A 1,083,692-nucleotide genomic window follows, 5' to 3' on the forward strand; every position below is an offset into this window, starting at 1 on the left:
ATAGTTTACATTTATTTTGGATTTACCTAATATATTTTTTATATAAAACGATTATTATACAAATCATTTATTTACAAAGTTCTACTATTATAATTTATGCAGGGATAACAAAATAATATTTTATTATAATATATATATGTTTATTCACATACATAAAACTATCATAAAAAAATATTTAAAGCAAATACTAACAATAAAAAAGCATACTTTAATCAATATTTTTAGTTTTAATTTATACAAAAAAAATTATACTGATATTTTTTTTTATTTTTGGATAACTTATATATTTTAATAAACAAAAATATGCACGTATTTTTACAAAAAAAAACATGGAACGATTTGTTTTATTTTATATCTTACTTTAAAAAATCATAAAATAATATTTGAAATTAAAAATATATGAAAAAAGTAGTTCTTTATAAATTAAATGATTTACATAAACATTGATATCCTTAGCAGTTTTTAAAGTAGTAGATTTCCAAAAAACTAAAAATTAAATTACAATTTAAAAAACACTTTCAAAAAAATTACTTAAAATATTTTGGCACTCTTTACAAAGTAATACGAATTTACTATTCACACAAAATTTATATTGATCCACTGATTGCATAAATTTACTATAACATGTATACATAATTTTTTTCTACGTTGATTAAAAACATATTTTAGATAAATTTCTTAATACTATTTTAAATACAAAAAGTCAGTGTTTCCACTCAGTCCGTTATAGGGACGGCCTCTGCGATTGAATTTTTCCAGGGGTAGCTAACCCGCCTGGCACTTTGTTTTGATTCACATTATCGGTCATATCTAATGGATGACAAACACCAGCCGTTGGATCCTTAGTTGGACTAATTACAGGACTAAGCTCGCTGGGACTCGGCGAATCGTTCTCAGATTTGTTTCGTTTATCCCTTAATCGTCTGAACTCGTCAAACTTTCTATTGATGTCTATCTCGGACTTGGTCGATTTTTTGGTCGCTTTGGTCACTTCCGGAATATCGTCTAAATTTTCCTCATCCACTTCCTGAAACACAAAAAAAAATACGTCAATATTGTTACACAACCTTTCACTGGAAAATTACATTGGAAAAACAGGTCGATAGGGTGACTCGCTATGGAGCTATAAGCGTGTATTATATTCTACAATAACTATTTATATTTACTGTATTTTAGTTACATCTGCATATCATAAATATTATTTTTAGAACTAATCAAACTATCAGTACCTAATTCATATATCAATGGCATTTAATGTAATATATGTACATTAAAAGCTTACTTAAAACTGCCAAATTTGCTAGAACAATAAACAACCATTGAGTGGTTCACTGAAATTTATTGTAAATCTCTCACTGCAACATGACAAATCAAATATTAATTTATTTACAGGCAAAAAACTTTAATGGGCATTATTTTTGCTTTGCTAATCTAAATACTAATTTAATAATCAGATAATAAGAAACCGTTGAGAATCGGTAGATTATAAAAATGTTTGGGGGCTTTTCACAAAGTTATGCCATAAAATTTACTTGACAGCGAACTTGAATATCGTTTTTTTTTTTCTAAAATATAAAAAGTATTTTTATTATTATCTTGTTAAATATATGCAGAAACAAAAAAAAAAGAGGAGCTCGAATTTTCTTCGAATTTCGTTCCTCTGTAATGAATTAAAGTAAGTCCTTCGATTATTCAGGTCCATTATAACAAATCTTCATCCTATTGAAGTTTGTTTTCTTTAACGATTATCCAATTCTACTCCAAGCACAAAATATCCACAATAATATTTTGTATTATTATAATTACATAAAATACTATATACTACACATATTTTTTTATTTATCAATTCTCATTTCTTAAGATATAAAAAAACATCGAGAAACCAGAATACTCAAGTACATGTTATTTTAAAGAGCTTGGAAACAATCACATACGTAGTCTGGAAATGTTATCATAAAAGGAATAGAACAACAGGAAAATTTTCAAAATAATATCAAGTGATTTTCATTAACACATTGAATACTGGGCATTATTCCTAAAAATGGAGCCGTGCGGCGGGGATTATTTGCGAAAATTAGGATACAAACTTATTTTTTTTAAAACATCGTAACTCTTTAATTAGTCAACGTTTTAACGTCAAATTTTAAAAACAGATTTATGATGATCGTTTTTTTGTATTCGCAATGATAAAATCAGTAAACGTCAAACTGTGGATCGCGTACCAATAAAATAAAATATAATTTTTAGTTTAGAATAACCAAATATATATTTTTTTGAATAAAAACAATAAAGATAATAATAAAATGATGATAAAATACTGTTGTATATAATAAAAACCGAAAATATCTAATTTTGTGACCTATACAAGCAATTCAAAATTTTTAACACTTGACGGTCAAGTTACGCTGCGATATTTGCACGACACCCAACTGTCCAATTTCGAACAAACGTAACGTTTGCTTATGGCTAAATGTAATCTTTTATTGTTTATGTATTATTATTTTATATTTCTGTTATAATTTATGTATTATTTTTTTATATAGTATATTTAATATAATTAAAAATTATCAGTGATTCTAAACATTTTATTGCTTTAATATTATATATTTACCACTTTTTGTATTTTTACCACACGGTACGCAATGTGTTAAAATAATGAAAAACGCGCACTTACTGTATACTTCGCATCCAATAAAGACTCGAACCACTAATGTGCTTGGATAGTTACACAAATTAAAGTCCTAATTTTTGCAAATAATCCCCGCCGCACGCTCCATTTTTAGGAATAATGCCCGGTATTCAATGTGTTGGTAATTGAAAACATGTTGAGAACAGTTTATTTAATTTGAACAGATCGGGATCATTTCAGGTCTAAATATTATAAAATATCACATTTGGGATTGATAAATCTGCATTTAAATGCCCACGATACCTCTACATACATATATATAACAGAAAATAATAATAAATAAAAAACATTATATTTTATATTATAAAAATATGAATTTGATTTACTGTAATTTATTTCTTAGAAAATAGTATCAATAAATAAAGGAGTACGAAATAAATAAGCATTACAAAAATATATTGTAAACCTAACAAAATATAATAATGCAAAAAGTTGTAAAATAAATTAACGCAATTAAAAGTTGAGAATCACTGATTATTTTGTTATAATGCTTCGGGTTGATAATATGTACTTAGATATTAGGTCTAGCTCAACATTTCTTTTTTTTATGCGGTTACCTTTGAATATTTTGGGTTTTTTGTAATTTTGTAGATAAGAATTTCAAGAAACATATCTCTAAAAAAATTACCATCTTTACCTGAATCAAACCGATAAGGTGGGGTTTTTCGTAAACATTTTTTTTTAACAGCGTGCGCTTAGCCTAACGGAAACGTTACATTTGTTCGAAATTGGACGGTTGGGTGTCTTGCGAATATCGCCGCGTAAATCGACCGTTAAGTGTTAAAAATGAATTAAATATATTTATATATTATTGATATGTGATTCGCAATTTGGTATTGAGTGATTTCACTATTTCCAATAAATAATATGTGAGATAATTCCATAGAAAAAAAATGTATATATATATGTAAACATACATCTTGAAACGAATTTATTTTACCCGAGTTTTGAGCCTCTGGAATTTAGAATTTCTACTTTTTTGAACTATTTTTAGTTAATATGATATTAGTAACATCTGTAGGTAAATCCCTAAATAAATACGTTACAGTAAATACGCAGTTTACGTGGGTTTTTTTCGTATGAAGTTAAAATGACGAAACGCACAAATTTGTGCACACCGACGCAACGGAAGGTTTCTGAAACGCACAAATTTGTGCACACCGTACGCAATGAGTTAACCAGTGTATATCATTGATCTCATAGCTACGTGTAAATTTTTGTGAAGATATTTAAATAAATAAGTATTTGTCAATAAGCCTAGATCTCTTTTTGAGCAAAAAATAATATTAATGAGATTTTTGAGTGATTGAGCCAAGTATTTTGCATACAGTTAAAGAGCGTGTCATATTTACAATATATTTTTTATAGTTAGGTAAAATAATTTCATATCATGTAAAAAATATTTTTGAAAGATAAATAAAATAATATTAAAAATACAATAAGGTGTATCATAATTAAATGATAAAGTAACTTTTAGTCCATCTAGTATATACATATGTGTTAGATTTTTAATAATAATAAATAAATATAATAACTATCTATAATTATTTTATTAACGTATATATTTACAATCTAAAATTTACTATTACTTTTATAAGTATATTGTATACATTTTATTATACCTGTATTTCAGCAAATGTAACTGGTTGGGTGCGATATCTGGTCGCATTTCCGCGCAACTTCTTTCTCACCGGTCGCCGGTAGAACAAAGACGTTGGCTCAGGGTAAACGGTATCCATCTGAAGAAGAAAAATAAAAATCAAGCTCAACAATATATTAAACTCTCAGACAAAACTACAAAATGAACATGCAAAACTTGCGCGATCGATAAATCTCAATGAACCCTTGTCGTCTACCATTACAATTTAGTAATTCGCTCACGTCGTAGCGTAGACAATGAAAGTGATAATGATAGAAGCACGTTACTTTTAACCTAATAATATCAAATATCGTACAATTTAATATACTCTAAAATCGATAGTCGGAAACCCCGAAGGCAAATGGATACTCGGGTAGACGAACATGTTTACAAACTTTTTCATGTAACAAAAATCAAATGGAAACATCGATTTAATATTGCCTTTACTTACACATATACATATGAACAAAGTTAAAGATAAGTTTCTGTGATTCAGAATACAAAATATTTGATTAGCAATTTTAATAACATAAATTCATTAAATATATCATCTTAAGGTGCATATAATATCTTTATTTCCATGTGTATTGATGGAAGTTTTGTTATTTAATCATAATGTATTTATCATTAAAAATAAAATATCACATACATATAAATTATCATAGGACATAAAAAATGATATTTGACTACAGGTTAAATCTATAAAAAATGTTGTACAGCAGTGCAAATATCAATCGAAATGAAGCATCGTTGACACAATTGTTTTTAAGGCCACAGTGTTAAATTGGCTGAAATTAGTAGTGCGTTTTTCAATTAGTTCCGTTTAGTGACACGTTTTACGGTAAATATGCTATGAATATACTTTCGTCGAAATATCTAAGAGTTCTATGCAATACTATACAAGAATGGAGACGACCCTTGTCATTCGATGAAGAACATGTGACGTCATGTAGAGATTTGACCGCATTTATTACATAATACACAAACACCTAACCCCTGTTGCAATCTATTTTTATCACAGCAATGAAAAAAATGTATAGGTAGAGTAAATGTTTGAACCTTATAAACGGGTACCGTCATTACAAGTGTACATTCGTAATTTTAAATAATATTGTATTATTTATCATATAAGTTTGCATGAAAATTACCATTTAAAATGTATTAATTATTAAAACCGTTATTCATAAGTAGTGAAATTTTCCAGCAGGACAACGGGTTATGTTTAAAATATGATATATAATACTCCGATATTTCTAAAGTATATTTTGTATAATATTGTGCTTCGTTTACCAAGTATTTTAAGTACACAAAGCCTAAATTGCAACAGCTCAAGGCAATATCATCGAACACTGACTCACTCAAGCAAGGAACACAGCCGACCAACGACAGATGGAGAAGATCGGAGAAGCAACCGCTTCCCTCTTCACGTCAACCCTGGTCCAGCACGACGTCGGAATCCAAAACTTAACCCGCTTCGGAGACGACTAAATGACTTGACTTCGTACGTTATACTTTAATACAATTATATAAACTGTACGTAAAAGTGATTCACATTGTTAACAAAAAAATGGTCTTATATAGAAATAAACACGCCTTACACAAAAGCTAGGATAATTATGTAAAAAAATAAAACTTTGGCAATAAAATGAGACATTAAAAGAAACTAACGATAAAAATAGATCAGGATATTTTATCTTTGTGGAAAAAATCTGGTGTTACAAAAGTTGTTTAAACTATCACACATGTACGCAAATCTAAAAGCACACATACTAAACACATACGTACGTGGAAATAAACAAAAACACGATGCGAATAAAAGCATATGACGCAACTAACTCAAACCATTAATTGTTACGTAAATAAATGTTGTTTATGCAATTTTTGTTATATAATCTACACATTATAGATAAAATATATATTTATAAGGATATTTATAAAATAATGCAATATAAAAAAAGTTAGATATTCGAAAGTAAAACTTAAGTTACAGATGTATTGTTGGTTTTATTGTTATTAAATTGTGGCGTATTGAGAAAAATCGATTTGGGAACAATAACCTTTGATTCTAGCAAGCTAAGTTAAATCGTAGTCACGGCGCAAAACTTAATTGTGTAAAATGTCTAAATCGATTTTTTACGTCTTTCAAACCATGAAAGTTGGCAAACAGCCATGACACTTTCACGCCCGACTCTTTATTGGTTTTGTTCGCGTTTTCAGCTTTGCGCGCAGGTGATTTTTAGTGATATTATACTTAAAGTACATTATATGATATTAAATATTGTCTTCGATCTGTTGTTTCGCTTAATTTATTTGGCCTATTTATGCGAGATAATAAAGGGAAAGGGCTGCACGATCATTGGTTGATACCATGATAGTTTGTCTGGTCGGAAATGCTCATCATCAGTTATTTTTAGGGCGATCCCCCTTGAAGAGTGAAATGCTGATGGTAGGCAATTTATAATTCAATAAATTTCAGCCATGAACGCCTGCGGAAGAGATGTACATAAAAATATAGTGTAGCATAGAATGCCTAATGATTTAGTATTTAGTTCAGAGAGCGTGACGGAGTTTTAAGGTGAATCGTCTCGGCGATATAAAACCATTATATAAGACACTTCTACACAAAAAAACTCATTCTAGACAATCTGCGTAATGTAAATATACAAATCCAGAAACTATTTCTTGAGCATTTTATTTTACAAGTGACAGAAAACCCCTTTATTTATGAGTCTGAAGACAAGTTTATTGATTTTAATATTGACGTTAGAGTCAAAGAACGCCAACTCCCTTTTTTCCGATATCTTAATCTTTTTATATCTGTGACGATTAATATTCTTCTGACAAATGTCAGCTATTTCTAATAAAAATGTCATTCATATGTGACCTTAAATCACATGTTATCTCACTGAACGTGGTCTGATAATTAAGTCCTACGCTGTCGACTCGTATTGCCAGCGACATTTGTATTTTTGATGCTTAAGCAATGCTTAAGCAATTGCAGCTTATGGCTTTCGCTTTCTTCTTCAATAGTATTAATTTTTAAGTCCAGGTTGAATATGTCTGTCCTATAATACCATAGCGCATTCACCACAAATTCGCAATTTCGCATCGATATTTTTCAGAACAACAGCAAGAAAACGATTTGCGAAACATGTTTTTTTAAGACTAACCATATTATATTGAGAGTTGAACAAATTTATGTTTTGTATGAAACGAAGAAATTTGGAACCAATTAATCGCATAGTCGAAAATGTATCTTTTATGTATAAGTTATAATTATATATAAAGTACAATTATATTATACAAACCAATCACGTAAACATAAATTAGTCCAAATGATAGTTTACTATTAAAAATATTTTGTGCTTTCCACTTTCATTGAAGAAGAGAATCTGCAACTTCAAAATATATTTTTTAACTCTTGATTAACAGCCAGTACACATTTCTTTACAAGTAATGAAATAAATTATTTTTTATTAATAAATGTGAACTTGGAAGTGAAGCGAGATTCATTTCTAATCAAAGTCATGGTTTATGTATAGCAAGATTATTATTGTCTTATCCGTGATTTTTAAATATTTTATAGTATTGCAGTGTCAAACCACATATGTTTTAAATGTGCATTTCACTACACTTATTATTTAAGTATATCTAATCAATATTAGCGTTCTAAAACTACAATGTGTATAATATAATATAATAATATGTATTTTTAAGAATTTTAAGTAAGCCTAATTAGATATACTCTGCTATATTACTATGTAGTGCAAATGCGTATTTCATCTTTCTTGTATATGCTTATGTAGAAATCGCCTAATTAGAGACGAGGCAAAGTTTTTTTTGCTCGCGTTAATCTTCTAAAGAAAAGATAAGAGAAATGTTGAAAGAAAATAACATCTCTCTTATTTTTCTTACCTTTATAGAATCAAGTATAATTTTATTGGAATTGGAAGTCTTATTTTATAAGCTCTAATTTACACACAAACAAGGTATACAGATTTGAATTGAAATTTTATATTTAATGTTACAAAATTAATATAAATTATTAAAATTAAAAAATAGATCTTTAAATTATTAAACATAAACTTTGATACTTCAATATGTGTATCGCAATATATAAAACAAACGTAATGATTGATCGATCCACTTACGTAATGAGTAATCCATCTAAATGTTTGTGCATTAATTTATTACAAAATGTATTCAGTATTTTTTTACAAAATCGAAATAAAGAAGCCCTTCTATACGCCTCATATGCTGCCATGAACAATGAACATTTGATATCAAAACTTATGTTTTAAGTTAGTTACGCATTGACCTAATTTATTCAGATTTCGTTGAAACTTAAACAATCGAACAATTTTATGTTTCCCAGAATGTCATGCAGGAATTCATCATAATAAGATTAAATGTCACGATAACTTGTAATGTGATTTATAACCTTTAAATAATGATTGAATTGTGTCGGAGCATTGCTCTTAAAACACATTATTAAACGCGAGCAGATTACTGATTAATTAAATTCGATATTAATTATTTTTGCAACCTGCTCATGTTACATATTTTCCGGATCATGAATTTATTATGTTTATAAATCACTTGATTTTATAAAAGGCATTTCAGTTTGAAAAGAATGTGGAATAATGAGTAGTGTTGAATTTTTAATTCTGCATTTTTGCCATAAAATATAGCATAAAAATGCTTTGTTATGGTTTGGTTGTTTGAGCCGAGATATTAATAGTAACGTTTCGAGTGTTTCGCCTTGGAGAAATGCGTCTCACTCCAAATATTAAGAAATATATCCGGAACACAGTGTGAGGTTTGGGAAATTATCTGATAAATATTCAAATATAGAAAAATACTGGGAATTAAAATCAATAGTAAAGTTTACGAATTTAACCATCATTTCACTTGGTATTTAATGGAATATATTTACCAACATGTTGGTCATTCCTGAAAATATCAAAAGAAAAAATATATTTCAGGAAGACATAAAACAAAGTTGTTTGACATGAATTTAAGAAATATTGCTTCGAGACAGAAAGTTCAACGATCTACAAATTCAACTAAGATCGATGTTATAATATATAATATTTGTATGTGTCTTGCATCAAAATATTATATAAGATTTAAAGTGCTATATCAAAGACAAGAGCCCGAATATATTGCGGTGATTTTATTATAGATACTCGAATAAAGGAATAAAATTACTTTTTTCTCGGGTGTTTATTAAAATGTAATTTTCATGAGATAGCATATTTCAAATTATTCCTAAATATCATTTAAAATGTAAATTATATTACATTGCAATATATTTAAAAGTAATATCATATTTTATCACTATTGTATATTTTAATATAATAAACAAGCCAAATGTTATATAACAATCAATATTTATTGTTTTTGTCCCGCACGTTCCACTGTTATGTGTTTTACCAAAACGACGACCAAATCTCTCGATGGGGGAATTCAAGAAGACGTCGTAATTACGGATTTTGAGAAGACCTTTGACAAGGCCTGTCATAGATTATTATTAAAAAAAACGTCAGACCTCGATTGCTCGGATGATTTAACTCGGTTATTCTCAAGTTATTTGAGCGATCGTAGACAGTTTTTAACCTATCGCGGCCGATTGCCGAAAATTATATCACCCTTTCTGGAGCTCTTCAAGGGTCCAATATCCTCACGGTATTTATTAGCGCTCGCTGTGCCTATTTCTGTGCAATTAAAAAAACAGTGAAATATGTTATAATCACGGCGTTTTTCTTACAAAGTGTCAATTGAAGTTGATTCAAAGTAATGTAGCATTGCAATTATAGACAATATAATCAAAACTATAAATTATGAGTGTGCCAGTAAGTGTTTGGTTATATAAATAATATATCACGAGTATTCTAACAAAATAACCATTGACTTTCCATGATCTAATATTAAAAGACTAACAGCGGCGATTGGGCAATTGAAGGTGAACATAGCAAAGTTAATTAAAAAATTTACAATGCTAGTAATAATAAAAAATCTTCTATTAGTGTAAACAAGAGTTAAATTTTACCCACTATATAGTATCGTTTACAGTTAATTTTCAGAAGCAACGATAGATCTAATAACATTTACGTATGGCAAACAATTAATATATGACATATTGCGACTATTTTGAAGAAGATGAAGAGATGCCAATCTACGTGATTAATCCTCTACAGTGATTTCCGTCAATTTTGTTCTTAGATTGTCGTTTAAATATAATTTATGGATTATATTAGTATTAATAATGTGTTCAATGCTTACTTTTGATAAGGTCTTATTGTTTTTAATTATTTTTCAGAAGCAATGATAAAACAATTTGATGACCTATATGGCAAAAAGTAAGTCTTTTCATGTTAAAGTCACTGTCAGCAAGTATTATCTTTTTATAAAGAACATATTACATAAGTTTGATGTAACTGAATATCTTGAATTTGGCTATTCCGAAAGAGGAATTATGGCACAGAACAAACATTGAATAAAAACCATGATGTATACATATTTTTCCACATCGGAATTTAAAATAACCCACTTTTAGATATTTTGGCTATCGATTATTTCAGGTATGATCATTGTAAAATGTCGTTTATTAGACAACATCCAAGAAACTACACATTTATAAGCTGACCGTTTGCTGATATATATAGCGTTCCCACTGCGACAGCCGATTTGATCGACATTAACTTTCAATCCTCATACATACTAAGGATATATTACACGTTCACATTTAAAACATACCCGGTGTATTTTCAATTTTTAAAATCTAACGTATATGTGCATTAAATCGGAAGCAATGATAATGTTTATGTAATATAAAAGAAAAAACTCACTTTTCGGCGTCGGAGCCCGGTGACGGAAATTCAAAATTTGAAGATTTGATTAGGAAGATTGTTTTATGATTGTTTATCTAATATAATCAATGTATTCTTCTTATCCTAAACACGTTATGCATATATTTAATTTTCATAGCTATAACACACCTAGTTAATTTGCAATCCAATTATTTATAAAAGAAAAAACTCACTTTTCGACCTCAGAGCCTGTCGCCGGGAATTCAAAATTTGAAGATTTCATTACGAAGATTGTTTTATGATTGTTTATCTAGTTTAATCAATGTATTATTCTAATCCTCAATACATTATGTATATATTTAATTTTCATAGTTATAACACACCTAGTTAATTTGCAATCCTATTATTTATATTCAGTCAAATGACGAATTAATGAAAATTATTGTCGCGTAGAAAAAATTTATTATTAAAAAAGAATTATTTAAAACTGTTGTCATGGTACTATCGGCCATCTTGTTTTATATTTGAATGCTCATTTTTTATTGGTCGAAACAACAGAACGCATTACCGGCGCCTCGGATAGCAAGTAAGTAAATTCAAATTTTATTATTATAATTAAATATATTTCCTTTGTTTACGTGTATACACCGTTCATACAAAGCGATACGATTTAAAGACTAGATATTTAAGCGGAGAATGTTTCATTTAATGTTATGTGCGTTCGGAAGCGTCTTAGAACAATTATATTATAGATTATTATTATTATTAATATTATTGTATAACAAATATTTTTTGTATCAAATTTTAAAAGAATATTTTCAGAAAACAATAAAAAAGTATTTGACCCACTAGTACCTTTTATGTGTAATGGAAAGTGGTAAATATTGTATATATATACTAATAAATTGAATATATGCGAAATTGCTCAAAGAAAATCGAAAGTCAGTATTACTATAAACATGACATCATAAATTAGTAAATGTATAATCGTAACGTGTGGATTAGTCTAAATGTTCTATAACGATTTGATCAAATTCCATAGTTTATAGTTTATTTTATTTTTAAAATAAATAAAATATTCTTAGTTTTGTTTGTGCTATAGCAAAATCTGATATCGAAGCTCGCATAGCAGAGAGTGAGTTACAAAATTCTCATGTCCTAATATCATGCCGGAGACATAAAGCATCAGGCCAAAAGAGCAGATGCATGAGCAGAACTTGTAGTTAGGGAGTGCATTCCGATTAATCAACGACCTGGCACTATGCCTATTGGCGTTTATAGAATAAATAAAATGAAAATTGCACGCGAAAGCGTTTCACTAATAACAGTAATGAGACATCACTTATACAGCGCATAGTTGGACATAGTTTGCAAGAGTAATTTATATTATTTCTACATTATTTTGTATGTAAAAGTTTTTAAAATGAATTGGTTACTATTTAGATAATAGATGACTTAGTATGTTACATTATTGGTTACACAGTAAGCTATATCAGTTACAAAAATTAATTACATAATTGCCTTCTATGGTATACCATACTATATTGACTTCTTTCTCATACCTTATATAGTGCAATCAATCAATTTAATGTTACGCCTAAAAATATTTAGTATGACAGCACTAAATTAACCTCTTTGCAAATTACCATCATCACTATTGGCCTAACAACCCAAGAGGCGTTTTCGCCCCCTCTAAGAATGTTCTCTGTTCCTTCGGTTGCTAGCTCCGGCAGCACTTGCATCTTTTGTCACATCGTCCAACCACAGAAGCTTTGGTCTGCTGACCGATCTTGGCCATCAGGCTTGTTATCCAGCAATTACATAGGCAGATGAGTAGAGTCCATTTGTGGCTAATTCCTTCATGAATGCATATGTGCCTCTATTTATTGAATCATATGCAGCTTTAAAATTAATAAATAGGTAATGCGTTTTGAAATTAAATTTCTTATTTTTTTTAAATATCTTTTCGTTGCTAATAGTAAATAAATATCTTTGGTTCAGAAATAAATGTGTAAAGAATCCATTTCTAAAATATTAAAAAACTGAGTAAATGAAAGTGTAACAGAAGGCAAAAACACTTGGCTTTTTGCCGAAAATTTCACGTGCTAAACTTCTATAATTCTTTTTTCGCATCATGAAAAACATAAGCAAAAAATATTTTGAACCGCAAACTCTCCGAATAAAATGGCAAAATATTTATTTTCGAAACGAATCCACCGCAGAAATAGCGCACTACGGTTAAGATTATTTTTAAAATATTATTTAAAAAAACAACATGGGTAAATTAAGAAAGTAATAGTTCATACTTAACCACCGCCTTATTTCCTGTCGATTGAGGGGGAAATGTATATATAATGAAATAAGTCGATATAGTTTTATTGCTCCTGGAAAGAAATGGGCTGTCTCAAAAGCAAAGCTAAGGTTATCGCAACGAACGCTTATGAAATCTGTCATCTCCTTTTACCCCCTTTGATAAAGTTCACGTAATGGAAAATATCATGATTTTTATATCGTTGTAAAAACGTCGAATTCGATAATGGTGGTATATATTTACGCTGTGTATTACATGATGGCTGAAAAAGAACACATATATTTTATTAAAATTATTTTAGATGCTTATTTTATTTTAGTTGTTTAAAATGTACGTATATTCTTCAAAACCTGACTGTATACATTATAACTATAGAATATTTTTGTTGTAAATCTACTTACGTAACAGACGTTTGCCGGAAACATTCCAGCGTATACCAATAATAGTCAAGCAATTGGGTACATTTTTATCAATTGTACCTGACTTATATAATATATAAATATGTACATATGAGTCAATACATATTTAATCAATAAATAACTATAATTTTAAATATGGATAAATTGTGAAATACTTTCACTATAAAAAATATGTCCATTACCAGAGGCTTCATTACAACTTGAAAAAATTAGCACTCAAAATATACTCTTATCCAAATAAGATTATGGAAAGCTAAAGCGTAATCAATACACAAATTAATTTCACAAGAAACAGGGGCCTGTATTATAATAAGGTAATAAAATATAACGATAAAAAAAACTAATTATTTATTTTTCAATATATATATTATTATGCCAGCGATTTGTTTTAATGTGTAAAAATTTGCGGAGTACACTAAGAACTCATAATAACAAAACGTTTTCCTTTTAATACCCTTTTTATTCTACGGAAACCGAAAAAACAATGCAAAAAACCATATCTGATCAATACAGTAGTTGTTGCAAAAATGTTATTTTTTACCCAAAAAATTACGAATTAAAATCAAATATTTGTTTGCACTACAAAAATTCTAGTCGTTTTTTATGGATTGCATGTCAACTTCTGCCTATGACTTTTTAACTGGATCGATAAAATTTGCAGTTTTAATATGAAGTTGTGTATTCGTTTAAGCAAATTAAACTAAGATAAACACTTTCTTTTAACTTTTTATAGAACTCAATCTAATACACAACTTTGCATTAAAACATTTGCCATTTTATACAAATTGCAAATTTTATCGACCTAGTTTAAAATTGCTAGGCAGAAGTTAACGTCTCAAATAACTTCCGAAATAATTAATTGAGATAAACACTTTCTCCTAACTTTTTATAGAACTCAATCTAATACACAACTTTGAATTAAAACATTTGCCATTTTATACACATTGCAAATTTTATCGACCCAGTTAAAAACTCCTAGGCAGAAGTTAACGTCTCAAATAACTTCCGAAATAATAAATTGAGATAAACCCTTTCCTAAAACTTTTTATAAAACTTAATCTAAGACACAACTTTGCATTAAAACATTTGCCATTTTATACAAATTGCAAATTTTATCGACCCAGTTAAAAACACCTAGGCAGAAGTTATCGTCTCAAATAACTTCCGAAATAATAAATTGAGATAAACACTTTCTTTAAACTTTTTATAGAACTCAATCTAATACACAACTTTGCAATAAAACATTTGCCATTTTATACAAATTGCAAATTATATCGACCCAGTTAAAAACTCCTAGACAGAAGTTAACGTCTCAAATAACTTCCGAAATAATGAATTGAGCTAAACACTCTTTTTAAACTTTTTATTGAACGCAATCTAATACACAACTTTGCATTAAAACATTCGCAATATTGTACAAATTGCAATATTTATCGACCCAGTTAAAAACTTCTAGGCAGAAGGTAACGTCTCAAATAACTTCCGAAATAATGAATTAAGCTAAACACTTCTTTTAAACTTTTTATGGAACTCAATCTAATACACAACTTTGCATTAAAACATTTGCCATTTTATACAAATTGCAAATTTTATCGACCCAGTTAAAAACTCCTAGGCAGAAGTTAACGTCTAAAATAACTTCCGAAATAATGAATTGAGCTAAACACTCTTTTTAAACTTTTTATTGAACTCAATCTAATACACAACTTTGCATTAAAACATTCGCAATATTGTAAAAATTGCAAATTTTATCGACCCAGTTCAAAACTTCTAGGCAGAAGTTAACGTCTCAAATAACTTCCAAGATAATGAAATGAGATAAACTCTTTCTTTAAACTTTTTATAGAACTCAATCTAATAGACAACTTTGCATTAAAACATTTTTTATTTTATACAAATTGCAAATTTTATCGATCCAGTTAAAATCTCCTAAGCAGAAGTTAACGTCTCAAATAACTTCCGAAATAATGAATTGAGATAAACACTTTCTTTTAACTTTTTATAGAACTCAATCTAATACACAACTTTGCATTAAAACATTTGCCATTTTATACAAATTGCAAATTTTATCGACCTAATAAAAAACTCCTAGGCAGAAGTTAACGTCTCAAATAACTTCCGAAATAATTAATTGAGATAAACACTTTCTCCTAACTTTTTATAGAACTCAATCTAATACACAACTTTGCATTAAAACATTTGCCATTTTATACACATTGCAAATTTTATCGACCCAGTTAAAAACTCCTAGGCAGAAGTTAACGTCTCAAATAACTTCCAAAATAATGAATTAAGCTAAACGCTTCTTTTAAACTTTTTATTGAACTCTATCTAATACACAACTTTGCATTAAAACATTTGCCATTTTATACAAATTGCAAATTTTATCGACCCAGTTAAAAACTCCTAGGCAGAAGTTAACGTCTAAAATAACTTCCGAAATAATGAATTGAGCTAAACACTCTTTTTAAACTTTTTATTGAACTCAATCTAATACACAACTTTGCATTAAAACATTCGCAATATTGTACAAATTGCAAATTTTATCGACCCAGTTAAAAACTTCTAGGCAGAAGTTAACGTCTCAAATAACTTCCGAAATAATGAAATGAGATAAACTCTTTCTTTAAACTTTTTATAGAACTCAATCTAATAGACAACTTTGCATTAAAACATTTTTTATTTTATACAAATTGCAAATTTTATCGATCCAGTTAAAATCTCCTAGGCAGAAGTTAACGTCTCAAATAACTTCCGAAATAATGAATTGAGATAAACACTTTCTTTTAACTTTTTATAGAACTCAATCTAATACACAACTTTGCATTAAAACATTTGCCATTTTATACAAATTGCAAATTTTATCGACCTAATAAAAAACTCCTAGGCAGAAGTTAACGTCTCAAATAACTTCCGAAATAATTAATTAAGATAAACACTTTTTCCTAACTTTTTATAGAACTCAATCTAATACACAACTTTGCATTAAAACATTCGCAATATTGTACAAATTGCAAATTTTATCGACCCAGTTAAAAACTTCTAGGCAGAAGTTAACGTCTCAAATAACTTCCGAAATAATGAATTAAGCTAAACACTTCTTTTAAACTTTTTATTGAACTCTATCTAATACACAACTTTGCATTAAAACATTTGCCATTTTATACAAATTGCAAATTTTATCGACCCAGTTAAAAACTCCTAGGCAGAAGTTAACGTCTCAAATAACTTCCGAAATAATGAATTGAGATAAACACTTTTTGTAAACTTTTTATAGAACTCAATCTAATACACAACTTTGCATTAAAACATTTGCCATTTTATACAAATTACAAATTGTATCGATCGAGTTAAAACCTCCTAGGCCAAAGGTAACGTCTTAAAGAGCCGCCGCACTAATATTTTATTGTTGTTTAAATTGTTGACATGGTTACGGGAGCGGGGCGAGGGATGCCAGGCGAAATAAAAAGTCACACAAGTGTTACCCAAGTACTACTAAATTTTTGGCCATTACAATTCTGAGCTCCTATAAAGTTTTAAATAAATAAATTTGAATATATAAAGTACATAAAATTTTAAATGAATTGTTATCAAATGAAATTTACATACATAAATTAAATTAAACAATAATAAATTGAAATTGAATTTTAAATTTTTATTAAATAAATTTTGAATGAATAAATTTTAAATAATAAAATTTCAATGAAATGGATTTTTAATAAATAAATTTGAATTTTTTTTTAAATAATTTTTTTTATATAAATTCTTTTTAAAATGAATTTTTTTCAAATGAATTTAAAATACATAAATTAAATTAAATAATAATAAATTAAATTATAATTTCTAATTTTTAATAAATAAATTTTTAATACATAAATTTTAAATATTAAAATTTTAAACAAATGAATTTTTAATGAAAAAATTTTAATTTTTTTTTAAATAATTTTTTTTTAAATAAATTATTTTTAAAATGAATATTTTTTAAATGAATTTCAAATACATAAATAAATAAAATAATAATAATTTAAAATCTAATTTCTAACTTTTAATAAATAAATTTTGAATGCATAAATTTTAAATAATAAAATTTCAAACAAATGAATTTTTAATAAATAAATTTGAATTTTTTTTCAAACAATTTTTTTTAAAATAAATTAATTTCATATAAGTAAATTTTAAATAATAAATATTGGCGAGTGAGAGGTGACGGGTAAAAATAACAAACAGATTGAGACGCTGCAGTAATATTTAGTTAAATTAAAAAGGGATATACATGGTTACGGGAACCCGCGACGCGCGCGAACGCGGCGAAGGATGCCAGGCGATCTAGTTAAAACCTCCAAGGCAAAAGTTAACGTCTCAAATAACTTCCGAAATTATGAATTAAGATAAACACTTTATTGAAACTTTTTATAGAACTCAATCTAATACACAACTTTGCAATAAAACATTTGCCATTATATACAAATTGCAAATTTTATCGACCCAGTTAAAAACTCCTAGGCAGATGTTAGGTGTCTCAAATAACTTCCGAAATAATGAATTCAGATAAAAACTTTGTTCAAACTTTTAATAGAATTCAATTTAATACACAACTTTGCATTAAAACATTTTTTATTTTATACAAATTGCAAATTTTATCGACCCAGTTAAAAACTCCTAGACAGAAGTTAAGGTCTCAAATAACTTCCGAAATAATGAAATAAGATAAACACTTGCCTTGAACTTTTTATAGAACTCACTCTAATAGACAACTTTGCATTAAAACATTTGCCATTTTATACAAATTGCAAATTTTATCGACCTAGTTAAAAACTCCTAGGCAGATGTTAACGTCTCAAATAACTTCCGAAATAATAAATTGAGATAAACCCTTTCCTAAAACTTTTTATAAAACTTAATCTAAGACACAACTTTGCATTAAAACATTTGCCATTTTATACAAATTGCAAATTTTATCGACCCAGTTAAAAACACCTAGGCAGAAGTTATCGTCTCAAATAACTTCCGAAATAATGAATTGAGATAAACACTTTCTTTAAACTTTTTATAGAACTCAATCTAATACACAACTTTGCAATAAAACATTTGCCATTTTATACAAATTTCAAATTTTATCGACCCAGTTAAAAACTCCTAGGCAGAAGTTAACGTCTCAAATAACTTCCGAAATAATGAATTGAGCTAAACACTCTTTTTAAACTTTTTATTGAACTCAATCTAATACACATTTTTGCATTAAAACATTCGCAATATTGTACAAATTGCAAATTTTATCGACCCAGTTAAAAACTTCTAGGCAGAAGTTAACGTCTCAAATAACTTCCGAAATAATGAAATGAGATAAACTCTTTCTTTAAACTTTTTATAGAACTCAATCTAATACACAACTTTGCAATAAAACATTTGCCATTATATACAAATTGCAAATTTTATCGACCCAGTTAAAAACTCCTAGGCAGATGTTAACGTCTCAAATAACTTCCGAAATAATGAATTGAGCTAAACACTTTTTTCAAACTTTTTATAGAACTCAATCTAATAGACAACTTTGCATTAAAACATTTTTTATTTTATACAAATTGCAAATTTTATCGATCCAGTTAAAATCTCCTAGGCAGAAGTTAACGTCTCAAATAACTTCCGAAATAATGAATTGAGATAAACACTTTCTTATAACTTTTTATAGAACTCAGTCTAATACACAACTTTCCATTAAAACATTTGCCATTTTATACAAATTGAAAATTTTATCGACCTAGTTAAAAACTCCTAGGCAGAAGTTAACGTCTCAAATAACTTCCGAAATAATTAATTGAGATAAACACTTTCTTCTAACTTTTTATAGAACTCAATCTAATACACAACTTTGCATTAAAACATTTGCCATTTTATACACATTGCAAATTTTATCGACCCAGTTAAAAACTCCTAGGCAGAAGTTAACGTCCCAAATAACTTCCGAAATAATGAATTGAGCTTAACACTCTTTTAAAACTTTTTATAGAACTCAATCTAATACACAACTTTGCAATAAAACATTTGCCATTATATACAAATTGCAAATTTTATCAACCCAGTTAAAAACTCCTAGGCAGATGTTAACGTCTCAAATAACTTCCGAAATAATGAATTCAGATAAAAACTTTATTTAAACTTTTAATAGAACTCAATTTAATACACAACTTTGCATTAAAACATTTTTTATTTTATACAAATTGCAAATTTTATCGACCCAGTTAAAAACTCCTAGACAGAAGTTAACGTCTCAAATAACTTCCGAAATAATGAAATAAGATAAACACTTGCTTTGAACTTTTTATAGAACTCACTCTAATAGACAACTTTGCATTAAAACATTTGCCATTTTATACAAATTGCAAATTTTATCGACCTAGTTAAAAACCCCTAGGCAGATGTTAACGTCTCAAATAACTTCCGAAATAATAAATTGAGATAAACCCTTTTCTAAAACTTTTTATAAAACTTAATCTAAGACACAACTTTGCATTAAAACATATGCCATTTTATACAAATTGCAAATTTTATCGACCCAGTTAAAAACACCTAGGCAGAAGTTATCGTCTCAAATAACTTCCGAAATAATTAATTGAGATAAACACTTTCTTCTAACTTTTTATAGAACTCAATCTAATACACAACTTTGCATTAAAACATTTGCCATTTTATACACATTGCAAATTTTATCGACCCAGTTAAAAACTCCTAGGCAGAAGTTAACGTCTCAAATAACTTCCGAAATAATGAATTGAGCTTAACACTCTTTTAAAACTTTTTATAGAACTCAATCTAATACACAACTTTGCAATAAAACATTTGCCATTATATACAAATTGCAAATTTTATCGACCCAGTTAAAAACTCCTAGGCAGATGTTAACGTCTCAAATAACTTCCGAAATAATGAATTCAGATAAAAACTTTATTTAAACTTTTAATAGAACTCAATTGAATACACAACTTTGCATTAAAACATTTTTTATTTTATACAAATTGCAAATTTTATCGACCCAGTTAAAAACTCCTAGACAGAAGTTAACGTCTCAAATAACTTCCGAAATAATGAAATAAGATAAACACTTGCCTTGAACTTTTTATAGAACTCACTCTAATAGACAACTTTGCATTAAAACATTTGCCATTTTATACAAATTGCAAATTTTATCGACCTAGTTAAAAACTCCTAGGCAGATGTTAACGTCTCAAATAACTTCCGAAATAATAAATTGAGATAAACCCTTTCCTAAAACTTTTTATAAAACTTAATCTAAGACACAACTTTGCATTAAAACATTTGCCATTTTATACAAATTGCAAATTTTATCGACCCAGTTAAAAACACCTAGGCAGAAGTTATCGTCTCAAATAACTTCCGAAATAATGAATTGAGATAAACACTTTCGTTAAACTTTTTATAGAACTCAATCTAATACACAACTTTGCAATAAAACATTTGCCATTTTATACAAATTTCAAATTTTATCGACCCAGTTAAAAACTCCTAGGCAGAAGTTAACGTCTCAAATAACTTCCGAAATAATGAATTGAGCTAAACACTCTTTTAAAACTTTTTATTGAACTCAATCTATTACACATTTTTGCATTAAAACATTCGCAATATTGTACAAATTGCAAATTTTATCGACCCAGTTAAAAACTTCTAGGCAGAAGTTAACGTCTCAAATAACTTCCGAAATAATGAAATGAGATAAACTCTTTCTTTAAACTTTTTATAGAACTCAATCTAATACACAACTTTGCAATAAAACATTTGCCATTATATACAAATTGCAAATTTTATCGACCCAGTTAAAAACTCCTAGTCAGATGTTAACGTCATAAATAACTTCCGAAATAATGAATTGAGCTAAACACTTTTTTTAAACTTTTTATAGAACTCAATCTAATAGACAACTTTGCATTAAAACATTTGCCATTTCATACAAATTGCAAATTTTATCGATCTAGTTAAAAACTCCTAGGCAGAAGTTAACGTCTCAAATAACTTCCGAAATAATGAATTGAGCTCAACACTTTTTTTAAACTTTTTATAGAAGTCAATCTAATACACAACTTTGCAAAAAAACATTCGCAATATTGTACAAATTGCAAATTTTATCGACCCAGTTAAAAACTTCTAGGCAGAAGTTAACGTCTCAAATAACTTCCGAAATAATGAATTAAGCCAAACACTTCATTTAAACTTTTTATGGAACTAAATCTAATACACAACTTTGCATTAAAACATTTGCCATTTTATACAAATTGCAAATTTTATCGACCCAGTTAAAAACTCCTAGGCAGAAGTTAACGTTTTAAATAACTTCCGAAATAATGAATTGAGATAAACACTTTTTATCAACTTTTTATAGAACTCAATCTAATACACAACTTTGCATTCAAACATTTGCCATTTTATACAAATTGCAAATTTTATCGACCCAGTTAAAAACTCCTAGGCAGAAGTTAACGTCTCAAATAACTTCCGAAATAATGAATTGAGCTAAACACTCTTGTTAAAATTTTTATTGAACCCAATCTAATACACATTTTTGCATTAAAACATTCGCAATATTGTACAAATTGCAAATTTTATCGACCCAGTTAAAAACTTCTAGGCAGAAGTTAACGTCTCAAATAACTTCCGAAATAATGAATTGAGCTAAACACTATTTTTAAACTTTTTATAGAACTCAATCTAATACACAACTTTGCATTCAAACATTTGCCATTTTATACAAATTGCAAATTTTATCGACCTAGTTAAAAACTCCTAGGCAGAAGTTAACGTCTCAAATAACTTCCGAAATAATGAATTGAGATAAACACTTTCTTTAAACTTTTTATAGAACTCAATCTAATACACAACTTTGCATTAAAACATTTTTTATTTTATACAAATTGCAAATTTTATCGACCCAGTTAAAAACTCCTAGGCAGAAGTTAACGTCTCAAATAACTTCCGAAATAATGAATTGAGATAAACACTTTATTGAAACATTTTATAGAACTCAATCTAATACACAACTTTGCAATAAAACATTTGACATTTTATACAAATTGCAAATTTTATCGACCCAGTTAAAAACTCCTAGGCAGAAGTTAACGTTTTAAATAACTTCCGAAATAATGAATTGAGATAAACACTTTTTATCAACTTTTTATAGAACTCAATCTAATACACAACTTTGCATTCAAACATTTGCCATTTTATACAAATTGCAAATTTTATCGACCCAGTTAAAAACTCCTAGGCAGAAGTTAACGTCTCAAATAACTTCCGAAATAATGAATTGAGCTAAACACTCTTGTTAAACTTTTTATTGAACCCAATCTAATACACATTTTTGCATTAAAACATTCGCAATATTGTACAAATTGCAAATTTTATCGACCCAGTTAAAAACTTCTAGGCAGAAGTTAACGTCTCAAATAACTTCCGAAATAATGAAATGAGATAAACTCTTTATTAAAACTTTTTATAGAACTCAATCTATTACACAACTTTGCAATAAAACATTTGCCATTATATACAAATTGCAAATTTTATCGACCCAGTTAAAAACTCCTAGGCAGATGTTAACGTCTCAAATAACTTCCGAAATAATGAATTGAGCTAAACACTATTTTTAAACTTTTTATAGAACTCAATCTAATACACAACTTTGCATTCAAACATTTGCCATTTTATACAAATTGCAAATTTTATCGACCTAGTTAAAAACTCCTAGGCAGAAGTTAACGTCTCAAATAACTTCCGAAATAATGAATTGAGATAAACACTTTCTTTAAACTTTTTATAGAACTCAATCTAATACACAACTTTGCATTAAAACATTTTTTATTTTATACAAATTGCAAATTTTATCGACCCAGTTAAAAACTCCTAGGCAGAAGTTAACGTCTCAAATAACTTCCGAAATAATGAATTGAGATAAACACTTTATTGAAACATTTTATAGAACTCAATCTAATACACAACTTTGCATTAAAACATTTGCCATTTTATACAAATTGCAAATTTTATCGACCCAGTTAAAAACTCCTAGGCAGAAGTTAACGTCTCAAATAACTTCCGAAGTAATGAATTGAGATAAACACTTTTTATCAACTTTTTATAGAACTCAATCTAATACACAACTTTGCATTTAAACATTTGCCATTTTATACAAATTGCAAATTTTATCGATCCAGTTAAAACCTCCTAGGCAGAAGTGAACGTCTCAAATAACTTCCGAAATAATGAATTGAGATAAACACTTTTTTTAAACTTTTTATAGAATTTAATCTAATACACAACTTTGCAACTCTGATTATGTTCTTCAATAATATTGTTTGATAATTTTAAGTAAATATGTATATTAATTTTGTGATACATTTTATCTGACCGGATTAGTGAAATTATACTTATACCAGTGAAAATTTAACTTTACTGTAGTATATACATTATATGTATGTACATTCACTGCATAATAATTTTTAATTGAATTATTTAATATTTATTTCGTGTCCATAGAAAAATGTAATACTCGATTTTAATCGTGTTCCATTTAAATAATAATAATAAAAAAATATAATATTCAGTACTATTCCAAATTCAAAGAGATATCGCGGATGAGGGTAAAATGACACATCAAAAAATTGTACCCATAGGAGTAAGATCGAGCAAGTTATTAACTGTAACCCTATCTAGATATTGAATTTCACACGTATACGATAACTACATCAGCGTTTTTTATATGATATGTAATACATTAGTAGTATGAGTAGCAAAAACACGATCTTCATTATTCGAGTGTAGATTTCCGATTCGTGATCCGTCCTGCACAATAAACCTTCTGGGAAATCTTTTTAAGAAAAGGAGATTATCGTAGCTCACGGCGAAAGCAGAATAACAAACCTTTCGAATGTCTACTCCAGTTTCGCATCGTCTATTTAGTGCAAATGATAAAAATAATTACAGGTGGATACGATTCAATAAAACAAGACGTGTTTATCTAGTGCGTCTGTTGCTATGATACAAATTATTAACTATTATTTAAAAAACAAATGAATCAATTAAATTATAAATAATAAAATTTATTGGAGTAAAGTGACATTGAGCGATGGTTAAAATACTCGTTGGATTTTTTAACCTAATAAAGCTGGTCTCTTCTGGAATTCAGCCGTATTCCATCTTCTATATAGAGATATATACAGTTCTCAACACCGCTTTGTCGGTTCATTCTATTCCTGAAGACATGAAGACAGACTCGAACAAAGTGGCGTTTAGAAATAACATTTTTAAATATAAATATTTTGAGAGTGTTTTAGATATGTTTGTGGCCACGTGGTAGATATTTTACGTTTGCTAAATTCAGGTCGTGTTTAACAATAATCATTTAAAAATATACCACTGAAGTAACCAACGCCGTGAAAGTCATTTATAATAAAAATATTTTTTCTCCGTTAGATAACTCACGTTTATTACAAGATCTCAATCGCAAAATACTGTAGTGATATATTTAAATATGATAATATTGATTAAAAGATTGAAAGTATTCTAAATATTAGTAATATAAAATTCATTTTTTGTAATCTAACGAATATTATCAATGACCCTTTGGGCCATATTTTTCGACCCTTGATAGTAACACATATGGTTATTGATGCGATACTAGTAAATATTTTTAAATACATATTATTTTTCCCTTGATAACAAAATGTGCACACCAAAAAAAAAAAAAAAATTACAAATAAAAATAGATTTACTAGTTTTAAAAGTATAAGTGATAGATTGGAATGGTTAATTGTTCAAAAAATATTGAATATGAATGTTTCAGTATTTATATATAATATAATATGTTACTAGTATATTTTTATATGTATTTAATAGTAAATAAATATGTACATACATTTAATACTAAAATTAGACACAATTTAAGGATAGTTAGGTAAAAGAAAATGAGTACGGCCAGGGGATTAATGTACGGAGGTGTAAAATTATATATTATTCCTAGGACAATCCACAAAAATAAAAATGTAGCGGGTTTTCTAAACGGAATAAAGAAACACATCGTGCATTAAGAAATAAATTTAAATATTAAGATTTTTTTCATTTGCTATTTATGTTTATATTACGTATTATTATATAGATGTTTAGTTACAATTTGTTTAGTGCAAAAAATAGCTATATCAGTTTAATAAATTATTAAAATAATTAAAAACATATTTTTAAACACCTAACTAGCTATAAGTAATTAAAATGATAGAGTCATAAACTCTTATTTTAATGCAGGCATTAATTGAATACGATTACCCTTACAGATTAGCCAATCTACTCGGCATACATTTAAAATAACTTCATTATATTATATAAAAGTGATTACATTAGCAAGATTCGTACCTAAGTAGTAGATTGCCTATTGTGCCTTATATAGATGACATAATTACACAACCGTTCCGTAAATACAAAATAAACATAGCACTGATAATTCCTAAATAGGCACGCGATTACGCTCGAAATAATATAATAGTTTGACCTTGAATAAAAGCATTTATGTACACGTTGTAGGGTGTGTACACACAGTATTTGTTTTAGTTGAAAATAAATTATATATGGGTAATGATTTATTTAAATGATATATTTTTATGACAAGATAACACAATGAATCTGAATGGTATAATAACATAATTTATATATAATATAAATAATATCTATATTATATGTACTACATACACTTATTCCATAAACACGATTTACGCGATACTCCTTTCACGCAATTAAAAAAACATTTTTTTTAAATACATAAAACATATTTAGTTCCACATGTGGAGCGTGGCGATGTACAAACGCATGGGTTAATGGTATACTTCCACTTATTGCACATGACCTACATCTGGAACATCTCCCACTGTCCATGCAGTGTCATATGTCATACTTTTTAGAGTCTACATGTGTCGCTAAAGATTAAGCTCGGTTATTTTATAATTTAAAAAAACGTTAAAAAGAACACGCAAATACTATTCGATCGTTTTATTACAAAATTCGTTATATGCCTCGATTTACGCGATATTTTCCGGAACGTACATACCGCAAAATCAAGGGATGAGAATACATATGTGAATATGAGAATACAATTTTTAGAGTGGAACACAGCATTTAATTGAGACATACCTATTAGAAATTGAATGAATATATAAATATACATAAAAAAAAGTTTTACAAATAACGTGCCAAATATAAGAAGTATTAGTATCAAATTTTCCATAAAGTATAACAGTAACTAAAAAAAACATTATATATAACTATGCGGTATCCGATTAAAAACCAACATGCAATTGTGTATTTAATTATATTGTAGATCCTAAGTTAAGCGAAGTAAATATAAATAAAGAAAGAACTGTAGATAGGAATTTCATTATTTGGCTCAATTTAATATATCGCCTGTAAATTGTGTGTGTGTGTGTGCTATGTATTATTACATTTCCACGACAAGTACTAGCAGTCGTTAAAGCTTCTGCTTTGGTTAACGAAGAATATTCGTGCGTGACTATAGTCGTAGACGTACTTTAATCAACGCTCGTCGGCGAGCTTCAACAGGTGTTTATGCATAATTCAAGAGTATAATGCTCCAGAATTTGAATAATCACTAGATTTGATCAGTTGTGAATATCCAATATTATTGAGAACATCGAAGACGAAACGATTTTATACAAAAAAAGTAAACCGTCCATTCATACCGTTCATCCAACTAATATATATATATATGTATATATATATATATATATATATATATATATATATATATATATATATATATATATATATATTCATACATACATACATATATACATACATACATACATATATACATATATATGTATGTATGTACGTGTAAAAGGAAATATATTATGTGTGACGTTTAGAATCAATATCAGACCCACTCACATTTGCTTACTTTTGTGTTTAATGAAAATATATCTAGAGTAATAGTCTAATAACACCCAGACCAGTATATAATGCATTAAAGAGTCAAGGATGATATTATAAATATTATTCTTATAAATGTAGACAAAAAAATAAATAAAATATTTATATTGATATCGAAATTAGATCTATATTATAGCAAATTAAATATTGTATGATTTTATAAAATAGAGCATTATTCGAGCAATTAGCATTATATTCTAACCTTAAAATAAAATTTTAAGGTTAGAATATAATGCTAATTGTTAATTGCAACGTTAACTCTAACCTAAAATCTCCTAGCCCGATCGATAAAATTCGCAATTTACGAACTATTGCAAACTTTGTTTAGCAAAGTTGTTTATTACTCTGAGTTCTACCAGAATTGCTTTTTAACATTCCTTTTAGTCCGTTTTTATGGCAGTTATTAGCAATGTTAACTATAGCCTAGGAGCTCTTAACTCGATCGAGAGCGACGATTATTTCAGCCCAGATAATGCTACTCTCTGTAAGCTTTTATATTCTAATTTATTTTAATTTTATCTACTAATAATTGTGTTTTACTAATATTTGTGAAAATCTTACTAATATTTGTGTTTTACACCAATACACATAAATATTAACTCAATTTCCATTAGTTTTACATGTAGTAAAATAAATGTCAGTTTGAATTTTCTTTACTTGTTTAGAAATCTGGCAGATATGCAGATTTTTCAGTAAATAAAATACAGAAAAAATAAGTATTTTCAGTTCAATAACTTTTCTTGTTGTATTCAACTTTTAAACTGCTCTTAATTATTAGTTAAGCTTAACATATGCGTGTCTAAAAGCAATTATTGTTGCGATTGTATTTTAGATTCTGAACGAATAAATTATATATTTCTGTATTTTATTTTCCCCTAATCGAATTAATTTTCTGATATAAAAATAACAAATATAAAAAATTGTCCTATTGCCTTTACATCGATATGTATCTGGCATAAGCGCCAATTTCAGCTTTGAGAAACAGTGGCGTAGTCTGGCTCATATTGATTATCACGTCTTATACATACACTCGGAAATAAATTAAACAATTACTATACCGTGGAAATACTGTAACAGTTGAGTGTCCATTACTTTGGGCTAACTCGATTAATTAATTTTATTAACATAAATATCTAATACAGGTTTTACCTTATTACGGATACTTTAAATGGAAGACACGCGAACGATTTTAAGAAAAGCGAAGAAAGAAAAGGAAGATCACGTTAACACATTAAGGTCTGACGTCAACCGTGACGAAACGTTCAGTCATTTGATAAATTGAACATCTGAAACATGGCCGAGGCGAATTCATGGATTTACTTCTATTTTTATGTACATTTATAAACTTCTAGAGAAAATCGTGAATCATGGAAATATTCCGTAATGGAGAGCGGGTGATTTATTTCGGCCGCTTTCTTCGAATTTTGCATTGTGTGGATTGTCGTAAATAATAGGGTTTGTGTCGTTTTTAATACAAAAATGTTGTAGACAAAAATCGCCAGCTGAAAAAATAGTTACGTATATATAATATAATACATTATGTAATATTTTGTGTGAATCTAAATATGCCCTTATTTAAATTGAGCTTGCGTGACAAATTATTATGGCATTTGTGTAATACGTCAATATTGAGTCGCTCTACTTTTCGCTCTTCAAACTTTTTTATCCCTCCACCTCCCTCTTTTTCGCGTTGACCTCAAAATATGTTTTTAATATAGTTAATGCAACTCACGTTGTATGTGCGCAAAAGTTCTCACAGCGGCATAAATAACTGGAAAGACAGTGTTGCAGTCCAGCTGCTTGTTAGTATCCCTCCTGTCCGTTTTTATTTTCCCATCATCGCGGTCACGAAGAATGAAACGAAAATATGCGTCGGTCTTCGGGACGTGTTTATCCGAAGCCAATGTACGGCTATTTCGGGTTGGGCGAGTGGGAAAAAAAGCAGCGAAAAACAAAGTTATTCGTTCACAATCCGACGAAAGACGCACTCACTGTACTGTGTGTGAGATAGGCTTTTTTATTTTTTCGGTAAAATGGCAACTCGTGCACTGAACTGTATTATCCACATGAATAGTGATAGCACAGAAAATGTAATAATATCACTGCAAAAAGCGCAGACGGAACGACACACACCGCAATGGACTCTAGCAGACTGAACTTGAGCATTTGCGTGTAAATGTTAGTGCGTGAATATAATGTCAATCCCTCTGGCGACGCCTATTCGAAACAGAATAGAAAATGGTTCTATACTTCAATAAGTTATAGATTCAACTAAAAGCTTACATATTATGACCATATCTATAATATTTAAAAATAAAATATATTATATTAACACATACTGACCACGAGGGGTACACCATACTTTCACCAACATGAATTTACATCGGTGGTAGCCAAACATAAAGTAATCAGATGTGTCGGACTGTAATGCAGGACTCTGGTAAGAGCAAAAGAGGTGGAGCTCAGACTTTTTTGTTTGTTTACACCCCCATTAATTTATTAAATATATAAAAATTATCAAAAAATACTAGCCCAAAAACTTATTAAAATTAATAAAAATACTTCTGTTTAATACAAAAAACGCAGAAATATAAAAAAGCACATACATATACTATCAATTATACGGAATCGGTGAGATCGTTTATTGCGTAAAATGGACATTTTTTTCTAAATTCATGTAAAGTGTAAGTCTGTTGCTTCATTCAGAAATTAGGCAAATTACCTACAGAATGCACGCATTAAGCGAAAAAAATAGTAGCGTTCCCGTAGTGTTTATTTTAACTAAACTAAATGAAAATTTAGACAGTAGCGAAATGACACGTTTATTAGAGGGTCCAAACCAACGCTCTCTCGCTAGCGCTCGTTTGTATCTATTCTGTCCAATGACTAGCCCGTTAGTCACGTGTTGATTACTATTTTAGAAATATGTAAGCAATTATTTACAAATTTTTATGTTTTAATTCGTAAAGATTATTGTATTTGTACTATTTATCAGTAAACTAAGTATTTTATATTTATTTTTAGAAAGAGAAATAACAGGTGACTCAGTAATTATTAAAGGGTTAATACAATTTTTTTGTCGTCATATTTATGGTTCTAGTCGTTTTTGGCATTCTAAATGTAGATAAACATTACTGTTTGATTGATTTATTTTTATATAATCAAATGACATTTGGTCTAGTTACGAAAAACACCACCGGAGCGCTACTATCGCATCTAACCTATTACACAATAAAAGATTAAAAATTGACCATATACCCACTATATACATCGTGAAAAAACCTGCTAATAAAATTTGTATGTCGTCATATTTATAGTTCTAGATTTTTATGGCATTCTAAATGAAGAGGTACTGGCCTTTTTGATGCTGTGCGGTGCGGGAGCTAGGGTAATAGCTAGAGATGTGCCGGCGGAAAAAAACGGATTTTTTGATGAGAATAAATGAAAAAATTGGTAAAATCTGGAGATTAAAAAAAAAATAAAAAACCTATTGAGACTTTTTTAAATACAAACAACACTTTCCAATATTAGCTGTTTCGAATACTATTAACATCGTTGTGTTGCGCTTTGGATTAATTTATCACAAAGTGGACGGAATACGCTGTTAGCAGCCATAACGGCCTGGGATGTAAAGAATATTATTGCACTGTTGTTACATTTAATTTTCAATATTAAAATTTTGATTTATATTTTTAATTTGAGCGTGGCGCTGTGATAGTACTTAAATTTGGTTCAAATATAGTAATTAATATCTTAATTTTTCTATACGCGTTTGTTATCGGGGCTCAATTTATTTAATAAATATATTTATTTATAATTATAAATAACATTTTTCAATAGGTTCGTTGCAGTTATTTATAGATTATACTGATTAACGCTTACTCGCATTGTTTTAATTTTATAAGGTATTTATGTAGCAAAACAACGTTTGCTGTAATTATTTTTGTGAGGTTATATGAACTGTCTGTCACTATCCTTTCCTTTATTATAATATACACGGCGTACACACAGGGTTACCATATTTATAAAGCTCTAAACCGGGACAGCTAAAAAAGTCAGCTCGGAAATTTTGTGAAATCGTGACGTATGGTAGGCCTATGTACTGAGTAAATTGAGCTCCAAGTTGGTTACAATATACTCGACCAACTTCAGGGGCGCCCCTGTGTAAATTATTCGTTTGGCCCCAAAATGCCTTTGAACTAAAATAAATTCATTTTTATATAGAACTCATACTGTAATACACAACATTTAAGAAACACTTAGTATAAGAGTACAGCACAAATAAAAAACATATTCAAAGATATAATTTATTTTATCAGATTAGATAATACTCGATCATAATCAAGATGTATAATTAAATTACATAAATAAATGTTTGTTTAGACTGACACTGGTTTATGTACTGCTTTACAAATAACAATGACTATTACAATTTATTTAAAATATGAAAAATTACCTAAAATCTATATTGAAATTTAATTTTTACTATTTTTTTTAATAAAATCATCATATGAACTAAAACGCTCAATACATTACTGTTGGAAATATTTCATATAATTTAAATACCAGATTAGAGAAACTTCCAAGAACATTTTTTTAATCAAATCCGTTAAATAATTAGCCCGTCAATATCTATATTTAGTAGAATAATCCTTCGGCGAAACCACCAGACCTCTGCCTTTTCTAGCGCCTCTGTATACAGTCTCTATTATGTCAATCATTTCTTGTTTATCTTCCAGTGTCCAGTTTATTTTGTTGTTATTACCAGTGCCCAAATCAATCATTATATGTTTATTGCGGAAAAAGAACATGACTGTGCATGGATCGTAAAGTTCGTACCTGAAATATATACGTTGATTATTAATAATTACAAATAATAAAAAATAAAATTTTGTTACATACATTTTATTGAAATCCGGTACTTCAGTGATATCAACTAAATAAATTACAGCAAAGTTTTTAACTTTTTCGGCAATGCTATATAGAACTTCGTCCATTTTCATACACGTTGGATCCCAATCGTGCCCAAATCTAATAACCTGAAAAAGAGAAAAGTGAAAGATCGCTGTCAAAATGATGCATATATTTTTAGGTTATAATAATAAAAACAATACCACAACTCTATCTTCTTCTGATAATATGGCTTGATCCACCTGCCATCCATTGTGTAAATGTCCTAACATGTACGACATCTTAAAACGAGAATAAAACGCCTAGAATGTGAAAAACCAAACAACAATCACAAACGTAGAGCCGTTCTGTCAACTGTGCTGCCAGTACACAAAATCATATATTGTCTATAGTTTTTTATAGAGATAAATAATAACAATAATTATATAATAGTAATAATAGATACAGATTTATAAAATAGTATTTAATTATTTATTTATTTTTAATTATAAATATTTTTTTATTTATAAATAAAATTCATTAATATTTAATACCATTTTAAATTTTACAGATTTATTTTAAATGAAGACCTCTTAAATTAAATATTATACCAAATTTTTAAAAATCCAGATTTTTTTTATTAAAATATTTTGCTGGTTTGCCGATACACTATAAATGTTTAAAATGGCAATACACCCATCCCTTGATTTACGCGGTCTCCGGCATCACTAATCAATTGGAGACGGACATTGGATAAGATAATTTGGGAGAATGCAACTCAGGACACACTGCATGGGCAGGGGGAGAGGTTCCAGATATAAGTCAAGAGCAAGAAGTGGGCATAAGCTAACTAATTAGCCCATGCGTTTGTACATTGCTGCACTACACGTGTAGATACAAATCTGATTTTGAGTATTTAAAAAAACGATTTTCTTAACCGAGTAAATAAAAGATATGTGTATATGGAATGAATGTCTGTAGTCAGCGGCGTAGCTAGGGTATGTGCCGCCCGGGGCAATCCTTAAAATTGCCGCCCCCCCCATACATTTTTTGCAGGGTCATAAAATCAGCATTTCTTAAAATAATAAATCGATTATTGTTAAGCTCTTGCTATTCGTAGATTTACGTAAATTTTGGTTTATTCATGGTTAAGAACCACACTAGACGATTCCATCGCGAATATGTCGCCCCCAAGCAAGTGCCGCCCGGGGCGGCCCGCCCCCTCCGCCCCCCCATAGCTACGCCACTGTCTGTAGTACATATATATAGATATTTATATATTTTTTTTCCATTCAGATTCATTATGGTATTTGAATATACAATAAATTTATATATTACTTTGGAATGGAGCTAAACTTTAATTATTTATCACAATCATGTGGACCAGCACTGACGTAATTAAAAAAGCAGTTCTTGTCACCTTAAAGGTTAATTTGTTTCTCTAAAACAAATAAAGTAGAAAATAATACGTTACTATTAATAATAAAAGAATATATTCAAAACCCTAAGAAATACTTAATGTAAAAAGCTGATTTTTTTCGCGAGCCGCTAATCGAACAGCGCTGATATAAACAACTAAAAAGCATATAGTTCACAAGTAGGCAATTTTTTTTATAAACAATAATTTTGTGTATCTGTCAAATACAAATGCATTACAATATACCTAATATTTACAAAATATTTTGTGAATTTCGTCCTAAAACATTCTGTGCTTTATTCAAAAACCGACACTTTAATTTTTGAATAAATTTTAAAATATCATGTAACTCGTTCTTTAGTATCCAAAATTTGTATTTAGTTTGGGTTAAAATAATACATCTTTTCTATTTACTATTAAAACGGGTGACGAAAATATTCTCTTTTATAGCTTTTTGCACAAAATTTATTGCCCATCTCCCAGCTATTATTTATAATCTTCACACCAAAAAATATATTACGAACGCTGGATTAAATGATTTTACTAATTGTATTTACAAAAAACTGATCCCTACCAACTTACGTGGTGTGGATACAACAAGCGGGCACGACCATATATGTATTTAACATGGTACCAAAAACAGACCCGACACACTCGACTTCACTACGCCTCGAAGCTTAGACCACTACTTCGCTTTAATGATTTCTTTGACCATTGACATAAGGTTCACCTCCAGAACACACACTCGAGACAAAGTACTGACAATTTATAGAATGGTCTACCCACGCAGCCGAAGACCGTCTATAGCTTCACTTTTATTCGTATTTCTTTGCTAGCTATACTATTCAAAGAAGTAATTGAGCTATAGAAATAAGTATGCTTCATAAAATTACAAAATAATTTTGTGAATCATGACATTGAAGGATGAATGTAATGCAAGATAAACCAAGTAATTTTTATTAATGAACATATTTATTAAAATAAATTTGATCACAATATAATATACAATGCATAAATAAAATACTTCACATAATATTTTTCACTTAAAAATTAAACACGCAAAACATATATAGATCAAAATAATAAATATCAATAAAATATTTTTTATAGAATGGAAAACATATTAGATTTTTCTAATATTTATATTTTCACACATATTTTTAGAGAAATTGTCATTTTCGCTAATACACATATTTAATTACTCTCCTAACTTCTTATAAGGAAAATCTATTAGTTGTAAATGACCAATAGCAATTTGAATAAATTGATATGAACATAAACATGCTATAATTTTTGGTATATGGAATATGCAACGTGAATGTATAATTATACTGTTTTTATATAATTTTATTTTAAATGGAAATCCTTAGATAGTAATATAAATGCAATGCAATACATTTTATAATTATATATAAATAAATGAGAGTTGGCTTAGTAACAATAAGCTTAAAATAATTAATTTAATGAAAATTATGAAACAATATATCATAAAAATTACACAATGATGCAAAATGATGTACATCTTCACATTTGAAAATTCATTATAATTGTACATATAATTTATTAATGGTCATGCGTTGGAATGTAGCGTCAAAGTGACACGGTGTATTAACTTCATGAAGTAGAGAGATGATTGATAAATTCTACTCATACATATAAATAGGAATCAATGATTGATGAATTGGCATTTGGTGATAAAAAGGGAAAAAATCGAATATATTTTACTAAGGTAAGTATCATAAAATTGTGACGATAAAACATATCTAAACATTAAATCTAGATCTATTCGGTAAACAATGTATTACAATCAGCGATATCAAAAAAAGGCTATAAGACAAAATTACGCATCTAATTATCAAAAAACATTCAAATGGAAACAATGCAAAAGTCTATTAAACAACATCAATCACGATTTTATTAATGTTTGTAACGGTGTTCATCTAGTAAAATTTTCATCACTCTTTAACACATTTAAACTGCGATTAAAATTTGGCTGTTTTGAAATCAGACGCCTGCAAATAATATTCGCCATAATGAGTCCTCAAATGTGAAGTTGCAAAAACCGTTAGTTAACAGTATTGCTCCTCCCTATGGCGTATTTTCACTTCTTCTTGCTTTTACCGAGTGTCAGCGTGTGGTGGCTCTGGGTTATTTGTTGTTTCCTGCGATTGAACTCGATGAGATCGTCTTCCAATTTCTTGCGAGCCTCTTCCAGTTTCTTCTTCTCTTCTGTATGATCTTTCTTTAGTTTATCAAACTTCGCATGAAGCTGAAAAGTAAAAATTAAAATGTTAAATAGAAAACAATAAAAAAAATATATTAAACAAATACCTCTTTTTCGGCCTCCTTCAATTCAGCTTCCTTTTCTTTGACACGAAGCACAAACATTTGCCTCATTTCGTCTTCTTTTTGTTGCAATTCTTGAAGGTGAGTCGTTCGCTTTTGCTCAAACGTTTGCTGGAAACTTACCTGTAACAATTCATAAAAAAATTATATAATCGTTATATTCTATTACATAAATAGTAACACAAATACTAACCGGTTTATTTTCAGAATCGACGTCAGTGAATCCCATTTGTTGGAGACGCTTCTTTCGATAGAGTTCGTAGTGTTTAGCGTGAGTTTTTTCACGCATATCTTCCATATTTGTGCGGATCAACATCTCGCGCAGTTTAACGAAATCGCAATGAGATTCGTTCTCCACTTGCACAGTCCCCCAAGGGTATTGCCTGGAACGAACCATCTTATTTCCGAGTCGTACAAAATCGGTACTTCCGACAACGGCAAAAGGAACATGCGCATTCATCGAAGTATTGGTTTCGGCAACAGTTTCGTCGTCGGTCGGAAATTGGTAAATTTCCACTCCATTGCTTTGCAACTCCGATATAATTTTGGACTATAAAAAATAATGCATGATTTTAAACAATTCATAATTATAATAAATTTAAATAATACCTTGAACTTTTGCAGTTCCGTCTTGGAAATGGTATCAGCTTTGGCAATTATGGGGATAATATTAACTTTGGTGTCGAGCTTTTTCATGCAAACAAGATCGATAGACTTTAAGCCGTGTCCTAAATAAAAAAAATAAAGCAATTAATATGTATATATAGAAAGGTGATGTATATATTTTTATTAATCTAAGAATGTATCGCTCGGGTTAAAAACATTTTGTTTACATCACAGTAAATTGACTAGAGGTCACAAGTCATTATAATGGGCAAGTAACACATTCTTAGAACAATCTGAGCATAGATAAATCATACCAGTAGGGCAAATAAAATAAAGGCAAACGTGAGTTCGACTGTCATGATATGTGCTAAGCGATCGTTTAATCTTCAACTCTTCTTGCAAGTAAGCCTCAAATTGAGCGTCAATGTAATCGACGACAGCTTTGAAGCTATCTTCTTTATTGATCTGGTCGCCGTATCCGACTGTATCGCAAATAGTCAACTGAAAAAATATTATCATTAGTTTTATATGTACTGTGAGGACTAATTAAAGTTGACTGAAATAATTGGTTTGCCAGCGTAGTGGGAGATTGATGGCCGTCATTGCCTTACACCCTCCGCCCAGTAACAAACTATTTTATATCGTGTAAAACTATTATTATAACATAAATAAATCTTCTGCAGCTGCTAATCAGTGTATCATTGCCAAACAGCGACAAAAATTCACCAAAGTGTATTTGTAATTAATGTATAATTATTTACCTTCAGGCGAACGTTGCTCTCTTGAAGCTCATAAGTGTTTGCCTTTAGTTTCACGGTTGGCAAAGAATGAGGGCTTGCAGTGGATTCAAAACTGGTATTGAACAACGAATCCATAAGAGTCGATTTACCCAATCCAGTTTCACCTAAAAATATACGTCAATTATAAACATTTTCAGATTTCTAGACTTTAACATACAACTGTAACAGCATAACTACTAATTATGGATATATTACAATATTGACAATATATTACCGATGCAAAGAATATTGAACACGAATCCATTTTGTACACTCTTGTTTACCAGCTGATCGGGAAGACTGTCGAAACCGACATGTCCCGAGAGTTTCATAGAGCGGAGATGGTTTTCGATCTGAAATTTTTTTTAAACGGTTAAACAATTTACATATAAGTGGGTCATTAGTACGGTAAAACAAACATTGTGTAACCATACTGTTTATGAATTCCAATCATGCCACCATACAAAATGTAAACAGTTAGGTGACATGAATTGATGTGTACAATATAAGGTGTACACATATTATAATAAAGTATGATTCACTTTTTTTTACCTAAATTGAACTGTATGACTGAATTAATACATTACCTTTGTAAATCAAAATATATTTTTTATTATAGCCTAATTGATTATTTATTTAAAAAATCTTGAATAGTGCAAAGTGCAAATTATACTACGATTATGTATAAAAATACTCGATATACAATACAAACATAATAACAAAAAATATAAATGTGTTTGACGTTTCCTGCTTTTATGACAAACATAGACTATTACATAGAGAATGGTCAATATTTAGTCAAATTTTAACAGACCAAAGGAAAAAAACATTAAAATAAAGCAACCAAATGTTTCATTTCCTTAACCTCAACAAGTTTAAGAATTCGTAAATTCATGATTAATATAATATTATGCCTTTTTCTATTTTATTTTTTCTAAAGAAAAATTGCAAGATTATCTTTATTTGTGAGACAGCAAATCATATTTTATCATCAACTAGGTGAAAATTACGAGAAAATATCATACAATTTTGTATTATCAAAAGATTTTCAACACTACACATATAACCAACAAAATATCTAAATACTGTTTGGATTTGAATTAGAAAATAAACCTGTAATTTCTTAGGTCAGAATAAAAACAGAATGCAGGGGTTTAAAATCTATTTCATATTAGTGCATACTTATATATAGGATATAATGGCTTTCAACAATTTTTCTGAAAAATTGACCATGTAATATCTTGGCTAAGGGCATTAGCCAGCTCATTTCACTATACTGTGTTAAATGGCCATTAATAATTTTTTTTAGAAAATGTTCTTTACCATATTTAATAACAACTTTTGGACATTTATTTGAACATATTCTTAGTCTGGTCTACAATAGCTTTATATCAGATCCTATATTAAAATACTTTGATCTTATTTCCGTTATATTACTTTTAATGCAATACTAACGGTGGTATAATGAAATGTGGTCGTTATAAATAAGCTTCCAGAAATAAAGACAAGGGTGAAGACAACATGGATACAAAAATTCTGCATATAGAAGTATGTGTCACCTTACATTAGTCATAGTTGAAAATAAAAAATAAAACAGTTTATAATTATTTTGATAAAATCTGATCGATGACGTCACAAAAAATGGCCGACCTGTCAAATTTATAAATAATAATATGTAAATATTGAATTTAATCAATAGTGAATAGGTACGATTCATTTTTCAACTGAAAAAGGATAAGGCGAGCGAACTAATGTTAAAAGGTACAGGAGCACGTACGTTACACATTCCATTGTAGCTAGTCAGAGCAAAACTCAAGATAGCGGAAAGGCGGACGGTACACGCCCTTTGCGGAGAAAGTGTCGGTGGCCGTAAATAGGCGGAGAGGAAACGTTTTTATGTATTGTTTGAGAAAGCCGGATTCGGAGATGTGCTGAGGAATCGACGAGGAGTGGTATGTCGAAAGAATAAACGCTCACCCGGTTAGCGTCGACTTCGATGGCCGCCATGGCTGCGGAACAACGACTGCGCCGCCGCACGTCGAACGGACTAGAAAGCTAAACGGTTTATGGTCGTGTTGTGAGCGCTTATGATCAAATCTATATGTATTGTTATTTCATCAATTTAATTATTGGATTATTATAAATATAAAAAATCTTCCGTTGCTCAATAATAAAAGGATAAAAAAGGATGGAGCAATTACTTGTTTGTTTATAATTGCATATAAATATTTAAATTATATATATAATTCAATATACATTTGCTATATAATTCAATATACATTTCTTAAAACTCAAAGTGTATATATTCTCTAAAAAAAATAATTCACTTGTTAAAATTAGCAAAGCAATAAATAAAATTTTATTTGAAATTAATTTGTACTTTGCACGGAAAATTAAACTATTTAATTTTTACTATCTAAATTTGCAATTAATGAGCCACAGAATGATAAAAAAAAATTAACTCAATGTAAATAGTATGTATTTTTAAAATAAATATTAATTAAAGAAATATATCTTAGAAATCACTTACCCATTGATATTTTCTCTAAAAATATAACAAAATTTAAAAGTAAAATAAAGTAATTAAGAAGATATGGCATACAATAAGCGTTCGGCATTTTATTAGCAAATATTTTTCTCAAGTACATATTAGTTTAATAAAATTAACGTTATAAAAATAAATATTTCGATATTTCATTACATAAAAACTATAAAACTTTAATATTCAAGGCAAATTTTTTTTGGTCGCTTTTTAAAATTAATGAATAAGTACAAAATATATTTTGTTGTTTTTAATACTGTTTTATAATATAAAGGTCACATATTATAATCAGATGTATTTTAATCGATTATGATTTAAGTAGTAAAGTTGAATTTTAAAAAGGTAATATTTACGACCAAAAATAGGTGTAGTAGCTGATTGAAATCACAAGATCGCAGTAGAAAAAAATTTGTTCTTGTCTTTAACAAAAATTCTCGCCTTTGCATATATAGTGTCGATTCTTGCTTGGTGGCGCGGCTAATTATTTTTACCCAAATGATTAAAAACGATTGCCGTATTCTCTTAAAAGTAAATGTAAGGTGGACATTATCAACATTTATTTTAAATTATTTTAATCACATAAAATATGCGTTTATCAAGCAAATTCAATTTGCTTTAATTAATTAGCTAATTATATCATAAGATTTTTTTGTGTTTTCGTGGCTGGATTTATTATGCTATGTAATTTTTGTAAAACTATTTGTAAACATTTGACTACTTATATTAGTTGTGCAGTGCCATATAAAAATAAATCTATTTTTTTATTTAGACTTCAGTGCATGATTAAGAGAAATACTGTCAATAAATATTTTATCTTCTTACATTACAAATAGTGCAATATTTTCATGTATTGTATTTTTATATGAAATACCATAATCTTATACGATTTATAAACTACAAAATCAAATTAGTTATTATATTCCCTTTTCGTTGTTTGTTTAAATTTGTAAAAAAATCTATACTTTTTTCTTTATGTTAGTTTGGATCAAGCATTTTGATGATTAAATTAAAAAGCTAATATTTAATTTTAAAAGTAAAAAAATATTTATGAGAAATTTTCGCCTCAGCCGAGTATAAACACATTTGACGTTTGGCATGGACGCTATAATCGCATCGCGGGCCAACTGGTTAGTGTTCGCGAGACGCGCGTGCGGCAGTGTCAGCGGCGGTGCCGGCGACGGAATGCGGGCAGTGCTCCCGTGCGCGACGTCTGGTCGGTTTTTGTTTAGTTCGTGAGCGGCGTGATCCCCGCGAGTCGCATGGCGGCGGCGGGGCGCGCGGGGCCCCCGGCGCCGCCCCTCGCCGAGGTGCAGCGCCCGGACGAAGTGGTCCGCATGCCCATGAACGACGAGCTCAAGTTCGCCGTGCTCATCGGCCTGGTGCAGGTCGGACAAGTGGCCAACAGAGAGGTCGTCAATACCGTGCTGCATCTGGTGAGTCGTCGCGACCCCTCCCCCTCTTTTTCAACCCCTCTCCCCCGAACTGTCAAACGTCAACCGGTTCCGTCGCTTCGACTACAATCTGACAGGATATTGTCGCGTTACATAACCTGTGCACTTTTTCCGCATTTTTGCGTACCCGCGGCTATCGATTGTTTCGCCGATCGACGCGAAGGTCGTATTCGCATCGAACTGCACGACTGAACGACTGCATGTTCGCTCTATCTGCGAAAATGGACGGAAAAAGTGCAGTGTTTGACGTTTGTTTATATTTTAAAACGAAAGTGAAAAACACCTTTTTTCGACATATAACGAAAATTATTATCGGGTTTTGCTTCACTAAATATAATAAATCACCATTTTTCCAACTCGAATCTATTAAGATTATATTATTCGGCTATTGGAATCAATACTGTTCAAAATAACATGAGTTGTTTTTAGTTTCAAATTTCGGTAATATCAAACATTAGTCATAGTTTTTTCAATGTGACCTAATATTTATATGTTTAATGTGGTATTGTTTTTATAGTATTAGGTTGATGCGAAAGCATTTAGAGTCTGTTTAAAAAGTATGTAAAAAAAACTTATTTTGAAATTTGAATCACGAGAGTGATTTTTAGTGGTGAGTACTGTAGATGTTCTGGGTTTATCGTGGTGAAAACCTGTAAACGTGGCCGTTTTTTATTCAGATTTTTTAATACATACAATACACCTTAAATTTTTATCACGCGCAGGATGGTTTAACATTTGATTGATCAATATTAAATCAGCTGAGGTCTGCATTTACTATGGACTAGACATTTTCAGAACAAAAGGCACTTTTTTGTTATCGGGGGCTATTTCTTAATACTTCTTTTGGTTTAGGTTTGTTAGAAAAGTGATTTCCAAACTATTCTAATCTCGCACCCCTAAGAGAGAAAAATATATTTTATCTAAAATATGTGCTGTCAACTCTTTTACGAGTATCTGAAAGCATCTCGGCTATAAGTTGAGGATAGTGTAATTATCACTCAGCATACCCCCCCCCCCCCAAGTGTCGACTCGCGTACCCAACTTTGGGGAACACTGGTTTAGATAACATATTCCTAAATTCATTTACCTTTTCGAGCTATATGACACCGACAATGATCGTCGATAGCATTTATTTGCTGTTATCGCGAACAACAATACGAGGTTACCAAACCTCGTATATCGTTGTTTAGTCGCCAAAGAGTTACAGAAAATGGCACCCGATAACAGGAAAGAACTCAAAATCCAAAACTACATACTTCACAGATATATTTTTAGTCGCGGTAGTTGTACTACTTCCTTTTTTAAATTCGTATAAAATGTAATCTCAGATATGCTGCACGATCAAAGACGAATAAATATTTTTTAAATATATCAGGTTGTTCCATAAGTCTTTGCGTTTTGAAAGTGCGGGTTAAATTAATTAAATATTAAAACGTATACTACTAAACTATATATTCTCAATCTTTTTCTACAATTATTCTTCACATGTTAATCAATTTTTTTATATCTGATTCGAAAAATATTGTATTTTTGAAAGCAATAAATTCTTTAATGTCGTTTTTTATATCTGTTTTTATAACATATTTTTTTCCTCCTAAAAGTTGTTGCAGGGATCTAAATATATGATAATTGTTTGGAGCAATGGATAGGAGTTTCCAAGAAAATCCATCGATATTTTCTATCGTCTTCTTGGATACGCGAGGCAAGCGCTGTCTTGTTGTAAAATTACCGTTGTTTTAAATTATAAGGAAGGTATTTTTATGCTCTTAGTCGCTTTTAAACGAATTAGCCGAGCACACTTTGTGTCTGACGTAATTGTCTGCCTATAATCCAATAACTCATAATGAATTATGTCTTTTATATCTCACCAAATGCATAACATTATCTTATTGTGGTGTAATCTTGTTCTAGGGATTGGAATTGGGGATTGATTGCCATCCAACCACTGCCTTTTATATCGTATGTTAGAGTAAAGGACCCACTTTTTATCTTCAGTAACAAGTCGACTCAAAAACAAATCTTTCTGTTTTAGAATCATTGATTATTGCCATATTGAGAATCGCTGCGCGAGGTTTTCCTCAGACAATTAATGAGATACCCATATTCTGAAAATTAACCCCTTTCTTAACTGATGTAGGCGACACGTTGAGCTTTGTGCTAGCTTATATGTTGTTAATCTCGGACATGCTTTAAAGGGCAGCCCTAATATCCTCACTAACAACCCGACTTTACGAAAATATTCATTGTAAAAATACACGGAATACGAAATTTTTATAGCATTTCATATGTTTTTAACTGTTATTGTCGCATTATGACCAAGTTGAAACTCATAAAGCATAATATAGCTTAACTGAGATTATTTTATATCCAGTCTCATAATTGATTTTGGGTTAAAAATATAGAAAGTAAAAATATCCCATTATTAAATAGCATCATTAATACGACTACTGTTAAGAAACACAGAAATAATAGTGAAATTATTGTTAATTTATAAAAAGTTATACATTTTTGCAAATGTAAGAAAAAAAACGCAAAAACCAAGGTGAAAACCCGATACTTTACTTGCGCAGAAAAGTAATAATAGTTTTAAATTTTATTTAAAGAAAACTTTTGGTAGTACTTTAATTAATATCATTACTTATTTCAGAGAAAAAATATCCATTTTAGAGATTACTGTGCTAGAGTAGATACAATTATTAGATTTTATGTACCTATTTTACTTATTTTTTTGTTATGTGCCTCTGTGATCTCTCTGTATATAAGTGACGCGTTGCTTTTCAACGCGTCACTTATTGATCAATCAATCTTTATTATAACAGATGAAAAATTACAAACATTTGCTGCTCGGGCTAACCCCAATCATTATTATTATTATTCATTTAGGCTTCTGAGCCAGACGTATTGCAAAGCGTTTGAGTGATGAGATAATTATTTGCGGGATTCAAATGATTTAACCGAGTTATCTTATCATTTGCCCTGGGCAATACTTCGAGACTAACGTCGACTATATTCTCGTTACTATGTATATTCTATATTCGTCCAACTCAGGTGTCACACGATGTGTGTTTTCCGAGCAATTATTGGATCAATTTATTGATTTACTATGTACCGACTCGTGTGGTGTAAGCGATTAATCGACATTGAGTACGAGAATGCGAAAATTGATATTGTAAGGCTGATATTGATTCGTAAATTCGGTTCTATCGTTCAAATATTTCAATAATTCAGTTTGACAGAGTATGGGGTGAGCTTATGAGAGTTTGATTTTCTGAGGGTCGTGTCTCTGTAACGATTTTTTAAATCAACAATGTTTTGATGAGAATAATATTGCTTTTTTGTTTTATATATTTCCATGCCTAATATGCACACTCGCCAATTTATTTTAAACGCCTGTGTTTAATATTTAATTATTTTTTTATGTTGTTGTTATTGCCCGTTTAAGTTTTTCCATTTGTTTTAATCCTTTTAATTTCAATTTTAACATATTTTTATTTGTATGGTTTTTCTTGTATTGTTATTATTATTACAATAAGCAATATCGATCTTAATATTTCATATTTTGAATAATTTGCAGTAATGAAAGCGCAGATGATGGTTGATCGTTTCTTGTTCGATGATTACATTTTGACGATTAAGATAAGCGCAAGGTTTACAATAGAAGGTCAGAAGAAAATTGACGTGACTAAATTAAAATGGCGTCTAGGCGTTTTGTATGTTTTACGAGATTTTATGCAAATATAAAATGGTGGTTTATCTTGAAAAGTGAGATTTCGAGAGAGATGAAAGATAGTAGTTCAAAAGATCCACAATTTCATAAATTTCATCATTGCTTTTCTTGCTCTCCTGGTGATTCCAAATAGAGTAATGTTTTAAATTTTTTTCCTATATTTATGTCAATACCAAGGTTGCTCTATTGTATGTCAAAACATTGTTTATGCAAATTCTTGACGTACTCGTTTGACTCACATTCACGTTAATTTTTCTCCGTTTCTCGGATTGAAAAAAACGTATTTTTAAATTACTTCTTTAAAGCATTATGTTAACAAGAAGAACTTCGCTTTGTGGTCTTTTATATGATAAATTAGATTATGATGTTCATTCCATTTTTAATCACCTCACATCTTCTGAAATAATATATAAATACTAAATTTGTTTTATCTGATTTATTATCTATTTAACGGCTTAAAAACTGCTAATAGATAACTGTATACAAATACAATATAAAGATAACGAGTTGTGTTACATAGTATTGTATCGATAGAAGTTGCAATATATTTCAATAAATTTATAAATAACGACACCTTTTGTCTAGCTAGTTATATTGCAATAGAGGCAAAATGGTTGGTAAATAAATATAATTTCAAGTTCATTTCGTAATATTCCCATGTCATAAAAGTAAGTAGTTGCAGTGTTAGAATATTTACAATTTTTATATATTGTTCAATTGATTGCGCGTAAATTATGATTGTACCATAAAAAGTGAAATATAAAAAAATAGTGTGCTATCAGTGTGTTTGAAGCGGTAGTAAAACTGGTTAGATTAATGGCGTTCACGAATGACGTGTCGTATGTGCCAACTCGTGAAAACTTGCGATAAAAATGTTTATCGCGGCAGGTACACAGCTTATCAGGTGCATGCGTCGGTGCGATAATTTTTTCCTTTTTGGTGATACTATGGTGCATGAGTCGTAAAATAGACGTTCAATTAATTCGAAACTCATGTCTTAACCAATTTTCAGCAGAGAGAAAGGGCGTTGTTAATAAACGACGTGCAATTAGGGTTACTATTTAGATCCTCGTCATGCCGGAGATTTCGGTTAGTATTGGACAGGGGTGCGTCGATACTGTGGTTTTGGTGCTTGCGTGTGGAGTTGAACGTTTGTCATTTTCCTAGTAAAAGAAAATCAATGAAGAATTGCTCGAAAACGAACATATATCTGCTTACAACGTTGCAATAAAATTTGTCCATGATTTTCTTGATATAAATATTAGTAATGGATTTGAAAAAAATTGATGCAGTTTGGAATCAAAACAGACTACTTTTGACGGCTAATCTCTGTTATAAACAGAACTTTTATTATATGAATGAATGTTAATCAAAATCTCTTGGTTTATCAAAGTGACAACTACATAATTGCGTCTTTTTGACGGAAATATAATTGTTGCGAAACAAAGCTTGTCGTCTTATCTTGACTACCTTTAAGAAAATTAATATTAAATAGACTAGCTTATCTCTAGTCAATTACAGAATGACGAGTAGCATAATAAGTATGTATATATAAGCGCGTTTATTTAATTTATTATTTTAAAATAACTTGCATATAATAAAACATAACGGTGGAATTGAAAATCTGTGTGGAATGTTGTTCGCTTTTTCTTTACACCCCCAAGTTCGTCGATTGTTATGTAAATGCGAAAATTTTATATACTGTTCTGTAAAATTGAAAATGTCAAATAGATAACCGTTTGACATTGAAGTGTATTTTCAACGCTTCCTTTAAAAATCTTTCTCGATTTGATTTCACGAGTGTGTTGGAATGCGCGAAATGAAAACGTAACTTCAATCAATATCGGTGGGTGAACAAGTCGAGAAAGTCAGGGAATAAAAAAAACAGGACCGGGAATGTCGACAAGGAAAAGCGAGGCCGTTCAAGACGGAAATCAACTTCGAGCCGGGAAGTAAACAAAGACCATGGTTATTGGTATACGTGAGACGCTTGTAGCTTTCGTTAGCATCCCGTTTTAAGATAGTTTCGAGGGTCACGTTTTTTCGAATAGAAAATGAAAATGTTCCAAATTTATACTGATTAGACACGTAGCTACATAAGTACTTATTTATTTATATAATCAATATAGATTTTTTCGCGAGAAAAAAGTGTACTACTTAATATATTATGATACGTTTGAAGCTAATTACGCTAATTAGAGATTAGTAATGTACTAAAATATTTTTTAAAGTAAAATATGTACAATAAAAAAATGCCGTAATAAAATTTCTTGACCTCTTCAAATAACTAAAACTATCTATATATGTAAATAAAGTATCGGTTAAGTTAAATATTATCCTATGAATATATTTATTTTCTTTATTCTTGTGCTTAACTCCTAATATCTAAATAATATTAGTAGTTTTCGCCAATGTGTATACATATATAAATGTATAATAATATTATTAAACAATAAAAATAATATTACACATTATACATAAGAAATAAAAAAATTATACAATAACATTAAAAATTAATTAAAATTTTAAATTTCCCAATCCCAGGTGATAATTTCACATGCAATTAGCTGATATAGTTCAGGCAATCAAATAAACCCTAATTACGTGATGTAACTTTGTCAAATGCTTTGATCCTTTGTACGTTCCATGTTTGAAACCATATACAAAATACATTCACGAATAAGTCAGACAGAGCAAGATGTGACACAGAATACGTCAGACCTGAGTTCTGGCATACGAATTGTATAACTGAATACGAACAAAGAGTTTTTATAATCTATTAGCTCTTTATTAAAGAATTTTTAATACCATATATGCAGTACCTAGCTGATTTTAATTAATCATCAAAAACAGAATTGTTCAGAATCTGACGGTGCACGTGTTTATTTATATATGTAAGTGCAAAGTTTTTTGTCTCGATGTCTCGAAGATCCGATTAAACTTTTGGGATTCAGGTTACAGTTGGAGTAAACGGTTGTTTTCTTTGGCTTTTAAATTTCGATTTAGCATTGCTCTGATTGGTGCGAGTTAAGCTAAACTCTTGGTTATTCTAAGATAATAGCAGAGTGGTAGTTCTGGATTAAGTTCGAGACCGAAGTATCTAAAATAAGTAAATTCCTGACTGGGGTGTTTAAAGAAAGTGATTCAGTACTGCCAAATTCTGATGAAAATTGGTGAAATCCAACGCCTCTTTAGTTTCTGATGATTCGGGGGCAAATCCAGAATCTTTGTTATTGTCAAAAAATATATTGTTAGACTATATCTCTAAAGTTGATTTAAAAACGTCGTCGTTCTATGGAATGTTCGGCGGAGATGTTTGCGCTCCAACCTCACCTTTCTTTTCACGGTTTTTATGTAAGTGATTTTGAAATTGTTAATGGATGTTTGCTCAGATATGGAATTGCTTATTTTACGCTCACGAAATAAAACGCTCGTAGAAAGCCCAAGAGACATAAATACATTTTAAGGCTTAGTAACCCTAAGGGGTGTGATTTCGCAGCCAGTAAAACGCAAGTGGAAACTAGTGAGAATTTTATTAGATTATAATTATATACATACGTTATTCTCGGAGCGGTGTTGGAAAGCTGGCGGAGGGATGATGTCAGTGGAAGATTCTTAGAGTTCTAATTGCGGTGGCAGTGACAGTATGGCGCAGGTTGATCCCTCTCTGCTGCGGTGCTCGTATAGTGGAGTCCCTCCCAGGATATGAGCGTCCATGACCATATGTTGTCCGCGAGCGGGCAGTGTCTCTGCGTATCTCCTGTCGGGCCATCTCTGCGTGTTTGTTAGGCAGGCCTAACTTGCGAGTATCTTCGAGTGTCTGCCTAGTCCTCATTGGATACCAGCCTTATATATTCAGGACTGCAAAGCTTTCTGACCAAACATAATCATACAGTGATCATCCAGCCAATCGTTGCACTCGTTTCTTAGAACAACGAAATATGTATACGCCTTTAGAAAGTGACATTTGTTTGATGGATCTCTGAGGTCAAATTGTGCAACGTTATTATTGTGGCATTACGGTGTTTGTTTGCCTTCTTGTGATATATTGTTTACCGTGACTATTTCGCAACAAAGAAATATTCTGTCAATGCACTGGAGAATCATTGCGTGTTATTTATGGGAAACGCTAAACGTTTTTTATAGTCATAACGAGGTATTTGTGTGGTCCTATCCTTTACTCTATTGTCTGGTTTATCCTTATTGATGAATGATAATTTTTGTTCAGTCATTAACGCGAGTTTTAATAATGAGATCCCCACAAAAGCATAATCCTTTTAGCAAGTTCTTCACGATTAATTTCCTCGTAACCATTACGGGTGGTCCTGACAGTATCTAATATGTTTCGCAGTTTTTTGGCTATGGGTTCTACAGTACAATTCCTGTATGTAAATTGATTTTTATTTATTTATTATAAAAGTTATGTTATTAATGCAAATCTACCTAACTGCATGGTGACATACCTATATCAATTGAATAATACAATAATTTATAATCAATAAAAATATATATCACCCAATTTTAGACTCTAGTTTCAATCTCGTGTCAAAATGTGTACTCCGTATATTATAATTGTTATATCGTTGTAACGCATTGGGCCTGTGCCTGGCATTTACAACATTAAATTTACAATAAATATTTGTGTATATAACTATAAATAAATAAAAATATTCATAACACAATGTTCCCACCAGCTGTGTCTGAATGAGAACAGATCTACACTATTTTATAGTAATAAAATGGATAACTACGGTTGAATAAGAATTATCTAACACGCCCATTCTTGAAAACGACACATTTAGAATCGCAAGCGTTTGTAATTAGGTGTCACTTAAATGGGAGTTCTTCTAGAATTTCTGAAATGTGTAAAATTCCTACCTGTGGTTTAAATTAATGTCTTCCAAGGGATAGAAACCAACGCGACGATATAAACTTGTACCCCAGCACCTTGCTGTAATGAAAATAATTATAATTCATGTTCGTTTACACATGGTACTTCATTTAGCTAGTACAATTACATAAACGAGCTTTATATTACGGAACCGTGTTTTGCCACGGATTATTTCTAATATGCATATACTTCTATAAATGTCGCAATTTTCTCGAGATAAAGGATACAATGTAGGGAGTTTCTCATTGAACGTCTAAGCCAGTTGCAAGCTGAACATGCAAATCTCTTGGTCAAATATTGGAATTTATACGTGGCAAGAATGAGCTTATAGAAGATGTTGCGGGATAGGTATGTTGCTTACATGGATTTTACATGTAGCAGCAATTCAGTCGAGTGTATATTTGTCGACTAGTGAGTCGCTAAATACTAGTGACCTCTACGCTTTAGCGTATATATTTGCTTGAACAAACATTTACTCTAAAATTAATGTTAAGACAGCATCTTCATTTATAATAAGTTGTATAAGGTTCCAACTTGTCGATATAAAATTGACGCAAAATAATAATAAATCAAGAAGGTCGACAGATAAATTATTCTCGTATGCACAACTATGTACTTTTATGTATAAAATAAATTGGCGTAGAAATACAAAATGGCGCTAATTAAAAGTGCAAATTGCAGCTAAAGTTTTATCAAAAATAAATTTAGTAAATATTAGTGTATGAACGTCTTTAAGTATTATGCGTTTGCTTTTCATTGTAAAATTTATGGTGGATACGAAGCTATATTCAGATAAAGTTGTTTATGATTAAAATTACAATGCCACTATGTATCATTCCAAAAACTAAAAATGAAATTCCCTAAAGTGAAAAACGCCCAAAAAGTGAGTTAATCCCATATAGTAAAATTTTAATATCGCGTGCATATTAGTAGGCATGTTTAATCTTATATGCTTATACAGTTTAGCCTATTTTCCTCATTTGTACATGTTATATGGAATGTATCATGTTTTATTATATTAGATCGCTGATACGTATATGTTTGAAATACACATGTCTATGAGATAATATCATAAGAAAATAAATTACTGTTAGTAGAATGTAAATACATACATATATTATATATGGGTCAAATATTGATTTTTTAACCTTCGTGAATAATGATAATCATCATTGTTATAAAGCACGAATTACTCTTTTATTTATCATATTTATTATGTTGTCATATTACGTATGCGAAAATTATAAATACTTATGTTGCATATTAACGATACATGTTTATGTTCAAGCATAACCTGATTATTTATAATGCATGATATACAAATTTTATAATTTTGATCGCTAGTGAATTTAAAAAATTATTATTACCACAGTGGGCTTTTTTCGCCTCCGTAAGTACAAGGTGGATTTTGTGGACCAAAGAGAACGCTAACGAGTACCAAAGAAAAAAGTAAGGGATTGTTGGTAGAAAAAAAAACAAGGGAAAATTTCAATCACCGACACCTTGTGAGGGTGGAGGGCTCAAAGCAGGCTGCTTGTTCGGAAATTCACGGAACATAATGTGCTTATCATTTTTCGTAATGATCGTTTTGTTCGACCGACAAATATTTATGATCAAGGTGTACGAATCGGACGTTGTATTGTTTATTTCTTTCCATTATTGGAGACCTGTAATTGAAATTATGATGCTATAATACAACATTTTTTATACATATTTTATTTTTTTAAAGTGTTTCATACGTTTCGAGTGAATTTACTTAGCTCAATTTGAAATAATTATTGAAATATTCATACGTGAGATTAAGAAAATCTAGGAAAAGCAAATCTGTAATGATCGATCAGAATTATTATAATTATATAATTATTACTAGATTTGATCTAGCCACGATAAAAATTGAAAAACACAAAGGTTCATATGGGATTCGAACTCAGGTTTTTCGGGTATTAGTCACTGACTTTACCACTAGTCTATCATGCTGGTTAGTTCTACCTTAGTTAATAGTCTGGAATATCAGCGAAGCGAAATGTTTAAAATTTACTCCTGAAACGATTCAGAGAAAAATCATAAGATATCTCTATAATCTGTAAGGGTAGCTGGTGACAACAATCCGTCGATGGGGCTAAAATTTGCCTGTCGTGTTTTCAATAATTTAAAGAGGTTTTTATCTTTATCTCTTTCGAAATATGAAAAATGTAGCTGTTATTGACAATATTCACTACGGTTCTGGTATAAATACGGGAGCCCCAAATTCCTTCGTAACTCGATTATTGGCGTTTATGATAAAAAAATCCTCATCCAATTTATATTTGTTCTCTTCAACGATTATTCAGTTTTCTGTTAATCAATATTATACATATATGTACAACAATATACTGTTTTATTATAATAACATACTGTTTATTTAATATATTTTTTTGCTTATCAATAGATCTCCAAAAAAAAAAAATCGGGTAATCAAGTAATCAAAACAACTGCATTTTCTATAAAAGATTTTTTAAAAATAGATGGCGTTTAAGATTGCGAAACCGCTTGTTCATTTTAATATTAAAACATTAACACATTGAGCTATGCAATTATTTTGGTTCGTTTCTTAACACTTCTAATGGCTTTTATCTCGCATTTATTCAATATTTATGTCGAACTTTCGCGTATTATCAATAAACACTTGATTATGTATGATATATTTTTATTGAAATATTTTCACATGACAGCACATACGAGGGTTTTGGATTTGGAAATATATAGCTTGTGACATTAAGAAATATAATTTATCACAAAAAAGCATTAATCACTTAAGTCAATTAGTGTCACAAAGAGCAACTTATTAATTGTCATGAATTCTAGAAATAAACATACAACGAAACAGTAGATTTAGGGAATTTAACAACTCTTATTTATTAGCCTATTTTATGCATAATATCTTATTGTTTGAATTTTCTGCAATTTGCACAATCTCTTGAATCGAAAAATTGCTTTAAGTGACTTTTATATTGATTGGCGAATATCATTCGTTGTATTTTGATATATGTTTAAATTACGTTACAAATTAATAAAATATATGTGTTTATATGTATCAAACAACATAATATTATTTAATAAAAAAGTTGCGATTTCTAGGTCCTAGAAATTGTCAAGAGACTGGAGCATATTTTTTAGTGGGACAGGCAAACAGGATTATAATATAGAATATGAGATTTTTATATTTATATTATTTTCAATTTTTATTAATCTTTTATTATTAATTGTATAAAATATATAATTAATAAGAATACTAAACTAAATATTTATGTAAGTATAATAATAATTATAAGCAAAGTAATTTAAAATACATATTAAATTAACATTTCTATAGAGATTAAAAAAAATATATTCAATATTAATAAGTAAATTGTTATTAAAGTAAAAAATCCTGTTTCCAATTAACGATGAACTTTCTAAAGAAATTAGAAAAGTAACTTTATTTTTTTATAATCTTCACAACTTTTAATCTTAATAGCTAATAATATTTCCGGTCAATACTACTATGGTTATATAGATAAAAGCAAATTATATAAATTTACTACGAGCTTATATCAATTGTCAAGGGATCAACTGTCGGGGAATCAATCGTCACTGTACCAATTTTTGCATCAATACAACAATATAAATAATATACATTCCTTTTTATAAGACTTAATTTGATTTATAAAATATTATTAACCGGTTTTTTAATACCATTGCCTATAACCTGTCGCTTTTCTTTGTCTCTTGAAAAACACGACCGAGCAATTTATAACGCTTTATCGCTCGGTAGAATACACCCAACACATAGTGTCACCTGTTTTAAAGGATTCTCTTTTGGCATTAACGGCCTAATTCAATTACGATCCACCCTCGCATTTACCCATTTATAAGCGACACCTTGCCAAGATGAGCAACTCAGGCGCGATCTGCGGTAAAATTAACTCAATAGATCGCGCACCAGTCTCGGGCGCCCCCGGCGCTCTTGCTAATTGTATTATTTTACACGTCGGAAGTCGAATGCAGCCGGACAAACCATATTCACTTTGAATATTTATGGATTCGAATTCCCGATTACAAATGGCGCTGCAGTACGGTTTTAATCTATGCAAATATCCCACGGTGGATGGAAAGAGAGGGTGGTCGGTCGGGAAGCAACGTTTCGAACGAGGACCCTCGACGCTTATCTGTTCAACTTTCCCCGTTCTGTCCGGCCACTAAAACAGGATGGCGAGCCAGCAGAATTGGATATAAATCTGCACAGTCCGTTTGGGAATCCTTGCTCGATTGCGTACGAGTCTTACGGCGGCCATATTCGAACCGTACTTAAAACCGAACCGGAAAACTTCGTCTTCACCCTCGTTTGCAACGGTCGTTCGTGTTAATGTGATTTTTATCCATGCATTATATATTTATAACCATGTCAATTTATGTATTATTTAACCTATATTTAACGAATACAGCAAGTTTAAAGATAACATCTACCATTGACCATTAATAAATCTCTATGATCTTAGAGAAGTTCTTCTCAAAAGGGAAAACTCTACAAATGATCTTGGTATTTTATTTAATGATAACCCGAGTTCTTACTCTCACGAATCTAATATTTCTAATAAGACATAAAAATTGCTGGAGTTTGTGATGCGAATCTGATTAGATCAGCTGTAAGCATATTATAATATGGATTGTTATTATGGAATTCCACCACAATAAAATATTACATATTATTAAAACAATTTTCTTAATATACATATGTTTTTAATACAATAAAACATGAATATATTTTTTTGCAATATATAAACAAAAACATCTAAATGCCCTCGAATATTATTCCAATAATATTCGAGGTATCACGAATTGTTATTCTTTACTTGATGAACTCAAGTTTTTTGCCTGGAACATGCTCTGCATTGCAATCTATTTTTGCGAAATCAAACACACTTTTAAATTCGTTAGCAAGTGCAATTCGATTACTGAATAAATAATCTGCAAATATAATTTATTTTAAAAATTAAGAATAAATTAAAGCAGAAATCAATTTTATATTTGCGACTTTATTTCATTATTTTATTTTAGTTTATGTAATAAAGTGTAAAAATATTTAATATATTTCAATCGTCTTTACTTAATATAGGTGTACGATATTATTTTATGAGCATTGGTGTTAGGCCCTGTGCATGTGTTCGAATGAACAACGCATGCTCAAATAATCTCTTTTATCTCAAAGACACGTTATTAATGAACGTAACGTAATAATTAAAATGATGATTCTGCTATTTTCACACTAAGAAGGCTCTGTAAATCTTTGGAGAAATTCTGAATTTCGCTTCGGAACTGTCCGCTTCGTTGAAGTCGTAGACAGCGTTTGCCGGAAATGAGATTCGATTTCTGCCTATTTCGTCGGAGGAAAAGATTTTCTCTTTTTCGATATTTCTATAAAAGATGAAAGTATTTTTAGATAAAAACATGTGTTAATAAAAATCAATGGTATATTTTACTTTAGTATTATTTATAGTTGACAAAATTTAATTTATTTCCAATTCAGTCCAGAGATTTACTCTCGGTGGATAATCTGCATTGACTTGTTTAACCCGAATTGGTGTTTATTTAATGTATGGTTGTACATTTTGATCGATCTATTTGGACTGCCTTTTGGTCAAATTTTAACAAAATAAGTTATTTTGACTATCTAGGTGCTTGAAACCCTGGACCAATATTTATTTAACCAATTATCAGTCACAAAGAACCGCCCATAGTTCAAAGTCCATAAAAGCTGCATTTCTTAAAGGCGACACTAAGTTTTTTTTCTTATGACAATAAGCATCTTCTTGTAGGCAAATGAACTTTCACGACTGCGTAATTGGTTACTTTTCTGAGTGTAAGACGTCTGAAGTTTTTTTATCCAATTACTTTTTCTCTATCCTCGGAAGTTCTAATGGCCGTTATAATGGCTATTAAAGCTATATGCGTAATTGCTTTCTCTTTCAAGTATGATATTATACAATACATTAATACAATAGTTTGGAATGGTTGGATATTTAAGGAGTATTGAAGATGAATGTATTAGTATTTATAAATGTTGGAAAATAATGTTACCAGAGTATTTTATTAAATATTTAATAATAAATAAATATGTATATAGAAATAATTTATGGATAGATAAGTATAAGAAAACGAGTACGGCCAGGGGAATATTGTACGGAGTTGATTTATATAATATTATTCCCAGGACAATCCACAAAAATAAAAATGTAGCGGTTCTCCTCAATGGAATAAAGAAACACCTTCTTACATAAATAAATAAATTATAATATTAATATTTTCGTATTATATTTATGTTTGTATTGTATCTTATATGTATGTTTTGATTACACTTGTATAAACAATTAATTACATTAGTTAAAAAAATGTATTTTTTTAAATGAAATTACCATATTTTTATTAAAAGAATGTATTCCATAACCTTTAGTGTTATTAATGTTACATTCTTTTAACGTTTCATGAATCAGAGCGACATTTTTTCTCCTTCTGAAATCATTTTCGAAAAAATAAATACTTACAGAACCAAATATCAAGAACATTATTCTCGTAAATGTAATTAATATGTTCCTCACTTGCTGATTCAACATATTATTGCCGTTTTTGAGCAATGTATCATATGCATATTATTATTTTAGACAAAAATATCAGTCATCATGCTGTAGATTTATCTTTCATTATTGTTATAATGATAGACCAACTATATGGATGTTATTTTTTATTCCATGGCTGTAAAATGTTGAATGCTTTAATGAAAAAATAAATAAATTGATGTTTTGATGGGTCTGGAGAATTTAATATCATTTCAATCAATTTTTCTTTTTTTTAGACTACATTTGCACATATAAGTGAGCTATCGTAGTAAAAGATAATTCCTTATCTGTTTACTTAATCTTATTTTAAAAATTATTCACATTAACTTTCAGCTGTACTTGTTTAATATGCAATATCTTATAATTCACGATACATATGTATGTAGTGCTTAGTAGTTTGTCTTTCAAAGGTGGTAAAATCAATGTCAAGAGTGACGTTTGAAAATTTATTCGGCAATCGGAAAAAGATAACGCTGATTCTGACCGCGCGCTTTTTGGCCGTTAATCCTATTTCTTGGCCTTAATAATAATACTTAATATACTTAGTGCAACTAACTTAGTGACTAATATTTTAATACTATATACTACATGTACAATATGCCACGGAATCAATTTTTTATTAGGTTTAAGCGTATAGTGGGACTTGTATGCTAGCATAATTATTTTTTTGTTGTTGTTTCGTCACCATTCAATGCAAAATGTGATTTTATATTTTGTGTATGTGATGAGTAAGAGTAACAAAAAAGCTTAAAACCTTCATTCGCTAACTTAAAATATAGATGTTTACATGTCACCATCAGCTTTCAAAGGCATCCTGAATTTTTCAGCCAATAATAAATTTATTAAAATTTACTTGCATCTCTACCGTACACATTATGGGTTTAGCTTAGGATTTTTTAAATTTAAAAATAACAGTGTTGCACATATTTTATGTAACATTAAAAAAATTGCTGTCTATGTTAAAACTAAATAGTTAAATTATGCATTTTTGTGTGAGTATGTTAATATTATTCTTGCACGCTTGATGGAAATCATTGCGCCGTTAGCTATCGAACACAGTATACAGGTACTATATAATATTTATATAATACATATAATCATAATTTATTTTCTACTAGACATAATTTTTGATGACATATAATATAACAATATAGTTTCAGGTAACTATTAATTTATAATTTGGCTCTCAGTTGATTTTTGTATGTATTATATATTTAATACTAGTGCTTAACTGCCGGAGTTTTCGATAACAAAGGTTTGTTTTATTAATTCAAAATAATTCTATTAAACCGTATTATTTACATAACCAAGTATTTTAATTCATTCCATTGTGGAAATTTAACAAATTTAAAGCTATTATAATCGTTAAAATTCATTAAAGTTGTTCAAATATCAAGTAAGATTGAAATATTCAATGGCTTCGGGTGCGGAAAATTACGCCATTAATATAATAGTTTATCACCGCTTTTTATATGCCCCTAATTTAGTTTTAATTACATTCAAACATAATTTAGAATCGTAGCTACATACCCACAACATGATCGTACATTAATATAACGGTTTAAATTCTGAATCAAACTGGGCCTTTGTGCCGTCACAAATTTTCCTCCTTTCTTCAACCACGTCCTTTAGAGAGGTTTTCCCGGAGGCTACCTGCTCTATCCATCACAAGTATAAGCGGACCCGACCCGAAACCGGCTTCATAACCCTTCGCCGGATATGAACTTACACCTAAAACGTTTCCTATATTGATAAGCACATTATACTCATTATACATTACAAATTTCGTACACTTGTCTGACCGCGCTGGATATTCAACGGTTCCCTTCGCCCCTGTTTATGACACAAATTGGCCCTTTTGTATTCGCATAATTCTCTGTATTTATATTTCTAGAAAGAAAGACAACCAAGTTTTTTGTTCTCGCATTGACGCAAAACCGAGCCGACGACAGAGACGTTTTTCGTGTTTGTATATTATTAGCATTTCGTGAAGGGTTGATTTTTTTTATTCGCCCCCAGACGATGGGTACTCCAGCTACTTGCTTTCTTTGTACCGCCGCCGGCATGAATATAAAAACCTCTTTTGCTAATTAAATGATTTTATAATCCATTTGCTCGTTTTGTTTACAAAACAAAACTTTTTTCAATATCGACGTAATTCGCCCCGCTTTGTAGATAGTGTTCTAATTGAATAAGTTATCGCAAAGTCTTTGTGCGAGCCCTTACATGTATAACTAAATACCTCGGTTGTGGTTGAAAACATAAGTAGTCTGAAGTATGCAAAAGCCTTCCAATGCTAGTGGATTTGTATAAAGTCGGTGTATGTAAAACACCCGTAACAAAGGGCTCTTTTAATGTCGATGAATTTAAATAGCGAAACCAATTATATTGTATAACTACATAATGATAATAATAGATCTTATATGAATATAATTTACCTTATAATAATAATATATAGTATAAGATTTTGATCTTTTGATTCCATGCACATTACTATATGACATACATATATTATCCATTGTGTGAAGGTCCCAATTAAGGACAGTATATATAATTTTGCCTCTGGTTTAAATAGATTGTGAATGATATATTTTCGGTTGAAATTGCTTCAATAACGAAGCTTTTAGATGTATAAGCGTATTTTTTTTGTACAGACACTCGTTGACTTAGTACTCATTGTTAACATTTGCTTAAGCTTAGACTTTCTCATTATGTATTTAAATATAGATTATATGTTTTACTTAATTTCTTAGTGGTCAATATGGCGAGACGAGAATTTTTTTCTGCGTTTATTTTCCGTATTTATTTGTAAAGTGTTTTCATTATAACTTTTTTTATAAAACTTTTTATTTTGAAAGAGATAACGCTTTTTTTTTCTTCCAACACCTGAAGTAGGCGAGAGTCTTTCAGCATTGTTTTCTTTCACCCTTGCGATTAGTTAGGTACCATTTATTTTTCTTGGCGCATTGTGTATTTTTCCAGATTGATAAACGTTATTCTTTCTACGCGTTTTTTGTCGTCGTTTAAAACGCTTCCGAGGAGGGTTTTGTTCATCGCACAGCAAATCCTCTAAAAATAGCCGATTTGCGTAGGCGCTTTTATGTAATAGTGTTTGCGTATTACTTATTTACTCGTCATATTTTTTCTGTACAAAATTTTACCAATAAATTTACCCGTCGCGTTTATGCGAAACGTTTTCATGCCATCATGTCACTACCATTGTAATGACGTCGCTCTTGTCATCGACGGCGAGTTGATGGATTGTCATCCGAACGTTTCCATATTTCATTTGAATTGTTTTACTAATACAATTTGTGGGGCTTGAACGCAATTTAAAGTTTGCGAGAGCAAATTTGCTATTTATTCTGCTTATCCTAATCCAAACAAGTGTAATTGAATTCCAGGAACATTATTAAATTACTTTTAAACTTAAGTACAATTGTAACAGTGAATTCTTATTATTCCAATATCCATGTTTAATCTATAAATCTTCATTGTATTTACATTAATTTTAATGCTCATTATTTTATTAAAAACATATATAAACACTTAAAATTTAGATCATACAAACTGTATGTATTTAATCATTTAACGTTTTTATATTATACCATTAATAAAACGATGATCAAATTATTATTAATTAATAATCGATATTGAAGCTTAATAAATTATTCACTGTTGTGTGAGAATATTGTTCAAATTAGGTGCATTATACATACAACCTTCATCAAAATAGTGGGTCACTCTAATAAACATGTTATAGTAAATTTTAATTTTCGATTTCAACGATGAGTTTTATACAGCACTATCCAAGCGACCCTTGAACATGACATGATTCCTACCCCTGCTGCTGCCTCTCATATATTATATATTGCTATAAATTGGTATAAAACCCCCCTTCCTCCTACTTAAATTACTCAAATTAGGGTTGATATGCTAAGTCGATATTAATTATTTATAAATATATTGCAATTTATAGTCGAAATTATTTGTTTGCGAGGAGGGTGTCGTCCCGATAGTAGAATAACATGAATCATTATTCGTTTAATGGACTAATTAAAATGTGAATGGAAATTTGTGATATATTCCATAAATGAAAATTCGTTTACAAAAGTAGAGTCGGTTACGTAAAAAATTTTTGCTACACCGAGTAAATAAATTTCCCGAAAAATTATAGAATGCTGCTGCGCTTAAAAGATCCGTTATATAATGTGCATTACGTCGGGCGGCAAAAAGCATTTGTAAATTAGTCTAAATAATCTTATTGTTTGTTGCGTGCTTTGCACAATTACTGTCTTTTATTTACTTTATTATTGATGCACGTCCAGCATAAAACATGCACTTTGCATTATCTTTGTAATCTGCCGACATATGATAGCAATGTTCAGAAAATATAATAAATATAAATAAAATAAAAACAAAACCTGAACCCCGGACTGGTATTTTTTAATCAAATAGTTTGCTTTGTATCAAATCATTTTAATCTTTATAATATAAATATTTGGTTCAGATTATGTTCTTGTGAAGAATTATATACAGCATTTTAAACTTACTTTTATGAGCAAGCTTTCTACGTATATTAGGTTAATTATTTTTTTTGTAATGGAAATGCTTTACACTTTTTTTAAATTACTAACATTTTTTACGTTGAAGTATGCTCTTTGCAGATTTTCTAGTTTATAAAGAGACCATTGATATATTTATATATGTATGTAATTCAATTGCCTCACAAAAAATAGAGCGTATTTATATCCATTAAGAATTCTACTTTTTCGATGTTTTTCATTTTTCGAGAAATAAAAAATGTGATTATAATAATACAGTTTATTATTGTAGATAGTTTTATATTATTGATAAACAAGGAACTAGATGATCGTTCTAGATAAAAAGCTACAATAGGACGATGGTTTATTATAATGAACGCAAATAATCGAAGCACTAGAACGGATATGCTTACTTTGATTGAGTGTCAAGTTACAAATACATTTCCGAATACCGTTTTAATTCACATATCGTAAAGAAAAATGTCTATAATAGCTATTGATACTTTGATTTTTTATATTTCAAGCAAAATAAATATGAAAAACCCTTTTAGATTATTGAAAAAGCGAGGAACGGAATATCAACGGGAAATTTTTTTGATGAAAGCCCTCATATATTTTTGCAATCTGCTGATTTCTAGGCGGAACGGTTGCTTTTTATCTAAATACTAATGTAGTTCTTAGAGTACCAAATTAATGGTAAGGCCGATTAGAGTAGTTGAAAAAATCGTAAACAATTTTTTTTGATTCGAATACTTTCAAGCTCTAATGAATATATTTAAACATCTGGCACAAACTCACTTTTTTATTCAGCAGATTCATACATATTTTTTTTAATAAAATAGGCTTTATTAAAATTCCCGATAATTCTTGAGAAGAAAAATGATGTATATCCACACATATACTCTTAATTAATCATAATGTAATGAAAGTATCTGAAACACATTATTCAATAATAATTGATGTATGAGGCATAACTTTTCTTCATTATCTGAACAATAAAATATTAAATCATTATACGTCTCTTAAGCTTCGTGAATTTTTTACTTACCGAACGATTCGCTAAAATATCAGTAACAAAAAATGTACACAAACAAATTTCTTTACGCGGTACGAAGGATGACAAAAAATATTCAATTGCCCCTTGTATCTTTACAAAAATGTAGATATACGGATTTACATTCGAGCATCGCATTTCATCGTCCTCGAGACGCTCTTACTTTGCGAACTTTATTGCGAAGGGAAGCCATTACTCGTCTCCGATTTTATTTCCAGTGACCATTTTCTTTATGTGTGCTTTCAAAACTTATTCGTAGATATACAAATACGCTCGCTGGGCGTGTGCATGTGTGGTTCAGATTTTATTGTATATGCGACACAATGATTCCACATAAATTTCGTGTCTCGTAATAGCAGAAACGACAGCTTTGATGGAAAATTTGTGCAAATGGAATTCTAAATATTTTAAACGAAAAAAGTGATTCCCACAAAGAGCGTTTAATATGATTCGATTTGACGTTATTCGTTGATTATTTTTCTCAGAATTTTCATCGTAATTCTTAAAAGGAGAAGTCTTTACTTGGCGAGCTTGTTTGGCTTATATTATTCGGCATCCGCAGCTAAACGTTCTTACTACAGCTTCGGAATTCGTGTCAATCGGTATGTTCAGGTTAAAACGATGTATGATACGCATGCATTTGCGACATATTCGCCTATTCGAAAACGTTATATCGAAATGTGTCTATATTACGGATATCTAGGAACCAGTAAAGTTATTGGCGCATTCAGGAAATTATGCATGTACGTATTTGTACAGTGCCAGTACAATTTGCATATACGTGAATATTTAGATAATTCTTGCTAGTATAAGCATGCGATGAGATTCTGTTTTAGCAATAATTATTTTATCAACTCTCGAAGTGCTTCTGTTTAGTATCGGTAATTGTAAAGGTTTAAGGGATGCTTCGAGCACCCCACCGGCTGTAGTCTCAATAACGAAGCATTACGTGTTTTTAATGTCCGCGTAACTCACAGTAATGTCTGACTTTCTCCACAAAGTTTTCTTCTTGCCATGACCTCTTTTATTTTTCGTACTTCGCCTCCCCGTGTTTTAACGGGCGTCTCGCTGTCTACGTTATGTGTTTTCTCTTGCAAGAAAAAGAAGACAATTCACGATCCATCCACACATATCTGTACTCACGTGTGTTTCTTGAACGGGTATCTCTATCTTAATATTTAACTTATATATGAGCTCCGAAACGTACTTTAGTATATCTCCAATATTTTAGGGCAGCTCTTACATTATATAAAAAGGTATGAAAGTTATATAACTTGAAAAATATCGCAAAAGAGAGAAAGGAAATTAGCTAGCCAATGCTGACATCAAAACGTGATTTTTGGTCATAATGCAATAAATTAAGAAATCAGATCTTGCGCAGGAAAACGAGGGCGTTGTTTTAGATATTAAGTACTGTGTTACAAATATAACTTTCGATCGATTATACCACGATAGTGAATATATACAGTGCTATTATATAATACTTATATCGCTGTAGTACGACAGACTAAAATGTATATTTGACAAAAATAAAATTTGTCAAAATGGTTTAGCTAAGACACGACCAATTTATTTATATCCCTTTGAAGAAAAATAAATTAAACTTACTACAATTAATTTAAAGTCTTAGCCTTTAATTAATTGTACTCATTTTAACCGCCTTGCCTCGCAAATCTCTCTTTTGGTGAATTTCAACAAACAATAGATTTTCACTCGAATTTCGTTTATGTGCATACAAAAAACATAAAATGTGAGCCGTTTTTCCTTAAAAGTTAATAGAATTTTTTAAAAGGCTCGCGCCGGCATTTACTTGCGCCGTAGCCGTAATTAGTTACAAGGGTACTCTTGGCATTTTCCCTCTCTCGTTTCGCTACGTTTGCTACCACCTATCGATGTTGGCTATGTATACACACCACATACGTATCATACCTTCGTACGTACGTACATATGTGAAATCTAATTGTTCGGCGAACGCTTGTACCCCGTCAGTTTCTGTTTTTTCCCCTCTATCCTACTACACGTTTTATTAGCAGAACGCTAAATGGCCCTAATCGCACAGACCGCGCCTTGATTTACAGACCTCACCCACTTTGCTCCTGCTGGGGCGAATTTTTTCAGCTGAAATTTAAGCACTCGTTCGATTTCAGGACATTTCCGAGCTTTCCATTGTTGTAGCGTTTTGTACGCGTACTGGTATATATCACCGAAAGGGGCTGTTCTCGCATTCCTAACCGCTACCATTGAGCTTCAGGACGTGTTAACTACTTCGGATGTTTGCATATCTTATTTTGTATATATTATTCGTGTTCAAGTCTTTTTGGAAGGCAAATAATAATATTAATAAAATATTTGTGTTCTTTTCATTGTGATTTCCATTGTCTTGGTATCTCAAAACAAAATACGCCATCCGGTTCTGTCATTAGTTGTAAGGTTACATTATAGATGATGTTTTTGTTTAATTATTTTCATTTGCAATCATTTACATATTGCGACATTGCGACATTGCCGTGTCATAAAAACTAGTGAACTTTTATGACGCTTTTAACGCGTAAATTATTGTTATGAGGAACCGTCAAAGTCTGCGGGACGCAAACCAAAGAATCTTCCCCCTCCCCTAAAATTGTAGCGAGCATTAAAATTAAGCTTAACATTATTCGAAAATAATATTATTAAATGTTTTGAATAAATTTACAAAATAAAAAAAACAGCAGTATTTAAAATCAAAGTATTATATAAAAAATAAATATTTTTTAATGGATTTTTTATAGCAATATCATGTGTAATTTTTTCAGATAATTATGTTTTCAGTACTGATTCTAAATGCACATTTCTTAATCTCGACTTGAGTGAAGTCTTATTAGTATTTAAAAGAAAAAACAATTGCTTAGATTGGTACGTGCTATTAAACATTGCCTATATTTTTTTGCAAACCTACGCATTTTAAAAAAATCTTCTGGTACTTAAAAATAAAAACTGGAATACCAAATTTATTTTACCTTTATTTTAGCACCATGTTGCACTGGATTTTGATCAATTCCATTTGAATGCCACTTTTTGTATGTGGTACTAAATAATTAAAAATAATTTTACATTCTTTAATTTCTTCAAATTGTACTTAACATTAAAATAAACATTAAATATTTGCTAAATCACTACTGTAAAGTAATTCTTGCTTGTAGGAAAAGAAATTAATTTACAAGTCTTAATTTAAATGATTTATTGTAGTACAACAGATATATTTTGACTTTTAATGACTGACTGACCTTACCTGAAGTTTAAGATCTTTCTCAAAAGTGTATTGGGGGCTTCTAATGAGTTTCTTCTTCCAGTTTTTTTTATCCAAAAACTACGTTTTAAATAGTTTTTCAACTGAGTGATCAATACAGTTGGCATAATAACAGCAGCAATTGGCTGCACCGAGGCAGAGCGGCAATCTCTTCCTCTTTTTTGCGCATATACGGAAAGGATGTTCCGTCGATCGGCGTCTCTCTCAGTACATGTATATATAAACATAACTATCATATATCTAGTTAAATCACATTTGCCAAACAATATGTTTTTAAGTTCGTCACTTAAAATATCAGAAATCACAGCTGTTCATATATTGTTATTATTTTTGTCTTTCAACACAGTTGATCAAAAATCAATTTTAAAATTGAAATGTTAACGCACACATAAAAGCTATTATTTTTTATCGTGATTATATGGAACTAAATAAATATCCATAAAAATACGATTAAGAAAATTATTTTAGGAAGTTGTAATATGGCTTATCGAGACTGTGATCTGAATGAAAACGTGTGTGGGGTTTCCAATTTTAATATAGTTATAAATTCAAGTCGGGTTACCACCACGGACATTTTCTGTTATTGAGAATTATCGGCAACTTGTACGACGATAATATTTATGTAACTTGTTAATTATGAATATTTATAAAATAAATATATTATAATTCTAATGTTAATACTTATTAACGCCACTACACTATTTAGTTCGTGTGTTTATATAAAGCTTGATAATAGCGTGTGTAAACATACACTAACACCGAAATATCACAAATTTTCAGCTTGTGTGAATGTCTGTGGGAGGTCGACGAACATGGCGATGAACGAATCGCGTGGGTTAAGTTCGACCGGCGATGTGTGTTAACTTTGACCTGAGTCTATGGAATACTTGCGCGAATTCGCGTAGTTAAGATGCATTCTAATTAATCTTACGATTCATAATTTTCATATATTTGTTTTACTTTTTCTCACTCATTTTCTTTGAAAATGAAATACTGCAATATTTTCCATATTTATGGATTTTTTCAGAGCCCACTGTGCTGTTTTTTATGATTCATTATAAATTATGAGATAATCTTAGAAGTCATATACGCACCTAAAATTAATTTAAATTTTTATAGTAGAGTGCAGTTTCACGATAGTGAATCTAGTCTAGTGTATTCGTTCAAACAAATTGAACAAATATGCACTTCGTTTGACTAGACGGCGTTCCAAGGACGTATTGTGTACGTAAAACACTCCTCTTTTTAGATATTTCATAAAACCTTCTCAAGAAATATCATTCATCGCAAAGCTTTTATGTATGGAAAGCTTTCGAGTGTTGAAAGTATTATTTTTTGTTTTTATGTATCGATATACCATCTCCGGTATATCAAACAACAAACTCAGAGATTCCCAAATGTAAAACATAGGCTTGAATAAAACATTTTCAATATTAAAAACATTTAAAGGTCATCTTTGTTTATAATTGATTTGAATCTCGATGAATTAAATATGCTATAAAATCACTAAATAATATATGCACGTTCTCTTTGTTTTGCGCGTGATTCGAGCAGACATATTATTATATGTACAATGTATCCAGTGCAGGCACAATGTTCGCGAAGTCTGTCCTCGCAGCTCTAGAAAATATGAAAATACAGTAAAACTTTGTGGTTCAACATCTTACAGTTTGAAACTGGTAGTAGTTGCGCTTCCGACGGGCTCGAGGGTCCGTTGAATGAGTTAGTTGTTTTACTTCCTTACACTAGCTCATATCAAATGCATTTACAAGTATGAATAATCGCCTTTTAAAGAGTAAAGCTTTCGTTTATGTAATTTATTTATACTTAAATAACGTGCGCCATGATGAGTTGAGAATATTAGGGACCAACACAACAAACGCATATTAATTGATTAAAATTATCACTACGTACAAAAACTAGTAATGTAAAAATAGTTTAAAATACTAGGTATGCATCTGGAAACATATACAAATAACCCAAATCATGGGTCTCACTGCCTTGCCACCTGAAGTTATGTTTTTGGAAGACGAAATGTCTTCTCAGAACGTAACAAAACGCTTATGTACAATACTATCTAATAATACAAAGTATTCAAAATTATCTACAGCACTATTTGAAACGATATCCTCCATCAAACGATACTTCAATTCACAAACACAAAACTACCACAACGCAAAACATATCTTATAAAAAGATAATGATAAAACATAATTAAAATCCAAAACACATATCGATTTAATGGATTATCAAAAATATAAAAGTATCTGGTCTTATTCGTAGTTCTTATGAAAGGGCTTTATATTTTCCCTTTGCTTATTTCAAGTAATAGTTAACTTTTTTATTTATGTAACGATTTTTGTAAGCCCTTACCTGTCGATTCATTAGCGACCCCTTACTTGAGCACAATTGCTTTCCATCAGTGACGATGGTCCACTGCCAAATCTCAATCTGAGCCGTCCACGGTAGACTGATGGCTATTTCAGCGATCGGTAACCAGGGATTTGAACAATAGTAATAGCAGAGTCGAACGTATTGTCTAGCACGCGTCTACTCATACAAATGGTTGTTTTTATTTGCGGCGGTGATGGGTGGTAATCAGGGAGTTCGAAAAGCAATGAAAAAAAAATATACGTAGGTTGCACGTATTGTCTATGACGCGCGTCTTATCATACAAAAAGTTGTGCTATCCGGTGTTCATACAATATTTCCTTTGTTAATGCTTATATTTAAGTGGTAACGAGATCTCCTTTCTGTTATGTGATGTATAGTCTACAGTTTCGTAACGGATTGATGATGATCTAGTGTGAGAAATTTCTCTTTTCGTTGTTCAAGTGGATGTTATTGTGACCTCTAAATTGCGACTAATGGCGTAGGCGGTCTAAAACCCACAAACATGTTTTTATTCCTGTTTTGACGCGTTAAAAGAGCAATTTAGGGTCGTCAAGGGTTTAATTTATCAATTGCTGAAGATTTAGACGATGCTGTTTTTGTTAAAAAAATTAACAGTTTGGGAGATATTAACTTCTTTAGAAATCTCATTAACAGTGATTTTGCGATTACGTCTTTATTTTTCCACCATTGAATTGGTGTTTGGTCTTCACGACCGTCTTTAAAACGACTGCTCCATTTAAAAGCAATTTATTAGGACATATTTTACACTTCACAAAATATATATCTACTGCAGGTGTTTTATTATGCTGTGTGATAGATCAAAAGAGCAGCAAAAAAGCTCTCTGTGGGAGGTCCAATCAGCTGCACCGTTAACTTATAAACAATGCGTCTATCCTGCGTAAAAATCGCAATTGTCATCTGCCTCTTGCATTAACGATTTTAAAAGATCTACGTTGGTTGAATAATCAAGGGATGCAATTTTCCCACTAACATTCGCATCTGTGATTTGTCAGAGCTGTCTCAAATTCAAGATATGATCTTAAAGATCACATCGGCAGACGATTACATGATTCGAGACGGGACGATCAACCGATTCGAAGTGAGAGATGATCAGGGACGAGCTCAGATAACAACCGCATCCACACGAACGACGATCAGTGGATTGTCCAGAGGACATTTCTTCTCCACCAGCATTTAATTTATGAACTACAACTAGAAACTATTTCTCTATGGTAATTTGTACGTAATAACAAATAAACCGTTACCACCTTTTCCGGCATCTATTTTGGCTGCAAAGTCACACTCATTCGGCCTCAAAACCCGAAATCTCTATTTTCTATGAAATTCTGTATTATTATTATTACTTTTTAATTTATTTTTGAAATTAATCCGGTATAGTTGAAGTATTTATTATTATATATGCCTTTCTAAATAATTTTCGTATTTTTTGTGTCTACTATGACACTCTTCGAGGTATGAGAAATATTAACATGATATGAATCAACAACACCTTGTTGATTCTACCCCTAGCATTCTAAATGCAATATTAATGGTTTCATTCTAAGTATGGCTCTTTATTCGTCAAATATGCAAAAAACATATTTAACTAATCAATATTTCGGCTACCTTTATTCATATTATTTATAAAAAACAGGTTTCTACCCTAAATTAATTAAATGAATTTAGCGGTAGAGGCAAAACATGCTTTACCGTCGCTTTATATAAAATTTTATCCAAATTTATTTGTACCCAAGCTACATAATACATTATATTGCGATGTAATTAACGTACCTTGCACCCTAGCAAACATTATTTAGATAAACTCGGCCCATCTTTAACTACCGTTTGGTTTTAGCGGTCGGCGGCGAGTTCGAAAAAAGGCCCAGCGGTTACAGTGAAAATCTATACTGCCTTTATTACGTGGTTTACCCATAAAGAAGGTTTATTGGCTATCGGGTAGGCGGGAAAATTGCCGCAGTAATCACACATTAAGAGGACGGGGCGGAAAAACCAACAGACGAAACTTTATCAATTTGCTCCGGCGTTTGTTATTAGATATCGTTTTCTCGAATGCGCCTAATAACCAATTATGTGTTATTCTTTTTCCTTCCACTCTACTCAAATTGAGTAATGGACTCTATATTCAGGTATTGAACTTATTGAAAGGAATCGCGTAAATGCCTACGGGGTCGTAATTTTCCATGTTACGGACGGGAATGTCGTTTTTTTCTTGCTTTACAAGCATCTATTGTGAGGCAAATAATATTATTAGCTTTTCAATATTCGCATGGAAAATAATATTATTAGCCTTTCAATATGAGTGATTTTGATGTTGTATGTACGATGATTGCTTATGTATATTTCAAACACGTAATAAATTTGTCATGTGTTTGAAATTTACGTATCTCTATAAATAACTTATAAGCACAAAGTAGCGGTATAAATAAATAAGTATTTTATATCTGGAATCTGATTGAACCCCTTTGATAGAGAAGGAAAGTAAGGAGTTGTTGAAATATATATTTATATATGTATGTTTTAAACTTATAATGGAACGGCGTAAGCTTAATTTTGCTGCAAACTTTTCAGAAATCGACTTGTTAAAAGAACTCAGTTTAAACAATATTTTAAGAAAACTTTCAATCTTTATCATTGGTACATAAATATTGAATAAATATATTTTTCATACTTTAGGGCTTAAATAAAAGGGAATAGCGTTGTGTTTAAGGGATGTTTTAAAATAAAATTGAACTAATTAACGCTATCAATTATTTTCTTAACATTGGAGGGCGTGTAGAACATAGAAATTTGATAATAAATTAAAAAGTTTTTTAAGACCAGGGAAAAAACATTTATTGGTTCAAATTAATGATTTATAATACAAAATTGTTTAAATAATAAGGTAGGTTAATTGTATTATAAACTTATGTCTCTGATTAGTTCGGGGAGCGATTAAAAGAGCAACAAATGGGTTTGTTCTCAGTCGTTGGAATTTGGAACCAACTGTAGATATTTTGCCAAAGATGCAACGGATTTTACAATACAACGATAAATCGCCATCGATAACTAAAAAAATATTATAATTTAAGCTTATCTGTAAAACAATTTGCTATAATTTATTACAAATTAACAAATACGTTTATTTAAGCAATAGACTTGTATATACTCTTGTACTAACACGGTTAACACGGCGCCACGCTCAAATTATTTACCATATGAAGTAGTTATTTATTTATATTTTAATAAATTAAGGTCATGCAAAATATTGCTCTAAAAATATTGTTAAAATTGCTAAGGATCTATACTTAATTTGCCTAATATAATATATCTAAATTTATATTTAATAAAGAATTATATAAATACGATACTAGATCTGCGGAAGATTTACGTATAGTTATAAATTATCTATAAAATTTGTGACAAATTAATTCAATTACATAATAGCCTTTAAAGCTCCTAATAAATGACCACGATCAGTCAAAAACAATATTAGGGTTTAAATATATTTTTTTTTTACCAAATTTCTCATATAATATCAAAGTAATACATGTTTTCGATTACACTATAAAATTACACATGATAAAATTACAAATAGAAAAAAGTTACATGTGATAAAATTACAAAACAAAAATTGCAAATGGAAAAAAATACACAAGCAATATATTTAACAGTAATTTTACATTCTCCATTAACATGTTTAATCCTTTAAGTATCCATATAAAATATCAATAGAACATTTGGTAGTTTTTCATTATTTAATGTTTTTATTTCACTTTAATTAATTTTATTAAGCCATTGACTGAATTTGACTTTTTTTTGAACTACCTTGTATTTATTTCTATTTTTTGTTATTATAAAGAAGTTTATCATACATAAATAAATAATATAATTTTAAAATATTTTCAAACATATTTTTTTAATTTAAAATTACATTCCATCACAGAAAGAATATTTTTATAAAAAATATATTGATAATGTAACATTACTGCAGTGTATAATTTCATCACCTGTATTTTTTTTCCTTGTATAATTCTGTCTAATTTATTCTTTGTGTAATTTCATCCTAAAACCCATTTTTTCTACTACCTCATTTTTATTACCTTTGTTGTATATTTACTTATTCGTATATTCACAGATTTTATAAAGAGGAAATATAGAAGGTTTTCTTTATATGAGCTATTTTTAGATATTGTATAAAAACGACAAATTATAGTATACAAAATTTAAATCAAACAATTATATATGTTTGCTTGTAACTCTTGTGATGGTTGTACACTAACTTATATTCATTTACTATTTATATATTTTATTATATTTATAGATGTCAACATACATACATATCTGTTTTCAAAAGTAGATATTGTTGATTCTATTCATAGTTAGTAGTATGTATTTAACAAGTAGGTTTCGAAAATCAGCGAAATCAAAGTAAAGAGCGCCGTTTAAATATTGTGGGCAATAAAAATAGTGCCGATTCAGACCATGCGCTTTTCTTGGCCTTAATCATATTTAGAACTAACTTATTGGCCAATCTTTTAATATTACATATATGCCTTTTTTATATAAAGAGAAAAAATTTGGGCACTATTTAAGATAATAGTAATACTTTCATATGATTAATATTGCTTTTTACATGATCAAAAATTGTTTCCTTTCTTTCGAAAGTTAATCGCACTTGACGAATACGATACTGGATCTACTAAAATGAAACATTATTTATTATTTATGGCATTTTTTATTCTCAGAAATATTTTTGCGTTGTAAATATACATACATTGTACGTATGAGCCCTTGAGTACAAAATCGTATTAGCGTCAATTCAATTTTTACTTTTTCACATTTCGCAACTTTCCCATTTGCGGTCAAAATTAAAGCAAGTCTTTTTTTGTTCTGCGAGTGCCTCCATAAACATACATACATATATACGTAGATACATTCACCAGACAGACAGTCTATAAAAAAGGCTTTCAGTGATTTTTTGCGTTGCCGTTACAACCGAGCGTTACAAACATTTGACGGGTTAAAGAGGTCACATATTGATTTTTCAACCCTTTCACGTGCTGGCCCTTTTCATGGGCCAGCTTCCATATCCTTGCATCCAGCCACTGAGCGTTTTCATCGAAATCCGATCCGAAACTTTTATTTTTCGTTAGGACCCCGGGACTTAATATTTGATCAGCTCCCGTTCCGTGATCGGATGAAGTGGTCGAGTAACTTTAAGAGGATTACGTTAATAAATCAACAGTCGAAAGGATTTTGTGGTTATGTAGTATGTGTGCGTCGTTGCGTTTTGCTGATTGTTTGCCGAAACTTAATTATTCTTTTTAGATCGTATTTTTATTAATATAAATCCACTTATGAATAATTTATTTTTCGAAAATCTACGCATAAGTTATCGAAATTGGGTTTAAGAACAATTCGCAAATTAAATTCCTGGCATTTCACAGTTCGATCAAATCATCTGATAAGGAATAGATACCTCACGGTAGTGTACAGTTGCCAAAGTATTTTTTTCATTACTCAGCCCGGGAGTTCGTTCTCTCTCTTTTTCCCTCCCGGTTTACGTCTTCCCTTCCTCTATTTTATTGCTCGTAAAAGATTGAGTCCCCAAATATTTTACGCAGAATCAGAACATTCCCGGTTGCTGGGACGACTGGCTTCCCAAATCCTTCAACGATCAACGTTTGATTTCTCGCTGACAGTAGCGATAATAAGCATCTTATTATGATCGACAATGCAAGTCGTATTTAGTTTAACTTTGTAGATTTCAAAATATTATGTTATATGAGTACGCTGTATAACACAATGGATATGATGTAGGAAGCGAGCGGGATAAACCCTCTAAGATTGACTTTTCAACCCTTTGACCCCTATATCTATCTATATGGGTTTGCGATCTCTTGTCCGATTAGCCGTGAGGGACGAACTGTAAAGATTTTCCGGTTTATCTATAAGATATTCATATTCATGTATATGTATAGTATATGCAAGAAATGTGTGCCATTGTGAAGTTCTATTGTGATTATTGCGAGTAACATATTATATTATATAATAGTAAAATATATTCAGATTTAGTGGAACGTTAAACACAATGAGTCAGTTATGAAAAATATATTACAAATTTTTCCAATAAGGTACAATCTGATTCTTCTCATATTTTGACAATTTCCATTTTCATACAATTGTCAAAATATAAAAACCTAATTTAATAACGCGTGTCTATTGTTCTATATTATTGTTTTCATATTTTAGAAAACTCGAGTCTGCTGTTTTAAAAATGTATGTTGACAAATAATTTTGCAATATATTTCATATACTAAATTAATTTGCATCTATTGTTATCATAAATAAAATTACGCTATTTTTGTATATTTATTATATTTAAAAGTAATCTTATTGCTAAGTTGTTTGATATAATTTTTCATTAACACTGTCGGTTTTAGTGGACCTAACGCGTTTTTCGTCCGCGTCGTTCTTTAGTCACCAATTTCTTTTGCTTCTCTTGGACTCGTCTACACTTACTTTGTAAAGCGTCACTGATTGACACGACCTTCTTCTTTAAAACCTGAGTAATTTAGGTTTTGCATACCGTCACTTGGTTCTCGAGTTATTTGCTATGGTACGAGTATTTCGCTCATTCAGGAGTACCGCAAGAGCCTGATTTGTGTCTTCTGTTCCTCCTGCTCATTAATGTTACATGCAACAATTAAGAACTTGTGCTTATTATTTTAATATTTTTTCAGCTATTAGCGTTTTTTACGACCGCTAGTTTATAGCATCATTAAATCCATTATATGGAATGTAGTATTCCTTGATGGTTTCTCAGATGTTTCTTTTTGTTAGATGCGTTAGGCTACAATTAATTATATTCTCGACGTAGTTTTGTGCTTTATTACGTATGAGCATACTTAATAAAGCTTTTCTAAAGTTGCTAAGCAGTGATCAATAATCTGTCGATTCTTGGCGATTTAGAGCTTTGGAGAGTCTTAGTTGCGTCTTTTTTTCCTGGGCGTTGCCGCCATAACGTTATCATATAAGACAATAATTACAAAAAAAATCCATTTGATGTTATTTACTTCTTATCATTACATCTGGATTCAGTATCTTAAATGTATTCCAGGAGGGTTCAAAGAAAATTTCCCAGATGAATTTTGTTTTGTATCGTATCACTTTTTGTTAAAACCGTTCGGTTCTTGAGGATTTAGAGATACGGATTTTCAGAACCTTTAAGTAAAGTCATCGCTTCATCGCAACACTACTCTAACACGACTTATTCATATTCTTAAGAAACTCGCCAGACATAAAGGTTCATTTTCAGTTATAGTCACAAAAACTGGTCTAATTTATGTAATATAGTTTAACATTGACTTCTGGTTAGAGGGTTTATTTTGTCACAATTTTTATTTTATCTACATTTTTGCATTATCTACATTTGTAAGTACTTATATATATAGGCTGTGCGATGAGAAATTTTTATTAGAAATAAATAAATGAACAATTTAATCAAAGGAAATAATATTGATATTAAAGCATATCATACCATTCATTTATGTCTGAAGGTTACGTTAGTTATGTTTCGGATATGTATATATTCGGACATATCTTTAATATCTATGAAAATAACGTAACCTACATTTTATTCATATGTGTGCATTTATATTGAATTTTCCAAGATTAATGTTAGCATTAGAGGTGAAGTACCAAAAAGCTCACAAATTTGATTCGTCTGGGGTCACCCGTAAATCAGTCGGTGGGCGGATAAGTGGATGGAGACACTCTCTAGAGATATTACTTTTATGAAAATATATTTTAAAATTGAAAAAACGACGTCTTCACATTCATAACTTCAACTTTTATTTATGCAAATGCAAAAGTAAATCATTGAGATACATATACATTTTAACGTATATAAAATTGTCTAGCAGTATGGTACGTATGCGTATGTTAAATCTCTAGACGAGAGGAAAGTTTCACACTTTTAACTTATGAGTTTTCGCGTCGGCTGAAGTTCCTTTTACGATATTTCCAAGACTAGTTTTAAAATATATTATACTCCGTATCCCTTAGCGCTGATATTTAATCGTTATTTATCGCATTAGTCATCCAAAATCAGATAATGTAAGTGTTGTTTATTTATACTTAAATGATTATGATAGAACACTTATAATCCAATTCCTTCACAGAAAAACTTTATTCTTCTTCGCGTAAGCCACATAATCAGTTATTCCGAGTCCGTATCTACTTTGCGTCAGTTTAGTATTGTGTCAGTGCCAGTTGTACTTAAACTTTTTGGGGTTTCTGTCAAGGGAACGCACGTGCGAACCTTCCGTTACAAAAAGCCGAATCATCCCCCTTATAACCAATTTATTTATCGAGTTTATAAATATTGTGATTGATAATACATATCTATTATGTAAAAATAATACAAATATTTTAATAACGTTTTTTGCATTTATTTTCACAAATATATAGTGTATGTATCGCGCTATTTATTATTCAGAAGCTTCAAATTCTAAAGGTTATAATAATTCGGGTTTGTCCGCCCTTAATGCGTTTATTTTCCGCCCACCATAGCCGACGAATATTATCGATGTGCGTCCCAGTCCTCTCCCTTTCGTAATAATGAATTTTCCGTATTTTGTGTCTCGCTCTAGTATCTCTTTGACTGCCAGAAATGTTTTTACGGAACTAAACATTATTTATCCGGCGCCGACTAACTTCCTTTTTTTTCTGTTTGAGACTGGTGAGCTTGCGAAACGATTTCATTGCCAAAGTGTTAATCGATAAAATCAACACATGGTGGTATAATTATTATTTACATAATAAATAACAGCTATGTAATATATATCATGCGATATTACTACTTTTTATCAGCTCACCCAAAGATAAAACCTAATGCATGTATATGTACATTTTAAAATAAAATAAAATATGGTCTTGCATATTATGACTTTTAGTGTCACGTCACCATATAAAGAGAAAAATTAATAAATATTAAATGTATATGCACAATATATGTACATATATCGTAGGAATGTCACAGAGAAGCAAATATGTATGTATGTAAGGCATTATGAGCGTGAATGAAGTAGCTCAAATATTTCAAGAGAGGCACTTTGACTAGTTAGATACATCTAATGGATTAGAGGTGAGCTTATATACATATCCTGTCTATCTGCTACATGTAATGTATTATGATATAAATTCGCGTGTAATTGCATTAAGACGTCTTAGCTGGATTGATTTATGGTGTTAGTATTATTATTTTTATTTTATGGAAATAGAAGGTTTAGTTGTGGAGTTGTTTGGATGTCCCGAGAAGTTCAAAATGCGCAAAAGGGTGAACTCAAAGTGAACTTTAAATTGTTCGAGGGCGGAAAAGGTTATGGCGCATTCTATGCGGCGGTTGTGTTGTTGAAGGATATGGATAGGATATGACCAGGGGAAGTGCGTAGAGAAATGTGTCGCTGCACAAGGGGTTTGACCCATTAAGTGCAACGTGCTAGGAGGGAAAAACGGATCATTTACAACGGCGACAGTGGTTGCCTGAGGCATTGTTCTGAAATGTCGGAAAAACTTGTCATATATGTATGTACCTACGTATCCAGCAATCTCCCCCTTCATAAGTGACACACATAGAGAAACAAAAGGGCAAATGTCGGTTTATGTTTCACTCGAATGTTTACGTTTGTGAAATGCTTTTAAAAATAATTACAATTTTATACCGAGTTTTATACTTCGCCCGCGTTTCGCTTATTAGTTTTAATGTAACAATGCTAAATAATATTAATCATAAGAGAAGCAATTGTCTCTTTAATTAACTCCAGGTACATTAAGCGATCAGACAATAATTTACTTATTTATTATCATAGCGAAGTAAATGATAATTGGGAATTAAAGCAGCTAATGCTTGGAAGCTATGAAATTTTTAGTATAATCACATGCTACTTAGTTACATATATTATATATGTAATTAATGCCTTTAAAATCAACAGCGTTCTATTGAATAGTTTCAGTGTATTAACTAATCCAATTCTACAGCAGCAATTTACAATTAAAAAAAATGTTATGTAATAATTAGGTAAAATTAACCATTGAAATCAGCTGTAGACATTCTATAATATATAAAAACGCTGAAGTAGAATGAGATTAACTTTGTCTGCTCTACATTCGCGAAGTTGTCCGAAGTTATGCGAGGACGAGAGTGTAATTGGTAACTTTGTACTACTTCGTTTCGCCTCGGGTAACTTCGAGCGACTTCCGAACCGTGTCGGTATTTGTAGCCCGAGTCAAAGGGCCGAAGTCCGACAACGAAGTGACTCACTACACTACTCGTTCTACTTTAGTTTGCATGTAGATGTCTTGTGATTCGCACGTCACAGGAGCAAACGCTTTATTTTAGAAATTGCTTCAGTCGGAGCCGTGTATTTGGGACCACAAGGTCCAGAACGCCTGTGTGCAAATTCAACAAATTAACAAAATTCCGATAGTGTAATTAAGGAAAAATCCCTATTTGCCACATATATACAATAGAAAAATAACGTCGCTTAAATCTGGCAGTGGAGTGGACTAGCTAGCATCCTTTCCAAACAAAGAGTTTTTGCCGTACTTATGAGTGCTTAATGTCTCGGAAAGGTCGTTGTATTAAGCGGTCCTTGAATTTTTAGCAATTATTAACGAAATTGTATGTTCACGAAATCTCTTTTCCATTGTTGTGAAAATAATATGTGCAGCCTAACTTTAGAGACGTGTTTTCGTTTGTGAGAAATTTTCGTTATAATGATTTTCAAAGTATTACATATTCTGCAGTTGGTTTAAACCCCACAAAAGTAATTTGAAGCTAAATTTTTATGCATAAAAGTAAGTAAAATATATTAAAAAATGTGTACATGCAGTAATTATTAACGTTCTAACAGCGTATTTTTAGTTTACTATTTCGAGTTTCCTACGCGAATAAGTATTGCGATTGAGTTATGAATAAAATAAAAATCGACGCTAAATTAAAAGTAAACATCAACGAATAGAAATCGACGAAATGGGACATTTTTTCAATATTATTTAATCAACTAAAAAAATAAAAATACGTGCGTTTGTGGCAGTCACTTTTGCGAGTGGTCTTGGAAAATTGAAATGTCAAAAAATCCTGTAAATTATACCGTGCTCGAAATAACGCGTTCTATTATGTAATGGGTTCACATAATTCACCCGCACCCAGGAATCCTGAGAGATTTTTATCAGATACTGCCCCATATCCCTGTTTCATGTCCTGTGCTATACGGTATTAAAACACGTGTAACGTCAGATAATGGAATGTTTTTGGATAGCGACTTTTCGACTTAAAATAAATTTCAATATCGAAATTCCTGTCGTTCTCTTTATCAATATTTAACACGACTAATTTAATTAAAGCGTGTTTTTATATATTTTTTAATATGATTAAATAATTTATTTAAGGAAATATTTTATGTAGAGCTATATAATTAATTGAATACTTAAAAAAATATTCGTTAAGAAATTGTTTTAATTAAACTTTGTATTATATGTATACAAATTTTGGAAAATAAGGTACATGTGTAGTACGTACAGTTATTAATTAATTTATATTTCGTTGTTATTTTAAACATGAAGCCAAATTAATAATTTAACTATACTCGTTTATAAATTTATTGTATTAGAGATTAATTAAAACATAACATAATATTAAATTATATGTAATAATAATAAATTATAATAGTGTAAATGAACTCATTTTTTATCAAAGTTTTATTGTCGGTATTTTTACAAGATTATTTGCTTACTCGTTTATATATTTTGTTAATGAGTCAGATATTTTTTTGGGACGTTGAGATTTTTTAATGTTTTCAATCCGTTATTCGTTAGCAGTGAACACTCTCACATGAGCAGTTTTGAAAATTATCTCGTCGCCAGCAAAGTGTACAAGCTGATAATAATTAAAACCATTTTGTTCCCTCCGCTCGCATCATACGAGTTTTATGATATTTTTGCACGGAAAATGTTTTCTCATGTATTTATGTATATACCTGTTATATAGTCAATGCTGCTGATTGCACAGTTATTATTTGATCAATTATAATCAACAAATTAACTTCAATGTTCAAATTACATTTATCTCAACAAATATTTTTTTTCAAAAAAAAAAAAAAAAAAGGTTTTTGTGCCTTCTACGTCCTGTGTCAATCCAATATACAAATAAAACAAAATACTGGATACAATTTGTAGAAAATACATATGTGTGTATCTAATATGCAAAATCTGTTATATTAAAAAAAATATAGGTGATTTTAATTATTCCACAAACAGTACAATCTAAAACTTTCGGTGAAAACACATGTAATTTTATGTGTATTGAATTTCTATTTAAGTTAATATATTTATTAATAAAGCAATTACATTAATTATTTCTATTATATATTTGTTTTGCATGTTAAATTTGTGCCTTCCGTTTGCTCGTGTAAAGTCAAATTTGTTAATTTGACTGTTAGTTATACTGTGATGTTGGGGTTTATCTTTAACGGGCAAATCCTTATCAAACTTGGTTCACAATATTAATTTCAAAATGTCAATAGACGATTAAAGCAATTTGTTGTTGATGCTAAACTATCAATATATTATAATTAGGGTAGCAGGATTTGAGAATGGAAATACGGAAAATTTTCGATGAAAACACATTTAAAATATAACAGCTCATTAATGAAAATTACATTTTTCCTATTTTATAAATTCTTTACTATATGGCGCGCACTTGAGACTTACACATAAATTATAGATAAACATCTTTCTATATTTGCATTATGCGTTAGCAATGCATTTTTTCATTGAAATCTGAAACGAAGAAAACATTGTTTCTTCATGTATGTTGCTTAAGCTAATATTTTGTCATATTTTCAATGTTAAAAAATACTTTTAATTTAAGCAAAATCTGGATTAAAATTGTTGCAGTAAAACGCTGATGCAAAATAAATTTAAATAATACACACATGTGAGACTCAATAACTGTGCGGTTAGAACAATAACATTTATAGTTGTATAGCTTGCGGCCAATCTTAATTGTGGTTTGCATATTAGGTGTATATGTCAATAACTTACTTTGCAAGGTCGAAAAAATATGATTAAATGTGCTTTGAATATATATTTTGCCGATTATTTTACCTATGTACGATATTTAAGTATCCCGATAACCTTTATCGGGATAGTGAAACGGAACGTGTTCCGTAAATAAACCTGACGTAGAACGTCTGAATACCCTAATTAGAATGCATCACTCAAATAATTAAGCCGTCGGTTTAATAGTTTAGTATATTACGAAGTTTCGTAATTATATTACGGGGTTGGCTCAATGAAAAAAAACAATTTATATAACATCTGAAAATATTTTATATTTATCGAAAAAGATTTGCGATTATTATTTACTAATTAAAAATAGTATTGTAATTACACAGTTGTTGGATGTGGTAAAGTTGATGCGTCGTTATTACGGAATTAAAAAAATAAAATAATACTTTCGGAGACATCTATAAAAAATTTAAAAGTGGTTATAGAGAGTTGAAGGACAACCAAAAAACAAGAAGACATATGAAATTAGACAAGGATGTTTTAAATTTTCTGGTGGACAGATTCTAATAAAACTATTAAGGAATTCTCGTAGAACTTGGCTGTATATTTACTATATAACAACAATGTTTAATTAAAACGCTAATATCTAGATATAAAATGGTTTTTGACAAGGATTTCTACCGGTCTTTAACAACAACCTTTTTTAACCCTTCGACCAACAATGATCCTTAAAAAGGTTATTCTTTGTGTTTGCTTGGCAGACCATTACAAAAGCAAGATTAAAAGGATATGGTAAAAAGCCAATCACTTTTATTGACAATTAGTGTTTCCAAATATTCGCTATTTTCAACTATTCGAAAATCAAACAGTAAACGAAATAATATTCAAATATATTCGTGAAATTATAAAAAATTAAAATATACAGTTTGAATATTAAATACATGTTAATGCATACATATTTGTAAGTTATTAATAGTAAGGTTCAATATTGTTAATTTAAATTAAAAAAATAATAGAGCGAAAATATGTTTTGAGTACGGAGTTTTATTTTAATTATTCCCGTTGCCGAAAATACTCATTTAGTTCTGTTCATATGTATTTTATTGTCAACAATGATTGTAGCAGCTACAATTCAATTATCATATTAGAAAGACTTAAATTAAACATTATTGATTTGAGAGATTTCGTACAATCAAAAAAAAAAAATTCATACCAGCTGTTGAGACATTTGGAAATATGAGTAATTTTTAGAATTTCGACAATTACAGAGTGATTAAAATAATATAATTTTCTTTCGTGTATGAGTTTGAATTTTTACCAAACAATGGGTAGTGTTTTAGCGGTGTTTATAAGTCATTAGCGTCTTGCAATGGATGTGCTATTAGGTGGTCAGTGAAATATTTCCAATTATCAATGCAATTCTTGAGTCACGAGATCTCTTATTAATTGTAATGAAAAATACTGTGGATGCCTTACTTTCGAAACTTTTGATCTCTCGTGCCGTTTGTTCGCAACGGTCGTTAGAATGACCCTCAAACTATAAAAAATATGGTGGTGCTTGAAATACTAACAAATGTTAAGCAAAGATCATCCAAAGCTCACAACATATTCCTTTCGATATAATTTTTTACGTTAACTGAACATATCCAAAATCAATTGGACATTCTTTAATGATAAACCACAACAGAGAGGAATTTAAAAACTATTTTATCTGAAAGAAATAATATTAAACAATCTTTTCAATAATATTTTTTTTTTATAAAAATAATCATTTCTTTTCGTTTTTTTTTTGATTTGATGATTTCATTTTTAAATTTAGCAAAGAAAAGGCTACTGTTTTTTAGTCTGGTAAATAAAGCCTCACACGAGACTACAAGCGAACATTAATCACATTCAAAGTCAGAGCAAAATATATGTACATTATTTTCTTGTAATATTTTTTTGTCAAGCCGTTTCTATGGTATACTAATATTTTGTAGCTGACTATAACTTTGAGTCATTAAGCGATTTTTTGCCATATTTTCATGCACTTTTTAGATCGAATCTATAATTTAAAAAAAACAATGGGCATACTATTCTAGCTTACTTGGTCATATTATATTGATAAAACCGTTATTTATTATTAATAATAAAAAAAATCATATGGCAGTTTTTTTTATTAAATGTTATGATTATTTCATTACTGATTTTAAGGCTTTTTGTTAAAGAAAAACACGTTTAATTTTTATTATTTTCAGTATCATTGTATTCTGTTTAATATAATGTGTTATTCAATCAATTTCAAAACTACACACTACACAAATAAAATGCCTCGCAAAGGCCATCTGGTATTTTCGCATACGTACGGGATTGGTCCATACTGTAATCGAAAATATCGCCAATACTATTTAGGTACGAGACGCCAGTTTCTCACAACACTACCCCAAGTGGCTGGTTGCTATTCCAAACTCAATCTCATGATATTTCGCAGGTCGCCACCGGAATCGGATATATAAGTGGGAGCCGTAAAAAATATGACGAGAAATAATTTCGCACCGCCACCCTTTGGGAGGGCTTTGTTCCCACTCGCGAGAATTGATGTGTTCCACTCGTATTTGAATCGTTTCGTCAATGGCGTGCCAAGAGGGAGAAAACGAAAGGCGTCCAAGATAAATCTTTTTTGCACTTTTCCCTCAGGCAGTTCGCTGACCATGAAATGTTGCGTAACGTCACTCTTGTTTTCCAGTGTTCAAAAATTCCAAATTCACTCACGTATTAATTAATTTTTGCCTTTCGTTTCACCAAGTTAAAAACTCTCGAAAAGCGAAGAAAAAACGAAGGACCTCGCGAAACTGCCGCTGTGAATCCAAATGATGAATTTTAAACATAATCCCGGCAGATAAAGATAATGAAAGCTGTGCTGCGAAACTTGCTGAATATATTTTCGGTGTGAAAGTCTTAATTTGAGAATTTTTAATGTGATTACGCTGCTAAATGCCGGCTGTTCGCGATACGCGTAGCAAAGTTAGGTACGTTCAGAGTTTGAAAACCTTTGTGTAGGATTATTCTAATCAGCGGCCTCATTGATCTATCAAAGACGATTACATCTGTATAAAAAATATTTTAAATCAGTTTGCTTCTGTCACTTTTAATATATTTTATATCGATAAGGAGTATTACTTTTGTTTGTATCGCAGTTGAAAATCTGCATAAAATATTGAAGCTTTCATTTAGTATCTTTTTGCATGCGTGCATGATGTACATATATATAAATGATGATGCATACGGTATTACAGTTACGTCTCTGTCCACCCGTTGAATTCTTCATAGGCTCATAGTGACTCTTCTTATCGTCTAGGGGCAAAATATATACAATTGCTAGATTTAAATGTACATGTGTGCATATATTATACATATACCGGTAGGTTCAAAGGTATCCGGCCCTTGTATGATGGAGATACGATACAATAAAAAGCCTTTGTTATGTTTAAACTAGCTTTCGTATTCAGCTTCGCCTGTGTTTTGTTCTCAATTGTATAATATACTTTTTAATATTGTATTTTTATCTCTAAGATTATGACATAATTAGCAATTGAATAAGCATTTATCTTAAGTAAATTCTTATTACACTGAATGACTGTCTATATGAATTATTTATTGTCAAGGCGGAGGTAAGTACAATTTAGACTTAAAGTTGTTTGAAGCGTAATGATAAATTCTTAAATAAACACATTCTCGGCTTTTAATGATTGTTGCCTCAATTATATAAGTTTTTTTAAATTAAAATCAAATGTATTAAAATACTGTTATGGTAGATTTTTTTACTCAGTGCATAACAAATCTACTTGAGTAAGTGAATCAGATATAATGAATACATACAAGTAAATATTAACCACCAAACTGAAAGTCTGGGAATTGGTGACATCTATATTGATAATTATAAATTATTATGTGTGGTATAATTTATAACCAATAGATGTCACTGCAGCCGGCGCCGGTTTTTTTTATAGTAGCGCATTTTTTTATAAAATAAAAATTCTTGATTCTTATTAGCTTTTGAGGATCTGTCAATGATTTTAAAATTTTAGTACGAATTTTTCTGAGAGCTCATAAGTTTATTTAGTACAGTCAAGTTTCAACATAAGTCAGTGCCGTTTTGTAACTAATGTTGTAAGTATCTTCTTCACTTATATTCTCATTGTCAGTAAGTGATAATAGAAACGATATCTGCAACATTTAAACATTGAAAACCTGGATCATTTGAATTGCAATCAAAACACTCCTCGATGTTTTTCCGATCGACATTTTCAGAGCATTTTCCATTAATCTGCATATTTCGTATATCAGTTTCCTCAGTATCTTCAGAATCCAATTACCACGTTACGAAACATATTTTTTCTCGATCGAACAAGTGCTATTGAATTTTCATTTTACCATGATTGTGCTATTCCATGTGTAGCATTTAATGTCGTAATTTTTTCCAGAAATATGTATGTCAAACTATTATCTTCCTCAGCAAAAGGTTTGAGAATACCAGCAGAGTAAAGCCATTTCATTAATGATATAACATCGTAATCCATTGGTTGAATTAAACTTAACATTAGGCATTAAAATGTTTGCAACGTTGTTCGTTCTTAATACATTTTAATTGGGATGAGATGAAGCATTACTATGTGGGAACCCTTTACTTTTTTAAAAAAAAATCTCTCACTTCAGGAACCATTGGTTTTGAACCAATCGTAGAAAATCGCCTTATATAACCGTGCTTCATTTTGGTTATATTAATCATTAGGAAGATGTTTTATTATATTTTTTTTATTGTACAAAATTTTATTTAATTTAATTTTAATTTCTTTAAAAAAAATAATTTATTTATGTCAAACACGAGTAATCCGCATCCAGATAATAGAGAAAACAATTTATTATATTTTTGAGACAATAATGTGTGATTGACTTTAAACTACTGCTCTAAATTACTTGCAATAATGCTTATATTTAAAAATTCAACACTATTATTTATTACTCATTGAATTAATAATTCGCAACGGCCTGTTAGTTTTATCGGCGTTCACGTTCAGCATTCAGAACTTATTACGATACGGCGAATTCTTACATCGCTATAAAAAATATGTCGATATAGCAATAGGTCAGAATTTACGACACTTTTCTTTGAGATAAGAAAAAACATACACATGCCCGAGAGAAGTAAACTTGTTTTATTCGCTGCTTTTGCGTGTCCGTCTCTTTGAGGTGGGTCCCTTTTTCTTTTTTTCCAAAATTTATATTCCCGATTAAATATTTACCAGTATCCTTTGTACCAATAGTGTCCTCCTGCATCATAATAAAGATCCCGGTCGTAGTGTAGAATATCTAAAGGCGTCGGTGCCCATCTTTCGGGACAGATATATCCGTCTGAGTGGCATGTCCCGGCAACCGAGTGCCTGGGAGGCTTTATAAATCTTGGCGTATTTTATCATTTTCTCGCTTGCTCCGGCTTATTTCGAGCTATTTTCTTATATATTAGCTTTCTCCTCTGGGCCCTTTTTACGGACCGGCGCGAAACGCGACTCCGTTTCGTCCCCTTTTCCTATTATTTTTTCTCCCCCATTGATTTTTCTTTCTTTCTTTTCTTGGCCCCGATGGAAAATACCACAGTTTTCTATCTATGCTACGTAATCTGCCGCGATGTTTTTTTCCCTTTTCTTTCTATTTGTTCGCAATGTTTCGGCAAACGTTTGCGTAAATATGGAAATTGACAAATCGGCAATTTCCACTTTTGTTTTTAAATATATGACTAAACCAATATTTAAAAATATGTCTTATTTATTTGTCATACTACGTATATATTTATATATGGAGGTGAAAATCACACCAGTGTGTCTGACGTTACCATACCGCACGATAAACTAAGCACAGGTGTGTTTCTGATTTAATATCAAAATATACCGCTGTGTAAATGTTTTTAGGATGTTTTCAGTACAAGTAAAACCAAACATAAGCATTATACTTGTATAAATATGTATAAAATAATGAAAAGAAATATGATTTCTCAAGAAAATATGATTTTTCCATTATGGATAAGTATTCTTCTTGAAAAGATGATTGATGCTCTTTTTATATACCATTATTCCGTATTATAATACAATAGGTTTTTAAAATTTGAATTGTAAAATATACTACAATTATAATAAGATTTAATCTGACAGAATTTATATAACATTGAGTACTTAGGTATATCTATTATTTTAAGAAGTAATTATATAAATATTATTTATATATATAATTCAGAGAGATTTGTAATTTTATTTTCATTATATTCACATTTAAAATATACTAATCTATTATATATTTCATTATCGTTATGAGGATTCCGGGAATGTCGGGAAACAACGTTATTTACGTCCTAAATTTTCAAATAAGGAAATAATATACGGATGTACATAGTATATATAATATATAGAGGAAAGACTTTTTAAATGTTCATATCTGATGTACTAGTAATGTTATAAAATCTTTCTTCCATTCAAATTCTCTGCTTATATTCGAATTAAATTTGCATACGATATTTTTATACAACTGCTATTTTTAGATAACATAACACCTTACCTTTTCGTATTACGATTATAAATTTAGATCGTTTTAACGACCTTGCGCCCATCCCTTGCGAAAAATGCCGGATTCGCGTGCCGACCGTTGGTCAGCTCTGAATTTCCGTAAAATTACTTTTTCATAGATGTACTAAATATGTTTGTACATGTCTATGTATATTATGGAGCGGGAATGCGTGAAAACGGGTCGGCGATAGGGCGACCATTAAACCCTATATCGCATAACGTGTAAATTTTCATAGCAATTTATTTATACAGTGTATGTTACGTATTATATAAAATATTAAATAAAATAAACACTTTTCATAAATTATTTTTATTTATTTAATTCCGAACTATAATCGATATAGGATAAATATGTTTTTAGTAAATTCATTATTTATTTTTAAATTGTTGCTTATAATATTATATAAAGTTTACTTATAAATTAAGTTAGGCTTATCAATAAAAATATCTGAGACATCTCTATCCCTAAGAATTTATTCGTGCCGTCTATGGACATAACTTTTTTATAATAATAAAAAATCATTTCATAAATATGTTAATTGATTTAAATAAGCTGATTTTAGCCTAAACGATGGTCCTGGGTCTGGAAATCAGAAGTTTTGTGTATTGCTACTTTATAAGTTCAGCTAATACAACAGGAATCAGTGGGTTTTGCTTTCTCAACAACGCCTCGAGTTCGCTCAGCATCAATCATTTCTTTCTTTATTTGTCACAAGCGATAAAAGTAGTTCTTATATCGCGTCAAAAATATTTTCATCATTGAAAAAATATAGTTTGGTTGAGTATGAAAGGAGTAATATACTACAGACTTTTGAAAAAAATCGCACAATTAGAGTTGAGTAACTTAGACCGGTAGCAGAAGCAGTTCGTCAAAGATGACCAATCGCTGATATGCAATGGTTCTACAGCACGACGACGCGCAACCGCACATCGCTTTCTTATAGAAATGGTTAAAATGTGTTTCATATAAATTCATATAAAGGTGCATATCTATCATATTTTTATGATGTCGCTTTCGAATGATATTTGTGAGAAATATTTAATGCAGAACTGGCTAGAAAACAAAATAATGTCGAATAAAGACTAATCTGAATATCCGAGTCCCGTTTTTTAATTATTCTTTATTCATTTTTTTATTCAACTCAGTTCAGAAATTCAGTTTAACAGCTTTACAGAAAGACCTGGCGTCGCTGTGGAATTGGTATAGATTCGACTACCTTTTAGCATCGCCAAGTTTCACGTTGTCACATTTTCTAGATCTCCTTGCCCGGTGAAATTCTCTTACAGTTTAGGCGAAGAATTTTCAGGTAGAAATATTTCCGAGTATGGTTCGAGTATAGATTAAAATTTTCTATGCACATCGACACAGTTTGGGTAAAGTCGAGGATGCTCAGCTTTATTATGCGGTGCGCGTGTCACTTTAATAATTTATTGGTGATTCGCATTCTGTATGATATGCTATTTCGTAGCGTCCTCGAATGTCTCCATTGTCTGGAATTCGGGTGAAACGATGTGCTACTTATTGTTGGAGAGAATTCAAAGAAAATCTCAGCATCTTTACAAAACGGAAATTTTCTCAGATATTTCTACAGCAAAGCTCGTATTCTATGTCCTTTTATATTAATGAAGCACATTTTAAAAATATTAATGGATAGTGTTGACAACTTAACACATTGAATACTGGCTCGGCGACTTTCGACTGAGTTTTTGTGAGTGCCTTATAGAGTTGCGATCGCTTCCCTTATTTTTCACCGTTGGGGACAGGACATTAGCGCTTGAGAACGCTTCTCTTGTACGAACTATCCAGTTTCTCAACTCTTGCCAAATACGATGGTGTTTTCGGCCATCGTAATGAGAAGTTGAAAAAAATTGGGATAGTGCTTATATATTTTTTTTCGGTGCTTAATTTAATTTTTTTTATAATGCCCATCATGACGCATTGGGAAAACCTATCAAGTCATAATGTTCAGATTTGTAATAAAAATATATAAATTAAATCAGTAAGCACGAAAGCTTACTATTGCAAATACGCGTTAAAAGCGTAATAAACTAAAATGCATTTTAGTATTTACGACTTCTCGACAAGTTCAGTAGATTTTCTGACGAATTTAGCGATTAGAGACATCAATCTGAATATTCGAATATTTAAATACCGATTATATTAGTGTTTTTTTTACTATTCGCTATTTGAATATTTGTAAGGATATTATATACGTTTATATATTTTTTTAAATTTTTCTATAATTATTGTACAGTATCAAACATAATTCTACAACGCAGGTAATCAACCCTTTTCCTGATGTATGAATTTATCTTCTCATCTTAAAGTTATTTATAACAGAAATGGCCAACAAATAAGCAGTAGCATTCAAAATAAAAATATAAACACTTGATAACTGCCGAAATTTTCAAAATTAATCTTATTTCCGAGTAAATATTATAATTGGCAGCTGTGAACTTTCACAATGGCTAATATTGACTTTTCTATCTTGTATAAATAATACAAATAATGTTTAATTTTTAACCTGTCTGAAGTAATTTAATCCTGACAATTGCTGACAATAAATCGCACATCAACAGCAACTAAATGAATATTTTCTGTAGCAGAAATAAATAAAATATTTATATTTATTTAAAATTTAAAACATTTAATGTTGTGTCTATTTTTAAATAAAATAAACATTCTTGATACTTTTTATTTTTAACATATAAATATGTATGTAACTTGTGACTTGTATACATTATTTAAACTGTATTTTTCGATTCTTCATAACTCAAATGTCAAAAGAGCAACAGTTTTCTCGGCGAAAAATTGAAAAGCTACAGTAACGTTGGCAGAAAATTATTGAATCAATAAATTTTCCAATACAAAAAACGCACGAACTTATTTGACAACCTGATGTATTAACAGAAACACCTTACATATAATATTTCTCAGCGAACACTTTCTAAGTAAAAGATAGGCTACTGACATCTGACTTATATATGTCATAGTCATTCACAAGTGCTTTATATATATAGTTTGCTTGATCGAAAAATAATCAATATTAATAATAATATTTTACGTACATATATACATTCAACAGAAATCATTTTGTGATCTGAGCAGTACGCCCAGACAGCATTGTTATCATTTCAAAACAACGTAATTATTCACGTTCTCGTTCTAGAGTCGTAATATTCCAAGCATCAAATGCGGAATGCCGTTTGCGAATCTTATCCGTTTTTGCTCTTTGCTCAAAAGGTAGAAGCAAATTGAATTAATATATACATTTCTTGTATGTAGGTATGGTGTCGCTTCGGAAGCCTCCTTACGGATAAGGCAATTAGTCACGTATGAAAAGATTGTCACTTATATTGGGTACGTGAACTTTACGTACACACGTAAACGTATAGTATAGTTAACGCGTTCAATATTGCATTACGTCTCTGCGTAATCAAGTTGTCCCCAGGACCATTAAGGTCTCGGCCTCTTTCGCCATTTTCCTAGTCAATCAAAGGGAAATTAGCCGCTTTTTGCTATCTTGTAATTAGATTTGGCCTCCTAGTCTAAGGAGAATAGAAGGCCAATCCTGTCGCCAAAGCAAAGAAGCGATAAGCCCCGTCGGCAAAACCGTCGTAGTGTTATTAATCTGTGGGATATTAACGGTCTTTGCTAGGTGTTCCGACAACTTAAGACTGTGTTAATTGACTCGAGGGTACTTCCGCATAAGGGTGAGTGTGTAAGAGTTATTTCAGCGTGAAACTGCACTTTTATTGATTCATTTTTTTAATCGCTATTGCAATATTAATAAATTATATTGTTATTCAAATTGAGATTTTTTAATTTTGGTATACTCTTTATCGATCTCTCTACAGTACATCAATTTAAATACGTTCTACACGTTTATATTTACAATTGTGATCTTTTTAATAAAAATAAAAAAAAAACAATTTAAAATAAAAAAACTAAAAAGTTTTGCCTTTTTACTTTCAGAAATGTAGACTTAAAACTCGTTTGTACTCGGTTGTTATTTTAATTTTAATCCAGTGCATTATCAACCGAGACCGGATTAAGTATTAACTATTATATACCGATGTTTTACACGTGGCTCTATGTTAACTAACGTTATAAACGTTTTCAACCAGAAAATGAGTATAATTTTGAAGCACATATTTACCTAATTAAACTTAAGAAATAAAATCACTTTAGAAAATATTTATAAACATACTTGAAAGTGTAATTAACAAGGTTAAAAATAACTCTCTTCAGAAAACGAGTTTAATATCTGATTTAACTGATATTCAGATTGTTAAAGTCGCTCTTATTAACGCTCCTCCACGAACATCACTCAAGTTATTATGTTTGATTCGTAGCATCTCGAGTTTCGTATTTAGCGTTTGAGTTTCTCGAGTAGCTTTCACCCTTTAAGTTTCGTTAACATTTAAGTCTCCCTGCAGAGTGCAACATTTTAGGCAGGTGTTGATATCCCGACTGCCTGAAAATTTCTTCCTCTTTTCCCGAAGGAATTCAAAGTACGACAAAGTTAAATAAGGCAGTAACGGTGCAAGTTGAGTCGAAAAACTTTAACTTAGCTCTATGCCGCGTTTAGGCGCTCATTAGGCGTTTTATCGTTTAATTACCGTCGTGTGTTTTATTACTTTAACTAATTGTATACTGTTGTATTTTGCGTAGTAAATGTGATGTTTCATGGTTTCAGCGCGTTATAAAGGTCATCCTTCGACCTTAACCGTTAAAATTGCGTCATCGCTGCTATGAACATACATTTACTATTAATACTTTTATGGTATAGTATATGGTATAATATAATCTTGTCAAAGTTAACAGCCGATTTATGCCGTATATATGCCTATACTTTACTGAAGTAGTAAAAAAACAATATTATATTGGACAACCAATTTATTTAATAATAGTAAAATACCTACATACAAAATAATAATCCTCTTAAATTGTACCAATTCATTCTTTCCATTTAATGACTCAATTCTTGGATGGGTTCTATATTATTATCATATGTTTTAGTGGTATTCTTGGTTGTACTAAATAATGTTTGCTCCAGACTAGCTTATACTTATATATTATATTATGAAACCCTTTTAACAGTAGGTATATATTATTTCAAAGTTAAAGTTAAGTTTATTTGATATTCATCTTATAATGTAGTTTAGTTAAATTAATTAAATATTGTTATATCTAATAATATTATTAATAAATCATTATAATTATTCAATAGACGATTAATTAAACATCAAATTTATTATTATATTTTAACATAGAGAGACATGCTTAAGTATATAATATATTAGCCCATGTTTATTGTCATTTTTTCCTTAGTTATATCATATAGATAAAAATATAAAATATGTATTTAAATAACCTTGAATGATAAGTACATCATATGTATGACTTAACACGATAAAAATATAAAATCATTGGCATTTAAGATTATAAATAGTGTGATAAAAAAGATAATACAATATTGTATAGTAGTTTAAAAATATGTTCATCCTTTGTGTATTGACATTTATTTACATTGATGTTTATACTTGATTAGCTGTACGTTCTGAATTTTATCCCTTTACGTATCTATATTATACAATGTTAACTAACATCTATCCTAATTAAGGGTCCATTCTATTGGAAGGTTACTACCTGAATCTCCGCCATCCAGGCGTTGCCAATTTGAAGTCATTATTTATTTACGAGCAATATAATAAAATATATAAAACATTATGTCAATATATAACGTCGCTCCGCGCCATCTGCAATATCGATAATGTATTGAAATATTTTCTGCGCTTCAAATTACCATTCAGATTCGGTCATGCGCGAAATTGTTTATGACACTTCAATTTACACCTCTTGAACGTTAAATTGCGCTCGTAGGGCTGACTCCCTAAGTCAACGCGTGAATCTCTTCTGAAAGGATTACAACGGAGAGTCGAATTTCTTCAGACGAAAGGGAATTTCTTGTAGATCTTTTTTCCAATAACGCCCATGTAATGTACGTGTATGTAGTGATCAAACAAAAAAAACTTTTCCACTTTGAAATCTGTTCTATAGCACGTGAAGAAAAGAATGCGCGTGTGCTGCTGTAAATTTTGAAATTTATGTACAGAAGTTTTTTATACGCGTCAAAAACATTCATCCTATACGAAATTTATTCGCTTTCGCTGCCAAACGCTGTATTTACATAATATAATTTTCATTCGTGTGTACACGCGTATGTGTTATTTTATAACTAAAATGCGCAAAGGCGTTCTGTGTCAATTAAGAGCCTCGTATGATTTTTGATCAGGTATGTTAATTAATTTTACCTAGTATACGGTTTTACCTTCTGGCGTTCGCTTTTGATATTTTGTGAAATTGCTTTTCCGGCCTAACTTGGTTATTTTTCAATTTAAACAAGGGCTATTTATCAATTTATCCAAACAAATTGATTTTTAAAGCCACTAAAAGTTAAACCGATGAATTTCAAAGTGACATTAAATTCAATGAAACGCATAAAAGCATAACAATGTGATGCGCTTACAAATACGATACAAACAGCTTTATTTAATTTATGTAAAACCTATTTTAGTTATTTTGTATACTTTTTATTTGCCTAATTATAGCTGAAACCTTTTTACATTTTTTCTACAACGCAACTAGCAATATACAGTTTTATTAGATATTTTTTACAATATTAGTATAGGGCAGATTGTTCCAATCCTTCCAAAATTCGTGGATTTTTTTTATATACTCAGCAAGTACCTGAAGGGTGGTTTATCTTTATAATAAATAATTATATTTAACGGCGTGTCAGTTATATTAGGTCTTATGTTTGTTTATTATCAGGGGATTAAGCAATATAATTTATGTTCGGAATAACGTAGTCCGTACAGTCTGTCTGGTAACCCGGAGGCCGCAGGTACGAGCCACGGCAGCATCTTAATTTTTATTTTATAAAAAATCCTTATTATTAAAAATCAGCCCAGCTACGAAGTGACATCTATTGATTAAAAATTTTAATACAGATAATAATTTATAATTAATTATATATATATGTAGAAGTCACCGATTCTCAGACTTTTAATCTGGTGGTTTTAATATCTACTTACTTGTAGGTATTCATTATGATGATTGCTTCCCTGTTGGTACAGATTTATCCCTTTGTTGCGCATTGGGCTTACGCCTGTTAGGTTATAACAAATTCCATATAATTGTGTGTTATTAAATGTTATTTAATAACACAAAATTATATAAAAAGCTAATGAGCTGATTTTAAAATTACAAATTACACTTTAATTTAGTTTGCAAATTATAAATATTCTTATATTATAATTAATATTAGTATAATATAAATTTAGTTTAATTTACAAAGTATAAAATTCTTCTTAAAGATTTAACCGTTCATTTTTTAAATTCGAAAGTCTATTGATATTTCAATGGTTCAATTAGAATATTTTTTAAGGCATTAGCGTTAAATAATACTTATCTTAAAAATCCATGGTTTTGAATTAAAGTGTGGATACCAGTTTAAGTGTCTTAGACATAGAGGGAAACTGAGGAGAGGAAGTCCTCAGACGAGGGGAAGTGATTCCTGATTGTCAGCGTTTCAGTATTTATATCTGTCGTCTCCTCCATGACAAATTTTGTTCTAACAAATTGCTGTTGGCCGATTGAGCGAGTCAAAAACGGTCGTTTTTATGATAACCCTGAATTCTCTTCGCAAGATGGCAGTTATTTAATCCTTTATATTTTTGGCGCCTACCCTGTAACTTAATCCGTTAAGAGGTTTTCATTTTAACGAAGAAACACATTTTTCCTTAACGGGTAATACGCTTTATCGTTTAAGTCTAACCGACATGTTTTATAAAAAAAATATACGTTAATTCCTCCAATTGTAAATAAAGGAGTGATTCAGCTGATGAACCATAAAAAATAATGAACAATTGTCTATCGCGCATAATTTTCACACAAAGAGTATTTTTCTTTGATACTTAGTGATTAAAGTGTTAGACCAGATGTGCTAATAGGTAGCCAGTAAAATATTTACAATAAATTATTAACACAATTGTTTAGTCCCGAGATCTCTCTCCCATTGTTATGTCTTACTTTTGAGTCATTTTGGTTTCTCTTTCCGTTTCTTCGAAATGATAGGTAGAATGATCTCTGAATTCTAACATGTTGTTTATGTGGTTAAAATTTCCATAGTAACAACATTGAGTTATAGGCAATATTATTAACGTGACCCTCTTATGTGAACATGATTCCTACTCTTGCTGCTGCATTAAATTTTACGTTTATACTCGCATGTTTGACTATATGTACAATTCAATTACAAAATATTCTTTTTCGACGTTTCGACGCACATACACAGCATTAGAGACCCCAAAAATTTATAAACTAATCATTTAAAACAGCTCTAAGATTTTTAATATCATAATTAATCCCCAGACAAAAAAGCTCTCCCTCCATCCTAAAATGTTCAATGTCGGTGTCGCCGAACTCATTCTAGCCTTTTATTTTTATATCTAAAAGTCATGCTATAATAATTAATAATTCTGTAATCTTGCAACCTGCATTATTTATTCCGGTCACATAATATTATGAGCTCTTTGAATTTTTTCTAGCCACTTCCTCAACTAATTCTTATAATATTGTCGCTACTTCCTTTAGCGGTTTCTTAGATAAAACAGGCCGATCTTTTTGAGCAAGTAAAATTTGTTCAATTTTGTTACCTAACTTTTATATCCTACTAAATTCATGAAACCGTTTTGAAAAGTGAAGGCAATTTATTTTTTATTGACATTGATCTGATTCAATTTATACAAATATAAAAAATAAATTCGCTGTTTAACCGATCCTAAATCGCAGGTTTTTGACATACATAGATATTTATATAATATTAAAAATATATTAATAATACAAGAATTAAATAGGAGTAAATAAAACTCAGAACTCGTCGTGACGGTACATGTTCCTCGTGGCAAACTTGCTGTCGTGACGTATAAATAAATAAATCAATAGTATACACATACGCAATATTTTTTAATATTCGTAAGTATTACATGGAATACGGTTAATGATATATCAAAAATTTTCCCTGACGTTATATTGTGTTTACAATCCTTATTTCCTTTACCATATTTAACGTTATATTATAACTAAATAATGTATAGCATATCTTCAATAACTGTGCGCGAAATTTATATGAGATAATATGAGAAAAATTTAATCTGTGTATGTAAATTTCCAACGTAATATCCTTAGCCACGAGAGAGGGAAGTTCCAATATGAAAATATTTTTACATCACTCTCGCGTGCTTGTTTGCGACGATACCGCGACGAGAAAAAATAACATAAAACATGCATGTTATGTGTTTTATGTATGTATGTATGTACATAACCAGTAGAAAAATTATGCAAAAGGCGTATCTGAGGTCTGAAGAAGTCAGACGTGCACAAACAAAATTAGGTTACTAAGAAAACACATCTATTAGTTTGTATGTCTACGTGATGAAGTATGAGGTACGATTTAAGGAAATTGGCCACGATCCCATGTTATGAGCGTTTGAATGAGGGTGCGTTAATGTGAAGGTGTTATTGGAAAACAGTAGAAGTCATAGGTGTATATAGCACTCGTAATACCTATATGTTACATTTATTAAACGCATGACACCGGCTTGTACTCAAACAAATTTTACGCCATGTTTATGCGTTTTTGTAAAAGGTTAATTATATCACATTTTAAAACTTTTTAATTATATGTCCATTCGAATATTAATAGTTTAAGAAAACCTTGCTATTTTGTTATCATATTTGTAATATTTTATTGCATATGTGAATATCTCATAATGAAATTTTCTCAATCGATAAGCCAATAATTTGAAATTTTGTGAACCTTTTAATACTTATGTATAAAAGTTAAACGTGGAAAAGTTCTAGACTGTTAATATTTTTTTTTAATAAAGTTGAAATTTAACTTTGCCCTAATGTAACTTTTAACATTCTTGGATTATGTTCAGTGTAATTTTTTTCATTGTTATAACCTTATTATTACACATAAGGGAATACGTGGAGAATCTTGTCGTTCTATTATACGCATACTTCTGCCAATGACTTAATGGGTAATGGCACTGTTCTGGCTTTATCTACGTGAGATTCCCCAGGTAATAGATATCTTGCTAAAATTTAAATTACTTAACTAAGGTATGTGGTTACGTATATATTTTTAAAGTAAATATAAAATATAATTATTATTAATGGTACTGTTATTCAGCGTGAATAATTGAGAAACGACTCATCAAGATATCATTTTTCATAATTATATTTTCCAAACGTACTAAAATAAATTCAAAAGGTTTATAAAAAATATACGTGGATACTGTATAACATTTATATATCAAAGATTTCTTAAAATAAATAAAACCAATCTCATTTCCCTTTTAGTACTTTTTTAATCATGTGATTTGAATATTTAGTAAATGAAACGTGTTTTTATATATGTATATACCTTTTTAGTATATTATAAATACATTTGATATTATATAATACATAATAATTTTAAACCTGTAAAAAATTGTTAGGAAATCCTCGGTTCATTAATTTTGAAGGCTAGCATATTATACAATTTTCAGCGTTTTCGCCGAACAAAGTGCTAACAATCCTTACGTAATTGCAGAGAATCTCAGTAATTATATTCAGGAAATCACCGTCGTGAAAATGTATTATATATAGTGGATTTATTGCTTTATGTAATACTTTTTTCAAACCAGTGCTGCGAGATAAAATAAATAATGACTGTCTTAAAAAATATATTTTTTTATGATATTTGTGTAAACTTAAAAATATAACGCATAGCTAATATATATGATATGTTTTGGAAGCTTTGAAACCAAAATTTTAGCGATAATACACCTTTGGTAATGTTATATCCGGCAAATATTAATGGACTCTCTTTAACTTTGGCCCAAAACTACTTTCCGTGAAAAAGTATATCTTTACATATGTATAGAGTATAACGGGGTTTGTTGACATTAGTATTTCCGTAGCTCTTATCAGATTTCAATCAAGCTGTTGTTGATGTTTTTAAATTTATAACTTCTGTAATTTATTATTATTTGATAAATATGCTTTAATAAATCTCAACCTCTTTTTAATTAGAATAATTTTCTTCCAAAAATTAGGGTCTGATTTACGAGCTTTTGAATCTATAAATTATTTTAAAGAAGAAAATTTATTTTTCTACCATAGATGAAAAAAATATATTGTTTATCTTTTCCGACATATAATTCACACCATTAATGAATGAAATAATTGGTTCAAGTTATTGTTTAGTTGGAAACATATTCTGAGTAGTCATGTTTTTTCTTAAACTTTTCATCTTTACATATAATTTGGTATAAATATTCTTTAATTATTTAGCTCATTCTTTATCAAATAGGAAAGCATTAACTTTAATTGGTTAAAGTAGGTAATCCCAAAATGAATGTTTTCTGATAAGATCATTTTTTTATAAATGAAATTAAAAAATAATCGAGAAGTTAGAGACATTTATATCTTTATATGAAAATCAAATTTTGTATCAATTAAATTTTAATTTATTGATACAACATATAATTTACTTTTCAATATATAAACTTTTCTAACCTTTCGGATTTTTTAAATTCCATTTGCATAAAATGTCTTCAAATCAAATTATTCCGATAGTCCCTTTTTTACATTATTTTCATATTGGAAATGCTGCATCGATTGAAATAAACGGCTGTTGGAAGGAGCAAGGTCTGGAGAATAAAGTGGATGAGATAAAATTTTCTAGTCAAGTTCCGTCGTACATTGTCGTGTTGTAGAACTATTTCATTTTTGTCGACAGGCAGGCCCCTTTTTTTTTTACTTTATCGTGCAAATAAGCTAGCTAATCACAAAATAGGGTTTTTGTTATTGTTCTGTTATGCACTGTTAAATAGGAAGCAGTTTTTTTTCCATTTCTGCAGCCGGGACATTATCGTCTATCTTTGTTGGTCTCCCACATCTTGGACTATTATTGTTATCGTAATTTACCGTTTGAGAATTTATAAACCATCTTTTAAGTGGCCGATTTTTTTTCAAATTCATGTTGCATACAATTTTTACTTATAATTTTTTTTAGATATCAGAATGTGGAGTCCACCTTTGCACCAACACAGATATAACAAAAAACGTACTCGGGTATCAACGGCAAAAGTACGACTGACAGTTAAAAGTTAAAATTAAAATAAGACATTTATTTCAGGATTACCCATTATTAACAATTTCAATAATTTCAGTTTTCATTTTAGCAATTCACTAAGACAGTTATTCATGTCTACAACGAAAGTTTAATCAATCACCAAGTTTTACTTAGACTTTACGTCTTGACTTAAGAGATTATTTAACCTTTCTCTAAATCTTTGTCATATTGTACTAGACACTGACACCGACCGACGAAAATCTTTATATTTAGTTTAATTTTTTTCTAGCTGTACTGAACATTTTAAATAAATATTTTTTCTCGAATAGTTTACAATTTCCATGTTACTCGAGTGTAGGTATTTATAACAAAAAATCTGCTGATAAATAATGCAATGATACGAAATTTTATTCATTGACTGTCATTGTTACAACTTTATAGATTTTTCTATTTCATTTTTCTCTCTTCTATATTTTATAAGTACTGTTACAATACATATTTATAAACTATTATTATAAAAATACAAAGCTTACAAATAACAATTATTATTAATCAAACAAAAACAGTATTTACGTCATATTTTGAGACAACAAAGCGTTCCAGTTATGAAACCCGAAAGATTTTCACCCTGACACAACCCTTGAGTCGTCACAATGGCACTTCAACTCGGCTGCCATTCTAGCTGTAGTAGGTATGTTGATTTTTGCCATTTGTGCGTCGGCACTAGGCTCCGGACACGTATGTTCACTCGAGTACGTATACTAAAAAAACGAGATTCCTCTCATCAAACGTCGAACTCCGTCTCCAACCACCCCGCACATTACGGGGCGGGCGCATGACTTGCAGATGGGGTTGAATCTGAATTATGCATGTGGACCAGACCGCCCACAGCATAAACAGTATAAGCGCCCGGTTAATGTATTCACGCGTCAAAGCTCTCTCGCTTGACCTTATTACAATCATGCGCTTTTTCAGATTTACTTTTCTGAAGCGAATAGGCTCTTGAGCTCAAGACGTCAACGCCAACATCAATTGAGAACCATACAAATATAAACACAATGGTTTCATCCTAACCAAGCTTTTGCGTTGAATGACATGGACGTTTTAGCTTTCTTTTAATTATGTACTTTTATTACGAAGCAGCATTGAAATCATTCATTTGTAGAAACATTCATTGGACATTAGCATTCACTCTATCAATATAGCTATATACAAATATGCTCGTGAAATTCCAATTAACTTTATAGTATCTATTACAAGTATAGCTTTTGATACAGAAGCATATTTTATTAATATTTCATTATTTAAAAAATAAATAATGGTAATTATATTAGTATTGGAGTTCTAAAAAAATATCTCCAAGATATTCCCAATGAAAAACTCATCTCATTTAGAAACACGTTTTATTGATTATAAAGATATCATAAATTTGTACAATCGAAATATATAAAATATTAAATATACGAAAAATATATTTATTGTAGCTTTGTCTTTCGAAAAAAGAATCACTTCATCCTGCAAAATCAGAGTTTAGAGGTTTGATATCTGATCTGGTAATAGTTATTTTGTAATGTTAAGTTTGTTCGAATGGTACCTATAATATTTTACGCTTCTGTGAATGATTTATAATTTAGGAAACCACAAGAGTTTACCTTCTTAGATTTATCATAGTGCAAAGCTTTATCTGGGTTTAGATGTGAGATGACTTTGCTGACTAAGTGTGGTTTGGATCTTATAAATAATATCTGTTATTCCACAGTATGCATTACTATTATTTTTTTAATTTTGTGGCATTCACAAAAATATTAAAATGTGTTTTTTAATCTAACCAACATTTTTCTGGATAAAGTGGCTAATGTATTTTTGCCTTTAAATTGTAATATTAATTTTGATTATGATTATCCAGGCTTGATTTTCTCAGTGTCATTATTCAAATAATAGCTTTTGTATAATTCAATAAAGTAATACAAAAGAAACATCATCCATTGAAGATCCTGCAAAAATAGCATATTGTTATTTATACAGGATCTTTTTATAAAATAAAAATATTTTTTTACTCGAGTCATAACTGTATAAAATAATAGATTAGTTAAAAATTTACACGTGTTAGCAGCTAGTTTAAAAATATAGTGAATATTAAATAAACACATAATTATTATTATTTATATTCAACTATTATCTAAATGTACTATAATTTAGGTTAAAGTATAAATGAGGCCAAAGGGGCGTGACTTTGCAGCTAAAATCTGATAACAGTAAATTTTATAACATATATGAATTACAACATATATAGAGAAATGTAGATGCCGCTATCAGGCGGTGGAGTATTTTAACTCCACGGTAACAGTTTATTTTATAAACATAAATATATGAATTACCAATATTTTTTATATATAAAGTGTCATAAATGTACTTGAAATAGCAGGTGTTTTTAGTCGAGAGTCTTCGTGGCAGAAGAGTTGTATTATTGTCGGCTGTGATTTTGACGATTTTGATGACTATGGGACGATTTGATGATGTTTCTTACATCGACGCGGATTCTTGCCTCGTTTTTCACTGCGACTCTGTGACCAAGTGTCACTTTTATAATGCTGATTTGAGACAGGTTTTGCCGTACATATGGGTGAATATGCTATTAAACGGTCCGTGCAAAGTATCATGTTTGGTTACAAAATCTCTCTTTCAAGGTTGTGAATATATTTTGATCTCTATTTTTATTTGTTTAAACGAGTAATCTTAAAAAAATAACAAATTATGCAGGTGTTTAAAATCCCTTTAATTTGAATTCTAAATAAATAATACCTTACTTACTTATTGATATAAAATTGATCTTAAAATTGTTATAAAATATACAAATCAACTTGAAAAAATAGTAATATTCAAATGTTCAAATCACAGACATATCTGTTTTCAGATACGCTATTTTTTTTAAGCAAATTTTGTAAAACTTTTGGTAGTCATACATTGTAGTCATATTTCACATTGAGATTTTCACTTTTTTGTCATTGTATGGATTTTTTTGTTCATAATTATGTTTAAAATAGAGGTGCATAAAATTTTGTCTTTACTTTATAAGTCTTAAAATGATAATATATGGCATATGGGTAGGCAGCAGGCGCGTACGGTGAGATACATTCTCTTTCGCTCGCTCGCGTATTAAGCGACGAGAGTGAGTGAGAGATAAGGGCGTGCGTTACATGCGTTCCGCACGCCCACTTCTTCTCACTTACTCTCGTCACTTAACACGCGAGCGAGCGAAAGAGAATGTATCTCACCGCACGCGCCTGGTAAACCGTGTTTCGAACAAGATCACCATTCGACACGCTATTTGCGGTTACCCGAATTCTAACACGATATACATCGTATATCGTGCTAACACGTTTAAAAATGGTTTAAATAAAAAAAAACAATGAAAAAAAATTGCGTAAACTAGAATAGCATCCATTTATCTTATTTGTAACAAGCAACATTAGATATACCTGTAAATTTCGCTACTTGTAGACCGCCTTCAATAATTTGAGTAGTCCGCAGGTAATAAAAGTTTGACCACCAATATGCTATGCATTTTTTTCGAACAATATAAATTACTCGTTTTATCGTAACACATTTATTATTATTTTTTTAAGTCGCTATCATTTATCATTAAATCATTACATTTCAATATACAAAATATATTTGAGCAGATATTTCAAAGGCACTTGAAGAGGAATTAACGTATGGTTCACAAATTGTTAGTATATAGTATTAGCGCGTCGATCTTTAGAATTTATCAGAGCTTCAGATTATATTATTATTTGTGAAAATATCGCATTAGTTATTTCATTCACACAGCACAAAGTATTTGTTGTTTGTTCAAATCTTAGGCCCAAAAGAGTTTTGCACAGTTATTTGCTTATTTTACGTTTAGTGTATCGTTTTTATATACGATGGCAATCCTTTTAAAATATATTAAAATATGATAATAATTTAAATAATATTTAAAAAAAAAATGAAAATTTTAATATATAATATTACATTATAATCCCAGTTAAAATGTGTTTACAATTGTATGGTAGACTTCTCCACACGTTCTCCATTTGCGCACTTCACAAATGCTTTGATAACATTTAGTATACCCTCACCTTATAATCACAAGTACCGTAGAGCGACGTTTATAGCTTAAACCACCTACGTATAAATTATTCGTGATGCTAAAACGATGAAAACAGGTAGGACTCAATGAGACGACTGGATCTGTTGCGTTGGCGTTATTGAATAGAAATTCGACTGGAGAAATAAACGCCCATTACTTATTAAAGCTAGCGTTGCGTCGTTAAAATTAGAGTATAGACTCTCGACTTTAATTATCAATAAAATTTGCAATGAATTTATGACTTTTAATTGGTATTGAATATTGTAACATTTCATTTATAGTTATTTTGACTTAACCGCACATAGCTGGAGATAGTTTTGTTTTTATGACGTACTGTATTGAAATTTTAATTATACGAGATGCTTTCCATAGAATTATGAAATATTTTATGTCAAAATATTGAATTTCCAACAATGTAAAACGATATTCGATGTCTCATTTATTATTCCACACTGTCTAGATTAATTGATTGCCAAGCAATAAAATGGGACTTTATAATGCAGTAGCATATACATAGTCATGATTTAAAAAATGATAATTTAATATTTTGCATTGTTTATTAAATAATACTATTCGAGTAGTAAATCTTAATTTATTCTGGACCATTGATCGGTGTCTCAAAAGGACAAATATTGATTTTTCTTCTGGTTTTGTATTTTTCGCAACACTTTCTAAATCGTATTCACATCACGTTCATAAGCGAGTTCTTCTTTCATCAACAAACTCGCACCTGGGTACAAAACCAGATCCATCTATATTACTGTTTTTGTATGTAAAACATCTTCATTTAATACTGCGGCATTTTATGTATGCAGAATAGCAATTGTTTTCAATATTGAGAGACTCTATTTTATGCATTTTCCTGACCGTAGTTGTGCGTCTCAATTTATTCTTTAAAGAATTTATCCGCATTTCCTATCAAAGTGTTTTGTATTGTAGCAAATCTTTATTTCTACGCGAGCCGGAGACTATTCGTTTGCTTTTTCTTTCACGTCTAGCATTTCGCAGAAGCACGAACAAGAATGGTTATATTTTTCCATTAACGCATTAATATATAAAGATGTTATAAGCATACACCCGTGCACGCTAACCTTCTCATTATGGACATATCCACAATGGTGCTGAGATGATTTGTATTGTTAAATTGTAAATAATAAATTTATCTAAGCGTAAATTACACACATAGTTTATTTCACATTAATAATATGTAATACGTATACAATACACGTATGTAGCAAAACACGAAAACGAATAATTAACGAATTTGTTAACGCGAATATATTATTCATTCAGCAAAACCGGGGAAATAATCATGCGAGCCTTCCGTCGAACGAAGCTTTGCAGAATATTATATTAGAAATTTTCACAAAAAACGTTTTCGGTTAAGCCTCGATGAGATTTTCTTTGTACCAATATACCCAGATTAATATAAAAAATAACAGTTTATTTTATCAACATATGTATATAAATTACCACATATGTAGAGAAATATAAATGCCGATATCAGGTGGTGTAGTTGAAATGATAGGTCTTGAATTAGAGTCTCCAATTACTCGAACCATCAACTACTCGAGTATCGAATATTAAAATTTTAAAATACTCGAGTACTCGAGTACTTTCGAGTATTTACCAAATGTACCAAAATAGCTATTATTCAAATTCGTGCACATATAAATAAATAAATAAAATACTTAGTATGTTAATTTTTACAATTATTTTAACTTCACGAACATACTTTTTAAAAACAATAATGCAAAAAGTGTCTCGAATTTAATATTACTGCTAACCTTTGGTTTTATTATTCCCGTTATGGAAAAAACCCTTTTCGTTGCTGTAGATGTTGGTCTTATTGTCATTAACGCGTTGGATAAGGCTTCTAATTTATATCTGTTCGCTTTTTATAGATAAAAAATTTTTTGAACTCTCTTTTTATGTTCTCTTCTTTCATTCCCTTCTCTGCTTTTCTCTTATTTTCTTCGACTATTGACAAAATAGCATTTTGTAATTCTTCTTGATTAGATTTTTTTTCTTAACAATATACAATATTCTACTCCTTCTGATTATTGCGAAGAATTTAAATCTATATCCTTCGAATATGTATTTGGATGAATCCCTTTCACTCTAGAGTTAACGGTTCGCAAAGAACTGACTTTACTTTAAATGCCTTTAAAACACACAATTGTTTTGATTTATATTTTAAGCTGAGGGATCAGTATATACAATTTACAACACTTTACGCTACAACTGCATAGTCATAAAACCTAAAAAAATTTTTTGTTTATATTTCATATTGTTCATTGCCATAAATTAGATAAGTCGGGACTGTCGTACAGAAAACACAAAAGAAATTTCTCCGTCGTACCCAATAACATAGCCGACGACCGGAACTATGCAACTATGGAACTATGAAAAAATTATACCTGATAGTAACCGCTCTAACTCGGGACTTCGGGCATAAACGCCAAATAAAAGCAAGACGTTAACCTTTACCGGACCGAGTTAAAGTTATTTTTGTTTCTGAAATATTTAAAAAAAAATTAATTTCGAGTATTAATCGAGTAATTTTCAAAATACTCGATTATCAAGTACTTGAAAAATAGACAAAAATACTCGAGTATCGAGTACTCGATTACTCGAATTGGAGACTCTATCTTGAATGTCGGAAAGTTTACGCTGGCGTTTCGAGTTAAATTATTGTCTGCTGTGATTTTAGTAGAGCGGTGGGATTGTGATAATACCTGTATTACCTGGAGAAAAAATGTTTATTTTTATTTTACTCAGAATAAAAATGGTTTAAACAATCTTTCTTACGTTTATGTACTTCGAAAAATACTTTATACGCTGATTCTTTACTGTGTTGTCTACAAGTATCAATACAAGTCAATAAAATATTTTATTTGTACTCGTAGACGTTATCTATCGCGCATCCTATCCACACAAAGAGTAGTTTTGAGGCGTACTTATAAGTAATTAACGTCTCAGAATAGATGTACTATTAGGTGGTCTATGAAATATTTTATTGTTTTAGCACTATGGGTGGCCTTACTTTTGAGACATATTTTCGTTTCTTCGAAATGCTCCTTAGAATGACCTCTAAATAAATACAAATTGCGCTGGTAGTTAAATCTCCTACAGATTCTTGTAGAAGTGTTAATGTTTATTTTTGAAACTATAGTAGATAATATATGGTTATTTAAATTATTGTAAATAAAAAAGCTTTAGTATTTACTTAAATATTTGTATATTAATTTGTAAAATATAATAGATTAAATGTCGTTTTCACGGATTATATTGATTATATATATAGATAGATATATATTTTAAAGACAAACAACGATCATTTTTACCCTCACCATCAATATTTGTTTTCAAATTTTTCAATTGATCCCTGAACTTTTTGATTCGAATGAACCTTTTTACTGCTTTATTTTTTTTCCTAACTATATTGTACGCATTTGGCTGGTTCATATTTCATGTCCACCATTTAAGTTTTAAATACTTCGTTCGTTGTGTATGCAGCATGTGAGGGAAAGCGTTTTGTATTATTTATGCTATCTCGCGGTGTACACGCGGCTCTACCACTTCAACCAGGTAAATGATCCTGGCGAGTGCTCTGACCCTCGTTATACCCCAACCTCAACCCCCACCACCACCGACCCTCAAGCAAAAAAAATTAACCATGTGCATTACTGTCTGCGATGTACGCCTAATGGGCTTAGTGTTGTCTCAAAACGTGTGTATTTTTAATGTTACGTACATTTCATGTAGTGCTACATACATATACGTTCAGTTAAATGTATACTTATGCATACACAGATTATATTAAATCTTTAGAAAATATTCTCCAAAATTATTTTAATAATATATTTAAATACATATTAAATGTGACTTCGAAGTAATAATTATGTATCAATTATCATTAAGTTAATAGTGAAATAAAAACAATAATAGAAAACACTTGTACTTGACACATTTTACAAAAAATATTGTGTTGATAATATACATACAACATACATGTATTATTTTAGTTATATTATCTTAATCTATTATTTTTTAATTTTGATACTTTTTTAAAAATAGTTTTAATAAAATAAAAATTGTTTTTTAAACACGAATAAATGTAAATTATTTCATTCTTACCTAACATTATCCAGATTCATCTTAACCAATATTTTTTCTTTTCATGAAGTTATTTGAAGCCTACAGTCAAATGTAACCACATATATATGGCAAGAATGTCACTTTGTAGTCAATCTGATATTATTACACATTTTCAGAAAAATATGATAGTTATATATTTTTTTACATACATTTATACAAAATATATACATTTAAAATAAATAATATTAAAAAGATCTACTACGTATAATATTTTTATCATACATAATTACCTTCGTTTTATATAATTCGTAGCACTTTTTCTCTCTTTTGTTCCGTACATATTCGTCTCACATGTTACGAGAGGTTTTCTGCTACATAACGACGCTCAAGGTACTCGTTTTAGACTCTTCCCAGCAGTTTTCCGCAATGATAAATACCGACTCTAATAATATAAATACATGTCGTAAAACCGTATCGCCCATGAAAAAAGCCTCTGCATCCCGAATAAATTGCTCGGCGCTTTCGTAAAACGTTTTCCGTCACACATTAAATTTACCACTATATATTTCGGCCTTTATCCGGATCTGTTAGGAGCCGAGATTGATTCCAAAAACACACCGCAAAGTTATTCCATTCTTGTTGTTATTAAACAAGTTTTCGTCAAGAAATTCTACGTGAGCGATAATATTGCACGATATTAATTTTAAGTTAGCAATATACTGAGCGAGGATGTTTTTTTGTTAAAAAATAATAAGGAAACACAGCATATTTTTTCGTTGTTTGTTTTATTTTTTAATGAAATAATAATAATTTTACATTGTTTAAAAATATATCCGTATTATTAATTTTAGAGAGACGATTAATAAAACATTTAATGAAATAGTAGATCTGTTAATATAAACCGAGATATTTGTATACATTATTGTAAATAAATAAATTAATAAAAAAAAAAATATAAATGATGAAATGACGTCTAACTTAACCATTATTTTAATTAATTTATTTTTTATAGCTTGTATTTTCAGTCTGAATTTTAATACGAATTTATATCACATTGGTTAAAATTTATATTAAAAATTCAGAATACATAGATCAAAATATAAGCGTCCAAATTAAATATTAGAAGCTCAGAATTTATAATAATTCCTCGGAACTAATTTTAAATAATCACAATTTAAATTAGACTGGTCAGAATTTATTTAAAAATAGTAAAATTCTTACAGATGGTCAGAATTTTATTTTTCATTGGCAATAATGTTATCATATTGTGTCGTTATTGCTGTAACGCTAAAGATTGATACAAATGATCGATATGTCATTCACATGTCAGTAGTTCATTATCATTTTAGGACCAACTTGTTTGGTTGGGTTCGCAACATTGTTAGATGTCAACACAAGCCGCTGCTCTGTCGTTATTCCCGCTTCGTTAATCGTTCTGAATACCTTCGCATCCTACATACAATTAAATATATTCGTTATGTTATGAGCTATTCATAAGGGATTCAGGGTTCTGACTAACGCTCGCTCACTGTCGTAATTTATTGCCCATTTATGTTCATAAATGTTATAATATTTTTTAAATTCACATGATCGTCCTATATTTTTATTCTGACTGTAACTATTTACTGTTTATTCTGACCCTGAATAATATAATCATGGCCATTCAATATTTTATTTCTGATCGTCATATATTTTTATTCTGAAGTATGCTATTTTTATTCTAACCACATGATATTTATTCTGGCTAGGCTGTTAATAAAATTCTGACCAAGATTTTATTTTTATTTTTACCCAAAGTTGATTTAAATTCTGACTTTAATTTGATAACTGTAAATAATACGATTAATTATATATATACGTCATGGATAAAACATACTAACTAATATTTTCTTGTCTTAAACTCACTGGCTTCTCGATAATCATTAGAGAAAAACATATTAATTTTAAACTACATAGGGTTTTTCCAAGTTATATTTTAATTTTTAACGTTTGAGTGAAGTCAAATCCTATAAAATCAAGCGATTGAATTTGTGACTAGTATTCTCATGGCGAAACTAGGACGAATTAGAAATTATACCGTTTGGAGTTAAAAAGGCAAAGCATTAGGAATCAATGGCTGTAATTCTAGAAATAAACCCTTTCTCGCCTTTAAATGACCCAATTAGGATCGTTGCTTTAATCACATACATTGACGGCCAACTAAATAGGTTCCTTACAAAATTTAGACGATATGCCATGATAAGTTAGTCGTCATTATTACATGTAAGCGAAAATCATTTAAATAATAAAAAATAAATTAAAAACTATGACAAAAAAAAAAGACCTTTCGCCCTTAGAAACGTCTTTCAAAGGTTAGGCTCTGACTAGACTAAACGTTTACATTTTTCTGTTAGAATCAGCTTTTACTCGAATTATACAATTTTGTAAAGTTCTTTGAAATCTTATTTTTTAATACACATTAGTTTTAAATGGAATTTAAATCCGGTCTGCACTATGGCCGTTCTAAACTACGTTTTTACTATTATATATACAAGTATACTTCGGGTCATTGCGCTATTGAAAATCTCATGTAACTGACTTTCTTTAGCGTTTCATAATATAATATTTATATATACATATAGGTTCTTAATACCTTTAATTAAATTTATATGATCTACACCACGTGCATATATGTAGCCCTTGAGATTTTCTTCAGATACTATTGTATTAAATTTACATTCATCACTAAATAATATTTTTTAAATTTCAGTGTTTTTTATTAAGATTAACACATCTTATATGTTGTCTTTTTTACTTATGATTTGCGTCTAGCAATTCAATGTAATCATTCTACGAACACTAATATCACTTTCATGTGAATTACTTATTTCTGTTGCTATGTATAAAGCAGTTTTAAGTGGTTTTTCTGTAGAATTTCTTTTTATGTTTCGATCTACACGCACGTAAGTTTTTTTTGACATGGTTTACGGTTAACGTTTTCACACGTTTTCTATTTTTAAAACACACTAGATTGAAGTGGTCTTATATATTTTTAACCGTTGACGACTATTGTGTATTTTTTTATTTACAACTCGAGAATATTTTGTCATTGGTAAATTGTACAAATTAACTGAGTAAACTGTTGCCAGTTTTCCAGCGTCGATTATGGCTGCAAAATCACACCCCTTCGACCTAAAAACCTGAAATATTAACATTTAAAAAAATGATAATCTGTATTGAAAATATATTATACATATTTTAAAATTATATAAAAATTAATGTCATGAGTCGACAAAGGTTCATAACCTTTCTTGAATTTCCAGTGAAAATGGCAATATATTTTCAATATTATGGAATCTTATGACGACTGTCAAACTTGTTTTTTACGAATCGGAAATTTTAATAATTATTTCTGAAAAATTTACATATAAAAAAGTCGCTTTTTTATAGTTTTTCCATTATATAAGACAATTCCTTTGGATTTTGAGAATTGAATAACTTGATTATATTACTTATAAATTGAGTGAAATGAACATGCTATAAATGGCATCTGTTATATCGAGCAATTTATTTTTTATATTTTTTCGCCTTTTACATTGATTGTAAATTATGCATTAGTATCTTATATGAAATTTATAAACATTAATACGAGTTTTTATAATAGTGAGATGAAAAGTTTGAGAATTAAGGAACAGATATGTTATTATCATTTTATGTAAAATACCCACTGAGATTCTCATTTCAGCAAAGTTACGGCAGCGTTCTTAATACCCGAAATCATTAACGGTTTCCGCTGGTTGTTTTATAATATTTATTGTCATTGTAGCGTCGTCCACAAAGTATTTTTTTGTTGTTTTTAACTTTTCGTTTGCGAAGCGCTGAGTTAATGTTTCTGTGCCAAGTTGTTATTTTTCGCCTTTATTAACGTCTCTCCTAAAATTACTCCTGGCAATTTCGCGAATCGCATACTTTCTTTGGAACTCTTTCAGAGTTCGTCTCCTCTCGTTTCTGGAAATACGGTGTCTATGCGCAATGAAAGCCTCAGAATTCAAAAGGTTCGCGGAAAACTTACAAGGACGGGTACTGTCAACGTCAAAAACATATTACATGTCTATTTACGCTTGAAATGTTTTTACAAATGCTTAAATATTATTTACTGAATATTTTAAAATAATGAAAATCGGAAATTCTCTTGCGAGCAATAATAGCGGAACCGAAACCGAAATATATATTATAACAATCAAGGAGAGGTTAAGTGCAAAAGTTAGGGTGATATCTATGAGGGTTTTCCGCCCTGCGGTGAATTATAAATTTGCCTCGTTAAAATTTTGTTAAGTACTTACACATTACGATACATAAACACACAAGGGACGCGTGTTTATTTGCCTTTTTTTTTTTTTTTAATAATTTAACTTTTTTTGTTGTGATTGCGTATTAAATATTCACGCTACAATAAATGACAATTGTTCCTTTGTGTTTTTTGTTCTAATTATTACACCAAACTGTATATTTAGAGCCAAACCGTACCGGAAAATGTATTGTATTAATCATGAAGGGTAGGTACAGCTTGACCATTGAAAGGAAGGAAGACAAGGTCCCTAGGTATTCAATGGAGTTCGCTAGAGAGGTGCTGTTGATTACAATGGGACTCTACTAATAATTCAGCGTATCAGGATGGAGACCAGGCACGATTCATTACGTTCTACATTTAGATTGCTTTATATGATATGTTTTCAGATTTATCACTTAATTTTGTTACTTTGTCAACTTTTTTTATTATCTTATATCAAACTCGTGCCGTTATGAAATAGCAATTTAAAATTATGTCGCGTAAAAGAATAAAGTGCATAATATAAAAGCGAATTGTCTGTTTTGTGTATGCGAAGATAATAGAAAAAGGAAACAAAGCTGAATCGTTGCTGTTTCGTTTTACAGAGGGAACTGCCAACCCATTGAACTCAAGTCTGCCATGCAAATAATTAAAGTAAATCTAAACTCTGACCCGAGAATAAACGCCATTGTTACGCACCAAATTTCTGAACGAATTAAGTTATAAAATATACATTGAAAGTCGGGTATTATGTTGCAAATTTATTATTACCAATTACAAAATCAAATCGATTGCTTTAGCGACTTGGTCCAATATTTGAAGATATTTATAATGTGTAACTCAAGAGTGGGACATAGTAGGAATTCGGCACCCCCTAGCTCGTAATATGCGTGCGGTCTTGAAACATTGTGCAAATATTTGTTTTAGTTAGTCACTTGAACAATTTCAGCCCGATTAATTTGATAAAACATTTGTTCGCTTCTGTTGCGCAAACATTTGTTTTGTGATGCATTAACAGGGAGTCCCTTTTCATGGGTAGTGGTGCATTAAAAACTGTTGACGGTCCCTGGCCGCGTGTACAGAATGCAAAGCTGGATGCAATGAATATTATAGTAGACTTTATTCGTGATGTGCTTTGAAACCGCGCGGGAATTTTAAAACAGAGTTCACTATTTCATAATTTGTTTGCATTTGGAAGTGAGCAAGAATGTATGTTTTATATAAGTTCATACCAACCTTGTAAAAAAACGAGAGAAAAACTTTTAAATATAATGTACCCTTAAGATTATGGATGAGCTTCGAAGAACCATTTGATTATAAATATCCCGGAATATACGTCTAAATATTTGAGTAAAGTATCTGTAAAGCGTTTTAAAAGTTTTCAAACATCGCCTCCTTTGAATATGTATCTTAAAATCTCTAGGAAATTGAAAGTGAGTATAGATTATATTATATAATAACGCACACGCCCAAGTTAAATCGCTTTGTCGTAAATCTCTCAATGTTAGAACCACGTGGCAACATATTAAGTTATCTTGATTTAGAGCTTTGGAATTGTTTTTAACAATCCGCTTCTTATATGTAGCTCCTACAATATAACAAAAAATAAGTAGTAAATATTTTTTAATGTAGTATCTGCTCTGCAGGCTAACGAGTAAAAATAATAAAAACAAGATATGCTACTGTGCGGAACATGGCTCGGCACACACATGTTTATTTGAGGTTAAAATTATGTTTTCAATATTGTAATAATAACAGTTAAGATATGGTCGTACATTTTGTGCAATAAATTAATATGATGATATAGATACGTGCCTTATCGTAGTAGTTTTCAAGTCGTCCGAAGGTGACTGCTTAACTGGACCATGCTGGGTAAGCTCAGCCGGATTCCAGTTTAGCGCTGAACTTTTAAGTATTCTAAAGTATTCCAGACTATTGCAGCTTTACGAATTATATTCGATCGGGGAAATGATTTTTCTTTCCTCTACTACTCAAACAATCTAGATAACTTCAGATAGAACTGAAATATATATTTATTGTCTGTGTTTATTGTACTGTGTGTATTTGTCCTAAGTTGCATACATCTGGCAACAATGGCACACATAATTTGTTTTAGTTTAAATAACGGTCGATACAATTTAAAAGCACATATTTATTTATGAATTGTGCTATTAAAAAGAAACACAATTACAGAGTCGTCATCATTAGCTTTAAATGTATATCGCTTAGGCGCACCGTTAGCAGGGTCTACCTCTTATCCAATTAGCCAGAAGTGCAATATAAACTTAATTAGTTAAGGGTTATTATGAACCACTCTCTGGTATTCAAAATATATTCATTCGACATTTAATTCAATAATAACATTTGATCAGAGATCCTTAAGTCCATTCAGTCAATTTGAGACAATGAATTCACTTTTACTTTCAAACCAATTTAGTCGAGAGATGACTACAGAAGATCTGCAAAACTTAACCTTAATAAATCCAGTATTTTTTTTAATATTGGGTGTGAGTTTTGACCGGTAAATAATAAATAATAAAAATATGAATTATATTAAAGTCACGGCAAGAGTAGACGATTCGGCCAATAAATCGAGCTCAATAATTAATATATGCATATAATTTATCTACAAATGTAATACCTGCAATCTCACTACTAAGTAAGTGTTATAAAATGTAAAATATGACACAATTAAGCAATTTATAAGGTAGTTACACGTATAAAATTATTTAAAATCCATTTACGTTAAAACCAAATACCAGTTTATAATTGAAATATATAATACTATTATAACTTTTGTGTTAAGGTACTGATTCTTATAAAATTCTCTTATCTCTAATGAGCAATCGATAATACAAATTACGTCATACCTAAAGAGCAACATTGGCTGTGACTTATTAAGTGTCGTTTCACTGCTTTTGAAAATTCATTCGGACACCGTCAATTTGTTTGAAGTCTGAAACAAAGGTTGTCTGTTTACTGACACTGACAAGCGTGTACCGTCATTTATCATTTTTTGATCCTGCCATCACTGGGATGTTGAGGGTGTAAAAAATATATATATCGACACTGCTATGAAAATAAATGATGAACGATTCTCGTTCATGATTTATATTCATTTTTGATTTGCCGCATTGATTTCCAATACGGAACAATGTATATAATATGTGCGATGTAATGGAAATAAATAATTTATATCTAAAGGAGTATTAGTAATATAAACATACCTGAAAAAATATCTGTCAAAGGAAGATTTATTTGTGTTCTATTAATATTTATAGCAGATATAGTGTGCATATATTCTCTTCCTTGTAACAGTTTCCCAATTTTTCTGTTACAGTTTATATATTTGGCGACATCGATTCTTAAATTTAATATTTTCAATCCACATACATATATTGGCATGTATTTTTAATGCAATTTTATAGTTGATTTAAAGTATTTTTATTTTCTGAGATTAGGTCATATATGTTAAAATAGGCTCGTAATCTGCTAAATAAAAATATATAGATAAATAATATGTACATACATATTATTTATCTATATATTTGTTTATATTTTATATAATAAATACAAATATATGATTTAATAAAAATATCAAAGATTAATATCGTTATATATTTGGTAAACACGTGTTTATGCCCTTTCGCTACGTGTTTATGGCTTTGTTATTTTTATTTATAGATCCATTGTAAATTTATTATTATATATAATATAGATAAATAAATGTTGGATAAATATTTTTATAATAAATTAGATCATACTTCGCATTGCATCTTAGATGCATAAACCTTTTTTTATTTTTTAAGCCGAATTTGGAACTTATGATATCGTTATTGTTTCTATATTTCATTCGAACTACAGTTCACACGGGCCATTGTCTTGTGTTCTTGTGAAATACTTGATTGGCATTTTTGATATTTTGCCAAGCAACCAAAGATATGTCTCATATAATAAAATTATGAATACAATTAATTGAACTAAGTTGAACATGCTTGTGTTAATTTATTCTTCATAATTATTTTAGTATTTTAAGGTTTGGCGATTGTGCTAAGCTATTGCAACAGCAAAGGTTTAAATATGTATAATATATTAGGTAATCCTTAAATGAATGTCGTTTTATTGATAAAATAAAGATAATTTAAAATGTTTATTTAAATTTAAATGATTCAAAATATGATTTTCTTCTAAAAATATAATATTTTTTTTTCTAATTCTTATTAAAACATGTTAGAAGCTCTGATTCAAAATATTCCATTAGATTAACAAGGTCTGAATTTTTTATTTTCTTATTATCTAAAATGTGTTGTAGTGATCAAAATAAATGGTAGTCGCAAGGAGCAAGGTCTGGAGAAAATAGTGGATGAGATAAAACCTCCCAGTCAAGTTCCTAGATTTTATCGAGTCAGTTTCATGTGTACATTGTCGTGTTGATTCGACTATGATGACAACTGTAGCCATTTTTTATTTGTGCAAATGATCCAGCTGATCTCAATATAAGCTTGCGATTTTTTTTGAAGAAATTTATATTACATACAATTTTATATAAATTGTTCACTTTGTAAAAAAATTCTGCCATCATAAATTCATTTAAATGTCGGAATGTTATGTACCAGCACATATGAATTACATATAATATAACAAGATGTACTTATATTATATATCAACGACCAAAACACTCTTAAAACTTTGCTTTTGAAAGTCTCTCAATAATTTTCGAATATGCCGTCTTCCTCAGCAAGAGTTTTAAGAAGATCAGCTCGGTAAAACCGTTTCATTGATAATAAAACTGTCTGTGGGTTGAATTAAACTTGTTACATTAGGCGGTAAAAAATAAGCAACTATAAGACCGTCGTTCGTTTTCAATGTGCTACAATTAGGATGAGGAGCATTATCTATTAACCCGGATAATCGAGAGTACACTGTATACATAGATACTTATTATACTTACATACCTTTCACAGAAAGCTTTAAGTACATGTCTGTTAATACCTCTCGTGCTAAAATTAAATTTATTATTATATTCTACTTTATGTGCGGTGCACCTTTAGTGCAATGAAATTTCTGTAATTCTCAACCACCAGATAGCATGGGGATTCATGCGGATGGATCTAGTAATGGATGCGCCGCTGTGTCCCACTCGCCGGTTAATGTAGCAGAGTTTTAATGATCCGGAAAATGCATTTGCATATATGCAAGTGAACATTGCACTTTTATGGCCTACGTGATATGGAAAAATATACTTTTTCGCAGAAGGGTGATGACGCTTTAAGCTTGTTATACTCTGTCAGCTTTAAGTTGTACGTTGCTCTCAGGTAAAGTAATTATTTTTTAATTCGAAATTAAATGTGAACACAGTTTTGTAAAGAAAGTCTAATTTAATTCCCTGACACAGCTTTTCTTAACGCTCCTTTTGCGTGGGGGTAAAGAAAAGCAGAAAAAAGTAATTTTCTTCGTAGACAAGATTGCATGAATAAATTACCGCCTGTTTAGTTCGAGTTGTTTTCAAAGGAAAACTTTTCAAGGCACAACACAGAGAATAATGCAGATCTGGATCTTTATATAACTATACTTTCTGATATCATGGATTCGTTAATAAAAATAAATTAATAGATCATGATTATTATAAAAATATAAAATTACACTTTATCAACTATCGCCGAATAACACTCATGCCCGTGAATTGAAAGATAATAAAACGGACCTTCTTGCCTGCGAAGAAAAAAAATACGAAAAGGTCTAGTCATAAATCTATTGAGCGATAAGGGCGTCTGGAGGAAAGTTTGATAGCCTTTAAATTATGCCGTTTAGGCAAAGTCGGTTTTTGTGATGTCACTGTTTATTGGATTTTTTTTAGTATCCAATTAGCGCGATTCGAGATTATTCATTTTTTATAGGATCATTATCCTTATTTTAATACTCCGTATTCTTTGAGCTGCTGCGAACATTTTTCGCATTTATTGCGAAATAAAGCTTTCGGGAATTGTGCGGCGAAACGCCGCGGTGTCGGTAGCCGGTTTCAAAGTTACCCAAGACAATGAAAGCTCTTTCTATTCTAGTCTCATTCGTAGCGGCATAAAGACGTCGAGATGTTAAAAATAATATGAATTATACATTTTTCCTGGCTGTAATATAATAAATTGAAATACTGAGAGCTTTTAATAATCCATATGCTGATATATTATAGTTTAAAAATACGTGATATTATGTAAAATAAGAGATGCTGCGAAACCGTTATAAGATTAATGTAAAAATAATTATGGGCTTTGATCCCACCGAAGTAATAAAGTATGCTGATACTTTATTAGATTAAGTGAGTCAGCTAAATTTTAGAACATTACACTTAAAAACTGGATTATAAATATACTTAAAATAGCATCATATTGTTCAAAACTAAAAATAATATTTATGAAGGTAGCAAAGTTTATTGATCCAAGATTAAATTCATGTAATAAGTACTAGCTTTATCCCTCCGCTTTTACACTAAGCTCAACTAACAGCATTTACTCGCCGGCTAACTTTACGATTCACAAAGAATGTTAGATTCTTAAAGGATGATGTAGCAACATTGATGTATTTCACGTAGAGTAATTTCGTATTTTATTGTGCATCACTTACCACTAATACCATTCATTACTGTGATTTTGAATTCGGCTGCGAGTAACCGTGTTTAACGTCCTTTTGGTTGTGTTTATTTTATAAATGGTTATTTTTGGGCTTATAAAAAGTCAGCGTTTTTATATAGGCGCTTATATATGTAAAACCTCGACATTATCCACCCTTATTCGTTTTTTATGGACAGCTAAGATAATCTGCAAAATTGAAGCGTGAACAAAGCATGCGTCGAAGTTTGGCGCTGGAAAATTTCTTTTAATTATTCGGTTGATGCGAAAGTTATTACCGTTAAACGATACTTTTTTTGCAGAAATAATAAATTTTGTTTTAGATCAGGCTTACCATTCCAAGAAGACAAGCTTTGCTTCGTTTTCGCCTGTTGAAAAAAACAAAAAATGTTTTATGGATTTAAAATAGAAAGTAGTGCGACTATAGCAACGAAAACTACATGTTTAATATATTGATGACAGTCAAAATAAACTTTTCAATTGGTTTCACGCTTCTTAATATTTCAAAATATATTTTTAAATTAGAGTCTCGATAGTTTTGCATAACCTTTATTATGTAAATACATTTTTTGCATCGAATTATCCTCAGATTATGACTTATTTCCCAACTACAAATTACTACTACTTCCACCGTTTTTAATTGTTATAAACAATTCTCTTTTAAGCAAACTTCTGCCCCACTCTGAATTAACTATCATTAAATGTTTGGCATAAATCAGATGCTTTTGCTCATTGTTCTTTGTTATAAGTTTTTTAGACACCATACACCCCTTTAACCCCATTTTAATTTAGTGCCTTTGTATAGTTAAAAGATTAACTTTATTACCTATATCATAATCAATGTTTTTTATTTTTTTCACTTCTTGATTAATTATTTTACTGCGTGTTTTTGTTAATGAAACTGCTGAAGAAACTGAACAGTGACAGTACCTAGTGATAACTATTTTATTGCTAAAAATAAATATTTTAGCCATGAATCCTCAAGATTTTTATGTAATGGGATTAATAAATTAACAAATTAATATGAGTAGGTTTAATACAATACTGATAAATATATAATTAAATATTTTATAAATTTACAACGAGGATTTAAAGCTAAGATTTAACGTTCGAGATTTTACTGATATATCCTTTAATAATTAATAAATATTGGCATTCGCTGCACATATTAATTTGCAAACAAATATTTAACGAGGATTTTATTATTAAAGCATTGCTCGAGGCTCACGAGTATACGCTTAATAATTAATTCCAATTTCAATACTCTCCATTGTTATCGACGTATGAAAAAATAAAGCGCCCCATACATTTTTAATTGAGCGATTGCTGATGCCAAATTCTCCATGGGTGTGTTGCGTTATTTCCGATGCACTTTTCCCCTCAGAATTATTGGATACGGTACAGCGGTTTCATAACGGATTTATCGCTACTCTTCACCATATATGCGACAGGGTGGCGTCAGAGGAGACCAACTGTTGGTCCGCGAACCGCTAGAGCGAAAGGGATGGAACGGCGGCTTCTACACATACATATATTTTTATTTTCATTTTGGATTGGACCATTATTTATGGAAACAGCTTTAAACTGACCGTCGTATTGGAGACTTGAAAAAATACGCCGAGTGAACGTTCGCCCGTTAGGGACCAATTTTTTCTACCCCGCTGTGTATTGAAAATATTATTTTTTATTGCACCCCTCGAGCCGCGGCGCCGTTATATTTAATCTATTTTTTGTACTTTCACCCGATACAATATTTCAGTCTCTTCTAGCGAACATTTTATGTATGCATTGAGTCAACTCTCGCGATAATTTTACGGAACTTTGTAATAAAGTTCAATAAAGATTTAACCCAAAGGAATTGATGCATTATATCTGGTTACAAGGTTCACACCACAGACATTTACACTGAATGAGTTTGATTGATATTTAATGACCCACATCACACAACCTAAACCCCTAGCTTCAAAATCAAATACAAAAGGGTGAAAATATTTTTTATTAAAAAAATACGCCAACGTATATATCACGTTCTTTCAATATTTTAGAGGAGCTCATTACACCGTTTCATACTTTTTCTTCTCTCAACGACACGAACAGTAAAGTGCAAAAGATCTAACACTCATCTGTCTAATCTCCCTCTCTTCTTTTCGCTCCATTCATATACATATCTACTCGTAGTATGTACTGTGCACTAAGCTGAAGATTTTTTAAGTTGAACGCTAGAACGTGACGGCACATCAAAATATATATGAAAGCACTGCTGTGTAATTTGGTCTTGATCGAATTAGTACCAATGTCAGTGCCCTTCATTGACCTTAACCTAACTATTATGTAAGTGGCTTTGAACAGATACTATCTTATACGTCGGACGGTTCATTGGGTCAAGTGGTTCGACTTGGTCTTCCCCCTACTATTATAACACTCTAAACCACTCGAATTTCATTCTAGTCGAGTGCAATCGAGCCTGTTGTAATCATGTTGTCATTAGGCTGTTGCAAATGTAAATTAAAACTGAATTGCATTTTTAAATTGTATTAAATATATAAAAACAATATGTCACAGTAATAATTTACACAAAGACAATATTTTATTGCGTCGAACGAATACACTTTAATTATCCGCCCCTCGGACTATTAATGACCGGCATCGGTTATAAAATTTCATCCCCAATTTAAATTTACCGATTTAATCTCCAGCCGTCTGAAGGAAATGAACTGTTAAGAGTGAAGGAAGCCTCCTCGGATCGATCGGTGCGATAGAGGGAACCGGAAAATTCGGAGGCTGTGTCTAGAATACGAAAACGGTAGCGCACCTGATGAAAATCGAATCGGAATCGAGAAAATCTCCATCCGACGGTGACATGGGGTTTTCTTGCGCCGTCGATTCCCAATTAAGACCGATTTCTTTTATTACTTACATTCGTCAAAATATACCTCAAGTTAAGCAATGACTTGAATGTTTTAAATTTAATATAATCATTATTATTTCAATATAATTCCTATAATACTCAAAAAGTTCCAGTGCTCATTATATTACATACAGGATTTGATCATATTAAAATAAATATATGTGGGAAGGTAATTCAATTTTTTAATAACATTAATTATCATTTATAAATCACATTTTACTGGTAATAAAATATAAAAACCTTTTGTAAATAATTGTATTTTGATATTGTAGTATATATATTATATATATATATATATATATATATATTTTTATTGTGCCTTTGAAAAATAGTAAGCTATTTAATTTATTTTACGTGAAATGATGAATTTTGCTGAATTGTAATGATATTTTATTATAAAGTACAATTCAGAAAATTAACAGCGCAAATATTATTTTAATTAAAAAAATATAACTATTTCACTAAACCAAATTTCAGTATGAAAAAATATATAAATTACATTATAAATGTATATGCAACGAAACAATATTAGTTGAATACACTTCTGGAGACACGGCTATCTGGGGCGCAGATCTTTAGCGACGCGCCATCTAAGGGCTATTGTCTTCATCATCAAAATGACGAGGTGGTGCCGACTCCTGGCAGGGACTCTTTAAAAGTTGCGTATCTGTTCGCGAATGCAATATAAAAGTGACTAGTTGAAAGAAGAGCATAGAGAAATGTTGACAAGCCGAGGGTTTTTTGTTGTTGAATACATATGTAAAAGATATTCTCTATGCGTCGAAGTATCTGATTATTAGTACATTTTTGATACTTAATAAGTACTTGGTATCGAAAATTTATTTTAATTAATCGTCACGATAGTTGCAATTTTTTTTTATTTAGTTTTGTATCTTCTTTCTATATAATTGATCTAAACCGTCGCTTTAAAATGAAACACAATTTATTTGTTAATCGTATCGTTCTGTTTAAACGGTGTATAATAATACACATTAACAAATGAAATATATTTAATTATAATTAATAAAAATAAAAATAATGTTTGATCGATTAATTTTCAAGCCCCCAGTAATGAATTCTTTTGTTTTTGATCGAAAGCTCTGACTGTCGACCAGTGAAAAATAAGCATTTAAATATAAAACAAGATAGTCGACAGTAACGTGACAATAATTTTCATTTGTTATTCTTGTGCGTTGGTCGATTTGACTGAATATAAATATTAGGACTGCAAATTAACAAGGTACGTTTTAACTATAAAAATGAAATATATACATTGATTCAACTATATAAACAATCATAAAACTATCTTCGTAATGAAATCTTTAAATTTTGAGTTCCGTTAACGGACTCCGAGAACGAAAAGTGAGTTTTTCCATTTGCAATTCATCAAAATTATCATCGCTTCTGAAAAATAGTAAGAGCTTTATACAATATTTAACATTACGAAACATTATATTTTTATATATAATTGTCGCAAGACGTTTTACGTGAGGTTATGACTTTTTCATACTAATGTCATATAGTGATAAAGCGTCGTAAGCAAATAATATACAAACCGGTTACATTCATAAAAAAATAGTATACAAATGCAAATATAATTTAAATTTATAAAGCGTAATATCGTGTCAAATAAAACAAAATATGTGTCAATATATATGTCTTACGTTGAGTAGTTTTATCAACTTTTGTTCTTTGCGATCATTTTAAAGGTATTCACTTAGAGAAAATATTAGTATCTTCTTTGTGAAACAAAATATTTGCAGGTAATATGAGAAATGAAGTGTGTAGTAGATATTGATTAGCTATTAGGAACATTTAAAGTAGCAACCAACGAATTGCCCAGAAGCATCCTTTCATTAGAGATTAAAGTGTTAATGTATATATACATAACATCTGTTATTATGTTCATTATATAGATCCTTGAGGTAATAGAACATGTTGCATTATAAACTTGCATATACCGATGTTTTTTCTCTAATATTTTTGGACCTAAATTAATAATAATAGTTGTGATGGTCAAGTTTCTATTGTATATTTTCATTTAACGATATCCTAACATGTAGTTTTGTTTCTTTATTTCAAAATAAATGCAATTCTGAGGTTTGTGATCATATTACAGTTTAAGTTATATGGTAATATATACACAAAACACTAATGGTAAAAAAATAAATAATCTTAAGTTCTCGGAGTTTATTTAAACTTATCACAATTTTTTTTTATTAAAGTAATGATTGTGTGTTTACGCTGACAGATCGAACCTGTCAATCTGCGCCGACAGATAGGTTAGACTTTTAGCATCTGATTTAGCGACCATTAGATTCAACATTTACGAATAAATAACTCAATTGCAATATTATTTTCATATTTACTAATAGGAAATATTTATTTTTAGCTATTTAAAAATAGTAATTAAAATAAAATTACATTTTTTCGCACATTAAAAAAAATACTACATTTACGCTGATTATCTCTAATTAAAATGTAACCTATAATGCGAGTTTACACAAGCGTCCCCATAGCAATTTTATAATTAATAAAATTTAATATACACTGATGGTTAACTCGAGCGACAAACCATGAAGGTAAAAGTAAAATAACGGCTGACCTAAACTAACCTAAAATAAAGTTTCGATAACATAATTTGTTTTAAGTTTTATGTTCTGGATTATATCACATATAATATTCAAAATCGAAAACATATTGACAAACGGTTATGCAATAGGTTTACAGCGTTAAATGTGAAAACTCTGCGCTTATGGCCGAGCGTGTGCGGCTAATATCCTTGTACATACATGTTTTATTTTTTTATATATAATACAAATTGTGCCGTCGTTATTTTTAGTCATAATTCGTATATTAATAAAAATTGAATATAAATATGACCAGTATTTAAAATGTAACTCTTTATATTTTATATTGAAATAAAATTAATTTATTATTAATTATCTAAAGCTCCCACAATATATGTACGATATATACATAGATTATTTGAAAATGCGATTTCTTCTCAATAGATTTCTTATACAAAAATTATTACGATATGATTACATACTAAGTACTGGGAAGAAAATAAATTTAATGATTCTTTATATATTATTATTGTAGTTATTTTAAAAATTACCTTTTTTTTTTTATTATTTACAAGTTAATTTTGTATTTTCTGTATTTCTGCAGAGTATTGATTGAATTTTTTTATATTTTTTTTTTGTAAATATTGCAACACAACCAACGTTAGCCCAATATGTTACAACGGTGTACACGATCAACAGCTACTATTATATTATATTAATTATGAACCATTATCGTTGTATATTGGAAAATTACTCTTGTTTGACTCCCTAAATATGACAAAATATTTACTGGCACACTACAAATTTAAAGTTTTGTTTATATGGTCTATAATGTAAGACTTCACTGTTTATAAATTCTGACTTTAACCATATAAAAATTATGAGCCGAAAAATACGAGCCATAAATTATTAACTGAACTAACCTAACCGTCGAATATAAATAAAATATACAGAAAGAAAATATGTAAAAATGCCTTTATTCTCATTTATTATTGACCCTGTTGAGAATAGCTATAAAATAGTCTAAATATTTAATAACAACAATAAAATACTAAAAATATATTTTAAAAAAGCAGAACGAATCAAAAATAAATTTAAAAACCCAAAAAGTCCGTTATTTATTTACACTCACTTTTAAATTAATTATGAAAAATTAAGTACATTATAATATATAATTTTTGTTACAAATATGTAATTCGTTGCTAATGCTTTCTCCCGTTTGAATATGTATTTCCTTTCTGATTAAAAATTAACAGATTTTAGGAAACATTCTCGATGACACAAATCTCTGAGAAAATATAAATATTATTCGTTTGAAGTGAAAATCAATTCATTACCCTCGGTAATAATTTTAATTTATATCTTTGATGTCGGTTTACAAATTTTGAGCGGACAACGCTTCGTTTCATTTGCATTGTAAATTAAACTGGATATTAATATATCAGTTAAAATTAATTTTCTAACCCATGTTACCATCCTGCTACGTCCACCATATTGATATATTATATTAAGTATTCGTCATATTAACCATTGTTTTTTTTTCATGTTTCAGGTAAGGACCACATCGACTATTTATTTATGTTTTGTTCATGAAGCCTTTTTTGGTAAATATGTATTTTTAACGACGCGTGAAACGTGTTCGTAACATTATTAAGCCCTTCGAGTTATATCGAACGGTATTATACTGAATTTCCATTAGTTTTAAGCCCGGTTAATCCTAAGCGAATCTGTATTAAAGTTGAATTTTATAAGCCAACTTTTTCGACGGATTTACCGTCATAAATTCATGAAGTTCTTGCTTATATTTCGAATAATTAATTATGAAACCTTGTTATACTAAGATCGCGTTAAAACTATAAATTAAAATTTTTATGATATCTGGAATTATTATTTCTTTAATGAAAAAATGTCCGATTCCCAATGAGATACTAAAGTATTGATTTTTTAATTTGTAACTTAATACATTTATGGAGGCATAAAGGTAATGTACTCCATTAACACTGTAATCAGGTCACGGTGACCTTAGGGGGTACACCCTAATGATGTTATTAGACTTTTAATAAAACTCGTCAATTTTTAATAACGAAATATTTTATCTTTTACCATATTTTTAAAATGTAGATGAGCTTTGCATGTTACATATTAAAATCTAGATTAAACTATGGTTGACTCGTCCTTGTAGTGTTAATTTCACAGTTAGATTATTTTAATATTTTGTAGAAAAACGCATGCTTTCTTATTGATATTTATATTATATGCTATATGTGAGCGTAATTTACTCACATGCATGTTTTCACATGTCACAATTGATCTGTTTAATGTTATTGTATGATATAATATGCACAGTAATTGAATCGTGCCCACATCGTTTGAAATTATTCGTCGTCAAACTGGCCAAGTACAGACATATTGCGTTGTTGTTTTGTGCACGTGTTTGTATGTGTGGATGAATTTCATTAGCCAGGAACACGTCACAGTGGATATCCACAACCTTGTTTTGGGACATAAAAACGACACAATGGCCTTTCGGGGAACAAAGGAAAAGGTAACCAACCACACGTAGTGCCCAACTTCATTCAGACTGCTTGCGCAACGTAGTGCTTTAATATTATTGAGAAAGCTTTAAGCCGAGACGGTTAGTTTTCCGGAAAATCGGACGGTTTATTAACATAATAATACGAATGGGCACTCATTGAGTTGTGATTTCGAATTTTCATTAAAATTTCATGGCTAAATGAGTACGTGTCGAAATTTACTCTTAGCCCGCTTCGTTTGTGAGAGTTATCTTCGAGTTGATTGTTATTGTTGGAAATAATAAGTGGACTTTTAGCCAACTCAGAGAAATGACGGCAATACAAACGTTACTCAGAAACATTGGCTGAAAAAAACAATAACATATAAAGTTTTTACATACGATCCTTTAGTTATCAAATTGATAAATTTATTGATATGATGATTTTAAAGGTAATGTTTTTTGTATACTATCCGTATTTTTTTGCTTATAAATCATATAATGATTTCTGCGATTTCAGCTTTCAAACTAAATTTTTCTACACTTGAATGATTCTGCTTAAAATAATATCAACGTTGATGCAAGCATTTGATTAATTGTTTTTTCTTTATTTGAAAAAGTAAAAATAATTTGATTAATTATATATTTTTTATCAGTAATGAGGGTTCCACCTTTGTGCAAGCTTACTTCTTTCATCTTTTTAGAATTTCCGACGCAACTTTGTAAAAAATGAGTCGAGTAATATTTTACTCACAAATGAGATAATTTTGTAATTAATTAAGTAAACGGTAGCAAGTTTTATAGAATACGGTACATGTTTGACAATCCAATGAAATTATTTAATTTTTTTCTGTGACATTAAGACTTGATTAAAAATTATAGTAAAATAAAACTCATTTTTTGTGCACTAATTTATGTGTATTTACTAATTAGCATTAAAATTTATCTCTAACTGTTTCATTGTAATTTAGAAGCTCATAATCAAACCTAACCATAAACAATTCTATTTGATGAATTATTTCTTAGTCCTCAATTAACATAAAAAGTGCTCGTATTTTGGTCTTGTCCAAATAAATAAGCTAAATTTGCAGCTGGCAGTTGATCAGAAACCCCATAGTACATTAAAAACCATCCCCCATGTGATGCAGATTTCTCACCACGGGTGACTGGTTGACTTCCATTATTCAACCTGAAATCTACGTTGCTTTATGAGGGTTAGCATTAATTATGACTTTTGATTCAACCGCTTCATCATTGCCATATCAGCTAATGAAAAATCTCTACTTTGAAATGTTCAAAGCTACTGCTGAGACCTTTTGCATTTCTACTATTACATATATTTTTGTTTGTTTGTTTTAAAAAATTCTTGTACATAAACTCACTTTCTTGACAATCATTTAAGGATTTGTACTATTCTTATACTAATGTTATACAATATAGTAGTTTAGAACATTATAGATTTTTTGAAGATTTTCTTATTAGGGTCCTCAAATATAGTTATATATTATTTAACAACGACAAAATCTTCCGTTATTATATTTTTAACAATCCTAAATATTTTGTTTATCTTTGTCTACGCTTATTGTAACATAAAATATGCATTACATTTTATACGCTTGACGTTAACGCGGAAAATTTCCGCGGAATTTAAGACTTTTCATTAAAAACACAACGTGCACGCGTATGAGTATCGCGCTTATATAAATATATGTTTATATAAAAAAATATTATTCCATAACCCATGGTTGTATATAAATTGAAATTTGTCAACTCATACTGTACAGTATGAATATATGTATGCGTGAATGTATGTGTATGACAGCGTTTTTTCATTGCACGATACTAAGCCCCCGTGATTCATTCGGGTCGTTTCGGCTCTTGAAACCACTAGCTGTCAACCCCTGACTTCGAATATGAGCACGGCTCTGTGTGGCGGCGTTCTAAAAATAGAAGATACACTTGACTATAGTGCCTATGAATTTTGTTGGGCCACAGGTGTGTTTTACAGGTAAACTTCTCACTTCCTCGTTTGCCTTTCGTCTTAACGCGCGTATTCGTAACTCTGAATGCGGCCCTGCCATCGCGACAACGAGCGCCCTCCTTCACTGCTGTGGTTTATTAAAGATGTTGTATGTGAATAAATTAATCGTAAGCTTTAATATACATTTTGTTTCACTGTGATACATATTCTTGAAGTGATGTCGGAGGATTTTAAGGGGCTATTTGAGCACCTAATCACAACTTCATAGAGTGACAAACTTTTGAGAGCCATCGTGTTTAATTCTTTATTCAAATTATGTTAGGCTGTGTAACAATTTGTTTTATATTAAATACCGGCTTTACGGTATTTGATCACAACATATTTAGTACATTTGTTACATAATTTATATATTTATATATATGAGCGTTCTTATTTCTTTAACATTATTCTTCTGTCTATTGTTTCGAAAGCTCTCTTGAAATCTAAGAAAACTGTTCTTCGCTAATAACTAATAATTTATACCCACTTGGAATGTAATTTCATTGGAATTTTATCTGAATCCCGATGTTGAAAAAATACCTTGATTCGCTGATGGAAGCGAATTCCGAAAGGAAGTGAAGTATATGCGCTATTTGTGTACCTATTTACGCTTGGTATAATTAGAAGAGGTTTCGTTGCACGCACATTCTTGACGTGACGACTAATTACGACGATTTTGAGAGTGTAATTATATTTAGTTTGCTTTCTTATAATATTTGTGTTGCGTGACCGTTTGAGTTTAAACAACCGAAGATTTAATTTAATCAAAAATAAATTACTTTCTTTACGATCTGTTGTATCTCATTTCATCTCAGATTAGTTTACTGAAATTTTCATGCGTTGGGTGCAAAAAAAGATAACTACGCTTGAATCAAGAAACTCGTTCCCATGCTCAAAAAATGCTTTCAACTTAATGTTGCTTTGTATAATAACTTTTAAAATATTTGTCGTACGTATAATGGAACGCGACGTTGATTTATTTTGTGGAACACTAGCTATATTATCTGACTTTATTCGTCCTGGATAGATACAAACTCATTCTCAATTATAATTAGCTTTATTCATCCTGTTATTACAAATTGATATTGATACTTGACTATCTACAATATTTTTACTCTATTGTATTCACTTATTGCAGTAGCACATTATCGGCCGTCAACACGTAGCTGTTCAGCTCAACTTAAAGGTTGAAAGTTAATACATAAATGCTGTCAGAATGACATGCGCAAATCCAATTCGCTAATGTTCACCGTTTTGGGAGAGTTTTTGCGACAGACAGATACATTTTTTTTTGTTTCATAGTAAATATATTGTATTAATAATGTTTTAATGTAGCACTAAATAACGGTTTCATTAAAAAAATATGAGTTATTTATAATTCATTATCTTTGCTGTTTTTAATTTATCTCTTTATTCATAATATCTAATAAAAGAAAAAACAAATTATATCTTTTAATATTGTATGATACACACGTATAAATGAGCTTAGGTTTTATGTACGTATTATCTGATTATTTTGCCATGATCTACATATATGGCCACAATAGCGTATTGGTAGAGTACTTGGCTTATACTTATACTCAAGGACTTAATTCTCGCAGTAGTATTAAAATATACGATTTAATTTTTTTACATTGGATCGAGATACGGGATTTATTTGTTAATTAAAATGATTTACAATCAATAAAAAACAGTTTGTCTGATGTGCTATGTATATAATATAGTAGATTCAAGATAATGAATATTTACAGTTAGGTTACTTTTTGGATAATTGTTTTCTTTATGTATTATTTACAAACTATAGTTTTTTGTTTGTATAAAATGTATGAAACTGATATGCTTATTTTATTATCAGGAATAAAAACACTATTTTTTATAAGCCGCTGTTTATCGAAACCTAGACGTAATCCGAGCGGTTTATATGGATCGTCATCGTATTATTCAGGCGTAAGTAAATCTCTAGAGTATTGAGATACATAATATATTATAATATACACAGCAAAGTATCCCTAATTTATTAAGGAGTATGAGCGTAAAAACAGGCTAGATCTATTATGTAGCGTCATTAATACTAATTTAATAAGAAAGGCTTATTATAATAATATAATAATAATTTTTATTTATTTATTGTAAATATTCTGTTGCATCATGATACTCGTTAGCCTAATGCATTACAACGGAGTTATCACAAACAATAACTACTAAGGAAGTAGTGAGCACCAGACTGGAAACAAAGTCTGTGAATCAGTGATATGTAATTTATTAATTATGAATTATTATTACTGATTTTAATCAATTGATTTTAATTATTCACCACTGTACGTATCAGTGAGATTAGGAACATCAAAGAAAATTTAATCTGTGATGGTCGATCGGAATTATAACTCTCAGGTTTTATGGCTGAAGGGGTGTAACTTTGCAGCCAAAATAGACGCCAAAAATCTGATAATAGTTTATTTAGTTATGTGTATAAGCTGGCGGAGAAATGATGACAGTTAAATGATTTGTTATCGGTCTCGGTCTGGTTGTCTACCGTCCCGATCGGTTGATCGCCTCGTTTTGAATCATGGTCGTCTGCACTCGATGCGTGTGATTGTCTCTGACCCTCCTCTTTCGAATCATTCGATTTGACAAAGTGGCAGATCTTTTATACTCTTGAATCTAGGCGTTCCTATCGATATCGAAGGTCGTTAATCCAAGAGGTAAATTATAGTGCAGTTTTTACGCACTGTCTGTTATAATGGTCATTATGAGCAGTTAAGGAGTTAAGGTGTCTGTTTAGTTACACAATTGTGGTTGATGGTATTTTCTTATTTATATTAGGCCTTTCGTCAAAATGCGTTGCTATTTTATTTTCAGAGATAGCTATATCAAAATTATTTATTCTGATTTCCCAAACGCAATAGAGATTTAAAAGAAAACCGTACAAAAATTCAAATATTAATCGATGCCAGGCCTTTCAGGTGTTTTAATAATGGTCATATATGTACGTGTATCGCTCTATGCACGCAATAGACAAAGTAAAATAAGCACATGCAAGTAAAAAATGTAAAATAACAACGAAAATCAAAATAGTCTCTTTAGCGGGACATCTAAAAGAGGGTTGAAACGGAGAGCGAAATTACAACGCACGAGCGTGTCCTGAGAGTAAGAATTAGAAATTGACATAATAATATAAGACAAGCTTACTTGACTGTTCAGTCACAAAATTTTAATATTTCATTAGATGAAAATATTTATGTATGTTTTCTAATAATAATGAATATTTTATTAAGCTAGGATTCTATACTATCGATCCATATTTTAATATGCCAAGTGCCAATATGCCACACAACGTATTAAGTGACATTGTATTATTTGCTTTATATTATCTACTACAAACTTTTTATTAATAAGTAAGCGTCAAATCGATAAAATGTTGAAGTTCGTTCCATTTTAGCAATCCCTCGTGAAATATGTCACATTTTGTATATTATGTGTACTTAAGCGTCATTTTTACTTTGGCGTCGACTACATGTACTTTAGCGTACTTTTTTATATATTTAATCTCAGTTATAATGTAGATTTAGCCGGAAGGCGTTATTCTTTTTGTTTGTTAGGAAAACATATTTTTTGTTACTTTATTTTTGTTGCGGTAATAACGATTCAATATTGTTTTTAGCCTCGAGATTATTTATTAGAATGAGTTAAAAAGTTTGTTTTTAACTAGAGTTTTTTTCATTTCCATAATTTTATGTTGTAATAAACTCATTGCCTATCAATTTTCGCATTGTAAATTCAGCAACAAAAGCTGTTGTCGGCCGTAGCAGGTGTTGTTCTCTCGTGTATCCATAAAGGACCATTGGCAAATTTCGACAAAGCACATTCTGTATAGAATGAGCACTCTGGGTGTATGTAGTAGGTATATAAAATAACATTGTGGAAAGCGTGAGAAGTTTGACCAGGCCAAAATTCAGTCGTTAATCTCTTGGGATTGTATTGAATACTAGAACCGTAGTACACAATTGAAATTTAAATAGATTATTGTTTAATGTTGATAATAAACGAGATCTCTTACACGCATTTTAATCATCGGTCCATTTTTTCCATTGTCACAAAGACTCGGCGTGTTATTATTCTCAGCTATTATACTATTAATTGTACATTATTGAGATAATGAAGGTTTAATGCGTGCATGTTGTGCGAATAAATTATAAAGGGTCAAAGGCTGTAATGTCGTAGACCTTTCGGCGGTCGGCATTTCTCACCCTTCGTAGCGTCCGTACATCTAAATTCCGGACCGGCGATGAAATATATTTGGAATGGGAGAGGTCGTAGTTGCATACAGCTTTCTACTGTTAAAAATTCAACCATAATTAATGACTCTGGCGTCTAAAAGTTTACATAACGTTAAGGGGTATGCTTTTATTATTATTATTATTATTATTAAGGTGATTTGGTTGTCATTTATTAATGAATAATAATAGTGGATCACATCTACAAAAATGTCCTGAAAATATTAAAAAAATGTTTAAATCTATATAGTGTAGTGAAATAGTTGGAACATATTTATAAGATAATACAATATTATTATAATAACCATTACTAAATATTTAGGTTACAGTGAATGTGTATTTTTCAGTAAAATTATTTCTATTCATTTATATAATCTGTTTCAGGAAATCATTTCCGAATACATTTTACGGTAGAAATATATTTTTACTAGCGAAAATATAATTTAACTAATAGGCGCTGGTGAAATTATATGTAGCTTTAAAATATCTTTGAAACTCGGTTGAGAAATATTTTATTGTTGCTGCCTAGGCAAACAAACCTAGATGAATATTTTACTCTTAAATTTATATTTTACATTTAATATATTTATTAAATTGATTTTCTATTAAGGCAAAATTTGATGTAAAGCTCTGTTTTTGATAGTATTTTTGTAAAATATACTTGAAATGATAATCGGGAACAGCCCCTATGAATTGTCTCAATTATTATTTTGCTCAATTCGTCGGCGTGAGGAATAAACATATAATTACAATTTCAATTTAAGCATTTCCCAAACGGGAATCCACAGAATTCTGAGGTTTCCGTGAGGTAAAATAAAGTATTTCGCGAAAATATATTATTATGTTTTGACCACTTTACGCGCACGATGATGTATCTAGTCTTATTAAACCTGTTTTCATCCCGACATATGCGCTCTGATTTTCTCAAGCATCACTAGGCAATATTATAACTCATTAGTGAATTTTTCCAACTCATTTTTTTTTTCATTTCGATTTGTTTCGATTTTTAGAAAATTTAACTTTAATTTTATGAATATTAGTTATATGACACTTCATCGAGTGTCTTTCAAAGAGGGTCAAGAAGACATACCTTGTTCCAAAGAGCAAACCTCGTCAATAAACGATCAAAAGGTGGAGGTTGTTCGAGCTGTGATGGCAAAAGATCAGTGATTGAGATAAAAAGTATTTTAACAGACATTTTGTACATACGAAAATTCATGAAAAACTAATAAATATAACCAATAATTTGTATATGTAGCAAAAAACAAACGCATTTGTAAGCCAACTTTTTTGATAAAGTAGTCCGTAGGGCTTAGATTGATAATCATGAGGCCATGGGTTCGGGTTCTCGTAAAAACCGGCTAGCTGCAAAGTGACATTTATTGACTGTAAATTTTAATATACATATAATTAATTATATATATGTCACCGATCCCCAGACTTTAAGTTTAGTGGTTAATACTTATTTGTAAGTATTCTTTATCTGATTGACTATTTATTTACCCCGTTGAAGTACCTGTCAGATTACAACAGAAGATTAAAAAAATATATGAATGTGAGGGTTTAAGTACGATGGACAGGTTTAGCATGAAATCCAATATGATAATCTTGGAATTATGCACTAATATTTTATAGCTTTGGGTCCATCAGACTTTCTACAAAGATGTCTTAAATTAACTCGAAAACGAGTCTAGCGAGTATAGAGGGTTATTAGAATGCGATAACAGCTTTCAATCTGATGTAGTTTGGATGTAGAAGAACAATACAACGTTTCCGAAAAATCTCTCAATTTCTATATTTATCTCAGGTTGAAATGACACACTTAAGACTGTTGAAAACATCCATATTTTTTTAACGATTATCTTAGCTAACGTTAATATCATCAAACGGGTCACTTGGTGACCCGCGGGTAATAGGTTGTTGAGGTTGTAGATACTAGTTTATTACGCTTTTAACGCGTTTCGTAACAAATGCTTTCTACCTAGGTCGGTGGTCCAAATACAGGTCTATCCTAAAAGTATGTATACTAATACTTTTATTCTAATGTACGTAAGACTACTTTTTACTACTTTTTAGCACGTCAAAAAGGTATATAATTCAAGCACATTGTAGTTATAAATAGTAACTTTTACTATTCATTTTTTTTAGCATTTTTTTCATAAAAATATAAATTTTGGTGTGTTATTTATAGGCCACCATATCTGACCATTTGTATGTACATATTTACGAAATGGAATTTTAGTATTCTTGACTAAAAATAATTTGTTTATTGCACTTAAATAAATTAAAAGTAACATGTATGCTTTCAGTATGTTTTATATTAATCATTTTCATTTTTTCCATAATAATAATTGTGTACATATGTGACATAAACAAAAAAACAAACATGAATTCTTTGAACAGTTTCGTTCTAATTATATTGTATGCGCTGCAATTGCTTTGTGCAAAGAACAACGTGATTTTATTATTATAATGTTTTTAATTAAAAAAGTAAATATGTTGTCACATTTAAAAGAAAAACTGTTCGGAACATTTCAACTTAACTTGTTTAATTCCTCCTTACATATTATACTTTCTCGTTAGCTTTCGAGTCTCGCAAATATTTCATTGCCAGTGAACGCTGGGAGAGAAAAAAACAAGGAGAGTGATTTATCATAACGACAACCTTTAAGGGAGATTTATGACGATTTGGAGAAAAATGCCTTTTTTCGCTGTTCCCGACGTTGCGTTTGATATGGCTCAACGGGGTCGGAAAATATTTTAACTTCTTCATTCGTCAGCAATAATTCTTATTAAAAAAATACTGTCTGCGTATTGAAACAAATATATCTAGTGTGTGTCTATATAAGGTTTAAAGTTTGATCTACTCATTACGTTACGTTGACCTTATCGATTTTGCCACTCTGTCGCACTGCGAACAGTCAATTACGAGCGTTCAATGATACTGAAAATCATTCAAGTTTCACTATGCGAACCTTTCCAGTCCAAAAAGGATTGATTTATGTTAACTTCAATGAGGGGTGGTTGTGATTTATTCGACTACCCGTCCATCACCCTTGAACGGGAAAGGCAGCGAAGAATGACCGTCATTTGGACGATTAGCCATTAAGAATGAGCACTCCATCCATGCGTTCGAAACAAACAATTTCAGACCGTAAATTTGTATGCAAAACATACAACTTGTGCTAAATCGTGGCATTGCATTTTTTAAGCTCGAATTTTTATACATAGAAGGTTATAGAGCTTATTGTATACATTACAATTGAATTGACAAATCTTGTTTGCGATATTACTTGTCAATTTATTTTATTTTACATCTATATGCTTTCAAGTTAAGAGAGTTTCGTGCTTCGTTCAAATTTTGTCACTTATGATGTATTATCACGAAGCATTTTATTTAACGAAAAAATGGTTCAAAATCGAGAGAACTTACGTGTCTTTAAGGTGACAAGGGTTGTGACGTTAATACACGAAAATACGTTTAAAAAAGTGCAAGTCAATATTTAATCTGTATGTGTAATATATGTTTTATTCAACGTAACTTTTTATAACAAAACTATTTTTTTATAACAGCGTCCAAAGCTTTTAACTAATATATTATAAATTTATAATGTATAGTCATACATAATTGCTTTTCTTCGTAATTATTAAAAATATATATAAATCATAAAGTGAATATAAATTGTGTATATTATTATTAAAATTTAATATTAATTTCTTGTTTTATGTGATATGTTTTTTGTCGCAATAAGGCTCTTAGCAAATATTTATTTATATATGTATAAATATAATTTACCAGTTGTAGACCTTATAGACTACATTATTCTAAAATTTTTATTTAGATTTATCTTATCGAAAGAGATGTATTTTATTTAAACAGTCAACTTTATCACATACGTAATTATTATTTATTTACCAACAATGATGTGTTATACAACGTACCAGTTTAAATAAAATTCAAAATTACATTCAGTTTATATAAAAAGACCCTCGACTTTTGAGGTTTTCGCATTCCGCGATGTTCTGCGTCAGTCGAGTGTCGCCGTATTCAACAACCACATCATTCCCCACTTAACGAATAACAGAGGAGGAATGTTGCTCATTTGTGTGAAGAGACGTAATCAAATTTATGGAATCACCTAACTCGAAGGGGTGGTTCCGTGTTACGTAATAAGATAGAGCGTGGGGTAATGGAAGAAACTGTTCTATTCGGTGTTGTATCTACATGCTACACGCCAGTAGTAAAAGGATGCGCTACATTGTCTTTCTCTGCTAAAGATCGATGGGCAAAGTATCCTGCGAGAAGCTTTTTACGAACGGTTTACTGTGTTCCAAAGAATTTGTTTGTACTCTGATTTTAAAAAATCTTCTATGGGTGCTTTAAGAGTGCAAAGCATCTTTTTAAACTATACAGCATATTTTTATTCTGAAAAGTGACGTTGTTGTTATGCGACTGACAAACATTTTGTATAAAAAATATTGCCTAGTCATATAAACGTTCAAAAGATAAAATTAAGTGTGCTTGTTTGATAAAATTAAGATTTATATCGCATTAATCTAATTATTAAAAACCGCAGATATTCAACCAATAACATCAGCCACAATTTTCTTAAACGAATTATGTCAATTAGCTTAACTCTAATTATATAATACATATTTAATTATATGAAAAACGTTTATTACTTAAAAATTATAGTTTTTTATACTTGATTTAGTACAATTTATACTAATTTTATTATTCCTAATAGGCAGACTTTTTTTTATTTATTAATAAACTATGTACTCAATAAAAATATAAGATTTGTATTTCAGATTTATATCGGCCATAGAGAACCCCTTTTCCGCGTGAGAATAACAGAACAAACTTTATTCTTAATTTTAGGATTCCACCTAATGGTTTAAAATCTCATATGTAGTAGTAATTTTTTGCCTGATTTATATGCCCATAGAATATTTTTATTGAATTAAAAGCGTTTGGCAAAAAATTACATAAATGTATTATTAGACTTTCTCATTGTCAGCTATGATATTAAGACTGACTTTTATTACCAGTTGCTTATTCAACTTGTAAAACCGCTCTGACGAAACGCAAATGAGGATGTTTGTGAGCCAATTTCATCGATTCTTGGATACACCCACAAAATGTGTACATGCTTTTAAAAAAAACACCAGTCAGTAAAACCAGTCAAACGGCGGTCAGTATCCAAAGATTAGAAAACGATAATATTATGCACATGGTAGAATTTATTGTTTAGCGCGCGTCCTTTCCAAACAAAGAGTAGTTTTTTGTCGGTACTTATAGGTGAATAACGTCTCGGGATGGATGTTCTATTTAAGTGGTTAGTGCTTTATCTCCAATTATTAAGGCAATTGTTTGGTCAAGAGATCTTTCTTCCATTGTTACCATATATTGTGTGTACTTCGATATTTATCTTTCGATTTATTGAAATAGTAGTTAAAGTGCCCTGTAAATTATAACAAATTGTGCGTATGATTAAAACCTCCCATACTATTTTAAAATAAATTAACAAGGACAAATATTTTTAACTAAAAATATTTTTATTAAAATTACAAAATACTGATTCGAAATCAACTCATTCTTTTCCATATAATACGAGTTATATAGTATTTAATATAAAATTGCTATGAAGTAAAAAAGTACGTAGCCATAGGGTTTGCTCATCAGTTGCGATAATTTTGAACCCATGAAAGACTCAGTTAACTTAGAGTGAGCAAAGATATTATTTTAATAGAATAGTGGTATATAAATTCATAAAATATTCAGCGTTTTCAGATTGTTTTTGGTGAGAATGCAAACCCAAAATTTCTGTATATTGTAGTTACTAATAAAAATTGCTACTGTGGAAAACGAGTAACAGAACATATGCGTGTGAAAATAAGTAGATAACTGGATTAGGTGTGTATTAGTTTCAGAAAAGTTCATGAGTAAATTATGCTTTGTTCTTGAGATCTGTGACTGTTGGGACCAGATTAGAAAATTCAGTGGATAACTTTTAATTTAGTTCGATTACCGAGTGATTTTTTGATAGATATGCGATAGGAATTATAACCACTCTAGTTATTGTGTTATTTAGTATGCAGTTATTACTATCTATTTATAATAATTAAAAAAAACACCGCAGAGTAAATATTTTTAGTTTTTTGAGGATAATCTAAAAAGCTTGCTTTTAAGATTATCCTCAAAAGAAGAAATTTGCAATCTAATAAAATATGTTTAAATTGAAGTGGGAACGCAAGCTGTTTAATTTAAGTGAATGACTTAAATCAAGATTTAGTTCATATGGATAGCGTACAAGTGTAACTCATTAGTCTTTGCTAAATAAATTAGAAAGCGAAATGTACAACCGTCCTTTACAATAACTAACTTGCACAAGTTATGGTTCTTAACTCTCAATAGAATAAATGTAACACAAAAAAAAATGAAAAATATTGGAACAGTCTAAAGCCATACAAAATTAGCTGATATTTCAAGATTTATTTACAGAAAATTCAGGATAAAAAATCCATAGTAATAATTTATTTTTTATTATAAAAGTATAATTTGATTTTTAATGATTATCTAAATATAAAACAAATTACCTTATATTTGCATATACAATATTTATTAAGCAGCTATATACAGTTTATATTAAATTTAAGTAACTACATATAATATATAACAATTATTGTAAATAGTATTTAAAAATATTTAATAAAAATAAATAAAAACCCATTATTATAATCTTATCTTACGCATTTTATACTCTCCACCATTTTTACCTCGTCTCAGAAAATACGCGATAGCAAAATCATCGTCGATTTTTTTTATTCCATCTAAAATCGTGTTTCTGACAATCTTTCAGGGCCGTGTTTTTTCAACGCAGTATATAAATCTATTTCCTCTGGTTTTTCCTCCTATTCAAATTTCGCATTCAATCTCTTCGCGCTCCTTGCCTGACTGAATTTGCCGTGCGTACGGCGTTCCATTATGACGGGCAATTTATACGAATTCACCTGAATTTAAGACGATGGCTCCTCCTAATTATCAAACCAACATGGGGCACGGTGTCTTACCTGTGCAATTAGTTTACCCCTTTGGATCTGCGGACGAACGGCTTCATTTGTCTGCAAATAGGCATTGCGCCATTATCGTGATTGTGTGTCGTTCACTCAATGTAAGGCGAAATCCCGGGACTGCGTGTCTTAAGAGTAATTGAGAATGGGAGTGAAGGATTCGCACAACACATCAATATTCATGAATGGCTTTATTGTTTTTGCTGGTATTGTGTATTACTGAGCAATAAGCTAAACATTTATTTCGAGGACGAATGAGAGAAGCAATTTGAAGGCAGATTTATTTAGACTTATAGATGACTGAAATGTAGAATTAAATATAAACAATGCTCTCTCTATATATATATATAGCCACTTAACAAAAACACCGCAAAGAGACATTAAAAAACTAATACTGAAATCGCATATAATGATAGAGTCCAAATCAAAGAAATTTGTATTAAAATATCGTGAAGGTTTTTTATGTTTTTCTAGTAATTACCAAATATATATACATTTTTAAATCGTAACTATATGTTTATATTCTGCTACAATGTTTGTATAATATATTATATCACACATCACAATTGATACAGCGGATTTTTAACAATACTTTTGAAATTTTAATATATGTAATAATTTGTCATGGTTAAATATAAACATTTTTGGTTAATTTATTCTTTGAAGCAATGGCACGTATGAAAAAAAAATTGGCACGTGAACGATTTACAAATTTTTGTGCTCATAAATTATTGATGGTACAATATTTTTATTGTGTAAAAATCATATCAAAAATAAGCTACCAGATTAACGTTATAGGCAATATCAACAAAAGGATTCTATATTTGAAATGCAGTTGTAGAGAAATTTATTTATAGTACATGTTAGACATGAATCGATATAATGATATAAGCCGTATAAAACATAGTTAATTTTATATCTGCACCTGCTTTAAATAAATAAAATTTCATTTCAGATTTACTCATGTTAGAATTAGAATTTTTACATAATAATCAATAAATTATTCTATTATTAGACGCCGAATTAATTTTTAAATTAATGTTCATTAATGAATTGTGCTTGTATTAATTAGTTTCATATAAAGTGGTTATAATTATTTTTAACTGCAATTTTATTAACCAAGCTATGCTACATTTATAAAAATGTCTTTTGATAACTATTTAACATTGAATGAATTTTGTTGTTTATAAAAATTAAGTTTTAAATGTCATCAAAGAAGAAGTTTTAATGTCATCAAAGGTTTTTTTATTATCACTCTAAATATTGAATTATGTATAAAAATTTTATATATGAATAGGGGAAAGGTCAGAGTTATAAGGAGCGAGACAAATTCTTCGATTTTGCAAATGTAATTATTTAAGTATTCATTCTCGCATTATAATTAGTATTTTTACCAAGAATGGATGTTTTATTCATAGTTTTCTATACATACCATAAATTTCTCTACAATATAATAGTCTTGTCCATTTAAATAAACAATCGATAAATTCCCCAAAATTACCATAATATTTTCACTTTGAAAATGAGACTAAGATATTATTACTCAAATCTTTAGTTGGTTGATGACTGTTTTCTCTTTCATATTGAAGTCGTTGTTTTCTAAAATTAATTTTGCGAATAAAGTATAGACAATAAAATGTCTGGCAAAGATGTTTATATTATGTATGCAGTTAATCTTAATTAAATATAATCGATTTAAAAAAAATATGGTTTAAAATTGATCTGTGTGGAATAATGTTATTTTCTCAAATTTATAATTATATTTTTAGTATTTAATTAACCGACACGTCAGATACTTTATAAACAACTTTTAATTGTCGTGTCACAGGCACATTAAAAAATTCGTCAATTCTTGTTCAGAATCACTTTTTAATGGATACAACTCAAAACGACAAGCAATTTTCATTGTTTTCAGCATCTAAAATATTTTTAAAAAACAATGTAAAACTGGAGAATGCATTAAAGTAATGGCTTACTCGGAAACCTATTTAAAATTCCGACTATTTCGAAGAGGCTAATATATCTACAAATCATATGTATAAATTAGAGATCATGATCTGAAATGCAATCTGAATTTTATGTATTAAATATACAATATAACATATGCTTGTAATACGATTTTTTATTATGTATGTAAATCATTACATCGCCCAAAACACAAAATTAATACGATTAAGTAGGTATTTTGGATTTGTAAAATATCAGAATATCGAAAAATAAATAAACTATCAATAATAATAAATAAATGCACCTTTCAAGTAATTTTCTTTTACTTTATATTTATATTGTTGCCGTAGATATAATTCGTAACTAGTTTCCACCGTATTCCACCTTTGTTCCCACGGGGCCCTAACTTTATCCGGCAGTGATAATTAATAATGACATAACACGACGTACGTAGAGCGAAGTGTTCTTTACCGTATTCTATGAATAAACATGCATATTGGTGAAATTGTATAATAATACTCTTAAAATCTGATTATGAACGATCTGAATTGGATTGGCGCGATGAAACAAAAATACTTTAAGAGCTTCAGCATAGAATACGAATGATAGGAATTTAATCTGAATTTAGAAGTGGAGAACTGAAATTGGAATTGTTAATTGAACTATATGTTATGCATAACAATGATTGCGATATATTTATCGAAATATTAATACTGATATTGCATGTACGGCTAGTCATTTGCATCAAAACTAGATTTTGGAATATTCGCAATTTTAATATTAATTGTGTGTACAGTATTAAGCAAACTTTGACAATATTGTAACCGAAACTCTGGGACCATATATCATCTGAAAACTTTGTTGGATGCGGGCAATCGTCAAATAAGCCAGATGATATATTATAGATTCTCGGTAATAATTCAGATTTATATTTTGTAAATATCCAACAAGCTGCGTTGACCATAGTATTAAAATAGTTTCAAAACATATATAATTTTAATACGTGCTTTTAGCGTTAGCTTTGAAGCCATAAACATATTTTGAAACACCCTAAAATGGAAAAAATTTAAACCATCCGTCGATCGCTTTGCGATTTTAAATACATGCAAATTGACGCTTGCCATTTTTTCCGCAAATATCCAACGCAAGCTTTTGTGTACGAAAGTAATTATTGGTTATTCCGTTTTCAGCGCACGATTTGGAAGTCAAAAATTTACACGACATTGTCGATATTTATTTCGACGACGCTTTCCTCTTTCTGCGGATGCTGTTTTTTTTTATATTATCACAAATACGTTACCTTATTATGGTATACACATACAGTGTTAAAGCTTGAGTTACGATTATGGATAGCGAACTTTTAGCTTTTGCAAGAAATTACGATCCCGCACGCCGTTTAACGGATTAATTATTTAATATGCTTTTATAAGTTTAACGACCGTAAACACAAACAAGCCGGCATATATTCAAAGCTCCTTAAAATTGCGACCGTTACCTGGATTAGATTATTATTATTATATGAAAATCCTGTACTAAAAACCAATTTTAAAGTTGATTGATTGAAACGCGGAAAATGTAATTTAATCCAGTTATACATATGTATTTCTGTTGAACTGTTATTTTTTTATATTCTTGTATTAACAAGCAGTATTCTCACTAAATCTAAATATTGACAGAGGTCGACCTAAGGGAGGTAGATAAGTTCGTGGAACTGAGGTGGAGGAAATAACTCATGTCGAAACTAAAGCAATTTTTCAAAAAAGCAACTCATTCAAGTACGATAAGGTTAGTTTTATAACAATAATTGGTTCAGTCGTTCCGGAATCGAGAGTTCAACATGGAGAAAATTGAATTGAGAGCCGTCATAGAGTTTCTTGCGTAACAAGAAAAGTTCTCAAACCATCATAAACATGTCAGCCGTATTTAAAAAACGTTATCATTATAAAATTATGTTCATCTAGTAGTGGCATAGAATCTTTGAACTCTTTGAAAGATTATTACCCCCATAGATTACTTGTTAACGCAATACAAAACATCAAAAAAGTATTGAAGTTAATATAATAAAATGGCAACATGATATCATTTTATTATCATCAAGGTTTTGATGATTATATTAAGTTGTTGCTTCTAAGAAAGTTATCAAGTTGAGTCGAGTAGATTTGGATCACATTTTGATAAAAAATTCTATTAGTGATGAAACATAGGTTCATCATTATAAATCATCAACATCATCTAGTGATCTAGTCCAAACAATGTAGTTTATATTTAGGTAACGTAGTTCCAATGACCGAAAATATTATGTCAAACGATCTTTAGAGATATTGATAGAATCCTACTTATCAAAGTCGACTAAAACGTAATTTTACAACAAAATTTAAAGGTAATATACAATATATTTTTATTTGAATATAGTAATTTAGAATTTGATTTTTTTATTATAAGTCGAACTTATTATAATGATACTAAAACAAAAGACATTAAATTCTTTGTTCAAAAGAGTCCTATATATATTTTTAAAACTACGAGTTATTAAGTTAATATTTTTTGACGGGTGCCAGTTAGACACAAATTAGGCCGCTGCAGTAGTTTTTTTTATTATAGTTTTTAATAGTTCATGTTAAATTATATGCTGTGAGTGGTCGGTGGTGTACATAAAACTCCCATAAAGTTTCACTAAAGAATGTGCTGCACTCCACTGCCGTCACATCAGTATTACCAAAGTACCGTCTAGTTCTGCTCATAATAAATTTTAAAAAATAGGCCTCTAAAAATTACTATTAAATATGCAATACTTTTGCATCGTGTATAATTTATGTAATTACTATAAAAATATGATATTCTATGCGTTGTGTGTGTCTCGTGTATATACTAGAGTTGACGTAAAGAGGGAAGCGGCCGCTTTCTCGGTCGATGTGCTTGGTGCGTTAGAATGAACTCGTGTGTTAAAAGTCGGTAGTTACTCGTGGGAGTTCTTGATTAAGGTTTCCGTGAAATTAATGGGTACTATCTATGTGCTTATTTACGCTAGTTGGAATCAAGAAAGTTCTCTTGCTCGACCCACTCTCGTTAGGTGCAGCAAAAGGAGATCTCTTCAAATAATTATGGATTATTTCTTGGAAATATTTTGACTTAAAATATTATTTAAATTAAAAAAGGTCTTTTCATTTACTATTTAGCGAATACGTATTTTTGTTACAAATTTTATTGGGCAGATTTAGATTTAATGTGATGACTACCATGAAATATTTTTATGAAATCACCGATTAAATTCGAGAATTTAACATATTTTTTAAAGTAAGTAAAGGTAAACTTTTTGAAACAGAATTTTTAAAAGCTATCTCGTGGATTGTGCTATAATTCGCAGCGTAATATATACGAATATGGTCGCGCAAATCCTCAAGCCGCAAGCGGCTTGCGAGCCGCGATTTTTATATTTTGCACTACACGGCCTTGAATTTTTTTGACTTTACTGCATAATAACAGAAAATAAATAAAATATAAATTGATGCAAAAATATGTTTTTTAAATTAAAATGGTAGTTTGATAGCGAAATAATTAAAAAAATTGTAATGCGCGGCTAAATAATCAATAATTCGGCTCTGCTCCCAAAATATGTATGTATATCATATATAAAAAATATTCTAGGAGCAAAATCCGAAGAAAGTTCGGTACATGTTTTTATGTTTTGCGCCGAATATATTTAAGGGACCCCGTTATATTTTACAAAGTATTCCGTTATTTAATTTAATTGTGAAACGCTGGTTTAGACAGTTATTTTTTATGAATATTAAAAATACATTAGAATGATTGTATGGTTGATATAGAAAATATTTCGAAATTAAAATTATAAATTTTATAAATTATTCATTAATTCTTCCATTTCGCGATCTTATCTACCGCCCCTCGTACATGTATGTCGACCTAGGTGTATGTACACATGCTTCGACTTCAACTATCCGATTCTCAGAAAGCGTAGAAGTTTGCGCTGTATGTTTGATGTTCAATAATGTGCACTTAAAAAAATTCTATTGGGCACAACATCGCTTTTATATTTCATTATTATTTTTCAATGGATTTTATCATATGATAAATTATGGTGTATTGACCAGTATTGAATTTGTGCAAGAGAAGTAAATGTATATGCGAATAAATTCGATCATATATGGCAGAAAATCCCTCCCGCTAAATCCGATAGCTAATAACAATGTTTTGTGTGCGTATGCTTTCTGTACATAACGTTTGTGCGTATGGTAATGCGGAACGATCAAAGGGTTGTGTTTTTGCTCTCGCAGGTTAAACCAATCAATCAAGTTTCAACCCCGGGATTGAACAGTTAGCTTACCGCCAACTTTAGACTTTGAGCTATTATTGCCAGCGATATTTGGGTGTGTGTGAGGCGTGTTTCGGCTGCTTTGTCGCAGATCGTGCACTGTAACAATGTTCAAAGGGGCACGAAATCCGTTTTCATAGGGTAAAATTAATGCGTCTCCGGTCCACCCATCCCTGGTGAATGGCTGCGGTTGCGAGGGGCATCTAATTGAAGACGGGGATTTCGACGAAGCTCCGTCGCTGTAGTACACTACGCCTACGCCGTAGTCGGAGCAAGCAAAGGGATGTTGCGGCGTAGGCTTCGAGATGCAAATCGATCGCGGTGAAATCACTTAAAACGCTCACGATGTGCCAATAATTCATTCTTTGAGTGGGAACTTGGCTCATAATCCGCAGTCGGAAATCCGGTGGATAAAAGTGATTATTTACGGTGTGTCAATAAGATGTAAATGTGAATCCAAAGCGGCGGCTGGAGCTGCTTGGGCTTTCTGTTATATTTATTGCAGAAAAAAATCTTGCGGTGTTTTGTCATGTTCTTAATCACAGCCTATATTTCGATTGAATAAATTTAATTTTTTTTACATATACAATATTAATACTAGAATTATGTACAAAAATATAAAACATAATATTAATTTGAAAAACACATTTTAAATTATCACATCTGTATTTACATGCAAAGTTAAAAAAAAATTTATAAATAAAAGTACAAAAAGTAATAGCAACATTACTGAAAATTATGGATTTTTTGTACATAAATTTTATACCTGCACAATTTTATATAGCTTAGAAGTTATTTTATCGACTGTTTCGAGCAACGAAAAGAGAGATCAAAAGATCGGAATAGAGATCTCGTGACTGAACTTCTTGTGAAAATACTTCTTTGTTTGGAAAAACAAAGAAATATTTTCGTTTTTATTTGTAAAGTTATTTATAGAACGCTCGAGAGCTTAACAAAAAGTGATGCAATTAGCTCGCAAATAATCTCATCTGCGATTCGCCAAAACCGTCTTTAATCGGCATTAAAAAAGCTGTGACACTTGATCACAGAAAGAGAAATGCGATGATAAATTTTTATAAAAAGTCACAACCTCAAAACCATGTTTAGGGTTTAATTTTGGGTTAAAAATTAAGTCCAAATCTGATTATATACAATCTTATGTTTAAAGGTTGACTAATTTTTTTATTATAGTATATTTTCTGAATATTCTAATTATATTATTTACCTGCCTTTCTGCAAAATGGCATTGAAATAAATATGTATAATACCAATATCTACTAACGCTTTTATACAAGTTTATAAATTTCTGTTTAATGTGAATACAAAAAAACTTAAGAAATTAAATATAATATAACCAATACATTTTATATTAGAAAAATATTTTCTAAAGGCAAAAAAACTGAAATAAAATATAGTGATTTAAAAATATAATAAAGACTATCTTTAAATACGCCATCTACTTCACATTATGTTTTTCAAAGTTAAGCATATTCACCAACTTTTCAAAAGTAAATATATCGTGATTTTTAATAGAATGCAAAAAATAATTATAATAATTAATAAATATTCACTGACTTCAGAATATGTAAAGTAGCACTCCGTAATCTCACGGCACTTATAATTAAAGCACTTTCATATAAATTTTAGTTTGGTTTATACAAGCACTTTAAATTATGAAAATTAAGCTTTATAATCAGTTGAATAACAATCCTGTGTGCATAAGCTTTAAAAGTAACTTTAAAATGAATAATTAACACAAGAAAAGTATATATATATGATAAAGTGATGAAAACTAATTTGCTGAAACTGCAATTTTCGTTCGTTTTTAAATTATGTATTGTATATGGATGTAATATATATACACAAGATATAAACTGTTTTTAACCATAATTTTCGTAATGTAAAATACTTATGATATTAAGTAATATGTGTTAAGTGTAAAAATAAATAAAATTAATGGTCAAGTGAAGATAATGATAAATGTTATTATTGAAGTGACAAGTGATTAGTGTATACTAACATTGTACATTTCCAACATCGATTAGTCGATTATCAACACTAACTATATTGTACTATATTAATTACTTATTCTACTTTTTTTAATAGGGTTTGTAAAGAACTTCATTGAAATAAATAAATATTTTTTTATCTGGATGTTAGGATTTGTTTATATTCAGATATATGTAAATATCTCTTATATATGAGGATATAGCGTATTTATATTGTATTGACAAAATATTTTGTTTACCCTAATAGATAATCCAGCATATCATATTTTTATATTACATTTTATGTTAGCTTTGGTATTAATCTTTCATTTACTGTGATGTACACGTAGTGTACATGTCATATTATTATGTGAATAATTCTTTAAATATGTCAAAACAAAATGTTTGTATTTTAAGTATTATCCTGTTATATACTTAAATTTTATTTTATATTATTAAAGTGATAAAACATTTTTATTTTATAAATTAAATTGGGTATCAATTCATTAATACCGTTTAACTCAGTCTCATTTTTTACTTCGCACATCGTAAATAAATATTTGTTACGTTAATTTTTTGCAAATTATACAACATATTTGGATGTTCCTTGCATTTACTTGTTTTTACAATAGTTTTTATAACTATTATTATAATGATTATTTTTACATTTACACTGAGACAACGGAGCGCGCAAAATTTTTTTGCACAAAAAATGAAATAATGATTTTTCTATGTATTTTTGACTTTAAAAATATACAAGATTAGAATAATAATGTAGTAAAAATTTTTAATAAAATGCATTTTAAGATTTTTTTAATATAGTTCACTACAGACTGTGAACATGTATTTCCAAGTTTTTTTGTCATGTTCTTAGTTGATCTTTGTTTAATGACAAAATAATATACTTTTAACTAATCAAGGATAAATGGGAGAATTTGTCCTTCCAAATATTTTTTTCGGAGCTGCATATTGTATGAATTTCATATAAAAAGAAATGCAACAGCTACTTTAAAATTCTTTTGCGTAGTTTATGGCGCTGAATTGGATGTTTTAATAATGAAATATGGTGTTTCTGTTATTATGGATGAGCCTTAAAGTGGACCTTGGGGAATGAAATAGTCATACGAGCTGAAATTGGAGCATATCCAACGGTAACTATCACAAACAATCATAGTTATCTAGTAGTCAATTACCCGAAGATGTTAAAAAATATTTTCTCCAAAATTAGATGGAAAATAGGTTATTTATTTAAACTTGACCAAGAAAAGTAGTGACTCTCACGCAGAAAGGGCGATTCAAAACCTTAAATCCGGATTGCACTAAATAATGCCTTTGTTTGGGTATAGTAGTATTCCAAAGAAACCATTCATTTTAAATTGTTAAAACAAGATAAAACAGGTTAAGTGAAGAGAGACCATCTTAAATGAATATGCAAACAAATATTCTCCAACATAGCAACACAGTGCTAAATTAACACGGGATTTTTTTTGCATATTCACCGAACTTGGTCTCTTCCATAATACTTATTTTTTTCAAAGAATAATTTTTTTAAGGGAAAAATATTTAATTTCCTAGTAACGGTGAAATTATTTAATCGGCTCTTGCTTGTTTTAATTTTAATTGAAAAAATATTACAAAAAGGACAGTAGTAATTCATTAGAAAGACGAAAAAATGTTATATAAAACAATTTAAATTATATTAAATAGAAAAAAACATATTGAAAATACTTAAAATACTATCTGTGTTTTATTAATAATTTTTTTTTTGTATACCCCTAAAATTTATTTTCTGTCAAATTTAAGTTTATTATATGTTATATCATGTAAACTATAGTGAATGAATTAATATTGGTGTTATACATCACATTAATATAATCTGGGTTTAATGTTTACTTATTAATTATGTTATCTCAAAAACATATTTTTGACAGTTATTAAAATATTAATTTTGTGATTAAATTAAAAATTGCAAAAAATAATACTGTATCTATAATAATTAAATATACGTTTCTTCGTGAAAAATATATTTATGTTTAAAGATACCTGTTTTTACCTGATAATTAAATATATTATTTACTTATATATATTTGTAACTTATTTTTGTAACATAAATATCTAATGCTATAAAAGCTTAAAATCGTTTTGTTTTATTTTCATGCATTTATTAAATTTTATTTTATTTTTTTTATATTCAAAAGGTATATTAGTAAATCTTAATTTTTTATTTTTTATTATTTAAATTATAGTGAATTTTTTACTTTATTGTATAAAATGATGAAGTAAATTATAATTTAAAATAAGATAGTTGTATAATAATAATTTAATCCTTTGTAAACGCTTGGACTCGTTTGCGAATTTCATAATTGAAATCATCTATCGGACAAAACACACAAAAGCCTTTCTCAAAATGTTATCAGCGTGTTTTTATCCAATTTTCCGTCTGTTTGCTCATCATGATTTATTATCCGTATCATTTTTATCTAACGAGCTGATGTTTAATATTGTATGTTTTATACGATGCATTTAACATCAAAAGATAATATTATTTTAGCCATTCATGTGCTTTGTTTATTATACAATATATTATGTACATATCTTCTACGCGTTCGTATTGGATTCTGTTATTCCGGTTCATACGTTTGCGTGTATTTATTGCTGCCTTCCGCTATTAGAGATCACGTTACAGATTTCTCTTAATAACGTCATTCCACCCCTCGGCAATTTTCTTCTCCATAGCCGCTGCAAATGACTGGATGATTTATCTTTATAACATATAAAATATGTCTTACTATTCTTCTCCTCTTAGCCCGTTCGTATTGTATTTATAATACGCGAACGGATATTCGTTTCGAAGTTTACGATTCTCTAGGGAAATAAATTCAGGGTATCTTGCGAGTGCTCTGTTGTTTTGGGAAACATCAACTCGCATATTAATCACTGTATGTTATTTATGAGAAGTTTTAATTTAATTAAAAGCGTTACAGAACCTAATGTTGTCATAATTTGCTAGTGACGAATATTACGGAATTATATAGTTTTACGTTACGTTTATTCTCTCTTCTCTTAAAATTGTTTTTTAAAACGGAAATCTACTTTATCAACTAAGTGAAAATTGCTTGGAAAAGCGCTGAAATTCGTAATGGAAATGGTTCGGGTATTAGCTAAAATAGGGTGAAATTCACACATTTATTTTTCGCTCGCTCTCTTCAGATGTCTCTACTGCGAGACTGAATTTCTATGTTTCAGCTGAAAATTATTAACATTTCTAAGTGTAGATGTCTCTGTTGTTTATTAAATAATATTTATTTTATATGTATAATATAAAATAAATATTATTTATTAATAATTTTCTATTAAAGAGTCTCTTTAATAATCTACTTTAATAATTTAAAAAATAGGAGTATTTTTATTTAATTTATTTAAATCAATTTTTAATTTAATTAATTTAATTTTTAAACTAATAATATATTATTTTTAGTTAATAAATATTAGTTTAATTTTATAATTTAAATATGTAAATTTTGATATTTACGATTCACTGCTGCTATTTCAAATGATTATACCTTATACATAGATATACATCGATAGATAGAAAGTGACTGAATTAAGTTTTTATTTTTATTTGTAGCATTAAAAATTTGCAAGATAATATAATAATTTTAATATTATTTATGATTTAAAATATATTATAAATTTTAAACCAGCTTTAATTTTCATTCTATCTTTAGGCTGTAAATTGAGAGGTGAACAGATATCTCGGATTACACAGGAGAGTCCCGGATTCAATAGCGCTTTCCCGCGTTAATAATTGTTCGAGAAAAATTCCGAAATACCAATATGTCCTGGAATCCAAGAGAAGGCATTGTTTTGTCCTAATTACTTATGCGAGTCTACGTTATCCACTTTATAGTTGGCAAAAAACAAATATATTAACATATTAACATATGACTAACTACATTGTAACGAGAAACACAAGGTACTGACTAAAATAATTTTAGAAAAAAATCTAAAATGTTTTGCTACACGGCCAATGAAAATGTTTTAAATGATAAACTTATTAAAATAAAAATAATAAGGCTTACGATATCTCATTATATTCAAAAAAATTAAATTAATAATCTTATTTTTAATTGAAAAATTTAAAATATTTTATTGGGCCGAAAAATAACTGTTTAAGAAATGCAGCTAAATAAGCTCTTTAAAAATATTCAAAGTGTGATAAAATAATAAATACAGCTGTCATTTCCATCAAAAAGTATTTATTTATTTTTTAATATACATATTTTTCTCTTTAAAGTAAACTAAAATACACTTTACAAGCCTTTCTTTTAATTCGAAAAATAATTTCAGAATGCACTTTTTATTATAGTCTTTGGCCCTCTTAGTTATTTTATTCGTAAAATGCTGTCATTTGAATGCTTTGATTATCTTTAGGAACAGGAAAAAGTAACATGGAGCCATTCCTGATAAATACAGCTGCCATATTGTGTCATTTTTTGGCAAAAATCACTAATTAGTTCTGAAGGGTGAGCAGGTGCGTCATCGTGGTAAAAAATATACGAGTTTTGAATTTGCAAAAAATATAATTCGTAGTCGAAGTTGACTAAACCGTTATAATCCAATATTTTTTTAGAAAAACCTTGACGTTCGAACGAACTTGACATACTTTCTAGTTTTGGCTCTTTAGGATTTTTTATTCCCTTTCGTTCGCTTGTGTGTTAAGTAACGAGAGTGAGTGAGAAGACTTGGGCGTGCGTAATGCATGTAACGCACGCCCTTATCTCTCACTCACTCTCGTCGCTTAACACTCGAGCAAGCGAAAGAGACTGTATCTCACCGTACGCGCCTAGTTTGTACTATCATAAACCCTTTATTTAGTCATCGAAATTAAATTAAAATATTACTATTTTTCTTTTTTTAAATAAAGATATTGTCGAGTATGACAAAATGCGTCGTCAATACTTGGATGTCAAACACAAAATGACTTCTTTCAAAAATAAATCACAAAACATCTCATATATAAAAATATCGATTTTTCATAAAAAAAATAATACAATTTTTCAAGCTGAATTTAAACGCTTCATCTTTTATATATTGAAATATAAATTCACTATATTATTTAAATGATTGTTAATGTAATTCTTAAACTTATTTTGTATGCTAACAGCTGATTTAAATTAATATACAAAATATTTGTAAAACTATGAATAAAATATTTTACGTCATGATAAAATAATAAATATGGTTACCTCATTATTTACTTTTGTTCTAAAACTTAACCGACTTTTCAAAAGTATTTGACAAAGTTTGCCATAAAATAAAAGTTAAGCAACTACAGTTTTTTGAATGGTTTAGTTAGCTTGCTTATTTGAGTGATCGCTGTCAGTGTGTAAACTGTAAAATCGTCGCTCCGACAATATTTTTCTCATTCTAGAGTACCGCAGGGATCCAGTTTGAGTCCTTTGCTTTATTATACATTTAATTAAGAACATCTTGATGGTCTGAAAGTTGTTTTTTTGTCTTTAGAAAATGACACGGAGTCTCTGTATCAACAACCTACAACCATTCGCAATGGCCAAGTGTCTTATTCTTACATTTTATGGATCTCATTCCATTTTAGATGAGCCATGGTCTGCGATAGTGTGTATTTAATAAAGCACTTATTGGAGTTGTTAAGGGGCGGTGTCGACAATCCGATGTTGCTAAAAGATTTTCAGCTGCAGAGAGCTATAGAGAGTTACAACCGCGTCCTTTATTCTGGAACGTTGCGACCAGAATGTCAGTGCTTGAAAACGCTTTCTTTATACGGGACATTCCGCTTTATTTTTTGGCAATAGCTATGAGTTGTTGGAACAATTTATGTTTGATGGTGAATTTTTATTATTAATAGGTGTGTTAATGTATTGTAATATATGTATACATTTGTATTGATTGTTAAATAAAACTATTTTGTTTCGAAATAAGTAAATAAAACATATGACGTATATTAAATTAGGGTAGGTACAAATAATATACACTTTACCTGAAAAGCTATTAAATTTATAATATATCAAGACTCTTTTTTATCTAATAATATATTTTATGTGTACGAATCCGAGATAAATTAATAACGACAATGTGTAATCTCTGGAGAGAGTCCTAGAGTAGTAAAGCCCAGATTGTCTCTTCGTGTGTCCACTTACATAAATCAGGGGCGCGAAACGTTGACCCGTAGCACAATACACTCGTAAAAAGAGTGAAAAATAAATTTCACTCTCTTCAGATACTGTATACTTCGGACTACGTTTTTATTGCATTCGGTGGCGATTAAGGGCTGAAAATGTGCGACGGAGTACGCTTTACGTCCGACCGTAAATTGTATTCGCGAAATCGTCCTTTCACGTTTTTCTTTTTTATATACGTTTTAAAAATTGCACACCGGGCGACTGTAAAACGTGTAATTTCCTACCTTTGAGCGGCATCGCCCAAGTTAAATATTTGATCATTGTGTAGCGGTTTTTATTTTTATCCCCTCGTATCCTATGGCGTTTTACGATTTAATTCACACCGAAAAGGCACGCACAAAATAAATCCGTAAATTATTTGAAACTTAATTTTCTTAAATATTACAAATACATATATGTATATATTATAAAACGCAGATTGTTATATATGTAAAAAACACAATAGATTAAAATTTTAATATGTTATCTTATTTAATATATATTTTCTCTGTTGATTAATCGTCTTTTGTACTTTCGAAGAAACTGGTACATTATTGTACATGGCTCTCGACTGTCCTTTCTTACAAATCCCGTTTGAGGTCCCCACTCGGTAATCTTTTAATTCTATCTTAGGACTCGACGTCTAATTAGCTGGTTTTCCCTATTTGAGTTTGTATACTACGATATATGTATTTTAATGAATAAAATTTGTTGAACTTTAGTGATATTTATTTAATTTATACTCTTATAAATATATATCACATAAATAAAAATAACCCTTTCCACCATCTCTTTAACGTACATAAGGTAGTGCAAATCCTAATTATTCTCTTCTCATTCAAATTTTAAATGATTTATAGTTGTTTTTACTCTTAAACTGTAACCACCGATGTTTTATTTTTGCTTTCATTATTAAGTATTAAAAATATCACAATACTAAATGTAAAATGTTTAAAAACCTTTTTATGTTTGTTAATTAATTTAGTATAGTGAAATTAACGTTTTAAAACAGATAGTATACATAAATAGTTGGTTAAAGCAGTAATTATTTGGTAAGGTTGCAATAGTTCATAATAGACAATGATTTTTATATCAAACTTTATATAAAATTCAGCTTTGGAGTGGTTAATGTGACTTCTACATATTTGGTTCGATGTCGTTTCATTGTAACATTGTTTATATACGAACAATTTTTCATTCTCAGTCACTAGATTGTGCAATAAAGTTCGGTTTTTGACTCGGTACAGAAGGTATGATTGACAAGTTGTAGAGCAGTGAACGTCACATCTTCCAATTTTTACACATATTATACATTTGCACGTGCTAGAGCCGAGTCACAAGAATAAAATCGTATACGTTGCACGAAAATACGATTGTGTGTTGTTTTTGCTTCTATCTGCGCTGCAATAACGGTTATTATCGGGAATTATTAATATGTTGTCTTTAGCATCTAAACTAAAGGAATATGTGCTCGTATTGAAATTTAATGTTGTTTTTATCGTAGTCACCGATGCATAAGAATAGTGGATTAGTGTGATTTCAGGAGATATTTTTATAATATTTTCTGGTATGAAAATGAGTTATTTAATTGTTGGTATTTAAAGGCTTATATGCCTTTAAATAAGATTAGTATAAACAAGTGTGGTGTGGTGTATTATTTTTGTAGCTTTGTTTTAAATGACTTGTAATTTAGAAAAAAAATAGTACCTATTACTAGTGTTACTTCACATCGGACTGACATATGTTAAAATAAGTCTTATTAATTGTTTATAGATTAAAAAAATATTTTTTTTTTTAGTTAACGCGCTCTTTCTATTAAATATTGGTGTAAGAGCCGCAATAGCGGTAAGCCTTTTAGAGCGAAGTTCCAAAATATGTTTATTAAATTTTAATTTGGAGTCCAGGTGTAAGCTAAGGTATTTGACGCTTGTTTTCCATTTGAAATTATTACCCTCTTTATTTAGGAGAGGTAGTGGCAAAGTTTATCTACGTTTTATGAAAATAATTTATTGTTTTAATTCGGTTGATTTTATTTTAAACCTCTCAAAATATTTTTTTAAGATTTCAAAGGCTTTTTGTATTTTATTCGCGATTGGTATTAAGACCGTAAGCATTAGTTAAAATAGCTGTCAGCGTATTTTTGTATTTGAGATATCGTTCATATACAATATAAAAAGGAACGGCCCTAGCAAACTTCCATGAGTAACTCCAACTGGAATTTTACGCGATTTTGAGTGATCATTATTTAGTGAAACAACATAGTTTATTCTTTCCAGGTATGAAAAAAGTGTTATTTTTTTGTATTATGCGACAGATTTAACAAATATATTTTTTAGTATTAAAAGTTTATCAAAATTATGACATATACATTCATAGGTTTATTTTTCTGCACGTTATTTGCCTTAGAGATATTATGACTTTTTTCATTAACTTAATCGTTTTTTTTCGGTTGTAAATTTGTGGATTTGTTACTGTTTGGTCGTTAACTCCGATTTTTCCGCCATACAAAGTTTGAAAACTCGCTCACGCCTCAGAGGACATTTTGCGCGAATGAAATATTACCGCTTGGCGTTATCAATCTTAATTTCAGAGAAAAATTTTCGTTTTTGAGTGTGAACGTATTCAATTTGGAGAGTCCTTCTCTGGTGGAACGTAGAATATAATAAAATGAATATGTACTCTTATTAAGTAATGAAGATCTTTTTATAATCGAATACTGCTTGCCAATGAACTGAACTGTTTATGCGCTTTATTTTGTAATAATATTTTTATAATTTTTAAATATAAAATATTTATCGTCAAAAGCAAATGAAAACTTTTACACAGGACCGGGCAAAATTAGTTTTTATATCGAAATTCCTACGAAAAATAAGCGTAAAAAAGTCGTTCGGCTCCGATTCCGAGCCGAAGTTGCAATGAGTTTCGCCTGAAACTACGGTCCGTCGAGAAACGTGAGTTTTTCAACTACAGCGGGATTTTCGCAATTTTCAATATTTCACTCATAACAAAGCTGTCAGTTGAAACGTAGACTTGATGCCATCGCCGCGTTCGCATTGTGATTTTCTCAATTTTTCTCGAGGAGCGTTTCAATTTTTTTCTTGAGCTCAACCTGTTTTTATTTTCTCCTTGCTATCTAATTTGTGCGATGAAAAATTTGCAGAAGTGAAAAATGACAAATAAATAAACGGAACGCCACGGTTAAAATGTATTGTGAACTCAATTTGCGAGTTAAGCAGCCACGGTTAGTTTTTTCATTAAGTCTATCTAAGACTTTTCTCCATCTCTCTTACTCTCCAAAGGCAAATATATTTCGTCTGCAGGCTGAGCTTAATTTCCAATTTCTTCGTTCGTATTTCTTGTTTAAGTTTTACGTAATTCCAGGTTTTAGCGTCTCGTAAAATAACTTTTCCATACACATTTTTACATATTAATTATTGTATTGGCAGAACTGCGACTGCAAGTCTTTTAAATTTCATCGTATACAAGATCCCTGTGGAATAAAAAATAAGCAAACGCAAATTTTTTTAAGAGATGTATTTCTTACATTCATTGGAAATTCCAATTTTAATGACAAGCCTCCGTCATATATATATTTTTAGAATTGAATACACGAAAACATCAAGGCAGAAAAATAACAATTAATATTTTTTATTAAAAATCAGTTGTACTATTTTCATAAAATTTAATTGTTTTTTTACAGAAAAAACTGTATTTATTTAAAAAAATCGTTTGAATTAGAGAAATTTATTAGATTTCAACATATAATAAAATAATAAATAGTCACAATACATTATTGTACGTGTAAAAATGTATGTCCATGTAAATCTCAGTCAAGTTGGTCACATAGCCAAGTAATGTCCTCACGCGTTGTAGCTATAGCGAACCACCAACAGCTCCTGTAATATAACTACGTAACGTATAATCCGTTTCACGCGGCGGGATAATAAAAAAGCTTTCGTGGTATCTTCTCGACGATAAGATGATGCTTCAATGATATATGAATTCCTCGCACCCTCTGAGAAAGGATCTATCAGATAATATGACGTGCGGGAATGACAGACTCGAATGACGTGACATGTAACACAATGTGCAGGGTATTATCCCGTCAAAAGGGACGCCATCGCTTAATTCGAAAGAATATCGAAAATTTACCAAAAAAGAAAATAACATTGAGCACGTTACATACATAATGTGGTGTGTGTAATATTTTTGTTTTATAAACTACTCCGTGTGTATGTTGGGTACAATGCATGATTCTAAACATGAAATTTACTGTCTGACTATTTCCACGTTTATGAGCTTTAGTAATTTATTTTGAGAGATAACTATTTAATGTATTTGAATTTTCGTTTAATATAAATATGTATTTAAACTATTTTGCTTTAATTTATATACACATTTATGATCCTATAGTGTAGAATATGTATTAATGCAGTGAATGCACAATGAGAATACATAGCAAGTTGTAATACAATGTATCATATTTATATATTTTTTTACCTATGGTTAATTGTGTTCAATGTTGAAACAAATACATCTCGTGATATCTATTTATATTTTAGGTATAAACAGAATATTAACATACAATATATACGTAATTTGTTACGGTCTTTGTCATGTTAATAGCTATTTAACAAGCAAATATCTCTTTGAACCAACATATTTAAATAACAATTTGAAATTAAAAATAAAGAACTATTTTTTTACTAACATCACGGAATATAATGCCATAAAATGAGCTATTTTCTGAGTCGTAGTTTTTATAAACTAAAGTTATATATCAATTAGGATAACTGATTAAAATTGTTGTAAAACGGGATCTAACACTATTTCACTATATTTTTTATATTAAGATATAATTACAAGTCTCTCTTTTATATTTTTTCGCATAATTAATAAATTCACGGTTCTTTTTAATTCACTTCCTACATTACTCGGAATCTCACTATCGATTAGAGTCTCCAATTACTCGAACCATCAACTACTCGAGTATCGAATATTAAAATTTTAAAATACTTGAGTACTCGAGTACTTTCGAGTATTTACAAAATGTACCAAAATAGCTATTATTCAAATTCGTGCACATATAAATAAATTAATAAAATACTTAGTATGTTAATTTTTACAATTATTTTAACTTCACGAACATACTTTTTAAAAACAATAATGCAAAAAGTGTATCGAATTTAATTTTACTGCTAACCTTTGGTTTTATTATGGAAAAAACCCTTTCCCTTGCTGTTGATGTTGGTCTTATTGTCATTAACGCGTTGGATAAGGCTTCTAATTTATATCTGTTCGCTTTTTATAGATATAACATTTTTTGAACTCTCTTTTTATGTTCTCTTCTTTCATTCCCTTCTCTACTTTTCTCTTATTTCCTTCAACTATTGACAAAATAGCATTTTGTAATTCTTCTTGAATAGATTTTTTTTCTTAACAATATACAATATTCTACTTCTTCTGATTAATGCGAAGAATTTAAATCTATAACCTTCGAAGATGTATTTGGGTAAATCCCTTTCACTCTAGAGCTAAACGGTTCGCAAAGAACTGACTTTACTTTAAATGCCTTTAAAACACACAATTGTTTTGATTTATATTTTAAGCTGAGGGATCAGTATAAACAATTTACAACACTTTACGCTACAACTGCATAGTCATAAAACCTAAATTTTTTTTTGTTGATATTTCATATTGTTCATTGCCATAAATTAGATAAGTCGGGACTGTCGAACAGAAAACACAAAATAAATTTCTCCGTCGTACCCACTAACATAGCCGACGACCGGAACTATGCAACTATGAAAAAATTATACCTGATAGTAACCGCTCTAACTCGGGACTTCGGGCATTAACGCCAAATAAAAGCAAGACGTTAACCTTTACCGGACCGAGTTAAAATTATTTTTGTTTCTGAAATATTTGAAAATTGTTTAATTTCGAGTATTAATCGAGTAATTTTCAAAATACTCGATTATCAAGTACTTGAAAAATAGACAAGTATACTCGAGTATCGAGTACTCGATTACTCGAATTGGAGACTCTACTATCGATGTTTAGAACTGTATCTTTTAAAGTCTTCTAGCTTATTGAAAATTCTTCTTAGGTTCTCAGTTTCTGTTGGCAGATATCTTAATTTTCAACAAACAGCGTTTTTAAGGACTATTTCTACTTGACTTGTACAACCTTAAAGTATTTGTGAAAAAATGATTTTACACGAAACAATTAAATTGGGTAAAATGATCCGTCCTTTGCTTATTCTTTAGGAATTGATGCCGAGTAGTTTGCCTTTGGCAGTCAATTAGATACCAAAAAACAGTTTATTGTGAAAATATACGATTTTTGCATAAAAAATTTGATGTAATTATCGGGCGGCGGAGTCATAGAGTAGTCGCTGTTTCGAGAGTCGTCGTTGTGGTCGTCGATGATTGCCGATAACTAATCTATGTGAGTTGGTACTGTGGCAGGTGCTTACCGTTCGTCGTGCGTTTGACGAGTGTTGTAAAAATATGTGTATAGTATATAACAAACAGTTTTCTTATTTATATTTGTATTTCAGTGTCGTTAATTTTTAAAATTCGACACAATATCTGAAACACGATAAAACAAGTATTTTTAAAAAAACACATCGTCTAATATTGTTTCAAATTGTTTTGTTATATTCTAGCTTAAAAGGGTTGAAAGCCAAATGTAAAAAAATCATTATGACAATTTTTAGGTCGTAAATATTTGACCCTCATAAAGAGAAAAAATCCCTTTCGGCTTCTGCCAAACACCTAATGTATAAAATGCTACAATTTCACACATCCAAAAGAATGTGCTTGAATATAATAAAATTTTATCGCAGACGATTCTAAAAATAAATATACACATGTTACGCTGTGATTTTAATGTAAACCAATTTATCATAAAACATCATCTAAGCCCACGCAAAAAATTGTATATTAAACTAATTATTAATTTATCATTTTTTTTAAATGTCCCTTAGTTAAACCTATTTAGTAGATAATATTGCATTAGCACCGCCTATGATTGAGTAAAAATACATAACAGTAATTCATTTTAATTATTTCATTTTATAAGAATAGAAGATTGACTCAAATTATAGCATTAATTTAATCCAGTTTGGTGACGAAATAAATATAAGGTGGCTGAAACATGAGAATAGGAATTTATAAATTTAGTCATTCCGACTTAGACGAATGACCTCTGAATATGTACATTCCAAAGTCCTAGTTAATATATATGTGTTTTTCATTTGCATACTGTATATAATTTTCTTTTCACGTACATATAGAACGTAGTAAGAGTAAAAGACACAAGCAACCACGTGAAAATCCATCTAAAAAGACGTGAAGAGCATAAAAGGGAGAGCGGTCTCGCGAATAATGCATAGCGAACGAACACCCAGTGCCGTAATACTTATCCCTTTTCTCAGAGGAGACTCTGTAAAATGCCAAAGGAGCACCTAAAAGGTTCTGCGAGATGATAGACCTCGATACCCACAGGGCTATTTGATTGTAAATCACCATATTGCCAAGGAAAATGCAAAGGGAGATTGGAAACAATAAATCTCGATCGGCGGATGACGCAGCCGCGAAAGAATCAACGTGTGTCTCTTTAAAGTCCCTGCGGTGAAAATTTATGTCTTTGGATTTGTTTTAAATTTATGGTCTGCGGAATATAGGATTTCAAAGGAGGTAGATTTTGAGACTAGCTTGCAACGTTAAAGGATGTATCATAATACCGTAAATCTACGTCAAATAGACGCCATTGTGTATTTCCGAGATTCACAATTTCCTTTCTACGGATACATCTAATAAATTATGTGAGTTTAGTTCTAAGCTTACGTAACTCATTTTATCATCAAAATATATTTGCTTAAAGAACGAATTATATGTATTCAAATATGGCTTTTCTTTCATATAGTAAATTTCGATCGCTTGAAAGACGTTACAGGCATTCATAAACGTCTTTATATATCAAAATGGCGTTGCTGTCAGTTAACACGTACATATGTATATGTGATAGGGTTTTCAGTTAGTATTCATCTTCGATCACGTAGTATGGGCTTCGAACGCTCCGAGCATCTTTTAGATTATATTATTTATATCATAGATATCCGCGTAATAAGGCAAAATCGAATTTCTAAAAGGCTATATTACCACTGGCGTAAATAGGGGTCACCCCTCGCAAAAAGGTCTAAACAAATAAAGCTCGAGTGTCAGCAGAATGGGATTCGGCCGCAAGGTGGGTTAACCGGGAAAACCCAGCGAATCGCATATAAATGTCAAAATGTTGGCTTTTTGGGACCTCCCATAATTTTTTCATGCATTTTTGTCGTTTTATTTTTAGCGCTCCGTGCGCAAAAAGAGAATATTCAGAGCAAATGCTCTCTCGCGTGACTTAACCAATTAGCGGTTAAAGATAATGCAATAAATATATATGTGCTGATCATATATGCTACCTAATATGAAATAAATATACATATACAATACAAATTAGTGCAACGATCCAGCAACTTTTCAATATGTAAAATTTAGTAGTTCTGTATTATCAATTGTAAGTTCGTCAGAAATAATTTGTATAGGTTCCTGTAATACAATTTGTAATATATTATACATAGTTCTAATTGATTATAAATATTTTTTTGCTGATGGAAATTTAAAATATTTTATTAACCTTCAGCCTTATATCTAGATGCTTTAAATAATACATTAAAAACGCTCATATATAAACTCAGTTGTGTATTATTTATTTGTGCATCTTAACAACGCAGGTAGTAAATTTTTGCCGATGTACTGTTGTAGTACCTACAATCTAATATAACACTTTTTGTTGTTTGCAAAATGTATTTTTTATATTTATGTTATTTATAATAGCCATGTATAAATAAAAGTTAAAGAATAATTTTAAAGAACATTTCGTATATGCCGAAATTCAGAAATCACTTATCTTTTAAAGATTGTGCAGTTATGGACTGATATTAATTTTTGAATCTCATTTAAATAAATAAAAATAAAATTTACATTTAAGTCTGTCTGAGGTAGTTTATTATGATAATATGTTTTTTTATTTGACAGCAAAAATAATCATAAGGTAACTTTCTACTGTAAAATAATAGAGCAAACTTTAATTTGCTCTATTATTTTTAAAATAAGAAAAAATAGTCCTTACCTTTTTTTATTATAACATAATGTATGTTGTATGTATGTGCCTATTTTTATTACTAAAACTGTATTACATAATCAATATTGTAACTACGAATATATCTTTCGTTTATTATTCGATATTCGAATAATTGGAAATAAGCGTTGAGAATGCTCCGCTTGTGATATCGTGACATATATTTGTAATTAATTCTGAGCCAGACATGTTTTTGCTTAAATTATATTGTTGTAATTCCAGTATCCAAGTTTTTTTTCTGTGGTTCATCTAAAAATGTTTTGCTTAATACGAAAATATTTTCTATTGATTATGTAATCGCAGTAAATAGCCTACTCACAGGCTATTAGTCGGTCACTCCATGTCATCAGGGCTAACTGTACGTCTTTTTAAGCTCCGTATTGACAAATAAACAGCATTTTAGAAAATACAAGAACTATAGGTTAATAGGTCCATACTTCGTCTCGTGTATGGTCTCGAGCTGTCGTAAAGGGGGGAAGCAGGAGCTTTCTTGGTCGATGCTTCGACGTAGCTCCGCTACGTGCGAGCTTAAATGAATTTCTACCAATTGAGACGGCTTGGGGATAGAAATAGATCTGTTGTTTTTTTGTTTAACCGTTGGAGTTTAAACAGGTAGAGATCTGACAACACTGTAAAAGTGCAATATTTGTTGGAAAAGTTAAAAATATTTTTCTACAAATATTAATTTATACTTCCCAAAAAAAGATGACAAATATTTAATTATGGAATAGTTAAAAAAACAAATTAAGTATCTAGTGGTGATTGACAGTAGACTGATTTTATGATAAACGTCTCTTTGGGCTTAATGTACATAGATAATCTTATTCATTTAAATGAGATTATCTATGCACATCGCCAAAGTTTGCGCTAAGACGCCAAGGATGCTGGGCTTTTTTATGCGGAGCGTGTCACTTCAATACTTTATTGTCGAATCGCGTTCTGTACGATACGTTAGTTTGTAGCATCCCAGAAAATGGCTGCATTGTCCGGAATTTATATGAAGCAAAGTATTCTTTGTTGCTGGAGAGAATCCAAAAAATTGAAAATTAGAGATATCTCTACAAGAATTCGAATTCGTGTTTATACGAAAGAAGTCGAATTCGTGTTTATATCTTAGTGCCTTTTTACTAGGAGCGCTGGGATACAAATCATTGTATTCTCAGCGTAGCGTCTACTCAAGAAAGCAATTTTTAAAGTTGTTAATGTGCAGTGTCGACAACTTGTCAATGATCAGTGACTAGGCTGTGAGTGCCATATGGAGTCGCGATCGCGTTCCTTATTCTTGCCTATTGCGGCCAGGACGTCGACGCTTGAGAACACTCTTATTGTACAAGCCATCCAGCTTCTCAACGAGCTTCCCAAACATTATGATGTTCTCGGCGATGGCTAGGAAGAGCTGGACAAATTTATGAGGGATGGTGCTCATCTATTTTAGGCGTGCACCATAACTATTTTTTAATTTGTTTAAAAACTTTTATTATTATTTGTATAGTGGCCATTATGACGCATTAGGTAGACATGTCAAGTCTTGATAGTCAAATTTTTAATAAAAAATAAAATGACCGTTTTTCTATTTCATCGTCAATATAATTCTTGGTGTTTCTCTTCGGTATTTATTCGTCCTTCAGAGAATATTTGCACACAAATATTATTGGACGCTTGGCAGTTGATGCTCACTAAACACAAGCAGAATTTATTGGTGATCCTTAGATATATAAATATAAAAAGTCTAACGGTTCTAAGGATCACCACAACGCAAAAATCGCACAACGCAATGCTGAAATATATATTACACTCATTGAGAGGCGCTGTCTTCTTTTAGCAGCTGCTTCTCATTTGTTTTTATTTTGCATCGATTACCATTCGCCATAAGACACCAAGTTAGTCTTCTAGCTGTAATATGTACATACTCTCGCCGGTATATACTGTAAAAACGCTTTAACTATGCGTCCAGATGACAACAAGATTATATTTACACAATAATATTTTAATAAATATTTATTATATTTTGCGCAAATTTAAATAGTATAATTCATGCACGATACAAATTATATATGTATTTTTCTTTTGAATAATTCAAATATATATTTTTTATTTCTATTTAAGTCTGTCACACGTACAAAGGGTTTATTGTAACCATTCTAGTTAATGTCATAATTAAGTTGGTTTATTTGCAGATATTTTGCTAATTAAATTTTTAAAAATATGTAGATCCTTACAGATGGAATATATTTATAATTTAGAGTTCTAACTTAATTTAATATTATAAGGGGTATTTTCAACTGACTCTCTCGAGGGCTTTGTCAACATTTAACTGTTTTTCGAAACCGCTTCAAGTGTTCACTCGTTAATAAAGTTATCACACCGTTTTAAGCCACTCCAGTTGCAAATTTCATTTCAACAAAAACGTTCGCAGCCTCTCGTTCCAGCTTGAACGCGCATGTCCGAAACTTAAATGAGAAACTTTTCCTAGCACTTTCCGGAGCTTTTCCTGTTCTATTTCCCCTTTTTTCACTCCAGCAGAACCGCGACAAGAGTATGCGGCTAGTGTCAAAGAGAAAGAAAATTACATTTCCTGCCGTAATTGTATTGTAATTCTGCCCGGCGCGCGTGTGTGTTGTATGGCTCTTGTTTCACTACCTGCGGTTGCTTAACTTTCGCGAACAATACAAAACGTGAGTTTAAAACACACTCGGAAAATTCTCCTTGCTTAGGATAATTTTCTGAGAATTTTGGTTCACGTATAAATTTTCGGACACACGCAGCTCTATTACTTTTTTCTGTTATTTCTGTTTTTGTGCGTACATACTTTTGTTGCGGCGACGGCTCGCTGCCTAATGGACGGAAAAGCGAAAATAAATCAGGACGAAAATGGGCAAAGTTTTGCAAGTCGATATGAAATCCTCGTTTGTGGCGTCCATTTTAATGACGAATGGCCGCCGTTTTTACTTGACCCGTTAGTCATAATATAGAGGGACAACCGTATAATGTTAAATACACACGAGTAATATATAAATAATTTATCCACATGCTATAGATAAATTATGTACATATATAAATATATTTTATATATTATTAAATCGAAATGGATTTTTGAAGGGCGGAATTATATGAGAAATCATATTTGGATTAGCCTTTCAATCAAGAAGACTCAAAAATATGTATTCAATATGTAATGTATCGCATTAGATTGATTAAGATATGAAATTGAACCTACTTATCGATGAATGCGATGAGTAAATTAATATTTTTTATATGCAATTTGACTCCGTGCTTAATATACGCATATAAATATATAACGGAATTTAATAATTTCCACTTAAGTTATTAATAAGTAATATTTCATAGGTTATTAATAAGTAATAATTATATTATAGACTTGTTTTTATATGTAGTAAAATATTGATCAAAACAATGTTTTTATGTTTTTAAAGGGCTTTTGAGAAAATAAATAAAAATATCTATTGTTGCTGTATGATTTCAGTACTATGAAGAAATAATGAGACAGCTTCATTTGTATTTGGTTTAATGAACCATTATGCTAAACAGTATCATTTTTCTTCTAGATTATTAGATATTTTGGTAGCAATTTTGTTTAGCTGTTCAATCTCTCTATAGCCAAATTGGTGATTGGGGATGATGTTTTCTTATTTCAGTATTGGTTTCAATCTCCGAAGAAATAGTTTTTCGATTACTTTTGATAAGATCAATATCAGACTTTAAGTAGAAAAAGCGTTTAATCTCAAAGGTCAGAAGTATTTAAATAGCAATGAATTGTTTACGATTTTTTAACTCTTAATCGGTTTTTTATATGATTTTAAAATGAAATAGGCAGTTTTAAAAAAATATGGAGGTTTTGGACAGGTTTTTTCTGTGGACAGAGTTTAGTCATACAATTTGTCTGTCGGTGAACCTTAATCTCGGTTTTTCAATAATCCAAAGAGTTTTTATTTATTATTATCTTGTTCCAAATATGATAAATGTCCCTTGATTATTTCCATCCATTATAACAAATTATCATCCTATTGAAATTTGCTCTCTTTAAGGATCATCTAGTTGTTTGTTCATAAATAATAATAATATATCTACAGTAATATACTGTATATAATCACATTCTAAATATTACATATATTTTTTACTATTCCCGAGAAAATCGAAAAATTAAAATGAGAATTCTCATTTTTCGAGAAATAAAAAAACATTACAGAATCAGAATGCCTAGTTAGATATAAATAATAAATGTTATTATTCTTCCACATTTTTTTAATTTATGATACTTTACTACACTGTGTTATAATTATAAATATGATCATAAATTTAAATGTAAACTCAAACAACATGGAAAAGTAGTTAAATTAGTGATATAAAGTGAAAAAGAGAATCGAAATGATAATACACTAAAAAAGTATTTGTGTATTATAAATATGACATACAACATTCCTTATTTATACTTTTATGAAACCACCTAGTCGGGGTCTATTTTATTAAAGGAAACGCAATATATGCTATATTAAATAAGTTACGCTGCATTATATTAAAAAATATATTTAGTATTAAAACGTATATGTATGCCCTCTAGGGCATAGATCTTTCTGAAGGCGTAGAAGTGCCGTAAGCTCCTCCTCTGGTGGTTTAGTCTTCGCGGCGTAGCTCTAGACTAAACCACCAGGTTTGGCTCGACTAGTCAAGGGCGAAGCCCCGGCTGCTAACCATTTGGTCTTTTGCGGTGTGCTAAACTGAGACCGTACTGAAAACATCACTTATTTACCAATATGAGAAAATCATATTTTGGAGATTCGGACGACTTCTTGGCATTAATAGCCAAATAATGTGACTTTTTAATGTTTTTTTTTTTAAATTAATGTTGTATTATTTATTTATTTAATTTATTTTTAATATAATTTATGTGGCACTAGTTATATGCTTATGTAATCATGTTTTATAACAGTAGTTAGATTGCTATAAGGCTGGTTCAATTTAAATCCAGATTATCTCATTTTGAGGTATTTCAGATTGACCATTCTTAAAGTTTTTATTTTAGGCTTTGTTGTTGATTTTAGTGTTATTGTTATCACTGCACTTGAACGTGACATGCATGAAGTGTGAATATATTCTCTTCCTGCGTGTTAATGAAAATCCTTTTCTGATTTTAAGCTCTTGGAGGATGGAAGCACTCGAGCGTCTAGCAGTCGACGAGAACTGAAGCAATCACCATCAACACAACAACAAGTATCTATCATTTTTCTCTTTACTTCACATAGAACAGATTTTCGTTTGATATAAAGAAAATGCTAAAAATGTTCAAATTGTTTCCCTTAAATCAAATTGAATTTCATCGGAAAATTATTAAATATGTATAACGTATAATTCTGATTGAATAGTTCGCAAATTTCGAGTACGTAATTGGGTAGAAATTGCTGATACGGCAATCTTGAAATATCAGTTTATTAATGCGAAAGCATGCTATCAAAGTAGCGTAACCTAATCACTCGGGATTCATTAGGAAACAAGCGCCGTAGATTGAAGTGGCCCTGAGCATCGAGGTTGCTTAGAAAGTTCAAATACATATGTATGTTTAACTTTAAGCGGAAATCATTATCGATTTTTGTGAAAAAATGCTGATGAGCCGTGAGCAGCTTTAGCGAAAAGTTTCCGATCAAAGTGGGGAATGCTATAAAACGGAAAATCCGGTAAACATTGTTGGTGCCGTTGCTACGGCCATGGCGAAAACTTGAAATTCAGAAGGGCGTAAGCTTGATTCCGGCGTAATCCGATTTAAGCCTCCGGTCCGTGATCTAAATTTTCAATAACATACATATAGTCGCACGAAGGGACTATCCGCTCCGGGTTCTCCTTCTATTTTGGAAAACCCTCGCTACCCTTAAAAGATTTGCCTCATGGAATTATCGCATAACTGGACCCGCCTGCAATCATTTGGGTATATCGGAAAAAAGATCAAATCTTATGTAATACATTCGTATAAACCGCGTACGAACATTGAATGTGAAATTCGAGGCCATGTTTGATGGAGCAATCGACAAAATCGCTGTAGAAAAAAATAAGCCATTCCGTATAATCAAGATAAAAATATAATTTTTAACAAAGTTGTAGATACTTTGATATTGCTAGTTATTATTAAAAATATAAATACCCTTGAATCCATAACGAAATGTAATATAAAATTTATTTTATAACATCATTAAGAAAGCATTAAGACAAGAGCTTTAAAAAAGTACCTCTTTTAAATCCCATACTTAAACTAACACAGTATTTTAAATGAGTGTGCTATAAATTTAAACTTGAATTAATTGCTAATTTATTATAAACTAGGTATCTCATTTATCTTTGTTCGGTTCAAAATTACTTCGTTACTTATACATATATCCTATATTTTAATACACGTGTACATGTCGTAAGAATCGTTATAAATATGACAGACTAAAGTGTGACTTTGTTTCATCACTAGAACAAATTTACCTGTCACGTATAATGAATGCAATAAACACACATGTTAAATAATACATATTTTTTCCCATCGATGTAAAAATGATTAAATAATTTTGTAAAATACAACATGGCGGACTCTAAATAGTATTATAAAATATAATAATAATTAAAGCGCGCATAAATATATACGATTAGATTAATAACAATATACACCTACAATGATTTTGTAATTTAAATATTTGTTTCTGTATTTATTACTTGTTTTATATGTTTTATTTTATTAACATTCGAATGTAGTAGATAAGCAAATACAAATCGTATTTTAATATATTTTTTATTTATAAAAAAGGTATCGCAACGGTTGGAAGAAAAGAGATGTATTTGTTCAGTTAAAAAAAATCTGTAAAAAGGCTCGGTCGTAAAGTTACCGTCTTTCGCTCACGCCCTCGCCTTTTGATATACTGTACGCCGTTGACCCGAAATCGGGATCTAAAATAAAAATCCCCTTATAAGCCCTTCTGTGATGTATTCCTTGCGAAAGGATGTTACCTTTACGTCGGTTAATTCGTGCGTTAAGGACCCTTCCGATTATTTCATGCGATCGCTTGGGTTTACGCCGGATTTCGATGGCGTCAGATATAAATATTTACCGGGTAGTAATTAGTAGTTAGAATAATCTAATTGGCAGTTGAGTGAGATTGAATTTTGCTTATAGTGAGGTTCGTCTTGGTTGACAAAGTACGATACTATATTCCAAAAATCCTAGCAAAAAGGCACTATTTTAAAATAAGGATACTATACGTACTCCCACTTGTAAGATATCTAAGAAATTTTATCTAAAATAAAATCGTAATTTCACGAAAAAAATATAATCAGAATTAGCAAGATCTGGAGCAGTACACATCAGAGCTTCCACTTTTTATCCAAAACATACGCACGCTGGATTAAGATAATCACACATTGGGAGTTGACAACCAGTTACTGTGATTTTTTTATTAATTTGTGCGAAAAATGGAAGCCTTGCCGTTCACTGGTCTAGAGAGTATGATGATTGCTTGATAATATCACACTTTATTTATTTTAGTTTCTGTTGGATCAATTACCATTGTGAAAAACTATCCTATTTCTGTTTACTAATTGTGGTTTAATTTGATTAATTTATCTCAACAATGTTTGGCTGCAATTGTTTGATTGCGTTCCAAAAGTACATAATATATAATTCTCCTGTAGTATAAAAAAGCAATGGATTTTGGCTTCGGTGTGGTTAATGGGGCTTTCCCAGCTATAAGCTAATGCCTTTTTGTAAAAACATCATTTTTTATCTCCGGTTACTTATTGATGCAAACAGGCTCGCAAAATAAAATTCCCACGCGATGCAAATACTTCACCACAGTTGACTAGTTGACTACCGTATGCAGTGCAATCTCCATGTTATTTTAATGTAGTATATCGATGTCAATTATAACTTTCAACTTGTCATCAGCCGCCTGGTATGTACGTGATTTATCAACCAATGAAAATCTCCGGATCGGAGTTTTATATACCACCTCCATGTTTTTGTTACCACAGTTGCAGTATTATTACTATTATCTTTACCAAATAAATGCACTTTATCGGCAGACATTTAAATAAAATATAACGGTTCGCTGGATAAGATAAATATAATCAGAGTGTAGAAAGTAAATGTCACTTATACAATGAAATATATTTAAAACAAATTGTTTTTATGTTTAACATAAATGAAACAGGGTGTAATGCAAAACTTTATTGCCATTATTTTAATAATAATCTAATAGAATTCTTGCAAACACAATTATTTTAAATATTCAATTTTATATTCGAATGACCCGCATGTTGAACCACTCTGTATAAAACGATACAAATTATAACGGTCAGGGCTGAAAGTTTACGCTGAGGTCGCATAATTCCCTAATGCATTCGCCGACTATTGTTCGCGCGGAAAACCTCAAATTTCGCATAACAGCCGGACTGACGATTCGGATAGTTAACCGTCTCACCGCATTTCCGACGATAGGAAGGAAAGGGTCAAACGTCGACGGTGCCTACGTAGGCAATTGCAAAATTTGAGCTACGGGTCCAAACCCTCTGTACCGTGTTAATTTGTGTGTAATTATATTATATGTATGTATGTAATTTAAGACATAAAATAGTTAATTAGACATAATATTAATTTATATTTATAATTAGAAGAGATAAAACTATGTCACTTATGTTTCAATGTTTGGTTATATCAATATGGTTTGTGTATACTAGGCAATGTCGTTTATGTATTGATTTTAACAATAAATATGTATTGTGGATTCTGAGAAGGTTCGGGTGGAATTAAGGATGGTAAATATGTAGCAATGTTTTGTTAACAAATTGTGGATAAAACATTTATTAATATTATTTTATTTTCTATAAAAATAATATAAAAACTTTTTCGTCTTCGAATTTAATGCGCTTGAAATGAAAGCGTTTCTAGGTGGAAAATTGGATAATGTTTTTGCCTCGGGCTTTGTTCAAATTTCATACTTTTTATTAAGTCAGATTCGAAACTTCATAAGATACGTCTGGACAAACAAAAAATGCGCATTTTTCTTTAGAAATCGCTGAAGGAAAAAATACTTTTCTTTCATTCGGTCAATCTCTTTATGAATAGGTTTGTAATAAATTTTTACTCTTGTGAAATATTTTTCAAGAATTATTTATTATTATTTATTAAAATAAATAATTATTTTCTTGAAGTATTTTAGTTCGAATTTAGAAACTTTTAAGATTTTTATGGTTTTCATTTACAGCAAACAATATTAGTAATTTATTTTTTTTTCTGATATAAATTGCAATTTAAAAATACACATAAAATATTTGTTTAACATTATGTTTGCTATACATAAATAACCATATATTAGTTAAATATATGATATCGTGATGATGATTTAAATTAGGTTACCTTATATTTTGTGTTAAATTTAAGTCTTGCATAGCTTAACCCAATTATATTTAATTGAATTGCACAGTTTAAGCCAAGCATTCTAGATATACCATGTCTACAATTTTCTAGATTTTCTCGAGAATTGAAAATAAGACAGCTAAATAATAAAAATATATATTATGTATGGTATTTTAATATAATATAACAGTACATTATTGTATATTATTGTAGATATCTTTATATGATCGATAAACGGAGAAAAGGATGATCATTGAAAAGAACAAACTTTAATAAAATGAAGAACAGAGCCTATATTCTTATTTCGAGCATGAAATAGATAAAAAACCTCTTTAGATTATTAAAAAAGAAATAAAGTTTGTGGCGTGAGTCTGTGGAAAGTCCCTATATATTTTTGCAGTCTGCCGATACTCACGCAAGGCGGTTTCTTCCTTTCTGAATATAAATGTAGTTCTTCGATTACCACAGTAAAGATAAGGCCGATTAGAGTGCTTGAGAAATCGTTAATAATTTTTAATATTAATTACTTTTATTAAAAGCTTTTAAAAAAGCATATATATTTTTGAACATCTGCTACAGAACCACCCTTTCTTATGCAGGGTATAAAAATGCAGCAGTTGTGAAACTTTAAAAATATTCGTACAAATTTTGAAGAAAATGAGAATTTTTAATTAAATGTTATATCTGATTTTCGTTAAAAATTGGTTCGGCTATATTACTATTGTTCTTGAACGATTCGTTTGCTTGTAAAGTTAGAAAAAAATCTTTTTTTGGGTCAGATTAAATTTAAGTATGATATTTCTCTATCTTGAATTTGCATCGATAAAATATTAAATTAGTTTGAGGACGGCTAATTGGATTACTCAAGGATTAAACTTGTAACATTTTGTGAATAATTTTCCGAGTTTCCCGGAAGCTTGTTCATATGACAAGAATTAAAATGTTAAGTTTCCTTGTCACCTTTGACCATGCGCCCGGAATAGATAATTTCCCTTCGCGGACAAACACAGCGAAGCGGAGATAAACTGGCGACGGAAATGCGTTGGGGCATATCAATGAATTGAAATGTTTAAACGGTCGCAAAGTTTAAATGGGGCCATTAGTTATTCCCTCTGTATCCACGACGCACATTTTTCACGTGGGTCGCTGAAAAATTTCCATGACTTTCTCGGCAAAGAGGAAGCGCGCTATAAATATGCGAGATTTTCCAATGAGCGACGACCTTTCCCGGCACCCCGAAACACTCGGCCTGATTAAGTGTGTGGTCTCCGGGGGTCCCCCGAATTAAAACGGAAGGTTTTGCGGCGAGAAAATTCGCGTAATTGAATTTCTAGCCACCCACTCAAACTGAATCCCAGGGCGAAGAAGCCCCTTTCTTTGCATTTCTCCTTAAACCCTTTGCGTGAATTGTTAATGGGAAGTATAAGTGCAATTTGCACATTTTCTATATTAGCTTGATTATTTTTTTTAAATTATTGTATAATAATAACTATAGGTACATAAACATGTATTTAGATGAAGTATTATTACAATTTATATATTTACATTTTATAATGTTAATTTTTATAATATATTTAAATACATTTTGTACTCTTACAACTTCCACACATTGATCGTTTATTTAAATAACTAGTTTTGCTAACTACATAATTTATTTTATGAAATTCACACTTTATTAGTCATAATTCTAATTGTCTACGTTGCGTGGATTTTTGATTTTCCTGATTTTGATTTATTATTATTAATCTGAGCACTAAAATGACGTCTTTCGGTCATTATTAATGGCAAAGCGATCTTAATCTCAACCAGCGTAAAATATTTAGGGATTCACCTTGACAAAAGTTTGACTTGGAGAACTCACATTTGGAACAAGAGAAAGCAACTGGGACTTAAGCTTCGTAAGCTGTATTGATTAACAGGTCATAAATTAAAATTATCATTAAAAATAAAATACTTATATACAAAACAATAATGATGCCAGTATGGACCTACGGAGCTCAGGTATGGGGTGCTTTCTCCAGGGCAAATATAAATATTATACAAGGGTCCATAAACAGAGTGTACGCCCTAATAAACTTGTTAAGAATAAGTGTAAATAAACACAAAAAAACGTAGACTTAGGCTTGTAAATATATTGTAACAAACTCAGTTCAACTTATAAAATAAAATATATTCAATATATATCATGTAAGCTAACATTACTAACGAAACTAAACCACAAATATTATAAATAGGATAAGTAAAGAAGGATTCTACTGGGTATCGACGTGTTATCTTCTTTTCCTTGTTCTTATTAACAAAGGCAAGGAAAAAAATAGTCATAAAAGTCACTTATTGTGAAATAAAGGATAAATAATAATATATAAAATACGTCTAATAATTACGATACGCAGCATTATTCCTTATTTTAACCTATAATTAAAGCTACAATACAATATTTGTTTAATATTTTAATTTTCTTATACTTTTGAATTATACTTTTAATTTCCACAACTACATTTTCTTTAAAAGCAACACTACAAAATGTATAAAAAACTTCCATTCATAATGTATTTGATGTTTATTATAAAATGTATTAAAAAAAATGTTTTCAAAGCGCATTTAAAATATATATATATATATATATATATATATATATATATATATATATATATATATATATATATATATATATATATATATATATATATATATATATATATATATATATATATATATATATATATATATATATATATATATATATATATATATATATATATATATATATATATATATATATATATATATATATATATATATATATATATATATATATATATATATATATATATATATATATATATATATATATATATATATATATATATATATATATATATATATATATATATATATATATATATATATATATATATATATATATATATATATATATATATATATATATATATATATATATATATATATATATATATATATATATATATATATATATATATATATATATATATATATATATATATATATATATATATATATATATATATATATATATATATATATATATATATATATATATATATATATATATATATATATATATATATATATATATATATATATATATATATATATATATATATATATATATATATATATATATATATATATATATATATATATATATATATATATATATATATATATATATATATATATATATATATATATATATATATATATATATATATATATATATATATATATATATATATATATATATATATACGTTTTATAGTATTATTCAGAAGCATTTTTAAAGCATAAAAAACATGCTGAGCGTAAGCTCTAAATTGCGGTTTTGACTCGATGCTCGTTTCAATTCGCAATATGTGCTCAATGTTATCATATATGTATATATATACATTTACTTTTTAATATACTTAGTTTACTCATTTTTTATGTACAAATGTATAACCAACCAACCATTATTAAAACTTAGTGTCATGGTATACGGGTGTAAGACGTGGACATTCAGCATTTATTCATTCAGTCTTCCAGCAAATGTAGGCTTTCGAGCGAAATAGCCTTATTAAGATTTTTGGCCCTGCTTGCAATGATGGTACTTGGCGTCGTCTGTACAAAAACAAATTATACGAGCTAAATCAGCCACGGAGTCGTCAAAGTATATTAAAATACAACGTCTCAGGTTAGGCGGATATCTCTCCCGCATGCACAACTTGAAACTTGCGAAGTGTTTCACTTTTTATGTCTAAGGAAAAGAAGGCCGCAGATAGATCGCGACTGCATGAATTAATAAATATTTTCAATTCGTTTGGCGTCAGCGATTATTACTGCATATCTCAGGATATAGAAAATAATATTAAATGAAGCTAAGGCTCACCCCAAATTTAATTATATCCTATTTATTAATTTATTATGATTTTTTTCATCCATTAATTTTTTTTTATATTATATAAAATTAATACTTTTCATCAAAATTTTTCAAAACGTAAAAAATACTTGGACCGGCTCTGAAATAATTCCTAATTAAATTTTTATAATATATTTAGTCTGTAATTAAAAAAAAACTATTACAAACTTCTACGAGCAGAAAAAAACTTATAGAAGTGATCGAAATAGTTTGCCACTACAAAGTTATTTATTTACCTAATATAGTTAATTGTATATATAATAAACTAAATATAAATAAAATTTATTAATGTATGTATGTGTTTCTTTATTCTATTAAGGAAATCCGCTACATTTTTACTTCTGCGGATCGTCATAATTTTTTTTTTGCATAATTTTTATTATTTTTTTATTTATATGGGTTCTTATTTTATATTTTATGTGTAATACTTTATTAAAACTTATATTTCTTCTATAAAATACAGACTATAAATAAATTGACATAAATTAGTAGTATATACTGATATTATATTTATATATGTATTATGATTATGCATTGATTATTTCTAAGAAAAAATGTTTATATTATTTCCAGCTAAATATTGATTTATAATTAACATTTATTATTATAAAATAAATAGAATCTGGTTATATTAGCAATATTTAATTTTTCATTCTATTTTTATTTAATCTCAAGATTTTTTAATAATCACTTGCCTTTTAAATCGTTTTATGTTTCCATTTACGACTTCAAAGGTGAAAGGTAAACCAATTTATACGTTCACGGACTGCTTTGGAGAGTACTACACTCCCCTTTGGCCTACTCTCGGCTCTACAGTCTGATTGATCAAACGTGCCACGGGTTGATTATCGATAATTTATCAAAAGAACGTCTGTGATATGAGATGGATAGAATCTTGCCAGGAATAACATTTCCGTTTTTATTCATGCAGACGATTCGCGGATATTTTTTTTAGAAGCGACCTTGCTCGGAAAAGCGGTGAAAAGGTCCGCAGCCTTTATGGCTATCATTCACGAGGGTCACAGAAAAAACCTTCCCTATTTCGTATTTCGTGTAAAAAAGCAGGTGTGTTCTTTTGCATGTTTTTTTTAACAGAAGCGAATGAATCGCCTTTGTATGGCGTCATACGTACTCCGAAACGTTTGACTGATTTGCTTCATAAAGCATACATCAAAGGATTCAAGCTTCGGCGCTTCTTTTCTAGCAATTAAAAATTGAGTGCATATTTTTTCGTGGACGAAGTGTGAAATATGTCAAAAAATGTCACTTATTTAACATGACTATATTTTTTTTATATATTATAAAAACAAATCGATTTATAGACAGAATGCGATGAAAGACAAATTAATACATTTCCAGATTCATATTTTATGCGTTAAAAAACTGTTCTACTTTAAATCGAGGTTCAAATAAAAATCTGAAAAAGCGAAATTTAGAGAATGGGGCGGATGCATCAATAACTACCGTCCAAAGTATAATATGAAGTTTTTTGACGGAACCTGGGTTCACGCGTTACCGTGGTATATAGTTACATCTTCAATCTCTCCGTGTAATACCATATGTCTATATGATTGATTTGCTATTTGGTAGCAATTTAGAATGAATAATCTCTTCAGAATCCTACCACACAAACATATTTTTTTATTGGCAGCCGGTCAAAAGAGCGTGCGTCAAATGAGCGCCGTCATATGAGCGCTGCATTATAAGCGCTGCGTCATAAGAGCGTTCACCAAAGTAGCGCTGTAACAAAATAGCGTGCGTCAAATGCGCAGTCATATGAGCGTTTGACAAAAGAGAGCACGTCATAAAAGCGCAAAAATACTTGGAGAAAATCAAGTAATGAATATTTTAGGAATTGGGTATACAAAAATATAAGTGAATTTTGAGAAATTTACAAAGAATAAAAATTCACGAGATATAGGCGGTAAAATTAGTATTTTATGTGCTAGAGCGTAATGACGATTAAAATGATTAGCCAATGAAAACATCATTATTTATTAATTATTACGTACTTATGAAAGTATGGGTCCCCATCCCCATACGTACGATATAGATATATTTTGTACTAAAATGAAACGCTGATTTTGAATTTAATATTAGATTTGTTCTGTAATGTTTCATTAAATTGACAAATAATTATCGACTCGACTTGCAATGAATGCGTACAGTTGTAGGGCAGGTATATGGCCCGCCAGACCTTTTTTCATTTATTTTAAACAAGTACACTTTATCGCGAATGTCGGTTGAGTACGAATATTGCCTCAATCTGCCTTGGGCGTGTATTTCTAATAGATTTCCTTAGTCAACCTTAAAATTTTGGGTTTATTAGTGCCATAAATTTATTTTTCGCTCTTTAGCAATGCGCCCTAAAAAATGTTTTTTGTCTTGGTAAATAATAAACACATTGGGGTTAGTTGATGTAGTACCCATCGGTTCAATTTGTTCACTGACTTTATTTAAGAAAAATCACTATTTGACTACATATGAAATATGATCTTTATTCACTTTTGCCATAAACGATATTTTTGCCCGAAATTTGAGCATGATTGCGACATTACAGGTATTAATAAAATGAACAGTGGATATTTTAAAACTTTAAGCAAATATTTGTAATTGAATATGTTTCGTTGATTATTACGTGATTTGATATTTTAAAATATTTATAGAATAATACGTAACTTAATATGCTACGTTAATTAAAACGTTTTTAATATTCTAAAATACGTTCAGAATAAAAATATAAAAAAGTTATTCGCTTGATGCTTCCGTTACGTAATTTCACTGTACACTATACGAAATTAGTTAAATGAAGTAATTTAACGTCAATTTATAATCCTATTTTTGGGCTCCCCAGACAGTGAACCGAGTGAATTTCCGATGTTACTCTGTTAAAAATAAAATAGAGCCTTTCGTGCCCGATTAAAAAAGAGTTATTTGCGCGTACATACATACATACATATATACACTCATGTGCGCACACAAAATCCGCAATAACTAATGGAGGCAGTTTGTTATCGACCTCCCAAATGCAGACATCAGGTGCGTTATAATCGTTCGTATCCCCGCCGGGGCTATGTCGAACGTTCTCAAACATTTTTTTCTATTCAAATAAGGTACAAAAGTGTATGTTTATACGTACATATTATATTGTTTGTCGGTAAATTAAATTTTGCGGTTCGTTACGCAAACACGTTCGCTTTACGAGTGTTTCGTAATCGATCGCGTTTCTTATCGGTGCCGAGCGAGAGTCGCTTCTGAATAAATGAATACTTTATGGATGTATGTATTTTGTGGGTTTGCAAAGCTCGTTTTCACTCTCGGGATATTAGGTTTTTTGGATGGATTTTTATAAGGTATTTTTCATCCATACAATAATTCTCAAAGCTTGTCTGTTTCACTAAAAACTCGCGGATGGAAAACTCGAGCGATATGATTTATTTATAGAAAGCTTATTTTTAATAATAATATAGGTGGGTGTAAATGGATACTAAAAAAATATAAATCATTCTATTTTTTATTATAATTTTCTTGAAATTCAACATCTTGGTAGAACGATTCCTCAAGTCATAAAAAATATCTCTTTCCAGCTGTTTATTAATCATATTTTAAAGAAAACTGATGATTATTTTTTCATATTGCAAAATCACATTATATGGACATCTTCCTAATGATTTTTTTTCTTTGATTACCCATTGAATTAATTTTGGGCTCAGTTACTCAAAAATATTACCATAGTACTCTCCATTAATTTATTAGCATGGAAATTTTTTTTTCGTGTTGTGTGTATGTTGGTTTAATCAACAACAGAGCATCAAACAAGCACTGTAAAATATTAGTCCTCTTACTATTAATTATTTCTGTATTAATCCGTAAAATGTGGATTTTTGTACTCTCTTTAAAACTAAAGAAATGCATTTTTATATTTATCAAACAATGAATATTATAGAAAAAAACTCTAAACACTGACAGGATAAAGGACGATTCAGATGAGTTTTTAAATATCCAGAATGTAGGCTGTAACAGCACTAACCAAAATTCTAGATTTTATTATGTTTCTGATTCTGGATCCATCAAAACCCTAAAATATAATATTGAATATATTATATGTTTATTAAAAAAACACGTGTATTACTAACGATTTGTCTTTTAGTTTTAAACCACTTTAAATCCCTTTATTCATTGCCTTTGTTATGATTAATAACAATGATAAATTTATTTATTTATCATTGTTATTAATCATAACAAAGGCAATCATAACAATGTCTTCCAATAAGTATGATAATCGGTGATGAAGTACAGTTGATTTATTTAATTTTACTGACAATGCTATTCCGGCTTTTAAATATCATTAAGTCAACATAATGTGCTGTCTGATGAAAAATAATATAACAAAGAACACCGCATTTTATAAGGTGTTATATCAAGAATATCAAGTATACGATTTAACTATTATAGAAACAATCCACGAACGAATTCGGTTACAAAAGCCAGTAATATACATTTATTTATATTTAAGTACGAGTTTTGTATTGTATGTTGAATTTTTTTTTTTTGATTATTGATAAATGTGTAGTATAAAATAGATTTTCAACTTAATTTTTTGAGTAATATGAATAAATAGCGGTACACATGTTCCCCAGTTCTACTTTAACACGGGTTGAAAATTTCATTTATTTACCTATACATAGGAATTTCATTGTTCAGTTCTTTCCATGTACATAGAAGTGCTTTCCATGCAGCACCGAGTTCGATTCGAGTGGAAACATAATTAACTTGGTAATGATTCTGGGGTTTCAGTTTTATTTGCTGTTAAAATATGCGCCTTTTGATTAAACTATTTAAAAAACTGCAGAATATTGCTAACTATATTATTTGTTTTTCAATGATTTAAAAGGAGTTTAGTTGTGCGTTTGTGTACGATCTTGATAACATAAGTCAGCTTTTAATGTGTTTAAAGCAAATATTGAAATATATTTTAAAGTATAATACCGATATGTTGAGTTCGAGAGGATATGTAATTAAGAAAATTAAAGTTGGCGTGTATGATGAAATACAGTTAGGCGTAGGATGGAGAAGGAAAAAGGGGGTGTGAGTTTTTGGTATATATATTGAAGCGAGACACAAAGAATTACAGGTCCTTTACGGGCTTCAAAACATCTCGAAAAATTTAGTTTGATAACGGATTGAGCCTGGAGTGTTTTTTCGTGAAAATCGACCTACTAGGGATTTAAAAATTTTGTTTAATTGTAATGAAAATATCTCTAAATAAATATATTTTACAAAAAACTGAAAATTCTGAGATATAATAAAACCCGTAGTGGTTTAGCTTTTGACAGCCTAATAATAAAGGTAAAATTTACATTTATTTTTTTAGAAATGTTGAAGTTGTAAAATATACATTTAAAGAAACAGCTTTATAGAATAATACATAATTTTGTGTAAAGCATATTTAAAAGTTTTAACTACCGAATATAATTCGGTCCTTGACGGTCTCACGCCTGGTTCTTTCGATCTTTTGTATATTGTTAGTATTAGTTGATTAAAGACTTCATAAATATAACTTTCAACAAAACGTTGGTATTTTACATGCTTAAAAAACAGTATAAAACAAGATTAAAACCAGCTCGTAGTTAAGTAGCTTAAAACCAGCGTTATTATATTTAGAATAACTCAATATTCTTTTGGTTAAAGTCTGTGTTTTCGCTTTATGCTTAGCCATCGAGACAGGCGTAAACTTTTCTGCTCGGCAACGTCACGTTTTAGCATAATGATCGGAGAATTTGACTAAAACCTTCGCCTGTGCATTCGAATTTCCCTTAGGCTCATTTAAATGCTGTGTATATACTGCACACAATAAACAACTTTCATTTCTCATAATGTCGGTCTTGACGCAAAATATCATCACCATAATGCTCCCGAGTTTAATTTCAACCATGACTTTAACTAAGAGCCGTCGTCTTTTGTGATCGAGCGAAGATGTTTGCCGTTTTATTTCTAAATGTCCTTTTAGATGCTGAAAGGACGGCGCCCGTATTGCATTCATCTTCCAAGTTGCTTTCATCCTCCAAATCTTGAGTCAGAATGAATATTCGAAACGTAACTATTTCAGAATAACGTCCGTATGAAATGTTATTTTAATTGCATAGCATATTTTAACAAATGGACACAAACATAAAATAATGTATTAAATTTAATTTAAATGTATATTTCATCACCATTAAATAAATTTCAAACTGTGTGCGGTTTTAATTGTTAAATTCTCAGTCACAACTTCATTTATAATAGTTATACCTCCAAAACACAATATAAATACTCCAACGATTCTCAACTTTCAGTGCGCATTTTCACAGTGAAACTCGTTGCCATCGTCACATTGCTTTCATATTACAAAATACATTAATGTACTTCAACGAATGTTTGCTCTTCGCGTGAAATATGATTAAGGGTCTGGGGGTGCTTCCCGTGGGCGTCGTTTTGTTCCCTTTTACGGTGTAGGTTCACGCTCAGTGGGGTAGTAGTGCGACAAACGCTCGAACTTCTGAACGAGTGTCCGTTTGACTCACTTTGTGGCGTGATACAATTCGAAGATTTTCCCCAAATAAGTATAGCGTCATCTCTTTTGCCCCCATTGCGGTGAATAAAGCTCCTAGATGCGAGTTGTTTCGCTCGAGGGGATACTGGGATGAATCTTCTTAAATCCATTTATGAGAACGTGGTAATGATTTCGTTTAATTAAATTTTAGAAGTACATTTTTTTTTAAATCAAGGAATAAATAAAATTCAGGGAATTAAAACTCTTGCTTCATGTGTTTGCCATTTAAAAAGATACTATATAACTAAAATCTACCAACTGTAGAGAGAACATTATCGCCTGTTAAATAATGCTATTTTAATATTTAATATTAACTGTTTTCTCTACCTTTTATTATAATAGATTACTAGAGTCTTATAAACCATTTTGCAGATATAAAAAATATATATAATTTTATATATTACTACCATCATTAAGATTATCGATATTATCGACAATCTGGCAATGCTCAACGAATTTCACCTGCGAGCTTTAATTAGAGTCGCGATCATGTCCCTTATTCTTGCCCATCGCGGCCAAGCCGTCAGTGCTTGAACGCTCGTCTTGAACACAGATTTCTATAAGACAAAGAGAATAGCTATAAGGAACTAAAAACGTTTATGTGGGATGGTCCTTGATCTATTTTATATGTGCACCATAATTGTTTTTTAATATTTTTAAATGTTTAATTGTATATTCCTTTAACGATATAAATTACATTTTAAATAATATTTATAATAATATAGTAAATCCTAAAAAAGGAAACAAAATATAATAAAAGGAAAAAGTATGGTATAATATTATGAAATATTTAAGTTCAAAAACTAGTTTGTAGTAAAATAATAGAAGAGTAATAGAAAAAAATATATAAAAAAAACGATTTAAATTTAAAAACAAACTTTAAATATATAGAAAAGGTTAATATTAAGATAATGATATTTTATAAAAAAATATTATCTTATTAATAGTGTAAACATGACGTGAAAATCATTATCTTATTCATATAAATTAAGAAAATTTAAGAAGACATTTATTATTATGCTAAAAATATTTTACTCACAAATATTAGAAAAAAATAGTTAACAACATTTCAGAATATATCAGAAAATGAGCTTTATAAAAGCATGTAAGTGCTGATTAAATCGCTACAAATATTCTAATCAAAATATGAAAAAAAAGTAAGCTAATTAATCGATCACTAGCCTTTTTACCCTCTTAGTAGACATTTTGGTATTGCCATAACAACAATACAAAATAATTTAAATGAAATATATTTATATATTTTTTTTAATTTTCCGTTATAACCTGACAGGCCTAAGCCCAATGCGTTACAATGAGGTAAATCTCTACCAACTGGGTAAGACACAGTAAGAATCGGTGACATATATATTATTATTTATAAATTATGATGCGTAATACAATCTACGGACTTTTCTTTAGTTGAGCGCAATACTTGGATGCTCACAAAAATTAGATGAGTATGTACAGAACAGGGCCGTGTACAAAGCAGAATAAAACCTATTTATAAAATCAGTCGTTTGATAAATACAATTTATCATTGGAACACGTGTTCTGGATTAGCAATTTCGAAGAAAGAGTGCTGTATTGTAAGCTGATTTAGAAAGATCCAAGAAGTCCATTATTGAGATGTTGTCGAATTGCTTAAGCCCGTTGTTGAACAATACCGCAAAATAGGGTCCCCTCTTACTTAGACCATTAATCCGCTTCATTAACAGATAGTCACGAATCTAATCGAACCAATTAGCCCTACCTCCGATATTTTTTTTTATCTTCGGCTGTAAATTCAAGATATAAAAATCATAATTATTTTCAAAATTCACAATCGTGATGGGGATCGACTAAATTTTTTGGTTTCACACCTCTGTTCTTATATATCTATATATATATCTATATAATGGTTAATATTGTAACAAATATCAAAATTAAAATGGTGCAAAAATTGTATAGATATGAAAGCTACTCAGTTTAATCTGATTCAAGTTTAGAATAGCGTAGCCCGTAAGGTCTAGACTGGTTACTTAGAAGCCACGGGTTCGAGCCACGTCACCAGCTGTAAAGTATTATCCTTTGATTATCAATTATAATATACATATTAATTTATAAATAATTATATAGATGTAATCGATTCATAGATTTTAAGTATTATGGTTAATGTACATTTGAGGGTATTTATTATGTTTGATTGACTTGCCCAGTTGGTACAAATTTACTACGTTGTAACGCATTGGGCTTACGTCTGTCAGGTTACAATGGAAGATTAAAAAAGTATATAAATATGAGTGTTAGAGTATGATAGACAGGATCAGCGAGAAAATAAAGATAATCGTATTGGAATTATGCACCAAGATTTTTTCCGTTCCAGGTCAATTAGACTTTTTACAAAGATTACTTGAAACGAATTCGATAACGGGTATAGCAAGTATGCAGGTTTAGGTTGTTACGTATTGGGCATATATATATTAGGATATTTTTATCAATAAAATATTAAATAAAAAATAACCATATTCCATAACTAAAAAAATGTACTTTTAGTGTATTAAACGTATTTTTAAATAAAACTAAAAATACAAATATTTAAGATGAACATATAAATAACTTACCTATATTAAAATTGTACAAGAAATCATTTTAATAACCAAATATAAAAATAATAATAAAGGTTACAATATCATATATCATTTAATAAATTAATTAGGTCAACACTAAATAATAATTTGAATTATATATTATATAATATCTATAGATTAGGATTTTTATATTTTATTATTAATTTATAAGAATAACTTATAATTAGAAATTATTATTTTATATAATAAATTATTTAAGAATTGTTTTGTAGTATTTTCTACCTTTAAAAAATAATAATTATCATTTAGAAATATTACCTTTATGTATTTAAAATAACGTCATCCCTTTAAAAGATGAAATGTTAATTAATATATGTATATGAAATAGCAGCGCTAAATTAAAACGCTTTGTTGCGTGATTTTCACTTTATTCTCAGTATTTATTTTAATATGATTTTCCTGAGTTGATTAATAGCAGTTGATTAACTTCAGGGATTGTAATATATGTTTTTTAAATTAAATTTTCATTAACACGTATCGTTTTCCTGGAATCAGAAAAGCTCCAGTCACGTTCATTTTTTTTATTCCGTTTATGCTTCCTCATTATGTTTTTTCGTTAAACAAAACATTCCAGAGTCCATTAGCGCGGGCCAGTCTCGAGCGCGGATTTCGAATCCGCGTTTTCCCAAAGACACGAAAAGGGGGATGCTGCGCGCCCCCGCACAACGCACCCTCACCCGGGCCCGAGATGCTTCAGTACGCCCGTGAGCCCCGTCGCCCGCGAACGTGTCCGTTTCAGGGCCCGATAAAACATCCAGAGACATGTTTCGGGTTACGTCGTTCTAGTCGTCGTGACCGTCCAGGGCTTCGGCTACGCCCTGTGCCAAAATGCCCAGGAAGAGACCGTCGGCAAACTATTGGCTACCGATCGCCAATCCATATTCTCTTCTTTCGCGCGTGGATCGTGTGTGAATATCGTGTGTGATCGATCAGTGGGGGAGGATTACAGTCCCGCTTTTGTCCGAATTTAATTGCGAAATGTTCGGCTGTTACGTCACGTAGATCTACGGACTTTTAACGTGGTGCATACGCTTATCAAACGAGCCGGCCGTGCTTGTGCATAATTCGCGGTTCAAAACCATCGATAGGTGGCACTCGAGAAGTAATTTATACCACTTGTCGTGTAACCATCGTAATAATAACCGATACGAGAGGTACCCTAGAGTAATTAAATATTTGCCACAGCGTGAACATATACATCCGTCAAAATTTAAAAAAGTTTAATACAACCTAGACCGTAACAGTGTTAATAAATTATACTAGGATAACTTGTAATTAGCTAATTTTTATTATCATGATGAGATAAATGCAAAAATTGAGCACCATTTTTGTAAATTAGTTAATTAAACTTGTGGATAAAATTAGCGGTTGCTTCCACCATTCTTTCATTTAAAGCAATCCTCACATTTTTTTTGCAGATCTATATTTAAAAAAAAATATATGTATATAAACTAATGAAAATTTTGGCTGTTAAAAAAACATAAATATACTTTAAATACATTTAATTAAAATAGTTAATTTACATTTAATGGCCTCAATGTCTTTATTTAAAATGCAAATATAATTTAAATGCTTGATCTATTGCTATTAATATAAAATAATAAAATTAGCGAAGATTTAATCTATTATTGATTGAATATAGATTTTATTTTAATATCATCTGTGGGTCCTCTCGATCTTTTATGCTACGATACACCATATATTTTTAAAATCAATTTACTATCTGCGTTTATATCACAATAGGTCATTTTGGCACGATTCGTCGCACATTGTCGTTCCGATCGGATGGAAATTTTCATCTCTACATATTGGCCAGTTAAAAAAATCGAACATATACCCAAAATAAGTAACAGTCGAACATCGATGTGATACTAAATTGTAAAAAATAACTGTGATAAAAAATTGAACCTTACAAACATGGAGATATATGTCATGCTCGGAATAAGTGTTCTACTCTATCAATTGTTGGAGTTTTTACGCAATCAAAGCTGGTGCTGGAAGACACAAGACGACGATTTAGAATGTTTGTGCTCTGACCCGGCCGTATTCAGTGTCTCTGTGCAGATTGATGATTCCGAAAAATCTATCAAGAATTAAGTGTATTTATAAGGTGTGATTCTATTAACGTCGGCGATCTGTGTCCACGCTCGAAAGCGATCAATTTGCGTTTATATTTTCGCTGAATCTATTCTATAATTCATGGGGTGACTTCCCGCCCCTTTTGCACCCGTACACAAACAAACGCAATCACGGTGTGATGAATAATAAAATAAAATCGTCTGTTTCAAAAAAAAAAAAAAAAAATGAACGCCCTTCCTAGTCATGTTTATTGTTCCGCTATTTCCTCCTCCCGAGAGGGCCGCGAGAAAAGGCCATTAAAAAAAGTTACGCAGCGCGGAATAATGAATATTTCATATCGACTTGACGAATTATCGACGTTTTTAAAGCTTTGACGCGTAAAGAAAGAGATTATTATGTATAGTACTACCCCCGGTTTGCCTCCCTGATGCGGCCGAGTAAACCGACTTCATTATGTATACATTTAAAATTTTAATATATTTTCAAATTTAATCCTAAAAGGGATAACTGTCAATATTGATAAACATACTAATGGGTTGTAACATATATTCGTTCCGTGAATTTAGTATTTTTAAAATCATATATTTGTAAAATCATAAATATTAATTTAATTTTCCACCTTTCTTTGTAGCAGAAGAATTACTCTCTTAGTATTAGAATAATTCCTGGTACCTACTAGCGATGGCTGAGCTTAGTAATTTTAATAGGAGTTTAAATCTGGTAAATTTATACTATTAAGATATTTCTACAATTGATAATCTGAAGGTACAAGACCCGGATTTCATGGTGGATGCACTAAAACAAGCTTTGTCGTATCTTTGATATGGTAAAACGCAATATCCTTTTTATTGTATTACTATGGATTATTCCTGTTGATTGTTTCTTTCAATTTTTTCAATTGTGTGTAGCACTTATTAAAATCAATAGTTTTGTGGCAGTAGCTCGTAGGTCACGATATCATTCTAATCTAACCAAAAACACAACATGACATTTTTAAATGAAAGTCAGTCTTTACGAGGATCTGTACAGCTCACGTGATATTTTTGTAATAATGTTTTTATACGGATACGCCTCATATTTTTTATTTAAAAAAATCCTGTATAAATTTGTATTACTTATTTTTTTAAATTAGATTCAAAATATATTAATAATTTCAGTTGCTAGTTAACAGCAATTTTTTAGTTAATAAGAAGGAATTAAACAGGTATTAAAAATACATAAATAAATTATTAAGACTATCAGGCATAACTTTTTACAATAAGAATACTAGAAAATAATAATTTATGCATCTAATGCAAGATTTACTTGGCCATTTTATGTACATGCTTAAATTTTAATTTCGTCTTTTCGTAGTCGCCGGTTACATTATATTTTAATAATATTCAATTGTTATTAAAAATCTAATTTTGAAAGGTTTGTATGAAAATATATGTTATAAATTATTTTTATTCAATTGTTTTATTGATTTAACGTAAAAAACAAAATAGTGTTATTCTAAACCGGGCAAACGTATGTTATCACGCGTCTAATTTTCTGTTTATATCATGACATTTTGGGGTTTAATTGATACGGCCATCTCAGGCTTTCGTAAATGTATTGATATACAAGTAATAAAGTGTATTGGCCATCCACTCCAGGTGTAGTCTGTGATCGATGAATAGTCCGGTACAAGATGCATCTTTGATATCGAAATTTCCTTTTCTTATTTACCAGTGCTACTTTTATCTCATTGAATCATCTTTCGAATTGGTTATACATGTCAAAAACATCTTTGCAAAAGCATAACACACTTTTTATTTTTTCCATGATTAAATTTCACAAAAAACGATTGCGCTCATTCTATAAAATGACGGTTTAAAAGTTCATTTTAATTATCCTTCGCCATATTACATAGAAAACGGGTTAACGGGATAAATATATGTTACAACCTATGTCATTAAAAATATAAAACAATGATGCATTTCATATCAATTCATTATAAAGCGATGCGAGTTTAAGAAGCATATTTTTTATCTGCTTTTCGTGTCTAGTATTGACAATTAATATCATCTCCTTTTTTAATAAAATTTCAAAGACAGTGTTTTTTTAATCTTTAACTTAGTATTTCAAATTAAAATATTGTATATAATACAGTGTATGTGTATTACTGGTGAAGTAATATTTTCACTAGCGTTTCAGATTTGATAAAAGCGATAGAGATTATTACTAAGCGTTAGTAAAATTATATGGTGCTCTAAAATGTCTATGAAACTTAATAATAAAACCAGCACGATAGACGAGTAATATAAGTCGCTGACTATTGACCCGAAATCCCATAAGGATATTAGTGTTTTTTTTTTTTAATTTCTAACATGTCTGGGAGATCGGAATATATAGATAAATATTACATAATTATAATTCTGATCAATCTTTACAGATTAGGTTTATTTAAATTTTAATATTATTACGGATGAATATTGTGATTAAAAGTTTAAATCGAGCTCAGTCTTCATATTAGTTGTTAAAAAAATTTAACAATGAACTACTTCATCTCATCGATAATATCTTGTTTTAAAAAAATTGACAGTTCCGAAACGTTTATTTTCTGTTCAAACCCCAACCGCCTAACGTAACCTTATAAATGTTATAAAAATAACTATAGTTTTCGACCCTACGCTAATTTTATTTGTTCTGGTTAGGTTTTATTTATTTTAAATTGTAGTATTTTGTTGAACGATGTGACGTCACAATTCTTCTGTGAATCTTCGATCATGTAAAAACACAATTTGTGAACAAATACAGTTTATTTGATAATGCGACAATTTATTCACCTGTCCATCCATAAATGAAGTAAAGATCCATCTTGGATTTTAGAGCCAATTAAAAAATATGATACTGAGAATAAATTTATACTAGTTAAAATATATCTTCATTGGTAATACACATTCATTGTAGTAACATATACATAACTAAATTGCGTTAACTTATAGAATTGCATTATACGAATTATATTTTAGATAAATACAAATACATGAGGAAACTGAATTAATAATAAATATAATGCATGTATTAACATATTTTATTTGTACAGCAGATAATTCGTCTCAATGCACCGCATTTACCAGGGAGTTAAATCCTCGAGTATCATCATCGGCAATTATCTCGCCGACGTTTCCTGCATTTTCCCGTAAACTAATTTGAATCTCTTCATCGCTACCCCACACAGACGGGCGCTTCGTTCATTTTTATACCGTCTCTCATTCACTCCATATTTAATACCTTGCAAATTGACCGGCTTTCGATCATAGCTTTCGAACTTGTACAATAGTGATCGGTTATTTTGTTCGATTTCAGAATAATAATTGTAAAAAAAGTTGTCCTTAACGAGGGTCTCGGGGATGAATATTAATAGGCGCGTGTGTGTATATTTCGCGTAAGTGAATAAAGGGTGGCCTTCGACCCCTCCGGAGGCGTCCTAGGGATGCCCGGGGGATGAACGCGGCCGGCATGGAGTCGCTGGCGCGGCTGGTGGGGGGCGCCGCCCTCCCGGCGGCGCTGGGCCCCACGCGCGACGCCAGGCCCCGCGGCGCCTTGGTGCACGCCTCGCTGGCGCCCCCGGCCAAGGGGAGGCACCTCACGGGCACCTTCTGTCTGGCCGGCGACACCATGGAGGGCATCATACAGTGTCTGGTCTTCCTCAAAGCTTTCTCGGTGAGTATCTTTTGAGATTCGTACATAATAGAACGGGTCTTACGTAAATCAGTTACACTGGCATTAGTGTACCTGACATACTTCATCAGCATCACAAGCTCATTAAAAACCCAATTAAATTTCATCTGGCTGTACAGCTCGAGAAACTAAAATAATATATTGTAATTAACCATGCAGATATACTTTTAAATGTCAATCTATGTTACTTTATAAATACACTTTTATACCACAATTTCATATTAAAATTGTGGTATAAAAATATTTTTTATTTTTTATCAATTTCGCAAATATATAAATTGATTAAATTTTTTAATCTGGTTTAAAAACAATACTTTGTAGTTATTACTTTGCTTTTTTTTACTATACATTACCTATAATCTATTTTTATTATATAATGACAGTTTAGATGCGGGTCTTGGAGTTTCGTCTGCATTCGACTATTGTCCAAATCTTTTTATGTCGTCATACAGAATTTAATATTTATTTTCGATTTGAATAATCATTCTCCGTATTCCTGCGGTACATGCGATACCAACCTATCCAACTTCTTCATTTACCTATCGCAGCAAGGTTGTGACATTAATTTCGAGACCTCACTGCTGTATGTGGGTTAGCTTCTACATTGACCCAATTGTTCTTCATTTACAAGGGTTTGGGTCTTCCTGGAGGTTCATTGTCGAGAATCATATTGCCAGCGCTCTAACCCGTGGATATTTCTATAACAGCTATCATTGCCTAATTTATCGCAAGTTTCTCTGTAAAAGATATTTCTTAGCAAATTTATTATATACATATATATTATAGTAGTAAGGTATATTTTTTTGAAATATAGTGACTTTATTCTTTAGTATATCAACATTGGTATTTCGGTATTTTAAAAAATATTTACTAGAATATCAATTATTTTTTTTTAATGATGATATTATTAAAAAGAATAATAATGAGTCTTAACTATATATCATTTTTTAGTGGCTCTAGATAACTCTCTAGATTATTTGTATTTATATGTAAAAATAGAGATTGCTTATTTATAATATTTTTTTTATGGTTTTCCTAATTTAATTAATAATAAAAACTGTATAAATAGTAATATCGACTCAAAAAAAAGTATGTACTTTTTTTATTTATTTGATTTTTTACTTAATACATTATACAATTAGGTGTAGGCTAAAACAATTATAAATAATTAATTATAAAAATGCATTCAAGACTAATTTAAACGTTGGGTATTTTTTTAAAGCAAAAGTTTAGAAAAACAATATATTTTGTAGAAGATCCAATAAAACAATATCTTATTAAAAAAAAACACTTGAAAAACCCAACTCATTACAATATATTATATATATTCAGAAATTTTTAGTAGTATTGTGATTATTATTATAAATTTATGATACAATTTGATATTGCTTTTAAAAACATAATATTACGTTAAACAAGTCCTAAAAAATCTCTTTGATTTGAAAAGGAATATTTTTCTCAGATAGAATAAGAGATGAATGAAAAATAAGAACAGTGTGTACAATACGTTTTTGTAGATGTGCAATTAATTATTAATCGTTTAGTCTTTCGACTTGTTGACATACTGTTTCGTAGTATGAAAGCAGCTTTAATTATTGAGAGGATTTCTAAGCTATATTACTCTGTTTATATAATGTAACACTGTAAATGTATACAATACATAGTTTTGTGTGCATAACATATATTTTTATTTACTCTTAACAAAATTTAAAGGGATTACCATAACCGACATTGTTAACAAAGCTCTCATAAATATTACTTGGCTATAAATGTGATATGAGTAAGATTACGATCAAATTTATATGAAGCTGTGCTATATTTAATCTTAGTCTTAAACCATTGAATGGTAGTGTTTATCAAATATTCAATAATCTTGTGTCTTACATCAGCACACAGTGCACCTCTTAAAGTCTTAGTTCGTAAACACGAAACATGAAAAATTGATATCTCAATATATTTGCAGCTTTTACATATTTATATAAAAAATTTTCTCTCTTAATGTATGTATATCGTGCTTGGATATATTAAAACATCTGCAGCGAATACTTAAATATTAATAATAAAATATTATTTAATTCGATATTTTAAAATTTTAATAATATACTTGTATATAGCATTAATTAAAAAAGCAGCTATATTTTGTAAGCTTCCAAGGAAAATCACAACATTGAAAAACATTTAATATGAAAACCTGGCACATGGGTATATTTATAGAACGATGTTGTTATTGTTAATGTTGCGTTTTACATTATATTAATTTCGTGTCAGAAAACTCCACCGTCCTATTATATCAAAACAACGCGGTTATCTTTTATTTTACGTAGGTGGTAAAAAATCTTAAAAATATATATTTTTCTTACGGGGTAGATTCTCTGTATGTATAGGGAAAACCTCTAGGGAGTCCTTTCGGAAAAAGAACCGCTATCCGTTGACGCACGTCGCGGAAAAATCAATCTCCATATTTATGAGTTTTATTCATTATTTTTGCGTGTGCACACATGTATTCCTGCAAATTTGTTTAAAAGTGTGACACGGATGTGATGTATTCAGTATTGTGACGCACAATTGCCGTCCGACGGTAAAGTTTTGTTTTAATGACTGTGGACGAACTTTTTCTTGATTAAATTTGTTTGAAAGTCCGAGGATATTATACTGTTCAAGTTTAACTGTTAAAAAATAATTATAAAACATTAAAACGAAATAAAATCTTTGTGATAAAATTTATAGTTGTATATATTACATTAAATACATACTACATACTTAATCAAAAAAATTTGGAAATATTTACATTATTTTTTTAAAATTAATTTAAGAGTTGTATTTACTTTTAACTTTAAAAATACTTTTTTATACAAATATATAATATTATATCATTAACAAACCAATCCATATATGTTTATGTATATAACTAAACCTTTATTAGGTTTTTATGGTTTATATATTATATAATATATTACAACTCTTTGTTACAATATCTTCATCAATAAATAAAAGGCAAATCTAGCTTTCGATTTAAAACTATATCTTAAATTGTTAAATTGAATCTATAAGACTTGAACATATAAGACACTGAACTGATATTAAACTCTGTTATTCAATAATATTTATTATAATAATTATTACTATTATTAAAGCTTACAATCAATACATGTCACTATGAACGACCTATCTCGATTTTATTTTAATTACTCATAATGATATTCATCCTTGAGATTATACAAATATAGAAAAACCTAGTCCGTGATATTTGTAATTATATAATAATTAATCATTTTGATTTCCCAAGCACTATAGAAATTGAAAATCAATAGTGTCCAATATGTTTGTTGAGTAGGAAAATAATATTTCATGTATAATATTATTTTCCTACTCAGTAATTATTTATCGTGCTGGATTAATGATGTTTTGACTATTAGCATTAAAATTTGTACATACAGTGTTATTTATATTTATTTAAGCTATTAAGTATACTAACAATATTTTTATATATTAAATTATTAATGTATGTATATATTCATAGGTGCCTATATGAAAAGCTTTATTATAAAAGAGATGAAAGTCAGAGTGCATATGGGTTCTTGAAAATTGAAGTGGCGGTGAAAGTGTGCAGTATGCTTTTCTTTGATATAGGAAAGAATGCGTATTTTATATAATAAAATTTGCTTGCTGCATAATAATTTTCTTGTTATAAAATAAAATCTATTTTTAATATAATTTCACATCTTTGTAAACTATATTTATTATATATGTATTTATAACATTGTAACTTAATCCACGTGAAGTGGCAGAGAATTTCAGACCGCATTGCCAGTAAAATTGTGCTTGGATTGTGTATTTGAAATGGCCGTGTTGAAAATATGCTACTGAAATTTAATGTAACTTGTTTCTATTTATATTAGTAATGACAGTACTAAAAAATAATGGGCCTTTACAGCAAAGATAATAGTTAACGATCATCCGTAACCATTATTTAACTTCTCTGAATCCTTTGTAGGTGCTTTTGACGATCGATAATATAAACTATATTAACGATGGTAACAACTGTTCTTTATAATACAGTTTTTATTGTGTTAGAATCGAGTAGTTTTTTCAGCTTACTAAAGGTATTGTAGTGCATAGTGACTATGTTAAAAAACAAAATAAATGTTTGTTTTCTTTTGATATTCGTGCTAGGGGTATTTATTTTTGTTTGTTTATATTTGATTTTTTGCAATAATTAAAATCGTCACATATAATTTAAGTTCAAGTTTTCCTTAGGTGATGCAAAGAGAGAAGCGGCCGTCTGAAGTTAGGTCGACCTTTTGGTTTTAGTTTGCTCTAACTTAATAAGTCCAAGTTGAAAAACTTTTAAAATTCTGATGCTTTGTACTCCTCAAGCGATATTTAACTATGAATGTCAGTAGAAGTATCCGAGAGAGTGTCTAAGGAAGGGATCTTTGCCTGCGTTCCCGTATAATAGAAAGTTTTGTTTTCTGCTCCTTTCAGTTCACAATGTATGTGTTATCTTTTTTCTAGGCGTTTGCGAATAATTACTTTCATTTTTTTTATTTGTGACTTAATCTATTAAAAGTGTTCCATTTTAATATGGAAACATTTTTTGTTCTAGATTGTTAAAACACATTCTTGTATATCTCATGGCGAATTAGCCCTATTAGGCTTAAAGTTCTTCGATTATTTTTAGACCAGGCGATTTAATCTCATCATTGGGGGTCTAATTGTAAATTGAAAGGTGAAATTGATGAAAACTACATACATTTGAATACATTTAAGAGTGATAATTAATATTTTTAATACTTTATTATTTTAAAGAATTGCTGTGCGTTATTTAATTAAAGTATGTATTTATTTTAAATACATCATACTGATTAGTATTCTCACTATATTTTATATTATAACGAGAAGTAGTTACCCAAGGTTTCTCAATTTTAGGAGCATTAATTTTTATTCAGCTCGATCTGTGAGATAGAAATGGCAATAAAAATCATACTCATCCGATTCAAAGTGAATTCATCAACAGCAAAAAAATTTTGATAGGATTATAAAAACTAGGTGTATAGACAGCGATGATAACATATATTATTCCGTGTAATAATTCAATTAAGATCTTTACGATGTGCTTTTAAATTAATTTTATGTAAGATGCTTTTTAATTAAAATATAAATTACAGATTCTTTAAGTTTGAAAAATATCTAATAAATGTAAATGTTGTAAAAAAAGATCGAAGTCTAATTGAAGATACAAATCTAGTTTTAACATAAAGAACCTAATTTGTATATAAAGTTTTATAAAAATTCAGTTTATTGTATCAGCATAATTTAGTTTCCAAAGCAAATTAATAAAAAGTTTATTTTAAAATAAATATATAAATAAACTTATAAATCGGGTTTATAAATTTAATTTTATACTAAGCAAAAATAGATATCATATAATCAATAATGAATTACTGAACTGAATATAGGTGTAGCAAACATGCTTCGATTTTTTTTAACAATGACTAAAGGAGTAAGATTATTTAATGTTTTGGAAAATGTTAATATGTTTTATGAACGACTAAATAAACAATAAAGAAAAGCTTGTAATAATGTTTTTCTGGAATAATAAGTGTATGTATTTGCTATTGATTGAATATAAATTAAAATAATTCTGAATAAACATTATCATTTCATATTTTTTTTCTCTCTTTAATGCGCTGCTCATAGCTATGCTTTATTTATTTAAAGAGCTTATCACTAATTTTGAATTGGAAATGAGAATAAATCAAATAACAGGGAATGAAGTTTCTTCGTTCACATTCATTAAATTCGAACTACAGAGAGCTTCGTTTTCTTTCATTTCAGTTGTAACCCGATTGCGCTACTGTAACCAGCCATTCCTTTTTATCTATTCTCGAGCTGCGCTCTTTTCCCGCGATTCTCGTATATTTAATCGTAAAAAACACATACGCGTATATAGTATTTTTTCTCGCTATAAATTCACACGCGAACGCCTACCGTAACCCTTTCGCGTGACGCGATATTATAATACTTCAACCTTTGCGACGTTATACGTCCTTTTCCTGCATAGCAAATCATCCAGCGCAGATCTGGATATTCAAAGTTATCTTCCATATATATTATATTTTTCTCTCCACGCAGTCTATCCACACGAAAACCTTGCTTTTAACATTGTTTGATCGGTGCCAACCGAAGCCCGAAGATACGCTCTATAAAATCACCATTTATTTGCTATCAAATCTGCGCGTGCAGAAAGCTTTCTGAGGGAGCTTTAAAGCGCCGCCCACCTGTCAACGGTAAAACTTCGGCGCTCCTAATTTGCCATTGTGAATTATGCATGCGTGTAAGTAGTATACGTACGTGCATATATTACTATGAAACTCGTTAATCGGATTTGGGCTCGTATAGCATATTATGCGTTGTGTAGATGTAGTTATGTTGGTATGCGTCAACTATACCGCAATTTAATCTTCCTTGCTATCCTTAACTAATGAATTATCAACTATTGAACATCGTTAAATTAATATATTTTATTTTTAATATTTAAATATGTTTTTATTTAATATAATATTTTTATTAATAATCATTAGATATTTAATTTAAAACTAAATAGCAAATTCTACATTTTTCCGTTAATTACGCAACTGACACTCAAAACTCATCCTAGGCATGTTTGATGAGTAATTTAAACTATTTGCAACATAAATCTCTTCACGTACCCTCGCAACTTTCCTTTTGCTTATATTATAAAAATCAAAATTAAACAAGACATATTTTATGTATATGTATATTAAAACAATGTATTAATATTATTATTTTTTCTATTTTTTCAGGTAAGTGGCTTTTCACGAAAATTCACAAATACCGTGTCGATGTTCGGTGAGTAGCGTTTCGGTTATAATTATTGCCATCGCTGTGTCAAATAAATAACGGCAGTTAAACTAACTTCGTACAGTTTTATCTCCGAACGCTTCCTTAGCTTTAGATTTTCCTGGATAACAGGAAACGGCCAAGATTCGGACTATTTTGATATCTGGCCGAGCACGTTCGAGTAAGCAAAGTTAATCTTTCTCAACCGGGAGGGATGAAGTTTGAACCCCCTCTTTGCTCGAACCCCTCTGTAAACTTTTTAGTGGGAAAATCTTCTTTAAAACCTCGCTTAAGTTCGTATCTCTCCTATACGAGCTTTAACCTCTTTCGATACTTGTGGGGATTGGTGCGATTCCAACTATCAGATACCTATATTGTTTAGAAATACGTGCCTGGTTAAGATAAACGTATAGAAAGAATTCGGCCATTGTGCCCTTAGAGACTTAGCTGGATATAATATATATGTATTGTTTTGAATACGTTTCTGAATATTGTAGGTTCATCGTTAAAAATTCGGTATTATTCACAATATCCTTTTTCTTTTCGTTTCAAGTTAGTTATTAGACTCAAAGGGAAAATAAGTTTGCCAACCCTCGACCGCGAATCTATTAAGAAAAGTTTTATGGAAAAAATATTTTCATATGGTATGTAAAAATGTTTTTATTAGAACCTCCTTCGTTTTTTTCTATTTAAATAAAACTTCAGTTTAATATACAAACTCATATAAGTTTAGATATTAGTTTTGGTAGAAACTTATATTTTTATGAAATTAATTAATGTATTTTTTACTTACATCCAGTTAAATTTCACAATTGTTATTTTATTATTTGTAATACAAAAGAGTTAATTTATAAAGTCTGCGTATTAAAAAGATAAAACGCAAATTTACAATAATATTAAAACGTCTAATTAAGGGCCATTTGTACAATTTGCCTTCTTAAATTCGCCTTTATACTTTATAATACCGACATTGTCTCGTTATATTGTTTTTCCTTTGTGTTTACGCCGTTACCCCACGTCATAATTAAACCGTGTAAACATTGTAACGTTTTCCTGTAAGTGGTTTTTTCCTGCGCCAAAAGGAAAACACTTAAAGTACCCACGTGTAACCACAGAAGACTTCGTGACCTCTTCCGCCTCTTGCTTGTAAAAACGATGCTCCAGGGACTAGACCCTTTTCGATCAGCTCCTAATTTTTATACCTTCGATACTTATGTACACACATTTGTACCGTCTAAACTTTTTCTTTGATTAATTATTCATTCTTCGAGAAAATTGTATTAGGAATTCTTTTACGAGCACATGTATTCTATTTATGCAAATTATAACACTTAATAATTACCCAAGGGTCTCAATTGTGGCGCCGTTTTGCCAGAGGCGTAATTATTTATATCGTTTCTCGCATTATCTTTTATTTGCCCTCTTAGTTTGTTTCGTGTAAATAATGTGTGCGGTGTGACCTCTAGTAGGTTTCCGTATGCTGGGAGCCCAGATCGTAAAAAAGACATAGGGTCCCTCAGGTAACAATTACACCGACATCACATTCGCACTAGGGTCGTAAAACTTTTCACTTTGAACATATCAACCGGGTTGAAGTGCGGTCATAACGGCTTTCGAGATAAACGATACGGATATCGTTGCAATTTCGCTCTGAATGAAATACGTAATGTCCAATCCTATTCATCGATATCCATCACCCAAAAAGGGTTGGGCGTATGAAAAAGAGTTAAACTCGCCAGATGCGCTCCTAGTAACTGAGGTGTACAGTCAAATCCTCATATTTATTCACGTCAGTATGAAAAATCGCGACTGTCGCTCACCGACTTTACGTCTGCTTGAAAAATCTCGTCCTGGCCGCAAAAAAATATTATTATTACAAGCGGGTCCGCTTTTCATTTTGGATAAAGTACAAACATAATTAAAAGTAGCTGTGTAAAAAAATATCTCGCGAGTGCTATTCAAGGTGGGGCGAGAGAAGATGCGACAAGTAAATTACTATAGATCTATCTTGGTGTCTGTTTGGATAATGAAAATTAATGGAGTTGTTTTAAGTCACGTACTTTTGCTGCTACGTGTAGAGGTTATCTCTTTACGTCGCTGGATAAATAAAAGAGACCCGGGAATTAATAATTTTAATTAAAATACGCTTAGTTTTCATATATAATTTTGTGTATTTAATTATCTCTATTACGATCGGCATTAGGCTCGTGCATAAGTCCTGTCCGAAATTAATTATGATAACATATACTACATAGCAGTTGTGTATATTATATAGCATTATACTCCCGGGGATTAATTCACGTTTCATATTTTACGTCACTTAAAATAATAATTATATTTTGGGTACTTTTGCTGAAATAATAAACATATATAAAACGTAGATAAAAAATAAATACTACTAAATGCTGTTTCGTCAGATAATATTTAACAAATAAACGTGTTTTTTAAATTTATATACAGACACTGACTTTTAGTATATTTTTCACATATCAATTCCAAGATAATATTAATAAATCCACTAATTTGTTAAATGCTTAGTCACTTTACCCGAAAATGTATAAAACACGTATTTACAACAATAATGTGTTAAACTACATAGTTAAAATGATCCTGCAATAAATTATGGATAGCGATATACCATTTTTTAGATTCATACTATTATTTAGTTCAGACAAACGTTTCAGCATAACATCATATCATACTAAAACGCGGGCGATGACAAACATTTTCGCGAACGACTGGACAATCGCGATTGACACACTGCCATAAATTTAAAAATACTCGAAAAGAAAAAAATATTAGTTAACACATTATTGTATTTCACCGAAAAATATATAATGAACATTCACGCCCTTCATAAATATATCGTTTATTATTTATAATGAAATATAATAATTTTTCTAGCAATAAAGTGTTACTATTGAGAATTACATAATGATTCAGATGTAGTTTTTCTTAATTAAAAACAGTCTATAATAAATAAGAAAGTACCTACATGATATGGCACATTCGTTTAATTTTTTTTAACATTTTAATTATTTTTTTAATGTAAAATATAAAAATACAGGGCAATTTGCAAATGTCTATTTATCTCGAAACTTAAGCTTCTTGTCTTAAGCAATTTGTTATTCTATACGTACGGCGTCTCAACATGTATCTTTCGCTAGAATCTGTTGTTTTGTTTTTTTTAGGCTGCTATAAATCTAATGATAATTTTATATTGTATTTTTCATGTGTTAGGCGCAGGCCTTTACTTTGAATTACATGTACAAAGTTTTATAATTTATTTTAAAGTGCGGCTATATTACAAAATTTGAAATATAGCCGCACAATTTGTGTAATAAGTGGATATTATGATTTATGTATATATAGTGCCGTTTTTATCGTAATGATAATGCGTAAGAGTTTTCAAGTCGCCTTGAAGATCAAGTATTATGGTTCGACCAAATTGGATGGTAGAAATAAAGGCGGCTGCCTTTCTCTGAATTCAAATGGTCATCTCTATCAATTTGGCGAAAGCTCTGCTTGATAATAAATTCGGGCTGAACTCGCATATATTCCAAGTCGGAAGCGAAGTATTAGCATAAATGATACTGATCGGAAGTTAAGTGATTTTCTACATCAGTTTATATTTGGCTCATGATTTAGTGTAGAACTAATATTTGTATTTTAATCTTGTAAATATGATATATTACTATTCTAGTTGTTGTATTTTTCCGAAAACAGTGGTTTCACTAGCTGCTCACTAAGAGACAAAATTGTAGTGTATGCATTTTTATGTTTAAGGTATTTACTTCGGCACGATTCATACCATTTAAGCGTTATGTGCTAACTATATGCAAAGCTTATATTTTATTGTACTTTATTTTTTATTTGGGAAGCCCACTCCTGTTCCTTGCAAAACATTACTTTTTATATATAATGAATCTTTTTCCACAACGTGACAGTTATGCGTTAAAACAAAGCCCAATCAAAATCCTAATCAATAGTTACTAAATTAATAATGAGACATTAGTCTGAAATAAAGTATGTGCATCAGTGATATTTATTTTAATAATTATAAATTATACAAGGCCTAGCTTGATATTTATTCATGTGATTAGGAAGAATCACTAATTATGATAATTAAAAACACTAGAATTCATGTAGGATTCGAATCCAAGGCTTTTATTTATTATTATACTGATTTATCGTGGGATTTTATAACAACAATTATGAATTGTCTTAAAAATGTTGTAAATAGTATTGTTTTTAAGATTAATTTAGTTTGGATATCGATTATTTTTTTAATTAATTAATATTATTACTATTAATTACACTGCTTGTTATTACTATGGTTGCTTCTTATAAGAACAAATATTATTAAAATAAAAGATTTAATTTTTAAATACATTTTTGGTACAGTAGGACGACTTAAATATATAACGGTTCGCCTAGATTTAACATCGTATAGTACAATTCTATCCCAGACGCGTTGCTTTTTATACGTGGTTCGTAGAAATAATCCATAAATAATATGATGGGGGAACATACATAAATATAATAAATAACAGCATATGAAAAATCATGGTTATGTTTATGTTTTTCCCGTCGTCGCGCTTCACTGTGTTTTTCCACGTCTTATCTTTCCCCCAAGACTTCATTGTTCCGAGATGACATCTTTATAATGTGGAATCTGTTCGTTTTTCGCAAGTAGACGTGGACCCATCTATTGACTATTTTCTCTATGGCAAGACTTCTTGTGCTCGTTCTGGCGTGCTACAATATCACCCCTGAATACATAAGGCACAATAAGCCACCTATTTTTTTCTTTGCCTCTTATCTAGTTTTTAATTTGTGTTGTAGCATTTTAATTAAAAGCGTTAAATTTTTTTTTATATATTTATTTATTATAAAATAATTTAGAATTTAATGAAAAATGTATATATTAGTGAATTAGCCCTTGAATAATTCTCAATAACACATTTAATCCTTAAATCCAGAACTCAACGAGTAAATAAAATTATATAGAAGTAATGACATGCTCCAGTTAGAGTTGTTACAAATTATTCAATGGATCACAGTCAATATTCTAAATAAATAAGACAATACTTTGCCAGCAGTTGTTTCACCTTGATTTTTTAGAGTTTGCAAACCCCTATTTTTTTATTGCTTCAATTGCAGATTTGATTAAATTCTGGTTGTGGTGAATGCATCTTATAATTAGTGATAAATCTGTATATAAACATATCAGGAGCAGCTTAATGTCGGAGAAACAAGTCAAAGGACTTCAGGAAACATCAACACGTTTCTGAACAACTGTTAACCATCTTCTGAACTCATTTATTAATATGTTTTTAATTTGCGAATTAAATTTAGTTGCCCACTTTCTGGCCATTGTAAATAAATATATGATTTCAATGCGTCCTCATGAATATGTTGCGCAAATATTTTATCACTTCGCGGTGATATATTTTTCAATTTTAGAAATCGTTTGTGGGGTTTATATTTCCTCTGCACAATTTGTTGTAATTTATAGGTCATTTTAACGACTATTTGAAACAAAAAATAATGTAAGGCCATATACAAAATTTTTTACAACAATAGAATACCTAATGCACGTTCGTCATTTTTACCCATAAATACCGCTAAAATCTAATTTTTCTTTGAAAAAGGTGTGTTATACTCTGCGCATATTGCTATTGTTATTATACCATTTGGTTAACAATCTGTAGCGTTTCTATTTTAAAACGTAACCCATTTAGTGATTGTGGCCAAGAAGTGATGCAATTGGCCCGCAAACATCCTCATCGAAAATTCGACAGAGCTATCTCAGATTAGCATTACAAAAGTGACACTTGTTCACATATAAAAAGGGAAAAACCCGGTGCGAGACGCAGGAAAACGACACGGAGCTACAGAAGCAGAGACGAACCAGGATAGCGACGAGTCGAACCCAGCTATTTGACAAAAATACAGCCGACAATAATACAACTCGACACCTTACAAAGATTCTCTGACTTCAATAACTATTAGCGGCATCTACATTTCTCTCTCTATATATTTATATTTGGTAATCTATATATGGTTATAAACTAATACTGGATTTTCTGACATCTATTTGACTGCAAAGTCATACTCCTTAGGCCTTAAAATCAGAAAAGCTTATGAATACTTTACTTAAAACACCCTCAAAAATCACAAGATAACCTATTAAATTGTATATTATAAAATCTACCGACTTATGAGTGCATGTGTGTTGTAATAAGTATACAATATGTATTTATATACATATACATTGTATTGTAGATGATTTTATTGCACATTTAAAAAATAAATATTATATGTAATAAAGTAAAAAATGTTGCTTGAGTCGAATCTATGACATACATACATGTGTTGCCATTAATCTTACAGTAGAATCCACTGTATATCTTACTTCATCCATTCTAGTTCTATCAACCAGACTAATGAGCATATATATATATTATCCCTTGACGTTCTGCCTTTCTTCCACTTTTGTCTATTTTTGTCAACGTGACCTTTCAGCCTGCACGCCCATCACGCGCCTAATTGAAACGGACCGTTGCCTATTTTCGGCCCGGTCTACACCCCACACAATTTTCATACTCTTAACCCCTCGTCGTCCAATCGACCTCCTCATAAACAGATGCCATCTCGTCGCATCGAGTGTTCTGCGACACTCGTCGCGTTCATGTATGTGTATATATGCGATTTACCCACTTTAAATACACAATTGTCATATTCGGTCGGTAGAGTCGTCAAGTGTTAAAATTTTACGAGTCAACCGCGACAACAAAGCCCGGGCACCGTAATTAGACATAACATACGTCATGCCTGCTGTCACAAACCGATCCGGCGCCATTCACTTTGTTGACAGTGATATTAATTTTCCACTCAAATCAAACAAACCTTCGTGAAAGTCAGAGAGGGATGCGGATATCATCCCGTTTCGGTTGCGCGTAATAAAGCTTACGCGCTTCGCATTGTTCCTGTGTAATATTCTTCATTAACTATTAATACAGGTTATAAGTGTGGATTTATTTATTATGTTTGTTCGCTTTGCATGGTTATTTAATATGATGATAAAATATTACGTGTAGTCTTTAGACACAATGTTCTAAATATACTTGTTTTACGTGCAGAGGAAGTCGATTGTTAAACTTATTTTAGGTATCTAGCTGTATATGATATTACCATCTCCCACAAGTTTTATTCTCCCACAATGAAATATGAACCACTAAATCTAATTCGTTTTCCTAGAAAACAAGGTATTCATATGACAAGAAAAATATACGTAGCACTACTCTCTCTTTACGTGATATTTTAATTTATCTCTTTTATTATTTATCACATAGTCCAATATTTTTTTTTTGCTATTTTATTATGACTCTTAAGAGACTTAAAGCATTTATTGAATTTTAATTTTCGGGACATAAATAATCTACTGCTTTTGTATTTTATGAATATCAATTCTATTTTGTATACCATATCTTTTAACATACAATTGTGAGAAAACATCACAGTGTTTTTATCCTATATTTTAATAAAATGTTGACAAATATATTTATTAAAAAAAAAACACCTTGAAGGCAGTTATTTAAACGATATGAATTCTCTATTATTTTTATTAAAAAATGTGCTTTTGCACTACAATAAAAATAAAGTGTATATGTTTGTTAAAACGCGCCAACTATGTAATCGAACGACGATTCCCTTATTGTTCGATCTTATTGTTCGACGGTTCTTTGTAACGTCTCTATATATAATTTAATATATAAGTTGCTACGTGTTGTAGAAACGTATTATTTCTTTTCATCCGATTTTACGAACACCTTCGAAGCCTTCGAGGCGGAATGTCAAAATTACACGGGGGAGGGAGGCTCAAAAACTCATCCCGCAGACAATTGTCAAAGTGGTGTGCGTTATCGCCGAAAAACACGCCTCGACACAAAACCCAAGTTTTAACCTAATTGTTTATGTTAGTTTTCACAAATTTCCGAAGCTGAAATAACACTAGATTGCTGTAGATGTATTAATTGAATGTGAAATTTGATTTATGGATCCGAACCACTCACACTTTCTCAGCATTTCGTTATTCGCGAGACTCAAATATTATTCTGTTCAGAAGCACTCTTCAGAACTATTCGAGTGTAATCATCGATCCGATACCAATATTAATATTTTCTTCGAGCTCATCTGATATGCGCTCTGACATTTATACTTATAATCCATTCTTTTTTTTATTATTTTAGACTTATTTTGACCTTATTAGATACGTTCGTTACAAACAGAGTTAAAGATATACTATATAATGTAATAATGATATAATTTAAATATAATATTATTATAAATACAATAATCTCATATAAAGCTTTTTTAGCATTTTAACATACATATTTAAGTTGAGCTTTTAATAAGAACAAAAATGTTTATTTACAGAATATAGTCGCTAGATGATATATTAGTTTAATTAAAATGATCCAATAATTCCGGTTTACTGATATAAAAAATAGTATGCTAAAAAATATTAAAAATATACTTTTTGCCATGGGATTTATCTGTACATTTAAAGAATATTATGATCCTGTCTTTGTGTAAAAAAAAAGGAAAGTAAAGAAAGAATTATCAAAAATTCTGCAGCTGGATTAATTGTCACTAAACTAAAAACCAGACTGAATAATAGAAATAACGATCTCCTTTGTTGTAATAGTTATATAAAGTATGTTAGTATGTTAATTTACAATGAAAGAATAATACTAATTATATAGATATTAATTTTATATACAATCTATATGTATATCTATTTTTTTAACAATAATAATTTTCACTTTGTGTTCATCAATGCAATATAACATTTTCTTAATATATATTTGTGGTCTTAATACAATTTTATTTATAGTAATCATCTTTTAGCAATAAAATTTTCCAATCAAAATTTCAGATTTTATCCAAGTCAATCTAGTGTTGTTATATTAAAGAATATTTTTTATTCCTAATAACTTGAGATTGTCTCTTTTTTGTCTCAATCGAGCTAAAAGTTTACTATACACTTGTGCCATCAATGTTTTTACCTGTTTTAACACTTAATAGTCTCCAATAAATTCCGTAAATTTTACCAATCTATATCTATTTATTTATTGTAGTTTGAGAAAATTATCACAAAATCTAGTAATAAGAAAAATTATTTATTTTTTAACCATAGTAACAACAATTTAAATTTGATCGATTTAATTTTATATTATTTTCAGTAAATTAGGTGATAAATAAAATTTTGTTCTAATAATATGTTTATATAAAAAACATATAAAATTAAAAAATAAAAACCAAGAAAGGAATAAGGTCGATCTAAACTTACAGGCAAATACTAGAACGCGTATTGAGTAATACATAAAAGCATCTAGAAAAACGAGTCCCTCAAATCTGTTTTTTCGCAAAACTCACACGGAGGAAAATTCAATTAAACCAATCGGTTTTATTTTTCAGTTTTCTTGTGCCATATGCCTGCTTGTTTTTACAACGAAATGAGATTCCGGGAATAACACACACGTTGAAGCATAAAAAAATCATATGTGTATATGAAATGAATTGGTTCAGAGTTCGAGGAGAAGAGAGCACACAAAAGAACGTGTTCCTGTGTACACAACAATATGAAGGAAAAAATGGAATAAAGATTGTTTTCCCAACTCTGTGTTTACAATGGCAGCGCGGAATCCGGAATATTTCATTACGGGGGTCGATTCAGACATTTACGAATCTTGGATGTATATGTATGTAAGTACATTATAAATCGAAGAATATTTTTTTAGACTAGAAAGGGAGGGGGGTTAAACAACGTCTCGTTTCCCCTTAGTCCTGCGGTTATTTTGCGGTAACAAGCAAAAAGCAGCAAACCAATGTTTTCGCTATCTCGACAATTTTTTTTTCGTTGAGCTGAACATGACTTACAAATGTTAATGAAATTAATTAATTACATTATATTCCCAAGAATATAATAACAAAAGTAATTATTAATATAAAAATGCAATTTGAAGTAAATATATCTTGAGAGTTACTTCGTATTTTCTTCTAACTTTGCGAATGTTATTGCAGTATATTGTAATAATTTATAGTGTATTTTTTGCTGAGGTCAATTATAATATGCTTTACCAATAATGGAAATGTTATGTAGTGTGATTACTACCAAAATATTAAATAACATAAATAAATATGATTAAGGTGCAATTGATTGGATTTTTAAACCAAGTAATTTGTACATGTGAATTTTGCTTAGTATAATTTTCTAATATATAATATATATTTATATATAGCAGCATTCAAAAAACGCACCCCTAAATTATCATATCTTATTTCTTATATAGCTAAAATATTTTATATTGTTAATAAATGTACCTTTTTACTACGAAATCTGACGATCAAATAATTATGTAACCATTAAAAACAATACATACATACCCCTTAATAAAAATTCAAAGGAAATACAAATAAGGATTTCGTATATATTATATATATATTAATGTTAAAGAGATGCGTTTTTGCACGTAATCTACATCATTCTGAGCCAAAATAATAAGTTAACATTCATTTAATATGTACATTATTTTTTATTTATTTTTAATTTGGCAATTTATATCTAACTTTTAAGCGACGTCCCTTTTTTTCTTATTTTCTAGGTAGTCTCCATAGACTTCAAATTATAAAATTTATGATTTGAGATGTCAAGTAAAAAGTTATTATAATAAATTTTGGTGTTTTGTCATTTAATATATATCATATCTAGATATGTACTTATGTACATATTAGCTAATATGATAACCAAACAAACTCTACTGTATAAAAATATATGTATTTTTGGAGATCACAACAAACACCACGCGTGATTTCCCCTTTATATAGATTGAATTTCTGTTCGTTACTGCTGAATCAGCGATTTTTTTACATATATAAGGCTTATCTATACGAACAGAGATCCATCCAAACAAACAAACACGTTTCCGTAAACGTTTTTTTTCACATCTAATTTATTGTTCCCGAATTTCAGAGGTATTAAAAGTATTATTATCATAAAGGTATTATATTTTACTTCATGGAAGCGCGCGTGCTAACAGAGTGTAATATATGCAATTCATCATCCCTTTATTTGATAAAAGCTCAACTCCGAATTAACAATATAAAACGATGATTTATTTAAGCCATTATGACTAACACGTAATTGTATGTATGTTCACTATGTGTGCGCGTGAATCGATTTGCCTTTTATATCCGCGTTTATTACGTGTGTTTTTCATTTTGTAATGTTTGCCAAATTATCTGGAACGATCCTACATTTTGTTTTACGCGCGATTAGGCAGCTTTTCTGATTTGAAGATCATTATTTTGATTTAGACCTTCGATAAATCAGATTTATTTAAAAAAAAATATTTCGCTCCGTTTGGTCTGCCGCTTCGATGGTAATGTATGTGTCGTGATATTTGCATTTTTTGTCAAAAAATTTATGTCGAATATTCTCAGACATTATATTTTTCTTGAAAGGATTATGTAAAACATTTCAAAATATATGCTAAATTTAACAATCATTTACATAAGCTTTTATGTAAATACATACTAGTTTCAATTTATTTTTTACTTTAAAATCCATTAACGCTGCACTTTAACCTCTTATTTAGTTTTAAAGTTTCTAGACTGCTTAGTAGAAGCGAGTTTTTTTTGCTCAATTGCTTTTTAAGTTACTTCATTTTAACAATATTTAAATGAGTTTTAAAGCGACCACAAAAAATATTCAGATGCGATTTTAAAAGTGTTTTACGTAGATTTATAATAAATTATATAATGTAAATCATTAATATACATATATGTAAGTTGTTATACTTATTGAGTTTTCAAAATAGCTATTATGCTTGAGCTTTTTTGTGTCAGTATAATAAACGTCTAATTGAAATGGACCACGTTCACATTGACATTTTTATTTTTTCCCTATTTACGAATAAATTCCGCTAAAATCGCTCTCAATTTAATACCTGAGTATTTTCTTTGTCAAAAAGATCTTTTATTAAAATGTGTAGCCAGAGTATCCAGCGCAGGATCGGCCATTATGTTTCGAGTTTGCGAAGGTGGAACGCTCAAAGGTGTGGCGTGTTGTTGGGTCAGATAAAATCTCCTTATACCCACAGGTCCCTATAATATAATTTTTACTGATGTCCTTTCAAAAACCTTTTCAAAATCCCTTACCAATACCGCGTAATGTGGAATATGTTATACACATACATAAATATGTAGTAAAACGATTTTGAAACCGTGCGAAAACTAACGAACCAAATATATGTAACAACATTTGAAGCATAAAAATGATTTTTTTTAAACATTAAATATGTTTTTATTTTAGATTCAGATATTATCTATTTCATGCAATTTAATTTAAAATATAGTACCGCAAGTAAGAACCAATTTTATTTCCTCATCTTTGCCATTGTGTTTTAAGCCAGACATGGCAACCAACTTCGTTACTTTGTAGTTTGTATGTGGTTAAAATGAAAATATTACATTTAAATATACAATAGTAATAATGCAATTCCTCTTTATATGAGAAAACATGGCAATTACGCTGTTGAAAGCTTTATCCTTTTCTTCTACATGCGGAAAAGCTGTTTTTCTTTAAAAGGATTATAATATTTTTCCTGCAGCTGAATCTATTCATCTCCAATTGCATTTACAAAAACAATAAACTGCCTTTTATGAAAAGAAACAATATATAGTTCATTAGCTTCGCATTTTTTTAAAAAATTTAATAGATGTTTCTATAAGTGACAAATTATTGAGAAAATAATAAGAGGCTGACGGTTGTTTTAAATTTTAAATATATAAAAAACATATATGTAGTATTTTGTAGCAATTTATTGAAAATATTTTGTATCAATTCGTTTACGTTTAAAAATACTTTTGGCCTTCATTTAAATGTGTATTATTTTCAATTTGTCTTGTACATACTTATTTTTAGAATATATTTATATTATTATGGAAGTAATAAAATTATTTAAAAAAAAAGGTAATTTTAAAATTAAATACTTGAAAAATATGATTTTATGTATTTTATTTTAAATTATTTAAACATAACTTTATGATATCTTGAAACGTTCGCCTTGTTGTTTATTAATTTATAAATTTCTGAAAATTATATATTTATATATATTTGCATATTGCAAATAGAATAATATGCTCATATGAAATACAGGGATTGCTCTGAAACACTTTTCAGAGTAGTTGCGAATTAGGAGCTAAAAAACATATTTTATATATAATAATTAAATACATTGCATTAATTTTTTTTTTTTTAAATAATCAGCTATTATATAATTACGTTTATCAATCACTGTCCATTGGTATATTTTGCTTAATCCTTTAATCCTTTGAGGAGTATCGCCGTACATGTACGTCGGTTGGGCTTTCACATATTTTGAGGTATCCCATATAGTTATATATTTACATATATAACTGAATGAATAAAAAACATTATTTTATACATATTTTTAAATTCAAATTTTTGTAGATGATTTCTATACAAAATAATACCAAAAATATTATATATTAATTTTATAAACAATATTAAAAGCCTCTGTAATAATACAAAAAATCCACAAAAGCCGAATAATATATACTAAATATGTAAAATAAATTAACAAAATTTAATAATAGAAGCCTTAAATAAATTTTATTTTTCAAATAAATATAAAATACTTAGTTCACTGAATAATGAAGCTAGTACAATAATATTTAATAATGAATAGAAAATATTTTTCAAATAATTCATAAACTTGTTTTAATTTTTTTTAAATCATCAAATGACGCACCGGTGAGTCGCTAGCGTTTAGTGGTTAACAAATCAGCAACTTTCATAACGTCTTCATAATTAAAATTATCCATATGTTCTCAATTGTTAAATCAAAAATACCTAACTACCCCATTATTATTTAACCCGGAGATTTTTCTTGTAAAACCGGATAAAAAATAATATTTATTATTGTCTTATTTCAATCAATTGATTTTTTTTCATTTTGTATCCTGTTAATATGGAAATTATATAACTTTTCTTAAAAAACTTTCCGTGTGAGTGATGTTCCGTGTGAGCAAAATTCGTTTGAGTAATCGCCTTACGAGCGGTAGATTTGTGACCAATTTTTGTATGAGCAAGTTTCATTGTGACCATTGTTCGTATGAGCAATATTCCAGTGACCAGTTGCCATCTGAGTAATGATCACTGAACCCATTCATCCATAGAATGGCTGGTAAAATATATTGTCTCAAACGCTATCTAGCTATACATACTATATTTATCATTTCTGTTTCATAGAATCATATTTAATGTGCCTTTGTTTAGTTTTGAAGGACTTTTGAGATCAGACATGTACATTGTCGCCTAACAAATCGACGTTTACTAATGGCTATATAACGTTCTATCGCTTCAAGATTGATCCATATGTTTATTTTTATAGAAGACGCTGTCTTACTGTGAATCTATCAACATGACGACACTTACGTTAAAATGTGAGTTTTGGTAATATAATTACTATTCCGTGGAATCTAAATAAACCGTCAAATGAGTCGCACATGTTTTTATTCCCTTGCCTGAATGAAAATATCAGGGTCCTATATTAAATTCGATATATTTATTTATGTAGCGTTTAATATATCATAGTTTACGCTCAACGAATATAAATTTACATAAGTTTACAGTTGAGCTAACCGATCGTTAAATATGCACGTGCTAAATATGAACTTCCTCATGGGAGTAACAACAGAACCAGTGTTAACGGGAACTTAATGCAAACTGATGAGGTATCAGAGTGTGAGGTGTACCGAGTATTTCCAATACCTTGCACAATGTCCCGTTTGTGTGCGCAGTTCCCCGACAAGGATCAGATGTGTTTTGATCGAATTAGTTTGAGCACAGTTCGAACCGGCGAAGCGTAAAATTAATACCAACATTAGAACTAGGCTTTCGTATCGAATCAACTCCAGTCGCGCGGGGTTTCTTAGAAAATTCGCTGAGATTGTATTAGACTGAAATATAACATGGATACACTATGAGTATACGCATATTAATTTCAACCCCTACGCGAAGAATGTTCTCTTGGACAATATTAGACGTGTATAAATCAAGTAACGAAATATCGTATTTGAATTGGTTTTATTATGTTTTTTGCATGTCTCGGTCAGGAGACTGTTTCTCGTTCAATTTCCTTAGGAATTGCACCCGTTTTGCAAACTCATCATCAATTCAGTTCACGTTCCTCCTACACCGCACCAGTCTACTTCGGCGAATATATATTAGACATTGTTGGAAATCCGCCGCATGCATGCGGCCCACGGGCTTATTGAATGTGAATCAGTTTTATTTTTATTCATATCTTACGACAAGAGATAAAATATTATATGCTGAATGAAATATAATTCTTAAGCATATGCAAAAATTACTTGCTTAACTAAAATATTATTCGCGGGTATTTTTGATTCGGTATTCTATTTTAGAGTAAGGCCAAAGAGATAATAATAATTTATTTAAATTAAATTTAGAGCATTTGACTCAATGCATCACGTTTGCAAAAAACAATTCATAGTAATATTAAAATACGAAGTGGACCAGATTGACATCAACGCTTTGATATTTGATTAAATAGGAAACTTATAACTACATGATCTAAAAAATATTATGAAATACTTAAAATAAATGAAGTTGATAAAATTTTGATAAATTTGTTGATAAGGTGTATATCACCAATCATTGTCATACTTCCATTTTTTTATGACGATATGGTGGCGAACTTAATATATAGTAACGCTAACGACCTATACGGCTCGTTATTGCAAGATAATCTTTTTTTTTTGAAGTACGATTGCCAAATTTTCTATATTTAAAAATTATATAAATGGATCAAATACCTATAAATATCCTATGAATAAATTATTTAGGAACAGTCAAATATTTGTTAGAATCATTTGAAATCCTTTTCTCATATTCAATTTATGAAAATCATACTTAATGTTAACCTTAACATATATATTGCATTGCTAACTCAACCAAATTATCATCCATATTTTTTTTTAAAGCATATAAAAAATTATAAATAAATCTGAAAGTTATCAATTTAGATTTAGGCATTCAATACAAAATACAAGACAACATTTACCTACTTACTGCAGTATACATACAAATTTCACCATATTTAATTATCATCTTGTAACTTTTTTTATAATTTTTCTATTACTTAACCCCTTACACAAGACTCGTTTTTATGCAATCTCTAAAACATTCAAACTTCTTGATTGAGTAATTTTTAAATTAAAATTGTTTACACTAGATTTACGGCACTCGTCAAATTGACGGGTTTCTGATTTGATTTGTATCAGACAGTATTTTTTTCTGAGTTTTTTATAACTTTTTATAATTAAATAATAACTCTTATTTTTAACTTCATTTTAACTTTATTTTTATTTTTACAAACTTCTTATTTTTAAAAATCTAGTAATATTTACATTGAATGTGATACTTTCTAAGTTGCTATTTGAATTGCCTTTGTTAAGTGTTTGACTGCTTGTTCTATTTCGTCATTGTTTTTCAAGGAAATGTTTAATTCGATAATTTGGTCAAAGTTATTTTTGAACAAATCCTAATCAGTTTTATGATTATATAAGGTTGGAGTTTGATGTTTGTGGATTAAATTCTTTAGTGATTTTACTAGTATCGGAAAATGTTCCAATGATAGTTCGAAACATGATTTAGCTTAAATTCGTTTTACATCTATGGCTTTGAGAATTCAAAAGTCAATTAAGTCAGGTAGTCTTTCCTGATCTGTTGGCCAGTATTTTAGTTGTTCTGTGGAGATCCACTTAAAGTTATTTTCCACTGCCACTTCGTACAATTATTTTCCTTTATTGTTTTTTAGCCCTGATCCACATAGAGGATTTTTGGCTTTATAATCCCTTCCAGCAAAAAATGTATTTTACAGTTTGCTGAAAAAGGATTTAAAATTTTTTTTTTTAATATTGTACTTTGGGGACAATTACGGCGGAAAGTGTTAGTGATGATTAACGATTTTGAATTTTATCATTAGTTGCCTGAAGGTTTTCTTCTTGATTTTTTTCTTCTTGTTGATGAATATTGTTTTTGAAATCCTAATATAATAAATTGATTCAATGAAAATTGATACAATTTAGAGTTGAGTTGTCTTCTACGTATTTTGAAAAAAAAAATATTTGTATGAATATATACATGCACATAAGAATATTTCTATAATAATCACATTTCTAGTTGAAATTGTAATATTATGTTAAAATTCTTGTTTACTCATATTTTTTAAATGATACACTATTATGTTTTGACTGTGAGCCTATTTTTTATTATATAAACATAATAATACAATCGAAGAGAAAAAGCAATTATTATAGGGTTATGACTAATGTTAATTTTTTATCTGTATTGTATTTACGGTTAAATAATAATATATTCCAGAATACTAAAATCTTTGATCCCATTATTTTAATTTTAAATATTTTAAGGGAAAATTCCTTTCTGAAGAATTATGTTATACATTTTTACCGCAAAAGCTTAACTTTAACTATAAGTATACTCGAATATAGCGTGTCCATTTTATATCAGTGTTTCTCTGCTAAATTTCAGCGGAATCCTTGGTTTTGAGTTATTTTAACCACGGAGAGTTTTCGGACCGTTATTACTTCATACGTCTGCGCTCTGCTCGAAATATTGAAATTCCCCGTTAGCCACGCATCACTAGAACCCGCAGCACTAGCTGATATAACTTTTCTCTTGTAAAGTGTCTTAGAGCGGTCCGACAATGTAGGACCTACCAGGCATTGTCGAAATGATTGGCGGAATACATGCAGACTTTGTAAAGGGAAACTTTTAGCGCGCTCAAAGGGTACCCACTTTACAATAAATACGATGAAGGTTTAAAGTTTAAAGGTAACTGTGCACAAAGAAGAACCGTTTGCTAAAGCTAATTTCCACAAACTAGCTAGTTTTGCTTTTGTAATTATTTTTGAATATTTTATATAAACATATAGCTATATATGTGTCTATTGCTATATACACCGCAACAATGACGCCATTAACCCTTTTCCGATTGACGTAGTTCTCTCTCTCAGAACGTATCAAAGGAGTTTAACTATTTGTGTTTACAGTCGGCACTGACTGTTGTTTTCTGTGCCGGATCGGGTCCAAAGGAAAAGTTCACTTTGTGGCGTTTAACGTCCGTTTTTCATTCTCCCAATTTCGTCTTTTCCTCTCTAACAAAACTTCGTCTCTTTTAACAAAAGGATGCGCATTCAAATGGAAAATAAAAATACGAATTAACAAATTGTGCGCTTTAAATGTTTGCTGTGTTAATGCGCTTTTTGGTGTTGTTAATATTTAACTATGAAATCTCAATCAGGGGTAGTAGTCTTAAAGGAACACAACCATCTCTACAAAGCTCACCACTCATAAGTCCTCAGCTTAAGCGCATAACCGCTCGATGGCACCGCGGATGTTGGGGGTATAACACTACAACAAAGTTAAACGGGCATGGAAATCCCGCAGGCATTAGTTGTGTTGGCAACAACACACTAATTATGGAATGGGACTTTGCTTTTGGCGAATAGAGGAATGGACTCCATTATGGCGATCAAGCTGTACACTGCTTCGTGTTACGCTTTAAGCCCACACACATTTCCTATTAGAACGTATTTTAAACACTACAATTTTATTATATATAAATACTCAAATAATATTTATGGGACTAGATTAAATTCATATTATTTTAAAGGATAACAATCTATATAATTATTTATTTGCTCTTAAAAGCAAACCCTTTAAACTCACACTTTTGCATAAAAGCTTCGACTCCATTATTTACCAAACTCTTCGATTTCTTATGAATATAAAATAACAGACGTCGCTCGTACGATATATTGTTTTATTTTCCTTCCTCGGATATAATAGATATACAATATCCACGCTTCGTTCGATTTTTCAACCAAAACAAACACGACAGCTCAACGTGTCTTCGTTCAATTGTCGAAGCTGCCATTCTGAATAATGGAATTCTATATAAATACTACATACTCGCATATAGATAAACCGATGCTTAGACGTAAATTTAAAGGGTAGAATAAATATAACATTTAACTAAATATCATCTGTTTTGGAATAAGCGAATTGATAAATATCAGATTTCCAGTTTAAAGATTTTCGAATAATAGTTGCGCAATATAATGGCTTCAGGATTTTTTTATATATTTTTTCTTACATTCTAAACGACGCAGACGAGATAACCCCTTGATGGAATGTATGGTTCATTGTGAATAACCGGAGGGGTTCGCCGACCTATGAAAACAAAAAATGCAGATGCGAGATGACATAAAAAGGTTTTTGTAAAAAAAAATGCAGCCCTGTAAAACCCCGAGAGTAGTCCAAGTAGATCTTGATACGACAGCGAATCATTTACACGGCTGAATGACACCTGAATCCATCCCCTTTTGGGTACACCTTTAGCCTGCTGATTATTCCGTTCGCTTGGTTTTACTCATTCCCTCGTCTTGTGACATTTGTGGTCGTTCGATGGTCCGACTTAAAATTTAATTTACACGAAATGACTTTTTAAATGCGTTTGATTATTTACGGTTAGTAAACGGTTTAATTGTAGGGCCTTTATTGATATATAATCTTATTCGATATAAAATCAACGAAGAGTACATAATAGTAATATAAATTAACCTATTAGTAATATAATATTATATTTTAATGAGAATTAATATAACTCAATATATACACAAGCAACATAAAATACAATTATTTTACTGTTATCTACATAGATACATATATATATTTAGACATAAAGTGAAACCTCAGTTTACGAGTATAATTCGATCCGAAAACGTGCTCGTATTTCGAAGCAACTTTTCCAATAAAATATAATGGAAACTTAAGTTGATTTGTTAAGAAACTGTGCTTTTTAACTTTTGCACTGTTTCCCACTTTTCACAGATATTTTTAATCTCTCTTTAAAATAAGTAAAAGTATTTTTAGCCTCTCCCTCTCTTCTTCTCTTCAGACGAGATATCTTATGTGTCCTCGTACTGTTACTCGCAATGCAGATACATTAGTTCTTTGTTGGTCAGCTCCTGTAAATGTTCCTACAATAGCTTTTAAATATCGTCCTCATTTACCTCCACTCTCAAAGACGCAATTTCATGAGCAACATCAACGCAATTAGACTAAAGTTTTCTTCAATAAGAATTGTGATTTTTCTTGGTTACCTTACCCCATTCTTTATCGATGATCTTGAGGCAGCTCAAGTTGTAGAAATGATTTTTCAAAAGTCTCTGAAGATAAGATTTGCTTCCTTCAAATAACTATATCACCTCGAAGCATCGCTGAAATAGTGATTTGGTGTAAAACTTTTTGAAGTATTAAATAACTTGCTGATCCATGGGCTGGAGTAATAGAGTGGTGTTGAGAGGAATAAACTTGTTCTTAATTAACTCCGGAGGATAAGCAGAAGCATTATCTATAACTAACAAGACTTTAAGTGGCAAATTTATTTTTACAAGGTATATCCTTACTGAAAAAAGAATCATCAACTGTCAAAAACAATCATTCGCTCAGCTGGGGATAAAATGACGCAATACGTACTGCTCATATTTTAAGACATCTTACGTTTCTCTAGTAAAAATTGATTGTATTGTTTAATCAATTGTTTAACAATTTAATTACTTGCAATCCGAGCTTCTACTGAATGCATATAAACAAAACTTGATTGTTTTTTTACCTTTTTTATAATAATTCAATGTGCAATTCTTACTTACAGATTAGATAGTAAATGACAAGTGGTTTCCAGATTTAAATTTAACAAATCGATTTATATGACTAAAAATATAGCAAATATTATATTTATTAAGTTAAATAAGTAACAATCAAAAGGGGAATTTAGCATAGAGGTGATAATATGTACCAATGGAACTTAATCTCTGATTTTTTTGCAAGGATAGAATTACAGCTTGTATGAACAGCGATAAGTCACCGTTAAGAAATGGTACAATTTTTACATTCAGACATTAAATGCCTGAAGCAAGATGTTTGTATAATAATTTATGTATGTACGTACATATAAATTTGCGGTAAATAAATGTCAAAAAACCTTCACACTCGTACGAAAATCTTTAAAAATTCAACACCTGTCACACTCTCGCATATGACGTCAAATTTTCACACACGTATTTTTATTGCGTCTAATAAATAGGCTGTATTTTTTACACTTGGAAAAGGTGAATAAATAATGCGAATTCTCTCCATGATGCCCGAAGAATACATTTGAAGAGCCTGTCCTTTTTTGCGTTAAAAAAAGATGAGAAAGTTGTCTGACAGGAAGTTTCCTTTCATTAAAACTTTTCCATCTGTCACGCAAACTTTTGAGGCAGGTAGAGGCCTATTTACCTGCTTTTCGTTTTCCCCTTGTTTTATGAGTCACATCGAAAGGTTGGCCGCGCTGCGGTTTTCCGACTTTTGCAACCTTTTTTTATTAAACTTTAAATAACTCCTTTCACAGGCCCTCGTTAATCATGTCGCATTACATTTTTTTAGCGATATTTGTGCGCGTAAACAAAATCCTTTTTACATTAGGGTTCGCGTACATTTTTTACAATGCGTTGTTTGTCTTGTCTTGTTTTTCTCTCCAAATTGAATCTCCCTTAATGGTCAATTAATAATTCCAGAAAGGGAAGAGAATTCTCTCCACCCTCACTCTTTTTTTTTTGATAAGGGTTAACGAGGTGATAAAATAAAAGCACAAAACTTTGTGTGTGTGCACTTCTCGTTTGTTAAATTATACATTTCATTTTAACGGAAATAAAACGTAAAATACGGGATTTTAATTACGGTTCTTTCGCTAGTGATGAGTGTAATTTATATAAAAAAGAAAAAAACGTTTTCAACAGCCTCATGCCTCATTTAATTTTACTGTTTAATGAAAATATACATTAATATTTAATTTGACTTTTTGATACATCTTCTACCTGAATAATAACAAAAGTTAGCTGTAATTTTGTGTTATACAGTATATTTTTTAATATATTGATTTATTGTTTTATCCTTTTATTTAAAAAAAGTATTATTATAAGAAACACGCAAATCTGTATATAAAGCTTTATACAGATCTTAATAAACGGTCAAATAGAGACTTGATTTTATTTACTATTTTATATATTTCTATATATGAAGTATTCATATACTAATAAATTACCCTTTATGATATGATTTTTATATTAAATATAGTTTATTTTCGATTCTAAAACTACAGCTACATAAGTCAGTATGTAATAGTTTTATGTTGAAAGATATGAAATAATATTTGCAGAAAATATTAAATTAAAAATATTGTAATAAAATATTCTCATGATATTTTATTAAGCATAAGCCAATATTTTTTGTAAAATAAAATTAGTTTCAATTAATGTTATTTTACAGTTGAATAGATGTAGGGATAACTGGTAACCGAGTATTTAATTAATATTTTGTTGAACATTTCGGACAAACAAAGATAGATATTAACTCGTCTTTAAAGCGGAGCCACACAGCAGTATATTATTAACAATGCGGGAGAGATTAATAACCAAATTATTAGAAATATTGTACGGACTACTTAGTAGCACATCTGTCCGAGACGTTAATCACACATAACTACCGTAGAAAAAATACTCTTTGTTTGGAAAGGACGCGCGCCAGACATTATATTGTTCTTGAACTCTGGTTATCGATCATCCGAGTGATATGAACTGTTTATTTTTATGCGTGAATACATTTTGTGGATGTGTCCAAAAACCAATGCAATTGGCTCGCAAATATCCTCATCTGCGATTCACCAGAGCTGTCTCGAATTAGCATCATAAAATAAGGGAGACGCAAAAGAGACGAGCCAGGAGATTGAAATCCCAATTGCTTCTCATACATCACAGCCGACAATATTACTACAACCCAATACATCAGCGTAGACTCTCTGGCTTTCAAGACATACCATTTCAACTTTATCTTCTAATAAAAGAATTTAGAATTCCCTATATATGTTTATAAAATAAACTGTAGACAGCTTTTTCGGTCTCTATTTGACTGCAATATTTCAAATTTTAACAAAGGGATATCGATATAAGTTTCAGGCGATAAAAATAATATAATAGTCTTGATGGCCTGAGAGTTTCTTTGAGTCTAGTAATGGGAATGATTTTTTGAATCATTACTATTTGTCAGTGCTAGTGATGCTCAGTGATTGGTTTTGTGACCAAATGTCACATTTTTTAAACATTCGCTGAATAACATCATTTAATCGAACCAATCGCTGAATAACATCACTTAATCGAATTATTTAGATTCGATTAAATGATGTTATTTGACATGTATAATTAAGTTTTTATGTTGCGGTAATTGTTAATTTTTGCAGATTATAAAAGTTTGAGTGTCTATTGTGTAATCGACAAAATACACAGTAGCATATTCTGTCGATTTATAATGTATTATATATTGTTGACGCTAAACCACTGTCGTTTGCGAGATATACTATCTACAATTTTTAATGTAACTATTGCGTGATTTAATGATTTGTTAAAACTTCAACAAAGTAAATAAATCAGCGTATTGTTTAAATATTTAAAAAATCATTAAACAGAAAAAACAATATTTTATCTGCTGGAATAATTTTCAATTTAAATATTAAATATGAACATTATGTTAACTATGTAGTTACACAAAGCTCATACACAGTGTTCAATTAAATTATTTTTTACTCGATTTTTGCGACTTAGTAAATTAGCCCGGTGCAAAAGTAAGGGAAAATAAAGATTCTTCAATATATAATTATTACATTTATTATAGGCTTAATAATGTTTGCTTTTCTATGATAATGTGTATTCCTATTCACGACTGTAATTTTTTTTCTTAAAAGTATATTACACTGATATATCTTTAAGCATTTTATTTAAGGATTGGTATTAATAATATTCCCTTATAAGAATTGTGCCATGAATTACAAAATAAATAAATGACGTCATATATACTCTTTATTATCAATATAGGACGGGCTTCTTGCTTGCTTGTGAATATAGCCAAGTTTTCCGTTGGAGGTGACCGTCATACTTCCGCCTGGCCGGCGCCGGAAGTTCCCACACCCCGCACCCGGGAGAATAAATTTCATATCTTCTCCATCTTGTACGCCCCGAGCTTCTGGGGTTCTTACGATGTTTACACCCGTGGGTTATCCTCTGGACGAGATTAACCTCCTTCGCCCAGACCGGAGAGAGCTTTTGCATGCGTATTTTTTTTTGTAAAATAGGTCACAGCCAGATGTGGAAATCACCCCTCTTACACGTATATTCCGTATTTGCATTTGTACTAAAATTTCCGTTAAAAATATCCAATTATCTCTTAATGGCGCGAGTCAGTTACATGGAAATTGGGTTGAGCTTTGTTTAGCAATGAAAACGATATAGAATTTTATATGATGATTAAAAAAATGCTTTTATACTAAATTTGTTTATTTAAAGGCGAAGCAATCACAATCTCAAATATTTTCCGCATTACAAATTGTATTAAATATTGTTAACGTTACCCCACAAAATCGTATGATTTATATAATGAAATAATAAAGTCGTTTGACCTTCGCTTTGCTATAAATTCAATTTTACTCTCGTTTCGCGAATTCAATTTATACGCAGAAAATTACCATGGCAAATATAAGATCTGTACCGAAGCGCACAAGCATTCCGTGAATGAGATAAAAATGTCGTAGCTCTCCACGAGGAGAATTTCTTTTTAAACGGGAAGACAAGGATGAGCCGCAGCGGGTCGTTTTCCCTTAACTCGATTGAGAAGTATTTTCGTGTAAGTTCCTCTCGGTCGCCTTCAGCCTACGCCCAGTTTCATTATTCTTGTCCCTACATTAGCAAATGTTCGCATAAGGAGCACAAGATTACTCGAGCGAAATAAGATCGCTACGATTTCTCTCCTTTCATCGCGGCGTTTGACGTCACTTCATCTGGAATTAATTTCGCTTTATTTTTTTACGCGTATGGAAAATTCCGCTCCTTTTTTATCTTCTCTCTGAGAGTTTCGCTACAACTTTAAACGAATGAGGTTTTTGATGTATAAAACTTGTCATGATCGCTTAAGCTAACCTTTTGTTCCGTCATTAAGGGAACAATTTTACTTTCGTAGTAATAAGCTACGTGAAACAACTGCATTGTAATCCAATACCTTCATCAAAAGTGTCAAAATTAGATATAATGGTACCAATTTGCTGCAGAGTCTTCACCATTGACCACAAATCACAAAGCAAAAATAATATGAGGGTTATACGGTGAATTGTCAGCGGCAGCTTGTGCAAAGTGTTACTCCTGGGGGCATTGTTAAATATCAGACTTAAAGAGGGTCTCGTTGACGTAAATTGTCTATTTATCATTTTGAGAGTAATCGAAAAGGACGCATACACCGTGAAAGAGGCAGGATTTGGTAGGATTTCGCACAGCCCGCTCTAAGCAGATGCCTAATACCAAAAACAATAAGACGGATGGCGGCCATTTGGGAATGTTTACTTTAGTCCAGTCAAATAAGGCGAAATAAAGGCTAAACCTCGGAATGAAAGATACCAAGCTGAAATTTTGCACAGACCTTCGTTTTGATGTTCTAAGGACAGGGTGAAAAGTCTCATAAAATATCGTGTCTGCTAATCAAGATATCAAAGGTCAAAGGTCACAAAATTTGTTTTTTTGCAAATATCTCGCGTTTTATGCGTTGCACGTCATTAGATGCTTCACAAAACTTGTAAAGCATAAAATTATCTACAAGTTTAGTTATGATATTTGTTTTGTATCATTAACCGTTTTTGAGATATAGCGCGAAGAGTGGGAGGCGTACATCCGTTTATAGAATCCAGCGAGTATTTCTACCTGCTTAACTTGGTATAAGCTTTGAAAAAGTAAAAAATCGTGAAAAAAGTGGTTTTGGCAAGTCGTTTGAACCATAATTTTATTACTTTCTTCATTGTATTATTAGGAATTAAAAATAAAATATTGCTCGACAAGAAATTTGTGCGAAAAAATTGAAAGAGTTGAGAGATGTCCTTACGGAGTATGTACCAGATGATAAGAAGATCATTTCCAAATTAAGAGAAAAATATTTAACTGATATTATAGTTATAACGAAGATTGGATCATTCCCTATTTTTTCTTTTCGCGATGCTCAAGCTTAAGTTTTATCCATAGCTTGGTATGAAAATAAAAAAGGCACTTCGGAAGAAGGACACTTGCGCGTAGTGGAAGCTGCTGCGGCGATTATTAGAGAAGATATTCGATCTTCTGTTGTTGAAACCAAGTCCTATCCGCCCCCGAGTAAAATATATAGTAATGAAGAAATTCCGAAAACTTTATTACATTTTCTGCAAGAAGTTATTATAAAGAACAGAAAAGGAAAGACGGGGCATTTTAAAACAAAATACACAGCTATAAGTCATGCTATAATGACTTCCATACGAAAACGGTCCTTTTCTTCGCAATTATTAATAGGCCTATCTGTATTTATTCATAGAAGAAATACAGATAGGCCAAAATCAATATGCAGCGGATAATGCAGAAAAATGTTTATACTCTTGATGGTTATAGTACTGTTCATATAATGGGAATGATAAAAATAATAACTCCAAAATCTGAAGTTATATCCGATGACCGCATAAAGAAATTTACAACAAAACCATGTGCAAAGGAGTTAGCAGCACTATCAAATATACCCCTTCTAGTGTATGAAAATCATCTCGTACCCAGATTGAGCAAGAGATTCAAGTTCAAAATTTTAATGATGTAGAAGAACTAACCGAACAAATATTTAATGTAGTTGATTTGTTGTGGATGTACGGAAAGTGGAATGGATTTATTGAACAACTTACAAAAAACAATGAGAACTTTGTAACTTCTCAGATTCTGTTTCTTACTTTTATTCATCATCCTGCGAGTAATATGGACACAATTTACACCACATTACAGTGTGCTATAAACACTGCCAAGAAACATGAACAAAGAACATGCTTAATAACTTTTGATCAGCCGTTGTACATAAAAGCACGTGAAATCGTAGCAGCTTCAGATGCTAGCTCAGACTTGTCCAGAGTAGTTGTGAAACTAGGAGGCTTTAATATGCTTATGTCTTTTATTGGATGCATAGGGTATATAATGAATGGAAGCGGAATCAAGGAAGCTCTCAGTACAATTTATGCATCGAATTCTGTCGACAAAATGTTGGATGGTCCCGCTTTTGCAAGAAGTATCAGAGGCCATACGTATTACTTTTTGCATTATCGATGATGATTTTTGAAGATACGGAGATTGAAAGTTATAATGCTTTAGATGGGTTCATTCAGCAGATAACAATTTGCGATGTTTTCTACGAAACTGTGGAAGAATGTACAGGTAACTCTGGCTTCGTAGTTTACATAGCGTTATCCTACAAACGGATGCGCGCTTCCCACTCCCCGCGCTATATCTCGAAAACCATTAACCATACGAAGAAATAATTTATAACAAACTTGTAGAAAATTTTATTTTCTATAAGTTTTGTTAAACATTTAATGACATGCGACGCAAAAAAGGCAAGATATTTGCAAAAAAACGATTTTTATGACCTTTGACCTCTAATATCTTGATTAGCAGACACGATATCTTTTGAGACTTTTCACCATATATTTAGAACGCCAAAACAAAGGTCTGTGCAAAATTTCAGCTTGTCATCTTTCATTCCGAGGTTAAACCCTTATTTTACTGGACTACTTATGTTGTCTGAATTTTATGGCACCGCACTAGGGGCGGCTTCTCGAAAGCATCAGCGAAATATAATATAATAACGTATACAGCTACAAAAGTACGTATTTCTTTAAATAAATAATAACGTAATCGATGCTTTATTTATTTTTTGCTTATAAATAATTGAAAGAAATACTCGATTTTTAATGTATAACGTCCAATTATTTTTATTTCTTTGGACTCTAATCTATATCATAATTCTCAAAGGTTTTATCTATTTCTGTTTTATTAATAAAAAATCGTAAAATATATATTTTTTAATAATGTTTAGGTAGGTATTTATTTAGATTTTTTAATTATACTAATATATGTAGTTAGAATTCAGTAATATGCTATCATAATGAACTATTTATTATATTTTTTCGGAACGTGATTTAATAATGTAAATTTGTAGCTACAACCTTAAAATAAGCATAAAAGGCTATTTTTTGTTGTCACAGTTGAAAAAACATTTTGTGAATGTTATCAAATTCAATCTAGTATTCAAATAGTGTTTAAATATATTTATAATAATTTAAAAAAACGTGTATTCCTCATTATTTATCGAAATTTTTTCTCGATTTTTTAGGTAATTAGTTTTTTTTCTTTAAACTATCATTGTCGTTGTTAATTGTTTATGTGGTACCTGTGTAGTATGACTGCGTATTTTTAACAGGCACAGAGTTTGAATCCATTTAAATTGAGAAAACTGATCCTTTTTATTAAATATTTCTTATTTCTTAATCAAATATATTATTTTTTTAATATGTTCCCGAGTATTTTATTGTATGTTTAGCGTCTTTAAAACAAAATCAGGTTGTTCCATAAGTGTTTGTTTGTTAAGGTGTGGGTTAAAAATTAAAACGTATAATACTTTCATTATATTATTTAAATGTACTGTATCTTCTTCTACAATTATTCTTTACATGTTAATCAATTTCTGTATATCAGATTAAAAAAATAATGTATTTTTGGAAGCAATAAATTCTTTAATGTCATTTTTTGTATCTGTTTTTGTGAAATATTTTATTTTCACTTAAAAACTGTTGCAGGGATCTAAATATATGATTTGGAGCAATGTCAGAAAAAAGGAATTACCAAGAAAATCCCTTCTTGTCTCATCAGTAATAATTCGACTCTATAAATCTTTCTGTTCTAGAATTATTAATTATTAGTATATTGAGATTCGTTGAGCGCGATTTTCCTCAAACACATTTCCTAACTTTTTATACGTCTCTCATCTGATGTAGGCGACACGTTGAGCTTTTGTAGCTTTCGTATCGTTAATCTTGGACCTGATTTGATGGCAGGTTTCATATCCTCACTAACAACCCCTAGGGACTACCCGCCCTTCCGGAGATATTCTTATAAAAATTGTCGAAACGAAATGTTTAGAAACATATTTGACACTTTCTAAATTTATTGATACCCTGCCCCATTACATGTGTTTTTAACTGCTATCGTCGCATTATGATCAAGTTGAAACTCATAAAACATAATATAACTTAACTGAAAATATTTAATCTCCACTGCCATTGTTGATTAAGGGTTGAACATATTGAAATAAAAATATTCCGTTACGAAATAGCATCACTGATGCGACTTCTGTTAACAAACAACGATAGTGAAATTATCGTTAACATATAAAGATTTATACTTTTTTGCAAATACTAATGGGACAACCTGATATATGTATGATTATATTTTTTGAAAACATATAAGATATTCTCAATAAGCTGAAGTAGCTCATTATTAAAGAATTTACAATAACTTATATGTACGATCTAGCTCGATTTCATTTTTATTTTTTATTTATTTACGTAATTCCGTATGAATAAGAAATAACTCGTTCTGCTGTTACAATTTGATTCATTAAATTTAAAAAAAATATATAAGTACGCTTAAAATATTTATTAATAAATTTTACAAGAACAAATAAGAAAAATAAAAAGCATGGTAAAGCAAAACAAAAATAACAATTATATAGTGATATGATATATGTATTATTTACTAACTAAATTTTATTTTATTAAAGTTGTATGAATTCATTAATAATATAAATTTTAATTTCATTGCAAATATTCCTAGTTGAATTTGGTAAATTATTAATGGTTTTAAATACAATATATTTTAAGAATCTGTGTTAAACTACACAGAAAATAGATAAATCATCGGCAGATCTTATTTCATAATTTTGTAGCTGTTTTCTAAATTTAAATTTAGTATTTATAATCAATTTATCCTCCAGTATTTTTTTGGTTACCATTATTAGTTCGTATTTTGGTGGAATAGTTACAGGCAAAATTTTAGTTTTCAGATACATAAACATATATCTTTCGTGTGAGCATCGTACGGCAAAGTAAACATTTTGTTATAGCTCAATTTTAAATAACTTGAAGTGATTTTAATTTTAATTTACTTGTAAATCTCCAAACGCAAGACATATATGTAAGATGACTATGAATATGTACATAATAAATGTTTAATCTAGTTTTATACGAAAATATATTTTGAAACCCGTATAAAATTTATGGCAGTAGTAATATTTTTTTTATTATACAATCAATATGGTTATAAAAATATAAATTTCTGTCTAAAAGTAGATCTATGAATTTTATATTATCACTTTTTGTAATTAGATAATTATTTACAGCGATCGTAATAGCAAAATTATTATATATCATATAGTTGTTTAGTTTATTTGTTTAATTTCATCCATTAACTAATGTTGATCAAATTATTCTGCATATTTCTTTGCATGTCTGTATGTTTTAGAGATATTTATTAGCACTGTATCATCAGCATACAGATGAATCCTTCCTGCTTTGTTTTTACATAGGTTTAAATCATTTATGTATATATTGAATAATAAGAATCCCAAAATAGAACCACCTTACATTCGCTTTGTTACCATTAAATCTGTCGTGAGATTAGGAAATTCCGATCTTCCAGACAAGATAGAAATTATAAAACGTCGAAGTCCATATGGGGTTTGAATCCGAGTCTTTCATGTTATTCGTCAGCAACTGATACCGCTCGTCTACCGTGCTAGTTTTACCCCTTTCACCTCAGGCTTTTACCGATGTAATAGCTGTCATAACGAAAGACTTATACTTTCAAGAATTGCTATGAACATATTGATATAATAAAACCTGCATTTTACACATTATCTGGTTGTATGTCTATCTTATGACTTCGCCGCATAAGCGAACGAACAACGCTACTAAAATTTTTGGTAAAAGTATTTTAGTGTTATTATCACTACTTGTTAATAAACATGATATTTTTATGGTTGCTGATTCTTAAAAAAATTGGGTGAATTCTGTAAAAGAATGTTATAGTATGTTTTACATAATATAAAAATTCAATAAAACCTATAAAAACGCAGTAGACATTTTGAAAAATGTAAACAATTATGTAAAAAAATGACAGTCTTAATGTACAGAATTCCGCCATTTATTAGAATAGCTCCAACGCATTTTCAACAAAAAATGCACCTACAGGATCTCTTTTGCTTCTGCGAATTTAAAAACAAAATACTAACTACACAAAAAATCGATCTATAAACTTAATTAAAATCTTTACTAGCGACAAAAACAGAATAGCCCGACTAATAGCCTATAATGTATTCGTAAGATAATATAATTCTGTGTTACAATTAACTTGTGTCTCTGTTTAATTAACATTGTAATAAAATCATCTGCATACAACGTAGTATTGGATCCACCAAAGCTATGTATCAGACGGATACTTGTTTACTTTTATAATATAGTATTTTATTGTAATATGCCTTTTCGCTTAAAATGGCTTCAATTTTCTATTTTTCATTCTCTTCGCCATGATTAATGTAATAGAAATTGGCTTGAGGGATGAATGCTTGTCGCATGGTCATTTCTATTTCGTAGTGTAACAAGTGAAGCGTCTAAAATACCTGTAAATATTAACAAAAAAAAATCGTCCAAAGTTAAGTGCTTTATGATGTAAATACTTAATTTCAATACATCTTGATATAAAAATGTAATATAAAGTGGAACTTATATAATAATATATGTATGTATATATATATAAAAAGTCATACTTAACAACTTTAAAATTTGAATAAAAAATTAAAAAATAAACTTTTCTGAATGCCTTTTGATGTATTCCTCTGGCACAATTAACTTTGTTTAAGGATCCACCCCGCGCACTTCGTTAAGGCGGAACGATATAAATTATCCGGGCAATAAATACTTTGTAATATTACGCGTACAGCCGAGAAATGCTACGCTGTCGTAGCCGAGTGAACTTTTGGGCATCGTCGATTATCATCGATTACGCTTTGTCTCCCAGTTTGGTTCAATAAATTTCTCTCTTTTTTAAAGTAAATCCATCAAAAAGACCCTCGACAGTATATCTCTCGAGAGAGATTAGAATTTTCTAAAGAATCTCGCAAATACGCCCGCCGTCCACTTATGTGATTATCGGTACGGCGCGGTATAATCGCGAATGACAGGTGAGAGCTTTGCGCCTTGAATAAATAAATAAATAAACGAAAAATATAAAAATTCAAGAATGACTTGTTCAAATGAAAAGGGACAGGTTTAATTATTGAAACACCCGGTACAACTTTTGCGAAAAATCGACTCTGAATCGAGATGAATATTCACGAATGTACAAATCTTTGTAAAAATTATGATGCTTATCATTTTTCTGCTTTTTATACCGTAGTCGACTTCTTATGAATTTCGCTTTGAATAATTCGAAAGCTTTTATTTCTTTGAAATACAGTACTTTGAATACGCAAGGTGATAAACACTTCGTCACCTTGGCGCTGTATTTTTTTCACCAGTAATCCTTTTTATTAAGAAAGGAAAATGTTTATTTTTAAATAAAATATTTCAACGAGATATATAATATTATTGTCGTTGCTACACTGATAAGGATCGTGATCTAAACAACAGTATGACAAGATTTCAGGACAATATTACTTCAACCTCTCGACGCTCCATAGCTTTGTCCACTGAGTGGTAGGTCTGTAACATTTTGTATTTGCTTCGCCCATCATAGGGGAAGTTTATCCCTTTCTTTGTTACTTTGACATTCCCAGTGACCACAACCCTTTCCAGTTTTTCGCTTGCACCCCGCCTTATATAAGGGGAGTAGATAATTTCGCAAAATGTATGAGTTGAGAGGAAAGTAATTTAAAATGATTAATTATATTTTCTACTATTATATATATACATACATATATAACTAAAACTATTACACTAATTAAATCAATACTGTTTGAAACTCTACTCTTAAGAGCTTGCTAGACCAATATTATATAAACATATTTTTTTTTATACACAAACAAAAAGTTAGACCTATTTGACGTGTGCTTGCTTGGTGTGGGTAACACCAAGACATCTACATCTTTTTATATAAAATATTTTAAATACTTTTTTATACTTCTTATTACCTTTGAAAAATCGTACTAGTCAACAGATACATACAATCAAAGAACATTGCCATCTTTCTAATAGAATATACCACAAAAATTTTGTTGCGTAATTCCACTAACTTATTATTTGCATAAAACAACAATAAATTATAATATGAGCACAAAATGTCAAAGCACATGTTGCATTTGATGATAAAGAACAATTTTCAAATGTTTTAGATCTTTATTGACTTGACCTATGCAAATCTAGGATAACTTTATGTGCGATAATCGTTAAATCTTGCCATATCTTTCTCAATTATGAATAATGATGAAATGGATAGCTCTCGAACTGACTGTGTTAACGCAAATAGGGTATAGTACCTATCAGTTGAATTTTATTTTCATTGATGGAAATTATCTTTTCAATAATTCACCAAAATATATCAAACAATTGATTTAGAGTTTTACTGTTTAATATAAGTGAAACTATATTTATTCACTGCGCGGATAATCCAGTACACGTACATTCATAACAATTTAGCCTTAGCAGGCGATGTGTCGCCCTTCAACTATTTTTTAAAACGAAATTTACTGGTGGCGTACAGGATTTAATAAATGGCGTTCACAACTGTCAGTTAAAGACCACCACTTACATCGGTTTTTTACACGTTTCAGGCCTGTCGAATGACAGTTTATATACATTCCGTGCACCTGTCAGATCTACCATATAAAATATATTTTTACTGATAAAACAAATGTACTGTATGTGTACATTATTAAGCTGACTTTTATAATAAATAATAGTATACTTGTATACTCTAATGCTTGTTGCAAGTAATTTCTTATTCAGTCTGGAATCTCTACATTTTTTATTGTGTTTTATTAATGACATTCTTTTAAGACAACAACTGCCTTTCATAGACAACCGTCTGTTTGAATGTGACACCTAATACATTTTTTCGGTGTTTTGAAGTGTGATTTCATTTTTCTTCCCGTGTTTATTTACACATTACTGTCAATTACAAAACACTCTAGACATGTCATTTACTTCACTTACTTTTTAACCTTCTTCTTCAATATAATATTATGATACACTAACAGCTTTGCTTTAATCTGGTCTACCTAAAAGTATTATACTACATCATTCAATCAGATATTATAATATAAAGTTGTTATCGTAGCACAAACGGCACCAATTAAATTATATTTCGCCTATAAATTTAACGATTTATCTAAACGTAGGTAGGTATATAACCGACGCCATAATCGAATAGCTCTCGGAAAACAACGTTTCACCCCACGATTCCATCGACTCCGAAAACCAATAATGTTACTCATATTTTCATGGGTACATTCGGATCGACCCGCGCAATCAACCGTGCGCGTTTTTATTTTCAACCTCGACCTTTTTATTGTATTCCTTTGATTTCGTTTATTTTCCCCGTGTGGTTTCATCGTGCACTTCCGTTTGTCCTAGAGCTGTGTAATACGGCTGCCGTCTTCCGGTTCTGCTTTTTGACAGATGATTCCGCCCCGTATAAAGAACGCCCAGTCAAGAATGGCTTTTCGCTAAATTGAATGGGGCAAATTCCCACCGGCTCCGTGGATGATAAATTACTCGTGTTTATATGTATATAAAATTTATACATTTATTTTTTGCTCTCTTTTTAAATCGAGGAAAGCGTTGAGATTTTTGTTTGGGGTCAAAGGTGTAGTAATAGCCAGAGAGGTCGCATGTGCGCCGCACTTTATAAATCGAAATAGTGGATATATCCTTGTATTATATTTTTTGTAAAGCGATTTATATAGAGAACAGTTTTTCCAAAGCAATTTGGAAAATGTTTTTTTTTCTGGTTCTGGATCTATACTCGCAGCGTGTGCCTTCGTGTAACTCATTTTTTTCGGAACATGGTCCCATCATATGGATAAATTCTTCACATATATAAAGTGTCGCGCATATTTCTTCCGAATACTATCGACATAAATCGCACCCCCGTGAAATGTGAGGAGAAAGAGATTTTGCGAATACCGTCGTTTGTAAATATACATATATACAATATATACCTTTAATATATAGAAGCTGCTTTATAATGTTTAGTTTGAGCTTCTCTAAAAACTACAAAAAATATTTTTATGAAACTGTTTAAATTTAAATAATTTTATACATATATGCAATATATAAAAGCTGCTTTACAATGTTTAGTTTGAGCTTCTCTAAAAAGTATACAAAAATAATTTTTTTAAGCAATTATTTAATTTTAAATTATATTAATGTCATAATAGTGACACACCTCATCGTCAACAGGTATCTATTGTCATTAGGTTTACTTAGATTAACACTTTGTATGTGCTTTTGATATCAATGCCATTTCAAAATATATATTCCCTGTTTTTGTGTACATTTCAAATTAAATATCCGCGTATACAAATATTTTATCTTGTAATCTAAACTCCCAATGAAACGGTATCGTTCTCGACTAAATCCTCCAGGATCAAATACTCTCGAACGTCTCTGTATTTGATCTGTTCCTAAAGGATTGTCTGCTCGCTAAGGTGTGTTTTCCAGTTTCCCAGCCGAAATGAGTCGAATCCTATTTGATGGGAAAAGAGCGCCCTGAGATACATTCAATACTACCCCTTATGAGTATTCAACCCCCTTTCACAACCCTGCGAAATTGATTCGGAACATCTTTTGTAAAAAGGTATCTATTCTTATGATAAGTACGTGTCAGCTACACTTTATACCCATCGTATGCACATGAGCACAATAGGTTTCAATATCTATTACGTAGACCGGTATCTATCAATAAATAGGGTCGTGTCTATTTTTTTTTTCAATAAACGTAAAAAATGTCTCGAAGAAAATTACAAAATGTAAACGGTACGGTTTACATTTCACGGCAATAAAAGGCGTCGTCCGTAAAAAGGACTGACGAAGCCTTGTAATATCTTATGAGAAATCGTGTCACGTACGAAGGCTGTTCGGAAATTTTGCTCAATTGCGGCCCCAATGTCCGGAATGTAAATTGAAGTGAAGCCTTTTATATAAGGTCCGTCTTGTATGCGATGATCTATTTAAATTTTGCTCTGATTAAAATCGCACCCTTTTTAACACAAAAATTTCAACTTCTAGAAAATAATCAATCTTTTTATAAATGCAAGCTAAATTTAGATACACACAATTCTTCGGCAGTTGGGGAATTGAATGTGTACTATTTCTGCGTTGGTTTGAGAGTATCTTTTCGAAAATCTTATTGAAATAACTCATAACAAAATTCAGATTACAAGAATTTATGTAACGAAAAAGTAATTCAAGAGAGTATGAAATTTGATAGTGAGCGAGTTTTATATGATAGGATATAAGAGGATAAAAAATATTATTTAATAACTATAATCTATGAATAATATGTTTATAAAAATGAGCTTTAGTGAATTTAATGTACAATAGCGCAATTTTATAAATTATTCTTATTGAATCAATTTTCATAAGTAAGAAAATCATATGAATTCAATACGTTTTTATTCGAAATTAGTGATTTTTACAATTCATATTTAGATCGATTATCTTGTAAAAGGCAATTGGAGAACCACTTTTTACTTGCTTTTTCGTTTAAGTTATATTTTCACTGTTTCAGTAAAATTATATTTGGATACATTTTCACATGTAGTTATACATATACATTCTTACTAGCAAAAATATAATTTAACTAGTAGATGCAAGTGTAAAATGTCTATTAAACGTTTTAAATGAATTAACCTAATGAAAGTTCAAAAACCATAGTCAGTTTCAGAACTTTCATTAGATCAAGTTTGATTTGATTAAATCGCTTAAGTTATATTTAAGTTCGAATATAAAATTAACATTTCGCTACTGTTACAGTAAATGTGTTTGAGGTTATATGTTTACGTTAATACTTTTACTATTTAAAATCAGTGAAGCTGTATTTATTTTGGCCTTAGTAAGGGAATTGTCCACTTATGACTATTTTTAAAACGTTTGGAACTCAAACTGAAATTAAATAAATTAACCACGCCTAACTTGACCAAATAATAGTTCTAAAAGTAACTGTAGATGAAAATGTTTACCAGCGATAATATAATTTAACGCTAATTAAACCATATGCTGCTCTAAAATGTCTATGAAACTCAATTTGACAGTTGCGAAACGTCACCTGAAAAAAGTTCTAAAACAAACTATAATTTTTCAGCTTTCGTTTCATTATTGCATTATTACATAGTTAACTTCTGAATAATATAAGAAACAGTATTTTATATGGATATTATTCATTCTTTATTTATGTTAACAACATAGGGGTTATGTTAGTTCGCCCTTACTATCCTCACAAGCTTTTAAAATTATTGAGTTCGTTGTTATTATTCTTAATAATATGTAAATATAATAAATATAATGATCTCACTAGATATGTAAGTTTTTCTTATAGTAAAAAATATCAAAATTGAAATCTAGAAAATCTTTGATTGCTTTTAAAACATATCCAAGCAAAGACTTTCTATTCTTATATATCTTACTTTTAAAGCTTTGGTTTTTTGCGTACTTTGACACAATAGAGATACTCCTAACTTTATTTTACAACGCCAATTTCGCGGTCTGAATTATTTTTTAATTTTTACTGAACCACACTAGGCTTTACTGTAGCATTGTGAGTAATAAGTATTGGTAAAATAAGCTTAATGTCTATTAGCAGCAACATTTCCGTTGAAGAATATTAGTGTTAAATGTAAACTTACATAAAAAAATTCACCTATAGTTGGCCAACCATGATGAGCCGATTTACTCTAAAATTCCACAATTGTGCTCAAATTTTGTTTTATATTTAGATCATTTATCTTCTGTTCGAATTTGAATAATCTATAACTATTAAATAGTTTATGAACGCCGCCATGACTATAATCGGCCACTCGACTATTCAAAACCCTGTACTTATTATGTGTGATTACTTCTGGGACACCAAATACATTCATTAATAATAGGAATTAACATCAAAGGACTGACCATGGTCAAAACCCATAAACACGTTGCGTCGTACGAAGCCGCAGGACCTAAATCGCACCGAATTAAGCTCGTCTTAATTACGTACCGTATAGAGGCAACGTAAGCATTCCCCTCGGTCGTATACCAATTTTACATTCCGCCCCACTTCATCTGAAAGCTTTCCAGTTTCACATAATTAAACGCCTTCGACGTTTTCGTTCAGATTTTAAGGCAAAAGCTCAGACGTTTCGGATAACGACGGCGTTAAACGTCACCGTTGAAAATTAACGATTTTATTATTTAATAACCGATCCGTAACACACCCGCCGAGAGTTAACAGCCTTAATGGAAGGTGGCTTGATTTGATAATTGTTAGTAGGCAAGTTTACCGTTTGAAGGTAACACACGGTGTTAATACGATTTATGTTACTATCAACATTGGCATTAACCACTTATTAGATTATTTATAAACGCATTTAAGTCACTTGATAGTATCAAGTAAACGATTTTATCCATATATAATAATAACATAATTTTAATTCCATACCAGATTGATTACATATGCGCACTGTGCGGTAAATTCAAACGAAGTTAATGATATCTTAAGGGGTTAACTGAATATTCTAATTTGCCCCTGGCAAATTGTCGCTTCAAATGCGCCCAGCCCCGGTTAAAATGCAAATTTCACCAAATTCCGTTTAGGAGTTGCCCCCTTCTTTATTGGCCCGGTTTCACTTGCTTCGCCTGTATTGTTGTTATAATTTTACCTTAACCGCATACAGGATAACGTGGGCAGTCGCGTGTGCTTGTATCGCCTGTATTGTTCGTTGCAACAAGAGAGATAATTGGGTATGTAGATTTGTGTGATAACGGCTGTTGTCGATATCTGCATTCCTGAATATATATAAAATAATTATATATTTTTAAATAATAATAACGGTTATATTAATAGAAATAATTCAATTAATTTTCGTTCAATAAATTTCGAACAATTTATATTAATTAACTAGCTTTCGTATCCGGCTTCGCCCGCGTTTTGTTTCCAATTACTCCATATTATTCAATACCTAACTGTAGACGATGTTTTTGTTGAATTAATTTCACCTGCCAACACAAAAGAAAATTCATATCACATCAAGAGTATTTGTTACTTATTTATTGTCATGACGAAAACAAGTCGAATGGAGAATTACAGATCTCTAAATGTAGCAGTCGGATCACATTTACAAATGTGAAGCTAGTGTTTTTTATATTCAAATAAGAAACACTAGTACCTTTTCTTAATTTTTCGAGATAAATGACAAATCAAGGATTCTCATTTCTCTATAATTTTTTTGTTAAAAATTAAATATGTACGAATATTTTTAAATATTTAACATCCAATATTTTTAAACCACTACACAAAAATAGTCCGTGCTAGATGTTTGAAAATATGCATACTTTCATGAAAACTTGTAATAGAGGTCGAAAGTATTTGAATGGCAAAAATTGCTTACGATTTCTTAAATAATTTAATCGCTCCTATCATGCTCTAATACTCTAAGAACTACGTATAAATTAGATAATAAAGACCTACAGAATTCAAAAATGTTTGGGGTCTTCGACAGCGTTAAGCAATAAAATTTGCCTGGCGGTATATTAACTTGAATATCGACTTTTAATTGATTTGAAGAGGTTTTTATTGAAATTTGAAAAATGTGAAGTAGAAACAGTTGTCATTGACATTGGGAGCCTGAAATTCTTTCCTAACTAGACGCTCTCTACTCATCCAAATAGATTGATCCGTTCTAGTCCTTCGATTATTTGTGTCCATTATGACAAATTATCATTCTATTCTTAATTATCTGCTCATTAATAATATAAAACTATACAAAAATATACTGTACTATATTAATCATACTATATATTACATATATTTTTTATGTATCAAAATTTCTCGAGAATTAAAAGTCAAAATGAGAATTTTCATTTCTTGAAAATGAAAAACATTAATAGCCAGAATAGCTAGGTAGAATGTATAGATATTGAACATTTGAAGGAGTATAAAAAAATAAACGAAGACTTAAAAAAAATATTATATAAATATTTCTAAAAATATTATAAAACACAGTTTATAATAATTTAACAAAAATAATTTTAGACATATGGCAACCGTTGTTAGCAATACATTGCAGAATATCTTTCTAGAGTTTGTCCGGATCATATCAAGTTGTATGGCATCAATATCATATTTATTTATTTTCGTCAAATCATTAAGAGATCGAGGACGATGTCGTAAAACATTTATTTTATGGACAACTCAAAAAATAATTAACTAACGGGTAAGTCACTGTCAACTAGGGATTCCATTCCCGGGCCAAAATTTTGATCCCGGGATTTCGGTATTGCAATTAGTCGATCCCGGGATCCCGGGACCAGTCCCGGGATAATTTTCATGCTATTTTATCGATAAAAATAATTTAAAATGAATAATACAATATATTTTTACATCTGTTTTTTATAACGTACAATGTATGAAGTACGTATAATTTTAGTCTTGGACTTAAAATAGAAAATAATATAATAAAAATAAAAATGGGAAGGTCTTATATATTTATTTGAGAAGAAAAAAATGAACTTTTGACAATATATGCACATAGGTATGTACATTCATACACAATTAATTGAAAACACTATTTTGAATAAAACTCACGAAGTAACATCAAAGCATCAAGTGTTTTATCATTTAGCCTTGATCTGATTTTGGTTCCTAAGCAGCCTGCTGCTGAAAAAGCACGTTCAGACTCACAGCCTCAATGATTCACAGATGACACGTGCAACTCGCGCAAGTTTGTACACGAAATATAACGATGTTGTCAATAATAATTCGATTGTGTTTGATAAATCAACCAATCCGAAAAATTCGGGATTATGTTTTATAATCCCGGGACTCATCGGGTATTGAAAATCGTTCGGGATCCCGGAATCCTGGGATTCGGGATCCCGGGATTGGAATCCCTACTGTCAACATATCGGCCGGCGGATAATTATTCCGTACGCCGATCGATTGAATTCTGATTCGAATTTGTGACTCTTGACTTATGATTACAGTCTGTTTCGCTGCTGAAGTGTTTTTGCCACTTAAATTTAAAAATAACATCTAGTGTTCTTCGTTAGAAAACATATATTAGATTTATTTTACTAAACATGTACGATTTGACGTTTCATATTTTAATTTTAATGGTGTTACTATGATTCATAAATTAAAGTGTTATTTTTGCTTTCTTTACATTTAATCAATGACATATTTATTTAAGGTTAATTAAAATTTTATTTTATATGTACATATGCACTGATGTATAATATAATATTATATACTTTTAGTAAAAGTTAGTCTTCATTTTTACAACTCAAAATATTTGATTTTTTTAACTTAATTGTCAGTTTGAAAATGTATTGTTTTACTTATATTACTTTTAAAATTTGAAATATTATGTTATTCAGTTATATTTCAAATAAAAACGGTCTCGTAGATTTATTATTAAAAGTTGCTTAAAAAATTAATATCACTTTTGGACCCCACGGACCACTAAACTCAAAAATGTGTATCCCGCAATCTACTTCTATAAAATTCTATATATGAAATAGTATGTACTTGTTTTTGCACTCCCATTATATAATATTAAAAAAAATGGATAAATATTTATTGATATAATTACCATATTTTAATAAAAAAAATCATCAAAAATAATCGTAGATATTCTCATTATTAAAAATGCAAAAAAAACATTTTAAATTGTATATTATATGAGGGATGTTATTTTTGTTGATAATTGTTATTTTAATATATATGTTAGTGGTATTTTTTTTACTGATAAAATAAGTTGTTGGTTTAAAATTTATATTTGTACAAAAAAATAATATTTTTTTCAATTAAAGTTATATACTTATGTTAACGTATACGCAAAGTCCTTTTATCCGTGTCTGCATCCGAAGGATCCAGTTGTCTGCAAATTGGGTTGAACTCTGGATTCTGGAAAACGAACTAGACCAGTGTTGACGTAAAGAGAGAAGCGGCTGCCTTTTATATCTCGTATTTTGACGATCAACGGCTTTTTTTGATTCGAGTTTGTTCGAACCCTCGCACGTCAAAATGGGGGAGCTGAGGTAAAGTTTTTTATGTGTTGTCGGAAGCAAGTTTTAAATGATTATTATTATATTATTGATTTGGGCATTGTATATCCGATTTTATACACATGCCCAACCAGAGGGAGGTGTAGTGACCACGACACGCTGAAAAAATAACTTGACGTAATATTTACATCGCTAACGTCACTAGGTCGTACATATAAGGTATTGAAAATTCTCTAATAATGAGCTATTTCAGCTCATAGAGAATATCTTACATGTATTAAAATTAAAATAAATTAACAAGTTGTAAAAATATTTAATGTTGAGTAAATAAACGCGTACTCGTGCTGTGAAAATTTGATATTTTTTATATGGCGTTATATTTTAAATTAAAATATTTTCATTTTTTAATAAACCCTGCGCAACAATTTAAGCGTATAATGTTGTTATTGCTGTGTCTCTTTTTGTTGTTTTTTCCAACTCAATGCTAGCCCTTTGTAGCTTTAAAGTCAATAGGGATTGTTTAATTAAGTCTGAAAATTAATTACTCGAATATTTCGATTTCGTCCGGCATCCTGAACGTTCCGTCCCATCACGCTAATTTGATCTGTCCTTAATTGGATTCGTGGAGATACTTTCATTAAAGGGACCTCACAAATGAAATATTATATAGCATTTTTGAAGCGCATCGCTAACTTTATTCATCCGTATGTCGTATAGGAAATCTCTAAAATGACCCTTCCACAATTGTCGCCTTTATCTTCGAATACGACGCTATTTGCATTACATTAAGAACCTTTTCTCACATTTCGTCCTTCGCTTTCCTCCGTTATGGCACTCTGCGAAATTCAGTGCATACCGAGATCGTTTGACCTCGAGATTATTTGTTTTCTTTACGGTTACTGCTCTAACATTCTCGAAGAACCGGGGTGAGCTTTTCGCAGATATGGTCCAACTCTCGTTAAATTTTCAAATGCCGGCGCTTTGTTTTGGCACGTGAATTAAAGGGACGGAATTATATATCCGTTTGTAGAATACGCGTGCTTTATCTATTTTATCCCTGGATGAAGAACTTACAACTTATACAATGATATTATTATATATATAATACGTGTGTTTCGGTTGATTCCATCGACGACAAAGGCTAACGTCGAGAAGAACGTCAATCTGTCTTATCTCAAATGTCGAGATAGTCGTGACCCATTCACATCAGTCTTGTCATGGAACATGTTGATTAGTAAGTCATGTCAAAATCACTTCATCCGTTGGATTATATCTAATATCTATTCTTAGAGCTTTGTTTGAAAATATCGATTACGAAGTCAAATACAGCTACTTTTATATATTTTGTGTATGCGTCGCTCTGTCGCACTGTATTGTGTGTATGCAACGCTTGTGTTTATAATTAAGGCGCACAACCATAATCATAACAATATCCTACCATCGTTTATTGGCAATTTGCGTTATAATCTCAAAATTACATTGCGCGTTAGTATGTGACGATGAAAATTTGCTTTGGTTCCATTTGTGCGGCTCTTACCTTTGCGGCCCTCAGCCACCCTCCGGGGCCGTTTCTTTTTATGATCGTCTGCAAGTGCCTTCATGAATCCAAAAATGGCGTGGACCGCCATTTACAATTTACATAATTTTCACCGTCCTATCTGCACGGATTTCGTTCTCGAGCGGAATGGATACAATTTCCTTCGCCTTCTCGTCCGGACGCGAATTTTCTATTATTTTAATTCCATCACCGTTTGCCATCTCGCGTCATATCGTTTTATTGCGTTATATCCATTCGGCGCCATTGCCTTCGTAAAGTTTTATTCGGTTTGTTACGTTAAAATTTTATGTACATAATCAAAACATCCAAATTAAGAGCTAAGAGCGATATAAAGATATCATAAATAAAATTTAAGTATTACTGCTTTATCTGTATTTATTACTCATGGAAAATAGAATTCTTTTATAATACATAATTAAATTTACAAGCAATTAATTATATTATAAAAATTTACAAACTGCTCGAAAATATTGTTGTGTTTAATAAAAAAGACAGTGTGTTATTAAATTAAGTGTATGCCTTAAATATCAATTGGCTCACTTGGCCGCACATATGATTGACTTCAACTTTACATTATTATAAGAACAAAATACTGCACGAATAACTGAAATCAAATAATCTTCCGGATTTATCTGATTTTATTATTTTCGCAGACCCAGAAAATAAAACGGTAAAGCTAAACATATTTTAGTGTAGTTTTCAGTGATAAAAAAGTTGTAAATTTCAAAATGTTGCGATTCTTTTTTATGATAAATTGCTATTTTTAGGATTAATATGTTTATTAACATAACTTTGCAAAAGTTTTGGGTCATCTGCTCCAGTAACATTATTTAAATAATAACATCACAGTATCTCTAGTTTTTATTAACAAATGCGTTTTTCTTGTTGTCGAACACACAAGAGTAGTAATTCTATTGTATTTTTAAGAGTTAGAAGACTTCAAAATCATACGAAAAATGCATTTTATGACTGGCCTACCCCTAACTTTAAATTCTTTATTTATAATATTTAATATGTTATGAGGAAAAAAATAAATAATGATGATATTGAGCCGCGCAAAACTTGGCTTGGGTGTAAATTTTCTAAAACCAATGGAAGGTAGATGGCGAAGATTTGTTTTATTTCGTTTGACCCTGAACTTATGGGTTAATTTGGAGAACATGATAAAAAGCATTTTTTTTAAATTGGCACTTAGATAAGACTTCCCTGGTTTCATGTTTACAATATGGGAGCAACAACACGATTTAATGATATATTAAAAGAGAAGCAATATAAGCCTTTAAATTCAAATGTAATTAATTGTTATGCTACGATTTTTTGTTAAATTTTTCTAAGAAATTTTTACATAAATTAAAACAAAAAATAGTTATTTATGCAGGAATCGCTTAAAAAGATTCGTCCCTCTGGTAAGCGGAGAGCTAGTCTCCGTGGCGTAGCTGTAGGGACTGCAGTGTCTGCAAGCGCTGTTGGGGGCCCATGTATAGAGTTGTAGCTTTCTGTGGCAGACCAAGGGAAAAGCCAAAGAAAGCTACAACCCTGTTTTTTTAATTAACATAGTTTCGTAAATTTAAATGACTTATGACATTTAAATGAGTAGTTGCGTATTTTGTAAAGATTTGTGCGTAATTGCTTTCTCTTTTATAGGACATTTATACATGGCTTAATAATTTTTATAAAACCGTTTATTAGAAGTCTGGTATCGTTAATAATATTAATCTACCTAGATTGTTGTGTTTTATGTATTAATTAGATTTAGTAATAATTATGGTACATTTCAATTCGGCTTATTCTATGACTTTAAAGATATTTTATAGTAACATATAAATCAGAATTTAACCAAACGGTTCAAGTTTTAGTAATACTTGTATCATCTGATTTTATAATTAGCGTTATAAAAATTATTTTTATTTGAATACAATTTGATATTGTATTTTTTCAGAATAATTTCTTCTTTTTTCATACAGCCTGACGCACAATAAATATTTATTCAAGGTAATGCGTTTTTTTTCCTCATCTCGCCCCAAGCGATAGATTCGCAAATCCAGAATCGTCGGGAGGCGCTGAGCAATAAAAATATGCTTTGAAATTCAGCCGCGACACAAAAATTGATTAGATTTAGCGGGTCGCGGATTTCCCATTTCCTTATGGGAAACGAATTTTCCGCCGGGGCGCTATTAGGTGCTATGAGCACGCAATGATAGCCAGTTTTGCAATGGCCCGTGAAATGTTACGGGACCTTGATTGAATTCACGCTCAGGTGAAAAAGGACGCGGGATAATGGGTAGGGGCGGGGGATGGGATATATAAAATTTTAGCACGGAGGCAGATGTCCTTTAGGAGCTACGTTAACGTTTGCATCCGCTAATTGAGTTGCTAGAGGGACAATTGAAAATTTTCACCAATTATATTCTCGTTATCAAAACTTGGACGGCTTTGAAGTTCGCTAATGTCATTTCACGGTGGAATCCGCGATAACTGAGACGGAGAATGCCATGTAATAAATTAAAGTATATTCTAATTGTAATTAAATTAAGTATATAATTCTGGTTATGCGCTGTACTTACTTTGTAATTAGTTGGCAAAGTAACGACGGAAAAATTATTATATCTACCTATATGTACTTACATATATTTTAAACCCTATAAAAAATGGGAATGTTAGTATATCGTACGATTAAATTTATTCTAAAATGGATAATTTGAAACATACAATTTTTCCTACAAGTTTACGCAATGAAAGTGATTTCTGAAAACTAAAATTGTTTACTTGCAATGAAATATGATATAAAAACGATACAGTTTTATAGTGTAAGTTTTTATTAAATATAATATAAATTATATCTTGCATAAGACATTAAAATCTTGCTTGGATGATCGGCAATCTTTCTTTCGATAATTCGACTTTTATAGATTTGATTTAATATACATAAATCATAATCCAAAATCTCCCAAATCAATCATCCATTTTATTTGTATTGAAGTCTACTTACATTTTTCATGCTTTTAAAAAAATACATGGCATTCTAGATTGAAGCTTTTGGCCCGCAACAAATCGCATTTGCTGCAGAAGAAGAATATATTTAAATATTTCATGAAAAAGAAACGCTGCCGAATAAAAAAAATATATATATTTCCGCTATGCTTATATAGTTATTATATAAAAATATTAACAAGTCATGAGTTAAACTGTATATCCTATTATATTAAAACAGGTCTTAACTAGAAGCAGGAAATGGAATAATCCGAATCACTCCGTTTGAATCATGCACATCAAACGAAATTTCCATTCTTTACCCAGTTGCTTATTAACGCTGAGTGTTTGCGTTCAATTTTCTCCTGCTTAGCAATCTTCTCGTATTTGTCTATCCATCTATAGATCTCCGCCTGCATAGTATAAACGCTAATAGTTGACAAACGGTAGATAGAAGGCATCTTACGGGTAAGCGGCGAGATTTAGCGAATCTTCCCCGTCCCCTACAGCTCGAATCACGTTCCGAAATCCGTCCCGGGAGGCTGCGATAATTTGTTTTCCCATCGGCTGATTGAAATGTATATTCGAGAGTTCGTCTCGAAATTGATTTTGCTCCCGCGAATTTATATTTGTCAATGCGAATCACTCTCTCTTTCTCGAGTTGTCGCGTGTCTTAACAGACAAAAAAATAATTAATAAATCCATGGCTTCATTGGTATACAGATTAATCTTATACAATCTGAATTGTATTTATAAAAATATTTTATGTATTATATTTAATATTATAATATGTAAAAAATAAAACAGTAAAATATTACAATACTTATATATTTCAGTATGTAAAAAGCAAAAACGTGCTCAAAATATAAATATGTAAAAATAACGCGTAGCGTTATAATAAAAAGCTTGACGCATGTGACAAGTTTTACCATTAAAATAAAGCTTATAAGGTAAAAAAAATAAAGGCACACGTCACTCTATGTTGCTGGATTACTTAATTAACTGAAATATTTAAATTAGGTTTTTTTAATTAAATTGTATACAAACCTTTTATGTAATTATATTACCTACATCCTTTTTATAAACATTAATCGATCAAAAAAATAAGCAATATTCAAAATTGTGATTTAAACGCCCAAGGCTCAATTTTGTTAATATGTGAATTTTAATAAGCCGTTAAAAAAGTTGGATTTTGCCGCCTTTGGAACACCATTAAATTTCCATTCTATAATATTATTATTTATTATTATTGCTTTAAATCTAATGTTATTACATGACATACGATAGAGTAAAGCGTTAAAGTGCAATAATATATTTTTATTAAATAACCTGTTTTTATTTAAATAGAATTTTTTTTTTTTTAATTTTGTTATTTTGCCCCTTATATGAATAATATACGAAGGATATTAAATAAAATAAAGACGAGTTCTCTTTCGTAGCAAATTTGAGCTTGCAATTTTTGTTTGCTGAAATGCTGTAATTCTACATTTGAGCAATATTTTGTTTGCTGAAATGCTGTAATTCTACATTCTTCTATAGAATAAAGTAAATCACTTGAGAAATCTAAGGCCGTATGTTAAACTTTAACTCAGATATAAAAAAAATTAAAGCACATTCCGATAGTAAAAAAAACTGGGCCCCCAAATTTACAGTGACGGAAATTTTATCAAGTGAACAATTTATATTATACAAAATTACATGCTATTTGATTCCATTAAAATAATTATTAACTACGGCCAATAAATGCATTCGTGAAGTGGTTAGTGTTTCATTAGATATCCGCAAATGTCAAAGATGGTTAAGAAAATTCAGCCCCCAACATTTTAAGCTATTTTATTATATTTACGAATAATTTATTAATTTTCTTTAATTTATATCTTAAACAATTAAAATAGTTATAATTTATTATTGTGCATTTAATATGTCTGTATTTCTTATATATGTATATTTTTTAAACAAGCTTTTATAAAAAAAATATAAAACACTCGCAAACTTTTTAGCGTTAGGGGCATGCCAAATAAAATCAATTTTTGTTTAGTTTAAATGAATCGAAATAAATTCATACATATCTTTATTCGGCTTACATGAAAGCAGAAATAAGTGACGTTTATGATGAATTAATAAATAAAAGAGCATCCGTAATAAACCAGTCTATTAATTAAATATTAAAATCTTTGATTGGCGTTAAGCGATATAACTTTAAGATCAAAGCCAAAAGATGTTTAATGGTGACCAGAAATTTTAAAATCATTTTTGATTTTAAAATCATCTCTTGTATGATTTTATGCGATTATATGTATTAATTGCTGATACTGTAATGGGCGTTTTAATTTAACTTTTCTATATAGTACATACCTCAGTTGCAACTCCAATACATTTCGACCTTAAGTGCGCTTGGGAATACAGATTCAATATTTCCACCATCGAGTCACTTGAAATATATTAAATTTTAATAAAATGTCTGAAGCGTACACTTGCATACCTACTTTTAAATTGCGGTATATCGTAATTTAACGTATTTTATCGATTAAATCGAAAAGCGCTAATTGTGTCAGTTTAGTTCGATGGCAATTGTGATATGGAAGCTTTAGCGCCTTCCAAGGTAATAATGGGTAATTAAATCCGAGCCTACTCCCTTGTGTGGCCACACGTGCGTAACCATGCGGTAACTGAATATTCAATGATGCTGGAATAGTGTCTACGACGAACAGCACTAATGCAAGATCCAAATTGTGTTAAGTAATTAAACGCGGTCTGCTTCTGCGCCTCTGCATCATCGTCGAGATGATCGTGTGCTTAATACGAAATTGGATTCGCGAGATCGAACGTGATTTGCAACTTAACCGAGCTCAAAGTGATCGATTTCAATTATTGACGAGGTTTCAGATTAGCTCGCTTATTTTTATCTCGACTGAAACGAAACTCCGATGACTAAATTAGATTAAATACTACAATAGGTCGTTGCGTCTTACGCATTACTTATAAAGTTACTTATAGTGTTATGTATGCGGTTTCATTTTATATTTCGAAATGGAAGGTATTCATTTCATCGACGGAATATAAAACAGTGCTATTTTTTTTTCATATTTTGATGAAAAACATTAGACTGCATTTTCATGGATGCTGGGGTGAAAATTATCAGTATATTTTTTTTTATTGTATTAATTAAATTAATACAGTTATGATAAGATTAAAAAATTAAATAAAAATTATGTTGCAAAAAATTATTATGTGCAAAATATAATGCACAACTTAATCAGCAAACAAAATGTTCTAGAAACTATCGAAAGACTTTTGAGTTTGCTATGCATATAGTGAGATGTTAAATAATCGTTTATTTTATGCTTTGAGATCAAACATAACCATTTGAAAAATAAACTTCTCTTAAAAATACTAGTATTAGTAAATCTTAAAAGGAGTTAAATGATTACTTAAATTCCGAACCCAATTTTTAATCTATGTTTTAGATCTATGTTTAACAATATATCTTAGCGCAATCTATTTTTCACACAATAAAGGCGTTACTTAATGCTTATTGCATAATTCGACGTCAACAAAATCTCGGAGTAAAATTTTATACGTTCGTTTTATAGCAACCATCAAACGTCGATGCAACATATTTCAATTTAATATAACGACCTTACGGCGTCGACGCTCGGCAATAATAAAATGTATCGATTTCGCGGTTTCACGAAAATTTCAGAACGACAGCCCTGAAGCATATAATATAATATTTGATCTCGGTGCAGCCATGTAAACGGACCAACGACATACAGCACCGCAATGGAAAATCCCAAGAGAAAATTCTGCATAGCCGGAAAACTCCGAACGGTCCCCAAGCGAGGGGGAAGTGTGCCAGTGACCCGGAGCACTAGTAGCAAAATTTCTATTCCGGTTGCTTTCTGAATATTTATATGCAACTTATGCGCCGCATCTGAAGTGCTTAGCTAAAATATGCATAATCTTTTGCTGCAGTGGAAGTGGCGCACAAAGAGCTTGTGAGACTTAAAAATTGATCTGACACGTATGGGTGTTGTACAAATGCTCTACATTTCACAAAAATGCAATGAAATATGCATTTATATTTATTTAAAATATAAAAGTTATACAGTTTTATTCATACATATAACAAAGTAAACAAGTTATTATGTATTTCAAAAGATTCTGCGAAATTTCTATTGGTATTACCAAAAAACAAGCACCAAAGTGTTACAATAATGCATAAATTATTGCTTACTATAGCTTTAATACAATAAGTAAAAAATATGAATTCTCATAAAAAAAACCCCACAATAAAAATGTCGACATAAACATTGTACAATTTGAATTGTATCATGATAGTTTTTCTCAGAAACTTTAAAAATAATTTCGTAATAGCGAATTTATTTATTCATTGAAATAAAACAGCTTACCCCAATGTGTTACGTTAGTCAAAAACAATAATTGCATTATTTCAATACACAAAAAAATACATAAAAATAAAATAATACATTAATTATTGTTACGAATTATTACAATAAAAAAATAATTTTGCTTATTACAATTTCATCTACTATAAATAAAAAATAAATCGAAAGCTATATTGCTCTGAAACTACACAAAAATATTTGAATCAAGATTTTTTGTATAAAAAATTCTAATTCCGTGAATTGGTATTTATCAAAGTGAGCTTTTAAAAAGCTCCGAGAATCAGAATTTATATACAATATTGTGTAACATTATGCTGTATCATGAACCATAATATGATATGTAGATATTTTTTTTCAATCCTTTTGACAAACAAAAATGTATATTGAATATGGCATAATTTTCGTTTATTCTATATCGCCTATTTGTTGAATTTAAATATTGAGTTGCGAAATCAATAGTTATATAAACTTGTCAAGTTTTATTTTAACACTGGGTTTGAAAAAATAGATTTTATTAAAATATTTTATTTACAATATATTAAAACATTTTTGTCACTCTTATAATGACATATTTTTTCAATTGCTTTTATAAATAAATAAGTACATATATTATATTAAATCAAAAATAAAACACTTCACTACTATTTTTCTAGTACTATTCTCTAGTATATGTATGTATTTACAATATATTAAAAACAAGTTTGAAAACATTATCAAAATTAAAGTAATTTCAAACTCTGTTTCAAAATTCAAACATTTTTTTTAAATGCTGAGCTTGCTAGGCAATTTTTTTATATTTGTCTATTATTGTTTTCCACAATTTTACACATAAGATTTTTTAAATCACTGTTTAAAAGTGTAATATGTGTTGGCTAAAATATTTGGATGCTTTTTTGATTGTTATTTTATTCTTAATCGTTACTAAATTATTTTTCCAAACATGTTCATGAAGTAATTTTTAAGAAGTAAATGCATGTTGTTAAAATGTTTGATTTTTTATCGCAAGTCTCATTTTTAGTGAATTATACTAAAACCCTGTAGTTATCAGCATACCTATTTCTTAGTCGTTAATGAATTATTTTTGCAAACATGTTCATAAGGTAAATTCATTATATTCTAATGTCTACTTTTCTAGTTAATTATACTAAAACCGCTGTAGTTATCAGCTTATTTAAAAAAATATTCTTTGAAATGATAAAAAATAATTGTAAGTAGAGTTTTTAAGTATTCGCTATTTTCCACTATTAGAATATCGATTACCTATTTAAAAATATTTGTGAATTCAACAGTACATCAAGTTATTTTATAGTTTTATTTTAATTATTTCTGCAGGCTATTAGTCAAACGATGCCTAATAAATCACGTAAAATGAACAAAAAAATATGTTACCAGTCAGTAAGGAAGTCCACAGCTGCATAATATTAACTCTAAAATATGAGTAACTTGTATACTTTTATAATTGTGGTTGATAGTGTGTTCTAAATTTTTATATTTTGTTTATGTCCTTATAAAATGTATTAAAAATATATGCAGAACATTATGTTGTTATTCGTGCCTTATTACGTGCACATCAATTAAATATTTATTTGCCATATGTATTCTCCGGGTATTTCTCTGATTCTCTTTTTTCATAGTTTACCTTTCTATTTTCATTGATTTAATAGCTTTTGAAAAAGTAAGTGCATATAGTTATTTTAAATATTTCCACCTATAAATTTATTGATATGTTTAAAGCTACATTTTTCATGTTGTATCGTTTAAAAAAAATAATCCCGTTATTAATAAATAATTTAGGATTGCAACATTTATTATAGCAATAAAGCAATACTGTAAAATAATAGCGTAGTATACTGCTTTATAAGTATTCCCAGAACCTCTCAGTGGAATCTAGTAATACAGCCCAAAGATGATTTTTCCCATTCTTTAAATATAATTTCTGCACGGTCGGAATGTATTAAAATATTTAATTTCAAGTTTTAACCAATTTAAATATCAAGGAACGCACCCGCGCCTCGTAAATTCGACTTACACACAGAAACGGCGCAAGTGGGAAAGCGGAAGACTGCGTGGAGTTGGTCCAGAGGGCGGTGGGGGGCTGAGCACCTCGGAATTTCTAAATTAGCCGATTTCGGATTGTGGAAGGGAAGTCGTTAACGATAAATTATTCTACGTACAAGATGAAACTCAAACTCGGATTAAATTACACTTGTTTTTCTCCGTTGAACCTTAACGAACGGCTTATTGAAAGCGCGCTAACGTGTGTGTATGTGTGGGCACGTTGAAAAAAGTTAGCGCTAACCGAACGACCAGGAAAGCGCGCAAAAAGAGCATTTTCGACCGTAAAAGAATCAGGTTTCGAGAGGGGGCCGAACGAGATTGTAACAGCGTAATTACCGTTCTAAATATCGAAACGAAAAAAATATCGGTTCATTTTATTTTTTAATCAGTCGATAATGTTCTCTTATTATTATAATCATAGTATTTTTTCACAGCATTACAATTTCCACAATCTCAATAATCCAATATCTTATTATGAAGTTTTTATTTGTTTTTACCATATTTGTTATATGTAATGAAATCACTAGGAATATTGATAATCGATTATTATGGTTATCTCGGTATATATTAACGACAGCTTCAACCTAGTGTAAATATCAAAATACGCCAAAACACATGTAATTCAAGCCATTTTAAATTTTATCAAAACAATTTATATAATGACAAAATTACGTTATATCATTATATATAAGAAACACTAATATAACTGTTCAAAGTGCTTACGGAGCACATTATTCGGGGGCGCGGATCTTGTTCTAATATCGTTGTCCTCAAGAAGACAAAATAGCGCAGACTAAGGAAAGTCGTTGAAAGGCGTGGTTGGAGGATCTTTTTCCATCCTCAATAGAGGACCTTTTTTGAAAGATGCCTCAAATGATAAAAACTAGGCGTCGGGCCATCGGTGTTTGAGTCTTCGATGGAACGGCCGATTAAGGACAGTGACTTTCCAAATGCTGCTTGGAAAAATAAATTGGGTTTCTGCTCTTTTTGACAATCATTATACATAAACTGTTGATATCGCTGTTGCCTGCCGAAGGAAAAGGGTCCTCAAAAGCACTTAGAAATAAACAACTTTCGGACTTTAGAGCCATAGACGTGTGATTTTTCAGTCAAAATAGACAGAAAAAGCTTGTTTTAGTATATTTTTATCAACAAATATAATTTGAGTAAAAATGGCAGATGTGTCCAGTTTAATTATTATCGGTTGTGATCTGTCGTGATGTGTTCTTATAATGATGCTGGACGACTCGCTGATATGTATCGTGCTGTAACTCCTTGGCGTCTCTCATCGCGTCTTCCTTTATCTGCTCGTCTGCCTTCCTTTTGACCAGGTGTCACATATTTTATCTCTGACGAATCACAGATAAGGATGCTAGTGGGCCAATTGCATCGCTTTTGGACTTACCCACGAAATGTATTCATGCCTTAAAGGTGAAACTGCCAGATGATCGTTCCGGTGATTGGTAACAAAGGGGTAGAAACATAATAGTCAAATTTGAGTAGTATGCAGTATAGAATGCATTGTCTATCGCGCATCCTATCTAAACAAAGAGTCATTTTTCTGGTACTTATGGGTGCATACAAATTACTAACGTCTCAGGGCGGGTGTGTTAATGGGTGGTATGTGAAATAATAACAATTATTTTGTCCTGTTAGGCCTTAAGAGAAGTGTGTTTCTCTTTTTATTTGTTTAAAATTATAGTTAGAGTGATCTCTAAATTATACGTACAGGTGGTTGAGCCTCCCTCGTAATTAATCGAAATTTTAATCTATTACTCATTTTTTATTCAATTTTTCTGTAAAAACGGGTTTAAAGTGGTTCCAAGAAACGTTGTTATTTTGTTTGGAACGGTCGCTACGTTAGAAAGTTAACAATAACTAATTAGGGCCATGAATTAAAGCAACCCTTCTGAATATCCTAAATATATGTTTAATTAGATTTTTAGTGGGGTAATTAAAAAAAATATACGTGGATTTAAGACGAACTCCATAACATGCTTTGTGATAATCGATTTAAAGTTATTAACTAGGTATTAGGCATATAATTAGCTAGGTATTTAAAAAAACGGTCACATATTGAGCGTTACATATTGAGTTGGTGGTTTTTTTATAAATAAAAATGTCAGTTTCACAAATATATGTCAAAATAAAGCTGGATTTTAAGTGTTAATCTTGTGTGGTAAATTAATATGAAGTACTCAAAAGTAATTAAAATATAAGTTTGGTTTGTAATTAAAACCATAAAATCACCCATGACAGTAATGCATCTAGGAGGAACCCCCTTGAGAGGCTTTGAAAGTTGAACGTGCGATATTTAATTGCCGCCATCAAAAGCGAGTCTGGGCTAGAAAAAAGTCCGCACGAAATGCCATGGGGCAAAAGTTTCCGGCGTGAAGTTGAAGAATCTCACGGGAAAAAGATGAAGAGCTGAGCCTTTCATTAATGGCCATAATGAAAGGAAGTCGATGAGCCGCCTACGAGAGGGACGAACAAAACAGCATTCGGATAGATATAGAGCATTTAACTTAGGAACGGGTATGACGCAGACGTTATTAATGCATACTTAGGCGATTAATGAATCCAGAGAACGTGCATAAATATTCAGCACAGTTAAAGCCTCGCCATTATATCCCTGAAGCAAACAAGTCGAAAGTAATTGATGGAATACCCCTCTAACGTATTATTTATTAAATGACAGGAGTCATAATGAATGTTCATTAATATGTACATAGCTTTAAATAGCAGACATGTAGTATACATATGTATATGTAGATCTCAACGCAGAGAGCGAATTTCAGAAGAAAAATTCATAAGAACATTCTCATGCAAAGCCTCACGTGGGCAACGTATCTTTGAATAGAGTAGCAAACCGGCAGTCTCTTTCGTGCAAAGATTGCTGTAGGCACGTCTCGCTTGGCCCTTTGATGCTGAGAGCGGTATGTGGAGTATCTAAGGACGTTAACCTCTTTGAAAGCTGAAAAAATAACACGAAAACAAAACAGGAAAGCGCTCGCCTAGCTCTATGTGAGATAATGTAAATTTTGAGCGTATGAAAATCTCGAGATTTGCGCCCACCCCAGGCACAAAGTTCAGCAAAGCAAATGTATTGTTTGCGCAACACGCGTACATGTGTAAAATATAATAATACGTTTGCGGCTTAAACCTTATTCGAGTTTTGATTCAAAAATTTTGGATCAACATGTGGGACTTGAGAGTGTTTTTAAAATTAATTTAGAACGAAGGAATAGGAGATTACGCGATGAAATTATAATTAAAAGGGAACTTTTGCTCTGCTGTTATACAATTGCCGCTTTGTGTCATTGTTAACTTTAAACGCGCCTTACGAACTTTAATTTCGTTATTGTGTTTAAGTCTATTGTATTTTCTTTCTCGTCGTTTCCTCAATGATGAATATCCTGACACATAATCAACGCTTAGCTTGTTTCCTCACAATATTCATCTTCAACTCCGGTGGTATTCTTTACTCGATTCTTCGGCGTTCTCATGAACCAGAACCTTTTTCTTTACGAAATATACATATGTCCAAAAATACTCCTCGTAAAAGACGATATTTTTTAACACCATACAATACCTAAAAAATATGGTTACTTGTATTTTAGTAGTAGCGTTAAATATCGATTTTGGTTTATCGTTTTAGTAACACATTTAATAACATTTTTATTATTGAATATGATCAACAATATTTTACAAATATATATATATTAAAAGCATAGTTTTAAAATTAAAATTGAATTTAAGATTTTTCATACAAAATTATATTTTATAAATTGTAAAACTAGAGAGTATGATAATCTGAATAATAGCTGGAATTAAACTCTTTATTGTCATTCGATACTTGTTTAGCTCTGGCATAACTTATAAAATATATATCGTTGGACTTCACTCGATAATATTAAAAGTTCTTGATTGATTTTCTGAAACACACAATACTTTTATTTTAATAAAATCAACTTATAGAAAATGTTTATAAATTTAAAAAAAAAAATATTTCCAATCAAAACTTTTGCATCAACTTATTAGTTTTTAATGTCAAAATTAAATATATTAATATTTATTGGCAAATCTACGTTTATGTTTGTGTTATAAGTAGTAGTATTAAATAAAATATATTACTACACCTGCCGTAAAAAATGGGAAATATTACCAAAAAATCCAAAATAAAATTTTCTTAGTAATATACAAGTAATATTATTGAACAATTGTTATAATCTATCGTTAACTCAATATAGTAACTATGTAGTAGTTAATACAATAGTACAATATGCTGTTGTATATTTGGGTTATTAAATTAACGAATTAATTCCCTAGCGTATTTCTAAAAGTTGTATTTAGTTGTACTTCAATTTATACATTAACTAACTTTATTACCCGGCTTCGCCCAGGATACATGTAATTAATTTTATTTATCCTGTCATTACAAATTTATTTCAATACTTAGCTGTATACAATATTTTCAGTCTCTTTTCTTTATATATTGCAGTTACACGCTGTTCAGTTTCTTCAGCGATTTCATTGCCATGTATTGCAGTATAGCACGTAATCGGTCATCATCTTTTTGCTGTTCGATTCAACTTTTAGCCTTTAACTTAAAAATTTAGTGTTGAAAATAGCACAGTTGACCTCGAAATGACGCGTGGAAATATCACGTCGCTACTGTTCACCGTTTGGGAGAAGTTCTTTTGACAAGCAGACAAGACACGTGTATTTTATTTTTTATAGTATTGATTATATGCAACCAAGCGCAGGTTTCTGCGACTTATCGATGTCATTACTTTTTTCAAAACTAAGAATTTACGGTGAAATTGAAAATTATTTAAACTTTGTAACATACGTGCATTTGAAATTCGAATGAAACGGTCGTTTTATAAGTTGTATATAGGTTTAGACAAATATATATTTAAATATTAATGATCATAAATTATTATATATGCAGTATTATTTATTTAATATATTATAAATAAATAAATTCAACATTATGTAACGAACTTATTTATACATAAGATAAATTATTAGCTTTTAAACAAATCAATTCATTCTAATCCATTAATTAAAAACTTTATGAAAGCTATACACAAATAAACATTAAATAACATAAAATATCTTTAAAAAAATTGCTAGTTAATGATTGAAATGCCAATTTTTTTTGCGGGCCCTCAAAAAATTAAAAGAATAATTAAATAAATTAAACAGCTACACAGGTTAATGGCTTATGCCAAAGAGCTGAGAAATAAAATATTACATGCTGTATAGCTTTTAAACATACACAAACACCATGTAAATTAAAAGCACAAGTTTTTTCTTAATTTAATTTCAATTATTTTTCTGCATCTTTTTATATCAACATTTGATTTCTTATTTATAGATGTTTAATCTCTTTCTTAAGCCGATTTGATGTATGTTTCCCAATAGTATTGTGACTTAAAGTCTTTAAAATTCATTCGACCTTCAGAAAACAGATTTGCAAAAATATCGCCTGACCCTTTGATGCTGAGAGCTTTGTTATTTACGTTCCGTAAACAACACACAACAATTTTCTATAAGCTTATCTTTCTTGTCAGTAGGCGAAGAGCAGATGAGGATCACTAATCCTCAAAGGGTTTCTCGTAGCTGATTTACTATATTTTATGTTAGACGTGCCGGCAAATGATATTTTGTGATTAGGAAATCCAAAATTGAAGTTGAAAAACAAATAAACTTTGAAACGTGTCTTTATTCTAGGTAGCCACATAGGTCAAATATATCATAACTCATTATTCACGAATGTCGAGGAATGAGTTTGCCATACTAAACGGTTTAGTAACCGTAATACACAGAAAATAAGTTAAATTATTTTTATCAAATATTTATCATGTAAAAATGCTTCACGAGATATATCAAAAGTATACAAATAAATATGGTAATTAATTAATAAATAAATTAGGGTAAGGGAATGGGTTGAAATTAACCAATATAATTTCAGATACAATTTCTCTATAGAACGATATTTATGTTTGTGACTTTTTTCGAATTTAAAGCCTTTGAATGATTTTTCATGATGCGAAAGTTTATACGGTTGGTTGAAATTCGCGTAACACGTTTTCGCCACGCTCAGGCGAACTTTCAACCGCTTACGCGAAAGGGGCGTCGTAAAATATCAACGTATCATAAAACGTAAAGCATTGGCGTCGATTGGCCGCATATGTATGCACCATATATGCTACGTGTATTGTTCGACGTGCTTTATGGTCCGTGGATGTTCGCCTCCTTCGAAGCCTTCTGCAGGCGATGCTGGAGTGTTTTACGACTCACGTGTAAGAACTCGAGGCAATTGTTCGACAGTAAATAAAATCGGTGTAAATGGCGATGGGAGGTGCGCACACTCGAGAAATATATCAGAAATGTGCTGTGCTTTAGGATCTTAGACTTTAGAGCATGTCCCTAAAATACTGCAGTTTTAGATAATTGCCAATCACCTATTGTTCAAACGTCGAATATTCTAGGACGTAGTCTTTACGTTTAAATTAAATTATTACAATATTCATTAAAAAATAATTAAGAGGTTATGTCTAAAAAATGTATAGATAGCTCATGTTTAATTTATAAATATTTCATTATTTTTATGGCAATCAAATTACCACGTTTTCCAAAGTTATGCAAAGGCTTTGCTCGAAATACTAATTAAATTTAAATCAATCACTCATTAATCTCATATCGACATACAAATAGCTAATGCTGTTTACTATTAATCAAACCATATGTAATGTGTTCCAATTACTGATTATCAAATGGATATTCTACGCTCTTTTAAAATTAAAATCAATTTGTGCTATTATTGTATTAAGTTGTTCGATCTGCATATATTGATTTACTAATACAGCATTTCATTTTGCAGCAGAAGTATTTTTTTATTAATATTACCGTAAAATATGTAAAACGATATTTCCTCCTATATAGACCCCAAATTATATACCTAAAAATATTTTTATATAATATTTACTCATAGGCTGAAAATATAGCTAACTATAATTCAATTACCCGCAAAGGGGGAAATTTTTTGTTTTTTTACTATGATTTACATTGTTAAAATATCGAGTTTTTTTTTGTATATTTCATTTATATTCTATTTTACTTTTGACTTATATTCTATATAAAAAATGTAGAGAAATTTTTAACCACGCAGCTAAAATGTTGTGTTATTACTTAAATAAACTGTCATTAGTAAGATATCAGACTATTTTTCAAAGTAGAACAAAAATTTGCAACCTTTTTATAATGCTAAAAATAAAGCACTTAATAGACAAATTCCTTTTTTACAGCATTTTTGTCGCTTTTATCTGCAACTAAAACAGATCTGCTTTGTTATGGAATACAATATTTACTTTATTACTTAGGAGAAGTTTAAGTCTATGCGGAAGTCTTAGAAAAAATATAAATGTCTTTAAATTGTATATATTTTTATTGAATTGCGTTTGTTGACCGTTAATCATTTTTTCTTGGCCCTAACAACTTATTGAACTGTTTATACTATATAATCAATCCTACGTTTATAATATATACATAATTTTAATAATTAGTGTTGGCAGTTATCTTATTTTCATGGCACTAACAATTATATTTACAACTTAGTGGCTAATATTTTAATACTACATATATAATTTGTACATAATTTTAATATTATTTTATTAACTAGTATCTCACTTGTTGAAAAATCAAATGATCATATACAAAATATATTTTTCCTAATACTTAAGTTAAATATTATATAAAATTGTTGTTCTCAGAAGGACGAAGTGGCGTAGTTATTGGATGACTCTCAAATAGGAGCCTCGCTCATTGGATACAATTCAAAATGAGAATGCCGTTGGAAGAAATAAGTTCGAATTATCAATGGAGTAGGCCGGCTAAGGGCCAAAGTTTGACAACCAACGACTAAATAAATGTAGGAGCCATGCCAAAAAAATGTCTTCTACTATTGGTATCCCTGCTTGGCGAATGTAGGGTTTTTCGGACGTATTCAGCCCACAATTTATATGTTTATTATAAGTACCATCATACTCTCTTCTATCTCCTAAAAATTAGTTTTAAAGTGGTTCCAAAAAACGTTGGAAAACCGTTTTAAATATAGATGAAGAAAACGTTGTCTTGTTTGATGAGCTGTCGCCACAAAACTTTATAAGCGTTTTACGCGAATCTGAATGATTTCTTTACTGATTAGCCAATTTTTCCGATTTATTTATAAATTATAAAATAAAGTATATATGCTTTTTATAAAAGTTTGCTTCTTGAAATTAAAATAAATAAATAATTGTAAGTAGTAATAAATCACAGCGAATTAAAATATTAACTTATATAGAAATAGTCTAACCTTACGTAATATTATGCTCGTTATATGTTATATTAATTGTCTTTGTAACAAGAGCACGGATATACATTGCCAGGATTACCACAAAGCCAGAGATCGATAGTCCCGTCGCACGAATGCACTAATCCCGACTGCGTCATTAAGACTAATTAATCGGTTTGCCAGAAATTATCCAGACTCTAGAGTCCATCTTGGCCAATTTGCTAAAATTTGCCGTTCGCTAATAACTTATTTGTTTCTCTTTCGTTTTTTTACTACTCTCGCTAAAATAGTAATCTGGCCTAGTTGCTCTGCTGGTCAATACATCTGCCAACTCTAACGAACCATTATCAAAATGGCACGAGGCTATAGTGCTGTCTCCATTGAATGTGACGGATTCACCCTCCACGGTTCCATTAACTAGTACTGCATTATGCACATGTCGCTCTTTTGTCACCGTCGACGTCATTTTCTGTGGTTGTACTGTCATAAATAATAACGATTTGTATTACGATAGCGTCTTTGTTGTCAACGAACTCTGTCGTAATTACTAAAATAATGATAACTATATTTTTCTTTAGTCAAATTCTCTGAAATATTACTACGATAAACGACTACGAAGTTACGAATACTCTTGAATCAACATTTTAAGATCTCAAAGGGTGCAATATACTAAAAGTACACATTATTTAACTGTGTTTATTTATGGGATGCGTAATACTTTAATCGTTGAATGGTTTCACATAGCTTGACTTCCATTCGGTTGCACATTTTCATTCATTATCGAATTATTTTATGTGATCATCCATTTATATTTCACTGCATATTAATAATTATTTTCGAACAATACGATATAAATAGAAAATTAAAATAGCGCGTGCACTATGCATTCTGGCTTTTATTATACATAGCAAAACACCTGACATAATTCACACGAAATCTCACGAGCAAAAGCTCACTTTCCTATGTTTGAAATACGACCAAAGTTTGTATCCACTTTAGATGATTTAGCGTCGTTTGTCTGCGATTGTTAGTTAAGATATGTTCCACCCCTTAGGATATGATATACGCCTTCAATTTAGCAATTTCACTGTTTCACACACGTATTCCAGTTATATGTATTTACTGCGAATTAAACGTATACGTAACCTTAATAAACTTATTATCAGATGAAGCGTATATTTTTTTTTACTGAAATTTTACGCTTGTGCTCAAGATATTTGTATCATATATATTCTGACTAGACTAATTTTATTATATTACAAACGGAACGTTATCTCGATTAATGTCTCGAACCCTTTGTGAACCATTATCGAATTGTATACACGCTGCAGGGTAGAACTGTGCGAAATTCAAATTATCCGCGATAAGTAAACTGGGTCTAGATTAATGCGTTTGATAATTTCAACGGGTTATTATGGTGTATCGAGATTTGGAGTCAGTTTTTTTGGCGCTGTTCACCACAGTGTCTTGATTTATAACCTTAATTGTATTGCAAGCGAACTCCACGGTGTGACGTTGATTAATGGTTATTTTTCCCCGAGATGAATCTATTTAGTCGAGCTTGAACAAATTGGCTTTGCCGCTGATAACACTATTTAAAAATTGTTTTTTTCTGTAATATAATAATACGTTTAGCATTTATACATTGATTCGATCAATAATTAATTTAGTTAATGTAAATAAATAACGCTTACAAAATATATTTAAGGAAAGCAAAACGCCCACTATATTTTTCCGCTTATTCTGAATTTTATCTGCTTTAAATGAGAGAGTTTTAACATAAATTATAGAAGCTATTTTATTAAAATATACATATTTTTATTTTGTGTAATCATGTTTATATAAGCTTCATAATCGCATCAAATAGAGAGTCGCCGGACTTCTAAGAACGTCGCGCATTATACCAGACGATCTCTGTTCACTGTAATAGAATAGAATATAAACTTAAATCTCTCGCTTTCTAGTATCTAGTCGATAAAATCGCCACTGCTTGGCGACACGTATACACTCGCGAATATTCCAATTACATTTATCTTGAATAAGTAAAGCGTTTTGAGAAGAGATAGGGACAATTTATAAGACATAATCTGCAATCCCAGCTTTGTCGGGCAGTCGCGACAATTTCGCGGCTCTGGTTTTAGGGGTAGCAGCCGCGCGACACTAACAAGAGGTCATTTATTTCGTAAAGTGTCGGTGCTTAGCTTTAATCCTCGGTAAAAGGGTGTTTTTTCGCTTGCAAGTCCGCGAAAAACAGAAGACATAATGGAAATTCGACGACGACGTTTCGTAAGATTGTCGCGTTCAATTTTCAGCGCCTATCCTATTTATCATGCATTAAAATGTGTCGTAAAATATATATATTAAACGCATATATAATATAATAAAACTGCTCCTAAACTGGTTTAGTTTATGATGTATTAAATTTTGTCTGAAAACCGCGGCTTAAACGCATAAGATCGTTGGGACAAAAACGTGAGATTAAATGAGATTATGTCCCCTATTAACGTAAAGGATTAATTATAAACAAAGGTTGAATTAATATATATAATTATAATAAAAGGAAAACCTAAATTTACAATTATCGAAATCATTATATTTTACACGTATTTTTGATCGTAATATTTTTAAAAAATAATTGCCTTAATTATATTTTTAATTTATAACGCAGGTTCTTTGTGTTTTTATCGTTGTTCATCTTACCCAAGAAAATCAATGCATTCATTATATATTTGTAATTAAACCACTGTAATCGCCATTCGCAAAAATAAAGCTCTTCTGACTGAATTACTTTCTGTAATCAGAAAAAAATATATGTATTATATTATATATATATATATAGAGCAAAGTGCGATTACGTGGCTCGACGCTAACCTATGTTCATAATTAAGGGCGACGTATACTGACGTCACGGTTTTTCCACAGCAGTAAACCTAATTTACATAGACAGCTAGATATTTCGGCGAACTTTATTTTAAAGCACTACAACGACGTTGTTGGTAAAAATAAAATAAAGAGGAATTGAAAAAAATGATTTTTTTTCCCTCTCTGCTTGAATATAAACGCCTAAGTATTATATACATATATTATTTTTAATATGTATAATACTGAGGTACCTTACAGAAAAATGCGCGACTGATTTTTAATAATTTTAAATATTAAATTAATCATTTTACTTACCAGCACAACAGACTACTTTTACTGATCTATATTGTTGGGTATCAATTCCGAAAACTTTGTATCACATACGATATTTAAATCTTGTCCTTATATTTTAATTAAAATTCTTACATATGTATAAAATACTTTTTTTATCTTTTACTATGACGGTTAAAGACTACACCATGATCGTTATTTTAGTGTTACTTGAACCCTATTTTTTAAAAATTCTTTTCTACTTAAATTATTTAAATTAATATACATTGTTTAAATGTTATAAATACCTAATAAACATTAATGATTATTCAAAATATAATTTACGACTTACTTCAATAACTTTTCCCTTATCTATTAAAATCACATTAACAATATCAAAGAGCAAATTATTATTTTACTCAAATTCTAACTTTTGGTTTGTTAATAATAAAAAAAGTATATATTCATTAAATGTTTCACTATACGTGTTCGTTAATATACATATTAAATTTTTAACTATGTCGGAGTTTTATAAATGTATGGAATTTCTTTTAACTGAATAAAAGTATGTTATTTTACACACAGCTTTCCCAAAATCTAGCAAACTTTTGGTGAATGATAAAACATGTGTACTTTGCTAACTGTTAATAGCCGATGTTACCACGTGTGTATGATGCTTCTTTGTTTTTGTTTGTGCATGTTTGCTTCATCTCTTATTTAATTCCATGTTGTCATAGTATTTTAAATTTTACATCTTATAAAGTCACGAATCGTACACTGCAACTGATATAATACGGATAAGGAAAACGACGGAAAGGCCACGGATAATCCGATCTATCAATTTTAATTTGCTTTTAAATTATATTTAATTTAATATTAATAATACAAGCTTTTTACTTAATTCTTTATGTTTTACGTCCAAAACGGATATCACATAATCGATTAATTTACAAAGACGTTGAACAGTACTGCTTTCTGTGGCAACCCTTAATTTTATTAAAAAAAAACTCCCACTTCAGGAACCCATTTGGTTTTAAACCAATCTTCGAATATCTCTCTATCCATCCTTGCTTCTTTTGGGTTACAATAATTATTAGTAGTAACCTTACCTTACCACATAGTTTGTTCCATGTGTTACAAGAGACGCGCAATTTCATTGAATTTTTTTTTAAATTAAAATTGAATTTATTTCAAGCATGAATAACCCATACCAAGATAATCGAAAGTATTCTATTTTACATATATATGTGTATACATATACATTTTTTAATATATAGTTACACCAGCAAAATTGAGAAAATACTATCACCTTTCGATGTTTTTATATTTCATAAACTTTTGTGTCCTGGATTGCGCAAAAACTTCTTAACCGATTTTAATGTATACAATACACACATTATCATACAAACTATAAAGGCTATTAATTATGCAAGTTGAAATTAGATAACTTGTATAATTTTAGCACAGATACCCTCGCGAGGAAACATTGGACCTTGAAAAACTAATTTAACTGCCGCCCTTGCCTCATGAAGTTTTTACATTATCGCCCGAATTAATTATATATAACCCGCGAGTGTTTCAAATGTAAACGCATTTATGTCTACGCCTCTGTTATATACATCTTTATATATACCAGTAATTGAATCAAGCTCTAACAAACGAGCAAACACACACACATGTCCGAAAAAAAACTTTTTCCGCTACACGACAATGCACTCAAAAATCCAGGAAATACCCCGCTCTGTTTTAATTAATTGCAGAGATTCGAGATTTCGCCAGGGGTCCGGCATTAGCCTTTATTTAATTTTACAATTTCGCATCAGAAAATGGTACGGATTATCCAGCGGCGCTTAATGTGTATATATTAAATATACACTCATATAAATATTATATAATAATAAAGGGTCTGTGTTTAATCTTATATTGTTATATTTTTATTTGATCTTCGTTAACGTTGTCTTTTATTAATTTTTTAAAATGTTATTCGTCGAGATAAGTCCATTATCCTTTGGAATAAAGAGAATCTTTTCTCTTTCGCGTATAATTCTCCTCATATTTGGATGAAAGCTTTTTGCCTTATTGCGAAATAAAATTCTACGAATCGACCGAGGAGCTTTCCTAAAAATATACACTCATAGGATCATATATATGTAATAGGACGCAATGCACGTTTGTGTTATTCTCGTACATATTGCCTCATATTCTCGTAGCTAACACTGTATATATGAAATGTGTTTTCTGAATGAAATAATATATAACATGTTTTTTTCGTTTGTTTCAGGTAATTTGGGAGACTGTTGGAGTTCTAATACCTAATGACGTGTTTGTGTGTAATGAGTACATTCTGGTAAAAGTAGGGTATTTTATTTTGATAAATGTGCATCATGAAATACTACGAGGAATGTATAATTATTAAATTATGCATTAATCCATCTTCGTTGTATCACAGTTGAAAATCAAATCACGAGCGTAGAATTAATTAAAATTAAATTTCATAAATTAACAATTTTCTTTATCTTACTCAAATTCGTGTACTTGTGAAAGTTTTCGCCCCGGTGGAATTTATTAATCTTAATATCAATGAATATTTCAGACAGGTATTAATTTCGAGGTAATTCGTAATTTACCAAAGGCTAAAACACTTGATTATAATATAAACCTCCAAACTAATAACAATATTTTAAATTGTTGTATCTCTTTTATATACATTGTTTATCTCAGGTTAATTAGCGAACTTGCTTTTTAATGATGTATAAAAAATGGGTACAAAATATATATATACATATATGTATGTATTTACTTAAAATATCATAAACATTTATTGCTTACGAAAATCGTCTTTAAAACTAGTGTTAGTAGAATTAGTATGTATATCTGAATAGTAATTAGTGATACTAACTATATATCGATGCTTAATATATTTTTTTCGTATATTATCATTGAAATTTATTCTGTATTACTAAACACTTTATTAAAATTGCCTTCATTGGAAACAATAAGATTAGATGACAGTTTCGTAAACGACAGCTAATTTCACTTTTAACGGCTCCTTGTTTCTAAATTCCCTTAATAAGCTGATCAATAATAATGGTTACCAGTATTCACTCTAAAAATGTAATAATTAAATGCTTATTGAGAAATCGTTTTTAAATGCTCATACGCTTCTGTTTGTAGCTTATGTAAAGGTTTTGCATTCAATCGATATATTCGTTTTTCATACTTTTATTTTTAAATAGAAAAAAAGTTTATTTTATTTTTAAAACGGTTTTTTTAACCAAATTTCTAGTGCCTTGTTTGTTATAGATGCTTTCGATGTACACATTTATATTTTTAGCAGAACTTTCAGTTTTAGCATGTCACCAACTATAATACGTATAAAAGAACGGTTTAACTTTATTAATTAATATTTTGAGTATTTGATGGACTGTTAAAATATAGTACAAATATTATAAAGCGAACAATTAAACATGTTATACCTTGAGAAGAAAATTTACTTCTTAGGATTTTTATAGTTATATTTTTTGCTTTCTATATACATTTTTTTCCATACTGGAATTAAAATTCCCACTGATCAGTAGTTACTTATCTCATTGATTGTATACACTAAATCCTATATTTATTTTATGCAGCTTCTTGTATTTAAATATGAAATATGCTCTTACAAAGAATATAATAATATAGAATATGTTCTACTCGTATCCATATATAGCATAAAATTAATACGAAACTTTTAATGCGATTTTCTGAAAAAATCATAATATTCACCTTTATAAAATATTTACAACGATATTCATAGAGCTTTTACATTTTCGGAAATTATTTATTGCCCTCGTATCCACGTCGACTAAATTTTTAGCATCGCATATATTGAGCTGGTATTGCGGTTACGGTGCTAGCTTACTTTTTATGTAAATATTTCTGGATGTTTTTATTTTATCCGTCTTCATGTATGTATGTATGAAGGATACCCTTGCGAATTCCGGAGATTGCTTCCATGGCAAAATCCGATCACCTTTTCCATGCTGAAAATTTATTCGAAGCTATCGATTATGCCTCGGATATATTTTCGATAAAAAACGATAATGTATGGAATATCTTTATGCTATTTTTATATACAAACTTGTATAGATTTTCAAATCTGAATATTTTTATGAATAGTTTTTTTATTATGAAATTTAGTTATTAACATACAAAACAATTTCAAATTTTGTATTATACTATTTTTTTTTTAATTATTGCTGGTAAAGTTTTAGTAAAATTTATAGTTTTTTGCTTCGGCAAAATACTTTTAAATTTAATATTAAATACTTTATATTATTTATTTTAAGCTAAGCATTGTGCTTTATGTTTTTTTAATTTGTTAGTAAAAATAAAATATTTTTTAACAAAATATGTTTTTAAAAGTGACGATATGTTTAAAACTAATATGATATATTTTTATTAGTTTTTTATAGTCTGTAAAATCTGATTTTATATGCAGGTATTTTAATATTAAATATTTATTATTTTACTTTAAAAATAAATAGTTTTAATTTAGCTCGAAAATCAGCTTACGCATTATTAAAATACGTTCAAAATAAACTGTTTTTTTGATTATATATTTTTAAACAAATTAAATTATAAAATGAGGTTTTATTGCTAAATCAACTATTGATGAAGCTTTCAAGTGTACAATTTTATATATAAATCGTATCTTTTTGGAAAAAATAATTACGGAATGGGGTACAATTTTAATTTCTAACCAGATGAAATCTAATTTTTTACGCACAATAAATGATTTAACATATTTTTCGTCGTAATGTATTTATAAGTTGATTATAAAATTTATCTTAAATTGTATTACTCTAGTACATCATATTTTGTATATTAATATAATATGAATTATTATATCATAAAAATATCCGTTTCTTTTAACAGAGTCACTTTGAGGTTTATCCATTTCGTCATTATTGATAAGTGAAAAAGAGAAGACACATTTGGGTATACAGTATAGTTCGTTCGATATACTTATCATTACTCCTTTCTTTTTTTTAAACAAATTTGGAGAAATTAGAAATTTTATTAAATTTTTTTTATGCTGAAATAGTGAAAGTTATAAGCTCTCAAATTCAGTAATTTATAATTAATTAAATAAATAAAATGTTTTATAAATATGTTAATTACTCCAATATAAACATAGCAATTTATTTTTAAACCATAGTTCATGCTGTGTCAAATGCAACGTTACACTTTCTTAAGAATTATTGTTTATGAGTAACGTACTAAATTTCTTCGTGTTGCTCGCCTTTTTTAAAATAAAATAGCTATTTGCGTAAATTATCTTTGATTTTTTTAGAATAAGCCTCGCTTTATGCATGCCTAAAATTTTTCTGCTTCGGAAAATAGTAAAGGTTTTTGAAAAGAAAATCCCTAATTTAATAATAGACAGCAAAAATTTGTGTACAATGTTTCCGTAGCCTTGTGTGCTTCTGTAAAATCCAGTAATTTCTGAAGACTGGATTCAACTCTGATTTAGAAAACCGTAGCTGGACCAAAATTGATAAGGCTGCTTTCTCGGTCGGTGCTTGTCATAGCACGGCTTTGCGCAAGTTCTGATGAAGTCTCGTGTGTTTTTACTCAGGAGTAACAAGTGGAAATTCTTGTCAGAAGTGAATTTAGAATGAAATTATATAAATAAAATGCGCTATGTATGCCTAATAGAGATGGTCTCTTTGCTCTTGCTTCTCTTAACACATTTACGACAATTCCACAATTTTGCGGAAGGAAATATTTTTCTTTTCTTTTTATAATAATAATTATGTAACCGTTAAAGTTTGAACAATTGAAGATTTTAACAATATAATATGACATATTCCACCACTGGCTCTGTTGATTCCATACATTTTTTGCCTATAGAGGCACCAAACGGGTGTTGTTGATGCATTTGCCAATACTAATACCTTGATATTGTAGTTGTCGGCGAGTCGTAGAGACTAAACGTATTAAGGTTTATTGCGCTTTTAACGCGTATGTGCGACAAGTTTATTCTCACGGTTACTGTATATTTACAATAAGTGATATCTAACTGGCTAGGTGGTCCTCACAAATAAAATAAATGTGCTCAAATGCCTTTTGATTTTTATTTGTTTGAAATTGTACTATATTAGACACCAAGTATGCTGCTATAATTCACGTGAATTATGATTCAGAATGTGATTAGTTGTATACTATGACTCTTGAATTATCAAAATAAAGCGCCACCTTTTAATTATAATCAACTGGTGAATTACCGCAATAATGAGTCTCTTAACGACCCTAAGCAGCTAGAGCACTCTTCTAACCTGACACAATGAGTTGTTTGACGTATGCGATTGTACGTTTTTCTACATAGCCCTTTGCCCCAACCACAAGGACACTTTTGCCGTTCAAGCACTCCCTCGATACGCCCCCCACGAGTTTTCTTTTCACCGCTTTTTACTCTGCCGCCGCCGACTACCTCCACTAATGGATTTTTAAGAGTTAGTTACGTCTTCGAGTGCGGAAATACAAACTTTTTGTCTTTTCACCGAACGAGCGATCTTCCCTTGAATAGTATCGATTGAACGTTCGGCTCGGGCGAATCCTTATTTACACTCGACTTAAATACGTAATGAAATGTAAAAAGGGCCCGCTTACCCGCCGAAGCCACCGCCGCCACCGCCCTTCTCACACCCTTTGTTCAACACAATTTTAGTGTATCAAAGGAATAACTTTGCGCTCTTTTTCGTTCGGCTCGTGCCAACGAAAGGCGCGAATTAATCTTTGGTAAAGGCAAAACTCTACACCACTTTTCGCACGTGTGGCGCAAAGGCAAAAGGGGGCCTAGATCTGACGATGTACTGAGTAGCTTTGCGACCAGGCAAAACTTCCCTAAGTGTGTTTTGATGCTCCACTTTCCCCTGTCTAGTGTGATTTGATGTCAGCCTACCTACATCATCAGATCTTAATATCATACACATATATTCTGACACCGTACTTTGAGCTGGGTCTACATCTACAACATTCCAAATAATTATAATCGATCATTCATACAACCCCATCGCATTTTTCGGTTTAAAATCTTTACATCGTAAACAGAGATATTCTTCATTAACGTGGTATTTTTCAAATTAGATTTTTTTTCTAAAAAAAATTGCCTAATTCATATTTTTTATTATGACTCGTTTCTCTTTCTACGGATCATAAAAAGCCTTCCGTCTTCGAAATTAACTCACAAGGGTATTATACTGTTTGTTGAAAACGTTAATTGATAATTCCCCGAAAGTACCAGCTAATAGGGGATGAAAGGCTCAAACTTTCCCCATAGAGGATAGCAATTTTCTCCTTGGGCATCGATACCGTTGCGTCAAAAACCGAGATCGGCAAAACACAATTTGTTGCTGTCCATAAATAATTGTGCGGTATTTCTTTGTAGAATTAATTTCGTAGTTGTAATGTAAGTGGTGTATAAATCCTTGTCGCAAGGCCTACGAACTAGCCCTAATTTCAGACGTTGAAACTTTCCGCACGACCCTTGGCATTAACTCTCCGACGCCATATAATCTACTGCCTAAATACTATTTCAGGTCCTTATTCCATCTTATTTTGCCTTTCGTAAACTTCTGTCATGGCTTGGATCTTGTATTTGATGTATATAGTTATATTTTTTTATCATAGTTATATAATAATAATAATAAATTTAAGCAGTAATATATAATGTAATATGTAATTAATAATTCTTATTAAAACAAAGTAAATAAAGAAGAATTCTTGAAAAGTATTTTTTCGTGATCTGAAGATGAAAGTTAAATGAAAGAAATGTTTCAAAGGAAAGCGAAGTACGTATTTTTATATTAAAATATTTATACTGGCGCTTATGTTTATTACGTTATTATATTCCATATGAATGGCTGAGAATACAAAGACACCAAGTGATAAAACTTCCGAAATATTTGAATACTAATGTTTTGTATAACAATAAAAATTATGTTTCATGCTTTCACGGAGCGTTTCATGCTTTTAAATATATTTTAAAACGTAGGAAAAGTTTTTACTTGGCCCGTTTGTTTTATGAAAATACATGCATGTGTATGTATGACTTATATATAATGAATATATTTAAAACCTAAATAATTACAATATATTTATATTATAGTTTGTGATAATATTATTTATTTTTATTTTGTTGTCTTGAGATATTAAACCTAAATAAATTTGTGATTAGATCAAGCGAGCTATTTATATTATATTATATGTATAATACGTAGATCGAAATGAAAAAGTACTGGTGTACTGTTTCTAAAGAGCCATCTTATGATCTAGGTATAAATGTATGTATGTAAATATAACAATTATACCTCTCTTAAACTGTAATACTGTAATACAATCTTACTAAAAGTCAAAGCATCAACGAAAAATAAAAGGCCTTAATATTTTTTGTTAATATTAAAAAATACGTGTTTAGTTTAGCATGAGCCTTAAATAGTAATAATGCATACTAAATTTAGTCAAGGAAATTATGATTGACTATATTTTCCTCAGTATCTTAATAGTAAAGCATTTTAAATTTATATTGGAGAGAAAATATATAAGGAGGAGTAACTTTATATTCCTCAGCATATTATAGAGCAACTGATAAAAAATATCATATAGCATTCAATATAATATTATACACATGCCAAAATACTAAAATGTTATTTTTTAATCAGTGTGGTAATAACTATCCAAAATTTTATTTATATCTTTAAATTATTATAGAGTATACATAGGCACATTTCAATTTTACATTTAAAAGTTTAAATAAAATGGTAACCTTAAACGTATATATGTGTGAAAGAAGAAACTGCTTATGAATTTTTATATCAATGACATAATAAAAATGTAAAATTTTGTTGAAAGTAGTTACGTTGACGATAAAGAGATTAAATTCCACTTTAACGATTAATAAATGTTTCATATAAAGTATCTGATATTTTAGTGATGAAGTTAAATTATGTTTTTAATAAAAATATGCTCTTTTTATAGAAATGGTATTTAGCAGACGATTTAACAATGAATAAATTCATTGCGTATAAACGTGAAAATGTTCGATGCTTTATTAATATCACTCTGCTTATTTAATTTCTTATTTCGAAGAAATATGTATAAGAAAGGTGATAATCTCTATGAGAAAGGTCATGGTAATATACAGGGCCGTCGAGAGCGAACCTGGGCCCTGGAAAAATAATGATTCCGAGCCTCATGAAAAATGTCATTATATATATTTTTTAACATCATAATATAATTTTTTAAATAAATAGTCATAGGAACGAGTTAACCCATTCTATGCTACAAATAAATATAAAAATTAGCCACTGTTGCGACATATTTTCTAAAATCATATATTATGCGAAATATTTTAATTAGGCATTAAAAATTATTAAATTTACCCGATAATGAGCTGTGTCTTTTTCTTGCTCAGTGTTGCCATATATTGAACTTCCAGTCCAGGTCAAGAGCAATAAAATCGTGTCATCGCAGTGAAAACGCTCGTTTATATTAAGACTTTTTGTAACAATGTTACTAGTGAGAATCGAATAAAGCACATATAAACCAAATTTTGCCCAATAGGAGAGCGCAAAATAACAATTATCCCTTCTGAGAAGTCAAAACTCCACGTCAAAAGCAATAAAATCGTGCCGTCGTCGTCGCAGTGAGATCGCTCGTTACCGAGCGTTCCCACTGCGACGACGCCGACACGATTTTATTGCTTTTGACGTGATTTTTTGCTCTCTGAGAAATGATTTTGCACTCTCCTATTGACCCAAATTCGGTTTAAAAATGCTTTGATCGGTTCTCTTATATTATAAATCCATAGTAATATTATCTGGCAGGTAATATTAAAAAAGTGCAAGATTATGGTTGCCTAATTAAATAAGTTTAAGTATATGTTGACAGATTATTAAATATGTTATATAGTACATAAGTAAATTTTAAAATTAAAAAATAATGTTTCTTCATTATTATATAATTATAACCCCAAAGCGATTTTTCATTATTACGTTTATACACATACAATTTAGCGATCTAATTGTTTTTCCAGAAAATGATCGAAATACTGTTCTTTCATTATTGGTAAAATTGATTACAAATTTCATTACAGTATATATACATATATTTTCTATAATCATCCTACGCGTATCCTTAATGAGCCAATTCGCTCCCTATCGAGCTTTGAAATTTCAACACAAAACACCTCCACCGCCTTAAATTCAATTTATCATCGAAATTCAAACTCGTTACGCTTTAGCTTATATGCCTTCAAAGTGAAATTGGGAAAAAATTGTATATATTTTGTAATAAAGCAATATTGCGTCACCCGAGTGGTCGCTAAGTACCGGGCGCATATCCATCTGAATCGACCATCTTTAATCAAATAATCCCTGCCTCCGACGGTTTGATAAATCTAGCTCTCCCATCCCTTTATCTTTGCCTAGTACTAAAAGGGAAAATCCTGCGATAAACTCCCTGCCGTTGAATAACGGTTATTATTTTGGGTTCGTCTTTATACATAGCTACGTGATTTTAGGTTACGCATATATGGATGTGTTGAAGTGTAATTTAATTGAGAGTTTTCGATGCAAACGCGACAAAGTAACTTTAGATGATACCGATTTTCTTGATCCAGATAGTGGAGTCTGTTAATGTTTCTCAGAATATGAATATTAGCTCTTTTAAGCTCACCCTCTAATGCTCGGGTATAAGGGGAATGTCACACGAACCGTAGAAATTGCAAGCGCTCGAGCGTAAAACACTATCCAACATCTCTCAACTATATATGTACAATATATGTATGTACATACGTACATATATAAATTTATATATTATTCCTAGATATCACATACGCGTTAACGTCGTAGATTCGATGCTTGAGTAGATTTAGCGTGTTTGATTTTAAAATCGAAAATTTACAAAGTTTTTCTTTTCTATCGTGACGGAAGTTTTCGTCCGTTTTTCTTTTAATATTTGTTCTGCTAAGTACATTTGAAGTGTTTTAACGAAGCTCTAAATTCCTGCAAATAAACCTGTTCAATATCAATGATATAAACTATCTAAATAATACAGTTAAAATATATTAGGAACATTATTAAGGATGATATTATACGGTGTTCTTGATATACACTTATTAGTTATTCACGCTTTGTGTAAAATGTACGTTTATATTTAGGTAAAGCAATGGAAATAGTTAGTAAGTCTATTCATGCAGAGCTGAAGCGTGTAAGAGCAAACACAATATGGCGCCGTTCAAAGCATTAAATGAAAATTGTTAAACGTAAATCTGGCTAGGAAGCAACACGTAGATTTGTAAATGAGATATACACAGCGCCTTATGAACGACATGAAATTTGAGCGAAGGGTGTACGCTGTAAACGTGGCGGTTCTTAACATGTGTATCAATAAATGTAGTACTATTAATTGTGGCTTAATTTAACGTGTGGGTCAAAATATACTAGACCCAGTCTAAAATTATATTTTATAATATTTATAGCAGGCGGTGCTGAGTGATAATCTAATTTTAAATTAATAAATTTGTCGCTTTTTGCTTACTGATAATTTGTTTTAAATATTTTATCACACAAACATTTAATACTTGTAAATGCCGAAAACCAGCAAGTTAAGTGTGGGTTATAGAGTGGATATAATTTTGTTAAATTCGCAAGCACTCAATCAGACCAACAACATCAGTAAACGAATTAATTGTTTACGCTACGCCCCAAAAACGTTAAAACGGCTCAGTGAATATGGTACAGGAGCTGACTGGTTTAATAATTGCAAGCGGTGTATCCATTTATTACAAGCGGTGAGCAGAAGCTCAGCAACAGCTGAGATTGCAATTAATGATTGAGTGATTTGGTTAAAAGAATCGCAACTTTAAGATATGCTTAAACTAATCTTTGCTTAATATTAGGAATATAATGTCTTGACATCGTTTTTTGCGATCAAAGACGTTATATATTGTATTAAATTGCATTGGTATGAAGCAGGTTCATGTTTTAAACCTCAATCTAATCTAATGTATTAATTTTGAAAAATCGGTTTAAAATATGTAACTTGAAAAATCTGAACTTTATTAGTTTATATTTTTTTGTGAATTTTTTATACGGATTTATGTATTTTATTTTTAACGTTATACTTATACGCCTAGACTATTATTTTTCGGTAATATATCTGCAAGACTGCTGGTATATTTTTATTTAAATCATTCAGTTAAACTCTGCTATTCTGTGGTCATTGTCTCTTATATTGAAACATAAATGATCCTAGAATGTCTATATTTAAATGAATTCTCTATAGCGGATAATTGGTTTTTATTACCGAAATCTTCATCGTCTGAAGAATAAAAAGCTCTACTGATTATTAGAGCTTTTTAAACCAAATAGAGCTATTTTATGATTAGAATCTACCTAAATTGTTATTGTTTACAGATGCTTTGAACGGTGTTGTTTTACTACTTGAAATGTTTATCAGCCCAATTATTATATTTAATACCTGACAAAGTTTCTTCATTGTATTTGCTTCTCTTTCTTTCTTTTTTGCAGGTATTTTTTTTACTATGCAATTTTCCAGTAACTATTTTAAATACATTTGTTCATAGAAAGTGTTTTCTGGTCGCATATGATGTGCTGAAAAATACGTAAATATGCACCATTGCTTCTTAACAAAAATGTAAAATAACCCTTTTCGCTTACGTACTTTATTTTTAAGTCGAAATATTATAGGCGCCAACTATTCGAACACACCAAAAAATTAAAAAATTCTCCTGCAACTGTTTCGCGATATCTGAATTCCATAAGAATATTACAAAAATAAATATATGGGTACCGCACAAAGTGACAAAAAAACATTATCGTTTTTATGTATGTCCTTTATTATTTGCATTATTATTATTATTGGTTTGGTTTTTTAAATTTGGCAAGACTTATTATAGCAGAATTATTTTGTTGTGATATTAAAACCATGCATATAAAATTAACCATAAAACATCCGATATTGGTAAACAGACTGTTCCATGATAATACAATACCTCATACCTAAATAAACGAATTAGGATAAGAATTTTTTCCTCGACCCTTATACTCTCTTGAATTTATCATTTTGAAATTCAATAAACAGAGTGACATGAGCCTTTGGCGTCTTCGTAATCTCTAAAAACAATATCTCTGAAAAAAGTCAATTTATTTAAATGGAACATATCTTTAATTATAAAACTGTAATTAGCGATAAATTATATCTTACCAAAAAATGGCTAACTTGTATGAAATAAATCAATCGTGCTCTGTCTGGTATAATAGTAAGCCTTTATTCATCATGAGTCATTTTTTAATTGCCAAAGAATAACTAATCCCAGCGTAGTCATTTGATGAAAAACATCTCTAGTTAATGAAATGTGTTTAGTCATTTAAATTGTGCGGCCTAACATATGAGTTTATTAGTATTTTATATACATAAGTTCCTTTTTAAGTTCCTACACTTGGTCCATTGATGCTGTAATTCTTCGTCCTATTCTACAAAATACTCTTTGGCGGACAAAATTCGTTGTCTATAATGTGTATTTTGTTAAAAAATAGATAACAATTTGATAAATTTGAGGGATAAAGTACCAATTTAAAGCCCATCTGTATGTATTGTATCTATCGTAATTGAAGATGTGTGTGCTAAAGCGCTATATTGGTATTGAAATAACATCATTGCTAGAACCCCAAGTTACTTCCTTTTTTTGGAAAAATATTTTTAATGAATATTTGTATGTACACACATATGTATGTGCGTAAAAACAGACATATGATATTGTTGTATTTTATTATTTTTTATAGCAACTACAAAAAGCGCATTTTCATTTATATATACATATATACAAAAAAGGAATTGTAACTTAATATAATAATAATAAGAATATCAAATATATTTTTACTGGGCAAAAAATAATTTAGGGAAGAAGCAGATACCGTTAATACTCGCTCGCTTTCCGTTGATGTTGGCTTAATTTTGAGCAAAAAGTTAGATTCTAAGTACTTTCTCCAGTTGGTTGCAAAATCTTGCTCATTTTATCGACTAAATTTATTATTAAATTTATTATTTATTTACTGTTTGCTTAATTTTTCTTCGATTGTCAATTACATATTAATAGAATCATCTTTAGTATTTTTTTTCATAGATGACTCCCAATTATCTTAATCATAAAAATCGTCGTTCTAATACATCTTTCCCATTTTAAACAAATATTTTTAGGAGCAACTCCGAAAATAGTTTTCATTGGCAAGTCAGGCTTTTGTAAAAAATGTATTAAGCCTGCTTATTTATTCTTTTTGCAATTTTTGATATCAGCGTTGCGAACATTTCTAGTGATAAAGCTATGCTAATTTTAGACAATTTTAAACTTTTAAAAGCCGGTAATTCCCGGGTTGTCCCGACACAGAATCCCTACTCTTAAGCTCCTTATGCAGATATTTGATAACTGCAAAGTCTTTTCTTTTTCTATTTTTCAATGCGCATTTGTTAATGCACACTTCGTAAATTCCACATAATTGATAAACTAATAGATTATCGTAAATCGTTTTAGAGACATTAATAACAGTTCACATGACCGCACAAAATATCATTTATTTTACCCTTACACGTGTACTACATATTATATGTATTTATGTATATATATATATATATATATATATATGTATTTCCACACTTCAACTGCAATATAAAGCTGTAATTGTCTCTTGTGTTTTTTTTAATTATTTTCGTTATCATTTCATAGAAAGCTCCTAATTTAATTAAAGTTTAATTGCTTTCTGACTGCTGCATTTTCTTTGAAATGGTATTATTTTTCCACTGCGCGAACACAGTACACAATGCTTGTCCCCGTCTCCACAACCTTTTACGTATGCCTCGATTTTCTCATATAAAGTGAATTAAGCTCATGACCGCGCGACCCACTGAGTTCGTTTGTTTGCCGAATAATTCAAGACTTTAATTAATTTTCTTTGAACTTGAGCCTTTATGATTTATCGTCGTTCCGTGGCACACAATGCTCGTCGGTATATGTACTGTACACATTATGGAGCGCATAGCTGCCCGCTCGCCCTCTCTGTCTAAAATGTAGCATCGTCAGCCATTGTGTCTCTACAATTGTAGCTGTGGGGAAAACCTTTTGTGGTGCGTCAGTATCTAAAATAATGACCCACCTAATGCCTTCGAGAGAGGTCAGCCTTGACAAAACCGTCTTGTCAGCCGCAGAGCGGTCATATTGTTCCCAGTTCATTGTTGTCAAAACTTGTCGCCCAGGGCGTGATTAATTTCGCGTTCGCTTTTTGATTTTCATCTCGCTATCCGCGTTTATTATTTTATATTTCGCGAACGCAAGCTATTCACAAGAAAATTGCACCAGTTTGCAAGTTGCGAAGCCCTTTGATATCGCCATGGAAGTCCTACAAAGCGAGGGGAGGTTTACGACAACACAGCGTGGTTCAAACAGTGTTTTGATACAATTGTGCTAAAATATTTACATAGTTGCAGTATTGTAAACACGTCAATATGAGTCTTGCTTAATGAAATAAATATAGTTATCTCATAAAAGTTTGCTATACGATAATATAAACGCCATAAATTTTAGTAATACGTCTTGTATTGGATATTCGGAAAATAAAGATACAAAGTCCCATGAACGAGTTTATTGATTTCCACGTCATAAAAATCTAGCACCTGCTCTCTTTTATATTGATAGTCTAATCTTTCCTCTTGACATTTTTCTTAACACTTAAACGTTTATTAGTGACATAGAATCATTCTCACAATGCCAGTGGTACTAAACTTTGTTTCTACGCCCCATATTTTAATAAAAATATGTTGGTGCCTCCTCTGATTTCATAAAATAATTCAGGTACATTTTTAAATAGTTTAAAATTGTTTTCTTTCAAAAAATAAAAAAATATTACACAATATTGAATTATTATTAAATTGGTTTAAATTACTATAGATTAACTGTATATTAGTAGTGTTTATTAAATTTTCGTCTTATTACGAAAGAACTACTCGGAGTCATTTTTCGCCACAAAACATGATTGTTAATTTGATTTAATAGCAGTTAATGCAGAAATCCCTTGTCACATAAATATAATGTTACAAATAGCTGCATCATTTGTATAGCTTTACTTTACAAGTCTTTAAAAAAACATTGTTCTAATTTAACAAATGTTTAACTAAAGTTTTAGTTAAACATCGCAGTTTGAACGCTCGTTAACGAGCGTTCCACTGCGACATGATTTTATTGCTTTTGATGTGAATTTTTGACTTCTAAGAAGTGATATTTGTATTTGCGCCCTCCTATTAACCAAAATTCGGTTTGAATAAACTGATTAATACTCTCATATAAATAAATAAATCTCATATAAATTTTGTTTAATTTTTTATGCGCTTCATGGCATAGGAAAATCTGCTTTAAACTTAATATAAATGATATTTGAATATCATTTTTTTAGTGAAACGCATAACAATAATTAATTAATAAGTAAGTTCCGGCACATTTTTTGTATAAAAAAAGCCCTGCTTGTAGGTATTGTTTATCTGATTGACTTACCCAGTTAGTACTGATATTTTTTATTATATAAATATTTACCTTTTCTAATTTATAAAAAAAAAAAAAAATTTTTATTACACCATGAACCTGATGCAAATGTATTTGTGTATTTTTTTATTTGTCAAGATAATAAAATAATGCTATTTCATATTTATTGGAGATATAAAATATAAATATATATGAAATAATTCACATTTTCTGTAACATATACATATGTATCATATATACAACTTTTGATACATTTATGTTCAATATTAGTATTATATATTATATATTCTTACCATGCCAAAAACAATATGAATATATATTTATTTACAAATCGACTGAAATAATACATCGTTATTTGTTTTTTGCAAATTTCCATCGCTTACCCCAGCTTCCATTTATCGCCGTAAAGAATAAATATTACCTTTGGAGGTGTTCGTTTTTTTATCGTTGCTTGTCCCACTTTCGCAGTTCTAAATTGTCATTACATAATGTCGGTTTGTGTGCGAAAGCCAAACTCCCACCCCTCGTCGAGGGAAAAGTCGTGAAAATATCTGAAAATCGCTTCACCCTGCGAACTGCGATATTTACGCTTGGTAGCTTTTCTGCGTGAGGCGAGAAAAAACGGCCTCTCATCCTTTTCCCGTGGAATTTCTGCGTGGAAAAGTGCTCCTCGGCTCTTCGCTCGTTGCTACCTTTGCTTAGTGGTGTACTTCCATGCTCGCATTCAGGGTTAACAAAGCACTGTATAAAATGCGGTCGGCGTGTATAATATATACTTACACCTTTTTTCTCTCCCATAGTCCGTTATTATGTATTTTTGTGTACGCAAAATTCGTTACGCGTGAATAATGCTCCTGGTTTACCTATGTATTTATATATTCTCTGTTTTTTTTTTATTTTTATTTTGTTCATATAACAACAAAAAATGCGACGGACTGTTCACGTTTTGTAACTTTTTTATCGGAGCGGTTCGTATTCAGCTCTCAATTCATTGTTAGATTTTTATTTTATTTTAAAGAATAGAGCGCTTTATATTATACATTTTGCTATACAATTGAAATAATATAGTTACTTATTCATTATTGCTTCAATACTGAGTATTATGGGGCAAACCACAGCTTGTCTAGATCAATTTTCGACACAATAGTAGGACTCAAGCATCCTTTATTTGATCCGTCCATCTTAGGAAAGATCTTCACCTTCCAATTGTTCCATTGATGTTCTCTATGACCTGCCTTTCCATATATAATACATTATGTTACAAATTTTCCGCGCGTATCCGTTGTCTGATTTTATCACCAAGTGACATATTTATAAGGAAGGACTGAAAAAAAATCCTTTTTTTAAGTACCGGATAAAAGTGTCTAAATCAAAATATAATTTGCTCCAATTAATTTAACTTCAATATGTTTTACTTATGAATGCGATATTTTTATACATTTGAAAGCATAGCATAAAATTTACTGAAAAAAATTCATTTCAGTTTAAAAAGTTTATAAATATGTTTGGCTACGCAGAGCTAAAGTTTTAAATATATTCCGTAAAACTGTTATTATGTTGAAATACAAAGTTTATATAATACAACAAATACTACGTAGTGTAATACTTTTGAGCTTATTTAATTTAAATAAAAGAGCCAAGTAAATTAGGATATACACCCGTGATATATGTCTCTTGTTATACTCAAAACATATTATATATAGGTAGATATTTATTTAGAAATGTTTGTGAATTTATATGTAAATCACTTTAAAAAAGATATGTTGTTTGGTATATTAATAAAGATCTGTCGTTAGATAAAATTCTTCACAAATATATCCAATCATTGTCGGCAAACGCTAGTGGATTATCAACACAGGATTTCTCCGCATCGTTCCACTGCTACTAATCTCTTGTCCTTTTCAAAAGTAGTGACAAAATTCCTCGATTCTAAAATCCAGTTCAATGTAATCTAAACAGACTTTTAAAAAGCAACTTTTTCGAGCGGTCTTGTTAACTTTTATCGAATTACTTAATTCGCCACCGTCAATATGTGAGCTATGACAATTGTCGCTTCAACGTTCATTTCGCTCATTCTGGAGTACCACAGAGATCCAATCTGGGTCCTCTGTTCTATTTTCTCTTTATTAACGACTTACATGCGGCAATTAATAGCTCGGAATATTTATTATATACTGATGGCCTGAAAATGTTTCATATTATTCGCACAAATTCGAATTCACTTTCTTTACAGAAAGACCTGGGGTAGCTTTGGAGGTAATCGATCGACAGTTTCGGCTTTGTTATGCAGAGCGCGTGTCATTTCAATAATTTATTGGCGTTTTGCTACTGTACAATACGCTAGTTCGTAGCGTTTTCAAGTATGGCTCTATTGTATGGAATCCTAGTAAAGCGAGAAATTCTAAAGTATCTTTACAAGAGAGAGTACGGATCATATACATTTTTTCTAAGAGCGTTGGAATACAATTCAATATATTAAATGAAACGCTTTTTAAAGTTCGTAAGATGCGGTGTTGACAACCCTTCAATGCTCGGTGACTTTCGTATACGAGCTTTAGAGTGCTTAAGACAGTCGCGATCGCGTCCCTTATTCTTACCCGTTGCGTCCAGGACGTCAGTGTTTGAAAATGCTCCTCTTGGCACTAAACAAACACTGTGAGTTAATGGTTTTCTTGCATGTAAATTAAAATGTTTCGAGTCATTTCTATATTTATCAGTAAGATATTGGTTTTTTTACATTACTCTCTTTGAGACTAAAAGGTTTTTCCTCCTCTAACTGCTACATTAATGGTAAATGTTTGATTTCTTCAATAGATGCATAGAATCCATATTCATTAAATAGCCTAAATTTTTTTTACCCATCTTACACATTTCTGCCTCTAAAGAAAAACTTAAAAAGTATTTTTTTTTTATTGGAAAAAGATTCTTTATTCTGTAAATATTTTTAAATGACGTTATTGTCTTATCTCTTTGCTTGATTATTTATTTTTTAATTTTCATTTGAAATTTTGAGTTTAGCTCTGAGTCGATGTTTTTATATCTATAGTCGATTTTATTGCTGCTTCATATTTTTTATATTTCAAACAAGATACAGATAAAAAACACTTTGTATTATTAAAATAACGAGATTTAAGTTTGCCGATAGACAAATTTTATGGAATATCTCATTAGAAAGCCCTTATTCATTTTTGCAATTCGCTTATTTTTACCCAAATTCTTATCTGATTATAAATACAGTTTGCAATAATATAAGGTTTGCAATAATATAAATATAAGGCCGACTTGAGCAGTTAAGAATTTTTCGTCATTTAAATACTTCATACCTCCGTTAATAGCTTTAATGAAAACATGCTCATTATCAAGCATCTGGCACGTACCCTCCAGTTCTTATACAGCGGCTGTAAAACATTTTAAAATATTTGTACAAATTTAATTTTAAACAAAAAAAGGCTCTGAAAATTCATAAAAAATCAGCTAAATTTTCATTGTTTAATTTGATCTTTTTCTCAAGAATATTTAAGAAGAAACACTATAACTATTTAATAAAACGCTGACATGTAATTTATTGTGTCAATGATCCTTACTGTCACATTTAAAATCGATTGGTTTTTTATTTCCAGAATCACATTAATTCCTAGCTGATTGATTTTTCGCTTCAAGCGACTTTAATTCCCAATTTTCTTTACCTTTGCATTGTCAATAAACATGTTTGATGTGACGTGAATTGAATTAAAATAATATTGCTTATATAATTGTCAATTTCTGGTCGCAATATCACGAGCAAAGCGTCTGGCAGATAAATATAATTAAATAAATAATTTTAAGTTAACATACATATGTACAAATAGCCGAGGATCTAAAAAAATGTACTTATTTTTGTAAATAAAAAATGTGTAAAATATAATACGCAAAATATATCTAACTTATTTCAACGAATATTTAGTGCAAAATGTTGGCCTCGAACGAATCTGGGTAATACAACTAATATTACATAAATCTACTAAATAATCTCAACACGCTTCTCGTAAAGCGTCACCCGATTCGTTTTTAATCGAAAAAATTCACCAGCAATGAATTTTAAACACCCCGCAGCACGTTCTGTCGAGCGCAAATAATAAAACGTCGATTTTATAAATCATATTCGAGCTGAACGCGTAGCAAAAATAAGGCGCAAGCGTTTCATATTTTCATGCTGTAGCATAACAAAAAAATCAGCATAAACACACAAAGAAGGCATGCATCGTCTAACCGACAAATTGAAACGTTAAACTCGTCGTCGTGAAGTTTCGTCGATAATTTCACGGTCCGCGTTTCGCGAATTCAAATTCAAATTCTAAACTTTGGTCGTACCGTCTTTCGCGGCGGCGGAGAAAACCGTTCTTCCCGGAATCGCAGACTCTTTAGGGTTTCGTGAAAAGGGATCGCGCCGGAACTGACATGGCCGTCAAGTCGTTTCCCGTTATTATATATTTTCCACCCGTTTCTTAACGGCTGAAAATAGCGAAACCCCTGTGAAGCGATACCCGTGTATGTATCACTTATCAGATATATGTATACGTAAATGTAGCATCTTCAATAAAATAATGATTTGACATAATCTCAAAATATTTAAGTGACTGCAACAATTTATAATAAATAACTTTATCAATAATAGCTATTTGTATTTTATGTGTAGTTTTATTGTTCACGTAGACATTGTACTTACATAAGAATTGCACAAAAGATCATTAAATTCAATAGGCACCTTAATACCAAACTCATTTTCAATATATTATACACTTTTTTATTGTATTCGGACACAATCGCACTCTACATAATGCTTTCGTATTATAATGGATATATCATTATATTAAAATGAAGTGTGCTTCTGAGAGTTGTATAACGACTATATTTCTAGCATATTTTCTCTTAAAACGCACAATAACTATTCTGTGAATGTATATTATTCACTTCTAGAAAATTAGGAGTATAAGCGAATATTACAAAGCAAAAACATTTTTACTGTCATTCTTGTCGAAAATGAATAATATTGGGTTACTATGGAGAACTAGAAAGTTAAAAATATGTTAACTGAATTTTTATAATCTACGACAAGAATGTTAAACATGTTTCGCTGAAACTTTTACCGTAGGAGAAAAAATATAAACAAAAATATTGTACACTATTTTTAAACATTTTTATTATATATTGTATATACAATATATCAATCCTACCATTTAATGGTATATACTAGAATAGTCGGACGACTTTAGTCTTAGGCTTGATTACAGTTTATTTTTAAAAGTACTGAAACAATAAGATTATATTTTAACAGAATTTAAGAGCAGCAAAATATTTCTGATTCTATACAGAACAAATTATATCTCTTGTAAAAAAAAATATTTTTTTATTGCAGATAAACTAAATTTATATGTAAAAGAAATTTACAAAAATCAGACAATATGCCGATGACAATATCAGGCGTTTAAACCTTTGTTTCAAAAACATTATATTCGAAGACATACTGAGTATTCTAAGCTCAATTATGTTCAACTAAGTAGTGCCTTAGTTTAACCTACATCTACCTAAAACGAACCATATTTATTTGAATTGTGAGGCTTCTCGACAATTGGCAGGTATATAGCTTTTAATTAAATAAACCGTGGGAATAAAACCTGTCGTATATTACGCGTTAAAAGTGCCATAAACGAAATGCTATTACTTTTTACGACACGCCGATAAGGGCAGAAAAAAAAGCATCGCCCTAAAGGTCGTTTAGTGTAAAATGCACTTTTCGTCATTTCTATTTGAGCTCTCACTTCATGTACTTAAATATTTTTATTGTGTGCCTCTTTCCGCTGGTTCATTTTTAATGGTTCCATTTGATGTACGTAGGAAGCGGCATTTTTGTTGCAAACAATAATCTAGTTTTATCTCAGACCATCCTTGTCGGTCGCTGGCATATCTGTATCATCTTTAAATACAATAGTATTTATTGTTTTACCATTCACCAGTATCCCTAGATTACTCATCTAGAACCTTTAAAAATATTGTTACATGCTAAATAGCATAGATGATAAGATGCATTTTTGTCGTACACCGCATCTAATTTAGACATATCTACTGAATTTATTCCCATCTTTAATTACTGATTAATTCTAGTACAGCTTTTTAATAATATAGTTTTATTTAAATATAAATTATTGTTTGTAGAGTTTGTGAAATTATATTTAAATTAGTGAAAATATAGCTTCACTAAAAATATATATTTACTATCTGGCCCAACTGATTTTACGTTTTTTAGCAACTTTATAGATTTATAGAATACAGAACTTCTTCTTTTGTTATTAATGCTCATTCATATTTTTTATGTATTATTTAGAGCTCTTTAATGTTTTACTTTAAACGTAATTTTTATTTCTATATCTGAAATAATTTTACTTAATTTTTCTCTTTTAATATAGGTGAAGTTTTATTATTGGTAATAAAGTTTTTTGTATTCACCTAATACATTGTGTTGCTTTTATACATTTTCTATCTCTTTGTATTTGTCGGATATCTACTTTTTCTCTGCTTTCCTAATTTACGTTTTAATTTAAAAATTGTTTGTTTAATGTCTGGCGTCGTTTTTATTGTTTCGAATTATCAGCGAAAAACACACATAAAAGCGTGTTTGTTTCTGACCTTCTATCAGTTCATGCGGTACCCACTTTCACATTTTTTTCAACTACAGAAAAGTATCGAAACCCTTTGAAGTAACATGCAAGTACTTAAAATGTGTGTATTAGTTTGGAAACTAATACACACATTTTGTCTGCAATGGTTAAGGTCAGGGATAGTGAACCTCTTTAATTGCACGTATCAAAAATTTGCAATTATTATTTATTAATTGTCTGACGTATCGAGCACTTTTTAATAGAAAAAAATGAAAAAAAAGTTTTTAGGAGTTTAATTAGTTTAAAAGCTACACTAAAGTTACATAAAAATGAACTTATAACCAATAAAAACCCATATCAGTTATTTATGAATTAGATTTTTATATCGTCACATTTAGTGATTTAAACTCCAAAATGGATTCGTCGATTAATCTATTTCTTAAATTACATTTTTTTAAATGCATTTCAGAAAATAATGACACAAAAGCTTATGTAGAAGAAAAAATTTTTAATGTTGCCGTCGCTAGTATTTTTAAACAGCTAAATATTTCTGGAATTGTGTTTAAGTTCTTATTATCTTTCTGCATTTTTTTAAATTATATTTGCTAATCGATCTTTTCCAATTATTTATAATTCATTACTAAGATCGACATCCTTTTGTTTCTAGTTTTAATTTGATTGAAGTTTAACTAATTGTTTTTTTATATCTTCAAGATTCAGCCACTTGAAAATCCCCAAATTGAGTGTATCTGCGAACACAACTTCTGAATAAAAAATAATTTTTGCCGTCTCTTTAAATCTTTTGTATTGTTGAAATTTTGGAGAAAATTCGTTAACTATATAAAATTCTTGAGTTAATTCAATTTTATATGCTTCTTTATCTTAAATTTTTTTCACGTCTTATTTTACTCCAAATGCTTTAATTAAATCAAACATGAAAAACACCTTGCAATTTAATATTTATTTAATTTACATGTAAATACAAATCAGTGAACAATAATTTTGAAAGCTATTCGACAACCACTAAATTTTAGGTCTTTCACTGGTTCATTGTCATTGTTTATATTGTCGTCGCGAATTTATTCAAATTATAATCGAACAGTTATTTGACTAACGGACACTTTGAAACTTTTTTATGCTACCACTGCACTATACTATTAATTAAATAACCACCATAATAAAGATAATTAAATAACTTAGTATCTTATTAATTAAATATTTCACAAAATCTTACTCGATACCTGCTTTCTGGTTTTGAAGCCAAAATAGACGCTGGAAAAGCTGAGAACAATGTATTATATAAATCACCACATGTATAGAGAAAGGTTGGTGTAAATTCCGCTTCCAGGCGGTGAAGTTGAAATGGCAGGTCTTGGAAGTCGGAGGCTATATGTTCTTGTTCTTGTGGTGAAGCTGGATATTCACTGATATGTCTTGCGTCCACGCAGAGTCATAACTCGTCTCTCGAGATCTCTCTTCCATTGTTGTAAAAAATACTGTGTGAGGTCTTATCTTCGAAACGTGTTTTCGTTCGTTCAAATTGGTCGTTAGAATGAACCTTCAAATTATGAAAAAATATGCAGGGGGTTAAATTCTCTTCAATAGTATTATACAATTTAAAAACTGTGACTAAAAAACACAAAACAATAAAAAAATGTTTATTTACTTATGTAATATTTGTTGCTGACTTCTAAATTCATTTAGTTCTTATCAGATTAAGATTAAATTATTTTAAAAACATTTCTTGATTATTTTAAAAATAGAAATAATTTAAAAAATATTATAAAATAGATAATAGCTATATGAAAAATCTAAGACATATTAACTTTGTGCTTGGGTTGAATGTTCCGCTTAAACTTTTTTATTTGCGTCTGACTCGTAATAATTGAAAGCGCGTTAACAAAATATACTTTTTAAACGTCAACGAGAAGAAGGGATCGACCCTTTGCCTTTTTCGGGGGATTATCGGAGTGAAAACACACAAATTTGTCTCGTCTCCGTTGAATTAATTCAAATTCAGACAGACGTCTGTTAGATAACGCGGTTACGGAGTGGAAAAAAATACTACGGCAGATCTCGAGAACAAAAAGAGCGTAGTCGTGGACAAGGTGAGTGATGGTATTATTATGCGTCCCGGGTGCTCGGTCCGCCACTGTGGCTCGGTAAATAGGCGCCACGGTACGTGACATGACTGCGACGCCGTATTACTGACACATCGCTGGGGCGCACTGACTACACAATACCTGACTACCCTGCGACTCCCACCCCGAACCGCCCCTCTGTCTCGGCTTTGACACGGTTTCTTGCCAGATATTGTTGCCGCGGGCGGTCAGATGGCAGACAGGTCGTTGAACGAATTTTACGCTGCATTCAATCGAGGCGCATGTGCAGTGTACCTGGCAACACGCCATTCTGTATTATATTTTTAATGCACAGCCTCAATTAGCCAGCCGAACAAATATATATACGAACAAAGTATGTTAGCGCTTACTAAGGGTATTGTAATTAACGTTAACATGTATCTTGTAAGCCGGATTAAACATCCCTAATCGGTGACTGGAATGAACTTCGTAGAGAAGATGTGGTGAACATTTGCTGCTGTGCCGTTTCGAGTCGGTTTAAACTATACATAAATCAATCTCTAAGTTTTATCGAGTCTTTAAGCGGGTCTTACCAAATGGTAGACTCCGTAGAGGGTTGTTGTGAGGAGTAAGCGGTGTTAGTGAAGTGACCTATTTATTGTTTTAAATATTTGGTTTGTTCAGAGAAAACTTAGACCAATTCTATTCACAGTATATTTTTAATAATAAGATCAGAAAGGAAATGTCTACAATAAAGTCATAAAGAGTTATAGAAAAAGTGGAGTAAATAAAGTAACTGTTGACGATATAGCTTTCAGAGCGCTTTACTTATAAATATTTAAAAACAGTGCTCAATGTAAGGTATTTGTTCTTTGATGGCTTTACATGAGACTTTTCAAGCGATTTGCTTTGTTAGAATCAATGATTTATATTTTAAACTTTGTAGATCGAACTATCCGAACAAATAAAAACTATAGCAAAAATGTGACTCATATCTTCTAACCAAAATTTTTTGGACGCCATTTAGCAATTACTGTACGTTTACATTTTTTATTGTAAAGATAAAATAATTTCATGTATAAATTAATTTATTTATTTATGCTTTGATAAAATAAGATATTTTTTATTATTGTATTTTTCGGGTTTTGATGCTGAAATGGTGTTTAATTTGCAGTCAAAATAGACAGTTTACTATTTATTATGTACAATTTACTACATAGAGATAGTGTCGAGTTGTATTTCTTAGACTGAGTGCTGGTGGAGAAGCTGGTAGAGAAATGATCTGCTCTTGTATCTCATGTGGATGCGGGTCTCTCTCGATTAATCTCGAATGCCGACTGCTGTCTGATCTCATCTGGTTGTCTGCCGTCTCGAACCGGTTAATCAGCCGGTGTAGTAATTTGAGACATCTCTGGCGAATCACAGATGTGGATTTTGATGGGCCAATTGCATCGCTAGATTATTTAACTATCAAAATATGTTTACGCTTTGAAGAAGTGAAACTGTAAGGTGAACTTTCAAAGATGGATACAGCAAGGGTTAGATGAAAATAACAGTTTTTACGTTTTGTTACGGATAGTTTTCTGGTTTATTGTGCTAGCATGTATTCATTGTAGTAGTGAGTAGGCTCTTATTGTTATTAGGCCTTTTGTCAAAAGAGTTGTTTATTTCCTTTTTATAATATTTAAAATGGTCGTTTAAATGACCTCAGAGTTAATGCTACAGCTGGTTGGCCCCATATATACTGTATTTGCTTATATGCGTTTGACTCCAAATATTATAGTTAAATATGTACCTATAGGTTTTAAATATTAAATACGATATTCACATATTATGATTAGGGATTGCAATAATACAAAAAAAAATACCGATATTGACATTAGTCATATTATTTTAATTAATTGACCGAAAAAATAACACGTCCTTATCTCTCACTTACTCTCGTCACTTAACACACGGGCGAGCGAAAGGATATGTATCTCACCGTACGCGCGCTGGTAATAGACATTAACTGTAACATATACCATATATGTATACATGAAAAATATAATTGTTTTTAAGCGATACTTAATAAATATATAATGATTTGATTTTTATATTTTTGTATTATATTTGTTCAGATCTGATATTTCTTATTATCAGATATTTCTAGGAGTCGGAGTAATCCGACTCCTAGAAATATTAACCAAATATTTCTCCGCGAAAACGCATTCAACCACATATATATATATATATATATATATATATATATATATATATATATATATATATATATATATATATATATATATATATATATATATATATAATTTTTTGTGCGTAAATAAAAATAATAATTAATCCTTATCGTAAATATACATATATAAAAAATCGTATAGAGAAGGAAATGGGATTAGTTAGATGGATAGTTTTCGTGCTTACCTCAGGAACGAATACGTCTACTAGTTACGCCACTGATGAAGATGTTTATTGAGTATCCTAGACTATTAATGACAAATAAAATTTAATTAAATGGGTATAAATACATGTATTATCAAACATTCAAGTATGATTACAAAATAATAACTTGAACCTTAAAACAATATTTAATATAAAAAAATAGCAAAGATTCGAACTTCCATTTATTTCACATTTTATTTATTGAATATAATATAAATACACCACTAAAAACAAATCATATAAGCGTTGCTTAAAGATACAAATAAGTTTTTTCTTAAACAAACATCTGCCTTAGATGTCCAATTATCTTCTTTTACAATCTTAGATGTTCTCGAAATGACCATTGTTCTCGAAAGGAGCACTTAATTGATTGCCTAATCGACGCTGTCACTTGCAATGATACGTGAATCTTGCTTAATTATTGATTATATCATTTACGCCTTGAAATTATAAATTTAATATATGGCTATTATGCTATACGTATATTAATGTTTATCCCTCTCGCCTATTTTAAATACTCGCATCTCGAGCGAAAATAATATTTCCAATGAATGTTGATTCCGCGTACTGACGTAAGACAAAGGGCATCTAATTTTCTGAATCTACTTGATTACCCCCTGTTAAGGGTAGCCCCTGACTAATTCATTGCCATGTTATGCATCGTTTCGTTGCGAACCACCGAAACGAGGTCAGTCGCTTCATAGTTCGTAGGTACCTGTCAAAAAGCAAATCCCTGGCGGACTCTGGAATATATGCTATTCTTTGAAATACGGATTACCCTAATGGGGTCAAGTTGACCCCGGATTTTTCATTTTAACCAACGTATTAAATCCTCCACTGATGCCACCGCAACTCAGTGATTACTTTTTGTGGAGGTACAAGATGGTTCAAATTGAATCGTTGTAATATTTTTGTGCTGAAAAATATGTAGTACTAATTCTAAAATAAATCTAGTATATATTTACGTAAATGTCTTTATATTATTTATGGAATTTACAGTTTATTTTTGATTTCCATTTAAAGTTACAGTGATTCATTCTGATTTGTAGTTTAGTCACAAAAAGTCCTGCAGCAGATTTTTTTTTATTTATAGAAGTGGATAGAATCATTTTAAATGCATTAGAAATAAAAACATATATCTAAATAATTATCTTTATATATTACTAGAATAAATAGAGGAGATTTAAAAACGTTTTTTGAGTATCTTCGTCTGTCTTACTATATGTAGGAACAACAAAAATTGATTTGCAGAAGACTTAGTTGGGAACGCTACTTAATAATGCTGGCACTGTGTAAGAAGCTTATGTATGTAATTATTTGATTTGATTAAAATAGTTTAAAAGCCAGATGAAACCTTAGTACATATTTACATATGTATCATATATTTTATCCTTAACATAAGCGATAAAAAATGTCAATACTGCTTTGCTGTGTCTTGTTCATATTTTGCATATTTTTTTAATATCGAATGTTCTGTATGACATGTTATATAACGCATGCACATATGTATGTATGTATTACATACGAGCATAGGGCATGTTCGATATTCTCCATTGTGTTCAGCGTGTTACTGGGAAAGTTTCCCTCGTGGAATTTCTCTATTGTCGCCCGCATACCGGTTATGTCTGATTTTTCTTCGTTCGCTGTAAGTAATAATATTGCTGGCGGGACTCCATTATATTACTTAGCTACTATCTGAGAGGCAAAAAGAAGAAATTATGATACCCTGTCTCGTATCACTGCGGGTGGGTTTTTGTAAGAAAACTCATCGCTCCAAATGAAATTCTCCTTGTATTACGAACCGACCCCAGAAATATGAACAAGAAACAATCTCCCCTGAGTCCAGCTTACAATTCAATGACTAAATTAAAGTTACCCAACTAAAGAACTTTTCCTGCTTCACCTTGTTTGCGCATTTCTATTATTGCGGAGTTATTTATTTGTAACTAAAACAAAGAACGCCTGTATATGATAGATCAAATTCACTTAAAATAAAACTTGCTCAATCAAGTTAATATATAAAGGCCTCTCTTCCGTCTCATAAATAAAGAAATCGCTTATGGGATATTTTTTATATATCTTAATATTGATTCCGCAGCACAATCGCGTTAGAGTTACACATTGATACGCTCTGATTCTATCGGAGAGGCAGACAGACGTACGGTTAAACTGAATTAAGGTTTACTCCCTCATATGTGTGTTCCTAAAAAGAAATTGCCTTCTAGATAAATTGCATTAGATTTTCGATCGTGCAGAGGTCGGAATGGGATGGGGTCCCTTTTGTTGACTCTGCAAACTTTGATCCCGATATGTTTAGCTTTATCTGGTGACTTCCGCACTTCTAGCATTAATAGAGCAACATTGTGTGTTCCATTACAGTATGTATACATACCTAAGTGTAAATGCACGTTATGATTGCATCGATGTACTCGATGATTATACGTAAATCTATGTATTAAGGGGCTTGTGGATATTAAAGCAGATTGCTTGCAAACACGCATTCGGATTATATATGTTCTAGATAAAGCATATAACCAATTATTGATAAAGATTGGTTATAGTTAATTATACAGTCGAAGTAATCTGATGAATAATCATTAAATCTTAATAATTTTTTGCTACTTCTTTAAAACATAACAAAATTATTCTACTCTAGTATCAAATACAGGCGGTCCTTGACATTTGCACATTTTAAAATATTTTTATCGATAGTGCAAAAATTGTTCGTTTTCATGCATAAACATATGTATTTACAGGTTTGATTCAATAGGGATTTTAAGAGATATGTGGAATTAAATATATACTTTGTTGCATAAAATATATTGTTTGTGCATTTTTGTAAGGTAAATCTTTGGATTTTTTCTTCAGAAAAAGATTCGTTGCAGAGAGTTATTCATGGGGTGTTCACTGTTCTGATTAATACTCCAACGGTAATGTACAAACAATTTGTTTTATGAAATAATTATTTTATATATAGCTCAAATTATCCTCTATATTTAATGAGTAAATTCTAGTTTAATATAAGCAGGTCATTTCAGCTTTTTCCAGATGGGGGGTTGGTTAATCACTGGTCGTTCTAATAATATTTCAGTTACCAAAGTCGAGGGCCGCCTTTAATTGCATATTTAAAACAGAATAAGACTAAATACTTGTTAAAATTGTTATTTATAAACTTTGAGCCATTTTTTAGCCAATGCATTGAAATAATAATAGTTTAATGAATTAAGATTGATTTCTCAGATATTATTAATTAAAAATATGGTTTTATATAACTACTTACCTAATGTAATTTACCTATTCTACCATACATATCCTATATTTTATGATATGATGTAAAAGTTAAGTCCTTATACCTTCAGAGTTCAATTTCAATATGAATCGTTAATTGTTCCGCTCTGATTACGCGAATATCAATTTGTCGAACAAATACAATACACATATCCGTTTTATAGTTATGTATTGTAATATACATGTACATACTACATATAGCTACTATTACGTACATCTGCTTCGGTCGAATGTTACGTATTGTATAGAGCCGAGTTAATTACTATGGCTTATCTATGACGGTGGCTGTATATAAACAGCTGCAATTGTACGCGTAGCGACCGCAAAAGTTTTATGTTTAAAATTTAACATTTTGCGCCAAGTCATGTAAATGAACAACTGTGTTTCGAGATACAAGAGCGTTTTGGGATTTAAACAGGCAGTGTTGTGCCATGCATTTACGATGCAAACCGTGCGAAAGCCTCACATCCCCAGGCAATTAACTCCTGTCGTAAATTAGATAGTATTCATCGTGATAATTCATTATTCATTTCGGGGAATATTGTGAGGAAGTCTCATGTTAAATTTACTTATTTTCTTAATTTATATATTCTTAACTTTTTCTTGATTCATGGTATAAAACATGATTTCATATAGTATAATATTTTTTTTCCAAAAAATCCCAGTTTCCAGTAGTGCATCTGAGCTTTTTATTTTTTTTAAAGATGTAGATAAATAAGTTTTTAAATTTCTTGACATATTTAAGAGCACTTGCTGCCTTCTTGTACCTTTTGTCTGCACCATCTCCTGCTTGTCTTAAACTAAGGGTACTTAGAAGCCTTGACGATTTTTTTTTTTTGCGGAAAGGGTGTGACTTTGCAGCCAAATAAGCACCAGAAAAAACAATAACAGTTACTTTTTTAATAAAAATAATTTACCACACCGTCAAAAATGGTAACGTTTTACGAATATTGCATTGAGAAGTCAGAGAGTCTTCGTGTCAAGTTGCATTTTATTTGGCTATGATGTGGATACCCTCTATACGATACGCTGATCTCTCTAGTTCTGCTCGTCTCTGCTGCTGTAACTCCATGGCATTTTCTCGATGTGACCAAGTGTCACATCTTTTAAAATGCTGGTTCGAGATATCTCTGTGTAATCGCAGACTAAGATGATTACGAGGCAATTGCATCGTTTCTTGAACACGACCCTGAAATTTGTTAACACCTTGAAAGAAAACGGTCCATATGGCTACTCCAGCGATCGGTAACCAAAGAGTTGTAAGAACAATAGTAATGTTCGTAGGGCACTATGTATTATTTAGCACAATTTTTTCGTCATTACTAATAGCTGATTAACGTTTCGGGACAGTGGTCTGAGTAATATTTATAATTAATAAGATCTTATCGCCATGTACATTGTCATACTTTTTATTTTATTTTTATTTTCGGTTGTTTGAATGATTATGGTGACCTCTAAATTGTAATAAAATGTGCAGGTAATTAAAGCCCCATACCAATATATATATGTATTTGACTTTAAAACAGATTCTTTGAGAATCGTTTCGCTAAAAGTATCTCCTTTTATTAGCTTTCGTTGTATCCCTGAATTTTGTAACTTGATTTTGTAATTTCTTAGACTGTGATTTGTTGACTCCATATTTAATTGTTCAATCGAGTACTCTAACTTTTTAATTATATTTGACAAATATGTATTTCTTGGTTTGAATAGTATTTTCTTGACGACAGTATTTATAGTACAATAATAATTCATTTTAAACGAGCTTCGTGACACAAAAAAGTCACAAAAGTAAACATTTTTTTTACTACTCCTATTGCGTACTAAAAGGCAATTCTTATATATAGCTTCTTAATAAAAAAATACTTTTATATTTATATACATCTATATAAATAAAAGGCAATATTCGTATGTGTATGTACTCCAAACTCAAAAACTACTGGACAGATTTTGCTGAAAATTTCACAATTTGTTCTCATTAGTACCAGCAGTGTTTATGAACAGGTAACGCTGTTGTTTTTATAGTGTTGTCGGGCTCAAAACGCTCCTGATAATTTTGACGTCATCTCATGTCATATCGTCGACGTCGTATATTTCTTATAACCCTTAAATTAAGCTTTAAATGGTCGCCGCCGTTTTATGACACATCTCCGCAGCGTATTTTTTTTTCGTAACCCATAAGTTATGTTTTAGATGTTTGCCGCCGAACTATTGTAATTTTGACATCTTATCATGACGTCATATTACCGCTGTTGATTTTTGTTTGTTTAAATATATTATATCTTAATTTAGTATTAAATATTCTCATCCTGTGCTTTAGAGCTAATAGTAGGGGTCTAAATTATGAATAATGACGAAATGGATAACTCCCGAACTGACTGTATTAACGCAAATATAGTATAAAACATGTGAAAAAGGATAGTTACATGAAAGCTCCTAATTTAATACAACAAAGACCTTGCTCTGTGATCAGGATTGGGGTACTTGCGGATGAAACAACGCTTATGTCACAATTTACTACAATATATAAAGGATACACATTCTAAGCAGCTTTAAGAGACTCATTAACTGTTGTCTTATTTTTAATGTAATGTTTTCAACGAGATGTTGAAATTATAATTTTAATAAATATCAATTGCTTTCGGTTGTTTAATATTTAAAACATTTTTAATTATATTGTTTTATCCAATAGCTTATTTTAATTTACTTTAAAATAATTTTATTAATATTTAATCCTTTATTCGCGACTTATCACGCTGACCTTAAAAAACAAGTATTTTTATAATTACATTAATTAATTTTTAAAATAAATTTAAAAGCACATATAAGTATTTTTTTCAAAAAATGAATTTCATACATTATGAGTATATAATTAAATATTAAAACATATTGCCCATTAGCCTATATATTTGTTTTAAAATTTTAAAGTCAGAGTTAAAGTTTAGCTGAGATGCTTCTTTTTGACAGTTCGTTTTTAGAAGGATTTGTGAATTTATGATTAAAATAATGCTGTGAGATTTATAAGGTTCTAGCCTACTCAAATTTAAATTTAATGCAGCAAAACGAATAATTTTGGCTAGAAGTAATATGAATTAAAATATTCCTCTTAAAGGAGAATCTCATTACAAATCCGATATAGGGGAATTCGAATTGGTTTCAAAATTGGATTTATTAATCATATTGTGATATCCATAGGCAACGAAATAAAAGATGAGAAGCTTTTGAGATTTACATTTTGGAAATGAGTGGCGTAGCAATGAAGATCTTTAATAGTTTTCTCTGAAATATTTGAAAAAACTTGTTTAATTGTTGAATTAGCTTTTTAATATAAATTAACGTTTTTCTTATAGCTAAAAAATAATTTTGCTTATAAACGATTTTAATTTAATAACATTTGTTATAATAATACGAAGAAGTATACTCCATTTAATTATATGTTTTATAAGCATCATTTATAAATTTTATTGTCGTACCTAAAAATATTAAAATACATTTAATATGAAAATATATATCCTAAAAAAACAAACTGTATAAAGTATATATACAAAAGAGGAATGATGATAACGTATACAAAAGTATAGTCAGACATACGATGTACAAGGTAATAAAGAGGTACTAACTAATTGTCCTTGATACAAAGCATTTTTATTATTAATCCTTGATGTATGCATTCAGTTGACTACTGTAATAATAAACTTCTTTGGGCTCGTCGGATAGTGTTTTATTTAATAGGGTAACGGAAGCGAAAGCTAGAGTGTTTGAACGGAGAGGATCGGTAATGAGGTTAGAATCAGTCGTGTGTATCCGTTATACACGTGCTCGAGGGAGGCTACCAGTGTTAATAGAATTGTGGTGTAATCTGACCCCATGTTAACCCTTCAAAGTCAGTCGATACAAAAACGTAAACCCCGTCGTTTTTCTAATTACGTCCACCAACACAGAAATCTGATACTGCCGGCTTTTAAAATAATCTCACTGAGAGAGAAAAAGCTATGTTTATATTTGTATTAATTAATCTCTTCCATTTTCGTGTTGTTGTTTTTTTCGTATTTTTCATCAGTCAATTTATTAATTGAACGGCGTCGAGGAAGCTTATTAAAAATGGGTTTGAGGATGTATAATAATTAACTCAAGTCGCCGTCTTTGCTCTCTCTTGTAATTTGTTACGCCAATTTGCGTTTATGTCAGGGATTAGACATTAGATAAAGCATGTGCCGCTCTCGAATATTTACGAGTCGTTAAATAATTTGTTAAACAGTGGCAATAAAAGCAATGGTCTGCTTATTTGTATTAACGTAATGGCTTTGTGCACGAGTACTTTTTATTTTAAATGTAAACAATAACCAAACTAGTGTAAAAATTAGTAAGAGCATTTTAATTAATTAATAATTTATGCTTTATAATAACCAATTAAATAGTTAATTTATCAACATGTTTTCTTGTAAAATTATTTTTATTCAGTTACATCTTTACTTTAGACAAAGGCATGGTATTTTTATATATTATACTTAGACATCTGCAAAATGTCCTTTTTAATTCATAATAAAAACAGAAAGTTTTATGTTTTGAATTAAATATTTAAAAATATATGGATTTGTTATTTTATTTATTATTTTAAATATATATTATGATAAATTTTTGCCAAAAAAAGCAATAGCTAATTTATAGATAATTATGTATTGTATTTGGTTAAATTGTAAATACTGCATTTGAAAATACCATCTTTGATTGGAAATATGTAAAGTTACACATATATTCTTATAAAGGACATTCATGATATATTCCCTAATATGTCCTTAGTCTGTATTTATACTTTCAAAGATTTATGAGACATAATGTTTGTAAAACGATAAAAACATGCATATGGCAAGTACATGTAAACTAATATTCGCCCCCATAGAAGCAATTCTGTTAACATGTTTTGTACTTGCTGGTTTTACATATTATATTCGTTTTAAATTACTGCTTATATGTTAATTTGAATGAGCACATGAAATTCATTCTTGTAGATATTATTACCATGTCGGAAAAAATGTTAACATGTTTCTATTTCGCGCGAAACACTAATAGTATCCTGTATCTCGCTTGTAATTTCATGTACGTCTAAGTAGTAGTAAATACCGGAGTGTATAACTTGCTACTATCTATCTAACACGCATTCTCTTATGCTACCTGAGAATCTGGCATCTGTGAGCTGTCCAGTCGATAATACCGTCGTTCAGAAAATATTAATATTCTATTAATGAACAAATATAATAATTTTTGGTTTTCCTAGACTCGTATACACATGATAAATATATCATTCATAAATTTAGAAAGAAATTTAATCAGTTTGTATGTGACATTTTGATCGATGATACGCTTTCATCTTTATGGTAGCTGAATGATTTCTCCCTTGAAAAATTTCTAGTACTTTTAGCGAAAAACTGAGTGAAGTGGTTTTTTCTAGTGAAAGAAATTTTCGTAAAGCTCAACAAATAAAGAGGATGAAATTACAAGGTTTGGATTACATCCCGAATATCCATAGAAATGTGTTGTCTGGCATTATCATAGTATAACACAACCTTTTTATTAGCTAACTCTCGTCTCTTACTGTTTTTAGTTTCGTCAACTGTGAGCAGTACTTAGTGGAATAATTTATTTGGTCTAGTGGCGGCAGCTTATAATACACTATATACTTATCATGACTTTTGTGTGCAATCCAGCCTTTTGAAGGTTTGAGAACTCTAGGGGTGTGACTTCGTAGCCAGTAAAACTCAAGGTGGAATCTAGTTAAAGTGGTATTACATTATATTTACATATGTTGCGAAAGACGATAAATGGCGAGATGTTTTTCGAGCGATAGTGGAAAAGCTGGCGGAAGGATGATGTCAGCGGACGATCCTCAGAGTTCTGATTGGTGTGGCAGCGACAGCGTATTCTCCGAGCGGTGGTTGTATGAGTCCATGATTGCGGGCGGCAGGCGTCTGCTGGTCTCTTCGAGTGTCTGCCTGAGTAATTGAGTGTCTGCTGATGACTACCTCCTCCTCATCAGAGTCCATGCTTAAGTGTCCAAGGCTGCAAAGCTTGCTGATCAATCGAAATTATGCAGTGACGCCGACTCAAAATAATACCATAGAAGATCGCAGAAGCCACGCTTCTCTCTTCGCATCCCCTGGTCCTGCTTGCCGTCTGGAATATATAAATAAGCCCGATTTGATGAGTAGATCCTTTAAACGCACCTTAAAGTGTAATTAACATATACAAATTGTACGTGACGATCTCAATTGCTGTATAAAAATTAAAACTTTATCTTAAAGTAAAAATGAACACATTAGAAGATAACATAACCTTTAATACATTGAATGTTTTAACCGTGATGCACTAGCGCTTTGTTTCTTCCTCAGCTTTTGTTACATGCTTTTGTAGCTACACTACACACATTTACACTAATGACTACATCAAATAGACGACATACGTCTTTATGGAATTAACTTAATCATCTATCTGATACGGTACATTTAATGCTACAGGGCGTAAGTTTCATTGCAGCTATATCAATATACTTTAATATTGTAACGCTGAATAATATAACTCGTATCTCATCAACCGTTGCCCAGAGCAGCGAGATTAATAGAGTTACATCGTAATTGGATCTCGGCTAACCCCCGTCGACTACATGACGTCCGTTAATCCACTTCCGCGGCGTATGCGACGCGTTTTCTATTTTTTCCACTCTATATGTATCTATCGTCATTCGAGTCTCCATTGTGTTCGACGACTATAACCATATTAATCGCAAAAAAGCCCTCGTCTATCATACCATACGAATACCACTCACTACTCTATGATAGAACTTAAAAGTTCTCCTAGAACGTAATCGAATTGTGTAGCACGAGCTATGTTATATATGTATTAACTTGTTCCTTGATATATCTTTTTACTGAACACTTTTTATTGTATTATTTTTATCTGATAACAGACATAAGAGTTTTGGAACCTTATGAGAATTTAATTTACCACGAGAGAATTATTTATTTCACAAGTAATTCCTATAACATTGAACGAATGTCGTTGTTTGTGACTTTTTTATTGAACAAACACATTTTGAGAATAATAATACAGTATAGCAGTGTAGGTAAAGTTAAGTGATAGTTTCTTTATACACCTTAATAATTTAATATTAATAATAAATAACAAGCCAGAGGCTATTATATCTATTATATTCCTAAGCTGTTACCCCAACTTTAAAAGGCCAGGCGTATATCGTGACCCTATCCCTTAATAATTTCTTAATGAGGCCAAAGTAGCAAAGCATGTTTATCATTCGCATTAGAATGTGATCAGGTGACTCCTATTTTGAGACCTTACCTTTATTGAATTGCTAATCACGCATATGAATACTCAATGAATTGGCTAATTCCCCTTCTATTAATGTATATAATTTATTATATTGGATCTATTTATAGTTTATTACATTTTAATAACTATGATTTTGCGTTTAATGTTTGCTCTGAAGCACTAGTTTAATATTCAATCGATATAATCGCCTGTCAAATGAATTAGCAGACGAGTGCTAGTATAAATTGTTTTTGTTGAAATTAATGCAATTGTATCGTTTCAAATTGTAATAGATGACATTTCCAGTGCTCGAACCCCTGCGTAATGTCATTTCGATTTGTAAATTCGGCATACAGTTAAATGCATCGTCCATCAGCAGCAGGCGTGTGCATTTGGTATGCATATATGCCAACTAAAATTTGTCCAAAAATAAATTATTATATAAATAAACTCGATAATATTGATGTATTTTATAAATGGATATATTTTTTAATGGGCCTGATTTTAATACGACGTAAGAATAATAGTTAATAAAAGATTTTTAATACCAGGGCCGACACGATTTTATTGCTTTTGACGTGAATTTTTGCCTTCTGAGAAGTAATAATTGTTTTTGCGCTCTCCTATTGACTCTAAAACTATAATTAGTTTTAGAACTTTCATTTGCTTAGGTTTAGGTTTGGACAGCAAATGGACGTTTCGCTACTGTCAAATTGGGCTTCGTAGACATTTTAGAGCAGCATATTAGCGCTTATCAGTTAAATTATATTTTCGCTAGTATACATATATAATATATTTACTGGTGAAATTGTATTTGAAGTTAAACGCCTACCGATTAAATGTATATATTAGACGTGATTTATTTTAACTTTTTTATTAACATTTATTAAATAAATTACAAACACTACTTCACTTATATTTATACTCTCTAGTTCTCAACATTAAAAATCTATCTACGTTTTAATACTTCCCCTATTTTTATTATTATTTGCATTATTTTTCATTAATCCAATAGTTCATTACTACCTATATCCTTAGATTTTTTATATTGTTGATGAATGCTCCTTTCAATATTTTAAAAACACACAGAGCAACACCTTTGTCGGTCGGAAACTTCCTAAACTTCATTAGTATTTTTTAATGTAGATATACTACATAAGTATTTTGAATTTTATTATATAATCATTTTATAGTAATTTTTTATACAATATAATGTTAGTTGTCCTAGTATTGTCTATGATTCGTTTTAATATTGAATAAATGTATTAAAATTCCAATACATATCATATAATGATTATTAATACATATAGTATATATTTTAATAATATTTACGTATTTTTAGGTAGCATTGTTAAATAATTTTTCTTATCGGCCTCTTTAGCTATTTTTATTACATTGACTTTCATAATTTTAATATTGTAGATGCCGTTTTTTCTTGAAATTAAAAATTATTTCTCGAGAATTTCTTGATAAAAATGTTAAATCGAAAATTCTCATTTCTCGAGAAATTTTCTTTTTTTTAAGAATTTTCATAGTCTTCTAATTAAAAATGAAATTTTTATAAATATTTTTAAACGTTTTATAACTGCTGCATTTTTCATTGACCCATAAAATGGGTGTATCCGTGATATATTTAAAAATAGGCATGCTTTCTTTGAAGCATTTAATAGAAGTCGGTAGTACATATTCGACTGGAAGAAAATTGTTTACGATTTTTTCAACTACTCTATTTCGCTTTATCTTTGCTTTGCTTATCTAAGAACTACATTATTAATTAAATAAGAAAAAATCACTCCGCCTGAGAATCGACAGATTGCAAAAACTTATAGGGGTTTTCCACAGAGTTACGCCATAAAATTTGCCTATCGGCGAATAATATAAATATATCTACAATTTACACTGTATTATTTTAATCACATTCAATATATTACATTTTTTTTGTTTACCAAAATTTCTTGAGAATTTTCGAGAAAATCGAAAAGTAAAAATTCTTATTCCCAAAAAGAAATAAAAAAAAACACTGAAAACCTAGAATGCCTAGTTATAGATATGTATTGTTTTTTTGTTTTTATTTTAGTGTTTTCATAATAACAAATACAAAAACTTAAATGTGATATATACAGTCAATTATTAAAAAAATTCTGTTTTCCTTCCTCTTTTTTTTCTGAACATATTATTTCGAAATCACGTCTCTCATAGGGTTGTTTTGCTTCATATTACGGTGTATTCGGTAGTATACGTCGTTCGCAGCGGGGCGGTATCGCATAATTTTTGGCATTTATGAAAGCGATAAATAAACGCAACACATGGGGATTCGCGCCGTTGACGCCTTTACAGAAAACGCACAAACCTATGGGGTGGCAAACGTATGGATTACGTACTATAGCTCAGTTTTTTCCACCTTTTCCGTTTGCGAAAAATCCCGGGTTATTGGGGGAGGGAGAGGGGTTAAGCGCGGTCAATACGGGAACAATACGCGGGGTTTTCTTTTTTCCCCTTTGTCACCTTGGGCGTCGGAAAATCGGAAGGGCGCCAATAATGGCGTCATGGGAACATACGTCAAAGCTGGGCGGAAAAATGTCAGCCGAAGGACGATGGTCACATACTTAACCTGCATTACTTCAAATCTAATAAATGACACGTTTTCACAGTGACCCACAATCTTGGGTGCTAGGAGGCGCTTACATATTTCATAGTTTTGGGAAATCGTCATGATTTGAATATGCATGATATATAAATATTATAAAATACACTTCAAAGTAAAAAGTATGCAAAATTTTCTTAGCTTGCGCGTTTCGCACGTTGTGAAATTTTTGTTTGAAATTACAAAGAAGTTCGCGTTGAGGTTTTATCATACATAAGATAAAGTTATTCGAAACTTTCACGTGAGACACGACATTTGACATGCTACATTTATATATAAAATTTAACTTTCATTTTAACATCGCAAATAACATGATTAAGCATTTTTGCTAAGTTAACTTGGCTTGAATCTACAATATAAATTTATTCACTAACTTAATTTTATACTTCTATATCTATAATATAGATTATTGAAACACTGCCTTTTTCATTGAAACTTTTCTGAGAACGTTGCAATAACATAATAATCCTAATATAATATTAGCTTAATGCTTAAAATTATACTGACTTTTAAGCATACAATTTAAAGCATATTTATATTCATAATATTTTAATTAAAAAATCTATCATGATATATACATAAACTTAAATTAGCGGCAGTTGATGTTGATGCAGGATAATAAAATTGCTGCTGCAGCTGTTTTATGAACAAAGTTGTATATTTCATTTTTACATGATTCAATCTGATACAAAACCGTAAATCGCTATGTAGCTATTCATAAAAGCTTGTATATTTTTTATTTCACTACGAAATGTACATTACTAAATTTCACTCTAGATTATTTGACGGTCAAATCTTTACTTTTTCGACGTTATAGAGATTTATAGTGTACTTTTGTTTACACAAATCTAACATAAGGAACGTGCTATTCCATCGAGTTTCTATATCTTTAACTTTGAATTAAAAAATCTTGGTAAAGCGCACAATACTTGCTCTTTGATAAATATATATATACATAGATTCAAGTTTTTTCACTGCATTCAAAATAACATTCAACTCTATTTACTTGAACAAAAACAGCATCGTCTATCGTAGCTGAAAGTTGTGTGTAAAAAACTCATACCAATGAATTCAGTAATACGTGTAAAACTACCTATAATAATAATGTCAGCAAAACAAGCTTATCTGCCAAATAAGCTTTCTATTAGTTTTATTAAAGAGTTAATTTTAATAAAGTGTATAACGAAAGTTTTAAACTATGTTTTCTAGTGGTTTTCCAAGCTACTTATAAAGTTTTAAACATCGTCAAAACAAAATAAGTTTAAGTTTCTGTCGTATGTTTGAGACGAAATAGATATATAATATTTGATGTATTAAAATCCTAACAACATACGTTTGTTTATATCTTATCAAGATATTTATAAAATTATTAATTTAATTATGTATAGCCTTTGAAAATTAATATATTAAAAAAATAGTCAGTACTAAAACGAAAGAAATTAATTAATTTTATATGAAATTTACTAAAAAGTTATTCAATAGTGGTAGACGTGTTTTCATTTGGTTTCATACCGCTTCTTTCACAACTTCGCTGTATTTTATTGAACGAAATTGCAAACACAATTTCTTATGAATTCAGCGAGTTATTTTATTTGTATTGCTGTAATTACAGATAAATACCCACAAGTGCGTTGAAATTCATGCTTTAATAACTTTTATTACTTTGGGTAAATTCAAACTTGCTCTGACTTAAAATAGCTTGACATTAAATATTCTTTATGTGGTATACTGGTTTCTTGGTGTTTTTCATTTCTCGAGAAATGAGAATTCTTGTTTTCACGATAATTCTAGAAATTTAAAAAAATGTATATAATAAATATACTGTATGTGATTATAATAGTTCATTTTATTGTTGGTTAACAGAGATGATCGTTTAATAAAATAAATTTCAATATGATGATGATTTGTTAAATGGACGCGAATAATCAAAGGACTTGAACCGTTCGATCTACTTTGATTATAATATTTTCATATTTATACCCGAATCGTAGGGAAAATTGTTAATAACAGCTATTGCTACTTTATATGTTTCATATTTTGAACAAAATAAAGATCAAAAAATGTCTTGGATTTTTTAAATGATGAGATTTAAATTCGCTGAATTTTATGGCGTAGTTCTGTGGAAAGCCACTGCCACTTCTTAACCCTTTGAGGTACCCCAGATACCGAAGAAATAATAAATAAAATACATTTTAATTATATTTATAATATTTTTTTTAATTTGAATAAATTTAAATGATTTTTATAAAAAATACCAATAAATTGAAGAATACAAAATAAATTAATATAACAAAATATGTTTTAAATTAATTTTATAAAAATATTGAAAATTTTTGTATTGATTAAAAAAATCTACAGAAGCCGAATAATATATAATAAATACAAAAAAGTAGTAAAAGAAATTAAAGCAATCAATCGCTGAATTTTTCCTATAATTTTTTATACATGTAATATAAACATAAACAATTTTTTGGCATTCGAATACTTCCGAAATCTATAAAAAGCTTGCCAAAAGGCATACATGTTTTAAAACATCATTTTTTATGCTGCGCTATAAAACATTAAAAAATATTCGTACAAATTTTATTTAAAACAAAAATGGTTCTATGAAAATTTTTGATTTGCTATTTTTCTCGAAAATTTTAAAAAAAAACGACTACCCGTGTGTATATGAATTTTTTAAGTATCTCAATAATTAAAAATTTTAGTTCAATTTTTATTTTGTATAAATAAATTATACAAGTTATTGGTTAGTTGCTGCGTGAAATATATGTATGTGATGTCATCTGGATTTAATTAAATAAATAAATAACTTATCAGGTACTAAGAAGATAAGTAGAAACGTATTTTTTTGAATAAGGCGAATGAATCTATTACTTTTCAATAGCAATCCATATGTTATTTGACACACGGAAATTAATATTGCTACAAAGGGAATAAGCAACTCTATAAAGATCTTGACTGTACCATTATTAAACCGTTGTGCGATTTGTTGATCAAATAGTGTGACAGCAAAGAAGATCTATACGGAAATAAGCATTGCTTGTCAACCATTGAGTACAAAAGTTCTCTGTATGACGATCTAGTATCAAACAAACACCAGATCGGTAGGCTTAATGTTTTCTGAGATTGCCTAAGCTCTCATGTTCACTGGATTCTAGCCTTTTTTAAACAAACAAAAAATGCTCAATGCATTTAACAGAAGCGACCAAGACTCCTTATATTGCCATTAAGACTATAAATATCCTTAAGCTTTCCCATATAGTGCTAATCTTGCTCTAAACGACTTATTTCTGGGAAAGACTTTTCCAAAGATGAGCAACTCACTCCTTGGTTCTGTGACAGTCAAAATAATTATACACTGATTTCAAACTTTCTTTCGTATTTATACACATATTTTTGAGTAAAAATATATTGAATAATAAGTTATATATTAACTTTATATAAAAAACGTATGTGTGTCACAACCGTATATATGTTCTTGAATCTTGGGTCGGCTTATTTTTTTGCAAATCGTTCACTAATATTTTCGCGCCGACTTTGTGCCTCAGTTATTGACAAGTCCTAACACCCTCATTTGCCCTTCGCTTACCATACCATGCATTGAGAGAAAGAGAGAGCTTTTATCAAGAGCTTCGGTCGGTTGAGTGGTGTTCATCCCAAACCTGTCACGCGAGCATAGGACAAGGGTCGATCGCTAGGGTTTTCCGATTCCGGCAGGTCCACCTTTGAAAAAATTCTTCAAATCCATGCCGAAACAAATATATTTATACAACACACACATATAGTATTTCTCCATCTCTCTCTCCCTCTTTCATTCCCTTCATACATACATAACGTGGAATTGATCCTTTTGACCCGGATCGTAATCTCTCGTTAGCTCAAGATTTCCTTTGTTTTCCGCCCAGAAGTTTATTGTTCTTTCGGGTCCCTTTATATGGCAAACATGATTTAAATGTTTACTTTCCTTTGCTTAAAAAAATCGCCGGCGGTATTTTGATTTCATTTTTTTTACATTCGAGACATTGAAATTTCCTATTATCATAATATAAAATTCGGATTTTAGATACATGCGTATATATCATATATGCGTTGGGTTCGATATACTGTAACGAAAGTCTTGGATATCTCATTATTTGATGGATGATGGAAAGTTGAGCAAAGTTTCCTTTTTAATATGAGCTGACCCTATTTTTTGCGTAATAATAATTTTAATATCATAATAAAGTATTCTATTGTTATATTTTGGTATTTATGATTTTTTCTCTTATAAAATCAGATAATGTACTGTGTTTTTTTCATAATATAATACGATATTCGATGATTAATAACTTAGGATCTAATAAATAACGTAATTTTACAAAATTTTATTACAGCACTTTTACCAGAAATGTTATCAATATTTTATTTAAATTCATAGTTATTATCACACTATATATTCATATGTTTTATTATATTTTTCAGCTTGTCGGCGGAGAATTCGACATGGAGTTAAACTTCGTTATACAGGATGCCCAAAATATACAACACATGCTGGAGCTGCTAGACCACTGCCCGCCAAACTTACAGGTATGTTTACCTAAAAGTTTTCCTCGTATTTCCTGGTTTAAAACGGTCCTTTGCCGAATTATATTTGGTTTCACCGAGCTTAGTTTTCACTTTTGACAATGTTTAATTTAAGCATTATTCATTAGCAACAACAATACCTACTTAACCAACTCGAATAAGGAACTTTATTAAGACCCTTTGCTTAGACGATTACACATACTATTTACACAGTTAATAAGTAAATGGAATAAGTTAATTTTATTAATATTACAATTTGTGAACTCAATCTCCCAAGCGCTTATAAAAAGTATCATCCTTCATCAATAGAGAAATACCTTTAAAAAAATTATTCAGAATGTTAATATTATGGAAAGTAATTCATTTTATTGAAAAATACTCAGTTTGATTTAATATATACTTATATATTCGTTTTTTATTGAGTGTGGGAGTGGGAGCATATTATCGAGCGACGTCTCTTCTATATATGATACTTACCCCTAGTTTGTCTACCCACGTCTATTTGTTGAAAAGAATCCTGGCGCCAGACTGGTTCCTTTCTTTAAACGTATTGCATATAAATATATATTTATATGTATAAGTTTAAATATTTTAATTTAATTTCAGTGACGTCTTCTCCGTATACATCATAAATGTTTTTCTTTGTCACAGTCATACAAAACCATTATAAAATTCATAAAGAGAAAGTGTCCCGTGTACACTGTAACATTTTTTTCTCAAATGAATATTCGATAAAGTTTATTTGCTTATACTATTTAGAATAAAATGTAAAAAAAATCTTAAAATAAAACAGTTTGTATACTTAAGAAACACAGATTTTACTAAATATAATGTCAATCGGTTGTATTTACTATGACCGAAATTCGCAGAATTCTTTCGTTGAACGAAACAAACTGTTGAAAAGGCCCACACTCTATTATCGTTTAACGCTTATCTCAAAAACATGTGTGTGTCGCAAAATTTTGTGAAGTTCGTGCTACAATTTTGTTTTTGTTGTTTCAAGCGTAGAGATTTTTTTATAAATCAGTTCAATAATTCGATCGCGGTTTATTTACCTTTAGTTACATAATTTATACGCAAATCTACACAAAACAAACGCCGATACGAATCCGATGTGTATTAAATTCGTTCCAAACATTATTAGCGATTGTATTTACAATAAACTTTATAAAATTACGTATATAAAATATTTCACTTACATTGGCTGATTAATTCGTTTCTAGCTGATCTTAATTCTGGTAATTTTAAAAAGCTGAAATGACGCCCCTGATCAAAAACTGTGTTAAATAGTAATTTAGGCATTTTATATTTGACGTCCTGACTGATCAATGAATTGCTTAATTAATATACAATTATGTCATGATTACGTTTCATTTTCTTGTCTGTGATTAGTTTTTCTCTGTTGTAAAGTGATGCTGTCCTAGATTTTAATTGAATTTTACATAAGGTGGTAATGAAACTCAGAATGCATATATCATTTGATATTTTTTATGTTAAAATATGCCCCATAAAACCAACTGGTTTTCGGGTCAGTTAGTCAGTAAAATGACCAATTTATATCTTTAATCACTTTCGGCAAGTCTTTTAAAAACCAACAGTTATGTCTCGCCCGACTCCTATATTTCACTAAAACCATAACAATATCTCTTCATGCAGAAATACAAGTCGTCGTATATACTGATTTTGAAAATGCTTTCGACAAGGTTTGTCATGCGTTATTAGTAAAAAAATGTCAGACTCGGTTGCTTAAATGATTTAACTCGATTATTGTTAGGTTATTTAAGCGATTGTAACATATGACGACCAATTGTAAAAAGAGTATTTTATCTCTTCGAGCGTTCCTCAAGGTTCAAACTTAGGCCCTCTACTCTTTGTGCTATTTATAAATGCCATAAATAATGTTACAAATTATAATATTCTGTAATTTATAAAAGCTACTTTTTCTTTAGAAGGGTTGCGCGACAGACAAAACATTCTTTCCTGCGCACAAAACTATTGTTTTTCTACCCTTTGGTTACCGATCGTCGGAGTGGCCATCTGAATCGTTTCTATTTTAAGGCGTGAATTAATTTCGTGACTGTCTAAGAATCTATGCAATTGTCTCGCATAGATTCTCATATACGATTCGACAGAGCTATCTCTAACGAACATTATAAAATATGTGACACTTGGTCACATAGGAGAGGTTCGGTAAAAGATTTAGTAAAAGACGCCACGGAGCCACAGTAATAGAGACGAGCCAAGAGACCGCTTCGATATGAGAGACATCAGCCATAAAGTTTTGTGAGAAAATTTTTTTGCGTCTATTTGGCTGTAAAACCAAACCCTTTCGACCTTAAAACCAGAAAGTGTCATTTTTCCAGTCTTATTTGCTAACAGATAATTCTTAGGATTCTCTCTGGCTAGAGAATATTATTATATTCTCTCTAAACGTAAACGTCTGCAACAAATTTTACAATATTCTTAGTTTTGTTATGGGGAACGAGTTTAATTTTGATGATCTGTCAGTTAGTTGTGTCCTCTATGACAACATTCTTGAATCTTGATCTATAATTTGAAATCCCTGAATAAACCAAAAATCTCTCTTAATCGAAACTTTTTAAAAATGTTCTTGAAATACCTTTGTATAACGTTATTTAAGGACGTTACTAGGACTGTTTCAATTTTTTCTTTTCATGTTCCCATACCACAAATATCTAATTTACGTATCGTAACCAAACTTCCGGTCTTAAACTTGTTTTCTGTGCTATACGTACATATACATATACTGTATATAAAATAATCTAAAAAAATACATTTTTTTTATTATCATCATTACAACCCGTAGAACCTTCTTTCTCCGGCATTACACGCGCAAAAAATCAGTTGAGCCGCAAAATAATGTATGAGAATTTTCCGCCCTGACCTGCCCGGTGGTATAAATTACTTTAATGTGCCTAGGTATTAATTAGGGTTCACCGGCATTATCCTTCCTCGCATAAGGCCCGCGTTACCCGAAACTTTGCCTGTAGGTACATCACTCGCTCCAGGCGTACATTTTACCTTGTAAAGCATTTAAATGAGAACGCACGTCTCATGAAAAAACTTCTGAGGTCGCATGCGTTACATATACATTTTAAGTTTTAAGCCTCGAGGCGAAGAAAATGAATAATAAAATATTTACAAGTTTTTCACAATGGATAAATAATAACCATACAGAGTCCCATAATTATAAAATATTTAATACAATGCACTATTAAATATACCTTAACCAACTTTTGCTTGCATTATTCTCTTAGTTATATAGTATCATTGAATAATTTACTATAAACAATATATTGAAGAGGCATTCATCTCACAAGTCAATTCATGTTGCAATAAGCTGCTGTGCGTGTGGTTCATTTAATATCATATTGATCGCGAGACGAATTGGAAATTTGCTGCTTACAATGTTACAATTGCACAATTATTTAAAAGTTCTTTATACCGCAGATAAATAAAATATAATATATTATTATATTATCATAGAAGCAATTTCCCGAATAACTCTCACGGAGCCTATATTATTACACGTATGTATTTAATCAAATCAATTAAAGCCAACACATCTGCGTAGAACGCGCGTGCGATATGGTATAATTTAGAATCTTCCATGCTGTGGTATAGACATTTGGGTGATCGATTCATTAATTATCAACCTCGAGGCCACGATCCGACGAGTATCCGAATCGACCCCATCAATACCCAAACCCTTTTCGACCCCATCCTTTGCAAAATACGGAGCGTTCACCTTCCAGCCAAACCAAATGTCGAGAATTAATTTCTTCCGAGTCACCCCCAGTGTCCTTAGGACGAAATCGATATCTTTTCTGCAAATTTTATTCTCGGTAGCCTCGGTGAATTAAAGTCTAATTAGACCTTTCACTTCTAATTGTGTGCCATTATTAGATTTAACGACGTCATACTGATATAAATATGTAGATAAAGTTATTCGATACGTTTTATATAAAAAAAAACAAGCAGATTCACTGAATCGCGTCATGTGTGAAAATATATATCATGTTATATATTATCTTCGATTATAGCATACAATACTATCGTATTACATCTCCTGTATCATGGCTTGTTAAACCTTCCCGTGTTTCGTTCTGAAATCCTTGCGTATTCTCTACATCCTGAAATCCCAAATACCCTGCTGCTTCGATGTGCCGAATTCTCCCCAATACAACAGCATCGCCCCTGTTTTCCTACTTAACTCTTTCCAGTTTCCTTCTCGCTTGCGCTTAATGGATTGTTGCCCAATAAGCCGAAATTGCGGAATGCCTCTACGGAACTGTATCGGTAGACGAACCAATTTGTCTCTGGTATTCCAATTTTTCCTGTTTTATTTAAGCCTACGGCCACTGTGTGTATGTAACCCTCCGAATCTGCCCTATTCTCGGCATTATGCCGAGAGAAAGATTTGTGGTCGACCAATACCTGTCTCAGTGTTCTCCGTTTGTGTTGGGTCCGTTATTTATTTAGCGGAGGGATTTATTGAATGGAAAGCTTGTCGGGGAGTCTTTTAAAGCGCAAGAGACCCCCAAGGGCTGTGTTGGTGACTCGAAAAGTAATTCGCAGCTTTGGTCAAATTGTTATATAATTCGACGGGCGATGGGGCGCATTTAAATGGACGAATTTAATTTTGAGCATGACCTGCCAGTGTCGCATGTCACCCCTAACGTGTATCTGTAGTAAATGTATTTATAATGAGGCATCATATGGAAATAATATATCAAGCTGAATCTATGTTTCAATATCACTTATATATTACACCATATGTACGACAATTTAAAACCTTATTGCAACTTAAAAAATATTTAGATATGATTAAACATATAATATTATTGAAAAAATATCTTCGACGAAATACACAAAAGTAATTTAATTGCAATTTTAATACTGGTAATAGTTACAAAAATGTACTTTTTTACATCACGAGTAATGTACTCAATCTATTTTTTTCTAATGATTATATCAGTTTTAGAAATGTAAATGTTATTATATAATATACCTTGTTCAAGTTAAAAAATCATAAAATGCCATATTCAGAATTTATTTGGTATCTAATTGTTTTATTTATGATGTGCTAAATTAGTTGTCTTAGTTAATATTATATTAAAAGCCCTATAATTATTTTTTCATACGAAATAGAAAGATGTTAGTCCAAAATATGCAAAAGAGTCTTTCGTACTTGTATGAAGTATTCGCTATTTTAAACTATTAGAATATTTAATAATAAACTATAAAATATTCATATATATTCGGTAATTTATATATAACGAAAATAATGTTTATTATAAATTAAGGTTTACACATACCTCATTTTATGCTATAAAAAAAATCAATTAAAATTGTTTCCAATTTTAAATCAATATAATGTTTTAAAACCACTACTCGGTATGGTCAAAAATATTTTCCTAATAAATAACTTTAGACATACTTAAAATCAAATAATATTCGTATTGATTTAAAAGTGATTAAAAATACATATACCTACCAATCGTTGAGATAGTCCACGGTTGTAAAGGAATAACTTTTAAATATGGGTCATTTCTGGAGTTTCGGCAATTATAAAGTTATGCCATAAATATAGGAATTTTAATAATGCACAAATAGGCTGTCGATAATGCAACGGTACATCGAATAAAAATAACTACTAATAACGTTGCTGTAATACACAACAATAGTGAAATATATTTGGATTAGAATTTGTAATTGCCATATAAATAAAATGACTTTTTAATTAGTTTTTGGTGTTTTTTTTTATAAATATATCAAGATATAGTTAAATTGTAACATTCATATAACACGCTGTGTGTATCTTTTATATTTAATTTCGTACAATAAATATACAATTTCCGCTTAGATAACAATATTCTATGACAGTAAAAAAATAATATAGATGTATAAAGGTTTTGTTTATATTCTTGCTTGTCACCTTCTTAACAATGAGTTCATCATCAGCCTTATTTACTGTTCATTTATTTTTTATTTTATCTTTCTCCTTTATTTTGTTGTTCATTGATCTCTTTTAGATTAATCAAGTATTTGTTCGACAAATGTTCTAAGTGAGATTATATTGACACAATAGTATCTTTGTTGTTGATATTCGAGTTTAATTCATTCCTTAAAACAACTAATTTATTTGTGATAATTCATGGACTTTTTTTCAGTAACTATGCCTTTTATTACCGCATGTTTATTGCACTAAATTTATATTTTTTATCAATTATAGTAGCTCCTTCTTTCTTAATTTATTATTTTCCTAAAATACCGTTTTAAAGTAGCATCTTAACAACATATACAAAATAATCTGTGAACTAATCATAAAAAACGTTGTGCTTAGGCTTAGTATTTGACTTTCATATGACTGGAAACATCTCTTTATCTTTCCTTTTAAGGTTTTAAAATTTAATATTTGATAAAAAAAAAACATTTAAAATCACAAAGAAGTAATGCTTATCCGATTTTTCTTTTGCCAAGTACTTACGTGCAGGCATTTTGCTCTAAATAATCCAAGAAGAAAGACGCAATCTTTAATGGTTTCCTAAAAAGTAAAAATAAATATGAAGGCAGCTTCCTTATCTCCACTAATGGCTTCTCTAGTAAATTGAATATTAAGTAGAGAAGTCATTTTTTATTTTGTATATACTAGAATAATTAAAGTCAAAATAGCGTAGTTCGTCAACTATCCTGGCAACTCAGAATCCATGGGTTCCGGTCTCGACAACATACTTTTATTTTTAAAAATACAAGATGACATATATTAATTATAAATTATAATACATATACTAATTTATAATAAGTATATAATTATCACCGATTCATAGACTTAGTTTGCTTACATGAAATCAAAAAAATTATTTTATGGACAATTATTGAACAGCTCTATTTGTAGGGAATTTTTTTTATAATAATATCACATTAATAAAGCTTATTATCAGAATAAATTATAGAAGCATGATTAAATTGACTTCAACAAATATGTTGTACGACTTTTATGCCAATAAATTACTATTTTTACTTTAAAAGTTTTAAACTAAAACTTGGGTTCAAATCATTTTATATACATTTAAACCAAATACGATTAATTGTATGATATTTTTCATGGAATAAAAAAATATTGAAAATTTTCATCCACGATATCTACTACCTAATAATCAACCGAAAAAATCTTTTTTAAATATGTTAATATTCAGCTTGATTATAATTCCACGTATTAATTTAGCTTTTACTAGCAAAAATTGTGTTTTACATTGTTATTAATTTGATACCACCCTACAAAAACAATAATCAAGGTTATAACTTAAAGTATCGTAAATTATTTCCATCAAGCCGTGAATAACGTCGTAATATCGCGATTTCATCCTATCGTTCATTAATTTACGTACTCAAATAACATTATAATTGAAACATATTTAATCCGGTAAATAAAAACGGAAAGATTTACCAATAAAAAACCATTTCGTTATATTTTTTCCATGTTTATGTATACAATTTCTGTGAAATTTATTTTTAATTTATGCTATTAATCTTCGCTTCAGATTTGCATTTCTTTACATTTTTGTATGCAAGAGCGACTGCTTCTCATGCAAAATAGATTGTTAAGCTAAACTGACACAATAAGACCTACCGCCAATTTGTACCTAGGTATAATACAGTGTCCGCATTGCAGTCGAATTTGGCTTCAAGATTAATTTATTAGCACCGTGCACGAAAATGGCGGACGATATTGTACGCCCAAAATGTTTATTTAATAAATAATTTACCGTCCGTTGATGAAATGTGTTCATCTTGAATATAACGAAGCAATCTATGCGAGAACATTCAAAATTCATATACATTTTAAACGTAAGTCAAATAACAAAGGTCTGAAGCTAAAGGTCAATATAGAATTACAACGTTCACCCTCAAGTTTTGCGTTCGTTACACAAAAACAACGCGGAAGATGGAACGTGTATAATGAGAGACAATTTAATTTTGTTTATTGATTAAACAGTATACGTACATAATATATGGACAACTCTTAGAATATATATTTTAAATAAATATCGATACTATCATATTTTACATTATATTTTTTTAAATGAAGATCGAATATAGGCAAGTCGTGCAAACAAAATAATATAGGGGTGAAGTCTTAAGTGAATTTAATTAATGAAAGTTGAAAATTTACAGCCATTTCGGCTTAATTAATAATATAACTTGGGCTACAAGTTGATGCCGGGAACTTCCTAGGACAAGAAATTTCTAACTGGGAATATCGCAATTTTGAAGTTATCTTCTGAAATATAGTATTTTTAACCGGCGACGTTTGTCACTGCTTAACATTGTAAAACTTTGTTCGTTATCCAACTGCTACTCGCAGGTTTCGTTCCGATTCCGAAATGCGACAATCTGATTTATACCCTCTTTGTTCAGAAGAAAAAGTACACGCATAAAATTAATTTAAATATCAAATTAAAGTATTTTATGTTTATAAGAAAACATGTACTATAAGTTATTATATAAATAATGTATATTTTTTAATGAAAGAATGAATTCATATTTTTTAATATATTATATATTTCATTAATGATTTGTGCTACACATGCAAAGTTATTTACACCAGCAGTTCTATATTAAATGTGTAAAGCTCTTTAGTAACTTCAGTTTTTTATTTACACTGCTAACGCAAATTAGTTACTGAACTGTGTGGCATGCATTAAAAAGTACTGAACGCCAGAACTGGCTTTAGTTTTGCGACCTATGTTTTAAATGAATGGTAATCTTTTTTATTTATATAAACTTATAGCATATATTTGGTTCTTGTTCTACAAATATTACTGATTTATGTAAATCGTTTGATTAAAATGCTTTTGAGCGATAATTTATAAAGTTATCGGCGCTTAATGAATATTAATTAAAACTTTGCTGTTCAAAATTATGATACAAATTACAAGGCAAATTGCCAATATCAAAATTATGCTTCTTGAAACGCCTGCACTAATTAAGATAGATGCGAATATAATATCAATATTTATGTTTGAATTCATTGTTATTTTATAATTTAACTAATTAAAATAGATGAGATATAATACAATAATATGGATGTATAATATATATATATATATAAAGTTCTGATATGTCAATATTATAATGAAATATAAGCATACCTCTTTCTCGAAATTTATTATTTGCAATTCGTATCATGAGAACTGTGAAAAGTACACTGCAGTAATGGAAAGAGAAAATGAACGTGCATGAGAAGAAAAATCAACAACAATGAAAAGTGCAACGAAAGGTTTTTCCGATCTGAGTCCGCATAAAACCATATGCGCTTTGCTATTTTCCAGCTTTTCTCACGCTTCATCACTCCCTTTTTTCCCTGCCTACTTTATAGCGCAGTATCGTACTATAATAAATAATATATAATACATCGTATCATATATATGTATGTATTTAATTTTTAATGACAACATACAGACTTATATGTAGTATAATTATCAATGATTTTATATAGTCAAGTTTTGAATATATCCATATATTCGTATTGTATCATCCTATTCAGATTTTGATCTTTAACAAAGCATCTATCACAATAAGTTTAATATCTCTCGCAGGTACTGTTCAGTGTTTTACACCACATACTACACTTTGTAAACAAGCTCCAAATCGTAACCTAGTATTAGGTATATAATGTGTTTTGTTGTGTATTGAAAATTTAGGTTTCTAGAGATGCGAATCTAATTTCAATTTAATATTGATGATGTACTTTGACACTTCGTGTATCTGCCACTTCTATATTTCTGATTTAAATGTATACTTCAATATAAATAGATTGAATCATTATTTTGCTTTGATATATTTTATTCAACATATTTTGTAAAAATTAGTAACCTTGAACACAGTTTTAAATAAATAAAATATGTATCATATATATTTTTTTCATAATCATATTTAATGATTTTCATGATAATAAATCGAAACTACAATATGGGTCATTATAATGTATTCAAAATGTGTATCTTTTATAGTATTTTATTATTAGATATAAATCTGACCCAAATAATTTTATTAATTGGGTTAATAAATTACATTGATTATAATACTACAGTATATTATTGTAGTTATCTTTATGTAAGTAAAATATTTTTATTGTTTATATTTTTCAATATCTTTTTTCTAATATTTGTGGGTATTATATTATTTATAGTAATTATAATATAAAAGAACTTGAAGAATGGTAAAACATTTATCATTTATTATAACATATTGTTAGGCAAATTATCACATATGATTCTTAGAAAGTATATACAATACATCTAATATGGATTCGGCCATGCTTGTTCTTTTTTTTTGTTAGGAAATTTTCGGTCATGGATTTTTTCATTTTGTGCTGATGTTGCTTTAATCGACAACAGGCATTGTCGATTTAAATATTTTTAATTCTTTCGCCATTCATTTGAAATAAGTTAGTTTGCTTACATAAATCTTTATGAGACTAAAATAAATTTATTTTTCTAATTATTGTTTTAATGATCATCAATAAATTGTTTAAGATAAAAAATCTTTTTTGATTCCTGAAAAAACAAGATTTAAGTTCGCCGACAGGCAAATTTTATAGCGAAATCTGTAGAAAGCCTCCCATATATTTTTGCAATCTGCTGATTCTTACGCAAAGCGGTTTCTTTTTATCTAAGTATTAAAATAGTCTTCAGATTACCAAAGCAAAGATAAGGCCGATTAGATAAGTTGAAAAAATTGTAAACAATTTGGTTGCTGTTCAAATACTTTGGACCTCTAAAAAAAGCTTAAAAAAAGCATGCTCATGTTTAAACATCTGGCATAAAGAATGTAATGGTTATAAAAATATACAGAAAAATTCGTAAAAATTTTATTTTTACCAAAAAAGGCTATAATAAATTTGGCATTTTTCTCAAGAAATCCTCCAAAAATTAATTTTAGAATAAGCACTGATATTAAATGAAATATGAAACACCGAAAAAATTTTACTTTCAATTTTGAGAAGCAAATATGCTTTATTTACAGAAATGCCAACGATTTGACAATTAATAAATCTTTCAATTATATAAAAGTAATTTATTATCACTTTTTTTATTCTGAACAAAAATGTCTAAATAATTAAAAATTTGCAACTGTAATTAGCGAAGTATGTTTTGTAGTTAATTTTCCATGCATAGTTTAATATCCATATAATATGACTCCACTATAATAATCTCGCCTGACTATAACGATGAATAATTTCTCTAAAAAACTTGGGTTTTTGAGCTTTTTTGCTGTTTAACCATCGGCCTGATTTCTTATGGTTATTATTAAGAAGCCATTACTGATCCTTAGTAATGATTTTATTAAAGATCGGACTTCTATTGTTTTTGATAACTTATAAAAAATAGACTTTAAACGATGGTATTTTTGCCTTTTAATTAGTTCGTGCGGTACCCATTTGTCTATTTTTTTACCTTTCTTATGGCATTAAGATGTCATAAAACGGTCGCAGCAATAACTTCTAAGTCTGCTGCGAATATTCGAAACTTTTATTATTTAAAGCATGAGCTTTTTCGAATCACTGTCTTACAGTTCTCTGCCTATCAGTACCCCCGCCAAATTCCAAATTTATATTTCTCGTGACTCGTGCCGCATTGTGTTTCAGTTTGAGCTCGTACAAAAAATACGTAAATCTCATGTCAACACTACAATGCAGATGAGCCCAAAAAAATAAACAAACAACACCCTCCGTGAAAAAATATGGTTATTTATTACAAACATCTTGTTCCAATCACTGTCCGTTTTCAACAAAATAAAAAATTAGCCATTGCTGAGAAATAAGCTAATACAATTAATAAAGCAATATGAACATGGTGCTAAACAACTTATATAAATTTCTGTAAAATAACTTATTGTTTATCTCCAATATACTAATATTTACTCATTATTATTTATTTATAAAAAATAAAATTCGTAAAACAATTTACAAAATACATCACTGTCGTACACCCTTCCAAACTTTCAGAGGTAACCTCATTCAATTTAACAATGGCAAAACTCTGTTCATCGCATCTCCATCTAATATAGCCAACCCCATGTATACTCTTCACACCCCAACAACTTTGAATAATCGATCGAGAGGACAATAATGGCGTAACGAAATTTGTAAGTTCGCAATGCGACCTCAACAGCAAATGAACGGCCACTTCAGCAGCTCGATTTAACTGCGTAGCGTTCAATTTTTACAAGCCATAATCGACCGTGTATATTTATCGACGTTAACGACGTACTTTAGCGTTCGCGTTTAACGGGCTGAGCGTAATGTCGCACAAATTGCGCGTTTTATGAAGCGCGCCTAAGCGCCGATGCTAATTTTCCGACACTCGTCCGGCTATTTAACGACGATCGCCTAGTGCAAAGTGTTAATTATGCTTCGATCGCGCGGCGGCGCATATCCACTGGAAAACGTTTTAAGCCTCGATTTCGATTTAATTAACATTTTGCGCTGTTTCGGCGATATGCCTTTTACTGGAATGTGAGCTCAAAGTGCTTTTATACGAGAACAATATAATATTCAATAAAATAAAAAATATTATAAGTATGATTGTACTATATTGCAGTAACACTGCCATTGCCTTTATTATACTAAAAGTTAGTAATAGATTTAATCTTATGTATAGATTTAATCTTATGTATATAGCCATTTATAGTACGATAATCTGATTACAGCTCAGCGCATAGTAGACAAATTAGCACGTAGTGATACTATTATTTGTTATATTTTTCATCAATGGATGAATCTTTTTTAACGTCTATTAATTTTTAAGACATTAATCTTACGTGCTACATTGCCTTCTGTTGTTTAGACAATTTAATAATCATATTATAAAAAATAAATCCAAGGTTTTATAAAGTGAATATTTTAATTAAATATATTCCTTTCGACAAAGCTTCTTAAAATGTTTGTATTGACTGCTGTATTTTTTGCATTATATTGTTAAAAGTAAAAGTTTTCTCGCAATTCTAAATAAATTGTGAAGGTTTTTTAAATTTATACAGATCTATCCTCTGTGAGTTTACCCTCTATTTTGACAAAATCCCTCACCCCATTAGCTGTACGTCCCTAAACGAAAACAGATCCCCCCGTGCTTAATAGTCGCTTTCATACTATTTACTTGTTTCTTACCTCCTGAAAACATACCGTCTCTTTGTATTCACAAATATTTAGAATTTGAATCATCCATCCATAAAACGTGTTTCAAAGCTTCCATTTCTCAATTTTTATGTTTTTTAGCATATTGTAGTCGTTTCTGTTTGTTTATCTTTCTCGAAAAAGCTTTTTATAGCAACGCACCCTTTCAAAACAATTTTAATCAAAATTCAACTCAGATATTCTAACTCTGGTGGTCTACCATTTGTATGTCTTTCACATTACCTCTTTTTAAAAAACATATTTTTTTACTGTATAATAAAAAAATAAATGCAACATAACAGGCGTAAGCCCAATGCGTTATATGGGGCTAACACAATCAACAATTACTAACAGTGAGATATCGGACTAAAATAAAAATGTGTAAATTAGTGACATATATTTTTTATTTATTCATTACGATATTCATTCGAGATATTTGTAAAATCAAGAATAAACTAATATGTAATGCTTGATCAAAAAATAATCTCTAATTAATAATCTCTAAGCTCTAATTATACAATAATCTTTAATTTCGATCTCACCGACACGAAAAAGATAAAGTATTTCGGATATTACTCACTGGTTTATCGCACTTGTAATATATACAAAAATACCTGTAAAATTTTTTTTTTTCGCCTAAATCAAGCTTAAGGCTGAATACATTTGACTGAAATCATATTTTTTTTAAATGCTTCAAGTCTTATATTTGACTAAAACTTAATTTTAGGATAAATCCTAATCACAGAGAAGGGGTAAATATATTTTATTTTTGTTTCCGCTCGGACGTTCTTTTCTCCTATTACTATTGCTTCTATTTTATATTTATAATTTTCTCTTGTAAAATAAAAAATGGTTATAAACCAGCAACTTTATTGTACGTATTTCTCTATATTTTGAATGTATAAAAAAATTGGTAACAGTTGATTTAAAAAGAAATCGAATGCAGATTTTTAAAAACTGTTTAAAGTATTATAATATTGCTACCTCTATTTTTTTTTCTTTGATTTGCAACTACTAATAAAACGTGGATCCACTACTAAATCCAGTAAACAACGGAAACAATCTGATTATTCCGCACTTTATTCATTTTATCTACGGGAAGAATATTGAGATACAAAGTTTCATATTTATTTATATTGAATATCGTGGAAAAAGAATACTTAAAATTAAGTAAGGATAATTATTAAATGCAGTATAAAATGTGGTCTCGCTTTTAATTATCCGGATTTGTGTGACTCATCTTGTTTAAAATTTTAACTAATATCCAGGTGGCAATTCTGATAATTTTTAAGCGCTTGAAGTATATATAATTGTAATGTAATTTAGTTTTATTAATTTAAAAATATATATTCTCACTAATCACTGAATCATTGCTTTTTGTTTATTTTTATAATCAAAAAGTATTTTCTAAATAAATATTAACTAATAACTATGTGTAATGAAAAATCCAACATATATACTTTATTGCCCGCGTAAAAATAAAGTAGTTACTAATATAAATAAAAATTTAGAATGGCCTTTTTGGATTTTTTTTTTATATTGTCAATGTAGATTGCATGTTTTAGATTTATATAAACCTTAAAACGTGTCAACTGAAATAGTCCCAACTCCAATTATTTTTTTATAATTTTTATATTTTTTTGATTAATTTTAATTTTTGTTCATAAATTAAATTTACACTACTTTGGTACTAATTGCTTTAATTTTCACAATATTTTGTGATTGAATCTGCATCTCAAGAAATCGATGGACGTCTAGGTAAACTACACAAACAAATTTATACAGTTGAATATAGGTGAAATAGCAAATAATTCACAGTAGAATTTAATATTCACTTATGGCGTCTGACGCGCGCTTGATTATTGCATAGAAACTGACCGCTCTTTGATACCCACTTATTACCTACTGCATATTGATTTACCTTTAGTGTAATTTCACGTGCCTCTAGTGCTGCAGCGTCAATTCATAAATTACATTTTTATACTATAAAGATTTAAAGTGCATGAAACGAAGTGTGTATATTAAAATTCTACATTTAAAAATATAATAATAATTTACTTTTAAATATTACCACATATTACAAGTCGATAATGTCAGCAAACTATTATGATTTTTAAAATGTATTCAGATACTATGTCACTGATACGCTAATAAAAATTTATTTTCACTGGTAATACACAGTCATTGTTATATTTGATTAAAACGATACTTAATGCTTAATGGTCAATAAATTAATTCTGTAAAATAAGTAAAAATATCTTTAGATGAACTATAACATTAATTATATTATAAAAATATGGGTTTAAAAAACAGATCGACGTTTTGCAACTGTCAAATTGAGCTATAAAGACAGTTTAAAGCAGCATATGATTAGTTAAATTATAATTTCGCTTATAAAAATATACATTTATCAGTGAAAATGTATTCAGATATGATTTCACTAATTCACAAGTAAAAATATAACTTCACTGTAACACATATAACAAGTAGAGTACTTTATGTTTTTCTAATGGGTGTAAAATTGCATTCTTTATTGACCCTTAAGTAGAAGTTTTTTATATTATTTAGCTTATGTATTTTTTTTATTAAATGCTATATTAATAACACTTGTGATGCAATGCACTTTTTATTTTTAGAAGCTAAACTAGAAATATTAAATTAGTACAACTTGTCTTATATTGTATTGGCTTAAAGCGATTGAGAATATTTTTTTCGAATAGTTTTAAAATAGCTGGAAGATACGCTATCTGTGAATTATTTGGTGATTGTATCTTAATCACTTCAGCTTTATTTTATTTTTATGGGAAAAAAAGTAAAATTATATTTAAACAGGTGGATGAATTGCCTTATAGTTTTAAACGAACGTTTTTTTAATGATTAAATAATCTCTTGTATTGATACACTTTTTTTATTTCGTTTTGTTGTAACGTAAATCAAAACCATTATATGTTACCATATATTTTTATAATTGTATATACTATTAGTTATATAAATGAATAATGCATAAAGTAGTGTGAATGTTTTTATTCATTCAATAACATATGTGACGAAGGGAGGCTTTTACCCCTCGTTTATGCTCTGATAGTGATTTAATTATTTACATTAAGTTGTTTTTTTTTTCATATTTTTCCCAGCTACTCACACAGAGACAGGGCTTAAATTACGTTATAAAACGTAGGAAAAATGGTTAAATATGCAGACGTTACATTTGCATACGGCCGGCGGGGCATAACGCGTAAGACAAAAAACAAACATTGCCTCCTACACGAGGCTCGGGGCGTATATATTCCACCACAATATATTTTTTTTATGAAAACCAAAAAAAGCCCCCCGAGGAAAACCGCAGACATAATGGCCGCCGAGTATGCGGCATTAACACGTCCCGCGGGATGATAACAATATCGCGGAGTCCTGAAAAAAAGAGAGAAAGATCACAGCAAAAAAAAATCGCGGGGCAGCTGTCGATCTATATGCTAATAATCCCAAGAGCGAAATCAAAGAGCGATCCCGAGATAAACACGTTTTGTGGCGCTCTCAAAATTCGCGATACATTACGGGAAATCCATGTTTAAATTATAATTTCTCATTATGCACGGCGGCGGTTATTTTGAATAATAATTGCGAATCGGGGATTTATTGCGTGTGCGGTTATTGTCGATTTTCGATATTGAAATTATGCCAGTGTTGTATCCATGCGATATTATTAGATATCGGAATAAATTATATTATATGGCGTATATATAGCAGCTAGAGTTAATGATTACCTGTGAGCGTTACACGATTGCTGTTTGTGATAGCAAATCCATAATGAACGTTAATTAGTATTTTATATATAGATTGAGATAGATCCCTACATGAACTTCTTGGATGCTATATGTAATATATATTAGAGAATGTCAAACTTTTGACTTAAAAGTTTAAAAACCGTGAAGGATTTAAATTACAGAATTTTAAAAATTATTTAAAACAAAAATTAAGTTAAATTTACTATTTATCACAAAGGTCTGTCAATATATTTTTAAAACATGTATATACATACGCTTAAATTTCTTAAAAGAAACTACATTTTATGTATTCTATTTAAAGTGGCATTTTTTGTAAATAAAATGTTGAGAAACAATTACCCACGCAGCTCAATGCATCATAGTCTATCCTAACCATGTATATAAAATAAATAATCCTTGCCAAACTTTATTTATTTATTTATTAGGGTACAAAAATAACAGTTCACAATTAAAATTTCCAGAATCGTTTTTGTTATTATGCGTTTTTAAGAGTTTGTCTTGTACAATTTGTGGTTAGTTGATTAATTTGGCCACAAGCTAGGCCGCACTGGCAACACTGGCGTACGGCGGCGAGAGCAACACTATTTATTAGTTGCTTGCGTTGACTTTTAGATTGACCGTCGAACATTTTGTATTGAACCCCCTACAAGTTTATATAGTCTATATTTCAGTTTCTTAATTTTGTCAATTTTTTTCTTTTCTCTTTTTGAACTGTTGCATAATATCCGTACTTATGACTGCCCCTGTTTGTACCTAAATTATTAAAATAACTACATGTTATATATTATACCTGCTATAATTTACGATTTTTGAAAATCGATTTCTAAAAATTAATATTTGGCCCTAAAAATTAATACTTTGCACTGAATAATCTCACTGATGTTTTATTTCTGCTATACGTTTCGTAATTAAATAAAATATTAAGAACCTCTGATTGTTTTTAAAAAAACTAAAACATTAGATAACATAAATATGTATAGTCTATTTATTTTCAAGAGTCAGTGCGCAAGAACATTGTTTAACGCGTAATCATAATATGCTTTTAAATTTCTGCCCTGTGATTGGTCGTTCGCCGTAAGATCAATCGTTTCATTGAGAACGACCAAGCACAAGGCAGAAATTTAAGAGCACATTTTGATTACGCGTTAAACAATGTTCTTGCGCACTGACTCTTGAAAATAAATAGACTGTAGATACTGTATATATCAAAAAGATCCGTTTCAAAATATTAAATTCAAGTTCGAGTGTACAAAATGTATAATGAAAAAAATTTTATAGTGCAGAGTAATAAAATTTATATTCGTGTGCGCAAAGTGCAATTATATATAACCCCAAAAAAATACAGAAAAAAGTTAAAAGTCCAAAAATTGTTAGTATTTTCTCATTATTATTTTACTAATCCTAATAAAAAAATATTTATTAACGTAGTAAATTAACTTCATAACTTTGTGATTGTTGAAATCTGATATAAATTAAATTATAATATTAAAAATAATAAAGCAACAGTTTTATATCTGTTTTGTATTGAAATTAATGGCGAATAATATTTATTTAACATAGATAGTGACATAGATTTAGCGTTGAAAAAATATTATGCATCTCTGAACAAAACTAAGTTTTAAAATAAAACGTCTTAAATTAATTATATTTGGAAATTTATACACTTTTAAAAAAAAAATAATAAATATAATAATTTATTTCAAACGTCAGAACAAGTTTTTTTAGAAAATACATTTTTGGCTTTTTTAATTTTTGCGCACAATTGTAAGTGCGTTTTTTTTTGCGGCGTGGTTTTTTACTGCGCGCTTTTATCGATTCGTCTTTAATTTATATAAATTCATTTCATGTATCAGTTAAAATCTTGTTGGATTACATTACTGTTTTGACTTGATATAGTTACATGTATCTTAAGTGTCAACGAATTATCTATTGTGACATCAAACAACGACTCTTCGTTTTGCTTACAAGATGAGTTTCATTGTCTGTCAAATAATAAATTAGTTATAAACGAGTACATATTATATTACTGAGAATACAATGTCTGAGAAATTTGTGTTTTGTAAAATGCTTTAACCACTTTTAACGTCGTATTATACATATTAACATTTAAGGCAGTTTTTCCTTCACACGTATGGTATTTGGATTTGGAGTCGTAACTAAACTTAAATTTGCCTTACCGAATTTATTGATTTTTTAAATCACTATTTTATTCAAATATAAATAACAATCCAAATGTATTAATTACGAAGTTTAAGGCTAGAACTCCGAGTAGAAACGTTTTACATTTCATGTTTTATTATGTATAAATCATGGTAATCATTGCTATGTAATTTATAATAATAAATTGCTTTTTGTATTATAAGGACCTTATACAGCCAGCTCTCTTTCAGTAGTTGCAATAAGGCATTTTTACCTATGTATTATCAACTATGATTTTTACTTGATCGGGCCTCTTGACCTCCTACCTAAGCTGTCGCGAGTGATAACCGCAGTCGGGTAAACTGGCGTGTAACTATTGATAGTCTCAAGCGTCACTTATTTGAAAAGTTTAAAGAAGAGGTAGCAGTAACTATTCAATTCTAACTTCTTATTTTTCATAGAATTTCATTTAATTCTCAACGTAAAAAAAGTGGGGAAACATAAATACCGTGAAGAAGAAACATATACATATATATATATATATATATATATATATATATATATATATATATATATATATATATATATATATATATATATATATATATATATATATATATATATATATATATATATATATATATATATATATGTATATATATATATATATATATATATATATATATATATATATATATATATATATATATATATATACAATAATATTATATTATATGTATATATTCTATACATTTCGTGGTAATAACAAATTTTATTCATAAGTAAGGTACGACAGAGATTCAGTAATATGTTTTTTAATTTAACATAAAATCATAAAAAAATGCACATAGGAATTAATTTCAATTTAATTGCAATTTTATACTACAGCGAGAGTTCGAGCGTTATTAAAATATGCGAGAGTAAAAATATTAATTTATACTATCAAAATGCGTATGTAGTATATAAGGGTTTATACAAAATATGCACGATACATACAAAAAAACTCTTTTTTAATTATGTCTCTCACTGTTTAAATTAAATTATAAATCCATTACGTAACTAAATCAAAATCATATTTATATTTCATTATAACGGCATATATGATATACTGTTTAATTTTCAATGTTAATACAATGAAAATAGTTATTTATAAAATATCAATGTAATCTTATCTACATATTTTATATTATTTTATGAGATTACCGAACTTTTTTTCGTATGCAATAAAATTATGTCAAGACCCAAAATGTCAACATTTTACTGCTCCATTTAGGCAACGGTACATACCGTGCAAAGGCGTTGTTAACCTTTCCCTTACTCCCAAAGCTTTTACGTTTATGTTCAATAAAGATCTCAACGTTTATGTCGTCGTGAAGATGAACTTGATTTTTTTTATGAAAATTAAATATAATACACAATACTAGGTTATATGCGCTATATTAACACCGCGATATGACCACCAAACAAAATTCGGCAACTTTTGTCCATCGAACAATGTTGTGTTCGTATCCATTGTGCGCGTGTGATTTATGCGGATTAGAGCTGAATTTACGCGTAAATAGACGCTTCATTCAGTCAATACTATTTGTAAACGATCAAGAGGCATTCGCTTATTCTGAATCGGACAAAACCCCAATATCCATTGTACCATACCTGTCTGTTCTCAGCAAGCGTATTGTTCGTATTCTCCTGTGTTTGACAGGAGCATGTCTGTCGTGGTGCATTTACTGCACTAAAATCGCGTAATAAATATTTAAATCTATTTATGTATAATATATCAGTTTTTTAAAACAAGATATGATTTTAATGAATTATAACATAATTCTTAAATATATTTTCATATAGAATAGCAGCAATAGTACCATTTAAAATATCTAGATTATAAATAACACACTTATTTAATTTATTATGCCATCAAGTTGGCTGGTCTATTTATAAGCGTATAAATAATTTGTTTTGTCGCGTGCCGTTGACAAGGCTCTTTTTATTTTCTATGTTTTTCCTCGTTTTCTACCTCTCCTGACTTCGCATATAAATGGAGCCATCGTTTGTTCTGGCATGGCTATCTTTCTGCGCGTGAATTCGCATATTTATCTTCCATTACGCGGATCTATTGTATAGTAATCCGGCCATTTGCGTCTCTGCGTTATTTATGTATGGAGACTAGGATTCGACTGGAGTGTCGTAAATATCACCTATGCTTATTGCATAGCTACGTATCTTTATAGATAAAATATATTTATGGGAGCAAAAGTAAAATGACAATTGTCTCGCTTCATTGTTGGCGTTGAATAGAGTCGAAAGCCATTACAATAAAAAAAATCTATGAAATTTTATTTTTTCTTCACATTTTATATTTGCCTTTGTTTGAATTTAAAAAAAAACATAAAAATATTGTAATTCAATTGCTAAAAATAAAATAAAATAAAAAATAAAGAGCATATTTATACATAATATCTTATAAAAGCCTACAATATACTTCCTTGGATAAAATAATGAATTATTCTAAAATGTGAAAAAATATTTCGGTGTTAAATAACGTCGGTTTCCGCTACTTTTGCGGCTTTCAGTCAAAAGAGTTTGACTTTTCATCTAAAATAGACACCGAAAAAGCTAGTCATTATTATATATAGAGTGCTATCAGGTGGTAGAGTTGAAATGGCAGGTCTTAAAAGTCGGAGACTTCTTGTTGGCGTGTCGAGTTGTATTATTGTCGGCTGTGATTTATGTGTCTGATGAGTTCTCTCAAGTCGATGCGGTCCCATGGCCCATCTCTGTTCTGGTGCGGCTCTCTTCTCGTCAGTCTGTGATGTCTCATACCGCATCTCTCTCTCTCTCTGTAACCAAGTATGATTCTAATTTGAGACATCTCTGTCGAATCGATGTTTGTGAGCCAATTGTATCGCTTACACACACCCACGAAATGTGTTCACGTCTTAAAATAGAAACGGTCTAAGTGGCCACTTTAACGATCGATAACCAAAGGATAGAAAAATAATATACACAGGATAAAATATAGTTTCCAAACAAAGACTAGTTTTTTCCGGTCTTTATGTGTGAACTTTTTGGAACGAATAAAGTGATCCGTGCAATGTTTCTTATTAGTATCGCCAATGTTTGGTTGTGTATGGCACGACTTTCGAAACTTTTGAGTTATCTCTAAAATATAAAAAAAATCGCATGTGGTTTCAATATAAACAAAAAAACGATTAAGGTGCTTTTACATAATTTATTAAACGCATATTCAATGACTACTATGAACTTATACATTATTTAAAAGAACAGTGAACATTGCTCTTTTAAATACCCCAATGTTTTTATAAAATCGGCAAAATGCCATCATTTATGTTGTTCAAAATTTGGTAAGGAGCGTTATTTTAAGAATCGCAAAAAAGCTTAATATAAGTATTGATGTGAAACTCGCACATGAACATATTTCCTACCATAATTTATATCATGCAATAGACTTTTTTAGACTTCAACACAATTTTATTTCATAAAAAAATTATACAAAGAAGTTAGTTTTAACTAAAGTCTCATTCACCAGACCAAAAAATCGCATAATCTGCCAGTATTCAGTTTTGATTATTTCGATATTTTTTTTCTGAAATGCACTACTTTTAGATGTGTACCTTATATACAATGAATGGATTTTGACAGGTCCTGAACGTCCAAAAACTAGACATACGTCAAATTGATGCATTAGCATGAATACCTAAATATTACGTTATTAAGCCGTAATTATCGGCAGGTCAGTTTTTTATCTGCCATACCGGTTGATAGAGCTTAGAGCAGAGGTTCCCAAACTGTTTTGTGTCGTATACCCCTTGCCATGTTTTTCGGTTTTTGGTAGACCCCCTGCTTGCTTGATATTGTTTTTTTGCAAATTCATCAACTTGAAATGTGTTTTTGACAGCTGGTATCTTGCTACTCAGTTTGAAAGATTTCTACTATCTGTGTATGTGGATTATTCCATTCATTGAAAGCCAAAAATAAAGTCACCCAAATTTACATCTGATGTGGGATCCCCAATTTTATTTTTCACTGACATGGACCCCTTGCAGGTCATCGTCAACTCCTAGGGGTCGATAAAGACCACTTTGAGAATCACGGTGGTATATCTTTATGTGCAGGTTTTTACAAGTTCAAAATGTATTGCGACCACAAAGCGAATGCCTACATCCTACAACTTACACAATTTTATAAACATATATAATAAATATTTTACTTCATAGGTACTTTTATAAATTATGTATATGTCTTTATTTTATAAGATTATAATGTAAGTAGATAGATACTATCAGTGGTTGTTGAGATCCACTTCAGTGGACCCCCATTTTTATTTCATGGACCCCCAAATTTTTTTTTGGCTGACGTAGACCCCTTGCAGGTTATCATAGACCCCTGGGGGTCGATTTAGACCACTTTGGGAATCACTGGCTTAGAGTACCTGCTATAAAAGAGAGGCTTAACGTGCATGACAAAATACAAATATATGTTTTAAAAACAATACGCCGATATTTCGGTATCTTTGTCAAGCGAATCGCTGAGCTGTTTAAACTTAAATTTTAATAAAACTATACCAACTTAAGGCTCATCACCTTGTCTTGAATCTAGGGCTTAGCCAGCTTCAGAGGGACTACATGTATATTTTAACACAAACATATAAGCTATACATAAACGTAACTTAAATTGATGCGTATAATATTCAACAAATTATTTTGTCTTAAACCAAATCAACACCCCTGCTACAAATCAGAGTAATTTTCTTTCAGTCCCTGGTCTATACGTTTATACGCCATATTCACTAGCTCAATTTTATTTTAACTGTATTTTGGATAGCTCTCACAAACAACTTTTTTACCCTTGAAAATTTAGTAAAATTATATTTTTTCATTTAACTCAACTTAAACATGCTTTTTAGCATAAATTAAATATTCATAGAATTGTAAATGATTATTAAATAACAGCAAATTTAAACACAGCCTACACAACAGAACTTTAAAAGGTCTATATTTAGAGGTAGCAATAAAACTTTGCCTTATTATTATGACTATATCTGTATTTTCTTTGTTGATTTATATAATGCTCACCATTCGGAAAAAAGTAAACACAGACAATAAGGTCATCGCCTGTAGCTCACTCTACTTAACTTCGCATAATATAGCTTTACATCTTCTACATATATTAAAAAAAAACTTTGATGCATAGTGAAAGAGAAATGAATTAAAATTGTAATATCTAAAAACTTTACCCACTCAAGTTGTTACAACGGAAAATTTGCGCTTTAAAAGATAACATATTATATATTATGAAAGCTTTAAGCTCTCAGCATGGAACGCGGAGCTTTAAATTGAAAGCAAATTATATTTTAAAAATATATAAAAGTGCACTGTAACATATCATAAGCATTTACATATTGTATAACAACGTCAATCTTCATTTCACAATTTCGTATTAAAATTCAGCTATTTATCAATACCGCAACGTCTCGTCACTTTTTCACACTTCTCACGCCAAAATAAGATATATCCTTTTTTGTAGTCTTGCTAAAATTGGTATCGTTTTGTAAACTCAACAAGACATTTCCTGCATACCATAATAATAATAATGCACGATAATGAAATTCTTATCCAATTTGAGTGCTGACACTACCCATTCTTCGGTACTCAATGCTCTAATGGAAAATGTTCTCATAGTCAGCGTCAGGCGACCGTGATGGATTGTTTCATCATTTTTTCCCTCTACCAACGAACAAGACCCTCGTTCGAAAAAACCCAACCCTCTCATTTTTAAGATGCATCCATCTATCGTTTCGTTGACGCTGGTGATACTTCATATTGTGCATTACTTCTGAAATTTATTCGCACTTAAATAATGTATATTTACGAGCTATATTATATTGCTGTAAATATAATACGTAATACAAGGGATTTATCTTTAAAAGCTTGTATTTAATAGAAAATCGCAATGAATTTAATCTCATTTTTTATTACTATAAAGGCAACGTGAAATTTCTCTCGGCGCTTAATTTTTCATTAGCACAAGCATTTTATACCTTAGCAGGTGGTAGTGAACCTATGTTAATGGAGATGAAACATAGGTACACTACCACCTACCTACGGAAACAAAGAGAACTAACTAGGAACGACGGTATACTTACCTAAGAAATCGCACAATCATTTGTGATAATGTTTTCTGTTTTGGGATTGTGGGGTTTTCAATCACCTGCACCATTAGTCACAATTTATAAGTCGTCATAATGACTACTTAAACAACGAAATGGAAAATCTCCCGCACTATATCATCATCAACCCGTTATGAAAGTTTCGACTCTAAAAAATAAACCAAGATCATTATTCAACGGTTGCAACGATCCAATAGCTGTATTTAAAACGTTTTGAACATTCGCGTACATATACAATCTCTTACTCTTTGATTACAACGTATTTAGATTCACAAAGAATTTATAATATGATAGAGATTTAGGCCCGCCATAGAAGTGCAATAGACGGTCCACGAGTTGCTGCATACTTACTGAAAATATATTTTTCATAAGGTATTTATGCACTTTCACAGTGCTAGAAAACATACTCATTTGCCACAGCATTGTACTTTTTTGTTCAATAAATTACAAGATTTATGTATATTATAATTCAAAAGTGATATTTTGTAATGAGGTATTTCTGAAAAGATATCATATTTATATATTAAGTAAGCACAGTATTTTAAATTATATTTAAATGTATTATAACAACTTATAAACATTTGTTGAATCATATTTGAGCAAACACAAATAAAATTCAGATATAAAATGTAAATTCTTAGAATTGTATATGCTTTACAAAAAAAATATTTTATAAAATAAATAAATAGATAAAAACAATATATGATTACCGATATAGTTGATATTTAATTAAATATGTTACGCCTATCTTTTAGCACGAGAAAAATAATATAGAAAAAACATTTTTAATCAGTCTCTGGATATTTTTATAGCTCTAATAAAATGAGATTATAAGATAAAAATATCGTGTAAATTATTTTAATATTTTATTATAGCTTATATTTTTTATAATGCATACTTTAGTGGATAATTAAAATTAAATTTGTATTTGTAAAAATTTATAATTAAAAAAATAATTAAATAGGGTAATTGTATGAAGTGATTTTATCGTAACAAATATATTTTGACTCGGTATAATCTTATATAGCTAGTAAAAGTAAATATATAAAAAAAAAAATATTTTTATATAATATTTAAATATAAAATACATTTCACGTAAAGGATAGTTATGTAGGGTTAAAAATAAGTTAAGGGTAGATATATAGATATAAGTATACTTAAAAAAATATTTAAAATCAGACGATATTTAAAATAGCTCGGATTTCGAAGGCGTTTTAAATCCGCTACATTAGCGCGTACAATGGACTTGCAAGATTTGAAATATTGCAAATATTTTCAGATTTTTGCTTACAGGTACGGGATAAACACGTAGACTTTATGAAGCCATTAGATACGGAAATGGAAGAAACGACACAATTTTCTCAACGATCCTCATGGGCACGGCCCCCAAACGATACTTGGGTAATGAAAGAAAATAAAGTTATTTTTGTTATTTGCACGGAAAAGATAAAGGGACGACGGAGGGTAAAGCGAAAGGGTCGTAAAACTCGCCAAGAATTTTAATCGGATTTTTTCTGGGTTCTTCCATACACATACTCATATTGTTATATACTACTGTCGAATACGTAATAAGATTTAATAGCGTTGGAAGAATTAGGTACGTCGCCAAGTTTCGGCCATCAAAGCTCAATTTGCGTCTTAATTAGAGCTGCGGTTTCGTTTGATTCGTCTGGTAATCCTTAAACCGTATAACCGAGATTTTAATTGCTCGATAACCGCTCCGTACCGTTAAATTCACTAACGTAATTAACACAATACGCCATTAGTGTTTAGTTCGTGTTAATGTTCGATTATAAATATTCACCTAAATTTAAATTTATTGACTACATTAAAAATATTATCTATAAACGCATCAGTTACAGTTAAACTTGTTAATTATGCTAAATATTCATGGGTCAAATATCGCATAATTGCGTTGATAGCATTTTGGTGACCGATATGTAATTAATTGCGATCCAATTTGGGTTCTCTGCTCTTCGTGTTATTTTTATTGACTTAAATACGGCAGTTAGAAAGTTAAGTGTTTTTGTATGAATATGCTTTAAAATTATTAAAATGCATGCGATATGTTACGGACTTTTTCTCTAAGCTTAACTCTTCATCGGAGTCCAGACTTAAGTATCCAGGACTGCAAATCTTGCTGACCAATCACAAATATACAGCGATTATCCAGCCAATCGCTGCAGTCGGCGAAATAGGTATACGCCTTTAGAAAGCGACATTCTCTTGATGGGCATTGTCCAAGGTCGTATTGCATTGCAACGGTAGTCTTGTGGATCCGGTGATTTATTATATCCTGACCGTTTCGCAACAAAGCGATATTCTCTCAATGACAGAGATTATTTACAGTAAAGACAAAACACGTGCTATTTATGTATTTTTCGGCATGATATTGTCTGTGTTTTCTTTAATATTTGATTGAATTTTTGTCAATAACTGTTCGGTCTGTGTATCATTTTATATGTCATCTAAATAATATATGTTTGTGACCATATTAACTCAAATTACTATTTATTTCACTTTTTTTTTAAACATAAATTTGATTGCTAATTGTTTGCATTATTTTTAAAAGGTTTTCATTTTCCTTTAATTTTTAATTTAATAGAGTAAAATGCACTTTCATAATATAATGCTAAATTTTTTATATCTTTAAGCACTTTTTTAATGGTATCAAATAATTTTTAAAATCTTGAAATTAGTCTAGTAAATAATTCCAATGAGTATTTACTTTTAACAGTAATTTCAGCTTATTTGTTTATTTTATCCTGTAAAATATTATTTCGTACAGTGATTTTTTTAAATTCTAATAATCCTACGAACATTTTAATATTATCTATTAAAGTATAATATATGAATTTGTAAATTTAAAATTTAATACAGAAAAAAAAGTCTTCTAAAGCATCAATATCATCTTCATTTTCATTATCGCCATCATCGTTATTTTGAGTTTGTATACTAGAACTTATTTTTTTGTAAAGTACATTGCAAATGGATAGTGTGATTTAAGCATATGCAAGCTAAAAAATATGGGATATATTTTTCCGAACTTGACTATTACAATCCTCTATCATTGGTTGATCTAAGAATATGTTGTTTTGAATCTATATTAAATAAACTTAAATGGTTTTTTATCAAGTAACTGAGTAGATGAACAAGAGTTAAAATTCTGACTAAACCAAAATTAATCATTTTATCATCGTTACCATATACATTGATTTTTAAATATTTTAGCAAGTGTAATACTAAATCGTTAGCTTACGTTTAATTTTCTTTTTAATAACTCATTTTAATCGTTTTTCTTTCATAAAAATTATAAATTAAATTCGTAATGTCCCTTTTAAATGTATGCAGTTAAGTTTGTGAAACTTTTTCGAATAAAGCTAGATTTGTAATTTCTTTAATCGATATATTATCAAACGCGGCCATTTCGGAAACAATTTTTTACAATATTGTTTTAAATCGTTTAGGAGCGGATTTTTGTCAGCTTTGTCTTCTTAAGTTTGTTAAGTTATTCCATGGTTACTTTTTTAATGTTTAATCATTAATGATGTATTTCCATACTTCACCGTTAGTATTGATGAGCATAATTTACATTTACAGCAGTTTTATAAAACCATGCGTCATGTGAAATAATATCCATTTTATTTAAATATAAATTTTTATCCTAAAATATTTATTGTTTTATTACACCTTCAAGTAGCGCGCGTGTAGGGTTAAAAATTAGGACTAGAAATAAATATAGTGGACACTTTTCTACACGAAACCATTTTTATGTGAAAATATCTTTAAAATCTGCGAGATTTGCATGTGTACACAAAAAAAAATTAGCGATACTCTGAGGTTACTTCACAAAACTTCCAAACAAACGTCTAAACACATCCGCCTGTAACATTCGTGTTAGAAAATTATTGTATGAAAAACCGGGTTTAAGACCGAGTATCGGGTCCGAGTATTACTACCTGAACCCGGGTTCAAGTCGTAATACTCGGATACCCGGACTCGAAAAAACCTAGTCACAATGGTCGCAATTTATTTTAAATAATTTAAAAAAATATATTGTTTTCTGACTATAGTCATAAAGGCACTTCAATAACTAAGGGAAAAAAAAGTTATTTAGTTATAATTTTTTATTAATTTTACTACCTTTTTCTAGTCACGTATACTTGTGTATTTACTTACACTGATATTGACTCGATTAAAATTTAATAATAAAAAAAGATTTTTTAATAAATTATGTATCTGGAGTTAATTAAATTTTGTGAAATACAGTGTTATTTATCTTATTGAAATTTTTCCTAGTAGTAGTGCGTTGTTTTTGCTGATGAATATTATTTAGCTTTATACACATTTTACTAATTGAAATTTTAATAACGCATAATGTGCGTACATAGCGTATAAAACACGTGTCGTAAGTTACGGAATTTGATTAAAACTTTAGCCGAGAGAGAGGCATTAAGCTCGCGCTACGTAGAAGTTGCCGGATCTGTCCTAGGCCAGTGATAATTAGTCACATGGTGGCACTACAGTGTCCTATTGTTACATCAATAATACATTACGGTGAATGCGAAATGTGGCCACTTTCATGCGCGGTTTTCCCCTTTTGACAAAATTTATGCGACCCCCTTGGATGAACCGCAAAAATACAATTAGCAGAAGCGCGTCTGCGAATGTACCGAGACGCTTAATGTTACTTGTACCATTATTTAAATATATAATAAAATACAAGATTAACACAGTCACAAAAAGATTTTAGTCACGTCTATTAGACTTTACTATATTTGCTAATACGTATTTATATTAATTATAAATATTTCCATTTTGTATCTATTATACATTAATTGCGAATTAACTTTTAATTTATAGAATTTATATTGAAAACTCTCTTTTTATTTTTTCAGGTACGAACCCATAGCGATTGATCTCAATTTGACCCAATTAACTTTGGCGAGTGGTACGTATCAGACTTTTATTCGATAGGATCAACTGTCAAACTTCTAGACGTCTTCACTTCGCGCTAGACTAATTTGTCTTATAAGTACGACGTATAATTTGTCCAATTAATTAATCAATTGCGTTATATTTAAACTGATTGCTAAATCTAGTGCTTTGTTAAAAGCAATGTACTCATACACTAGTTATATATTAATTCTGATAGTTCAATTCTAATAACGCAATAAATAATGTATATTGTTATACAAAACTGGTTAGCGATAACAGCAATAATCTCATTTATGAGATTATTTCATGCATAACTGATCGTATTAGCATACCCAAAATATGTGTGTTAAATATTATAAAATAAATCATATTTAAAATAATTGTATATTATCATAAAAATATATATAAGAATGCCGAATTTTGACAAGCTATTGAGTTAAACCCATTTAGAAGTTTTAGGGTCGAGTTTAAAATACCTAACTTCATTAAACACTCTTTCGAGAGTTGAAATTTATATGAAACGATGTTCGAAATATTCGAACAAAAGTCCATTGATGCTTTATATAATACTTGCTTTACTACCCGATTTCTCCTGGAATAGGTTCAAACTCATTCGTTATTTGTATAGGTAATTTTATTCATTCTGTTATTACAAATTTATTTCATGACTATAAACAATATATTAAGACTTGCTTCGCGTATCACAGTAGCACGTAATCGGTCGTCAGGACATCCCCGTTCAGTTCAAATTTCAACATAAAAGTTGAAAACAGCACAGTTAACCTAAAAATCGAAGCCAGAATGACATGCAACAATATCATGTCGCTACTGTTCAACGTTTGAGAGTTCTTGTGTAACAGACACATTTTTTCTGTTTTATTGTTATTATATAATCAACCTTAAACTTTGCTATATATGTACATATATATGCCTCACCTGGATTCTAAAAAAGGTATGCATCACGATTTTTCGTTCTTAAAATCTCTGTTTTTTCATACACTTTAAAATTTATGATCACAAAACTGAATCAAAAAAAGGTTTTCGCATTCAAAAAAATTCAATTATTCGTAAAGGAAAAGCGTGCTTTATTATGATTATTATTATAATCCATTTCATTTCTCATTCACACTCACATACATAATCCTTACTAATCCCCAAAAGCGCCATATAACGACCTGCGTGATATCGTCGCGTTTCTGTTTTGCTCAAAGTTGAAATGTGTTAACTTTCACTGGGGGATAATTTTTTTGTCCCTTGGGGATCCCTTGTCATTGTATTGTGTAATATGTGTGTGCTGCATCTAGAGATAAAAAACACGGCAAATTATCCTTTGAGGATGTTTATTAAATAGCTACATAAAAATTTCATCACGCTCTTGTTTCTCCCGAGAATATGGATAAAACAATGAAATTTTATATGTTGCATATACTATGTACATCTATCATATAAAATTAAAAAAAGTAATGTATATTTTTACAAAAGGATACCGAAATGTTTTTATAATTAACGATACGCCATTGGGGGTTTTTTCATCAGTTTATGATCAGTATATTAATATGTTTGTCAACCAGCTTTGTATATACTCGTTTAATTTGGTTATATAATAATCTAACAATGTTTTAAAACATTTATTAATAATATGTTCGTTTTCTTTTAAATTTACTCGTGGACAGACATCAACTTTGATATACATAAAATCTAAAAAAAAATATTGTAAGACGATGAAAACTATTGTTTACTCTAATCTCCCAAACAAGATTTTTTATTGATCTTCACTTTATCTCGGATATTTATATTGTAACATATATTATTTTAAAATAATAAGTTGCACTAAGAAATTCATATATTATTAAACATTTGGAGTGAATGTAGTTTTAGGGTATTTTAGTAGTAATCAAAGTAAAAAATATTAAAGTTCTAGTTATTTTTTTAGTATATATTTAAAAATCTACAAGTGTTGATAACGTAAAATTTAAGATATATATTCGACATTACACTAAGGAATAAAAACTAAGGTTTATTTTCAACTTCTGAACTGAAAACATTTTCCTGTGTTGATTTATGTAATAATGGAATTTTCACTTAATTTTTTTGGGCGCTTTTTGTGATTAAATGATGAATAATTAAAAATTATTTACATATCCAATCGCCGTTTCTGATATAAATAATATTTTCTCTCTGACAAAACTGTTTATGTATATATTTTGCAATTTTAAAAATAAAAATATTTTTAGAAGTCAAATAAATTTATATTTATGTACATATGTATATGCGTTCTGCAGATATAGTCAAAATGTTGTAAGGAACATTGCTGAAAGCTTCACTTCACTTTTTAGAATTTAGGAATTGCTTCGAGCTTTAATACACGCACTATATTTTTTGTCATACGACAGTGAATATTATATTATACATAGTAGATATAAGATTTTCATGGCATATGTAACAGTGAGATTAGGTGATTTTTGACTTAAAAAGGTCATTATTTATATATCAACATAAAAATATTTATTTAATTTTTACCTTCGATGTATAACGGCATGTCTTTTTATTATTAAGCTAAAGTATATTCGTTTATTTATGAAATTACATATAACAGTAATCTATAATGCATATCTTGCGAAATTAAATTTTCCAAACCCGTGCGCACTCGTGTTTAATTAATTCTCTCTGTCGCTGCGTCTTTTTATGTCATTTTTGCGCAAAATGGATAAAATTTCTCTGGAAATGTGTATGAATATTTGCTTGCTTCTGTTTGCACCGTATCAAATTTAATTTTAATCTAGCTTTGATTAAATGAATTATTTTCACAAGTTTAAACATGCGACGCGAAAACCGCTGTATGCATATTAAGTTTTGTTCATCATAATATAATACATTTTCAGACGCTTTACCACTGTAAAGTTTATATAATTTAATTTATTTGAACAGTAGTCGTTTAGTTGTCGTATTTTAATCAAATTACTCAGAATTTGTAATGTATTTAAAATACGATAGCATACCTTTGAATACGATTCGTCTATGCTTCTGATATATAATAATATTCGTATAGGTTTAATATTTTTTGTGACATCTGAAATTTCATTTAATTGCCAGACGCGTGACTAACCGTAGGCGGCTTTCAAGTAGTTGACAATCGATTTTCTTCTTTTTATATACCTTCGCCTCTTTCGTGTTCCGCATTTTCAAAAATAGGATAGGAAGTTAAGCTCATTAGTGACCCGAAGGACCCTTTTATGTTATGGCTTCGAATAATTGTCGACGGTTACGTGACGCCCGCTCAATACGTTATTTCGCAAAAAAATCTATTAATAATATAACAAATATATTCATGTAAGATTTTTCTTTGTCATTGAAAGCCTATTATCAAGAAACGCTTCGCATTTTTTTGTCAATAGAAATGTTTCATTTAACTGATTTATTATTATTTTATTCGAAAATTAAATTGCGTATTTTATATCGCATTTTTTGCCATAATGTTTGCTTTATTTATTTTAAATGAATGATAATTAACAAGAATAATAAATATTATCTTTTCATAAAAAAAATGTAAAGAAAACGACGTCTCTAGCGACGTTTTCTTTTGTGCGGTCTGCTGCAACTTTTTTATTTATTGTTTTAGGCGATATTATTTTGTATATAAAATTTCTTTATTCAATATTTTAATTATATGTTGTATACATGTATATATAGAAACGTTATAATTTATTATAAAATATACCATTCAATATAGATAAAGTTATCAAATGTGCCTTAAGTTCAAATTGGACTGATATTGACTTAAATTATTCACGGCTCAATTGAAAGCGTTCCTATTGTTATTTTACATCACAATAAATATTGCAACTTATTTAAAATCCCTATAAAGTGCGTTTCATCGTCTAAGACATTCCACTCGGTTCTTTCATTCTCTCGTACAACAACATAACAAAAACGTCGTCGCTTAAATGCGATATCAGAATCTCAGAAATTATTAGTCCTTTGTTATTCGTCGAAATGAATAATTAATTCGCGCCATTATTAAACTGGGCGATTCCAAAGAGTTTTGATTCAATTACACAGCGGCAAAGGCATATCGGTATACCAAAGTAAACAATAAAGAACTAGAATCTGAACGTTATCGAAGTCCCTCGAACACAATAGGCATTATGCCTCGAATTTATAGAACCATTGTTTCTGTCAGATCATCGTTTATAATTTAATTTTAGCAAGATCCAACCGATGCGCGTGTTATATATATTATATGCTATATATATTAATTGATGGCTTTTTGTGCAATCCGACACAACGCCGAAATTGATTAATTCATACCGTTCAATTGTACGTCAATCTGAAAATTATTCTAACATTAGTATTATGTATGGTTTATATTATTCATTGTGTTGGCGAAGTGATACGCGCGGTGTGTTTAATATTTATGGATAGGGATACAATTTCGGGAGAACGTACATATGTAAAAATGTTGTCAAAAGTACGATGTGGGTTGAATTCGGGCTTGTTATTTTTTGCATTAGAGTGCTACGGTATCAGCTTTCGCATGTGAAAAACTTTTATGGATAATTGTGAGTGACGTCTTTAGCCATTACATGAAGTCATTAAACGAAGGGCCGAATAAGGGCTTGAGATATAAAATATTGTCCTGTATATTTATTATTTTGTATTGAACATAAAAAAATCTAAACATAAATAAAATATTAAAATTAATATTTGGTTTGGCGTTTATATTACAGTAATTCACATAGGTTTCATAATCACATAAAAAGCAACACACTCGGTATTCAGATATAAGCTCTTTAACGAGAGTCTTTGTTCACTGACACTAAGGTAGACTATGCGATATTACCTTAACACACACAAAAACACGCACACACGCTAGCTTCAGTAGCTCACTGTCGTGAGGTACCGAAGCTAGCGAGTGTGCGTATACCGGACTCTCAACTTTTTAGGGTTTAAATATTATTTTTCCTTCAGAGATGTTTTCACGATGTGATAATTATTATTAAACATACAATATTTTTTAGCTATAATAATAATATCTCATAAAGGAATTTGGAATAAATTAATAATGTAATAATTATGTACTAATATGTATTTAATACATATTTTACTAACTTTGCGTTCGTTAATGTTTTAATTATTGACTATAATATTATCTTTATTCAAATTTATTGACCCAAATTACACCATATTAAAAGTCTCTTCGCGATTTAAAAAATCCAAGTCTCATTTTTATTGTGCTTACAGTATATATTGGAACCAATTTAATTTTTTTTAAATATTATATTTCATTATACACATATAATTTGCTAATTTACAAAGCAATTTCTTGCTATGATTGGTATACCAGTTAACATTCCCTACCTGCAGTGGATATTTGATTGAAATTCCAATGTAATTAAATGTCTGCATTCCCACAAGTATTGTCATTTCAAACATTTCTCTTTCGAAATGTGACTCGAAGTTGTTAATAAACATATACTATATAGGTTTGATATAAATTATGAACAAATCATTTGGAGGAATTGTATATATTTTCGCCGCAAGCGTTTCGAGTTTCCCGAAACGACGCCGTTTTCTGAATACGTAACTACCGGCTTTCATAATTGCGAGAAGAAATATCAATTTAAATTCTATACACCGCTTCGTAAATTAACTTTGCTCAAATAAAGACATTTGATATTTTTGTACTTGGGCGGCTTTTGATAATTTACGCAATCGCGAACGTGTATGGTAAATTATTACGAATCTGTACAAAAAAAATATTTCTTAAATTATTCAAGACACAATCTTAAAAATCTCAGAAACAGACTGGATTTACCGTGCTTTTAAAGTCTTATAATAATACAAAATGTAATAAATTTACTTATTCATAGGGATATGTATTTAAGAATAAAGAAATCCCATTTTTTAAAACGTTTAGTTTTTTATGTATGTATAATAATTAAAATTCTTAATTCTTTTAAAATAAAATCTATGTAACACTAATACGTTTTCACGTAATAATAATACTATTGTTAAAACAATTTATATTTTACCGTAATATGATATATTCTTGAGCACGAAAGAAATATGACTATAAATATATTTTATTTTAAATGAATAAATAACCTTTAATTTAAAAACATATATATATATATATATATATATATATATATATATATATATATATATATATATATATATATATATATATATATATATATATATATATATATATATATATATATATATATATATATATATATATATATATATATATATATATATATATATATATATATATATATATATATATATATATATATATATATATATATATATATATATATATATATATATATATATATATATATATATATATATATATATATATATATATATTTATAATTAAATACTCAGATTCTTCTAATAATATATCACCAGCTGCTCAATAACACCTCTTATACTCCCACCATAAATATTACATTACATTTAGCTGAAATGTTTAATCATTCCTCTTTTATTTTTTCTCACTGTCATAGATTATTTTTATTCATGTTACTCATGTAGCAATAATGCTTAAAAATAGACGAGCAGCCCAATCCGATGACATGTATCGACTTACTCGTGACTTGTGAGTAGTCAATTCAAGTCTAAAGCGACACATTCTTAAATGATTTATTTTTTTTATCACGATAAACAATATATTTTACGGTCCTGAAACTATTTATCTCAAATTATATGAACAGTTTTACAGAGATAATAACGAATTAGATAAAATATCAGTTACGAAAATACTTTCCCGTTATATATATACCATGTTTACTCGCATATAAGGCATTCTTCGTATTTATGGTACTCTCAATCTCCCTATATACGGTATATTCGATCCGCGAGAGGTAATTCGATAAAGTCACGTTGTTGTTGGATACGGAGGAAAGAAGCTTTATTATGGTGACGTAAGTTTTCAACGCGACGGAAGAAAATTCCCGTTACATCCCATACATTTTAATATCCTTATGAAATCCCTCAGTTATATAATATGACATAGGAAATTACTTAAATATATTTTTATTACCATTATTACACAATCGCTTTTGTGTAGCATACCATTACGAAAATTAGATAATATTCATAATATGAAAAATAATCACATATAAATGTATAAATATAAACTTTAATGTTTAAAAATAAACATAAAAAAATAATCGTAAATATATTTAATGTAGAAAAGTTATTTCTAGTTGTATGATTGATTTAAACGACGATTAGGAAACTTGGAAGATCTTGGGAGAAGTGCTATAAGTTACAACTTTGCACTTCATGTTAAGTGGAAAGCGATTATCTGGCGTGAATATACGTAAATGTGACTTTATAGGACCATCATATTACCATAGTATGAATATTAATATCTTAAAATCAATATTATAGCGTCAACTCGATTTATCATTAAAAGGTCGTTTTTTCATATTTTTTCAATATACGTAATGCGTTTTTTTTTCAAAATCTAATAATGGGAAAAAATATAGTGACTTAGATCTAATTTATTATAGATATATTTTATAGGTGAAAGGGTGAAGTAATTTCATGTATAAAGTCACATACGTGATATTATATAGGTATTGTCAGTTTAACTTTAATTAAAAATCAAAGTTAAATCCACACATTCAGTGCAACTGTTTATGGTTTAATGGCTTAGTAGTTAGATTAATATTTATGCTTGTTAATAGAATCATTAAATAATGCAAAAGTAACGTAAAATAATACTTGTAAAAGTATTTTTGTATTATTTTAAATTTAATACCGCACATAAGATCAGAAAAACTAGCTTATCTTTTTGTTTAAAATATAATACTGTTAAAATCTCCAAAATATAGTTTTACCCAAGGCTTTTTTTGTCATGTAACGGCGTTCCGGCACATTTTTACGGTATTTTTTTTTTGTTTCAAAAACAATTGTTACTGAATAAACGTGCGTTGCGATTGACAATCAGCGGAACATTTTATTTCTTTATTTTTACGTAAATATGAAGTCCCTACTTTCATTTTTCTTATTTTTAAATGTAAATGTTTGATCCAATTTATTATAAGTAATAAGTACATTCCATTTTTAAATGCACTTAATTCTAAAAATAGCACATTATTTTCAATTTAAAATGACATGTATTGTCGGGCAATAAACATGCTAGTGATTATTTGTGTGCTATAAAATGCTTATACAATCAATTGACGCGGCCGTGAATTGCTAGCGGTGAATTGCAGGCGAACTTCATTCAATCATTTTTCATTATGAGCCAGAAGTTAAAAATGCAGGCAAACAACGGGCTTTTTTATAATATTTAAGATATTTTCCTATTTAGTTGCGATTTGAAAACTCAGCTCCAATTTTTTAAATTATATTTCAATACGTATTTTATCGATTCTCTTGAGGTTTAAAACATAAAATATAATAAACACATAATACAGTCCGACTAATAACAACACCATCAAGCTTGATTGTGACGTCATGATCATCAGGGCACACGAGAGTAATATTATAAATAAGGAACTTTAGCTGATTTTTTAAACTATAATAAAATATGCTTTATACCACTTACGTTCTACTTATGTATTATACATGGATCTATTTGTTACCTTTAATAATACAAATATATTTATATTTTAATAATTATTTTCTATATGAAAAAAAATTGCTAATATAAAATAACTTTATTGATTCTATGCGATTGACATTTCTCTCTCTGATAACGTCACACGTGAGCTGACAGGTTTTATATAATAAAAAGTGTTATTTTTTGGCTTCCCGTTATAGGAATTCAAAGGTTTAAATAGCACTTTCAGTATTTATATTTCATCATTAACATATAAGCCACATATGTACACAGAATTACCGCTTTAATCAAATTCATTTCAAGTTCATACGGTGTACGTTTTCACATCCACTCATGAAAAAAGCACACTTGAAGTTTAAAAAATACAAAGACAAAAGCCCCCTTTCCCCCAAAAGCGGAAAAGCGTTCCTCTTCGAATAAAGCGTCCTTTTTCAAAGACTACATATACTTGGAGGCACAATTTATCCGCATAATATATAGACGTGCCGTTTTTTGGCGTTTACTTCATTCGGCTCGGGAATAATGTATGCGCTCGTTTCTTTCCGCTATTACGTCGGTTCATTTCGACATTTACATTTACGTTTCTGGCGTCTTTTCCGCTCTCCGGCCATTTCTGGTGCTATTCGGTTCGGCTCATTTGTGTCGATTCACAAATTTGCATGAATGAGGTCTAATTGAAATCGCAGTTTATACATATGTATCTGTAGGTAGCAGGCAGCATGCGTCATTAGTAATGTATAGGGGCCAAAAGTAATCCTTGATGTCGAAGGCTTAATTCGGATTCATACAGGCGGATGCGTAGTACCGTTGAAAACTTCAAAAGCACCCCAAAATGTATGACACGTTCGCTTTGATCACGTTAACGGCGCTGGATACGTGTGCGTTAAAGTACTTCAGTGAGATCCGCGAGAATGGCGCGTTACGGACGGGGCTTGGTGTATAATTGACTTTGCCCTTCACATAGACGTCAAAAAAAGGCGTTGGATTGACAGTTGTAACTAGCGCATGAAAATTAGTATATCTATATGTTTTGTGCCTAATATATATTATCAATTATTTTTTACTTTCAATGGACTAAGACAAAGCGATGCTAAAGTTTGCAGCTCAAAAATCTGCAAACATCTGACAAAGAACTATTTTTTCTTATGCAATGGTTGTAAAATATTAAAAAATATTCATACAAATATTTTAACAAAAAATGATTTGTTAAGAAATAAGAATTGTCTATTCGGCATTTTTCTATAGAAGTTATTGAGAAGAAACACTAAATGTAGTTTTCTTTACTGTTTAATACACATTTGTCATAAATTGGGAGCTTTATTATTATTTTAACAAGTCTAAATTTTCGTATTTTTTGATTGGTACTTATGAACAAAGTAGTTGTAATATTTTTATTTCTGCTTTGCAATGTAATTCTAGCATTAAATTTATGCTAAGAACATAACTCTGAGCTCAATATTTGAATATAATAAATTTCCGAGCCGATCGTTAAACAAATATAATATATCTACGTATTCGACAAAGCGCAAACCAATCAATCACGTATAAATATTATAACATTAGACCGAGGAACGCTTATCGAATGATAGATGGGCGCCATCTACGAAAGATTAATCAATCAAATATGAAAGCGGCGCTGACCTCAGTTCAAAGAGAAAAACATCGAGAGACAAAGGCGACAAGTTGATAAATTAAACAGACAGACGACGACGTTTTTATTCTTCTCGCAAATCCCGCAATTTGGCCCATAATGTCTCCGTAATTAAATCTGACTTTGCCGCGACGTCTTTTGTCTCCGCGATTGTTCGCTGTTTTGAGTGCAAAGGGTTAAAAGCGCGTCCATCGACAATGTATTAAAACCACCCCCTGTACCACCCCTGCATTAATAAATTCTGTGTTCGGAATATGTGTGGCGAACGAAACGCAACACGTTCCCGTGGTGAGCGTAATAAATTACGACCGCTTTCCGCGAACGACAATGGGGAATTGTTAATATTTGTGGATGGTGCATAATTTATGTATTGGAATTGGACTTATACGCCAATTAATATTTAAATGTGTTTTCCAAATAATTACTGATATTACTATATAAGTGTATGAATATGACATTTCAATTAACAATAACACATATATTTATAAATATATTGTCATAAATAAATTACAACATAAATATATTTCCAATATTTTGAAAACAACTTTTACTGTAAACTAGAATGTTTACGGGTTAAAAAATATCAATGACATACTTGCAAATTAAATTCGCTGACGTACAACACTAATCGAAATGGTACCCAAATAGTGCATTTATAAATCTATCTATATAACATAATATAAAAAAATCAGGGTAATAAAACAAACCCTTAAAAAACATTGTTGGAAAATGTAATACGAAATTTACTAAAAGTTATCGTCATATTCGACAAAAAATGATAAATGAATAAAACGAATGCGCTGACCTAAAAATTACGTCATTAAATATTCCATTCGCAAACAAAAAACGGACTGCTTTTAATTTATGAAATTTCGTTTTAAATTCGCCACATCAGCTCAAATTTGCTTTATGATATAACAGAACATATGAGCACAAAAACTCGTTCTTCTCCCAATGGAAAAAAGTATGTGAATTAAAACCAATAATACGCTTCAGAGAATACATTCAAGTATTAACTTGAAAATTACACTCAGTTGAGTTTTGGCAACCGAGCAGCACCTTAGTTTTAATCATTAGTTGTCAACAGATAGCAGCCAGGAGCTTTAGACTCAACAACGATTGGAATAGTTGCTTACGACACAAAAATATCATTGTCTAAGAATATTAAAAATCTAAAACTCAATATTGTGATTTCCTTTTATAAGATGAGTAAAAATAATCGATTTTTAATATATGTTCCACTTACAAGGATACAGTAACAGAATAATACTAATATTTTTTAGAAAATCGATGGCGAGTTCAAGTAGTTAAAACTATCAAAGATAATTACGTATAATATTAATTACCCAATTAAAATCTAATCTGAAATATGTATATTGTTGTATATTATAAAATCAATATGTATTATATATGAGTATATACGTAGTATTTACAAAATTGGCTTCTAGGGCTCAAAAATGTCGATAAAACATTTATTTGTCGGTCAAGAAAAAAAAGTGCCGATTCCGACCTTGGGCTCTTTGGCCGTTATACTCTTTTCTTGGCCTTAACAATCGTATGTATAACTTACTGGGTAATCTTTTAATACTACATAATTATTTTATATCTCACATAATTATTAACAAATTTGGCAATTAAAAATCATTAATAAATATTTTATAATATTTGTGAGTAAATCGCTTATTAGCAATTTTTTTATATACAGCATAGCTAGAGCTTGATCTTAATATTATGCCCATTTTCTTTGGCAGGCTTTTGTATTTTTTTCCAAACCTTTGCTTATTATCTTTCATCTTCCTCTTTTTTAAGCCTTGATGTATTACTAACTTCAAGATAAGCATAGTGCGATTTAGATATCAATGCTACTTGCCAAACTATAGTTGTATTTTATACATCCATATTAACTTAATAATACGAGTATTTGGTCGTATATTATTAATTAGAAGTTTCTATGTTTCTCAGACTATATCCAAATTAATTGCGTTTGTTTATGTATGCTTTCTCTATGTCAATTTTTTGTCTTCATATATGTATATATCTGTAGAACTGTTTTTTTGTTATTTGAGTAGAAGATTAATTATTTTTATGATATCATGATTTTTTCAGATTAGCAGCCATTTTTAATATATCAGTAATAAAATATATACTGAGGTTAATAACAAGTTCACTCGCGACTTACTTTTTTAGTATTAATGTTTCAATCAACTTGAAGCAAAAAGCATCGCAAGCCTCAAAAAATATCAATTCGACTCTTATAAAAGAATTTTCTTTTTGGTAAAGAGACGATACAATTTTAAAGAATAAATTTCTATCCGATTATAGCAAAATTAGACGAACTATGATTTTAAACTTTAATTTATTTCCTATATCTTCCTAATTTTTTTAACATGTCTTCTGACAAACAGTAAATGGATTTGCATAATATATTGGTTTTCATTACGTTAATTATTAAAAAGAACGTTTTTCAACATTTATCCTTTTGAATGAGTCAAGTAACTATATAACTTGTCAATCCTTTTCTAAAATATTATCGATAATATTTTTCAATAACACAATGCAGCTGATACCTAATAGCGCGTTCCAACAAGTATCAATTTTCTGCTTTAGACAGATTTTCAAATTACATTTTACTCTCTAACCGGATGCTGCGAAACATATTATCTCGGCAAGTAGAAAAAATCACACACACACATAAGACATATAGAGAGGATTAGCTTAGAACCGTCTCACTCCGTCACAAAACGTCCTCGCGTTGTCTGCAAAGCCAACCTGGCAACCCCCTAATCCGTCTTTTGCGCGCGTCGCCGCGAAAGGCACAATTTCCATCGAGGGAAATGGAAGAAAAGCACAAACCCCCCGATAATTTTTCTCGTGGGGTGTTCGGTGGGAGCGCTACGTGCGTGCATTGAGATTCCCTCTGTCCTGTTTCATTTTCTCTCCCTATGCGTCGGCATTTCTCAAAACTCAAAGCTGGGAACGAGAGGTAATGCCCAATTTTTCAATTGTGAAATTGAAACTGTTCTACATCGTAAACCGTCGCAATAATAGCGCTCGCTTTGCAGCTTTAACGCCAAAATTTTATTACGCTCCGAATAAGGCCTTAAAAGTATTTGCTCACTCTACTAAAACATACTTATACATGCGTATGTGCATTACACATCATATTTGTAATGTTAAAACAACGTTGCATTAACCTTTTGAGTACTGGTAAATTTACAGACCGTTATAACTGCCTCCTAAAAGCTTTGCTTTAATTAAAAATTTCATCCTATGATTCCGATTCATCATAGCTTATCAAATGTATGCTACATTATATTTATTAATTCTCTTCGAATCAAGTAATTTAAGCTATTTTAAAATAAAACTAATCGATTGTTTTAAGTGTTAAAGAATACATACATATGTATGTGAATTATTTAAAGTTATAAACTAATTTTACAACGGGTCGATCATTTAAATATAAAATATACCATCATTATGCATCACTGTTATTTCCTTCAAATTTTGAATGTACATATTTAACAGCGCAGTGCGATTTTATTTAAATTTACTAATAAACTAGCATCTTACTTCAACTCGCGAATTTTTAAAGCAATACAGTTTCATATAAAGAAGATGTTAAGCCCTATTTGGCTTTAATAAACATATTCTCAAAAATCACTGAAAATGAATAAATCAAATTCTATATTAAACTTACAACATTGACATTCAAGCATACAAATGATATTTTTATCACGTTTGTGTAATGAATTCTCATTTAAATGTTTTTGATTCGCAAAATAGGTATCCATCTGACGGGTCGAGCTTTGGAAATGTGTACCGAGAAAACTTTTTTCCATCCAACCGTGAAACTTTTCCTATCGCCGAATTTAAAAAGAATCAATTCGACATACCGTTTGTCCGAGTGACGTTTCCCTAATGAAAATTTTATCAATTAACGGTTTCGATTAGAAACTTTCCTGATTTCTATCGGAAATAAGTTATTTGGATCAATCAATCTCGCAATTAAATAATCAATGTACAATCATGCAATTAATAATCAATGTATTTTAAAATAATTTTGATATAGAAATTTTAATATCAAAGCTTTTCTACTATCGTATATATGTTACAAGGTAAATTAGTTAATATTTTAATATTTTAATAATAACATTTAGAGATTCCGCTTACCAGTATCAACTTTGCAATATTAAATATACGTCATTTTTAAGTAAATTCTTGACGTAAATATTTTACTTAGACTCGAATTATCTCCAACTTTGTTCGTTATATGCGAGCAACTACGAAGCCTGCGGTTTTTATCGTGCTGTATTAATATAGTTTTCCGCCAGTTTTCTCTTATAGTTTTATTATACCTACATACTTTTGCTTGCATATCACATGTTACAGGCTGTATTCCACTTAAGGGAAGTTATATAGCATATCCAAGGATAACCTTTTTACTTAATTATTTTTTCCTTAATTATCATTCTTGTTTCGATTTTTATTCTAAGTAGCAGTTTTTGTCATATCTCATAGTACAACATTTCTGTCTAATATTGCTTTAATATATTATATATTTAGAGAAGCTGTTTCCTGTCACGCAATTTCCGTTCACTATGACACTCAGGAACGTGAGACCTCTTTAAAAGACCAATTTGCCAGGAATTGTCGGTTCATGAGCCGAATTTGCGATGATTTAATTAAGGTTTTTTTCTTTACGAACTTTGTTCGCTCTGGATGACTTTTTATATTCTTTTTTTCTACATTCCGTGTGATAAAATCTGGAAAGGACTGTGACAAATCGACGTTGAAATTGGATACGACAGGTTTGAAACGAAAAACTTTTCCACGCAAATTTTTCACAAAATTATTTATTCGAACTGATAAATTTATTTAGTGAGAAATCGAACACGCTCAGTACAACTGTTTTTTTTTTCGTTTTAGTTTTTAGGGAATCGCATGAATTTTAAAAAATATATATTTTTAATAAATACAAATAATATGAATATAATAGCTTAACAAATACTTATGTTTACTATTAATAAAATATGTACAATACACTGGTATTAATAAAATAACAATTTGTATAGATAAATATATTTTTTCATTAACTAATATAATGCCACATTTTCTCTTGGCGTGTGACGAGATTTCTCGGAAAATTAATTAGGTGATGTGGTTTTTAGCTGCCTTTAACACATTTCTCGTAGAAAGAGTATTTATTGAGGAAACCACCTACTTTTATATCACAAGATATTATATTGTAAAAATCTATCAATACAAGAATAAATTAATAATGAATAGTGTCTCTCACAAAGCCAAACTATTTGCACAAAAAACTAAATTATATGTCCTATACTTGAAAGATAAATCAATTAGGCAGTTCTAAAGAACCGTTTGTATTGTAATGGAAAATAGCTCCTATATCAATTTAGATAATTTCTTGTGATTCAATTACCTAATGAGAAAAATAGTACTACCTGGATTTGTATATATAAGTTTCGTCAATATTTGAAAGCAGACAATATCTATGATTTATAACTATGACGAGGTACATCTGAGCTAATTATTTTCTTTTTTATGTCGCACTAATACATCCATCAGATAAAATAACCAGCAGTTTAACAATTTATTATTCCAAGTTTTTCGTCGGCACATAATATATAAAATAATACGGCTTCTCTTTTTAGATCAACCAAATCACACATACCATTTGTACAATATATTAAAATGATATTATGCCACAACTAGTTTTTAAATTTTTTTATGAAATTCCAATATTATGTATGCAATTTTATATAAATTGTTTACTTTGTAAAAATGTGAAAAATGAAATTTGAAGTCCAGATATGCACCAACACAAATACAGCAAAATACTAAATTGAATGACTGACTGTTAAAACTAAAATATATTATGAACTTAAAACGAAATTTATTTTGGGATTACCTATTTGTGTGCTACAAAAAAGGTATTACTTTATTTATAACCTAAATATCCGAGAATAAAATATTTGTATGATTACTTGCTATTTTAAAAACGTAAGATTTTTATCTGTACATAAACCAGTGGTACAGTCGGTGACTAATACCTGAAAGACCTGCGTTCAAATCTTATATGAAACCTAGTGTTTTATAGTTTGTATCATGTCTGGTGGTAGATCGAAATTAGTAATTATTAAATAAATATAATTCCGATGGATCATTACAGATTATTTTTATCTAGATTTTGCTAATCTCACGAATAAATATTTTAGTAAATAATTAAAATAAAATGAATATAGATTGTGCAAATTGACATATATTTTGAATTAATAAAGTTACTAATTATAGAAGATTTACACATATATTCACTATTTTCTATGGATAATCCTTTTCAAATCCGATCTCGTTGATATTTGTTCTTTATTTATCGTCATTCGCTTAACTAGTCAGTCAGACACATTGTCGCCGTTAAACTGGATTCGTTTCATAGTAATCGCCGAGACAAAAATCCCGGGATTATCCTGAGAGCGACAAAGCTCTCCCACTGCGGGACAGTTTTATATATGAAATATTTCTCATTTTTTTTTTATTAAATCTACTACGGTTAAGTTAATGTGACAAAAAAAGCTCCGAACTAACCGAGTCGAGTTGGGTTTCACGCTCTCGTTTTCTGCGTCCGATTTTCGTTTTTGCCGGATAATTGTTTGTGTAACGATGGACCCACAAAAGGGATGGCCTTAATTCCGTTGGATTAGTGAGAAGTTTTTCAATTACGAACCGCTATATTATGGTCACTATTGTGTTCCCAGACGCGCACTTAAATAATATTCGCTTCCATCGCGCTATAAATATTACTCCCTGTTTTTATTTACTTTATATTTAAACAACCATCGCAAACGAGTATATTTACTGTCTTTGTATATTTAACGTTTTATTTTCTGGTGAATAGCAAGAATATGTACCATCTTTCTTAACGCAAATATATAATAACTTGCCCTTTACTAACGAACCTCTTACCACATAAATAACGTTCTTTCAAAAGATCGTTCAGTATATATATATACATATAGAACATATATATAGTTTACTCAATTAATTAATAAGAGATGGGTGAAAAATGCTCCTAAGCTTTTTCTAAGAACTTGCTTATATGTTTTTATATTAATCAGAACCTCGTATATTGTAATAATATTAATATTACATTTTTTCGTATACAATTTTACTATGAACGTAATATTATTAATAGTTTTCTGCAACATAACTTATGCTCTAATACAGCATTTCGTGCTTGTCAGCAATATTGTTAGTATGAAATGTTGTCCAGATGCATTTTCCGTGTTCTCTCACCGTCTCTTCCATTACGTCTAAGTCTTATTTTTTCGATCCTCACCTCACCTGGTACGCCGGACAAATGCTTTCAATTTATCAGTATTACTAGCCGTGTCTGTTCCGGAATTTTCAGCTGAAAACACTGACAAATTTCTCCGCATTCCGCTCGACAGAGGTTAATCCCCAAAAGGAAATGAGCGGAGCGGAGCTTGCTTCTAGTACAGCTCGTTGCTTGTTGTCAGTTTTTATTTTATTTTAATATTTGTTTAAAAAATAGACAATCGAGGGAGGAAAACTTTCAAGCGCCCATTGATCACAGGATGCTGAAATTGGCGTGACTTTGGACCCATCTTTCACGCAAAGTTTTCTTTATAGATAGCGAAGATGCACTCAAGCAAATTAATTTTACGTTATCTTCCACCGAGAAGGACGGGTGCTTGGCAAATGTTTGAATTCGATCTTATTTTTATTATTAATACGACCTTTATGTATTATGTAAGGTTTGACGTAATTATCTCGATTGATTATCAATTGATCTGACCTTTGGAGCGAGATGAATTAAAGGTTGATTACACTGCAAATAGATTACACCCTGAATTTGTAGTTGATATCTCACTGAATGTGATTAGACGAAGATTGGTGCCACTCCTAAATAGTTTACATCCATTTTGTGATATATATGTATGTATATATAATTTCGATCGTACAAATATAAAACGTATACATTAAGATATATATATATTTATTAATTTATTTAGCTTAATAGCTAATCATATATAAAAATATTCTTAGTTCAGCTCATTTTCACGTTTATTTTACTTATTATATTTAACAATATTTATTAAATTTGCAGACATTAATATAAAAAAATAACGTAATATATAGTCCAGAAAATATATATATATTTCATTTTTTATTGATTTGTAACAAATCCTATTATACGATGGGAGATTGAAAGCTTCACGTCCTTATTCAGAGAGCCACATTTAGTTTTATAAGATTATGGTAACTGTCATTAGTATATTTGCAGAATTTTTTAACGTATTATGTGCATATAAAATTTCTGCTTAATAATTTATGAAATATTTTCTTTTATACACATAACTGAGGTATTTGAATCTTAACTTTAAAAATAAAATATTGAAGGTAGTACCGGAAAAAATATTTTTTAATCCGTATATATTATTTGTTGAAAACGATATTTCGTCTTATTGTCTTTTATTAGTACTCTTAGACAACGCACTAAAGGATCAGCGTATAAAGTATTTTTTGAAGTACCTGAATGTAAGGAAGATTGCTTAAACGCTTCTTATTTTTTTATAAAATTCGAAAGCTTTCATTAATATTTAACAATATATTACAGCATAAACTGCAATAAAGCATTTATTTTGACAGTTCAATGAATGGACATATATTAGATCAGCCAACTAAACAACATTTAAGAATACAAAACATGACAATTAAAATCAAACAAAAAATCTACAAGTCACAAATATTTATTTATAAAAATGCGCATTTTTTGTAAATCTACTTCAACTACAAAGTATTATTATAAATTATAATGCACCTAATAATTTTTAATTAATTATATAGATGTTACCTATTTACAGACAGAAAAGTCTGGAGGTTTTAATATTCACTTGTAAGTATTCGTTATGTTCAGGTAAATTCTGCTGTTGTACGAAATGATTTCTATATAAACCAAATTATAGATAACAACTGATCGGGCAAACAAAACAGTCGAAGTTGTTTTTGATTCGGATCTCATAAAAGTTATAAATATTGACCTTACTTTAAGCTTATTATTGTATTGATTATACTACATTTAGTAAATATTTTTACATTTAATAATTTAATAAATTTAATGTGAAAACATTTAATAATAACAAATAGCCGATCGTCTACTCAATTTAACTCGGTAGTAGACAAATATGCCAAATTTACATACTCTTACAAATATTCGCCTCATTAATTCAGCACTCAAAACTAGAGTGTTTACATAGATTATCTTTAAATATTCATAGGCAAAATCAATATTATTTCTCAATATTCTCATGAATGCTCAGCTCCTTTATTATAATTTAGTCGTAGAATATTAAACAATGGATTAATCTCGTGTTCCATTACATTACATTGTGGAGTACGTCTTCAAAGCTTAATTATTAACAGTGTGTAATAAAATGAGTGTATAGTTATAGATATAATGTAAGTAGGTAATTTTATCGCATATCAAGTAATCGACGCGATTGCAAAGCGATAGCGTTTTACAACTGCGCGCTTTTCAAGACCGTTCGACAAGTTGAATTGGGTCGTAACTCCTTTCGGATTTATCTAATTACATTTTCGAGATGTAAAATTTAACCATTCAAATTACTGCGCGACCGGCGTGGCGTGGGAGGGCAAAGAACATTATCCCAAATTCGAAGTTGGGTGACTGAGATAAAGTTTTACGCAAAGCTTGTTTGGCCAATTTGATCGTCGACTTTGAACTTCGAACGATTGTGTTTTGCTGGGGTGTGTATATATTAAATTAGAAACTTTAAAAATATAGGTCTTATTTTATCCACTAAAAAACAGCATGAATAATTTTGATTCTCTCCCAATCTTATTTTAAGATATATGAATATTTTTTTAATATACAGAAAGTATATTTTATTTTTATAAAGTATATAAAATTTCGTTTAACAAGCTAACGCAAATAGAGTAAAAATAGCCTGAGTGAAAATATTAAAGCATTTTAATAAAGGACGACCAAAATATTTTGCGGTCTTTTATGTTACTTTATATATGAATTCATAAATAGATATTTCTTTGAATATCCACCCTAATTTTATTATATATTGTTAGATGTTTTTATTATTTAATGCTGTAATATATTCACTAAATTAAAATTTTATGTAAGATTCTTATTTATGTATTAATTTTTGTAATACACATATTAATATTATTTACAAAGGCTCTTAATGAGAGTCGAATTCTCAAATAATTGCTATTTAATTACAGTTTATTCTATATTGGTAACAAATATATGAAGTATTATAATATAAATAGCTTTTATAATTTATTAATTTATTATAAAATACAAAAAAAAAATGTTGACCTAAACTTTCTAAGCAATCTGTCAATATATTAAACGATGTACTACACATTTCTCATCTTCATTTGCTGTCAAAAAAAGTTAACAGAATTGCGTTGAACGATGAAACACTAACGACATCCATAGATTAACATAAAAACTGATTCGATAAAACGGTTACACCTTATTGGATTAATGTAACACAAAAACGTGAGACATAATCGATTTTTTAGATATTTAATATCGAAATTCAAAATATATTTTTGCATCAGATTTAATATAATATATTTAATACACTAATGAAAAACTGTAACTATATGTTTTATTGTTTTATTTAGACTTATATAATACGAAATATTATAAATTATACATTTTCCTGTACTAAATAATAGTTGAACGTGAAAGTTTATGGGCGGAAAGAGCTGCAAATATTTTCGGTTGAACTCCGTTAAACGCTATTATGATAAATTCTGTTTGAAATAAATTCATAATATATTTAATTCAGTAGCAGACTTCTTGTACAATTTTTACGCAAAGCACGTAAATAGATTTGCCCTTATGTATTATATAGATCGAGAGGGTCGAGCCCTGTGTTTAATGCGTCCATAAAGACGAGAAGCGTAATTCATTGTGGATTTCCCTTACGACTTTCGAGCTATTAATACACGTATCGACCTCCCTAATTGCGACCCTTTGATAAATTCCTCACCCTCAAATTAGTGAAAGCTCACACCGGCAGCTGTATATACGTGCTATATATTGAGAGAGGGAGCATTATTATGCAGGCGGGATGGCCATCAGCGAAAATTAAATTTCGCCAAAGCTCCGTCGCTGAAAAAAGTCGCAATTAATCATGCGAAAGCATTAATTTGATACTCGACACCGGCGAACCGGATTCGACAGCAATTAAGCCGGCTAACACGTATCCGACACGCTTTTACTCTTCGAACCACGTATTATGTACGATAAGATTGATGATATGTATCGGAGCCGGTCAACCGTTCTTGTGTGGGGGAGGTTAAAGGTCGCTGGATAATTTTTAACCTGTTGTCGATGGTGATCGATTGATTCTGGCGAATTCTGAAAACAATAATAAAAGTGAATTCATTCTTTTTATTTGTAATGTTTTCAATAATATTTTATCCAATATCGTAAATGTATTACAATCAGGTTAACATAATTAACACGTACTAAATTAATAGACCAGAATCAAATCAAAGTCTGTAAATCAGTGACACGTATTTTATTAATTATTTACACTTTGATGTCTATAATTACAGCTTACAATTAAATGATGCATGAACTTGCTCTATTTAATTTTAATTATTGATCCGTGAGATTAGGAAAATCTAAATAAAATAATCTGTGATGATTGTTCGGAATTTTAATTATAGAAATATAAATACACCTGGGTCCATTTGTACTTTAATTCCAGGTATTTTAGATGTTAGTTATTATACCAATGTATACCACTGTTAAGTCGTATATTATTTAAAACCGTTTTTTGCCATCCCAAAGGGGGCATTTGCTACTTAATTAAATATCAGTATAGTATCCCAAATGAATAATTAATAATGACTGTCAATAAAGTTTATTTGAGACATTGCATGTTATTAAAATTTTTAAACGTAGATAAAATAAATGAACTTGTCGTTTTTTGTTCCACAAGTTTTGTTAAGTGAATGTATCTTCAGAAGATAAGCCGCTGGATCTCTCTTCGAAATTGTTGACGAACATTTCAAAGCCATTGTTGATGCAGACCCTCGATTGACCTTATGTGTACGTGAGGTCAGTTGAAGGTTATCATCCACCTCAAAAGATTGGATATTGCTCAATCAAACGTTATATACCTGTGATGGTGTTAAAGCTCAATGTTCGGGTGCCGCATAAATCGTCACAGAATAATTTGGTGGAGTTGTATTGTGCTTGCGAAAGAATGTAAAATATATATGTAATGTAATATGAACTTTTAAAATCTAATGAAACGTTAAATGCTAATTATTACTGTCAATAATTGGATATTTTGAACCAGACATTTAGCAAAAAAAGGCTACGTTCAATGAAGCTTGAATTTAAACGACATTTTTAATACATTCATGACTAAAAATTATAAAATTGTCTCAATAGACTGTGACTAATACCCGGAATACCTGTGTTCGAATCCTGTATATACTTTTGTGTATAATATTTCAATTTCTATTATTAGTAATACTTGTATAATTTTAAATCCGGTCAATCATAACAAATTAGGTTTTCCTAGATATACTTAATCTCACAGATAAATATCGTGATGATCAATTAAAATAAAGCTATGTAGTACATATAAATTACATAAAAAGTTTAATAATGAGCTACTTCAGCTCAGATAATATCATATAGGAATAAAAAAATGTAAAATGGCAAAATATCACTAAATGCGATATATTAATTATAATAAAAATAGAGACCCAAATGTTTTTTAATTTATATTATAATAAAATCACTAATTATAATAATAACTATAATTATAATATATTAATATAAATTATAATGTTACATTTTAGATTTTCCTAATTTCACATTATTATAATTATTAAAATATATTATCTACAACTTATTTTATGCAATTAATAAATAATATCGTTAGCTTTAAAATACTCTTTTGATATAAAAAATATGCATCCTTTTAAGCATGAACTTATATAAATATGTGTATTTGTTGTAGTAATATCTTGTTTTTTCCCCGACATTTACTATATTTCTAGTACATAAAATTGAGCAATACCTTTTTACATCTTATTAGCATGCTTTATTACAATTTACACAAAATGGACAATGCATTGACTGCAAAATGCAATCACGTTAATGCGTATTACAAATAAGGCAATTTTATTGTGGCCACTCAACGGTTATTTTACCGCCAGATCAACATTAATCGTAATAACCGAATTAAATATGTTCATACTATTAAGCAATAAAATTTATTTTCACTTAAAATAAATTCATCTAAAAAAAATATATCATAGCAAATGTTATAGATTAGTCTTACGTTTTCAGCACAATATAAAACCATGCTTTTATTTGAATTAAAGTAACGATAGTTTCAGTAATATGGGTCGACTTTTCCTACTGCCGTAATATTAATGAATGCTTTATAACAATTTAAAAAGATGTCTTCTTCAGGAGAAAATGTTTTATTCTGTTTCATAAATCTGTAAAATTTTGCAAGACAAAATTATACACAAAATAGTAATTTTAAATAAAATACGGTCCTTTTAATTAAAGTAATTGTTCAATCTAAATATAATACATTATATCTGTGGTTTTGAAATATACTACAACTCCTACAACCAACTTGTTAATAACACAAAAAAAATATTTGCGATATAAATATCTAATAAAACATTTTTTTTTTTTTTTTATTTGCCTTAATGTAGCGTATCATAGCATGTAACCTAGTTGTAGTAACACCAGACCACAATCCGCTTCTATAAATTTTCATAATGATACATTGCATCTGTCGACTAGCCATGAAAGAGATACATTAACGCATTTGTTTATAAATACACCAATTAGTTGTTTTTTGATAAAAACGGGAGGTTACGAGTATCTCGTTAGCAAATTCTGGAAACCGTCCATTGTCCGGTTTTTCGTATGTACATACATGGAATCATATTATACATTTCTAGCATACGTAGTATATGAACTCAACAGTGAATGAAATATATTCGTAATTAGTTAATTATATAGATTAACGGTTGATTTATAATAATAATGATATAGATTTTAGTCCAGTTATAAGTTTGCCACTTTACAATGTTAAATTATTTCTGACGGAACTATTATTGATAATAATTTATTATAAATGTCATACCCTTCGAAATCAAATTCATGTCTTAATTAACCGAAATCCTCTACGGTACTAAATAAATCACAAGTAAACGTATTTCAAATACATAATCTATTTTGACAGCACATTGCTTAGTCACCTACACGTAAGCATGAGAGCGTCTGTCCTGTATTACGCGTCGGATTCAATCCCGTAAACCATGTTTCACGTGAATCCTAAAATGGATTCACCTGGGGACTGCCGCATCTACTTGAGTATATATTTGATAAATACACGTCTCTAAACGTCATCAATCAACACGGACTAGAGTTGATCATGGACGCAGATTTAATTAATGGATTTCTGCTGTGACCCGAGTAAATAAATAAATACTATTAGATAGATTTTAGAAATAAATCTCATAGGATTTTAATCAGTCTATTTGAAAGCGTATTTCTATTTTAGGTCAAAATTGAACTGAATATTGTGTTTCAGCTTTAGAAACAACAAAATAATCTTAAATAAGATAATATATATAATTATATAATTTAAACGTTCTTTTTTCATAATAGTCTATATTTTTTATGTCTTCATTTGCGTCTTTTGTGCCATATTTTTTGTCACATTGTCTCAAAAATATGATTTAAAAATACATGCGTCGTAGTCAGATTGTATTATTATACTTACAGTACTTCATGAAACCTCACTAGATTATTCGACAATTTTATCTTAACACTTTTGTCGCTGTATTATTTGTAAAGCACCATTTTAATTAAATAAACATTCTTGTAATTAATATGTACTAGTCCAACTAAATTAGGAAATGGCTGATTTTAAATAATTAAACAAAAATGATCGCTGCGTTTAATAAAAGTAACATAATGTATGTGTTACATAACATGTAACAATGCGTGTATCTTTTCTGCCAAATAAAAAGTTGATAGTGACTGGTTAAAAGATACCATTATTCCAAATTTTATCTTGCATATTTTTTCATATTCACCTATTATCCTTTTTCAACCCTCCTTTTTTCGTACAAACCGAAAAGTAAGTCGATGTTAAAAAGTGAATGATCGCCAATTTTATACCTAGAAAACTGTATTTTATGACCTAATTTTTACTTTTTAGTGAGTAATATATTATGGGATTTGCATCAATATACACAGCCAATTACAAATATAACTTATTTTTAATGAATTTAAAAGATCAAAGCAATGCCATTTTGTTTTTTCGCGTTTTAGCTTTCTTATAATATTATATAGAAATTAAGTATATAGATGAGAGACAAATAGTAATGGATTATAATAATAGTGTAACGCTTCATCCATTTCCTCGATTCAGACTATTTTGATTAAACTGGGAGAGGTTGGTTCAGATATTATCATAAGACAAGGAATCATATTAACTAAATATGTATATGATTAAACGATGTTTTTTACTAAGTCAAGGTTTATTGATGATTCCGAGTAAAACAATATTTATTAACTGAAACTAAAACAGGTGGCTCGGTTTCTCTTTATATTAAATTGCATTTTAGATGATGTTTTTGGCATAGCAGTATTTCTTAGAAAATATCAAGCTTTAAATCTTAGTTATTATAAACTATGGCAATAGTTATATAGTCAAATTTTGTTTAGTTCACCATGATATTACTTTTTTCATGTGACAGGATTTAAAACGCGTATCGTTTTTTTACGCCCATCCCGTATGTTTATCTTGTTTTATAAGTTACACGTAGCGATTTGTCGTCGTCGCTCTCACTTACGTGTTACACAAGGGTAAGCTGTGAATAACTCACTTTTTTCGTGCTACAAACGTATGAAAAATTATCCTTTTCAGAAAAAAGCGACCGGAAAAAAGCGACTGTAAAGAAAAAGTTTGGGGTTAAAGTGCGGGGAAACGCTGGGATCGAATCGCTGTTTTTTTCCGGACGCGGACTTGGAGTGGAAAACAAGGAAACTTTTATAATGGTGACCCAAATGCAGACCGTTGTTCGTATGTTGGAGAGGTGCGGTTTTTGAAATCGATACTAATCTGTGGTGAGATGGCGTAGCTCGCTCTCGTCCCTATCCGGTTTTCGATCATCCTATTTTGAATAGGACGCTAGAAATGTAATTTCGGCCATTCAAAGTAGATGCAGTTCCAATAATATACATATAATTGGAGTTTGTGTCAAAATCTGATATTCTGGCGAATCATATTTACATTTCGCTATATTTAGATGGTGTAACTTCCACTTGTGTACGTGTTCGGATATCTCTTCGCTCGATTAGCAAGATCTTACATTACCATCTTGCGATAAGGAAGTTCTTTGTTCGCTGAAATTCTCAGACGTTGAAACCGGATCACGTGAAAACTCCTATGAACTTCTAAAACTTTATGCTTCAGAAATTTGTCCTTGTACACCAGATATCGTGCTCTTTGTCGTTTTCCCAAAGTTTATAGCGCGAAACAAATGCTTCTTCAAATAGTTCCTAATGAAGTATTTTTAATACATATTGTAATTTTTAACGTATTTATGCTAACATATACATATGTATGCATAACGATCAATCAGACAGATAATCAATGTATGGTAATCAAAAATATTTTTTTTAGTTATTCTAAATTCATTATATTAAAATAATTATAAAATAATCCATACGTTTTTATAATAGCTTATGATGCTGCGAAAATCGACCGTTTTCTTTAAAGTTCTATGAAAGCTGGGATCTGCTGAAACATAATAAATATATATTCAATTAGTTTTATTTGAAAAAGTACATCAACATACAACATTTTTTTTACTTTTACTACAGAGCCGCTTGTCAATAAACTTAACTAACAATAAATCGCAATTGTAAAAGCTATTATGAGTTATCAATATGAATTAAAATTACACACAAATTGAAATACAAGTGTTGTTTCTGATGCATTTTTTAAATTATGTTGTACAATGTTACGTATAATACATAACCGCCGTTGTTTTAAATTTAATAATCCAACATTTCATCTTAATTGATTATTAAAGTACGATCAAAATAGTGGCGCATATGGTGAGATACTTTTCCTTTTGCTCGTTCGCGTTTTAAGTAACGAGAGTAAGTGAGAGATAAGGGCAAGGATATGTTTTGTCATTAAACAAAGATCATCTAAAGCCATAACACAGAAACTTAAATTTACAAGCTTCCTACCTTACAGCCCGAAATTAACAATTGTAATACTTCTAGATCATTGGATATTTACATATGTTTGATTAATTATGTCATATTTATAATGTGTTTAAGAAAAATTATCAATTCAGTTGTTAAGACCAACTCGTAATTATAATGGTTAAGGCCAAGAAAAAACGTTACCGGCCAAGGGTTCAAATTGTTACTATTTTTCGAACAATTTTAAAATCCATCGCCTTTCGTAATTGCTAACTTCCATTCCGGAATAAAGAAAGCACCTCCATATATTTCTGGAAAATGTGTCTTTTACTATTTTGATAAGGAAAGTAGTGCACATCATTTATCCTTATAAATTTGTTTTACTCTCATTAGAGAGCTTCACTCTTCCTAAATCCAAAACAGTCCAGCTTTGGTGTCAAATAACCTGTTTCATACGTATTAGACACATTTCTTTAGTCAATAACAGGTATATGACTATGTACACTACAAGATATGCACTTTATTTATTTATCTAATAATTTTCAAACACTCATTAGTAAAAGCAACGACATTTCTACGACTATCATGTTCAAGAATTGTAATTTTAAGCCTCAACCCGATTTTTTGCATATATTTAGACATTTTTTTATGAACTAATTATTGGTTATAACCGACAGGCTACGTATTTTTGTTAGAACATAACCCTATAGAATTTTTATGCAAACTAAATTTGGCTTAAAATTTTCACCACGAAATCTGACTTAATTAGATTGGTAATCACTTAAAAAAATATAGACATACTTTTAAATAAGTGGTCAAAAATGACCAATAATACAAATAAGAATTACAGCTTTAACTTAGATTTTTATGATTTACAGAAGTGATGCATTTTTATCTTGCACTCTAATTGATCTATATAAACATAGATATAAGCATCTATAGTTCATAGATTATTATTTTGCTATCTTTTAATATAATGTATAATATTTTGTGTGGCATTACTTTATTAAATACTAATTAGTTTAGATGTTCTTAATATTTTTTTCTGATTTAATGAATGGATATCATTACTTAAGTAAAGTCGCTCTGGGTGATCTGAAAATTTTAAAATGATCAAATAATGTAACGCTAAAATTAAACCCACTCTCTGAAAATCCAATATTCGTTCTTCTCTACGTAAAAAGGGATCCACTAAGCTGTAATCCATTTTCTATGAGGCTTAATGTATTACGCCTTACTGTAACAACGTGATTCATCTATAATTTGATAAAAGACATTTTAATATAGATAATTGGGATTGAAATCAAATGGGATTTTAATATGTTTGTTACTATTTTACTGCGTCAGATATTTTTTGATATCAGTTTTATCAGTCATAATCTACAGCTTCACAACATAATAATATAAAATAGTTTCAACCACTCTAGCTGTAATTAAAAAAGTTTGCGTTTTACGACGTGAATCTTCAGAACATACAAGCAATATAATACAATACATATAACATATTTTTATAGCTTTTCCTACCATAGCACTTTCGAGCGCTTCCAACCGCACTAGATTTATTATTTGTTGCCTTTAGTATCAGTTAACCTGGCGTGAACGGGTTTCGGCCGCAATAAAAACGCGAACATTTATTTTCGCGCAACGCCTCGCGACACTAACACCTCGGTTTTTCCGGCAACATAATTTATTTTGCGACGTTTCGCATTATTCTCTTACAATGAGGAGGGAGGCGTTTAGCTCCTCGCAAGGACCTCTTATTTTTTTATATTTCGAGAACGTTCCACGCCCGAGAGACCTCTCAAGGCTTATGCAAAATGCCATCTTTGGTCCCGGCTACCACAAGCACTCGAAGCCTGCAGTGTGTATTAAAAACTCTGCCCTCACAATGGCCCTTGACATCGGCTCTTAATGCGCCGCATTAAGAGCGGTGCGGTTGTGTACACAATATATACAGAAATACGGTAAACCTTCCACTTAACGGACGCGAGTCTAATGTTATACTTAAAATGTATTGATTTTATTTGTATTTAAGGTTATTGTTATATGTATTAATACACTCAAAAAAATGTATCAAAAATATGCTATAAGAAAAACAATCGTCCACATTAGTTAAGGAGCTTTAATTTTAATATTTCTTCCATTGAGAAAAAGGAAAGCAAAATACTAATTTAGATTGAATGTCAAGAAGTATTCACTTATTTTGTCATCTTTCCGAATGGATAGAACAAACACAATAATTACTTTGTTCACAAAATACTTTATTTATATAAAAAAAAATATATTTGTTATCAGAATAGCGTAATCAATATAGAAGTTTCGTGATATTTCAACATCTTCATATAAATCTATATATATTATTTTAATTTATAAAAAAAAATAATTAAATATATCCTAGTATTTACAACTTGATTTTGAGGCCTAAATGGCGTGACTTAGCAGCCAAAATAGATGCTGGAAAATCTGGTTACAGTTTATTTTATAATCATTTAAGAATTACCATATATTGTATATATTGAAATGTAGATGCTGCTATCTTCGCTGAAGTATCAAGTTGAATTATTGTCGGCTGTGGTCAGGCCTGCTGAGGGGGGATAGAGAGGGACAAATTCTCGGGGTCCGTTCTCCTTGAGGGGCTCAATTCTGGAAAAAATAGCAAGAATATATTTTTAAAAAAAGTAAAATCCTACCTCAAATAATGAATTTGAACTAAACTGCAGTTGTTTCAAATGTACCTATATACTGATGTATTTCAAGTATAACTTCCTTTAACCCTTTCTATACATATTATACAAGAAATAAAAGGAGCGGAAAATAATTTAACTAATATGCTGCTCTAAAATGTCCTTGAAGCTCAATTTGACAGTTGGGAAACGTCCATTTGCTTTTCAAACCCAAACCTAACCTAATGAAACTAATTATAGTTTTATAACCTTCAATAAAATCCAAAATTCAAACTAAGCCAACTCATATCTTAAGGGAAAATAAGCGGAAGAATAAGTACAGACAGACATCGCATCTCACACATTGCTCCACAGTTTCTCTGCATTTCGATATGTTTTAAAAATATGGTAGCTATCCTTACCGATATTACTATGGACTTCTAATATAAGCGGTCTGATTAAAGTATTTTTAATCCGAATTTTGATCGAGCGCAAAAACAATTATTACTTCTCAGAAGTCAAAAATTCACGTCATAAGCAATAAAATCGTGTCGGCGCCGTTGCAATGAGAACGCTCGGCAAGATATTGGCGGGCCAATTGCGTCGCCTCAAAACTGAATCGTCCAAATGGCCGCTCCAAGAATCATTTCCAAAATAGGGCGGAAATAACATCCCGCAACCTTTCCAAATAATGGGTAGTTTTTCGGTTACTTATTGGTTCAAATTACCAGTACTTATAGTAAATATTAGCTTCTTACACACTTATGTATTATTCTGAAAATAATATTAGACTTTTTATTAAAAAAATAAATGAATCATAAAAATATTACCAAATGATATATAGATTATAAATTGAAAAATAACTAGAAATAATTCAAAAATATAAATTAACATTATATGTATGTTTATTGTTTTCATTCATTTGTTATTAAGCTCGTGAAAATATCTCGTCTAAATTTAGATTATTAAAACGCGATTTGTGACCCAAGATGACAAAGTGGAGGCGTATAATTATGTAACTCATTTATTATACATATTCTTATGACAAGGCCAAGTCAACAAGTATTTACAATCCAAATCAATCGTGAGTAAAATGCAGATTTTTCAAATGGAAACATTAATTTTGAGAGGTAAAAAATTATTATTAATTAGAATAAAATAGAGTCAAATATATTTACGAAACGTTAACAAGCTTAATACTTAGATTGACACATTGACTTCAATTTTTATAATCCTTTATTGTTGCATCGAGATAATAGATAATACCTTTCATTTCGGAATGTAAGAAGCATCCCCAGGTTATTTGGTTCTCTGGGACTCGCTTAGTTGCTTGGAGACATTTTCCGTTGTATCTTGACGACGAACTATTAAATTTATTTTCTCTCATCATATAGCTTCTTTCTTCCTCAATCTTAAACAGTTCATCTTTTTTATTTATTTGGTCCATTTCGTGCAAACGTCAATAGCGTATTTTGTCAGGTTTACGACTGCATACACTTAAGCTACATATAACGGTTGTCAAATGTTTCGAAAATATTCACTGGTATTATCTATAGTTAGCACATTTGTATATTTATGGATATTTACCAAGAGTAGTTACGTTTATCCATAACTCGATTTATCGTTTGTCTTTGAACTGATGATTTTTTATAATTTGCATACCATATAATTTGTTTTGACGATAATTTTAATGACGAATACACGCATTTTTTATTCAAATTATACTGTGAATTATTTCTCATTAATTTTTTTGTACATATTTCACCACGAAAGCTAACAGACAATTGGCTAAGTAAATAGCCTGAAACAGTTTATATATAAACTTTACTTCTAAATAAGCAATGAGCTCCGAGAAATAAATCAAGAATTGCAGGTATAATATATTTCAAATCAGTTTATTTTTTTACCTACAATGCATTCAAAGTATACCAATTTTAAAAAACTCATAATAAACAGTACATACCAAAAATTAAAGAACGCTTATATTAAAAATAGAGTGGAATATTTCGCGTAACCACATTATTCCACAAATCTCAATTGACGTAGACTACTATAAAAAATTTAACTAAAATATGAGCGCAAAATGCTAATGCATATATTGTTTGAAAAAATAAGTACACATTTAAATGATTTTAAAACTTTACCTAGAAATCTTTAATCTGTTGGTTCATCTTTCTCTATTTTAATAATAAAATATTTTTAGTTTTTAGTCATAAACTGTAACTAATGATTTTTTATATACATATATATTTTGTATGCTCAATATTAAATATAGGTTTCTGTATACATACATTATTTTTAAAGCCTTTTTACTTTTAATATTTAAAATAATAAATAAATTACCCACTTGACTTTTATAAAAGAGAAATTTTCAACTTTAATATTATTTTTCTTAGATAAAAATATGCTTATTATTTTATTTATTGTAATATTATGTACATTGAATATTACATCGTAATATAAAATACGGTCGAGAACCTCTCTCAAATGAATATTTAATCAATTGAGAAGATTTTTCAGGTGAGTTCTCGGCGCGTTTGAATTAAACGGAAATTTGACGGCAGGAGCTAAACGAACTCGAGTATAAATTTCATACGAAGCACATTATTACTAAGCCGGGCATACATTAATATTAAACATGGCGTGATTTTGGCATGTTTGAAGATCGTCGCAAGGAACAGATCTGTTTTCAATTAGTACTCAACTTGGTCCCCTGTCATGCTCCCCAGTTAAATCTGAAATATCTCTGAAAATTGGTTGAAAAAAATTAACCATTGCGTTTTATTACATCGCTGAAATGTTATGTTTATTATCGAATCTTAATGGTGTTTTTTTATCATTTCAGGCTGAAATATGGTCCGTGTTTATCGCCATACTGCGCAAGAGCGTCCGCAACCTTCAGGCCTGTACAGATGTCGGCCTCATAGAACACGTGCTGAAAAGATTAGCGAGGGCTGACACGGTTGTAGCCGGTAAGCAGATTATTCCCTATCTATGTACATATATACCTACTAAAGCCACTTGTTATCAACTACCCTAAAATTCATAGCCGCATATTATATAACATAAGTAGTAATTCGTAATACCTGCGAAGTAAATTATTTACCGTGTTGGTTCTGTACATAATCCGCACTACCTCTGCTACAAACGTTAAATATATTATTATAATACTACAGTAAATATAATACTGCTTATTATTAGTATAAAAATTAATCTCATTTTTCTTCTCATATAAAAGACTGACTGACAAATACGTCGCTTAACTTGATAAAGGCGTCCAACCCCATGCGTTGGGAAACTTTGCACAAAATGCCTATAGCGCAGAGTTGTAAAACTTTACGATGTTTATGATCGTAAAAACTTTGTTATATTATTTTTGAGAGAATATAACAATTTTATATACGCGCCCAAGTTTATATACTTGAAATTTTGACTATTTACAGTGAGAAAGTTTATTTTTATATTATATATGTATATTGAAAAGTATCGAATTGAATGGCGTACAGCCAATGATTAGATGTTTAGGGCGGTTTAGAGTCGGTTTCCTTCTTTCACTCACTGCGAAATGGAATCTTGTTTTGTGCAAGGACGGAAATTGTTGGAAATAAAACGCATACACGAAATGCAAATAAGCTCGGAGCAGAAGGACTGCATGTGGCACGGTCTCTCGAGGCGCTATGCAGCCGGGAAAACACGTTTTCCCAGACGAGGGAAATACGGATTCATGAGATAAGGAGATTTTCTCATGTAATCCTCGCGAAGATGTTACGGGTAACGTCGATCACATGATAAATCTCTCGAAATAAATTACCCGTAATACTATATTGCATTTAGCCATTATTATTCAAAATTAACTTTTCTTCGGAGATTCGATACAAGAGTGCGAATCTTAAGCACTTAAAATCATATTAGATTTTTCCCTTGCTAGTTCATGCGGTACCCACCTTTTAGTTTTTACACCTATTTATTTACCGCAGTGTTAAAACTTTTTAATTAATAGATACATGCACTCAAACGGTTTTATATAGATTTGCTTTCATTGTGGTTTTCAATTTTACTTTATTAACAATGGCTATAGATCTTCCTTAAAGTTCATGATCGAGATCTATATTGTCGTCACTATTTTAAACTAGTTATTTGATTATCAGACTCTTTGAAATTTCTACTCATGACAATTAAAAGGCTTAGTATCTTATCAATTATAAATAATCAAACCGATAAAATATTGTACAAAATGTTTGGCTGGTCTTGAAAGTCGAAGTATTCGCTGGAGGTTCGAGTTTAATTATTGTCGGCTGTGATTTCGTAAGGCAGCTAGGATCTGTCATGATATGATGATTCTTTACTGGCTGTAATTCCGGTATTTGGTCAAAAATCGACCTTTGCTACTACCAGTATTACAAAATTAATTACCGTTAGTACCAAAAAAATCAGATATAGGTATAATAATATATGAGTTTTACCTAAAAACTTTCAATTATATGATGTACCCATCGTTTCCGTTTTAAGTTAATAAATAATAAACGTAATGGATATTCAAGATTTAGATCTTATTCAACAGTTAATTTATAAAAAAAAAACTGTTGAAAACGATGCACGTGGATTATTATGTGACACAATTCAAAGTTATTTAAATTCATATTTATTTCAACTTATTTATTTTTGCATATAAATTGCAAAAAATAAAATATAATTAGTCTACTACATAAGCCGCAGATTATATGTTATGGCAACCGGAGTCTGTGATCATTAAAACATAGTCTCCATGTAGCAACCCTGAGTCGCTGAAGATTATTTTCTAGGAGGCGTAAACACTATCTGGAGGCAGGCCATTTTAAGAACATAGATTTAGAAGCTGCAGTATTTGAGGGTGCCTCTCCTCAAGACAAGCTTTTCATTGGTACTTTGAGGCGTTGTGTCTCTGATGGAGTTTTTAGGGGCTCGCCACCATCGTCCATTTTCGACGACAGAACGTCTTAATCGCTACTAAGCGGACTCATACTGCCCATTTTGTCCTGGTCCTTTAGTGGAGGGTATGTAAATGGAATTCAGCTGTTCAAAATCTTACCTCCGGTGCCATTGAAATTACATTACTTTCCCCCTCCCCCTCATTATGTGATACATGTCGGCCGCCACAAATTTATTTTTTCGTTTCTATTTTGTGATGAACACATCATGAACATCATTTCATTCTGCTTTATGACCAATAACAGAAACATTGCGATTTGAGCAGCAATTGTAAATTGTTTTTTTTTCAATGTTTTCTATTTTTTGATTAGACATATTAAAATATATGCAATATACAGTTTATATTTCTATTATTACAGTTTATATAATATTTTTGTACATGAAAAATCTTTTTACTGATTTCATTTACAACAATTTGAGTCAATTTTTATGCAGGTAAATAATGTTATTGTTAATAATTAAAACAGTTAATGTGTTAAAACATAGAAGTACATGTGTATTACATTAATTATTTATGTTAAATTATTATACAAAATATATAATTATAATAATAACAAAAATATTTAATGCATGTTTAATTAGCGGTCATTTGCCATCATATGATATATTCCCTAGTATTTAAAAAAAATGACAACATCATAATTTATAGCACTTATACAAAAACACTGAGTCTTGTTTAATTTATCCGGCGAACGATTCTTTTCCAAAGACTTATAATATAATCATTCTTGCTTTTTATTTTTCTGTTGACCGACACATTCCCAAGGAAGCCGAAACAAAATGTTTACTAATCGTTATTCTTAGAGTCGGTCATAAAACCTTTATCGTCATTAATAATCTGAAATATTTTCCATTTTTGTACTGCCTGTTCTAAATGCAGCTGTGAATTTAGCGGGTTAAAACCACTATTTGTCTTAAAAATTGCATTGGCTATAAACTTTTTTTAAATATCGTTTAAATGTAATTTTTACCAAAAAAACATTGTATAATAAATAAATCATAATTATACATTTTTCTAAGAAACACTAAACAAAACTTTCTGCGATTGAGACTTGCTAAACTTTGTCACGTCACAGATATCTCAATAAAAACAATGTTGGCAAACAAATCTCTTCCATTATTACTTTTCGTACATCCTCCATAGTCAAAAAAATTTTTAATATTTTTTGCGTATCGTTTTCAAAGCTCATTTTGCCATAATTGAGCTCTATAAACCACAGGCGACAACTCTGAATATTGTCAGCAGTATCGCCAAATGCCGCACATGTGTTACCAATTCCTGTTTTCTTATTGAATTAATATAAAGCAACATTGTGTGTATACAAGTCTTAGCTAAAGATCAAAAAGTCATTCTATATAATTTTAATAAAACTGGTACGGCGCTAATGGATATCCTGTTTTAGTGGCCTCGACGTTTCATGATAAACTCTAGTAACGTATGAATTTCAACGTACTACATGTTATGGTGTTATTACTCCGGCACCGTTTAATAATAAAACTTCAGTGGTATTATGAAGTTGATGACTTTCGCAGTTAATAAAAGCACCGGCAAACTTACGAGTGCTGTCATGTAGTCGGTGAGCTTATATCGCCGCGATGCGAGTTTATTACCAGGATGAAAGATAATTAATCTGCTTGATTAATAATGCGAATATATTTTTCGATTAATACTTATTAAGTATTCATTCAATCTATTCGACTATATAATTTTTAATAGCAATACTTATATTTTATATCATATAATAACATAATATTATATTGTGATGTAGAAGGTATGGCATAAAGCTCTTAAATCCAACATTGTCTGAACGAACTAAAAGTAGTGCTCAAGAGTAAAACTGTTTTATAATTTATGGAGAATTAATACCGTATCGAACTTTTATTAATATGATAAAATACATAAATTTAATTCTAAAGATAAAATATTAATTACTTAATTGACAGTTGGATACACACAATCAAGCCCAATAACACAATCTGTGATGTTTTAATTCACATTCAATTTAAACTAGTGAACATTTAAAATATAGAGGATCTTTTTATTACTTTGCTGGGTTTTATAGTCGAACCAACGATTGCTTATATTTTTTTATATATGACTTACAGAACAGTAGATTTTTAATATTTATATAATTGACATGGTTCACTTTCAACATGGTATTTAATTTGAAATTGTAAAAAGCTGCCTTTTCTTACAAAAAAGTAAGTATCGTCTCTCAGAACGCCGCATATCGCTCTCCGGCGGAAGCGCTCCTCTTATTCAGAACCTTTTGCCGGCAAACGAGGATGTCTGAAAAAAAGTATGAAAAAAGCAGACAGTGTCGGAGTGCATTAAATCCTCCGTCGGTAGAAAACTTTGCATGCATACGAGTAACATTGCACGGGTCGTTTAGGCGCATAAAATGCCGACGGGGATGCGGGTCGTTAAGAACCCTGACCCATTGTTGATGGCAGTTGTGATTTGTGGCACTTTTAGAAGTTACACATATAACAGAGCTCAGCATAAAGTATGGCGTACGATAAATTCATAATTTGCAAAGTAACATAAGCTTAATATTACATTAAAAAACAGCACGATAAACTAATATCTGAAAGAACTGTGTTCGAATTCTATATGGACTATTGTATTGTTAAATTTCTATCGCGCCTGAGAGATCGGAATTAGAGATTAATGTATAATTATACTTACAACCGATCATTGCAGATTTTGTTTTCCTTGATTTTCTTAATCTCACGGATGATTATCGTGATTATTAATTTAAATAAATCTGATATAGGTAGTGATAATAATTTAAAATAATAAAATATGTGTCGCTGATTTCAGTCGTGTATCTCAGTTAAAATAGAATATTTGAATAAATAAATAAATAAAATAGTAATATTTGATCTGATCCAAAAATAAATGATTATCAAATTTTAAAACACAGTTTCATTAGTATAATATAATGCTTAAAAATTATAAAGCCTTGTTTTTAAATCTGAATTTTATCAAATACTAAAAATGTGTATATGTAACAAATATCAATTTTTAAAGTAAAATTAATTATTATTTTATATAAAATCGCTGCAAATATTTTCGTCAATATTTTTTTTACTTACTGTTTACTAAATGTACTTATGTATATATGTACATGCTTATGTGCGTTTTGTACTACTTGGCTCTAACTTCAAACGCACATACTTAATTTATGTGATAAGTATGATAAGTATTGTGCAGATAAATCTCAGAACGTCAGCTGTTTAGGCTGGCGGAAGATTACTCCGTACGCTAATAGATCCAAATTTGACTCCATTGTCTGATTTTTGCCTGATTTCGTCTTGATGTTATTCTATCTCGTATTTTAATTTAAGTAATAATTATGTGAAAAATTCATATGTGAAAAAATAAAAGAACATTGTGCTTAGTAATTGTCGAATATAATTAGAAAAAAAATTGAAGAGTTGCTATCTCGTACAATTTTTAAATTTTGAAAATGAAACGCGTAACAGAATTATTTACAAAGCGGTTGAATTAAAATAAAACAGTACCATAAAACACAGAATTGCATCAACGCATCACAATAGGTAACGAATTGCAGTTGTATGATTATGACATCAATACAATAGTTCAATAGTCTTATTAAAAGACAAAAAAAGCACGTCAATCTCGGTAAAATATCATGGTTTGCCTTTTTTATTTTTTTAATATTTGATATTCTTCATGAGCTTATTAGTAATATACGAGATATGTAAAAACTAGTTATATTTGAATTAATCATCACGATATTCTTCCGTGAGATTAAAAAACCTTAGAAAAATCTTTTCTGTGATGAACCATCGAAATTTTAATTATATAATATTAACTGCTTCCGGTCTCCTAGACAGGATATAAATTTAATAACATTAAGGTTCATTTGGAATACAAACCTGTCTTTCAGTTTAGCGACTTATATCACTAATCTATTGTGTCGATATTAATTAGTTTTGAATTATGAAAATCGATTGTGATTTTAATTGAATAATAATCACTAATTTTGAACTTCCAGACGTACAGTCAATAAGAAGTATCATTATACGCTATTTTTGTGCGGTAATTAAAAAAATTGTAGACTAACAAGTTTTGGATTTTGGCTCACACTTAACTACTAATTCATGTTTGTTGAGCTAAAAACAACACCGTCGTAATTAGAGTCTCCAATTACTCGAACCATCAACTACTCGAGTATCGAATATTAAAATTTTAAAATACTCGAGTACTCGAGTACTTTCGAGTATTTACCAAATGTACCAAAATAGCTATTATTCAAATTCGTGCATATATAAATAAATAAATAAAATACTTAGTATGTTTATTTTTACAATTATTTTAACTTCACGAACATACTTTTTAAAAACAATAATGCAAAAAGTGTCTCGAATTTAATATTACTGCTAACCTTTGGTTTTATTATTCCCGTTATGGAAAAAACCCTTTCCGTTGCTGTTGATGTTGGTCTTATTGTCATTAACGCGTTGGATAAGGCTTCTAATTTATATCTGTTCGCTTTTTATAGATATTAAATTTTTTGAACTCTCTTTTTATGTTCTCTTCTTTCATTCCTTTCTCTGCTTTTCTCTTATTTCCTTCGACTATTGACAAAATAGTATTTTGTAATTCTTCTTGAATAGATTTTTTTTCTTAACAATATACAATATTCTACTCCTGATTGATGCGAAGAATTTGAATCTATATCCTTCGAAGATGTATTTGGGTGAATCCCTTTCACTCTAGAGCTAAACGGTTCGCAAAGAACTGACTTTACTTTAAATGCCTTTAAAACACACAATTGTTTTGATTTATATTTTAAGCTGAGGGAACAGTATAAACAATTGACAACACTTTACGCTACAACTGCATAGTCATAAAACCTAAAATTTTTTTTTGTTGATATTTCATATTGTTCATTGCCATAAATTAGATAAGTCGGGACTGTCGAACAGAAAACACAAAAGAAATTTCTCCGTCGTACCCACTAACATAGCCGACGACCGGAACTATGCAACTATGGAACTATGAAAAAATTATACCTGATAGTAACCGCTCTAACTCGGGACTTCGGGCATAAACGCCAAATAAAAGCAAGACGTTAACCTTTACCGGACCGAGTTAAAGTTATTTTTGTTTCTGAAATATTTAAAAAATATTTAATTTCGAGTATTAATCGAGTAATTTTCAAAATACTCGATTATCAAGTACTTGAAAAATAGACAAAAATACTCGAGTATCGAGTACTCGATTACTCGAATTGGAGACTCTAGTCGTAATACTGCAACAATCGTGCACAAAAAATAGGAATAGTAAAAAAAAGAGTGAGCTAATACTACACAAAATAGTGCATTGTATATCTTTTGCGGATTGAAATATTATATTTGATTACACGTATATTATATTTCTTAACAATATCTATATTGATTTTTTTTTAATATCATGAAAATTTTCATATAATTATACATAAATATATTTAATTATAAAAAAATATATTTTTTCGTTAAAAATATACTTTTAATAAAAATTTTACATTTTTACCTTAAACATTTTGTCAAAGCAATGATTTATTTTAAGAATAAAATCAAGGGTATTTAAAAAATAAGCAATGTGATATTTAAACTCTATGTACAAATTTGATATGTAAATCCATTTGTGGCAAAAAATGCGATCCTGGGAAATTTAATACATTTTAAATATGCAAGCTTTATACATATTTATATATGTATATATACGTTTTTTTATTACATAAAATTTATAAATTGTTTATATACCCTATGCCTATAGTAATAATATGTTCTATGTTTCAGATCTCCTGATAGAAATGCTGGGAGTGCTGGCTAGTTATAGCATCACAGTCAAAGAGCTGAAATTACTGTTTGGAGCCATGAAAGCCGTCAACGGAAAATGGGTAATTTTCTCCTCCCACTTTTCACATTTTATATTCATAAAATTATACAAAAGTCAGATTTACCCAGTACCTACATTTGCCTCGTCCCATCATAAAACCCAACCCTTTTCCCTTTACCGTGCTCGCGTAGATTGGCAAAGCTCCTCCCCATAAATTTTCCCCTTGTGTAAGTTCCATCCCGTGCAGATCTTAGAATCTGGACAACATAATCGAACTTGAAAGTTTCGTCGCCATTCCCGATAACTTATTGCCTGAATACTCCGCCATTTACAGCCAGACAATCCCAGAAGACCCAAATCCCCGAAAGTCTAGGATAAATTGCAAATATTCTAAATACCTGTTCAAGTCTACGATGTGAAAACATGCGAATTAATCTTATTAATAAAATAATTTTGCACACACAGATTTTACCAACTCGGAATATTTGATTTTATAATAAATAAGCACCATAACAGTTATGTTAATTTTGTATTATATAAGCACTTGCTATATGCATGCATATGAATAAATCTATGTTTATTTTCACAGCCCCGTCATTCCGCAAAACTGCTGAACGTGCTCAGGCAGATGCCACACAGAAACGGTCCAGACGTATTTTTCAGCTTCCCCGGTCGGAAAGGATCGGTATGTATAATACATATTATATAATTTAATATAAAATATTTTTATTTTAATAGCATGAATATCAAAAAATATTCTTGTTTTTCTCAAACCTATTTATTGTACAATACAACGATCAATATAATACTCACTCGTCACATTTTATTTAAATTTTTAACTTAATCCATTTTATCACATTGTGAGATTAACATTAAAACGTTTTTGCTAAATCCACAATGCCCTTACTATTTGGCATTTTCTTCAAGAGCTTGTACTTTCAAATATTATAACTGATTTGAAGACCATGCCAAGAGCAGCCGTCGTTCAGAGTCTCAACCCCGCCGTTAAGTTTTAAGTAATTAGTTTTGAACCATTAGCTACCTGCAACTTTAGGTGGAAGCCTATTTTATACGTATAGTTGTATTGTGTTTTATGTATATAAGTACAATAGTTGCGATGCGAACGACTAAAGACCCGAGACTATATTAATTATTTTTAATTATTATAGTTTAACTATAGCACGTTAGTTTAGGTCGTCGTATTTTATGCTTCAATACCAATTTATTATTACAAGGCAGCGCAACTGTATTAAAACTACTCCATTAAATTCAAAGCAGAGAATAACATTTCTCGCCCTCGTTTCTTTGTTTTAAGTTATAAAACTAAGATAGTTAAAGTTCATGCATTGTTCTTTAAATATTAAATTTGCTAGCGATTTCATAAACATTGTCTGTGTTGAAACAATTAATTACTTCTTGGACAGTTGCCATTTTTAGACCGTTGAATATAACTGTACATATATCGTATCGGCTTAGTAAATATTGCAGAAATAGAAAACATTTATTGTATTTTAAGAAAATATTAAAATATCATGGTCTACCACAATGATCTAATTTGGGAAAAATATTATTTATAAAATATATAGAAAAGTGTAAAAAAGTATAAATATATTTTCACCAGTAGATATATATTTCTACTAGCGAAAATATAATTTAACTGAGAGGCGCTAATATGCTGCTCTAAAATGTCTATGAAACTCAATTTGATAGAGGCGAAACGTCCATTTGCTGTTCAAACCCAAACCTAACCTAATGAAAGTTCTAAAACTAATTATAGTTTAGAACTCTTATTAGGCCAATTCCAAAATACAAACTCATCTCGCAGGGGAAAATAATCGAACAAATAGGTACAGATAAACATCGCATTTCACATATTGCTCCATAGTTTGTCTGCATTTCGATATTACACTTTGTTTTAAAAATATGATAGCTATCCTTACCGATATTACTATGGACTTCTAATATAAAAAGGCTGATCAAAGTATGTTCAATCCAAATTTTGGTCAATAGGAGAGCATAAAACCGATGATCACTTCTTAGAAGGCAAAAATTCACATCAAAAGTAATAAAATCATGCCGGCACCGTCGCAGTAGAAACGCTTGGTAACGAGCGTTCCCATTACGACGGCGACGGCACGATTTTATTGCTTTTGACGTGGATTTTAGACTTCTGATATGGGATAATTGATATGGTCAAAATTTGGCTTAGTGTGTTATTCGTTTCTCACGTCTTAAAAAGTCTTAATATAAACGCTTGATAATCGAGCGTTTTCACTGCGATTGCACAATTTTATTGCTTTTGCCCTGTACTATAAATTCAATATATGGCAGCACTGAGCAGCAAAGAAAACATGACTAATTATTATGAGTAGATATTTTTAATGCCTAATTAAAATATTTCGCATATAATATGTTTTTAGAAAATATGTCGCAATGGTGGCTTATTTTTAAATTTATTTGTAGCATAGAACGGCTTAAGTCGTACCTATAATTATTTATTCAAGAAATATTACGATGATAAAAAATATAGAAAGTGTCATTTTTGTCATGAGGCCCGGAATCATTGTTTTTCCAGGGCCCGGATTCGCTCTCGGCGGCTCTGCTGAATTTTGTTTATTACGCTTTTAACGCGTATTGCGACAAGTTTTTATATAGCATATATAGCATCAATTTGTCAACTTCCATAAATGCTTTATATATCACCGATGATCACTACAATTTATATAAAACAACAAGACATTTTAACAAAATATTATATAATATAGTAATATAAAGCAATTTGTTTAGAGAAAACTCCTATTTTATATATATTATCTGTTTACAATTGTCTAAAAATACGTTCATAATAAAAGCGTAAATGTAACGTTTTATAAATAACAATCTTTTTCAAAAAGTCTTTCAAACTTTTTCTACCATTGCTAATCTTAACTCAACAAAGTATATACATATCTTCAAATGTTTTATATACAGCTACGAAACATAAAAATCTTTCCTAATTAAACTAAATCTAGCACATTGCCTTATTAAAAAAATTCAAAAGAAATAATTGACACTTTTTTCAACCTTATAATATGTTCACTTTATATACGACACTTTAACGTCTTTGTCGCTTTGGTTGCAAAAGTTTCTCTCAAGTTGGTTAATCTAAGCGAGCTTTTTATTAGCTTTCTTTTACAACGCACTCTCGTCGGTCATTTTTCTACTTGCAAACCTTCAATCAAAATAATATACGTAAAAGCAAAAACTTTTCACGACAAATAAACGCGGCTATGCGGCCGGATTACTACATTAGCGTGTAGCCAAAGTGGCGTCTTGTTTTAATGGAGGATGCGACTCCGAGTTAAATCGACTTAGCTCTCTACCATCGTCTTCTTAGACGCGTTACCGACTCCTTTTTTCATTAACGTCGTTACGCTGCTAATTCGTTTAACGGCAGCTCGCTGGGAACTTTCAACGGAATTATAAGAGGCGTTTTTGCGCGAGCACACGTTGGCAAAATCCCGTTTTGCTGATGAGCACTCGAAAGCCCTGCAAAATCAATTTCCAGCAAACGACGTCTAAATTCAATCGTTGAGAATAATTTAATACGTTGTGAACATGTGATTAAAAAGTATTCTCAGTAGACAACGTTGAAAAATATCCTTTACTTAACCACTCTCAAGTATTCATCTGTGAGATTTAAAAAATCCAAGAAGACCTTATCTGTGGTGATCGATCAGAATTTAAATTAAATAATAATTACTAATTTTGCTCTTTTAGACAGGATAGAAATTTTAAAAAGTACATATGGGATCTGAACTCAGGACCTTCTGGTATTAGTTACGCTGGCTTATGCTGCTGGTGGGTTTGGGTTGTTTCAAATATCTTAACTTATATATTATGACAATATATTATATGTAACCAAAATATATTTTTTCATTAGTTTAATATATAAAACATTATATTTTAATTTATTTTATTAAAATAAAGTTGTAATAATATCTCTTATATTTGTCTAGTTCTTTTCACAGGCAATATTTTCATCAATTAATCAATATACACTTTTCCTGTCAGGCTTACGAACAAAGGTATTGCTTTCAGTGTCAATGAAGTTTTGTCTTAAAATATAACAAAACATATTGTTTAATTAAAAAATTTCGTGGAACTATCTCAACACCTGTTTTTTAAATTAAATCTAAATTCATTAAATATCAAAAGCTTTTAAATCCTTTACAGGATTTAAAAGCTTTTGATATTTTTCACTCTCTATATAGTGCGTTTAAACCCGAATTCAACGAAACGCGCTCTATATATAGATATACCCGCTGTCAAATGCTAACGAATGGCATTATTGAAACTACATGCATATAGTATACATAATGAAAAAACAACACAGAATATTCAAAATTAGTTTTAATTAAACGCTTTGTATATTTATCATCCATGGAAAATATAATATATGTGTTACATTAAATATGTATTACTCAGTCACTGTAGCACAAATCATAATCGAATACATTTTCACCGATAAATTAATTTCTACTGGCGAAAATATAATCCAACTAATAGGCGCCAATTTGCTTTTTATTTTTATTTTAAATATTTATAGCTTGAACTATTTGTGTATTTTATAAAAACAGACCCTATTAAAAGCTGCCTAGTTGATGCGTTTTACTTATTATATATTTATGGATCCACTGTCAATTCAAAATATAATTATTTAATATGTCAACCATAAATAAATAATTTCTCGTTTCTGACTTCCTTCAAAGGTCTCATATTATACGTAATGTCATTAGAATGTTTGTCTTTTTTTTTTTATTATTTTTCATAACAGTAATGGTCTTGAAAAGTTCAGAAATTATTAATACTGCATTATCGAGCTGCAATAAGGGGGAATCGTAATCTTTTCTTTGTTGCCTCTTGATCAAAATTAGCAAATAGTATATGCCACTATCGGGCTCATTAATTGACCCACTTTTCTATTCACAACTAAAGGATTAGCTAATGCTATTTAAACTTTAAAAGGATAATTTGATACGTGATAATGCGTTTCAACTGTCAAAAAAGGGATTATTTGATAAAATGAGAAACCACCATGGGTAACCTTTTAACAGCTCATGTTGCAAAGTACGTGCCATTAAAAATAATTAAAATATTTTATTCATTTTTGTGAGGTACACGCAAAAAATGTGTTTTAACAACACTTTTCATATTTAATAACAAACTTCGATTTAAAAAAAGAAATCCTTGACCCAAGGTCAAGGTACAGGACGTTTTTTTTAATGCTCGTTTGCGGAAGCTTGGACGAATAGGCGACAAGGCCGATTAAAAACCGAATGCATTCAGGGTCTAATTTTACTTTCAAGATCATCCCCTTTGTTAATGTATATAGTTTTAAAGTATGCATTATGCGACACATTGGAGGGTCTCATAATTACATAAGATGGTTCTCACAATGCTTATTAATGTGCTTTTTTTAGAAGAATTGTGAAGCTTTAAAGAGTTTTTGTGGTGACTGATGAGCATTGATTGCTAGTCGTTTTGATGATTTATAAAGGCCATTGTTAAAACCATTACAGTTAAATTATTAGTAAATAACCGTTTTTAATAAGTTTCGAAAAATGTTTCCATAACAAAATTACCAACAGTGGCGGTACACAACGAGCAAAAAACTTCATTTAGTATTTAAAGACAGTTTCCAATCTTATCATTTTTTTCCGAATCGTAAAACTTATATTATCAATCACTAGTTTTTCCTCAGCAGCGATATTTATTGCGTTATATTAATACTCTTCTTAAATAAGAAAAAAAAATTTGCGCTCTTTGCGTATTAATTATCTTTTATGAAAGAAGTTTATCAAACAAACGACTAAAGTTAATCAAATAACCGATATCCCTAATCAACTGTAAGAATGTCAACATGTTTTTAAAATAGCTCAATTTTATATTGATAGTTGATCTTCGTCTGATTTTATAAAATACAAAATTATTATTTTTACGTGTCATATTCGACTGCATTTAGACCAAATTTAGATTTAGATTAATATTTTTAATTAGTAATCTATTGGTTAATCTTAACCTATTTTATGTGCTCCCTATTGATATTTTAACTGGTTTATAGGTACATTTTTTTTATAAAAACCCAGGTATTTTCACCACAATTCTTGCCAAACTCGACCACGCCCCGAACAAATACCAACGCTTACGAATCGCAAAAGACGAATAGCAATAAATTCCCGTCTTCAAACTGACGGTTGTCAGGCAAAAGTTTCAATCCAATAAGCCAGTCGGGCTCTTACACGTGTGCGCGTTCATGTTCGTGTCTTCGTAGGCTAGCTAGCATACGTGTATCTACGAGACTCACGTGAAATATTTGCTTTCTTGGACCCGTCTGGTGTATATACATATGTACATAGTACATACGCAGTGGTCCAGAGCTGTAGTTTGAAAATTTAATCAAAGCAAAGCCGACAGCTCTAACGCGACCAAAGTGCTTGTTAATTTTGAATACTAAATGTTGCGTGAGCTTACGGATGGCGACGTTTTGGTCCTTTGACACAGCGTTGCAGCTAAAGAACGTCAAAAATCTAAAATGAACACCGGCAAAACATTCAATTGTACACGCTTTTGCCTTATATATGAATATTCAGAACTAATATTCTATATAATATACATGAAGTAAAGTCGGTAAATAAGTAACAATCGTGATCTGAATTAAACGAATAAAATTACTAATATTTATCCAAACTTTTCATAAATGCACAAATTTCACAATTTGTCACATGTCATGTTTCAAAATTTGCTAGGTTTGGTTTTTTTTTTAAATTATTTTAGACTTTTTATAAAGTATCTTATGTAATGATATGACCAAACAATATGTAATATTTATTTATATTTAAAAGCTTAGAAAAAAATATGAAAAATCTTGAATTCTAAATTCATCTATGTGTTAGTATTATTTGGACTAATACATTATAATTATTCTAGTTGAACCAAACAAGCAATATATATTTAAAATTGTAGTTGAACAAGTCTGTTTGATTGCGTCATTTATAAATCAACATTTTTCAATCCTTGATTCGATTTTTTTCTCCAATTCATTTCGTATAATTAGATTTTTCTTCGAACATTCGGAGATTTCGCATTTGACTATAAACATTATACATTCTTTGGAAGGTCGCGTTTTGTCTTGTGAATAAATATTTTTTCAGATTCTCCAATGAAGCGAGTCGTATGCTCGTAATTGGGGTTCGTACTCTGTGTTTTGCTTAGATTGTGGCATTAAATATGAATAATTCTGTGTCGTACTCTGCAAACGTGGAAGCGAAGCAGTACAAACAGACGAGCACGATCGAAAGTTAAACATTCTTGCCATTAGGGCGTGGAACAACAAGATATGTTATCTTTAGCGTGGTAAATTTTCTGAGGATGGTTCACATAAGGCGCAAACGAAATTTAAGTTAAAGCATCAACACTTAAAAGTGTTAAATGCAATATTTTTGATTTGTTAAGAAAACGCCATTGTTTCTTTGTAAGACTTGTTAGCTCGATAAATATATTATATTTTAAGAATCTTATGGTAAAATAAAGTAAGACAAATACAAATTATAAATTAAGTTGATAAATAATTTATAAGTGAAATATACAAAAAATAATAGCAATTTATACAAATACGATGTTTTCTTGATTACCTGGGTGCGGATTTTCCGTGCTTGGAATAAATTCAACTTTTTTTAATGAGAATATGCGTCTATTGTGACACATGTAAGGGGACTGAAATAAAAAATATTCCCGTTGATTTTTATAATTAAAAAGAAGAATAAATGTATAGAGAGAACTCGAAGATTGCTTCAAAACCAAATGAGTTCTTGAAGTGAGAGATTTTTTAAAAAGAAAGAGTTGTCACAGAAAGCAGTATTTTTAATAAATGCTTCTTTTTATCCGAATGAAAGCATATTGAAAACAACCGATGGTCTTATGGTGGCTATTTTTTTACCGCCTAATGTTCAAAATTTAATTAAACCTATAGAACAAGGTGCTATATCATTAATGAAACGGCTTTCCTGCAACGGTTTTCTTAAAACTCTTGCTGAGGAAGATCATGGCTTAATATTTTTTTGGAAAAAAATAACGACATTAGTTACATGAAGCAACACATTGAAAAGGTCATAAGTAAAGCTTCGATCGTGGAGACAGATTATTCTTAACGTGGAAATAATTCATATTCATATTTGTAAACCAAACAAAATTTTACAGTTTAGATTGTTCGTGGCCTTCCCCCTCAGCATAAATCTAGATAATCAAGAGTAACTAAAGAATATTATTTTAAGACGACATGTATAAAATGACACGCTCCATATGTAATTGTATGTAAAAACAATATTTACGGAGAATGGAAGTTAGAGACCAATTAACCCTTGCCATTAGCAGAATATGCTTTTAATTAGTTACCGACATTTGTTTGTATTCATAGCCCAATTATATTTATTTTTATGTGCAACTTCTCTGCTTTATCTATTCTGCAACTTTAAAAATCATATGCACTTTTGAATAAAATAAATTAGTTGCTCAATAAGATAATTAAGGAATCATTGTTGGGTTTTAATAATATATGTGTTATACTAACATATTTTTCATCTTTCTTAATATTGATTTTTCACAATAGTTTGTGTTTGAATCACGTCAGAGTTCACCACTCTCTGGTTTTGTAGCCAAAGTAGTGTAACTTTGCAGCCAAAAACCGCCGGATAATCAGTTTATTTTATAGACATATATACATTACCACATAGATGTGATATCTGTGGAACAGATGAGATTCGCCGTGATGTGTTTTTGTGATGCTTTTTAAATTATCCACTGATATCTGTCTCTTGGCTCGTCTCTGTTGCTTTGACTCCGTGGCCTTTCCCGCCTATGATCAAATGCTGGTTCTATGATAATGCTGGTTCGAAACAGCTCTGGCGAATCGCAGATGGGGATTTATGCGAGCTAATAGCATCGCTTCTTGGAGACAACCACGAAATGTGTTCATTAATTAAAATAGAAACGGTACAGATGGCCATTCCAGCAAGATATAACCTAATGGTAAAAAACAATTTTAATATGCTCAGGGTAAAATATATTGTTTAGCTAGTGCGCATCATATCCAAAAAAAAGAGTAGTTTTTTGGCAGTACTTACGGGTAATTAACGTGCTATTCGATGTTCCGTGCAGTGTCACGAGATCTCTCTTCCATTGTTGAGTGGCCTTACTTTTAAAACGTGTTGATTTTTTTTCGTGTGTTAGAAATAGTTGTTATATTGAACTCTAAATTATAATAAATTGTACAGGTGATAAAAACCCCAATAAGTATAATTAAAATAGGAATTTAAACCTAATATATCCCTGTATCTTTTTAGACGCGTTTTTTACACGATCTATGCAAAACGAGAATTTTATGTATTATATATAAATACATATATAAAGAAAAGATAAATTAGACTTAGTATTATTGCTATAGACGTAATTGTCCACCATTTATCAATCTATGACAAATTAACTGTCCATTTTTAATTTTGCTTGACCTTATATTAATAAAATTACTGACCGATAAGAAATACTCTGTTGTTTTACTTAAAAGTTCATCTTAAAAAAACTTGTTTTTTATATATAATAGTTGCTATTTTTAAAGTATATTTATATTTCATATTATTGTTTTAATTAAGTATTTACATAAAATAACATAAGGAAAATTAATTTATGATCGTGAGTGATCTAGATCTTTTATATAATATGTCAAAGGCATGAAATTAATAGTGGTATAGATTATGGTATAATATCATGATACGCAAATATAATTTTGGAAAATATCAAAAAAAAATTCTACCCTTTGTTTATACCTTAAATTTATTCGGTATCCGTTCTTCCTTGAGGGATTTGTAATATTATTATGGTGGTACTTTTAATATTGTTTGCGAGAAATTTTTTTTCAAATATTGAGTAACCGCAGTTCTGAATTTTTTGTCCATTGTTTATTTTCATTTATTTACGCGACCATTCGTCACGTACAGTCGTTTCATATTTAAAATATCCACGTTCAGCAGTGAGATTCGTTTGCCGTCGTTTTAACCACAGCACTAACTTTAGTTTATGCATATTTATGGATACCGCGCTAAACTCTAAAACGGCAGAGGTTCATCAAAGTTTACCGAGCGATGTAATTAGCGCGGCGGCAGCGGCGTCTTCTCCGAAAGTTAAAAATCCATTTGGGCGAATTCCACCGCCGCGGTGCGGTATGTCTATCTGTGTGCCTCTGTCTGCCTCGGCTCAATTTCATTTGTCGCTGGTTAACCGAGACGTCGGTTAACCGAGCGAAAATTGCACCGCCAGACTCTTTTGCTCGCTGAATAATTAAACCTAGACCAGCGGGACCGTGGTGTAATAGGGCGGACGGGTATATTTTACAGCAGATATAAAAAAGTTCCCTCGGCGCCTTTGACGTTGTACTTTGTTTTATTTTTGGCTCTCTTGAGAAGTGTGATGTTCAACGAATACGTGTGTACGTTTTAACGACAATGGTTAGTAATTTCGTGGCTTACCGCGAAAGAATATAAAATATATTTGCATATCATGAAAAAGTCAGCTTAATAACAATTGGAATTGCAATGTCTCTTCATGAGCCAATAGCGTTACTTACAGCACCTGCAAAATTATTTGAAATTGTATTTCAGACACTAATCTTATGGTTTTTTCTAACTCTGTTTAAATATCATTGGACTCTCAAACATATTATTTAGTGCTGAAGTTTTACTGTGCGACTTTTGCTGTACTAGCATTGTATCCGCTGTTAATCCAAACCATCAATTTATGGAAAAACTGATTCTAACTAAACTGAAAATACACTATGTATGTAAAATAACATTAGTATAAATAGCTTAACAGCTGAACTAACTGTTTTGATATATGTGAAGTTTATTTGATACAAAGGTATTTAGATTATAATTGATATTTTCACGTACAGTTTGTATAATTATGTTTATATACATATATCAGAGGCAAAGTTTGAATTTCGAAAATGCATACATTAATTAGTTAGTGTATGCACTTTCAAATCACTTCAGTTATAGACACACAAAATCATTTATGAACAATGTTCGGTGCTCATCAAAGTATTCAAATTTAAATATTTAATAGGTATTTTAAATCTTGTTACCAATTCATATAATTTTCTTTTTATAGATTCGTTGCAGAGTTTTTGTGTTCACTGTTCTGCCCGACTATTTTTATTGGCTCTACGAAAAGTCGCTCTTAGATTGTTAAATCTTGCTCGTTGACGATGTAACAAACTCACGTCGGAAAGTTCACACACTCACTTGTTAAAGCATACACTATCTAGTCAAAGTATATACCAAATGTAGCATTGTTATGTATGCATTAACTCTTAGTTAATGCATACTTTGTCTAGTCATTGTATATTGAACACTTTAACTGTAACATATACATATATTAAGTCTGTGTCAAAAGGATTCTCCGAAGCGGGTTGAACTCTGAATTCTTTACGCCGTTTTTAAAACCAGGATTGATGTAAAAAGGGAAGCGGCTGCTTTTCAGTCTTTTCCATTTATGTAAACGTTCGGCGTTACTCCCCTTAATTTCGACTTCACACGAACTCTCGTGTGTCTAAGTTGTAGGTCTCTGATAAAACTTCTTGATTCTGTAGACAGAAGCGTTCAAGCGCTGTTTATGTGCTTTTATACCCATAGCAAGTTTGGAGGAGATTTCGTGTTCATCCATTTTTTGCGCAACGGCCGATTGCGAATACTCGTCTCTATTTTTATTGAAACATTTTCCTTGTGCGATCGTTTAAATTTTAACAATTTGCGATGCAGTAGTCATTGCTGTACTTTTTTAATAGCACTTGGATTTATAAAGGCATCTCAAATGCATTAAAATATTCAAAACAGTATAATTTTATTGATTGTGTAATCAATACTTTGTGTTTTTACAATCGCATTATATTTATTTATGTATTAAAATTAAGACCTTCTTAAGGTTAAATTTAATACAACAATTTAAAAATATATGTATATATATAATAATTAAAAACATTAAAAGAGAACAAACACGGATTACCTCAATAGATGTACATTGAAAATAGATCCCATATGAACTGAACTAATTTTCCGTATGTATAAAAGCTAAACACGATGATAAGCTTATAATATGTTTTAATTGATATGTTGTACCAAATTTACCAACTTTTTTTTAAATTCATCAAATATTTTAATTGTACAAAATAAAAATTATTTTAAAAATATTTTTTATTGTCAAAGTATAGTTTGTAAAATTATTAATTATAAACTGGTGAGAATACTTCTATAATATTAATAGCTCAAAAAAAAAATTCACTAAATTTATTTAAAAAACTGTTTTTGCGGAAAATAAAAGATAAATGGGTATTTGTTTCATAATATTTTTTTACAGAAAAAGTACCTAGAAGTATATTATTTTATATATTAGTATATTAATTCACCCTAATGCAACTTCAGTATTCGCTATATTAGAAAATAAGTAATTAACCTTATTTATGATTGCTCATATTACTCAAATTTAACATATAAATAAAGTAATTATATTTATATAAGTGTTTATTTAAAATAACTTATCATTATATATTAATATTCTGTTTTGACTCCATAATGCGAGTTTAACTGAAATCTTTAATCAAATCCACCACTTCTTGTTAATAATTTTTAAACATTAATTGCTATAAACATATGATAAGCTTTTATAGTTTATTGCAGTATTTTTTAATTGAATCAATTATGAATTGTACTCTTATTGTATTGTTCCTCTAAAGATTTATCATTTTATTTTTGTTAAAATCAGAATTAAATCAAAACTTTGTGTAAAGCAGTATCTTATAGAAAACCTATTACAGCGCTTGACGATTTTCGCTTTGAAGTGTAAATTTTTCAACTCTTTGCAAACAGAACACGACTTACTTTTTGATATTTTTTGCAATATATATGTATGTATAATATATACCACATTAATCACCAGCTTACATTTTTATTCAAACGTATCTACATTTTTAACTATATTTCTACATAAAACCTTTTTTATTTAAGATGTAAATATATTTTATTTTTTATAGCCGGTGTTTCGTACATATCCTCATGTGTGTTTTATTTTATTTTTTCAGGCAATCGTGTTACCTCCTTTGGCTCGGTGGCCCCATGAAAGCGGTTTCACATTCACAACCTGGTTTCGGTTGGATCCCATCAATTCCGTCAACATAGAGCGAGAAAAGCCCTACCTTTATTGGTAAATATATTTTTTATAAAAACATATTTTTAGATATTCCGTATTGCTACCAATATTTTTTCACAAAACACTAAAGCGTTTCACTAAAATTGATTTACATGCAAAAAATATTGGATTTTATTTTTCCGAAATACGTTGCGTAAATTTATGAGATTTTTTATGTAATGAAAATAAATTGTGTCTCTGTGAGTTATCTTTGGATTAGTCGTTAGCGCGAAACTTAATCCTATAATTCCGTAAGAAAAATCTTCACGGCATCTACACGCTGCAGCGGAAATAAGCACAAAGGCCAACATTGAGTCTAAAGTATATAAATTATTTATACTTAATAGATCTGAAAATTGTTTATTTTTAAGCATTTATTTTCATTTACACGTATGTACAATATATGTATATGAACATACTTACGTTCTATATGAAAGCATTGCAAGTCGAATTTTATTACGGCACTTTCAAAAGAGGCGACGGAAAAAATAGAGATGAAAGAGCGCCAACGCACGATTCGCAGAAAATAAAAATGTACACACCGGATTGAAAATTCTCACAAATAACGAAACGGATCAAACGGCAGTAACGAGGACTCGTCAGGTACTGCCGTTCGATTTTGTCCAATTTGCAGAAAACGACTTTGAAACGTGACGTGAACGTGAAAAAATATTTGTTGAAGTCTAAAAAGGCAAAAGAGCGACAATTAAGACGCAAAATTTAAGCATCGGATCTCTTCAATTCTTGAAACCCATTGCATATGATTTCTAAGAGTCGTTCGTGGCCTCGTGTGCTGAAAATTGTGATTTGACGGAGAATATAGTGGGTTACTTCGGTCGAGTTTGGTTCTGCCCGCTCTAAAATTTCTCGGAAGTTGTCCGAGGTTACCGAGAACGGGAAGTAAAGTGGGAGTAATTCAGTTGACTTGGCCAGCTTCGAGTGCTTCCGAACATTGTCGGCAAAAAGACCGGAGTCAAAGGAACCGAAGTCGGAGCTGCTCTTTCGAGCGCTAGTGGTGAGCTCTTTCGCTCTCTCGAATATTAAGTGACAACAGTGACAGAGATAATGATATGGTTTTTCGCAAACTGAAATAGAACGAGTAACTCGGTTCAATTTCAGTATGCGTCAACACGCATGTCGAGCGCTGCATCGTGGTCACGTGGTCAAGTTATAATACCACATGCTTATCGGGGACTTCAACAGACTCTTACTGACATTTTTGAATATTTTAGGGCACTAAAAAAGATAAATTATATTTTTGATAGTATATTCTTTCTTCTAACAGATATCGTTATTATATTTTTTTTCATATAAAATTAAATAATTAGTGGTACTTGATTTTGTTAAAAAAAATCGTTTCGAATATCCTTATGTATTTTCCTAGATCGGTTTATATAAATGTCACAACATAACGAATTCTTATTTATAATCGATGGAGACAAATTCTAGGATAGTCACAGATGTGGTGTTCGTATTCTGAAGTATCATTTTTATGCCTTATGGCATTTTGCAAAAGCCGACAAAGATTTTGCGTAGATTGAATATTTACGACCGAAAAGTTTTCATTGATATTGTATTGATGAGTGCCCACACAAACTTTTATAATTATCAGTGCCGTAATTTTAATAATATGCCAATTTAAAAATTGCAATTATTTGGCACATTTTTCGATCGCGCGCAAATATCCCGGCTGTACGTAACAGAAGCCGCCGTCCTGACAGCATATGAAATTTGCGACAGTGTGGTCGCTTACTCGAAGTCGTAGATCTCGGCTGACTTCAGTTGTAACTTCGGTTCGGACAACTTCCAGAGAGTGTAGTCAGGCATAAGAATTAAATTTTGCTGTGACCTATGAGTCCTAGATTTATTTTAATAAATTTTAAATATGTCGGAAAATAATTTGGATCTTCTGATAAATTAAAAACACATCTTAAACTTTTTCAGTGGTAGATGCTTTAACGTACAGAAAATAGCTCTGAAGTTTAGAAATAAAATGTTTTTTGCTAAGGAAGCGTCTAATAAAAGACGATCTGATAACTAACTGTAAATAAAATCAAAGCCATGATTGCTAGTTTCGAGATACTTATGAAAGCTTAGGGTGATCAAAAAGCTCAATATTCGAGTTCCGCATCAAAGGTGTACCAAATTGTTATTTAAACGCAATAAAAAAATATTTAAACCACCCACTACTGGCGTTGAAAAGTGGATTCTGTTCAACAACGTTAGTCTAAAAATATCGCGGTCACATTAAAGTAAAAAATTAAGAACCTTCACAAAGGCTAGATTGCATTCCAAAACGGTAATGTTGTGTATATGGTGCGATTGAAAGAGTGTCGTGTACTACAAGCTATTAATTCCACTAAGTACTGCACACAATCGACGAAACTATTGTCGGAAAGAGGCCAGAGTTGTCCAATATAAAGGGCATTGTATTATAAATGCCACCATGACAACCGTTCTAACTTTTATTTTAGAATGTTTGATTCAATCCATAATATAGTAAGAAATTTATACTTTGAAGCTTTTAAAAATTATCTATTAAGTGTAACCTTATTTAAATGCATCAATATTTGCACTCCTACCAAAATCACCTTAATCAGTCTTAATAATTATTAAAAAGCAGAATCCTTTTACAAAAATTATCGATTAAAATAGCATATACAACATTAATAAAACTTATATTTGAATATACATATAAAAGATTTTTAAAACAAAATAAAATCGGAACAAATATATATTTTAGCTATATAAGTACATATATTAGGATATCCCGAAATAAATGTCATTTTTATTTTTTAAAGTAAAAGCTCACGATTAAATATTTATTTTTATTTTAATGATTCAAAATATAAACCTTTTTACCACTTTTCGGTTAAATTTTTAAATTCATTAGCAGTATAGGTTGGAAGCTTTGATGCAAAATATTCCGATAGAATAATATGGATGATATAAAACCTTCCAGACAACCTAATATAATTATCGATCCTACGAGCTCTCATATAAATATCAAATTATATTTATAAAAAAATATTATTCGTTTTGTGAATTATCATAACTATGCAAATCTACAAAATAAATTAGTATTTATACGTAGTGATAGAATAATATATCAGTTGAAAGCTTTGATTACGTAAAATTGAATCAAAGCAAATATGCATTGTAAACTCATTACCTTTGACATACGAACATAATACTGTTTGAACAAATTGAACGTTTATATAGTATTCGCGAAAAGCAAACAATGCTTCTAGCTACTGTTACACATATTTAATTATATTATACATTCTATACATAAAATGATAAATTACACGCAAATGAATACTCATACATCCATAATATGCATTAAACTATCTTATCTCTAAATCAAATGAAAAGTCGTTGAATCCTGATTCTTGATGCTACGTAGAAAGCTAACTCGATTTTATTAATACGATTAAGTAGACATTGATTCATCCCTTAGAAATTTCATTAAGTTCATTTCGCATCAAAGAAAATTTCAATTTAAGTTTTATATGTGTCTACTACTTAATATTGAGAATAGTACTTTGTTTTAATATATCGAAGTATATGTTATAATAATATTAAATATCATTTTTTTAAATATCAATTTTTATGAGTAAGCAGAGAACTATTACAAATAATTAACTACCCAAAAAACAATTTTAAGCCGTGGAATTTGTAAGCTTAATTTAAAATTTCAGAAGCTTTAAGTCGTGTTTAAAATAATAAATTATATAAATACATTAATTATTGTGATTTTCGGCTGTACGCTATCATATATTATGCTTTTGCGTATTTTCTTCTCATAATTTATGCAAATATTTAATAAGTCCAAATTAAATTTGCCAATTTGTACACACACGCTCCGGGATTTCTCGCTTATTTATTTATTTATTATTCTGACGCTTCGCCGATTTAATATTCCGACGCGATAAACATTCGGAAAACAACAACGAACGAACCCTTTTCTGTCCTCACCTTTTTTATTATTAATCAACACGCAAAAACGCACATACACATGCCGTCCCCAGTGGCGAAATGTATGAAATCGCAATAAATACACATTAAAACACTGGTACGTTGGCGAAAACAACGTTATTATATTACCGAACCAGGGTTGTAGTCTAAATTTATGGATGTGAATAATATTGATGGTGAATATTTTCATTATTATAATACAGATATATTATTGTTTTTTAATTAAAATCAATTAAAACTTGAACAACCCGCATCGCTATTAAGAAGTTTTAAACGAAAAGGGTTTTAATATGAGACAAAAATAGATATTTGAGTACTATAACTAAAAAGTAATGTTCCATACAAATATGTTAGTCATTTCAAAAGTTCGCGAGCTGATAATGAAATATATATTATTTTAGGGTTTTGAGGCTAATGGGGTGTGACTTTTCAGTCCAAATAAACGCCGGTAAAGCTGGTAATTACTTATTTTATAACCATGTATTAAAAACCACATATAAATGGAAATGTAGCGGCCGCTTAGATGGTGAAGGCAAAATAGCAGAAGTCGGAGAATCTTCGTTGGAGCGTCGAGTTGAATTAGTGTCGGCGATGTTGTTATTGTGACGATGCTGGGCTCGTGCCGTCTCTTCTGGTTGCATCTTTTTCCATCTCTTTGCCTAGTTGTGACCAAGTGTCACATATTTTTTATTGCTGGTTTGAAACATATCTGGCGAATCGTATATGCGGATGTTGGCCGGTCAATTGCGTCGCTACTTGCACACACCCACAAACTGTACTCACGCCTTAAAATAGAAACGGTCCAGATGGAAACTTTAACCATCGGTAACCAAAATATATAAAAACAATATGCGCAGGGTCAAATATATTTTCTAGCTATTGCACGTCCTTTCCAAACAAAGAGCAGTTTTTGGCGGTAAATAATGTAAATGTAAACGGTAAAAAATGTAATAATAAAGAACGGAAATTAGCTCTTTTAGATTATTTTAATATTAAACCTGAAAATTATCACAAAAAGAGCAATAGTAATTTATTAGAAAGGTGGAAAATGGTTATATAAATTTATCAAAATCTGTATATTTGTTTATTCGTTTCATTGATAAAACGACATTAGTAATATTAAATATTTTAGAATAATATTCAATTCCAAGAATATATTTATTTTATAAAACAAAACCTTATATTGTTTATTCGTATGATACAATTCTCTCCGGTGACTCAATTTCAATATAAATGTAATAATATGTAAATATGTTATGGGTCTATTCCACTAGGGACTTGAGGGTAGTCTTTGATCCCAAACTGATGTTCTTGTATGTAACTCCTAACATATGACATCATTTACGGCTGACAGTGTTATTATTGTATATTATAAACTTTAGGGTCTACCACTTAAATGTTCGTTTTATTAAATTATAACATTATCGAAGAGTAGGATGGGGATCTGAGAAAATTTCAGATACGCCCCTGTTGGGATCTCATTACACGGCCAGTGTTTGATAAAAATTTATGGCCGCGTTACGCCATATTATTTTCATTTAGACCAAAGTTTAAAAAGAAGGTTAATTTGATGTGATTAATGTTTTTAATCATCGCCCCTGCTGCGGAGGCAGCATCAACTTGAATCATCACGTGATGCATTAACTTTTATATGTGTTATATTTTTCAGCTTCAAAACCAGCAAAGGGGTGGGATACTCGGCACACTTCGTAGGCAACTGCCTGGTCTTAACTTCGATGAAAGTTAAAGGCAAAGGTTTCCAGCACTGCGTTAAATACGAATTTCAACCGAGGAAATGGTACATGATTGCGGTTGTTTACATCTACAATCGATGGACGAAAAGTGAAATCAAGTGCCTCGTTAACGGCCAGCTGGCCTCAAGTACTGAGATGGCTTGGTTCGTCTCGACAAATGATGTAAGTTTTGTTGTACGCTATAGAATTCATAATCTTATAATTTATTAATTTTTCGAAATTATCCACAGCCCTTCGACAAATGCTACATTGGTGCTACTCCTGAATTGGACGAAGAAAGGGTCTTTTGCGGACAGATGAGCGCTATATACCTATTCTCAGAGGCCCTCACTACGCATCAAATATGCGCCATGCATAGATTAGGGCCAGGGTACAAGGTATTATCACTATCATGCATAATATTTAATAAATTTAAATTATAAAATAATATTAGTTGAGTACTAGATTATTGGATTCCCGTCGCTCTTAACATTAATATTTAACCATTAATCTTCAATTGCCAAACCATGATATAAAACTTTGGGCTAACGCCTGTTATGTTACAGCGGTTTATTTAAAATATTAATAAAAAGCGACGATCTTACAGTAACCGAAACAAATTGTTTTGTGAAGTTTATTTACTAATTAATTATATGTTTTTAAGATAGGTATATCATTTTAATAATTTAATTAATTTATGTTTATAAATAGTAATATATTTATTTTAAGTGTATAATACTAACATTCCTATATATTTTCTAAACATCAAATGATATTTTAAATAGGAATATTGATAATTTTAAGTAGCTCTTTAATAAAATGTATTATATATTTATAAAATAACAGTATTTAAAATATCGTTTCTGTTTGTATTATATTGTATGTATCTTAATTTATGACATTTTTTAAACATTTATCCCATAACGTAAGCTATATAAATATTTTATATAACATATGGTGAAAATCGTCAAATTTTTAATTAAAAGGTGTTGCCTTAATTTTTATGTAAAAATATTTTTTGTAGTATATTAATTTAATTAGTCAAACTGAAGCAATATCAGATTATGTGTTTGATTATTTTTATGATTGGTACTTTTTATCTCTCATCCGTGATACATTAATTCAGCCAGTTAAAGTATGTTAATGCAATCAGTCAAACTTGTATTTGTTTAAAATACATTTTTTTTAACTTTAAACATTTACTTAAATTGTAAACACTTTTAATACCTATTATTTTATTTTAACGATTATAATCAATAGTGATTTGTTGATCTATTTTTACTCAATCAATTTTATTTATATTTTCAACGGGGTTATAAAACTAAGCTGGGTGCTGTGAAACAATAAAGTACGAATAAATTTTAAATTACTATATAAACATTAAGCAGCAGAAAAAATGCATTCTAACATACATATATTTGTCCCGTTCTAGTGTTTCTAAAATCATTGATTTAATAATTCATAAATCAATTAGATATGTTATATTTTTTAGTGGCTCAAAAATTCTTCTCCATTTAAATTCCAGCGACTCACCAGGGAGTCAACTCTTGATTCACTCTATAGTACAACGATCCCTCCCCTTTTTAATTTGTTTTCAAAAAAAAGATTTTCTATTGGCCATCTCTGCCCTCTTTCTGACGAATACAACTTTAAGTCAATTGTAAGCAGTAGTTAGTGGAATTTATATCCGTTCAACCCCCACCCAAATGTATGATCCACCTCTACTGTATTTTTCGAAAAGTATTGTTTTACTGAATCCTCTTTTGAGATATAGCTTGTTTTCATTGCGTTAAAATCATAATTGGCAACTTATAATTCGGTCTACTAAATTTTTATCACTCAATTGATAGTGGCATCCATGTATCGAGTTCCTTGACTATCTAGAGCTTTCGAAAATGTCTCGAAACAGTTATATTTAATGTCCAAGCAATCTCAACTGTCAATTACAACTTTCAGTTTGCTGAATTGTGTGCAGTACTTAGTGGAATCCATTTCGTAATATTCGACACTTTTCCAATCCCACTAAATAAACAACGTGCCTTTCTTTGTTTGCAATCCAGGCTTTGCGATAATCTAGCTTATTGATCATCATTAGTATGTCTTAGAACAGTAGTTCCAGTAATGTTTAGTACCAAACTAATCTTTTACTAGTTTTAATCTTTTACTAGAATCAGTTTAGCAACCCCACAAAATCCAGCATTTGTGACCATGATATTTTTGTACTAATGTTGTACTGCGTCTACTTTTCATCGTTAATGATGACGTTTTTAGCACCCCACTCTGAATACCACCGATTTACAGCATCAGCTCCCAAACAAGTTTGAAATAAGTTTTAGTCTTCTATTTTGCCAGCAAGCTAAAAAAACGAGATGAATATATGTAACAACTTATTAATCCAACCACAGAATATAAAGTTAATAAAATAATATATTTTAAACCTTAAAGAGCCTAATAGCTTATTTTTTGAACTCTAAAATTATTTGTTACCAAGTCACTGGACCGTTTTAATTCCCCCTTCTCTGACTCATACTTTTAGTGTTATCTTTTCGTATCTCTCATCCGACAGCTTCGCGAAAGTCATATAAACTAATATTATCTCATTTATGTATACCGTATAATTCAAATAAACGTATTAAGATTAAGTCGGGGGTTTAAGGTTGTCATAAATATAATCTTAAGAACGTGCACATAGCTGCGCGAGATAATTGCGACGATTTTCACCGTACTTTGTGTTTTGTGCCGCTCCCGTTCCGGAACCTTACTTACACGCAATACAGAGCCAGTTCCGGTTTGACAACGAGTGCAACCTGAACCTGCCGGAGAATCACAAACGGGTGAGCGATGTGGTCCCCGTGGAGAGGGAGGCGGACACTTGGTCGGCGGAGGTGACCGCCGCAGCCGCCTCCGAGCCGTGGGCGGAACGGCCGCCCTCCCCGGCCACCGCCGACCCTGTAGACATTGCCGCATGCAAGCGTGTAAGCATGCGCACGATAAACGCCTATATCAATCTAGTATATTTGTTTTCGTCCTTCTCACATTGCGAACGATGGATCTTAAGACGACAATGAAGCCATAACGAAAATATAAACTTATCATTTGCTTACATAAAACAATTTTCAGACATGTTGGTTTGATATTACTTTTAAACATTCATTTTTTTACTAGATTATGCCGAAATTTTAACCCCAGATATAATATGTTTCTGTTTTTGAGCCTCTTATTACACTAGTTTACAGCGATTTTGACCCATGACATTTGACAGTCATTTCTTATGTAAAATTGCATCAAACATTCAGAAATTAAAACATTTTTCGAGACATTGTTAAATTTACGTTTTTTTCATTTTAAAAAAAAGTGTTTTTACGTAATTTAAAATATGAAATAAACTGGAAAATAATATGTGGGATTGTGCTCATCCATTCTAGGTGTGCACCATATTTTTTTTTAAATATGTTATCCCTTAATTATTGTTTATAATACCCATCATGACGTATTAGGGAAGCTTTTCATGATGTTCAGATTTGTAATAAATAAATAAATAAAATATCACACGAACCTGAAAAGTCCTTTCACTCTAAATAAAATCGCATGAACTCCGCGAATATCAATTTGACAATCTTTTCGCTAGCTTATTTTCAATGCCTCTTTTCTTTTGAGTCCTGTGCCAATGTTTATATTATTAATTTGTATCTGTCTTTATCAAAGTTTAGGGATCACAGTGCTGATCCTATACCATTATATACCAAATATTCCTATTTTAAAATAGAATTTTCGAAAATCGACTTTGCCCATTTAATTTTTTACATACATACATATTAAGCTCATTACTTTAACTTTGTTGTTTTTTGATAAACCATATTTTAATAGTAATATATACTTTTTTTAATTAAGTACATATTTACAAAATCACTGAGCTGCTTTTTTCTTTTACTTTTTTCATAAGCTTCTTTTCAAATATAATGAATAGTCTATATTATAATATTCACAATATACAATAAATTGTGTTAAAATCTCAATTTTGGTAGACATGTAAGAAATCCTTTCTTTCTTAAAAACGTTCATATGTATAAAGATAATGTATACAGCCCTTTTTTCATCGGAGGCCCGAAGATCCCAAATATTCTTTCAAATATATTTCCAATGTATTATACAACAAACATGTAAAACACATCAATAAGATTGCGACCCACTCATATATTTTTTTCATTAATAATATATATATAAAAATTATTTTTATTTACATGCTTAAAAAGTGTATGATATTATTCTGTAAAACAAGTTTTTATGATAGGCTATCTATAAATATATTTTAATTTAACTTAAAAATAATTTCAAATTCAAGTATTTATGAAACATATTATATCATCTGCGTATTATCATAAATATACACATAATAATTAAGGTCGACTTTAATTCATAGAATCTCGAAGCAAAATTTGTTATTTGATATTGTTTGCCAGTCGCCTAAAAGTTTTCTTAAGCCGAACATCTGTTTGATGAAAATTTAGCGATTAATCACTTACTTTGTAATAATTTCCTATTTTGTCGACAGCTACTATTAACAAGATTTTCTTTTGTATTTCTATCTACATATTTATTTTAGTTATTATACGTTTAATTCATACTAATATCATCAAATTTAATTCCATCCACATGTATGTATAAATAGTTTAAACGCAGTATTTACATTATATAACGTAATTAAGTAATAAATAATGAATATTTAGCAGTTGATTTAAATAAGTATTATATTATAATACAAGAGTTGTTAATATTTTATATTTCAATTGATACCGAAACTAAAATACAAATGTTATAAAAAATAATTGCAAATGTTATCTCATTATTTTTTTTCTTTAAATCCAATTTAAACTTACGTAAATCAAATATTCAAAAGGTTCGTAATGAGACGAGTTTCTCTAAAAATCCCTAAATTTGATTTTACATGATTCCGTATAGGAACATTTAATTTAATTTAGTGAATTTCCAATTACAACGTGAGCCGCTCTGATTTTTTCTCTTATACCTACTAGGATCAGAGTTTTCTTCAATTACTTATACGTTATTTATATATTAAATGCGCTCTTACAACTTTCAATTTTCATACGCTAATCATTTTGCGAGTTTTTAGCTGCGAGGCTTACTCAAAGTTCGCTTTCTCGATAAGTTTGAGAACTCCATATCTTCTGATTGGTACGAGAGTGGCTCTCAAAAAATACACGCGTTCACCCCTACCCGCTGCCTCTAACTACCCGCCCTCAGAATTAATTTTCACAAACTTGCTACTTCAAAAGTTGGCCACCATGCGCGTACTCGAAAGCCTCCTTCTACCCCCCGAATAAATATGTAACGAGTTCGACGAATGCCTTGTTCAAATAAAATATCGCAGGTTTCAAGGGCCGCCGATGCCTAATGATTCGTTGTTTCGAGGTTAAATCAACACAAAGTCTAACCCGACCCGTATGTTTGCCTTAGCAAAGGGCTCGTGTGACGCGCTCGCACATTTGAGCAATTCTACATACATATTATAATAGGGCGTTATAAGCACATGTGTGTTTTTGCGTAATTAAACTCTATGGCTTTTATGAACAAAGAATGAGCTTTTTATGTCTTCAATAAATATATAAGTACCGGTTGATGTTTTGAGTACAAAAGCAAGATATGTCAATGCGAAAGTTGATCTTCAAATATAATAGTAAATTGAAATATAATAAAATTCATCATATGAGACCTAAAACCGGATGTTTCAAGCATTAGTCAACGACTTATATTGCATTGTATTTGTAAACCATTATTATTTTAAAACTTTAACTTGCTCTTCTGGAGTGATGTCTATTTTAACGAATCATATTCAGTGGTTTACATAAACTTTTTTTTGCTTTCATCTTTTTAAAATTTTTTTGACATGTTTTTATAGTTAATAAAATATTTTTATTTTTTTAATGAAATAAAAGAGACAACTTATATTAATCACAATGCATCAGACAATAACTATATCACATAACCAATTATTTTATATCGATTGTATATTCACAAAGTTAATGATTTAATTGTAGAACCTTAAATTTAATACTTTCGCTTAATATCAATTGAAAACCCCTCTCTTTCGTGTATATCCTTATCACGTTTCATTTCCGATATTTTCAGATATAATGTAATAATAATACTGACATGTTCAATACCGTATTGTTTTGTCGTCTCATATGATCCATTGTTCGAAATGAGGAATTATATTTTTATGTTCCGCCGTGTGTGTGCTTTTGACATAATTCACTAGTGAATTTTCCAATAATTATTTATCAATATTTACTTATTGTACTCATATGTTACGTTGTGTAGTGTTTTTTAAAACATCACTTTTAGGTATCCAGACAGAGAGGAGCGTTCCTGTATTTATTCTGTGTTTTATTCAGGTTTCATCCATTGTTAACATTTGCTTTTGTAATAGTGTCATATATGTTTGTTTTTTTATATGATTTTCATTTCACACGTCGTGACAACGAACAGAGTCAATTTCGTTTCGACACAGAGTCTCATCCTATTCTGCCGGATAATTATAGAAGGCTCGATTTCTATGGAGACTACATATCAGAAGTTGATCAGCCGTCGGCGTCTGTAAGAATTTTACATTGAGAGTGTATATATATATGTATATATATATACATACATAAATCATTATGGTCATGATTGCTGTAAATAAAACTCAGCCATCGCTGTATATCTTAACCTTTAATCTTTAGAGCTATGGTTAACTTGGTACTTTGGGCTTAAGGTAATAAAATAATAAGCATTGGTGCATTTTAAAATACTCACTAATACAACGGAATGATATGCATATTAATTAATAATATTATACTAATTTAGTATTGTAATGTAGAAGGGATATTCGGATACAAGGTTTTTTGTGATTTGTAAACATATAGCAGGGAAAAGAAACAAATGTTTGATGGGCGATTTACGATCGTTGAATTTCATAAGCAATGTCAAATTATGTCCAGTTTTTTAATCAGTGCTTATGTGAGATTTATGTCTTTGAAAACAATAACATAATAAATATTTTTCGTTTCCGAATATCCCAACTATCTTACTTGATCGATATATTGTAATCTTTTGCAATATTAATAATATTTCTTTTCTGATATTGTCTCTTTCAAGTACTAAAGTTTATGGTATTCCAAGTAAACTTTATCGCTTATATAACCTAATATAAATAATTAGATATCGTGATTGAAGATTTAGTTCTAAATTATCATTTTAATTAAATTATATTTAAAGAAATCTATTATCTAGTATTGCTTTAAATGTTTACCTTAATAAAATAATGTGATATAAACGTACAGTTTATATGATCGTATCAAAATAAATAATTCGAATCCGTCTTAAGTAGGCAAAGGGAAGGTGTGGGGTCGATTTGCATATTAATTGGAAAAGCGAAAAGATCGAAGAGCACTTTTCAGGAACACGTCGAAAGACATCTGCTGCCGTTTTTAATAATAAATTTTCGCATGAAGTCGAGGGTGAAGATCCAAAAAATGAACCGGGTCCAGTCTTTCGAAATAGTCGTAATTTTATTAGTGATTTATGGGCATTTTATAAAATGTTAAAGCGGGAGGGACCCTCGGCGGCGCCGGAAAATTCTCATTACGGCGATTCATCGTCGAATTTTGCATAAGAAATTTTCGCAAAACAATCTGCGCCAAGGGATGATTTATCGGCGTTTCATTATGGAAATAACCGTTTTACAATCTACGGGCGGTAGCGCATAATATTAAATGTTATATTGCTCTTTCAATTTCGCGTTGTAAATTTTGAATTTTAACGATGCTGCGTTCGATCCTGTTAATATCTTTATAATGGTCAATTGTATATACAAAAAACAATACAACTTTGAAATAGTATTTGAGAATTGAAAAAAGGATTAGCTGAAAACGAATTTTGCTTAAAAAATCACATTTACAACGATCAGTAGTTTTGATATATAGTATGTTGTTAAATGGTTAGTTAGTGTTTTTATTTTGAAATTAAATTGCTAGCTATATTTTAACTGAACGCAGATATTTTAATAGATGCGTGAAAAGAAATGGCTGTAAATTGCCTTTATCTTCTCTATGACCGCAACACGTTGTCCTTTCAATGTCATTTTTATCTGCAAGAACAGGAAAAATCGCTTGGGGCATATATTTTAAATACTTTTGCTGCGGCATCAACACAGTGTCATTTTTGACCAAAAAATTACGAATTAGTAGTGAAATGTGAGCCTGTGCGTTACCGAAGCTTTTTTTAATGTTTGTCGCATTCTTCGGATTGACTCATGCAAATCGCTCACTGCAAAATAATACTCCTTATTGACCTACGACCTAGTGATAAAAAATGTAGTGGACTATACCACTATAATCGAGGAAAACCTTGACATTTGATCAAACTTGACGTGCTTTTTTGCTCTTTGCTCTTCAGAGCGATTCGCTTTGGAGCAATTATGTGTTGTCAGCGATTCCATTAATAAATTATTTTATTATCTATGTTGTTTCTGTTGAAAAATCAACAGTTTTAAATAATTTTGTCAGGTAGAATACGCTCGGGATAAGGATGCCGGTTTGTTATTGTGTGCATGTACATGTATATGAGAGGGAAAAGCGATGTAGCGTGTACTTCGTCGTCTCGCTTTCTCTTTTAAGGACAGTCGCTGATTCGTCAACGCTGGTATTCGTCATTAAAGTGCAGTGTGGCACAGAAGTTCGATCTTCTCTAGTGATTTATTTTAAATAATTTTGTGTTGATATTGGTTTAACCCAGATATGCCCACTGTCCCATTGGTAGGTCACTAAACTCGTGCCACTGTTTTTTTTATTTATAAATGCAATTTTAAGAGAACAAAATTTCTTGGACATATCTGGGTTAATTGATATCAAGGCTTCAAATATACACTGTAAGTTATTCGTTCTCTTACCCGTGGATTAAAATATTTTAATTATTTTTCTATTAATCCGTACTTTGTTGGTTTTTTTACACTATTCTCTATAAGGCTTAAAAAAGTTATTATTCTTATCGTTGCGCCAATGATAATTTTTTAATTTATTCAATGGATTCTAATGATTTAATAGAGTCGTCGAGCCAATTTGCCACAATCTGCGAATAATTTCTTTCCCCATTTTATATCTTTTTGCTTTTGAAGAATAGCTAAAGACTTCATTATTTTTTTGACTAGTGAAAGATTTTGAATTTTGCAAATATTTAATTAATCACATCAATGTCTAGTTTCTTCGATTATATAATATATTTTTAATTGTCCGTTGAAATTTCTAACTTAGCTCAGATGTATGTATGTTAAATAAACATATATTTTCTTTTAAAATAAAAAAATTAAATATTCTGAGCGAAATTGTTTTGAGCCACACAGTTCACGCACACAATAACAAACCGGAATCCTTATCCCGAGCGTACTCTAAAAAGTTAGTCAAAATTACTTTGCATGAGCCATACAAGATAACAACTTATTTTGCAATAGGGATAATATTGATCATGAGATTACTAAAAGCAATGTCAACGTTTGATTCGCTTATAACCCCTTCGTTTGTACATAGTATAATCGTATATAGCTTTCTCGAACATTTGCACCGCTCTACTGCACTTTATTCCATTTTTAATAATAATTTTTTAGTAATTTTCAAAATAAAAAAAATCGCTGAGCGTGAGAAAACGCGTTATTATACACAAACTACGCGTCTAACAGACAATTTACATACTGTCAGCTGACAATTTACATACGCAGTACAACGTGATAATATAAGTTATTTTATATTACACTTCGTATTAACTCAAGTTTTTAATAAAAGTATAAATCTGCACCAATATTAGTATTTAAACTATTACTTAAACGATTAAATTATATTTTCAATAAAATCATCAGCGATAGTAAAATGTCATCCATTTATAAAACCAAGCAACTTTGCAAGCACCTGTATCGTAATAGAGTGACGTAATTAGTTGATTCGTCAATTATTGAAATTGGCCGGTGTGAAATCATATTCGACAGTTGTGGGAGTTGTGTATGAGTTTAGTGGGTGTCTACTTGAACTATTGTTAAGTTCGCCAAGTCCAATTTGGAATCAAACTACAGACCAACTGCGATGAACAAGAGAGGATGTCGCTTGTAATGTGCCGTATTATAAACTAGAAACTCATTCGGAATAAATTATTGTTTTATGCATGTTGTTTGTTGTTGTTGTACTTGTTCTTACATTACTTGCACGTTCTTTACATATCTTTCTATATGTCTATTTTATTTAACTGATAAACACAAAGTACATCTTTCTACAGATATAACTTATATATTTTTAATAAAATAGAAAGATGTGCTTCTGTTTATTTTTGTACATTATGTCTATATTTTATATAAAATTGCATGTTTTCTATCCTTCCTTCTGTTGTATTGTATTGCATATATGTTCTATATTCATCAATCCATGTAGTTAGATTACATTTTTAAATAATATATTATCATAGTTATGCTTTATTAAATTAAAATCAGTATCTGAACATCGATTATATCATCAATTGCTATTTTCAGGTTTTATACGATGGTAAATTATCAGCCGCCATAGTATTCATGTACAATCCGGTGGCAACGGACAGTCAACTTTGCTTACAAAGTGCACCTAAAGGAAACGTTTCATATTTTGTGCATACACCTCATGCTTTAATGCTTCAGGTAAATCAATCATAAAATTGTGTTTTTATTCATTTATAAATGGTATTATTAATTATTTCAGGATGTTAAAGCTGTAATAACACATTCAATACATAGTACACTGAACTCAATAGGCGGTATACAAGTTTTATTCCCGCTATTCTCACAGTTAGATATGCCTTATGATTGTGCGTCTCCTTGTGAAGCTAAGAGGGATCCCATGCTTTGGTAAGTATCATATGATTCATTAATAAAAACCTAAATCCTTGAATGAAGATCTTTATAAGTTGAAATTTTGTTACAGCTCAAAGCTATTGGGTTTCATATGCTCATTGGTCGAGTCGTCTCAAACAGTGCAGCAGCATATGATACAGTGCCGAGGGTTTTTAGTTATTTCGTTCATGCTCCAGAGGTGCTCCAGAGATCACCTAACTGCAGAATTGCTGAACGGATTTTTGCAACTGACTAAACATTTGGTAACGTGTTTGAGTGCAAACTCAGAGCTACTTTTGAAACAAGTAAGTTTGTAAACCTTTATTCATAAGCATCAATTTGTATCGATAATAGTCTTAAATTTAACTGCATGCTTGTTTGCAAAATGATAATAATTAAGTACTTGTTTGTTTAAGCTCATAAGCTTCTTAAAAAGTTGAAATCTGATATTAATTTATCATTTCGTGCAGTTGGTGGTTATTTATTATGTTTAATATTTAAATGGAAATATATTAAATACATTTTAAACAATTTTATGTTTTAACCATAACATTGTTCATTTTTTATGTAATGTTTTATTGCAAAATTTATTTATCGCGGGTTTATGCGCATGATGGTTTGATTCAGTATTACATTACATACCTAAATATATCATATTTTATAATTTATAACATAAATATATTCATGCATGCCTCCTGCTTGATTTAAACCTTAATTTTTACCTTTAAAGCTATCGTTCTGATTAATTACATAATTAATTTTAAATTCTCGTATTATATAGTTATTTAAACCTTTGTGTCTATTTTTAATTTATTTTCTAAACGCATGACTCATATAATCTATATATTTATCTTCTCTTAAAATATCGTTAAACATGACTACACTTATAATCTTGTAATATGCAATTTCAGCTATTCACTACTTACTACAGTAAGACTTTAAATATTTGTAATACTGAAACAATATCTTCTGTGCAATAAACCTGCGGGCAGTAAGTCTTATTCTGACTTGAAGGTGTTTTCTTTTTCTTTCCTGACATGGCAGCTGCTGGACCATATCTTATTCAATCCGGCTCTGTGGATACATACACCGGCTGCCGTTCAAGCGAGACTATACTGCTACTTGGCGACTGACTTCTTAGCTGACACACAAATCTACAGCAACGTCAGGAGAGTCAGCACCGTTCTTCAGACAGTGCACACACTGAAATACTACTATTGGGTTGTAAATCCCAGACCGAAGAGCGGCATTATTCCGAAAGGACTCGGTTAGTAAAAATTACTACAAATACATACATATAACAATAGCAAAATATAACTGTTTTATTAATATTTCAGAAGGTCCAAGACCAGCACATAAAGATATATTGACAATACGAGCATATATTCTGCTGTTCTTGAAGCAACTCATCATGATTGGGAACGGTGTCAAAGATGATGAGCTTCAAAGCATATTGAATTATCTAACAACCATCCACGAGGTAAGTAAATGTGTAAAGATGTAGTTCTAGTTCCCAGTTACATTTTATCTAACAAAAAATTATTATCCCATTAAGAATTGACCATGAAAAATCATTCATATCTCGTGTCAAAGTAATTATTTTGTCCCTTACTATCTTAATCTTCTAGAAAGGTTAATGATGCCAGAAACCATCAGTAGCTTAGCCACATGTAATCCAATCATAGTTATCGTTTGCGACAACCTAGGTAGGAAGTCGAGCCTAGCATAAAAAGCTCGAATGGTTGCCTTAACAATGGCTAACAGCTTCGATGATATGTGTTTGAAAATATATAACCGAATCTAAACTAAGATGTAGTTGAAATAATTATCCAAGTACCTACCTATAAAATATTATTCTTAAAATCGCAGCAGAATGTTCTATAAAAAAATTTGGAACGAAGAAACTGAGAATTATAGTATAGCTAATTTATATTCAATTGAATGTAAAATAACATGTCTTCATTTTTATTACAGGATGAAAATCTTCACGATGTCCTCCAAATGCTCATATCTTTAATGTCGGAACATCCAAGTTCAATGGTTCCGGCTTTTGATGTAAAAGTAATTTGATAAAATAGAATCAAACGTTTAGCATAACTCTTATCTAAATAATAATGTTTAATTTCGATCTTTATAGTATGGTGTGCGAACAATTTTCAAGCTCCTTGCTGCAGACAGTCAATTAATCAGATTACAAGCTCTGAAACTGCTAGGTTTCTTTTTAAGTAGAAGTACTCATAAGTAAGTATTGTATCTACCGATAATAATATCTATCGATACACTGTTTTATTTATAAAATTATTTTTTCAGACGAAAGTACGATGTCATGTCACCACACAACCTTTATACATTGTTAGCTGTAAGACTCGGAGCAGCTCCGGAAGGACTTACATTACCGTGCTACAACGCATTATATGAACTATTGACTGAACATGTCGGCCAGCAAATCTTATACACAAGTCACGCCGAACCACAGAATCATTATCGTTTGGAAAATCCAAGTACGTTTGTCTTTTAATTACAATATAAAAATGTAAGATCAATTTGTATTATTTTCTTAATTTAACAGTGATACTTAAAGTAGTTGCCACTTTAATAAGGCAATCGAAGCAAAGCGAACAACTTTTAGAAGTTAAGAAACTCTTTTTATCGGATATGACTTTACTTTGCAACAACAATAGAGAAAACAGGAGAACTGTATTGCAAATGTCTGTATGGCAAGAATGGTTAATAGCTATGGCTTACATTCATCCTAAAAATACTGAAGAACAAAAAATATCTGATATGGTTTATTCGTTATTCCGAATGCTACTTCATCACGCTATCAAACATGAATATGGAGGTTGGAGGGTCTGGGTCGACACCCTTGCAATAGTTCACTCAAAGGTAAGGTATTTTATATTATATGCTGTTTGTGAAGTATAAGATTTTAATTATCGCTTTAATAATAGGTGTCGTATGAAGAATTCAAACTTCAATTTGCCCAAATGTACGAACATTACGAACAAAGGAGATCCGATAACATCACAGATCCGGCTGAAAGGCAACAACGTCCCATTAGCACAATATCAGGATGGGATCAACCCTCCAGTACCTCAGGAGTTAGCTCTTCCGTGGACACTCGTTATCCTCAATTGTCCGACGGGCAAGAAACGTCAGAAGACTCACCCACCGAATTCCAGAATCCCACCCCGAGATGGATCAATCATGGCTCGCAAACCGAAATCGGTAAAGGATTATCTTTGAGGGACGTTCAAGGCGATAAGTCTCACGATTGCAGCTGTTCCAGAAGCGGTAATCATAACGTCAATGATATTGACAACGTTCAAAGTGCCAGTGAAGTAGACATAAGTGAAGTAGAAGAAATACGGACTAACGTTGAAGAAGTTGAATATAGTGTAGTTTGTAAAGTACATTCTCCTGAAAAACTTTCCAAACAAATTGACAATGATAGTGGTTGTGATAGTGATAAACATTCCGTAATAAATTGTGACAATATCCCTAATATAGACTTAAAACATTGTAATGGAAATTTGGACGATTCACCTCAAAAAATTAGTGAAGAAAAATCGAGCGATATTAAAAATAAAATAGATTTTCAGTTGCTTAATGACACGAAAGAGGCGGCTGAAAGCATCATCAAAGAAATGTTAAGCAATTCTGAAAAGATTCTTAAAGAATGCAAAATTCTCGATTCCAGCAATTCAATTTCGAGTGACGTCATAATAAGTGAAGAATCTGAAATTTCAAAGGGCGACATAAGCACGATTCAAACACCTGAGAAGACTATATCTCAAGATGGCAGCTTAGACTACATTCCTGTTAGAGATATAGATCACATATTAGAGAATATCAAAAATGATGAAAAGAACGAAAATTCAGATAATGCGGCTTGTTCTAGTCTCTCGGCGAGCGAAACGACTAGTCCTAAACGGGAAATGGATTTCTTAGGTGTCTCTGCTCCGACGAACGATAGAGAGACTGATGTGTCTGAACAATCCGAAGCTTATCTGACTCCGACTGAAACCACTAGTCCTAACAAAATGGTTGATATTGAGACTGATAATAATCTTGAAGCACCTGAAATTAGTAATGACGATGATTCTCCAACCGACATAGCTCTTAGCGTTGTTGAAGATATTATTAATAGCGCTATCGAGGCTGTAGTTCAAAAGACAAAGAGCAATAATAATGAGAATTCAGATGAAATTTCAAACGAACAAAATGAAGTTATAATAGAAAGTGAGGAATCAACTCCAATACAAAATAACGAAGAAGAGACTCATAAAATTGAGTTAAACGAAGAAACTACTACTGAAGATCCTTTAGGTAATACTACTTCTAAAGATAATATTGAACATGTAACTCCATTGCAACCTGACGAAGGAGATGTAATTCCTATTGACGGAGACTTGATTGTCGATAGCAAAATTGCTATTATAATGACGGACGATATTGAAATAAAAACAAATCAGAATGAAGCTGTTATGGAAAAGAACGAAGCTGATCCTGTTCAATCTGAGAATGCCAAAAATGAGAAAAATCAAACGGAATCTGAGAGTAATGATGCTGCTATGCAAGAAAATTCAACGGCTGAACCTTCATCGCCTGAAATACCTCCTATATCTACAATTAGTGAAAATATATCTTTAAGTAATACCGAAGGTCAGACGTTACATCATGAAGAAGAAGACTATCCACCTGAACATATTAGAGAAAGTACAGATCGAGAGAAGAATAGAAGAGTGAGCCTACCTGAAGATAATATAGGGAGTCAAGATCATTCTTTATCGACAGACAGCTCTAAGCAGTCCATCAGTGGAAGCTCACCACAAAAAAGGCCGAGAAGTGCTTCGACTAGTACTCAAGTTGACACTAATCACTTCGGTTAGTATAATTATTTAGATTGGACTAATAAAATCAACGAAGCAAGTATTAATGAATTTAATGTATCATCTTACAGATAATAATAAGAGACCAAAATGCTCCCGTCCAATGTTTTCACCTGGTCCAACTAGACCACCTTTTAGAATACCTGAATTTAGATGGTCTTATATTCATCAAAGATTACTCTCAGATGTACTGTTTTCTTTGGAAACTGATATACAAGTACGTTTTTATAATAGTGATAATACTTATCTATACAGAAGTTTTTTATATTTATTTCTATTTCCAGGTATGGCGCAGTCACTCCACAAAATCAGTGTTAGATTTTGTAAACAGCAGCGAAAACGCTATTTTTGTCGTCAACACCGTGCATTTAATTTCACAACTTGCTGACAACCTGATTATAGCTTGCGGTGGTCTTCTTCCGCTTTTAGCTTCAGCGACATCGCCAAATGTCTGTGTTGTTGTATAGAATCTTCTATAATGTAAATCAACAATTATTAAATTGAAATACTTCTCATTTCAGAATGAACTGGATGTGATAGAGCCAACTCAAGGAATGCCAATTGATGTTGCAGTTTCCTTCCTTCAACGATTAGTCAGCATGGCTGACGTTTTGATATTTGCCAGTTCTTTGAACTTCGGCGAATTAGAAGCCGAGAAGAACATGTCGAGTGGTGGTATTTTGAGACAGTGTTTAAGATTGGTAAGTGAGCAATAAAACAAATATTGAATACAATAAAAATATATAACAATATGTTTGGAAAGTCTATCTACTACATTATTTTCTTTCAAAAAAACTTTCAATAACTCAGCAAAATCTTCTGTAAATATTTTATATCAAAAAAGAGTTCCTATTACAACAAACTTTGAGAAATATAATATATGATTGTTTATTATATAAATTTATTTTTAAAGGTATGTACATGTGCTGTGCGTAACTGCCTTGAGTGTAAAGAAAGGATTAGATTATCTATTACTCACAATGGTTCCCTACGAGGTGGATCTCCAAAGGTATATTTTATTTTAAATTGATTGTCTTAAATATCAACTTTATACATGTTATTATAATTCTGATCGCTATTTAGAATCCTGGTGAAGGATTAGGAACCGGTTCGAGTCCCGTTAAAGATCCTGAAAGACTTCTGCAAGACATGGACGTCAACAGACTCCGTGCCGTCATTTACAGAGATGTGGTAATGTTTCATGATATAAATATATTAACTAAACTATATATTGTCGTATTACCAACATTTTAATGTTATAGGAAGAGACAAAACAAGCTCAATTTCTGTCACTAGCGATAGTTTATTTTATTTCTGTTCTAATGGTATCTAAATATCGCGACATATTAGAACCGCCACCACCGGCTGCTCCGCCGTCTCCGGCCGTATCTCGTCGCGATCATCAATTGCAACAGCAATCGCATGGAAAACACGAATCACACGGTTAGTGCACATTATCAGCGTATTCATATTTTTTCAATCGATATGCATGTCTTTTAATGGTATAGAGACAAAAATCTGGCATGGGAATAATATCACACAACACAAAATCAATTTTTATCCGTGTGCAAACATTCTTGGACAATGTTAGTCATAGAGCCCATTGATTCCATGTTTGAAACGAAAACAGAACAGTTATATAAGAATACTTGTTTGTACACTCGTTTAGAAAATTGTTTCTGTTCGATCAATTCTTAGATGAAGCATGATCCTTTGGGCTGATGACTCCTTAGGAAATAAAGTTTTATATATGTGACGCACATAGTTGCACTTCTCCTTCTCCTCTTATACACGTGTTTATTTATTTATTTTAATAAAAAAAAAATATAGACAATCACAATGCTTAATTGCTTGAACACAAGATTCATAAATGATTTGTATAGTTTATAATATAAAAATTATAGTATGAAGAAGTAATAAGTTTACATTAAAAAATATGAATGTATATTGTAAAGCAATATTTCGGTGATTGTTGAATTATTAAATGTGATATGATTGAATCAATATCGAGCCCGAATTATTTGCACCGTTCTTTCTTCTGCCTATCTGTTAGAAAATGTTGTACTTTGTTGTATCTCTCTCACGTCCTAGCTGTTTGATATTGTACGTCGGTTCTTCTGATTCTAATGACTTTTTATTTCCCTTTTTTTACACGCGGCTTGACGAAAATATACTGCGATCTGGTAAAATTCACTCATTGCGCATACGCCATTTATCGCTATTGACTATTATATAAACTCAGCAAGCTCTAGGCCACTCTTCCCCCAGTGGTCCCATCATGTTTATCCTCAATTTCTGCCTGGATCACATCCAAACGCCAGCCAGAACACTCAATATCCGTCCAATCACAACTCGCCTAACCTCGCCGACTCTCACGGCCCTACACATAAGCATACACACCACCATCATAGAAATTACGCTAACGTACCACAGCCGCAACACCACCACTATAAAATGGTCAACCACCACGTCAACCACACTAACTATAATAACAATATGAACAACAACATGCAATACTCGAGGCTCGGAAATTATCATCGTGGTCATTCGATGAATACAGGTAATTTATTTTATTCGGTGTAATTTCCTTATTGTTTTACATTGATTTTATACTGTGAGGTTTTAGTTTATGATTTATTTTTACTTTTATTATAAATATGCTATCTGTATACATACATATGTACATAAATTACCAAAAATATATATAGCCCAAGATTCAACGATTCAAAATCAGAATACGATTCAATAAACCGGTTTATATGAGTAGACAACAATTTATCAATAGTATATTTTTTTATTAGAGTATAATACTTTGGTGTTGTAGTATCTTGAATCCAGATTTGTGTCATAATTTAGAAATAATAATAGTTCCTACTTAGACATAACTAAGTAATTTCATTACTAAATCATAATGTGTATTTACGCTCTTTTAACACAATGGTAAAAAACTTATTTATACATAATAAATAAAAAACTGAATTTAAATGTGCATTTACTTTTAATTTTAAGGTCTTAATTGGTTTAACCAAATATTAAGAATTTATTACAATTGCATTTTTATTATTGATTATATTGTAAAACACTTATGTAATAATAATTTTGCCACTAAGATTCAATAGTCTGATTTATATTTCAAATTACGTGATAATTTCAAATGTGTTTATTTTTCTTATATAACATGCATATGTTTTATAAAAAAAATTAGCATTATCGTGTCTGGGAGATTCATAAATTAGGTTTTCCTAGATTTTCCTAATCTCACATATGAATATCGTGACGATTTTAATTCCGATTTTATGATGAATATTAATTCCAATTTTAAATCCAATAGATTATCACAGATTCGGTTTTCCTAGATTTTCCAAATCTCACATATGAATATCGTGATGATTAAATTAAATCAAGCTAGTTCGTACATATTAGGTATAAAAATTCTCTAATAATAAGCTAATTTAGCTTGTTGAGAATGTTATCTATGTATGGAATAAATGGTCAATCGAAGTTTAAAGCTGAAGAGAGACAGACATTAGTTGTTTTACTGAAGCAAACGGGATTAAATCACTCTTTGCGTAACCTGCGATCATAATATTTAAGTTAAAGCATTTAATAAGGGTTTAGATAAAGACATTTATTTATCTTGCACTCTTTTTATTCTTACTTAGTTACCCCTTTTGGATGATCACTGAGATTTCAGTTTATGTGAACCTGGAAACGATTACCCTATTTTTCCTCTACACTACTGCGTTTGAACCATATTATAAAGTATGGTTGTTATTGTTAAAACTGTTGTCAGAAAACGCCACAATTTTAATTTACAACTCATAAGTAATAAAAATTGAAATAAAAAAGTAAAAATCCTGACAAATCAAAAAATCAGATATGTATGTAAATGACCCCTATATATGATATTGGTAAAATCGATATAATCAAAACTATTATTGCTTTAAAAATTACTAATGGCATATGTGAAATTGTTTATTGAATCTTTGCGGCGAAAACAATAAATATATTGTATATTAACTATACAACAATGATAATAATATGCTACAAATATTATTTTTGCAGGGTTTTTTATATAAAAAAATATTATTTTAATCTGAAGTTGAAAACTCAGCTTTAAATTAATTTAGTATTTAATATGTAGAATATTGTGGATTAATAAAATACAATGCAAGATAATATTTTATGAAATCCATAATTTTATTGCAAAATTAAACTACAACTATTACAACAAAGAAAATAACTCCTTTTTAAGTATAATTTTTGAACAGATTTAAATTAACATATGAATAAAATTATCTTATTTTTATAACAAAAACTGTAAATATTATATTTTCAAGTGCAAATATTTACTCTTATCAATTTTTACATATGTATTATATTATTACTCTCCTATTATATTTTAAACGTTTGGTGTTGTATCATCAGTGTATATAAAATTATATAAGTAAATATGTTTTCTTAGTCAATAAGCATGAATGGAGGTTTATGAATTTTCGTTTGCACAATTTTCAATCATCACCTGTTATTCCTGGCACGTATTTTATTTTTGGGATTTTTAAATTGGCACTATTACCTTTTCTAAAAAATATACCTGTGAATTTTAATACTGTAAAAACAACGCAAAAGCTTTTATAAAACAAAGTTGTGATGATTATCGATTCCCATTTATGAAAAATCTTATTTCTTTATTTTTTCCATATGTGTATACTATGCATAAGTGTCCCAAATAAATGTTTTAATGCATGTACAAAAGTGCATACATTTAAATGTGTATATTTTTGATTCTAAAATAATTATTTATGTGTGTTGTATATTTTATTTTTATCTCGTATATAATCAATATTTACATTTTAGGTCCGAATCATGACGATGTTGAATATGCCGTAATTGTCGTGGATGAGAATAATTCATCAGTGATCCACGACCAAGATTCGCCTTCAATTAAGGTATAGTTTTCATTGACACAAGCGTTTAAAACATAATAATATGCTTGTATAATAATTTATAAAAAATCTTAACTTTTTATTATGAAATAATCATATTTTTATAACAGTTTCATACTGAATACATAATTTTGCACATTATATTATTCATTCACTTTTTTATAATTTATTATTATATAAATTGGTAAAATATCTATTTCTGTGATTACTTATCTGAATAGCTTTTAATGCTTTGAAAATCTCAAGAAAACTTCTGTAGTTACACAAATTCGTGTTTTTTATTCAAGAGTTGCTTATTAAATAATTTATTATATTTTTATTTCATTATTATTTATAGTGCTTTTATATCATAACTCTTATTTTCTGATCACTTCAGCTTTTTTATTATGCTTGCATGTCTATCTATGTAAATTGTACTTACATACTTGTCTTTATCTAAGCATTGCATTGTTGTCTAAATCTTGTCTTTTATATAAACTATATTAGATCTAATTTTGTATTTTGTTCAAATTGTGATATTTTTTCTATCGCAAAAGTCTACGAAACCTTTTTACGTACATAGTTTTATTTTCACTTCAAACTTATTATTTTATCTATCAAAACTCCATATTTACTTTTATTTTAACCATCAACATTTTACACGTATTTTTTAATAAATCGTTAAAAAATATGTTTATGAGTAACCCGAATCGTCTCAAATATCAAATGATCCCGATTTTAATTTACTGTTTTATCATTTGTCCCATATTTTTGTTCACGTTCATTTATTAGGTGCAATTGGCGGATGATAAGGTGCCTTCACCACATCCTTCACCTTCCCCAAGAGAGGAACCGTTATATCAGTCGACGCTGAACGCAAAAGTTAACACTAACAAGGTTAGTTATATTAGATACAAGACACAAGCATTTAAAAAACGTTTGAAGCTCACCAATAATCAAAGAATAACACAGTGTGGTTTTGACTTTATCGTGATATTTGTGTGCACATTATAACGTAAGAAAATTATTTTCTGTTTTGTATTTTGTTCAAAGTGTGATATTTTTTCAATTGCAAAAGTCTACGAAACCCTTTTACATATACAAACTATTTTTATTGGAGGCTCTTGGGGATATCTGGAGATGTAATTAAATAATCAATAATTAACCACAATTCTGTCTGTAATTTTGTTTAGTCAAAGTGCTTATCTAAGGTTGTCTGATCTATGTTAAAAAATAAAAGCTCAAGTTTATGCCTTAATTTATTTCATTATATATTTATTGTTGTTTCACATAAATTACTGGTTAAATAGCAGCAGATCTTTATTTAAAAAATTAATTTTATTTATCAATTTGATATTTCAGTGCTTCAAGTTGAGCTGATAAATATTTTACAAAGGTGATAATATTTTCCAAATTTTCCGCATAGTCTCCATGACGCTCAATAAAGGTTTTACAGCTGAACTTGTAACGTGTAAACGTACAAAAGATTAAGAGTACAGATCGTTGCAACCATTGAACATGCGTTATAATGTTGAATATTATCATTGTAATCAGAGATTAAGATTGCAGGTCGAATATGATTCATGGAAAAATCTGCATATGTTGTTTTTCCTGGAAATGTAGTGCTTTAAAATTGCCTCTCGTTCATCCCGAAAGAGGATCAACATATTTTTTTTTAGTTTTGGTGAGAAGGTTTGACACCATTCGTTGCCATTTATTTTGGTTTTCGTTTTATGATACTGAATCTAGATTTCATTTCCAATGACACCAAAAATATTTGGCGGGCATAAATATACCGTTAAGCTTATGTGGTATTCATCTAGAGACGCTTTATGGAACTAGAGGACAGTTACAAATGTTAAAATGTGGCGTTCATTTTAAACTACTACTGTTTCTTCTTGTTGCATGCTTGATTCGTATTGTCATTTTTTGATCATTCTTCATACTGCTTTAAATTTATAAGGTAAAAGAGCAGTGTTTTGAATATTTATAAAGCAACCAGGTTATTTAGTAAGGTCGATTTTTTACATACCGAATAAAAATCAGTATCTTTATATGAAACAACTTTATATAAAAAAGTGAAAGCTTCTTATTTTGTACACAAAATAAGAAAAAAATGATATTTGCAATAAATAATTATACATATATAATATAAAATAATTTAATTTAATAATATGTATAGGTAAGTGAGCATGTTTTTTATTTAAATACTCACAATATACACACAATTTTTAACTTTATTGCCAAAAAGTAACAAAATGAATACTGAGATGTTATCATTGGATGAAATGATGTAAATAAGAATATTATAATATCTTTGCTTCAGTTTGTTATCTTTCACTCTTATTCCTGTTTTGGTGACACGGCTTTTTCACACATTTTTTTATGTCTTTAGCGGATTCCAAAAGAGCATACTAAAGGAGCACCTATATACAATTTCAATTTGGTTTGTACTTTGGATACATCTGTCTGTCCATTGCAATAATATTTCATATGTTTTTATTATTTATATAGTTTATACAAAATTAGAACGCTTTGAGTAGAAATAAAACACCTGAAAAGTGTGTTTTGAAAAGCAATACGATAATATCATGCGATGCATGCACAGGTCTGTGTTTTGAAATTTTTTGCTATTATTTTGTTACAATTAATATTGCGTATAATGATTTATTTTTTATAAAGACAGATAAATCTAGGCTTTGAAGTCAGATTTAATTTGCAACTACATCGGTAATGATTTACGATTCATTGTCATTATGTTTTTATCAAAAATTGAATTACATTTATCATTTTACATTTTTTAATCAATCTCAAGATACACACTTCACAAACCAAACACCTACACATTAGCTATATACAGAACACTATAATCAATCATTTTTATTTAACTCATAATGTATATACAATCAGTGATGTCTCCCAAAGAAATAAACTGGTTAACATTTAATTTGTCCTTATATTTATTTGTAACTAATCATCGTCTTGAAATGCCTATAGGGAGACACCACTACATAAAACCCTTTATAATCCAGTGATTTACGCTTTTTAAGCCTATTTAAATGATTTAAAGATTTTCTAAAAACTTTATTAAGTTATGAATGTGGTTTATTGAACTTTTAGAGCGTTGATTCAATTGAAGACATTGCTTCGGTTAATCTAAATTCCACTGAAACAACAAACAACGACATTGAAACGTCCAGCGAAATAATGATGGACGACAACAAGCAGATTGCAAGCAATGATGAATCTTGGACGGACGTCAATTTGAACGAAGACGCCGACATGGGAGGTGATCAGATGAGAAGTAACCAGCATGCTATGAGAGATCAAGAAGGAAACATTCACTCTGGTATTTTTTGTGATTTTTAATGATTTTAAAACTCGATGTGATATTAATTTAATTATTCTACAGTAGATCATTTGGATAAACCTCATCATCTATCGTCGCACGGTCCTGATGTTGCTATGACTCGCAACGATCAACCGCCTCTACCGCATGCACCGACAGGTCGGGGAAGACCACAGCATACCTCAAGCCATCAACATCATCTGCCATCATTAACAGCACCTTCAGATGCATCTCACAGAGAATCAAGTTTGACTCAGAAGTTGGAAACGGCCCTTGGTCCAGTTTGCCCATTGCTGCGAGAGATAATGGTGGATTTTGCGCCATTTTTGTCTAAAACATTAGTCGGAAGTCACGGACAAGAACTTCTTATGGAGGGTAAAGGTTCGCCTTTTATGAATGTGGCTTTTCACATTTAAAACCTATATTAACAATTGCTTACTTACATCACGGACTTTATTTTTATAGGATTGACTACATTTAAAAATAGCACTTCCGTCGTAGAACTTGTGATGTTGCTATGTTCACAAGAATGGCAGAACTCTCTGCAGAAACACGCCGGCTTAGCTTTTATTGAGCTTATTAATGAAGGTCGACTTTTATCTCACGCAATGAAAGATCATATTGTGAGAGTAGCAAACGAAGCCGAATTCATATTGAATAGAATGAGAGCTGATGATGTTTTGAAACATGCTGATTTTGAGGTGATCATCTTAATACTTAAAATTCATATCTGTATTCTAGAATAAGTTTAAACATGTCTCTACTTTTAGTCACAATGTGGTTCTACGGTGTTAGAAAGAGCTGAAGAAGAAAGGATGTGCGATCATCTCATTACGGCAGCTAGAAGACGAGATGGTGTAATCGCCTGCAGACTATTAGAGAAAGTTAGACATATAATGTCGAACAAACATGGTGCATGGGGAACATCAGAACCTTCTGAACTAAAGTTTGTCTCAGTTTTTTTATATGAAATCATTAAACAATACTCTGTCTTAATTTTTTATTAATATTTTAGACCTTGCTTTTGGAAGCTCGATCTATGGGAAGACGATGCTCGTAGAAGAAGAAGATTGGTTCACAATCCCAGAGGAACGTCTCATCCTGAAGCTACTCTACATCAAATCAACGACCAGAGTGCACCTCAAGATGCAATTCTTCAGGTTTGTTATCAAAACATGAAATAACAATTCAATACTTACAATAACATCTTTGAACATTCAGGCTAGAGAAGAGTTCCACTTCCAACTTGCTAATTCAAGACTTGGCCAAAATAGTTCCAATGGTGAATTAATGGACGACGCTGAGCTTCTTACAGATGACAGAGAACTAGATGTCGATTTGACAGGTAAATAATATACTTGTTAGAAATGTGTCATTAAATTTAAAATAATATATAATAAAATATGTAATTTTCTTTATAAATCAAATTCAGGACCTGTCAATATCAGCAGTAAAGCAAAACTCATTGCCCCAGGACTTGTAGCGCCTGGAACCGTGTCAATTACTTCTACTGAACTGTATTTCGAAGTGGACGAAGAAGATCCGGACTTTAGAAAAGTCGATCAAGAGGTAAGTCTTTTTCTATATTAATTTACACGGAAATTATTTCATGAACGTTACTCAAATTATCTAGGCCTTTGGCTACATAAATAGATAATCTGTTTCTATCTACCAGTTCCACGGTACCTTCCTTCGCTTATGCGACCCAGTTGTCGATAAACGGCAGTACATTACTTTTATCGTTGTTGTCACTTAGCAACGGGAAATATTATTAAATATATAACTAATTGAAATGTAAATGCAGTAATTCCTGCGGAGATATTCTCAGTGAACCGTGCATTAAATATAATGTTATATTGTTTAGGATAGAAATTAAGCTGTAAACATATTGCCATTCTAAATTTTTAAATATTTATAAATCATTTACTAAATTTGGTTCGAATAATTTTTGTATTGCATAACTTGCGAATCGATTGCATAATAATTTAAATTGTTAATCGTCATACATAAATAAATTGTAATCTTTTCAGAAAAGATGCAACATATTATAAAAAAGCGATCATTTCGTTTATGAAATAATCGTGGACATACAGTCAGAATAGAGATTAAACTTGAAAAATAAATGGTAAATGGGTTTTTAAACAATGCTATTTTATGTTATTTTTTATAATTAAGCTGTCCTAATTTCATTATGCTTAACTCACCGTCAGTGGCGTAGCTAGGGTATGTGCCGCCTGGGGGCGATCCTTAAAATTGCCGCCCCTCCCCCACATACATTTTTTTGTAGGGTAATAAAATCTGAATTTCTTAAAATAATTAATTGGTTATTGTTAAGTTCTTGTTATTTGTGGATATATATACATATATATTAGTGCATTCAGGGTTAAGAACCACACTAGACGATCCCATCGCGAATATGCCGCCCCCAAGCAAGCTCCGCCCGGGGCGGCCCGCCCCCCTCGCCTCCTATAGCTATGCCACTGCTCACCATACTAGAGCTTTTTTCTGCTTCAAAGTTTACGTAATAGTATTTATAACTACTGATTAATTTTCTTATTAAATGACTTATTTTAATATTTTTAATTAAATATCTTTATTTATGACTAATAGATAAATATATTCTAGATTTGTATAAATGAATACCTTTTTACCACGTGTCTGTAAATAACTAAAGAAGTTCATGTCATTAAATAATAATTCATCATACTTTTTTTCCAACAAATTAATTTGTTAAAGATCTTCAAAGCACAAAAAAAATATTTTGCCCATTATTTTATACAAATTATGAAGTTTACAAAACACGGTCATATAAATTATTGGCATTCCTGGCATACTTATCAAAAAATGTATCAAGCGCCTCTCTCGAGGGTTCTTGACTCTTGCGCTTCGATGTTGAGAGGTCCCCCCATTCAAGCAAAAGGTCTTACGACAAAAGGCGAATCCCATGCTCTATTGGTGGCCCTTGTAAGCGCTGCGGGGCCCCATTGTTGGCATGTCAGAACTCTTTTCTCCGAAACTGCGGGGGTCACGAGAGCGGCGGGAGTCTCGTTTTTTTCTACCATACACCAAAAGCAAACACACATGAACCTCTTTTTATTTATTTGTGTGTGCATTTTATATTTGTTTAGGACCGTTTTGTGGTGCTCCTGTAATCAATCTGCAATTTGGACATGTTATTCGGTTCAAAGATGAACGATGTGATGTGTTCATTTGGGACGTTCGTCTCCTTTATGCGAATCTGACATTTCACAAACACTTTTTCAAACCCCTCAAAATTAATATCGTTAGATGCTTTCAACCAGTTTTTTATGTAATATTTATATTCGATATTTATTATAACAAATAATAATAATTCATTAGTCAGTTGTGAATATCAATATTTGAATCTGATCGTCGATAAATTTATGGCACTGTGAATCGTTTAGTGACTCAGAAAGCCTCCCACATATTTTCCATACTGTTCCGACAGGTGTACTAAATCTATTAAAATATATTTTGTATTTTCTTAATCAATGTATTTTTACAATTTATACCAGTTCGATAAATCAATGGTGTAAATCATGTTTATAAATCTAGGAATCATATGTGCAAATATTGTCTGAGTGATTAACTAAAGAAGTGCTAGGCTAACATATACATATGCTTTTAAGTGTTCTAACAATGAGTAATACTTTTTTTTAAGTATTTAAATAAGACCTGGAATCAAATTGAAAGGTGTTAGTGATCATTATAAATTGAATTTTAATCATTACAGATTGGACTTTCTCAGCTTTTCCTAATCTCGCGAATGAATATTTTGAATAATAATAGACAGCGACGGCACAATTTTATTGCTTTTGGCGTAGATTCTAAACAAGGGCCCTCTTGAATTTGGCCAGAAAAATACATGTCATTTAATGAAATGGTAATAATAAAAAAACGACTGCTGACTGGCAATCCTTTACCCTTCCCCTTGGAAAAATCTTAAATTACGCCCCTCCTGTAAAGACTAATATTCTTTGGATTAAAATATTTGTAAAAACGAACGTAGAGAAATTCAGACACAAACTCAAAGAAGTTCTTAAAACAATTTTTTAAGAAAAAGCTTGCGTTTCACATATAATTATCACAAAGGTTAGTCTACTATTAATTTTCTTTTAAAGCGATGAAAACTAAAGCAGATAAATATCGAAACATATCCTTAAAAAGGGTATGGAAACAGTTTGCGTTTCACACAAAAGTCTACTATTTATTTGGCTTTGAAAGCTATGAAAACGAACGCATAAAAAAATAGAAACAAACCTAAAAAGGTCTTAGAATACTGAACTAATTGCAATTTTTGCTTATAAAAGCTTTGAAAATGAACAATGATGAATTTAAAAACAAAGCGCAAAATGATATGGGAATATTTAACAAATTATTAAGAATTAGCATTTCACACAAAATTACCACAAAGCACAAATGTAACTCTAGTATTATTTCGCGTTGAAAGAAACTAACAAAGAAACGTTTAGAAATAAACCTCAAAAGGTCTGGGAACTGCTCTGGTCAGCTCTGGCATGGCTCTGGTGTGACTTAAAACTTTCGATATCACTGGGGTCTTGCGAAAGAATGGGGTTTCTCGGATCTTATACGAAATGTGTGACTAATCAAAATTTTAATTGATAAGCCAATGCTTTACATATATATTTCTTATAAAAACTTGATCACGTTTTCTTGCATTCCTCGAAAAGCTTTAAAGTAGTTCCGGGAACCGTAGGAAAGCGTTTCAAAATTCTTAGAAACGTCGTTATCTTCTCGGTCGTTATCTTAGTGGTCGCTACAAATATTTCTTAATTGGGTGCCGCGACTGTTGAAACATTTGGGACTGTTAAAAGTTACAACTGATTTGATTTATTATAAAATTATAAACAATGTCCTATGACTTTGTTAACATCCCTCATGATTATGTACAATGTACTAGCATCATTACAAAAGTATGTTTAGTGATCTTCACTTAATTGGAATATTCCCTTCTCTCTTATTATATAAAGACACATTCTACAAAATGAAAAAAACTGTATATCTACCACACAATTACAAAAATTCTTAGCGTTCTTAACTTGCAGTTTTTATGATCAGGCCGCGATCCGCGGTTGGCAGCTCCGTCCCTCGAGATAGCGTTATTTTATAGCTTCACGGGTCGCGATATAAAGTTTCCCAGGTGGAGCGAGACGCGTCACCTGCGGTTCGGAGCCGCTCGGTGGCGCCACGGGCCGGGGCCCCCACGGGTCCCCCGCGGGTCCGATCCCAGGGGTCCCGACCTTACATTGACATACATATCTGCTCTTATCCGAACCTGCGTCTGCGACCCCACCAATTTCACCATTGATTGAATTTCAATCGTCCGCCGTAAATACTTTATAATAAAAAAAAACACTATACAAAATATGTTTATTATCTGAGCAACAAGTCGAAAAATGACGATTTCAATCTTTCGAGAATTTTGATTAATGGAAATTATTTCAGTATGAAATGTTCTTAATTTACATAAACATATTATTTTAATAACTTTTTGCTCAATAATATGCAAAAATAAGGAGTAAATCACTTTTCTACTACCGCATCATATAATGTCCTTTCACCTTCCTCTATTCAAATGTATTTATAGTCTACTATACTTTGATGATTTTTACCGTAATAAATATATTCTAGCAATCTGATATATTATATACTGTACTTATAACTTATTGACAAAACATTATGCGCAGGGGTTTTACTAAAAAAATATTGTACTAATTTGTTTTAGTGCTTATTTCCAACTAGAGAATTTTCCCATCCGCTCATTTATTGTATATATAGATAGTTCCAAATCAGAATCCATTATTTACATCTTTATATTGTTTCAATTCTTCTTCAGTATTATTATCATTGATATTTTGGCGGACGGATATTATAATATGACCTTTTCATCATCTGTTTTTTTATAGTACCATATATTCATTGAAACCGATTAATTAAATACTATTATTTATTTTAAGAATGATATTACGGTCACCTTATATTATGTCTACTTATAAAGTGTTTTTTGTACGTATAAATTTTTGTCAACTTTTATTATCCAACTTTTTTTAAAACTTCGGTTCGTATGCTTTTAATTGGCGACCCTCTCTTACCTGTCCTAGATGGGACCCTTCGATACAGGGCCACCATCATCAATATCAATCTTGTCACCGGACTTCACGCCAGTTATGCTCGTAATTAAAATTTATTATTACGACCTTAGTCAGGTCGCGTTAACTTCTCTCCAGAATTGGGCATTTTATTTATTTGTACAATTTATAAGGAACGCGCGTAGCGCAGTGGATTATTTTAAAGACATTCTGTAAGGTTCGAATTCCGACCGCGCATGGTCGTTAATTTTTTTCTTCCGAGGAAACAATTTAAGCGTAATTGTATTTTTACATTTCAAGTACCACCTGTATATGAACTATGTAATTGTATTTAATTAAATGATTTTGATATTATAAATATTTTCTTTTATAAAAAATATTAGTCAAAAACAATTCAAAATGTCTTATAAAAATCAACCACTTTTTTAACATCCGCTTTGACCCAAAAAATCTATTGTGTATGAATCACTATGTAGATCTAACGTCGATCTTATTATTTTTTTCGCAATGTGGAATGAGGGATCAACAACCAGTTATATTATTTTTAATTAACTAAAAATATTTTTATCTCTAGCAAATTGTAAAAGAACTCATCTTTTTTCAAAAAATATATTAAACTGCCCATATTGCGCAATTATACATTTATATTTTATTGATTTTACTATGAAGAAATACTTTATTTGCATATATATTTTTTTATTCATTATTAAAGTAATTTTTCAAATGATTAGAATGGTACGAAAATATCTAAAAATATATACAAATCGAAAAACAGAAATTTTACAAATATTATAATAAATAAATTGGTGGATCTCGACGAAGCTCATCAACGCCAGCAATCTTGGTTGTTACCTTGTGTGTCGTTTATAAATCCTGTGGTTGTGAAGGCTTCAAGGAGGGTTTGAGGTCTTGTAATAAAACTCTTGGTAACTATAACTTCCATGTTTTTGAAAAACTTTATTAACACACCATAAAAGAATTGTTATCGCCACCAGCTGGCTACGACTCAAGTGAAAATTGATATTTTCAGTGTCCTGGCGGACCATTTGGTACAGAAAGCTTGTTATATTTAAGACACGTATTTTTCTCAATTTGCAATAGATGCTAAAATTGTAAATTTAAGAGAAAATTAACTTTTTATTGCGATTTGCTCCTAAAAATACAATGATTCGGAAAAAATATATTTATTTTTAAACCCTTTATGAAATTTTTCTTAATTTTTTCAAAAATAAATACCGTTTTTTATATATATAATAAAATGTAGGATAGATTTTTGCGAAAAATAGAAATAAAAAAAACGTATTTTTAATAATGCCCCTAAATCAAATAAGATTCTCCTGTTTGTAACGCTGTGTTAACAATATATTTTTTCATAAAAATATAAGTTCTTGTACTTTTCTGCAGTGGGATTTTAATTTTTTGGAGTACCTAATTTCGCCACTGACCAATACATGAAATAATAAAAACACTTCAATCTGTATATTGTGAGACTATGATAGTATTGGCTGGTCGATATGCATATATAGTCTTATAGATCACTCGCTCGTTTGGGCAGTGAGCGCTGCATAGTTTATATATTTGAAACGAAATGACCGCTTCCCGTACCATTCGGTCCGTCAGGACACTGATAATATCGATATTCACCCGAGTCGCGGCTAGCTCGTAGCGATCGATAAGCTTATCAATAAACCGAGAGTTTAATTAGCAGATTTGAAACTATTCTCGAAACCTTCAAAACTATAGGATTAATCAACGACACGCAAAATAACAACATCAATTTTATTAAGAACCGACAATTTATAACAATACAAACCATTTAATTTATTTGCCATAAATCAAATCTTTTTTTGCGTGACAAAATATTTCAAGATTTTATTTTCTAAATTGCATATTTTGATATTAGGTCATCTTAATTTAATGTATTGTCAAAATCGGTTACATTTTCCCGATAAACTGTTATTGATCGAAACGTCTTTTTCTCGCATACCCTATCAAAAAATAGCGGTAGATAGCAACCGGAAAGTATTTAACTTTTCTGCTTCCAAAGAATAGTGAATAAGAAAATAAATTAAGAAGTTTGACAATATAAAAAAATAGATTTTTAAAACAATAAATTATAATAACAACGAAAACCCTAAAAAATATGTAAGAAAAATTAGCATTAATTCGGATGATTGGTCTAATGGCTATAGATATGTTTTACTTTTATTTTCTTTATCGAATTAACAAAGATGTCCAATATGTGACGGTACAAATGAACATTTGACTGTTTAATTGAACTATTGTTTGGTATGTTCTACTCGAACTACCTTATTATTTAATGAAAACTTTTACGTCTAAATGGTCGCAACTTGGATAGTGATTTACGTATTTATATTAATTGTCCCGAATTCGCACGCAAACCGATAGTTCTCCACCGCTTCCGCCCAAATATTAGGTCTTCAATCAACCGGGAGGCCGTGTTGTCGGTCATGTCACCAGATTTCGTGCCCAGATAGCGCGACGTATAGTTTACGACTTCTAACTTGACGTGTTTCGAACCCTCGCCAGCCAAGACCCATCCGGGCAGGTTTGGCTATCTTTTTTCAATCATCGCTTCAAACAATAGGACAGGCGAAAACGGTCGCATGGATCTAACTAACAGCACACACGCTCAGGTACATTCTATAACAGCGAATTCGGAAGATTCGCACATATCTCAAATGCTGCTAGTGTCAGTATGTGGATGTGTATGTAAATAATGATTTACGATCGACGTTTTAGATATGTACGTCCAGTTAACGGCCTTACAACAAGTTATTTTCCCACAGTGTCACTTTCAATATTGTCAAATCGAAGAGCACATATGCGCGTATATATTTAATTATTTTTCGTTTCGTGATTTATAGACGTCAGTAATAGAAATCCTTTCATAATAGTCTGTCGCGTTTTTCGCGCGCGAAACCTGTGGGAAATCTCGACGATAAATGTTATTTATGTGAGTTTTAGCGTATTTGCTGGAAATTTATGCCTTGATATGACAGTATGTTTTATCTATGTATACATAATATTATTTATTCAGTGTGTTAACGATGCTGTTATTGACCGGTTTAGTTAAAAATTTGATTAAAAGTATATCAAACATATTTATTACTCTACTATAATAGCATATAAAAATGATATATGTTTAAAATAAGACTTGATGTAACCATATATGTATATACCGTTGCTATAAATATAATACATATCATGAAAACTAAATATTATACAATAAGAAAGTAGCGCTAATATTACAATAAATAATAATTTATACAAAAAAAACCCTCCCCTTCAAGCGTCCCTAAAAATCAATAATAAATACCTCAAAATGTTATGATTAACATAAAGAAACGACTTGGGATTCACTGACACTTCTGTTTTTCGTGTCCATTACAAATGACAAAAAATCTTTTTATTTTTCGATCTTTGTCTCCTAGCAGGACGCCACTAAAGTTATGTGACGTTTTTAGTACGTTAAAACACACAGTCGTATAGTCCACGATTATTATTTTATTTATTCCTGTAAGGCCAGTGTGTTTTGTTTTTATTGTCTTTCGCTCTTTTATGAGTGATAAATTATAAGTCATCCATTATACACCATCAACCTTTCATATTATGATATTCGATTTCAATATTGATGCTGCATGCATTACGAATAATATAAAAAGGTTTTGTAACTGCTTATATTATAATAAGTATAAATATTATTTGGACTTACATATAATGAACAATACATATATATTAAGTACTTAATTCGCTATAAAAGTTTACGTTGTACATTCTCGTTGACTTGTTTTATGACATAATAAAAGATGTCTCATATAAATTTACTTTGAACTATGACATTCGTGAAAAGGAATGTGAATCTTTAATAATAAAATGTTGTTTATTAGCATTTGTACTACTAATGGTAATAATAATAATACGCGACATTGCAGCAAAAACCTGCAACATCTAGGAGCTTAAATTTAATTTTTAATATTTTTAAATTAAAAATGTTTATCTTACCACAGCTTTTAGAAAATGCATATATTATCAAGGCTAAGTAACGAATTATTTATATTACTTGAAAGATCTGTGTTCGTATTCCACATGGAACGTAGTGCTATTTAATTTCTATCGTATCTGTGAGATCGGAATTAGTGACTATAATATAATTATAATTCCATTAGATCATCACATTTTATGTTTTTCTTGATTTTCCTAATCTCACAGATAAATAATTAAAATATAATCAAACTATGTCGTTTTACTTATTTTACTAATTTAAATTAATAAAATAATTGTCACTTATTTATAGCCTGGTATCTCGTGTAATGAGAATTTTTATTTTAACTTTTCTCTTGGTATTGGAATTTTCTTATAGAAAAATTATATTTCATTAAACTACTTTTCAACGTGCCCTTTTCATTGTTATATACGCTATACTACCTTATTAAAAATGCGCTTATAACGTAATGCCGCCTACGAAAAAGAGCAATCTCTTTTTGAAAGTCACCACGACTGGAACTACCTACTCAACAAAAGTCCATTGAAAGATTCCATTTTGGCAAAAACTCCACAGCTCACCAGCTCTCGCCACACAGCAATTAGTACTTTATTATCTGCCGACCGGTATGCGAATTCGTACCGAATGAAAAAAATTGCACCAAGAATGGTTCAATCGAAGCGAAAATTCTCCACGATGCCACGAAGGGGAAGAGTCCGGTTGACGTTTGGCATCTTAATAATTAACACGATGCACGGTTATGAATTTGCGATATTTTTTCGGGAACACCCGGTGTAGTGATCAATTTGTCTCGTTGTGTGACGTTTTAATTTCTCGTTGCTGATTGCGAATTTTCATATTTAATTACCTGCGCAAACAATTGCTTCCAGCCGCAAAAAAAGAAAAGCATAAATCTCTTATGAATAATGCAGAAGGTGTCGTCTGCGAAATTTGCGCAAAGCTTTTTTCCTGCGGTGCTTTTTGCAGAGCTCCGTAGATCTGAGATGGACCACCCACTTGGCAAACGCAATGTTGACAAAATACAAATTCATCGTAGACACTATCACATTACATTTTATACAATTTACATACTAGATACGTCAACATTTTGATTTATTTAATTGTTTCTAAATAAATATTTTAGATTAATCTGTTTAGCCAATTTATTTTACCGTATTTTTCAAACATATTTTCGGGACATAATATGAATAGTTACATAAAAACATGCAACGAATAAAGTAAGAAAAGCCCAACAAAATAATCCATCCAAAACATTGCTGAAAAAATAGGTTTTTGTGCAAGTTCTGTCGTATTTTAATATAAGTATTATTTACATAAGATAACCAGAAATATTTTGAATGCGTTTGACATCCATCATTCGACTATAACGGACCATATTAAATATCTAAGAATTGTCCGGTAGCAAAAATCTTTGGTCTCATGCGAACTAACTGAAAATTGTATTATCTATCTGAGTGAGGATCTGTTCCTCAATTTTTATCGGACATAATATATAATATTCTTTAAATAAGTTTATGCATGAGGAATGGAGGAATTGTTTTTCACTAAAATAATGTTAGACCACTACCACAATCTTGCTGTAAAAAGTTCTCAATCAGTATGGAAGTTTTAATTCACAGTTACGGGTTTGAGTAGGGTTTAATAAAACTTGGCAACTCTTCTCAGCTATGAGAGTTTGATTTTTTTTAAATTAGAATCATGTTTTATAATAACTTTATAGACACGTTATAAAATAGTTTGTTTTTTGAGCTAGCTGCAATTGTAGTAAATATCGATATTATCAATGATTTGACCACTTGGCACGAAAGTTGTTTTTTAAATGCTTTCAAGATAAAGCATTTTCCCCTATATATATATATATATATATATATATAACATCAAGATGTTCTGAAATAAAAAAGACGGCATTTCATCTTTTCATCTTATTATAACTGACAAGCGCTTGTTGCTGACCAAACGCTCGTTGCTATGCGAGTAACATGGTCTTTCCTTGTTGACCGGAAATGTTGTTTTTATAATTGGCTCAAAATATTTTTCTGAAATATATGCAAAAGTTTCTTTACAATATAATATATGAAATTATCAATCAGCTATCGACGATTTTAATTCCTTTTTTTTAATGTTCTGCTACCACCGTCTTAGTCTTCCAATTATTTACTACCGTACATAGCTAATCCACTTGAGTCTAAACTTATAAAAAATCTTCTAAAGTAGTTGTATAAGACTTTTTAATCAGCTTCGTCTCGGTTCATTTTTAACTACGACCCTTACCTAGTTGTATTTTGCCTTCGCTATTTAGTCATTGTTCTCAATTTTGCCATCGAATCTAAAATAATTATGTTAATTAATAATAGTTTGTTTACTACTTATGCAAACTAGCAAATAATATAAGAGTATAAATTGTACATTTGACGCATATCACCGCTGACGTGCCCAATTAGCAATCTCGTAGCGATATATTTTTTCAACATCCACAACACCGTATCAACCAATTCCTCTTTTTGTATGCACTGTTAACAGTCATGACTAATCAACGGTCATGGCTTATTATTATAATAACTCGTTGGCTTTGAAAAAAACATCCAAAAGACGTTTGATATAATGAATCGTAACATCTCATCGTCGATCGTCCCGAGATGCGAGATACGCCGCGACCACTATGTACTTTATAGTGAAAAAATGGTGGATAAAAAAGCTAACATACATAGTTTTAACGTCGTTCGTAAATTAGAACTCGCCATTAGTTTGACAACCATTCATAAAGTCGTGTTTGGTCTCTTGTGGGCATGGCATTGTGTGGTATTTTAGCGCCGTCGCTCATGGTGAGGCCTTCGCCTCATCCAACCTCTCATTACCATTCCAATATATCATCCGCTCGTTATCTGCCTCCTAATACTTGCCAGCCTCTTCCCGAGGGTGTTTTAACTGAAGCAAAGATGCCCAAACGTTCGTCGAGATTTTATCAAATATTTGATAGTCTGGTACAATAAAATGAACCTACCTTAATAACTTGAAATATTATACAATTAAAAAGTAAAAGTAAGGTTCATTTTCGACTGAGTAAAAATTTCCAACATACATATAATAATTACAGTTAATCTTTTGAAATTAATTTTCATATTTTTATTAAAAGTTAATTTCAAAAATATACATACGTATAATAGCATACAGACATATTATCTGCACATTACTGGTCCATAACTATCTCCATTATTTACAATTTTATTGTTGAAGTTATATAATAAAAATAATGTAATAAAATCTCCGTAACTATAGTTAAATTTAAGGGGGGTAATATAAAACATTTTACAAATTTAATTATTTGCTTTAAACGTCAAAAAATAACACTTTTTTTGGTTCTCATTTTTCAATAAATCATATAACCTCTCGATTTTTTTAAATTTAATAAAATATCATTTATATAGTATTAAAAAATATACTCTGATATAATACTTTAAGTATATAATAATATAAATATTATTAATCAACAGCAAGATTTTAATTTTTAAAACCGATTACAAAAAATAAAAATACCAATGAAATGGTAAAGCTTTAAAAAGTATGTCAATGACGAATAATGTACCTAACAAATTCATTTCCTTTCTTCCTTTTTACGATTAAACTTGCATTAAGTCATAACGACATTTAATGCATTTTCTTTTAAAAACATTAGTTTGAAGTAAAAAAATAAAAAAGTTAGATTAAATTTTGTAGGTATGTAGTTTAAAGTTTTATTTCAAAATTATAATGCGTAAGATCTTAGATCATTAATAATAACGAATTATATATGTAAATTAACAGCCGTATATATTTTTTAATTATCATTTTTTACTGTTTTGACAAATTATATAAAATTGGAAATATAGTATAAAATCTATTTTGTCGAGACATGAAAAATGAAAATAATTTCATATCATTGTAAATTTCAGCATATAACCTAAAATATACAAATACATATGTATGTATATTATTGCTACTTACGAGATTTATTCTTGAATTACATATAATAAAAATCTCTTTAGAATCACTTATAAAATTATATTACAATAAAAGTAATATGAAATGTTGAATTACACAGGCATTATATTCCATACCGTCGTGAGTGGGCGTGCTTTTATTTTGTCATCCATAATATCTCGGCTGATATATCTGGAGCCCGAATGCTAATAGATTCGGAACATCCATAAATCAGGGCAATCAAATAACTATAAAATATTGAAATAAAACAACAGACATGGTAATTGTTTATGTAAACAAATAGGAGACCGGCAATTAGCTCTGAACTATCTGTTGCCCTCGAGCGAGTTATACTCTGCCGGCTCGGAACAAGGCGCGAACTGGTCAGATATTTATTTAATGGTTTATATATAAAGAACTATGCTTATACGTTATGACGTCCTTAATGTCTCATTAAAATCTTCATGCTGTATTTTATGCTCTTGTGTTGTTTTTTTTTTAATTAACACTTAGATCTATCAAGTCAGATTAGAACGAATACAATCCATTCTTTTCAGAATTGTGCCATAAAATGCGTTGAAAAAGTAATATGCTTTTTTAATTTAATAGACACAGTTCGTCCCTGATTAAACGAGACAAAATAATCGTTTTCAAAGAATTGCTCCTGCCGGAGGCTGTTTGCTCGGCTCATATTCAATTACGCTCACGACTTGTGGCGGATACGTCCGCCATACCAATCGAAGAAGTTTGATGTTTGACCAACGAAGAGAAAGATTATGTATTTGAGCAGATACATGAGTAATCTAAACTATGTCAATTATCCTTGAGCGTCCACTGTGACGCCTGTATTAACGTCGAAGCGATCTTAATTGAATTTTAAAAGGATTTTTACTCTCGACGATCCGTCGATTATTCATACGCAATGGCGCAAAGGTATACGAGGAAAAAAACTGATGGATGAGTATTATGATGTGCTCGAACGTCCGCCATATGTATCCATAATTAAAAACGCGGCACCCGTTAAACGGAAAATATATACATATAATAAAAATAAATAGGCGGTTATTAATAACGCCGAAGAATTCGACACCCATAAAAGTTACACCTGTGACCGCCGACTGTCACAATTGGACCGGACACTGATACAATATTAATAATCGATTACGCCCAGTGTCGCTATCGATCATCGTTATCATGATACGTCATCGCATTGCTCTATGATTAATTTAGATGGTTTTATTGTGCATATAAAACAGAGATTAATCCTAACAAAGTTTTAGCAATTTGCTATGATATGTCAGCCTATATATCATATAGCACAGATATACATTTCTTAATTTTAAAGAGTTATAGCATTTTATACTGTGTGATTTTTAATATAAATGATTATTTTTGTTACCTGATATTATTTTTTTTCAATTTGCGTGTCATTTATATTATAACTCTTTTTTTTTGTCATGTTATAGTTATATTATAAAAACATATTATCCCGCTAAGGTAAAGATATTATTAACGCCACAAATATAAATTAGTTATTAAGCACGTTAATGGATGAACATCCTTTCGTGCGTCCAGTAGCTCTCGGATCATTAAGTCTAGCGTCAATCCTGACGATGCCCGTCTCGCGTGTTTGGACACGAGATGAGATTTTTAATCTGTGGCGCGCGTAACGGTAGCCGAATGGTGTATTTTGAAGAAGGTCAGACGATGATCGTTTCTGACTCGACTCAGATAGTTCAGCGGGCCCTGGAACCCAGAACTCATGCATAATATTCAATTTTCGAGGCTATATTTCAGTGTGCCGTGACCAGGCCGTTATTATCCTGTCAACAGGTTGATATAAGCAAGCGCCAACTGTATCGATTCGGAAATTATGGAAAAAAAAAATGTGTGTATATGTACAATGTATAACCAACTCGCGCGCTCATGCCCATGTTTGTATTTTACGGGACGCAAAGTGTAAGAATAATAAATAAAATAACGATTAAGTGAAGGAAAAAATGAAAATCGGGTTGCGATTTCGTGCGTCGATGTCGCCGCGAGCGAAGGGTTTCGAAAACGCACGCTCGTTGAGGTTCTTTCACACAGAAATTATGAAAAATTAAAGTTTTACATAGTAATGAGTACAGTTTTTAATTTATGTAAGTTAAAATAATATATAGAATGGTTAAATCAAGGAAAATATTGGTAACAATAGTAGTGTTATGTAGGAGATAGGTATTTTTAGATACCGTTTCATTTACTATTAAATATATTATATTTTATTCTATATTATAAATTATCTTTTCCAAGCTCAGCAAACGCAGTAACTACTTGGTTCTTTGAACAATTATTTTAGGTGTTTTTTTACACTATTTTTGATAATGTTTGTTCAAATATAGGTTGTTTGGAATGGCAGTAATATTTTAATAGCTCTTTCATTCAATTCCGTATATTCCTCATTATCACCAATTTTGATCCAAAAAACATCAGATGATTCATTATCAAATATTTAAAATTTAACTTACACGATAATTCAAAAAATGCATTTTCCTGAGATACTTCGTTGTTTCGCTAATTGGTGAAGCTAAATTCTCATTTCAACGTTTTTCGTCTGAATCACATTTAATTAAAAATGTTTATATTTTGACCTATTTTGCAGAAAATACATAAAAAAATAATATACAATATTACAGTAGCTGGTTGTCAAACTCTGTGTTTTTAGTGAAAGCTGTGGCGTATGCTGACGTAGTGTGTAAAAGTAAAATTTCTTATCTTCAGTAAAAATTGTACTTACATATTTATCTTTTTATTCTAGAATCATTAGCTATTGGCATAGCTCATAAATCATAATATAGCTTAACTGAGCTTATTTTAATTCCACTACCATCGGTTGAAAATATCGAAAAAAAAATATCCCGTTACTAAATAGCATAGTTGATACGACTACTGTTAATAAACACTGAAAGAATAATGATATGATCGTTAATTTACCGTTACACGTTACCGAGCGTTCTCACTGCGATGGCGTCGTCACTATTTTATTGCTTTTGCCGTGGATTTTTGACTTCTGAGAAGGGACAATTGTTTTTTGGGCTCTCCTATTGGGCAAAATTCCATTTAGTTGTGCATTATTCGATTCTCACTCGTAACATTGTTATGAAAGTCCTACTATAAACGCTTGATAATAGAGCCTTTTCAACGCGATGGCACGATTTTATTGCTTTTTATCTTGACTGGAAATTCACTATATGACAACATTGAGCAGTAAATAAAACATGACTAATTATTAGTTAAATATTATGAGTAGATATTTTTAATAATTTTTAATGCCTAATCAAAATATTTTGCATAAAATATAATTTTAGAAAATATGTTGCAAATGTAACTATTTTTTTATTTATTTATAGCATAGAAAGGGTTAACTCGTACTTAATATTATTTATTCAAGAAATTATATTACGATGTAAAAAAAATAATATAAAGTGGCATTTTTGTCATGAGGCCCGGAATCATTGTTTTCCCAGGGTTGACTCTCGACGGCCCCGCGTATAATGACGATGGATTATTGTAGTACAGGCGGTCCTCGACTTTCGCACATAATTGGTTCCTGAAAATGTGTGCGAATGTTGAATGTTCGAAAGTAGAGGGAAGTACAAAAAAATTGAAATTGTGTGTATTTTAAAATATTTATTTATCAAGTAAATATAAGATGCTTAAGAGGCGTTTAAAAGACACGTTTAAGTGGGGTTTGCGGGTGTTTCCTTTGAAAAGTTATCAAGAGTTAACTGTTTTCCACTATTCTTTTTCTTTTTTTCATATAGTATTTTATAACATGCTATGTCTTTATTGATCGCCCCACGCACTTGAGATATGCGTTCTCTGTTGGAATCAAAATCTTCCATAATATTTAAAAAATTGTCAAGATGCGTGAAGGCTTCGTTCATATTTTTCATTGTTAAAGAGTTTTCCAAAATAAACCTGTCTCATCTACGTTAAATATTTGGCTAGAGGAATATTCTCCATCTTCAATAATTTTGGATAATTAGGAAATAAATTCTTTTGCAGCATCTTTATCCGCATTAGCCGATTCTCCAGTAAATTTAATAATGTGAAAAGAATGCCTCGTTTTAAAATTGTAAGACCAACCGTTATACTTGTTTGAAATACCGTGTTAAAATATTTTTTTGAATCTATCCTGTAAATCTTTGTGCAAACTAAGACATCTTTTCGATGTTGGTCATCGATCCATGATTACAAAGATTTTTCCATTTCCTCCATGTTTTTTTGGAAACATATCTTTAAAGATTGTGGAAATATATCTTTAATTTCCACAATTTTGAACATATTTCTTAATTATATTTTTATTTTGAAAAATTGAATATATCGTAGACCTGTTTGTATCATACGAACGTTCGATTGAAGCAAAAGATTCACCGCTATCAAAATGTCTAATAATTTCCATCTTTGTCTCGAATCGTGTGAAGTTTATGAGTTCTTGATTTCTTTTTGTTCGTATCAGCCCTGAAGTTTTTCCGTTTCTCACTCATGTTTATAATTTTTTTTGAAAAAAAAAGTTTAAATTTAAAAAATATGTTTTTTTTAAATGTACGAAATAGCGAATTGTGCGAAAGTCGAAGTCGAGGGCCGCCGGTATAAAGTTAAAGTAAAAGTACGTATCACGTTTGGGGAAGCTGGACGCGCCACCAGCCGCGGTTATAAATCGCAAACCGACGAGTTAACAAACAGGGGGGCGTACTCCGGTTATTGAATAAGAGAGCCGGGGCACTTAACGGGTTAACGCGTGTACGGCCGGCGACGACGAGGGTTGCCATAACGCCGGGCGTTAAAACGGGGAACGCTCGTAAAACACGCGGCCCGCCGAAGGCGTACGTATCGTTGTTTAAAATCGCAAAACGCGCACGCCTCCTTGCCAATGTAATCGCACGAGTACCGACACTTTGAGCGTCGTAAATAAGACGACGACGCACGCAGCAGTGCCGAAGAGAAAGATGCGTGCTGAAAGATAAAACCGGAGAAAATGTACACGTATGAAATTACAATACTGTTTGGAATCGTTGTTAATTTATACGATGCTAGCTATAGATATTGTTGGAGATACGGGCGTAAATCAAAAATCGGTTTGGAGAGAGATCTTAGATTTGAACCCACAATTTCTCTTGACCGAGTCATTGATTTTGTTCAATATCGCTTGTCTTAGAGATTGATTCCATTTCATTCTAGTGCAGCTGCTATCAACAGCTTTTAAACAATATGCACTACTTTTCTACAAAATATATATTTTTAGTTAATATATTATAATACGAAGATCACTAATCCACAAGGGGTACAGTGTTTTTGATAATTATAATTTCTTATCCCATTAATCATATTTTTCTAATCAAGTGAAAATTATTATCTATATAAAACTCCAGGTTTGTCATTAATGTTATAAAGTTACTTTGTTAACATTTTTAATATGCAAATAATGCAAGTATAATAAAGGAAAAGTATAATCAAGATCACGTATTTTTGCATGTGCATGTTCAAATTCTTCACCTTCTCTCTCATTCATCCGTTCCTCTTGCAAACACCGCAATTTTTGTAGAGCTGGCAAACAAGCTAATTAATAAGTGACTTTAATTAGTGAACGGTTTGAATACTAGATCTAATCGTATAAAGATAAACCATCGTGATCATTAAAAGTTCTCTCTAATTAAAATAACATTAGAATATATTAAACCACTATTTGAAAACATATTACTAATTCTATTTATATATAAATCAACAAATTATGCAAAAGTCGTAAAATATATAAGTAACTTAAATTTAAAAATACTTAATTAATGTTCGGAATAGACTGGGACGAATTGGCGACATGGCCGAAAATTTATTTTTACATCATATTTTATATAAGATTCTCACTTTTGCTATTATGTGGTAGATATTCAAGTCACGTGGATTTATTTATCACGCCAATCCAATCCTAGCACTGTATTATTATTACCAGCACTCAAATTTTGGGCCCGCCAAAAAAATAATTATCAGTCCCCCAACCCTCTAAAAAAATCTGAATTACTTAAAAAATTAATTACATATAAACATAATTAAAATAAATATATCGTCCAGCCCGTATTGTAGGAATTAACTGTTATAAGTAATTTTGATTCGTCAGTAAAATTGTATAGGAAATCCCATATACTATTTCCACAAAATGTATAAACATCTTCAAGAATAGCGAAAAAATATTGAATTTCTGGAAAACATTTAACAACATCATTTATAACTAAATTCAGAGTTGGAATTATTTTTATTTTTTTAAATTTATAGATACCCCATTGTATGCTGCACTCATAACATTGGCACCGTCATATCCTTACCCTTTATATTAACTTAATTAAATATTATTTTATTACAGTAAGTTTAATGTGCTTAAATATAAATCATTAACTAATTGGTCGTATATTTCTATAAATCCCATGAAAATTTATTGAATGTTTATGAATGTTAATGGAGTACCGAAACACGCTCGATATCGAGCGCCGACACGATTTTATTGCTTTTGACGTGAACTTTTGCCTTCTGAGAAGTGATAATTGTTTTTGCGGTCTCCTATTGAACTAAATTCGGTTTGAATATACTTTAATAAGACCTCTTATATTAGAAGTCTGTACTAATATCAGTAAGGACAGCTATCATAATTTTAAAACATAGTGTAATATCGAAATGCAGACAAACTATGGAACAATATGTGAGATGCGATGTCTGTGTATACTTATTCTTCTTCTTTTTATCCCCTGAGAGATGAGTTGGCTAAGTTTGTATTTTGGACTTGACCTAATAAAAGTTCTAAAACCATAATTAGTTTTACAACTTTCATTAGGTTAGGCTTGGGTTTGAACAGCAAACGGACGTTTCGCAACTGGTACTTTTTTTACTTTTTTTATTACAGTAATAAATTAACTTATCATTTTCTTAAGAGCATGATTTTGAGATTCGAGTTGAAATCTTTTTGTAAATGACCAGAAATGGTGAAGTGAATTTCATGAGCGAATGATGTTCTGGCGTGACAAGTTTTCCAACACGTACCATGGCGCTTGATACGAACTATATCATTACTCAATTAAATACAATGCTTTTCCCGGCGCTTATTTACTAGTTCTGTACAAACATCAAACATTTCAAATTTGTACAAAAACTAACTCAATTATTTTTTCGGGAAATTTTTGTAGTTATTCTTATTTATTCAGGGATTCATAGATCTCGTAAATTGTCTAAGATCCTGAGATAAAATTGCTTAACTATGACCATATCGTATATAATAGTAATGCTTTTAACTTAGAGGATAATATTCATGAATTTACTGAAGGCTTTTTGTATGGATTTTATCACTGTGCAGTATTTTTTAATTTTTGACAAAAATTTGCTGATCACAATTTTAAAATGTCTTTAGGAGATTTCTTTGGTATTCGGCCTTTTTTATGCGGATATTTGCTCACCTTACTTTTTTTACAAAAATTAACAAATTTACGTAATTTTTTTAGAGACTCTAATAGCAGTTCACATAACCTCACAGCATAATTCACTCTCTGTGTCAAACTAATGTTTTCAATCTCCCCTCATATTTTTAGGCGGTTAATGTTCCAAACAAGGAATGACATATATACATTCTCCGGTGCCAACCTGTTTTGCTAGCTTAGTTGATTTACAACAAATAAAATTGCTTTAAAAATATCGTTTATTAATATTTTTTACCTATAACGTTAAAACATTGATGTAATAAATAACCTTTTGTTAATGCATCAAAAATAAAAATCAAGTACGTGTATTATCAAAAGTTAAGTATACCCATCATCATCATCATCATCGCCACCATCATAGCAATAATTTGTTAAAAACCAAAAGCAAATAAAAACAAAATAAACAAACACGAAAAGAAAAAACGGGCGCTTAGCGCCGTTTTAACGGCGGCGCGAGGTCATCAATCTCAATCTTATTATCCGAGGTGGTGTTTCGCATTTAAAACAATTTTCTCGAAAAAATTCTATTAATCGACGGCGGGGCGCGCCGTCGCGGGTCCCGCCGGGTCCCCTGGGCATTATTGTGTATCAGGGGTGATCAATCACGGCCGTGGGCCCGCGGGCCGGTCCCGCCCAGCGACCGCTGTAATCACAGCAATTAGCGCTTGCCGGCCCGGTGGTCCGCTCGTCCGCTGGGGACCACCTGCTCCCGACGCTTGACCACCCCTGCATTGCCTCTGAATAGACGCGGATAGTATCACTTGTCGGGCGCTAGACACCCCTGTGTATCGCTTCCAAAAACCAACAGTGGGCGTTTTGTTGGTCTGTACACGCGAGGTTTGTATGAATCAATCCAGAAAATACAAAATTTTTGGCACATATAAATATTTTTTTATCAAACCTGCCATTCAAATAGTAACGGTATCACTCATCGGCTTAAACACCCCTGCTTCGCTACCAAAAGCTAACACGGGGCGGTTTATTTGTATTGGTTTTTTAATATGTATTTCTTTTAACCGCCCATCTTTCGACGCGGAAGTGGCGGCTCGAACACGCGATATGTGAAAAAAATGTGTTCATCAGCAGCGGTCGCGTGATCTCAATTTAGGTTTTAAATAGAAAAAGGAGCGTAATGATTTCGACAATGTATTAGATAATTAGCAACGATGACTGAGAAGGCACGACTGAGTTACCATAAAATTAATAAACACTTGTCTGTTATATTCGATATGGATATTTATTACTTACACATAATACATAGCGAAACAATTTAAAATGTTACGTAATTCTTCTCAAGTTTATAATCTATCTTATTAGTTTTACTTAGTATCGATTAATTTAAAAAGGGAAAGCACGAAATAGAATTGTTTTGGATTTACAAAAAGTAATAGTAAATAAAATAAATGTATGACTTGTTCATATCATGAATAAGATACATATCAATCCAGATTCAAAACTAAAAGTAAGCTAAATTAACTAATAGTAAATTCAGCAACTTATATATTATATATATATTTCGACTCTTCTGCCCTTTTTTTAAGTTTTTCCTTCTATGCAAGGACCTTAAATGTGCAGGTTTTTGTAAAAACGAATTTAAAAAAAAAATATTGCAAATAGCTAATGTCATAATATTGCAGTGTATCTTCACTTTTGCTTACGAGATAGCGGTAGCTTGCCGATTCGTCCGTAGGCATAGGATGGTTGATGAAAATAACAGTTTACTTCGGTACTCCCTTAAGAAAATAACAAAATCTATACTATAAATTAATTCTCTGTATTGTATGTAAAATACAATAGTTGATGCTAGGCAAACTATTTAAAATTTTCAAGCAACGCAACTAATTTTCTTTATGAAAAATAGCAGCAGAATTGCCAATAAAAAAAACTGCTTGACAAAAGCCATCTGATGTGCTGTCATTTTGAACTAATTTTTCATTGTGGGGAGTATGTTAACGCCAGATTTTCATCCCACGTGTGTTCGCGAAAACCGCTTTGCTTCAGAGTGGAACACATTTAAAATTACCTCTACCACTGAAGTATTTTTTAGTATATCTCGCTCGGTAGAGAAAATCTAACACAGAACTTACGCCAATTGGCTACTTTATACTTGACTCGTAAACTGTTTTGAGTGATAAGGTTTATCATTCAACATTACAGTAGCAATTAATAATTAATAATTTATTGCTTTCATATTTAAATGCTTATATATTTTACAATACACGTTACTGGTTTATAACTATTAGCTACAATATATTAAACATATAAATATAAAATAAAATGCCAGTGGTAACAAAATAGAGAGAGAAAAATAAAAACCGTTTACAATTTGATAGGAAGAAAAAATAACTGATTATTGAAATGTACTATTCAAGCTCTAAGGCAACATGAGCTTTCGCATTTTATGCTTATATTTAAATTTAAGATTGTTTCAATCGTATTCTTTGATATGTGAGATTAATGGGCTAGAATTGTTTTGCGATTTTTATAGTATATGTTCTTTGATTGTTGCTATGTTTATGCTATTTGAAGATTAGTATAAAAAATGTGTAGTATACTATTTTTATAACTTTACTTTTGATGACCAGCAATTTATTATTCTTTGATAATTTTGAAATTAGTGAGTATAAAAATGACAATGTTCTTTGATTGTTGCTATTTTAGGATTAGTATAAAAAATGTGTAATATATTACTTTTATAGCTTTATTTTAGATGACTTGCAATTTATAAAAAAATATAGTATTACTTGTGTGACCTATACCGAGCCAGCGTATGTTTAAAAAGTCTGATCAATTGTTTGTAAATTTAGATATTATTTTATTTTTTCTATAAAATACTGATCTATGAGCCGCAATGACAGCAATCCTTTTAGAGCGAAGATTCAAAATATGCTTATTAAATTTAAGTTGAAGTCCGAGTTTCAACGTTTCTGCACCTTTCACTTTTGCGATACTATATTTGTGTTCATTTCGTAAATATAATTGACTCTGTTTTATTTATATTTCAATTTTAATCGTTCCTTTCTAGAAATAATATTTTAATATTACTGTATAATTATTATTTATCTAGTTTTGTTCATTTAATGAAGCGGTCTACTTCAATAATAATGACACATTTAAATATGGTATTTATATTATTTTAATTATCGCTTTCGACGGCTGTTTTTATCTTAAGTATACTTATGCAAATGGATCAATATGCCAATCTCATCCTAAGTCATGATCGATATTGAAACCATTATCCAAACACGTCTTTTACACACGTACAAAACGGACACTCTTGCCCCCGGGGCTTTTAAAAAATCGCATGTATGCAATATACGTTTTTTTTAACGAACGCATTAACGCATTTTTTTCATCATTCTTTCACCGAAAACCTCATTACGAATACTGTGCAATTATCGCCAATAATTATACTGACAAATTGAAAAATACTCTGGGGGCGTATCTTACTCCGTTTGTATTAAGTATGTGTACATTGTTCTTAAACTTTTTACTAAACGACTCGCGTTATAATGCAAAAAATGAGCGAGCTTAGTGATGTTTGGGAAACAACTTTTCGATTAGTCGATACGAGGCAATTTCGCGAGGTACTAACGTTGCGTGCCTTCGGAGCCCTTAGAACGATTCCCAAAGCCTTCAACGTCGCCTCCCGTGACAGCCTACAAAAGTAATTACACACAAATTTCCATAGCAATAATAACAAATCAGAGTGAGAGGGGCCGGTTGTTTGTTTTTCTTGTTAGTGCTTTACCATGCGTTTTACTCACCAACGCTAAACCATCTCATGACTGGGCGATTTTTTTATAATAATATTTATCTGAGTTTAATATGCTTACACTTTGTTTCTATGCAATGGCTTATTAATTTTATTTTTAATAATAATTACCTTAGATCTTTGTTACATTGAAATGAGTTGACTTCTCTATTCATTTGTTTGAAATAGCCATTAGAATGATCTCTAAATTAATTATACAGATGATTGAAACCCTCAGTTTTAATGCTTTAATGAACAATATTTTTGCTAGTAATGGTGAATAAGGCATTGCATCATTCGCGCTTTGTCGTGTAGTTGTAACTTAAATACGTCACATTTTCTGATTAATTTTGTAAATTTTTTAATACAAAAAAAATCAGTAGATTATTAATGTGCTTCATTTCTGACCAACCATTATGCAAACTTCTTTCTTTTGTCGTACATTACAATATGATCGATATATGTATCATCTATGTTGTGTAGTAGAAGCCCAAAATAATCTGTAAATGTGATTTTTTGCTTTCATTTAGTTTGTGCTATACCCATTTGTTCCTAGTAGTTTTATAAAGTCAAGAACTGGCAGATAACTAACTTTTATGCATGTTCTTAAATCGTTGTGCGCAGTTTTGATTCAACTATCGCCTTCAATTGGTCATTTATAACTGAAAAAACACTACCAATAATACCTTCTTTGTCTTCAATGTCAATACGAAATTTAAGAATCCGCTTTTCACTGTATGTCCCTTTTAATTAGCAATATGAAAAGTATTGTTTATTTTACAAGCAAGCTCAGAAATGCTTCCTTTCTCTTTTTAATAAAATTTTAAAGTAACCTAAATCGTTTTTTTATAAACTTAAAACAAAAATATCTATTTTAATTTAATATGAAAATGAATTAGGCCATTGTAGGGTTATCTCGTGATTGGCATAACCAGAGGTCGTGCAAGTTTAAAATCGTATATTTTATAACAACCCTCTCTTTTGCGACCGCGGGCGTGTATGTGCATTATTAAAGCAGTTTACGTTGTAAATTAAAGGTTAATTTCAAACGGTAATTTTCAACGAATGCAACATTTAAAAACTAACAATAATTTATATATGTATTATGCTGCAAATGTCGAGAGGCAACGAGACAATTAAACGGTCTCGTGTCTGATTCACCTTAACCCTGGGATTATTCCTATCCGTTTAACCTCTTCGTCGCGGCAATAAGAAGTGCGATCCTTTAACGGCCGTCGTAAATATCCGCCTTCGTTGTACCCTTCAACGTCGCCTTTATTCCTGCCATCCGCGATTAATTCGAAAAGACGCATAAAATTGTAATCTCGATATCTTATCTGATATCTCTCACATACCTCGCGTTTACAACTGGTCTTTCGGGTTTCGGTATTGGCGATTCTCTTTTTCCGCGCGCACGCAGCTAACGAAAATCTCAGATGACACCGCCGAGTCTGCCAGAATAAATCTTCAATGGATTGCTATTGCAATTTCTATAAATGTATGCAAAAATATTTTATAAAACGTGTAAAGAGAAACCGATACGATTAAAAGTTTCATATTGATATCAAGTGTGAGTCTAAAAACGAAACGGTGACAATGCTCAGACCACCCAGGCGTATTTTTTTAATGTATATAACTATACTCTTGATTCATTGTTTAAAATTATTGTGTAAACGCGAATATAAGATATTATTTGTTTATAAATGTTATTTTTCATATATTTTTTTCAACGAAATTTTGTGGTAACCTAGTATGTTAAACTAGTACGTCAGTACATATTTATTGGCGTAAGAAATACTCATTTTTGAGTCGATTTTTCAAAATATATTAGGACAAATTTTATTTAGAATTTGCTTTTTCAATTACCAAGTATGTAGGATCTCTATTCAGAACATGTAATGGTTCATTATTTTATTTAATTCACGTCTGTTAATTGTATTAACTTACAGTAAAAATTAAAAATTTAACATATTATAGTGATAATTAACTTGTTTGTGGTAGAAATTAACTTAATCACATAAAAAATAGTTTCGATCCACCTATTACAAAAATGATATACTTTATGAAAAAATACATAAGTCGAGATGAACCAAAAACGTTCGTATAAATGCCTATTTTTTTCATTTAAAACACCCCTGAAAGGACGGACAAAATTAAAAAGAAAAAACATCTCAATTCGCAGCGCGCAGCGCTTTGTTTTACCCTCGGAAATTTTCGACTCTTTATTTTAAATGAGTCGCAAGACGAAAATCCTTTGTTGGAGCGCAGTATTAAAACGTGGAATTCTGGGATATCAGGTTTCCGAGGCTGTTCACTCTTTAAAATTTACCTGGGGCCAGCATTAATTCTCCACAATCGTGTCTTTTTTATTTTTGTCCTCTCTCACTGTTTTCCCTTGCGCTTCATTAGAGAGACGCGGGTTCGATCCGAGATCAGATTTCGTCGTGACAAAGTGTTATTTTCTAAGAAATTTCTTATTCGCGTCCAACCATGTTTATTAGTCTTAGCACCATGGGAACTTTTGGATCTAAGGGGTTTCGGCAATTGCTGGGACCAATAAAAATCTAAGATGTGTACATTCAGTATAATAGTATACCATTTATAAGCAATTTATTGATGTATTGAATATCATAATAATAATAACATTAAATTATTTTATTATTGTTTAACGCAATGCATTGTTTCTATTTATTCGGATATAATATTTCCTTAACGATACGATCATATCCATCAGTCAATTTGGATTGTATATAGAACATTTTATTTACCGGTTCACGTTCCAATCGCGTTCCATAGATGTGCGATTAGTTTGTGTTTGTCTATTCGATATATATTTTTTTAAATCGTGTACACACTATCTCAGACTGAGAGAATCGATACCAAGAGACGTCTCTCATTGACTCTGAGAGACATTTTCAATTAGGAATCATCACGACGGGAACCCTGATCGTCAGATGTAAGACATTACTCAACGTCCCGCTGAGTATCGCTAATATCTGATTTTGGACATAAATTAATATGTATATGCCGATTTGTTGATAAAAACTACAAAAAATATTATAATCTCATTATGGCCGATTCGTAATCGCAAAATTTGTAGAATGTTATGTAATCGGGTGTAGAATATTCATAAATTATACATTAAAAAATATATAAATATTAATTGAACATTTTGTCGCGTGGGTCTTGATATTTTTTTATTTGTGTATGTTTTCATTGTGCGTTATGTTTGCATAAAGTCGGTTTCTTCGGAGACCTCTGCCTTGGAGCGAATCAATTAAAGGAAAGCCCGTATCAGACGTGTCTGTGTTATAAAATAATAATATGATAATGAAACTAAAAAAATTTAAGACGATTAGAGTGATACAAAATTACACAAAAAATATAGTAGTATATATGTAATGGATTACAATCTTATCGATATTTTTATATACATAATGTTTATTTTAATGATATAATTAATTTTACAAACATACCTTTATATCCAATACAAGGTTTGTTTTTATCATTTTTCATGTTTACAAATTTGTTTATATAATAAAATGTTTTTTATATAATATTATATAATTAAATTTAAGACTGGGCTTAAAAATCTTCTACAATTTATGTAAGGTAAAAATAAAAATGATAAGAATTAAATATTTAGTTAAAGACCTGAAACAATTGATATGTGGTCCTAAGCTTCTTCAAAAATATGTGCTTTGTCATTTTGTGCTATTTGATTGCCGGTATTTGATACCTATTATGAAGTTTTTTAAGAATAGTATAAAAATGTGTATTATATATTATATATTTATTTTGGATGACTTGCAATTTAGAAAAATTATACTCTACACCGAATAGGCATATGATAAAATGCGTTTGATTATTTTTATGTAGTCTGCGGGTCAGAATGGCGGCAAGCCTTTTAGAGCAAACTTCTTAAACGCTCATTACCGAGTGTTCCCACTGCGACAGTGCCGACACGATTTTATTGCTTTTGACGTGAATTTTTGACTTCTGAGAAGTGATAATTATTTTTGAGCTCTCCTATAGACCAAAATTCGGTTTTGATCAGCCCTCTTATTATATTAGAAGTCCATAGTAATATCGGTAAGGACAGCTATCATTATCTTGAAACACTATGTAATATCGAAATACAGACAAACTATGGAGCAACATGTGAGATGCGATGTCTGTTTGTACTTTTTCTTCTGCTTATTTTCCCCTGAGTTTGTACTTTGGACTTGACCTAATAAAAGTTCTAAAACTATAAATAGTTTTAGAACTTTCATTAGGTTATTTTTTGAACAACAAATGAACGTTTCGCAACTGTCAAATTAAGCTTCGTAGACATTTTAGCACAGCATATTAACGATATTAGTTAAATTAAATTTTCGCTAATAGAAATATATATCCACTGGTGAAAATATAACTTTATCAAAAATACACATTTATACATCAAATGTAAATAAATAATGATAGGTTAGTAAATATATATATTACTAGATATAGAAAAGTTGAAATCATATAATTGAACTAGAACCTGCCAGATAATTTATATTTTCACCGGTAAAAATATTTATCTACTGGTGAAAATGTATTTCGATATGATTTTACTGAAATGACAAATTTTTAAAATATATTTAGGGAATAGATTCGACACTGTTTTTTTAGATTTTCTTTAAGGAATAAGCACATGAAACTGAATGTATTATTTATTTATTTTGCTGCATTAAATCCAGTTGTCAAATTGCTTTTTCTTTAGGTGAATTTACTGCTACTAATTTACATTCATTAAATATTTTCTCTCATGTCTAATATTTTTTAAACTTTCAAAAAGCAATGAAGTCAACAATAATTTGCAAATAAATTTTAACACAAACGGAGCCGCGTCAAAAAAAAAACAATCTGTCCCTTTGAATAAAAATGTTAATTGTGAAAGTACTACTCAGAAAGTGGATGCTTTTGAAGGCAATGTTCCGCTTCTTTTATTTCTTGTATGCACAAAAAGGGCTTAAGGAACTAAGGGCCCATACGCACTGTCGGCTAGCCGCCGGCGACTAGCGGCCGCCGGCTCAAAAACGTAGGCAACTAGGCTAGGCGGCTAAGCCGAACGACTCGAGGTCGGGTAGTACATTCGCGAAGAAATTGCAATATTAATTTTAAAGAGAAAAAAATATTATTTTAATTTCAATATAATATTCAATTTCCCCGTATGAAACGCTTTTTGTTTCCCAAATGCAGTTATAAATGTATCTGTATTATGTTAATAAAATTAATTTAAATCGAGAAGCAAGAAATAATATAAAATAATTATACATACTATTTCACAATATTTTTTTTCGTTATCAATATTCATATAAAATTATTGTAAACAATTCGGGACTCAATTTCTACGATGATCTTTTCTGTGTCGAAGCCATTTTGTGTGAATGATGTATAAGTCGCCTCGAAAGTCGCTCCTCGTGCGAATGCACTCATCTAAACCCATGCTTTTATAGGTTGCCGCGACAGGCAAGTCGCCTGTGCATCACCTCTGCGCAGGATCGCGCCTGACGCTCCGGCGACTCGGCGCCTGCGTGCGTATGCACCCATTTAAAACCATATAAAGTAGTCGCCGGCGGCTAGCCGACAGTGCGTAAATACATACATTTCATACTACTGTGGTATTTAGTTCAGATTCATTATTTGAGTTCGTCTTTTACTTTTTTTATACATATATTCCTGAGTCGGACCTCAGGAATTTGTCCCCTCTCCCCCCCCCCCTTTCTTCCTACTCACGGCAGACTTGTATATATCAAACTTTAGCAAAAAAATATATTCGCATTTTTTCTTGAACTAATAATTTCTTATGCATTATTTTAAATTAATTGAAATATTATGGAAGTCCATAGCAAAATACTATAAATTGATAATTATATGAGATATAATAGTTTTGTATTTCGAATAATTATTTCGTTTTGATCGTCTGATACAGACTTTGGTCTAAAAGCCAGAATTGATTTCCAGCTGTGCGGCGACAGCCACTAAAAGCTCGCGAATTGCATATGCATATATACCGTTTTGTTTGTGCAGTGAAGTACATCTGAAAATGCAGTGGCGAACAAATATCACTTACTATTTAACCAGCAATGCTCGATGTCATTTACGACTGTACCGGTTTGGTAAAATTATTGCAAATTTATAAAACTAGCGTATCGCTATTTTCAGCATTTATTATCAATTTAAAAAATAATTAATATATATGTAATTTCGCTTATAACATATGTAATTGAATTTGAATGCATTAAACTTACTAGTTAATCTACTATTTTATAATATTATTTAATCATGTTTATAGAAGAAAAAATCTATGTAACATGTAATATACATAACAGTAATTTTGCTTTTAAATTTGAAAAATATATAAATTACTTCTTCATAAAAAAAACCCTATATTTATTGTCTCTAGTTGTGTTTATTTATTTATCTAATAAATACTGTATTTCTAGGATGTAATTATTCAATTTGGCCCACGTAAGCCATATGTTGCGAAAACGGGATACTCTGGTCGGTGGCTAACCAGCAGGGTGGCTCCGTGGCTCTGTTAGGTATATACCTGAATCGACCTCTTGATACCGGACGTGCATACTTAGGCCGTGATATATGTCCCGTTTTTTCGTTTTGTACCAACCGAATCAGCCCGAGGATCACTCGTCGAATCGGCCCACTCGGAAACATCGAAAAGTGTCAGTGCAGAAGAATGATCTTTCTTCTTTTGGCGAAAAGGAACGAGTGAAGGTTCCTTGCGTCGACAATTAGGAACATGTCTGTCGTTGATTTTTTTATATAAATTTCATTTCTGCCATTGCAATCGCATCAATCGATCAAGATGACAGTTGACAAGAAGCGATTAATCTTTGAGAAGCTATTATTTTTATTTTTCGCGTTATGCATGATTTTTATATATAGAGTTTACATATCTTTAATTAACTTATTTAACAAATTATTGCAGGATATTTATATGTTATATCAATTATGACATAGATTGTATAGCTAATGTAGAACTCTTAATAGTTATTCGTCCTAGATAAAATAATAAAACTGTGAATAATAATAAAAATAATGAATAAAAGTCCACATTTATTTAGCTTTCTGAATTAAGTATTAAAGTACAAGTTTGGTTACCACACCCATTTATGAATTAGTCATTCTGTTTATAGATATTATTAAATACATGCATGCAGCTTACGATGTGGAAATGATTTTTACAAAAGTATTTGTTCCTTTCATAACTTTGAAGCAACGCTGAAATAGTACTTTTGTGTAGAGCTTCTGGAAGTTGAAATGAGTTTCTGATTCACGGACTGAAGTAATGGAGTGGTGTTGGGAGGAAGACACTTGATCTCAATGAACTCAAATTATTTCAGTAAGTGGTTCTAAAGTCTGGAAGATGATCAGAAGCATTTTCAATAACCAGAAAGATTTATGTGGCAAATTATATTTTTACATCACTCGTTTACAAAGGTAAAATTAATTTTAAAAATTTACTCATATTGCGAAAACTTTGCATTATTATTTATAATAATAACGCTTTTTTATATTTATTTAAATATCTATCAAATAACAATATTATTAACGAAACTCCTACACTAAAAAGTTCATAATTTGTTTCTATCACATCGATAAGCAAAACACGTAATTTTTAGTCATTCTCTTTGTATATTATAGCATACAAGGATTACAATAATAGATTACATTAACAATACTAAAAAATACAATGGTTTTATATACGTAATTTAATATATTCGTGTCACGAGCTTTAACCCGTTATCCTCCGGCGTAGAGGCGTAAAGCTCCACACTACGGAGGAGTTCCTTGGCGCCTCACGCAGTAGATCCGTCTTGATATATGTCCGTTTTTATTTTCAATAACCTTCGTCTCTTTGTGTGTTTTTAATATTCGGCCCGATGCTTCGAGCCCCGTGGACATTAAACAAACATATGGCCCGTGTAACGATCGTATGTCACATACGAACGCGCATCAAAAGCTCAAAGCTTTGGTACAATACAATAATTTTAACCCTAATCAACTCGATTTTTTTCCAGTTTTATATAATGCGATGTAATATCCGACTAATTGTTTTTTGTTTGCTTTGTTCGCAGGTGCGTATTAAATAGTTTCGTTAGTCAAATACTCATACGGACATTTGTGCTTTCATGTTGATTGGTAAGGTTTTCATTGATTTTTTTAAATAAATTAAGCATAAATACATATTTTGATAAGAGTATTAAAATTATATGATGGTACATTTAAATGTAGCAGATTATTTTAATTGAATCTATATATGTAGATTATATATAAATGCTCCGAATTCAATGCTTTTGTAGTGCATTTAATTTTGTTGTTCATAAGTTTTTTTATAACTGATTTATTTATTTATATATATATATACATATATATAATAACATTTTTCTAAAGTTAATTAATCGAAATATTTGATTGATGAAAATATATATTATTTATTATACATACATTTAAATGTATGTTTTCATATTTAGGCTCCTCGATTATTATGTATAACTTATTGTTTGTCTATCAAGCTATTTTTTCACTATTTATAGAATATTTTAAGGCAACTTAAATAAAAAATCTTAACTTTAAAAAAGTATATTTAAAGAGATCTATATATAATATATTTTTAGGCAAATATGTTGCAAAAGTTCTATCAAACATTGCTAAATAAATATTTCAAACTTGTGCAACGCATTTAAAAGTATCAGCTTATATTAATACTAGATTTCAAGTATTAAAAATTGCTATTAAATTTCTATATATACATTACTAATATAACAATAAAAAATACAAGGTTATTAAAAGTCCTCAATAACTTGTTTTCTGCAATTTCCTCATTTTTTATCCAATTATCATATAAATATATGTCTCCTTTATATTTAACTTAAAAATTATGCGTCACCATTTTTAATTGTAATTTATAAATGATTTTATCGTCAAATATTTAATGATCAATCGACCGATCGGCCGGAAAAGTGTCATTTCGCATCGAGCGACTTATCATAGCTGCTCGTTAATTTCACTCGCAAAGTCTCTTTCGCTTTATCGTTCACCTGTTGACACACACGATGTCGGTTTCAAACTCTCTCGAAAAAATAAAAATAACAAAACGTCCTTATGTTCCGCGAGCAGGTTTCCCGTCAGTCAATCAACCCAAAAACCAGATGCTCCTCTTGTTAACATACGCAACTTTCCACGTAACGATACTCCTTCTTTATGCATGCATTTTTTCTCTCTTCTTCGTATAAGATAAGAAATCTTGTTTTCCAAATTGAGATACATATTTATTAGAAGTTGAGCGTGTACTAATAAGCGTTTACATCGGTTTCTGTTACATGTATTCTTGTATCGTACTTTTTACAAAAATCTTGTCCTATCGTAAAGCACTTGATGGTGTCGTCGCCGCAAGCTCGAAAGCTCCACTTGAATTTACCACTCGGTTCGCCACAGCTGACCCATCAAATCAAACTCAAGCTCACGATCCAAATAAATTACTGTGTTCAAGAGTTAAGGCGTTAATCATACCCTGTTATTCGTATGTACATACCTGCAATGTGGCCTCGAGTAAACATTCGCAAAATTCACTCACACTTTAGCTTTTAAAAATATTGATTAAATATTATAAATTATAATTATAAACAAGATTTTCTCAATATATCCTATTTATAAAATGCAATTAATTATATGTTATTACACCTTAAAATAATCTATTTGCTGCTGTATTTTATCCAAATACTTTTTGGCGACATTAATATCAAAACTCATCGCGCACGATAGATGGCACGTCAAATTCTGCAACAAGTGTTCAAAACGCCCCTCGCTTTGGTGGCAGCTACAATACATGCTATTTAACAATTCCGCAATCATCACGCCCCTGCCTTTCTACGTTAATTATAGGTTTTCAATACCTATAATAAGTGATGCTTTACAACCTCCATCACAATTTTGTTTATTTATAGCTGCTGCAAAAAATGTATAATTTTCATACGCTTAGACTTTCTTCGAGGAAAATATAGATAGATACATAAATTATTTTATAATTGTAAAGCTCAAAATTATGCATTTGATATGTGTGTGACTGATGTAAAATTGTGGTGATATATACGATTTTAAAAAACTGATAAATTAAATTAAATAGCCTAACAATTTTTGGTGCGTTATTAAATAAAAAAAATATTAGTATTTTATAATTTTAAATAGACCTAATAATAAAAAAATTGACAAATATATTATTCAGATTCTAAAAAAATGCTATTTCGTATTTGCACATACTATATATTTTATTTATTTCTATATTTTATATATTTCCTTCCGGTGGTTCATCAAGGATCCAATATGAACGCGTTGCTCTTAACGTTATTTGTTATTGACAAATTCCACTAAAGATTTCAGAATCAATTTTAAAATCAAGTGGAGGTACTCTTTACTCGTAAATGTCATATACGATATATCTTTTAAGATTCTCGATTTTGTTATGAGCTACGCATTTTACTTTGTAGATCTGACGGTTATTCGTAACACTTTAATTCGCCTAGTTTCCAGGGTACCAGTATTTATATTCATAGCCCCTCCATTGTGGATTTTGTGGTCCGCCTCTTTTCGGTAGGATGACTAATTATACAAGGGTGGCGAATTTCTTTGAAATAAATTGCCGTTGCCTGATAAGGTATATTAGAAACGGTTGCGCGCGTATCTGTATGATTTTTGGGGCGTACCTAAATTCATTAAGTGGTCTCCCACGGTGTTTTATTTTTCACAAAAACCTTATATATATTTTTTATCGCAAGTCAAACTAATTCTTTTTATGATTATAACATGCGTAATCCTTTCAAATATAAATTAAGGAGCGGTTCAGTTGATGAATCCTATTGTTTTTGGTAGCACGGTGGTCTCAATTTAATTTAAATAAATAAATATATATTGATATTCACAAAATGTGGCAATGTTTAATTATCCAGATATGAAATAATCTTAAATGCTCTATGATTCAGTTGCATATTCTGAAATGCTATATAAAGCAGTAAAGCGATCTAAAATGATGTATTTACAATGAAAGTTGTACCACTGAAACTCAAAATTTTATACAAAAACCCTAATGATTAAATAAACTAACGAAAAAATATCATATAAATTAACCAATATAATACATTAGCATATAAATTATTACTACATAAAAAATTGCCAAGCTTTCAACACCCAATGGCTGAAAAATCCTATATTTTGCCTATATCATATATCTATATAAAAACATTATTATCTTAGATTAATTTTCCTAAAACCCATTTTTTTTCTTTGTAAATTTATATTTTCTTAAGATAGGCAATATATCAATTTATTTATATAAAAAAATAGATAAAAATGTATGTGCATACATTAAAAATATTTTTTTTTAATTTTACTTATTAATAAAAATATAATAGTATTAAAAGTTTACAAACATCTTCTTTTCTTAATTTTCATGTAATAGAAATACAAATATTCATGCATTATTTTAACTCAATATCTAGGTGTTTGTTTACATTATTACCCTACTTATTTTACTGGTGTTAATCCAACACTAACATATCTAAATTATCTGGTAAAAAATTTACAAAATATTGTACATAAACACCCTTTCCATTACTTCAACATTTATTAAAATATACGTATTATTATATAAGTATGTTTCTAGACTAATTTATCCATAAGATTAATATCATTTTTATATATACCTTGCTGTTAAATAAATAATAAAAAAAGCTTTAAAATGTGAATTTAAAACAATTCATATTGCCCTGAACTCAAAATGAATTGCGTGCGGTTTTTTCGTTAAATGTTTTATCATATTTAAAAATCAAAACCTGAAAATAGCGGTAAAATATATCGTTCAGCTTAAAGTGTTGATTTAATGTATTTAGTATTATAATTAATTTGCTGCTAAACTTTCATAAATTTGCATTATAAATCAGTGACAAAGGAAGTGAAGTAGTTGAAAACAGTTAGTATTCCATATGGACTTCAACATTTTTTATCATGTCCAAGAAACCGGACCAATGATTAGTAAATAATTATATTTCGACCAATAATCACAGATTAGATTTTCCTAAATTTTTCTAATCTTACGGATGAATATCGATTGTGCTTATTGATATATATATATTGAATATAAGCTGTAATAATTGTCACTGATTTACATACTTTGATTTTAGTCTTGGTAGTTTTTTATTGTGCTTACTCTGTTGTAGCGCATTGGGTTAACGTTAATATTGCAATAAATTAAGAAAAAGAATAAATAAATTAATTAAAGTTTATATAAAAATATACTTTTACAAGCTATGCTAAATAGTATTACAAATTTATTTAAATAAAAAATAAATAAATTGGTATTTTCAAATATAAATAGATAGTATACTTTTTATCGCCATTTAAAATATTAAACGTTTCTGAAATTTTGATGCTTATCTGTATGTATTAAATTAATACTTGCTTCTTATAAAGCTTTGCTAAGCTTACAGTCAGTCAAATCAATTATTACTTTTTCTTATGTTATATATATTAGGACATTAGTTACATCTAAAATAATTAGCCAGATGTTAAATAGTTTGTAATGAATATTTATGTCCCAGACTACAGTTTAAATCTGACATGGTGCAAAAAAATACATGATATGCTGATATTTATCTTGTATATGTTTATTATGTTTTGATTGTAGAACCCATCATGTTACAACAAAATATAATAAATAAATAAAAATTGAATAGTTATCATTATTGCACAAGTATCAAGCATTGTGTAAGTTATAAATTAGTGACTTTTATATTTTCAATAACTCGACGATGATTCTTGTAATGAATAATAAAAATAAATTAAAGCTAGGTTGAGCATAGATGCACCTTTTTACTGTAAACTGTAATAATAATTTATTAATAATAAAATAAATGTTACTTAATTACAGACTGATTTCTGTCTGACATCTGAATACTTACTTGTTTGTGCTTTACTTAGTTCTAACGCATTGTTTTATATTTATAATATTAATAATGTTACACTTTTTCGTTAGATTAACTACAAAATATTATCTAGAAAGTGAAAAATACACGTATCAACATAATTAGGAAATATATTCTTCTTTTATAATTTAAAATATATGGAGCTGATATGTTATTTATTCTGGTGCTGCCACTACTATCATATGTATTATATTATCTATAATATAATTTATTTTATATATTGATATTTTAACGATGCGTTATATTTTTCACTTTATTTTTCAAAGTCCTGTGCAGTTTCACATCGTCCACCTTAACCAAACGTATTCGCATCCTTCGTCCACAGCTGCTATAACGATAAAAATTTCCACACAAAAGGCACTATTTCTTCTCGTCCGTCCATGCTTCTTGGCTTGTCTTTTCACCTGCCGTTTGATTTTCGTCTTTTTTTTATCGCCCGCCCCAAATATCAACTATTCGCATATCTCCATTGTTCTCCAAATAGAATTCCAAACTCACCACAACGACCACTACTCCCCTTTGCTGTTCGTTTCTTTTGATAATTCAATCCGATCGTTAATTACGACGCCGCGTCGCTTTCGCCGATTAGGATCTTGTCGTTGGCAATTTTTCAATCGCATAATTGACAATTACCTGGTTAGTGACCTCCTCTTCGAGTCTTGGAAACAAAACCAGTTCCAGTTGACACATTATACGTGCTAATTTATTCGCGAATATACCTCATCAATAATGTTGTATGCCGCGACAAACAATCTGGTATACGGTAGGTGCATTTTATATGGAAATATTGATAATGTGTAGTAGCTGCGCTCTTTATTGGCTTATTAAATTATGTTTGAAACATGCGTAATATAAGTGCGGGCATCAAAGAAAAAAGTCGATTTAGTCATAAAAGGCTTCGAGCACAAATGGCGAGTATAATGTCGACATAAATATGTATATCTATATTACATATATATGATTACATTTTATTATTGTATTAAATCAAACATTTGCCATATGTACATTAAAATATGGAAATTTATATTACACTTGCAATTACTTCTGCAATTCACGAACAACGAAAAATAATCAAGATTAATCTAAAAGGATTTTAGCAAGTAGTCGAAGTGTTAATTAGTCCTTTATCGCTCTATTTGGTCCCTCCTGAAATACTTGAGTCTCTCTGGTCTCTGGTCTTGTTCTTGACTTGTGTCGATCGCTTTCTTGAGTGAACAAGTGTCAAGTATTTTATACTTTTTACTTATTTATTTACTGTAAATTTTTTATTGCAACATAATAGGCGTTTACTTAATGCTTTACAACGGGTTAAACACAGTCAACAACTACTGTAAATTATTGACATCTATGTTAATATAATAATTATAAATTAATTTTACAGCTTAAAATCAATAGATGTACTATGCAGAAAAACGTCATAGCTTCGACTTTTTGAATTTAACTCTCGTGCCCGTGTTGTATGAAAAGCTTTTTAAATATCAAACAGCAATAATCCTGTGTTTTTTTTTATTATTAAAATAATCGGAGATATTCTCAGTTAGCATGGTTAGTAAATGAGCGAAATCTGAATTATGCGTTTATAATTTTACTGTAAGATTCCTTTAAACGCAATTAGATTATTGTGGAGAACGGCTCTTAATGACTTACAAGCCACCAACACCTGGATATTATTTTATTACTGCAAAGTAATTAAAATGATTGCTGAATAAGCAATAGAAATTGAAAAAGACTAGGGTATATGTATATGGGATTCGAACCTAAGTATCACTTCTTCATCGTACAAGTATACGTTTTTCCTCAATAACTTTGATGAATGGGATAAAAAGCTTATTTAATTAGCTCCGGCTTTAATGTATTCTATACTATATTTCTCCTCTAATTCATAAAGGGTGTTCTGGGTGGCTCTTTATAATCTTAACCATTATGGTCACTCTCTGACGTCGATATTAGATTCGAGTTACAATACTATTTGGTTTGCGAAACATTTTTTATGCAATTTTCGTATATCAAAAGTACTTAACAAATGGTTAAGTAGTTTTTGTTGCGGTAATTAACTCTTATGATTTACGAAAGTCTACGTAGCCATTCTTTTATAGCCCTTAAATTTATTGGGTATTCCGAACAAGACGATTTTTCTTGTGTATTTATTTTCTGAAGCTTCTTTTTTTGACTCGCTTTTAATTAGGCGTACTGAACAACAAAATTTGATATGAATAGTATACGTATTTATATAAAATAAAGAGATGATGTGGTTAAGAGTAGTTGTAAAGATACCTATGTTTGAGCAGTCTCCTAAAATGTAACTATGCAAAATTAAATGAGTAATTGTATTGAGAGTACACATTGGCAGACAACTGTACAATAGATGTGCATATTTATTTCTGAAAATTATTTCAATCCTTTTTATATATTTATTTTTGATTTTGTATTATGTTTTTCCTCTCAGAGAATTTTCTAAATTATGAGTAATATACAAAGGAGTAACAAAATTCTAATAGTTTTACAATTATTGCAATAACTGCTTAATCTATATGTATAAGTTACCATATTGTGTGCAGCTCTTATAGAATGTATAAATGCCTAATATAATGTTTATAAACTTATTTTTATTTAACAACCTCTTAATTTTTTCGAGGAACTCTAAAGAGGGTAATCTGTAATTACAAATTATAGATATACAATATGGTTAGTTCATTAACTATTTGCAATTATACAGGAAAGATAAAAAACTGAATGTAAAGTAATAATATTTTACAATCCTTATTGTATCTTTTTAAACCTATAATTGCAAATAATAGAATATCACTGCAAAATACATGTTTTTTTAAATGGTAATTTTGTTACAGGACTTTGGGTATAGATTTCATAATTTAATAAAACACTTTTTATCAAAATTTTAGTATATCTGCTACACCGTTCTTGTAGACATCAACATTTTTCTGCGAAATCAGAAATAGAATGTATACAGTTGAAATCAGATATACCTTAAAAAATATTTAAATAAATATATATTAATTGTACCTGCCTAAATAAAATATCCTATACTTGAAGAACATATCCTGTTTGTGTTTTTTTTTTTTTTGAAGACATATTTATGAGCAACTTTTTTTTCTGTATGAAGCATACAAAAAATGTAATTAGATCAAATTATCTTGAAAAATAATCTGCGCCTAGATCGTAGATGCATTTGTATATGGCATAGTATTATTTAAAGCATATAAATGATATAATTTATTTATATTATAAGTTCATTAGTTAGAAGGTAGTTTGGGGAATTTATAAATATACACTTAGTAGATCTTTTAAAGCTATCTGGTTACTATCTAAATATATGTTATTATCTTCATAAGCAGAATTTTTATTAGCTCTTTTACTTCTACATTTTGCAATGAGTTTTAGTGACAATTAAGTTGTCATAAACGTTATTTTTACATTCATTTGAATATGGTGTTTTTACATAGCGTATTATGTTTTAAGACATAGGAGCAAATATTATATAAAATAAAGATTAATATTGGCATTATTAAATTTTCACCCAAAAATCTTCAAAATATGTAGATAAGTTTCCAACAATATATGGCAACTCTAATACAATTTTCTGGTAAACCAAATTATGCTTAGAAGCTTATCGTTATTTTTGACGCTGATTGTTCGAATAATATTATTCATAGGGAATCAAAGCAAAGTTTACTAAATCTTCCAAAAAAAATCCAAAAATCTTTAATGCTGCCAGAGTTATTTTGTAACCTTCCGAGTGAATCCCAATATAGGACACAGCGCATCTTCGCTACTCCCTTCTTGATCTTTTTGCTTACTTACAAAATACAAGTCGCGGAATAAATCGCATAAATCATGTCCATCACCAGCGCCGCGGTGACGCTTGTAAAGCGCGTCACAGCGTCGCAGCCTTCTTTCGGTAAGGCCTTTTCCAACCTTTGATTTATACTGCCTTCGGTTGTTCTTTGTTCTTTCGCGTCCCACGTTCTCTGGCCAGTTTCTCGTTTCGAGCATCGCCCGCGGACACACGATCAATTCATTACGCGTAATGTGATCTAATGATCTTTGCCTATGTGTGCGTGTTCCGTTTGATCAATATTTAATATCGCGTGTAAAATTATAAGACTATTATTGTAAGCTTTGTGCTTTGATCTTACACCGCTGCTGTTTATTGGCTGGTGGCGATTGTGGGCGTTTTGAACAAAATATTTTAAAGCACACCTTATTTCTCTAATAAGCTGTAAAAAGTATTGAATTTTTATTGTAATGTTTTTTATGGTACTTATTAATTAATATCATCTAAGTACAATAATGTATACATTACAATTACTTAATAAAACATTTATTCCAATGACGAATCTTACTATTAACGCTGCACAACACTGGTATGGTAGAATAAAGAAATAAAAATAGTCGGCGAGCTACTCGCCAAAAGCATACCGAGCTTTTTGCACCGCTGAAATATCGTAAGGCCAGTCCTTGTACCTTCGCTACCTTTGGTGATGGCGAAGAATTTCCTCATGTATATTTATCCATATTATATATTTTATTTATTTTTCGTTGCCGGCACAGTATTTCTAAAAGTATTTTTATGTCTCCAACTATATATTTATATTTTAATTCAAACAATAATAAACAATAAAAAAGCTTTTGAATGTCGTTAAAAAGATATACTAAATTTACGATGCCATCAATATGTTTGTATTATATGATAATGTTATCTTAATGTGACTCTTCGTCTGAATGGTCAATATGACCTTAATATGCAACGGCATGACCCATCCAGTATTAATAAATCCCCTTCCATTCTGTTGCCGATATTTTTTATCGTATGGTATTTTTACGTCTTTATTTTATTTTAGGGTTACTAAAAATTACGTTGGAACTTATTTTTTAACCTTATATAAAAACTCCATATCAAATAAAAGCTACACAATAAAATAATTAAATTTTAATTGTGGCACAATTTTATTGATTGTATAATTTTATATTTTAAACTATGATAGTCAATTTCACCAAATTTATCTGCGAAAACTTTTATTTTAAAACGTACCTAACACAATTATAATGCTGTATAATTTGTAAATATAAAAAAGATTATTACTGATTATTACATTATTTTTACAGCATTGTTCAAGGGGTTTTTCATAAATTTTTTTACAATATACTTTATTACGAAACTATTTATCAGAGATCTATCTGATTTTGAGCTCTTTTTTGACACTGTTTCAGCTTTAATATGAAATAATTTAATTAAAAAGTATCCGATTGTTCTATTAATTATGACGTCGGATACGAATTTTGGCAACCAAAGGGTTAAATGATCAACAGATTTGTCTTATTTGCTATATATTTTATTTTGAGGACCTTCGCTTATTTTTGATGGTACGTGTCAATATTTGTATATATTTTTATGTTTTTTAATTCCACCGGTATCGTGCATAATCGTTCTTAAACAGAAGATATTTAAATAAAATGATGTTTATCTCAAGCTCCCGCATTTGTGCAATCACTGTTCACCTCCAGTCCTAAAAACGTCAATCGCGTCATCGACATTCCCTTTCGCATCGTCCTTCGCCGATGACCGTTTCGATTTTTTTCCGACGTAGTCCCTAATTGGAAATCAGTCCCCGTTTGATAGGACCATCCGTGCCAAAAATGGCACTCTGACCACAGCATCCAATTAGGCCAGCGGCCACTGAAGCCTGCTGGACCGCGTTAATTGAGAATCTCGACAATCCGGATTGATCGCTTCATCTCTCGAAGCCACGAAGCGCTAATTAATTATTTGACCTACTCGCTTTCGGCGATTTCCGACCGATTTTTTTTGTTACCTTTTTTGGCCCAATGCGCAAGGCCATTGTTTATGCTTCGGCCGACGCTAAAAGCGACATTAAATATGGTTGTTTATTCAAAATATCGTCCATTAGTGCCGTGGCGGACACGCAACGCAAAACGGGCCCGTTTATAAATTTCGGCCAATGATAATATGTTATTTTTTTTATTTGCCACGTGTCGGCGTAAAAACATTGAAATTAAAGCACGGCGTTTTGCTTAGCAATAATGAAAATGAATATTGCATTTGTGTCGCGTGGACGCATATTTAATGCCGTTTGTGTCCACTGTCTAAAGTTATTCGGTGCTTCCAGATGAAATCCAGATTTAAATCCATTTTCACAACAAAAACACGTTAAAAAAAGTGATAACTAAATGTATTCAAATAGATTCTTTGGCTTTGTAAAACAAATTTCCACAGAGTAGTGTAAATTTAATAAAATATATCTCATGTAAATTTAGCCTATATTAAATACAATACTTCAGACAAAAGTTATTTATCAAAATGCCACATTACAGTAATTATTTACCTCTTACGAAATTAGAACGTAATATAAATTTATATAACCCTGTAGAAAATATAATATTTATAATTAGTTTAAGGGAGCCATTCTTGCTATATTTACATACAATATACTCTACATAACATATTCTACTCTACATAACGTTTGTGTATATTCTAATAATTAATTTTTGACAGACAATCGAATGAATTGACCGACATTCAACAAAAATATCTTCTAAAGTATTTATTTAGCTCTCAAATATTATGAAAATAGCTAGTCTTTTGCTCTTTATGAAATAACTCGAAACTAGAAATTATACAAGTAATAATTTAACGAAATATTATTATGTTGTGTTTTTTAATCCCTGCATATTCCTGATATATTTTTAGATAGTAAATCCAGGTAAAATTCTTCTGGAATTATCTGAATTTTTTTAATGAATTCATTCATATATTTTTTTCCCACAAAAGTGTATTATTTTGCTGGTAGAATTGGCGCTTTTATTATTGAACTCGTGCTTTTACAAATTAAATCACTAATTAAACATAGAAAAACACTGGTAAAACACTATTTGGGACAGGCTTACGATGCATATTTTCTGGGGGCGCAGACCCTCAGCAACGCGCCAACTACAGCTTGTGGTCGGTGAGGCACACTATGATGTACCTCACTCTGTAGAGACAGCTCTAAATACTGGAGTCTTAAAATACCAGGGATGGCCGACTAAGGATAAAATCCTGCCTAATGAAAGCTCGCGGCTGTGAATACCTTACTATAAATCCAGGCGTCAGACTCTTGTCTTAAAAAATATGTTCTATTCATTCTGATCGACGATTCAGGAGTGTAAAATGACGTCCCTGATTTTAAACCAGAAATTCTCGGGTTATCCTTCAAAGAAAATAGTCTATCCTGAAAATATTTTTTATAAATATGTAATTTCAGTAAAATCATACATTTTAACCGGTGAATGTATATGTTTACATTCACTGGTTAAAATGTATGATTTATGATAAATATGTAATATTTATATATGATTTCTATGTAATATTTATATTTACGTATTAATGTATGATTTATATGTAATATTTATATTTACATACTTATTGTATGTCTATTTTTCAGTAAAGTTATTTTTTCACTAGTTAAGTCTTATACATTTTTCCTGGTTCCTATGTATTTCTACCATTGAAAATATAATTTAACTGATAAGCCCTAGTGAAAATTAAGCTGCTCTAAAATGTCTATAAACTCAATTTGTCAGTTGCGAAACGTCCATTTGCTGTTCAAACCCAAGCCTGACCTAATGAAAGTTCTAAAACAGTTTTAGAACTTTCGTTAGGATAGGATAATTGCTTTATGAGCTCTCCTTTTGGTCAAAATTTGGTTTAGATATGCTTCATTCGATACTCACTTATTGTAAGTCGTAATAAAAAGTTTTAATAGGAACGCTAGATAACCGAGCGTTTCCACTGCGACTGTAAAATTTTATTGCTTTTGACGTGGATTCTAAACAGGATCGTCACTTGGCCAGAAAAATCCATGAAGTCACCCTCTAGACACGTCACACGTCCTTTTTATCCTGTGCTGATTGTCCGACAGTCGCTAAGAGACTGAGAGAGTACGCGATCTGAGTAGCGTCGTTTTGCACTATCTTGTTCACTTCTGCTGCCGTCACATAAAGGAATATAATTGTTTTAAATATTATTTTCTTTTGCTAATGTACTTACACTTGATTATTGTTAAATAAGAGCTGTATATTTTTTGTCAAATACATTTATTTAGAATTTGCAACCCCAAAAGAGTTTCTCTTTACCCTCTCAGGGATCGGAATCCATAGCTTACGCACCACTTAGATAAATGACTGGAAGAACTGATATTGGATGGTATAAACTTACATTTACCTCAGCTATATTTTTCTACTTTAGGCACATATTTCAGTCTAAAGGTACCATTGAATAGGTTAGTTTCATGCTAGTTTTAAACATCCGTTCCACCCTCTAACCACTTCAAAGATAGCTGATGAATACATAATATAATATATATCTAACAGAGATATAATAATAGTGCACTGACTTATTTTAAGTCTAGTGTTCATTAATGGATAATTATTAGAATTAACATTGCCTCCTGCCATCCACAGGAGTTCTCATCATGCTATGAAGAATGTGTGAGTACTATCCGTATATGTTTTTTGTTTATATTTGTATTGAACGACTTTATAATCTAAAAAATAGAAATGTCCTTAAAAGCATTGTTGCTTTTTAATTATTAGAGACTGATGTTTCGTCTACTGTCCACTCCATATAAGAGTTAATTTAATATTGGTTACTAGCTAACATCTGCAAATCTTACGTTGAATAGTTTTTTTTAATCCTGTGCTTTCCTTGTTATATATTTTCCATACATATTGAAAAGAACTGAATGTTATATGCAACTACGACTAAAATCCTTTCAAACCTTTTATATTTGCAGGATTTTAAATATAGTTGTTTCGAATTACATTTACATTGCATGCGATTTTTTTTGCCCAGTTTGCTTACATGGTTAGTAAACTGGGCAAAAAAACTACATGCTATTTTTATACATATTTTTTTATAAATACAATATGTACAAAGTATACCTAACTGTAAATTTGAATTGAATACGGTTTGAGAATCGCCGCAGAACGGCGTCCATTTATTCCCTTATACGATCCGCTGCCTTGAATAAGTTCATTTGGAAGAATGCCGCCGTTTCGGTGTCCATACTGAGAGATTTATATGTACAAAGTCACGTAATGGGTTGAATTACATGCAACTCTCTTCGCCGAAACACGGGCCCAATTTTAATGATCTTATTTTTAAGTTATAGACGTTCGGAAAAATGCGCACGTCGTGTGATTCTCAAAATCGGAATGGCGACCGCCCGCGGGGTACCAAAACCAAAACCAACCATTCGGACTTTTTATTTTCAATTCGACCACATTCAGCGGCGCGTAAAATGCTCATGTTTATTTTTTTAATATGTAAAAATTGATTATACCCCCACTAACGAAATCAGTTGCGCTTATGCCTAACCATGTCCAGTTACAATTACAATTTTGAACTATTGAATATACCATCAACTCTCAATGACTCCCTGTCAAATTGATATTTATTTACTTAATTTTTTATTGTCGCAGGAGTATATGATGTACAATATGATCTCATTAAATTCAACTAGCTTACATTATCGTAATCCATAGAACACGAAATCGACGTAATCCTATAACAAAGAATCTATTAAAAATTGTGATGCTGAAGAATTTTAATATATTACATCTAGCTTGGAATTATAATTTAATATTTTTCTCCCCATAAAGAGCTCTAAAAAATCTGCTCCTGAAAATGTAATGTAGTACTATATCTAAATGTGTAAAATTTACTCTAATAAAACATAATAAATCTATTTAAAGACATATGTTTTTGGGTTTGCAAGTATAATAATATAGCTACCAATCCAATTTGTCTATTTCCTTACATTCTTTTTTTGATAGAATTTAATATTTTGTAACTGGTTTTACTTTTCAAACTTGTCAGTTTATTTGATAGAATTGCGAATATACCTACATTTACTCTTTTTAAAAATTTGCAATCGTGATCTTAAAGCATCGATCGCTATACGTACTGATCCCAACGCTTTACAAAGTACCATGATATTTGGATAGTGGTGTTCCTTCCACTTGTAATCCATTCTTTTGATGTTATTAACCTTTCGATCATGATTTATAAGCTATTCCATCGCGTTTGGCAGTCGACATACAAGATCTTGGATCGTCGCGATCATTGAACGAATAGTTGTTCCAAGTATAGTTGTTACAACAAAACAGATTTACGCAGAATCTCACATGATTTTGTGTTCCCTCTGAGCATGTAGCGCTGCAAAATTTCCTTTCGTTTATCCCAAAAAATATTCAGCAAATATAGTGACATCATTAGCTTTTTTCGTGGTTTCTAGCTGGTGGTAGTGAACTCAAATTTCGTCTCCTATAACAATTTTTCTTCTAAAAATTTTCTGCCCTAAGTGCTACAAAAGTGCCTGTTGTGGTACTGACTTTTCGATATGTTCTGCTGATCTAAAAATGAAGCTATTTTGCTCAATTTTTCTCGGTGATTTTTCTTCACGATATCTATAACTGATTTTAATAGGTGTCACTCCTTTATTACTCAAAAAACAATTAACAAAACGCTGCTCCATTTGGTAGATGCTGCAAGTGTAGAAGTCATTTAAAGCTACTGATTTTTACTATCACCTCTATCCCACTCTGAAAACCATATATCTGAGATCCATGTATATAAAAAAATAAACAAAAATTGAATTTTGCAATGACATTACATTTTATAATCTCGAATTCCGAGATTAAGCAAATTTTAATTACTAGTGTTCCAAAAGGTTCTAAGAATCACAATCTATGCTCGTGTCTTTATATACTGTACGAAAAAATATGTAGATAAAATCATATATAATTTTATACATACATAAAAGTTTGAGAAAGCTCGCAACATCCACTCTACGCATGTATTTAATCATGTTAACAACTCGCGTTGAGTCAGCTATTACGACTTAATGTACATTCAGGAGGGTGACAATCAAATTATCCTGGGATTAATGGAAGAGGGTCGCGTTTACATTACTTTCTATGAAAATAATGAAATAGGTTATATTTAATTCTGCTCTGGAATGTCATAATAATATAATCTAATTTTATCTAATTTCCAATTCTAACTTTATTTATTTTTTTGTTGTATTTTTAGATGACGAAATATAATCGATCAGTTTTGAAAGCTTTCACATGTCCCCCTTCGTGTTTATAACGATTCTATATATTCAATCAGTTCCGCTGGTGGTCGCTAGAAGCGTTTCAAAACAAGACGCCCTTTTGTGCACGCGTCGCATTTTATGGCGTCGCGATGCTTCCAACCATGAAATGATTTTTCCGGACGTTAAATCGCATTTGAGGATTTGCTCAAATCTTTTATGTTTTTATTATATAATAGCATTAAATGAATACATAATCTCTTATTTATTACTATATACAGATTATTTAAATTCATATTTTTATAGCTAAATGATATTTAGGAATGCATTCGTTATATTGCTTTAAAATTACTGCGCTTTTAATGAGTATTAAGATTATAATTAATTACTTTACCTCGATCGCCATTTTTATTTGTGCGCATGTGTATAAGAAAGAACGTGTTTTTGTGTGTGTGTGGGTTTCTGAGCTTGCGCGTTAAATAATGGGAGGGGCTCGCGCTATAGGTGACTCCTCCAATTATCGCCGCACTCTTCTTTCACACTCTTCCTATCTACCTTCATTTCTGGCTGGATAGCGCGCTATACAATTTTGCTTGTAGATGTAAATCGATGAAAGATTATTATTTTGCTATGGGGTGAAAAATAATTATAAAGATGAGAGTTAGCGTTTCGCTCAAAAAATCAATTTTTTTTTATTCTCTCGTATACTTAATTCAAAAATAGATTTTTTATTATCTGAAAGAAACAGTTTTTCTTGATTGTTGTGAAAACTGAATTCGGAAAACAGATTTTTTTTATATAGCCATTTTATATATATTAAAAAAGTTTGCGTCTCTCACTACATTTTTTTTTTTTTCAATTTTTATAAAATATGATTAGTTTTGAAACCACAAAATTCTTTAAATTTTGATAGTGCGTCGATTATTATTTAGTCAATATCTCTAATCAATATTAAACCTAATATGTATTTAGCTGATACTGATTTAAATCTCAGATTTAGTAGTAAAAATTGCTTAAATCTATAGTAAAGTATATTATTTAATATATTTTCGGTTGTATGAAAATTAATAATATATTTCCCGCTTTTCACTGCAATATTTTTAATTTCTATAAAAACTTATATTTGGAAAATAATAAGTGGTGTATTTCAAAATAGCTCGGTTTAATAACGTTTTGATCGATTTTGTAGTTAATTCATTCGTTTCCATATGTTTAAGTGATCATTTGTATTAAAAGTAAACAACGAATCTTATAATTTAGTTTGTAAAAAATAGCCTTAGGCTATATACAATGTAAAATATTTAACATATGTTTAACTAAAATAATTGTTTTAATATGGCAAATAATTCGGGCTTCTTACAATGAATTTAATTGTAGCAAATTCTTTAGTTTACATATATATTAGAGTTACACATATTAACGTTTTTCTCTAATTTTTGGTTTATTCATTCCTTCATTCATATAGATCAAAATCAACCAAATACATTTCGTGTAGAATTTTAAAGATGTATTGAATAAATATTTATCGACACAATCAACAATGTGTCATCAGAAAAAATATTATAAAATTAATTAAATTTAAGCAGTCAAACGAACATTGCCAAAAAATAGTGGGCAAGTTCTCCAGTCTTAGCTTTAACAGGTAAGAACAGAGGACGCGACTGTGATATTTAATTATATACTTACTTTTGCGTATTCCAGCGCTCCCAAAAGTAAAGCACTGGGAAACAGGAATGTATAGTTACCCTTCAATTCCTTCAAGTATAAATACCGAAAGAATTTACTCTGTAATTTTTCGAACCGCAATTCATTCAGAAATCCACAAATTGACGTCAGCTTCTAGTACGCTGCGAATTAAGCATCATAAAAAGCGATTTCTCATGTTAAAATCGAGCAATGTACATGCTGAATTTTCATTGCTTTTCAAACGACACACTAAGATCCTTATCAAAAAAAGGCTTATCTAGAATATACATACATATATAGATTATATGACATTTTATGATATTAAAAGGCAATCAGTTATCGAAATTTCACTACCATAATTGAGAATTATATCGCTCATAAAATGTATTTTCATACTTGGCGAACTGATATCTATCGATAAAGTAATTTAAGAATGACTTTGTAAGACCTGCATAAATCCAATTTTTTTTTTTTTTTGACAAGTAAAACGACTTAATCAAATGCCTTTTCAAAATCTGTGTATAGAACACCTGCTTGTTCAGACTTCAATGATTTCAAAACAAAGATAAAAAAACATGAGATTAGTGATCAAGTTTGCGGAAGTTATGTTGCTTTTCAAGAAGCATACACCTTTGATTATAAATATACGTATAAAATACTAAAACAAGATTGAGTATTATAGATTACATTGCTTACAATTAAATTATTTTTTTCTTAAATACTGATTTCAGATGTAATGTGTAGCGCGTTTGTTTGGGATAATTTGACATCTAAAACCCATATGTTTAAAAATCGAGTACTTATTATATAAAAAAATGACTACAGTATTAAAGTGTTAATTTTTCAAATTATTTTTTTCAAAAATATATTTTTAATGAGTAGTCATAGAATTTGATTTAAAATCACTCTTATTTACTTATATTATGATATTTTTGTAATAAATAGTAAAAAATGATTTAAAAAGATATTATAGTTTGTATTTAAATTGTATTTTAATTTATATTATATTTATATTTATATCTGAAAAAAATAATTTCTCATAACAAAAGTAACTCGTAACATATCTCTAATATATACACATATTTGCATTGAGTTGTCATTTATAATTGAACTGAACACCTTATCAATCTAACTTTCGTTCTCATTGTAATTTTTGTCAACGCGTTCGGCGCCAACAACAAAAGTCTTAGTTATCCTTTGCATCCGACCGCAAGAACCTGTTCTGCCGCAAATCCATCAGACCTTACATAATTCGCTCGGCGCCCGAACAGATCATCCCCGATTTGGACCGCAACAAATTTTATTTGCCATCTCGTTAGCAATGCCGACGATCGACTCGTGCGTCTAATTTTCATTAGCATCATACTAAGGCGTTCTAATTAAGCTGAGCGGCCGTTTAAGTCAAATTAATCGATCCATTTAGATACACTTATATAGAAACGCACCTGTTCCGATTAATTTAACTAACGACGTGACATGTACGTATTACAAACTAACTACGTCCAGAGTGATATAGAAGATATTTATTTTATAGTAACAAATCGTTTCAATTGATATGCGTTATAATTCGAAATAAAACATATTTAACCGGCTCTGTTTGGAAACGGTTAAAATAACTCGACCTGTCCGATCGAAGCATACGCTCGGATTACTCCTGACATCACGACATCCAACGTTCCTGTCTCTTGTGCGTTTATGCGCTTTTCAAACCGCATTAACATAAAAAAATATTATATTATATCAATCAAAAATCGTACGAACGTTGCGTGTGTCGCGCATAGCTCCGTAGACGTACATTGTTCAACAAAAAAAATGTATTTCAATAGCCCTTTTCGAGACGGTCACAGTCATAAAGGGTTCAGACAGGGATAAAATCGCAAATTACGGGAGCATACAAGGAAAGAGAAATGTACTTCATTTTATAATACCTTTTGTGATGCGAATAATGAACTGTTTGTTTGTGTATAGGCGCCGAAGGAACTGTTCAAATTTTTGAGTTTACGTCAGCGGCGTTACTCAATCATCACCACATTTTGCCTAATTTTTTTTAATTGCGCATTGAGATGCCAATATGCATGAATATTTATAATATTTTTCATCATTAATATATTTAATCAACAGGTATTGCCCTTGAATTCTCATTTTTTTTTACTCTGGGATTATCCAAGTTGTTTCATCTCAATCCAGCCGATTGGCGCATCGTTGAAATTTCTCCAGACAATCTTTCACAATTGAAAACTTTTAATGCGCTCAACAGCTGTCGTGCGCCCACATACGTTCGGTAGTCTAATCCCATTGTCCCCTATGTTTGCCGCAGCCATTGTCCCTGTGTCTTATCTGGCGGCCTACCTTTTCTGAGATGCGATCGCCGATCCCTCCGATAGATAAGCGAATTCCGTGTCCTGTCAACGGCTCCTCGCTCCGACCGGTTGTGGCCTTTATATGTGTGCACCTTACCGAAAAAAATGTCTCTATACACACATCCTCACGCAGCATTTTCATTATGTATATTTTATTTCACAGGTAAGTCAACAACATCTACGTTAACGATCATTATCGGAGTGCCGGTAAGTACGCGCAGAGATTTCCATCCTCCGGGGAATTCGGTATGTGAACATGTTTTGAGAACCGTTTCCTTTACAGCGTGACATTCTTAAAATTTCCCGTTTCCTCTCGAATCCCACGAGAGACAAAATTTTATGTAATTAACCATCGCGTTCAATATTTATATATAGGTACTCACCCTCACAGATAAAAGTAATCACATTTGGATTAATCGAACACACAGAGGGGGTGGAATCACTCGCGATCATGTTACAATAACACAACACTATCCAAACCCCTCTTGTTATTTAGTACTTACTCCCTCGTTTTGTGCTCCATGTATAGAATAGTACGCTGCTCCTTTCGCTACATGTAATGTTCATCTTTTACCCTAAACGACATAGAGCAGTATCAATCTCGCGTTTGTGTACAACCCCGCGCGACACGAACAATAAATTACTCAATAATTGAGTTAAGTTTGAATGCACTTCATTTTAAAGGGTTAAAATTCCAGAGCTGCTACTCACACTTTTTATTTTATTTAAAAATATTGATTGAAACACAAGCTTTCAAGATTATTAAAAAAAAAACTCAAAGAGCGATTTTTTCAAATTTGTTCCTCCCTATTTTTTTTCAACCCCGACAGTTTTCTATCATTTATTTTCATTCTGCATCCCGCGAGATTGCTATAAATTGGGAAAATCACTTTATATGTATGAAAATAATTATAGAATATATTTTTAAATACAATAGTATTAATTAAAACGATATTGATTATCTTGATGATCAAGGACGTGTTCGAGTTTTTCTGTATTTGTTTCGTGTCTCCACTTTGAGATAGTAGAAGCAGGTGTTGCTAGCTCTTCCTTTATAGCTTTTATGTGAAAACACACCGATGTAGTACTTAACAGGGAGAAGAGCACTAAACTTAAGTGTTCAAAAGGACCGCTCGTAACTTGCGCGTGAAAACGCATTTTAGAATATACATATTTATGTATACGTGTATGAGCATCTGTTTTATTCAATATTATGAGTTTACAATGTAAACTTACATAAACGATACAATAAAGGATTTTTATACAATAATTTCTTTAAACATATCGTAAAGTTTTTCATGGTATTATTTATTTATACATAAAGATCACAATAAAAATCAACCGAGATTACACAGTGCTATTCATAATAGATAGAAAAAATTATAAAATGAACTTCTATAAATTATTGTTGTATTTTATAAAAATAGACTATTAATAGAATATTTTTTATACAGCATTATCGATTTAATGGGTTTTTTTTGTATATAACGCCATTAAATATGCTATATGTACTTTATGTTTTAATATTTTATTATGGATTAAAAAAATACAGTTTATTATACATAGTTAGATTATAAGATATTCTTTCACAGCTAATTAAACAAATAATTTTAAAATTTATTTTAACCATCAAATAAAGTATGTATGTATTTTTAAATTGAACGTATATTTTACATAGAAGGCTTTTAAAATAATTTAATAGTAAACTCTTAAAATTTATTTCTACATTTATATAATTTTCCTAATTTTTTAATAACCTCAAAGTCAGCTATTTTGCAAAATATCCTTAAAATAAGTGTAAATGCTACCATTTAGTATTCAACTATAGATACGATGCAATTTTATAGGAATATTTTTTCATAAATTTTATATCGCTCCCGTTTCATGATATATGCGTTTGTACACTTTAGGGATTACTCCCAGTCCCGTCGCTGCACTTAGCTTCTATCCCCCGTGGGACCCGGAGGTTAGCTTCTCTCCGGTGTTCTGTTTACTGTCCTCGCTCCCAGCATCCCGGCAATTATCAAAAGATGCTGCCGCTAAGGGCTAAGTACTGGGGGATGCTGCGACACACTCAAAAGTGGCCCATTAAGCTTAAGTGGTGTTGTATATTAGATATATCGTTTTGGCCCTTTTACCGAATTTCAACCCCCCACTACCACCTCGGCTGTGGATTAATTAAAATTTTACCCCGATATAAATTATACAGCGGTGGAAGAGTTTACCTCAATTAAAAAGTTTCCAACTGTTTTAAATGCTCCTTCGTTTACCTACGCGTTTCGTACGATATAAATTTATATGTGTATTTTGCTTTTTTTAATGTTTATGTTTATTTATGGTTACGACGCAATCCTTTGCGTTATTGGTTATTACTGTGTGTGTTTGCTTTTTATTCGTTTTATTTATGATGATTTATTTGTAACGCGAGTACTTATTCATGTGCGTGAATATACAATACATAAATCGTCGAAGACGAATCAATTTCATTGTAGTATAAATGATTCGTTATCACAATAAGTATATTCGTATATGCCAAAAATAGTGGATATTGATTTTAATGTTGATTCTGTTAAGAGAATCATAATATAAAAACATTTACCTAATTCTATTCACTGAATATTTAGCTTGATTAAAAACATGCTTAACCATTGATCATTGATAATTAAACTTTGCATTTTTTAACGCCCTAAATTTTATTGTTTTAATACTAACTAAATTTATAGAAATTGTTAAAATTTGTATGTAAAATTGCATTTTATCACTAGGTTTTTTTATAATAAGTTCCCAAAAATATTTAGATTAGTCCTTTATGCAGTTCAATGGGATACTACATTTCAAAAGTAACAACTCTTCTCAGCTCATTACTATTTCTGACCTTCTAAATAATATTTTTTTTTTAATTGGGTTTATTTAAAATCGTATTAATAATAATACGTTTATTTTATATTTTACCAGCACGTTAGACGATATAAGTCGCTTTCTAATACCTGAAAGAGCTCGATTCGAATCCTATACTACTGTTTTTAATTTATATCAGATTAGTGATTTTTAAATAATTCTGATCGATCATCACTGATTTGGTTTTCCTAGATTTTCCTGATCTGATAAATGAATATCGTGATTAACTAATTAAATAATTAAAATAAAAAATCGAACTAGGCTGTGTATAGTAACATATATTGAAAAATGTATTACTTTATATTCAGTCTAATGCCTCACTACCTAATAATTAGTTATTAATTGATTTTACCCCGCTGTAACACATTCGGTTAATGCCTGTCATGTTGCAACGGAATATTTACAATAAATATATAATTTATTAGTAGCCTTAGCGTATATTTTGATCGAAATTTACATGGATTAATTGTATGTAGTATATTAAGTCAAGAAAATAATTTCTCGAAAATTTTCATATCCTTTTTTTTGTTAAAAAATAAATTTGTACAAACTTTTTTAAATGTTTCATAGCGGCTGCATTTTTTTAATTGTGCATCAAAAAGGGTGGGTCCATTCCATATGTGTAAAAATAAATAGATGGATTTTCTCAACTACCCTAATCAGCCTTATCTTTGCTTTGATTATCTAAGAACTACTTAAACAAATAAGATGAAACTGTTGCGCGTAGGATTCGATAGATTAAAAAATGTATGGGGCTTTCCACGCAATAATATTTGCCTGTCGGCGAACCTTAATCTTGTTTTTTCAATAAGTGTTTCTTTTATCTTTGTCTTGTTCGAAGTATGAAAAGTGTAAAATAGCAACAGCTGTTGTTACTCACAATTTTCTCAACGATTTGGGTATAATTAAGGGAGCCCGTAATTTCTCCGTTTTGGTCCTTTGATTAATCGCGTCCATTATAACAAATCATCACCCTTTTATTTTCTTCAAAGATCATCCAGTTCATCAATAATATAAATATAAATATATATATACAATAATATACTGCAATATTACAATTATTTTATAATATATATTTCATATATTTTTTTATCTATCAAAATTTCTCGAGACTTGAAAAACCTCGAGGAACCAAAATGCCTAATTAATATGTTCTCACGTAATCTTTCTAGTATTATATAGCAATGGAATTAAATTGTTGTTATAAGAAATTTACTTCAAGGTCATGCCAAAGTACTTCTCGGTTGATCGTTACTGGTAGATTATATACTAAGATTTAGTCTAATTCACTTGATCCACTTATCGACTTTCTTAAAAGCACTTGAGATAAGCAATTCTGAAGTGTATATTGTAATATAAGATAATTTATACTTGGCCCGAGATAGATTTAAACTCATTCTTTATTCATTATAATTAATTTTATTCTTATTTTATTGTATGTATTGCAGTAGCACATAATCGGTCTTCAGCATGTCGCTGTTTAGCTTCTTCAGCGGTTTCATGTGCACATATTGCAGAAGCATGTAATCGTTCTTAACCCTTTGCTCGCGGCCGGTATGTGAGGGAGCACCTATTTATGCCATAAGTTATTTAAATATTATTTCAACACCTTTAAATATACAAAAAATATATATTACAGGGCTCTAAAGTTGATGACATATTTACGTGCCCAATTCATACTGACGATTTTCTTTATGACATATATAAGTATTATCTGTGATCAATGGGTTAACAAATAAAAGTAAAAATGGCAGCCAAAATGACATGTGCAAATGTCACGTCACTTCTGTTCACCGTTTGGGAAGAGTTTTTGTGACAAACAGACAAACATATATTTTTTCTGTTTAATTGTATTTATACATGTATATATACGTACGCACATGTCACAGTCCACTATCTTTTTATATATTTCTTTTGAATATAAAAATGGATATAAATTAATTATCAGTGGTTGTGGTGATTTAAGCTTTTAATAATTATTCCACTGACATTGTGTAAATAAGCTTTGCAGCTCACATCTTTCTTAGATATGTAAATATATCTTTCTGCTTGAATATATTATCTGTGATTTTTTGTGATATACAAGACTTAAACAACAAACTATGTCACAGTTTACTGACGGATTGAGAGACGTGCAGGAATATTGTTGAGCATAAATATTTTGTAAAAGTTTTATCAATAATAGTGTTTTTGAAGCCAATTTAATGAGGCATTATAAACTGTTTATCTTGGAGTGATAATTTGAAGCTTAAAAATATTTTTGAGATGTCTGTAACGTGAAGTCACGTTTTTTCTCATATTTCTAGGCTTTTGTATCCTAATCTCTTCAGCTATTTTCCGTTGGTTAATTTCATGATAGTTAAATATAAATGTTCTTAGTGATAAAATCATATTCAGACGCTTTTCTTGTTGTTTTTGAAGTATTGGAAGCTGGTTTATACAATAATCTAATTGCGTTTAAAGAATATAAAGAGATAATTTGGATTTCGCTCATTCACCAAACAGGTTAACTTGCTTATTTTAAATTAAAAAAGAAGCACATGATTATTGAAGTTTGATATTGATAAAGTCTTTGCTACACCATGGACACGACGATTTAACATATTAGTTATTATCCAGGATTTACGCTCATGGTTAAAAGGTCGAAACTATGTTCTTACTAAATAATGAAAGCTGGATATAGTAGTAGTAATGTCTGTGACTAGTGTCTGAAAAATATTCGAATCCCATATAAACCCTAATGTTTTTCACTATCTATCATGTTTTTAAGATCAAAATTAGTGATTATTATTTATATATAATACCAATCGATCAACACAGGTTAGATTTTCTTACATTTTTATTATCTCACGGATGACTATGCTGATTAATAATTCAAATAAAATCAGATTTGGTCATGCATGGTGACATATATTATAATAGATGATAATTAATAAAATATATATCGATAATTTACAGATGTCTCACTACTTACATATAGGTGTTGATTGTATTTACCCCGTTGTAACGCATTGAACAAACGCGTGTCACGCTACAACATAAGATTTACAATAAATACATATTAGTGCTACTATAAATTTTATTTGATCATTGTAAATTTTATTAACCTTTCTAGACTACAAATCGCTAATATACTATTAACTTGTATTTAAATTTAAAATATGAACAATTTTTACCTATTCAAAGTGAAGGCGCTTAAGTCTTACAAAAAGAGTATTCTGTAATTTTATGCGCAGTCACTACAAAAAATAATTTATTTTAGATTATTGTGTATGAGTCTTAACATAATTTAAAATATTTTTAAATTTCAAAAATAAATAAAATATTTAGACTTTATTAAAAAATCAACTGACGATACAGTTTACAAATAAATCAGCTACTATATAATTTTCTGAAGTGGAAAAAAGCGAGGCTCTACTTTTTCATAATGAAATGTACCATCATAAAAAATGTTTACGACTCCTGCCCACGCGGGTCGTTTCAATATTCAAATGGCAAACGCGGCATCGCGTGCTGCGCGCTTGGCGGCGCCTGCCTCCCGCGGGTTCTGTCTTCGCTACCCCAAACCAATTAACATAATATTCCTCTAATACTTTCTGTACACCCTGTACACTGTGTTTTTATTTTAATCTCAAACCTCCTGCATATTTTGCGTCATTTAGCTTTTTCGAATGCGACTGGAATGTCTAATTTAATATTTTGTATTATTATTTACATTTTAGTGTCAAGAGCATATTTTATTTCGATGTGTCTCTGTCTCATACTCTCATTCTTTTATAGCTTTCTTCGTATCCGATAAGGCATGATTGATACCACACGTTATTTGATACCTCCTATTAAATCATCTCAAACATAATGTTGAATTATTATATTAACATACGCTCGTCTACATCGAATTATCATTTAATATTAAAATACAATTATAATTAAAACCTACGAAAACATTCCAAGTATGCACGGGCGCATAGATACCGTTTTCATTCGGATCGCAATGGCCGCGATCATTGAATTATTTACGTCTGCCCTAAGCGTTTGATATATTACAGTGTTTGTTGTTTATTGGAATAATGATATATCGATCGATGAATAATGGATTTAGCGTCTGGCCCGGGCTGAAAGCCATATCACGGCTCAACCCTTTTGTTTTAAGCGCTATCGTGACGCGTATTTATTGCCCAGTTAGAAATTTCGTGGTGCTTATTGATGATGGTTTGGTTGCGTATTAAATTTGAGTGACGAATGCATTATTTTATAGTGAATGTATTTTTTCATGGATGAAAACACCGGAAAGAGGAAGGAAAATCAGAGTTAGCTCTAGTGCGTCTGCGCTTGTTTACCCTTGTGCGTTTTTCGCCACAGGACGCAGAAGCAATTTGGTGCGCCGACGCCGTTAATCTGAATTAAGTCGCTCCCCTATCCCGACTTAATGTAATTTGCCAGGGAGACAACGGCGCCGAGAGGAATAACTCGATACTAATCAGGTTATAAACAGATGATAGTATTTTCTTTGGCCCTCTGGACGCTCGATACTGATTCAATTTTGCAGATGGACTTTGTCTATCTGGTGAAGCATCAAATAAATTAAATTTTCCCTCTTTAATAATAGATTTTTAAACCTTATTTCTATCTGATATATAAGCGTTCATCTTCGAGAGTCTTTATTTTAAAGACAATTTTTAAAACTGTAATAAAGTTACGATTATTTTTTACACGTTATGATGAAGTTTTCTTATTTTGAATTCTGTGTGCCACACCTTTTAAAAGACTTTAATATAATAGAGTATATATTTATGACTTAAAATCTTTTATCAATAACGCTTATGATGCGATGAACTTGCTCTATGGTTGAGTGAACTTTCTGAAAGCCGTGTATTGGTGTAAGATGCCTAAGAAATAATTTCTTAAATTGCTTGGAATTAATCGATACGAAGTGACATTTTCTGTCGGTTTTTTAGATTTTTATATCATAAAATCATACACATAGATTTTAAAAAACCGTTTAATAAAGTCTCGCGAAGTTATTCTCAAATTACTTAAGCGGTGTATATAATTTCATTGTGTATGAAAACTCATTTTAGAACGAAATAATACATTTACTGGAGTAGATGTATTATTTATATGTCTATTTGTTCATTAATGACATAGAAACGGCAATGACTCACTTACTTTTTTAATTATATGTGGATAAAATTTTTCTTGAGAGGGTTTCGGATTCTCTCAACCTACAGGAGGATCTCAATTATTTATCGAAGTGAGCTATCAATAACCGATTGTCTTTCAGTTTCATAAAATGTCACACAATTTCATTTTCAAGGCCCGGTGGAATACTCCTACCATCTCGCGTGGATATATTCTAGACAGGCCTTCCTTCTTAGTGTGTTGCTTAAGAAGCGCTGGAAATTTAGCCATAAACTCACAGCAAATCGAATTAGATACTCGGTTTTATCTTAAGAAATGCACGCTACTATAAGAATGCTTCAATATTGCGCACTCTTTATGATGCTCTAATCCGAAGCATACTAGAAGCCGGCTCCACTGTATTGATTCTTAGCATAATGAGTCATTTAAATTAATTACGGCTCAAAAAAATACAGAAAATTTATTAAAGCTCGAAAAAGTAATATGGGGACTATCTATTCCTGTTTTTCATCAGCGTTTTATTTTTTACTACTTTCAAGATATATACATGGTTTGAAATCGCTTGGCAAATATCTGTTAATATAATTTCACATTATTATTACACCACAAATAATAATGCATAATATAATAGTCGTTTTTAATTTTAGCTAGTGGTAAATATAAATATTAAATTTTATATTTAAATAAAATCCTAACTTATAAATTTGGATATATAAATTTATTTTTTATTTTAACAAAATTATCTGCATTTTAAACTTTTTTTCTTAATACACATGAAAGTTTACTTTTGTTGAAAAAAAATTTAAAACACCTAAAGAAAACATTTATTTATTTATCGAAGCTAAATATATAAATTATAACAAGATTAATTTAAACCATGGTTAACATATTCTTTCCATTAACATTTTTCTCTGTTGGTTTTTCTGCTTTTTTAAGAAGAAAAAAACATAATGTATTTTAATATTATATTGAAAAATTAAATAAGAAAAAATATATTCATAGAAATATATATATTTCTAATGTAATAATATATTATATGGTCATTTAAATTTAAGATATTGCAGAATTTTCGAACTGCTTTAGAATAAGATGTAGTTTTCTTTTCAAAAGTCTACATAAAATATTTTACCATTACATCTCAACTTATTAATTTGGTAAAACCTATAAAATACAGACTAATTTGCAATTGCCGAATATCTCTAAACGACATTTTTTAATTTTATAAGCTATATAATAAATATATAAATATATCATACTATCAAATTTGTGCAAGGTATATATTATACAAATAATAAATAAATAGCATTTTACCCTTTTAAAAATCAACAGATATTATTTTCAATATATTAATAGTACTAATAATAAATCCCCAAAAATATTGAATGTTATTAAAACGTTACAAGCAAATGGTCATTTAAAGGATTTGAACTCTCGCATCTTTTACTGACAAATAAATTAGTATGTCTCTTACCTATCTCACTGTTTTTATTTAATATATAAATAAAAAACAAATAAAAAACCCTAATGAATAGGAAAATTAACTTTTGCTTTTCAAACTTGGGTTTTCCGTTATAAATGTTTAAATGAAAGGCTTTTAAACGTATGCATATTTTACGCATTTTATGAGAGTACAGAACCGCAAATGTGTACGTTTATCGTTAAATATATATACACATGTTTGCATTAATAAAATCCACTAATTTAATTTTATAACATGCTTATATTTTAATTTATTTTTTAATTTGATATATTTTATCAAAAAACTTTAAAAATATGACCCCCGTTTTTTATTTGGCACTATTAATAATTTAGTGTTGATATGCAGAAACGTCCTTTTTAACGGCGAACACCTATAAATATTTTATTACAAGGTGCATTATGTATACACAAGAGTATAATACACAAACATATTGCATATATAACCGAGAACTATCCTGTATCACTTGAAACACGAGAGTTGTCCGTTCTCGTGACGTTACCCGTATATCAACTCCCCTCTGTCGTATTTCCTCGGCTTTATCCACCCATAACTTCATTTTATTTTTTTTATTTTATTTATCACTCTCCTTTGTACCTATTTCAGTTAAAACAATGGCCGAATTCAGAATATTCCTAAAAGTACAACTTGCGTAAAAATACATAGGCAATAATATTTTCTCACACTTTTTTAAAGCTCTTCATTATGGCTAAAAAACTTTTTTCTTAATTGCCCTCGCATTTATGTATACTAACGAACCGAGTCATTGTAAATTAACCTACGCTTCTTACTTACTCAATTCACGTGTGCTTAATTGGTTCGTATATTTCATTAACGTGAGCATTATTCGAATGCGATTCTTGTAGCAAATTATATGAAATGCGATTTTTTTGTGATAAATTAACGATTGCATAACGTATGTTTATTTATGACGTGCGATAATTTCCACACGATTAAATTTGCACTTTTTCAGTGACAAAAAGTTCAGTTATGATTATATGTTAAAGTCGAAGTGAGTAAATTCATTCATTATTTACGACCAGGTGCTATTTATGCGTATTTCGCTTTGATATTGATGAAAAAAATATGTACATTATTATGATAACATATTCATAAAATAATTAATACATCTCAGGATGAAGTTATTATGATTAATGCAATTAATTATGAAATAGAGAACACGCATAAAATATACACAATATTTTTTATTCGTGTATTGCGTTACTTGCGGCAACTTATTTATTTAAAGAGTATAAGTTTATTTGATATTAAACGTAATTTTTAAGTTATTTATAAAAATTATATTTGAGGCAAAATTGTCTTTTGTACTAGTACAAATTATTCGTATGATATTAAAATCCAAACCGAAATTTAAATCATATGGCTCTCGTACTCTAATATATAATATATCTATGATTATAATATTATAATATATACTTGCTTCAACGTATAATGCAATGAGGAAACTCCTACGATGTAAGCAAATTCTTAAGACCTGTGAAAAAATCACAATGTTTTCATTAGTTCAGCCGCTTCATTTTACGTCTATCGTTAAACATTCGTCGAAATTAGCGACAAATCTCGTTTCTTACGAGCTCTCCACTTACAGCCGAGTATTACTAAACCTACTCGTGTTTTGACAACCACGTCCAAAAAATCTCAAAACACATCTTCGCACGCACCTCATGCGCGATTCGGCGCTCATATTAATGTTCCGTTTAGTTCTGGCACGCTTTATGCCGCCTTTTGTGTCTATTCCGAACGCTCGTGTGACTCCCGAGGAGTACGAATAGGAATGCCACCCCGTGCCGGAGATGCAACCTCTCAATCGGAATATCTTTCGATGAAATAACGATTCAGAACGCGTTTGAGCTTGTACTCTATTCGAATGCTGGAAGCGTAGTATACTGTTGCAGTCTTTGAAAACCAAAATGAAGTTCAACACACTCTAAATTATAAAAGCTGCAATGAGATCATTTGCATCGGCGTCACGATCGTATTGAAGTTGAGTGAATGCTGAAAGGATTTTGTATGAGTAATCTGCTGCTTTAAGCTCTTGAGCACAATTTGTTTCTTCCCTGATATATTGGTGGTTTAAGATGATACTTTTAAAGTCCCTTTATTTATTCCATTTATTTATTTTTAAATTTAGTAAAGCTTTTACGTTATATATAAAAAGCAATCAAGCATTTTTTTATATTTACGTGATTTAAATTCGCGTTCATGTCCTTTGGAATTTTCTCTATATTTCGCCAAAAATGTATTTTAGCATCATCAGGAGATTTATGGGACATTTTTTTTATTATTCGCACAGATAAGAGTTTTAGAGTGGTATTTTTAATAATTTAGGATTTTATATCAAAAACACGGTAATCAAAATTGTGATTGATTTAATTTGTGTAAAGCTGGCACTTGATATCTGTTGTTTATATAATAGTGCACTTATTCTATAAAATGTCAAAAAGAGCAAAATTCGTCAGAGTTTGTCAAATTTTTTTTAATGAATTCTTTATCTACTTTTTACATTTAGCGTTGTTGTACGCTTTATATAGATTTTTTTTCTAAAATTCCATTAATTTATTGTGATATTCAATTCCCAATACACCAAAACAGTTGCTCATTTTAACAAAACTTAACTTGACAATTTTATAACGCAATGTCACAAGTAGCGAATTTATAACAATATATATATATTCTGTCAAATGATAATAATTAAACGAAAGTTATTTAATATTATTACGGAAAAAATATTATTTGTCGTTGCACGACGATACACATCACGCATGGTCGTCTATTTAAGAAGCTTGGTACTTATAAATGCTGAAAAGAATAGAATAACTCTAATTTGCTTTTTAAGAATCCCTTCGATATTTTATATTCGATTAAATCAATCCCTCGATTTAAACTAAAATAGATAACACGTTAAATATACAATTTTCTTGCATTGTGTGACATTGAATGAATAATAGTAAACAAACGCTTATGCATCATGTTGATAAGAAAACGTCTCATTTTCACTTCACGATTTTCTTGAGAATTCCTGATAAATTTTGATAAATAAAAAATATATTTAATACTGATTTTAATAAAACAGTATATTATTTTAAATACCTTTATGTATGTGAAATATCTTTGCTTGTTGTTGAATTAATTTGATGCCAATTTTTAGGCATTTAATTTATAGTATCCATAGTAAATAAAATTTAAAATAACGCATTAAAGTTACAAAGGCTTTTGTATTAATTACCGAAGTTTAGAGAAAATTACCAATGACGGCTGCTGCTACTCTACATTTTTCATAATTTGAACAAAATAGATAAAAACTTATTTGTTGATTATTGAAAAAATGAGACTTGCCAACAGGCAAATATTACGGTGTGGAAATATTACGGCGTTTCAGTGGAAAGCCTTCATACATTTTTGCAATCTGCCGATACTTACGAGCATTTTTATCTGATTAATATCGTAGTTTTTATATTACTAAACTAAAGTCTGATTAGAGTAGTTGCGAAATTTTTTTGCCATTCAAATACTTCCAGCCTCTAATAAAAGCTTTTAAAAAAGCATGCAAATTTTCGAGCGTCTGGCACGAATCAACCCTTTCTTATGCGGTGGTATAAAAAATGCAGCGAATTAAAATTTTCATATAAATATAATTTTCAACAAAAAAATTTATGAAAATGCTCGAAAAATTACTAATAAGAAACAAATACAGCTATATTTATTTATTTATTAGAAAAGTGACATATTTTACTTATGATTTTCACAAATTACAATCAATATATGTCAGTTTGTACGATGTAGCTCAATTTTGTTTTAGTTCTTTATAGCGATATTCCTCCGTAAGATTAGGAATATCTAGGTAAACATAATCTGATATAATGTGACCATCATTCGAAAATTGTATTATATCATAATCATTAAATCCGATTTTCTAGTAACGATAATAATTTAAAAAACTTAAATACATATGCGATTCAAACCCATGTCTTTCAGGTATTAGTCATTGACTTATATCACTGATATATATACATTAAAAAAATATCTATATCTCACTACCAAACCGAGTGGTTATGAACTGAAGGATCAAATTTTTTTCTGATTTTATTTTTTAGCAATATTTTTGCTGTGTATACAAACACTATCTATAGTCGTCTATATGTACGTATATCTCGTGTGGCACACGCGTTGTCGGCTTTTACCCACAATCGAACCCATACCTTCTATCCGGACAGAACATCTATCACGGAGCGAGCGATGGCGGCTATGTTTGTACTTGCGTCCTTTGATCGGAGCGGCTGCTCTGGGCACTGGACCCACTCGATTAATGAACTCTTTCGATACTCTTTATCAATCACTGGCAGCGGCTCTCAACGCTGGGGCCGCGCGCCTTCAACTCTATCGCCATTTTTTTGCCACACTAAAAAACGCCGACGGGTAATGCCTTAAACAAACGCCATACATCATCGATAGGAAATTCAATTAAGGGAATTACTGCGATCAATCTTGTAATGAGATTTTTTTTTATTGTGTTTGAGAAACCCTGCGCGCGCGATGGCGTTGTTTATGTTGTCTTTAAGCTGTCATGGCGTCAGACTCGAGAATTTATTCAAATTCTGGACTTGGTCTAATAAATATTTCGAATCGGTCCCCTTTGTTTGATTATAACGCCATTTGCTTTATTCGATGCCGCTGTAGCATAAAAAACGATAATTAATTATAACAAACGATAGATGAATGATCTATTTCTCTCTCTAAAGATATTAAACGTTTAACCCCTTGTAATTTACAGTTGCTGTTGCGATTTACTAAGAATTATATTTTGACTCTAATGTTTTATTTTAAAAGATCATTCTAAATCCGTGGAAAAAACTATTTACCCATATAAACATTTATTGATATTTTTTATTTAGCACTTTCAAAATTAATATGCAATTTTAAAACTATGTGTCAATCCAATAATTAATAGAAAAAATAATTTATATTATAAAGTAGCTAGTATCGTACTTGTTGTAAAATCAAATAAGTCAATTACAGTAATATAATATAAATTCTTACTAAATACACATGTATTTTAAAAACAAGTAGTAAAATTTTACATATAGATTATTCAACTTTAAAACCATTAATAAAATATTTATTATTTTACTTTCGACTAACATCAGAGTGCTTTCCCCGAATTTTAGTGTTTATTATATAATTAATAAATCTAACTAAGTAGCTTAAGATGTTCAAAATGATGATCAAAATAAAATATTTCAGATATAGAATAACGAATAGTAAAACCACAAATATTCGTACATTTATATAATTTTCAAAAAATAATTTTAAATAATTAAAATAAATTACATCAAAATTTCTAAATACATAAACAAGCTAGTTTATCATAAACTGCACCACTTTTATTGTTATTTTAATAATACATATAATTAAATATCAATACACATATCGTTGTGTGTGTTTAATTGCTCCTTAACATTGTCTTGAGTGTCTCTACAATAGTTTTTAGAAATTAATAAAATATCTAAAATCTTTTTACACTTTATATAGACAAGAGGCATTTTTGGTATTTGCAATAAGTTTATGAATTACTTAATAAAAGTAATCTATTTCACGTCACAATCAGAATCCAGAAGTTTCCTCAAAAAAATACTTTATGTATTTAATTTTATGTTATATTTCATTAATAATCACAACAAATACTATTTTAATATCTATACAAATATTCGAATCAAGAGAAAAAAACGAATAGTTCACTTTATAGTATATTTTTCTGATAATATTTGCATCTGAAATCGGATGCCGAGTAATTTGAAATAATGTGAAATCAATTTGCATGCATGAATAAATACAGAAATGACTCGAATAATACAGTCACGCGTGCATTTCATGGCGAACGAACGTGTCTTAAATTTTAATATTCTTTTTTCTATTTTTATTACTAAATAATTTGTTAAAGAATATTAATGTATATATTTTTATGTATAGTTTTAACATCAATATAAAATGAAATATTTAATAAATACCTAACATATATGTGCATATTTAATAAAATATGTATTATTTCACTCGCGACTAACTTTTTAATGTTCCACTTGAATTTGTGTGTTTATTATATTATTGCTCATTTGAAAAATATTATTACTTTAATTGCAGTTATTACAGTTACATCCAAATTAATCAACATGCGTGTTGAGCAACATGAATCAAATATTTATTATTAGCTTTTTTTTTACCCCATTGATTTGCGTTTTATTATAAATTATTATCGTACCACTAATCAACCAAAATTTGGAAATAAACAAGTATTTGCATAAACAAGTACCATTAATGCAAATTTGTATCAAAATAGTATTAACCTAATTATGAATATTTACGATCTACTTAAAAACATATATAGATCTAACTATATATTGGATACATATCTATGTACAGATAATAATAAAATACATATTTTATATTTAACCCGCCACTAACTTCCAAATGTTTCACTTGGATCTGGATGTTTATTATATTATTACTTAACTGAAACAAATCTAGTATTCAGATTTATTATAGATTTTAAAGTAATCTTTATATGCTTTGTGCAGCACAGATTTATTAGTACATATTTGCGATTTTTTTAAAATGCATTGGCATATTTTTATTAATAATTAGTAATATACAGATTGAATAATTAACGGAAAGTACGTAAAATAGAAGTTCGGCGATTATTGCGCACAGCAAAAATTCTGATCATAGATGCTCAATATATATTATAATAAAAATAATGTATGTATATATAACAGATATTAATATGATTAAAATTTAAAAATATTTTACAATTATATTAGCAATTTACATTGATATGATACACTTACATTTTCTATAATTATACAAATTTTTACCAAGAAAATAAAGAAAAATATAAATCACCATGTTCAGAATTTTCGCTACGTGGAATTTTATTATGCGCAATAATCTGGTTACCAAAATAAAATATCCATTTAGTCATTATTACAATATATAATTTTAATTCTAGTCGATCATCACAAACTAGGTTTTAATAGATTTTATGAATCTCACGAATGAATAAATAAAATAAATCGAGTTATGTCGTGGCACTTATTTAATAATGATGAATATAAATGTCACTGATAAGTAGTTGCTGTATTTACCCCATTGTAACGCATTGGGCTAATGCCTGCTATGTTGCAAAGGAAGATTTACACTAATAAAAGTATTTTTAATATACATTACATTTAAAATATAATTGTTTTTCCTATATGAAAAATTTAAATTAAATTTAACATATATATTTACATATTTAAGAACGAATATATTATATATAAAAAAATATGAGATATTGTCAAATTTAAAGTAGTTTATTACATACTTATTATTTCACTGACGATTTTGATGTTTATTTAATTAATACTCGATTAAAACAAATCTTCAATTCAGATACATTACTAATTATATAGTTACAATTAGTATGCAATAGTTTATTGTATTATGCAGCATGATTAAATTATTTTTAGTTAAATAAATTGATAGCTACCTTTAAATTCCATTCTTGTCTCATTATATATGTATTTAAAATTTAGTTTTTTCTCTCTGTATTATAGTGATTATTTTGTGAACAGACTGTCCAATTTGTATTAAAAATTAGTATTATACAGTACATAATAGTGGGATAAATCAATTAATTAAATTTATATTATTATCATTACGTATAAGAATAGAAAACTTTAACCCTTTAGCGCGCAAAGGGCGAAAACGGTCGATATATCGACCGACGACATAACGGTCTATAATTCAATACCTATTCATAATAAAATCTTCCTTAGCATCACAATATGTCATCGAGGAAGCTCTTTCGTTGATATATCGACCATATGAAATTAAGTTGTTGCTATAGGCCAAAACACGATAAAATCAAAAATCAAAATAAAACATTACAAAACTCTAAAAGAATTATTTTTTAACAATATTTCTTTATATGTGTATATGTAATATATTTCAAACAATAAATTATATTTGTGTGCCAATATTTGATCGTTCATTATATAATAAACATATTTTTAAAATATCACCCTAAGTGGTCAAAGGTCGATATATCAACCGACAAAATTTTCGAAATTTCCAAAAAAAAAATTCTTTTTTTAAATTTTTTTTATTAAAATTACTTTTTATCTATAATAAAAGTTCTAAAAAGTAATTTTTTAACCCTTAATTCCAAAATAATTAATTTGCGCGCTAAAGGGTTAAAGCGATTAATAAAAATGTGTTATACTATTTCAAGATGTTCTTTATGTTAAATAGTTTGATGAATATCAACTGCATATTATATATGTATATGGATAGAGTAATTATATATATTAAATCAATTGCATTAAGATCATATTTTCTTAAATTTTCACTAATCATATATACGCTACTAGTTATTATATAACTGTGAAATAACCTGATTCGTTATTTTCATATTTAATTTGATTAAAACAGCGGGAAACTATTCATCCTTCTGAGCAGAAAAGGCATTCACGTTTCTAGCTAATCACATTACATCCAATACACGCATTGCTTTCTGGTGCTATTTAATTAATACGTTAAAATACTGTTAATATGCACGCATATTTACGTTACAACAGAGACCGGTTTTCTCGTCGAATGCGTATTTTATATCAATTCCAAAGACAAATTCTATTCATTATCGGATCATTAGCGCGAAATGCTCATGAGTTATACAGTATACTTAGCCACTCCCGAGAGGCACGTATATTATAATCGGTCGACATTATGAATTTATGAACACAGCATGCATTAGCAATATATTACGGCGGCTACCCGCTGAATATAGATTCGGTTCCCGACGAAACGCTCAAAGAAATGACCGGCGCCGCTCTGCTAAGTGACCATTCGTGTGTACCTGTAATATACGATCGGTGTACCGAATAATCGAAATTAGACCCGAAAGAATGCGATTGGCGCATGAAGGGTTAATAATTTAATCCGACGGAAGAAATAATTATTTAATTTATCATCTCTGTGAATATTTTAATTATATATTTTATATCGTGAAGTCCTGCATATTTATGGTTAAGTTCAATTTAATTTTTAGGTATATATTATCTTAATAGAACCACCTCAACGAATCTCATAATAATATTTAATTATCAAAATCTGAATATAATTTGTTTAAAATAATATTTATAATTCGGAAAAACTACAATGAAAAGCGTATTAATAATTTAATGAATTTTTATTTTCGTCATAATAAATAAAAAATAGTGTATTTACAATTCGGATACAATTAAAAAATATATATTAATAGGAATCACTTTCAAATTGTTGTATTTGTGTTTATATTATAATAATATCGCTTACCGTCGCTTGCAATATATTTAGTAATACTTATTAAACTATATGGTGTATTTTTGTAATATTCGCGGTTAGGTATTGAACAGTTTAGAAAAAGATCATTTTCGTATTAACATATATGCGTATAATATATTGCCACATGTTTTTTCTTCAAATTAGTATACATTAAAAATATTTACATACATACATACATTCGAACAATCGTCCGGACAGTAGACATTTAGTATGCACACATATTTTACACTTGTGCGGAACAATAATTTATTCTAACGTTTAAATAATTTAACTTGATTGTCCGTCTTTCGAATTTATCACACGAACTTTATCACAGCTTTTCGAACGAGCGCGAATTTGTTAACATTTCCCTCGTCAAGCGCCACACTTGCTTGGCCGCGTTTTCCAGGGCGCTCGGAGATTTTCCTTTGAAGAGATCCAAATTAGGCAGGAAGTAGTGAGGACACCGCCTGCATTGAAGACAGGATATGAGCTGCAGGAAGATTCCGTTGATCCTGTCGCCGATGGCGCCTTCGTCCCATTCGGGCTCCCTCGGATGCTTCTCGCACTCGTATAGTAATAGGGTTTTCATGTGGTAGCACGTGACTGGATTTCCCGGTAAATCTAGGTGTCTGTCTCTTATGGTCTTGAGTATGCTTAGGCACTTCCGCCTACATCCGCCTTGCAATAAACGATTTTCCGCTTCGAAAAAGTTGAGCGCCCACGCGTCTCCTTCCATTGCAGAATTTTTGCCTTGGAGCGCTATGCATTCTTTGGACAATAGATCGAATCCTTCCGTTTTGACTTCTGCTACGATCGTAGGATGCGGCCAAGGAGCAGCAGGCGCCGGCCAGTGGGCTGCAGACCTCGGCCATAATCCGGCACATTTAAAAGCCGGCGTGATTTGAACCACATATCTCTCTCTAATCCTCAACTTGACTTCTGTAGTTTCGGCTATCATTTTAACGCAGTCTCTATAAGAGCATTTATCGCAAGCTTGCGCCACTAACGTCTGAAACCTCGATCGAATTTTTCTCGCCGATAGATAACCGGACGCCGTGATGAACTCGACCCATAAAGACATGGATCTCTTTCTTCCGTCGCTCAGTTTTAAAACGGCACACCCCGGTAGAGAACCGTCGTCCACAAAGTTTAACACGCCCATTTGATTCAAATAAATGATGATCTCGAACTCGTTCGGCGATATGACTTCTAAACCGTCGAACCTTCCGTTGTAATCCGTCAGCGAAGATATGAATCTAGGCTCTTGCAGTTCGACTTCTTTGAGGACGTCTTGCACGACGCGGCAGACCTCATGAATGGTCTTCGAGATTTGCACTTTTCTGCTGTGCACTCGCTCCGAGCAGTATTTGTTCATCTGGTAGACCAGCTTGGATTGGGCTGCCATCATGTCCGGCGGCACCAACATCTTGCTATCCGACTGCCACTCTGCCGTTGCGATATTCATCAAGTCTCTTTTGAGGTCGGGGGTCTTCGGGTGTATTTCTGTCAAAGACTCGTCATAACTACGACCGGCACTGTACGGTGAGCTGACGGGACCCACGTCCCGACTCCGCGACTCACGAGGACAAACTGGCTCAGGTCTCGGTTCGCCGGTCGACCCTCCTCCCCCCGCCCCGCCGCTCTGCCCTGAGATCGGCGGCCCCGCCTATCGAGCCTACCGTATGTGTTGACATATGCCGTGACATTTGTTGTGATGTCTACTGATAATACGCCTAGGACTATTGATTAATTGTGCAAAAAAAGTGTCGGAAAATTATGATATAAAACATTTTTTCTAAAAAAATTACGCAATATATACCTACATATTAATTAATCTAAAACTAATTATAGAATAAAATCTAAATTAGGTAATTATATTATGTAGCGTATAAAACGAAAGCGTTTCTACATTCTATTATTCTAATCATAAACCCTTCTAAATTTTTACTTCTGCGGATTATTTTAAAAACACTGTTATATAAACCCACACCTATATACTTTTTACACGTGCTTTATTAAAATTACTAAAATTAAAATATTTATTTATTCTAGTATACATATATTGTTTTAGTTAAATATATTAAAGTAATAATTAAGAATAAAACTAAATATCTATTATTGTTTAACCCAATAAAATAATCAAAAGATTATTATAATATAGTGGAAAAAATCAAAAAGTATGCAGAATAATTTGCGTATTATTGCACAAATGTGTTTTTTCCTCCACTAGTTAAAACAATACCTGTGGATTATCCTATGACTATATAAATTTACACTTTTTTACCGTATTCTATTATTAATCATTTTAAATCGATTTACATCTTTATTTTTTAATAAAGCACATAGATTATTATTTCTTTAATACCCAAACAATATTATTTTTTAAGCTTATTCTTAAAATAAGTAGATCCATTTTTATTTATTTTACTTTAATCGTAATTTTTTACTTAAATAAATAAGTTAGATAATATTAAAAAATAAAACTAAATATTTACTATTCTTAGCCATTACTCAATAAAATAAGCAAAAGCTATTGCATTAAACTAATAAATTCAGCTAATAATAATAAAATTTAGTGAAATAGATTATAACTAGATTTTTTTATTATAAAATCAATTTAAATTTTACTTACATATTATTCTAGTTTTTTTCATAAATTTACACATTTGTTCAATATTCTTTAGTTAGTAATATTATATCTATATACGTATTCTACTTTTTATTTAATTTTTATGAAAATATATCCGTTATATTGTATTTACCTAATAGCTTCAGCTTATAATTATCAAATTTGAAAAAACGTATAATTGGAATTAATTTATGATTGCACAAATGTACTTTTTATTCATCTCATAAAACCTGTTATTTTTTTTACCTGCGTACTTTAATTTTGAATTTTACCTATGTAATTAAATATTTTCAAACTTATATTTTTAATATTTGTCTAATACCGAAGCAATAAAATTATTCAATCTTACTTTTAAAATAAATATATCTATCTACTTTTATTTCTTTAAATACTCTAATCTTATTGTCTTAGATACATATTAGCTTAATAATATTAAAAAACAAAACTAAATATCTAGTATAATTAGCTAAAATTTAATATTTAAAAAATCTGATAGTTATTGTATAATATTTAGCTAATAATAATCATATATAATGAAGAAATTGCATAATTTTCTTTTTACGTATTGTATAAAACTATTTAAAAAAAAATTGCATATAATAATCATGTATGCTTTTTTACAATATATATTTCATAACTACTAGGTGGTAGCTACTAAATATACATATTTATTTCTTAGTTAATAATTATTAAAAACCCCGCTTGTATAAAAGTATTATAATAGTTTACCATACATTTACATTTTTAAATATATTTTAATAAAAAATAAATCTAAATATTAATTTTTCTGTAAACTCAATAAAAAAATACTGAGCTTTAAATATATTATGGGTTTTAAAATTAGATTTTTTTTAGAATAAACTTTTGCAAGAATTCAGTAAGTCGAAAATCGCGTAAGTAGAGGAATACTCATCCGATAAGTATTAAATATTAATACATTCCCCCAATCATCCGAACGATACTTAAAAGAACTAAATGCCGTCTTCTTGTATGTATACATTAGGTTAAAATGAAAATAAAAGCATTATAAAAATGTATTCTATGTGTAAAATGTCTACATACATTATAATCTTAACTTTTTTAAAAAAATGAAATGAGAAACATAAAAATAATATTTATACATACATATTAATTAAAATATCATGTCATAATGTCTATACTATTCCATTTCAATATCTTTAGGTGTTGGATTTTTTTTATCTAATAAGAAACCGTACTTATCCAGTGAAGGTACACTAGATCTTTTTTCTCATAATAGATATTTTTATAACAGGAAATAGCGTCCTGAACTGCTTTATTGGCTTTCTCAAACCGATCAATGTCGGGATCTTGTGCTTTTAAACCAGCCATTCCTTGGTCTATCAAATTGAGGCATTCTTTCATTTTTTGTACTCAAATTCTTTTGTTTCTTTGACTTCCTCCTCCGAATCACCGCCGTTGTTTCTATATTCTTCAAGTTCTATTAAATCTTCATTGTTTAATTCCACTCTATGACTTTCGAACAATTCAATGAAATCATTTTCATTTAGATTTAAATTTAATTGGTCTGTCATTTCAACAAGATCATTAATTATGTTATCTTCCTGCATGGGATCTTCAACAACTTCAAAAAATTGAGGAGTAAGCTTCTTCCAAACGTTTTTCATGGTAGACTTTGCAATTTCATTCCAGGCAACACCAATATTTTTAACAGCTTCATAAATATTGTGTTCTTTCAAAAACTGTGTGAGTGATGTACTGTTTTGCCCTTCAGTTACCTTTATGGCATTTCTAAAAGTCGTCTTTAAGTAATATTTTTTAAAGCTTTGTATTAGACCTTGATCCATAGGTTGTATTATAGAGGTCATATTTGGGGGCAAAAATGCTATTTTGATATGTTCGTGATCACACGGTGGATGTCCCGGTGCATTATTAACCAGAAACAAAAATTTACGCGCAAATCTATATCAACATCGATATTATAACAAATTTTAAATTTTCGAAATTTTTAACCGCGTAACTACGAATCCGCGTAAGTAGATACCGCGTAACTCGAGAACCTACTGTATGTCAATATATGTATATAAAAAAATCACGTCTGTATATTTAACAAATGTTAAATGATTTTAATTTTAAAATATTATTATTTACCTATAATTACACATTTTTTGACATAAAAATAGAGAAAAATATAAAGCACTTGGAAAGAATAGTAAAATATATTTAACAATAAATCAATCACCTATGTTCAAATTTTTCGCAATTTTTCGTTTGCGTAATAATTACCGTTTCTGTAGCATTTATAACAGATTTTTTCTATAATTTTTTTTATCAAATACAACTTTTTAGAAAAAATATGAACTATATTTATTGGATCAGTATTTTTAATGTTTAGATGTTATAAACACGTCTCTTTTTATAATAAATGTTTTTAGATTAAATAGATCAAATTCGGTATTTTTATAGTGAATGTATATATTTTAAGCTCCGTAAAAATCTTATAATAAATTATTTATACAAAAATCACATGTAATCTGTTGAATAGTATAATGAATTTAATATTTATGTCGCTTTGACGGGTTAATAGCCGCAATCGAAGCTTTACCGACCGTTAATTAAATATTGATCATATATTAATAACATTTAATTTGCTGCAAGGTTTAGTATCAAATATATAGTAGTAGTTAAAAATATAGAGGAAAGTATTAATCATAAATAATTATTTAACACAAATACTTACTGTTTTAAATATCGTTAATATGAATATAAATATAATATATAATTAGATCAATTTAATTTATATACTAGAAAATTATATATAATATTTTTACATGAATTTTCTTAAATGTACATAATTATAACAATAATATAAATCATTTTACTAACTGTCTTGCTTCACGCTGATTATCTTGTGTGTGGGATGGTTTTATTATCGTACATAGTCATGTTCTTATTTTTTGTCACGGCGATTTATTCATACAATAATTTTTGGTTTAATGATATATATTTTTAATAGTATAAAATAAGTGTTTACATATTTATTATTAAAACCAATTAAATTATTAATTTATTATATTTTATATTATGTACTTACACTCTGATTTCTAGTATCTTAAAATCGATTCTCTTTATGTGATATCTGATTAAATGCTGAAAAAATACTTACATTATTTATAGTATTTGCTCAACGCAATTATTTATGTAAATTATATTTCACCAGCCACTTGAGCGTATAAGCGTTGTAAGAATTTTGATTAATTGACCGTCGAAGAACAGCAGCGGCCTTTACTTATGAAGTTTATGTTAATTTTACAAGAATATTACGAGCCCCGCGTTTTCTTTATTTACGTAGTACAAAAGCGCCGCTACCGATTTGTCCGAATGTTAATAATTCAATTGATCTCCATTAAATGTAAAATAAACACAAATATCCAATTTAAACATTTCTTTATTAATAATGTAATAGTGTATATAATATTGAGTAAAATCAATCACATGAATACATAATATCACGTACATAATATAAAGTATAATATAAATTATATGACCAGAATATCATCACTTCATTACTGTTTACTCATTTACAATTGAGATTATTTAACGTTATAATAAAAAAGCTCTTTATTTACATTTTTAATAAACGATCGTATACGCATTTGGAATGACTGACACGTTTCGCATCTTATACATATGCAATAAATTTGTATAAAATCTACACATTTAATGTATATTATTCGGTTAAAATCGTATACTTTCATAACATATATAGGAACAACGCATATTTAATACAATAATCACAGCAAATCAATTCAAAATAACGTTCAATAAAATATGTATAGTATTCTAATAGAAGCACAATTTTATCATTTGTACATGATAATATTTAATAATCATTGAATATTTATAGTTTTTCTAAGGATCGTGTATTTGTAAGCATTTCCCGGGTGAGCCGCCAGACTTGCTTTGCGGCATTTTCCAGAGCACTCGGAGACTTTCCTTTGAATAGATCCAAATTAGGCAGAAAGTAATGGGGACAACGCCTGCATTGAAGACAGGATATCAACTGCAAAAATATTCCGTTGATCCTATCGCCGAGACTCGCCTCGTCCCATTCCAATTCTCTAGGATGCTTCTCGCATTCGTATAAAAGTAACGTCTTCATGTGATAACTCGTGACTGGACTGCCTGGTAGATCCAAATGTCTGTCGCGTAATGTTTTCAATATCGAAAGACATCTTCTTCTGCAGCTGCCTTGTAAGAGGCGATCTTCGGCTTCTAAGAACGATAGCACCCATGCGTCTCCTTCCATCGCCGATTGTTTACCTTGAAGTGCCACGCATTCCTTGGATAGAAGATCGAATCCTTCCGTTTTGACTTCGGCGACTAAGTTAGGATGCGGCCAAGGAATGTGAGGGATTGGCCAATGAGCTGCCGATCTTGGCCACACTCCCGAACATTTAAAAGCCGGCGTGATTTGGACGATATATCGCTCCCTGATCCTCAATTTGACTTCGGTCGTATCGGCGATCATCTTCACCGAATCTCGATAAGAACATTTGTCGCAAGCTTGAGCCACTAGCGTTTGAAATCTCGATCGAATCTTCCTGGCCGATAGATAACCCGAAGCTGTGATAAACTCGACCCACAAAGACATAGATCTCTTTCTTCCGTCGCTTAATTTGAGCACTGCACAACCCGGTAGAGACCCGTCGTCGACGAAATTAAACACACCCATTTGATTCAAGTATAAAACCACTTCAAATTCTCCAGGCGATATAACTTCCAGGCCTTCGTATTTGCCGTTGCATTCCGTTAAAGAAGAGATGAATCTAGGCTCTTGGACTTCTACTTCTTTCAGCACGTCCTGAACAACTTTGCACACCTCCCTGATGGTTTTGGATATCTGACCCATCCTGGTCTGCACTCGTTCCGCGTAGTATTTATTTATTTGATACAGCATCTTGGACTGGGCGGCCATCATGTCCGGCGGCACCAACATGATGGAAAATTGTATTTTTTCTTCTTCTCTTATCTCTTATCTAACCGTAGCCGGGGCGATCCATCACCGTCGATGGGTTTGTGCATAACAGCGTGGTTAATTTTTAACCGCTCGGCCGGCAGCGCCGTAACCCGGTCGTGACTAACAACCGGTTTTTCGGTTGACTGGATAAAATGGCAAGTCTCGTTTCTCGTTCGCGGCGCGCGACGTTACAAATGCGCATGCGCGGGCAAAGATTGGGCGCAGAGGCGGAGTCGGCGTAAACGGCTCCGCCTTGACTCCGCCTTCATTCGCACTACCACCTCTTTATGCGGTGATATAAATTGTATACGCGGTTCTATTATATAGACTTAGGATAATTAAAATGCTAATATTTTAAGTTATCTATTAAAATAGGCGCTACTGAAACGCTTATGAGAACAATTTCTTTAGATAAAAAACATTTATATCCATTTTTATTTTACATATCTAAATCTAGCAAATGTGTATAAATATACATTTAAATCACCATACACGCTTTGATGCCTTTAAGATCTAAATAAACACACTTAAAAATATTATATAAATAAAAGCTTTTTCTCTATTAATATATTTATTGTATAAAAAGTATCATAAACAACATTTTCGTATTTTATTGTGTGAGATAAAAATTAATAATACATTAAAAGTGATTATGGCTAAATAATGTGATTCAAAATTTACCCCAGAGATTGTCCCTAAGATATATTAATGTCATTACAAAAACAATTCCTTCTTGATATTGCAATATTTTAAAGTTAAAAGGCATGTCATTATGTAATAACGAAAGACGAAAAACGAAAACATTTCCGCCTTTACGCTACAGCCAGTTAAAATTATTGCCTTAATTTTATTGGATAGCAATTTTTCATTAGAGATAAAACAAATAAAATCAAATTGTATAGCGGCGTTTCAGACGATTCCAAATAATTTAGCAACTAGTAGAGTAACTATACTGTTTGTTTGCACTGAGAGAGAATGTATATTTACTATGTAACACTAATTGTTATTTGTATTTTTTATACGTGAACGTATAAAATTAAAGATCAGAAATGATAAATCATTCATCGTTTCCAAGACTTAAAATGCTCATATTCAGGCATCCAGCTCTTGTTTAGTAATTGCATTAGGCTCAGAAAATTTCAAGAAATTCGATTTACTTTTTAACACTAATTTTTATTTGTATGTGGTTACTAAACTAAATTACAGTTTACCTCACTTCTCAGAGCGCAAAAATTCACGTCAAAAGCAATAAAATCGTGTCGGTGCCTTCGCAGTGGGAACGCTGTTTACCGTTTACTATGTATTGATTATAAACTTACATTAAATTTAATGTATTTTTACACCATCTATGCTTTAGCAATATTAGTATATATATAAGGCGTTGTTCTCTTAAATCCTAAAATGTTACGTTCAATCGAGACAAAGAAGCTTTTTTAAATGAGAATTTTATTTGAGAAATTAATATAAAGCATAAAAACAAATCGTCAACGATTGCTTTATAAGTTAAATATTCCTTATTTAATAAGTGAAGACTTTTTCATAACATGCTTGCATTAGAAAGAAATTCTCAAACTAATATTTTCAATAAAAAATATTCAAAATATTATCAGGTTTATATTTTTATGAATTACGACAGATTTCAGAAATATAAACGACATAAAACCATCATGTGCTCTAAATCATATCTGAAGCGTTTTGAAAGAAATTTTAACGACACCGCGAGCTCGCATTCGATATGAAATATGCCACTAGATTCGTTTGAATATTTCACAAAATTAAAATGTTTCTGTCGCTGCTCGTTTTTAGCAAGTATGTTCACGAAATTGATATTGCAAGAATTTCAATAAAAATATTTATTTATTAAAAACGAAAATCGCGCGATTACTTTACTACAGATTTCGTGTAAATTTGTTAAAAGATTTACAGTACACAATAAAGTATTTTTAATCTAAAAATATCACGGAAAACATTAAATCGATTAATGAAACGATTATTAGTATAATTTGTAACATGTTTTATTCATGATATTACAAGAAAGAAGCCATTCAGCAATTCGATTATATTTTTTATTAACATTTCATTTACATTTTATCGAAACACGTTTTTCGCTAGGGCTATACTTGTATTTATTATGATTATGGTAACAATTTAATTTTGGTATACTTGTATGAACAGTGCACGTGTGAATTGCTTTTTTAGACTTAATTCCTAATTGTCTAAATTACATTTTTAACTCGCAGTGTGCGCGAAACCTTCACGCTTTGTTCACTCATTATCATTATATGGAAATTTGTTAATTAGGAATGATTTATATTTTTACTTTTGTTATGTAAGGAAGTACGCACCAATATGTATGAACTTATAAAATATTTAAAGTAAACCACTTTATCTCATACATTAAGTGCATTTCAGCGATCAAATGGTACCGCTAATGGCGCACAAGAACAGCGATACTCAATCAATGTCTGGACTATAAATCTATGAGAGTTTTGTCGAATCTTCTTCTGATCTTTGATAATTTAACAGACCAATTTTATGAAAGTATTTTAATTAAGTTAAATTTTTATATGAAACTTCTTTGTAACTTTCGGAATTTCGAGACATAAAGTAAAATATTCGATACGGTTGCGTTCTTCTTTAATAGCTCTTTAATCAGTTTTAAATGCTTTTACTTTGAGTCACGTTGTAAATTATGTTTTATTTAGTCTATATGGAAACCCTTAACGTAAATAACGAACTGTTATTAATAAATTATGTTTAATTAGGATACATTTACAGTCGTAAATATTATACTTAATCGTTTTTTAAATATAACGTTAAAATTTATAAAATACAAATATATCTTTAAACATGAAATATCCAAAAATATGTAGTTTAAAATATAGTACAAATCTTAAGCCTGTATTCAGTACAAATTAAAATAAATTAAACTTCTATAGCTAATAAACTCCACTTTCATTAAAACACTCGCTAACGTACATACAGAAGAAAAACTTAACCTATTTTTAAATATAGAGAAAAAATGCGAAAAATTTGGAAGCATTAGATTAAATGATGTAAACAAATTGAATACATTAGTATGCATTGTAATTGCAAAATATGTAGGAAATCAAAATCACCTGTAATCAAAATTATACTTTATCAGAAACAGTAATCGATTCGATAAACTAGAAACTGTTTTAGCATTCAGATTCGGCCGCTCATACTTTCACCCCAACGCCTTTTGTTTATTCACAAAGGGACAGATTTATCGGCGTCACCTGGTAATGTTTCAAAGACGTTCCAACGACTCTTTGTGATTCCGCGGAATACGTTCTTCTCGTTTTATTTTTGTTTTATTTTTTACTTTTTTAATTCTTTTTCTCTACGCCACTCGCCCGGTCGACCTAATGGGATTTCGCAGTATATTATCGCTGTCCTTGCGAGACGAGCTTCTTTTTGCTCGCGCCGTCATCTGCTCGCAGTTTATGTCTCGCGTTCGCCAATTTAATAAGTAAATTGAGCGTCGATAGGTCTTTTTTTCCTCATTATTGTCTGCTATTATTATTATCGTTGTTGTTTCGCATTTCTTCTCTCCCGGTGGATTGGTGTGACCACTTAGTGGATTGTAAATTATGAAAACGCGGCTCTTCGGCCCGTGCCTCGTTAATATAACACCGCTCGAAATAAGAGAGCGTCTTGTCGGTGCTTTATGATTATGGCCGACACTATGTGTGCATTTATACTCCGTCTTTGCGGTCCAACTTATTAAATTTGTGTATCAAAAGAGGCTGAGTGTCATATTTTTTGTATAGAAATTATTTTGATTTAAAAAGTCACCCACAATTTTCATTGAGTGCAGAAATAGATGCACGTGACGTGATGGCGTAATACCATTGCGAATATCACCAATTAGTATTTGCATAATAATTTATGAATAAATAAATTTGGACAACCTTTATATACAAAGCAGTTCAGGGAAGGGTTGTGCAAAAAATGTGTGAAACACGCATGAAATGCGCCAATAGACACAAAAGCTCAAATGTTTTGTATTGACAAAGAGACGTTCTCTGATGAGAGTATAATTAATTTAGATATGGGGTGCAGGTGGTAAAACTTGTGCGAAAATTGTCTATAGACAACTTAGCTAGATTAATAATCTGGCATGCTTCTTTTATTCCGGCATGGAAGGTATCCACTTTATTAATAATATAATTGTAAGCACAGTGAAGGTTAATTCATCCCTTCGATAAAAAATCGAGCGAAAATAATCAGTAATATTTTTTTTTTAAATATAATACTCTATAAAAATATTTCAGAATATAAAGAGAAAAGTATAAAAAATAAACTGACACTAAAATAGTCGTTAATTAAACCGATAAAATACATTTAAGACAAAAATCGTTTAGACGACTCAACAAGATAAAAAAACTTACAGATCTGATCGAAGTAGTACGCATTTATGAATTAGACCAAACTCGTTAAAACGTTGACTAAATCTCAACCTTTCCTGAGCAGTATTAAAGGCTAAATAATATGCAATAAAATGTTTATATTTTACTAGTCACAATATACAATTTTCAAATAATTTTTCATCACACGATCTTTTAGAATATATCTGGTTTTGAGACTGGATATATGTTACTTTGAAGCCAAATAGACATAAAAAATCTGATTATTTTATAAGCATATATAAATTATCACATATATAGAAAAAAATATATTCTACCATCAGGCGATGTAGTTAAAATGGCAGGTTTTTTTTAGCGTATCGAGTTGTATTATTGTCGGCTGTGATTTCATGAAGCAGCTGGGATTTGTCGTAATGTACCTCGTGTCCATGCAGTCGTGTCCTGACTGTTTGCTGATCAATTTACAATTACATCAAAATATAAATGCTTAGATAGCCACTTCAGTGATCCGTAAGCAACTGGTAGAAGACAATAGTATTATACGCAGAGTAGAACGTGTTGTCTTGCGCGCATCCTTTCCAAACAAAGATTAGTATTTTAGCGAAACTTATGAGTAATTTCCGTCTCGAAATGGATGTGCTATAAGGTGGTCCGTGAAATACTCCTAATTAAAAACGCAATTATTTGGTCACGAGGTATTTTTCCATTGTTGTGAAATACACAACTGTTTATTTGTTTTAAATGGCCATTAAGTTGACATTTAAATTCAAACAAATTATGCAGGTGGTTGAAACTCACACAAATTAAAGTTTTGTTATTTATTGTGCAAATTTTATTTTAATTTTCTTGTTTTTTATATGTTTTATTTCTTTTTTATATGTAACACTTAAAAAGTTTAAAAAATATAATTTTCTAAAAATAACTTGAGTTATATATAAAATGTTATAATTTCTAAGGTGATTCATATTTTTTGCACTTTACTGTATATGTTTTTTATAATCTTACGTTGTAACCTGACAAATGTAAGCCAAATGAATTACAGTGGGCTAAATCTGTATAAATAATACCTACAAGTAAATATTGACCGCCAGATTTTTCAGTCTGAGAATCAGTGACAGCCCAATATAAACAATTATAAATTATTATGTATATTAATTTTTAATCAATATACGTCGCTTTGCAGCTAACGCCGGACTAAATTAATAGTACATTTTTTATAAATAAAAATTCAAGTAGATCGAACCCGCTACCTCTGAACTACCACTCTATATCTTACCAACTATGCTAATATTAATTCAAAATCAAGGTAGACATACTATAATGAAGTATGGTATCGGTTTTATTTTAGATTTATGTAATTTTTAATTAACTGATATATATTTTTTTAATAGAATATATTTTCACATTCAATTTTACATGCTTAATATAAAAAATAGATCTACGTTTGTTTATATAATTATGTCAATTTATAGACACACAATCTTAAGTGTGTTATATCATAAATTCGTCACTAAATAACATCACACGACACTGACAAGAATTTGCTTTCAAAGCACTGCTTGAACGTTGCGGTAATGTGTTTTTAATTTCATTATAGCTGCTTTATAGCCATGTTCTAAATGCGTACCAAACACACGAGTGCATGTTTAACATTATTTTAATCTATACTCTGTCAATGTACGAACATTTTCAAGTTCAAATTTGAGCACGTATGACCAGCGTGTCACTTTCGTTTATTTTCGAACTTTCCATATCGTAAACATGTAGTACGTGTGTCGTCGCATTTTCCGCTGAACGATTACATCGCATACCCAATAAACATTCGCTTCGGTCCTCTTTTTCTGCTGAACAACCGCGCTGCTTTTGGAGCTTTATATAAAGACGTTCTCTCCTTTTTATATTATTATATTATTTCAACGGTCTTGGCTGTTGGATGTGAAAAAAACTGATAATCCCCTCATAGATTGAAGTTTATGAATCCGTCTTAATCCACCCGTCACATATCCGCATCCTCCGCATATCTGTATAATCCAGGCCGCACATAATTCATTCTCGCACAAGTTTTTTTGTCGTCTCCATTAAAGCGCACATCATTTTTTATGTACGGGTCTTTAAAAAAACTTCAAACCTATATCTAATTCGCTCCCAAAGTACGCAATAAAAATAAATTCAAAAGAAAGATATATTCAGTTGAATGAACATAGTGTTGTTATACGTATGGGATAAATAATACACGTGAGTTATTTTTAATCAAACAATAATACAAACTAGCGAGTAAGAACTAGATGGATAAATTCTAAATATATTAGTAGGTTTTATTCTTAATTAATTATCTCATTGTATGGCTATCTGCTGCTAAACGTGGCTGTTAATCAAGAGCTAAAAAATATTTTCGTTTAACTGTTTTTGGACCGAAATATAAACATAATTTCCAGAACAGAATAATTACTTTTGTGCTGCGCATCTAATTTTCTTGGGGATTTAAATAAAATTAAAAAGAGTTTATTGTAAAAATATATAAATAATTGCGTTAAGCATCTAAAAGAGTAATTTATGCGATGATATTTTTAAAAAATCGCAATATGCGAGCAAACGTTATTTGTATGTATAATACAAGTAGACTCCAATTGGAATATTCGAATACCGAATATATTCGTCCGTTTCTTATCTACTCGTTATTCAAATTATTCGTTTATATAATATTTTGAAATTTTATATTTTCTGATGAATATTATACTAAACTTTAAAAACAAAGTTAAACAACGCAGGTAGTCAATTTTTTTCCTCATATATATATAGCTCATTTTTTATTTCGCAAAATTCATCTACTTATTTTATAATATTTATAACAGCCATAGCCAAGCTACAAACTTACAAACAAACAGACGCATACTAAAAATCAGAAATCATTTAACTATAAATGATTTCTGATTTTTAGTATGCGTCTGTTTGTTTGTAAGTTTGTAGCTTGGCTATGGCTGTTATAAATATTATAAAATAAGTAGATGAATTTTGCGAAATAAAAAATGAGCTATATATATATGAGGAAAAAAATTGACTCGGAACTATCCGAGTTGTTATTATGCAGCTGTAGACTTTGTTGATGACTAGTGTTGAATTTTATAGTTTTATAGTATGTTTGAAGCAATTTATCATAGTAATATTTTTTTAACATGTCGAGTTTTGACTGCTACATTACATTGCTGACAATAAAGCGGGTCTTTGTGGCAGTAAGAGTAATAAAAATTGACTTTGTACTTATTAAAAGTTAAAAACATTTAATTTTATATTATTTTTTAAATAAAAATAATGGAAAGCGATTATTTCTTCGATCTTTTCAAAGTCATCTCGACGTTTGGTACGAGTTTAGTTGAACTCATTTTTATTCCAAGTCGGAAGCGAAGTGCTGAAAGTGTCTGAAAGTTCTAATTGAAGCATATTTCTGTTAGAAGTGAATTCATTATGCCGTATTTGAGTCCATTTCTATTTCCATTTTTTGATCATACTAGGCGAAAAATTACTATTTTTTATTGTCCGATAAAAAATCTTGTTAAGACGTAAGATTTAAGTTTTAGTATAGTAATTTTTTATTATGGTCTAACCCTTAAAAATACAATCCACTATTAATATTCCACCTATTACTACGATATTTCAAATGCCTAGACGTTTTAGTCACCACACTCAATACAGTACAAAGGGATTATATAAAATAGTATAAACAAAATGGAATATATAATTCTTGACTTCAAGGATGCTTCACATTAAAAATCATTTTAATGTGTCTTACAGTTATATGCTTGGAGTCTATATTTACATTTTTTATATTATTTATTTCTCAGAGGCAAACCAAGATAAATTCCTGTGGAAATTGTTATAAATGAGACATGACTTAAAATCTCAAACATACGGAACTAATTACTATTCTTGTTTTAGTCTACCGAGCTCCCGAACGCGCCGCTCCGCACCTTCCCAATCTTTTATTTTAATGTATTTTTAGTGGTGAGCGCGTTTTATTTTTTATTGAAATTTTATTTGAGAAGCTCGTCGGCATATTCGCCGAAGAAATTTACGTCTAACATACAAAGTGATTTATATCGGTTAGGCGCCTAGCCACTTCCTTCCCTAACCAGTTAGTTCGCAGGGTACACAATCCGCTCTTTGGCCCCGTGTCTCATTTTCCCGTAAATAATCTCGTCTCGGAATAATCTCCGCGCTCAATTTCCGAAGGAAGTCAAAATGTGAGAAATGTGGTATTATTTAACTTCTATTTATTTTTTGCCCCCGCCAGAAACGAGAAATAATCCAAGCGACATTTTCACCCTGTTAATTTGTTCGCGGACTTTTTTTTTACTCTTGCGGTACTAAAGTTGAGTCGTCAACACGTGTAAGATATAATTTGTTTTGCTTTAAATGTATTTTTCAGTTAATTCTAAACCGATATTTAAACTGACTCGATCTCGAGTTGATCACTGTAATATAGTGGGAATAGTTTATACGGCGTCCAGCTTTGGCCGAGCGGCAATTTGTTAAGTGAAATTATCGGTTGTTTAAAAGCGTGGGAAACGAGAAAAGAGAAATACGTAGGAAACGAAATAAACAAACGTTTGTTAACGTCAAAGTGTTAAAAACAACAATTCGGAAACCGCTCGCGACACACGACACCTAAATCTTTTACGACGACTATCTTTTTCGCCGGAATAATAAACGCTCGTGCTGTAAATAATTTCGTGAAAGGCGGAAAAATCATATCGAATAGTTTTGACTGACGTCAGTTCATTATAGTTTTAAAACTTGAATAACGGAACGTCTTATATATATGTCTTGATTATTATATAGTAACTAATCTAACGATAAAATAATATAATATCTTGATTTTATTTTACAATTTTACCCATAAGCCAATATAGTGTTCTCGTTTATGAAAGTTTTTAATTTATCAGTTATATTTTTATTGGTGAAGTTGATATGCACCAATATTAATTCGTATATCTTTATTATCCATTTTTTGCTCCAATTGGTTTTTCAGTAGTATTCGATATGTCTTTTCCCACTGCCAGGATTGATGTATCATCCGCGAATGCTGCAATTGTGACATTCTCTATTTGTGGAAAATTATGCGTGTACAACAAATATAGTATCGGTCCTAAGACACCTCCTTGTGGGTCCTAAGACACTTCCTTTTTTTTAATTCTGAATAATCTGTTGGAAATGCAGATCGAATGGCGAGAATGTGTTTATTTATATATTCTTATTGAATTACATTTTCGTTTTAAGTGACGTCTATTTTAATTAACCGTACATATACAATGTGATAAATATTGATTTTTTAATATATCAATCTCAGTGTGGTAAGCGTAGCTTTTATAAAACTTTTGTTTTGATTAGCACTTCTAATCGAGAATTTCTCAAAGAAAATACATAATGATGATTTCTCATTTCTCGAGAATTCTCATAAACTTTTGTTATAATTTTAATCCACTGAATTTAGAGCAGGTAGTAAAAAAAGGGATTTTCGATTGGCACTCCGAAAACATTGTTTGATAATATAAGTTTTATGACAGACTCTATGAATCACGATTAGCATACATTTCGTTTTCTCGAACATATGCTGGCCAACAAAAAAAATAAGAATGCAAGAAGCAATTACTTAAGAATGTGAAGTGACCATTAATTAAACATGCATTAACCTTTATCGTCAAAAACTTTTTTCTTATTGAATTTATTTAATCACAAAAATGATGCTTCTTACATATTATTTATATATAATTTTTTTAGGGTAAACTCTATACCTGTTCCAGATGTTGGGACCACTACCTTAAAAAAACACACAAGAATACAATGTCAATAGAAAGAATGTTTCGCTCTATCCTTTTAAATATTATTTAGGTAATTGTTCACTATTGTAATTTACACAACACCAATGATTCTCAACATATTTTTAAACGCACGGAATTTATTGTAGTTTTTTTTACTATCTGATACAGTAAACACTAAATATATTTATATATGTACATTACAATTACTTACATATTTATATACTTAATGTTTGGTTATATTTATCCATCGTATGATATTTCTCGAAGCAATCTTTCATATGAAGATATGATTTTAAATTACGTTTTTAAACATCTTCTTTGTTTTCCTTTCTACAGTTTATTTTACATAATATCTTCTTTGAACTTCTAAAATTATATACTTATACGTTTATTAAATGTTTTACCATTTTTTGCTTTCTAATTTTCACCCAAATTTCTGTTAATTAAATCAGTAAAAATATTTAATGTAAAAATTTAAATGTATACTGCAAATTACATATATTTTTCATATGACCAAATTTATCAAGAATTCTCGAAAAATGATAAAACTTCAGACCTACTCGTATCTAATTTTCCTAAATCACTGTGCTACTCTTATTGATTATTCGCTCTCAAATGTTTAGATGTATGATTTTAATCAGCACTTTATCTGAACTACTACAGTATCGAAATACTCTATAATTTATTAATGTATTTATATTAAAAATAAAATAGTAAAACTCATTTATACACATAATATCTCCCATGAATTAATGTTGCAAAAGTTTTATATGTAAAACGTGTATTGAATTACATTCATAGTAATTTATTTTTTGATATTTTGCCAATCATTTGTAAAGTCTCACGCTTTTATCATATTCTTCTTATGGTGCTTTATAAATCATTCTTGTTGTATTTTACTTATTGAAAAAAATGTAATGATAGTGGTTTTATCCGAACATTGAAATTTATTCAAAAATCTTTCTATAAACCATTACTCAAATATTTACCTTTTTATAAAATCTATGCTTTTCAAATCAAATGGGCTACAAACAAAATAATTTGTTAACCGTTCGATTTACGACACCAGATAAAACAACTCCTACTAGACACCATCGAAAATAATCGTTTGTTTTCATACTTAAATCGGGCGGGTATAGAGCGAAAAACGAAACAAATGTCCCATCAACATATTATAAACATAGCCGGGTTTGATCGAAACGGTAACAGTGGAAAACGGACGCTGATTTACCGAGATATTCGTCGGTTTTAAATATAAACTGAGCGACTAGTCTCCGGCGCGTTAATCACTGCCCAATTGGCAAACGGACCAAACGCAGATTGGCGACTATCGATCAGGTGCAATTAAAATCAAAGTATACACCGTTGGTCTCTAATAGAGCTATTCGATCGAATGTATCTTCGCGCATAGTTTCTTAATGGACGTAATGAGTAGGGACCTATAGTAGTATGGACTGGGTACAAAAAAGGACGTTTAGTGAATATAAATAGCTTCCTAAAGACTTCCCGGCTAATTTGCTTCGGCGCCGCCTGTCAACGCCGCTCTACACACATGTGGTGTTACTTATATATATGGTGTGTATTAATAACGTCTCTTACACGGGAATATATTATGATATATACGAGATCCTCCGGTGTAAAATAAACATTAAAGTATTTATATAAAAATACACATGTAAACGCATTAGAGTTTATTTCATAAAATGCTATTTGTATCTAGTATTTTAGATACAATAAATGCATCGCTTTAGAAGAACTATTACTCAAAAAGTGATAATTTTTGAGATTTTGTTTATATACGAATCACCTACAAATAGTCCATATTTGTATGTTGAAGAGAGTTGCAAGTGATTTTGAGCAGGAGCGTAACATGTTAGATATACGAAGTGTGATTTTTTACAGTAACAACTGCTTCCGCTTTATTCATTTGAAGTAATAAGTCCGATAGCCTGATCCATTGAGATAGTCAGTGTCAAGTTTGAAAAAATTGTGACTTGCTAGCCGGCTTTCAGAGCCGGAAGAGTAAGGTCATGTTTACCGTGTCTATCGCGCATCATGGATTTCGAACAACGCGTTTATATTAAGTTGCAAAAGAGTATCAAAGAAGCACATGAAATGTTTAAATCAATATATGACGATAATGTGGTGACTCTGAAGACTGTGTACAAGTGGTGTGAGCGATTTAAAAGTGGATATGAGTCGGTTGAAGACGAGTAACGTTCGGGACGTCTTTTGACCTCAAAAACAGACAAAAACGTGCAAAAAATGGTTCGTTCAAGCAGACGATTGACTATCCTAGAACTTACCGAATAACTGAACATCTCGTACGGGTCCATGCAAAGCATTTTAACCGATGATTTGCAAATGAGACGAGTGAGTGCGAAATTTATTCCCAAAGTTTTGACTTACAAACAGAAGGAAAATCATATGTCAGTTTGCACGGAATTAAAGGATCATTTTGATGCAGATCCGAACTTTATGGTCACGACAAAGCAACTGAAGGCCCTTCCAACTATGGAATCAACGTTGAGATAAGTGCATCGCTAGTCAAGGAGATTAATTCAAATTTGATCTAAACGTATTCCTTTGTTTGTAATAAAATTATTCTATAGAAAAACTATTGTATCATATAACAATCTTCTTCCATATTTAAAACTTGTACCTTTAATTTTTAATTATTAATATTATTAGTCTTAATTCACAAATTGTTAATAATTAATTATAAATAAATATTAAATGAGTAAAAGATTCATAAATATTTAATTTCAATCGCTAACATTCCACGCGACACAATTCGATATCGACTCACACACCTGAAAAAGGTATCGATGACTCCTTTTCTTTTAAGTATAAAGTCGTGTTTGGTTGACAGCAGCGTCCGATAATTTATCGCACGACTCGGTTCGTATCCAAAACTGTGGGTATCCGAGATGTATCATTTATACGAAAAAAATAAAATTAAAGGACTAAAAGGACGCTATCGAAAGAACGCTGTTTTTTAACGTTGAAACCCGTTTAAAACAATTTTTAAACAACACAAATTAAGAGTAACGGTTTGCGTATCGCTTTCTATACCTCAACATTCAATGCATCTCGTATTTATTTTTTTATTCAAACCTACCTTCAAGGTATCGCTTTACAAATTTCATAATATTTCGGTTGAACGATCACAAATAGTGGTGTACAATTACATTGTAATCTTATACTTAAGAGGGAACACAATGATCTTTTATTGTATGAATGCATGTTTTTTTGTATTATAAATATAAAATATATTGAGATTATATTTTCGGAAACATCATAGTTAAAATATGATAAAAGATATCTTCTGCCCACGTTTATTTCCCGTCAGATCTTATTGTGGCAAATAAAAGGGCGATGATGTTGGCAGTAGAAGAATTAATAAATTTTCTAACTCATGTGTTCTAGTATTTTTTCATGTTCCTAATAAATTTACTTGTTAATATTTTTATCCATTCGACAATAGCTATAATTTATTTTGAGTTTAATGACTTATTAAATTATTAAATATTATTTAACATATTGTATATAATATATGCTATCATAATTATATAATACATTATCATATATCATGTTTTTAGTTTAACTGTAAGTTTTAAACGCTAGAGATATTTATTATTGTATTGACTAAATAAATAATCAGTACACAAATTAATATTTGGTAAGTCAGATATATTAAATAATATTTAATTTAAAGTCGAAATGTAATTCAAAATAATCAGCTGTTCTTATTTTTGTTAGTGTACCAAATACCACAGATTTATTTCCCAAATCAGTAATTAGAAGACAATTATTGTAAATAGTCCAGCAAAAATCGTTAATTAATATCGTAAGTTTTAAAAATACTTTTTTGATTCCAATATCGTAGATCTTGCACTTGCTTTTTTAACACCCAACGCGCGCAGGTTTTCAATAGACTTTTTATGTAACTGTTTCTTAAATATCAGTATAATTATTCATCAGCCCTTTTATATTAGAAGTCTTTAGTAATATCGGTAAGGATAGCTATCTTACTTTTAAAACATAGTGTAATATCGAAATGCAGACAAACTATGGAGCAATATGTGAGATGCGATCTCTGTCTATTTATTCTTCCGCTTATTTTCCCCTGAGAGATAAGTTGGCTAAGTTTATATTTTAGACTTAACCTAATGAAAGTATTAAAACTAATAGTTTTAGAACTTTCATTAACTTTCTATGAAGCTCAATTTGACGTTTCGCAATAAACATTTTAGTTAAATTATATTTTCGCTAGTAGAAATATATATCTAACGTTGAAAATGTATTTGGATTTGCCTAGTGAAAATATAACTTTACCAAAAAATAATTCACTGTAACATCGGATGTAAATAACTAATTATAATTATATAAATATATAAATTACGACATATATAAAAGTTGAAATCATATAATTTTACCAGCGCCTGCCAGATAATTTATATTTTCACTGGTAAAAATATATATATTTACTGGTGAAAATGTATTTTGATATGATTTTACTGAAATGACATATTTTAAAATATATTTTCGGGATAGATTTGAGACTGTTTTTTTTTTAATTTTCTGTCAAGAATAACCACATGAAACTTAATGTATTATTTATTTATTTTGCTGTATTAAATCCAGTTGTCAAATTACTGATCCTTTTGAATAATAATTTTTATTGTGAAAGTACTACTTAAAAAGTGGGTACTTTTGAAGGCAATGTTCCTCTCCTTTTATTTTTTTATGTATAAAAAGGGCTGAAGGAACTTATACCTGAAATCAGTACATATGTCTTAAACAACTGTAGTTTAATTTAGATTTATTATTTGAAGTCGGTTTTTAGTAATGGATGGTGCTAATTACTGTTGTTTAAGGTTTTTTAATAACTGTTGTTTTTCAATAATTTTTAATTTTTTAATTATATAAATATGTTTTATATAATGGCAATCATGACGCAATGGTAAAACCTCAAGTCATGATAGTCCGATTTGTAATAAAAAAATATAAAATTGGCCTTGACACGGCCATTTCAAAAAGGCACTTTAAAAGCCCAACGCTGATCCGAAGGAAACCTAACAAGTTCTATTACATCACGCTGATCTTTACAAAAATGCCAGTGGTCAACTGAGTAAATAAATCATGACTATACCTCGTATTGCACTTATTTTATTTCTCAACAAAACTCCTATGCATTAAAAATGTTGTATAATTAATATACACAAAAATATCCTGAAATATAAAACATATATATTTAAAACTTTATATACAGCATAATTTGCAGCAATTTACTTTTATAGTAATATTATTAAAAATACACAAATATATAAATTAATGTTGGTTTGCTTATAGTCATTATTAATGTTTACTATGTAAAAGTATTATATAAAGCTTTCTTTTTTCAATATGATTTTATACAAACTTAAACTTTGTATTGCACTCAAGGAATATTCACACAAATCAAGCGTTATCACGCCGTCATGAGAGGACGCCGTCAGCATTCGTGAGCGTCGTTCCTCTTATCAATTTTGAGAAATCGGACCCGTCCTTGGGCGTGGGTTCCCATAAAAATGGCGGTCCCGTACATAAAAATGACGCTGACCTGTTGACAATATAATATATTATCGATCCCTCCGCACATTAGTATGTGTATGTGTGTTTATTTTATTTTTTTACTTCCACTCGATCAAGATCCGATCTACGTGATTTATCGATCGCCCAAAAGAATGCCTAGATCGCTGGAATACGAACGTGACCTTATCGGACGTAGATTAATGCGGTTCGCCGAAGACTATCATTGTTTTTAGGACACCTCATTTGGAAATTACGAAAAAAGTAATACATTTCACAATAGTCTATAACTCTATAGCAATGAAAATATTTCTTAATATATAAAATATGCTTGAATACGTAAAAATACACATCATACGAATTCGAATGCGCATTTTGCACACTTACAGCATCCCACTGCACATCTCTCCCCCCATCGAGCTTTCACTCGCGTGTCTATAGTCATTACCCGGGATTATAGGATTAAGTAGGGCCATGCTGTGGCACTGTTGCGTTTCGGCTTGCACCAGAGTACCTCTCTCTTGACTAATGGATATGCAACCCCTCCAAAGTTTAGGGATGAACTTTGAATACACCCATACAATTCTATACCGTACGTGTTAACTAATTTATATACACTTCGCAGAGAATAACTACCCTATTCCGATTCGACCAATGCAACTTGAACTTTAACCTCTTTTACATATATATGTACCTAAACTAAATACTTACAACTTCATATAGGTGTACATATGTTACTAAATCTAGTATGAAACTAGTGTATGATTGTTTTTTTTTATTTAAAGAGTGGCAGAACATACATAAAATATTTATAGGGAAACAGAGCAACGCATATAAATAATACCTGGAAAAAATAATATAAATTTTAATCAACGTGAGTGAACCCAGGCCCTAGGAAATCAATGATTCCGGACCTTATAACAAAAATGGCATTTTATATATTTTTAACATCGTAATATAATTTCTTGAATAAATGAATAATATGTACGAGTTAACCCTTTCTATACTACAAATAAATATTAAAATTACCCACCGTTGCGACATATTTTCTAAAAGCAGATTTTATGCGAAATATTTTAATTAGGCATTAAATATTAATAAAAATATATTTAATTGATAATTAGTCATGTTTTCTTTGCTGCTTAGTGATGCCCTATAGTGAATTTCCAGTTCAAGTCAAAAGCAATATAATTCTTTCTCTCAATTATGAAGCGCTTATATTAATACTTTTTATAACAATAATAATAGTGAGAATCGAATAAAGCACATCTAAACCGAATTTTGATCAATAGGAGAGCGCAAAAACAATTATCTCTTCTCAGAAGTCAAAAATCCACGTCAAAAGCAATAAAATCGTACCGTCACCGTCGCAGTGGGAACGCTCGTTACCGAGCGTTCCCACTGCGACGGCACCGACACGTTTTTATTGCTTTTGACGTGAATTTTTGCCTTCTGAGAAGTGATAATTGTCTTTACGCACTCCTATTGACCAAAATTCGGTTTGAATATACTTTAATCGGCCCTATTATATTATCTAAATGCAGACACACTGTGGAGCAATATGTGCCTGTACATATTCATTCTCTTATTTTTCCCTGAGAGATGAGTTGGCTTAGTTTGTATTTTGAAATTGACCTAATAAAATTTTTAAAACTATAATTAGTTTTAGAACTTTCATTAGGTTAGGTATGGGTTTGAACAGAAAATGGACGTTTCGTAACTGTCAAATTGTGTTTCATACACATTTTAGAGCAGCATATTAGCGGTAAAATTATATTTTCGCTAGTGGAAATATATATTTACTGTTGAAAAATTATCTGGACTTAACTATTGAAAATATATATATCTACTTATGAAAATGTAGTCCAATATAATTTTACTGAAATGACGTATTTTAAATAATGTTTTCGGGTTAGATTCGATACTGTTTTTATAGATTTTCTGTCAGGAAACTGAATGTATTTATTTATTTAGCTGCTTTAAATATAGTTGTCAAATTACCGATTATAAAATCTAATAAAAAATATAATTTGAATAATTCAGCTGGTGCTGTTGTTGATTTTTCTTTATTTCTTTACTTCTTCTTTATGTATTCGATCTGATTCTTAGATCAAATACCCAAATTTACTGCTACTAATTTATATACCTTGAATATTTCCTCTCATGTCTAATATTTTTTTAACGTTCAAAAAATAATATGCAAACAAATTTTAACACAAACGGAGCTGCGTCAAAAAACTACAATCTGTCCCTTTAAATGTTTATTGTGAAAATACTACCTGACAGTGTGTGTTTTTGAAGGCAATTATCCGGTCATTTTATTTTTTGTATAATATGGCGGTCCCTAGTCGCCGGCGGCTAGCCGACAGTGCGTATGGGCCCTGGCCCTTAGGGCCCATACGCACTGTCGGCTAGCCGCCGGCGACTAGGGACCGCCGCACATAAGGCCGAATCATCAATTTACGACAAAAATATAAAACATGATTTTATTTGATATTCTGATCAGAAGTGCTTATGAGGAGACTACTTAATAATTATCTTTCAAAAAAATAGTTAAAAAAAAAAAAGTTTCATATTAAATTATATCTGTATTTTGATATAATGAGATAGGTACATAATTTACAATTTTGATTAAAATATTATTTTACATCCACATAATCATCTTTATCATCATCATCAGACTCCTGATCACTATTACTCTCAACTTCATCACCACCACAGAAAGTAGGCAGTCTTAGCATGCTTAATACAACTTCATTGAATTGTGTTTTTTGTTTTTTAGGTTTTTTTCGTTTATTTGTCACAATAGGGTCCGATGCTACTAGCATCCAGTTAAATATGTCACTATTGGTGTTGATTCTTGAAGTTTTTCTGGAGTGATATTGTCTTAATTTTTTATAGTCTTTATGGGCTGACTCAATTGCATCTTCTGACAGTTGGCCTATTGGCAAGGGTAAAGATTTTATAATATCAGCTCCATGTATTAAGAGTTTGTGAACACTAGCACTCATTTTGTACCAACCATAAAGTGAAATGGCTATTTGTGCTGTTTCAAAGCAATACTTTTTAAATAGTTCTTCTTTGACGTAGTGCCCACAAGAAATGATGGAAAGTATGTTTGAGAATCTTTCTATTAATTCTTTGTCGATTCCAGTTATTTTTGAAACAAGCAAAGGATTCTTGAAAAAGATTCGTGCTGTGTTACCGTCATTGCTATTGCCTCCACCTTGTTTTGGTTGATCAACAACGAGGCCCATTTCTTGATAAAATTCAGTCACTATTATACTTTTTCTATCCCTTACTTTTTCTTTTGCAAATTCCCCTCTTGCTTGCCACTGCTGTAATTCTAATTTATATGCAATATGCAGTAAATATTCATAACATCTAAGATGTGCATGTAGTACAGAAATGCCATATTTAAAGGTGTCTTCATCACAGACTCTGTTCTTTTGTATATCTAGATCATTTAGATCTTTAGGAGTAGCCTTACAAATATTGCACGCTTGCGAACTTGAAGTATCAGTTAATATGTTTACAGTTTTTCCATCAAGCATCGTACATATTGGAATATGTATGAATTTTATTGCCTTAGTCCCTAGAACAATTACTGTGGGTTCTAATTGCAATATTTGTGTTTGTACTTGGTTGTATTCATATTTCACATTTTGGACATTTTCTCTTTTTATTTTGAAGCTAATTGGACGGCAATACCTTGTCGATGATGGTGTCGGGTTTTTCCAATATATTTTTTTATTGCTTTTGTTAGGTTCACACATTTGTAGTGGCACAATCGTACATAAAATTATGTTGGAATCCGCATATTTTGAATTGTTTGCGAAATTTTGTTTATATATACTGTGTCCACCACTGCCATCTAGACCCCATTTATAATACATTTCGATTGTATCACAGTCCTCCGAAATATTCTGCAGAATCACATCAGCTTGTACTTGTGCCAGACGTTGTGTAGTATGCGTCAGAAGATCCAGCAGTGGTACTACAGCCTCATTTTCTGTAACCTTAATATTTGAAGGATAACATTTTTTCTTTGCCTCTACTATTGCATGATATGAGGGATAAATATCAGCCCCTCTTTCTTTTGCTCCAAATCGCATTGTCATATATCCTTCTTTTGTCAACCCAAGATCCACTATAAGACCTAAAGCTTCTTCAGGACTGTACGGTCTTATAGTAGTAGCAGATGATGATGTATCATGCACCACTTTCATTTTTTTTAGTCTTCTGGGCGTAGATTGGATAGCTAATTTTACAAGTTGGGCTGCAGTTCTCTTGCCTGATTTCACCAAGCTAGAACCTGCAGCCAAGCACAGTTTTTCTGAACTGTGATTTGATATAATTAATTCAACGTGTCGTTGCTTACTGCGCTGAGAACTCTCTTCGAACAATTTTTTTGGTCTGCCGCGCCTCTTTTGCTCTGAACGATTTGATGCTGATGACGGAAGCTGTGATGGTTGTACAAGTATCTCCGGGAGTTTTAAGTCTTCATCAAGCCATTTCATGTGCTTGTTGTTAAAACGCTCGTACATGTAATTACAACCACGCCATTTCGTCAAAAGCTTTGTGATAAACATTTTGACTATAAGTTTTATTTGTTTTGTACAATTTTCAGAAAGTTCACTAGCACCAAACTTATCCAAAATATACCGTAATAATTGTTCATTACACTTTAATGACGATAATTTGTAAAACTGTTCATTTTTTAACACTAAAAATAGTTCTTTTCTCTTAATCTTCACTTCCTTAAGAGCAGGATCGCCACGACTACCTGAAAATAATAAGCTCGATTTAACAAAGGGGGAAGGAGGGGGACTTGAATTTTACTTTTTTATATTAACTATGAGATATTTCTTCGAACTAGTAAAAAAAAATTAGTGTACTTTTTGGAACTTTTTTTATAACTCTAGCTTAAGTTAACACTTCAATATTTTATTTAAACAAAAATTGTATTTCATAAAACATATATTATATCTATACTACGTATAACTGTTACGTTAACAATAATTTAATATTAAAGTATATACCTGAAGCTTCAATATCCATGTTTAAAACCTTGTGATTTCAAATTTAGGAAAATAGGACGAGCGTAGTTACTCCGTCGACAATTCAGGCGCAACTGACCGATATTGGCCGTGCGGAAGATAACCTAACTTTGCAGGCACGTGCCAGCACGTGGGTGTTGCACTAACAAAAAAAAAATACGGAGCATTGCGGACTGGTTAATAAAGAACGTTTTAAAAATATTTGTGATTAATTTGAAGAGAATACTTTTTCGTATTTTTGGCGCCGTAATTTAGTTAATTGGCCTTATGTGCGCCGGCTCAAAAACGCAGGTAGCTAGGCTAGGCGGCTAAGCCGAGCGACTCGAGGTCGGGTAGTACATTCGCGAAGAAATTGCAATATTAATTTTAAAGAGAAAAAATATTATTTTATTTTCAATATAATATTGAATTTCCCTGTATGAAACGCTTTTTGTTTCCCAAATGCAATTATAAATGTATCTGTATTATGTTAATAAAATTAATTTAAATTGAGAAGCAAGAAATAATATAAAATAATTATACATATTATTTCGGTTTTCGGTATGGTTTTAAATGGGTGCGTATGCACCCATTTAAAACCATATAAAGTACAGTCGCCGGGCGGCTAGTCGCCGGCGGCTAGCCGACAGTGCGTATGGGCCCTAAGTACATCTCAAACAACTGTAGCTTATTTCAGAATTATTATTTGAGGTCGGTTTTTACTTTTTTTATAAATATATTCTTGCTATGATTTTTTCCAGAATTAAACTTTTCTCTCGGCAGGCCTGTATCTAATAGCAAAACTTTCATTCACAAGTTGAATGAAAGTATTTTAATGGATCATAAATACGCGAAGTATTACGTGACAATGAGTTCGGAAAACATCTCACTATTGTTTATTTAGCAAATAAAATAAAATTGATTTAAAATTATATTTGGTCAACCCTAAACAAACACTCGAGGTTATAATATACGAAGCACGCCCTTGAGCACAAAAAGGCTCACCGTCCCTACATCCATTGAACACCTTGTTTACCCATTGTATCCATTGTGTCTACCTCTCATTGTATCATACTTGTATAAATATCCAGTTCTATACGCTATGATATTGATACGTCTTTTGATTTTTTATTTTTTTTATACATACATATTTTTAAGAACGCATCAATTAGTAAGCGTTTTATTAGAAAATTTTAATGGTTGTTCTAATTTACGGCGCGTTAGAAATGTATGCTGACTATTTCATATATGTGTTTTTTTTCAGTTACCATTTCTCCCCCTACCGCAAACGGAAACTGCGTTTATAAAACATTCATAACTCACCTCGCCGTTGGGCATAAATCTTATCCCCCTCGCAGTACCGAATTGCACTAAATTACGCTCCCTTTGGGGCGCACTCAATACATTTTTTTTATTTAAGTTCTACTAAAATATTTTATATACAAACGTCTCCTAGGAAACTGATTGTATGGGTACATACACAGATCGCCACCGGCTCTAATTATATCTGAAATTCTACACACATCTGAGTATTAGATATTAATGTTATATTTGCGTGACTTATCTTAGTTTCGCTTTCACAGCATATACACTGAACAAACTCCATTATCATATAGCTCATAGCAAACCCAACAATGGACGAACGTGCCAAATCATTTTTCTTCATTAATGTGTTTACAATGGGTACAAGTGCGATATGCAAATGTTTTACTTAAATAAATTTGCGAATAAATTATATTTTTTGTAAGATAAATTAAGACATCTGAGAATGGATTCACAATAATATTTAAATATTTAAATATGATTTTAGTATATTATATTGTAATTAGTACATTGTTTTTATAATGCTATAAAATATTACATTTTTTTTATTTTTACAACTATGGTATAATTATATTTTCTTGCATTCAAACGCCATAATCTTAAAGTGGAGATAAAAACGATTTGAACATGAGTGTTTTTATTTCATAAAGCTTCTTATGTATCCACCTTTAGTAGCTTAATTAGATCAAAGCATACCTCCTTCTGTTGTTCAGTCATAAAGTATCCACTTTACGACACGAGTCCGTCTTGTCGATTCGTGTCCGAGAATCGCCGTCTGTCGGTGATAAGCTTATCTGGTGTCGCAACAGCTTCCGAGCTCATCGACAACATCGTTTTCATATTCGTAACCCACGTAACGAGATCGCAGTTAAGATTGAACCGGCGGCGGGTCGGCAGGTTAGAGAGTAAAATAGTACAGTTTAATTGAGATCGCGTTCGGACGCCGAAGCGCGATCGTTAAACGCGTTAATATACGGTCAATTAAATAATGAACAACAACACGGAATCGGGTTCGTGTCTTTGGGTCATTAAACGGTGCGTGTAACGATTGCCTATACTAAATTATGACAATGGTACAAAGTGGTGGAAGATACGCGGGGACATCTGAGGAGTTCACACATAAATTATGATCTTAGCAGGACGAGCTTTCGATTAATAATAAAAAAAATAATTACCATTTCGCTATTCAATTATGATAATAAGCTTCCACTATTATTATTTAATGATTTTTATTGCACACTATTTTATGTGATTGATATATTGATATAAGTATGTATAGCTTTAGTGCCGGAAAGTGCTGTACTGTGTCATTTTCTTGATCCCACTCGCCATCAGATTATTCCTACGAACTCGGTTGGAACATTTTGGCTAGAGAAACTTTCACTAAAGATCTCGGAATCACTTTTGAGAGCAAATGGAGCTTCTCTCTACACGTGAACGACGTCTGCGATACGTCTTCCAAGGAACGCATTTCACTTTGCCATTCCGTCAGTTATTCACGTCCCCTGTGAACATTTTAAAAAATGCAATCTGATTTACTTGTTTTTTTTTCAGTATATGGATAGTGTTAGATTAATTTATAAGATTATGAATATTACGCAATTTTATAATTTTGTATCATCTCTATCGATTGATAAACTTATCAGCTATCGTTAGATAATAAATATAGCTCTCTTATTTTACTTCGCATGTAACCTTAAACTATTTTATGCTTCTTTTGCAATATAAAATTGTTCATAAAAGAACCATTGCTCTATTAAGTCAACTTATGTCACTACAAGCGTCATTTCCTAAACATGATGAATGGTATTTGAATTGGGAACTAAAGGCAAGATAATGAGAATAAATCTGCTTCAAACACATACATATATAATATGTCCAATGTCTTTATAACCATCTACGTCCCATTTCTTGAAAGTTTAGTTGGCATTATATGAATACAAAAGGAATGCATTTGCTTTATAAAAGTATAATCTAACGGTATCTAGCAGTTCCCAGAATGTAACAGAGAAATGACCGTGCTGCCACGGTCTGCCGGCCTTTTTTTATAATAGGGACGGCTGGCGAAGTAAAAACAAAAGCAGGTCTTGCATACACGAAATTCTTTCTACTATTTATACTTATTTATCTCTTGCATTATTTTTTGGTCAATTAATTAAAATAATAATAATAATGACAATACCGATATTAATGCAATCCCTAATTAGTAACGCCATAAATCCAATTATCAGATTTTTGTGCATACCATACGTGATAAAACAATAGTTCGCGAGGTTCATGTCTTACACTTATTCAAAATATTTAACGGCCGTTCCAAATTAACGGTCAAAAAAGCTTAGTAAAAAAAACTTAATTAAATTGCGCTCCCAGATTGTCGCGACAGCAAAACTGAGCGAGCACTAATCCACCCTCAGGCTAGTCATCTGTATAAAAACGGATACACAGCGCCCAATTCAACAATTTATGTTCGATTCTCGCTTTTTGAAACATCATCAAGAACTTTAGCCTAGCGCACTAATACAAACAAAATAAGCAAAATAAGTCGCTTACCAAATTTTGAACAAATGAAGAAGATCGAGAAAGCTTCCGCTTCCCTCTTCACGTCAACATTGATACAGCTTTACGTCTAAAATGCAGATTTCCATTCATATGTAATTTTAGTCTCAAACAATTCCTACGATATCCATTTTAAAATGTTTACGTTGATATCTAAATGTAAAATGTTTACAACAGAGATAATTAGGTCTGTTGCAAGCTTCAACGAGTGCGATTTTTCCCCATGCGAAATAACATTTTTATTCGCTTCTGTTGTGTTCTTTTTAAATTTAACTCTAAAAAAATACCTGTAAATGTCAAACCAGTTATTTATTAAAGCTGACCACTTCATGAGAAGCAACACAACACACTAAATGAATACGTTACGCACAATACATCTATAATAATCCAAAATAATATTTTATTTAATGTATGTTTTAACAAGGGTGTATAAATGTATAAATGCGATCCACCAGACGAGGGCGATGTGCACAAACAACCGGACAAATTACACCATAATAGGACATGACATCCCCCGATATCCTTTGTGAGAGCAACATATTCATGAAACGCGATAATGTAACTCTAGATAAATATCAGTGTTTGATGACAATATAAAACTCGAAACACCTTTTTATTTTATTTCTAATACTTAAAAGGCTTGCATCACTAATCAAAATTATGAATAATCACCAACGTGTATATTATGGTATGTTTCGCTGTGTCGTGATTCTCTCATCGCCATCAAAGTAATATTTCACATGATTGACAGGTGAATGAACATCCCCTGGGGTATGATCCGAAGGGGTGCGGTTTTTTGGCTATGCGTAATCACGCTGCTTATAATCCGACGACATAATGCGGTCGAAAATATGACATGTGTCGTTGATGATCTTTCGATATTTTGGCGTCATTATTTTTTTTTAGAATTATAGAACCAAATTGCTCCACCCCCACCCTTTCTGATAAATCTCGTGGAAATTACTGCGAAATCACTTCGGGTGAGATTCCATTTCACACTTGACGTGACCCGAAATAGATGAGCTGTCGCTGGTCTGCCAGGAGTCCTTTTAAATCCCCTCAGCATCCCTCGTTCTCTCTCGCCGTCCCCTAGCTCTGAGGCGGCCCTCCGGGAAATCACCATTGTGCTTTTTAAGCTGTTACTCCTTGTTAAATCATTGCAATACAAATGAAATTAGTATATTTTGCCGGTGTGCAGAGGCGAGCTTTTAACCCTTTATCTGAAGGAAATGCGTAATAAGTATTCTCTCCTGGGATTTCTCGATCGAAATTTCTTTTGAAATATTTAAAAAAATCCATATATTATTGCGATTTAAAATCAAATATCTTCCAGTCAATATATTATTACAAGATACGTTTCTTAGTTGTTCCAAAAGATAATTGATACTATTATACAACGTTTGCCATTATAATGAAGGAAACATAATATTTTTATAGAATGCAGAATGCTTTGCTAAATGTTAAAATAGTAAATTAAAGAAAAGATTTAGGGATTAAATAATGAATATATTTATTACAGGGTTTTTGTCACAAAAATTTAAAAATTAGAGACTTAAATTATGCTTAAAATTTATTGAATATATTTTTTAAAAATGCATTTATTATATGTTTATTCAATATAAAGAAAAAAATATATTTTCTGAAGCGGCAAAAACTCTTGTACGGTGAACCCTGGCGTCATGAAAATTGCACAATTTACTTCTAGATAAACATCTAAAATTTCTAGTACAACTCAACTATTATTTTAAAATAAACACTAAATCCATTCGCACTGAAATCACTTATGACAATTCTCTTAATCTGAGATTTATATACAAAAATATCGATTCCTGGATTTAAAAAAAGCTGAGAATCAAAATCTCTAGTGGAATTTATATAAATAAAAATATAAAAAGTATGTTGATTATCTTTGCAATGTTTTTTCTTATACTTTATTTAATAATTTTAATTTTGGTACTGCTTCGTACTTAACCTATCAAATAGTGACGATTCATTTATACGATTAGAAAACTCTAGAATAACGTAATCTGAGCTTTTTAATTTTACCTATACTATTTTTGCTACGGGAGGAGACTGGTGGCAATTAGATACATATTGAGCCGCTGCAGTAGTATTTTTATTGACGATTTGAAGAAGTTTACATGGTTATCTACAATTGAACTGGGCACGGGCCTGCAACCGTGCGAGCGCGTCAGTGTTACCAGAGTGCCGCCAAGTTTTGGCCATAATTTATTATCATTGTTGAATTTAATATTTTTGCAAAAATAGATTTTATATAGAATTTTCAAGTAATAGTAATACTTACATTGCAGATATTTGGGATAAATCTATTATAATATTGTTTAATAAATTTACATATAATATTGAAGGGTAATTTCTAATATTACTAGTAAATAGTATAGTATTTGTTAAAAAAAACTTATTATTTAACTTTATTATTCTATGGATTCGTCAACGACATTTTTTCTCCTGAAATCATTTTAGATTTTTATGGTAAGAACATAATTTTGCTGTTAATTTTAAATTTATCTCTGATAGAAAATTGTAATTAACGTGTTCTTCTCTTACTGTTTTAGAACAATGCGAATGCTTTAATTAAATTCATATTCTATCTAGTGTATATTCTAACTTATTTCGGGCAAAAATATTAGATATGTTATGTGTAAGTGACATCTATGAACAATAGGCTGGTAATCCAAGAATAAAATTTGTTTCACTTACTGAGTGTTTATTATATTATTAATACTTTACTATATTTATTCAATTCAATGACACTTTTCGTACTGGATTCAAATCCCTAGCTCTATCGCTCAGATGACTACGAATAATTTTCTTTAACATTATAAAATCGAGGCTTATTGACAAACATTCGCTCTTTTAAATAACTCTACAACAAAAAATCTGGAGTTGTGAGTTCGGAAAATTTCTGGCCAATAAAATTATTCTTTCTTTAAAAATGTACATGGAAAGTTGCTTTTCTCCGTACTTATACCTGGAACCACACAATGTATATGTTCTTGGTTTTTTCATCATCTTGAAAGATCCTTGACAGATCGAGGTTAATATCGCTGGTTGTGAAATAGAACTACTTTAATTAATAGATTGCCGTTTGTATGGTTTCTAAGTAAGAACACTTAAGCGCTGATAATCAAATTCACATTCGAACAATCATATATTTAGAACATAAAAAAAAATTAAATAATACTTGACTCAACAATTTATTTATTTAAATTAGAACGATTTTTATTTAGAAAAATATTTATTTATTACCATAACTGTGTTTTTAAAAGTCGTTCAATGATGTTATCTATATTAAATACAAATAAAATTAGTTAGATTATAGAAAAATACACTTATTGAGCTTTTCCAGAATATACCTATATAAATATTGTATATATAATACATAGGGTTCACCTCGCAGAACTTACACAAAGCTTTTCCCAACTGCGCATGCCCCAACAGTGATAAACGACTTTTCCTTCACGGAAACATTGATCGAACTACCGCCCCTACAATTTTCCATCTCTTTCTTTCCCGCCGCCACACACTTTGGTCTCGCTCTAAGCCATTTCCACAATTTTCCACCCCCATCGGCCATCTTGTTTTCCAAATTTTCCACCGTACTTTACGAGCACGCACGAAAATTTACGCAATCAATTCGACGAAGCATTTCTTAATCGTAAATCACACATATAAGGTTCGATCTCGACGTTTTTCGGATACGTTTCGAGCGCAATGAATCTCGCCGAGATTTACGAACGCACTAAAGCAATAACATCTTTATAGGTCGTAAATGAGTTACACTATGGCTTGAATACATCGCATACATCGTAAATAATTAGGACCTATTATTCGAGTCGAACTCGGACTACAAAATATATTCGTATGAAATTTTCATTAAAATTATAAGTCGATAGTGTACCGTATTTTTACTGCGGAATAAAAATAAATTATTTCTCACGCGCATTTTATGGCGAGATTTATAGGTGCAGTTTTGGCGCTCTGACATTTATCACCTTTTATTGACGCTTATAATTCTTTATTCAATAGTACATACACATCCAACGGTACGTCATTGATTATAATAATTTTTCTTGTGTCACCTGTTAAATTTTATTGCCGCTTTATAATAAATAACCCTCCGGTCGTAGTTTTAACTCGTCGCAATTAGATATATACAAATTAATTGCTCGTCGCGTTTTATGTTTATTATTATATTATATAAGGTGCCGTTTGAGGTTTTTTTTTATTGCTTTCCAAGTGTTTTATAGTGTGTTTAATGTTTTTTTCTTGTATTTTGCAGGTGCTCAAGTATTGCGATCACCTACACGGAAAGTGGTACTTTAGCGAAGTTCGCGCAATCTTCTCGCGTCGATATCTACTTCAAAATGTCGCCATTGAGATATTCCTTGCTAGCAGAAGTAAGTATACAAAATATTTATATAGTCAGTACTCGATATTAATTTTTAATTGGTTCCTGAATTATGTACATTAAAAACACTTACCCACTTAGTGGTTAGTATGAAGATATATTTCTGATTTTATTTTGTGGGCGAAACATCATATTACAAGATCAAAGTAAAAAGCATAAAAATCGTTGCGTATGCGGATTATATTAATATAAAAGTAGGCAATAAAAAAATATGACATGGAAAGATTTAAACGTATCTAAACAATGCATCTTTCACTAGATAAGAAATTGCTCATATAAAAGATATTCTCAAGGCAAAACACATAAATTAGTAATCATAATCAACTTTATGTAGTACTATGAACATTAAAAATTAAAAAATATATATATTTTGTAGAGCAATATTTCGTTTTTCACATCGACTCAATAAGACTTTGAGATTTTGCTGCAATAATTAAGTATTCTACATTTCCATAATAAATAAAAAAAAATTCACATTTAGATGTATTAAATATTTTTTCTTTATAAATTTATCAGGACTTATTAAATTCATATTTTTATATTTTACTACTATAAAATTCAGTGACTTTTTCTATTGCCATTCGTTCTTAAAATATAATTACATTCTTTTGTGATGGATAAAAATTTGTCACGATGCTCAAAATCTTTGCAATATGTTTATTTATAGCTTCTTTCTGATATTGTCAATTGATGCGTGCCGGTATAAGAACGCCGTGTAGCTGAGAGAATAATCACCATTTAGGTCTTCGCGTTTATATATTATTTTTTACAATAAATTTACTTTTGTTTATAAATTATTTTTTTAGACTACAGAAACATACAATATTTTTAAATTAATTTCTATACTCTAAAATATATTTAGCAACTGTTACGACTTATTTTATATTTAATAAACAATTATTATTTTTTATCAAATATCATAAATATGATTTGTAAAATAACATTAAAAATAAACAATGGCCGAGTAACGCATTTTTTGTATATTTTTCAAATGTCCGCAATTCGTACCGCTTCAGACTAGTAACCCTGAGGTTTCATTTTCAAAGCCCTGCAGCAGACTCAAATTTTTATTTATAAAAATACGCAATTATTAAAAAAGTGATGTCTATTGATAATAATTTATATTACACATAGTAATTTATAATTATTAACATAGATGTCACCGATTCCCAGACTGGATCTAGATGCTAATACTAACTTGCTGATATTAATTATGTCTGATTGACTTACCCAGTTGTATCGCATTGGGCGTATGCCTGTTAGGTTACAACGGATGATTAAAAAATATATAAAAAGTAATTTTATGTTTTTCTTTAAAAATACATTCAAAAATAGTCTTGCGATCTACGGATTGACGATTCCTGTATTAATTATTTTATAAAGTCAAACGCTTATTCAACTGTAAAATCTCAATTTTTCTAATAAAATTAATTAATATTATTAAAAAAACGTTCTTGTTTAATTAAATGATCAATTCTAGAAGCGGCAAAAAAATATATGTATATGTATAATAAAATGAATAATCGGTCATTGCATAAATATTAATATTAATAATAAAGTCAGGTGAGAAAATCAAGATAAATTGCCATAACTGAATAAACGTATGTGCATATCTATTATGTTTAAATTTAAACGTAAATTTTATTCAATTCTGAACAACCTGTATTGTGCAATGTAAATATCGAATAATAATAAATATTTAGAGACACCTATTGTTGATGTTGCAAAATAATTTAGTCATGTTTTGAATCTTGTTTTTTTTAATATTTACTCATTTGTCTTTTCATGTATAACGACATCTATAACTGAATTTTATTATTAATAAAAATAATATAATACTTTTTTCAGCGTCAATTATGTTTGCCTTCCCCGATCAAAACACCGTCAAGAAGGTCATCAAAGCGCTGCCTAGGGTCGGGGTTGGAATCAAATATGGAATTCCACAGACTAGGTGAGTTATTTTTTATTGTTATCCTACACTGTAAGATATTAAATGACCCATTAATATTTCACGTCCGAAAAACATGATTTCATACTGGGCGAGCACGTACAGCGCTTCCTCAATTTAATTATATTGCCTCTATTGCCTCGGTTCGTATCCAGGGCATAATCCTGTCAAATTCTAAGACATTATCAAAGGATGAGTCATCAAATTGATTCATTGCTGTCAATCAACGCCTGTCGCGAGGGAAGTGTCGCGATAGCGAAAAAACACTTTAATCATATTTAATGCACTGAAGGATTAGGATGTGACAATGTGGTATAAGTGATAATCTAAAATGATTGTAATATTTTTTTAATACTTTTCCTTTAAAACTTCCATGATACAAAATATTCAATTAACAATAAAACATTCAATATTTTTGGTTTCGCCTTAGTCGTCTTTATATCATAATAATACTGTTTATTTTTAATATTATATATAATTAACACTCCTGAAAAACTATACTATAAATATCACAGCTGTTCTTTATATAAGTCAACGTTTGTACACTTGATTAATGTTTATTTGCTTAGTTTTTATTATCAAACACTAACTTTGCGTTTAATAGTTTTCGCTTCAGTTATGTTTATAACCATTGGTGGAGCGCTGTTCTTTCTTGATACGTTTGTTATTTGTTTATCATCAATCGTATTGTCTTTATCGTCTTTTTTATCTTCGAATCCTAGAGTGATCTCCGATAGTGATTTTCCTTTTGTCTCCGGCAAGAATACGACACAAAAAATAGCGCCTAATATAGCGCATCCTCCAAACAAAAACAGACTTCCATTGATGCTAATCAGATCCACTAAATATGGATACGTTTTGATGTTGATGAATATTAAAATATAAGCACAGCATGTCGTAGCTCCAGACATAATACCCCTGATCTTCTGCGCGTATAATTCTCCAGTCATAATCCAAGGTAGTTGTAAGAATCCAATCATGCTAGCACATACATGCCCTAAAATACAAACGAGTCTCAAAGTGGGACTTCCGCCAAAATAGTTCGAAGCACCAGCTAAAAACATAGTGACACTTAACAATATTCCACTACTAGTAGCCAATATTTTCCTTCTGACGTGATTGATCAAACACGCTCCTATGACACCCATAACTACCCTCAATCCTCCCACAATCATAGATGCTGTAAAAGCATCTATACTCGTCCCCACGCCTTCAAAAAAATCGACAGCATAATACAGAATTATGTAAATCCCCGAAAGTTCTTGAAACATGAAGAACGTTAGTAGTATCAAGAACGGCTTAAAAACAGACCATCTGCACACAGCTCTCATCTTATTCTTTATAGTGTCGTTTACGTGCGTATTTTCAATCTTGAATAAATCGTTGATTTCATCCTGCGCCACCTTTACGTCCTGCCTCAGCCAATTCATCGCTTCGTATGCATCTTGGACTCTTCCTTTGGACGCCAACCAAAGTGGCGATTCTGGTGCAAATTGCATAAGTATGGGTGTAATTATTGACATTGCCGCGCAGATCGTAGCTACAGTCTTCCAGTGTAAATACGATCCTAATACGTAAACTAAGAATATTCCAAGCGAGACCAGAGCCGGCCCAACTCCAGCTAGGATTCCTCTTATATCTGGCGTTGATATTTCGGCTACATAGATATACGTAGCTGTGCTCATTCCTATAAATAAACAAAAAAATTATTGCTACACTTATTCATTGCTTTATATAATATATTGTATTGTTGGTAATGCACTGCGTTATACAATGTAATACGTAACGTATGATCATAATTGAGCATAAATATAATATAAATGCGAAAGATCAGAACAAAGATAAAGATCGCAATTATTAAGATAATTTATGTAACATAATCTAAGTAAATTATAAATAGTATAAATCAAGTATTGTTATTTGTTTATATAAGTTTTATAACAGTTTTCTCCATTTACAATCTAGATCATTTTTTATGAGATGCGGTTGTGGTCGAATAATTTTAATTAGATGTTTGAGTATATTTTTAGTGAAATGAAATATACTATATTGCTAAATTGTTTAATATATGTAATAACCATTTACTTGGTTTATATGTAAAAATACCATTCAGTCAAGATATTAACATTTCTATTTATAAGTTAATGATTTATTATGGAATAATATTATACACAGCTAGTTTTTGAGCTTTAGATTGTGAAGAAAAATTCAGTTACTCTAATTATAATAGTAATCATTTTCTCTGCAACTTATGATACTTGTGACTTTAATTTCGCTGTAATACATATGTTTTAATTCTTTCTTTTTACATAAAAAGCAAATAAAAAGTCATTTGGTTTTCTTCATGGTTTTCTTAAGCTGAGCTAAATATAAAGATGATTAGTACAAATAGAGCTAAGTCGTTATGTCAATAATGATATGCAAACATAAAAATTGATATTGCTAAATAAAAATACAAATATTTTCAGAATAAAGCAAGGACGTCAATTGGCGATTTACTAGTAAAAATAATATTTATACTTTTTATCTGTCAGGTGCTAGTAAAATTATATGCTTTAAACTATTCCATATGTAATATATAAATTTATATACCTTTTATTATTTATTTACATTCGATCTATAATTTTTACAATGAACGTGTATTTTTTAGTTAAGTTATATTTTCACTAGTGAAGTCTAAATACATTTAAACCAGATTTCTACTAGCGAATATATAATTTAACTGATGGTTGCTAGTGAATTATATGCTGCTATAAAATATTTATAAATCTCAATTTGACAGTTGCGAAACGTACATTTTCTGTTCAAACCCAAACCTAACCTAATGAAAGTTATAAAACTAATTATAGTTTCAGGACTTTCATTAAGTCAAATCCAAAATAAGTCCAGAGTTCGCATTTCGCATATTGCTCCATAGTTTGTCTGCACTTCGATATTACACTATGTTTCAAAAATATGATAGCTATTATTATCGATATTGTTACGGACTTCTGATATGAGAGTATTGATTAAAGTATATTCAAACCCGAAATTTGGTCAATAGGAGGGCGCAAAAACAATTATCACTTCTCAGAAGTCAAAAATTCACGTCAAAAGCAATAAACAGTGCAGTGGGAACGCTCGGTAACGAGCGTTCCCACTACACTGTGTTGTTACATAGTTTTACAAAATACTAAAATATTTTAAATAAATTAAACCTAGCCTAAAACGAATTAATCTAATGAAAATTCTAAAACTAACTACATTTTTAGAATTTTCATTAGGTCAAGTTGAGTTCGTTTAATTCGTTTCGCAACTAACAAATTTAGTTTTAAAAACAGTTCAGAGCAGCTTATAATTTCACTAGCGCTTTTATTAAAATTATATTTTCACTAGTAAAAATATTTATCTGATTTCAACGAAACGCCAGTGAAAATATAACTTTACTGGTAAATTACCAGTGAAGGTTTATTTTAATTTTTACTGATGCAGACCTTTCTCTACAAATTATTATGGGCTGCTTCTGCATAATTCAAATCTATGCTTATTTTTAGCTTAATATTAATTTTTCATACTGAAATATAATATTTCACTACCCATAACGTCTGAAATGATATGTTTACTTATTTGCAAAACCTATTGAAGAAGGCTTTTTAAGAACTGGAAATGCATTCTAATTTCTAATATCTGGTAATTGGCTCCTATTCAACCTAAGACTTGAGGTACACCCTGATCATCTGTTTCACTTAAATTTAATATGTAACATGACCCATTTTTTAATACAAAAAGTCTTTCTCTCAAAGATATGAAACATTTTTTTTAAATAGTTATAATTTACCTATAGTAAATCCTGTGATGAATCTTCCGATGCACAGCATTGTGTATGTGTCCGACATGGATATCGTGATCCATCCTAACAAACCTGGAATGGCTATTGACTGCAAGGTGGCTCTTCTACCAACAGTGTCTACCAAAACACCACCCAGAAGAGCTCCGAATGGGTTAGATATGACGCCCAAGCTAGCTACAAAATCAAATAAAAATTAATTCTGAACGATAAGTGAGAATTTTATTAATGTAGTTTGAACTCACCTATCCACGAAGATTGCTCTGGTGTAATATCGAGACTATCGAGAGCCAGGCATGGTAACATAACAGCCGAATATCCTTGGCATAGCCCCACAGAAATGTTGATGGACTGGGCTGCCAAAGCCGCCAGAACCTTTTAAATAAAAACATGATATTAAAATATGAATCACATTGGAAAGGAAATGCTCGGTTACTGTTCTAAGAAAAATAATATGCAGATCATTCCAAATGGCACATATTCCATCGTTTGACTTCGCTTATTTTAACAGGACGGAAGTGCGATGGCACGCGTGCCGCACGGCAAATCGACATGGAAACGTTCGCTCATGTGTCATTGCCAAGGTGATACATAATTGCAACGTGCACTGCTGAATGCGTTCCACTAAGCACCCTTCTTCTACGTAAAATCGATTTACAACATTTAACCATTTCACGGCATATGAAGCATAATTAACGACGTTTTGTTCAGACGTTTTCAAGGAACTTATATGCTATGGAAAATATATTTTATCATACACTTCTTTATTCTAATAAATCTATGGATTGGAACTTGAAACCAATTACTTAAAATCAGCAGAAATCTATTCGTTTCAGTGAATGAGTCACTCTGGAACAAATGTGTATTCATAATCAGCCATTGCAAATTAAAAAAAATTTTGCTTGCGTATACAGCCACTTCAAGGGTGTGTCTAATCCAAGAGTCTGCTACAAGTCGTTTAAAACTTGCTGGACTACTGATAGATAACAACAAACGATCTACCATGAACTAAAACACATCTAGTGATCGATAAACATCTGTACTTCGACTAAGAATGTTTCTTAGAAATTGGGTTAAATATTATTGTATATACCTATGTTGTGCTGGACTTTAATTTCCGTATTGACACTGACCGATTGGTATAATTTCACGTGACTTCAGTCACGTGAAATTAGACCCAAAAAAAAACAGCATTTAATAGAACACTAGATTGAGCAGCTGACAGTTTCTACGCACTACATTAAATTTAAAAAAAAACATAAACGGAAACTGTGTAATACAAATATAAAGTGATTTTTTTTCTTTATTAAAATGAAAACTGATCTCAATGTGTAACGATTTTATGACGTCAAATTATTAAGAATATTTTATCTGCTGAATTAAAAGCAGTTTAATCAGACGCTTTTGAAAACGTTCAATAGTTGTATATTGAAGTTTTGCTATTCATTCAATATTGCTGATTTGTTGCAATATGTTAAGAACTATTTTGTATATGTATAACTTGCGTAATATAGGAAGAACATATATTTCATCATTCGATTATACACACGAAGCTGTCAAGTAATCAGCAGCAATAAATCGCTCCTCTGTTTCTTTCGCACAAATCTAAACAACGACTATAGAATTCAAGTAAATGTATTAAATTTTAAAAAATCATGGTATATACATTGTGGTTCTTATCATTCGACAATTCCGGATATATAAATGACACATACATGGTTTATTTTATATGATACAGCTATATAAATACATAGGGTTCAAATAAATTGCTTTAATAAATATGAAAAACCACGTTATATACATAAATTGTGGTTCTTATCATTTAAAACATATATTTTAGAATAAAACACATTCATGTTCATTTGTAGCAATGAGTTAGACCAATATTACAAACACTACTGTGAATAACTTTCGTTGAAAGGAAAAGCTTATGGCATTCATTTTCTATTGATTCTTTAGAAGCGACCACTTCCATTAACGCCTAATATTGTTTACTTTGAAATTTCACGTAAAAGTTACATATTAGTATTTTTTTAATGATTACGTGTTTTTTTAAGCATATACACGTAGATATATTTTCACTGTACATTCGCAATATAGTTTTGATAAATAATGCAGTATCTAAACACCGGATACTTATTATTTAATTTCATTTCAATACAAATGTTGCATTGTACGTAAATATGTAATTTTATTTTGAAAATCTTTGGACTAGTGCAAATTTTATTATTGTTAAATAAATAATTATTACAATTCCATTCAAACTGCTTAATGTTTATAAAGCTCGGATTTAATATCGTTATTCGCATAATGACTTATGTATATAATGAGGAGGCTTCACAGAGACACATTGTTATACGTTTGCACTAATGTTACGATTATAGAATCGCCAATCACGATTTTCAGCAAGCTAACGTATTCTCGAAGCGAGAAATGTGACTTATTACTTATTACACGATGTACGTATGTCAATCGTGATTTTTACTATTGCATCACCATCGTTTTGTTATAAAGCTGTTGAGATTCACAATGGATGTATCATTACATTACGTTGCTTTGATTTCTCGCTAAATTCCTAATGACATATCTAGAAAAATTTGTACAGTTACATATTCAATTTACATAAAACATCAAATCAGATTTAAAATAGCCTATGATTATTTGCATTATTAAATTTGACCAGCACGATAAATGCTGAATAAATATGTATATGTATATGAATACTGAAAGATCTGGATTTGAATATTATATGGACCTTAGTGTTTTTTAATTTTTATCGTGTCTGGGAGATCAATTAGAATTAGTGATTATTATATAATTATAATCTCGATCGATCATTACAGATTAGGTTTTCTTAGACTTTCCTAATCTCACGGATGAATATCGTGATGATTAAAATCGAGCTAGATCGTACTAAAAAAGATATGCTAAAACCGCCTTTTGAATTCAGGTAATTGAAATATTGTCTTTAAAATTTCAGATAATTTTCCATATTTATCATGTTATATTATTTCTTATCTTTAAACTTTGGAATATAATTTTCACTGAAATAAAACAATTTATTTTTAAATGTATACCTTTCTGAATTCACTCTTAATAATCTCTACACTTCTAGAATGGCATATAATTAAAGTACTACGTTTAGGAATAAAAGTATAGGACAACTCCGCAATTTTATTGATTTTTTCTCATCCAGGTACTCGCAGTTAATGGACGCATTGCGGTCTAGTCAATAATGTTAATATTGAAAATATTTTATAATATCCTACATATATATAAAACTAGCTTTATTGAATTCGTAATACTAAAAAAACATATAAAATAATCGATTTAACAACTAGCGGTGTCATTAAAGCAGAAAAAGTAACGAACAATCACGTGATTAAACGCTACTCTTGGATTTTTTGTTTTTATATAACATTTTTTGAAATAAATATTAATACAATTCTGCATTATAGTAAAGAAACAGTAATAAATGTAAATTAAAAATGACTTAAAAATATTTTGCACGGACCTACCCTTTCTATGCAGTAGTATAAAAATATGCAACCGTTGTAAAACATTATGTACAAATTTAATTTTAGCATGAAAAGTCTGATTTTTTTATGTTAAATTTATTATTAATATTCTATTAATTTGACATAATAAATCTGTTAACACTTACCACGTAAACTTTTCCGGAACACCATTGTTTCCATATGTCCTTCAGCGATATGAACATCTTTCGTTTTTATCTGAAATTATGAAGCACATTTAAATTGTCATGCTAATATAATAATTCTAAAATATGCTATTTTTGCGTTAAATGAAAACAGATCATATCATTATATAAAATTAGCACAAAATATCCCAGTGAAAAATTGGTAGACCCACATTGAGATGCTTATACTGCGTAGATGTTACTGTGCACATTATTTAAAGTATTAATATCATTTGCAACGCATTTTAATTGACAATAATATTATGTGTTTATGCATAAAACGTCCTTTAATGGTATACTGGTTATGGATCAACTTACAAACTGTATGTGAAATTATCAAGTTTCGCAATTTAAAAATAAAGTTATGTTCTTATTACTTTATACTGGTATATTTAATGTTTCTTAGTGTCAAAATATTTAATAATATATAGTTTAAATTATGCTATTAATAAGAACAGATTGTCGCTGTTTATTCCAATAGTTATTACGATTAGAATGAAATAATATTATTTCAGCCAAAAATAATTAAATTTAATATAATTCTTTATATAAAATAAAACTCTGATGATCGCTTAATCGTTTTTCATTAATTACCATTTCTAAGTAGGTACTAAACATTGAAACACAAAAGTGTAAGGCGATAGTAACTTGATATGCAAAACCATAAAATAACTCATTTAACAAACTTACCTCTTGTAACTGCCCGGTGAAAGTTAACCGCACTTTTTTACCGCGTTTTGTTTTAAACTAAATTTGCACAAATCGATTTGCTCACTTGTTGCGATTTGATCGAAATATTTCGATTCCACTGCGTTCACTCACATGTTGTCTCTCACTGACGTTTGTTTAGATACAAATTTCACATGTTATTATTACAGTAACAATGCATAATAATTGTAAACAGTATTCGATTGCCAAAATTGACAGGTCACCGGCGCATTTCGACATGTCATTCGGCCAGCGGCCGGGCTCTATGGTGACCGTGTGCTGCGTCCGACAGTTCAGTTGTCGTATTGAGAGCTGCGATCGCATCAACGACGCTATTTATCTCATTGCTGACAGACGATTTTTTTACACAATCCATTGTGGAAGGTTACCCGGCCATTGGCGGACACGTTTCTTAGCCGTTGATAACGCTTATCCTGACCGGCCGATGACTGGAGCGTGTCGTTGACACAAAAGCGGTTGTCACAGGACTATCGACATGTTTGGCGGATGCGAGAGAGATTCGCGATCATATGATGTATAAAAATTGATAAGCAGCACGTTTTGGAAACTTTGGAAACAAACAAACAATATCACACATCGCTACGACACCCTTCAACCCTTTTAACAGCATTTCATTCCATACATATACAACCTAGCACGCCTTTTAACTACTCATCTCGTTATAGATTAACAAGAGTAGGAAATTTTAAAAAATAATATTCAAGCCAATCGGTTGGAATTATAATTATAATATAAGATAGATTACCTATAGACATAGACCTTCAATTCATAAGGACAGAATAGCATAGTAACGTTTTAGACTAGTAACTCTGAGGTTGCGGGTGCCGTGCCCCGGCAGCGGCACTCGAATTTTTATTTATAAAAATACCTTATTATTAAAATAAATCGGCCCCATCTGCAGTAACATCTATTGCTTATAAATTGTATAGTACATAATAATTTATAATTAATAATATTATAGATGTCATCAATTCTGGTGGTTACTTGTAGGGATTCATTAGGTCCGATTGATTTACTCAGTTGGTACGGAGCTTTATTCGTTTCAAAATTTTGTCAATTTTGAAACGTATTAAAATCTTTATTAAAAAAATACCTTTTTTTGTCGGTATTTACTTGAATTGTGCATGCAAAGTGTGCATATATATTTTTTTCCAGGTAGCAAAATCATTTAAATATTTATCAGGCGGTTGAAAAAGGATAGTGCTGATTCTGACCGCGCATTTGTTTACCGTTAAACTTCTTTAACCGTCATAATTGGTCTTAACTTAAATTTTATGGCTAATATTTTAATACTACATAACTAATCCTGCATGTATAATACAAATGTAATAAACACTAATAAAAAACCTAAGAGATTATATGATATTCATGCCTATATATTCAAAAATTTTGAATATTTAATAAAAAAAATGATTTACTTATGATTGTGTGGCATATCTCGTATAATTCCAATTTAAAAAATATATAATTTTGCTCCAAGAGCCGAGTCCGGCATGCGGGCCGTATATGTTTCACCCTGGATTATTAGCTTATGCAATTTTCAAAATAGATATATGAAAATATTGTCGTTAATGATATGATAAAGTATTATATAATATGCAACAGTATAGATTTTTTAAATTTAAAACAAATAAAATAACTTTCAATATAAAAGGTTTCTTTGGATCTTAGCTAAATTTTTTACAATTATGTCAGGAATATTATTTAAAAATAACAATTTATTATTAATATATCAACAACTTTTTGACAAACGATCAGTATGCTCGGCTTATGTATAAAAATATTTCATAATAAATTTTCACGCAATTAATTTTATATCCAGTAGCTCATATTATCGTTTACTGTTGAGTAGCAATATTCGGTTAAAAATAAAAGTTACCATTTAATATATAAAACAGACTAAAATGTAACAAAATTACTGACGCGCAATAAATACAGACTGTTTATTTATTTACTAAATTAACATATAAAATATTTCTAAAAAGTAAAAAATTTAAATTATTACCAATTTTATATTTACATGCAAAGTTTATACATATTAATATGAAAGTAGCATTTTAAAATAAACTAAAAACAAAATTATATTACATAGCTATAAGAAGATGACTAATTATATCCTAAAGGAAAGCATAAATTAAAATATAAACCTTACAGAAATGAAACAATATATATCTAACGCTTATCTGATCGAAAATAAAATGAGAGTTCCTATGTGTGCGAACAGGGGGATGGCTTGACCCCAGATTTGTTTATTTTTAAATACTTGTTTTCGTATAAGGTCTTTTATTATTTCCTTATCTTTTATTTCTGATTTTTTGGATCCAAAAATAATGACATTTAAAATAGCAATATTTTTACCTTAATAAACATCCAAAAATGGCCATCTTTGTGTTAACCTCACGCAAAAATCTGTATATTTTTTTCGTATGTACGCAATTTTAAAATGTATATTTTTTTCAACATACAACATCAAAATGATCAAAATTTCAACTTATGTGTAACATAAATGATGATATAAGTAATTAAAAAAATATGGTATAAACATTGGGGTACTGTTGTCCCCCGCTTCGCACATGCTGTATAAAAGATATTTATTAATTATTTTTTTAATATATGTTTACATACAAATGCATGATAGAAAATCATATATTTTATCGAATGGCTCCTGTGCCCATTATAATGCTGCTTTAATTTGATCTATAAAATACTCCAAAGCACATTTATTATTTAAATTTAAATTCTACAAAATGTTACAATCTTAAATCGCTGTTAAATGATCTAAAGTTAAGTCATCGTACAGCAGCGCTTCTACTATATTTCAGTAGTGCAAATAATGTTAATATGTATAAAACTCATTTATACACCAAATATATTAGTCCTTTAAAATAAACCTCACACATACCTATTTATGAAAAACATGCCGCGCGTGTCTTGCCGCGATCATTGTTCATCAAACTGTATGCATGTATTTTTTACTCTCAAATTTGACAAGTTAACTATTAAAACATGTTATTTAACATTAATTTCTACCTTATAAAAGTTTGCCGACCACTATTTAATTAACAATTACATTAGTGTATTATTTATATAGATAAAAAAAACAATACAATACATAAATTAAATATAGTGTCAATGCATCTATTATAAATCAATTTAATATTCAAGTGTCATCATAAAAAAAATATAAATCAATTAAGCAATTGAAGAAATGTTTCTGAATAAAAAAAGTAGTATTTTTGACCTTCAATTCATTCTATGTATTACTTAGATAAATATTAAATATTCTGTTGAGCACTATACGTTATCAATAAACAAATATCATTTTGATAGTTGAATGCAGGAAGAGAACACCAAAACACCTCCGGATTTTATCCATAGCATCCTAATCCCTTTACTGTTTGCACATTTATTATATTTAACTATTCTTTATATAATATTTTATATTTTACAACTAATTTTGGATCACATTGTTTCAATTTTCCATGTCATATCTAGATATTTTACATCATGTATTTATTGGCAAACCTGTATAATGAATTACATTATTATTTGCATAATGCATATTGCATATCAATAATAATATAGATACTACCATTATGGTTTAATCCATCAATCAACACAGAGTTATTTTTGTTGTTATATAAAAATTAAACTAAATCATGATAATCGTGATGCAGATATTATAAAATATATCTACTATACGTGATACGTTTTTAAATCAATATTATCCTTGAACATCATACAATTAAAACGTTCCTTATACTTATAGATTTGCTTTTAATTTGTACCACTCGTTTTAATAACAAGTATTATGTGCTTTATGTAATACCAAACTATTTAACTAATTCAAATCATAAACAATAATATTTATAATAAATATTCAAGGCTATTTAGAACAAATGTACCAAAATATTATTATTGTGTTACATTTGTATAATTGTTGTTATTAGTTTTTCCTATTTTTTATCCTTACATTATTGATAATATAAAATGACTCACAGTATAAATTGTATCTTCGATTTGTTGTCTAGATGTTACTAAATTACTTTTATGAACTATTTTATAAAGTATAGGATTATAACTTATAATGAAACGGAGAGCATTTTTTTCTATATAAAGATAAATAAAATTAATAGTTGTTACAAAAGTTTCATATTTTGGGATTTATTTTTAAGATTTAAAACATGTCAAACTGTGAACAGTAGGCGCGGCGAGACACGCGCAACAAGTTTGTACTGCGTTAGTTAAGATTTACACATTATTTTTAATATGGAAACTAAGTTTAATATATATGCTGCCAAAGCGTGCAAATTGATTTCTTCAGTTCTTGGTAACCCTGCAGGTGTGTTAATTTACAACATCGAGTGAATTGATTAATGCAGCTTTCCGCCCTTTTTGGAACAACCTCGAGTTGTTCCGGCAAGATTAAGCCGAAATGCGAACTTCTGCTGAAATCGCTCTTGGGGAGGTCCTTGACGCGGTCATCTTACAATCCTGACCTGCCCCGAGGCACTCTCGTTTCTCTCAATGCACATAGTGTATCTGTACCTCGAGGCTAACGAACGCGGGATTTCCTATGCGGCCTCACGATCAATCGATTACCGCGAATTTTCATAGAATATGACGGAATGAAACGAAAGACAATTTTGACCCAGAACCGAAGAACCTTCGACGAGCAGATTCTGCTAATTTTGTTTCATGGTGCCGTATATAGATACATTGCTCTTTATATACACTTTAATTTATAAATAGTTCATTCATATCTGAGACGTTTAAAAGCAAAGTTGTCATCATAATATTTAACAAAATTGAGCTAGGTGCATATATTATGTAATAATATGTTCCTCAGAACAAAACTTGGTACTGGTCTTTAAAAGACAAAGTTAAAATTAAGCTAAGTTGCAAAACATTTATTGTTGTTGTTTATATAAAATACTACAATGTGCTTATAATAGGTGCTAATTAATCAATCAACTATATTTCATTGGTAGCTAGATTCACATTATCTGTGCTATTTTCTGGTTCATATCTCTTAGGCCATATATTAATTTGCTTCCAGATTTTTTTGCTACATAATTTGATAAATTTACTACTGTACATTTGTTATCTGTTAAACATATGTCTTATTTGTTCCGGCGGGGCGACAGGCAGCGAGAGCTGACGCTAGGCGGGTTTTTGCCAGTCGGTCGCTTTGAATCGACGAGGCGGTCGGAACACACCCAAGTAATATAATTTAATAAAGACCATTAAAAACAATAATACACGTTTTTGGATTCAGAGCTTAGTACTTGCAGCCTTACTACAACATAATACTATACTTTTGCGATTTTGTTCAATATAAAATATAAACAAAAATTACATTATTATGTAAATTATGTGCAAGGAAAATAACTACTCAAAGGTGCAGAAAAATAATAAACTATTTATGTAACTAATTAAAATATTTATAAACAAAGCAAAATACAATTTTTGTGTATTTGATAAATTTGTTTCCTAAATTACCTAGACAATATCATGATACCTGAAACTTTTGCTCTTGGACGAGTTATATGAAAAATACGACACAAAGCTATTTGACGTATAATTAAGATAATAAATTACTATTTCTAATAATTTCTTAGCTAAATTGTAGAGTAAATGTACATAAATGAAAGTCATAATTGAATCGGGACCTCTTATTTAAAATTCGCAAATAACTTAATGAAAAAAGTTCATTAACAGTTCTTGAAATACCTTTATTAGAGAATATTTGGTTATTATATTATATATTATTGTATTCAATGGCCTTTCCTTTACCAGCGTTGAGAAACGATTCGCGAGTTCTCGCAGAAAGTTGTATGTCGCTAAGAATTTCTTCAAACCACTGAAGGGTAGTACCAAAAATCAAACTATTCTCGAGGAATTCCAGAGTGTCTTCGAGAATCACAATCGAGTCCTCTTCTAATATCCGTTAAAGCCAGGACCCTCGCACTAGCCGACTCGCCATCCGGCTCCTTAATACGTCGACAATGCACATTTAATGTCAGTTACTATGAGCTGGTTCAATTCATATCATTTAATTTCAATATCAGATTTTCTAATTTTCTTCTCTCTTTTTTACTTTGTATTATTATATTTTTAAAATATATTTTTATTTTATTTAATTTTTTGTGCATTGTAATAATACGTTGTATTGTTATATTGTTTTTTGTAATTACATATAACATATAAACCCAGCTAGTGCGAAGCGGGGGACGTTAGTACCCCATTTTATATTTGATTTACCATATCGTTTCAATTACTTAATAAATTAAAATTATATTTTATTAAATCCTGCAATCAATTTTTTTCACAAAATAATATTTGTTATGCTTAAAAATAAAACAAACGATTTTTTAATAAATAAAATGCATAAAAATCATTTCAGAAACCACTTTTATGATTTTTTTATTAAACTAAATAGTAATAATGTGTTATTTCTTTAAATTATATATGTATGTATATCTTTTAAAGAAGTAGAGTATAAATTAGTATAATTTATCAGTTGGTTAATTAATTAGTTTATCAAATTTAATACATAGATTTTAGACGTCATATGTTATGATTTATAAATTTTAATCAAATTTGAAAGTATACATACAAAATTGCGCATCCCAATTCTTCAAGAACACTTTAATGCACTATCGTGCTTCAATATCACGAATAGGTGCATGACTTCTACTTTGAAATATGTATCAGTATTTACGATGAAAACATGTGCTTTAATAATACTTACTTATAATTACGATTGGCATATACAGGATGGTCCTAAAAACGAACAACATTTTAAAACCTCGAAAAATATATATTAGTCTTTAAAAAAGTTTTACTTTTTAGATTTTAAAATTATGATTAAGATCATTGCCGCTAATGATAAAAAATGTAAGACAGCTCTATGCATTCCCTAACATAATAATTGTAATGAGTTGATAAAATAAACTAATATACATATGATAGGATGCAAGGCGTATTTAATAGGAAGGATAGATAAAAAGCTTAAATAATAATTTAAATACATTAATATTATTACTTTTTTGTAGCATTACTTCACAATGCTTTGCTATTCTTTGTGGTATATTTATTTAATATTTTCAACCACAGATAATTTAATTTTTATTTTTTATCATCTAAGATTCACAAAATTCCACATTTTATCATATAAGAAATCAAAGTGAATCTTTTTTTAGTTCTTATATTTTTACAGCATTTAAAGGAAAAAAATATTTTTATTTACTTAGACAAATTCTAAAAGCTCATACAGAATTGAACTGAATCTGAAATCATTTTTGATAATTATAAAATATGAGCCAAAAATCAAAACATGCTTTTTTTCGAGAACTTGCTATGTAATTTAATCGTCTTTAAGCAATTCGTATATTTTTATCTGAAAAACCACAAATATCTTATAACTTATTTTAGAAAAAATATTGCTTAACATATTTTTCTTTTTATGATCTCCGTGTATCTAGTGTATTGTTTAGTAATTAAACACTATAGGTTTTATTGGTAGAAACAAACACATGGATAAGTAAATACACTAACAATATAACATTTGTTTTGAAAAGGTCGATGTAAGTGTATTATTAAATTTTTATTATTAATCGATGCATGCAATAATACAATTAACATCTGGTGCAACTTCATAACTTTGTCTAGATTTTCTAAAGCAATAGAGTTTTAATAATGAATCATAATCGAGTTGTAATACTAAATTAATAAATAAAACAATAATATATAATAGATTAGTTTGGTAATTTTCGCTCACATAGATTAATTTTAATAAAAAAAATTAATAATAAATTTATTGATTGAAAAACTTTCGTTAAAACTGTATTAACTAAAAATATAAACAGAATATTAAAAACTACTATGTATATTATACTACGTTTTAAATGTTTTTTAATCATTAAAAATTTGTACTTGAAAATTTCCTTTCCGCATATCTTATATATGATACAATAGAAGGCAAACGAGAATCACTAATTCTTTACGCAAGTATACTATTTATACCCCCATCCCTCACTACACGAATTACAATGATTGTATACATACATTTTTTATTTAAATAAAAGTATTGGGTTATTTTTTATAAGTAACGCCATTGAGAACTAAACAAAAACCTACAAAAAACAAATTGCATTTTACCTCACCATTAGCCATTAATGGAAAGTGAACTATATACTAAACAATTGCAAATCGAGGCTATTCTTTCTCTCTATTGAATGAATAATAATTACTACTTTATATCACATACATATAATGGGTATTAACCATTAATCGATCTTATTCGCGGGCAAGGCTATCAGCTTTTTATTTAATAAGCCATAGGTGTTTATTAGTCACATATTTTTTATGGTTCAGATAGGAAGTAAAGATGTATGTCAACACTTCTAAGATATTTTACGGTTACAGCATAACTTCCGCATCATGGAATTTTTGATCTCGTTGTTTATAATTATTTTATGTGTATATATTTTTTATAATATTTTGCTTCCGCTGGTATGCTGCTCTTCTATTGAATTTCGAAGGACGTCGGTCAACAATCATATCGGCGATATAGTTATGAATGAATGCGATGTGTTACTGAGATACACGTTTATTGTGATCGTTTCCGCCTTTTACCAAGCATACTTAATGACAATTCTGAACTAGTGGTTACATTTTCGCAGAAAAGAAGCAAGAAACTGCGAACGCTACTTAAAAATGTGTTACAAGGTTGAGAGATATAATTTTCTTAATGAAAACTTTTGTTGGGGCAATTTTATGCTCTATATGAGTAACTGCTTTAAGTTGCGGTAAGATGGTCGTTTTCATTAGTAGAACGACCTGAATATAAAAATAAGGAAGTTGATTTTCTATAAGTAATCTATGATTTTTTAAATTAAATCTAAATATCAGTATTACTAAACAAAAAAAATCTGAATTTGTTAGTGTAATACTAACAGTCTGTAATTTCAATATTATTGCATAACTCATGCTCTTTAAAATTACTATTTTTTTTAGTAATTACATATTAAGACGTTGACCGTGAAGTCATTTAGTTACCTGCATAAATAAGCCTTATAAGCCGAAAAAATGCATTTTTTTACTAAACATTTAATTGTCATTAATTATGACTGCATAAAACATAAAAAATATGATGTGCTACAATTTTTTTTTAACTAATCGTTTATTCAATGAATCTGAAAAGTCGTAATTATGTTTTTTTTGTTGTATTATACAGATAAAATAAAATATTAATTTATTGTTACTAACAAATCTTTCCTGGTTTTAAGAGTTTTGTTGATTATTTTTGCTGGAGAAAAGGAATTTGAATTTTTTGCTATCTAATACTTTGCAGTTTTGTTTTTCTTGACATCCCATAAGAGATACACTACTTAGCTATCAGTCTGTTTTATTTGGTCTTCGGTCGTGTAACGACTTCAAAAAAAAAATGATAAGAAATATGCATTTTACATCAATTCAAAAATAAAGTAGTGCAATTACAATGACTAAGCATATATATTTATTATATGGCGAAATTTTGTAAAAACTCAAAAGTGTCGTTTTTGGTTCAACAAAATTTGGTTACCAATCCTTGGAAGTTGTTAGCGAACATATTAGTGATATGACTAGATTCAAACCTTCGTCTTAACTTAAATAAAGTATGAATATTAAACAATCAAACGTTAATTAGACTGGAAATTGCGTCAAAGCGCAGTATTTGGGTGTTGTTTTATTAGTACATTTATTCAATTGTTTCTCTTTGAGAATTTCTCGAAAAAATTGCTGAATCGAAAATTTTCATAGAACCTTTTAATGCTAAAAATTAAATTTGTACGAATATTTTTAAATGTTGTACAGCCACTGCATAAACAAGGTTTGTTCCGTACTAGATGTTTGAAAATATTCATGCTTTCTTGGAAGCTTTTAATAGAGGTCGAAAGTATTTGAATTGTATTTTTTTACGACTTTTTCAACTACTTAAATCGGGCTCGTCTCAGCATTGATAATCTAAAAATTACATAAATGCTCAGTTAATAAATAACCGCTTTATTTGAAAATCGGCAGATTGCAAAAATATGTGGGAGCTTTCCTCAGAGTTCTTTTTACATACATTTAAACATCTATGTATTACATTTTTTTTAAGTTCTCGAAAAATATCGAGATAGTCGAGAAGCAAAAATAATATTTCTCATTTATCGATAAATGAAAAACATTAAGAAACCAGAATGCCTAATTTACATATGCGAAATTAAAACAAACTTAATATAACTAACTATTATTATTTTATCGTCCCAAGGATTAACAATGTATGCTTCATTTTTCAGGGTCCTAAAGTGCAACTAAGCAAAATTTACTAGTTTTTTAAAAACATATAATATAGTATGTAGATGTGACTTTTCCATCACCTAATATATTATTGTGATAAAAATTAATTTTCTCACATTAATTGATACTCAGAGAACTACTATTTTTATGTACATTTTATGTATTAAATAGTAAGTTAAAAATAGAATTTATATATTATATATATATTACACATACATATAAAAATATAAAGGGAAAATCATAACAAGATTTCCGACATCGACATGTTACCAATTTATAAAGATTATCGTTAACGAAATTATGAAATTACCGACCGACTAGAACGAATGGAGACATAATCATTAAAATGTCTTTGTTATAAAATTACGATGTAAATATTTTCATAATAATTTATAATAATAGTAAATCACTACTTTACTAATAAATAATATCATATTGTAATATATTAAGTAAGCCATCAATCAAATAAATCTGTCACAAGTACACATATGGACATTAATAAATAACTAATTTTATATATGATTACAATTTTGTTTGTATCTTAGTTATAAATGGTTTAAAGCTTATTTAATAATACACATATAATATAATACAATTTAATATAAGTTTAGATATGCAGTATTAAATTATTTAAATGTATACGTACATCTAGTCTAACGATATTATATTTTTATCCTCAGGAGGGCCTCCATGATGTCGCCTCGTCAGCTTATGAGAAATTCCAACATGACTCAGAAATGGCAACGCAGAGAGATATCCAACTTCGAATACCTCATGTTCCTCAACACCATAGCCGGTAAGTAAATCTATCTTCTTCACCTTCCGAACCAACACTAAAAAACAACGTAGAAAGTGACCGACAAAAGAGCCTAATCACGATCGCGTACCCATCTCGTGTGAAATTGCAATTGCAACTTACTGCAATTATTATTTCGAGTAAATATAATTTCGAAGTTCTGCAATTACCGTCTGAGCATACAAGAACAATGGATGAAGTAAACGTAAGAAGAGCATTGTGACGTTCTACGTTTACGAGCGAATGGAATGCAATACGATAAACAATCTTTATGACGTCGGTTAGATAATGTCAGTCGATACATTTGATTAAAAATCTATTTTCTTACATAATAATAACTAATCAACGTTGAATGAGCCTAAAATCGGTAACTAGCCATGACTCAATAGATTAAAAATATATCTATTCGTCCATAGAGTTTATTGTGCTCGAATGGTTCCGACCTTCTCGGTCTGGTCTGCTTTCGAAAATCTTTCGAAAGCTTTCGAAAATCGCAGAAATTAAAACAAGAACTACCGCCGTCGTAATTAACTTGCTTAACCAAATATTGGTAAATTTGCATACCATACAACTCACATTTAATTGAAACAATAATAAATTGTAATTTAAATCATTTCCTAAAACTGCATAAGTCGTTTTAGGAAGTGTTTTTTTTATCATTTTCTGTTTTATAGTATTTTCAATGAGATATGCGGTTTTATCAACCGCAAATTGTATAAAAGGAATAGGTGCATCCCATAAAGCGTTTCGAGAAATTAATTATTATTATGTAAATAGCACGGTTTTCATGACTTCACGAAAGTCAATAGAAAATATTGTATTCAGTGTATTTTTGTGTTTATAACAATAGATACATCTATGTTACATCAGATCCTTAAAATATGTATAACTAATTAAATCAGCTTGAATTTTTTCTACGTATGACAATATTTCATAATTCATTCAAATACACTTATTTTAATGAATTATAAAATATTTTCATACGTAGCATATACACTTATCCCTCGTTTTACGAGTTTTGACTTTTCCGCGGTTAAGAAAATACATTTTTTTAAATATTCAAAGTCAAACATATTTAGTTTCACACATTAGCATGGATTTGTGGCTTACTCTCACATTTTGCACTTGACCTACATCTGCAACCTCTCCCACTGCCCATGCGTGAGTCCTGAGTACACGTGTGTCGTTAAAAATTTCGCTCGTTTATTTCATAAGTTAAAGATACGTTTAAAAGTACACGTTTCGATTTACGCAATATTACTTGGAACGCATTTACCGCGTAAATCGAAGGATAAGTGTATTTAAATATTCTTAAAAAAATATTTTTTAATAATTAATAAAAATGCTTTTAAAAAAACTATATCAAACGTATATTTATTGAGTCAGTAGTTTATTTTAACGATCTGTAGTTTCAATAAATGGTCAGTAACCAAAGTGCTTTTTATATATGAAATAGTATATTTTTAAATAAAATAGTATACAATTTTTATAAGTACAAAATACTTTTAAAATCTGCTATAAATATTTTTAAAATACGCGGTAACGAGGTGGAACGGCGTTCCGATACCTTTTTACGATATTTTTGATGTTTAAAAATCGATTGATAGTTTGCGTAACATTTTATTTATTTATTTTTAGCCGTCATAAAATAAGAAGCTACAATTTAATTTACGACGTATTTATCAATATTATTATTTTCAATGAGTGAAAATAAAATGAAAAAATCCACGTCAAAAGCAATAAAATTGTGCCGTCGCGACGTTAATAATTAGTAGTATTAAAACGAAAATAATCTAGCCCTTATACTACAATTTGTTATATTAATATTACATGAATGAGAAACATCTAAACCAAAATTTTGACCAATAGGAGAGCACAAAAAACAATTATCACTTCTCAGAAGTGGAAGGTCCATGGGCCCACGCCCTCCTTCCACGGTCGCATCAGGCTCAGGAGTTTCGGCCCATGAGCGACCGGATGTACCTAGCCTGGCTTTCGCGCCTGCATACTGCGCATACAGGCGCTAGACCAGGCCTCCTTCCTAGGTCGTCACGTGAACGACCTGGACGGGTAGACCGTCGCGATTTATCTACTGATGGTCTCCGGCATCACTATCTTTTTTGGAGACGGAGGTTGGATAGGGGATGTGGGGGGAGGGAAGGTATGCGGGCAGTCGCGCTCCGCGTACCTGGGGTCTCTACGGGAGAGAAATGATTTTACGCATCCTGGAAAGAAAAATATTTATTTCATCAACTCATCCTTTGTGCTTGTTTTGTTTATTTCCTCTTTCTTATTTTTTTTTTCCTGCTGCCTAGCTCACTCCGATGAGAGAAGAGAGCTCGCGGGTGGCCCTTAAGGGGCTAATAGGTGGTCCTATTGAGGACGGACGTCTGTGCGGGCGCCATATGCGGCGCAGTATCTCTCGAACGCCAGAAGATTTCCCTTCGTGGCCACGAGATGTCTGTGTTGTGGAGGGCCATCGCCCTCGATTTCGAGGTTGGAGTGTAGGACTGCTCTCTCCTCGTCCATCATTGGGCAGTCCCATAGTATGTGTTCGGACGTCTGTAGTTCGTGGCCACAGGGGCAGTCGGAGCGATCTCTTAAACAAAAACGTTCATGATAGGCCCGGAAAGCTCCGTGGCCGGTCATGAACTGTGAGGTGTGGAATCCACAACGGAACCACCTGAGCTCGAGTCTCCCTGAGATCAGGGGGAGGAACTTTTTGGTCAGTAGTCCCGTTGCGGACTCGTTCCAGCGTTTTTGCCACTCTTCTAGCACCGCAGCGCGAGTGACGCGCCGGATAGTCATCAGAGCGGCACTTGGGCTAGGCTCTCCCCTTGGAGGGAAGAGCCTCTTGCCCGCTATTGAGGCCGAGCGGCCTCTTCCGAGGTGGTGGACCGCGGCTCTCATCTGGGCAGTTAAATCGATGGGTTCGACGCCGGCCATCACGCACATTGCCGAAATCGGAGCTGTATTGTAGGACGACGTGAGGAGCCTCAGCGGCGACGTCTGAGTTCTCAGCAGGATGGTGTTCGGTAGTCCGCGGGAAGATCTTTCGGCCCACGCACTTGCCGCGTACGTGATTATCGAGACGAAAATGGCTTTGTACATTATCACCTTCGCCCTGAAGTTAAGGCCCCAGTGTTTTCCGCCTAGGCGATGCAGCCTGCACATTGCATTTCTACTTTTCATTCCTGCCATTCTCAGGTGAACGCATGGGTCAAAGTTCCTGGATATTATCATCCCCAGATAGCGGGCTTTTAGTTCGAATTTAATTTTGTGTCCGTTCATGCATATTTGGGGGGGTCTCTTTGGGTCCAAGGATCCTCTCAGCAGCACAGCTTGTGTCTTGTGGGGGGCAAAAGAGAGTTTATTCTCCTTGCCCCAGGCGAGCAGGGTAGACAGTGCTGTCTCGGTCTTAATTTCTAGGCCGGTTCGGCTATCGGCGCTCACTAAGAGCAACAGATCGTCGGCGTACGCAATGAGGTCGCAGTGGTGGGGCAGAGGGGTCTCCAGGACGTCGTCGAACTGGACATTCCACAGCATCGGTCCGAGGACCGAGCCCTGCGGGCATCCTCTCTCTAGGGTCTTCCAGACTAGGCTTCCGCCTGCGTCGATCACCACTCGTCTATCCTTAAAGTAAGACGAGATAGTTTTGGTGAGGTCGGAAGGGACTCCTCGCTTCCTCAGCTTGTCGATTATTCCGGGCCACCAGGCGTGATCAAAAGCTCCCGATATATCCAGAAGTACTCCTACCACATGCTTGCCGGGAAGGGTGTCGACTGTCGTTTTGGCGTATTGTAACGCGTCGTCTGTGCTTTTTCCTGGGCGAAAGCCGAACTGTCTGCTTGACAGTGGTTTATTCATTCTGAAGTGGCTCTCAAGTCTCTCCACCAGCAGTTTTTCGAACAGCTTGCCTATCGCCGGGAGAAGGGTGATCGGTCTGTACGCCTTAGGCTCGTTCTTGTTTTTACTCCCCGGCTTCGCCAGTATTATCATCTTACCGGGCTTCCAGCAGCCCGGAAAGATGCCTTTTGAAATAAGATCGTTGAAGACGATCTCGAAAATCGGGGCCGCGGTCGGCCACGCCTTTCGGATGAGGTCGCTCGTTATGCAATCCAGCCCGGGGCTAGACCTGGCGCGTAGTCTGCCGAGGGCCTGCTCAATTTCTGTACGCGAGAAAGGTTGTGAGGTCGAACGTGCGGGCTCCGGCGCCGCTGAGTTTGCTCTTATTTCCGCTTGTCGAGGAGTGTCCTCGGAAGGCGGATCCATCGGTAGTAGAGCTTCGAGTATGTTCTCGGCCGCTACTTTTGAATCTATAGCGCAGATGCCGTTCTTGTCGACGATTCCTGACATGGAAGTGGCGGATCTGTCTGACATTTTGACTATGCGGTAGTGGCGACCCCATACATTGTTTGAGCTTTCGTTTGTGACGAATTGCCTCCAGTGGTTCCTCTTTGAGTTTCTGATAAGGTACTTATAATTATTTGTCGCTTTTCTTAGCGCCTTCTTGGTCGCTCTGAATGGGTCGTCCTTTGGGGTGTCTGAGTCAATGCGTCCAGATCCACGCGCCTTCGCTTCGGCAGCGTAGATGCGGTAAGCTTTCTTAGCCGCCGATTTGGCGACTGCGATCTCTGGGGACCACCAGTCGGGCTGCTTTTTGTTCTGAGGTCTAGGTCTGCTTCTGGGTATGTTCGCTTCGGCAGCCGCCAGTATCGCAATCTGTAGTGCTTCGGCTTTAGCTTCCACATCTGGACCCAGATTTCTAGCTGCTTTGTCAAGTTCCTTCTGAAGGTCCACTTCAAAGCTCTTCCAGTCGGCTTTTCCAAATTTGAAGCGTCGAGGTAGCAGCGACGCCGGAGTAGCGCGATCCACTAGGGCCCGATCCCGATAGGCTGGCTGTAAATTAAAACTAATTAATCTGTGGTCGGAGAGACACATTTCGGAATGAACTCTCCAATTTTTAATTGTTAGCGGATCTACGAGAGAGTGCAGGGTCGCATCCGGCGACGATTCTCCATTCGGGGAGGCAAAGGTTGGGACTGAGGGTCCCGTTTCATCGAACGCAACATCTAGGCTCGAGCCCAAGATGAAGTCGACGACCTGATGGTTCCTAGCCGGATTGCGGTTAAGCCTGGTCTCAGATTTTTCTCCCCATAGAGGGGATAGGGCGTTTAAGTCCGCACCCACGACCAGGTTCCGCCCGCGGAGGCTTTCCACTGCCGACGAAAGCCCACTCAAGTGCTGTTCAACGGGGTCCGCATACTTAAAGTACGCTGAAATGAGGTGCACGTCTAGGCCCGGGGCCGAGATATGCACCGTTGTGCGCCACTGGTCCGAGAGGTGTCTCAGGAGAGTGACTCTGAGATTCGGGTTAAAGACAGCGATCGAGGCGCCCGCGGGTTGGATCTCAAAGATCCTCGCCCCGGAGCCGATGCCCGCCGTTCTGCCAAACGCTACATAGGGCTCCTGAAGAAGTCCTACGTCTACGCCCATTGTGGCGGCTTTATAACCGAATTCCGCTGTTGCATCACGCGATCTGCGGAGATTTTGCTGCGCAAAGAGCAGCTTAGGTATCGTCTGCTGAGGATTAGCCATTAGTGTTGGCCATTTCCCTCGCCAATGCAGCCTTGTAAGCCGGGCAGCTTTGATCGCCCGCTCTATGGGGAGAGGACTCGTGCTGCCGTTTAAGACGACAGCAGGTGGCGCAGTTTGCGGGTTTGTCCCTGTTAGGACATGACGCACTTTCATGCGTTCCGCTGCCACACCAGTTGCATGAAGCCTTGGGGGCCCTGCAGTATTTGGCCGAGTGGCCGTAGAGGTGGCATTTGTAGCATCTCAGAACTCGGAAGTGGTCTCGGATGCGGTGGGCTTGAAGCCCTATATATACAAGTCCGCTGTCTACCAGCGGGGAGCGGCATGAGGCGGGTAAGGATACCACCACATGGGTGAGATCCCTTCTCTTCGCCCGTAGTTTGACTATCACTTTGGCTGATTTGAGAAAATCAGCTTTGGTGATAGCTGGGACGACCCCCTCGATGTTCTGAACGAACATCGATGTTAAAAATTCCACTCCGTTATTGTCCCCAGGGTCGTTGGGCACGTCGTGAACAATTACGCGCGGGTCTTTGAGACCCTGAATCGAAGCTCGTAATCCGGCTTTTTCGAGAGCCGAATTGTACCCGATAATTTTTTCCGCTTCGGCGCGGCTGGATACTAAGATTCCGGTTGCGTTACCCGCAGCCGGAAGAATGCGCTTAACCTGCAGCTTAGCGGCTGAAGGATCGACTGCCTTGGTAAAGGCTGCTAGGGTCTCTTTGGAGGTCTTTATTTTATCCCCGATTGGGGTGATGCGGACGACCGATGTTGACGTCATCGGTGAGGGCTGCGGAGCTTGAGGGGGGGAGCCCCTGAGCTCTCTCACTATGCTAGCCATAGTGGGCTGTGGAGGCGAGATTCTGCGCTCGAGGCGCCGAATTGCCTCACTGTTGAGGGCGAGCTCTACTTGTATCGCCGCAAGTGATGCTTCAGCTCCTTTTAGGGTGGGAGTGGCGTTTCGGGGAGTGAACTCCTCCGCGACTAGAGACTGAGTCATCTCTGTAGCGGCTGTGAGAGCCCGTCTAGCCGAGACCGTCAGGTGGTCTGCGGAGCTGATGAGCTCCAAAATGTTGTTGAATCTGTCTTTTAGACGGGAAATTGGGTCAGACGCCGTAGCGTCGCTTTTTGTGCTGCTAGTGGGAGGTGGGTCTCGCTTGGCTGGAAGAGCCGGAAATTCTTCTCTGACTCTTTTTTTTGGTGCCGGGGGAGAAGGTGAGGCTTGAGACCTTTTTCGGGAGACCACATCGGAGGTGGTGTCCATATGCTCCTGAGTGGAGTCTAAGGATAAGCTGCTGCTATGGCTGGGGCGGCGTTTTGTGATCTCAACTGTTTTAGTTGGGATCTTTGTCGGTTTTTTGGCCGACTGTTTTGCGGCTCCCTTTTTAGGGGGAGCCGTAGGTTTGTTCATGTTCACGACGATTTTCGTGAGAGCAAAGAATAAAAAATAAAAAAAATTAAGTTAAATTAATTATTTAAAGCAATCTTTAGTTGGAGAGCCGCAGATTGAGAGCACGTGGGCTCCCGAGTTTGTCTGGGCCCGAGGGGCGGAAGTGCCGGAGACGGCGCGGTGGTTCGCGATCGGTCGCCCGGCTGGTGGGGGTTAACGATGGTGACGCTGCGCGTCGCGTAAGCGGGTTTGGCGTCACTAATCGCGGTCCGGTCGGATCGAAACCGATGTTAATTGTTAGCTTGGGCTTCAAACTGTGCGTGTTTGAGCCCGGTGATCGGGAATCTTGCGCGCGCGATCTCCGGCCGCGACGCGGGGCCGGAGAAAGATACTTCCGCGTTCTGGCCGACTTATCCTTTTCCAATCGGCTTCAGTTTGTTCTCGTCGGTTCGGGTCTGGCTCAGCTGTCTCTCTGGCGAGTTTGGGCTGGGTAAGCCCTGGTTGTCGGCTGCTATAGGCGATTCGGGCGGAGCACGCGCAAACGTGGCGCTCGGCTCGGCTGTTGGAGCGCGACGACTTCTCAGAAGTCAAAAAATCCACGTCAAAAGCAATAAAATCGTGCCGTCGCCGTCGCAGTGGGAACGCTCGTTACCGAGCGTTCCCACTGCGACGGCGCCGACACGATTTTATTGCTTTTGACGTGAATTTTTAACTTCTGAGAAATAATAATTGTTTTTGCGCTCTTCTATTGATCAAAATTTGGTTTGAATATACTTTGATTAGCCCTCTTATATCAGAAGTCCGTAGAAATATCGGTAAGGATTGCGATTATATTTTTAAAATATAGTGTAACATCCAAATGCAGACAAACTATGGGGCAATATGCGAGACGCGGCGACTTTATTTCTTCTTCTGCTTATTTTCTCCTGAGAGATGAGTTGGCTTAAATTGTTTTTTGAATTGAACTAATAGTAGTTCTAAAACTATAATTAATCTTAGAACTTTAATTAGATTAGGTTTGGGTGTGAACAGCAAATAGACGTTTCACACCTGTCAAATTGAGTTTTATATACATTATAGAGCAGCACATAATTTCACCAGCGCCTATCAGTTATCACTAGTAGAAATATATATCTATTAGTAAAAATGTATTTGGACTTCGCTAGTGAAAACATAACTTGCCAGATGAAATATATCTACACTAATAAAACTACTACTATATAAATATTTGCAAAATCCAGAATCTTGAACCATTTCATTTTTATGCGCTTTGTGGCATAGGAAAAGCTACTTTAAATTTAATTTAAATGATATTTTAATATATTTTTTTTTAATAAAATACTTGACAAGAAGTGAGCCCTGCATATACATACCTGTCCTCATCGCATTTTTATTGTTCTCAAATCGTCTCCATGATCGGATTGAACTCTTGCGATTCAAGTAATTTGTTCGTAGTTCCGCTTGGTGCGAGTTTGGCTGAACCCTCGTTTATTCCAAGGCGAAAGCGAAGTGTTAATTCTAAATGTATTACTTACCTGTTAAAGTTATCTAGAAGAGATGATTCAGTACGGCATATTTTGGACTACACCTATATACCCTTAATTAGATCAGCGAAGTGCAACGCTTCTTTCAGTGTTCGATCCTCTGACCAGTAACGATGACTTGAGCCGGAACAAAATTATTTTTATTTATCTTGTTAAAAAGTTAGTCAAAACGACAACGTTGTCATTTTACGAAATGTGAATCCGATGATGCTTGGTACCTGTTCTTCGGTGATGTACACCGCATTCCTTCGCATTTTGCGCCTACCCTTTAATCGCGGTTTTGAAACTGTCAATGGATACGGATGTTCACTCAAATGCACAATTGGTTTTTTACGTCGACGAGAATAATAGGCTTAGAAAATCCAAACGACACAAATGAATTACTTAATATTATATATTTTTATCTTTGCGACTAATTTCGTTGCAACGATTATAGGTGAATTATGCTATGTTACCTGCATTAGTTCAAATATTTTCTCTAATGCAGGTAATCTTTACAATAGAGCTTTTCAAACCATTTTATTCAAAAGTTAATTTGTTGATTATATAAATCACTAAGATCATTATTTTCTAATGAACACTAAAAGATATATATTTTTTAGTTTCATTAATTATATTGGTAAATATAAATTAAATATATTGTATGCAAAAAGGGCACATGTCCAAAACTTTGGACTAGATAGTGTTATATTTATACGTGTTTATTATATGTATTTATTAATAAACATTACACTTAGCATGTAATACAAATTTAACAATCTGCTACAAATATTTCGTTGGTTACATTTATTGTTATTATATCTATTAAATTTATAATGCAACTTGGTAGATATTTATACTAACTGGACTAAAAATATTTAAAATTTTAAGAACCATAGAAAATAAATTTTAACACTTGTTTATCGTTTACATTTATATAAGCACTTGCAATTGTGCACGTTTTTAAAATCTGCACAAAGCAAATGATGAAAATGAACGTTGTCATACAATACACCGGAACTAATGTGTGTTTTTAAATTGCATATCATTAAGCAGCTTCTCCATCATTTCGAGTTCTATTCCTATAAACTTGGCATTATTCTCGCGAAAACGTCTGCATCTCCAGGTCTTTGCACCCTGTTATTTTTCTCTCGTCTCGTGTACCATTTCCACAATCCGCCCTCCCTTTGAGAGAGTAATTGAAGTACAAATTGACGATGACATAGAGCGACGTGTCGTCTAATTGCTCGGAACTATGACTAAAGACCCATCCAGTCAAAGTTGACTGTTCCGTTTTTGTACTGACGTGTAAAAAACGATTTTTAACGATTCTAAAATTGTCCACAACAGGGCGCACCTACAACGACTTGAACCAGTATCCGATCTTCCCGTGGGTCTTGACTAACTACGAAACGGAAGAGTTGGACCTCAGTCAACCGTCAAACTACCGAGATTTGTCCAAGGTATGTAAAATAAAAGTAACGATTTGCTTGTTTTAATGTATCATGTTTATAAAAATACTTTTATTTTTAGCCTATTGGTGCCTTGAACCCTAGTAGAAGGGCATACTTTGAAGAGAGATACAACAGCTGGGAACATGATTCAATTCCACCCTTCCATTATGGCACCCATTACTCAACAGCTGCTTTTGTACTAAACTGGATGATAAGAATCGTAAGAAAATGTGCAAAAAAATATTTTTTCAACTTAAATACGGTATATCATGCAATTGTTATGATTAAAGGAACCTATGACGACTATGTTCTTGGCTCTGCAAGGTGGAAAGTTTGATAATCCCAATAGGATGTTCTCAAACATTGCATTGTCTTGGAAAAACTGTCAGCGCGATACATCAGATGTAAAGGTAATATATTGTCACATCACTACATAATAAAAGATATAAAATGTACTTCGCAAAAAATTAGAGCTTTAATAAAATTAGAGGCAAAAGAAAACCTTGGAAAATTAAAAAAATATATAAAATAGGAATTTTTATACAAAAACTACAATTTAAAAAAATATATCAGTGTGAAAAATTACGATTCCTAAAAAGCGACATTTTCTCGAATTATTTTGGCTCGTATTTTACGGGTCATAATTTTAATACTGTTATAGTTATAATTTATATTAAATGGCTAGAATTTAAATTGAACTAGTCAGAATTAATATTAAATGGTAAGAAATATTTTGACAGATGGTCAAATTTTTTTTTTCAGACATTTATTACAGTTCATTGCTAAGTATTTATAAAGATTAGCTAATATTTATAATATGTGATCTGTATTTTAACCTCAAGGTCAATTTTATGTTGACAGATAATCGAGATAATAATACATTATCATTATCAGGATGTTTTAGAGGCAATTTGTTGCTCTGTCGTTATTCCCGCTTCGTTCGTCGCCCTGAATACCTTCGAAATTGCTACTTATTTATGGGATAAATATATTGAATATTCATAAAAACTTATTCATGGGATGCTCAATTTCTGGCCAACGCTCGCTCGCACATAACCTGTCCGACAGTTTTGGTGCGAGCGAGATGTTTTATAAGATATTATTAAAATAAATAATTTATTGCCTATTTATATTTATAAATGCTACAATATATATTGTCCTATATTTTTATTCTGACCGTATGCTAGTTTTATTTAAACTATTTGATATTTATTCTTGCTAATAAAATTCTGCCAGAGATTTAAGTTTTATTCTGATCTGACCATTTAATTTGTTGCCAATTATTTTTTATTTTTTTATTGTTAATCACTATTTCATTTAATTCTTGAAGCCTTTTAATAACTTATGTACATTCTTTGATTTTTTAGTTTGAACAGAACTTTTTTGTATATATTTTAATATATGTACATAGATTTACAATTTGTTGATATTTTTAAAGTATACAAGTTCCTTAAATTTCTATTAGAGTACATCCAACTCTTACAACTATAAGCTCATATATAAAAAAAAACGGTTCGGTGATTATTGCAGAAACGAAAATTGCACACACCGAAAATTTCAAGCAACAAAAATTTTTATCATAGATAATCAATATACACATAGTATATGTACATATATTTAATACATAAATATACATATACAAAAAATAATGTCTGTGAATATAGCATATATTCATATGTTTTTATTTTAAAAACATCATGTTTTATATTAGTAATTTACATCGGTATGATACACTTACTTTTCCTATAAATGTACAAATTTTTACTTAAAAATATATAGAAAAATATTAAGCAGTTGGAATTAAAAGTAAAATATATTTGTCAATCAAACAATCATCTCTATTAAGAATTTTCGTGTGCGCAATTTTCGTTTGCGCATAATCTGGACGCCTAAAAAAACTCCAGAATCCGAATATAATACTATTGTATATATTTTATAAATAATATTTTAATATAATATTTTAATATTGGTTTCAAACTTTGCTATTCTTATGTTGTTTTTAAATATAATGGTAAAATATGTTATTTATATATTATATAATTATAATAAATCTATGAGTATTTATTAAAATACTAATATAATTAAAACATAAAAGTTAGTAGTGAGACACCACACTGAAATGAGTAAGTAAATTAGTGACATCTGCTTTATTATTTCAGCTTACAATCAATAGATGTCACTATCACGACCTAGCTTAATTTTATTTTGATCGTTCATCAAAATATTCATCCATGAGATTAGGAATATTTAGGAAAACCTAATTTTTGAAGATAGATTAAAGTTATAATTATATAAAAATAAATCGGTTTGTAGATAAATTCCTGTCTTACCTATGAAACGTAATATTTTGTCACCTCCTGAAATCATTTCAAATATCAAATCACATTTTTGCAACTCGTATAATAACAGTATTAATTTAAAAGTGCAAATGAAACATAGTGTTTTTATATTATGTTTTTGCCTTAGGGTTTTTATATAACATTATTTGTCTCAATTGTCTGTTTTAATAAAATAAAATAATATTGGTGCAATTCACAACTATTTACTGTTAGATTAATACTTTTAAAATTGATTTTTGTATCACGAATAAATTATATCTTACATAGATAATAAACACTTGTTTTCTTTAACTTACAGGAATTAATTCCCGAGCTATTCTTCCTCCCGGAGATGTTAGTCAACGGGTCTAATCTCAGATTGAGTGGTAACAATTCTGGTGACGTTCAACTACCACCATGGGCTTCATCCCCGGAAGAATTCATACGCTTACACCGAATGGCTCTAGAATCAGAGTTTGTCAGTTGTCAACTCCACCAATGGATCGATTTGATCTTTGGATACAAACAAAGAGGTTTGTTTTTTAAATATTTAAAATACTGACATTATTATTAATTTTTATAAACAATTTATCAGGACCTGAAGCAGTAAGAGCCACAAACGTATTCTATTATTTGACATATGAAGGCAGCGTAGAATTAGACAATATCACTGATCTTGTCACGAAAGAAGCTGTCGAAAATCAAATCAGAAGCTTCGGTCAAACTCCGTCTCAATTACTTATGGAGCCGCATCCGCCGAGAAGCTCAGCGATGCATTTGGTAATTAATTATTTTATTATAATGCTTATGTAATTTTAAAACTAATAATAATTCTAATTTGACAGAGCCCGATGATGTTCGCTGCTGCGCCTGACGACGTCTGTATGACTATGAAGCTACCATCCAACAGTCCCATTTGTCACGTCAGCGCCAATACCTATCCACAATTGGCAACTCCCGGAGTGGTTACTGTGAGCGCCGGTCATCAATATTGCGTGCATAGATGGAGGGGTAGCTGTACATCTCCGACACCACCAGCCCCATACGATCCTCAACCGAATCATCATCATGCTGCTCAACCGCCCATTGCTATGGATCCAGTTATAGGTACGATATCTATTTAAATGGATTTAAATTTTATAAAATTAACATATTATGTGTTTTTAGCACAAGGCGGAGCTAATGCGCTACAGCGTCGTCATCTCGGAGATAATTTCAGTCAAAGATTGAAAACACGAGGAAATTGCTTTGTCACAACTGTGGATTCGCGCTTCTTGATTGCTTGCGGCTTCTGGGATAACAGCTTTAGAGTCTTCTCAACTGAAACGGCCAAGATTGTTCAGATTGTATTTGGACATTATGGAGTTGTTACTTGTGTGTCTCGCTCTGAATGCAACATTACTTCAGATTGTTACATCGCTTCTGGCTCTGCTGACTGCACAGTTTTATTGTGGCACTGGTAAATTATAGAATACTTTATTTACATATGTATATAGTTTAGAAGGCGCTTCTTTAAAATGTGTAGAAAGACAGTGCAATGTCTAAATATAATTTTGAGGCTCCATACATTCATTCAATTTTACATATGTATTAATATATAGCAGTGAATAATGTCATAGTAAAGTATAGCTATAATGAACACGTACAATACAATATGTTACTATTTTTAATAGTTTTTATTACACATACATTTTAGATTTGATTTACAACTTTTTATTTTACAGGTCTGCAAGACATCAAGGTATTGTGGGCGAAGGAGATACCCCGATTCCAAGAGTCACTCTCACTGGACACGATAATACTATAACGGCAGTACTCGTTTCAGCTGAACTAGGCCTAGTTTTGAGTGCTAGTACAAGTTAGTATTCTCAATATTCAATTATTTCTAGAAAAAAAAATATTAAAATAATCAAATAAAATTATTTCAGATGGTCCCGTATTGATTCATACAACGTTCGGCGAATTGCTGCGTTCCTTGGAAGCTCCGGCCGGAGCTGGATGGCCGCAACAATTAGCATTGTCTCGCGAAGGTTTAGTCGTAGCAGCTTACCAAAAAGCACACTTAGCTGCATTCACGTTGAACGGTAGAAGACTCCGTCACGATACACACAACGATACATTCCATGTAAACTTAATTTAAAATTTTATAATATTTAAACAGAACTTTAAAATAATAATTTTAAATATTTCAGTGTTTATTACTATCGCGCGATGGCGAATATCTGGTCAGCGGAGGCGAAGCTGGCATTGTCGAAGTTTGGAGAGCTTTCACTCTAGCATTGCTTTACGCTTACCCAGCGTGCGATGCGCCTGTTAGATCGCTAGCGCTTTCACATGATCAAAAGTAAGTCTCTCAATTCAAATAAAGCAATATATCACTTAGATTAAAAACCCTGTTCTTTAGGACAATTTAACTTAATTATTCTTAAAAATATGTTGCCAAATGGTACAAAAGTTAAAAAGTAACCATTCCCTGAGATATAAATGTCATAGACAAGACAATATTGGAAATAAGTTATTGTATTAAATACTGGAAATGTCATCTACGGAAAAAAATCATTTATCTTGCAATTAAATGCAAAGGTAATTTAATTGCATGGTAACATTTTTAATGCTATAGCATAAAAAAATTGTTGTAATATAGTAACCTTGAAAAATATAACAATACATATCAATAGCGGCTCATTTAAATATATAAGATGTTACAGCACCTCTAAAAATTTTATTTTATTTTTAATTTTCAAGAAACTCAATGATCTTTTATTTAACTAATGCATATTTAAAAGATTTTTAAACCATTTTTAAAATTTAAAAATCTTACAAATTTTCTTCTTTGTATATGTATATATTATTAATTAATAAATTAAATTAAATTAAATGATGTTTCTGCCAAGTCAAGGGCAAAGCCCTGGCGTCGAGCTCGAGGGTTCTTTCTGCAGAGTTTAGCTCGAAGCATCCGGCAAAAGAAAAGAGTTTCCCCATACCAAAACTTTGTAAATTTAGATGACTCACTGAAATTTCCATCGACAAGTCGCAATTTTTTCTGAAAGCTGATACTGAGAAGTAGGTTGTCATAGCACAGCCGCCACAAATATATTCGGTCTAGAGGTAGAAAATTAAAAAAAATAGTTTTTTATTTATCTAAAAACTTCTGTAGAAAAAAATCAAATCAAAATACGTTTTTTACTGGATTTCCTATATCTACCGATTATTTCTAGCGTTTTTTTTGCCATATTGGACGTGAAATGTACTAATGTACACATTAATAGAAGTTTAGATTTATCTCCTATCAAATCTCGTAGAGCGACATTATCCAAAGTTACAAACCTTTCTCGATTCATCCACCAACAAATAATTGCTGGGTTGAAATTTAACAATACACAAAAAAAATGACAAATTTAAGTTTAATTCAGTTTCATTTGGATTTGACTTACCTTTTTCACTGAATTTGTGCATAAATATGTCAAAAGATACCTAAATGGATGTTTCAGAATTTATCCATTTTTTAATCAATAAGTATTTATGACACTAATATAATAAACATGTTGTGGTATGGCTTAATTTAATTTTAATACTTATTCTTTACTAATTTGTATTTCTTTTTCAGGTTTTTGCTCGCCGGTTTAGGCAACGGATCGCTAGTCGTGTTCCATATAGACTTCAACAGATGGCACCACGAATTCCAGCAGAGATACTAGAAAGAGTGTCTTATATGAAATGAATTACCACGAATTGCTCATAACCAAGCTTGTATGTCACATTATATAGTCGTTTAGGAGATCCGATAATATATTTAAAACAAAATAACATAACATGAATGTGAATGCTTAATTTAGGCATTACCATAGCTTTGATTTTTTTATACTTAAAAAAATCACATGTCAGATTATGTGGTTAAGCTATATATATATAACATTATAAAATACAACATATATATTATTAAATTAAATATATATAATGACAAGGATCGCTTTTAGTGATGGCTATTGCAACGTATTTTATAATGTATAGCGACACGAAATTGGCTTAGTTTTATAAATATATAATATTCATAATTAATGTATTTGTAATACACATTCCAATTTTAAAGTTGATTTCTTCTATTTTGTAACATTATTATATAACCTCACTTTTGATTTTTCCGATTTAATTGTTACCGATGTGATGGATATTTAATATTACATATACATATATAAAAAACTGACGTATTATATAAACAAAAAATAATTATAATACTATATATTTAATGATAAATTATTTTTGCCAAACCGCTCTAAATTATAAATAAGCGCTAGCCCCCACATCCACATGATATATATATATTTGTTATATAGTTTTTTACGCTGAAATAAAATATAAATATGACGCACTTATATTTTGGTATCTAATGTGTTAAATTTTTCAAAGCCATTATGATTATATAATCACTCAGATTCTATTTACAATGCATCGTTAATTTTTTATTCATATAATAAACACAAGCATATATTTACACTTTTAAAGCGGACAATTTTTCTTGAAAAATGAAAGCACTATTTTTATAGTAATTGTGGAGAATGATTCTCAACTCCAAATATCTTGTTTTCATCATTATTCTGCGCCAATGTCGAAAGTTTCATTCTTATGGTTAGAATAAGCTTGTCCATGAATTGTGTATATAATATACTGAATTTAATTAAACTTATTCGATGAGGTAAATTGAAAAAGTCGACACTATTATTTCTTTAAACTAAAATTTTAACCCATTCACGTCTAGTCATGTTATGTTGTAATTAGTCATTTTAAAAGTAATATAAAAATGATGCCAAAACGTAAAAACATTTTTTTCACAGTTGTGTGTGTGTTGCACTAGCTTTCTCATTATTATTATATGGAAACAATTATGATTTTGTAGTATTCCTATTCAGAATATAAATGTAAACCAGAACAAAAAGTGTCTCTAATATATTAGATTTTTTATAGATTAGATTAGAATTTCTCTTAGAAACAGTGCCACGAATTTATTGTTTAATAATAAAGTATGTCCTAGATATTCTTAGGGTGAAAGCTTTTGCTGAAGATTGAAAAATATTTATCCTCGATCGATAATGAGAATGTTGCTTGCGTCACGTGTGCGATAAAAAATAACTTAGACTAAGCTATTTGTGATTAGCGATTGTCGTCACAGAGGTCACAAACTTTCATTGTGTATATTGTAAATGATTTTAACACAATTATCTTACGTCGACACGATTACGGCTGTGCACTCTATTTTCCCTTTCATCTATCTGTCCATAAAAACATTCTAAAAACGATACAAAAAATGAAGAATATTTTTTCGCTTCTTCCTTTATAAGAGTCTTAACCGAACTGAACCGGTGATCACTTACGAAAATATAAAAATAAAATATTAATTGTTAAAAAAATAAATGTTTATGTTAGCGCTTAAAATCCATCCAAAATAAAGAAAAATATAACTTACTTTTTATGAGTAATCTTATGAGATAAATGAAGAAAAAATATAACTCAGATGTAAGTTGGAATAGCTTAAAATTCACTATGTAAGATAGCATGCAATTATTCTGTCCATTGAAATTTTATAAGCTAAGATGTTTAATGTTCACTTTGTATGTATGTCGTTCAAAAAATGTAATTTGTATATATACATATTGTATGTATAAATATATTAATTGTATGTCCAATGAAAAGGTGAATAATAATTTTTGTAAAATTTTTGACAAGTACTTAACTCGCCAATATTAATAATCTTTAACGATTGTATATGTCTTTCTTTTCGTATTCAAATCTGATGTGTGTACTTTAAGGTTATATTATCATCGATCAGTGATCAAAAAAGTACTTAATAATTTAAATATGCACATGGAAGGGTTGAATGTTGTTCTTATTTATATTTAATTATTATTTTCATTATATAAATTAAAATTATTATTGTTGAATTCTGTTTCTTTTATATCAAATTATATACGGTGATGGGTATATCTTTTTTATATTGTTTGTTTGGGACTTATTTTTTTTGTTGTTGACAAATTTCACATTCTCTAATAGAATAATACATTGTGATATTCTCTTACATGCGCGCGGTATTTAAATGCTTATCATCGGCATGCATTTTATCAGAAAAGTATGAAAGCACATTTTGTAACGCCCCGTAGGAAAATTCGCCAAATCGTGTAAGAGCAAATTTATATTCAAAAACATTCCTCGTTTCTGTATAAACTACTAGTGAAATTCGTTAAGTATCTTATTAGGTTTACGCGTTCATTAAATAATATTATATAAACACACATAATATAATATAAATAACACATTTTTAAAATATAGAAGTTTCTTTCGCCAATCGTGATTCAATTATTGGACGAATTTCTTGAATTAGAAGTGTTCATTTTTTCCTGTTTGTTCCTTTTTACAGCACCGGTTTAACTATTTTATTTTATTTTCGATAATAATGAAAATGTTTATTATTATATTTAAAAAATAAATAATATTAATAACCATATTATATTATTAGTATGTGCAATTTGAATGATAAACACTTATTATTAATAGCTGCAATTTTGTTGAATAGTTGGAATAAATATTAATATATTAAGTGAATAATAATACATATTAATATTTTTTGCATATATTTCATTGTATTATGTGTATGGAAGATGTTATTTGTAATGAAAATTGAAGGTAATAAAATGCAGCATAAAAAAACACTGATTTCAATCATCCCTAATCCTAGAATCCTTTCTTTTAATTAATGCGTCCACTCTGTTTTTTTTTTTTTGTAACATGAATGACATAATTTTTATGGCCAACGGCCGAAGCGAACCAACGGCGTCTTGATTACAGTCGTAACATCTGGTGGTGGAGCTGCATTTCCGCTCGATGGTATATTTTGTTGCAATGCAATAAAACTTAATTTTTTAAGGTATTATATTTAATTTCTTTCAAAATTAAATACACTGCAAGGAATGTCATACAAAAAAATTTAAATCTGAATAAAACCTTACATTTCAGACCTTCAAAAAATGATTTTCATTAATTAAGAAAGGCAAGTTATGTGGTAGAAAATTTAATTTCTAAACAAAACAAATCTGTCTACTTACAATGATTTTATTAAAGTATGCTTTAAAATAATCTGTCCTAAAAACATAGATACTTCCATAGCTTTGGATAAAAGCACTAATATGTTACAAATATGCAGTGACGTCATTTAAGCCTTTTCCAGGGGGGGACAAAAATTAGACAATCAGTGGTTGTTGTTTTAATATTTCAATTTCATTAAGATTCATTAAATTTCATTAAATAACATCCATTTTTTTGCCAAATTCAAGGGGGGGGGGAAATCTCCCACCTGCCCCTTCCCCCAAAAGACGTCTCTATTTAAAACCACGTCAAAAGCAATAAAACAGTGCCGTCGCTGTCGCAGTAGAAACACTCGGTAGTCTAGCGTTCATATTAATACTTTTATAACATTATTACGACTTGAATGAATTATATCTAAACATAAAATCGTGATGTCGCCAACGTTACGATTTTATTGTTTTTGATGTGGATTTTCGCCGTTGAAATAGGAACGCTCGGTAACGAGTGATCCCACTGCAACAGCGCCGACACGATTTTATTGCATTTGATGTGAATTTTTGACTTCTGAGAAGTGATAATTGTTTTTGCGCCCTCCTATTGACCTAAATTCAGTTTGAATACATTTTGGCCAATACTCTCATATCAGAATTCCGTAGTAATATGGATAAAGATAGCTATCATATTTTTAAAACATAGTGCACAGACTAATTATGAAGCAATATGCGAGATGCGACATCTGTCTGTACTTCTTCTTCCGCTTATTTTCCCTGAGAGGTGATTTGGCTTAGGCCCTCCGCTCACGGAGCAACTGTTTTGCAAAACTCGAGTTGCAAAACAGTTACGCATGCAACTATTTGGTGACCATGCCTGTGTGTCCGCACACGAGTCGACTAAAACCAACTGGTTGCATGCGATCTTTTTTCCTAGTTACAAAACAGTTGCGTTGCATGGTTGAACGTGTCTTCAAAAAAAGTTCAAGAAATGAGTGTCGAGTCCAAGTCGCTTACGCTTCAAAATAACGTTTTCGGCAGTGCCTCAATTTCACCAATATATATTATAGAATCTATTATGAGATACATACTATATAGCTAAAAATTTAATGTTTACTTCTTTATTGGAGTTTTGTAATTTTGTATTTGGATCAAAATAATAAAAATCTTACCTCACAGTCAATAATATTCTTTCTTCTGCAGCCACGCATTCCCTCATATTTGTGTCCATCTTCTTTATGGAAGGAGTAAGCATCCTCAACAATTCCAGGTAAGAATCTTTGGACATTCTATAGAATGCTATAAACTTTTTGTCTGTTTGATTCAGTTGTTCTGCTGCTACAAACAGATTTGACTTAATATTTGTCTGTATATAGGAATGACACCAATATTCCTTCTTAATGCTCTAATAGCCAATTATGTCTTCTTCATCTGAACTACTATTTGACATTTTGCGAAAAACAGCTTTGTGACTACAAACTTATAGAGAACTTGAATCCGAACTCCGAATGATCCAGAATCAGTTGCGCTCGTGTGCGGTATGAGGTTTTAATTTGATTGCAAACTGGTTGTGTGCGTGACTAGTATGCAACGAATTTGCAACTCGAGATGCAAAACAGTTGCTCCATGTGCGGAGGGACTTAGTTTGTATTTGACTTAATAAAATCTCTAAAACTATAATTTGTTTTTTTTTTAATTTTTTGTTTTAATTTTTTTGAGCTAGGTTTGGGTTTTAACAGCATATGTACGTTTCGCAACTATCAAATTGAGTTTCATAGAAATTTTAGAGCAGCATATAATTTCAATATTTATATAATTTCGCTGGTAAAAATATAAATCTAATGGTTAAAATGTATTTGGACTTCACTAGTGAACATACAACTTCACTGAAAAATACACATTAACTGTAACATTTATAAATCGCAATAAATAACGATAAATATATTAAACTACTTACAACAAAGTTAAAATCTTATAATCTTACTAGCACCTGCCAGATAAATTATATATCTACCAGTGAAAATGTTTTCAGATATGATTTTACTGAAATACCACATTTAAAAAAAACTTTCGGGATAGATTCGAGACTCTTTTCTTTGAGGGATAACCTGAAAGTTTCCGGTTAAACTAATAAGAACAGTAACTTAATTGGCTTTGAAACATTGTCTGATAAACGCTACGTAAACAGCAAAAAATATGCAGCTTTAATTGTTATTTTATCATGACTTTGATAGATTTTAAAATTTCAGGAAACAGTAACTGCATTTCAGTATATTTAATACTCTATTCTTAGTTGATGTTGACATTATAACAACAAACTTACGGATATAATGTATAGATTAGAAACCAGATATATAATTTTAAGAATTTGAAGCAGTCAGGTCGTGGACTGTCGCTTCAATATGTAGTTTTCGGCAGCGCCGGTTGACGATTTGTAATAGGACGTTTGTTCAGCGAACTGTATACAAACTGGCCCTTATGAAACCTTCCAGTAGTATTCTTGACGCGTTTGACAGTGAACCTTGTTGTCGTAGCTAAACCCTTCGAGTAGTCGTCGATATTTATCCTCGAGCATGTGTCTTGGAGATGGTGGCTCAGACAGGAGCGAGGTGTAAATCGGAGTTCAAGGAGACTGTTTAGCGAAGATGTGAACCGAGCGAGGTGTAGTCAAGTTGAGTGTCGAGTGTGCTTTTGGCACCGCCTTATATTCTGTCAGGTACATCAAAAGTATTCCCAATCTGCGCATTGATGGCGGTAGCAGGGATGCAGTGTCATTGTACAACGCCGCTTAGTTCGCATGCAAGGCTCAGCTGGACTTCATTTTCGTGTCTGCTGCGTCTCTGGATGGACGTTGTATCTCAGTCGCTATAAATTATTTATGAATTTAAATGTTTTTATTGGATTTCCATAAGTTTTTAACTGCATAATGAAAAATACCCTGCACTACAAAAATATTCTCTGTTTATAAGTTTTTTTTCCATATGAAGCATACAAAAATGTATTTATAAAAAGCATTTATATAATAGTATTAATTTAGATATCGATCCACTCATATCGAAAAAAAAACAAGCTGTGTTCACATTAAGAATAATATGTTATTTTTTTGTGTAAAAAGTATAGTTGTAATCGACCCATCGGTAATATGGGTTACGCTGTAGCCAAAAATAAATATTAAATGAAGTTCCAAAATGTTGGAAACCCCTGAATTAGGACTTTCAATACTAATACACATTATTTCAGAATTAATAACTTAACCTAATTAAAATTTTGCTACCTATTTATAAAATAGATATATATTGTAGATGTGCTGTTGAAAATTTAGCCAAGTTTCAAACTATAATTCATTATTCTAGAACCTCCTTAAAGAATGAATATATAATGCTAGCCAATTATTTAATAATCATTGCTTCCATTATCTGTCATTATTCCGATAGTTTATAACATGACTATCTCCTTTAATTCTTGTTCTATTACTTTGGATCTCTTGTATGACCATTGTGACACATAGTGAAATCCAGTAAAGTCACGATTGTCAGACTTACTACAAAAAATTATATATACGCATACATGAAGCAAAGAAAATATTGCAATTAAATTATTTATTTATTTATTACACATATAAAAAATAAATATCAGACTCCTATTTAACGGGTTTCATCTGCCAAAGTCCGTCGTTCAAATAATGACAGTTCTCCACTCCGACGTCTTTGTTAATCTTAGCTCTATAAAGAAAATAAACAGTTTAATCAGCGAACCAGTTTATACTATTACAAAATTTAAAACTCACATGTCGTCTGTAGATAATTTAGTTAATCCTATAGCGAGAGCCTGCTGTTTGCCTTCTGCCATGATAGCGACTACAGTTCCTTTGTCGACTGTGGTCATCTTGGCGCCGGGAGATGTCAAACCGGGACACATTATGTTGGCACCGCTCAAAACGAAACGAATCGCACCCTTATCGACTTGCTCCATTGGCAGGAAAAAGGGATCTGAAATTTTTTACACACAATATATAGATTTAGAATAATTAACGTTTTTTAACTCACATTTGTGCAAGAGCCTCAAAGTGGGCATCCACGGTCCATCTCTCTGTCTGAAGAATAATAACTCTCCGGTGCTATTCACCATAAGCTCTATGTGATCATGGCTGAATGAAAAATTTGTTATATTTATAATGAACAATAAATCACAAAATGTATCAATTTAAAATTACCATTTAACGATTTTGCATGCTTCCTTCTTAGGCAGAATAGTATCTATGTGTGATTCTAAATACGGATACGACTCTATGAGTTTGCTACGAATGCCCTTCTGCACTGATGACTTCAACTGCTGCACTCCTGACACACTTTCCTTTTCATCAAATCTGAAATTAATAAATAGTACAAAAATGTAGATTTTCATCACTATTACATGATATGATAAATTGTAATATTTTGATAAGGATTGATATTTTTATAAGCTACTAAAAAAAAGGATTTTAATTACTGATAATATTCACAAGAGATCAGATCAAGATCGATCGGAATTATATTTATAATAAATAATCACTAATTCTAACATTAGGGCTCATGTGGGATTTGAACCCATGTCTTTCATATATGTTAATTAGCGACTTATTTTTCTATTTGCTTGTAATTTCTTTAAAGAAAATGTCGAAGATTAATTCGTTATAAATTACAGTTTGAAAAGTACTTGGCTGCGCAGCACATATTTTTTAAAAATTTTATTTAATTAAAATTGTCATTGTCTCAATTTTTTAATTTCTCATATTTCCTAGTTAATATTATGCAGCTGTGGACTTTATCATATACTGCTATTCAATTTTCAATCTCTTATAAATCAATACAAATAATATTTTTTGTAGTTGCTACGTTAAAGTCCACATCAACAGCAACTAAACGAGTATTTTGCGCAGTAGGAATAATTAAAATATGTTATAAATATATGTTCTATTATTTTTTAAATTAAAATAAATATTATTGATACATTTTATTATGAACATAAAAATGTATATGCATATGAAACTGTGTACATTATTCAAACTGTATTTATCAATTCTTCATAACTTCACGAATATACTTAAATATTTGTAAACTCTACTAACAAATAATGATTGAAAACGATGACCGATATTATGTATATTCAACATTTACAAATTTCAACAAGGAAAAAACGAAGCCATATCTTGAAAAGTACTAAAACTCATTGCAAGCCTATTTATTATGATTTCATAAAATTTTACACTCGATATTATTAAAATAAAATTATTTTACTAAATTAAAATTACGTTTACGAGACTTTGACCAAGTCTACAGAAATTTACAATAAAAAATGATAATGCTATAAAATTATGATTTGCTTATTGTTTTTATATACAATGCAATTGAAATACATAAATTTACACAAACTTTGAACCTATGTTTTATTATATGTCTGATAAACAATTTCTATGTATTTAAAATATACAGTCGTGTCAATTTAAAAAATAGTGTTGATAAGCAACTCGAACAACAGGTCTTGTTCAATTACAATATAATCTTTAACACAAAGAAGCAGATTAAGTATTTAATTCTTCAACATATGCATATAGAGCAAACGAGTATTTGCGTTAGATAACAACTTATCTCGGATACAATTTTTATTATATAAATTAACTATAAGAACTACATAACATGGACAATGCATAACATTTATGAACATACATACGTAAATATATGTACATAACGTTACAATTATTATTTCACAACGGTTATTTCGTGAAAGTAACTGTACAAATTTCTATTCGCGTCTCGACTTGCATAAGAAATGTAATTACGTTAAAATCAGTGGTTTCCAAACTTTCAAATAAGTCATTTATATACACACATCGATCGCATTTTGTATATAACGATTAATATACATATATTGATTTTTATTAAATAACAAATAATATCAAAATATATGTTGAGAAATACAAATATAATCAAAGCACAGTTCGCGGAATTTGATATTATTACGTATTAAACTTCATGGCACATGCTTACAAACAGCAAATTCACATAAAAAAAATCATAGCAGTCTAATCGATTAATTTTATTACGTCATAATAGTTTTAATCAATACGGCTGATAAGATTATACTTATAAGAAGGTAATTAATGAGATGAAAAAGAATTTTTAGTAATGCATATTGATTCATGGTCTGGTATCAATGTATCATTTATATACTCTTACATGGTTCGAGAAGCAGTGGCAAACGCGTTGACATTTTGACAAGACCACGTTAACTGACATTTGAAGAATATGTGGAAGAATTTGGTAAGACATGAATATATTTACATAAAATTCTATATTACATGCTAAGTTAAAAAAAATATGATATAAAAAGGGTTCTCAATCGAATATTCGATTATTTTAATTATTCGCCTAATTTTCAACTACAGTAGACCCCCCAATAACACGGTAAATTAGGAACGTGCTATTTGGGGTGCGTGTAGTTGGGGGTCTACAAGAAAATACTCATACTTTTTTTGCAATCAAGCGCGTGTGGTGAGATATCCTCCCCTTAGGTCGCTCACACATAAAGTAACGGGCACCCAAATAGCACGTCACCAATTTACCGTGTTATTGGGGGGTCAACTTCTAATAATTGTTTATACTATCTCGAATGAAATTTGAAAATTGTATACTTGAGCAACACAGATAGTCGTTTTTTCTCTCAATATACTACATTCACGAGTGACTAGTGCCGCTCCAAAATCTATGGTACTTTATGCGCCTTTATTTTGTTTCGAAATGCAATACAATAAGACGCTTCTTCTTAACAAAAAAAGTTTTTACGCCTTCGAAAAACATTTGTAAATATAATGTTTATCGGTGTCTACTATGACCGAAATTCGCAGAATTGATTCGTTGAACGAAACAAAATATTGGAAAGGCGCACCCTTTATTATCGTTTAGCACTAATCTCAAAAACAGGTGTGCGTCGCTAATTTTTGTGAAGTTCGTGTTACGTTTTTGTATTTGTTGTTACAAGGCGCCAAGATTTTATTTCAATCAGTTCAATAATTCGATCGCGGTTAATTTATTTCTAATTATTTAATTTATATGCGAATTCGCACAAAACAAACGCCGAAAAAATTCAAAAAGTTTAATGATTATAAAAGTAATTAATGATTAATTAAAATAATTTTTATTATTTTCTAAATAAATAATATTTTACAGGCAATTAATTGATTTATTGCAATTGTTTAAATTAATAAATATTGGTAAAAACCAAGGAAAAAATTACGAATATATTCGAATATTCGAACACTTCATCCAATTTTTATTCAATATTCGATTAGTTGAGAGCTACGAATAATTGAGAACCATAGTTATATACCAGCCCGATAGATGAGTGGTATAAGTATTGACCCGAAAGACCTGGGTTTGAATAACATAAAGACCTTTGTGTTTTTTTTAATTTCTATCGTTTCTGGGGATCGAAATTATGGATTATTATATAATTATAATTCCGATTGATCATCACAGATTAGGCTTACCTAGATTTTCCTAATCTCACATATGATATCGTGATGAATAATTAAAATCGAGCTAAGTTGTTCATAAAAATAGCCTCAGCCTTGTAATAAAATAATAAGTGGACTCCACAGCAACCACCTGTAATACCATCAGCAGTTTTCATTGAAATGAGCGTGAGAAACAAAAATATAAATTAATTTTCCATACCGACTGATGAAGACCGTTCGTGATAATAGACGGATCACTATATCCATTCAATACTTTCTACGAGAGATATTATCATATAAGAAAGGACTGCACTTTGAGTTGCAAAACAATAAGACGCCACTTGTTCATTTGACAGATTGTTCCAAGCTTGTTCAAATGACGAATTGTAATTTGTTTAAGCTTTTAGTCCAACAATTAAACCCCTTTTTTTTTAAATTGGTCGTGGCAGTAAAAAGTGGGCGAGCACTATGCTTCCCTCTAGCTGTACATGTGCATAAGATTTATTTATTCAATGATATCCCTTGGGGTAACCATACTTAGCGTTATAATGCGTTGAATGACTTCTTCTAAGTTTGGTATCATTGGGTTGAAAAGCTTGAGAGGCGAAGTACAAATACTTTCACTTTATATAATCCGTAATAAAAGTTTATACCTTTGTTTATTATTTAATTTTTAAATGTACTGTATTATACTTCGCATTTAGTGACCGAAGTCGAAGAGAGAACAAAGCAGCAGCAGTTGTCGCGATGAGTAATCGATTATTGAATTTGCACGGATGTCCCGCTTTGGCGACCGAGTTTTCCCTGCGGTTTCCTGAAACTCAGTCATAATGCGTCGAAGGTGGTAGAGCCTCGACTGCCACGTGCTGCGACAACAATATCGATTTGCACCAGTGCTGTAATAAAACATTGATGACATTTACATGCGCGACGTGGCGTTGAACCTTGCCCACTTGGGAATTCAGAGGAGACGACACAGAGGTCTAAAATCTATATAGATGCAACCGTGTCTCGATTGGAGGTCGATTTGCTTGATTGAATCTTGAAAATGTAATTCATTACAAGCTCTGTTAACGACGAGAAGTTTAGATAGTGCCACTTATATTTAGTTGTGGCATTCGTTGTTCACAGTTGACGAATCGACATTGCTATGTAGTACAACTTATGTAGTGTTATTCTAGTTCTGTTCAAATAAGTCTAGGTCAATATTAAATAGAACGAGATGTGAAGCTTCCTGCAGCGCAAATAAGTGGATAGTTAGGTAATGTAATAGTGAAATAAATATCCGTTTATACATAAACATATGATTATAAAATGCTGAAGTTTTATATACAAAGAAGAACGACAATTTTATATTATTTTCATGGTCATGTAGATTATGTTATATGTAGTTCAAATTATGGTCAAAGACATTAGGATACCATATATTCGTCGATACACACAGCAATTGTTACGATACAGCAAACAGAAAAAATAGAACAATATAAAACTTTTCTTCTGGCAACGGTCCATTGTTCTATTTTTTGGCGAAAGGGTCGATGTTGGTGCATGCACGCAGGGCCGCTCTTACGTGGGGCGAACAGACAGCCGCGCGCACTTACACACACTCAGCAAATAAAAGATTCGCACAATTAAGTATGTACTGTAAAAATTGTGAAACATAATATGACAAGTTTGTGATAGATTGCCGATTTAAACATTAACTGGGAAATGTATGAAATTTAAAAAATATAAAATATTCATAGTTTAAAAATATATTTTTATATTATAAAACAAACCTATTTTTTAAATAAAATAACAATATAGAGTATTAATGCACTTTTCTGTTCCATCTTAAAGCAATAGCAATTTATATATAAACATATTCAATATTTATTTATTTTTTATTAAATCTTCCGTTGTAACCTGACAGGCGTAAGCTCAATGCGTTATAACGGGGTAAATCTATACCAACTGAGTAGGTCAATCAGACATAATAAGTACCTACAAGTAAGTATTAACCACCAGACTGAAAGACTGGGAATCGGTAACATCTCTATTAATAATTATAATTTATTATGTGTAATATAATTTTTAACCATAGCCGTATTTTTTAATAAATAAAAATTGGAATGCCACTGCCGGGGCTCGAACCCGCAACCTCAGAGTTACTAGTCTGATACGTACCGGACTACGCTATTCCGTCCTTATATATATGTAGCCAATTAAGCCTCAGAATTTTATTTAAATAAAGTTGCAAAATCTACCAAATGTTTTCTCTGCACGAGAAATTTATTTCAAAGATATAACATGAGGAAAAAACGCATAATTTTAACGCAGCAGTTTATTTTCTTTTTCTTTATATTAAAATAAAAAAATATTTTACGCTGCTTTTTTATTAATAAAAAAATACTACAATAATATGCATTCAATGAATCTCAATAGTTACCAGTCCATTGTGGTATAATAATTATATTTGTGTATACTACTACTGTAAATCTTATAATATTTAGATTGTAGAACAAAAACATTTTACCAAATAAAAATAGCGTATTGCACGGAAAAAACTGTTTATCCCAGAAGAGAAAAAGTATCAAAATTCTATTGATGAAGATTCTACTTTATATTGATTGATTTTTTCCACTAAATGTCACAAATTTACGTACAATTTTTTTCATACAAAGAAATAAGAATTCATTACATGAGTCATTTGAAAGACTGTTAGTAAGTTTCAGTAGTCTCACATATACTGTTAACTCGATAAATGATGGTGTTAAGAAAAACATCACGGAAGCAATGAAACCAATTCCATATGCACTGAATGCGATGAAACAGATGTGAGCGAGTGGTTAAATTGCGATGCGAACGATTCTGAATTGCAAATTTTGAATGATGAGGAAATAATTGAGGCCATGTCTGACTTAATCGAATAAACAAAATCAATAATATAAAGAGCCAAGATTGAGGAATATCGGTCCTACAGTTTCTGAAGTCTCAATGCTCAAAATTATACGTTTTTATTTTCAAATGAGTTTTGATCCATTTGGTAGAGACCGGATTAGCTGACTTTTGAGGTCGGTCGACGAGAGAAAAATCTGTTTAATGATACATGTATATATGAATTGTAGATCTTCGTACAAGTCCGAATCCAATAATATATGTATAGATCGCGATTCGCGAGTTTAAGATTGAGACGAATCTTGCAGTTCATGAGCCGCGAATTGATTTTGGCTCCCCTGCAAGGTGTAATTTTATATTATAACAATCCGTGATTTAATTTTCCATTCTCGTTATTTTCGGTTCATGTTAATTTATTTAATTATACCCAAAATTACATTGATTTTTCTAGTTAAAAGTCAATGTAATACGAGAAAATGTATTCTACGCTCGTTTCAAGATTATTGTATTATTTATTTATTTAGATTAAATTAATACTATTGTAACCTAACAGGTTACCCCAATGCGTCACGATGGTCGAAAACAGTAATTGTAATATTTCAATAAATAATTAAAATAATATAACACAAAAAATCATAAAATATCAAAATTGCATGATACGAACTGGACCAACTCTTCGTAGCTAACATTAAACATGTCAATGTGTAATTCCAGCCACAGCCACATAGGCGAGTCGGAAAGTGCGGACGTCCTAGCCCCAACGACCATTAAAAGAGGACGCGATCGTGATAATTAAAAACAGTACTTGTCAATCGTTGGTCTCCATTCTACCAATAACTTTTTTATATATAATTTTATATAATATAATATATACATATTTATATATTATATAGCATTAATAGTAATTCACTATTTTATGTCAAGAATGTTTAGCTAATTCACAACCAATATACCGACCAACATACCAATGCTCATATCTAAACCAAAGGGTTTCGTGTACAATGCCTTTATAATAGCACCAAATAACGTTCATTCAAGTCTCGAAGTTCCTTTCAAAGTCTAATTGTACTTAAACAAACAGATAATGAGAATTTACTAAAACTGCTTGTCGATCGATCAAAATCTGGCTTTTATCATCGATCAAAGTATTATCATTTAAATTATTATTGTGAGTTGATGCAAAATAATATACGACCAATTTGGTGTATAATCTAGAAACATAGATCGAATATTTTGATTTCAAATTATTATTATGAGTAGATGCAACATAATATACTACCAATTTAGTATATGACTATTTTAACAACTATTTTTATATAAAACTGAAAAAGATATTCAATTTTTCTCATATAGTTATTTTTCTTCTTTCTGCAAATGTATAGTAAAAAGTCTGTATAGTGACTTTTTGTCTAAAAAAAGACATTAGCTTTAAATGTAAATTGACTAACCCCACTTTTGGGTAAAAAATACTTGATAAAGTCACTTTGCTTCTACTCTAAAGTTATTTAAACGGCTATTTCAAACATATAAAAAGGAAATAACAACTCATTTTGACAAAAGGCCTAACAGTATAAGAGCAATTGCATTATAATTAAAAGATTTTGCGGATTATACTGGCTAGCACATCCGCCGCGTTAACCACTCGTAAGCACCGGAAATACTACTGATAGACAATGCGTCTAACCTGCATAAAAACCAATAATTTCATCTGCCCCTTGTATTAACGATCTTCGCAGTTTCCCTTTAAGTGAACATATATTTTTGAATGAATTATCTAGTGGTGCAATTGACCCACCAACATCCATATCTGTGATTCGCCAGAGACGTACAACGGCGGACGATCAAACAATTCGAGACGAGAGGGTCAAAGACGATTCGAAACAAGCTCAGACAGATAAACGTCATTCGAGGCAGATCCGCATTGATACAAGAGACATCAGCGGATCGTTTAAAAGACATTGCGACGACAATCCTAGCTTTTCCACCTACACTTAGCTTACGGAATACAACTCGACACTATTTCTCTACAGTGATAAATTGTAGTACATAAGTCTTCGGCCTCAAAACCCGAAAGTTTCATATCTCCAAAATTGTCAAAAAAAAAATGACGCATTTACACCACAAAATGTCAATTGTTTCGCGGACTTTCTCTATTTTCTGACAAATCCGCGAAAAAATGATCTTATTACTTTATTTCAATTAAATAAACTATGCAGTATTTAGTCCTTAATCAATGAGTTGATTCACAATAATGTGAACACGCAACAGTATAATATTAAGTTGCTAGTTGTCATTGAACATTATCGCACAAAATAGCGATTTCTACACAAGATTCGTTTATAAATGTTTCATAATTGACTACTAAATATATTGCCCAATTATTATCAAACTTATAAGTCTCTCAGTGAGAATCAAAAATTGTACCGCTAGAAAAATACTTTCTAAAAATTCGACTCTCTCGTTGAATCTGCTGATATAATTCGTGCAATCACTATAATTTGAACCACACGTTCCAACCAAAGAAATATATTTTTATAAAAATGGCGCAGACTTTCAACAATGTGCATTATTGCATGACACGTTCATATATCGTCTATTAAACGCTATAACTAGGATGGCGTGTCAAAGCCACTGGATATTAAAAAAGGTTATGCTTATTGAAGAACGAGGTCATATTAATCAATTTATTATTGCAATTAAAATATTACAATTTTTAAAAAAAAAATATATATATATAAGTCGAATGCTTCGAAAGCAATCTCAATCAAGAGAGGTTTATCTGATTGATAAGTTGATCTTAATTTTCCGGGTCCACGGTCCGAGTGGGTATCTATCGTAATTTTCGAAGACTTACGTAAATATTTTACTGCATACGTCACGCGGGCGAATCGCAAGTGGGCGATGTTTGGAAGACCAGAATTCAAATTGAAAAATCAATATGCTGCAGAAGATCAAACTGTGGCACGGTCCGTGGTACAACTCGGCACTGTACGATGCAACGGTAAACATAATGAAAAAAACACTGACCGTGTACGACACTAATATACTAAGTGGACGAAGAATGTGTTCTTCTGTTTTTTTCTAGATTTAAAAAATAAATTCGACGCTTCGGTCAAATCGAATATTATGCCATAAAAATCAACATCGATAAATTGTATCAAGTCTAAACATTATAAGACCACATCAGCTGATCGGAATTCGTCAGGTTGTGTTGAACTCGACAAAAAAATGACAGCTGTCAACGGTCAGTGTTTTTCCTATCGATTCTTCGGTCTAAGGCTTAATTTATATACATTATACATATATACATATTATACGATCTGTATTAAATATATATTATACGATCTGTATTTTACCCTCAAGGTTAATTTTATATTGACAGATTGTCAGCATAATAATACATGGTCTTTATCAAGGTATGTTAGGGCCAATTTGTTTTATTGGACTCGCAACACTGTCAGCTGTCAATACAACAAGCCAAGCGTGCTTTCTGCCGCCCCTCTGTCGTTATTCCCGGTTCGTTCGTCGCCCTGAATACTTTCGTCTCATACATACATTTAAAAAAAATCGTTGAGTTATTCATGGGGTCTTCAATGTTCTGACCAAGGTTCACTCGCACCTAACCTGTCGAACGGTTTTGGTACGAGCGAGATATTTTATAAGATATGTATTTCTAAATTAAATAATTTATTTCCTATTTATTTTTATTTTGGACGTGTGCTATTTTCATTTTAACCATTTGATATTTATTCTGACCCCAAAGTTTATTTAAATTCTGTCCATTTCATTTGTTGCAAATAAAAAATACATTATTGTTAAATTAAATAAAATCAGCAATAACACAAAACATCATTATTTCAAATACAATAATGACACTTGAATTATAACATGTGTTTATGTAAACAAAAACCAAAGTTGGTTAATAGGCCACAAATTTTGTTTCACAACATTTTGTTGTTTTTTATTTATCTGTTTTTACCATATCAGAACATAAAATATATTTTATTTATTGAAAATAACCATAATGCCTAACAATTTTCCCCAATGCGTCACTATGGCCTTATACAAAATAGTTTGATTAAGCATTTCATACACATACATCAGGTCACACATCCATTAATATATTTACATAAATGTTGAATTATACTAATAAATATTTTAAAATGATTGTACGCACACATGTGCATCATGTCATATAAATAATTCCAGCTCCTCGTAACTGGGACCAAAAACAACCTTGTGTCTGGCAAACTCATGTAAGGGAAGCGTTCATGAGCGCTGACATCCTAGCCGCAACATAAAGAACAATGGACGCAATTGCGACTCTCTAACACTAGTCGAGTTAGCAATCTGAGGTAGAATAATAATGGATGTGGTTCTTGAAGAGCTGCTTTTTCGGTAATTCCAAAAATACGTCCAAAAAAACGGTTTTCGGTTTTTTACAAATCCAAAAACCGGTCAACTAGTTTTAACCGTCCCCGAAACATTAATTTGTTGTAAAATTTTTATTAAAAAAAAGATATGTAAGCATTTATTCAAAATAATGCAAAACAAAATCCTTGTTTATAAATATAGTATTCATGGTAAAATAGCCATAAGTATACAACAAAGAAATGCAAGAAAAAATTATGTGATATATTTGAGAATATACATACATTTAATAATGATGATTTTGAGAGGGGTGGTTAGACCCTAATGCGATTGGCTCTCAATTGACCTCGTTTTCTATTCATCAAAGCTTCCTCGTAGGACCATTATAAAACATGCAATACTCGGTCACACCATCAAAGATTGACAACCAACGACGACTACGGTACCTACTCTCAGAAACGAAACTGTATTATTCAGTACTATTCAAATCATTAAGACTAGCTACATTTATGTATAACATTTTTTTGTAATTTTTATATTCTGTGCAAATAAACTATTATTAGCTTTTGCGGTATCTAACTAGCTGCAAAAATCACACCACTCAGCACCTCTATTAATCCCTTCATCTATCAAAAAAACTGTAAAAGGATTCTTATTTATTTACTCAAAGTATAAGAAGCATTTGACTCAAACGTGAGTAAATATTTAATTATGTCTGATATCAGTTTTCAACGTCACAATAATTGTTTCCATCCACATATGTTTATCCTCAAATCCAAACATAAAATATATATGAAGATGTGAATGTTTCGAACCATTCTCAATAATATACGGTGCAGCGTTTGTTTGAAATAATGTAAGACGCATTTGAAGCATTGTAATAAAATATTGTATCAAAAGATCATATAAGATGCCGGAATGTATCCAAATTGACAACGTGCCAAATAATAAATTATTATTAGCGACAATTTTAGGGCAATACTTTTGCAACATTATTGACTATTTTGTTATCAAAGAAAGTACATTTTTTAAATTATAGTAATTGTTTTTCGTTTCTGTAATATCTATCATAGTTACACCACAAAGCGTAAATCATAACCAGTATTCCGCAGTAGCTATCGTGATATACGTACACACTTCTGTGACGGTTCTCCTTTATAAATCCGATTTAGTAATATATCAGTGTATGGTACTATATATATTCAGTTAAGTCTATCTTATTTTTATTGTGTTTTTCAACGTCTATGGTACTAGCTAATTTATTATGTAATTTTTAATCGATTTTTGTTGCTATTTAAAACTAATTACTATGGAGAGATGACTTATAGAAAACTTCAATAAAAGAAAATTGTTACGAAACCGGAAAATTTATGCTCGAACGTCAATCAGCGTTATCAATTGCTACAAAAGCCAATGCAATCTCTGACATGTCTGCCGTGACAATGAACCAACTACAAAGGTCAATTGCGCATTAGCACTCAGAAACGAGAAAACATATGTATGCACGTATTTATTTTCTCTAGTGATGGGGTTACGCGCCTTGAACTTACGTTACTATTTCAAAACATGCCCAAGAATAACGAGCCTGTTCAAATCAGGGTTAATAGTGACTGAAAGGGTATTACTTGCCCTTTATAGATCACTTCAACGCATATATTTTACTTAATTTGTGAGACATAAGTCTAAAAATAATGTTTTAATAATTTCAGAAATTGACTGCCAATTGAAAAAGCATAAAAAATATAACATATATATATATATATTTAACTAGACGTGTATGTATGTGGGTATTTATCTGAACACGGCATATAAGTGCGCATCAATAATTTAACAACGTCAATGAAAGTTTGTAATATGTAATGTATGGTCCTGTAATATATTTGCTAAATATATAATAAAAAAAGTAGTCAAGACCGCATAAGAAATATAACTATACCAAAATATTTTAGGACAATTTAAATGAGCAATATATAAAATCACTGTTCCATAAAACGAATTGTTTGTGCATTACTGTTGGACAAATTAGGTGCGAGCGAGCATTGGTAAGAACAGTGAAATATTATGAATAGCTCCGAAGAATTACCTAAAGATTTTATTACAAAACATCAGCGTGTGCGGCGCAATGATGTCACTCTTAACACGACATATTCGACTATGTGTATATATAATGTACATATCCAAATTGATTACGTCGGAGTGTGTGCGTGAAGTAGCAGTTATGTTAATTAGCTTCAATGCTAGTTTAAATATGAGTTCCTTAAACTGATAGCATAGCTGTCCAGCTTAAGGAACACAGCCCTTCCATTAACAAATAAAAAACATAAATGTATAAATTTTCTTCTTCCAGTTTTGCCAACCAAAAAAAACAATCGCAGTCTGGAGGGATTAAATTCGTTATGTTCAAGTTTCCACTTCCGCCTCAAAACAGCTCGCGTACTATTTCCAGTGGAGTCTATTTTTAAATTATTCTTATGCCGCGACATTTAAAATGGGACGTCGTCCACGCGGAACGGAACAAAATGTGGAGCGAATACGAAAATAAAAATTGAAGAGGTCGATATAGCCAAATTAATCGAGCCGATTTTAATAAAGTTCATAATCTGATGAACGATCAGTAAATCCATTAGAGGTGGACTTTTACATGATTTGTGTCCGATAAGATAAACGTGTTTGATAAAATAATATACGAAATAGTTTTCTTTCCAATGACCTTTGTACATTATAAGCAATTAGCATCAGACTAACATATGTATCGTGCGTAATCAAATCAAAACTGTTTTATAATTATAATAGTTTAAAATAAATATAAAAAATATTTTATTCGGTGCTTTCGCGACATCAACCGACCGTTCCCACTATGACAGGTATGGGGCGATTTCATCCCTAAAAAAATGCCGCATATGGGACGAGGAAGATTGTAAAGAAGTGATTCACGAGAGACCTTCACATTCCCAAAAAGTGACTGTTTGGTGCGCATTGATGTCAGGCGGCGTCATTGTGCCTTACTTTTTTGAAAACGATGAAGGCCGGACTGTTATATCCAATGGTGAGTGCTATAGGCGCATGATAACCGATTATTTTTGGCACGAAATCTCATATATATATATTGATGTGGAAGACAAGTGGTTCCAACAAGACGGCGCAATGCCACATATCGGATGCAACGTTGGATGTTTTGCGTGAAAAGTTCACAGGTCGCATTATTACACGGTTTGGTGACGTTAACTTCCCGCCAAGATCATGCGACTTTACGCCATTGGATTTTTTTGTGGGGTTACGCTAATGTCGTGTCTACACCGAAAAGCCCTAAACGAGCACCTAAAAACCAACATCCGCCAATTTACAGCCGAGATACCGCCCGAAATGTACGAAAAGTTCATCGAAAATTACATCGAAATGATCGGCTGCTGCAAAAGGTCCGGAGGCAGCCATTTAATTGATATTATTTTTCATAATTATTAAAATGTGTACATTATTTGAGATTTCTTTAAAAAAAAGTTTCAATCAAAAATCAGCTTTAGCAATAATTTACCTTTTGAAGAACATTTTTTAAATTACAATACAAATATTGAATTGTCTCAATCTTTGGCATTTTATTTTTCTGTCTGATCTGATTACATTTATTGCTTCAACGGTCGCAGGCGTTCTCCCGCTTCTCTAAAAGATTTATCAGCGAGCGACAACCATTGGTTATTTTTTTTGTTATATTTGAAACAATACTACGTCTTCCAGCGTTATGAATAACTATATTTTAATTTCATTAAAAATGTGTTTTTATCTCATTGATTAATAAAATATTGTAAAGGTTGCAACTTTATCTATGATTTTTGTAAACGTTAACAACTCATTGCACAATAAATTTACAAGAGATCACACTAATTTGGCATAAAAAATAAAAAAATATAAATCGATAGAAAAATCAATATGAACATTTTTTTAAAAAAGTATATTGATTATAAAAAGTATTGTCGGGACTACCCATAATCGTTGCGTCGAAATCAATTTTTTTTCGAAAGACGAGTTTTTAGTCGACATGGCAAACAATTATGCGTATATTTTTAAATATTCCGTTGTAATATTCCAAGCGTAAGCCCAATGCGTTACAACGGGGTAAATCTGCACCAACTGAGTAAATCAATCAGACATGATGAATATACAAGCATGTATTAACCACCAGACTGAAGCCCTGGTGTATTTCTAAAATAACCGTTAGACCTTACTTTAACAAAAATATACAAGGATCAGTTACAAATATGTCAAAAGAACGTGTATGCGCCATCCCCCGAATTGTGAATTTCAGAGAATGGCGACATCGCGAAATGTACCAATTTCGAATCTATCGTTATGCCGTTATACACGTAATAATCTGATAAGAGATCTGTATTAAACGAATTCGAGGAGTCTGCTGAATCATCAGAGGATGGAGGACTGGAATAAGAACGAATTGAATGAGTTATTACTCAAGGGTATATTAGCCAGAACACTACCGTAATCAATCATAGAATTACCACTTCGCTTGCGACTTGGAATAACGAGCGTTCAGTCAAACTCGCACCAGCTAAACAGTCATGAGCTCAACACGATATTCGATACGACTTGAAGTACTAGGCGAAAATATATCATTATTGTCCAAATTGTACCGCCACATTATGATTTAAAAATATTTTATATAAAAAACTAATTATAAAAGTTCCGCAATCTTATGTCGAATTAAACAAAAAATATGTTTAAACCTGTATTTCGAGATAAATACAGTTTTTTTAATACCAGTTTATATCACTGGACCAGTGCAACAAACTTACTTTCCGATTTTATTTCCGACTTTATTGTGAACGCTTTCAAGGCTAAATAAAATATGATAAGAATTAGTGAAAATTATTATATAATTCTTTCTAGAGTTTTCTCACAGTTATTATACATATAACTAGAAAAATATTAAAAGTATAATATTGACTTAAAACCCATTTAATTGTCATTTATGATAGGAACAACTTGAACTTTCTACATCTGGAATTATAAGCAAGTTAGTGGGAATTTGGACCAACTGATTATAATTATCAAAATTATGTGTTATTTTAGATGCTTCGTTGAAACATATAAGTGATTAATTTTCGATAAAAATGTAACAAATGGCCCGATAGCATCGAGATTAACTCAAAAGTAATAAATCGCGATTGGTCAATTTTACGTAACAACTACGGCATTTGACCGGATGAAATCGTGAAGATTTCTTTGCGTTACAACATGATTCATTGCGTCGGTACTTCGTCCGTCTTTTTCGATAGAATCAATAACACACGTACATATATCATGCATGGAAAGAAATGTTTATTCTAATCGCGTCGACCTTGAGGATAACCATGCGTAAACAGATAGGCGTCAATAATAAATAATTTAAAAGTGAGACAATAACAATCGATTTTAATACTGAGCTCTTATAATACACCACCGCTGACGAGTGTTCTTTTCAAAAGTTGCATAAAAAAATACAATATCGGATCGCGTGCCATGCATGCGGCGCAACTGATCTACGTCGGGTGAATGCGTTCGACGTTCCTGCAAAAGCGTTGTTCTGTCATCTATTCACGCAGGAGCGTTATTTCAGCTTTTTACAGGAGGGGGGGGGAGCAAAAGTTGGCTAGTCAGTGGTCGTTTCTTTTAATATTTCGATCTCATTAAGATCATTAAATTATATGCACTTTTCTGGCTAAATTCAAGGGGGGTAAATGCCTTCACCTGTTTTCATCAGATGACGTACTTGCGGCCAAAGAATTCGAAACAATAATTCATAAGCATGCTTCAGATCATATCGGAGGATACTTAAATGAACAACAGCTTGGTTTTATCCCGATATATGTAAATATCATCTGTGCTGATTTCGAAAAGGCTTTTAATGGTCATGCCTTTTTTCCAAATAAATGATGGTCTTGTTTTTTGTAAATTATTTTGCTCTTCAAATCCTCTTAAATATTTTCGACATGGACTACACAAGTCGTAAATCTGGAATTCCTCAAGGTTCTAACAATGTTTCTTATGTTTATTGATGATATTAATCAAGTTATTCGTAATTCCAAATTCTTACTTTTCGACAATGACTGAAGTATTCGTTAAAATAGATTCCATTGAGGATTGCAGAAAACTTCAATTTGATGTTGAAAATCTATCACCTGCTAATAGATTATATTTAGCATTAAAATGTCATTCTATAGCCTACTCCAGAGCAAGAACACCACATAATTTTGCCGTTTTAATTATTTTTTTAGGGATAACCCAATAATTTATGGATCAGAATCAGACGTCATTTCAGCTTTTTTCAGGGGGAGTGGGCAAAAGTGGTCCAGTATTGGTCGTTCTTTTTAATATTTAGATTTCATTAAAATTCATAGCATTCCATTTAACGACATGCATTTTTCTGGCCAAATTCAAGAGGGGGGAACAAAAGACACTCGCCAAGATAAGTTAACTAGATGTCCTCTTTGAACAAAAATGTCAAAGGTAACACCAGCAGCATCCCTAAATTAAAAAAAATTGTGAAATGACCTTTTTATTTTTAGTGTCCTTTGATATTTTCAAAATCTGGTCATCCTAACTAAGATGTGAAATAAATGCGTTTCGCGAAGTTGCTTAGGAACCATGTCCGCAATGCGACCAAGCTTCGTATTTCACTATTGCGCCCATCGTTCTCGCAGATTCTCCTATGGCTCGTACCATTCAGCTCCTTAACGACAGTTATAAGTACAGCTGGTACAGATCATATGGGAAGATGCACATATCTATAATATTTGTTTAATTATTATTTTTACAAAGAAGATGCAATCGAAATGGAAAATGACTCGACAGACGTACTTTGGATGTAATAAGTGTTTTGACAAGAAGTAAACAATAATAATAAAAGTCGATTTCGTTCATATCATTTTTATTATTATCATTCTTATTAATATATATTATGCAATATCACATTATTTGAATATTTTATTGTTTTTTTTTAATAACATTTTCATATGTAATTTTTATTAAAACATCAATAAATCTATATTTTATTATAAAACAGTGTCTAAAACCTTTCATTACAGTAGTTAGAATATTTCATAATGGGTATCGACAGCCCGCTTCTTCGCCTTTCTCCCGAATGCGAACCATAAAATTATAAATGATAAATAAAGAGGTATCTAATCGCAAAAGAGAAAACGGTCCAAGCGAAACGCTCTAAGAACAATCGAATAACAAAGAACAACAACGATGAACCGAAAAGGAACAAATGAATAAATATCAACAAAAACAAAGTAAGTACATAAATAATTGGCTACTTAGGACTACAGACGGGATTCGTAAGAGCGAGTAAAAAAAATATAGTTAACGTCCGCTCGATGCGATTGTGCACACTGAACCCGGCAACGAACGAATAAAATCAGTCTCGAGACGATTTTTATTACTTTTTATTGGTGAAATTGCACACAAGTCGACGGATATATTAGAAAAATATAAGCGATGGAAATCCGACGTGACACGTATTATATATAATACATATACGGATATATAAAAATACACAATTTGTCAAGTTCAACGTCCGAATGTCAACGTCCGAATCGCAAACCCTGGTAGATCGCACTCCCTAGAAGACGACGACGGGCGCGGAGTGCGCGCACTCTCCGACCGTCACCCTGTACGACGCCATCTCGCTGATGCCGTGGTAGTGTACGAACGCGGCCGCCAACACCAGCACGTGGAATATTTGGTGAGACTGGAACCAGATGTCGCACTTTCCGGGAAAATATCGCTCGGGGACGCGCAGCGCGTACACGATGGCGCCGAGAATGTAGAGCAGTCCCATGAGGACGAGCCAGCCGAGCGACGCTTTGCTGACTTGATTGAACCAGCCCTCGGTGACGCCGTAGTGGACGGCGGGCACGACGCCCGACAGGCCGAAGAACATGAAGACGCCGGCGCGGAGCGGTCGCAGCCGGGGCTCCGAGAATCGATCCCAAAGGGAGACGACGATGGACATGAAGCCCAGCACGACCACAACGGAGAGGTAAATGAGCTTGGGTTGGTAGTGGCAGTAGAACGAGTAGTAGAGCCACGGCACGAACGAGCCCATGATCAGCATGGCTATACCGCAGTAGTCCAGTTTAGAGAAGAGCTTGCCGACCATCTCCGAGTGACAGCAGAGAGTGTGGTACGCGAACGAGAAGCCGAGGCAGACGATCGCGCCGACGAAGAACGCGCCGAAGATCATCTTCTCCTGGATGCGGATCTCGACTGAGGGGCGCGAGACGAAGTAAACGGCCACGCCGATGAAAGCGACGCAGCCCAGAAGGTGGGTCCAGATATTACCGGTCTCCGTGTGGATCCTGAATATGCTCTTGAAGCAGGCGCCGAACGAGGGCAGCGGAGGCCTGTGTCCTTTGTGCAGGAAGTCGTTGTCCTGCAGCCAGCGCGGCAGGTTGCGGAAGTGGCACACCTTCCAGGAGGCTTCCCACACCTTGCGGACGAACTCCTCGGCCTGCTCGGCGGCGTTGTGAGCCAGCGCCCCCAGGTCGATCTCGTCGGAGAGCACGCCGGCCTTGAGCACTTCGCGCATCTCCTCCGCCAGGAGCTGGCGGTCCTCTGGCGTCGAGGGAAGCGGGCACCCCGCCCCCTCCTCCTCGGCCAGCTCCTCGTCCAGGAGCTCATCCAGCTGCTCGTCCAGCCGCTCGTCGAGCCGCGACGCGAGGCTCGCCGAGAGCGCCCTGCGGCGCAATCCCTCCAGGCCGTCCAGTCCCGCGATGTCCCGATCCTCGTCCATGGCGCGGGCGAGCGCGTTCATCGCACCGCTTCACCGTTGCACCGCCGCACCGCCGCACCGCTGCACCGTCGCAAACGCGAACGAACGACAGACTGCGAACGACGGCCGATCGAGACGATAACACCGCGAATGTCGGCCATAACAATCCGAGAAACGTGTCGCGCGTTTACGACCAAAATATTTTAAAAACAACATGCAATAACTTACAATGAATTTCATATTTTCCAAATATGAACGATATTTCCCAACAGTTTTCAAATTAACCTTAGGAGATGACACAAAATTTTGTATTTTAAAAATCAATATTACTAAAATATCTGAGGAACCAGACTAAGAAAATACTATTGCGCACTAGGGAGAAACCCTCAATTGTCAGTTGACAGTATACAGTATACTCGTATATAAAGCCGTCATAAAACCGATGGGGCTCTAATCCAAAGATACCAAAATAAAATGCTAAGGATGATATTAGATGCCCATGGTTTGTTCTAAACTCGTACATACACCGAGACCTGAATATGGCAATGGTGAAAGAATATATCTACAAGACAAACATAAAATATAATACTGACGAATCATTCTATCAGCTTGCTGAGGATTTAACAAAAGTCCAATACAGAAAACGCCCCAAGAGGAAAGAAATTATAAAGTAAAGATTAAAATGATATCTTCAGTTGCGAAACGAATCGCTGATGGGCAACTCACCCACCTGCCACAAAACGGACAAACAATTTGTTTAATATTCCATAAAAACAGATTACAATTTTTTCATACACTAAAAAAATCAAAAAAATACTACAGCTTATAAAAGTACAAAAAAATTATTTATTCATTATTTTTTAGTTTAATCAAATCAACATGCGAGTATTATTTGTTTAAAATAAATTAGCATTTTTTAAATCTAGGCACCATCGTTAAAGTTAGATAAAATGACTCATTTTAAAATATTATAGCGCAAAACACATTTATTACAAAACAATAACCAGTAATAAAGAATAAATTATTCCTAAAGTGGGCGAGAATAATTTTATTTTTAAAAACGATTCGAAAACACAACGGTGGTGTCCAAGGCGGCTTCCATAAATTGTCACAGGTTTTTCTTGAAACTTTAACCCCCCCCCCCCTGTACGTCGTCACAGAACCAAAATAATACAATGGCAACTATATCATAGGTAGTATAAGATACGTATTTGTGTGTAAATGATGTTGCTAAATATTTTTTTACACAACTTCTGTATAATAATAATAATAATAGAAGATGTGCTCGATATGCATAAGCATATATTATAAATAAGTCACACAGTGACACATTAGAGCTTGGTGAATTAAACATTATATTTATGTTTTAGAAAAACTGTTTTATTAAAAAAATTCAATTAATAAAAATGCATTAGGCATATGCATTAAAAATATTTTTCCCTATGAATAAATTTAAATTAGTTATATATTACTTCCCTACCCTCCTCCTGGCACACTGTCACAATTCTGCTGACCCCTCCTTAATATTTTAATGAGAAATTTGTTTTTCAATTTTAACTAAAATTTTGAATATTCAGAGATATATTCGACATTGTACACAGTAATCGATTTTTAAATTGTCATCTGTCATTACAAATCTTAGATTTAATTATCTTAATTTTAAGAAAAAATATTCACACATATAAGTTGTTCCAATTGCAGCTGTAATGCTCATCGCCAGTTTTACTAAGTTAGAGAATTTATCATTGCAGACATATTTCTCATAAAACTGAACTTTGTTATTGGCCTTAATCATATATTTTAATTCAGAGGATGACTGGAGGTCTAATAACTCCATCTGCATATTTGTTAGAGATGATTCCACAATAATGTCAAATGAACAACAAAAAGTATTGAACATATTTTCGTAATTCTTTTAATATAAAAATCTCATATTTAGAAAAACGTTTTTTGTCATCGTTATATTTATGTAATAATGGAAAACGGACTGTATTTTTTAATTTTAACAGGCTTTCATAAAGTATAAGTTTTGCTATGAATGCTTTTATATTTTGATAACAATCTGTGATCAACTTGTCTTCATCTTGAAGCTGCTTCTTGAGTTTGTTTAATTTCATTGTAATGTTTATAAGGAAACATAAATCCAAAATCCCATAAGCACCGTAAGAAACATAAAACCAATTCACCCAATAATTCAGGATCTGATCGTTTTCTCTCAAATTTCAAAATCTTTCTAAGCATTTTCCGCAACTTAACCATCGAATTTTTAAGTAAGAAATAAATCGTTGTACTCAGATTCCAATTCTTGGAGATAATCTTGAAACTGACGATGCTTTGAAGAATTGTTTTTTACTGTGTTAACTGTTTTAACAACAATTGACATCGCACGGTTCATATTATAGTTGCGTACATAAATTTTCAAGGTGCAAAAAAGAATGGCAAATGAAAAGCTCTAAAGATTTCGAGTTTTCTGTTAATGCATCTCTATGTCCAAGAATTAATTTAATAGCTCCAATATTCTTGCCGGTCATTATAGCTGTGCCATCTGTGGTGATCCAAGTTAGTTTTGTTAATTTCAGTCCATGGACACGCATGCATTTTAAGACAGTTTCTTTCATATTTTTTTCTGCTAGTTGTATTTTTACAACTAGCAGAAACATTGAGAAATTCTTTACATTCATTTTACTATCCACGTTTCGAATAAGAACGGCAAGTCGAGCCGTATTCATAATATCTTTTGTTTCATCCAAAACCAGTGAGAAATATACAAACTTCATAGAAACAATGTTCAGTGTTGCACAAATTTCATTTGAAATCATATCAATTCTTCACGCTAAAGCTTAATGCTATTTTTTCTACAGCAATTTCTTTTATGCAGCGATAATGCATTCTTTGACGTATTCACTATCTGAAAATGGCTTCATTTTGCTTCAATAGTATGCGATGCTGGCTGCACTGATTGCACTGACAAAATTTATTTATATTTTGCTCTGCAATCAGACTTGCCTTAAGTATTTGTAATTTTACTTTCCATTCGTCGCCAGTATATTTTTTTAAATCATCATGTTTTTGTTCATGTTTTCTCAAATTGTACGATTTTGATATTGAAGTAGAGCCACGACAAATTAAACATGTAGCTTTGTCTTTCATCTGAATGAAAAAATACAAATTGTCTGTTTTCGTTATCAAATATTTTGGCTTATGACGAATTGTAAAAAAGTAATAAACTAATAGGTAAAAGAACTGGGATCGGTTACTCGGATCCTGCCATAAAACAGTTTATACCTGCAAATTTGTAAGTGCAGATTGAAGAAGAAGGCGACAAATTTTACGAATTTTTATTCTTCTTTGAATATTTATTTTGCGCTGTTTATGTATAATGACTCGGTTATAAGGCGGGTCACACAAAAACATTGACTGGGCCGCATGCGGCCCACAGACCGCGGGTTGGACATCGTTGGTCTAGAATAAATTTCAGACACGGCACTTTTACTTACTTTTGAGTAAAATGCAAGAATCAATTGTCATAAAATATTTACCTCTTTTTGTTTTATAAACATACGTTGTAGGTAAATATCAAATTTAATAAAAGTCTATGATATAGTGACATGTCTTCGTTTGATGTTAACATAAGTACGTGAGAATAACCATTTATTAGACAGACTTATCCGCAAACAACAATGGTTTAGCTTAACAATAACCATCAAAAATTGGTAGAATACCCACAATTGCACAATAGCCACGAAGACTTTCTAGTCATCTATTACCGCAATTATTTTTTTCATAAGATTTGAAACTCGTCTAGAAAAACATTAATGGCCTCTCATTAAATAAGCATTTTTTTTCAAGTATCCTTCATAATTATCAGACTGCCACATTGAAACTTGACTTTCACGAAGGGTTGAATATAGAGGTGGAGCTGGTAGCTAGCACAATGTGGATTTAAATATAACTACGTCTCATCACTTATCACTCGCCGAGCGCTAGGCGGTTGACAATCATTCATCATCGTCGATCACCACTTGCTTGACAAAAGCCCTCGGATCGACGACCACTCAACTGACTCTCCGTTTAGACTCCGCCTATATTTTTCTGTACGAGTTTTGGTAAGTTATAAATTGTGTACAATAAGCTGTTATTAGCTCCTCTGACATCAAACTAGTTACAAAGTCACTACACTTGGTCACAATCAGACAAAAAATAATTATCTAGATAAAACCAGCGATAGCATGGGAACACCCAAACTCCATTGTTAAATAATGCTTTGATCAGTTGTATATATTTGTCTAATTTACAGTATTTCCTCAAAAAAAAAACTAAGTATTAGCCATGTAGGCATTTCCCAAAATTAAGCCAGTATGTTTACACGTGAATAATCCAATTTAAAACTGCATCGGAGTACAGTAGATAATATTTTTCATAGAATAAAATAGAATTTTACTTCATAAGAGTGGAATTCTTGATTGAAAGCAAGGAGGAAGAGAAAGAGGATAGCGATTAACTAAATGGTATCCCTTTATATTGCACTCCGTAATGTAATCGTGATAATTTATGATGTGTATCTCCCAGTAATGAAATATTGAAACTATTTTTCGTACTTTTTCTCATAATTTATCCACTCGCACTTAACCGTTCTCATTCTGAACTTTCATTAACATTCTATAATTTGAAAATAGAAGCTAGCCTCGAATAGTGACCGGAATAAAATTAAAAATTAGACACGAGCCTATATTTAAAGAAGTATCATATATTAAATGCCTACATGCCAAACACTCTTTAGGAATATCTTTAAATTAAATTAAAATCACCGGCACTAAACTTATTTTTTTCTTTGGTAAAGTCGAGTTAGATATCATAAATAAATTACTAATATATAAATCTATAATGAAACCTGAAATATCGTTTGCTTTCCGGTTTAGGGATATAAAATAAATCGTAGTAGCAAATAAAATTACATACACAGCAAAATATTTCACAAAGAATGGTATAAAATGCTTCATACTTTGTCCGAAACTTAATGCTACAGTGACTTTAAAAATAGATACAGAGATCAACTGAGACGATTATACAACACATATCAAACTCGAAACATATTTTTTATTACATAAAAACAATAAAAAACGATAAATTTGTAAAGTAATTAAGAGTTTATCTTTGTACAGAAATTTCAATTTAAATTTATTATTATTTCTAATCATCGACATTAATCAGAGAATCGGGGACTGGGTGGGATGTTGGACTTCCCCGCAATTCTCAAAGGTATTTATAAGGCAGAACACCACGGTATTGAATAAATTTTAGCACTTCATAAATATACTGCAGAAATACTGCTTTGCTTCCAGTTTGGAATAACCGAGAGTTCAGCCAAACTCACACTAAACAGAGCTATGTCAAATCAACCATGACGGCCCTCAGAAGACAGAGGAAAGCAGCCGTTTACTTTGATCGTACAAACAGGTCTAACTAAAGCAGTCTTCATTGTTTTTGCTTGTTTTGATACATCATAAAAAAACAATCGGCATATAAATTTGAATTAATTGTCAACGAAATGTTATTTATAATTCGAAATAGTTAACATTTTAAATACAGTTCATTACCTTATTAAATTGATTAAAGTTTAATAATTTAGAATTCCAACTTTATATATCGAATAAAATATCAAGTTTTAAAAACACAATCATTTTAACTAACAAAAAAAACAATGAATTGCTTTTAAAATCAGTATATCTTTGTTGCCAAATTTAGCTGTATAAAGACTATATTTAAAACTTTTGGCAGTGTTAACAAAGTAATGAGTATTTCGTGAATCATCCGCTTATTAGCTCTATATGTACATTTTATCTGAGAGATATATAAATTTAGATAAATACAATATTTATTATCGGAAGTTGATTGATATAAAGCTATAGTTTTATATTTAATATACATATCACATAACATAAAAGATCTATTATGTACAATCATTACATTGGCGTTAAGATGTTTTTAAATAATATTTGGCAAAATACTACATTGTGATAAAATTAACATGAAGCATTCAAATGCTGGCATATGTAATGTCGAATGGATTGCTTACATTAAAACTGTAAGGCCATTTAATTCTTATTATAACTTACATTAAAAAACTTATATAAATTTGTGTTTTTGTATATAAAATACATCAACATTACTTATAACATGTATAAAATATGGACATGAAAGTAATTTATAATTTATGTCAAGTTTGCGTGTAATGTATTAGCGTTTAATACAATACAATACAATACAAGACACACACTAGTTAGAATATGGACATACAAACGGAATATAAACGAGATTGTTAGTAAAACATAACCTCTTTATTGAGGTTTGAAACTATGCAAAGTTTTGGTTTATAATCGAGTTGGTTGGGCTTAAAATTATTGTTGAAAAGAAAAATTCACTTACTTCTTGAACATGATGAACGGTAGTCGGTAAATACAGGAGAATTAATAAAGTAAACCGGAACGGGCAGGTCTCTTCAAATGACAGCTCCGTCACGCTCCTGTTGCCAACTTAACGAACAAATTGTTTATTTTTTATTTTAATGTTAATGAAGAAAATATTTTTAAATCGAAAATAAAAGCATACATTATTTATACATAAATAAAAAATATTAGAATTTTTAATATATTATTTTTCCTAATATGTGGGTAATACCGAACATAAGAAAATAGGTTGATGAGAGGTGAAAATATATTTTAAATAAAATATTTACCAATTCACTATTTTCTCCCAAATTAATATTGATAAAAAGATAGTATAATTTTGCCACGAAGCCAGTTTAACAATTTCCGAAACAAACTAAACTTTATTCATATGAAAAATTGCGTCTTCCAGTTAAATTTTGTTCAATTTTCGCTAATAACGTTTAGCAGACGAATGATGATGAGTGGCAATGACGCATAGATTGAGTTGCTGCGGTAGTATTTTTGTTAAATGTTTATAATGTTTACATGTTTGTTATTGAAATATACGCGAGTAAACGGTGGACGAGGTACCACCGACCGTTGTCTTGCCATTGAGGTCCACCAAAATAATGCATTGACCCTCGCCGCCGTCTAATTTCAATTTTACAAGCGGTGTGTTGAATAAATACTTATTATTTACAAAATAAATATAGCAGTTTATTATTATAAGGTCCAAAACATTTAAGCCGCAAATCTCTTTAATCTTTCCTTATCTGTGATGTGTAAGTAGTACATATTGGTGCTAATAATTAAAATATATATAATAATATAATAAATACTGAGTTAAGATTTTAAGTATTAATAAAATAATAATAAGTACATAATGATAATAACCATTCATCGACGCAGCAGAAACACTTTGTTGAAAATCGGGTATAAATTCACTAATACAAGTAAACTTATACACGTGTGCATGTATAAACGTATTATAAGATGCATTTTTGCAAAAGGATACAATATAAAAAATGGTTACTTCAGAAATTTAATTTTTTTAAAGCACATGTTTTAATATTTGAGAATTTTCCATACAGGAACATTCAATGCTCGAATTTGCGTACGGAATTCTCCACACATGAAGTTTTCATACAACTTATATTCCGTACACTGTAATTTGCAATCGTTGAATTTTCTGGACATAAGAATTTCCGTATAAGAAAATATTTTTGCTATTACTTTTTTATTAGAAGTAAATGTTTGAAGTATCAACCAAAATACAGTGTACAAAAAATAAATTTCAAGTTTAACATACCTAATGGTAAAAATCACAAAAAATATTGAACCATGAAGTATATATGTATATATTTCAATAAGCTATAATATTATGAAAAGTTAATTTAAAAATAAATTAAGCCAAGCTATAATATAACTATAAATAAATTAAGTATTATTTAATATATTGAAATAAGAAAACATGGATAAATTTCTTTAGGACTTTTAAAATATTCATTTAAATTAATCGAAAATTTAATTTAAAATTTCTAATTTATATTTGTTGATTATTAAACATTTTCAATATTTGGCTGGGTTTAATTTCTTTTTATATTTGATTTCTGTTATAAATTAACATTTATCGTAATTATAAAATTTTGTATGTAGTGTCTGTATTTAATTAATTATGAAATTGATTTATTTTTTTATAATTATTGAACATTTGTAATAATTGATGCCAGTGCTTAATTCCTTTTTATATTTGATTTCTATTATTATAGTATCTAATGTGTTTTGCAGTTCCTCCACCATACTCATCAGGCAAGATATATTATTATTAGCATGTTCTGGAACTAAATTCCTAATTATTTTTTCGTAGATTTTGTTCTAGACGGGCAGTAAAGTTATAGGTTGAAAACTCGGAGAAAGTGTAATGTCCATTTTAATGCACATGTTCTTTGAAAAATAACTATTAATTTGTACTTATTACTTAGTCAAAAATTATGTTATAATGCCTTTTTCGTCACAGGGTCCAGAATCATTATTTTTCGAAGGCGTGGGTACTTATCGACCGATAATGAACGCATCGAATTTGTAGTATGGCCATTTTCAAAGTAAATACATCTTTATCAATTCATTCTTGAGTCGTCATTTTCAACAATCAGTACTTTGGTTCTTTTGCAGTTCAATAACATTGGACATTGATAGTTTTAGATTTTAGGGAATAATAATAATAAAAACAACTGCTTTAGAAATTATTTATTTTTGACATTGTAAGAAAGATACATATTTATATTCATAAATGAAATTTCAACCCTGATTGCTTTTAATTTCTTTAAAAATATTTTCAACAGCAAAAGTATAAAGGCTATGATTGGCTTGTTTTAATAATTTTATTTCGTTTATTTTATCATCAGTAAGATTGGATACGTTGTCTGAAGGAGCAAAATTGAAAAAATCATTACTACTATTATCCAACGGCTCCCAAAAGTTGTTCGATTCTGATGTTAAAACCTCAATATCGTCAATTTCTTCATCGTTCCTTTGAAAACTATGCAAAACCAAAGAAGGACTAAACGTAGCAGTGAACATATTTTTAGGAACGATAGTGAAAAAAGCATTAGTTATGGCTCCTTTGTGTGGAATACTATGAGTTTTTTGACGACTCGGTACATGCCAAACGTTTAAAGTTTCGTCAATCGATCCTGAAATTAATATATCTCCATCGGTAGAACACGATAAGCACGTGACTGCTTCTTTATGTCCTATAAAAGTCATAGCCTTATCTTTATCGTTTATATGATATTCTCTAGTTCTGGGAGGATTTGTAATACAAAACTGATAAATATCGCCTTCGACAGATCCTACAAAAATATTCATCTCGATAAGATCCATAGTAACGGCTGATAGACTCTTATCGAAAACTATATTAAGTAATAGTTCACCGCAAGATAGATCGTACACTTTACACGTTCTATCGAGAGAAACTGTCACTAGACGAGTTCTGATTCCACCTTTGCCGACATGAATATCTTTAACGGGTAAAGAGTGATCGGAGAAAATGTACAAAGGATCTAAATTAGCTCTGGACGTTATGTCTATTCCGGAATGAGCGATCAAGTTCATTAAATTCCAAACTAAAACTAAACCATCGTCGCCGGCGGACACAAAATGCGATCCGTCATCGCAGAATTTTATATTGTTGATAGATTGATAATGTCTATTCGCAGTTACCAATAATACTCCTGAGGAAATTTGCCATATACAAATTTTCTCCGAAATTCCTGCTACACAATAGCAACCATCGGGCGAGAACGCCAAAGCTGTCGCCCTTCCCGGAGTCACCAATCGAAGGCCTTGGACACGCTCTTGTGAATTCAGCGGCCAAATGTGTAGCATTGGTTTGGTTCTCTCCACGAAAGCGATGTAATCCTGGCCCAAAATGCTCAACGTTCCAGGTGCCGCAACTCCTCCGCCTCTATAGCAAGTCAAAGACGTTCCAGAGTGAACGTCCCATACTGAAGCGCTCCACAGTAAACCTTTAGAGTCACTAGTGACAACGACTTCGACGGGCTCCATATTTTTATCTGGAAATATTCATATAAACATCAATATTAAATCGTTTTCCTCTATAAATACAAGCACAGCATTTTAAATTAAACAGATACAATAAGTAAATTGCTATTATTTACGATTGTTTGTAATTTTTAACATTTACATTGCAGAACCAACCTCATTTAAAAATCTGTATGCACGTGTCAGTGACAGAAGTATTTTTAAGCTTTAACAACTGATTTTCGGTGCATTGTCATAATAAAAATGTATGTGGAAATTAAAAAATAATTAATTCTAATAAAAAATAATTAACATAATCTTTACTCAATACACATCTCAAAAAAATTGCATATGATGACATGCTATTGAATATATACATAAATGATAGTCATTCATTCTCAACCTTCCTATCACCTTCCTGTCCAAAACATAAGAATAACTAATATTTAGTTTCATTTTATATATTTAATTAGGGTGACCATTCGTCCCGGATCCTGCGGGACAGTGTCGGATTCTAACTCTATGTCCTGCATGAATATATGTTCCGGAAAATGTCGCAAAATTAGAGATTCGTATATTATCAAAATAAAGTTAGTTTATGTTATATTTTCACATACAGATGAAATTATTTTCAGATCTTTATATTGACAACATTGTAAACCAACATTATTTTGCATTAGATGTCGTTTTCGTCTTCGGGTATCGACAAACATTTCAAATATGGAATTTGCACTCTGTTTGCCAGGCACGAACGCGGTCACAGAAAGAGTCTTTTCAAATATTAATAATATTTGGACAGCAGATAAATCGCAATAGATTATTGATACTTTGAAGGCAAAGGTTATAACAAAGTGTAATTTGAAATGCAATACTTGTTAGGACTTCAAGCAGCATATAGAAAACTGTAATGAAATCCTTAAAAAAAATCATTCTTTTACAAAATACTTATAAAACCAATTAAATTACTTATATGTTATTATTAAATATTTTTTTATTTTATTAGTATTTGTTTAATTAATAATAATTTTTAAAACTATTTTTATAAAATTACCCTCTTCCCCTTTCCCGACAGATTTCCCGAATTGTACTTCAGAAAAAATGGTCATCCTTTATTTAATATACATTACCCATATGATGTATGGGCTTAAAGGAATTTGCGGCTTGAGAAATTTTTGATGTTTTAATTATAAACTGCTATATTTATTATGTAAATGGTAAAAATTTATTTGAATTACACTGCAGCGAAGGTCGGCACATTCTTTTAGTGGACCTCGGCGGAAAGACAACGGCCGGTGGTGCTTCGTCCACCGTTCACTTGTATATATTTCAATAACAAACATGTAAACTATTATAATTTTTTAATAACAATACTGCTGCAGCGGCCCAATCTAATAAAAATTAGCACCGGGCCCGATTTTTCTTTCGACGGCCCTGGTAGAGGTATGTTTTTTTATTCACTAGACGGCACTCTAGTACCACACGTGACAGCGACGGAGGGCAGCACATTCTTTGGAGTAGCGCGACGGAAGTTTGACGACCGACGGTGCCTCGTCCACCGATCACTCAAATCATTCTATAAATACTACTACAGCTAATTGTCGGTGCTTAAAAAATAAACCAATGCTACTAATTTATTTATTAAAATTAAAATCATCGTGACCTGAAAGGTTAACCTAACAGCATAAAATATATTAAAAATTAAAAAATCCATACAAACATAACTAAAAACATGAACACATGATAAAAAGATCTTAACAGGTATGCATTGTCCCATACGAACTGAACCAAACCCCCATATTCAAAGATTAAATCACACTCACAAATTGAGATGTTTAGTTTGAACGGAAATAACAAAATATTGTACAATATATTATAATTAAATGAAATTATTTAAATAAGTTGATATATTATTAATTTTGCTTACATAGGTCACTTGTAGGCTATTTATAGATAAAAGATATTATTTGTGGTGATGTAGGTAGATAAAGACAATGGCGGTTATATGCGAGGTCATGGCCATTGCCCTCAAAACGGTTGGAGCTTTTTATTTACGTTGTTAAAATAAGTCACCATAAAAACGACTCTATGCACATTGACATAAGATTTAAATTCGTTTGTCGTATTATGCAAAATTTCTGTACGAAAATGTAACGTGAAGTTGGCTCTTTCTCCGCTCGTTTGACAGTACACGTATGAAAGCAGCGAAACGAAAATATACGTCTTGTCTTTTGGACCGAAAATAAATCATGTCAGAACGCAACGAAAACTAACCTAATTATTTATTATAAGCTGCAGGAGCGACGAATGGTATTTAGTTTTACTGCAATATAAATATATCCGATTATAATGGTTGTTTTATTTTGTATTGGTTTGATTGCGTTTTAAATTGACTTGACGGAGCGTGTATTTTGTCGTTTGCAGTATTTTGATAAGCGTAATATTTACCTTCTGACGTTATGTCGACAAACTGCGACGTCGTAGATCCAAACGTCGAGCAGGCGCAGCCGAAGATGGGTATGTTGTCGCGCTTGCTCCGACTGAGCCCGCTCGGTTCAAAGTCTGAAGCTCAGAGTAGCAAAAACGAACCGGTGCAGACGTTTTATGGCGTTTATATTCCTTACGATTCTGAAAATGGACACGATGGTGCGTATACCGATAAATATTATTTAACACCCGACTCTTTAATCCTCTCAGTTAAATCTTTCAGAATTTCTTCACGTTTATCAGGAAAAAACGGAAGCTCTACAGATAGTCAAGAAATTTAAAAAAGCTCGTTTTAAAGCTTTTAAAAATCACCAAGAAGCAGTCGCTTTTGCACTGCAAGGAACCGAACCGATTCAGGAACGCGAATCTTCAAACAACGGAAATGGACTTTTGCCAGTAGATTCAGAATCTAATAGTAAACGCTTTTCATCTACATATTTCAATAATCGATGCAAATTAAGTCCGTTACAAATTAAATATTATTTCAGCAAATCCAGCCGTAGGCGAAAAGTCGGCTCAGTTCAAAGGACCGAAGCCTCAAGAAATGGTTCAATTTAGGAAACACATTGAAACCGGTAATATGGAACTGGTACGGAAGACTGCGTGGGAAAATCCTAGATATCTTGTCAGTAGCGGTGATACTCCGTCCATTCTTCAGGTATATTATAGCACAATAACATTGTTTTTTGTAACGATTATGTTAGTTATTACGAATCGTATACTCATTACGTACTGTCTAAAATCAATATAGCATGACTACTTTTATTGCTTAATTTTATAACTGTGTAAAATGTTAAATAACATATACACACATATCAGTGGAGTGGGGCGAAAGTACGTTTCCATAATATATGACTTTACAATTTAAACATTTAGCCAATACTTTAGATTTGACATTTTATCACTCAAACCTCTTTACAATCGATGGACAGGGCCGGCCCAAGGGGCAGGCAGTACAGGCGGTCTCTTATTTTATTTATTATTGAAATTATTATTATATTACTGCAATGACTAGAAAGCATCACAAAATGTGCAATATGTGTTTCACATTTAAATTTATGTTTCACACGTGACAAAATAATTTTAGCCACAAAATAAATTCACGTATAAATGTTTTTATTTGTCTATACATTATCAACATAAAAAACTTACAATAAAACATTGACAACTACTAAATTACTATATCAAAAAAGCAATATTTACTCTAATATATAAGTAAATAAAATAATCATAATTTGATAAAAGTGAGATGTAAATAAAAATGCTTAAGATAAAATGTAGAGAACCACTGAATTTGCTTCATCAATAAATGATATATGTGAAACGTAATTAAAATAATTGATAAAAGTGCTGCAACATGGTCACAGGAGCAAACGCTTTCCTTTTTAGAATTGATTCAGGCAGAGCCGTGTATTTGGGACCCTAATGATAAATGGCACAAGGTCCACGAAATCTGGGTGAAAAATCCAGCAAATTAACAAAATTTCAATAGAAGAATTAAGGGGGGGAAAAAGATTTCCTATTTGCCACATACAGGGGCTATAATAGAAAAATAACATTGTTGCTTAAATCTGGCACTGGAGTAGACGGTGCATTGCAATCATCTACCATCTCTTTTTTCTCAATTTGTCTTAACAAATTCTCAATAGGTATAAAGCAAATGCATTATTTAAAAAATATATTGATTAAAAAGTAGGCGCCCCATGACGCGCCTTTTGCCATGGCGTTCTATGCCGAGGTCTACTTTGCTCCAGGCTATAACTGGCCCTGCATATAGACAACTATAAACAATATTTGTATACATACATTACAACCGTAGAAAAAATATTGCTGTATAACACAATATTTGAAAAATACCTTGATTTTTCACTTTTAACCCCTCAAATAGAACCGAACGATTTCTGTTTAGATATATCAACACAATAGACTTGGTATAAGTCAGTGGCCATTACCTGAAAGGCCTCGATTCGGATTCCATATTTTCCTGGTATTTTTTCAATTTATATCATTTCTGGAAGATCAGAATTACTTCTTAATATATAATTATAATTCTCATTGATCATCACAGATTATGTTTTCCTAGATTTTAGTAATCTCTGCTGAATATTGTTATAAATAAATAAAATAAAATCTAGCTATTGATTGTCAGCTATAATAATAATTAATAAAAATGATTTCAGTCTGATGTTCTGTTTAAAATTAAATTATTTCATCTGACATCATTCTGCTATTCACGCTATGTACTTTTACCTCACTCTATTATACAAAATATGTTTGTAACTGCATTGTAAATATTATATGTGAGCTTATTACTAAAATTCATTCACAGGAGGGATCACGATATAACGCTTTGCATGTAGCAGTTAAAGCGCAAAATGTAGAAATGTGTGATTTTGTCTTGTCTACGATTAGCGATCCGAACTTCGTTCAACTTTTATACGGAGATGATAACATTGAAAGTAGCAAGGTAACGAATAATATTATTTTCAATTCAACGATTACTGTATAAATTAAATATTTTTTATTATTATTTTAAGGAAAGAGCCGTTATTCTCTTAGACTTGTATCTTAACACTCCTGACAAAGCAATCAATGAGACGCCGCTTCATTTCGCCGTCAAATTTGGTGTTAAAGACATTGTTGATCTTCTAGTGTCTTATCCGCAATGTAGTAAAACTCAAACTAATAAATTTGGAGAGCAACCTAAAGACGTAATGCATGTTTAAATTACACTTATTATTAATGTGTATGTATAATAATGATTATATTTTATTTAAATAGATTATTTGTCAGAGAAGTAAGGGTAGCGAAGGACTAGTTAAGGAAATTAGTACAATGCTGCAGGACAGATTTTACGTTCCGGTGCTACACAGCGAAGACGATTCAAAACAACCGATAATTGGTGATCTATTTTCACCGAGCAGTCCTCCTGTAAGTATTATATATTATATAGGGTGAAACTTGCATAATAAAATCTTTTCTGAATATGTGTAATTTTTAATAGGCTTTAAATAATGATCCTATAAGTCCTCGGTTGGAAATACGTGCTTTCGCTGGACCTATGAATAAAAGTGAAGCTCAGACGTTTAGGAAAAAGTGGAAAACGCCACCTCGAACGTTGAATACTGGTAAAACTCCATTAGCCGCAGCTAGATTTAGGCTTCAAGATATTGAAAAAGGATTAGAGAAAGTTGGAAGGTCTGCTTCAAGTCTATAAATCGATATGATATTTTTTCATGTGATAATTATGATTATTTTTATAGGGATCTGGCACAACAGTTTAAAATAGGATGGAAAGAGTATTGGCCTTTTTTAGACACGTTCACAGATCTCACTTCGATCGAGGGTCTTGGCCTTTTGAACGACTATTTAAAAAATAAATTCGCAGCACAATGGAGCTCATCTTCCGACTCCATTTCTGAAAATTTACACATGTCACCACAGACGCCCGTTGAAAGTTTCTGCAAGAGTTTCATTGAGAAGAATCAAAAGAACACTGATCAAGGATTGAGTCCAATAAGTGAACTTTGTGTAGCGTTCAAATCACTAAACTTACAAAAGAATCTCAACGATTCTAGAAGTAAACTCGCTCAAGGTGTCAATATTAAAAAAAAAGATTCTACTTATAATAAATTTGATATTGAAGGCGGAGAAATCATAATGAATTCTATCATTAATCCCGGTCTTAATCCGTACATGTGTATTGAAAAATCGTGCCAAGTTTTCGCTAAAAGGCTCAATTCGTATTTCACAGAACCGGATTTTAACTGTGAACATATAAGAACGGAAATCAAACGTTTACAACAGACTATCGCGAGTTATATGGACGATGTTCGATTTCATACTGTCGACTTTCATTTGATACATTCTAGAGTCGCACAGTTAGCTTCGCAAAAACTGCTATTAGATAATAGATACAATGAAGATCTCGATTATTTAAAAACGTTGTTGAAGAAAATACTCGATTCTAAAGTGCGATATAATTCCACGTCAGAATCGTCGTCGGAAGACGAAGATTTAAATCCTTACCGTCCTCGTCCTAAAAAGGATCAAAAGAAAGCCGCTGATATAAGCGCTCAGATTAAATGCTTAGCCAAAAATATGCTGCATTGGCTATCGGAGAAAGATAGTAATGAAGTCAATATAATGAATACCGAAGAAGAATGCATGAATATATGGTCCAAAATGTCCAAATGCAACTGTCCTTGGCAGACTGAAAATCTCAAAAACCATCGTAAAATGGTGTCAGTGAAACGGAATCAGCTCAAATCGAGGGAAGGTTGTGATATATTATCGTCTAGTCCTAAGTATGGAATGGACATAGTGGCAAAAAGATTACAATTTGAACAAGATAACATGTGTGAAAATAACGAGAGGAATGCCAACTATTCATCTAGTCCGGAAAACAATCGTATATATAAAAAAGACAATATAGCATGTAAACTGTCGTCCAACTTTAAGACTTTGAATACGAACGAGGAAGATGATTTCAAAAATATAGATAATGATTTAGTGTATGACTCGGACGGAGAAGTATTCGGCACTCCTAGATCTAACTTATCGACGGATGAAGATTTTTCAGATTATGAAGATATAGATAACACGGAGAGTAACGAAATGCAAGCAGTTGACATTTTCATTAATGGGTAATATTTTAATTTTATTTTTATTTGCATATTTTAAAATATACATTTATAACGCTTTTTTTAGTACTAAACCAACCAAAACTGATAAGTCGGTGTTTGATGCTCTATGTGACTGCGAGATTGACGTAACCAAATACCCGTTTGCATACCGTTGGAGGCATATGATAGCATTGCATAGTAAAGAAGAAAGAGACAGGTATTATATTAAAAGATCAATGCAACTAACATTTAAAAAATTACGAGAGCTATTTGCAAATTTTTGAATATGCTTAAAATTAGAAAAATCTTTGTGAATTACATTTTTTTCTACATAATTGTGTTTTCTATGCTTGTCACAGAGATACATTTTTATATTTATTTATTTTTATAAATATACGTGCAGGCAAATGCGCCTATTTAAATGCAAATGAAAATCAATTACTTTAATATAATAATATACAGAGAAAATAAAGGTAAATAATTATAAAAGGATTAATTAAATATACATTAATTTACATATATATTGTAATGGTTAAACCAAATCTGTCCACCAACTGTGAATACCCAGCTGAGAACAGAACATTATCTGACTTGTTTAAAAAGTCAAATACAGAATGCAAGAACTGGTAATTAAGTGGCATCTAAAAATGGAGTTATTTTACAAATATGTGTATTTTTGATTCAGTAATTATTCCGGACAGGAAATTTCAGGACAAAAAATATTTTTGAAAGTATATAAAAAAAAATTTCATCGCCGGCTGATTAATTATTTTTATCGTCGCCTTAATTTTTTTAACATCGTTTTTTTTATTCCTTATTCTGTAAACTTCTCTTGTTCTAGTTTTTTATCGTTTGGGCAAATATTATATATAGTTCAATAAGGATAATTCCTATATTTAATATTTATAACGAAAATATATTTATATTTTATGTAAATTATTCATCCATTATAAGGATTATAATATCACATTTCAAAGTTGTATTTATGGATATTTTTAAATAATAAAATATAATTTTGAATGCGCATTTAAATATAAAGTATTGCCAGACAATATTATTATTAGCTATTAAAATTAAAAATTGTGAAGATTATAAAAAAATAATTTTACTTTTGTAGTATTTTTATGTTTACACTACACTCTCTGGAAGTTGGCCAAGGTTGGCCAAGGACGGATAATATAGTGGGTTACTTCGGTCGAGTTCGGTTCTGCTCGCTTTAAAATCTCTCGGAAGTTGTCCGAGGTTACCGAGAACGGGAGGTAAAGTGGGAGTAATTCAGTTGACTTGGCCAGCTTCGAGTGCTTCCGAACATTGTCGGCAAAAAGACCGGAGTCAAAGGGACCGAAGTTGGAGCTGCTCTTTCGAGCGCTAGTGGTGAACTCTTTCGCTCTCTCACATGTTAAGTGACAACAGTGACAGAGATAATGATATGGTTTTTCGTAAACTGAGATATAACGAGTAACTCAGTTCAATTTCAGTATGCGCGTAGGTGTCTTATGGTCAACACGCATGTCGAGCGCTGCATCATGGTCACGTGGTCAAGTTATAATATCACATGCTTATCGGGGACTTCAACAGACTCTTACTGACATCTTTGAATATTTTAGGGCACCAAAAGGGATTAATTATATTTTTAATAGTATATTCTTCTAACAGATATCGTTATTATATTTTTTTTCATATAAAATTAAATAATTAAAAAATAATTATTGGTACTCGATTTTATTAAAAATAATCGTTTCGAATATCCTTATGTATTTTCCGAGATCGGTTTATATAAATGTCACACCATAACGAATTCTTATTTAGAATCGATGGCGACAAATTCTAGGATAGTCACAGATGTGGTGTTCGTATTCTGAAGTATAATTTTTATGCCTTATGGCATTTTGCAAAAGCCGACAAAGATTTTGCGTAAATTGAATATTTACGACTGAAAAGTTTTCACTGATATTGTATTGGTGAGTGCCAACACAAACTTTTATAATTATCAGCTGTATAATTTTAATAATATGACAATTTAAAAATTGCGATTATTTGGCACATTTTTCGATCGCGCGGAAATATGCCAGCTGTACGTGACAGAAGCCGCCGTCCGGACGTCATTCATGGACGCCGTCCGGACGGCATATGAAATTTACGGCAGTGTGGTCGCTTACTCGAAGTCGTAGTCAGTTGTAACTTCGGCTCTGACAACTTCCAGAGAGTGTAGTGCAGGCATTAGGAAGTTCACGGTTACTTAGAAAATATGATTTTTGTACTTTAATAACAATTAAGTTATTAATATTAATTATCTTTTTAAATCTCAATATATAGGATTAAATTAGATGTTTACATAGTAATATTTAATTATCAGTTATTTTTGGATTTTATGTCTTTAAATACGTTTTTTCCATTTATTAATTTAATATGAATTTTAATATTAAACCTAACAAAGATTTTATAAGAAAATGAGAAAAATCATCAATTTGCATTTTTCTCGAGAAATTCTCATGAAGAAACAATAGCCATAATATATTGTTTCTCTTTTGAATTATGTGAGCTATTATTAGGCAATTGTTTTGAAAAATATATTTTTAAAACATTGCTTTTTTTATTTTTGAGCTTTCAGAAATACAGTGAAATCTCTTTATAACGAATACCGAAATAACGAAATACCCAGTATAGCGAAAAACTCTCATACAAAATGTTTTCATTGTAACGAAGACTGGTCTCAGTATAACGAAATATTTTGATCCGAATTTAAGAATGACATTACAATTTAAAACTATATTTCTCCGAATTCAGTTCGTCCTTGGCTTGACGTGTGCCGGATGTGTTCACAAACGACATTCAAGGTGTTTCGCCGACCCTTAAACTTTTTTTTATCAAATTTTATTGTGATCATTACAGCATCAATAAAAACGAACAAAAAACGATCTTGTCAATCTTGTAAGAGGTTATTTTGATGCTGTAGTAATATGGTAATTAATAATAAATCATCTTCCATTCATTCAATATAATGAATTTGCAGTATAACGAAATCTTTTCTTCGGTCCCGTGAGCTTTGCTATCCTGAGATTTCACTGTAATATTATAATGCTTCGCTATCCTGAGATTTCACTGTAATATTATAATTCTTACAAGTTCTAAACCAATAACCAAAATACATCTTTATTCGGTATCATTTTTCTTAAGTTCCTCCTGTACATCTTGGCATTTTAAAAAGCTTTCAAATAAACAATGAATAAACCCTAACTGAATTCGTAACTTTATCACTGTAGCTTTACAAGAAGTAACATGGAATAAAAATCTCTCAAAACAAATGCCAATTTTCTTATATTAACTCTGTGAAATTCTACGTTTGATTGAATTAAATCATATGTTGAATATTATTAGTTGATTGACAAAATTCTGTGGCTTTTTCTAGTCTTAGAGATTATGGAATCATAAAATAGTATGCTATCAAGTGCTGTGAGTAAAGATGTTTTGTAACTGAAAAATGCGATTCTTTAAGAATATTCTCGATTCTCATCATTAGTATCAATAAACTTTCGGCTGTAAATAGATGCAAAATATTCTATTTAAGAGATTTAAACAGAGTTAGAACCGCTTTGAAAACGACAATATCATAAGCAATGTTCCCTGTAAGGTGTGCGCGTGTGCGCGCGCACACCTACTGAAATGTCTCCGCACACATGTTTTACCCTCCGCACAGTCAATATTATAAAAGAAAGTTTCCTTTGCCAGATTTTAGTTTTGTTCGAATGCATGAAACAATACAGGCACAATTCTTTCGCACGCTTTCGGAGAAATGAGTCGAATCATTTCTCAGAAGGATTGCGAGGGTCAAGCAAAATTTTAAGTCGAGCGGGATCACTATTCCATCCCGTTCTATCGCATGCCAAAGTATAGGAAAAGAAGATCGTATTTTAGTGTTTAGGTCCTTTACATTTCATAGTCTTTGACATGCTTCAACTTGCAAGAAACATTACACTCGGTAATGAGTTCAGTCTCATAGCAGTCCTTATTGTGAAAACAACGCAATTCTTTTAATATTTTTTTAATTAAACGGTAAAAGTGTCCGTGCTAAAAAGTAGTGATTTTTTTACTTAAATTATAAATAATACAAAACTAATAATCAACTTTTGTAATAAACAACAACAGGTGTGTTCAGTTTACGTAACAAACAATTCAAGTGAAAAATTACTTACAGAGTTACAGTACAATTTTACCTATTAATTATATAAAACTTATCCCCTTAAAATGTCGAAAAGGAGTGGATGTGATATTTCTAATACGACCATTAAGAAGAAATCCTGCGATAAATTTAAACTGGAATGGCTCTCTGAAATCGTCGAAACAAAAATGCCATCTTCAATGCATTTACAAAAAGTAAGAATTGGTGAAATATTTGTTTATTCCGAGACGTATGATTGTGTCAAATGCATCATATGTTCCGAAGCCAATATGCCAGTAGAATTCACGTCTGGAAAGAAGTGGACTGAATGGAGGCTGTTTCTTTTAAAAAGACATCTAAGTCATAAAGCACACCGGGATGCTATTACAAAATTGAACAATTTGAAAACAGGTGGACTTTTGAAAATAATGACTGAAACACCTGAAGAACGGAAGAATAGGATTGAGATCACTAAGCGCAAAAAATCTAGTTGCGATCTAGTCAAAGTTTTAATCGATAATGTTCTTTTGGCAATAAAAATAAACGCTTCTATGTGCTCTGTACAAGACATTCATAATCATGTATCTAAATACACAGATATTCCCGAAAGCTGGCGAAGTAAAAATTATGGGTTTGAATTTGTCGAATGCATTAATGCAGTCATTAAAAAGGAATATTTTGACGAATTTCGAAAGTCTCGGTTTCATACATTAATTGTTGATGAAAGTACGGATATATCTGTACAAAAAATACTAATTTTGTACGTCAAATATCGATATGGGATGAATTACAAGACTATTTTTGCGGGAATAATAAAATTGTGTTCTTGTGATAGCAATAGCATTTTTTCAGCCCTAGAGAAATTTTATAGTTGCAATGAAATAAATATACAAAATATGGTTATGTTTACATCAGACGGAGCTGCAGTAATGCTTGGAAAAAAGAATGGAGTAGCAGCTATGTTGAAGCGGAAAATAAACCATTTAACAGAACAACATTGCGTAGCTCACAGAGAGGATTTAGGAATCGATGATGCCTGGAAACAAGTTTCAATAATGCAGGATATTGAAACTTTATTAAAAACAACCTATACAATGTTCAGCAGGTCATCTGTTAGAAAAGGCCAATTTGAAGAATTATCTAAATTTATGGAAAGTGATGTTGTTTCATTTCGACCAATTAATGAAGTTAGGTGGCTATCGAGGCATTTCGCAGTTAGCGCTTTTGTGCGTAATTATAATGTCTTAATAGATTATTGCACAGAACAAGTGGACAAGTATAATGACCCAATCAACAAATATTGCTTGAAAATGCTGAAAGATCCTCAAATTCACGTCTCGATAATGATTTTGAACGATGTTTTGGGTGAACTATCATCAATGTACAAATATTTTCAAAGGAGCAATATAACAAGTATAGAGGCCACTCAATTTGCAAAAGCTAAAATTAATCAACTAAGGGCTCAATATTTAAGTGAAGTAGTTCATTGGAGCAAAGATGTGAAAAATATATTATCATTAAATAGCAGCGATATAAATTTAACCGCGATTTTGAGATTCATCCAATTGCTCTGTGATCATCTAGAAATGCGATTTCCAGAAGAAGAATTATTGGAGTAGCGTGCTTTCGATCAGGCCGCAATAGGAAGAGCTAAAGAGTTTGAATACGGAAAGGATCAATTAGACAGACTTATATTTAAATATACTCAATTATTACAAATTACTGACAAAGATACAATCGAAAATATGCATAAACAATATTGTAATCTTAAATTTATAGTTGCCGAGAAAGTGAAGACTGGTTCGATTCAAACATTTGCCGATTTATTAACCTTTGCACATAGTGATTCAGATCAATTTGATTGTATATCAGTTTTACTAGATATTTGTGGAACCTTTCAGGCATCAAGCGCTGAATGTGAACGAGGATTTAGTTTAATAAATGCAATTAAATCAAGATCAAGAAATAGAATGGAAGTAGAACATTTAGAATGTTTACTACGAATAAAGTCATACATTTCATCCGGGGAAAATGTTGATTTAAATGTGGTTTATAAATATTGGGTCGATAGAACGGACAGAAGAGAGAAAAAATAATTATTGAAAAAAAATAATAAATAATTTATATGTTCATTGTATAATAATATAATATTTTCAATACACTAATAATAATATTAATAATAAACACTTGTAATAATAATATAATCTTTTCAATACGCTAATTCATAAAATATATATTGTGTTCTAAATTGTGCAACAAATTGGTTGACTGGCTGAACCCCAATGTGATATAGTGCCAAGCGATTGGGTAAGAATATTATGCAATTTTCATAAAATTAATTACCTACTTTCTAGTGTTTTTGCTTTGGAGCATTGAATCTCCTAGGGTCGGTCCATTAGTATATTTATTCCGTTTAAAAAAGTAGGTACAATAGAAATCGACAAAATTCGGAGAAAGATTTTTTTACGTAGTTGAAAATTTAATAAGAATAATTTTGAATAAAAGTGAAAAAACTACATTTTTATAAATGTTTATTTTGAAAAAAAAAAACACAACATACAAATATATAGATTCAATAAAAAATAAAAAGAAAATTCTAAAAGTTTAGTATTTATTATATTATATCAACGAATATTTTTTTTTCTTTTTTATTTATTTCAAAAATTATCTTTGTTAGTGTTGTTATTATATAAAATCACTGTGACTAATAAATATACATTTTAATGAAAAATTGTATGTATTTATGGGGGGGGGGGGGGGGTGTAAATTTATCGCACCGCCACTGCACAGATGCATCGAAGATCCGCACACACAATAGAAAAATTAGAGGGAACGTTGATCATAAGTGTAATAAGTTTTGAGAAAATCATATAAACTCATATAGCGGAAAAATTTCCTTCATGACAAAATTTTCTAAATAATTTTCTTTTAATGTAATAGTAGTCTTAAAAAATCTTATAATTTCTCATCAACAGTCAAAAAGGCCGTTTCATTGAAAATTTCCTTTTATTGAAAAAGTTTTTGAGAAAATTTTCGCTGTAATACCTTTAAATCTGCATCGTTTTCTTTAAAAACAAAATTTAGTTTTGAGAAAAATACCTTCTGTGTGAAATAGGTGGGCTGACCATAATACACTGAAATAAAAACAGGACAGGGCCTACGGGGAAGCAACATATAAATTCACTAGACTAATGAATTTATATAATATATACCTATAAAAAAAAACTATTATACATATTTAAAACCATCATTAAATTGTTCACAGCGAGAAATTTTTAGATTTTTCTCAATAATTATTTTCACATAATAACATAATTAGATTTATTTGCAGTAAGAATTTTTTTATTTTCTTTTTAAAATTACTTTGAGCAGGCAAAATCTAAGAAAAATGAAATTTTTTACTCAAAAACCTAAATTACATTCAAAACGGAATGGGTCATTCTGATAATTTTATTTCCTGATAGTTATGTTTTTTAATATAATATATAAATCGTTATGTGGGAGAAAATTAAAATTTTGATGAGACTAGTCCTATTCTGTTTCGTTTTTGTCTTAGGGAATTATGGTCAACCTACTTCAAGTCACAGCTTGAACAAAGAACTTTGATATGCCAAATTTGTTCCTTAATAATTGGTACATATGTTAACATGTTAAAGATAACTTAATTACGAATCATTTGTAAATACAATATCGTTAAGAGCCGATGACGCAAATATGCGTCATTAGTAAAACTATCGTTTAGGGTCATTGATATGCTTATACTTCATACAATATTAGGAAAGATTACTTATAAAACTAGTCTCGAACAATCATAACCTTAGTGATAACTATTTTATATCTGGGTTTAGGTGTAAATTCACGCACTCCTCGTAAAAACTGTTAAATGCATAAAAAACAATTTATACATTGTTTGTAAATGTATAATTGATAGCAAAATAATAATGATGATACTAAAATTATATTTAAAAAAAAAAAAAAAGTTTCCTGAATGTTCAAGATTGAAAACATCAATCTAAAGAAATTCACTTATGTACATATAAAATATACATATAAAACTTATTACGAATTAAAAATATACATAATATTTATTCTCTAAATTATAAAATAGTTGTAACAAGACTGAAGCGATATATCACTCCTACAATATGTGCTAAAAAATCAAAGTAGCGATTGTATCAAGCACTAACATTATTTTACTAACAATTGCAGCTGGCCTTCTGATGAACAGTCAAACGAGCTAGATTCGCCAATCACATGCTCGTTCAATATTGGTCATATTTCCAACTTCGGCACGCCAACCCATAAATACATCAAAAATGTTTATTCAGTCAGCATCGATGAAAAATTAAACTCTCCAAAGTGCATAGGAAGTGCAATAAATCCCATTCAGCTGATGACGCCAATAAAGACTAACCTTAAAGATCAATCGATAACTGGCAACACTCCTCCAATGCAGATGTCGAAGTGGATGAGGATCACTGGACCGAATTCGCCAAGATCAGTATTATTGAATAGGAGCTATACTGCGAGTTTCGACATTGGTTTTTAATTGTTTACTGTTTTATTTGTTAGATGATATAACGCGTTTATGATTCTCATTTTTATATTTAGGGTCAGTGACCTTTTTTGCATTTCTAATGTTTTTTTCTGGCAATATGTCGGTAATTTTAGATAATATTCTTGAATGATTTGGATATAATATTTTAATTTTTAAAGTAACAAAATAAATTATATTGTTTAAAACTGTGTTCATAATTTTATTTCTAGTTTGCATTGTGACTCATTTAAGATTTGTAAATTTGGATAAGTAGTTAATATTATATGTATATTTGCGTCCTTGATATTCTTTAAATGATTCCAAAATGTACCAATGTTGATAAATTAGTATTTAAAAAGAAACCTATATCATATTTTTGGCATTATTATTTTACATATAAAAAATTGCTTACAAATTTATATGCAATTTAAAAATATAATTTATATTTACTGTAAATAGTCGAATGTTTTACATTTTTATAACTGAAATAAATAATGAATATGATCTGTTATTTTATTTACTGTGTTATATTCTTTATTTTATTATTTATACCTATTTATAACAATGTTTATTGAAATCTTCAAAAAATCTGTGATTAATTTTGATACAGTGCATTACCTCTTGACTGTGTCGATTTGAGTCTGATTTGATATAGGTATATTTTTTCTTTTTACTATTTTTTCTTTGCAGCTGTTTAAATTCTAACTGAATAATATATTTACACTAATACACTTGAGTACATACTACATACTCAAGCGTAACTAAATATTTATTATGTATTGAATTGCCCACTAATTAATATTAAGATAATATTCTACTATTAACGATTTTTTAATTATTTGCTTAAAAAATAGATCCTTACATAGAATAAGAATTTTTACATCCAACTTAATATTTTTATAAACAACTGTAAATTTTCACTCAAATGTGTTTCATGAAGACGTCATATTACGATCTGAACATGAAACCTGATGCGTTCACCGATATTTTATGTCAAAATTTCTACTAATACATAACATCACATTCCGTAAGATAAAGAGGTAAGAGAATCCTTGAAAATTAAAATAATCGAATAAAATCGATGTTACGTTCTTTTCAATGGCAGACGCTACAATATGGTATAATAACCTCAAAAATAATTCTATAAAAACTAATTTTTGCAACAACAAAAAATTTTAAATTTGCAATACCAAAAAGTAAACCTAACCTTGAAATTTAAGGCTTGAAAACGTCGATAAAATGCTCTATACCTAACATGGAATATATCGGGTCGAGTGCCAACTGTCCCTGTGGCGCAGAGGATAGCGCGTTGGACTTCTAATCCAAAGGTCGTGGGTTCGATCCCCACCAGGGATGACTTATTTTTGTTCAATTTTTAGATAATTAACAATAATCAAAGAATAATTAACTAAATTTAGTGTTATTTTCTCGCAATTAATATATATTTACGGAAGTTTATATACCATGCTCGAGTTTATAAATGCCATTTTTTTTATTCGTTATAAATTCACTTACTGGTAATTAAATAATCATTATTATCATATAATATATTGATTTAAATTATATTTTCATAAGTGAAGTTCAGTTGCTATTACTCTTTAAAAATGCTTCGTAGTTGTACTAACATGAAAACTAAAGAACCCTTACATTTACAAATGTGTGTAGAAAAGTAATCAATAAATTTTCTATACATGTACAATGTACATACACACGTATTTTCATGCACACTATGTTCTAGACTTCTAGCGTTTCTCGTATATGTACACATGTCACATACATATGCTTCCTTATTCCGAGATGTAATAAATCGCGATAATAATAATACTATTAAATAAAAAATCTAGATAATGAAAGGGGTGAAAAAAATACAATTCCCAATTTGGTATTTCAAATTAGATAGTATTGTTGACAGATATATATTTAGCGCGAATTTCTAACGCGAGTCTAAAAAATTAATACGCGTTCCAATAAATTATCAAATATTAAATACCTATTAGAAAATATGTGTTTTATGAAACATAATTATGTTCTCAGATAGCATAATTTACAAATGTTTTGATAAAACAAAGTAGCTCTCAAAAAATGCATATAGATGGAAATACCATCAAGCCGACAGCATTACAAATTGATTATATAAAATCTATGTTTATAGTTAAAATGTTTATGATATCATCTATATTATATATAGTAACATCAACATTTAGCTATAAAGACTGTCTAATAGTTGAAAGTTTACATTTCAGCAGTACAAATTTGTGTACTAAATTGTTATTTATTTTCTAAACCTCGAGTTAATTCTTGACGTGTCGGCCAAGCTGGACCATATTTGACGATCAAAGTAGAAAGCTGGTTTTCTCCGAACTTCGATTGTTTCGGCCTGAAGTTTGAAGCTTGTATCGACTTTGCGTGACCTCCACTGGTAGCGAGCTCAAGGCTGAATTTTCGTTTATTGTCAAATCTAAAATTAAGTGATGAGTGGGAAGTGATTTCCCGTTTGGGCATTCCAATTTGTATGTTATCGGGGAAATGAGAATAGATCACAATTTTGTCGTCCGGTTTCTATTTGATTAATCATGGCTGATCCCGTCACTATTTCATAATACTGTTCAAGTGCAGAAGGTGCTCTGCATTTTAATATTTGCGTAAAACATGTTTTGCTACATGTTAGGGAAAACAGAAAAAAGTCAACTAAAATCCGCTAGCTTTTTTCTGTTTCGGCGAAACGATTGGTTTGCGCCGGATAGTAACTACATGTCTTCCACAACAATATCTTCAATTTCGTGCCAAAATAATTAATATCTTGCGTCTATAGCGCTCACCCAAGACCGTTACAGTCCGAGCTTCATCGTTTTCAAAAAAGTAAGAACCAATGACGCCGCTTGACTACAATGCGCACCAAACAGTTACTTTTTGGACATGTAATGGTTTCTCATGAATCACATGAGGATTTTCCTCGCCCCATATGTGGACATTTTGCAATTGTATTAACATATCAAGAGAGATGGAAATGTGTCTCATCAGAGAATATTTTCTTTGAAAAATCAGTATCAACTTTCTGCTGCTCTAACACAGTTTTTGAGTTATCTGAATATATTCAGTTCTTGTGTTATCTGAATTTTATACAGGCGTAGGTGCAAGTCCAGATGCAAAATGCGCCAGAGGGAGCCATAAGACAATTCCAGGTCTTCGGCTACACTTTCACGTACAGTGGCAATATTCTTGGCTGAACGGGCGCCAACATGATGAACAAACCTTATCATATCTTAAACGTTTCCACTTTCTTAAATTTGTTTCACTACGTTACGAATTGTGCAGGACAATGAAATTTACCATTATTTTCCCATTAATTTTTATACACAGTTCGTACAGAATTGTAATTTCTGTAGAACAATTTTAACGCGTTGGTCAGTGGATAAGCGATCTATTTCGTAAATGTGTTGTTGCAAACTAACACTTTTAACACGTTGAACACGCGTGATTATTGACAGCTGTCTGATTTACAGTGCTGCCAACATATGAAACTCGAATTGAATCACTCTGTACAATACAACTGTCATTTTATGACGATTACAACGCGACGATTCAGGATATACAATAATGTGAATTTCTCATAATGCTAGTTTTTGCAAAGACATTTTATATATTAAAAATTAGGTAAAAGAATTTCCATAAATCCCGAATAAAATAAATTAGAATAAGAATATAAGAGTATACTACCTTGGCATCCATTGCGGGCACCACTGCCGTTACCAGTACTTAGGCCCTACGAGTCCAACCTTTCCGGGTGGCCACCCAGCTTTTGACGGCTGGATGAGCGGGATCCGCCCCCCGTAGTGCTATATATTTATTAATGGAGTTTCAATAGTATTTCTCCCGAGTGTGGGGTTGGACTTTAGTGCTCTCGATTGCGACCTGCATTGGTTTGCAATTGCCTGCATTTTCGGAACATCCTAGTATCAGCACCACCACCCTCTTTGGATGGCTGTATATGCTGCCTCTTGCCCTGCTTGCGTTACTCTGCTATAATCTGTTCGTCATTGGTAGTGCATCGCGCTGCTACTTCGGTTGATCACTCGAGAGATAACTCCCTCATGTGTTTGGGTTTTAACATCATGAGGGTCTACCGCTCTACCACACTATGCTCGGCGTACTCCAGCGTGTGGTCGACTGGCGCCAAATAAATTTGCCCCTCCCCCTGAATTTGGCCATAAAAATGTATGTCGTTTAATGGAATACTATGAATCTTAATGAAATCGAATATTCGTATATTTATAATTTAATTAGAATATACTAAAACATTATATTAAAGCTTGATATCGTTTTGAGCGCTATGATAAGAATAAGCGTGTTTAAAAAAAACTTTAAAAAAAAATATATGGCTTATTTAATATACAGTAATTTGCTTTGTTAAATAGTCTGGGTTGCTAAAAGCGAGATTCATAGAACTCGTCGGTATCACTAAAAGAATTGTCGGAAAGGTTCACTTTTTGTCATTATCTTAGAAACAGATATGCATTGCTTTTTTGTGAAGTTCGAATTCATTGTTTTGAAACGTAAAAGTTGTCGATCAATATTTTAGTAAATCAGTTCAATCACACTAATCACAACTGATTTTATTTGCGAAGATGCAATTTTGTACAAAACAAAGAATGAGATGAAATCGAGCTTTATTTGGATCAAATTCGTTCAAAATATTGTTAGTTATCGAATTAAATTATGTTTTTGTTTTTTGAGCTATTTTTGTTTTCAATAGAAAAAAAATATTTTAATTGGAAATTAAAATGTTTTTTTATTCACACCATCGTGAGAAAGTAGTTATGGTTAGCCGAAACAGTTGTTTTGCAGTGGTAGCTTTGTAGTATTAGCAAAAGTGCACTTTCAGCAAAAATTAACGATGGTCAATGGGATCAATATATTTAACTTGGTAAGTTCATAATGCGTTTCTGTATCTATAATATTCATATTGAGACGTACAATACAGACATGAAGAGAAGAAGTTCGAGCAATTCAGCAGTTCTACTCTGTTCATCGCAGAACTTCAGCATTCACAGCCAATTTTGTTTTCGGTAAGTTAACTTTATTTTTATAAAAAAATAATTATCATCGCTTTTATAGAAAAAAAACATTGAATTCATTATATCATTTTTGGAGAAAAACGCGATCAATTTTAAATATTATTGTTTGTACACGAGATGTGACGTTGACAAGATGCTCTAACGCAGTGTTTCCCAACCTTCCTTATGCCATGCCCCAACGTAGTCTTTTCAAAAGTCATATGCCCCACCGGCCTCTTTTTTAATTAAGCAGTAGTGTGGAACAGTTGATAATTGCCGACGTGTCCCATCTCTGAAGCGTGATGCCCCACCTCTGAGACGTGATGCCCCACCGTGAGAAACACTATTCTAACGTATGCGTTATGTGAAAGTGTGTACTGTTTAGCAGTAATTAAACACATTTAAATTATTGTTTTATATTTCTTTCATATGATTTATTATATTGAAATAACGTGTTTTTCTTCGTCAATACATATTTGTCAAGTTCGGTCAAAATTACTGTTTTTATAAAATGCTTTAGTTAATGACTTTTTTCACAATAACGTCGGTATCGTTTCTTTTTATATCATATATGGTAATATACAAGGGGTATATAAATAAAAATTGCTCAAAAATCAAAATCTCATTTTCAAATTTCTTTGCCATAACCAAGTTCGTTTGTATACACTTGATTTACATATTATTAAATATATGTTATAATCGTGATATCAATATAATTGTGATTGGAATACATTTTATTATCATGTACTATTGACCATAATTTCACATACTTTTTGTCACATAAAAAATATAACATATTTTACCATCAAAAAACATAAGTATTTCAGCAGTCATAAAATTGGAATCTTTATAGTGGTGATCTTTTGCATTCACGATAGGGTAGTTAATTATTTTCATAATATACTAAATATTGATGAAACTGTTTTTTCTTATTTAATGTAATGAATTGCTTATGAAATACTGATAATGATATTTCAAATTTACTCTGACACATATTGGTCATTACCTTACAGACCGCTGACAAGTTAGTCAAAGCACAATTTTATTTAGAAAATTGCCAATAATTTCAATGTTACAATTTTACTTTGTAACAACGGTTGAGGGGATCGTATGCTGAAGCACTTATTAGAAAATTAAGCTATGAAACCATGATTATTAAAGGTGTAAATTTGAATAGATTGCCAGGATGGCAAATAAATTTTGGATTTGATTTTTTTACCGAATGGTTCTTTGGTGTACGGATGGTGACGGATGGCACTTACACACAGATTGAGCTACTTTTTTTTTATTTATTTGAAGTTTGTATACAATAGCTAAAAAGTATGTTATATGATAATAAATAAATGTGAGTGAATGGTGGAAAAGGCACCACCGGCCGTTGTCTTCTCATTGAGGTCCACCAAAAGAATGTGCTACTGTGCCGTGTTACCATAGTGTCGCCAAATTAAGCTATAATGAATGAAAACATAAATAGATAAATAGTTCCCCACAGTTCCAAAGAAGCAAATATCAGGTGCTTTATAATACGACGGATTATGATTGTGTTAGTAAGGGCCGGAGGTCTAGACATCTCTTTTAGGTGTGTACCATAATCATTTTCATTTATTAGTGCAATTCAGTGTTTGTGATAAAAGTGTGCATGTAATTACATACATATTAAGTGTTAAATACAATTATTTGTATAAAGGTAAAAAATAACTCAATAAACCTGTCAAGGCAGAATGGTCAAATTTGTAATAATAAATATTGCATATGAACATTTTTTATCTCTCGTTGAATTCTATATGCTCTTCCAATATTTGAACCAATACTTTTCATTATAATCTGCTTACTTTTTGGCAGTAAATCCAATATCATATCTTAAAAACCACCTTCAAATAAATTCGATATGCTTATAATATAAGCATCTTCTTTTTACGTCACCTATAGGAAATATTCCTGGCTCTGATTTTTAAATTCGTCCTAAGCTATTACAGATGATTTATAAGCGAGTTGATTTTTATTTTTAAAGTATTCGTGACGTGCAATAAAATTGTGGAAAAATCATTGGTGTAAGAATAAAAAAACCGTTTTTTTTTTTTATTAAATTTCTTATATTTAAAAGTGAAATATACACCGCAATATGATGGTCATTGCATGTCACATAAAATCATAACCAATATGATTCCATATAACGAGTATATTCCCGAATTTAACGGTAGGATTTCTGGTAGCGTGCGCGAGCTCCCGGACCTCCGAACTTTTTGGGTTCGCATCTTCTGGGATCGGCTACCAGCAACGTTCTGTCGTATTGGACGAAGATATCTCTGATGGCGTTCTTCGAAGCCTCATCAACATCTGAAAAACAAATAAAGATGATTAATAATAGGAAACAACAAAACGAGAAGTAAACAGACGATTAAACGCATAAATCAGCTCAATGTAATTTCATTTTTTATATGAATCAATTTCGGGATAAATGTTTGACATCATAATAAGTACTCATAATATATATGAAATTAACAATAGCTTACATTTTTGATAATATGCGACGAGCGCTTTGGAGATTGCCTGTCTGATGGCATAGACTTGCGAAACGTGACCGCCGCCGTTTACGCGTACTCTGATATCTACAGTGGAGAACTTTTCCTGTAATACAAATCATCGTTATTATTCTATCGTTTGATATAAGGTGTACTATATATATTATACTGACCTTTCCGAGCAATAGCAACGGTTCTTGTAATTTGTATTGGAGCAATTTGGGCTCCACCATCTCTAGAGGTCTGCCATTGACCCTCAAGTTTCCCTTTCCGCGTTTGCAATATGCAACGGCGGTGGCGGTTTTCTAAAAAATACAATCACAATCAAACGAGAGAACATAACCTAAAAATTTTGGCAGGTCAAAATTTTCATATCGAAAGACGCACATGCACTAATATCATGTATTTCATCGATTATATTCGATTTATTGTGTAATTAAAGCGATAACTAATGAATTCTGGAAGATAACTCGTTTTGACCACGTGGATGGTACTAACCTTTTTGCCGAAAACTTGCACGGCCTGAACGGGATCGCGTTTGCGACGGGGCGGTTGTGCCTAAAACACGTACGAATCGATTAGTGATATAACATTCAGTGTTTGTACGCTAATAAGCGGTCAAAACCGAAAATAAAGATACTCACGGGCGCTGGGGCAGACATTTTGACGGAAAGGAAGCGACCGCGTTCCAGAGACAAGAGCCGCTAAAACCATAAATAAGAAACGCTCGTTAAGTGCTCGTTATTTCCTCGCGTTCGTTATAAAAATAAAATACGAAATTTTAATAATTTTAACATTTTGTTACAATGAGAATATTCAATTTTATTATAAACTTTAGCAAAACATAAATTTAAAAATAATGTAAGTTAAAATACGTTTTAACCCAATTTATTATATACATACAATAACAATTTTTAGGCATAACAATTAATAATAAAATCATGCAAACTATCAAATCTTATTTAATTTAATTTTTTATGGTTTATTTCAAGGTTTGTTTGTGTTAAAATCTGTATTTTTTCTCTAAGAACTTATTAATGACGTTTTTAATCAAATTTAATTTGGGACAGCCGCTTAATTTGAATTATATTTTTAAACCTTCTAAACACCAATATAAATTTCTGATTTTATTCAAACTTTGAGCTGGTTCATCTCTGATCGAATATTTTACTCTGCATTTTGTATTACGCAACCAAATTGATTAAATAGAGCTAAATGGAGGTTTCCGTTAGATAGAACAACACTTATTGTGAATTATTTGAAAAAAATAGCGCTGTGCTTTTAACCCGCCGTTGGTCGTGCGACGGCACAGCGCACACGCGGAAAAATTTTTTCAATGCTAATTTTTTGTGTGAAATATATTGCTTGGATCCGTTTGTTATCCTAGAATTATGTTTTTTCAATATTATATGCTCTAACACGCCATAAACAAATGTTTGCTATTTTTATGAGCATTTGATTTTGCGTATTAGTTGTGTTGCATAGAGGATTGAGAGAGCATGTCATTCATATTTATATTTAAACTGAACTGCATGTTTACTTTCTTTGTAAAATTGTTTTTTTTTTAATTGATTTTGTATAAAAATATATTTTGTCAATATTTTTGAGATATTAAAGCTTTTTTCTTTGATCCTTTAGATGAAAATAATAAATCGTAAGTTACCCTAGCTAGCGGAAAAATGTGATCATGAAATTATTAGTGTTTCAGACTTTTCTGATATTGAAATGCTGGAAACGCTTGGAAAAGTCATTTGCAAGGCGGAAGGTAGTGGCATTTGTGCCGCCGCCCCCCCCCCCACCCTGAATTTGGCCAGAAAAATTCATGTCATTTAATGAAATACTATGAATCTTATTTAAAATTAAAATATTTGATAAACGACCACTGACTGGCCAGCTGACTCCCCCCCCCCTCTAAAATGACAGCAGAATGCTAAAAGTGAACTGATAAATTTTGGAAAAGACAATAAATAATATGAGAGTATGTTTGGGCAGCCGATGGCACGGCTTTAGAATGTTTTAGAATTATAGTTTGATTATATGTATTTTTAGGAGTATTGCGAGAAGATATGCTCGCACCAATAATAAAAATAGTTTACAATATTTTAAAAGTTATGTTTCAAGTATTTTTTATCGTAATTTATTTTTTATTTTATATATAAAACATTGAAATATAACAAATGTAATGGAAAAAAATATGTAAATAGTCTATATTATAGCTTTAAACGATAAGAACCGAAAAGCGGCTATGCGCTCAAGCGCGACCAGCGACGTAAATAATTTACTTAGGACCAACGACGGGTTAAATAAGTTATTTATATGTTAGTATTGTGTTATATTATTTAATTATCTAAAAATGTACTTTAGGGCTAAACTCGTTTCGATATTTTGGAAAATATATATTAGAATACGCATAAAATTAGGAATACGCAAATTTTATTTATTAGTTTTAATTATAAACACAATTATTACAAAAATATATACGTGCCATCTATGTCGTTAACTAAAAAATATTTGTATTACGAATATACATATTAATGATAATGAGAATAGCTCTAGAGGGCATGATATTGAAAAAAACGGGTAGGTGTTTCAAAATCATATTTTATGGTTTTTATCATTAATTAATTAAAATTAACTTAACATTAATTATAATGAGGTTATATTATTGTAAATAATTCTTAACAATAAAGCTCATTAAATAATACTCTAAGTACAATATTATATATAATATAAAAATATATCTATAAATAAAATGTTATTAAACCCTGAATCTAATACCACACATCCCATTAAACATGTATTCAATGATGAAGTTCGATCCAGCAATTTTCGCCCATGTAGCAAAAGTTCAAATGTATATCGTATTTCAGCAAGTAAAGGGTTAAAGAAACTTAAAGAATCGATGATGCTTTGTAAAAAAATTTAATACATAACATCAAAATTAAGATTTCTTATTGTCAGAAACTATTTTTGTTAGACCTGTTTTTTCTTTCAATTTTTATAAAAATGGAATCATTTTGTAAGGTATGTCGTTGCAGCAGCATTTCAATCTCTTCATCTTAATAAATTGTAATTTTTAAATTTATAAAAAATGACAAATGTCAAAAAGTTAAAAAATATATTTTCCCCATTTGAAGTCACTTATCTTAATATTTTCATTATTTAATTTAAACAATTTAACTGAATTAAATTATCTTTAATTTTGTAACAATTACTGCAAATTTTCGAAATGGCTGTTTTCTGAGTATAATATTTATAGCATTTATACGTCTAATTATCGAACATTAGGAATAAACCCAAAAAGCTTTCACATCATTCATACTGCATACCAAACGCGTTACTACTCTGATCTTATGACAACATTCTTTAACTATTTACTTTAACTCTGGTTTTTATGTATGAATGTACATGTATTATAAATATTTTAAATTTATAATACGACATTGTATACACATAATTAATTATAAAAACGATTTTTCAAACATATTTGAGAAACTATCAGCACGAACATTATCACGAATGCGTGACTCACAAGTTCAGTAGTATTCTCCTTTCAGTCTTATTGCACGCGTCGTCAGCGATGGTCGTGTTGCGACAACTATGAACGAAATGTGCTAACGAGTGATTTTCTAACATAAGCATCGACAATTTACTAACTATTAGTAAAGTCTTCCATTCGAGTAATTCAACAGCAAACACAGTACAGTAAGTGAGCTAATTAAAATAAAATGAATTACCAATAATTTTATTATTATCTAAGGATTGTATGATACTTTGAAATCAAATGTTTGGGTATATGTATATACTTATTGTTATTGGTTTGATATAAATTATTATTATTGCTCAGATTTTATAATTAAATTATTTTCATTGTAGTTATAATGTCACATTCTTTTCTTTGCGATCACGTAGTTGTAAATAATTATGTATAAAAATCACGTCCCTTTTACCAAAAATATTTTGGTATTGTGTCTATTAATTTCGAAACTATTTTATCTAATTTTGTTACTGTTAAATAAAAGCAATTTACATTTCGGTCACGATTTTTTCCGTAATTGAAATTAACGTCCTTTTTAGTATTCCCCGTTAAAACGTGAAAGTGAGAGTAAATAATTACGCTATTGAAACTGTATCGATTGCGATTTTAATCGATTCTTGTTTATACGTTCGACCTGTCCGTTTTCGGTGAATTTCACATGTTTTAATGTGCACTTTTTGCTATTCGTGAGATAATTTTGAGTGTACAGGTGTTTAAGTGTGTTGCTATAATAACAACTACGCCCATCCTGCGATATACGTGATTGATAAATTTCAATAGAAAATAAATCGAGTAAGAAAGCTTTCGTGAAGATGATTTAAATTATAGATAAAAATTGTTTTCCAACGAAAGTTTTCTAATACACTTACCTACCATTCATAAATATTATACGGTTTAGTCAATAATATATTCATGTTGTTAAGCTTTTCAAGATACAAATGTTTGGTTTTAAATGTTTTTTAATACATAGTTTAAACTATAATATAAAGAAATATTATTTTTAACACTAAGTATCTTAACGATATGTCATATCAATTCTTTTTATATTATATTTCAATAGATTGTTTGGTCCCCTTGCTCTTCGTAAGGCTTTGTCTAATATTTTTGTTAAATAAATAAACTCGTAATCTTTTTATCCATTCTTCTGATTTGATTTCCTTACGCATAGTAGGAATCGATACGATATGATCCATCGATATGTATATGTGCTTTTTTTGTCTTTGCGATTCATGTGTGTGTGTATGTATTATGTAATTGCAAATGAAGCTTATTTCGAAGAAGTTGTTTCTTGCAATTTATATTTCTAGTGACTCCACACCGGTCTTGCATTAAGTAATCAAAGCCAAATTATTAAGATTACTGTTAGGTTTATTATAAGCGTTTTTGATGCAATATGTTAACATTAAATTTTTAAAAATATTGTAACCACGTCGAGTTCGAGTTACATTATCTACCACAAAGATTCAACAGTATGACGAAACCCGAATATTGTATTATATGTATGTAAAAAGCTACACGTCCAAGAAGTTCGACGTCCTTTGTAAATGACTTTATATACCGACGTGGTTCAAGTTCTCGACTATAGGGCTCTCATGGTCAATGCCACTCGTTTGGGCTGTTTTACTTTTATGGTTTTCACTTTCATCTCTTTGATCTGCCCACTTGACAGTAATCGAATGGCCTTTCGGATGTCGAACGAGTCTTTCACGCTTTTACGGAAGGAGCACGTTACCGCTCTGAGTTTCTTAATCTCATTAAGGGAATACCTAACTGTTTTCCCCTAAGCTTTTTTAAGCTCTTCCATAACCGAGTACGGCTTAGAGTTTGAAATAAACAGCACACATTTGCCATATATATTTGTTTTAATAAATTAGTATTCGAAGTGCGTCATCGGTAGCTAACATGGTAGTCATGAACTATGCGATTCCTGACACTTATTCTTGCGCATTGTTATTCATAATACGTGCATTAACTTTGGTTTTATACGCAGCTTACTGTATACACAGATTGTTCCACGTTGTTGGCGATTTTTTGTCAAGTTTACCTTCGAATCAAACTTTTTTTTTTAGAAAACGTACGAGTTTTACATTCAAACTTGCGCATAATAAACTATGTTTTAAGTTTTCTTGGTGATTTTTATTGCAAGAACCCGCAGAGTTATTATCGTAAGCGAAACACGTAGTATGAGCAAATGTGTGAGGGAATGTGAGTAACGAGCAGTCATTTTCAAATAGTATATTATACAACTAAACTGTGGCCTTTTCTGTTGAAAAACATTTCGTCGCCTTGGAAGAAGAACATCACACCTCTAAAATAGTATTGTTTTGAAATTTTTATATGCACTAACTGGAAACAGTTTTTCATAAATGCTATAAATTATATGCAGTGTCATCCAATAGTGCATAGTATAGCTCAGAAGCAATCAAACTAAACTTTGTCTTCAACTGGAGAAAAAAAAACGATTTTTCGGCAAAAAAATATGACAAGCATATCAAAGAGAAAGAAATTTTATAGATAGGAATAGTTTTATCATGTTTATCATTTTACTATAATATTAGTATCAATGCTTTTAATTCAGCTACATATGTACAGCATGAAAATGATAATTGCTTGTAGCATTATCTGATGTGTTTAAACGAGTAAGTTCGAAATGAGAAAAAAATTATAGATATTGTCTTATATTGTGACACTTGAAGTGATAGATAGTTCGATGTTGTCTTTTCTTGCTGTCCAAACGATGATGTCTTATATTGTGAAGTTTGAATAGAATCACACAAATCATAACTCACTGAAAGTATCGAATGGCATGTCAGCCAATTTAATAAATCTTCACCTACTTATATATTCATAAATCTGAAGTTTGCTACAATAATTAGCAAAGAAAAAAAAACGACAATCCGTTGTGCGGTACTTGGCGGTGTGTGTTTATTTTAATATTAATTACAGTTTGAGATATGGCAGTAAAATTTGTGCAAAAATAAATATATATACGTGTCTATTATTGCGTCACGTAGTCTCAAAGTCATATTGAATATCGGGTTGAACTCGTGAAAAGTTCGGTGATTTCCTTAAATGGATCTGGTCAGATGGTTTAAGTAATTCAGTTCGCTTTGGGTTATATATCCTTGAGGAAATGAGGGAAATCCCTTCTAATCCTCGATTTTTTTACCAATGTGGATCTCATAAAAATATGTTAAGTTGTAAGAGTATTCTTCCAAACCAAAGACTTATTTATGTATTAACATATTTTTTTTTAGAAAATTTCTCAACATAACTCTTAATTATACTCTTAGGACTATATTTTAACAGTAAGTCTTGCTCTATGAATAAATTTTCTTATTGAGAAAGGCAATTACGTTAAATCTCAAGCTTACACGATGTCAATCAGTGTAGAGCAATTTCTTTCGGCTTATCAACAAAACCTCTCGAAAAACTGGTTTAAGCATAATGCATTTCAACCGTGACTCATTTGCGTTGAATCATCCAATTCCGTTTGTATGTAGTATTTTTTTTGGGACAGACAGTTTGTAGAGGTATGCAAAGAAGTAATTTTCCGAACAATCGACGCGTCGAACAATCCTGTTCGAGCGGACACAATGCTACATCTATTTTGTAATCAGCTTGTGACTGTGATATGACGTGATTTTAGTGAACTAATGTGTGTAATGTAATGTAATAAAATCCGCTCGTGTGTACACGAACCTTCCTAAAAGATGTGTGTATGTGCAATCATAAGAGAATCAATCATAGTTGACATGCTCGAGCTTTAGAATATGGCAAAAAAGTAGCAAGGTAAAAAATTATAATAAAACTTAGATTGATCATCTTAATTCATATAAGAACGTGCACGAATATTTTTTATAAATCATTATTTTTTAATGTATAATTATAAATTAGGTATGATTATGGCGCATGTACTGATTCTATTACATGTTATTTTAATTCCATATAAATATTTCCAATCAATTTTGCTCAATAATTTCAAAGAAATTGATTGCTTAAATTCAAAATGCAATCACAGCACGATTACGTACTAACGACTAACTTTAGCAATTGAGACTCAAATAAATCTTTAGAAAAACAGTCTCGAATCTATCCCGAAAATATTTTTTAAAATATGTCATTTCAGTGAATACATTTTTACCAGTGAAAATATAATTTATCTGGCAGGTGATTAAAATTATATGATTTCAACTTTTCTATATGTATATTTACATACTTATAATTATTTATTTTCATTTGATGTATAAATTTTACAGTGATTATGTATTTTTCAGTGATGATATATTTTAACTAATGAAGTCCGAATACATTCAAAATATAATTTAACTGGTAGGCGCTAAAGAGTGCCGTTCTAAGATGTCTATGAAAGTCAATTTGACAGTTGTGAAGCGTTTATTTGCTGTTTAAACCCAAACCTAATATATAGTTTTAGAACTTTCATTAGGCCTAAGATACTAATTAAACCAACTCGTCTCTCATGGGAAAATTAGCGAAAGAAGTACAGACAGACGTTGCATATCGCATATTGCGTCATAGTTTGTCTACACTTTGATATTACACGATGTTTTAAAATAAGATAGCTATTCTTGCCAATATTACTATGGACTTAACAATATAAGAGGGTTGATACAAGTATATTCAAACCAAATTTTGGTCAATAGGTGAGCGCAAAAACAATTATCACTTCTCAGAAGTCAAAAATTCACGTCAAAAGCAATAAAATAGTGTCGGCGCCGTTGCAGTGGGAACGCTCGGTAACGAGCGTTCCCACTGTGACGGCGCCGACACGATTTTATTGCTTTTGACGTGGATTTTTGACTTCTGAGAAGTGATGATTGTTTTTGCGCTCTCTTATTGGTCAAAATTCGGTTTAGATATGCTTCATTCGATATTCACGTATTTTAAATCTTAATATGTTTTGTTGATTTTCTTTTTAATATGAACGCTAGATAAGTTTTGTTAGACCAACAGCACGGGTTTCGTCCTGCCCGTTCCACTGTTACTAACCTTCTGTCGCTCACCAAAACGGTGACAACTTCTCCCGATGCGGGAATTCAAGTAGACGTCGTGTATACAGATTTTGAGAAAGCCTTTGACAAAGTTTGTCATAGGTTATTATTAAAAAAATTGTCGAATCTCGGTTGTTCAGATAATTTAACTCGGTTATTCTCGAGTTATTTAAGCAATCGTAGACAGTTTGTAACCTATAGTGGACGATTGTCAAAAGACTATTTTACCTCTTCGGGGATTCCTCAAGGATCCAATCTGGGACCTCTGCTTTTTGTGTTATTTATTAATAATATAAATACAGCAATTAAAAATTCAAATTTTCTTCTGTACGCAGATGATTTTAAATTATATAAATGCATTCGATATGTTGTGGACTCCTTCTCTCTACAAAGTGATTTAGACTCTCTGTGGAGATGGGCTTCCGTTAACCGTCTGCCCTTTAGTGTCGGAAAGTGCCATACTGTGTCATTTTCTCGATCCCGTTCGCCATCAGCTTATTTCTACCATCTCGGTAGTAACATTTTGACTAGAGAAACTTCCACTAAAGATCTCGGAATCATTTTCGAGAGCAAATGGAGGTTCTCTCTACACATACACGACGTCTGTGATAAATCTTCCGAGATGCTCGGCTTTGTTATGAGGAATGCCTTTCACTTTGACGATCCGTCAGTTATTCGCATCCTCTATGACACCTTAGTTCGTAGCATTCTTGAATCGGGATCTATAATTTGGAATCCCCGAATAGCCAAATATTCCCTTTTAGTGGAAAAAATTCAAAAAAGGTATTTAAGATACCTTTACAAAAGGACATTTGGTTATTATCCGTACTTATATCCCAGCGCCTTTCTTTTAGGAGCGTTGGGATATGATTCGCTGAGCTCTCGCAGAAAGCTGTATGTCGCTAAGCATTTTTTCAAATTACTAAAAGGTGCTGTTGACAATCCAGCTATTCTCGAGAAGTTCCAGTTTTGGGCTCCGGAACATTTTTGAGAATCACGATCGAGACCTCTTTTGATGGCCGTTAGGGCTAGGACATCCGCACTTGCCGACTCGCCTACAACTGTGGCCATCCGGCTCCTTAATACGCTGGCATTACATATTGACTTATTTAATGTTAGCTACGAGGATCTGATTCAGTTTGTATCATTTAATTTTGATATTTTATAATTTTTTGTTATGTTTAAGTATTGTTATATTTATGTATTATATATATACGTTTTTTATGTTTTATAAATTTAAAATTTGTTTTCGATCATCGTGGCGCATTGGGGTAACCTGCCACGATGGTCTTAATTTAATCTAAAAAATAAAATAAAATAAAATAATTGAGCGTTTCCACTGTGACGGCGATGGCACGATTTTATTGCTTTTGACGTGGATTCTAATCTGGAATCACATTGAATTTATGCCATTTAATGAAATACTATGAACCTTAATGATATGGAAATTTTTAAAAAATAACCACTGACTGGCCAACTTTTGCCCTTCCTGGAATAAGCTGAAATGACGTCCGTTTGACTGGTGCTGTTCTGTGCTAAGTTCGTTTCCCTTTGTATGCATGTGAGTCACTTAAGTAATCTTCTATAAATCAGGATAACAAATTATTTTTAATGAAAGGTTGAAAACAAATAACAGTAGATGTGCGATAAGGTCTTGTATATTTTTCTCCTGAAATGAAATCAGGTCTTATGGTTTTTGCCTCTTTTTTCCGAATTCTCAGACTTACTTTATATTCGTTCTCCCGCGGGCTACCTAATATTATATCGCGGTTGACGTCCCAACGATTAAAAAAAATTGTATGTAGCTAATTGTGCAACCTCGAACGTGCTATCAATTTTTTATCATTTATTTCGTTGAAATCGAATTTCTTAGTGCCGCCTTCTGTTTTTTTAAACGCAAATGAACATGACACACTTTTTTATGCGACATAAACAAATTATAATTGTAAGTGTGTGTTCGTGTATTTCAGTAAATTGTATATACAATAATTTCTAGTGGTTAAAGTAATCGACTATTGCGACAGGTTTAAATACTGCGTAATGTTATATGTTTTGTACCTTTTTTGACGATTTTTCCTCGGAATCGTTTTTTTGCCATTGCGTGTCGTATATATACATTTCACTCAAAGGAAGACTTAATGTGTAATAAATAATAATATAAACGCTGGCGGTCTCATGCGTTGACCGACAACTTTCTCGCGTTTTAATCATTTGACTATTTTTATGCCGAGTCGCGGTCTTAGTTTTTATTTTTTGCTTTTAGAGATCTTGAAATAATTGAGAGTTTCCGACTGCTTGCGGTCGAATTTCGCACGGTGTAGCCTTGGGTCATCGTTTATATACCTATTGTTTATTATTATTGATGATTAACATTGGCAGACTGTTAAAATTTAATTTAATAAAATTAAATTGCACGTCTTAATCTCTCTGTCACTTAAAACAAACAGAAAACCCTAGTACATGCATGTTATAATTGTGACGACTAGAAGCAATTACAAACCTATACATTTTTTATTTCTGTTCAGTATAAGTAGTCTTCTAAAATCCAACAAATAAAATATATTTTATAAATCTTTATGTATATTGTACTCCACTGATTGTAATTTCGATTGTTTTTTAATATATAAATAAGATAACCTCAAATTTATACATATAATATATACTTATTATTGTGCGACTTTTATAGATAAATGCTTAATGTGATGAATTGTAGGAAAACCTCACACACAACATTGAAATCATTTACAATTTTCCAGTATAACTTTACTTGAATTAATTAACTCGTTTTTGAGTCAATGGATATTTTGAATCCAATGCGCTTATTTTCTGGTTTAACAAAAATGCTTACTTACAGTGTCTAATATTTCTTTTTCCAGTTTCTGGCCAAAGCCATCCACCTGGGTATCTATTAATACGTTCTACCTTTTATTTATTTATTTTTTAGTGCAAAAGGGTTTTTTTTTGCCCTAAAAATGCTTACTTAACCAAGGGATAAATTCTTAAATCCTTGCTATAATATTTAAAATGTTTTCGTGCGACTTCCCAAGTGAATCACATAAACGATAAAACAATATTATGCTTTTATACAACTTAAATAAAATAAATTTATAAAGTTGACTTTAAAAATAAAATTGAAAAATAAAAGATTACTTTGCGAAACATTTAGAAAAAAAAATGTAATTTTATTTTTATCCAAAAATAATATTTTATTGTATAGCAGAAGAATATCACAATAAAAGAGAGATTGCCCGTTGTAACGCATTGGGCTTATGCCTGTCAGGTTACAACGAAAGATTTAGTAATAAAAATAAAATAAAAAAGGAGAGCGCAAAAAACAATTATCCCTTCTCAGAAGTCAAAAATCCACGCCAAAAGCAATAAAACCGTGAGTAATTATTTCTCAATCTTATAATTGACAAAGTTATTGCTCAAATATACAATAAATTCAAAAACATTCTTAGCATTATTTGATATGCTTATGATAATTCTCCTGACAAAGATTAACTGAAAACCTCTTTCAGAGTTTCGTGCAATAACAGTGTCCTCGCTAAGTAGCGATATCAGTAGCCCTACAAAGACCATGAACAACTCGGTCATGCATCTCTAACTTGAACGACTTCCTCGACCTAAATTTGATTAAAACAACCCCGCGTCATATTACCATATCAGCAACAATGCTCTTTGTTCCCGGTGACCAGGTGAAATATCGTTACTCACTCGATTGGTGTTTTGGACCAATTTGGTCCTATCCGGTGCAACTTAGATATCCTTATGGCAGGGAAAATGCTATAATGTAGCGTAATATTATAGCGTCACGCCAGAGGAATTATTGTGATGCAGTATCCGAGACTCCAAGGCCATCGTCAGGTTCGTCACCAGCTTCGCGTCTCAAAAACCGGTTGTTCTTTGGGTGTTGTTTTAACATAGTAGATCCGCTGTAGTACAAGTGCTCGCAAAAACTGTATGTATATAAGTTATAATGACGTATGAAATACTATACGGTCGATTCATGATCTTTAGGTAACTGAGTCATAGCGTATTTCACCTTCGCGGCACACCTGAGCAAAATTCTTAGAAACTTGTTTACTCATCGTTCATCATCGGCGTAGTTTTTATAGCTAACAATGAATGGACGTGTAACTGTATACATAGACATTTGTTTACATGCCATAATTTAGATTAATAGAAATACGGGAGCTGTTTGTTAACAATTGATTTTGATCGTAATTGTGATTGATTGGGGAGGGACGTCACTGATTCTAAACCAAAAATTCTAGGGTTATCCCACAAAAAAAATATAAAAAAAAAATCTATCCCGAAAATATTTTTTTAGAATATGTCATATTGGCATACATTTTCATCGGTAAATATATATTTTTAGCAGTGAAAATATAATTTATTTTGCAGGTACTAGTAAATTGATTTCAAGTTTTCGATATGTAGTAATATATATTTACATGCGATGTATAAATGTTATAGTAAATGTGTATATTTTATACTAGTGAAGTCCAAATACATTTTCACCAGCAGATATATATTTATATTAGTGAAAATATAATTTATCTTATATGCACTAGTGAAATTAAATGCTGCTCTAAAATGTTTATGAAACTCAATTTGACAGTTGCGATACGTCCATTACTTCAAACCCAAACCTAACCTAACCTACCTCGAGATGGATGAGTTTCTTTTGCTCTGCACACTTTCGATGCATATTATGATGATTTGGGGTTTTGTTCTTGTCTGTTTATAAGAACCTCTTTTGCGTTGAAGTTGGAACAGGTAAAGATTTAGCAACATTGCACTTGTTTTATTTTGTATAAAGGCACCTACTTGACACGTCTATTTGGAATTTATAATCATTTAAAATATCCGATCGCCACGTCTAGACTAATACTTTTTTGTTGTATTGCGCTTTTAACGCGTATTTAAGACTTCTTTCTCATGTTTTTTTCTACTTAAAACGATGGTCTCTACAATGGGGAAAAATTAATTTTGACATATTATTGTTCTCAGCGTAACATCAACGTTGTGTTAACTGCAACACAATACAAAATTAAGGAATGTATCGTAACAACAAATACAAATTATAACATCAATTCGCATGTAAAGCATGATGCAAAAATGATTCGAACCAAACGTTCGCTTTAAAAATATAATTCTAACGTTGTGTGATACAGTAGAAAATGCACACTTGTCAATTCCAAACCATATGTATAAAAATTGTTATACTGATCAACACGCAGTTGTCATACTAGTGATAAACCATTCACGAGCCAACGATCAAATCCAATTAGCGCCACTAGACCTTAATCCCATTATTTACTTACGTTTTATTTATATGGAATTAAAGGAAAAGTGTTTATGTGGGTATTTGAGTAGCAAATTGATGGCACGTGTGTAAAGGCATGCTATGGGCACGCGCCATGGCGCGTGGCATATGGCTCACGAGCCACACCCACCAAACCGTAACAACCCTAAAGTCTTCCTTGTGTTGTGGAAGAATATGATACGTGTGTGCTATATGCACTTCCTTTGCATTGAAACACTGACAAAAGGACAATTTATACTATAATCATATAAAAGTTTCCGAGGCGTAGAGTAAATGTGACAAGTTTAATGCAACTCTCTTTGTTGGGATAAGATCGACAAGTTGTTATTATTTATTATTGATAAATTATCAATATCTTATTAAACAACTAATAATACATGCTTCATAGGTGTGTCATAACTGACATTGACAAAGATTTATTCATTAACGTGTTGCGCGTACATATGTATATATTAATATTTATTGCAAATACATTCACTATATTTATTAAAATAATATAGTGTAAGAAAACAGATGTACAAATTTGAGGCAGAGAGCAGATGTCTAAGAAACGGTATTCCTTAATTCGAATTTGACTAACTGACTTTAATATGGTCTCATAGGATAGAACAGGGTGGTTAAAACATTATTATGAAATTGAATATAAAACTTAAGCAACACGTTAGATTTAATAGTCTGATCTAATTGATCACTTATTATAAATATTATGTTAGATCGAATGCTAATTAACTTATTTAGGATTCATTGAAATTTTAACACCATTAGAAATCTGTGACTATAATATATAAAATGTTTTTATAAAAATCCTTGATATTCATAAAAAATATCGTAATTAGTATTTACTGTTTGGTTTTATATTATAATGGAAATATATATTTATATTATAATGTAAATATATATAACACTGTTATTATTTACTAGGACTGAAATATGAACTTATACATTTATAACATTAAATATATAACAGTTTATGGCATAAACCATAACTGAAGATATATTTAATATTTTACATAGCAAGATACAAATAAAATATATAAAATGATAAAAATATTGAATATATGTATATATGTATGTACATACATACATGTACTTAATTTTGAAGACCATTTTATATAGCTAGTATGCTAATTAAATACTTAACTAATAATAAAACTAATATAATATAATTTTCATATTATAAAATAAAATATGTATTATTTTATATATGATAATGTAAAAATAGTGGGCGTTGTCTGCTCTGACCGACGACCCAATATCCACTGTCCCGGGACGTGGATCAAAACCATTCCTGGCGCCTGGCGGATAAAGGGTATTTCTCAAAAACGTGTAACACACCAAATTTTTTTCGTTGATATTACGTATACTATTTTTCTGAAAGTATTATAGTTTAATACTAGTTCCGAGAAACGTTGTTATCTCATTTATCGAACGATTGCAACTCTATTTCTGATTTTAGCAATTCATAAAAGTTCAAATAAAGTTTTCTATGAACAATCTCATTGGCACGTGGTGTATACAGTCGTAATAAAAAATAATGACAATTATAAATACAAAGTCCTAGTTCCGTACTTGTCGTTTAAACCACTAAGTTATAAGTAAATATAACATTGGATTCATACAAAAAAATCAATAATTATTTTCGTCTTACGACTCCATCAATAAATTCGACTTTACAATACAAATAAGCTGGAAGTATACCTTATGTATATATAGATAAATTTCACACTTACATATAATATAATTGTGAAATGTGTCTAATGCCTGCTCTACTCTCCCTGTAGCCCCTGTATGTGGCAAATATGAAATCTTTCCCCCCCTTAATTCCTCCATCTACTCCACTCGAAGCTACTACTACACTCTCGTCCTCGCCTAACTTCAGGCAACTTCGCGAGAATGTAGAGCAGGTATAAGAGTCTACGAATTGTGACAGTCAAATTATTGAAAAATAACGTATGTAGCATTCAAGCAAGAGATTTTTTAATATATATTTAATTAATATTATTTTGATTATTTTTATCATAATTATTGAAACAGCTGCTATTTCATATTTACCTTGTTTTATAAAATAATTTCCCAATGTGATGCGACTTACCCAACTCCAGCAATTTAATGTACATGTGAGAATCATAAGCGCTAAAATATGTTATGTGTAATAAGATCATACAATGGATTAAGCACTTTATTTTACATATGGAACACCCTTTTATTTTTTATGGACCTCAATGCATTTGGTGAGCCTGAGAATGAATTTCTTGATTCTAGCGTCATAGTCTCACATCTGCTTTATTTTGCAGTAAATTTTCGCCTTTATTTTTTTCTTCTTATTCTTGTAATGAGATCATCAATACCATTCCTCACTTTTTCTTGCTCACACACAGCAGCATTTAATGGTAATACCATAATCATTTTTTTGCATGTATCGGTCTCTCAGTTTTAAAGAAAGGCGAGTAAAAAATAATGCCTTTGAAATATTAACTATTAATCATAATTCATCAATAACGTTAAATGACACTGTTTGAATATGTTGATATATATATAAATGCTACACAAAAAGTGTTTATAAAATATATGTACATAGTACATACATACATGTACAACATTTTATCAGCTATATAATAAACACCCTGTTCCAAATCGACCGTTATTTGCCAGGTGCGATATCTGAAATCGTCGGGAACTGCAAAGCAAACACGAAGGGTGAGTTATTGGACGCCGAATATGGCAGTAGTGGTCAACTTTTTCTGAACGAATATAGTTAAATATACATATAATACAACTATAATTAATTGATCACAAAATTTATTCAACATTATTAAGTTTATATTTAATCAAAATTGTATTATCTATTATACATATTACTATCTAACATCAGATCATACATTTTGTATGAAGATATACTATAAGATATTAAGTGATATAATATACATATATGTGTTTTTATTATTCATTACACTTTTTTTAAATTATAAACCGTTACTGGCTCGTGCCCACCGTATTATAAGGGTGTATATGCGGGCGTGTGCTTAACATTAAAAGCACCCTGCACAATTTCCATGGTGATCACGAGGCAGATGTTTATTCTGACACGTGCCATTACTATCACTTTTGCTATCCATATGTATGTAAATCGTCAAATTCTATTAGATACTCTTCCTAGATGATTCATCTAAAATTGCATCGATCAAACGTGAACGTTTGACCCTAAGTCGAACTTTCACTTTTCTTTATCAAATTTAACAAAACAAAAAAACTATGTAGCATTAATAGTGTGTTGATTTTATTTTTATGAATCATCGTGCTACATAATATGTTATCATTGAATCAAATATGATTAATCCGTACAGCTATTTGGAGTTCCTTTCAAAGTACCGTTGTTGATCACGAATTATGTAGATTACATAAAATATAAACCTATTGCAGAGGAACTCATGATACAACTTCAAAATAATTTCAATGCAGTATACTACACAGTCAAAATGATAATTAATATATACATATCTCTCTGTATACTTACATATATACATACATATGTATGTATATAAAATATAACGAAACTCGATGACAAGATAATTGCCATAGTTTTTATCATATCGTTATAAAACGTTTTCTACAATAATCTCAGCTAAGTTTTAAAATAGCAGCTATTAAAAAAATCGCAACTCCGCTAAAAAAAATTCAAAATAGTAAATAAAATAATACAATAACTGCCTTAGTTTTAATCATACTATCATGGCCGGTTGCGCAACGATTCACTCGTTTAGGGCCCCCAACTTGAATTAAAAATTAGACGTTAATATTATTTTTATCACAAAATACAGCAATATTTCATTTTCATAAAAAAACACGACGAAATCAAAATGTATTTTTGTAAAATTCGTATACCTAGACAGAGCAGACCTCACACTCCACCAAACTCCATCGTCAATTTTGCGGGGCCCTTGGAACCATTTGTGTAAAAGAAAAAGCAAGGATCAGAGCAACTTGAATGTGTCGCTTCTATTAATCATTCCTCAGCGTTTGTCTTCATCGCATTAAATCAATAAATACACAAAAAAGTATGGCCTATTAAGACCCACATATTCGATTCTGTGTTTTCTTCTGATAGTCCATGTTTCAGAAACAATAATTTCAACATACGTTGACTGTTAGCAGTGATTCAAAAACTTTTTATTTCGAGCCCCTGTGGAATAAATTTATTAAGAATATATTAATATTCGTTTATATGTGCTTCGTAATATTGTTATAAAAAGTCTTAATATGAACTAACGCACGATTTTATTGCTTTTGACGAGAATTCTAAATAGATTTCGCGATATACTTTAGGAGTTTACTTTTTCCAACCATTGTACAAACTGCTTTCTGTTTTCGTAAAGGATACACTCTTCGGCACACGTTGAAAATAGATTGTTATATTTCGTAATGGAAGCGCAGAACAAAATTTTAACGGCATTTTTTTGGTTTTCATTCAGTTCGTGCGGCACCTATTTATCAAGCAATTTTCAAGCGTATTTAAGTGGTCTATAACTATAAGATTACTAACGCTTGACTTTTGTGCAAGGTCTGGATTTGTGTGTGGTTCTGATTCAATTAAAGCTTTATTTACTGAAAATGTATTCCCATGTTTCAAAATGGCCATCCATTTTGAAACATTTACATACAGTTTCTACTTTTTATCATCTATTTTGAACTCATGGAATAAATTGTCCTTATCTGCTTGTTTTTCATTATTAATTCAATAGCTGTATTTAAAGTAAAATTAGTAATAAAACTGAATTTTATGTATGTATGTAGAAGAGCATCTATAAGATAAGTATTTTAAAATTTGACCGCCTTATATTTACTTATAAATATGGACGAAAGAGATAGTTTAATAATATGCAATGAATGGCTATAGAACGACCAAAACACACTTACGCCAATTTATGTAATAGTCGATGAAATCCATTCCTCGGTTCAAGCGATGATACCAGTTGCAGCACATTTATTTTGCTCAATTGATAAGATAATGAACGAAAAAGAAACAATTTTTTATACCGTTCTTATATTGCATCTACTAGATTACCCAAATTAATGTCGGTAGTTATATTATGGCGCATAGGAATTGTGCATATTTGTAAAAAGTTGAAATCCATAAACGCCAATCTTTCAATACGTGCGTTGAAAATATTTTTCATTCTATTTTTGTCATATATTGTACAATAGTTGTAAGAAAAAGATGATTAATGTATTATTTTGTTGTGCAAGATTACTAAGATTAAACTGCAAATTCCGATAAACCCATTGACACACCTTAATAGATAAGAAAAACAAATAGTAGACGAGTAGACGATAATGTACAATATAATAATATGGTTCAAAAAAATACGTTATGATTACTATGAGTTTAACTGGATTCTCTAACGCGAACTTTAACTGTATTTAATATATTATTAACTGTAAGAAAAAAGAATTTTTAATTCTAAGATCTATTTGATAATTTTTTTTGCATCTAATCGATGTATGAAACGCACTCATCCGTTACGTCACAAAATAATGCACCTTGAAAAAGGGGAACTAAGGGTGGTATATGGAGAGAGAAACATCTGCCTATGGGGTAGGCGACAAAGGGGAGGGAAATTTAAAAAATCTATTGTTAATATTTAACGGATTTTCACATGAAAGGATCTTTGGAAGTCAACGGACGTCCGCCTAAAGGACGTTAGCCACTCAAACCCCAGAATCTTCGAATTATAAGGTCATTAGATGTATTATTTTTCATATGTTTTTCCATAATGTATCGACGTGTCGTGTAATCGTTTCCTTATATTGTTCGTTGCGTGTTTGATGTAATGAAAATAAAAATTAAAGATACAGGATCGTTTCCTACATAACGGCATATTTGCACGTACGTCCGCTTGATTCCAAAGCAAACCGAAAAACTTCTTGTAGCTTCTACTTTTTTTGCATATCATTATACATAGAGACTGGGTAACGGATTGTGGCGGATTCGTTCTATTTTTTTCGGCTTTTCGTGTGCGAAATTCATCGATTAAGTTCACTCAGAAATGATTGCCACAATCGTGTAAGTTTGCCAAAAAATAAATCGATTTTTCGACGTGCAAATGAAATGTCTGATCAATTTGTATTATATTGTACTTACTTTTATTTATAATACAATACACACAATTTGGTTGGCATTTCGTGTGCAACAAACGGATTATTATATAAACCCGAGTAATGACGAGTTTATGACAAAAATAAACTTCACATATTGCTTTTTACCCTAATACAAAGCATTGCGTGAAATGTGCATTGGAGTGCGTGCTAATGATGCATACCATATTATTTTATTATAGTAAAAATTGATGAAAAAACGACAACTCGTCACGGACGTGGAAGCAAGCGTGTGAAAATGATGACATGTCGTTCCTTTTTCTTGCATCGAAATAAACGTAAAATTTTCCATATAAAAATTAGACAACATCATCAGTTAATGTATATTAATAAGAATTATTTTGTAAGACGTGTCTACAGTGCATTTTTTAAATACAATAGGAAATATCGTTTGCTTGTTCATTATTTTGTATAAGATACATATATAGACAATAATAATAAAAGAATACAACCAATTCTTATTTTTTCTTGGAATTTAATTTAGATGTATAAACAAGTTTTATGTTTTTTTACCTCCTGTGTTGGCCGGGACGCAAATTTATTTTACTGCCACCTAGTGGCGTAGCTATGTTGGGGCGAGGGGGACGGGCCCGGGCGGCACTTTCTTGGGGGCGGCATATTTGCGATGGGATCGTCTAGTGTGGTATTTAACCCTAAATGCACTAACAATAACCAATTAATTATTTTAAGAAATGCTGATTTTATGACCATGCAAAAAATGGGGGGGGGGCAATGTTAAGGATCGCCCCGGGCGCCACATACCCTAGCTACGTCATTTTAGCTTTTTCCAGTGAGGGGGGGGGAGGGCCAAAATTTGTCCAGTCAGTGGTCGTTTTTTAATATTTCTATTTTATTAAAATTCATAGTATTTCATTAGGTGACATTAAGTGTTTAGAACCCACAGCAAAAGCAATAAATTCGTGCCGTCACCGTCGCAAACTTTTTATAACAATATTAGACTTAAAATAAGTGAGAGTCAAATGAAGCATATCAAAACCAAATTTTGACCAATAGGAGAGCGCAAAAAACAATTACCCCTTCTCAGAAGTCAAAAATCCACGTCAAAATCAATAAAATCTCGGCACTTCCGGAAGAACAATGATGCAATTGTATTTTTTTTATTTTTTAGTAAGATATCGTGTGTCACTATATATTATTTAACTACTCCATATATTAAAGTATGATCGCTTATTAAATTTAGATGACATAAAAATATTTTTATTTCATTCAGATTACTCTTGTTTCGCTTTAAAGATGAAAAATATAAAAAAAGTAGTGCCTCTTGCCCGGGTAATATTTCAACGTTTAAACGGCAATTTTAATTAAACTCATTCTATTTATTACATAGCAGTCGTATGTAAGGCGTTGTGATAAGCATGACCGCAAAAATTGATGAATTTGTTTTTAATTTTTAACTCTGTAGAGCCACGAAAGTTCGAAGCTGCTGGTAAAAATGAGAAAATGTCTTTAAATTATAAAATAACGTTTAATTACTGATCAGCTTTGATGAACAGATTGAGAACAATCGGTCGAATGTCTTCACGCGTGCACCACTTCCCGTAAACTTGTCATTAAACAATAATAAAAAAGGAACATATGACACAAGAAAATATATTTTTAATAATAACTTTTGTCATGAATGTGATATGTCCACTGCACTTATTCTACCATCAATATTTAATTTAATTATTATTAAAATCATAATGTCTTAATTATTATTTATAGTATATTTTCTCTCCTTTCAGATGGCTAACTTTCAACGAACAAGAAGTAAAGTATGGTGGGGAGATTCTCCACCAAACATCGGCAGTCCTGTTGCGCAGCCATCAAACTGGAACGTCCGTCGCCAGCAAATGAGAGAAGAAAACGAATGGGAGCCACAGTTACCCCACTGGGTAGCTCAAGAGCCAGCGCTAGACGATTCTGAACCGTCACCCGCCTTACCGGAAAGGCACAATAGTCCCGGAAGTCACAAAAGTCAAGACTCGGGCTTCTCGGACTCAGACAGTTCGCCGTCTATACTCCAGCAAAACGCCAATAACAAATCCGATGAAGATAAAAAAGAGAGTGAAGATGTTGATAAGGATAAAGAAGTTGCTACGCCTCCCAAAAAAGATTTGAATAATGTTGCGATGGCATACTTACAAACGCCAAAGAGCAGTGCTAGTAAATATGTGAACACTCCGGTTAGAAGTGTGATTAAGACGCCTAAAGATGTACAACATTATTTAGAGGCTTGTTGCGATATTGGACACGGATCTTTTGAATCAATACATCGAGAAGTAGCAGATGGACAGATGAAAGTCTTAAAAAGCAGCGCAGCCAAAAATATCAATAATAACGTGGTGTTTGAAAAGTGTAACATTAAGAAGAATCTAATGATTAAGTTTGAGAGCACATCTAATGAAGATGATGCAGAACGCAATATAGAATATATTCAGCTATCACCGTCTCAACAAATAGCTGTTAATAATCAACCTAGAGTCAGATCACCGATAACTAGAATCAACTATCACACTCCAGTGCATTTTTATTCTAGAAACACATCGATGGATAATGCTGCATCATCATCGTTTAATAGAGATAGGTTGAATCGTTCCTTTGATTATAAAATTCAACGATTAGATGAGCAACTCTTAGATGACGGACCACATTCTTTGAGTTATATAGACACGACGAGTAATACCGTGATTGAATCAAAAGAAATGTTCAAGCGTAAGTTGACGGATAGTTTAAATTTAAAAACTCCGAAGAAAACAACGTCCAGAACAAAAAAGATACAATCGAAATCGTTGAAGACGAAGCAAGTCAAAATCAATAAAAGTTTCTTCAACTTCTTACCTAAAAAGAACGATTCGATTAAGACTATATATGACATAACAAGCTCGATAGACTCGGATCGAGTTCCTTCTTTAGGTCTGCCTGGTAGTGCAATAGAGATTGGTTATAATGAGCGTTGTATCGATGATAGTATCATCGGTAAATCTAGCCCAAAAGGAATTCTGAAGACACCCGGATTAGAAATGCGCAAGATAACTCCTCCAGTCCAATTTCAAGACCCGTTGACGGACGAAATATGTTCTAAAAAGAGCAATGAATTAACAATCGACGTGATTGACTTTAGTGAGTCAGATTTAGATGCTTGTACGTCTACTCCAAATCAAGGGAAATGCAATCGAATGAGGCCCATCAACTTATTAGAGAATTTCAATGGGTATGTCTTCAAAATGATTTATATGTATAATTACATGCTGATCTTTGTCGCTAAAAGTGTTATTCATATCAAACCGTTTTATTTAACATATTAATATTTCAGATCATTGCAATTTGAGCAATCTTGTCCAACTACACTAGAATGTTTATCAGAAAATCAACCATCACCAGTCAAACATTGGTTGTGCGAGCAAATTGGATCTTATGAACCGGAATGTATGACAACGCTTCAAAGTAAGGCTTTGGCGTCCGAATTGAACATCAAAGTTTCAAGCAGTTCTGCCACTATCACGGGAAACATACGAAAAGTACAAACACACGGACAGATAATAGTTCATCAGTTTAAGCAAGTTATACAGTGAGTATCTCAATCTTTGAATCAATCTCTTAGTGTTTCATTTAAATGATTAAAATTTATACTAATTTATTTTACAGAGATTTACACGCAAACGGTATGGAGATCAACCATCAAATTAACGAAGAGGTTAAAGCATTGATGGCAAATATCATTGAATTTGTCTTGGCTCACAGTATAACGCTTAAGATAAAACCACCGGGCGAAACACCAGAGAGATGGGATAAAATTAAGTTCGCTCTACAGAACAACATTCAGAAAGTGACCGAAGCTTCCGAAGATATAAGCATAGAGCTTAACGAAACGTATCCGGAAACTAACGTTTTGGAGAGACTTTTAAAAAGTGTTTTGGATATATTCGTTGAAACGGTGCGAGCTGTCTTAGTGCAACAGATGAAGGTAAATCTATACATATAAAACTGAATACTCTCTATATAATCCTCCATTTTTTGACCAACCTAAAGACAATTTTGCATAGTTGATCGTTAAGACCCTGCTCGAAACATACTGTTGGCCACTCCATTTACCTCCTACCGATATAAATGTGTATCATATTTAATGCCATCCGTTTTAAAATTTGATAAATATTTATTTCAAATGCAGACTTGTCTTAGAAATGTTACATTAAACCTAGACAAATTAATACAACCAGCTTTTAATCACTGCATATAATTATGACGGCACTAGTTGTTGTCTCGATAGCTTTATATTTTTGGTTTTATCAAAATAAGACACATATTTAAGTTACCATCAAATAGAATGGGTCAAATAAAGCATATTTTAGAATATTCTCACAGTTTTTTATTAAGCTTAAAACATTTTAATACAATTACAATTATTTTTTGCATTTTACAAGAAGTAAATAAGACATATTTAATACAGTAACGCCAAAAGAGTTTGTGACAGAACCTTTAGGAACTACAAACTTTGTAATATTATTTTATTGAATATAAACTCATCATTGAATTTGATTGTTAACATGACACTGCTTCTCTTTAGCAGTACAATCATTTTTATATTATTTCTATCACATTATGCGGTCCATCAGCATTGAGCTACAGTTCACTCTTTAGGTCATTAGTACATACATAGATTTTAAACTCTTTTACTTTTATATAACTCATAAATATGTTTTTACAGACGTTGATTTCAATGCTCGAAGAACCACCATCTGATATGATACTCAAATCTACACTAACTTCACTCGGTCATCTCGGCGCCTTAATAGCTCCCGAAGGCTTTATGGTCAAAGATCCAGAAGTTGAAACCATTGACTTTATTACTGGACTTCCATTCATCGAATGCGGCGTACCCAGAGCTTTGCTGTGTGTGATCATCGAGTCGAATAAGAGTTCAATAAAAGCTCTATCACTAAGGGCTTTAGCGACTATCTGCGTCACATGTGAAGCTTTAAAACAATTCGAAGAAGTATGACAATTTATTGATGATATTTTATTAAATATAAATCATTTAATTATTTGTATTATCATTAAAGGCTGGTGGTGTAGAAATATTATCTGATATTCTAAACGAACCGACAAATCCAGAGCCACAAATGAAAGAAGCCATAACCGTGCTTACACAAATTACGACTCCGTGGCTTCACGGTGATTACAGAATTGAAGCATTGATAGAATACATGAATGTATTCGTTAAAAATATAACAAGTAATATATGTCTAATGCTTATTTTTAATATATTTTACTAAATTTTAATAAATTACAAATATATTTATATTACAGATTTACTAATGAAGACAAACTGTTGTCAATTTCTTCTATTGTGCTGTGCATGTTTAGTGAACTTAGTAAACATGGCTAAATATAAAGAGAGACGACAGCTATCAAGCGACAGTAACGAAACTCGACAATGTGATATAATCGAAGTGTTGATTAAACACAAAACACTGGAAAACTTGTTAGATGCTGTTAAAAGAAGAGGTCCTAGTGCATCTGTATTCCTACAGGTAATAGAGTTTTTTGAAACAATAAAAATGGTATTACATAAAGACGTTGACTCCCTTAATTTATAATTTAATCCCATACTGATCCATATTTAAAAAAAACTATACAGGATTCTTTTAACAAAAAGAAACTATAATTTTCAATAAAAGACCCATAGCAATATTACAAAGAACCTCTACAAAATTAATTTGGTTGCATGCATAGCCATTCTTCATTGAACCTGAAAAACTTTCCTCCCATCGCCTCTTTTGAGGAGCACACAAGTGATGAAATATCTGGAATGATGTGAAAATTCTATAATTAATTTTGACTTCTCTACTGAATCAGGAGTCTGTCACAGAATTTTCTCTATTTTGGAACTTTCAACTTGTAGATTTCAATAAATTTCACCCCTTCAATCTGAATAATGTTAACAATTTTAAGTTGCATTAATAGATTTACAATAATATAATGATTATTATTAATTATAGGAACAAACAGCTACATTGATGAACGTCATATCGACTTCGACGAAAGGTCAAACATTATTAGCAGCTTGTCCAGCTACAGCTGTAGCACTCGTATGCTTTTTGAGAGCGCCTTGTGCTTCGCCAGCTCGTGCTGCACAGTTGCAGGCTGAATTCAGGCTAATCAATCAAGCTACAGAAGCATTAGCCAGGTAAATATTATATTAACAAAAATAAACTTACATATTAAGATAATAAACAATCAAATCCGTGTGTAACACATTTGATTAGTCGTAGGTAAATATATAAATATTTTATTTATGATTCTAAACTTGGATTAATTTATTTAGTAATTTTTTAACATTTGATAGCTTGCTATAACGGTAAATATTGTATTAAGTCTGAAATATGTATAGGTATTGTTGCAGATACTGTTGGATTTTAAAAATACTTTTGGATCTCAGCTGTAACCTAGGTTTTAGGTAGTCTTAAATATTTAGGATGAAAATAATAATTTTTAAATTCTATATATAGAACTTAAGTTCAATTCGTATTAATTTTATATAGATCCTTCAATTATTGTAGTTATTATATTATTATAATTATAATGTTATAACGTTTTAGATTGTGCGTATTACCAGAAGTGACAACGCGAGTTATTCACCTGGAAGGAACCATGCGATTGGTGCGCGTAATCCAAGCACAGAAGATGCAAAAGTCTGGCGTTAAATGTTCAGATCAAATCTTACTAAATTGTCTGAAAGCGCTGCGTTTAATCGCAAAGAATCATCCGGAATGTTTGGAAGACGTAGACTGTGATGTTACCGACATGATCAAGCCAAAGTTGATGGATTCGGTCAAGTTGTACTCGGCAAAACAAGAAAGTTACGTCTGATAAAATAATAATAAGCTATATTGCTATATATAATTCTATCTAGTCATTCATCTCCATAATAATTAATATAAACAATGTATTTATTAATTGTGTATAAATATATTTTATCAAAACATCTTTTAACTGTTTTTTTATGTATAATAATCTTATCACTCAATTATTTTATCTATAAATTCATATATAATCTGATTTAATAAGGTTTATATTGTAATGTATCATATTTTATTATATGATTATTCATAATTGATTCCTGTAGTTTAATGAATATATTTATAATAAAAAAACAATCTGCATGGTGACATCTAATGATTGAAAGCTATATTATAATAACAGTTTGACAGGTTTCGATTGTTAAAGTTACATTGGTAGATATAAATTAATAAAATAATAACAATTAAAAACTTGATCTGGTGTAAAGACTTAATAAAACGTGTTTTAAGCTATTTCCATTGACATATAAAACGTTGTCGTTAAATTAAGTCTGTTGAAGCCTTTTATTCGTCCCTCGTTTATAAATGTGCGTCGCATCGGTTAGAGTCACATAATACTAGTATAAATATTTGAATGTCTTATTTCTAATGATAATTCGGATGTGAATTTTAAGGAGAAGAAGCACTGTTGTTTGAAGACAAACAAAGCTTTTAAAATATTGTTTGTTCTTTCATTTTATAATTGTTTAAAACCACTGTTTTACAATAATCTTGGTTGCTTTACATTTTCTTAAATGAAAATCCAATTTCTCCATAACAGCGTCATCTTCCGGCTTATGGTAAATGTCCAGACCACGTCCTAGTATAAATTCCCAACCATTATTGAGTCTAAAAATAATTATGTTATAATTTTGCAAAAATCATCCAACACTAAAACACAGTTAACTATATTTTTACCGAATACTCCTATCGTGTATTTTCAAATATTTCAAATTCAGTACTATGTTGTGGTTTTTGAACAAATCATCTCTCAAATCTTCAATTTTATTTTGCGATTCCTTCGATTTCATTTCCAGTGTAGTTAAATTAATTGTGCACAATTTACATTTTCTAATTAATAGACTGAAAAATCTCACCAGATTCATAAACTAAAAAATATTAAAAAATAAGTATTTCATGTCTTCACAATTACTTAATATTAAGATAAGTTTAAACCTGATGGAAAGAATTCAAATAAGGCTCGTCAATATAGACAACGGTTACTGCATCATTTAAGTAATCTGAAAATATCGATTCGTAAGTATGTCCTGTCGAATTTTCATACACTTCAATCGACTTTGTGACCATTGTTTGCTTTTTAGCAACTGCATTAATTTCAGCGATAAGAGTCGTATAAAAATATTTGTGTCTATCTAATATTGCGCGTTTTTCAACTCTTATATCAAAGTTAATTTCATCTAAAAAAATATTTCAGAAATATACAAAAATATAATTATTTTTTATAAATAAAAAATTAAACCTGCAATAGCCATCTCTAATGCACGCAATCCTGTTACATAATACGTCTTGGCATTTGAATAGTTGTGTTCGATGTGGTAGACAACTGCTTGATTAAGCAAATCTTCAGCTTGACAATATTTTGCCAATGCATTATTTTCAGTTACTTCTTCTATCCTCATACAATTTTTAAAACATCTTTGAAAAATCATATTGAAATGACTGCAAATCAAGCAAATGTCATCGCAAAACTGAAAACAAACGATTTTGTTTATCAACAGATAACATTAATCAGCTAGATAAGAAAATTTATCGATTGGTCCAAATTTTTAGCATGCCAATATCACAAATGCTATATATTTTTATTATTATACACTTAATGTAAAATATAATATTAAGTGAGTTTTTCAATTCATGTGAGTTTTTCAATTCATTACGAGGAAACAAAGAATTAGAACCACATCAAATTTCAGAGCTTACACAAAAGTTACGCGTTAGTAATGTAACAGTTTTGGACCACTTAATACAGTTGAGAAAGTAAAAAAGCTTGATAAATGGGGGCTGCGTGATATAAATTATATTTTATAAAAAGTTTATTTTAATATAAATTTTAAAATAAGCTTTTCGAGAAAGGTAAGATTGCTTTATCAAAGCCTTTCTAAACAAATATAGAGACCGTTGTCTTGTCATACGTATACAAGTGTTTCCGAGAAACTGAAACGCCATATATATTAAGAGTCTTGACCCACACCTAACAGTTGATATTGGTTCATCAACCGTTGGCTTGTCGAGCCGTCATTCACTAAGCTTCCGTCCTTGGCCGGTCGTCCCGATTAACCTGTCAACTACGTTAGACGTGTATACACGTCAATCTAAAACTATATTTCATCGTGTAAAATAAAAAGATACTATTTACTACAAAAACTCAAAATTTCAGTAAGTAGGAATAAAAAAGTCATTTAGTATTATGTTCCTTTTATATAATATTACCAATTTAACTGCTATGTATTTTATAATAAAAAGTAAGGGATTTTTAAAACTAAATTCTGTAGTTAACTGGTTAAATCAGTAGTTTCCAACCTTTCTGTACATCCACCTGCCTTTTTCATAAAAAAATTGTTGCGCCCCTCCTCACTCTTCGTAGCAATCTAATTTCATAAATACTGACCTGATGTAATAATTTATTTAATGGGCTACAAAACAATATACCATATTCTGTATAAATATAGTTCTTATATATCAAAAAATATTTATTATTATAAATAATAATATTTTTTATTATATTTAACAAATCTTACAAAAATACAAAAAAATATAATACATGTTTATTACAACATAATAATATTTAAATGTGATGGTTGGGCTTGTTTTTAAACACAATTTTTCTCAAACCGCGTTATCATTAAATATATCGCTGTTCTCAGTTAATTTTCAATCACTAAAACAGCTACAGCAGAAAATACAGTTTTACATAGTAAGATGTTACAAATGGTAATAAATTTTTTAATTCTTTGTTTATTAAAGTAGGACCCAATGGAGCTGCCTCTACGGAGTGGTGCCCACCTTGGAAGGTCAGCCAGGAGTCTGCGCCACTTAGTCTTCCTGAAGACGACGAACTCATTCGCGCGCCCCACCGATTAACAACTCTAGGCGAGGCGTCGCCAAGGATATGCGCCTCTAAATAATTTGCTCCGTAACCTGTCCTAGTGGTGTTTTTTCAGTGATAAATTGTATTTTTACGCTCTATATGAAAAAATTATCAATCTCCAATTAAATAAGTGTTTAAGCTTATAAAATAGCTTGAATTGTGTTCACTCAGCAACCAAACGGTGAAGTGATTAGAAATAAAGCGTTATTCTTTTTTCAAATTTATTAATTAGGTTTAAAATATACAGAAAAAATATAAAATTAACAAATAGATATAAAATTAAACAAACATAATTGTATGAAAAATATAAAAATTAGTCACAGAAGTGCTAAAATAAACCATATTAATTTGCACTAATTTTGATGTCATACGGTAAGAAATAGGATATATTGTTGAATAAATAAAAACGGTAAACATGTAATAAAGAAAATCACATTATTTAACAATCATGATTACGATTTTTGTTAATACATATATGTACATATATGTTACAGTGAATGCGTATTTTTCAGTAAGTTATATTTTCACTAGTATACAAATTTTTACCAACTGTTAGTGAAATCATATCCGAGTACATTTTCACTAAGACTTTTCAGCTGCATTCGATCTTGTGATTTAAACAAAGACGATATAGCTGAAGTCTGCGGCGGCTGAGATAAGGTCCAGACTTCGAAGGTAGAAACGTTAGCAATGGAGATGCGAGAAAGAAAAAGCACAATATATAAGCCCTCACAGCTCAAAACGCTGTAGCGCGTTAAATTCTACTATTCCAATAATTAGTTGACTTTATTAACTCGGAGTGAATTCTTTTTTAATATTTTAATCGACATACCTTTTTTAAAAAAAAGCTCTAGTTTATAACAGCATATAATTTCACAGATAAATTATATTTTCATTAGTAGAAATATGTATCTAGCAGTAAAAATGTATTCTGATATTAATTAAAATACCAGTGAAAATATATTTTCACTGGTAATACACATTCACTGTAACATATACAATATATAATATGTATTAAAAACAATCTTATTAATAATTATTTTTCTTAAAAACTAGGTTTTTGGTAAGTACTGCTAAAAAATGGTTAAAAGGGTTAATTAACAATACAAAAAGAAAAATGTTTTTTAAACAAATTAATATTATTTATATTTAGCTTAATAATAAATAATTGACTAAACATATGTTACTTTCTATAACAGTTTTTGTAAAATAGATACAAAATCAGGCAAAACATATCATCGTTTAAGAAGATCATTACAATTCAAAAATATTAATATTTGAGATATTATAAAAAAACAATTGAAAGATGTTCAATATTTTTGTTGTGGAAAAGTCGCGTGTGTCACATGATAGTTGTGTCACGACGGTTGTTCTAGCAGCGTCGCTCATTATGGTTTTAGTATCACTCAATACCGCATTTCAACCATAAATTGAAGCAATGCGATATTTGTAATGTTTGTTATTGTAAGTGAAGATGAAAATAGATACGAGTAAGATACCATTCCAAAGAAAGATGTTAAAAAAAGCATAGTTTACACAGAATATCCAGTATTTATAACTAAACAAGTGCACTGAACAAAAAAGAATTAATCTCAGAAAACATTAGTGGGACAAGAAAACATCATTAATAAACTTTCGATTTAGAAAAAAATCATCTTTCCACCATTGCGTATTAAATTTAGCCAGATAAAGCGATTCTTAAAACCTCAAAGACAAAAATTCATGCTCTGAAAATTAGCTGACAAAATTTCCTAAGTTGAGAAGGGATTCTTTATGATTCTCAGATCAAAGAGCTAATAAGAAAGTCAATTTGAATTAATTTTTAGAACAATATTGAGTCATGTGCATGGTTTAACTCGTTTAGTAATAAACAACATTCTTGAAACACATATGTACCTCAAAAACCAGTTTTAAAATTAACGACCAAATTTATTCAGGAATAGATACAACTTTTTAGGGACAAAAATATATGTTGACTGCAACTCAATATCTATAAGAAAAATAGATGTTACTAAGGCTAAGAAGAAGGAAATACTCTCATTATTCGACAAAAAAGTTTCACATCAAGATTTCTATAGCAATGAATTATACTTTCAGTTTGGTCTAATCAATTTTATATACTAATTTCTGTAGTGTATTAATGACAAGATAACACAGGGAGGGCGTATTATATGGTGAGTCAAAATCTTTATTTAAATTTGTATTTACTGGGGTTATATTAACTAATTATTTCTGGTATTACTTTATAATTGTTATTTTGTTTTCTATATTTATTCTATGATCATTCCTAAAAATAAAATATGGCACAAAACTATAAACGATGGTTCCTACTAATTATCTCAGTCATGATTTGGATGTTTAACTATTATGCATATTTTGAAATGATTCTCATGGAAATCTATTATTGTGAGACTTCTTCGAGGCTGACGAGATCATAAAAAGTAATATCAAGTTACTTTGCAACAAATCTAGTACCTCTGCATACTCTGTATAAGAGGGGTGAAAATGTAATAATTTTTATGGCAATATCAAGGAGACATTTTTATTAATTTGAAACAAATTCAATCTTATTAATGGCAAAATAAGTCACTTGTGAACCACCTTTAACCCTTTCACCACGGCTGGTATTTTTACGCACTATTTCAAAATTTGTTAATATATGGGGGGAGCACCTATTCATGCCATATTTTTAAAAACATTATGGTTCAGTAAATTCAAGGGATTTAAGGCCTTAAATTATACTAAATAACCATATTATTAGGCTTAAAATTTTATGGCAATATTAGGTTTCCAATGAGGACTGGCGATTTTCTTGATGACTTCTAAAGAAGACATCCGTGGTGAAAGGTTTAAACAGGCAACAAATTAAAAAATAAATATGATTTAATTATAGTATGATGATTGCATAAATATTGGTTTAATAATTGTATCATTAAATCAATAATAATCATATTAATAACAAATAAAGTTTGTTTATTTAAATTTAAGATTTTAAAAATTCAAATTATTCAAATTAATCAATTAATTCAAATTAAAGTCAATCAAATAATATATTAATATTGGTTTCTTTACACTTTCTTAAATCATAATCGTATTTTCCAATTAAAGCTTTATCTGGAACATTTTTATAGAAATCTAGTCCTCTTCCTAATACAAACTGCCAACCGTTGCTGAGTCTAAAAGGCAATTGAAAGAATATTATTTAACCACTACTATTGCAGTAAATAAAAGCTTAGTTAATACTTACGTAACTTTTCTGTCATGTATAGTGGCAGAATATTCCAATTTCAAATCTATATTGTGATTCATCCGCATATCTCTAGCCAAGGTTTCGAAATTTTGTTGAGTTTTAACATCTTCCGGTTGTCTTGTTTTTACAAATATTTTACGCAAGTTGCTGCAGCTTTTTACCAATAAATCGCAAAACCTAACTAGATTAACGAACTGAAAAATCATGTAATATAATATATATTCCTTAGTATATACTGAGTTTACTTGATGTTGAAAAATAAACCTGATGATAAGCGCTCAAATGCGGATCCTCTATTTTTGCAACATTTACAGTATCATCCAAGTACTGCGAAAATAATGATTGGTAACTAAATCCTGTCGAGTTCTCTTTAATTACAACGGTCTGCTTAACTCGGCCTCCATTTTCTTGTACATGTAACAACGATTTAAAAAGATTTTCATATCGATTATAGATATTCTGCATTTCCAATTTCCGGTCCACGTTTCTTTCATCTAAAATAGAAAAAAATATATTTAGTATACAATATTAACTATAGCAAGTTTAATTGTGTATGATTATTATTGTAAGAAACCAAGAAACTTCAACTACATAGTTGACATGTTCTTGCCATAAATGCACTAATGAAAAAACATAATTTATTTATATTAAAGTGTGACGATGTTTGTATTTTTTTATTGTTTTTAATGTATAATACAAATGCTCCTTTACAAACGTCACTAGTAAATTTGAAGCTAAGACCAATCCATGGCTCTCACATAATACATCGATTATAAAAAAGCAAATATTTTGTTTCTTGCATGTAACCAACGAGTAACAAAAAACATGTTTTTTAGTAGATAGCATTTTATCCGAATATATAATAGGTACATATATTTTTCTTACGTAATACTACCATGCATTATTTTGATATTAACTTTATTTAGCCAGAAAAAAGCATGTCATTTAATTAAATACTATGATACTATATTACTTTTACAGATTGAAAAAACATTAACCTCTTTTAGAAAAGTGCATGAAATATTTGGCAAGTTCAGTCAATTTTTAAATATGTCATCTCACACATAATATTTTTTTCTATTGAATTTGTTAAATAGCCATAATACTGTTTAATAAATATTCTGTGATAATGACGATTGTTGAAAATGAATCCTAGTGTTGCCAGTGTCAAAAGATTGAATACAAGGTCACGTTCTATAAATAGATTCGACCGTTCGCCGTCGGTTAAGTCAAATCGAAACTTCGGCTTTTCTGTCGTACTGACTAAACACCGGATATCCAATATTATTTCAAAGTTTTACAATCAAACATTTAGTTATGTTCGACAGGTTGTATTATAACAAAAATACCTTTACCTTCAATAGCCGAATGTAAGAATCGCAATCCCTCTCTGTAGTACATTCTAGCCTCTTTGTTCTTCCCATTGTTCAAATGATTGTCTGCAAGACGAAAAAATTCCTCAGCTAATGCATTATCCGAAGAAGTTTCCTTCTCCGAACCACCAAAGCACATATCGAAGCACATCTCGAGATGACAACTTTTGAAATGATAACGTAGTGTTGCCAAGCTGAAAAATATTTCTATCGTTTTACTTACAATATAAAATACCATACGAATGCTTTAAAAATCTAATGCACACCTTAAATAAATATTATTACAATACTTATTAGGTACTCAATACAGTAAACTCTCGTTCTGGACATGTGATTTGATTTTATTACGTTTAAATTGTACTCTATGTTGTTGTTAAAGGCCAGCGTGAATCCAAATTCGTAAGCCCAAATTTTCGAAAGCACACATCGTATCCAAATATAAAGCATATATCGTCTATAAAAAAGAGAGGAAGGTAAAAATAACGAAATTGTCATTTCAATATGATTAAATAGTTGAAAAAGTAATTAATTTGACTTGACATATCGCAAAATCTTGTAATTTATTTATTTATTACGTAGATATTAATTTACTGCTCATCGTAAATCATATTTACATACTATTCGAAATCTTATGTCTTGCATACCTGCTTTGAAAGCTATTATTCAATTATTAAAACATGTCTCTACATATACAGATCGATCAGTCAAAATTTATCAATGAAATGGCTAGGCCAGTTCTAACTTATTTAAGGCCTTTCCAAACAGAGAGCGAAGCGAAGGCGTGACGATATTTTATATTTTTGACTGTTTTATTATTAAAAAATAACAAAAAGGGCAAAGAATTTGAGTACACGACATAAATAAAACCCGGGAAGACTATGGAGAGTATCATAGGCTCTCATAGATTTTACACTTATTTTCGTATGTATAACGAATAGTTGTAAACAATCACAACCAGCACGCTTCGCCGCGAAAACGCCTCGGAACGCTTCGCGTTCGCTTTTTGTGTGACGAGACTCGAAGTACTCGGTGTATTACAAAATAAAAACGCCTCGCCACGCCTTCGCTTCGCTCTCTGTTTAGAAAGGCCTTTAGTGCTCCAAGCAAAAATTGAGTCTCCCCTCCCCTTCTTACATATTACCAACATATTACATTATATGGTTACTATTAGATTATTATCCAGTCACTCTAAAATTTATTTTAACCCTTTGCTAATATAACATTAAAAATATATGTATACAATAATTCAAATGCAATCTATTTTTAATAAATATAAAATATTGTCTACACATATTTAAAATAAATATTAGAATATATTTTGCGGTTTTAAACATTAGCTAAAATGACAGTTTCAGAACTCAAATGCAATTGACATATTGTCGAAAATAATTTATTAATTTAGATTATTTTCAAATATCATCCGCTAGCTCTACGAAATGATGTTCAGTGTTCTCTAAGTGGTCTATGATCATGCACACGCGGTTGTATGTAGGTAGTATGCTCACTAAGCAATTTTAGATTTTTTAACAACATTGTTTGAAAGAAATGTTACGCCTTTATTTTGATTTTTTCACCTGCGCATTCTGCCCCTCGGGCTGGCCCTGATTATCCTTGCAGTATTTATATTTATAAATTAAGGTCAAACTTATATTTTAAGAACATTTATGCTCAAAATTTAAATATTGAAAGAAAATACTATTTTTATTTGATAATGACCATTATTTCATATGATTATTGTTACGTATAAATTGCCCTAGTGTAGTAGCTACATTTTATAAAACGATTTTTGATGACAAAATATTAAATATACTTGTAATTTGTTAACCGAATCTGCAACTATCTGAAATATGAGTTACTAAAATTATAAAACACCAAACTGGGACAGCTAAAAAAACATTTTGGGATGCTGGTGAGAGTTAAAAAAATGTTATACTAGAATTTTCATTAAACCAGGACGTATGGTAAGCCTAACCATAAATGATTTCACTAGTTTTTCGTGAATTTTTAAACCCCCCCCCCCTCCATGTCACATTGTGCAGAACTCCTTTTTTCAATCACAATTCCGCTGATCCCCACCTTAGCCTGTGACATTAATGGAAACCGACTTGGTGCAGTAAAATGCAGCACTTGAAAAGAATTGCATAATAGTCTTTAAAATTATGCAATATTTTCTTAACTTCTTTATATACTTACAATCAATTTCTTTTAGGTCACTGTTCATAGGCAGTCCTGTTGCATTCTTACAATCTGCTCAATAAATAAAACAACAGTAATTTTTCGATATACACTGTATTATCGACATAGCAACATACAAATATGTAAAAAAAAATATTACTACTCATTTGGTAAAATTTAAGCTGAAAGTTACAAGGTATGATTCAAAAGAACGTTTCGCTTTCAACGTGAACAAATTCTACTTGTCTTGTTTGTATTTTTTACAGCATTCCTTCAAAATACTAGCAAAAATCAACTGAACCTTTACAAACGTGACTGAAAATAAACTCAATTGATTTCAAGCGAATAAAAAATCTATATTGCTTTCGAGCACAAACGCGAAAGCCGCGGTTGGAATATTTGTAAATCTTACATAGAACCCGTTAAAACTAATGAATCGCTATCAGTCCCGCCTCCAACAACTTTTGAATCTTCGAAGCGATGTCAGGATTTTTTAAGTGATCGTGTAACGCGTTTGGATCCTGTTGCATTTGATCGAGGATCATCCTCATGGCTGGATCTCTCAGTATGGCTTGAACTTCAGGATCGTACATTGCCCTTTTGGAGATTTCCTCAGGATTCGAATTCAACTGCATGGTGCAGGAGCGGTATCCTTCCAACGCTTCAGCGTTGCTCGAGTCGAGAGATAAGGCATGTTGATATGCAGAAATAGCCTTGGAATGTTGTTGCATACCCTAATAAAATAAACAATAAAAATTATACACCTTCCTTTATGAAATGAATACAATAGTTTTACCTGAAGAATTTTTCCTTTTCGAATCCACCCTTTTATAAATTTATCATCGAGTTCACAACACTTTTCACAATCTTTTAGACCTAAATCGAAAGCAGCTAGTTTCGTGTAGCAAGCGGCTCTGTTGCTGTATAGTTTGGCATCGTCAGGATTCCTTTTTATTGCTTCCGAATAGTGTTTGACAGCAGAGCCATAATCACCTGGGTAAAATTTGATTTTCTCATTATTTACATAATTTAGCTTAGATTGTGACTATTTTATATGATAATGTATTACAAAAATGCGTTTTTAGGTGCTAAGCTATTGTTCTGAATTATCTAGAACACAAGGCCAACGACAGAGACGACCCAACAGCGCTTCGTGTGTCTGAGTAGTCGTCCTGCACGATGATATTTATTTTATCTAGTCCGAGTTGAGTGTACTTTCATCTTTTAACCTAGCCCGGACCAAGCGGGGGACTCGAAGTCCCCTAAGTCGCTATTTTTCGTTGTAACTTTTTAATTACTAATGTTAATAAGTTCATATTATATGTAATCCTGTATTAAATCATTACACATATGTTCTGATAATTTTTAGTAGATTTCATACATAAATAAGGATTAAAAACAAACATTTGTGATGAAATACATTGTTTTGATATTTTTGCGTGCATTCGTAACATAACAAGAAGAGCAGTTGGGATAAAATATTTTGTTTCCCTCACACTTACGGTTATAAATGCATAAAATGTGTATTTCATCCATTAGGTGCGAGCGAGATATACATATATCGCTCTGGAATGCGCACGATTTCCGGTGTCGCACGAAGAAACGGATGACGAAACTGCGCTTCTCAATTCGCGTGGTATTTAGTTGACGGCAAATTTACTTTTTTCATCGTGTTTTTGTGATTTCATCGTTTTATATATTAGTGTTATAATTATTAATGAAATTTACATAATTACATAATATTTAGGTATGTAAGAAGTTTTATTGTCATCATTATTTTTATTACATAGTGTTTTTTTAGTGTAACATGTAAAAACAATAATAAAAATAATGAATCAAAGGCAATATAAAAATTTAAATTAAACATTTCCGATTAAATCTATTGTTTTGGTCTTTTTGCGTGCATTCATAACATAACAGAAAAAGCAGTTGGGATAAAATATTTTTGTTTCGCCCACACTTTCGGTTATAAATGCATAAAATGTGTATTTCATCTATTGGATGCGAACGAGATATACATATTGCTCTGGAATGTTTATGATTTCCGGTGTCGCCAAGGACCTAACGGATCTCTTGCAATTTTTGAGACAGTGTTTATTCAATACGCGCGGTGTTTATGTTATATACTCTGATTTTGAATCTATGAATTCCTATAATTATATAATTCAATAAGATTGCGACACAATTTCAACGATGCAACGTAATTAGTTCATCGACCTAAAATCGTGATATACGAACGTTTGTTTATGTTAAAGCAATTAGAGCAAACAAGGGGTCTATTCGGTATCATTCGTTTGAACGAAACCATAAATCGATGGGACACTTGAAACTGGAAACAGTACTAGACTTGTTCTCTTTGTCACAAAGAGATGATGCGTCACATGTAGTCACAGGGTCGATCGAAGGGACAAATCGATGGTGTACATGTTACCTTATGGAATGTGTCATAAGGAAATGCGTCACGTGTGCAATGTATATAAATATGGGAATCAAATAAAGAGAAGACACTTGATATTGATCTCGGAGAGAGAGAATATTGATGATAATATGTAAAGCCCTGCACATAAATTTATAAATGAAAAAATAAATATGTAGTAAGTAAATATATTATTTTTAATACAATAGTTTGAGAAACAGTAGCACTTGTTGCAACATCGGGTAGTAGTGGGGATAGCGGACACTGTTCTGCCCGCCCACAGTGATGAAAATGACATGCTTCGATGATGACGCTTCTTAGTGTAATTTTATTTTACGTAAAAAAACGATAAAATGTTATAAAATATAATAATTCCATGATATTAATATATGTAATGATTGTTCAAATGCATATACTTGATTTTATGCTATTATTTCTTGTCGAAAAGGTCTAAAAATTAGTATGAAGATCGGGGGTATTTCCGTACCCACGTTGGGAGCGTACGTTTTTTTCGTACACTCGGTCCGGTAAAGGTTATGAAGAATAATAAATAAGATGTCTATGAAACCCTTTTCACAAAAACTGCAAGGCCAGTTAGGCATAAACAACGCATTTCTGACGAGATTTAAGTTGACGTTATCATACTCTACAAGGATTTGATACCTAAGTGTATTTTACATTCATAAATTGGATCATGTGTAAGAAATGCGTAGAAAGGAGGTAAAAAGCGTGCTCATTGCTAAGAAATAACTTTTTCCATGCCAATAAATGGCGAGTGTTAATTTTATTGGTGGAAAAAGGGTTTAATAATAAGTGAGTGAAATTGAAAAAAAGGTTTTCTAACCATTTTTGAAGAACGAATTCCCCAGTTCTTTCTCTTCTTCTGCTTTTTCAATATCGATGTATGATTTGCGCTCTTCTTCTTTAATCTGCTTCTCGATATCGCTCAAAAGAGTTTTAATCTCTGGCGTTCTGTGTTCAGACATTGATTTTTCGTAGTACACCTTCGCCATTTTCCACTCCTGTTTCTTCTTATAGGCGTTACCTGTAAAAAAGTTAAGAGTTAGAATTTGCAATTAATCAATTATGTTATTTTATTACTATTCATACCGATGCGCATAAAGGCTTTGGCAATCAATTTGTAATCGGCTCTGTTTTCACGTCCAACTTCCACGGCCTTTTCGCACTGTTGGATGCATTTATCGAATTCTTTCTGTTCGAAGTAGACTGCGGCTATGTTACTGTAATAAGTAATATCGGCGGGATCGAGAGTGACGGCCTTGTTATAATGTTCGAGAGCTTTTTCAAAGTTTTTGGTTTTGTAGGCGCTGTTTCCGAGATCTTTTTCTTTCTTCGCTGCAATGACGCTCTCGGAAATTTCTTCTTCCATGGGTTCCGGTTTGAACTCTGCCTTTTCGGCCTTCGGGGGTGGAGACGACGACATTCCTTCGTCCGGCATGTCGTCCATCATCTTGCCCGTGATGACTTTGAGCGTCGTCTGCGCTCTCTCATCGTCCATACATTGAAACATCATTTGTGGATTGCCAAAGATTTTCTATAAAATGTAAATAAATAATATATTTTAATCATACCTACTAGAATGATTTTTCTCTTTAATTTTCTATTATATTATATATTTATTACCTGAACCATTTTGACGTAAGAAGGGTCATTTAACCATTCCTTGGTCTTGGGATGGCTTCTTAATATATCCAAAATCGCCGGTGATAATGGTTTTTCGGGTCTCTCTTGTTTCATAATTTCCGTCAAGCCGCTCAACACTTGCGGGTTTGTCGGGTCGATTTCTAAACCTTTTTTGTAGGAAGCAACGGCTTCGTCGATACGGCCTAAGAAAGCTAAAGTCGCTCCCTGTCGGCAGTATCCCTTCACCCATTGTGGATTCAATTCGACAGTCTTATTCGCATCCAACAGAGAGGCCTCGTAGTTACCCTTTTTGGCTCGAGCGGCCGATCGGTTGCTATATAAAACGTGATTTTCGGGATCCAGTTCAATAGCTTCGGTGTAGCATTTTATCGCTTCGTCTAAGTCTCCTTGCGCCAATGCAGCATTTCCTTTGTCCTTCAATGCTGCTACCTGAAATTAAGATTTGAAAATACAGTCAACAGTACAGTGAAGGATGATCGACAACTTTCCACCCTATCCTGTTGTATTTGGCCATATAAAGACATTCATTTAGGTATTACAATAATATCGGTATTGACATTATTATTATTAGTTTGATTAATTGACCGAAAAAATAATTTAAGTACCGCTAGCGTGATCCACTATGTTTATTAACAAAACCAAAGCATTCGAACACCCCAATAAATATTGTTTCGATATAGTAAGTATTTAAAACTCAAATTATTTTAATTAAAAATATTTTCCTAAATTCAGACAAAAAATCTTTCTTCTTCTAGGACAAGATTGTCTTTGACAAAATATCATCTTTGATCAACCACTTCTAGAGGCCTCCTAAATTTTTATACCAGGGGCCAGAGTACCACTTTCCAATCTATTCCAGTAATACATATAACTCATTTTCTTTTGTAAGAAAAAAACCTTATTTGAAAGGAGTGTGTAGAAAATTGTAAATCTCTTTGTTCAAAATGCGATATATTTAAAAAAAAAACATATTTATATGATTGAGATGTGATTTATTTATATTATTTTATTCCACATTTAAAATGTATGTATCTTTCGTATACTTATTTATTTCTACTCATGTTAAAAGTAGCATTAATTAAATTTGAGTTATGTTTATATAAAATATTATAGAATAAAAAATATCGAAGTGTAAATACTGCATCTGCATAACCCTTTTAGTACCAGACAATTTGGCTTAACATATGCGTTTTTTTAAAACATTTGAAAATTTGAAACTTTTTTTGTGTACTTTCAATAATGTAAGAATTAACAATTTTAAATAAAAAAATATAAAGTTATTGTAATTTGCCAGGGTATTTTAAATTCCAATAATACACTATGCTATCACTTAACTTAAAGGTTTCCAGAAAAAGACGTAGCAGTTTTAGATCTACAAAAGATACGGTATAAAAACTATGATATCTAATTAGAAATAATAAAAGATGAAAAATATTAGGAACTTTCACTTTTATATGATATTTGTGGAACATTTCAAGCATCAGCTTGATGAATGTTATTAAATTTAAAGTATGTAATAAATTAGAGATAAAACATTTAGAAATGAAAATTGAATGAAAAGGAAGTCGTATATATTATTAGAAAAACGGATTGATTTGTAATTAATTATGTGAATGTATGCTTGATCGACTTGTATGAAAAAAACACATTATGTTTTAACATAAAACATTTATGTAAATGTCAATTCTAGAATTTTTTAATACCAATGTTAAATTTATATGTGTACAAAATTAAAATATTTTATCATATCTTTAATCATCGTCTTTCTTATATATACATATGTACAGTGGCGGCCACCTAAATAAGACAGTTTTTACAAAGTCATTTTTTAATCAAATATGGGATTGGAAAAAAATGGTTGAGGCTTAAAGTGACACTATACCTGATGCATCCCTTGCCTTTCTGAGAAGTCCAAAATGGCGTATTGTACACATGGTCACTATTTAAAGGGAATCATTGTCTAATAGATAATTTTTGCTTTTATTTTCATTTCGAACGCCATGATATCGATTTCTTTCATTATAAGGATTAATTAAAATTAAAATAATTTAAATTAATAATAAAGTGTATTCACCTAGAATATAATTTTAATTAAATAACAAATTTATTATGGGGAAAAGTGCACATTGTAATCCTAAAAAACGATAAATAATTGTGGATTTAAAAAATGACAAAGGTTGGTCAGTGCAAATATTATCAGAATATCTAAATAAATCAAGACGTCAAATATATAATACGTTAAAACATTTTAAAATACGTAAAACCTGCGAACACCTTAAACGTAAACAATGTACAAAAAAAACTTTGACACGTGTGGATCGAAAAATAATTAGAATTTCCAAAGAAAATTCATTAAAAACTGCTGTAGACATTAGAAAAGAAGTAAATCAATTAAATGAAAGTGACATAAGTGTTAGAATAGTGTGTAGAAGGCTGTATGAAGCAGGATTATACGGCATCATTGCTCGACGTAAACCATTAGTGAAAAAAAAACAATTGCATGTAAATAATAATATTAGGCTGGAAAAATGTTTTGTTTAGTTATAAATATAATAGGCTCTGATGGACAACAATATGTTAGAAGATATGTAAACGAAGAGTTCAGCCCCAGAAATACCATAAAAACAATTAAAGGAGCTGGTGGAAGCATTATGGTATGGGGTTTTACGTCTTGGCATGGGGTCGGTCCTATCCATTAATTGAAGGGATTATGAAACAGGAAGTATATGTTAATATGATGGAACCCATAATGTTACCTTATGCTGAAGATTTCGGGTCATTGTCCTGTTTATCATGAGGACAATGACCGAAACATATTTCACGTAGGACAAAAAAGTCGTTCACAGACAATATTATGGATGTTTTGGAATGGCAATCATGCAGCCCTGATCTAAGCCCTATTGAACACTTATGAAAACATTTGAAACACAAAATTAAAAATTAATTTTAAAAATCGAGTGGGAACTGATTCCTGCCGCAAATACCAGCAATTAATCGAGTCAATGCTTAACCGTTGTAGGGCTATTACAAGAACAAAAGGTCATCCTACAAAATTTTATTTTATTTGTTTTTGAATTTTTAGAATATACTCATATGTATCTCGCATATAAGTGAATTTGACTATCAATTTTATAAATTTAATTTTGAATTGAAAATAAATATTTTAAATATTTATTACAACCTAGTATTATTCACGATTATGTAGATTATCTAGATAAAAAATGAAAAGTTTTAACAGTTTTATGTAAAATTGCACTTTACATCGCATTTTGACAAAACTTCAAATTTAGGTGGCCACCACTGTATTGTTAGGAATGACATTATAAATTAGGTGAGAGTGTAGGTTGAAAATGTTTTTATTTAGAAGTTAAATCGATACAAAATCGCTCGTGGACTGGTTTACGAAGCTAAGACTCGCGAACGGTCTTGACTCCGGACTCCTCCTGGATGTGGACGGGTTCTTGAAGAGGGAGAGGTCTTCCCATTCTGAAGTTCTTGATGGGACGAGAAAGATTCCTCCCTTTCAGAAGTTATTGATGAGAAGAGAGAGATTCCTCCCTAGTTGGAATCCCAACGTGAAGTGAAGTGTAGAGGGAGAGTTCCTCCCGGCTTGGATTCCCAAGAAAGAGTGATGTACGCCGGCCGTGACCCTCCTTATATAGTCGTAGAGTCGCGTGCCGGACGCACTCGGTTGGTGGGGGAAAGCCCTTCTGCGATTGGGTGTGGGAAGCTCGTCTCCGATTGGTCCATTTTGCACGGGGATATGAATTGAAACGTGGCGCTTCGAAGTACGATTATAACAGTATACATCAAGATCGCTAGCGTGTTAACGCAGACCGCATGCTCTTATATCTCACTCATTCTCGTCACTTACTATGTGAGCAGCCAAGAGGAAAAATATCTCACCGCCAGCCCTTGATGTATACCTAACAATATCAAGTGAAAATAGGGATTTAGCGTCCTTTATTTCACTGCATTCTCACATACACAAACATTCATAGACCCAATTAAATAAGAAAGAGAACACAAACAATATCAGAAATATTCATTTATATATGAGTTTTGTATTATTTAATATTAACTTTTTAAAATATTATTTACTATAATAAAAAGTCACAGGTAGGATCAAGTTAAGCATTTAACTAAAAATGAACGCGTGTGTGTGTGTGTGCAGTGGTCAGTGATGCCAACTAAACCAGTGAAATAATAAAGGACGCTAAAACTGATGTTGGAAACACTCTTGTCTTAGAAGAAACATTGCTAGGGAATTACAGTACGACGCCAAAAGGGTGTGCTAGTTTCAAAGTTACCAAAATACTATTCTTTCGTGAATTTTCGTGTTTTATGCGTGAAAGAATATGATAAATGAAGCAGCTGTCATGCGGTGCGCCATTGATGTTCCAGAAACGTCCAAGGGAATGACAGTAGTCGCAGAGGAGATAGGAGATTGAAGATCGGAGATCGGAGCCGGCAGTGGCTTCAACGACATGGCGGTCGCGACGCCAAAACGAAAAAATGCAAGTCGACAGTCGTCACGCGTGCTATGCGGGTTAAAACGCGAAAACGACAAAACGCCAAAACGCGGCCCAGTTCGAAAACCCGGGCGATCCGAACGACCCGAGTCGATGAAAGACTCCCAGACGCGGTAATAAGGAACTTACCTTTTCCGCCATGACAAGTCAGTCCGGCCGCCGGCGAACTCCAAAATCCAGAAACTTCTGGCGCCTGCTAGTCGAAGTTGCCCCGCGTCAAAATACTGAACCCGACGCGCGGTGGCAACACTGCTGATCGATTCCGATTCGACTCAATGACGTTACAAATATAAAATTTAACATTTAAAGTGGTCTAAAAAATACAATTTATATTATTTTCTATCCATAAATAAGTATTTCAGTTCAAATCTAGCAAAGTTAACACATCTTTACACTAATAATAGTAATAATAATAATAATAAAACTTATAAAACTTTCATTAAAACATTTACCCACTTCAAACGGTACAGCTAAAAATGTAAAAAATAATTTTAACACCTATGAGTGCATGCACCTATAAGCCATCTACCTGGTACTGCAATAAATCTTGATAACAAAATACGGTGCTCCGAAGTATATGTATTGAAGTGATCTCTTGCTCCGACCTCCGGATGAACATATTTTAGGAAACAAAATGCGTTTATTACAACACTTTTTGTATACAGTGGAACCTCGCTTAACGAGCATAATTCGTTCTAGAATCTTACTCGATAAGCGAAACAATTTTGCTCGCTATGCGAATTCCTCGTTATGAGAAGTTCTCGTTAAGCTAAGTTCCAATATATCTATAATGAAAATTTCAGAGATCTTTTAGGAGGCTTAAAAAAATTGAATAAACGTAATTAAAAAGTAGTCTAGACTCTTATACCATAGTTTATTGTAATACAGTAGTTCATCAAGGTTTTCTACAGATTTTTGCGAATGTTTTTTACTAATTCTATTTTGAGACGCGATTGTTGTAAACCGTTAGATAGTTATTCTACCTGATGTATTTATAATCGTATCAACACGGGTCACGACTAATTCCAATATTGATTAGTAAACTTTAATTTAATAAAAAATAATTATTTTTGGCCACATAAGTAGTCCAACATCAGTTTCTGAATCAAAAATAACACAAATTCAAGGATATCTTCGGATTTTATTTTATTAACCGAACATTTGGTGTATTTCATTAATTATGAAAAATAATATCAATGATCATTTTTTGTACATTTCTTGCGGTATCTCGGTTATAATTTAGCGGATGTTGGTTTTTAGGTGCTCAGACGTTTCGGGTTTGTCGGCGTAGACAAAACTCTTAGCGTAATGACACCATAAAAATCTAACGACGTTAAATCACATGATCTTGGCGGCCAGTTGATGTCACCAAAATGTAAAATAATGCAACCTGGGAACTTTTCACGCAAAGCATCCAACATTGCACCCGATGGGTGACATGTTGCGCCGTCTTGTTGGAACCATGTCTTCCTCATCAATATCTTCGATTTCGTGGCAAAAATAATCGGTTATCATGCGCATCACCATTAACTGTTACAGTCCGACCTTCATCATTTTCAAAAAAGTAAGAACAAACGACGTAGCTTGATCACAATGGGCACCAACAAGTCTCTTTTTGGGCATCTAATGCTCTCACGTGAATCACATGAGGATTTTCCTCGCCCCATATGCGACAATTTTGCTTATTTCCATTAATAAGAATAACTATATATGTATTAAATTATTACATATCATATATTGTATACTCTATAAAAAGTAAATTAATAAATATTTAATAAAAATATAGATTTTTTAAATATGATATTTACAATCGTATAAAAAATTACAGAACTTCAGTATATTAAATAATTTTATTATATAAAATTAGGGGAAGGGATGAGGCATTCGAATAGTTCCGTCTTCAGATGCCAAATACCCTAGCTGCGCCTCTGTAAAGAAAACCAATTTAACGCAATGGACTGTAAATACTGCAGCGGAACATTGGTGAAAAATTAACTACATGCTTTTAGAATTAGTGCAATGTTCATATAGAAATCAACAATTAAAAATATTTCATTACAAATACATACGACCGAACGCTTGAGAAATAGTTTTCTAATAACAAAAAAACAGACGAATAATTTCATAATTCAACTATTCAGAATGGAGTTTCCAATAAAGACGCGATGCCTTATCGCGAATATTATACGATGGATAGACCTAAACATCCCACACAAGTTGCAACAATCTCCGTTGAAACGTGCAGGTCAACATTGTTTTTTCTGAAACACAATGCTCTTTTTCTTTGTGTCGATTGCGTCTTTTAATTTGATAGAAAAACATCGTTTTCATTACCATCGAAAAGAAACGAATCGCAAACATAAATTCTGTCCACTAAATTCGTATTGCTCAATTGATGTAGCATCTTAGTATCGAGCCATTTGCCCACCGCGAGCTTACGAAAATTTCTCGGAATAGTATTGGTAGTAATGTTTAACGCATCAGTCCGTTATGAGATAATATAGTACGATATGAGATGCATATTAGACATTCAAATTTTATTTTCTAGAACTACTCAATGCAAGCTATCATCTATGTTGACTTCGCATACAGTTCATTTTGAGATTTTTGTTAGTAAATGAGCAAATTACAACTGATCAGTTATTTTTTCTGAGATGTTTAAAATTTTTTGTATTATAAAAAAAATGGAGAAAAAAGATAGCAGCATTTGTTAATACAATACACATGAGAAGGATCTGACGGAAGAATCTTAGATTAAATCACACACCTTAAAAGTAACAACTTATAAGAGAGTTTTCGACATTAAAAGATATCTGAGGAGGGAGGAGATCCATAAATTATAGTCTCATGTAGTGCGTCAAAATCCTTAGTTATAGCACATAATTTTTGGTAATGGAAAAAGAGTGAAGCGTATGGTTTAGGTATATGTTTGTATACTTAACACACTACGATGACTCACATCAAATAAAAAATAACAACGAATGAACTACCCCTTTCCCCCACATCATATAATGCCTAAACATCAGCATTCTATTACAAGACTAAAAAAAGTAACTTAAATTATGTAACTATTTCAAGTATTTCATTAACGACTTTTATGCCTATTGCATTAAAAAGAGGACAAGCGTCAAATACCTAGATATAAGTGTACGTTTCAACTCGGAAGTTTAAATTCACTAAGCGTATCGCGCAACTCAGGTCAATTGCAATTGCAGCTCTGAAACTGATATTCAACAGAAAATGTGTATTTACAAGAAAAATGTTTTATTCTAATATATAAACAGCTCATTAGACAGGTAATAACATACACTTGTCCAGTATAGAGTAACATTAGTAATGCAATAAAACGATAAAAATAATATATAACACACCTTTTTATACTAGCCTTGAAAAACCCTGTTCTCCATTTATGTAAATAGTTATAAATATTCTTGGGATTAATAATTTAAGTTATGCGTTTCTTTTGCTTTGATAAAGTTTTTGTAATTTTATCTTCTTTTTTATCGCCCTTAGTCTTATTTTATATTTTTAATATTCTCATGTAAACTAGAATCGTTATAAACCAGTAAAATGAATTGTATTTAATAATATGTTGGTAAAATTAATTATCTTATAAAAATAAACGTTTTACATAAATTAAAATTTCAGTAATTTCAGTACTATTTTAAGGACTGCATGCCCATTGCTGTGACTTTAAAACCACAAATTGATAGAAAAGGGGCGAGATGATATTTTTTTATTGTTCTATGTAAACATGGATAAAAAAAACATTTGCTGACATTGGTTACAATCACTTTTTATTACCAATTTATAAATTCAATCACAGACTTTATTATTTAAGAAAACCACAATTCACAATTCACGTCAATAAAGATTCGATAAAGTCATCATTTAAATTAATGTCGATGTTATCGAGATCCAAATCTTTCATTAAATCTGAACTAAGTGATTCAGCCACAGTTTCTGATTTACCAAGTTCAGTCGGTTGTTTTTCAACTGTAATATTAGTTGAAAAAATTTCGTCTGAATTATTGTAAATGATGTTATTAGTTTCATTTACGATATTGCTATCAGACTTATCATCGGGACGGTTTTTGTCTATGACATTAATAACTGAATCATTATTCGATTGTTCTTTGTCCGAGATTAACGAATTCTCGTTAACAATATTGGTGTCCGAGTTCACGTCTAGTTTCACATTGAACTTAAAAGATCCGTCCACGTCTTGAGATAAGTTTATGATAGGCAGAACAGCACGATTTAAGCAAGCGTTATTCTGAAAATCCAGATTTATCTTGGCAGTAGTTGAAGAGACGTTATTTGCATCTTCGATTGACTTATTTTTAAGATTCCAACATTGCAAAGACGTCTTCGATGGCAGATTCCCTAAATTTTTTTTTGATTGAAGTATCTGCATCGCTTTCAGCATTTTCGGATTGTTTATAAAATTTTCAGATTTCTTTTCCATCATTCCTTTGATTGAATTAACATTGGACTCGATGTTTCGGTGCAATATTTTCGATTTATTGATATTATGATTTTTGAGTACACTAAGACTGAGCTTTTCGGAAGTGTTCTTTTTTGAATTACTCATAGAAGTGTCAGTGATATCTTTTTGCAAATAATTATCTTGCGACTCGCTTGAAGTGGAATCATTGTTTGAAATTTTCTCTTTCAATTTCAATATTTCTTTATACTTTGATAAATTTGAGGTTTTAATTAAAGGTATATCTTTACACCCGATCGGATAAGTGCAAGATTTTTCTTCGCAAGCCAAAACCATATATTCGAGATTAATTGCAAAAAATTTCATTTTCGATTTTCGTCCAATGCTTATGCATAACGTACATTCTGGCATAATCTGAAATTACACAATTAAATTTATTATAATTATAATATCTATCTATATATAAAATGTTAAATATATTCATATGTATATAAAAATCATGTCTTCTAATATAAACTCGAGCAATTAGATTAGAACAATTAGATTCCGCAATAAATCAAAAAGTACATTTACCTTTAATATTATTCGAAATTTTGCTAATAATGACTTTAAATTTTACGTATTATTCAATTAATCGAGTTAAATGGTAACATGCTTTTTAACATAATCTATAAAAAATACACGTAAATTATGATTAACGTTATTATTCTTACTATTTCATTTTGCAGTTCCATTTATAATAAATCAAGATAATCGTGTAATAATATGTATATATTGACCGAAATGACAAATATCGGTGCACACGATATAACCTAACTAATAATTTGGTCTTAAAAGCATGTCTTACTAGCATCACGATTTTGACAGAACATGACTTCTAAAAATTGTGAAATAAATATATTATTAATATTATGCACTAATAAAACTATATATAGTATTTTTAATTATGAAGTAGTCAATTTCTTATAAAAATACATAAACAATTACTTACTATAATATTTAAAAATGTAAACTTATAGATTGCATGTGACCTCTACTTGTTAAATATAAAAGTGTTGTGTAAAAAAGTAGTCTTGCTCATTAAAAACTTAAAAGTATAAATTAGGCTCATTTCCATTTTATTCAGCATTACGTTAGGGTAAATGATCTCAATAATGTGTGTAAAGTATTGAGATGCGTAAACTGTTTTTAAAACTCAAATCTGATTTCAAAACGATTATTTTACGTGTTAAAGCGTACGACTAACGAAAATTCACCAAAACGTCGGTTTTTCGCTGCCTGTTGGTCCTGAAATAAGGCAGTCTGCACAAACACACGTGACATGTATATTAGCGCCAACAACGTGTATAACTAGTTGAGAACAATAATGTATAATAATAATATTACGACTAAATTTAAATTTCGAATTAACACTAATTAGAGTTAAGCTTACCATAATTATAAGGCTCTAAGCCGGGACAGTTTAAAAAAATGGTCACCTCAAACATTTTCAAAAATTAGAAGAAATATATCTGGTGGTAGCTAAAAAGGATTATGTCGAAAATTTTTGTTAAAAAATGTATATGGTTTTGTACCTTTTATTTTAGTTCCCATTAGCGGTTCCAATAACGACTAGGATCAATGTATAAAACCGGGATAAATTGCCACACGGCCGGGACCAATGGTATTATGGGGGCCAATATAGATTTGTTATGGCCAAAACTGGTCGGCGCTGGAGTGGCATTGCGTGGTGGTTTTTCTCCATCTCTACTGGCAAGCTTGTAAGGGTTCGGACGCATGCCGTCGCGCGTCCGCCCCATTTTGTAGTGTAAATAAATCGTAATCATCAAATAAATATTACTGCAGCGGCTCAATCTGTGTCTCATTGCCACCCGCCATCATCACCATACCCTAAAGTATGAAACCGAGACAATCCCAGTCAAATCCAGACGTATGGAAAGCCTAATTAGAGTGCACCTCATCCCTCCCAGTTACTTTTATGAAATTAACTAATATATTTACCACGTGACTAATTACATATCAAAGATTTATTTTATATTAATTTTAATATTCTGTTGTAAAATGACAGGCGTGAGACCAGTACGTTAAAGCAAAGTAAATCAATCAGTACACAGACAACACCTGCAAGTAAATATCAAAACAACAGAATAAATATATGCCACTATGCAGCTGGGGCCAGTATGTATATACTGCAGTAATACAGCAAAAAAATACACCCGTTGTTGATAATATAATTGTGCTTTTCGATCTAGTGCAATATTCATTTAGAATTTTATATAAAAATTTCACTACAAAAATGAACAAATACTTTACGAATTGTTGAACAAATATTCGAATAACGAAATGTTTAAAAAAACGAGAGAATTTATTCAGTATTCGAAAATTTGGATTAGTCTCTAATAACGAAGCAACGCATTTCTCGACGCCTTATCTCAAATATAATATGATGGATGTACTAAAGCTAAGTTGTAATATTGTTTTTCGAGTTTTTCAATTGGAACGTGCAGTCCAGTAGATCGTGGTCACAAATGCAGTGAAACGTGTGTCCTATTCCTGTCGATTGCATCTTTCAATTTAGTAGATTGACAGTAGTACAATGGCTGCTCATATACGACAACCGCTGAGTAGCTAGGCACACACGTACCCATTTATATATGTATAGGGTTTATACACTGATGTGACAGTGGCACATTCTTTTGATTTACTTGGACGGATGAACAACTTCATATTTTAAGATGTAACTATAATAATTGAATAAAAACTCGGCCCAATCTTTTAATAATAATAACACTTTTTAATTTATTTAAAATTGTATAGATTAATAAAAAATGTTTTTCAAATACATTTTATATTGTAATTATTAGTGCCACATACATTTTCAAATGTTCTAGTGGAAAAAAATATGAAATTAAAGCAAGAAATATATTTATTATACATGGTCACAATTTGGATTGTTATTTTCCGTGATATAAAAAAGTTGCGCAGACCTTGACCACCATTGTCGGCGCTTGTACGCCGGTGACTTTTACGGACAAAATTCGTATCGCATCCTCCGAAATGGCTACGCGTGCGGTTTGCGTGCTCAAGGGAGACATCTCCGGATCCATATTTTTCGAACAGGAAGTGAGCGCAATTTTATTCCTTCGAAAATTCATAATCGACTATTGCGCCGTCTTATCTAATTGACTCGACCTTATTTTATAAGTAGCAAGTCACCTTTTTATTACTTATCATCAAATTATAAAAACTTTCCGTTTGCATCAATGTATAACTTTTGCAAAAACATGATTAAATCAATGTATCTTCGGTATATTGTTAAATTAAATCGTGCAGGAGCATTAATTATGCTTTAAATTCAAATACGTGTGTAGATATATTTTAATGTTTTCTTTTAGTTATGAGAAATTATATATTTTTAAATGGATTCGAAATACAGTAGACCCCCCCCCCCCCCAATAACACGGTAAATTGGGGGACTAGAAGATACTCATGCAATTTTTGCAAGACGTACGTACGAATCGCGCGCGTGGTGAGATATCCTCCTTTTGGCTCGCTCACACATAAAATAACGGGCATCCAAATAGCACATCCTCTATTCACCGTGTTATTGGGGGTCTACTGTACTGAGATAATCCGTAAGCTGACATGAGTGTAAAATAGTACTGAAACGTGCTCTGGCTTCAGAAAAAAGTCGGCCTTTAAGAAACTAATATAATCAACGTATTAACTATTTTTAACATGCGCATAGTCCAAAAATGACTACAGATAAGGTGACCAGATTTTAAAAATATCAAAGGACACTAAAAATAAAAAGGCCATCTCATAAATTTTTGTGTGGCGAGAATAAATTGCTGCATGAGCTAAAAAAGGTCATCACAGAATTTTTTGTTGAAGGACAACATTTTTAAGGACGTCTGGTCACCTTATTACAGGCTTTTTATATTTTCATTTAAAATATTATCTATCAGGTGATTCAATATATTGAGTACTTTGGATTGCAAACCAGTTATGTTACTGCTCATTAAATTTGCTCCTTAAGTCTGTTCAACCGGTTTATCTCCAATTCCATATTTACAAGCATGCTTTATCATTATATCTGTAAGACCAATATATCGCTCACCAACTACACCTACGTAATTTTCTTTCGAAGTATCATCAACAATAATAACAGAAAAATTAGCAGAGTTCACAAAAATTTAAATTCCACTAAGTGGCCTAATTGGTTCTTGACAGTCATCCGATTTGAAAAAATTATTTCTTTGCCAGTCTTGCAATAATTAACATTACCGTATTAATAGTTATTGTAAATAACTTCACCCTTTTTTATTTATAACAATTAATATTCCAAACACATCATATTGGGACCACTCCTTAGATCTTAACGATACAAATTATATTGCCTATATGAGTCGACATCTATTAGCAGTTGTAAAGCTTTTGCATAAAAACTGTGAACCTAACTACTAAGAGATGGGAATAGTTACCAAGGAACTCAGAATAATGTTGGCAATTTTTACCGGTTGCCAATCTACCGTTAGACAGATGCACACCAACGAGTCTAAAAGCCAATCCAGTTCTGGCCTGAAAAACTTAAAAATACTAATATCTGATATTAGTGTATTTATAGACAAACTATATAAGAAATCGATAGAGGCGAGGCCAACCGTTACTAAAACGTGCACGATGAAAGAACGTCAGCGTCTATGAACTGCCATATTTGTAGATGACTGTAAAAGCCTTTCGAACCAAAATTATATGTTTGAAATATCAAGAAAAGAGCATATTTTCTCGGGTCTTCAGTTTTCCTTGTCAATCATGCATGTCTTCTGGTCAATGTCTTGCTCAATCTTGAGGCAGGCTTATGTTTGCAAACAAAATTTATCGTGAGTTTTAGAAAAGTAGTCTGAATGAAAGACAAAAAGTGGTGAAATAAATTTTGAATTATGCATTTGCATATTTTAATGTGTAGTGGGACGGAAACATTTGGTACCATATTATCATAATGTATTCGAATGTATAATGCAATAGTAAAGTCGATAACAAAGGTTCCTATCAAATGTAAATGAAAATCGATAATAAAATAATTAACATATTTTTTCTTTGCCAGGCTGCCGGAAAACCAGTGACTGTGACCGGAGACATCGTAGGACTTAAGAAAGTTTGTATCATATTCTAACCAATTTGTATTCGTACTAATAAAATTATATATTGATTTATATAATTTTATTTTCAAGGGCAACCATGGCTTCCACGTTCACGAGTTTGGCGATAATACAAACGGATGCACTTCGGCCGGACCTCACTTTAATCCGTTCAAGAAGGAGCACGGAGCTCCAGACGCTGCCGTTCGCCACGCAGGCGATCTTGGCAACGTGTTCGCCGACGCAGACAACGGAACCACCTCTGTAAAAATCACCGATAGCCAAATTTCTCTTCAGGTAAATACTCTCATAAACATTAAATACTGACACAAAAGTAATTATACATGCAAGTTATTTTAAATAATAAAATATTTGTTGTCTTTTTTTCAGGGAGATTTGAGTGTCATTGGTCGCACGTTAGTTGTTCACGCTGATCCTGACGATCTCGGCGTCGGTGGTCACGAACTAAGCAAAACGACAGGAAACGCCGGAGCTCGTATTGCCTGCGGTGTGATCGGATTTCGCCAACCCTAAATTGCCATCGAGCCTTTGAAGCGTAGCTTCGATTAAGGTTCTCCATGTAACCTGTAATTGATAATATAATCATTTCCACTCTTGTACTTTGGTAATCATTTCCAAAAAATAAATGTATATTTGATGTTTTACTTTATTGTTTCGGTTCGAGTCTTGATTTCCCAGCTGCTGGTCTTGTTCACAGTAAATTTTTACATTTTAATTGACACAAATATTTTTTTTGACATTTATATACAGATTTAATTTTTTTTAATGCTATTGTGCACTCTTACATAAAAGCTAGTGATTTTTCGCAATTATAAATCAAATTTTTTTTTTTCGAAGATGTCAACATTGCTCTATAACTGAAAAAACTATTTTATGAAACCAAACTTATTTTTTTTATTTTATATATTTTTATTATGATTTTTTATAATATACTTTTTCCCCAAAAAAGTGTATGGTTTTTAATAGTTTGCCAATGAATAATACTTCTTAAAACAGTTACCTTTGCGAAAAACTACATAGGACGCATATATGTATGTATCGGGTTTTGCTGCGTTTTTTGATCTGTTTATAAAAAACTGACATTTCTAATAAAAAGGCACTGGATAAAGGAATAGATAACTATACTCCCTTCTATAGACATATCTTATTAATCTTCGCTGGATTTTTTTAATCGCTAAGAATATATGCCCCCGCAGGGGTTCCTGTTTCAAGATTGCTACAGACTAAAGTGCTATGAAGGACGCGAATCAATGATGGATTATCAAAGTAAAATACATTCCTTATTAAAAACCCAAAAATTATTTAAATTTATAGAGGAAATCCACCTCCTTTTTAGGCAGTAGCATTTTGTGTGAGAATCTCGATTGTTTATTTTTCATCTTCTTTAAATTTAGTTTTAAATCGTCACCTCCTTTTCGAGCAACCATTTCCGGGACAAGTACCAACAACTTACAGTAGGACTTATTGACGCAAACGAAGATCTACTTTCAAAGCGACCACATACAGCTTGAACGCTTTATGCCCATTATTATCAACTAACTAATAATGAAACCATTTTATTTTGATTATATTATAAAAAATAATTATCGAGGATTTTGATTTACATATGCTAAAGTTGAGTGGCTCTTAAATGGATAATGGTGATAATATGGAGATCATATTAATATTATTTTATTTTACATATCAATCTCCGAGTTTTGAAACTAGTCAAATATACACTTAAAAATATTTTTAAAACAGTATTTAATAGGTACAAATTACCAAATATTGGGATAGTATTGTATGCGGTTCTTAGAATTCAGTCTTTGTTGGTGTGTCGAGTTGTAATTGTTGGAGTTTCAAAACTCGGTGTGTTACAGTCAAATATACACTTAAAAATATTTTTAAAACAGTATTTAATAGGTACAAATTACCAAATATTGGGATAGTATTGTATGCGGTTCTTAGAATTCAGTCTTTGTTGGTGTGTCGAGTTGTAATTGTTGGAGTAACTAGGATTGTTGTAACGCTTGCTGGGCGATTTGTCGATATGCACGTGTCTGCCCCGATGTGTCACATTTTTTATATTGATTATTCGAGACAGAACTGGCGATTTGCAGACGCGGATATTTACGAACCAATTGCATAGCTTCTTGAACACACCTCCAAAATGTGTTCACGCTTTAAGAAAAAACACCGTCCACATGACATTGGTAATCAAGAACAATGGTAATAAACACAGGGTTGGACGTATTGTCTCTGACGCACATCTTCTCATAAAAAAGGGTTGTTTTAATTAGCGGTGAAAATAGGTGGTTAACATCTTCGAAAGGATTGTGCTATTGTATCATATTTCCGTTGTTGACGCTGTTCTTTTGTAATACGGAGATCTCTTTTTCGTTGTGTGGGAGATTTCTCTTTCTGTCGTCCAAGTGGTCGTTATGGTGACCTTTCAATTTGTAATTTATGGTGTAAGAGGTTGAAACTCCCACAAGTCACACATTAAGTATTTTTTTCAAAGCAAATAATGAAAAACACATTTAAAGCAAATATGTAAAGAATTTTAGTGTAATTAAAAAAAAGAAATCAGTTTTTTGTTGCCCTCTATACTTGATTTCAAAAATAATCTTGAAACGCTCTTATTTTTTAAGTATGATATTTACAATTAGTATAGTTTTTTTTATTAATAAAAGAAAATAATTGTTTAAACATTTATTAAAATAATTTAATTACAAAAATCAGTTATAAGGATAGGAATAAATTTATTTTTAAAACCACATGACATTTAGCTATACATTGACATTGTACATATAATACAGAATCTCATTATATAAATCTTCAAAAATAAATGGTACAATAAAGTATTTTATCAAAAAATCATCGTTTATAACATAATATAAAATCATTGTTGATAACATAATTTTATTTTCATTATAACATCTAAATACATAGAGATAATTTTTTTTCTTATAAAAGTACAACGATTATACATATTTGTTAATATATTTGTATAAATGAATGACGTTTACACAGAATTGACGACAATATTTTTCCTTGTAAATGGACGTCTATTAATGAATGAGATTCTATGTCACTAAAAGTTAATTTTTATCACAATATAATTTATGATGGTATGTTTAAGAAAACTAGTAGAAAAAGTAAAATAATATAAGATCTAATATACGTAAATGCATTTAGATAATACACATAATCGGTCAATTAAATAAAAAATATATTGTAATACATATTTAGAACCAACTCCCCATTAATATATATGCAAATATACATATGTATAGATAAAATAAATACAGTAGATTATTTTTAAATATGAATGAAAAAATAAGTTTAGTAGAAATTTTATAAAAATATTTTTTTTAGCATATACAATATTTATGTATGTATATTATACATAAAATTAAAAGTCATGATTAATGAATAGTGGCATAAGTAAAAGATTGTTTTATGTACGTACATACGTATGACTATTTAAATGCTGATTAGATATTCATAGGAATTGCTATGAATTATATCTTTGGAGAAAAATGATAAATTTAACTGCAGTGTCAAATTTTTAGGTTTTTGTTGTATAATCCAATTAGTTGTGCAGCAAAATATTTTTTTTTAATAGATTCTATGACAAATCAGGCAGTTCTTTCTATTATATCATATATTGGAATTGTATATATTAAATTATAATATGTAAAGAAAAAAACAGTTTAAATAATTCAAATATAAATTTCGATGAATTGTATGTACAACAATGTACAAACAATTTTTGAAAGAAATATGTAAAATTCATCATTTTTCCAAGCTTGAACAAAATATACGAAAATACTTTTTATCATTTTTAATTTCTAGTCAATTTTGCTTCACTGTTATTTTTTTGTAACATCCAGTAAAGAAAAATATACATAATTATAATATAGAGAATAAAACTCGACCTGATCTTTTTAACAAAATGATATTTATTTCATAGTGATGATAATTTTAAATAAAATCTAATCAAAGTCCCTATAATAATTTTTGGTATTGTTGTTACGGTAACGTTTGTAATGATCACGATCGTCGATAGCCGGAATGTTCTGAACCCGAATCGGTTTATCGCCTCTACATAAAATAGTAAGAAATGTGAAAAATCCTGCCATAATTCTGGACAAAAAATTCAATATACCGTTCAATAAAGGATGAGAGGAACTAATCAGAATGGACAACTCCCGCGTTAGTTTGATGGTAAAATCGCCTAAAAATTCTACAAGTTTAAATGCGCCGACAACCAAAGTGGTCATAACTATGATGATAATTTTAATGGTTTTTATGAAGAACTCTGCGTCTATCTTGGGCATGGTTGTGTCGGAGGTGCCGACCGATCGCATTCCCGACGCCGGTAATTTAGAAGAGTCCCTTGAAGGGAGCTCTTTGTCGGGCAGATAGCGAACATTGTTCAAATCGAACACCACTTCGTTGTGAAGCAAAGAGATGGATTTAAACTGAAACCAGTAACATCCGAGAGGCGTCTCTCCGCTGGGAAGTCGGAGCCAGAGAGCCGGAGAGCGGGGTTGTCCGAATTCGGAGCCATCCGTATACGGTATGTATATATTGTCGTCGACTTCTCTGAACCTCTTCAGGCAGTTGTTGAGATCGTTTATCAACGCGCGCTCATACGGAGGCAGTTCGACGATGCCTCTGTATTCTGACCCCATGGCAGGTACGATTCGCCGCTCGGTGTAAAAGGCTTCGAAGGCCTTACCGTACAGTTCTTCGTGCGACACTTTCAACGCGTGCTGGAGTTTAGTACGCATCGTGGAAATGTCTATCTGACTTCACATAGAATAACTACTGCAGTACCGAAACGATAAATACGGTACGTTTTAATAATCTCGACAAATCTGACAATTACTTCAGTGTTGCCAATGTAATAAAAGAAAATGATTATGGCCCATACATTATTAATTGTAAAACAACTTTCTTTTATAAACTTGGGATACGAATGTTTCACACTCCTCACTCGTCTAAAATATAGTATGCATCATGAAAAGAAAAAGAAAAAAAAACAGCGGATCCAAGCCACAGTGCGGGCAAGCCTGAGAAGGGGGGAGGGGACCAGTCGATGTAAATAACTAGAGCCCGAATCATTTCTTAGAAAATGAAAAAAATTTGGGCGATTGATCCACATATTTTTTTATTTTTATATGAATAAAAAAAAATATTCGGAGAAAAAAGTCAAATTATCATCTTCGATTGTATCGTGTACACCAGTGGTCCCCAACCCTCGGCCGCAGACCAATACCGATCTGTGCATCAAATGTCCGAGGCCCTGCTTAAAAAAACATCGAAAATGTACATATAATATATCGTTGTGGGAGCCAAGATTTGTTATGGCCAAAACTTGGCGAGGGTAACACTGGCGTGAAGGTCTCTCTCGACTGGCAATCTTACAGGCTTTCGGACGCGTCAAACACCGCCTCCGTCGCCCCCTGCGATCAAAAAGGCGTGCTAAAGAGGACTTTCCGGCCCTCACGCAAAAGCCGAACACAGACGAGGCCTTGGAGCCGAGACGAGCATTCTTGCCCAATGCGAGATCATCTCGATCGCTCGGGCGTCTGATTGCCTCACAGCCGCTGTTCGTCAGAGTCTTATACTGATAGCAGCGACAATTAAGTCCCTCCATGAGGAAGAAACCTCAAATGCAGTCAAACCTTCTCCCTCTAACGAGGGAGCAGAAACTATCAGCAGAGCATCGAGTCTATCAAACGGTCGATACAGCGAATCGAGAATCGAGCGGCATATTCAGCCGCAGCAGCCGACCACCAAAGGCCTCGTGAGAGAGCTGAGGGGGTCTCCATAAGCGCCGCAGCCCTCACCGATGGCTTACTCATCGGCTTAGAGACTATCGGGGATAACATCGTTTACGAAGGCCGTAAACCTTGCAGCTTCAAAGCTGCACGTAAAGAGAATTTTACCGGCCGAGGGTAATGCGTCCGGTATCTTAGTTGCAAATCGCTCCGAGGCCGAGAGAATCGTAGGATTCAACTCGGTCCTCGAGAAGGCCGGCCTATGGGCCTCCCTTCAAGGTCTCAAGGACCCTCGTGTAATAGTACGCAACGTCCCAAACGACACAGGGAACGCGACCGGCGAGTCGTTCCTCACCTCGATGTTTGTACAGAAGTATAAGCAAAGCAGACTTTCTCAAGTCGGTCAAGCTTGTAACAAAGCTGAGAACGCGAGCTTGTACACCTCTTACGTCATCGTGTCCCTCCCGTCCTCATGTCGCTCCTAGCTGGTCAATAGCGAGTTAGTCTACATAGGTCTAATGGCACACCGTCAGGGACCACTTTAGGGTCTTACGGTGCTATAAATGCCATCTATACAGCCCCTCAGACAAATTTTGCAGAGCTCTTAAGGCCTCCTGCAACTGGTGCGGAAGCGGAGCGCATGATAGTGCGTCGTGCGCTAACCGCGACAAGCCGGCAAACTGCGCCACCTGCTGACGACTTTTGCGACAGACCTACAAAGGACGGGCGACGAAGGAGCTGACCATGTTGGAGTGGCAAAGTCGGTGGAACGCCTCCCTTAAGGGAATATGGACCCATAGGCTCATCGGGGATCTGAAGGCGTGGAGCCAGAGGAAACATGGTGAGCTTAGCTACCATCTTACCCAGGCGTTAACCGGTCACGGTTGCTTCGGAGTCTATCTCAACAGGATAGGCGAAGAGGCAACTAGTGGGTGCCACCACTGCGAGAGCGACGCCGACGACGCAGAACACACTCTGTTCGGCTGCTCAGCATGGGAAGAGCAAAGGGCACAATTAAGAGCTGCAATCGGGAGCGAGGAACCCCTGACTCCTGAAAGCATGACGCCCTCCATGCTGAGCTGTCAGTCTGAATGGTCAGCTTGGGTAATATTCGCAACTGATGTTTTAAAGAATAAAGAAAGAGAAGAGAGACTCCGCCGACAAGGCGGTCGTCAGTAATGAAATACTGACGGGACAACAGACATCGCGAAGTAATGCCTAGCAGCGGTTTCCGGGACGTCCGTAGTGAGAAGAGGGGGTAGGTTTTAGTCAGTAAGAATCTGACACTATCCTTCGGCTTTGCCGGGGGATGTCTATGCAAGATTTCCTACCTCCGGAAAAAAAAGGTTAGGTTAGGTTATATTCGGTTATCGGTCGAATTGGGTTATTTTTTTGTCGGAATCGGGTTATTCTCGTAGGAATTTGGTGATTTTTTTTTTGTTGTTTTAGTTTATGTCAGGTTAGGTGAGGTTAGGTGAGGTGAGGTCTAATCGAGGTAGCGCCTTCACGTTTAGACGTGGAGACAGCGGCTCTATAATAGACGTTTCGTTCACAAGCGAGTCGATCGCGAATCGAATTGCGAAATGGGAAGTTTTGGAAAACACCTACTCGGGCAGCGACCATGCATATATAGAGTTTCAGCTTGCCGATCGAGCAGAAAGAAGCAGACTCCCCACAAGCACCGGTTGGGCGGCTAGCAAGCTGGACAGCGATAAGCTGGACAGATCGGTGGCCGCGGAGAGATGTAAAGTATTCGACTTGGCACGCAGAAGAGCACCAGCCGAGATTACCGTGAAGGCGCTTAATGACCTCCTTAGCCGCAGCTGCGATGCGTCCATGCCTCCAAGAAAAGGACAGCTTAGAAGGCCCACCTACTGGTGGTCCGAAGCGATTGCGGATCTTCGCCGAAAATGTTTTTCTGCGCGCCGAAGAGCGCAAAGAAGACACGACGACGAATCGCTTAGAGAAGCATTTAAGGGAGCCCGGAAAGCCCTCAGCATCGAGATCAGCACGAGCAAGTCGCGGTGCTGGAACGAGTTGTGCGCCACGCTGGCCTTAGACCCGTGGGGCACTCCTTACAAACTCGTGAGGAGAAAGCTGCGAAGAGCGACCGTCGACCCCTACCTCGAAAATGAGAACAACATGGAAAGGATAGTCGACATCCTCTTCCTTCAGCATCCGGAATTGGCCAGACTGAGCACCGCGAAGGACGACGCCGAGAACAGCTTTCTTCCGTTCAGTGCGAAAGAACTGACTGCCACCGCGAAAAGGCTCAGCGCTAGAAAAGCTCCTGGCCCTGACGGCGTGCCTAATGTGGTCATACTCAGAATCGCTGCTACGGACCCGGAAGTGCTACTAGCGGCCTACAATTCGTGCCTCAGCGAAGGCACGTTTGCTACCACATGGAAGAGACAAAAGCTCGTGCTGATCCCCAAGGGCAAGGGAGCCAAACCCGGTCCATCCGCGTTCCGCCCCCTGTGCATGCTGGACGGATCCGGCAAAATCATGGAGAGAATGATCCTGCAGCATCTCCACGCCACTCTCGAGGACGAAACGACCGGACTGTCGGAAAAGCAGCACAGCTTTCGTCCCGGTAGATCTACAATAAAAGCCATCGAGAGCGTCGTAGCGAGAGTGAGAAAAGCGTGGGAAGGCAGCGTCAAAGCCAGCAGCCACGCTGTGCTTATAGCCCTTGACGTCCGAAACGCCTTCAATTCGGCCAGATGGCAATTAATATTAAAGGCGCTGACGGAGAAGAAAACTCCAGCGCCCCTGGTGAGACTCGTCCAAAGCTACTTTGCTGATAGGGTGCTGGAGTACGAAAGTGGGGCTGGAAAACGCCTCCGCCGAGTGACGGCGGGCGTTCCGCAGGGGTCGGTACTCGGACCTTCACTCTGGAACGCCATGTACGACGAACTGCTGCGAGTGGCCATGCCGGACGGCGTGGAAATCGTCGCCTTCGCGGAAGACGTCGCGGTGATGGCCACCGCCAAGACGACCACGCAGCTGCAGACTGTCGCAGAAGAGGCGCTACATGCGATCCAGAGATGGATGGACCACGCCGGGCTCACGCTAGCGACTGAGAAGACCGAAGCAGTCTTCTTCACTAGGAAGCGGAAACTACCACCGCCCAAGATAGCTTGGAATGGCATCGAAATAGCTTACAAAAGAGCAATACGCTACTTGGGCGTGCACATTGATGACAAGCTGCGTTTTGCAGCCCACGCGGAAGCGACTGCGGCCAAAGCCGCCAGAGTCGCTGAAGATCTCGCCAGGCTGATGCCGAACGTGGGTGGACCCAAGCAGAGAAGAAGAAACCTTTACAGCGAGGTGGTCCACTCAGTCCTCCTATACGGCGCCCCGATATGGGCGCAATCAATGAAAATAGAGAGGTCCCGGCTTACGCTGGCGAGAGTCCAACGCAGAAGCGCTCTCAGGGTAGCTTCCGCCTACAGGACAGTGTCCGAGGATGCCATTTTAGCCCTGTGTGGCATTCCACCGCTGGACCTACTCGCCTTGGAGAGGCAGTCGGTCTACCATGGACAAGAAAAAGCAGCCGCCAGAAAGGTGACATTAACGGAGTGGCAGCGAAGATGGAACGAGTCCATCAAGGGCAGGTGGACGCACAGACTAGTGGCTGATTTGTCCGCCTGGACAGGAAGGACACACGGCAGTGAGCTGTCGTTCCATCTTACGCAAGCAATGACCGGGCACGGCTGCTTCGGTCAGTATTTAAGAAGAATCGGCAAGACAGCAAGCGCCGCGTGCCTCCACTGCGACACCGCTGAAGACGACGATGCAGAGCACACCGTCTTCAAGTGCACAGCGTGGACGGCGAACAGAGCGGCGCTGGAGAGGGCCATAGGAAGGACTGCAACAGCAGACACTATGGCCCAATCCATGCTGGAGAGCCGAAAAAACTGGGAGGCATGGACGGATTACGCGTCCGACGTAATAAAAAACAAAGAAGAAGCTGAAAGAAAGCTCAAGACAGCGGCCCTAACGGGACAGAGTCTTTAAACTGGACGAGCCGAAGTGCAATATCGGAAGATAGTACCGGCCGTCCAGGAGAGGGCTGGGGAGAGGTTTTAGCCGGTAGGTCGCTGCTTGCAGCGGAATCCGGCACAATCACCAGCAATCTGGACGCTGGTGAAGTCTTTCGAAGATTTCCTCTCCTCACAAAAAAAAAAAGGTGAGGTGGGGTGAGGTGCTCTCGCGCGCGATTTTAACTAGAACAACCCGTAACCCAACCTATTTTTGAGTGAAAATTTTTTAATTTTTTTGTTTCACAAAAACAACCACCGCAAACCAACAACCGAACCCAAATTTGTATGCAAAATTTTTTTTTCGATTTCGACAAAAGTGGGTGGGCATCCGCCGCCGCTAAAACATCGCTATAGACAAATAACATCTAAATAGAAAATATCCACCGCCGAAGCTAAAAACCGGTAGGAAATGAACTTGGCGTTACAGGCGTTATTCTCAAAAACTTGCACGATCCCCCGATCATAATGAATGCGGAAAAATCTCACCGTGAAACAGTAGACTTAATTAAAACATATTGTTAAACCCCTTAATCCGCAATGCAGAAAGTGGCAACACTTTGCGGGCGTGCATTGCGATCGTGGGTTAGCGGGTGGGAGATCCAACGGCGACCGCCATTCCAGACAGACGTGTGACCGGAGCTTAAGCCAACCTGACAAGCGACGCGACTACTACATATACATATATATAATCAGAAAACTCCGTAACAATATATCGAAGACCACTTCGTTCTTAGGTATACTAGAAACGGAAACGTTTCGATCCAGACCTTGCCGGGCAAGGATTCGAGGTGACGTCAGTAGTCCCCTTAAAAACAGCAAAAGGGGGCGTGGGCAATTACCCGTGCTACCTTGTCAATTTTCCCCAAAACACCGATATGGGGAAATTCAAAAGTGTGGTAAAATATGTTTGCCACACAAAAAATTCTATTGAAAAATATAGGAACAAAAATGTAAGCACCCAATGTTTCAGGTGTCAAAATTTCGACCACGCTGCGAGGAACTGCAATTGGCAACCACAAAGCGTGAAATGCGCCGAAGAGCATCTCACCTCCAGCTGCACAAAAGACCGCGAGGAATCGGCAAAATGCTGCAACTGTGGGGACGACGTACCTGCTGCATTTGAAGATTTAACTGAGAGCTGTCCACATGTCATGATGCCATTAATGGATTACTGGGAAGACACTTATATTGGCAGGCAAAGAAGGGGCAGACGCGCAACTCCGATGTTTGGAATTGACATATGGAATGTTAGAGACCGCATAAATGACAATCTGCCACGCACTAATAATTCGGTGGAAGGTTGGCATCGTTCGTTCCAACAAACGTTAAACGCTATTCACCCATCAGTGTACAAATTATGGGAGCAATTTATAAAAGAACAAGACTACACCGAGATTAAAATTCAACGTTACAGGGCAGGATTTAGAAAACCAAAGGGTAAGTGTAAATATGTAAAACTCAACGAAAGACTGCAGACATTGATGCCTTCTTATAATAACAATAGTAAGTTAGGTTATTTGAAAGCTGTAGCGTATAATATTGAATTTTAAGTAGTTTATGTGATTATTGTTAGTGTGTTTGTATTAAATGAATATTTCATTAGTCTTTTACATTTACATATTTGCTATATATTTATTTTTTATGCACATTGTCATATTTTATATTCTTTATTTTATATTTTTCGTGATTTGTTGGTATTTTAAAAATTGTTTTTCAAAAATGTAATTATTATTTAAGTATTCGAAATGATATTTATTTATTGTGAATAAATTTCCGTTTAAATTATAACCTAATCTATTTTTTATTTCATTTGATTTTATTTGATCAAATTTTAGAAATACATATTTTTTCTTATCGCGGCTGCGCGGGACCACTCGCGTTGGATCTCTTGCGCGGGATCACTCGCGCGGGATCGAGCGGTCACGGTGGGGAAGCCCACCCGGCAAACTTTGGTTATTGTAAAGCTAGTTAGCTACGTCGGAGTGGGGTTCAAAGACTGATACTAGGCATCGGTGGTTCACAACGTGCTGGACGTTGTGTTCCTATAAAGTGCCGATACGCCTCTGCGAATCACAGCAGCTCTGTCAGTAAGGCCTATTGTCAGGCGTCCTCGTCGCGGACCCCGGAAATGCAGTCACTGTTATTAACTGTGACTGTAGCTAACTGACAAAGGCCGAATGGCGAGCATCCTGCGCCACAAAACAGGACACCAGATAAGGGAAGGAAACCCTGACAGAAAACCACGTCCCAATCCAAGGTGGGAAGCAGCGTGCCGAGGGATGCATGGCCACGGGGACTTTAAACAGCGTGGTCGCAAACGATCTCTTGGGAGGACCAGCCGAATCTCCCAAGCAAGTAGGCTTATCCGGCCAAGCGGGGCTCTGGTCGGACGGACTATTTTTCCCTAGCTTCTCGTGGGAATAAATATGACGAAAAATATTACAATAACTAATAATATAAAAACTGCATTGCAAAACCTTGAGGATGAAATTCTCAAGGTTGAAAACTTCACTAAGGCGCATGCAAATGCGCATAAGCCGATAAAGGAGGGCATAAAAGCTATACGGCTAGCCTTTTTAAAGACGGCTAAGGCGATTGGCGAAATAAGTGACAAAGAAACAAAAGAGTTCTGTCACTCATTTACTCAAACCGTCGCCGAAAGCAGAACGACAAATAAAACAACGTCTTCTATACAAAGAAAAGCAGCGCCAAATAAGACTGCGCCTTCTCTCCTAGAAGAGCAAACTGACCAACCACAAAAAGGGTGGATTGAGGTTAGTAAGAAAAGAAAGAACAGGTCACCTGCTTTTCCAATAAAACAGGCGGCCCAAGAAAAGACAGTTATCACTAATGGCAAAAAAAAGGGAGTTACGAAGGGAAACGAAAAAGTTTCCACCGCACCCCTACAACCTAATAGGCCGGAAAAAACTAACAATGAGAAGAAAAAACTGAAACGTCTCGGGCCAGAGACAATTACTGTAGCTCTGCCTGCCAATAAGGAAAATGAACCTGTTTCATATGCAGATATTTTGCGCTGCGTCCACAAAGCTGCACAAAATAATGGCTTAAAGGCAGACGTTCGCTCGATTAGGCGAACCCACAAAGGTGAACTGGTAATCAGAATTGGAAAAAGCGGCGAAGGAGCACTCCTTCGCCGCTTAAAATTCCGCACACCTGCAAGACCGACACCCTTCTGAAAGAAGGTAAAATTAAGATCGGTCTAATGAGATGCCGAGTGCGCGAGCGGGTCGAACCACTTCGATGCTACCGCTGTATGGGATTTGGGCATACAGCCGCGAGGTGCACTGCACCCGACCGCTCTAAACTCTGCAGGCAGTGCGGTCTGCTCGGCCACAAAATGGTCGACTGCAAAAGTTCGCCGCGCTGCTTCTTGTGTACGTACAAGAAAAAACAGAACGCTGTTGATGCAGCGCACGTTAGCGGAAGCAGCCGATGTCCCGCTTTTAAGGCGGAGCTAGCTCGCAGTAGACAGCCCTAATGGCTAAATTTCTACAAATAAATCTTAACGGTTGCCAGGCTGCACAAGACCTGCTGCAACAGACCATCCTTGAGGAACGCGTGGATGTCGTAATAGCATCTGAGCAGTACCGAAACCTCGCAAATCGGTGGTACTCGGATGCAAGCTCGAGAGCTGCAATTTACGTACCATCGAGCCGTCTACGCGTTACAAACGCCGAGGCAGACAGCAAGGACGGATGGACATGGGTAGAGCTCGGCGGAAGCAGAATATATAGCTGTTACTTTTCGCCGAACTCTACCATGGACGACTTCGCTCGCGGCCTCGCCGGCCTCGAAGACAGCGTCAGGTCGTCGACTCTCCCGGTCATAATGGCCGGAGACTTTAACGCAAAAGCCCCCGAATGGGGATCTGCGGAAACTGATGCGAGAGGCGTTTTGCTCGGCGAAATGGCATCGAACCTCCACCTGCATACAGCTAATGTAGGTGGAGAGTTCACCTTTGTTCGAGGGTGTACCGGTTCCGTCATCGATGTCACTTTTGTAGACGAAACGAATGTGGGTAGAGTATTAAACTGGAAAGTACTAGATTCCTACTCGCACAGTGACCACCGGTACATCAGCTTCGAGCTCGGTCGCCGCGATTCGAAAAGCTTTCGAAACGTAAACCGCGGCTGGAGCGTAAAAAAGCTCGACAGCCTCGCCTTAGACGAAACGGTCACGGCAAGAAGAAACGAAATAATCGACGCGGCGTGCAACGGAGCGAGAGCAGAAAATCTAGTACGCTCCCTGAATAGCCTCATGAGTGACGCTTGCGACGCCTCCATGCCAAGACGCGGAGGTTACGCGCACAGACCGCCGGCTTATTGGTGGAATGAAGAGATAGCCGACCTGCGGCGCGCGTGTCTAGCCTCTAGACGGAGAGCGCAGAGGCGTCCCGGCGGCGAAGAGCAACGACTAGCCTACCGAAACGCCCGCAAAGCGCTGCGTCAAGCTATTCAGCGAAGCAAAGCACAGAGCTGGTCTGAGCTGTGCGAGTCGGTTAACGCGGATCCTTGGGGAATGCCTTACAAGATCGTGCGCCAAAAGCTCAAGGTTGGAACCGACGACCATTATTTAAATAACCCGGCCAACCTTCAAGCGGTCATCGCAGAATTATTTCCTAGCCACCCCGTTAACGACCGCACTGGCGTCAGCACTACCGACGATGACGACGAAGATACCTTTCTTCCATTTTCCAAAGAAGAACTGCTAGAGGCTGCCCACCGCATCAAAATTGCAAAGGCACCAGGCCCAGATGGCGTCCCAAACGCGGTGATAAAGCGAATTGCCGAAAAAGATCCTGCGCTGCTTCTGGCAGTTTTTAACGCCTGCTTATCCGAGGGTAATTTCGACGTTTCCTGGAAACGTCAAAGACTAGTCCTCATACCCAAAGGCAAGCAGGTGCTGTCTGGCCCTTCGGCATACAGACCTCTCTGCATGCTGGACGGTTTGGGCAAGCTGCTGGAGAGATTAATTTTACAACGTCTTCAGCATCGACTGGAGGACGAGGAGCACGGCCTGTCTCCACAGCAGCATGGTTTTCGCACAGGTCGTTCCACCATTGGAGCGATACAAAGCGTCGTACAAAATATCAGAGACGCCTGGCAGGGAAGTCTGAAGCGATGCGAAAACGTCGTGCTCATCGCGCTAGACATACGCAACGCGTTTAATTCAGCGCGATGGCGTACAATCCTCGACGCACTCGAAAAAATGGGCACTCCAAACTACCTAATACTACTAAAAAAAAAAAAAAAAAAAAAAAAAAAGCTACGTCGGAGCTATCTTGAACTCCAAATCGAGAACTACTGGACGGCAGCAGCAGCAACCAGCCCCAAAGAAGCAGGAAGAACACCAGCTATCCGAGAGGGAAAAGAGGGCAGCCTTGGTGGCGAAAATAACACTTATCCCCCCAATGCCGATCAGAGGAACTAGGAAGATTCCAGCTGGATCAGTTGAAATTCCAAGTGGAACCAAGGTATCAGAGGACAGCCCCCCAGCTAAGCCAGAAGCCACATTCAGAGCCGTCAGAGGTAAATGAGTTGATGAGTTCGCTTATCGGACTCAAAAAACGGTTAGCGAATTGCAAATCGAAATTTGAAAAAATGGAAATCCTACTGGATATCTTCGACATATTAGATTAAATCTAATAGGTCTAAGCGTTATTATAGGGCGTTAAACGCTGCCACAGTGAAGGATAGGTATCCATTGCCTTTGATTTCTGATTATTTAGATTGCTTAGGTGGGAAAATTTATTTCACGATGTTAGACATGGCGCAGGAGTATCATCAGGTTCCAATGCATCCCGGTTTGATCTATAAAACAGCGTTTATCACTCCGGACGGACAATACGAATATCTGCCGGTCCCGTTCGGTTTGGCTAATTCGCCGGCTGAATTCATGTATCACAGCTATGAATTGGAGACGTTAGCAGTGGTAGAATCCGTAAAGAGACTTAGAGTGTATCTGTTGGGTGTACATTTCAAAGTGATTACTGATTGCTCGGCAGTTAGGGCTACTCGGCTGAAAAGAGATTTAGTGCCTCATATAGCTATGTGCTGGTTAGCCATTCAAGAGTACGATATGGAGGTTGAATATTGTCCCGAGGAGAAGATGCGACATGTGGATGCCTTGAGTCTGAATCCTATAACTGTCAATCTGATTGACGGTACTGAGGCAGATTAGTTTTCATTAGTACAATTGCAGGCTTCCTTCCCTCCACTTCCCCTATCCAACTCCCGTTTCCATAAAGGATAGTGATGCCGGAGACGGTCAAACCGACCGCAGTCGTCACTCAGACGATCAAGGAAGGAGACCTAGCCTAACGCCTGTCTGCGCAGCGTGCAAGCGCGAAGGCGTGAACCCATTAAAAAAAAAAGTACAATTGCAGGATGAAAAAACTCAAATTATTAGAGCATTAGAGCATCGACAGGCTGATATTAGGGAGGAATTCGCAGTAAAAGACGGTTGACTATATCGTAAGACCGCTCTCGGAGACCGTCTTTATGTTCCTGCAATGGCGAAGTTCAATCTCTTGGATCATGCATGCATCATGGCCACCCTGGGTTTGAGAGATGCTTATCGTTAATTAAGAGAACTTATTGGCTTCCTAGGATTAGAAGGTTTGTGCACAAGTATACAGCAGCGTGTCTAAAATGTACATATTTTTTTGTTCGACGACGGATGTGTGCTTCGATCAAAGTTACAGACGTGTGCAACAATACGTTTTTGAACAAAGTGAATAAACAAATTAATAACATGTGATATAACAAGGAATTAACGTTTAAAAAATGGCAGAAGACAAAATATCTGTGTTGAAGGATAAAATAAAGGAATGTTCAATCACTAACGTCATAACAAAAGACCAAAAAATAATAATATTGGACTGCTTTAATGAAGTCACCAATCTATACAAGGAATCACTAAATAAAGTATCTCTGTTTGACTCTACACTTGAAATTTTGAAAGAAGATATATCTGAAATTAAAAATAAAATTAATATTGGAGGAAAGGAAGAGACAACATATGTAACAATTACAAAAATAAAATGGATCTCAAAATAACACCAACAGCAAAAAGTTAAAATTTTCCAAATTTAAATTATTAGAAAATTTAAACGAAGACTTAAATAATTTTATAAATAAAATTAAAATAACTCAGCACCTGGTATTAATGGTATAACAGTTAAAACAATCAAATCAATTAAATCTTAGTAAAATCATTCAATAAATGTTTGAAAGAGGAAACATTCCCCGATAGCCTAAAATTGTAAAAATAATTCCCTTATATAAAGGTGATGATAAAAGGATCACTAATAATTATCGCCCTATATCTGTTTTATCAATTATATCAAAAAATGTTGAATCAATTCTAGCCAATAGAATAAATGAATTTTTAAAAAGCAAAAATTTTTTATCACATTTACAATACGTATTTAGAAGCAAATCCTTTTAATTAATGAAATAGAACAAATACAACATGCTTCTTATTTTGATGAATAGTTTAAGTGTATTTATTATATTTTCCTTAATGTATACGTATTCATTTATAATTTAAATGTAACAAATTTCCGCCATTTTTCTGTTCTCATCCACTGGTACAACTTGACATCTGAAATTTAGAGCGACTAACTTTGGAGACGCCTGCACCCCACGGACTCGCCCTTAGGCAGCCGAAAGACGACGCCAGAAAAGACACCTTCGAACGCTGGAGGGAACGATGGAGCGCGTCACCGAAAGGTCGCCGGACTCACAGGCTTATCCCGGACCCGAAGGTCTGGAGCGAGAGGGGCCACGGGGAGCTGAGTTTCCATCTGACCCAGGTGCTAACCGGACACGGCTGCTTCGGCGCCTACCTGAGAAGGATAGGCAAACGCGTGTGCGAGCAGCGCCAGGAGTAGACGACGACTGTCGAACGGTTCACGACTAGCTACGTGATCGACAGTCGTCGCACCCGCTCCCGCACGCGCGCAGCCTCAGGAGAATCAGCCGACGACGACCATCGCACGGTTCGCGAAAGGTAAGCGACCGACGGTCATCGCAAGGAGCATTAGAGGACTACGGTCGCACAAAAGCGACCGATAGTCGTTACGCAAGGAGAGACAGGGAGCTCGAGAGGTGGTTGATTATCCACCTCTCGACCTACCCGAGACAAACCGATGTGCGCTAGAAGTGCGCCGGGCTATGCTGCCTCTCGAAGCATTACATACCAGTTACGTACCGGGAGGCAGTAGGAGTGGAGGGGGGTTTTAGTGGGTAAAAAGCCCACACTGTCACTTTTCTGTTGAAACAGTGGCGCCTTTTAAAGGTTACTCCCCTCGAAAAAAAAAAAAAAAAAAGGTTCGGAGATAAGACGTTTCGGTGGCAAGGACTGTGTTTAAGCGCCGCAGAAAACTAAATAGGCGTTCGTCAATGGCGACATTATGACACCAGCCCGACATCCGGCCACCTTTTCGTTACCGACCGGGTACCGAAAACACAATTCTTAATTGACACAGGATTGGACCTATGCTTGTTTCCAAAAAGAAAATTGGGTTCAAGTTTATTGGAAGAATAAAGTTCAACATTTATTGTAAAAATATAACGATGCACAGCTATTTTTGCTGCAGAATTAAGTGTGCGAGCTAGTGGAAAACGAGACGCTGCTAATTTAATGTAGGAAGTGTCTACAGCTTCATCAAGACGAGCTAATGGTTACAAGTAGGGATTCTGTGTCGAGACAACCCGGGAATTTATTCCTGAGAATTCAAAGATTTTTTGCTGTCTCGAGTCCCGGGAATTTAAAAATTAATAACCCGGGACTCGACTTTCCTATTCAATTTTATTCAATATATCCTACATTTATATTTTTAAAATAAAATCTGCTTAGTCGAGAACAAGCCATACCCATACAGAGCAGGTAGCAAGCGGTTCGTTAAGATAACTCGATTGTCGGCACTCGGCAGTGAAAAAAATCCTTTTACATTTACCGATAAACAAAAATATTGTAGGATACAGGATGGAAAGGATACAGAAAATGATTTATTGTAGCGAGAGATTATATTGTCTTTGTAATAAAAGCTTTCGTCGTTATTTGTAAAATATCACTTAAACAAAAAAAAATTCAAGTACATATTTACCCTTGATTTTTTTCGGCAAAATGTTTCTTTGTACGATGCACATACTATTCCCAGAATAATACGATGCACGTGCTACTCGTATTTCTAGAATAATTTAAAAGAATTCTCCTTGGGTTGATTTATTTGTTGAAATAATTAGTTTGTATTTTGACTTTAGCCAGATACGTTTTTCACCTACTTACGGTTTCCGTCACTGTATATTCTGAACTGCGGATTTCGGACTTTTAATTTTTCGAACTAAAATTGCAAAGGTTACTATTTATTTACCTTATTTATATTTATCGTTCGTAGAGAATAACGTAGAGAATCATTTTTATTATTTAACTATTTTTTTGTTAATTATTTTAGCCCATAATGAATAAAAATCAATCCGAAGTGTGGAATCATTTCAAAAAACTCACACAAAAGGAATCAGCCCAATGTATCCACTGTCCAAAGCAAATCTCTTGTAAGGGGTCAAACACAAGTGGATTAGGAATACACTTAGAAAGAATTCATAAAATTAACATCGATAAAAAAACTCCGGAATCAACCGATATAGGATCCTCGAAAAGTGCGAAGAGAATCAAATTAAGTCACCCATCATTATCAAATTACGTTAAAAGAAAATCACTTTCTGAAATTATCGCCCGTCTAGCTGCTGAAGATGGTATTTCTGTTAAAGCTATTACAAATAGTGCTTTTATACGTGAATCTATCGAACAAAAGGGTTATAGACTGCCGAAGAATCAGTCGGATACCATGAAATTAATTTTAAATTTTTACGAAGTAAAAAAAGAGATTATAATCAAAATAAATAATCTTAAAGAGTCAGGTGCACGCTTCAGCCTAACTATGGATAAATGGACGAGTTTAAGAAATAGAAGTTATTTTAATATCGTCGATCTCCAAGCGGCGTACCTGCAAGTGCGCGTTCATAAAGATCTCTGGAAGCACCAGCTCGTACGAGTTGGAGGGCGCACTTACTGCCTAACAAGACTCGGTTTTGGGCTAAGCAGCGCACTGAAGATTAGGTCGAAGATTGTAGAATATGTGCTGGCGTAAGACCCAGATGTGTGTCGGGGAACGGATAGCTACATCGACGACATAATCGTCGACGAGAGCGTCGTGAAGGTCAGCAGAGTTGAGTCGCTTCTTCGTGCGTACGGCCTTAAGGCCAAACCTACCGAGAGCTTGGAAAGAGGGCGAGCGCTGGACTCCGCATTGAAAGGGACAGAAGCGGACGGCTGCAGTTCAGGCGGGGAAACATAGTGCCAGACGTAGAAGGAGGACTATCGATGACCAGGCAAGAATTGTTCTCCATATGCGGGAGGCTGGGTGTCCACTACCCAGTATGCAACTGGCTACGAGTGGCGTGTAGTTACGGCAAAAGAGCGTGCGAAGGGGAGGCCTGGGAAGACCCGATCGGCAAGAGGTCATGTCGTATGCTTGGCGAGATTGTGGAGCGCGTGCGTAAGGAGGACCCAGTGCGAGGACCATGGGGCGTAGTGAACACGGCCTACGCCAAAATTTGGTGTGACGCGAGCTCCATTGCGTTTGGCGTCGCGCTTGAAGTAGGTGGAGAAATTATCGAAGACACAGCATGGTTGAGGAAGCCGACTGACGCGAACCATATTAACGTTGCGGAGTTAGACGCGGTCGTTAGGGGCTTAAATCTCGCCATAAAATGGGAAGTCCAGCAACTGGACATCATGACAGATTCGGCAACAGTTGTGAGTTGGCTGCGGTCGGCCTGCGGAGTGGGATCGAGAGCGAAAGCATCCGGTGCAGCGGAGATGCTGGTGAAGAGACGAATAGGCGTGCGGATTAAAGGTGGCCGTCTACCACGTCGCATCAGAAAAAAACAAAGCGGATGCGCTGACGCGCGTGAAGAAGAGCTGGATAGAGAGAGCGAGCGAGACAGTCTGTGTTGCCTCTGCTAAGGATCTGCACGAGCTGCACCACTTCGGCGTAGATCGCAGCCTTCAACTTGCCCGTATTTGGCATTTGGTGAGAACTCCGATCAGAGTGCACCTAGTTCAGCACCTAGAACAAATCTTCTTGGAGAGGGGCCCCCCACGTGAGCTGCTGATGGACAACGGTACGTCGTTCAGATCAGAGAAGACGGCGGTCATGTGTGAGAAGTGGAATGCATGGCGTCTTTTCAGAGCGGCATACCGACCGCAGGGGAACGGCATCGTAGAGAGGCACCATAGCACGATAAAGAGAACGGCAGCTAGGAGCAAGATATCTCCACTCCAGGCCGTCTTCTGGTACAATATAGCAGCTAGAAATGCGGCGGAGGAGGACTCTACCCCAGCGAAGCTGCTACACAAGTACGAATGGAGACACCCCTTAGCACCAAGGCCCGAGCCATCCCCAGTGCAATCGCCTTTCACGGTGGGCGAGAGAGTTCTGATCAAGCCTACGCGCCCGTCGTGCACGGAAGAGTGGACTTCAGGGCACGTGACGGACATCGCATCGCGGAACAACGTAGTTGTCGACGGCGTACCGCGGCACGTGTTAGACTTAAGACGGGCTCCACCAGAAGACACTAACACTGGCTGCAGTGGAGCGTGCCGTTCCAACCCGAATCCGAGCAACCGGCGATGGAAGATCCAGCAGCGGAGTCTACGTCGCAGTCCAAGAGGACAGAGACCACGGTTCGACCAGCGAGGAGTCGAAGACGCCCACGCCGCTTGGAAGACTTCGTGATGTAGACATCAGGAGGGCGTGTGGTGTTATGGCCAAGACGGTGTAGGGGCGACGCGCACGCGAGTTCAGTTTGTCAGTGACCGCGGGAGGGAGAGGTTGCATCTCGTTACACAAATTTAAGCAATATTGTTTGGAAACACGAGACTTATATCTCATCCTATACCCATGGTATAACATGTCAGCTACATTGCTTAAGATCCTGATACACGGAGCAGAAATAATGAGACATTCTGTCATACCGATAGGACAAATGTCTGAAGAGGCTTCAGAGGCCAAAAACAGAAATTAGGAAGGTTAGGTTAGGTTACAAGGCCGAACAACACAGCTGCGGCACTTCTAACTATCAGAGTCCTCGACGAAGGCGTCAGACGAAATCGCCGACCTCCGACGCGCTTGCATAGCATCTCGCAGATGCGCCCACAAGCACCACCACGCAGTGGCAGAAGAACGCCAGGAGCACAAGGACGCTAAAAACGCGCTGCGTCTAGCCATCAAGCAAAGCAAAGCGCGCTGCTGGAACGAACTCTGCAAGTCGGTCGACGAAGATCCCTGAGGCTAGCCGTACAGAATAGTAGGCAACAAAATCAAGGTCCGAAAACAAAATATCTACCTGAACAACCACCAAAACATGCAGGCGGTGGTCGACATTCTGTTCCCGCAGCACCCCACAACCGACCGACCAGCACCAAGCGTCCCCTCCACAAAACAATATTGATAAAGCTTAAAGAATCACTTAATAAAAAAACTAATAAATGAACAGTTCGGCTTTCGCGAAAAGCACTCAACCACTCACCAACTTAACAGACTGACCGAGCACATATCTGTCAACTATAATATGAAAAAAAGTACAGGCTTAATAATGGTAGATGTGGAAAAAGCGTTCGATACTGTGTGGCATGATGGACTTAATACAAGTTGTCTAAAACCAATAAGACTCGTTTTTTTAAAAAAAAAAATAATTTAATTTTTTTTTTAAATGCAAATTAAGCTTCTGAACACTTTTTGCATATGAGTAGGATTCAGTAGGATTTCATTTTGCAAAGTTATGACACTTTGAATTTTTACATTGGCCGCCATTTTGTAAAAAAAATTATATTTTTTTTCATACAGAACGTATAGCTGTAGTCTATCTTTAAAACCAAGCAGTTAAGAGCGTTAACTCTTCTGAAAGTCTCAAAATGGCTCGTATGGGGGTCCGATCGAACTGATACATCGCTTGTTTTGAAGCAAAAAACTATTTTTTTTATATTTTATTTAGATGAAGTTTAGGTTTCTAAACGTTTCATATATAGCGATCTTTTCGTTAAAATTTAAACCTACTGTGTTATGAGTGTTTAAGTTTTTATACTTGTCGCCATTTTACAAAAAATTGACACATTGGATTTTGCTAGCGAACATATACAGGCTATCTTCTTTACATTATCCGCTCATACCTGAAAGACAGAAGCTATGCTGTTTCACTAAATAATGAAATATCGTCTCCGCGTAAAATACCAGCTGGAGTACCACAGGGAAGTTTGCTCGGGCCGTTTCTATTCATATTGTATACAAATGACATTCCCATCCTAAAAAACACCCACCTCTCCATGTATGCTGACGATACAGCCATATTAACCAGTTCCCACGGTCTTAACAAATTTCAATTAGATTACAAAAATCCCTGAAAAACTTAAATACTTACTTTAAAAAATGAAAAACTAAAATAAACGAAAACAAAACAGAAGCCATAATTTTTACAACCCGCCGACAACCTTTACCCCCGCTCCTTAAAAGTGAGGAAGGCACTCTCATAGCATGGAGAAAGAGCGTTTAATACCTAAGCATCCACTTGGACTCCAAGCTTAAATTTAACCAACACGTAAAAGAACTCTGATTGAAAGGGCTAACCGCTATCGCTGCTCTTCGACCAATATTTAATAGAAAAAGCGCGCTAATAATTAAAAATAAAATTCTTCTTTATAAACAGTTAATTAGACCAGTCTTAACATATGCTTGCCCAGTATGGAGCAATACGAGTAAAACTAACTTTGATAAATTACAAGTAATTCAAAATAAAGCAATAAAAATAATATATAACACCCCATTTTATACGAATCTTAAAAAGTTAAATAAAAAATATAGAATTCCAACAATAAAAGAACATTGCTATTATCACACGGATAAATATTATAAAAACATTTCGCGAGAAAATACTAACCCACTAATATCCAGTATTGGTAACTAACAAAAAATGACTTAAATTTAAATATATACACAAAATGCCAAAGCACATCTTGCTCTAGGACATTTAAAATTATGACTCATTTAAATATTTATTAATGTCATCTGATCCCTACATTTCTTTGTTGCGGAAACTGCCTAAGAAAAGCAGTATAAAACATTTTACTGACATAAAAACTTTGTTGAAATCCAAATAAATTTAGTAGGATAAACAAAATTGTGTTTTATTTGCTGCCACCTCTTTAAATTGTCATTTTAAGCCATTTAAAATCCTATATGACTGATTATGATTTTTGTCTAGCTAGATTGGTTAAATCGTATACTGTACGACGTCACGAAACCCATCATCGGCGCTGATTTCCTTCGACACTTCAACTTGATTTGTCGATTTGAAACTCGCTCGCCTCATCGACGGCAAGAATACTTTTAAAACACAAGAAAGTTTACGTGACGTCAACAGTTTCCTGCAGTAAAAATCAGTTTCAGGAAAGTCATTATACCATTATAACTCAACTCTTTTTTACACGATTTTGAAATAACAGTCCAAAAAAAATAATGAATACATATTTTTACACGAAATATTTGTTCTAACACGATCCCTATAAATTCCAATTCGAAAGAGACGAGCTATTTCTTTGGATGATAAGTTGAAAATTTTGGACCATCTTGGGAGAGGCGAAGGTTCCACGTCTGTGGGTAAAAGTTTTGGTCTGAACGAAGCAACTATTAGAACAATTAAAAATAATGAAGATTCCATTCGGAAATCAGTAATTTCTGGATCAAAAATTAGTTCCAAAAAGTCATCGTATAGTCTAAATCAAGGGTGGCCAACCTGCGGCCCGCGGAGCATATGCACACATTTTTTTCTTTTAGTGTGCATAAAACCACCAAAGGAACATTCCAACGTGTATAGTTCGTATCATATCTCATGTATCTCAGTACATTGATTCAACTATCGTGACAATTTCTTCTATGGTATATTTTTGTTAACAGTCACAACGTTAAGATGATTTTAAAAAGCGCGCACGCCGATCTTGCGAGGATAGCCGTGAGCGTGAAAGCGGGGCGGGATGCATAGTGCGACCACTAGTCTGTGGCAAACTCGAAACGCAATCGGACGTGTGGTCGCTTCCATTGTGTGTGTTATCATCATGTGTCTCGTGAGATTTTGCGATCGGCTTTTAAATACACATTGATAAGAATACAAGAATGTTTCTGCTTTTGGAAGAATTTTTATTGATTTACACCAAAGTTATTGATATACACCAAAAGTTTATATTAACAATAATTGATGATCATTTAATGGAATTATCAAAAAATTTTAATCACTATTACCCCGATAAAGAAGATCCTCGTAAAGGAAATTTGTGGATTCATAACCCTTTTATAGAAGACGTTCACGTATGCTTACTTAGTAATCAAGAAAAGGAAAAGCTTGTCGATTTGTCATCTGATGCCACTCTAGTGTCGAGACATAAAACAAAATCTTTGTCTCAATTTTGGATTTCCCTAAAAGAAGAATATCCAACTTTAAGTTGTAAAGCTATAAAATTCAGCAGCAAAGCAACTTTAGCGGATTTGGTGTTTGGGCAATCCCTTCGATTACCCGGAGAATTTTCGGCTTCACACACGAGTCATACTTCAAGTACTCCCAATTTTGCCGACCGATTACGACAACAAATGGCAAATTTAACGCCATCTAAACGACACGGATCCGTTTTTACGTTTATTTTTAAGGACCTAAACACAGCCTCCCACGTTTTCGTGAGGCACGACGCAGCGCGAGGCCCTCTTCAGCTACCTTACGATGGACCTTTTGCAGTTATTAGTAAGTGACAAAAGCATGGTAATTGATATTCGGGGCAGCAAAACGATGACCCCAACAAACGCTTGTTCAAGTTTAGACTACAAACTTAATGACGACCAACAGTAATAACTGCTCGTTCAAATTTCAAACACAAACTTAACAACGACCTGCTGCAACTCTCAACGTAAAACTTCCAACGGCTACTCTAAGTTCAACAAGCCCGCGTAACATCTCCTACGACTGCTATGCCCAACAAACCTGCGTAGAATCTTCAACATGAATGTTACATTCAACACGCCCGCGTAAACCATATCCGACTGCACCACGTGCCGTTACATAAACACCTGGACACCAGTACAATGGAAATCCTTTGAACGACAAGACTAAACTGCGTCAAAAATATGTAATATAATCTAATAAAATTCTCACTGGTTTCCACCTGCGTCTTACTGGCTGCGAAGTCACGCCCCTTAGGGTTACTAAGCCCTAAACTTTCTTCGGGAAGACTCAATGGCCGCAAATTCAATTTAAGCAATTGTGGATAACCAATGAATGGTTTAGACAATATTTTTATTCGGCTGCAATGTCAAAAGATAGGTTTACAATTTTTTTTAGTTAAAATAGGTCGTGACGACTGATTGATAAGATTAGAGAGAATGAATGCAAGCGGAGATAAAATGGAAGCATTCGATCTTGTTTTTGACAAGTTTGTAGGTGGATACAAACAAAATTATATTCCTAGTACACATATTAACAGTTGACGAAAGATTGGCAGCCGCAGACTCTGAAAGTGCATATACTTTAAATTTACAAATATACACTCGTATGCTAAACAACAAGAGAAAAAATAATCAAGTGATGGACCTTGTATAGCCATACTTCAGATCAGGACAAGACGTAGCAACCGATAGTTTTTTTTACGTCTATACCATTAGCTATAAAGCTATTGGAAAAAATAACCATTACCAGTACACTCAGATTCAACAAGAGGGAAAATTCTTCAAAATTCCTTCGGTCTAAAGATAGAGAAGAATATACCAGCCTTTTCGGTTTTACTGAAGATATGATATGACCTTAGTGTCATATGTTTAAAAAAAAGATCTGTTGTTCTTTTGAAAAACGAAGCCTGAGATTATATTACATTATAATCATACGATGGATTCTGTCGATACGACTGATAAGATGAGGCAGTATTTTTGCCTAAGGCCAACGAAAAGGTGGCCTTTCAGGTTATTAATGGAGCAGATAGATATATCAGCTCTTAATGCATATATTTTATGGATAGCTAAGTTTTCATGTTGGAAAAAATCTGATAAAAGTCGCAGAAAACTTTTTATTCATAAGCTTGTCATCCCAGTTGTTATCTGAAAATGTAGATATCAGGAAGAACCAATGTAACAAGTTCAATAAAACGGAACGGGTTGCATTTGAGGTTTTTAATAGACAGATGATTGTGCAAATCGAAACTGAGGCTAATGAAGAATCACCAAGGGCACCGATTTCACGAAAACGTCCTCGGAGCAGACGAACTTTATGCCACGCTTACGAAGGCGGACGGACCTCTAACGGTTTTACGCTGAACCTTACCCAGCTGCACAACAGAAATAAAGGACTTCGATGAGGGCATTATGCTGGAAAAGGTGGCCGACGCTCTAAAAAAGGCTCTAACACTGGACACCGACGTAGACATTCAAATTTTGAATGTCCGACTGGCGCACAGCGGCATGTGTGCATGGCGAGACTACCGCATACTTCTAAAACCAATGCCCTCCTTAAAGGAGGCAAGATAAAAATAGGATTGGTGCACTGTCGCGTGCATGAGCGAGTCAAAGTTAATTTTAATTATTGTGCAACAATATTAAATATGTTGAATAAATTAGACAAACAAATGTTGCAAAAATTACAAAATAGGGCAATGAGAGTAATCTTAAATAAAAATAGATTAACTAGTTGTAAAAGTATGATTGATAGATTAGAATGGTTGAATGTTCAAGAAATATTGAGTATCAATGTTTTAGTATTTATATATAAGTTAGAAAATAATATGTTACCAGAATATTTTAATGAATATTTAATAATAAATAGAGATGTACCCCAATGCTCAATACTGGGTCCTTTATTATTCACTATATTTACGAGCGACTTTCCAACCAAGCACCGCGGTAACGACATAGCTGCTCTATTCGCTGATGATACAGCTATTTTGTGTACCTATAAAAATCCTCATCGAGCGGTAATTAAACTTCAAAATAAAATTAAAAATATTGAAAAATGGTTCGACAAATGGCTGGTCACTGCAAATCCACTAAAAAGCGTCGCAGTAATGTTCTCTCTTAGAAGAAAAAAAGCTTTTGCTATAGAAAATTTAGCCAAAATTCAAATGTATAATAAACCGACAGAATGGCATAATAAGGCCAAATACTTAGGTCTTCGTGAAATCCACATTCGTGAAATACTTAGGTCTTCGTGAAATCCACACATAGACACTCTAATTCATCGAGTTAAATACACAAGAGCTAAGCTTTACCCCCTTCTTTGCCGCAAAAGTAAATTAAGTATAAAAAATAAACTGTTAATTTATAAAGCAATAATCAGACCCGCAATGTCTTATGCATCCCCATGTGTGGGGACATATTATAAATACTCGCAAATACCCTCAAAAATTACAAGCCCAGCAGAATATTTCACTGAGAATCGCTCCTTGGTATGTTCGCAATTCGATGTTGCACCAGGATCTAAAAATAGACACTCTTAAGAATCATTTTGAAAGGCTTAATAATAGACACCGCGAAAGAATACGAAATCATGCAAATGGCTTAATAGCTGATTTGTTTGATTAATTCCAGCTAATATTTCTTTAACTCAAACAAATAAAATAATAATAAAAAGGTGATGCGTGTTAACACACACAGACACCAATCCTCGTCAAGCAGGTGAGAGACTTAAGTCTAAAAACTGCGATAAAATATTAGATATTATAAATATAATACTAGAAATAGAGAAAATTTAAAGATAGTTAAGTATAAGAAAACGAGTACGGCTAGGGGAGTTATGTACGGAGGTTTTGATTTGTATAATAGTGTTCCAAGAGTAATCCGCAAAAGCAAAAATATAACGGGTTTCCTAAATGGTATGTGTCTGACATGGACAGGACATGGAAAGAGGAAGAAGGCTGCAATGTCGACCAGCCCTCCGACTACAACCAGCCCACCGACGACGACCAGCTCTAAGACGACAACCAGCCCACAGACGGACGACGGCTTCACCATGGTGACTAGAAAAAGACGAGCTGTCAGAGCATCCGACAGCGAGTCCGATTCGGATTGTCCCGAGGACAATTCAGAGGACTCGCAAAACGCTCCGGAGACTATTTCTACAAGCTGATGGAAGACCTGAGACGCATGGTCATCCCTCTCTTGACGGCCAAGCAGACTAAGGAGGTAATCCGGATCCAACTAACGTCTTCCGACCACTTCAGGGTGGTAACAAAAACATTAACCAAAAAAGGGGTTCAATATCATACATTCGCACTCCAGGAGGACAAATTGTCCTTCGTGGAGTGCCCACGGGTATAGAATGTTCTGACATTATGAAATCTTTAAAATCAGATAACTATCCGATTATTTCTGTCCACAGGATGAAATCACGCGGAAAGTACATTCCGCTCGTGCTCGTACAGGCAGAGCGCACCGTCCAAGGGAAAGAACTTTTAAGATCGTCCACCTCAACGAACTCAGCGTGAGAGCCGAGGAGCTTAAGAGAAGACCGGGACAGCTCTCCCAGTGCCACCGCTGCCAAAAATTCGGACATGGTGCAAGAAATTGCAATCTGTCACCGGCCTGCGTCAAATGCGCTGGGCAGCACCATACACGCGACTGCAAGAAGGACGATCAGCTTCCAACTTGTGCGAACTGTGGGAGAAGCCACCCGACAAGCTATAGGATGTGTCCTAAAGCTCCCACGGCTGTGTCCTCCTACGCCAAAGCACCCAAAGGAAGCAAACCGGCTGTCGCACTTCCACTCCCGTTCCTCAGCCGCAGCCTGTCCCACTCCCATCCAATCTTCCCACTTCAAACTCTCCCCCCCTCAACCAGCTCCTAGACCGTTCACTACGGCGGACATGCAGGCCTTCATCCAACAAACAATAATGGCCATGATCCCTATGATGGCGGAAATGATTAAAATCTGCAATTAATGCTTTCTTCTCTCGTTTTAGATATCCAACTCAGAACGGCATACTGGAATGCCAACGGACTACAGAATAAGCGAAACGAGCTTGCAGTGTTCGCTCAAACCCACGGACTGGACGCTATACTGGTGAACGAGACGCATTTGCGTCCGAGCTACTGGGCTAACAATTGGCAAAGTTACCGTTTTGGATCTAGGTAGCCGCGATTAGCCGCTCAGTGCAGCTGTGAACATTGACGTTTGTGCATGTCTTACTGTGTTTTGTGTGATTTAAGTACTTTTTAGTGATGGATTCTTCAACTAGAGGTAATTATCAATCTATCATTGCATTTTAATCCACCAAAATATTCGTGAATACTTAGGAGTACTGTCTTAAAATATACCATTTTCAAAACAAAAAAAAAACACAAAAATTAACTTTGGATGGTCTTAAAGTATGTAGTCAAGTTGAGTCAAGGCTCTAAACGTATTCTCGCATTATTATAGTTTTTTAAGAACATAATTATATTGTGCGATTCTAAAGATTTTTAATTTGTTTCTTTATAGGTGCCCAAATTTCACGAAAGTCATTATTTGACTTTTGGCGTTCTATCCCGTCCAAAGGCACATTAAACAAAGTTATTATGTTTGTAAAGTCAAGATTTGTTGATTTGCTCCTTATAAAAGATCAGGAGAAGCCCTTATGGACCTTTCTGAAAAAAGAATGCGAGAAGATTCGTGTGAAATGGCTTCATAAACAGAGACGATTAGACTTATTTTTAAGTGCCTATGAAAAATGGTTAAATTAAGAATTAGTGTTTAATATGTTCCACGAATAGTCACCGAAACCAAGTTTCAGTATTGGTATGACGAATTAGCGTGAAAAAATAACAACGGCCTTACACCCCACCCCGGAAGAAGCGATGGCTTTATTTATTGCAAACAATTTCACTGTGCAGATGTACAAAAATATTCACACATGGAGATGAATTCGATCACAACCGTGAGAGAGCCTGACGAAAATATGTACCGATTTGGAATATCTAGCCTGCATGCTTATATCCGCACAATGGAATGCTTATTGCATATTACTTACCGAATAGAAATAGCTGAGTGGCAAGTCAGATCAGAGAAAAATAAACACATTTTTAAGAAGAATAAGGATGAAATAAAGGGTAAATTCAAAGAAGTCAGTTTCATAGTAAACAAAGTTAAACCAGGTTTTGATACGAGCAACGACGGGAACACCGCAAGTGCGTTTTTAAAGCAACGGCTCGTATCACAGGTATCAAAGAAAATTTAATTTATCGCCTCGGTACTATTCTTAGTCATAGCGTCTGGCTATGAAATGGACCCGGACAAATTTAAGCAATATTGTTTGGAAACACGAGACTTATATATCATACTATATCCGTGGTATAACATGCCTGCTACATTGCATAAGATCCTGATACACGGATCAGAAATAATAAGACATTCTGTCATACCAATAAGATAAATGTCTGAAGAGGCTTCAGAGGGCAAAAACAAAGAAATAAGGAAGGTCAGATTAGGCCACACATTAAAAACTTCTCGTGTTCGCACAAATTATGATTTATTGAAATATGTATTAATGTCGTCTGATCCCTACATTTCTTTGTTGCGGAAAATGCCTAAGAAAAGCAGCATAAAACATATTGCTCACATAAAAACTTTGTTAAAATCCAAATAAATTTAGTAGGATTAACAAAATTGTGTTTTATTTGCTGCCACATCTTTAAATTGTAATTTGAGACCATTTAAAATCCTATACGTCTGATTCTGATCTTTGTCCAGCTAGATTGGTCAAATCGTACACTGTGCGTCATTTCCAAATCCCATTGCAATTTTCCATTAGATGGAATTCTTGGCAACGATTTTTTGTCCCAAAATGGTGCACTACTTGATTTAAAGGTGTGGTGTTATGGCCAAGACGGTGTAGGGGCGACGCGCACGTGGACGGGAGTTCAGTTGGTCGGAGACCGCGGGAGTGAGAGGTCCCGTTACAAGCTATTTCGGCAGCCGTGTCATGGCGGGCGAGATAAGATTCGTGGACGTTGTGAAGCCGTTTGACGGCGAGGGCGACGTGAACGCGTGGTTCACGAAGCTGGAGATGGCCGCGAAGCTGCGCGGCGTGCTGGACATCGCGCCGATCGTGCCGCTGTTCCTGGAAGGACGCGCGAGCGTCGTCTACGCCCAAGCGGTCGAAGGTGTGCGAACGGATGCCACGCAACTAAAGGCTACCCTGGTCAAGGCGTTCGGATTGGAACCGCTTGACGCATATAGGAAGTTGCAGGGGATGCGGTGGGACGGGGAACCGCCCGAAGTGTTCATGTAGGAGCTTCGGCGCACGGCCGCGAACGCCGGAATCACGGACGGGGCGTTCCTGATGCGGCATTTTCTGTTCGGGTTGCCCGCCGAGGTAGCGAACGCCATCCGAGTTCGCGACCCCGACTGGAAACTGTCGACGGCGGAGCTGATCAACGCGACGAGACCGTTGCTGAGGAGTACGTCTAAGGATCTTCATCGCGAGGGGCCGCCTTCGGGTTTCCGCGGCGATATCGTTGAGAGCGCCAACGTGGCGGCGGTGGTAGCGTCGCGAAGCAAGCCGGGACGCGACGTTGCCGGCGGGCAGGCGCGGCGAGCGAGCTTACGGTGTTACCGGTGCGGCGGACCGCACATGGCCCGAGTGTGCGGGGACGCAGATAAGGCGCAGTCGACCGCTGAAGTGATCCGGTGTTGGCGTTGCGGAGAGGAAGGCCACGTCTCGAGAGGTTGCAAGAAGCCGGGAAACGGGCTGCGGGGGGCTGGTGCGTCGGCGGCCTCTTCGGTGCAGGAATAGCGGCGTTGCCGATCGTTGACGCAATTGTCGGTCGACGGCGAGTGCGGGCGCTCTTAGACACTGGGTGTTCGCGAAGTGTGATGCGCGCGGGACTCTGTCGGGCGACGACGCAGGGCGATGTGTCAATCATTGCGGTGGACGGTTCCCGGGTTAAGTGCGTTGGGACAGTGCGAACGGATACACAGGTGCTCGGAAGAAGTGTTCGTACGTCGTACCTAATAATCAGCGAATTGTTTGCGGGGGCAGACGTGGTGCTGGGGATGGACGTTATCGCGTCGCTAGGAGGAGTGACCATCGACCGGGACGGCGTACAAGCGCTTGAAGGAAGGGATCGGCGATCGGCGGGGCAGTTATGGGAGGACCGCCCGAGAGGGAGACAAATATCCGCAGCCGCAGTGACGTCTCAGAGGGCGATAATTCAAGACGGCGATTTCGAAGCGGAGTTTGACGGCGACGCGTGGACCATCAAGTGGGAGTGGAAGGACGGGCCGGCGCTGCTGAGAAACAAGGTGCCGAACTATGGAAGCACTGACCGACCGGAGCTGCGGGAGCAGTTCGACGCTGAGGTGAGGAGATGGATCGACGATGGCCTGCTGCAACCGTGGAGAGGGCAAGAAGGCGGAGTTCTGCCGCTTATGGCCGTGGCGCAGCCTAATAAGGGCAAAGTGCGACCGGTTCTGGACTACCGCGAATTGAACGCCACGGTGAAGTGCAACCCTGGGATGGACGCGCCGGCGTGCGACGAGACGCTCCGGAAATGGAGGCGTATGAAAGGGCCGTTGCAGCTGATCGATCTTCAAGCGGCGTATTTGCAGGTGCGCGTTCACAAAGATCTGTGGAAGCACCAGCTCGTACGATTTAGAGGGCGCACCTACTGCCTAACAAGGCTCGGTTTTGGGCTAAGCAGCGCACCAAAAATTATGTCGAAGATCGTAGAATACGTGCTGGCGCAAGACCCAGATGTGCGTCGGGGAACGGACAGCTACATCGACGACATAATTGTCGACGAGAGCGTCGTGAAGGTCTGCAAAGTTGAGGCGCTTCTTAGTGCGTACGGCCTTAAGGCCAAACCTACCGAGAGCCTGGAAGGAGGGCGAGCGCTGGGACTCCGCATCGAGAGAGACAGAAGCGGACGGCTGCAGTTCAGGCGGGGAAACGCAGTGCCAGATGTAGAGGGAGGACCTTCAATGACCAGACGAGAATTGTTCTCTATATGCGGAAGGCTGGTTGGCCACTACCCAGTAGGCAACTGGCTACGAGTGGCGTGTAGCTACGTTAAAAGAGCGTGCGAAGGGGAGGCCTGGGAAGACGCGATCGGCAAGAGGGCATATCGTATGCTTGGCGAGATTGTGGAGCGCGTGCGTAAGGAGGACCGGTGCGAGGACCGTGGGGCGTAGTGAACACGGCCTACGCCAAAATTTGGTGTGACGCAAGCTCCATTGCGTTTGGCGTCGCGCTTGAAGTAGGTGGAGAAATCGTCGAAGACGCAGCATGGTTGAGGAAGCCGACTGACGCGAGCCACATTAACGTTGCGGAGTTAGACGCGGTCGTGAGAGGCGTAAATCTCGCCATAAAATGGGAAGTCCAGCGACTGGACATCATGACAGATTCCGCAACCGTTGTGAGTTGGCTGCGGTCGGCCTGCGGAGCGGGATCGAGAGCGAAAGCATCCGGCGCAGCGGAGATGCTGGTGAAGAGACGAATAGGCGTGCTGCGAGAGCTCTTCGACGAGTACGGATTAAAAGTGACCGTCTACCACGTCGCATCAGAGAAAAACAAAGCGGATGCGCTGACGCGCGTGAAGAAGAGCTGGATAGAGAGAGCGAGCGAGATAGTCTGTGCTGCCTCTGTTAAGGATCTGCACGAGCTGCACCACTTCGGCGTAGATCGCAGCCTTCAACTTGCCCGGATGGTGGACCGCACTATAACGCGCCGAGAAGTGGAGAAGTGTGTGCGTGAATGCGCTAGATGCCGCATGATCGATCCTCATCCGGTCACACACGAACCTGGAGCGCTCAACGTGAACGAAAATTGGACGAGGCTGGCAGTCGACGTGACGCACTACGAGGGTCGTCGCTTCTTGACGATCGTGGACTGCGGTCCGTCCAGATTCGGCATTTGGAGAGAACTCCGATCAGAGTGCGCGACGGAGATAGTGCAGCACCTTGAAGAAATATTCTTGGAGAGGGGCCCCCCACGGGAGCTGCTGATGGACAACGGTACGTCGTTCAGATCAGAGAAGACGGCGGTCATGTGCGAGAAGTGGAATGCACGGCGTCTTTTCAGAGCGGCGTACCGACCGCAGGGAAACGGCATCGTAGAGAGGCACCATAGGACGATAAAGAGGACGGCAGCTAGGAGCAAGATATCTCCACTCCAGGCCGTCTTCTGGTACAATATAGCAGCTAGAGATGCGGCGGAGGAGGACTCTACCCCAGCGAGGCTGCTACACAAGTACGAATGGAGACACCCCTTAGCACCAAGGCCCGAGCCATCCCCAGTGCAATCACCTTTCACGGTAGGCGAGAGAGTCCTGATCAAGCCTACGCGCCCGTCGTGCACGGAAGAGTGGACTTCAGGGTACGTGACGGACATCGCATCGCGGAACAATGTAGTTGTCGATGGCGTACCACGGCACGTATTAGACCTGAGACGGGCTCCACCGGAAGACACTAACACGACCCGAGGATCCTGGCTGCAGTGGAGCGCGCCGTTCCAACCCGAATCCGAGCAACCGGCAATGGAAGATCCAGCAGCGGAGTCCATGGCGCAGTCCGAGAAGACAGAGACCACCGCTCGACCAGCGAGGAGTCGAAGACGCCCACACCGCTTGGAAGACTTCGTGATGTAGACATCAGGAGGGCGTGTGGTGTTATGGCCAAGACGGTGTAGGGGCGACGCGCACGTGGACGGGAGTTCAGTTGGTCGGAGACCGCGGGAGTGAGAGGTCCCGTTACAAAAGGAAAAGGTATTACGCATGCACGGATTAATTTATCCATTAATAGACCGTGGAGATGAAAATGATATAATTTTAGAACTTCAAACTGAAACCGTAGTATCGATTAATATTTTGAATCCCGAAATTAAAGTCAGAATAATTCCCGACCAGCCCATAATTTCTGGCATATTCTTGCCTCGCGCCGTAACTCCTGTGAATAATTCTAAAGCACTTGCTACCATCCTAAACAGTAAGGAGGATCACATAAGAATTTTCACTGTTTCAACCATTTGTTGAGGCTGAGAATTGTAAAAATTTACTGCGAAACCAGTCGCATAATTCGCAACGAGATATCCTTCTCGATAGTCAATTAGATCTCTCTCATCTGAACGATGAAGAAAAACAATTAATCCTTAACATTTGTCATACATACAACCATTTATTTTATTTAGATGGTGATGAGTTGACACATACCGATTCTGTATGCCACCACATTCCTGTAATGTCTCAAGTTCCTATTTTTACGAAATCGTATCGCTTTCTGGAAATTCACAAACAGGAAATAGAAAATCAAATCCAAAGTATGCTAAGTCAGAACATAATTCGAGCAAGTACATTCAAACCTGGTGACTTTGTTACCTAATGAACAGTGCCGGAAAATTAGGAACGGCAAGAAAACTAAATCTGACTTATAGAGGCCCCTATGAAATGATATCTGTAAACAGTATAGTATATGTTTCCATCAAAGTAAAAACCAAAATAGTCCATGTACATATTTACTGGGCGTGCTCACATATATGTGTAAAAAAAAGTGTCCAATTTCGGGCAATGACACACATGTGTGAGCAATTCCATATTAAAAATAACAAAAGCGTTTTGAAACGAAATCCACTCTGGTCAAAGACGCTCATGTGTGGCACAACTTTTGAAAGTAATTTATGGGACTTTTTTTTATATACCCGTAAATGTTTGCCTATGAATGACATGTGAACCCACACATGTGAATTTCAACGGAACCTATGGGTTTGCAATTTTATTTATTTTACAAAATATTAGTTATTTTCTGACCACGGGCGCGACTGCATCGTTTACAAATTATTTCGACTTTTGCTTTTTGATTTTTTTTGGTGTTTTTCGAACCGATTATTTTGTTTGTGAACTTTGAGCTTCTTATGTTTTATTTCTTGAACTTCAATCGATTTTCGAACTGTGACTTTTTTATTCAATTGTTTCGTGTTTTACAAACTCTATTTTATTGACTGTGTGCTTCGAACTGTTACTATTATTTTTTGTAATCATTATTGTTAGATTATTAGTGCTTTTTATTGTTGTATTATTAGTGATTTTTACCATTATTATAATATAAAATGGATTTATCGAGCGAGTATGAAACCGATGTTGACGTTGATGTTTCAACATCATCTACTGCCTCTGAAAGTGAGTCAAATACATCACCTGTGCCAGCCGTAACCGAGAGCCAGAATTGGCGCGAATTGCACGAAAATCGCGTGGAACCTCCGCCTGCCAGATTTCCTTTCATTGGAATTTGTGGAAAACAATGTTCTTCAATTTTTTGACCTTATTTCGACGAAGATATAATTAGAGATATATGCAGAGAAGCGAATCGTTACGCGCAACGAGTTCAATCGACGAGAAGGACATCACAGAATTGGGTAGAAATAACAGGACCAGAGCTGCGAATTTTTTTTGATGCTTTGTGTATTACAAAGCATAAGGAGAATGCCTGAGGCCGATTTTATGGCCCAGAAAAGATTCAAAAGTATAAAAAGATACTTTCACTTTAGCGATAATTCGACGTACGATCCGGAAACTCACCCCAGCCCAAAACTAAACAAAATCTGGACTTTACATGAAAAACTACAAGAGAGGTTTTGCAAAAATTATTCTTTAGATAGAGATATAACTATCGATGAAAGCCTCCTCTTATAAAAAGGCAGGTTGGGGTGGAAACAGTGCATATTATCTAAAAGGGCTCGTTTCGGAATAAAAAGTATTCCTTGTGCGAATCTAAATCGGGTTATGTATGGAAAACAATTATTTATACTGGAAAAGACACCTCCTATGACGAAAACTTTCAGGAACACCCAACAACAGAAAAAGTAGTTTTGTCTTTGATGAAACCTCTGATGGACAAAGGTTATTGTCTAACAACGAATAACTATTATACTTCACCAAAATTGGCAGAATTTTAAATTGGAAGATCTACAGATTTGTATGGCACGGTACAAAAAAAGCGAAACGGCATGCCTCCAGGTCTGAAAACAAAACAAATAGCCAGGGGTAAAACTGTGTCATATTGAAAGGGAAAACTGCTGGTTTTGATGTGGAACAATCCACACTAACAACATGGCAGAAACAATAAAAAGAAATATTACAAAATTGAAACCCAAAGTTCTTCTGGATTACAACGATACAATGGGTGGATTAATTAGACCAGTCTTAACATATGCTTGCCCAGTATGGAGCAATACGAGTAAAACTAACCTTGATAAATTACAAGTAATTCAAAATAAAGCAATAAAAATAATATATAACATCCCATTTTATACGAATCTTAGAAAGTTACATAAAAAATATAGAATTCCAACAATAAAAGAACATTGCTATTATCACACGGATAAATATTATAAAAACATTTCGCGAGAACATACTAACCCACTAATATCTAGTATCTGTAACTACGGCAAAAAAGGACTTCAATTTAAATATATACACAAAATGCCAAAGCACATCTTGCTCTAGGACATTCAAACGCAACACTAACAGCTTCAGTTCGCTGATTTTAATTATGTATGTTATATTTTATATATGTATATTTAAAAAAAATTTTTTTGTAAAAGATTTTGTGTTTTTCCTTGAATTTTTACTTTATTATACTCAGGGATAACTTATTATTCTTTTTTTATTTTTTAATTGTAAACAATGAAAATGGTTATAAACCAGTATTGTGTATTTAACATGTCTGTATACTATTATACCCATGAATATTTTTGAAATAAACGCGTTAAACAAACGAACAATTACCCCATCCCGAGGAAAAGACGATCGACCCCTGTGTTCTCTAAATAAAGCATCTCTATTTGACTCTACTTTTAAAACTTTAAAGGAAGATATAACTGAAATTAAAAATAAAATCAATAATGGAAGAAAGGTAGAAACAACTTATGCAACAATCACAAACAATAAAGCTGATCTCAAAATATCACCAATAAAAAAAGGACCCCACATTACTAATATATCCGAAAGATAAAACTAATATAAAAACATCGCAAGACATCAAATCGACGCTAGAATTAACAAGAAAACCATCAAAAGTTGGTATTAAAATTAATAAAATAATAAATATAAAAAATGGAGGAATAGCTGTTGAAACTGAAGACATTGATAAATGTGTAAAATTAATTAATCAAAACGAAAAATAAATAATAAAATTGAGGCAATTATACAAAAAAAAAAATTACCTAGTCATTTTTATATATGTACCAAGGACAATAAGTAATGAAGATTTTGTGGAAACTATAAAAAAATTAATACCAAACATAAAGGGAGAAAACTGGTTATTTAGCCACTATGCAGGGTCAAAAACTGGTCCTTGTCATAGAATATTTACAATGAATCCGGCTGACAGACATATTCTCATCAAAGCTGAAGAGTATTTATAGAATGGACTTCCTGCCGTGTTGAAGATTTCATTGCTGTAACAATATGCTCAAAATGCTGTGGATATGGACATACAGCCAAATACTACAAAGAGGAGCTGTCAACTTGCCACCATTGTGCTAAACATGGACACATTGCACGGGAATACCCTCAAATGAACTCTCCACAAATCTGTGTAAATTGTTTTAAGAAGGATATGGATAGTGGTCATAAGTCAAAACATGCTTCATGTCCAATATATAATGTGTGGCAACAGGTAACAATAAGTTGTTACAATTCCCGTACGATCCTCAAAATATATAAATAGACGGACAGAAACTCCAAGAGACAGTTCGCCCGATTACATTGCATCGACTCGACTACTGTCTCCGCTGACGCCCTCGCCGCCGTCTCTGCCGACGCCACTACCATGGCCTTCTTCGCCGACCACGCTATCCACCGGACTTCTCTCGAGGACATCTAATTAGCCGCCTAGAACACACGAGCTCCAGCACCAACGACTCGACCCCCAAAAATGTATATTTGAAAAAGCATTTAAATTCTATTGATTATGGCTTTTAAATGTCTTAAGACGGATTTGAATTATGATACGGATGTATATAATGAAGAATGTAAGTTAAATGATATTACTGATTTCACTATTAATGATTCATTTCTTCGCATTTCGACGTAATCTTTAACGCAAGTTGGTTTTTTGAATCAATGCGCAATGGGCGCAAAAGAATCGAACTTGAGGATGGGTCGGTAGTGATTCTGGCACCGCTGCCATAAAAAAGAAACTATCTCGTCTCGTTCCCCAGCCTCTGGGCTCGTTTGACAGCCATTTTTTCAGGGTGAAACAGCCCTTTCTCAGTATGACGTCAATTTGAGACCGTAATGCCTTAAGGGCCACATTGGAATCTGCTCCAGTGAGCAGGTCATCAATATAAAAATCATTTTTTATGACTGCAGAGGCTGCAGGAAAATCAACCTCTGCTTCGGTTGCAAGTTAATGCAGGTAACGCACCGACAAAAATGAAGCTGGAGCTGTCCTGTACGTTACTGTGTTCAGCTGGAAAGATTTCACATCGTCCTGTGGGTCAAATCGCCACAGGATTTTTTTGAAATCTCCTATGGGAGGCGTGAACCTGAACCTGCCGGTACATTTTCTCTATGTCAGCCGTAATGACATACGTGAACCGACGAGAACGAATTTCAGACATGTGACCAAGAGAGATATACTCTTTAAGAAAGTCGGTATACTCGTTCCGAATCTTTACAGACTTCGCCAGCTTTCTCTCTAAAGCAAGGAAACGCTTGAGCCCTGGCTCGTATGATACACCCAAAGTGCGGTCATCGGTTTTGAATAGAAGGCGTACAACAAATCTACCTTCCATTGTACGACTTGTTGAACCCTTGAATTCTTCCTCGCACTTGTCGCTGTGACTAGCTCTTAGGTCATTACTGACCTCTTCGAGCCCTCAGAACTTATTCAACTGCCTGTCCATCTGCACCAAACTAAGATTGCAGGCGGGATCTTTAGCTTTAGACAATAGTTTGCGCAGTGTCCGTCTAACATCAAATTGGTCGGATTCTGCGATGCTTCCATCAAGACATATGGTGCATGCATTTATGGCATCTCCACCGGCCGGGATGCGACGGTACGCTGTGAATTGTTGTGTGCAAAGTCACAGGTAGCGCTGATCAAGACAGTATCGTTGCCGCGTCTAGAATTGTGTGGAGCAGTGTTGTTGTCGAAACTAATGACAGAAACGATAAAATGTCTGGAGCTAAAGGTTGAAAGTGTCGCCATGTTTTCAGACTCCACTGTGACGCTGGCTTGGATTAAAGGTTGTCCGTCTCAGTGGGAGACGTTTGTGGCTCATCGAGTCACCCAAATTCAGGCTGGGCCAGGGTTGTGGCGCCATGTTAGGAGCTCAGACAATCCCACTGACATGATTTCAAAGGGTATGTCACTCCAAACTTTATCAAAGTGCGAGCTGTGGTGTGGTGTGGTGGTGGTCCGCCTTGGCCGTTAAAGGATGAAGATGGCTGGCCAAATGAGCCATCTAACAACGGATAACTATTATACTTGACCAAATTTGGCAGAAACAATAAAAAGAAATATTACAAAATTGAAACCCAAAGTTGTTGTGAATTACAACGATACAATGGGTGGAGTTGATCGTGTGGACCAACACCTCTCCAATTACCCCATCCCGAGGAAAAGGGGTAAAAAATATTACAAAAAAATATTCTTCCACTTGTTGGAATTGTCTTTGTGGAATTCTTATATTTTATATAAAAAATCTGGAGGACGATCAATAGAGATACGTGATTATCGCGTTTTGCGATAAATGCGAAATAAAAGCGATAAACGTGATATATGCGAAATTGTTGCGAAATTGTTGAAATATGTGAATAGACGTGAAAAAATTAAAATCGCAAAATAATTATTCCAAATATCGATTCTCAATGTCTATGGTCAGTCTGCCCGAACTCTAGTCATAGACCACAGACAATAAGTTAAGCTGCTTAACTTATTGTCTGTGGTCTATGACGCTACATTGACATTCGCATCTTTTGAGGTTATGTGTTGTTGACATATGCACGCGAGCATACGTTCAGAACTGTTTTCTTCCACAAATTAATTAATTATTCGTCACAATCTCTTGGTGAGTTTACATGTCAAAGATTATTTTATTTTACTTATTACAACGTTTATTAAATATTAATATTATATGTATTTTTTCAGTTTCAACAATATGGGTCGAGCAAATGTTGATATTAAAGAAAGAGCTGCAGCATACAAAAAAGATGGTTTTTATATAAATGATGACAATAATTTGATGTGCCGGCATTGTAATTGTCAGTTAGATTGGAAAAAGAAAGATAATTTAACCAAACATTTACAATCAAATAGCCATAAAAAAAGAGTTTCAAAACCTTCCACAAGTCATACTCGTCAATCAACAATTCCAAACATTGTAGTCAAAAGGCAAGAAAAATCTGCATTTATAAAAAATACCGTTAGCATGTGTCTTAAAGCTAACATACCGCTAGCAAAGTTAGACCATCCTGCAGTGCGACAATATTTTAGTCAATATGTCCAGGGATCTGGTGAATTACCGTGTGCAGATCATTTACGGAGAACATATGTTCCAATATGTGGAGCAGATATGAAGAAAGAAATATTAGAAGAAATAAAAAACAAACCTCTTGTAATAATAGTGGATGAAACTTCTGATAAAATGGGACGATGTGTGTTTGCAGTTTTATTTAAAACAGTGTTACCTGCAAGTGAACAAAATGTGTATTTAGCATCATGTAATTTTTTAGATACAGCTAATGCTACGACGTGCTCGCAAACAATAGTAGATACTCTTAAAGAGTATGAAATTTCGTATTCTGATATTGTAGGATTTGTATCAGATTCAGCGCCATATATGACAGCTTGTTATAAAAGCCTCAATGTTTTAATTGGCAATAAAATGCTTCATTTTCAATGCTGGGCTCACAAAATTAGTTTGGTGGGAAATACATTCATGAAAGAGTTGAAATTGCTGAATGAATACATTAGTAAACTAAAAATAGCATTTTTGCATTCCAGAAAAATGAAATCAAATTATATTGCATTTTTGCAAATATCATACCCAGATCTTCCAGCGGTGCTATTTCCAAGTCCAGTCATAACTCGCTGGAAATCATGCTTCAAATCAGTTAGATATTTGTACACTTATTTTGATGCCTTAATTAATTTTTTTAAAAGCTCGGAATTAAGAAATGTTACAAAAGAAAAAATCATTGAATTATATGAGTCCGATACAATTAGATTAAAAATTGAATGTAAATATGTTAGCGAAATATGCGATAAATTTACCAATTTAATGAACAAACTGGAAGGATCTTTGTACCCCTTTTCTCATTTATTGTGGGAAGAAATTATGGGGATAAAAGATTCCTTAAATTACAATATGGGTGGCATTTTTCCTATCGAAACACAAAACTTACTTCTTGAAAGTAATGAAAATACAAAAAAAGATTTAATAAATATGCTCAAGGAAGCTTCCGGTAAAGCTCTATTGAAACTCGAGTCTCATTTATCTATAAATGAGACTAATCTTTTTTATGAATCATTAAACCAACTGTTCAATCCATCTGTAGCTGGAAGTAAATGCAATTTCCAAAGCGACGAAGTACTATTATTATTTAGGAATTTACCTCTATTTTCGATATTAACAACGATCCAATGTTTAGAGGGTTATTCACATTTTTTTAATAATTTAGTATCTAGTATTAAAAGTGGAGTAAAAACAGACACACTCCAACTCTTACTTGCCACAAAAATAAAACATGTGGAATTTGGTAATGCGGCCATACAATCAATTTGGTGTCCTGCAAACAGTGTAGATGCAGAACGCTACTTTAGCACTTATAATTTAGTTGTCACTGATCGTCGTACTAGACTTAAGGAATCATCCATTGAGACATGTTCTATGCTATATTTTAATAAATTTTAATGTCTTTTATATTAATAAAGAAATTCTCATCTATTTACTTATTTTTTAATGTTTTCTACTACTGAATTGCATATTTTATATTAAATTATGTTTAAAATAAATTAATTAAAATAATAAACGCTAAATAGATGCTAAAAATTGTTACTTTATTTGCTCCAAAACGCTAAATTGTAACATCAAAATGCTATTTTTTTCGAAAATAGATGCTAAAAACACGTATCTCTAACGATCAAGTAACCTTTTATATAGTATGGACATCATAGAAAAAAGTCAAAAATTATTTCCATATGTTGAGTTTTACCCTTCATGGAAGACCACCTGCTGCAATTCACCCTCGTCGTTTGATCGAAAGGCATTTTATAGAAGATATACTTCCTACTGAAAAGCAACCACATATAATATTTATTACAATTTGCCGAAGTAACAGTGGCTACATACTGTGGACTTCGGCCTAACTTGGCGATTTGTCATTGCGGACTTAACCAAGCCAATCGTAGGTATAGATTTCCTGTTTCACTACGGTTCAATGGTCGACATAAGGAACCGATGCCTGCATGACCAAAACACGACACTCAAAGCAAGAGGCCACATAGCAGGAAACGATGTCACATCCATCAAAATCCTGAACGGCACTTCGGAATGGCACGAATTCCTTAAACGTTACCTAGACATTCTGAAACCTATGGGAGGAAATGCGGATGTGCGACATTCAACAATGCATCATATCCGAACTACACCAGGACCGCCCGTGAACAGCAAACCTCGTCGTCTCGCACCAGACAAACAGATAATCGCCAAAGCAGAATTTAATACAATGCTCAGCATGGGAACTATTCGTCCACCTGAGAGTAGTTGGTCTTCGCCTCTACACCTCGTACCAAAGAAGACCAAGGATGAAAGGCGACCGTGCGGTGACTACCGTGCTTTAAACGACCGTACGATCCCAGATCGTTACCCAGTACGGCACATACAAGATTTCACACACACGCTCGGAAGCAAGAAGATATTTTCAACGATCGACCTAGTTCGGGCCTACAACCAGATACCGGTTGCACATGACGACATAAAAATCCTGTAGGGCTGCGCACCCGCTACACCGCGCCTCCATCGGAGCCGCATCCTGTAGGGCTGCGCCCCCCGCATCACCGCGCCCCCATCGGCGCCGCATCCTGTAGGGCTGTGCCCCCACAGCACCGCATCCTGTAGGGCTGCGCCCCCGCAGCACCGCGCCACTACCGGAGCTGCATACTGTAGAGCTGCGCCCCCCGCAGCACCGCGCCCCCATCGGCGCCGCATCCTGTAGGGCTGCGCCCCCGCAGCGCCGCGCCCACGCAGTGCTACGTCAACTATTAACGTGAGTGTCGTGAGTGCTTAACATAGCAAACTTAACCACCCGACAATTGGTGACCCGACGTGATCACGTAGCCCGTTTTTTTTATTCTACTGATTTTTTTTTTATTCCGGCTGAAATGGATGCCCCACCAGCCGCCCCGATGAACCCACCACCAACAGTTGAGGCCGTTAACGTCTCAACCATGACGGCCCCAGCATTTTGCACCCACAACCCCCGACTGTGGTTTACCATACTAGAGACGCTTTTCCAGCACCACCGAATCACAGCAGATACAGCGAAATACTGCAAAACGCTCAATTGTTTGCCAATATTCGTGTTAGAAGAGGTCCAAAGGAACATTTCGTAAGAAATAGTGTACAGTCAATTACTGTTACCAATTCCCTAGGATTCTCAATACAAACTTCCCAATTCCACAGCTAGATGGCGCAAAGGTTGACTACTTCTGAATTAGAGGCTTATTTGCCACTAGCATCAGATTCAGAGGACGAGCTTGCTCAGGAAGTAGCAGGAGAATTTCTGGCATGTCAGGAGGGAGCTAAGGCTCTCGAGCAGTATCAAACCAAACTCAAAGAGACATTAGGTGAACCCACTTCCAGTAAAATGGTTCCTACATCTCACCCTAAGAAAACACCGAAGAAAGCGGCAGGTGTCAAGAAGAAAGCACCTACCAGGCAATCCACAAGGACACATCACTTTCAAGAACCCCCAAAACTCTTGTTCGTAAATTTATCTTCTTCAACCCTTGGATACCATCTTCCCAATGAGATTTTAAGCTTTAGTAGAGAGCAAACCCCAGTGCCCCAGCATATTGTTACTCTAGTCCCCCAGCAGTGGACCTCTGACTGGTTGGCCGGCCTCAAAGACCTACCACTAGACATACCTTTCACATTGTTCCTAGACGTTCTGTCAACTATTAATGACCCCTATGCTAGAAGCGACGCTCTTGTGAGAATGAAGCACAACTTCTTGATGGCCCGACTACAATCACAACTAATTGCTGGAACCTCCACCGATCAAACTATAATAGATATACAAGAGGTAAAGAGGGATCCATTGTTCCTGGGTTCTCACCTAACAACTATGATCAACGAACACTCTAAAATGACCAACCAACTCTCAATCATGATGAGAACTCTGGTAACCGAGACAGCTGCCAAGCAATCAGCCTTAGACGCTACATGCAGCTGTTCAGAGGGATCATAACAGACGTGTCCCAATCTTTGGGCGCAAAAACCGAACAGGTTATCAACGCCATCGCTCAAATGTCTGGGTTGTCGGATGAAAAATCTGGTAACCTGATGAGATCGGCTTCACAAGCGCCTCTATCCACTATGACAGGGGCCAGCTCCAGGCAGTCCTCTCGAGCAAGCCTATCTCACGTGTCAAACGCTTCTTCTCAGGGAGGCCGCTGTAGCAGACGACAAGCAAAGCCGTCTGAGAAGGATGCAAGAAAGACTCAGAGCAACAGGAGCCATACCAGTTCTCACCGCAATCGAAGTGGACATGACTATGACTGACGATGATACTCTTACAAACAATTAGAATCAACCGTAGTTTTAAGCACTTGTTGTTATCTTGATTACTTGTTTTTTATAAGAGACCAATTAGACCTAAGAACACTTTTCTTTTGTGCATGACTGTTGCTAAATCAGCACACTACTATTAATGTTAATTGTTACATTTTTATCATTTTATTATTATACTTGACATTTTTAGATAATCCTAAAATAATTATAGATATATTAGTATTGATTAAGTATTGTCTTTCTTATTTTTATATAAAAAAAAAAAGCTATCGCCAACTTCCCGCGCCCAGACACCGTCAAGAAAATGCAGCGTTTTCTAGGGATGATAAACTTTTATCGAAGATTTATCCCTGGAGCGTCCGCAGCTCAGCGGTTACTGACGGACCAGCTTAGAGGCACCACAGCGAACAAGGCCTTAGAGGCACCCCGCGCCAGTTCCGCCATACGGACTACTTTGTCGCCCAATTTACGACTGATATTCGGCACGTTTCCGGCAGCGACAACGTAGTGGCGGACGCCATATCGCGAGTAGAGATCGTCAGCAGCCAACAAATAGACTACCAGGAGTTAGAGCGTCAGCAAACAGCCGACCCAGAGACTCCTTAGACAGCCTTGAGTCCCATCAGCCTACCCGAGTCCAGCACCACCATTTGGTGCGACACATCTCTAGGAAAAGAGCGTCCATATTTGCCACAACAGTTCCGGAAGCAAGCTTTTGACATTTGCCACTCACCTTCACACCCAGGTGGCCGACCAACGATGAAGCTCGTCGCCGACAGGTTTTTCTGGCCCCGGCTTCGTTCTGACTGCAAGCGATGGGCCCGCGAGTGCTTAGAGTGTCAAAGATCAAAGGTGTCCAGGCATGTGTCTTCACCGATCGGAAGTTTTCAACCCCCGGAAGGCCGATTTGAGCACATTCATATCGACATCGTCGGCCCTCTCCCGGTATCAGAAGGGAAAAAGTATATTTTGACGTGCATCGATCGATTCACCCGCTGGCCGGAAGCTTACGCGATAGAAGACATCACGGCCGAGACTGTGGCTAGGAAACTTTACAGTGGGTGGATCACAAGATTCGGCACCCCACTTAGGATTACGACGGACCAAGGCCGGCAGTTCGAGAGCGCCCTGTTCAAGGAGTTGAATCATGCATTCGGCTCATCACACAAACGAACAACAGCCTATCACCCGCAGGCAAACGGGATGATAGAGAGGCTCCACCGCCAGTTAAAGGCTGCTCTCAGGTGCCATCAAGACGAGCGTTGGACAGAGGCGTTACCGACGGTGCTAATGGGCATCAGAGCTGCTTGGCGAGAAGATGCGCAAGCTACACCTGCAGAACTGGTGTATGGACAAAACCTGCGTCTTCCTGGCGAATTTCTGGCACCGCGACAAGCCGCACCAAGTACGATTACGCCAGATTTTGCAGACCGACTTCGAGGGCGTATGCAGCAACTGTCGCCCGCCCAGCCGAGATCACACGGAGTACGTCCAACGTTCATCTTCAAAGATTTACCGACGACGACGCACGTGTTCGTGAGACGTGACGCAGCACGGGGACCACTCAGTTCCCCCTACGACGGCCCGTATGAGGTCATTCAACGGCGACCCAAATGGATGGTTGTAAACGTGCGAGGAAGCCACACGACAATCTCCATCGACCGTTTAAAACCGACGTATATACAAACGCCAGACCACACCCATACAAAACCAGACGCCCAAGCGTCCACGCCAAACAGCGCCAACTGGCAGCCAGCTATACTCGCGCCAGCGAGCTCTCCGTCAGAAATAGCACAAGCTAACGCAGACAAGAGGCGGGAGACGTGTTCGTTTTCCGGCTCGGTTTCTGGATTAATCGTGGATTCCAGGAGGAAACCACTAGGGGGGGAGTGGTGTAGCAACGCCGCAGCGCTGCGCCCACGCAGTGCTACGTCAACTATTAACGTGAGTGAGAGAGTGTCGCGAGTGAGTGTCGTGAGTGCTTAACATGGACTTAACATAGCAAACTTAACCACTCCGACAGTACTTTTATGTTTGTATTAAATTAAATACATTTTTTATATTTTATTATAATTTTATATTTATTATTTTCTATAAGCAATGTGCCAACCCCAGCTTAATCTTTTTGTTGATGCCCATATGTAATTTATTTATACAATGTTTTTTAAACTTAATTTTTTATAATATTTACTCATTATTTAATTTTTTTAATAACAAAGACAACCCTATCCTTGTTTTTTAATTGGTCTGCTAATTAAATTTGTTTAAACAATTTTTGTATATTAATTTATTATTGTATTTTGTAAATATATTTTTTTTATGAATTTTCATAATTATTTTTTTGTATTTTTTATGAATGTATTTTTTTTATGAATTTTCAAAATGTTTATAAAAGCTATGTGACAACCCTAACATTTTTTTTTAAGCGTCTGTATTTAATTAACAATTAAAACTGTGGCGGCGTTCTGACAGTTCTCAGTGTTGCCACACCACCGCTCAATTAAATTAATTTTTATTTGTTAAAATATACATTCTTTTCTTTTTTTCACTCATCATATAACAACGGTCTAACACCCCAGGTCCTCGCCAGCTCTATAAAAAAAGGTCGTTTAATTACGTAGCCCCAAGAACCACATACGCCACAAATTGGTGACCCCGACGTGATCGGTAATACGCAACAACGACCCGCAAGAGACGATCAACTAGGATGACCGAAGAGGTGAACCGCGTTGCGTTCCGACCGGCAGATTTCAACGCCCGCGGCCCTGAGCTATGGTTTGCGATTGCAGAACGGGGTTTCAAGACCGCCGGAATCAGCAACGACGAAACCTGGTTCAACTGCGTGCTGGGAGCACTTGACACAAGAGCGCAGGAAGAAGTTAGGGATATAATCCTTAACCCACCAGCCGACGGCGCCTACGCAAAGGTCAAGGCCGCACTTCTCGACCGCCTTATTTGGCTTATTCGAATGCCCATTTATGTCATTCGGACTGAAGAATGCAGCCCAAACCTTTCAGCGCTTTATCGATGAGGCGTTGAGAGGATTGGAATTTTGTTATGCATACATTGACGATATTTTGGTCGCGTCAACTTCAGTGCAAGAGCACCAATTTCATCTGAAGACATTGTTTGAACGATTGCAACAATACGGAATAATCGTAAACCCGTCCAAATGCAATTTTGGAAAATCAGAAGTTCAATTTCTCGGATATGCAGTCTCGAAAAGTGGCACACGACCATTACCACAAAAGGTTGAAGCGATAAGTAAATATCCTACACCGAGCACAGCGAAGCAACTACGACAATTCCTAGGAATGTTGAACTTCTATAGGAGGTTCATGCCAGGTTCGGCAACAGCACAGGCACCCCTCAACGCACTGCTCATCGACAATGTAAAAGGAAAAACGTCAATTACATGGACAACGGAAGCAGAAAAAGCTTTCGAAGATTGCAAATTGATGTTAGCAAATGCAGCATCACTCGCTCATCCGAAACTAGAAGCTGAGCTCGCCATCGTCAGCGATGCATCTGACTTCGCCGTGGGAGCTGCATTACAACAGAAAATTGATGGAAACTGGGAACCGCTAAGTTTTTTTTCAAGAAAATTGACCTCAGCGGAAACGAAATATGGAGCATACGACAGAGAACTGCTAGCAATCTATTCCGCAGTCAAATACTTTCGACATATGGTTGAGGGAGTGTTTCATAATATACACCGACCAAAAACCTTTGACTTACGCGTTCCAACAAAAAGCTGAAAAATGTTCACCAAGACAATTCCGCTATCTGGATTTCATCGGACAGTTCAGCACAAACATCCAGCATATACCAGGAAAAGACAACGTCGTAGCAGATGCACTGTCGAGAATTGAAGAAATAAATGTCAAGCCGATAAACTTTGAAGATTTATCAAAATCACAACAGCAAGACGAAATGCTACAAAGATATCTACAAACCGACACAGGCCTACAGCTGAAGAAGATACAAATGCCCGATACGGACACACTAGTATGGTGCGACGTATCGACTGCTAAGGCACGACCGTACGTCACAGAGGCGTACCGCAAAATTATCTTCCAGGCAATGCACAGTATTTCGCACCCGGGCCGTAAGGAAACAGTAAAGCTAATAACAGACCGTTACGTATGGCCATCTGTAAAAGCAGACTGTGCAAAATGGGCTCGCCAATGCATACAATGCCAACGTGCCAAAATTTCAAGGCACACGTCAGCTCCAGTGGGTAATTTCAACTCAACATCAGCACGATTCGAGCACGTACACATAGACATAATTATTATGCCACATTCAGAAGGGCATAGATATTGTCTAACTTGTGTAGATCGATTCACACGATGGCCTGAAGCCATCCCTTTAGTGAATCAAGAAGCAAGCACTGTCGACCGGGCATTCTACAACGACTGGATATCACGATTTGGCGTACCTATCAGCGTTACTACCGACCGAGGCCGCCAGTTCGAATCACAACTGTTCAACCAAATGAACAAGCTGTTGGGAACTAAACACCTAAGGACGACAGCTTATCATCCAGCAGCAAACGGAATGGTAGAACGCCTGCATCGACAACTAAAAGCTGCAATCAAATGTTATGAAAATGACCGATGGACTGAAACGTTACCTACAGTTCTTTTAGGTATAAGATCATCCTGGCGCGAAGATATGAAAGCCACTTCTGCAGAGATGGTATATGGCGAATCACTGCGACTACCAGGCGAATTTCTTGCTGCAGGAACGTCAAACATGCAAGAGACCGATTTTGCCAAAGAGTTGAAGGAAAACTTCCAACTTCTTCGACCAGTCCCCGGCACGCACCACAGCAACAAAAAGTCTTTCATAATCAAAGACTTGGCCACTAGAGAGCAGGTTTTCGTTCGCCACGACGGTCCAAAAGACATTCTACAGATGCCGTATAACGGACCATATAAAGTTGTGAAACGAAACACTAAAACATTCGTAGTGAATATTAAAGGTAAAGACGTTGTCGTTTCGGTAGATCGTGTTAAACCAGCATACACAGTGACAGATGAAGTCAAAACACCGCTCACTGCACATGTCAACACCAAAGTCACATATGAAACAAAAACAAGTACAAAACGGCGCATACGCTTACCAGCAAGATTTTTGGTTTAAATAATCTCGCCCACAAATAATTATTCTTATCCTTATCACACTTTCTTATCCTTGTTAGATTATTATGCATATTTTTGTTAGTTTTAATTAAATATGTGTAGATTATAAGTTTGTAACTGTGTATAGGGTAATTAAGTACTAAATAACATATATATCGAATTATAAATAAAATTCTGGCAAGGGGGTCTGTGGCGGCGTTCTGACAGTTCTCAGTGTTGCCACACCACCGCTCAACTCGTGAAGCGGGTGTTTTTTAAATTAATTTTTATTTGTTAAAATATACATTCTTTTCTTTTTTTCACTCATCATATAACAACGGTCTAGCACCCCAGGTCCTCGCCAGCTCTATAAAAAAAGGTCGTTTAATTACGTAGCCCCAAGAACTACATACGCCACAAATTTCGTAAGAAATAGCGTTCAGTTTCTCACTGATACCAATTCCCTAGGATTCTCACCAAAAAATCTCTCCTCCCACAGCTAGATGGCGCAACGGCTGACCAACTCAGAATTGGAGGCTTACCTGCCAATTGCTTCAGACTCTGAAGACGAGTTGGCACAGGACGTAGCAGACGAATTTCTAGCGTGCCAAGCCGGTGTCAAGGCTCTGGATCTATATCAGAGTAAATTCAAGGACGCGGCAGGAGGATTTCCCTCCAGTAGGATGGCTTCCACTTCTCATGCTAAAAAGACACCCAAGAAAGTTGCGGGCATAAAAAAGAAGGCAGCCACAAGGCAGTCTACTAGGGTCCACCATCTGCCGGAGCCTCCAAAATCATTATTCAGCAACTTATCTAGTCAATCTTCAGGTTACACTCTTCCTGAAGAAATCCTACGTTTCAGCAGGGAGCAAACTCCAGTTCCTCAACATATAATAGCTTTAGTCCATCAGCAGTGGACATCGGACTGGTTAGCCGGTCTTCGTGATTTACCACTTGATATACCTCTCACACTGTTCTTGGATGTTCTTTCCACTATAGCTAATCCATATGCTAGCAGTGAAGCGTTAGTGAGGATGAAGCATAATTTCTTAATGGCAAAACTGCAATCGCAACTTGTCTCAGGTGCGCCTACAGAGCAAACTGTTTTGGATATCCAAGAGGTAAAACGTGATCCACTTTTCCTTGGAGCTCATTTAACTACAATGATAACTGAACATTAAAAAATGACTAGTCAGCTCTCAGTTATGATGAGAACCCTAGTTACTGAAACAGCTGCCAAACAACTAGCATTGGACGCTAACATGCAGCTGTTTCGAGGGATGATCACCGATGTATCCCAGTCATTGGGGGCAAAAACGGAGCAGGTTATTAACGCTATAGCGCAAATGTCTGGACTATCGGACGAGAAATCTGGGAACTTGATGCGATCAGCCTCTCAGGCTCCCTTATCAACTATGACTGGGGCAAGCTCTAGGCAATCATCCAGAGCAAGTTTATCACATGTATCTAATGCTTCTTCAAGAGATGCTGCTATTGCAGATGACAAGCAGAGTCGACTGAAGAGGATGCAAGAGAGATTGAGAGCCACAGGAGCCATCCCAGCTTTTAATCAAAGTGAAGTAGACATGACCATGACAGATGATGACACACCAAAAAATAATTAGAATTACTCTATACCTTAAGCATTAGTTAGTGTTCCAATGACTTGTTTTTTATACAAGACCAATTAGAATTAAGATTGTCTTTTAAACCGATTTGACACTTGCTGAATCAGCAAGTTATAATTATAGTTCCTTTTCATTGTTTTATTAAGTTACTATTGTAATTGACATTTTTGAATAATTACTTATTAATTATAAGTGTGTTAAGATTGTTTACTCATTGTTATTATTATGTTTATAACACTGAGAACTGTCAGAACGCCGCCACAAAACTATTTTTAAAATATATATTTTCCAATATATTATAATTATTTTATTTTTAAACCCTTCTGTCAGCAATGTGACAACGAGAAAAAATAATTCTGTTTTTCTGGGTAAATGACCGTGAAAATATCACATTGTACATTTATTTGATAAGTCGTCATAATATACCATCGACACATTTCCGAAAAATCTAATTTAAATAGATTTTGTTTTTGCTAGAAAATTCTTGGCCTGTAGTGTACGTCCATACCAATAATTTGCGGCGTTTAAAAGGTTAAGAAAGATTAATTTGAGTTACCCTAGTTTATATCCTTCATAAACGGATAATTCAGGGATATTAAATCAAATATTAAGTCGTTTGGCCTGCTGATCTGGAGGGCGGAAAAGCGTTGGGTCTGCATCTGCAGAAAGTTAGCTGGCGTTAAGGCAGCCGTTTTCGGTTTGCGGAAAGCTCGTGGGACACTACCCGGTTGCTGGCCTGCAGCTTCGTGAAGAGAGGCGCTGGGTCACACCTGGGAAGATCGGATCGGTCGAAGGGCCCAGGAGATTGTCGTAAAGATTTTAGAAAAGGTGACGAGAAAAAATCCCGTCAAGGGTCAGTGGACGGTGCCGGGCACGAACGAGGGCAGGGTCTGGGGCGATGCGAGTACTCTCACGCTGGGGGTACTCGTGGAGATAGCTGGCCAAACAGTGGAAGATGCCTCATGGCTGAGGAAGATGCGGGACACATCAACCTTGCAGAGCTTGACGCTGTCGTAAAAGGGGTAAATTTGGCTTTGAGGCGAAGCGGTCTGCTGATCTGGAGGGCGGGAAGGCGTTGGGTCTGTGTCTGTAGAAAGTTAGTACCGGTCAGCTGATCTTCCGCCGAGGAAGCGAACTGCCGCAGCTGGATGGTCATGTGTCGAATTTTGGACTACGTGTTAGGCCGAAGTGATAAGGTGAGGGCGGCGACGGACTCGTACATGGACGATATCCTGGTTGATGAGAGTATCGCGTCAGCGGAAGAGGTCATGGCCCATCTGCGGAAATTCGGCCTTGAGGCGAAGCGGCCTGCTGATCTGGAGGGCGGGAAGTAATCGGCAATAACGGCCACGTAAACTAGCTCAACACCACAAAAGACAAGGAAAAATATGCTTGGAATGGATATCTTTTTGTTAAAAAAGGCTGTAAAGGTAAACTCTGGACAAGTGTTAGTGATGGATAATTCATTTCTGAAAGACATGAACATACATGTAGCAGTTCTGAAAATTCGGTCAGAGTAATAACGCAAGCAGTTAGTACAGCAGCCAAAAAGTTAACAGATACGACAATGAGCAACCTATCACAAATCAGAACTCAAATTATAGAAAATGTTTCTTCTGCAGTACAAGGAATGCTTCTAAATCATGTTTTCGCGGAAATATTCAAAGACGAAAATTAAAATGAATCCTGATTCTAGGGAAACAATAATTATTCCTGTAGAATATTTAAATTATGAATTCAGTCCATCACAATTTGAACGTTTTCTTTTAGCTGATCCAAGATCAGAACAAGTCGTTCCAATGAGAATCTTAATTTTTAGTCGTGAAAGTCATGTAGTGTAGAGCACAAACATGAAAGAATTACTTGTGGATGGCACATTTTTACTTTCTCCCCCTTTATTTTCTCATTTTTTTGTGATTTTGGCTAGAAAGGATGGAGGATCTAATTTCCGTTTTATTTTGTTTACTACCTAATAAGACTCGGAACATACAAAATTATTTTATAGGTACAATTCTGATGCGCAATTCGCTTTAAATTCAAAAATGATTACTTCACTTGATTTCGTTCCAGAACAAGATATTATACATTACTGCACAACCTCAGAGCCGCGTCTCCTTGGAGCTGCCCTCCCTCCCCAGAGCCTCGCCTACTTAGAGTAGCGTCCTCTCAGAGCTGCGCCCTAGCAACAAAGACCGTCGGCTACCACTGGTGTGTACGTGAAAGTGTGTTTCGTAGGTGGTAGTACCAGTGCGTGTGCAGTTGAGGCTGTTGCCGTCTCAATCGTTACAGCTTAGGAATTAGTGATTATTATATAATTATAATTCTAATCGACCATCACAGATTAGGTTTACCTAGATTTTCTAATCTCACGGATGAATATCTTGGTGATTAATCAAAATCGAGCTAGGTTATATATATCTGGTATTGAAACTTCTCTAATAATGAGCTAATACAGCTCATAAGAGAATATCTTATATGTATTAAAAAAATAATAAAAAAATAGCACCACTGCCATTCTGCAACCACTACCAGTGGTAGTGGTTGCAGAATGGCGGTTCATTTTCTGCTCTGAAACGAATTAATAATTGTTATCGAAGTACCCAAGGCCAAGAATGTGTATGTGTTTCCAAGATGGAAAATTGCTGGTTTGCTCCATCCAGTTCCATACCAGTTGTTTGCGGCCAACAGATCAACAGCAAAAACTTTTGGTTGGAAGAAATTATCACTGGACTTCAGACTTCACGAGTTTGCGGCATTCATTATTGCAGATGTGTAATCGCCGATCATTGGAGCTGACTTCCTGCAGCATTTTAATCTACTCGTGAACCTGAAGAACGTCCGTCTTGTAGACGAAGTGAGCCGTTTCAGGGCTTCGGGTAGCTCGCACACTGCAGATGAACCACCGCACATTAAGTCGATATCGTCAGCAACTACCATTCTCTCCTGAAAGAGTTTCAGGAGATAACTCAACCTACCGGAAACAAAGCTCTGCGACCGGTGCAACAGACAACTATGCACCACATCAGAACGACACCAGGCCCATCAGTGTTCAATCGCCCCTGACAAATTGAGAATCGCAAAAGAAGAATTCAGGGCCCTTTTGAACGACGGTACTATCCGTCCATCACAGTCCATGGTCATTACTACTGCACATCGTCCCGAAGAAGACGCCGGGAGATTGGCGACCATGCGGTGACTAGGGCTCTCAATGCGCGAACCATCCCTGACCGTTACCCCGTACCACTAGTCTCCAATTCGAGTATTCGATACTCGAGTATCGAAGTCTATTTTTCAAGTACTCGATAATCGAGTATTTTGAAAATTACTCAATTAATACTCGAAATTCGAAAATTTTGAAACTACAATAACTACACTAACGTCTTGTTTTTATTTGGCGTTTTAAAAACAGTTTTTTGCGAACCGTTTCGCTATAGAGTGAAGGGGATTCACCCAAATACACCATCGAAGGATGTACATTTAAATTCTTTGCAAGAATCAGAAGGAGTAGAAGATTGTATATTGTTAGAAAAAAAATATATTCAAGATTAATATATCAAGATTAATATATAATATAAAAATATATTACTTCTAATTGCGTACGCGCAATTAGAAGTAACGAGTATAGAAATTAAAACCGATGAGCATTCTCCAGTCATAATACATTCCGTTTACACTCCTCCCACACCAAAATATCCCATCGAAGATATTAAATCACTGTTTAATTATTCACAACCCATATTTGCCGCAGGTGATTTTAACTCCAAACATAAAGATTGGAATTGCCGAGCTACCAATCGCAACGGTAGAACTTTGAATAATTTTGTTAATGACATTTCTCATAGTAACATACACTTAGAAATACCGTCCGTGCCAACCCATTTCTCTACTCGCGGAGGATCGGACATATTAGACATTGCCATCTGCAAAGATCTGCCCGCGTGTGAAATAGAAGTCCATAATAGTCTCGCATCAGACCACAACCCGGTAATATTCACGCTCGAAATTAATCTAAGAAATAATAATCCAGCCCCACAATCGCATAAAATACTATGGGACTTCTTCCCCTACTTCCTTGAGAAATCCCTTCCTGGTATCAACATCTTAAGAACTGAAACTGATATCGACGATGAAATAATCGAATTTAACAAAGTGATTAAATCTTCAATTGAACGGTGCACCGTTAAAAACAAAATTACTAAACATGACCCCCTACCAAAGAAATTAAAGAATTAATTTAAAAAAGAATCATTTAAGACATCTTTGGCAAAATTATCACGAAAAATCGGTTAAAAGACAACTTAACAAATTACAAAAAGAAATTAGAATCGCTATTGCTGAACATAATAATAATACTTGGGAAACCAAATTAAGAGATCTAAAACCTGAAGATAATTCACTATGGAACACTTCAAAAATTCTTCGCCGCGAATCCACTGGCATATGTAAAATTAAAACAATAACGGGTAACTTTGTATATACAGTTGAAGAAAAGTGCGAAACTATAGCGGACAGTCTTCAAAATCAATGCTCGGTCGATTTAAGTAAACTTAAACGTAAATTTAAAAATAAAACAGAAAAGTGCCTAAAATCCTTTTTTGAAAAAACAGTGGATACTAATATTGATATAAAAATTACACTATCTGAACTAGAAAACATCATCCGTTGACTTCCTAATCGAAAAGCACCCGGCAATGATTCCATACCAAATAAAGCTCTCAAAATCCTCCCCCCAAGTGCCATCAATTATTTTTTAAATATAATTAATTCTTCTCTCGAGTGCCTATACTTCCCGACGGTGTGGAAGCAAGCAAACGTAATAATCCTTCGCAAACCAGGAACAGACCCTTCATTAGCCTCTAGTTACCGACCTATAAGTTTGCTACCCGCTGCAAGCAAAATTTACGAAAAAATTATTCAAGCTAAATTATTAGTTCATGTTAAAGAAAATAAAATCTTGCCCGATGAACAGTTCGGCTTTAGAAACGCACACTCTGCTACTGATCAACTTCATCGAGTGGTGAAACATATCCAAAGGGGCTTTGACAAGAGAATGTCCACTGGAGTAGTGTTCCTGGACATCGCCAAAGCCTTCGATCGTGTCTGGCACACAGGCATCATATTCAAACTAATACAACAAGTTGAAAAGTCAACAATAATGAAGATACTGATGCTGATACTAGTGGGAATAAAATCAAAAAAGTACAAGGAAGTAAAGCTCCCAAGAAAAGACAATACAGTTCATCCTATTTATCATTAGGATTCACTAGTGTCATTATAGATGGCTTGGAAAAACCAATGTGTTTGTTGTGTTCGAAAGTTTTGGCTTCAGATAGTATGAGACCAGTCAAATTAAAACGGCACCATGAAACTCTACATTCTGAATACGCTGATAAGTCCATAGAATATTTTGAAAGAAAATTGGATGAGCTTAATAATCAAAAGCAAACGTTCAAAAATATTCTTTCTGTATCACCAAATGCATTATTGGCTTCGTACCATGTCTCTTACCGAATCGCAAAATGTAAGAAACCACATACAATAGGAGAAACTCTAATTTTACCAGCAGCTATTGATATGGTTCGAATAATGTTCGGCGAATCATATGCAAAACAGTTGCAACAAATTCCGCTTGCTGATAATACAGTCGGAAGAAGAATCAATGATATATCTGAAGATATTTGCGATCAATTAGTTTCTCGGCTGCATACTTCGAAGATATAGCTAAAGATGCCCATTTAATTGCATATGTTCGATATGTTGTGGAAAATAATATATTAGAAGATATATTATTTTGCAAACCCATTCCTGGAAAGACCACATCCATTGAAATTTTTAATATAATGGACAGTTTTTTTAAAGAAAACGACATAATGTGGAGTAATTGTATTGGACTGTGTACTGACGGAGCTCACTCAATGTCAGGACACAAAGCAGGTCTTCAAGCATTAGTTAAAAAGAAAGCACCACATGCTATCTGGACGCACTGTATGCTTCACAGAGCAGCTCTAGTGTCAAAAAATATGAGCGAGGAACTTAACAACATTTTTACAAAAATTATAAACTACATTAAGAACAGTCCTTTGAGATCTAGGCTGTTTGCAAAGTTGTGTGTAGATATAGAAGCTAATTATACCTCACTTCTGTATTATTGTGAAGTTCGCTGGCTATCTCGTGCAAAAGCGATTCAAAGGGTATTTGAACTCAAAGAAGAAATAACAGCCTTTCTCGAAGAAAATCACCATGAAGAGGCACATTTGTGGACGAACGATAATTTCCTTGTTAAACTTGCCTATTTAGTTGAAATTTTTGGAAAATTGAGCAGTTTGAATAAATCAATGCAGAGATCACAAATGCATCCACTTGTTCAAAAAGACAAAGTAAAAGCTTTCATTAAAAAGTTGAAGTTATGGAAGTCAAATTTACAAAAGAATGAGTTGGACATGTTTTCACTGTCAAAAGATTTCTGGGCCACAGCCAATATTGAAACAAGCAAGAATCTTTTTATTGAACACTTGGATGGTCTAGTGCTGCATTTTTCAAATTATTTTAAAGACCTTGATTTCTCAAAGTTTTTGTGGGTACAGAATCCATTTATCGACGATGAAAACGACAAATTTGAGCTGACAACCATTGAAAAGGAAAAACTTATAGAATTATCATGCGATAGCCTACTAAAACAAAAGTTTCAAAATGAAACCTTAATTCAATTTTGGATGAATCTTAAAGGAGAGTATGAATCTTTGTATTGCAAAGCAATGCAAGTGCTTCTACCGTTTGTAACGTCGTATTTATGCGAAACGGGCTTTTCGGCACTGGCTGCAATGAAAACTAAATATCGCAACAGGTTAGTAGTCGAAAAAGAGATACGAGTGGCACTCTCCACATTGCCTTCAAGATTTGATAAGCTTTGTGCTAATAAACAACAACAACCGTCGCATTAAATTTTTATGCGATAGATGTAGTTGGTTTAATTGTTTAAAAAAACTTATATATAAAAATAAATATACACGTATGTGTATGTTATAACTAAACCTTGTTATTATTCTGTTAATTGTGGTTTTCAGTTTATTTTTGTAATAAAGTTTTTATTATTTAAAACGTGTCTATATTATTTAATCTATTAAAAAAATAAAAGGTAAGGGAGGCGCGGAAAATTTTTTTTTTTTTAGGGAGGCGTAGTAACAAAAAGGTTGGAAACCGCTGCTTTAGAGTCAATATCCTCGATTAACTGCTCCAGTGATTAATCATTATATTTGATGCGCTGCGAAACAAATTCCCTTTCCCCAATATACCTTGAGGTAAAATAAGGAATAAGGAAAACGATAAAATAGTTCGCAAGTATGATAATTTTTGAATATTGTAAAAAAATTAACTTTTAGATGTTCAAAAATATTCTCCGTTAGTTACTTTAAATTGTATGACAAAATATCATGAATAGAATTTTATGTAACAAAAATATATAGTAAATGATTAAGTTCTAATATAAAAACTTGTTATTCGATGACGGTTCTTGCAAGCTGGCCATATTCAGTTGTACAAATTAGCTGCAAATTTACCTTGATGAAGATTCGATGTCCTCGATGAGCGGCTCGAGTGTAAACTGCACCTTCATTAATGCAGCCGTAATACACAAATGCGTGCAAACTGAGAGAAGTAATTGATAGATATAATAAAGTTTTAACATAAATATAAAAATATTATTGATTTTAAAACTTACAGAGATGTGCGACAGAAAATTGTGAAGGTTTGGCAGCAAGCGGTGTCAATTGCGTCCGCTGATGTATGGAGTGTTGCAGTTCATTTTGCATTTCCCAATCTTTCTTCATCTTGAGGTAGACTAAAATTTCTCCCGGCATTGATTGCAAGAATCAGGTACTTTCTGTGTGTAAAAAGAAAACATTAAATTATCCAATAAGTTTGCATGTATTTCGAAATTTTAAAATTGTAATATAATAATCATATTTCATCATTATCATTAAATTGAATATTACGAAGATTGTTTTAAGACTAGCAGAAAAGATGAAAAAATCAAAAGAAGCAATATCTAGGGCAGGGATGGCGAGCGAGTACCTCGCGTGTGAAATTATCGAACCCGCTTGAATTTTTAGATATGATATAAACAACAACAGATTTCCCATTAAATGATTTATTCTTCCTTTCTTTATTTTATTTATAAAGAGTTCATTGAAATATTGCTTGTAAATTTTATTGTTAATAAAACTAGTAAGCCTTTATTTATTATTGTTTCAATTACTCAACCTGTGTCCTGCCACATGGATTTAATAAATAAAATATAACAAATTTGACCCACTTAGGCAAAAGGTTCGCCATCCCTGATCTAGGGAATACGTTGAATAATAAAGCACTTGACTACCATTCATGCGAGATTAATGATTTCATACTCTATGGCATTGTCATACGAGGTGGAGAATTTTGATTTGATTCTTATTTACTCATTCAAATCCTCACATAAAGGTATCAGTTTATATTTGTATTAAAATTAAAACCAATTAATCTAATGCGTCACATATCGTCGAGAACCTTGAGAGGGAAATTGTGTGACATTTCATGATACTGAGTGCAATTGATTACCAAAAGTCTACTTTCAGTATTTTTTTGAAAATTTTGCAGTTTCGTCAGCATATATTTGGAAATCTGAGTGATTTATTAAAGAACAATAGGAAAAACATTGGACCCATGTCGAAGCCGCGCAGTACTAAAATTTTCCTTGCCTTTTCAAAAACTGCGTATACGACGCATCGAGATCTAGATAGGCGGAAACTATGTTACTGTTCAAGAATTAATCATACCCTTTTATGAGAAAATAATTGCTTCTTGCGATTGCATGTTTGTTAAAATGAAAGCAAGTTTAGTTATTCTTTAATTCCCACGTCACATTTTTTCGGTCGACGTTTAGATTTAGGACTATTGCTGGAATCGAATTCTCCAGTGTCCATACATCCTCCGACAAAAAAATTCAATTTAGCACTGTAAAAATGTTATTGTTGTATTGTAGATGTGTAGAATCACAAACTCGATGAAATCATTTATGAACCTACACCTCTATTCATTTTAGACGAGCTTATCGGACATCTTAATATTTGAAACTTTAGGCGTACCTCGAAACCGAGTCAAGCTAGTACGACTGAGGGCGGATCTGGTGATAGTCCAAGAAGTTGCCACTTGAAATCCAGCTAAAAATAAAATTTAAAACTTACTGACAAAATGGCGGTCTTACAATTTAAGGTTATGGTTATATAAATGCTAACTTATTACCTGAAAACTGGTTCTCATGCTATTCTCGATCTCGTTCCGTTTTTGGTGCGAGGAACCTTCTAATTTTTTTTTCATTTAAGATTTTCATCCTCGCGGGTTACAAGTCGATGATGATTGCGCTTTGCGAAAAATTCTAAGCGCCCTCACCTCACCGCGAAGGAACGAACACAACATTCAAAACGGAGCACCGCCGCAACGCACGCGACGAGTGGCCGTCACTCGATTAAAATTGGCCATAACTAACATAATCATTTAATTTTTTCATCTACCAATTTTTAAATATGTATGTGTCTTGAAAATTTTTGCCAGGATTTCTTAAAACTTAATTTAGTAATTAACATTGTTTTAAGAACTGAGACAATGTTTTTTCGTTCGTCCACAACTTATTCATAAGAAAAAAGACCCTTTCTACGGATGCATTAGTGCTGAGCAGACATAGAATATATTTAAAATTAATTATAAAAAAAGTTCGTATCATTCAAATAATTGACGTGAAAGTTTTTTAATAAGGCGGTTTCCATAAATTATATCAAATGTTTAGGAGGAGATTAAAAATTCATAAAAAACCTGTGACATTTTTTATGGAAACCGCCTAATTTCACCCAACGACTTTCGGTTGAAACATTCCCAGTGTTTTATTCGGTTGCTTTTTGCTGTGTAATGTACAGATTGATCCAATTCGAATTTCTCATATATTATATATTTAATGCACAAAAATTAGTTCGATATTTATGCGCATAAATATCGTGATAATTTATGGAAATAAAAACGGCTAAACTTGTTTTGGCGATGTATCGGTCGTTTCTGGTCTTTTACTACATTTCTACCAGTCGTCGCTTCCGCCTCGAGTGAACGTCTGTCTTTTTTCTCCTCGCGAATCCGTTTCATAGAGCCGACTATGCTGACAGATTTATTAGCTGAGACAGCAATTTGTTAGATTATCAATTATTCATACGTATTTTTCCCTTTAACTATCTGCCGTCTGCATTGCCATTGAATAATACAGGTTGCTCCAAGTTTCCTATGTACGCAGCACTGTAAATCAGACAGCTGTTTATAATTACGCGTGTTAAATGTGTCAAATGTTAGTTTGCAACAACATATTCACGAAATGGATCATTTAACCGCCGCTCCATCCGTTAAAATTGTTCAATTGTTTTACGGAAAAAACAACTCTGTACGAAATGTTTATCGAAATTTACCGAAAGATTATGGTAATTTTTTTCGTCCTTAGTAGAAAATTAGAAATAGAACAAGGCCTGTGCATCATTGTGACGCCCATTCAGCGGCAAGTATTGTTGCTGTATGTGAGTGCTCGAATCGTCGTAATTGTCGATTCGTCAGCGTTCGCAGCTTTTCTTATATTTGGACTTGCACCTACACCCGTATAAAATTCAGACAACACAATAACTGAAGCCCAGAGATCACGAAGCGACAAGAAGTTATTTTGCTTTTTTAAAGAAAATTTTCATCTCTAATGAGGTACATTTCCACCTCTTTGGGTATGTTTAAAGTAAAATTGCCACGTTTATGAGAGACCATTACATGCCAAAAAGTGACTATTTATACTATACTACTATATTACATACACCTTACTTTTTTGAAAACGATGAAGTTTAAATTCTAATAGTCCAATGGTGATGATAATATTTTATACCAGAACTGAACTGAAAATCGGAAAAACTGTTATTTTTGCCGGAACGAAAACCGGAGCTGATCAGAAAAAAAATCTTTTTTTTCGGTTCAGCTCTTTTACAGGTAAGCAATCTGCGGCAGTTTTGAAATATATGAGCTCCATGTTCGATTCCTAGCAATGTTCTTCCGAGAGATAAATTTAGTTTTACATAAACATCCGGAAAAATTGCAGTTAGAATTTTCTTCAGAAAATGCCACGATTTTTAAAGTAAACTAATTTTTTCTTGATTATATACTTTTGATAAAATCATAAGTTTCTGTTAAAAATAGTAACAGCACATCCCTAGCGCGAGTGTGACACAACACTACTTTATAGCCGTCATAATGTCTACCGCCGGGAAGGTAATTTATAAATTTTCGTCAGTCCGTCTCCGTCCGTCTATAGTTCCGTTCGAATCTTTATAGCGTTAGTCGAACGTCAAATCAACTTTGCTCGATCACTGCGTTCGCATATTTCGATAAATACATTCTATTCCACCGACATTATTGTCGCAATGTTTACTTTCGAGCGCGATAACGCTCTTCCTCGCGTCCGTCCGATAAGATGCCTAATAACATATCCACCGTCGTCTTTGTTTTATTTCATTGTTTCATTTCATTTCAGTCCACGCCTCATCAACGCGAAAAGTTCAGAAAATTCGTCGAGAGGTCGGGAATAATGGAGCTGGTCACGAACGCTCTGGTTGAACTATACGAAGAACAACTGCAAGAACCGGAAGAGGCGATGGAATACTTCCGCACTAAAATAGCCAGCAACTCCAGCAAAGAAATCGAAGCCCTCAGGATTCGCGTTCAAGAATTGGAAGGCAGACTCGCATTCCTTCAACGGTCCGAAGAAAACGCCCCTGCTTAAACATACGCATATATTTTTTATCCCAATTAATTCCAAACTATAGAGCTTATTTTTACTAACTCATTATTTTTAAGAAGATATAATGATTAATATTATATAAACTAATTTAATGTTGTACGGTTCCAAATAGTTAAGACTGTTAAACAACATAAGGTAATAAAGAGCATTATATGATATATTTTTATCATATCAATACACTATTTTGGTTCTCTTGATACATAAAAAAAATATTAGCTTGAAATTCGCAGATTGAGAATCACAATAAGTCTAGATGGGCAAACTGGCAATAATATAAAAAATAAAAAAATCTAATAATATACGATGGACAAATCAAATAAAATAGAAATATTATTTTTATATAGTTTTATTTAAAAAAAATTAAATAGTTATTTGTTAATTCATAAATAAAAAGGTGATTGTTTAGTGATAAAATTTATTGCTTACAATGAGACTGCGTATTTTAAACTTTTTTTCACTATGGAGTGTGCCATTTTTAGTATAATTTAAAAGAGGAGATTTAAACATTCGCCATATTAATATTTATGACAAAAATAAATATACCAAAAGTTTGATACCAAGCTTCAATTTGCAGTCTTAATAATTGGTATGCAGGAGACTTGCCAGCTGATCGTTGAAAGCGAGAGACTGGAATCTGTCAACGTCTTTCAGTATTGCAGAATCGTCTATTGGTAATATGCGCCCGCATACAATGTGTTAAAAAACATGGACACGGCCCATACTTGTGTATTTAAAGTTTTACCAAAAGCTTCCGAAAGGTTTACGTTAGCGCAAAACGCACCAGTTTTTTTATAATACATATATTAATGTGAACGTATGCGTAACTGTTAGTGTTATATTATTTTCTGATGGGTTTTAATTTTTAATCGCTTTCTCCCCCGCTTGACGTCTTGTCACATCCCAGTTATAAACTCTCGCCATGTTCACTTCGGTGGTCGTAAACTGGTCTCTGAAAGTAAAAACGGTCTCGTTAATATTGTTTTGTTAACTGATTTTTATGCAATTTCTAAAATGACATTCATTTTGTTCTATCACATAAGGTTATTTCACAAAAAGATAATAAAAAAAATGACACAAAATGCAATTATAAGATATAGTATTTGTGTTTTAATGTTGACATTAAAATCATTGAGAAAGTATCCAATAGATCTACAAGTCCTCAAAACTTGTTTTTTCTTTGGTAAACTTGCTGATTTAATGCTTTCCGGGCCTCTTTCTCACTTTTTTTTCCTTTTTGTTTTAAAATTTTTATTCTTCATAAGTTTTCTTATGTCAGGTCCAACAAAAATGCCTTCCTTCAACTTTACCTCTGACAAACTAGGAAAAGGGTCACGGAGATATTGAAACATTCTTCTTCTTTTCGCAAAGCTTTGACAAATTGTTTCATCAGGCCCAGCTTAATGTGAAGTGGTGGAAGTAGAACTTTTTTCGGATCAATGAGGCATTCTCTCTCAATGTTTTTGATTGCAGGCCGTAATGTATTTTTGACTGGCAATACTTTCTTGATATAATGCTGCTCTCTGGCATGGCTGCCCCATTCACACAGAAAACACGAGAATTTGGTGTAACCACTCTGCTGAACAAGTATCATAGATATTACTTATAAAGTAGCCACAAATTGTCCATTTATGATCTGGATATGAAAGTTTTTTAAGAATCAACTCAATATTTTCGTTGTAGCATTTTTTCAAATGAACTGAATGTCCCACAGGCAAAGATGTATACTTATTACTGTTATGTAAGTGTACAGCTTTTAGACTTTTTTTTCTATAAAATCAATAAAAAGCCTCCAATCGTAAGGTTTGTATTAAATGTTGAAAGCTACCGTGAGTCCGGGAACAAATCCTCGGGAAGCCATTGTAGCATGATATGTGTACTACATCGAGTCTAGATACATATTGTAGGTGGACAAAGAGACCAAAGAGACACTGAGATGGAAGGGGAATCAGACAGGCTTTCGATAGTTTTATTGTTGTAATTATGCTAGTTTCAACTAGTTTAGGGGGAAATGCTTTTGATTCTGATTTGTTTTCTCTTTTTAAATGTTGAAACGCATAAAATATTTATTTATAGTAAATAAATCCATTTTACTAAATGGCAAAATTAGAAATAAGATTTGTGATCGATTTTTTCAATATTATTCAAATAATCAGCACCTGAAAATTTTACCTTGTCACTGTATTATTATTATTCATAAAAACTTAAACATACTGATACGAAAGGTGATTGTGAAAAATAAAAGCAAGATTTACCTGAGGAAATCCAAGTCATGTTCGACATATTGTAAGTTTCTTTTAGCGTTTGCCATATTGGTTGCTAGTAACGCTCGAGCGTCATCGAGGGAATATTCCAACATGACGTTAGCTCCCAGCCACAAGTTGACATTTTTCGTAGGAGGTATTTCGGCCTGAAAGCGAGCGAGAAGAATAGTGAAGTAATGTAAAATGAATATAGATTCGATAGCAGTAACATGCTGACCTTTACGTAAACTTGATCGCTCAACAAATACTGCGTCTCGAAGCTTTCTTCCTGCGATCTTATCATTTTGATCATATCCAACGAGTGCGATAAGTCCGGAATTTGCTGCTGCAGCCTTCTCTTTTTCGTTGCTAAGCTTATTTCCATAAATTTGTATTTACTATGCTGTTCGTCTAGCCGTTTTAATACTTTTTCTACGCTATCTACATTATCCGGCAGCGCCATAAAGGCGTCGACGTCTTCCTGTAACGAAAAGTAAGCCATTTAAAATAATAATAATGTTAAATATAGTGTAGGCGTAAAAGTGAGGTTATGTTATGGGGCGTACTATGAAGTCGGCTTTGGGTATTCCGGCGTAGGATCCACCCGGAGGATCAGCCTCATCGATCGTTTTGGAAACCGGCTCCTCTGTCGCCATCGCTCGTTTCACTTCAGAATGCAGGTCTAGAAGACAACCTCGATAGTTCTGACCGGCACGCGAGACGGTGGGGTAATATCGAATGCTCTTCATACTATATTATTTTTTAATCAAAAATAAACTACTAACTATCAACAATAAAATGATCTACATTTTCACATTCCCAATTAAGTCCCTCTTTTCTAAAAGAACTTTTATTGAAAAACATTAATTTATTTATTTATTCATGTCATGATGCTAATGGCCTTTGAGCATAATATTTTGTAAGCCGACACAATTAAAAAACCTCAAGTTACGAAGAAACGGGTTTCGCCGATCGGTGCGTGATTATAAACACGTAATGTGGGGGGCTATTTGTATATGTATTTATTTTATTATGGCCAGAACCTGGCCGCACTCTGGTAGCACTGATGTGATGGCAGCATATTCTTTTGGTGGACTTTGTGCTGCCTCATCCACCGTTTATTCATTATTATATTAATAACATGTAAATTAAACTATATTTCAATAAACTACTATCACCATCCGTCCGCCAAAAAGCTTTAAAATATTACTGGAGCCCGCTCCGGCCAACTAGTGGCGGCCCGTCCAGATGAGCTGCAGGGCTGTAGCCCTCCCAATATAAAATTTATGTTTTCGTTGCATAATTTTCGTTCTTCAACAGATGTACAAATGCAATGCATACTTTGATTGTTTATATGTTGATGACGTCGTTTGTTGTTGAGGTGTCAACATAAAAAGCTGCGGTTATATACCTAGCTCTCTCAAAATCATTCTTTTTGTCGGTTTGGGCAAGTGGATTTTGCAACCCAAAGATCTGTCAATGCTCTTCTTTGTAAACAAGCGAAGAAAGTTTCCACGATATGTTGGTGTGATTTTTTATTTCTAATATTTTATATTAAGAGACAAGAAATCTATTTTTGTTTGCATTTTCAATCGCCAATTTGGTATGCAAAGTAATTCTGCACAGACTGCGTCATCGTGCTGTAGTGTTGTTTACGTAATAGAAAAAATATTTTAAGATTTCCATTTATCTAAGAATTCGGTTACATATTTACGTCTAGTTTTTTCACACAATAGAACTAAAAATTCAACGAATCCTTCGGCAGGCTTGCACGACCGGTGCGGGCCCCGCGTACACTTCATACACTTAAATTTATACATTAACATGTAACTATAATAATATTCAATAAAAATACTAATGCAGTGACTCAATCTGTGTCTAATTGCCACCCATCATCTCCCGTCGCAAAAAAATGATTGCTAATTTGACATATTATTTTGGTTACCTCTGTTAGATAATATTATTTGCATAAAAATGAAAACACAAATGTGAAACAACACGACTATTTTGGGTTTCATTTACATGTAATTTTTTTTTACACAATGCATAAATTACTTTTTTTCGTTTGTGCCATGAAACAATAAAAAAAATATTTTCATAAAAAAATAACATGCTGCATTTTTTTATGCTTAGCGCTTTACGTGCTTAGCCTCAAACAATATGTCCGAATTGACAGTTCAGATGTGCTATGTTGTCATGAAATTCAATAAAGTTTCAATCATTAAATCCAGGGCTGTGGAGTCGGACTCGGAGCCGGAGTTAGAGTCGTGGAGTCGTGGTGTTTTGGTCGGAGCTGGAGTCGGAGTCGTGAAAAATGAGCGACTCCGACCATTTTTTTTATAAAATGCATTTTTTAAATTATGAAATTTTAATTGCGTAATAATGAATATGTTTAGCGTATAAATATTAAACGTGTAGAAGAACACCAAAAATACCTGATAAAATTAAACTTTTTTGAGTCGGAGTCGAAGTCAGAGTCGGAGTGGAGTTGTGTTGTTGGTAAATATCGCAATCGGAGTCATATGAATCAAAATTCTTCAATAGCATCTGTTGACACAGTTGTTATTCTTAAACAGACTCAAAACGTCGAAAATCCTATGTCAGGTAAACGTTGCTGATGAAAACCAAAGCTGTGCCAAAAAGAAAAGAACCGATGATGATATTATTGGTATGATGCAGTGAATTGAAGATAATTACAACCGTCGAATACAAGAACGGGAATCAAGAAGAGCAGCTTATAGAGAGAGCAGTCATCCCCTGGACGGTTTTTGCATGAAAGCATGCTGTAAACTACTAAAGAAATGCCGACTTGGTTGCAAAATAAAATAAAAAAGAGAATATTTGCAGTGATAACGGAGGCGGAAGATGAGTTAGAACATCTTAAATATCCAATTATAAAAAATGAATACTCGACACAGCATCGTAACGGTACTATGAATGCCCCTTCCATAGAAATTAAGATAGAAGAAATTAACTATTCAGAAACTTTTCATATATAAATAAATTTATATTAAAAATGTATATTTGTTAATGTATGGATAACCGATTCTTAAAAATTTTTAGTTGTCCATTAAAACTTGAGGATTAATGGATCAAAATAATTTTTATGTGGTTGTTAAATTACTGAAATTCAAAAACCAATAAAAGTGCATTCTATAATTTTTTTTATCTATTTTTACATACATACTTATCCTCAATTTGGATGAAGATCTTCACAATTTAATAATACTCAACAGTGATTTAAGTTGGTGACTAATACCTAAAAAACCATAATGTTTTTCAATTTTTCCATCGTGTCTGGGAGATCGGAATTGGTGATTATTATATAATTAAGACCAGTCTGAACTCTGGATTTCGAACTTTGTAGCTAGATCAAATTGAACGTGAAGTGAAAAGTGGCTGTTTCCTCAGTATCCTTAGTCTCAGTTGATGCTCAGTGTAGCTTTGCTTGGTGCTAGTTCGGATGAATTCTTGTGTGTTCCAAATTGGAAGGGAAGTAGTAGGAAAGTCTAGATATGAGTTGTGAAGTTCTAGATTGAAGTGTCGTACTATGTTCACGTTTATATTCTCTTTAGAATAGGGTAGGTGCTTAGCTTTTTTTTCTCTCGCGTCTCGGGCCAATGCGATGATTTATGGGTGAACACTAATGTCGTTGTTGCATATTACTTTTCTGCATAAGTACTTTTAGTTTTGGCAAAGTTGTCCTTGTAATTTGGGTTCTAATGATTATTTAGAATTCCTTTCTTGGAAGTATAAAATTTTAATGTTTTCTTTTAAACTATTTATTGTATTAGCTGCAAACTAATAAAGTTTGGCATTAAGGATAAGAAAAAAGAGAAAGGAATGAAATTTCATCTCCTTGTAAGACATAACATATTTTTTAAAATACATTTACATATGAGGTAAAAATATGGGGTTGAAATACAAATTCATGTTTTCAATATGCTTTAAAATGTCTCATAACACACATTTTTGTTATATAATTTTGTGTAGTATTCTTTAAAGTCGACGATTAATACTTGTTTAATCATACTTACTTAACTCATTTTAATGCACTGTTTATTGAACTTTTCAAACATGTTTTTTTTTCTTATATAATATAAGTAATATATTTTTATATTGTGTGTATACGCAGGTGTGTTAGGTGGCTACACAAATAAATAATGTAATTTTTTATGAATACAGGGCATTTTATTAATTTCAATAAATATTCCAAAATGACCCTACTATTATTATTTATATTATAATTATAATTTACTTTGATACTTGTGACGTTGTTACAACGTAACTACAAGTGTGACAATTTTTTTCTTAAAAATATCGATAAAGAAAAAGTTTTCACCCTACAGATAGGCAACATTTTAAGGCAAAAAACATTGCCTCTGTAAATCAATATATTTATACATAAATATATATATTTATATATAAATATATATATTTATATATAAATATTTATATTTATATATATTTATATATATATATATATATATATATATATATATATATATATATATATATATATATATATATATATATATTAATATACACATATGTATGCATATACGTACATATACATATATCTCTTTATGGATCATCTATTTCCCAGCCAAGTTTAAGACTAGTGACTCGTTTTTTCATTTAAAAATATTGCCTCAACTAAGCTGAATTTTTGAACACTTACACATATATTATGCTAATATACATATTAGAAATTTATCGGACTCTTTCTTTTTCATTAAAAAAAAACATTTATAAAACATAGTTATATGAATTTAAATATTCGTCATTATAGATAAAAACAATCGGTATTTAGTACACCGTCAGTATTATTTCAGTAATTTGTTGATATGTACACCCCAACTAAAGTATTGAAAATTTATCATCGATCCATATTTTTATTTATAATATTAATAATATAAAATTATTAAGAATCGAGTAATTCAAGCTATTACGAGTTTTAGATTTTTTTAACAACATATTATTGATAATCATACATTAGGCAAATGGACGATCAAACATTGGAATAATACTGAATGGCACAATGTATAATAAGACATACATTTCTTTGTTGCATTATTAGAAGAGGTGTCACAATTTCGTTTATAATAATAAATAATAAACCTTAATTACAATTCAATATCGATTATTGGAAGTTTTGGTTAAGTTAATTTTTTACTGAATAAATAAGTTATCGATTAATATACCGTTAACAATGTGAATTGATCATCTACAAATTAATAATGTATTGAGTTTATAAATAGTGATTTACAAAAAATGATTAGTAAAATAAATAAATATATTGAATTTCATTAAAAATTCACTCTATAATATAATATAAAAATATTTAGGACCCGAACTCATAGTTCGTATGAGTTTGTGACAGTTAAAATTTTGCGGAAATAAGTTCATAGTACGTTATTAGCGGCAATATATAACATATTAAAAAAAGAAAATCCGAAATTGTGTATTTTATGAGTCAACATCAGTCTCTATCTAAGTGAAACAAGTAAAAACAGAAAAAAATATAGTTTTTTTCAACATCATAATTTCTTTTTTGCTAATAAAAATTCAGTCATAAGATTTTTCTTTATACAATATATAGGTTAATTTAATTTTTTATATATATATATATATATATATATATATATATATATATATATATATATATATATATATTTATGAAAAATTATAAATACATTGCGAGTATGTATATAATACATACATATTCAGAATATATATATATATATATTTTTTTAACAATTTATAATTAAAGACTCGTTTTAAAAACAATAAGCTAAATTTGGAAAAAATAACAAAAATTATATAAACATATATTTTGACTACAAGTAGTTATTTTATAGATGCTATTTCGCTAAATACATAATTACAGATTCAGACAATATATTTATATAAAAACGTAAAAAAAACTACATGTCGAGCAAAACAAATCAAAACATTCGCGGAGACGTTTTAACAATCATGAACCTCCTTTTAACAAAATTGCCGATAATTTTTATAGATACATATACATATATATATACAAAGTTTGTATTGTCATACAGATTTTTTTTATTTTAACAATTGGTATACACAGTAAAAAATATACGCAACGGTAAATTTAGACGTAGTCCTTTGGTTAAATTTCAATTATTTAGAACAAAAAATCGGAAGTCACAAAGAAAAGTCGGCTACGATTAAATATACCGTTTCGTATAAATAATCAACGATCTCAGTAGAACCGAATAATTATTGAATTTTGACCTATTATATTTTGTATATATATGTATATATATAGTAATAATATATAAAGCATTCTTTTATGTTATAATCCATATTTTTGAGACTATAAAATACCTAAAAATATGTAAGACGGACTTTTTAAATATCATTATCAGTAATATTTTTAATGAGTGGAGGTTTAATAAATTAAAGTCACTAGTATTGGCTGAGAAGTAATTTTGAAAAGCTAATTGTCACAATCGCGACAATTTTATTCGAAAGCTTTATTTGTAGTTTATAGTATATGTATATATCGATAATGAAATATTATTGGTTGGTTGGCAAATCATTATTGGCAATACATACGTTTCGGCCGATTCACTACAAGCGGTAAAATTTATGTGTGTGTTTATACGGTGAAAGCAGATTCAAAGACGGAGCTGTCGGATATGATTGTCTCACATTTATCTAATCGGAACGAAAGTGGTGAATTTTTAATGCATAATATTTATACAATAAATAAGAATATCCGACAGCCGCCGAAACGGGACGACCAGGAATAGGCTGCCAGAGTAGGATGGGTACAAATTATAAAAAAATCTTGTACTAGAACACAAGCGTTATGTCATAACTGCTGTACTGGCATTTTACAGAAGTAATAATTAAAAAAAGTTTAATACTCGTATATTATTTTATATAAAAGAATATGATCAGAATCAAAACGAAAACTATCAGTTATAATTAATGCTTTTTGCAAATGAAATGTCAGATTTTGTAGACTCAATAAATAACTAAATTTATCAATTACACATATTCTAAAGGTATTCTTTAAATTTTAGTGACAATATATGTACAAAGGCGAGTCAAATATAAACCTTAGAAGTACGATAAAAATTCCTAAAGAGAAACTCGTTAAATAATGAAAGTTCAGTATGATGATGCATGTCTGTCACTCGAGCAAGTGTATAAATGGACTAAAGTTTCAAAAAGACGTTGTGTAGCCAAGTTTTTTCGATACAATCTATTGTCGAGTAACAGCTACGAAATAGCCTCAATTCTGGATATGAGTCATGGATCAGCAATTCCACAAAGTGTGAAAGATAATGCTGCCTCTCTTTTTTTTATATGCAGATCTCATTTACAATCGTCCTGAGTACAAATGTTTCATTGCAACATGATAATGCCCAGCCACATACTGCCCATTCAATAAATCACGATAAAAAATATTTAACCCATTGTTGCCCAAATCCGATATATCAGTTTTTGTTATTTTGGCAAGAATTTCCAAATACCATCGACAGTAATAGTACTAAATGGCTCGACCACCGAAGGTTAAAACTTGACTCGCTCTTATAGAAACATAATTTTAAGGAAGACTTTGTAAAAAAAAATATTTTAAATAAATTGACAGTAATTAATCTGTTTTAAGCATTTCGTTTGCAGCAACCTAAAATAATACATATCTTGCAGTAGAATCTCAATGCAATTAATTAGCAAAACAAGTGTTGATTTATTAGTGTTACGGCACAATAACGAGTCGGAGAGAAAAATCAAAACATTGTAAGTTTTTTTATAATAATTTGTAAATTTACTTTCAGTCTTCATTTTTAAATAGCGAAAAACACAAAAATACAAAATATCGCCAAATATACACATTTATCGACAACCATACGCTTCCTAACACTTTTTTAATATTATACACGTATATTTTTTCTTTAGAACAATGTTGCTTCATCCTAGCAGGCAGTGTACGCTTTTAATTAATAAAAAATCAATAAAATAATAAATATTATACCCAATTAAATTTATAAACGACTAGTTCAAATGTGTAACTATGATACAGAACGACGACGACGGCGATGTTCGCCTCCTTATCATCGAAACAAAAAAAGTGAAAGCTTACATATTACAAAAAAATCATATATAAATATATACACACGTACGCGCACAAGCTTACAGGCATACGTACATATATATTGCTCTCACCTCGTTTTACAGAATATAAAATGAATAACGATTTATAACAGATTCAACGAAAACATGGAATAGAAGATAATAAAAGAAAGCGCCAGTACAGAATAAGGGCGCATCAATCACATTTGCTTATATTCTCTCATAATCTATAAATGTCATTTTTTAATTATAAAAAGAATGTCCGGCGGGGGGCAGTCGTGCGTTTGAACATTCTACTCGCCGCCCACCGTGCTCCCTTCAATTGGCTATTATAATTTAATTAGATAAATATGTAGATCGGGCTGGCACGGCAGCAACTGTCTTTCGACGCTTCTAGCCAAATCTTTCCAGCGGAGTGCGCCCGACGCCGTACTGACGCTCGAGCGGTGCCATATTTCCATTTGGCATCTCGTAAAGTTCGTTTGGAATGTCCGAGCGTCAATATACTACAAATGAGGGGTACAAAAACAAACACGCATATACTCCATTTAAAGAAATCAACGAAAGGGTAATTAATTTTAATAAAACTATTTTATTATCATAACAAGTTCTGAGATTGCACGGCCATAATTTAAGTAATTCTTGTCATTGTATAAAAATTGTAAAATTTTTATTTAATAAAATTCCGATGCAATCTCTTACGTTTTTGCTTTTAAAGCCCACTCAAATGACGGACGCACCCGGTCGATCTGTTCGCCGTTAACGTATCGAAATTAAGATTTGAACTCAATGAGGAGTTTCCTGAGGATATTGCGCAACAAGTCGTCTTTCATTCGATGTTCGGTACGTATGAGGAGGATCTAGGTGTTCTCGTACCGCTGAGCCCCAGCCTGGCCGCCGCGGACGGAGAGACCGTCTCCCCCGAGCCGGGCGGATGCACGTTCTATTACTTGGAATGTGTTCACAATATACACAAATGATCGGATAGATTGGGGCACCTGAACGCGTTTCGTCGGTGACCGTCATCCGGAGAACTAGCAGAGGGCGAGCGCGCGACCGGCGCTCGGATTTCTCAACACCGTTGTCGGCTCCAATTGAAAAAATAAGTCTTTTATACACGTTACCACTATAATACCTATACATGAATATATTTTCTTGATATATCTCTCGGAGAAGAGGAGGAATATATTTTCTAATTTGAATAAGTGTCTTTAGAAGTCCATTTCAACTAGGCGAGGCGTGCGGTGGGGAGGGCGGGGCTGGGGGCGCCGGCGGCGGAGGCGCGGGCGCGGGCGGTGGTCGCAGAGGGACCATCACGCACGGCGCCCGGCGGTTCGCTTCCGCCCCTCCTGTCCCTCCTCCTCCACCCGCGCCCGCTGCCGCTCCCGTTTCGGCTCCCGTAGAGACTGTTCCGGCGTTAGGCGTTGCCGATTCGGCGCCTTTGCCGCCACTGAATGACGCTTTGCTCACTAGGTACTTGACGGCTTTTTGCACAAAGCCGTCTTTTTTATTTGGCGATGGAGGTTTCCGGGACGCTGGCTGCGGGGGCGTCCAGTCCGGAACGTCCTGCACCGACTTATTGGGAGGCGGTTGTACTGCCGATCGAGTCAATTCTGCTTGCTGAAAAACAGAGAATACTTCATTGTAGATTAAAATAAAAATTTATTTACACAATTACCAATAAAAAACATTCGAGTAAAACCATTTTTGTTTATATATATGTGCATTTGATACTCTCAAGATATTTATCTGTGAGATTAGGAATTACCCTACAGATAATGTGAAATAATAATTATAACAATCACTAATTCCGATCTACCGGATATGATAGAATTATAAAAATATTGAAGTTTGTGTAGTATTCGATTTTGTTATTTACTTACACCACTGATTTATCATATGAATTTTTTATTCTTCATATAATGATAATAGTCTTGAGGGGAAAAGCAAATTTAGAATAGCATATTCAGACAAAAAACATAAACCCTCAACTTGAACAGCGGAATCAGTAAAATATATTGTTATTTCTTTCATAAAACAAAACAAATGCACATTATGTATTAACCCTCCTCAGGTTGCCAAGTCATTTGGGATTACTATGTTTTGAATTATGTTTTGAAAAAATGTTATTTACCCTTCTAGCTATTAAAAATTAAACCAATACTTTCTTCAATGATGATGGCAAATCAAGAAATTTTGGGCAAAGTAGCAAAAGCCGATACATCAAATTTCGGTTGAAACAACACCAATTGTTTTAGACTGCAGATAACGACAATAAATTATTTCAAAAAAAATATTTCCAGATTCCAAAGCTTGTCATACCTCGATTTGCATGGTAGATTTCGTAGAAATTGAGACATAGAAAACATACAACTATGTATGTATTTACATTCTCGTTATCAATACAAAAAATGTCAGTGTGGTAAAAACATTATTTATTATTACTTTACAATAACAATACGTACTCGAAAATATTACTTAACAAATCTTTATAATGGGTACATAACTTAAAACGGGATAAATATTTTAATATTCCTTTTCGTCACTGCTGTATTCTAATCTAACCCATTGTTTGCTTAGAATTTGGTTCAAAATCATTATTATCAGTCATATCGAAACGCAGATTTTTCTGGATTTACGCTTATGAAATAATCTGTTACCAATTTTTGGATTTTATATTTTTTCAAACACATGTATAAATTTCTTGATACTGCCTGCAAATGATTTTTAAATCTCGCTGAAATTTAACAGCACATTCTTGACCACGTTAAAATGAGAGTGCGTAAATCGAGGTATGGGTGTTCCGAAATTGGTCTGACAGCATATGCACAATAATTGATTTTTTTAATATTTCTATAATTGCATTTATTAAATTTAGAGAAAATGTTACCAAGTGAACCATTACCTAAGATATAATTTTTTTAAATGGAAGCTATTGAGAAAAACGACACACTAAATATATAATTGATTTAGGAATAGAAATAAATAAAAATGCATAAATCAAATATGACCACCATAGACTGATATTTAGAGCAAGATTTTATATATATAGGTATATATATGTGTGCATTTTTAAAGTAGTTGTTATACCTGATAATCAACTCGCAATTTCAAGTGTCGATCTTGTCCTTGTTCTCCATCAGGCAAAGCTATTCTGTGCGGGAAATTCAACACTTCCGAATGATTCGGTTGGAGCGTACGAGCTTGCAACTCCATAAACCGACTGTAATCTTGAGACATCTGTTGTAACGAAACTATGTTCGGCAGATGACTCCTGAAAAGGTAGAAGATTCAATTAACATGATATATTTATGACGCACACTCAATATTGTATCACACTCACAAGTCGTTAAGATCACGATATTGATGGTGGCGATCTGCCCCCCCTCCTCCTCCTGGCCCCCCTGGCGTACCCAACCGCTGGCCCATGCCCGCGTACCCTGGTGACTGTACCGAGAGCATCTGAAATAAACGAGAAGAACACATTGAAATATTTCAATAGCAATTCATAATATAAACTTGTTGTTTTTGTAGGTTATGTGAACTAGTATTAATGTCCCTGAAAAATTTTACTTTGTGGAAGTATGCATTGAGCAAATACACGCACAAAAAGAGATTAGAACTGAAGCATTAAGAATTTGAAAATTTAAGAAACATGTTAATCTCTATACATTGTCAGAATTACTACTCTATTACGAAGCTAGTCCTGACACGGATTAATTAACTACTATCGGCTTGAATCAAAGCCGTCAGCAATATCTTTTGATTTTTAGGATGGCAAAAAATTATTGATGGTGGATTATGATAACAGGATAATACTATTCTAACCTTGTGAACAAATTATAAGAAAGTGATCTGGAATGCTAACAAAAGATGTACTATTCCATCGAAACAACACATTTAAATTGATATCGCTTCATAGTCATAGATCACCGGATCTCGCTACCATCTATTTCGAAACCTCAAAAACACTTTATTTTGTATTTTGCAAATCAGGAATCGGGGCATTACTTACGGGGGAGTTTTCACTCTATGTAAATATTGTTTTATCGGCAGGCACACTTTTTTTCTATATTGAGTTCTGTACCAGAAATTTGACTTTACTGCATATATTATATTTAGAATATATATCAAGTGCTGGAATACTTGAATTAACATCTATTGAAACTGTGAATATATTATACCTTTTAAAAAATATTTAAATGTTTGATTTGATTCACCCTTCACCCCTGTACAACCAAGCCACTGTATTAGTTTCTTCAAATAAGTGGATATCAACTAAGTGTAAAAACCAATCTGGTTTTTGAAAAAATAAATAAAAAAAGACAGATGATATATATTTAAAAAATATATCACCTGGACGAACGGCCATCTTATTTTGTTGTCGAATAATTTGAAAAGTGAAAGCAAAATGGCGGCGTCGAAATGAGTACCTTTGGGAGAGCGGGGTCGGGGCGGGGGCGGGGGCATCGCGGCCCCGCCGCCGCCGCCGCACGGCAGAGGTTAAGCGACCGAGATTTGACAGCAGCCGGTCACGTGACGGTCGGTGTGGGTCGGTAGGCGCCTGCTGTACCGACCGAGCTTTCGCGAAAGCTCGCCAGGAATGCGGTTCTAATAATATTTCCAGCTTTGGCCAAATAAATGCGTTCGGACGCACGACGCGCGCGCCGGAGCGCGTACCGAAATAAAAGCGAAAGACGCACGCACAATCTCTCTTCGATTCTTTTTATTTTCATCATCGACGATCGACAATCAGAGTGAGGTACTATTGTATCTTAGTATCTATCTCTCGTATGTATCGCGTATTTTACAAAAAGTGACACGGACCAATTTCGGCAAAAACGATGATGTCTGTCACACCATTTTTCACACGGTAGAGCCGAAATTCGTGCCAAAAATATTTTTACAAAATATCAATAAATTGTCAGCGATATTGGACGCATAGTTTGTGTTTGACAGACAAGTATTGACGACGCATTTTGTCACGCAACAAAAAAATTGCATTAAACTTTGCGTTAAAAATGGAAAAAAATATAGCTGAGTAATTGCGGACGACTTCAAATTTCTTAATGGATACACTCTGAAAAACAAAGACAAAAAAACACGCCAAGTTTATTCGAATGTTCAAATTCCCCTTACTGGTTTTTTCGATAATAACGGCATAGTTCACTATGATTTTTTTAGTACTTGTTAATTAGCAGGGAGTAACGCGGTGCGACGCTCAAAAACCACCGGTTTTATACTCCAACTGCGTGACACTCTACATTGATATACATAGTATATGTGGCACTCTAGCGTGCGCGCATATTTGACAGTTTTATTATTTGACGCATTTCTGAATTTATTATATTCAAACCAAAACCTAAACAGTAATAATTAATTATTTTAGGTTAGGTTTTGGTTTGAACATAATGAATTCAGAAATGCGCGAATTCTATGGTCCCACTGCAGGCAGTGTCATGCAGTTGGGGGTATAAACCGGTGATTTTTGATCCGCTGCGCCGCGCTGCGCCATGCTAATTAACCAGTACCGATTTTTTACCATCAGGTCGTACGGGGGATAATAATTTTTTACACGTTGATGCAATCAATAAAGTGATTTTTTTAGCTAAAAACGACACCGTCGTGATGTCGCAGCTACAATATTCACCAGTTACGACCTCATACGACTTTTCTTGTTCCCACAGATAGAAGACATTAAAAAGACAACGTTTTATGACCATAGAGGAGACAAAATAGCCGAATGCGCTGAAGACTATTTCAATTAGTGCATTCCACAAATTAACGACTTCAATGTGTATGTTTTTTAATAATATTCTTTACATATAATACAACTATCATGAAAATTAGGGTATTTGTTAATTAGTACAGCGGAAATCTACCAGATGTTACTCTCCACTGCGTTTACCGAGCTGTTCAAACCCAAACCTAACTTAAACAAATTAACCATTATACCATTATATTCGTTTCGGTTAGGTTGGGTTTGAAAGTTTTACAACTGACAAATTTGGTAACTATAAGATAACATATTGATTTACATTCCATATATAAAATTCATAAACGCGCGAACGCTGATTAGCTAACAGCTGGTGGTTTTTGAATTTGTTGCGCCGTGCTAATTAACAAGTACCAAAATTAGTTTTGTTTTAAATGAATTTTGGGAGTAAAGCAAAATTTAAAGACTGATCACAATTTTTCAAATACTCTTAAAAGAGTGACAATCCCTGACATATATAATACAATATTCACATCATCCAATTTTCTTCGTTCTTCTAAAAAAATGTTTAAATTAGGTATTATCGGGATGCCCTAATTTTTCATATTTAAAATGCGTATTTTCAAGTGTTGCTACTGGGTAATATAATAAATAATAAGCTCATATGAATGGCCATCGTAAATATTATTTTTTTATGATCCAACTAGCGCCGCCACGCGGAAAAAATTGCAAACGTTTTGACAGCTGTTTTTTTTTATTTCAATCAAATGACCCAAACAACAAAATAATGCGCATACGTTTGAAATAAAATTGCTTTATAGAGAATTAATTAATACTTAATAATAATAATACTGAATACTGTGGGGCTTATTTCAAAAAGTTTAAAAGGCAAATATAGATATAATAAACATTTTAATCGTTTCGGGATAAAATAATCGGTACTGTTCATATAATGGGGGAAATTATTTATAAGTAAAAATCGCAAAATATAGATTTGAGGAATAACGTAATGGTTTCATAGTAATATTATAGATATTTAGAAATTGTATTGTTTATATGTATTTTTCGGCATTATATATTTTAGTGATTATTTGTGTCCATAAAAAGGGTAAAACATACAAAGAGAATGTAGAGATGAAGTCAACTGAAAGTAGTTAAAGTCTGGCTCGCTAGATGTAGTTGGAGCGGCGTTCGAAGGTGTTGGCCCGACTGTCGTTATCAATGGAGATTCGCAGACGGCGAGTAGGGCAGGGTAGGGGGCGTCTGGGGGGACTGTGCCTCCCGCCGACAGACGGCCGTGACAGGAAAACCAATATTTCACCCTATGCGACTGGATCTCACTAAGATTTTCGCCACCTTTTAGTGATATTTTTTAGTTAAAATATGTAAGGAAGTCAATCAACCATATCGTTCATTCGTCGGGGTCGTGGAATTACAATTTTCCTCAATAATTTGTTTAGAATAACTTGTTTTTGCCACAAAGATTAGCGCAAATTTAGGATATGAAATGTATGTTTAATGAATTTGTAGAATAATAATTAAAGATAATATATCTTATTTACCGAGAAAATATGATAATAATATGTGAGGTTACGTTATGAATGTCCCTTATAAAATCAGATATGGTCTATTAATTTAAAGTAATAGTTAAAATATAATTCATTGAGCAGGAGACATTACAGACAGATTGAGCTCTAACCACATTGTAATATTTATTTATATTAAATTATCATCCTCAATTCTTTTAATTGAATTATCTATTTCATATATCACGCCGTAAGCGCTCTAATTTATATGATTAGTTAAAATAGTTATTTTTAAAGTAACATTGCCTGTATATCCACGAGTAGGAGTAGGAGTAGGAGTGAGAGTGAAGGGTTAGGAGGATAGGGGCAGGTGGCATAGCAACGAAATCGTCCCCCGCGCGAGGGCCGTCACCTTTCCAATGTGGACATACGTATGCAGATGGGTGATAAACAACATTTTTAAAATTTCGTTATGGGTGAATATTTAATAACAAAATTTGAGGTGAAGATAAAAGCATGACCTAGCAGCGAATGGTGACCTAATTATTGCGCATACAAAAATTGCGCACACGAAAAATCCACACATCGAAAATTCTGAACATAAATGATTGTTTGATTGGCAAATCTATTTTACTTTCAATTCCAACAGCTTTATATTTTTCTCTATTTTTGAGTAAAAATTTGTGTAAAATTATTAAATGTAAGTGTATCATACCAAATTACATAACAATTGTAAAATATGTTAACATTATAATTTTAAATTAAAATGATATTGACATCTATGATATAAACAGACATTATTTTTTTATATATATATTGAGGTATTCTTAAATATAAATATATGCCTATATTGATATATAATAATAATGACCGAACCCAGCGAATTGATGCATTTTTTTGTTCTGTTAAAAGCGAACACTTTCGGGCTCATAAAATTCCACGTCCCTAAGGTCACCTAGGGGCCAAAAACGGGCGCGGAAACGCTTTTTTCGGAAACGTCTGGCTCTAAATTAAAAGCTATTTTCTAGACGGCGAACAACAAAGGGTTTTTGCGAACGAAAACCTGTCCAGGGATCTTTCGTGATGTATGTTCACGAAATCGAAGCACAAAGAAAATGCGAAAATTCTACCCTGAAGGCACAATGGATAATAAATAAACACAGGGTGGGCTTATGCTATAGTAATACATCAATACACACTTCCACAAATAGTTATAATTGAAATCTTGAGTTTTATTGACTAGCCACTTGGAATACATATATCTACAACAACATTAAGCTACGTGATCTGAGATTTAAATCGTGAATTATACAGGTTCAGAAACTACTTTTAAAGCAGTTTAGTTTGGGTTTGACATACTTTTTTTATAAAATAATTGGCGATTCTTACGTACGCGGAGCGCGACTGACCACAATCGCCTTGTATGTATATTTTCAAAATGTTCCACATATAATTAATAAAATAAAATTGATATAGTAGTTGTTGAAAATTTTAATAACATAATATTTTCAGGGATGTCATTTCAGCTTTTTCTAGGAGGGAGTAAAAGTTGGCGAGTCAGTGATTAAAATGCCCCCATCTGCCTCAAGATACGTTGTATGGGTTCTTGTTTAAGCTCACACACTTAACATGAAATACTGTAACTGAACGGACCACCACAATAGTCCTCGTTATGTACAGGAGAAAAAACGGAGCAAGAAAATAACAATTTTTATAAATTTCGGAGAAATATCTCCATGTAGAGTCGCTGCATGATTATGCTTCGTTAGAGAACTTGCCAAGCCTATGATACTCAAGGCCGGTCACCAAGGGACGAAGGACAGAAAGGAACAGACATCGAGGTACTTCGACAGATAGTAAGAGGAACGTGCCACAGAGAGAGGAACATCGCTAGACTACGAGACCCGAGAGGACAACCCACTGGACACCATTCCACCGACAACTTCTCCACCAGCGCTCGGAGAAAAACAATACTCGCCCACAATGTTTGTTGCAATATATATTATACAATACATTATTACCAGTTTACAACGTCTGTTTCTGGATGCGAAGTCACACCCCTTAGGGGTAAAAATATTAAATTGAGTATTTTACGAAAATACTTTAAATCTTCCGAAAACTTACATTTGTTTTATTTATATGTATTTTAATTCCGCATTGGCACTTATTTGGTCTCTATAGTTTCATACTTGTTATTAACATATTTTTTCTGTCAAAATCACTGTAACCTTACACATTGTATTAAAGTTGACTTTTGCTTAACAAAAGTCGAACAAAGCGAGTTCTTTTGTCATGAAAATTAGCGTCCATCGGTCTCTTTGTCTCTTGCCACGTCCGATCTCCCTTCAATGGAAACTTTCGCCCCAGCGATGTCAATCAAATGTGTTATTCCGAGGCCAAACCAGTTCTCCGGAAGAGATACGCTAGGGTGTGAAGCGCGACGCGTGCCAAATGGAGGAAGGGAAAGTAGTCGTCTGATTTCGACCCTTGGTCACAAGAGTCACCGGACACGTGTAACAATAAAAATATCTAAGTAAGAATCAGGCAGTACGGATTCTTTCATCGTTGCACAACGTTAGATCACGCAAAGTTTCGGGGGATGGGCGATGTTACCACACCAGACGTCTGGCTTTTGAATTACTTCACCACCTACTTACACAGCCTAATACGGCACGGCCTAGATACACAACTGAGCCTAAACGACTAGTAAACACGTAAGATTTTATGATTTACTTAGACAATAAAGAAGGCTTCATATCTTACTCAAGCTTTTATGAAATATGAAAGTTATATCAAATTGCAATGCGTACAATCTTCTATACCAGCGTTTCACAATGAAATTTAGTCACGGAATCCGTTTATATCTCGCTTGAAATGACAATAAATAAGTCACCAGTGTGACAGAAATGCCTTGAAAAATGAACGCTTCTTTCACGCTCAATTTTGGAGCACGCTAATGTTGTATTTAATCAAAATTAAAGGGGTTTGGAATACGTGATCACATTTTTAAAGATACATAAGTTTAAAGTATTTAAGGCAAAACATATATTACCTCTTATGTAAAAATTAACTTGTGCTTGATTGATTCCGTTCTACAAGTTCAGTTTAAAGCTAAGAATCGATCCATGTCTGTCATTTTCTACCCCAAGACCGGAGATAGATAGGAACGCGGTGGGAAAGCCGAGTGTTTGTATGAGTCACGATAGTGTCCTGACCCAGATTCCTCGCCACGACGCTTCTAGACCTCTAATGAGCATTACGTCAGCGGTCTAGACTAGATTACGCTCGTAATAAAAACCAGATAAATAGCATACGGTTGGCTAGACGCTAAAAAACGGCTGCCGTTTTCAGGAGAAAACATTCATGAGCTCTTACACAAGTTTTCATAGATGATCTTTAAATAAATCATTTTATCGACTGGATAGAGAAAGTATCAAGCTGTCCCATTAGTCTTTGCGTTTTTTTCTTACGGTTGCAAAGATGTATAACTTTTTATAATTTAAGGATAATTTCACCATTCTTTCGGTGTTTGTTAACAGTAATCGTATCAATAATGCTATTTAGTAACGTGATAATTCTTGTTTCAATATTCTCGACTCTAAATCAACAACGGCAGTGGAGATAAAATAATAACAGTTAAGCTATATTATGCTTAAAAACATCTGTAATGCAATGGGCAGGGATGACATTAAATTAAGAAAGTGTCAAATGTGGTTCTAAAGATTTGGCTCCGAGAATTTTGACATTAAATATATACGCAAGGGGTTGTTAGTGAGGATATTAGGACTGCCATCAAAGCAGGTCAAAAATTAGCGATACATAAGCTAGCACAAAAGCTTAACGTATCGCCTACACCAGTTCACATACATTTAAAAAGTTAGGAAAGGTGTTAATTTGCATAGTATGTGTATCTCATAAATCGTCCGAGGAAAACCTCACGCAGCGAATCTCAATATGCCAATAATTAATAATTCTAGAACAGAAAAAAATATTTTTGAGTCGAATTGTTACTGAAGATGAAAAGTGGATCATTTACTTTAACTCGCAATGTAAAAGGCATTGATTGGATGGCAATTAACTCTGAGAACAGGGTTACACCTCAATAAGATAATGTTATGCATTTGGTGGGATATAAAGGACATAATTAAAAAAATACATATGGAAAACCCTGATAGAGAAGTTCTAAAAAAATAAGTACCGGAACGCTACCCCTTTTTGGGTGATCAATGAGGTCTTAGTTTTTTTAGTTTACTCCGACACGATTATCCTGTTTATTTTGTTTGTTGCGTTGTAGTTATAATTTGATTGGACAGTATGATCTTTAAACTGTCTATAAAATCTACTAACAAGTTGTACTGATCGTTGATAAAAGTACCGGAACGACGTTCCGGTCCCACTACACCACTAATAATGTCTAGTACGTTATTCATTATTTCAGATATTATCTATATAAAAATGTTATTCAAGTTCCTAATACATAATGCATTATGTATTTTTGCGATATAATAAATGCGAACAAACTAAACGTATTCGATATCTGTATTATTAATATATCGTGAATATAAAAAATATGTAATAAAATACGAATAATGTTTTTTTACGGAATAAAGCATTACAAAAATTGATATGGTACATTTACATAAAATAAATTAATTTCTGTATGGACCCAAACGAGATTATGTTGGAAACATTTCAATTATACATAGGTAATATATTTTATACATATACGGACGGAACAGTGTAGTCCGTAACGTCTCAGATTAATAACCCTGAGGTTGCGGGTTCGGGCCTCGGTAGCGACATTCAAATTTTTTTGAAAAAAATGCGGTATTATTAAAAAAACCGGCCCCAGCTGCAGTGGCATCTATTAGTTGTAAATTATATTACACATAATAATTTATAATTATTAATATAGATGTCACCGATTCCCAGACTCTTACTTGTAGGTATTCATTATATCTGATTGACTTACTCAGTTGGTACAGATTTACCCATTTGTAACGCATTGGGCTTACGCCTGTCAGGTTATAATGGAAGATTTAATACAAAATAAATAAATATATATATGCATTTTTACTGTCGCTAGTAAAATTATAATTTCATAAACTAATGTATCAAACAAATAATTTATAATTTAACTGTGCACTATAAGTGAAGCTGTATTATTACACTATGGTCGGAACATTTTGGCAGTGCAATACGTCCACTTGCTGTTTAAACCCAAACCTAACTTTAATGAATACAATGGTATAATACAGTACCGGTGAAAAATCAATCACAAGGCAGAAATTCAGGAGCATGTGATGTTGAAACTTTGTTGTATTAATTGTATTAAAGCAGGGGCAACCTTTTTTATACCTACTGCCTACTTTTGTTTATTTCTTAAGGGAAAATTTCCTTACCACTCAACTCAATTCAGTGCAAGTGTGAAATACTTTTCGAGGGGGGATGGTTTGTAAAAAAATACTTACTTAAATAGTTAAAAATGCAAAGTTGTTATATAAGAATGTTCAGATTTATACAGGAAAAAAAATTGTAACACCGGACAAAAACACTAGTGGATTTAAAAAAATTTACTCGCGATAAAAAATTATAATTCAATATTAATTATTTACGTCACTGAAGTTATCGATAAACTTGAAATCTAAGAAGATTCGCCAAGTTTTAATTAAATAATTTAAACCCTCTTCAAAACCATCAGAACCTTAAGGAACGAAGACAATACCAAATTACAATTGTATTTTTAAGATTAGATAAAAAAAAACATTATATTGATTAAGAAAATTATTGCGCGATTCAATCGCACATAAATGTATAATATATTATATTACAATATAATAACAAAAGGACTATTTAAAGTAAGTATATATTTATAAACATTGTGTCTACTAATATTTAATATTAGTTGAATATCTAAGAACCTTATATTAGTGAACGTAAATTCCGTCTTTACAATATAAATAAAATTTAACTGGTTTCGTGCAAAGTTGGGTTACCCAAATATTTATTACAATAGAACAATTTTACATTATTCAATTTGAGATATGTATATTTTCAGTAATATAAAATGTGAATCCAGGATAATGCCATGTATGTATGTATGTAAGTTTTTCGGTTTAACTCTCGGATAACAAGGATAAAATAACGACGCTGCCAGACAAGGATCGTTATATCACAAGAATGCGAATTTTGAAAATATCCTCCAGACAAACTCCTTCACAAAAAATCTTCTCGGAAGGATGACTCGCCTCAAACAACAAGCCACGTTAAAGTGAAAAATGTAGCAGAAAGGTCCACTCCCACAAGTATACAAATCAAAGGAGAGCAAATTCTTTCGCATATGAATATGAAGAAATATCAAATAAAGAAAAGCGGCAACCCTTTCATCCAGTTTTAATTTCAAATCCGTTTATAAATCATTGTAATGTGGCATTAGGTCGCGACCCTCTACCCGGATTCGGAACCCTTTGTTTTACATACGACGTTGTATAAGCCATCTTTCATTTACATATTATACATGTATATACAATCTCAAACTGTTATTCATTCATAGAAGCTCAAGTGAACTGTTTTTAAAGCGATAAGTTAATGTAAACTAAAAGATAGAAGGTGGCAGACGGCGCCGAAACTCATAAACGCTATCACAACGATAACCTATACAAAGATTCATTTTTAACTTATGATACTTATAATAATAAAAATAAATTAGTTTAACAATTTCCTAACTTTCTTATTCAGTTGAAATAATAAAAAAGGTTACATAAAGGTTGTGCCGGTTCGATTTCAAGGGCTTTCGGGTGACTAGACATAACGTTCCGCTACATACCCTTGAAGATAGATTATTTTATATCAATTTTAAGTTCGAAAACTTATTTTTAAATAATATTGTTCTGACTGTTAAACGGATTAAAAAAAGTATTAATCACGTAGTTGATTAAGAGTCACTGTTTTTTGGCTGTGCAAATGAAGCGTTTATGAATGTATCTTATATATAATTGTTCTAAGCCTCATTCATAAATGCTTTCAAAAATGGCCACGAAGACTTCAAAGATAAAAATATGCAAAAAATAATATATATTAAATAAATATTCTTGATGATTAATAAAAATAAGATAGGTCGTAAATATTAAATAATAAAATGTATAATAATGAGATACTTTGACTTATATCATATGACTCAACGGAAGCGCTTGAAAATTCAAGACCAAAAAAGAACGTCAAGTTCGATCGAATGATAGTCCCTACTGTTTTTTTAGAAATGTTTTACTATTAGATGCAACGCTTTTATTTATATATTGGATTACTTTAAAGACAATATCAGCATTAGAAATTAAATTAAAACTGATTGTTTTTTTTTATTGTGTTTAACTGCTTACTAAATTTAATAAAAATATGCGTACAAAAAATATTTTTGTTTACCAAAAATAGTAAATTTTAAACCATTTTTATGTTATATTTACTTCTTGTCACATTACTATATTTTTTGCTCCAATCTCTATGTTAAAAAATATATTTAATAATAATAACTACACTACGTTTCTTTTAACAGAGTCACTTCGAGGTCTATTCATTTCGTCATTATTCATAAGTGAAAAAGAGATGACAAATTTGGGTGTACGCCCCCACGCTCTATATACGTTCGGTATATTTATCATTACGCCTTTCTATATTTTAAACAAATTTAGAGAAATTAGAAATGTTACTATATTTTTTATGTTGTAGTAGTGAAAGTAATAAGCTATCAAAATCAATAATTTATCAATAGTTATCATTTACAATATGAATACGTCCGTGCGCTGCGAGTGTCGGAATAACAATAAAGTAGTTGGAAGATATATGACAATTTTGCTCGGCGCGAGCGGATCAATGAAATACCGTTGTGAAATACGAGATAAGCATCAAAGTGACTCTGTTAAATTAAACAAAGTATAGTATATTATAAAGGTTTATTGTATTTAATGTTAATCATGGATTATTTCATGATACATATTTAAAACATATTATTTCAATAATATATAGTTATGAACTGCTGCTATAATGTTGCATTTTATTTTAAAAAAAAACAGTCATAGATGAAGTATAATAAAAATTAATGGGCTTATTAGGCAACGACCAAGCTTTTACATAGTTAATGTAAGTTTAAAACGTAAATTTTAATTTGGGTTATAATAGGGTTTTTAATCGAATATTCAATAATTGGAATTATTCGCCTGAATATTATCGTAAAATATTCGTTTATACAATTTCGAATGAAATTTGTAAAAATCTTAGAATGAAACATTTTGTATATGATACTTGAGCAACACAGATAGTCATATTTTCTCGAAAATTCCCGAGTGACTAGTACTCCCTTATTGATCAGTAATTCGCACAGCATCTAAAAATTTCGATTAGGAAAATAATTATTATTCAACCATAATTTTTATAGGCAATTAATTGATAATTACGAATATTCAAATACTTAACACATTTTTTATTCAATATTCGAAAAGTTGAAAACTATGAGAACCCTAGTTATAAATAAAGGAGTATCATACGGTGCAAAAATATTTGATGGTGTGTTTTTAAAGTTTATCAATAAACCCGGAAGATTTAGTTACTGATAGTTTTATTAACTTCGAAACGAAGTCGCCGAGTTTTACCGAAGACTTTTACAACATAAATTGGTGGCATCAGTGAGTTCATCCAATGTGTTTCTTAAAACATTTATAAACAGTTATTAACATCAAAATCGTTAAGACACTAATGGCGCATTTAAAAGTAGCCCTACTTTCGTTTAAGATCACAAAGTGGACCAATTTATATTCGAGTGGCGTATGTTTGTCTGTCTAATACAGACAGTACCCGACTTACGCATTAGTTCCGTTCCACAAACCCAATTATTACGCAATCCGGAATTTAACCCCACTCGTTATTCATGCATGTCGGTTGTGTGTAATGAACTTGTTTTAAATGGTATTAATTATTTTTGTACTGTGTGTAAATGGAAAATATACATTGCATATATTTTGGAGAGATGCAGAGAGCTAGAAATAGAAAAATGCGATGTTTACAAATAGAGTATATGTGTCGAGCAAGCCTTAAGTTTGCCCGTGACATACTTTTAAAAAGTGCTTTGGAAATAGGTTTTAGAAAGAAAGAAAAACGTATGCTACGTAAATATTGCGAATTCTCTCGGTGGGTCGGGCGAGGGTTGGTTTTGCAAGAACGGCGAGAAAGCGAGCTATTCCAAGTGGAAACCGTGAATAATGTAAGGGGGTGTAGATGTAGGGCACGCACCGACTAGGGCGCTATAGTGGGTGGAGATTCGGGGGTGGTGGTAGCGAGACGTGACGTCACTGACCCACCGTGCCGTTCCCGGAAAGTTCACCCTTGTGTCCTACGCAGGACTACGACGTAGTCGAGAATACGTCACTGAGAAGCCCTCAGTTTCAGCTTTCTATTACATTTTCGGTTAATTAGTTTCGAAATCGTACCGAAGTGCTCTCCCGCGTCTGGAGCACAAGCACCACAATGTCGAAGAAAAAAACTTTTGTATGTCAAGTGTATGACATTGAGGGGTTGTAACAATTAACTTAGTACATTTTTAAGAAGAAGAAAAAACGATTTCAATTGCTTGGAATTTAAAATATATAAAATAATATTCATAATACTATATAGCAACCGTTTTATTATTATATTATAAATACATATCAGTATAAAAGACTAGAGGTGTATGTATAATAGATATATATATATACAATAGTGTTTTAGAACTAGGAAACAATAGACATACACCACACATGCAATTTAAGTTCGATAGACAGATTTTTCATTGATTTATAAACCTAAGATGATGATGATAATGATGATGGCTCAGTACTAAACGTTGTTGGTTAAGCATTTTCATCAAATTAGGATAGATTTAAGGTATGAAGTGTGGGAGTTCTAGCAATAGCCAAGTAAAACTCGAGTGGTGTAAGAAAACACAATAGCCACGCAGACTTTTGACAGCAATAAATTATCATCAATTACCACATCACAAAAACTTTTTAAATCTTTTATTCGTATGATTCGACACATGCATAGAAACAATACTAAGGCCTTGCACACCGAATAGGATTGTTGTATGTATCTTTTGTATAAATCGGCAACTAGTAGATATGTTTTTACATTTTACTTTTATCTTAAGAAATGCGCGCTACTTCAGGAACACTTCAGTATTGCGCACTCTTTATGATGCTCTAGTCTGTAGCATACTAGAAACTAGCTCTACTATTTGGATTCCAGGAGTAATGAGTCAATGTAATGAATTGAACCTGAAAAAGTACAGCGTAAATTCCTTTGATATATATATATATATATATACTTAAAGGAATACAGGTATTATACGTTCTTGTTTTCCAGTGCTTTTATTCTAAGAGCGCTGGGATACGCTTCTTTGTCAACTCGCAAAAGTGTTTATATAATTAAACACTTTAAAGGTATCGTATTCGGTGCTGGAGCAGTTTCAAATGTGGGCTCCAGAAGGTGATTATAGCTCTCGGTAGCGTCCACTGTTCTTACCTATGAGGTCTAGAACTGGAGCACTAGCCGACTCTTCTCTGGCAGAGGCCGTTCGTCGGCTCAATAATGTGCATAGAGATATTGACATTTTCTCGTGCACATATGGGGTTTTGGTTCAATTCGTGTGGGACAATGCATACATGTTGAGGTGATTTGTGTCTGTTATTTTATCTTGTTTTTAGTTATATGTGTATATGTATGAATTTGTATGTATGTATGCATACGTACATATATAACGTGGGCGGTCTCGATCGTGATGAGAGTGAGTGAAAGATAAGAGCATGCGGTCAGCATGCCCTTATCTCTCATTCAGTTTCATACAAAGACCAGAATAAAAGACACGTGACACGGACTGACAAAATACAAAATACCGAGACATGATTTTCACAACACTGCCGCCCGATACTGACACCTGCATTTTTATGTTATTATATAACATTTTTGAAATAAATTAAAAATATATTAAACAACTCTTCCAGCGTCATAACTACAAATGTAATATTTATTAATAAAAATATGTAGTTTATGTACATGAATGTAAGGTATTTCTCAATTAGTGGGAAAAAATGGTTGTATTTTGCCACGACAACCACTTGTGAATGATATCCAATCACAAACTTTGTTGTTAAAATAGATTTAAAATATTATACGATTCTTTTTGGTATAAAAACATTGAAAATAGTATTGCAAAAATTTAAACTAACGGCACATGATTAATTTGCATTCGGAGAAATATGTAACACAATAGAGAAAGATGCGTAAATCGTTATTAAAAATAAAATAATGGAAATTCTTACAAAAAAATATAATATTTGTACATACACAGATAAAATATAGTGATACTAATAATGTAATATAATAAAATAAATAGTTGGTTAATCAATTTATACAAGATTAAAACCATGAATTAAATATGTTATTTTACACACGAATAGATAATAGCAAAAAGCTATACTTTTTTCTAATTATATTAAATTACTGTGTAATCAAAATATGATTAAAATATAAAAGAATGTTTTTATGGTACGATACGTAAATTTTTGACTTTTATCAATGTATGTATGTGAATCGCTTCATCCGATTCGGAATATAAATGCGAGTGTATTTTGTTATCGTCCTCTATATCGAAGTGTCGTTTTTTTATGATTTCACTTAAATCTACCCCCAGCGTAGTAGGACGCAGAAGGTCGCGCTTTTATCCAGAAATCTCAGACACTCCATATTAATTTCCCAAAGTGGATTTCGTCTCTACAATTGTTACACTTTTCAAAGGCGCGTCTGAGTTTTTAAAAATTCCCATTGTCGCCTACGAAAAAAATCGTCAGCCATTTTCAGCGATGCTGTGACTGAGAGTTTCCGAAAAAAATCTTTTGTTCGACCGCTCCGAACCATGAGCCGTCTCTATCGCACTTCCCTTATTAAAATTAGATCATTTCGGGAGTTATAAGCTAGAGCTATCTATCTCTGTATTTTTATACGAGTGTCGATGAGTTTCCACTGCGTAGACGTGGTATAGATTTTCCCGTTGAAAACCACCCGCCTGGTCAGGGGGCGATCTTCGTGTTAACCTTTGAAGCCCCGTTACGTCGAAGTTTACCCGTCCGATTGTATTTTTGTGTGTCAAGGTCTGTCTGGGTCACGTTTTATTGCTCTACACCCGTCTACCTACTTACACGATAATCCATTTTGCGCGAATGCGTTATCCGAGTATGTATTACTTTACTGTAAAACAAAAATCAAAGTGCTTCAAAAGAACAACGTTGAAACAATACATCAATTTTAATACTTCAACGTCAAATTACGTTCGTAGAACTGTACAGCAAAATTGAGATTTTGAATGAAAAGCGTAGGAAAATGTTTTACGATCAAGACCTTATAAGACAAGAGATTTGTGAAGGTTTTGATTAATACCGAAACATATTTTCAATCCTGGTATTTCTAAAATTCAATACACTTAACTTTAATATAAAATATTAACATACAAAATCGTATTTTTTACATATTTTCCTTGTCGAGTAAAATACGCGTTCAAGTTCTACATTTGTAAGAAGAATTTTAAGATATTCATCAACACCTTTGTAAATTTATAAAACCATATGTTTTATTTTACACTTCTAATGTTAGAGATCTGTGAATTTTTTATAGTAACTACCTGTCAGTTGAATAATTAAAATACAAATAAGCTAGGTCGTATTTAATGGCATCTACTGATTGTAAGTTTATAGTTTACAATGTTTTTAATTAATAAAAAATTGTTGGTATTGATTGTGTTTACATCATTGTAGCGCTTTGGACCAATGTCTGTGATATTACAGCGAAAGATTTACAATAAATATCATATCATGTGATTATAAACGTGACTTTCAGAATAAATATGAGACAAAAATAAATATAGAAAACAATCAAAATAAAACTAGTGACACCACAGAAAAAAGCGAATTAGTTAACAAAGTAAACAAGCTAATAATCTTGGAATACATACATGATACACAATTGCAAATAATTATTTTTAAAGAAAATGTTCAATTTGCAAAATAGCAATAAAAATACAGTTTGAATTTACCGTTAGCTCACGTCATCAAATAAATAAGTCACATTCATCTTCCTGGCAATGAGAGGAGTGATTGGTCTATAGATGTCCATTATTATTAGGGAGGGGGTCAACTTTAAAATATACAATACAATGGATTTGATATATTTGTTTCTCAATTATACTTATACATCAAATATCGGTGTGAACCGGCATTCTGTATTTATAAAAGCGTATACGCAAAGTGTGAGGCAAAATGCCAAAGAGTTCAACTAACAAATTGACGACTGACTCACGCACCTTTTCACTCGTCGCGACGCTCGCCTTGTCGCAAAGAATATGTATAAAAAAATTGTAACACCGTTAGTTAAGTTAGTTCAGCGGCTGTTCAGAAAAGCGGTTAAACGTTAACTTAGCGTTTACGCTCGTTGGCTCGCATACAATAATTATTGTCTCTGTGCGAAAATTCACTGATTTAATTAGAGATTTTCCAACCCGGTGCTCGCGGAAAAGCGTCCCGGCGCCGTAATTACAGCATTAATTAAGAATTTAACGTTATATAACGTTATAAACATGTTAAAATATACGTGCGTATGAAAAAGTAAACCAACGCACATTTTAATATTTAATAAAAAAATGTTTAAAAAACACTAAAATATCAGACATTTCATTACTATAGTAACACAAAATAATAATTCAACTGGTTGTGAAAAAATGTGTTGTTAACATAGAATAAAATACAGGATGATCTATTGATATATTAAATTTATTGACTCTTTTAATTTTAGTTTTTGATATATCTTCCATGTATAATAAAATATACTTGGCAACATAGAGAACGTGTTTCCGTTTTAATACATATGGCATGCCTGAAGGAGGTTTAGTGCTCGCCCACTTTTCGCTGCAACGGCTATTTTTTTTTTTACCATCCGTTAACTTATTAGATTTATTTGACTATACAGATTTCAAACGGCCAGCAAAAATTTTAAGAATTCGCTTTTTACGCGCTGTCCTCAAGGGCATATTATTGTCAAATAATTATGTAAAAGATCTATTACAATCACTAAACAACAAAAAAATAATATGAATTTAAAATACACTTATTATCGACTCTTGATGGTCTTGACAAATATATATGTAAATTTACGTAAATATTATATATACATGTATGTGTATTAATATTTTGGAAAATATAGTTTTAATTACACTCAAATTGAAGTTATTATCACTATTGAATATGTATGAAGAGGTCAAGGTATATATTAATATTATAAATAAATGTCATCTAAATTTAGAATATACTTTAAGCACAATATAAATTTAACTTTTCTTGCCTTTATTTTTGCAAAATCATTGGCTATTTCTTTCAAGTCGAGCTCATATGCCATCTTAGTTTCAATAGATAAAATTTAAAGCCCTTTTAATCTATTTTCGGTCATTCTTGACCTTAAATGTTTTTTAATGAGGTTTAATTTTGAAAAACTTCTCTCAAGACTAGCTACATATTTAGGAATTGTCAGCATTATTTGAATTGCAGTCACTGCGTTGGGATATATATCATTTTTAAATTCTAATCGTTAATTTTAGTACTTTTTGTGATAAAGAATGTGACTTAACCAATCTCCAGAGTAATTTTAATTCTTCACAAAGTTCAATGGCGTCAATATCCGATGATTATTATCGGAGAGCTGGTTTTTATTTATTTTACAATTTTCTAGCAATGTATCTGGCGAAACATTAATAGTATTTAATTTTCATTAATTTTAATTCTCGGAAAACCTCTTAATCTAATTATAGTTTTAGAACTTTCATTAGGTCAAGTCCAAAATATTTCTCTCAGGGGAAAAAAGCGAATAAAGAAGTACAGACAGATGTCGCATCTCGCATATTGCTCCATAGTTTATTTGCACTTTGATGTTACACTATGTTTTAAAAATATACCGATATAAAAGTATATTTGAACCGAATTTTGGTCAATAGGAGGGCTCAAAAACAATCATGACTTCTCAGAAGTCAAAAATTCACGTCAAAAGCAACAAAAGCGTGTCGGCGCCGTCGTAGTGGGAGCGCTCGGCAACGAGCGTTACCGCTCAAAGGGTTAAGAAATCAAGCAACTTTAGAACAATTCTCGTACAAAAAAAGTAGACGTGTTAAGTTCCTAGATACTATAAAGAAGTTGATATTTTATGATACATATACGTAATAAAATATATGTCAAATAAATACATTTTTCAAATGTAAACTTATTAGTGAATCGCCCTGTAATTTAATTTTCTTATTGTTTGGTTATCGCTCAAGGGTATTTATTATTATTAAGAATTTTTTTCCATAATTTCATCTTAGCGTACCCTCGGGTAATTTTATGCTTTATGATTTCCCAGGGGGTGTCGAAAGATAGAGCTTTGTTTTTAATGAAAACCTTAAAAAAATACTTATTATATTACATGTAGTATTTTATAAATCCAGAATAAGTATATGTACTATATAAAAAAACACATGTTTCAAATATAGTAAAGTTCAAGATAAGGTTTTATTTAATAACGAGTATTACCTTACCCATATTATATTATATATAATAACGAAAAACTGATATATTCCTCAAGTTTAAAAATTGTGCAATAATAATTAAAGAACATTAACCTATAACTACTGACCTACTGATTAGTAAAGCGAACTTCAACCATTGGGCCATTGCTGTTTTTTTTTATAATTCACTGTCAAAACATCGCCCACGCGATACTACACCGTTACAAATACGTAATTCAGTGATTGTTAACTTAAACATTTAACGTCACAGTCTAGCAGACACGACACTGCAGCGGAACGAAAGTTTCAACTGATTATTTCGAAACTTTTCTTCACTAGAAAAACGAGCAGTTTTGAATATAGGTATAAAATTAACACATTATGTGTTTATTGTTGTTCCCACTACAATATTCTGACAGACATAATTACTCAAGCAATGCATGAATACAATTTAAAATATCAACTGGAACGAATCGTCCTTGTCTCGAAGTACTGTTCTTTACACGTGTTCACGGCTATTATGCATTATTGAGAGGTCCTTGACCTTCTATCGTGCCATTCATCCGCCCTGATGATCCTGGGTCCCCCGCGAGTGTATTCTAATAGCGTCCCGCCAGCCCAGGGACTATTATTATTGCGAAGGCGGGGATCGCCACCGACACACATAAATAACAAGTAAAAGAAAAACACGCACCGGTTGTTTGTCCGTTCACTACTTCGGCCATCGTGATGATGAAACGTCATCACAGTCCGAAATTCTGCACATGCTTCCCTATTTTCTGCTTCCATTTGACTTGCGCACTGACCTACATAACAATATTTCCCTCAAGACGCCACATACTATAACACAGTGCAAGGTGAGTAGGTTTATGTGAAGTATTCGATGCGATTGTTGTTTTAACAACCGCCTTCTAGAAAGCCACAGCAAAAAATTAAGTCAAACCTAAACCTAACCTAAGCGAATTATCTGAACGAAAGCAAAAAGTATATTATTTTAGAATAACCAAATATATATATTTTTAATAAAAACAATAAAGATAATAATAAAATGATGATAAAATACTGTTGTATATAATAAAAACCGAAAATATCTAATTTTGTGATCTATACAATCAATTCAAAATTTTTAACACTTGACGGTCAAGTTACGCAGCGATATTTGCACGACACCCAACTGTCCAATTTCGAACAAATGTAACGTTTGCCTATGGCTAAATGTAATCTTTTATTGTTTATGTATTATTATTTTATATTTCTGTTATAATTTATGTATTATTATTTTATATAGTATATTTAATATAATTAAAAATTATCAGTGATTCTAAACATTTTATTGCTTTAATATTATATATTTACCACTTTTTGTATTTTTACCACACGGTACGCAATGTGTTAAAATAATGAAAAACGCGCACTTACTGTATACTTCGCATCCAATAAAGACTCGAACCACTAATGTGCTTGGATAGTTACACAAATTAAAGTCCTAATTTTTGCAAATAATCCCCGCCGCACGCTCCATTTTTAGGAATAATGCCCGGTATTCAATGTGTTGGTAATTGAAAACATGTTGAGAACAGTTTATTTAATTTGAACAGATCGGGATCATTTCAGGTCTAAATATTATAAAATATCACATTTGGGATTGATGAATCTGCATTTAAATGCCCACGATACCTCTACATACATATATATATAATAGAAAATAATGATAAATAAAAAACATTATATTTTATATTATAAAAATATGAATTTGATTTACTGTAATTTATTTCTTAGAAAATAGTATCAATAAGTGAAGGAGTACGAAATAAATAAGCATTACAAAAATATATTGTAAACCTAACAAAATATAATAATGAAAAAAGTTGTAAAATAAATTAACGCAATTAAAAGTTGAGAATCACTGATTATTTTTTTATAATGCTTCGGGTTGATAATATGTACTTAGATATTAGGTCTAGCTCAACATTTCTTTTTTTTATGCGGTTACCTTTGAATATTTTGGGTTTTTTGTAATTTTGTAGATAAGAATTTCAAGAAACATATCTCTAAAAAAATTACCATCTTTACCTGAATCAAACCGATAAGGTGGGGTTTTTCATTAACATTTTTATAACAGCGTGCGCTTAGCCTAACGGAAACGTTACATTTGTTCGAAATTGGACGGTTGGGTGTCTTGCGAATATCGCCGCGTAAATCGACCGGTAAGTGTTAAAAATTATTTAAATATATTTATATATTATTGATACGTGATTCGCAATTTGGTATTGAGTGATTTCACTATTTCTAATAAATAATATGTGAGATAATTCCATAGAAAAAATTTGTATATATATACCAAAACAGTTACAAAACAATTCGGATACAAAATATATTCCGAACTCTCAATTGTAAAAGTTTTATAAAATTCAGAAGCCATCATGTATGGTTAAAAAAAAATACAATTTTAAAAATATTTCGTACGAATTGACCTAGACGAAAACTGCATCTTTTGGAAGTGTAAATTTAAAACTTATTAACCAAATTAAGATTGTGCAAAGTGATACTATAAAGTCTCGTTGAAAAAATGTGATTGTCGCAAAAGTCTCAGGAATATAATCGCTTTTTATTTTTTACCATAAAAATTGGCCAATTTGTCGGAGTGTATTCCAAATTCTTGTCTTTTTTTTATGATGAGTAGACTTATATGGAAATTATTAATTATTTATTTTATTGTGGTCTCACATTTATATACAATTCACATTATTCTGAATAATATATACAATGTGAAAGTGTTCGTCGTAAACAATGTACATATAAATACATTATTTTAACTCAAGTGAATAATTTTGTGTTCCAAGAAGAAGTTGCCCTTCATGTACAAAAAGGTCGACATTCGAATGTAGTCATATTATGAAAATATAATAAAACTACGACGTCTGTATAATTTAACTTTAAGGCAATTTTATTATATTAAATAAATATCAGCATACAATACGTTGAAGCTTAAAAAAATAATTGGTGTAGGTCCTACGGCATATGAGGGATTCGACGTTTGATGAATGATACTATCATGATTTTTACATTCGAATTAAAACTGTCATAGAGGAAGGTCTCCCCGAGTAACATTGTGGATTTTTCTAAGTTTGAATGACACACGCGGTTCGGTTGCGTCAACGTCTTGGCCACGAAAATAGCGCCGCCGAATTAATATTAACGCGCTCGCGTATATATAGTGTATTTGCCGCATTAATTTTACGATATACTTCCATCGTCAAATTATTTACGCCATCGACAGACGCGCCGAGGAATGCGCCGCCCCCCGAAAAAGATCGCCCGTCTGACGTTTAATGAGGTAGCGGCGGGACTGTTAATTGGTGTTCGGACACCTGGCGGAACGCACGCCGCAGATTGACACACACTGTCAAATATTTAAGAAAGCATCGAAAATATATATATGCATATATTTCTTAATTGTAATTTTTTTATTGCAGCAATGCGTTACAACGAGGTAAACACAATCAACAACTAATAAGTATGTAGTGAGACACCAGACTGAAATCAAACTCTGTAAATCAGTGTAATTATGCACGACCTAGGTCGCTATAATTTAAATTATTCATACGAGAGATTGGGAAAATCTAGGAAAACATAATTAGTGATGGTCGATCGGAAATATAATTATATATAAACCACTAAATCTGATCTTCCAGTCACGATAGAAATTGAAAAACACTAAGCCCATATGGGATTCTAACTATTAAACACTGACTATCCTCTGGACTATCGTGCTTAATAAAATGATAATGAGATCTATATAATCAATAATTTATTTATTATATATTATTTTAAACATATATACATACACGACCTAGCTCGATTTTCATGCTAATATTCATCTGTAATATTAGGAAAAGCTTTGAAAATTTAAACTGTGATGGTATATCGGAATAATAATTTAGTAACCCCTGAAATATTGTTAAAACTTTTAATGAATTTTGTACCTAATATTTTTTTTATAGCATTGATTTATTATATCAACCTATAAATCCAGTTCATATCAGGGTGCCGCATTCATTTTAGAAAACACTGGTCTATACTGTATGTATTGTAGTGTTAAAATGTCCTAAAAGAGATTTTTTCTATCCAACATAAAATGTTCCAGCTCCTCGTAGCTATCGCCGAAAACACTGATCGTGTAAGAGGAACATTTTCGAGCGGTTTTTTAATGGACGTAACGATACAGAATAAGGTACGCAATCGCGAATCTCTAGGAACTTTACAGCTAAAATTTACTGAGCGTTGATGGATTGTTAACACCATCATTCAACAACTTTAAAAAGGGTTTCATTGAAAACACACTATGCCGTGAATGCAGTATAGTGTTCCAACGCGAGCAAAAAGGCACTAAAATAAAAATACGAGTAAGATCAGGAACTTAAGACATATATAAATCAGTCAACAAAGTCTGCATAATTTGTTATAATTAAGGGATGATTTTAACAAACATTTAAACAAACGAAAAGAGAGAAAAAAAGTAGTTTTTATTTTATGAATGCAATGATCCAGAATAAGGGACGAAATCGCGACTCTCTAAGAACTCTACAGCTAAATATTACTGTCGACATCATCTTTCAACAACTTTAAATAAGGTCAACGCTTCGAGCAAAAAGGCACTAAAATAAAAATACACACTATTTTCACAACAATGGAAAAGAGATTTTGTGACGAAACAATTGCGTTATTAATGGATATAAATCATGGAACATCTATCTCTCGATGTTAAAAAGCTACGCTTTGTTTGGAAAGGATACGCGCTAGACAACACGTGCTATATTGCGCATAATACTATTATTTTACCCTTTAATTATTAATCACTTGAGTGGCCATCTAGACTATTTATCTTTTAATGCGTAAGTGTGTCTAAGAAGAGATGAAATTGGCACTCAAACCAGCATTATAAAATATGCGAGAGAAGCTATTGAGCCACATCAACAGAGGTAAACAGAGATGAGCCAGGACATTGCATGATCACGAGACACATCAGCGGATCCGCGAAATCACAGCTGACAATAATACAACTCGACATGCCGACTTCCAAGACCTACTATTTCAACTCCATCGCGAGATAGCGAAATTTACGTTTATAAAATAATGCATTGTCACACCCCTTCGGATTTTAAACCTGAAAGTGCGTAGAACACGAATTGTTAATAAATTGTTAAAGTGACACGCGCTCCGTATAACGAAGTTGAGCATTTTCGATGCCTTCGATCACTTTAAAAGTATCAAATTAAGTATTTTTGATTAAAAATACTTTTTATATATTTTGCGTTTTGAATATGTCACAATTTTGTACATATGCATTTTTTTAATAATTGTGGTGCATTATGAGAGATATAGATTACCGCCTTCAAATATAAATTTATGACGTTATTAAAACAGCGCTAGGTATATCTAAAACGATGGCATGTGTGACCTTTATATACAGCTATATATAATATATAGTAACTAAGAAGTTGAAACAATTAAAATTTGTTGAGCAAATGAGCATACTTAACATAAAATAATACAGTAACAACTTGATTCAAAAGTAAATATATGATATTGGTATTGAACGTATTTAACTAACTTAAAATAAATTCTTTATATTAACTGTGTTTTATATACATTTTTATACTATAATCTATTGTACATAGTGATTTTTAACCTAACCTTGTTTTTAAGTGTCTACCTGTCCATTTTATTATAAATGTGTGAATCTAATCGCTTCTATTTAATTACCAACGATTTTTTAGACCAATTAATATACACTTATATAATAGATGGTCTTTAAAAAAATACCCCGGATATAAACTGGCTTTTTAATTGCAACGTGTCCAATCTGACGGCGATTTTTTCATAACAAAATGCATTTTTTCCGCCTAAATGTATACATCCACGCTAGCTAGTCAAAAACGCTATGACCCAAATGACTAAAAAATCGAGCCACGAAGACGATAAATTTGCAACTCGCATCCAAAGCAATAAAACGACGATTTCCATATGGGAAAACCGGCGAACGCGGATTTCGATCGGAGCATATTGTCAAAACAGGTTTTATGCCAATTTGCATCCAACGTTCGAGCGAAGTCCTCTGACGCACTATACCAGAAAACTGAGCTATCATAGCAAAACAATATTTCGAGAATGCCAGTTTCGAAGTTGGACTGTTGTCTGTTTTCAATTAAGTAAGCATTGATATAGCTTGTATAATATATGCCAAGTCTTCGGTTACTTTAGATGATATTTATGAGGCATATAATCAATATTAGACATGTCACATCTATGTATTTTAAAGTAAAATGTACAAATATGTGTTATTGGTTATTATTTAACAGCGTTTGATATAATTTTTTTTGTAACAAACATATTTTAAAAAATTAAATGTCTGATATTGATTCTGGGCGTCACATTTACTCAAACATCATTCATTATTTTTTAAAGCTACATATAAATGTAAGGTTGATTTTATATTCATAACGTAAAACTTACTTCTTTGAGTGTGCGTAGAATTTTAATTCAAAACTTATAATATCAAAAACAGCAATGGGTCGTATCACAAACCTGAAACAATAAATAGTAACAGGCATTAGTATTATTTGATTAAAACATGAGGTGAAAATGAAAATGAAAGACGAAACAATAAAAGTAGTCTGGACTTAAATTTTTTCAATCATGAATATAGTAGCCGCGCAGAGAAAAAAAATCGATTTACTCTCCACTGATTTTTCAACAGATACAATAATAGTTATTTATATAACTGACCAATAAGGGTTAAGCACCTCGTTGTTTTGAAGTGAAGAGTTCCGAACTTGGCGCACGGCGTTAGAATATTGATGAGCGATTTTCGACAAGATTAGAAGACGGGCTATGCAGACGGCAGATAGATAGAGGGAAAAAAACGTATGAATAATTGATAATCTAACAAATTGCTGTCTCGGCTAATAAATCTGTCAGCACAGTCGGCTCTATGGAACGGATTCGCGGGGAGAAAAAAGGCAGACACTCACTCGAGGCGGAAGCGACGACCGGCAGAAATGGAGTAAAAGACCAGAAACGACCGATACGTCGCCAAAACAAGTCTGGCTGCTTTTATGCGCATAAATTAGCGCGATATTATGTAAAATCGTGGGTTACAGTACTGAAAGTATCTGGGATCAGAGTTCGATTTAAATGCAACAAGAAAAAAAAAACAGAAGAATATAAAAAAAATGTTCACGGATGTGAATCGTGAACATTTTTTGAATAGAACCTTAGAAATGTGGGCATATCCGTTATAAAGTGTTTTATATATTATAAATATATTACTGTTAATTAGACATATATTAAACTTATTACTTGCGACTAAATAAATCATTAGCTTAATTAACATTTAATTTGATTTGACAATACATATGATTAATAAACTATTGTCGTTATAAAAAACCGGGATCACGATTTAACGACACTTTTTTTATTCTTGAGATATTTATGAATTTTTTACCATATATAAAAAAAATAAGAGAACAAGCACAGTTTTCTTATTAAAATATTTTTAAGCTCTTAGCTGAGATAAAAGTTTGGAAACAAATTAAAAATAATTTTATAATTAAAATAGCGGCATTTTTAAACGGTTTTTTAACTTTTTTTTTCTAATCCAAAGATTGATAGGGATCGAAAATCTTCTGGGATCTAGTCAGAACTACCCTACCATTGTTAGAAAATACTTGTCAGTACTTTTAGTACAACTTGCCGCATAATGCATTTTTGCTATACCAACGAACGTGACGATCGGAGGTCGGAAGAATTTTGGTAAACGAATTCCAAGCAAATGCAGAATGATAAATGTTTAATAATAGTGTTGCCGAATCTCCAGCAGCTCAAAGTACAGCTGTTATACAAAGACGTCCTTTTTTAAAAATCTTTTGTTGTAATCTGATGTGTTATAACGGGGTAAATCTGTACCAACTGACTCAAGTCAATAAATACCTACCACCAAACGTCTGAAAATCGGTGACATCTATGTATATAAATATTTATATATATATTAATTTAAAAATAATATATGTCACTTTGCAGCTGAGGTCGTTTTTTATTATTAGCGCTTTTTTATAAATAAAAATCGAGTCTGCTGTTCGAAATAATAATTTATAATATAAATAACTTTTCTATAAAAAAGCTGCAACGTTAAGAATGGAACAGATCATTTCTGCCTGAATTTTATAACCTCAACGTATTCATAAAAGAGCGCTTCTGCAAAAAGGAACGAAGCAATTAGAATAGCCATTTATTTACTGTTGTTATCTCAAAACAAACGGAAGAGTAAATTTTTTTCTGAACAGACGACAAGACGTTCGATCGATTGTTCTCAATTAGTTCATTAACCCTCTTAGTGCCAAGCGAAATTAGGCGGTGTATGCTAAAAATGCCAAACATTTTTTTGGCAAACAGATGGTTTTATAAATATATTTTTTTTTTGAGTGTACTACTATTTATTATAGTAACAAAATAAAATACAGTTTATACAATTTAGTACACAAAGTCTTAAAAAATCATGATTTTAACAAAAAACTCTTTTCTATTATTTCTGTGTACCTTATTACTAACACCGCCACGTTAGATGTATAGATTATATTTATTATATATATTCCATAAAAGTATTCGTTATAAACCTTTTGTATATGTAATATCTTTCGGTTAGGCTATGTCAGCTGTTATTTTACATACATAGTTAGATTTTAGTTGATCTGGCATCCCGTTACTCTCAGCGTAAAAAGGCAACAGGAAAATTACTGTTACTATTGGCAAATATGAGAAGAAGGAAATGTAAATTTAGTCTAATAATCTATGATGAAGTGCAGTGAACCGCAAGCGGACAAATTCGGAGTGGGTGTATGTTTTTTCAGAGGTCAAGTGTACGCTCGATTGTTGCAAACGATGACTCGACTCGTATTCAAGAAAAAAATAATAGTTCATAAAACTATAAAAATAGCTTGTCCACAAAGCATTCCAACCTAGATTCGTATCTATAGAAAATATTAAATACTATATAAATAATAAAATATAGTCTATTCTGAAACTATCCGATCTTGTTTATGTTTCGTCTCAGACAATAAATTAATTAGATAAAATAGAGTTTTATTTTTTTTAGCGCTTAAAGAAAACGTCGGTCCGTAAACACTTGCCAATGTTTATTTTCACCGGTACGCACGCTGATTAGATATAAAGATTCCATAATTTGGATAAAAATAAACCTTATCTATACGTATTACAAGACACAAAAGAAAAACTCTCTTGTCTCTACGCTTGTTTACATACGCAAGCAGAATTGTTATTTCTATAATAGAAATGCGAATTCAGACACATGCCGCAATTTATCTTCCCATCGTAATATCCCATTTTGCTATTTTAATATTTCAACGAATATAAATAGGCGTATTATAATGCGAGATTCGTACAAATTTAGTTCCTGGACCGAGAGATCGTATATTTGTGGACGAGAGCGGCGCGAGTAGATGTGGCGCGATACGACCGATGAGGGTTAACACATAACCAACACATTCCATATGAAACAACATTTAGCATTGACTATGTCATATAATAGAGTAATAGCATATTTAAAACTTGACCTTGATATAATTTACGTTGCATATTAAAAATAATAGGGAAATGTATACATATGTTTATGAGTCAAACTCATAACTTTTTAACTATTTTATTGTATAAGCGAATAAAGTTTTTTTTAATTATGTAAAGTGCATTCAAGTTACGTTTAATCCTAGGAATTTTATTAACTAAATAACCAATTCATTGGCGTTTTTTATATATATCCGATCTAGGGAAACTATCTTTGAAGGCTGATGATGATTGATATAATCGATTCTAATCTGCGTTAAAACACTAATTCTGAAAATGAAGTATATAGTCTAAAACAAAATGATACATCGTGCTAGCATATGCGTGTTCAATAAAGAGTTTACAAACCCGAAATTTACCAAAAAGGAAAGTTAATGTTTAGAGAAATGATACTGTGTGGAGGACAATTTATTTGGCCATAAGCTAATTAGCACTCAGGCAACATGATGTTACGGCGACGTGAGCAACATTCATTTTCGGTGTACCACGACTGGCAGGGCCTCGCCCTCATTCATAACATATACGTAATTAATTAATGGTATTAATGCAATAAGCTACTACTATAGCGGCCCGATTTATGTCTAATTTCTACCTGTCACCATCCGTCCACCAAAATACAATGATTTTCGTATATTATCTAAATTAATAATTTGCACTCCATCATATTCCTCGGACCTTGCTCAATCTGACTTCAACTTATTCAGGTCAAAACAGATGAAATTGTAGCGACCACGTTTGAAAAATCTTTGTCTCAAAAGTTGCATTAATTTAGTGTGACTAAAATTATCATCAATTATTAAGGAAATAACACAATAGCGTAATGGATTTTGGACCACATAGCCTTAAAAATAACACGAGTTTAGTTCTTAAATTGCCATTGAGAGAATATTGCTTTGTTGCAAAACGGTCACGCATATAATAAATCACCCGATTCACAAGATTCTCGTTGCAATTCAATACGAACTTAGACAATATCCATCAAGCGAATGTCGCCTTCTAAAGGCGTATACCTATTTCGCCTAAGAAGCGACTGCAGCAATTTGCTGGATGATCGCTGCATTATTGCGATTGGTCAGCAAGCTTTGCAGCCCTGGATATAGCCATTTAAAGAGATCAGCATACGCCCGCGGACAATATACTGTCATGAGTGCTACCGAGCAACATCGTAGCAGAGAGGGATTAACTTCCGCTATACACTCGCTGCCACGCCACCTACTAGATCATCCCTGATCCAGCTTCTTCACCACCGCTCGGAGAAAACATCTCGCTATTTATCTTCTGTCGCAACATATATAGATATAATCTAATAAAAATTCTAACCGAATGTATCACTGGCTATGAAGTCATCATCCAAAGCTTAAAAAAATATATAAGCTCTTTATTATTTTATGTTTTCTAGTTATTAGGGCTAAGATTTTTTTTAATATAAATTAATTAAATATATTTATTTTGAGACATATTTGTGCATGCTCTATAGTTAGTATATAATACTTATATACATATGTATATATGCATTGCAACCAGGTCGGATTACAATCAATGTCAATGAGAACATTGGATAATGCAGACTGGACAGCGCCCCCAGAGAAAGGATTATGGGATTTGGAATTTCTGCCGAATGCTATCAGACATCTATAATATATAGATCCTCTGAATTTCAAAACGTGACTTTGTTAAAGCGGATTATGTGTGGCACGCATATGTCACCAGCATTTGAACATCTGCGTAAACTAACATAATCCTCAGGTAGCAAATGTTCTAAACCCCTGAAATTGCCTCGTTTGTGTAACGACCTTATATTTTGCTTCCTATAGGCAATAAGTTGTCTGCCGAGCGTCTGCTACTTTTTACAATAAAAACAAACCTAAACCTTGTATAGGTGTTGGGACGTAGTTAATTTTAAAATACATTTAGTTCAGCTATATTTAGAAATTTAACGTAAGCATAATTTAAATAATTATTTTAGTAGCTATAACGACAACTTTAAAAACAAGCAATTTAAGAGACAGTGTCAGTTGTAGCACGTACATTTTACTCATCTGAATAAAAAATAATCTATGATTTATTAAATTTATATTTCTTGATTTAAATTAAATTGACCACTAAAACAGTTATACAGTATTATTCTATTAAATAATTTAGATATATACTAAAATTCAATGGAAAGCATTTACATTGAAGCAATAATTTATAGCGATTTTAAAATTATTATATATGTATAATAAAAGTAACATACATATATAAATAAAAAAGTTACATTCAAGGACATAAAGTAAATTTTAAGCCGAGTGATTATAAAAAAAGGTCTTTGGGGTTCCTATATTAGTTTTCTATATCTCACGTTGTTGGGATAATAATCCAAAATTATGTGAAGATGGAATTTTTTCTTCTTTATAAATAAGAATGAGCTCTTATAACACTTTGCCGAGCGTGGCTAATGTGTATCAAAGGAAAAGCTTCGAGTTTTATCCCGCACACAAATCATCCTTAAAGACTAGACGCTTTTTTATACGAGTTCGCCTCGAGGAACGAGTCTTTTCGCCGCGGGAATTTTTCCAAGGTGAAAACTGTATCGATCACAGAATCTCAAGAGTATTACAAGACTTTAGCATTAACGCCGGTCGGTTTGAATGACACTATCTAACAAATTCATTGTGAAAAGATCACATCTAGGTACTCATATACTTTTTCAACATATATCTATCATAGAATTCAAGAGAATTTTGGATATTCTAGGAGTGTTTTCCACGAATCAAAACATACCACACAGCCTTTGATATGAGATTGCTTATTGTATTATTAAGGATTATCTCGATAATTACCTTTAACAGCAAACAATAGACAATTTTTAAAGAGATTTTTTAGGAACATGATATCGTTTCGCATTACAATAACTTTACATAGAATTCTATGAATACTAGCAAACAAAACAAGTCTGGCTCTTCTAAAACAAACAATAATAGGAAAATTACCTCATAGTGTGTACCCAAAGCCGTCTATGCAAATAAGAGCGTACAGCGCCAAAACATTATAATCAGATATATAAGTACATAGTTTTTTGCGAATATTTATACTCTAGAAGACTCGCGAAGAATTGTAATTATGTTTATAAAAAGAATTTTAGAGTTCCAGGGACTTTCTCGTGGTACATATAACGATCGCTTCCAGATTTGTTGAGCTTTTAACGTAATTATGTTTACGACAGTTTATTTTGTATTCCATGGGCAAACGATCGAAAAGGACACCACCCAGGATTATAAAACTGCTCACGGACTCGTTTAATTAGAACCAAATTGTGTTTCGTTATACCATAAATAATTATAAAAATACGCAATTAGACTGTCTATGGTTTGGAATATATGATATGATTCCCTCGAGTCGCGTTGATGTGTGTATTTAGAAAAAAATGCAGTAGTAAGACATTTTTTTAAACAGGATATTTAATGATATGTTTTATAGTATTGATTTATATTCATCTGGCTACTCTCAGTTGATGGATGCATTGTGATCTAGTCAATGTTGTAAATATTGTTTTATTGTGTCTTTTTCCGTAACTAACCGCCAAGGTTATTTAAACGACACTTTCGAAAGTAAGAAAATAAAGGAACAACTCGACAAGAGGGTATGATTAAATAACACAATTAGCATGCTGATTAAACGCTTGTAATGACCAGAAAAACTACCCTTTGTGCATAAAGTTTACAATAGACCAGGGTTTCCCAAATTTTTTGAGCGACGGAACACTTCGCAAATCCGAAAATTTTGGCGGAACACTTAGCTTATTTTGCTGTACCCAACTTCTAGGTACTAAAATCTTCGCCTTCATTATGAAGTAGAATATGTTCATTCTTTTAATTTACTCAAAATTTTTGTGAAATATCTATTTAGGCTCCATGGAACACATATTTTGGATTCGCGGAACACCAGTGTTCCGCGGAACATAGTTTGGGAAACCATGCAATAGACAATGCATCTACCAGCATAAAAACCAACATTGTGATATACCATCCGCGTTAACGACATTCGGAATCTTGCAAATTTAACTTCTTCAAGGCGTGAACTAAATTCGTTGGTCAAATATATAAGCGATGCAATTGATCAACCGATTTCTGCATTTTCTGAATATAAAAGACACTTGGGCACATCCGCAAACGATATTGCGATTCGAAACGATCAAGCGCGTCGAAAGCAGACAACCAGACTAAACACGAGAGACTTCACTTTTATATCAGCTTTTCAAACAGCGATCAGTCTACAGAATATTTACAACTCGACAATATTTAATTTTGGTAAATTGTACAAATTAACTAAATAAATTGTTACAAGCTTTCTGGCGTTTATTTTGGCTGCAAAGTCACCCCTTCGGCTTTAAAACCCGAAACAATTAATTGTTTGTTTATATAGTTTTTAGAATTTTAACTTACTTTACTAGACTTATTTTGAGACAAATTTTATATATCAACAATCAAGATTGTATCGGGCAGCCAAAGTCCATAAACACGTGCCCAAATACTGGTTTCAGGTTTATTTTTTTTATGTCTGGGTTTTTTTTAACTTTTCTTTTTGACACGCCTGCATTTGAATTTAAGCACAGATTAAAAATTATGTTCGTTTGTGTATTTATAGTAAAAATGGTTGTGTATGACATAACATACGTTATAAGTGTTTCCAATGTTACCATAGATACCATAATCAAATTTGAACCAGAACTGAGTAATTGTGCAGCTGAGTAGTCCTCACCGCGTGGAACAGAGGTAATCTCAGACAATCTTGATTATACAAAGTAGCATAGTAGACGGAACATGATCTGAGGTCTCGAGTTCTGAGGTCCAGAGCCGGAACCGGTCGGGCTGCAGAGGATGGTGCGACCGAGCGCGGAGCAATCGATAGGCGACGGAACGGGGCCGGGGGGTGGGTCGACCTTGGCTCGTCTAGACCGAGCTGCAGCCGACACGTGCGGGAAGGTCACCCCACGGGGGCGCAGACCCACACCGCCGACCGTCTCTCTCTCTGCAACGGTCGGTGTCTGCTCGATCGCCTTGATAAAATGCACTTAAACCGTCTGACACTGTTCTATAACGGCTTATTAATCAAAAGTTCACCGGATTCGACACACAGATACACGCGTACGATCTCTATTGTAAATATAACCCAATAGATAATAGATATATGGATGTGTTCTAAGAAAAGTTGTGGCAAACTCTACAAACACTAATCAGATCCAGTCACGTGATCGTCCATTACTTGATGGAGTTTGCTTGCTTTCACTGGTTCTTATCTTGACGATTTATGTCCAGATAAGTTGATCTTATTGTTTTTAATAAATGCAATACATTATGACTTCAAGTTGAGTACACTATCTCTACAAGAAGGAGCACTGGTCATATCCGTATTTGTATCCTAATGAAGCGGTGGGATACAATTTAGTGCATTTTTGGCGTAGTTTCTACTCAATGAAACATTTGGACGTTGCGACAATCCATCAATGCTCGGCGACTTTCGCTGGCAAGCTTTAGTGCGCCAGAGTCGCGATCATATCCCTTATTCTTGACCGTTGCGGCCTTAAGAACAGACTTGCACGTGTCATCCAGCTTCACAACGAACTTGACAAATATAAAACAAGGATGTTTTAGAAGCTGGAACAAATGTTGCGGGATGGTTATCTATTTTAGGTGTGCCCCATTATTCTAACCTGTCAAGTGATAATGGTCAGATTTGTAATGAAAAAGATAAAAAAACGTTGATGATATTACTGTCGAAATAACTGTTTCCAAAAGAATTTCGGAAAATAAAATTGACTAACTCCAGAAGTGAATTTATTATCAGGCTTAAGATAAACACATAATTTACAATGGTTCATTTAAATAATATTTTTTTAAATCTTCTTTTGTAAGCTGACAGGCGTAAGCCCAATGCGTTACAACTGGGTATGTCAATCAGACATGATAAATACATAAAAGTAAATATAATATTAACCATCAGACTGAAAATCTGGAAATTGGTTACATTTGTATAAATAATTATAAATAATTATGTATTTTAATTTATAATCAATAGATATCACTTTGCAGCTGGGGACGGTTTTTTAAAATACTTTTACAAATAAAAATTTTTACAAATAAAACTTCTTATAAATAAAAATTCGAGTAGCGCTGCCGGGGATCGAACCCGCAACTATAGAGTTCTAGTCGGAGACGTTACGGACTGCGCTATTCTGTCCTTAAATCTTCTATTATAACTTGACAGCCGTAATTCCAATGCACTACAACGGGGTAAATTTGTACTAACTGGACAAGTCAATTAGATATCACAAGTCAATTAATCGTCAGACTGAAAGTCTGGGATTCAATAACCTCTATATAATTAATAATTAATTAAACTAGCTTTGACCCCATGACATTTGATAGTTATTTACTGTGTAAAATATCGCGCTGAATCTGAAAATTTTCAAGATATTGACAAATTTCCGTATTTTTTATTTAAAAAAAGTGTTTTTGCTTAATTGCAAATTTCTCTGGTTTTAATAAGCCGATTGAATAGTATTTTATAATAAATTAAAGGTAATTAAATTTTCTATCAACTGTATTTATTAAAAACTTCAGAGCAGATTATCGGTTAAGGCATTATTTATAAATTTATCGATGATTTTAGAGCATTTTAACAAATAATTAATTGTACTATGAATAACATACACAAATATTTTGTTAGACCCGGATTTTATCAGAATCGGTTAGAAATTTTAGGCATTTGAATAAAAACATAGAAATTCAATTTTACATAAATTTGTAACTAGTGTTAATATGCGAATTATAATTTATAATAGCGCATTTTTATAAATAAAAATTCGAGTCTTATGCTGTGTCTCGAACCCGCAACCTCTATGTTACCAGTCTAGACCTTACGGACTACGCTATTCCAACCTTATGTTTAAGAAGAAAGCATAAAAAATAAATTATTGTTTTGTCGCCCTAAACAAAATACATAAAAAATATATATTGACAAAACAATAAGATAAATTTATATATAATACAATAATGGCTAGAGCACAATGCGTCTACCAACTGTGAGTACATAGATAAAAACAAATCAATATTATCCAACACATTCAATACTCCTGTTTTTGAATTCGGTACTTTATACAATACTCAGGCGCTGATAATTAGGTCGTACACAAAAATGAAGTTCTTCTAAAATCTCCGAATTGTGAATATCTGATACAAGCAACTTAAAGAAATGCTTTCCCAAGTACACACGTCGACGCAACTCGATGGAATCATATCGCAGCATACCTTGTATGAATTTTGTGAAAAATAAAAATAGATAATATTCATATTCCTTTTTCGACATTTTTAAAGTGATACGATTATTTGGCAACCTTACGAGAAAATAATGCTCGAGGGTACAAGAGTAACATCAAGTCCACTACGAATTCTTACCACCAGGTTGTACGGTTAAAATGGAGCAATTTTACGTGAGGAAATCTAAAGAAAACTAAAGATTTTGATCACGATGACACACCGGTTTACTTGCGCAAAAACGATACCGTCTCAGCTACCGTATTCATCATATCTGCTCCCTAACGACCTTATCTGGTGAATCTGGATATAAAGTGCGACATTGAAAGTCAACGTTTTGTGATCAAAGTTTTGTGTATTGGATTAGTGTATTGTATCTGATAGGGAAGTGTAATCAATATTGATCACACTTCGTACATCGATGATTGCGTTGGAGCCTGTACAGAAAGTGCTGGAGCAATGATGGACGCGATTGTTGGATTTGAAGCAACAGTTAAATCTACCTAGTAGCAATGAACTACGTGACCCATAAAGAAGCATTCGTAGTAAAACATATTAATGTTGTATTTCACGAATGGTTTTTGATAGTAACTTTCAAGCCTTTACATAATATTCCAAGAACGGAGGATGCAAATACATTCATGATTCAACATTAATTAGGTCTAACAAAAATAGCATTATTTCAATTGCACGATGCATTTTAAGAATTAGTGAACTTTATTTGAATCCGGCATAAGAAAGTATGCTTTGTAGTAATGTATGGTGTTGGTGTGTTGCTTTAATGAACTTGTAGTTTAAAGTTATAAATACATAAGAACTATTTTCTTTTAAAAAATAACTTGATTTTTGACATTCTTAACAGTAAAATAAGAAGCATTTTAGAATTCTGTATCATCATATTCAATACATAAATATGTAATATGTATTATAAAATAATAAGCAATAAAATACGACTTGGAAAAGTAAATATGAAATGTCGCTCCAATTTCATAAAATATTATATAAACCCCAATTACTAAAAAATTATGCTTTGAACCGATTTTTGAGATAATAAAACATATTTTTATATTATTAAAATATTTTGATGCTCTTTGTTTTATATGTCTTTGATGCTATTAGTGTAAAAATATAAAATCACACGAAGCTCGCGTGGGTTTCAACAATCATGATTTCACTATGACATGTTTGTTTTATCGCGATTGTATTCATTCCCTTTTAAAACCTAACCTCCATTCACAAATCTGATTACATTTTGCGCTCTAAACGTGCGATATTAGCAAAAAAAATACACACACACACGACACGGTTCACTAACTTTATCGCGCATATGATCTAATTGTCGCAAAGGCGAATATTTTTATATATCTACTGTCTGCATTAGATTGTTTCCAAAACGATCTCCGATAACGTATCCACACGCAAGCGTGACATCTGTCTTTTTATTGTACTTTGTCATCAAATTTTTACACAGCATGCGGATATGATTCGCTGCGAATTCTTGGAAACTAGTCTGGACCGGTTGTATATATAGATATTTTCGTTTCGTAGGTATATTGGTTCAGTTGTTTTTGTTTCAGAGTGCAATGTTTACGTTTTACGTTTTAATGTGATCGTTTACTTGATAAACATACTGACTTAGCAGTTGAAAAATGTATGGAGAGAATTTAACTTTAACTGCTATTTAACAGGGATTTTGTGGAGTTACGTGTTTGTTTATTTAATTTTGAGTCGCGTTTTAACATATTTTTTTCAAAAATTCAATCGCAAAACAGGGAATTATTTTGAGAGATATGTGCATTTAAATAAATACGTTGTTCCATAAAAAAAATGTTAATGCATTTAGGTAAAGTACGCTCGCATTTAATCTGTAATGCACAAACAATTCGTTTTAAGGAACAATTATTTTATATATTGCTCATTTAAATTGTACTTAATTATTACTATTTAATATATAGTAAATGTATATTTTGACTATTATATATATAATGATCATATCCGAATACATTTTCACCGGTAGATATATGTACATATATAATACTTCTACTAGCGAAAATATTTATCTGACATGTGCTAGTGATATGATGCTCTGCTCTAAAACGTATATGAAACTCAATTTGACAGTTGCGAAACGTCCATTTTTTGTTCAACCCCAAACCTAACCTAATAAAAGTTAAGAAACTATATTTATTTTTTGAGCTTTCATTAAGCTAAGTTAGGTTTGGTTAATTTGTTTAGGTTATTTTTGGATTTGATAAGTAAATTGAACGTATATTTTCACTAGTACAAATATTATTTTACTAACTAGGTTAGGTAGTTAAAATGTATCTAGCAATTGATTTATAATTTGTAATATTTTGGTTTTAACAGGTCACGTGACGCCATACTACTAGTTTTTAACGAAATTCGTTGGTGACGTACAGTATTTAACAAGTGGCGTTCACAACTGCCAGTTAAAGATCACCAATTACACGCTTCATGCTTGTCAAACGACGGTTTAGAACAGCATATAATTTCACTAGCACCTGTCAGATAAATTATATTTTTACTAGTAGAAATATATAAAAATGTATTTCGCTATAAATTCACTAACATATGTAATGATATACACGTACATACACGTCTAGTCAAATTTATATATAATATACTATGTATTTTTTTCTTAAGAGTTGGTGAACAAAAAATAATTTACGCAAAAACAGTACTGAATTAAAAAAAAATTAAATACTACAAAACTACAGTCTATTTTTTTAAAAGAGACAGTCGACAATAACAAATGCACGCGGGGTTCACGTGATCGCTGAGTACAGGGCTGAATCAGAAAAAATGAACGACTTTTTTTAAATAAATAAAACACTTCATTAATTTTAAAAACATTTACAATTAGAAAACACGTAAAAACTAATACTAAAGGCAAGGATTATAAATAAATCATATTTTAAATACTAAATATAAAAAAACTTAATGAAATAAAGCAAATAAATCGATTTGAGGAATAAATTCTAGTTTACATTAATAAAAATGACTGAATATTTAATTCTATCACATTATCTAATTCCCACATATAAATTTCAACCATATCCTTAACATGCTCAACACATTTTTTCCATATTTCTGGCGTTATTGCCAAAAGCCCTATAAAATAATTTATACATTTCTGAAAATTTAAAGTTATTATATTTATATACTTGAATAATCCAATAAATTGAATTTTTACACACTCCTGCCTTTGTTGATACTTTGTCAGTAATTTGGTTGGGATTTTCCAAAATTTCCCTTAAATATATATTTAAAATAGTGTTTTTTTTTTTAAATATTTATGTGATTTCTTTTAGTCCGTTTTTTTGGAGGACTATAGGGGTTAATTTTAGTAATGGTGTCCGTAAAAGACATTTTTACACTTAAAAAATTCGACAACTGTATGCACACGCAAATAAAATCTCGCGAACAGCAAACCAATACTACCCTGTTGAAATAGTTTTTGGGGGTGGATCCCTTCAAGTGAACAACCAATTAGAAGCTTTTTGCGAATAACACGTGATTGTCACGCGTTGAGCACTGTTTACAAGCGATGTCTCTTGAAAAAAAACAGAGTGTAGTGAAAATATACCTTCACTGAAAAAAAAAACGTTCACTGTAACAGTTGCAAAACGTCAATTTACTGTTTAAATCAAAACCTAGCCTAAACGAATTAACCAAACCCACCATGGCCTAATGAAAGTTCTTAAAGTAACTATAGTTTTTGAACTTTCATTATGTTAGGTTTGGGTTTGAGCAACAAATGGACACTTCACAATTGTCAAATTGAGCTTCATCGAAATTTTATATATATAATATACTATGTATTTTTAAGAGTTAGTAAACAAAAAATAGTTTATGTAAAAACAGTGCTGAATTAGAAAAAATAAAACATTTTTTAAATACTATAAAACATAAAATCTGTCTGTTACAATTACTCCCAACGGTGAACAGTAGCGATGTTATATTTGCACACGTCATTCTGGCTGTTATTAATAGGGCAACTGCGCTATTTTTAACTTTTAAGTTGAAAGTTAAGCTGAACAGCGACGTGCTGACGACCATTTATGTGCTACTGCAATACGCGAAGACAAGAGACTAAACATATTGTATATAGCAAGTATTGAAATATATTTTTCTTAAAACAGAATGAATAAAATTAATTATAAGGAATAATGAATGAGTTTAAATTTATCCCGGACGAAACTGGAATTATTTTCCGGAAAATAAAGCTAGTAATAAATAAAGCATATACAACTATCTAAATAACTGCGTTATTATCTAAATTTGGTAAAGCGTTTCAAAACCAGTTTTTAATTATTTTCCTGTTCATTTATTCGTGATAATCAATAGATTTTTTTGGTTAAAAAGCTAACAGCGAATTTGGAACTAAAGTATGAAACTCAATATTGGTATTTTCAAAAAATATTTTTATGTTCAAAAAATAAAGGTGTACTTTAACAAATATACATGTACTGTCAGGTATATCCCTCACGGGGTACGACTTATATTGATCTTATACACATGAAAGAGGCAAGACAAAAAAGCGAATCTTTATTGACACGAAGTCAAAGCAAGGAAAATTAAATGATTTACTAGGAACTGAGTGTCGCTTGTGGATAATAATTTTATTAAAATATATTCTGACAATACGAATAAATCAAAAAGTATTATACATGTGTGCAAATGTTTGTTGTTTAATTTTAGTAATTATATCGTATACGTCGAAGAGAACATAAAAAGTCGTATAAATTAACCGACATTTTCCAATATTTATTAACGTTGGAAATACAAATTTATTATGACTTATATGAAAAATATAGCTGAATTTTATAAATTAGTATATTATTATATGTGACTCAATAAATTATATTATTTTTTATATAATGCTCCTGAAAGTCGAACCTTTCAGCCACAGACATGGATTTATTATTTTTATCATTTCACTCGCGATTAACTTATCTGTTTCATATATAAATTAATCATTGCGTAGCGATTTTTATTTTAAAACCTTTTCCAAGAATGTCTTTAAAATTACAACAGGTACACATATAAACTGGATAATTTGTTCTAGAGATAATCGTGCCCAAATATACTAATACATTTCGAATTTTATTTATATATAGATTTAGATGTATTCATATGAGGCGATAGTATACTCACAAGTTTAACTATATTAATTGAAAATTTAATGAAAAGTTGCTAAATTGTAAAGGTACGCATACACAAAGAGATGTGGTAGAAGTGTCGCAAAGCGGTGGTTTTGGCACTACAGTATTCGGATTACGATTTTCCCAGGAAAATTTATGACGTCTAGGTCGTGTTTACAGTGTTAATATGGGCCGTAACGTCCTAGGTCGCCCCCAGCAAGGGCGTCATCGCGTTCCGTTTAACGACTTTAAAATTTTGCTATGTAGAGATAAGGCCAGACAGACAGACACATACTGTCACACACACATGAACAAGACAACGCTATTTTATATGTCCACTGACACGCGTTATGATCTCCGAAGGGAAAAAAACATAGAAAGAACGAAAAGGCAAGGACGTCTCACCCAGACAAGGGATCAAGGTGCTCTTTTGCAGACTTGATAATACTTCGGTTGGTGGTTGCATTGTGTTAAAACATCTTATATAGTTGAAAGCTTTGATATGCTTCATGCATATATTATGATACAACGAAGCGTTGAGGTTGTGAATAAATAAGGTGTTTATGTCTGATGATCACATTATACAATATTTTTTCAACAAATAATTCAATCCATATTGATTTTATTAAAACTATTTATCATTACAATAAAATAGTAATATATCTTAGTTAATCATAAACCATTATTATATAAATAAAGATAGTGCAATATTGTTATACAGTGATATAGAAAGTTTCGCATAAACAACAAAGTCGAATGGAGCCGTAAAAAGAAACCGATTTAAAAAAATACCATGCTGTTTTTTGGCTTCTCTCAGAGTGATTTTTCCTAAAGTGTCGGATTGCCAGACCATAATAAAGACGCTAAAATTGGTTTTGCCCTTGAAAAAGTATCGTATGATACTACAATAAATGTATTGGATTGATATTGAAACTCGTACGGGTTCAATTATATTAATTGAAATTTCATATACTTTTTTTTTATAACTTTTCAAACTGAGGTACAGACTAGAGGCGTATCGTTAACGGTGAAATAATTGTATAATATAATATTTCATATTCTCTAAATATAAACGTTTACGACGGTAACGTATAAAAAACATACTTTATCAGGATTAAAACGCGAGCTGCTGATAAGCACGTCTAGACTACAATTATGACATGTTATGGAAATGGACGATAGATAAGATCGATTAAGAGTGCATTTTTTTATTATAAATAATTATATTGTATGGATGTGAAATCCAAACTACACCACTGCACAGACTTGAAATTAAATCGTTCCACAAAACGAGCGTAATTGATTAATGATTAAAACGTTATGATCCAAATCGCAAAAAGCAATTAATCAAGTCTTGGTATGTATGAAAATATAAAAAAAATAATAAAAGACGCTCGAGTGATCTTGAGATTGAAAGAATCTGAAAATTTTTGTCCCCATACATGTACCTTTCTATTTAAAGTGAAAAATTTATTACGTAACATATATTTAACTGACCTTAAAAAAATAATTAACTTGAGAGTAGTAATTAAAGTTATTATATTAATATTATATAAAAGTATTGCGTGACAAATTCAAGTGGTAATTATATTTATTAAAACAGAAAATATAACTAGTAAAATGTCTAGATTTTCGTTTTAATTTATATACGAGTAAAGCTTTCAAAAATATATTATATTATTAAATAATAGCACAATTTACAACGTTACCATAAACAACACAAAACGTCTTGACCACAAAGATAAAATTACAAGGTCTTATTTTATATATATTACATAAAAGTCGTCTGTTATATAATTTTTGTATTATTCATTTTAATACATGAGTTTTGGTTCTAGATTAAAATTATGAATTTAAGGTTGAAAAAAATTGATATGTACATCACTACAATAACATCTAAATATACAGTAGAACCTCGGATTGCGAGTAAAATTGTTTTTTTTTTGAAAATTTTTTGGATTTTAAAAAGAAAAAATTAAAGTTACTATTTTTCTTAAAAATAAAGTAAATATGCTTTGATATACGAATGTTTTGAACTAATAACGAACACGTTTTCGGAGCGAATTGTGCTCATAAACAATGGTTTTGATACTATGAATTATTAAATGCAAAAAAATACATTTCGACACCAACAAAGGAGATAACGATGTTTCTCAGAACAACTGAAAAATATCGCGAATAGGACTTATAGTTGGTTTATCGAAAACAATTGTGGTGAGACGTGTTTGTAAAATATTATAAGAAACTACCCCCCCCCCCCCCTCTTTTTTGCCAGACACAAGGGATATCAACAGTTTTGAGCCACGTCAGGAGTGGATATTGGGTCGTCGATTATAACATAAGAGAATTACGAATTTATTTTTTTGTCTCACTTCACTTCAGGCCAGTACATTTATCTACCTCAGTGGTCTCGAAAATGGGTGCTCGTACCTCAGGGGGTACGTCAAGTGATAATTATAATTCGAATATTTTAAATAAAACAAATAATATATCCCGAAGCAACCAATGCTGACTTATGTAATAAAATGGCAGTAGTCACAAAAATCTTTAGTGTATTTTCATATGTAAAATCTAAAAATTGTTCATTATATATAATACATACATACATGAAAAGTTCTTGGATCAAAAAATTATTATATATGAAAAAAAAGACTACTAGCCAAGCTTAAAATCCAGCTACGTTTAAATTGTATTTTGTGTATGTAATTTTGATGTAAACACAACAAAAGTTTTGCCTAGCAAATTTTATAATTTACTTAGTATAATAATAAATTGACCACTTACAAGTTACGAGTCATTTTAGTGAAGGTGTAAATAACAAGAGCATAAGTATATCTATGTAGGTTTTTTATCACGGGAACCATTTTCCATTTTAGCATTAAGCAATATACCTTGTATCTAAACACGCTTTCTATTAGGCTTTTATTGTATTAACTGAAAAAGCTTTTACCTGATTACTCTGACTATAGTCAAGTATTTTTTTGATGAAGCAAATTATTTATAATTTTAAATTAGTAGATCTTTATCAAGCTTTTATTATCACAGTAATACTAAATTAGTGACTCTTGCGTCTATCTTCAAGCAGTACTTGAAACAAGGAAGACTTACAGACAGACACAAAGGCGCATAGTCAGACGCAAAGATGCGACAAGGACGGGGGGTGACCTTGGCGGCGGTGGCGACATGGGAACTCCGGCATGACGCCCCAAACTCCCAACCCACCCCACTCGTTCCACCTTTCGCTCCACGACTCTTAGCCACCTTCACGGCCCGGCTGATCCAAATTGAATTATAAACTAACGCGCCGGTTGATGTGACCGCTCGCTCCGGTAGACGTGCAGACGCGACAACGCCGATACAGAAGATAGGAGGAGACGACGGAACCCGAGTGCTAATTATTGACTGGAACGTATAATGGAATCGAATTAATCTTCGTCCGAATGACAGTAATCGCATAATTGGACCCAGACGACTCCAATCAGACCGGATCAGAGAGGAGCGATCCGAGAGCAGAGCTCCATATAAACAGCACTAGACCCTCGTAAATACTGGATAAATAGTAATGGTACGTTACCGTCCACGAAATCCGATTTGCCCATTAGAATCGTTAGATAAAGTTGTAAATTTAGGGCTACAATCGTAATAAAAAGGCTGTCGAAGGAATTGAAATTTTTGTATGTTTATATTTTGTGTAACTTTATGTGTGGCAGTTTTATTTTTCCAACAAGTACTAGTATATGGAAATATTATTTGCTCTTGTATTTCATTTTTACCTGTTTCAATCAATTATTAACGAAAGCCTACAATTTTTTTATTTATTTCACTGCATTTGTGTCATCATTTGTTGTTTTCTCAAGTTATATTTCAAATTCATAACCATTTTGAGGCTATACATACTTAAACATGAATTTTTTGTTTAAAGGTTATCTCGGAATTTTTTGTTTATGGTGGACAAAGAAGGGCAACATTTTTCAGGAAAATCTTATTCATAGAAAGGATGTCTGGTTAGTTGCATGCTAATTGTCGCGAGCGTTTGCGTAAATCGACGCATGCCCCACTGTCCATACAGTTTCCAAACGTTCAAAGTGTGCGCGCCGAAGCTTACGCCATGAGGAGTTGACAAATAATTCCCAGCCCCCGCGCTTCATAAAGCGTACGTAAAATTTGTAAAAAATGTATGTTCAATATTTCAACCGTTACAATATTAAATTATGAATACTGTAAGGCAATCCTTGATTAGGCATAAGAATAAATGCTATTATATAAGGTAGCCAGACGTGCCCCTTTTAGGAGAACTGTCTTACTCAAAAAAAAATTGTCTTCCTGTACCAGAATTTTTAAAAATCATAAAAATTACTAACGCGATTAAAATATAAATGAATATAAAGATTTATTGCAAATATAACGAAAGGCAATTATTGTGTGATAAAAGATGAGTATGTTAAAAAAAAATTGAATACATTTTCACTATTCCACATGCAAATGCAACACTTGAAAGGATTTTTAGTCTAATGAGTGCTTGGCGTAAAGATAGAAATAGGTTGATTATAAAAAAAATAAGATAAAACAGAACTTCGTAATGAATTTTTCAGAATTCCAATTTAAAAAAATCAAAATCAAGTGATAAAATGTTTATAAATTAAAAATGAGATATCATTAATTAAGAAAAATCGTCGTATTTTTTTAAATTTTGTCCCAAGAAACCTAGTTTGCAATTTGATAACTCTAGCTCTATGTTGTTGACATGCTTCTCTATCTAACTGAACAACTATAAGATACCATTTTATTATGGCAAACTTGTTAGGAGTCGGTTTATGTTATGTAGATATACAACTATAGAACTGTGGACAATTCATAAAATATATAATATTTCATTCGCGATTTGCACGGTTCTGGATGTTTATTATATTAATTGTGTATATTTAGACACAAAAAAAGTCTAATTTAACTTGACAATTGTAGTATTTTTCAATATCTGAATTATAATCACTAATTTCGATCCCCAGATACGATAGAAATTAAAGAAACACGAAGGTTCATATGGGATTTGAACCTAGGTTTTTCGAGTAATTCGTCTATCGTGCTGAATCTGACATTGTCAGTAGGCTTAGCTGCGGTGCGAGCGACGGCAAGCACCGACATCTTGTAATTATAATTATTTCTAAGTTAATTAATAATTGGTTCAAAAGTGTACGACTGTAAGATAATTATTTTTTAATTAATTACTTCTTTTGATGTTTTACTACGACATTTCGTTTTTCATCTTGAAATGTTATTTAAAAGTAAAGATAAAAAATAACCATCTTGTCTCGTTTTCCAGTCCTTACGAATTACTATTTTATAATCTTCTCGCCGCAGACGGTCCGTCATAATAAGGGGGCCATTATAAATCAGTTTGCGTCTCTCGGCACAAGTTTATCAACTCGTAAGTTTTGATAGATAAAACTTTCTCGCTTTCGGACGAGTGCCTCGTTCGCCTTTTTTAATTTAATTTCAAAGGTCGTCGAATAATTTGCGCTGTAAAACATCGACAGATAACACAATTGATATCGCCAGAAGAGTCTCTGACGTTCAGACTCTTATCTCGCCCTCTTGTTAAAAGACAAATCGTCAAACGTGCGTGTGTATTTTACGTATCGAATTATACAAAGAAAGGGCGCCGTCGCGGAATGTACAATCTCTCTCTTGACTGCAAATATTATTAATGAGCGAAATATAAATAAGAAGATGGCCGATGCTTGTCTCGCTGAATTCCATTTTCTCCCCACCGGAGAATGAGATGAAATTCTTGTTCGAAATTAACGGCATGCACGATTGACTTCCAATCGTCTATAAATATGCTGTGACTCTAAAATCAATATTAGACAAGTATATTTCACTATATCTTCTATTAGTCTTTATAGAGTTTGCCACTAGATTTTATTCCGATTTATTTATATTCATATCGAAGAAATGTCCATTATTTTTAGAACCTATTTATTTATTTATTATCAAATTGTTTAGTATAGCAAAATCGATTCTAGCACTTGTGATTCTGTTGCCTTCTTGGAATATCTTGATATAATATTCTATAAACGAAATATGCAAAGTCCAGTAGTTTTAGTTCTATTCTTAAATATAAGAAACAAAGACATGAAGAAAACTTAAATACAGATACTATTGAGATACGCAATATATACATAAATATATTTTTTACAAATTTTTGTTAATGTCTATGTATGCATACATGTATGAAATGTTTCAGACGTCACAAATAATTATTTTTCTATTAGTATTTTTTTGAGATGTACATACATACATACGTATGTATGTATGATACTAAAACGAAAAGTTTTCGAGCAGTCTGCGATAGCACTCATCCGAGTCTGGGCACGTCTGATGGGTTTATTTTTCTGGTCCGTCCGTTACCAAGTTTTTTTGGTTTGTTGACATAAAAATGAAAAACGAATCTCTAAAAAACGATTTAAAAAGGATTCAACCTCCGAACGTCAGGTAAATTGAATGTTGAAGGTTGCAAATTTTGATTAACGTCGAGACGGGAGATGTATCGATTGGAGGTAAAAAAGAAATACAACAGACAGCAAGAAGCGATCCACACAAAAGGATAAGTAATCTGATGTTTTTTAAGTCCAGTTTTTCCAGCTTCGGAAATCTAATTTGATCTAGCAACCAATACGGTTCTTTTGTTACGGCTAGTATACGTATTTGATCTCTGAAGGTTTCATCAATGTCAAAGCCTAATTTTCACATTTAGTATTTATATAAATTTTCGTGGAATTCGGGTGAAATTGCGAGCATAAAGGGTCTATGCATATTAAAACGTCGACTTTTGGAATGAATTTAATAAACAATTCTAGAGCCCTTTAAATTGTGACACTGCAATATACTGTCCTGATATAATATGCGAAATTTACGTAAACATAATTTATTAGAGTGAATTAATTCGCTTCGGAAAACCTTTTGCGACACATTGATCCAGAGATGAACCTCTAATTTTGAGTTATGCCGCAAGTCTTTGACGCGTAAGATTTCATTTGGGATTTTTTTGGTTCCTTGAAGATGAAAATTGAGTTTATTTTTTTATAAAATTATAATAAATTCTATCAAAATTCTCGTGCTTATTATTCCTTTGCTCTTACACCGTTCTAAAATACTCGCTTTATAACGCAATAAGCTCATTAAAAAATGAGAGCTTTTAGAGCGCAAAATAAAGCATGAAAAAAAGCTTATTTTAAGCTTATGCGACACACACAGGATTCATTAGAATTCATGTACGATTTCATGAAATATTAATGCGGTGGAAAAGTTTTTCCTTTCGCAGCACACTACTCGATTCGTATAAAAAACATGCATACATATGTACATATATATATATATATATATATATATATATATATATATAAAAGAATATAGCGATAATATTACGTACATTGGACGCTAGACATATTTTAATATTACATTAACATTGCAACTTGCATACAAATATGTTACGAAACGAATTAATAGGTAAATCAATAGTAAGTCTAATTTTTAGTAAGACTTACTATTGATTTACTTAAGGTTATTCAATGTTAGGTTATTGATTATTTTACCTTCATAATAATAAAATTTCCAAAAAATAATCATGATGATGTAAATGATCTTAGCACATCATTATTATTGAAGTAGCATAAAGCCTGTCAACAAATCGAAGAGAATCTATAGAACAAAATACATTTTCCATTGTACGTGAAAACCCCAAGAATAGATTCATTGTGTAATTTGGATGCTCCTTTATTCTCAATTGCGTAAAAAGGTTCTTTACGTGCGCAAGTGGGATGCTGATCTAAATTGAAGAGACTACCTAGAATCCTATTCTAGACTACATTCACCCTTATAGATTTTCCGTCTCGTGTGAAAAAACTCGAGAATAGATTCATTGGGTAATTTGGATGCCGATTCTTCCGACTTGCGTAAAATGGTTCTTTCCGTGCACATGTCGGATGCTGATTAATTCCAGCGGTGAAAAATTTCACCGGCGATGGGTGTTTGGAGCGGTGGGGGCAAAAAACGAAACGCTGAGTCTGCTTACTTCACAGACTGCGGGTGCGGGCGGGTGCTGTGGTGTGGGTCGGGTGCGGCTCAGACTATACCCACTTGTTGTGTCGATACAGCTGATTTCGTAGACAGACATGCGACGAATCAGCTGAGCGAAACGCGCGCGCCACTCCGGCAAAATATCTCGCTAATGTTCTATTCCCTTCTCGCTTACGCTCAATGTTTTCCCCAAGCACCGGTGAGATATGCGAGGAATTTTCACCGCTGTTGTTAGGAGGCGGTTCAATACAAGGCGGACAAAATTCAATACAAATTTAGAAAAAAAGTATAATTTTGCACAGTTACTCTTTAGGACCCCACTGAAAACACAGGCACATTAACATTTCTTAACAACAACTCCGGCAGATTGCCTGAAATGTGTATTAAAGTGAATGCCATCCGTGTTATTTAATGTTTTTAAGAAGAATGTAGAACAACCATATTATTTCTAGTTTTATTTAATTTATTTTCAAAAAACTGAAGCATTTTTTAATACTTCTACTTTGACAAAATACTAAAATATACAAATAATGTATGTTAATGCGCCACAGGACTGATTTATATATAATTTCACATACATAGTTACTCTCTGGGACCCTGCTATAAATATAAAAAAATCTATAAACAACTCCTTTGCCTTTTCGAAATGCTTTAAATTATTGAGGAAAATATAGTTTTGTCACAAACATAAAATAATTTAATTTTATGTTTAAGCTTATTTTTTTATATTTCGACAAAATATTGTCAAAATACAAAAATATATGAAATTTAATATTTTTTTACCATCTATACAATTTTTCACCATATTAGCATTATGAATTTAATTTTTCATAGCTATACATTAGGACCCTGTTAAAAAATAAGCGACTTCCTATCTCTCTTCTATCTATCACAGTGCTATATTGAATAACATCTAATTAAAATTTTACTGACAAATCCACTGTTTTATATTGAAAAAAAATATATAATAAACAGTTTTTAAATAATTCTGCATAGACAAAACACTAAAATGTGAATTTGATTGCATGTTTATTTAAGTCTATTTAATCTTCCACCCAATAATATAGTAATATACATTTTGGATTCTTAGAAAAAATGATAAATTTCTTAATTAATAAAGGTGAAAATAATGACACTAAGCTTGAAACAATTAATAGCTTTATGCCTGCACTACACTCTCTGGAAGTTGGCCAAGGTTGGCTAAGGACGGAGAATATAGTGGGTTACTTCGGGACTACTTCGGTCGAGTTCGGTTCTGCCTGCTCTAAAATCTCTCGAAAGTTGTCCGAGGTTACCGAGAACGGGAGGTAATGTGGGGGTAATTCAGTCGACTTGGCCAGCTTCGAGCGCTTCCGAACATTGTCGGCAAACGGACCGAAGTCGGAGCTGCTTTTTCGAGCGCGAGCGGTGAGATACTTCTCCTTTCGCTCTCTCGCATGTTAAGTGGCGAGAGTGAGAGAGATAATGATATGGTTTTTCGCAAACTGAGATAGAACGAGTAGCTCGGTTCAATTTCAGTATGTGCGAACTTCAACAGACTGACATCGTTGAATATTTTAGGGCATCAAAAAGGATTAATTATATGTTTGATAGTATATTCTTCTAACAAATATCGTTATTATATTTTGTTCCATATAAAATTGAATAATTAAAAAATAATTAGTGGTACTTGATTTTGTTAAAAAAAATCGTTTCGTATATCCTTACGTATTTTCCTAGATCGGTTTATATAAATGTCACACCATAACGAATTCTTATTTAGAATCGATGGCGATAAATTCTAGGATAGTCACAGATGTGGTGTTCGTATTCTGAAGTAGCATTTTTATGCCTTATGGCATTTTGCAAAAGCCGAGAAAGATTTTGCGTAAATTGAATATTTACGACCGAAAAGTTTTCACTGATATTGTATTGGTGAGTGCCCACACAAACTTTTATAATTATCAGTAGCGTAATTTTAATAATATGCCAATTTAAAAATTGCGATTATTTGGCACATTTTTCGATCGCGCGCAAATATGCCAGCTGTACGTGACAGCAGCCGCCGTGCGTACGTCGTTCGCGCCCGCCGTCCGGACGGCATATGAAATTTGTGGCAATGTGGCAGCTACTCGGAAGTCGGCGACCTCGGCCGACTTCAGTTCGGACAATTTTCAGAGAGTGTAGTACAAGCATTATATTTCGTAATAGTTTTGGAGGACCATAGATAGTTATATATTTAATCATGTTTTCGCTATTAAAAAGATAATATATATTTATACTAGTGGAAATATAATTACATTGAAAAATATAACATTCAGTGTAATATATATGCAAATGTAGATCAGATCGAATATAATTAATTAGAATATTTTATTTTCTAAATTAAATCAAACATCTTAACAATAAAAAAAGTATTTGTGTTTATGTTTGTTATTATAAAAAAAATATTTTTACGTTTAAAAAAAATGTCCACATACATTTAAAAAAATGTCCACTTACATTTTTAGGTCATTTTTGACATGTGAAACTTATCTATCGCCGATAAACATATTCACCAATATTATGTCTAACACATATACACGTACTATAAAATATATGTGACAACGCTCATTATTAAATATCGCTATCACTTCGGGATTAAAGTTCCCCTTATCGCCAACGTCGCGATTGACTGTAACGTTGTCCAAAAATATTTGTATCCAAAAATACACAACATTCAAATTAAGCGCACAGTTTAATGTAATCAACGACACACTGCTTAAAAGTTCATTGATATTTCCATACACAAAACCAGCTCGAGTTTCTTTGCAAAAACTATATAAATTATTATGCACCTTTTTTTGAATATCATTAAACATGATAATTTAATTTGTATGGTACTAATGGAGTAATGTTAAATGATTCGTAAAAAAAGCAACTTTCGTTAACTGAACAGTTACAGTGGTTGGCGAAGGCAGCAAACTGCAACTGAGTCGTAAAGTGGAACAACGCTCCATATATTACATGAATTTATTAGTTGCTCTTTCAAGTGGTTTCAAGTTTAACACACAAAGGACGCTTAAGACTTCAACACTTGTTAATCCAATATTGGCGCGATAAAGAAAATAGTCAATGACCCCGCGACTTATTTATAAAATACATGTAAACAATGCTATCGATCGGTCATATACGTAGTATGTATGTTCCAAATATTAAAAAAAATTAAACATCATGGTCATTCGAGCTGATCAACAGACTGATTTACATGTTGCATAAATTAAGATCGTTGTAGGTATAATACTATAATATATTGATGTCATGTTAAACTAGAAGATTGTCTGGAAGCAACGAAGCGAGAATTATCGCTTAAAACATACCAAAGCAACTTAAAGGTCGTCCTTGTTTACCAACATTTCTTTCGGATTTTTTTTAATGCTTATGCTGATACGTATGAAAGATTCTAAAATAGCTTTCCTCGTGTCTCGTTCCTGGAATGCAACAGAAAGCGTATTTTTTTCAAATCGAATTCCAGCATGAAGCAAAGCGTCTTCGGTGCAGATTTTTTAATTGTCGTTACTAATTTTTATTTTATAATTAAGATTCTTTTGAGAGTGAAACGAATAAATCAAAAATAGCTTCGTGTGGGGTTTCGTACTCCAGGACATCTTCATTACTCATAGCTCAATGTTATTTTATTTAATGACGTTGAAAAACTACAAAGGACTATATTTGACATCGTTGGCGATATATCAAGTTCTTCCTAGAATTTAAAAGGCAGTAATGTGTATTAAACAGATGATATACAATAGTTAATCATCTGTAATATAAAACATTCAAGGATTAAGCGTCTTAATACAATTTACCTAATTGAGTAGTGTGACGACTGATTATTGAATTATCTAATAGAAGCCACGTCAAACATTTCATAAGGAATCTTTTAAGTTGTAGTGTTGTTGTTAATCTCTAAATGGAATTACGAGCATATTTGACATCTCGCCACTTAACAGACAATTTAGTTTTAGAGAAACGAGAATGAGTACGTTTAATTAATTCCGAAAGTAGAACATCAGTACATTACATTGGGTGGGATTTTCACTTTCCCTCCATGTGTGACGAACTGGAGAACTCTCTTTGTGGATGTAGTCAAAGTCGTTCTTGTATACTAATCGATGATTAGTGAGATTCGTCAAATATGTTAAAAATAAGGAAATGTTATGATGAAATTTAATAGGGAACCGCACACATTCGTTAGTATTACATTATTATTGATGTAACAAGTTAGAGTAATACTGAGGGTTCTCAATTATTCGCAGTTCATAACTATTCGAATATTGAATAAAATATATTCGTTATTTTTTTCTCAGTTTTTACCGATAATAATCTATTTATCCAATTAGTGCAAAAATCAATTATTTAATTATTTTAATTAATCATTAAATATTTCATAAAATATGCATAACAATGCTGTGCGAATTACTAATCAGCGAGGGAGTCAAAAGGAAAATGATTAATTTATTATTACATACTTTTTTATCAGTAACGTCATTTCATATTTTGCAAATCACCAGAATTAAAATCAGCTGCGATTAAATTAATTCAGCAAAATTTATGGAACATTTTAAGTATTTATTGTATATACATACAATAGCTAATAATGTTTGGAACGAATTTGATTTATGTATTTACGTAAAGATCGGATATCTGAATATAAATTAAATAACTGGAAATAAATTAACCGCAATCGAATTATTGAATTAATAAATAAAATCTTTGCGTCTTGAAACAATCTTATAACTAAGCAAAAAATTGCGACGCCCACCTGTTTTTGAGATAAGCGTTAAACGATAATAAAGCGTGGGCCTCTCCAACATTTTTTTTTGTTCAACGAACGAATTCTGTGAATTTCGGTCATAGTAAATACTACCGCTAAATATTCTATTTACAAATGTTTTTCGAAGGTGTAAAAGCTTTTTTGTTGCTGAGAAGAAGCATCTGATTGTTTCACATTTCGAAATAAAAGACCATGAATTTTGGAGCGGCACTAGTCACTCGGGTATATTGAGAGAAAAAACGACTAATTGTGTTGCTCAAGTATATAAATTGTTTCATTTAAAGATTTGTAATAGTGAATAATAATCGAATATTCTTTGAAAACCCTAGTACATAGTATTGTCCTGTTATGATTCGATCCTTAGGAAAGTGTTCTCGTTGATAGTGGATGACGCCAGCATTGACTTTTGTGTTTTGATGCAGGCTGATGGTGGTTAACTAGTACTACAATTTTCCATAAACATATAAGGAACGGCAAGCCAGAAGACGCTTGGAAACGAGCACGCTTTTGATCAACTGTCAGAAGCTATCTCACAGATTCTGTTGACATTCCTTCACAGCCTCTATTATTCGTTGGACCTTGACCATATCGTGAAACAAATCTGTGTTTTTTTTACAGTGGTAGCAGTTGCTTCGGTGTTAAGCACTTTTGTGCAGGTGTGAGACCGAAGTGGGAGTTGGAGAATGAGGATTCCGTTGCGTATAGAGGATTCCCTAGAAGGATCCCTTACCATAGCTTGCGTGCCGCTATATCGGTGCGTGTTTAGGTATTTGCCGTGTCTGATGGATCCGCCAGACCGACACGACGCGTCACACATGGCAAACAATGTCTGAATGACAGACAGGTGCGCCGGTCCGCCCACCAGACGCGTTACGCGATCCGCTGGAAGTGATTCCCGACGCACAGCGGAAGCAGACCGTCAATTGGCCGCCAGAGCTGGTCAGGTGCTGTGCCTTTGCTGCTCTCTAGACAGGAGGACGGAACGGGAGGAAGCCGGCGAGCGAGCGAGCGACCGGCTCTAAATCTAGATATAGTCAACGGACTATTTCAGATACGGCGGCGCGCGCCCGCCGCCGTATCCTGTCTGTTTGGCAATGAAAAAAGTCAACCTTGAACTGCTGAGACAGGGTCGCAGTTCGTGCGGATGTCTAGGGTGTTTATGCGTGAAAATGTGGATAATTGTGTCGCAGAAGTCATGGGATTTTAAAGGAGACAAGCTTAACAGAAGCATATCTTACATTTCATCCTTTTCAAATTTAAAAAATCAATATATTTCGTATTATCATCTAATATACTGATGATCATATATGTACATATATCCAAATAACATAATCTTTAATTTCTACTATTGATCTTAGAATGCTACAATGCCAATATAAAAAAGTCTATTAGAGGTCAAGAATCTTATGAACAAACACGTTAAAGTGGCACTAGATATCAACACTTCGTTTTAAAAAATGCTGTATCGGTCATACCTGCACTGTATTTCTCTAAATTATTGTTATTTTCGGGATAGACAGTATGCGAAAGTAAGGTACAAGTTGGTTTCATCACTGCCACCGCCGCGCTTGCAAACGTATAATGAAACAATTTGGCGCATGCGCGAAAGTCTTCTTATAACACTTGACCGACTGAATGTGAATTTCTTGTATATAAAATAGATAATAATGTTTAGAACCAATTTGATTTACATAAAGATAAGATCCGTATCGGATTTTTTTGTGTGCGGATTTGCATATAAATTAAATAACTAGAAATAAATTGAATTGAATGAAATAAAATCTTTGCGTATCGACACAACAAATACAAAAAAGTACAACGAACTTCAGAAAAAATTGTGACGCACACATATTTTTGAGATAAGCGTTAATCGATAATAAATGGTGGGACTTTATTATCAGGAAACATGAATTTATTAAGTCCTAATATTCTTAACGCTTCAGTCAATGTTTCTACAGTATATGGGTCATTTTCATGCTGTGTGAATTTTTGTATGAGATTTTATTTAAGGTAAGTGAGACTCTAAAATAAAAAATAGATTAACCTAGTTTATTAGTTAGTGTATATTGTTTAGTTTAGTTCAATTTCATTTTCACTTGAGCTTAAAAAGTAACTGATTTATGTATTCAATATATGTTCTATAATTTTTATTTACATTTAAAAATGTGAAAATATCTGAAACACGCGTAAAATGTTACTTGGTGTGTTAAACGATATCTAAAAAATGCGCAGTTGAGCAACTGGGGTAATTACGGTAAATCCAAGTTGCATAAGAAAATGATAAAAAGGACTTTGCCGTGTTTTACCAGTATCATCAAGTATTTAGCACTAGATTCTCCGACAAAACTCTCGATCTTTAACTTTTGTTACTTAACCTCTGTCTCTAGGTAGGGTACATTTGCACTCCAAAATTTAAATTATTTATAAAATATGAATAATATCTAGCTGATATTTATTGTAATCTAAAAACATATTTTTATGAATTGTAGTAGTAATAATATTAAATTTGACTGAATTAATACTCAAATTACGGTCCTCCGGTAATCGAATGTTAATAAACATAGAATCTAAGAATAAATTTCATTGAAATATCTCAAAACTATGAACACAGCTTAAATCTGGTAGCCGAGAAGAGTTCCAAGTTGTAAACACAATTTGTGTAAATAGGAATTTTCCAAGCCCAGGTTGCTAAAAATCGCCATGGCGGCTCTGCATATTTACTCGAGACCAGCTTATGCAACGCGGCTGCACCGTTAGCAATTAGCGGGCAGGTAGGTGGAACTCTCTCAGGTGAGCTGTTGTACAGTGATGACGGCCGAGAGAGGAAGTGGGGTGCGGGGGAGCGCCAAGGTCGTCTGCAGCGGTGACGCCAGCAATGACACGCAGACTGGGACAAACACTCGTCTAGTCTGGCACTGTTAGTTTTTTTGTTTGTTTGACGAAAAATAGTAAACCCACCGCATTATGTCACGGGCTATTATTAGAGTTCGAGAGGAAAAGGGTGGCCGAGAGTGCGAGACTTCGACCGATATCTATGCAGATAGAGTTAACTGGCAGTTTACATTAGCGGCGGGCCAAGCGAGAGCGAGAGCAAACATCCGCCGTGTCTTGTTTCGGAAAATTATCACTATACGGTGCGGTGCTATGGGCGCGACGGTGTTACTTCCTTTTTAGCGAGTGGTCGCTTTTAGGTTTCGATTGTCATCGTGATTGCAAATTACCGTCATGCTCAATTACCGGTAAATCGTTAAAGTTCTACGTTACCGGATTAAAAATAGATTAACAATCACATTATTATCAGAATCCATTACTATTTGTCTCTCACATATACCTTGCTAGACCCTAAATAGTTTCCACTATAATTTTGATACTTTGTACTAGAATACTTTGCACTATTAATTTATTATTTTGCGCTATAAATACTTCAGCGTGCGATCTACCTTTACATATGTTGTAAGTTGCGAAATTTTTTGTTCAAACCAAAACCGAATAAACGAACTAAGCAAATCCCAAAAATAGACCGCATAATCCCAAAAATAGACCCCCCCCCCCTGTAAAAAGCCGAAATGACGTTCCTGGACCTAAACTATTTGTTTAATACAAAGTATTATATTTATAGTGCAAGTATCAAATTTATAGTGGAAACTATTACATTTTTAGAGCGACAATATATTTCTCTTTTCAAAATATAATTAAGATAAGCGAAAATTATCTTAGATTTATGATTTTAAATATTAATTATTCTAGCTTTTTTACGTTTACATGCGATTAGTGTTTCATCTCGAGAATTATTTTTCAAAAAATTCCCGTGAAAATGCTATATCGAGAATTCTTTTTTTCGGGAAATTTCCTGATTTTTCGAAATTTTTCATAGAGCCTTCTTTTGTTAAAATTTAAGTTTGTACGAATATTTTTTAATATTTTACAACTGTTGCATAAAAAGGTATTTGAATGGCAAAAAAATATTCACGATTTTCCTAACTACTCCAACCGGCCTTATCTTTGCTTTGGTAATATAAGAACCACTTTGCTAAGCAGATAAGATAAAACTGCTTCGTATGGGAATCTGCAGAAGGCACAAATGTATGGGGGGCTTTCCACAGAGTGCATAAAATTTGCCTTTCGGCGAACTTAGATCTCATTTTTATCATTAATATAAATATGTATATACAATATGTACAGTTTTATTAAAAATCATATATTATTTATAAATCAAAATTTTTAAGGAATTTTCGTGAAAATGAAAATTCTTATTTCTGGAGAAATTAAAAACATCGAGAAATCAGAATGTAAATGCGAAGATTTAAAATTTGTTACAAATTTAATTTACAGTAATATTTTTAAATGATAAAATCAACATTAATAAATAAATAAATTATAAAGTTGATTTTACATAAAAATAATTTTTATTGATTTTTTATGGAAAAAAACATAAATAATATTGCAACGTATCACATTGACCGGCAAAAAATTGTGCATTTAAACAAAAAGCTGTATATAAATGTCAAAAGTATTTTTTTGCAATTTATAAAACATATGATTTTTACTTTAATTATTGGTGTAAATTGGTGGGTCTCGTCAAAGCTCACCAATCTATGTTTTTTTTTGTGTCTGAAGTCATCAATTAAGCTTTGCGACTCTTAGCTTCCAACATCAAATTTTACTGCGAAATATTGATATTATCAGGGTCCTGACGGACCATATTATACGAATTGCCATATGGTAATGTTCCTCAGTACAAACTAAACTCCCCTATTTATAAAATTATGCTAAAACTATCGGCTAATAATAACTAGTTGCTCAAACTACGAGCGATTCCGAATAAGCCTAAATATATAACACTAATAATAATTATAATTAAAGCTTTAAATGAGTGCAAAGTGTGGTACGCATAAAATGTTATAATTTATCCTAAACATGAAATAAAAAAACATGGAAGCTAAACCTTTTTAGATAAAAAATAGAATAACGACAATATTTAACATACGTACATAAAAATTCATACTTTTATTGTTTAATTGTGATCTTAACTTTATAAAAAGATAGTATTATGGTGGATCGATTTTTTTTGTAGCATACAAAACAGCTAGCAAGGATCACTGACCTGAATTTTAGATGATTGCGGTGAAAAACTGGAGAAAAACTTTATCACTAAATAATTCCAGCAAATTACTGCAATGTTATTTTGGGTGAGTTACCGGTACACAGAAATTAATGAATATGAATCTCATACTACATAGTTTAAGGCAAAAAATTATATTGATGATTATAAAAATATGTTCAGTAAAGCCTGGATCTTACATTTCATACATACATATGTATGTATGAGTACAGACTGATAAAGTTCGTACGACGCGTTTATTCCCTCCAGTCAGGAGCCGTCTGGATTTCGGAGCAATTTGTGAACTTTTTTAGCACATTACACCGTCTGGACACGCCTTCGTAGCGACCGGCAGATCACTAATGAACAGGAAGATTGAGCAAGGCGCCTAGATTTCAAGGGCGCTCGCTCTGCCCACGTAGACACACGTCTCCCACGCAACATTGTTGCAGCTAGACAAAAAATGGCAATTCAAGACAAACGATTCCTCGGGGTTGAGATTAAATAGTTGAACATTGCCAGCAGCTCAGGATTAGGTATGTTAATTTTGGTATAATTGGATTTCGCGCTCATACTTCGAAGAATCGGTCTGGGTCTATGTAGGTGCTGGCAGATAGATGAATACTGACAATAGTCGTTGTGGGCAAGCCGTGTTGTGGCTGAATGTCAATTTAAATTGTTGACAATGCGAATCTATTTCAATTTAGACGTCTGCCGGCCGGCATAATAGGGTCGCGGCAATTCACCGGCGAGCAATCTGATGCCACCGTGGAATGAGCGTTAAGGGGAACTGACTCAGCAGGCAGAATCACATTTTTTAATGCCCATTTCGCAGAAAAACGCATAAAATTATACTTCGGCGAAGGAGTGGAAGAATTACATAGTGAAAGATTTTCGCCCCAAAAATAATAAAATTGGTCGTAGAAGTTTTGCTAGATTTTCACATTTAATCACTTATCAATACAAAAATCTTTAATTACAATTTGATGATTATTTATTATAAACTAGATACGTAGTAAACATTAAAAAAAATATTAATTTTTTGAAGAATGAAAAACAATACTTTGGTGGGCGATGGATAAGCCAGGGCTCATCCATGGCTCATCAACTTCCCCTGAAGTCAGCATTGCCAACCGGTGGGCGATATTACAAACTTTTAGAACCTATGACCTATGTACACTATCATGTAAATCTGTATAAATCTAATAAATGCTATTCTGATTTTATATTTTTTTTACTACGGCGATTTTCTATGTAAAATTACGTCAATCAATGAAATTTATGAATTCAATAGATGACGCCAGTTGCAACACGTGCATTTTATCAATCGAACAGATAATGGACAAAGAATAAGCTATGTTTAATTCTTAGAATTAAAATAAAAATAACAAATTAAGCCTTAATTAATCTCTATTGAAATCACTAAACTGTGAAATGGAAGGCATGGGACATATGAATTTTTCCTAGAATCCCATTGATTGCATTTTCGCTTAAAGTGGATTTAATTTTCAACACATAAGAAAAATAGCTTAAACTGACAGGAATGAGATTATAGCTTTTCTCATAGTTTTATGCCGCAATACCCGAAACACCTGTATGTGCTGGCAGATGAAGATAATTCAACGGGGAAGTCAAGAATGGAAGTTTAGAATACAAAGCTCTTTTTAGAATAATAAACAACAGCGCTAGGGCTTATTCTATTTATAATGTGGCTTATTCTTAAATATAATTACCGATACGAGTGCACACTATGTTCGAGTGGACGCCTTGAATAGAATGACAGATAGGAATAGATTAGACTATTTTTATATGCAAAAGCAAAGACACGAATATTTGGATTACCACTAAAACTTGTACAAATAAATGTTCTAACACTCTTTTATTCGATGGAGCAAAATTAATAGTAATCGCATGCTGTGTGCGCTCGGTACAAACATGAGCGCGGGTACAAATATAAAATCGGTCGGTGAACTCAGTGACACAGACAAGATAAATTTACCTTGATCTTTGAACCAGTTCGAACGTATCGTAGAAACAGTAGCTCATCAAAGCACCAACACGAGATCCATTCACGAAACGATCGCACACGAACGTCGTGTTGCGAAAATTTTAGCAAATAACCATTTTCCGGCGCGTGATCGGTCGTTTCGTGGTGTCTATTCGAATGCCGGTTGCTATATTATGTCTGCCTTTGAACATCATATGTTACATATTCTGTATTGATTGAGAGTTTGACATGTATATATAGTATATATTTATTTCAGAAGCATTTCCACTATATATATTTTTTAATCTATTTAAGATTTAATATAATAGATAAGGCGTTGAGACGTATAGTAAAAACCAAAAAGTCGATTCCAGATTGAATTTTGCATTGGATACAAGTTTAAGAATATAAAGGTAAACTCAAAACGTAACGCGTGAACTTATATACTCCGTATATGTATTGTAGTTCGTAAGACCCACGCGTTTATTTGTCCTTTAATTAATATTATCTTGAAATATGAATGAGTTGAGTTGGTCCATTATATTCTCAAAATCATACGAGTGCAAAAAATCTGCATTTGAAGTACTATCATCTAGAAAATAATTCCATCTTGTCAAAAAGCCGTAGCCAGACGTCTATTCGATTTCACGGTGTATTCGGTAAAAAGTGAAGCGCTTGTTGCGCAACTGTCTGGCCCGTCTGCATAACCGGTTTCTGAGTGAGCAGTAAAAAAACTACCGTCCCATAGACGAGCCGGGTTGGCCTACAATGGACAGGATAGACATCGCAAGTGCAGCAGCTAAACTGCAAAGTCATTGTTGAAAATTGAGCCCATGCGTATTGTTTTTCTGTATGTTTTTTACCGTTCGCTTTCAGTCACGGTTGCTATGCAGTTTCTTCGCCTTGATGTCTAACAACCGAAGACGAATTTGCATAACAATGCTTCGCAGAGCAAACTAATGTTAGTTTGGGTATGAGTGGAACTGTCACAATCCGAACGTTGGTGGAAAACCAGACATTTTACTTATATTTATGCAGTCATTGTTTCTGGAACCATAATTTTCGGCGATTGTTCTCGGAGCGTGTATACGTGCCGATGCAAAACTTGTTTAGGCACGAGCGTAATGGGTTTAAGAAGGTATCAGACCAAAAAAGCCGATACTGCACAATGGCATGACCGAGAGAGTGCGTTCGGTTTCTTGGGTGTATTTTAAGAATGCGATTTCTCACTTCAGAGGTAACGAGATGAACACGTGTGCGCCAATCTTAATAGCATTTTTATTTTGAACATACATATATCAAGATTTTGCACAATCCATTTATAGTTTTGTGGCAGTCTAGGTAGGAAGTCGGGTCCTCATTACACTGAAGTAAAAGTCTAATCAAGTTAAGGTCGTAGTAGTTAATCGGCCGAATCTTTTTTTCTGGAGCATCAGAAAGACCATATACAAGAGATCCTCTTTTATGTGGTCAGGACTAAGAACTTTATAAAAACGATCACCTGAGTCATTTAAAATAATTAGTTAATGTCGCGTCATTGAAGTTATCGAGAGATGATTAAAATACATTAAGTCCCCACTGAAACCGCAACATTTCTGTTTTCATACCAACTATAATTAGGTGTCATCATCTGCAATGTACTTGAAAGAATCCTGCGGAAATGGTTTTTATCATTCCATAAAAACGGTCTTGCAAGATTACAAAAATGTCAGCAAACCGATTAAGACCATCTGGAAGATATTATGCGCAAAAATTGATGGCACGCCATGCTTTTTATGTGCATGTAAGAGATTTATCATCCTGCGAAGAGTATAATGATCTCACTCGGTTAAAGGCCGTTTGTGTATTTGGCAACTATGCGCAACCATATGCAACGGGGCCTAGACAACGGACAGGCATTATGGCATTGTTATGGACCCGGTTGCGCAATAGATTGTTGCGGCAAAGCGAATGCATCCAAGGTTGCACATGCAATTATTATCCGCGTATTTTTTAATGAGATTCATCTCACGGCGAGGCTCCGACCTCGATTTGAAGCAAGGAAATCGTCACCGACTAGAAAAGATTCCGTTCTATCTTCCAACGTACAGAAACTAGACTCCAGACGGAAAATACCGCGATTCAAAACAAACTCAGCCATTATATGTAGATCGCGATACGAGATAGACGATGGAGAGAGAATGAAATATTCAAAACGTGTATCGGATCGCATAAAGTATTCCGTTCATAGAGGCATTCTACGCTGGAAGGTCAAGTAGGCCTGGTCTGCTTCTAGCGACTGAGTGAGGTCATCCAGGTCATTGCAACATCTTGCCACGGCGTCTAACATACGCGCTCGTGTATTTATCGATACTTGCAGTTGCAAAACACATTTATATATTACATATTATGTGATGTTGCAGTTTCAATCCGCATCGAAAAGTTTTTACTGCCATTTATTGCCTCAGATTCAAAAAATCAAATCTGTGGGCCGTAACTAGTTTTCAAGAAATTGAAATAAATCTACTTTGGACAGCGACAACGAACATTATCAACACATTCTAATTACCATAACGTTATAGATATGAGGAATCTTATTCGTTTGGGGGGCATTGCCATATAAATTTATCTACTAAACGGTCCGTCAAGACACTGAAAATATCGATCTTCACCATTGCCAATAATACATATTTTATGGCGTGTCTATAAAGTTAATCAATAAACCTGGATGTTACTGCAAATTCAATCGGAAGATCTTCAAACCCTCCGCGATAAACTATGTATGAACTTCTTTGAAGGCTTTTGACCCTCTTCGAAACATTCAGAACGACACGCAAAATAACAACATAGATTAGTGGTGTCAATGAGCTTCATCGAGTGTCTACATATTCATTATTTTCAATTATAATAGTAATATAATCATATGATTATGCAGAATCCAAAACTATTTTCTTAATAATAAATACAGAGTAAAACATACATTTTTTAATGTTAACAATAAAAAGTTTAAAGACTATTTAATTTTGTTTTAAAAATAATAGAGGCGTATTTTTTTAAGCTTAAAATACGAAGATTTGTTTTAAATATTCCTGCTACCGGAAAAACTTTTTTTTTTGTCAACAATGTGTATGCTCAAAAAATATCACCATAATAAAATACTTTAGACTTAAAAACAATTTAATAACAGCTATTGAGAAAGTCTACTGTTGCATAATATTAACATGTAAATATGACCAATTTCTGGAATATCGTCTAGTGTTTTCTATAAAGCCCTTTATAATTGGAACTAAAACGAAATCCGAAAACCGGAAAAAAACGTTATTTTTGTATGAATGAAAAATATATCGGTATATTTCGGTTATATGTTCAAACAAACAGTTACAAAAAATACAAGCTGTGCAGCATTTGAAAAATATTTAAAACAAATTATAATTTTAAAAGAAATTAATTTCAATCATAAGCATCTAGTCAAACATCCGATGAAAAGGTAGACGATATAGAGGATTTTTTAAGAAGTAAAGAATTGGCAATAGACTGACACTTAGGTTCCCAATATCTACAGATGTGGATATTAAATTCATATTGAATAGCTTTAACCGTGTATAAAGATTAGACAGAAAAAAAAATATTTTAGAATTTTGAGGAAAATAAAAATACATATCCTCATTTATACAACATTACAATGTTGTTTTTAGGAGCTCCAACAACACAATTTAGTGTTCTCTGGTTTAAAGTTTGTTCTGAAGAAATAGTCTGAAGATACTTTAATAATTAGAGATAACTACGAATTTATTTCGTCTAATAAATTATATTATTATCTTATATTACATATATACTTCTAGTTATATTTATTAAATATTATTGTATTAATTAATATATTATGCTTATTACTGTGGGATCTCATTCTTTAAACTCGCGTTAATAACTGAACATAAATGATTATTCATCAATAAGGATAAACTATACAATAGTGTAAAGGATGGGACCACACAAAGGCCCTCGTTGCGACTAGAAAAAAAAGGTTTCACATCATTAACACGCTAGGATTCTCCAGTGAATTGAATGAATATTTCTTTGTTATGAAACGGTCACGGGAAACAACATATCACTGGAAGGCCTAAAGCACAGTAAGGACGCAATTTCCCGTTGCACAATTTGACCTCGGAATTCATCAAGCAAATGTCACTTTTTGATATTTTAATTGAACCGGAGCAAAAACTGAAATGAAAAAAAGTATGATTCGAAGTCCTGCTTTTTCTCATTATTTCCGGATTTTAGCTGTTAGTCAATGTCTGTTATAAATAACATAAAAATAAAAAGATATATTTTGCAAAAAAATGACTACCTGCGTTGTTGAAAATAAACAATAATACACAACGTATTTTTAGAGTAGCAGTATTCAACTAGAAAGTCATAATTTCAAAATAATTCACTATAAATATGAGCAAATATACTTTACGAATAGTTAAACAAATAATTTAATAGCGAATAGTTAAAAAATGGGCAAATATATTTGGAATTTAAATATTCGTTCGAACTCGAACTTTACAAAAAGGAGAAATGAAACGAAATGAATTAGTATTGATTTAAAACTACCACGAGAAATGTCTTTTAAAATGTTATTATATCGAAGTATGGGCTATTTTAATATATTTTGAAATCAAGCAATAATTGTGGACTGTATTTTGTAGGGGATTTATGCAAGACCTGTTAAAATGGCCATAAAACTAATAGATTTGTATGCGTCAAATTTACAAAGGGTCAGAGCAGTTACGGCTTACTACATAGAACGATGGAACAAAGCATACGTCAACGCGCAGAGATCAATACTCCCGAATAATGAAGGAATTTTCACTTGAAACCGTTAACAAATAAAAAGTGGTCAGACCCAGATATTTTCATCGAGCAGGTACGAAGCATAGTGCACATTACAGAGTCTAACCATTTTTGTCAAATTTACGCTTTTGCGAACTTGTTTTAAATACGCCGTTGAACTCATCAGAAAATCTGATAATATATGTATTAGTTAAAAATAAAGAGCATCGTGTCGTAAGTAATCATTTGCATTTCATCTTTACAATATTTTACTTTGACCGTCCGATCTAGTCCAGTTCCATCCGATAACTATACAGCTTGTATAAATGTGGCAAGGATTGATTCTTATTGATTTTTAGGATTTTTTCGTTAGAATCGAAATGAGATTATGAATGAAAACTCGTCTCTAAAATTAGATGGCAATTTTGACGTCTACGCTCGGTAGAGCAATTTGCATAAAATATACAAAAACATAGTAGAAGATATGAATATAATATTGTGGAGCAATGTAGCGAAGTTGTATCTCTAGCAAAATATGATTTATTAACGTTATAAGATATCAAAGGAAAGTTCGTCACATCATCACAATATTTGGCTTTTTTCAATACATCAAAATCCCAGTCACGCTATGACTCCCAAAATCGGAGGACAACTTGGACTTCACAATCGTCCTTGGAGACTCAATTCGTCGCACGTCTCGACCATAAGTGATTACCATAAGTTATCCTATGGCGCTTTCGCTGAGAGGAGTGGAGTAGTAGCGACGATAACGTTTTGCAAAACACGTAAATTGAATACGTTATAGCCTTAAGGTCAAAGGGGTGAGTCAATTGCGTCAGTGCAATGCACCGAGAGAATGCATTCGTCGATCTCTCCTGTTTTTTCCCGTTTTTCTTCCCGGTTAATCCGGCTCCTGACTTCTGGAAGTGTCTGACCGCACGCGAACCGATAGTGTTATGCTCGTGTACTGTCTAGCCGATTTCAATAAAGCGCTGTAACGCCTAATGCAAATTATACAATAAGTATTATATTGTAGCTCATTGACATTGCATAGATCGTTTCTCATGTTGATTTTATTGTATTTGAATGCTACAATAGCTATAAACGCAGTGTATGTGATCTAGTATTTCAACATATTGAGAAAACAATGACTAAGTTATGAATTGTCCAATAAAAAATAACAAGGAGCGTGAGAAAGTCAGGAATTAATATACTTATTAACAATATTATACATAAATTCAGTATACATTGCCTTTGCTACCATTCTGATACGCTGAACTACTTCAATACATAAATTGTTTCATATTACAAAGCGAGGTCTGACTCAAAAATGACTAATAATACTAAAATTGGGCTTAAAAACTTAAGTAATTGCTAAATTTTTGATAAAAGAAAATTTTGTACATATATACTACAGATAAGCAGTAGCCTTGATTGATAAAGTATTTACTCTCTCTAATCTCGATCGGTTTACATTATATAAATAGGACAATAATATAGTTTTATCGCTTTTGTACGAATTGGAGACATCCCAATATCGAATATAATTTTTATAAAGAAGATTAACAATCTTTTTTATTTTTAACCTTTTGGTATATGTGGTTCAAGCTTTAAACGTTTTTAATTTATGTATTTTTTTAATATGTTTGAATGAATTATATAAAAAAACAGATAATTTGTAAATATCATAGAACTGCATTAATGTTAGTTATCATGTACATAATTATGTATTTTTGATTGAAAAAGCATAAAATATAAAAAAACTGCACTCGATAGTCTGTTATTATACTAATTAGGAATAGCGAACTGTTGCCTTAAATAACATTTGATAACTGTTATATTTTTCCATGCAAGCAAATAGGAAACTGATCATCTATGTATTAATTCGATACAAAGATAAAAAATCACATTTCAATCATTGATATAAGTTGTGTGGCACATACCATTCGGATGACGCAGTGAAAAAGCACCCAAATTTAAATCAATTTCGGTCATAATTATATTATTCAGGGTCAGAATAAACATCAAATGGTTAGAATAAAAATACGGAATTAACATTATGAATAGGCATAATTATAGTATTTTAAGTGAGGGTCCGAATAAACATTAAATGGTTAGAATAAAAATATATGACGATCAGAATTAAAATATATGACGATCATGCGAATTAAAAAAATATAACATTTATAATTATAAGTTATTTATGTTAGAAATATCTTATACAATATCTCACTTGCAACAAAACTGTTAAACTGGACAGGTTAGGTGCGAGCTAGCGTTGGTTAGAATATTGAACACCACATGAATAACTACAAACGAATCTATTTAATTGTACGTAGGACGCGAAGGTATTCAAAGTGACAAACGAAGCGGGAATAACAACAGAGCGGCGACGAAGAGCACGACAATGTTGCGAGCCCGCGAACAGAACGAGACTGCAAAAGAGAGCTCGTCTAAGGAGGAGGAGAAAGATGCTGATAAGCCCCTCACTTTAAATGAGATTAGGGATATCTGTAAACTGATGGAAACAGTGCAAAATTGTGGAAAAGTACTACCCGAGTTCTAACAGAATCTATTTAATAACAATGCATTACCACATTTTTGTCAAATTCTCAAAAACAGGCAAAAACAAGTGTCGATGGATAGATTCTTAGTTAAAGTTTCACGAAAAGGAAAAGATTTCATTGAGCTACAATGATAGACATGCTTATCGTGCTGCTGTATGGATTAAGCTATAATATATTTGTGGGAAAAATCTTGTTAAGCATCCGGTAATTATAAATTAGTGAAAACGATAAAAACATACCGAATATTATGCAACTCGTGCTGTGCACTGTAATGAAATACGTTTGTGGACACAGTTTACACAACTGGATCGTGTTGCATAACACAGAAAAAATGGCTAAAGACAAACAGAAGCGAACAGAAGGCAACTGCGACTCATCCAACAAATAATTAGCCCTGCTGCACGTGCCGGCGGTGCAACGGTATCGGTCGACGCCCACGCGAAGAGAGCGCCAGACTACTAGGACCGTGGTATATCGGTATATCGGCGAACCGGATTCGCCGAGCACTTATCAATTCGGTGAGTCACTGCGGTTTGTCACCTTCGAAGGCGTCGTCGGCTGGACGCACATTCAAACAATGGGATTGTTTCTGACATGCTGTTGGAAGCTGCATTACCGGTAAATTCTTAAAATAATCCATTACTATTTGTCTCTCACATGTACCCTGTGGGAGTGTTAATAATCAACGTGCAAACAAATGCACAGTGGGAATGCTTTCGGCCTTTTTTGTATTGCAAGATATAATCGGAATAAAGGTATATCTTACACATAGAATTTTACTGAAAACTTTATAGTATAAATTATAAAAATAGTCATGAATAAGAAATCAATGTCAATAAAGTTGAAATCGGGTTAATGATACATTCGATAGCACAAGAAAAATAATTTGGATCAGTCTTTTAAAAATTACCATTTAATTAATTATATTATTATAAGACGATAAGATATGAATAACAAAGCAACATGAATTTAAATTCGAATCAGTATGGAACGAGGTCGTCGTCTAAATTCTTCATAATCAACAATTCTATACACATACATGTATATTCTAGGTTCTAGAATACGGCATATGTTGTATAAAGCAAATTCCTTTCTAGCTAAGGTTACTTCTGAGCCATTTCAATAGAAAAGTCGTAAAATATAACAATAGAAAGTACTCTTTAGTCACAGTTTGTTCGTTATCGGTATATTTTTAATTCTATAATTAGATATGAATACAAATTCTTTATTAAAACCTAGACGAAATTATCTTTGCATTATCTTATCAAAAGTAATCTGTAAACTTAATGACGCATTTACAATTCAAACAAAAGTATGTAACGATACATACTTTGTTATTCAGTGCAAGTTTTAAAAGTAAAAGCTGTGAAAATCTTTTCTATGATGATCGATCAGAATTATAATTATTTAACAATCACTAATTCCAATCTCCAGACACGATAGAAATTTTAAACACAAAGATACACTGTGAATCGAAAGACTTTTCACATTTCCAATGTATGCAACACCGGTTTTCTTAGAAAATGTTTTCAAATAAGCTAATTTCACGGAGAGGTTGTGTTAAATGTAGTAACGATTTAACCCAATGGACTTTTTTCTATGAAGTACTTTAAAAGTATAACAGGGTTTTGGTATCTATTCGCACGTCTTTGTGTAAATTTTCACCAATTTAAAATCGCACGATTGCAGATACCAGATAATGAAGTACGTAGGTATATGCAATCGCCTTTTTTGTCTAGTTTCAACCCTCTATCTTCACAAAAATTTCATTTAGTAAATATGGATCTCTTGAGGCTAATTTAAACAAAGTGGATAGCGAATTCATACCAAAACGATATATACATATTATTGTAATAAGTCAATAAATATGAGTTAGGTATACGTGCCTTTTTTTGCTTGATGATTTTTTAATTTTCATTTTTTTGTAATTTGAAAATCGTTAACATTATTTTTATTGCCATCAAAATAAACTTATTGAAATTGTTAAAAATTTTAAACGACTTCACAGCACTGAGAAAAAATTATAGGATAATATTCTTCGAAAAAATGAATTTATATGTATCAAAAATTAATCATCAAAATATACAGAATTAAAACTATTATTTTTTAAATATAATAATATATAATGTTTTAGTGGTTTACTTATCAGGCATGCAACAAAATTAACAAAGTAAAAAAATAAAATAATAAATAAATAAAGTAGCTTAAAATTATCACCGCAATCGCGATATGCAAATAAAAGTGGAGCAGCGCAGTGTCATTCTCAGTATTTTATTTATCGATGCTTTTTTTTTCAATATTGATTTCTCTTTGTTTATCATTACTCCAGAAACGATAAGCTTGCACCTAAATAAATATTCAGTATTTATCAGGTTGTCCTATTAGTCTTAGCGTTTTTTCCTTACATTTGCAAAAATGCATGACTTTTAATGAATTAACTTTAAAATGTTATGTTTATTAACAATAGTCGGTCAATAATGGCAGTAGAGATAAAATAATAGCAGTTAAAAATATGCCATTAAATTAAGAAAGTGTGAAAATATCTACGCAAGGGCAGCTAGTCCTTAGGGGTTGTTAGTGAGGATTTTAGAGCCACCATCAAAGCAGGTCCGAGATTAATAATACAGAAGCTATCATAAAAGCTCAACGTCAGTAAACAAACAGAGTAGGAAAAGTGTTAATTTGCAGAATACACGTATCTCTTAAATTGTCTGAAGAAAATCTCATGCAGCGAATCTCAATATGCAAGTAATTAATGATTCTAGAACAGAACGATTTATTTTTGAGTTGAATTGTTGCTGTGGTTGGATACCAATTAACTTCAATTCAGAAAACTACTAAATTATACCTCAATAAGATAATGTTATGCATTTGGTAAAATATGAAGGGCATAATTTATAATGAGTTATTTGATTATAGGTAGACAATTATGCTCAGATAATTCATTTAAACGACTCAGACCATTAAAAGACCTTCGTATAAATCAAAGGGTAATTTTACATCAAGACAGCGTTCACCCTCATTTATTAAAAAATACGATTAAGATCCATGAAACAGTTTTTAGGTGGAAAATTTTTTTTTACAGAAACGGATATAAAAAATTTGATTAAAATGTAGAGAATAATTGTAGAAAAAGATGGAGAATATATAATTTAGAAAAAAGTATTACACGTTTTAATTTTTAACTCATTTAACTCGCACCTTAAAAAACGCAAAGACTTTATTTATATTATTTCTTATATGAGATATTATTATAATATTTAATGCGTGTTTATTAATTAGTCACTTTTATTTTGCAAAAATGACAATTATGAAATATATAATATATACATGAAATCATTGAATGAATTTTAACCGAAGACATTAATATAAACATTTTCCACCACAAGGATATTTATATTGTATTTTGCGAAAAATGACATTTTATCGTAAGATTCATAAACATAAAATATTAAATAAAACATTAGGGAAACCTGTGAAGGCACTGTCAGATTTGTAATAAAACAAATAGTATCAAATCGATTAAAACATTAAATCATGTTTCATTTAGCCGGTGAACGAATCCTTGCCATCGAGTTAATAATATGATCATTTTTAAGTCGCTGATCCTCGCATTTTTTATATTTGAGTTCAAGTAATTTTTAGTCATATAAATATTAAGTTTCTTACGATACTCAATATTTATATGACATATAGGAGCATGTCAATAAAATATATAAAAAAAGCGTGAAGAAACGTTGAACTATACCGTAATCTTGGCATAGGCAGTAAACGAGGCAATACAAAAAATAGCAACAGTCCATCAAGCGAGGCTGCAATGGCATCTCAACGAAAATGCTGTCCGTCTCCTCGACGTTAAAACCCAACAAGAAGACTTTGTGATCCAAAGAATTTTTTTACACGAATCAATGTGTTTCACAATATTAGTTATTAGATGTGTTGACAGTTAGATTGTAGCACAAGAGAAAAATATATATTGGTAATCCCTGTCCCTTTTCTCACTTCCTGCTCAGAACGCAGCTGTAAATTTAGCAGACTTAAACCACTACTTGTTTTAAAATTTAAGTGGTTGTAAACGATTTACAAATAATTGTCGAAATTTAATTTTTAACAAGAAACATTTTGATAGAATTTCGAAAAGCCTTAATTTTTTCGGAAAAAACCACGCCAGTTATTCGTGTTTTTTTTTTATTTATTATGAAAATTATTTGATTGCTGATTACTTACAATCGAAACACAACGACGTGTATTATAATGCGTACGGTTGTTCCGTTGCAAGGATCTGTACTCACGATGGAAGAAAAGAGGTTCAGGTCCGATGAAGAGGTGCAACAAGCGGTACAGCCAAAATATTATTTTTATATGAGTATCCATGCACTTTTTAAGTACTAGATGACTTCCATTGAACGACACGGAGACAGCATAGAAAAAGTAGGCATTTTGGTACCAATTTGAAACATATTTAGGGTGTTAACTTAATTTATTCTTTTATAAAAAATATTTTCTTTTGTTAATAAATTTCATTATGCCATACTCGGTATAGCATAAATTTGAGGTCGAATTCCGCTTCTGACGTTTCGCGGCTGCCGACGCATAAACGCGTCCGCTTCGCTCGAGCGTCTCGCACGCATAATAAGAAAACAGGCCCGCGCTTTTAGACGATATGGAAATTCCGCGCCGACCTTCACCCACAACACGTGCAGCGGCGAATCGCTCTGAGCTAATTGCTTCGAACCCGAGCCGCGTGAAAAAAGAGAAGTTCAACAACAATAACAAGGTCCGAAAAACGCATTTGGAAAACCGCGCGCGCGCACAACCGACGTATCACATTATAATAATAAATTAACATAAAACACGCATCAATTTACGGCGCCCGCGTCAGTTTCAGACGTACGATAAACAGACCGAGCAACAATCGGCCACATGCACCGAAAACTAGGCGCACGTGTTTTTTTATATGAAACATACGTGCATACAATGTCAGCATAGACTACATTTATTACAATTTACTACATTCATATGTTTCATAATACTGTTTCGAGACAGCTATGATGTTTGCGGGTCAATTTCACCGCTCCTTGAACAGTGTGTTTACACCTTAAAATAAAAACGGTCGGCGATCAGTTACCAAAGCGTAAAAGAAACAATAATATACTCAGGGTAGAACATATTGTCTATCGCTCATCTTTTCCAAACAAAGACTAGTACTTATAGGTGAATAACGTCTCGGGGCGAATGTGCAATATTTCCAATTAATAACACAATTGTTTGGATATTTGGAAAAGATATTGTGTTTAGCCCAACTTTCGAGATCTGTCTTCTCATTGTTTGAAATGATCGTTAGAATAACACATTGGATTAAAATATTTCTATGTAACATTTATTTTTGATTAAATGCTTAGTACGAAAATGTTATCACAAAACAGTTTTGATTATTGGAAATTCCATTCATAGACTAATGTAATGTATAATCAAATATAGATTCGTAGAAAATGTGTTAATGTACTACTGATTACATCACGATAGTCTTATGATTTTTGAACTTATTAATTATATCTCTTAATAATAATTAAATCATGTGATGATATGAATATAGATGCATATCTCTCATCTTCGCCTCAACGTCTGTCTATGGCCGATCAGAGACAGACGTTGGCTGAGAGCCCTTAGGACTTAAGACTTTTCGAGCACGACGTCAAGGTCGACTATACAAAATTAATTACGACGTCTGGTCGCGGCGCTATCTATCTCTAGACGTGAGAGACTAAATGAATCACGGAATCGGCGATGCTTCTTGCTTCACGACTTTTACGCCTTATTGGGAAAACGTAGAATGGTTCGGTTTTCCGCCTAAGGCAGACGACAAAAACAATTTAAAAACTATTTCTGACAAAAAGCGCCACTTGATATATAAAAAGAAACATAGACCCCATAGCGGTGGCGTGCCGTGACTTTTAAAACAGGGGACTAGGTATGGAAAAAAGCATAAATAAAAAAAATTAATTCACAAATAAGATATCATGAATTTCATATTTACATTCATGTTTTATACAATAAGAGAGAATCGAATTAAACATATCTAAACCGAATTCTAACCAATAGAAGAGCGCAAAAACAATTATCACTTCTCAGAAGGCATAAATTTACGTCAAAAGTAATAAAATCTGTGTCGACGCTCGGTAACGAGCGTTCCCACTACAATAGAAACGGCACGATTTTATTGCTTTTGACGTGGATTTTTGACTTCTGAGAAGAGATTCTTGTTTTTTGCGTTCTCCTATTGGTCAAAATTCGATTTATATGTTCCTCATTAAATTTGTAATATTATTATAAAAGTCGTTGTATGAACGCTAGATTACCGAGCGTACCCAATACCACGGCGACGGCACGATTTTATTGCTTACAACGTGAATTTTTAGCATCTGAGAAGGAATAATTGCGCTTTCCTTTTGGGCAAAATTCGGTTTAGATGTGCTTTATTTGATTCGCATTCCAGATTTTTTAATAATATAATTTGTGCTTATTTTGGGTTTTGCAATATATGCAACACATGCAATTTAATAAATAGATATATTTAAAAAATAAATATTATTAAGTTATTAAATATACTAATATTAGCGAACTCATTCGCTAGACGATGCAATTTTGGCAGCGTGGAATGATTCCGGTGATTTGTGCCATTAATGCTTATATAAAAAACAGTTGTTTTCTTGTGTCTAGTGGGTACACAACATTTAAATATTCTTATAAATTCACGGTAACATTAAAGCGAGTCTGAAGTTTTAGTTTATCTAAGATGTTATTGGAATTATAAACGCATCTGTATTTTTAAATATACGATATAATATATAAATACTTTTATATACATAATTAAAAAAATATTTAAAGGAGCAATGATTCATTCATTCATCGAGTAATGATTCATGGTATTCATTTGAAGTATAATTCATTTTCGATAAAAATGTCCACCGATTTAGACTATGAATGAAATTTCTTATAGCCCAAATACAATCACAATAGATCCACATTACCTTATCTGTCAGACGATTATCTAGATTTTCTCTAAATCGCCTTAGGCCGTCCGATTCCCGACACATATGAACTACTTCAATCGGTCACTATTTTGAAACTCTTCACTGACAGATCCATCGCGAAGGAGTGGACTGATCAAGACTATTCACTCGCGTACGCGTAGTACAATCGCAACAATTCGGCAATAGCACATCGTCCGCGTGACATGTCTCTTCGGGGGAGAACCTCGCGTCGGAGTGTTGCCCGTCTGTCTGGCGTCCGTCGAATGCACCGCGTGAAACTGGCACAAGGTGTCTGCGTCTGGTCGGTCCGCGCGACGGTGACGGTGACGGTCGACCGATCTCCCGCAGACGCTATTTATAAAGCGGCCGCCGTATATTATGATAGCGGCTCCTCACAATGTAGCGTACGTTGAGAGCGCCGATTAACAATCGCCGCTGTAAGACGCGGCAAACAAAACAAACCGTGACAAACAACGCCGGAAGAAAACTACGACCGAGTGCATTTATGCACACTTCGTGACTGCGGAGTCATTATACAAATCTCCTACTCAAACTCAGTGTAGGTTTTATCAATTGCAAACTTCTTTATATGATAATTTATTAATATCACAACTTGGAATTTTATTCAGTATATATACTACTCAAGGAAATCTTTAAAAATATATATCAATAACAATTTTTAATTTATAATTTTAATAACATAGCGGCAAAGCGTATAATTTTTTGTACATATACTGGGTTAAATTAAACATGCACTCACAATACATAAAGGTGTGGAACATCTCACATAAATTGTTTTAGCTCATCGTATCTATTATATCACCGAATGCTTTCTTGTGTCTAACAAGCTTCTTAAAAAGCTAGAGCTTTCTCGAGCGCTGACGTCCTGTCCACAACGGACAAAAATAAGGAACGCAATTGCGACTCTTTATGGCATTCTCAGATGAAAATCACCGAGCATCGACGGAATGTCGATACCATCCGTCAAAAGTGCTTCAATATTTACAATAAAATGTTCTCTTTAAAAATACCAACATTCGGTCAAAATTGAATTTGAAGATAGACAATAGTTAATCAATTTCATAAGAATTACAAACTATTAAATGTAATCACTGACCGTAACAACTGACCCTTTATTAAAACTACTCACTAAAATAGCATAAAATTACTAAAGCAATAAAACAGGAGCAGTTAAACAATCGTTTTTGTAGCTTAATCAATCGTAAAAATAAATATAGTGGCTAATAAAAAGATCTCCGAGATAGTTTTTGAACAAAAATCTACGCGGTGACATTTTTTAACACCCGCAGCAATCAATATAACCTCATCAAAACAAACCCGAGATAGCCGTTAATATTTTCAAAATCTGGTAACCTTATTTTTATATTAAAAACAATTGCGTTGTTATTATTTTAAACGAAGACAAATGAACTATTTTTTTTCTTCAAAATTTAATCAATAATAATTTTTATTTTTTATCAAGCATTTGCAAATAATCAAGAATGTAGCTTATATTATTTAGCAAACTTTTTTATTGTAGATTGTAAAGCTTGTGAAAAAAAAGGTTCGAATTCTATATGATTACTACTATCGTAAATGGGAGATTATTACATATATATCTATATATAATTTCGATCGATCATCACAGATTAAGTTCTCTTAATTTTTACTAATCTCACAGAGGAACATCGTGATGCTTAATAATAATCGAGTTAAGTGTGAAAACATCTACAACAATATGCTAAATTCAGAGTTTCGAATTGTTAATTTAAAAAGCAAGATCAAGATCACTAAAAACCGTCTAAATAGGTAATCCATTTTATCATATTACACATTTATAGAATAGACAGAAAAAATCATGCTAATGGTTATTTATGATTTATAATTAATATAGTGCATTGTAGCTATTAAACAACCAGTATCCAAAATGTATAATATGTTAATAATAACAATACAAATTAAAGCTTAAAAATAATGGACTAATTAAATTTGACCGCAGAAGGTTAAACATCATTAAAATCTCGCAATTTTTGGACAATGGGGAAATCTATCAAACGTCAAGCGCCTCTCTTTCCATCATTCATTTTATTTTCGACTGTATTCAAAGTTCTAAATGAACTGCCGCATTTTGTTAATATAAAAGGTCTGTTTTGTTTAAATACCGAAAAATGCGATCATTTTGAGATAAGAATTTTTAGAGAATATTGTACGCGTTAGTTAAGCGATATAGCACAAAAATCAGATCAATCGTAGAATCCAATGTCTAGAAAATAAGTTTTAGCAGCATGTGGTAGGGAAAATCATACCCCTTGTTCTTGAGATTCGCAGATCCTCAACTTCACAAGAGCAAATATACGCTAACAATCTAAACTTGAGGGAAACCCTTGGATCAAGTTAAGGGTCTAAAACTTTGCTCACAAGGTTTTTCACATACTATTATATAATATGATATAATATTATTAAGACAACGAGCGACAGATATACATTTATTTCAGCCACATACACTTGATTAAATTAAATAACTTTTACTGCTGCTTTCAGCGACAATGGAATCGTCACATTTTGTTAAAACTCATTTTTATATAGCATGTATAAGAATGGTGGAGCCATTGGCATTATTAATGCATTTAAACACAAAGAAAATTAATATTTATTATCTTTATATGTACTATATGATTGTCCTTTGTCATGTTATTGACATTATTGATTTTAATTTTTTAGTGTTTCTTCACGTCTATGACCTCAACATTGATAATGGCCGATAATAAAATGCATATCTGACATTGAATATTACGTAATTTATAAAACGGAAGTATTGCAACTACCACGACTAAAATCGCTTTTGTATCAACAAGTTTATGATTATTAATAGACTTCAAGGTAAATTGCACGACGCTACTATAAACTTTTAGTGGCGCATGATTATTCACAAAATAAACCAAGTTATTCTCATTTTTGTCACGGGTGATGAAAACGACACTAATTAAATTTTAAAGCACACATTTCACTACCCTGAATAAGAAAACCCTTCAATAACTTGTTCGTTCACTAGATGATTGAGAAAGATGTAAACGATGTTTATTTATAAAAATGGCGAATCTAAGCTAAGGGTAGGTATATTTATATCCACAAATCACCTTATTATTTAGGTAGATTACTATTGAAATATTATTTCATATATATTAGGGATTTAAGGAGAAGATAATTAGCGTAGTTTAAATCAGATTTTCATCAAACTTTTATGAAAAAATGTTTCTGTAAATATATCAGCTAAATTCGTAAGCCAGCTTGATTCGATTTTTCATATCAATATAGCGGCAATTCGAAATTTAAAAAAATGCGTTACTCTGTTTAAAAAAATCTTAGCGAAAAAAGTAAAGGGGTGAAAAATGTTCTATTAATTACTATATAATTAATGCACTGGGTATTTATCGCAGAATGCTTCGATACTAATCATTTTTAGACAAACGGCAGCTTTTTTTAATTTAGAAGTGTTTAGGACTACCGGTTAAGATAATATTTTTGTTTATCGTAGACGATTTTCGACACTATAGAGACGTTTAAAAATTAAACCGCAGTTATTCGGCGACCCAATAATATAAATATTATAAGGCGGCCGTCGACTTTTCCGGGCGACAGTCGGCGGCCGAGCGTCGCGACGCGAAGACGTTAGCGTGTGTTACTGCGAGCGATGACAGCAAATTCGGGGATTCCGTTCGATTGTACCTTGGCGCGTGATGTCCGTCGGCCGCGGATGCAGCAGGGCGCACGGCCCGAGCGGCCGCGGCGCCCCTCAGGGCCGCATGCACCTGTCGGCGACGCCCGCCGCGAACGACGCGCGAAGCCACCGCACACCACTGTCGCACCACGTCGACGGCGCGGAGTACCGCGCGCGACTGACGACCGTGCGCGCCGCCGGCCCCTCCCGCCAGTCTCGCCTTCCGCGCCCCTCTCGACCCCCCCACCCTGCGCGGCGCTCGATAGGGGCTTTTGCGGTCGGCGGTCGCTCGCCGTGCGGAGTGGGGGCGGGGTGGCAGTGGAGGGGAGAGAGCGTGTCTGTCTGTCTGCCGGCCGGCCGACCGAAAGCTTTTTTCCGCGTCGGCCGCTACTGTGAGAAAAGCCGGCGCAGGGAAATTCATTCATGGTTGCGTGTGCGTTCATAGTCGATTTGTAAATAACATCGCGCTAAATTATAACAATAATTAACTGTAAGCAAGAGCTTCGACAAATACAATCGCATACATCAATCAAACGGAAGCGATTGAGACGATTTCATCCACTCGGAAAAGAAAGCAATTACGCGCAGAGCTTTATCAAAGATGTATTTATCTTTACCCATTTGAGCGGTATCGCCGTACATTTACGGTGGTTTATCTTTCAATGTTTTAGGGTACCATAAATCAGTGGAGTACCGTCATTAGACTAGAGGGGCTAGACTAGTCCCTTAAAATCTTACACCTAAAATTTAAAAATATCAACAATACATTTACAATTAATTCAATACGTTGTCCATATTGTTCACTCGGATTAGCAGAGTTCGGAGGCACTACCTGAGTATTGATAGTGAATCTCATTATGGACTGTTGTCTGTTTGTGTTGACGCAGGTCAAAATTGTAGCATAACTAGCATATCGCACAGAACGTAAATTGCTAATAAATTATTGAAGTGAAACGCGCTCCGCAAAACGAAGCCGAGCATCTTTGGCGATTTGCATAGAATCTCCATCACTGTTTGAACGTCACTTCCTAGTCATCGATAGAAGTATTTATTTTTAAAACACTTCCATCTAAACTGTCAAAGAACTCCACTAGAAAATGTCACAACGTGACCCTTGACAATGCTGAAAGGTAGTCGATTGTTGATCAATCACCTCCACAGTGACTCTAGGTATTTCAGGAAAGAGAGTGAATCCGAATTTGTGTAAATAAATATATATATATTTCATACATAATAAATGTTCACATCTGATATTTGCTAATTAATATAAAAAATATGTCTAAAAACATAATTTTTTTATAGCATATTATCAAATTATAGGCCACTAAATTATATTTACAATAGTTACACCATAATCTTTAGAATGCATAACAGAGTGCTTCATTAAACTATCTATTAAATTACCTAAACATTACTATAAATCGATAGATTGGTATTTTTACGATATATTGTGAATTATTCATACGTTCGTAAAATATTTCTTGAACAATATTTTTATACGTTCCTTTGATACACCTGTGCATGAAAAATGGCAGTTTGAAGCTTCAAACATTGACTTTATTTACAAATTACTAAATGAAAAAGTATGCGAAGTCACATCTGTACCAACTCTCTACCAGTGCTATCGTGCTGAGATTTTTAAAAAGGCATTGTGACTCAAAATTTGCAATGGCTGCAACTACGTGCATGTCGGGAAATTTCATACATTTAGACGTCAATATGGAATGAAAACGGAGCCGATGCACACCCGGTCATTTGTCGTGACCAAGGCGTGCTTATGGCTCGTAATCTGAAGCGTCTGACTGCTTTGAAACTGAGCTAAAATTACAGAGCTTCACAGATGGACTTATAGATGGAAAAAGCCACATCACGAGACGTATTGAAATTTGAGAAACACGCCAATGTCCCTTTGCGACTTTCCGAATCGTATTTTTGCAAAGTCGTTATGTCGCAGTAAAAGAGGTCAAAGAAAAGAGTCTGAGCGATTCGATGCTTTATTAGCATATGTAGTGTTTCTGCTAGTGAAAATTTTCTCGAGAAATAAAAAATGTCGAAAAATAATGAACATTGGATTTGTATATATTATATATTGTGTATTATATATAATCTTCAATTTACTTTTTACTGCGTTTATTTTAGAACAATAATATTTTTACAATTATGTATTTGATTAAATTTACGTATTGTATGTATACATGCATATTTTGAGTTGTATTCGAGAGAATCTTGTTTATTACAGTACATTTCCAGTACAAACGAACTCGAACAGATAATATTAACACTTTTTTTGTATCCAAATGTCCGCCAGATAAGAGACGTCGTTTTGAAACCATAAAAAAGAAAAAAAATCTCAATACCGTAGCTCGAATTCGACATTAGGCCCAAAATTCGATGGAGTCTCTTATCAACGAGGCCCTTTCCCTGGAATTTTCTTTTTTTTTAATAGGATATATATTTATGATATAAAAAAGATATTGGTTCAGTTATAGATATGTGCCCGTGTTACGACAGATTTTCAATACCTTTGAGACTCGAAACCTTCTTCGGGGTCGAAATCGAATTTTTCTCCTTTATATATTTGCACAAACGGACTTCAATATACAAATACAAGTGTAAGTGTATACGTATGTAATATATATTTTATGTATATATAAACTTTATGTACATATGACATTTGCAGTTAAACTACATTTTATATTATATTTACCGTATGAGATCTATCAGTATATTTCTTCATACAACTGTAAATTATGTTAATTCAAGTTTATTTTTTTATGGATAAGTAATATAATAAATGAGCTGAATTAGCTTTATTATTATTACTTATCTAAATAAAACCTAATATGTCATGATTGATCGGAATTATGATCATATAATAATCAAAAATTCCGATATACCAGACACAATAATTTTAAGTCGATGTTCAAGTATATACCCTTTACGTTGCAAACTTGCCGCTTTGATTTTGCTCAACCGGGTGTCAGTTCCGAGTAGGGATTCCAATCCCGGGCCAAAATTTTGATCCCGGGATTTCGGTATTGCAATTAGTCGATCCCGGGATCCCGGGACCAGTCCCGGGATAATTTTCATGTTATTTTATCGATAAAAATAATTTAAAATGAATAATACAATATATTTTTACATGTTTTTTATAACGTACAATGTGTAAAGTACGTATAATTTTAGTCTTGGGCTTAAAATAGAAAATAATATAATAAAAATAAAAAAGGGAAGGTCTTATATATTTATTTGGGAAGAAAAAAATGAGCTTTTGACAATGTATGTACATATGTACATTCATAGACACAATTAATTGAAAACATTATTTTGAATAAAACTCACGAAGTAACATCAAAGCATCAAGTGTTTTATCATTTAGCCTTGATCTGATTTTGGTTCCTAAGCAGCCTGCTGCTGAAAAAGCACGTTCAGACTCACAGCCTCAAAGATGCACAGATGACACGTGCAACTCGCGCAAGTTTGTACACGAAATATAACGATGTTGTCAATAATAATTCGATTGTGCTTGATAAATTAATCAATCCGAAAAATTCGGGATTATGTTTTATAATCCCGGGACTCATCGGGTATTGAAAATCGTTCGGGATCCCGGGATTGGAATCCCTAGTTCCGAGCAATATTTTAATCTGTACATAATTCAAATGCAATTAAATATAATTTTATTATTTTTTAAAAGCAAAATGATTAGATGTATTTAAAAAAATACAAAATCAATATTTTTTACAATTATTTTTTAATATAATAATTTTATTTTTGTGATAAAAGTTTTGTATATATTTATCGATTATTGCTGCTTTATCTGATTGGTAACGTCATCAAGGAGTCTGTAAATATACTGCTCGAAAAAGGAATGGTTGAATATTTATTTATATTCTTTGAATTATTAACGATTTAAATAAAGCAAATAGGAGAAAAATCCATTATTTTATTTTATTTATATTCATTATGCATGTTATTCACTGAACATAATTTCAAAAGCACGCTGAAGATGTTCTGAATTGATGTTTCTATTCTAACGAGCTTATATGCATATAATATTGAACAAATTGAATGAATTTAGCATATTCATTAGATGTATATGTACAGTAAAACCGTGTTATATGAATTTATCATTCATTAAGGCTAACGAGAGAGCTATTTTGTTTTGAATATTAGCAAAAGTTGACTTTATTTATTTCAATCAATATATAACATAATGTTAAACACGCATGAAAGTAATACATATGTACATATATGTATATTAGAAAGGAAATTAAGTTTAAAACGGATATTGACTAGACAGTATAAATTTTGTATAGACATATTTTTATTCTAAAAAAATATGGTGAAGCTGTAGGCGTCTTTAAAATGTATTTGTGATAAATGTTTATTCAAAAGGTCGTATAAATAATTTGATAAATGCAATAAATAATTACGAATATTCTCAGACAGACGGAAATTGCGATAAAATTAATAACAAAACATTTTACCCATACTAATCGCTTAAAACAATGCAATCGAAGCGATTGAACAATGTGTGATCTGAAATATGTTTAAAAAATTTTCAATCCTTGATTGTTCGGCGTACAACAGGATATGAGTCATTTCTGTCTAGACTAAATAATATTTCTAACGGATTGTGTCTATCATAACAATAATAACTTTAATGTTTAAATATTTATAGTATAGTATCAGTTTGTGTGTTATTTTTCGGTCTATTTACTAAGCATGTCAATATCAGACATGTCACATTTACTTACCATTGAGTAAAGTGCAAATTATTGGTCATTAAATCCATATCTTTTTATTACATTTCAATAGATATTACGTCATATGTGTTATACATATATACCAAAATATCATTAATCAGTATTTTAAAATTTATTAGCATTGAATGTTTTTTAAATTAAAACTGTCAGGACTATCTGACTTTAAGAAAAAAAACTTGTTGCAAATACGCGTTAAAAGCGTAATAAATCAAATTGATAATATTACTAATAAGTGCGTTCGTTAATCAACGATTGGCGATTCGAACGGATTAGGTGACCAGATTTTAAAAAGATAAAAGGACACTAAAAATAAACATCTCGGTAATTTTTATTCGAGGAGAATAAATATTTGCGGGAGTTTAAAAAAAGGTTATCACGGAAATTTTGGTTCTAAGAGGACAAATGAGAGCAAATTGCTACGGGAGCTAAACTAAAAAGGGGTCATCTCGAAAATTTTTGTTCGAGGAGGATTACTGTGGGAGCTTAAAAAAGGCATTTCGGAAATTTTTTTTCATTTAGGTATGGTGCGGAATTTTTAAGGAGGACCCTTGCATGCATTTTCAATTGGATCATCCAATGCATTTCTAAATGCTATAATATTGACAACCCAATAAATTGCGTTACCCGTGATTAGTGTTAAATATCCATCTGTTTAAACTATGACGGTTATGCAAAAGTGTTCTTTTAAGAAATATAGCAAAAAGTAATAAAATCATTGCAGTTAGTCTAACGTCAAGTTAAACATGAAGGGGAAAAAAGCTCCCTCGTCTCAACAAGCATATATAAACACCTACATAACGCACATAGAACACTTCCATACTTCCGCTTGGAACTTTCATCAATAACTTTTACTAGATACTCTCGACTTGGGGTACACGGTAGCTCATACGAACTTGCATAGCAGACATAGAAGAGCGAGGAAGCAGCCGCTTCCCACTTCACGTTAATAGTGCTCCACGAAGTTCTATATCAGAAATTCAACTGATCTTCAGAGACGACTAGATTCAATTAGATGTAGACAAGGCCAAACGTATGTATAAATAATTACACAAATTGTTGTGAATTTATTCTAAAAAACATTATACAAATAACTTTGGCTGTTATAAAAAATTTAGCATCTGATAAGTATTTTTTTTTTCCTAATTTTTTAATTTCTATGAATTTGTTTAGCCCTTTGCACTCCAAAGACATTTTCAAATGTTTTTTAACAGCTCCAAGTAATTTTCAGGAAATTTGTCAATAATTGAAAATAAAAAGTCAAATTTTAATATATTAAATTACGCGCAAAACGCTGGCTATTCGATATAACTTTTCTTTTGACAGTCTGTATATTATATGTTTTGGTATTCAAAATTTATCAGACTGTCTTCAATTCATCTGAAGGATGATCGTTTGCTGTATATTTATCATATTATATAGTAAAAAACTTGTCTAATATTGATTCTAGTCGCTACAGATGTAGACAGAACTTCATCGTTTTTCTTCAACAATGATAACCTCTCGGCAGAATTTCGCTTTGTGCTTATCTCGAACGATAGCGTTCACCGAAATATATTCATAAATTTAGGAAAACATAAACAAAAAATAAACAATCTGAATTAGCCGACCCGTTCCGCCTTTAGGTCACAGTCAGCTGACTGACACAGACTTGAGTGGAGTGTGACACCATAAAATCGGACTCTTTGACATTAGCGGAGATCGAAAACACATTGCGAAATGAATATAATGTACTATACGAAACAATATATAGGAAAAATTCGCTTGGCCAATGTGCGAACTTGGCGATAGACGGTCGTAAAAGACTCGGCCCGGTAACAGCCGACCGGTATAAACTTTATAGCCGTGGATGTCATGACACGATCGCCAAGATGGAATCGCGGCCGTCATGGTGTTTACGACTTCGTCGTTCGTGATGTTCGTAACGAGCTCTTTTTTCGTGACAAAAATCGACAACTATAGTCGTATGCTGGTTTTGACCAAATTCGCTGAACAGCCTATAGTCGAAGGGTGTTCTTTCGTAACAAAGAAACCGCACTTAACTATTCTGAGCATAGAAATATCGACAGCCTCCAAAAACAAGCTAAAATACATATAATGAGACTTTGATCACACCATTTCATAAATGTGTCATTTAGAAAACACGGAAAATTGTCTTCCGAACTATAATGAAATGTTTACAAGAAAGAACCATTCGAAAAATGTAGGTTTTACATTCAGAAAAAATAAATTAAGCTCGATGCCTCTACTCAATTTTCAGGTTTAAATTTATCGTAGATGGTTTATACGAGAACTTAAAATTTTCTAATTAAACTATCAGTAACTTTAGCTAGCAAGTTTATTGATAAACTAATTGACACGCAATAAAAACTCGAGTGAAGATCGATATTATCAGTGTTCTGACGGAACGTATGGTGCGGAATGCTATATGATAATGCTTTTATAACAAAATATAATTCTGTCTGTAACATTATGGTAATTAAAAACGTGAACAAAACAATGAAATACTACTGCAGCGGTACAATCTGTGTATTTGCCACTCGCCAAACGATCATATGTTAAACATACGGTTAAGTTAAGGTCTGAGGCTGTTGCTTGTTAATTTCAATATTCACCCATGTATGTACACTTTATTTTTGCGAAAAAATGTTGTAGTGTTCACTTTCAGTGTTAATCTAAATAATAATGAAGATATCGAATTTTAATGTTTTTTAATTAAAATATTCTATAATGGTCAAAATTGATTCTTATCTGATAAATATTGTTGTGCTGGGTCCATAAATTGAATCACCCTTTCATATAACATGGACTATCCAATGAAGAACGGTCATATAGCTCTCAGCCGAGTTCACAGACGTGATAATCTGAATATTATACTATTCAATTCTAAACTCTGGTGATATAGCCAGTTTTGGTATGTGCTATACAAATACAGGTTTTTAACCATCTAATAAAAAGGGTGTCTTTGTTCAAATGGAACATCACATTGAGTAGATTAAGTAACAGACTATCCACCATAAACCATAAAAGATCCATCGCAAACGTCTTGATAAAGGATATCTGTGGCAATTTGTTCCAAACCTTGCCACCCTTTTGTAATTAACCGTCTCATTGCAAAGGGTCGATAAAAACTACTATGGATATGACACTCATTTGAACATCCACTTTGAAGTTCAAGTCATTAGAAATTAAAAAGCTCTCAAACTTGGATCCACTAAGTTCGTACAAAGAGGGAGCCGACTCGATTTCAGACCATCCGCCGCTTCTCTCTTCGCATCAACAATAAATGAACCCACATTGAAGACGCGTGGGGCCTACAGACGCATTCACGGATCTTAACTGTTAATATACTTTGTCTTACCAGCAAAAAATACACATTTGACTCGAAAGTCCGGAAAAAGCGTTTATCTAATTCGCCCGAATCTCCGATCGTCATGTACGTCGGCTTAAAAAAAATCACTGTGCGGTAAGTTGTAGTAAAAGCTGAAATATTTTGCTCATATAACTAACATATAAAAACTGACTAAAAATACATTTTATTTTAAAAGTAAAAGTGAACATTAATTTCTCATTAAGTGCACTAATCTTTTTTAATCTTTTGTTGAAACATGATAAATGTAAGCCAATTGCGTTACAGTGGGTATATAAGTAACAACTGGGTAAGTCAATCAGACATAATGAATATCTGAAAGTAAGTACTAACCACTAGACTGAAAGTCTGAGAATCAGTATATAATTAATTATTAGTTATTGTATATTATAAATTATAATATGTAAATATCACTTTGCATCAGGTTCTGATTTTAGTAATAGCTCATTTTTATTAATAAAATCGAGTGAGCTGCAGGGACCCGAACCTCTTTACAGACATATGAAATATGTAGTAGTATAATATATTAAAATAATTTAGTTATGTGATGAGCTGCGGGTTACACTAAAAAAAGGATATTGTCATAGAATATTAATCAGAATGTTAATGACTAGTTTTACCCAAGCCTAATTTTTAGAATTCACTTAAATTAATTAAATTTAAGAAATAATTACGAATACTTCGAGATTGCAGTCAATTAATCTAAATTCATCAAGAAGGTTACACGTAATACTTTATGTACTTTGATTGTATAATTAATAAATATTTTTTTAATAGAATAAAACTAAAATGGATATTTTACTCAAAAGTAAGTATTAATTATGTTATTCTCTGTTTAAAATCTCGAGTTAATACTTCGTATTAAACATAAAAAAACATTCCTCAATCAATCAGTCACGAACATAAAAATAATTCATTAACAAACAATTATTAACCGTTAGTTTTGAAGCATGAAACGACAAAAATGTTATCGTTGAATTTTGAACGGTACTTAAAAGGTTACTAATGAAATTATTCTATTATCAGTTGATAACAGAATTCATATTATTTATGTTACATTAAATAAAATTGTTTTATTCTATTACTAGCTTATATTACCATATATACATTTATAATATATACGTATTGATTAAAATATTCGTAACTCAAAACTTACTTTTTTGATGCGCAGAATTTTAACCAGAACTTTTACTATGGCAAGGGGTGTTATCACAAACCTGTAACAAGTAAAAATAACATTATTTATGATTGAATTAAGCAATATGTATATATAGTTAGCGTCATATTAAAATACGTAAAGTTATAAACATGTCATGGCGTTAATCGACGTTTAACCCTATGCGGATAGATCGTGAGAGATTTTCCAACGTGTTTGGATGATAAGGGAAGGAGATGTAACGTAGTAACGTAATTACTTTCAAAGACATGTTACGTATATAATAAGAGGATAGCTTTAGTAGGGACGAATGTTTATTAAGCTTTTATGCTTAGCGTGCTCGAGTGATAGACAAGCATTTAATTAAGATAAAATTTCCATAAACGAGGATTTTATTATATAATTTTAACGTATACGTTAGATCAATATAATAATTAAAATATTGACTAAATTATAAGTTTTAAGTATTTCCATGCAGGGGAGAAAGGGGACAAATTCTCGGGGTCCGATTGAAAAAAATCATAGCAAGATTATATTTATAAAAAAATAAAAATCGACCTCAAATAGTGAATATATATTAAACTGCAGTCGTTTGAGATGTATGTACTGATGTATTTATTAGGTATAAGCTCATTCAGCCTTTTTTATACATACAATAAATAAAAGTAGCGGAACATTGCCTTCAAAAACACCCACTTTCTAGGTAGTACTTTCACAATAAACATTATTATTCAAAGGGACAGATTGTAGTTTTTTGACGCGGCTCCGTTTGTGTTAAAATTTGTTTGCAAATTATTGACTTTATTGCTTTTCGAACGTTTAAAAATATTAGACATGAGAGGAAATATTCAACGAATGTAAATTAGTAGCAGTAAATTTAGGTTACCTATTCGATTTAAGTTTTTCAAAAAGGCTTGTGTCTAAATTGTCTTATGAAACATCGTGCATGTTTGGACCTCAATATTGTTTTTTTTATACAATATTCCAAAAATTCGGAGTCAGAAGAAGTAAATTATGGCTTTTATTTTTGAAATATTGTAAGCAAGTGTTATACAAAATTATATTTAGGGCAGTTTTTGAAACAATTCTCCGAACAACGTCGGTTTAACATATAAAATATTTAAATGCAAATCTTGATTAGAAAGTAATTGTTTTTGTAGAAATATTACTATGTAAATTTTAGATTGTAACTTGACGGATCATAAAGTAAAAAGTCCTTGACCTACGCCGACGCTTCCTGAGCACAGAACAAAGAGTCTTAGAATACAGTTAGAGCTAATACTTCTTACGCTAGTAAAATACATTTCAGCTTTCATGGCTCGCATTTTAGTCTCACAGCTCGAACGCCTTGTCTATTCAGCTCGCTAGCTCTATTCAGTTCGGCTAAACACGGCCTTATTCGTTTATCTAATTTGTCTGTCCGTCCGCAGCTGTCATCACATTGTTTTTGCTTATCAGGTTAAAACTGAACGGTCGTTGGCACTGTGGCTTAATGCTTTTTGGGCTTTATGCACACAGTGCGCGCACGCACTGAAATTTATGATGCGACAAGAATTTCCCAACACAATGGGATAAAGTGTCGGAATTGCGCGATAATTGGAGGAGATAAGGGAGCGTGTGCTGGAGAGGATGTCGTGAGGCCATTAGCATATAAATAATAATTATATGTACAAGGTTTTTATTTACATTTTATATAGTTTCAATTTACAGTATAAAACATATGGCTGAAATATAATAGTTTTATTAGCATGTTTTTATATTCCATTACATTAGATATTCGAGAATGTGAGGTTCACATTTTTGTTAAAAAATTTTTTTTTTATTAATTATTGAATTTTTTATTAATTTATTGAAAAATTGTGATATTTTGGGAGAATTATTTATCGATCGTTTCTTAAACCATGCGAAAATATTACAACAGAAACATATTGTAGAGACTGTATCCATGCATATAAAATTTACCATGAAACATCCGATGTTGGTAAACAGATTTGGAGCGATATTGCTCCATGATAATGAGACCTCATACTTCACTGATTACTGTTGCAATATTAAAACAAATTAGAATTGGAAATTTTGTCAATGAATTCAAATATAAATATTTGTTTTTACTTTGCTAAAGTTATAAAAGACATTATTAATTGGGCACCGGTGAAGCTGAACCACTAAAACACTAAATTACACGATGCCAATATTCGACCTTTAATCTCATTTACTGGATACATTGTCACTGTATCGAATATTAGCAGCAATCTATCAACTTGTCTCACTTGTCCTCTGTCACCGTACAGGTGCAAACTGCACCGTCTGCGCATCTCTCAGCCAGACAATTATGGTAATGTATTCGTCGTTTAATTAGCCACGGCAAACTGTTGCATAATATTCGTCTGTGGTACGTATGCAAAAGGTCAACAATGACTGTTGCATAATGGTGGCCTATTAAGGCAGAAAAACAACGACGGAATGTCAACAGACGCAGGCTATAATTGTACACTCTGTCTCTTTGACGATGATGGCGAGACGTCTTCTGTACACATGATTTTTTTTATTCGCATAAATGTTTGCACACGAGAAAAATATTATACGTATAAGCTAGAAAAAACAGATAAATTAAACGCTGCACTGGTGTTTACGTAACCCAGTATTTTGATGGCTGTGACTGGATTAGCTCGTTATGCTTTAAAACTGATTAATATTGATATTTTTTTTGTAATAGGCGTGTCTGTTTTGTGTTAAAATGAACACGTAATAATTAATAGACTATGTAATTAGAAGTATTTAACATATGCAAAACAAGGAAAGCTACATTTTAATTGTATACATTTTTAGTAATTTTTTTCAGCTGGTATTAGGCAAGTACCGAAATTAGTGTAAGTTAATATTTATTTAAAATAAATTAAGATGATCGTGACCTAACAGGTTACCCCGAATGCGTCACGATGGCCAAAAAACAATAATTGTATTATTACAATACAAAAAAATAGTATATGTTATATAAAAAAAAATACATAAAATAAATATATGAAACATTAAAATTAAACGATAAGAACTGGACCAGCTCATTGTACTTAACACTAAACAGATCATTAATAAGAAATAATCTGAAATGCCAGCGTATTGAGGAGCCGGATGGCGACAGCCATAGGCGAGTCGGATAGTGACAGGCATCAAAAGAGGACGCGATCGTGATTTTCGAAGACTATAAAAATCCTTCTAGAAAAGTTTGATTGTCGATAGCACCCTTCAGTAGTTTAAGGAAATGCTTAGCGACATACGACTTTCTGTGAGAACTCCTAAAAGAAAGGCGCTATGATACAAGAACGGATTATAACCAAATATCCTCTAATAATGGTATCTAGTGAATTGAACTTTTTCGATTAGGAGGGAGTAATTGGGATTTCAAATTATAGATCTCGATTTAAGAATACTGCCAAAAAGAATTTTCTTTAGCCAAAATGTCTCCACTGATATGGTAGGAATAATCTGGTGTTGAACGTGATCAAAAAATGACATAGTATTGACCATTTCTGACACAAAAGAGCAGACGGTTGACGGAAGCCCATCTCCATGAAGGATCTAAATCACGCCGAAGAGAGTAGTCTGCAGCAGATCGAATGCATTTAAACAATTTTAAATTAACTGTATAAAGAAGAAAACTCTAATTATTTTATTGCTATGGATTAAAGCTGCGATTTAAAAGATACCTCTCGAATATTAATATTTATTTGTGATATTGACGTAAATTTCAATATTTTTGAAGAAATGGCTGCTCTCGTTAGTTTAAATAAATTACGATATTTTTTAGAGTAGAAAAAACAATAAGTGGAAGAATTTTAGTATTACCACCGATGAAGGATTGAACATAAGTGGTAAAAAATCTGCTTGGGTTACATTGCACCATAAACTATTCACCGACATGTTTCATGTATGAAGATGTTAAAATTATACAATTTATGGATGTTTTTGTAACTATAATTAACTTCATCAAAAGATACAGTTTAAATCACCGCTAGATTAAAAAAATTCTAATAAAGATTGAATCACAATATGAAGATATTATATATTACCCAGATGTCAGGAGTAGGGCATTCGAACCGGGTAGAACCGGAACCGGGTACCTGGTTACCCGCCATGTTTTTCATGAAACCGAAAACCGGGTAATGTTTGACTGGTATCCGGTTAATTTCATTTAAATATTTTTTTCCATTATTTCAAATTAAATGGAAGAGCCGAATCGGCGATCTTAAGCGACTAACGACTTTGAACGACAAAAAAAGGGACAACACTCAGCGACCTATAGATTTCGAGATAAGCGAATGCATAGATAATGATTATTTTGAAAGGATGCAGTTATAAATAAAAATAAATTTTAATGGGTTGTAGGGTGAAAATATAACACATTAGATTCGTTAGTGTTTTTAAAATATAACTTTTTACAAAAAGAACATCACTAAAACTTTGTTTCTCTATCTACATATAATACATATAATAAATATAATCATCTAATTTCTTTTATAATTTTAATAAAATTTATTTCCTTAGTATTTTTCATGTGCAATTTGTATTATTATTGCCAAATATGTGTTCAAATAAATATTTCGGTTTTGTACTGTTACACATGTATGTAGTATGTAAGTATATGTATATATGTACCTACCGATGGAATGTAAAATAGCTCGATTGAGTAAAGTATTAATAATTACATAATATATTGATTTTATTTATATACCCTATTTTAAAAAAAATGATAATAATTATTAAAGTTAAATTAAATATATCACGTCATATTTAATCAAAGATTCAAATATAATAAAAATTGGACTTTTAACGGCTTACAAAACATACTCGGAACCGAACCGGGTACACGGTTATTTTCTGGGAAATACCCGTAGAACCGGGTAATGCATTAGTCCGGGTAATTGGATGCCCTAGTCAGGAGGCTTTATTTTTGCTAAAAGATGAAATACATTAAATATATTAATTCATGAAACATTTTTAGAAATTAAGGCATTCAAATTATTAAGAAGCAACTTAATGGAGAAGAAACTCCATAATTTCTTAAATTGTAAATTAATATTTGCAATATAAAAGAACATAGTAATTAAATAAAAGAGTGCATTAAATCTCTACAAAACGAATTCAAGACGATATTAAGATTTCCATAACAAGAAATTCCTCTTTTTTAAAATCCCTTCGCTCCCTGATTTAGAGATTTTCTAGATTATTTACAGAAATAATTGGCCTATAAACAAATAACATGTTAAAATACTCTTTCAAATCAGTCATTAATAGAATTTTATAATGAACTATCAATATCTTTATTTCCTGCTCTGAAAACGTTTACTATATTTGTCAGCACATATATTTGTGAACAAAGATTTTCTAAAATGAGTTACATTAAAAATAAATATAAAACGAGAAGAACGGATAAAAATTTATTTTCAGCGCTTCAAGTTAGCAGCACTAATTTTAATAAATTGGTAAAAAAAATTGCAGAACACCAAATGCGTCATTGATTGTATATAATTGTACTGTATATTAAATTTAAAAAAATGTAAAAATAATAATGTTCTATTATTATATATTAAAAAATAATAAATATATACATATCTAAAACAATTCATTAGTACCTAAAAATATACGAATTCAAAGTATGTTGCCAACCTTGTTGCTATACATGGTATAGCTGCTATACTAATCATATTGAATCTAGACCTTAGATGCAATATGATGAGTTTTATTGAGGCACTGTTTAAGCAACGATCTTGCTAAATATTTACCAGAAATTTAAGTAAAATCTCGGCTAAAATATTCCATGTGTATTTATTACCCTCCGTGCGAAGCAGCTTTTGGTGTTAAAACAATTTAATAAATTTAACCGAGACTTTTCGGTTCGCTGCGCAAAATCGAGTCGAAAAATTCGGCATTCTTTGCAAAAGTATAAACCGCTCAATCATAAAAGTTGCGCCGCTTGCACGCAGAATCTAGATAATGTAATCAGAATTAAATGATGTAATAAATCTTGCTAGCATCTTCCGCCTTTTAAGTTTGTTTAATTACTCACGTACGTATTTTTATTCTGGCGCAACGTTAAAAATTAACCGAGCTGTTTATCTGTGCACACATTGTGCTTTAATGTGTCCGTTATTTTCCACAATGGTCATCAAATATTTGCGTCTGCCGACCGTTTCAAGGCTCGACAGATTAGCGACATTGTATCTCACTATCTCTAGGTCTACAGGATGTCCTGTAAATAATTCTTTTAACATTTACTAATGATAACTCAACAAACTTATCCGCTCGTATCAATACGAAAAAACCCACATGATTATTTAAATGTATAGCCCTTGATAATTATATCAAAATAAACTGCGATGAAAAAATATAATCAAATGTATTTTTGTATTAAAAAAACGCGACTAGTGAAGTTTTGCATTCCCTATCATTAAAACAAAAAAATAATACCTCAGTTTTGTTGTATATATAATACATACTACATACAAAAATAAAACATTTTATCAGCCGGTCGATTTAATTACATCGTCAAAGTGGAGGTCTGGACTTTGTTCTGGGTTCGATTTTCATAGCCTAATTTCATTTTTAAACATTGTTAAATCATCACGAGTCAGAGCTTGTCACGATACAAATTACAATATGATATAAGATTTTTTGCATGTACCGAAAAATATATCTTATATGTATATTGTTCAAACAAATAAAATATGAGATTTTGCAGGAAGATATCGAAGCGAACTACAAAACTAAATTTAAAAATGACTTCAGTGTCTTAGATCATTTAAGGAAGGGTGGAAAGCTTTCTATAGAGAAATTCTCAGAAAAAGATATATGTAAATACTGTAAACACGCTTTTTTCAAACGTGTTATTACTGATGAAAAGAAATATTTTTTATGTTTTAACGTCAATCAAACGCGTTCTAAACCAACTGCTGAAGTTAGACTTTGCTTTGTGTTTTAAAATACCAGCATGAATTCCACCGCTGCCTCCAATTTTATATTATTATTTTACGTGTCGCATGGGTTTGATGTCTTTGATAAAATTTAGCGACTTTTTAAAGCTTTCAGGTTTAAAGTTTATCGCGAAAGATTTCGAGGATGGTAAAAAGTTTGTAGAAACAACATTAAATAATTGTTATTCGGGCAAAAATCGATATTATCAATGTCCTGGTGGACCGTATGGTAGTGTGCTATTATTAATACAAATTTGGAGCAACGATAAGAAGGCATTTTGTTTTTAAATAACTATGTCTTGTTAAGTTAATATAGTAGGTGGAATAGTAATGGGATTGTGCATAACAAACATTTAATTTATACCCCCGAAAGTAACTCTTTCACACTGAAATGACGGGCCTCCAGCGTGTGGTGGGCTGGCGCCCAAAATATGGGGTTAAACGTTAAAAACAAAATTGGACACTATCGTAATGGTCGAGCGAAGATCCATCGGCTCATTAGCAATCAGTAGCTTCAATATTGTAGACTTCGCATAGTCGGCTGTGCGGCAATTACATCAACGACTGTGGACAGGTTTCCGGTCATGATTCATATTGATTATGACGTATGAACTTTGACCAAAACTTTAGACCACCAAAAGCCGCCGCTTCCCTTTTCGCATCTCCTCGTCCAGTTGCCTAATTGCGTTGAAATTGTTTCATTAGGGAAGAACACGGAACTGGAGGTGAATGAGGCCGATATTCAAGAGTTGGTGGAGTAACATTTTCCTAGTTACAGTTCTACAAAAATATTATATTAAGCTATCAGTGATTCCGATATGAATAATTATTTAATTTCTAAATATTTTTGGGTTTTGGAACTAGTTAACTTAAGTTTTTTATTTTTCTTACAGGGAAATTTATTTGATATACGAGCCTTTATCGTAAACAGAGGTTCTACTATTTGGGACAAGAAAAATACGCTACAAAAATTCTGGGAAATTTTATTATCAGACATTGAAATTCAGATCCATCCTTATCTTACGCTTTAATGAAATAATTTATAATACCAATAGGTGGTAACGAAATTTATTTTCGTTCACATGCGTAAATTCTAGCATTTAATGTAATGTTTTCCTTTTACAATATTTTACTCTACATAAACACAAAACCAGAAATAATTCGTTATTAAATAAATATTTTACAAGTAATTTAGGTAGGTGCAATAGGGAAGATAAGTTTTCACCAATTCCTGCGTCTATAATAAATTAAGGTTTTTCGTGCAAATAAGTGCCCGCCTTTGCGACCCTGCATCAGAATCGACGGTGTTAATGCTCATTACATTGTCGACCGAGATGGTGTTGATATAATGACTACGGTGATGATGCTGACGATTTCGGCGCCGAGCGTTAGGTCAACTAGCACAAGGTCGTCGGTGGCCGCAGACGCCCGCCAGACAGGAAATGAAAGCGATTACGGTTTTTTTCACTGTCCAAAATCACCAGACATTGTCTAATCGCATTTTTCGCTCTAATCGCACAACCAGACGATGCGACATGCTTTAATCGGGCACGAGCAGATATGGAAAACATTTTTTAAATATTAGGTATTTATTGGATTAGCGACTGTAAATTATCGGTAAAATGTGGCTCGCGAGCCGTACACGGCTCTTGGAGTACACATATGTGGCTCTTGAGCGTAAAAATTAAAAAATACATGCGAATTTTGACAAATAGAGCTACAAGGCTACTTAAAATTAGAGACAGGGCAAAATCGAAATCTAACCTATTTTTGTTTGTATCGGTGAAAACCTAATCTTATAGTTGATTTATTAAGATTTTATTGTTTTATACAATTTCAAAACATTTTTTAGCGGCATCATTTGTTTTTCTTTAGAAAAAATAAAAGTAATTTTTTATTAGGGTATCGCTTAATGTGGTATAGTTATCAGACTAAAATAATTGTGGCAGTTTCACGTTAAATGCGAGGTACGTTTAGTAATTCGTTTCTTTTTTGCAAAAATAATTCACAATCTGTATGTGTTCTTGGCAATGCCGTTATGTATATGAAAAACAGTGTTGTAAATTTTATTTAATCAGGAATCAGTAAAGTTCAAAGAAAGATTTATTTTTGAAGCGTTTACTATTATTTTTGAATCACAAATTTTACGCACATTGGGTGTTGAAAAAGAGAGCAGACGCGAAAATTTTATGGTGTTTAAATAGTCTCTTCCAGGTAGGGTTCTCAATCGTATATTCGAATATTGATTATTTAAATTATTAGCCCGATTTTAAACTATACTATCTCGAATGAAATTTGTAAAAATCTTAGTGCCACTCCAAAATTCATGATCCATTATTCAAATTACTTTAATAAGAGACGCTTTTTCTTAACAAAAAAAATGCTTTTACAATTTCGAGAAACATTTTTGAATAGAACGTTTATCGACCGTATCTACTATGACCGAAATTCACAGAATTCGTTCTTTGAACGAAACAAAATGTTGGAAACGCCTACCCTTTATTTTGGTTAAACGCTTTATAATATTATTTCAATTCAAAAATTCGATCGCTGTTAATTTATTTCTAGTTATTTAATTTATATGCAAATACGCACAAAACAAACGCCGATACGGATTCGATTTTTATTTGTATCAAATTCGTTCCAAATATTATTAGCTATTTTATTTACAATAAATTCAATAAAATTATGTATTTTAAATTTCACTCAATTGCAGCTAATTTTAATTCTGGGGAAAGTATGTAATAATGAATTAGGCATTTTACATTTAACGCCCTTACTTATTAATAATTCGTACAGCATTGTGTTTCATATTTTATAAAACTCAAAAAGTGTAACGACTATTAAAGTAATTAATGATTAATTAAAATAATTATTGTAACCCATGATTATTTTTTAATAAAATTCTTACAGGCAATTATTTGTTTTTTTGCATAATATCGGTAAAAATCGAGAGAAAAATTACGAATATATTTATATTCGAATATTTTATCCATTTTTTATTCAATATTCGAATAAAAACTACAAATAATTGCGAACCCTACTTTAGAAATAAAAAATGGCTTCACAGTATATATTTTTTTATAATAAAATGAGAATTTATCTGTAAATATTCACTTAACCTAATGACAGTATTTGAAAAAATATCATATATTGTGGCCCATTCGCTGAAATTAAAAGTTTAATGTGGTCCGTGAGGTTGTAAAAGGTACTTTACATTTATGATTTTTAAAACGATTCTATTTAGAAATCGATGCGATTCTCATATTCGGTTCTACTATTTCAAAGGTTTGATAAGTGGAATATTTTTTTTTGTATTTCTGTTTGTGTAAGATTTAAGAAGAATAAAAAGTACAATAAAAAGTATCAAGACTATTTATTATATTTTAAAAATAATGGAGCATCAAGTGCATCAAACTTTAAATCAGTACGTAGTTTCATTTAATTATTTTTGTTGACTACAAATCGGCATGCTAAAAAATGTTAGCATAATAAATTTTTTCGGTCAGATTTAAAATTAAACATTATCACATAAATTTTGGCAATTAAAAAGTATTTTTATTTTTAATTATGTTTCTGAGATATCAGTTGTTAACAATAAGATAAGAAGATAAAAAAAGCACAATTGGACTGTAAATATCGGCGAAAATAATGACTACCTGCGTTGTTGGAATACACAAAAAAAAGGATATTAAAATTTTAAAAACATTTTACTACAAATATGAAAAAATACTGGCAAATGTTTAAATAACGATTAGTTAAAAAACGCGTATTCGAATATTAGCATTTTCGGATTGTATCGCTCAAAATTTATTTATTTTTTGAGGAAATAGTATCTAACATATTGTATACATAAATGTCGTAACATATTATATGTATTGTTTGTTATTACTACACTCTAAATATGTACATATTCTTAGAATTACTCTTATTTTTTATGCAAAGTACAATATTATGCAATGTTTTATGAATAGACTATTTTCACGCGTGTGACGTAAATATGTATTTACCAGGAAATAGTACAGACATCTTATCATCATCGCAAGTGAGATTATTTGTGTAAATATTGATATGCGATATTCATACGCTGATTCAATATCACGCATATTTTAACATAGTAGTTAAATTGTCCATTCGAGCTTTGAACGAATCGACAGTTGGTTATTGACTATATCAATATACAGATAAAAAAATACTAATTATGCTCATTATTTATAATATATTTTTTTCCAACTTATTACCTATTGCAGATCTGCACATCTCGACAGTCGGATGCAACAAATCGAAAGTGAGATCAAGAACGTGGGTAGCTTTCACCGACCGACCCAGACGGTCAGAAGAACAGCCGTTGTTTACCACCAGACATCACAGATGTTTAGTCTTCGTCTGAGATCGTTTACGATAATCGTGAAAGTTTTCCAGTATTTCCGATGCCAGTGCATAAGAAAAAATAATTCTTACACATGCAACGTCTAAGATTACATGACCTTTAGCATCATCGAGTCAACAGTTGCTACTTAAAATATATGCGCTGTCTAGAATATTTAAAATAAATATAAAATAGATGCGAACAACAATTACTTATATTTATACAAAATATATGAACATTTTTAATTATATATTTAACCATTATTTTTTTATTAAAGCAATTAAGCATTTCGTTTCGCATTCCATTTTTTATATAACCACGAAACGCAATAAGCGGTGTGTGATATCCAGCAATACTTCACTTTGCGATTGTTCATATTGATAGCATTCATTTCAATCAAGATAATTAATGCTTAGCGAAAATGTGCCCATTTTTTATACGAAATGCGTAACACTATGGTTAATTTATATTTAAAATATTTTTCATTAATTAGGATAATTAAAGAAGAATTAATTTAATATTAAATTATTATGTATATTAAAAATAGATTATCATTTCATTTCGAAATATATTTTGGCATTCGAATACTGTGGTCCAAAATTATACACGAGTGTTAATATTTCATATACATTTTGACTGTGAAATAACAGTTTTTCTTCTCTAGCCAATAAAATTAAATTGCAGTCATGTAACGTTATTAAAAGCGTAAAATATGGGTGGTAAATTATATACCATTAGTTATTAAATATTTTTATGTTTAACACATGCGTTCTAATCTGACCTATTTTTTGTTTGAACGCGCAAAATCTGAATTCGCCATATGTCAATTTACTATAATAAATTTACTATTATTATGTTTATATAGCCAAAAATAAATTAGAATATAAATTACTAGCTCACGATAGTGTAAACAATCTCTTTTTCGCATTTTTGCTCATTAAATATAAAATATATATGTATGTCATATAATTTATAAATATTTATTATTTATTATTCAGACAAATTTAACAAAAACATATATAGTTTTATTAAAAACAAGTATGTATGTCTTTTGATATTCAATGTGTTACATTTACACACGGATATGTAAGTAAAGATTAATAGCAATGCTTTTCAAACATTGCTATTGATGCAAAGACGAAGAAAGGTGCAATTATTTTTATCTGGTAAGATGCAAAATAAAGAAATAAAGCATTTCGTAACATACGTTCCGTCAGGGTACTAATAATATCGATATTCAAATCGAAAACAATTATTTTATGTTGCGGCAATAAATTTATCAACAATCCTTAAAGCTAGAGCTATCAAGAGTTTAATTAGAATATCTCACACCCTCCTCGAAACCTTACACAATAAATTTATAACCTGGAAGCTGAGGATAGTCGTAGAGTTTGATTTAATTTTTTATATATCTCAAATGCTATGAATTCAATAAAAAATTATGAAAGCTGAAATGATTTTTATTTACATTATAGATTTGCACAAATTAGGATTTAATGTTTAATTATGCGTATGTTTGAGATTGAAACAAAGTCAAAGAACCTATATTAATAAAAAAAAAAACATTTGCAATAACAACCAGTGGCATTATATACACAACGTTAAGTTTTTTTAATCTTTACTGTAAACAAAAAATTGTAATGTTTGTCAACAGCAAATGGATTGTTTAAACAGGACTGAAAGTGACGTTAAGAGAAAGATTTTTTATTACCGTTCAAATCAGCTACGTTTGGGCATTAGAAATGAGTAAGTACTAATATCTTATACGTAGGACAAAAATATATGTCAAAACCCCACTTATACGCTTCAGTTTAGTCATTGAGCTTGCCACCAGTGGAGCTTACATCATCGCAGACATCATTTTTTATACTCAGGTACCCAAGCAGTCTTTCCACTTTAATCGATTTTCGAGTCACCAGAAGTAAACTTTAGCTTTGCCACGACCGGGACATTCTATGATGTACTACCACATCATGAACGATCCATCTACGTATCTATAATATATATATATATATATATATATATATATATATATATATATATATATATATATATATATATATATATATATATATATATACAAATTATTGCGTACGGCTAGAATATTATTATACTAGTTAGTATTTTATACTTAAAACTTTAATAAGCGTTTGTAGAATACTAATGGCATTAGATAATAATATGCGACAAAATAGTGCGACGTTCCTCTCATCAAATTCACCAGAAAATCACGCGTGATATATCATTTTGATTAAATAAATCAATCAAAAATACTTACAAGCATATAAACGCACAGCTACTTAACCCTTTTAGTGCCAAGTGAAATTAGGCGGTGTATGCTAAAAATGCCAAACATTTTATGAGAAAATATAGATTTTATAAATATATTTGAAAAAAATATTTCTGATTTTTTTCTGTGAACTACTATTTATTATAGAAACGAAATAAAATATAATTTTACAAAGAAAAAATTACAAAACTCGGAGCGGACACCCCGCGTCTTGACGGCATTCAAACGGTTAATGCAACTGTTTCAAAGGCAATCTATAAAAATATATTCAGAATTATAAACATATATACAATACTTTATTAGTGAAGCTATGTTTCATAAGTAAAACTTAATTTGTAAACGGTGCTCATTTATCGAGCCTAGTGTATAATATCGCACACCGGTTGATGTATAAGTATAAAAGGTAATCATAAATAATTTATTAGCGTCTTACGGAAACTTGAAAACAATACCGACGGCTATCACCACATCGCATCGGCTGCGTGATACTGCCGCTCTATAGTGAGTTTTCGTGAGACTTGTTGTGGTCCAAAATTTGTCAAGACCAGTGGATGCAACGGCCGCCATTAGACTTTTTAATTCAGCGTACACGTGTTGAATATTTGATAATGGTAATGGTATGGTGATTGTTTAGAGTCGTCGAAGAACAACCGTTCGTAGTTTGAAGAATGCGGAACTTTGGCCTTTAAGTTATTACGCACTAGACCAATCGTTAAAATTTCATTAAGTAACTGTTTAATCCATTAAATAAATATTTTACAGGGTGCAAAATTTTGTACCAATTCTCATAGGACATGGTGTAACTATATTTTTATGTACAAAGAGCAAGTTTATATAATTATTTTACTAAGAAATCAATTATAAAACAAAAACGAAATGGAGAAGTACACAACAAATATACAAAATTAAAATAATAATTTTAATGGAACTACTATGGGTTCCATTTCAGTAAAATTCATAGATTACATCATTTTAATTAGTAACTTTGTCGACATTTTATTTAATTGAAATTATGTAATGATTGTGCTATGGTCGATCTTAAATATGTTTTTATTTCATTTTGACTTGTTAAAGCTTCTCTCACACGAGGCAGTAGAAACGCGAAAAGTGATAAATATTTAAAGAATTACAAATTTATGATGAGTTGTAAAGAATAGTGCCAACATTTTTAGACTTTTCCCTAAATTGTAAATGATTCAGTTGGTATTATTTAAAACTTATATATTATGTATTATTATTCAAAACTCATAGAATAAATATAATAAAAAATTAACTTTAATTAAAGGGGATATAAAAATAAAATGCACTCTATGCTAGCTCTGTGTATATTCTCTGTTTACGCCTACCCAAAAGTTTTAAGAATAGAATCAGTTATAAATTCAAACAAGTTATCTTATACCTTAATTGATAATTAATATTCTTTTCTAAAAGGGTTTGTAAGCAAATTGTATTATTTTTTCAAGCATATAAAAAGTTCTCCAATATATGACTTACAAAAATCAATTTTCTTCAAAACGATTTTATTGCTTTTGACCTGGACTGGAAGTTCACTATATGGCAACACTGAGCAGCAAAGAAAACACGACTAATTTTCAGGTAAATATTATGAATAGATATTTTTAATAATTTTTAATGCCTAATTAAAATATTTTGCATAAAATATGATTTCAGAAAATATGTTGCAACGGTGGCCAATTTTTATATATTTTTTGTAGCATAGAGAGGGTTAACTCGTACTTATTATTTATTTAAGAAAATATATATAAAACAGCATTTTTTGTCAAGAGGCCCGGAATCATTGTTTTTCCAAGGTCCGAGTTTGCTCTCGGTGGCCCTGCTCGTTAGTTGAAAAGAAATACGGGAAAGTATATTTTTGAGAGTAAAAAAAGCAATTTTTCGGATTTTACAAAATGCAAAATCAAAATCCATTGGATGCACTGATATGACTCGACCGTAGCCCATAAATGGCGCGCTGCCGAGAGTCTGTGTCCCCAGATAAATGTTCTCCAAAACCGTGTTTTTAATGGGGTGTATGGAAGAGTGTACTAGATATTTTTCTTGCTTTCATTTGTGATATATATTAACATAATGCACTTTAATTGAATTAAAAGTGTGTTGTGCATCAATATAAATGGCTATGAATTGTTTTTGGAATACCCTAGAGATCAGACATCCTGACACAATTTTAGAAATATTGAAACGAGAAAGAAATACATTATTACTGTGCAGTACTAAAAAAATCATTTCAGGTATTGTCGCCGAACTATGAATTTAAAAAAATTCAATGAATCAACTGCAAGTTAATCCAAAAACATTTTTTACAGTTTTCTCTTTTTTTAATGTTGTAACTGTTCGCAGGTGTTTCCCGGGGCGTTTTTGTTACCTGTATTCAATTACGTTAGGTACGTGCAGCCTTGCAATGCAGTCAGTCACGCCAAAATGCACTCATATTCCAATCTACGAAATCATAATATCGGTTGCATTGTTTTCACCAAGGTTGCAAATCACCGAAATGCATCGATGCACATGTGGATAATTGGGTTATATGCAGTTAGGAGCGGATATCTATTGCGTTTCCTAGTTTAGAGTCAGCCTTGCATAAATTTACAGAAATCACAAAATAAAATAAAATACATTAATTCCAGAGATGGCGAACCTATGCAGTTTTATTGTTAACCACATTAAAAAAAGTATAAATATCATTGCTTATTATTTAATTGAATCAGGTTAAAAGGTTTTAATTATTAATATACACTTTTAACTAAGATGACCATTCGTTCCCGAATTCTAGAGACAGTCTTAGAAATAAGATTTAAGTTCAGGTTTATTCCTCTCATTAACATAATTTAAAGAATCTGAACAGACACAATCAATAAATTCATTAAAAAAACATACTCATTTTATTCCATTATACATGCTAACTTTGCTAATAATTTAAACGTATGCTGTTGTGAAAAAAATAGTATTGTTAAATTTAATAAATATCCCAATAACTTGCATGTTTTGTAAAGCTGTGATAAATTAAGGTGAAATATTTTGTATCAAAAAGCTTGAATCAAATTTAACTAAACAGAAAAAAATCTTTTCCTATTTTTTAGGCTTCTGGATACTTCAAAAAGCTTCCATTCCTTGACTACTGACTCCCAATATGACTCCTTAAATTTCGTTTAGTTTGGAAATACATTGTTAATTATCGTATTTTATATTTTTATTTATTTTTTAATGATTTTTTAAAGAAATAAAAAATCGTGCCGGGTAGAATTGATGATAGAGTATTTCTGAGAATTGCTTAGACCAGTGTTTGTAATCCGAGGCATTAAAAAAGTTAGTGCCGCATTGGAAAAAAAACAAAGAAGGCATTAAAACATTAAACTTGGAAAACAGTAGCGTAAGACTATTTTCTTTGGCAGGGAACTGTAAACAAGAACTAAGCACGTGAAGATTTGTCGAGCACAAAAAGAAATATAGGAATATTTATTTTATAATTTATTAACAATTACAATCTGACATACACACTGACATACAAGTGTGAATTTTACGTTTGAATACCAAAAACATATAAAAACAATTATAAATTAGTCATTAAAACGTACATCTTGATCATATCTAAATCAAACTTCAACAATTTATTATATTTAAAAAAAAGTATGTATGTAATTTATTGTTGAAAATTTATAAAAAAATTAGTTAATTCCGAATTTAAATTTAAGTTACAACAGTTAGTATTGCTTTGACTGTTGCTACTGCACTACGACTTTTGTTATATATCATAAAATATATTGATGCCCATCTAGACTTAAAAATCTGATATTAAAAAAAAAACGATTGGGCTCCAAAATATACGATGCAGAATTTTTATAAAGTGAACAATTTATACAAAATAACATGTTTATTAATTTCATTAAAAAAAATTGGCAACTACAGCCAGTGAAAAGTAATTCATTAGATATCCGCAAATGTTAAAGATGGTTTAAAAAAGTTTGAACGGGAAATTACGATATCAAGTTTAGTTCTGGATGTGGGAGCTTTCCATCAGCTTGCCGAAAACCAAACCAGCCCGATTCAACAGTGCTTAGATACATAATGAAGATTGAGAGAGCTTAAAAACAAGTTGTATGGTTATCCGCATATCCCAAGAGTTTCAGGATCTTGAAGAAAAGTGAAATGGGTGTTGTATGACAACAATTATCGTAGAAGACAGTGGTTATCCAAAAGTCAAGTAGCAAAATCTACATTAAAATAAGTTATTTTGTGTGTATAGTGGGATTGCAAAAACATTGTGCATTATGAAACTCTTAAATCTGGCCAAACAATAACAGCAAGTTTTTATTGTGATAAGCTGGACCGTTGTGCACAAGGAAATAAATAAGGCATGCACTTGTCAATAGAAGTCGAATAGTTCTACAACATTGCTAGTTTCAATGATAATACGAAATTGACTAGATAATATTAAGGAACTTGATTTGAAGGTTTTATTTTATCCGCCATTTATTTATATTAATTCGATCGATGCAACACTTAATTAAAATGCAGGCAATGTGAAAAGGGGGCTATCGGAATATTAACCATTAAAGCCATTAAAGTGGAATTAAAAAATTAATGAGATGTGGGAGAAGGTTGTATCTTTAAGATAAAATGATATTTTAAATTATTAAAATAAATATTTTTTAAAATTACTTCTGGGACCTAATATCAATTTTAATTAATAAATTTTCTATCAAGTATTGTGATTAAATAAATTTAAGCGCAATCGCTATGTATTATAATAAAAAGTATAAATAATGGGTTAAGTGGATCTTATATAAGTAAAAATTACTATATAAAGCAAAAAAATATTAACTGATATTTTTGTCAAAAATGAGTAATTCTAAATGAAAGCACTATAATTGCTAAAACCACAAGTGAAAAATATGTATACTTTATTTTTCTGTGAAAGCTAAATATATCATTTATATCATATCGGATTTATTAACTATAAATTATATTTTAATAAAAACATATGATTTGTATAATTAAGGGTATGTCGTATATGTCCTTTATAAAAATGCATATAATAAAATATACTTTTATTAGTTTCAGAAATTGTTTAAAAGCATTTACTTGCCACTGAACACATTACTAGATAATAATGATTCGGCTATATATTTGGAATAAAAAAACTACTTTGATGCTAGTTAATATGTTTTTTTCTTCGGGGTCTTTATATACCTAATTATAAATAAATACTAATAAATATTATACAAATAACGATATTTAGAGTTGAAATAACAACAGTAAATAATTTACTATATTACAAAATACAAAATTTAGATCAGCGTCTATAATCTTCAAATAAAACACATTATTATAGTTTTAAATAGTTTCTAAAACTATAAAAAATAAAAGCGCATCGTTAGAGATAATCCGCATCGTCTGCAATATTTTCGCTTCTTTACAGCGCTTCACACATCCTATGAGTGCACTCGTCGTAAAACTTTTTTTATCTAAAAAGCCAAAACATGTGTCGTTAATGTGTTGCCGTATGCAAATTTATTTCACGGACTTTTGATCTTAGCGCCGCTTTATGAGAAAATTCTAAGAAAGCAGCGTCCGTTTCGGGGAAGTCGTCACTTCCATATTTAAAACGGGACGCAGTAGACCCGAACGAGCCAATAGGGCGTGAACATTGGAAAATCCCTTTCTCGAAATATTTCACCTTGGCAAAGTAAGCGATTGAGATTTATGGGGAAAACGTTTTAGTCGGGTTGAATAAAACGAAAGGGATAAAAAATATTTGAGTGCGCATTCTACATATCTGATGTGGAAATTTAATTCCGGATTGACAATGAAGCACAGGAATCGGGTGAAAATTTATCATATTAATTATCTTTATTGTAGTTAAAAAACGTACGCATAGCAAAAAGGTGCTCTATTTTTGAATAATTGGCAGAGGAGTGAACAGAAATTATTTTTGTATATTTTTACCACAAGGATTGAAATTGGGAACAACATTGTTTATGGCGTTTATAATATAGTTATAAAAATGTACAATGTTTTTATTGGCGAATGAGCGATCAAATACTTTAGATTTTAAGAAATTAGTTTAATTAGTTTAGTGAATTTGAATATTATATTTACTAGGAATTTCTAGGATCATTGTTACTGTTGATTGAACCTCGTTTAAATGTGTTGTGAATGTCTAAATCCAAACAATTCGTATGATAAAATATTCTTATTTATCACATGCTTTAATAATGTTCGCTCGTAAGAGTGATTTTCGTAGAAGTGATGTTAATATTTAATTATATGGCTAATCAATTTAAATCGTCCGCGTTTAATACAAGCAATTAATTAGTAAATTTTCTCCACAATTTCACGCATACGTCTAGCGTTCGCAATTTAACGGCGATAAATTAGCAAAGTCGTTTTTCCACCAAATGAAATTTTAAAGGCGAGTCTAGACGACGCATAAAGCGTAATGAAAAACGAGAGGTAAAAAATACCGTGCAATAGAACGTTCAGTTAAATAACCGCGATGATGTATTATTATTAAGAAGACACGGTTGTTTGGTGGCGACGTGACTTTTTCTTTTGACTTTGCGGTAAATCACGTAACTTACAACACTTTTCCAACGTTCGGAGTGAGAATGGACGGGAAGAAGGGGAGACTTTCAAGTTTGGCCTGTTGGTAATTTCCGCACGTGGAAAGTTTTGAAGGTTATTTACAGTGACAATAGGTACTTCTGCTGGGTAAGACTTTTCTGAAAAGTGTCTCGAAACTCTTAATTTCAACATTTTTTACCTTCAAGATTAATGAATATAATAATAAAGCTGTTGCTATTTTTTAACTACATCGCCTCTTAGATGATAATTAAAATGGTATAGAAGGATGTTTCGTATCTGTATATATATATAATAGAAAAAAATACCAAGAATTTCAATTAAATGAACTGGAAATCTAAAAACAGCTGTTGACAACATGTACGAAATAAAATACCTAATTGCTTAAAATATACAGGATGGCGCAAAATCACTAATGTGGACGTAAGTTTAATCAAATGATATTTTAGTTGTTTAACATTTTTTATTGCTATTTTATTGTACTGAAATCATTTTATTTTTTATTTTTATTACAGCTAAAACATCAGTACTCTTATACTATTAAACTTTATAAATTTCGATCAATCGACAGTTTTTCTAATAGTTTCTCTAATGTATGTATTATTTATATAATATAATACATACATACATCTCAAACAACTGTTCATATTCATTATTTGAATTCGATTTTTATTTTTTTAAAATATACTTGTCCCATCTTTCCCCTCCTACTCGGTAGGCCTCCTAGAACTACCCGCCATCCAAGATGTTAGCGCTCATCATCGTTGTGTTGGAAATAAGGGTGCGTGTACGCATGCATGCATACATACATAGCTTTCCGCGAATTTGTTTACACCGCTACAAATACTAAATCAGGGCTGTTTTAAAAGTAGGGTGACCATACGTTGGAAATTGAATTAAAAATTATAATGTGTTATATTTTTATTATAAATTATTGTCATGTTGTGGTATTTTGTAATCAATAAAACAATTCCTGTAATGTTCTATTGGTATTGAAAAAAATATTATATTGAACAGATATTCATCCTGGAGAGTGATACCAAAACTGCTCTCATGTTTTTGAGTTAAATATGTATATAAATAAACAAAAAAAAGTAAGAAAGTGATATTTTACACTTCCCTCAACAAATTAAATTAAAAAAATAAAAATTAATTACACTTGTAATTTTACATGGTCACCCTATTATATTCTCGCACCAATACTTTGACGATGAGCGTTCATATCTTGGATGGACTGTACATAGATATTCAACGGCAAAATTCCCGAAACGAAATTTGACACTTTCTGAATTTAATGGCATTCCTGATCATTGCATTACTGATATGTTTAATTACTATTGTCGCATTATGGCCGAGTTGAAACTCATAAAGCATAATATAGCCTAACTGAGATTATTTTATCTCCACTGGCATTGCTGATTTAGGGTTAAAAATATTAAAACAAATAATATACCATTACTAAAAAGCATCACCGATACTACTACTAATAATAAACACCGAAATAATATTAAAATTATTGGTAATTTGCAAAAAATTATACATTTTTGCAAACGTAAGAAAAAGCGTAAAGATTTATAAAACAACCTGATTAAAATCATGTGTTTCGATGTTTTGTCAAATATTTTATTTAAAAAAACCGCGTAAATAGCAAAGAAAAATCGATAGACGTGTGGTCATTGGGAATGTCGCAGAAAGAGAGTAAGAGAAAGATCTGTCTTAAAATAAAGAATGACACAGGCCTTTTATTCTCAGCAGCGCTCAATCCGCGAATTAATGTTATAAAGAATCACGATTCTTATCAACGAGAATAAGGAGGAGGAAGTAGTGACAGGAGGTTCTGCAATAGTGGTGCAAAAATAATGCGTAGCGTCAGCTACGGTGAACATTCACCTCAAACCACCGCTTTACGACAGGTTATCGGCCATAAAGTCGCTTAGAATACAACACTATAAAATCTCTATGTTTGCACAGGCCAATAATGAAGCGTCTGCAACGAATTGCGCGCACTCGACGCCGTTTATTTTTATTTTTACAACGCTTTTCTGACGATGCAGGCGATAGCTGTTAACGTTTGACTTTCGATCCGTCTGCAAAAATGTCTGTATCAGTAGACAGAAAATCGGGGCTATCTATAGACGGGCAGAGCAGCTGACCCCTGCTCGCATGATAACCTTAATTTGTCACGAGCAATTAACAAAACTAGTATATTGCAAGTCGCGTAAAGATTTGTAGAATTTATATTAAAAAACTATGTGTAACTTTTATATTTTATATTAAAAAGTTAAAGGCAAATAGATATTTATTTCAAATCTGGACATGGACCTGGTAAAGTTACGCCAATATTACATTAATGCGTAATTAAATAGATTAAATAGATACATTATATTGAAAGCATCAAATAGGAATTAAGAGTGACGTAATAATTATTTTTGCATATTGAACCTTTGAAATACAAAGCTGAGTTTTTGGCACTAATTTTGAAAGTATATAAAATAATTACAATACAAATAGATCAGTATTACAAAAATATCATGCATAGTATATTTTATATTTCTGTTAATAGTTTTGCTATCTTGAGTTAATTTACTTGTTAAATAATTATTGTCGGTAATTAAACTATATACACGAACGAAACTAATGACAGATTTTAGACAGCGCATACTTTTCCTTAATAAATGTTATTAAGTGTTCTCAGAGATTGTATTATATATACAATTAAATTCAATTAAAACGTAGTAGCTATATATAAAATAAACAATAGCAATGTCACGCGTAATAATCATAAAAACATTACAAGTAAAATTGGTTTTTATAGTCCATTGTGGTCCTTGCTGAGTGTGTATCAAATGTTGATGCAAAAATGATAAAATTGATTATAAATAAAAAAAAACATAATTACACAATACTATACAAAAAATAATTTTTTGTAGCGAAATTTATACATAAAAAATATTTTTTTTTATTAAGAAAATATTGTAATCTAATAGCAAGAACCTTATTGAATATTGTGTAGCAATATGTACAATTGAAAGCAGTTTATTACATAAAATGGCGACCACTGCAATTAATTTGTACAAGATATGTTAAATAAATTTTATTGCTACGCACGTGGAAAAATACGGCGTTTTAGCGAGTCGTTATAAGGGAATTCCAAGGGCAATATACAAGCGATATATTTCCTTTCAGACACAAAAATAATAAAGAGCATGTAAAAAAAGATCTACTGTGAAAACCGTTTTTCCGTGCAGGTAGAGAAACATACAAATCCAACTATTGTATAATTTACACAAATCAGTATTTAATGTAATATCCCATTTTGCGATTATGTACAAAGTTTCTTTTTCTTGAAAGATTTACCATTAAAAAGTACAAGATTAAGCATAGAACAAATCAATTTTATTTTGAAAACAACTATTCAATTAAACATTTTATTTATTTTATGTTACAAAAAATAATATTTTTTATTCTTATCATGTATATTCCACTAATCGCACATTTTTTTTGGGGGACTATTTGAGAAGAGACAGTTTTGGTCTATAAACAATTCATTGATCTCTTTGTGAGTTAAAAAACAATATTTTCAGTTAAATATGAGCAATAGAGCTAGGCATTTGTGTGTAGTGAAGGGAGTCATTGAATGAGCTCGTAAATATGAAAATACATTTACAAAATATTATTTTTATTATATATATTATATGAAAATATAAATTTTATGTAGACTATATGATAACTTTAAATATATGAGCCGTTGATTTTGAAAGTGGGGCAAGTCCATTTTGTTAAAAAAAAAAATAAGTCCACTTAAAATAATACAATTTTAATAAAAATTTAAAAGCGTGCTATGTCAGTTATTTTCCATAGTTATGAGAAGATATTTGTGGTAGAATAGAAGGTTTTTCCAGGAAAACCAATGAGGAAGAAGTAAAACGCGTGAAGGAACACATTAAGAGTTTTCCTTAATCAGAAAGCCATTATAGAAGATCTAACAATCCAAATAGAAAGTATTTAAACTTTGAATTGAATATCATAAAAATGCACAATTTATACTTGTTAAAGAGAAAATTTATGGGAATATTTTTAACAGAGAATTAACACTTTCTTCATCTACGTAAATACACGTGCCAAAAGCGTTGAAATAAAATATAAAAGAAAAGAAATAAATTATTCTGTTTTTTTTTATTACAATTAAACTCTTGAAAACATTAAATCAACATTTTCATAAAATCGTTGATTTTGATTGTGAGGTAAATTAAATATTAAAAACACGTTTTTTGTTTAAATAACGCGAATATAATTATTGCATTTATATAACTTTTATGAAAAAAGACCGTAAACAATGTAAAATAAGTCTATTATTGCTTACTAATATTTTTAAATTAGTTCAAATGAAAACCTTTAATTATCCAACAATAATATAAATATGGACTTGCCCCACTTTTAAAATCAACGGCTTATATGATAACTATATACCTATGTCAGTAAAAAGCTAATTATAATATTTTTTTAAATATTTTAGAGATAAAATTATAATATAATACAATTTTTAACCTACAACTATTTGTTACGTTGACGCTGTAATATATGACGCTATATATTATTGAACTATTAAATAAATAACCTGTGTAGTTCCAATCTAAATATATATATGACCGATTATTGTAGTTGTTTTTCAATGCTACATTGAACGCTAATTTAAAGTTATTTTATTATTTACATATAGCGGTCGTTTATGAACTCGAAAGACGTTCACTGTCATTGTTGTCAGGGTCGACATATGGCTACAAAACGTTGCACCTTTACAATGAGTTGCTAGTTACAGGTGTACACAAGGAACAGTGAAAATAATGAGTACCACCTGGAACATAAATATGAAGACAGGTGCATCTCATACACAATGCGAGACAAGTTCAAAGTTTGAGCAATAGAGCCGAAGGATAACTACTCTACGTGTATACTTTTGGTAGACGGCAACCTTTTTCACGTATGTTATTTTCGTTCAATGACACTAATTAGCTCGGAGGGAATATGAGTCACCGAGCCGTGTGTATATTTAATGCAAGTGCAAGTATACTTTCTATGATGTGGCGTTGGAATGCCTTACATCCATAATACAATACGTGTATGTTTATAAACAGCCGCTAGTATTTTTACACGAAACCAATATAGGTGTATGTATATATGTGCTGACCCCCGTAACGAAGTAGTATTGCAAAAAAAATCAAAACAAACTCTTGCATATCCCGATGCTGAATGAGTCAGAGAGTGGAAAACACGTTATATATTATTTCTGACTAGTGTCAAGGTTGTTTTTTGTTTTGCTTGCGTGAATTAATTAATAATGGCGTATTATTTGTATTGTCAAAAAGACAACGCAAATATGCATTATTATAATACATGTGTAATTATATTGAATAAATAATAGGAATAATAGCAAATGGGACTTACTTTAAAAAGCACTTAAAAATAATAATCCTCTGTGAAGATCCACAAACCTGAAACAATAAGAAAATAAGTTAGTAATAATAATAGTTAACTTTTCCTCATTATTTTAAAGAAATGCTATCCAATGTTTGTTATATTATAAATTATTATTTAATATTTGTCAGACTAAACAATGTTCATTTTGATTTGATTTTATTGATTCGAGCTAAATACATATATCATTAAATATGTTAATATTATCCCATAAAAAATGCATGATATAATTTATGGCAAACATATCAAATACGCATTCAATTTCAATTGGAAAGGTTATTAAAGATACGTTTGTCGTTTATATCCATAGAAAATGAGACGGAGAATATTGCATACTATAAATTTTACGACATCTAACTGTAAAAAAATTGTGTAGTGTATCTTGTATATTGGTGTTTTAGAACAACTATAAAATAGCCCACATAAATAAAGACAATCAGAAAAATAAATTTATTTCTATAGAATACATTTTAAAAGACTTACGCATCCAGCAAAATAATACAATTAAATATCATTTTTTTTTCCAAATATATCTCGACTTTATCGTTATAATTTTTTTATTCATTTTGTAATTTTTTATTACACATCTAACCATCATGACTTAATAGATTTCTCCAATGCGTCATGGTGGCCATTATACAAACAACAATAAACATTAAAAAACATTTATGGCACACATCTATAATAGATAAGCACCATTCCAGCTTCTCATAAATATCATTGTGTTTGGCAAGTTCGTTGAGAAACTGAACGGCTCGTGCAAGAAGAGCGCTCTCAAGCTCTGATGTTCTGGCCACAATAAGCAAGAATAAAGAACGTGATCGCTACTTTCTATGGCTTTTGAGCATTCACGAATTGTTGTCACCGCTCCTTAGCAACTTTAAAAAGTATTTTATTGAGTAGATGCTACGATAAGAATGCAATGAATCCCAACGCTTCTAGAAAAAAACACTAGGATACAATTCGTATCCCGACTTGTAAAGATATCTTAGATTAAAAAAAAATTAGATTCCAGACAATGAAGCCGTAATCGAGGACGCTACGAACTAGCGTATCGTACAGAACGCAAATCGGTAGTGACACGCGCTTCGCATAACGAAGCCGAGCATTCTCTACACGTTATCGCAATTTTTGATGATGTGCATATACAATATTTATCGATCGTCATTCCCAAGTCATCGAAGGATTATTTCTGTTTAGAACACTGAGATGCTGCACTGCAAGGGAATATAAATGTATATGTATATTAATATGATGACTTGATTATTGCGCAATTAAAAATTCCACACAGCGAAAATTTTACTTTTAATTGCAACTGCTCTGTATTTTTCTATATTTTTAAGTACAATAAAATGTAATTATAGGAAATGTACGCGTATCTTACCAATGTATATTACTAATATACTCGTAAAATATTTTTTAAGCTTGATATTTTTAAATTAAATCATATTAACATTTGCTATATATATATATATACAGATATTATTTTTTAATATATTTTGACTGATTCTTAAATAAACATACGTATATGTGAATATTGATCATCTATGATACGCAATTTTCTTTGTAATAAAATAAAACTTTATTAATATTTAGTTTTGTACATTACACAATTTGATTAATGATTATTGTTATTTTCACCCCCTTTGTTAACGATCGCCGGAAGTGACCACCTGTCAGTTTCACCATTAAGGCGTAAACATAATTCGTGGGTGTGTCCAAGAAGCGATGCAATTGCCCTAATAACATTCGCCAGATCTGCGATTCGCTAGAGCTGTCTTGAATATGGAATTTAAAAGATGCAACATTTGATCACACAAGGGATAAGATGGGTAAGCAGAGAGAGATGCAGACGGAGGAAGAAGGAAGAAGCCGACATTATTTCGCCGACATTTCAGTGAAGACTATGCTACTTTCAAGACTAACTATTTCGCCTTTACCACCTGATAATGTCAGTTACATTTCCCTACATATGTGGTATTTTATTATAAAATAAACGGTTACAAATTTTGATTATTATCAAAACCCGAAATATACAGTTATATTTTCAAGGGGTGTGAATATTTTTATTTTGATTATTTAGATCTACTTCTTTAACTTAACTTAAAACCTTCAAACGTTACAGCTTTTGAAGTTTTGATCAACAAATGGAAATCTTTTAATACTGAACAATTTCTATAATCAAAATTTATATTTATTAGGACTACTGCTGTATTGATTCGCATAAAAAATATTTATAAATATTGTGTTGATATAAGTGTAATTATTAAAATGATAATAGTCATTAAAGCTAAATGTTTTCTGCATAAAAAAGTATCATAAATAAATTTATCTGATTTTATAAAATATTAAACAGTTTAATAGAATTGTGAACTATGAATAAATAATATTTTTAATAAGCAATAAATGTGGAAAACTATCAGTTTAGAATTATGACTAATTTTATACTCTGCGCACGACAGCTGTATTGTACATAAAGTGGCATGAAATAAATTTTATTTGAAAATAATATAATAAAAAACAGTCTATTTAATATTATCAGTCAACCATTTCATGTGAAACAATCTGTCGGGACCACACACTCGACCGTGAGAAAAGACTTAAGGCGTAATAAAACTTAATTGCTAATAGTATTCGCGACTAACCGAACAAGTGTATTCGTAACGCTGACGTACTTGACTAGGTAAATAGGTAAATGCATTTTCGTAAAAGTGTTTTAATAATAGAGGTAACAGACAGTATATTAGACACTTCCATCAAAGATTTTCATCTGAAAATTCTAGCAGATACTTCCGACTAATACTAAGATTTCATCTAAAATGCACCAAGCGGAGCTACGCTGAGATATACCGAGCTACACCGGATGCAGCCGCTTTTCACTTTGCGTCAAAACAAGTTCAGCTACAAATACTAATATGCATTCTATACCTCTTATTTATAGTAATTACATTAGTAGCGAGTTAAATACTAATTTATAATATCAATATCTTTGACTTATATGAAAGCAAACTAATATTTTTAAAATAATCTTTTAAAATCTAGTTTTATGTATATATTTATATATATTGTATTTTTAATCCACACATATTCACAAATAAATTGTATATATAATATAAAAGGGCATGCCCTTGGAGAGATAGTGCGTTGTCGCCCAGACCGAGTGCAGACTGCTCGTCTATTTACGTCTGGCCACCGCGCATTCTTCACCATTTTTTATATTGACTACATACATAGATATAACATTTAAAAAAAGCTCAACTACCAGCTACCGCAACCAACTGTTGCTTTTTACTCACTAACCTACTGCTAAATAAAATAAAAAATGACCACATAATGTGCATAATGGATCCGTGTAATTAACGCTGCTGTGATCCTTGTCAGATGACAAAGTCTAACAGCGCTCTTGATAAATCTTCTTCATTATGAAGATTCATCAAGGCGACTTATTAATAAAGCAAGGTGGATCTTTCGAGCTAAGAAAGTGTAAACAAGTATGGCAAAAACGCGTGTCGCGATCAATCACGGTGACGAGGGTGTCACACCAACAGATTGTTCAACAGTTGACACCGATAAAAATGGGAACGACGAGCATAGCAATGACAAATCGTTTAAGGTTTTTGCTACGGCAGTGGCAAAGGTGTCCTCTTCGCATTGTATTTATATTGGCTTGACCCTCTCCGTCTCCTGCCCGCCCTGTGTCTGGCTGGATTCATGACTAAATTATGATTAATGGCAACGCGACAGGGTCGCATTGGCAATTCTGCGTGAAGTAGTAGATTGAATAAAATAAAAAAATAACGCGTGTAAAACTAAGATAATTTAATACAAATTTTAAATGCTCATATTTACGTTATAGCACTTGGATCGTCCATAATTTAATTTATCTTAGATCCCTAATCATTCTGCATAATAGTTTGTCATTTTACAAACTGTATTTTATAACTATAAAAGAGACTAATGTATTTAAAATTTTAAGTAACATTTTCGTTTTTAACAATTTTAAAGATTTATATTACTTATGTTGCAGCGACGTGACGAAATTATTTCATTTTTTAATGGTTCTGAACATTAACAATTAAAAGACCAGTAATATTTTATTATCAGAACATCTACCAATGGCAACATGATTAGGAACTAGTCTCACTTTTTGAAGACCAGGGATTGACCTGTACGCGCTGCTTAGCTAAAAGGGCCATGAACAAATGATACGGTCGCTGTCAAAATTCCATTGAAATTACATCAATTTTAACTGATTTTTAAATTAAAATACACTATATATATATTAGACAATAACAAATAATTTATTTCCACCCCTAATCATCACATTGACTAGATGATCTAGATCTGAAATAGCAAAGGACCTCCCGTATTGAAACTCGAATATAGCATAATAAACTTAAGATCTTCCATAAGTAAAATAATTCAGTCAGAATTTGACACTTTAATAACTTTGCTTTTGACTTGGAATAAATAATAGTTTATTCCAAGTCGAAAAAAACTCGCTTCAAGCGACCCGACCCTTATAAGCTTCGGAAAGCAATAAATTTCTTTCTGCTTTCATCCACTGGAATTCTTAGAATTCAACCAGATCTTCTAGAATCTAGATGACTACGTAAAAGAGCACCAAGATCCAAGATTTTTAGTGAACGAATAATTACAGGAAATTCTTTGGCCATTTAGTCTACCAGATGAAACGACCTTAACTCTTTTTTGTGGGACAACTTAACCCTTTCACTGCGGCTGATATTTTTGCGCGCCATTTCGAAATTTGTTAACATATTGGGGGGCACTTATTCATGCAATATTTAAAAAAATATTATGGTGCAATAAATTCAGGTGATTTACAGCCTTAAATTATACTAAATAACCATATTATTAGGCTCAATGGCTTATGACACCTTCAGGTGCCCAATGAGCACTGGCGATTATCTTGATGAATCCTATAGAAGCCATCTGCGGGGAAAATGTTAAAGGGGCTGGTGTATTTCAACATACATTTAATCTACATGTATATAAAATCACTTGATTTTTAATTAAATCATTAGATAAGTTTGGTTTTCACCATTTTTTTAAATACAATTCTATGATTAAAGAATTGATTTATTATATTTAAAGAACAGAAACAATATATATTATATTTGTATGTTTTCTTAATATAAACATATAATTAAGTAACATTGTAGAAACACGTATGTTTCTACTGTGTCCATTGCAAGAATAAGAACTTATGTTTACTAAGAAAAGAGCTACAGAATGAAACAAATCTTGACAATGCATGTTATTACACTATATTTTTACATTACTTTCATTAGACTTTGGTTACTGAGTATATAGGAAAATATATTCATTGCAACCAGAAATAGTATACAGTATCTTATTTTATTCTCAAATATAGAACGTCATTTATAAATACAAATATATAATCAATACAATTATTAATGTTTATGTTTCTTAGAAATTAATGTACAGGGTAAAATAAATATTCTATAAGTCTCAGGCACATTTGTATCTCTATCAAGTATGTGGTATTTGAGGATTAATATATTTAATACCTATGCTCAAATACCACGAATTTGATCGATACAAGCTTATTTCTGTTCGAAACAATCGTTTGCGGCCTTCGTCTAAAGGTTTAATGCGTATTATTTATTTATAAATGACATGGAGAGCCTTTTATAACTACTTACAAATTCAGTAGAATTGATCCTTTATATTATTTAAAACACAAAACAACGATTCTTGGTATGAAATATTTAGTTTGCCTGTCAATTTGAGAGCTTACTTTTCGTCCAAATCTGCGTTTATTAGTTGGTATTTTTCTCGCCGCTCATAAACAAACGCTTGAATAACTACAGCGAGAGCAGAATGCAGCAGGAATAAGCATCTTCAAGACGAATTCATACATACAAAAAATGATAAAAAGGGTCCCAGCGAGCTGTTTCGTCACGTACTCGCAAAAATTCAACGTCGAACGTGACTGCCTTTAAAAAGGTGCAACGGCTGGTATGCACCATGCCAAATCAATGAACTGCATATAACAGTTTTTATAAAATTGATTACTCTTATCTATAACTCTATCTCGTGTTGCATTTTCTATTTCTTTTAGATTCGTAATTAAAACAAAAGTTCAAATGCCTTCTTTTAATAATATTTTTTTTTTTAGAAAGTGCTAGATAATTAAGTATTTAGTTAATATATGCTATACGCTCTGCCCACTGAGACTATAAAGAAGATATACAATAATTGTGGTGCATACTTTAAATTTTTTCATAAGTGCATAATATGAGCAAAATATTTCTGATAAAATATTTCTGATAAAATAATTTGTTGCACTTTTGGTTTACTGATAACCTATAAAACATTACCGTAGTTTTGTCAATTTTTTTGTAAAGCAAATTCGTATTATAGGACTGAATCTGGGCAAAAAATGTTTATTTTAAGCTGTCCAAACTTTAGGCATGTCAAACTCGCGGCCCGCGGGCCGCATGCGGCCCACAAGCAAATTTTTTGCGGCCCGCGAGTACCTACGGTATTTTTCATTAATTGTTGGAGTCCAATTAATGAAAAGGTATTTTTGGATCAAAATGATCCAAAGAGATGGTTGAGAGAAATGTTTTCAACCATCGTCAATTCAGTCAACTGTTAGAAGATATGGATAATGAGTTCACATATGTTCCATTCTACACAGCAGTTTGAAGGTTATCGTGTCATAAAGTGTTGAAAATATTTTATTTGCTATAAGACAAAAAATCATTGTATTTTTGGAGATTTAAGGTAAAAACAAGGATGAAATAAAGGATGACAGTTGGGTCCATGATCTAGCATTTGCTGTAGATATTACTGCACATTTAAGTGATCTTAATTTTAAAAACTCATCACTCAGTTGTACGATGATATCAAATGTTTCATTACAAAACTAAGTATGTAAATTAATTAAATATAATACGAAATATTACAGTGATTCTTAAGTTTTTTGTTGTGGCCCGCCGGCGTACTCAAAATACCTTATGCGGCCCTTGGTACCTTTTGAGTTTGAAACCCCTGACTCTAAAGCACGTTAAAACGACCGCCTAAGAATACTACAAGACTTTCATAATGAATTATGATTATAATTATGAAGAAAGTGTTTGATTAAAATTATTTAAAAAAAAAAGAAAACTGGAATGGTATCAGTAGATTAGACTTCAAAGTCATTTGATCCGATACATTCAACTCTTTAAAGCACCAAAAGCCTTTGTTACTCCTGATGCTGCGTATGATTACTCACATAAATAAATATAATTAAAAATCAATGTTCAAAAACATTATAGATAAAAAAAAATACTATTCATTCGACCATTATATTATATTATTATGAGAAATCGTGAGAAATTAGGGATTGGTTTGCATCTAATAGCTTAGTGCAATAGGGCATTAATTATATTTGTAAAGAATTGGTATATAACTATTTATTATTTAGTTTTTTATTAATATATACATCTATAAGAACTAATCAGTTAAATTACAGTTTTTCGTGAAAGTTGTAATATCCACTAAACTACACTTGTATATAAGATAAAACATGTATAAAATATAGCATTTAACTGTTGTTTTACACTTGACATATTGTCATACACGACCTTCACAAAAAAGTCATTTTTCTTCAATATATATTTTATTTTACCATTAAATAAAAATATAGAAGTAGCTCTAAATTTAACTACACCACTTTTTATCTAAAAAATTTAAAGAAAAGATTATTAAAAATTAAAATTTCAAAAGAGTTTAAGACAATTAGATAATTAAATCCCGGGAATTACCGGATTTTGTGCCATCTCGTGTCCCGTGATTAATTCAATTAACTTCAGACTTCTTGATTTTCTATTGAAATTTACACAATAGCGCTGAAATCAAAAATAAACGAAATAATAAATAAGCAGCTCATTGGCTTAATATATTTTTTACAAAGAGCTTAACTTTGTTTCCAATGAAAACTAATTTTTAAGTTGTTCCTAAAAACATATTTAAAAATGCCGTATATTTATAAAACGATTACTTTTTTCTATTATAATTTAGATATTTTAGAATCGGTTTATAAAGATATATTTTTTCTAATGACGATTTAATTATTATGACGTTGGCAAGCAAATAAAAAATAAACAAATAATAAGAACATTTCTCCGGTAAAAAAAAACAATTAATTTAAGATTTTGCAGCCAACCGGAAAACAAACTCAAAATCTTAATCGTTTGTATAATTTTTTTCTCACAATTAAGCCAACGTCAACGGAAAGCGAGCGAATATTATGAACAGCAAAAATATTGACTACGAACATCAGAAATATACTATTTGAAGCCTTTCTAAAAACTAATTTTGACTAAGAAAAATAAAATATATGTTCCAATTTTTATAATATAATTTTACAATTGCTGTTTTGTAGTATAGTTTTAATATTAGTAAGAATTTGCATCATTTTCATAAATAAAAATTCTTAAAATGAATCTTCTTAACAAAAATTTCAAACTATATCTTCCTGGCATGTATGCGGAAAGAAAAAAAATGTGAATAATTAGTGAAAATGGAAAAATTGCTTGTATATCGTGTGGCAAAGTAAAAATATCTTTCAATAATAAAAGTACAAGAATGTATTATTTCAAAGGAACGGACTTCAATTTTAGTATATAAATGAAATTCGAAGGATTCACAAATTAAAAGGTGAAGTTTAAAAAAAATAGTATAACAACACCTCATTGAAAACATAATAGATACTTTGAATAATGCGGAAATCGAATCTGAAAGAACTGCATATTATATTGCTAAAAACAATAAGACAATGGACAGTGTATTCAAGTAAATTTAAATCCACTAAAAACTGTGCCATGTAGTTCTGCAGAGTGTGAAAGAGGATTTAGTTGTATACATTTATTTATAATAGATACTCAATCCAGTTTACTTATCAAACATACTGAAAAATTAATATTCATTTACCTTTACGGTCACAGATTGCAATGTAAAACCCAAAATTTTATGTAAAATAATGGTTAAGAACACATCAAGCAGCAGTTGAAACACAGACACGCGTTTGCAAAGTCCAAGATGTTAAAGATGATGGAAGTTTTTTATGAAATATAAACACTATAATTTCAACGAGCAAGTATTTATTAAATAGCATTTGATTTTTTTCATAAACATTTGAATTATTATTATGAAGATAAATATATTTTTTGAATAACAAAAGAAGTGGAGAAAGAGATTAAAAATAAAATAACGGCCTGGTTTTTTTACATTTAGCAATACACCACTGCATATAACCTAATGTTATCAAAACACAATAAAAATTGTCCGCTCTGCTGTTCTCATAGCAGCAGATATTTACAAATTCCGTTATATCTGAATTTACACAATCTAGGACGAAAGCAGTTGGAAAAAGTTAAAATAAAAACTGATAGTTAAGTTTCGCCTCAAATCACCCACAATTAGATGAGGTGTCGGGCATTGATTTTTTCATATATTTTTTTAATAGTATATAAGCCGTAACACTGTCATAAACAAATCCTTGTACTTTTTTCGGATTTTGTGGCCGAAAGGGTGTGACTTTGCAGTCAAAATAGACGCCGGAAAACTGATAATTTTTATATTAATTTTTATTTTGTGCAATTTATCACAAAGGAATGTAGAGTTGTATTTTGTAGACTGAGTGCTGGTGAAGAAGCTGTTGGAGAAGTGATCGATTAATGCCTATACCTCGAATACTGTTTTCTGACTTTATCGAAAAGCGTGATCGTCTCCCGATGTGACAAAGTGTCCTTTATATTTTTAGTCGAGACAGCGCAGGCGAATCGCAGATACGAATGTTGATAGGCTACTTGCATCGCTTGATTATTCAACCAACGAAATATTTTTAAGCTTTAGAAATCGTTAATGCAAAGGGTAGATGAAAATAGCTGTTTTTATGCAGGCTAGACGCATTGTCTATCACGTTGGAATGGTAGCATTTCTGATGCTTTGATATGCAAGTATGTAGGTGGTCTATGGAATCTCTAATTATTATGCAGTATTTTTGAGTATTTTTTATTGGTTAGCTTTTTGTGAAAGCGATTTTTATAATATTTTAAATGATCGTTTAAATGACTCCTCAAGTATATTTTGGAGCTTACGTCGCATCGACGCAGACGACACTTTCGTCTTGAAAAACAGTTGTTTCCACTTTAATCGTCAGTTCCGGTCCAGATTTTTAAAACGACTTAAATATCTTAAGACGCATCGCCACAGCAAACAACGATACAACACGTTACTGCATACATTTTTATTGCATTGAGTGGATATACATTTTCTCAAAACATTTTTTTTTTAATTTATTTGATTTCAAATTTCAGGTTGTATAGGTGATAATTCTCTCCACATTTGGCATGCATAGTAAAGATGTCCAATATTGATTCTTAACATCACATATATAGTATCTCTCGCATTACATCAGTCATCCTAATTTCATTGTCCACCTATGCAATGTTGCTTCAATGCGACACTATCGCACAATTCCCACGTTCTCTTTTAATTGCACACAACGACACCGTTTTCTATTCCCACCCATTCCCACGCCGGAGTGTAAGAGGAACCCTCAGCATCTGCGAGTACTATGAAATGCACATTTGGAGTACACACTCGACCTCGACGTACTGTCCGACAGTGCAGCAGTCTGGTCGTGAAAGTGGCTGGAAAGTGAATCGGGCAGACAAGTGTCTGCTCCTCGGCTTGCACAAGGAATGCAAACTGCAACCGCAGACTGTCGTCCTACAACACTCTTGACCTCCTTATAACAGAGTATTTTTATATATCAAAGCGTCGAGTGTCGACACCGAATTTGAGTTAAGCACCTTTTTTGCAGCCACCCGGAGCCACTACAAGTCACTGAAAGTATCCAGACGCTCTCTGGTGTCGGTCGTTTTTTTTTAAATTTGTATTTTGCTCGCTCTTGAGTCATACTGTTATATCACGCCATTCGATACAGTGTGATCCAATCAAGCGCAGACGTTGGATAAAATAATAAGGACGTGTGTAACATGATGAATATTTATGACAGACACTAATTGAAAAAATCAATATGAGTCAATGTGATATTTTTATGATTTTGTTATGCTCATCTTTAATAACATTTTTAAGCACAATTAAAACCATTTTAAAATATATTTGTCACTGAGGATTACTATATATGGCTTGTAAATTAGATATCATAGATTTTGCTTTGACTACATAAGTACTTTTTTTTATAAATATACTTGCTTTTCGATTATTTATTTTGATATTACATTACATTCAATTGATTGTACCTTTAATATAATTGTTAAAACAAAGCAACAAGTTCAATATCTCATTTTTTAGAGACTGAAGACAGTAGTATGATTTAAGGATTTTATTGTTCAGGTTTCAAGAAAAATAAAAAAGAAGCTATAGTAACTACATACAAATTATCTTAGTATGTAAAATTGTTCTTTAGTGTTATTTTATATACATCAATACAAAACTAATCATTTTGTAAAAAATTGGTGTTCTTATTATTAAATACAAGCCTAAGGTAGAGCCTAAAACTTAATATCATTTTCTTGCATTATAAAAAATAATACATAACAAAAAACAATTGTGAGTTACTATAATGACCACTTGAACAGTGAAAAGATAAATTTATCACGTTACAAAATTATCAACTCTGTTACAAAAGTAAAAAACCAAACACCACACAACGGAAAAGAAATCTCCGTACCACAAAAAAACAGCATCAACAACGGAAATCGCGCACGTATCATTGTTTTTCGAATTCTCAAGGTAGCCATTTGAACCATGTTTTCTCTTAAGGCGTTAACACATTTTGGAGGTGTGTACAATAAGTGATGCAATTGATTAATATAATTGAATAATATGAAATATGTGACACTTAGTTACATCGGAGACAGACTCTGATAATGCATGGAGGCAGATTATGAGAATACGAAATCACGACGACAATACCAGCACTCAACTTGAGACACAAGCGAAGACATTCTAAATTCTAAGAGCCGCATTCTGATACAAAACTATTCCGATATTCAGTAAATTGTAGCTCTTTAATAAATGTAGACTATTTGTCTGCATAATAACATTTATTTGGCATCAAAACTCGAAACAATTTAAAAAAATTCAGCTGAAATCCGCACATATACATATTGATCGTGCTATTTTATTTTTGTGGCATAATATGAGCTTATTAAAAAATATTAATTTTTGGTTTATTAATAAATAAATGCAAAACTCAGTTAACATAAAACGTATTTAAATTGCGACATTATAAATTGTATTGTTTTAAAAAAAAAACACGAAGTCTGAATAAATACAAATAGAATGACAGATTTCATGAAGGGTTCGTGACTTTTTAAAGTCAACGGTGTTAGATTGAAGGTTGAGAAATACAATATTTTTTTCACATCTGAAACGTTAATGACCTACATAACTATTAAATCGTTGCAATGATTATTATTTTTTTGTATGTCACTGTCACATTTATGATAATTTTTACTAACTAAATACTTAAATTTCCAAATTTGAAATGCATATATTTTAGAATCGAATCCAGAGAAACCAAGATTACCTTGAGACAGTGTCAAGTCACCCAGACGCAGAGATTAGCAAATATTCGCACAAGAACAATAATTAATTTGTTCGTAATTGTGTAAACATGTGCAATCAGTGTCTGAGCACACATTATTAAAAAAACACACATATTTTACTGACTTACTGACGTATATTATGCACTTTGAGTGCATTAGTGTTGAAAGACCTATCGGTGTTAATCGTACGGTATTGTTTTCGCAGACTCATTAACACAATAGCATATTAAAAAATGAAGCTACGTATAATCATTTAGTATGTAAAATGTATGTTAACAAGAATGCGGTGTTAGTAAGCATGTGGTTATTTTTAGTTCAAGTTGATCCGAAATATGCATCGCGAAATAATTGTTAAATTTAAAACGTCGACTTTATTCTAATAATAATAAAAAACAATATAAAACAAATATATTAATTATAGATCAATAGCCATTTTTTGATAAAATTGTGTTCAATTTCGAAAATCATAATTAAAAAGTATATTTCATATATTTAGAATGGCAATTTAATTCACAACCAGATATTTAAAAAAAAATTACCCCTTCTCTGAAGTCAAAAATTCACGTCAAAAGCACTAAAATCGTGCCTCTGCGACGGCACCGACACTATTTTATTGCTTTTGACGTGAATTTTTGCCTTCTGAGAAGGGATAATTGTTTTTGCGCTCTCCTATTGACCTAAATTCGGTTTGAATACACTTTGATCCTTTGATAAATCTCTCATATAATTTTTTTTGCGATTCGTGGCATAGGAAAAGCTGCTTTAAATTTAATATACATGATATTTAAATATATTTTTTATAGTAAAACACTTGACAAGAAGTGAGTTCCGGCACCTTTTTTGTTTAAAAAAAGCCCTGCATATATTATTCAATCGAAAAGAACAAAAAGTCCCGCACAATCCATAAAACAATGGTTGTATAATTGGGGATATTCTAGAATTAGGGAAAATTGGACGATGTTTCTGATCAATTCATACAGAAGCTGAATGTTTTTCTTGATACACGTTGATAAAAAAATATTTTCTATTACAAAATTTTCTGATTAGAGCGACATTTTGAGTCATGTAGAATTTTCATTATGGATTCTTTGAATACATATTTTATTAAAAAATAATTTAAGAATAAGTGGATTTGAAATACTTTAGCATTCAATTTATGGAAAATGTTATATGCAAAGCTGCACCCACTGTTCTAAAAAAAAAGCATGTTCAGTTTTAATTATATTTATATTAACTTATACTATTTTCATGATATGCACTGTTGTTGCACAAAAAAAAATATATTACAAAATTTGCGGATCAGAGCGATATTTTGAGTCATGGATTCTTTAAATCAATATTTTATTAAAAAATAATTTAAGAATAAGTGGATTCGAAATACTTTAGCATTCAATTTATGTTATGTAAAATGCATGTACTGTTTATAAAAAAAGCTTGTTCAATTTTAATTATATTTGCAGTTACTTATCTCTAAAAATTTTGGTTTGCAACTCTTGTCATGATATGCACTTAACATCGTCTAATATTGAATAGTCACTTGAGTGCCATTGACCGCAAAAAGCAACATACATCCCATTGATTGACACGTGAGCACTGAACTATTAAAAATACTGTTTTTATAAATTTACTGTTTCATTGTTTGTGCTTGTGTTACATTCAGAGGAATCATAGACTATGTTCGTAATATCTTTCTCAAGAGAGGACGTAACGTAATAATCAAATGCCACTTTTTCTAATTTAAAAAATATAATTTTAATACGCACAAATATCTTTTCGAAACGATGTCACCAATATGAACCAGAAAAAGAACTAATAAAATAAAAATCACACTGTATTATTGCATAAATGAGTTTATCGTAATCAACTCGTTAGTACGCGCCCGATGTTGGAACGCTACTGTCGCATGACAACTGACACAAATATAAATATGATTGTTGAATAACAAATCTTATCGCACATAGACAATGTCAGTTCGGCGAATGAGTGCGTTAGATTTATTTATAAAAATTGCTTAATAATGTTGATAATAAATAATATTAATTATTTATGTTTTGTCTGCACGTTAAGTGTTATCACAGTCAACAGCTTTTAACTAACGTACACTAATGTACATTCATAATGAATTAATGATAATGAACGAATCAACATATATATAGACATTACATGTACCATAACTAAAATTAAATATTAAACTATTAGCATATTAATATATATAAGTAACTATATAAAGTCTCAATTATGTAGCAGTGTTTACATTACTCAGTTCGCAATTTATTATTTTACTAGTATATAAAGATTTGCTTTATAAATACCATAAGATAGAAAAGTGTTATCTGACAATAATATATTATCTACCAGACTAAATTTCCTGTGCTCTTTTAAAATAACACAATTTAAAACAACATTGAATAATGATGAGAAGAAGTAGATAAAGAACTCGTTGACTACAAATTTATAAAAGAGCAAAATGTATTACATATAGCAAGAATGTTAAGCTACAATACTGCATAGTTAATGTAGTTTAACACTTGAGCTCTAAAGAAAAAAAAATATTATTATATGTTATGAATCTTTGGAAGAGTAAGATATGATTTATTTAATTATGTTTTAGCAAAAAAGTATAATAACACTATTCAAGGTTATGTCATAATTTCTAATAAAATATAGAATTGTCATATAAAAAAAAACGTTAAAGCTGGAGTTTGTTATTGAAACGTATATGATAAAAATATAAAAAGTAACATACCCATATATTTTTTTTTATATTTCACTCGAAATAACACAAAAATTATAAACTGTATATTGATTGTTTTTTTCATTAACTTCCTTTAACTTTAACATCGTAATCTAATTGTAACATTGATCATACTTTGTTGCTGTTCAAAATTTGTTCACAATGTATCTCTTATCATAATGACCTTGAAGGAGGATTAATTATCAAAATTACATTATCACTATCTATTGACCGATAGTGTAACGTCTACAATTGCCTAACCGTTTAGCTTTAGATGTTTAGAAGTCATCTATCTACCTGTGAGTTTCTGTTTTAGCAATAAAGATCAACTGTTTTTTATGTACATGTTCATTGCACCTTTATGTAATTTATAATTAAAAGTTACTCAATATTTAGTTAACTGCTTAAGTATAGAACTATGTTGCCTTTAAATGTAATTATAAGTTTACAGTTTTAAAAGCACCCGAAGTTTATATTGGCTAACAAAATCTCATCTATACTGTTTCTCAATGAATTAAAAATTATCAATTCATGTTGACATTTATTAACACTTAAGGCCATCGATATACTAATTTTGTATGTGTATACATATTACATATGAATGTAATTTACTATTGCATAAGTAAAGTTTATCAATAAATTAAAAGAATAACATATTTTTCAAGTTATCATCTTGACACGATGTAGCATTGCAAAACAATATTATTTATTTCAATTAAACTGATTTATGTGTCTACCAAAATGAGGCAATAATATAATTCTGGCAGATAGTAATTATATACCCTTCAAATATATAGAAAAAGATTGATTAAAATTACTAATTAAATAAAAAAATATCAAAACATGTTGAATAATCTATAATGCCTGCACTACACACTCTGGAAGTTGTCCGAACCAAAGTTACAACTGAAGTCGGCCTATGACTTCGAGTAAGCGACGTCCGGACGGCGGCCGTGAATGATGTCTGGACGGCGGCTTCCGTCACGTACAGCTGGCATACTTGGGCGCGATCGAAAAATGTACCAATTTTTAAATTAAAATTTTATTAAGTTTGTGTGGGCACTCACCAATACAATATCAGTGAAAACTTTTCGGTCGTAAATATTCAATTTACGCAAAATCTTTGTCAACTTTTGCAAAATGCCATAAGACATAAAAATGATACTTCAGAATTCGAACACCACATCTGTGACTATCCTAGAATTTGTCGCCATCGATTCTAAATAAGAATTCGTTATGGCGTGACATTTATATAAACCGATCTAGGAAAATACATAAGGATATTCGAAATGATTTTTTTTAACAAAATCAAGTAGCACTAATTATTTTTGAATTATTTAATTTTATATGAAAACAAATATAATAACGATTGCTGTTAGAAGAATATAATATAAAAAATATAATTAATCTTTTTTGGTGCCCTAAAATATTCAAAGATGTCAGTAAGAGTCTGTCGAAGTCCTCGAAAAACTTGATCACGTGACTACGATGCAGCGTTCGACATGCGTGTTGACCATAAGACGCTTACGCGCGTACTGAAATTTAGCCGAGCTACTCGTTTTATCTCAGTTTGCGAAAAACCATATCAATATCTCTCTTAACACGCGAGAGAGCGAAAGGGGAAGTATCTCACCGCTCGCGCTCGAAAGAGCAGCTCCGACATCGGTTCCTTTGACTTCGGTCCGCTTGCCGACAATGTTTGGAAGCGCTCGAAGCTGGCCAAGTCGACTGAATTACCCCCACTAGTAACCTCGGACAACTTCCGAGAGATTTTAGAGCGGGCAGAACCGACTCGACTGAAGTAGCCTCGAAGTAACTCACTTTATTCTCCGTCCTTTGCCAACCTTGGCCAACTTCCAGAGAGTGTAGTCTTGATTAATGTTAAGCGTAAAGATAAAAGGTTAGTAAAAATTGTAACTGATTTTTTAGTATGGTGTTTATCAGTGATTCAGACGTAATATACAAATGAAAAATGGCATTGCGAATTAGTTACAAAAGAACTTTAATTAATTAATAAATATTTAATTTTACTGCGAATCATACGTTGAAATATGACAGGAATTAGTCCAATGCGTTACAATGGTTTAAATACAATCAACAACTACTAAGTAAGTATTGAAACACCAAACTGAAATCAAGCCTGGAAATCAGTGACATCTATTTTATAAATCATGTCACTATGCATGATTTTTTTTTATATTTTTTGAATATCAGGAGATTAAAAAAAACTGTAACATGATTGAGAAGTACATAATAATCATCAGTTTACATCTCACAGACACAATTTGAAAACACTAGTCTATTAGGTATTAGTCATAAACTTATACCAGTGGTCTATCGTGCAGGTATGTAATTGTTACCGGAAGATTAGGTTAATTATGACATTGAAATCAATATTGTTTTAAAGCTCATTAAGAAGCATTGCAGCTTATTGTGATTATGTTAAAAATAAATAAAATTATTATGAATATTATACATATTTTATGGAATTTATATCGTTACTTTCATAAATTTATACTGCATTTCTATATGCAAACAAAAATAACAGATTCATAATAATTTGACAAGATAGTTAATAATTCAATTGCTGACTTGATATGCTGTGATAGCAATTTATGTGATTTTCGCAACGATTTGCGAAATGTTTCGCTTAAAACCTCCCATGAGAGTCGTTGTTTTTTTAAATGCATAAAGAAAGAGCGCAGATTTTGAAATGCCAACAGTCGTTTGGGTTTAGCAAATGCAGATTGAACAGCAGGCAAGCCAAGCTGCCATCGTATGTAGTATATAAGAATGCAAATGCCACCGTACGCTCTCCACGTCTATGCTTCTGCTCTTCGGAATTTAAATCATCCGAAAGACAAATACAAGATGCTGAACATATCTAGTGGTGAAATAACTGGATGCGACGCGAATTTATGCTCGGATGTTGTTTTAATTTGATATATAGTAATGGAACTTTGAACGAGGTAATGTAATTGTGATATATGTATACAGAGGTATGAAGACATGTATCATTATAGTTCGTCATATTTTATTTGATTTAGATGTTCTTATTTTAAATATGACGCTAGTATTTCGTCTTTTGTTTATTTATTGTAAATCTTTCGTTGTAACGAGACAAGAGTTAGTCTAATGCGTTACGACACAATCAATACATACAAGTAAGTAGTTAAATATCAGACTGAAATAAATCTGTAGATAAGTGACATTTTTTTTATTGATAATAAGCAACTAACACAGCTTATAATCAATGGATATCTGTATAAAATCTGAGACGATAAATCGGAATTATAAATATATAAATATCAGCTTTTCCGATCTTACAGACACGCAGATAGAAATTGAAAAACATTATGATTTATATATAATAGAATTCGAACTCAGGTTTATCAGGTGTTAGTCCCCGACTAGATCACAGATCTATCGTGATTTTGATTAAAAAAAATCATTAACAAAATATATCTTTTATGATTTAGTATGCTAGACAAGAAATGGCAATATTGAGGTTATACCTTAATAATTAAGTTAAAGTATATAAATATAAATACCTATGTATATATAATTTTATAAGAATTAAAATTATGCATATATTTTATATGATATTATGATAAAAGCATTTTATTTTTTATTAAAAGCTTTAAGATTAGAATATGTATATAATAAAAATATTTTTTTAGAAAACGTTTTATCTTTATCATTGTGAACGTGTACAAGCATGTAGAAATGAGTAAAATATTTCATTAATAAAGTTATATATACATATATAATAATACAGGAAATATAAAATCGAAGTACATAAAATAGTACTTATTAATATATTAAAAAAATGGTATACTAAATATATAATATTTTTAATAGTTGAACAATCTAGTCATTGTTTACAAACCAAAACAAATAACGTTAATTGCATTTCAGTTTTTTTTAAAACGTAATAAAAATTACATTTGAACACAATGCAATAACTGGTTAAAAGAATCAATTATATAGTTAAAAAGTGTATGACTCTTATTTGGCAAAATTGAATAAGTGTTGCCTACTGACTGTAATTTCTGAACACATTGTAATACGTGTTTAATTAATTTGAAACCAAGTTATGGTCTTCAAATTATGGATTTTTTCAAAAAATATTTATTCAATGCACCAGATCCTTGCGTGTTATTTATGGGAAACCATTTTTTCTAATCGTAACGAGGGCCTTTGTGTGATCTCACTATTGTCTGGTTTATCCTTATTGATGAATAGTCACTTTTGGTCACAGATTTTAGCGCGAGTTTGAAAAATAGGATCCTTACTTTACAATACGATAATATACCACTTTGAAAGTATTTTAAACCAGAATTTTTTAAGAGTTTTTGAGTTCAATTGCAATTGTAGTAAGCTTTTCCTTAGATTTATGGGTTCATTTTTGGTTAGATTTTTATCTTTGATTTAATTTATATAGTAAGAAAAGAATTGGAAGTCAATGATTTAGCGTCCAAATTATTAAGATTAAGATACTTTCTTGCGTTCTGTAAAACAATTAGCTGAGAAAGCTTGTAATATTTCAGTTGCGTCCATAATGGTGATTTCACGACTTTAAATGAAATGATGTATCTCAAAAATATCTACTAGATAAGACAACTTATATAAAATCCTTTCATTTAAAATATTCCTCCGATGCGCACATGATGTCCTTTATATAAAAAATATTCACATACATACATATACATCAATTTACTTTTATACGTTTAAATACACACAAAAAATGATTGTGGCGCACACATAAATATATGTGCATGATCCCACATAAATTGTTGCAGCTCCTCATAGCTATGATTATTAATAAATTAGATGGCTTGTGTAAGAATTAGGGATGCGATAGCGACTCTCTACAACCGGAAGTTAAAAATCACAGAAAAGTTGAATTTATTGTCATTCAGCTGAGTATTTAAAAAAAAATATGAAAAGGAAATACCAGCCCGCCTCGACAAAAGACCTATCAATAGAAGAGAGAAATTAGTGTTGAACAATTGCATAATAATTATTAAGATTAAGATCCCTCCCAAGGCGTTATTCACTCATAAGCACTTTATGGGTAAATCATGTGCAAAAAACAATAATTGCATCTACTCCTTCATTAACGACCATGAAAGCGCCACATTGCTGCTTCACTTTAAGGCGTAAACATATTTCGTTGGTGAGAGAAAAAAGCGATGCAAATGGCCCACCAACATCCTAATCTGTGATTCTTGTATTAAGAATATAAAATATGCAGCACTTCTTCATATCATGCATAGTAGACGGACAGATGAGTTTAAATAAGTACCGCAGACGAAGGAAGACGGTATTTGAGGCAAGACCAATCAATCCCATTTATTCCACTAGCACTCAGCCGACAGGATACAACCGACACGTCAGCGAAGTCTTTCTGACTTCCGAAAGAAATTTTTTTTAATCCTTTTCAACAACAAGGAGTTTTTTATTTCATATTCGAGGGCGCTACGAATTTAAGTAATGCCAATATTTTTAAAGTGACACGCGCTCCGCATAACAAAGTCGAGCAACCTCAACGCAGACTTGGTTGATATGCATACTCCGTTTTTTAAGCATAACATTTCGAAAGGTATGATGATCTGGAAAATGTAAGAACGTGTCACTTAACAATGCTTAAAAGTAGCCGGTGATCGATCGGTAAAAACTTTATATTCTGCTCCCGTTTCTTAGCAAAAAGTTTGCGGACTTACACTTGCTTGTCATATGATGCGTCATCTTAAAATATATACGAACTAAATATTACATTTTATCATTCAAGGCAATGACCAAGGAAGAAGAAAAACATTTTGGCTGAAGAACTTTTGGCATTGGTTTAGAAAGAGCAATACCTTTTTATCTACGATAGAAATCAACAAAAAATATATAATTTTAATTTAAATAAATTGTATTCGTTAAATAGTAACCGATATACATATGCTTGAGCACGAAACTAGCAGTTCTAAAAGTAATACTTTCAAATCCAATGAATTGATATAAAATACCATTTTTTTAGACAGATCCTTTATTCTTCGTATTGGATTTTGAGTGGTTGGTATCAGTCAAATGTTTCAACGTCTGGCTTTTAATACAATTCGACGATTCTCTGTATCTGAGCGAAGAACACTTTGCGCGGAGATTAAAAGTCATTTATAAAGTAAACGTAACACCGTTTTGAGAGGTTTTGTCTAGACGGCGGATTATGACGTCACGTGCCGTGTTTGCAGACACGCCGCGGCTATTTTTTCCACCAATAGCAATCAAAAGCTCAAGCCAGGAACGTGGAAGCGTCTCTGAATTATTCAATTAGGGTGATGCCCGAAAATCCCCGTTGATATTACTATAGCCGGAATATGGGTCGTTAGGCTGCGGAACCGTTTTATACTAAATCCGCTCTGTCGCGCTATGTGTTATTAAAATCTGAGCGCAGACGAGAAAAGGTCACCCTTGAAAGTGCTGACATTAAAAACAATCACTGCGCAAAATTTAATTGTGTAACTTAATACGGGGTTATGGTTAGTAATTATGGCTTGAAAGAATTCGGACTGGGTGAAGCTTAAAATTAAAGCGATAAAATAGTTAATTGATTTTATAAAATCACAGTTTAAATATATATTTTTAACCTGGTATTAAAACTCACTTTTATATGTATAAGTATTGGAAAATGAAAGGTGAATATTTATATGATAATCTAATTGCCACGTATTTAAAAAAAATAAATCAATTAAATCAATAATTAACAATAATATTAATTTACTACTTTGCTCTCTGCGATATACTATCATTACAAAATTTAAATAGAAAATAAAATAATAATAAAAGTTAAAGCATCATTCATTTATATTATGCATATAGATGGAGCAAAAAGCTTGCAAACATGTGGGAACTATTATAACAATTAATAAAAATAATTTACGAAGTACATCATGTAATAATTAACAAACGGCCATTAGCTGTTTTTGAGATAGCTCTCGCATTATATACCACTTTACAAAACTTCGACCTTTAAACTCCAGACAGGAATTCGATGTTCGACCACGAACGGTCTTTTTTATTTGTTGAAACGTCGAACTTTTCGATTTTGATTCGTTGAAGAAATATGACGAGTGGCGTCCCATTGATTAATGAAAGGAGAAACTGCAAGTCAAGTTTTAACCGTGATGAAGGTCACCAGAAATAACTAATAAAAGAGTGCAGATATATCACGGGGGACTCAGCGGGGTGTGGCGAGTAATTGGCAGGTGGCGCCGACGGCGAAAAAGTTTGAGAACGATAGGACCAGTCTAGACCGTCAACAAACACGGTAATTATTATTATTTGCGGCCACCAACTTTCCTTAGACTTATTGTGACGGTAAGGCACTGATATTGTGGTTTAGTCAAAGGTTGAAAATTTAAGATTTTATAGAAAATTTGTTACTAGTTAACATCTAAAATATATATAAAACTATATCGTTGGAATACATTTATTATAATACAGAACATGGCGATGAAACCGCAAATTCTGCATAAGCAAGATAAAAATAAAAACGAAAATCTTATACACAGCATAATATAAAGAGGATGATCTGCCGTATTATTATTTTTATAAATAAAACCTTATAATAAAATAAGAAGCATACAAATTTAATACTTATTTAAAAAAATGTAATGATCTAACATAACTTATAGATTAGTAAATACTAATCTATAAGTTATTTTATTTGCTTGTTTTAAGTACTATTTTGTTATGCAGCATTAGTTTCAGAAATTAAATAAGTAAATCATAATGAGTTTCCTAACATCATAACATATACACCTAATGCTCCAACTAAAACGAGAAAACCCCGTAAATCAGTGCAAAATTACAATTTTTTAAAATCATATCTACATGTCCAAAATCATTGAAAAAAATATGTTAAAATTTCAATTTTTATGTCTAAGTAATAGGAGGTATATATGGTAAGATATTCAATTTATAATATGATACAAATTTTTTATGATCTTAAAAAGTGGGCTTTCAAAGACAAAAAAGTGACACGATACATAATTCAATGACCTAAAATTAATAATATTTAAAGAAATATAAAAAGTGTCAGTTAAATAAAAAATAATCAGTATCATATATCTAAAAAAAATGTAACGTAACATATGGTTTTTATAATTGATATTTAGCTAAATTGCATACCTATTTTCAAACGAAATTTTTTCAATACGTTTATTAAAATAATATAAATGATTTTACAAACATATTAATTAAATATATATATATATACTACATATGTATCTGGTTTATGTCTTTGTTTTTAATTTGATTCGATATTTCGTCGATGAAGTGAATACCTTCCATTACGAAATATAATGAGCACCCCCAGATTATTTGATACATTTTCGATGTATCTTTTGCTACCTTGAACTTTCCTTTATGTTTCATGTATCTTTTGCCACAATTACTTTACTCTCATCAAAAAGCATCATTTTCCTTAAATTTAAATTAGTAGTGTTAGACGGATTTCTATAGTAAATGACGGTTTTATGCCAAATATGCCATTACATACACTTTCTTTCCTAAGCCACATAAAAATGTTTATACATTTATTTATTTGTAAATGTTTCGAAAATACTCATTAGTTTTCTCCTATAACGTAAGCACATTTATAGTATCACTCGATATTATTATAGGGGTAGTTATTCTTCCCCTTATTGCAACCATTTCAACTGTAATATATATTTTTTAAATTGTGGATGATTTGGCACAAAAACAATATAGACATAACAATTAAACCTAATCAAGAACTGGAAATGTATCTTAGATTCTAGACTTTGCTGCTACTGTATGTACATATGTGCTATGAGAAACTTTTTTGACTGGACCTTAAAATATTTTTTTTAAAGTAAAAAATTATAAAATACAATAGAAAGCATTCTCATCTTTGAATACGTCCGCATTTGAAATAACTTATAATTTTGAAATGAGTATCCAAATTGAGTACTGTTTTGATTTATAATAATTTTCTTTATATTTATCATAGGCATGTTCATCAGACCCCCAATAACACGGTAAAGTGCGTGTAATTGGGGGGCTATAACATTTTTCAATGCGTACGTACGAATCAAGTGTGTGGTGAGATAATCAGAATCCGGCCTTACATAATGTAACGGGCACCAAAATAGAGCGTCCTCGATATACCGCAATATACCGTGTTATTGGGGGTCTACTGTACATATATGATATTAATTTTACACGCCACAAATATTCTAGTATTTTTAGTATTTAAAAAGATTATTTTTCTTAAAGTTTTATCATATGTCTAAGTTTACTATCTACTAACATAGTAAGCTTATTAGGTAATAAATAGTAGAATGTTTTTATATAAAAAATATTTATGAATTTTATTTAACAATTTACGATGCAGATCTATTAGTTCTTCAGTGGTCAACTTTTGGATATGTTCCTTCACCAACTCTTGAATATCCTCCTCATTCATATCCAGTCTCATTCTCTTCCCTAAGGACGAAATTTCATTGAAAATTGGCGGATCCCGTTCATGAGCAAATCCGTCAATGCAATTAGGCCGCAGTTTTCTCAAAGTATAATTGAGGATTCTCTTGATAACCCCATCCCACGCTTTATCGATGATCTTGATCACTCATGATATGGAAATATGTATTATTAGTAAATAATAATATTTTCTGGATTTTGTATTCTTATTTCTCGAATATGACTTGTTCGTATTATATTTATAGATATTTTGGCTCTTAAAGTATTAAGATATTGTCAGTTAAATTTATCCTTATATCTGGATTATAATGTAGCTGGGAAAAGCGACGCTCTATTGTATCGTCGTGTAAATCTTGCTTCTGATTAAAGAGATGTACGATTTTCAACTCAGCACTCACTCTCTCGCGAATGTGCATTGTTTCTTACACAATAGCCGTCTAAATTTATACGTCCTTGATCACAAAGGTTGGCTCGTGCACATTCAATAAAACAATAAATCCCAAACAATACTGTTTTTTTCACACACACCTTTGAGGCGCCGTTTCCGCGCGGGGTTCGTCCACCGAAACTTTGGTGATTTATAGCGCTATGATGGCCGACGAATTTGTCGGTGTTGCAAAAATGTGAGACGAGGCCACAGTCGCTGCTTTTTATCTCGATTGCTATATACAAGAGCAATTGTCGGCGCATATACGTGCATATGTGTGTTCAAAAGTACTGATCGTCCGGTACATTTTTCTTGCCACCGTCGGGGAATAGAGCCACGATGCTGCAGGGTGTACAGGTTTTGTGCACCTCGACGCAAGCCTTGGCCGTCTAGACGTACAGGGTTCTTCAACTACGATCAGATATATCTTATATGTGAAGGTATTCCTAAATACATTTAAGAATAACTCTTATATAATAAAATGAATGACACTATTGTGCTGCGACTAATCACAGAGGTACTTTACATTTCAAGATATTTTTTGTGTGAAATGATAAAATATCATAATGAGTAACATAGCAAGAGATCGGTTTATTTAGCTAAAGATGTAATGTTTTGATTATAAAAAAATATACTGTAGGGTTCAACGTTCCGCACAATCAAGAAAATTATTATAGAATAATAACTAAAATTCTAATAACATATTTATGTTTTTCTTTTGTATTGTATATGATAATCTAATACTTTCTCATTGTCATCATCATTTATATGGTAAATAAAATAAATGCGTAAATAAAATTTATTAAAAATACAGGGATGTATTTAAAATCCATTTTATTAAACAAATTTTGCGAATACCTAAGACTAGTATTGTTTAAAAACAACGGAAATTGAGCAATAAAAATGGGTAATATGAATTAAAATTCCCGCCTGTTCCATTGTCACTAACTTTCTGTATTTCACCAAAACGGTGACAAAATCTCTGTTGCGGGAATTCAAGTAGACGTCGTATATACAGATTTTGAAAAGGCATTCGACAAGGTTTGTCATGGATTATTATTAAAAAATTGTCGAACCTCGGTTGCTCGGATGATTTAACTCGGTAATTCTTGAGTTACTAGAGCGATCGTAGACAGTTTGTAATCTCCTTTGGAATCCTTCTCTCTTCAGAGTGATTTATACTATGGTGATGGGCTTCCGTTAATCATCTGTCCTTTAGTGTCTATTTTCTTGATCACGTTCGCCATTAGTTGATTCCTATGATCTCGGTGGGAACATTTCGGCTAAAACAATTTCCACTTAATATCTCGGAATCACTTTTGAAAGCAAGTGGAGGTTCCCTCTACACATACACGATGTCTGTGATAAATCTTTGGCTTTGTTATGAGGAACGCCTTTCACTTTGACGATCCGTCAGTTATTCACGTGCTCTATGACACCTTTATGGGATCTATAATTTGGAATCCCCGAATAACCATATACTCCGTTTATAGATATATATAGATTCAAAACAGGTTTTTAAGATACATTTATAAAAATATATTTGGTTATTATCCGTTTTTATATCGCAGCGTTCCGATTATTGAATCATTAGGTTATTACGCAAAATTTGCAAGCACGTATTAACATTCAACATTTTATTACAGCATAAAATTAGCAATAAAGCACTAACTTTGACTTTGAATGAATCGACATACATACATATGTATTACAGATTAGTCGACTAAACATTTTAAACATTAAAAGGGATAATGATATATTTATAATAATTAATATATCGAAACAATCATTGCAGAGGTATTCAAATGCTTTGGTTTTGCTAATCAATAAACATGCTGAAGCATGCGAGTGGTATTTGAATACTTTTTTTTATTATCAATAAACACTTAATACCGGTAATACCGGTATTGACTATTTTTCTCTCTTGGTAATACCGGTATTAAATATTCCGGTATTATTGAAATCGAAATGTGCAATTGAAACAGGTGTTGAAACAGCTGTGAATGAGAAGGATTTCTGGTCTTGGAGGAACTGTGACACATAGAAAACTATGAATGTTTACTGTGAAGAAAAATGGATTAGTATTTAAGAATTCGTTTAAAAGCAAATTTGAGACAAGGTATAAAATATACTTTTTACCAAGCATTACTGCTCTTGTTAAAAGGTAATTTTCTACAAGAACAATGAGATATAACTAAAATGGTTAAATAAACAGTCAAAGGTATGTTGGTGTGTAAAATCAATACATATATATCGTGTTTTGATATTGTTAAAAATATAGAAATGACAAGTCGTTCCTTATTTTCTTATAACAGCAATATCTATACAATTTTTATTTCTTGATATCATATAATATTCCGGTTTAGAAAATAAATAGTGACTCATGTTGTCATCTTAAGTCGCTACAAACAGAAAGTCGAAATCTGTATTAAGAAATAGCAGTATTTAGATTATAAATTAAGAAAGTAAAAATCAAATGGTGGCAGATACTGTAAAAGAAAATGAAAATATTCACACCTTCCGGGTTCCAGGATACTAGAGAAGAAAATAATAATTCTCATAAATAATATGAATGAACACGAAATAATTGTGTGTTTTCAATACAATACATAAGAATGTAAATTTAAATATCTAATTTGATTGAGCTTCTCTGAATCCAGTACCAATAGAGAAATTCAAATGCATTTCGTATTGCGAAAGACTCGCTCGGAGGCATAGTATTATATTCGTACTCGAAATGATCTATGGATCACTATACTAATACCCTGTTGCTATCGCAAGCCTTTATTACAACCACTCCCTGGTTTGAATCGAGCAAAAAATATTTTTCAATAATTCATAGAAAGGCTCATAAAAAATACGATATTTTTCTACCATGACCTCAATGAAAATAAATTAAACAATCAAAAAGATCTTAAAATGATATAAGGATTATCGCGGGGTCAAGCACCCTGGCATCTAAGGTCACTTCGAATCCCTGTCAAAGTCTCCCCTCGGACTCATTCGCTGATATATGATCCGATTCGACCGGAGAGACTTTTGGATATTCGGACCGTTTTTTTCTTAACCCATTCGGCGCCCACTTTTTGCGACCATCCCGACATTTTGGCCTTTGATTCGCCAGACGATTTCCGTAAACAACTTTTTTTGCACTTGCAATAATGGCGACCCGTTCGATGAACTGCATTTTTTTCGGCCCGACAGATTTCTGCAAATTACTGTTATTTATGTCCGAATCTGTGGGCGGACACGATGCAGATGTGTTCCCATTGGACTTGGCGAGATTGGAAGATTAGAAAAGCATTAGCGTTTGCAGACGGACTATTATTATTGTACACAATAGTGAATAGACAAATACTTGAATATAAAATAGAAATTAAGGTGTTCCATTTTTTTTATGTAAGTGCAATACACCTACTCTTTTAAAATACATTAGTAGAGTTGTATACTATAATTTGAAAAACAACAATTTAGATTGAATCTTCTGTCTATAACTTGAAAAATTAAAATTAAAATTAAAAAAGAATAAAACTTTGACAAACTTTATCACCGCCTTTCTAAAGTGAATAAGGCAGACATAGAATATAAATTTAGCGTAACATATCTAAACTCAAAATTAAAATTTAAAAAACACATTTTTAAACGCTGCTTGCTCGGTGTGGAGTAACAATAATAACATATGCTTGCTCGGTGTGGAGTAACAGTAATAATATTATTTTTTTCTAAATTGCAATTTAGCAATATTAAAGTATAAAAATAATATATTTTACCAACAATCAAAAAACATTTTCATTTCATAACAGAAAATACTATAAAAATATTTCGCGTAATAAATCTCGTGTATGATAAAAACAACATTTAATTTAAATATATGCACAAAATGCCGAAGCAAATATTGCTTTAGAGTCTGAAAAATACATTTCAATGGTTCTAGAGTTCTAGACCTTAAGCTAAATATGCTTAAGTGAGCACTTAATCTATTCATTTTTCTTTCACTTAAATTTTTATTTTATTCTTATTTTCATTATATTGTATAATAACTAATGCAAAATTATGAACATAAAAGTGTATAATATAAATATAATAGTATGTTTTATAGTTTCAGTTTAATATATTTCAATGGTAAATAATTGAAAAAGTATATTGCTCTAAACCTTTATATTGCAATATTTTAATTATCAAATATTGTTAAAAATAAAAATAAATGCTAAAAAGAACTATTTAAATACTAATTAAAAATCTGTTTTTATATGATTTTCATTTATATATTTTTATTTTGCAATAAAATTAATATAAAGTCAGCTTACGAAATATTTGAATAATCAGATAACTGAATCTTTGTGACGAAAAAATGCAAGTAACTACGCGGCATATAAAATAACCCATAAAACATATTTATTGTATGTTAACAAAAAGCTGTTTCTCAATTTTAGATCCATATAATTATAATGCAATAAAAATATTTATAATGATATCCAATAAAAGTATGATTAAAATTATTTTTTATATATTATTGACGTCGGATCTTTCCAAAATTTAACATAAAAATATTATTATTTCATTTAGTGCATGTTAAAAATAGCGCAAATTATTTTAGAATTCGATTACGCTACTTAGTCGGGAATTGAAGATTTTTGGCGACGTCAGACTATTTTTTTCAATTATCGTTTTAATTGGTTTACTTTACGAGGTGTTTTACATTATAAACGAATTTTTCAAATAATATGTAAAAACACTAGACTAGACGATGAGGAAATGAGCAATAAAATAGATACAATCATTTAATTATATATTTTTATAAAAGTCTAGAATGAAATTGTAAAAAAGTGATATACATCACATTTAGAAGTATAATGATAGTTATCACTTTCAGTTGAATACTATATATTATATACAATAATATGATCAGCGTTCAAAGATAAGCTATTGATGAACAAATATTGATCTCATCTTGATGATGAATGAGTTACATGTGATGAAATCAGTCAGTTCTAAAGGCGTTTTGTTTATTCAGAGATAGACAAATTAAATGCGTCTAATAAGCTATGCTCAAACAGTGCCAGAACAATAATTTAGCAAACCCAGACCCGGTGGTCTGGGACCACTATCTCATATAGCCGTCAGCTTATTTGGCATTCTAATGACAACATAAAATTTGAGACTTTGCCAGTTACAACTGTCGCTTATTGAAATTCGGCACTACACGCCCATACTTAGATTTCTATCGCGCGGTGAATAGATGCACATTTCTATATTTAACGTCTCAATAAGGCTGTCATGTCAAACAAAGTCGATAACCCCTGTTTTGTCGGCTTTGAATTTAAATTTAAAACGCAACTACTTACTTCCTTCTTTGCGCATAGATATGCGGTTCGGATAAAAACATTATAGCTATAATAAAAAAGTAAGCCGCCTGTGAAGTTACCTAATATGTTATGTATGAGTGCGATTTCTAAAAGTTTATTTAAATTAAAATATTTAAGTAACACACAATTATGAAGTAGGATCAGACATGTCACATTAGTTAGATGAAAAAATATGTTATTTCATTTAAATGCTAGTTTTGATATCAATATAAGTACATACATATATGACAAGTGTACATATGTATGTTTACTTTAATATATTCTTAAATCAGTTTTCTCTGTTTTATGTCTTTACACTCAATTTTTGCGTTTTTAAAATATACCTTTTTAAATTTGTGTTTTATATTAAAGTAGCAAGACAAATAAACTCGTTTTAAGTTTACATTGGATTAACTTTAAAATACTTTATATACTCTTAGGATGGCAGGTTGAAATTTATCCGTTTATTTTGCAATAATTTCTCTCATATTTTAAAAGGGAAACAATCAGCGTTTTGCATTCATTGCCGTAACAGTTATATTACATTTTTATATATTTGTATATTTTTTATTTCAGTTATAAACGATTATTATAAAGCGTACTGTTTAGATGCAGTATATGCTTGTTCTCTATAATCCAGGACACTATATATATGACACTATCAGAATGACTCATTTATATACAGTAGCTTGCAAAAGAAACGCATTATTTTACGAAATCATAGATATATATTTTTGATTGGATTTTTCGAAACACTTAAGGTATGTCTTTATTGCTTATGAGTAATTATATTGTCAGTGGACCGACAGCTTTCGTAATAAAAAAATATTTATAAAAAGCTATAATGCCAGATCGTTCTTAATTATATTTAAGTAAAAATTCTATTAGGTTATAAATAACACAATTTTATAAGTAACCAATCAGTTTAAAGGCGAAATGTGCGCTATAAATTAGATTAAGAGTAAAAATAATTATTCATGGTGCAGTTACTACTATGAACGTACTTACGAGATACCAATGAGTATATTTGAAACATTTGATAAATATATAAATGTGAGCTACGCTTTAATAGAACTTAAGGAAGGTAATGTATGCAGTTTTATACCTAGCAAAAAATACGTTTAAGACGTATAAATTAGGGTAATTCACACAAATGTTAGACTGTTTTGGATTTAAAAAGAGTGATAAGAGTAAATAACATTTATACAGATCTGATCGGGTGTACTATATTTGTCATCAGGGTAAAATGTTTTCAACTAACCGTACGAAATACAGAGAGACAAATGATTTTGCGTTGCTTCTTATATTTCGGAATGGAAGGTATCCTCTGCATCGACGGAACAGACTTTAAATAATTTTCATGCTTTTAATAAAAAGGAAAATGGACTCATATTTGGACTATAACTTCTACACCCTGTCATTGGGTGAAAATAGTAATATTTTCTTGGTAAATTTGATTAATGCAGTGAAAATAATATAGGAAAATTATATTTCCTTTACTATTTTAGAAAAAAAAAAATTTGGACTGGCTCTGAAATAATCTTTAATTAAAACGATAGAATATCTTAAAGCCAATAAAAATAAAAATATTTTATTGCACAATTTAACATGTAAATAAATAATATAAAAGTAATAAAATAGCTTGACACGACGAATTAGTTTTTAGTTTTTAATTGATTAATATCATGTTTTCCGTGTTTCAACAGTATTAAAGCTAAAGGGGGTGCATTATTGTAATATATTAGTGGTAATATATGATTTTAAAATCAATTTTTACGATATGATATTTTTTTTAAATTATCGACTAATTTAATTTTTTTATTCCTATGTATGTGATAGATTTGTACCTTATTTATTTAATGTTATACTATAATACATATTTAGAGAAATTGAAAAGTATTTATAAATATAACATATTTTTAGTTATATATGAAATTTTATGTTTTTGAAGGTAATGCATTGTATAATATAACAGTTTAACGCTAGTATTCTAAAACTATATTAAATAAAAATAAATTAATAATAAGATTTTTTTGTATGAAATAAGAAATATATATTATATATATATATATCTTTGCAGATACTTTATTCGGTAATAGAATGTGAATTTAAAGTGTGTTTGCTACTGCAAAGATGGGTTGAAACAGTGAGACACATTGGAATGAAATTATAGAAATGAAATAAACATTTTCACGGGATCCCAGTTAGACATAATCAAATGAGCTAAGGGTCTATTTGTTTGCATATTCAGACGGAAAATATCCATATCCCTTCAAATGAAAACTTGCTTTTTACCCGTTTAAATAGTGAGAAACATTTCATGGTTTTAGGATTATATATTACTAAAACATATTCTAACATGGTAAGCACCAATGTCATATAAAAACGAAGACGCCTTATTAAAAATATCGATCACGAGAGTTAAAACTCAAGTTATCATTGTTGTTTATAGATTTTTTCCTTTTAAAAATAACTTTTCCGAGATTGTAGGAAACTCTCGCAAGGTATTTTTAATAACTATTTAATAACATGACATGAATGGCAAACAATTTACCAATGCCCATTTCCACAATGAATCAAAATTATTTCGTAAAGATGAAACATCAATAATTATTCTAATGGATAGAAATATTTACAGCAAACGCCGGAACATCAGTGGACCACGATTTAATCCCTGCGGTATTTCAGATCATGTTAAACATTGTTATTGTCAATGATTCTCTAAGTAAAAACATAAAAACTTTGTTAGGTCATTGAAGAACACGAGATTGATAAAATGTATCTGCCTTCTTCAAAAGCTTTTTTAGGAGCCTATATATAAATATCTATTTTATGATTAAGTAGGAAAAAAGTGGTTATCATAGAGAAAAATTGATTAGAAGGAGGTGGCATCTATGATGCAAAAAAATCATTGGATTCAAATGATGGTTTCTATTGTTCAATAGTGTGTTGAGGAAGGAGTATTGTAGATCCATGAGCTAGTTCATGATCTCAGATTCATAGATTGTGAACCTTGACCTACTGCAACAGTCCATAGATGAAGGCATCTATGGGCCGCATCTAAAACGTTGAATCAATCAGCTGGTCGGATTAGTAGACAAGCAGGGGCGACACTCGCATCCTTGCAGCCCGGGGTTACACAATGAAATACGCGCCGTCATCGAAGCACATTGAATGCAAATTTTAATTATGCCGCGAACAGAAGAAGGCGGCCGAAGGGGCGGTGAACTCGCGGCCCGCGGGCGGCGGCCGTCTGCACGGCGGACGACGACCCTGGCCGAGGCTCGGGAGCAGCCATTGCCGAGCCGAGAAGAGAGGAGCTTAACAACCGGTTTCGCCGGCACCGCCGACAAACAGCTGGACTTGACCGAACCGGAAATCGACGCCGGGATCTACATGGCACCCGATTGACCCCGGAACGAACGGGATGAGTGCTGAGCCGTACTGTCCTCTTGTTTTACTTACATATGATTGTACTGACTGCAGAGGAGACAGTGAGGTTGGCTTTGAATTGCGAAAAAACATTGCAACGATTATGTATTTTTTGAAGAAAAAGTCTACTTTTTGAATGCTGACATTATAGATCAGTAATCTTCAATTCTTTCATTAAAAATCAGTATTTAATCTAAAATTCAAGATTTAAACACATATAAAATGATGTAATTTTGTTAAAAATGTTTAATGAAAAAGAAATTTAAATTTCAAACGTCTTTCAAAAGTAAAAGTGTAAATTTAGCTTAATTAATGTTTACAGAAAATAACGTAAAACCTTCAATTAAATGAGGAAGTATTGTTTTGAATCTAGGCTAAAGATTTTTATTACATTCTCACATAATTGATAAATTGGTAATAAATTATTTATTTAAAAAATATCTTAACATATTTGCAACAAATCTGTTTAATGGTATGTAACACGCGAATGTGTTCAGAGTGACGAACGAAGCAGGAATAACGACAGAGAGGCAGTGGAGAGCGCACTTAGCTTGTTATGTTGCGAGCCTAACCAAACAAGTTGGTCTTGTATTTTTATGCTGACCATATGTCAACATTAAACTGACCTTGAGGTTGAAATACAGATCATATACTATAAATACTGGCTATCTTTAATACGTAATGAACCGTAATAAATACTGACTGAAAAAAATGGTACTGAACATCTGTCAAATTTATTCCGAGCAGTTAATATAAATTCTAATCAGCTAATATTTATTCTGGCCGCTAATATTCTAACCGATAAATTTTGACATTTTAATATAAATTCTGACCCGAAAAATACGAGCCTTAATTATTTATTTCGATATAGGAAGATCTAGGAAAATCAAATCTGTAATAATCTGTAATAATAATCACAAATTATAATATTTCAATCACGATAGATATTGATAAACATATGTAGAAAAGTAACTATGAAAAGGCACAAATCTCATATTAGTGTATCAATAGATTTTATATTTTTATTAAAAAGTAATTACAATTCTACTTGAATCCTATATATTCTTACTTTTTATTTATAATATTTTATTTGTGATGTAAAATACGTATAAAACATATATAAGGCAGGGAAATGATACCATTTTCGTATTTGCGTTGAGATACAATTCCAAACAAAATAAAAACTCCAGGAACTAAAATTATTTTATATGGTAATGTAATTAATTTAATATTTTTTAATTAAATAGACAGTAGTTGAATATATAAATGTGAGCTATTATATTCAATTAAAAGTAATAACTTAACAAAAACTTAGTCACTTTATTTGACAATTAATTAATATAAATAGTGATTAAGTTTATTTTTAATTTTTTTTTTTTTGTAAAATATACAATATGGGAAAATTAGTTTATGTCTTATACTATTAATTCTATTTTAATTATATTCTCATAATTTGTGTTTGTATTTTTCTGTATTTTTATATAATTGTTTTAATATCATAAAATATTATTTGAGAATATAAAAAAATCAGCTTTTGATATATGCAATATTTAATTCACGAACAAAACCGAAAACATCTAAATATTTAGATATTATCGTATTTTTGTATTTTTTATAGTGACTAGACTCATATAAAATATTAATAAATGTATAATATCAGAGTGTAGTTGTATATGTATATATATATACAAGTCACATTATCTTATCTATATGTCAAAAAATAATAAACTTTTCAATTTATCTTGTTTTAACAGAATCGTATTCAATTTATAAAATCAATATCAGTCACGTACTATAGAGTAAAATAATACAAACTTTGTATTATTTATTGATTTTTTAAATAATTTTAATTTAAAACCTATTTAAATATGAATAATAAAAAAACACTTTTAACGTGTTTTTGTGTTTATATTTTCCTATATAGGTATTTTTTTATAAATAATTGTTATAATATCATATAATATAATCTATAACCAAAAATTCAGCTTTTAATTGGACAATAAATAATTAATAGACAAAATAACAAAATATTATAAATGTTTTGAATCAGTGTACTTTTATGTATAAATCAATTTTTTTTTATTTATTAAAACTGACGTTTCTCTAATTTTTTTTAAATTATAGCAGTGGTTAAAAAAAGTATTGCTATTTAAAAAAAATACTTCATTGATATACAACAACGTGCAAACTATTTTTATGAAACTTGTCTGATTCGCATCTTTGCGAATATACACTTTTGCCTATTCATCGTGACTAGAAACATTTTTTTTCCAACGCCTGCCTCAACAATCCATACACTGTCGTTGGTCACATTTTAGGCCACGCCCGAGCCTCTCTATACATATTTTCAATTATTCTGAAAATACAAAACGAGTACAAGCTGTGACTTCGAAGAAGAAGAGTTCCTCCCCTTCAGACCCCAGGGTCCCTCTCGTCTCGCAGCCTTCCGTTCCTTGACCTCGGCCCGCTTGGCCTGGCCTGTCTTACTACATCCTTTCAAACTGGAAAACAATGTTTACCAGCGCCGCGGTGTTTGTGCAACGTCCACTTTTTCTCCTTCTTGTCCTCTCTTCCACCCCGCCGCATGCCTGCTTTTGCACTCTTCAAACTTTGTCCGTTCACTCTCTGAAAGCTAATTAAATCTGAAACACGTATAAAGTCAAAGGTGCAACTTTCCAAAGTCCAGCGGGTCCCTAGAGAGAACGAAACTTGTCGGATGATTAAAACTATAATGAAGCTTTTCGATAGCTTTGTATAAAAGTCGATTTACTTGTTGACTAATAATAAATTTGTTACACCAGTTGTCTATTTAGATACCCTTGAAAATCGGCCCACGGTGATTCAGTAGCCCATTACTCGGAAAAGTGTGATTAACACGGTTATTTGCGACATGCAACTGTGAAACTTTTCACTTTAGACGAACACAACAAGAGTAGTTTAACGGCAGTTAAAACGCCAAAGCATTGAATCACTGTTTATGTTACGAACCGATCGTAACCAAAACTCCACGTCCCATGTGAACTTTTGACTACACATTCTCTAACGATTTAAAGACTGTGTTTATTTGTCTGGATAACGTCAGTCGAGGCGTCTCGGGCGTTGGGATAGTTTAAAAGTCTCAAGTTACCTTTGTTTTTTCCAGTCTTTATTGCTCTAAAGCTGTTTTTTCGGTTTTAAGGCTTATAAAAAGGACTTTTATTAACTTTAAACCAATAAGGCTGTACACAGAAAAAATGCATTTTTTTTGTAAATATGTAAATAAAATAAAATAATACGAAAACAATAGGATCCGATAAAATAGTATTTAAAAATAAAGATTACAATTTATTGTCATTTATTTTTTTATTAAAAATAAAGATTACAATTTATTGTCATATTATCATTAAATCTTACGTGAGTGAATCGCCCATCAGCGATTCATTAGAACTATAAATTAATCATTTTTCTCTTTAATCTTCCTATCGTAATTTCCATAATCAATTTATTGGCCAATTTGTTGGAATGTTTTTCCAGTATTTTCTTGTATTTCTGTCTTGCAATTTTCATTTCTTCATTGACAATTTTCATTTTCAAGTCTTTGTGAATATGAAAGTTTGGGACATTTTATTTTTGAACCTTGCTGATCCCCAGAGTGAAATACCATACATTCAAATTAACCTAAGGATGGATTTGTATACAAGCAGCTTATTCTCCACTGTCAGTTGGAAGTTTTTTTCCATTAGTATTTTCTCTGACTGAGTCTTAGTTGCCTTCTTTTACTTAAAATATGGGTGTTCCATGTAAGCTTTTTGTCGAGGTGCATCCTCAAATAGTTTGCACCATCCAATAGCCTTATTAATAAGGATAAATAGAAATGTTTTATTTTTCATGATAAACGTAAAATGAACAGACTTTAGCTCGTTTGAAATTTTTTTCTAAATATGCAGTATTCTTGTATTTTCTTCGGGCCCAAGTTCATATGAAAATCCAAAATCATTGTAGTTTCTAAATCTGCTGTATATATTACACTACAGTACTGGCCCTAGTTCACAGCCCTGAGGTACTCCATATTTTATAAGACAAACGAAGAATTTTTCTTCGTGATATTTTTTATAAAATATATATTGATCAGACTGCATAATTTCATATTTATTATTTTTAATTTTATATTTAAATCTCATATCCTACACTTTTTCGAAAGCTTGACTTTTTGAAGCTATAGGATAGTAGCTGAGTTTCTTTCTTAATATTATATAAATATCAGTCTTATTTGTAAATATTTATATACTATTTAACGGTAGTTTTTAAGCGCTTTTCATAATAATTTTTGAGGTTTAGTTAATTTTATAATAATGAAAGATACTTATTTTACTTTTATTTTCTTATACCATCAAATAATAGATTCACAATTTCACTCCTCATTATCAGTAAAACTGTACTAGTTGACGATTAAATGCACTGGTACGAGTATTCCACATCGTTCGACAAAATATTACAATATTTAAAATAAGCCAAACCAAAGTTGAACCTAACCAAATACAAATTCAAAAACTAGAGTTAGTTTTAGAACTTTCATCATACTAGCGCCTATTAGTTAAATTATATTTTCGCTAGTAGCAATATATATCTACCGGTGAAATCGTATTCGAATATGATTTTATTGAAACGCCAGTGAAAATATAACTGTAATGTAACATATATGTATATAATACATATACAAGTAAACGTTGATTTCAAACATCTATTCAAAGTCTAAGATTTAAATATTGTCGGTTGTGTTTTTAAATTAAAAGCTGCATTTTTAGTTCTAGTTTATAATTAGAAAAATACGTTTTAAATAATATAATATAATAATATAACAATTCTTAAGAATATAAATAAGAGTATAAGCTATTAAATATTTTTTTGACATAATTCTTAATGCCATTAAAATAAACTGTAACCTTAGTATTAATAAGACTTGATTGTGAAATCCCAAATAAAAATGTTTTATTAAAATATAATATAACACTTAAAACTAGATAGGCATTTTTTTTACTAATCTGTGCTAAAATTAAATATTTTATTGTAGCACATCCAAACTTCTCATATCTAATTTGTGTTTCTAATAACAATAGCAGTATATCAGGTTTTACGTACAATGGAGTTGTTAACATAAATAATAAGGTCATAGCGCTATAGAGAAATACAGTATACAAAAGCTATCGTAAGCTTTGTCTTAAATTAAGTACATTAGTCGACGAAAGACTTGAATTATAAACACATATCTGTCGTCCTGGGAGATCAGAATTAGTGATTACTACATAATTAAAATTCTAATCGATCATTGCAGATTAGATTAACCTAGATTTTCCTAATCTTATGTATGAATATCGTGATGAATAATTAAAATAAAATTAAGATTGGTCGTGAAGAGCGACATCTACTGATTATAAGCTGTAATAATATTTAATAATTAATAGTATAAATTTTACTGTTATGGTGTCTCACTACTTACTTAGAAATTTTAAATTATGATAACTCCACTGTAACGCGTTGGGCTAAGGTCTATTTAGCTGCAAGGGAATATTTACAAAATAAAAAAAATACTGTATAATTTTATTCTTGCGATAAAAGTTCATTAAGGCATAATTTAATATACCTATATATATAATATCTTTATTGATTGATAGACATACAATGAAATTTGTTATTTGTCTTGTTTATTACTCTTACTAGCGCCAAAATAATAATCAATCGTATTTAACATTGATGAAAGCGGGGACGGATGTTTGCAGACAGACCGAACAATGGACGAGTAACGATAAAAAGCGCGTCCAGACAGAGAGACGTTCGATACAATTACGAGAATTTAACAATGGTGTAGACGGGTCACTAAGATTATGAGAGTTCAACAAATTGAATTTGTAGGGCGTGATAACAACGAAATTAGACACGGTGTGTAAAAGCGTTTTACATACGCGATAAACAGGTGACGAATGCGTAAGCGATAAAACCGTCTGGGCCAGGGGTACTCAACCAAATGATGCAACCGCAGAAGCAGTCACGACACTAGTATTCGATCTATAGACGATGCATTACGTTGAATTATTTTTTGCTCGTGACAATATTTTACTTATTTATTGTCATGGTGAAGGCAGGGCAAAATGCGAATAATAAAAAATAAAAATAATATTCGCTAGGAAGCAATAGTTTTAAAGAATAGCACAATTTCATAACATTTAGAATAAATTTATGCTGCAGTAATCCAATCTGATTCAGAAAATAAAGAAATCAAGCGAATAACTAGGAGCATATTATTTGTCCATTGTCACATTTATTTATTTATTAAAAATCGGACCATAATGGCTTTCATGACTAACACAAATATTATTCATAAAAATGCAATACAAAACGTTTAATTATACTAATAAAGATTAAAACTCACACATTAAAGAGATCTGCAAAAAATCACATATAAATTATTATAGCTCTTCGGAACTATCACAGAAAATATCATTGTGCATGGAAAGCTTGTTGAGAAACTGTATGTACCGTATAAGGGCCGCGACGGTCAAGAATAAAATACGCAATCACTCTCTATCAACTCTCCAAGGCACTAAAGTCTACAGCTGAAAATGGTTAAGCATCAACGGATTGTCGACACCACCCTCAGCAACGGTAAAGAGTGCTTCATAAAATACAACTTACGCTGCTACAATGCAATGAGTTGTACCATTATGCTCCTAGGAAAAGGCACTAAGATGCAAATAAGGATACGGTCCGCACTTCCTCTTGTTAAAATATATGAGAATTTTATTCTGAATTATATTTAACAACAAAAAGTAATTTGCGGCGATTCCAGACAATATAGATATATTTTATGATAATCTTGTTATTAACAAAATTAAAAATATAATGTGAACAAAATAAACGTGCTACAACTGCCACCATCTCTTTAACCATTAAATTGCTTTAATACATATATATTTATCTAAAACAAAATTATGGTTTATTTAAAATAAGTATATTGTGAATGAAAATGAATGCTAATTTTTGTACCAATTTTGGTTTGATGAAATATAAATCCAAATTCATTAATTCATATAATCATAATAATAAAATAAATGTTTTATAAAAAATGTAGCTGCCAAATAATGCAACTAAGTCGCTTTAAATAGAAAGGGTCAAAAAAATATTATATATTTTTATTTCCCAATAAAATCCCACAAAATATGCTAGAATATGATTCCACCGAGTATTCGACAAGTGTATTTGGGAAAGTATCTCATCAAGTTGCTGGTAGAGAATATTCACAACACAATTTTCTGGAAGAACTTTGTTATTGTCTGCCACCTAATTAACAGCGCTTGCGCTCTCGAGTATTGTTGGAAATACCACATACAAGAACAGGACTATTAGATAACTCCCAAATACTAACAGTTATCCATCTGTCGAATAGTTCTAATTTATTCTCATCCACGTACTCACAGTTGATGAATGCTTTATGGTCTGGCCATTATTATATATAAGATTTTATATTTGTTACTGTGAATATTTTTCTATGTATTTTGTTAATATGTCTTGATTTTTTAATTAAGCTATTATATATTATTAATTGTCATCTATTTTTTTTATTAGATCAAAAATAATGTATATACCAATGTGTGTTGAGTGTAGGTTGTAATCCATTTAAGTACACCTACCTTACCTTTCGTCAATATTTTAACGATTTAACATCAAGCGAAAAGTAATGAGACACATATACTTCCTTATTTTATACAACAATCTTTGAAAGTCAATAAAAATGCTAAGATCAGCGCAATAAACGTCGGCAAACAACACGCCACGTTTGCCGTGAAAGGTCTTAATTGAAAATTGTGACCCGAGGCTTTTCCGAAATATGGATCGGACCTCCCGCCAGCTAGTGAGAAGGTTCTCGAGAAGGTTTTACGGTGGGCGCTAAAATTTTATGTCTCGCAATAAAGTCAAAATACCACTATAAATACACAATATTAGCATGAAAGCGAAACGCCACGCGCGCGCTTCGGGGAAGGATAAAGGGAGCCATAAACAGGAACGATCCGACGCTGCCGGTGGGATTTGCTAAAAATTTGCTTCGAAAAACAATACCACGGGGGCGAATTGAAACAATAAGAGCGTAAGCCGAGATGATAAAATAATATGAAAAGTTAACGACTTTTCGACACTTTGAGGATTGTGCGTGGGATTTTATTAGGCTATTGGCTGTGAACGTAGGCGTAAGCAGGAATCGCAAGGAGCAGATACTTTGTAATCGAAATCAACAAAGTGCTGCATAGACACTAATGGGCTGGTAGGTAAGGGCCTATGCTCAACCATAAGAAGTGGGTGGAGTACAATAAAATATAACATCTTAAGAAATCAACTATACGGTAACTAAAGTGACAATAAACTATGTATGTAGAAAAATAATATATGATAAGTCCCAGATCCAGATTTCTCGCCACTAAAAATATTTTTTGCCGTCATTTATATCTATATTATTATTTTAAAACATGATTTTTGACAGCGTATTTCTGTATATATATATATAAAATAAAATGTATTTATAGGCTTTTAAATATTTAACTTGAAAAAAAAGGAAAATAATCAATAAAATAATAAAAGCGTAAAATTTATGAATCTCTTTAAAAAGTTGGGAGTTAAAAAAATGCAATAGACAATATTATTAAAAATCAATATAAACGGAAAATAATAAAAAAAAAAATCTGTTTTTAAAAATTTGGTTTCAAAAAATACAATATCTTTAAAAATCAATGAAAAAATATTAACACAAAATTAATTTAAAAAAGTTAAAAATCAATAAAATATATATCAGAGCTCTTAATAATAAATGTCTTTTTAAAATTTAAATTAGTATTATACATACAATAAAAAAAAAATTAAAAATAATAATAACACTTTTTTTTTATAATTTGGCTTTGAGCGTGCTTGAACTTTAAATTTCAGTTAGTTTTTACACGATACTTGTGATTAATGGGTTAGTTTTATTACGCAAAATATTTGTGATTTATTTTTTCGGGAGAAAATAAGAATAGTATCTGTTGAATATTATTCAGTTTTTTTAAAGATTAATATCGCAAAATAGACTGAAAAATATAGAAAAGGCACCGGGCCGGCGTCACGTAGTGGGGGTGGTGTTGTATGGGCAGCATCGGGCCGGCGCCGGATGGATTCGTCCGGCACGTCTGAAATGGTTAGTACTAGTCCATCCAACACCACCCCTACTACACTGCGTCGGCCCGGTGCCGGGCGAATCCATCCGGCCTTAAGAATGTAGTGCCGGGACTGCAGCAAAAAAAATTAAAAGATTGAAAAAAATATCATTAGTAAATTGATACTAAAATATGTACTATATAAGATATTATATTACACAAATATAATTTATTGACTGATTTATATACATAAAAATATTTAAAACAGGAACATTTTTAATATTTTTTTCATACTGTGTAGAATTGTGATACATTGCATAAATATCATTAAAGCCTATGCAGCGATAATTTTTAAATATATTTACATACATATAACAATTAGACAATCGTACTTTTTCATTAAGAAAATACAGATCAAATTGTTTATATGTTTTTTTTCATGCAATTTTTTGATATAAATATTTATTTTTCACGAATTCGCACAATAAAAACAATTGCACGGCACTACGATATTTATCACCACTTCTTTGTAAAAATATACATATGTATATAATTTTATTAAGTAGTGCAGTTATTACGCGACTTATCTTATAAACTATGTTTGTAACTTTACTATTTATTCTATGATAAAGAAGCATTTATACTCCAATCTAGAAAATGCTTCTGATAGTGATAATAACGTATACGGCTATTGATAATTATTTTTCTGGGTTGTTGTAAAAGTTTTCTTGCCAGCGAATGTCTGTGTTAAATTGAAATTATCATGATAAAAAAAATATCATTAAAGTGGCAAAACCAGATTAATAGAAAATATAAAAAAAACGCGAAAAATTATAGTATTTTAAGAAATATTCTGAAAAGCTATAGGTAGAAAAAAATATTGACTTAGTAGAAACTTGCATAGCATAAATCTTTATCCTGTAACATATACAGTTGTCTCCAAAATTCCAACAGTATTCGGTATAAAATTATTCCATCAATCAAAATATTATGCTAATAAATCATAAGCAAGGGTGACAAAATCAGACGGATTTTAAACTTCTAAGACAAAAAGGGGACTTCTTTGTTAAAATGGGGCACCACCATGAGAAAATATTTTTGGGATAAAGCCAAAGTTCGCGCCATGAATCAGAAAGGTAAATGCCGTGAGAAAGATTAACACGTGCATTCAGGATTCTCATTATGTTGCAAGACTCGCCACCCTTTTGTAATTGTCCGTTTAACTGAGTGAGGCGAAGCACAAAATTACATAAAAAGGAAGCCATAAATATAAATTCGAGAACGCGGACAACCAACGATCACTTTTTAAAAGAGTTCAAGGCGTCAGAACTTGGACCCATTAAGTTTGTACGAATATCTAGCACGAGGAGGCCGACGCAGCTTTAGATCATCGAAGATTGCAAAAGCTGCCGCTTCTCACTTTACAGCTCAATATCCGGAATCTACGAACACACGTGACGATAAACAACTAAAAAAAAACACCCCTGATACAAAGTTGTATATTTTTTATAATTTTTATTATAAATGAAATTATACATATAATCACTAATACCGTAGTATCACGAGACTAAATTAGTCAGATAAGATCACTCAATCAAAAGTCACATTAAATTACAATATTTAAAATTACGGTTAAATATAAGAATATTATCATTAAACTATTTTTATTTTTTTAAATAATGAGGAACGAACCTTTAATACAACACAAAAGTTGGGTTTAAGAATAACGTAAAAAATACACAGCATGGTGTTAATAAATAAAATAAATAAACAACTGACTATACAAAATATAAAAAGAATTCGTCTCAAAGCAAATTTTACGTTGTTTGATATCGCAAAAAGAAGGAATTGTCTTTTGAAGCAAATAATTTTAGTTCGTATTATGATAACATAAAAAAAATTACTGAAACACAGTTAATCATAACTAAGTGCTCCTAAAGACTTGGAAATTGAGATAGAATACATCCATTAAACGATACAAATATCTTGCAAAAAAATATTATTATTCATTAATTATAAAATGAAAACATTACATATAAACTTGAATATGACAAAAATACACATGTATTAATAAAAATATCTATAATCCACTATTTGATAATAAAGTAAACAAAGAGTTAAGCTCAATTTTGATTACTCATTGATTGCGCATTGAAAAAAATATAAAATATAAAGGTAATAAATATTACACCCTTTGTAGGCGCTCAATTTGATATATTATAATACCTTGATTTTATTTCATATTTGCAGAATTCCTGAAAATCCGATCGTTACCGTTAGCCGGTTCGTTCACCGTCAATCAAAGCCGGCACGTGATACATATTTTTTTACGTAATACGATACAACACAAACATAATATCGCACGTATACAACACACCCAAAAGTAGTGAATCAGCGGAACCCCTATACGTGAGGTAGTAACAGCCGAGTTTTTGGGTATTGGAGTGGGCCCCCGTCACTGGGTCATCGTACCGACGCCCAGACACAACACCACCCTCGGAAAAACGACGCCCACCGCAATTTCTTCCGTTGGGTATGACGCAACTGTGACTCGGGGTCAAACCCCCTCGACGTGCCAAATTTTCCTGGGAGGGTTGGCCCCTCGCACACTCTTGTAGTTTTCACGTTAACTTGGGTGTGTGTATTTGGTGGGACAACGGTTGTTGGACAATATTTGCTCTCTTTGTTATGTTGGATTAAATTTAAATATATACAATAGTACTATAGCAATTGAAGACAGAATTTATACCAATGGTATACTTAATTAGTTTGAATTACGTGATTTGCATATGTATACTACATGTATACTACATGTAATTCTACAAAATATATGATAAGTAACCTACTACCCAGTTTTTATGCTTGTGTTCTCTAGAAAAATATAAAATAAACTATAAATTTACTGTGCTCAAGAAATGGATAACATGCAACGCAATTGTTAGTCAGTTTTATATCAATCATATTATATTACTTATTGTTTTATATATTTAAAAATATACGTTTATTTAAAAACTATTTTATTTAATGTAAATATTAAATTCTATATATTAAAATCCAACCGTTTTAATTAAACTTAGATTAAGATAAGATTTTCATAAGCATATAATTTATATGTGATATTTGGTTTAATATTATTACATTTTTGACAATATTATTCTTAATAAATTCAGCTTCATAAATTGTGTTAAAATCTATTCTTTTTTATTGATTAAATTATCTAAGTATCAGAGGTGCCTAAGTATAATTTAATTTCCATCGTTTTATAAAGCTTTCTTTCACATTTTAAAAAGGTAACTACTGATTTTATTGTAATAAACAGTAAAACAATTATTCTAGTTAATTTAATATGTTTTCATTAAAAAATGTTTCATTGAAAGAAACAAGTGATAGTTAAAAGGCACCAAGTCTAGTAAATATGGTAGATATAAAACTTGAATATGGGAGCTATAAAACTCCAACCAAGGCTACAAATTTCATCCTCAGTCAATCTAGCAGTGTATTGTTATGTTTGTGAATATTTTTTTGTTTATTCACTAGAGCTGTTCTCTTTTCATTTAATACGACACTCAATCGAGTTACAGTTTACTTAGGAAATAATTCCTTTGGAATCCCACCATACATAAAGAAAGAAATTTTTGGGATGCAATTCGAATTTAGGGGTTGGAATTGCTCTTTTTGCGAGAGACATGCAATTTTTTTAGTCACGTTTGAATGATCTGATGTTTGAAATATGCTATTTTTTCTGCAAAAGAGTACATGTATTGATTCTTGTTTTGTAAATGAAAATAGTGCACAGCGATGATCAATATATGTACATATATTAGGGATACCCAAAAGAAAATACGTTTTTATACTGAATAACTTTAACGGTGAGTTGAGGCATATTTTTTGTTCGGGTCGCATGTTTTTCTTTTGGTAATGTTTGAATTAACATCTGGAATAAAACAAAAAAAACACCCCAAGTTTCAATCAAAGATTTCATTCCGAGTAAGGTGTTTTTATGCACTTTCACAAAAAAAAAAATCGGCAACCACAGAAACCAAAAACATTTAAATCTGAAATTTTTTGATTGGAAGACATCAAAAATCATTGATGATGCTGCATAGCTGCAGAAATTGAAGTTAATACAAAGATCTCGATTCAGGAGCTAACAGATAAAACAGGATATTTCATGGTTTCGTATTCAAAATAGTTAAAAAAATTGGGAAGGCGCGTGGGTTCTACACGCACTAAGCGACGAGAACAAGGCGACGCGACTGCCTCATATTGCGAGAACCACGCAAAAAAATAATGCTCTCAGATGAAAAACTGTTGCTCACTCTCCATATTCTATTGATTTATCACCATTAGATTACCATTTATTTAAGTCCCTACACCATAATTTATATGGTAGTGTTAGTGAAGTTAAAACACCACTTACTGAATATTTAACTCACAGCCAGTCAGTTTTTATAAATGTGAGATTAAAAACATGTCTGATCGATGGAAGAAGGTTGTATCTGTCAATAGAGATTATTTTTTTAAATAATATTGTAAAATGAATTTGTAATTTGAAAAATGCTTTCTTCTGGGTTGATGAAAACACTCCACTCTCACACAAGAGATTAATTAATTAAATGACATGTTAAAGTTAATGAATTTAAAAAAAAATGTTTACATAAATATGAGGCCAGTTAAAAGTACGAATGGTTGTAAGGTATAAGTTGTTTATTGAATATAAATTTCACCTTGGAGGATTGAATTCTAAAATATAAAACATTTTTTATCCTAATAAATGTGAATATATAATATTATACATATATTTTTTTTTATGTATTTTGTGTTATATATAATTTATAATTCATGTAAAGTTTTGCTTTATAAGTGCGTTTTTTTATATTTAAAATATAAAAAAAACAGATATAACTATAAGTAATGAGTGAATAAGAGATCTCGTCTACAAAAACATATATTTTATTATCACTCATTATGCTGTTGAAATTCTATAGTATATACATAAAAATAAAATACGATGTGAAATATAGACTATTCTTTTGGCACTCTTAAAAAGGTATATACAATTTCTCTAAAGCTATTTTTTTTATAATATATAATTAAACGATTAAACTTATATTTAATAAACTAAAAGAAGTGATACATTAAATCTTATTGTACCAGTTAAAGTTATGTCATTAAAATATTGTGAACTATCTTATATATATATTTTATATATATCTCTGATTTCTAAGAAATAAACTATTTTTAGAATAATATGTAACTATAATATAATATACATAAGATTAACTTTGAATTCTTAAAAAAAGATCACCATAGGCCTAAGGCTCAAAAAGGTGACATTTGATTTTCAAATTGGGCTCCAGAATAGAAAGATAATTTGAGAGCTTTTCTAATTGATTAATTAAACGCAACAACATGTAGCCCATTAATTACAGCTTTCGCGAAGCTCATTTTGTTCACACAAAAAAGACAATTCGATGCCAAAACGATATAGCTTACATCTACAATGTTGCAATAATTGATTTGACATTTTGACGCATCGGTAATATATGCATAGGTTATAATTTACTTTAGCGTTCGCATGTTTAGAATATACAGTGACAGTTTCAAGTATTAAGTTGCTTATAATAGCACTATTTATCACCTGTATTACTTTGTATCAAGCAAATTATATACGTTACATTTAGAAATAAAAATAGGGACGTATCTATGTACATACATAAAATAAATTAAGATATTATGTACAATATTCGTATAAATTCCACTAGATTATAAATTAAATTTATTATAACATGTTTAAAAATGTCAGTATAATATATTATATTAAATATGTAAGCTAACCAAAATATCCACTTAAACCGTTCTGGATGATATTGAAACGGGCGTTTACTTAATAAATCCTTTTAATGAGATAATTTCACATATTATGCGACAAGAGATGAGTTATATTATGTTGTGGCTAACATTGTATTATATTAGTAACGCATTCGTTGAAAAATCAACAAAAAGTATGTTCAATATTTAAACTATAAATTAACATATTACATAAAAAAATTGCACATGTATGCTTAAAAATACGAAATAATTTTAATATAGTGTAAATAAAAGTAGTATGACTTAGATATATTGTAATTAATTATACATAATTTTATTTAAAAAAAATATTAGCACTAAAAGTTAATGATTTGTCTTGAAACTTATGTAAATAGATCTAATTGGTTATGTATAAGGCAAAAATGTGATATTGTTGAATTTTATAAAATCAGTCAGTTTATTATTATAATAAATTATTAATATATATGTACACTCATATAAACTGTTGTTGAAATTCTGTAAAAAGTATTCTATGGACTTCGATTAATCTAATAATGCTCTACATTAATTATTTTAATTCATAATATTAGACACGTGTATTTAGAAGTAAGTGTTACTGACATATTTAGTTAGTGACATAATAAAAACTGCAAACACTAATATATACAACAGTATTCTACACATAAATATTTTCATTTTTCAGATACTTTCAGATGTGATAAAGCATATTTAATTATAATTAAAAGACTATTTTTCAGACTAACGATATTACCGAGGGTGCGATATAATGAAACTACTGAAAAAACGTATGATGTAACCAGTCAGACTTTGTGGTGTGAGTCGGCGTGTTAAGGTTTGTAGGCCAGTGGAAATTTCGCCAGACAATGGGGGTTGGCCTGACTTATACACCGTGACTCATATATTCTTTAGCAGTGGTAGTAGAAAGAGACAGTCGGCTTTCCTGTTACGATTGTGACCGACCTTGATCCCGACGAAGCTTTAAAATAAGCGCTTTCCCCCAAAAAGCAATAGAGGCACGGCAATAAAACGGGTAACCACCCCCAGATTTCGTTGGCCCCGATTCGATAGTGTTGCCCCTGACAATGGGGGAAGAAAGATTCCCGGTGACGTAACTTCACCCTCCGAATGAAGATCTGTATTCTGGGAAGTTCAACGAACCCATTCGCAACCCCAGAGATATCCACACGCACTTTCCAGGGTTCGAAAGCGACTTTCCGCGGAGGGGAGAAAATATTTTTTCTACGTTTCGACCCTCGCACGTACGTAGGTCCATTTGGGTCGAATTCATCGCAGTCCATTACACCTAAGCCGTATTATGAAAGAAAAGCGGATGGAGCATAATGACGGAAAAACGGCGGAAAACACAAGAATACCATCAAAAACTCGTTTTTCAGATATGACCCATATCCTATCCTGATTATGTATTATTAATGTTTCAAACCTTCGATATATCAAATGGTTATACAAATATGTGTACAAAAATAATAATAAAAATATCTTGGAATAATATTAAAAATAAAATCTTGTTTAAAAATATGAGTATTTTATTTACTAACAACTTTAACAGTTCCCATTGAGCAAAATTCAATTGGATGTTTTTAGTAATAATTACCATCGGACTGAATGTCTGGGAATCGGTGACATCTATATTAATAATTAGCAATTATTATGTGTAATATAATTGATAATCAATAGATGTCACTGCAGCTGCGGCCCGTATTTTAGTAATAGCGCATTTTTTTTAAATAAAAATTCGAGTACCGCTGCCGGGGCTCGAGCCCGCAACCTCAGAGTTATTAGTCTAAGACGTTACAGACTACGCTATACATTTTTGTTAACATTACATAAAAAATGGAATCGATATTATAAATTCCGTTTTCAGGTTTTGGCTAATATTATATTATATATTCAATTGTAAATTTTTGAACAATGACATTATTCACCGATTACCAGCTTCAACCACAACACACATATTTCCGCTAAAAGTTATACAAAAGAAACACATGAAAACTTTTTTATTCACATTTTCTTTCACAAAGAGTGTAAAAAAGCTATAAAAATAATGTGAATTTATTGAGGGAGAAAATGCTATATTTATTTTTTAGCATTATGCTTCTATCGCTTTCTATACCAATATCGTGTTATTTAATATTTACAATAAAAAATATAGATGGTAATACATATATAATATTTTTTTCCCATGTATGTAGTATTATATAATGGCAGTAATGGTTAAAGGTCTGATGATCGGATAACACACAAGGGGACTCAGTTTTCATGCGCATACTAGGTCCTCGATCACAATGGAATCGGTCATAATTAAAGACTTGCATGTGCGATGATCTCAAACACGTTGGTCCCTATTTGTCCCTGGTCGAGCCCTTTGTTTTCAGGCAACACGCTCGACTGGTGTGTGCTTTTCTGGGGTCACACAATACTGGAAGCTAGAATGCAGGCATCGTCTAGCTTACAGAATTGTGTATGCCAGAGATTTAAAACCCATTATTTAATTAAAATAATTGTGTAGAAACTATATTTAGTTAATATAAATGTACACTTGATTATGAAAAAATATTTAATGAACCTTTTTAATGGATTTTTTAATACGAATACAGTAGAAACTACAATAATTGTTTACCAGGAAAATGTTTAGTAATGGTTTTGTAAATTTAGTACGTGAAAAATCATTTTAAAATAAACTTGAATATCTGTTTTATGATGTTTTTAAAAGCAAAACTGTGACTTCATCCCAATATTCTAATGATTTTTTCGCTTTTTTAGTCTACTAAAAATATAATAAAGGATATACATATATATACTGTTATCATGTTATTAAAAGACTTTTTTTATTAATTAAATATTAATATTATATATGAAGCAACCTAACCTAATGCATTGTATTTATGTAAATTTAAATTTACTAGAAAAAAATAGTGGAGTTAAAAGGTTAAACTATTTAGTTAAGCTGTGTATTGTTTATTTCACAACCATATATTTAATAATAGTGAGAGTTGACTATTTTTATCGCATGTTGTTACTTTCTTATAGGGATTATGTGTCAAGACAACCTGTAAATTAATCCCTTAGATTCCTACGCTTTTTACTACCTCAATTCTCGGAAATAAAAATAAATAAACTGAGACTTGAGACCTCTGAATTGATATTTTATCTGCATATACATTATATAAAATTAAAATTTTAAAAAGTATGAATAAAACTGTTTTGTATATAGTGTAAATAAAAATTTACAAAATATTTTTTTATTATATAACATGTATGATTAGAATTTGACTTATATAAACGATTAATATTTCTTTGATATTTACCGATCAAAAGATATTTACCGATTGAAAATGAAATGGTTTTATCTCATTAATCAATCTTGTGATAATATTTTTTTAGTAGTCTTTATTATAAATCTATACGATAAAATCATGCCGTCTTTTGATAAATACTTAATCTTCAAACGAAATAAATTTGAATGAGATTTTTATCTTAGTAAATTTACTTAAAAGGTTTGCTTTTGTTAAAAGTAATTCTAACGATGTTTTTTTTTATTTCAGTTTCTGCAGATTTTGGATTAGTTTAGTAATATTTCAGTCAAAATAAATTAGCCCTATGCAATCTTTGTACAAAACACGTGGTCGAAAAACATTTTTTTTTAATCTTATCAGGCGCGTACGGTGAGATACATTTCTTTCCGCTCGCTCGCGTGTTAAGTGACGAGAGTGAGTGAGAAGAAGTGGGCGTGCGGAACGCATTGCACGCCCCAATCTCTCACTCACTCTCGCTACTTACACGCGAGCGAGCGAAAGGGAATGTATCTTATCGTACGCGCCTGATATTTATAAGTAATGAAATTAATTTTAACCAAATATTTTTTTTTTTTAATAAAAATTTAAAACCTACAAAATATTTTAATTTTCTGAAAATGGATGAAAACGGTTATCTGGTTTTTAATTTCTAATTCAACAGTTTTTACGGACGGTTTTTTTAATGCACTAATTTGCACTAGCTGGATAAGTCAATAAGACATAATAAATACCTGTAAGTAATTATTAAAACCATAACTACGGCTATTCTGACTTTCAAAAGTATTTATCAAAAACACATCGATAAATAAACTGAGTAATTCTCAATTAGTGCAAACAAATTAACGATAAGTCAAACAGTATTTTTTGATAATATGAAAAAAATCCTTCATGAAATTGTTGCAAACTTTCTACTACATAGTAAATTAAAGAATTAATCCGACATCGCTATACTGATATTATAATTTACAAAATTAAGTGGCTTTTTTTTAATGCTTTTTTTTTAGCTAAACAATTAATTAATTACCGAGTTTGAGAAATATAAGATATGTTACTATCATCGTAAACGTTAAAAATAATAGTGTCTAGTATATATATATATATATATATATATATATATATATATATATATATATATATATATATATATATATATATATATATATATATATATATATATATATATATATATGTATTTATCGGGAAGATGTGATTATTCTGAAATCCGAAAAAAATAAATTGTTTATTAAACCGAAATTGTGGCAACAATAACTATCAAAAATCAACTTTGCTTAAATCATGCAAAACATTAATAAACAAATGACAGTGATTCAGGACAATTACTCTAATACAGATATTCCAATTGATATGAGCTTGAAAGCTTAAATATTTCTTTAACCCTTTAAACGCTAACGACTTTTTAGAGTCTCCAGTTATTCCATTCACGCGTCTGTATCTCTGTTTTTAAATAAATATAAATTACTAGGCTTACTAAATAATAAAGCTAGTACAATACTATTTAATAATTCATAAAAAATGTTTTAAAATAATTCGTGTAATTGTCTTAAAAAATTCATTTGCTTAAAAAATAAATCATAGGAGGCACCGGTGAATCGCTGGCGTTCAAGTGGTTAAATGATAATATTATCCAGAAAAACAAATTTTAAAAATAGGATTTTATAAAAATATGTTAATACATACGAAACACTATACATGCGAATATTTATTGAAATATTTTTACTACAGTTTAATTGATTTGTTGGATATTTTGCTTTTAATTCCGGGATTTAAAGAAATTGATTTCAGAATCCGTGTAACAATCGTAGGAATATACCCTAATACTATAGATATTATGTATTACTTATTCATATAAAATGTTAAATGCTACATAAAGTTTTGTATATTTATTACCCATGTATGACTGCTTGAAAAAAATAATTGTTATATTTTATATAATATATTTAATTATGTAGATTTACAAGCAATGTGAAATTAAATTTACCCTAAATTAATATTTTTATAAGAGAAAGTGGTTTAAACAATACATACACTACTTTCCAAGAAACTACCAAACCGCTTTTAACATAATTGAATAATTATATTATAATAAAAATTTACCAAGCCTGTCTCGTAGTCGAACACAGAAGTGCGTAACGATCTATTGACGTACAATGCGCCCTAGTGCGTTTCTTTGTTCTACTCTTTCAAAGACTATTCACCTATTTTATTATTCACCGTCTATTCACTCCACTTTTACTATTATTTACTCTATGTGTACGACTAGGGTCAATGGCCTGCTATAACTGAAGGATAAAATAACCCACCCATCTAACTCACGGTTACGGCACTTAATGATAATCATAGAAGGAAAAATAGGTACCCTTTCAAAGCGTTCAATTATTCGCTCCGACGGAAGCACTTGAAAAATAATCACTACTTATACACATATGCAAAATTGTATAGATTTTAGTGTTTTCGATTCAAAGGCAACAATTTATTTCAGTATCCGGAATGCGATTGTCCCATTTCCGAACGTCGTTCAAAGTTTAAAGTACTAATTCAAAGGCACGCGACTTTAATTTAAAGTTACGAAGATTTCATTATAAAGTTTAAATTAATTAAATTTGCTCGAAATGTATAATAGAATCACCTGTCTTTGGGTTGAGTGAAAAAATATGATGCTGCCACAAGGAGGAGGCCAAACTTTTCACGTAATTTTATGAGTAATAAAACTTTACTTATCTCTAAAATTCAAAGTGTGTATTTTATTAAAGTTACTGAATAAATAATAGTGTAACTTTTAAGATTCTTTATAAATTAACTAGTGTATCGTACGTTTAATAATCTACGCCGAAAACCGATTTAGTGGAAGAACTTTTATGAAGATTATGACGTCGCAATATTTTACATATTCAATTTCGGCGTATGTTTATTTATGATTAAAATATACGACCGGAACTAAATATAAAATATTTTACGATGTTTGAAATATAAGTTATGATATGAAAAGCTTCTACAAGACTAAACATATGTCGAAACTATTCTAAAGGCATTGCTGTCTTCACTGCTATGTGCTATGTGGTATATATATTTCAGCTAATGTTTTTTGAGAAAATTCCGAAAAATGAGAATTATCATATTTTTGAAAAATTAAAATATCAAGAAACCAAAAAGCCTAATTTCAGCTATCGATAACGATATTTTAGGGCAAAAAAATATTAGGTCAAATATAAAGATTGTAGTAGTTTTAAACATAGTGACAAAGAAAATATATAAGTATCAAGCTGTACTTAAGCAATCTATGTATTAATACATAACAAGATGATATTCATATCTTCTGCAAGAATATTTCTACTAACCAGTTCATTGATTATAAAGCTAAAAATAAATAAACACAACATACAAAGACACAAAAGATAGATAAATTACAATTATTTTAGATCAACGATTTAAGTGATAATATTTTAATATATGTAATTATCATATTTTCTACGTAAAATAAGCATTTATCTATAAGAGCGGCATATATCATGCATCAACATCAACTACCGTTCCTCAAAACAAGTTTTTGGATTGTTATAATATTCGAGCAACACTTTTTTGAATATTTTTTATAAATAAAGAATCCTCCGTTCTAAGTATATTAGTAAGCAATTCTTGATAGTATTAAATTATATAACATCCTATTATCAAAAAATAAATATTGTTAGGTGTATAATTAATACATAAATGCCCTATAATAATTAAAAGTATTTTTTATATGCATTATAATAACTATAAGTTTATTTTTTATTTTTTTTTAAATTATGATATTATTTCAGCACACCATAAGCTGTAATCCTATTTCCCGAAAATTCGTAATCCAACCCTGATAAAGGTGAATTTTAGACATCTAACAAATAAATACGACCCATAAGTAACGCATAAATCTGTGAATACACACATGCTTTGTAAAGCAAACGCGCTTATTTACTTACACACTTCTGGCAAATCTGTCCGTATAATAAATTTTGGCGCCCTTGGAAATGTGGGACTATGGGTGTGGGATCTCAGACGAATGGGGTGGGATCCGGCAATGGGAGTTCGTCGACCCCAATGGAACTACCCATATTTCCTTCATAATTTAAATCCACCCCCCGAGTTTTCACGGTCACTCGTAATCATTATTACTCGACCGCAAATTGGTGTAAGGAAAATAGTGACGTCACACTTTCGGACGTTTCGGGGAATGAACTAAAATTGGAGAAATAAATCGCTACTAATTGCGGCATTTGTGATAAAATATTAGGGGAATTAGTTACGATTGGGACATTTGAAATTAATGTATCAGTGCAAGATAACAGTAACATTTTAATATTATAAAGGTATAGTTATTATAATATCTTAGACATTATTAATGCTTATCAAGTCAAATAGTCATTAAAAGCAATAGTCAAATGTATTTATCGTATTATTCTTAGGGCCGCCAAGAGCGAACCCGGTCCCTGGGAAAACAATGATTCCGGGCCTCATAACATAAATGTCATTTTATATGAATTTTAACATCGTAATATAATTTCCAAAATAAATAATATTAGGTACAAATACGAATTAACCCTTTCTATGAAGAAACTTATAACTGAAATACCTCAGTACATACATACATATATTATTTAAGATCGTTTTTTACTTTTTGTATAAATATATTCTTGCTATGATATTTTCCAGAGCCGGGCCCTCAATGAGAACAGACCACGGGAATTTGTCCCATCTGCCCCCTCCCCTTCTCGACAGGCCTAATTATTATTTCATTCAAATCGCTGGCTAATATATTATATAAACTATTTTAAACAACGTATTTTCGGAAACGTAGCGATTAACGAGATTTAATTTATTTACTACAATATTTATAAATTACTTTAAATTCAATATAACTTTCCATGAAAAAATTTTAATCTAAATAAAGATTCATTATTATATAACTTGGTACAAAACAAACCTTCATTAGAATTGCAAATATGCAGAAAAAGTTCTTTCGAGTAATTAACATTTTTTTATAGAAAAGATTCAGGAAAAAGTATTATTTTAGTGTAACACTCCAAAGTAATAAAAAATAATATATTCCATGATAAATTAACAATACATACAAAGGTATATTTTATTAAACAATTAAGTTTTAATTTATTAAAGGTAATTACTCGGTACATTTCTGGATTAACGTTGCTAAAATGTTAATGATAGTACTTGAGAATACGGTTGTAAAATGTATGCTTATCTATTTTATATAGTATATATGTAACTTTAAGAACTATGTATTTTACCTATCGTATAATATATTATTAGGTAATTAAATTCAAAATTTGATTACGTAATAAGTTAAAATCCGTTTCAATTTTATTATATATTATTATCCTGATCAAAAATTATTTGATTAGGATATTAATACTTATTATCGATTAAGAAGTAATAAAAAATAATTGAAAAGAGCAAATTCCGCTTCTACAATTAGGTGATTTATATATAGAAGATTAAAATATTATTTAAAATTTTATGATGCTTTAAGTTTATAATCCACAAGAGTTGACAATGATCGGCACTTCATAAAGTGTCCGTTAATCCATTGACTCATAGTAAAAGCACATTTTTGCTGTCAACAATATATTGAGACGGGTGAGCCCTTTCACGTGTTTTTACGATAAGCAAATTCATATATAAAAATTATCCCACGCTCACAGAATGGTTCTGAAAAAATTCTTTGCTTACTTTGATTCCACCACAAAATTGAATCTTGTCAGTGGATTTTAAAATTCATATAAAATTACTAAAATTAAATCTTTCTTAGATACAACTTTATAAAATTACATTAGTTTAATATGTGTTGTAATATAAGATAACAGATTGTTTATCCGTTATGCTACAAATATCTTTGTAATATAACTACAATAATAAATTACATTTTTAATAATTTCGACTGTGGAATTTAATAAAAAATCAAGTCTTATGTATGTAATGCAATATATAAAGCAATGTACGTAGTAAAATATAAATGTGTAATGTTTTTTGCTTTTTTGATATCTATCATTATATATTATGTGTACATTATACATCGGTTGTATGAAAACACAGAGATCACTGTATGTGCAAAAATGACAGATTTGCCGATTATGTATACATATACGTATGACTGTTGATGATTATTTAAATTATTCTGTTTAAATTTAGATATGTTTTATATTATGTATTTAAAAATTTGGGCCTCTTATCAAGCTGGGCCCTTATGCTTTACATGTCTATACTATGATATAACTACGCCACTGAGCGTAGCGTCTATTCAATGAATAATTTTTTAAGCTTTTTATAGAGCGGTGTTGATAACCCGATTTTTGGCTGCGAGCTTTATAGTGCCCTAGCGATCGCGCCCCTTATTCTTAATCCTCGCGGCCAGAACGCCAGCGCTCGAGAACGCTTCTTTTGCACGAGTCATTCAGTTTCTCAACGAGCTTAATAAACACAAGAATGTTATGAGGAGCTTAAAGCATTTATGTGAGATGGTGCTCACCTATTTTAGATGTACACCGAAACTATTAATTTTAAATGTTTTAAATGTTTTAAAAATCATGAAATCTGTAAAGTCATACTGGTCAGATTTGTAATGAATAATGAATAATAATATTTATTTTTGCTTAGTATAAATAATACAGCATTTACAAATGTCAACTTAGAGGAAAGACAAAAACTCTGTGGTCTCGATTTATCTTATATCCACTTTAAAGCAAAATTTTCTGTGTTTATTATTAATGAACCTACAGTTTTAAATGACTTATTAGGTATTATTTTCTATATCGTATTTCTATCAATAAAGTGGCATTATAAAGTGTTTTTATTGAATCTAAAATATCACACAATTATATGTATGTTAAGTGAAAAATGAAATCATATCGGAATACATTTTCACCAGTTAATACATATTATCTTAAAAATATATTTAAACAAATAGGCGCTAGTAAAATTATATGCCAATGAATGAATAAATAGTCAATGAAACGTAATTTGATAATTTTGAATCGTCCATTTTCTACTCAAATCAAAACCTAACCTGAATGAACAAACCTTATAAACAATCTAAAACTAACTATAGTTTTTGTACTGTCATTACCATTTCACGCCTGTTAAATTACTTTTAGGACTTTGATTAGGTTAAGTTAAATTTGGTTTTAACAGCAAATATAAAATTATTTTTAATATACATTTTAGGGCAACTTGTAATTTCACAAGCACATGTCAGATAAAATCAAGCAATTTTTACTAGTAAAAATATATATCTATCGGTAAAAATATTATTTGATATGATTTTACTAAAATACCAGTGAAAATATACCTTCACTGTAACATAAACATACAAACAAAAGCTACTCAAAACTAAGCTCATTATATAATCTGAACACAGATTTTTTAAATTCTTAACATACATATATGTATGTATAAAATATTTAACACGTAACACATCGATTTGTATGAGCAACGTCTATACAAAGATGACACGAATTGATCGCAGCAATGGAATATGTAAGTGCATACATGCTTATCATATATATAACTAAATCATTTATATTACCTTAATGGATCAAATTAACTCGTTTTTTTTTAAACAATACATACTATATTTTAAATCATGATTTATCCCAATTTCAAACTGTTGGAAAACTAAGGTGCACGTTACACTGCCATACCTTAACAGTTCTTGTATTATTTAAAATGAATTATTATTGCAAGATGTTCTTAAATAGGTCAAAAACGTATTGAGGCATAGGCGTTGGTTATAAAAAATGAGGTTAACCTAAACGAGCTCATTTACCATAAAAGGAACAACGTCATTACAATTTATTTCACGAAAAATTACTATTACGTAGCGTGGGCGCTTTTTTTAGGGATCTTAAGATCTTTGGTAAGGTTTTAATTCATGAGTCATCGTGGTACATCTACGGTACGTAGGCAGGTCAGCATTATGGATGCAGGATGCCATCCTGACTCGATTAGCATTCAGCGGCTGATGCAGCCGACTGCAGCAGCAGCAGTTCAGGACATGCGCCACTTAAACGCCACATCTAAATAACATTGGATCAATTTAAAAACGATAAAAAGCCGACGGACCGAGGCGATAACCCCAATGCGCCGAGGTCAAAAATCACCATTTTCATTTGCGGCGTAATAAATTTAGAGATGAAAAACGCATTTAAGCGTCTGCGTGAGACCTCATTGCTGTGAAAATCAACTAAATTAATTTAAATTCAGGGCCAGCAGGGTTTCTTTTATTCACGTTAATATTATGGGCTATCGGATGTAAATGGATCTAGATACAGCGAATCACAAGATTAACGTCCTTACAATTTGTGGTCCTTTAAAATATATTTTTCAATTGAGTGAATGTTTTTGGCTTTCTCGGTTCGGTTAGAGCAGTTTTGGGCAAAAGCCGGCCCGCGATATTTATATTTTGACCGAATAAATTAAACTAATAATTTTAAATAAAATTATTAAATAAACTTAATAAAAAATATTAGTGCGTTTAATTTCCCATTCCATTACGTTACTAAGATATGTTACGTTTAAAATATTTTCTATCATCAAGCTTGCTGAGTAAAAACATCTAATATTTTACATACTGAAACTATTTTAGTGTTTTTCGAATGCAGGGTTGTTGTATACGTGCATCATAATAGCCGCATAAAAAGACATGGTTATTTTATGCTCTCTGGGAAGTTGTCCGAACCGAAGTTACAACTGAAGTTGGCTGAGATCTAGGACTTCGAGTAAGCGACCACACTGTCGCAAATTTCATATGCCATCTGGACGGCGGCTTCTGTCACGTACAGCCGGCATATTTGCGCGTGATCGAGAAAAGTGCCAAATAATCGCAATTTTTAAATTGTCATATTACTAAAATTACGCTACTGATAATTATTAAAGTTTATGTGGGCACTCACTAATACAATATCAATGAAAACTTTTCGGTCGTAAATATTACATTTACGTAAAATATTTGTCGGCTTTTGCAAAATGCCATAAGGCATAAAAATGATACTTCAGAATACGAACACCACATCTGTGACTATCCTAGAATTTGTCTCCATCGATTCTAAATAAGAATTCGTTATAGTGTGACATTTATATAAACCGATCTAGGAAAATACATAAGGATATTCGAAACGATTTTTTTTAACAAAAGCAAGTACCAATTTGCGAAAAACCATATCATTATCTTTCTCACTCTCGTCACTTAGCACGCGAGAGTGCGAAAAGTGAAGTATCTCACCGCTCGCGCTCGAAAGAGCAGCTCCGACTTTAGTCTCTTTGACTCGGAAATATGCCGACAATGTTCGAAAGCGCTCGAAGCTGACCAAGTCGACTGAATTACCCCCACTTTACCTCCCGTACTCGGAAACCTCGGACAACTTCCGAGAGACTTTAGAGCGGGCAGAACCGAACTCGACCGAAGTAAGCCATTATATTCTCCGTCCTTGGCCAACCTTGGCCAACTTCCAGAGACTGTAGTGCAGGCATTAGATATCATTATAGCGATATGTATAAGTCTTTCATGAAAATATTAGTCATAAGCCATTTCATAACAATCATACATTTCTGTATTTAATTAGATAGTTATTTTTAGAAATGAACCCATCAAGGAAGTGTATCGTAATTTTCAAAAGTGTGGAAAGAAAAATATTTATTTACTTTGTACAGCAATAATGCTACATGTTTGGAATGTGAAGTGTATAATTTAAAGATACACTTTTAATCGAAACATTAAAAAAATACAACAAATTGTCAATCAAAGAGATGAAAATTGGAAAATAATTTACAGTAACAACGCTAGACATTTAGGAAACTCAATTCTACGGATACTGATATAGCTTAGGTTAGTTACTTTATTTTACAAAAAATTTGAAGGCCAATAAATCATTATCAAAGAGTGAATTTATTATATTAAAGACTGAATGATTTATTATGTTCCGACAAAAATAACCTTTTCGAATGTAAAGCTTATCTGGAAAAACAATTTCAGGAAGTATCAATTAAAAGTATTTTCTCAATTACCAAAAAATGCTGAAATGTTTAGATGAAAGCATTTATATCAGTGATATTGCTCAACTTGTAATACTACGTAGGAGAAATAAACGTAATTTTTTTTTTTAATATATATGAGGATCATATCGCATGTGACTTCGATAAGCTTTGTCTTTTCTTTTTGTAGCAACGCTTTTTAATATTTTTTTTGGAATAAATGTTAGCAATCATAAAGTAAAAATATATATAAAATATGTTTTTAGCTATTTTTAATCTGGGTTCATCTGCGAATCAAATATTTAATACAAGAAAATAAACAATATGGTTTTACATATTGAATATATTTTAACCCAAAGTCTCACTGCGGTTTCACCAGATACACAATAAAAGAATAAACGAACAATCTGCATTGCCATTTTTGTCTCCGCTGCGAACCGCTGCGCACAAATAAAAGGACCGTTTCTAAGATTGGCCCGGGGGTGTTCCTGTTGGTTTCGTTCGTCCGGGAATCGATTCTGTTTTCAATCGTGAATGTACAAAGATAGACGGTTGTTGTGGTGCAGGTGCAGTGTCGCTTGTTTGCTCCAACAATAGAAAACGCTTCATACCGAGTGTGCGAGTGTCTTTTTTTACATACAACACGCCGACCAGTAGCTATTCTTGCGTCGGGTTATTATTGTTTCATGCCGCATTCAAGCGGGCAAAGTGCACGAGTGTCAAAAAACGGGCAAAGGAAAGCACCCTAGGAGGCCGGGATAACCACGATGACCCACCAGTCGGCACCTTGACGAACAATGGATAGACTCGCGCAAGAAAGGCGTAGCCGGATCTATGCATATGGATCAGATGGCAAACAATTCAGAATGCAGCTGTAGTTCTGGCTCATGCTACCCGATAGGGAGCGGTTCTCACGCTGCTTTCGCGAACCGTTGAGTTATGAGAATTCAATGCAAAATTTTATTTTTAAACTACAATAGTAATAAAATGAAAACCTTCATCGTACATTTTACGTAGCTCGAATATAGCAAGTCGCAGATCGAAAACATCAAAGAATATGGAAGAAGAAATTAGTTTATAAATATAAATATAAATGGCAATCTTTTAATTAAATTTAATATAAATGAAATTCAATAAGAAATATGGTGAACGGTATCACTGAAAAAAAGTGAGTATTGTATCAAAATACAGAATCAAGTATTTAAATATGGAAAGATCATTGCGTAGGATATAATCGAACAAAATTTACCAGAAGATGGGTGCAAAAATGTCACTTAAAATTCATTTTCTCCATTCGCAAAATCTGGGAACAGTAAGCGATGAATCGGGTGAGAGATTCCATCAAGATATGGCTATTATAGAAAACCGTTTTTAAAGGAAATGGAATGCTAATATGATGGCAGATTACTGCTGGTTCCTGCAAAGAGAAACTGACGAAATATAATATAAGAGAAGAAAATATACTAATAAACATTTTTAATTCCTTTTTTAACTGATGTTTATTAATTTAAATTAGTTAATATATTGTCTACTACTTTTACTCCATATTATCACAACTTTCATTAAACCCTTAGTTAAAAACATTCCTAGGTACCAATACTGTTTAATGCATGGGGTCCATACAAACAATAATTTGACTGTAACTTCAAAACTTGACGTGATATATAGAGTAATCATATTTCACAGAAATCAAAACGGGACGCTTCGCAAGAAGAAAAATACCTCCTCTCCCTATATAAAAAAGTGTTGTACTTCCAAAATTTTTAACTCTTATCTCGAAGAACCATTAATATCGTCAAGGAAATAGATTTTTTTCAGAAAGTACAATTATTGTGTACAAAGAAAAGACAATGAAACATGAAAATAAAAAAATATATTTATATATATATAAATAATTAACCGCCGAAGGCTTGTAATTGTTTTTAAGTCTTTTTTTATAAATATCCAATTTTTAGTATATTAATCTTTAAAATGACACTTCCTCTTTTGCATCTTTTATTACATAAAAAAGTAGTAATAAAATATAACATTTATCCCAGGTATGAGTGAAAATAATATAATCAACTATAAAAATACCATTATTAAATATATTATTAGAGGAATATATTACTGAGGATATTTAGAAAGTAAAAAAGAAAATCAGAGTCTGTAAAATATTTTTAAAGTATTTAAAATTTAAATAAAATTATTTTTAACATGACTGTGAAACGAATAATTCAGAGGAAATTTAATTGCATTATCACGTCTCACCCTTACTTTATTTTATCAATTACATAGTGTTTCAGTAACTAATAAAGCTTATCAATCGGATCAATCGATTTTTTTGAACTATGCTTTTCTATATATTGTATTTACTATCTCGATTATCCCTAGTAGACTATATATTATAAACTCTATTTGCGTTCATTTATTGATAAATATAGAAAATATAGTAATGATTTATATAAATGTGTTCAAAATATAAACAGGAGTAATGGTAAGTATATTGAACGTATATCCGTATTATGTGTTTTAGAGTTAATAGTAGGGGTGTAAACCCAAATTTGCCATATCTTATGATGAACTGATTGTGTTAAGATAAATAGAGTGTAGTAAAAAAATATATAATCAGATATTCATGTTAAAATATGCAAATATGATATAGTAAATTAAGAAAACATTTTTTTATTTAGAGAAATTTTTAATCAAACTTCAAAGTTTATAATCGAAAAATCTTGGACCAACAAACGGACAAAATGCATAGTTCAAAGCAAACTTTAATGTTTTATATATATAATAATATTTTTTTCGAGAATTTATTGTATCATTCAAATTAGTCATAATAATGGATTCGGATCCTAAAGTTTATTACTGCTTAAGTAACCTACACATATTTAGGTATGATAGTTTTAAGAATAAATAATTACGAACATTTAATCGATAGAGTTGCTGTTTCTTTTCAAGAACTATTTCTCGAGAATTTTTAGAGAAAAATGCCGATATATGCATTTTCATTTTCTTTAAAAAATAACAAATTTCTCGAAAATTTTCATACGGTCTTTTTCTGTTAAAAATTATATTTTTACAAATATTTTAAAACGTTTTACAATTGCTGCATAAAAAAGGGTGGGTCCATTTCAGATGAAAATATGCATGCTTTTTTGGAAGATTTTAACAGAAGTTGGAAATATTTGAATAGTAAAAAATTGTCACACTTTAATCGAACTACATTAATAGCACTAGTTTACAGCGATTTTGCCTCATGATATATGGCAGTTATTTTTTATGTAAATGCATATTAAATCCGAAAATGAAATAAAAAGTTAAAAAAGTAGTTTCGAGATATTGCTAAATAAAAAAAATTACTTAATTACAAACGTCAAACCGAGAAGTGAAAATGAGAATTCTAATTTCTCGAGGAATGAGAAGCATTGAAAAGCCAGAATGCATATAGTGTATAATAACGATATGGGTTAAGTATATATACATATAGTACTAGTTTATACGTGACTACGTAGAATATTACTTAACGCAAACAAATTTCAATGATGTTCATATTTAAAAAATATAAATATTAAAACATACACAGTAGTCTTATTATATTAGGAGTGTAAATATAGTTCGTAAATGTGACAGAGCAGCGACATAAATGCATGATGGGCGTTTGTATAACCCTTATATAAAAATATGACAAATGCAGAAGCTTATAATTTATCGCAAATAATTTGCAGTTCGTAAAAATAAATGCATTATGAATACCTGTATTATTTTTAGTAAAACTGTCGAATGCAGACCTTTCAAAATAAGTGAAGCAAATTAATCAGGATTCAGTATTCAGCTTTATACAACTGAATGGTTTTTAGGGTGGAGCATTTAAAGGTCTCAAAAAACGAACAGTAATAAATATGACAATATGCAATCGTGATGAAATCAGTGGGAATGCAATAATAAATTGTATACTTTTAAGTATTGGTATATTTTTGGTACCACGGAATACTAGGACATAATTAAACGCGAGTTAAAACTATAGTTTAAATTAGCTATGAGGGATAAATACCTGTGTCATGTGTTGGTGGTGACGGGTAGGGGTGGGCAGGCGCGGGGCGGTGGCCCCCGCGGTGGCCCCGACCCCGCGCCCGCCCCCGCGCCCTCGCCCCGGCGCCGCCTGGTGCCGCCGCCCGCCTCGCCTCACCGCCCAGGACCGCCCCCGCCCCTCATCTTCTGCAAAATACAACAAAAAACATCATCAATTTAAGAACAATGTTCAATGAATACATCTTCAATATTCAACATTGCCACACAAGGAGCTCCTCAAGGTTTTAATCTCGACCCATTGATATCTCTTCAGTTGATTAATAATATTAATAAAGTTATTTATAATTACAAATTTTTAATTTTCAACAATGACCTTAAAATTGATTACTTTAAGGGTTACATAATCATGATCGTCGCACAGAAGTGGTAATCGATTTGGGTGTTCTATTTCAAGCAAACATCAGTTTCAATCAGCGTATATAAAACATATACAATAACGTCTCTAAGGTGGTAAAATTTATCTTGCGATACACGCATCAATTCAGGAGCTCAAGAGTATTGTGTACCTTGTAGAATAACCTAGTACCCTTGAGCATGTTTCTCTAATCTAGTTGCCAAATAATGCAACTGACACAATTCTAATAAAAAATATACCTATACGTAATGTGATATAAATATTATACTTTTTTATTAACTCAAAAAACCCTATAAGGTGTGCTGGAATACGATTCGCTCGAAGTTATATAATAATTCCTAATTTCGATCTCCATCAAAATTAGGGATTATTATATAAATTAAAAAATTGTCATCGGACCGCTTTGGGATTTTTTTTATGTAATAAATACCTATATTTGAAAATATTACTGTTAGTAGAGTCTACAAATCTGTGGTTGTTATTATCAATGGGTTAATGTATTTACTTTTCAAGTTATCTTGTGTCAGACTTAGCACTGCTTTTAAGAAATATGGGTATTTCCTTTCGAATGGCAAAAAAGCGCCTCATGTAATTTCCAGCGCTCAATCAGAAAATCGCTGAATGAAGCATACATCTCACTTAAGAAATAGCGAAACTTACAATGAGTAAAAGCTTTATTACCTCCTCGTATACTACTGATAAACTAACTACTTACATGGCATTGACATGTAAAATTTCCCTCAGAAAGTTTCCTGGTGAATTATGCAGTGTATTTTTGGGTATTTAATATAGTTTTGTTGTAATAGGCCACTAAAGTCGATTTCTGGCCATTGTGAGGATTTGTCGAATCCTTAAAACCTCATATCAGAGTTTTGGACTTCTTCAAAAATATCATCGCCTTTAGTAGTCCCATTTAAAGACATAAGACTATGAAGCTCTTGATTGATAGTAAAATTCTGTTTAATAGTTTGAACAAAAAATAAAAGTTGACTGATATCGGTTTGATCTGTACTTTCATCCCTGTGGTTCCGATAAGCTTAACATTAGACGGAGATAGAATTGAGAGGGTAAAGCGTTTCATATACCTAGGTATTTAGGTAAATAAAAAAATGGAATTCGATGAATAGATTAAAGTCCGCATCGAAATTGCTAGAAGCCAGAATTTTTAATTTAAAGCAGGTTTCACAAACTAGTACCTACATCTTCAGTCCAGAATAAAATTCGTAATGGTCTGTTTAGTGGACTTAAAAATATATACAAATAATAGACTGAAAGGGTTAGAAATGTTGATACTCGGAACTTATCAATAAGATGGTCGCCAATGTTTAAAATCAAACATGGCACCAGAAGAATGAGAATATAACTATTGATTAATCGAAGATAACATTATGCACGTTTTGATATATCATATTATTAAACATTATTTAAAAGGCCTCAGGAAAAATTTACCAAAGCTCACAAGCTTTTACGCATACAAACATCAGATTAAACATTGCTTTAGTAATATCAATCACAATAACATACGCTTTCAGATATAGACAGAAGGTCGGAATTAAGCTAAAGACCAACTCGATCACTTGAGACGACCAGTTCACCCTTGTTCCCGGATCAGGCTACGCCACACTTTCACTTAGCATATTGAGTAAAAATGAAGAAAATAAAATACGAAAAGATCCGCAATACGAACCCGTAAATGAGGAAGATCACAGACAGATAGACAGACTTCTTCTTGAGTTGAATAAACACCGATCGCGTTGACAAAAGTTTACTTTTAAATCTATAGTCTCCATTAGAATCACATGTCGTATTTAGCACTTCATGCGAACGGTTCCTTAGGCACACGCACACATAGGCACTCATGAGTCGTCACACTCGTGGCGGTGACGCATGCGTACAACACTCGCACACACGGCGAAATTATGTAACGGGCTCGCGACCTCCGGCCGTGAAGGGAAGCGGCGGTCCGGCGGCGGGTGGTGCGATTCGTCCGGTTCCGGTTCCGCCGCGACGCCGCCGGTCCGCGCATCTTTCGGTCCCCCGAACCGAGGCGTGCACGGAGCGTCCCGAGGGCGAGCGACTGATGACGCGACGCTTTTGTTGGCGCGCGGTCGAGTCTCCACGCGGGCTGCTCGCCGCCAGCGAGATGCTTTTAGAACTCTTGCGCACCGGCCGAGCTGCGCACGCGCATCCGACGCAGAGGCGATCGATTCGGGCTCGCTCATTCATGCGCCGGCGCCGGACCGAGCGGAAAAGCGCCGAGGAAAACTGACGACGATCAAGATTTCAAGATTGCTCTCTAACGTTGATTACGATTGCGACCCTATGTCTTACCGTCGCGGCCTATACGCGAGCGCTCGAGAACGTTACTTTCACACAACCCTTCCAGATATTTAAAGAGTCATAATTTACAACATAAACAAGGAAGCTTACATCAATAGCTACAACAAGCTTGAGCAATTAATGTGAGATGATGCATTTTTATCCGTGAGTCATTATATTATTTTTTCGTATTAAATACATGTTTGAATATAAATATACATAATGTGTATATGTATGTATACAAGCTGTGATAAAAAATAACAATTTTTTCAAAATCACGTCATATTTAACGCGTAGTTTGTGTTGAACAACAATTTTTTTCACGCTCAGTGCATTAAATTTATCTTTAGAAATCAAATAAAGTGCAGTGTAGAAGTGAAAGTGATGGAGAAGACTTTTAGCGAGAATGCTATATCCAAGTGAGGGGTTTATAAATGGTTCAATTGCTTCTAAGAGATGCATAAGAACGTTGAATTTAACAAAAAATATTGACCTCAGAGAGCTAATAATAGATTTTACATTATCAAAATCTTTAAAATTTCAAAATATGTGATATAACGAAACGGTCAACTGTTGAATTTAAGAGTTATGAGATATTTCCGTATGTGGTGCTCATATTGCTTCACATTCCGTTGTGACTAGGGTTCTCAATTATTCGTAGTTTTCAACTATTCGAATATTTAATAAAAAAAGGACGAAGTATTGGAATATTCTTATATATATTCGTAATTTTTTTCTCGGTTTTTACCAAAAAAAAATTACGAATAATTATTATGTATTAATTAATTGAGCTAATATAGCTAATTTCTTAAACAAATTATCAAAAGATATATGTATATAAAACATAATAAAAACATGAACAGAACATAAATATTACAGCTCAAAAGTACTTAGCTTAGCTTGATTATGTATACTTCTAGTTAGACTGATCCAAAAATATATAAAACCATAGAATTTTATCATGCACAAATGACTTTAAATGTCAACAAAAAAAAACATGCACAAATGACTAAAGTATGTAAATTTATCTACAAATAACACAAAAATATTTATATTGCCAATAATGTATTAAATCATGTTAAAAGTAACATTTATAAAAGGAGTGTGTTTAAACTGAATTAATAGTATTCCTTTAATTAGGAATAACCGATCAGAAATAAAAAGACATTAAATCTATAGTAGTAACATTTTATTAAAACTGTCAGTAATATAAATAACTTATGGGTAGCTATAGATATTCATTTTAAATTTTTTCTTACTACAAATTGAATGCTTGCGAATTATTTCATAATGCAAAATGTCTAGCACTAAATACATATGTCAACATATAACTGAACATTTAATAGAACAAACCCTTATTTGGTTAAAAGTGCTCTTCGCTAAATTATATTGCTGGGCAAAATAAATTAAATTTACTAACTTAATAAATGTTAATGAAAATTAATTAGGCAAATTTAAGATATTCCGGATAAATACGATTACATTAATGATAGAAAAAGTTTATGTAGCAAGAATATGGCTCAATTAAAATACTTTCAATAACATTTAATGTTCCAAAACAATATAAATGGATGGGGTCCAAGCAATAATTGATCATTAGGAAGTTCATGTCCTTAAAAAGTTTATAACAACAAAACGATTGTTTGGATAAAATCAGAAAAAAATTGTATATACATATACAAAAAAAAACTGACTTTTTATATACATATACAAAATAAGACTTTTGTACAGGGCTGTTGGGAAAGCGGGCTCGTTTACGAAAATTGAATTGGGGCCAACCGATCTACTCATTGACTTTATAAATAGTCTTTTTTTAATATGCGTTTTGTAAAAATCTAATTTCGCGGAACTGAAGACAAAATTAAAGATATAATAATAAAAAAATCTCTCTCCTGCCGTGTCAACAACGCCGCGGGAGACTTTAGAAAATTGGGAAAAATGAGAAAAAATAAAATAATTACATGTATGGATTTAGTAAAATATTATTGAATAACAACTTTTCAATTATATGCTATTTTTATTATTAGTTTTTGTGCATTCGCCCACTGATTCCTAATTCTGTTATTAAAATACATCACAAGAGATTTTTCTTATTATGTCCAAATACTAATTATTTCTGTTAAATCTAATATACATGTTCAATACTATTCCATTTGGCTCTAAAGTTTGTCCTCTGAAGATAGTAAGTCGCTGAATTATTTACGTATCGGTGAATAACACTCCGTTGTCTTATTGACACATCTTGCTAACACTTGTAGGTTGTTTACTGCTTCGCTGGATACACCGAAACATGCTTTGTGTTCCCAACGGATCACTATAATAAGACACGTCTCCCGGAGGAAATTTGCCAGTTTGCTCTATGTGCTCAAAGAAAGAAAAATTCATGCATGTACGAGTATTTTTACAACTCAATTTTTTTCAATTGACAAAATAATGACACCTTTTGTAAAAGTAAACAAAGTTTTAAATTGAAACTGTACAATTAAGATAAGCAAAGCTTCGATTAAATTATGACTGTGCAATAAGTTCCACTGTAAACTGTTCAAAAGTTATGCCGAAAACTGATTAAAAGTTTTATCCCTATCTGGCACTTTTACCGGAAAATGCTAAAAAGGCTTACTCGCAAAAATACTTTAATACATAGTTGATACAAACATCGTTAGTGCTAATTAATATTTTACGTTTACATATCAGATTGCTAAGTCTGCATATGCAATTAATATATGCAACCATATATTATCACATGATTAATGAATTCCAGATGGAAACAGCATCTTGACCTACGCTCATATTTATGCAAAGCAAACGTCATGAATATGTCTTACACTTAGAAGTATTATTTATATTCGTACGTCGTTTCTTAAAAAAAAAATCCGCACATCCGATGCCAAAAATGTTCGTGCATCCATCCACGTTCGATAGAAAAATCGAACCACGTGCATTGCGCAATGGGCACATATTGAGCACTAAGCACGTGCTCGCTTGCACGTCTGATCGCCCTCCTGACACCTGCTGCTCCTGTACAAAGCGGAAGGACTTTAAAAGTCGGTCGATAACCTTTTTGAAAAACCAACCGAGGAAAATATTGTACTAAAAGCTACGAATATTTCTTGTTGTTTCAACCCATAATCTGACACTTCTGAGACACTACAAGCATTTTTATGTTGTTACTTTCCCCTTTTCGTTAAAATTTTTATCTTAGTGTTGTCGGGACCATCCATAACTGTTTAAGATTTTTTGCGCCGTTTAAAATTTTTCTCGCCAATGTGAAAACAGACGATTGCATATCTGAGCGGACTTCTATTAATAGATATTCAATAAAACCACTTAAACCATATTTCCCTGACCTTATTTAAACAAAGGCACCAACATATCGGTAAATAGTGATAGGGATCGGTGCTACCTCTGCTGAATATGTACTCAACTAGACCGAAGATATTACATAATGATCCAGCTGTAATTTTAGAATTAAGCATAGATTTCCAAACAATAATCGGAAATGTGGATAAACTATATATTATAAATAAATTAACATCATTTTTATGATATAAAAAAACTTTAGTTTACTTTTAAATGTCTGAATATCTAAAATAATTGATAATTTTATAATAACTAATAAAACAAACAAATGTATTTATACCGTGCAGTGCGAATTTTTCGTATATTTTACCAATTTAAAATTGACTTTGGGTAAAGCTGTCTTATATTTTATATATTTTTACTTTATTTTATTTTTTTTAAATTGGAAACACATGCAAGAAGTGTTTTTATTTTTTTACAGAGCAAAATTATTTTTTTGGCTAGCCTAATCAACCAGTAAAATATTACAGAAATATATATATTTATGAAAAAATAGTTAATATACATCCATAAAAAGGCATTTTAGAAAAGATAAATATTATTGTAGGGGCTTTAACTACATGTACAATTTGTTGAAATACAGCGGTCATTCTAACGATATTTCGAACGAACTAAAATATGCATAATTACAGTATTTTTCATAACAATGGAAGAGAAATCTCGCGACCTAACATTGCGTTAATAATAAAAATATTGCACAAGTACTACCTAAAAACACACATTTGGTTACTGATCGCCGGAGGGACCATCTGAATTCTCTCTTTAAATCCGTAAACACAATTCGTGGATGTGTCATCTATGATTCGAAATCTCGAACCAGGATTATAAAATATGTGACAGTGGAAGAATCGCGGTTTAGAAAGCATTGCGAAAAGATATCACGTCAATCCCAACCGCTCTACCAAAATTACAACCGACAATAATACAACTTGACACGCCAGCGAAAACTCTGACTTCCAAGCTTGCCATTTTGTGGTTATTTAAATTTATATTTATATAAAATAAACTGTTACTATCTAGAAAGTATATCTTACTTATAAAATTCTAGAATTTTTATAAGTAAGATATACTTAAGGAAATTTTATTATTTAATTGGTCTTTTTAAAATAATAAAAATACAAATTAAAAATGGATATGAAATACTTCTATAGAGCATAATATATCAGTGATTGGCAAGCATTAGCACTTTTGGGTAGTATTATAATATTTTAAATGAATAAAGCTATATCTCAAAGAAAAAATGTTCAATATTGTATATAGATAAAAAAAGAACATTCGAAGATTTTTTTGCAGTTGTTTTTACAGCTTGGATGGTCCATTGGATGGTCCAACGGTCCAAAAATAGGTCATTTGAAAACTTCGGTCAACAATTATGTTATTTTCAAGTAACTGATAATATTATGAGTATATAAACCTATTTTTTATTACAAATTTTACAGCATTTTTAAGATTTATGTTTCAGTTTAAAAACAATAATAAACCAAAAATGTGTTTATAAAATAAAATGCACTTTAATATTCCTATAAAACGCTTTAAATATCTAAATTGAAATTGTTCCATTACGCTAAACACTATTTACTCGCATTTTCCATTCACAGCATATGACTTTATTGTTGCGTTTTTAAACAATCGTGGATTTTTTTTACATAATACGTAGAAGTATAATGAACAATAATTAAAAACGAATTAATTTTTTCAACTGGACAAAGCTATTAAATAATATTTAAGGCGTTGAAAATCCAGAGCGATTTGATCGCGATAGAGTTAATTTATAATTATTTTCAAGGAAGATTCCGTAGCTAGATAAAAATAGTAGTTTACACTTAAATTACTATATCTTTAAATTATATAATAAAACTTGATTTTAAGAACCAAGTTTTATTTTAAAAATACATAAACATATTTTATATATTAGTATAATATGAAGTCTTTACTTAAATAGATACTACGATACTAACATTAGGCATTTATGAGCTATGAAGCTATGAAGCTATGAGTATTTTATACCAAACTGCTGAAACTAGCTGATTGAATGGTAAATGCGATGAAGCATCACAATCTTTCATATTTTTAATAGCTTAAATGATATAATTCGTTCACATAATGTAAGCACATAAGCATATTAATAACCTTATGTGCAATAACGCCTCTCATCGTGACTTGTGAGTGGTCAATTTACACCCACCATATTGTCACCTGAGTGTATTGGTAAAATGACTGTATTCTCACCTCCAGGTGCCACTTGCTTCTCAGCTACGTAACGAACGAAGGATTGTAGAGCCCTGGTAAGGATGTTCCACAACCCCACTATCTGTTGCCATGTTCGCGTTATAAAGCGGACCAAACACGCACAAAATGGTCGTTGTGGCCGTGGCACCGAGCACTCGGCCTCGCCTTTCGTTGCTGCCTCTGAAATTAATAAAAAATAATTTTGTAATTCCTAAGTCCTATAAAAGTTGTTCGAGAATGTTTAAAGAAACTGTATTCTTTTATATATAACTATAAAATATAACAGTAAAAATGAATTCCTCTTTTCGGGAACGAATCTTTAATTTGTTCCCAAAAAACTTTCATACAAAATGTTTTCATTGTAACGAAGACTGATCTCCGTATAACGAAATATTTTGATCCGATACTTGACACAATATTTCTCCGAATTTAGATCGTCCTTGACTTGGCGTGTGTCGCATATCTTCATAAACGACATTCAAAGTGTTTCGGCGACCCTCAAACTTTTTTTATAAATCATTTTTTTAACAAATTTTATTGTGTTTATTACAGTATCCTTAAAAATGGACAAAAAATATGGTAATTAAAAATAAAATAAAAATATATCATCTTCCTTACATTCAATATCACGAATTTTCAGTATAACGACATTTTTTCTTCGATCCTGTGAGCTTCGCTATAATGAAATTATTGTATAATTCATTCTTTCAACTTTGGTAGGCTTATTTTTATTGTATTAAAAATTCACAGCACAGATATAATTGTTTCCATTTACTTTGCTATAAATTCTGAGTCAGTTTGTAAGGTGTCGTACCGGAGTGACATTATATCTAGATACAAGCTTAAATATACTATTATTAAAATATTGGTATTAACTCGAATTTAATTGCAATTCTAGTACATATTATGCATATTTTTACTATATCCTTAACAAATTAAATTACAATACCGAAAATAATTGACCTTTCCTCAAGCATTTATTAATTTCAGTTATTTAACTTATTTAACGAAGTTTTTGTTTCGTTTGTTATTTGCTTATATTACGCTGCAAATGTTTAATTGAGATTTGGTTTGAAAAGTTCTTAATTAAAACCGAGTTTTAAAGCCGCAAATTCTTAAGGACGCTCGCGTGATAAGTACCATTTAACTTTATGATGTATTAATTTTAATATTACGCACAATATTTGCCTCGGACGCCTGAAGCTACTGGAACTAAAATATTGTGCGAATATTGAAGGAAAGTTCATTTTATGTTTGAACAAGATAAGTGTTTTGTACGAGTGGGTTGAAAATATCTCACACAACTTTAGAGCTTTGGACCAATTGCGGTATAAACTTTTGTAATCCTTAAATGCTTTTGGTCGACTATAAAAAGTCTATGACTATAATCTTGTCAATTCAATTCCAATATATAATACTAAAATACAATATCTGCTAGAAGCATAGTTTCAAGAAAATTAGAGAATTGAATACTAACATGAATTTTTATAATTTATACCAAATATATAAAATTTTATAGTGGAGATGATGATGAACATGTTATACAAACAGATTATCATAAACTTCAATTGTAGGTGTTTTATTTAAGGGTTTCCAGGAAAAATACGTCGTTTTTCAAGATTTTTAAAATGAATCTAGAACAGATGTACCTATAAAAAAATCCATTGGAAACAAATGATATAAATTTTTTTTATTATTAATTAATAAATTATATAAATGCTATACATACATATTTCGTTTTATAATGATTTTAAAAACATCACATATCAATGCTACTATCAACTTATAGCTTTATAGCTAATTAAAATGAACGAACCAGATTCTCCAAAATATTTTTCAGCTTTAACACACAATATACAATAGCTTCTAAGATGACATTTAATTTACTTCGTCCTTGTACTATTAATTTAGTACATTTAATTTTTAATAAACAAAATATGGTATATTTAATTTTTCGTTTGAAATCCTTTTGTTATGGTATAAATAATTTTGTATTACTTTAAATCTTTTATAAATTAAAAAAAAGAGGAAAAAAAGAGTATAAAATATAACACATATACCAAATTATATAATTATAAACCTGACCTGTATACCTGAAATTAATGACATTACAATAGGTTCAACTGCATCAAAACAATATGTGCTTAAGCATTTTATGTTTGTATTTGAATTTAAGCTTAGTTTTGTCATAATCACAGATTTTTGAGATTAGTGGATTAGAATGGTCTTGCGAAATACTTTTATAGTATTTTTTAGTTTTTTAATGTTAGGAATTAATTAAGGTATGGAATTTTTTTAAGTCGGTATAAAACAGTGTATTATACATTATTTTTATGGCTTTATTTTGGATAACTTGAAGTTTATTGAAATTAGTATTACTTGCGTTACTCCAGTTAAAACAGGTATGATTAATGGTTTATATACTAGTATTTTACTTCTAATACTTTTTTTTACAAAATATTGATTTTAGGGTCGCAATGGCGCCAAGCCATTTTCCCGTAGTTCAGGTGAATTTAAGTTTGGAGTCTTAGTGTATATCCAGGTATTTAATGCTCGCTCTCTATTCAATGTTAAATCATTGTTCACTCTTAATGGGTGCAGTCTATTTTTTGTAAATAATATTGCTTCTGTTTTGTATTGATTAATTTTAATTCTCTATTTCATAAAATATTGTTTTAAGTTTTCAAGAGATTTTTATTGTTTAACTGCAATAGGTTTAAGACTATAACAACTACTAGTCGTGGGCGTACATTGATAGTTGGGAGTGTTTTATAGGACTGGAATATTATTAGTACATAAAATGAAGAAAAACGGCCCAAGCACACATCACTGAGGTACACCAGTTGGTATTTTACACGGTATCAAAAATGTATAGCAAAACAACATAGCTTAGATTTTTTAGGTATGACTGTAAAATGTGGATAATATATTAAGGGGTTCCGTATTTTAAGAGTGAGTGTCAAAGGCCTTTTCTATATCTAGCAATAAAAGACCAGAACTTTTTTTATATTTAAATTGGCGGATATATGCTCTGTCATTCTGATAAGTTGATGCGTAGTCAAATAGTGTTCGTGAAAACCAAATTAATTGTGAATAAGCTTGCTATTAAGAGATTACTTTAATCGCGATAATATGTTTTTTTTAATTTGCTAAACGATTGTGAACTAGTATGTTATCTACTTTGCCAGGTTTTTTTTTAATAATTGGTAAATATCAAAGTGGACAACTTGCTTAGTAATTATTAGGGAAAATGCTGGAAAACTTGGTTTATCGATATTTAGGCATCAATAGGAGTAGCAGCCAAATTTGTTTCTAAACCTAATGTGTTATTTAACAAAAAAATAATTCGTTAAATATCGCTAAATATAGTTGCAGATGAATTAGAATTGAGTCAGTGCTTCGATTGGTCTACCGGTCTAAATGAAAGTGCCCCGCAGAGTAAGGACCAAAAAATGCATGTCAAGTTCGATCGAATTTCGAGATGCTTCTTACTAATTTCATTGATTATAATATTATAAAACACTACTAGATCGTATTGTCAAACACAAATATTATCGTACCATTTTCGTGAGGAAATCTAAAACAAACGACTAAAATTGTGAGCAAACAACTTTTTTGCATTTGCATCACGATATTGTACTTGCTCATTTATTAGTTCTCTGTTTCAACTTATTTGGGTCATGCCCGTTACAAATTTTGTTAAACCTAAACCAAGCGGGAAGCTCCCACATGATATTTTTTGTACTGCTGATTTCTGTACTACGCGGACGCGGTGGCAAGTCTACGTATAATGTTACGAAAAAGTAAAACACAATAAATAAAACCAAATTAAGATAGCTTTTGATATATTCAATGGTCGACTTCTCGACGAATCGGCGAATTTACAAAATGCAGCCACAATCTGTTTCTACTTTTAGGGGATTATCTTTTCAATGCAATATATTCAAATTTCGTCGCTTGATATTCCGTAAAGCACCTAATGCACCCAATGATTCTGTGGGTGATCTTATTCTTGACACTCGCGTTAATGACTATGACCAAAAATGATTATTCATCAATGAGGATAAACTATACAATAGTGTACAGGATGGGACCACACAAAAGCACTCGTTACGACTAGAAAAAATGTATTTTAATTAAATTGTAATTAAAATAAATACAATATTTATCTTTAAGGTTTGGTAGCCCTTAGGTGTGTGAATTCGCAGCCAGTAAGACGCAGGCAGAAATTAGTCAAAAAAATATTAGATTATATTACATATTGCTACAGACTATGATGGGTGCGATGTTTTCTCCGAACAGTGGCAGAGAAGCTGGCGCAGGGATGATGTCTCTCTGCTACGGTGCTCGTATGGTGGAGTTGATCCCTCTCTGGTGCGAGCATGACAGTATTTTGTCTACGGACGGCGTCTGCTAGTCCCTGCGAGTGACTGCTTGTCTCTCACTCTTCTTATTGGACTCCAGGCTTAAATATACAGGGCTGCAAAGCTTGCTGACCAATCATAATCATGCAGCGATAATCCAGCCAATCGCTTCGTATAACATTTGCTTCTTGGATATCTCAGAGGTCGAAGAATTGTGTATGTGTAACGGGAATATTTGTCTTCCGGTGATACATTGTTTTCTGTAACCGTTTCATAACAAAGAAATATTCATTCAATGCAGCGGAGAATCCTTGCATGTTATTTATGAGGGAGTTCTTTAGTTCAGGTCGTAACGAGAGCCTTTGTGTGATCGCACTATTGTTAAATATTCACAGTAATTATGCGAGTTTCAAGAAAGGACCTTTACAATCGTGGCTGTGTGGTCAGCCATATATCATCTTGTTAAAATAAATATATTTACTAATTAAAAATTTCTTTCAGTGAAATGTCCGGGAGCCATGAAAACCACATCTGCTACCACTTTCAAAACCACTCATGTATTAAGAGCCTCTGGATAATCTAAAAAAATATTATGAAATACGATCTTTAGCAATAAAAAAAGGCTGAGGAAGAACAACACATTACACAGGAGAGTTCTGTCAGTTTTCTTCTGAGGATGTTTTCGGTGCTTTTGTAGCGTCCACCTCGGCAGGGAGGCAAACCGCAAGCGAGCGGGATAAAAATGGTAGACGTGTAAAGAATGCGTATGGGAGAGCTGTCGACTGTGTCTGTGACCGAAAATAAACAATTACTATGGACGCCGCCGCCGCTCTCGGCTGTTCCTCTCGACCGAGACAATTAATATGGCGACGGCCCGAGAGAGTAGGCAGGACCTCGCTTCTGGAGGAAGAATTTCATTCATACCCCGGGCTTTATTTAAAGAAGACACCGCACCGAGAGTGTGCATATGTGTGGGTATGTACGAGATATGTATAAACAAATGTGATACTCGTAATATCACATTTGTTTACATATATACACCAGACATACCTCGGGACGTGGGAGTACGCGGAAGGTGTGGCACAGACTGGGAATGCTCTCCGCATCATGTAGCGTGTGTGGAGATTACACACCGTTTCATTGTTGATTTTCGAATATTTTCGCGCCAATGTCCAAAATTAAGAGCGGTGGTGCGTGTGTTTCGGGTATTTATATATATATGCACGCGTGTGTATGTGGGCAGCGCGCGTAAAGTGCGGCCGGCTGAGAATGCTACACGTGTAGCCAAAATTTAGCTATGCGTATAAAACAGGCATGTCAAACATTACGAGGGGGATAAAAAAATCCATAGAAATAAATAGAAAGACAATGATTAAGGTGATTAGTTAAATACATATCCAAAGATGCTGGAGTGTTAAGATGTGATTAGTCAGGCACTTGAAAATAAATGCCTACTTCGGCTATTAACTCCTCATTTGTTTTAGATCTTCTCACAGCAAGGAATCTTTTCAATTGTGAACAGATGGAAGTCAAAGGTGGGCAGGTCTAGTGAGTATGGAAGCCAAGATAATGGATTTTGCCGGTGGTTTGTATCAACGAATGTGCCGGAGCGTTACCGTAATGCAGTGGTGATAAACTCATACACGAAGAGGAGTCGCCAAATTAATTTTATAAGAGTCTGAGGGCCGCGGACCAGCCCCCTCCCTTCTTCAAAATTATTTATTATATATTTTATCTTTATTCAATAACCAGATTTTCTACTAAATAAATTAACAAAATTTAAAATCTGAGAATATGTCAAGAAAATTAATATTTTCTGAGATAATGATGTCTTCAGCAAGCGCGTACGGTGAATTACATTCCCTTTCGCTCGCTCGCGTGTTAAGTGACGAGCGTGAGTGAGAGATAAGGACGTGCGTTACACGCGTTCCGCATGCCCTTATCTCTCACTCACTCTCGTCACTTAGCCCGCGAGCGAACGAAAGGGAATGTATCTCACCGTACGCACCTGGTCTTCAATAGATTCTAAATGTAGGGAAATGAATTATAATTTTGTAGTAAATTTTTCCACATTCCAAGTCTTAACTTAAATTCTTAGATGTTGCCCATATAAATGCGATAAATGAACAAAGATTTGCTGCCCGCATTTTTTCAACAATGTAATGAAAGAATGAACAAAAGTGAATAAATAAATGGGACAAAAAGGTTTTTATATACACTCGTCTTATTGATTTTTATTGGTAGATAGCACAATAAAGGATCAACGTATAAAATATTTTTAGAAGTACCTGAATGTAAAGAAGATTGTTTAAATACTTTTTATTGTTTGAAACACAAAATATTCATAAAAAATTTGACCTGCTTGTTTATTATATTTCTGGAAAAAAAACACAACAAATTATTCCTTAATTATTTTGACAAGTATAATATTGTTTTGAACATTTCTATTGCTAATATTGCTATTTTATATAAAAAATATATAAGGGTACTCCATTATTTAGACTTAGAAACAGTGAGTCAATCTGTAGGGTGGCGGATTAATTAAGATTTAAACTGTATCACACAAAATATAATTCAAAATATATGATTTTTTAATGTTTTGTTAAGTTTGTTTATAGTGTGTTTTATATTAAAATGGATATTTGAAATTGTTGTTCGTAAATGGTAGCATTTGCCAATGACTACGAAGCTGTTTCATGTGGTAAAAGTTTATATAACATAGTGGGGAAAAAGTTTGCACACGAACTTGTTTCACCGCAAACCCGACTTGTAAGGTCCTAGTCAAGTGTATGCTTTATCAAAATTATTCAGATTATATAAACCTGATGCATCATCTCAAGCAAAAAATTCACCAACATGCGATGAAGCAATAACGAACGTTAAGTGCGTTCAACATAAAAAAAAATGTATTAAAATTTAAATTCCTGGAAATTGTATAAACTCGCACCTAGCATGTATATAAAACATGTTATATGAATTAGCTTTTCACGAATTTATTACACAATGCCAACATCCAGTTTTTTGGTCGACCTGTGCTTAATAAAACTCCGATTTTTAAATAATGTCACACAAAAAATATAAATTTATAAAACAGAGTGTGGAAAATCGTCTTACGCCAGTTTTCGATTTGCACCACAATAGCCTCTAAAAAAAATATTATAAATCGAGTTTCACGCATAAACATTGTAATTTCGTTATTTTATGTGAAGGGGTAGGCAACAATTTCGTATAATGGCTTTAAATTATATTGTTTCGCAACGCCTCGTGCTCGCAAATCAAATTGTAATGGCTTTGAAGCTTGAAACGTGAAAATGTGGACATAATGAAATAGTAAATATTTAAAAAGTCCTAAATATACATATAATTATGCAGTACCTTTACATTGATATACACTTTAAATGTATAAATGCATATCAATTACATAATATATGCATATTTATTGAGGGAAGTGTTGAGGGATGAAAAACAAAATTAGTTCAAAAAAATCAGATTGTTTTTATAGACTAAAAATAATACTTATTTTTGTGCAAAATGTCTTAGTTTACTATATTGGCCTTATTTTGATAAAACTAAAATATAAGACAAGCAAGTTGCGTCAAGGAAACAATCAAAATATCGGTCTCATATATACTTATTTGGTGTTTAATTCTACATATATTAGTAAAGATAACATTGACATATCTAATATTAATTTTAGACACCACGTTTATTTTATTTTTAATTTTCTAGTCGGAAATTAACTCATTAGGTAACTAGCCTTTACTAATTTTAGTAAATATATTTCTACAGTAGTTAAAAATATGAAGTAGTTTTTTCTCATATGATATCTGAACAGTTAATGCTCGTAGAGGCCCACTACAAAGGCCCAAGACAAAATTTTGATTTACGTCTCTCAAGTCCACCACACATTTCGCCGCCCTATTTTTATCCCATTTTCAGTGCCATATCAAACGTCCTTGGCTTCACCTGTTAGATTCCCTGGCGAAAGAACTTTTTTTATCAGACCTATTTTAATAGTCGTAGTCGCCAACAGATGGCAGTCGAGCGGATCAACTGACGGACATGGAGTTCAAACACATGTAAGGCAACATAATATAATAGATACGCCCAATTCCGCGATGACATTACATAATATATATTATATATGTAGTGACATTCTTGTAATCCTTTGCAGTATAAACAGGTAGCATTATCAATGATTTCATTAAAAGCCATACCAAAAAACTTCTATCTTTAAATAATACCACTAATGATTTCGCATCGAATGAACATTGCTTATTTTATATTTTTAAGATTCGTGGTTGCCTTAAAAATATAAGCACAAAAGGATGTTGGTGGAATTATACCTTCGTGCAATTAGCTTTCATATTTGTCCAAGCCATCTCGAAGGAACATTATAAAATATGTGACACTCGGTTGCAATTACCCGATGTACACAAATTACACGCAAAGCGTTCGACGGACGACAAACACCCATCACCAATCAAATCATCGACGACTACAACGACGCCTACTTGACTTACTCAAAACTCGTCAATTCGACTCCGCCGCCTGATACTGACTAACATTTTCTATCAATTATATATTTTTTACAATACTATTACTAGTTCTTCTGTTGTATAACTGGCTGCAAAAGTCACATCACTTAGTATAATATATAAAAAAAAAATTTACTACTTTTTTAGTTTTGGTCGACGTCAATGATTGAGAAATACTGCATTATGACAAAATTTTAATTTAAAACAATATAGATAATATTCAGTGTGTGCTATTTAAATAATTAAAACCTAATTGATTTTGAGTTTTATATATTTTTATTTGAACATGTTTGCATTTAACGTACTTGACGTGTTTTTAATTATTAAAAAAATCTGTTATTTGCCACCTTGTTTATTACTAGTCTCTATGTTGCCCATTTTCTCTATATATCTATATATATAATATTACTATATATAGTAAAAAAAAAAACACCACGAAACATGGTTGTATTTTATATGGATTTCAAACGTCACACATGTCATTTTTTCTTGGTGAATTTTCACAAATTTATATATATGTATATACACAACTCTATAGATGGTTACAACAGTAATATTGGTTGTAGTATTTTAGACTTAAATTTTCATTAAAAAATGTTTTATATTTATATGATACTTAATATCTTGTGGCGACCACACATATAGGCACATTTAGAAGGGCGATTGTCTCATTGTTAATGATCGTGACCAAAAACGTTCATTCATTAACAATGAGACAAACATTATGGCATAAGAGGGATTTATTTTGACCACACAACACGGGTCGTTAAGAGAATCCCTATTGTGACAAAACGGTACTGACGCAATCAATCACCACAATGCAAACCCTTTCCGAAGAATTCGAAAGTCCGGAGTTAAGCAAAAAGCTCGCTTTCAGAAATACACATCCGATTTCTCGAATTCTAAGAAGCCACTGCAACGATTGGCTAGGAGATCGATGCACAATTGCGATTGGCCAGCTAGCGTGCATCCCCCTAAAGGATATAAGCCCGGACTCCGACAAGGAGAGGGCAGACGGTCCGAGATATGAGACGGCTGAGGCACGAGACAAGAGACGTCACCCGACAGCAGAGCCAGCGACGCAGATAACCAGAGAGCCAAGATCTACCAGCAGCCATCCGGAGGAACCAAGTCACGTGCCCTCACCGACAGACCTACAGATCACACCTGACACTCGCTGCACGCAGCCACAGAGCCTTGAGACATCATCACCTGCACACCTTCATCGCGAGAAACGTCACGCCGTAATCGTCCATAGTCAAAATTGTAATTATAACTAAATAAACAATCTAATAGGATTCACCGAAGAGTCTCAACCACCCCTAGGGCTACGCCCCCTAAAATCCTTTTCAAAAAAACCCCTTTAGATACCTGATTTTGGACACTTATCATGACAAAACTTGCAGTTAGGTTTACATCAAGACTACCTATTAATAAAAAATAAACTAAAAAGGACAATCATCAAGTATGATTAAAATACAGATAGTATTTCATTTTCTTTATAAGCAAATAATATTTCATTAAACTATATAAGATAATTGGAAAAGCATAGAATATCACATCTATCTACAATAATTTTATTCTATATTTATTGAATTAAGTAAAATATATTATAATATATATATTAAAAATACAGGTCAATGTAAAAATGTTCAATCATGTTGAAACTACGTTAATATCAGTTAGCATTATATTTTATTTATATGTGTAAAGGGTTGAATCAATGTTAAACATACAGATTCATTTAGCTTTAGTTTTAATGTCTATAGATATCTTGGAACTGCATTAAAGTCAGTAAACGTAATAATTCTTTAAGAACGACAATAAAATATTTTTTACTTTGAACAACTTTCTATTGATTTTCAATTTGTTGTTCCTCAACGACAAGAGCTATTTATATTTGTAGTAAATAAAATCGTTATTAGTGATATTATTTTTTTCACCCGTTGTAACGCATTTTGCTAACATTTGTCATGTTACAACAGAATATTTACAATAGATGAAATAAAAGTCGACCAATCAAACGTTATGGGACATCTCCATAAAATGGGGATGATGTCAAAGATCAGCGTTTGGCTGGCGTATAATTCATCGCAAAATTATTTAGATGATAGTTACTGAGCAGATAGAATCGGAGATAATTCTTAGATGAGAAATGGGTTATGTATAATATAATAAATAAACGACACTGCTCAACCCCTGGAATAATACCCCATTTCAACTCACCAATGTTATATTGTGCGTATGCTTCGAATAAAAAACTATTCCACAAAGAGCGGCATTTATCATACAAAACAAATTGTTTGAGCTAAAATGGAAAGATTCATCCCATTCTTCATAGACAATTAATTTTCATTCCTGTAAAATTTATTAGGTAAATATATTGAATTAGGTTGTTACAAAAATAAATGCATTTATTTTTGTAATAAAAATGGCATTTCATTGAAGTGACGTTTATATTATTTAAAATACACTTGACATTAAATTTTGTATTTTGCTTTAAATTTATGTTTTTAAAATATAAATGTAATAAGTAGATAAATTCATTGTTATACGAGTATTTTTTTATTTATTGTAAATCTTCCATTGTAATATAGCAGGCGTTAACTTAATTTAATACAACTGAATAAACACAATCAATAACTACCAAATAAGTAGTGAGACACCAGACTGTAATCAAAGTCTGTAAATTAGTGACATCTATTTTATAAATTAAAAACTTTTATTACAGTTAATTATTAATGAATATCACTATGCATGACCTAACTCAATTTTATTTTAATTATTCATTGTGATATTTATCCGTAAGACTAGTAAAATCCAAAAAAAAAATGTGACGATAGATTAGAATTATAATTATATATTAATTATTAATTCTGGTCTGCAAGACACAATATATATTAAAAAATCACTATGCCTTTCAGATATTAGTCACCGACGATATATTGGCGAGTGGTGCTCTGGCCCCTGGTATAAAAATTTTAGAAGCTTCCAGAAGCAATCGATCAAAGACAAGAAAAGAAAGATTTGGCGCCAGTGGCGTAGCTAGGGCATGTGCCGCCCAGGGCGATCCTTAAAATTGCCGCCATACATTTTTTGTAGGGTCATAAAATCAGCATTTCTTAAAATAATAAATTGGTTATTATTAAGCTTTTGTTATTTGTAAATGTATATAAGTAACCAATAAGAACCACAGTAGAGGATCCCATCGCGAATATGCCGCCTCCAAGCAAGTGCCGCCCGGGGCGGCCCGCCCCCTCCGCCCCCCCATAGCTACGCCACTGTTTGGCGCCCGTATTTTCGAACATATTTTTTTAAATAATTAATTAAAGTGTTTTAATTAAAATAAATTGTAAATAAAATATTTAATATATCGAAACAATAGTTGCCGGGGTAATCGAATATTTTGGTTTTGCTAATCCATAAACATGATGAATCATGCGAGTGGTGACCGCGTTAAACATAAACAATTTTACAATTGAGCGGTAACAACAAAAATCTTATTTAAAGATCAATGGAGGCCACAATATAATTGAAAAAATATAGCCAAAGCGCTTGAATAATACATTAAGCCTTTCTCAATCGCGATTGCTCTTAAATTTACTAAATATCGGCAGGTTCATCTAGTACAACCTGATGCTATGAATCTTAATAAAATATATAAGGTTTTGTGACCCTAAGGGGTGTGACAGATGTAATCTAGTTGTATTATGTTATATTTACATATGTTGAGACAGACGATAAATGATGAGATGTTTTCTCTAAACAGTGATGGAGAAGCTGGCGGAGGGATGATGTCAAAGGACGATCCTCAGAGTTCTGATTGATGTGGCAGCGACAGTATATTCTCCGAGTGGTGTTGGAGAATCTGGCGGTGGAATGTGTGCGCCCATGATCGTTTGTTGGCTACCGGGGGGCGTCTGCTGGTCTCTTCGAGTGTCTCAGAGTGACTGTCCTCTCCTCTTCGGAGTCCACGCTGAAGTATGCAGGGCTACAAAGCTTGCTAAACAATCACAATCATTCAGCGATCATCGAGCTAATAGATGTAATCGTTTATTAGAACAGCGAAATATGTATACGCCTTTAGAAAGCGACATTTTCTTGATAGGCATTGTCCAAGGTTGTATACTACAACGGGGATCTTGCGGATCTGGTGATTTATTGTTTCCGTGACCGTTTCGCAACAAAGAAATATTCTTTCAATGCCGGTAAATATTTACAGTAAGAACAGCGTGTTATTTATGTGATTCTTTCTGGTCGTAACAAGGGCTTTATGTGTGGTCCCATACTTTACGCTATTGTCTTGTTTCCTTGTCGATGGATGATCATTTTGGTAACAGTAAATTAACGCGGGTTTTAAGAATAAGACCCCTCAAATATAAATATTAAAATAGCTGAAATGAAATCCCTGATTATATTATATATAACCCAGAAATTCTCGAGTTATCCCACAAAAAAATATAAAAAAATTTCACAGGGGAAAATAAGCGGAAGGAATAGTACAGACAGTTGTCGTATTTCGTATATTGCTTTATATTTTGTCTGTACTTCGATATTACACTATGTTTTTAAAATATGATAGCTATTCTTACCGATTTTATTACGGATTTCTGATATGAGAGTATTGGTTAAGGTGTATTCAAATCGAATTTTCGTCAATAGGAGGGCGCAAAAACAATTATTACTTCTCAGAAGTGTAAAATCCACGTCAAAAGTAATAAAATCGTGTCGGTGCCGTTGCAGTGGGAACACTCGGTAACGTTCCCACTGCGACGGCACGATTTTATTGCTTTTGGCGTGGATTTTTGCGCTCTTTTACTGGTCAAAATTGTTAATTCAAATTCACACTTATTGTAAGTCATAATATTGTTATAAAAGTCTTAATATGAACGCTATTCCACTGCGATGGCGACTGCACGATTTTGTTTATCTTAATGTGAATTCTAAACGGTACGCTCCCTTGAATTTGGTTAGAAAAATGCATGTCATTTAATGAAATATTGTGAATATAAATAATCGAAATAATAAAAAATGACCGCTGACTAACCAACTATTGTGTTTGTGTCCCTCATTGAAAAAGTTTAAATGACGTCCGTGCATTTGACACTTTGAACACGCGTAATTATTGACAGCTGTCTGAGCTGCCAACATAGGAAACTCGATTTGGATTACTCTGTATAATGGCCAATTTACTTTTCCAAAAATGATATTTAACTAGTACAATTAGGTTCCACAAAAGCAATTAAATAATTATAGTATTTACATCAAAAACATCTTCACGATATGGACTATCTGTAGCTTATCAAATAGGTACAATTCTCATATAGTAAATTCCTATATTATGTAAAATAAAATGAAAGGAAAACAAAGGAGATGCTTAAAAACGTTTTTCAAAATCATATCTTCTTATGGAAGATTGTTTCGAGAAAATTAGACAAATATAATCAAGTATATAAATATGTAAGTAATTGTAATGTACGTACATAAATATATTTATTGTTTCATATATTCAAGTAATAAAAAAAACAACAATAAATTTTGCGATTAAGAATACGTTGAGAACCATTGATGTGATTTACAACAGTGAAACATTTCTTCTTTTGTCATTGCATTTTTGGGTATTTTATTTTCAGGTAGTGGTCCCAACATCTGGAACGGCTACAGGATATACCCTAAATAAATTAATTAAAATAATAGATAAGAAGCCTAATTTTTGTGATTAAATATATTGGACCGCAGTGGATTTAATACAAAAAAATGGTAGGTAAAGGTTAATATATAAAATGTTAGTAAGCACCGTACATAGCATTTTGTTAATAACTATGTGAAAATAATTATAAAATATATTCGTGATCCAAGCTATACACATAAACATGATTTTTTTAAATGTTTTAGTTTTTGAATTGCACATCTGGTTACATTTGTATTATTGTGACAAAGCTTTCGACACGCAAGCGTAATGTCACAACATTCCATTGATAAGTCCGCGAAACCGAGTTTGCGCGCCGCTGCGCCGCAAGAAACGCGCGCGCACTCACATAGTGGCTATTATTAACCTTTTACAGTCGGTCGGTTTTGTCGGAAAGTTTGCCGTCAAATTCGAACGCGTTACGTAACGACAACAATGCTGCGGGGGTGGGGGTAGCGGCCTTACCTAGGACGTCGCACAAGAGCAGCATGCGCGTGCGGACATCGCGGGTCGGCACTGGCTCGAGTCGCAGTACGAAGTCGGAGGAGGGTTATCTCGCGTCCACGTGGTGGCCACGTTCAGATTTTTGTCATGTTTGAAACGAAACAGAATTAGACGTCTAGACGATTTATCGGGTGGCGCGTCGAAAATAGCCGGCGAGAGTCGGCCGACATGGCGGTAACCGTCCGCCACTTTTTCGAGGTTAGGCGCTGTACGGCGTCGGCGTCGGCGCGTCCAGACGCCCGCCGCTGCGCGAGTGGCTATTTCGGTGCTGCGCGCGCTCGCGCCCGCACCCGCACCCGCATCCTGCCCTGTCTGCTGTCACCCGCTGCCCGAACGCCCGACAAACAAACTGAGCGCTGGACGCGCCGCTTGAACCTATATAACGCGCCCGAACGGCTGTTGGCCGCGAATAACTCGCTCGGAGTCCGTTCGTACACTGCTCGGTGTCCGTCCGGAGCTCGCCGATTCGACCCTTATTCCAAATCAGCGACGTTTTTCTCCGTTATCATAAGAATGCGCATTTGAAATTACCGATCGTTCACACTATGACGGACAGCCGAGCCGATGCACCGATGCACACTCATTAGAATCCAGGGACGTCATTTTATTTATTTATTAAAAATAAGACCATCGTGACCCGACAGATCACGATGGCTAAAAGCATAAAATATATTAAAATTTAAAAATATATACAAATATCTACATACATACATATATACGTCTACATACATATACATATACGCACACATATATGCATATAAGTAAATACATGAAACATGACACAAATCACCTCAACAGGTGTGCATTAACCCATACGAACTGAAAAGCTCTCATATGTACGTTTACGTGAAAATGTCAATATCTCGAGGCACATTATTGAGCAGACGGATGGCCTTTGCCAGAGAAGAGTTGGCAAGTGCTCCAGTCCTAGACTTCACAAGCAAGTGTCACCATTGCGATGCGTCCGAAATCAATGCCGCTGCCCACACGATTTTTAGCTGTCCAGCATGGAATGAGAAGAGGCGTATTCTGGAAGAAACAACAGGTATACAAATATCGCGAGAGAACATGGTCCTTTCCATGCTGAGTGACAAAATGGCGTGGTCAGCTTATCAAGAATATATATATCGTGCGTTATGACCGCCAAAGAGGAGGATGAGAGAAGCCGAAGAGCTACCCCCACCGAAGGAACAAAGACTAACTGAATAATGCGAAACGAAGCCTAAATCTTATAAGATAGGAGCGCAAGCTTCAGAACAGCTGCCTCCCAGAAGTTAACGCGTGAAAGCAATATACCTCAACAGGTGTGCATTAACCCATACGAACTGAAAAGCTCTCATATGTACGTTTACGTGAAAATGTCAATATCTCGAGGCACATTATTGAGCAGACGGATGGCCTTTGCCAGAGAAGAGTTGGCAAGTGCTCCAGTCCTAGACTTCACAAGCAAGTGCCACCATTGCGATGCGTCCGAAATCAATGCCGCTGCCCACACGATTTTTAGCTGTTCAGCATGGAATGAGAAGAGGCGTATTCTGGAAGAAACAACAGGTATACAAATATCGCGAGAGAACATGGTCCTTTCCATGCTGAGTGACAAAATGGCGTGGTCAGCTTATCAAGAATATATATATCGTGCGTTATGACCGCCAAAGAGGAGGATGAGAGAAGCCGAAGAGCTACCCCCACCGAAGGAACAAAGACTAACTGAATAATGCGAAACGAAGCCTAAATCTTATAAGATAGGAGCGCAAGCTTCAGAACAGCTGCCTCCCAGAAGTTAACGCGTGAAAGCAATATACCTGGAAAGTGCCGGGAGCAGAGGGGGGGGGGGTTAGTGGGTAAAAATCCTACACTACCGAAGGCTGAAAAGTATGCTAGAGGTTCCTTTTGAAGGTTTCCCCCTTCCGGAAAAAAAGTACTTCCCAAGCAAGAACAGTGGGCGCCACCGAGAAATATAACCACCTTCCGGAGCGCACATTTGGAGCTGCTCGAGCACCGAAGGGTTGTCTACTATGCCTCTGAGCAATTTTCAAAAGTGTTTAATTATATAAACACTTCTGTGAGCGTTCCAAAAATAAAAACACTGGGAAACAGGAATGGATAGAACCCGTATTCATGGAAGTTTAAGTATCGAAAGAACTTACGCGGTACTTTTTCTAGCCTCAATTCATTACATTGACTCATTACGCCTGGAATCTATATAATAGGGACAGCCTATAGTATGCTGCAGACTAGAGCATCATAAAGAGTGCGCAATACCGAAGTATTCCTAGCATATTTAGCGATCTTCTGCGAGTCTTTGTAATATGCAGACTGAATTTCTAGTGTATTTTGAATTTTGAAAGAATTGAGATACTCCTGCAGGTCGAAGGAATCCGAAATCGACTACATTCTCCTGAAAATTTTCAAGTCATCCGCATATAATTAAAAATGAGAACGATTTATTGCTGTTTTTATGTCATTAATGAACAATAAAAACAGCAATGGACCCGAGTTGGATCATTGAGGTACACCAGTAGAGGTCATATATCGTTCTGAAAATATATTTTCTTACTTGACAAACTAAAGGAAATAGGTTCATGAGACATTCATTTGGTTGGAACAGGTAGAGGGCATTTGCATGGCATTTAATTAAATATTTAGTTGTATTATATAAAATTTCCGAATTTGTAGGTAAAATTTAAAATGCGATATTTTCAACATTTGCAAATTTATTTAATCAAAATAAGCTCAACTCACTTCTAAGCAGTGATGTAGCGCTGCCCTTGCACTTTAATTTCAGTGGAGTTTATTTTTTAAATACATTTAAAAAATATTTTGTATACAAATTTGTATACGAAATGTCTTGAGTGGACGAATATTACGAAAATCCAAAAAATATACATATAGCATATAAAAATCTGACTGACATTTGGCGACTACAACCGATTAAGAACGGAGTATGACAATTACTCGCTCAACGATGTATTTTTGCTGGTATGAAAATATAATTATTTCTTTGTATAATTTATATATAGATATTGTAAAATGTCACTGGAAATTTCATTCAAGCGAGAAGCAAAGCAATAAAAAATATCATAAATTGGCATTATTCTCGCCTCTTCTGATTTGAAATTATTTTTCATGCAAGAAGCAAGCCAGTAGTAAAATAATTTTATTGATGTAACTCTGTGTTGCGCGAAAATCACGCGGCAAAAAATGACCAGTCGATTAGGTGTTAAATTAGTTCTGTTTCAAACGTGAAAAACTCATAGCACACCCTGTAATAGACCGACTCTATGATAGTCTCATGGTAACTATATATTTTACTCTTTGAACCTCGTCGCTCTACTATGCGCACTGTGGTTACCGTTATGTTCTTTGTTTTGTGGTTACCATTCAATTGTTTGCGCTAATGTTTTTTGACACTGATTTACTATCTTTGCTGGCGGTAATTATTGTGGAAACGAAAACTTTGCACATCGTAAATTCTGTCATAGATAATAAATATACACATATATGTATATTTAAAAATACTTTAATATATAAAAATAATGTTTATATGTAACAGATGGTAATATTTTTTTAATTTAAAAATATTTTAAAATTATATTAGTAATTTACATTCGTATGATATACCTATATTACTATAATTAAACAATTTTTTACTTAAAAATAGAGAAAAATATTAGGCAGTTTGAATTAAAAGTAAAATATATTTTACAATCAAACAAGCACCTATATTCAGAATTTTCGCTGTGTGGAATTTTTATTTCCGCAATATTCCGGTCATTAACCAATATGTAGTTAATATCAATTACTATAAATCTTAAAATGCGTATTGGTGAAGCAGTATTTGATAATTATATTTTATACGAGGGGGTGGGAAGGACTAACCTATTTTTTTCCTGGAATACTAAAAAAGCTAGGACCAGCCCTAGCATATGTTTAAAAATAAATAAATTATCAGCTTTGAACATTAACGTTATAAAATAAATACTATTGCTATCAATAAAAATATAATTACAATTGACTCATTTTTCACATTAAAATTTTTTTTTAATATAAATATTTTATTATGTACTATAATTACTATTTGCAACAGTATTTCTGAGAGTATTGTCAGTCTTCTCTTGGCTGATTGTAAAGCTTTATTTTTACATAAAGTTATTAAATTATAGTCAGACAGTTGACGAAATTAGCGAGGCGTCCCCACTTTCGCTCCTGTACTACGTGCGTCTGAGCTATGGTTTGCCAAATAATATAAGTAAACAACAATCTGTATAATCGTAATAATCGGGGGAAGGGCCAAAAGTTATTCGACTGATAGCAGTTTATTATTAGCATAAAATAATATTTTCAGACTTGACGGCTCTAGTTTTAAACTGACGTGATATCATTTACAGCTGTCAGTTTCAAACTAATATAATAAATTTATGGATATCCTTTTTATGTTCAAGTGAGCAAGACTGTTAAGTTTCCTCAAAATTCATAATTAAATTATTTTAATATATTCAAATAAATGAAAATTAAGGCAATGAAGAAACAATTAGTAACAAAAATACGATAAATTAAGATATTTTTTGAATAAAAAAAAAGCAAATTTATGTAAAACAATAACAAATTAAACTTCAGTATTTTAGGAAATTATTAATCATGTAAAATATAACAATGATGTTTTTATATACAGATTTATCGTTATTTATAGAATATATTAACATCAATAATCCTGTTTTCCGGATTTAAGAATAAATTAGCATTGTTAACAAGTAATTTGTTATAGAATACGTCCTTTAATTACGCTACAGTTGTTGGTAAGCGTAATTGTTTGTGTAATTTATGTAAGTTAGTTTATTTGGCACGATGGATTATAAATTATGTGTTTAAAATTATCACGATTTAATTAAGTATTCCAAACAGTGCCTAAGTAAAAATATAATTAACGAGTGATTTCACAATTATTATTATTAATAATATTGCATACCAGAATCTGAATTATATGTACATAAAATAATAATAATAAAATCAAGACGTTGCAAATTTTTAATTTTTGAAATACCATTCCACAGAAGCAAGCTTATTCGTAATAAGCAATAACAAAGAATATGGTTCCGCCCAAGCCTACCGAGAGAAGCGGGGGGGAGGGATAAATTCCCGGGGCCCGCTCTCCTTGAGGGGCCCAACATATATTTATAAAAAAAATAAAAACCGACCTCAAATAATGAATCTGAACTAAACTACAATTGTTTGAGATGCACTTATGTATAATATATACTGATGTATTTCAGGTACCATTTACTTTAGCCATTTTTTATACATATTATATAAGAAATAAAAGGAGCGGAACATTGCCTTCAAAAGCACACTTACCAGGGAGTTTTTTCATAATAAACATTATTTTTCAAACGGACAGATTGTAGTTTTTTGATGCGGTTCCGTTTGTTCAAAATTTGTTTTCAAATTATTGTAGACTCTGAAATTGTTGATAAATCTGAAAATTCAGATCGAATACCTAACGAACTGAATTGAACAAATTTAATGTTTTTATATGTGGTGTTATCGGTAATTTGGCAACTGGAATTAATGCAGCAAAATAATTAAATAATACATTTAGTTTTATGTGGTTACTCCTGAAATAAAATTTAGAAAAACCAAATTGAATCTATCCCGAAAATATTTTTTAAGACATATCATTTCAGTAAAATCACATGGGAATGCAGTTTCACCAGTAGATATACATTTTTTCCAGAAAAAAAATATTTTTTCTGCCAGATACTAGTAAAATTATATGATCTAAACGTTTCTATATGTAGTAATATACATATTCATTTACATAATCATCATTATTTATTTATATTCGGTGTATAATGTTACAGTGAATGTGTATTTTTTGGTAAAGTTGTAAAAATTAAACTCTAAATACATTTTCACCAGTAAATATATATTTCTATTAGCGAAAATATAATTTAACTGATAGGCGCTAATATGCTACGCTAAAATGTCTATGAAACTCAATTTGACAGTTGCGAAACGTCAATTTGTTGTTCAAATCTAAACCGAACCGAATGAAAGTTCTAAAACTTATTACAGTTTTATAACTTTTATTAGATAAGTCCAAAATACAAAGTAAGCCAACTCATCTCTCAGGGAAAATAACCGGAAGAATAAGTACAGACAGACATCGCATCTCACAAGTTGCTCCACAGTTTGTCTGGACTTTTAAAAATATGATAGCTATCCTTACCGATATTATAATGGACTGATAATATAATAGGGTTGATCAAAGTATTTTTAAACCGAATTTTGATTAATATAAGAGCGCAAAAACAATTATCACTTTTCAGAAGGCAAAAATTCACGTCAAAAGCAAGAAAATCGCGCCATCGCCGTCGCAATGGGAACGCTCTATAACGAGCGTTCCCAATGCGACGGCGCAAAGTATCGTTTACAGTTAATTTTCAGAAGCAATGATAGATCTAATAACATTTACGTATGGTAAACAATTAAAATATTACATATTGCGAAAATTTTGAAAAAGATGAAGAGATGCCAATCTACGTGTTTAATCCTCTACAGTAACCTCGGTTGTCGTTTAAATTTAATTTATGGATTATATTAGTAGTAATAATGTGTTCAATGTTTACCTCTTGATAAGGTCTTATTGTTTTTAATTATTTTTCAGAAGCAATGATAGAACAATTTGTCTACAACGTAGAATTAGTATATATAAACAAAGAGTGAATCTTCTCATGTCGAAGTCACTATCAGCAAGTATTATCTTTTTATAAAGAACATACTACATCAATTTAATGTAACTGAATATCTTGAATTTGGCTATTCCTAAAGAGGAATGATGGCACAGAACAAAAATTGATTAAAAACAATGACGTATACATACTTACATATTTTGCCACATCGGAATTAAAAATAAGCTACTTTTAGATATTTTGTTTATCGATTATTCCAGGTATGCAATCACATATATATAATCATTGTAAAATGTCGTATATTAGATAACATCCAAGAAACTACACCTATGTATATAGCGAGTCGTCACTCGGAATGGAACGATCTAGGTGAAATTTTTTTGCTTCAGTAATGGTTTTAATTTATTTTGCTGTAACCAAGCTTCTTAAGCTAAATAACCGACTGCATCACAATCAAAGATAGTATCCCTAAATATCAATAGATAAAAAATACGTTTTATTATCATTTAAACGGTTTGATCCACATTAACCTCAATCTTTATACATACTAAGTATATATTACATGTTCACTTTTAAAACGTATCTAGTTCAGTCAAATCTAACGTATATGTGCATTAAATCGGAAGCAATGATAATGTTTATGTATTATAAAATGATAAACTCACTTTTCGGCCTCGGAGCCCGTCGCCGGGAATTCAAAATTTGAAGATTTCATTACGAAGATTGTTTTATGATTGTTTATCTAGTTTAATCAATGTATTCTTCTTATCTTTAATACATAACGTATATATTTAATTTTCATAGTTATAACACACATAGTTAATTTGCAATCCGATTATTTATATTCAATCAAATGACGAATTAATGAAAATTATTGTCGCGTAGCAAAATTTTATTTATAAATAATAATTATTTAAAACGGTTGTCACATTACTGTCGGCCATCTTGTTTTATATTTGAATGCTCATTTTTCATTGGTCGAAACAACAGAATGCATTACGGGCGGCTCGAAATTCAATCGGAGCTAATTTAATTTTTATTTTTATTATTATAATTGAATATATTTCCTTTGTTTACGTGTATTATTATACACCGTTCATCCAAAGTAGAAGATTGAGCATATAAAGTCCAGAAGCGAAAGCGGAAGCGGCTTAGAACAATTATAAATAAGAAGATAATACATATTTTACAAAAACTTCTTGAATTGTCAGTAAGCACATAAATTTATTTGCCGTTTATTTTTCCTATTTTATTAATCTAGTATTTTTATTAAAGAAAGGGATTCGATGCGTTTTTTAAATTTAATACATCGGCTTTAAATAGTTTACGTATATTTTGCAAATATTTATGGTATTAAAGTTATTTATTATACGTTTGTTTTTAAAGGATTACATATATATAACATTTGTATTTAAAGTAAATATGAAAGGGTCGGCTAATCAAATTTTCATTCGAACTAATTTGCTAGTTATCTTTTATGCTTTTAGCGAATGTTCTTTGAGAAACAAACCAATTATTAATATAATCCTATTATGCAGTGTTTCTTTTTATAATTTTTTAATACCATTATTTAAAAGATAGCGTTGAAAAACTCTGTTTTTCTTTACATATATATAAGTACAAAGTTTGTACCAAAAATTGTATGTACATTATGAATATAATAATTGAACATTTACTAATCGATTGGATTAATGATTGTTCTGATGCTATTACAAGTCAATATTTAATGGTGAATCTTTGAACAACCTTTAAAGAACGTCCGCATTGATCTTGAAAATGTAGAATAGCATTGATTAATTTTGAGTCTTATTGAATCGGTGGCACCATGGGGCTTTGTTAAATGGTTTTCTGATGGGATCGTCTGGGGAGAGAGGAATTGCATCGTATGTCGAGGGAGGTCGTCGCCCCAAACAGGACAGACGCCCTCTGTGGGTGCATCTTCCTCCCCCGCCACTTCTCTCCCCAGGCTTCTCTTCCCCTCTTGCATGCAAGTCTCACTGCATATCAGGACGTCACCTTCGTCAAGGAGAACGAAGGTCATATTTGACACAGGTCTCGTTATTCCATATTTTATCCACAAGTGGTTTTCCCTCTATGCTAACATATATAATATTTATAGACCTCTATGTACCTTTTAACATATCTGTGTGTGCATATCATTAAAATTTAGACTCAAGATTTGCATTGAATAATTATTTTAACTGATAAAATATTAAAACATCTATCTTATGTATTAAAGTACAAGAGTATTAGTTAAAAATATGATATATTTTTATTTGTATTTATTTCAAAGGTTTTTGCTATAAGTTTAAAATAATTTATATTTATTATACACTAGTTTTTGTATACGAATCTACTTTGGTAAAAACGTAAATATTTTTTTATTTATTTAAATGTTTAAATATCATACATATTTAATACATTTAATGCTGATTTGCGCACTAAGTTATAATTAGCAGTTCTAAATGTAAAAAAAGTAACATTTGTTGTATGAAAGTAGCTACAAAAATATATTTGTTTATCTCTAACCCTTGAAATTTAGATGAATGCTTAGTCGGACTTTTTCAACGATTAGAGTATAAACGGTTATTTTTTCAGGCATATAAGAGTCGTGTCTCGGTCAATTTGAAGTAATTCCGCTTGGTGAAAGTTTGGCTAAATTATCTTTTATTCCAAGTCAGAAGTGGTAGTTTTAGATACAATTAATGACCGAAATGTCCTAAAGTAAGTGATTTCATACTGCCGTGGTCCAGCCTATATACCCTTGCGAAATCAGGAGAAGGCTAACGTTCCCTCTAGTTCTCGGTCCTCAAGCCAATGTGATGATTCAGTGCGGAACCAGACTATTTGTTATAACATAATACATATTTTATTATATTGTAATACCGCGTAACGATAATTATGAATTTTTGTACTTGTTTAGCAAAGATACTTCTTAGCTTTTTTCACGGTTTTTATACAAGTGCTTTGAAACGTATTGATGTCCGCTCAGATAAGAAATCGACACACATTACTAAATAAATTATTCAATGTAGTGTTTGTAAATTTCATCAATAAATCTTGAAGCTGGAGCTACAGAGATTTTAATTAGTAACCTCTAACCCTCCTTACAACCTTCCACGATAAACTTTGAACCTGGAAGTCGAGAAGAATCGCTGAATATCAATGAATACAATGAAACGCTTATCACAAAAATTAAAAATATCAAGAAACTAATTTTCTTAAAATACAACAATATTTATTATTATTTCTTAAATATTTAAGGTTAGGTTAGGTTAGGTTGTTTTTGCTTTAATAAATATATTTTTTTTGTTATACTATTTTATATACTCTTATCTACAGCGGATAAGATTTATCTATGTAGAAAATTATTAATCAAGCTGGAAAATCAATTTTATTTAAGACATACTCTCGGTTGATATTCCAACGGGTACGATTTAAGTATTATACATTCGTTTAAAGTTTTATTTTATCACACCATTTATTTACATCACATAGTAAATCTCTTGAGAAATAACTTACTGGATTCGTTCTATTTAATTTTTAGGAAGAAACGATGTCGCCAACGTCCAGACAATCGCCAGAGCTTATGTTCAAACGAATACCATCATTCTTCGTATAGAGTGAAAAAAATAATAGTATGTAATCAGCAGTTAGCGAGTCGCCGTTTCGTGAACGTCTGGTCATAACGTCATGTCATTGACTGCGACTCTTCCACTGTGTCGATCAGACGTGACCAACTGGTCAAATCTTTAACAGATTTTGTTGAAACGTCCAAAAATCACACGTCGACGTGGTGAATGTCAATAAATCGCGAAAGTTTAACACATGTTCAAATATTAAGCGAGTGTGGTTTACAAACAGCTAAAGTCACGGTCAAATCATATGGTTCAATGTAAATATTTTAACAATTGGTCGACATGTAAATTCGCATGATTGCAATACATAAATAAAAAATACAGAGGTGTACACACACAGCAAATATTTTTTTATACATATTTTGACCTTATTATTCAAACAATTAGATGCTTAATTATGTTTGAGATTAAATAAATAATTAAACAGCAAATTAAAAACTAAATAAATGTGATTTAATAATTAAAAAAATGCTTATTATTAATTACTTCCAAACACGCCAATTGAATTCGCCAGAAGGTTACTTATTGCTTTCAAATTTTAATCTGTGGACGTATCTTTAAGTTACTATGCATACAAATGTAACATTGTGAATTATTCAAGTCAAATAAAAGCAGACTTTAAATTTATAATTTATAACACTTTTATATGACGGAGTCATCCCATGAATAAATTATGAATAATCGATAACTTTAATGATACTAATTCTGAATTATTTTCTATTTTAATATTTTTGAATAAGGCCTTCTTCTTTTCCAGAAAAAGCAATTAAACGAAATGACACTAGCAATCGAAAAAATATATTTGGCTATACGTACATGTATATATGAATGTTACAGTGTATATTTATTTTTCAGTGAAGTTTTATTTATATATTATTTATAGTATAAATATAACTAATGAATATGGATTTATTATTTCACTGGTAAATATAATAGTGTGGTCTGTAATATCTAAGCTGGTTACACAAAGGCCGCAGGTTCGAACCACGGCAGCAGAGTCCAAATTTTATTTATATAAAATGCGCTGACAATAAAAACCAGCCCCAGCTGCAAAGTGGCATATATTGATCATAAATTATAATACACATAATAATTAATAATAAGTTATATAGATGTTACCGATTCCTAGACTGAAAAGTTTGAAGAAAATCCGTTTGAACTCTTTGTTGAAGTGATCCGTTTGAACTCTTTGGCGGTTGAAGTGGAAAGTGGCTGCTTTCTTGAGCTCGTATCAGTCAATTTGACATAGTTATGTTTAGTGCAAATTCGGCTGAACTCTTATTTATTCCAAGTTGAAAGCGAAGTGATGTTTCTGGATATATAACAATTTACAGAAGTAAGTTCCTAACTAAAGAGTGATTCAGAACAGCAGCGTTCCGACTTGTATACCCTTGAGGAAATAGGGGAAATCCAGTGTTCACTAATATCGATATTTGACGAACTCTTCGTTATTATCAAACTTAGATTATAATATACTGTTATCTACATTTTATTCGTATATAAAAACATGTAAAAAAATCAGGCCACAATATTTTTTCCACCAAAGCGATTACATTATATTATACAAATCCTAACTGAAATATTCAAGTATAAATAAAATAATGCTACAAATTTAAGCATTGTTTGAATTCACCTATACCCCACAAACAATAAAGGGTTAAGTTTGATACCCCTGCACAGACGGTGAGCAGTCGCAGATAACGGCGAGGTGCAACAACACTATAGCAAACATTCAACGTATACACCACTTAAATATGTGAACATTTTATTGTGTTTATCTCACTTATTGTTCAAAGTTCTCTTTTATGAATTAATGCCGACCCTACATTGCAAAGGTACCAAAGCGAGGAATAATTGAATTCGCACTAAAAGGTACTTAGATACCTACTTCCCGGCGGTCATAATGTCCATACAGGATTCTTTATATTATATTATAGATTGTCAAGAAGAGATGGCAAAGTTTTGACGAGGGGTGACAGCAGGCTGCGGGTCCCTCTTGCTAGTGCGTTGAACCAAGATGCGGGCACAATCTTGGACCATTCGTCTTTATCTTATTATAAGAGTGGCAGACGACGAAGAGCGATCTGTGTATGTGTGAAGTACTTATTGGGGTGTAGTGCGTTGAATGAAAAATTAAGTGATATCTTAAATATATATATATTAATTATCTGAGAAGTGATAATTGTTTCTGCGCCCTCCTATTGACCAAAATTCGGTTTGAATACACTTTGACCAATACTTTTATGTCATAAATCCGTAGTAATATCGATAAGGATAGTTTTAAAACATAGTGAAATATCGAAATGCAGACAAACTATAGAGCAGTATACGTCAAGGCTTCCAATTTTTATACGCATACATTCGCGCGTGCTAGAGCCGAGTCACAAGAAGAAAGTCGCATACGTCACACGAAAATACGATTGTGTGTTGTTTTGTTTCTACCTGCGCTGCATTAATGGTTATTATCGGGAAACTGTAGCGTGTCGAGTTTATGCAGAGGTCGATAATAAGGTCACATATATGATATATTATTTAAAAATGCAATTAAAAACATTTTAAAAGTTAATAAAATATTTTTTTATATATTGATATAAAATACATCACCAAGAAACATCAGGATCAAGGATCAAGGTGGGACCACAGATTCGTGTCTAATGCATTAGAGTCGCTACAAAATAATCGTAAACATTCAATTACAATAATATACATCTAAATAAAGTTAAATATTAAAATGATTCGCTTTTCAAATAGGTTTTAAAATTTAATAATACAAAAAAAGTTTGAGGATCACATATGACTTTAAAAAGCGACATTTGCTTGATGGGCATTGTCCAAGGGCATATACTGCAACGGAAATCTTGTGGATCTGGTGATTTATTATTTCCATGAACGTTTTGCAACAAAGAAATATTCTTTCAATGACGGAGAATATTTACAGTAAGAACAAAACTCGTGTTATTTATGTGATTTTTCTGGTCGTAACGAAGACTTTGTGGTCCCAATCCTTTACGCTAATGTATTATTTTCTTGTTGATGGATGATAATTTTGGTCACAGTAAATTAACGTGAGTTTTAAGAATAAGACCCCACAGAATTTATCTAGTTATTCCAGAATAAAGCGTTGCGTTGTTTGGTGAAGGCGCCACGATACTATAGAATAGACAGATTCTACTTAAAAATTACGACTGTTGAAGAAGATATCAGGAAGCATGCGCTTGGGCATATGCTGCGTTTGCTTCAGCATATGAATACTTAAATTCTTGTCCAGAGCGAAAGGATGCATGTGATTAATATATGGGTAAAAATAGTGATGATCATACTTATTTACTAGTCTAACTGTGACATGGCATATTAAAAAATATTGTATACTATAATACTAAGGCACGATGATAGATGGAAGATAAGCTAATAGCTTATCGTCTGTTTAAAAAGAAAAACTTTAAAACGGATTAGAGAAAAAGAAAGAAGAGAGTTGAGTTCAAATAACAACAGCAAATGCATGTTAGCATTTTACAGTGTAGGTGGGCGGGGGGCGCAACCCGTCGCCGCGTCGCCCAGGTCAGTGCTGCCTCCGCAGCCCCCAGCCCGCGCCTGCGCCCCCCTCGCAGACTACGCCCGCCTACGTACCCACGCAACCTTGCAACGCGCCCAAGGACGCGTCCGCCCGCTATAACAATGCACAGCCCCCAAAGGGCGGTAATCAACTTAAACACTTGTTACGCCATCGGCTCGTTTTTTGTTTCGATTTTGTGTGCGAGATTGTGATTGATTGAGACAGTTGGCGATTTTCATCGTTGGATAATTAATTTTCAATTTTATTTTGCCTTATTAAGAGGTCGTGATAATAATACTATCGGATCAAAACATTGAAAATGTCTATGAAAGGGCACTGACACGAAACTATACATAATTGATTTTTTTATATAAACATTATTATTATATTTATTTTTGAAAAAAAGTGTTTTTTTAGTAAAATCTTTCAGTACATGAAGTTTTTATGGTTAGTATACATAAAGAGATGTGTTATATAATATTTTTATCGTTTCATTATGAATGACGTGGAGTGTTTATAAAAAAATGAAATAATAGTGTTACTCCACACCGAGCAAGCGTATATTATTACCGGTCCTTTTAACTATTTAAATATTAAAACTTTATTTTTGCTTTTTTCAAGTGAGTGTTTGTAAAAAATATATAGTATATAAAAATTAAATAAATTAATAATAAAAGAGAGACGTGTGATTACTATTTTAGCAAACCCTGCTGCAGCATAAAAATGTTATTAGATAAAGCAATATTAGTTTACATTTTTTCTTGCCTTCCACTTCGTCGTAGGTAGGTTTTGATTCATTTAAACTGGTAAATAGCTGTCTCTTTCTCAGAAACAAAAACGAACGAAGTGTATTCTTTGCATTTTGGGACGAGTTATTCAGGGTTGTTGTTATAAATCCACTTTAAATCCGACTCTTGCACTATATTTTTTAATTTTTCAAGAGAGAAACATACCTAGTTACATAATATTTTGAAAAACAATGGAATAAACAAAAAAATATTGTTTTTTTTTATTTATTTCAGTGCGCGTTGTTTTATTCGTTCCGTGTCTGTAAAATTAAAATCGTAACAACAAAATTAAATTCAAAGATATTATTTTGAGTACGGCTAAAGGATGGATGCAGAATTCAGTGGAATCTATCATTTCACCAGTTTCCGTCATTCTGTCGATCCACCAGAAAGGCTTTCAGATAAGCTGAAAAATCATCAGCCAATAAAAATAAAAAGTGTGCTAACGAATGTATTTATACGAATCAAAATATATTGAAATAGATAAAAAAGTGTAAATAATAAAAATAAATATAAACATGCATAGTGTGGTTTATAAGTGTAATTAATAATATATGAATGCAAATTATATTATATTATAAATAGATAAAAAAGTGTAAATAATAAAAAAAATATAAATAAGGATATAGTGTGGTGTATAAGTGTAATGATAAAAATAAATGTGTTTGTGGCAGTTGAACGCAGGAAGTGGACGCCGAAAAATTTGGTGAGTGCAAATTATATTATATTATAAATAGATATTTTTTATAAATGGTTTATATACAAATTTATAGAAGCATTTAAACATACATATTATTAAATTACAAATAACTGGTTTGTAACCATTGCAAACATTTTCAGTTTACCCAAAATATTAGGAATGAAAAAATACATATTTATTCGTTCATGATTTTATTCCTTAGAGGTTCTTTTAAGCGCAATAATATTTTTATTTCAAATATTTAACTTAATGACTGAATGTAGCTTTTCCCCCTAGTTTCTTAATCTGTGAATCATTGCGGTTTTCCAAATGGTGAGAAAATATCAAAATAACAAACATTCGTAAAAATGTTCGTAAGTTAATGGATGATATTTCTTATACATTCTTTGATTATTGTGTTATCTAATTTATCTATATATACCGTAACGTTTTTACTTTTAAATTCTGCAATATTATACAGAATTTCAGGTTGAAAAATTATCAACCGCGGATGTTTCGATTTCTTTTTTTTTGGATGGATTTAATATTTACCTAGCCAAATTATTTTGATCCTGAAATCTATTTCTGTTGAAGGAGTGTAGCATAAAATATTATTTTTTAGATAAAATAAATAATTATGGTACATACATTTCATAAAAAAAATTCACGTGCCCCAAAAAAGCAACGACTCATTGCATTGCAACGCAATGGGATAAAACGACTCTATTTACAAAAATTTAAAGTAAAATATAATTTATTTTTTATATGATTATGTATAAATAGTATACTACCATCTCTCATTATCATATATAGGCAAACTTGATGGTATCTCAGTATTTTTTTTAATAAAAGAACATGACGCAGTATTCATGCCAAAGTTTACGGCCATTAAACAATGTTCTTTCAAGACTCGTACACTATTCCTCCTATAATTAATAATTGTTTATTTTATGGAAATCAGTGATTATAATTAAAATAAAAAACTCCAAGGTCAATATGGGATTCGAACCCAGGTCTTTCAGTAAATAATCGGAGTCTATTTTGCTGCTTTTAGTGTTTGTTAAAACTTAGAGAAGAAGTATAATTAATTTAGAAAAAAAGATAAGCATACTCTTGGAATATATTGGACTTACAAATTATTCGTATTATTATATTTTTTATATATTGAAAAAATATATGTATAATTTCAGAAAAGTTAGGTTAATTAAGTCACCCTTATTGATGCATCTGAAATATAACAAGCTTTTATGGATAAGGTACGAATCTAGATAAAGAGACTAGAGCCACCATTCTTGTGAACTTCCCAATGTTTGAGAAAGTTCTTGACTAAAATTTAAAGCAGGTATATACATTTTTGTCTTTTTTTAAAAGATATATTATAAACATTACTTAATAGTATAATAGTTTTTATTTATGAGATTAAGACTAAGCTAGGGTTCCGCAATCCTTTTCTTACTGATATAAACTGTATCGCAGATGCTAACCGAAAAAATACGAACTTACAAAAAACTTACTATACTTAAAATTCAATTAGAAAAACAAAAAAAAAGATAGTGTTCATGAGAGTAGCTTATCTTAGCTCTGAAAAGTGAGCTATATAGTTTTAATTTATTTAACAACAAGATCTCAATTCGATTCGGAATTTTTAACACTTAAACAACAATAACTATAACTAATGCTAACTATATTTTGATTTTTTGTACTACCGTTGTAATTTTTTCGGACTAGCAAAGAGTCCATAGAACAAAAATGGATAAAGTCCACTTAAAAACAAATTTAAAAATCAGTTTATTGTACATTGATAATATTGTAAAGCTATATAGATTTCTAGGCTCAGTTACATTATTGTAACGGGTAGTTACCCAGTAGTAGACACTACATTTTTCGTTTTTTAACTATTTGTTATTCGAATATTTTTATTAACTACTCGTAAATTATTCGTTAATATATTTTATGTTTATAAACATCAAAAACCATCTAATTTTAAAATCACAGCTATGTATTATTTATAAGTCTGCGTATTACAACAATGAGTACAGCTGCATTATCTGTAGCATAATTGTGCCCTTTTTTGTTTTGTGGAATTTATCTACTTATCTTTATATTATTTATAACAGCAATGGCTACAACAATTAAAGTCGACAAGCAAAATAAATAAAAAAATACTTTGTTTTAGACAAAATTTGAGAAATCACTCATTATTTGAGTTAATAAATTATTATGAAGCTGTGGACCCTTTGAGTAATGAGTTAATTTAGACACATTTGTTAATTTGTTAGTATAGACATGGGAGTGAATTATTTTTTTTATGAATTATTTTTCCATAATTATTTTTGTTGTTACTTATTTATTATTATTTTATATTGTTTTTATAATAAATTATAGAAAAAAATCAGTGATTCGTTAACATTTTATTACTTTGATATATTTTACTACCTTTTTTATTAGTATGTTTTAATAATTTATTTTAATATTTTTCTATTATTAAATTTCGTTGATTTATTTTACATATTTATTATGTATTATTCGACTTTTGTTTTTTTTATCATAGGCTATCATTATTTTTTATAAAATTAATATTAATATAAATAGTTTTTGTTATGTAAAATTATTTCGTACTTTTTAATTCATTGGTATGATTTTCTAAAGAAATCATTTAAATTAATTAAAATTAAAAAATAGATTGTATAATTATAATATTTTTTATTTACTATATTTCAGTTATATAGTATATGTAAATATACAATAACTATCTGGGGTACCTCAAAATAGTGAAATATTGACCACCGTACATGTACGGCGATACTCCTCAAAGGGTTTTTGGCTGATATTCATTTTTAATTTAAAGTTTGTGTAAAGTAATTAATTATTTTTAGAGCAAACCAGCAGCAGGTATAACTAAAAATAAACTTCGTACGCATTTAAGGTTCGAAATATTTAATGTATGTTGTATTTTAAGAGTATTTATTACTCAACGAATATATTCGATAAATCAAATATTTTATCGTTTATTTTTTAATACTCGAATAGTTTAAAAGAATGAATATTCAAAAGCTCTAGAAACTGTTTGCCGAGCACTTCACTAGGAGATGGTTTTTACTATTTTAATTGTCAAGATACTGATACTTATTTGATGACCATTTACTTGGTTTATAGTCCCGAAATGAAAGCATATCTGTCAATGAGGAATTTAGGCGTAGTTATTTAATTAGTAAGTTAAAAAAATGTAGATAAATTTCGATCCCAATGTTCAAAGAGCTTTAAAGATTTGAGGATGTATAAAAAATATTTATATAAATGACCACAGATTTTCTAACAACTGTAACCAGAAAGTGTTTTATTTTCTAATGAATCAGAAATTAAAAATATTTATACTAATAATGTTAGCGACTTTGCAATAACAATTTGAGCTATGTTATTATATTTTATATTATAACTTTATATATGTTTATTCCTTTTTTTTACGCGATTTTTCGTGGAATGTATTCTCCGCATAAATCGAGAGATGTGTTTATAAAGGTAAAATCCTTTTTTTTCTATATGACCTATGATTGTTTTTCGAAGGAAATATTGTCTGATTATGATCAAGTGTCGCAATGTGCATTATTTAAAACATTTCCAAAGACAATGCTGTTTCCGGTCATTCCGGATTTCATACAATTTAAAAAAGAGCAGACCACCTTTTCGGTCAGCATATTCACCGCCAGCCAGCGTCAACAACCTGCATGTAAACGAAGCTGGTAGCCACCATCCAGACTAGGGCCGACGTACGTACCACTCCGCATGCAGCATGTACTCCCGACTGTCTGTGTGAACACGACCGTGTATGGGTTGGTGCAAGTGCACAAGTGCAGTGATGCAGGGCCGATGAACCCCTATCGATCCCATCCTACTCGTCCGGACGACCACCACCGGGGACACGGCTCCGGCTGGACAACGACCCTGCCTTATCAGAACGCGACTGGTCTGGTCTCTTATCAACGGCGCTTTATCTCTTGCCATCTACTTAGTACCCAGACGGCCAATTAAACGTAATCTGATGTGGTTTGTGTTCTTTTTTTTGCGTGACTACTTACTAAGTGGTTGTTTGGCGGACTAACGCTGCAATGCAACAATGTATTAGGGTAATCCTTATATCCATAATAAAGGTGTGCTAGTTTTATAGGAAAACTTTTTAATAAATACTGAAACCTCACAAAACACTACACGTCAAGATTATTGCAACAATTATAGATAGATATATTTTTTAATTATAAAAATTTTTAGCAATCAAAAATAATTCTTAATTGCATGTTTATGATGGAAAATGATACACTATGTAAATAATTTTGTATTTCACTGTTATCAGGATTTTAACAAATACGCTTATTGTATCATAAAGCATACTGTCGTATATTTATTGTTTATCTTTGTGGGAAAAATAATTCATATGGTATATATTATTAGCCTCTAATTTAATCATTTAACTAAAAATTCTGAAACAGCAAAATTAAAAAAAATCAAAACTAGCAATAAAAAAGTGCATGAACATACTTATTATTAAAATCATAGATTGCAGACTGCATAAAAGTATTTAAAGTTATTTTAGAAATTTAGTTTTTAAAGTACGTTCTTAATTAATTGCGGCATGTAGATCATTTTTAATATAAAAAGAAAGCTATTCAAATATATTTTAGCTAGTGTAAGTTTGGTAGGTGTTTTAAGTAGGGCTTGTCAGTTTTCAAAAACTTGGGTTTCTATTTTAAATTTTCGACATTCGAAAGCCGGTTTTTATAACTAAAATTTTAGAACTATTATTATTTTTTATTAATTTAAAAACGATATTGTTTTATCTTGAATAAAACGAGATTTTAGATAATTTCTATAACAATTACAAAGCACCAATTTCTCAGATTAGAAAGTGTCTCATAAGATTTTTTTTTCAGAACTATGTGAAATAAAAAAGGGTAGTCGACTCGACTGCGAAACGAGGTGGAATAGATTACAAATCATGATCGAAAGGTTTATAACATTGTAGTATTTTATCTTTAAATTATATTGGTGCTTCTCACATATGGATTGAACACCATTATCTTAATATAATAAAACTTTGTAAAACGTCGGGACTAGAGATTCCGACCTGGGTAGTTAGTTTAATTTAATTATAATATTTTATTTTTCCATATGAAATGAATATCATACACAATTTTCAACATACAAAATTTTCCGGCTATTCTTATATTACGCAAAACGTAGTGAGAACGGAATATCAAAAAGGGACAGAAAATTCCTATTTAATAGTCCAGAAGTATTAATTCACAATATAAATTGTATGACACGTATCGTTTCGTGAGCCTCAAAAATTTAGCAAATAAAATAAAATAGGAGTATTAGCTAAAAATACACACGGCATACTTGGGGTCAGTTGTACACAAATAAAACGACATTTATACATATTGCTATTATTTATCGTTAATGATTTATGCTCGTTAGAGTCTTAATCGCTTGTTATCTATCGGTTGATGGTTAGCTCTCTAGCATGTGTTATTTTTTAATACTTCAATGTAATTTTGATAGCAATAACACAATCAAATATTTGATTAGATAATTAATAATTATTGTCAATTTGGACGTAACAAAATTTTTTTTTTTCACTTTTACAAACATGAATAGAATAAATTCTCCATGTACAATTAGGTGATTCATAAATATATGATAATAAAATGTAATCATGCTTTCAAGTTTACAATCGGCGAGGGTTGATAATGGTTGGTATTTCATATATTTTCTGTTAATCATTTGACTTATAGTAGAAACACATTTTTGCTGTCAACAATATATTGGAATGGGTGAGCTGTTTCACGTGTTTTTACCATAAGCAAATTCATATATTAAAATTGTCCCATGCTCACGGACAAAAAGTAATACAAAAGTAGTTCTAAAATATCTCTTTGCGATTTTTTCTATCTTTGTTTGGTTTCATATCAAAATTAAATCCTGTCTGTAGACTTTATATATTATTACTAAAATTAAATTATTTTTAAATACAAATTTATAAAAATTACATTATAGTTTCATATGCGGTGTAATATAAGTTATAAGATTGTTTATCCATTATTCTAAAACTGATAATTTAACCAACCATAATTGTTTTGTAACAAACAATATTTTTAGCCGCCGTTGTAATTAATTTTGAAGTACTAATTTTAATCTGCCAGTTGAAGCTTAGAAACAGCTGTTCTTCTTACTTACAGTATTTTTTTATTGCACCTCCGCTTTTTATTTCCCAGATGCAATTCTAAATTTATCTGTATTTGTAAATAAAATTCATTTAAATCATGAATCAAGAAATAATATAATTAAACATATTTTTTTATAATATTTTATTATTATTTTAATAAGTTTTGCTTATTAATATTCAAATAAAATGATTGTAAACAATTTCTTCTGATTTCTATTATAGTAAATTACAAAGTTTTGTTTAAATAATTATATACCAATACATATTTAATATTTTACCATGTAAATATTTAATTGGATTTAATTTGAAGCATAAAATCATATTTATAAAATTTTCAGTGTCGACAGCCATTAATAAATTTCATAGAATATATGTATATATATTATATATTAATTAATAATTTTTAATGAATAAATCATATGTGTATATACAATATATACATTGTTATTAACAATTACACAGAAATGATATTTGATTTGGTAATTATTATTAAATTTAATAATAATAATAATAATAACTGCTAATAATATTTCATAAAAAATTCGAAGTTCTATTAAATATGAAACACTAGATGGATTGATATTTTTAAGATATCACTTTTAGAAGAAATAACAACAATCGTAAATTAACTTTTTAATAGATTCTATTTTGGAATTTAAAAAAATAATATTTGCTCTCAAGTATATAAAGTACGTGGTAAAATTTGTTCTTGGTTTTTCAGAATTATATACTGTTTATTTTAACGATATGTGTGTACATGAATATTTCGATTTTTTGAAAGGTTTAAAAAATCGCTATTTAAACTAGATTTTCAATTTCTTATTTTAATCTAACAGGGTTTTAAGAAATATTGGAATTCCAAAACCATTTTTTTTTAAATTTGCCTGCAAGGTAACACCCCCTTCAGCAACAAAACTCTCCAACTTTCTTTACAAATTCTAATTAAAATTCTGAAAAATTGTCAATCAATATTTTTTTTTTTCTACTTTTATAAATGTTATTAGAAAAATATCAGCTAAATATTTACCATACCTAATTTAATTTTAAAAGCATTTTACAATGACACATTCACTTCAATTTTTGAGAAAGGCATTAGGCATAGAACTTCTCTGAAATCAATAAAATTTATTGTATAAAAGCTTAGCTTTGTATTGAATTTTTTGTATATTTTTTATAAGCTTCGAAGCTCAGCTATAAAATAACATAATAATGTTAACACCATACTTTGTAATTATTATTTTTTCCCTTTTTGAATAAGGCTATTAGAGATTATGTAAATCTAGCATCTCTGGAATGTTGCAATGCACCTGCTCGGTAAAGATAGATATACGAGGTTGACCGTTTTTTGTTGGGGTACAGTCCAACGAATTTACTGCACATTATGTTTTTTTGGCACTACAGAAAGCCAAGTGTAAATTCAAGATATATATATATTAATTTCATGACACTTTTAACTTAAATTATGATTGTAGATGCAGTATTGCTCTTATAATTACGCAAAACATCGACTAATAACCACCGGTATAAAGCAATGCATCATAAGTAGTCCATGTTGGTATAAATATTATAGTGACCAGAGCATTAAATTATATTATATATAGAACCCTAAAAGTAAAATATATATTTAATACAGATTTTTCCTTTTAATTATTCTATTCTTAATAATTATAATAATAATGAGCTCAAAACCTATAAAATCATAAAAATGTAAATAAAAATATATTTTAATATTTTTTCAAAACGAAATCTTATATAGACAATTCGTAAAATATAATAGATCTAGTCAGCGATCTTTTTGGCGAAAAAATCAATAATTTATTTATATTATTTAAATTGTATTATAAAGTATTTATTATTTAATGAAAATTAATTACATTGAAAAAATAAAAAGTGCATTCTTTTAATTTTTTTGTAAAAATTTTTGCTTTGGCAAAATACTTTTCTGATTCTTTGTACAATTTTAACGATTTTTCAAAATCTATTTATTTTATATACAATTTTTAAACTGAGTGAAGTAAAAAGTGAAAAATCTTTTTGTTTTATATAATTTTAAATGAAGTTTTATATCAGATAGTCTAGATATATAAAATGAGTTATTTTCATTGCTTTATTATTAGTTATTTAATTTAGAAGTGAAATATATTTTTTTATGCAAAACTCGAGCGAGTCAACGTAAAAAACCTACTACTAATTAACATAATTGATTTATTTAAACGATGTACTCGATTCAAGTGGTTTACCTGTATTGAATAGTTCAAACTCATTTATGGTTGAGAATACTATACATTATACTCGAATTTGTTAAATGACAAAAAAACACTATTGTGAAATCAATGGAAAAGGTTAAGTGTTTTACAATTTTATTAGTATTTTTTCGTAAAAAATATGTATTATACATAGGTCTATATGAATATGTTGTTCGTTTAAATGTCTATAGACTCTTTTATTAAAAATATTATTAACGGTATTTTGACAATAGTATTAAATATACATATATATTTATAAGCTTACAATATTTAAAGTCAATATAAAAGTGCACAAACACATTAACACTATTCGACGCTAACCACTTGATGCCATTGAACGAGTGTCTTGCGCGCCGAATGCGTTTTAATTTTCGCTAGCCCGAGTCACGCTCGCTTGTATCGATTAGTAGCATTCAAATTTTAGCCACCACAATAAAACATCGTGATACATTCACGAATTATTTTATTCAGTGCTTTTGTCTGCAATTGTGATTAGTGAAACTAGAATATTCATCAAAACGTGAATGTCTCAATAAAAACCCATCAGTTTTTAGAACTGCCACAAAAAGTTCATCGTATGTTTTTAACGAGAACACAAATACGGCGGGTAAGTCGATATCATTGTATTGACTGTAACGCAAGTATATGAGTATATTTAATATATTTTCTTAAATGTACCATACCAAATTAAAATTTTAATTTTTCTTCATTTCTAAATTAAAATATGTTGCAATTAAAAAGCGCAAGAATCTAAAATAAAACACAAAACCTGATACTTTTAAATTCTTTTTGTACAAAAAACTTTGTATTTGGTGGTTGAAAAGCATACCCAGATAATAAATTTATGTATTGCTTACAATTCTGACTATCATGATTTGACAGAGAAATGTTGGTTTTTAGCATTTTATATAACACACATACATACATACACTATATCTCAGCTGAAATTTTTTCTTATGCACACTTTAATACACATATTCTTAAGCAAATTAAAATAGATGTGCATCATCCAATTTAAATATTTTTAGCTTCTCGTATCTATCACTGAAAACATCCACGTGAATGATTTAACGAGAAAAGCTGAATCGCGCACTTATATTCTGGCGGAAACGTTAAAGAACAAGGGACGCAATCGCGACTCTCTGGGGTACTTTTTGGCTCAGACCGCAGATAAAAATCTCAGAGCATTGATACAATCGTTCCAACTAGGGATTCTGAAGTCTCAGGTTTTTTCGATTCCCGGGACTCGAGAGCCAAATTTTTAAAGTCCCGGGAATTCCCGGGACTCGAGACTTTGATTATAATCATGAAAAAAAATTATGTTTCGTATAATCATGAAAAAAAATTATGTTAAAAAATTAACTTATTATTATTAACTTTAATTAACTTATTATTATTAAATTTAATTAATTTATTATTATTAACTTATATTATTTGTGTTATAGGTACGATAGGTGAAAATTTTTTGAAACAATTTAAAAACACTTTATTCGATATTTATTTAAATTTAATTTATTACAATTTTTTTAATCGAAATATTTATATCAATATTAAGTTAAAACCTTTACTTTGTAAGGAAAAATATGTTTTTAAAAACACCAAGGCGTTTAATGATGAATCACATAGCCTGTTCCTGGTTTTTGTGGCAAATATTCCAGATGTAGAAAAAACTCTCTCGCTTTCTGTAGATGTTGGCTTAATTGTAAGCAATGATTTGAATAAAAGCTCTAGATTCGGAGTTCGCTTGATAGTTGAATCTAATATCTGAAACTCCTTTTTAAAGTTAAATTTTTTATTTCTAGTCGTTGAAATATTTTGGTGGTTCGTGCGACAGAGTTGTGTTGATTTCAAATATTTTTTTTAAAAGGAAATTAACAATAATTTCGGAAGTTAATAAAGTGGCATCTCGACGACTTAGAGCTTCAACTGCCAGTTTTATAGGAGTGAGTACTTCACAAATATTTTTCAATACGTGAATGTTCGATTCATTCCAAATTTGGCCGATGCCAAGATCAATTAATGATTTTCTAATGCAATTTCGTAACTTTCAAAATCTCGAGATTATGGGTAATTAGGAATTCCACCTTGTCTTCATATCGAGAGATAAATTAAGCTCGACATCAAATTCGCTCTTTACATATTTTTGTAAAATTGCACTTCGGAAAGTCTCGAGTCCCGGGTTATTAATTTTTAAATTCCCGGGACTCGAGACAGCAAAAAATCTTTGAATTCTCGGGAATAAATTCCCGGGTTGTCTCGACACAGAATCCCTAGTTCCAACTTAAAAAAAATATTTTATTTAATAAACGCGACCTCTAAAATGCAATAAATTATACGTATATATCTTTACAAGATACGAAACATATTGTAAAGATATCTGCGAAATTTCTTATGAATCTTCTCATACAATAAGGAGTACTTCGCTACAATAAAGCTAGATTCAAAGTAACGTGTTTTACAGTAAGCGAATCGCATATAAATAGTAGAAGGGACACGCGCTCCGCATACCGAAACCGAGCATCATAAAATATGTGCATACTAAATCTCTACCCTGGTCGGACGTAATTCTTAAATTCTGGACGAAAGTATTTATGGTTAAAAGATTTTTATCAAGTTCTCAATAGTACACAAATTAAATTCTCACGATATTACATAGAGCACTATCTAAAATATATTTTTTCAAATGAATCATTACCGGTATTAGTTGTTAAAAACTTGCCTGGAATATCAAGATATCAGTATATCATAAAAACATTATTTAAAAAGCTGGTTTTTGAAATATCCTTACATCTTAACTTTCATGTTGTGAAACAAGATGAAGCAAAGGCTTACATATTTATTCGGTCTTAAGGGATTGTTAAAAACATTTTCTTAAGTAAGATTATAGTACAGATATTTATATGTATGTATATTTCTCAATAAACCAATTAATAATGTATAGTTTCCATTCTGAAATTTGGAATACTTTAATTCAATTATTTGTATTGTATAACGACGATTTTTTTCATTTTAATTTTTCAAATGCTTCTCAAAAATATGCTATATATAATATTTTTACAGAACTATTTCATTTTTTAATTTTTTTTTTATAGCATCTGATTTTTGCTACATAATTTTTGACTTTGTTATATATATTCTATGAGATTTAAAAATGATCAATCGAATTTTTACAATTATAAAACTCTAAATATGCTCTTTAATATAAAAAGCAAACAGCATACAAAGACTCATATTTTAACCATTTATTTTTAATTAAATAATATATATTTTGATATTGACTTTTTATTTTAAAATTTGAGCGTAATTTATCGAATAAATATTTTTATACATGATGTAACTGGTTACAATTTCTACCTGTTCGTCTGAATCAATAAGACCAAAATAAAATTATAATCCTCTCGCATGGTGTTATAAATTCGACCCATGCATAGGATTTGTCATACATAAATATTCGTTACAAAACGAACAAACACGTTATTTAATGCTATAATATAACACATCCCCGTCGTTTAACATTTCGTTCCGATATGAAAGTAATTTCCTTTGTCTGCGGCAAACGCTATCATAAATTCTTTCATTTCTTATTCTATACGTCTGCAGTACCGAGTAAAGTCTCGCCCTTGCTCAAAGTTAAATCTAAAGTATTCCATTAAATTAAAGCTGCTCTTGTGCATTTTAAAATATATTTTTTTAGTTACATAATACATAGTATATCCCAGAATTAAATTACTGCAATAATTCAACATTTTTCTTAATCTCAATAAATTCAATCCGATATATTATTATATAATATAGATGAAATGCTATTAAATTAACTGTCTTTTTCATAACAATGGTGTTGCGACTGCTTGATTTGAGGCTCATCCGGTTTCTTGTGGTTGTTCGCCCTTTTTTATTGTAAACTTTCCATTCTGTCGCTCCCTGACGAATGCATTGACTGTGAACCGAAACAATGCAACTTATAAACTAAGCACGCGTTCATACGAATTGACGAGGTATCCCGAGAAAGCGATTACTCATAAATTTTGTCCAAGACAATGGTGGATTGTACAGGTGTTGTATCCTTATGCTGTTTCTGTTGACGAAATGCATAACGTTAAAACAATTTTGTAAATTTCAGTCACATGTACTGAATATGATGCATCATTGTGGCTTTATTATAATTGTAATACATTAACCATACTTAAATATTAGTCATTAGTAATAGCTGTACATTTCTGTGAATGACATTTTCATTTTCGGCCGATACAGAACAGAATATTGGTTTTCAGTTTTGGTCTAAAACTACGTTGCAATATATATATATATATATATATATATATATATATATATATATATATATATATATATATATATATATATATATATATATATATATATATATATATATATATATATATATATATATATATATATATATATATATATATATATATATATATATATATATATATATATATATATATATGTATATAAACCTAGAATTTGATTATGAATACTCTTAAATCAAAATTTCAATGTTAGCTTAATACTTCTCGTACCAAGCAAAGCTACGTTAAGCATCGACCGAGAATTAAAAACACGTCACAATAATATACGTCAATACTGGTCCAGCTACAAAGTCTGAACGTCAAAGTTTAACCTGATCTTTGAAGATCACTGGATTCTACAATACGCAGACAAAGCTACAATAATAGCTACAAATTGTACATGATTTAAAAGTCTGTAAAAGACCGCTAATCTTTATTTCGTATTGATGTAATCACCTTTAACTAAACTAAATCGTTACTCTAATGAAAAAATAAATGCGTGGTATTTTTTTTATAATAGAAAACATAATCGAAAAATGCTAAAAGAATTCATTCCACATACTACAGTGGTAAAGTAACTGATATTATTTATAAATGTAACTGTTATATCAGCAACAGATAACATTTAATGTCGGAATAGTGCAGTCCGTAACGTATCAGACTAGTAACTCTAAAGTTGCGGGTTCGAGCTCCGGCAGCGTCATTCGAATTTTTATTTGTAAAAAATGCGCTAATAATAAAAATCGGTCCACACTGCAGATGAAATCTATTTATTGATTATAATTATTATTAATATAAATGTCACTGATTCTAGTAAATTTTTCTCACTTACTAGTAATATGTATATATTTATTTTTATTTAAGAAATAGGGGGCTAGGGTTATGAACGCAACAATTAGACGTCTGGGGGCATAGGGATAACTGACAGGTGCGAGACAAAAGTGCGTGTCCATCTGCCTATGCGGGGTACCTAGGTACCTCCTAATAGTTAGCATAATCAATTGTACATAGGTAGTTCTCAATTTGTTTTTTTATTATCTTAGTTAAAAATGGACGCACATCTGTGTCATGGGCGTCTCTTTATAATAGAGATAGCGAGTGTTTGAGACCTTTACCATATATTATAAAATATTTCATATCTCAGTCAAAGATGAACTTCAGACAATCTGTAGATAAAAGTTCAAATTCAATTTAAAAAAAAAATATGTATCCCACACTGATTGAGAAGCAAAGTGTGCCGACTCACTTATTTGTGGTACTGTTTTAAAACTTGAATCACATGTTCCATTAATAGCGAATTTAGTAATATAAAAATCTTAGACATATTTTAAATAATGAACTTATAATATTGTTTAATATATTCATTTACAGATAAAGAACTATATTTAATAAAATAATGTTATTATTAGTCATTATCTTATATGATCATAATAAAAAATTCGTATATAATAAAACATGGTTACTTTACGTATATAATAGTTATAAAGAAATAACGAGAATTGTGCAACATTATATGTCTAGACAGGTTTCAACTTTGTGTAAAAATTGAGATATGCAAAATTTTCCATGCGACGACACTTCAATAGAAAGTCTGTATGGAACATACGTCGTAATTAAACTACTTTTTTCACAAATGTAAATAATTCTGTTGTATTTATATTAAAGCGAACGTTTATTTGGTATTCACATATAATTGAAGTGCTTGTTTTCGAAAACGTATAATAGTATTAAATGTATTTGCAAAAAACTGCTTGTGTGATACATAAAAGGTATTCTCAATGTCAGACGCTACAGTACTTTTGACATTTCCAATTCCTAAGGGTCGGTCTTCGGTTACATGTATTTTATAATGAAAAGAAAATATTTACTGAATGAATACATCGAATTGGTTCGACTAAATTGTGGTCCAAAATCTGATCCTATGAAATCTTTTTATTTCAAATTAACTGTCAAATTCACACAATTTAATTATTAATAAATATAGCTCGCGCGTAGAAATAGTAATGAATTTTAATTATTTATTAGGTTAATATTTGATATTAAATATGAAAATGTTTGTTATATAATATTATATGAAAAATTTGCACGAAAACACCTTTGCACGTTTTCCTGAATCATACCTCAGTCGCTATAAAACTTGGCAGAAGCTGCTCCATTCGAAAGATTTACAATCTGTCCTGAAAACCTGACGTTTAAAAAGCCTTTTATGACGTTTTTAATTTAGTACTGGCATTTTAATATAAATGTATGTATAACACGAGTAATATAAGATATTATAAAACCCGTTAGTGCTGTTATTAAAATAAAATACATATTGTTTGTATAGAACTTTATTACTTTTTTATATTATTGATTCCGAATTCCGCACTTTTTTATTCATATTTAAATTGTTTTTAAAAAAATTTAAAATAATAATTAGTAGGTTAATTTAATATTATTAGACCAGGATTATTTTTTTTACTTATGATTAATAAAATCGACTATAACAATAAAAATGATTGAAATCAGCTCAATACGAACTAAACTATTCTTTAATAATTTTATTCCCCAAAGATTATTTTAATTGTCCACTGTAGCTTGAATCAACTTTCTGTAGGGATCGATCAGCTATTAATAAATTCACTATTTTTGGTACAACTAAAATTAATCATAACTTTTGTTTGATGTGACTTTGATGTAACATCGAAAAGTATTTTCCATTTATTAACCATTTTCATTGGTAACAATTGTTGAAGTTATATAATAAAATAAAAATAAAAAATATCCGTAACTATAGTGTTATCTTTGACACGCGTGTCATAGGTTCACCATTACTATGTTAGACCAATGTCTTACAACTGGATAAAAAAAGCAATAGATGTAACTATGAACGATCTAGTACGACTCTATTTTATTTATTCATGGTTAAATCAGGAAAATCTAGGATAACCTAACTTGTGATCATCGATCAGAATTATAATTATATTAAAATTACTAATTCTGATCTCCCAGACAATATTCATATAGGATCTGAACCCAGATTTTTCAGGTATTATACCACCGGTATATCCAGCTGGTATAATAAATTTAATTTTTAATATAATACTTAATTTTTCCAACAAAATATAATTCACAAATAATGTTAAAACTAAAATCGACGATAACAAAAAAAAATAAGTCAGGTAATCTTATCTTAGTAGATTGAATAAATAAGATAATATAATTTATTTTTTTATACATGAAAAAAATTACCAGCTGCTTTCTACCTATATACAATTACATGCTAAAAAAATATCACATACTTTTTTAGAGAAAAAGTAATCATAAAGCTGGCATAGGTTGTCCCAAAAAGGATTTTTTTGTCCGAAAAAATCTTATATAGTAGGTTAAGTTTAATTTAGAAAGTATCTAGGTATTGAATACGATATGTATTAAAACTATTTATGTGGTTATTTATTTTAATTAAAAGACCGACTATTTCCTGCTGTTGCTCTACTTTTTTTAGATAGTTATATTTGTGGTTATTCGATTATTAAATGACTATAATTTAAAATAATATCATGGCATTGTAAGATAAAGGCTTATGTTAGATTAATTTATACAATAATATGTTGCAAAAAAATATATAGAAAATTGTCATTGATTTTTTATTAATAAATTAAAAATTTTAGTAAGGAAATAGAGCATTTAAATACTATATCCATTTATTTATTTATTTTGCATTTTATTTCTTTAAAAAAATACACAAATAGTAGAAAATATTTAAATTTATTTATTTGTTGTAAGTCTTACGTTACAACATGACATGCATTAGCCCAACTGTGTAAATACAATCAACAAATATTATTTTAGTAGTGAAACGCCAGACTGAAATCAGTGACATATTTTTAATATTTTAATTAAGACTAAGCCACAGCATCTCAATTAAATAAAATTAATATTAATAAACTTTTAAGCTCTATTTTGCTCTAATTATTTTTTGTGAGGTAATGCAAATTTAGGATTTATAGTTATCTCCCAGACACGATTGCAATTTAAAAACATTAGGGTTATGTGGGATTCAAAGCAAGTTCTTTGTGTTACTACTCATCGAATATGTTACTGGACTAGTATTAGAATATATAAAAACACTAAAGCTTTTGAGCGGTTTAAAATGTAACAATTCATAGAATAGAGAGTTTTTTATGAATATATATTTTTACAGCGTTCTTAGAGCAGAAAAAATGTATCAAAATAAATGATATTTTGATACATTTTTTATATAATTTAACAGCGAAAATATGAAGCGTGTATTTTTAACAATTTCCAATCAATGAAGCGACATGAGAAAATAGCACTAATTTTGTAGCAAACTACAATATATGATTTAAATGATATTTACTGATTTTTACTAACATCGTAATGGACCAGTTTAAAGATAGTTTGTTCTATGTATAAATATGTAAATAGGATTTTATAAATAAAGATTCCTATTTTTATTTCAAACAACTTCAAGGTTAATTTAAACTATATAACAATTGTATTGTTATGCAAAAATAGAAAGGTCTCGAATTTTATCTTATTATATTTTTTTAATGTATGAATCATTTACAGTTTCTGAGACAACAGCATTAAAAATCGTGTTTTGCAATCTTCCTATTGAATCAGTGTATCTCAAACGTTTGTCTGAATATATGTTTTCCTTTTGCCTGTGTATCACCTCGAATTTAATACGTCGTATATAATTTCACACGCCTAATGACGTCGTAGACTAACCGTATTGCGATAGGCAAATCAGTTATAAAATGCGTCTATCTAGTATATCAATGTTTTGGTCTCTTTCGGTCCATTGATCACATCAATCGGATATTGTGTATACACACACACGTTGATAATACAATAGACATATTTTTCGGTCGAGTGTGCGGCGGAATGTCGATGACGGCGATAAATAAATGAGAGTGCGCCGCGTCTGGCATTGGTGCAACCTGAGGCGAGGGGCGCGCGGAGGGAATCGTCTGGCGGCTGTCTAGACGGGCTTTACCCCCACTACCGCACGGCCGCTGACGGCTTACCACTGGCGCCGCAACTGTGGCGCGGGGGCCGCCATAGGCAGATGACGTCTACATTTTTTATTTACTCTTTTTGCGCAACGGATGAAAATGTGTGTCAGACGTAGATTATGACGAATTTTGTAACGATGGCTACACTTTTTTTATCATGAAATTCAAAGAAGGATTTTAATCATCAAATGTATACATAATGAGTACTTTTCTTGGTAAAACAAACAATGGCATCGATACAGGTTTAGCTATGTGTGAGTATCAGGTGTCCCATAAAGAAATTCAGTCTTCACATACAAACAAATATAATAAATATGATGTAGCTTAGAATCAATATCGACATATCATTTAGCAAGTGTTGTGTATGCAGATAAATATGCAGAGAAGTATTAGTTAAACAATATGATTTGAGAATCTGTCGGAAATTCATATAATTAATTGCACTTTAGTTAAGATCATATTCACTCGGGGAATATATAATTGCACTTTAGATTAAATAGTATGCGTGTGTTACATGAAACTATAATTAAAATAGTTTTTACTATAAATTTGATACTTTGCACTTCATACAACCTTAGCTTTGATGCAAATACTTTGCATTTTGATAAAAATTACTATTGTTCTAATTATTCCTCGTTATAATAAGCGTCCTTTCATGCTCCATTATTGACAATATGTTATTGTCTATAAAAAGGATTCTCACTCTTTTTGCCACTCCCTTGATTTATTTTTAAAAGTATTTTTTTAATCTTTCATTTTAATCTGACAGGTGTAAACACAATTCGTTAAATTCGAGTAAATCTGTACCAAATGTGTAAGTCAATCAGACACCATGAATACTTACAAACAAGGCTTTTTTACGGTATTTTTAATGTTTTAACCCGTTTAGTGCCAAGCGAAATTAGGCGGTGTATGCTAAGAGCGCCAAGCATTTTTTGACAAATATATATGATTTAATACCTTATTTAAAAAAAATTGTTTTTAACCCTTTTAGTACCAAGAGAAATTAGGCGGTGTATGCTGAGAATGCCAAGCATTTTTAGGAAAATATATATGATTTTAAAATTATATTTAAAAAATATATTTCTGAAGGCTCGCTGTCCTATTGGTCAAAATTCGGTTTATATGTTCCTCATAATATTTGTAATATAACTATAAAAGTCGTAGTATGAACGCCAGATTACCGAGCGTTCCCATTGCGAAGGCGCCGACACGATATTATTGCTTTTGACGTGAATTTTTGACTTCTGAGAAGGGATAATTGTTTTTGCGCTCTCCTATTGACCAATATTCGATTTGAAAATACTTTGATCAGCTTTCTTATATAGAAAGTCCGTAGTAATATCGGTAAAAATAGCTATAATAGTTTTAAAACATAGTAACTACAGCGTAATGTGCGAGATGCGACGTCTATCTGTGCTTCTTCTTCCGCTTATTTTCCCTTGAGAGATGAGTTGATTTAGTTTGTATTCTCGACTATAATTAGTTTTAGAACTTTTATTAGGTTAAGTTGGGTTTGGTTAATTTGCATAGATTAGATTTCGGTTTGAACAGAAAATTGATGTTTTGCAACCGTCAAATTAAGTTTCAGAGACATTTTAGAACAGCATATAATTTCACTAGTTCACATAGTTAATTTATATTTTCACTAGTAGAAGTATATATCTACTGGTGAAAATATATTTGGACTTTACTAATGTAAATATAACTTAACTGAAAAATGCAATCATTTATACATCGCATGTAAATAAAAAATGATAAGTATGTAAATATATAAAATTGTTTAAATCATATAATTTTACTAGCACATGCCAGATAAATTATAGTGGTACTGATAAAAATATATATATTTACTAGTAAAAATGTATTTCGATATGAAATATTTTTAAAAATATTTTCAAGATAGATTCGAGATTTTTTTTAAATTTTCTTTGAGAGATTACCCGATAATTTCTGGTCTTGAATCCAGTGAGAGGGGGCAAAAGTCAGCCAGTCAGTGATTTTTTTTTATTATTTTGATTTCATAAAAATCTAGTATTTCGTTATATTACATGCATTTTTCTTGCTAAATTCAAGGGAGGGGCAGGTGACTCCATTTGCCCTCCCCCAAATAATATCCATGATATCGAACGCTATTATAAATGTGCTGCAGCTGCTGTACATTTCACACTACGATTTTTTTATTAAAAATTATTTTATTCCACGTTGAAAGAATTAATTTAAAAAAGGATGCGAGATAGAAAAAATAATAAAAAAATATTGGCCTGAAGATATTGATGTTCAGTTGACATTTTGGTTATAATCATTACTTCCCATTGAAATGAATTGAAATACTAATAATCTTTGAAAATTGCAATGAATTAATGGCAATTAAATGGTAAATACATACTATCTAAATTAATGATATTTTTTTTAATACGCAAAACTTTTTTTGCTTGAATATAGTCAAATTTTTTTTAGCAAAAAATGTTCGTATCTTAAAATATTCGTAAGTCATAATTGTGCAAATCAAACGACAAAAAAATGAAAAATATAGGGTTAAAACCTTATGTTTATAAAAATTAATCTTATATCAACTTGAAACTACTTGAAAGTGCTCTTAAAAACGTAGCATAAACACTGATTGATAACAGTAATAAAAAAATTATGAAATGCTATTTATTATAAATATTCTTTAGTGAAAAAAGGTAGAATTTCTATATACTGCACAAATTCTAAAGTTAATAATAGTTCAAAGGTGTTTCTTTAAAATTTTACGTCAGCGATAAAAAAGATTAAAATCCATTTAATAATAGCAATGTTTTTATCTGTTTATTAAAGAAATCATGAAATTTATTAATTTATTGATTATATGAATAATAAATATATTTTTCAATGATTAATAAAACTGTTTGCATTTTATCTAAAACGTGACTTATCTGACTGTGCTACAAAGATATGTAAGTTCTTATTTAGATTGCATCATTAATATATTGCAATAATATTTCGTTTCTTAGTTACATTAAATGATATTTTTGTATATTTTAATAATAGATAGGAGTATATTACAACCTAATTAATTTAAATATATTTTTACCAATATATGAATAAATCGATAGACAAACTTAAAGACCTGGGTTTGAATCACATACGAACTTTAGTGTTTTTCAATTACTATTGTGTGTGAGAGATCGGAATTAGTGCTTTTTATATAATTATCATCACTAATTAAATTTTACAAATCACACGGATGAATAATTATAATAAAAAGCTAAATCATGGATAGTGACACCTTTTGATTGTCAGCTTACATAAATAGGTATTTTTAATATAAAACTCTTTATCATTAATATCCAATAACAGTCATACAATGACCCGAAACATTGTTAACCTTAAAATAATCAATTTTAACCTTAATATTAATAAACAGTTGTATTTTATAATCACATACATATTTTATAATCACAATTGATTTTTTTAATAAATATTACGATTTTAACGATATAAAATTGTATCTACTATCGTAAAAAAATATTTAAGATAATAAATATATAATAAAGAAATTCAGTTTAATTATATGTATGTATTGTAAATATAATACATATATGGAAAATATATATAAAGTTCTTAGTAATACGTATTACATACACACATAGAAATATATCTAAAAATATAACATTGTCAACAGTTTGATTTTTTTTGACTGCATAGTAAATGTGAAAAATAAAATGATGTTTTTTTAGACTAAATACTGACTGTTAAACTGTTTTTTTCTATATGCAATTTGCATGTTAAATGCGATTAAGGAATATTTATATTTGTAGAACATATTAAATATTATCTATGCAATCAGTCAAAAAATAAAACCTGATTTTTATTACTGCTAGCGTTATCTATAGGTGAATATTTGTTTAATTTATGGTTTATATAATTATATAGTATTAAAATAATAGTATATTATTATTCTTTATTTTTTTTAATTTTATTATTATATACATTTTAAGTTATTAAGTGGTTTTTCCTTATGAATTGTTAAATTGTAAATAGACAGATGCGGCGAACCACATTTTTAGATTTGGTGGTAAAAACGCAGACAGAGAGTTATCTCTCCCTTCCACCCATTTACCTCCTCGCCCCCTTTAAACCCACTTACAGCCAAAGCCACCCGTTGCAGGCTGCACTTAGTTACAGTCTACCAAATAGAAAGATGATTAAACTATTTCATAATAAAATATATGCAGTATGTACTTTAAATTGGTAGCTCACCGATGCCTTTGATGTCATTGATGTATCCTGTTGTTATGGAGGTTTTTTAAAGGGTATATCAAAGTATTTTCTCAACTTTCAGGTTTAAATTAAATATTGTTAATAAATAAAATTTTAATTCGATTGAAAAATACAACCAATATATTCATATGCATACGCCGCCACTTATGAACAGGATATGTAATGTTAATTTTTATTATTATAAACATTATAATATAAAATTAAAATTTACTTATGTTAAGCTGTTAAATTTGGTTTAATATGCATGCTGTAATTTGGTCACGTACTATAATTATTCGTATTCATATTATACAATACAATGAATGCATTTTATAGAACTGGATTTGGATATAAAATATGACATAATGGACATCGCGCAATAATTAATAATAAATAATTATTGAAATTATATTATACATGTTTCATTTATGAAACGAGATGTATCCAATTGCCAGACTTGTCTGAGTGTTTGTCTGAAGTAGTGTTACACGCTGTAGCGCTTCGGGCTTTAATATACAGGTTGTTTCTAAAGTGAATATCTATTTGGCAATATAAATAAAAATAAACATAGAAACACTTGATAAACAATAATATTTATTTAATGAGCGGCAAGTCTTTTAGGACGAAGCTTCAAAATCTGAATTAAACTTTAGTTCAAGTTTAAGCCTAGATATTTACCTCTCGATATATTTTATATACTGTTGCCCTTTTTAATTTAGAAAGGCTGTAGAAATCATATCTTTACTTAGTTTTATTCTGATTAATTTTAATTTTACAACTCTCGAAACAAACATTAATATTAGTGTTTCACAAAAATATTTTAAAAAAATATCAAAAAGTAAAGATTTGGAAATATAAAGACATATCTAAGATGAAAAATCTGATCTTGTCAAGCATATGAGAAATAAGTAAATTTAATTTGACATTTGTAAATGTTTATTATTCTTTATGTATTTTTTAAGAAAAATAGTATGTAACATAAAAGTGACATATTTTTAAGTTGAGGCATGAGTTTCCAATTCTTTAAAACCAAATGTTGTTTTTAATTTGAGTAACTGAATAAGATTAATATTTTAATTAAAATGATATGTATACTTCATACTTGAAAGAGCTTTTTTATAGTAACTTTATTTTCTTACAAATTAATTAACTTTCGGATTTCGAGGTCGAAGGGGTGTGATTTTGCAACTAAAATAGACAGTTTATTCAGTTAATTTGTTCAGTTTACCAGAACGAAATATTGTTGAGCGGTAAATATTTATGTAGACTGAGCGCTGACGGAGAAGTTATGTCCTCGGGATTATGTCTGGTTTTTGTTTTGGATGTTTCGGTCTAATTGACTGCCGTCTCGAATCGTAATCGTCTGTTCTTGGTGCACTTGATCGTCTCTGACCCTTTCTTCTCGAATCACAAAATCGCAAGATGAACATATTCCGAAGATCTTTAATGCAAAAGGTGTATCACACTGGTGGTTTTTACGTCTGTTGCATCCAAAATAGTAGTTTTCTGGTCATAACGAGAGTGCTAATGCTGGTCTGCTTAGTTTCGCAATTCTGTTATTTAATATTATCATCTTCTTATTATTTAAGCCTTTTGTCCGAACGAGTTGTTATTTTATTTTCTTACGGTCAAAAGTGTTATTGAAATAATACAGTCAAAATTTTGCCATAATAACAATAAAGTGGATTTTTTGATGTTATTTGCTTTTGTGTTAGTGTAACTCGCAACTCATTATTTACCTGAATTATTTTTGCTAAAAACTTATTACCGCATTTAAGACGTTTTAAGATATGGGGTATATTTATGAGATTAGTATCATGGTGAAGTAAGAAGCATAAGATAATAGATATATAATAACCAGACAATAGAAAATGTCAAGCATCATGTTTCGTACATTTTGGAATATTATTTTTAATAACATAATAACATTTTGTTTTATTATAGTAGGTATATTTATAGGGATGCAGAGAGGGGGGGGGGAAAGGGAACAAATTCAGTTTAATGTGCTTATTCCTAAAAAGATCTAGAAAAAACAGTCTCGAATCTATCCTGAATTTTTTTAAAAATGTCCTTTTAGTAAGATCAAATCAGAATACATTTTCACCAGTAGATATATATTTTTATTAGTGATAATATAAATTATCTGGCAGGTGCTAGTACAGTTATATAATTTCAATTTTTTGTACTTACATATATAGTAATATATTATATTTACATGCTGCTAATATGCTCCTCTAAAATATCTATGAAACTCAATTTGACAGTTGTGAAACGTCCATTTGTTGTTCAAACCCAAAATCTTTCATTATGTCAAGTCCAAAATACAAACTTAGCCAACTTATCTCTCAGGGGAAAATCAGCGGAATAATAAGTACAGACAGACATCGCATCTCACATACTGCTCAATAGTTTGTCTTCATTCGATATTATACTATGTTTTAAAAATAGGATAGGTATCCTTACCGATATTACTATAGACTTATAATATAAGAGGGTCAATCAAAGTATATTCAAACCGAATTTTGATCAATAGGAGATCGCAAAAACAATTATCACTTCTCAGAAGGCAAAAATTCATGTCAAAAGCAATAAAATCGTGTCGGCGCTGTCGCAGTGGGAACGCTCGGTAACGAGCGTTCCCACTGCGACGGCGATGGCACGATTTTATTGCTTTTGACATGGATTTTTGACTTCTGAGAAGTGATAATTGTTTTTGCGCTCTCCTATTGGCCAAAATTTGGTATATATGTTCCTCGTTATATTTGTAATATTATTATGAGAGTCCTAGTATGAACGTCAGATTACCGAGCGTTCCCACTGCGACGGCGACGGCACGATTTTATTGCTTTTGACGTGAATTTTTTCCTTCTGAGAAGTGATAATTGTTTTTTGCGGTGTCCTATTGGTCAAAATTATGTTTATATGTTCCTCGTTATATTTGTTATATTATTATAAAAGTCGTAGTATGAACGTCAGATAACCGAGCGTTCCCACTGCGACGGCGACGGCTCGATTTTATTGCTTTTGACGTATATGTTTGACTTCTGAGCAGAGATAATTGCTTTGTGCCCTCTCCTATTGTGCAAAATTCGGTTTACATGTGCTTTATACGTTTCTCAATCGTAGTATTGTTATAAAAAGTCGCTTGATAATCGAGTGTTTTCACCGCGATTTTATTGCTTTTGAGCTGGACTGGAAATTAACTATATGGCAATACTGAGCAACAAATAAAACACAACTAATTATCAGGTAAACATTATGAGTTGATATTTTTAATAATTTTACCGCCGAATTAAAATATTTTGCATAAAATATGATTTAAGAACAAATGTCGCAACGGTGGCTATTTTTTATATTTATTTGTAGCATAAAATCGCACCTATTATTATTTATTCAAAAAATTATATTACGATGTTAAAAAATATATAAAATGCTATTTTTGTCATGAGGCCCGGAATCATTGTTTTTCCAGGGCCCGGGTTTGCTCTCGGCGGCCCTGCTTATAATGTCGACAAAGGTTAAGTGGTTCTTTATCTTGCACTTAAAATAAGGTAGTATTAAATTTAAAATGTATTCTATATGGATTTGTGTTATTTTATTTCATTATTATATGTATTTGCAGTTACAAAAAAATAAATAAACTGGAAAAGGTCATAAATTATATAACAAAACAATCTATTTCTCAAATCTTGGCATTCGTTCTACCGAAAAAGAACCAAATCCAATATTCATAAAGCATTTACCATTCAAATGAAACATTTGTGGCATCGGAAGCGATCGAACTGCAAAATTGAGCGCATGCTTGAATGCCTAATGCACATTTTGGTCTATTGCAAAAGTAGGTTCGAGCGGATTGCATCACGTCTAGACTATTGGGGACAAGCCGTCTGTCTGTCTGCTTTTCCTTTGCAACACATTCTTTACTGCACTCTGATAATCCGTCTCTCAAAACTCATTAAAGTCGCGACTGTCTTACTATTGAGCTTCAATACAATACTGAACCACTTATTCTATAATATACACAATGAGGCTAATTACAATACAACTACAATATATCTTATATTTGATCGTCTTATCATTATTTGAAAATGCAAATATTAGGTTTTCTCAACATGTTTTTCAGCAACAATATTTAAATGATATTTATGATCATCTTACACATAATTATCAGTTTGCAACACTTTGGTGCATTTTATAGTGACGAGCTGTCGAAACGCTTTTCCAAGTTGATCGGTAGCTCGCCAGGGGTAGACAGGAGATAGGGTACCTGGGTGAAGGTGGAATGGTGCACGGCACCTGGCGCGTCTCGGAGACCACCTCCAAATGATACATAATTGCACCCAACAATCTGTCTGGAAATGTTGACTGTACGAACAGCGGCTGCAACACACTTGCTACAGGGGTGTTCAAATAAAAATAGATTTAATAAAATTATATATTGTTTAATTGTCGGACGTATACAGCACAATAAAATACAACCTTCAGTTTAAGATTTACATCACAGAAGTTATATATTATATATTTACATATTTATAATTAATTAATAATTATGCTGTTTAACAATACAAAAAGTGGTGTCAACAATTATATATTATGAGTCAGTAACGTCTCAGACTAGTAACTCTGAGGTTGCAGGTTCGAGCCCCGGCAGCGGCACTCGAATTTTTATTTATAAAAATGCGCTATTATTAAAAACCGGACCCCAGCTGCAGTAACATATATTGATTATAAATTGTATAGCATATACTAATTTATAATTAATAAAATATATGTCACCAATTCCCAGGCTTTTCAGTCTGATGGTCAATACTTACTTTCTGGCATTCATTATGTCTGATTGACTTACTCAGTTGTAGCGCATTGGGCTTACGTCTGTCAGGCTACAACGGAAGATTTAATAAAAATAAATAAATAAAAACATGCGATGTAACGTGATGAAATAGAGTAGAACTCAATTAATTAGGCTAATACAAATATATTACTATGTAAGACTATTCATATTTGAAATAGATTTTTAGTCTCATTTTTTTAAGATATAGCTACGTGTATGAATTGTTTGAATCATGACTCTGCATCGTAGAATATACACGCCAGCTTGAAGTTTAAGTTTATTCGTGGCTGAGTTGGACCAAATTTTGGCGAATGAAGTGGAAAGGTGGGTTCAATTTTTTCTCCTGGTGTCGGTTTAAAAATGTAGGGTCGTACTATCGATGTCGATTTTGTTAGCTCTACTGATTATGGGGCTCATGGTCTGTAACTGTAGTGTTGTTCTAATGTTTATAATATATATCCTTGGAAAATTAGATGAAATCGAAAATTATCACACTGTTACATTATTTTACCGTTATTATTTAACAAATCATCGGTGAGTCAATTGTTGATTATTTTTGCACACAAATTATATTTTTAAAACAAGTTAACGATTATTTACAATTGTTTTTTACTTAATACAGATTATTGTATTAGCTTTATTTATTAGTAAACCAAGTATTTTATATTTATTTTTGAAAGATACACTAAATAATAACAGGTGACATACTAAAAAGTCGCTGGCGTTTAAAGCGTTAAAGTATTTTAACGATAGAAGTATGTCTCCGTTTTCCATTATTAACAATAAAATAGGTTCATTTAGACAGGTGCTTTTAATAATTAATCAGGGATAAATTTGTATTAAGAATATTTAACAAATAGTACCGGAGAGCTATTTTATTTTTAATAATTCCTCTGTTATTGTTATATTGCGGTAAACTCAAAGAAATAAAATATACATTAGCTTTTATGGCTCTCTTGTTGGACTAATTATGGTCGCATAACCATGCATAATTTAATATTGTAGCTATAGCTAAATAAATAATTAAAATAAATAATATGGATCGACCTATAATGGTTGTCTCAAACTCTTTTAATATTGTAAAATAACCAAAAATATTTCATATGACATTTTTTACAATTAATTATGCTAGACTGTATATAATTTAATTTATTTCAAGTTGAATCGTATGGATATTACAAATTCACTAGAGAAACTATATAAAATAATAATTTTGTTGTGTATATTTTTTTATATGTATTGTATATACGACTTTTTGCTTTATTTTTCACTAGAGAAACTATATAAAATAATAATTTTGTTGTGTATATTTTTTTATATGTATTGTATATACGACTTTTTGCTTTATTTTTACGGTTACGTGAGACACGTAGTTTTTTTTTAATTTGCTGGTATTATATGTAGTAACAAATTAAATGCTTAAAATTTAAATAAACTTTTGGTTAGAATTTGATCAAAATAATTAATAAACCTAGTCATAATTATATTATTATGGTTAGAAAAAATACAAATGGTTAGAATAAAAATAGCATACGGTCAAAATTTTCCAATAAAGGACGATCAGAACTAAAATAACAAACGGTCATAATTATATTAATCAGAGTTAGTATATATATATAACGGTTAGAATAAAAATAGCATATGATCAGAATAAAAATATAAGACTAACAGATTTAAAATATAGGACGGAAATGTGAATTAAAAAAATATAATATCTGAATATAAATGGGGAATAAATTATTTATTTTAGTAATATCTTATAAAATATCTCGCTCGCACAAAACCTGTTGGATAGGTTAAGTGTGAGTGAGCGTTAGTCAGAACATTGAACACCCTATGAATAATTTTCAAGTACTCTATATAATTATATGTAGTACGAACGAAACGGGAATAACAACAAAGCGGCACGCATGGACTATTGTGTTGACATTTAACAATGTTGCGAGCTCAACCAAATAAGTTAGTTTTAAAACACCTTAATATTGATAATCAAAATGAGAATGACAAATCGAGTAGTTGTACCAATCTTCAACGTAACAGTAATAACAACACTATTGCCAACTGAAAAATAATTTAATATAAATTATAACCAGTTCAATTTAAATTCTAATCATATAATATTAATTATAAGCAATTATATATGATACATTCTGTCATATCATATAGTATTTATTTGAGCCGCTTATATTCTGATATTTTAATATCATGTAATATAAATTTTTACCACAACCATTTTAAAATTCTGACCTGAAAAATACGAGTCGCTATCTTTATGTTTTTATAATATAGTCAGTATATAAATTTAAGCTTTGATTTCAAACAAGTAATTAATTTTCCATTTGCACATACAATTTTTTACAGAATTAAATAATTTGTGATACCTCATTTTAGTAGAATGTAAAAATAAATTAAAAATGGTTTTGAAACTACCTCTTAATTTCACATATAAATATTTGTGGCAAATATTGTAAAAATGTTTTATTTTAGCGAAATAATATATTTGTGTAACACAAAATGATAAAAATTGTTAATAAAAAATTTAGATTGTTAGTGAAATTACATTTTTACTAGTTAAAATATAATTTCACTAACTAAGCCAGTGAAAATGTAGCAAACAATGATTGATAATTTCACCGGCTTATATATCTGAAGCGGTTTTGCTGTTCTAAGCTGTCGTTGAAATTAAATTTGCCAGTTGAGAAACGTCAATTTGCTGTTTAAACCAACACGTAACCTAAACTAATTTGACTTGACGAAAGTTTAAAAACTAAAGTTAATTAGTCTTTATAATATCAAGCTAGGTTTGCTTAATTCATTTAGGTTAAACACGCAAAATATAGATATTTCATGCCTTTCAAATTTAAATTGAGAGCATTATATAATTTTGTTAATACCTGTCGGATAAATTATATTTTCACTAGTAAATATTAATGTATATCTACCGGTAAATATGTATTCTGATATAATTTCACTGAAATGCCAGTAAAAATATATTTTTAATGATAATATACACTCACATTTTAAAATAGGTTACTTTGTATAAATATTACTTTATTATAAGTTAGATATGTAACTAAGCTCAAGTAATTTTAATTTATATTATACTATAATAACTTTTTAATAACGTTAATAAGAGTAATACCACAACACACATATTTAAAATAATGTGTCTGGTTTCATACTTGTGGATGAACCATTTTTCACATATCACCAGGAACGAATTGGACGTTGTCTTTATTGAAGTTTTCTGTGCAACGTGGACATTATTGTCCAGTTCGTTGAGCTCGTTTCACAGAAATATCATATGAAAAACTATACGTAGAAGCATGACAACTCGCAATAACGCAAATACGAAACAATCATAAAAATATATGGTTATGACTTCATTCACAATGGGAAACTTTCGCCCCGTGGATCGTGAAAATATATAAGATACTTGGCTTTTCTTAATTGCAATATTTAATTAGATTTTTTTTTAATAAAATCAATATCCGACGCGAACTTCTTTTTGAGTCATTAAATATAGTATATCAAATAAACTTTATTGTAATTTAATTAGATGTACTAATAAGTAGTTATTATTCGTTGACAGGCCCTGGATCTGAGGCATACACAGGTATTGGTGCAAGTGGGAGTCGTATTAAGTTCAGCGCGCACTATGATAATTGGTGCATTTACAAGACTAGAATTGCTATGCCCAACTTTCTTGCTCTTCCTTCGGCTGTTGCCGAAGAAATTACAAATTGCTCAGTGACTTCACTGTCTCTAGACTTGGTCGTATATGCATGCACCCATTCATACATCCTCTCCTGGCCGCCGCCGTCGGCGCTTTAAACCTATGCATTTTAATGCTTCACGACGCCAACTTTGCTTGGTACTCAGGACGAAACTCTTTAAGTCATTTATAACTTATGACGTCGGTTTAGAGGCAATTACATCACGTTGTTAACATCGACTCTCGTTCGATCGGTGAAGCACATTTCATGTTGATTCAGCGAATTCCTACTTAATGTGTGTGATTTATTTCAAGATAAATATGGTATGATGCATTTTTTAACATACTTGGTTAAGAGCCAATGAGCATTTTAAGAATAGAAATAATCACGGTTTTGGTTTCTTACATGTTTTTCTGCACGTGGTCTGTGCAGCGGCTAAAGATTACATCATTCAATGAAGATACTTAAAACATGTATTTTAAAATAATATTTATCGCTTACGTTGAAAATTAAAGTATCAAATCATAATTTATATAAATGTAGAATATCGACCACCGATGAAAATATGAAAAATTATCACTAGTTGATGACAAAATTGATATATAAAACAGTGCGTAGAAAGCAATTTAGATTGGCAAAAATAGCATCGTCAAGAACTTATTAAACAATTTTTTAATGAAGTTGCTTACAACCCAGAATTGCTACAACGCGTAAATCAGATGATAGTTATATTGCTATGATATAAAAAAAATATAAAAAAAAAGCTTGTCAGGTTCCATTAAATGTCAAGGTGTTATTTACTGTATTTGTTTGTATTGTAACGATTTACGCCATATAAGTTATTTGAACTGTTTGCAAGTAACTCTTAAATTATTCACCACAATAATGCACAGGTCCAATTTGTATATATATGGCCAAAATCACTGTTGTGATGCCTCAACCTCTGTGCCCACAATGGCACCCCGACAAAGCCGCGCAGGACAATCCCGCGCCGTCATAGCCGCGCAAAGTCAAAACAAAATTCATTTTATAACATGGTTTTTATTTATTAATAATTACAAATACATATAGGAAAAGGGAGGCGTCTCGCTACCGCTCACACCGACTTTCACTGTAGAACCTAACCTAACCTAACCTTTTTTTAATGTTATTGTATTGATTTATTTTCGTTTCGGTATATTTTGTAACTGTCCAGCATCATCCAATCTATGACTAACTGTTCAAAAAGCGAATCACTAGTGATAAAGCTGTCCACAAAACAAAATAATTAGAATTAAAAAAAGCATTTTCTTTCATTTTATTCAATTTTATAATTTTTATATGCGCGGCAATGTCGGCGCGGCTTTATCGTCGCGGCAATGTCGGGGTTGTCTTGCGCGGCTATGTCGGGGCGGCTTAGTCGGCGTGGGCTTGTCCGGCGCGGCTTTGTCGGGTCCCCATTCACAATATATAGCTCACTGCTACTTTTCCCTGCTATCGCAAAAAGAAAGAACATTGAAAGTTAACATTTTATGAACATAAATAAGTTAAAGTAAGCGAAGACTATACCAAATTGTGCGAATTGTAAAAAACGCTAGTAAAGGCTAGTTATATTTGATCAGGACTACTTTAAATATGATAATATCAATATTGAAGAATTATTCAAATCATTGCAAAATTTTTATTTAGTAGTCTAGTTGCTCTTGTGTTTTTTAAAGATAAATAAAAATAGTGTGCAAGATTGTAATATAATAAAGTATTCCGTAGCAAAGAATTCTATACATGTTCTCCAAAGATAAAATAAGAAAAATAGTCGCTATTTTTTCCAGATATATTGTCTGCATTTCACTTTGATAATCTTTTAGTCTGAAAGTCTTAAAACAGAATTCTTAATTTGAAACTCATGCGAGGGTAAATATTCTCTTATAATTAGAAAACCCAGAAAAGCTTAGCTAGATTAATTATTTTCTCGTATATAGTTGTACAATGCCAAGCTTTATTTTAAATTACTGCTATGGACAACTACTGTTTCTTCTCGAAAATTTCTTGCGAAAAATGACAAATCAAGAATTTTCATAGAGCATTTTTTGTTATAAATTAAATTTGTATAAATATTTTCAAATATTTTACAACTTCTGTATTTTATAAAAGCGCTGCATAAAAAAATATGGGTCCGTGCCAGATGTTAAAAAATACGCACGCTTGCTTATAAGCTCTTAATAGAAGCCGAAAGTATTTGAATGTCAAAAATTATCTATGATTATCTTATATAACTACTCTAACAATTCTCATCTTTACTTTTGTGATTGATAATCAAATTAAATGAAAGCAATTTGCGTGAGAATCGGCAGCTTGCAAAAATTTATGTAAGCTTTCCACAGAGTTACGCCATAAAATTTGCCTGTTGGTGTACTTTAATCTTATTTTATCAATGACTCAAGTAGGTTTTTAATCATTATCTTGTTCAAAACGTGAAAAATGTAAGGTAGTAACAGTTGTTATTGGCAATTTTTTCTACGATTTGGATATAAATACCGGAGACTAAAATTACTTTGTAACTCAATGCTCTGCAATTATTTTCTTTTAATATATATACATTTCTTAAAAAAATATATTATTTAAAATTAGCATGTAATCGTACTGAAATTCATGATTATAGCTGTAATATTATATTACATATGGGCAGCTCCCAGTACTAAATGAAATATCAAAAGGTGCTTGTTTTAAATATTTTTATGTATCTATGTAACTCAGTCAGCAAATTATTTTTGTCTTATATAATATAATATTATATATGGTACTTATTTTAGTTTTATTTGATATTTTTTTCAATATTTGTGAATATAAAAGAGTGACTACATTATTTGATTGTATTTGACATATTAATCATATGAGAGTTTTAATTTAAGCTCTCAATAAAGAAAATGTTAATTTATTTTGTACAATGTTTCATTTTGAGTAGAATTCCTATTATGATGTAATTCAATAAAAATACATTTTGACATGTGTGGTATTTGCGATATGGAAACTTATTGCTTTATCTAAGGTTATCAAGTATTATAGACAATGACTGAATAATATTTTTTGTCTATATTTTAATTCTTGAAACAAAGCGTAACGATATCCATCAGACGAAAGATCGGCATGGTTAAATTACACACACGGCAAACCATTAATTTGTGTGTGGGTTTTTAAATAAAACTATGATTGATCGGGACAGCTTCGCTACCGTTGTGAATATAATGTGTTTCTGCGAACTGCATTTTTTCTCATGTGTTTTTTATTTTCTTACTGGACGCATTGCGGTTTGTGTTGTGTCGCGCGACAAAAAATGTTTCTCTTCAACTGAAACGCAACGAAAAATAATAATAAAAACGGGTCGACAAAACACCTGCGTGCCAGGACGTCATGCTAAAATTTTAAAGTGAAAAAACGAAACTTTTATGAATCATGACACGCTCGAGTCGCTTTTTGGTGATGTTTTTTAGATGCCCTTATTGAATTCCGACTGCGCGCAAAATGCATCCATGAAAAATAGTAATAAAAATTATGACATACAACATTGTGATGTGATTCAAACGAAATGGCTTTCGAAACCATATGCTAATATTATACATTAAACATTAAATTTAAAAATGTATAATCAAACTTGCATCTCATTAATAAAACTAAAGAGTAGTATGTATTATATATAAAAATAAAGTCAGCTTTCTACAACTCATATTTTTGTAAAATTCTGTACCAAGATTTATGCAAAAAAAATATTTGAGCTTCCTCATTCGTATAAATTTTCATTACATACTTGGCTTATACATAGAATATATAAAAGGAGCGGAACATTGCCTTCAAAAGCACTTATTTTCTAGATAGTACTTTAATAATAAAGATTATTATTCAAAGGGACAGATTGTAGTATTTTGACGCAAAAATTTTAAAATCTGTTCGCAAATTATTGTTGATTTTATTGCTTTTTTGAGAGAAAATATTCAACGAATGTAAATTTGTATCAGTTTATTTAGGTATTCTATCTGAAAATTCAGATGGAATACCTAAGGAAGACGTAAAGAAATAATGCTGAATTACATCATTTTAATGTTTTTATAGATTGTTTTATCGGTAATTTGCCAACTAGATTTAATGCAGCAAAATAAATAAAAAATACATTCAGTTTCATGTAGTTATTCATAAAAGAAAATCTAGAAAAAACAGTCTCGAATCTATCCAAAAAATATTTTTTAAAATATGTCATTTCGGCAAAATCATATCAAAATACATTTTCACCAGTAGATATATATTTTTACCAGTAAAAATATAAATTTTCTGGCAGGTGCGAGTACAATTATATGATTTCAACTTTTCTATATTTAGTAATGTGTATATATATATTTACATCCGATGTATAAATGTTACAGTGAATGTGTATTTTTTGGTAGTTATATTTTTACTAGTAAGCTCCTAATACATTTTCACCAGTAGATAAAAATTTCTATTAGCGAAAATATAATTTAACTGATAGGCGCTAATATGCTGTTTTAAAATGGCTATGAAACTCAATTTGACAGTTGCGAAACGTCCATTTGTTGTTCAAACCCAAACCTAAAGTTCTAAAACTAATTCTAATCAAGTCCAAAATGCAAACTTAGCTAATTCATCTCTCAGTGGAAAGTATAAGTACCGACAGACATCGCATCTCACATATTGCTCCATAGCTTGTCTGCATTTTGATATTACGCTATGTTTTAAAAAGATGATAGCTATCCTTACCGATATTACTATAGACTTCTAATATAAGAGGGCTGATCAAAGTATATTCAAACCAAATTTTGGTCAATAGGAGAGCGCAAAAAACAATTATCACTTCTCAGAAGTCAAAAATTCACGTCAAAAGCAATAAAATCGTGTCGGCGCTGTCGCAGTGGGAACGCTCGGTAACGAGCGTTCCCACGCGCTCCAACAGCCGAGCCGAGCGCCACGTTTGCGCGTGCTCCGCCCGAATCGCCTATAGCAGCCGACAACCAGGGCTTACCCAGCCCAAACTCGCCAGAGAGACAGCTGAGCCAGACCCGAACCGACGAGAACAAACTGAAGCCGATTGGAAAAGGATAAGTCGGCCAGAACGCGGAAGTATCTTTCTCCGGCCCCGCGTCGCGGCCGGAGATCGCGCGCGCAAGATTCCCGATCACCGGGCTCAAACACGCACAGTTTGAAGCCCAAGCTAACAATTAACATCGGTTTCGATCCGACCGGACCGCGATTAGTGACGCCAAACCCGCTTACGCGACGCGCAGCGTCACCATCGTTAACCCCCACCAGCCGGGCGACCGATCGCGAACCACCGCGCCGTCTCCGGCACTTCCGCCCCTCGGGCCCAGACAAACTCGGGAGCCCACGTGCTCTCAATCTGCGGCTCTCCAACTAAAGATTGCTTTAAATAATTAATTTAACTTAATTTTTTTTTATTTTTTATTCTTTGCTCTCACGAAAATCGTCGTGAACATGAACAAACCTACGGCTCCCCCTAAAAAGGGAGCCGCAAAACAGTCGGCCAAAAAACCGACAAAGATCCCAACTAAAACAGTTGAGATCACAAAACGCCGCCCCAGCCATAGCAGCAGCTTATCCTTAGACTCCACTCAGGAGCATATGGACACCACCTCCGATGTGGTATCCCGAAAAAGGTCTCAAGCCTCACCTTCTCCCCCGGCACCAAAAAAAAGAGTCAGAGAAGAATTTCCGGCTCTTCCAGCCAAGCGAGACCCACCTCCCACTAGCAGCACAAAAAGCGACGCTACGGCGTCAGACCCAATTTCCCGTCTAAAAGACAGTTTCAACAACATTTTGGAGCTCATCAGCTCCGCAGACCATCTGACGGTCTCGGCTAGACGGGCTCTCACAGCCGCTACAGAGATGACTCAGTCTCTAGTCGCGGAGGAGTTCACTCCCCGAAACGCCACTCCCACCCTAAAAGGAGCTGAAGCATCACTTGCGGCGATACAAGTAGAGCTCGCCCTCAACAGTGAGGCAATTCGGCGCCTCGAGCGCAGAATCTCGCCTCCACAGCCCACTATGGCTAGCATTGTGAGAGAGCTCAGGGGCTCCCCCCCTCAAGCTCCGCAGCCCTCACCGATGACGTCAACATCGGTCGTCCGCATCACCCCAATCGGGGATAAAATAAAGACCTCCAAAGAGACCCTAGCAGCCTTTACCAAGGCAGTCGATCCTTCAGCCGCTAAGCTGCAGGTTAAGCGCATTCTTCCGGCTGCGGGTAACGCAACCGGAATCTTAGTATCCAGCCGCGCCGAAGCGGAAAAAATTATCGGGTACAATTCGGCTCTCGAAAAAGCCGGATTACGAGCTTCGATTCAGGGTCTCAAAGACCCGCGCGTAATTGTTCACGACGTGCCCAACGACCCTGGGGACAATAACGGAGTGGAATTTTTAACATCGATGTTCGTTCAGAACATCGAGGGGGTCGTCCCAGCTATCACCAAAGCTGATTTTCTCAAATCAGCCAAAGTGATAGTCAAACTACGGGCGAAGAGAAGGGATCTCACCCATGTGGTGGTATCCTTACCCGCCTCATGCCGCTCCCCGCTGGTAGACAGCGGACTTGTATATATAGGGCTTCAAGCCCACCGCATCCGAGACCACTTCCGAGTTCTGAGATGCTACAAATGCCACCTCTACGGCCACTCGGCCAAATACTGCAGGGCCCCCAAGGCTTCATGCAACTGGTGTGGCAGCGGAACGCATGAAAGTGCGTCATGTCCTAACAGGGACAAACCCGCAAACTGCGCCACCTGCTGTCGTCTTAAACGGCAGCACGAGTCCTCTCCCCATAGAGCGGGCGATCAAAGCTGCCCGGCTTACAAGGCTGCATTGGCGAGGGAAATGGCCAACACTAATGGCTAATCCTCAGCAGACGATACCTAAGCTGCTCTTTGCGCAGCAAAATCTCCGCAGATCGCGTGATGCAACAGCGGAATTCGGTTATAAAGCCGCCACAATGGGCGTAGACGTAGGACTTCTTCAGGAGCCCTATGTAGCGTTTGGCAGAACGGCGGGCATCGGCTCCGGGGCGAGGATCTTTGAGATCCAACCCGCGGGCGCCTCGATCGCTGTCTTTAACCCGAATCTCAGAGTCACTCTCCTGAGACACCTCTCGGACCAGTGGCGCACAACGGTGCATATCTCGGCCCCGGGCCTAGACGTGCACCTCATTTCAGCGTACTTTAAGTATGCGGACCCCGTTGAACAGCACTTGAGTGGGCTTTCGTCGGCAGTGGAAAGCCTCCGCGGGCGGAACCTGGTCGTGGGTGCGGACTTAAACGCCCTATCCCCTCTATGGGGAGAAAAATCTGAGACCAGGCTTAACCGCAATCCGGCTAGGAACCATCAGGTCGTCGACTTCATCTTGGGCTCGAGCCTAGATGTTGCGTTCGATGAAACGGGACCCTCAGTCCCAACCTTTGCCTCCCCGAATGGAGAATCGTCGCCGGATGCGACCCTGCACTCTCTCGTAGATCCGCTAACAATTAAAAATTGGAGAGTTCATTCCGAAATGTGTCTCTCCGACCACAGATTAATTAGTTTTAATTTACAGCCAGCCTATCGGGATCGGGCCCTAGAGGATCGCGCTACTCCGGCGTCGCTGCTACCTCGACGCTTCAAATTTGGAAAAGCCGACTGGAAGAGCTTTGAAGTGGACCTTCAGAAGGAACTTGACAAAGCAGCTAGAAATCTGGGTCCAGATGTGGAAGCTAAAGCCGAAGCACTACAGATTGCGATACTGGCGGCTGCCGAAGCGAACATACCCAGAAGCAGACCTAGACCTCAGAACAAAAAGCAGCCCGACTGGTGGTCCCCAGAGATCGCAGTCGCCAAATCGGCGGCTAAGAAAGCTTACCGCATCTACGCTGCCGAAGCGAAGGCGCGTGGATCTGGACGCATTGACTCAGACACCCCAAAGGACGACCCATTCAGAGCGACCAAGAAGGCGCTAAGAAAAGCGACAAATAATTATAAGTACCTTATCAGAAACTCAAAGAGGAACCACTGGAGGGAATTCGTCACAAACGAAAGCTCAAACAATGTATGGGGTCGCCACTACCGCATAGTCAAAATGTCAGACAGATCCGCCACTTCCATGTCAGGAATCGTCGACAAGAACGGCATCTGCGCTATAGATTCAAAAGTAGCGGCCGAGAACATACTCGAAGCTCTACTACCGATGGATCCGCCTTCCGAGGACACTCCTCGACAAGCGGAAATAAGAGCAAACTCAGCGGCGCCGGAGCCCGCACGTTCGACCTCACAACCTTTCTCGCGTACAGAGATTGAGCAGGCCCTCGGCAGACTACGCGCCAGGTCTAGCCCCGGGCTGGATTGCATAACGAGCGACCTCATCCGAAAGGCGTGGCCGACCGCGGCCCCGATTTTCGAGATCGTCTTCAACGATCTTATTTCAAAAGGCATCTTTCCGGGCTGCTGGAAGCCCGGTAAGATGATAATACTGGCGAAGCCGGGGAGTAAAAACAAGAACGAGCCTAAGGCGTACAGACCGATCACCCTTCTCCCGGCGATAGGCAAGCTGTTCGAAAAACTGCTGGTGGAGAGACTTGAGAGCCACTTCAGAATGAATAAACCACTGTCAAGCAGACAGTTCGGCTTTCGCCCAGGAAAAAGCACAGACGACGCGTTACAATACGCCAAAACGACAGTCGACACCCTTCCCGGCAAGCATGTGGTAGGAGTACTTCTGGATATATCGGGAGCTTTTGATCACGCCTGGTGGCCCGGAATAATCGACAAGCTGAGGAAGCGAGGAGTCCCTTCCGACCTCACCAAAACTATCTCGTCTTACTTTAAGGATAGACGAGTGGTGATCGACGCAGGCGGAAGCCTAGTCTGGAAGACCCTAGAGAGAGGATGCCCGCAGGGCTCGGTCCTCGGACCGATGCTGTGGAATGTCCAGTTCGACGACGTCCTGGAGACCCCTCTGCCCCACCACTGCGACCTCATTGCGTACGCCGACGATCTGTTGCTCTTAGTGAGCGCCGATAGCCGAACCGGCCTAGAAATTAAGACCGAGACAGCACTGTCTACCCTGCTCGCCTGGGGCAAGGAGAATAAACTCTCTTTTGCCCCCCACAAGACACAAGCTGTGCTGCTGAGAGGATCCTTGGACCCAAAGAGACCCCCCCAAATATGCATGAACGGACACAAAATTAAATTCGAACTAAAAGCCCGCTATCTGGGGATGATAATATCCAGGAACTTTGACCCATGCGTTCACCTGAGAATGGCAGGAATGAAAAGTAGAAATGCAATGTGCAGGCTGCATCGCCTAGGCGGAAAACACTGGGGCCTTAACTTCAGGGCGAAGGTGATAATGTACAAAGCCATTTTCGTCTCGATAATCACGTACGCGGCAAGTGCGTGGGCCGAAAGATCTTCCCGTGGACTACCGAACACCATCCTGCTGAGAACTCAGACGTCGCCGCTGAGGCTCCTCACGTCGTCCTACAATACAGCTCCGATTTCGGCAATGTGCGTGATGGCCGGCGTCGAACCCATCGATTTAACTGCCCAGATGAGAGCCGCGGTCCACCACCTCGGAAGAGGCCGCTCGGCCTCAATAGCGGGCAAGAGGCTCTTCCCTCCAGTGGGAGAGCCTAGCCCAAGTGCCGCTCTGATGACTATCCGGCGCGTCACTCGCGCTGCGGTGCTAGAAGAGTGGCAAAAACGCTGGAACGAGTCCGCAACGGGACTACTGACCAAAAAGTTCCTCCCCCTGATCTCAGGGAGACTCGAGCTCAGGTGGTTCCGTTGTGGATTCCACACCTCACAGTTCATGACCGGCCACGGAGCTTTCCGGGCCTATCATGAACGTTTTTGTTTAAGAGATCGCTCCGACTGCCCCTGCGGCCACGAACTACAGACGTCCGAACACATACTATGGGACTGCCCAATGATGGACGAGGAGAGAGCAGTCCTACACTCCAACCTCGAAATCGAGGGCGATGGCCCTCCACAACACAGACATCTCGTGGCCACGAAGGGAAATCTTCTGGCGTTCGAGAGATACTGCGCCGCATATGGCGCCCGCACAGACGTCCGTCCTCAATAGGACCACCTATTAGCCCCTTAAGGGCCACCCGCGAGCTCTCTTCTCTCATCGGAGTGAGCTAGGCAGCAGGAAAAAAAAAAATAAGAAAGAGGAAATAAACAAAACAAGCACAAAGGATGAGTTGATGAAATAAATATTTTTCTTTCCAGGATGCGTAAAATCATTTCTCTCCCGTAGAGACCCCAGGTACGCGGAGCGCGACTGCCCGCATACCTTCCCTCCCCCCACATCCCCTATCCAACCTCCGTCTCCAAAAAAGATAGTGATGCCGGAGACCATCAGTAGATAAATCGCGACGGTCTACCCGTCCAGGTCGTTCACGTGACGACCTAGGAAGGAGGCCTGGTCTAGCGCCTGTATGCGCAGTATGCAGGCGCGAAAGCCAGGCTAGGTACATCCGGTCGCTCATGGGCCGAAACTCCTGAGCCTGATGCGACCGTGGAAGGAGGGCGTGGGCCCATGGACCTTCCACTTCTGAGAAGTGATAATTGTTTTTTGCGCTGTCCTATTGGTCAAAATTTGGTTTATATGTTCCTCGTTATATTTGTAACATTATTATGAAAGTCGTAGTATAAACGCCAGATTACTGAACGTTCCCACTGTGACGGCACGACTTTATTGCTTTTGGCGTGGATTTTTGACTTCTGAGAAGTGATAATTGCTTTTTGCGCTGTTCTATTGGTCAAAATTTAATTTATATGTTCCTCGTTATATTTGTATATTTGTAATATTATTATAAAAGTCGTAGTATGAACGCCAGACTACCGAGCGTTCACACTGCGACGACGACGGCACGATTTTATTGGTTTTGACAAGGATTTTTGACTTCTGAAAAGTGAAAATTGTTTTTTGCCCTGTCCTATTGGTGGAAATTGGGTTTATATGTTTCTCGTTATATTTGTAATATTATTATAAAAGTCGTAGTATGAACGTTAGATTACCGAGCGTTCCCACTGCGACAGCAACGGCACGATTTTATTGCTTTTGACGTATATTTTTGACTTCTGAGCAGAGATAATTGCTTTGTGCGCTCTCATATTGTGCAAAATTCGGTTTACATGTGCTTTATACGATTCTCACTCGTAATATTGTTATAAAAAGTCAATATAAACGCTTGATAATTGAGTGTTTTCACTGCGATTTTATTGCTTTTGAGCTGGACTGGAAATTCAGTATATGGCAATAATGAGCAGCAAATAAAACACAACTAATTATCAGGTAAACATTATGAGTTAATATTTTTAATAATTTTTAACGCCTAATTAAAATATTTCGCATAAAATATGATTTTAGTAAATATGTCGCAACGGCGGCTATTTTTTATATTTATTTGTAGCATAAACTCGTACCTATTATTATTTATTCAAGAAATTATATTACAATGTTAAAAAATATATAAAATATTATTTTTGTCATGAGGCCCGGAATCATTGTTTTTCCAGGGTCCGCTCTGCATATGTTATACATATATCATAAATATACAACTTTTTTAGTTATTTTTTTGCTGAAATACCGTTAATTAATTAATTTGGTGTTTTTATATACACGATAATAAATAATTTATAGAAACAGAAGTCTCCGATTGCTAGACTTTGATTGTTTGTCTGTAGTTTTATTACTCACTGAAACATTTTACGCTATCGCTTGTTATGCTACAACTGTAGATTTAAAGCAATAACAATAGAAATGTAAACGAATCAAAAGTCACACAAGTCACCTTAACTTATTTACCGTCTAGTTAAGCTAAATGAAAATAATAAGCGTACTGTGTCATTATCGCAAATGGCAGCAAACAAAAACGGTAGCCGACAAACAATAACATTAAAGTTGCGTTCGATTCGGTCGAAGGGCAGGCAAAGAGGAGAGGCGAGTGGCTCATATCAAAAAACATTATTTATGGTCAAAAACCCGACGCAGCCATTTTATTTTGTTTAATTTGCGCCGGGACAGGTAAAGTCAGACAGTCTGGCCGGCAGAGGTCGCGTGAGTCACCCGCCCCGGTCTGCCTTCTATGCGTTTCCCTGGCCCTAAACGACCCAGACTGTCTTCATTAACTTGTATGCCATCCGCCATATCAAGGGCAACCGATCGCCCTCAAACGCGGTTTTATATTTAGGTTTCGATTTTTATGAAAAATGAACCAAGTAACCTTCTAAAACCCTTCAATTCAGGAACAAAAGTGCCCCATTTAAAATATGAATTAAATGAACGTTGAAATCTGTGTATAATGCACGAAGTTAGCTGCGATTACAACAACTTAACTTTTGCGGGGTTCGCACATTGTCGTGAATAAAATTATACCTTTACGATTAACAAGTAAGGAGACCAAATGTGATTTAAAAAAAAATAATATATTATTCCGAAAACAGTTGGTCAGTCACTATTATTTTATTTTGAGGTAGTTTTAGTTTCGCTTTAGTGATATTTAGGATAAGAACCTTATTTTTATTTAACTTTTTAAAGATTCAACGGCATTTTTCATTTCTTTAGAAATGCGAATTCTCATTTTTAATTCTCGATTTTCTCAATACTCGAGAAATTTTGACGAATAAAAAATATAAGTTATATGCAATATGTGATTATAAAAATACAGTATATTACTGTAGATATCTTTATATTACTAATAAACTGGATGATTGTTGAACAGAACGAACTTCAACAATAAGGATCAGAACCGATCAATCTACTTCGATTGCTTACGGAACGTCAAGCTACGAAGGAATTTCGGGCTACCGTACTTATACCTGAATCGCAAAGAAAATTTTCATTTTCATTAAAACTCTTTAAATCATTAAAAAATGAGAGTTAGGTTTGTCGACAGGTACATTTTATTTCGAACATCTGTGGAAAGTGCCCATACATTTTTGCATTCTGCAGATTCCCACGCGGAGCGGTTTTTTTATCTGAATATTAATGAAGTTTTAGATTATCAAAGCCAAGATAAGCCCAAATAGAGTAGTTGATAAAAATTTTAACATTTTTTGTCATTCAAATACTTCCGACATCTATTCACCACTAAAACGCCAGGGACTCACTCACAAATTTATTCATTATTTACATTTTTTTATTAGTAAAGAATATTGTACTAGCTTAATACATCATTAAACAAAATATTTTATATATAATTTCATAAACTGACGCGTGAAGAAAAATAACAATTGACTCACTAATAGCTCGCTGGCATTTAAAGTGTTAAAAGCTTTCAAAAAAGTCTCTATGCATATTTTTAAACATCTAGCACGTACCTATCCTTTTATATGTAGCAGTAAAAAAAATTAGCAGTTGTAATTGATTCTTAAATATTGCTACATATTTCATTTTTCACAGAAAAAGGCTCAAAGGAAATACTTAAAAATTCTCTATTCGGAATTTTGTTTCAAAAAATTCTTGAAAAGAAACACCGATTTGTCATTTTTTTAATTATTTTCAATTAATATATGGGATTCAAAACTGTTCTTTACTTCTAATTTTAATGTGTGTTTCTGTTGTAGTATCAAATAAATAAGAACGACTATGACTAGTGTTATGATTTTTCATTTCTCGTGAATTTTTATAAAATGATTTTTGTCAAAAAATGAATGTATATGAATATTTATTAGTAGTGTACAACTGCTTAAATTTTTAAAACATAAATTATTAGCACTCATTTAGATCAGGCGCTGATAAAAAAGATAGATATTTCCAATTATCACTACAAAATAATAAAAGTTTTATGACCAACTCCAGGAATTACGATTCGCAAACATTTCGTTCCGGATATTTGCCGATCAACGAAAATGAATAATGCAAAAATCAATGATTTAGAAATGATTATATTATTATTATTGTTCTTTGGCATGAATTCTTTCGCTGAATAATTTATTTAATTATTTTTTGCAAAGTATCAAGAAAATAATATGCAATAAAAATTGATTAATTAAACATGTATTAAATGGTTAGATCAATATTGTAATATATTTCAAATAAAAATTTGAAATAAATTAATATGTATGTTAAATTATTAACTAAAGTTTATTTATTTTTAAGAGTCAGTGCGCATTTATTGAGAACAGAGGCAGAAATTTAAGAGCACATTATGATTACGCGCTAAACGATATTATTGCGTACTGACTGTTGAAAATAAATATACTATAGAATATAATTCACATGCATATATATTGACCCAAATTGTTGTAATTGTAATCAGTAAAGGGATTTTCAATGTATATAATAATATAAATACATACGTTATAGTACGTGTATTTTTTCATACATTTAAGTTTCTCGGAAATTCTCGAGAAAGTTGGACCAATTTTTCATTTCTCGAAAAGTACGAGCAGTTTTTGCTGTTTTGACATCTTTTTTGATCTCATACCAAAAATTATTTTATATATTAATTAGTATCCCTAATTTAGTAGCATATTTTAAAATATAATTAATAGTAATTATTATCAAAATAAAGATTAAATTTAGATAAGATGTTATTAATTTGTAATGTATTATTGTTTCTCTTCGTCTCACTTAATGAACACCTTTAAACTTATTTATAAATAGGTATCGTACATATATATATATACATATATATAAATACAGATCCTTTATAATATCGATTATTTATCAAGTATAATTGTTTTTTTTAATTATCTTACACTTTTTCGATTTTGCTATTGCATTCGATATTTGCCACACGCTTAAATGATCAATAAAACTCTTTTAATATTAATTTTCTATGGAGAGATAAATTATTTATGTGATACAGATATGAAATAAATATCTTAAAAATTATATTTTAATGCTAAAATTAAATATAAAAATCACAGTAATGTCATTCACATTACAAAACTCAGTCTACTGTCTGCTACTTTATCGTCGTTATCTCTGCGTGACTACAACACTCGTATATTTAACATAGACAGAGATTAATCAGGTGAAACTCAATCTTTATATTAAATATAATTCCAATTTATGTTTCTTTCCGTTTTTCTTCACATGTATGCTCCGCAAAAAATAGATCAACCCCTAATACTTCACCCCGATAATACCTACCGGACGACACGATGTAATACGTGATCAGCGTGACCTCAAAAAAAAAATGCTTCAGTCATCGAATAAATTATAATCCTTTGTCGAGGTGAAATATTGCGGGCAGACACTGCGGTGACTTGCCACAATGCAAGGTTACTTGCTTTTAAGAAACCGTAAATGGTATTTATTGGCGTCATTAATACGAATGCTACGCCGTGTTATGACTCTTCATGAGCATGAAGTTCGAAGAATGACCATTTCAGATTTTCATCGAAAGCTATTAAGCATTATCCATAGATATGTATATCGATGGCTTGCATTATAAATTGTGAATCTCTCTAGAAAGACAAAAACTGTGCGGTTAACTTAACTTTAATTTATGTAGTTACCTTACTGTGTTGAAGTATTAGTATTTTCTGTCCATCTCATTTTTTTCCCTGGCAAAATATTCACCAGTTCGTTCACATGCACTTACGATGTCTAAAAATATCTAAACTATGTTTATGTTAGTTACCATTGTATTAACAGTAGCAGTAACTACTATGACCATAAATTATTTCATTATGAAATATACAGGATTACTGCACATTATTTAATTTAAGTTATATTATTGGAAATCTTATAGTCTGCGTTGGCTTTTCATGCCATTTTATTTAAAATTGGCATATCGGACTTATAAAAAAAGCTCTTCTAATCAAATATAGATATGAAGGTATATATTTATTGTAATATACATATTTTAGGTTTGAATGATGACAAAATTAATTCTTAAAATCTGTCAATAAAAAACTGAATATAAATTCATTTTTATACTCTCTAATTACAATTCCATGTATCCATTAAGACACTCAAGTTTTTCGTGTTCATGTTCTTAGAAACGTGTTTCCAATCGTCATCTGTAAAACGCCCCTTACCTTCAACGAAGGATATCTTTTGCCAGAATTTTAAAACATACATTGCGTACTCTATTTATAACTGGAAATCCGGATTCAGTCTGAATTCCATAAGGAATATGAGGCAAGCCAGACGTTCGGCAAAAACGCATTAGTCAATGCAACCGCACGGTACAGCGCTGAAGATAATCGATAAAATAAAATGAACGTAAAAAATAAATAAATTTGTCAAACCCGTCTGTGTGACGAACGCGGATAAAACGAATTCGCAGACGAAAAAATGTAATTTTTGTGACAGAGTGTAAAAACATTGCTGAAAAAATACCATTGGGTCTTATGAATTATTGATTGGTTTTTCTATTTTTTTATCAATGTGTTGTGTCTGGTAAAAGTTTGTAAACATATAATTTATTATTAAAAAAAACTGCATTCATAATTAATTATTATGTATTCAGAGAGGCAAAACATATACCTGTTTTTATAAAAGTCAAATCTGATAAACAAACAATGCTACTGTAATGAATAAAAATCCTAATTAATTGTATACTATAATTCACATAATAATATATAATTTTAGTTATGTTTTTAATAGTAATTATACTGTAATTATTGAAGATCAAGTAAACATATTTTATACTGTTTAAAACATATACTAAACAATAGCTGAATTATAATTCTCATTTTAAGATTTCTCTTTATCTAATATATCATTTAATATATAATCATATTATTTTTTTACAAAACTTAAGTAGCTACTTATATTAATGAAATATCAGATCAATAGACGAGTGGTTTATTCATTGAGCAATACCTGAAAGACTTGGGCTCGAATCTCATATGAACCTTTGTGCTTCTATCGTGTTTGGAAGATTGGAATCCCTAATTATTATATTTATAATAATAATTTCGATCGACCATCACATCAGATTTTCCTAATCACACGGGTGAATATCGTGATGAAAAATTCAAATCGATTAGGTTTTAAAATACTAATAATGAGCTACTTCAGCTCATAGATAATATCAAATATGTGTTAAATAAAAATAATAAAATATTATTCAAGCAGTTTTGCACTTTTTTCTGCAAAAAAATGAAATAACTTTTTTTTATATAATAATTATTACAATATAGTAGATTTGGTATTTATTTCTATGTGACGAAACTTCTTCGCAGGTTTTCTATAGATACACATAAAAGACCCATTACCACGGGGCGGGCAAATTTAGAATTTTTTTCTCATAAACAGTAAATATTGAAATTGCAAAAACTCTACCCTTATCCTTATGGCGCGATTAAAAACAATATCAGCAATAAAAACATAATTCAAATTATATTGAATATGCATTCACAATTGCAAAATTGTATAACTACTCACTTAAAATATGAACGTACAATGTAACCGCATAAAAATCTTAGCTTGGAACGTAAACGGGCTTCGAGAGAAACTGCGCGAAATTATTAAATTTTTAATATCTAAAACTCATTTAAAAGCTTCGATAAAAATAAATTTTGCTAATTTAAAATTATATATAAATGATCGTGATATTCGTAAAGTCAAATATAAATCACAATGATCCCAACCAAAATTGCTACACTAACGATAGAAGTTCGAATTAATGATAAGGACTATTATAATTCATTCTGTATATACTTTCCCAATACCTAACTACTCAACTATAGATTTACATAAACTTTTTAATTATAGCGGACCAGTTACAGTGGTTGGAACTACAGAGTGACAAATAAAAATAGTAGAAGTTATTCTACGCGCGGTGCATCAGATATATTAGATATTGCTATTTCATAAAAATTATCAAGTTCGAACGACATTGAAGTTCATGCCACTCTCTTATATGATCAAAATCCAGTTATATTCACATTCGTTTTAAAGCACTCCAATTTAACTAAGCAATATGGGACTGTTTTTCTTATTAGCTTAAGCAATGAAATATAAATCAACGGTGAAATTAGTTTATTTACAAATATTAGCAAACAGTCAATTGAAAGCTGCACAATTAAAAATTAAATATTTAGAAATGACCCCTTACCATCCAAAATATTAATATAATTAATATAAAATAAAAATCATATAAGACGCCTGTGGTAAAATTATTGTGATCAATTAGTGAAAAAACGACTTTATTTTTTACAAAGTTAAATTAAAATAGTTATTATTATTGCTTATTATTATAATCTATCTTGAGAAAATAAACTTAGCGATTTAAAACCAGAAAACAACTTTGTCAAAAATGTCAAAAAATTCGTCGCGTACCCTTAAAAATTAAAAAAATCATGACCTCATCACAAATTATTGTTTTCACCGTTGAAGAAAATAGCGTGAATAAAATTAATGACGTACTTGTAACAATAATCAAGGATTATAAACAGTTTTAGAACATCCAAAAGAGTCTTTCATATTTAAATTAGCCTTTTATTCGTTTTTTTTAATTAAAAAAAGTACTCTTTTGTGCAGAAATGTACAGAGGCTGAGTTGCGAAAATCCGAAAATATAATTTGTATGGTCATTGTATTTAAATGAGGACTTTAAACTTGACTGGACTTGATTGGATGAATGGAAACGACAAACTGAACTCTTAATTTACTAGTTAAATTATGCATATAATGTTTCTTAATCAGTTTAATTATTATTTGTGGTAATAAACCAATTACTAAACATAGGTTGTTTGTCTCAAGTATTATTACCCACTTTATACTATATAACGCCTATTATGATGCGGTAAACTAACAATAATAATAATTTTTATATTGAATTAAAAACTTTTTTACAAGGCATTGAATATGTTAGTAATCGTTACAGTTAATCTACTCGTGCAAATGTTTTAATTTTCTCGCACAAATTCGCCCTCGAAATGTGGTTTAACAAACTCGAATGTGAAATTTCAATTAGCATAAATATTCCATATTAACCGTTTAGCGTTTCGCGAATGCAGACTTTTAAAGTTTTATCGCGAATTTTAATGCGAAAAGTGTATAGGACGAGACGGCACCGCCACAATGTAGTGTCACCTTCAGTACTTTCAGAGGTCTTCGGCCAATTATTATATTTCGAAGTGAATGCAAATTTATACATATGAGATGTGGGCCAAAAAAGTGAGAATAATATCATTATGAAAATCGTGCCAAATATGATTTTTAGTGCCATTTTATTATGCAAAGCATTGAACCATTGCCTGATTAATTACATCTGACCATCGTGAACATTCATTAAAGGCAATTATACAAAAAACATAATTCATAGTTTCAATGTGTAAATGAAGCAATTTTATTTTTCTCATAACTAAGTTATTATATTATACCATAATAAAAGATAGCAATCTTTCATTCTACTTGGTTGTTAATAAGGCATTGCTTTACATGTTTGATAAATGATATAATTAATATATTTTATTGCATATATAAATAAATATTTTGTCAATTCATCGCATCACTTAGCAATTGTGTTAGTTTAAGCTCTTTTAATATTATTTGTTAATGTTAATTTTCGCATGTGAGATTTGCACGTCAAAATTCAGCGTGTCATGCCAGACAATGCAAGTCAGAATGATTAACAGTATGCTATGCTTTTGATAACTTTGAATTACTTGAATGAAACGTGTGTTTTCAATTAAACCAACAATATTCATTTAACAGTATTTTTTCCTTTATTAAAATTTCAATTTAATATACGAAAACGTTATAATTTTTATTAATAGCTAACGTACATAAATAATTTAATTTAAATATTGTTTTAATCTATTAAAATAATAAGCGTTTAATTAAAATACCTAACAGACATTTTTACTAAAATATTGTATATTATTTGTTTTATTTTTTAATTATTAGTAAATTAAATTAAGAGCAGTAGTTTCATGATTGTATATATAGGAATCGTTTTTAGAATACAATATTTATTTTTAATATGTATTTATATCTTTCATTTACTTAAAAAAAAAATATTTTAGTAAATATCATATCTGGATCAAGATATTCTAAATAAGAACTAATAGTATTTATATTATTTATAATAGACAATATAATTTATTGTAACATAATGGATTCGTTGAAATCAAATTTGAGAATCATTGATTAATCACTTCATATTTATTTTTATTTTTTTATTACAAATCTGACCATGACAAACAGGTTTTCCCAATGCGTCATGACAACAAACAATAATTATACGATTTAGCATTAAAAAAAAAATTACAGTGCATACCTAAAATAGATGAGCAGCATCTTACATAAATTTTTCCAGCTTTTCATAGCTATCGCCGAAAAAATTGTGCTTGCCAAGCTTGAGAAGCTGGATGGTTTGTGCAAGAGGAGCGTTCTCAAGTGCTGACGTCCTGACCGCAACGGGACGTGATCGCGATTTTAAAGTGTACAGCCGAAAGTAGCACGAATTTAAACTCGCAAACTATTAATTATAATACATATTTTAAATATTTATATATTTAGGTGCATGATAAACATAGTTAAAAATTTAATAATTTATGAAAAAATCAAACTACCATGTTGAAAAAAATAAAAAATATTTTTTTTATTAAAAATTAGTTTTTTCTTTAATTGTAATTTTTTATTTATCTTTAACGTTTTACGATTATAATGTCGCAAAATGTTGTTCTTTCAATGCGAACTATGTATAAAAAAAACTATAAATATTATCAAACAGTATTCTTTTTCTTAATAATGATATTACCTCTATGAATTAGTCCCCATCAGATATAATAAAAATATTATTTTATATAGCTTCTTCCAGTCCGTAAAATATTTGTGGAATTATTTAATAATGTCTTTAGCTCACTCTTTAATCACAAAACATTGTCCTTTGAATATCTGCTGGAACAGGAAAATCACATGGGACCATATCTGATAATAACGATGGCTGCGGCATCACGACGATATTATTTTTGACTAAAAAATCAAGTGTGAGCCGGTGCGTTATTTTGGTGCTCATTAGCCTTACAATCTAAACTCCTTTATAATAAAATATAACAGTAAAGATAACCATCACATTTGATCAAACTTGCCGTTTTTTTTTGTATTAGCTTGTATTTTGTATTAGGTCGTTTTTACACAGATGATTCGTAGTATGTTATTATGCGTTTCAATAACTCTACATCGTCAGTGACTTTATTCAATGAAAGTTCAAGGATGAATATCAATAGAAGAAAATTCTGAGAAAATATTAGGGGAATTCTTAGACGAAGTGTCTAGTGAGAAGTGATTTTTGGTTGCTCATCATCCTGTATTTATATCCATAACTTCTCCATGGGAGATTTTTCTGTCCGAATTTTTCAGTGAGACGACCAATTACCGGAGGATTTTTTTTAACAAATTTATGTTGGCCGTTAGAACATATTAATAATTCGAATACACGAATTATCTTATCTTAAGGTGGCATACTTTGTAACTAAGACCGTTAAAAAGTTTCTCACGGTGGTGTCCCATTTTAATGAAGAAACTCATTTTTTCTTAGACGATTAAAACACTCTTTCACAAACAAAACTAGCCTATGTATAAAATAATAGCATGAGTTAACCCCTCAAATTGGGATTGGAAAAATTGATGAACCCGACGCTACAATTGCTTAGAATTTTATTACGAAGCTGTTAGTTTTTAACCAAATTTGGCTGCTGTAGTTTCATATTCAAGTGTTAGTAAAGTTATTTTTTATGAACCATACTTTTTTAGCAATGTATTTAATAGTGATTCTACAAATACTTATCACAATATCCTTAATTTATTTAACATTTTCATTGGTGGTTAATGTGCTAGGTCGTCCAACCCTTTTTGACGGCTAATTGAAATTGTTCGTCACGACTATATCATCAATTCTACAGAACGCCTGAAAATAGCTAATCTTACAACAATGATCATTGCGGATATATGTTGGAAAGCGCTTCAGCTTTCAACTCATCTTTGTAGTATATTATAATAAATAAATAGTTTAATAATTAATTATTACCTAATTATAGTTATATTGCAACTATCAATAAATAAATTAATTTAATTTATAGTGATCTGTGGATATACAAATCATGAGGTATAACGTCCACAGACTAAAAAGGCATGTTCTGGAAGAAAAGAGATAGTAGTCCGCAGACATAGGAAATCCCTGTTAGTGGGAAAGGGACGAGTGTATTGACAAGTGGGCGTTGCTTTATCATAAGGACGAAACAGTTTCCTGGCGAAGGGACAAAGACGGAAAACCCAGACGTGCATTTCCACGAATGGGCGAACACTTGGAAAATTACGTGGAAAAATAATTCGCAGACGTGGGAACAAATCGGGGGGTGTTACATAATGTACTATGGGTGAGTATAAGATTTGTAATTTAAATTTTAAAGTGGGGTTAGAAACTTTTATTTCCACTGATTTTTTAGAAAGCGGTTGTATTAATCATTCATAGAAAGCTTACCGATTTTACAATTGGTAAACGATGATTTATTTATTATAAACCATGACACGTCAGTTAACGTATTTAATTTCTTAGCTTGTCATTTCATCCATCAAATGCATACAATTTTTTTTAATATTTCCGTAACTGTTGCTCCAATATTAATCAAATTTAAAATGTTGGCGATTAATTATAGAATCAGTAAACTTTTCGTTCGATAAATTACGGATCGGGGAATTTTTAATTCGACAAATTTAGTGGTCGGTGAACTTTCCGTCGGCGAATTGCAATCAAACTTTCTGGATACCCATCTGGCATGATGCGAGAATAATCATTATTTTATAAGCTTCTCAAAATATATTTTGAATCGACATTTCACCATGTTACCCTTAGAGGTTGGAGGAATATTATGGAGTAATAAAAAATGTATTAAATTAAATATAAATGGGTACTCAAACCCTTATAAAAAATTCTGTTCTGTAAAAAATAATTGCATTTCAAGTATAATTTATAATAGCCCTTAACCTTTACCGGACAAAAACATTTTTCTCATTGAATCCACTGCGGTTCAATTTATTTAATCACAAAAATTAAGTTTTATATATCATTAATTTAGGGTAAGCCTTGTACCCGTTCCAGATGTTGGAAAATTGTTTCCAAAATCCTTCAATGGATTAACATATTTTAGTGATTTGACAATTCCAGGTATAATTAGGAATTACTAAATCTCTTTACCGTAATATAGTCATTTAAAATGGCTTTATGAAATATGAAACGTATTAAGCATGACATAGATGTCTTTGGATTGCAATATTAAAACAGTACAAGGGCATGATATACATATTATACATGCCCTTGCACTTTTAAAGGTCAAGAGAAATTACCTACCATCTTTAAATCACTGTTCTCCTTTTTTATCCCCTTTATCGTTACATTTTTATTAATAGAAGTATATCTGAGTTACCAATGAAATATAATATTTTATTATCAAATCATTTAGAATGGCTTCAGAAAATATATAAAATATATTGAGGATGACATACATGCCTTTCGACCTCTAAAGGTTAAAATTATTCCGTGCTTCAAATATATGCTACGGAAATGCACCTAGAGCTTTTAGCTGAACTGAAATATAAAATCTTCCTGTTGATTATTGTAACCAAAAAGAAGGATGGCTAGATAGAAAGATTATCAAAGATTAGTTTAAAACCAAATGAGTTCTTGAAGTGAGAATTTTCTTAAAAAGTCAAAGGTTGCCACAAAAGCTTTGTTAACAGGTATCGCTCCTCTTATTCAAATAGAAAAAAGCATATCGAAAACGATTAACGATCTTATGGTTGCAAAATTTTCACTGCTATTGTTGCAAGCTTAATTTAACTCATTAAATAAGATTTTATATCATCAATGAAATAGCTTTACTTTGCTGTGAAAAATGATGGCTCGATCAATTTCTAAAAAAAATGACATTGTTAGATACATGGAATAGCACAATCTTGATCAAAAATAAAGCTAATTACACTAGTTGGATCATAAATAAAGATTATTTCTAAGGTTGAAATACATTTATTGGATTTAAAAAAAAATGATTCAAATGTGGAATATACAGATTATTAAAAAAATCGATCGGGAAAACATCTAAGACGTGTCTGATCTCTAATTGAAAAAATCGGGTTTTTAATGGTTGAATGATGGTCGTGTATATTGTCTTTCAAACAGAAGAGGAAGAAGGAAATAACGAGGATTAAAGTGATGAAGATACTAACATTTACATTCGATCTTCGAAAATTATTGAGAGATTCTCAGAAAGAGAATTACAGATTTTTTATAAAATAAAAATAATAATATGTATTATAAATACACAATATTATACATATTTTAAACCCAAATAAAAATAGATAGTTCAGATTATCCGTGTTTTTCAATTATTCGTGCCCTTCCTTCCAATAGTCGGATAATCGAGAGCATGCTGTTTTTATTATGTTCCATAAGTTGCGCTAAAAATATTTTCGACTCGTGATTAACAACCAGGTAACACGTCATTCTATGAGGTAAATATGTTGAACCAAAAACGAAGAGTAATGATAAGAGGAATATATTAAAAAGATACATATAAATATGTATTTATATTCAAAATATATTCTCAAGAACGCTAAAAAGCCCTGGTGTGTTAATTTAATTATTTCCAAACGAGACACGGAAAATGGTTAAGGTGTGCAAATAAAGAGCGAGCACAATAATTTGTCACTCGCAGAGAGGCAACTGATGAATATTCGGCTACTGTTTGCAATTCAATTGTGTATTAATGCATTTTTAAATCTTTTTGCCGACTGCTCACCGACCTGGCACACAGAAAGAGATGGATATACGTAAATTTGAACGAGAGCGAAGAGATGAGATGTATCAGACGGTCAATTTACATCGCGACGAGACCGAAACGAATATAATGCATTTTCGACGGGAAAATGTATAGGTGCGATTAAAATGGAAATACCCGCATGTAACCACACATTCATACCATATACATTGTAAAGATATAATACATATATTTTTATGTATATTATATTCAGATACAAAATTCCGAGTAATATGTATGATATTATATTAATCCAATAATAAGTAAATAAATTAAATACAAATATAATATAAAGAGTTCCATGAATGTTGCTAGCAAAATATATAGTATCTATTATTATTCAGCAGTTCCTAGACTGTTTGTCTCTTGCCTGCTTAACATATCGTTGGTGGATACATGGATAGCAAAATATATATTGTTGTATTAAGTTGATCTTTGCGATTTCATAATTTCATTGAAATGAAAATTATTTATATATTATACAAATAAGCTAATATAATATGTGATCTCATTTATTTTCAATAGTTTCGATAGTTTTTTAATTCTTCGCCGATAAACACAAAATAATACTGCATTTCATCATCAATCGTAAAACGTGCAAAAAACTTTAAACTCCACAGGAGCATTATCTACATATTACGGTGGATACTAAAGCACCTTCCAACCTATCTTTTCAATGATTATTGTCTCTTAATCAGCTGATACGAATTGGTGAGTCGTATTGATATCTCCAAATGTGGGTACGTGTCGTGAGTCTTTTAAATAAACGGGAGATAATGTTAAATTATGAATAATTAGATCATTGTGTAACGCTGTCCCCTGTCCTATCCCTTTTTTGAAAGCGCATTACTTTCGGGTGGCCTTTAATGGGCGATCATCCGACAATGACAATGGATACATACAGCAATACTATTCGCGAAGCCATGAGTATTGTACATATGGGTATGTCTCATGTTGTGTCTGCTCACAATAACGTAGTATTCCATATGACGATTGGGTACTTTTACCATATTTGACACCTCAAAACTATTTTCATTTATGTTATCAATAATAGTTGTGCTCGGTCTTGTCGATGTTTGATTAGTGTTTGAAAATGTTTATTTTTCGTTCGATTACAGTGATGTGTATCACATTCTGATTCATATCAGATTCTGGCATTAAAAAATATTTTCCATCAGTTTGGATTTTATATCCTTTACCCAACTATAGAATGACTTTTATCATATTAGATTAGGCAACATTTTAATTATAGTGTGCACTAAAACAAATGATTTGTGTATTAGAATATTAAAAAATGAGCATTAAATAAATATATTTTATTCAATAAAAAAATATTACTTTGAGTAGTATTTTATCTATAGTGTGCACTAAAGTGAATTATTTGTGCAATAAAATATTAAAATACTATTTTCAATAAAAAAAGTGTTAAATTGCGCAATATTTTATTTGTAGTGTGCACTAAAACGAATGATTTGCGCATTAGTGAGCATTAAATTAATATATCCTCATTCATTAAGCAGTATTTTAACTGTAGTGCACAATAAAACAAATTATTTGTATAAAAAAATTAGCAGTAAAAACATATTTAAAAAAAATAATATTAAATGACACATTATTGTATTTGTAGTGTACACCAAAATGAATTAATGGTGCATTAAGCTATTAAAAAATAAGCATTAAAAAAACTATTTTTAAAGAAAAGATATTAAATTGACAAATATTTTATTTGTATTGTATACTGATTTTTTTGTCTATTAAACTAATAAAATTTAAGAAATATTGATATATATTTACTATAATTAGTTTACAAACTTTCATTAGGTTAGGTTTGGTTTTGACAGCAATTGGACGTTTCGCAGCTGTTATAGTGAAATTATATTTTCAATAATTTATAAATTGAATTTAATGCTCATTTTTAATTATCTTAATGCACAAATCATTTATTTTAGTTCACGCTACAAATAAAATGTTGCTTAATATTTTTTTTTCTTAATTAATTTAATACTTACTTTTTATTATTGTAATGCACATACATTCCGTTTTAAGGAACAAAATATTTATTTAAATGCACATATCGAAAAAATCCCTGTCAAGTCCAACCCTTTGTAAAAATAACGCACCAGCAAATCGCGTGAAACTCAGCCTAGATTTAACGTAGGATTCTAGTTTCTGGTAGTGTAAATCAGTATTTCTAGTGTTCTAAAAATATTAAATGTCTATTTTTAAATAATAATTGTTTATAGTATTGCCTTTAAAAAAATTCAGAATATTAATTATTAATATTTTTTCTGATTAACTTTCGATTCTTTTATTTTTATGCGATATTTTTTTGTGTATGTTTGTTATATCAATTTTTTTATTATTATTGTTTTATTTAAAATTAATTTTTTTTCATTTTTAAATAAAAAAATTACACAAATATCGTTTTCATTTAGGACATTTTATCTGCTCGAACAACAACGGAAAATTAAGATCGTACTATATTATTAATATTAATTATATAATACGTGATATATTTCTCATATTTTTAGTAATTTGCAGGTGCAAAAAGATTGGCGTAGATAACTTATTTATTTATTTTAAATTAGGACACATTTTACTTAGTAATATTGTTGTATAATCCTTAACTTAGGTGCTCGTATAAGAGGACAATTTAAATTAAAATAAGCAATATATACAAATAATTGTTCCATAAAACGAATTATTTGTGCATTACTGTTAGACAGATTTAAGTGCGAGCGAGCATTAGTCAGAACATTGAACACCTTTGCAACGAATCTTGTTTCGAAGATTTACCTTACATAAATGCACAAACAATTTATTTTATGGAGCAAAGTATTTTTTTTTAATGCACATATCTCTCAAAATAATTCTCATATCTCTCAAAATAGCTCTCCTTAAATAATAACACTACAATTAGAAGACTTGTTAGAATAGCAAATACAATTTTATTTATATATCAAAAGCATAGGTTATCAGTTAATTTTAGTTTTTTTTAATTGCAATTTTAGTAATGTATATAATATTTTTTTATGTATAACGCTTTCATTGTATGTTCCTTAAATATAAATTAATTTTTATTTGAAAATATAGAACATATACAGTTGGTATTTTCAATGATTTTCATTTATAAAATGAAGTAAATATAATGTATTTAAAACACAGATAGTAATAATGGAAAATTACTTAAAAAAAGATAATTCACTAAACTATTTAATATTTCATTAAAGCGTTGTTAAATTCCAAACAAACTAAGAAGGTGAATTAAAGGCTATTAATTTGCTACCTCTGATGAAAAAATAGATTATATTGGATCAAAATAGTCAAAACATTATTGGTCCAAGAGTTCAGCACGTAGAAAAATATATTGTGAAGCAGTTAATTGAATAAAACCTTGAAAATTAAAAAAAAATATGATTCTTTGAGACAAAAATCTTATTGTATAGAATATTTTGATCAAATTTTTTTCTTGTTTGGCATGGAAATGATATTTATAGTTGTAGTACTACTATGTTTAGAATTTTAGTTGTATTGCCATGTGTTTACGGACCGATTGCAGTAATAAATTTTCCGATTTAAAGGTGTTGCTCTGGTAAACTTATCATTTAAATGGTTTCCGACCGGAACATGTGGTGCTGCGGTCAGTTAACTAAACGATAGTTTTATTTATGTATAACGTACGTAACTGGAATAATCTGTATGCATAGACGCCGGGTGTTTATGAAAGTCGTGTTTAATGTGTTTACGTGTATGTATTTTTTTACTTTGGTTAACTTTTCACAGACAATTTATAAAAGACTTGTGCAATAATATTTTTTAATTGGCATAAATTTCTTCCGCTCTCCGACAAAATAAATGCCGAATTGTTATATTTGATTAATGACTTCAAAATCGTCATTTCCATCAGCAGCTCCGACTTGAGATTTCCATTTCTGATTCCGACATACAGAACTAGACTTCAGTTCAGATATTTAGTTGGTTTCAAACCGACATTTTTAAACCAGCACCTTGGGCTGACATCTCACCAGAAATTTAATTAAACATCGAGATGCCCTGGAAATTATACGACGCAGTACATATACGATCGTATAATCAACTGCTGTAACGTAATACAAAATTATGATTTTGTAATTTAAACTTACTAAACAGGTCTTTGAAATACTCTTATGTTAGATAAATACCCTTAATTGATGTGATCTCCATCAATTAAATTCTCTCCTAAATTGTCATTTAATAACTGATACCAAATCTTAAATCTCTTTATAAAAGCATATAATAAATCAATATTTCATTTTCAATGACAGGTAGCTATAAATAGTTCTAAATTGGAAACGCTACAGACATAATTTAAATTTCCTCTCAGCACGTGCGGATGGAATTTTGTTTAGTCTGTTGCGAGAATATTTTCATAACTTGTTTACTCGTCTTACACGTGCCCATCACAAAGGAGCTATTCAACCATCTACCTGAATGATATCGAATTAATGGTTTTGTTCAAATAGAGGGTCTGGTAGAAGTAATGGGGTCACAAGCTTCACTCGTGCCATCTGGCTGTCTACAGTCGGTGATTGACCTATGGTGGGGCATGTTTTACTCTTATGATCCAGATTAGAGGCTGCTGGAACAATAGTCCCCTTTGGGATCCTAATCAAAAGGCTGCCCCCGGTTCAACGGACGCAAACTATGGTCTATCACAAAGGGATACCGCGGGATGACCTCGAAGTTCCAAGCTCTTTTAGCTCAACATAAAGGCATATTCATCCAAGGAAGCGGTTTTTCAAATCGTATTGTGTGGATTAAATGGAATGAATGAGCTTCGGAATGATAAATTGACACCTGAAATGGCATATAATACGTATACAGGTTTAAGTGGTAGATTGATTAACCAAATATATATTTTATAGTATTTCAGATTGACACTAGTATGTGTAAGAATGGCAAAGAGAGGAAGATGTATACATCTATATTATGCGAAATTGCACTTAAGCTCAATTATAATTTGCTTTAACTAATCTTTGTGAGGTTGATGTTTATTTGTTACCAATTTTCGATATTTATCCAAAATAATATATGTATCTGTAAATTATTTATTATTTGTATTTATTTAGGCTTGTATGCTAAATTAAATTTTTAAAATGTTATTAGTCAGTTCACTTTTAGTTATGAACCATATTTTTTCTTTATCATATTTTTTGATTAAATATATATAAAAAAAGAATGCAAAATATTATTACAACTGACTATTAATAGTATGGATTTAAAAACTGCTGATGAAAAGTATTTTAACGACAGCTACTTTTTACAAAATTTTGCGCTGAACCAGAAAAAATCTTTATACTTTTAAGTGTCAGTATTTAATTAAAACTATAAATAATTAATTTCCCTAGAAATTTGAACTAAGCAGTTTTACTAATTGTGTAATTTTCTTATTAATACAAAATCCTTAAAAGTAAAATAATATCTTAAATAGCATGTGAATTTTTACAGTTAGTAAAGTATCATAATAAAATTCAATAATTTTGCTTTATAAAAACTTAAAAATATATTTTTACTTTCTTCATTTCACTCTACCTCTTTCAATAATTCTGGACTTATTTAATTTCTTAAAATTAGTCCGTTGATCTCCGTCCACAAAAACATATTGCCGTATAAAATAAAATAAATTGTAGCAAAAATATAACCCTTTTTACTTGAATAAATCAATTCATATTAACAATAAAAATTAAAACTCAAGACATATTAATAAAATGTATACAACGTATCTTAATGTATCATATTTCAAAGAAAAATGTATTAAAAATATTTTTGGGTATTTTGTCAAAAAATTAAAATCAATATTTTTAACTTACTTTATTTAAGTAAGTGTATGTCAGTGCTTTTATTCTGTCCTTGATTTCTAAAGCCTCTCAAAAATTCGTGTACGGCCACTTCTAATTCATCACATTTGAATAGTATAGCCATTAGTGTATTTACCCTAACGGTTATTAAAAGAAAAGTCGTGAGCCAATCATTTTTAGAAGATTGCCGCCTCTTTAAAAGTTACTTTACAGTAGTCTCAGGTACACAACCTAAATTTATTATTTTTCTGCTCTATAATCCTGTGCAAATTTCTTAAAACCATGATATCCATGGAAATAAAACTCCATCGCTAACATATTACAATCAATACATTCATTGCATCTTTCTGATTGTGATCAAATTACATCGTATACATGCGGAACTACATATAGGCCACAGAACAATTAAAAGGTAACTGATCCATAAATAACCCGAGCTATTGATACGTAGACGCTAACGGTGGAGTCCTGCCACTGTCGTTCAGCGTAAATCGTTCTATGATCTATCAGCCTCGTTTATGCCTCTTATGTCTTTTTGAGTTAAGATTTTTTTGTTTGAAAATAGATAGAGCTTAGTGGGATCTAACATAAAACTTGTATGTAAAAATATATTATCCTGATAAAAAAACTGATTCACGATTTTTTTACTACATAAAATCCAAAAGATTTATATATATTTTATTTTTCATATTATAAAATAAAATTTATAACTTTCCTTGCACATAGATTGGCTTTGTCTTATATAGTAGTTTAATGTTTATTTTATGTTCTGTAGAAGTCCATCGAATTTTTTGTGTGTTTAATCGCGGTCCACAACTTTTGGGTTTGAGGCCAAAGTAAGACGCATAAACTGTTTATTTTATAAGATTAAAATAGTTACCACGTATATAGAGATGCTGATGTGAGGCGATGGAGTTAAAATGACAGGTTATGGAAGTCAGTGTCTTCAATGGCGTGTCGAGTTGTATTATTGTCAGCTGTGATTTTGGAGAGGAGCTGGGATCTGTCGTGATGATGCTGGACAATCTGCTGATGTATATTGTGTGCATGCGATATCCTGGCTCATTTCTGCTACTGTTACTCTTTGGCGTTTTTTACGGCATCTCAGCCGTGTCTCTTCTTCTGTGACCAGGTCTGAAATATTTTATAATGTTGGCTCAAGACAGCTTCGGCGAATCACAGATGAGGATGTGCATGCCAACTGCATCGCTTCTTATTCACACCCACGAAGTGTATTTACTATTTAGCCATAAAAGAGAAACGGTCCAGATGGCCACCAAATCGGCCACCGATCGGTAACCAAAGGGTAAAATAACAATAGTATAATACGCAGATTAGAATGTAGAGCATGTCTTGTTTATTTATTATTTTATTAATTTATTTAGCTTAATAGCTAATTTTTCAAATTTTAACTAAACATATATATGTATGTATATAATATATAACATAAACAGAAAATAAAAAAATAATGTTATAATTTATTTTTTAATGCACGAAGATGTTTTTTTATTTCATTTAGGAAGCCCGGTATAGTTTTATTTTTGCGAATTGTCCTTGGAATATTATTTTACAAATTAGCACCTCCGTACATAATTCCTCTAGCCGTACTCATTTTCTTATACCTAACTATCCTTATTTTTTTCTATTTCTAATATTAAATTTATGTACATCTTAAACAAAGAGTAGTTTTTTTGGTGGTACTTATGGTGATCCGTGCAATATTTTTAATTATTAACGCAATTGTTTGGTCACGAGATATCTCTTTTATTGTTGTATGAAATATTGTGTTAATTTTTTTTCGTTTGTTCAAAATGGTCGTTAGAATTACATCTAATTTATCAAAAATTCTGCAGGTCGTTGAAACCTTCACAGTTTTATCAGTGAATACAAATCAACCAAATGGAATAAATCATATTTTTTCTATAACGGTTGAAACAGTCTGCATTTAATTTTGTTTGTGATCAACTGTTAACATATGCCCTTTACATATGCAATACTACAACTACATGGTACTTATTGCAGCGTCATCTTCTAAGCTCGTATGACCTCGATTAAATTCTGCAGCCAATTTTTATACAGTTTTATATGTAGGTGCACTATCAACCAACAGATTTTTTATCTCATTAAAAAAATCGTTGCCACTGGATTTATTTTAATATGATATTTACATGTAAGATATCTTATATTTTTTAACTCATATTTAGGTACTAAAATCAATATAAACAACGTATTACTGATATGTATATTTGTACAAAAATATGAATGACGGCATATTATTCTACAAATATAATACATCATATCCATAAATTCATGAACTGACCTGATATCGTGTCTAGCAATGAAGATTTATTCATTATTTCACTCGCTACTTGTACGTATGTACTACATAATACCTATTATCTTAACCGAGAAGAAGATGATAGCTCGTACCGTTTCAAAGCACCTGTTGATTGTCTCAATAGACAATGGTATTTTTGGCAAGTCGAGTGTGTAATTGGGTTGTTAAAATGTAATTAACCTTCTTCATGTCGTAAAATGTCGTTTCGTTCAGGATACGTCTAGTCGGTGTCATTATTTAGACATTATATCCAGATTTTTTCACAACAGGAACGAATTGACCTCTACGGTTCGTCTTAATAATACACATTGCATTGCGAGTAGTGTGTGTTTACATTTTTCTTATAAAAAATATGTTTATCAAACCGCAAATTAGGTCGTGCATGACAAAAGTGCATTTACTGTGCGTCATTGTTAATATAATTTTTTTATTGGCAATGTCGGTGCAAAGTCGTAGCTTTTTTGTTTGGTAAATACACATGTGTGTTTATATGGAAATGTTTGAAAAAAGTGTACAAAGGCCGCAAACAATGAGGTGTGTTTGCTTTTTAACCGAGCTGTTTGCGTTTTCCTCGCATGTTTAGTCTGAGTTAAAAAAAATAATTTAGTCATTTGCGGAATTTATTTGATTACGCCGACTACAATGCTAGTGATGTCGTTGCACTATGAATTATTGCTATTTTATTAATTACGCTCTACGTAATATGTAGCGATTAATTAAAACAATAAAGGCACAGTGTGTATCTGCAACAGAGCATAAAATGGTTTTTGAGTTTATTTCAATAGACCGACTCGCTTCTATTAATTAATGTCCCCGTTTAAATCAAGCCTTCATTAATTCTGACGTTAATTTGCAATGAAGCTTTGATACATTTAAAAACATGCATGTTAATATGTATATAAATGTATATATACACCCACATATTACATTTAGAAGCAAATACTAAACAAATAAATCGCATCTTCGAGTAAAAATATACGCTATCGATCATTTGTATAAACTGTTTATTCGTTCAATTGACGCTGCGGTAGCTGCTAGCGATTAATTGCTGGTGGTGAATTGCAGGCGACAAGCTTTCCGGACCCGTTCTTGCCAATGACTTCTAGGACTGGAGCACTGGAGTCATACAATAAAAGAAAAGATTGTCTTGCCAGCAGATTTGGGTAAAATAATGTTTCACGAATCAAATGCAAAAGAATTATTGGTAATATATGTTGCAAAAAATGCCATTTTGCAACTCACTTTATGTTTTTTTTTTAATATAATTGACATTGTTTTATGAGAACGACATTAAGTGGAATAACTGCAATAGATTAATAGTTAATATCAGGACATATGACAGGTTTTTAAGCAGTAGTTATAAATAAAGCACTCAAGGTTATCAGGATGCAATACATGCTTAACCAAAATTTTACATAAATTATTAATTACAAAAAGTACAATATTATTTCAAAAGTAGGTTCGTATGAAAAGTCTTTTGAAGATATTAGAGTTAAATATACTTTACTTCTATACGTGATGTGCGTTGGTTAATTATATTCAACAGTGATTTAAAGGTCTTTCGAACTATAAAAAAATTTTAACTTTAAAAAAAAAAGACAAATTTATTTGGGAACGATGAAAGTTTACCTATTTAGTCATACAGAAGATAACTAGAATTTTTGACAGTCGTAATTATCTCATTAATAAATAAAGTGATGAGGGCTAAGCTTTGGTTCTTGAAGAACTACCGAAGGGGTAAAATATTTATTCAACAATCGGCCATCATAGGTTGCAAACTGTCTACGATCATTCAAATAATCGAATAAGTTTATCTGATATTTTTTTACTAATAATAACCCATGACAAACCGTGTCGAAGGCCTTCTCAAAATCAATATATACAATGCCTATTTCCGTATCAAAAGATTTTGACACTAATCAAAGATAAAAGATTATATATGTATTGCTCTCCTAGAACTAATCAAAAATAGCTCAAATTCCGGAAATATGTATGTTTAACTATTTATATATATATATATTTTTATAAATCAGTCAGTATTACACGTCACGTCAATTATTGTCTGTTTCGTTGATGGGTTGCACGAATTCCAGGTGCGTCGCGTCGCGTGAGGCATGACGACACGCCGGAAGTGGAGTAGACGCGGTGCGTAGACGGAACTGCAAAACCACTTCCGGTCCTTAACGGGCACGCAAGTCCCACGCTGTTTTTCGTGCGAAAACTGTCTCAGGTGCTTCCGCGTGACAATTGTTTCAATAATGCCGCCGAAACGGTTGTTACCAAGAAATAATTAAGAATTGTTTCGAAACAAGTTTTCTTTACTTTTCCGACACTTCTTTATTCTGTATTCAACATTTATCAAGAACTCAACACATAATTGTTATGTAAAGTAACATTAGCTTTCAAACCTTAATTAAGCTCATTTATTACTTCTCCAAATGTCTGTACATTCCACTTGATGGTCCTTTACGCTTTACACGAAATAGTCATTGAACAATAATTATATTTCCCTGTTAGTAAATTTTTTAACGCTTAACTGGTAAATATTTTTTATTATAGGCTAAAAAAATAAAGAAAATATATTTTAAGACAAATTAAAAAAAAAATCATATTTATAAAATCACTTACTTCCAGGCAACTAACTGTTTTTAATTCGCATCTATTATCACAGATAAGGTTTATTTAGATTTTCCTGATCTTGTGCCTGCACTACACTCTCTGTAAGTTGTCGACCACACTGCCGCAAATTTCATATGCCGTCCGGAGGGCGGCCGTGAATGACGTTCGGATGGCGGCTTCTGTCACGTACAGCTGGCATATTTGCACGCGATCGAAAAATGTGCCAATTAACCGCAATTTTTAAATTGTCATATTATTAAAATTACGCTACTGATAATTATAAAAGTTTGTGTGAAGAATATATTATAAAAAATATAATTAATTCCTTTTGGTGCCCTAAAATATTCAAAGATGTTAGTAAAAGTCTGTTGAAGTCCCCGATAAGTAAGTGGTATTATAACTTGACCACATAACTACGATGCAGCGCTCGACATGCGTGTTGATCATAGGACGCCTATGCGCATACTCCAATTGAACCGAGTTATACGTTCTATCTCAGTTTGCGAAAAAACCATATCATTATCTCTCTCACTCTCGTCACTTAACACGCGAGAGAGCGAAAGGGGAAGTATCTCACCGCTCGCGCTCGAAAGAACAGCTCCGACTTCGGTTTCTTTGACTTCGGTCCATTTGCCGACAATTTTCGGAAGCGCTCGAAGCTGGCCAAGTCGACTGAATTACCTTCACTTTACCTCTCGTTCTCGGTAACCTCGGACAACTTCCGAGAGATCTTAGAGCAGGCAGAACAGAACTCGACCGAAGTAGCCCACTATATTCTCCGTCCTTGGCCAACCTTGGTCAACTTCTAGAGAGTGTAGTGCAGGCATTACGGATGAATATCTTGATGATTAATTAAAATTGAGTTGGGTCGTACACATTAGATTATAATTCTTTAATAATGAGCTACGTTACCTCATAAAAATATCTTATATGTATTCAAGAACAAAATATTTAGCCACTGAAAAAGTCCATAGATCCACAAAAAAGCAGTAATTTTAAAATTTGGTTTTTAACGAATTAAATGAAGGTTAAAAACCGGATTTAATTTCATTAAATTTGAGCAACTAAGTAATTTATGTCACGTTGTATAAAACAAATAAAAACGATTTAGAGTACATTACAAAAAATAAGTTACATAGTAGGAATAAAAACTACATAGACAAACGAAGGGCATGTATCGAGAAATAGAAACCGCTGAAAGGCGTCTTTAACCCTTTCATCGCGAATGATTTCTATAGAAGTCATCAAGGAAATCGCCAGTACTCATTGGGCACATAAAGGTGTTATAAACTTTTGAGCCTAATTATATGCTTATTTAGTATAATTTAAAGTTGTACATCACTTGAATTTATTGAACCATGATATTTTTTTAATTATGACACAAACAGGTGCCACCCACATATTAACAAATTTCGAAATGGCGCGCAAAAATATCAGCCGCGGTGAAAGGGTTAACAGTTGAGCCATGAAAGCAAATCTGAGAAGATTGTGCACAAGCCCTAATTTTCAGAAAAATGCAAAACTACTTTTCGATAGGTATAAGCTAACCATTATTTGTATAATTAAATATACCGTACTTAATTTGTTTTTAAAATTCGATTGCAACTACAAAGGTGTTTCTTAACATCAGTTTTTATTATTAGTTAAGTTGTTAAAATTAGATCGAATAAATATAATAATATATTGCCAAGTGCTTCCTAAATCAAATATTGATGTTGAAGCATTGCTTCATGACGGCAGCAGGTGTAGGAATCATTTTATGCGACTGTCGTATGAACATTGCTAAATAAAACTTAATGTATTTAAATACAGTCCATTAATATCTAACAAGATAAAGATCCTTACCATACCTCATGAGAAATCATTGTTTGTGGTAATGGAATAATTTACATTTGTGATATATTTTAAAATACAGCAACAAATCCAAAATGTTGTAGATGAGGTCAAGAAAATTGTATCAATTCATACAAAAATTATTAGTTGCTAATATGCCGAAAAGATTAGAATCTATTTTACTATTTTGGCAAAGGCTAAGAATAAAAGTATACTTGACTTATTTTTATTTGATTTAACCAATATAAATAAATAACGGGACGTTTGTTTGTTTTTATTTATTTGAGTTTGGTGTAACTTTGATTGAAACACGTCTGCATTTTAAGTTACGAACAACTTTTTTCTCTACATATCTACATGTATATGCATAAAATAAAGAACATATACACAAATATGTCTAATATTGATTTTAACTTTGCGTTTTAGAAGCAATTTAAAAAACTGCTATTAAAGCTTGCAATTACTAATAGCTTCATTAGCATTTATATTTTTTGCGCCTGAATATTTTAGCAATTTGTCACTGTATAAACACGCACATTAACGGCCACTCTTATTTTATGTTTAAATGCATTATTTATGCGAAATTATTAACGTTCTGAAGCATGCAAATGAGAAACAGTAGATATGCAAATTTTAATGCAAGAAAACCTATGCGTGATTGCCCGTCAAAGCTTGCTTCTATTCAGATGTATTTATTCATTCTAAAAAAAGAAAATAATATAATAATCATTTCTAGTTTAAATTAAATTTATAAGTATATTATCTACATACTTATATTTAATATAAGAATAAATATTATTAAGGCAAATAATATGATAATCAAATATGCGCTGTTGAAGTACACTTCCCTGCTTTTTATCTATGAGAGAATCATTTTTCGCAGGAAGTGCGCTCTGGTTATGTATAAATAACCATCAAAGGTGTGCGATTAATTGTTTTGGCATAAACTTTATGAACCCTTCAAGTAAATTGTTAGTTCCTGCGAGATAATGTGAGCACCGCTCAGTATGTAAATGCGCAAGGGTGTGAAGTAGTCGTAAAAGTATATACATATTTGAGTCATAAATAAAAAGCTTTTATGCGCTTCAATATAAATTAATTTTTTTATAAAATCATACAAAGTTGATATTTAACTATAAAATTAAAATTGCTTCTGCGAATTACATAATCAATTATTTTTCAACACAGTTTGAATTTTTGACCTTTGAATTGCGATGTTTACTATAGACTTCTAAATTAAGAAAAAAAAATACAAAAACAGCAACGAAGTCGAAAACGTATTTGTGTAAATGGATAATCCCTATCTATTTTATTACTACCTGATCTGAATGCAACTGTGAATTTAGCAGATTTAAACCAATACTTGTTCAACGACCATAAATATTTTTATACATTTACATTTTGATCAAGGAAAAATTTTATGATAATTTTTGAGATACCATTAAATTTTTTGAGTAATGAGAAATCGTCATTTTGCATTTTTTCAAAATACGCTACCTACTAAAATATTGCAAGATGTACTACGAGAACTCTCACGCTTTTAAGTGACTTTGTTAAGACAGTGCTCTAAATGGAATTAAGTGGCTCTTAATCTAAGATTGTGATAATTTTATTTTGGTTATTTAAATCATTGGAGTCGCAAGCAAAGTTTATTTAAATGCCCAATGATATCCAATGAAAACGATAAATCAATTAAAATGTTAGATTTTTTAAGACAAATTATGTCTGCTGCGCTTTTAAGACATTCATTAATAAATTCAGTTAGTAAACAACTTAAATTTGCTAACTGATAACTTGCCTTTACTTATGAATCAGATCGATAAGTGATTTTTTGGAAATAGTTATTGCTGAGGAAATATTATTTTTGTCCACTTAAAAGCCATGCTTTTCATTTTATTTTTAATTTTCAGAGCTGTATTTCTCCCATCTCATACGAATGATTAAAGACGGTTTGCTATTTTATTATTAATTGTTGTAAATTTACTGTTGTATTAGCATAAACAAATCTACATACAGTCAAGATAGTAACTTTAAAGAAAAGCTCATCAGACCATGATTATAGCATTTATTGAAATGCATTTTGCAGAGCGGGTGGTCTTCGCTTTTAAGCAAAATTTTCAGAATGTCATTGTGGTCATGCCGTTTGAGCACAGACTGGCAAAGTGCAAAAAAAATGCAAATAAGAGGACACGCGATCCACCAGCAAAAATATAGACAAAGAGATAAGAGAGGAACGTTTTAACGTTGAGTACTTATTTTTCAGAGGCACTCTAGCGACAAAAACGCCCTTGGACTCATCGGAGCGAGTGTGAGGTATCGTTTTTGCATTTAGACATTTTAGACATTCTCCTGACGGCCGAAATCTTTTGTTGTGTAAGGTCGACATTTACGAGCAAAGCCCCTACCGCCGCGTCCTTTGTACCCTTTTCTCCTCTGCGACTTGTCTCGGACTCCAAAGCCGTCGGGGTGGTGCAAGAACTATATAAGGGTTGGGGGCGGGTGGTGGTTAACGGAATGCACGTACTGCCCCTTTGAGCAGGTTAGCCGCCGTAGAAGGTGAACTTTTCTACACGCCTTATGGCTTTTCCACTGACATTTTTTCCTCTCCGGTTTTTTAAAAAAGGGAGTGGTCACGGCAGATAAAAAGATTTGGCATTTAATTAAAACGGATTCAGACGTTGGCAGAAATTGCCCGCCGAGAGTATGCTTTTTAAAGAATTTCATAAAGGACTTGCATAAAGCAAAGCGATGTTCGCTGCTGCCCGTTCCAGCTCGCGGAAACTTATGATTTGTGAATTAAACTCCAGGAGGTCGATAATACAAAGCTTCTGCATTTTATTTTTTATAGTCAGTAATTTTGATTGAATTGTATGGTAGACATACCCTGCAAGTCATGGTAGACATACTAAATGTAAAGGTTTGATTTTATTTTAATTTTATATAATTAAACATTTATATTTAGTCACATAAATACTGCTATTTTACTCAAAATACATTAAAACCCAATATGTGTTTTAATGTCTTTTGCTTAATTGTATGTATAGTTTTTGCATGTCTTTAAAGTGCAGATATTGTATATATTTTTCTTGGATTTCAAGAGAGCCTTCGAAACAATAGACAGAAAAATAATGTTAAAGAAATTGGAGAGTATAGGTATAAGTGATATAGTTTTAAGATGGTTTAATAATTACTTATATAAAAGAAAACAAAAAGTTAAAATAAATAATGTATATTCTGAAGAGAAATTAGTGTCTTATGGAGTACCACAAGGGTCTAAATTGGGACCATTGTTATTTGTTTTGTATATTAATGATATAGTTAATAACGTGAAAAAATGTAAAATTCATCTATTTGCGGATGACACATTAATGTATTGCATAGGTGATAACATTAAAGAAATTGTAAATAATTTAAATAATGTATATTAGAAATATGGTTAAAGAATAATGTACTTAAATTAAATGAGAATAAAACTAAATGTATGTTTATTAATTATAAAAATGTGTTAGATAATAGTACCAAAATAGTAATAAATAACTCTAGTATAGAAATAGTGGATAATATAAAATATTTAGGAGTAATTGTTGATACAAAATTAAATTTTAAAGAACATTGTAATTACATATTAAAAAAAATTAGTAGAAAAATAGGTTTATTATCTAGATTAAGAAATATATTAAGTATAAATACAAAAAAAAAAATTTACAATAGTATAATATTGCCCCATTTTAATTATTGTGCAACACTATTAAATATGTTAAATAAATTAGATAAACAAATGTTGCAAAAATTACAAAATAGGGCAATGAGAGTAATTTTAAATAAAAATAGATTAACTAATTGTAAAAGTATGATTGATAGATTAGAATGGTTGAATGTTCAAGAAATATTGAGTATGAATGTTTTAGTATTTATATATAAGTTAGAAAATAATATATTACCAAAATATTTTAATAAGTATTTAATAAGAAATAAAGATGTACATAAATATAATACTAGAAATAGAGAAAATTTAAAGAAAATTAAGTATAAGAAAACGAGTACGGCTAGGGGAATTATGTACGGAGGTTTTGATTTATATAATAGTCTTCCAAGAGAAATCCGAAACAGCAAAAATATAACGGGTTTCATAAATGGAATAAAAAAACACCTTCGTACATATAGAAATAAATTATAATATTAAGACTTTATTATTGTATATTTTCATTTTTTCTTTCTGTTATGTATTTTTTATATATTTTTATATATGTTTACTAAATTTGTTAGATGTAAAGATTAGCTATTAAGCTAAATAAATTAATAAAATAAATAAATAAATTAATGTTTTTCTATTTTTAGTAACTTTTCAAGAAATTAGAAAACTTGTTATTGAATTATAGGAACTTTAAAATTAAAATTGCAAACTATCTGACTAATACCTGATCCTTATCTGCTAACGTTTCCTAGTAGTAAATTTTAGGATTCTTGCTACTTACAATATTTTAAGTGACATCATGTTTAGTCTAACTATTACATATAAACTACATATTTTTGGTGATGCAATATTTTTATACTAGTTGTAAAATTTTCATTAAGAGGCCAAAGAAAATGGTTAATCACTGCAATTGTGTTGCAGTAATGCTATCTTATAAATAACACTCACAGTAACACAACACGAACCACATAGTATCCAAAGATTATTTTTAATCATTTTAGTTGCTAATTATTTATGTAAAAAACATACTCTAAAAGTAAGGTTTCACTGTGTTCAATTTATGTATGCACATACGTGGATGCTTAGAGACTATGAATGCTTAATTAAAAATTCCTCTCGAACCTCCCACACGATACACGGAGAGGTCGTTTCGTGTCAATCGTAAGTTTTCTTTAAAAGTACACTCGCAACCCTACAAAAGTCCAAGACAATGCACACATACACACAAGTGTCGTTAAAAGTCTCGCGCATTGTTTGTGCAGAATGCAAAAATGTTTTTCCTAGTCCGTTGAACCAGTCTGAAAAATACACCATATAGATATATATACGTCCCCATATTGATTCCACACGTACAACATTGAATTACTTGTGTGCACTGCGCCGAGAGTATATTGCATCAGGTCACCCTCGTCTTTTCCTCTCGCTTTCCCACCCCCAGGGACGGCCACCTGTTCACCCCTGGTCTCCCAGGGCCAGACTGGAACTAAGTTAACTTTATTGAGCGTCTGCAGGCCAGCGCCGTGGAACTTGCAGACTGAAAGCCATTCGCACCGCAACTTTTGCACAACTCATAAAACTTTACGTTTATCCACACCCGACGCAACCCCGCGCTCACTAAGCACTCTATTGAAAAGCACTTTCAGCACTGGCGAGGTTCTCAAAACAATTAATAAAACACGATCAAACCGTGCATCTAGATGATCTATCTACAGACGAAAGGATGTGTTCAGACAATACAAAGTACGAAATAGGATCTGAAGCAGATTTCGCCATTGTTCGGTATGAAGCCGAGTAGCAGTATAAATATATCAATCTGGGGTTTTGTGATGCCCTAATGAGGGTTTCTGATTAATGTTATTTAAATAATCATTGCCAATTTGTTACTTATATACGCAATCCTCAAAAGAGTACCTAAAGAATCCAGAGTTTCACAAGGATCAAGTTTTGATATACTTCTGCTTAAAACGACAGTAATACAGCAATTATTTACACATTCAAAAGTTATGTAATTCACTAGAGTGGATACTGTTGACTAATGTTCTAGAAAACTTTATTGTATGAGATTGAAATAAAAAATCTTCTCTAATGTGTCAATATTTTGAGTAAATTTATATGACACATTGGTCCTTAGCATATTAAAATATTTATCGGTTATTTGTAATCCTAATAATGTGATATTTTCGCTGAGTGGTGGTGGAAAATCTGGCGGAATGATGATATTTTTGCGCTAATGAGTTAATAAAGTATTAATAGTGGGGGGGGGCGCAAATTTAGTTTTTGCCTGGGGCGCACAATAACCTAGGGCCGGCCCTGGTTGTTTCCTTGTTAATGGATGATCATTTTGGTCACAGTAAATTGACGCAAGTTTTGAGACAAAGACCTTTTCAAACGTGATCATCTGTGTGTGGTCGCTACAGAGGTATATTATTAGAGACGACCAAATGTTCATCTTAGCAAAATTTAATTAGCCGCTCTCCTCTTTCATTTTGATCACCTAATCCGAAGCGTCTTGTTTGTAGGATAACGATTTGTTTGTTTCAACACTTAAAAATTTTCAGATTTTATATGTAAATTGAGTACAAAAATCCAATCGGTCGAGCACCAGCCTTAATAAAGTTCGTAGCTGCCACCTGACTCGATTAGTACTCGATTCGATTTTTGCCACACGAGGGGTGTAAATTATTAGATCGGACGTTGACGACATTGCATGCACTCCATGCGAATAATCGCATTATCGTTAACGAGATTCGAATCACAGCTTTTATATTTGACGCGAGAGAATGCATTTATATTTACCTTTATTTTATTCGCACAACGTCGACGCCACAATGCGAAGTTCGCACAATTTAATTTGCCAAGGTGAGAGCAAGCACAGACGGTGTCGATTTTTTATAAAGAAATTTATTTTTACTTTTTTCACATACTCCAATCAAAGCAGTATTATATTCAACTCATGTATTGTAACCATCAAAGGCTTGACGAGATCAAAACATATCAAATAATTGTATTTAAATGATGTTAAAAATATACTTGTGTACCTATTATCAAAAATATAAAAAGCAAAATACACAATTTCAATAAGGGCTATATAAAAGGCTTTACTTGAAAGATCGTTTATTTGGATCTCTTGTCACTTACAATATATTTAGATATTAAATCCATCGGATAATGTATTTTAATGAGCATTCATACAATGAATCTAAAATACGATCAGATAAAAAGAGGGTGCGACGCGACGATTAGTAACTATGCTGACATCAGCTTAGATTCGATGTGATATTAATTTTGTAGGAGATGTGAACATAAATTATGTTTTCTATGAGTCTGGATCGAAAAGGTTGTGAAAATTTGATTAATTTAATATATAAATTTAAATCAAACTTTCCAATTCTGGGTGCAAAAATTCAGATCTTAAAATTATTATTACTACCTTGATTGGATTGGAACTGTATTTGGCTCGTTTAAATTTACTTTCTCTTATACATATATTATATAATTATATCGTATAAACAAAAAATCAAATAGCTTAAAATCTTAATATTTATTGGTCACGCCCTCCATTCTCCATAGCCTTATGGCTCGTTTCGACTTACATCATTATTCTATATATTTCCATGGTTACAAAATATATCAATTACGAATTTAATCGGAAAATATGTATATATGAAGGCATAAAAATAAAATATAATAACATTGCTGGGATAAAAGAGCTCTCATACACACTTTAAATATTAAATGAAGATAAAAAAATCTCTTTTATGGTTCTAAGCATGTGAGAGAGGAAAATTTAATTGAATTATTTTTAATTATTTTCATAAACAATACACAGAAAAAATATTATCAAGAGAGAAACAAGCGTTTTAGTGCCACTTTTGTTAAACTGTTTAGCTGCTAATGTATTTTTTCGTTTCATTTCATTTAGAGACTAAAATAGTTTTCTCACAAAGTTATTAAATTATTAATTATTCAAAATTATTTTTAATTTTGTATAAAACTATTAAAAATCTTTAATCGTATGAAATCCTTGATTTTTATATTTTTGGGTAAGTAGTAATTTGGTAGATACGAGGGATATGGTAATAATTATCTGTTATGTATTATCCTGTTACAACTTTTTAGATCACTTCTTAATAAAAATGTTCGTTGTAGTCAACTAAGCAGATCATAATTTTATTTGGAGGTTATTGTAGTAGTGGCGTAGCTATGGTGGGGCGGAGGGGGCGGGCCGCCCCGGGCGGCACTTACTTGGGGGCGGCATATTCGCGATGGGATTGTCTAGTGTGGTTTTTAACCCTGAATGCACTAAAACATATATAAATCCACGAATAACAAAATCTTAATAATAACCAATTTATTATTTTAAGAAATGCTGATTTTATGACCCTGAAATAAATGTATGGGGGGGCGGCAATTTTAAGGATCGCCCTGGGCGGCGCATTCCCTAGCTACGCCACTGTATTGTAGCCTCTTTTGGAATAAAATTAACAATAATTCAACCTTAATAAATACCGTAATTCATTTGCTTGATTTTTTGTTTTGGGTTTGAAGAACATATGTTTCGTCATTTGTTTCCAAAAATTGTCATCATTTGTCATCTGCAGAGTCGCAAAGTCGCTTCAAGTGGTCACCCACAAGTCTTCTGTTCTGTCCAAAACAATCAAGAAATTCAACGACCAGAATCTCACAGGCTTTCTGAAACTGATAATAACCCATTACAGACTAATTATTTAAAAGTTAAGTAAACATAATATAATAATCAATTACATCGTCATCATGTTTGCACATCTTTATTGTATAAATGTGCTGCCTATATTAAATTTCAGATCAAAAGGAGAAGTAACTATAATTTCTATTTTAATATTATAGAAATTTATCTGATAGATATGGTGACATGGTAAACCTTCCATAAAGTAGTTTTATTTATTTTTTAGTTGCTTCTACTGCATGAGATCTAACATAAGCGGTTATTTTTACGAATATAATATCTTGAGCAGTCAGTCCTCGTTCAATAGTTGTATAAATATAAAAAGCGACAGCCTATACTAACGGGAACTATGATCATTATGTACCTCCTACTTGGGCTGTTGCGAGTGTCAGTCGCAGTCGGGTAAACCGGCGCAAAATAATTAATAGTATCCAACTTCACTAATCAATTTTCTGCCAATAAGGTCTATATCGATTCAAAATTGATACTGCTTATGTACTCAGATTTTTTACATAGATTTAAAATAATAAAGTTAGATGTAAATAAGAAAGTTTGTAATATAATGCTGAGAGCCATTGAATTTGCTTCATCAATATAAAAAATACCGTTTCATGTAAAATATGCTAGTGATCAATTGTTGGCTATAAATTGCTTATGTGATCAATTGCCGGCAGGAAATTGTTGGTAGTAAATTTTCCAGAAGTACATCTAGCAAATTAAATGACCGATATCCATAATCAACAGTAAGCTCACCGATTAAATAGAAGAAGAAAAATCTATAAACAACAACGCGTTGACAAAATTTACATTACTGATTTGAAGAGTGAACAGTACATTTCTTTTCTTGAATCCTAATTACATTTTCACCCCCAACCCCTCGCTTTGACGACAGACCATAACCTTGCACAACGCCAACGAATTGATAAACTCTTCTTTGTTACGGTGTCTACGTCGCGAAATAACGTATTTTACGTAGCCCGCCAAACTCCACCCTACTTAGCGTGGGGTGTGGGTTCTGTTGTGCGGTCGGGTGGTGCGTGCACGTGCGCACGTGTCTGAGCGGGTGCGGGTGCACTCTGCGAGCGGGTGGCAACTGCACCCCGTCTAGCCGGTCTATTTTTGTCTGCGCCGATTTCCGCCTAACGCGACCTTAACCTTGAGCCGAAAGGGGGTGGCTGCGTCTAGCCGGAGGGGGCGCACCCACGCTCTACGGTTGCCTGCCATCCCCTTCAATTTCCAGTGCAGTCTGCGACCTTTTGCGTCACTCACCCGAGCTGCAAATTTGGTAATTGAAGCGAGCGCACGCAACCAGACACCGTGACGGGCGCATTTGACGGTGGCTGTAGGGTGTAGTACAGTAAACAATCCCTTGATAATTTATTATGTTATACGGATTGATATGTTTCATTTGTATGATTTAATATTTAATGGACAAAGCTTATATTATAGACTAAGCAACGTAGATTTTATCAGCTTGGGTAGTCCAAAGACTGAGATGAACTAATCGTCTCAAGTGACCAAGATGGTCTTGACTTTAACTCTATGCCTGTCTCGTATCTAATATTTGAGTCTAATAAATGTTGTTGATTGACCATATATAATAGGAGTAACCAAAAGAAAGGACGTTTTTATACTGAATAACTTTGACGGTCAGTTGTGACTTTTTTGTCGTCTTTCTTTCGGTAGTGTTTGGATTAACATCTGGATATTGCGTTACGAACATAACAACAACAAGAAAACACCTTAAGTTTTAATGAAAGATTTTGTTTGTGTTTTTACGCACTTGAATTCTGTATTGATTTCACAATAAAATAGACAACCACTGCAACCAAAAACATTTGTGCCGTCTATGGTGAAATTTCACTGGTTCGTCAATGTTAAAAATGGTTTAAAAGATTCAAATCTGAAAATTTTTGTTTGGAAGACAAGCATAGAAGTGGGACACCAAAAATCATCGATGATGACCGCATAGCTGCAGAAATTGAAGCTAATCTAGAGATGTAAATTCAGATGTTAACAGATAAGACAGGATTTTCATGGTCTAGCATTCAAATATATATAAAAAAATATTGCAAAGCCGTGGAAACAAGGCATGTTGATACCACACACACTAAGCGACGAGAACAAGGCGACGCGCCTGCCTCACTGCCTCACAAAAAATTAATGCTCTCGGATGGACTGTTGCTCACGTTCCATATTCTTTCGATATAGCACAATCAGATAACCATTATTTAGGTCTCTACAACATAATTTATATGTTAAAAAAATAATAGAATTATTGAAGTGAAAACATTGCTTTCTGAATATTTATTGCTTGATCGATGGAAGAAGATTTGAATGTTTTAACTGTTATGCCATTAGTACCAGGCGTTGAGCTATCTTTTAATTTGTTTGTATATCTTATATATATTAGTAATGTATATAATATAATAAACCGCTGTAAAAGTTTTTTCTAATATGTATTGGAAATTTTATATTTTTTACGGCAACTTGTAACACTTAAATATTTAAATAATTTTGATGAGATTCTTCGCCACGAATATTAAATTATCTAATTCATGTGTACATTTATGGACTGGTTCAATTTTATTTTTGTAGCACATATTTTTTTTATTATCACAGATTTTTTAATTCACATGAAATTTATTACAGTAAGATTTGTCTAAAAAGCTATTATATATTCAAATAATCAAATCATAATTTCTGTATATATTCCTTTATAAAAATACATAAGAAAATGATTTTTGTCAAAAATAAAATTGATCAAATGTTATCAAAAAAATATACTAATATATACAGCCTTGGCCATAATGAAGAGGCACCCCTTAAAATGGTATGTAACTCTTTACAAGTGCATAGTCTGACCAAAATATCTTAGCAGGTAGTTTTAGCCGTAATTGTGATGCTCACTATGTTGTTTATGTGTTATAATTTATTTTTAATATCATATAAATATTTAAAAATATGCTAAAAAAACGTTTATGTGAAGCTAAAGGAGCGAATATATTTTTATTGAATAATATTGCCTAGATACATCGAAAATTAGAAAACACGTTTTTTGTTGACGACACACTGTCTAAACTGCTTTAAAACGGTTCAACGAATGTGGTTGTTACAAATCAAAGCCAAGAACTGGAAGAAAACTTAAGATAACTGTCCAGATAACAAGGTCGAATCTTGTTTTGTAAATCTTTTAAAAATGTCTTCAAAGATGACTGCTGAAGTCACTGCAAGCAGATGGCCATCCATTCATTTGCGGCCGATGAGAAGAAAGCTCAACGATGTGAGACTCAAAGATTGTAAAGCCCGACACAAACCGTTGCTTTCAGAAATAAATAAAACTCGAAGATTGCGGGCCAGAAAACATCGATATTGGATATCTGAAGATTGAGCAATTGGGTTAAATCAATATCATTTAATATAAAAAATATTAAAAACTTAATTTATTTTTAATTTTTTAATCTAATATTTTTTTTTATAATCATACTTTTTGGGACCCCTGGTGGAGTATATGTGCGTCAAAGAGTCGGAGAAGAATATCTAGCTGATTGCGTAGTACCCAAAGTCAAATATTGTGGCGGAAGCTTTATGATCTGGGGTTGTACACCTGTACACCTGTGAGGGTGGTATGAATAGTGACAGTTATATTTCAATGTTAGAATTCTCTTTTATGGAATCATACAGAAAAATATTTCCAAGCACAGACTGAGCTACCATCCGTGCCATACTTCGTGAAAAAGCAGAGGTTTGTTTGCGTCAAAGAGTTTAACGTCACAGTCACTACACCTTAATCCCATAGAGCATTTATGGGAAAAAGTAAAAAAAAGATTGCCCAACATAATTATAAATCCAAAATGGAAAGTATGGAAAAACGTGTTGTAGCTGCAATTAAAGTTAAGGGTGAGCCTACTAAGTATTAAAAATAAACAACCTCGATCGGTTCTTAATTCATAATTTGACGATTTTTTACGATATAACATATTTATTGGGGTGCCCCATTATTATGGCCAAACCTGTATACATAGATAATTTAATCAGCGCGTAATTTTACATAAACGAATGTACATTGAGTTGTCTTATTTTTGTGGCCGAATTCTAATTGTACAAGCTATACTGGATTTAAAAAAAATACAATTTTGATAATGTACATCAAAGTAATAAAAGTGATTGTATCAATAGATTTTGAGATTACAAATAGCTTTCAAATATAAATACAATTTGAGAATAAAATTAAAAAAATATGTAACTATCGCAGACAGAACGACAGCTTATTGATGGCAATACATAAATAATCCCAAGAGATGCCATTTACAACACAACCCTCCTGGCTTCGGAACGAAATTGAAACATATTATAATTTAATATTAAGCAAGACGTATTACTAGCAATGAAAGCTAAACACGCTATATAAACTATTAAGTTACCAAAATGAATAATTCATACGCAACGAAAAAGGGCCATGAGGCAAAAAGAGAAAAATGTAAGGGTGGCGAAAAAAGTCGACAAGAGGTGAATAAGATTAACAGAGAGTGCGGACGGTCTGGTGGAATATTTTAATCCATTATACGCGTTAAACATTTGCTAAGTTTCATTTGTACGGCGCGGATGAAGTGTCCGTGAGCCGACTATGGGGTGGGCCCCAGACGGGGGCCACCGCTCGCCAGACAGGCCCCGAAGTGGGGCCTCATTGTTGCACCAGACTGCCAAAGTGCCGGCCTCGAGTGTTTTCTGGATGCTTTAAAGCGTTTATGAAAAATCTGAACATCGACACGATCAAAGCTCGCTTGGACGGCGTCTGAAGAAAATCCCGACACGTCGACGTTCGCCATAAAGGATTAAGGAAAATCCTTATTATTTTTTTTGGAAGAAAAGCGCACGTGCATTGTGTGTGGTTCATTTTATCGAATTGGCTATATAAGGTATTAATCATCTTAAGTGAAATGAGTGTAGTTTATGCTTAAATATCTGAATATGACTCAAGCCTTGATGTCTTCTTCAATTAATCATGACTGCTTAAAGGTGTCTAACTGGCTTTGAATCCGAAGGTCGAAGTTCGAATGATTCTGGACTCCCTAAATTCGAAGCTAATTCCCAATTCCAATTGATTGTCCAGGACTGGTATATAAGTATTTGTTTCCAATACATCCACAGGAAGGTAAACTTCTGCTATTGGTTCTTTTAAATTAACTAATGAGATTTAATGAATTCACCTTTCGCTTAACTCAAAGTTTAAGAACATTTAATTGTGATAACTGTCAATTTTGAATCTGTTTATTAAAATATTATTATTTTTACTTAATTGTGGCCTCTTAATTTGAACGCATTAGCTATAAGCAGACCTGCTGAGAGAGGGGACAAATTCCTGGGGTCCGCTCTCTTTGAAGGGCCCGACACTGGAAAAAATCATATCAAGAATATAAATATAATAAAAAAATTGACCTTGTATTTCAGATTCAAGCTCCTTCAGCCTATTTTATACATATAACTAATAAAAGGAGCGTTCAAATTTGTTCAAATAATATAAAATATTTTATACCGCTGCATTTAGACGTCGTGTATACAGATTTTTAGAAAGCCTTTGACAAAGTTTGTCATACGTTATTATTAAAAAAATTGTCGAACCTCGGTTGCTCAGATAATTTAACTCGGTTATTTTCGAGTTATTTAAGCAATCGTAGACAGTTTGTAACCTATGGTGGCCGATTGTCAAAAGAATATTTTACCCCTTCGGGGGTTCCTCAAGGATCCAATCTGGGACCTCTGCTTTTTGTGTTATTTATTAATGACATAAATACAGCAATTAAAAATTCAAGTTTTCTTCTGTACGCAGATGATTTAAAATTATATAAATGCATTCGATCTGTTGCGGACTCCTTCTCTCTACAAAGTGATTTAGACTCTCTGTGGAGATGGGCTTCCGTTAACCGTCTGCCCTTTAGTGTCGGAAAGTGCCATACTGTGTCATTTTCTCGATCCCGTTCGCCATCAGCTTATTCAAAATGTTACCATCTCGGTGGTAACATTTTGACTAGAGAAACTTCCATTAAAGATCTCGGAATCACTTTCGAGAGCAAATGGAGGTTCTCTCTACACATACACGACGTCTGTGATAAATCTTCCAAGATGCTCGGCTTTGTTATGAGGAATGCCTTTCACTTTGACGATCCGTCAGTTATTCGCATCCTCTATGACACCTTAGTTCGTAGCATTCTTGAATCGGGATCTATAATTTGGAATCCCCGAATAGCCAAATATTCCCTTTTAGTAGAAAAAATTCAAAAAAGGTATTTAAGATACCTTTACAAAAAGACATTTGGTTATTATCTTATATCCCAGCGCCTTTCTTTTAGGAGCGTTGGGATATGATTCGCTGAATTCTCGCAGAAAGCTGTATGTCGCTAAGCATTTTTTCAAACTACTAAAAGGCGCTGTCGACAATCCAGCTATTCTCGAGGAATTCCAGTTTTGGGTTCCGGAACATTTTCGAGAATCACGATCGAGACCTCTTTTGATGGAAGTTAGGGCTAGGACATCCGCACTTGCCGACTCGCCTATAGCTGTGGCCATACGGCTCCTTAATACGCTGGCATTGAAAATTGATTTATTTAATGTTAGCTACGAGGATCTGATCCGGTTTATATCTTTTAATTTTAATATTTTATAATTTTTTTTGTTATGTTTAAGTATTGTTATATTTATTTATATATATACGTTTTTTTATGTTTTATAAATTTATAATTTGCTTTCGACCCTTGTGGCGCATTGGGGTAACCTGTTAGGCCACGATGGTCTTAATTTAATCGAAAAAATGAAAAAATAAAAAGGGTGGATCGGTGCCAGATATTTCAGAAAAAATACATGCTTTCTTGAAAGTTTTTAATAGAGGTAGTATTTTAATGTTTTTCTCAACTACTCTTATCGGCCTCGTTGGTAATCTAAAAACAATATTAATAATCAGATAAGAATAAACCGCTCCGCATGCGAATCGGCAGATTACAAAAATGACAATCGACAATTGACAATTGATATACAATCGCAATTTATATAAAGCTCAAGACTTTTCTTTACTAAAAAGTAAAGATGTTTATGGCATAAAGCTTTAAAATATATTTATTTTCTCTGGAATTTTTAGTTGTACCTTTATAACTTTTTATTTCGGTTTTTTTTAATTTATAAAATAAAATAAAAATCGGTTTCATAAATATATACATATACATAATACCATTTAGGTAGTTTTAAGTAAACCCATGTATCGTTTATACATGAATTTACTTAAAACAAATTTAATCAAAAATTAACAAATAAGTTTTTTTGTAATAAAAGTACGAAACGTGCTGGACATTGCTTGTTTTTATTGAAAAGTGCTTGGACATGACTCGTTTTTAGACAAACGGCAAATTTCTAAGGCTCGTTTTGATGGACAACGACATTTTTTCGAGGTCTGAGGAAAAGACAGCATATGTAAAGCAATAAGAACTATCGATTGGAGCAATAAACCATTTTCGAAAAAGTGTATATATCTAATTTTTAAAAGGAAGTCTTCAGTTGTAATTATTTTAATAAATAATATAATAATTTCTAAATATTTAAATTAATTAATTAAGGTAAACCTGTTTTATAACATTATATAAATAAAATAATATTTTATCTCTTTATATAAGTTACCCTCTGGTAAATTATAACTTTAATATTTAAAAAATCTTCGTTGACTTTTTAAAAGATACATTGTTATTTAAGTTAAATATAATACTATTTTTTTTATATTTAAACACAAAAATAAATACTTGAAAGTATAAAAAGCGTCTTATTATTATGTTACATATACAATAAAATATATATGCATACCTAATCCAAGAGAAACGAGAGCACTTCTCCTAATGAAATTATAATATAAAGTACTCGAACTTTAAAGATGGCGAATTAATTTAAAAAAAATAATATGTTATTATCTGTCTCTTGTGTCTTCGATAAAGGCTCGGGATGGAAGGCGTGTAACAACACAAACGGCCAATTAAGTATAAAGGTTATTAAGCGCGTTATCTTTACGATTTCTTTTACATTCGAAACGTAAGTATCTTAATCACGGCGATTGTGGCCGGCCATTAAATTCTCTCTGTGTGTGCGGAAATTTGTAAGGTTTAATTAAACTTGGCTCTCTTTATACGACCAATAAAATTCTTTGTTACTTAACGGGAAGGCCTTCGAGCGACCCGATGAGATAACGGGCTCGTAAACCTCTACAAGGAAATAACATTCGCAAATTGTTGCAATGTTCGCGTACAAATTGGATTGTCTAGCTCCAAGATTCTGGAATCTAGATGCTGGAGGAATTAATTGTGCAAAGAAAATTAACGATATTCGCATTAGTGTAGCAATGCTATGTGTACTATGAATGGCTAAGTATATTTTACTATTACTATTTTTATATCAATTGATCATCCCTACCAGGGCTTCTGAAGCGGGCATTTTAATTTCAATATAATATTTGATTTATACATATGAAATATACTATTATATCTCACACAATTTTCAAGATGAAAAATTCTCCAGCTATTCTTCTATTTCGCAAAACCCATTTAGAGATTAAGTGGGTAGTGAGAGCGGTGTATCGAAAATGACATTAAATCCATATTCAATATTTTTTCACAATGTAAGTTTTATGACACATATCGTTTCGGCATACTCAAACATTTGCCGTTTAACAAAAAAAAAATGCAAAAAATACACACGTCTTGTACACAAAAAAACGACATTTGAGTCTATTGTTATTATTTATCGTCAGTGATTCATCCATCGCTTGTCTATTTCAATGCAGTTTTGATACCAATTACACAAGTAGGTAATTAATATTTATTATCGATTTAGAAATAACAATAAATATTTATTCTTTACTTTTGCAAATATAAAAAGAGTTAATTTTGCATTAAAAATTGAGTAATTTATAAATAGAAAATTATAACACTTTCATTCATAATTTTATGATGCTTTCAAGTTTATAATCGCGCGAGTTGACAATGGTCGGTACTTCATCAAGTTTCTGTTAATCCTTTGACCCATAGTAGAAGCACATTTATTTAGAAGGGTAATTAATATGGCCGGGTATTTGGATGCCCTAATCCCTACCATTAGAAAACACGAAAGGTAAGATTCGCTTGCCCATAAGAGGAAAACTCAGTTACTCCAAACTATTTTTGTATTTAATATCAACAAAACAATGCAGTTAAAAATGTAAATATAAACTATTTGTTTTCGAAAATAATTGGTCACAGAGGGTTTGTGACATGAGGTCAGGGATCTATTTATTTTAAATCATATATAAAAATCGCGATGAATTTGCATTTCTGCTTCGACACTAACAATAAACGAGTGTGACATTATGCAAAATTGCATCTCACGTTCTGGGCACAACCACCCGCTACGTTCAACCCTTTTTTCACGCTAGCATATTCACCACAAATTTATATTGACAAGATCGGTTAATAGACGTGATGGCTGTTTACCATGTCACAGCAAATTGCCTATTCACCCTTCCACTATCGACGGTCAAAAACCTTTCCCCGCGGGCTCAATTAGTACTTCTCTAATTAAAATAAGGATAATAAAATAAATCTGAAAGCAACGGATAAGCCTCATTGATGGATGAAAAAATTATTGGCGATCTGGTTTGACAACCAGATGCAAAAGAGAATGGCAATAAGCCTTTTAATAAAAATATTTATACAATTTTGTTGACTTTTAACATGTTGGGTTAGTTCTTTCAGTTTTTCGTTCTTAACTGTCCTTAAAATTTAACGTATTTGTCTACATGTGTCTTGGTGTAGTGACATATTAAGTTATATATTCTTTAAATAAAGATATTACTTCTCCCGAACTTGGCACACCAGAACACCAATTGTGCATCGCACGGGAGATTCACATCGCCATTTCTGAAATCCATTACAAAAAGACCGCAACTCAACTCACGGAATCATGCTGTAAATAAAATGATCAAAGTCAGTTTACTGATGTATATGAAGAAGGATGAGGATTTTTTAATAATGCATAGTGAAACTAAAAATACTTTATTGTCTAAAATTTACTGTATCAGCGATATAGGTAATAAAGTGAGAAAATTCGTGTAATATTCGTCACTAAAAATGTGTCCTAAACCAGTAAGATTTTTTTTATTATTTTGTACTTGAAAACTATGTTGAGTAGTCTTTATAATATGGTTATACTAAAACGATTTATATTTTTAGAATTAAATATATAAAAATGCTTATAGATTTAGTGATTTTTTGTTAGCAAAAGTAACTGTAAGTGTAAATAGCAAAAATTACAGAAGTTTTTAAGCCTTTAAAATTAGCTAACGAAACATTCTAGTAATTTTAAAATTAGCATTTCAGCTGTCGAGTTTTTAGCTAAATTTACAACCAAGAGAATCAGAATATCATGCTATTAAAATATAAATCCCATGACAAAACCAGTTTCGGAATGTGATATGCAAGGAGAAGATTTAAACGTCAAAGATTTCTTTGTTAAAATAGGATACCACCGTGAGAAAACTTCTTTATAAATTAAGTCAAAGTACCCGTTATGAATAAAAAAGATTATAATAATACTCGATAAAGGATAATACGTACATTTAGGATTGTCTTCCATGACAGCTGTTTGTAATCTGCTTTAACGGCCAACGGCTACCCTTTTGTAATCATCCGTCCCATCGAAAGGGGCTGAAAACAAAATCTCTTATGAAATTCGCCATGGGTATAAAACGAGATCGCAACCAATATAGATATTCATACTCGAACATCCACTTTGTAGTTAAAAGCATCAGAGCTCTATAACTTGGACCCACCAATCTTGTACCAATTTCGACCAAGGAGAGGCCGACCCATCTTAAGAACATCGAAGACCAAAAGCTGCCGCTTCTCTCTTCGCATTCCCTAAACAAAATAGACGTCCGGAATCCAGAGTTTAGCCTGCTTCGGAAACGCCTAGTTTACGTGCGCACCCACAAAAAACTATTGTACAACTATAATAAAATAACAACAAATTTAGTCTTAAAAACAACGAAAAGAAAACCTTGCAACGAATATCAGGACACATAATCTGTAATAATCAAAAATATTGCTTATTATTCTTAAAAAAATATAAAAAACCGAAATAATATGTGGAAAACAATATAAATAACGATCATGATATGAATACATACTACAATACATTGAGAGTAGGGATTCCAATCCCGGGCCAAAATTTTGATCCCGGGATTTTGGTATTGCAATTAGTCGATCCCGGGATCCCGGGACTGGTCCCGGGATCCCGGGACCAGTCCCGGGATCCCTTTTCATCTTATTTTATCGATAAAAATAATTTAAAATGAATAATACAATATAATTTTACATCTGTTTTTTATAACGTACAATGTATAAAGTACGTATAATTTTAGTCTTGGGCTTAAAATAGAAAATAATATAATAAAAATAAAAAAGGGAAGATCTTATATATTTATTTGAGAAGAAAAAAATGAACTTTTGACAATGAATGTACATATGTACATTCATAGACACAATTAATTGAAAACATTATTTTGATTAAAACTCACGAAGTAACATCAAAGCATCAAGTGTTTTATCATTTAGCCTTGATCTGATTTTGGTTCATAAGCAGCCTGCTGCTGAAAAAGCACGTTCAGACTCACAGCCTCAAAGATTCACAGATGACACGTGCAACTCGCGCAAGTTTGTACACGAAATATAACGATGTTGTCAATAATAATTCGATTGTGCTTGATAAATCAATCAATCCGAAAAATTCGGGATTATGTTTTATAATCCCGGGACTCATCGGGTATTGAAAATCGTTCGGGATCCCGGGATCCCGGGATTGGAATCCCTAATTGAGAGTATAGAAGAGATTGTGAATTCAATACCTCAGTTTATTTATTAGAGAAATAGCTGATAATTTGAAGATTGAAATTATTATACCTATACCTTAAATAACACATAGTAAAAAGGTTAAAGAAATGAGACCAATTAACAAGTTGCATTATATGGAAAAGGCGATGGAAGAAGTAGTAATCAAACAATTTAAGGATATTATTATTTCACAAAATATTCTGTGTGAACATCAATCAGGATTCAGAAAAAAACATTGCACAGAGACAGCATTACAAGTAGTGATAAATGATTGGTTGTTGGCCAAGAATATGATCAAAATCATTGTGGCAGTTTTCTTGGATTTCAAGAGAGCTTTCGAAACAATAGACAAAAGTATAATGTTAAGGAATTACAAGATTATAGGTAGAAGTGAAACAGTTTTAATGTGGTTTGACAACTATTTAAAAAAAGTTTAAATAAATTATGCTTATTTCAAAAAAAAAAAAAATATCTCATGGTGTACCACATGGGTCCAAATTAGGACCATTGTTGTTATACAATTAAGTTAATACATAAAATACATCTTTTTGAAAACAACACATATGTGATCATGTTAAAGAAGCATATAATATATTGCATAGGTGATAATGTTAGATAGCTTAAATAACGAGTAAAAAGTAACAGAAAGATGGTTAAAAAATAATATACCTACTTAAAATAAATTAGAATAAAATAAAATGTATGATTATTAATTATAAGGATATGTTATAAAATAATATAAAAATAGTTATAAATATTTATTTTATATAAATAGTTTATAATATAAAATATTTAGGGGTAATTGTAGATAAAAAATTTAATTTTAAGGAAAATACAATCTAGGATGGGAAACAGTATTATATTGCCACACTTCAATTATTGTACAACAATAACATATGTGTTTAATAAATTAGATAAAACGATGTTGCAAATGTTATAAAATAGGGCAATGCGAGTAGTTTTAAATAAAAATAGATTTACTGGTTGTAGAAGTATGATGATGACTTACGAAACAAATATACATACTTATGAGCATACTACATACTTGATTGGCTTGAACCAACTAGCATGAGAAGCACAATCTTATTGCACTTCTATGTTAAATGTCGGTCTTCAGTACGCAATGGCGGCTAGCCAGCGATTTGGATTAAAGATCGGCTAATTGGCGTAACGACTGTTTAGCTCGTCCTATCAAATTGCATATTCACCCTTCTTTCATTGACGGTCACAAACCTCGTCCCCCGCGGGCATAATTAGCGCTTTTCCAATCGGAGTGGGGATAATAAGGAAATCCGACTAGGACGAGAAAAGCACTGAAAAGGTATGATCATTAGCCAACATTGTGTTATCGTGTGTACATTTCCGAGGTTCCGCAGACGAGCCGGCTAGACAGCGCCCCGGCTAGACGGGGTGGTATGCCCCCGAAGCGAGGGGGCATGCCCCCTGCCGGCTCGTGAGCAACCCGACAGACAACCGACAACACCGCGTCATATTAATATTTATCGTCTGTTATCTTATCTGTCTGCGAACCCCCGTAATCTTTTCGGATTTGTTCTGTAAAATCTGATCGGCGAATGGCCCGCTCGACTTTGAGATGTTCGCGCCTTTGTGTAATTTTGTTTTCAGAATATATTTATTATACTGCGTCTAGTATGTGAAACGAATAAAAGCTTATCATGGCATGAGATATATATATTTATTAATTTATTTAAAATATATTTAATAGCATATTTTATCCATAACAAAATAGGTTGTATTTTATTATAAAATATAGTAATTATAATAAGAATAAATCTCTGGAATGAATTTTACTACAACGGTTGAAAAACTTTTGAGTTTAAATTTTCGACTAATCAGATTTTTTTGAAATTCGAAAATCATCCTATTTACTTATCATTTGAACTTTCAAAATATTTTTCAGTCGAAAATTTTTGGATTGGCTTATTCTTTTTTCGAAAATTCACTTAAATATTTTGCACCGTTATTTTTAATTTTAGCGATTTTTTCATTATTGCCCAAAATTTACAACTTTATAATTAATATTATTTTATAAAGAGTTTGAAAAAAATATAAATTTAATAATAATATTACATATTTATTATAATTTAAATGTCATTCCAACAAACGAGAAAAAATATCAAAAGTATCAAACGTAAGGGCACACACAGTTTTTCACAACAATGTAAAAAAGATCTTGTGAGCAAACAATTGCGATAATAATTAGAAATATTTCATGGACTAAACGTTAATCACTCGTTAATTAATCGTTAGTACAGCTGAAAAAAATACTCATTGGAAAAGATTCACGATAGATCTGCATAACACTATTGTTCTTTTACGTTTTGGTTACCGATTGCCGGAGTGGAAAAATTTTGTAATACCGGTAGTATCGAAGATCGATTCTTGTCCCAATACCCTAATCACAACATGTATTGCAAACCCTAATCACAACAGATACCAGCTGCTCTAACAAAATCACAGCTGACAATAATACAGCTCGACACGCCAGCGAAAATTCTCTGATTTCCATGACCCACCGTTTCAACTTCACCGCTTGATAACGACATCTATATTTCATTATATATGTATATGTGATAATTTATATATGTTTATAAAATAAACTGTTACTAACTGGCTGCTAAGACAAATACCTTCGGCCTCAATACGTGAAATAAAAATATATATATTTCAAAGGTAGTGCGTTTTTTTGCATACTTCTGTATGTGTATGAAATGTATACATACATATTATGTATAAAAATCATTGTGGTGCATTAGAAGATTCTGTCAAATTTGATTTTTAATAAATAAATAAATAGTAACAATTTCCAATAATTTTAAAAGCCTTGGAACTCTCTGGCCTAGGCGGTCAAGAATAACGAGAGTCAATACGCATTGACAAAATTAAAGTTATTTTTGGACTGAACCTAGTATTAATAACGTACTGACCCTTGCTATGAAAATGCGCAGCATGGGCAGATTATGAATTACGGATTAAGTAAATAAACGGCATAAATAAGCACCCCGCACCTTCGTTGTCCGAATGAGCGAAACAAAGCGAGAGCCTCGAGGGTTCGCAAGTGGTTTCACGGGCGATTTTGCAGATTTAGATAGCGCATCGGATAATATTGGAGCGTGTCTGGCCGGAGCGTAAGTTTTGTGACAGTTTGGCTTTAGGGCTTCGGCGGTTCCCCTGCTGCCCCGCCTGTCTAGCCGCCCTCTGCCTCTGCAGCCTGCACCGTGAGAGGGTAATTAATCGTGTAACGGGGGTGGGTGCCGCCAGGCCCGGGTGGCAGGATGTGACCAACACAATCGTGTCAACACTTCCAGAACATCCTGTCGCTGGCCTGCAGACGGACTGTGCACACCGCATACACCCTATGCAACCACCGATAGTAAAAATAAGAGAAAATTCTCATTTTATACAATAGCGAAAGAGCCACAAGATGCTTCAGGTAGTTACGAGTGAGGTGAAATTTATAAATACTACATTTACATATATATGTACATACTTATCATTATTTATTTACATCCGATTAGAGTCTCCAATTCGAGTAATCGAGTACTCGATACTCGAGTATTTTTGTCTATTTTTCAAGTACTCAATAATCGAGTATTTTGAAAATTACTCGATTAATACTCGAAATTAAAAAAATTTGAAATATTTCAGAAACAAAAATAACTTTAACTCGGTCCGGTAAAGGTTAACGTCTTGCTTTTATTTGGCGTTTATGCCCGACGTCCCGAGTTAGAGCGGTTACTATCAGGTATAATTTTTTCATAGTTCCATAGTTGCATAGTTCCGGTCGTCGGTGGGTACGACGGAGAAATTTCTTTTGTGTTTTCTGTTCGACAGTCCCGACTTATCTAATTTATGGCAATGAACAATATGAAATATCAATAAAAAAAATTTTTAGGTTTTATGACTATGCAGTTGTAGCGTAAAGTGTTGTCAATTGTTTATACTGATCCCTCAGCTTAAAATATAAATCAAAACAATTGTGTGTTTTAAAGGCATTTAAAGTAAAGTCAGTTCTTTGCGAACCGTTTAGCTCTAGAGTGAAAGGGATTCACCCAAATACATCCTCGAAGGATATAGATTTAAATTCTTCGCATTAATCAGAAGGAGTAGAATATTGTATATTGTTAAGAAAAAAAATCTATTCAAGAAGAATTACAAAATGCTATTTTGTCAATAGTCGAAGGAAATAAGAGAAAAGCAGAGAAGGGAATGAAAGAAGAGAACATAAAAAGAGAGTTCAAAAAAATTTATATCTATAAAAAGCGAACAGATATAAATTAGAAGCCTTATCCAACGCGTTAATGATAATAAGACCAACATCAACAGCAACAGAAAGGGTTTTTTTCATAACGGGAATAATAAAACCAAAGGTTAGCAGTAATATTAAATTCGAGACACTTTTTGCATTATTGTTTTTAAAAAGTATGTTCGTGAAGTTAAAATAATTGTAAAAATTAACATACTAAGTATTTTATTTATTTATTTATATGTGCACGAATTTGAATAATAGGTATTTTGGTACATTTGGTAAATACTCGAAAGTACTCGAGTACTCGAGTATTTTAAAATTTTAATATTCGATACTCGAGTAGTTGATGGTTCGAGTAATTGGAGACTCTACATCCGATACATAAATGTGTAGTTTTTGGTCAAGTTATATTTTCACTAGTTAAGTCCAAATACATTTTCACCAGTAGATATATATTTCTACTAGCGAAAATATAATTTAACTGATAGGTGCTAATATGCTGCTCTAAAATGTCTATGAAACGCAATTTGACAGCTGCGAAACGTCATATGCTGTTCACGTCCAAACTTAATATAATGAAACTTTCATTAGGTCAAGCCCAATATATAAACTAAGCCAACTCATCTCTCAGGGAAAATAAGCGAAAGAATAAATACAGACAGACATCGCATCTCACATATTACTACATAGTTTCTCTGCATTTCGATACTACACTATGTTTTAAAAATATGAAGGCTATCCTAACCGATATTACTATGGACTTCTAACATAAAAGGGCTGATCAAAGTATTTTCAAACCGAATTTTGGTCAATAGGAGAGCTTAAAAACAATTATCGCTTCTCAGAAGGCAATAATTCACGTCATAATCAACAAAATCGTGTCAGTGGGAACGCTCGGTAACGAGAGTTCCCACTGCGACAGCGATATAATAACACATAAAAAAGTTCATAAATAAATTCTAGATGAAAATTAAACATTAGTATCAGTACATTACCATTAGGGTACACGCTTAACTATCAAAAACACAAAAACGAGAAGAATAAAATTGGTTGATAAACAAACGAGTGGCTTTAAAATATTTTCCAAATATTAAAAAATTGAGTCATTCCAATTACAACAATTACAACAAAGTTTTTTGTACTAATTTTATTGTGAACAGATATTATTGAGCAATACTTAATTAGAATTTCGTGTTTTAGTTCTTTACCTTGATAGTATTCCCTAGTTTATATTATAAAGTAAGAACATATAATATAAAATTGTAGGGGATCTTATAAAATTTCGCGTTAGATATCGTCATTTTAACAAATGCGCTTGATGAATGAACCCTAAAGAGAAATCATTTTAACGAATTGCGCGAGATCGCCCAGAAATAAAAATCCCCATTGACTTTTAAAAACGTAAACAAAGACGTTTACAAGACCATACAGAAAACAACGCAGCTTATTGTCACGCCAGAAAAATATAATTGTCATCATTCAAACGTAAGGCTAAGAAACTCATACTTATGACACCCATGGCAATGTCATGCTTAAAATAAAGACCATTCATCAGCCACTTGAAAGCAACATGAATGCTACTAGACTATTTATGGTTTTCTGCACATGCCTCAGAATACAATGGCGTACAAAATAGAGTGGGAATAAACCATACAGTTTAATTCATTCGCGTACTACCATGTATAAATACACGCGTTTCAGAATATAGAGGGATACAAAATCTGGAATAAATTTACCATACGGCCTAATTAGCCAAAATAAACCCACTTGGCTCATAAACTTCCTCATCGCTCAGGGAAGAACAGAGATGAACTAGAGGACTACATCGACGCAAAAAAGAGAATCGCGAGAAGACATCTAGACAACTTTCAGCTGCTTGACCGAAATCACAACCGACAATAATACAACTCGACACGCCAACGAAGACTCTTTGAGTTCCAAGACCTACCATTTCAACTCCACCGCCTAATTGCGACTTCCACATTTCTATTCATTGTGTTGCGAACGATCGGAGTATAGCCAGCGATCGATTTGCTGACCAGGACTGCTTTAATTTACCATATGAACGACACAACCACAGAAATCAGGAATCACAAAAAATAAAATGACTTTTGATCAATCTGAAAGTGTCCAATCTTAGCGTTGCCTAGTCCAATATTTATTATTTTATTTTCTGAAAGCCACTTATGTAGAGCTTTGTAGCTTACATACTGCTCACCGTTTATGATAAACTGTATAGTCATCTAAAAATTTCACCAGCTAGTGCTAAAGATGTATTCAGAACTCACAATGTAACACCCCATATTTGTCTACTTTCTGGACTGGACTAGTATATAGCATATTCATTAACAAACAATAGCTGAAACTGGATTGTGTCTTTTTCCAAACTGAACAAATTGACTGCTTATGTATGCAAAAAATGCAATACATTTGTTTTTATTATATCAGAATACCAGTTAAAACCACTTATTATTCAACATTTAAAATGAGACCCCGCTATTATGTGATTTAAGTCAAGATTATTATATTTCTTTATTGGTTACATTTACGATAATAAAAAGAATTTACTTTGTTCAAGTTATGAATTAATGTAATATATACTAGATACCTGGTACACTGTGTAGTGCTGCAAACAATCAACGCCATTGTGTCGGAGGCGTCTTGCTTTATTTATAAGTTTGTTCCGAGCGAGATAGTTAGAGATTGGCGAAAAGGAAGAAACGGAATCGAAAGAGGATGGGAGGTACGAGTCCTCGCAGATTGCTCTTTGAAACTTTCATAGTGGAGCGATTTGATCCGCGCCATATCTGGAATGGAAAACGCAACTATAAATTACACGGTGCCTGTCTCATAAATCGTTTTCACCTACCACTTTAGGATGTGTAGACACCTTGCGCGAGTGCGATAAACAAATTGATATTTAAAATGCGCATTTTTTAGGCAAATGTTTGCATAAAACATAGAATGGGTTAAAAGTTGTTCACGATGTTAAACTGATGAAAGTTTGAAGATAGATTATATGAAAATGTGGTCGAATGAGAACGTTTTCGAACGAACATAAAAATGCGGGGAAAAAATTAGGCTCGCAAAATATGATATTTTTTAGAACGATTATAGCAGCATTCTTTAATTGCTGTCGTAGGAAGATCTGAATGATTAATTTACATGAGAATTATATAGAATTCGTGCTCGACACCCAGTATTGCACAATAACACACAATCTTTATTTTTAAAGTTAAAAACAAAGTTTTTTGTAGCATATACATATATCAAAATAACTTTTCGAAATACTATTTTTGTCAATGTACCATGAAATACATAGAAAAAAATTGTTGTCCTTAGCATAATTCTTTTTATAGCATAATTTATGATTTTAAAATCTATTTTTAGCCACTTAATTACATATATAAAACAAAGCCCGCAGCCAACGGTTTCGTGATCGTGATCCAAAAATTCAGATCGTTTTTTAGCCGTCGCCGTTCTGAGCATTATAAAAATCTATTAAACCGAAGAATATCAATCTTTTTTACTTGATGCACTTTGAGGAGTGCATTCAAGGATGTCACATAAAATTTTATTTACAACCGCAACGCGCAAACAGCGCGAAACGATCGCCATTTGGAACACTTTTCGATATTTTTCTCTGCTTTTAGCTCTCTACTTTAATCTTTCGGCAATTTTATTGCGGCGATTAATCAACACTTGTGCATTATCACGTCCCAAAATAATTATTATCAACCATGTTGCAGCGCTATAACAGAGTGCATCAAGTCGTAAATGCGAACTAGATTTACAGCCTACATAAATTCGCCGACACTTTTAGCGTTTTTTAGGTTTAACATCTGCATTCTTTGTATAGTAATTTTGCAATTTTATGTATGGGAATATATTTAAAAATAAACTTTCTTGAATTAATAAAAGCTATAATATAATTTCCAGACTTTTCATTGTTTTCCTTTAATTATTATTCACAAATGATTATGCGAATTTATTTGTTTTATTGGGACCAACCAAAATCGACCAAAACTTTGTCTTAAAAAATAATAAATTTTTTTGCCTATGCACATGCAAAAAACACGGCGTTTAGCAGCCTGGTTAAAAGAAATATTAAAATCACTCAACCAATGATGTATTTCCTTTTTAGTACAGTTAACGCTAAAATGGGATATTTTGTGAACTGCACAAATAACGAAGAAATACACCTCGTTAAAGATCATTTATTTGAGAACCAAGTAATAGAACTAGGGCCGGGCCGAGAATGCTTAGTGCCCCGGGCTCTAAAAAAACAAAGTTCATTTGGTAAATTTTTGTTTGAGAAAGACAAATTCCTGAGAGAGCTAAAACAAAAGTCGTTACTGAAATTTTTGTTAAAAAACCATCCTAGGATTTTAGTTTCAGGGACTAAAAAAATAAAGAGATCATTTCGAAAATATTTTTAAAATATCATCTCCGAAAAGTGTTTGAGGAAATATTAATACCGTGTTAAATAGAATCAAATGCCACTTCCATTTGAAGTAATTGACCCTGAGAGGTACATATTATTACCATTGTTGCCGGACTCGCGCAGCCCAAGACGCAAGTACATTTTTTACAGCTAGAATAATATAATAAGATAGGATCAGATAAAAACATAACTTCTAGTACGGAAAACTGCACTGGTCAAAAGCAATAAAATCGTGCCATTGCAGTGAAAACGTTTATATTAAGATTTTTTTATTATAATAAGTGAGGATTAAATTAAGTACATATATAGTACATGGAAACGATGATGAAATGATTAATCTTGGCTTAGTCAGAATTTTTAACTCAAATACTTGATAAAGTAGAACACCATTCAAGTTTATTTAATATAGATTTAAAAAACATATTGTTAAATTAACCAATGATGGTAAGTGTAATGGTTAAGTTTGGAAAAATACCTCTCGTACTTTTTAACCTGTGTTTGAAGCATTATAAACCTTTCCATTTGCGTAGTACTTCACAAGAAAACAAGTTCTAGCATACAACATCAAGATAACGATGAAGACGATAATGAAAATGAAGATGACATTGCTGCTGTGGAGGGTTTTTTTTCTCTGTTAATAACGAAAGTGAAGAAAACAAGATTTTAATTCATAAATTCATATGCTTTAATAGATAATATCAAATGGGTCTCCTAAAAAAGTCCAGTGTACGAAATAATATTTTACAAGATAAAATTTAAAATAGTCAAGAAAATGAACTGCCATTAGTGTTACCCATAAAAACTCAACAAGATTTTTTTATTTGATATTATTAAAGAAGTTCTTAAAGATATTAGGAATTTATATTTAATTGCAAACATTAACTTTAAATTATTAAAGGAATTAAAAATGCATTAAGATCTAATAAATTAATAGGGATAATGCAAACCTTATTGCTTTTCAACTAGCAATAAAATTTGTATTCAAAAAACTAAGTGAAATGAATGGTAATTTGATTAAAGAGTTGTTATTGACCATGCAGACTCGAATAAAAATATAGAATTAGTGAAGCTGCCTCATAAATGTTATTATGCTTTCAAAGAAAATACTTATGTTTGCAAAAGATTTAATAAAAATATGATATAATGATGAAGAAAATGATAAAACTAGTACGGCTATAGAACAACACTCATTTGAAAATGATTTAGATGAAAGAAGAACTCAAAATATTTAAAAAAAAAAACAATATCATGGCGAATTTAAAAGATAAGTTAGCATACATAAAAAAGGAATTTGCCTTAATTTCAGATACAAAAAAAGAAGACCGAATATTTGGAAAAATTATACTTAACCTTAATGCCAATAAGCCAACGGAAACCAATGCAGAATAAACCTTTTCCGTCACGAATGATTTTTGTACTAATATCTGTTCGAGATTATCAAACACATCAATGAATGCACTTGTCTTTTTAAAATTTAAATTTTTGCTTTTTTTTTAGTAATAATGTTTAAATAATCTGTTTTTTGTCCAGCTGCAAAAATTAATATTATTTATTAATATATTGTTATTATTTAACATTAATAAAATTATGTACTTACTTTACTGTATCTAATTTTGTAAATTCATGTACACAAAACAATTTTTTTGTTATGACTTTTGTATATAACTAAAAATATTGTTAACAATAAAAAAATAATATATAGATATATATCTATGTATAAAAATAAATAATTTACTAAATATGCACTTGTTTCATTAATGAGATATAGAGAAAAATAC

The 1,083,692-nt window shown here is 31.6% G+C and overlaps 23 protein-coding genes, 4 long non-coding RNA genes, 1 other non-coding gene and 1 pseudogene across 50 annotated transcripts; 10 read left to right on the top strand and 19 right to left on the bottom strand.

Annotated features, from left to right (window-relative positions):
* Window positions 1–400: 400 nt before the first annotated feature.
* On the bottom strand, window positions 401–30,022 carry LOC148235004 (uncharacterized). The gene is made up of 3 exons (XM_088186145.1): window positions 29,595–30,022; window positions 4,312–4,428; window positions 401–1,027 (listed from the first exon to the last, which is right to left on the bottom strand). Exons 2-3 carry the CDS (start codon window positions 4,426–4,428, stop codon window positions 725–727), a joined length of 420 nt encoding a protein of 139 aa, XP_088042271.1. The 5' UTR covers window positions 29,595–30,022; the 3' UTR covers window positions 401–724.
* Window positions 30,023–32,155: 2,133 nt separating this feature from the next.
* On the bottom strand, window positions 32,156–33,132 carry Dim1 (thioredoxin-like protein Dim1). Its single transcript, XM_088185520.1, has 3 exons — window positions 32,977–33,132; window positions 32,765–32,901; window positions 32,156–32,701 (listed from the first exon to the last, which is right to left on the bottom strand). Exons 1-3 carry the CDS (start codon window positions 33,052–33,054, stop codon window positions 32,488–32,490), a joined length of 429 nt encoding a protein of 142 aa, XP_088041646.1. The 5' UTR covers window positions 33,055–33,132; the 3' UTR covers window positions 32,156–32,487.
* Window positions 33,133–35,122: 1,990 nt separating this feature from the next.
* Septin2 (septin 2) lies at window positions 35,123–39,980 on the bottom strand. Its single transcript, XM_088185813.1, has 8 exons — window positions 39,878–39,980; window positions 38,136–38,253; window positions 37,883–38,025; window positions 37,436–37,622; window positions 37,125–37,243; window positions 36,709–37,065; window positions 36,501–36,638; window positions 35,123–36,438 (listed from the first exon to the last, which is right to left on the bottom strand). The coding sequence occupies exons 1-8, from the start codon at window positions 39,905–39,907 to the stop codon at window positions 36,271–36,273; spliced, it is 1,260 nt and encodes a 419-aa protein (XP_088041939.1). The 5' UTR covers window positions 39,908–39,980; the 3' UTR covers window positions 35,123–36,270.
* A 1,592-nt stretch (window positions 39,981–41,572) lies between these two features.
* Window positions 41,573–571,000, top strand: rg (A kinase anchor protein rugose). Of its 7 annotated transcripts, none has more exons than XM_088185373.1 (49): window positions 41,573–41,875; window positions 169,617–169,691; window positions 309,974–310,078; window positions 373,380–373,506; window positions 381,317–381,417; window positions 381,946–382,041; window positions 394,522–394,643; window positions 400,276–400,522; window positions 400,591–400,737; window positions 403,117–403,314; window positions 410,907–411,047; window positions 411,109–411,254; window positions 411,331–411,544; window positions 412,284–412,506; window positions 412,577–412,719; window positions 413,214–413,300; window positions 413,377–413,480; window positions 413,550–413,740; window positions 413,809–414,125; window positions 414,191–416,126; window positions 416,203–416,348; window positions 416,416–416,580; window positions 416,653–416,832; window positions 417,045–417,140; window positions 417,215–417,322; window positions 417,394–417,574; window positions 420,989–421,080; window positions 421,849–421,953; window positions 424,177–424,405; window positions 424,469–424,786; window positions 424,871–425,106; window positions 425,176–425,351; window positions 425,421–425,565; window positions 425,627–425,750; window positions 425,838–425,974; window positions 533,460–533,577; window positions 535,437–535,539; window positions 554,801–554,916; window positions 564,775–564,887; window positions 564,958–565,098; window positions 565,169–565,288; window positions 567,516–567,729; window positions 567,792–567,976; window positions 568,042–568,303; window positions 568,364–568,655; window positions 568,921–569,054; window positions 569,125–569,321; window positions 569,389–569,540; window positions 570,804–571,000. In XM_088185373.1, the coding sequence occupies exons 1-49, from the start codon at window positions 41,702–41,704 to the stop codon at window positions 570,892–570,894; spliced, it is 9,570 nt and encodes a 3,189-aa protein (XP_088041499.1). In that variant the 5' UTR covers window positions 41,573–41,701; the 3' UTR covers window positions 570,895–571,000. The 7 variants fall into 7 exon arrangements, with proteins under 7 accessions (XP_088041499.1, XP_088041500.1, XP_088041505.1 ...); XM_088185374.1 differs by having other exon boundaries at window positions 424,469–424,780; XM_088185379.1 differs by having other exon boundaries at window positions 403,117–403,173.
* Window positions 496,934–498,420, bottom strand: LOC148235008 (protein mab-21). Its single transcript, XM_088186087.1, has one exon. It carries the CDS (start codon window positions 498,292–498,294, stop codon window positions 497,158–497,160), a length of 1,137 nt encoding a protein of 378 aa, XP_088042213.1. The 5' UTR covers window positions 498,295–498,420; the 3' UTR covers window positions 496,934–497,157.
* LOC148235009 (protein mab-21 pseudogene) lies at window positions 502,868–504,635 on the bottom strand (annotated as a pseudogene). Its single transcript, XR_015809509.1, has one exon. The product of XR_015809509.1 is annotated as a protein mab-21 pseudogene (transcript).
* Window positions 535,869–554,807, bottom strand: LOC148235010 (facilitated trehalose transporter Tret1-like). Of its 4 annotated transcripts, none has more exons than XM_088185384.1 (5): window positions 554,767–554,807; window positions 543,027–543,096; window positions 539,608–539,737; window positions 539,354–539,539; window positions 535,869–537,223 (listed from the first exon to the last, which is right to left on the bottom strand). In XM_088185384.1, the coding sequence occupies exons 2-5, from the start codon at window positions 543,081–543,083 to the stop codon at window positions 536,115–536,117; spliced, it is 1,482 nt and encodes a 493-aa protein (XP_088041510.1). In that variant the 5' UTR covers window positions 543,084–543,096; window positions 554,767–554,807; the 3' UTR covers window positions 535,869–536,114. The 4 variants fall into 4 exon arrangements, with proteins under 4 accessions (XP_088041510.1, XP_088041506.1, XP_088041509.1 ...); XM_088185380.1 differs by lacking the exon at window positions 554,767–554,807 and adding an exon at window positions 550,411–550,533; XM_088185383.1 differs by lacking the exon at window positions 554,767–554,807 and adding an exon at window positions 543,753–544,221.
* Window positions 571,001–577,844: 6,844 nt separating the features above from the next.
* On the bottom strand, window positions 577,845–604,307 carry MCTS1 (malignant T-cell-amplified sequence 1 homolog). 3 transcript variants are annotated; one of them, XM_088185388.1, is made up of 5 exons: window positions 604,191–604,307; window positions 578,474–578,626; window positions 578,307–578,407; window positions 578,048–578,249; window positions 577,845–577,982 (listed from the first exon to the last, which is right to left on the bottom strand). In XM_088185388.1, the coding sequence occupies exons 1-5, from the start codon at window positions 604,199–604,201 to the stop codon at window positions 577,901–577,903; spliced, it is 549 nt and encodes a 182-aa protein (XP_088041514.1). In that variant the 5' UTR covers window positions 604,202–604,307; the 3' UTR covers window positions 577,845–577,900. The 3 variants fall into 3 exon arrangements, with proteins under 3 accessions (XP_088041514.1, XP_088041512.1, XP_088041513.1); XM_088185386.1 differs by lacking the exon at window positions 604,191–604,307 and adding an exon at window positions 587,484–587,653; XM_088185387.1 differs by lacking the exon at window positions 604,191–604,307 and having other exon boundaries at window positions 578,474–578,664.
* AdipoR (adiponectin receptor) lies at window positions 595,900–601,924 on the bottom strand. The gene has a single exon (XM_088185385.1). The coding sequence runs from the start codon at window positions 597,804–597,806 to the stop codon at window positions 596,613–596,615; it is 1,194 nt and encodes a 397-aa protein (XP_088041511.1). The 5' UTR covers window positions 597,807–601,924; the 3' UTR covers window positions 595,900–596,612.
* A 2,117-nt stretch (window positions 604,308–606,424) lies between the features above and the next one.
* On the bottom strand, window positions 606,425–610,313 carry LOC148235013 (WD repeat-containing protein 18). 3 transcript variants are annotated; one of them, XM_088185394.1, is made up of 2 exons: window positions 610,181–610,313; window positions 606,425–607,767 (listed from the first exon to the last, which is right to left on the bottom strand). In XM_088185394.1, the coding sequence occupies exon 2, from the start codon at window positions 607,757–607,759 to the stop codon at window positions 606,491–606,493; it is 1,269 nt and encodes a 422-aa protein (XP_088041520.1). In that variant the 5' UTR covers window positions 607,760–607,767; window positions 610,181–610,313; the 3' UTR covers window positions 606,425–606,490. The 3 variants fall into 3 exon arrangements, with proteins under 3 accessions (XP_088041520.1, XP_088041519.1, XP_088041518.1); XM_088185393.1 differs by lacking the exon at window positions 610,181–610,313 and adding an exon at window positions 607,913–607,940; XM_088185392.1 differs by lacking the exon at window positions 610,181–610,313 and adding an exon at window positions 607,873–607,940.
* Window positions 609,896–624,044, top strand: Ankle2 (ankyrin repeat and LEM domain-containing protein 2). Of its 2 annotated transcripts, XM_088185389.1 has the most exons (11): window positions 609,896–610,042; window positions 610,157–610,378; window positions 610,443–610,634; window positions 610,708–610,877; window positions 612,549–612,686; window positions 612,757–612,930; window positions 613,001–613,150; window positions 613,224–613,417; window positions 613,483–614,865; window positions 614,930–615,061; window positions 623,213–624,044. In XM_088185389.1, exons 2-11 carry the CDS (start codon window positions 610,192–610,194, stop codon window positions 623,550–623,552), a joined length of 3,060 nt encoding a protein of 1,019 aa, XP_088041515.1. In that variant the 5' UTR covers window positions 609,896–610,042; window positions 610,157–610,191; the 3' UTR covers window positions 623,553–624,044. The 2 variants fall into 2 exon arrangements, with proteins under 2 accessions (XP_088041515.1, XP_088041517.1); XM_088185391.1 differs by lacking the exon at window positions 612,549–612,686.
* Window positions 624,045–624,823: 779 nt separating this feature from the next.
* On the top strand, window positions 624,824–624,896 carry TRNAR-UCU (transfer RNA arginine (anticodon UCU)). The gene has a single exon. It is a non-coding gene; the product is annotated as a tRNA-Arg (tRNA).
* A 5,271-nt stretch (window positions 624,897–630,167) lies between these two features.
* Window positions 630,168–631,812, bottom strand: RpS16 (ribosomal protein S16). The gene is made up of 5 exons (XM_088185497.1): window positions 631,761–631,812; window positions 631,615–631,674; window positions 631,290–631,421; window positions 631,108–631,222; window positions 630,168–630,931 (listed from the first exon to the last, which is right to left on the bottom strand). Exons 1-5 carry the CDS (start codon window positions 631,776–631,778, stop codon window positions 630,786–630,788), a joined length of 471 nt encoding a protein of 156 aa, XP_088041623.1. The 5' UTR covers window positions 631,779–631,812; the 3' UTR covers window positions 630,168–630,785.
* A 2,859-nt stretch (window positions 631,813–634,671) lies between these two features.
* On the top strand, window positions 634,672–658,141 carry insc (spindle orientation adaptor protein inscuteable). The gene is made up of 9 exons (XM_088185498.1): window positions 634,672–634,821; window positions 652,897–654,365; window positions 654,468–654,722; window positions 654,800–655,118; window positions 655,860–656,147; window positions 656,215–656,386; window positions 656,462–656,685; window positions 657,154–657,341; window positions 657,754–658,141. The coding sequence occupies exons 2-9, from the start codon at window positions 652,897–652,899 to the stop codon at window positions 658,022–658,024; spliced, it is 3,186 nt and encodes a 1,061-aa protein (XP_088041624.1). The 5' UTR covers window positions 634,672–634,821; the 3' UTR covers window positions 658,025–658,141.
* On the bottom strand, window positions 642,232–643,975 carry LOC148235018 (uncharacterized). Its single transcript, XR_015809577.1, has 2 exons — window positions 642,647–643,975; window positions 642,232–642,513 (listed from the first exon to the last, which is right to left on the bottom strand). It is a non-coding gene; the product is annotated as an uncharacterized LOC148235018 (long non-coding RNA).
* A 90-nt stretch (window positions 658,142–658,231) lies between the features above and the next one.
* LOC148235019 (MIT domain-containing protein 1-like) lies at window positions 658,232–659,708 on the bottom strand. Its single transcript, XM_088185499.1, has 4 exons — window positions 659,474–659,708; window positions 659,170–659,411; window positions 658,912–659,102; window positions 658,232–658,842 (listed from the first exon to the last, which is right to left on the bottom strand). Exons 1-4 carry the CDS (start codon window positions 659,661–659,663, stop codon window positions 658,701–658,703), a joined length of 765 nt encoding a protein of 254 aa, XP_088041625.1. The 5' UTR covers window positions 659,664–659,708; the 3' UTR covers window positions 658,232–658,700.
* A 3,620-nt stretch (window positions 659,709–663,328) lies between these two features.
* Window positions 663,329–665,901, bottom strand: LOC148235020 (MIT domain-containing protein 1-like). Of its 2 annotated transcripts, none has more exons than XM_088186779.1 (4): window positions 665,348–665,515; window positions 664,614–664,843; window positions 664,347–664,543; window positions 663,329–664,275 (listed from the first exon to the last, which is right to left on the bottom strand). In XM_088186779.1, the coding sequence occupies exons 1-4, from the start codon at window positions 665,364–665,366 to the stop codon at window positions 664,137–664,139; spliced, it is 585 nt and encodes a 194-aa protein (XP_088042905.1). In that variant the 5' UTR covers window positions 665,367–665,515; the 3' UTR covers window positions 663,329–664,136. The 2 variants fall into 2 exon arrangements, with proteins under 2 accessions (XP_088042905.1, XP_088042904.1); XM_088186778.1 differs by lacking the exon at window positions 665,348–665,515 and adding an exon at window positions 665,705–665,901 and having other exon boundaries at window positions 663,383–664,275.
* Window positions 665,902–667,995: 2,094 nt separating this feature from the next.
* Stip1 (Stress-induced phosphoprotein 1) lies at window positions 667,996–676,736 on the bottom strand. Its single transcript, XM_088187245.1, has 6 exons — window positions 676,640–676,736; window positions 671,958–672,407; window positions 671,424–671,868; window positions 671,158–671,358; window positions 668,694–668,890; window positions 667,996–668,631 (listed from the first exon to the last, which is right to left on the bottom strand). The coding sequence occupies exons 1-6, from the start codon at window positions 676,649–676,651 to the stop codon at window positions 668,326–668,328; spliced, it is 1,611 nt and encodes a 536-aa protein (XP_088043371.1). The 5' UTR covers window positions 676,652–676,736; the 3' UTR covers window positions 667,996–668,325.
* A 3,549-nt stretch (window positions 676,737–680,285) lies between these two features.
* On the bottom strand, window positions 680,286–681,805 carry LOC148235022 (uncharacterized). The gene is made up of 2 exons (XM_088185503.1): window positions 681,671–681,805; window positions 680,286–681,371 (listed from the first exon to the last, which is right to left on the bottom strand). Exons 1-2 carry the CDS (start codon window positions 681,689–681,691, stop codon window positions 680,370–680,372), a joined length of 1,023 nt encoding a protein of 340 aa, XP_088041629.1. The 5' UTR covers window positions 681,692–681,805; the 3' UTR covers window positions 680,286–680,369.
* Window positions 681,806–683,920: 2,115 nt separating this feature from the next.
* Sod1 (Superoxide dismutase 1) lies at window positions 683,921–686,763 on the top strand. Its single transcript, XM_088185521.1, has 4 exons — window positions 683,921–684,080; window positions 686,065–686,115; window positions 686,192–686,395; window positions 686,489–686,763. The coding sequence occupies exons 1-4, from the start codon at window positions 684,015–684,017 to the stop codon at window positions 686,630–686,632; spliced, it is 465 nt and encodes a 154-aa protein (XP_088041647.1). The 5' UTR covers window positions 683,921–684,014; the 3' UTR covers window positions 686,633–686,763.
* Window positions 686,764–688,797: 2,034 nt separating this feature from the next.
* Window positions 688,798–691,143, bottom strand: LOC148235024 (uncharacterized). Its single transcript, XM_088185395.1, has one exon. It carries the CDS (start codon window positions 690,895–690,897, stop codon window positions 690,097–690,099), a length of 801 nt encoding a protein of 266 aa, XP_088041521.1. The 5' UTR covers window positions 690,898–691,143; the 3' UTR covers window positions 688,798–690,096.
* A 31,723-nt stretch (window positions 691,144–722,866) lies between these two features.
* LOC148235025 (uncharacterized) lies at window positions 722,867–749,051 on the bottom strand. Its single transcript, XR_015809490.1, has 5 exons — window positions 748,846–749,051; window positions 748,689–748,763; window positions 747,287–747,448; window positions 747,126–747,213; window positions 722,867–724,031 (listed from the first exon to the last, which is right to left on the bottom strand). It is a non-coding gene; the product is annotated as an uncharacterized LOC148235025 (long non-coding RNA).
* LOC148235026 (uncharacterized) lies at window positions 727,932–729,970 on the top strand. Its single transcript, XR_015809491.1, has 2 exons — window positions 727,932–728,090; window positions 728,171–729,970. It is a non-coding gene; the product is annotated as an uncharacterized LOC148235026 (long non-coding RNA).
* Window positions 730,397–733,045, top strand: LOC148235027 (uncharacterized). Of its 2 annotated transcripts, none has more exons than XM_088185403.1 (2): window positions 730,397–731,631; window positions 731,710–733,045. In XM_088185403.1, the coding sequence occupies exon 2, from the start codon at window positions 731,710–731,712 to the stop codon at window positions 732,490–732,492; it is 783 nt and encodes a 260-aa protein (XP_088041529.1). In that variant the 5' UTR covers window positions 730,397–731,631; the 3' UTR covers window positions 732,493–733,045. The 2 variants fall into 2 exon arrangements, with proteins under 2 accessions (XP_088041529.1, XP_088041528.1); XM_088185402.1 differs by having other exon boundaries at window positions 730,402–731,631; window positions 731,706–733,045.
* On the top strand, window positions 735,278–739,863 carry LOC148235028 (uncharacterized). The gene is made up of 2 exons (XM_088185404.1): window positions 735,278–738,366; window positions 738,441–739,863. The coding sequence occupies exon 2, from the start codon at window positions 738,445–738,447 to the stop codon at window positions 739,120–739,122; it is 678 nt and encodes a 225-aa protein (XP_088041530.1). The 5' UTR covers window positions 735,278–738,366; window positions 738,441–738,444; the 3' UTR covers window positions 739,123–739,863.
* A 1,772-nt stretch (window positions 749,052–750,823) lies between the features above and the next one.
* Window positions 750,824–751,745, top strand: LOC148235029 (c-Myc-binding protein-like). Of its 2 annotated transcripts, none has more exons than XM_088185407.1 (2): window positions 750,824–750,882; window positions 751,145–751,745. In XM_088185407.1, the coding sequence occupies exons 1-2, from the start codon at window positions 750,865–750,867 to the stop codon at window positions 751,391–751,393; spliced, it is 267 nt and encodes an 88-aa protein (XP_088041533.1). In that variant the 5' UTR covers window positions 750,824–750,864; the 3' UTR covers window positions 751,394–751,745. The 2 variants fall into 2 exon arrangements, with proteins under 2 accessions (XP_088041533.1, XP_088041532.1); XM_088185406.1 differs by lacking the exon at window positions 750,824–750,882 and adding an exon at window positions 750,911–751,070.
* On the bottom strand, window positions 751,745–754,400 carry LOC148235030 (prefoldin subunit 3-like). Its single transcript, XM_088185405.1, has 4 exons — window positions 754,218–754,400; window positions 753,890–754,132; window positions 753,664–753,818; window positions 751,745–752,360 (listed from the first exon to the last, which is right to left on the bottom strand). The coding sequence occupies exons 1-4, from the start codon at window positions 754,398–754,400 to the stop codon at window positions 752,267–752,269; spliced, it is 675 nt and encodes a 224-aa protein (XP_088041531.1). The 3' UTR covers window positions 751,745–752,266.
* A 7,035-nt stretch (window positions 754,401–761,435) lies between these two features.
* LOC148235031 (uncharacterized) lies at window positions 761,436–969,923 on the bottom strand. 5 transcript variants are annotated; one of them, XM_088185401.1, is made up of 7 exons: window positions 894,149–894,283; window positions 879,739–879,785; window positions 854,067–854,127; window positions 791,123–791,194; window positions 765,107–765,225; window positions 764,854–765,037; window positions 761,436–763,383 (listed from the first exon to the last, which is right to left on the bottom strand). In XM_088185401.1, the coding sequence occupies exons 5-7, from the start codon at window positions 765,223–765,225 to the stop codon at window positions 762,988–762,990; spliced, it is 699 nt and encodes a 232-aa protein (XP_088041527.1). In that variant the 5' UTR covers window positions 791,123–791,194; window positions 854,067–854,127; window positions 879,739–879,785; window positions 894,149–894,283; the 3' UTR covers window positions 761,436–762,987. The 5 variants fall into 5 exon arrangements, with proteins under 5 accessions (XP_088041527.1, XP_088041523.1, XP_088041525.1 ...); XM_088185397.1 differs by lacking the exons at window positions 791,123–791,194; window positions 854,067–854,127; window positions 879,739–879,785; window positions 894,149–894,283 and adding exons at window positions 946,188–946,351; window positions 954,489–954,668; window positions 969,545–969,923; XM_088185399.1 differs by lacking the exons at window positions 854,067–854,127; window positions 879,739–879,785; window positions 894,149–894,283 and adding an exon at window positions 844,783–844,954.
* Window positions 844,691–851,619, top strand: LOC148235032 (uncharacterized). Its single transcript, XR_015809492.1, has 2 exons — window positions 844,691–847,757; window positions 848,403–851,619. It is a non-coding gene; the product is annotated as an uncharacterized LOC148235032 (long non-coding RNA).
* Window positions 969,924–1,083,692: the final 113,769 nt, after the last annotated feature.

Source organism: Plectrocnemia conspersa, unplaced genomic scaffold (assembly GCF_051122295.1).
Source record: "Plectrocnemia conspersa isolate PC_06_02 unplaced genomic scaffold, ASM5112229v1 ptg000005l, whole genome shotgun sequence".
Taxonomy (NCBI): Eukaryota; Metazoa; Arthropoda; class Insecta; order Trichoptera; family Polycentropodidae; genus Plectrocnemia; species Plectrocnemia conspersa.

Bases quoted from the DNA above. Each gene is read 5' to 3' on its own strand.
- LOC148235004 (XM_088186145.1), bottom strand. From the start codon at position 4,428: ATGGATACCGTTTACCCTGAGCCAACGTCTTTGTTCTACCGGCGACCG. The intron at 1,028-4,311 runs GTATAATAAAAT...TTTGTGTTTCAG, and splicing joins TTACATTTGCTGAAATACAG to GAAGTGGATGAGGAAAATTT.
- Dim1 (XM_088185520.1), bottom strand. From the start codon at position 33,054: ATGTCGTACATGTTAGGACATTTACACAATGGATGGCAGGTGGATCAA. The intron at 32,902-32,976 runs GTATTGTTTTTA...TCTCTTTTTCAG, and splicing joins CAGAAGAAGATAGAGTTGTG to GTTATTAGATTTGGGCACGA. The intron at 32,702-32,764 runs GTATGTAACAAA...TATATATTTCAG, and splicing joins GTACCGGATTTCAATAAAAT to GTACGAACTTTACGATCCAT.
- Septin2 (XM_088185813.1), bottom strand. From the start codon at position 39,907: ATGGCGGCCATCGAAGTCGACGCTAACCGG. The intron at 38,026-38,135 runs GTAATATATTGT...GTATATTTTTAG, and splicing joins GTTCAATATTCTTTGCATCG to GTGAAACTGGATTGGGTAAA. The intron at 36,439-36,500 runs GTATTTGTTTAA...TTTACTTTTCAG, and splicing joins TGAAGGAGGCCGAAAAAGAG to CTTCATGCGAAGTTTGATAA.
- rg (XM_088185373.1), top strand. From the start codon at position 41,702: ATGGCGGCGGCGGGGCGCGCGGGGCCCCCGGCGCCGCCCCTCGCCGAG. The intron at 412,507-412,576 runs GTTAGTAAAAAT...TTAATATTTCAG, and splicing joins CATTATTCCGAAAGGACTCG to AAGGTCCAAGACCAGCACAT. The intron at 412,720-413,213 runs GTAAGTAAATGT...TTTTTATTACAG, and splicing joins ATCTAACAACCATCCACGAG to GATGAAAATCTTCACGATGT.
- LOC148235008 (XM_088186087.1), bottom strand. From the start codon at position 498,294: ATGAATATCGCAACGGCAGAGTGGCAGTCGGATAGCAAGATGTTGGTG.
- LOC148235010 (XM_088185384.1), bottom strand. From the start codon at position 543,083: ATGTTCATATCGCTGAAGGACATATGGAAACAATGGTGTTCCGGAAAA. The intron at 539,738-543,026 runs GTAAGTGTTAAC...TTTATTTAAAAG, and splicing joins GTTCCGGAAAAGTTTACGTG to GTTCTGGCGGCTTTGGCAGC. The intron at 539,540-539,607 runs GTGAGTTCAAAC...TTGATTTTGTAG, and splicing joins AGAGCAATCTTCGTGGATAG to CTAGCTTGGGCGTCATATCT.
- MCTS1 (XM_088185386.1), bottom strand. From the start codon at position 587,638: ATGTTTACCGTTGCATCGTACAGTGCCGAGTTGTACCACGGACCGTGC. The intron at 578,627-587,483 runs GTAAGTCTTCGA...TATTAATTTCAG, and splicing joins GTATGCAGTAAAATATTTAC to ATTTGATGAAAAGGAAAGTG. The intron at 578,250-578,306 runs GTGAGTTAAAAA...AAAAAATTTCAG, and splicing joins TTTGAGGCTCTTGCACAAAT to ATCCCTTTTTCCTGCCAATG.
- AdipoR (XM_088185385.1), bottom strand. From the start codon at position 597,806: ATGAACGCGCTCGCCCGCGCCATGGACGAGGATCGGGACATCGCGGGA.
- LOC148235013 (XM_088185392.1), bottom strand. From the start codon at position 607,894: ATGTTAAAAATTACAAACAATC. The intron at 607,768-607,872 runs GTAAATAATAGC...GAATATTTCCAG, and splicing joins GTTAAAAATTACAAACAATC to ATAAAAATATGGAGCCCGTC.
- Ankle2 (XM_088185389.1), top strand. From the start codon at position 610,192: ATGTCGACAAACTGCGACGTCGTAGATCCAAACGTCGAGCAGGCGCAG. The intron at 613,151-613,223 runs GTAAGTATTATA...AATTTTTAATAG, and splicing joins TTTCACCGAGCAGTCCTCCT to GCTTTAAATAATGATCCTAT. The intron at 615,062-623,212 runs GTATTATATTAA...TAACAATTGCAG, and splicing joins AGTAAAGAAGAAAGAGACAG to CTGGCCTTCTGATGAACAGT.
- RpS16 (XM_088185497.1), bottom strand. The intron at 631,422-631,614 runs GTTAGTACCATC...TGTATTTTTTAG, and splicing joins TGCAAGTTTTCGGCAAAAAG to AAAACCGCCACCGCCGTTGC. The intron at 631,223-631,289 runs GTCAGTATAATA...TTTGTATTACAG, and splicing joins CGTTGCTATTGCTCGGAAAG to GAAAAGTTCTCCACTGTAGA.
- insc (XM_088185498.1), top strand. From the start codon at position 652,897: ATGGCTAACTTTCAACGAACAAGAAGTAAAGTATGGTGGGGAGATTCT. The intron at 655,119-655,859 runs GTAAATCTATAC...ATGTTTTTACAG, and splicing joins TCTTAGTGCAACAGATGAAG to ACGTTGATTTCAATGCTCGA. The intron at 656,686-657,153 runs GTAATAGAGTTT...TATTAATTATAG, and splicing joins GTGCATCTGTATTCCTACAG to GAACAAACAGCTACATTGAT.
- LOC148235019 (XM_088185499.1), bottom strand. From the start codon at position 659,663: ATGATTTTTCAAAGATGTTTTAAAAATTGTATGAGGATAGAAGAAGTA. The intron at 659,412-659,473 runs GTTTAATTTTTT...ATATTTTTTTAG, and splicing joins ATTAGAGATGGCTATTGCAG to ATGAAATTAACTTTGATATA. The intron at 659,103-659,169 runs GTTTAAACTTAT...AATATTTTTTAG, and splicing joins ATTTGAATTCTTTCCATCAG to TTTATGAATCTGGTGAGATT.
- LOC148235020 (XM_088186778.1), bottom strand. From the start codon at position 665,873: ATGTGCTTCGATATGTGCTTTGGTGGTTCGGAGAAGGAAACTTCTTCG. The intron at 664,844-665,704 runs GTAAAGGTATTT...TTTCTATTTTAG, and splicing joins CTTACATTCGGCTATTGAAG to ATGAAAGAAACGTGGACCGG. The intron at 664,544-664,613 runs GTTTATTTTTCA...ATGATTTTTCAG, and splicing joins ATTTGAGCGCTTATCATCAG to TTCGTTAATCTAGTTAGGTT.
- Stip1 (XM_088187245.1), bottom strand. The intron at 671,869-671,957 runs GTAATAAATATA...TACATTTTATAG, and splicing joins CTTACGTCAAAATGGTTCAG to AAAATCTTTGGCAATCCACA. The intron at 668,632-668,693 runs GTAAAACTATTG...TTATTTTATTAG, and splicing joins GAAAAGGAAAAATTCTTCAG to GGTATGCAACAACATTCCAA.
- LOC148235022 (XM_088185503.1), bottom strand. From the start codon at position 681,691: ATGGAACTGCAAAATGAAATA. The intron at 681,372-681,670 runs GTAAGAATAATA...GTGTAATTTCAG, and splicing joins TGGAACTGCAAAATGAAATA to ATTATGCCAGAATGTACGTT.
- Sod1 (XM_088185521.1), top strand. From the start codon at position 684,015: ATGGCTACGCGTGCGGTTTGCGTGCTCAAGGGAGACATCTCCGGATCC. The intron at 684,081-686,064 runs GTGAGCGCAATT...TTTCTTTGCCAG, and splicing joins CCATATTTTTCGAACAGGAA to GCTGCCGGAAAACCAGTGAC. The intron at 686,116-686,191 runs GTTTGTATCATA...TTTATTTTCAAG, and splicing joins ACATCGTAGGACTTAAGAAA to GGCAACCATGGCTTCCACGT.
- LOC148235024 (XM_088185395.1), bottom strand. From the start codon at position 690,897: ATGCGTACTAAACTCCAGCACGCGTTGAAAGTGTCGCACGAAGAACTG.
- LOC148235027 (XM_088185403.1), top strand. From the start codon at position 731,710: ATGGCGCAAAGGTTGACTACTTCTGAATTAGAGGCTTATTTGCCACTA.
- LOC148235028 (XM_088185404.1), top strand. From the start codon at position 738,445: ATGGCGCAACGGCTGACCAACTCAGAATTGGAGGCTTACCTGCCAATT.
- LOC148235029 (XM_088185406.1), top strand. From the start codon at position 751,035: ATGTTTACTTTCGAGCGCGATAACGCTCTTCCTCGC. The intron at 751,071-751,144 runs GTCCGTCCGATA...ATTTCATTTCAG, and splicing joins GCGATAACGCTCTTCCTCGC to TCCACGCCTCATCAACGCGA.
- LOC148235030 (XM_088185405.1), bottom strand. From the start codon at position 754,400: ATGAAGAGCATTCGATATTACCCCACCGTCTCGCGTGCCGGTCAGAAC. The intron at 754,133-754,217 runs GTACGCCCCATA...TTTTCGTTACAG, and splicing joins TACCCAAAGCCGACTTCATA to GAAGACGTCGACGCCTTTAT. The intron at 752,361-753,663 runs GTAAATCTTGCT...TTTTACTTTCAG, and splicing joins CATGACTTGGATTTCCTCAG to AGACCAGTTTACGACCACCG.
- LOC148235031 (XM_088185397.1), bottom strand. From the start codon at position 969,569: ATGCTGCTCTTGTGCGACGTCCTAG. The intron at 765,038-765,106 runs GTGAGTGTGATA...CTACCTTTTCAG, and splicing joins TATCGTGATCTTAACGACTT to GAGTCATCTGCCGAACATAG. The intron at 763,384-764,853 runs GTATAACAACTA...TCTGTTTTTCAG, and splicing joins AATTGCGAGTTGATTATCAG to CAAGCAGAATTGACTCGATC.